The sequence below is a fragment of the Rhinatrema bivittatum genome, chromosome 7, assembly GCF_901001135.1.
Source record: "Rhinatrema bivittatum chromosome 7, aRhiBiv1.1, whole genome shotgun sequence".
Taxonomy (NCBI): domain Eukaryota; kingdom Metazoa; phylum Chordata; class Amphibia; order Gymnophiona; family Rhinatrematidae; genus Rhinatrema; species Rhinatrema bivittatum.
Genome location: NC_042621.1, coordinates 277,760,420 through 278,891,791, shown reverse-complemented (window position 1 = coordinate 278,891,791; position 1,131,372 = coordinate 277,760,420). Strand labels below are relative to the sequence as shown.

Genomic DNA, 1,131,372 nt, shown 5'->3' with positions numbered 1-1,131,372 from the left:
AAGGTGCACGGATGAAAACTGTGATACATCAAAAGATTATTACAGTTCATTTTCTTCCAATAAATTGATGTCTCCAAACCTTTTACACTTTTGGTAATCAAAATGCCCAAAAAAAGAAATTTGATGTAAATTTGAATGCATAATGAATTTTAAATGGGAATCAATAGTGTTGATTCAATAAAAAAAAAATGTTTAATTCTTATTCTGTGGATCCCATAGAAAGAAGCGATCACAGATGTATCTCACCCAAAAAGGGATATTTGAAAAAAAAACTTGGATCTGTAGATGTACCTTTGTTCAATAACATCCATAACTAAATTAGCTATTGATGGTGCTACAGATGAACCCATAGCGATTCCAAGTATTTGAATAAAAAACACACATACAGATGCATGCCCAGGTTCTCATTCTTATACACAGAGACGCATGTCCAGGCTTCCATTCCCACCCACAGACAGATGCACACTCACGCTCTCATTCTCACTCACATAAACTCACGCCCAGGCTCCCATTCTAATCCACACACATAGAAACAGAAATAGAAACATAGAAATGATGGCAGAAGAAGACCAAACGGCCCATCCAGTCTGCCCAGCAAGCTACGCACTTTATCCTTTTTTTTTCTTCCCTTTTCTCTCTCACACCTGTTACTCTTGGCTTCCAGCACCCTCAAGCCCTATTTCCCCTCCACCCCACCACCAATGAAGAGAGCATCGCCGGATCTGCATCCAAGTGAACATCCAGCTCAATTAGGGGTAGCAACTTCCGCAACAAGCAGGCCACACCCCTGCCCCTGTCCACCGAGACTATACGATCCAGACCCCATTGGTTGCCGTCCACACCCAGATCCTCCCTTCCACACTCCCCCTGCCGCTGAAGCAGAGAGCCATGCGTTGAAAGAGAAGTATCAGACTCTCTCCCTCGCCGAAGCAGAGAGCTACACTGGACATGCATTGAAAGTAAAGTATCGGCCCAGCTACACCTTGCTTCCCTGTGAATACAAATTTTTTTTTTCTTCCACATTACCTCTTGCCGTTGAAGCCCAGAGCCATGATGGAGTCTCATCAACCCCGTGCATGTACACTGAACAAGGGCACTATCTCCAGGTAGCAGCCCCATTTCCGCGAGAGCCACACTAACTATCAACAAATATTGAACAAGTCTAATAATTGGCAATACCTATAGCCTATGACCTCACCGTTAATTTTACATACTCTTTCCCACCCCTGGTTTTTTTTTGGTTTTTTTTGGAGATGGCAGCCCTCCATCCTTCCGCTCCGTGAAGGTGGAACACCAACCACTGGCATCCCACTCGTGAATGCCTCTGTGGCTACTGCCGCTCCGTGCAGTGTTTTGCTGCCTCCTCTTTATACACGTCCTCTAGACTTGATGGATCCACAGTGTTTATCCCACGCCCCTTTGAAGTCCTTCACAGTTTTAGACTTTACCATTTCCTCCGGAAGGGCATTCCAGGCATCCACCACTCTCTCCGTGAAGAAATACTTCCTGACATTGGTTCTTAGTCTTCCTCCCTGGAGCCTCAGCTCGTAACCTCTGGTTCTGCTGATTTTTTTCTGACGGAAAAGGTTTGTCGTTGTCTTTGGATCGTTAAAGTTTTTCAAGTATCTGAAAGTCTGAATCATATCACCCCTACTCCTTCCTTTCCTCCAGGGTGTACATATTTAGATTCTTCAATCTCTCCTCGTATGACATCCGATGAAGACCCTTCACCTTTCTGGTCGCCCTTCTCTGTACCACTTCAATCCTGTCTCTGTCTCTTTGTAGATACGGTCTCCAGAACTGAACACAGTACTCCAGGTGAGGCCTCACCAAGGACCTGTACAAGGGGATAATCACTTCCCTTTTCTTACTCGATATTCATAGAAACATAGAAATGACGGCAGAAGAAGACCAAACGGCCCATCCAGTCTGCCCAGCAAGCTTCACACATTTTTTCTCTCATACTTATCTGTTTCTCTTAGCTCTTGGTTCTATTTCCCTTCCACCCCCACCATTAATGTAGAGAGCAGTGATGGAGCTGTGTCCAAGTGAAATATCTAGCTTGATTAGTTAGGGGTAGTAGGGGTAGTAACCGCCGCAATAAGCAAGCTACACCCATGCTTATTTGTTTTACCCAGACTATGTTATACAGCCCTTATTGGTTGTTTTTTCTTCTCCCCTGCCGTTGAAGCAGGGAGCTATGCTGGATATGCGTGAAGTATCAGGTTTTTTTTTTCTCCCCTGCCGTAGAAGCAGAGAGCTATGCTAGATATGCGTGAAGTATCAGTTTTTCTTCTCTCCTGCCGTTGAAGCAGAGAGTTATGCTGGATATGCGTGAAGTATCAGTCTTTCTCCCATGCCGTTGAAGCAGAGAGCCATGCTGGATATGCATTGAAAGTGAAGTATCAGGCACATTTGGTTTGGGGTAGTAACCGCCGTAACAAGCCAGCTACTCCCCATTTTGTGATTGCGAATCCTTTTTTCTTCTCCGCTGCCGTTGAAGCTATGCTGGATATGCGTGAAGCATCAGTTTTTCTTTTCCCCTGCTGTTGAAGCAGAGAGCTATGCTGGAAATGCGTGATGTATCAGTTATTCTTCTCCCCTGCCGTTGAAGCAGAGAGCTATGCTGTATATGCATTGAAAGTGAAGTATCAGGCTTATTTGGTTTGGGGTAGTAACCGCCGTAACAAGCCAGCTACTCCCCTCTTTGTGAGTGCAAATCCTTTTTTCCACATTTCCTCTTGCTGTTGAAGCTTAGAGCGATGTTGGAGTCACAGTAAGCATGTGTATGTTTATTGAATAAGGGTATTGTGTCCAGGCAGTAGCCATCATTCTGGCGAGTCACCCCCTCTTCATTGGCGGCCTCTTGACTTTATGGATCCACAGTGTTTATCCCACGCCCCTTTGAAGTCCTTCACAGTTCTGGTCTTCACCACTTCCTCCGGAAGGGCATTCCAGGCATCCACCACCCTCTCCGTGAAGAAATACTTCCTGACATTGGTTCTGAATCTTCCTCCCTGGAGCCTCAAATCGTGACCCCTGGTTCTGCTGTTTTTTTTCCTACGGAAATGGTTTGTTGTTGTCTTTGGATCATTAAAACCTTTCAAGTATCTGAAAGTCTGTATCATATCACCCCTGTTCCTCCTTTCCTCCAGGGTGTACATATTTAGATTCTTCAATCTCTCCTCGTACATCAACCGATGAAGATCCTCCACCTTCCAGGTCGCCCTTCTCTGTACCGCTTCCATCTTGTCTTTGTCTTTTTGTAGATACGGTCTCCAGAACTGAACACAGTACTCCAGGTGAGGCCTCACCAAGGACCTGTACAAGGGAATAATCACTTCCCTTTTCTTACTCGATATTCCTCTCTCTATGCAGCCCAGCATTCTTCTGGCTTTTGCTATCGCCTTGTCGCATTGTTTCGCAGACTTCATATCATTAGACACTATCACTATCACCCCAAGGTCCCTCTCCTGCTCCGTGCACATCAGCCTTCCCCCCCCCCCCCCCCCCCCCACATCGAATACAGTTCATTCGATGGGGGGGGAAAGGCTGATGTGCACGGAGCACATCAGCCTTTCCCCCCCTCTCTCTATGCAGCCCAGCATTCTTCTGGCTTTTGCTATCGCCTTGTCGCATTGTTTCGCAGACTTCATATCATTAAGACACTATGGGGGTCATTTTCAAAGGGTGGGCCATGTCCCACCTAGTTTGGGCTCAGGCCCGAACAACCAGAGCTGTCTGACCCGGAAGAGGGCCAGAGCAGTAATGCCATCGCAGAATCCCATCCGCACAACGGTGAAGAGGAAGGCCGTCGCAGGATCCCATCTCCGTGGCAGCAGAAGTAGAAGTTTGGCTGTGCTTAATGAAAAGGTCCTGTGTGTGTGATTGAGAACAGGAGTTTGAATATGTGTCTTTCTTTACATTTCTAACATATAGAGTAGTTGCCTTGGTAATTGCTCCTTTTAGATTGGTCCACTGCTGATACACGTCTCTCTCGTTCTCCCAGCCTTTTAGTTCTTCCTCTAGGTACTTCCCCATTTCTTCAAAGTCCGTGTTTTTGAACTGTAAAACTCGGGTCTTTGTGCTTCTTTTAGTGGAAAAGAAGCACAAAGACCTGAGTTTTACAGTTCAAAAACACGGACTTTGAAGAAATGGGGAAGTACCTAGAGGAAGCCCCGTTTTCGCATGCGATAGGCCTTCAATGCATGCGAAAACGTGTTTACCGCATGCGATCGCACCATATCGTAGAGAGAGAGAGAGAGAGAGAGAGACTGGCCATAATAGCATGTCCCGTAGATAGGTATTTGTATCCCTAGGATAGGCCCACCTAGTAACTCGAGGTGGGGATTAGGTAAGAGTGTAGGGGGTTAGGGGCCGCTTTCACATTCTACATGCTCTCAGACCAAGCCATGGGAGTATACATGTTTAGAAAATTTAGCATGTCGCCCTGGAGCCGAGCCCTAAGGTTCAGCAATCAGCCTGGCACAACAGGTCGAGTGCTCAGCACTTTGGTTTGCAGGGTTTTCATGAGCAGGATGGCCATCCTACCAAGGTCAGGGGCAGAGGCCACCCCACCACTGCACTCCAAAAGCCAGGTCACTTCAGCCTCCAGAGTGGCATGGGTTTCTTATAGAAAGCCTACTGAATACCCCTGCTCCTTCAGGAAAGAGAGTACCCAATACCTAAAGAGACCCACCTTGCAGCCATTGCTACTGAGGATGCCGATTGCCAGAGCCATCCTCTGTCAAGGGGCATTCAGTTACACATTTTGGTGGCCCTATTACAGGGTCAACAAACACGCGCATAACTCCTCCTGCCTAATTGCTTTAGGGCAGAGCTTTCCAAACTTTTCATGTTGGTGACACACTTTTTAGACAAACATAATTTCGTGACACAGTAATTCAGTCTACCAGCAAACCAGAAGTTAAAGGTTAAACTAACAAAATGTATTTCAACAATTTATGTATGTTTCCTTAAATATATACATAAATAAAATGTTTCACAACACAACCTATCTCATAATAAATATTTGCAGGCTTCCACTTCCTCCATGCTGATCTCGTACATTGTGAGATCGGCATAGAGAAAGTGCTACTCTTGCACATTCCCAAAGATTACATGTGCCAATCACTAAAAAGTAATTTTTTTTTTTACCTTTGCTGTCTGATCTTAGTTTTCTAATCGGTTGGTTACAGGCTTTTTTTTCCACCTTTCCTTTCTTGTTTTTTTGCCAATTCCTTTTACAGGGTCTTTTTTTCTATTTCTTTTCTCTCCATCTGTCTTCCCCCAAACACACAATCAGGTTCTCATTCTCACACGCTATCTCACACATTCTCACACACACAGGCTCTCACTCACATGCAATCTCACACATCCACAGCTCTCACTCTCACATGCCTCTCTCTCATACATACATACTGTCTCTCTCGTGCACATGCTGTCTCACTCTCACAGGCTCTCTCACTCCTACATGCTCTCTTGCTCAAGCACAGGCTCTCACTGGCACATGCTGTCCCTCTGCACGGGTTGCCGAAGGATGGGCTCTTCAGAGGCCCTGATCTTCCCTGGCCGTGACATGGGATCTGCAGCGGCCCTGCTATCGGGTTTCCTCCTCTTCTCGGGCTGCCGCGACGTGGGATCCGCAACGGCCCATTAATGCTGCTCTTCTTCTGTACGCAGCAGATGCTCCTCCTCCTTCCTGCCCACGCGGCTCCGGCAACGTTTTTCTTCCAGGGCTGCACAGGCAGGAAGGAGGAGGAGTGAACGTGACCCTTTTCTTCGGGCCGTGGTGATGTAAGCTCCACCACTGCCCGCCAATCTTCCTGCTATAGTTCCCTGCTTCCGCCGGCCCTGTGGACCGGGCGACACACCTCCACACTACAGGCGACACACTAATGTGTCCCGACACACACTTTGGAAAGCTCTGCTTTAGGGGGTCTCCAGAGCAGGTCTACAGAGATCTGTCCCAAGGGCTGTCTGCTTTGTCTTTGTGTAGCCTTCATTGTAGAAGTGCCACGGGTAATGCCTCATGGATGACAAAGGTGGACAGACAGATAAGCTCCACGCTCCCCATCGGCACTCTCTCTTTGGCCTTTCTTACTCACTCTCCCAGGCTCATTTCTCCTGCTTCTCACTAGTTGCATTTCCATTTTTCCATAAAGGGTATCCTACCCCATCCTCGACATAAGAAAAGGGACGAGGGCATTCTTCTAGCAGCCAAGAAAGAACTGAGATTCTCCCAACGTCCAACAAAATCGGATTCAAAACTAGAAATAGGCCTCTTCAAAACACACCACCTCCAAATCCTCCTCGTCTACGCCCCACCAGGACTTCTCGAATCAGATGCCTCCCCCATCATTGAAATCATCGCAAACCACATGTCGACAACACCACACTCACAACCAATTGTGAGGCCTTTCTCAACACCCTCTCTGCTATGGGCTTCAATCAGATCATCAATAAGCCTACCCACAAAGCTGGCCACACTCTGGACCTTATCTTTCATAAACTCTGGCATCAAGCACTCATCCACACCTATATGCACGCAAGTCCCCTGGTCGGATCATGCATTAACCTACGCCTCCTTCACTATGACAGAAACCCGTAACACTCACCCCATTCAATCCTCGTTTCTTTATAGAAAATCTTGCTCTTCCGATGACCTCAGTAACCACCTGACTAATGAAATCCATCACATTGACCTTTCTGATCCCAACTCAGCTCTTCGATCCTGGAGCATCACCACAGAGATAGTAGCAAATAAATTATGTCCACTATCAACAAAAAAACTCAACCCTAATTCCCCAAAAAGACAACCATGGTTCACCAACGAACTCCGAAAACTCAAACAAAGCCTTAGACAGAAAGAGAGCAAATGGCGCAAAGCCCCTTGCCCCAGCACACTATCCACCTACAAACTCGCTCTCCACAACTACAGGAGCTCTACCTTAAGATCAAAAAGGAATTTCTATGCGCACAAGATTCATGACCTTATCTTTGACACTAAAGCACTATTCTCTTACGTATCCGAATTAACACAAACCAACGCACCAGATATCCCTAACGACCAAGCACAATCCAAAGCCAACAAACTGGCTCTTTTCTTCCAAAGTAAAATCTCCAACCTCCTAACACACTTGCCCCCTAGCCCCACTTCTACTACTAGATCATATCATCCCCTAAACAATAGAATCGTTCTTGAAACATTTGAACCCACCACTGCTTCAGAGATCCAATCGCTACTAAAGAAAATGAAGCCGTCCTCCCATCCCTTCGACCAAATCCCAACTAAACTTCTCCTGCTAGTACCAGACACCATTTCCAAACCCCTAGCTGATATCATAAACTGCTCACTATCTCAGGGAATCTTTCCAGACGCCCTAAAACTGGCCTCACTTAAACCTCTCCTAAAGAAACCGAATTTGGATCCAAAAGACCCCAACAATTTCCACCCTATTTCCAATCTTCCTTTTATGGCTAAGATTATGGAGAAATTAGTCAACTCCCAACTCTCCAATTACATTGAAGATCACAAAATACTGTACCCCACCCAATACGGGTTCCGCAAGGCACAGAGCACCAAAACCCTACTCATAAATCTGACAGACCACCTCATCATGGGCCTGGACAAAGGACAATCCTTCTTACTGGTCCTCCTTGACCTCTCGGCAGCTTTCGATACTGTAAACCATTCCATCCTCCTCAACCAGTTATCAGACATTGGAATAACAGGAACTGCATTTACATGGTTCAAAACGTTCCTCAGTAACAGAGGTTACAAGGTCAGAATCAATAATAAAGAATCCCCCTGCTGCAACTCCTCACTGGGAGTCCCTCAAGGTTCCTCCCTATCCCCTACTCTCTTCAACATATACCTTCTTCCACTTTGCCAGATGTTAACCAAACTTAATCTAAAACACTTCCTATATGCCGACGACGTGCAAATCTTGATCCCCATTAAAGAATCCATCACAAAAACACTCGAGTACTGGGAAAAATGCCTCCATGAGATTAACCACCTCCTCACTAGCTTAAACTTGATACTAAATTCAGCTAAAACTGAACTCCTCCTTATCGTTCCGGAAAACAGTAATATCACCCAAAGTGCACCCTCTAATATATTCGTTACCCAAGCAAGAGACCTAGGAGCCGTAATTGACAACCACCTTATTTTAAAAACATTCATCAACCGTACAACCAAGGATGGCTTTTATAAACTGCAGGTTCTAAAAAGAATTAAACATCTCCTTCACTTTCAGGACTTCAGAACAGTCCTCCAAGCTATAATCTTCTCTAAGATAGACTATTGTAACTCTATCTTGCCAGGTCTCCCTTCATCCACCATCAAACCTCTCCAGATGCTCCAAAATGTGGCAGCCAGAATCTTGACAAACACCAGAAGAAGAGACCATATCTCTCCCATTCTCAAAAATCTACACTGGCTGCCAATACATTTCAGAATACTTCACAAGTCCATCACCATCATCCATAAATCCATCCACAACCAAGTCCCTCTTAACCTTCAAATCCCGCTCAGACTACACACCTCATCCAGACCCATCAGAGAAGCCTACAGAGGATCACTGCATGTTCCCCAAACCAAAGCTACACATCATCTAGCTCTCAGAGACCGGGCCTTCTCCACAGCGGGACCGTCTATATGGAATGCCATTCCACCAGATCTCAGACAGGAACCCTGCTTATCAACATTTAGAAAAAGGCTTAAAACTTGGCTGTTTAAACAAGCCTTTCCTGAACCTAACTGAATTAACACAACTGAACCACCACAACAACTACTGAGAGACATGTCAACACAATGTATATAATTGCTTCTCTTATCGTTAATTGACTCTAACTCTGTCATCTTCCTCCCCCAGTTCTAACACCCTTGTTTTTTGTAACTTCATTGCTTCTCCACTTGTTAATTGTTCAAGGTTATTACAACCCCTGTTACCTGAAAACCAGTATGATGTGATTGTATCATGAATGCCGGTATAGAAAAGCTATAAATAAATAAATAAATCCCTCCACTATGAAACGAATCCCAGGCAGGAGCTACACTCTGGGTGTTATGCTAAGCTGTGATGGTTTGGAGTCTGGGTCTCCCTCTAGGATTTCACCATTCTCCATCTTCTCTAGATAGGATCTTCACCCCAGCCAGCGTTCCCTCCACAGCTGGCTGGGGTGGATCTAATTCCCAGTCTGCAGTGCCCCTCTGTTTGTCTGTGCAGCAATCCTAGGAACATCAGTCTCTTGAATATTATCTCCAAATGGTATCGATGCCTCCGCTGGCAGCTCAGGCATCGCATCTCATAGACCCTCAGCTGCAGCAGCTTTGTGAGTGCTCAAGATGAGCACATAAGAACCCAAGCTGGTTTGTGCTGCTGATTCGAGGATCACGTGCTCCCTTCCTTCCCCATCTAATGATAAACCCTACACCTCCAGGGAATGCCCTAGGGGTATGCCCAGCTCCCTGTAGTGTCGGCCAAGGTGGGGGTACCAGGGCCACACAACCCACATCCCCCCCTCCCCGGCTTCCATGACCAGTGTCACTTCTTCAATATGTGGTGGACCTGAGAGGAGGTTGTGTTCCCTGGGCACCTCAACATGGGAGGAAGACAGATTGCAACCCATCAGGGAAACAGGTCCAGCTCCAAATCTAGGATCCCTATCCCCTCCAGGAAGGGTGGTGGCAACTTAGACTGGTGTGTGGAGAGTGAGGTTTGGAGGCCACATGAAGCACTGCCCTATAGGTAGGGTACTAGGTATGTGTTCATCCTCCGCTCCCTCACTCTTCCATATTGTATTATGGTTCCTGCCTCTCTCTCTATGCCTCCTTTTCTCTAATGGGAGAACCTTGTACTCAGTCTTGCATCCTGACATTAAGGTATGAGGACCAGCAGTGGGTTTTTTGGTAAAGAAAGGAGGGATAAGGTTCCTCTCCTCTAAAGTTGCAGGTATATCACTGAGAAGGGTCTTCCCCTTCCTCTGCTCTGAGGTTGCTACTTCAATGCTTACTTCCCTAGGCTCAAACAATCGGAGGGTACTAAAGGAACTCAAAAATGAAATTTCTGATCTATTAGTTAAAATTTGTAACCTATCATTAAAATCATCCATTGTACCTGAAGACTGGAGGGTGGCCAACGTAACCCCAATATTTAAAAAAAGGCTCCAGAGACGATCCAGGTAACTATAGACCAGTGAGCCTAACTTCAGTGCCGGGAAAAATAGTGGAAACTATTCTCAAGATCAAAATTGTAGAGCATATAGAAAAACATGATTTAATGGAACACAGTCAACACGGATTTACCCAAGGGAAGTCTTGCCTAACAAATCTGCTTCATTTTTTTGAAGGGGTTAATAAACATGTGGATAAAGGTGAACCGGTAGATGTAGTGTATTTGGATTTTCAGAAGGCGTTTGACAAAGTCCCTCATGAGAGGCTTCTACGAAAACTAAAACGTCATGGGGTAGGAGGCGATGTCCTTTCGTGGATTACTAACTGGTTAAAAGACAGGAAACAGAGAGTAGGACTAAATGGTCAATTTTCTCAGTGGAAAAGGGTAAACAGTGGAGTGTCTCAGGGATCTGTACTTGGACCGGTGCTTTTCAATATCTACCATATAAATGGGCTTGGACCGACGTGCCGCAAATGCGCAGTAGAGAGCAGCTCTACTGCGCATGCGTGAGCACGTCGGTCCGAGGGGAGCCCAGCGGACGGCTGTCTTTGAAGCGGCGAGGAGGAGCAGCGGCGGCGGCGGCAGCACGGAAGGTCTCCGGTGGGGTCTCTCTCTCGCGCAGGGAGAAGCGGCGGCACATATACAGAAATGGGAGGTCGCCGGAAGTCTCTCTCGCGCTCGCGCGCGCCTCATCACCAAGCCCGGTGGAGCGGCACGCGAGAGAGAGATCCCCGGAGACCTCCCATTTCTGTGTCTGTGCCACCGCCGCTGCTTCTCCCCGCGCGAGAGAGAGAGACCCCCCTGGAGACCTCCAATGGAGGAGCAGCGGTGGCGTTTAAGTGTCAGGCGGGCCAGAGAGAAGAAGAGGGAGTGGAGGAGGGCTGAGGAGGAGGGACGGGGTTGTGGAGGAAGTGGGAGGGGAAGGAAGAGGATGTAAGTGGGGAGGGTAAAGTTGTGGAATACAGAAAAAGGGAGTGGAGGAGGGTTGAGGGAGAGGGAAGGGGTTGAGGAGGTGGGAGGGATAGGGAAGATGAGAAGGGATGGAAGGAAGAGGATGTAAGTGGGAAGGGTAAAGTGGAGTAGAGAAAAAGAGGGAGTGGAGGAGGGAGAGGGAAGGGGTTGTGGAGGAGGTGGGAGGGAAAGGAAGAGGATGTGAGTAAATGAGGAGGGTAAAGTGGAGTACAGAAAAAGGGAGTGGAGGAGGGCTGAGGGAGAGGGAAGGGGTTGAGGTGGGAGGGGAAGGAAAGGGAAGATGAGAAGAGATGGAAGGAAGAGGATGTGAGTAAGTGGGAAGGGTAAAGTGGAGTAGAGAAAGAAGGAGTGGAGGAGGGCTGAGGGAGAGGGGAGAAGGAAAGGGAAGGTGAGTGGGGAAGGAAAAGGGAAGAGGATATGACTGAACAAGTGGGAAGGGTAAAAAGTTCTGAAGAGAAAAGAGTGGAGGAGGGCTGGGAGAGGGAAGGGGTTGTGGAGGAGGTGAGAGGGGATGGAAGGAAAAGGGAAGTTGTGGAGAACAGAGCGGCTCTAACCGTGCCGGTCTGAATGATGGAATCTCGCCCGTTTTAACGGGCTTAACGGCTAGTATATATATAAATGATCTGGAAAGGAATACGACCAGTGATGTTATCAAATTTGCGGATGATACAAAATTATTCAGAGTAGTTAAATCACAAGCAGACTGTGATACATTACAGGAGGACCTTGCAAGACTGGAAGATTGGGCATCCAGATGGCAGATGAAATTTAATGTGGACAAGTGCAAGGTGTTGCATATAGGGAAAAATAACCCTTGCTGTAGTTACACGATGTTAGGTTCCATATTAGGAGCTACCACCCAGGAAAAAGATCTAGGCATAATAGTGGATAATACTTTAAAATCATCGGCTCAGTGTGCTGCAGCAGTCAAAAAAGCAAACAGAATGTTAGGAATTATTAGGAAGGGTTAATAGAATGGAAAATGTCATAATGCCTCTATATCGCTCCATGGTGAGACCTCACCTTGAATACTGTGTACAATTCCGGTTGCCGCATCTCAAAAAAGATATAGTTGAGATGGAGAAGGTATAGAGAAGGGCAACCAAAATGATAAAGGGGATGGAACAGCTCCCCTATGAGGAAAGGCTGAAGAGGTTAGGGCTGTTCAGCTTGGAGAAGAGACGGCTGAGGGGGGATATGATAGAGGTCTTTAAGATCATGAGAGGTCTTGAACGAGTAGATGTGACTCGGTTATTTACACTTTCAAATAATAGAAGGACTAGGGGGCATTCCATGAAGTTAGCAAGTAGCACATTTAAGACTAATCGGAGAAAATTCTTTTTCACTCAACGCACACAAGTTTTAGTCTGTCTCCATCTACTGGTGCGGAGTCACAACCCAGGTGTCCTGGACTGATCCTGGTACGTACAGGGAAAGCTCTGGAATTTGTTGCCAGAGGATGTGGTTAGTGCAGTTAGTGTAGCTGGGTTCAAAAAAGGTTTGGATAAGTTCTTGGAGGAGAAGTCCATTAACAGCTATTGATCAAGTTTATTTAGGGAATAGCCACTGCTATTAATTGCATCAGTAGCATGGGATCTTCTTAGTATTTGGATAATTGCCAGGTTCTTGTGGCCTGGTTTGGCCTCTGTTGGAAACAGGATGCTGGGCTTGATGGACCCTTGGCCTGACTCAGCATGGCAATTTCTTATGTTCTTAGGGAACCGTGTGATTTATTTGTGGTGGGGGAATCTCTCCCCAAGGTGTTGGTGACCTCCTAATTCCTTTCAGGGGCTTCTGGAGGTGGCTCCTACTAAGATGTTCTGGGTCTATTGGGGGTGTCCTTGCAGAGATGCTGGGGGTTGCCTGTTTTCCCTCTCCAAGGGACTAATTCTGTGGGGTCAGAGCCCACTCTTTCACCCTTCCTTGAGGGTTTCAGTGCTGCTGGGGTGTCACCCAAATATTCCTCTTCTGATGGGTCGCTTACCTCTGTGCAATGAGGTAGTCCTTTCAGGCCAGTCACGTGTTGAGGTAAGAATTCTTTGGATCACTGTTGGATTGTAGCTGCCTGATCTGCAACAGACCTGGTGCCAAGTGGCAACTGACGGATGTCCTAGGTGACCAGAACCACGGAAGCAATGTAGTTAGGTAGGCAAGGGTTGGGGCAGGCAGAGTCCATTCTCAGAAAGGAGTACCAAGCCAAGGTTGGGGTAGGTAGCTAGCAGAGAAGGTGAGAGCAGTCTGGGGTCATGGCAAAACCAGAACAAGCAGGAAGTAAATTCTCCAGTTCAGGGTAATTGGAGCTGTTGCTCAGGCAAGTATGAAGGAAGAACAGAAGAACATAAGAAATTTCCATGCTGGGTCAGACCAAGGGTCCATCAAGCCCAGCATCCTGTTTCCAACAGAGGCCAAACCAGGCCACAAGAACCTAGCAAGTACCCAAACACCAAGAAGTTCCCATGCTACTGATGCAATTAAAAGCAGTGGCTATTCCCTAAGTAAACTTGATTAATAGCAGTTAATGGACTTCTCCTCCAAGAACTTTCTTGAATACTTAAGACAGTGCTTATGTCGTCAAGCTGCGCCACCAGACTTTCCATCTTCAGACCCTATAAAGCTTGATACTTCCTGGTCATGTCCCCTAGTCAGTAGCAGGATACAGGTCAGAGCCGGGATACTAGAGGCTTTGCTGGAAGACTGCAGGGGAGCACAAGATACCACACTGGAGCTGGTCGGTGATGTTACACTTTGAGTCTGGGTCTTTACAATCCTGTTTTTCTCTTGGGGAGACAGCTACTCCTCCTATTTCTGCATGATTTTTTTCTTCTTCTTTCCTATGGGGGTTTTGTTGGAGATGGTGTCCTTGGCTCCACTCTCAGGGGTCAGGACTACCTGTTCTATCTATATTTTTAGCCCTTGCTCCTTCGGTAGCATGTTTGGCCTTCTGGGTCATTTGCACCAGGATGTTACATGCCAGAGCCTGCGCCAAAGCCGCCATCCAAGGATTCGGCAGCCACTTTCGTGTAGGGTGAAAAGGTCGATGCCTGCTTCCGGGCACGGACTAGCTGGCCCTCAGTCTTGGAGGTTACAGCAGTCAAGTCGCCAACCCAGACTGGATTTTTAGGTCTGGTCCTGCCATGAATCCCTTCTGCAGGCTTCTCAGTGGCAAGGGTCTCAGCTGGGACTGTCATTGGGGAAGGAGGCCGCTTCTCCTCAGGGCCCTAAATAGGTCTTCCCATCTCGACGGGTTTGCAGGACACCACCAAGGGGCATTCCTACCCTGTGTGACCCGGGCCCCAGAACATGTAACACCTGGCCTCCTCAGTCTTGATAGAATACCCTACGATATACACCAGTGGTTCCCAAACCTGTCCTGGGGCTCCCCAGCCAGTCAAGTTTTTAGGATATCCAAAATGAATATGCATGAGATAAATCTGCATGCACTATGCCATTGCATGCAAATTTATCTCATGAATATTCATTGCAGATATCCTGAAAACCTGACTGGCTGGGGGTTCCCCAGGACAGGTTTGGGAACCACTGATTATATACCCTTATATGATGACAGCCCAGCCCTAGACTTCTTCCTGCTCTTGTGGCAGGGTCACCCAACCCTCTCTGCTGAACATCATGATGTGCCTCGGGCGTTGATTACAATACCCAAGGGACATGATGGTCACCGGTGACCAGAAGTCCCCCAGGGTAGAGAGGTGCCCCCTCAACATAGCCTTTGGCATATAGGGTGGTACATTTGACAATTCCACCTTAACGCTCAGCCCATCCAGAGGCTCTACTAGAAGGTAAAGCCCCCCCCCCCTGGAATGTCCTGCTCTAGTGCCTGGTGCAGCATCACTGTAGTTTTAACAAACATTATGGCTTTTCAGAACATATGGCTGGCACAGACCACATTACGTTTTTCCATCTCTTGGGCCAGGGTTGAAATGTAAATGTGATTACTGCTGCTACAAGGGGGCTGCAAAGACCATGCTTCCAAGAAATTCCACTCGGAAGGCTCCCAGCCATGCCAGCTTGCATAGTCCTCTATGGGGCAGAGGGTGGCAGGTGCAGGACTCATTGCTGCCACTGCCACCACATGTGTCAGTTTGGGGCTGGCATTATCCCACCCATGCCTAACCCTTGTATCCCCATTTCCACCTTCTTCTTCAGGGAATGGGGCAATATGTTATTTTCTTACTACAACATCTCTTCTGGGGTTCCTCCTCCGAAGCCACAATATCACCTTGAGATCCCACCCTCAGAGGCGATGCTTGTGGCCCCTCGAGGAATGGTAGTGGATCTGGCACCTTGCTTAGTGTGAGAGGGACTGGATTTCCAGACAGGGGTGATACTAGTTAGAGAGTCCTCTCATGTACAAATAGGGTAAGTAGTTCCAGCTGGATGGGCGTTACCTCCCTCCCCATCCTACTAAGGGATCCAGTCAGGTCAGGAGGTCCCACATCACCCACCCCAGGGCCAAGCCCTGGCTGGGTTTCCTTCCCGCTCCCTCCCATCTTGCTGGGTTTCAGTGTCTCCTAGCTGAATACCTATGCCAGTCGCTATATGTTGGTCCCCGACTGGCATCCCACCCACTTTCCCTTTTACCATTGTGACAAGTCCCACACACCTTGGGGGCCTCACCTGGAGGAGTGTCCCACTTTCTCTCTTCTCAAGGGGGCATTGCTTGAGTTAGGAGTTGCAGTGCTAGCTGTGAGGGGGAGCTGTGTCTATGCCTGCAGGAATCTCTTTCTAAAGAGTGTGGTAGTGCACTCTCTCAATAACGCCTGTATTTCTATGCCCCTATGAAGGCCAGGTTATAAAGAAGTGGTGCGGAAGTGTTTGAAAATAGGCTGTTTATTAACACCACCTTCACAAAAGGAGGAGTTGTAAACGAGCCTAAAGAGGAATAGGACTGGCTTGAGATATAGGAATAAAAGGTATATTTAAGTTTCAGTCACTATTGTGGGGGGAGGAGGAGAGAAAGAAAAGTCAAATGGCGCTTTCTTTCAGCTTCTAATCTGACTCCTGCAGGGGAAAGGAGTCCGCAAACGAACTGAAAGTAGCGAGGAGCTCGACTCGCAGCCTTAAACAGCAGATGGAAGGGGGCCTTGACCTTCAGCCCTTAGTAAAGAGAAGGTAAAGCTTAAGGGAGGCAAAAGCTAAACTTAAAAGAAGAGACTAACTACAGAGGTAAACTTGAGGGGGAAGGCAGGAAAACCAGGACATCCACACACAAGAGGCAAAGGGGGGGGGGGGACTTAACAATGAGATACAAGAACTCCCTTTCCTGCCCTTCGTGCTCCCCAGCCTAAGAGAACCCACCTCGGTCCTTTCCCGGGCTGGCCAGCCGCCATGGTGCCGTTCCTAATCCCCTGCCCTTCAGGAAGAGTTGCTACCGTAGTCGAAGGCAACCAAACTTCTGGGACTAAGAAGAGCGGCAGAGCTCTCCTCCTGCTCTCCCAGCATGCACCGGGGATGGGGGGTGGGGAGAGAGAGCTTGGGCTTCTTTTCCTAATCATTCGCGTTGTTTTTTTGTCCGATTCGCGGGTTGCTTTTAATTGGGCTATTTTCCCTGCCAGTCGCGTTTGTTTGGGCTTGTTGGGCGGGACTTGTGCTCTGATGTTGTACTGATTGGCTGCTGCTGCGGCGAAGCCTGTTCACAGCAGGCGCACTCTAACCTGTTGCAGCAGTAAGCTAGCCGGAGTGCAAAAAAACATTCACAGGTGCAAGTGCGAGGGCTCTGCGGGAGGTTTGTTTGTTTTCCTGACAAGCTCTGCGGGAGTTCGCTTCCCTCCCTGACCAGCCAGGGCTCCAACCTCCCTTCCTGCTCCTCCTCGGTGGTGCTTTGCGCTCCTTGATCCAGCCGGGGACACCACTTTTTCTTTTCCCTTTCTGTCCCGGTTCCCACGTGCGGAGAAAACGTTTTTTGTTGAACTTCTCTCCTGTGCGGCAGTCTAGCCTCCCCTCCCTGCTTCTGCTGCGGCTCTCTCCGGGTGCCTTTTTTTTTTTTTATCTGCCTGAAAGCTTCCTGCCGTCCCAAACCCAAAGAAAGGTAAGGTTATCTAGTTACACTTTTTCCTTGCCTTCTGAGGAACGCTGCGGGCAGGACTCAGCCAGGAGAGAATCGCGGCACAAGTCAGGCGGGTTTGTTGGTTTGCCTCGTCTGTCTTGCCTTTATGTCTGTTTTGTGTTTCCCTCCCCCAGTGGGTTTCCAGCTCAGCTGCCAGCCCTATTTTCTTTCCTGCGTCCTCCTTTTCCCCTAATTGCTACGCAGTCCTGTGTATGGGGTGGCCTCCCCTATCCTAATTAGGCTGCAGTAAGCCGTTTTCAGGTTTTCTTTTCTATCCCCCCCCCCAGGACAGCTTGCACGGTTTTTGCGAGCACGCTAGGGAAGCCGGCTCTTCTTGTGTGCTTTTCACAGTCCTCGCTTCTCCGACCCTCCCCTACATTCCAGCAGGCTGACTTTTAAGCCCTTCGGGCTGATACAGTTGGACGGCGCGTTTTCCCTTACCCCTTATTCAGTAAGGGGCCGAAAATGTGCGTACAACCGGCCGAACCTAATAGCGCCCTCATCATGCAAATGCATGTTGATGGCCGTATTAGGTATTCCCGCGCGCTTCAGTAAGTAAAATGTGCAGCCAAACCGCACACTTTACTTTCAGAAATTAGCGCCTACCCAAAGGTTGGCGCAAATTTCTTCGGGCACCAGGAAAGTGCTCAGAAAAACAGTAAAAACTACTTTTCTGTACACCCTCCGACAATATCATGGTGATATTAAGTCGGAGGTCCTGAAGGGTAAAAAAAGTAAAGGAAAAAAATTTAAAATGGGCTGGTGGCTGTGGGGTCAAAAACCGGATGCTCAATTTTGCAGGCGTCTGGTTTCCAAGCCCGTGGCTGTCAGCGGGCTCGGAAACCAGCAGGTGTCCTTTCAAGATCGACCTGTAAGTCGGCATCTAGCCGACTTACAGGTCGACACAGTTATGCCGCTTTAGAAAGAGTGCGGCAGTGCCAGGCGCACCCTCGTTCCCCGCACGCACAGTTCTCTTCACCTACCGCTCGATACTCTCTTCAAATTGCATGCAAATGCATGCCGCGTCTGCGAAGCGTTAGGTGAAGGTTAGGCCCGCGCAACCCATTTTACTGTATAGAGGGCCTATACAGTATCCTGGGTGCGCGGGCCTAACGCTTCACGGCCACACTGGTATCTGTAATTTCAAATGTCTTTTGAAATGACAGGTACCAGGAAGTGGACAGTTATGTTCTCCGATGCTCGGCAAACTTTCCCCCAGCCCCCGTTCACCTGCCCTGGTCGCGTCCGGTATCCGGTGCAGCCCCAGTCTTGTCCCCTCCTCCCGAAGCAAAAAAAACAAAACCGAAAAAGTAGCGAGGGGAGAGAAGGGCAATGCTAGTCCCTTCTCCTCTCCTCCCGAAGCAGGACGCGAAAAGCAGCCTTGCTCCGGGAGGAGGGGGGGGGGGGGGGGCCAGTTTAAAGCGAGGAAGCGACTTACTTTTGCAGCTCCCCCCCTCCCCCTCCGGACATCGGTGACGACCGCGGCTCCAGCCTCCAGCTGTCAGACAGACGCATCGCACGTGGGAAAGCGGCCCCTATGCGTGCAATTGGCTGCTCAAGACGTGACGTCACGACGTTTGGCGTCACGGCATGTGACGTCACGCCTTGAGGTCAAATTGCACGAGGGGCCTACCCGTTCGGGCGTTTATCTTCGCTGGCAGCTGGGAGGCAGAGGAGCCGCTGTCCGGAGGAGGGCTGGCTGGAGTAAGTTGCGTCTTCTCTCTCCTCCTCTCCTTGCGCCGTGGTCCGTCTCGCTTTATAGTGCCGTCTCCGCCGTGGTCCGTCTCGCTTTACAGTGCCGCCTCCGCCGAAGGGGGGTTGCCAAAGGGGAGCTGCCGAAGTGGGGCCGCATTGGATTTTTTTTTTTTCGCTTTTTTTTTTTTTGCTTCGGGAGGAGGGAGAGGACTGGGGCTACCCCGGAGACCGGCACCCATGGACACGGCCAGGGCAGGTGAGTGGGGGCTGGGGGAAAGTTTGCCGCTTACCCTTACTCCTGCCTCAATCGCAGGGGTAGGGGTAGGCAGTAAACTAACATGTTAAACGCGCGGCAAATCGGCAGGGAAAAAAAGCGATAGTCAGAGCGCGCGTCACAGTATCGGAGGGAATAGCTAATTCGTTCATTTACATATCATTTACATGCGTGCGGGAAAGGTTACGGGTCTGTTTCAAGAAGCGCTAAGGACGCGTGAAACTGGAGACTGTATCGCAGGATCGCCTTATGCGTCCCAATTGTGCGCCCACAGCAAGTTAATCTCCAACCGCACCTTACAGTATCGATCTGTTAGGCTGTGGGGTGGGGGACAGGGAGGTCGAGGGGTCCTTGTTGTGGTGGGCCAATTAACAGGTCCGGGAGAACAGGGGGAGGGATGGGCAGGGGTGGGGACTCCCGGCCTGAAGGACCCCCTCGGACGGGCTGGAGGGGCCGGGGGGTAAAAAGGCCCCATATCTCTTTGAGCAAAGGACCGGCTATGTACGGGTGCCCCATGCACTGGGCCAGCACTTCTGGGGACACCCAACATCGCCGGTCTGTGCTCAGGCGATCACCGACCCGTGTGGTCCTGGACTCTGAGCCATCGGCGTACCTGGGGGGATTCCAGGGCATTCACAACCAGAGCGGGGTTGTGACTAAGGGGCTCTTCTGGGATATCCAAGCTCAGGGGCGTCGAGGGGTCTCGTGTTCTGGAGACCACGCTCCAGGCTTTGAAAATGTCCTGGTAGAAGACTGGCAGCGCAGGGAAGTCACTTGCGTACACTTCCCTGTCTATCACTAAGAGCTGCCAGTCGTACCGCAACCCGCCCACTTGCTGGAGGAAAAAAAGCCCCCAGCGGGCGCCACTGCGGAGGCGGGTCTGCGTACAGGAATCTCCGCAAGGCTTGGAGCTGCAGGGTGTGGACTTTTATGTCCACCACCCCCTGCCCTCCTTGAGGGGGAGCCCCAGGGCACATGCGGAGACCCGGTGCCTCCTCCCGGCCCAGAAGAAGCCCAGCAATTTCATCTAAGTCTGGGAGACGAACTCCGAGGGTGGCCAGCCGGTGCCGGGGCCGCAGACTTCGCAGCGGAGAGGTGGACACCCAAATATTTCAGGGTCCCCCTGCCCCAAGAAAAATTATCAATCCGGCTGGGGGGGGGGGGCCACCTGTTGCGGCCCTACCCAAAGTCCGGAGCTTTTGGCCCAGTTGATTCGGGCTGAGGATGCGGATGAAAAAAACCCGCTGGCAGGCTCGCACCCTCTCCAAATCAAGTGGGTCTTGGACCATGAGGAGTACGTCGTCAGCGTAGGCCGACAGAGTGATCCGCATCTCCGGCGCCTGCAGCACCAAGCCAACGAGCTGCTTGCGGAGAAGACACAGGAACGACTCGATGGCCAGGGCATAGAGCTGCCCGGAGAGCAGGCACCCCTGATGTACTCCTCGACCAAATGCCAGAGGCGCCGTCAAGGACCAGTTGACCTTAACAAGGCACTCTGCAGAGGAATACAGGACACGGAGAAGACCCACGAAACGGGGGCCAAACCCAAATGTCTGGAGGGTTCCCATGAGGTATGTGTGATCCACCCTGTCGAAGGCCTTCTCCTGATCAAGGGACAAAAAGCCATTTCTAAGAAACTGTCTGCATCCCAACTCTGGACAGGCGCTCCGGAAAAAATCTATAACAGGAAGGCCGGGAATAGGCGGTGGGGCCTTCCTCTTTGGGCTGGGCGGGTGAACCTCAGAGGTTAGGGACCACACTGACTCATCCGTAGCAGCTCTGTGGTCTGACCCACGGCCCAGGAGTCCGCTCTTCCTGGAGGCGATGGTGGGGGGGGGAGGGTCCTGCGTGGGCACGACACTTACAAAGTCAGCTAGTGCCTGCCATCCATTATCGTGCTCCTCACCCACCACGTGGTCTGATGAGGTTTTCCTTTCCCTCCCTGCTGAAGAATCCCTCGGTGGGGTGGGGGGGGGGAGTTAAGGGGACAGGATGGAACCAGGTCCAAGCTGTCACCAGCCGGAGTTCCCTGTTGTAGAACAGGAACTCCACTCCCTTTCTTGGGCAGAGACCCGGCCGCCTCCATCTCGCTGTAAGAGGGGGAGAAGTGTCCACTCTGCGAGCAGGGAGTGGCCTAGTCTTCCTTTCCGATGGTATTACTTCTGGCCATCATTTCTAGGCCGGATGGTGTAGACTGAACGCCCAAGACCTCTGTCGGGAGGTTGGGACCCCTCGAGGCTTGCTGAGGCACAGCAGCTTTTGTAGTCTTCGTCTTCTGAGGCTCAGCATGTGGAATAGGTGGAATGGATGGCTCTCCCAGGGGTGAGGGGGAGAGAAGCGGAGGCAGCCATCTTCCTGAAATGAATTGAGTCAGGCAAAAAAAAGGTAAGCAATAGAGGACGCAGCCGTCTGCGACTAACGGGTGCAACATGCAGCAAGGATCCATTCTATCTGATGATCCAGGTTGATTTTGTCTTACGTCTTGTCCCTTGAGAGGGCTCATTTGCTGAAGCATGGTTATTCTACTACAGTGATTTTCACCTTGCTTCGGACCAGGACATTTTTCTACTTCTCTGCCTATATTAGCGTTTTTTGCCTGGTGTGAGAGGCAAGGTTCTCTGCTTCTTGAAGTGGAAATTCCATTAATTTTGGAATTTTTAAAGAACAGATTTGACCCTGAATACCTTAATGGTTCCCATGGAAGTTCTGCCTTGTTAAAGGAGGCAAGTCCTTTGAGGGCCCTTATATGTCCATCCAGATGTGGCCCGCAGCTTGAAGGGAGCTAAGCATCTTCATCCTCCCTTGCGTCTGCCGATCCCTCTGGGGACCTTAATCTGGGTCTGTATTTTCATGGCGGGGGAGAACTTTTGATGCTGAATGGCTCTCCTTGCGGTTGCTTATCTGGCAGACAGTTTTATTCCTGGTGGCAATCTGTTCTGCATGTCGGGTTTCCCAGCTGCAGGCTTCTTCTTGCCATGCGCCTTTTCTGTGGAAGACTCCAGGGGTAGTATATCTTCGCATTTTGCCTTTTTTTTGCCGAAAGTGGTTTTGGAGTATCGTCTTTTGTGTTTCTTGGATGTCAAGTGACATTTGCTGTGGTACTTTGAGGCTACTAAATCTTTCCAGAAGTGTGTGAATCTGTTTGTGCTCCATGGTGGCGGTAAACACTGAGCCAGTGGCATGGGCAATTATAGCCTGTTGAGTTGAGGAAGTCAGCACGGTCAAGATTCCTTTGCTAACTCAGACTAGACTGCATTCCACGAGGGCTCAGGTGGTAACATAGGCAGAGTTTCAATTATTGTCTCCTGTCAAGAATTGCTGAACGGTGATGTGGTCATCTTACACACCTTTTCCGAACATTGCTGCTTGGATGTTCAGGCTCAGGAGCATCCTGTGTTCATACAGGTGGTATTGTCTGGACTGCAAGCAGCCTCCTGCCCTGTTCGGGAGTAGCTTTGGGACATCTCACTTGTGGGGATTGGCCTGTCTGAGTACAGAGAAAAGGAGAAATTACTACTTACCTGATAATTTCCTTTCCTCTAATGAAGAAGACCAATCCCTGACCTGCCCTTGGCTGCTGATGTTGCCTTGATTCGCCCTTTAGATGCGAATGTTGCAGAGGGTTTTTCCTGCCTTCGTTAGAGAACTGTTAAGTGGCTTAACCAGCCCCTCGGTTTAATAATTGTTTATTGTTTTGCTGAGCTCAATGTTAGAACATAACATGCCATACTGGGTCAGACCAATGGTCCATCAAGCCCAGCATCCTGTTTCCAACAGTGGCCAATCCAAGACACAAATACCTGGCATGCACACAAACATTGAATAGATCTCAAGCTACTATTCCTTACTGATTAATAGCAGTTTATGGATTTTTTCTCTAGGAACTTATCCAAACCTTTTTTAAACCCAGTTACACTAAATGCTGTAACCACATCATCTGGCAATGAATTCCAGAACTTAACTATACGCTGAGTGAAAAAGAATTTTCTTTGATTTGTTTTAAATGAGCTACTTGCTAAGTTCATGGAGTGCCCCTAGTCCTCTTAATATCTGAGAGAGTAATTAACCGATTTACATTCACCGTTCAAGTCCTTTCATGATTTTGTAGACCTCTATCAGATCCCCCTCAGTCATCTCTTCTCCAAACTGAACAGCCCTAACCTCTTTAGCCTTTCCTCATAGGGGAGATGTTCCATGCCCCATATCATTTTGGTCACCCTTCTCTGCAATTGTTCCAGTACAACTATATCTTTTTTGCGATGTGTTCCCTATTGGTTGGTAGCATGAGTGCTAACTGTTAATAATCGTGTTCAAATATAATCAGTTTATCCACAGTTTGGATTTTTCAGAGAATATTGGCGGGCTAATGTCGGGTCAGGGCTATATATCCATGATGTCAGCTTTTACTCCATCTCCATCTGCTAGTAGAAGTGTATAACCCACTCGTGGGGATTGTCCTGCCTTCATTAGAGGAAAGGAAATTATCACATAAGTAGTAATTTTTCCTTATTTAGTGTCATTCACAAGCTGCGATTGACCTATTTACTGAATGTATGGTACCTAAACTTGTTCAATATCAGTGATGTTTTATTCTGCTGTTTTATAGTTTTATCATGTTTTATTTGTACTTGTAACTGTCATTTATTTATTTAGGACTTTTTTATACCGACACTCATGATACTAATCATATCGTATCAGTTTACAATAAACAGCGGTTGCAATAACATTAACATCAACGTGAACAGTAAGCGAAGAGAGAAAAGTGAATGAAAGTTACAATAAAACAGGGGCACTTGAACTGGGAGGAGGAAAAGCCTCCTCAGTCTGATTTGATGTTGTTTGGAATCTACTTAGAATAGGTTCTGGAAATAGAATACAAGTTAATGTAAATAAGAACATAAGAAATTGCCATGCTGGGTCAGACCAAGGGTCCATCAAGCCCAGCATCCTGTTTCCAACAGTGGCCAATCCAGGCCATAAGAACCTGGCAATTACCCAAACACTAAGAAATCCCATGCTACTGATGCAATTAATAGCAGTGGCTATTTCCTAAGTAAACTTGATTAAGAACATAAGAAAATGCCATACTGGGTCAGACCAAGGGTCCATCAAGCCCAGCATTCTGTTTCCAACAGTGGCCAATCCAGGCCATAAGAACCTGGCAATTACCCAAAAACTAAGTCTATTCCATGTTACCATTGCTAATGGCAGTGGCTATTCTCTAAGGGGCGGATTTTCAGAGCCCTGCTCGTGTAAATCCGCCCAAAACCGGGCGGATTTACGCGAGCAGGGCCCTGCGCGCCGGTAAGCCTATTTTACATAGGCCTACCGGCGCGCGCAGAGCCCTGGGACTCGCGTAAGTCCCGGGGTTCTCCGAGGGGGGCGTGTCGGGGGCGGTCCCGGTCGTCGCGGCGTTTTCGGGGCGTGTCGGCAGCGTTTTGGGGGCGGGTACGGGGGCGTGGCTACGGCCCGGGGTGGTCCGGGGGCGTGGCCGCGCCCTCCGTACCCGCCCCCAGGTCACGGCCCGGTGCGCAGGAGGCCCGCTGGCGCGCGGGGATTTACGCCTCCCTCTGGGAGGCGTAAATCCCCCGACAAAGGTAAGGGGGGGTTTAGACAGGGCCGGGTGGGTGGGTTAGGTAGGGGAAGGGAGGGGAAGGAGAGGGGAGGGGAGGGCAAAGGAAAGTTCCCTCCGAGGCCGCTCCGATTTCGGAGCGGCCTTGGAGGGAACGGGGGGTAGGCTGCGCGGCTCGGCGCGCGCCGGCTATACAAAATCCATAGCCTTGCGCGCGCCGATCCAGGTTTTTAGCAGATACGCGCGGCTCCGCGCGTATCTACTAAAATCCAGCGTACTTTTGTTTGCGCCTGGAGCGCAAACAAAAGTAGGCTATTCGCGCTCCTTTTAAAATCCGCCCCTAAGTGAACTTAATAGCAGGTAATGGACTTCTCCAAGAACTTATCCAATCCTTTTTTAAACACAGCTATACTAACTGCACTAACCACATCCTATGGCAACAAATTCCAGAGTTTAATTGTGCGTTGAGTAAAAAAGAACTTTCTCCGATTAGTTTTAAATGTGCCCCATGCTAACTTCATGGAGTGCCCCCTAGTCTTTCTACTATCCGAAAGAGTAAATAACCGATTCACATCTACCCGTTCTAGACCTCTCATGATTTTAAACACCTCTATCATATCCTCCCTCAGTCGTCTCTTCTCCAAGCTGAAAAGTCCTAACCTCTTTAGTCTTCCTCATAGGGGAGTTGTTCCATTCCCCTTATCATTTTGGTAGCCCTTCTCTGTACCTTCTCCATCTCATCCATAGCTGTTAATGGACTTCTCCTCCAAGAACTTATCCAAACCTTTTTTGAACCCAGCTACACTAACTGCTCTAACCACATCCTCTGGCAAATAGATTAAGACAAGAAATGTATTTATTTTTTTCACCATCTTTCACAATCTAGTTTTGCAATCACATCTGTACGTGTATCTCAGCACTATTGCAGCCTACCATCCTCCAGAAAATGGAGCTCCCATATCCATGCATCCTTTGGTCTCAAGACCTTCCAGTTCAGAAACCACCAGTGCCATGGGACATTAATGTTGTTCTCACCTATTTAATGCAAGCCCCGTTTGCGCCTTTAGAGAAAGCAACTCTGAAATACTTAACCTGAAGAGTCAGCTGGTTCATTGCCCATCTTACATGCAATTTTTTCATGACACGGTAATACTTCAAATTCCTACCAAAAATGATTTCATTGTTTTACGTGAATCAGTCAATAGTTCTCCTGACTTTCTTTCCAAAGTTTCATGTGCATGAGGGTGAAAAGACATTATAGCCGCAACCTAGTCATTGGTGCATATGTTTACTTCCTACTACTGCCTAGATTGTCTAGCTTCCACAGACAATGCAATAGGACAGTCAGTCTTTCACCACTTAATTCATAAATAGTCTGCTCTCCATGGTGGAGTCCGGGTTGCTTATCAATAACCACTATGCTGCGATCCTTAGCTTAGGACTCCCCTCATATCATGGCTAATTCAGCCCTGCTTATCCATGGATAAAAGAAAGTTTGCTTACCATAAACAGTGTTTTCTGTAGATATCAGATTGAATTAGCCATGAGATGCCCTCCCACTTCCCTGGATAGCACACTATCTTATTCTACTAGCTTTGAAACAGACTGAGGAGACTCTGAGGCAACGCCTTCATGGGAACTCCCATAGAACTCAACTTGCTTGGAGAGAGAGTTCCAGATGACGTCACCTCACAGATCATGGCTAATTCATTCTGCTATCTATAGAAAATATAGTTTGCGAAACGCAAACTTGCTTTTATATCTTCTGTAGCAAACCCAAAAGCATGAGGGCTAGCCTGGTGGTTTTTGGAGGTGAGATACCCATCAAAAGGACACCAGGAGAATAAAGTAATGAACCCCCCCCCCCTCCCCTGGGAATTTAAAAAAATAATAGAATACTCAGAAGCCAGGGAGGTGCAGGGATGAGGTATGTGACAATATTTTAAAGTGGTGCCAGCAGAGTAAAGTTCTGCTCTCGGGGAACAGGATTTTCACATGGAAACTTGGGCTGGAAGGCAAGAGGTGTTAGAAGGCAGAAGCATTGTTCACCAGCTCTGCCAGACTCTAGAGAAATCTTGGTGGAGCCATCCTGCACCAAAGAAGGAACAGCCATGGGAATTAATAACACCCGTGCTACTGTATGACTGAGAGAATTGAAAGAAGAAAAAGAGGAAAAAAAATGTAAGTTTAATTTCAAATGACTCTTCTGCCCTGTGTCAAGGTAAGGAGACAGATAGTTAATTGCAAGAATTGAACAGGAACGCAGTTCTGTTTCCCCTGTTCTTAATAGAGGGAAGAGGGAGTTTGTGAGATGGAGTGAGTGCTGTTCCCCTAAAATAACATTTAAACAGGGTATTTTTTTAACATAGAAAACCAGTTTCAACACATGTCTGACTAGCAAGACATCTAATTGGCAGAAGATTCTTGGTGCCAGGAAGGTAGGTTTTAGTATTGATTTTGTACAGTCAGGCAGTAGGTACTTCTAGAAGCAAGGATGTTCTTGAAGGAAGGATGTCTGCTGCATCCAGAATCCTCATCGAACAGATGTTGGCTGCCACAGAGACATCGTATCAGAGCTTTGGGAACCAAAGGGCTGGAGATAAAGTGTGGCACACTCACAACTGAGAAATCGCATAAGGCTGGTTAATACATTATTGAGCTCAATAATAATGCAAAGACTGAAAGAAAACCAACTAACACACCCAGAGGGAAAGAAAAGACCAGAATACTTACCTCAAAGGTACTCTCTGTTTCAGGAGAGCATAAAAGATAAAACAACACAAAGGCTTAATTTCTGACTCCATTTTAGAGTACAGCCACAGTCAGTACAGAAAAAGGATAAATACAGAACAAATACTTATCTGATTCATAGTTGGTTTCCATTTAAGGTTCTGTAAAAGAAAAAAAAGAATAATTGTTAATACTGTTTTCAAAGTATTTTTATTCTAAGATTAAAAAAAAAGGTTCGAATCCAGTAAAATTTCAAATTGTCTAAATATATCTAAAAAAAAAAAAAAAAACCCAGAAAGAAAAAGTTGTTTTGAAATATTGTTTCAAAGATACTTGTTGAAAGATCTTAAATACTTGGTATATTGTCTATTGCCAGCCAGTTCCTAATTCTTTTCAGCAAAATAAAATTGTTAAACCTTTTACTCCAGGAATTATTTATTTCAGAGTTCTCAGGACCAATAACCTCACTCAGGACTTTTATCTTACATTTATCCCTGCTTTCCCTCCCTACCTCTGGGAGACTTAGCTGGGTGGGTTTTGGACCCTTTTCTGCACAAGATACCCAACAGGGAAGAGAGTATCAAACAATACACCCTGTACAGGACTTTGGTGAGGCTTCAGTTGGAGTACGGTGTTGAGTTCTGTAGCCTGTATCTCAAAAGGGATAGAGACAGGATGGAGGTGGTCCAGAGAAGGGCTACCAAAATGCTGTGTGGTCTGTATCGGAAGACCTATGAGGAGAGGCTAAAAGGATCTAAATATGTATACCCTGGAAGAGAGGAGGTGCAGGGGAGATACGAGACAGACCTTCAGATAGCTTAATGATGCATGGACTTCAAACCTTTTCCATTGGAAAGAAAACAATAGAACTAGGGGTCATGAATTGAAACTCCAGTGGAGAAAGACTCAGAACCAATGTCAGGAAATATTTCTTCATGAAGAGGGTGTGGATGCCTGGAATGACCTACTGGAGGAGGTGATGAAGACAAAAACAGTCAAAGTATTCAAAAGGGCATGGGATAAACACTGTGGATCTCTAAAGGCTAGAAGACAGAAATGAGAAAAGTGTGTAGAGGGTTAACGTGCTGGTGTGGTGGTTAGTATTCTTAATAGAAGGCATGGAGATCATTACCCTTAATTCATATGCTTTGATGATTCTAATGCAACTGCAACATTGCTCCCCACTTCAATGGCAGGGGAAAAAGGGAATAGGATACAGACAAACAACCAAGAGGGCCCGACTTCTACGGTCTGGGTACTGATACGCAGACATAAGGGAAAAAGAACAGGACTGCTTCTACGGCCAAGTCCATAAGCAAAGCATGTCAATCAACAGCACTGCAAACTTTCAAGAAAGCTCATCACTTAGTAAAAAAAATGTTGCTAGCTGCAATTTTTAAAGGTATCATAAGGCTTGGGAATAACTGCACAGAGTGAAGTAACTACCCTTGAGAGAAATATGGGAGTAACCTGCACAGAGTGGCAGTTATTACCTTAAGCTTGCTGGGCAAATTGGATGGACCATTTGGTCCTTTTCTACCGTCGTTTCTATGTGAGATCCCAACTAGAGACCTTGTAATACAGAATCACCAAACATCTCACCAACCTTGGCCATGACAGCAGGAAAGTCTCTGCCACAGGACGGTTCTGTTTAGAAAATGCATAGGTATTAGTAATATCCTGATAAACAAATTGAACTGAGGGAGGGCAGTAGATGGCAGTTAAGAACTAGAATTGTAGTAAAAAGAAAACAAAATAGAAAAACTGAAATAAAACAAAAATAAGGCAAACATTAAAAAGAGTGAAATGTTGAATGGCAAAAATTTGGGGTTGACCAAAATATAAAAGTTTCTAAGAATTAAAGTTATAGTGGAGTTCCAATGTTTCAAATTATAATGTTAAAGTGTGCAGAGGTGTATAATCTGGTCATGATATGAGATTAGAAGAGGACAAATTCAGTTGGACCATAAGGAAATGTTTCATAGTGGCTCTCAAATCAATTATTGTGACTCCCTTAGCCAGTTTGGTTTTCCTTATAGCCCTACTGAATATGTGCAAGATATATTTGCATACATTAGCATGGTTCTTAGACATAGTGTATGTTACAGATTTCCTAATATCTGTTGTCAGCTCCAGAAGGAATCATCTTGAACTTTGTGCTTCACTGCAGCTTATGTTTTTCACGGAAGAACCACTTTAAAGGTAGCTAACATGTCCAAAGAGGGCAGCCCTAACATCCAACCAACTACCAGGTCAGAGGAGCAGTAATTTGAGGTGAGAGAGCTTCCCTAACTGGATGCTAAAGAAATAGTTTGGTTGTAAACTATCTTGAAATTCCAGGACCTCAGCTGCTAGTTTTTCTCATGTCATGCTCAAAAGCAAGAGCAGTGATGTCACCTCATCCAATCCTTCTGTAGAATGAGGTACACATTTGTATACCAGGGTAATTTTTAGGATCGAGGAACCGAATAGCAGTCTCTGCCTCAATGGCAGACCACTTTATCTGGGAGAGGCTCCTGTTGAGGAGTAAGGAGTGTAGCCCTCAAAGCTCCAGTGTGAGCAATAAGGGAGGCTTATATCTTCAACCTAACCCAACCTGCAGTGTTGACATCCCTCCTACACATCCAGAAATTCCCAACTTCCAGGCTTTTCAGTCAAGCTCTGAGCTTCTGAGGCAACTCTCACAACTGCCTCACAAAGCATTCTGGGACTCAAGAAGCCATCTGCCAGTATTAGTGGGGGAGTTCTCACGCTCATGGAGAATGAGGTGCTCATAACAAATGAAGCATCCCTACTCTGATCCCCTGGAACGACACTGTACATGATCCTCCCATCAGTCTCTTGACCATACAGAATCCACAGGAAATCCTCCTGGTTTCTCCTTCTTCTTCCTACCCATTATGGCACACAAAGGGAAAGAAAAATTAGAGAAAAAAAAAAGTAAGGAAATCTGAGAGCTTCTGGTACAGCATCTGACTTGGTGGCCATCTTGAATTTGCCAGATCAAGTATTTTAAAGTGTCTCAAATCATCTGGGTCTCGTTATTCTTACAGCTTTGGATTGGGCCAAGCATCTGAGGTTCATGGACCTCATCAGCCTCAAAGTGGTTGAGTTGCTCAGTTTTGTCCTGGCCAGGAGCTTATTTCTTCAGCTTACTTCTGCATCTGTACTGGTCTATCAGGACTCAAGGAAAGGAAATTAACAGGAAATTTCACCTTTTCCACCCTATGCAAATCCTTGTTGCTTGGAACTGTAGGATTCACAACAGGGGTCCTATCACACAGCCTCATTTCCATCCTCATTGTGTAATATGAGCCATCAGACTGTAGGATTTACAACAGGAATCTGTGAGCATTTCTTCCTGTTTTTTTCCCATGGCAGTTGCAACCCGAAGAGGAGTATCATGCTGCAGACATTAGTTCTTTTATTTCAGGCTATAAAAAGGGGCTGGTTCCAAACTCATAGAATCTCAGATTTATAAGTTATATTCACTTCAGCAAACAGAATGCCTGACCTACAGTGCACTCTTAATCCCCTTTACTCACTTTTCTATGGCATTAGTTGATTTCACTGTAAGCTATGTGATTTATCCTGACACACAAAGTACAGTGCACACGCTGCATATTTTCTGCCGCCTGAAGCGCCAAGCTGGAGTGTTACTTGCCCAACCAGCTGCTTACCTTCCATTCCAACGACGTTTGTATTGCACAAGGTGCCTCTGGCTGTATATTTGTTGGCTGTCTGTATCCAGTTTGCTTTTAAAGTGTCCTAACTTGTTCATTACCCTGTATGTTGATAAATTAAAAGAAAACTTTTCATGTTTAGAGGTTACAAGCATTTTTTCTCAACAAAGAACATTAGAACTTCATAGAATTGCGATCTTTAGAAAGCAAACACAGTTAAGTATGCTGTTGTTGCAGTAGCAGGTAATGGGGAAGGGGGGAGCTTTCTCTTCACAAAACCAGGGCAACCATCGCAGATTCCTGAAGTGTGTATGTGTCTCTGCGTGAGGGTTTGTTTTGTTTTTTTTAACAGTAAGGAGTGGTAGAATACTGAGCGTCTTTAATCTCTGTATCTTTTGAATGTTGGGTTCTTTCCAGACATTTAAAAGAACTGAAAGTCTTCAACAGCATTTTTTTTTCAATAACAATATTTAAACAAAAGCAAATGTGATATCAGATCTTTAAAATCTGTCTACGGGCGGAACCTGTTGGAGAACTATGTTAGGAAGTTCCAGTAGTTCGTGTCTTCTTGCAAAACATAAGCTGTTGCATTAAATGCCCAATTAAATAGAATATTTTCACATGGTCCTGACTTTTAAATACGCATTCCAGATCATTCTTAGTTGTATAGTTATATACTGAATAAAAAATTGAGAACTACAAATGCCAGAATTCCGTGGGACTTTCTTCTTTCATACAGCTTGAGGCTGGGGCAGACTAGGGCAGAAATGGTACAGATTTCTTAAAGTTGTGTGTCGAAGTTTGATAGCCAGTGGATGACATCCAGGCCAGCTTAGTGAATTGCCTCCATCCCTTCATAATATTCAAGGTTCGGGCAGTAGTGTTCGATGTGGCTGATTGATCACACATGTCTCTCTGGATGCACAGTTTTGCAAGACCTCGATGCCTCATTGGTTCCATAAATAGGCACACCTTCCATATCCTGTATGTATTCAGTTCAGTGCAGTTCAATATTTATGTTGCAGGGGGAACCCCAGAAGCTCAGTGGTTGGATTCATAAATACATTCCTACTGGACACGATTTCTGTAGACTGGTTTTCATGCCAGCGGCTGACAGAATCCAGATTGTTTGATGAAACTGGAGTGCATGTGATTAGGAAGCTGCGCCCACATCTTGGTGGGTAGGTCATATCTTCATATTCAGAGTCCGTCATGATTTTTTCATACTTTAGAAATATGGTGAAATGCCATTTCTCTGTGAAGGGAGCTATATTAGATAATACCAGCAACCAAGAAAGCAGTATGAATTTTAGAGCACTACTTACAGAAGGCAGCATATTAGTCATCTATAAAGGGTAGCAGAGCTTACAAGAGGGTAGGAGCATCGCTTCCCTAAGGATGTCCCAGCAATCTTCTGAAAATGTTTACCTTTGTCACTGACAGTAATATTAAGGTGCTAGTAGTTAGGGATGTGCTGTTGTTTTTAAAACGATAGGAAAATAACAATATTTCTTGTTTTATTTTGTCATTGCAGCCTGACAAGCTGCACAAATTGTCTGCTTTGGTGTGGGAGACCTGCGTAGCAAAAAAGGATACTTTATAACAATTGCGCTCACTCATTGGATCTTTGGCATTTGCATGTATGATCATTCCCATGGGTCAAACATTCTTGCGTAGACTGATACTGGTCACAGTGTGAATGAAACACGATAGTCACAGAACTTGGGTGTTCACTGCTTTAAAAGAGGATTTGGAGGTCTGGGAGTCATTTCTCTCAGACTTTAATGTTGTCCTAGTCTGGCAGCTGCTTTCTTTGTTCAGTATTGATCTAGAGTTGTATTCAAATACTTCTGGGGGAATTGAATTTAGACTCTAATGTCAGAGAATGGATATGCTTGAGCATCACATGCAATATCCACTTCCACAAGCTCTTCCCAGCTGTGGTGACTTTGCAGGTTTGGAGTGACTGATTGTGGAACAGGTGATATTTTTGTGCAAAAACATGGCGGTGATAGAGATGACAAATCACCAATTCTTAGAAGTGCCCCTTTTATAAAGTGCTTGACTTTAAAAAAAAAAACAAAAAAACTTAAGACATGGTTGTTTAGACAAGCCTTCCCCTAATCAAGATTAGCATTGCTATAGCATAGCCATGCCATAGATCAGATGTAGGCCTCTCTAGTACCTACCATCTCTATAGTTTTTAATTATTTTTACTGAGCTCCTTCCCCCACTGCTTTTCCATCCCACCAGTTTCATTCCCTTGTTTTATTGTAACTTTTTTTGCTCCTTCTGGTTCTGGTTATCGTTTTTAATGCCTCTGTTCCCTGTAAACCGATTTGATTTGTATTGCGAAAGTCGGTATAGAAAAGCTATAAATAAATAAATTGTGTCCGAGTTGTTGAGGGAATTTGTCTTTACTGCTTGCGTCATAATGTTGCTGCACGTGTGAAACATGTCCCTGGGGAAAAGAACAAGATTGCTGACTCTCTCGTTGCAAGTAGTCTTTGTTCAGCAAAATGGCACCAGGAACAGAGGCAAATGAACCCTTGTCCTGGATCACCTATGGGCTTTTAGAGCTTAGCAATATTGGGCTTCTTGTGTAGGTTTGTAGCCCTGTCCATGTGGAGGTCTTATAGCCAGGGTTCCAAACGATTGATACCCTTAAACAGGAATAGGAATTGGCAGCAGGGTCTGGTCCCCAAGCATTTGGTTGTGGACTACATTGTAGATGCCAGGTAGCTTGGAATTTCAAGGAGGGGTGTTCACTCCCATCTTGATGACCTAGCATCCTTCTCTAAGGTGCAAGGGTGGCTCAACCCGATTACCAGCTTTACAATAAAAAAATTCCCAGGAGGTGAGCCTCGGCCTTGACACTAGGCAGCCTGTCACACATGCTCAACTGTTACAGCTGGTGACATCATCTGGCTGGGCAGCTCCATGCTACTGGCCTGTCTGAACTCATACATGGGTGCCAGGCTACACGGGGATCATGCAGCTGCTTAATTGTGTATTAGGAAGTTTGGGTCACTGAACCCAGCAGCCCTTGGGCTAGGCTGTGTGGCCATATTCAACGTCAGCCCCCACCACCAGAGGGGGACATGTTCCCATTGGCCCGGAGCCTATCAAGAGCAGGGAGGCAGGAGGGGAAAATTAAGAGGTAAGCCACTCAGCTCCTGCCTCGCTCTCCTGCTTCCCTCATCTGAACTTGTTGGGCTGTTTCCCTGCCCACCTACCATAATTCTAGCTTGTATCTGGGGACATGTCAGATAGTAATTATTACGTTAGCAAGGCCAGTTTCATGTATTTGTCTTGCATTTATGGTCCATAATGCACACCAGTGTATTTTTGTACCAATTTGTTGCAGTAAGGCTGGGGAGGAAGAAGGGGGCCTGCATCTGAGCAGGGCCATCTGATGGAAGGTTCCCTTTGAAATGGCTGGGCATGCGTGTTACCAGGCTGTATGCTCCACTGTGGGGTCAGGCAAGTAGCTTCTGCTCTAGCTGTGTCACAGGCCCAGAAGACTGACATTCTAACTTGCCTGGACACAGTAAGCCCAGACCTAGGTTCACTCATGACTTGATCATGGTCTAGCTTGCTTAGGGATTAGAGAGCTCTCAGATCCCTGGGTGCAGTACATTATAGAGGTAATTTTCAAACTCATTTATGCTCGTAAATGGGGTTTTTTTTAAATGAAATTGCATGGGGTTTATGTGCATCAAAATGTGTGTGTAGCCTGATTTCACAAATAATTTTATATACACAAAAGAGTGGTGTTCTAGGGGGAGGGCAGAGTTGGTGAGGAGTTTGGATTTACATGCATGCTTTAGATTTTGAAAAGTACCCGTGTAAGTTCACACACACAAGTTACGCCCTGCAAAGAGCAAGTGGAGATGAGTTTGTGTGCACTATTTCAGATACTTTTCAACGTGAGCATATGTGCATAAGGTTTACTTTGAAGATTGGTTTAACTTATACATTTTTTAATAGCGTAACTTATGCAGGTTCTTCTAAAATTACTCGCCCTATGTTCAACATATGGCTCCAGTATGTAGGTTAGAATTCCTTTATTTAGAATCTTCTGCAACCACCAGACATCAGTTCAGTGCGGATTAGATGAAAGCATTCATAAAAATTATAAACAATACAACATACAAATACATCAGGTTACATCTTAATAATAACAATAAAACTACAGCCTTTTTTTTCCACTCAATATTTGTGTCCGTGAGCCTTGTGAGTAGTGGAAAAGTGGCCCGGGCAGGCCACGGTTGCCCTGATTACAGGCATTAATAATTATAAATGAGCAAGACTTTTCAGTTCATTCATATTAAATCTAATGGCCTAAAATTCCTTGAATGGTCTGTTTTATAAATCAAATCATCACACATCTTCCCATGTAAGTACGGATTAAAACTTAGGTTACATTTCTTACGCAGTTATACTACCAGTTAACACCCAGGCTGGCAGGTCCCCCAGTCTTTTCCATCAAGGATTATTATTGCTCAAGTTAAATGACTCGTCATGATAGCAAATTAAAGTAGATAAGGGTAAATTACTCAATGATGTCTGAACATGCCTTACACTTTCTTGCAGTATTTATGAATGTGATTATTTTTGTGTGACATCTTATTGTTAACGCCATCAGAATTTTTCTATTTGAGCTTATAATGTCCAAATTTCATTAAAATAGGACCTATCAATTTTGGACAAACAAGTACAGTATTGCTATGGTCAACAGAGAGAAATTGTTGGGGAAGTCTGCCGGAGGAAGAGAGAGGAGTATGCTGCGATCAGGTGGTGGAGACTGCCCCTCCCCCTCCTGCCGCCATCGGTGAGTGGAACTGACGTCATCATCTGGGAACTTTTTCCCTTGTTAAAAGCAGTGCATCAGCGGCGCGCTGCTGTCGGTGCCCTGCCAAAGCCGCGCTCTCTTTTGCCAAATTTGGAGCTGATTTGTTTGGCACCTATGGGCAAGAAAAGGAAGGGGAGCAAACAGGGGAGGAGTCAAGATGGCGGCCTAACGCCAGCATTGCTCTGCTCGGCGCTCTCCTAACTTTGTTTCAGCAAATTTATTACCTTTAAAATGCCAGCGAAAAGAAAGGGGAAAGCGAAAATCTTCCCCTTGGAACCCCTTCCTTTCTCCCAGGCAGCAAACGATTGTGCAATGCCTGGCAACGGCTTCGCTTTCGGGGCCAGGAGTTCCGACTGCTGAGGTGAGTGGAGGAGAACTCACCACAGCTTCGGAAGAGGTGTCCCTGAACCCGCTTGACGTCAGACCTCCACCGTTGGAGCGGGAGGGGCCACAGAGCTTGTCGGGCAGAGTCCCGGTGTGGTTTCTTCTGTAGCCAACACAGAGGGAGCGTCTGCGGAGAACTATACCACTCCAGAAGGGCTGGAAACTGCAACAAGAGGGCTCTCCCCTGATGAAATATCTTATGCAGCAAGCAGTGGAGTAGAAGGTGAGAGGCTGTCTGTGCCAAAAAAAACTTCACATTGATCCAGAAATCAGCCATAGTCACTCTTGATTCAATTTGGGACCTTGTTATAAATATGGGCAATGCTATTTCTGATTGCTCTCTCAAGATTTCTACACTATCACAGCAACTAGAAACAGTTTGTAAAAACAGCCAGCTTCAAAACCAGGAAAAATTTAATCATAGAAGAAGAGATGAAAGTAATTAAAAGAGTACAAAGTTCTCTAATTCAGGATGGTGACATCCTGAATAGAAGAACTGAGTAGTTGAGAACAGACTGAGACACCTAAACCTGCATCTTCTAAATTTTCCAAGGGTGGTGGGGGAATTGCCACGTTTATCTCTAAGGAGATATTACCTTGAAATTCTTGAATTTTCTTCGGAAGTGATTTCCCCCCCCCCCCCCCCCCTTGGATAAAGTATATTTTTTACCATCTGGTTTAGGATTTCAAGCACAGACACTGGCTGTCGATTTGAATAACCTTACAGATTATTTGGAGTCTTCCAATTATGAAGTAACAGAGCTACATTACTGGTTACTTTCTTAACTGATAGTGACTTGAGTGCAGTTATGGAAAAGTACTTTAAGAAATCCAATGTCTTATTTATGGGTCAACCTGTGAGAATTTTCCCGGACTTCTCCAAGACTACTCAAGAAAGAAGGAAGGGCTTCTTAGCCTTGAGGCAGGAAACCCTGGCCTTAGGGGGGTGTGTCTTTTCTTAAGATACCCGTGCAAATATCTGGTCCAGTTCAGGGGAGATAATTTTGTATTTCTTGCACCAGAACAAATTAAAAAGTTCATTGAAGCAAGGAAAATGATACCACCTACTAGAACCATTGTTCCAACGTAAAATTAATTTAGCTGTGTTATGTTATGTCATTTCAAGTTTTTGTTTCTTATATTCTCCTCGATTTAAGTCTGCCTCCCCCTTAGATTGGGGCCTAATGGATACAATGAGTAGTAAGGGAAAATGTATTCTTTTTTTTTCCCTTGGTTTTTTTCTTTTAAAAATTATTGCTTTTTTGATGTATCATGTTTCTGGAGCAAAGAGGATTCTTTGTGAATTATTTATGAAATTTCAATAAATAAATTTAAAAAGAAAAGGATGGGGAGAGTCTTCTCCGTGGCATCTATGGTCCCCACCAAAGGCCTAATGGACCAACACGTTGTTCGGCATGTTTTGGAGACCAGAATGGAAGCATTTAGAGACTACATTGTCATCAGGAGCCTCACTGAGTCCAAGTACTAACCTACCTCCACCAAATTGATGTTGCCGTTGGAATTATTTAAGAAGTATATTGTGATCTTGCTTGTTGCTTTAGATAGATGTCCTGCTCTTTCAAAAAGGTTTTACTTGCCAAAACATTGAAGGGTTGAAGCTCCGTTGTTAGGGGAGGTGGACTCCCTTCAAAGTCCCTCCCTATCTACTTTCCTTGAGTCATCTTTTGATGACATTACCTCTAGAGCAACCCTTTTGGTTACCTTTGTAACAGAGCAGGACAGAGATGTAATTTTTCAGAAGTTTTGCAGGTACAAAACTAAATTGTTTTGTGGATAACAATTGTATGTATTTTCAGATGTATCACGGGTTACACAACTTCATAGAAAGCAGTTTCTACAGTCAAAACAGAAGGTTGTGAAGATAGGTGGAATTGTTTTCTCATGTATCCTTGTAAGTGTTTGTGTACAGTAAAAATAATTTCATTCTTGTTGACCCATTACATCTTGAGACTTTCCTTACAAGCAGAAAGTCAGGGATATTTGGGTAGCATGAATGTTGATTTAGTTCCTCTCAGGTCCATGATGGTGTTTGCCTCATAATGTGGGCTACAGTGGTGATATAGAATGCATAAATAGTATCTATATATTTCATAGTTTTTTTCCTTGTTATACCACTATTCTTGTACATTTTCCTTTGGTTGTCGATATAAAAATCATTAAAATATAAATAAAAAAAACAAACCAATAAGAAAGTGCTTAGAATTTGAAGTTATGTATGAGCAAATACAGAGATACTTGTATGTAAAATAAGATATGTCGTGATCTTCCTACTGCAGTACTTTAATCACATCCAACATCCACCCTTGAAATCGAGAACATCCTCAAGAAAATAAAACAATCGTCCCATCCTTTAGATCACATTCCATCCAATCTGCTGAGCTCCATCCCTAATATCATAGCTAAACCTGTCGCAGACATCATTAACTGCTCGCTCGCGCGCGCAAGGCCATGTCCCCAACCAACTCAAGCTGGCAATGCTCAAGCCTCTCAAAAAACCCAACATTTCCACTGCAGACCCAGCCAATTTCAGACCCATAGCAAATCTTCCGATCGCCAAAATTATGGAGAAAATTGTAAACAGACAACTTTCAGAATACTTAGATGAAAACAACATCCTTACCACAAACCAATTCGGTTTCCGCAAGACACGGAATACCGAATCACTATTAGCCTCACTGTCTGACACCATTCTCTTGAACCTGGAAAAAGGTCAACCTTGCCTCCTCGCACTTCTGGATCTCTCCTCAGCGTTTGACACCGTAAACCACTCGTGCCTCCTACAGTGTCTGGTCGACATTGGCATCACAGGATCAGCGCTAAACTGGTTCAAATCGTTTCTGGAAAACAGATTTACAAGATAAAAATTAATAACAAAGAATCTCATCCCATTGAATCCAAGATGGGGGTACCACAAGGATCATCCCTTTCACCCACTCTTTTTAATATCTATCTGCTGCCTCTTTGTCATCTTCTAACCAAACTCAAGCTAATACACTTCTTATACGCGGATGACATACAAATACTCATCCCTATAGCGGAATCTCTACACAAAACTATGTCACACTGGAACAACTGCCTCACAGCAATAAACAACCTACTTGACAGCCTCAACCTGGTTCTAAACACAAACAAAACTGAAATCCTCCTTATAGCGCCTGAAAATTATGTCCCACCTTCAACGGCCAGCCAATCTCCTGTCACCGACAAAGATCTCACCTCGCCACAAGTAAGAGACCTTGGTGTACTCCTAGATAACAGGCTCAACTTCAACAAGTTCGTAAAGAACACCACAAAAGAATGCTTTTTTAAATTGCAAGTATTAAAAAAATTAAAACCCCTCCTACTCTACAGAGACTTCCGCCTAGTTCTCCAAGCCATTATACTCCCGAAACTGGACTACTGCAACTCACTCCTTCTGGGCCTTCCAGCTAGCACCACCAGACCACTTCAGATGGTCCTGAACGCTACGGCCAGAATTCTCACAAACACCAAAAAAAGGGACCATATCACCCCCATCCTCCAGCACCTACATTGGCTACCTATCAAAATCAGAATTCAATTTAAAACAATAATGATGATACACAAGGCCCTACATAACATTTCTCCTCTCAACTTAACGTTTCAACTTCAGCTACACATCTCCAAGAGACCAACTAGAAGGGCCTACAAGAACATGCTACTCAATCAGCCGGCAAAAACCTCTCTGAGGAAACGCGCACTATCCACAGCCGGCCCAACACTCTGGAAGGCGCTCCCTCCTGACCTTCGCAGTGAACCGTGCTTAAGACACGATTTTTTGCACAAGCTTTCCGGGAGATCTAAGAGCCGGAAGAATACCACACCAGAATAGTCTTTGATCTACCATCACCTCCTGTACATAGGTTGCTGATTAGTTCGTGATCGCAATTTACTAAACATGTTTATTCTCTGTTACCTCCTCTAAGTTCCTCTATTCCCCATTATGTTATTCGTTTACTGTTATTTGTATTTGATTTTTGTTATTGTTTTATGTTTCAATGTAAACCTCTTATCGAGGAGTTAGTTATTTACTTGTAAACTGGTCTGATATGTATATTATACAGGAACATTGGTATATAAAAACTATAAATAAATAAATCTCGTTCATTTTTGTTGTAAAGAGTGTTTAGCCTTTGCCCTGAACTTCTGTTTATTAATTGGATAGAGAAATTCTCAGTTCCCTCTTTTACTTGGGTTATTTTCAGAAGGCTACTACTTTGTGGCTAAACCTTTCAGGGCAATGCTTCACCCCAGCTCTATACAGGTCTCTCTTTCCCAATTAGACAAGAAGACTTATTATAATTTTGTAGTAGTAATTTTATTAGAAATTGGATAACAGAAAAATTAGTGATTATTTATATAGCTCTCATACATATCAGCTTTATAAGTTGCAATAATAAGGCAAAATACTAGATTATATATAATGAATAAATGTATTATAAGTTTTGTCGAGGGGAAGAGGGTACAACGCAATGTACACACCATTAAAGCATCTACCTTCTCCAAATTTCTCTTTCGCATGTTACCTTTTTTGCCTTTTTCCCTATAGCTTGTGTGCGAACAGCAGACACATATTTTCCCTGCTCCACAACTAACCTTTACATCCCCTTCCTCAACATCTGCTTCCCCTTATAGCATTCTCACTTCAACCTTGCACGAGAAGTCATGATTTATCACCATTACCTGCGCATGTCCTCGGCCCGACCATTACATCTGCTAAAATGGAACAAAAGTGAGAAAACCATGTTCTGTCCTCATTCTTACTTCCCATATCTTGGAAATAATACTTGAAAAACAAATACCATTGAAGAAATGGGGCAAGGGTCATTCTCCCTATGGCATGTCTCGTCATTAGGCAGGTCATATTAAAGTGCCTCCTTCTAAATATGCACAATAATAACTTCTAAAGTCATCTGAAAATGAATGACTTTAAAAGGCTAGGTGATGACAGCTAAAATTTTCTAGAAGCTGTGTCAGCCCTGTTTTCAAGCTCCACTTATCAGGTGTTCATATTTCTTAGTGTTTTTTCCTTTCATTCTGGGAGGAACTCAGAAAACAATTGCACAATGCTGCTAGCTGAAGAGAGTAGGGCTGTGGTTGACAGCCACCTGACCCCCTATGGGTGTTTAGCTGTTGTGAACCAGTTTTTATAATAATCTGTTTTCACATGACTATAAACATTGGAAACATTTTGACTGGGCTTTGAAATTATTTTTCCTTGCCAATCAAAGAAATAACAGGCCCATCTTTTTTTATTTTTCATTATAAATAAAGGGGGGGAGTGTGTGTGTGGACAAATGACTGGAATGGAGTATTTTAAGATGTTGCTGCTAATGTAATTGGGTTTTTGATGTTGTGGTGGGATGTATATCAGGTTGCACAGGTCTTTGTATCAATGCTAATGTATGTATTAAGGGATACATAAAAAGTTTGTATATGTACTGTATTATATTGTGTTGTAACTGGCTGAGATATTAAGAATAAATTAAGAATAAATTGTTATATGAGGACATGATGTATTAAAATTCTCAGATTGATGTTATTGGACTCCCTATATATGTGTGTTGCAGTATAAAATAGAACACTAATGGAATACTATATTGTGACACTAGTCAGTAAACTGAAATGTATTGACTGCTGCTGATAATACACTGAGAAGGCTTTGGTGTTGCAGTGAGGCTTGGTGCAATTACTTTTGAGATCAATTTTAAAAGCATTGCTAACGCAAAAATGCCCACATACATGCAATTGTGGGCTGCACACGAACAACGCGGATTATAAAAAGTTGCAAGGTACGCATATATATCCATGCACACGTCAAAAATAAGAGGGCGGAAAAGGGGCGGGGCATGAGCAGGGCATCGGCATTTCAGGGCGGGGCTAACAGTTACGCGCGTTAACTCCGTATTTTAAAACCAGGGACCGCGCCGCACATTGGCTTGTTATCTGTGTAACCGCTGCTGCTCTGGATGAGAAGCAAGTCTGAATAGGTCGCGTTTTAGGGCTTACAGGACAGGATGAGGGGTCTAGATCAACTGGGGATTTGCAGGATGAAGAACCAGAGGGGTCTTGAAGACCTTGATGTTAACTGGGCAAACTGGTGGGCTAACTAGAAAAACTGGGCTGTCCCTTATGCGAGCATGTTTCACAATCCACCAACATGTCTGCATAAACTGGGAAAATCTCCCCCCCTCCCCCACCACGTGTGCGCTGGCCCGGCTTTTATAACAGGCACGCGCGCTACACGCATTTTAAAACACACCCAGCCCCGCGCGTAACCCCCGTTACGCGCACAAGAGCCAGGCCTCTATCAAGGGGCAGTCCCGGGGGCGGGGAGGGGCGGAGCTGGAGGCCGCCGATACAGTGGGCATTTGCCACTGTGATGGGGGATCGTGTGCCGGCACTCAACTTTCACCTGCTCAGGAGCGCGCGCATGTTATAAAATCGTGTGCGCATGTGTATTTTTTTAAAATCTACCCTAAAGTTTGCTTTCTCGAGCAATCTCTTAAGATTAGGCGCATGCTTACATGTGGGAGATGTATTTTAAAACATACGTGTGCAAGTACGCACATGATTTTAAATTGCAGCTTATCTCGGCTCGTACCCCAATACACGCATGTATAGGTGCACATATGTTCATAGAAACATACAGAAACATAGAAATTATGGCAGAAGAAGACCAAATGGTCCATCCAGTCTGCCCAGCAAGCTTTCACTTTTTTCCCCCATACTTATCTGTTACTCTTGTCCTTGTAAGTGACTTTTTTTTATTCTATTTCCCTTCCACCCCCGCCATCAATGTAGTTAGCAGTGCTGGAGCTGCATCTATTTTATTTATTTATTTATTTAGAGTTTTTATATACCGACCTTCTCGATATACATAATCGAATCAGGTCGGTTTACATAGAACAAAACTTTCGCAAGTAAGGCGATACATTAAACAATAAAACAGAGTATTGAACTAAAGAGTACAGCATAACATTAAACAATAAACGGCGAATAGAACAATAAAACGTAAATCAATAAATATTAAATCTTATGTATAGATATATATATATAAATGTATATATATAAATAAATATATAAAATAAAAATGACTATACATTTGTCAAATATCATGAGTAAGAGGTATTATTAATTGCAAATTATTGGTGGAAGAATTGTGCTGGTAAAGGTAAACAGGGGACAGTGGGCATTTTAAAATGGCATAACTATGAGACGAGCACGAGCTGAAGCTGAAGTAACAAGAAAGGGTCTTTCATAATAAGATAACTGATAATAAGATATCTAAGTGAAGTATCTAACTAGTTGTTTAGGGGTAGTAACTGCCGTCATAGCAAGCTACTCCTACGCATGTTTATCCAGCCTGTGCAACTAAGAACATAAGAAAATGCCATACTGGGTCAGACCAAGGGTCCATCAAGCCCAGCATCCTGTTTCCAACAGTGGCCAATCCAGGCCATAAGAACCTGGCAAGTACCCAAAAACTAAGTCTATTCCATGTAACCATTGCTAATGGCAGTGGCTATTCTCTAAGGGGCGGATTTTCAGAGCCCTGCTTGCCTAAATCCGGGCGGATTTAGGCGAGCAGGGCCCTGCGCGCCGGTGCGCCTATGTTCAATAGGCCTACCGGCGCGCGCAGACCCCGGGACTCGCGTAAGTCCCGGGGTTTTCCGAGGGGGGCGTGTTGGGGGTGTGTCGAGGGGGCGGGCATGATCCGGGTGGTGTTTTCGGGGCGGGCTGTAGCGTTCCGGGGGCGTGGTTACGGTCCGGGGGCGTGGCCGTGCCCTCCGGACCCGCCCCCAGGTTGCGTCCCGGCGCGCTAGCGGCCCGCTGGCGCGCGGGGATTTACGCCTCCCTCTGGGAGGCGTAAATCCCCCAACAAAGGTAAGGGGGGGGTTTAGACAGGGCCGGGTGGGTTAGGTAGGGGAAGGTGAGGGGAGGGCAAAAGAAAGTTCCCTCCGAGGCCGCTCTGATTTCGGAGCGCCCTCGGAGGGAACGTACTTTTGTTGGCGCCTGATGCGCCAACAAAAGTACGCCAAATCGCACAATTTGAAAATCGACCCCTAAGTGAACTTAATAGCAGGTAATGGACTTCTCCTCCAAGAACTTATCCAATCCTTTTTTAAACACAGCTACACTAACTGCACTAACCACATTCTCTGGCAACAAATTCCAGAGTTTAATTGTGCGTTGAGTAAAAAAGAACTTTCTCCGATTAGTTTTAAATGTGCCCCATGCTAACTTCATGGAGTGCCCCCTAGTCTTTCTACTATCCGAAAGAGTAAATAACCGATTCACATCTACCCGTTCTAGACCTCTCATGATTTTAAACACCTCTATCATATCCCCCCTCAGTCGTCTCTTCTCCAAGCTGAAAAGTCCTAACCTCTTTAGTCTTTCCTCATAGGGGAGTTGTTCCATTCCCCTTATCATTATGGTAGCCCTTCTCTGTACCTTCTCCATCGCAATTATATCTTTTTTGAGATGCAGCGACCAGAATTGTACACAGTATTCAAGGTGCAGTCTCACCATGGAGCGATACAGAGGCATTATGACATTTTCCGTTTTATTCACCATTCCTTTTCTAATAATTCCCAACATTCTGTTTGCTTTTTTGACTGCCGCAGCACACTGTACTGACAATTTCAATGTGTTATCCACTATAACACCTAGATCTCTTTCTTGGGTTGTAGCACCTAATATGGAACCCAACATTGTTGCTGTTATAGCTGTTATAGTTGGGTTGTAGCACCTAATATGAAACCCAACATTGTTGCTGTTATATGTTTTTCTGTTTCAACTGTGTTATGTAAAGCCTTTGCTAATTTATTGTTTCACTGTAAACCGTGGTGATGTATATCTTTACGTACCACGGCATAAAAGAATCTATAAATAAATAAATAATTTGTGTAAATATAGCATGGGTTATTTTTCCTTATATGCATCACCTTGCACTTATCCACATTAAATTTCATCTGCCATTTGGATGCCCAATTTTCCAGTCTCACAAGGTCTTCCTGCAATTTATCACAATCTGCTTGTGATTTAACTACTCTGAACAATTTTGTGCCATCTGCAAATTTGATTATCTTACTTGTCGTATTTCTTTCCAGATCATTTATAAATATATTGAATAGTAAGGGTCCCAATACAGATCCCTGAGGCACTCCACTGTCCACTCCCTTCCACTGAGAAAATTGCCCATTTAATCCTACTCTCTGTTTCCTGTCTTTTAGCCAGTTTGCAAGCCACGAAAGGACATCGCCACCTATCCCATGACTTTTTACTTTTCCTAGAAGCCTCTCATGAGGAACTTTGTCAAACGCCTTCTGAAAATCCAAGTATACTACATCTACCGGTCCACCTTTATCCACATGTTTATTAACTCCTTCAAAAAAGTGAAGCAGATTTGTGAGGCAAGACTTGCCCTGGGTAAAGCCACGCTGACTTTGTTCCATTAAACCATGTCTTTCTATATGTTCTGTGATTTTGATGTTGGTTGTTGTCTGAATATAAATCATCTTTTCAACATTCCCCTGCCGTTGATGCAGAGAACTATGCTGGATATCATTGAAAGTGAAGTATCAGGCTTATTTGGTTTGGGGTAGTAACCGCCGTATCAAGCAAGCTATTCCCCTGCTTTTTTGTGGATGCAAGTCCTTTTTTTTCACATTTCCTCTTGCTGTTGAAGCTTAGAGCAATGTTGGATTCGCATTAACCGTGTGTATGTTTATTGAATTAGGATATTAATTTCCAGGTAGTAGCCGTCATTCAGCAAGCCACCCCCCATGCCTCTTCATTTCATTCACATCCTCTAGACTTTAAGGATCCACAGTGTTTATCCCACGCCTCTTTGAAATCCTTCACAGTTTTGGTCTTCACCACTTCCTCCGGAAGGGCGTTCCAGGCATCCACCACCCTCTCCGTGAAGAAATACTTTCTGACATTGGTTCATTTTAAAATTAGCCTATCTCTGTTTAAACATGAAATAAATGCAAGGAGGTGAGCCTCTTTCAGTGGAAAGAATGATCTGGAACAAGGGATCATGGGCTGTGTGTAGATTTGGGATTAATCTATGGACCTATTCCTTTACAAAAAGGGTAGTTGGCACATGGAACAGCTGCCCTGTGGTGGAGACGAGGACGTATCTGAATTCAAGAAAACATGACATCAGTACATGGGGATCTCTGAGAACAGGAAGGGACTATAATGCTGAGCAGGAGCTGTGGACCTTGGACGGGCTGTATGTTCTTTATCTGCCATCATTTTCTACATTTCTCTGTTGCTGTGTATACTCTTCTGTATAGATAATGAGTCTTACATGCACAGTCAGTGATTCAGTTTAAATCTGGATGTCTCCCTAGAGGGATAACAATATGACACAGGCCAAACCAAGAAAAGATTATTCCTTGTGGCTATAGCTTTAGTTAGAAATTTATTGTCAGAATTTACTGTAGCACAGCTTTAAACCTGATCCAACCCTGGTTTCAGTGAAAAAGAGGCCAAGTGTCAGTTCATTTTTGATCGAGAATATGCCTCTGGCAATGCTATAGTGGTTGCAAATGAATTCTCAGCCTGACCACACCCATAGTCTTTTGTGCTACTGCAGGCAAATACATTCATGTGAAAAAGCAAAATAAAATCTTTTGTCTAGAAGGCCCAGGTTCTCCATGAGACAGAAGAGCATCAAGCCAGTTGAGGAGGCCTTAGCTGCCAACATTGTGTATTTTCTTAGTTATAAATGCCTGGTACATTAAGAAAATTATTATTATATATTTTTTCTTTTTTGCCCAGCAGTTTCCTCCTGCTCCTTTGGAATTCCAGCTCAGCCTGAACTGAGGGGCTGGGGTTTGGCATCACGAGCCTTCATCTTCAGCTTCCCAAAGAGTCTTCCACTATTTTTTTTATATCCCCTCCCATCTGACGTTAATCCAGCCATCACAGTGACAGGTCAGGGGTACGGGGGCTGCTCCCGGAGCCCTGCTATCATGAGCGCTAAATCCAGCCCCTAGGTGTCGCTGTTGTGTGATGACTGACACACACCCTCCCCCAAACACACAACAGAGGGGTCTGTGAGCGCTATCTCTGCAGCACCCTCGGATCCTACAGGCACAAAAAGCAGAGATCTGGTCCAGGAATTGAACCCAAGACCTTTGCAGCACTGGTACTGGCCAGCCCTAAGCTTATAATTTCTATTAATTGGTTTGTCAAAATCCTATCTATTACCAAAAGCATTCTGTCTTGTTTTTATTTTCTTTTTTATAAACCACAAAAAGTGGATTTCAGAATAACATGCCAAGAAAACATAAAAAGGCATTACAAACAAATTCATTTCAGATATATTTTTAAAAACTGCATTCCCGTACACTTTCCCATTCACAGCGTAGTGCAGGAGGAAAGGGAAAAAAAGAATATATCCATGTCAATAAAGGTATATTACTTCTATTACAGTATATGAAAATATAATCTGTTCTATCACAAGCCATTTTCTAGACATTTAAGGCATGCCATAAGTGACAGCCATTATTTCTAACCTCTTAAGGTACTTAAAAAATAACAGCATCAAATATCTCTCACGAAGAAAAAAAAAATAGGCCTTTACAATGAAGAAAAAACAAATCTAAATGGAAGTTCAAAGCAAACACATTATTTCATCAGAGGGTGATCTGAGACTCCAGAGTTATCCCTGGAAGAAAGCCCATTCTGCTGTGCCAGTTGTATCTCAAGAAAGCTTGATGCTTGATCACAATCAAAGTGATGAAAGTCCCATTATCCAGCTTCAGCCTCAATTTACCAAGATAGAAGTTTGATGTCTGAGCTTTCAATTTATTGAAATCTTGTTTAACAAAAGCAAATGTCTTTCTCTGTGTTTGGCTGACACAAGATGAATCATGAAATATATGTAATCACTGATCATTAGAAAGAAATCATTTCTTTTTTGTGGCAAGTTCCAGTATCATGCCTTTATCCAATTCAGCTGTAAATGCAACCATCTGGGTACTCCATACTTACTCCAGACTCTAGGCTAACTGAGGAGTTCTGTTTGCCTGCCTGTCAGTAAATATAAATCAACTGCAGGTTGTATACAGGGAGGGTAATTTTCAAAGTGGAGCTGTGCACATAAGTCCGCTTTGAAAATTTGTGGGTTGTCCTACTACACTTGTGGGCATACATGCACAAAGTTACACCTTCTTCAGAGCAGGTGTAACTTTGTAAGGATAACTTTCAGCAACTATTCGCGGTAGAGCATTTTTGCCTGTAAGTGGTCGCACGGAGATTTAACCTAAATAAATAAATAAAATAGTATTTCATAAACTGTGCGTCGGGAGCTGCAGTTTTATAAAATACCGCACAGATCTGCTCTGAAAGTACGGTGAAAATTTCCAATGTGAGGAAAGCACAAAGTTTCTCTACCTCTTTTATAAACGTATGTGCGTATATTTTACTTGCAAAAAAAAAAAAAATTAAAAAATTACATGTATGCGTAAAACCCTGATTTACACATAGAGGCAAGCATATTTTAAAATATGCGTGCACTTGAAATCACCAGTTTGCCAATACCTCTGCCAGTTCACCCAGTCTGTTGCCAGTTCACCGAGAGCCTCCTAGGACTTCACCCTGAATTCCCACTCCAGTTCACCCAGATCTCCCACCCAAAAAAAAAGAGACAGCAGATGAATCTGATATCAATTGCACTAGCGAATTAGCAGGTGTAAAACTGCGCAAATAGGGCCAGATTTTAGTAGGTACGAGCGGGCGTAGATTTGTGCACGCAACCCGGCAGGCACAAATCTATGCCCGATTTTATAACATGTGCGTGCAGCCGCGCACATGTTATAAAATCCAGGGTCGGCGCGGGCAAGGGGGTGCACACTTGTGCACCTTGCGCGGGCCGAGCCCTAGGGGAGCACCGATGGCTTTCCCCGTTCCTTCCGAGGCCGCTTCGAAATCGGAGTGGCCTCAGAGGGAACTTTCCTTCCGCCCCCTTGCACCTTGCCCTATCTAACCTGCCCCCCAGCCCTAGCTAAATCCCCCCCTACCTTTGTTTTATTATTTATGCCTGCCTCCGGACAGGCGTAGGTTGCGCGCGCTGGCCAAGTTCCAGCGCGCGATACACTGGCATGGTCAGTGTGCCAGAGGCCTTGGTCCCGCCCACTCCCTGCCCCTTTTTTCGAGCCCTGGGGCATATGCGCGTCCCAGGGCTTGCACGCTTCGCTGGGCCTATGCAAAATAGGCTTGGCGCGCACAGGAGCGGGTTTAAAAGGGTTACGTGCATATATTACGCACGTAACCCTTTTAAAATCCGTCCCATAAGTTGCAAAATTTTACACCTTATAAAATTGCAACTCTTGGTGCTGCCCCTAGTCTGCCCCCCTTTTTTGTGCTGGTAAACATGAGCGTGAAACTGAAAACACACACGTACTTTCAATGTGTATAAAATAGCATGTACATGAGCACAGCTTCTTACACATGTATATGCTCATTTTCCGCATGTCGCCCCTTTGAAAATGTACCCATGTAGAGTTACGCACATACTTTTGAAAATTGAAAGTATACACATAAATCTTTTCCCTGCCCCAATTCCATGCCCTGGAATGCCTCTTGCGGCCATGCACAAAATCTGCTTTCATGTCTACTTTTTCACGATTAGGCCACCGGTTAATTTTCAACAGGTCATTGATGCACGTAAAACCAGGTTTTGTGTGCCTAAATGCTTTTGACAAGCAACCCTAGTTTGATCAAATTATTGCAGAAAGCAAAGAGCTTAATTTACTAAGCATTTTTCCCATAGACCCAGAACGACAGAAAAGTCTTGGTAAATCATGCCCTAAGTTTGTTCTTAATCTTGTAAAATGTATCTGTTTGAAGCATTTGACAAAACTCATTCTCCAAATTTTGTCTAACAAAGTGGTCACCTTTGCTTCTTTAAAGTTTTTGGAAAGTCATTTTTCAGCTTCCTTAGGCATTTTGTTGCCTTGAGTCTGTTAGAAAGAATTTAATTTTGCTTTTGTAAAAGATCTTTCTTTTTTTTTTTTTGCTCGTAAGTTTCTTCCTCCTCCCTTGGGCATCCAGCTCGGTTGTAGGCAGTCTCAAGAGAGAGGCCAAAGATTGCATAGGTATGAAAACTAAATTTCCCTCTTGTACTTGTAGGTGGGTCTCTCAATACCAGAGTTGAGTTGCATTAGCTGGACAATGCGCAGAAGCTTCCATTATGGCTGCATGTGCTCTTATATATTCTGTGGATAAACTGAGGATTGTGGTTAAAAAAATTCCGTCAGTCTGGTAGCTTCCATGAAGTCTAGATTCACTATGAAAGCAAAGCAAAAATTCAGGAATAGGGTAAGGCTTGTTATATGCCAAACTATATACCATTGCCAAATCTTTACAACTCCCATCCAAGTATGCTCCCAGTAAGCAAATGCACAGGTGTGGGGATTATTAACTACTGGAACACTATAGATATCATCAATAACACCAAGAGGAAGAAGAGGTAGAATAACCAACTCAGAGCTCTCGCTTCCTCAAGAGACAGGTTCCCTTCATAGATGCCCAGGACATTGCAAAAACTCTGACAGCCAAATCAAAACGGAACTGAAACTACTAAATTAAATGTTAAATAAAGTATCTTTTCTCATCTTATAGGGCATGAACAAAATATATAATGGCTGTCTGTTAGTTGTAGAGTTGATAGTCATTCATTACTCTTGAGGGAAAGGATTTCTGTAAGCAACTCATGACTTCACTGTGCATGAGTTCTAGAAACCCTCCACCTCACCCATAAGCAACAAAAATAATAACATTTCTCTAACCATCAAAACACTCTAGGTAAAATACAAAATTAAAATAAAAACAGTAATCTATAAATAAACATATCAACATAAAACCAACACCAGGCCAAGAATCTGACTCCTCTAGCCCCACTCTGCCTCTGACAACATCAGAGGCAGCCCAGCCCATAGGACCACACCACAGGCTGCACCACTTGCAAAAGCAGCTAGGAGAGAGCAGGGAGACCCCTCCCAGTGCCCTCCAAGGGTTCCCCTCCCTCTTCCCCCACAGCCACTGACAATCCTCAAGAGCTCCTTTTGCCCTGCCCCAGCCCTCCAAGGCTATCGGAGACAGCCAGCCCATAGGCCATGCCCTCCTGCCATCAGGCCTAATGCTGAAGGGCTGCACCAAAGGTCATGCCCCTTCATGTGCTGCTTCGCAGACAAACCAAATGGAAGTGATTTTCTTAGCCATTTTCCATTTAATGATGCACCATCAGTTTTTCTGTTTGATGTCTGCACCATCCCAATTATGAGGCAGCTAAAGAATTTAGGCGTGTGGCTGGAATCTAATCTATATTTACGCATGCAGGTAAAATCTATAGTAAAGGGGATCTTCTTTAAATTACGAACACTGCATCGGCTGAGTCCAAGTGCTTGTGCTGACCACCTTGGGCTCCTGTAACTGTTTAGGTCGGACCTCTGGCGAACACTCCACATTGTGCAGAATTCTGCTGCCCATATTTTGACAAATACTAGCATCAGGGAACATATTGCACCCAAGTCGCAGTCATCCCACTGGCTCCCAGCCCTATGGAGAGTCAAATACAAGACTGCAATGATGATCGTTCATGTTATTAAGCGACAACATTTCACCCTGGTCTTGTACCATTCCGCTCATCTATGACCCTGCCTACCAGAAAACCTAATGCTTGTTAACTTGCACCCAGGTTTGTAATAAACAACTGAAGGCTTTTATAATATGGGGTCCTTGTGAGGATGGAAGAGGGTGGATAAGATTTGTAAAAATGAGCATATCTTTAAGGTGGGCTGCATCCTCTCTCCTTAAATACTTGAACTTAAATTTAACTAATGGGCAGTCAGTTATTTGTAGGGGGGGAAGGGGCAGATACTCTCTTCAATACTTTCTGAAAGCCATGATGAGTAGGAAGCACCAGCGTTTTAAAAAACTGTGAATCAATTTTGCATAAACTGAGTTTTATTTCATAAAATAATGAATCCAAAGTTACATACTAGGAGTTATGGAAAAATGAATGGCCCGTACTAATGATAACTTGGTGAAAAAAAAAGCAGAATCAAAGACTGTGCAGCGTGCTAGAGAAAGTGTTGAGGAATAAAGAGCCGTGCAGCCTGAGAACATGCCCAGGCATGGCTTTCAGCAACCATTATGTTTTTTTGACCGTCTGCTACTGCATGGCCCATGAATTCTATAGTTGAAAGAAAAATGGGGAAATAGGATAACATTCTCCCAGATAATGTGATCCTTGTAGTGGCGAGATTAGTTAAACGAGCAGAAGAAAGAAAACAAAGCTGTTGTTGGTTTAACAGGCAACACCCAGGGGGTGGTTCTGTTATTAGGAAGGGTGAGACGGTCGCCTCGGGCAGCAAAACTTTCTGCCGTACACCAAAATGGTGCCAGCTGTACCAGAGGAAGGCACCCAAGTGGCATCACTTCGGCATCCGGGCAGACAATGCCATTCTTCAAGGACCCAGGTGGGAGCGAATAGACATCACTTCTGCCCCTTTTCACTCATTGGTCTAGGAAGGGGATAAGTAGGGGCTAGGATGGGAGCTCCCTGGCCCCAGGATATTGAAATGGGGAAGGGTCCGACCATGCCCTGATCAGACCCTGGGCATGCTCTAGGCTGGTCAAATGCCATGGATATGAAAAGACCTGAACATTTTAAGGTATTTTCGTAGGAGGCCATTTTCAGTTTGTTCCATTTGGAATAAACTGAAAGCGACCTCATTTGTTGCATTTCTCACGTTTGTTTCAACCCCATTAGTGGTATGCCTCAGTGGTAAGCTTCAGCTCTCTTCAACATTTTCATAAGCAATATTGTAGAAGGGCTATTGGGTAAGGTTTGCCTTTTACCCATAACACCAAAATCTAAAATAGGGTAAACCCTACTGGAAGGTTTTGGAAAATATGAGGATGTATCTCGTGAAGCTTGCAGAACGATCTAGAGTTTGACAGCTATGATTTAATGATAAAAAGTGCAAGTTTGTGCATTAGGATGGTAACTTTTAAATAGGGCATGGGCACACCTGCGTGTGCTCGTCAACCAATGCCCGGGGCATGGCCCTTTTTATAACATATGCACATATATGCACGTATGTTCTAAAATAGCCTGATTGCACGCACATGTGCACACAATTCTAAGTGGACGCGCACCTATGTGCGCAAATGACGCTTCTACCATGTAAGGGGGGATTTTAAAACACACACGCACCAATGCCATTACCACTTTTCCTGGTTCATTCCCAGTTCGCCCAGGTAAGGGATAGGACTTCCAAACACCCCCCCCTCCCTAGATTAATAGCCTCCCTTCTCCCGTTAGTCCCGACCCTTAAAACCCCGCCGATCTCTCTATTTATCGCAGAAGTAAAAATACGCGGTAAGGGACCCCAGCACTCGCCTGTGCGCGAAAGTATTTATGCGCTAATTTGAAGTTGAAATCCAGGAACGCCCATGCTCCGCCCAGCCCACGTCCATTCCCCGCCCCTTTTTTGGAACTTTTTGTCTGTGCACGCAGCGGGAGATACGCGCATATTTGGGTGACTTTTAAATTCTGCTCAGCGTGCGACAGCCCAATTTATGGGCATATCTCCTGGTTTTGGTGTGCGCCGGGCTTTTAAAATTCACCCTTAGGGTTGTAAAAACTAAAGACAGCAATAGGAGGTGAAGTTTCTCTGTGCACAGAACAAGAGCAGGATCTGGGAGTGATCACATTTCTTGAACTTAAGATGGCCAAACAGATAGATAAGGTAAAGGCAGAAGCCAGAAGGATGCTTGGATGCCTAGGGAGAGAAATAACCATCAGCAAAAAAAAGGAGACGATGTTGCCCATCTATAAGTCTCTGATGAGACCTCATTTGTGGTTCTGCGTACAATTCTGGAGACTGCACCTTCACAAGGATATAAAACTGAGTGGTGTCAGTCCATGATTAATGGTCTTCAATATAAACCATATAAAGACAGAAGAACTAAACGTGTTTACCCTGAAGGAAAAGAGGGAAAGGGAAGATATGATAGAGACATTCAAATACCTCCAAGGATTAAATACACAATAGGAAAGACTATTTCAACAGAAAGGAGGCTCTGGGATGAGGGCGAAAGAGTATAGACGCAGGAATAATTAAAGGAAATATTTGTTTATGGAGAGAGTGGCGGACGCATGGAATGGCTTTCCAGTGGGGGTGGGACAGAGAGGAACAGCGTCAGAGTTCAAGAAAGCACCTGACAAGCACAGGAGATCTCTGAGGGAGTAGAAGAGCTTGCAAAGCTTAAGTGACGTGAGTGGCTGGAGAGAGTGGATGGGTCGCATGGTCTTATCTGTCATCGTGTCCTATGTTTTTAGGTTTCCAAGCTGAGCGTGCAGCTTAGGCACAACATTGGCAGACGGGTTAACCCTCCCACCCCCATCCATGGTGCTATGTGCAGCCTTTTCTGCTAGCACACCCCAAAAGCCAACGCTGCAGATTACTCTACAATACTTGTGTCATTGATGCTGCAGGTTAATGTATTAATTAATGTTACTTTTTGACGCACTTATTAATTACTTATGAAGCAATATGTTTAATGTGTTGTACTAGTAACATAAGTGAATAAATGCATGGTGTAACTTCTTGGCACAGTTTCCAGTGCTGGCACATCTTGCATTTAACCACCTCTATGGAATATTTTGTACCTGCAGTTACAAGTTTCAAATATTTAAATGCCAGCTAATGCTATATTGTCAAAGCAATGATTAACATGAATCACCATGCACTTAGTCATCCCAGAATGCTGTTGGCAACCATGGGTGCTGCTTGGAGAATATTCAGTCTTAAGCATAATTTTCCATTATTCAGAATTTACAACATTTTTATTTTCATGACTGTCCTGGAGATACTTTTAAAAGAATCAACAAAGAAAATGTAGTACATGAGCTTTTGAGAGAACCCAGGTCCTTTCTCTAGATGTCAGTTTTCTCCAGGACCAAAGGTGTTATCACCAAATGTGAGGCAGGTGGACCCCAGCGGGCTTCTTCCAGAGCTGTGAGGACAACGTAAGGACACCATGCAACTCTTACCGTATTCATCAACTGGGCATGCATGGCGGACTGTGATTAGGGAAGACCTTGGGGAATAGGGGAAGTGCCATTGAATTGGTGGGGACTTGAAGGAAGTGGGGGAGGAGGTGTGTGGGGGGAGGGAGTTTGGAGTGACCTTGACTTGACAATTAACTCTCCTCTTATCTGCCCCTCCCACCCCCTCCTCATGAACTCCCTTCCGTGGGCAAAATGCTCACATCTGATGCTTTCTCTTCCACCTTGCTGCACCCGTGTGCCTGGAACAGCCTTCTGGAGGTGCCACATCATGCCACTCTCTGACCATATTCATCCCACATAAAGCACACCTCTTCACAGCTGCCTTTACATCTCAAACCCTGGCTCTTCCTGAGTGCACATGTGTCGATTTTAACCATATTCATTGTAATGAACATGTCTCCTGTGACCTTCTTTTTGTCTGGTCTGTGTGTCTCATCTTGGCTAGACTGAGCAGGGACTGTCTCCTATTTATATGTACAAATCTGGGTATGCCTAATAGCACTGTTATGATCGTGTGCTAAATCATTATCTACCACCGTTCCAGGCAGAACTATCGTCCTAGGACTCTGATAGTAACCGACTGCCTTTGGTAAAGGTAAAGAATGATATTGTTTCAGGAGACACATAAGCAGTCACACCTCTTACCAACAGCAGCACAAAGGAGTTCCAAGCAATATTAGAGTATGTGCCAATTCTACATACTTTCGATTTTATAAGGGGCAGCCACAGTCATTATTCCTAAGGTTTTATCATGTCTTATATTAATTCCTACACCAAGATAATTTCTCCAGTGCATTTTCATTCTGTATCGTTGACATTCCAATTTGCCTTCTCTTATTCTGTGGTGTGTGACCTCATTATTTGCATTACCTGATCAGTTTTAGGCTCTTGGAAACTGAGATAATCAAAATATTTAAGAAACCTAAAATGGAGGGTAACCTATTTTAATTTAATTTTTACTTTTTCATTTATTTATATTTAAAGGTTCTAAAACACTTTCTCAAACTCAAAAGATCACCCAAGGTTGGGGCTGGTGGAAGCACGAGGCGGATTAGGCATCCACCTAGGGCTTCCACTGGCCCTGCTCAGATGTACTTTTTTTGCAGCAGATCAAAACCATGGACTCTTCCTGTTGGCAGGATTGTGGTGATTGCGCCTTCTTCTTCTCGCTCACCTGAGTCCACATGACATGACTTCTTCTTCCCATCCACATGGGCAGGAAGAAGGAGGCACAATCACCACAGTCGGAAGAAGCAAAAACAGCATCGGCATTGGCCCTGCGGGACCAGAAGAAAGGAGCAGTAAGCGGAGTATTGTCAGCCAGGCATGCATGACCCCATGAGGCTGGAGAGAGGAGCAGGAGCAGCATTGGCCCACATAGGTGGAAAAGAGTGGAGGACTCCCATTGGCCACATGAGCCCAAGGAGGGGGCTGCTGCTGCTTGTGCATTCTGGAGAGGGAGAAGAGTGAGTGAGTATGTGTTTGAGCCTGAGAGAAAGTATGTATATGTGTGTGCGTATGTATGTGAGAGTAAAAGAGTGTGTGTATGTAAGAGAGTGAAAGAAAATAAGTGTGTGTGTGTGTGTGTGAAAGAGAGTGAGATAAAGTGTGTGTGTATATGTGTGAGAGAAGGTGAGTGAATGAATGAGTGAGTATGTGTGAGAGAAAGTATATGTGTGAGCACATGAGAGTGCGTGTGAGAGAGAATGTGTGAGTGCTTGTATGTGTGAGTGAGCAAGCGTGTGTGTTACTGTGTATGTGTATATCAAAGAAAGGAAAACATTTGTGTGAACACCCACCCACCACCACTAATCCATGACAACTTCAGGGTGACGAAATCAAAAGCTACCAAGTATGGAGAATTTCTTCACAACAACCCAGCATTAAGATATCATCCCTGTTGCATAGGAGGTGGATCCTTGGGCTGAGGTGGGGTTGACGCAACCCATAGGCGAGGGCCTATGGGTCCCCATCGTCAGCAGGTGGAGTAAGCTGAAGCTGGAGGCCATTGGAGCTTCACATATACTAGCCCATGTTCCCCTTGGGTTGAGCCTTCGGGTGCTGGGGCCGGCAGGACTTAGGCAGGCCTCAAGGTTAAGTACAGGTAGTAGATGGTTCAGCCCAGAGACAGCAGCCGTGGTCCTATCCCTGACGAGATGTGGAACAGGAACTCAAGCACCAAGAAACAAGAAGGAACTGAAGGTGCCTGAGCAAAGGAAGGCCGAAGCCTTAATAGTCCGTGTCCAGAGGATAAGGACAGAGGCATCACTGTCAAGCTTGAATGGAAGTTGGCGGCACTTGGAAGGTGTAGCAAGCAACGTGGAACTCTGGACTCAAGAAAGTCTGAGGTGAAGTCATTTGTAGCAATGGTCAGGGCACGGAGAAGGCAGGTGTGGTCAGACGTAGCAATGGTCAAGGCATAGAGAAGGCAGGCATGGTCAGACGTAGCATTGATCAAGGCACGGAGAAGGCAGGTGTGGTCAGACGTATCAGTGGTCAGGCTTGGAGAAGGCAGGCAAGGTCAGGCGTAGCAGTGGTCAGGCTTAGAGAAGGCAGGCAAGGTCAGGCGTAGCAGTGGTCAGGCTTGGAGAAGGCAGGCAAGGTTGGGCGTAGCGATGGTCAGAACCAGGAAGTCAATCAGCACACAGACGAGATGAACACTGAACAGGAACCAGGAACTTGGAGAAACAGGAACATGAAGCAAAGCTTACAGAGAAGCAACGAGTATGAGGAAACCAGGAACAGGAGACCTGTTGCAAAGGCAATGCTTCAGTGAGAGCCTTGAACATTTAAGCACTGAGAGAACTGATGTCAGCATCTGGGTCCGCAGCCAGGTTCCCGCCACGGACCCTTTAAAGGTTTCACTGGTGCACGCACGCGTGCACCTAGGGAGGGATGCGGCACGGTGTCTCTCCGCAAACCCCGCAGAGAGGCCCGACAGATGGAGGCATCCTGGCTGGAGGTCCCGGGAAGTGGAGCAGAGCCAGAGATGCTGGCGGAAGTCCGAGGTCAGGAATGGCGGCCCACCGCCGCCAGCAATGAGGAGCTGGATCCTGAAGCTTGTGTAGAGAGGTGAGAGGACCGCACCGTGGGGCTGCCGTGGGCGGCGAGCGTAACAATTGTTAACTGAATCCAACGCCATTTCAGTACTGTGACCCAACCAAAAGCTTGCTTGAAAGCTATACAGCCTCCCATTCTCCTCTAAAAAAAAGATGTTAATTGGATAATAGCAATTTTTTTCCTTAATCTTAGCCAGAAGCAGAATATTGGCCACTGATCTATGATTAGCACAAATGGAGGCATCCAGCACAGACTTTTTCAATATTGGGCCTACTACTGTACTACGCAGCCATCAAGAGGTACAACACTCAACCACAGAGTCATGTACTATCTGCAAAATATAATCAACTGCAAAGTCTGATAATGCTTTAATAACTCTGGACGGACAAGGGTCCAGCAGAGAGTAGATTGTTCCAGCTGCGAGCCCCACAGATTTGTCCCCGCAGATCTTAACCCAAATTTTTAAGTGGATTTCTGCACAGAAGTTCACTTTGAAAATTCACAGGTGTCCCTAGCACGCTCGCCGACACAGGCGCACGAAGTTGCACCTGCACCTGAAAACAGAGCAAATGCCCATAAACCCTTTCCCCACCCCAAGTCTGTGCCCATTGGCCCCAGAACACCTGTTCTGAGTGCACATAACAGTAGTCAGGTGATCGAGTTACATGCAGGCTTTTAAGTGCACTGACCACCAGCTGATTTTCCAAAGGCAATTTATGTGCACATTGCCTGCTCTTTGCTTGTAAATCCTTTTGCAGATCCATCCCATCAAGCCCAGTTTGTACTATGTGTGTGCAGCTGAACTGTGACACCAATTGGCATTACTAAAGCTATTATGCCATTTGGAGGATATGATAACTCATTAGCCAGTTGGGTCACACTACAACCACTACACTGCTGCTCAGTGGCATAGCTGGAATTGATTTTTTTGGATGGGCACAAGGTTATTGTCTGCTGTCACATAGCCCACCTGTTCAATTGGCCATAATAATCAGGTTTTTTTTAAACATCTGTTTTATAATAAATATATGTAAGCCATGTACAAATGCTTTTAAATTAGGACAGTACACAAGTACAATAAGCATAATTTAACTTATTTTTTCTGTATTTGATGAATTATAGTGTTCATGATAGGGTATTAGAAAGGCACAGTGGCCAATGTACTAAAATGGGCTTAAAAATTTAAAAGCAAGTACACGCAAAAAAAAATGTTTTTATGAGAAAACCTAGAGAGTATACATGCTGTTTGTGCTTTAATCGCACATACTTCGCACGCACACTATAGCTTTTATGAGTTTAAGCACCAAAAATCATTCTAATGAGCTAATATCGTGCAAAATGATGCAATATTTATCAATTTATTTATTTAACGCTTTTTTTATACCGACGTTCGTTTGCACATCATAGCTCATTACCTATGAACTCAGAGATAAAGTGCACATGATAGCTGTGCAGACAAAGTATTGCAAAAACTTGGGAAGAACACCGCAAAGAGGCATTCTTAAGCCTTTGTATTGAAGTACGAAGATTAAGTTCTTACGTCCTTTACCATTTGCTTGCCATTGCCTGCCTGGCTTTTCGTGCATACTTGGGTGATGCTAGGTGTACATTAGTGCGGCAGCCTCTACCAATTCATCTAACACCCTGTTACTCTAGTCTTAGGCCTTGAAAATGAATTAATTTCCAGCTGGGAGCTTGTTTTGTGATTACATAGAATGCTGAATGGAAACTAGGCGTATTCTGATGACAAACCCATTGTGCTGGAGGTCCTAAGTCACATGGAAAGTCATACATTCAGAGGTGTCTCATGCAGTATATGTAAGGCTTCTAATTTTAGGTTCTAACTGATAAACTCAGATAAACCACACCCCATGCAAAAAATAAATAAATAAAATAGGTGTTTATTAGAAAAACACCACTTCCCCTGGTACTCTCTCATCTCTCCTTTGTTTACCCTGGATCCTCCTCTTTGTTTTTGTGATTTTTCCACCCTAACAACTCAGTTGCACTAATGTATATATTTGATTCAACCAGAGAAGGTATCCAACAATAGTACCTGTGCTGTAATAACACTGATTTTTGGTACCCCACGAAGGACCCCTAATCAGCTGGAAAATAAACATCTAAATTTATCGTTTATAAACACCTAAAATCAGAAACTCTGAGTAAGTTCACTTCTAGCCTTCTCAACCTCTATTGTCTTGCATGGATTACTAATATCACAGCCCTTCGCGTACACGTCCCTCATAGAAACCTGAGATCAGCTAACAAAGCACGCCTAACCATTCCCTCCGTCAAAACAGCAAGACTAACCCAAGTAAGGGAACGGGCGCTATCCTTAGCAGGTCCCTTACTATGGAACACCATGCCTTTAGAAATCAGATTACAAAGAGACATTAAAACCTTCAGAAAAAGTTTAAAAACATGGCTCTTTAAACAAGTGTATCACAAAGAAACTGGAGAATAGAACCCAGGGGAGTGTAGGATGCAGACAGTAGAACAACCCACACACAACACCCCTAATCAGCATAAGAAGAGAACATTTTATTTTATCTTAATTTTTTGTTCACCACCAAAGGATAAGATACAATTATTAATCTATTTTTGTACTTAAAACTGATACAGATAGAAATGGACATGATTTATCACACTCACTAAATAACATTGATCATACAACTATGTTACTGTAACTTGATGGCACCTGTGTAGTTGATATAATTTAATACTTTTAGCAACATTAATTTATGTGCCTTATTGTAAACCGTTGTGATGGTATATATCTTAACGATGGTATAGAAAAGATTTTAAATTAAATTAAATTACTAACACAAATGAGGCATTATTATCCAATAAGCTGAAGATTTTGTTTCTCCATTAATTATCTTGGTTTATACTTCTTTAAGTCTCCTGTTGGCTTACATGCCTGAAATATGTAAATCAAGAAAGTTGCTGTTGCAAAATCTACATTCACTGCAGAAAAGAATTATTCTTTAAGTATTTATTTATTTATTTGTAGATTCTTATATACCGCGGTACATATAGTTATACATCACCTCGGTTTACAGTGAAACAATAACTTAGCAACAAGTAATAAGAAGCGGCTGGCTATGCAGTGAATTCATATCCTGGCTATCTTCAGTTTCCTTGCATATCACGCCGAGTGGGAAATGTACTAAGATTTATCTTGCCACATTCACTTGGAAGTGGCATATTGTAGTTATAAGGTTATCGGTTTTAGAAAAATATACTTTAACTAACTGTTTCACAAGCAGTGAGGCAGAGCAAGAAATGAAGGACCGCGCAGCTAGGAAAATATAGCACTTTGCATGGGCATGTACGGTAATCTCTTCTGTCCAATTAGAGCCCTCAGATCAAATTACATTTATTTACAGGCCACAGCTTCCAAGAGGTTCAAAGCAGTGAGCAGCATAAGAAGAGAAAAGCATAAAATATCACATAAGCAATCCTAAAAGAGAACAGGCTAACAAAGCATAAAATAAAACTACAGTGAAGAATACAACAAATGGCAATGCAACCAATTTAAATAGCACATCAGCTTCTAATACAATATGATAGCAGCAATATCAAATACAATGAATAAATGTAGCTCTAAAATAAAACATCAGCAATAAATGTCATTATAAAAATGAATGGGCTATTAGCAGTACAGAAGGAAAGCTTTCCATTGATAGGTGCTATCTGCTAAAATATCTTTGTGAATGTTCGTTTCAGTTCCTATCCCCCATGGTCATCTATATTTGGTAGATAATATTGGTCCCCACACTGATGGCCATGAATCATGCTTTGAAGTCTTCCTGGTGCTATCTGACTATACCGCTCATGAGCAGCAGATCATAAGATATCAAATGCAGATTGTTTTTTTCTGCAAGAGTCAACCAAGTTGGGTTAGTTTTGCCTTTTAATTTATTTAATTACAGCACGGTTTCTTTGATTTTGGATTTGTTAAGTGGTGATCCACTTACTGCAGGTCATCAGGTTGAAACGTGGCGTGTCATTGTGGCTTGCGTCCACGCATTTTCAGTGTTCATTTGCACATTTATATTTTTGCAGTAAAATTATTTTCTGCAGATCTGCCAGTCAAGTGCCCTTTTCATTCCATAAAGTACTAAGCCCAGAACAGTGTGTCTTAGACAGGGGCACTCCTGTTGCAGCTGTCATTAGTAGAAAAAAAAACAACAAAATATTGAAATACTTATATTGCAAAGATGACAAAACAACACCTCCTCATGCGTGCCATAGTATGAACAGCTTCCAAGTGTTTGCTAAGGATGAGAACCTGCGTAAATACGAATCAAAACAATGCAAAACAAGAGATTTTATTTTGAGCAGGATACTGGGTCTGACCTAAATGAATATAGAAAGAGCATAGGTTTGCATATTCTAAGTAATCACTGCAAATGTAGGGGGCTTCCCTAGGTAAATGAACGGGTCTGCGTACTGAGTACTCTCTATTGCGGTGGACTTGCCGGGCTCTGAATTGGCAAGAATACAAAAATGCAAACAGGGCCGGCGGGAGCATTAGGCGGACTAGGCGGCCATCTAGTCTGTGGGCAGAGCGCCTTAGTCTTGGACTTGAGGGAGGCATTTTTTGAAAGCAGTGAACGAGGGTGAAGAGGCATGGAGCTGGGAAAGGCGGCGGTGTGTGAACGAAGCTTTGGAGGTTCGTGGTGTGCGATCTGTGGGGTTCGGGTTGGTGCAGGAGGAGATAGAGAGAGAGCGAGAGATCGCGTGATGCCGGTGCATCATCACCGCCTACAGCGACTGCAGGCCCTTGCACCGGCACTGGATGCAAAGAGCGCTTGAGTGAATGCTGCCTTCGAAGTCTGTAAGCTGTCCGGTTTCTTAAACTGGAACGGTGGGTCCCTGCACTAGAATAGGGGACCTGTTCCTTAGTTCTGGTAGTAAAGTACATTTAGAATGAGGGGATCTACAAACAGAGACGCAGTGGATGGATTGTAGTCTGCATGGAAGCAGACTCTGTAATGTGGCAGTACGAGACATAGGAGCTTGGAACTCAAATGATTAATTCTCCAAACCCACAGACCTTGATTCAGCTCTGCTCTTTATCACAGACCTTTGTTTTCTCACTGCTATTTAAGCAAGCTGATTTAAGGTGAACTGATTTCACATGAGGGTGTGCCTGGTTAAGCCTAGACTTGCAAAAATCAAGATTTATTTTTTTTTACTTAGGGGAAATGAAGGCAAAGAGAAAAAAAAAAAGAAAGTGACCGCATTAGTCACTTATCACATGGAAGCGAAAAGAAAGGGAGGGGAATAAATCCCTGAAAAGATCTGCAATAAGGAACAGTTATCAATTAAGATTATAATAATGGGGATGTGGCTGCCTGCTCTGCTCCACTGGGAGAGACATCCTTTAGGGAGGATTCACTAGGGCTTTTCTCCTATTCTGAGTCTACAAGAAAAAAAGTTTAGCATATCCGCATTTTGTATTTATAAAATAATGGTACAAGGGGCTCCCAGGAGCCTAAGGCAAGATGTTCCTGCTCAGAGCAAAGCTAAATAAGAGACCGTACAGATGATCTTCCACATCTTTTGCATTATAGTTATATCTAATATTTAGAGGATTTATTCAGCACACGGAATTGGTGTGCAGGGAAAATAATGTTTCTTTTTTCAATGGGTTGTTGGGTTGGGGGGGGGGGGTGTAATGCGGTTGTGGTTTGTTTAATGTGTTTGGTTCATTCGCTGAACTGAAATAGACATAATTTCTTTTCAACCAGAAGAAAAAAAAAAACATTATCCTTTCCGTGGGAATCTCTGATGTGGAAAGGTGCAGGAGTAATCCCCATTCACTCTTGCCCCGCTGGCTCCCAGGTCGAAAATGGCACCGGCAGGCCCTGAAGCTGGCGCCATTTTGTTTTATAGCCAAATGCAGCACTGCCCTAAAACAAAATGGTGCAGGCCTCAGGGCCAGCTGGTGCCATTTTTGGCCTGGTTGCTGGCGGGACAGGAGCAACCGGGAATCATTCCTGCATCAAACACACCCATAGAAGGGGCAAGCATTTTGTTGCATTTTTTATTTTGTTTAAAAATTAATGCAGAAACCCTACAGATCACTAAAGTCAACTCTTCTAGGTTTTCTGAGAGAGAAGGGTGTAGAGTTATTTTCCACAATTTTCTCCTCTCCCACCTTTAGCCAATAAAAATCTTACGGAATACCTGGCAGAGAAACTAAATAACTGTGGGCTTTCAGAGTTGTCTCTTCTGAAGTCAAATCCTATAGTCATTCATAAGCCAACTGGAGCTACCCATCTTGGTTAAAAAGTCAGACCTTCATTCTGGGGCCTAAAAATCTATACAGTGAATTTTCAAAGGAGTTACGCATGTAAAAGTGCATATATCATAGCAATTTTCAAAAGCCATTTATGCGCTCAAAATCTTTTGAAAATTGCCTCCTATTTCTACCCACTGTCATCCCAAACTCCCTGAGAAGTAACTTATAGATAGGGTTCTTCGTTTTCACTTTAAACCGATTTTCACCCATAAATGCCACAATGTTTCCAAAAGTGACAATCCGTTGAAACCGATTTTTTACCCTAATTCTAGAGTAATTAAAGAGCAGCTCCAGAGCTGCAGGTGCGCCATCTCAAAGCCCCCAGCAGCTGTTGAAAGTCAGCGCGGGCCGAAGCACCTGCAGCGTTTCAAGTCCTGCCCGCCAGCCGAAACGTTTGCCTTCCAGTGCCACTGATGTGATGTTTTCAATTCCGGCCTCCCCCTCCCTCTAAGCAGCCTCTGAAGCGGGCCACGCCCACCAGCAGGCTCCCTGGCCCTGCACAAACAGAAATGCAGGGCTGCAGAGCGTGGGAGGGGGGAGGCCCTCAGTCTGCAGGCTGCCAGAGGAGAGAGGACATATCTGCAGCTGATGCAATGGGGACGAGGAAAAGAGGGAGATTCTCGCTGGGGGGCGTAGGGGGAGAATGGGACAAGCTAGGCGGGGAATGGGGGGTAGAGGTAGGGCTGCTGCTGAATGGACGGTTGGGAGAACCTGCTTAAGATTCTTTTATTTTCCTGGCTTCTGCCCACCAAAATAAACTCCACCAGGGTTTACCCAGAATAATAAATGGGTCCCATTTTTCCACTGGTTTTCTCCGGTTTTTGTTCTTGTCATAATAATAAACCCCCAGGGAAAACTTAAAAAAAACCCCCGAAAAACCGAAAATGAAGGTCCCTCAGCTCAAGGCGTCCTCCGGCTCAGCTTTCAACATTTTCTTTCGTTTTGGTCCTCGCCTCTCTCAAACGTGGATCAAGGACCGAGCTCCTCTCTTCTGTACCTGAGAGGAATTAAATGCAGCTCCCTAAGAGCTACTTCTTACAGTGCTCTTGGAATGATTTTCTGAGGTCTCCTTGAGAACAGCTCTGTGCCCACTTTCCGTTAGGCGCTGCCAGTGCTATTTCGTGCCCTAGCCCTGACATCTGTGACGAGCAAGTGCCCCAGATAAGAACCCCCTCATCGGTACTTACAATCGGGCCGATACAGTAAAAAAGCAGGAGAGCGGGCGAGCGCACAGGACACTCTCCTGTGTGCGCGATACAATAAAGTAATTTATTTAAATTAGGGCCGGCGGTAAAAAGAAGCGCGTCCCTAGCGCCTCTTTTCGGACAGGAGCGGTGGCTGTCAGCGGGTTTGACAGCCAATGCTCAATTTTGCCGGCGTCGGTTCTCAAGCCCGCTGACAGCCACGGGTTCGGAAATCTGACGCCGGCAAAATTGAGCGTCCGGTTTTTCAACCCGCGAACCGCGGGCCTATTTCAAAATTTATTTTTTTTTTTACTTTTTTTAACTTTCGGGACCTCCGACTTAATATCGCCATGATATTAAGTCGGAGGGTGCACAGAAAAGCAGTTTTTACTGCTTTTCTGTGCACTTTCCCGGTGCCCGGAGAAATTAGCGCCTACCTTTTGGGTAGGCGCTAATTTCTTAAAGTAAAATGTGCGGCTTGGCTGCACATTTTGCTTTCTGAATCGCGCGGGAATACCTAATAGGGCCATCAACATGCATTTGCATGTTGCGGGCGCTATTAGGTTCGGGGGGGTTGGATGCGCGTTTTCGACGCGCTATTACCCCTTACTGAATAAGGGGTAAAGCTAGCGCGTCGAAAACGCGCGTCCAAATGCCGGCTAACAGTGCACTCCACTGTACTGTATCGGCCTGAATGTGCCACAGACGACGCCATCAGCAGGGCCTGACATGTTTCTTTATCCTCATATCTGCACTTTCGCATCCCTTTGGCGCAAGTGTGATCTTTCAGTCAGGAATGAGAATCCCAATCAACGTGAAACATGCAGGGAGAACGAGAGAGGCTTGCTCTGCAGACATTATCTCATGCCCTGTCTTGCGGGCTCATATAGTGAAAAACATTTAAAGATTTCTGCTCTGATACATGTGATGATGTTTTATAGCTGTGGAATTTCGTTTTTCAAATAAAGGGGTGTCACAAAGTCTGGCTTGCAAGCCTGTACAAGGCATGCACTGCCGGACGCCTCAGGAAAACAGGTGCAACAATAGCTAAATTAAGAGTAAGAATGCAAAATCCTCAGAACCAGATAGAACGATGTAGCTGCTAATTATGCCTTCCTTGTTCAAAGCGCTTTATTTTAAAATATTGAAGTGTCAGGTTACCAAATGGAACAGTTGAAATGACTTTAGGTAATTGCGATCCTGCTTTTGGAACCTAGGGTTCGCTTTAATTTTAGGACAAATATTTGCCTGAACTTCTCTTTTGAGTATTAAATATCAGCTCGGAAGAAAGATTTATCGGGGGGGTCATTCTCGTCATAACCTACGCAAAAAAAATCAGACACGCAGTGCACCAAGAGCACTATCCATCCAACTCGTTGCAGTGTTTAGAAAAACACAGAATTCTGCTTTTGGAGGACTGAGCAAACCATAAGGCCCAGGGGATCGCACTCAGTCTCACACCCAGTGTTCTGTTCCAAATCAAAAAAAGGAAGTTTACTGAGGAAAATATAAATAAATTAAGCAGTACATGAAGCAAAACAGATCAGAGGTAAGAATGGTAAGAAAAACAGTCTTTCTCCCAAAGGTGATTTCCAGCACAATTTCACCAAAGTTACCCTCTCAAACTCCCTGCAAACTGGGACAAGACTCAGGAGACCTCGTCTAGCTCTCCCAAAGCTACCTTTTCGCTTTCAAACCCTTAGAAGTCAGGAAAATCCTCCTCTCCCACGCCAAAGGATGGTAGCGCTCCAGCTGCCTGGTGACTCAGTGCCTATCCCTTTTGGCCTGGGGATGAAGAAATCCACCCTGTGACTGAAAACAGCTGGATCCCTGCTGAATCCCATTCCAGTTTTAGGATGGAAAAGAAAAAAAGCTTCCCTCTTCCTGCCCTGGGGGGGGGGGGGGGGGGGGCCACAGCCCATGGCTGCCTCTTGACTCTCTTCTTGAGTCACGTTTTAGACTCTCGGACAACAGGGGAGGGGGACAGGACCCTCCTAACACTCACACAAATCCACTAAAGCCCCTGAAATTCCCATTGCCGGAAAATTCCTCTCTTTATCCTATGGGGTAGCCTAGTGGGCTTTATAGTTAGTTACTCGATGCATGTGTGAGAAGGATCGGAGGGGGTCTGGAAACTTTCAAAAGTTCCAGGACAAGGAGCTGTGATACTAGACCCAAGGGGGTTGCATTATTCACCAACATGAGAATTAGTTGGTAAAAACAACAACAACGATCGAAATGGTACCTTCGGAAGGTTAATAAAAGAAGGTGCAAATTGCAGGATTGTACACCGCAAGCAGCTCCAGGCTGGATGAGTCCTTTGCCAATAACAGTGACACAATTAGAACGTCGTGCATGGGAAAAGGTGAAAGCGATTTGATTTGTATATTTATTCATTCTGCATTTTCCATTGATTTTGTCTAGTTCGGATTCAATAAAATGGATACATGTGTGTGTATATATATATATATATATATATATATATATGTATACAAAGAAATCCTGCCAGACTGCGTGACATTGTACCCTGCAGAAATGATCCACCGTGCATACGAGCATAGCTATTCCTCTTAACATGGTTTATGAAAGTGGAGCTAAGCAAACACGACACGGGAGCCTTATGAGGGTAATGTTCAATAGTGCACATAACTCAGCACTTACACGCCTAAGTTATGCCCGTAGTTTATACATTGTCCAGTGGGAGCCACACAGTTTATAAAATACCAAGTAAAGTATGCAAATATGTTTCAGTACATGCACATTTTTTAAATAAAAGGGATCTGCATCATTTACTTGCCTATTTTCTAAAAGTAGGTGCATATATTTTATGCGTTAAATAATTGTGACCTGGGGGCATAATAGCCCTCAGTTTATGCGCAGGTATTTTATAAAGCATGCATCTCGTTTATGAAAATATTTGTGTGCATCCTTCCGAGCACCAGCTCACCGAGACCTTCACCAGCTGACCCAGGCCTTCTTCAGTTGATCCACATCCTCCACTGCTTGCTCCAGATCCACCCACACCCACACCGAAAAAAGTTCAGGGAAATGAGAAATCAGATTTACGTTCCATGAGTTAATTAGCAGATGTAAAGGTATGTGTGTGGGTTTGGTCACATATGCATGTACTCATTTTTAAAATACATAAATGTGCGCATTCTCCTAAAACCCACCCTAGAACACCCTCCAAATGCCCTCTTCGTATGCCTATTCTTTTGCACACGCCAGCATTGGTATGTGTGAACTCCTGCCCTTCTGACAATGTGCTTAGCGTGCAGAGAGGTTACCTATGGTTACCAACATCGCTCTAAGCTTCAACAGCAAGAGGAAATGTGGAAAAAAGGATTCACACTCACAAAGAGGGGAGTAGCTGGCTTGTTACGGCGGTTACTACCCCAAATCAAATAAGTCTGATACTTCACTTTCAATGCATATACAGCATAGTTCTCTGATTCAACGGCAGGGGAGAAGAAAAACCGATACTTCACACATCCAGCAGAGCTCTCTGCTTCAACGGCAGGGGAGAAAATGAGGGTTCGCACTCACAAAACGGGGAGGAGCTGGCTTGTTACGGCGGTTACTACCCCAAACCAAATGTGCCTGATACTTCACTTTCGATGCACATCCAGCATGGCTCTCTGCTTCAACAGCATGGGAGAAGACTGATACTTCACGCGTATCCAGCATAGCTCCCTGCTTCAACGGCAGGGGAGAAGAAAAACAACCAATAAGGGCTGTATAACATAGGCTGGGTAAAACAAATAAGCATGGGTGTAGCTTGCTTATTGCGGCGGCTACTACCCCTAACTAATCAAGCTAGATATTTCACTTGGATGCAGCTCCATCACTGCTCTCTACATTAAAACTGGGGGTGGAAGGGAAATAGAACCAAGAGCTAAAAGAAACAGATAAGTATGAGAGAAAAAATGTGTGAAGCTTGCTGGGCAGACTGGATGGGCCATTTGGTCTTCTTCTGCCGTCATTTCTATGTTTCTATGTTTCTATGTTTCTATGTGTGTGTAAGCCAATTTTACATGCGCATCCCCCTTCCCAACATGTCTTCCACAATTACCCCCTACAAGTCTTGTTATAAGTTATAGAAAAAAAAATAGAAGGCTGCATATTATTTGGTAACTTCTTTTTCTTGAATGCAGATAAACCTGTGAAAGAGCAGGAGAACAAAGTGGTTAGCGATGGCTGCATGCATTTCCAGACCCTTTGTTTGCTGAGTCTGAAGTGGTTTCCCTTTCAACTCTCTCTTTTCTTTACTCATACTTTGTACAGTGCATGGCAAGGACAACAGCTCAGGTCTCCAGTCAACAATGATACAGCTACAGCTACAGCGGTGCTCTGCCTTAGGCTATGGGAGCAGCTAAGGCAGATGGATCTGTCTGGATTGTCGCACTTACAGGTTCCTTAAGGAATTATTTGGAAACCTTAACCAAAGGCCTGTGGTTGAGGCTATGGGTTGTTCCAATAGCCCAATTCATTATTTACAAAATCAAAATTAAAAAAAAAAACCGATTCCAGTGAAGTTGTTAGAGGAGATATGCTTCTTTGTCCGTGACTGAATTATTTACCTTCAACATTCAGGTGGGGCTGGAATCAGTCAGTATATTTCTCTCGAGCTTCGCTTCCGAGACCTCGGGCTAAATAGTTTTCAGCTGAATGGTTCGCGGTATCAGAACGTGATTCATCAGATGTGATAAAGAAGATGATAGCTCTTTCTGCTCACCTCTGAAACTCAAAAAAGATCCATTGTAACTCGGACTTGATGCTGTGGCGCCTCTCGTCACAGATGCTAATGAAGAAGATGACCAAACACAATAGGAATGGCCAACAAGGCCTTGTTGTAATAAACAATTTACATGTTCATTTACATGTAATGTCACCTTCCTCCAAAAATGGACTAAGTGTGGCTTTCAGCATAGCCATGTGTTAGTGCTGGATAAGGGTTTGCCAAATTTAGATGCGTCTTGGATGACTTGCCGCTGTTGAATGTGTCTTGTGGATTTATCTATGTTAGTTTTATAATATTGTGCCACTTTGAGAGTGGCCTGCCTATGGTAGACCTGCCCTATACAATGGGCTGACTCTTATGGTCAACCCTTTCACATCATCATCAGGGGGTGTGGCCAGAAGCCCAGCAGGAACAGCAGCTAAAGAGTCCAAAAACACAGCAGGGGGGGGGGGAGAACTAGCTGTCAAAAAAATGCACTGTATTGCATCGGCCCCTTTGTTTGAATTGCACTGGCTTCCGATATCTGAGCATATTAAGTACAAGATTGCGCTAATCACTTTCAAGTTAATTTCCCTGAATTCTTCCCCTTGGGCTAATGCCCTCCTTCGCCTTTACTGCCCTAGTAGACAGCTGAGATCATCATCAGGATTGTTAGATGTTCCTTCACCTCAACAAGCCAGACTCTGCACCACTAGAGATTGCGCCTTCTTGGTGATTAGTGGCTGCACCTATCCTCTGGAACTCACTCCCTTTCAAATTAAGACAGGCAGATGACTTAAAGTCATTTAAAAGTCTCTTAAAAACATGTCTTTTTAGACAGATCTGGTATGATTATTTTTTACCTCTGTTTCACCCTGATTTTAAGTTTGTTGTTTGTACATGGTATTTTATTATTTTAATCTGTTTATGTACATGTGATTTTATTGTTGCTATATTAAATGCTTTCTGTTTTATTTGCTTGTTTTGTTTCTATTACTGTTTTCTATTTCATGTTTTATTATACTTGTTTTGGCGTTTTATAGACCTTCTGTACATTGCCTAGGATATAGGCAACTCATAAATTTTATTTATTTTATTTATTTATTTAGAAACTTTTATATACCGGTATTAGTGGGGACATCATACCGGTTCACATACTAACAAAAAGGCTTGAAAATACATATCAACAGGGAAGGAGAACTGGGCGGGGGGTTAACCAAGGGCAGTATGGAAAAATAGATTAAAAAAAAACCAAACGAGAACAAGTAACAATTTACAATATAATTAGCTCCTTAATATAAGGAAAGGGAGGACACCAGGGGGTGGTGTGAGGGAGGAACTATTTTGAATAAACTTGGTTGAACAGTAGTGTTTTTAGTTTCTTTTTAAATTTGATCATACATGGGTTCAAGGCGCATGTGGACGGGCAGGCTGACATTAAATTCTAAACAAAGATAAAAGATAAAGATAAGGAAATGACTCCAAAGACTTGAACCAGCTGCAAAGACCGGAACAGGACTCTGAAGACTTGGACTGAAGACTTGGATACAGGATCGGAGACTTGGATGCAGGAACTAGGAGACCAGGAACAGAAGACTATGTGAAACAGGAGACCTTGAAGGATCAGTAACCTTGCAAAGGCTGGAGCAGAAGCTGAAAAGCCCTTTTATAGGTCTGGCTGGACATGACATCATCAGGAAGCGCCACAGCATTTCCTGCCATGAGCCCTTTAAATTCTGGGCCATGACGTGTGCATGCCGGCAGGAATAGGAATGGAAGTTGGCAGACCTCAGGCCGCGAAGGCCAGAATAGCGTCAGTGGCGCTCCTCTGCTTGAAGGAGGTGACGGCATCACTCAGTGATGGCAACAGGCTGACATTAGGTGGAGCAGAGCAGACGTGGCATCCCAAGGCCACGCTGAAGGCCAAGGCAGTGTCTCCTCGCTGCAAGGTTCATAGGGGATGTCGCCAGCACTGGGAACAGCAGCGCTCCGGCCGCACAAGAAGGCAGAGGTGACATCCACTGGGATTGGGAGCTGGTGGTGTTGAGGCCGCACAGGCATCAGAGGCGGCACTGGAGGGTGAGTGAGACTGCTCACAGGGTCCCACTCGCGAGCAGAATCGCAACAGTAGTACAGAAGCATTCACAGAGAGGCAGAATGCTTGGCAGTTAAGATTCAATACAACATTCACTATATTATTGAATTGATATTTGTTCACAAGCAGCTAAACATGATTAAATCATTAAATGAATTTTGGATCTTCATAAAAACTGCACTTATCTATTTATACTAACAGGTTGTATACATTAAAGGTGCAGAAGCTATAATCATGGGTCCATCAGTTCAATCTTTTTAAATATTTCTTTGCGCCATAAAACACTAAACAAATTAGTTCAAACTTCAGTCATTTTATCGACTTATAAGACAACTCAAGAATTACTTCCGATCAGTGGTTGCAGCAGTTCTGTAAGACCGACACAGCACTGCATTTTGAGACTAAATTAGCTTTGCAGCAGGAAACTTTCTTGAAAGAAGCTGCCAGCACAGTGCATTTCCACATCAAAGGATTTAATTAAAATGAGCTGCCATTATGGTCAGAAAACTCACTGCCATCATTTCTTTATGAGACCTCACCCGGAGTTTTGGAGACAGAGATAGGAGAGAAGGGCAACCAAAATAGTGCAGGGTCCACAGCAAAAAACAATGTGAGAGGAGAACTGAGGACCTAAATATGTAAACCCCAGAGAAGAGGAGCGTTCAGGGGGGAGGGGAAGGGATATGATTTCTGAAAGATATTCGTAATGCACAAGAATCAAACCTTTTCCAATGGAAAGGAAGCTGTAGAATTATGATCCATGATAGGACGTTCCAGGAATAACATCAGCAAATATTTCTTCACAGAAAGGGTGGTGGATGCCTGGAATGCCCGCCCAGAAGAGGTGGTGAAAGCAAAATGGTGACTGAATTCAAAAGGGAGGGATAAACACAAAGGATCCCTTCTGGCAAGAGGATGAAAATAAAGCATGGGATAGCTCGTGGTAAAGGGATAAGGGGGGTAACCTGCCTGAAGAGGTGGACAGATTGGATGGGCCATTTTGGTCTTTATCGGCCAATATTTACTACATAAATCCCTTCATCAGACGGATACTGTTATAATCTGGTATGGTTGTGGACCCTGGATCGTAGTGAGAGCTGACTCCACCCACAGGGAGGAGCCCTGTGGGGACTCACTACGATAGGCATGGCCTCAGCTGAGACGGACTTTATTAGACTGGAACGTGGGTAATATCCACAGAGTGGAATGAAGACACAGTCCAGAGTAGTAAGGTTGCTCAATGATGATATCCCTGGTTGGCCCGCAGACTGGGGTACGCCAGGAACCCTCTCCCGATGACTCACCTCTCAGGGTAGATCCGGTAATGGCCCGCAGCGCGGGGTACGCCGAGAATCAGTGAGTAGTAGTTCAGAGAGGTGCAGGAGGTCAGTAGAGCAAGGTAGATGACGGTACTCACTCCGAAGTATAGAAGAAGGCACCTGAGATGGCACAAGGTACACCGGCAGTTCCGTCAGCAAGCTGGTAGAAACGAGAAGCGAACTCACAAGGCTGAACTAGGCAGGACCCCAAACAAGGATAGAATGATTCTCCAGGCAGGAAGGCCTTCCGAGGAGCGGATAGCCAGAACATGACAAGGCTCCCGAGGAGCGAGTACCTAAGACGTTCTAAGTCCAGGAGATCAGGAACGAGTTCAGGGTAGCGAAGCGAAGCGTCTCCAAGAGGAGTGGAATAAGCAGGAAGGAAGTCCTTGCTAACTCTTAGGAAGCATAGGCTGGATGGATTTAAATACACTGGTGGGTAACGTCATGCGGAGGGGACGCCCCCGAGGTTCCCGCCATGACGTGAATAAGAGAGGGCCTGGCGCGTGCGCGCGGGCCCTAGGTAATCCCCGATTCAAGATGGCGGATGGGATCGCCCACGCCATCCCGGGGACGCCGGGGGAAGGCGGCGTCTGCAGGCTGAGGCCGCCATGGCTCCGAGAATCGCTGGTGCAGGGAAAAGAGACGTGAGCAGCAGAGGTCGCAGCCGTCTGCGACCGACGGGCGCAACAGATGCGTACAGCAACTAGAACCCAATGCTCGTTAAGAATCTCCAGCAAATCCCCCTCTCTTAATCAGTTACGCACACCCATTGCCCCACTATGTAGGAGGGTCCTTTGCATTTTTCCGAGTATTTTACATTCAGAAGGGCACTTTTTGCTTTTAGTTCACAATGCAGTACAAATCTGGATCTGAAAAATAAGAACATAAGAACATAAGAAATTGCCATGCTGGGTCAGACCAAGGGTCCATCAAGCCCAGCATCCTGTTTCCAACAGTGGCCAATCCAGGCCATAAGAACCTGGCAAGTACCCAAAAACTAAGTCTATTCCATGTAACCATTGCTAATGGCAGTGGCTATTCTCTAAGTGAACTTAATAGCAAGTAATGGACTTCTCTTCCAAGAACTTATCCAATCCTTTTTTAAACACAGCTATACTAACTGCACTAACCACATCCTCTGGCAACAAATTCCAGAGTTTAATTGTGCGTTGAGTAAAAAAGAACTTTCTCCGATTAGTTTTAAATGTGCCACATGCTAACTTCATGGAGTGCCCCCTAGTCTTTCTACTATCTGAAAGAGTAAATAACCGATTCACATCTACCCGTTCTAGACCTCTCATGATTTTAAACACCTCTATCATATCTATCATTTCTCTGGGAAATCGATTTATACTCAATATTATATTAACTATTTTCTTTTACTCTGTGTAACCGTTATTTTGGAAAATGTATTTAAAAACTGGGGCGGGCAGTGTGTCATAACAGTATTTTTCTCCTTGGCCGGCAAGTTAAAAATTCACTTCTGATGATGTAGTGGGACATCATTTGAGTGCATGCAGTGAGGACTTAACAGTTTGGAGAAATCTACGAATGGCAAGCAATAAATGCCTTATTTGTACAGCATGTGATAGTTTCTCTAGAAGCAGACATGGGGCTGAATTCATTAAACAATTGTGTGTCTAAGAAGGATTTGAGATGACTAACTCAAGAAATGGGACAGATTTTCAGTCCAAGGGAGGAAAATCTTCAAAGTGATTTGCACAGCTACATAGTGCAACCCTATAGTAATGCATGCAACAAAGCGCATTCTGCTTCTCATATGTTTAGTTTTGGTAAGTATTGTCAAGCAATTTTTATTTTATGATCTGAACTCCCATTTCTGAAAATGTAAATCTTAATTTTTAAAAGTATACTGACATAATCTTCCTTGTCTTTTAAGCATGGCTGTTTATTTACATATCTGGTATTCTATCATTCCTTCATGTCAAGGGATCAAAAAGAGTTAGCGACAGTAGAAGACAGTCCCCCCAGTAAGAAGCTTTAAATAGTAAATTTTACAACAAGCGTAGATGATAGCTTCAAATAACCCACATTGTATGGTAATAAAATTAAAAGCATGGCGTGGATCTTAAACTGGATGGGAAGGCAGGTCTCAGGAAAACATCCAGTGGTCACTCGTAGAGGCTTTGCAGAACATTTGTTACCATCTAAAAGGGCAGTGTATGGGAGTCAGCCCTCCATTCCCAGGATCCAAACAGAGCGGCCTCACACTTTCCAGAGAGGAAAAATAAGAAATCATAAACACTCTTCTTGTGACATCAGATACACCAAAAATGGCTGTTGTCTTTAGAATAACTCCTCTGACCTTCAACAAAAAAGCTTACAAGTAAATTTTAAAAGCCCCGAACGCGTGAATTATGGGGATTTTGTGTGTGGTCGGGTCCTGTGCGCGTCACGCACATTTTTGGAAGGGCTCGGCCACGCGTGTAAACCGTGTTACATGCCGAACTGCCGGGCCTTTCAAAAGGGGCAGGGTGGGGGGAGGGGCGAGGTTTGGGCAGGGAGGGGTGGGGTGGGGGAGCAGGGCCGGGACAGCGTCATGTCCCGGGGAAGTGCACGCCGGCAGCCAGCTGGCACGCGGGGTTTACTTCTGCTCCTGAGGAGCAGTAAGTATAAAAATAAAACAATTGGGGCTAGGTAGGGTTAATTTAGGGGTCGGGGAGGAGAGGGGAAGAGGGAGGAAGGATAGGGTTAGGGTTAGGGAACTGGGAAAAAGGGAGATCGCGTCACTGCACGTAGTTTGAAAATCCCCCATCTTGCGTGCGAGTTGCAGGCTGCCCGAACATGCGCGCATGGATGTTAAAATCTGGCGCGCATGTGTGCGTGGACATCGTATTTTATAACATGTGCGCGGCGACACGTGCATGTTCTAAAATTGGCGTGTCCATGTTCGCATGTGTCGGGAACCACGTGCACATGGATGCGCGCTCTTGGGTCTTAAAATCAACCTCTAATTGGGGAAAATTTTCAAAGGCTTAGGTGCCTTCTATACTGGTAAAAAGAGAGTTTACATTCCTAAATCAGCTATAGCTGGCTAAGTGGTTTTTTAGTCTCCAGAAAGTGCAGACATACTTTTGACTGCCTAGAAAAGAAGTGATTTGTAGGGTGTTACGGAAATGTGGTTGGAAATTATTGAGTAAATGTTCAAAGGGGTTGTCTGTGGAAAAATAGCATAGACGTGCGTAACATAGCATGTGATGCGTACATGTGTTATGATCCAGCTAGCGGAGCCCATCCTGCAAGTAGGCCTCTCCACTCACTCACCACCATTACCACCAGCACTGCCACTACCGCTGACTCCGCCGATGAGTTCTCTCTCTTTGCAGCCTAGTGCCGCCCCAGGACGCCCTCACCTTTGTGCCCTGGGCCACTGCCACTGACTGCACTATCTTTGCGGCAGGAGCCGCCGCCAGGATCCCCTCTTCACGGCCTGATTGCTGTCGGGGTTCCTCTTTGCAGCAGGAATCCGCCTCCAGGTCCACCATCAGGGCCTGCTTCTTTGTCCTCGCGGCAGGGATGCCGCTGTCCTTGGTTCTGCCCCCCAGGCCCTCTAGGCGCCGACATGTGCCTCTTCACTGTATTTAAAGGGCCAGCGGCGGGAAAAGCACGCGGCCCCACCAGAAGCCAGCCCTTGTTCACTTCTTGCTTCAACCCTACAAAAGGGCTCAGTTCCTGTTCCTCAGGGCCTTCATTCCAGAATCCACAATTGTCTGTGTTTCTCTTGAGGTCAAGGTCCTCCATGGTCTTCACTTGTCTAGATGGTTCTTTGTTCCATGTTCTTGGTGTTCCTGGTCTCCTCATCATGATGTTCCTGGTCTTGTCCTTCGCTGGAGCTCCTTCATCGCCTGTTCCATGTCCTGATGTTCCAGATGTCCAGAAGTTCTGTGTTCCTGATGTCTTGGTCCTGATGCCTTCGTCTTCGCCTCTGCAACCATTTCCCAGTTTCCTTGTGTCCACCTTTCCTGGCGTGCCACCGTCGTGGTCCGTGACCAGACCATGGGGGGGGGGCTGTGTAGGGCGCCTCATGGTACAAGGCCTTCTTCTCGTCTGCAGCGCAAGCCTCCGGAAGACTCCTGTTCTTAATGCCTTGCTTCTGCGAATCCTAAGTCTTGAATCCTGAGTCTTGAATCCTGAGTCTTGAATCCTGTCCTGGTCTTCGGAGTTCCTTGTGCTTGCTTCCGTCCATGCCCAAGACTCTGCCAGAACCTTCTCCACTTCAGGGTGGTCCGCGACCAGCCACAGGCGGCTGTGAAGGGTGTGCCCCAGTGCAGGCCTCTACTGAATCTTCGACATGTTCTAGTCTCAAGTTCCACTTCTTCACCTGGAGTCTGTTTCACGCTCAGTGTGGTCCGTGACCAGCCATGGGTGGCTGTGTAGGGCATGCTGTGATGCAGTTCTCACCCAGTACTTTCGCCTGAGTCCTGAATCCTTGCCTGAGACCTACAAGTAACCTGAATCCTTGTCCGAGTCTTCTGAATAACCTGAATCCTTGTCTCAGTCTTCCAAGTTCCATGAGCCTTTGTCTGAGTCTTCCAAGTTCCTCAGTACCTGTCCTGTCTTGTTCCTGCCCTCAGCCTCCGTCTGGCCTCATGCACTCGTCGTTCCCAAGTGGTGGGTCCGGAATGGCTACTGAGTGGCCGGAAGGCTACTCTTGTGACCAGCATTGCGTTGCTGGGTCACACTGGTACGTGTAGGTCCAGCAGAGGGCTGACCCTGCCTTGTTCCTGCTTTAAAGTTCCTTGCCTTAGTTTCGATCCTGCTTTGTTCCTGCTCCGCCCGTGCTTGCATGCTCTCACCTCCCACGGTGTGCCTTGAGGCTCCTCCCTGAGTCGTGCCGAGGTCCAGGGGCTCACGCTCTCCCATGAGCTAGCGACTGCGCTTCCACGCTCACACCAGCCGTAGGCCGCGCGCCCGCAACAGGATCAAAGGCCTCGCAGTTGCAACAACATGTTATTTTATGAACATCAAAATACCAGCATATTTTCGGTTTTGCACACGATTTTGCCGGCGCAAAAAAGTGGCAGTCTCGAGGTGTTCCATGGCAGGGTCAAGAGTTATACACAGAACCTGCTATTTTATAAGAGATTTATATGTGTACATTAACAAATTAGTGCAGCGAGTTGCTGCACAGTTTATAAAATACAGCACGGTTCTGCTCCAAAAGTACCCACGTTTCAGTGTGCATTGATATTTGCAATGCAATAAAAGGCAGTAACTTTCAAACCGGTGTGCGGGCACACCTTTGCACACATACGTCGGCCCGCGCCCAGGGCCGCGGCCATTTTATAACATACGTGCGCATATGCACGCATGTTATAAAATAGTCTGGCCACGCGGGCGTGTGCACCAAACTTTAAAAGGATGCGCGCATGTGCACACAAATCCCGCTTCCACTGCATAAACAGGGATATTTTAAAAGTGAGGCGTGCCTCATGCCATTCCCAGTTTACTAGTTCATCCACCAGTTCATCCAGTTAACAGATAGGTCCTCCAACACCCCCACCCCCTAGTTTGATAGCCTACACTCCCCCCAGTTACCCCAGATCCTTTAAACCCCTCAGAAATGGCTCGATCCTTTTATTTTAGCTTACACTCCATCCATAGCAGAGGTAAAGTTACATAGCAAAGGACCTCGGCACACACCGGGGTGCATACGTATTAAAGTGCATATATGCATGTATTTTAGGCACAAAAACACATCTATGCATAAAACCCCCAATTTATATGTGAGGGCAGATATTTTATAAAATATGTTTGTGTACCGTTTTGAAAATACTTACTTGTGCATGTACTTGGAATTACCAGTTCGCTGATACCTCCACCAGGTCACCCAGACCTGCTCCAGCTCACATAGACCCTCTAGCACTTCACCCTGTACTCCCACCAGTTCACCCAGACCTCCCACCCATAAACTGCAGACCACTGGCAAATCCGATTTCACTTCTGCGAGTCAATGAGCAGGCGTAAAAGTTTACGAATAAGTTCAATAATGCATATGTGTATATCTTTTACAAAACAACAACTGCCCTGTGTTTTTCTGAACCCCACTCCTCAAACACTCCAGCCCACCCCCTTTTTTCTATCAGCAAAATGTACATGCAAAATAGCATATCCTTATTCTTAGGTAGAAGTTTACTCCAGGGTCTGCAAACTTTTACATAAAGCTAAGGAGAGAGAGCAGTACTTCAAAAGATTAAATCAGTGAAAAATCTCCCGGAAAGTTTGCCTTCTACAAGTTCACCAATGGAAGGGCTGCCCTGTGAGGAAAGGCTAAGGAAGTTAGGGTTGCTCAGTTTGCAGAAGAGACGACTGAGGGGGGATGTGATAGAAGTCTACAAAAGCATGAAAGGACTTGAAAAAGTTAATTTAAATCGGTTATTTACTCTCTCAGATAATAGAAGGATCAGGGGGCACTCCATGAAGTTAGCAAGTAGCTCATTTAAAACAAATTGAAGAAAATTATTTTTCACTCAGCGCATAGTTAAGCTCTGGAATTCATTGCCAGAGGATGTGGTTACAGTAGTTAATGTAGCTGGTTTTAAAAAAGGTTTGGATAAGTTCCTAGAGGAAAAATCCATAAACTGCTATTAATTAATAAGCAATAGTAGCTTGAGACTTATTTAATGTTTGGGTACTTGCCAGGTTCTTATGGCCTGGATTGGCCACTGTTGGAAACAGGATGCTGGGCTTGATGGACCCTTGGTCTGACCCAGTATGGCATGTTCTTATGTTCTTATGTTATGTTCTTAAATGTTTACAAGATGGCAGCAGAGCCGCAGTGCAGACAGAGATTTGGCACCAGAGCTGTGCACAGGGAAGACACGGTCCAAGCATTTATGCCAGCCTTGAAAGAGAAAAATGTGATTCAACCCTCATTTACTTAGATTTAGAGTCCACCTTTCAGCCACTTCAAAGCGGGTATGGGCAATGCTGTGGTTTCAGAAGAAGTGAAGAAAGAATAGTAATAAATCGAGACTTCAGAGCAAATGCATCTCCTCCTTAACAGCTGCTTGTCCAGTAGCAAGGAAGGAAATCCTTCAGAGTGATGGGAAAGGGAAGCCTTTCTCTATTTCACTTTGAGATATCAGCAAAGCCTATATGAGAGGTTAATCACAGACCCATAGTCTTTAGAATGAAGAAATTAAAGAAACCAAGAATCAGATGGCTCTTAGACAACTGAAATCTATACACAATTGATATCGGTAAGAGAGAAAATTAATTGCCTCAAAAGGACGAGAGAGAAGATCTCCTGAGTTAGAGACTGCTTGAAACCTAGGGATATAGGTGATAGATTGTTAGCTCCACAATTAGAGAACAAAGATCAAATCCCAGAGACCCAAGGTACCACCCATCCTAAATTAGAAAAGAAAGCAGGTGTCAAATTGTAGTTGAGATTACACTCTTAAATCTAAGTAAATAAAAAGAACCCATACAGGACCTTTAAAGAATTGTATTTGATTTTATACCCTACAAATTAGAGATGACATAAGATTTAAAAAAAAAAAAAAAAAAAAGTGAGTGCCTTAAAATATACACATGTCCGATCTCCCAGAGTATAACAATAAATAGGAATAAACTCTCCATTCGTGGTAAAGTTGGCTTGACTTTTAAGGGGTGAATTCTCAAAGAAATGTACATGCTTGAAACACAGGTTTATGTGTTTATAAATGGCTCAGAGGCATTCCTGGAGGGTGGAGTTGGGAGCGGAGTCAGGATCCACGTGCATCCTTTTGATTTTAAAAAGTATTAGGGCCTGATTTTCAGAAGCATGTACATGCTTAAAATGAGGTTTTACATGTGTAAATGCACTGTGAAAATTGGAGTTTGAAAATTGCTATGATAATATGTTACATATTTCACATGCATGTAAAATAACACGCACAAGGTACGCCCTTTGTACAGGTGAGTTCATGGACATTATTATGCATAAATTTAAAAGCAGATTGATGCGTTTAAGTTTGTTTTGAAAATTGATGTAACGTATGCGCATAGTTGTTGTACAAGTTACCCGCGAGGTTATAGAATTGTCCTCCCTGGGGTTATTTATGTAACAGCCAGCATAAATGAGGGAGCAGGTATGTGCATAAATTACATGTGTTAAGTTCACTTTGACAATTATCCCACCAAATCTCCCCCCACAATATTACACCTGCTATTATGTGCAGGGAAATTTTCTGTGCATCTTTTTGAAAATTGCAAAAGTAAGCAAAACAGTTAAGTGCATGGCCCTCCCCCAACCCCTCCAATAAATGTCTCCGCTCAGACCGAATTTAGCTGCATATCAGGGGGGCAATGTTATATCGGTAAAGCATTGTTTTACCCATGGCCATGCCTTTGAAAATTACCCTCTGAAGATTTTAGAGAAGATGGATTTTCCACGGGGTCCTATTGAGTGATAAGTGGATTTATTTCCTCACTTCGGCTTAGTGTCTTCCATAACACCCTACAGACAGGTAAAGGCTTGACTATGTCAGTTAATTACAAAGAGGGCAAACCCAGAGACCAATGCACTAGCTACATGTCAATCTCGCTGCTGAACTGTGATGTCAAAATATTTGCAAAAATGCTAAAAAGAGCGTCTGATGCCGGATTTGGTGTATCCTGATCAGACTGGTTTTGTAGCAGGGAGGTACTCTTCGCATAATGTTAGCAGGGTGATAAATATTATTTGCCCTGTAGAGACAAGTATCTCCAAGCCCCTGTCTCTGGATGTTAAAAAGCATTGACAGGATAAAATAAAAACATTTATAACTTCTTCAGAAACCATGGAACTGACTTTCTGCTCGGTAATGTCAGCCAATGGATTTTGATGTGAAGATTGCAGTTTCTAAGAAAAGAATTTCTAGAATTAAGCTCCCCCTGTTTTCAGGATCTCCAGCTCGGAGAATCTGCAGCAAGGCCTGAGAATAATGCTTCTAAACTTTAAGCTGCTGGCAAGGGATGAAAATATTTCTTCAGAAGAAGAAGGAACATGGTTTTAGAAGATACTCCTTGAAACAATCAACATAGAACCCAGTGCATTATCACAGGTCTGGTTTCATTATACTCAAGTGAAATTTTCTGCAAAATATGGACGATAAGAGTACATTTCTGATTTCATGATAATGTGCTGCATAGTCTTTGTACTTATGCATCAAGGCGCTGAGCTGTGCTATGCTGTGCTGTGCTGAAGATGATAATGCATGGACATGCAGTACTTTCATCATTTCGGACTGGCATCGATGCTTACGTGCTGTTCTCTTCCTGAGCTACACAGGCTGTGCTCTTGCAGGGCGGATGATAAGCTCGTTCGCCCTTTTGCTGTCCTGATGCTTAGATGGCGATCCTGGACTTATGTTATATTGCTGATTGACCACTGCTGACTGGATGTGCTGTTGCCAGGGTGGGGCTTCCCAAACCTATCCTGGGGAGCCCAAAACTAGTCGCATTTTTGGATACCCTCAATGACTATGCATGCGATAAATTTGCATAGAAACTGGGTTTCCAACGTCTGCCGATTTATCGCATGCATAGGCACTTTGGACATATAGAAAAACCAAACCCAGTTGTGGGGATCCCCAGGATAGGTTCGGGAAGCCTTGAGCTAGGATGGTGTGCTTCCCTAATAACTGTGATTTGCTGTTGTAATCATTCTGTTCTTTCTGTTGATTATTCTTTGCTTTCAATTTTCATGAATGAGCATTGTGCAGTTTGGTTTTTTTTTTTTAAGAAGATGCAGGGCACACAGCACGGCTCAGACAATCAGTGAATGAATAAGAGAGACATTTACTTTACGACTGTTTGGTCATGGAAACTGGGCCAAGCCATTGAACATGCCAGGAAGTGCAACCAAAGCTGCCAGGGGAGACGGGAGGGGTTGTCTTTGCCTTGGTGTGGGTTTTACTCTTGTGTGGGCTTGCACTATTAAAATCACCACCCAACAAGACTACCAGCAAGAAACACACTCCGGAGTCTGTATCAACAGCATCCAATTTTCTTGAGTTATGACACCACTGAAATTAAAAAGCACAGCCGGTGTAGTTCCCAGGGTCATTCATGGCTTATCATTGTGTTGCCTTTTTAATTTTTTTTTTTGCAGGGACCAGTTTGTTCAGTTCACGTAATCCAAACCTTTTTCAGCACACACAACGGATCACTGGGAGTTCTCCCTCGTGCTCTCTCTCTCTGTGCATGATTTACCGAGAACTTGGAAACACGAACCTGCGGAAGCAATGTGTAGAATCAGGGGGTGCACCTCTTCCTTTTCCTGCTCAGTTTTTAGAAAAAAGGATCAGTTGCCTGCTACTGGTGTATCAGGCTGCATAGTCACGTGCAGGGTTAGAAGAACATCTCGCCACCGTTTGTGTTCTTCGGATTCTTTCTTTCTTTTTTTTTTTTTTGTTAAAGTTGACCCCCAAGGTTAACTGTGGTACAAGAAAAAAAAGCTAGCAGCACAGATTCTGTAAGCCCAAGTGCACTGCATGATGGGAGCGTGGGGACGCACATTCCGTTGTTGCACTATGACATGTGATGTCACTGTGGGTAGAAGCAGGAAGGATCATTATCAAAGGCATTTCCTCAGGTAAAACAGAGCTTGACCCATGGACATGGCCTTTTATCCAATCGCCCATTAAAACTTGCCGGTAGATTTACACACGTATGTCTTGTATGTGCATACGTTTCCCTGGACTGAGCAGGGGTGAACCTGGGAGTAGGGGGGTTCTATTTGTATTCATTCATTCTTGTGTATTTTCAAAAGTATGTGAGTAAATGTTCCTGAATAAGAATCCGCACGCAAATTAGTACATGTAATTGTGTGCAGGTAGATTGGGTGGGATATTTTTCAAAACTAACTTGCATGCACACGTTCATTTTGAAAACGTATGCACGTATTTGATTTGAAATTTAGGGAGCCTCTTATACCCCAAATGGGAGGGGTATGCGGATAAAGCAGTTGTGTGCTGGCGGACAAGAACTTTTGTTCTAGGATAAATTTTTGTTTTGATGGTGTCGATTTCTAAGTCATCTGTAACCCAGGTCTAATCAAAATCAACACTGAATTTGCCAAACCCAGGTTATTTTAAACTTATTAAATGGTTCAGTTTGTTTTGGGAGGGGGGGGGGTTTGTGTTTTTTTACAAGAAGTAGCAGAATCCTTAAAGATTTGGAACATGAAAGGGATTTCTGATCGGTTTTAATTGGTTTGACATGGCAGTAAAACAATTGAAATCCCACCTTCCAATCTCACTTCCCCCCATCTCCATTTCTAGTTCCCTTTTGCCCACATTTTATTTATTTATTTGAAGCTTTTTTATACCGACATTTGTTTGCACATCACATCGGTTTACAAGGAACATATAGCAATAATGTTGTGAAAGAATAAGGAAAAGAAGTTACATCTCAAACATTAAAAGAATGACCCTCTCATCAATATTTCTCTTCTCAATTGTGCCCATCTCCTGTCCTGTCTTCTGACAACCACTGTTTGCCCAGTGGTGCCAGGAGCAGCTCGGTGTAGGTATCTCTGCACTATCCCACTACCAGATCCCTCGCCAAGTGACCCTTTCCTCAAAGCCTAGTTCTAGTGATTGGCCTGGTATTTGGAAATGGTGATGCACTGAGTCCCTCCTGCCATTAGGCTGCATCTCTTCCTGTCTGGTCCATGCCTTGGTCTTATATGTTTTAATCTGCACTTTTCCAGGTTGGAGGCATGGAATAGGATCTAGAGCGGCTTAGCTTAAAGGTAGAACTGGCTGCCCAGCCCTAATTTTAATATGAGCCATCTCAGATTCGACTAAGTTTGTTAGGCAGGAATATTTCTTAAGCTACAAGCAGCTCTCACCTCACAACATTGTGACGTCCAGTGAGGTTCCATTTTTGGAGCTGCCCATGTCCTGCTCACCAAGCCAGGCTAAAAATCATACGTCAATTTGAGATTAGCTCAGATTTTTGGTAAATTGAATCACGAAAGTTCAGATCTACTTTAAACCCCATCACGTCAGAGCTGGTTACGGCTCCCACAGTCTGAGCCCAATCAAAGGCCTTCCATGCTGCACCCTCTCACCATCAGGTTCTTTCATCCTAACGTGTCTATTATTACTGACACAAAGGAAGAGGTAGATTCACAGGACTCTGTTTTCCTCTCTTTGCACACACTGAATAAACCTGCGGCTCGTCTACATTCAACATGAAACAGTAAACGGCTATGAAGGCCTGCAAAAAGTCCTTAGGAATAATTTCTAAACAAGATAATCCGGTTAGAGAAAGAATGCAAATTGATAGGGGGAGAGGGGGTTGGGAGTAGAGTCTAATCCCAACCAGTTCATCCATCCCTAGCAGAAGGTGCATGAGTTTTCTTTGTCACTTTGACGAGGTATTGCACCGTTTACAATGCTGGGATCACTGTGTTGTAGCTCTGCAGACTATAAGCTTCTCCCTATGAGAAGAGAGCTTGGAAGATGTTGATAATTCACTGTAGTTTATCTGCCTTCTGACTCTGACCGCTCTTCCTCTTTCAGAGTTCAAAGTAGCCTGCAACAAGAAATTCTAAATAAAATGTATTGCTTTGACTCAACAAGGTATTTGGAGCAACAGGAAAGCTTCTGAAACACAGGGAGAGAAAGATGTTCCCATCTTAATGCTATCATTTTAGTCCTCGGCACGTGATGACCATGAGAAGGTTCAGGATCAGGAAGTAAATGGAACGCTACACTAGGTCCTCAGCTTCTGCAACATATTTTAAAACTACCTTCACGAATAAAGATGGCATGGAATCTAAGAAAATGACTGTAATAGGAAAACTTTCTGCCTGTCTTCTCTGCTTTTAGATGGCACGCTTCCTGTTTCCTTTTAAGGAATCCATTCGGTTATTCACCTTACCGCCTCCCTTCCGCAGGGAATGTAAAACAAAATTGATGTGACTCACAAGAATGTTCTGATGGGCTACAGTAAAGAAACATCCGGTATCTTAGTCACTGTAATCCCCACCAGAATCAGCAACCATGGCACCCCTCTTACTTTCCCTTTATCTTGCTTTATCTATCTCTGTCTACTACTACCTCTACTACTACTACTAGTTAACATTTCTATAGCGCTACATGACATACGCAGCTCTGTACAAACACACAAAAAAGACAGTCCCTGCTCAATAGAACTCACAATCTAATAAGACAAACATATAGGACAAGAGACTTGGGGCATTTCATAAAGCAAGACAATGGTTAAAAAAGAAAAGAAAGTTACTTAATGAAGCTAAAAGCAGACAATCAGGCCTAAGATTTAAGAGCAGCTTCAAAAAGGAGGGTCTTTAGATGGAATTTAAATGTGGCGAGAGAGGGAGCATGACGCACCAGTTCAGAAAGACTATTCCAAGCACACGGCGGGTGGAAAGCACGGAGTCGGGAATTGGCGGTAGAGGAGAAGGGCACGGATAGGAGTGACTTGCCCGATGAGTGAAGTGCACGAGGAAGGGTGTAGAGAGATAAGAGAGGAGAGGTAGTAAAGTGCTGCAGAGTGAAGGCATTTGTAGGTGAGAAAGAGGAGCTTGAATTGTATGCGGGAGTGGAAAGGGAGCAAATGCAGTGACTTCAGAAGAGGGGTTATGTGAGTGTAGCAACTTTGGTGAAAGATAAGTCATGCAGCTGAATTTAGGACAGATTGCAATGGAGAAAGATGGCTTGCCAAGAGATCTGTGAGGAGCAGGTTGCAATAGTCTAAGCGGGAGGAGATGAGAGAATGGATAGGGGTTCTGGTAGTGTGTTCAGAAAGGAATGGATGGATTTTGGTGATGTTATAGAGAACAAAACAGCACATTTTAGCAGAGTTTTAGATATGCTTAGAGGAGAGAGAGGATTCAAAGATGACGCCTAGATTACGGGCTGAGGGGACTGGGAGGATGATAGTGTTATCCACAGAAATAGATAAAGGAGGAAGAGGGGAGGTGGGCTTGAGGGGGAAAGATAAGGAGCTCCATCTTGGCCATGTTGAGTTTAAGGTGGTGGCAGGATGTCCAGGCAGCAATGTCAGACAGGCAGGCCGAGATCCAGGACTGTATTTTTGGTGAAATTTCTGGTGTAGAAAGGTAGATCTGGGAGTCATCAGCATAAAAATGGTATTGAAAACCATGAGAGGAAATCAGTGTACCAAGAGAATTAGTATATAGTGAGAAGAGAAGAGGGCATTAGGACAAAACCCTGAGGCAAACTAATTGATAGTGGAATGGCAACAGAAGAGGAATCACCAGAGGAAACATTAAAAGTGCGATGGGAGAGGTAAGAAGAGAATCAAGACAGGTTGGAGTCCCAAAATCCAAGTGAGGATAGAGCATCAATGAGTAGGTAGTGATCAACAGTTTCAAAAGCAGCAGACAGGTCAAGGAGGATAAGGATAGACCTTTGGCTTTAGACATAATCAGGTCATTGGAAACTTTGGCAGGGACTGTTTCAGTTGAATATAGAGGGCAAAAACCAGACTAGAATGGATCAAGAATGTCTTGATATGTAAGAAAGCCAAGACAGTGGCAGTAAACAGCATGCTCAAGTAGTTTGAAGGCAAAAGGGAGAAGCAATATGGGATGATAGTTGGCAGGACCAATAGGATCCAGTGAGATTTTTTTAAGGAGTGGTATGATTACAGCATGTTTGGAGGAAGAGAGAAGATGAGAGGTTTCCTCCACTGTGACTTCAGGAAAGGAGAAGAGAGTGGTGAAGGCTAGGGGAAGGGTAAAGGAAAGAATTGGAGGAGAGGCAGGTAAAGTTGACCTGGCTGAGAACTAAGACTAATTTTGTGAATCTTGTCATGGAAGTAGTCAGGCCATAGTCTGGGCAGAGAGAGAAGCTGAGGAGGGAGGCCAGGGACGTTTGAGGAGGCAAAGAGACAGCAAGGGTTGGATATAAGAGAGTTTGTCAGATGGACATAGTAGTCTTGTCTGGCAAGTGCAATAGCCTACTGGCAGGTGGTCAGCATGAATCTGATGTGTATGAAGTCTGCATGGGCACGAGATTTTAGCCAGAGATCTTCTCTAGAGTGGGCACAGGAACATGGGAAGCAAATTCTAGGGGTAAGCCAAGGTTGGGGTTTAGGGCACTTTACAGGATGAGTAAGAGGAGAGCAAGAATGTATAAGGCTGAACCGAATATAGTGTTATAAGAAGAAACTTTTTCACCAACAGTTTCAGACAATGTTGTGGAAGAAAGTAGAGGCGAAACAGCAGTGGAGAAGATAAGGGTCAACAGCTTGGAGATTCCTAGAGATGTAGGTAGTGACAGGACAAGTCTGTGGGGGAGGCTGATTTAGTCACTTTAGTGTGAAAGTTATCAGGTGATGGTTTGATATCTCTTTTCATCTTTATCTTTCATTTCTCATTTTCCAAGTTTGTTTGTCTTTTTTTTTAATTGTTGATGTAGGGCTGCTTGGGCTCATGCATTAATTGCAGTTCCTAAATCTGGCCCTTGCCTCTGCCAGAGATGCATTAATAGAATAATCCACAAATAGGAGAGAAGCATCTAGAGACTGAGAGATCAAGAAGCTCTTTGGGCTGGGAAGGAGTTAGGATCCTGGTCCAAGGGAGCAGACTGAAGAGAGGTTCCTGAGAATTGACTACAAAAGTGGACTAGAGATTAATACAACAGTTTGTCATGAGTTGGAAGAGAAAGAACGTATTCTAACTAGCCAAGTTAGAAATGTAATTGCCAGCATGGTACAGTGAAGTGAGGGTGTCTCACCTGCAGGTTAAGAAGGGAGAGAATGGGGATCTTTGGAGGAGCTTTTCAGGGAGGAGACAGCAATGTGAAGGAACCTCTCAGGAAGAAAATCCAGGGGGATATAGGAAGTGAAGGTGAAACCCCAGAGAGAGGCTTCCAGAGTCAAAGAGAGTGCTTAGGGTTTTTCCACATGAGCAAAGTAGATATGCCCAGCTATGATGGGTCGGCAATAGAGACAGAGACATGGAGAGCCTTAGTAGCACCAACTGACTTTGGATGTAGAATCACATTGTGTATTAGGAGAAACTGTTTCTGAAGATAAAGGGGATTGTGAGAAGCATGGCCGCCACCTGCATGAAGTGCACCTGTCAGATTATCCCTACTGAGGTTGTCTTTATATTCAAGTAAAAGGAAATCCTTGAAACAAAAACAATAAATCTGTATTGCTTGTTGATTTCAAAGCTGTCCCCCGGTGAACTCATGCCTGCAGCAATATGGCCTTGGAGCAGTAGCTTCCCCCAATGAAGATAAACCCTGGTACCCTTGAGAACCAGGAGTTACACTGATATTTAAGAATAATCAAGATACTTTTATGTAAGTGCTTTCCAACTCATGCAAAAATACCTAGGAGCTGATTCAATATGGTTGGCTGCCTCTCTATCCAGAGGCAAAATAACATCAACAAACATTCACCAGTTGGATCCAAATTTGGGGAGAAGAGGAAATATTGATCTGGTATCTACCTAATTGGAAATGATCTTGATCCAATAAAGAGTGAGGTCATTTTCAATTGGGTCAAAGTTGAAAAGCATTATAAAATCCGTGCATATGTAGCCCCTGTCCCTATGAGCTCTTGAGCACAGGGACGCACTGAGAGGCTTATGGACCAAGCCTGGCCCCATGGCCTCCCAGGGTTCCTACACAGGAGGGAAAGAAACAATCTTTCAAGGCATTTCTGCCCGGTCACTCCAAAAATCACTACACTGACTCCCAAGTTGCTGTTCAAAAATAAAAGTCTTTACTGGTGCTGAGGAGCAGGTAAAAGCAAAGTCCCCAAACTCTGGCCAGCAGATAATAATGCAACACAAGTCCAAACCTTCAGAAAATCCATCTCTCTCCTTCAGGTCTGCTCCCTGGGGCAGGGACCCTTCGCAATCCTCTTTGCTTTCTACAATGTCGGGCACGTAGTTGAGCTTCTGGCTGAGCTCCTTTGTCAGACAGGAACTGCACAGATTTCTCCTCTTCTGGGAGGCTTCCTTTTCCAAGAACTCCCACAGAAGACCAATCCCTCTTGAAACAAAGCTCATTCAGGCAGGGATGAGATATCTTCTTTCACCTCTCCTCCCATGAGTTCTCTTTATCTGCCACATTGGACCCCCTTGACTCTTTCCTTCTCTGGGTCCCAGCCACCTTCCCTGGAGCAGAAACACGTCTTCTCTGGCAGCTCCTCTGGGTCCTTTCCCTATGCAGGGACAGACCCTTTCAAGTGCCCTCCATGAGGAGGGGCACTGATAGCCTCAGCCCTGAGCTAAGAACGATTCCAAACCCCTACTGACCCTCTCAAAAAGGGCATGCTAGCTTTATTAAACCTTGGACACCTCCCACTAGGGAATGCCAAGATTCACCAAGCACACCGCCCTACGCCAACATCACTACTGGTAGCCAGGCCTCCGGAGGCCACTGTAGCCATACTGGTAAGGGGCAAGACTAATGAGGGACAGAATTTGGCACCCTCTTACATATACGCATGCCTTTATTCCTTCCCTTGTTTTATTATTTATTACTGATCATTTCCCCTACTGTTTGCTTTCTTGATACATTCTTCAGCTTCAAGTGATACTCCTTTTTTTTTTTTGTTCTTGTATGCTTGATTTAACTGTATTACTTTTGTCTGTTTTATTTACAGATTTTTGTGATTTAATATTTAAGCTATTTTCTGCTGCTGTCCTTTACTGGATTTTGCCGAGCAACACTGCACTACATTCATATATTTTAATTTTGGCTATACAGTTTTATTTTGGCCATAACACCACCATCTCTGCCCATAACAATGCTTTGCTGTGACGCACCATATTTGTTTATGTTATTTACAATTTTGGCACCCTTTTTTCGTATATTTAAACTTCTATCCCCTTGAATGGCACGCTTTGATGTGCCATTCAAGTTCAGTTGCGACACTTGTCTTCTCCGGGTGAGTGCTGTTTGTAAGACCCTGCTTCTTCTAATGTTTGTGCGTTCGGCGGGTTTTGTTTTGATGTTTTTTGTCCACCAGCTTTAGTAACATTTGTTTATTTCTTTATATATTTAGTTCGAGGTCCACCCGGACGCAGCCACTCGAAACATGGTTCCGTGTAGGCGGACAGTATGTAATGGATTACAGTTACTTTGTTCAAATTGTTACTCACTTCTTCTAACTCACCACTAAATCATGTGAAGGTTTAGAAACATTTTTGTGGACTGGAATCATTTTGACCATCCTATTAAGCTCTGTTTGGTTTCCCTGTTTTTGGCTTGGCCTCCCACCATTTTGGTTTGCCACCATCATTATTCAACCAAGACTCATTGTATAGAAAGGAAAAATATACAAGTGTTATCCAAAACCACCAAATTCCACCAATTCATATTACCAAATAGATCTTAATACTTATTTCATAGATATAATTGCAAAAGTTAAAAAAAAAAAACCCCAGCATTTCTGGTCTATGATATTTTGCATACATGTAAAGGTAAATTAAACAGGTATTATCATTACATAGATAATTATCAACAACATACCCATATGATATCCCTCAAAATTTTATTTGTAATAAACTTTAAAAACATTAATATAGCTTATACATTAATATAGCTTATACATACATTACACCATATTACAAATCTCAAACATTCATACTCCACATTCACACTCCCTTGTACAAGAGCACGTTGAATTAATAGCATTGGAAGTGAGAGAGTATAGGAGTACATTGAATAAATAGTATTCTAAATTAGTCATTTTTGGAATGAATACAAGGGGAAGTTCTATCAACAACTAATAACAGCTAGAAATAGATAAAAAGTTTTCCTATAAAGAGTAACATATAAAGTGATTTCTTCAATATATAGTTAGTAGTTTAAGTGCAATATTGATAAATATAATAAAGAAATTTTTTTGTATTTTTAAGTGATGCAAATTATTTGTTATTACATGTATTAACATTGTCGGTGTGAATGTGGAGTATGAATGTTTGAGATTTGTAATATGGTGTAATGTATGTATAAGCTGTATTAATGATTTTATAGTTTGTTACAAATACAATTTTGAGGATATCATACGGGTATGTTGTTGATAATTATCTATGATATTTTGGCCAGTTTTTACTGAAGCGAACTGTTCTTCCAAGGAAGATGTGGGAGAGATTATGGGTTTCTCTCTAGTAAAGATGGGCACAGACTTTTAACTACTCCAACCCCCTTCAACCCAAGGGGGATCAGATTAATATTGCCCAGATCTACAGAATCACTGAAATTGCAAACCGTGATTCTTTCACACGTCCATTTATCTTTCCTGCAGTTCAGGAAAATGTTTCATTCCTTGCCTGTAAACTAACTACACTAGTTGGAATGGGCGATGCTGGCTGGAATGGGCGATGCTGGTTGGAATGGGCGATGCTGGCTGTCCATTTAAGTGGCTGGAAGGGAAACTTTAGCAACTAGTAAGGCAATGCTCAGTGTTCTGGGCTGAATCATTCTCATGCCAGTTTTCCAAAAGTAAAGCACATTGAAGGCTACAGTCATGAAGGCAATACTGAGCAGCTACTCTTACTGAAGTGTACTGCCCTCTTTCCTTGCGTTTTCTACAGTCACCCCATGCCTTCATGTCTGTCAGAAAAGTGCAGCCAGCACATTGTTGACTTGTTACTTCTGAGACATCTACAGCCCTTCTCAACATGGCTGCCCCAGCCTGCCATTTCCTCATGGGACTGCATAATGCCCCTAATCACATGACTCTAAGAGTCAATAGGAATGCAGATGAGGGTTTGGCCAATCAGAAAGCTGAAGAGGACAAAGATTTCAAATTTGCCTGGATTTTTCAGAGCAGGAAAACAGAGGTGCTGCCTTTGATTCTGCCTATTTAGGCCTGCTGTGCCTTGCTGGGAACCCACAGGGAGTATCACAGCTAGGCTGGGCAGCAGGAAATAAGTGGACTACTTGGGAGAAGAATAGCTGTAACTCAGTAGGAGTTACAGCAACGCTCCTCTTCAGACCTTTCTATTTGCTGACAGTTGCTGTGATCTGTGACCAGAGCGCTGTTTGCTGCAGCCTATGTGTGGAGGATAATGAGCTTAGAAAAGTGCAGAACACTACTTGAGTGGACCTTGAGATGCACCCTCAAGGGAAGAGGTTTGCCCTGGTCCCTTGTACAAATCAGTGAGCCCTCAGATTTTACTCCAGTGACATCCATCACCACCTTAAAAGTACAGGTATTCCTTTGCATCAGATGTAAGCCTTTGGATTACATCATCAGTCCTTGAATCCCTGGACCCATCAACATATGCCAGGGCTGGAAAGGGCATTCTTTAGCATATCCCAGCTGAATTCTTTGTGCCCTTCATTATTGTCTTTTACTGCTAACCAATGAGTGTTAAGGGCCTATCTACATTACAGCTGCTGCCTTTAGAAGGCATGGGGACTATCATATAAGCTGATCCATGTATATTACTGGGCTCAGTGATTAGCATAGGCATATACCCTCAAGGGTTATAGTGAGCTCACCGATAATTTAAAGCTATACAGTAAATTCAAGGTTACATATTATTCATAGTTTATTGCTCTAAGGGCAGAGTAACAGTGGAAACTGGTTTGCAGAGTGTATGGATGCTTGTACCTATTTATGGTTAACCCTTTATGTGCAGCTCTCGATTCACAGCCCTGGTTCTTGAAATAACAAACGCTGTAGTGTTTTACTTTGATGTGCTCATTGGCTCACAGATAAAGGGGTTGGTGCACTGCTACTCATTTCAGAGACAAGTCTATTCACAGAAGGGGAACCCTTCATTATTCAGCCCCCATTCCTAGGTGTGGCTACAAAAGGCAGGCCCAATTAATGCATAAGCATTTGTAAACTCAGTTTTCATCTTTATTAAAAAGTCTTTGGATGGAGTTTTATGGAGCAAGATGGTGGACATTTCAAACAAAGTTGTCCTCAGAGAGATCACATGATTTTAGTGTGCAGCCTAGCCCATAAAAGAGTAGCATCTCCGTTCTAATAACCTCTGTGTACTAAATAGCAAGTGTCTGCTACAGAAATAACATGTATAAGATAAACTAAGCATGCACAGTCCTCTTTTCCTCATGGCTCACCCTTTGCTGCAGACCCATATCAAAGGAATCCTGACTGGTTGTCAGTGTTGAGAGCTGAAGCAGGACATCACCTAGGCTCCAAGAGAGGAGGCGAAAGAAGAGAAAAGAGAAAATACTTTCAGGGGAGTTAAAAAAAAAAAAAAAAGAAAGAACAAAAGAATGCACCTTTGACATCTGCCAAGGAGGAGATGGACTGACATCAGAAGGAACCTCAGCCTGGAATGGCACATCTGTCACACTGATGTCAAGGAGGAAAGTATGATAAATCAAGAAACCCAAGCTCAAAAAACAATGTAATCTGGGGACTAAACAATCACCAACCATCACAAGCCTCCCAGCAGTAATTTAATAAATTAATCATACCAAAATTGTTTCACCACTTTAAATATTCTTTTTCTTTGTTTTTTCTCTTTGTAGGACCTTCAAGCACCCAGAATGTCAAAATCACATTCTGCTTTTACTCATAAGTCCGATTTTATTTTATTATTTACTCATTTCAAGATAAAAGACTGTGCCCAAACCTTGGGAACTCACACTTCTTTCAAATACTGTGTGTGCACTTTTATATATTCATTTCAATTTGTATCGAAGGTCCCTACTAGAGCAGTCTTTCCAACCAACTATATTAACATAGAAAGTCTAAGATTCAGAACCACACTTATCTTCGTATGAACATCAAAGCCCCGACATGGATCCACGTTTTGATATCTGCATCAGGGGGTCTTTCTTTTCTTTTGGAGATTATTCTCAACTATAATCCATAAGACTGCTCACAAAAACGCATTGAAAAAACTTTAAATGTGGTATATCTCATAGCGTTATCTCAGGCGTAAAATCGAAAACAAAGGTGGGGGGGATTTAGGTAGGGCTGGGGGGCGGGTTAGATAGGGGAAGGGAGGGGAAGGTGGGCGGGGAGTGGAAGGAATGTTCCCTCCGAGGCCGCTCCAATTTCGGAGCGGCCTCGGAGGGAATGGGGAAAGCCATTGAGGCTCCCCTAGGGCTCGGCGCAAGCCGACCCCGGATCTTATAACATGCGCGTGGCTGCGCGCACATGTTATAAAATCGGGCGTAGATTTGTGCACGCCGGGTTGTGCGCACAAATCTACGCCTGCGCGTAGGTTTGAATATCTGGCCCTAAATGTTTATGCCAGGGCTCTTGAGTTCTGGGATTGTAAATATGAAGTTGTAATCCTGGTTAAATCTGTTATTGGGTTATTGTTTCATGTTTTGGTTTTGCTTCGCTATGACCACTCTAAATTAATTGAGTTCAACAGCTGTGAAGTGCACATGCAGGTGGTCTTGGTGGTTGGGGGGGGGGGGGGGAGAGTGTCTGCCTCCTATGTTGCTACCAGTCAGAAGGCTAATGATGCAGGCTGCTGGCCATCTGATCCCCTCACAATGACCATGACTCTTGGATGCACCGGCGCTCACCTCTCCCTCAGCACACAGGGAAGCAGAGCTGCTGGATCTTCCCTGCAACACGGTGGGTTGTGAGGGATATGGCACGGCATCCAGGTGCCCCTTCTTGTCCACCCCTTCCGATGGTCCTGGGACCGTGCATTAGTTTAACCTTCAAAACTTGCATTTGATAAGATCAAAACACATCTTCAAGTCCTTTTTTAAGTCGAGGGAAAGCCAAGGATTCCACTGAGGTCTATGGTACCTTAACAGGAAGTATATTGTTTAGACTAGATGGGATTTATTCTTATCTGATGTCATATTGTGAAGGGTGGTGGGGGTGTGAGCCCTTTGTGCTGCAGCGTGGTTGATGCGAACCCATGAGGCCTACGCTAGCAGCTGGCAAATGCGCCCTGTAGCAAGACAGTCTGTAGCTTCACCTATACCAGCCGCCTCCCCCACAGATTGAGCCTTTGGGTTCTGGAGGCTGGCAGGGCTTAGGCAGGTCCCTAGAGTGGTGAAGATAACTAGAGTCCAAAAGCACACCGGCATCAGGGCAGGAGGAAGACTAACAGAGTCAGAGATAGGCCAAGGTCAAGGTAGGTGGCTAGCAAGAGTTGTCAGGTCCAGACAAGGGATCAAGATCCAGATAGTCAAGCCAAGGGTAGACGAAAACACACTGAAGACACTGGACAAAGTGGATAGGACAAGGGAGGCTGGAGAAGATAAGGCTGGACAAGGCAATGCTAGATGAGGCAAGGTTGGAGGACATGGCTGGATAAGGCAAGGCTGGATGAGACAAGGCAGGAAGGCAAGGCTGGATTCAGGAACGCAGGAGAACAGGAACCGGGAACACACAAGTAACATGTACTGCAAAGTAGGAGACCCATTGCTGCAGGGCCATTGTTTAAATAGCCCAGTCGGGCCGACGTCTTCGGGAAGTGCGCTCAATGTTTCCTGCCAGGTGGGAGGTGGGTTGAGTCTCAGCTGCTGCTATGCCCCAGCTTCAACCAATCACATTTAGTGTGCATTTTAGCAAATAGTATGTGCTATTCGCACTTAGTACAGACTGTTTGTAAGCAGTATAGGCCGCAGCACGTGTGCAGAGTGAGCACTGAGAGAAAAATAAAAATATGCCAGTCTCAAACTAGCAAAGCACAAATAGATGGAAAACTGCCTTATCTATCTATAGGTAGATAGATAAGGCAGATAAATAGAGAGCTAGATAAGGCAGATATTGATATAGATATATATATATATATATGGATTCCTTTCCAAATAATTCCTAACATTCTATTTGCTTTTCTGGCTGTTGTTGCACACCCAGCTGATGATTTCAATGTATTATCCACAAGGACTTCAATATCCTTTTCCTGGGTGGTAACTCCCAATACAGAACCCAGAATTGTGTGCCTGTAGTTGGGATTATTTTTCCCCAGGTGCATTCTTTTGCACTTTTACACATTAAATTGCACTTGCCATTCAGATGCCCAGTCTTGCAAGGTCCTTCTACAAATTCTTATAGTCTGCTCGTGTTTTAACAGCTGGGAAAGTAATCAAGAATGCAAATAGAAGAAAAAAATATCAAATAGGGTAAACTGGGAGTACAAGACCTTTTTTTAAGATATGTTAATGATAAAAGGAAGTGCAAAAGTGGCACTGTGAGACTCAAAGGTGAAGGGAAGGCATGTGTACACACTAAATAAGGAAAAAGCAAAATTGCTTAACAAACATTTCTGTTTGATCTTCGCTGTGGAAGGGCCTTGAGCAGGACCATATAAAACAAACAATCCCTACCACCCACACCAGGAACCTCGGAGTCATCATTGATAAAGATCTCTCATTTAAGAACCACATATCAAATAAAACCAAAGAAGGATACCACAGACTCTTAACCCTAAGACGTCTGAAACCATTTCTCAACCCTGACGATTTCAGAACAGTCCTGCAACTACTCATTTTCTCCACATTCGACTATTGCCACTCCTTACTAATAGGAATACCCTTTTCAACCCTCAAACCTCTACAAATATTGCAGAACTCAGCTGCCAGAGTCCTAACAAGAACAAAAAGAAATGACCACATAGCGCCCATATTAACATTGCTTCACTGGCTTCCTATTACTGCATGTATTGCCTACAAAACAATGACCATCATTCACAAAATTTTAAACAACGATAATCAAGGTCTAAACACGCTCAACATAACTCATCAAAACCCCTCAAGAAACCTATGCTCCAATAACTCAAGTTACTTAAACATCCCTACCATAAAAGATGCACATCTGGCAACAACAAGAGAAAGAGCCTTCTCCATCGCCTCCCCCAAACTCTGGAACACACTACCTGAAGACCTGAGAACCCAGCACAACATAAAAACATTCAAAAAAGACCTAAAAACTTTTTTCTTCCGCAAATTCTTCACCAACCCACTGTCAACTCACCATACCAACCATCAAATGAATTCTCAACTCTAATCTCCAACCAAACTTGCTTCCCTCCTCATCCAACCTAAGAATAATTATTTGACCTGACTTGTTTATCTCTATATATGCTTATTCTGCTATTATGTTTCAATACTGTTAAGAAAAATGTTCACTTTGTAAACCGTTATGATGGCTCTACCGAATAACGGTATATAAAACTTATCAAATAAATAAATAAATAAACACAAATAAGACTGGTAGTGAGTTAAACTTCAATCAATTTTCAGAACAGTGTGTTCATGAGGAGGAAACTAAACTTAAAGCAGATAAGGTGATGGGGCCGGATCTGAAGGCACTAAGGGAATTTAGAGATGTCCTGGCAGCTCCGCTGGCTGAGCCTTTCAATGTTCTTTAGAGTCTGGAGTAGTGCCGGAGGACTGGAAAAGGGCAGATGTGGTTCCTATTCACAAAAGTGGAAGCAAGGAGGAGGCTGGGAACTACAGGCCAGTTACGCTGACCTCTGTGGTGAGCAAACTAATAGAATGTTGCTAAAACAGAGGGCAGTGCAATTTTTGGAATCCAATGAATTGCAAGATCTGAGGCAGCAAGGTCTTACCAGAGATAAATCTTGTCAGATGAATCTGATCAATTTAATTGGGTGACTAGGGAGTTGGATCAAGGGATAGCGCTAAATGTAGTGAGCTTGGATATCAGTAAGGCCTTTGACATGGTTCTGTATAGAAGACATAAATAAATTGTGCGCCCTTGGTATGGATAGTATGGTATGAATAGACTTAGTTTTTGGGTACTTGCCAGGTTCTTATGGCCTGGATTGGCCACTGTTGGAAACAGGATGCTGGGCTTGATGGACCCTTGGTCTGACCCAGTATGGCATGTTCTTATGTTCTTATGTTCTTATGGATCCTAGAGTGACTGACGAAGGGTAGTGGTAAAGGGAGTTTTCTCTGAGCAGGGGGTTGTTGCTACACTCAACACTTTTATGAGCGACATAACAGAAGGATTTTCGGGAAAGGTTTGTCTTTTTGCTGATAAAACCAAAATCTGGATCAAGGTGGACAGCCAGGAAGGTGTGGGAAAACATGAGGAGAGATCTAGTGAAGCTTGGGGAATGGTCTAAGGTCTGGCAGCTAAGATTTAAAGCTAAAGAATGTAGAGTAATGAATTTAGGATGCAAAAGCCCCAAGGGAAAGGTGGCCAAACAGGTGGATAAACAACAGTAAAAGCCAAAGAGATGCTTGGCTGCATAGGGAGAGGAATGGTCAGCAGAAAAAGGGAGGTGATATTGCCCCTGTATAGGTCCCTGGTGAGACCTCACTTGGAATACTGTGTACAGTTCTGGAGACCGCACCTTCAAAAGAATATAAACAGGATAGAGGCGGTCCAGAGGAAGCTACTAAAATGGTCAGTGGTCTTTGTTCTAAAGCCTATGGGGATAGTTACTAGCCTTGAGAGAAACATGGGGGTATCCTGCATGGAGCAGCAGATACTACCATAAGAAGCTTGCAGGGCAGATTGGATGAGCTATCTGGATCTTTTCTGCCATCATTACTATGTAACTATGTAGACTCACAGATCTAAACATGCACACCCTGGAGGAAAGGTGAGATAGGGGAGATTTGATAGAGACATTCAAATATCTCAAAGGTTTCCATGCACAGGAGTTGAGCTTTTTTCAACGGAAAAGAGGCTCTAGAACAAGGGGTCATGAGATGAGGGTGAAAGGGGGTAGACTCAGGAGTAATCTTAGGGAATATTTCTTTACAGAGGAGGGTGGTGGATGTGTGTAACAGCTTCCCAGTTGAGGTGATGAAGACAAAAACAGCATCTGAATTCAAGAAAGCATGGGATAAACACAGGGGATCTCTAAGGAAGTGATGAGAATTATAATGCTAAATAAATTGGACAGATGGGCAGACTGGATGGGCCATGCGGTCTTTTCTGTAGTCATGTTTCTGTGTTTCTATGAATAATTTTATATCATCTGCAATCTTGATAACCTTACTCATTGTTCCCTTTTCTAGATTGTTAATGAATAAGTTAATCACTGGCTCGATATCCTGGGACACCCCATTGTTTATCTCTTTTCTGATCATTTAGTTCTACTCTTTCTTTCCTGTTCTTTCTTTCTTTCTGTTTTTTTCCCATCGGATCACCAAAATAGTGTTCCTGGTGGCTAACAACAGCTAATGGCATCACAGAGCAATGTGCAAAATATAACAATATAAATCAATACAACAATAATCTAGGGGTGTCAAATTGCAATCCTCGAAGACAGCAAACACGAATATGCACGAAATATATTTTCATGCAATTCATGCAAATATTTTGCATGCATATTCATTAGGAATATTCTGAAAACCAGAATCATCAGCAGCCCTCCAGGATTGTACTATGATACCTCTGCTTCAAGCAGTCACCAGTTCCTAAGAAGGCATTGCCTCCTATCTCAGGACTTTTTAATTTCCCGAGGAGTCTCTGGAAATCCAGATAAATATATCCACAGGCTCCCCCTTAGCCTCATGATTCTTTACCTACTGTAGATCCCTTAATCAACCTTAAGGTTGATTAAGGGATCTACAGTAGGTAGACTAAAGGACTACCTACTAAATAGGGCTAAATATTTTCCAGAAACAGCTTGTTTGAACTCATTTCCTTTGTAATAAAAGATAATGGATGTGCCTTTAGGTATCGTTTATTTTTGACGTGGCAATATAACAGTAGCTTTACCTGGGTTAGCATGATGCCACAGGCACACAGCTCCCATTACTTCCTTTGGGGGCAATTTTGACATTTTAAAAGCTGTTTTACACTTGAGGACAAAGCAGAAAGGTCACTGCAACAAACTCTCTTCTTTTGCTACATCGGTTAGCCACCCACCTCAAAAGTCTCACAACTTTTCTTTATTTTTCAGCCCTGGGTGCAAATTTACATGCAAAAACCACATTTATAGGTTCAGTGGTAGTTTTCCCATCAGATATTGTGGCAGCCACCCACCTATTACAAACTATTTTGGCAATCCCCTAACACCTACATTAGCCCATAAAACATGCATTTCAGCTTTCTTATCCTATTCTGAACTTAGTTTTACTAGCAGTTACAGCTTTTACTCCTTCTCTTTCTCAATACTCGCTCAGGGGCCAATGTACTAAACTGCATTAATGCTATGGCATACGTCAATGTGCATTCAAATGTGAATCGTGCTGTTAACACCCTTAAGCTAGTTTACATCCATTAACAAGCCTGTGATAGTGCTATCACAAAATCTATGTTAATAAAGTAATGAGATGCAAAACTAAGCAAAATAACTCATTGCCCATTAACACAGTGAAACAATGTGAGTGCAAAATTCTTCACATATGCACTAGTGCGAAAAACTTAACTACACCTTATGGAGGTATAGTTACTTTTTGCAACACCCTCTGCATGTATGCACCCTTCTTTAGTGTCTCATTAACTCTGGCCATGCATGTCGACAATTTTATGCTTAAAACAGCTTTCATCTAATCAAACACAGAATACAGATCCATGAGACTAGAAGGACTCTCCAGGACTGGTAAGCATGTTAAAAGGCATACTGCACTGCTACACTGGCAAGCAGAAATAATGTATATCGCTTACTTACAGCACTAGATAGCACTGCTATGTACAATCAATTCCTCAATCTCACACACTAAGATACAGACAAATAAAGCATATGGATATGGGAGGGAACGAGGAGACATTAGGAGGAAGGGGAGATAGAATGGGTAAGAGACAGAGCAGGAGGCTGGAGGAGGGTGAAAAAGAGATGGAAACGGGAGCTGGAAAGGATGACAGAGAAGCTGGATGATGAGCTGGCATTAGATGCTGGAGAGGTGAAATAGAGGTTGGAGAGGAGGGAGAAAGGGAACTGGAGGCTGGATGTAGGATGAGAGAGAGAGTCCTTTTTGTAGAAGGTGCAAGTAGAGGGAGATGGAGACAGGACGGTAGGCGAGGGAGAGAGCAGTCAGAGGTCGATTAGGGTCTGAGAAGTGAATGAAAGACGAGACAATGAAGGTCTGAATGGGGGTTATAGAGAGCCTGGAAAAGGGGTAGGAAAGACGGCACTGGAAGGAGAATGGGAGCGAAATGAAGAGCCAAGGAGCAAGAGAGGTGAGGAGATTTGATGGAGAGGTGGTGAAACAGAGAAGATGGTGAGAAGGGGAGGAGAGCACAGACGGAAGGGGATGGAGAGATAGAGAAAGGAGGAGGGACATATGGGAAGGAGAACCAAGAAAAGAAACTAGAGAAGACAGACAAGATGATTTATTTAGTTAGTTGTGTATTTGTTCTAAGTTATAAATCACTACTTTTCCAAGAGGAACTCCAGGTAGCATAGAACATAAAATACACTATACAACTAACATATAAGAAAATAATTTGTAAGTAATAAACAGCCAGTATAAAATATCGTTTTTATACAGTTAAAAGCAGAGGAGAGATTTAGAAAATGAGATCAGGAAAAAAACCCCACAAAGGTAAATACAAATCTCTATTTTCACTTTTACAAATACTGGATTGTGTGCATTTTTATTGCTCCTACCCCATTTCGACTTCAGAGACCCCCCATAGATGGGGAAGGCCCAGGGAAGGAAAGGTTCAATTTTTAAATTTATTTATTTATTTATTTAGAACTTTTCTATACCGACTTTCCAATAACAGAATTACTGATCAATTCGGTTTACATTTTGAACAATAACAGTGACAAGCAAATGTCTTACAGAGAACAGGAAGAATAACTTGGAAATGAATATATGGGGTTAAACAAAGAAATACAATATACATAGCCTAATATAGGCAGAGGCAGATAACTTCTGTGTGGGGTTGTGTATAGCTTTTAAGACTGTCAGGAGGTTGGGAATTGCATTTTGTACTTTTGGGCTGCCAAGGAGTTAAAGATGAAGAATTCTTTGGGGAATTCTTTGTGATGTTCTATGGAATTCTTTGTGTTGTTCTATGGGTATTGAATAGGGTGATGCTGGATTTTTGGTTCCCAAACAAAAGGAAATGAAAAAAAAATTGCTTGTTTTGTTTCGTTTTCAAATGAAACAAAAATGAGGGTTTTTCGTTGTGTTTGTTATTAGAGGTTATGACTGTTTTTACTGTAACCCTCCCCGAACATTGGAGGGTGCGGGCAATAAATGATTCTAAATAAATAAATAAATAAATAAATAACATGCCACAAAAAGTGCTGAAAGGTTGCCAAATGCCTTCATGAAAGCTGCAGCTGCTGGTTTAAAACCATTTTTGGTGGTCAATCGCAGTCCAAACTGAACAACTTCCAGAATCACAGCAGTTTAGTCTTCACCTGGGCTGGAGGAGCACCAAAATGAGACGGCTCGCTTGGCAAATATGGGGAAGCCCATTCTTTTGGTTCTGACTTGTTTTGAATTTAGGGGGGGGGGGGGGGGGAATTTAATTTAACACTGAAAAGGGCTCTGAAGGATCCTTTCTCTGCAGTGAGGGATAAGGGGAGGGCAGGGCCAGAATGGGTCCTATGGACCGGATGCACGGAGCTTGGGGTTTTTGGGAGGTTTTTTTTTATGCGTGGTCACAGGATACGAATAACCGGGTTCATGTGCAGGCTTTACTTGCCCGGAACACCAGGCCTCTTGTCTGGCGGGGAAGGACTCCCTGAGGTTTGGGTCTGCAAGTTTGCTGGGACAGAAAGTCTGGGAGTTGTCACTTACCCGAGGGGGGACCCAGGCACCTGCAGTCCCTTTCCAACGAACGCCCGGTGCTCCTTTGTCGGTCCCATGTCAACATATATTAGGGGCAAATAAAGAAAAAGACATCCGACCCGAGCATAGGGTCAGGAGAAGCAGGAAAATGATATTTTGGAAGAAAAAAAAATGGAGCTCGTTGTGTGACCGACAAAGGAGCACTGGGGCGTTGTAAAAGGGACTGCAGGACCCCGGGTCCCCCTCAGGTAGGTGACAATTCCCATTCTGTCCCAGTAAAGGATCACTCAGAGCAGGGGGCAGCAGAAGGACGTCCTCACTTCTATTTAACTTCCTGTGAACGACCCTGAGAGGCAGAGGAAGGCCTGGGGGGGGGGGGGTGAATTTTCTGGCTGGATGGGGGGGGGGGGGGGGGGGGGGTGCCCTGCCATCAGATCCCAGGACCGGGCCCATCACAAGGCAGACTGCATCAGCCCAGAGCAGGAGGAGAAGGAAAGCTTGGCCCTTCCTGTTCAGCCCAGGCAGGTGAAAAGCCTTTCCCTCCTGTGAAGTTTGAGTCCTGGAGACAGATATTTTTTTTTCTTTTTTTGTGTTGCATACACCGAGTGGCAGCTTAATTGAAGTGAGCGGCTGGGTGGGGCAGGGCTGCAGACTCTGCCCCACCTTTGTCAGGACTTGCAGGGAAGGTGGGGGAGACGTCCTGGAGGAGCAGCAGGGATTTAGAGGGAACATTCTTGAGGGATCAGTCAGCCCCGCGCACCTTGGGGAGAGAGAGAAAGTGGTGCGGGGGGCCCCACGTTTTATAAGGAGGGACACGGGAGCGGGGCTGAGCCAGAGGGATCGGAGGAGAGCTGTGCTCGCAGGATATTTCTGGGCACCGAAGACCTCCAGGTAAGAACAGGGTCCGGGGATCCGAGCCCTTCATTTGTACTTTTCAGGCAGAAAACATCTTGCAGTCTCTTGCCCGGGCTTAAAGGCGGATACAACTTTCCTAACCGCATCCAGTGGGCTCTTCTGGGGGTGCCGTGTGCGTAGCTGAGGGAAAGCGTTTGCCTGACAAATATAATCCTAGAGAGAGGGGGAATCGATGATCCTTTTCCTTATGTTGGCTCGGGGGGAAAGCTGCTGGAGGCTCCAGGTGCAAACTTGCGCTGCAGCGCTGGCCCGGGGGCTGCAGGGGAGCGGAGGATGGTCCCTGCAGCACCGGTACCGGTACCGGTACCGGTGCTGCAGGGACGCCTGCCCTGCCGTGCAAAGCTCCTTCTCTAAGTTGTGTTGGGGAAGCTGCTTCGCCTTTTCTTCTTTCCCAGTCATTGGCACGAGTCATCCAACATGGAGATCGGAGCTCTCCTTGGTGGCCTTGAGTGTAACATTTGCCTTAAAAAAAAAAAAATTACACAGTTTCAGGAGTTGATTGGAACTGGGGGGGGGGGGGAGGCTGTTTACAAAATATGAATTTCTACTCAGGAAAAAACTTCTTAAGAATGACAGAAACAATCGCTTTCTTTGTTTTTGAATGCCCTCCCTCTGTTTTGGCTGCTGATCTGCCTTTTTTTCTTTTTTTTCACTGCCATGCCAGCATCACAGGTTCAGTGCCACTGGGGTGAAATCCTCTCTGCTGCCATTAAGCCCCCCCATGGCAGCGTTTCCCAGCCAGTGTGCCATGGCACCCTGGGGTGCCTTCAGATCTGATCAGGTCCCTCCCCCCCGGAAAAAGCACCACTGCCTGCTGCTGGCCTGGGCTCTGCTCTGGGCACCTGGCAGCAGAGGTGGCACTAAACCCCCCTAGGAGCTCCTTTCTGAGAGCCTGTGCCAGTCACGCATGAGCACCTGGAGTGTAATCATGAATGGGCAACCTGCAGGGCGTTAATAGCTGGGCCTCACTCTCTGCTGCACGCAGGTTGCACACAGCACCCCCTTCCCTCTGCTGAGCATCCTCCTTTGCGTCCTTCTAGCCTTTTTTTTCTCCCTATGTCCAGGCTGAGTGAAGTGGAGAGAGCATGCACTGAGCACTGCATGCGATTTACTCTGAGACTTTAAGATGTGTGTTCAGCACAGGCCAAACACACATTGTAACTGGGGGGGAGGGGGGGAGCAGGCTTTCAGAAGACTCTGGGGTAAGGTCGCAGATCCCATAGCCGGGGTTTTGAGCTCGCTTGGGAAGAAGGAGCAGTAGTAGTAGTAGTAGTAGGGTTCCTTCCATGCTGCTGCTGTCCAGATAGTATATTATAAATATACCAGAGGACAATAAGCTAAATCTCAAACCCACCAATTACTTAATTTATTGTGGATACTTCATCCATACTATGAATGGTATGGATGAAGTATGACTGAGGATCAATAATTTGTATTGATCATATTTTAGAATTTATTCTAAATGTATAGATGCCTCACACATGATTGTTTTGTATAAAAAATATTTTTAAAAATTTTTGTATACACAATAAATTAAGTAATTGGTGGGTTTGAGATTTAGCTTATTGTCCTCTGGTATATTTATAATATATTATATAACAGATAGAGGTGTTGCACGTGTATTTGTAGCTGTCCAGATAGTGTCACCAGTTCATGATTTTTAAAATAAAGAATATAAATGTAAGCTGGGAGTGTGCAAGGTTAGGGCTGTTCAGCTTGGAGAAGAGACGGCTGAAGGGAGATTTGACAGAGGTCTTTAAAATCATGAGAGGTCTTGAAAGGGTAAATGTGAATCGGTGTTTATTCTTTCAGATAATAGAAGGACTGGGGGCACTCCATGAAGTTAGCAAGTAGCACATTTAAAACAAATTGGAGAAAATTCTTTTTCACTCAATGCACAATTAAGCTCTGGAATTCGTGCCAGAGGATATGGTTAGTGTGATCAATGTAGCTGGGTTTAAAAATGGCTTGGATAAGTTCATGGACGAGAAATCCATAAACTATTAATGTTTATTTAATGTTTCTTGTATTTAATATTTGGGTACTTGACGGGTACTTGTAACCTGGATTGGCCATTGTTGGAAACAGGATGCTGGGCTTGCTGGCCCCTCGGTCTGACCCAGTATGGCATGTTCTTATCTTTGTATGTTCTTAAGGGGTGGGATCTGCATTCATTGACAGGCAGCATCGAGCCTCCCCGTTTTCTTTGCGTTTTGTGGCTTTTGCCAGATTCTGGTGCCAGGGAACTTCCTGCTCCGGGGGCCAATGCAACTTCCCTGGGCTTCAAAAGGTTGGGCGACTCTGCCCTAGGGATAGCTCAGCTGCCTAAGGCATCATCCTGTATCATTAGTGTGAAACTGTGTTTAAAAGATTATAACCCAGCACTGTTTAAGTCAGCCACTCACCCTTCCAAAGCAGAAAACAATGAGAACCATTCATAGCTGGGTAATAAGAATGATTTTTTTCCTTTTATAGGACATTTGATGAACATTGAAACTAGAGATGGGTGGGGCTGGGGGTCATTCCTTTTTTTGGTTTACTTGCTTTCAATTCTGCTGCGTTACTGAACTGAACAGACTCCCCCCCCCCCCCCCCCCCAGCTGCGTCAATGCTGAGATTTAATTTTCTCACCTTTTGCAAATCCCCACTCAAGGCCGATTACAAATTCACATGCAATTGGTTGGTGCCTGCCCCGGAAGGATTACAATTTAAGGGGTCGATGTACTGGTACCTGAACATAATCTGCTTTCTGCCTTTCAGCTCTTCAAAGCAAATCAAATGAATAAATGACAATGTAAATAAAAAGCATTTCCCCCCATAGACAGAGAATGGGAGAAAGCCTTTAGTAAATGATCCCGTCCCCCCGAGCCAATGAAGGAGCAACAGTGGGAGAAGCAGCACTGGAACCCTGGCTTGCAGTCGGCTGCTCTAACCCCTAGGCAGAGATTCTGCTGTGACATTACTCGCAGAGCCATCCCAGAGGCTGACCTGGAAACAGCCCAGGAGAGGGTCACACCGGAGAGTAGGTTGCGATGAGGCAAGTACTTTAGGAGGAAAAGTCCGAGCACAGCTGAAGCCAGGCTGCCGGAAGGAGGACGAAAGCAAAGGGCATTTAAAGAGGAGAGAACACGGCGGACTGCATCAGCTTGAATCCTCTTATCGAACTGGGAGAGGCTGCAACAAACCTGGACCATTGGGAACCTGGCCTGAGTTTCCCTCTTCACCAGCTTCAGATTTGAATAAGCGCACATGAAAAGTACTTGTCAAATACCTTGAATATGCAACTATTCTCATAGGTCCAAACTAATCTGAGAAAATCTTGATTAAAAAAAACAAAACAGGGCAAAAAAAGCATCTGACATTCCAAATGGGTGAAAGATGACCTAATTAGCCAAGCAAATCTGAGTCACATGTTTGTAGATCTAAATCTGGATTCCTGTTGGGATGGAAGAGGTCTCTTCATCCATCGCCATTTTTCCCCAAAGACACAGAACAGATACAAAAATAATCCTTGTAACATCTGGTCTTATCATCCTTATATGAACTATTGAAAAAGCCAGCAGATTTGAAATGTTGCAGGAGGGTGAAATATAGTTCTGCAACACACTCAGACGGAGAAAATAATTTCTGACTGAAAGCTGAGAACATAAGAACATAAGATATACCATACTGGGTCAGACCAAGGGTCCATCAAGCCCAGCATCCTGTTTCCAACAGTGGCCATTCCAAGTCACAAGTACCTGGCAAGTACCCAAACATTAAATAGATCTCAAGCTACTATTCCTTATTAATTAATAGCAGTTTATAGATTTTTCCTCTAGGAACATATCCAAACCTTTTTAAACCCAGTTACACTAACTGCCATAACCACATCCTCTGGCAATGAATTCTAGAGCTTAACTATGCACTGAGTGACTAAGAATTTTCTTCAATTTGTTTTAAATGTGCTACTTGCTAACTTCATGGAGTGCCCCCTAGTTCTTCTATTATCCAAGAGAGTAAATAACCAATTTAAGCTAACCTGTTCAAGTCCTTTCATGATTTTGTAGACCTCTATCATATCCCCCCTCAACCGTCTCTTCTTCGAACTGAACAGCCCTAACTTCTTTAGCCTTTTCTCATAGGGGAACCATTCCATGCCCTTTATCATTTTTTGGTAGCCCTTCTCTGCACTTTTTTGAGATGTGGTGACCAGAATTGCACACAGTATTCAAGGTGCAGTCTCACCATGGAGCGATACAGAGGCATTATGTCATCCATCGTTTTATTCACCATTCCCTTCCTAATAATTCCTAACATTCTGTTTGCTTTTTTGACTGCTGCAGCACACTGAACCGACGATTTCAATGTATTATCCACTATGACTCCTAGATCTCTTTCCTGGGTAGTAACTCCTAAGGTAGAACCTAACATTGTGTAACTACAGCAAGGGTTATTTTTCCCTATATACATCACTTTTCACTTGTCCACATTAAATTTCATCTGCCATTTGGAAGCCCAATCTTCCAGTTTCACAAGGTCCTCCTGCAATTTATCACAATCTGCTTGAGATTTAACTACTCTGCATAATGTTTTGTCATCCACAAATGTGATCACCTTACTTTTATCCCTTTCCAGGGATAAAAGTATATATATTTTATCCCTTTCCAGGGATAAAATATATATTCTCTGCTGTTATATGTAAGGGCTCCGCCCAAAAGCTTTTGTTATTTGTGAACCGATGCGATGTGCAAACGAACATCGGTATAAAAGAGACTTTAAATACATAAATAAATAAATATTAAAAAGCACCGGTCCAAGGACAGATCCCTGAGACACTCCACTGTTTATCTTTTTCCTACTCTCTGTTTCCTGTCTTTTAACTAGCTTGCTATCCAGTGGCGTAGCCAGAATTGATTTTTTGGGTGGGCACAAGGTTAACATGGGTGGGCTGTAGGCATGCAGGTCTACTAGTTGTTTTTTTACTGATAAATAATGCCAAATTATGCAGCATAGCATTCACATCTACGCCTAAGTATGAGGTTTACTTAATGATACAAACATAATTCACAGTGATTTGTGGTACTTTAGCCTTCTTATTATTACGATTTTATACACGGCTCCTACCTGTCCATAAATTTTGAGAGAGCGGTTGTGTTGCTTATATTTAAATTGCTAACATCTCAAAATATAGATATATATTTTTACCTTTGTTGTCTGATCTTTGTATTTTTCTAATCAGTTGGTCCTGGTTTCTTTTTCCCATTTTTTCCCTTATAGCTCATTTCCTAATTCCTTTTCAGTGTCTTTCTTCTATTACTGTCTTCTTCCCTTCCACACACACACACACACACACAAACACACATACACGCTTTCTCTCACAGACTCCCTCTCACACACTCAAGCTCTCACTCTCATATGCTCTCCCCCCCCCCCACAAGCTCACATACAAGTTCTCACTTTCTCACCCCTCCCCAGGCTTATATTCTTATGCACACACAGACGCACATCCAGGCACCCATTCTCACCCACACACATAAACCCAGACTCCCATTCTCACCCACAAACCCATGCTCCCAGTCTCACCCACACATATTCAAGCTCCCATTCTCATCCATACATATACACATTTAAGGTCCTATTCTCACCCACACATACACACATTCAAGCACCCATTCTTATCCACATATTCAAGCTTCCATTCTCACCCACCCACACAAACCCAGGCTCTCATTCTCACCCATATATACACACATTCAAGCTCCCATTCTCACCCACCCACAAACCCAGGCTCCCATTCTCAACCACACATACACACATTTGAGCTCCCATTCACCCACATATTCAAGCTTCCATTCTCACCCACATACACACCCAGGCTCCAGTTTTCAACCACACACACTCCCATTCTCATCCACACATACACATTCAAGCACGTGCACAGCTTCGGCTTTCTCCCCCAGAGCAGGAAGATCAGCTGCCTCTCCTGCTGCCACCGGACTCCTGCTATCTTCGGGCGTCGGGCCGAACTGCCCGCCGAACTTCCTGTCGGGGGGGGGGGGGAGAGGGGAAGCGCAGCGCACAACGTCCGCTTCCTCCCTCCCCTCCCCCAGGCAGGAAGATCGGCGGGCCGTTTGACCCGAAGATAGCAGGAGAACGGTTGGCAGCAGGAGAGGCAGCTGATCTTCCTGCTCTGGGGGAGAAAGCGGAAGCTGTGCGCGGCGCTTCCGCTCCCCCAAACAGGAAGTTCGGCAGGCCGTTTGGTCCGAAGATAGCAGGAGAACGGGTGGCAGCAGGAGAGGCAGCTGATCTTCCTGCATTGGGGGGAGGAAGCGGAAGCTGCGCGTGGCGCTTCCGCTCCCCCCCCCCCCCCCCCGAACAGGAAGACCGGTTGGCCATACGGCCGCAGCAGCACTTCCCCACGTGTGCCGTGATGGCGCGCGAGGCGTGGGTTCTCTTGTTCGCTGTCGCGGGGATGGGATCCCGCGACAGCCTTGCAGTTCCGGTGCCAGTTGGGTGGGCCTGGGTCTAAGGTGGGTGGGCACCTGCCCACCCAGGCCCACCCGTGGCTACGCCACTGTTGCTATCTACAAAAGGGCATCAACTCCTTTCCTATGATTTTTAGTTTTCTTAGAAGCCTCTCATGTGGGACTTTGTTGAATGCCTTCTGAAAATCCAAATATAACATTTCTACTGGTTCACCTTTGTCCACATGTTTATTCACGCCTTCAAAAAAATGTAGGAGATTTGTGAGGCAAGACTTCCCTTGGGTAAATCCATGCTGGCTGTATCCCATTAAATCATGTCTATCTAAATGTTTTGTAATATTATTCTTTATAAGTTTCCATGATTTTTCCCAGCATTGAAGTCAGGCTCACCAGTCTATAGTTTCCCAGATCACCCCTGGAGCCCTTTTTAAATGTCAGGGTTACATTGGCCACCTTCCAGTCTTCAGGAACAATGGATGATTTTAATGATAGGTTACAAATTAATTGAAATAAGTCTGAAATTTCATTTTTAGTTCTTTTCATCTGGTCCAAGTGATTTACTGCTCCTCAATTTGTCAATATGGCCTACGACATCTTCCACGTTCATCGTGATCTGGTTCAGTTCATCTGAAACATTATCCTTGAAAACCGTCTCCGGAATGGGTATCTCTCCAACGTCCTCTTCAGTAAATACCGAAGCAAAGAATTAGTTTAGTCTATCTGCGTTGGTCTTATCTTCCCTAATTCCCCTTTAACCCCTTGATCATCTAACAGTCCAACTGACTCCCTCACAGGCTTTCTACTTTGGATATATTTTAAAACATTTTTATTATTAGTTTTTGCCTCTATGGCCAACTTCTTTTCAAATTCTCTTCTAGCCTGTCTTATCAATATCTTACATTTAACTTGCCAATGCTTATCCTTTTTCCTGCTTTCTTCAGTTGGGTCCTTCTTCCAATTTTTGAAGGATGTTTATTTGTGTAAAATAGCCTCTTTCACCTCACTTTTCAGCCATGCCAGTAATTGTTTGACCTTCCGTCCACCTTTCTTAATGTGTGGAATACATTTGTACTGTGCTTCTAAGATGGTATTTTTTAACAATGTCCACACCTGTTGCACACTCTTAACCTTTGTAGCTGCACCTTTCAGGTTTTTTTTTAACTTTTCTCATTTTATCAAAGTTTCCCTTTTGAACGTTTAGTGCTACAGCTGTGGATTTACATACTGTCCTTCCAGTCATTAATTCAAATTTGATCATATTACGATCACAATACCAAGTGGCCCCCACCACCATTATCTCTCTCACCAAATCCCGTGCTCCACTGAGAATTAGATCTAAAATTGCTCCCTCTGCATCCTCTGTGACTTGGCACTTGGCATGTATCAGGAGAAAACTCTTTCCCGCTCCTCTAAGGCTGCTCCGGGCACTGGCAGTGCCCATCAGGGGCATGCATGGGCCCCCAGCTGTCCCCAGCCCCTTCTCTCCCTAATCAGCAGTATGCAAGGCACCCAGAAACAACTCCCAAAACTACAGATAATTTTTTACAGTAAAATTCTATGTTTCAGCACTATACACCCCTTGTGAGAACCTCCAACATGGTTGTCTTTCTGAGGCAGCAAAATTGAACAGTCTTGTTAACAAAAGTAAATTGCTAATTTATTCTAAACATTGAGGGTCAGAGTCCAGCAAAGAAAGAGAAAAAAGCAAACATTTTTTCACATTTTATTGGTTGGATTCCAGCACATAAAGCAAAAAGTAGTCCTATGTAAAGCAGCCCAGTTGATCTCCAGGATGCCAGTGGATTTTATTTTATTTTTCCATAGTAATAAAGTTAACATTTCTTTTCTTGATACATTTGACTGGAGCCTATAGTATACAGCTGAATGAAGGCTGGTAAAAAATGTGCAGCTATTTAAATCCTGTAATTGCACTTTCTTATGGAAAATACTATTGAATTAAGACTCTCCTTGCAATCACTTGCAGTGCAGCTTTCTGTATTGATGCTAAGAGTTGGTGGCAGCAGGCATTATTATCATCCTTGTTTACACATTCTCATCTTGCCCCTAAGGTAAGGCAATACTTACCATGTCACCATTTAGCAAAAGCTGGCCACGCCTATAGCCTGTGGGACGTGTCACTGGGAAAGGCATTTGAGCCACACGTCTATGGAATGCAATAGACTCTGCTGTTCTTTCTTGTTTAAATCTGGGATTCCCTGTGAAAGCCCAGTGATCCCTAGTGCAACGCTGTGAACCACCGCATGGGAGACCTCGTTCACTTTCCAGACCTGGTTCTTGATCCTTGTGCCAGCCAGGACAGGTGCATTGCAGAAGCAGTGTGTCCAAGCACCCTCTACCAGCCACCCCCCATTGGAGGAACCCTGGTTGTTACTCTAATGCAGTGCTTCTCAACCCAGTCCTGGGGGCATATTTAGCCATAAGGTTTTGGGGATATCCACAATGAATATGCATGAAATAGATTTGCATGCATCACTTGAAAACCTGACTGGCTAGGTGTGCCTCCAGGACTGAGTTGAGAAGCACTGCTCTGGTGGCATCTACCAGCCAGTATGGACCACACTTGTACCAGGTATTGAAGGGGCCTGCAGTCTGTGCCATTTGGGCAAGAACTATCTCAGAGATTATCAAATTTGGGGGAGGGGAGGGGATAAACCCTTGGTGGGCCTGGAAATGAAGATGCCTAAAAGGGCCTCCTGAACCAACCAAGCAGCCGGAAGCTGTCATTCCAAATAAAGATATTTTGTTTTAAATCCATGATTCACTAGAGCCCAATCACCACTAGAGAGGTGGAAACAATTGAAAGTCAAATTCAAGGCTTGAGTTCAACGAAAATTTCAGTTTTCCCCCCAAATCGACTGGTGAAAGCCATCAGAGTATTCCTGGTGGGTCTGGGCAAAATCTGAAATAACCAAAGCAGACCTGAAACAATTCCATTTCCAGAATTTCAAAAAAATTCAGAGCAGATCTGCAAATGCCCTTCATGAGGACATTTTAAGTGTGAAGTGGATTTTTGTATGCACTTTACATTTTTCTTCAAGGAGGCTCATCAAGACAATTCAAACACCTTCAAATTGTTTGCCAAAATCTGTTTTAAAGTTTGCACATCCCTAGTCATTCTCATTGATTTACTTAAAAAAAAAAAAACAACCCAAAAACTTTCTTGATGTTAACTCAGAGTTTATGTCTTTATGGTTTGTTTGTTTGTTTTGTTTTTTTAAATGGATAACTGGACTTCAACACTGGCCATGAACATGATTTGATGTTCATTAGTGCTGATAATCATTGAAATCAAGGGGAGAGAGGCTCAGAAGCTTTGCACAAGATGCAGGGTCTGCAGAACAGAGGACATGGGATCTGATCAGCCACCCTGAGAATCCTGCTTTTGATGAATCTTCCACATTTTAATGCCATGAAATCAATGTAAAAAATGATTGAAGGTCTATAAACTCGACACTTAAATTGATTCAGAATGTGTCCTAGTTTTGCTACTGACTTTGTGGGGTCAGTTCCCCATGAGGGATCCACCGAGAACACCTTCTCTGGATCAGCTTTTGGCAGCCTACCAGAGACTAAAAGGCTCCCTATTTAACCAAAGTTATTGCCAGTAAGATCTTTCGTGCAGATTTGGTTTTCTGTTAGCTGTAACAGAACAGAATGGTAGGGATATCTCCTTGTGCAAAGGGGGTACAGGAGTTAGTGAGCCGTCTCCAGAGGAGCGGGAGAAGTCAGGGAAACATAAAACATGAAGCCAGGTAAAGAGTTCGGGTCCCGCCCAGTCTGCTGCCGTACTGCAGGCTCTAATTTCGATCTCCGACTTTTACCTGCAGCTGAGGATCCTCTGAGATTACCCCACGTGGTTCTTGGCTTCTGCTGTTCTTTTTCCTTCCACCGCATCCAGTGGGAGGCTGTGCCACATAGCCACTATCAATTCTGTGAAGAACGTTTTCTTAGTGTTACTCTGAGTCTGTTTCCTTTCAGCCTCGGACCATGACCCCCTTCTTCTAAAGCTTCTCTTCTACTAACATCAAAGGTGATTCATTCTCTGATGCAGTGGTTCATGGCCTCAAAGGCAGAACACCTTCTGGGGAACCTAGGTAGCTCTGCGTAGCAGCAGAATATGACGAGGTTTTCATACAGATGTTAATGTTTAGCGCGGACTGCATGCTAAGTTCATGCTATACAGCCGGAATGAACAGAACGGTCATTTAAAGAAACAGATTGAGCAGTCTCTAAGAATAAGCTTTTTATACTTGCCTGAATGAAAACGGTGGATTAAATCCAATTTATTTCTGACTTCTGTTATGTGAAGGCAGCTCAGGCAGAATAGTCCTTACAGCAGCGCTGCTGAGAAAGCAGAAAGCAGCTCCCGGAATCCCCTACCCACAGGACAAGGACAGAATTCCAGCATTGCCTGAGACAAGGGAGAGAGAGAGGACTGGAGCTGGGTCTGCGGGTGACACCGTAGGCACTGGCAGTGAGCAACTGGGCACTGCTACATGGGCCAAGAGAAGCTTTCCTGCCAAGTACTTCTATGGCACTACGGCCAGACTTTTCCCATAGGCATAAGATGGCAAAACCCCTTCAGTATACCTGGGTGTAGGTTACTGTGAACTGGTGCAACCCTGCATCACTCGGGATCGAGCTGAGCCTAGGGATTAGTTCCGCAATGGAGATGCCTGCAGGCAGTGCATAGTTTGTTGTTGTTTTTTTCAACAGAGATAGTCAAGACTGGTCTATAAGGAGACATAAATATGAAAAAAAGGGAATGAGGTAAAAAAAAAACAGATTGCAATGGAGAGGAGGGGTGCGGGGTATTTTATATTTATAAGCATTCGATAATATCCCATGTTTTTCTAAAGGAGGATTACATAAAGTAATAAGGCATTAAGTACATAAGTAATGGCCACATAAAGATTAGGTAGGAGGAAGGAAGTAGATGCACTGGGTATAAATTACATATATTACTTAAGAAGTAAGTTGAACATCAGAGATGCAGCTCAGAAGTGGGTGAGCCTAGAGGGATTCACGATCAGGGAGACTCTCGGTGGGCCAGAACTAGAGGGTGGTCTGGCTAAACAGCCAAGCTCTGACTTATTTTTCGGAAGGTGAGGTAACAAATTTCCAGGCGAAGCTCTAGCGGTATCTTGTTCCATATGTTAGTGGCAGAGCAGCTGAAGCCAGTGGTGAGGAGAAAAGAAGGTTCCCTTATAGGGGTGCAGGAGAGTAAGGTCCAATTGATTCACACATTTGAAGACAAAGCAAAAGTGCTTAAAATTTTATCCTGCTCTCAACCGGGAGCCAGTGTAGTTGACGCAACGTTGGCATAACATGGTCAATGGATACGGTCCCTTCCAAAAGTCTAGCTGCCGTGCTCCGGAAAAGCTGGAGGTGTTTAAAGTTACATTGCGCCATGCCTTGGGATAGAGAGTTGGAGCAATTGATGCGGTTGGTGATCAGTGAGTGCAAGAGCTAGGTCACATATCTCAAAGTAGTTATGCAGCTGATGAATCTGGCATAGGTGCCTTTCAAAACATTTAGTGACCGCAATTTGGCCCTACGTATTAGACATTCATTGGCAGATAATGCCCTAGTGGGGTGAATTAAAGGCTGGGCTAAATCCCTTGATCTTCTCATTCACTTTCAAAGCATGAAGGCCAGCATCTAATCCAGGCAGGCTGTGCCTGTGAAGTGGCATCTGCAAGAATCTGACAGCTCTGCATGTCATAAAGCTAAATAGCACACAGTGGAAAATTCACCCCATTCTTGAAATTTTGTCTTGCTCTCATATATTTCTTGAAGACAATTTCAAAGATATTGGCACTGGTAAAAAGATGTTCATCCAGATAGATTTTCCTAGGTGAACATAGTCCCTTTCAATGGGGCTGCAGGTACACACAGCAATTAACAATGCACATACTTTTAGCTGCCGTAAAAAGATGTTTCAGAGGTGGGGGAGGGGTTTAGCACAGGGAGGAAAATAGAGGAGTGAATTTTCAAAGGAGTCCCACACATTAAATTAGCATAGAACTTAGCAATTTTCAAAAGCCCATTTACGCGTGTAAAACCTTTAGAAAATTCAGCCTTAAGGAATTAATTTTCCCAAGGAGTTAAAGTGTAAAAGTAGCATTTTTCAAAAGTTCACTTACTCATGTACAACCCAGTTCTGAATGAGGAAATCCTTTTGATAATTACATCCAGAGAGCGTATTTTTGATTTTGAAATGCACAGGTGCTCTTTTATCCGAGATAGGCTGCCCGAAGATGATTGCAGATGCCACTAGTGCATGCATGGTTACTGCTAATTTTCAAAGGCGACACTACCCAAGTAGTTTCCTATTGAAAATTAAGCACAAAGTATGCAGACAAACATGCATGTGTACATTGCAACCAGGTGGACCATTCAAATTTGCCCCCTCCTCAGCTCTTCCACCACCACCAGTGTTCATCTCAGTGTGTGTGTGTGTGCGTGTGCATGCAGGTGGGGAGAAGAGTGGGCCTGTTGGAAAGCAGAGAGAAAAATGGGTGCAATCATTTCAGTGAGAATAAACTTAAAAAATAAATGTGAGCAAGTTTTGTAATAATCATAGAGTTATGGTGTCTTTATGTGGTGGTGGTGGTGGTTGGGAGGTTTAAGGAAAATCTGTTAGAATTTTGACTTGAATTAGCTCGCTATGTAGAGAAAAATGGTGAGGTCCACAGGGGTTGGGAGCGGAAATTTGCGTAGTCATTTTTTTTTTTACTTATTTAGCACACACTCTAGTAAAACTTGCAACCCAAATCACTAAAAAGGGACTGTGCCTTTAGTTTGGGGGGGTTGGATAAGCCAGAAAATAAATGTCAAGACAGAGTCAGGCATCAACCAAAAAAGGTCATTGAATGACTTCGCTGCACCATGGACGCAACTTTCATAAAACAGCATTCGGTGTGGATGGATTCCCATCACTGTCAAAAAGCGCCACCTAGTGGAGGCATTTTTACTGTTCATCATGCCTGCCACAGTGACCATCCCCACTAAAAAGTCCTTTTTATTAACAGTTGTAACTCATCCATAGATGAAAGGCAGGGGTGGAAAGCTTTGCTGCGTTAATTGGAAAATGAGTTTGTAGTTCATGTCGGTGGACTCTTATTGGGTTGGAAGAGATTTTACCTTTCCTCCCATCCTAGCCAAAACTTATCTAGAATTCACAGATACATAAAAGACAGTCCGGGGCGCCACTTCACTGTTTGTACGTTTCACCAAAGCTGGGCCGTGCACTTCGAGGATAGAAAACCGGCAGAGCAGGAGCCATTAGGTATCACTCCTGTCCCCAAGGAGGATGGTAACTTTCAAACAGGCGCGCGAGCATCCATGTTGCGCGCATGTGCCGGCTCGCGCTAGTGGGCGCAGTCATTGTATGACATACGTGCGCGTATACGCCCATGATATAAAATTGGCTGTACGCGGGTACATGTACGCACAATTTTATATGGACGCAGGCATGTGTGGGCAAATGCCAGATCTAGTGCATAAGTGGGGGGATTTTATTAGATATGTACACCAACGCAATTCCCAGTTTGCTCAGGACTTCCTAACCCCCTAATTAATATGCCCCCTTTTACCCTTTTAGCCCCAACCCTTAAAACCCTGCTAACTAGCCTCTCTTGTTTTGTTTCATTACTTACCCGCCATCCATAGCAGAAGTAAAGTTGCGTGGTAGGTATAACCCGGCGCGTGCTAGTGCACGTAATACTTATGCGTACATTTCATGTTACAGACCCGGTCCTCCCATTCCTCGTCCCCTTTTTTGCCTTCCCATTTGTTTGTGTACCGGGAGATACCCGCGTACTCGGGCGCTTCTTAAAATCCACACGGTGCGTGCGGGCTTTTAAAATTCACTTGTAAGAGGATACATTTCAAAGAACTCTGTGTGGTCCCATGTACGCACGAATATGGCTGTGTGGAGATCTACTACGGAATTGTACAACCTGTTCGTACCGGATACATGCAGATTAGAAAATACACGTATGTTTACTCCCCAACGTATGTGCTTGTGTTTGGTTATGCACAACTATCAGCAATGCATTGAGAGTGAGTACGTTCCCTATCTATTTTACAAACCTGCACGGGTGTATTTAATGCGCAAAAAGTATAGATCTTGCTCATGTAAAGCCCTGATTTATACGCAGAAGCCAGTATATTTTAAAACCTGTGCACGTAAGTTTGCCAATACCTCTGCCAATTTACCCAGTCCTTCTACAGGTCACTGAGACCCCCTCCCCCCAATTCTTCACCCTGAACACCCTCTGTTCACCCAGACCTTCCACCCAACCAATAGCAGACAGCAGACAAGTCTGACATCAGTTGTACCAGAGAGTTAGCAGGTGTAAAATTGTGCAAATGCGTTGCCAAATGTGCTCGCATAAGTCTCTTCCAAAATAACAATTTACGGTCGTAACTCTTGGACCCCATCTTCAAATGCCTCTAGACCGCCCCTTATTTGTGCGTGGAAATGTGCAAGCGAAACCTAAAGTTCGAGGATCTAAAATAGCATATACACAAATAGGGGTTACTTTACGCTCGCCAATGCTAGTTTTACGCATGTAATCACTTTGAAATGTATCTCATTAGTGGTACGAGGGGGTGCAGCGGCTCAGAGAGATGTGGAAATCTGCTACGATGCTGAGGACTGGTGGGGGTGGGGGAGGGGGAGGGTTATGAAAACCTGGTCCCGGGAGGAGGTGGGGAAGAGGAGCAAGGTTCTCTTCCATAATTTATCACGGGCTCTTCGACTATTCTGCTAAAATAAAGATTAACATTTTTCTCTTCCATGCCGCTAAATAATTACATAGAAACATACATAGAAATGATGGCAGAAGAAGACCAAACGGCCCATCCAGTCTACCCAGCAAGCTTTCACACCTATTTTTTTCTCATACTTATCATACTTATAATTGTACTTAAATATGCATTATTTGGTCCCTCCAAGGGCCCTTGTCCTGTTTTAGTTCTGAAAGGTAAATAATTATTTGTATCAATCTGTTTAAATGCAAGCTCTGCTTTCATGCATAGTTTTAATCTTTGATTGTTGATATTGCAACTGTTTGCCTTGTTGTACATCACCTAAAGCACACTATGTATAGAGATCTATGAATGTTTATAGATTATTTACACACATATATATTATACACACATAGGCTTTACAAATATTTAATGTAATGTGGATACTTGATAAACACACTGAAGTAAACCCTATAATCAGGAAAGTAACACCACTATTTATGTTAATCAGTGTACATTTTTGTTGTACAAACTTTATTACACAATGTCAAAAAATATTTCTCATGTCATTTCAAGTGCAAAAAAGACTACCAAAGAACAAAGCCCACACTCACACCATGCCCTAATCAAACATAAAAACAATTCTAAAATATCATGTGTGTGTAGTACACTTTGGGTCTGATTTTAAAAAGCATTTACATGCGTAAAATTGGGTTTTACGCATGTAAATGCACTTTACTCGAGTAAGTGGGCTTTTGAAAATTGCTACAATATATGCCATTGAATCGTCCATAGGATTTATTCGCATAAGTGCACTTTACGTGAGTAAATGGCTTTTGAAAATTGCTACAATAGTAGTTACATTTATGCATGTGACTCCTTTGAAAATTACCCCCTTTATATATATTGAAACCAGCAGTGAAGCAGGTGTAAACACTTCCAAGGAAAAATCTACAAAGAGACTAAAGTTCAAATCGAGGCTACTTTGTAAATAACAATAAGGCATGTGAAAAGCAGCCTTACTGAAAAGGACACATTTTGAGCACAGTTCAGAAAAGGATATATCATATCATATTTTTTGACATTGTATAATAAAGCTTGTATGACACAAATTGACATTGTTTTACATAATAGTGGTGTTAATTTCATGACTATAGGGTTTACTTTAAATATATATATATATATATATATATTTTTTTTTTTTATTTTTTTTTTCATTGTCAGCAGCTGCCCTTAGTATTAACACAGACATTTTGACCTGAAAATTTTGAATGAGCTGCAAATAGGCAACATTGTGCAAAGCAGCTTATTTGAATGTAATACAGATTTCATTAGTGCATGCATCTAAAGGTGTAAGTTAACGCTAAGAACAAAAAAACATAAGACTTGCCATACAGGGTCAGAGCAAGGGTCCATCATGCCCAGTACCCTGTTTCCAATAGTGGCCAATCCAGGTCACAAGTACCTGGGAGCAGGGCCAGTGCACGGGAATAGGCGTCCTAGGCGTCTTCTGCCCCTCCCCCGGTCACGGTTCTGACTCATACCGAGTGTGCGGTTTTCTGGGCAGCAAGGAGGTTGGGCATTCATTGCTTGCGGCTCGCCAAGTATCCACTCCTCTTGGCTCACTCCCCCTAATGGTTGGCGCCCTAGACCCAGGCCTAATTCGCCTAATGCTTCTGCCGGCCCTGCCTGGCAGGATCCCAAAAGCCAATAGATTCCAAGCTGCTTATCCCAAGAATAAGCAGTGGATTTCTGCAACTCAATCTTAATAATGGTTAATGGACTTTTCCTCCAGGAACTTGTCCAAAAATTTTTTTAAACACAGATATACTAATAGCTTTCACCACATCCTCTGGCAACGAATTCCAGAGCTTAATTATGCGTTGAGTAAAAAAGTATTTTCTCTTAGTTTTAAATGTATTACCCAGTAACTTCATTGTGTGTCCCCTGGTCTTTGTACTTTTTGAAAGAGTAAACAACTGATTAACATTTAATCGTTCCATTCAACTCATTTTATAGACTTCTATCATATCTCCCCTCAGCCGTCTCTTCTCTCCAAGCTGAAGAGTCCTAACCTCTTAAGCCTTTCTTCAAAGTGAGATTGTTCCATCCCCTTTTTCATTTTGGTCACCCTGCTCTGTACCTCTTTCTAATTCTGCTATATCTTTCCTGAGATGAGGTGACCAGAACTGAACACAATACTCAAGATGAGTTCACACCATGGAGCAATACAGATGCATTATGATATGCTCTGTGTTGTTCTCCATTCCTTTCATAATAATCCCTAGCATTCTAGTTGTTTTCTTGGTTGCTGTGCATTTAATGCACACGGTAAGGTGGATTTTAGCAATAGCTGCTGCTTGCTGTTCTCTTAAGCTTTTACATCATCTAGTGAATGTTCTGCAGTAATGTGCGCCGCTACTCATGATTTAGCACAGTTAAGTATGTATTAGAGCTTCATGTTTTTACTTTGTGTACTGCAGTCATAATATGTACACGGACATTCTTTGTGAAAAAACACCCACAAATGTTTGTTAGGCCAAGGAATGTTTATAGATGCGAGCCTCTAAGCTACCAACGTCTCGTCCTCAAGTAACGGAAGTTTAGCAGGTTATTTCCTTTCTCCTATTTGTGATAGACGCTCTAAAATAAATTGCATGGTGACCTTTGGCACGTCCTCTAAGGCTGTGTGATATTTTAAGGATATCTTGAAATCCACAGTGGAACTGAGCTGTAGAGAAAATACTCAGCATTATCTATTGTTTCACAGAGTAGGTAAAGCAAATTGATTTACTGTGAATGGGGTCATCTATGAAAGCAGCTAATCCTAAACTGTACTGAAAACAGGTCTGAAAGATCCGATTTGTCAGAACAGGAAGTGAAGTGCTATAAAGTTTTGCTGCCATTCCTTGATATTCTACAATCTCTAGTAAAACTGTATTTTGTGATATAAACTCATAGCCATCCATGTTCTCAGACCTGCAAAGGATGTCACAGTTGTACCTGAAGACAGATATAAAGTCTCAGATAGTTGGCAGTTATTCATTGCTGCTGGGATTTCAGCTTTTCAGAGTCTTGGACACAGGGTCGGGGCTTCCATTAGGCAAACTGGCCAGCTGCCTAGAGAGCCAGACTGTGTGTGTGGGGCGGGTCACAGAGAGGGACGGAAAAAGCTCACCAGTGCCAGGCCACGGGCAGTGCCCATCCCACTGGCAGCTGAAGCGTGCAGGAGGAGACCTGGCAAGGAGGGGAGAGAGAGAGAGAGAGAGAGAAATGAATGGTGGGTAAATGTGGAGGGGTGGAGAGTGAGGGAGAGTGAAGAGAGTATGTGTATTTTTAGTGGAAAGAGAGGGAAGGAGCCGAGCAGTTGTCAAGGTGGGGAGAAGGTGCTGGGTGGATGAGGGTGGGATGGAGAGAGAGAGGAGGCTGGCATGCAGAACGAGAGAAACTTTGGGGCAATGCTCATATACCAGGCATGGAGTGGAGGAGAGACGTTGGGCAGAGTGGGAAGGAAGAGATCGAGGAGGTAGCGCTGCGCTGGAGCTGCCACCATTAGATAACTATGGGCAAGGGGGAGGTTCGGCAAGGGTGCCTAATACCCTGCCTGGATACAAAAGCTAAGCTGAAAACAATTTTTAAAAAATATGTAAACATGAACTGAATTTCTTGACAGAGACCTTGAGGATTGCAATGTTATCGGTTAGAAGCTGTTTTGGTGGCTGCACTGATCTCTTTAAAAAATAGAAAAGAAAAGGGTCCGCCTGTCGAGTTTGTGGCAACGCTAAATGCTGCCATGTGAAGGGATTTGGGGCCGGTCCCTGGGTTGGCTGGATCTGGGGATGCTGGTGTGGGGGGAGGGGAGGGACAGCGCCAGGGCGACTCGTAGCTGGACGTGGGGGCCCCTAACTGTAGGGTTACCGAAGAGAGCCTGGCGCTAGAACCGTCACTGGAATGAAACGGCTAAAATAAGTTGAAGAGGGGGTAGGAAATCTCCAAATGGTTGCAACCCACAGCGTTCCATCGATTTCTGGGAAGAGGTCACATTGAAGCCAGTGGTGCCCTAGGAGCCACAGCATCTACTCTCTTACCTCACCAGCCTCACCAACCTCCATCACTACTCCCACGCATGGTCCTTCTCTAGGCTTGAAATCTGTTGCCATGCGAAGCACTTTTCTTACCACTTTGCTTTCTCTTTCAGGTGACTATGGAATGGATAGTGTAAAAGGAAAAGGCAAGAGAGACGGTTTGGTCAGCACTGGAAGAGGTAAGAGAATAAAACTGTCTCATCTCTATTGTGTTGTTCCAGAGATTTGTCTTCCTCTGGTCCCAACATGTGTGTTACTCGACTTTGTCTCTACCTCCCGCTCCTAAAAAACTAAAAGAAAACTGAAGAGTCAAATCTGGTAAGGTCGGTTCAAGGTCACTTTCTCCTCGGTCCACTCCAGCAGGAAGGAACATGGCTCAAAAAAAAAAAAAAGACTTAGGTTATCTATTCCATTAGAAATATTCCCGTCCTTTTTTCGATCAAGAAGTGGCTGAATACTTACTACACGCAACCCGGAAGAGTAGCTCTTTGTCTTTAAAGGATGCTCGTTAAAGCCAGTGCGTGAAAAGCGTGAATATGATGGGAAGACAAATCTGTGTGATAAGGCTGCACTGCAGGAGTGCCCAAATTCTGCAGAGTCAACTGGCGTATGGGATCATTTACTACAAAAATGCATTTCACCCCCCAACTGCGAACAGTAAAATTGTCAAAAATCTGTTAAACCCACCTAAAGTATCTGAATGTAATCCACTTTGAAGTGCTGAAAAAGTGCAAAAAGCGGAATATAAATCTAAATAAATAAAATAAATAAAAGCAGAGACACTGCAATTAAGAGAAATTCAAAATTATGCTGCAGTACAAGACATCCTCCTTGATGGCAAGAGATTCCCATTTCAGAATGGGGGATATTAATTAATAAGAAGGCCAATTACAGGTGCAGTGCTGGATGGACTGGGAGCAGTCTGTACTTATGTGGTGTTTACAAGGTAATCCAAGTATTGTTCTTTATTGAGAAAATTGATGTTTTAGGGTTTTTTGTTTTTTTTTTACAATGATCTTAAATCTATGGTACCCAGTTGTCTATAAGACAAATGCAGAAAAGAAACCCGCAAAGAAATCTTTGTAAGACTTGCACTAGAAGATATTGTGGAGACATTAACACAAATCTCTACTCTGACTATTTTGTTTACTGAAGAATAAGTAACATTTTGATTTTTATCCATTGTTACAGAGACTGTAATCACCACAACAAGACTGACATCTTTACCACCAAGTAAGTGGAGCTGGCTCTTCTGTACCTAACATATTCGTAGAAGTTCGAGCTTTTTGCACCGTATCTTATTAAAATTCTCAGTTTCCTTGTGGATGAGCAGAGCAGTTTCAGAAGACTTCGGAGTTCATGTTGCCAGTGTTTTCTCTTTATTAAGAATAGACTATTTATTTTAAAAAGGGCAATATTTCCATTTTATTCCTTCAGATGTACTCCAGTGAGAGCTTAGTACACTGCCCTATCCACCCTCCCCCCCTCCGAATTCCTTGAAAGTCCAATGAAGCTAACAAAAGCTGGCCAGTTCAGCTCTTGTGTCTCGTCTGGTTTTGTGATGCAATGCAATTCAGTGCTGCAGCTCTGGCCTCAAACGTTTTCATCTTCTGTCTTTTATACAAAAAAAGAAAAAGATTCTTCTGACAGTGTGGGCTCATTTTACCGACCAGATCAGACTTGCTTTCTCTGTAGAAACAAATCACGGTGAAAAGCAAGTTCCAACTCAGAGGACAGAGCAGATCATGTTCAAAACACTTTTTTTTTAAAAATAGTATAAACAAAATATAGATCCCAGCGACATCTAGAAGGCAGTTCTCATGCTGGTCTAGCAACACGCGCTAGAACTTGCAAAGGTTTCTGTCCTCTCGAGGATTAATACGACTCTGAGGTTCTGTAGGAAGTAGGACGTCATTCTTCCAAGCTCGCGCTGCTGTGTGCTGTAGCGATCCTGACGGGTATTAGATGTCTGTAATGATGGCTTCCCTGAAACTGGATATCAAACAAGAAACTACTTGTGCCAATCCTTTGGGCAGAAGTAGCACCCTCAGGCAGTGACGTATTAAATGAAACCGTGCCGACGATAAAATCTGCTCTCCTCCCACCACCGCAGTTCTTCTCTATGCTTTCAGGACGCCACGCCTGCTTCCTTTGCTCTCCGGTCTGTTATAGTTTTATTTCTGGGAGCACTGATGCCTTACTTTGTGGGGTGGGGGTTTGTCTTCCAACAGAAGGAGGAAACAGCAGCGGGACCAAGGTATCATCCCAGAGTGGAGGGAGTGGAATGGAAAAAAAGAGCCTGACCCATGGTAGCAGCTATGTCACCACAAGTAAGTATTAAGAACATGCAACCCGAAAGCATGAGGTTAATGGAGACAAGCAGAACGATGATGGCTTCTTAAAGGTAAAGAGCCACAGCCTCCCTGATATCACAGGGAGTAAACTGAGAGTGTTGGAAAGGTTGTCCTTAAAACAACAGGAGCACTGCAGCTAGAGAATGTAGTGCCCTGGGGCCGAAACAGCAGGAAGGGCTCCCTCCCCACGTCGCCAAGTGTACAGATGTAACCGTTTAACCACCATCTCTAATCGCTCATCTGCGCCACAGCACCATCTCTCTGTCCATCATACTTATATTTTATATATTGCCTTCCTCAGGGAAGGACCCAAGGTGGGTCACAACAGATAACAAAATTACACTTCTCATTGTATTTTATTTGTATTATTGTAAATGCTATGTCATAAAATATTGAACATCCAATCATACCCCCATCCATCCCCACGCTCATTAAGGAGGGGCCAGATTGCTTCCCATAGCTAAAACTCCCTCCCAACTACCCCATAACATAAACACTCCTTCCAAATATCCCCTAGCATCACCACTTTCACTCATAGCTCAGTTGCTGGCTCTGGTCCTTCCTTCCGAAGGAACTACAATTTTTTTAAATTGAATTCATTACCAGCAGCCAACAACAAAATCAGATGTTTGCACGCTGCTTTGGTGCAAGTTACATAGATAGTTTTTTTGATTAAAAGAGATATCGGTCAATCAAGTTCATCCACCTTCACATTATCCATTTCTACTTTTGTCAATGATGCTGGCTGTTTCACGACACCAAGGATTTCAGCAGTAGAAAGTAGCAGTAGACCTGGATGGGGTCTGGCCTTCCAGTCTGCGGTGGAAAGGAGGATCTTAGCACAGCAAAGAACGAAAAGGACAGTTGTCCCAACCCCTCCACCCCCACTGGGAGCAGGGGGCGAAGCAGTTCTCCACTCTGAAGAGACAACGAAGGCCACAAAAGCCAGAGGAACATGCACGAGCCCCAGCTTTCTCCTTGACCTGGCTGTCAGATAAAGGGCTTTTCCGGCGTCCATGTTCAGCCCATTGGGCAAGGTACTGGATGACAGACCCGGCAGGGGCTCTGTGTGCCAGGAAGTCCTTTGGGGGGGGGGGGGGACCGGAAGAGGAAGGAGGGAACTGTTTTTCCTGAACACTGGATGAGCTGGCCCCCAAGTGTTGACAAATGCATCCCCTTGCCTTTTTTCATAAGATGGCCACTGCTATCCAAAATCATTCTCGGCTTTATAATGCTCTTTTCTCAATTGGAACAGCAGAAAAATAAATTCTAAAATGCCTTATTCCTACTTGTGGAAGATGGTTGGCACGAGTCAATTTTTGTTTTTGTCCAGCTCCAGCAGAAGGAAAATAATATCCCAGTCATCCCAATGCAAAATAAAATCATTCCAAAGTCATGATTTTATTTTTGACAGTGTCCTATTATGAACGTTCAACGAGATTGCAGTTATAGAGCTGCCAAATCCTGTATGTGAAGAATGCCATACAGGACTGGATGTCATGTAGCTTTCTTTTGATTTGCCTGATGGGACTTCATTGTGTGACCCACTTGCAAGTTTTCAGCAAGCTTCTTCTATCAAAACCCAAAGGCTGATGACTGTTGCCTGATAGATAGTCTGATCAGGCTGCACATACTTCTTTACAACATAAATTATTTTCCCTCATCTCTTCTTCCCTCAACCAGGTAGTGTCTCCTTTTTATTGAAAAATATCGTAAGCCTTGGAAAAATATAGTTCTAAACCTTCAGAAATGATTAATAATAATGGGAGACAGTCCTTGAGTTTACAAGTTCAGTAATGGATCATCCTATTTTGCACGCCTACCTTGGGAATGCAGCCTACAAAGGGTCATTGTTCAACGTGAAATCCATCCAAATGAAAAGAGAGAGAGAAAAAAATATCAGACAGAATAAGCACAAGAAGAAAATGAGAGAAGACAGTGAAAAACCAGCCTTCAGTTCACAAAGGCACAAACTTTGCAGTACAGCTGATTTATTTATGTTTTACACTTCAGCAAAGTTCGTCTTTCCCAAGAATAAGAACAAACTCATTTTGATACCAGTGGTCTAGAAATGCTGCTTGCTATTTGATTCTGCAGTGTGTCGATTCCAAGGGATATATGGCTAAGAGAACCATGGAGTCTCGCAGTAGAATTAAAGGAGTTGATTAATGATTACAAAGTGTAATCTTGGGTCCAGCTGGTGGCTCAAGTCTTCCAGTCCCCTGCCAACCCAGGCATTCACAGCCCCAGGGGGAGGTAGGGAGCTGTTGGGCAATGGAGACGCCTAGTGGCCGGATTCAAGGCCGATGACTGTCGGAGCCCTGCTGCATTGTCCCTCAATCAAGGACCACAGCGCAATGACTGAACTAAACAGAGTTGGGAGGGGATTATAAAAGAAGGAGCGAAAAGTCCCCAGATAGTTACGAATGAAGGCTCCTGGGGCTGGCTCCCAGCGCAAAAGAGCAGGAAGAAACTGCTGGCCAAAAGAAAGGAAGGAAAGAAAGTTCAAGCTCCGTAGTTATTTAAGGTTGAATTCTTTTTATTGCCACATTTTTCCTTTTTGCAAGGTTACCTTCTGCACAAGATGCCTTACTCAAAGGAGCCTGTGCCATCCAGACCCATAGCAGAACAGTCTTTCGGAAGCATTATGCTAACTCTGTGCGCCAGCTCTTGAGATCTGCCCCCCACGCTCTTTTTTTTTTTTTTTTTTTTTTTCCCCTGCCCTTGGAGATTTCGGCCAGCGATGTTGCCTTCGCTTTGCCTGTAAACCCAGCAGGAAAGAAGCATGCTTTCATACCTCTTCATAGTCTGATCATTTTAAATGATTTTCAAATTTTATTCTATAGCTCCCTTCACTGGTACAGAACTGTGCATGTCGATTGCACCGCATAACTAATAATGATAATAATTCATCCTAAACTATTGCCCTGAAAAATGAAAGCCAGAATTCTCAGACAACAAAGCTGAAGTTGCTGATGTTACGCAGTGCACATTTCCCACTTCCACGTGTGTGTACGTTTACCCAGTGCTTGCCTGTTCTGCTTCTGATGATATCATTAATCAGAGGATAAGAACAGTAAATCAGACAGCTACCATGTGGAACCAAAACACAAGACCTAGCAAGCAGGAATAACTCGAGCAGTACTTGAGGACACATTTATAGCTCTGCTTTCTGATTATTTTCCCACTTATAGGTACTGGTGGTAGTTCAAGATTGCAAGTAGGCTCCTCTGGCTCAAGGCGGCCTCAGTCTCCCAGTTCTACGCTCTCCGTTTCACCTGGCTCAACCTTTGAAAGGAAAACTTCTTATACCACTATTACCCGCCAAGCAGGCTATGAAGGTAGGAGGAGCTATTCCAGTTAATCCTTGTATTTGCATATTCTGTATCTTGTTATATCTAGTACCTATGTATGGTGTGTTCTACACATGTTGTACAGAATAAGGGTTTTTGACTGGGATCCTCTAATTGTGTCACAGTCAGGGCAGCTGGATAAGGAGATTTCCCCAACAGAAGCAGTACAGGTTAGGGTCTTCATCCTAACCAGCCGCCTACTCCTTGGGTTCAGCCTGCAAGTTCTGGAGGCCAGCAGGACTTTCTTGGAATAGAAAACGGGTCTTCTGGAGGTGGTGCACTGGATCAAGAACAGGGTACTCCACAGGAATAGAGAGTGTATCAGCAAGACAGGAAAGACACATTGACAAAAGACAGGGCAAGATCAGAGTAGGGTGCAGAGCAAGGAACACACAGGACAGCTAGGCCACTGGGAGGCCTGGACAAGACAAGGAATACATGCACTCAAGACAGGCCTCTGGAAGACCTGGATAAGGCACAGGGGCCCACAGGAAACAGGAGGGCCTCTGAGGTCTATAGAGAATATGAGTTACAGTAAGGCCTGCAGGGACCAGACGGGTCACTGGGAGGCCTGCAGGGAACAGCAGAGGAGCACAGCAAGGGAACACTGACAAGGGTGGTCACTGGAGGGCCTAGATTGGGCAGGACAAGAGACAGAAGACACACAGACTAGAAAGGCCCACCCAAGACAGGGACAAGACAAGGAGCCCAGGCAGGCAGGTAGGAAGCCTCAACAGGGCATGAGGTATACACAGAGCAAGGCAAAGCTGATACAGGCAAGGGTCCAGGAACAATGGCAAGGACTACAAAACCTTAGGCAGATGGGAACCAAAGGCAAGACAAGGGATGGACAGAAACAGAAGAACCAGGCCAGACAAACTAGGCCACCTGGAGACTGAAACAAGACCAGGACAAGGCAAAGGACAGCCACAGAGCTAGATCCACAGGAACAGAAGCACAAAGGAGACAAACAAACAGGGACAAGACTGAATAATACAAGAAGGCCATAATGGCCACACAGAAACAAGGCAAGGTAGAAAGGCCACTAGACCACACAAGAGTAAGGCAAGAAGGCACCACCATAACAAGAATAAGTGCAAGGTTGGTCAAAGTAAGGAGCTGACGTGACTTGATGATGAGGCCCCTAGTGCAGGGAAAGGCAGGGTTATATAGGGCAGGGCTTGCTGAGTCATGCAGCCTTCAAGACTCTGGTTGGAGTGAGTGTAAGCGTGGCTCTGGGAGGACCTCTGCTGGCAGGGGGACTACCTAGCAGCCAGATTTTTTTTTTTTACAAATTGCTTAATTCAGTCTTTTTATTATTGAATTAACAGTTTTACACACTCAAGAACACTGTACAAAAAAATAACAAAAGCAACAAGAAGTGCAGGAGAATACAGGCAGTTATCCACTTAGGCTTCAAAACAAAATGAAATGTGTGGTTTCCTTCAGGAATCGAGGAAATCTGTTAAGGCTTGCCAAATAGCACGAACTTGCTTCTTCTGGCACAGTTTAGTTGTTTTCAGCAACTTCATCTCTATAAACCATGCTTGATTCAGTCTCTTCCTGCACATGAAAGTCTCTCTCTGTGCAGGCACTGTGAAGGTCATTTTCCAACAGTCCACATAGGCTGAAGTCTGGGGGCACTTTTTTATCCACAGACTTTAGCCAGAATTTTCAGAGTGGATTTATTGCTTGTGAAATTCACGGGTGTGTGCATGTGACGTCGCCAACACACGCACACAGTTAAACCTGCTCGGGAGAAGGATTCACTTTGTGAGCTATTCCTTTAGCACATGTGACCACCCTTCTCGAGTCTTCTCGACAGCGGCGCCAACCATCTGGAACACCATGCCCCCACCTAGACAAGAACCTTGCATGCTGACATTCAGAAAGAAACTCAAGACTTGGCTATTTCTACAAGCCTTCCCTGATCTATGACCTCCCCAACTACAATAACTCGCCATGGTCCTCTAGTCGATGTACCCCAACCCTGACATGGCTTCTGACTCTATATTAGTTAGTTCCGAGTTTTATGAACTGATACTATTTAGTCAGGAATATACGATATTATTATAGCCCTGAGTATATGATATTATTTATATATTCGATAGTATTCAGTCCTGAGTACATGTTGTTATTATAGTCCTGAGTATATGACTAGATATTATTTATTTCTGAGTTAGCCATGCCTCTGGCTCTTCCTCCTCCCAGTTCGAGTGCCCCTGTTTTATTGTAACTTTTGTTCACTTTTTTCACTTTTCGTCTATTGTTCATGTTGATGTTAATGTTATTGCACCATTGTTTCTTGTAAACCGATATGATATGATTGGTATAAAAAAGCCCTAAATAAATAAATAAGACGCTAAGGTTACAGGCTGAGGGGACTGTGAGAATGATAGTGTTATCCATAAGACAGAAAATAACTCGCCGGCTTTTCATAGACTTGACAATTTCAAATCATTCTGATATTTTGCATCATTACGCAAAGTGGAGTAACTATCACTGAAGTCTAGCACATCATGCGAGCATTCATTTCCTTGAATGAAGCATGTCCTGGCTCTTGCTAGTGCTGCAGTATTTTTGATGTGCATGTCGGCCAGTCGCAGAGCTCATGTCAACCTTCTGAAGACTCTGTATTCAATTTGAAATTTGTCCATTCCTGTGAACTCTGCTGGTGGATGGGTGGGTGAGGGAGAGAAGAAGGGGAGGTTCATGAATGATGTCATTTACAAAGTTTGAAAGAATATGTATTTCATTTTGTTGTAAGGATGCTTTAATTTATGGTGTATTACCAGGGCCGGTGTAAGGGGATTAGGCACCCTAGGCACTTTCTGCCTTGTGCCGCCCCTCCAGTCACAGCCCCTACTCCTGCTTTAATAAGGCAGCTGCAGAATACCTTTCATGATTTTCAGGGAGGTGCCATCTATCAGGCCTATCCAGTACCGAGCTTCAGCGGCCAATTGCACGCTTTCCCCGTGCAGGCGGCCATCTTGTCGGGAGGAGCTAAGGCAGGCCAGATCGTGTTCCTGCTCATGGCTGGCTGCAAAAAAGTAAGTTTTTTGCCGGCGTCCGGGCTGGGGGAAAGCTTCGCCGCTGTCATCTCTCTCCCCCCATCCCAGAGCAAGGCTGCTTTTCGCGCCCTGCTCCGGGAGGGGGGGAGAAGAGATGACAGTGGCGAAGCAACTTACTTTTAGCTTTTAAGTTTTTTTCGCTTATTTTTTGGATTCGCCGCTGTCATCTCTCCCCCCCCCCTCCCGGAGCAAGGCTGCTTTTCGCGCCCTGCTCCGGGAGGGGGGGAGAAGAGATGACAGTGGCGAAGCAACTTACTTTTAGCTTTTAAGTTTTTTTCGCTTATTTTTTGGATTCGCCGCTGTCATCTCTCCCCCCCCCCTCCCCCTCCCGGAGCAAGGCAGCTTTTCGCGCCCTGCTCCGGGAGGGGGGAGAAGAGACAAGCGGCGAAACAACTTACTTGCACGGGGGAAAGTGGTCTCCGTGGCAGCCCCAGTCCTCTCCCCTCCTCCCGAAGCCAAAAAAAAAAAAGCTTTTTTTTTTTTGGCTTCGGGAGGAGGGGAGAGGACTGGGGCTGCCACGGAGACCGGCACCCATGATCGCGGCCGGGGCAGGTGAGTGGGGGCTGGGGGAAAGCTTGCCACCTACCCTTACCCATGCCTCTACCGCCTGGGTCAGGGTAGGCGGTAAGTTTGCAGGTTAAACGCGCGACAAAACGGCAGGGAAAGGTAGCGTTAGTCGGGGCGCGGGTTACGGGATGCTAGGGGAATAGCTAATTGGCTCGTTTGCATGCAATATCGCGCTAATTCGCTCGTTTGCATGCAATATACATGCCGCGGGCGGAAGGGGTTACCTGGGGAATTTAGGACGCGGTAGGAGTAGGTTAAAGGGGATTCGGGATCGCAGGAAGGGCTAACGCGGCTGGAACGTGAGTTAAAAGCGGCTTAGGAGCAGGGTAAACGCGGCCGCACTTTACAGGATAGGCCTGTATGTGAGACAGGCCCGTGAAATGAAAAGTGAAACAATCAGAGTAATACACAGGGTCGGCGGAAGCACTAGGCGAGCTAGGCCTGGGCCTAGAGTGCCGACTATTAGGGGCAGGGAGCACATGCCGACGCTCCCCCACACCTTGTGCCGCCCACCCACTCCTCCACCCTCCCAATCCCCCCCCCAAGACTCATGAAAACCCCTGGTTGTCCAGTGGGGAGGAGGAGGGCCTGGGAGCGATCTGATGTTCCCAGGCCATCGGCTGCCACTAACCAAAATGGCACCGATGGCCTTTAGACTTTTCCATGTGACTAGGGCTACCAGTGTCATTGATCAACCTGTGTCACATGGTAGGGGTGCTGGTCATCCATTTCCCCTACCATGTGACATGGGTTGGCCAATGGCATGGGTAGCTCCTGTCATATGGTAGGGGGCTAAAGCCACCGATGCCATTTTGGTTAGTGGCAGCCGATGGTCCGGGAGTGGCAGATCGCTCCCGGGCCTCCCACTAGACCACCAAGGGTTTTTGTCAGTCTTGGGGGAGGCATGAGGGTGGTGCAATTGTGGGGGGGGAGGGAAGGCAGGGTGAGGTGGGGGCTGGGCAGAATTTTGAAAGTGCACATTTTGACCCTTCAAAATTCTGCCACCTGAAGCGGGTGCCTCACCCTGCCTCATTGGCTCGCGAGCGGCAGCGGTGACGACCCCCTAATAGTCAGCACTCTAGGCCCAGGCCTAGCTCGCCTAGTGCTTCCGTCGACCCTGTGTATTACTCTGATTGTTTCACGTTTCATTTCACGGGCCTGTCTCACATATTTATTTATTTATTTATTTAAAAACCTTTCTATACCGTCGTTTAGTGATGCACCATCACAACGGTTTACATTTAGGCACAAAATAGGTTTGCTTTGCTTTCTAAGTTATCCATGGGGTGCCAGTATTTTACGGTTACATAATTCATAATATACTCTAAATGAGAAGTGTGTTGGAGATACAGTTTATATGATACTGTGGTAATCATATGTGATAACTGTTTTAATTTAAAATTTAATTATGATTAAAACAAAAAAGTAACATTCTGCTTTTTATAGGTGGCTTTCAGCTGTAGGAATTTGTTGTTATTCAGCGACCTCACTGTGAAATGCTTTTTTGAATAGCCAAGTTTTTAAGCTCTTTTTGAAGAGTTTTAGTTCTTTCATAAGTCTAAGCTCAAGCGGTAATGTGTTCCATAATAACGGTCCTGCCAAAGATAGCGCTCTCTCTCTAACTTGGGTCAATTTTGCTGTTTTGACTGAGGGTATGGTTAGTAGTGCTTTATTCGCTGATCTGAGATTTCTTTGAGGGACATGTAATCGTAGGGCAGTGTTTAGCCAGTCGGCCTTTTCGTCGTTTATTAGTTTATGAACTGTGCATAGTGTTTTGAATTGGACTCTTTGTTCTATTGGGAGCCAGTGTAGATCTGCAAGTGTTTGGGTGATGAGATCTCTTCTTCCTTTTCCAGTTAGTATTCTTGCAGCTGAGTTCTGTAGTATATGTGGCACCTCCCTGAAAATCATGAAAGGTACCCTGCAGCTGCCTTGTTAAAGCAGGTTGAGCAATGATTGTGCTAAATCTGAGGATAAGCAGGACGTGGTACATCTTGCCTGTCTGGTCTCAACTTAACTGTATTGATCCGATCTTGGGATATCCTACCAGGTCATAACAATAATGAGAATCAGTAGTCATTCTGGGCCAGCCTGGTGGGTCCTGGCTTTGATTCCAGGCTCAGGCCTTCTGCTCCCTGGGTTGCCCGAGGTGGGGGATGCTGCAGAGACAGAGTTCGTAGAACCTGAGGAAGGAAGGGAACACGGTAAATTGTGCAATGGTGGCACCTAGTGGCCAAATTTAGGTCCCATGGTTGCAGGACCCTGGAAGGAACTCTGGTGCATGTCCCCCAGCCTATGACTTTCGTTGTGATCGCTGGGCTTAAAGTTAACTAAGAGGGGATAAGTCCCTGGGTACTTGCGAACGAAGGCTCATGGCACCAGTTCCCAGCTCCAGTTCCAATTGACCTTGGAGCCCAAAGCCGCAGGAGGAAACTACTGGATCAAAAGAACAGGAGACGTTCTGAGATATTCCCTAAGTCAGCATGGAAAAAGGATTGCTAACATTTCAGATTCATTAAGCATCTGCTATGGGGACAAGTACAGCATGGTATGCAAGAGAGCAGCACTATAAGACAAAGCCATAATTCTTTGTTTTTTCTTCTTCTTCTTCTTTAGGAAGTTCCAGTGGAAATTCTTCTCCAGAATACACTAGAAAAGAATTTGGTATGTTTATGTAACAATTCTGATCTCTAACTTGAGTAACCAGATTCTTCTGATTATCTCATTCATCCCATAAGTCAAATTACTGTAATAACCATTGGGCCACAACCAAAGAAAAAAAATGGTTCCTGAAATGAATGTGCATCCCAGATTAAGACTTGCCAGAGGATAAAATTACACACTGAAACCACTTCTGCATGTTTTGCATGTTATAGATATATAATATAATAATAATATATAATAATATAGAGGATTCACGTATGTTGCTGGACTGCTAGATTCATTGATAGCTGATTAAAAATCCAAGCGTTCCCATATTATAAACAGTTGCAATGCCACATCCTGCTTCCTTATATGTAGGCTGTTAACCTCATAAAAGCTGGGCCTAGGGCGGAAAGATCGTGCTTGAGGAAGATCAGAGAGAGATGAGGAGAACCAGAAAGAGAACAGAGACAGACCCTAGGAATAAAAAGATCTCAGCAGTGAGAGAGAGAGTAGGGAGAAAGATAAAGAGAATGAGACTGATAGCGGGGAGAGAGGCTTGGACACTGGAACTGGACAGAAGACGGGGAATTAAGGAAATGACTCTGGGAGGGGGCCTGGCATCAGATGAGAGAGGAGGAATGGAAGCGAGAGAGTAGAGTAGGGGAATTAAAGGGAAGAAAGGCAGAGAGGTTAGATCAGTAAGAGAGGCTGACTATGCAAGGAAGGGATTCTGGAAGATCATAACAGGAAGAGCAAGAAGGCACCTTAGAGAGACAAGACGTTGTTGATGCATGTGATGGAGAAATAACATGAGTCCTTTTCCGTACCTAAACTCGTGCTGCATTGCATTCATTTCCTAGTGGGGAGTAAAGAAATAAAGTGCTTTTTAAATTTCTGAATGGGCTAAGCATTTAAGTGAACTGAAAGGTGCTTCACATTCACGAGGCTTGTTGTTTTTGGCAGACTCTAACGCGCCTCTTCTCTCATTTCCTTTCTCAGCATCTTCCTTCACCAGGGGGCGGACTCAGAGCAGAGGTGAGCCACGGGCCAGGGTGACGTTGGGGGCGCGATTGGCCTCCCGCTTCCCAAGCACACGGCGTAGATGTTAGGCTGCGGGGTGCAGATGGTACATTTTATGGAGATGGGTGCACCGTGGCCCAGCTTTCAGTACTTTCAAAGGGAGCAGCCTGGCAGGCTTCCGGAGAATGGGACGCTGGGCCTGGCCGTGCATTCTTTCTTCTGGGAGAGCCCATGTTCTCAGGAAACCTCACTGTGCTCCTTCCCATCCAGGCTTCCTTCTAAATTGCCTCTGCTGAGACGATAGAGAACCAAAAGGGAAAAAAAAACCATTAAATAAAGCAGAGCACACAGTACATGGCCCTCAATACTTACACCATGGATGTCTCCCTTCTTCCTGTCAATGGTTTTCTGTTGAGACCCAACATGAACCGTGCGTCTCAGCTGGAAGGCAGGGCTTCTCTCCATCGGATCTTTCAGCCGTGCGAGATTGACTACCAAACCTTAAAATAAGCCCGCTTTAATCAAGGCAAAATGCTCCCCTTTTCCCCCCTCTGCTTTTGTATTAGGTGAACCTCTGAGGGAGATGCGCCGGTGCGAATTACTCAAAAGCCCGGCGGGCATTAAAAGCAAAGGGTAGAGTTTGTTCTGCGCCGCAGCCAAGAAGCCTTCCCTCCCGGCGGGCACCGCTCCCTCGTGTGCGAATGCAATAAGGCACAGGGACGTGATGCTACAGGCCCCTTGGTCCTCTGCAAGAGAATTCTCCTAGTGAGGGGGGGGGGGGGAAGAGGTAATTCTGGATTGCAAAAAAGAACAATAGGGTTACACAAGACGGGATATTAGTGCCGCCGGCAGCCCCAGCCAGGGGGGCCAGGGTCTGGAATGTGAGCTGGCTCGGCCAAGTTTCCTTTCCTTACCCTGGGATTTCATCCCAGCTGCAATACATACACCCCCCCCCCCCCCACCAGCCTCATGCTGAAAAGGACGTCCCCCGGCAGCACCAGCACATATACAGTACCTATAGGTATAGATCTATAAATACATATATCCTGTGACTTAATTCAATTGGCCCTTAAAACAAACAAAATCATTAAGAGCCTTCCCTCTCCAGCACCAACCCTCCTCCCCCAGTTTCTCATTCAGATTTTTATTTCATTGCTGAAGTAATATTTATTTTAAAAAGTTTTAAAAGCTTTTTTTTTTCCCCCCCCTTAGCCTCGCCCACCACTTTGCTGCCAAGTAAATGCTGATCCTTATGAGAGGCAGGTGGTGGTGGTGCCACCCTGCCCACGTGCCAGGCAGAAAGGCAGGCACAGGCAGCTGACGAGTGGCCTGGAGAGAGGGAGCCTTCTGCACACAAAGGCAATAGGCAGCTTTTCATCCCCCTCAAAAAAAGAAAAAATATGAGAAGAGAAAAAAATGTATTAAGCAGGAAAAAAAAAACCCTTTGGGAATAAGATGAAAAGAAACAGTAAACAGAGCCAAAAAAAACCCCCAAAACCAGGCCATTCCATATTCCAAAAGTCTCTTGCTGGTATTGCTGTTTTATGCCTCCCAGCACAGGCCAGAGGCACAGACCCTCTGCAGGACTTTTCCTTAACCTTGCTAATCTGTCCACCAGAAGCAGCTGTGGACTGGTGCCCTCCTCTCCCTAGCCTGCCATGGCTCAGCCGGGCATCTGGCACCTTTGCAGCAAATCCCGGCCTTGTCAGATTTACAGGTGATAACCCTGGGGGTGCAATTAAAAGACTTGGATCTCACTTCCTCGGCGGGCGACCTGAAGACTAAACTTTCACTCTCTCTCTCTCTCTCTCTCTCTCTCTCTCTCTCTCTCTCTCCCTCATCATGCTGATTATCTTCTCCAAGCCTGCAGCATATTCACGGCGGAGCAGATGCCTGATAGCAAACGGATAGGGGACGTAATAGGAAATAAAACAGAAGTCGCTGGCCCCGAGCTCCATCCATTATTCAGAACAGGATGTCAGTATCGGTGTCACCAAAGAATTAATCATCTGCATTTTTTTTTTGTCCCCCTGGTGCAGAGAGTGAAATCAGAGCCCGGCTGCAGAGTGCTTCTCCCTCCGGAAGATGTAAGCATCCCCTCTCTTTCCATCTCTAAAGTCAACCGAATAGCCGGGGGGAGTCCTTCCTCCTAATGTCTTTGGTTAATTGTCACTCCCTAATTGATGACTCTGGAGTTAGCATCTGCCCTGGGGGTTTGTGAAGAGGGGGGAGTGGGGGCGGGGTGTGTGACCTCCCTGCATTGATGCTCATTCATCAACCTACTAAATGCCCATAAAACAGATTAACACCTTTACTAGAAATGAAAGGATGAGCTTTACCTGCAGGTGTTAATAAAAAAAAAAAATGATTCAAGAGGATTGATGATGATGATGATGATGATGATGTACTGCAGATTATTTCTCAAAAACTCATGACCTTCACTGTGTAGGTGCAGCTTCAGCCCCCGAGTGGTTTGGCTGCAAGGGCAACCCTGGTTTAGAGCCCTTCTGACAGATTCCCCAAGCAGCAGCTGAAAACATCTGTAGGTGGCTTCCTAATTAGAGATGCCATGGGGCTTATGCTGTCTTTGCCTTGTAGAGAAGTGCGTGAATTTTCACTGGAAATGTACAATGGTTGTGCCACAAAGTGCTTTTTTTTTTTTTTACTGTACATACAAGCCAACATAATACTTGGCACAGGATGGAGCAGATATGGAATGGACTTCCATGTTTCATGATATCAGTATGTCACTTAATAAAGTAAGATGTCTCATTTCCTCTGTACACAAAATGGTCACCCACCAATACCGCCAACCACCCATGGCCTACAAATTTCCATGACAATTTCATATTCCGGTAATTAAGAGGGGGGGGAAAAAAAGAGATGTCAATTGTTTGCCAGTTGGAAGCTTATTCTCTAGAAAGGCCAGAGAACAGAATTGCATGAATAAAGCTGTACCAGACGCTTTGCTGCTAATAAGGCGTTCTTGGCATTCTGCTTGGCCCTATCGGACCTGAAACCAGCAGTCGTGGCGAGAGACAGACCATGCAACATCTTTTGAGCTACCCATTGCTTGCGGACGGCTCCTGCACTGGGCAGGATCTTGTCAAGGCCGACTTACGAGTGCAGAAATGTGCTTATCGGTGGAAAGAGAGATGCTTTTAAGGGATGGACACGAGGAGAAGAAGTAGCCTGGCTGGTCCTAGTCAGTGCACTCACTTTCTTGCTTCTAAGAGCATTAAAAATCCACCAAATAAAAAAATATATGACTAGTGACAATGAATGTTTGTTTGTTTGACAGGAAGGTTTCACGTTCTTCCCAAGGCTCTTACAGTTTCCTTTGTTGGGATGTCTTGAGGCTTGTTGGACCCTCTGCTAGAACCACAGAAGCTATTCTGTTCGCCAATTAACTAAAAGAGCACAGGATTGTCAATAGTGGACTTTCAGTTTTTTTTGAATGTTCTGAATTAATGAAAACTCTTAGGATTGTTAGCATTGATAAGTTCCCGCCTTTGGGGGCCTGCAAGATCAAAACTCTTTCTGATAATTCTAATACATTTTTTAAGTTAGAAAAACTAATTCAAAGGGTTAAACGAAAAGGATTTTACTCCTAGGCCAAAAAATAAAGGCTGGGGACCATTTTAGAGAGATTAAAAAACAAAAACAAAAAAACCATTCTAATCTAATATATGTGCTATTTTAAATTCAATAGTTCACATGCCAGCAGGGTGTGAGGCACTATTTATAAGCATGAACATCTGAGCTACGGAGCTTCAGCCATTCATTTGTTAGATCTGAAAAGAACCACACAATGAAAGAGTAGATTACATAAAGACAGTATTTAGCCTCGCTGTATTCCCAAGACATAAAGACGGTATTTAGTATCACTGAATCTGAATAAAGCTGGAGGAGTCCTGCCCTGACACGAATGCTTTTGCTTTTCTCCCCCAGGGACAGAACTCGACGATGTGAAGCGTTTACTGAAGGGAGGCCGGTCTTCCAGCCTCAGCCCCACTCGATCCCCCTCGAACACACTCCCCATCCCCAAGAAAGCCATCGTGGAAACCAAGACGATAACGGAGAGCTCCCAGTCAGGTACTACTGGGAACCGGGGGCCGTGCGGCCAGCATCCAAAGTCTTACTCTACGTTGCCTCGTCTCTTCTTGAGCGCCTGCCGGTAGATAAGGGGCAATGCCTGCCACTCACTGAATTACAGCAAGAACAAGCCTGTAGACGTCCAGCGATCCTAAGCACGTGTTCCGCCAACCGAAACACCTTCCTGTGCTAATGATTGATTAGAGATTTACTGTTGTTATACAAACAATGGACCCATCTATTACAGTCTGTTCTTCATTCTGCTGAATCACAATGCAAAATTCTAGAAGGGTTCCTGGTCACCTTTTGAACAAGCTTGTTATGAAGACGGCACTTACGCACCCGCTGATGGTGCATGGATTAACAGACCTTTAGTTTTCCATTTTGTTTAGTGCAAACTGGAATGGTAGCGCACACCGAATGTTGTTTTTTTTTTTAGCATGCACAAAAGCCATTTTAGCACAAGCTAAATGGAATTAAACAAAATGAAAAACAAAACATTTTTTTCCCTGCACATCCCATCACAGACATCATAATTCTATTTTCCCTGTCCCTGAAAGCTTCATTTTTTTATCACCCTGTTTGAATCATCATACTCCTTATGTATGTATCTTTGCCCTATTTATTGAAAGGCGTAACTTTACCTGTATACAGTTTATGCTAAAAGGATAACTTTTCAAAATTGCTCGTGGGTGCCCGTATATACATGAATATGGGCATGTGCAAAGTTGCTCCAGTAGTTTATAGCCTGTGTGCAAACGACATGCGCAAGTTATAAAAAAAAAACAAGTACCTATGTGCACAAACAACATGCTCGCATAAGTAAAAACCACGAGCCAGGCAAGTTTGGACTTATCCGATCACTAGGGGCGGCACTTAGCTACATAAGACTGAGAAGTGCTACTTAGATGGACTTAGCACCGGCTAAGTAGCGCTCGCTACTACTTAGCCGGATAAATCAGAACATAGCCAGAGAAGTGCAGCTACTTTGCTGGAGAAGTAGGAATTTAGCCAGATAATGATATACCCGCCTATTTGCACTTCACACTTTAAAGAGATACGTGAGTAGCTTTTACTCACATTATTTAGACACATTTACCCCGCCCCCCGCCCCATAAATCAGGTTTACATACGTAAGTCAAAGGATTTTCTAACGTGCAATGAAATAACCAGTTTTACCAGTTAGTCTACCAGTTCACCCAGTCCGTCTGCTGCTCGTGAAGACCCTCCTGGCTCTTCAGCCTGACGTCTCCTCCCCTCCCCATTTCACTCAGACCCCTTACCCCCAATCATTTTTTTCACTTTTAAGATGTTTATGATCGCTTATTCCCGCTGTTGAGCATGAGCACGGCGCCACATTACGTGGTATAAAGCTGCAACGTTCTGGCATAAATGTTGGCCTCTCCCTGAAATGCCCTGGCCCTCTCCTGTTTACATGGGCGCCGATTTACGTGCGCATGTGAAGATTGTTAAAATAGCATATAATTGCGTAGATGCTATTTTGCATGCAGAAGTGCCACTTACTTTTTACGCTTGCGACTTTTGAAAATTCACCTGTAAAATGCATATCGACCCAGGTTACACAGTCGGCTTGTGCACGCGCCTTGTGTTTGAAAATCCGGGGGGGGGGGAAGGGTTTGTATGTGCTTGAAAGCATTCGTGTAAATCTGCGCGCACACACACGCACTGCCGAAACGTTAGGCCCTGACGCGGGAGTCGGGAGCTCCAGATCGCCATAATCTTTCTGCCGTTTAATTCAGCAGCTGGGACCTATGATACAACCATCCTGGATGCTGCACTTCCATCCTACATGTGGACCTCCACCCTGCCTGCAGGATCGTCCCTCGGGGGCCAGCACAACAACATGATCCACACCTCCTCTCTGAACGCGAATGCCCAGTCAACGGGTTCAGGTAGGGTGTCTGCACCCGCGCCTCGGCGACTGCAGTCCAGCTCGGGTCTCCTTTTTGGGGAAGGGGGGGATTGGGTCACCTCGGCGATGCAACAGAGAACAGACAAAACGATGGCACGTCAAAGCAGCTTCAGCTTTTTTCCAGTGTCCACGCTGGATGGAATATTTTTGTTTACTGAGGGCTGTCCTATTTATGAACTTCTTGCAACTGTACTTCCTTGGCTGGTTGACAACATCTCTGGCCTGAATCTCTTTCCCAAGATTACAGACGTCATTGATACAAGCTAAGTGTGGCTGCCATGTTGGTCCACTTGAATACACGGAAATAAGGATTAACAAAGAGAAAACCTAGAAATATTTCAGGTAATACCTTTTATCGGACTATTTAGTCCAATAAAAAGGTATCACCCTATATTTTTCTGTTTGTTTTTTATTTGCTAACCTTTTATTTCAGTCAATGTCACTGAGACGCCGTGTACTATACAGGAGTATTCACTGTCAGGCTACTTTTTCAGACTCCTATTGCATCCCAGTTTCATCCTTTCTCATTATGAGCTTAATTATAGACAGAGCTACTTAAGAGAGAGTTGTTTAGCACATGGAGCTAGGGAAAGTATGATTGCATGTTTCTAGCAAGTACGTGAATTTCCAAGGAACCCGTGGCACCAGTACTCTTCAGTCTAATGATGAGCTTTAAGCTAAATGCCTAAATGTAATAGCATTTCTTATGCAACGCATAGATCTGGTATTCTTCCCTATTTCTCCCCCTGCAGTGTTTGGCATCCCGAATAATCTGGCTCCCAGCTCCCCCGCGCTGACCTCAGGGCTCACCACATCCTCCTCAGGTTGGGTTCTGCACTCCTTCGCCATGTCTATTCGTAGTGCTGTGAAATCTTTGGCTCGTAGATTCTGAGTATTTAGTTAGCCGGAAATGGCTGAGGTTTGCAACTTACGCAATTTCAAAGGGGGGAAAAAAAAAGCCCAGTGGGCGAGTTTGTTTTGATGTGAGAGAGTTACATTTCTGCAGGTTGACCGGATGGTCCAGCGACAATGCCGCTCGCTGCTATGTAGGGAAGCTTGGATTTGATTGGCAGACCAGGCTGCCACCCACCCAGGGCTGGAGATGCTGCATAGCAGGCATTGACAGTCCCTCAGGGGAGATTCAGGGTGTATGTGTACTGGGTTTGGATGCTCCGCAGCACCCAGCAAAGAACTGTTGCTGCACTGCGATGTTGCTGTCAATACGTTGAGAAAGATGGATGCTAACAGGGTGCAAATAAAACATCCTGGTAGCCACAAATGATGCCCCATGGCACCTTTGCTTCAACCTATCGCTGCCATAAATGGCAGAGAGTGAGACTGGGGTAACTAATGACTGGGCTGAAGGAAAGTGAGCTAGACCAGAAAACGTAATGTTTAGCATGCTCGCAGCTAAGATTAATCAGGCTGGGTAGCAGTAACTAAGTACAATCCCATTGTAAGCATTGTGAGTGTACAATTCATGTTTAAGTAGCCATGCAGGGCAGGCCTTCTTCTCTAGGTCCATTTTTACGCTCTGAAAATCTTATATTGCAGTATTCGGCGTTCAGAACAACCTAGCTCCAAGCTCTGGTCTCATCAGCAGCAGCGCGGTCACAGCTTCAACGGCAGGTCAGTAACACGATCGCTACTAACCCCGGAACCGTGCAGGCTCAGTCGTCTGGAGTTAGGGTTGCGAACCCTCACAACCAGGTGGCACCAGGCCCGCTATGAAAAATGTAAACGACCAGCCCTTCTGAAACTTCTAAATGTGAAACATTTGTCCCAAAAGGTTTTGGCTATGTGGGAATACAAAGCAGATGAAATCTTAGCTTTAAAAAATGGGAAAAATGTAATTAAAAATGTTAGCAAGAGGTACCAGATGGGAGCAGTGAGAATAAACAAAGTGATAATGGGAGCTGATGATGTGAAGTCATAAATCATACAAAAATATAAGGCAAACTGTTAACATCTTCAGACTATGGTGAAATCACAGAACCACTGGCCGTTCCGATTCATGGACCGCGATCACCCTCAAACCATGTATAACATTGATCATAACTGCTGCCTGGAAATATACGTTAGACTGGGAGGAAGTGTTAGAAGGAAGTCCTTTGCTGGTTGGAAGACGGAGGGGAGGTAGTGGATGCCTGAAGTGGTCCCCCCAGCGTAGGTGGCATAGGTCGGGCCAGTGGTTGAGTTGGGAAAGATATGATGGAGGGCAGTGAATGAAATAAGGTTGAAAGGTTTGGTACAAGACGTGAGGAGCGGAGCTGGCCTTGGTTTACGCTTGACAATTTCTCTGCTCATCTACCCAAAGTGGCAGAGGGGAAGACAAGTGGATCCGGTAACGCTGCGCTGCTGCGTTACCGGATCCTTTGTGCACCATAAGGTGCCCACTTTTGGTGTTTTCCAGCCATTTTGAAAGGATTATTGCTGCTTTTAGATTCCGTCACGAGTCGGCTTCCATTGTTGGCTTTAATAGTAGCCTCGGCGGTAAGTCGCTGCATTATTTCACGGCCATGTCCCAGCAGAGATAAGCGAAGTGCATTTCAGCACAAATCCTGATTTATGTTTTATGATTGCATTTTACTGTGCAGCTGGCTCTTTTTGCTGCTCTGTTCCGTGTCATAAACAAACCCCATGTTGTGCTTCATTGAAGAGCTGTGACTCCTGTCAGGGGGGGCTTCCTGATACCTGGCAAATCTATTTTTGCGGTATTTGCTAGTGATTTTTTTTCAATCTGCATCACTCAGAGCAGCATGTTGTAGTCCATAAACACACCGCTGTCTAGAGACGAGTGCAGAGTTCATTATTCATTCAATAAGAAACAAATAAATTAACATCAAATTATAGTCCCCATCATGGTCCCCAGCACCACAATCCTACCAAGTATGCCTATAAAATACTATCCTTTTTAATTGAACAATTAAGTGTAAAATGTGACTATACAGTCTAATAAAGTTCCTGTTTGTATCTTTTTATCAAAATAAAATGGTGAAAGCTCAATAAGCAGCTATGCTAAATTGTTCTGGTTATTGCTTTTATCAACAGTTCAAGCATTAGCGACTCGAGTTACGCCAAACAATGAAATATCACCCCACTCTCAATTTTCTATTGCAGCCTACGGCATTAAGAAAAATGTCCCTCAGAGCGCCCAGGGCACAGGGGTCCTTAGCACAGTGTCCACGTCAGCAGGTGAGTTCTCCAGACACGCTCAGAAGGGGCCGTGTCACCTCATGCTTTTTATAAGGATGGATCAGCGGCAGGCGCACGCTTTGCAGCTCCTTTAAAGTTTGCTAAATGATAGCTTCCCGTTTCCTCAGGCTGTAGGCAGTGCAGTGTGCAGAACAGCTGTGCAATTACCCTCCAGTCATCTGCTGGGTTTAGATATTTCCGTTCTGTTATCCAGTCCGGCTAGCATCCTTTCTGGCTACCCTCCAGCTGGAATAATTGTACTTAACTCGCTTTCCCGCTGAGTGTCTGGAATTCAGAGGATGCCACATGACCGGAGTGTAAAACGCACACACACGAGGGGGTCCCAAAAATCCGAGGAAGGTGGTGGGAGGGGGAGATACTTTTAATGCAAGAAATGTGTAGATAACAACAAAAAGCACGGGAGAGTCCTGGTTTAAAACCAATGATTATCGCAGCAGGGGCTATGAAAAAAGATCTTAACCAATTTCAAACTGCAAACCACTACACCCAGCTCACAATGTCCGGTTAGAACATGAAGGTCCAGCTGCCTTAATAACTGGCTTCTGACAGCTATTGTGCTAAGTAATCATAGAATCAAACACTCAAAAAGCGATAATAATATCGCCATAAACTGGACTTGGTACAGACTTTTTCCGTGGTCCTGTGCAGCGTGGCTACTGGTCTGGTGCATGGGCTTTTGAGCCTGTACTGTACCTGTGTTTTGCCATGCGTAGGTGGCTTGCGTTGTTCTCCTACTGACCACACGCCTTCCTAGGCTGTTAGCGCTGGTGCTCGGGCGACACGCATGCATGTGTGGCTGAGATGCTCTTCGGTGAGTATTGAACTCACTGTCCGAGCTTTTCCTCGCCAGAGCTGCTCACTTTGGTCTTTTTTTTTTTTTCCAGTTAACACCGGGAACGCTCGCAGCGATGATATCCTGAGCAAAGACTACAAGTTCCTGCTGCTGGAGAAGGAGAACGCCCCCCCGAAGAAGGAGTCGGAGCTGCTGATCATGTCCAAGGACAGTGGGAAGGTCTTCACCGCCTCCACCACAGGAATCAGCAGTAGGTTCCACGGGCACCATGCCAGCCAGCAGGAAAGGGACTTAGGGCAGCTGTGCCACTATTAACGAACGAGAATGACAACGAACGACAATTACAGTGCATGAACAGGCGACGGAAAATATGCACCAAAAAAAAAAAACCAGAGTCAAAAAAAGTGAGCGCAAAACTGTAAACAGGGCCAAAATCCACAGGTTTCCAGCATACAAACTAATGTATAGTGTGAAAGACATGGGGCCAGATTTTCGAATCTAGGCACGGGCGTAGATTTGTGCGCGCAACCTGGCGCGCACAAATCTACGCCCAATTTTATAACATGCGTGCGCAGCCGCGCGCATTCTATAAAATCCGGGGTCGGCGCGAGCAAGGGAGTGCACACTTGTGCACCTTGCGTGCGCCGAGCCCTAGGGGAGCCCCGATGGCTTTCCCTGTTCCCTCTGAGGCAGCTCCGAAATTGGAGCGGCCTCGGAAGGAAATTTCCTTCCGCCTCCCCCCCCCCTCCCCCGCCCTACCTAAATCCCCCCTACCTTTAATTCTTTATTTACGCCTGCCTCTGGGCAGGCATAGGTTGCGTGTGCCAGCACGACCGCTGTGCTGGAGGCCTCTGTCCCGCCCCGCCCCTGGCCTGCCCACTCCCCGCCCATTTTTTCAAGCCCCGGGAAATACGCGCATCGCCGAGCCTGTGCAAAATAGGCTCGGCGCGCGCAGGAGGGTTTTAAAAGGGTTCTGCGTGTATATTACGTGCGTAACCCTTTTAAAATCCGCCCCATGGCTGGTAGGGTGACAATGGGCCTTCATAACACCCACGCAAGCTTTCACTGTAGCGTTGTCAATGGGTCAGGTGTAATCATTGGAACACACCAGAAATTCACTTTTTAAAAATGTTTCCAATACGCACATAGAAAATGAGAAAGTTACTCCCCTTTCCTCGAATGGCACCCAGTTGAAGAACAGCGGGCGGAAGGCCACCCTGAGAACACCCAACACAACGTCGTGTTTCGGCTCCTGCTTCAGGGGTGAAGAAATTGCAGCAGTGTCGCCTTCGTTTCAGTCCTTCTCTCCCCCCTCCAACCTTGCTCTCCCTCTCCCCCCCCGGAACAGGAGACGCCTACGGGCACCACGCGACTTTCAAATGATCGTGCTGCTCGAACCTTTGGAAAGCCACGCGTTGTGTCGGGCGTATTGCATTTCGATTTGAAGCTGCTACTACAAATAAAAGGATCCCTGCACCTAAGGTGAAAGGTCTATTGTCCTGCTCTTCGGCCCAAGACACTTCCCACGAGCTGGGACCCCACCCCCTCAGATTGCTGCGGTGCGGTGAGAATTCACGGCCACTTACAAGACAAAGAGCTGGGTTGCTTTCCAGATATCAATGGGCCAGGTTTAACCACTGCGCAAGCAGCAAAAAAAAAATTACCAAAAGCATCTCGCAGGCCTTCATTATGAAAGCAATTAGTTAAATAATGCAAAACAACAACAACAAAACAAAAAAAAGAACCATTTTGTCTGGCCAGAGCTTACATTTCATGGCATTGTTGGCTCTTTTAATTTATTTCCCGTTAGAAAGCCTGCTCCTTAAAATGATTTTTCATTAGGAAATTAGAAATGCTAAAATAGTCTCCTTTGAGCAATTTGAAATAGCGCAAGTTTAGATTCATGTAATAAACTTGCTGCAAGGCAGAAACGTAAGAAATTCCCGTGAGCTTTTTGCACGTTTTTGGCTGAATTTTTGGGGGGTGAGGGGTGGGGCTGGGGGTTTCTTAGCCCAGCAGCTTCTTCCTTCTTCTTCTTTGGGTTTTTAGCTCAGTCAGAGGCAGCTTCTATTGAGCTAAGGCACTGTGATCCTTCATTTAAAACCTCCTGGGGTATCCTCCCCACCCCTCCCTATTTTTATATCCTCCATTCCTCAGCCAGGCACCACCGATGTCAGCGCCCTCTGGAATCCAACTAACGTTGGCCACTAGGTGTCACCACTGAGCAATGGGTGAGACGTCCCCTCTGCCACCCTCAGTGGCTGCGAACGCTGTTTCTGCCCAGGGAGCAGAAACCTGGACTGGAACTCGGACCCCAGGTCCTTCGCATGGCAGCGCATAGCCCTTGCCGCTGTGCTACAGGGCTGGTCTTCTTGCCTTAAATCTAAGACCACAGGAAGATTAAAAGGCTTCCTGTAAGCCACACCAGAAGTAATTCTGAAAGTAAACTGAGCCACAAATTATGGGGTTGCACTCTCTGACCACTAATCTTCATTGAGAAATTCTGAAAGACAACTTTCATTATTGTGCTCCCAGATTCATGAAAGGGCTTCACGAGATGGGGAGGAGTCTGCTTGCTCTCTATCAAGTATTCCTTCTGGAGGTTTTGTGCAAAATGTCCTCCTGGTTTCCTTCTCTCTCTCCTTTTTTTTTTTCATTTTTTCTTCCATTTTCTCATTTTAGCTTTGGCCTATCTCTTGGCTAAGGTAAACAATGATAAAGGTTCAAAGCAGTGTGCTACCCTAGTGTTGTGTTCCGCAGCCGTACCTCCCCTACAGCGGCGACCCGCCGCGGCAACTCCTAGAATAGCCTCCGAGCCGGTGCCTGTCGCTTCGGCGCTGGTCCCTGGTTTGGCCGCCGGGTGGGGAGCCATCCCTGCTCCTCCCTCACGGCGTCTTGCAGTGTTTCCTCCGCGGAGGAAATCCAAGATGGCCGCCGCCATCTTTAGGCGCGAGGCCGCACCTCATCCTTAGATTTAAAGGGGCCAGGCCCCTTAACTACTCACAGCTGTTTCTAATGGGCCTGAGTAGAGGAAGTATATAGGGAAGCTTCCTCTGCCCATTCCTCGACTTGGCAACGTCCCACATAGTCAGGTCTGCTTGCTTTGGTGAGTTCTTGTACTTCAGATCCTTGTTCCTGTCTCGTCTTGGTGTTCCTGGTTCCTGACTTTGGATTGGCAAGCGGTGATTCCTGGTGTGTGACTTCGGACTGGCAAGCGGCGACCCCTTGGTGTAAGACCTTGGACTGGTAAGCGACGACCCTCTGACACTTGACCTCGGACATCTTCTGGACCATCGTCTCCAAGGGCCCACCTAAGTCCCAGCAGCCTGGGTCCCTATGGGCTCCTCCCGGGGGGACCGCGGGCTTCCAGGGATGAAGCTCCAGTTGGCCCTTGCACCGAACTCTCGACTCCTTGACCTCTCAAAGGTCCACCTAAGTCCCAGCGGCCCTGGTCCCTACGGGCTCCTCCTGGGGGGACCGCGGACTTCCAGTGGCAAAGACTCCGTTCCTCTTCTTGAGATCACGACTCTTCGTCTGCCTCCACAGTCGCCTCAGTCTCCAGTGCCGAGGGTCAGCTGGTCGCATCTTCTGTCCTGCCTCGCCACCCAACGGGAGAACCTACGGTTCCACTTCCTAAGGTATTCCATCCTCCCGTCGGCCCAAGGGTTCACAACCATAGAAACATAGAAACATAGAAATGACGGCAGAAGAAGACCAAACGGCCCATCCAGTCTGCCCAGCAAGCTTCACACATTTTTTTCTCTCATACTTATCTGTTTCACTTAGCTCTTGGTTCTATTTCCCTTCCACCCCCACCATTGAAATATCTAGCTTGATTAGTTAGGGGTAGTAGGGGTAGTAACCGCCGCAATAAGCAAGCTACACCCATGCTTATTTGTTTTACCCAGACTATGTTATACAGTCCTTATTGGTTGTTTTTCTTCTCCCCTGCTGTTGAAGCAGGGAGCTATGCTGGAAATGCGTGATGTATCAGTCTTCTCCCATGCCGTTGAAGCAGAGAGCCGTGCTGGATATGCATCGAAAGTGAAGTATTAGACACATTTGGTTTGGGGTAGTAACCGCCGTAACAAGCCAGCTACTCCCCACTTTGTGAGTGCGAACCCTTTTTTCTTCTCCCCTGCCGTTGAAGCAGAGAACTATGCTGTATATGCATTGAAGGTGAAGCATCAGGCTTATTTGGTTTGGGGTAGTAACCGCCGTAACAAGCCAGCTACTCCCCTCTTTGTGAGTGTAAATCCATTTTTCCACATTTCCTCTTGCTGTTGAAGCTTAGAGCGATGTTGGAGTCACAGTAAGCATGTGTATGTTTATTGAATAAGGGTATTGTCTCCAGGCAGTAGCCGTCATTCTGGCGAGTCACCCACTCTTCATTGGCGGCCTCTTAACTTTATGGATCCACAGTGTTTGTCCCACGCCCCTTTGAAGTCCTTCACAGTTCTGGTCTTCACCACATCCTCCGGAAGGGCATTCCAGGCGTCCACCACCCTCTCCGTGAAGAAATACTTCCTGACATTGGTTCTGAATCTTCCTCCCTGGAGCTTCAAATCGTGACCCCTGGTTCTGCTGATTTTTTTCCTACGGAACAGGTTTGTCGTTGTCTTTGGATCATTAAAACCTTTCAAGTATCTGAAAGTCTGAGCATAACACCTAGTAGGGGAAATTTAATCTGCTTTACGCAAGACAGTTCCAATCTTAGCAAACGAAACTGGTGCCACGAACCCACAAGAAATATAAAATAAAAGTAATAATAATAATAATTATTATTATTACTAACTACGATCCAACCCAGGGTCTCAATGGCACTGCATACCTGGCTCTGATTCTCAGGCCTGGCACCTGTTCCCTGGGCTAGCTGGGGCTGGGGCACAGTGGTGGCAGCGTTCACAGCTCCCCAAGCGAGAGGGCACATCAGCGATACCCGCCGGCTGGCTGAGGAGGGCCCCTGTGCCAGACCCCAGAAAGGAACCTACAGCCGTGCTCCTCAGGCAGAGGAGTGTCCCTGCGGCAACCGGGATAGATGGGAGGGGGGGGGGGGGGGGTGAAACTGGGGCAAAGAGCAGGTATCAGGGCACCGTGAGTCCAATAAGGGCTAATTCTAACTGAACAGGAAGTAGGGGGACGCTGCTAGGTGGGGGAAAAGAAAAAGAAATGATTAATAAAATAAAGGATTCCATTTCTTATTCTTTTGACACTTACCACAGTAACCAACAAAACACAAATAAAAACTGTCAGATTTACTTTCTTTTTTTTTTTTTTAAATGTCTTTTTCATTTTTTTAACCCGACCGTTTCATCCTGTTCCTGCGGGCTTCCAGGTCACTTGGAACCAGCCTCTACTGAGCTCTGGCACCTTCAACCTTTATTTCCAGCTACCTGTAGATTTTTTTCCCCTATTTTTTTTATTTCCCTTTCCTCCTAACCCCTTGTCATTGCAGCAACCGCCCACAGCCAGGGGCCAGGCACCAGGTTTCCCTCCGCAGCCCTGCAATCATGGGCCCTAAATCCAGCCACTAGATGTCGCCTTCAAGCAAGGACTGGATTCCCTTCTCCTGGGGCTTGTAGACACTGCCTCCATGGCATCCCCAACCACAGCCGGCCTGGGAAGCAAAGGCCTATCCAGGCAACAAGCACAGCATTGTCACTGAGCCATTGGACTGACCCCAAGAGTTAATTTCATGTAGCACTGATTCACAAGATCTTATTGGTTTCTTCACTTTCTTATGGGGGAATCTCAACAAATATAGTGCCATTAAAAACATTTGATGTGCCCAAGCTAAGCATCAATGCATGTGATCAAATGCAAGATGATTAAGAAATTAAGAACATGCCATACTGGGTCAGACCAAGGGTCCATCAAGCCCAGCATCCTGTTTCCAACAGTGGCCAATCCAGGCTACAAGTACCTGGCAAGTACCCAAAAACTAAGTCTATCCCATGCAACTGATGCTAGTAATAGCAGTGGCTATTTTCTAAGTCAACTTGATTAATAGCAGGTAATCGACTTCTCCTGCAAGAATTTATCCAAATCCTTTTTAAACCCAGCTACACTAACTGCACTAACCAGATCCCCTGGCAACAAATTCCAGAGTTTAATTGTGCGCTGAGTGAAAAAAAAACTTTCTCCGATTAGTTTTAAATGTTCATGGAGTGCCCCCTAGTCCTATTATCCGAAAGATTAAATAACCAATTCACATTTACCTGTTCTAGACTGCTCATGAATTTAGATCCCAAAAAACAAACTGGAGGCCGATCCAATGTGTGAATAAAGTTCTCCTTTTTTACCGATCTCTCATGAATTTAAACACCTCTATCATATCCCCCCTCAGCCGTCTCTTCTCCAAGGTGAACAATCCCAACCTCTTTAGTCTTTCCTCATAGGGGAGCTGTTCCATTCCCTTTATCATTTTGGTCGCCCTTCTCTGTACCTTCTCCATTGCAACTATATCTTTTTTTAGATGTGGCGACCAGAATTGTACACAGTATTCATGATGCGGTCTCACCATGGAGCAATACAGAGGCATTATGATATTTTCCATTTTATTCACCATTCCCTTTCTAATAATTCCCAACATTCTGTTTGCTTTCTTCACTGCCGCAGCACACTGAGCCGACGATTTCAGAGTGTTATCCACTATGACACCTAGATCTCTTTCTTGGGTGGAAGCTCCTAATATGGAACCTAACATCATGTAATTATAGCATGGGTTATTTTTCCCTATATGCACATTAAATTTCATCTGCCATTTTGATGCCCAATTTTCCAGTCTCACAAGGTCTTCCTGCAATTTATCACAATCTGCTTGTGATTTAACTACTCTGAATAATTTTGTATCATCTGCAAATTTGATTACTTCACTTGTCGTATTCCTTTCCAGATCATTTATAAATATATTGAAAAGCACGGGTCCCAGTACAGATCCCTCAGGCACTCCACTGCCCACTCCCCTCCACTGAGAAAATTGTCCATTTAAGCCTACACTCTGTTTCCTATCCCCTAACCAGTTTCTAATCCACGAAAGGACATCGCCACCTATCCCATGACTTTTTACTTTTTCCTAGAAGCCTCTCATGAGGAATTTTGTCAAATGCCTTCTGAAAATCCAAGTACACTACATCTACTGGTTCACCTTTATCCACATGTTTATTAACTCCTTCAAAAAAGTGAAGCAGATTTGTGAGGCAAGACTTGCCTTGGGTAAAGCCATGCTGACTTTGTTCCATTAATGAACTTGTATCAGCAGAGGAAGGCCTCTCTGGATATAGCCTATAAAGCTTGAAAAAAAATCATAAAAGTACCAGTTTTGCATCTTTTTGTGTATACTGTATCCTCTCCCAGGTTCGCTGAGTGAAGAGGCACTCAAGAAAGACAAGCAGATAGTCGTCAGCAACGCAGACAGTTATGTGAAAGCGGAGTCAAACGGTGAGGACACATTATATTGTATGCCAGAAGGAATAAAATAATTAAAGTTCAGCATCTCATTTCCTTATTGTAGCCTGGAGAATATAATTTTGAAAAACCTAATTACAATCTGCCATTTTTTTTTCATTACCAGGAGGTTTAAAATTCACAAAGGACAAAGCCACCTATGCAGGTGAGTGAGTTCTTCCACTCGTTTCTAGAAGGGCAGTCAACTAACTTTCTTGTGAAAATCCTAAGGAAATATGTTGCAAAATAAGACTTGGTTGAGAAGTGTAGTGTACCGTTGCTCTGGGATCAGTAACAGAGTCTATCAGGAAGAGCGTGCACATCCCAGACATTGCCATCTGCTGTCAGAAAACAGAGCACATCTTGCATTTTCCTAAAGAGGGGTAGGTTTGTTACATGCATTGCAAGATCAATTAGCAAGGGGCACGCAACACATCTGCATTTCTGTATTATATTAAGACATGAGATACGGATTGGTAGGATGGTGGAAATCCCTTGAGAACTGAGATTAAAATCCTCATTGTGCCATATCGCATTCCTGCCCAATTAAAACGTTTTGGTGTCGTTCTGTGTAGTAAGAGGAATTCTCCCTCAAAGATAGGACTAAAAACAAATGAACCTCGCCGTTTTCCTTTTCTGTTCTGCTTCAGAAATCCATAAAGACGATGGAGGCGGTGGAATAGGGGCCGCTCCAGCGTGGTGTCCTTGTGGCTCCTGTTGTAGTTGGTGGAAATGGCTCTTGGGTTTGCTCCTGGCCTGGTTGCTGCTTCTTGGACTGCTCTTTGGACTCATTGCTTTAGGTAAGAACATTCTGGGCAACCTATGCTACCCCTGATGAAGAAATGGTTATTTCGAAACACTGGACCACTGCCGGGGGATGGTCAACTTTGACAAAAGCTAAGTAATTGTACATATTTTTTAGGTCCAATAATCATGTGTCTCCGAGGATTCTATTAAGATTTTATGTGCAATAGTGGAAAATTCTTAACAAATATATAAGACCAAGTGATTGAAATCTGCCATAAACCAGACATAACAGCATAGGTAGTTCACTTTGAAACTTGTCATGAGTAAAGTTCTGGCGGATGTTTGCAGCTGCTTTCTGCGGGAGTACTTTTGCTATGGAAAATAACACACACAGCTGAAAATGAAATCTATGCAAGTTCTTTTCTTCCCCTGATGTAAACAGGAACCCAAAAACGCCTCTGTAGAATTCAGGCCTTTTTGGAGGGAGGGCAGTCTTCAGACTGCCCTCCCTCTAAAATTATGTAGAAATTGCTATTTAGCACGTAAATTCCTTTGAAAATTCTTATCAAGTTCTGTCAAACATTCCATGAAATATGGTAACCCCATGGTTTATCTTTAAGCTTCTCAATGTGCTTATGACGTAAGTATGCTGAAGTTACGGACTCTGCTCATGGTGGCTCAGGGAGCATACCTTAAACCTGTCAAAGCATTAACGTGTGACATTTATTTGGCTTTGAATAATAATAGCACTATTTGGAAGGGTGATTCTGTTGGTGTCTGTGGAGGTGAACAGCATGTTTGGAAGGGTCATTGTCATCCTGTATGGGTGACCATCTCACATTTACAATGAATTCTGAGATAGACAGAAAGTGCTGTTTGGATACTCCATACTCCATAATCCCTAAACCACATGACTGTTATAACAATAATAACAACTTTTGTTTGGAATAATCTTGCTGTATGAAATAAACACATGACAATTTGCTACGATGATATCTATTTATACTTGTCTCACGAATCTGCAAACCGTTCTGATGGCGAAACCGAATGACGGTATACAAAACACATTAAATAAATAAATAATAAATAAATAAAATACTCGAGAAATGTGGAAATAGCACAAAGCCGTTCTCAAAGGTATTCAGAGAATACCAATTTGTGAATGAGCAGCTGTTCCCGTTCTTTGCAATAAGTGCATGTATAAAGTAAACGCAGCCTATCCCTCAACCTTGACTTTCTCTTATTTATGATAGCGGAGGAGGTGAAGGCGCTGAAATCTCGGGTGGAGAAGCTGGAAAGCACAAGTCGCACCAGTCGTTTAACCTCGCTGGACATTGACAATGCAGAGATTGCAAGATACCGAAATGCTAATGAGCTCGGAGTTGGAATTGGAGCTGGAGCGGGAGCTGGAGCCAACACTGGATCCGTAGGCACCAGCTCAGATGCACTTTGGGACCAACAAGCCCGAGACAGTCTGTGGCTGTATATAAGGAACAGAATGCAGTCAGAGAGAGATCAAGGTGAAGAGGATTATTGGACTGAGTAACAAGAGCTCACATGTCTTATGCAGGACATAGATTGAGGAAGGGCTCAGGGCTAAAGGGAAAGAAATGGATACTATAAAATTAGCAACCAAATGATTCTGAATCTAATGACTTTACAGCTATGATAGACAGACAGATATTTATTTAAGAACAGAAGAGGTGCCATGCTGAGCCAGGCTAAAGGTCCATCAAGCATGGTCTCCGACAGTGGCCAGTCCAGGTCATAAGTAGAAAGTCAATCCCAAAGTGTGTATCCATTTACTGCTGCTCTTAATGCACAGAAGAAATTCAGATATGTGTCATTTGTAGGCAGGGCAGCATCTGTGCTGGTTTAGAAGTCAGCAGTTGCTGTTGGATAAATGGAGTAAGCTTGATGAGCGCTGTCATAATAAGTGGGACAAAAGAAAAATTTGGGAATTAGTTTGGTAACTTGCAAGAGGTCCACAGGTTTCTCGAATAAGCCTAGCAAACTTAAAAAAAAAATACTGTGAGACTGGTGAACATTATCCAGATGTTCAACCCAAATAAGAGTTGTCAGGTTAACATTTGGCCTGCTATTTGATCAATCAGTGTTACCTGGGTAATTGTGGCTCACCAGTGATGAATATCGGCACTGACCAGCCCTGGGAATTTTGTTGTCTGGCTAAATTTTGGGCAGGCTGTGATATTCCCCAACAAAATGTAGCCAGTGAGTAGTAGGAGGATGAATTGGGATACCAGTGGGGAGTGAATTTTAAATTGCAAGGTTTATCTGGCTAACTCCCAAAGGGCCCGATGTAATATTTGAGTTAAAACAAAAAAATGTGAGGTAAATTTTTTTTTCACACAGTAAAAATGGAGTTAAGTCCCAATGCAGTAAGTTAATGGTATGCTAATGCACGGAGAGTTAAAACAAAACATGCTAACCTGAAACTGTGCATAGAAGACTTGCCTAGCACACTCGCAGGCTGATGCCATATCGGCTCGCGTAAAACGGGCGCTCGTGATTGAGCGCCCGCTCTGCTAATGCGCGCACAGCCACCTCTCCTGAGTGCGAGATGCACTATTTAAATGACGGGTCATGCTAAAAAGGATACACTAGGGCATCGGGTGCCCAGGGGAAGTGGCTGTGCGCTCAGTTAATGGGCATCTTTTTCCCTAACCTGACTGGCGACAAAATGTTTTCTTTTTCATGCTGCTTCCTATGGTTCCTGGGATGATACTAAGTAGAACGAACTACAGAAAAGCAGTATTTGGGGCTTTATTGTGGCTTTGTGGGGGGGTTAGATGGCTCGGAGCGCACAAAGGGTTAATGCCAGCCCTGGGACTGGCATCACGTTTTCCGTGTTAAAACATGCGTATTGGGTGCACGGTGATTTTTTTTTAGCATCAAGGGGGTAATAGCTAATAGCTTCATCTATATGCATTTACATGTGATGAGCGATATTAGCTATGCACTAGTTTGGACTGTACGTTTTGGACATCGGGTGTCAGCCTAGCGCGTCCAAAACACAAATCCAGGAGCTCACTCGCCTGTGAGCTAGGCTCAGTACACAATAGAACGTCGGCCTGATGAAATATGACTTCTGCACAGAAAACATATTTTGTGTGCACAAATAGTGACTTATGTGTATAGAACAAGATTTATACACGTAAAACACAAAACAGAGGCATACGAAGCATATTGTCTGTGCAGAAAATCATGTTCTATGTGAATAAATTCTGAGTACAGGACCCCCGCACTGAGAACATCAGGTTGAGCCCCCAAGGAGTAAGACCAGTCCCGGTAACTTTACTCCAGCTCTGGCCAGGAGTTACAGTTCCAGAGTTCAGGAACAAGGAGTTAAGCCTACACATCTCTCTGCATCGGGGCCTTCATTAGCATAGTATTTGAGTGAGGGAGCACTAATTTTTCTGCACAGTTTTAAGGTGGTTTGTGCGTGCATTGCTGCTTGGAGAGTAATGTGCACCCATTCGCGGGTAAAACCGCATGCACCGACCATCAAGCAGAGTGCAAGCCGATTCGCCTCTATTTCTGGGCTCCACAGAAGGTGGATTCAATGCAGATTCCGGCACATTGGCAAATCCATGGTGAATCCACATCGGATTTGGTTGGTTTTCTCCAGCAAAGCAGGAAAATTTGCCATGTTCTAAACAGTGACTTTAGGAGACAACAATGTGTTTGCATTGCTCTGCTGTCATGAAAGAGATCGCATAGCTGATATGTAAAGATATTGCTTTGCTTGCAGTTAAGACATGAGGCACTATTTCTCCCTTGCAGAAAACAGAGGAAGTGTTGGGAGGGCAGGGAAGTTGACTTAAATGTAAAAGTCTGCTAAATATTTTTACTTTTTGATTTCAGGCTATTTCAGGGGAGAAAGAGGAGAACCCGGGCAGAAAGGTGAGCAGATGATTCATTTGCATGTTCTCCCTTGGAATCGCCATCTTTGAAATATAGATATTTCCTTTGCAAGTTTTCTGCAGACCCCCAACAAATCAGTGCAATAGGTAATTAAACAAGCATGATCAGGACAAGCTAACTCTTCTCTCTTCTTTCTCAGGGGATATGGGAATCCAAGGTTCTAAAGGTGAGCATGAGTCAGAAGGTTGAGATGCAGATTCAAAACTTTCAACTTTATTAACACGACAATTTGTGCAATTTCAGGAATTTCTAGCCATATTCTAGTTTGGCAATTCTGAAGCACTTCCTATTGTTTCCACTATTTCCTTAAAATGTTACTAATTTTAAAATGCAAACAATGTGATGCATAAGCCAAGCATTGCATGTGACCAGGTACCATTCTACCATACCTTAGACAGCTCCAAGAATTTTATTTCAGTCACATTGTTTGGATGAGGAGAAAAAAAAAAAAAAAAAAAAAAAAAAAGGTCAATCAAGGTCAATATTCTTCAAAGTACCCACCTGCTAGCTCATTTCCACTGAAGGATTTTAAAAAACAAATTTGGCATGGCACAGCTCAGTGAATTTAAGAGTCCTGAATTCTGCTGGGCCCTTGCCAATCTGACAGAACAGTCCAAATGCTCTTGCCGTTGCTATGCGTTTCCTTCCTTTAGAATAACACATGCTACCATGACCAGGTATTAGAACCAAAACACTATGACCTGCTGCTGAGATTTAAAATCTGTCAAAATAAAGCAAGGGCAACCAGAGGAAGTCTTATCACTACTCTGGAGGTATCAGTGTAGCTTCCTTTTTATATGTTTGCCCAATTCCAGGGTATGTTAAATTCCACTATCTCCTGAGAGGAACATGAATGCTCTTAGGGGTGAATATTCATTAAACCATTCAGCAACAAGAAAACTGGCTTCGTTAAAGCTGTCTATCTTTAGGCAATGTTTCAGCGAAATGCCCTTAACCCAACCATAATTTTGGGAACACCCACATTTTAAATGGCTTAATATAGCTGCCTAGTAAACTTAGGTGGATATACTTAGCCGCTCTATGGGGTTAATGTTTCAAAAGCTCAGATCTGGCCAGTTAACTCCGAAAATTAGCCGCCTAGAGTTTTGGAAAGTCTTTTTTCCTTAGGGGATAATAATCAAACTGCTCGCATAGATGCAAATACCATGGGTAATTTTTTTTTTTTACCCATGGAATTCACACCAATAATAAAAACAAATGGCGTGTGTGGTTTTCTTTCATTATCGCCATGGGTACAAAGTTGCCACAGGATTTGCGTCAGCTTTTTGTGCGTGGAAAACTCGAAAGGAAAATAACCTGGGTAGATTTGAAAAACAAAATGCGATCTAAGTTGCATTATTTTCCTCCTTCCTGACCTAAACACGCCCTCAGGAATGTCCCCAATAATGCATGGTCCTTTTACCTATCCACATCGAGGATGGTCAATTTGAAAAAGCCAATTTATGCAGGTAAAAAGCGTTTTATCCATGGAAAAAATCGGGTTCCAAATTGCTTTCCCCGTATCTTGCAGAGCACCATGTCCTTAGTCTTCAAGAGCAGCTCTATGCCTGAGAAGTGTAACAAGATTAAAAACCCACAGTGCCCTCTACAGGTTATAGAAATAAATTCACCACCTACTTCCAAGGCATCCCAGCAAAGTTTCTTGAGCATAATCTGCTTAATTGTATAGTGTGGGCACCAGCAGATTTAATTACTCACTAACATCACAAAGTGCTAATTGAAGCATAATAAATGAGAAAGGGATAAAGTTGTGGGGGATAATGCAAGGCACTGGTTTTCTGGAAAAGAAATGATGAATGTGTTTTTAATCCTTTCTTAAAACAGGAGATCGAGGGCTCCCGGGATCGCCAGGTAAGCAAGTCTCAGTAGGGTACTTCACCAGCTTTTTGCAGGAATTTGATGGATTGGATAAGGTTGCCATGCTGCTAAGGGATAAGATGAAAGATGAGGATGAAATTCTTAAAGTGCAGCACCTTTCCGGAGGGATTCCCCAGGGCGGCCATAGCTGGAGTTGGTTAATACTATGAATGGCTTCTGTTGCTTACTGTGCTATCTTGAAAAATTCATCGACATGGGCTTACAAGATGTGCTAAGCATTCTTGCCATAGGCACAAAATTGGAAAAACCCTTTGGAACATCAAAGGCTAGCAAGAGGTAGCTAAGGTTGCCAGGCTCTGCTAGAGCAATATGTGGCTGTGGCTAGAGAGACGCAATCATATATTCACAGTAAAAGCAAGAACCAGTGACCTTCTCAGCATCGCAGAAAACTATGCACAAAGTGCCTATTCCATCTGCATTTTTTCTATGCATTTAATGGGAAAAACTTGATTTAAAACTGAAAAAAAACAGAAAAATTGAGAATTCTCCTGCTTCATTGCATTTGCAAACTCCCCCTCTCCCCCCCCCCCCCCAGGAGAAAGTGGGATTTGCTGCTGCCACAGCATCCCTAGCCTCGGCCTGACCTAGGGAGTGAAATCCCCTGAGCTGGTAATCATCCCTAGTCCCCTCCCTCCCCCTGTTTTTTGTTTTTTTAATACTGTACAATTACAGAATTGTTGCTTTTTTTTTTTTTTTTTGCCTTTCGCTCAGAAATTCTCCCATTAAAGTCTCTGCACATCAGTTTTGTATCCATTCTGCAAAATTTGCGCAACGAACGCTTTGCTTTTCACATATCCTTATATTCATGTAAGCTGATGTATGCATGTGTGTGTGTGTGAGATATCCGGGAGAGACAGAGCGCACCCGCATTCAGACACATTACACATTAACGATGTCAGAGCAACTGAGAAGTCAAAGCCTTTCCATTTATTTGTGTAAAACAATTTTTATTGAACAGATATAAAGTAGGCAACTAACATCGCCAGGGGTTCTTACACGGTTTCACCCCCGACGACATATACATACAGTAGTATGAATGTTCAAGTAGTTATACATTTTCTCCCCCCCTGCCTCCCTCTTTCTTCCTAGTGATTGTAGGGTAGACCAGAGGTGACCATAATCATATCCTATGAGTCTGAAAGGTACCTGGTCCCCCATATCCATTTATTCTCAGTGCTGACCCACAAATCCGCCTCCCTTTTTCCTTTGCTTTTTTATTACCTCTCTGCTCCAGTCTCTCACTGTCAGTAGCTAAACGCTGCTTGCCAGGAAAGATGGGGCAAACATTCCTCTGTGAGGCCTGCGCCCAGTTAAGGGGCTCTCTCTGTTTATCCGTAATGAAAGATCCTCATCGCAGAAGCAGGCTGCTGAGGTCTCGGGGAGCGCGCCAAAACACAAAAAAACCGGAATTTTGGATGGCTTTTGGTGCCACTTCGGATGGGGAAGCAAACGCAAAATGATGCAGCTAATTTCGTTGTTTTTTTCGTGTCATATTTAAAATGATAGCACATCCCTAACGGCCGTGCAGCAGCTCATTGTGGGATATGATTTTGGCCCTCGTTATCTCCTCCTTCATTATTTTACCTGAAGCGTCTGCCACAGGGTTTCTCTCATGATCAAGGAGAGCAACACCGTATCTCATGACACATGTGCGTGCCGTGCACACTCTCACCAAGATATATATATATATATATATATATATATATATATATATATATATATATATATATAATAATTATTTTTTTACCTCCTTTAATTGAAAACACCAGCACCTTCCAATCCCCTTTCCTGCCTATTTACCTTAAGCCCCACCCTGTGCTGTACCAACAGGTGTCGGGTGCAGTAAAATAATTTAGTTTCTTGGGCATTGTCTTGGTTTGCTACAGGTCCTCCAGGCCTCATCGGTCACACAGGCCCAGAAGGACCTAAAGGACAGAAAGGCAGCACAGGTAAGGGGACCAAGCCAGTTTCACTGCATTTACCTCATTCAGTGCTCATTAAAAGGTGCCTGGGGGATGGGCAGGGGTGGCCAGAGCTAGCCTCATCACTCAAGAACTGGATTAAACAAGACAATTCACACTGGAGCAATCATCAGGCAAGGAGGGGATTCCTCTCCAGACACGGGATGAGCTGTAGATGGGGCTGGAGGCAGTTACCCACGGAGCAAGGCCTGGATTAAAGCCGAGCTCATCAATAAGTCCCGTGTTGCACTGCCTTCCATGCTTGCCTTGTAATGCCGCTGTCTTCACATGGCTCCTAGGCCCAGGGTCAGCCGCCCTGGGCCTAGGATGAACCCAAAGCGGGCACCCCAGAAGTGCCCACTTTGGGTCCATCGGGGTAGACTTTCGGCGCAGGGCAGAGCGCGTAGGGTAGCCGGTTATGTTTTTAGCCAGCTCTCCGAAGCTGATTTGAGGACCCGCAACGTAGCCAGTGGACCCCAGGCTTCCATCTGGCGCCTGCTGAACTTAGCTATAGCTGCGCCCGGGTTTTGAAAATAAGAGAGAGACTGCTCCCTTCCTCTCCCCTGGGGCCGCCCACTTTTCAATTTAGCTACTCAGCAGGTGGAAATGTCCCCCTTTGGCTGGATCCCCCTGAAAATTGATCCCATTGGATACAGTCACAGAGAATGTGGTAAAAGTAATTTTTTGTTAAGGTAACTAATTACAGTTACACGTTACTCAAAGAGCAAACTAATTTAATGTAGTTTAGCAAGCTAATTTAATTTAAGAGTTTTACTAATTAATTACAACTGCATAACCCCTACTGCTTCTTTCCTGAAACACTATAAAGAAGTACAAGAATGCTCTGTTTTGAGACTTAATTAAACCAGTTTACTCACAGATTATTTTTATATCTAACAGCTGCCTGAAATCACAGTAAATTAGGGGGTCCTTCCAGAAAAAGTAATTAAAAGTAGACGATGTTTCTAAACAGAAAATAGATTCATTATATGTTTGATTTGTCAGACAGAACAGTAATCAGTTACACTAGCCACACAAGAAACAAAGGTCAACAAATGTTAGCCACACAGGCAACTAATTGCGTGCAACTAGTCTCTTGTCAGTGGATCTCTTAAAGCACTGGCCACAGGCCTGAAGCAGTGAGACAACTGTAGCGGTGTAAGCAGACAGCTGAAGGTCCTCTGCTGCTGATCCACGGGGTCTCTGGAAACGAGAAATTTGTTTGCCTGAATCCTAGGGTTGCACCAAAGGCTGGCGGATGGATATCGCATGGTACCATGCTGCCCTGGTACCTTAATGTTGAAGAAGATGGAATTAATTGTAATAGATGTCGGATGGGCAAGCACCGCAGGAAGGAAATAGCCCTGCGTGTTTTTTTTAGTTTTGTTTGGTTTTTTTTCTTAGGTGACACTGGTATGGAAGGACCCATGGGACAAAGAGGACGAGAGGGTCCACCCGGGCCTCGGGGAGAGCCTGGACCTTCCGGATTTGGGGAGAAGGGAGACAGAGGTAAGAGGGTCTCCCTTCATCCATTTCCCCCCCCGTTAGAAAACGTTTTGATAAAGCTACCAGAACCGGGCGACCACAAATTCCGATCTGCTCGGGAAAACGAAGACCAGTCATTTCTGCAGCTGGCGCATGGCTAATTAATTGCCGATGTTTCTCGCACATCACCAGCATCACTTTGCCTCCAGCAGAGAAATGATTGATTTTTTTTTTTTTTTACAATGAAGTCATTTAATAACAAGAAGATGGGTGATTTAATGTTTTATAATTTGATAACCTTGGGAGTTATGAGAGGCCCTCAGATGTTTCAGGCTCCTCATTGCTTGCTTCTGGTGCAGGGGATTTTTCATGATATTCAAGAGTCTGTTGTGCCTTAATTACTGACTAAATTATGTCTCTTGACGAGAGAGACTCGGTATCATCAACAAGTCATTTCCCCGCCATCCTCGGTCATTAAAGTGATTCATAAAGCTAAGCAGAATGGGGAGGCTTTGCTTTATTTTATTTACAGTTGCCTCGTTCACATTTTTTTTTTTTCCTTGTTGTTCTGAAGTGGAAACAATGAGCGAACCATCTGCAGAGCACTGATTGAGTGCCTCCGTAACTTGGTGCTTTGGGAGTAATCAAAATGCGGCAGCCATGCAGTAAATAAAACAGTAAAAGGGTGGTTAGGGCTGTGAATCCCTGTTAAAACTAAATCCAGGGAACTCGTCGTCCTGAGGTCGTCAGCCCAAGTGGCTCCGTGAGGAGCAGCCTCCCCCGGGCCTTAGCTGACCCCTTGACGTTTCTGTTGGGAAAGAGCGTCGTGAAGAAAGAGACGCGTTGCCGCGCGGAGTAATGGCTTCCTGTCTTGGTGCACTTTGCAGGCTCTTCAGGAGACCCAGGCCTTCCAGGACCACCGGGTGTACCAGGTTCCATTGGCCCTAAAGGTAAATAATGCAAAGTCGATTACGATAATCACAAGCAAACCCTGAATGACTCAAAGCACTGGTTCAACAAACTCTTTCTTACATAGAAACAGCCAATGCAATTGTTGTTGTTGTTGTTTGAAATTGTGTTGTAAACCGCTCTGGGCTTTTTGATATGAGTGGTTAAAAAAAAAAAAAAGACTAGGAAGAGAATAAAATAAAATAAAATAAAATAAAGTATTACGACATGAAAAGATGGCAAAGGCCATCTGGTCTGTCCGTTCTCCAAGTTGCAGCACTGTGAAGCCTATTTGATCTCAGGCTTTACCCCTCACATCCTCACAAGTAAGGAACCTCTGTGCTTATCCTATGTCTTCTTGTTCACAGCTTAAGGTAGTGAGTACTAGTTTAGAGGGAAATGTGTGTTCCAAAACTTTATATCATGTGGTCAAGGCCATAGACATATAAGGATAAACATTCAGTAGGACGCCTAACCACAAAAGCAGGTGTGCATTTTTAAGCTCATTTAAAATAAGTTGATTTCCCAGCATAAGGTAACTTCGTACATTGTGTTTGAAAATCTGATTGTTATGAGGATTAAAGTACGTGTGCACACTTATACATTTCAAATGATGGTGTACGTTAGACGCTTTTAGCAGCTTGCCTACAATGTGCATACTTTGGGAGGAAATGTAATGCATGCATGAAGTTTCTGAAAATGCCTCCAGAATAAATTCCAGAAAACTGCTTTCTATGTGGCCAAATGTACAAACACTTTCTAGTAGCAAAAAATCCACTTACCCTATTACTGTTGACATTGGCAGAATAACTCTATTTTCACCTATGTAAAAGGTGTCTACGTCTCTGAAAAGTTACCCTGCAATATAAAAAAAATGATGGATTTTGCATCAAGAATGCCTTATGTCACAATAGCTTTTCTTCATATTCACGTATCTTCCCATGTTCTCATCCTTGCATTAAATCTGCCCATATGTATCTACCTTTTATCTCCTTCTGAATGTAATACCTTTTCTTAAATGCCACTCATGAAGACATAAGAAATGCCATGTTGGCTCAGACCAAAAGTCCATTGAACTCGGCATCCTTAGAAACATAGATAGACATAGAAACATAGAAATGATGGCAGAAGAAGACCAAACGGCCCATCCTGTCTTCCATAGTGGCCAGTCCAGGTCATTAGGAGGTATTAAGCAAAGGTTAGAACTGTTTCTTGTGGCGGCTTTCCCAAATCAGCCTAGCAAATAATTGTTTATGGATTTTTGTTTTCCTAGGGACTTATCCAAGCCTCTCTTAAACCTAACTATGCTAGATAGGTTCACCACATCCTCCAGTAATAAACTCCACAGTTTGACTGTGCACTGAGTGGAAAAATCCTTTCTCCGGTTTGCTTTAAATGCGCTGCTTATTAGTTTCATGGACGGTTCCCTAGCCTTAGTACTATTTGAAAGGGCAAATAACCGCTCCCTACTTACCTGTTCCACTCCACTCATTGCTTTTATAAACCTCTGTTATATCCCTCTCGGTTGTCTCGTCTCCACGCTGAAAAGCCATAACCTGCTTAGCCTTTCTATCATTTTGGTTGCCCTTCTCTGCACCTTTTCCGGTTCCGCTGTTCCTTTTTTTAAAAGGGGGCGACCAGAACTGCACACAGCGCTCGAGGTGCAGGCGCACCATTCTCTGATTTCAATCTCTCGTCCTTTTCGGATCATTCCAGATCATTCTATTTGCTGTTTTGATTGCCACCGCACGTTTCTTTCTTTCTTTTATTTCCTTCTTTGATTTATATTCCACCCTTTCAGGCAAAGAGGATTACTTTCAGGCCCTGCAGGTATCTCCCTGTCCCCAGAGGGCTCACAGTCTAAGGAGTTAAAAATGACTGCAGGGTCTTTTCCTGGGTGGTGACGACTCCTAGTGCGGAGCCCAGCGTCGTGTGCCTGTGGTTAGGATTACTTTTCACTATCTGCATCACTTTGCGTTTGTCCACATTAAATGTTATCTGCCCCTAAGATGCCCGGTTCCCTGATCTGACAAGGTCCTTCTGCAGTTCCTCACATCTGATTGTGTCATATTTTCCTGTGCAGGTAGCATTGGCTCTTCCGGATCACCAGGCCCTTCAGGTAAGCTTCATTTTCTTCTGGACTCGTATGAGTGGGGGTTAGGGCCCGTCTCATTTCGTTGAAGGCAGGGCTGTGGAATGCTGGTCCTTAAGGGCCGCAGCGCAGGCCTGGCTTTCAAGATGGCCGAGATACAATAATTAACCATTGCCCTGGAGCCGCTGGATGAAGGCACCTCACCTGAGTATTGCTTGCAAATATCCAAAAAAACAGCTCTGCTTGTGGCCCTTGAAGACCAAGAGTCTGACACCTGTCTGCACTGGCATAAGAAGCCAGGAAGCCAGAAACTATTTTATTATTAACTAATCTAAATGGCCATCATTTGACGGTTAACAATTTATTCATTAAAACTTCAGCTGGGCTTCTTTTTGTGGTTGACATGGAGGGGTCAGGTGACTGCGTATGAGGCCGTTATAGCTGCAGGCAGCCTCCTGTGGGGGAGAGGGAAAATGGCGGCCCTCAGTCATCAGTCACAAGCAGCAGCCCAGCACTTGCCTGGCATTAGGCGTCCTTGTGTTCATAATGCTCAGAGGCAAAGGTATACTGTGAATGTACTTTTACATCATAAGATGGTCTGGAAAAAAAACAATCGGAGCGATAATAAAAGCTGACTTGCTTTTCCCCGAGAGACTGTTCTAACTGGCCTTCAGCCTCCCCCTGAGGGATGGGTTGGGGGGCCTGGGCAGTCTCTTTCTACTGCTCAGCTTGACTTCCCAATGCTCACCATGATATAACAGTTGACGCTCAGCATTACCCAATCAGACATTTATTGCAAACTCTTTTATAATAGTTCAGATTTCTACTTCCATAAGTAGAAATCTTCCGGTTTCTGATTGTTTACAGTCCACCTGCCAGAGCTGATACCGGGCAGCATAAAGTAAGCACGTTCAGCACTCGAGAGCCCGATAAGTAGGACTTATCTGGCTGAATATCCGGGTATATTCAGCAGCCTCTAGATAGCTGGATAAGTCACTTATCTGGCTATCTTTTATCCACATAAAAAATGGGTGAGCAGGGGGTGGATCAGGGCAGCGCTACTTATCCGGTTAACTTATTCACTCTAATCCAGTTAAGTTAATCGGATAAGTTAGACCAGCCATAGAGCTGGTCTAACTTATCCGGATATAACTTATCCAGCTAAGTAGCGATTTGTGCGCAGGTATTCAGCGGCATAGCCATGCCACTGAATGTCCCTTGTAACATAGCTGGATATGTAAATCCTGCTAAATTACTTAGATGGATATGGCTGAGTATTGAATCAACCCTACAACACTGTCAAACACTTTGTGTTAGAAATTTTGTGTTAGAGGTTCTCTTGCGTGAAGACTTAATGCTTCTGAAGTTAACCTTAGCTGGCCGGTTTCTGCAGCGGTGAAATATTTAACCTTAGTCTCCTTTGCTCCGCAGGTACTCCTGGCATTCAAGGTTTCAGAGGGGAGCCAGGTCTTTCAGGCCCTAAAGGTAAGACGTTGGGATCACCCCAGGCTCAGTCAGTAGTTCTGGGGGGGCTGTATCGTAGGTACGAGGGACCTGATATTACCAAAAGAAGCCTGTGAAGGAAAGCAGATGGATGCCATGGCACCAAGAAAAGGGAGATTAGGGGTTGGGCTTTTTCCTTTGTAATTATTATTAAAATCTATCATTTTGAATTGCATTTCGAGTTTGAGTTCAGCCCTGATATGTTTCTACCTCCCTCCTTGGTTTTTAATTTTGGGCTTTTCTCTCTCTCTCTCTTTGTCATGTAACTTTGATGGAGCCCAGTTGGCTTCTTCCATTCATGAAGGGAATCGGGCTAATCTTGCTTTGCAGTGCTTTGTATGCAGGTGACCTTGTGTTTGTCTTTCAGGCGATAAGGGAGCCTTGGGAGCACCTGGACCGAAAGGTAAGCATTAGCCTCATGATGACGCCCATTGCAAATACTGAAAGGAAAGGAAGTCCATCGCCCTCGCCACCTTTACGGCCCTTTCTGCTTCGTGCGCAATCATTCACTTTCTGCAGTAGATGGGATTTCATGACGTAATTGCAGAAAGAGACCGTTCTTTCCACGTAATCCAAAGCGGCAATCTGCACATAAACAGTAACACATCACCACAACATCTCAGAATAAAGCCAGTGGGGCAAAATTAATATTAATTAAAGAATCGGTTTTACAAAAGTCGCCATGCCGGTATTAGTGGAGAGATTAATTTCTGTGTTTTGTTAAAGGTGACCAGGGAGACAAAGGTTCTCGAGGTCTGACAGGTGAGTATATGTAATATCTCACTTTTTGTTGGGAGACTGTGATAAAATCAGCACATGCAGCACATGCAGCATGCCCGCCAGCCCGGACCTTAAGCTCATGCTCCCCAAACTCGTCCGATTGCCCCCCCCCCCCCCAACCAGTCGGATTTCCAGGATCTCCACAATGAACATACACAATATATAGAAATCTCCCTCATGCACCTTCACTGTGGAGATCCTGAAAACCTGACTGGCTGCAGGGTGAATCGGGCAGGTTAGAGAGCCACTGGCATAAACGATCAACCAAAGCACGAGGGAAGTAATTGTTAAAGAGTGATGTGGGGGCTGCCTGTTTAAAATTAGCGCTTGGGCCTGTCAGCAGCAGCACGTGCGCCTGCCTGTCCTGTTTTAGAAGCCTCTAGAGTACAGGCTTGCAAATGTTAAAAGGAGAAAAGGGGCCGATTGGAAGCACTTTGGGGCAGGACTGGAAAGTGCATGCCCAAGTTGCTATTTTGTAGGTAGTACACGCGCATGTATTACTGAACCTGTCCGTGCACCTTTACGTCTGCCGGCTAACTCACTCCAATTAAATTGTCTTTTGTTTGCAGTTTCTGGGTGGGTGGTCTGGGTGAACTGGTGGGGGCTCAGAGGGATGTGCAGGAGGGTGGAGGTGAACTGGTGGAGGTAATGGTGAACTGATGAGTTGCAGCACACATGGAAGTGGAGTAGGTGCACAAAATCCCTGCCCCAAATGTCTAATTCTAGGTTATTGCACACAAATTGTTGCAGTTGTTACATGCGCACAGTATACACCCGCATTTATGTACAATGGGTAGAGAACGCACGCGCGTTCCTGCTTTACAAATATGTGCGCGTGCTGAAAGTGTGTACTTTCGGGCAGAAATACGTAGTATTTATAAACTCTGCAGCTCCCGACACACAGTTCATAAAATACCAGCAAACTATGCACACACTTATGCACGCAAATGGTGTATTATGGACAATTTTGAAACTTGGGCTCTTGAGGACGGGACCTCCAGAAATGATTTAGGTGTTAGATATTCTCTGTTGCTATTTTAATGATCTGTAAAAGTATTTGGGGCTGGAAGGTCTAGGACAAGTCCAGTTAGGTCTGTGTGGGGTGCCAGCTCAATCTTTACATAGTTTCAAGGGGAGAAGTTGGGAGGGACAGAGAAGGAATTTCTCCAATGTGAAAAAATAGAGACAAATTTGAATTTCATCGAAAGCAGGGTTAAAAAAAAACATGCAAAAAGCCTGCATGTTAGTTTACTGTGCACAATTTTGAAATTAATGCATCTTCATGCAACCTCCGGAGAAGAAAAAAACACCACAGTGAAGATAACAGTGCAAACAAAAGCTTGTTCAAAATGCAGTACGAAGCTTTTCCAAGATCCTCCAGTTTGGCAGCTCAGAGCAAAGTCCCACAGTGCTTTTCTGTGCAAGTCTTTGTTTGCACAATTTATTTTTCTCGATTTTTCTCTTCCAAAAGGCAGGAAATGAAACCCTTGGGCAAAAGATGCACAATTTCAAGATTGTGCCAGTGGATTGACTGGCAGCAAGAGGGGAGGGAGGGAAGGGTACAGGGGAACAGGGGGTTGTACGTTTTTTTTAACTCCTGTTTTTGACAAAAACTTAAATCTCATCCAAAGTGTTAAAATGTTCTTCCTCGGAGCTGTCATTTTTGGGAAGTCAGAAAACTCAATAGCTGTGCATGACGGAAAGACATTTTTCTTAACTACACTCTTTTGCTTTACAGGGGAACCAGGTGCCAGGGGTTTACCTGGCCCTGCAGGAGAGGCTGGAGCCAAAGGATCAGCAGGTACGTTTCCCAGAAGAACTTCAATAGCATGTTGAAAGAGTGTCTACTAGGGTTGGCCATCTCTGGTCCTCAAGAGCCTTGAATGTAGGGTATGAGCGGAATTCAACATTGTTGAAATAAATCAGTATAGGATATTACTTCAGCGCGAGTGCTGGTGTGGAGGTAAAAATCTAGGAGACCGATGCACTAAGGGGAGCTAAATGTTGCACACTGTTTTTCTACTGGGACTTGTAGGCAAATAAACCTGGTAGAAAAAGAGCACGTGTAGTTTTTCTACAGGAAATTTTACAAAAGCTTGAACCAGACCTCATTGAGATCTAGTTAAAAGTTTTTGCAAAGCAAACTTTGCGCAAATATTTACTATGTGCTAATGCATTGCAGCAGCTCATTAACTATTAATTTAAATAGATTTTCTCAAGCACAAAACTATGCATAAAAATGGACTCTGCAAAGTTGAAACATTTCACATTCATGTACTAAAAGAGAAAATGGTGTGTGCACTACAGCAAATAATGCACATTGTGTGCTATTTTTGCATGCATGACCTAGATTCATCATTTTGCTATAATTATTGCGAAATGATCGCCCCGCGGTAGAAAAAGGGGCGTGGGGCGGCAAATGCGCAGCCGGCCCCATCGCAGCATATGGTAATGCACGCGGCGGCGTGTCAACGTACTAAGTGATATCAGCCGCGCTAGTCATTGTCACCCCCGTAGCGCCCCAGGAAAAGGTGTTATTTCCCGCATAATTGCCTGCGCTAGTGTTTATTGCACACAGTGCTGGCAGCCCCTAATCTCCCTAAACCTCACCCAAACACCTCTCGGTTTAAGAATACATTTTTAATTTGCATACGCGATTTGCGATAGGCCGGAATGTTCGCGATAACAGCCTATCGCAAGATGACAAACGACCCTGTCAATTCCCCTTCATAGGTCAGCCTCTAGACATGAGAAGTTGCTCGGTGAGATGAGGGGGTGGATGGCAAAAGGAGAATCCAGAGCCATGTGGAAAGCAAACAGTAGATCAGAGGCAAGACAGAGAGGCAGGATGGAAGGCTTAGCAAATGATGCCACGTTGACTTAAAGAAGGACCAATTCAAAATGGTTTTTTTTAAAGATTATTACTACAAATGAACCTAGTTATCGCTTACCGTAGGAGGTTGTGATTTTGAAAACTGCATCTGTTTCAAAAATTGGTCCTGTTTTTTGTATTTTTTTTTTAATGCTGTACTGCAGTATTGAGAATGGGGTCGCTAACGCTGTCCAGACTCAAAATTCCTGTTATGGTAATGTTACGGCAAGAGTTGTGTTCTTCGGAGGCGTGAGACGTCAGGTACTGCTATCACATTACCATATTAGTGGATATAACACAGAAGGCCTGACCTAAAAAGAAAAAAAACCCCACAAAAAAAACAGATGCTACTTTTGAAAATCACAGCCTTCTGTGGAAAGCGGTAACAATGGTTGCTTACAGGTTAATTCTTAACATCTCTGCAATAATTCTCCTTGAAAATAGTAGTAAAAGACAAGCAGCAACCGGTGTATCTCAAGACAGAGAGCGTGATATGCCAGGCGAAAAAAGAGGAAATTGAAAAACTAAGCCCAAGGCAGATTTCTTGATGAATTGAAGCAATTTTGGTGCTAACTGATGTGTTTTGAATAGGTCCACCTGGGCCAGATGGACACCAAGGACCAAGAGGTATGTCACTCCGTTTACATTGCTCTACTGAAAGATCTCACAAAAGACAATGAAAAAAGTCAATTGGCCAACAGTTTTAGGAATTTATAAATCAACTGGAATTATGAAAACTACTGGAATCATGTGACTGATTAACGGGGATCACATGACAAAGTCCGCTCTATCCTGCTAGTGCGTACACAGATTATAACTAAAACATCTTAATATCACATGCTTATAAGGAATACTTTGCATCGTATCTAATGTTATTGAAGAATTTTATATCTTAACCCAGGATTAATACCTTCTTGTAAAAAAATGACCTAAAAACTCATTACCCTTCTGTATATCACATAATTGTGGGATAATGTCATAGAAAATGGTTTGTGACACAATCATTATACGAAAGGATATGAAATAATGCCACCATTCATGACTTTCATGTACCCTAACATTGTTTTTTCCTATGAATTTTCAATTTCTTTTTGTACCAAGCCCATTTCCATATAAAAGTATGTCTGTGTCTATGGAGAAAACTTATGGATCAATGAAGTCACTATTACCTGTTAATGCTTCAGGAATTAATAGATTTCTTCTGGTATTGATATTGCTCCATGGTGAAGTAGTATGGTTGCCGTATTAGTCCACTTAGAAACATAGACATTTATTTGCTTTCATATTTCTAAATCGTCCCACCCAAGGAGGCTACAGAGCGGAATACCATAAACTTTAAAATACATTTAGCAAAATAAAACAAAAACAACAGAAAAAAGTAATTACAATGCGAACCCTCCCCCAAAATTAGAATCAAATAAAATCAAATTGGGTACATTAAAATTTAAAACATGTAAACATCAATAAACTCAAAACAAAAATATAAAACAGCAGAATCAAGCAATACAGTTTGCTAGAAAATTATCCAAATGCAGCCACAGATAACTAAGCTTTGCATAATTTTCTAAAAGATCTTTGACTAATTTAAGCTCCTGAGGGATGGCATTCCAACAGACTAGCCCTACGCAGGAAGCATTTCCTAGAGGTATCCACCAGCTTAATTTCGTCCAGGATTTTAAGAGATGACAATTGTGAGGAACGCAGAATTTGCCTCTAGTGTATAACAGTGTAACGGAGACACAATATATTGAGGAACAACATTATTCAATGCTTCCAACACCAAAAGGATTATTTTAAATTGTATCCTTTGGTTAATTGGCAACCCTTGTAATGCCTTAAGAGTAGAAGAGAAGATCATAAGGCCAGAATGCATGTCTTCTGTACCGCAATGAATGTGGGTGCCCTGAACACAGAATGGAAGAGCATTGGGCAGCCTTTGTTAGCCTTAGCTGCAGGGGTTAATGATGCTGAATTTTATGTCAGCCTTTAACTCTTCCAGCCAGGGTTTCACGAGTTAGTTAAGGCTCCACATTGCAGTTAGCATTCATTTAAGATATCTCTGTACATTGACAAATTGAGGTTCTGATGCATTTGTTCCTACTGCATTGGTGAAAGTTGCTAATTTTTAAACTCACATTTCTTGAAAATGTCAATACCTGGCACTTTGAAAGACAAAAACTGTTTTCTAACTTGGAACCATCCAAAATAATAAGACGGTAACTTTCAAAATGGGCGCATGGTGCCCATATACACATGTATACGGGTGCGGCCAGATGCGCTGCTATTTTATATTGTGTCAGGTACACGCACATTTACAAAACAGGCCGGGCATGTGTATGTGAGCGCCTACTTAAAGCGTGCACGCCCACAGCGGGGAAATGTCATCCATGAGACACATAAGTGAGAGAATTTTATGACATGCGTGTGACCAGCCCATGACCAGTTACACCAGTTCATCCACCAGTTTCCCCAGTCTACAGCTAAGCCTTCAAGACTCCCCCTGGTTCTTTAGCCTGCACTCCCCCCAGTTAACCCAGACCCCTCAGTCAATTCATATGTGCCTAGAAATCGTTTTGTACTGACTTACAGCTCATCTATAGCAGAAGTAAAGTTGCACTGAAATGGGCCTGGACACGCGCTCCTGTGTGTGCACACATACACGCATATCTCTTGGCCCCACCCCGGAATGCCCATGCCCCTCCCACATTCCGCCCCTTTTTATCCTGATGCAAGATATTTGCACATGGGTACATGGGCGGGTATGTGGCTGGTTTATAAAAATCAGGTGGACATGTGCTTAGATGCACATGTATCTCCCAGTTTTGGCATGCGGCTTGCTTTTAAAATTCACCTTAATGTGTGTGTGATCTAGACAAATGCAAAAAAAAAAAAAGTTTGAAAAATCCCCTTCCTCCCACCACCACTAATATCATTCTGTATATTCTAAAAGAAATCAAACAGAACTGAGGACAACATATGACAAAGAAAATGGAGACTTAAGATGAAAATGTCATTGAAAATGCGATGAGGTTTCTCTGTGTCTGTGCTACCATCATGTAAACACACACACACACACACACACACACACACTTGGGACCAGATTTTTTCCAAGAGGCACAGAATAGGTGAAAATCAGCTCCATATAGTACAGATTGTTAAAATGCTACAGATTTATATGTGCACCCATGGGAAATGCCATTGCTTTATGTAGCGCTGATCACTAGTTTCAACTGATATTTACAATTCTTCAGCGGTATGCAGTCATACAATATAGATTTGATGTGTAGCTTCACTTTCCATGGAAACTTGAAAATATTGAGAAATTTCCTGCACAAAATGCTACTAATCATCTAATATGTAAAGCAGCAACTATTTAATAACGTAGGGAAATATTATCAGCTTGATATTATCCTCATATTATTAGCCATGGAGCATGTCACCAGGACCCCCAATGATGATATGTACCCCATACTACCTAGGTTCCTATTAATATATATATGTACCCCATACTACCTAGGTTCCTATTAATATATATATGTACCCCATACTACCTAGGTTCCTATTAATATATATGTGTACCCCATACTACCTAGGTTCTTATTCATATATATATGTACCCCATACTACCTAGGTTCCTATTAATATATATATGTACCCCATACTACCTAGGTTCCTATTAATATATATTAGGGATGTGAATCGTGTCCTCGATCGTCTTAACGATCGATTTCGGCTGGGAGGGGGAGGGAATCGTATTGTTGCCGTTTGGGGGGGTAAAATATCGTGAAAAATCGTGAAAAATCTAAAAATCGCAAAACCGGCACATTAAAACCCCCTAAAACCCACCCCCGACCCTTTAAATTAAATCCCCCACCCTCCCGAACCCCCCCCCAAATGAGTTAAATAACCTGCGGGTCCAGCGGCGGTCCGGAACGGCAGCGGTCCGGAACGGGCTCCTGCTCCTGAATCTTGTTGTCTTCAGCCGGCGCCATTTTCCAAAATGGCGCCGAAAAATGGCGGCGGCCATAGACGAACACGATTGGACGGCAGGAGGTCCTTCCGGACCCCCGCTGGACTTTTGGCAAGTCTCGTGGGGGTCAGGAGGCCCCCCACAAGCTGGCCAAAAGTTCCTGGAGGTCCAGCGGGGGTCAGGGAGCGATTTCCCGCCGCGAATCGTTTTCGTACGGAAAATGGCGCCGGCAGGAGATCGACTGCAGGAGGTCGTTCAGCGAGGGTTCCGGCGCCTCGCTGAACGACCTCCTGCAGTCGATCTCCTGCCGGCGCCATTTTCCGTACGAAAACGATTCGCGGCGGGAAATCGCTCCCTGACCCCCGCTGGACCTCCAGGAACTTTTGGCCAGCTTGTGGGGGGCCTCCTGACCCCCACGAGACTTGCCAAAAGTCCAGCGGGGGTCCGGAAGGACCTCCTGCCGTCCAATCGTGTTCGTCTATGGCCGCCGCCATTTTTCGGCGCCATTTTGGAAAATGGCGCCGGCTGAAGACAACAAGATTCAGGAGCAGGAGCCCGTTCCGGACCGCTGCCGTTCCGGACCGCCGCTGGACCCGCAGGTTATTTAACTCATTTGGGGGGGGGTTCGGGAGGGTGGGGGATTTAATTTAAAGGGTCGGGGGTGGGTTTTAGGGGGTTTTAGTGTGCCGGCTCACGATTCTAACGATTTATAACGATAAATCGTTAGAATCTCTATTGTATTGTGTTCCATAACGGTTTAAGACGATATTAAAATTATCGGACGATAATTTTAATCGTCCTAAAACGATTCACATCCCTAATATATATATGTACCCCATACTACCTAGGTTCTTATTCATATATATATGTACCCCATACTACCTAGGTTCCAATTAATATATATATGTACCCCATACTACCTAGGTTCCTATTAATATATATCTGTACCCCATACTACCTTGGTTCCTATTAATATATATATGTACCCCATACTACCTAGGTTCTTATTCATATATATATGTACCCCATACTACCTAGGTTCCTATTCATATATATATGTACCCCATACTACCTAGGTTCCTATTCATATATATATGTACCCCATACTACCTAGGTTCCTATTAATATATATATATGTACCCCATACTACCTAGGTTCCTATTAATATATATATGTACCCCATACTACCTAGGTTCCTATTAATATATATATGTACCCCATACTACCTAGGTTCCTATTCATATATATATGTACCCCATACTACCTAGGTTCCTATTCATATATATATGTACCCCATACTACCTAGGTTCCTATTAATATATATATGTACCCCATACTACCTAGGTTCTTATTAATATATATATGTACCCCATACTACCTAGGTTCCTATTAATATATATATGTACCCCATACTACCTAGGTTCTTATTCATATTAATAGGAATATATAATATATATAGTGCATTTGTGCTGTTTTCAGTAGAACTTTTAAACAGAAATAAATACCTACTTGTATCATTTCTAGGAGAAACAGGACTTCTGGGATTACCTGGCCCCCGGGGTCCACCTGGCCCTGCAGGAGATGCAGGATTACCTGGTAAGACACTAGAAAAATCAAAGTTGTTAAACAAAAAGCACTAAGCTGTTCACACAATAATTTGGGAAGGACTGATACAACAACCTGAATTCAGAAAAAGGGAAGCGGGTTTTTTTTTAGGGATCTAGGAGTGTGTACTCGAGGTCAGTAAGGAGCAGAAATGTGAATCTTTGTGCTAACTAAATCCTGTCCTTCACCATTCATTCATTTATTTATTTTAGTGGTTTTATATACCAATAATCGTTTGGAACATCTAATTGGTTTACAGTGAAACAGCAATTCAGCAACAGGCTTTACATATAAGTTAGTGAACAACAATTCGGAAACAGGCTATAGCTTGGTAGTCAATGTAACTAATATGAGAGTCATTACTATGTATAACTATGTTTAGAAAAAGTCGTCGATATATGACAAAATATATACATACATATACATGTGGCTTGGTAATCGAGGAATTAAAATCTATGAAAGGCATATTTACTCAGTGGTGTAGAATATCATTATATATAAAAACTAAATACATACATACCGTAGCTGAGAGAGCGATAGATAAATAAATAAATAAAATAAATAATGAGGCAGGGTGAGGTGGCCGCTTCAGGCGGCAAGATTTTGAGGCGGCAGAATTGCCCCCTGAAACCTTCCTGCCACAGCCTCCTCGCCCTGACTTTGTTGTGCCTGCACTAGGAATTTGAAAATGGGGGCCAGCTAGGTAGAGAGAACATGGTACAAATCTACTCTTCTTTCACCTTCCATCCCTCCAAGTCACATTAAATCTTCACTGAGGGTAACTCTGCCGTTCCTTCGTAGTCTCTTATTGCTATACGACTACTCTTGCTTATCTACAATTAGCAACTTAATTCTACTTCAGCACGTAATGTGCTGCCCTGAAAATCTATTACACGTTGCTACTATTTATCATTTCTAAAGTGGTACTAGACAATACACAGCACTGTACAGACAGGGGAGGCTCCAGAGGGAGGCTGGAGAATGGTGCGAGGGCCCCTCCCCCAGATTCATTCATTCATTCACTTATTAGATTTACATTCCACACTTCCCAAAGCTCAGAGTGGAATACAATAGATACGGGGAGTGCGGGTACAAACAGGAAAAACACAACATGAAAATCAATAAACTAAATTCAAATCAAGCTGTAAAAGGCCAGGAGGCAGAAGAAAGCCAGTGTAGGCAATGTACATAACATAGAGCCAACCCAAACCCAGTTAAAACCACGGTAAGGTGATCCGCAAAAAGTTCTGGACACAAAAGAATGCCAGAATAGGCCATTTGATAACACAGGAAGTGCCAAGTCTTCCCTGAAATTAATAAGATCATGCGTGAATTTTAAAACACTAGGGAGCAGATTCTAGTGATAGGGATCAGCACAGGAAAAGTTTATTTTTCCTAGTGCTCACAAGATTTCCCTCCTGGAATACGCAGGAAATGTTCCTGAGATGATTGCAAAGCTCTGAGAGGTATATAGCAAAACAATTGAGATGCAAGATATTGTGATCAGTCAGCACCTTAAAAGCAATAAGAAGCAGTTTAAATCTGCCTCTGCGGTAAACTGAAAGCCAGTAATGGTCAGTCAGGATGAGTGTGGTATAGCCTCTGGGATAGCAGTTAGTGTTACATGCATTTATGTGGCAAGCCGATGGACAGGGAGTTACAGGAGTTTAACAGAGAGAAAAGTTAAGTATGGACCAATGCAACTAGATCAGTGGGAGATAAAAAGGCTGTAGCTAACGAATGCAGTGCAACTGCCAGAAGGCCACTTTGGCTACAGCTGAAATGTGATCTTATAAAAGAGGGATGCGCAGCTCTGACCCTGGTCTGGTTTTCAGGATACCCACAATGAATACCATGAGATACATTTGCATGCATTGCCTCTATTGTATGTAACTTTATCTCATGCATATTCATTGTGGATATCCTGAAAACCAGATCTGTCTGTGGCACTCCAGGACCGGAGTGCCTGCCCCTGTTCTAGAGAACATAAGAACCTGCCATGCTGGGTCAGACCAAGGGTCCATCAAGCCCAGCATCCTGTTTCCAACAGTGGCCAATCCAGGTCACAAGTACCTTCCCCAGAGTTAAGAGAGAATCTAGAATAACCCCAAGACATAACTTTGGAGCCTATCTGCAGGTATTACTGTGTAATAAAAAAAAAAAGTAATGTACCTGGCTTCAGTCTTTGAAGTATTCCAATGGATGGATAATGATGGAAAATTCTACTGAAAATTGAAAAGGTTTTGGCTTTTTTTAAAATTCAATTGTAATGTTGCATACAGAAGCTATCTTACTAAAATAAGAGGGTCTCATATGCAAGCTGATAATGCATCTGATTGTCTGAATATAACCTCATCATCCCAGGCTGAGCAGACAGATGTGGAAAAACATGATGCGTATCAGTTATTAATGCTTTTTTGATCAGGAAAGAATGTACTTTGTTGTGTGCTGCTATTATTAATTTGTAAATTAAAATGTATTTGCTGCCCTGCGAAATCTGATATTATTTATTGTCTTTGACTTCAGGCCTTCCAGGACTTCAAGGACCTCCAGGCAAGTGATTCCATTTTCTTGCAGAATTCTTTTGTAAAGTCTGTGTTCTGGTCACTTCTCTGGGGCAAGGGAATTTTTCTTTACAGTCTGAAATGAAAATATATAATCTTTAGAATGAACGTTGTAAATAAAAGGAAACAGAGAAACTGGTGGGTAGAGATTGTCCCATCCATCTAGTCTGCCCGTCTTACCAGCCTATGGCACCCTCACAGACTCGACTTAATCTTGACAGTACTATTGCTTCTTCACTGCTAACGACCCTCTGTGTTTATCCTGCATTTTCTTGAATTTTAATACTGTTTTTGTCACCTCCATCTCCCCTTCCAGCCTCCTATCATAACCCCCTTGTTCAAAATTATTTCCACTGGAAAATGCTACCCCTTGTGCATTATTTAAACCCTTCAAGTGTTTGAATGCTTCTATCATATCCCTCCTCCTCTTCTCTCCTTCGGGATGTACACACATTTAGGTCCTTAAATCTCATATCTTAGGGCTTTATGGCACAGATCTGGATTGTCTGTACTCCTTTTTTTTTTTTTTTGTAACTCATTCTCTGTCCCTCTGGAGATGAAGCCTCCAGGAAGAGACATAATATTCCAGATGCAATATCAGCAATAATATATATTTAAAAAACCCATTTCCCTATACTACCTAGCATTCTATTGGCTCTTCCAAATACCTTTTCACACTGTTTGGGAACCATGAGGTCATCATATATGATCATCCACCAGATGAGGTGCCAGTTTGGGGCTCATCGATCTGTAACTCCACGTCCTGTCCTGTTTCTCTAGGGTTCTGCATCCCACACATGCGACTCTCCTCCTTTTTATATTGAACCTCAAGCTCTTTAACATGCCTCCTCTTTTCTTACGTCTCTTCTCGTTTGCACTGTGAAGCGTCAGCCTTGTTGCAGATGTTACTGTCGTGTGTGCAAAAACGCAAGCCTTCCTTCCTTCTAAAAATACGGACCTGAACAGGCCCCAGAACTAAACTCTCTGGAATGCTACTGGCCACCCCCACCTCTGCTCCATGTGAACTCTCTTTACCACCTTGCCCTGCTGATGCCCACTCAGCCAGTTTCTAACCCTGTTTACCATTTGAGGACGCTCTTCCAAACTGCCCGGCCTGTCTATGAATCTCCTATGTGGAACAGAGTTTAGAGGTATTAAGCAGGGATGTGCAGTCAGAAAAATTTTGTTTTCTTTTTTTGGTTTTCTTTTTTTCTATTCACTTCACTTTTTTTATTCATTTTGATTTAATTTTTGTTTTTCATTAGTGTACACAAAAAAAACAAAAAAAAACAAATAAAAACAAACGACAGTCCTAGTGTCAAGTCATTCTAAGCAGACCACATCCAGAGCTCTCCCCCCGTCTAATTCCCTTGCCACCCAGTTATAGAAATCCATCTGATTTGTTTGGCATGCACTTCCACCTAATGATTTCATGCTGCCTTGAAGCTTAAAATCTGCAGGCTTTCCTGTGTCTCCTGACAGCAAGAGAATAGATTGCTGCCTTCCCCTCTTAGTCCCTAATGATGGCTAATTATTAATCATACGTGTGCACATGAGGCCCGGAATTAAGAAGAAAGGATTCCTAAATACCCAAGGACAGTAGAGTGATGCACCTTCCCGTGATCCGTCCCATAGTATAGCACAACACTTGATGACAGCTTACATTTAACAGGGGAACCACCACGCCTGGCTACATTCTATGGCTTTCATTCACGCTGACCACATCAAGGTTGAAATTCAAGGAGCCGCACTAATAATATTTTTAATAGAATTCACCTGGCAGGTCAACAAGACATTTTTTTGTGAAAGCTGCTGTTACTTAGCAGATTCAGTACATCCAGCCCTCCACCTTCCCATACCTAACAACCTCTACTTTCATTGTAAATCTAACTGGGACACTGCTGCACTGACCCCATGCAGCTATACTTGGAAGACTCTGTACTTCTGACAGTCTAAGGCCAGCCCATGAGGGCTGCAACCCCGCCCCAGCTAGATTTTCGGGATTGCCACAGTGAACACACAAGGTCTATCTGTCGGCACTGCCTCCATTGTTTGCAGAGAGATCTCGTGCATATTCACTGTGGAAATGCTGACAACCCGACTGGGGTTGTGGCCTTCCAGGATCAAGTTTGGGGAGCCATGTTCTAAGGCATCCTGACACTTTAATTGAAGTCAGTAGCGCCACAGCAGGGCTGCCGTAGGACGTATGAGGCTTGAGGAAGCGCATGGAGACTGGCCCCATGTGTGCGCAAAGTATGTTCACATCATGAAAAGCAAAGTTTTGTAAACTAAAGGCCTGGGCCATGAGAAAAATGTACCCACCTATTACTGTAACGAATGTGAGAACAGTAACAGATGAAGCGAGAGAGAAGGGTGGTCAAGGAAGCCCTTCATGTTAAATCAGATTCTGAAACTTCAGTCTTCAGTGACTGAGAGTCTGCAATCAGGCTCACGCATGCGCACTGCAGTCTTAGCCAAAAGAGCGAGGATGGCAGCAGCTCTCAGCCACGTCGAGGACGTGGGGCCTGCTAAGAGTCTCGTGAGCACAATGTAGGTAAAAAGACTCAATGCACAGAAGGCACCTGAGATTAAACTGCACCCTTGCATTGCCTTAACGAGCTGCCACGAATATCCCCAGAAAACTCTTATGGTTTCTGCATGCTCATCCCAGGGCAGCACAGTAACCGGTCCGGCAGTCTTCGCCATCGAGGAGCATGCTTTGCACTTCAAAACCCCATCACTAGGATTTTATGTTCTTGCAAAGAATGATCTTGCTAAAAAAAAAAATAATAATAATAATTCTATTTTGAAAAAATATCCAGAAATAAGAGTTAACCATATGTTTATTTATTGCAGGGCTTCAGGGTGACCCTGGGCGACAAGGGGCAAAAGGTGAGTCTGAGCTGGCTGTTCTATATCCTGCAGTTTACTGATTTTTAGCTGCAGTTTCAGTGGGTGCCTGGCTCAACAGTGGCATCTAGTGGCTAAAGAGAGAAAAACTGCAATAACTGCTTCCCAGAGAAGCCCCACCTGACCCAGCCAGCACAACCCTGAAAAGCTGGCACAGCGTTGGCTTGGGTCCCGATGGCATCTTACTGGCTTGGTAGTTCCTCTTTCTCTGGGAATGGACAGGATTACAAGTCCATAGAGATGCAGATCCAGGCAGGGTTGACCTGGGACATGTGGGCCACCCTTCCTGCGTGCACGGCAGCTCCTCCTGGTCTTGTTCTCTTCCTGAAGAGGCAGCGCTGGCAGCCTCCAAGGGAGGCTCCAGGCTTCGCTCTTCTGCTTTTACTAGACCAAGTACAGAAGGCTCTGCTCGCTGCCTCCATGTCCGCAAGAGGTTGATTCAGTGCCAGCACTAGTACAGAAGGGCGGAAGGTTCTCGGAAGAGAAACTGACCTTACTTTTGGTTGAAAACTGACCTTTTTATTTTTCTGCTGCTCTCTTCACAAAATTTCACCTTGGCCATTCCATTTTCACTGGAGTTTTATTTGTTCCTTTATTCCCACCTGCTTCAAAATGTCCCAGAAAAGTTTTGAAATGTGGCTACTCCAGTACCCCCAGGCTGTGCTCGAAAGCCCCAGTTAGGGACTCACTCTGGGCTCTCACCATGTGAACAAGCCAAGGGTAGCTTGGCTGGTTCTTCATGCCAAGCCTCAGTGTAGCAGCTGATTGCATTAGCAAAGTTTGGGTAGGGTGCCCAGCTCGGAGTGCCACGGAGTCTGGTAGTAAGGGGAAGGCAGGAGGGACTGGGGAAAAAACTTTTTTGGGGTTTTTTTTTCCTGTGAACTGGTAAAATTTCTTGCCCCCCCCTTGCCTGGTGGCCAGTAAAAACAATCGACTTAAATGGTGGTTTCCTGAGAGAACGTAGAGTAAAAGGTCTATTAAATGTTTACCTAATAAAATCATTCGTTCCTTGCAGGTGACACTGGATCTCAAGGCAGGGTTATCAATGCAGGTAGGCAGCTATCTGTTTCTCCACTAATTCACGTTGATCCTGTTTGTACACTGCCCAGATCCGTTCACGAATTCACACTCAAGCCTTCGGTGAGTTGTTGTGGGGCAGGCGGCTCCTGCCAGGGGAATGGAGAAAGGCAGCCCAGTTGTCGGTGCTGGAGATTTTACCCGGCTCCCCTCCGGGACTGCATCGCCCAGGAATGGAGGCGTCGCGCCGCTTTGCTTGTGGGCAGACGGTAGCACCAGTCACTGCAGCCAGTAAGATGAGCCCTGCTAGAATAGCGGGCAATGGCATCTCTAGACTGTCTATTGCCCGAGATTTTCAAAAAGTCACAGCAGTTGTGCAAAGATGACCTGTGCTCCAAGGAAGGAGCAGTTTCTTCTGTAAGCCAGGAGACCCTGATCACAAGTTGTGAGCTATTGAGCGAGAACTAGAGTAGAAACTGCCTTCTTATTTTATTAAAACCCAGTTAACATTTTCCCATAGAAACAAAAAACAAAGCACACACACCCCCCTCCCCACACAGCTTGCTTTTCCTCTGATTTCTGCCTAACGGCAGCTGCTAAAGATGTTAACCTGCTCAGTTGCTTTGAGTACTGTATTGACTGCTGGCCCCAAAAATTATTCAGTGTATTATGTATATGGGACCAGTGCGGTGCATCAAAACTGTGCAGGTTACAGGAATAAATATAGGTAACTCTTCATAACGTATATATTTCTCAAAGCGTACTTCAGGCATCAAATGAAAACCACTGACTCTAAAGACCGGGACCCACTGGCTTAAAATTAGAGAGAGATACCACTGTAACCCCCCCCCCTTTCTCGTGGCACATCCATGTCACTAACAATGGTGCCCAGCGCAGCGAGGGCGAGAGACAGCAGTCCAGAAGTTAGAAGCATTAGGATCCTAAACCAGTGGGACACGCATCATAGACCGCAGCGCCCTCTCCATCTCATTTCCGCCCTGGAAACTGGATTCTTCCCGAAGGATCAGGCTTAACCTGTAAGGCCCAGGGGAATCACACTGGGTCTTTCCCAAAAGAAAATCCAGGCACAAAGCATTGTCTTCCAAAAGAAAGGAAAAGTTTACTGAAGCCAAAAACCATTTTTTTTTTATGGGGCAGGAGTAGGGGGTTGGAGGAGCCTGGGGAGGCCCCGGCTGGGCCTGATTCCAGCCCATCCTGGGAGTTCAGGGCCCCTGGGCTGTCTTTGCAGAGTGGGAAAGGGGTTGGAGGGTCTCTGGGAGGCTCGTTTTATTTTGGGGGAGTTAGTTTTTAAATGTATGGGTTTTCTTCAGTTCGGGAAACAAACTGGGAAAAAAAAAAAAAAGTTAAAATGAAATAAACATTTGTGACCTGCACGCCCCTACAGTCAAACTTGGTGCAGCATAATAAAATGATGCCTACATATCTCGCTATTACCAGCTACAGAGCCACCACTAGCAGCCCCCAACATATGGGAATACAGCACCTACCACGCCACATGCTCTCTCCTCCTCCTCTGCCAGCTGCCACCTTTAATTCAGAACCCACCAGGCAACAAATAAAGACTTCTCCACTCTCTTTCCAGCTGCTGGTTTGTGCCCTGGCTTGAATCAAGTTGTCCCAGTGGTTTTAGGAACTCAAAACTTCTAACTTCTGAACCACTGTCTCTCTCTCTCTGCCTCGCTGGGCTGGGCAGAATGGCTCCTGACACCACTGTCAGTCACATGATCGTGTCTGCAGTCCGGATAAAAAGCCGGATGAGTGGATTGGCAGTAGTATTGCTGACTCCAGATTTTCAGAGCAAGCTGATCCAATCCTGGTTTTGCCCCAAAGCATGCAGGGACATGTAGTCTTGCTGTTCATATGGAATGCAATTGGGAATTCAGCACTATTAATCCCTGTAAGCAGTGGGGTCAGGGGCGGTGCTTGCTATTTTTGCTGCCCTGTGTGAACAAGTACTGTGTGCCCCCCCCCCCCCCCCCCCCCGCATCACTCAGTCTCTGTCCCGGGCCCATCAAAAAAAAAAAAGCTGAGCACCCTCCAGCAATTTATATTGTTAAAAACTGGCACCCCCCAAATGGAACCCAAGGTCAAGGGAAGGGTATTAGGGTCCTTAAGCAAACCTTACAGCCTTGCACACACACCCACACCCTCTACAGACGCCCACACACAATTCAATTATGCATTTATAACAGATTTAATTCCTATTACCACAAGAGATATTGTCTCTTGTCTTTAATATATTGTGGTAATAGGAATTAATTCTAGTTCCCTCTCTTTGGTGCTTTTTTGATTGTTAACATTGAGAGGAGTTTGCTTCTGTTTTTGGTGATTTTCTAACAGATTTTACATGAAAAAGCACATTCTAAAGTACAGTCTTCTGAGGCAAAATATCACTTACAACATGCATATTATATTTACATGCACTGCTGTGGTGCCAACCAGAAAACTCTGCAAAAAAGACCCTTGGAACTCCTATGGAACTAGACTTTTTGTAATGCGTATTGAGTATGAGCTTGGCCCTCAGAAAGCCCTGAATAAACGAAATTACCATTACAATACAGTAAACCTTCCATACCAAAACAACCCTAACTGCCAACACTCAAACAGTAATAAACTTTAGGGATGTGAATTGGGCTTCTGACGATTGAAAATATCGTATGATATTTTCAAAATCGTCAGAAATCGGGGGCTCCCTGAAACCGATAGGAAAACCCCACGATATTGTTCGTGGGGGTTCTCTTATCGTTTTGGGGGAGGGCGGGAAAAATGGCACACAACAATAACCCCTAAACTCACCCTGACCCTTTAAAACTAATCCCTTAGCTTCCCCCACCCTCCCGACCCCCCCAAAAAAAACTTTTTACAGGTGGTCCAGTGGGGGTCCCGGGAGCGATCTCCCGCTCCCGGGCCGTAGGCTGCCATTAATCAAAATGGTGCCAATGGCTCTTTGCCCTTACCATGTGACAGGTATCCGTGCCATTGGCCGACCCCTGTCACATGGAGGGAGCACTGGATGGCTGGTGCCATTGGGCCATCCAGGGCTCCTACCATGTGACAGGGGCCGGGCAATGGCACGGATACCCTGTCACATGGTAAGGGCAAAGGCCATCGGTGCCATTTTTTATTAGTGGCAGCCGATGGCCCGAGAGTGGGAGATCGCTCCCGGGACCCCCACTGGACCACCTGTAAAAAGTTTTTTGGGGGGTCGGGAGGGTGGGGGAAGCTAAGGGATTCGTTTTAAAGGGTCGGGGTGGGTTTTTTGTTTATCGGCTCAGGCGCAGCCAATTAAAAAAAAAAACCCGATCGGGCCGGACAAAAAAAAACAAAACACCATGTGAATCGGAACCGGAATCAGAACCAATTCATGTTCCGATTCACATCTCTAATAAACTTACCTATGAAAAGGTAACACTGCACATACTACACTAGGCCCTAGAACATTAATACACTTCCTATTAGGAAAACAACAAATCAGACTGCTATAGATCACTACAGATAAATTATATGGTAACAGAATACTTCACCTCGGTCACATATGGAGAACACAGATAGACCTTGACCAAATACAGAATAAAGAGACCATGAAATATAAAAAGAAACATGATGAGAAGAACTGAACTGAAACCCACAACAAGCTAACTTCTATAAGCAGAGAAACAATGGAAAAACAGAAACATTACCATTCTTCATAAAACATTAAAGAATAAAATAATATAAAATATCAATAATAATAGTAAAATCATAATCATAAAAGAATAAATATTTCAAACCAGTTAACAAATAGAATATCCAAAATTGACCAAACAGCAAAAAAAAATTTCAAAACATCTGATGAATAAAAAAATCCAATAATTAAAATATGTTCCAATATTTCCCCAAAAAACAATAAAATATTTCAAAACAGTAGAAACATCAAATTAAACCCAATAATTAAAATGAATAAGGATTTAAAAAGTCTCCTGTTCTCCATACCTGAGATCTTTAGATTTCCAGTCACCTTAAGATTGTCATGGATTGGGGAGGTAGAGTCACACAAACTTTATCTTTACACACACACACACACAGAAACATACACACTCATTCTCTCACAAATTCCATCTTTTATATACATACCTATGCTCTTATACACACTTGCTTTCTCTTAGACACATTATGTGTGTGTGTGAGCATACCAGGGAGAACCTAATAGGATGTGCAATCATTTTTCCCGAATTAGGCCATGTCATCGAAATTGCCTAATTTGGAATGGTTCGGGAGAACCGAAAAACGATTGAATTTTTTCTTGAAATTTTGGAAAAAAATAATTTTTGAGTTAGTGGGCGCTAACTCCAGATAATGCGCACTAACCCGAAAATCGGGATCCCCCCAAAAAAAAACCCGAACCGTGGGAAAAACAAAATTGCCACAGGGGGGTCCCCGAAACGAAGCCCAACACAAAAGTTTTACCCGAAGCACATCTTAACCTATATGTGATATATTGGCTCTCACACAGACACACATGCATATAGGCACTTGCACACATGCTCTCATACAGACACAATGACTAATCAAGGGAGCCTTATTGTATAGATATCAACTCACACAATCTATCAGCAGGTATTATTTTATTATTAATGAGACCACACCATAAAACCTATCTAGACAAAAAAATCCTGTCTAGCACACACATACATCATTCATATCAACACATCATACAATAAAAACATTAACACATTTAGGGGTAGATTTTCAGACAAGCGCGAACAGCCTACTTTTGTTTGCGCTCCAGGCGCAAACAAAAGTACGCTGGATTTTAGTAGATACGCGCGTAGTCGCGCGTATCGGCTAAAATCCTGGATCGGCGCGCGCAAGGCTATCGATTTTGTATAGCCTGCGCGCGCCGAGCCGCGCTGCCTCCCCCCGTTCCCTCCAAGGCCGCTCCGAAATCGGAGCGGCCTCGGAGGGAACTTTCCTTTGCCCTCCCCTCACCTTACCCTCCCTTCCCCTACCTAACCCACCCACCCGGCCCTGTCTACACCCCCCCCTTACCTTTGTCGGGGGATTTACGCCTCCCGGAGGGAGGCGTAAATCCCCGCGCGCCAGCGGGCCTGCTGCGCGCCGGGCCGTGACCTGGGGGCGGGTACGGAGGGCGCGGCCACGCCCCCGGGCCGTAGCCACGCCCCGTACCCGCCCCCAAAACGCTGCCGACACGCCCCCGGAACGCCGCGACGACCGGGCCCGCCCCCCCGACACGCCCCCCTCCGAGAACCCCGGGACTTACGCGAGTCCCGGGGCTCCGCGCGCGCCGGGAGGCCTATGTAAAATAGGCTTCCCGGCGTGCAGGGCCCTGCTCGCGTAAATCCGCCCGGTTTTGGGCGGATTTACGCGAGCAGGGCTCTGAAAATCCGCCCCTAAATGTAAACACTACTCAATGACAAGTGCAAAAACAGCTTTCAAATATCTATATATAATGTTTTTCAACAATAGACATTTTTCCACACAATAATTTAATTAAACATATACATCCAACTGCTTCATGGAACACTGGAAAATAAATATATTAACTCAAAAACATTTTCCTTTTTAATCATCATCAATATCCAGTGACCAAGATGATTCAGCACAGTCATTGGACTGTGCTGAATCATCTTGGTCACTAGGAAATAGTGACCAAGTCGTTTTAGGACTAGGAAATAGTCCTAAAAGGAGTCCAATGGACTGTGCTGAATCATCTTGGTCACTGGATATTGATGATGATTAAAAAGGAAAATGTTTTTGAGTTAATATATTTATTTTCCAGTGTTCCATGAAGCAGTTGGATGTATATGTTTAATTAAATTATTGTGTGGAAAAATATGTCTATTGTTGAAAAACATTATATATAGATATTTGAAAGCTGTTTTTGCACTTGTCATTGAGTAGTGTTTACATTAAATGTGTTAATGTTTTTATTGTATGATGTGTTGATATGAATGATGTATGTGTGTGCTAGACAGGATTTTTTTGTCTAGATAGGTTTTATGGTGTGGTCTCATTAATAATAAAATAATACCTGCTGATAGATTGTGTGAGTTGATATCTATACAATAAGGCTCCCTTGATTAGTCATTTAGTACAGATATAGGGAACCTATAGTACTTTAACTTGTCCCCTAGTGCATTATACTCATACAGACACAGACACATACACATGAATACACAAGGTTCTCACACAGACACAATGCATACATGCGCACTCAAGCTCTCGCATAGACACAAAAATATACACATGCACACAAGCTCTCACATAGACACAGACATATATACATGAACACAAGCTCTGCCACGTATATACTCAAGCTCTGACACAGACACACACACATGCACACAAGCTCTGACACACACAGACATATATACATGAACACAAGCTCTGCCACGTATATACTCAAGCTCTGCCACAGACACACACACATGCACAGAAGCTCTCACATAGACACAGACATATATACATGAACACAAGCTCTGCCACGTATATACTCAAGCTCTGCCACAGACACACACACATGCACACAAGCTCTCACATAGACACAGACATATATACATGAACACAAGCTCTGCCACGTATATACTCAAGCTCTGCCACAGAAACACACACGCACACAAGCTCTCACATAGACACAGACACACACACATGCACACAAGCTCTGCCACAGAAACACACACACATACAGATGTTCTCACATACACACACACACACACACACACACACGGCTTCCTTTCTCCAGGCCATGGTGGCATGGGCTTCACCGTGGCCCCCTCTGTCCTCTTCCTTTTCACTTTGGGCTGTGATGGGATGAGCTCCACCACGGCCCTGCAGGCTACCCTTTCTTTGGCCCCTCTGGCCTTTCTACGGGGGGGAGCTGCAAAGCTGTGAGTGCCCACACGCAGCTAAAAGAGGAAACTGCCACGGTCTTTCTTCATTTTTGGCCGCTGGCGGGTTGAGGTCTGCCAGCGGCCCGCCTCTCCACAAACGTTTCTTGGTTTTGGCCATCGGCGAGTTGAGCTCCAGTGGCGGCCCCTGCTGCTGCCACCCTCCCCAGGTGCGCCGCCCCATGCAAATGCCCGGTGTGCACACCCAGTTGCGCCAGACCTGAGTGGGGTAAAAACAAGACTGGATTATCCTGTCCTGAAAAAACTGAAGCCAGTTGACAACGCTAGTTGGCAGCTGTTAGCAGATCACAGACTCTTAGTGAAGCAAGTGTGGCCTGCCTAGGTCAGAGCAGCAGTGAAGAGCAACCGCAATATATCTCTGGATGGGAAAAGAATTAAGTAATGTGCTGTGCAAACTATTTACCCATTCTGTCCCCAGTGGCGATGCTGCTGCTCGTACTCACTGACTGGTTAGTGCTAACAAGGAACACAGAAACTTTCAGTTAGGAATGTGTAGGCAGGCTTCTGAGACACCCATGACTGCACAGGGAGTTTGGGATTAGAGCAAGACCTGAAAAATAGGACAGTTACTGGGCATTTGAGAATTACCACAGAATTCAGAACATTTGAGAAGTTTATTGCAAATCCGTAGCAAAAATGATTTTGTAATTCATTTGATAATTAGAACCAATTCAATAAATAAAAAAAAATACCTTGTCTGCCAGAGAGACAGAAGTGTTTGACAGTTCCTCTTGCTTAGTTATTTGAAATTCCGCATGGGTGAAGGGTGCTGTGTGGTTTAAAATGTATCATATGAACGTGACCAAGGGAACTTTGTTCGTGTGTTTGCTTTTCAGAGGGCTTATCATCTTATGCTCTTCCTGGTCCTCCTGGTCCACCTGGACCACTGGGCCCTCAGGGACCACCAGGTGTTCCAGGTAAGTAAACCCTATCAGGTGATTCAGACATAGTTTTGGACCCAATATACACGATGAGGCCAATATCCAAAAAAGCACTTATCTGGATAAGTACTACTTATCCAGATAAGTGATGCCGATGAATATCTGGCTAGGATCAGCGGGCGACACTTTGCTGGATAAGTCAGGGGCAGGGAATGAGCATAACACATTGGCTGAGCTCTTTACACATGATTAGCCTTAGCACATATTGCACTGTCTAAAGAACCTTTACGCTGGAGTTGGTTGGACAAGGTATGCGGCTAACAACTGGGGTTTCACCAAGGGCCCCTAATCTGTGATTGTGGAAAGGAACCATAGACAACAGCTTCTAAGAAGTCAACTGCTTGAAGATGAATAGTCTGACAGTGATCTGGCAGAGCAGGATAACTGAGCCTTTCTGGGTGCACAAAGTGGCAGAGTGGTGGGAGAACATGAAGGAGACTAAGGGGGGGGGGGGCAAAGATCAAGTCTTGTTCTTTTGTTTGGAATGATCTGCATTGCTCAGCAAACTAAAAGAAACTCATAGTTAGCAAGATGGCTGATCTGAAGACTGCTACTCTTCAGCAGCTTGCAAGAAGTGTATATATAGATAAGTCTGCAATATAGTTTTATAGCTATGTGTTCTGGTATATAGCTCCATTATTCTTAAAGAGGCACCTCATACTTAATTGAATTGCCCTTTTGTTTACATCATTGGAATTCTCCCACTGCTTGAGGGCGTTCTGCTTAATATTTTGTTCCCCCTATTCTAGTGGAGGTCAATTTTCAGAGCAATTCAACCGAGTGAACAAGCATTTACCTGGGCTGATTGCTCTGGTTGAAAATTGTTGTTATTATTCAATGAATTTGATATACTGCATGTAGAAAAAACATCCAAGTGATTTACAGTTTAAAAAAATATATATAAGGCAACAAAATCAAACAATATCATAATATAATTACAAAGCCCAAGAAAAAAGAGCAAGACATCCAGTATAACATTTGTAAGACAACTATTGGCAATGTCCTATTACTACCAAACTAAGAACTAACTAAAATTAAAACAAAATAACAAAATCATGTTATAAAACAAAAAAAAACAATTGTCCCCCTCAGAACAGCTAAAAATGTGTGGGCTTTAACATCTGCATACTTTTAGCCAGATTAAAAAGAGATGTTCGGAGGATGTTTAGTTTGGAAGACAAGAATACAGCAGGAGCATGATATTTATTTATTTATTTAGCATTTTTGTATACCAACATTCTTGATAAAAATATCAAATCATATCGGTTTCCATTGAAACAGAACAGTCGCAGTTATGGCGTTACATTGAAACAAGTCGACAAATCATTAAATAACAGGTGAATATAGAAAATAATAATTATAGATAAGCAATTATAAATAAAACCATTATAGTTAAAATTTGATTATAAATAAACAGGTCGTCAAAAACGAATGACAAATATAATAGGGCAGCAAAACAGTGGAAAACAAGCGATACATAAAGAAAGGCGACTGAAATATATTGCTGTGCGTAAGCGGAATAGAATGGGCGTGGTGGGGCCCAGGGGAATCGGGTGGCCATGAGGAAGGAGAGGGTTGAGAAGCTCCGGCTGAAAGGTGGATAGCAATGTTTGACAGATATTCAAACACTGCTAGCTGGATAAATGGTACTATCTGGTTAGCTGGCTAACTTGAGAGCAGCAGTGGGCAGATCAGGGCAGAACTTCTTAGCCGGAAAATCAAGCCAGATAACTAAGTGATTTTGAGACTTAGCCAGCTAAGTAGAGTTTGTACATCAATATTCAGGGCCTAGCCATGCCGCTGAATATCCTTGTCACTTAACTGACTTGCCTTTAAATATCTGCTCCCATGTGTACATTGCATTTCAAATGTATGCATGCTTTTTTATCCCTGATCAGCTACCTTCAGAAATAGCAGATACAAAATGCATGCATATATTTGTATGTGCATAACACCCTTATTTCAAAGGGCTTGAGCATGGGTTTGGAAAATTGAGTAATTAAATCCTAAATCCTTTGAAAATTAGTAATAAGGTACATGCCTAGACATGTACCTTGTAATACCATGAGCTATTGAAAATTGCCACCAAAAAGCAGAATATTCTGGTTTTAATAAGGCTGTCACATGAGCTAAAAAGAACCACAGGATAAAAAGTTATGTTAATGAGAGCAACATGGCCTCAGATGAATTGCAACACGACTCATTCTGATTCTCATTTTTCATGATTAGAGGAAGCTGGAGAAGATGTGCCACAAAATGAATTGGGCAAATCTATATTGCTAAGTGGCAACAGCTCTGGTCCTGATGGTTTTTATTTAGCTGGTATGCCACTATGTTTTAAAACATTACATTATAGTTCTTTATTCTGCAAGTTTAGGGGAAGCAAAAACAAAAAGGATGCACTTAATTATCAAGATTATTTCAGCTGTGCAAAGAAAAGAGGAAAATAAAAACAAATTGCTAAATATGAGGTGCATCTCTAAGAAAAAGCAGGAGTGCAATGGTGTAAGATGAACTGAATTACTCAAAAAGATGCGATGGGCAACAGATGGAAGATAAATAATTCTTTATGCTGAGACCAATTGTGTTAATTCTTTCCAACTGATTTTCTCAGTTATTGCTTTATATAATCATAGAAAATTAATATCCTTTTCAACCTTTTTAAACCAGGTCCTGTTGGGCCAGCTGGACTGCCAGGACAGCCAGGTACTGAGATCCTCATTAGATACATAAAACCATTTCCATTGGTAGAGAGCATTGTAGCCTCTTAAATTAGCTGTCTAAAAATTGCGTCCCATGTATGTGAAAAAAAGTACACATGTATTTCCCAACCCATTTACTTTTACTCACATTGTAGAGGAGACATTCTCAGGGAGGGGTTAAGTTGGAGGAGAAAACATGTGTCGTTTTGGTTGGGAAAAATGTTGTGCAGAAAAATCAGGTGCAAATTTCCTTGGCCAATTTTCAAAATAGATGGGTAGTTTTACTTTGAAAATTGGTGCAAAGACTGCAGGTAAAAAGTATCTTTGCGAACTTTGCAGCAATGCCTGGTGAAATTTGCAGAAAATTGCCCTCAAAATGCCTACCAACTGATGCTGCCGAACTAGGGCACTATAGTTTATCCTTGTTATGTTAAACATAGTCAAAGTATATAGAACCTTTTAGTGAAATTATCAGTAATCATTAATAGAAAGATTCCACCCTACTGCTTAGCAAAGCAAATATTATAGTATTTGCATTATTTATATATCATAGGACCATCCTAAGTCTAGATGCAGGACTGCATTCACAATTGTCATCATACAATTCTAGCATCATAAGGTTTAATCTTGAACTGTGTGTGATTCTTTTTTTATCTTGTTCTTATTTTATTTAGAACATTTTTCAGTTACATATAAAAAGTCTTCGGTATTGATATATCATAAAGTTGAATGCTTATCTTAGACACTTATCAGTGAGGGATCTCAGGCACTGTTGAGTGAGAATAAAGGCAAGATATAAAGTTTGAGATCCCTCACAGATAAGTATCTAAGATAAGCGTTCAACTTTACGATATGATGTGCCATTACAGAAGGTTTTTTACGTTCAACTTCAAAATGTTCCAAAAAAAAAAATTAAGAAAAAGATAGAGAATCACACAGTTAAAGGGACTGACCTATGATTACATCTTATGATGCTAGAATTGGAATTAAGTCATAAGTGCAGTCATAATATTATTAAATAAGGAGTGTAAGTGTAATAACTACCCCCCCCCCCCAAAAAAAAAAAGGACTACTATCCCAAAAACCATAATGGTCATTAAATTTCACCCCTCAGACATCTTCCTTCTCATATTATGGTCATTGTAATAACTCATAATACTGAAAAATTGAGGAAAGAGATTGTTCTTATAAAATATATAATGTGGGAGGAAAAAAAAGTTCATATCTTACTGAAACAACAGCAAGCAAAGTTGTAGGTCTGTCACGTCCTGTGCCCGCAGGCCTCAAGCAGCTGTAATCAATACTGGCAACAAAATTAAAAAAACATTAAATTAAAAATCCCTCAAAAAAGCATTGTCTGTAAAAATATTTAAAACATTTTTCCTTAAGTGCTCAATAGCATGAAATATGGCAAGCACTTAATAGCGTAAGACATCTTCATTCATTCATTCATTATTCCGAATAAATTGTGAATAAATAGCCAAATGTTCCCAGCTGAAGGCCTCTGTTTCACCATCCGTACATGGCTTCCTCAGGGGGGGGGGGTCAGAAAATTAACACTGGCTGTTCTAAAATGCAATCCAAATTGATTTAAACAAACAAACCTTAGAAAGTCTGAACAAGCAAAACAATTAGAGGACATTCAAGCACCACGTTGGATGACGCCGTTTCCCATCTCTCTGATGCTGTCATGCATATACCTTGATATTTGCTTTGCGAAGCAGTAGGTGGAATCTTTTGGTTAATGATAAACATAGTGAAATAATAGAGGATTGTGGAGAAAAACCAATTAGCCCATCCAGATCAGCCACCCAGGGCCTGTAGTGTCACTAGGTCATGCTTCATTTATCTTCCCCATGGCCTGCTGTGTCACTAGCTTGTGTTTTCCTTATCCACCCCTTGTTTACTTTTCCTCACCTTGCTGGACGGTAACCCAGCCACCACTAACCTGCCAGCATCGATCTGATTGATTTCTGGGGAGTTGTAGCCTGTCGGTTCCAACCTGGCTGCTCAACGGCCTGCAATATTGCAAGATCATGCTTCTTTTATCCACCTTTTTGTTTTCTGCTTATTACCTCTCCCCCTTGCTTCTGCTCTTGAGAGAGTGAAGGGGGGATTATTTGCAATATTGCAACCTCTCAACCCTGTTCCTACCACTTTCCTCGATATCTGTCCCAGTGGTGCTTGAATTGTGTCACAGTCAGGGGCGGATTGGCCTATCGGGAGATCGGGCATCCCACGGTGGGCTGGTCGCTTCAGTCACGTGGTCTGCCATGCACGGCCATGACAAAGCCGCGCTCGGCAGACCACGTGATGTGTCCTGGGCCAGCCAGGGCAGCGAATACCTGGGCCGGTCTTCCTCTGGAATCCACCTCTCCTGGTAGGTTATTCCAAGTATCTACCACACTTTCAGTAAAGTAGCATTTTCTCATATGTTTTTACAAATTTTTCAAGTAGCCTGTCAGAAATAGTCTAATTTGCATTCTTCCATTTGCAGGCCAAAAAGGAGCACGCGGTGAAGCAGGAGAAGCATCGGTTGTATATGAGAGGAGGGTAGAAAGTTCCTCTAGAACTGGTAAGTAGGGATGTGAATCGGGCTTCGGACGATTTAAAATATCGTCGATATTTTCAAAATCATCAGAAATCAGGGGCTCCCCCAAAACGATAGGAAAACCCCATGATATTGATCATGGGGTTCTCTTATCGTTTTGGGGGAGGGCGGGAAAAACGGCACACAAAAATAACCCCTAAACCCACCCCGACCCTTGAAAACTAATCCCTTAGCTTCCCCCACCCTTCCGACCCCCCCCAAAAAAACATTTTACAGGTACCTGGTGGTCCAGTGGGGGTCCCGGGAGCGATCTCCCACTCCCGGGCCGTCTGCTGCCACTAATCAAAATGGCGCCGATGGCCCTTTGCCCTTACCATGTGACAGGGTATCCGTGCCAGTGGCTGGCCCCTGTCATATGGATGGCACTTGCCATTTTTAAAGATGGCGCTGGCCATCCATTACGCCGGGAGCAGGAGGACGGCCCAGGAGCGGGAGATCGCTCCCAGGACCCCCACTGGACCACCAGGTACCTGTACAATGTTTTTGGGGGGGTCGGGAGGGTGGGGGAAACTAAGTGGTTAGTTTTAAAGGGTCTGGGTAGGTTTTTTGTTTATCGGCTCGGGCGCAGCCGATAAACAAAACCGCGATCAGGCCGGACGAAAAAAAAAACACGATGTGAATCGGAACCGGAATCCGAGCCGATTCCGGTTCCGATTCACATCTCTACTAGTAAGTGGATTTTAAGAACTTTTCATTTACCACCTTGAAGTGGTATCTTTTCATATAGATTTCAGAAGGCCCTTTCTGACTGAAGGTGAAAACATTTAACTGCACAATGGGTGCCTTCATGTATGCAATTCGACAGAGAGAGAGAGAGTGTGTATATATGGCCAGGACCAGACTGGGGCCTGCTGTAGGCCATGAGCCTCCCTGTGAGCCCCTGTGGCCAGGACTGGATAGAGCAGGCCTCATGATCTCCTGGGGTTCCCACACAGAAGGGAAACGATTCAGCCTTGTCAGAAAGCATCACACGGACACCACAGCTGATGCGCAAAGCAAAAGTTCTTTACTGGCACTGATGGAAGGTAAAAGAAAAGTCTAAAACAGTGATACACAAATAGCTAGCGCACCAGACAGCAAATTAAAGTCCAAAAGCAGAAAAACAAATCTCAGTCTCGTTCAGTAGCAAAAGGCAAGCAAGCTCTCTGGTATGGGGATCCTTCTTTCTCCAGATTCCTGTGTCAGGATGCAATGCTTCCTCGCTCTGGCACTCCTCTCCTATTTTACACTCAGACGAACCTCTGGCTGTGTAGGGACCTCCCTCTTAACAGGCAGTTTCTCTTTGAACTCCCTAAAGGACAATCCCCTCACATCTCTCTGTTCTGAAGCAATCTCTTTCCTTGGACTTTCAACTTAGCAGCACTTCTCTGGAACCCTCTCAGGGATCCCTCCAGGACCCCAGGACACCTCCTCGTTCCTTGAAGACCTGTAAAGCCCTTATCTTTGGGTCCCAGCCCCATTTCCCAGGACAGGAACAATTCTTCTTCTATCCTGGTTTCTCTTGAAAGCCTGAGTATCCTGGCCTCGGGCCCCAGCCACTTTCTTGTTGGGAGGGTTAGATTTCCGCTGGGTACCATCAGACTCCTGCAGAGCTCTGGGCCTTTCTCCTTCAGGAGGATACGTCCCTTCGGAGCACCCTCCACAAGGAGAGACAGTTTTGATTCCTTTCGCCCTTGCGTGACCAAGGCTGAGTCCCATTCAGGGCTCCATTTTCCCCTCTGAATCTGTGTCTCATGGGCACAGTAGTCCTTATGAAGCCTAGGGCACCACCCACCGGAGAGTGCAAAATCTCCTAACGCACTCCCACACTCACTGACCTCACTAACTGGAGCAGAGTCTGAGACCACCGAACCCACGCTATTAGCACAACGCGTCTATTGAGACCACTATGGCCATTACAATTAAGGGCAATTCCACTAGTAAGGGGCAAATATGAGGGGGTCCCCTTACCTAAAGGCATGCAACATTGTAGTATAACCCCCTTTCAGAATGAGAGAATATCTGATGCCTGTTTGTGAACTAAATACCAGTCTCTCGTGGAGTCACAAAAAAACATAAAGGTCACACAGATGGTGTAGTGGACCTGGCCCTCATTCAAAGGTTGTATTTATCACGCTAGATAGGGAAAACACTACAACCACCCCCACCCCCCCAAAAACACGTTTCCCCGTATGTGATCTGTCTGACTGCACCCCATTATATGTAAACTCTTGCTTTCTCCCTCTTCTGTCTGCGAAAGACGCCTTTCTCAAACACTCACCTTGGGATAATGGAGGGTCTCACGCCAAAGGTGTCCAGATAGGAGCTGGGTGCTCTACATGGCACACTGTATGTCGGGGAGCGCCACCACGTTCGGTCTTGTCTGCACTCATCAACATGTTTGGGAGTCCCTCTTCAAACTTTAAAAGTTGCAGACTTCCTGTATGATGATGATGATCATTTTTTTCTGCTGTGTAATGCTAATGGAGAATTACTTGAAACAGGGCTCCAGGACATCATTTCATTGATAAAAGCCTGGCTAATTGATAACCTTCTGTTCCTAAATGTTAAGAAAACAAAAGATTCTATGGGTGGGTAAATGTTCGTCCAATCAGTATCAGCCCTTTCAAATACAATTTATTTATTTATTAAAAAAATGTGTATGTCACATCATCCAAGGTTCTGAGCAGCTTCCAAATAAAACATTCGTAATTCCAATTCAATAAAATACAGATAACATATTTAAGACTGACACACAGAAATATGACCACTTACATCAAATAAAATTAGATGGATCTTTAATTTGTATTCAGTCAGAGATAAAGAGACTAGGGGTGGTCTTGTACTCACAGTTAACAATGAAACAGCAAATCCGCCATGTAGCAAGAGTAGCTTTTTATAAGCTTAAACTGGGGAGACCCCCTAAACCTTTTTTTTACCCCTGGATCTCTTTCATACACTAGGCCAGTCATTGGTATTAAGCCACCTGGATTACTGTAGGATCGCCAGATAGGCTAACACATGCCCTTCAGCTTGTCCAAAATGGAAGCATATTGTGCCAGCTTTGAGAGACCTCCATTGCCTCCCTGTGAAATGGAGGTCAAAATGTAGGCCATTGGTGATCGGTTTTAAACGTTTAACGCTTACTCAGGCGTGTGCCTTGAGGAATACTATCAAGTGATTCACTCCAACTAGAGCATTGCGCTCAAAAGGAGATTCCTTCAGTCGGTAATTCCAGGCTTCTGCAAACGCGGTCAAGAGCATTTTCATCCACAGCAGTGGTGATATGGAATCATTTGCCTGCGATGTTAAGGGAGCAGCAGGAATTAAAGCCCTTTAGAAAACATATAAAAGCTTAATTATTTTTTAAAGAGGCATTTGGGTGAGGTAGTGTATGGTACTGCTCAGGAGTAAGTTTTAAATTTTAAAGAACTGTTTTAGTTCTTTTTATTAAAATGTTGAATTTTATGTGATGTCAGCATAATTTTATGATTGTTACTTTGTAATCAGCGCTGGACAATCATTTGGAAGAAGCAGACTTATAAAAGATTTTAAATAAATATATCAAAAGAAAGGCGTCGTTAACAAAACAACCTTCTGTTTCTGTGGTTTCCAGCAGACAGAGTTAACCAATAACAAAAAGCACTGAATTCATCAAGCTTCACGGGCTCCTACAGCACTGATTAACTGCAACAGGAGCAACAAAACCTTTTTCTTTTTAAAAAGCCGAAAACCAGATGAGTTTTTAGCACACACATCTCCATGCCTATATAGACAGTATGTATATAGCCAAACCTAACAAGAGCTGGTAGCTCCATTTTGAAATACCAGGGCTATTTTTGTGAGTAAATGGGGGGGATGCGTGGGGTAGGGTCCTGGCTTCCGGAGCCTGATTTTTTTGAAGGGGAGGAGTAGGAGGGCTGGGTCTGCAGGTGATGGAAAAAAATATATTCTTTTTATATTTTGAAAAATGGCCACCTCCAGGAGCGGTGGTACTGGTGGGAGGGGGGGGGGTGTCTGAGACACCTAGGTTGTTTGTTTTATTTACTGCTTTCGGGAGGGGGGGCTTACATAAGCCCCTTTAAGATAGGGCCCCGGGAGCATCATATGGTTCAAAATGACCTGGCAGTTGACTACTTTTAAAAAACGTATTTCACGGCTGGCTGCTGCACAGTAATAATTCTTGACTTTGATGAAATCATTTGCTTTATGAAAGCTGCCCTGTGTCAGCTAATGGGCCCCCTCGGGGTGCAAGTGGCAATCAGTCCAATGCGATGATGAGACCCAAAGGTTGATATAAAATACATGACCACCGCATCGATTTATTCTGTAAAGTAATTAATGTACTTATGTAGAGGTGAGATGATGGTATCATTATGACGACTGTTTCCATTTTCTCTTATTTCCATAGGTGTTAGCGAAGCACAACTTCAAGGAGTAATTCCGGGTCCCCCAGGTCCTCCAGGCCCACCGGGTCCACCAGGAATAGCAGGTAGACTAAAGCTGCTGACAGTAGATATTAAGTATTTTCGTGCTATGCACAGCATTATCAATGTGGGCCAGACAGCTCTCCAGCTCTGAATTCTGTTGGCCTTCAAATTTGTTTAAGGGAATTTTGTAATCAAATAGTCTTCATTTTATATTTTAGGAGCTTCCATTCAGGGTCCACCAGGTCCTCCAGGCATTCCTGGACAACCAGGTAAGAGTTTCTTTCACTCAGTACTTGGGTAGAAAATAAATACAATTTTCAGAAGACTACCTGCTACTTAACACGCAACAAGCATGACAGGTCATTTGTTTTTCTAATGCTACAGACATGGCAGCATTTTTTTTTTAATTATGAAAATGAAATTAATGCCCACCTAGCAATCAGGATGGGAATGATCAGATGTTTTCTTTTTTTTTATGGGTAACAAATTTCTACTATTCAGAGTGGCATGGAATATAGGAAGAAAAAAACCCAGAAAGCTGCGTAGGGCCTAATGTTAGTCCACAGACATTGCAGTAAAATTGTTTAGCTAGCAGCTCACATGTTTAGGTAGGATAGGCCCTTAACCTGGGTAAACAAGTTTCTCAGAGGATAAGCTGGATGGCAGTCATCATCAAATGATGAAGCCTGGACCGGAACGTTTTATGTCAAATCTTCTAGAACTTTTCCTGTGCCTCACTGGGCATGTACAGCATGCCATTGTGCCATGTGTCCTCATGGGGGCCCCTCTAGTTTTGGTGTCCAGTAGTGCATGATGCCTGGAGCAGGCCCGAACCATTCTAACAGGAAGGAGATCTCATCCTTGATGCAGTTCCAGGAGCTGCATCATTCTCCAGGGGTCACTGTACAGTCTTTGGTTGTCTGATCCATGTGCGGCCTAAGTTATTTGAAGCCTCCCATCTGGCCTCCTGCTGTCTCTTGGGACCTCAAAGTGGTACTAACCTAGGTGATAAGAGCTCCCTTTTGAGCCTCTCTGCTTTTGCAACCTGAAGAATCTGACCTAGAAGGTCCAGGTCCAGGCTCTATCCACTTCATACTTAATTTTATCATGATAGGATGGGCGTGCATGCCCATCCTAAGTTTCTGCCTAAGGAGGTGTTGGAATTCCATCTTTCCAAGCTGCAGGTCCACCAAGGTGACCAAGCACTGCACAATTTGGATTGCAAAAGAGCATGGGCATATACCTAGAACTGACTGAAGCTCATAGAAAGTCTGCCCAGCTTTTCATTTTGTTTGATATCAACAAACTGGGGATTGCTGTTGCCAAACTGACTTTATCCAATTGGCTAGCAGATTGCATCTCCTTCTGTTATGCACAAGCAAGCCTGAATCTAATAGGTCATGTCAAAACTCACAGTGTCAGAGCCATGGCAGAGTCAGTGGCCCACCTAAGACTGGTCTCAGGGGAGGAGCTCTCTCCACACATTCGCTTCACACTGTTGTTTGGAGAGAGATTCCTGATGTGGTAGTAGGTTTGGCCAGTCTGTCTTGCAGAATCTTTTTCAGATGTACAACCCAGTTCCATTCCCTCCTAGATTCCATTGTTTTTGTTCCAGGCTGCCCTTCATAAGAAAAAAGTCTTCTTGCCAACAAATACAGTTATTGTGTACACTGGCACTGTTTTGTTTTTCCCTTTTTTTTCGCCCGGGTCAATCTGTAGTTAAAGGTTCCTCACTTGTAAGGACTGCCATCTCCACTTTTCCTTGGAGAAAGCAGCATTGCTTACCTGTAACAGGTGTTACCTGAGGACAGCAGAATGTGAAACCCGCCCGCTTCCCCATGGAGTTGACCCCTCCTTATTTAATCTAAGAAAGAAGACCGATGGGGCCTCGGCATGGTCGTCTAGCATAAAGGCATGCTTGCACATGCCCCGTGAGACCCAGTCAAAGTTCTAAAAACTTTAAAATGCAAATTCCTGGCTGGGCTCTGTTGGATGATGTCATCCCACTTGTGAGGACTGATATTCTGCTGTCCTCAGAGAAAACCTATAACAGATTATCAACTCTACTGACTCTTTTTCCCGATTTTCTTTTGTTCCAAACAGTAGTTTTGTTGCCTTTAACATCAGTGCAAGATGTTAAAGGCAAGTCCTTATATCCCCTTGTAAAATACTCTTTATTAAGTGCTGGTATCCATGGGGGTAATTAGCAGTCTTTAGAAAGCCATCCATAAATGGCATTTCCATCTACTCTCCTTATCACTAAGATGTACTTTCTTCTGCTTCTGTTGTCTAGGGGAAAGCAGACAGGGACTTCCTGGTCCACCAGGTCAACCAGGGTCTTTTGTGCCCAGTTCAGGTAAATATTCTATTTTGCACGTGACAAAATGTCAGATAATATTCTACTGTTCTTTCCAAGTTTTGCTCAGTGACTGTACCCCTATCTTATTAAAATCAGTCTCTTTCGGATTAACGTTACATGGAATATCAACTGCATTTCCATAGCTTCCTTTAAAATAAGAGCGAGTATGATGAATGATGGAACTCAATGAGATGTTCCATCGCAGGATACTTGCAAAACTGACTATAAGGAAAAAACAAACTAAGTTTCACGGCACTAGATATTTTGATTTGATTTTTTGTTTTATTGCAGAAACTTTCTTCGCAGGACCACCGGGTCCTCCTGGCCCAACTGGTCCTAAAGGAGATCAAGGTAAACATGCGAGACCCTATCAACTGTAATCCTTGATCAAAGTGTGCTTTTTTTTTTTTTTAGAACTCAGTTGAAAACAAGAAAAACGTAAATTCTAATGCAACCTGTGAAAACCAAGTCACGATCTTCATTGAACATTTGATCCTTTGAACTTGATGACCAAATACTTGTTACCATATAACGTCGATGTGGCCCACGTTCTTCAGTAACCATGAGCTGGTGTAACTGTAGAAATGATATGGGTTGAGGGGTAAACCCCTTACTCCCCCACTAGAAATACAATGTTCGTGCTTTGATACAGCGTTGTTTATACTTTGATACTTTAACGTGCAGCTGGGTGTAGTCACTTGTACCTGAGTGAGATAAATTATAGAGATGTGAAGGGATATTTGAGGGTGGCCAAAACCCTGTGTATAATATTCTCTTTTCTTCTTCATAGGGGAACCAGGACGATCAGGATACCAAGGTAAATGTCATTTACAGCTCAGAATTCACAATGAAAATGCTTGAAACTTGCTTGCTTGCTAAAGCATTGGGTCTCATCTCCATTTGTTTTAAACAGGTGAACCTGGACAGCCAGGACTTCCAGGAGTCCCAGGAAGAGAAGGTCAGTTCGCAGTTCATCTTTTCATACAGTTAATAAACCTAATGTAGATAGAAGGCACATACTGCTTTGGCAATAAGAAATAGAATGTTAATGGGTATATGTTGATTGTTTTATAGGTAGAGGGCATTTCATAATTCTCTTGCTCGCTCGCTTTCACAGCTGCTTGATTATAGATTGCTGTTATCAGCTGTAGGATGGTCAACATAAATCTTCAGAGGAATAGTCTGGTGTAGCAAAAAAGACAGGCATTGAGTTTCACTTTATAGACTAATTTATTGACGCATGAGCTTTCGAGGACAGACTCCACTTCATCAGATGCAAGAAGTGATGTACTGGAGATGTGTAAAATATATACAGAACAGAGAGAAGGCATTGGTTTAGGCAGGACATGTGTGGAGAGAGAATGTTAATAGCATTATTTTGCCTTCTGACAACTGAGATAAGTGTGAACAGACAGAATGATCTGATAACAGTTAAGTTCATAGAGAACTAGAGTGAATCATGAATCTGTTCAGACCTTAGGTGATGGTGCTAATTTTTTTTAATGAGTTCCAATTCAGCAGTTTCACATTGGAGTGCTCATTTGAAGTTTCTCTGTAGGAGTATGGCAACCTTAATGTCAGATAAAGAATGTCCTAGAAGATTGAAATGTCCTTCTACTGGTTTCCAAATGTTGTCATTTCTAATGATCAACATAATCATGTCACGAGAAGAAGCGGATTAACTTCCATTTACACTGCTTACAACACATTTTTAACATTAAGTCTCAGGATAGAGTCACTAGGAAGCCCCTACCACAGCCACCCTGCCAACCCCCCCATCACTGCATGACTTCAACAACACGTTGAAAGTGGCTCAGTCATCTCTGCAGGATACAAGATGACATATTCTAAAGGATATTTTGTATGGGCAAATTGTGGATGGAAAAAGAGTAGGGTACCCAATGTTGTGTTTAAAGACATTTGCAAGAACATTTGAAGGACATATGAAGGCTTTTGACATTGATCCAAACTCTTGGGAGATCTTAATAGGGAATAGGATAAAGAGGCACTACCTTCTCACCCATGGAGTACATCATCATAATGAGAAATGGTTGCTTGGAATACAACAGAAATGTGACTGTTAGTACAGTTGTGCCCAGACATACAGACCGATTCAGTAAAAGTCACGGGAGAGTGGGCGAGCGTCCACTCTCCCCGCGTGCGCACAGGCCACTCTCCTGTGCGCGCGATTTAGGGGGGAAAGAATATGCTAATGAGGGCCCCCGGTAAAAAGAGGCGCTAGGGACACTAGCGCGTCCCTAGCGCCTCCTTTTTGACAGGAGCAGCAGCTGTCAGCGGGTTTGACAGCCGACGCTCAATTTTGCCAGCGTCGGTTCTCGGACCCACTGACAGCTACGGGTTCAGAAAACGAACGTCGGCATAATTGAGCATCCGTCTTCCGACACACGGGCCGCCAGCCAATTTAAATTTATTTTTTTTTTAAATTTTAAATTTTTTTTAAATTTTGGGGCCTCCGACTTAATATCGCCATGATATTAAGTCGGAGGGTATACAGAAAAGCAGTTTTTTTCTGCTTTTCTGTACACCTTCCCGGTGCTGGCAGAAATTAATGCCTACCTTTGGGCAGGCGTTAATTTCTGAAAGTAAAATGTGCGGCTTGGCTGCACATTTTACTTTCTATATCATGAGGGAATAACTAATAGGCCCATCAACATGCATTTGCATGTTGTGGGCGCTATTAGTTTTGGGAGGGTTGGCCGTGCATTTTCGACGCGCTATTACCCCTTACTGTACTCCACTGGAGCGCACTGTACTGTATTGGCCCGATAATAAGCAGTTTCAAAAGCCATTTATACCTGTGAGCATTGTAGAAGGATCTGCAAGTCTAACAAGGGTCTTTATAGCCACAGAAGGAAGAGGACTATTAATTAGCAGAAGATCTGCAATAAAATCAGATGTTGTGTGTGGGCAGGCTTAGAAAGTCTCTTATCTATCCCAGCTGTGAGGTGCAGAAGAGTACAGTGATTGAATATGCCTAAGAGGAAATTCCCCTCAAAGCAGTCACCCAGTGAGGGATTGCAACACGTACCCCAAAGAAATCTGAGATCAGCCAATAAAGCTCTACTAACCGTCCCCTCGGTAAAGACAGCGAAACTAACACAAGTTAGAGAGAGAGCACTATCTTTGGCTGGTCCAACATTGTGGAACACATTGCCACTAGAGACAAGATTACAGAGTGATCCAAAAATCTTCAAAAAAAATTTTAAAAACCTGGCTATTCAGAAAAGCATTTCACAATGAGAACGGAGAATGAAAAACACAGAACAAGGTTACCTAGATGGTGGTCCCACATTTTTTCATTTTATACTCAATAATTATGTTAGAGAACTCCAGTTTAAACACAACTCTTGTATGATTACCCTATTAATCATATACGTGGACTAGATCCATGCCACCTATCTCATACCTTATTTTATATAAACATGTACCGACACTGTAATGGCACTTTTGTAGATACCTTTGTAACCAAACTAAATATATGTGCCTATTCGATACTTGTATTGAGAATGTCGGTATATAAAAATCCGAAATAAATAAATAAATAAATATATGTAAACCGTTGTGATGGTGCATTACTAAACGACGGTATAGAAAAGATTGTAAATAAATAAATAAACATGACTGTGAGAGGAAGAGGGCAGAGCTAAATGTTGACATTCTGTCAAATGATCTTAGCATTTCCCCTTTTTCATAAGTGTGCATATTGCTAGCAGTGAGATTTATGGGTCTTAGGCCAAGAGTGGCCAAGCCTAGCTCTTAAGAGCCACAAACAGGCCTGATTTTGAGGGTATCTACAATGAATATGCATGTCGTAGATTTGCGTGCACTGCCTCCTTTGTATGCAAATATATTAGCTCATGCATATTCATTGTGGATAGCTTGAAAACCTAAGCCTTTTTATGGCTCTTGAGGACTGGAATTGGCCCTGTCGCATGATAAAATATGATTGGTTGTACTGCCCAGATTTTAAAAGCTAATTTGAAATGCTTTTAGCTAAAGCTTGCATTTTGTATTCATGTAATCTGTTACTGGCTTTCAGGTCAAGGAATGCCTGGACCTGTCGGACCTCCTGGGAATCCAGGCCCTCAAGGACCACAAGGAGAAAAAGGTTAGTCAGAAGGTGAAAGTAAAGTATTTCTTCTGCCATTAAAGGCAGTCAGGCCTTTTTCAGCTGTTGATGCTAAGCCTCCTTAATTACAGTACGCTGCAGGAATAAAGCCACATAAAATCTCCTGACCTTGTGTGATATATATATAATTGTGTTCTTACATTATCAGAGAAACTAACACAATTGGTTGCTAGTGGTCTTTGTTTAGTATATCCCAGTGTAACACAGCACACTATTACTATTTCACTATTTATATATCACCCCAACGCAGGGCACTGTACCACAAATTACATAGAAAGATACAATGAATCCCTGCCCAAGAGCGCTTAAAGTCTTAATTGCATACCTGAGGCAATGGTGATGGTGGCAGTAGTGGGATTTCAACTCCTGCCTCCTAGTTCCCAGGGCACTATCATATGCTACCAAGTTAACAGGGTTTAGAAACTGAGTTGATCTTCTAACAGGGCCTGAATAGGATTGGTCTGTGGGTGCAAAATAATACAACAGTGATAGAGGAAGAGAGAGCAAATAGAACATACAGTGTGGAGGGGGGGTGGGGGGGTCTGATTATGTTTCTATCTCCAGAATATTAAGAAGTGGATCTCATGTATATGTGCCCGATGAGATATATTACACTGCTGGATAACATTAGGGGTGTGCAATGGACATTTTTTTCTTTGTTTTTGGTATCATTTTCTTTTCTAATTCTTTTTGTTGTGTGTGTTTCATTTTTTGTTTTTTTAAACAAAGCAAACAACAAATGAAGAAAAAAAAAAAAGCAAAAGGAAAAAATGTTGGGTCAGCCCTGCTCCCTTCTTTGCTGTCACCACCACCAAAGCTCCCCACCCCTGGACTCTCTCAGACACCCTCTACCCCATTTGTGGGTTTAAGGGGCAGAAGCAATGCCCGGATGCTTCTGCCCCACCTGTCTCCATTTCAAATTGGTGCCAGCCGGCCCTGAGGTCTGTGCCATTTTGTTGTAAAGAGGCTCCTTTGTAGGGCAGTAATGATATACTTCCATATAACAAAATGATGCCTGCCTCTGGGCCTGATGATGACATTTTGAAATGGGGTGGAAGCAACTGGGGATTACTCCTGCCCCTTAGAGGGGTTAAGTGGTTGGGTGGGGGGAGGTGGTCCCATTTTAGCTGCAAATTAACCAAAATGAAAGCAAACGAAATTTCATTGAAAACTTCCCATTTCGTTTCAAAACAAAAGCACATCCCTTGACAACATTCAAATATCTAGAAGCCTTCTACAAGGTAAACAGATGATAGCACTCTCCATAGAAAAAGAAACTCAAGAAGATAGGTCACAATACGAAGTTGGAAGGAGGCAGTTTAGAGGAAATGTGAAACAATTCTCCTGAGTGGATGCATGGACGAGCCTGCCAGCAGAGGCAGTGGGAACCAAAGCAGTGGCAGCATTCAAGCGTGCTGGCAACAGATACAGAAGGGCAAGGTAGGGAGATGAGCGGAGACTGAGTAAGGTGTCTACAGCAATTCTGGAGGCAAAGACAATTGGGAAGACTGGATGGGCCAAGTAGCCCTTATCTGCCAGCAGATACCTTATGATCATCTCAACACTCACCCTCGTGCTATGTTCTAGACAGATGAAAAAGTGACATCCATGCATGAGAGGGGTTATTGCATTCCTGGAAGACTTGCCAATAGATAGGTTGGACTTCTTTCTGGGTTCTCAATGTCCTGGTAGTTCCACTAAGTTAATTGAACTTTGAGCTTGTGAGAACAGTTTTATTGTATTTTTATCTGTGATGAACAGCACTTGGGTTTCATATTTATGAAGTAGGGTGGTATAGAAGTATAAAATATAACAATGTATTACAGTATGGACCACCAATAAATCAGCTTGACATGTGCCATGCATATAGACATACTTAAAAGCCATCATACTAGTAAGAAAATATTTTTAAGCAATTCAATTGCCTGTTGCAATTAACAGAATCATGAATATTCCGCATGTTTGCTCTGATTTTTTACTGCATTCTTGTAGGATATTAGAATACAGCTGTTTGAAAGCTCCTCTTATTTAGCTATTCCACCACAATGAACCTAAGAAGGTGAGGCGCTGTTGGACCGACCTTCATCAGAGCCCCATGCAGGCACCACAGCAAAATGTACAAAGCATGAGTACAGCACAAAATCTGTAGAATGGCATTAGGACAATAAAGAAAGTTGATATAGTAAAACCAAAAAAGAGGAAGCTGGGTAGCTGAACACCAGGTGATTTGATGTGGCTAGACATGCTGCTTTAAACCTCCAACTCTCTTCCCATTAACAGAAAACCTGTTCTTTGTGTAGGTGAAGCAGGAGTTCCAGGAGCTCCCGGCATCCCAGGAGCCCCACGAAGTAAGCAACGTTTTATACACTTTCAGATTTGCTACCCGGGGTTCCAGTGCCGTGCACTGCCATGCAAAGGACCTGGGTTTGATTTCCAGGCTGGGTCCTCCACGCCAGCCAGGGCTGGGAGATGCCCCAGAGATAGCATTCGCAGCCCTTGGAGGGGAGGGTATTCTAGTCATTGCACAACGGCGACACCTAGCGGCCGCATTAAGGGCCTGTGATTGCAGGGGGGAGGAGTCCTGGTGCAGGGGGGAGGAGTCCTGGTGCATGGCTTCCCCGGCTGAGGATTGCCACTGCAGTGACAAGGCAAAGTGAGTTGGGAAGGGGATATAAAATAGGGGAAGAATCCCCGACTACTTGCAAATGAAGGTTCATGGCGCCAGATTACAGCCCCCGGTTCTGACTGAGCTGGAACCTGAAAAGGAGCAGGAGGAGCCTGGCAAGCCAAACAAAATAAAATAATTAAATCTGCTAATCAGAGGATGTTCAAATCGAAAGTCCATTTTCATACTTATTACTTGTAACCTAACACCCTTAAGTACTTTAACGCTGTACCCCCTAACTTCACATTTACTGCCTTCTCTGCTCCTGCAGTGCACAAGTCGAATGAATGGCTCTTGTTTCCCCAGATTCAGTTCCAGGTTCAAGGACCCCGGGGGGTCCAGGTCCCCCTGGACCCCCCGGGCCCCCTGGTCCACCTGGAGCAGCCGGACAAGGATCTCAGCAAGTCCAAGCATATATCGCAGAGTACCTTCAGAGTAAGTAGCCGGTTACTTCATTTTAACCACTGCTGAGGTGAATATTCAGCCACTGTAGTGGCTCCTGATGGTTTTGTCACCCAGGGAACATAATTTAATATTGGCCCTGCATAGCCCCGAAGGCCATGCGCAGAAAGCAGAAGCAGACTTCAGCCCTAATTTCTGAAGCGAACCTGACACGCGCGAGCCCGCTCTGAAAATGAGCGGATGCTCAGGTACATTTACGCCTGCTTGGCAGCGGATCCGAGCGCGGACGCGTGCATTTGCTCGCCTGGTTTTGATCATCAGAAGTGCACACGTAAATGTCTTCCCAGGAACACCTCTGGGGAGGTGCACGCGAAAGCAAGTGCGAAATCACTTCCGTGCGTAGCTGGTAACTTTCAAACAGGCGTGCGGGCGCGCACACACACACACATGACGGCGCGAGCCCGGGGGCACGGCGATTTTATAGCATAGGCGCACGTACGGGCGCGGATGCGTGTGCTTAATTTTGCAGGTAGGCGTGCCCAGCCTCGCAAATCGGGTTTCTGTCACATAAGTGAGGGAATTTTATAAGCTGCTCGTGCCCACTCCATGATAAGTTTCGCCGGTGTAGAGAGAGGTCCTCCAAATCCCCCCTGGTTTAATAGCCCGCACTCTCCCCAGTTACCCCAGACCCTTTAAACCCCTCAGGGATGGATTTTTCTTAATCTTACACCTCCTCCAGTGCAGAAGTAAAGTTAGGTGGCAGCGGACCTGGGGGCGCGTTGCCCCGCACATCTCTTGGCTCCTCCCCAGAACGCCTTAACCCCCTCGCCCCTTTTTAAATCGAAGTGAGATGCGGGCGCATGTAGGCGGCTTTTAAAATCAGGTGGAAACGTGCGTGTGTGTCCTACGTGCCTGCGCGTCTCCCGTTTTTGGCGCGCCCCCAGCTTTTAAAATTCATCTTCTAATTTTTACGCAGGGGTGGATTTAGGGATTTTTACCGCCCTTTGGGCACTTTATCTGCCTCGCTCCATTTCCCTTGTTCCCCCCCAGCTCCTGTGAGGGGCTGTTCTCTGCTGAATGAGACTCAGCAGAGCTGGACGGCAGAAAATCTCAGCCCTCTCGCTGCTCCTACATTTTTTGCTGCCCTAGGCACACGCATAATGGGTGCCTATTGGCAAATGCAGGGCCGTTTATACACCTACAGCCTTCCCGGGCTAATTTTCAAACTGCCCATTTACACATGGGAATGTTTTTGATAACTACCCCAGAATGAACATGAAGGGCCATATCTTACATGCCCTCGCTGTCGTCGTAATCAAGTGCTGTCTTCAGTGTGAAGGCGATCAACTACGGTGCACCAGTTCTGAGCTTTCCTCTCCCTTTTGCCCATGTTTCCATATCCTTATGCATATTTTTACACTACCACATAGGGCCGGATTTTAAAAGGGTTAGGCGTGTAAATGGCCTTACGCGCTGGGCCTATTTTAAAAAGGCCCGGCGACGCGCGTAAAGCCCGGGGACGCATGTAAGTCCCGGGGCTTTACAAAAGGGGCGTTCCAGGGGCGGTCCATGGGCGGGGTGCCGGCACGCGCAACTTGCGCCTGCCCAGAGGCAGGCACAAAAGGTAAGATAATAATTTGGGGGGGGGGGGGGGGGGTTTAGAGTAGGGCTGGGGGGAAAAGTTAGGGGAAGGGGTGGGAAGGTTAGGTTAGGGGGAAGGGATGTTCCCTTCCCGGCCGCTTCCTTCCAGGCCGCTCCGATCTTGGAGTGGCCTGGGAGGGAATGGGGACAGGCAGCGCAGCTCGGCGTGCCGAGGTGCACAATTGTGCACCCCCTTGCACGCGCCGACCCCTGATTTTCTAACTTGCGGACGCCTGCGTGCACAAGTTATAAAATCGGGTGTACATGTGCACGCGCCAGGTAGCGCTCGCTCATGTAGGCCGCGCACGCTTCTTTTAAAATCTACCCCATATTGTTTATAATAAATGAGTGGGAAATAAATTATTCCTATTCATATTATGTTCCTATGATTATTAGATTCATATGTATATAAGTAAATATTGTTTGGGGTTTTTTCCCCCCCCCCAGCTATTGGATATGGATCTACTTTGCAAGGCCCACCTGGCCCTCCAGGACCCCCAGGCTCTTATGATGAACTCATAGTACTGCTGCAAAGTAAGTTTGCTTATTCGTTTAATGATAATAGATTTTCATCGGCATTCAGTCGTGGTCACGAGCTACAGCAACATCAACAAGGAAGCTCACACTAATGTAGGTTATATTTCATGAAGGAAATGACCATGTTTAAACATCCTTCTAGTTCTTTCAACTTGGCAGTCCCTAATTGCAGGTGTACGGGTTTTAAAAAAAAAAAAAAGGGCAGAACCAACACACCAGTACATTTGGAGGAGGAAAAGATATATGTTATGAGGGTATTTGTGTTTTCTTTGTCCTCCTTAGTTTCATGAATCAAGGATGTTACGCTAGAATGGGCTATATAGTATATTTTGTAAATAAATAAATAAAAATAAATATGGGTAGGATGGTGATACCCTAGATCCGCAATGATCAATTCATTTAATATATGCATATACCGGTACCGCATAAAAAGTAAAAATACAATGAAAGCAGTTCATAACATAATATTCATAATTTAAAATAACAAAATATAAATAAAATATAAAAAAATTAAATTAAAATAAAATTAAAACTAAAATAACTATATAACTCCCAAACAAAACTACCTGTCCTTCAATCCAGCTCTAAATGCCAAGTAACACATTGTAAAAGAGGATAAAAAAACAGAAAAAGGTAGCGTCATAATTAATGACACGTATAATGGAATGACAGACTTTGGAACATGGACTTTAGTGAGTTACCAGTCTTCCTGACTTTAATGCATAAAAGTCCCCGTTTTGCAGGAGAACCTCAGCATGTTCTGCAGAGTCTTGTTATAGTACACTATGGTGCAGTCTGAAAGCGGCAGCCTGGATATGGAGCACCGGAGCTGATAATGTCGCAGAAGCAAAAACAGAACAGAAAACGCTTTTAGTTCCCATGAACTATCAAAGCGGTGTACAGTAATCAAATTAATACATAAAACACTGATAGAAATTTCTTTCTTCTGCCTACAAACGAAAGAAAGCATGCAAACATTATCCGTGCGGGCTGCGTTTGTCTTAATATTGTGCTCACAGGCATTCATCTTGAGGTGTTGGTGCTGTGGCACTTTAAATGCCTGTAGCATGCACTTAAAGAACCTCAGCATGATAGCAGAAGTTCAGAAAGTGTGGGTTTTTTTTAATATTTTAGGAGATGATGTTCGTCAGTATCTAATTGGTCCTCCCGGTCCACCAGGGGTCCCTGGATCCACGTCTGTGTCTTTGGATTACTCGGAGCTGGCAAGTCGCCTTATGACCTACATGAGCAGTAAGCAATTCTCTCACTTTCTCTTATCTGAACTTCTAGGCCAAAGGATCATCAGAAATATCAAAGAATCAGAGGGCACGTGTTAAATGGCTATGATAAAAAAATAACATTGGTTGCTAATTTAACATTCTACTTAAGGATCTTGAATAAAAGCTGTATAATACGGGGGCCTAGCAACAAAAGTTACTTAAGAACTATCCAGCCCACGCGAACCAACCAGATATTCAAACCCAAAGTAACCGTATAGTCTGTGTTTTGAAGACTGGGAGAACAAAAAAAAATCCATGGCCAGTTTACGTCATCCCAAATGAAAGGGTAAAGTATGTGTGCTAGCTATGCACATACGTTTTTTAAACATCCCCAAAATACCACCCCACCCCCCCCAGCCAGGCTACCTTTTTATAAAGCAACTAAAAGTATGTGTGTGGTAAAATTGCACTCATACGTTTGGGCAGCTGAAAATCCACTTATGCAGATTCAGTCTGTCCCACTATAATTTCTGTTTTTACCCGCAGAGAGATCCCGACTAAACCTTTGGAAACATATCCTTCTCTATTTTTCTTATTTATATTGGGATATCCTACTGTTTCTAGAAAAACCTATCATGCGTGATAAATCTCATAGGTGGATGAGAGCTGTCGTGTGACAGAATGGCAAATAAGTTATGCATCTCCTTTATGCTTGAGAATGCTATCAGCAGATGGTAGTTATTTAACTGGTAGAGAAAATTATTTTTATTTTTAATACTGATGCAATTCATTTCTAGATTCTGGAATTGCCTTTGGTCTGCCTGGCCCACCTGGCCCGCCCGGGATCCCTGGACTCCCTGGATCAGCTTACGGCGATATAACAGCTTTGCTCCAAAGTAAGAAGCAATTATATCGAGTAACCACCAGTGTGTGTGTCCGCTGGTCAAAATCTGAGATAATATACGAAAGCACGATATCTTCAAACCAGAGCTGCTGCTTGTGCATCCATTCTCAGTAATGGGCTGTGCTGTAACCAGACATCCCCCCTGGCTCCCCATCACGGTCTTCGTGTGGATTGAGGATGAAAAATCAGCAACTGCTGAAATCAAGTCTTATGTGCCATGCCATGCTCCGGGGACATTCTGGGGCTGAGTTAAGTTAACCAGATAAGTTATCGGCTAACTCCAACATTCAGAATTAGCCGGATAACTTATCTGGTTGGCTCTGGTTGTGCTAAAGAGTAATCCTAAAGTTAGCTGGATAAAGTTATCCAGCTAACTTTAAGATAGCCAGCTATATTCAATAGTGCAGGTACACCACTGATTATCTCTCCAAAGTTAGCTGGATAAGTTTACCTGGCTTTCAGTGCCTGAACATTACCCCTATATATAGTCTTCATGAAATGTTTGGAGAAGGCAAATGAAATATTCCTGTTGCCGTATGCTAATGCATTCTTATTAGTTCATAAAATGACATGAAATCGTGAAGGTCCATGGTTAGATTTTATTTACAGTGCATTCAGAAAGTATTCAGACCCCTTCACTTTTTCCACATTTTGCTACGTTACAGCCTTATTCTAAAATGGATAATATGCATTTTTCTCTCCTCAGTCTACACACAATACCCCATAATGACAAAGCAAAATCGGGTTTGTAGAAATTTGTGCAAATTAATTTTAAAAAATATCACATTTACCTAAGTATTCAGACCCTTGACTCGATACTTGCACCTTTTGCAGCGATTACAGCCTCAAGTCTTCTTGGGTATGACGTTACAATCTTGGCATATGGTTCTGCCACCATATATTTTTTTTTTAATCTGGGACCTGAGGAGGTGGAGCAGGGCCAATGCTGTAAATCAGTTGTGGTGGGCAAAAGGGCAGCTGGAGACCGAACACTGGTGGGAGCTGGGGAATGGAGGATCGGTGGGGTAAGGACGAGAAAGTGGGAATTCCCTGGCCCCGCCCCCCTCACACAGGTCACACCTGGCCACGGCTCCGCTCTTGACCCCCTCCAGTTCCTCACGGCTCCACTTCCTGTTTGTCTACGAATTAAGCCCTCCGTGTAATGTCGTAGGATGATCTATTGTCCATTTAGTTGCCATTCAAGATCCCGGTATGAACCTTCAATGCGTTTGTATGATGTGTCACTGTAACATCGTAACTTTTTTTCTTTTTTTTAAGCGTAGGAAACTAGTGTCGCTAAACCTCTCTTCAAAGAGCAGCCCCCTCCATCGCTTTCATTAATTTACTCACCCATTCCCTGCGCTTTTTCTCTCTTCTTGAATCTCTTCCTTAAGTTTAGGGCTCCCAGCTACACCCATATTCCAAGTGTAACCTAACAGTGGTTTCAAATAAGGACAACTCATCACAACACTGTGAGATGTCAGAAGCCTGGGGTCAGTTTTCCAAGAATGCTCCGTTCCTGAATTAGGTCCCTAAATTTTAAGCTCCCCAATTCACGTGAATTTTCATCCAATATTAGATGCTTACGTTTTCAGCAGAAAATGTTTCTAAATGTAGGGGGCCTAAAAATTAGACACCTAAATTTAGACCTGCAATTCATATTCCTAAATTTAGGTAACTAAGGAGGTCATTTGTCAAGCCACAATATTTTACTGCAGGAATGGCAAAATATTCTGGGGGAGTGTTCATGTGATATTTTGCCCATCCCTGAGAAAATATGATGGCGGTCTCCCCATAATATATTTTATCATGGGAAAAAAAATGCAAATAAAATATACTGCAGGGAAAGGCTCACTAATGCACAATAATGGCCCAATTTGCCTAAGGCCTCATCTTAAATGGCCACATGACCCGGAAAGCTCACTCCCAATGAGTCAAAACCCCCTGGGGTTCTGAGTAGATCCCTGCCCACCCATCTGCGTGCGATAGCTGGAAAGCTTAGCGCAGGCCTGCGCTAGCAACATCGGGGCGGAGTCGGCCCCGGAAGAGGAGGAGTCGGGGCGTCACTTTTTATGGTGTAGTTATTCGGCGCGATGCTGGCAGCGATCGCACCACGGTAGTGCGATCGCTGCCGGCTACCACAGGACCGCCCCTCGCTTCGCCCCCCGTTAGCACCAGGATTCACTAAGCCTTGCGGCATTAGTGAATCCAGGTCTTAATCTTCTTAATCTAGGCACTCTGCTCCAATCAGTTTTCAAAGAGGCCAATTTAGGTGACTAATTCCCAAAGTTAGACACCTAAACCCTTTGAAAATTAATCCTTAGGGCCCTGTTTTACTAAGCATGTTCCCATAAACACAAAATGGGAGAACAGCTTTGGTAAATAACCCCCTTAGTTGGCAAATTCCTGAACAACTGGAAAAGACAAGCACAGATGAGCCAGTTCTAAACTTGAATGGAAAAGGGGATGTCCTGTTGTTGACCGTGATCTGCATTTAAAATAACTCTGCAGACAATATATCTTATCCATCAGCGGCTGCTCTGAACAGCGGCACTTCAAGTTCATCAGAAGCCGGTTTGGCAGGAAGGTTTAGCTCAGGAATTTGCGCTGTTCTATATAACTTTTATTCACTTTTGAAATATTCCCTTGATGAAGCCTAGGCATTAAGCATAATGAAGGCCCTTGTAGGGACCTGATTAATATAAACAAGGACAGGAAGATCCATGTACTCGAGCCTTTATTGAGTCTAACGCAGGATTTGCCTGATACAACATAATTCAGGAAAAATTCACACCGTGTATACTATACAATACATTTATATCATGTAACACCATGTCAAAGAGTTTTAAGTTTGTATAGATGAGAATTGAATTTAATACATGCATTTTTAGATGATATAAGAAAGCAAAGTGTTGAAAAAATGTTAATTTGTATGTTAGAGTGAGGTAAGTAGTGTATGGAGTGCTTTGTGTGGATGTGTGATTGCCAATGGGTATAGTTATCACTGAGTAGTAATTTTAAATGAGAACTATATTTTTGTGAAGTATAATATGGAATGGTGAAAAAATATAATAAGGATTTTTTGTACATTTAATAATATATTTGAAATATTTAATATTGATACTCTTGTATATATTTTATCATCACAAATTGTATAGAATCCATATATTAGGATTTAGCTAAAGCCAAGATCTATTCCTCTCTCTCTCTCTCTCTCTCTCTCTCTCTCTCTCTCTCTCTCTCTCTCTCTCTCTCTCTCTATATATATATAGATATATATATAGATATATATATATAGATATATATATAGATATATATATATATATATATAGATATATATATATATAGATATATATATATATATAGATATATATATAGATATATATATATATATATATATATATATATATATGTTCCATCCCTCTCCCCCCCCCCCCCAAAGAATGAATTATTTTAATGTGGTTCTATATTTATTTTACCAACTATTTCAGCTTCTGAATTCAGAGGGATTGTTGGGCCACCGGGACCGCCAGGGCAGCCTGGGCGTCCAGGACCCCCAGGACCTGTTGGGCCACCAGGACCTCTGAGCGCAAACCAAGTTGGTTTCAGCGTGGAGGATATCTCTGCCTACCTGCAGCGTAAGGAGTTTGCATCCTTTCCTCCCTCATCTCCCCCTCTCTAGTCTTCTGCTCCGCATCTCCTTTCACCTTCAGAGCCTGCCGGGTTTTGAGAACTTTTATTTTAATTCTGCTCTGGATAGAATATGAATGTGGGGGGGAAATGCACATTGTAATAATATAAAAAAGAGATCAAACGCCGCCTCTTAACTGTAAAAGGAAAATTAACCAAGGCCAGTTAATAGTTTGTAAGCCAAGATCAGTATAATAAACATTGCAAAGTAAAATCTTCACAAGGAACACTGAATGAAGAAGAAGATAAAACTAGAGTTTAAAAAAAAGAAAGAAAAGTTAACGTATTTCAAAATCTGCCATTTTGCATTTCCTCCTCCTCTACAAAACATTCTTAACACCTTTTCTGCTTCTAATCTGCATCCATGGTAACTTATTTCAAATTTCGCCGCCTGATCTGTCCAGACATTTCTTTTTCATCGTTGCTTTAATCATCTCACCAGCCTCTTCATCCCTCGTGGCCTATGTCCTCTTTACTTCTAGCCTTCAGCTACCGTCACCCACATCTCTGTCCTGCAATACTGCTATTACGACTATTTATAATTTCTAAAGCCCTGCTAGTCCTACGCAGCCCTGCACGTCCCTGCTCCGTGGAGCTTACAAGACAAAACCAGAGTCTAAGGGAAGCGGATTTATTGTAGAGAAGTCTTTAGGACTCAAAAGCAGAGAGCATGAGCCACCGACCCAGCAGGGCTATTCCAGGCTTACTGCGCAGCAAGGTGGAAAGCACAGAGTCGGGAGTGGATGGTGGAGGAGAAGGGCACAGATTAGAGTGGCTTTCTTGATAAATGGAGTTCACGAAGGAAGGGTGTAGGGAGAGAGAAGAGAAGACAGGTCACGAGGAGCTGCAGAGTGAATGCATTTGTAGACGAGTAAGAGAAGCTTGAACTGTATGCAGAAGCAGACGGAGGAGCCAATGTAGGGACTTTTGGGGGGGGGGGTGGCTATGTCCTTATGTCCCTATGGTCTATGTCCTTGAATCCAGGTCACCATCTGCTACTTTTTTCCTTCTCCGCTCTTCCTTTCATGCATTCACAAAGATTTTTCCCCACCCCGTGTTAAATGAACCACTAACCTCTGTCTAGCAGCATTAAGGGAAGGCCAACCTTACAGAGTGGATATCATCCCACCGAGGAAGTGGATACCCCATGAAACGCTGGGCGCGTGCGCTATCCTATGGATCTCACGATGCCAGTGAAAGTTATATTGTACTGAATGATACGCACTCTCTGAGTTTGCCCTGCGCCATTAGCAGTACTAGGACTCTGACTGCTGAGAGTTTCAGCTGAAAAAAAACCTCCTTTTTACCTACATTAAGGGAGCAAATCAATAATGCTTCTCGCCCACTCTCTTTCTGGGAAAACACCTTGATAAGTCAGGCTCTTTGTTTTTTTTCTGTTCTTCCTTTTCCTCTACTCTGATTTGCATGCGGCTTTCCATGTGTTTTATTCTAGAAACCTTCTTGTGCTATTTATATAACATTTCTTCAAGCACTCTTGCAGCAAAAATGTACGTTTTCAAATTAAAGTGGTTTAAAGGATATAATTCAGAGTAAGAGGAGCCACATATTTGTTTTCCAATTTATCTCACAAATCTTTTTCCTCCCAAAAGGTACGGGCTACGTAGGAGGAATCCCAGGGCCACCTGGACCCCCAGGACCCCAGGGGCCACCTGGTAACTCGGAAGGACTGGTCTCCTACGCAGAAAATATCCAAAGTGATCGATTCAGGACTGAGCTGATTCAATATCTAACAAGTAATTACACTTTTCTTTTCACCGCCCATTGCAATGTTTGTCTGGTTTTTTTTTTTTTTGGTCCATGTGAATGGATGTCCCCGCGGTTACAGGTGTCAGCATGAGATTTATCTGAACTTCTTCTACGTCCCTGCACTGCATGAAGCTATAAGCGAGCAGGAACTCAAATTTTAATGCTGCACGCCAAAAGCCAGCGTATCTGTCCTTAAACAAGGCCGTCATCTGGGATACCCATAATGCAGAGCCAGATTACTGTTATGTACTCAGCCCAGGATTATACTTTTCTGCTTAGGAGTTTCTGGACTACTTTCTCTTCAGTTTTCTTCACTGTTTTGAACCTGCAGTGTTTTCTTTCCAGTAGCATCCATTTCTTCTGTTCGGATTGCCAACCTTTTGGGAATGCCGTTATATTCTGCCTTGTTTGAAGTACCAAAACCTGAACACGTGATTCCAGCTGAGCACGAGAGTAACTCTTTGCTCTGTATTCAGTAAGCGGGCGAGCGGTAAAGTTATCTGGCTATTTGGTGGGACTTAGCCGGAGAAGTCTTGTCACTGCATATTCCTGGATGAAGGTTTATGGCTAACTTTATCCAGATAACTTTAGAGCAAGCCTTCACCCCCCACCAGACATGTCCGGATGAGGTTTATGCCATGCCCTCGGGAACTTCCTGTTTTTGTGCAGGCCAATGATTTGCCCAGATAAAATGTACCCACTGAGCAGAGATGAAATATTAACCCTGACAACTTATCCAGCTAACTCCAGAATATCGACCACTCTGGCCTTTCTGGACGAGGATACTTGCATTATTGCCCCTGGTGGTATTAGCAGACACTCTCTAGTGCTCTGGGTTGGACACCATATCACAGTGAATCATACAGATGGGAATAGGCACAAGATATCTCGGTAAACTGCATGCCAAGATATAAATCTTTCATCTGTATCGTATTGTTTCAAAGGCAGATGAGTTCAGTGGAGCCAATAGCCATTAACATTGGGCTGTTGAGGACTTCTGTTTCATGCCATTGGACAGGAGTTCAGTTAAAGATCTCAACCATCTTGTTTATTTGCTGTGAGATGGATGGCAATCTAAGTGGCAGACACACAAGTGACCTAACTATTCGGCTGCTCTTAGAGACGGTCTTTCCAGGACAAGATTGAGGGTTATTGTAGGGGCTGAATTACATTTAGCTATTAAGCCAGTGAAAAACACACGCACATACACAAAATAGTCTTCCAAAGAAAAAAAAAAGTAATTTTTAAAGCAGTAGACAGTATTTTTAGATTTTTATCTATTTTTGTTGGTTTGGGTACCTACACAGTGCATTCTACTTATTTCTGCAATTTGATTTCTTGCAAGCCGTTGCTTTGCATGAGTATAAGCAACTGTGATGATGCTTGACAATCTCCATCAGCTTTAAGCAGGCATTACTTTATATTGCCACTCACCTCAAGCATCTTTGGGTAGATGGAACGTCTCCTTGGTGGCACTGGAGCTGGGAACCTGCGTAGGGTGAGCACATACGCCCGGGGTCAAAAGGCAGAAGCAGATGCAGCTCTGGATTTACTCCACTGTGTGCATGGAGATGCAGTTCTGACCTTCCTAAGAAAAGTAGAAGTACATCTCCATTCGTGCAGCGGGGCAAAACCAGGACTGGGCCAGCCTGTCCTTTTTAACGTTGTGGCACCGTATGGCCACTCTGAACCTGGGACATCAGCAGCAACAGCAGTGGAGCTCCTTGTGATTTGCCTCTGGAAAGGCTGCGCTAGGTCTGTTAATATACTACACTGTCCATGCTTTCCTTCTTAAATTGCGCAGAGCTTGGAGATTTGGCAGGGCGAGTTTTACCCGTTCACCAGACAGAAAAGTATTTCCAGCAAAGCCTCTGCAAGCAGCCGGGTTTAGAAAATGGCAGCTCTGGGCCTTCCCTAGCATGGGCCAGACAGGGTGAAAAGCTTGCTGAGCTGTCTCTGTTCAATAGATTAAGGGCATAGGCTTTCAGCGCTCACCGTGCCTGTTTCCGTTACCTCAGAATTCCACTTTAGAAAAAAAACTGAAAAGAACACTTAAACTAAATTTATTGCACTTTCTTTACTTGTTCTTGCAAACTCCGCATTTACAGTTTGGTAAAATAATTACCTTGTCTGTTAAATTGCAATCCTTGGGCAGGTATTGTGTATTTTCCTGTTCCCAGCCCTTTTCTTCAGGTTATCATCCAAATATGCCACCTATGGTAAGACTGAACACATGCATGCCAGGTTTTGGATGGAACCATGGCCTGTGGCCCCTGACCAAGGACCGCTATTGCCATGCATATCGGAGGCAGTGGTGGTTTAAAAAAATGTAGAAATCCTTGGCGTAGTTGTGAATGAAGGCTCATAGTGCTGTAGACCAGTAGATCCCCCTTCTGATTGAACTGGAAATCGGAAAGAGCAGGAGGAATCTTGTAGGCCATAAGACAAACCCACAAGAGCTGTGAGCTGTGGAACATTTTCTGGCAGCTGTTTCCCCCAACCCAAGCCTGACCCCCATCGCGCTTTCCACTCCTGGCTGGACCCAGCACACTCATCCCTCTTTCCCCCATCCCTGTCCCGTGGACTGACAGGCTCTCCCCACCCCCGCCAGCTTGCAAGATTCCCCATCCACCCTGGCTCCCTCCCTTTGCTGCCTTTCCCTGCGTGCATGCTGAGAGCGAGAGGCGGCCTGCTCGTTTCTCCAGCTGCTGGCTGTGCGTTCTACAACTCTGGGGCTTTGCAAAGAGCTCGCATTGCAATCATAGCACATGTAGCATTGAAACAATGCAGAAACCCAACAGACTGAGAACACTACTGGGACCTAAGCATATTAAATAGATGTAGATAGATGATAAGGGATCGTAATATTGACAGCGAACTCTAGTAATGGATGTTTATGTTTTCTAGGTGACAGTGTCCGAAGGTACATTTCCGGACCCCCGGGACCTCCAGGCCCTCAAGGACCACCAGGACAGAAAGGCGATAGCGGACTTCTATCCTCCTCCTCCTCCTTATCTTCATCCTCCTCCTTATCGTCGTCTTCATCTTCATCCTCATCGCTATCAACAATGCTGGATTACAGCGAGATATCAAGCCGGGTAGTGGAAAACATACAGAGTGAGTGTGAGACGAGCTCGCTTCTTTTCATCTTGTGAAACGCTCGCACACGTATGCTGTATGCGATGCTGGAGGAAATTCTTTGCGCAGTGTAAACTCATTTCTGTGTTTCAGACTTACACTATCGGAGCCAAAAGCTCAAAAGGTTTGACCTGACGTTTATGCTTCCAGGATAAGGAATTTTCCATAGCGCATTTACACTTAACGGGAAAATATGAGACGATGTGGATTTTACTCTTTGCTCTAGCACAGCCATACGTGACATGCACTGTTCCATGAATTGTTAGGTTATCTGTTTTTAGAGGCCTGCAAGGCTTTCTCACCTCACATCAGCGGTGTTTCAGAACTGGGTAAATGACCTATTATCTGGAGATCTTTTTTTTTTATCATGCTGCCACAAAGAAATCCGGGCTGTTTTGTAACCTATTCAGCTACGATTTACTCCTGCTTGTGCATGTTTTGCACTGCTTTTGACTTCTAGAGAAGAGACGTCTCTCTCAGTGCAGTACATGTGGGCTGTGTTGCATTGCACAGTATTAAATGGGAGCTTCCTGGCAGATCCAGGCTCTTGCCATAAGTAACACTTTTCCCCATAGGGCTGGTTCGGTAACTCATGGCATTATTTTGCTTTTGAGGAACAGACTTTAGGAGTTTAGCTGTTCTCTCTCCATTTTACTGAAATGTTGCATTTTCTGTAAATAAGAGAGGATTTTCTTCCCTATGTGCATGCGCTGAGTAACAGGCGTGTAAGCCCTTACAGCCCCCATTATAGTCATTTTACAACACTGAGGCAACCTTGCTAAGTGGATTAACATTGGCCATTAACGCAAATAAATTAGCACACGTTAAGCTTTAAAGTTAGAATATTAATGTAGATATTACGCCAAAACCGTAATGACACCTCCCTCTGGTGTGAATGTTTTTTGTGTTGACAGGTCTGGGTTCACTTTTGCAAGCTTTACTGTGTGATATTCTTCTATGAACTAATCGGTAGTGAGCTGTTTTGCATCTCATTAGCTTAAGTTATTTTTTTTCATTAAAACGCACAGGCTAATTAACTCATATAGAGTCGATTGCACATGCTAACTGCATTTTAATGTACGTTAACATTTGCGAAAGTGTTAGCACATTTTAGAACCTTGACCTCCTTTAAAAGACACCTAAGATCATCCCTCATATTAAAAGATGATGTTACCTTCCTTGTGCAGCTTGGGGGAAAAACCGTTGAGCCAAATTTTAATCCAGTGTACGTTCCAGAGGGGCTTGTTGAATACAGTGTTAATGTATCTGAGGAACTGTATTAACTAAGAGGATAACTTTAAAATGAGCATATGCACGCAAATGCAGGCCTGAGTGCACAAGCACTAGAATTTTGTATCGTCTGTGCATATATTATACAAAATCCACCTCTTCACAGGTGTGTGTGCTCCTTATTTTAAGCACTCGCACAAGGAAATATTTGTGTATTTTCTTAGCATTTGTTGGCTTTTACACACAAGTCAGCACATTTTGTAACATGCGCGCAAGCAGGAAATGACCAGATTAAGCAATTAGTCCACCAGTTTGCCCAGTCTATCTGTAGGTCATCTAGACTCAGTGTTTATTCAGCCGGCACTCCCCCTCCTTTTTACCCTGACACTTCACCCAGTCAGTAATTAGCTATAAAGAGTTTATTCTGATTTACACCTAATAAGTAGCAGATATGTGCGCAGGTAACAGCCATCACGTACTGCTTGCGCTGGTTATAAAATAGCAGCTTATGCACCTAACTGTTGGACCTGCTTTTAAGCACGCCAATCTATTTATGCTTCAGTACCTGAGCGAGTATGTGGAAGTTTGTAAAACAGGACAGAAACACGTCCTGTGCGCGTGCAACTCTTATAAAATGCTATTATTTTTTTGCTAAGAATTTACATCCCTCAAGACTTAATGAAGCTTATTGCTTATGTAAAAGGTTAATCATGAAGTATGATACCTATTTGTGACAGAACTGTTGACATGTCCCATGTAGCAAGCCCCATTCACTTCCAAGAATCTACTGCATGGACAAACACAGCGTTCGCATTACTTTAGTCAAGAATCTAACAGACACAAGATAGGACTTAATATAAATGCAGTTTTAAAAAATTCCACATCAGTTCTATAAGGTGCTGATGCAATACAGTGCGCTCAGCCAAGCACATTATATAACCCGCAGTTGGACGCGGCTTGTATAGATGCTAACTAATCCCCTTATGCATTAAGGGGATTAGCGCCTCTACAATGCACATCCAACGCAAAGTGAATCTAATAGCGCTCATCACATGCAAATGCATGTAAATGAGGCTATTAGCTATTCACTCCCAATGCAAAAAAATAATGTGCGTCTAGGACGCACATTTTAGCAATCAGAAATTAATGCCAAGCGTTAATTGCTGAGTGCTCCTAAAACGGATACAGAAAAGCAGAAAAAACTGCTTTTCTGACTGCCTCCTACTTAATATCATTAGAGTTGTTCCTCCTACTTAATATCATTGGGATATTAAGTAGGAGGAACAACTCTAAAAAAAAAATAAAATAAAAAAAGGTCAAAAAAAAGCACGGTAGTCAGGTTTAGGAAGCGGATGCTCAGTTGACAAGCGTCTGTTTCCTGATCCCCTGGCACATGCACAAGTTAGGAAAATGGACGCTGTTAAATTCAGCGTCCAGCCTACGAACTTGACAACCGGCACAAGAAGAAGTATATAAATCAGTAATAAAGTGTCGGGCACTTAATATTAATTTATTCGCTTGTTCACTTATTGCCCATTGGTCCTTTTCACTGACAATTACCTTTCAGGACATCCTTCTGAAAGGTAATTGGTCCTTCCACTGACATGTGACAGTAAAGGGACCAATCGTCAATAAATGAAGGCGTGAATAAATTAAGTGCCCGACACTTTAATATTGATTTATACACTTCTTCTTGTGCTGGTAGTCAGGTTGGGAGAATGGACGCTGAATTTATCAGCGTCCATTTTCCTAACCCTTGCTTGTGTGCTGGTTAGGAAAACGGGACACTGATAAATTCAGCATCCGTTTTCTTAACCGGCGGACAGCCACAGACCTCTCGCGGGCGCACGCTGTCAAGGAGGCGCTAGGGGCGTGCAATCGCCCCTAACGCCTCCTCTACAGCACGAGTCCTAATTTAAATATTGCATCGCATCCCCAGGAGAGGTGCCTGGGGGCGCGTTAGGAAAGCGGGCACTGAACACACAGCGCCCGCTTTCAGTGCAGCTTTTTTGCATCGGCCCCAATGTGTTTCCATGCTTGCCTTCTGTTTGCTTCTTGCTTCTAAAATAACATTTTTCGATTTCAGATCGCGGGCTGCTTCACGATGTGACCTACACTGTGCAGGGAATCCCAGGTATACCCGGCCCTCCAGGGCCACCGGGTCGACCTGGAATCAGCAGGGTATTTGCAGCATACGGAAATGTTACCGAGGATCTCATGGACTTCTTCAGAAGTAAGGAAAACCTTTTCCCCTTCTCCTCAGTTCATCACTAAATTGATGCTGGTTTAATGCAGACATGTTTTTTTTTTTTTGAAGTGTAACGTTCTTCTCTATAACTTTTTTTTCTACCCCTTCTGACATGTCTAATGCGTGACAGATTTTTCCCCCTTCAGTTCCCTCAGCAATGTCACTAATAAAGATACTGAAAAGAGCCGGTTCTAGTAGTGAGCCCCGGGAGTACTGCACTGGTAACTTGGCCTTCGCCAAGCTGGACTCCATTTACAAATGTTCTCTGTGCCTGCCCTCTGAGCTGGTTCCTCGCCCAGTTTACAGTTTTCTGATCAACTCCGATTTTGTCCAGCTCTTCTTATGTAGAGCTGAGTCAGAAGGCTTACCAAAGTCCAGATAGGCAACGTCTACTCCATGGCTCTGATTCACCCCTTTGTCACCTCTTTAAAAAGTCAAATCCTGCCTTTGTGAAGCCTCATGTCGAGTGGGGCCCTGTGCTCTACTTATTTCCAGGTGCTGCGCTATCTCTTTCTTTAACGTGGCTTACACATTTTTTGTCCACTACTTATGTTAGACAAATGGGCCTGTAGTGTCCCCTCTTTAGTATGGCAGGAATACATCTGTAGTAAATACGGAGCAAAACAATGTTTAAGATTTCTGCCTTTTGCGGGTGCGTCTCCTTGCAAATTCCATTTTCAGCCAAATTTTTGCCAATCCCCCCCCTTGAATGTTTCGCCTCTCCCTTATATATCTAAAAAGGTTTTTACCTCCTCTGTGTTCAGAACTGATTTCAGTCTCCAGCAGCCTGTTTCCATAGTCCATTTGGTTTGCTCGCTACCTCTTAGAGAGCCTAGACGGAGCCCTGCGCGCTCTCCGAATAGCTTTTGAAAGTCTCTTGCTGTTTAGCCACTCTAAATAGATGCTTGCTTTTTTTGTTTTTTGTATTTTTTGCCAGTTTACTCTGTTTTGGCTATAAAGAATCTGCTCCTCTGAAACTGAATGCTAGTTTACATTCCCACCCACCCAGCTTCCTTCCCCGCTTACATATGCTCCCCTAAAGTTTTTAGGACAGGCTTTCTTTTCAGTCGGGTTTCTTTTTTTGCGTAAAGTCTTAACCTGTGCACGGTGTTCCTTTTGCACTCTGAAAGGTACTTGGAACTCCTGAGGTCCATTTTAAGAGTCTATCTGGGTAACCTTTTAAGTTAATCAATGAATTGAATATTTTCCCCCACTCACTGGCCACATTTTGTCCTGGTAACTCATTACCCACCCAACATTTAGCTGCATAAAAAGATTCGGTGATGGAAGTGTTCTGAGGGTGGGGCTATGTTTTAATCAAATTTAAAAAATAAATGGGAGCAAGGAGCCCACTTCCAGTTAAATAGTGGTGGTCTCAGAATATTAAAAGTGCCCAGAATGGGCTATAGCCATGCTCAGAAGTCAGGCTGCGTTGGCATCGCACAATCATTACTCCTCAACCGCTGTTTTGAAGGGGGGGGGGATAGCACACACGCTGTCGGGAATTGGTACAAGCTGTTTCCGAAATGAAACCAAATCTGAATTTCAGCAGGAACGGTTTTCATTTCGTTTGCAAACTAAAGCAAACGAGGATGTTTTGTTGAGTTCTTCTTCTTGTATGCAAACAAATAAACATCCCTGCCAATGTAATAAGTATCTATTATAAACAAATAAACATCCCTGCCAATGTAATAAGTATCTATTATAAAGAAATCCAAGGGTGGACCAAGTAACTGCAGACCAAAGAGCCCGATTTCAGAGCTGCGTAAAATGGTGGAAATTATAGCTAAGAACAAAATTACTGCTTTTAGGAATAAACCAGGCATAATGGAGAAGAGCCAGCATGCATTTAGCAAAGAGAAATTGTGCCCTTCTAATCTCTGAGAATCCTTTAAGGAGTTAATAAGAACATAAGAAATTGCCATGCTGGGTCAGACCAAGGGTCCATCAAGCCCAGCATCCTGTTTCCTACAGTGGCCAATCCAGGTCACAAGAACCTGGCAATTACCCAAATACTAAGAAGATCCCATGCTACTGATGCAGTTAATAGCAGTGGCTATTCCCTAAGTAAACTTGATTAATAGCTGTTAATGGACTTCTCCTCCAAGAACTTATCCAATCCTTTTTTAAGCACAGCTACACTAACTGCACTAACCACATCCTCTGGCAACAAACTCCAGAGTTTTATTGTACGTTGAGTGAAAAAGAATTTTCTCCGATTAGTTTTAAATGTGCTACTTGCTAACTTCATGGAATGCCCCCTAGTCCTTCTATTATTCGAAAGTTTAAATAACCGAGTCACATCTACTCGTTCAAGACCTCTCATGATCTTAAAGACCTCTATCATATCCCCCCTCAGCCGTCTCTTCTCCAAGCTGAACAGCCCTAACCTCTTCAGCCTTTCCTCATAGGGGAGCTGATCCATCCCCTTTATCATTTTGGTTGCCCTTCTCTGTACCTTCTCCATCGCAACTATATCTTTTTTGAGATGTGGCGACCAGAATTGTACACAGTATTCAAGGTGCGGTCTCACCATGGAGCTATACAGTGGCATTATGACATTTTCCATTCTATTAACCAGTCCCTTCCTAATAATTCCTAACATTCTGTTTGCTTTTTTGACTGCTGCAGCACACTGAGCTGACGATTTCAATGTGTTATCCACTATGACGCCTAGATCTTTTTCCTGGGTGGTAGCTCCTAATATGGAACCTAAGCATTTGCATAAGGCGCTGCCAGTCCATATAATTAATATATCTCGATTTTCAGAAGGCATTTGATGAAGTCCCTCATGGGAAAGTCCTCATGGAATTCAAAAGACAGAGGACAGGAGGCAATGTCTACAGTGACTAGGTAACTGTTTAAAAGACAGGAAACCAAAAATAAGACCAAATGGTCAGTTTTCCTAACGGAAATAGGCAATAAAGTACCCCAGGGATCTTGTATTGGGACTGTGTTGTTTAACTTAATCTATTAATTATTTGTAAAAAGTAACATTCAGTGAGGTGATCAAATTTGTAGATGATAACAAAATTATTCAAAAACAGTTAAAGTACAAACAAACTGGGAAAAACTGCAGGAAGACCTTGCCAGTCTGGGTTGGTCAATCTGTGTGCCTCATAGGGAAAAATAATCCTAAATCTATCTGTACACAATGCTAGGTTGCACATGAGGAGTCACCGCCCAGGAAATGGATCTTGGAGTCACCCTGGAGAAAACATTGAGATCCTCAGCTCAGCATGCAGCAGCAGCAGCAGCCAAAAAAAAAAGGCAGACAGAATGTTGGGAATTATTTATTTGTAAAGGAATGGAGAAGAAAACAGAGAATATCAGAATGCTTCCGTATAAATCCATGAGGCAATCACACGTTGAGTACCGCATGACGTTCTGGTCACCCCCATCTCAAAAAAAGATAGAATGGTGCCAGCAAAAGTCTGTGAAGGGCAACATTAAATGATAAAAAGGCATGGCACAGCTCCCTTATGATTAAAAGCCGGACAGGTTAGGACTCTTCAGCTTGGAGAAGGGAGAACTGAGAAGGGAATATGATAAAGCAAGGACAAGGGAACACGTCAGGGAAGTAATTGCAGGAGATTTTAAACCCATAGTTCCAGCTTCTCCTGCTCATCCAGACGTGCTTTTACACTTCAGCTGCTCTTCACATTTCCTTCTCTTATCGTCCCTGCACCAACTCATTACCTCCATTCATTGGACAAGCTGATTGTTTATGCCCTTCTCCTCTTTTGCCAACTCCTGGCTCTGCACTTCCCATCCGTCCTCTCAAAAAAATAACAGCAATCAATAAGAATCGGACTCCGTTTCACGTATTATACGGCTGAGTATTTCAGGGACCAAAACAGCAGCGATTGCTTCGTCGGTGCATTTGCTGATCTTCCGCGACATTACCTTGCTCATTCGTGTTTTCTTTTTTCAACAGCTTACGGCACAATTCCAGGCCCTCCTGGTATCCAAGGTCCGAAAGGAGAGAGAGGATTCCCTGGTCAAAAAGGTGAGAAGTTCAAGCTCGAGTGCAGGCTGAGTCGGATCCTGCAGGCACGCGCCTAAGGGTGCCGACCCCATGGGAGGGGGAGGGGCGGCTGATTTCTACCAATCGCTGCAGTCCACTGCCTAGGGAACCCTGAATTTTGTTGGGGGGGGTCCCTCCTCCTGTTCCGCCAAAAGTTCCGTCTCTGCTGGACGCTCGGAGGGCTGCCGCCTCTGAAAACCCGGACCCTACGTCGCATTCCTTCATTCCGAGCTTCCTCAGCAACTACAGCATAACATTGTAGGAGCATAATCCAGATGGGCTCAGAAGAAAGCTGCTCTGAAAACGGATTTGTGCTGTTAGGACGTCAGGTTACTTTTCTAAGGTGATGCACTTATTTTAATTTAGGGGTTGTTCCCAAACGTGTCCTACTGATTCCACAGCCAATCGGGTTTTCGGGATACTTCTAGGGATGGTAATTCATGAAATTCTGTGAATTCCAGGAATCTGAAGGTTTTATTCCATGAAGTGATTTCTATTCAGAGTGAGATTTTACAGCATACAATATATCCTTCTGGATTTGAGTGCTGTTTAAGACAACGAAAATGTTAACTCTACTTTGCCCTCAAGCATGCGATGTTTGGTATAAATGCTAAATGTGAATACACAATTCGCTATGAATCTAAGGGTAAATGGGCTATACTTCTTAACAGAGGACACCTGTTATTAATTGGAAGATGCAGTTAATTAAGAGTTCACCACCCCTTCTGGGAAGACAAGAACAGTTAATGAATCCAAAAGGGCATGGGACAAACACTGTGGAGCTGTAAAGGCTTAAAGAAAGGGATGGTGTAACATTTCTGCATGGGGGTAACCTGCACAGAGCGGCAGTTACTATCCTTAACAGAAACATGGGGGTAAACTGCATGGAGAGGCAGTTACTACCCTTAACAGATCACATGGGGGTAACCTGCATGGAGTGGCAGTTACTACCCTTAACAGAAAGCATGGGGTAAACTGCATGGAGAGGCAGTTACTACCCTTAACAGATCACATGGGGGTAACCTGCATGGAACGGCAGTTACTACCCTTAACAGAAACATGGGGGTAAACTGCATGGAGAGGCAGTTACTACCCTTAACAGATCACATGGGGGTAACCTGCATGGAACGGCAGTTACTATGCTTAACAGAAACATGGGGGTAACCTGCATGGAGCGGCAGTTACTACCCTTATCAGAAAGTATGGGGTAACCTGCATGGAGCGGCAGTTACTACCCTTAACAGAATGCATGGGGGTAACCTGCATGGAGTGGCAGTTACTACCCTTAACAGAAAGCATGGGGTAAACTGCATGGAGAGGCAGTTACTACCCTTAACAGATCACATGGGGGTAACCTGCATGGAACGGCAGTTACTACCCTTAACAGAAACATGGGGGTAACCTGCATGGAAGAAGTTACTTTCCTTAACAAAACACATGTAACCTGCACAGAATGGCAGTTACTACCCTTAACAGTATGCATGGGGGTAACCTTCCCAGAACAGCAGTTACTACCTTTATTGGAATGCATGATGGTAGCCTGCACAGAATGGCAGTTACTACCCTTAATGGAGTGCATGGGGTAAATCTACATGGAACAGCAGTTACTAAACCTTAAAAGAATGCAAGTAACCTGCACGGAAGGGCAGTTACTACTCCTAATGTAATGCATGGTGGTAGCCTGCACAGAACAGCAAGTTAATACCCTTAAAGGAACTCATGGTGGGGACCTGCACAGAACAGCAGTTACTATCATAAGCAAATTGTTGAGCAGACTAGATGGACCATTTGGTCTTTATCTGTCATCATTACTATGTTACTATGTAAGAGTTATGGTACAATAAGAGGCATGTGTCATATGAGCTAAGGACGCCCTGCTCTTGGTCAAAATATCATGAAACAAAGTTAAATGATGATTTTAAAGGCCATGTTAAAATAACTTGCACTATCAAGTCCTTCTGAATGCAAGCCTGCAATAAAGTGACCTTCCTCATGGGAGCACCAGGAGAACATCTGGAGCAACAGCAGGAGCGGGCATGTCAGTGCAGCCAGCTTGGGGTTGTATGCTAACATTTTGGATGCTATGAATGGAACAGGGGATCCTTGTAACCCTACTGAATTCAAAATAGCAACCTGTTACCTCATAGGAGGCAAACAAAGCATTGACTATTGGCTGTACATTGCAGTTTTTCTGGACGGAAGAATTCCGCTTATGCGTTCGTTCTTCAGCACCACGTCACATGATCCTTCATGCTGTTTGTCTCTGGAGTGCTGTCACATCTGCATGTCTTGTCCCTTCCAGACGTCTTTTGTTTTATTATTGTAATTACCCATTGTGCTAAGCAGTGATTTGCATATTTTAACTTTTGTTACAGGTGATATTGGACCACAAGGTCCTCCAGGACTACAAGGGCCCAGGGGACAGAAAGGACAGAAAGGTACGGCCCTGAATGATGAGACTTCACGTTAACTTGTAGACATGGTGTGGCAGGCTGAGTTTCTGAATAATTCTTAGGCTGGCAGGAAGCCATAAGAGTATAAATAAAATAGATTTTCTTTCTTAATAGGCCTCTGAATCCTTGATCTTACAAATGGCAACATCTTCCAAAATTAGAGCAGTAATGTTCATGTCATAGCCTCTGCCTGTTCATAACGTGTGCTTATGCCCAAGAATCTCTTACAAATATCAGAAGGTCTAGAGCAGAGGTGGCCAACTCCAGTCCTCGAGAGCCACAAACAGGGGAGGTTTTCAGGACAATCACAATGAATATGCATGAGATAAATGGGCATGCATTGCCTCCATTGTATGCAAATCTGTCATACATATTTGCTGTGGATATCCTGAAAACCAGGTCCATTTGTGGCTTTTGAGGACCAGAGTTGGCTTCCCCTGTCTAGAGCAGGGCTTACAATTCCAATTGAAACCACACTAAAACCTGTTTCACATTTATACAACTTAATGAATCAACAACAGGTCATAACATTAATGCTCATCACATCACTTTATATTGAAACTTCTATATTCAAGATGAACTCTTTATCATTTGTTTATTCAAAAAAAAATTTTATATATATTTTTTTATATTAATACTTCCTTAAATACATTTCAAAAGTATTTCATCAATCATTCAACCCCCACACATACCTTTGACAACTATGTCACATGCACACTAAATTCCCCAATGCCCCACTTTAAAATATTAACTCATACAAAATCAGTATCAATGAACATTACAATATCTTTCAAATAAGTGTATTCTTTAAACGCAAGCATTAATGTTATGATCTGTCGTTAAGTCACTAGAGCAGGGCTTCCCAAACCTGTCCTGGGGACCCCACAGCTGGGCAGGTTTTCAGGATATCCACACTCAATATGCACGAGATAAATTTGCATATACGTAGTCTCCATGGTATGCAAATATTTCTCATGCATAATCATTGTAGATATCCTGAAAATTCAACTAGCGGTGGGATCACCAGGACAGGTTTGGGAATCTCTGGTCTAGAGGCTTTTTCCTGTTTTAAAATGAGAAGTTATTTCCAAATAATTGGATGAGAAGTGGGGAGAAGTTGCTGCCAAACTAAAATGCCCCATGTGGCTGAGCCCTCCCAAGAGCTGTATGGCGCTAAACTATTGCACCATTGAGTAGACTTTACAAGAATTTTAGAAGGGTAGGGGCAATTTTTAAATAGCATGTGGGGCCTGAAAGCCTTAGATTTCAAAGTTTCCCTTTGAAAATTTGGTTGGCGTACTTTCCCGCCCCAGTCTAACCCCATGGGGTAAACGTACATGCACTGTGAATGATTTTCAACCTGTGTTTTTATGTGGATAGGTATATGTTTACCTCCATAAAAACTTCTGAAAGTTACCCTCAAATTAATTTACTAACCATTGGTAAATATTTCAATGAGGTCTATGTGCATGTAACACATCTGGAATGCTCTTCCTCTCGTACCCCTAAGGGCTCAATTCAAAAGAAGTACAATATGCAGCCATATAGCATGGCTGAACCTACCAATAGGATTGACTGGTGGTTCTTTCCTGGCTAAAAAAGATAAAATCTACGGTTGCACAAATTATCTATATTGGCTTCAGTGTATTTTTCTGCAGAGATATAAATGTGCTTTGAATTTTATTCCTATGTTTACTATTTTTTTTCCTAAGGTGAACAAATAGTTCTTGGCAGACGAAAAAGAAGAAGCACTGGCATATGATCCGAGAACATGAATCCGTAGGACTCAGGAGATCAAAAACCAAACCTAGCCAGTTACTATCCTGTAGTGTTACCTTACAACCAGTAGAAAGTTGAGCGGACCTCGTAAGGACTTCCCATTAGGCTCTATCAGCTTGATGCACTGGGTCAAAGCTACAAGAGAAATATTTTCCCAATTATACCACCATTTTGTGGTTTGTTTTGTATATGACAGATGTGAGTGTCCACTCATGTCCAGTGGAGTCCAAGCTTGTTTAAAGCACATGATGCGCTCTATTTAGGTTTTAATTTATAGAGTATTATTCCTCCATGTTGACGCCAGAGTGGTTTACACTCGGTGCAGAAATTAATTTGAATAATTTAATAAATATCAAGAGAAAAAAATTATGCCCCTCATTTTCATTGCTAAAACTGCCAGAGGGGTAGCAGTGTTAGCCTTTAGAGGCATGAAAGCAACATAGAGGCTGATGGCACCTTATGGAATAACAAATTTAGGATGGGAAGGAAAAGGGTTCTCAAAAGATGGAGCTGCACCTGACCAAATGGACTCTTGCCTTCATAACCTTCTGCCTCCATTAACCTCTTAGTCTAGAAGGTGCACCCAGACTCTGGATCACTTTTTCATTGCTAAATACGGCTTTTTGGCCATATCATTTCCAATTTTTTCTGGGTTTTACTAATACGTTGTGATATCAAAGTTTAATGCCTACATATCACAGCTATACACATCTAAACATTCACCTTCATCGAACAAATTCACAAGACAGAGCAGTTGATAATCTTTTTTAAGTGTCTTAAAAATATACAGGAACACGGCACTGCTTAACACAGTGTATAAGGACAGAGTAGATTCTGATATGCTACAGCTGACTTAACAAAATACACTTATACTCTCTTTTATGGCCCTTCTGTCTAGATGTTGAAAGGTGTTGGGTTGGCAAGTGGCTCCAGCTTTTCAGAGCAGGAGGATCTGGTCCTGCCTCTACCCCACTGGGTGCATGTTGTCTTGCTTTTCTTAGGGAAGGCAGTAGGAAATCAGTACTATAAATCCCAGCATGCAGCTGCATAAACCAAAGACTGGATCGAGCTGTCCTGAAACTCTTGAGCCAGTTGGGAACCCTAGAATGAATCTAAGCACTTAAAACAAAACAAAAAACATAGGCTCTTGAACAATGGCCCTTAAGGGGGCCACATGGTGGTCTGGTTGTCAGCGTAACCAAGCTTGTCAAATAAGCCTGGTTCTTAGACCCATAATCTCTCTCAAACACTGCAAACCAAACCTGTTTGTAGCCCTCAAGGACCGGAACTGAAATGTTCTGACCAACTGTTAGTATTTTCTTTGTATATGAATATTTTTAAGATGAACAAAGTTCTTTTTTTTTTTAATGTATGACTATCAATTAAAGTTGTTTTGTTTTTAATCTCATGCTCTCCTGTTTCATCTAATACCTTAAAACTTCTGTGGGGTCCCAGTGATCCTAACATGCTCACACTTAAAGTACTTATTAGGCCTAACCATGCAGCTGACATTGTGCAAATGGACCATTTCTTTATTCACTGTTTTAAGATTCAGCAAGAGCTTTAGCCATGAACAGTACTCATATCCTCCTCTGAATTCTACACTGAAAAAAAATGTATATTGTAACAATGTGTGATATAAGTTCCTTTAATTCAGTGCTTGATATTAGATAAGTACATTAGTGCTGTGCCAGACATCGAAAGAAGGCACTTGTGTGGTCTCAAAAGCTCGCATGCATCATCTTTGGAGAATTCTGTTGTGAATCCTATAAAATGGTTTGACAACCTGCAACAAATCCGACTTTCTCCAGGAGCCATGCAGCTGCTGGAAAACTGCACTGCTGTGCCAAACCAAAGACCGAAATCACCCAGAGTGAGAGAGTTGCTCCTTTCTTGAGTCCATACCAACCAAGTTCCAGATTGGCAATGGTGTCATGTAAATCATCAGGAAGCAGGTCCTCGCATATCATCAGGCCACGCAGAATGCTTTACTCAAGCATAAGCTTCAGCCTGGCCAGTTTGAACAGTTGCCTGTTCAATGTTTCTTTATAAGTATTGTAGCCTGTCCAGTCTTTATTCCATGTGCAACGAAATTGTAGAAAGTAAACTAACAGTGGCAATTAAATACTAAAGCATATTTAGACTATCTAGCAACAACAAACAAAAATGCCAACTCATTTTAGGCTGTGCAGGAGTTCATTGACACAGGTATTGTCAATTGCTTATCTTGTCAATTTATATACAATGGCAAATATACAACCTCTTTGCACAGTGAACATTTCTAGCCAGAGTAAATATTATTCTCAAAGGCAGCATGTGCAGCACAGTACGAAGGCACTAGTGCGCTCTGGGACCAGAATTCCAAATTCTTCATCATTTAAATGCATTAGCTATGCCCCGTAGTCATTATGCAGTACAGACCCCCACCCATTTCATACAGATAGTGTACAATAGTGCCATAATTAGCTATGCTGCATCAGCTGGAGGTATTTTACACAAATCCACAACTCTCTTTATAGTCTAATCTTGTATTTATAATAACCCCACGCTTTTTAGTCACATAAGACCGCGCAGAGCAGCTCACAACACATGAAAATACAATTCCATAAACAGTGCTCATGCGCCACACTGGTAACTTTCCATTTTCTTCATCCCTGTCAAACGATAACTGAATATTCCTGCTGATGATCCTCTATGGTGCCCCTGTTCCTATTTCTAGGCACTGCACAGATTAGGTGGCCACGTGGCTGCTCGCATATTTCCACAGAAGATCTCGCTCATCTGCATGCGACAGCTGGCGATTTTTGCACTAACAACCAAAGAGGTATCTGATGAATGCCAATGTGGTGTGGCTCTTTTAATGTTGCAATTGTGTTAATTTAAGGCGTGTAAGGGGAGGGACATGGAAGATTAAACTTTGCGACAGGGCAGAGTTATTCTCCAAATGGACATGCAAAAAAAAAAATAAATTGTTAAAGAGTATAAGAAACATCCCATTTGTTGAACTGAAAAACAGGAATACTATTGGCTGTGAAAAAAAAATGGTTGTATTTGTTTTGATGAAACAAGACAGTTTTAATAAAGTTTCTCTTAAAACACATGGTCATCATGAGCAAAGTACTTCATTGATCATTTTTGTTCTGTAAAAAGATCACTAGTCATCCATAAATAAATAAATAAATGCATCACTCTTCCAGCAGGGGTTCTGTATTCCAAAGTGAGCAAATGACTGAGTAGGGCACATAATTTCATCCACCGTATAGCTTCCAAATTTAGTTTGGATCATAGAGCAATAAAAAGGCAGGTTTAGCAAAAGTTAAGTGTGCAAATAACCATACCAGCTTCCCGAGGGCTTCCCGAGCAGTTTCCCCCCCTTTTACAAATAAAGCTCCTGTTCTCAACAAGCCCAGCCCGAGGAGATCTCTTTGTTTATCAAGCATTAGCATTCCCGCCTCCCTTCTACTTGAAATGAAACACAGAAGTCAAGGAAAACTCCTTCAATGCCAAAAACGTCTTTGGTGGAAAGATTGGGCCCCAGCTCAGCTTACATTATCAATTAATCCACAAGCAATAACAGAAACAACTCTCAAAACAAACAATAATAGCATCAGTGAGAAAATGTGACCCCCACCCAGGGGTGACCAGTGCTTTCCGCCTTAGACTGCTGGTGAACCCCCTCTCCCCAGCCGTAAAAGGTAATAGGTTACCTGCCCTCGTGATCGAGCATCCGTGGTCCTTAAAAGACAGGAAACTCTAGGGTTGTTGTGGCTGCTGTCCCTTTCCATACTCCGAAGCAGCAGTTGCCTGTTGATCTTATCGTGTGTGCTCCGCTGCTAGCGAGCTAAGTGGTTGTGGCATTCGCCAATGCCCAGCATGACTGCTGTCATCATTTAAAAAGGATGTTTGCCCATGTAGGCTGGTCACCTCTGCCATAGCCCCCCGGAATCAACTTCTCATTTGCCAGGGGTCCTCCCCATCTACCAGGAACTGTGGGCCTCTCCATCTACAAGGAACTGCAGGCTGTCCTGCAGATTGCTATTAAAGATATCAAGGCCAATGTTGGATTAATGCAGACCGTCCAGTCCAAACAACCCTGGGCAATTCTATCTATCAAATCATGCAGCGCAGTAATGCCCTGGATAACGGGCATGAACCTCTGCACCCTTGTCCTCTCCACTACCTTGAGAGACTGCGCTCCCTGCCAAACTCACCTAGGGGTGATGCAGGACCAAATGATGTGTGCTTTGGGGAATAAATCCATAAATCTCAATGCAGTGCCCTCTGGATTTTTTGGACTAGCTCCACGCTGTGCATTGCTGCCAGGTCATTGCCCCCCCAAGATGGACATTTATCGCCCAAAGTGCAAATGTGGACCTGCTCAAGTTAAGCACGAAAGGCATTAAATGGTCCTATCTCATCCATGGGCGGCCATGCCAAGACAGCACCATCCAATGTGAGTCCATGCCCGGATGTATTCCCAGGGGCCTAGCTCTAGCCCTCTTGTACACCCATTGGATAAAAGAGTGGCCCTTGATCCAGATGTAGCACATTTGCCTGACCTGAAACACCGGAAATAAGTTGTGAGTAAACTAATCACTGAAATAGGCCTCTGACCTGAGGTAAGGATAATATCCATCACAGTAGTGGGAGCTCCTGTTTTGAAGGAATATGAGTTGAAGTTTGTCCCAGCAATGCCTGCCGCCCCTAAAGACAATTGCAAAATGCTGGTAAATTGGAAACAGCCTAGTGGGTGACCATGTTCATATGACAACAGGGGCCCATGAACTGACGGCCTGATAGCAATGTAGCGCCTCAGGTTGTAGACCGGGCAAGTCTCGTTACTCACTAGCTTGTGCAACTCCATCTTGACTCTCTTGATTCCCTGGTCTGTTTTGGATCTGCATATGGTCAACACCAGCTTACTGCCGCATAACTGGACATCCTTTTTCTGTAAATAAGAGGAGTCAGGTCTGCATGGCGCCCATGAATTGCCACCAAAAATGCCAATGAAAAAGAACAAAATAGGCAAGTTTCAAAATAGTTAAAACATACGTTCTCTAGGGCTAACAGTAAGAGTTTTAGCAGCTGGTGTGTGATAGGGCAGTGCTCATCCTTTGCCTTTCCTGTGGCCCATACCCACCCGCACATTATGCATTTTATGGCAAAATCAGCAGCGAGGTTCTGGAAACCAAGAGCCTTGGAAAAGAAGGCAATGCCAGCCAAGTGCGTCACCCTGGTGGATCTCGCAATCCCTCCTGTATTGTATTATTGATCATGCTGAGATACACCAGATTATAGGGCTACCAACTTGTGACAGAAACCACTGGAAGCCAGAAGTGCTTTCAAGTAATTCTTCCTTGTGCTCTCTGCCAGGGAGGCAAGGATCATGCCCCAAACATCAGAGGGCCAAGATACCTCCTTCGGGATTGGAGTCTTTTTCCACTCTGCTTCCAGGGCAAGCCACCTGAAAGAGGCCCATTTGAAGTGGGAGAGAGAATCCGCTATACTATCATCAATACCAGGATCATGTGCAGCAAAGAATGTAACGTTGAAACGAATCAGCTCAGGATCAGGTCTCTCAGGAGTGCAGTTGCGCCTGTGGTTCTAGCTGAGAGCCTGTTTCTGGCTTCTACCGTTGCTGTGTTATTGGATCAAAAAACCACCCTTGCATTACTGAGATCCCGTCCCCAAATTCTCAGAGCCACGGCACGGCTGTGAGGAACAATTTCAAAAAGGTTGTATCTCTGATGGTCCCAATCTTATGCCATCCAGGGGGGCCAGGGCTCCACACACCAAACCCTACTATAATAGATGCCAAAACCATGCCCTGTGCCATCTCTAAAGACTTCTAACTCACAGTTGGATCACAGCGGGTCCTGCCACATTGTGAACCTATTAAAATTGTGCAGGAGTGTCTGCCAGACTTTTATATCCTGCCTATTGCCCTTAGTAATGTGCATATAATAAGGCCTTCTCGTTACACTCACAGTGGCCATAGCGAGATAGCGAATGAATGCCCTCCCCACTTGGCATGACCCAGCAAGCAAAGTTCAGGAGTCCTATGAGAGACTGAAATTGCCTCAAGGTAGCCTTACTCCCCCTCCCAACAATTTCCAGTGCCTGTCAATCTGGTAACTTTTTCTTGGGGTAATCCGGTAAGTCTAGCTAGGACATTATCTCTATACCCAGGAATGCAATGACCGCAGATGGGCTCTCTATTTTGTCCTGAGCTAATCCACAAATCCAAAAGAAGGGCAAAGGACACCAAGAATGGCATGAATAGTCCAAGCCAGTAAAAGACAACATGGTATAAATAGTGGCACGAGTTCATCAACTGTCATATCAACAGTAGGCAAGGCATTCAAAAGGGTTTTGTTTTTCCCACATGAAGAGTTATTAAAAGGCAACAGGAGAAATAAAAACAGAACAGCTGTTTGTGTTGTGCAATATATGACTGGTTCATCAGACCTATGCACCCTCAACAGACAAAATTGGGACATACTCAAGTTGAATCTTATTTTAGAAATAAGGAAATACATTTTGCCTTTGCCTGTGGGTAAAATTTCAAAGAGATATTGAGTCTTGCGTTTTTGAACAATAGTCCTCATATTTCTAAAGAGAAGATCTAAGAACATTTCAAATGTAGATCCTGCAGTGCTTGTAACGTGATCATTAAGGAGTTTATTTAACCATGTTACAGGGAAGAGATATTTTAAAGAACAAATTGTGCTCACAATTTTGTCATTATATATATATATATATATATATATATATATGAGTGATACATTCCTGCAATAAAATCTACATAGGTAAAAGGTAGGAGCTTGCAAAAATGCATATCAAAACACCAGAGCTGTCATAAACAAGGGCACAAGAAGGCACCATTAGTGACACATTGTATGGACCAAAACCCATAAATTTGTGGAGCTCCAATTTGCAATTGACATGATACTTAAACATCCATGAGATGGTGGGTTGCGGGAAACTTCAGGTCAAACAAAAGCAGATGTGGATCTACAACTTGAAGTGCTTAGAACCTCCTAGAAAACGTCTGCATCGAATGAGAACAATTTTTATAAAACAAGCATCAATTAATGTTTTTCACTGATAAATTTTTTCTTTTAAATGAATTTTTTCCTTCTGGACAACACATTTAGATGAGCTTTTTCAAATGAAGTTGGTTTTTGTTAAACTATTCATTTGACAGCGTTTGTCAGGATTGTAACCAAATCATTTGATTCATTATGAGCTACCATGTCTACCAATCAACTCAATGTGTGTCGATTTTTGATTGGATACTTTTTTTTTTTTTAAAGTCAGTTTCTCAACAGAATTGCTCATTCAGTTTCTGGGAAGGTATATACAACTGCTGTAGATGCTTTTCGACATCTTTTGAGCCATTATTTAATGGGGTAAGTCTGTTATGGACTTTTTCTTACAAGCAGCTGCTCTTTTCATTAGTCACACATTCCAATAGATGGCAAATGTGAATTCTTTGTAAAGATGGCATTGGCAAAGTGCTGACAGCTTTAAGTGTTCCTTCTGTTGGTCATGTTTTTATTGTGAATTCTTTAATAGGTGTTTCTGTCATACAGAATACCTTTTGCTCTTTCAAAATACAGCAGCACCTTCTGAAGTTTCTATAATATTGTTTTGATATTTCAGAAGCAATGGATTAGATGTAAAATGCATGTTTCTCAACTTAACAATAGCTGATAGTGTCAGAAAAAGGAACAAAGCAGAATAGGAATAAATGATTTACATCTTCAATTACATTGCCTAACTAAGTTGTTTTTCACCTTCATATATTTTCCTGGGACATTTAGCTCCTTTATAAATAAATGGGTGACTACAAAAAGAAAGTGATATAAGAATAAAAATTTGTTTAAAAATTGCCAGAGAAGGTTTTTTGACTCAAGATGGTGCATTTTGAATTCATCTCGAAAGCCTTTTTGGCTTGAAATTTGGCATTTTTTCCCCTTCTTTAGACTGATATGTAATTAAAAATCATGTAGGTGTGTTTTTTGGTTATTTACTGGGTACATATATAGCTATTAATTTTGTGCTTGAGGGGACTCTCATTTGTGCTAGAATAAAATTGATACAGAACAAAAACTAAAATAAAAAATATAAATTAAAACTATATATACAATAAAGATAGAAGTAGGAAATATGTCTGCTGAAATATCCTAAAAAAGCAATTGATTGAGCGTCAGCTGTCAAACCCGTTGATAGCCACCGCTCCGGGTCAAAAGAAGGCGCTAGTGTCCCTAGCGCCTCCTTTTGCCCGTTTCTACCGCACCACCTAATTTACATACTGAATCGCGCGCACCGGCAAGTGGCCGGTGTGCGCGCTGGGAGAGCAGGCGTTCGTCCGCTCTCCCGCGTTTTTACTGAATCGGCCCGTTAGATACTCTAAGGCATAGAGTGAGGGGTAAGGCAGTAATATGCGTGATAAAACTCACCCAGGAGCTGAATTAAAGAGCAGCAAAATCCAAAGAGAAAAAGGGAAGAGAGGGATTTTCTTTTTTAAAATTTGTTTGCTTTTTTTTTTTTTCAGACCAAAACACTCCAGTTGAACCAAGAGAGCGGAAGTATAGGAGAAGCAGGCTGGGCAGCAAGAACAGTAGCAGAAATGGCAATACAGGTGGTCAGTGAACCAGAAAACAGGCAGGGCAGCAGGAGCAGGCTGAGCAGTGATGGCAAGAGGCAACAATACAGCAAGATGTTGAGAACAAAAAGTGTGACCACTGATTTGCTACAACTCACATGGAAATTCAGGGAAACCTAGTAGAGAGCTTTGCCGCCAACTCTGATGCCAGCTGTGGATGCTGTGGACTAAAAATGTCCCCTACCATTAAGAATACCTGTTCACTAGACACCCTGGTTCCTGGCAGGAAATACTGGGCAATCATGTCGGGAGGGCAACCAGTGCTGGTGCTTCCGGAATAGTTTCCGATGCTCCGCCCAGTTTTCCCCAATGCTGAGGAAGACGATGACCCCAAGGTCTGGGGGAGGGGAGAAACCACCAAGAATCGATCTCCCTCACCCCGATCCTTAGAGTGGAAATCAAAGGGACTGCGAGAGACGGGGATGGCTCCCCGTGAGCCTTGGATGTTGAAGCGACCGGCGCAGGAGACTTTCTCCATTTTGTCAAAGTGCACACGACGCCTCTTGGGTGTAATCTGATCGCACAGATGAGACCCATGGACATCATGCGATGCCCCCAGGCAGAAGATGCAAACCTCATGCGGGTCCGTAATGGACATAGCCCACGGGTACCGGGGCACTGACGAAAACCAGTCGACGGGCACCGGAAGGTGGAAAGTCGGGAATCGATCGCAAGATCGAGCACAAGTTGAAAAGAATCTACTGTACTGGGAGGGCACTGACTGAAAAGGGGGACCAGACGAGGATTAAAGAGAACGCGATGAAAATAGAGACAAAATTTGAAAAAAAATGGAGCTCCAAAGACTGCGAGGCAACTGCACCACGGAAAAGAAGAGACTGAAGGGGAATCTCGCGTGGTCGCGTGATAGTAGCAGGTTGGGCATGCCCAGTCTGCTAGCCAAAGTTTCTAGAAACTTTGACAAAAGTTTTCCGTGCTGGGCTCCATTGGATGATGTCACCCACATGTGAGGACTATCACCCTGCTTGTCCTAGGAGAACTTATAAAACAAAATAATCTACACAGATCAGCAGGGGTTTAAGGATCGGGTCTAACAGGAGAGAAGTGAAGGTTTGGAAGACCTATCCCTTACACCTGGATTTACTGGAAAACTGGTAATGGCATCGATGTATGTCTTAAAATCTCCCCACTTACACACTATGCATGCATAGTCGCGTGTCCACTTAAAATTCATGCACATGTGCACGCGCTCAGGCTATTTTATAACATGCGCGCATATATGCATGTATGTTATAAAATGCCAGCGTCCCTGGGCACGGGTCGACGAACACGTGCACATATATATGCATGGATTTACCAGTTTAAAAGTTACAGTCCCTAGTTGTACCTAAGGCAATGGAGGATGAAATGACTTGTCCAGGTCACAAGGAATATCAGCTGGATTTGAACTATGGATTTCCTGTTTTGCAGCCTGCTGCTCTAATCTCTAGGCCAACGCTTCTCAACCGGTGTGTTGCCAAACACTGGAAGGTGTGTTGTGTCTCCCGGTGTCCCACTGCCCGTTGCACTTCCCTTCTCCCTTTTTCCAGCCCCCGTGGGCCAATTGGAAGCCTCCTTTCTTCCTACCCCCATTGCTCAATGGGAAGCCTCCTTCATTCTGCCTGCCCCCGCGCAGGCCAATCGGAAACCTTCTCCCTTCTACCTACCAGTGGGAGTAGGAAGAAGGGAGGAAACCTTTGATTGGCCGGTGAGGCAGGCTTCAGAATGCCCAGGGATGGGGTGGGAGGAATAGAAGTGTTGAACTCCGGCGAAGCAAGGCTGCCACGGAACCATGGCGGCAAAGAGGAAACCCGACCCCGACCGAGGCCACCATGGGAACCCATTCCCTTGGTGGCGCAAAAGGAAAGCCCGCCGGAGTAAAGCCGCGATGGAACTGGACCCATCCTTGCAGTGAAGAAAGAATACGTTTTTGGTGAGAGCTGATGTGTCTGAGGGTGTGAATGAGTGCCTGGGTGAGAGCTGGTGTGTCTGAAGGTGTGAATGGGTGCCTGGGTGAGAGCTGGGGTGTCTGAGGGTGTGAATGGGTGCCTGGGAGAGAGCTGGTGTGTCTGTGGGTGTGAATGGATGCATGGGTGAGAGCTTGTGTTTGTGGGTGTGAATGGATGCATGGGTGAGAGCTTGTGTCTGTGGGTGTGAATGGATGCATGGGTGAGAGCTTGTGTCTGTGGGTGTGAATGGATGCATGGGTGAGAGCTTGTGTTTGTGGGTGTGAATGGATGCATGGGTGAGAGCTTGTGTGAATGGGTGCGAGAGCATTTGTGTGTGATTGAGAGCTTGTATATAAGAGACCATGAGTGTGATTGAGAGACTGGTCAGGGTGGTGATGTGTTTCTGTGTGAGAGAGAGAGACTGGTCAGGAAGATGACTAGTGTAAGAGACTGAGACTGGTCGTAGGGTCTAATTGGGGGGGTGTGTGTGTGAGTGACTGGTTGTGGGCGCTAAGGAAGAGGACTGTGAGGACAGAGCTTCAGCAGCCCTTACTGCTTCTGGTGAGTACTATTGGCCTGGAAGGGAAAGGAGTAGGAGAGTTGCTGGAGAGGGTAAGTAAAGGTGGCTTTTTAAATTTAATTTTCTTGATTGACTGCCATTTTAATTATTGGGTATTATGCGATGTCTGCTGTTTGAAATATTTATTGATATTTGGACATGTTTTAATAATTTGTATGAGCTTTTAATTGTTGGATATTATTCTGTTCAGCAGCTGTTTTGTAACATTTTTAGTATAGCTTTACAATTATTTCTGTGTGGGGCTCTATAGCAGCTTGGCTTATTCTGTTTTCCCAATAGGAAATGTATTAGTGTTTAGGCCTGGTTTAATAGTTGTATTTCTTAGATACGGTTGTTACTGTTTGAGTGTGTTCCATAAAACAGGTGTAACTTTGTGCAGGTTAGTTTGTGTGCATTATTGCAAATCCTGAGAGTCTGTTAGGTGCTATATTTCTCTTTCCATTTCTCCAGGTTCGCACTGCATGCAGAGTGGCTTTTTTGGTTTTCCATTCCAGTTTCTGTCTCCATATTTATAATTTGTGGTTTTTCTGTACTTTGTTAAGGTTGTATGACTGAGGTGAGGTATTTAACTAGCATGTAGGCATTTGTATCAATCTTATTTGTTGTGTTTTCTCAATAGGATATGCTTGAGTGGTAAATTACTGTTTTTTCATAAGGAAGGCTATTTTGCCTGGTAGTAAAAGGAGTTTGTTTTGCTTTTACTGGGATGTCATCAGAACCAGAAGATCTTTTTTGTATGGCGAGTTGTACAGGGTAATGCTCTAGATCTGCTCTGCATTCATTGCTGGGGGTTGAAGGGATTCCTGTGGATGCAGAGTGCATGTTTACATTTAACCCCATGATGGTCACATGTTCAGTGTGTCACACATGTGAGAACTATCTGTCAGGTGTGTCCAGGCCAAAAAAAGGTTGAGAACCACTGCTCTAGGCTATTCATCCACTAGTGGAGCATGGTCCTATGTTGCATAAAAACAATTTGCAAAATTCCAGGAATAAAGTCATTAATTGCATCTGTTGATGATAACATCTCTCTTTGCTCTTCTGACTCATTTTTTCATTGTTTAAACCCTCTTCTCAGTCAACCTGCCTGGGAGACTTTGGTTTCACTTGCAAAGAGCTAAAAGAGCTATTGCCCTTAGCACTGCTCTTATATTGGCAAGGGCTGTCATTCTTCCAAGTCATCCTTGCAGGTCCCAGATAAAAAGACTCATATGGTATATTCTCTCTCATAATGCTGTGGTCTGAAGCTCTGAATTAATAAAGTCTTTATATATACTTTAACATACTTTCAAAGCCAGTTATTTGTTAATCTGGCATAAATTTCAAGGAAACATTTTTTTTTAAAGTTTTCTTTGTAACAAAGTTACCTATTTATACTGGTCCTTTACAATGTGCTGTCAGGAAAATGCAAGCATAAGAACAAATCATCAAGCAGCATATTTTATATTATGTAAAAATTATTCCAATATTCTACAGGAAGCCTTCTTTGTATAAATAATTTTATTTATAAAACAGGGATGTGCTTTGCAAACTTTTTACTGTGATCAGGACCAACCATTGTCCATTACCACAAATTGTGTTGCATTGTTTATATACATATCTTAATAAAGATTTTAAAAGGCCATATTGTCTGTGACATACAATATTTAAAAGGACACCACCTGCATTTTTTTTAACTAATTGAATGAATTTCAAAAATGACAATAAAATGAAAGGTAACATGATAGCTCCATGTTATCAGGGACAGATTGAACGAGTTTTGGTTTTACTGCACTGTATCCATGGATTTGTAATCCTAATTTTCTTAGAGATGACAGTCCTTAGATTCAATGGGGTAAAACCAGGAGTAGCTTAGCTTGTCCCTTACAATATGGAGCCATCTGGTCTCTTAAATAAAATGTTTGATAGAGCATTTACTACCTGTTGCGTCTCCTTTTGAAATACTGCCTAGTACACATAAAGAACAGCTTTATATTAAACCTAATACATTTGATTTTTTTTCACATGGCTTTGTACAATTACAAAATCCTTCATGCAATGCACAACATTTTGACCTTGCAATTCAACAAAACATTTGATGAAACTACTGCAATTCTGAATAACAAACACAGTATCTCTTACTTACCACCAAAGATTTCTAATGATCCCAAACCACTTTCTTGCCAAACTGATATTTGCATGGTAATTTACAGATTAGTTTTCTAAACCTTGACATTTGATTAGTTATAGAATTTAAAAAATGCACTAAAAATGTTGTAGGCAACTGGTGACAACTGGAACAATAAAAGAAGGGAAAAGGCTAAAGTAGCTAGGCTTCTACTACTGGCTCAGCTCCAAAAAAAGACTAAGATCAATAGGAGCGTCCTTACTTCAGAGACAGAGTTTTACGGGATGAAAGCCCAAGATCCCTAAGCTTGCAGTGTACTGCAATAATAGCAGGACCTTCACAATAAACAAGCACAAATATCATTTGTTCATTAAAATACGTTTTACCTCTGTAAAAGGAGCTTTGATTCATCTCAGTGTGACATAACTGCTAAATACTTTTGAAGTGAACACACTAATCAAGGCTATTAACATAGAAACCTAGACTATCAGAGCAGATAAAGACCACAAGACCCATCGAGTCTGCCCGTTAGCCTTTCTTGATGAAATACCGCAGAGCCTGTGTCACCTCTGGCTTTATCTTCATTCCCTCTCTGCTTATTAGGGTTACATTCTGTTTTTCATGTTCTCAAATGCTATGTTCATCTGAGGATTTTCTTGATCACAGAATTATAATCTATTTTCAGTAATTTCACTAACAGTAGTAATTTTTTATAAAGGTTCAGATTTAAAAAAGATAAAAAGACCAAAGACAATTTATACTCCAGCATTTCAAAATAATCAACAGCAAAGAATATAACATTCTAATAATATATGTAAGTTTATACAGAGTACAAGATACAGGTTTATAAAATTAATGGAAATTAAGACTATCTATAAAAAAGCAAGTTAAAATCATACATTACAAAATTAAGATCAAAGCATGCATTTTTCAAGAATGTTTATAATTGAAAAATAAGAGATTCTGTCTCAAAAGTTCCAAATAAACATGTAGTAAAGTTCTATATTAATTTACATTGGCTCCTTCATGTGTCTATTAGCTGTACCCATGAAATAAATCAATGACTTGTGGTCTGAAATAAATGCAAATCAGAAAACTCAAGGAAAATAAGTACATCAAAGTATTCAGGTAATTAAAAAAAAACAAAAAACAGGCCACAAAATGAACAGGAAACAAACATTTGACAAACTCATTTTCAGCATATCAAAATACAGCTAATACTGTCTTGATATAATCTGAACATACTGGTTTACCCTCAAAGAATGTGTTAAAATAAACAAGTTTAATACCGGTAACATTTTTTCAAACTACATAATAAAAGTTTACAACAGCTATACTGCAAACCAGCAAAGCATATTTTAACTTGGAGCTACACCGCATGAAGGGGAAAATAAACACACTAAAATTGTTAGCTCTTGCACCCTAAAATTGCCCTAAATATTTAACTTAACCCCTTCTAAAAATATTAAGTCAACAGTTTGAAACATTTCTTTTGTCAGAATGTGATACCAAGAACAAATTGCTTATAAGTTAGGTTTAGGCCACGATTCCTCAAGAAACAGATTGTTCTTTGGTAAGAACAGAATATAATATCTAACTGAAATTGTATTAAAGACACATGCATGAATACAGTGAATCTGATGAATAAAATATTCTAATATACAATGTTTCTACAGCACTAAACATATCTAATTTGTAGGGAAAACATATCTGCACTCTGTGTTGCAAGTTTTCCATTCTTACGTGTTTTAGTGCAAATAAATTTTTGGATGAGGGTTGTTTTTTTATAAATAGCAGCAAGAAATTTTATATATCTATCTATATATATATAAGTATAAGTAAATTCATAGAGACTTCTCAACAGTAAACAAAACTCCTAAGTTCTAGTATCTTTTAGTAGATCAGGCACTCAGATTACACAACTAGCACCCCTTTGGTCATGGAGGCAATCAACCAAGCATTTAGTGGAATGTTTGGCTGTCTAGCTGTGTATAACTTCCAAATATCATCCTTTTAAGAAGAATGCTTAAAATTATGAAATTAGTCACAAGAAGTAACGCAACCATTTCAATATATGGTTTAATTGAGGAGAAATCTTTCACCCTAGATTGTCCCCACATCTGCCCTGAGGCTCCAGCATGGAAGGGAGACAAATTCCTCTGTAGCCAAAACTGAGAAATGTGAACAGAATGTGAAATATTAAAATAAAATATTACAATATGTTTCAGATTTTACGAAAAACAAATATGGTTTATGACCTTTCCGATTAATTGAAATATATTTCCCAAATCAATTTCTCCTTGACACCCGAATACCACAATAGTGAACATATTTGCATCAAAGAGAACAAAAACGTAATGACAAATCCCCAAGGTACACTGGGAATCACCCCATAAATATAGCAAACAGCCAAGCCTTCATTCCACTATGTATGTCTCTCTCCTCCAATTAAATGCAAGAAAACACCAGGACAGAGATGCCCTCAAATGCCTTTACAAAGCATCAAGGATGTCTGCTGTCAGTTGCATAAGCTAACATGGCAGAATCTGGGAGTGTTAGAATGCCAACCACCACACCCAACCAAAAACAGGAACAAAGAAAAAGAAATCCAACTTTTAGCTCCACTAAATAAAATGAAATGCAGGATCAAGTGGAGTGCAGGCTGGGGATTGGGTAAAATTTTGAAATTCGACTCTGAGTTGAAGGGTTAAGGCATTCTGAGTCCCCACTCATTTTAAAGAACACTTCTTGTTCTTGTAGTTTCCTAGCAAATTCTTCTTCAAGGGCCTGAAAAACAAACAAACCCCCCCCCCCATTTGGTTACAATGTTTCCATTTTAATAAAACTAATACACAAGGTGCTAAATTTATTACAGAAAGTTATTTTAAAGTGAGAACAAACAGGTAAGAAAGAACACACTGCCATCATGCATGGCAGTCTGACACGTTGCTATCTGCCTGACAATGAGACGGGAAATACAACCACCATCATCATACACTGCCTGCACAATTTCATAAATGGCTTAAAGGAAAGTGTAATCGCTTGCTTATAATTAGGTATAATTCTCTAACAGCATGCTCAAATCCCCAGTTATCTTTTTTGCAGCTGTTATTGGAGAACAAAGATTATACTTTGTCCAACAAGCAGTCTCAATGGATTAAACACACATGGGCAGCAGCAAGCTCGTGTAACTCACCCTCTTAGCTGGCTCTCCAGTCTCCATGGCCTTTTTGATCAGATGGATAAGTGAAACAAGTATGTTGGGAGGTCAAGGCAATTAACTAAAGGCCAAATTTTAAAAACCTGGTGCGTGCAAAAACCAGGGGATACGCGCATGGCTGGGCCATGCGTGCGCCAAGCGCATTTTAAAAACAGCCCGGCCATATGCATATCTTCCAATAAACGCGGAAGTGCCGGAACAGCGACCATTAGGCACGGTCCTGGGGAAGAACTGGTACATAGACCTTACTTCATCTTACAAGATGAAGTAAGTTCCAAAATTTAAAAAAAAAAGAGAAAGGTAGGAAGAGGAGTTTTAGGGGTTGGGGAGGAGAGGGGAAAAGGGAAGGAGAGTAGGTACGGGGTTAGGGGGAAAGGCCATTTGCATCGCCGTGTTTTTTCTAAAATCGCCCCTCGCATGCGCGAGTTGCGACCCAGTCGCACATGCACGCAACCAATATAAAATCAGGCACGCATGTGCACACGGGTATTGTATTTTAGAACATGCTCATGGCAATGCGTGCATGTTAGAAAATTGGCGCATCCATGTGCGCGTGCCGGGAACTGTGCGCACATGGGCGTGTGCATGGCTTTTAAAATCTACTTCTAAGGTTTCCAGGAGACAATTTCAATAATAGTAGTTTCATAGGCTTACTAAACTAAATAAGAATCCAACTACCATAAACTTACGCACATCATTACCTGCGGAGTTTTATCATATTATCATCATTCACTACTGTGTCATATTTATTCTCTTGGTTACTTATTTTACCGTTTCATATTTATGTACCGTCTCATTTATTCACATAGGCTTATTTATTCACTCCGCTATACTACTACACTAATTGGCTGAAATGTAAATATTGCATTGTTCAATCTCTCCCCTCTTCCAGCTCCAAGTTAATTTTCCCTGTTTTATTGTTTTATTGTAACTTTCTCACCCTTCAATTGATTCTCTGTATTTAAAGTTCACAGTTCTTTTGGGAATATTGTTATCACGTTACCTTATGCTTTTCACACATTGTTAATTGTAAACCGGGTTGATGTGATGCCAGTCATGAAACTCGGTATAACAAAAACAATCAATAAATAAATAAATAAATAAATAAATAAACAAACTACCTTTCTCACAGTAATCAAGGCAGTTTACTGGATCTCATATGGTATTAGACTTATGGTAAAGTGCACAGGGTGTGGATTTGGCCTACAGAAAGCCATGAATGAATCTACTTACATTTCCAATATAGCAAACCTTCCATATCATAACTGTTAGCACTCACTACAACCATACATATGAAAAAGCAATGCTGCAAATATTACATCAGGCCCAAAATACCAATACACCTCCTATTAGGAATACAGATTAAAGCCAAGCTGTTGTACATTCCTCCACAAAAACTACATAGAATCATAGAAATGACAGTAGAAAAGGACCATCCAATCTGCCCAGCAAGTTTATGGTAGTAACTGCTGCCATGCAAGCTACTTTTATAATTATCAGTTTCCCAGACTGTCAAAATCAAGGCGCTTGCTGGTTGCTATTTGAGTCCAATTCTCTGTTACCTCTTGCCATTGAAGCAGAGAGCAATGTTAGAGTTGCATCAACAGCATTAAGGCTTATTGGTTAAGGGTAGTATCTGCAGTATCAGCAAGTTACTCCTGTGCTTAGTTTTCCCAGACTGTGCAATTCAATGTCCTAGTTGGTTGCTGTCAATCTAATTCGCCTTTTCCTCTTTTCCCCCTGCTGCTAAAGCAGAGAGCAATGATGCAGCTGCATCAAAAGCATCAAGGCTTATTGGTTAAGGGTAGTAACCGCCGCACCAGCAAGTTACTCCCATGCACGCTTTTCTTCATTCCCATCCTCTAACCTTAAGGGATCCTCAGTGTTAATCCCTTGCCACATTAAAATCTTTCACGGTTTTAGTCTTCATTACTACCTCCAGAAGGGCATTCCAGACATCCACCACCCTCTCCGTGAAGAAATATTTTCTGGCATTGGTTCTCAGTCGTCCTTCCTGTAGCTTCATTTCGTGACCCCTAGTTCTACTGATTTCTTTCCAATGGAAAAGGTTTGTCGAAGATTGTGTATGATTCAAACCTTTCAGGTATCTGAATGTTTGTATCATATCTCCCCTGCACCTCCTCTCCTCCAGGGTATACATATTTAGGACCTTCAATCTCTCCTCTTAAGTCATTTGATGGAGACCCACCATCATTTTGGTTGCCCTTCTCTGGACTGCCTCCATCCTGTCTCTGTCCCTTTTGAGTTACGGTCTCCAGAACGGAACACAGTACTCCAGGTGAGGGCCTCACCAAGGACTTGTACAAAGGGATTATCATCTCCTTTTTCTTACTGGTTATTACTCTCTCAATGCAGCCTAGAATTCTTCTGGCTTTTGCTATCACCTTGTCACATTGCTTTGCCATCTTCAGATTGCTAGACACTATCACTCCAAGGTCTCTCTATTGTTCCGTGCACAACAGCCCTTCACCCCCATCACATACAACTCTTTTGGATTACCACACCCCAGAGGCATGACTCTGCACTTCTTGGCATCGAATCCCAGCTGCCATAACTTCGTCCACCGTTCAAGCTTCCTTAAATCAAGTCTCATTCTCTCTACTCCTACCGGCGTGTTCACTCTGTTGCAGATCTTTGTATCATCCGCAAATAGACAAACTTTACCCTACTATCCCTTTCGCAATGTCGCTCACAAAGATATTGAACAGAACCAGTCCCAACACCGATCCTGGGGCAGTCCATTGAATACTGTTTTCTCTTCAAAGCAGATTCTATTTACCATCACACGCTGTCTTCTATCCGTCAACCAATTAGTAATCCATGCCACCACCTTGGTGCTCAGTCCCAAGCTTCTCATTTTATTCATGGGACCATATCAAAAGCTTTACTAAAATCCAAGAGCTCTTTCCCAATCCAATTCTTTAGTCACCCAGCTAGCAGAATATCCAACTTCAGTCACACATGCGGAACAGAAACTGTCACCAATACAGAATAAAGAGACCATAAAATATAAATTGGAACGTAACTTGGTTTTATGTAGACAGAGGTTTGGGAATGTCCATGATAATGTTAGGCAACCAATCAAAGAGAAATGGATGTTTGACTGTGCTGCTGGTAACTGACTGGCTGCTTGTATACAGTTTAAAAATGTCGAACTACTGACTGTTAAGCTTGTGAAGCACCTTTTGCCTGCTATGTGGTTAGGTCACATTGTCCATATATGTGAATCCATTCGGGCTGCTTGTTATCAGAGAAGTGGCTAATGCCAGTAACACTTCAGCATGCAAGAAAACGTCTTTTGGCCCGACCCACTTTCCCCTTAAATAAGCTTCCAGCCCAGTCTGTACCTTTCTCAACCATGCTAGTTGCCATTGATAACAGGAGTCGTCTGAAGTAGGGGCAACACAGATTTCACTCACTGTCCCTGATTAGACACCATCCTCCTTCAGCTATAACTCAGTCCTTGCTGCAGCAGCTTTACTCAGAACCCGAGCTGTGTGGACCCTGTATCCCACTTGTAGATGTGGCTGTTGTATGACAGCTTGCAATTTTTGGCCCCAATGACTGTGACCAGTGCAACTAGCCCCTGCCAGCTTGATGATGGGTCCTGGATGGGTCCTGGATTCGATGTGCACTGCCACTAAGCCTGCTTTATGAGGCATCTTTTTGCCCTCTATTTGCAAAGGATGACTAAATAGCTAACCACAAAGTCCTCTCTCACCTTTTTTCTTGGTCTAAGTTTTTCTCGCCACTCCTTCAGTTCTTGGCTATGTTCCTCATCTAATTCTTTTAGCTTCTGCGTTTCATGCTCAATTAACAGATGGCATTTTTCATTCTGTAAAAAATGATATGAAGATATTGCTTATATGTAGAATAAGTTTCAATTATACAGTTGATGGTGGTAAATGTTAGCTTAATTATTTTGAATTAAAGATTATTCCTATTTGTGTCTGTCTTTAAACTACTTAATCTTATACAAAGCATCTGTTTTCACATTAAGGCTACATTAGGAACTCAGTCTAGGAGTCACATGTATTTTATTTTCACTATAAAAGGCAAAAAACATAAGAAATCATCAATAAACATGACAATTTCAGAATATATTTTTAAAAACTACATCAAATAAACAACTTGAGAATTACAATTATGCATCAAAATATTAAGGGAGGTAGTAAGCAGTGAGAGCTTTGAAAATGGACAAAGTGTAAAAAGCGCTTAAAGTGGTAATGGATATGAAATATAATTAAACGAGAAGCTTGCCAGATTCCCATACATATGTATACGTGGATATTTATGTGTGTGTGTGTGTATATATATATATATATATATATATATATATAATTCCGATATAAGAAATCTTCTATAAAACTTTGATGGCTTTTCTCTCCTTAGTGAGAATTTCAAAATGCATCCTATATATTTAACCTGTAGCTGCTGCAACTCCTTGATGTTGGCATCACACTGTAGCTGAAGGTCTCGCATTTGATTTTCATGTTTCTGATGCTGTGCCAGCCTTTCGTTTTTCTGTCTTTTGTCTTCCTGAGCAGCAAACTACAAGTAAAATATAAAAACAGTGAAAGGAATTACAAATGACAAAGATTCAATTCTGCTCAATAGCTACTTAGTAAATAATTCCATAAATACTTATTAGAGGGGAGCCAATTATGATATGCCATCACAGCTGCAGTAGTCCTATCAACTTTCTTATTTCTGTAAACTTGCCAATCATATAATAGCCTATATTACAGGGCTGGATCAGTGGCAGAGAAGTAAACTGCCATCTGAAGGCATTAGCTTCAATTCCCAGATTGGTTCTGCAACTCATTGGGCCAGCTGAAGCTAGAAGATAAGATATGCCATACTGGTTCAGACCAAGGGTCCATAAAGCCCAGCATCCTGTTTTCAATAGTGGCAAATCCAAGTCACAAGTACCAGGCAAGTACCCAAACATTAAATAGATCTCAAGCTACTATTGCTTATTAATTAATACCAGTTTATGGATTTTTCCTCTAGGAACATATCCAAACCTTTTTTTAAACCCAGTTACACTAACTGGGTAACAACATCCTCTGGCAATGAATTCCAGAGCTTAACTATACACTGAGTGAAAAAGAATTTTCTCTGATTTGTTTTAAATGAGCTACTTGCTAACTTCATGGAGTGTCCCCTAGTCCTATTTTCTGAGAGTAAATAGCCATAAGAACATGCCATACTGGGTCAGACCAAGGGTCCATCAAGCCCAGCATCCTGTTTCCAACAGTGGCCAATCCATGCTATAATAAATCCATGCTATACAACTTTTCTTTTTTTTTTATATTTACTTTCATATATAAGTAAATCCATGCTATATAACATTCAAACACCCAACAGAATTACAGAGTCCACGAAATAACTTGTCATCAACCAGCACCAAGCAAGTCCTTCTCATTCAAAAATGATTTTATTCTGGACTATAAAAAGATTAACTTTACGTTTATAATATATATCCTGTTATACCCTTAATTCATAATTGTTAAGAAAATACCTTTTAAATCTTGTAAACCGTTGTGATGGCTTCACTGAATAACGGTATATAAAACTCAACAAATAAATAAATAAATACCTGGCAAGTCCCCAAAAACTAAGTCTATCCCATGCTACTGATGCTAGTAATAGCAGTGGATATTTTCTAAGTCAGCTTAATTAATAGCAGGTAATGGACTTCTCCTCCAAGAACTTATCCAATTCTTTTTTAAACCCAGCTACACTAACTGCACTAACCACATTCTCTGGCAACAAATTCCAGAGTTTACTTGTGAGTTGAGTTAAAAAGAACTTTCTATGATTAGTTTTAATGTGCCACATGCTAACTTTTCTTATCCAAAAGAGTAAATAATCGATTCACATTTACCCATTCTAGACCTCTAATGATTTTAAACACCTCTATCATATCCCCCCTCAGACATCTCTTCTCCAAGATGAAAAGTCCTAACCTCTTTAGTCTTTCCTCATAAGGGAGCTGTTCCATTCCCCTTATCATTTTGGTTGCCCTTCTCTCTACCTTCTCCATCGCAATTATATCTTTTTTGAGATGCGGCGACCAGACTTATGCACAGTATTCAAAGTGCGGTCTCACCATGGAGCAATACAGAGGCATTATGACATTTTCTATTTTATTCACCATTCCCTTTCTAATAATTCCCAACATTCTGTTTGCTTTTTTGATTGGTCAAATATACACATACATGTGAGGGTAAATTAAACAGGTACTATCGTTACATCACATATATCAAACAGTATACCCGTGTTACGTTTTTACAATATTTTATTATTACATTTTTTAAAAATTAGACAAACATAGTTTATATAACCTACACAATACATCTCAACCATTCATTCACACACACATCCCAAACAATATCAACATTGACTAACGTAACATGTTATACAAGTTAAAAACCAAATACATTTACCAAATATTCCAATATTGCACTAGAAGTTAAAGCTGCTCTGCTTATGTTGCCCCTATTTATTATCCCGTTATTTATCACATATTGGAAAACTCTAATAGGATAATGCTCCCTTTACTTTATCCTTAACATCCCCCCATTGTCTACTCCACAATAACCTAAACATACCCTTAGCAACCTCTCACCCTCCCCCCCAAAGCTCCCCCTAATTCTCCCTCTCCGCCACACAACACTCCCCCCAAGCTTATCTGCCCCTCACCAGGAGACCTTTCAGTCCAACACCATGGAACAATTTACTATCTACTACCCCTTTCCCTCAAACTACCCACACTTGTCCACCACCAGCCTCATCAAACTGAATCAATCCTCATTTACTATTCGTTTTGTAACATCTCAGATGTATCATAGTTACCTGTATACACACAACTAGCATCATCAAATCTGATCAACCTCCTTTACCACTTTTATTGTAACATATTAACTGTATTATATTTAATTGTATATTCACATCCATTTTCACGTCATTTTAATATTTTAACTTATACCTATGATGTTCCTTGAACTCTAACAAATTTGTACCCTTATTTTTCCCCACACGTTCCATGTATCATCAACAAGTTCCATGTAAACAGATATGATGTACCAACGAATACCAGCATATAAAAGCTTCTAAATAAATAAATAAATAAAAATAGCTTCAAGAAACAAACTCCCAAAAGGGGAGGAAAGAGGGTTTGTGTGACTATTTATCCTGCTGTTCTCAGAGAAAGTAAAGTTTCTTACCTTTAACAGGTGTCATCCATGGACAACAAAACAAATAGTCACACAAGATGGGTGATGTCATTCAACAGTACGGAGTCAGCTCATTTTTTTCCCATAGCTCAGAAAGTTCAACTATGGTTTCTAAGCATGAACAGAACTTCCTATGCTAGTGTCCCCTCTGTGCGATTCTGCTTCAGTCTTTTTCCAAACCAGGTAAACTTCCTGGGGAGTAGAGAGGGATTGCTGTCCACAGTGAACACAGATAAACAACTTTGCTTTCGCCATGGACAAGCACAACTCACAGCCAGCCACACAAGATGGGACTCCCCAGCTCAGGGCTGCTTGAAATAATTTTTTACTTTGTTTTTCTGCAACCCCTCTGATGCACTGTGGGAAGTTTGGTTTGATTATTTAAAAATGTTCTTATCCATTGCTTGTCTAAATACACAGTACTTTTGTGAGTCTTTATCCAGACAGTAATGCTTTATAAAAGTGTATATTGTTAACATGTGACAGCTTGACAGATATCCTGGATTGTTGTCAAGTTGATACATCGCATCAGTGCAACCACTGCTCATATCTGATATGCCTTTGTTGGTTGTGGTATGTCCTAATCAATGGTTGCATAGCAATGAGAAATGCATTGAGTCAGTCAACTTGATGATGTTTGTTTTTTGACAGCTATGTCTATTTTATTTTTAGCTGTTAGAGGATATAAAAATTTGAGTTGATTTTCTGAGTGTGTGTATTCTGTCTAAATAGAACAAGAGGAATCTTCTTTAATCCAGGTTATGTAATACTTGTTCAGCCGGTGGTCTATGCAATTCTGGAAGGAAAGTTGGAAGTACTATTTCGCAATTAGGGGTAGCAACCTCTGTAACAAGCAGGCCATACCCTTACCCCATACTCTTACCCACCCCTGTTTTTATTTTTTTGTTTGTTTTTTTGTTTTTTGTTTTTGTTTTTTTTGAGATAGCAGCCCTCCATCCTTCCGCTCCGTGAAGGTGGAACATCAACTACTGGCCACTGGTATCCCGCTCCGTGAATGCATCTGTGGCTACTGCCGCTCCGTGCAGTGTTTTGCTGCCTCCTCTTTATTCATGCCCTCTAGACTTGATGGATCCACAGTGTTTATCCCACGCCCCTTTGAAGTCGTTCACAGTTTTAGACTTTACCACTTCCTCCGGAAGAGCATTCCAGGCATCCACCACCCTTTCCGTGAAGAAATACTTCCTGACATTGGTTCTTAGTCTTCCTCCCTGTAGCCTCAGCTAGTGACCTCTGGTTCTGCAGATTTTTTTCTGACGGAAAAGGTTTGTCGTTGTCTTTGGATCATTAAAGTTTTTCAAGTATCTGAAAGTCTGAATCATATCACCCCTGCTCCTCCTTTCCTCCAGGGAGTACATATTTAGATTGTTCAATCTCTCCTCGTATGTCATCCGATGAAAACCCTCCACCTTCCTGGTCGCCCTTCTCTGTACCGCTTCTATCTTGTCCTTGTCTCTTTGTAGATACGGTCTCCAGAACTGAACACAGTACTCCAGGTGAGGCCTCACCAAGGACCTGTACAAGGGGATAATTGCGCTGGACGTTCACTTGGATGCAGATTCGGCGCTGCTCTCTAAATTGGTGGTGGGGTGGAGGGGAATTAGGGCTGGAGGGTACTGGAAGCCAATAGTAACAGGTGGGAGAGAAAAAAAGGGGGAAAAATGGATAAAGTGCGTAGATTGCTGGGCAGACTAGATGGGCCGTTTGGTCTTCTTCTGCCGTCATTTCTATGTTTCTTAGTTCAGGAGGAATTGTAATGCCACTTTTGACAAGAACTTTGGGTGAGTTCTGAGAAGCATTTTAGTTTTGAATACCTGTGTGTAGGGTGTATAGCTTACTAGTGCTTGTAACTCACTCACTTTTCTGGCTGATGTTACTGCTATTAAAAAATGTTTTCCATGCCAGAAATTTCATTTCCTCAGCAGTCACTAGCTCAAAGGGCAACATAATTAGCTATGTTAACATATTTAAGTCCAATTGTGGTGCTGGTTTCTTTAGTGGAGGCTTTAGATTATGCAGACCTTTTATGAATCTAGCCACTACTGGCTGCTGAGAAATTGGCTTACCTTCAGTCATATTATGATAAGCTGCTATTGCACTTAAATGCACTCTGAAGGAATTAATTTTAGCTTACAGTCCATGAGGTGAACCAAGTACTGCAGTATTTTGTAACTGGATATGTTAAATGGTTGTTCTACCTGGTGGTTGCACCAGTTAGTAAATCTCCTCCATGTGAAGTTGTATTCTTGTGGAAGCTTTTCTGGATGCTAACAGAATTTCATTTACCCTTTTTGGCAACTTTTTTTTTTTTTTTTTTTTTAATTATGCTACTCTTAATGCCAGAGACTAAAGCATTATAACAAGACTCTTCCTTTGTATAACAAGTTATTAGGTTTGGGATTACTGGTACCCTTATTGGTAGATCTACTATTAGCCTGTGCAAGGGAACCAACTCTGCCAAGGCCAGTTAAGGGCCGTCAGGACCACTGTTCCCTGGTCTTTTCTTAACTTTAGAATATTTTTTATTAGTGATATTGGTGGAAATTAATAGACTATGCCGCCTTTCCATGAAATCAGAAAAGCATCTTTTGCTATCGCATCTTGTGATGGTCTGTCGGAACAATACCGTGGTAGTTTGTGATTGAATGGAGATGTGAAGAGGTCTGTCTATTACTGGTGTTCCCCTAGTCATGAAAAGGTTCTGAAGCATGACATTGAGAGACCATTTGTGTGGTTGTAGTTGACAGCTTAATCTGTCAGCTATTATATTGTTTTTCCCTGGTACGTAAATTGCTGAACTCTGCATTTTACTTTTGGCTTCCCAGTTCCATATAGTTATGGATTCCTTGCAAAGCTGGTAGGATCCTGTTCCTCCTTGCTTATTTATATAGAACATGGCTACTTGAATGTCTGTATCAGTAGTATACTGTATTTTAACCAAGGTTTGAATGTTCTTAGAGCACTGAATATCACTCCAAGCTCTAGCAGATTGATATGAAGAATGGTTTCCTCTTGTGACCATTCTCCCTGTGGACTGATTTTGTAGAGAGGTGCTTCCTAGCCATGATGGGATGCATCTGTTACTACATGCTGTATATTGGATGGGTGAAGCTATGATCATAGAGAAGGTTTCTCTTCTTTGTCCACCAGGTCAGTGAATCATTCACTTTTTTTTATTTAGCATGATTTTGTAGCTTAGTGTTTGAATAAGTGGATTCCATCTCTTTTTTAGATGCCATTGCACTTGTCTTATTTTTTGTCATACTATTGGTGTCACGTGCACTATCTGTGCTATGTGTCCCAGTAGTCTCATGTATTTTCTGGCTGTTATCCATTTCCTTGTTTGCATTTCTCAAAGTATACTGATTAACCTGTTTGTTCTCTTCATTGGAAGGCATACTTTCATCTTGGTCATATCTAGCTGTGTTCTCCAGATGCTGCTTTGGGGTCGATGTTGAATTTTCGTAATTTATTAGGAACCCTAGAAAGTGCATTGTTCTTATTAGTAAACTGGTATCTTCGAGTGAATTCTTATAAGATAGATTTGATATTAGCCAGTTGCCTAAGGGTGGAAATACTAGCATCTTCTGTTTTCTGAAGGGAGCTGTTACAACTGCTAGGCATTTGGTGAATACCCTGGATGCTGCTGCATGACCAAAAAGTAATACCTTTTATTGGTAATGCTGGGCTTGTAGGTTAAATTGTAGATCTTTCCGGTGAGCCTTGTTGATTGGAATATGTGCACAGGTGTCTTTTAGATCCAAGAATATAAGCCAGTCCCCTTTCTTTACAAGTGGTAATATTGTACCTATTAAATTCATTAATTTTGCTCTTTTTAGAAAGATTTTCTCTCTCTGAAATCTAGTATCAGAAGACAAAGGCTTTTTTTTTTTTTTTTTAAATCAAGAAATAACTGGATCCTGTTTCCCTTTGTGTTTGAGGAACAGGTTGTATTGCCTTCATTTGAAGAAGTGCTTACAGTTCTTTCTACAGCAAGCGAATTGGTCTTGAGCACTGAAGGTAAATTGGGGGGAGGGGGGGTTATGGTGGCAAATTTTTGAAACTTATTTGTTATCTTACTCCAGTGATTCTTGAAAAACTACTGTCTTCCCCCTGCTTCCAGTTCTGAGAATGTGTTTTGATGTTTATTTTGATTGGAGTGAAAAAATGGAGTCAATCTCTGTGGAGATTGTTGGTTCTGCCTCTGTTGAGCTCTGTTATGTTTTTGCCACCTGGTTCCTGGCTGCTTGCCCTTGTGCTGCAGCTGGTGTTGCTGCTGTATTTATTTATTTATTTATTTTTAGATTTTTATATACCGGTGTTCCTATATGAAATAAAGATCACATCGGTTTACATTGAAACAGAACATGAAAATTGCCAAAAGGCATTACATAGAACAAGGTTATGAAACTTGGAACAGTGTACATAAGTTCAAAATTTAACAATAACGTTGTAACATTGATGACCAAAAGATAAAGGAGAAAAAAAAAAAAAAAGACAAACAATTAAGTTGACATGATGACTGGGCGTTGTCTATAAAAATAGTAGAGTTCTTATTTGTACTTTCTTTGTGTTGATAAGTCCTGGGGTGATGAAGCAAAAGATTGCAGAGCCTATATATTGATTCATATTGTCTCTACTATCTCTTTCACTTTTTCTCCAAGTAAATTCTCCCTGTACATTGTGTATCTGCTATTTTTTCATTGATATCATCTGAAGCCTGAAGCTCTTAGCCAAGCTAGCTTTCTTGCTGCTAAACTATGGCAGATACTCTTGTATTAGCATCATAAATTGACTGTGTCATATGTTTTCCACAGTCCTTTGTATCTGCCATGATTTCACTGAAGGATTCTTCTTGTTCTGGTTATTTTTCTGAATGTTTTGTAAAGCTTTTCAGGACAGCCTTTGACAGTTCTGCACTGCAACTTATAAACAAAGTTCCCTAGATATGGTTCCTAAAGTGACTGATGGGATTAGAAAATGGTTGAGTGAGAGGCAACAAAAGGTAGCGGTAAATGGAATTCAGGTTGTCAAAAGTAGCTGTATTTTGCTGAATCCAAGAGCCCTTTGGATATAAAACTTAGTGGCTTTCTTGTTTACAGGAAGCAATGGAATGGTGTTTTCTACATGCTTTTCTGCACATTCTGGAGAAATTCTGGATGGCATTGCCATCAGTTCCTTGGGGTCACCAATGAATTTAAGGAAAACAGGTGTCATGGGTGCATCTTCTACCTCTACCTTAAATGGAGTAGCCTTAGCCATTTCCTGCACAAAAGCTGAAAAGCATAGAATTTCTGATACTGATCTAGTCCTGTAGAGAGAGGTATCTGATGGGTGCTCTGGGAGACTGCTCCTGTTTAGCATCAGAACTGCTAGGCTCATAAGGCAGATCTCAGAACTTGTCTGATTCCAACACTACAAGTGGTTCAAAAATCTAATGTGGATAGTCTTACCTTCAAAAGGATAAGCATGGGAATAACCTGCACAGTACAGCAGATACTGGCATAAGCTTGCTGGGCAGACTAGGTGGACCATTTGGTCCTTTTCTGCCATCATTTCTGTCTATGTTTCTATGTATAGACTCATTTAGTTTTGGGACTGAAAGCTACCAAGATACTGGAGATATCTCCCCTTTAGAAGACATGCAGCTATGAATTGGCATAGTGCCCGAAGTCAAGTCATAGTGTTGTGGCTTCAAAGTCTATGCCAAACTGTATGGTGCACTGACAAAGGTCTCAAGGACTGGTTCTGCTGGTGCCAAATTGAAGCTGATGTACTTGATGTCATGCATCCATGCACTGGAGATGCCGACAGAGAACCACAAAATCCTCCTCCTCAAACGTTGCTGACAGGGGACACAGATGGGGAGGATGTTCACCTGAATAGCCAAGGGGAATGTACTGAGGATTGTGCCATGGACCCTTGGAAACTGTTGAGGTTTAGTCACTTGACAAGGACTCACTTCTGGGTGCAGCTGCTTGGGAATGGACAAGCCTTAATATCTTTTCTCTATCCTTGAAGCATCAAAGAAGAATGATACTTACACTACAATGCCTTTATATGATGTTCAATTCAGTGTCTCCTTGAGAACAAACTCGCTGTTGAAGAATTCTTCTAGTGTACTGATAGGGAGGAGCAGGATGACTCCCTGTTCCTGAATCTCTTCTTGGATCTCAGCACTATGATTGCTGATTGATCCCTTACTTCCAAAAGACAGCAAATGAATCATGCAGCTTCTGGGTTCTTTAATATCAATACCTTCAGAGATAATGAAACCGCATCGGACTTTGGTATCTATCTGAAGATATTTTGTAACTTCAATCTTTTGAGCTTCATGGTCCTAGATGACATCTTAGTGAAAATGGATGACATATGATGTTCAATTCAGTGTCTCCTTGAGAACAAACTCGCTGTTGAAGAATTCTTCTAGTGTACTGATAGGGAGGAGCAGGATAACTCCCTGCTCCTGAATCTCTTCTTGGATCTCAGCTCTATGAATGCTGATTGATCCCTTACTTCCAAAAGACAGCAAATGGATCATGCAGCTTCTGGGTTCTTTAATATCAATACCTTCAGAGATAATGAAGCCGCATCGGACTTTGGTATCTATCTGAAGATATTTTGTAACTTCAATCTTTTGAGCTTCATGGTCCTAGATGACATCTTAGTGAAAATGGAAAAACTTGCAGTATGATAATCTAGCCACACACATCTAATACAATCCTTGTGATGATCTATTTTAGACATCTTTTGACCATGAGAGGCATCACTTAAGCTGCTAGCTTGCTGCTCTGACATGAAGTGAATCAACGCAGCAAAATCAAATGAAATCTTGACAGAAAAATGCACAACATGGTGCTACCAAGCAGCCTCATGGCACTGCAGCTGTCAAGAAAAGCAAGCTTGCCCAGGGAAGTAGAGGAATGACCAAGGGGGCCCAATGCCAGCAAAAAGTATGGTCTTCCGAAAATTAGTGACAATAGGGAGAAAGCAGAATTGCTTACCTGTAACAGGTGTCCTCAGAGGACAACAGGATGTCAGTCCTCACATATGGGTGATATCATCCAATGGAGTCTGGCCTGGAAGTTTTATGTCAAAGCTTCTAGAACTTTGACTGTGACTTACCAGGTTCACCCAACATGCTACTATGCATTCAAGCAGGGGTCCCTTAAATCCTGTTCTTTATTTTCAGGAGAAGACAAATCCAAGGGGTGGTGGGAGGACTTTGTGACACCTGTTACAGGTAAGCAGCTCAGTTTTTTCTGAAGACAAACAGGATAGCAGTCCTCACATATGGGACTCCCTAGCTTTGGATTGTCCTGGACGAAAACAATGGAAACAATAATCAAGTGCCATTTTATATGTTATCTATGAGGGGCAGCCTGGAACAAAAACAATGGACTCTAGGAGGGAATGGAGTTGGGTTCTACACCTCAGATTCCTCAGACCTGTCATGCCAAACCTACTATCACATCGGGAGTCCCTGTCCAAATAGTGGTGAGATGTGAATGTGTGGAGAGAACTCCACATCGCAATTTGCAGATCTCCTCCATAGAGATCAATTTTAGTTGTGCCACTGATGCTGCCATGGCTCAGACAGAATGAGCCTTGAATTGGCCCACTAGGTATAACAGAAGGAGATGTAATCTGCTAGCCAAATGGATAAAGTCAGTTTGGCATTAGCAATTCTCAGTTTATTGGTGTCAAAAGAAACAAAAAGCTGGATGGATGTTTTATGGACTCCAGTCTGCTCCATGTAGAAGGCCAAGGATCCCTTGCAGTCCAAACTGCAGTGTTTGTTCACCTTGACAAGACATGTGGCCTAGGAAAAAATGCTGGATGGATGATTGACTGGCTAAGATGGAATTCAAACACCATCACTTTACTATTTTTAATTTGATTTACAGTATATTCCACCTTTCAGCCAATTCAAAGTGAATTACATTCAGTACTGTAGACATTTTCCTGTCCCCAAAGGGCTCTTAATCTAAGTTTGTACCTGAGGCAATGAAGAGTGAAGTAACTTGCCCAGGTCATAAGGAGTGGCAGTGGGATTTTAACACAGGTTTCCCTGGTTTGTTGTCCCCTACTCTAACCACTAGGCAACTCCTTCTCCATAATTAGGAACTTAGGATGGGCACACAGAACCACCCTATCAGAATGAAACTTGGTATATGGTGGATAAATTATTAGAGCCTGGAGCTCCCGGACCCTGCATGCTGAAGTAACTGCTATCAAAAATATGACCTTCCATGTCAGGTACTTCGTGTCACAGAAGTGCAGTGGCTCAAAGGGAGCATTCATCAGCATACCTGGGAACGTCTGATTTACATCATCCTGAGATTTTTATCAATTAGCTGGGGGGGGGGGGGGGAGGACGACTCACACAAGAGGGGTCAGGTCGGATAGTATGCATACAAATTTCCTTTTTCACACACATACACACTTGTTTTCATATTCATGCTCACTCACATTCCTCTCATTGTCCCATACACACACATACCCCCACTCACATACACTCCCCATGCCACATTCAAATGTACACCCCACATACACTCCCCTCCCACCCACACACACGCGAGCACCTCCCTAACCCACTCTCTCTCCCCATACTAACTTATCTCTTCCCACTCCAAACCTACCAATGGCAACAACCTCATTTATTTAATCATTTATAACCCGCCAATCTGCAAATCTTGGTGGAGTACAATATACACCCACAACAGAATAATCCATATACAGTGAGGCACAACATAGGACAAAACATCCAAAATAGCGCAGAAGCCTTAATAAACACGGAAAGCCTGTGTAAAGAGATACGTTTTAAGCGACTTCCTGAATTCAGCTATGCTGAATATCCTATTATCTAAAGTGGCCAAACGAACTTGCTTAAAAGAGAGAATTTCTAATAAGTGTTGAAAGGAAGAGCGTAAAGGCTGGGAAGGGAGATATGTACAGATGGAGGCTTCAATACTAGATGGCCTTAAAAACTATGGTGAGTACCTTCAACTTTACTCTCCAAACCACGGGGAGCCAATGCAGGTCAAGACAGGGGAGCTATGATTCCACAAAGAGGAACTAGAAATCAATCTGGCAGCAGAATTTTGTATAAGCTGCAATGCATGAAGATGTGATGACGGAAGTCCTAGGAACAGAATGTTATAGTAGCCCAGGCCAGACAGAATACAGATTGAACCACAATGTGAAAATCCTTCTGGCATAAAATGGGCTGAAGAGGCCGCTGGGTCCAGAGTTTGTGATAAGCTGAATGCACTAGTGAATTAATATGGGGACACAAAGATAAGGGACAATCAACTACCACCCTCAGATTGCAAGCAGCCAATGAAATGGGGATGGAATGCCATTTGAACAAAAAGCTCACAGGGATGTTCGGGTGAGGGACCCTAGACAGAAATACAATGTCAGTTTTCTTTACATTGAGTGATAACTTATTAAATAGCCATTCTTTGATCTCTATCAAGCAAGCTGAGAGTTTCTGAAACACATAGGCAAAAGAAGTGATTAGAAGGAGGAACTGGATGTCTGCGTATATTTTAAACAGAACCCCCATTCTGGAGAGAATAGTGCAAAGAGGAACAAGATAAATATTAAACAGGATAGTGGGAGAGAGTAAACTTGGAGTACACCAGTAGACAAACAGTGCAAATTAGATAAATTCCTGATAGTTACACAATAAAAGCAGTTAGACAGAAAAGAAGAGAACAGAGAGAAGATTGTAGACGAGATACCTAGGTAGCGACAGGATTCCCTCTTCAAGCCATGCAATGTCCTACTTCTGCTATGGGCCAACCGGACTTCTCCTTCCTGCCTCCACATGCCAATCGGAGGCCTCCACACTTCTCCCTGCCTGCATGGGCAGGAAAAAGAAAGGAGGCATTCAGTTGACCCATGCAGGCCAGATCAGATACCGTCCAGTCCATGCAGGCTGCGCAGACTGCTTCACAAGCAATTTTCAGGTGTTAGCTCTGAGATCCAGCAATTTCTTTAGAAATACAGTCTTCAGATCAAATCCAGAGAGTTCCCAGGTATGTTCATCAGTTGGGACAGAACCATACTGAGGGCCTAAGACATGGTTGAAGGCCTGATGGTAGGTTTGAAATGAAGCAGTCCCTGCATATACCGGACAACCAAAGGATGTACAAAGATTAGTCTACCTTCTACATACTGATTATAGGCACCAGTTGCAGTGAAGTGAACTTTTACTGAGTTGGTCTTGAGACCAGACTTGGGTAAATATATTAAGTTCATCAAGCAGCTTTTTTGTGGAGCAGAAGAAAGGATTTAGGATCTTTTGCTCACACAAGGCAAACCTCCTTAATTTAAGTCTAAAGACTTTCTAGTGAAAGAATATAACTCAAAACACATCTTCTGACAGGTCAAATGGTATGAAGTCCAGGCAGTGAGAACCAGGGTCCTAATGTTGGGATGGTACAACTTGAGTGATGAGATCTGGGAAAATCCCCAGCCTGATCTGTTTCCTAATGAACATCTCCCTAAGGAGCAGGAACAAAATCTGTCTTGGCCAAAAAGTGGTTTTTTGTATCATGATCTCCCATCTTCTTTCAGCTTCAGAGTCTTCACGACTAGAGGTATCGGAGAATAGGCGAACAGTAGATCCCGGCCCTAACTGAAGGCAAAGGCATCTGAAGCTAGTTTGCCCCATGTCCATTTCCTGGAACAGAAGAAATGGATCCTTCCTGCTCTGAGGGGTCACAACAGTGTGTCCCACTCATGGAATATCCGATTTGCTACTCTCTGGTCCAGGAACCATTCGTGAGGTTCTAGGGATCAACTCAATCTGTTCGCCAGAACATTCTCCATACCTGCCAGATATATGGCACTGAGAACCAACCCCTGAGAGATGACCCAGTCCCACAACTGAGCAGACTCCTGACATAGAAAGTACAATCCTGTGCCTCCTGCTTATTGATGTAAATAATCACAGTTTCGTTGTTCGTTTAGACTAGGACTACTTTGTTGGCTGATTTCTGAAAGCCTATACGGTATACCAGATTGCCCTTAGCTCTAGGAAGTTTATATGATGAAGCTTTTCCTAAACAGACCGGAGACACTGGGTATAGACTCCTCCTCACGAGCTCCCCAACCCAGGTTGGATGCATTCGTGGCGAGGACAATTTTGATCAGAGAAATTTGAAAGGATATACCCCAAATCAGATAGGAATTGTCCCATTACCAGGACAGAGAATCCCTGAGCTGTTGTGCAGCATGGATGTGCAGATCATGAGTGGCCTGTAGCCACTGTGATCTGAGAGACCATTGGGCTCTCCTCATGTGAAGACATACCAAGGGAGTGACATGAACAGTTGGGGCCATAAAGCTCAACATCTTCAACATTTCCCCATGTGATGTCTGCTGATGCATCTGGATCCTTTTCACTGCAGATATTGCAGAAGGAAGGACTCTTGCTGAGTCATGTCTAGCAGAGCTCCCATAAACTCCAACTGAGACTTGGGGTTCATCACATCAACTAGCTCAACACCTGGATGGTCTTGTGCATCGATTCTGCGGCACCTGCCTCAGATATTCTTGACTGGCCAATTGTACAGATAGGAATACACATGCACCCCAATTTTCACAGGTCTGCTGCCACCACCACAGCAAGTCATTTTCTGAAGACACATGGGGCCAATGCCAGGCCTAAAGACTGCACATGATATTGGAGATGATGGTCTACCACAACAAATTTGAGATACTTTCTGTGAGGGGAAATATCTAGCTGGGTGTAAATATTCTTGAGATTTGAGAGAGCTTCGCCAGACTCTTTTTGAAGAGAGGGAATTAAAGTGCCCAGGGAAATCATCTTGAACTTTTCTTAAAAAAAAAAAAAAAATGTTCAAGACCATTAGGTCTAAGATGGTAAGAAGTCCCTCTGTTTTCTTTGGACTCAGAAAATACTTTTAAGTAGAATCCCCACCCACTTTCCCCTTGTGGAACAATTTCAACTGCATTGGTCTCCAAGAGGGAAGAGAGCTCCTTTTGAAGTACTTGCTAATGTGGCAAGTAACCCCAACTTGGGTCTGGGGGCTGATGTGGCAGGAAAACTAATAGATATAATTTGTACCTTCTCTTTTTTTTTTTTTTTTAAATTCTTTATTTATTGTTTTCAAACATTAATACAATAAATAAAATTATACTTGGAAATACAACAAAAGACAAGATCTTGGAAACATACATCTAAATTAAATCCTAAGGTTAATTTAGATAAAGAAAATGCCTTTGTTTAACATCTATTAGGGTAAATCATAGTGACAAATCAGCATTTATTATAGCAGAGCATATACTTAGATAAAGTAAAGAAAACATTTTCTAAGGAATGTTTGCATTATTTGATGACCTTCCTTATACAATAAACCCGCGAACTAATTACCAAGAAGGCTTCTGAGATCCTCTGGCTCTGTAAACATATAATTCTTCCCTTCCAGCTTTACTAAACAACGACAAGGATATCTCAATATAAAGGATCCACCCCTTCCCAATAGGTCTTTTCTTAACAATAAGAATTTCTTTCTTCGCAGTTGTGTAGTTCTTGCACAGTCCGGAAATATCCAGATCTTCTGTCCATAGAACATTTTTTGGCGATTGCGAAAGAAAAACTTCATTATCGTATCTTTATCTGTTATGAAGGCACATTGAACTAATAAAGTACCTCTTGATGTTACCTCAAGTTCTTCTTGTGACTTTTGTATCAAATCTGAAATATCCAAGGAACTTTCCTTGTCAATTTTTGGGTCCAAGGATGCATCAATTTTCTCTTTGTCATCTATTGATTGTTCCTGTTCTACTTTCTTTTTCTTTTTACCCAAGTAAAAAGCTCTAACGATTATCGGGAGACATTTTTCAGGGATCTCAAGGATTTGCATCAAATAGTTTCTAAACAACTCTGTTGGATTCAATTTCCTAATAATAGGAAAATTATTAACTCTAAGATTTAATGATTTAATAGAATTTTCTAATCCTTCCATCCTCTTATATACTTCTGTTTCAACTACTATCTGATGGTTCTGAATTTTTTCTACTTGGGATATTCTTTTATCTAACTCCTTCATATCTTTTTCTTGTTCTACCAATTTTTCAGAATTTTGGACTGAGATATTTGTGTTCTTCATAACCATTTCAGTTAATTTATTTATTGATGCATCCATCTTAACCAAAAAACTCCAAACATTATCCAATGTAACATTAGCTGGCTTAGAAATCATTATATCAGAGTTAATAACAGCTTCAACATTTTTATGAGGGTTGTTCTTTTCATGTTTCTCTACTTTAGGGGTACTACAACTCCTTGGGAGGGGAAATAATTTACTTGAGATACTTTTCTGAGTTATCCCTTGATCTAAATTTACTATCACTTCTACATTTTCTTCCTGATATAATATATTGTCCAGAGCAGTGGTTTTCAGAATTATTCCTTCCTGATTGCCTCCTGGCATTTCTGGGGATATTATTCCCACTGTCCCAGGTGGAGGTGGTGTTTCGGGTGCCCCAGGGCTTAAAGATGTTTCTTCGACCGGAAGGAGCGTATCCCGCTCTGATAATACTCCTTCAATGGTCTGCACATCTGGGGAATTTTGGGTCATCCATTCAGAGACTGATCTCTGGCCTGAGTCTGCCGTCATCGCACCAATTGGAGGCTTTATTTTTGCCTTCCTCTTAGTGTGTGGCATTTCATCAGTAAACGAATTTATTTCAATAGGAAATATAATGTCCCGGGCAGGATAGTATCTGATATGAAATGCAAACTATCGCTGTTGTCACTTGATGGAGGGTGAGATTTGAAGTTTGAGGAAACCTGAAGGAGGTTAATATGATATTATAGATACACTTACGTTGCAGTCCTCGTATATATTCTGCTACATCCGGCTACTCCCGACGAAGCCCGAAGACACGCACCCCTTTAGCGCGCGGGGCTTCAGCGCGCCGCTATAATGCAAATTTATAGTTGAAGAAATCAAACTAACTTCCGGGTTTGGCCACGCCCCTCCGGTGGCGTCAGTCGCTGGCTGCAGGTCTCACAAACCGTCGGGGCAAGTTAAACAGCTTACCCACGGGATAACAGCAAGCGATTTCAGGAAACAACAGGTATGTCCTCCTCCTCTCACCCTCAAGGAGCGAGAGGGAGTGATTCAATTTATACAAGCTCACTTCTGGGTCCGAGTTCGACCACGCCCCTCCTGCAGCATCAGTCGCTGGCTGCAGGTCTCACAAACCGTCGGGGCAAGTTAAACAGCTTACCCCCGGGATAACAGCAAGCGATTTCAGGAAACAACAGGTATGTCCTTCTCCTCTCACCCTCAAGGAGTGAGAGGAAGCGATTCAATTTATATAGGCTCACTTCCGGGTCCGAGTTCGGCCACGCCCCTCCGGCAGCATCAGTCGCTGGCTGCAGGTCTCACAAACCGTCGGGGCAAGTTAAACAGCTTACCCCCGGGATAACAGCAAACGATTTCAGGAAACAACAGGTATGTCCTCCTTCTCCTCTCACCCTCAAGGAGCGAGAGGGAGCGATTCAATTTATACAGGCTCACTTCCGGGTCCGAGTTCGGCCACGCCCCTCCGGCAGCGTCAGTCGCTGGCTGCAGGTCTCACAAACCGTCGGGGCAAGTTAAACAGCTTACCCCCGGGATAACAGCAAGCAATTTCAGGAAACAACAGGTATATCCTCCTTCTCCTCTCACCCTCCTTGTACCTTCTCTTTATGATGCTGAAGACTCACATGTCCAAAGTTACAATGGGCCAATGGTTTACACAAAACCTCAGCCTGCTTCTGACAGGAACGTCCTCCAGCATGAACACTGGGATGCAGGCTATGCTCTCTGTGATCCAGTTAAAAACCTGTCCCAGGTGTTGACTAGGGTGCTGGCTGTGGCAAAGGGGTCTGCTGCCTTACAAAGGCACATGGGAGCAATCAGTAATGCCTCTTCGGTTGGAAAATGGACTTCTTCTGTCCCATCCTGATACCTCTAGAAGAAAAGGGTGGGTCTGGAATAATTGTGGAGAGCTTTGAAATGTTGCACATTATTCACATGTCTGTGCCACTGTGTCCTTAATCCTAACTCTGAAGAGATTCTCTGCAACGAATGGCATGTTTGCAAATCTTTCCTGCACCTCAGGTCAGAGATCTAAGGCCTCCAGTCAAGCGAGTCTGTGGCAACAAATCTCATGGCAATTACACTTGATGCCATCTCAAAAATATCAAAGGTTGAGTGGAGCACCTGGTTTCTGCATGCCACTCTCTTTTCCAACAGAGACTGGAGGGTGTCCTACTGCTTTTGAGAAAGCTGCTCAGCCACCCCCTGTTTCTGCTTCATTAAGTCCCATAAGTACTGTCCCATGAAGAGCTGGTAGGAGGCTATGCAGGCATTTAGCATAGCTCTCTGGAACATCTTCCTCCCAAGAGTGTCTAAAGTCCTAGACTCCTTCTCTGGAAGCACCGAGGAATGGGTCCCTAGTCCTCTTGGACCTCTTGAGAGTGAGTTTGACCTCCTCAGGATTGGTGTGGTAGCTGCCTCTTTTTGAATCTGAGAGTCTTATGAACAAGATAAATTGCATCTGCCTTCTTGTTCATGGGAGCCAAAGACAGGTGGTTTTCCTACATCCCCATCTGTGCCCTCCTGAAGGATTTCATAAACTTGGATTGCCACTACCCTTCTTAATCCTTAGGGGATTTCACAATCTGGAGGATGTCCATGATCTTGATTCTGGTTTTATCCGATGTCAGCAAAGCAAAGGGAATGGCTTCTTCCATTCTAACAAAATCAGTGAAGGAGATGTCTTCAGCAGGGGACTTCCTTCTCTCTAGATGAGGAGAGGGATCAGAGACACATCTTCTTCAGACATCACCGGATCTATAGTTACACCACCAGAAGATTCAGACACTGACTGATAGGATGGTGGCGAAGATCCTGACTGTGCCCTCAGACAAGACCTCAGAGAGGGGTGCACTAGTTTGCTTGGACCTGGAACCCAAACAGCCCTGGTATTTTGGGGAGACTTCTCCTCAGATGAGCTGAACACCACCAGGGCAGCCATCATCATATCTCTGATTCCCTCTAGGAACCAGCATTGGTGAAAGGCTGCTGGAGGGACTTGAGTAGCAGCTCAACATCAGCCTGCTCCAATGCCCTTACTGCCGGAGCATCAAGGCCTCCCAGTGTTTTGTCCAAACCCTGCTGTATTTTCACCATCTCCTCAAAGATAGCCAATGCCAATACCAATAGGAAGGCAAGAGGGATGGCCACATTTTTTTGGGAATAGACAAGCTGATCAGTGGCTGATACCTAGACCCTTGAGACTTGTGCAGATCCTGGGCCTTCAGCGAGGATGAACTCTCCACAGTACACGTTAGGGTTTTTTTTCCCGGCTATCATTGGACTGTCCCTGCTCCTGGCATCATGCACCAATGAAGGCTGATTCCTTTGTTTCTTTACCTTTGCTTGGTGTCCAACATTGATGCTCTCTGACACCGGCTGCTGTCCAGTGTCACGAGGCCCTGTAGGTGTGGGGCTACGACGATAGTGGTCTTCTCCACTCTCCGTTGCGCCTTGTTCCACTGAGGACAAGAACTGAGCTAGGATCTGAGATATCTATGTCATTGCATGGGAGGCTAGCGTCCCCTGTGCCCTGGGTGGTGACCCCTTCCTCTTGGGGGGGGTGGGGGAATACTGCTGCTAGCAAAATATTAGTCTGGGCCTCTGGGTCTGACCATTGTCCGCTCCACCTCAGGGCCTGGCCTGTCTCGCTTCTCCAGGGGCTCTTGGTGGTGCGACCCCCTCCCGCTTGTGCCTCGAGGCCGCTAACAAATCCGAGGTGACCCCAATGATCCATGCACGGATACTGGTTCCACATCTGAAGAGACGAGCTCTAGGTCCGGCACCGAGTCGCCCTGTGCCACTGGTGTCCATATTGCCATCAATGAGTCCCCTTCTGTTGGTGAAACGTGTGGAACTCTATGGTCTTTAGGCTTTATGACTTTCGATGCACAGTTCCTGGATGCATAGTGCTTCGGCGTAGACTCCTTGTGTCAGTGCATCAGCTAAGGCTCTCTGACTCGCGCTTCTTCCTCCCCGACGCATGTGAGTCAGCATGGCACCGTGCATCAAGTCGATCATCGTGTCGAACGTCATGTCGGACGCATGCATCAGGCAGTTGCATCGATGTACTTGTGTCATCCGAGCCATGTCTGGGTCTTACTTCCAGTGGATCTTCCAACGCTCCATGCGTCGATGCAGCCTGGGCGAGCTTTAGCGGGACCCCTGGGTAGCCTGAGGGGCTTACCGAGGCAGCTCTCTTCCCCCTCAACTTCGGGGGTTCCTGACTGGGCCCCAGGGAGGACTGGGTAGATCCATGAGCTGGTTCCAGAGCATACGAGCCAGAAGCTGCCTCCCTCAGCTTTGCTATCTTTGCCAGCCACTGCTTCCTTGCTCTCGGGGACATGCGGCCGCAGTCCCTGCAGTTGGATCGCTCATTGCCTGGTCCCAAACAGAGGTAATAGAGCACATGGCCGACTATTGCTGACATAATCCTGCCGCACTGGCAGAAATTAAAGCCAGGCGGTCTAGGCACTGCGGCCCTGCTGTATCCAGAGCAAACGAGAGAAAAATACTTGTAGCCTAACAAAGGCAATACTAGTGAGGAGCTCCACATGCAACCTGCACCGCGGAGAAAACTAGACTGAGGCAAGCTGGAACCGCAGGGGAGGACACGCAGGCAGGCACACAGAGCAGAGCTCTGTGTGCTTTGAGGAGCTCTGCCACCTAGAGGACGTTCCCCAGACAACATGGCTAATTCAGCCTGCTTATCCATGGGAAAATGGCTAATATGTGGCTGGTTAGGTTCAAGGATGAAAAAAATGTGAGTGGTCCATACAGCAATGGCTGTGCAGGAAGTCTCATATATACCTACACTTTTCTAAGCCTTGAGAGAAATGCTTCATGTTGCTGCTATCAGATGATGGCACCCATTTGTGTTGCCGATACATCCTGCTTGTCAATGAAGATTGTGAGATATGTGTTCAGACAGTCTTTTTCTAGGAAAAAGATATTTGTACCAACAGATTTTGAAAAGAATTTAGGAGTCAACTATTCACACACAAATGGACTAAGTGAGTTGCTCCATTAGAAAAGAATCTGTCAGCATAATAGGATAACAAAGTTATTTACATTTTAAAGAAAGGAAGAATAATCTTGACAAAGGAACTTGGCAACAAAATATTGATTTCTAGGATTAATATGAAGGACTTAACATACTCAAATGATTTTTTTTTTGTATTTAGCTTTTTCCCCGAAATATTTCAAGAAAAGTAAATGCCCTCTCTTTACCATCAAAACTTAATCACTGTTTTATTCTGCTACATAACTTTGTAAGGCTCACAGAATTTCTCTGTTAAAGCTCAATAGATTGTCTTCTATTGCAAAATAGGTTACCTGCTTAATCTTTTCCCGATCCTGCTCTGGAGAGCCAGCAGAATTAATTCTTAAGCTCTTTTTAAACATGGCCATGCGTGTCTTTGCTTCACTGCGCTGGATTTTTGGTAGCCTTGCTCTTTCTTGAGTTTGTTTGTTCTTTAATTCCTCAACAAGCCGCTGATTATACCTCTGCATTTGTTCCATTTCCTTAAAACAGGAAAAAAAAGTACACTAAGAGAATTCATGCAATAAATTCACTTAAAAAAAAAAAAACAACTGGCTTTTTTCAACCATTTATTTGCTTCAAGTCATCCGGAACAACTTTATTTTGTATTTTCTACAACTAATATATAATCACAGACATATAAAAATAAAATACTACGCATGTTATTTCCTATCAGTTAAAAAGCATAGGGAAGAAAAGCCTAAAACTAGTGTCACTGGGATTAAATTTTGCATTATTTGATACTACAAAAACATGATACATTAATAAATTACAGCTTGAAATAGATTCTCATAAAACAGTACAATGAAAACATGACTGCCATAAAAACACAATGATGGTCATAACAATAACCTTTTCATGCCGTTTAAGTAGCTGATGCCTCTGCATGAAGTACTGATCTTTGAGTTGTTGTTTAACTAGTTGGTGTTTTTCCTGCAAATGATGCTCTTCCAACTCCCAGATTGCAGCTTCTCTAGCTGCAACAGAAAAGAATGAACCAAGTTTAGTTAACTTTTAGAATATTAATTTAAAAAACCGCTAACAAAATCCTTTGGATTTAAAAACTATGACAATCAACAAAGGGATACATTTATAAAGTAGTAGTATCCCAATGGTTCCCAAATGGGGGTACACAATCAGCAAGTGCTGCTGCATGGGAAAGGAAAGCTCAAACTGCAGGGAAGAACCACCTGCTAATATCGAAGGAAAAATCAAACCAATCTTGTTGCTCTAGGTAATCCATTGCCAGCTCCAATCTGCACTCCCCTATTCCTCATGATCACCTGCAGCATTTTCTGTCTTGAAGCAGCTAGGGAGCAGCAAAAATTGCTACCACTACACTTCTTGTCCATAAGGTTACCACTTCCTCTTCCTGTTGCATGGACTTCCTGATTGGAAATTACACCTGCATAGAGGAAAGTGTACGAGGAGGTTCCATTGGAAAGAGATCAATAGAACTAGGGGTCATGAAATGAAACTCAAGGGGGGATGACTCAGAACCAGTGTCAGGAAATATTTCTTCATGGAGAGGATGGTAAATGCCTGGAATGCCCTTCTGGAGGAGGTGGTGAAGATGAACACAGTGAAGGAATTCAAAGGGGCATGGGGAAAACACTGTGGATCCCTAAATGCTAGAGGATGGAAATAAAGAAAAGAGTGCAAGGGGATAAATTTGCTAGTGTGGCAGTTGCTACCCTTAACAATTAAACCTCGATACTATTAATACAACTGAATCACTGTTCTCTGCTTCAATGGCAGTGGGAAAAGGGGAATTGGATTCAGATAGCAATCAACGAGGGCCCTGACTTTTATGGTTTGGGGAACAAATAAACATGGGGGTAACTTGCTGATGTGGCTTTTACTACCCTTAATCACTAAGCCTGATACTTTTCATGCAACTTCGACATTGCTCTCTGCTTTCACGGTAAGGGTTAAGGGAAATTGGATTCAAACAGCATTCAAGGGCCCTGACATTTATGGTCTGCAAAACTAAGCATGAGGGTAACCTGCACAGTGCAGCAGATGCTGGCATAAGCATAAGCTTGCTGGACAGACTTAGTGGATCATTTGGTCCTTTTCTGCCGTCATTACTATGTCACTATGTAACCATGAAGTATTGCAGTGCTTGCACTGTTCCTTGTGATTCATGCTTTTCTCTTGAGTCCTGCTATGCTTGTAGTGGTGGTGGTTTTCCTACTGCTTCCCAGTTGCCAAGGAAGCGACTGTAAGATTAAGATGGACGGGTGAGAACTGGGGACAGCTAAGGGAGAGGAGGGGCTGGCAGATGGTAAGAAGAAACAGGAATTATAAGAGGACAGAGAGGTGGACAAGAAAGAGACAGGAAATAGAATGCTGGCATGTTGAGGGAACCAATGGAATGCTGATGGATGTGTTGGGGGAAGAAAGAGAGAAAGATCGAGCTGGAGGGCAGGGTCTTGTGGAAAATAATTGGGAAGATTAAAATGGAAAGCATAAGATAGTGAGAGGAAGGTTTGCGAACAGTGAAGAAGAGATGGAAGACTGAAGTATCAAAGGGAGAAAAGACAGGAAAGTGAAAAGGTGGGAATTAGAAAGATTAAGTGTGAGAAATGAGGGGATGAGGAAGAAGGAGAAAATGAAAGGAAACAGTTGGAAAATAAAGATGGAGATAAATAAGATTAAAGAAATATCTGAAAGATAGGTGAGGGAGATAAAAGAAAGAAAACAAGTAAAGAAGAGAGAAAATTTAAAGAGCACCAAGAATCTAAGTTAGAAGACAAAAATATTAAAACACAGAAAAGAACAAAGCTGGGAAAAGCTTCAACAACAAAAGTAAAGAAAAATCACATTTTATATCCCAGTTTAGGTATTGAAATATGACTTTATAAAGTACTAAATATTTTTATATTCTATGTGCATTTTAAAACCTGTGGAACATATTTACACACTTCACTGCTGTATGCTTGCTAGTTATATTTTCTTCATGTAATATGTATAAATATAAAAAAAAGTGTGGCAAATAATATACTGATGTGTGCGTATGGAAAATAAAAGGTCTTAATGTTAACTGTTATCTATTTATCTATTTATTTTGGTTTTTTTAATATACCGGTCTTCTTGCATTAGATGCAAATCAAATCGGTTTACATTGAACAATTAAACTTGCTTGAAAGCATTACATGTAACAGAACATATAACATAAAACCCTGTAGGAACAATAATAAAACATGGAGTTTGAAGTATACATCTTAAACAGATGCCTTGCAGAAAACCAATGAGGAATTAAAAGTTAAAAATTAAATAACAGATGGATGTATCGAGAGAAATAGGGCTTGGGAGCAATGAGAGGATAATTAGAAGGGAGGATGTGGGGGTGAAAGGGAAGGGGGAAAAAGAAAAATAGAGGGACCAGAAAGGTGGATAAAAAAGGAGGGATTAGAGGGAGGAATAATACAAAAAGAACAAACAAATCATATTTGCCATGGTAAGTCTACTGTAAGTAATCAGGGAAATGCTAGACTGAATAGCCAAGTTTTCAGTTTTTTCTTGAAGGATTGCTGGCAGGGATCCTGTCTAAGGTCTGGTGGAAGTGAGTTCCAATGAGAAGGACCTGCTGTGGAAAGAGCCCTATTTCTTAGTGGAGTTTTGGCTTGAGAGACAAAAAGGGAGCCTTGATAAGCTTTTCTAATTGGTCTCTTTGATTTGTTGGTGCGAAACCGAAAGGTAAGATCAATTGGAGCTAAGTTGTTTAAGGATTTGTGTATGATGGTCATGGCTTTGTAGAGGACTCTGTATTTAATCGGAAGCCAGTGAAGCTTGTAGAGAATGGGTGTGATGTGGTCTCTCTTATTCGAGTTGGTCAGGATCCTGGCTGCTGAGTTCAGTAACATTTGTAGAGGCTTGATGGAGTTGGCTGGAATGTTATTGATCAGTATATTATTTGCACACATTTTTGTTGCTATTTATCTTTGTGTGTGTGCTGTTTACTCCGCCCCTCTTCTGTGCATATGTATAAATATACCATATACTACTTTTGAGAACCAATGAGGAAGAAATCGCTGACTTGGCTAAGAGGTGATTCTACAAGTGGTCAAGGGTCATAAGCTGGCAACTGGGACATATCCTTGTAGTGTGGGTACAACTGGGTGGACTCTATGGGACAAATTAGTCTTTTTCTGCTGTCATCTCTAATGTTACAAGGTAATGGGATCCTACTGGATCCTACCTGTCCTGCCAACTATCATCCCATATCCCTTCTGCCTCCAAACTACTTGAACGTGCTGTTCACCGTCGCTGTCTTGACTTTCTTGCATCTCAAGCCATTCTTGATCAATTCCAGTCTGGTTTTCGCCTTCTACATTCAACTGAAACAGCCCCTGCCAAAAGTTTCCAATGCCCTGTTTATGGCTAAAGCCAAAGGTCTTTATTCTATCCTTATCCTCCTTGACCTGTCTGCTGCTTTTGACACTGTTGAACATCATCTACTCCTTGATACTCTGTCCTTGCTTGAATTTCGGGACTCTGTCCTGTCTTGGTTCTCTTCTTACCTCTCCCATTACACTTTTCAGTGTTTCCTCTGGTGGTTCTTCCTCTACTGCCATTCTACTATCAATTGGTGTGCCTCAGGGCTCCATCCTGGGCCCTCTTCTCTTCTCACTATATACTAATTCCCTTGGTGTTCTCATTTCCTCTCATGGCTTTCAATACTATTTTTATGCTGATGACTTCCTGATCTACCTATGTATACCAGAAATGTCACCAAAAATCCAATCCCGGATCTTGGCCTGCCTGTCTGACATTGCTGCCTGGATGTCCCACCACTACCTTAAACTCAACATAGCCAAGACGGAGTTCCTTATCTTTCTCCCCAAGCCCACCTCCCCTCTTCCTTCTCTCTCTGTTTCTATAGATAACACTGTCATCGTCCCTGTCCCATCAGCTTGTAATCTTGGAGTCCTCTTCAACTCCTCTCTTCCTCTCTACGCATATCTAAAACACTGCTAAAATATGTCGTTTCTATTCTTTATCTTGGGACTTAGATTCCAATTAAAGAATCAACTTAGAGAAATTCAAAAGTCAACATTATGTCAAATATATAATATGTTTCTTTCTTTATAACATTGCCAAAATCCATCTTCTCCTTTCTGAACACACCACCAGAACCCTTATCCACTCTCATCTTAGACTATTGCAACCTGCTCCTCACAGATCTCCTGGCAAGCCATCTCTCTCGTCTGCAATCTGTCCCAAATTCAGCTGCGCGACTTATCTTTTGCCAAAGTCGCTATGCTCATATAACCTCTCTTCTGAAGTCACTGCATTGGCTCCCAATCTACTCCTGCATACAGTTCAAGCTCCTCTCTCTCACCTACAAATGCCTTCACTCTGCAGCACCTCACTACCTCGCCTCTCTTATCTCTCTCTCCACCCCTCCTCGTGCACTCTGCTTATCTGATAAGTCACTCCTATCCATGCCCTTCTCCACTACTGCCAATTCCAGGCTCCGTATCTTCCACCTGACTGCACCATGTGCTTGGAATAGTCTTCCTGAACTGGTGCATCATGCTCCCTCTCTTGCCATGTTTAAATCCCATCTAAAGACTCTTGCCATGTTTAAATCCCATCTAAAGACTCACCTTTTTGAAACCGCTTTTAAATTTTATGCCAATTGTCTGCTTTTAGTCTTGACTAACTTTTTCTTTTCTTTTAAAGAAGTCTCTTGTCCTGTATGTTTGTCTTATTAGATTGTAAGCTCCATTGAGCAGGGACTGTCTTTTTGTATGTTTGTACAGCTCTGCATATGCCATATAGTGCTATTGAAATGTTTAGTAGAAGTAGTATTTGTAATTGCTCATCTATTGCTTTGCAGTATTCATAAAGACTGCACATTGTACTGGAGTACTTCAAATCTATTTTATACATACATAGATATATACATAGAAATGACAGCAGAAAAAGACTAAATGGCCCATCCAGTCTGCCCAGCAAGCTCCCAAACTTATTTCCCTGTACTTATCTGTTTCACCGATCACCAAATTCATGGGCCTTGTTGGTAACTTTGATTCAAATTTCCTGCCACCCCCTGCCATTGATGCAGAGAGTAATGTTGGAGTTACATCAAAGGTGAAGCATAAGGTTTAATAGTTAAGGGTAGTAACCGCTGCATCAAGCAAGTTACCCCGATGTTAGTTTACCCAGATTGTACAGATCAATGCCTTGTTGGATGTTGTCTGAATGTAAATCCTCTTTTTCACATTTCCCCCTGCTGCTAAAGCAGAGAGCAACGCTGTATATGCATTCAAAGTGAAGTATCAGGCTTAAGTGGTTTAGGGTAGCAACTGCTGCAATAAGCTTCCCCCACGCTTATTTGTTTATCCAGACTGTGTAGTTCAGTCCTTGTTGGTTGTTGTCTGAATGCAAATCCTCTTTTCCACATTTCCCCTTGTCGTTGAAGCAGAGAGCAATGTTGGAGTTGCATTAACCATGTGAAGGCTTATTGAATAAGGGTAGTAATCATCAGGTAGTAGCCACCCCCATGGCTCTTCTCTTCATTCCCATCCTCTAGCCTTTATGGATCCACAGTGTTTATCCCATGCCCCTTTGAAATCCTAGTAACTATGTTTGTGCAAACTATGGGCCTGAATCACTAAGCATTTTTCCCATAGACACAGAATGAGAGAAAAGCCTGAGTGAATGAGGCCCTATGCTTTTCAGATGGCTCCAAATCAGATTTGAGCTAGACTAGTCTTGGTTGTGCTCTACTGCATGCAAAACATATAGCTCAGCTTCACGTAACAGAAACAAGACAAGAATGCATCCACAGTGTAAGGTGAATTTAATATCAGGGCTTTCTTAAACTGTGTAATGACCTGAAGCCATCTGGTAATCCAAGAGTAAACTAAAACAGAAGACATTAAATAATGGACCTAATATGGGAAATAAATGATAATACACCACAACCCGCCAACTCCAAAGCCTGAGAAAGTAAGGGAAAATAAGTAACTTGAGTCTTAAATTATTCTATAGAATATTGTTATACATGTCAGTTTATAATTCGGTATATTTTCTATGGAAAAGCAGTTAAAGCAAGCTTGTAAATGCTGTTGTACAGAACTGGAGAATACATGAGGAGTGATCACATATACCTCTCATGAGCTGTTGCTTGTTATTCAGACAGTCTCTTTCAATATTAGCCAACTCAGTCTTCTGCTGATAGATGATTTTCTTGAGTGACCCATCAAGTTCTTGCTGCTGCTTTTGCAGGAATTCCTGTTCCTATTAACGATTGATGGATAAATAAATCCCCACATACAACTGCATATTAAAGCAGAGCTTGCAGAGCACATTTTCTTCCAACAGAGTTTATGGACAAATATAGGTGTCTGCTAGACAACTTGCAATTGGATCATGCCTTCTCTTAGGTCATCCAAAGAAAAAAGAGCTCATAAAATTGTAAGTTCCAATATTTAATTACACAAGAAATCCACACAAAGAAAAGCACTACATCCAAAAATCTGCAATCTTGAGTCACACAGATTTGGAAATAAAGTAATTCCAAAAAGAATAAACCAAGAAAAATGCTAGAAATAAAGGGAAGCTAAGAGCATAATGCCTATGTTTACAGTAAAAGGCAAAATGGCAGATTGAACCCCCCCCCCACCCCCCAAAAAAAAAAAAAAATGGAAGCCAACAAAACAGAATCATACTGTATTAAATATCTTCAAAAAATAAAAATAGTAACTTACTAAAAAGCAGTAATGAGCCCATCACACTTATGAAATAATCTATAAGATCCAACAAACACTGAATGAAAATATGTATTTCAAATTTTTGCATCTCTGCTGGCTGATTTCTTCTCAAACATGGCATCATTTCAGTGCACAAATCTGACCTCTTACATACTACAAAGCCATACAAATGTGGGACTGGGTTCAGTACAGAGCTGGGGTGGCCGATTCTGGTCCTCAAGAGCCAAGAACAGGATCGGTTTTCAGGATATCCATAATGAATATGCATGAAGTCGATTTGCATTCAATGGAGGCAAGGTATGCAAACCTCTCTCATGCATATTCATTATGGATGTCCTGAAAATCAGATTTGATTGTGCCTCATGAGAACCAAAATTGGCTACCCCTGGGTATTTATAGAGGTTCAAATTTCATTACAATTCACTTTCAGTTTGATGAAAATGAAACATATCCGTGCATGGTTGATTACATTTGACAGTAGCGTATTATATGGCAGCTTGCATTCCTTTAAAAGGAATATAGAAAACAAATGAGTTAAGGTAACCTGATTGGAAGTCTCAATCAAAGTAAATGAAAAATATCCCCAAAGCAAAACTAAACCCTAGGCACACCAATAACAGGTTCAAAATAGCTCATCTGTAACATATATTCCCTGAAAACAACAATTCAACAGTCATAAAAGTTAAGTCAGTGGACTACATAGAGCACCAAGTGGAATGAAATTCCAAAGCCACACAAACCTGAGGTTTGAATTTCCTGCCCCACTGGATGGTTATGTTTTAGCCAGGTAAGCCATTATCTAGTTAAAAACTTAGCAGGATAAAAAAAGACAGGCAGGGCAGGGAGGTGTTCCAGCATCATGGCTTAAATTTACTTTGTGAGTGCCGAAATTCAGCACTAGCCAGTAAAAAGGTTATCCAGCTAACTTGCAGACCTGGATAAAATATTTAAAATAGCAGCCAATTCCCTCCCACCCCCCAAATCTCTAATTAAAATCAGCAGTCAGGAGAAGCTGTTCTTATTCCTCCTTCTTTACTTTCAAAATACTATTATCTGAAATTATCACCCCTAAACCCAAAATGCTCCTCAATGTATTAGTTGCCTCATTTCCTACAGTTCGATTAATACATGCTGCTCCTGCTCTGCATTGGGAGTAGTGATTTTGTCAAAAATTATATTGAAGATAAGTGAAGGGGTGAAATCATTCCTGCTTGACCACTATTTTAAACAGAGACGTAGGAATGGGCTGGGCGTTAGCTGTACTAAATCTTTAAACTGTTCTTTTTTATTTTTTCAATGTTCAATAAGCTGGTGAGCATCAAAGTTACCCAGATAACATTATCCGGTTAACTTTATCCAACCATACTCAGCAGAAAATCTAACTGGCATAGTCTACGTTGAATATACCAACTAAAGTTACCTAGTTAACTTTAACTAGATAATTTGCCACTCCTGGCCTACAGAATATGGATGTCCAAGTCTTCTCTGTGCATGTGTAAGGACTTCCCATGCTACAATGGACTCGCAGCTTCTCTCAGTTCTCATTTAGACAAATATATAAGGAAGAGAAATCCCAAAGGGAGGAAGGAGAGTTTGTGTAATTTGTGAACTGACAGGTCAGCAACTTCACTTTCTCTGAAGACGAGCAGGTTCTGTATGTCACACAAGTGGGCCTCCTTAGCTAAGAACTACCTTCAACAAAAGGGGGAAAACAAGAATCTGCAATGGGCAGGAATATTTTTGTTGGGAACTCTGCCCTCACAAAGCCTCTGCTCAGTCTGATAAAGTTAGGAGAGAACAGGAAATAAGTGTGTTACCCACATATTGGGGGGGGGGGGGGGGTTTAAAAAAAGAAAAAGAAAACTAAGGATAAAACACTTACTTGCGGAAATGCTTTTGAAAATTACCTTCTAAAAGCTGAACAGAAATCAAAGTTGTTTACCTGTCACAGGCATTCCCAAAGAAAAGCAGGATACACAGTCCTTACATATGCATGACATTGACTGACAGAGCTCAGAGTGGAGCTTTATCCAAGCACTACACTTTTAATAATTGTTCTACTGAGCATAAGTGAGAGCTCTCACCTCAGAGTTGAGCATGGCGGGCCCCTCAGTTCAGTAAAAAAGTTATAGAACTATACAAAACCTCCTCGGAAAGGTGGGTGGGACCGTGAGGACCGTTTCCTGCTGTCCTCAAAGAACACCTGTTCCATGTAAAGAACTTTGCTTTCTCCAAGGAAGAAGCAGGATATGACAGTCCTCATGCATGGGAATCCCTAGATCAGAAGTGGCCAACTTTGGTCCTCGAGAACCACAAACAGGCCTGGTTTTCAGGATATCTACTGTTGATTATACCCGGGTTCAATCCCCGGCTTCTCCACCATTGCTGAATATACTGATGGTATTTCTGCTAAAGAAAAAACACCAGAAAACACCAGAAACCTTGAATGCCAGACCCTGCAGGAGGAGTGATAAACAACTCTTGCAGGACTTCAGAGATAACAGATGAATCAACAACGTGAGACACAGGAGGAGATAGCGCCAAGGGTACGAAAGATAATCTGTGGGAAGGAATGTGAAGGGAGAGGAGATAAGGTGGAGACGAAGCAGAGAAGCATAATAAATTTGTGGTTTGAATTGTGCAAGCAGAGGCCAGATGGCTTGCTGACTTAGTTTTTTAACCTATATAAGTAGAGCTGATATGAAGCCAGTTAGTTAGAAAAAAACTGTTCCTGCGCGAGAGATGTGCTAGCTATAACCATTATGTAAGTATGTAGTAATTTCTGTCACTTACTATATATCCATTTTCCATTTGCTCATGTACATGCTTTGAATGATATATAATAAAGAATAGTAACGTAAAATAGTATCAGAGTTGTTCTTGTAAACAATAAAAGTCGAGCCTATTTTTTAACACTACACTGAATATGCATGAGATAGGTTTGCTGAAATAAGAATGTGCTCTATGGGAAATGGAGTCGGATTCTAAACCCCAAATAAGCCATGCAACACAGACTGATCAAACTTGCTGCATCGGGTAATGAGATGTGAATATATGGACAGAATTCCACATCTTAGCTTTGGCAATTATCCTCAAATGGGCCAAAGATACTGTCATAAGCCTTGAAATGCCTACCAACATTCAAACCTGTCTGGACATAAGAGAAAGAGATGTAATCTTTCAATTAGACAGTATTCATTTGGTTACGGTAATTTCCGGTCTATTGGGATCAAAAGAAACAAAAAGCCCTTTCAAAGGGCTTCAGTCCACCCCAAATAGAAGGCTACGGCTCTTTTGCAATACAGACTGTGCAAGGCTTGTTCACATTTATGGTTATGTGGCTTAGGGAAAAATACTGGAAGGACTATTAAGGTGGAAATCAGGCACTATTCTTAGGAGCTTAAGATGTGTGCACAGAACCACCCTCCTGTGGAAAAACTTTGTATAAAGTAGATAAATCACTAGGGCCTGGTGTTCACAGACTCTGAATGCCAAAGTGATTGCTACCAAAAATAAGCCCTATCCAGATCAGGTAGTTCAACTCATTCGAGTAATGGATCAAAGGGAGCTTTCATCAGCTGAGTCAGTAACACATTAAAGTCCTATGACACATCAGACGGCTTGATGGGAGGCTCAATACAAGTCCTGCATAAATCAAACAATTAAAGGCTGTACCAGAGGTAGGTTTACCAATTGCACCACGTTGAACCTTAACAGAATTCATTTTTAGATCAGCCTCTGAAAGATAGAGAAGGAATTCAGGCAGTTTTTTTGTGGAACAGGAGAGAGGATCTAAAGTTGAAAAATCCACTGCTGATTCTTGGGACAAGCAGCTTGGAATCTATCTACCCCTTGGGGTCCTGCCAGGTACTTGTGATCTGGCTTGGCCACTGTTGGAAACATGATACTGGGCTTGATGGACCTTTGGTCTGACCCAGCAAACTACCTCTTCTTGAAACCATAAGACTTTCAGGTAGAAGCCTTTCCAGAAACAGAAAAAATTAAAAAAAAAAGACATCCTCTGACAGGTTTAGGGAACCCAATATTATCCTTTCAACATCCAGTCTGTGAAGGCGGAGACCTGATGTTTGGAGACCAATGTCTTTCTGATGGCTGAAGAATTCCTCAGTCTGATTTGGTTCCTTGATTGATATCTCCCAAAGAAATGGGAACCAAATCTGTCTCTGCTATTAACAAGCCTTGACAATCAGTCTCTCAATCTCTTCTGAGTATCAGCAAAGTCTTTGCCACAGAGGAATCAGAAGATATACATACATAAGACCCTTTCCCCAATTTATGGAGAAGGCTTCTGAGGCTGGTTTGCCTTTCAAATCTTTCCTGAAACAGAAATGAGGAAACTTTCTATTCAAGAAAGAGATTCAGCAAGAGTGTTTCCCACTCACAGAACATCTGAATTGCTAAGCCCTTACCTGGGCCCAAATGTGTGGTCCCAGGACTTGACTCAGTATTTTTGCTAGGATATTGTCGTTGCCCGTCAGATAGGTAGCTCTCAGAGTCATTCTCTGTGACATGGTTCAAGATCACATTCTGAGACTACTAACAAGAAGGTAGGATCCTGTTCCCAACCTGCTTTATTACATAAACATGGCCATGGGGTTATCTGCCTGAATTAGAATAATTCTGTTGGCCAACTGATATCCGAAAGCCTTTAAAGCATTCCAGATTGCCTAACAGCTCTAAGAGATTTATGTCCTAATGTTTCTTCTGAGTGGACTATAGCTCCTGGGTGCAGAGCGCCTCTACATGCGCTCCTCAGCCCAGGTTGGATTTGTCTGTTCTTAAAGTAATTTGAAAAATTTGGTATTTGGAAAAACAGGATTAGTTCCTGAGCTGCTGAATAATTTGGATGCCATTTTGAAGATCTTTCATGGCCTGAGATCATAGTGTCCACAGGCATGTCTCATGTGGTGATGGGCAAAGGGTGTGATGTATTGTTGATACCATAAGGCTAAACAGTCTCAACATGTTCCATGTGGATATCTACTGATTCTTTTTATTCCTTCCACTATAGACAGCAAGTTGGTTTACCTTTTCTTGTGGGAGGAAGTCTTTTGCCAGATTTGGGTTTAGCAGAGCTTCTATGAACGTCAAATGAAATGATGGGTTTAACTAGGATTTGGGGTAGTTGATAATGAATCCTTGAAACTCCAACAGCCACATGACTTGTTCATTGATTCTGCGGCACCTCTGAGATGTGCTCAATTCTCTTTCTGAATAATCAGTTAAAATACTGTTAAGCATTTCATAAATACACTTGCTACTGACGCAGTCTGCACAGGAGAGAAAACTAATCCAGATACAGTCCACCCAGGAGAGGGCACCTGTGCAGACACAGTCTGCCCAGAACAGGGTGACTTTCCAGATGCAGTATGCCTAGAAGAGGGTGCTTTCTCAGACATAGTGCACTCAGAAGAGGGCGTCTTTCCAGATGCAGTGTGCCCAGAAGAGAATGCCTCTCCAGACGCATTATGCCCTGAAGAGGGCGCCTTTCCAGACATCCAGCTTTTCAGCCAAGCCTCGATTTGTCTACCCAATTATAACCCCCCATGGAAAATTGGACCAAAGAGGAGGGGGTCCTGTTACATTTTCATCTGCTGTGCAGCCTCATTGTACCCTTGTTCTGACTACTATGCCGCCTCCCTACCTGTAGAGGCCTCCAGTGAGCTCTGTTCAGTTATCCAAGCCAATTCCTTAATGGCCTTCTGACTCAGCCTGTTTTGCAACCTCTGCTCCACCAGGAGTCCTCAGTGAGCTTAGCCTCCAGCCTTGCCAATCTCCTCCTCATTGCTTTTACCACACCTAAACTCAGCCCTATGTAAATTAGCTCTGCCATTCTACTCTTGGCTTTTCATGGAGTCACCTTTGGCTCTTTGACCTGGCCACTGTTCCGTGCCCTGCCTTGTGGCCTCCAGGCCTTCTTACTCCATGACTTGCGGCCAATCCAGGCCTTGCTTTGCCTTGAGACCCCCAGGGCCTTCTTGCTCCCTTCTCCTTGACTTGTGGTCCTCAGAGTTTTTGCTACCTTGCACCCTGCCCTGTGGCCTGCTCTCACTTTTTACCTTATTCTGTGGCCTACCCTAGGCCTTGCTTTACCCTGTGGCCTTTGGGGGCTGATCTTACTTTACTTCTCGCACTGTGGCCTCCTAGGCCTCTTCTTGCTTACTGGTCTATGAGCCTTGTACCTAGCGGCCTTCTGTGTTACTGCCTCTTGGCCTGTCTTGTATCGTCCTTGTCTGGGCCTGTCTTTGTCTACCTTGTTTGGTCTTGTTCTGCCCAGTCCTAGTCTTAGTATCCTTCCTGTCTTGCCCATGTATTGTCTTGCCTCAGCCTGTATTTCGTTCTAGTCCTTGCCAGTTCCAGCTTGTCTGGATCTGTATTCAGTCCCAGTCCCAGCTCAGTGACTTGTTCTTGTATCAATTACTCAGGGTCCAGACTATCTGGCCTTTCCAAGCCTTGCTCCAGACTATCCAGCCTGTCCAACCGTTGTTCTACTAACTGGGTTCCTTATTTTAGGCTGTATACATATATGATGCAAATAATTTGGTAAAGAAAAGTTTGGAAGGGTAAGCACTGTCAAATTACAATGGAAGACATCAAGAAATGGAATATCTGAACTCTTCAGTAACACAAAAATGATCCTGCTTAATTGCACTAAAACTTCAAAGTCAATTTGGCCTGCCTCATATGGAGGAGTGCCATGGGATTCATATGTACTGGACATATTAAAACAGAATAGCCCGTGGATTGCAAGACCAAGCTAATCGCCAATCTTATGGAACCTCCAATGAGTCCAAACTCTTATAGCCATGCATCATGGAGCTATACTAATTTCTGTTCAGGCCTTAGTGCTTGCTGCCGTTGGCTCTCAGTTCAAGACTTTGGACTCCTTGCTCAGACTTGGGTAGGGAGATCGACTGCTTTATTCTGGTGTCTATCCTTGTCTTTGGCAAGACCTGACCACTAGTGTGATCATGATCAGCATTCAGGGCAGTGTGTTAAGCCTCTGAGGCAAGCTTCTTGAAGTTGGATGTAAATTTACTGATAAGGAAGGTATACAGTCTGTCCTTCTAGATCCAAACTGCTCAGAGTGACATGCCAGAGCAGATTTCGCAACCATCAGCATTATGGTCCTTCCCAATCAAATACAGCATACTTCGTGATGTTCAGTGATGTAATATTTCATGCGCATTTGGACCATAATTTGAAGCCACTTGCTTGATTCTCTGATATGGTGAGAAAGAATGTGAAACCAAAAGAAGAAAACATTTTCTTCAGGGAACACATGCTTACAAAAGAATAATTTGATAATAAATGATTGGAAGCCTGATGCCTCATTTCCAGCTGAAAAATAGGAAGGGGGAGGTCATTTGTTTTGATTCAGAACAACATAAAAAAGGAAATACAATTTTAGATGTATTGAAAGCCTGACTAAGGAACTAAGAATAAAATAAAATATTTCACTGAGAAACAAAGTACACATTGAACTGAATACTACAGAGCCTGCTGGAACGTGTCAGACTGGGCCAGTGGAAAAAAAAGGAACAGACAAGCTGCAAGGCCACTTCTGTGTAGAAGTCCAGTGCATATGCAGAAAAGCTTTTAATCTTCTTTGAAAACTCTGGAATTTTGTTCCACACTGTGCTGCTACATAGTCATATGACATGGTGAACCTATTTTTCTTCAGAGAATGCAGATCTAATTACTATTCAGGACACTCTGATGCTCTTGTGGTAAAACGAAAACATCAGACTGGCTTTTAGTTCAATATTCATTGTAAGCCTATTAGCAAGCCTAAGGATTTATTTGTTAATTTTGGATCCTTAAACATTTATATTATTTAACCAACACATTTTTAGTCTGGAACATTTAAAACATTCTCTCTCCTCCTGCATTTATCTCCATTTAAAACATTTTTTTCTAGTTATTTTAATTTTTCTAAACATACTAGCAAAATATGCTCTGCTTCTTTTTTTTTTTTTTTTAAATAAAAACTACTAATCTTTTGGAGTTTGAATTTCTTTTTAAAAAAGGTATTTTTTGGGGGGGTCTTCCTAATACCATAAGAATACTTTTACTCTTTTTTGGCAAAATTTTCACTGGAAAGGTGTTAATGAGAAAATTCATACCAGAAAGTAGACAATTACACTGCACACAAAGAATTAAACAAGTAATAGAGGAGGCATTGTACAGGCTGCACTAAAAGCTGCAAATTCTCACAAGCAATCTACAGATAAGAAACATCACTGCTTTACACCCAGAATCACCCACAGATTGCTCATGGATTTCCAGAGAAATTTGTAGTTTTTAGGCAATCTATACTATAAGCATTATTGAATTCCTCACATGTGTTTTATACATTGTATCTTATTCATTTGTTGTATAAGCATTTTGATCTGAATATACTCTCGGGGTATTTTGAAATCTTGAAAATTAAGAAGAGACTTTAAAGAATTTTTATTGCATTAAAAAACAAAAGTAATAAGTTGGCATGATGAATAAAAATTAATTAAAGCAGATACTGAACAAAAAGGACCTGTGCTGATATATGCTGCATTCACATATGAAGGCCTTATTCTATTTGTCTCATTGACATTGCTTGCATAAAAAAATGATGAGTAGGTAGTAGTTTTTTTTCTTACAGACTGATGATTTTTCAAAGAGCCACTTAACTTATGGCTCTGGAACCCAAATGAATACATGGGATTTATAATAACCTGGTAAACTTTTTTTATATTTTTTAAGTGCACTAACTAATGACTTAGTGTTACCATAATTTTGTCTAAGCATGAGATTAATGAGAGACTTAGATTTGATTCCCAGTCCTTGGGCTGAAAGAGCCTAGAAGTGCTGTACAAACAGCAATATGAGCAATGTAGCATCAGCCATTGCACAACAGCAATGACTAGGCGAAGCTCAAGATGTGCAACCTCCATATTCTGAAGGAATCCATGGTCTGTCACCTCTGGCCAGAGAGCCATCAGTGCAATGGAAGGCCACCAGGAGTGGTAGTGTTAGAAAATAAGGGGAAACCCCAGGCAGGAAAGTTGCTGTTCTCTGTCAAGGAAGTTATCTTTTCTCCCATACACCTAGCACAGTAGGCTGTGGTAGTAGTGTTGGATGGCTGATTTCTCCTTCCTGTAGGTTTCAACCCCTTCGTCCACATCAATCTCACTCTTTCTTCCTTTGGAGACCCACTCATTCTGCCTATTCACCTCACTACCTCTCAGGTAGCTGTCATTTACTGGCTCCCAGATAAATCTCCCTCCTCCTGCACATCTACTAATTCCTGGCTTTCCTTCTTTCTTGAACCATCTTCCCCTTCCCTTATTCCTGGGGTCTTTAACCTCCAAGCTGATGACCCCTCTCTACTGTTATGCTAACCTCCTTATTTCATCTTTAACTCTGCTCTACTGTCCCACGCACAAGCATGGCCACTGTCTTGACCCAGTTCTTTCTTCCAACTGCTCTCTCTCAGGCATCTCCACATCAGTTCTCCTCTCAGACCATAGTCCGATAACTTTCACATTAAATCACCCTCCTCCACAGCCTCGTCCAGTTACCACTAAATACCTTCAGGAATCTCCAGGCTTTCTGAGTCAGTTTCTTCTAATACCATAAATTTCCTCTGCTTTAGACACTCTTGCCCCTTTGCTTCACCCATCCTGTAAGGTGCATCAAACCCCAGCTTTGGCTCACCTCTAACATTTGTTCCTTACATTCCTTGTTCCTTACATTCCTGTACCAGCTCTGCAGAATGCCTCTGGATAAAATCCCATGCCCATGCTGACTTCATACACTTCAAATTCATGCTGACTTCCTTCCAGTTGGCTATTGCACTTGCCAAGCAAGACTACTATGTCCATCTGACACTCTCTTGCATCCAACCCTCACCACACAATTCCCTTCTCAAACTTTCTTCACCTCCCACCCCTCCTTTACTCTCTGTCCAGACTATGGCTGACTATTTCCATGACAAGGTTCATAAAATTAGTCAAGTTCTCAACAAGATCACCTCTATATCTCCGTCTCCCACCCTTGCCCTTGCCATTATCTCCTTTTCTGAAATCAAGGTATAGGAAACTACCCAGCTTTTCTCCTCCTCTAAACTCACTACTTGTTCCTCTGATTCCATTCCCACTCAGCTACTCAGATCTATTTCCCCTGCAGTCATCTTCCATATGTCATATCTTCAATCTATTATTTTCCACTGCTACAGCTGCCTTCAAACATCACACCACTCCTCAAAAAACCCTCACAGAATCTACCTGCCCTGCTATCATACCATCGCCCTCCTCCCTTTTGCTTCAAAACTACTTGAATATGCTGTGCATCACTGCTGTCTTGACATTCTTTCATCTCAAGCCATTCTTGATCCATTCCAATCTGGTTTTCTCCCTCTATATACTGTAGAAAAAGCCCTTGGCAAAGTCTCCAATGACCTGTTTGGTTTTAGCCATAAAGGCCTTTACTTAATCCTTATCCTCCTTAAACCTATCCACTACTTTTTACACTCTGTTGATCACCACCTACTACTTAATAGTCTGTCTTCACTTGCATTTCAGGATTCTGTCCTATCTTGGATTCCCTTCCTACCTCTCCTATCACACTTTTAAGTGTGTCCTCTGGTGGATCCTCCTCTATTGTCATCCCCTTTCAACTGGTGTGCCTTAGGGCTCTGTCCCGGGCCCTCTTCTCTTTTCTCACTATACTAATTCTCATGCAGTTCAATACCATTTTTATGCTGCTGAGTCCCAGATTTACCTTTCTATACCAGACATTTCATCACAAATCTTGTCCCAAATCTCAGCCTGCTTGTCTGACATTGCTGTCTGGATGTCCCACTACCACCTTAAACTCAGTATGGCTAAAATGGAGCTCCTTATACCCCACCCCCACCAAGTCCACTTTCCCTCTTCCATTCTTTATTTCTGTGGTTAAGACTGTAATCCTCCAAGTCCTCCTCAGCCCATAACCTTAGGGGCTATCTGACTGCTCTCTCCTCTACACGCATCCAAAACATTGCTAAGTGTGTCATATCTTTCTCTATATCACTACTGAAATCCATCCCATCCCTCCCTTTTTGAACATTCTACCAGATCTCTTATTCACTCATTACCTGCTTAGACTACTGCAATCTGCTCCTCACTGATCTCCCAGTGAACCATCTCTTCCAAAATTCAGCTACACAAATTATCTCTAGCCAAAGTTGCCATACACATATAATCCCTCTTCTCAAATCACTACATTGGTTCCCTATCCATTTCCACATACAGCTCAAACTCCTCTTACCCACAAAAGCCTTCATTCTGCCGCTCCTCACTACCTCTCATCGCTCCATTCACCCCTCCATATGATCTTCACTCATTAGGCAAGTCACTCCTGTCTACACCCTTCTCCTCAATGAGCAATTTCCTTCTCTGTGCTTTCCACCTGGATATACAACATGCTTGAACAGTCTTCCTAATTTGGTGCGTCATACTCCCTTCTCTTGCCTTATTCAAATCCAATTTAAAACCCCATCTTTTTAAGGATGCTTTTAAATCTTAATCCTGAGCTATCCCCTTTACAACCTTACAGACTATTTTCTTAATAAATTCCCAAAGTCTCTTTTACCCTCTGTGTTTCTCTTAATTAAACTGTAAGCTCCAGCAAGTAGGGATGGATTCTTCTATGTTTTTGTACAGCGCTGCATACATCAAACAGCACAATAGAAGTTATAAATAGTAGGAGTACTTAATGTAAAGACACATGTGGGCCATTAAAAGAAGGGAAAAACCCACCAAACGCAAGCAAAAAAAGTTCCTCTGTGAATTGACTTACATCCTGCATCTGTGCGTTGAACAGTGTATACGAAGACAAATGAAATGACTGAATCATAACCTGAGCAATACCCTGCAGATTAGAATGAAAGGGACTTCCTAGGTCAGAAATGATATAAAGTCCATCTTTCAAAACTAAAATTTATAAATCTTAACACTGCTCCTTCTCCTGTCTTTGTTATGTCCATGATATTCTGAGAGAGAAGCTACCTCTTTGGTTTGATTCAGTTAAAAACAAGCAACAGTGATTTTAGAGCAGGGATTCTCAATTTTTCAGGGGTTGCAAACAAATTTGACTTTCAGGGTAACCAAACACTGCAAATTAGCTTTGTTCTTAGACCAAATTTATGCAAATATATCTGATGATTATTCATTGTGGAAAGCCTAACAATCATACCTGCTTGTGGCCCTTGAGAACCAGAGTAAAGAACCCCTGGCCTAGAAAAAAAATACTCTCACTCCCTATTTGGATTTCCTTTTGCTTTTAGAAGTAAAGTTAAATAGAGATCTATGAAATACCCAGAAAAAGCCTTTGGAAAAAAGAATGAATTGTCACACAGCTCCTCCTACACCAGCCTGACGGAGCCTGTGACATGGAGGGATGAATTTCTTCATAGATGCCTATCATGAAATATCCCCCCAAGAATGCAAGGTAAACTCGAATCCCCATTTCACTCTCCTTCCGCAGAAAGCGTTAAGAGTGCTATATAACCCTGAAAATTTTTATTATTCTCAAATGCATTTCTGGGTGGAACATTTGTCCCATTTGCCTTACTTTCCAAAACCAAAGGGGAACTCAATCTGTAGGAAAATGACAACGACAAAGCCCACAGGAACAGGTGGAAGTAAGTAGACTTGTTTCAACGGTTTTGTAATCTAAAAGGCCTCATCAGATAAATAATGGCTTGTTAGACTGGGCTACATGCCACCTTATAACAGTTTGGAAGTATTTGTTCTCCAATTTCTGTTACACTTACCATTCACTAAACTGATGCATTTTACTTATACAATCAGAATTAACATTTCTTTTAAAAAGTTATATTTACCAACTAAAACATTTTAATTTTTACATCAAAACATTTTTTGTAAAATATACATTACCTGAACATGGATATGACAACTTCACGTTACATTTTCAACAAGATACCATTTAATCACCAGACTAAGCAATCTTGAGATCAATTTGTAGGTTAAAAGCAATATCAAGAATTAGCTGACATACCTAAATATTTTCATCACGCAAGCAAATGCAAAATGATTAAGCTGTGTGTATGTTTCATTTTTAGTGGCACAAAGCTGCTACTGTTACCTGAGCATGCTGGGTTTGTGCAAGCTCCTCTTTCCTGCGTTTCATGAGCTCTTTTCTCAGCTCTTTTGGTGCTTTCTCCACGTCATTTATAACCTACAGTATATAAGCATGCAGAAGGTGGGGGAAATAACACTTTCTCCACAGCAAGAATTTGTCGTGAACATGTCAGCTGTAGATCAAGCAGTAACTACTAGACAGCCACCTCCAACATGCATTCATGTGAAAGCATGGACATTAACTGGGAGAAAAGCATGGAAAGCCAGTGCATGCTATGCGCATCTGTTATTTGAAAGCAGTTAGGAAGATTTATAAGAATTTTCCTTTCCATGCAAATGTGATGTGATTCTAGGGCCAGTGATCTTAATTTCTTTTTCTACGTTTACATGCAAGAGCCAGAACCAGCACAATACTAAAGCTGAAGCTCCTATTTACTTGCTAACACCTAGATCTACAACAGTAAGATAGTGAGATGTGTGCCAAATGCCCCAACTTTTATTTAAGCAACACCTACTAAATGTCATACAATTAAAAAACGTAGAGGTCAAGTGATGATAAGTAAGAGAAAGATATTTTTCTTCTGCTCTAGAGTTGCCTTAATCCCCACCTACCGTATTTGTTTAAAATCCGATTTACCTTTACCTCTACGTGAACTTGCAGTGTTAGAGAATCTTCTGTTTATTATGTTGGCAACACATGTAAAACTGTCATGCCAATAAAGTTATCTGCATCTTCAAGGGAAACATTGGGGACTGTTTCTTCTAAATATGGACTACAAAAACTTTAAAGAAGATAAGGACAAGCTGGGATTGGTCAACTCAAAGATGGTGGAGAGTCAAGTTATTATGGTTCAGGGACCCCCAGCTGGTGATCTAGTGGCTACAGAGTTTATTATGGTGGTTGAGAGCGCCCTAAACAAGAAATTCAAGGTGATCTATGAAAAACTGCAAGAAATACTTTTTCCCCCTAAGGTCATCAGCAAAGTAACAGATTTGGAGAAAAGTGTTTCCAAAGTTGTAGATGAATCACGAACTACAGCAACAGAGGCATCTAAACAAAGAAAGAGGATAAAATCAAAGATCCTAAAAATGAGTCTCGCAGGAATAACCTGCACTTTATAGATATATCTGAGTCAGTGGCCTACAATGAACTTGGGGGCGGGGGTCATTTGGAAATGTGGTTAGGTGATGCATTGAAACTTGATGCAAGTTTGGGCCTTCTTCGAGGTCAGGGTCTAGAAGACAGCAAGTGGACGCCCAGAATCAAAACAAAAATTTTAAATTTTGCCCATAAATCAGCAATTTTACAAACCATTTGCAGAGGTAGTTAACTCGGCTAAGAAGCCACAAAGATACTCCATTTTCAAGACTATTTGATGAAAGTGGGTAAGCAAAAGAGAGAATTTTCATTTTATTGCTCTAAGATATTTGAACTGAAAATATATTTCAAATTGCAATACTCAGCAGAACGCAGGGGTATTCATCAAAGAGAAGTTATTTTTAAATATGCCACTAGAAGCCAAGCTATTTTTGGATAAAATCAATAATGACCCTGCAGTTCAAGATGATGACTGAGAATATAATGCTGGTTGAAAAGTCTCCAGGTGGGGACTTTCCCTTTATTACATTTTAAGAGACTTCTTTTTTGTATCTCTCTTATACTGGCAATTTTACAATGAAGATGTCTTGGGAAAAGCATGGTGGTACTTCAAGAGCTGCATCTGTTTGTGTTACCACCCCTAGAAGCATTTTTGGCCAACTGGCTGGATAAAGTTGTGAAAGCAAGTTTGCTTATTGTAAACTGTGTTTCCATAGATAGTAGGATGAATTAGCCAAGACATGTGGGTGACGTCATCCAGTGGCACTGAACGGACTCGTCCCTCCTAGCTATTAGAGTGCACGTTGCATCGTGCGCCTCCTCAGTCAGTTTTAGAAATAAATATAGCTAGATAGGTGACTCTCCAGGGAAGGGTGGGTATTTAGCATGGCTAATTCATCCTATCTATGGACAGCACTATTTACGGTAAGCAAACTTGCTTTTTCCGTCGATAAACAGGGCGGAATTAGCCATGACATGTTGGAGTCCCAAGCTGTGGGTTGCAGTGGAGCATTTACTGAAATCAGCAATCCAGATCCCACCAAGGAGAGTAGACTATTGGGTAGAACAGGCTTTGAAAACTGCTTGTCTGAATTTACTGTCATTCCTTGAAAGGTAGTTCAAACATTAATGGGATGCAAAGATATGTACCGATGACTAAGTTTCAGCTTTGCAAATATCTTTGAGAGGTACTGCTTGCAGATGAGCTATGAATGAGCTATAGCTCTAACTTAATGAGCTTTGATGGAGTCTGTAAGTTGTAGGCCTGGTAATGTGTAACAGGGTAGGATGCAGTCTGCTATCCAGTTAGACAATGCACGTTTGGTGACTGCTATGCCCAGCTGCAAAGTGAAACGATACAGAAGAGTTATCCTTTTGTAGTAGGCTAAAGCTGTTTGAAGTCTAGGATATTTTATTTTTATTTATTTAGAGTTTTTATATACCGGCAATCATGAAAACATATCTTGCTGGTTTACATAGAACGGGAGTGCAATAAATACATAAAAAACTAGAACTGTGGTGACCGAAGGTACAGTTACATTTAACAGGGGTAGCCGAACTTGGAGAAGGAAGAAGAGAGGAAAGAATAGAAATGGTTAAACAATATACAAATTAAATGTTGTATACAAATTAAATGTTATATACAAAAGGCATGGTGTTTTAGGAGTCATTGGGTTGTGTCATTGGGTTGTGTCCGGAAAAGCTTGCTTGAATAACCAAGTCTTAAGTTTTTTCCTAAAAGTTATATGAAAAGGATATGAAGAGCTTTCTCACCTTCATGTGTATGTAGCCTCGAAAAGAAGGTAGGTAATATGATGACATCATTAATATGGAAAGCTGATGCAACTTTTGACAGGTACTTCAGGTGAGTACAGAGAACTACCCCCTACTGTGGAAAAACTGTGAATAATGAACTAATGCCTGAAGTTCACTGACTCTTCTGGCTGATGTTATTACTACAAGAAATGCTAATTTCCATGTTAAAAACTTAAGAGAAGCCAAATAACGACTCAAAGGATGGCTTTATTAATTGAGATAGAACAACATTCAGATCCCATGGCACAGGTGGCTTGTGCACCGGAGGTTTAATTTGCCATGAGCTTTTCATAAAGGGGATGGAACAGCTCCCCTATGAGGAAAGGCTGAAGAGGTTACGGCTGAGGGGGGATATGATAGAGGTCTTTATGATCATGAGAGGTCTTGAACGAGTAGATATGAATCGGTTATTTACACTTTCAGATAATATGAGGATTAGGGAGCATTCCATGAAGTTAGCAAGTAGCACATTTAAGACTAATCAGAGAAAATTCTCTCTCACTCAATGCACAATTAAGCTCTGGAATTTGATGCCAGAGGATGTGGTTAGTGCAGTTAGTGTAGCTGGGTTCAAAAAAGGTTTGGATAGGTTCTTGGAGGAGAAGTCCATTAATGGCTATTAATCAATTATACTTAATTAAGGAAATAACTACTGCTATTAATTGCATCAGTAACATGGGATCTTCTTGGTGTTTGGGTACTTGCCAAGTTTCATGTGGACTGGTTTGGAAAATTGGGCTGTCTGGAAAAAAAACACAGTTCACATGGGAATATTTAACTGTGGCTAACCTCTGAAACAGTTCAGCTGGTGTTTTAGGTGCTTCCTGCCCTGTACAGAACTCTGAAGTGGTTGAAAAGAACATCAAAGATGTCTAGAAAAAAGGCTAAAATAAAATCTGTCTTGGATAAACGTCTAATGAAAGTTAAATAGAACTGGAAATATTTGCCAAAAACATTTTGATAGGGGAAAAATTCCCTAACCCTAATATGCAAAAAACAATAACAAAACAGTATTTTGATTCTGTACTAAGTTGGTCTCTATTAACATTGGAAAATCCTATCAGTATTCATTAGTGGCACACATTATCTTATCTATTTACAGCCAATACTACCTTGGATTGATAAGCATCAATTTTTCCGTTGTCTTTTTGGCACACCAAAATATGCTTAGTATTGTGTGATAAGGAACTTATACCCTTTTCCAAACTATTATCCTATAACTGCTCTAGACTGTCAACATTCCCCCATCATATATCCCTCAGAAAGGCTGCTTTTAAATTATATGTAAACGTCCTAATGTGTATCAAAAGAACATACCTATCTTTAATAAAAGTCATGGGCAGGTATGCACCAGTGAAATGAAAAAATGAGGAACTAGAGGTTCAAATTAACTCAAATCAATTCATGCAGAACTTCCACATTGTATCCATTTCTTATATCCTAGGCTTGAATGTATACACCATCATGGTACTTCCGCATCTTGCATGTAAACACAGAAAATAGTCTGATCTTTTTCAAGAAATGTTTGCAGTAGTTTTAAGGGAAAGCACATGCTCCTTTAGAAAGCATCTTTATTCATCTAGAAAGTGTTTAAGATATTTGAACAAAGACTGTTCTGAAAAAAAAAATGTGAATATGTAGTTTGCCAATGTTTTTTTTTTTTGTTTTTTTTTTTTTTAAATCAAACATTTTGGATGAACTGTTGCTTAGTGCACAAGTTTTCATATCTCTCGTTGAAATCATCACTATGAACTCTGCATATTTCTAGGCACACAGTGGTGTTATCCAAGGAAAGACATTAGTAGTCACTCTGATTGCTTGAATTGACCTCTTCCAGCACACAAGTCCCTTCTATCCTGGATCTAAGTGCCTATAACTATATACTAAGTTGGACTCTGTAGAAGTGTTTGTCAATAATAGTCTAAAATTTACTGTGATGTACCAGATTCCTCTTTTAAAAGGGCAGTTAGGGTTGGTGAAATGGAAAAAAAGGAACATTTCTAAAATGATAAAGCAAATCTGTTTTACCTGTAACAAGTGTTCTCTGAGAAAAACAATCCATCAGTCATACAAATGGAACACATGACTGATGGCTGTTTGGTGCATAGCAATCTTTCAGAAATTTCCAGAAAAGGTAAAAGCCTTTCACTGTATGTTAATTTAAATTACTATTTGTTTATGTATGTATGTGATGTATGTTTTTAACACTGCAATCCACTCTGAACAAAATTTTGGAGATGTGGAAAATAAGTCTTAAATAAATAAATAAATAAATATGTGCAGTATCTCCCATCAGTTTTATGTATTAGCTTTGATTAGGGGAAGAACAATGTCAAGGGAGAAGTGGAAGGGTCCATATGACTGGTGAATTATTGTCTTCAGAGAACACCCGTTACAAGTAAGCAACTTCACTTTCTATGAAGACATGCAGTTCATAGAGTCAAACAATGGGCCTCCTTAAGGGCTGCTTCAACAGCCGGGGGGGGGGGGGGGAATGAAAAAACTTGTATCACCCCACAAGAATAGAAATATTTCTGGGAAATTACCAAAATCTTTACTCCTCAAAAACACTGTGGGGAACAAATAGTCTAACCTGTTGTCCTGCCAAGAGGCCATGTCCAGACACTAATAGAATATTAAAGAGTAGATAGAACTCCACAAGGCAGCCTTGCAAATCTCCTCGACTGACTGACAGCACCATCATCCAAACATTATAGGCATTCACATGCCTTTCTAAAGTCAGGTTTGATTAAGCGTAAGAGAAGGAGATATAATCTGCAACCTGATCCAAAATGGTGTGCTTTCTCACTACACTCCCAGATTTACTAGGTCAAAAAATGCTGGGTGGACTTTCTATGAGCTTGAGTTTGCACCAGGTAGAATTAGACAGCTCTCCTACAATCCAAGAAATGAAGGGCAGGACAAGTGACTTATTAAGGTAGACATCTGACATCACCTTCGGCAGGAACTTAGGATACATGCAAAGCACTACAACATTACCATGAAATCTAGTATAAGGTGGATAAGTCACTAGGGCCTATAACTCACAGACTCTGTGAGCTGAAGTGACTGCCACCAAAAAAAACAGCCTTCCAGGCCAGTTACTTTAACTTACAGAACTTGAGATGTTCAAAAGGAGCTTTTATCAGCTGGGAAAGAAACATATTGACCCAAATTGGTCTCATAATACCATGAAAGGCTTGAAATGAAGCACACCTTGCATGAACATGACAACTACAGGCTAAACAGAAACAGGATTTCCTTCTACATAATTGTGATAATGAGCAAATTCCTTTACTATATCTAGAGAAGGGTATTTTTAATTGGGTTTAGCATCCCTATCATTTTGAAAATTTGGCTTCTATGTGCTGAGATGAACCCAGACAGGTTTTTTAGGCCAGACTCTGAAAGATATAGGAAGTAATTAGCCATTTATGTGGGGAAAGACAAGGGATCTAGATCTCTGCTCTTGCACCAGATGGAAAACCACCTCCTTTTAAAATCATTACTTTCTAGAAGCTTGAAAGATTTGAGAAACCTTACTGGAGAAAAGTGTGAGGACTAAAGACTGGATGTTGGGATAAATGCTCCTTGGTTCTTTGTGATCAAAACCCAGGAAGATGCCAATAACTGGTTTCCTGAGGACAAATTCTAGCATGGAAACCTAATTTGTCTAAGCCAAGAGGAAGCTATAAGGATCATGGTTTCTTGATCTCTCTTGAACTTTATTAAGGTTTTGGCCACTACAGGTCTGGGGAAAGACAAAGGAAATGAGGGGAGCCGCAAGGCTGCTGCAATGTAGCAATTACTGAGCATATTCAGTAAAAGGCTTTTGTCTTTAAAGAAAGCTCTGGAAAATGGATGCCAATTTGGCAGTAAGCATGGGCATGACATTTGTGTGACTGAACTTGTGTCTTACTTGTCCCTACCTATTTAGTTCTGCCTTGCATTTCCTTTAAGCTTGAACCTTTTTCAAATTTCAAAGGTTTCAGGGCTCTGACACATCATATACCAGAATGGCTAACATCTAGTTATAGCAGTGGTGCAGCAGCAAAAGTATGCAAATTAATGTGACGGCCTCAGCAGCATGCCTAATTTGCTGTTGCACAACAGCTGTAAACGAATGTCAATGACTTTCAAATTTTCATTTTACCTACCCTGAAAGAGCCCCAAGGCGACTTTTAAAACAATGCTTTTATCTGTTATATTTTCAAACAATGTATGCTTTTGCTAAACGTCATTCTACCATAACTGTCGATGACCTCTCCACAAAGTCATGATTTTTAAGTCCTGCCTGTAGTCTCCTAATGTAAACTATTTCTCATCATATGGAAATATAAAGTTGCTATTTTTCTGTTTGTTTCCTAATCTGTAATGAACACACTTTCTGTTAAAACTTGTGCATCCAAGAACAAATGGCTAAAAAGTAGAAGCACCCACAGAAGAGAGAGATGCCAAATCACCAAGTGATATTCCAATTTCCATGAAAGATTTGTTTGATCAATGCAGTGCATCAAGTTCCAAACCAACAGCCATAAAAGACCCGGCCACCAGGGACTCAAAAATAAAGACATCAAGCAACAGGAAAAAAAACACACATTAGAATAAAGCATTAAACCGTTTACATCTCTAGAAAATAACACAGAGCATAAATTATACAAATTGGCTCTTTCAATAGTATGAGATATAGAAATTGATAAAATTAACAAAAAAACATTTTATCTATCAAACTCATTTATTGAGAATGTTTTTCATAGATGAATCTCTCCTCAAAAGCAGTGTTTCCCAACCTTTTCAAGCTCAACATAAACCTATATTAACAAAAATGTAATGTGGCACACCAGCTTCTGAATAGGGCGGAGACACAATGAAGCAGCATTCCCGTGACTTTGAACTGAACTGATGTGGAGCTGTGGCTTATTGGTTAGAGCAGCAGGCTGAGAAACAGGAAAACTCATCTCACTTCTCCCACTGATGCTCCTCATGACCTTGGGCTAGTCACTTCACCCGCCACTGCCCCAGGAACAAACAAGGATTTGAAGTCCTACTGTATCTGAATATAAACTTGCTTTGAGTTTGTGTTTGTAAAGAATTACATCTAAAATCAAAATCCAGGCATGCATGTGTATGGCAAGAGATTCTGGCAGCTCTAGATTTAAGTGGGTGTGGTTAATATACATGCCGATGCAATACCGAGCGCGAAATAATTTGCATTCGTGCCATGCAATAATCGTTATCGTGTGCGTTAACGTCATAACACGTTTTGATAAATGACCCTGTTGGTTAGTTACCTTGATTGCTGCATGTGGCTGCCAGAGCTCTGCCTGTGCTGCTCCTAACACTCTCAGTGAGCCACATCAGTGCAAACTCTCTTATCTCTCTCAGCCTAGTGACAAAACTGAGGCTGGAAGAATTCATAAGAGGCAGTGGTGGTGTGTGCAGTGTGGGTGTTGCACAAAGCAGGACATAGAAACATAGAAACATAGAAATGACGGCAGAAGACGACCAATCGGTCCATCCAGTCTGCCCAGCAAGCTTCACACTTCTTTTTTCTCATACTTATCTGTTTCTCTTGGCTCTTAGTAACCTTAGGTTCTATTTCCCTTTCACCCCCACTATTAATGTAGAGAGCAGTGATGGAGCTGCTTCCAAGTGAAATGTTAAGTTTGATTAGTTGGGTAAGCGGCAGCATAGCTCTCTGCCGTTGAAGCAGAGATATGCGTGAAGTATTAGTTTTTCTTCTCCCCTGCCGTTGAAGCAGGGAGCTATGCTGGATATGCATTGAAAGTGAAGTATACCTTGAAAGTCACATTAACTATCAGATATTGAAAAGCCTAATAATTGGTAATTGAATAAGCCTAATAAATGGTAATACCTATAGCCCATGAACCCATCCCTGTTTTTTTTTTTGTGTTTGTTTTTTTTCTTTTTTTAATTGGGAGATGGCAGCCCTCCATCCTTCCGCTCCGTGAAGGTGGAACACCAACCACTGGCATCCCGCTCCGTGAATGCCTCTGTGGCTACTGCCGCTCCGTGCAGTGTTTTGCTGCCTGCTCTTTATACGCGTCCTGTAGACCTGATGGATCCACAGTGTTTATCCCACGCCCCTTTAAAGTGCTTCACAGTTTTGGACTTCACCACTTCCTCCGGAAGGGCATTCCAGGCATCCACCACTCTCTCCGTGAAGAAATACTTCCTGACATTGGCTCTTAGTCTTCCTCCTTGGAGTCTCAGCTCGTGACCTCTGGTTCTGCTGATTTTTTTCTGACGGAAAAGGTTTGTTCATTCATCTCAGCACCAGAAGGAATAGTCCCCACCAGGACCTGCCAAACTTCAGGGAGGAAATCCTCTCTCCTTTTCTTTTTCCCTCTCTCTTATTTATTTATTTTTTGAAACTAATTTCCAAGACTGCTGGTTTTGTACCTCGACCACCTGCTGGAGAAATACTGAGGGACTGCAGGTGGCACACCAGGTTATATGGTACTTTCAGCAAAACTGTCTCCATCTGCTGGAAGGGAGGCAAAAACCAGGAGTCTGGACTGATCTGGGTATGTACAGGGAATGATCCTTTTCAGACATGGCTATCAACACCTTGCATGCTGCCCCTTAACTGATACACTCCAGGGCTCTTATGGTAGATAGGAAGGAGAAGCATGCATGAATACATATGTGCTCAGAAAAGAGCTCCTGCACTTTTAAAAGCCAGTGCTGGTGTCTCTTGTTGCTGCGAGCTACTGAGAGCAGAGTCCAGGTGCTGGCCTGGACCTGAACATTAGGTAGTGGTGACTTTTCCATAGCACATCTTTTCAGGTCTAAAGGCACACTGGTTGGGAAACACTGCTCTAAGTGGAGGACATGAACAAGCCCCTTAAAGAATACATGTGCCATTTATAATAAATATTTACTCATCATATCCTCCAGCACACAATACATACTAATGGATACTACCACCAGATACATGATCCAGATACACAAAGTAAAGTTAGAAACCTCACTCTTCATCAGCAGGTAGCTATGTCTTTTTAGAAAGAAATTTTAATGTGATAAAAATCTTTCAGTAAAAGTGATGATTACTTTTATATATAAGACAAGGAATACATTTATTTAACAGGTCTATAAAATACTTTGAACATGTCAGTGTTGCCATATGGTAGATCTAAAACTACTATGTGAGTGTGCAAAAGCAAGCATTCTATAAATATGTTAATTATACAGCTTGACAGGTCAATGAAACTGGAGTACAATTAATTCTGCAGACTGTGGCTAGTACAATCATGCAATTGGACAAGTAATATTTAGCAAGCTCTTCCACAGGTACAGTTTCAGTATCACTTTTATTAAAATCAATCCATGTTACACAGAGAAACATCAGAGAAGAGAGAAGGAAAACAGAAACAAGGTATGTGCAACAGCTTTGATAGCGAAGGTATGTCCTGCACTGGGAAACTTGGAGCTCAAGAGGGATGAAACAGAGTTGCTTACCTGTAATAGGTATTCTCCTAGGACAGCAAGATGGTAGTCCTCACAGATGGGTGACATCATCAGATGGAGCCCAGCATGGAAACACTGAGCATGCCCAGTATGCCACTATCCGCGCGGCCATGCGGGGCCCCTCTTCAGTCTCGTATCGTAGCAAAAAATAAAACAACAAATTGACGGAGAACCCAACTCTGCGGGGTGTCGAGCGGGTTTCCTGAGGACTAACATCCCTGCTGTCCTAGGAGAACACCTGTTACAGGTAAGCAACTCTGCTATCTCCTAGGACAAGCAGGATGGTAGTCCTCACAGATGAGTGAATACCAAGCTACAGGCTGCCCCTGGCAATAACAGGACCAACAGCACTTAACCACATGCCAACGGGCACAACAGAAGTGCTGGAGGTGACAACGGGAGGCAGCATGAACCAGATACTGGGCACTAGGGTAGGGAGAGTTGGGTTCTTATGCTTGGAACAGATTACGAAGGGCAGACTGGCCAAAGCTACTGTCATGTTGACCATCTTTGTCCAAACAGTAATGGGTGGCGAACATATGCAGGGAGCTCCACATCGCCGCCTTGCAGATTTCAGCGATGGGAATGCACGAAAGTGCATCACCAATGCTGCCATGGCCCTTACTGAGTGGGCCTTCACGTGGCCTCCAAATGGAAGGCCCGCCTGCTCATAGCAGAAAGATATACAGTCCGCTAACCAGCCAGACAGGATGTGCTTGCCCACCAGAACGCTAAGTCTGTTTTTATCAAAGGAGACAAAGAGTTGTGTGGACTGCCTGTGGGCCGCTATGCGCTCAAGATAAAAGGCACGAGCACACTTGCAGTCCAGGCTGTGTAGAGCCCATTCAGCCTGGTGGGAATGGAGCCTCGGAAAGAAGGTGGGTAAAACAATGGACTGATTGAGATGGAATCAGTCACCACCTTAAGAAGGAACTTAAGGTGAATGCGTAGAACCACCCAACATGAAAGAATTTCAGATAGGGCAAATACGTCACTAACGCCTGAAGCTCACTGACCCTGCGAGCAGCAGTGACTGCAACCAGGAAAATGACTTTCCAGGTGAGATGTTTAAGCTCGCAGGAGTGTATAAGTTTGATAGGAGGCTGCATGAACCGTGCTAGTACTACGTTGAGGTCCCAGGACAACAGGAGGATACAGAGGGTGCTTAAGATGCAATAAGCCTCTCATGAAGCGGCCCACAAAAGGCTGCACTGAAATAGGTGCACCACTAATCCCCTGGTGATACGCGCTGATAGCAGTCAGGTGGACTTGGATTGAGGTGGTCTGTAGCTCAGACTCCGAGAGAAATCACATAATCCAGCAGTTGCGGAGCGTGACACGAGAAAGGGTCTAGGCCCTTCAAATCACACCAGACTGAGAACCTTCTCCATGTCAACCGGTAAGATTGCCTGGTGGAAGGCTTTCAGGAAGCCACCAGTACCTGCAAAACATTATCAGAGAGGTCGAGGAACTGTAAGACTACCCCTTTCTACATCCAAGATGTGAGGGCAAGCACCTGGAGTTCGGGTAGCCCAATCTGCCCTGGTCCTGCATGATTCAGTCGGGGGAGGCACCCAGGTGTATGGGCTCCTGGATTGATAGGTCACGCAGGATCGGGAACCAGACGTATTGCGGCAAATAATGGAGCAACCAGGATCATGGTGCCACTGTTCTGCTGAAGCTTCACGAGAGTCTTCCTCACCAGTGGGAGTGGAGGATACGCGTACAGTAGGCCCTTGCCCCAAAACTGGGCAAAGGCATCCGAGGTTGGTTCCCTATCTTCCCTGTACAGGGAGCAGAAGTGGATCACCTTGAAATTCTGAGGGGAAGCAAAGAGATCCACATCCGGAACCCCCGCAACTGTCGAATTATGTGACCACTCGTGTGGGTGGAATGCTTGACTCAGGCGGTCCGCCACCAAGTCCTCTGTCCCTGCAAGGTAAACAGCTCGCAAGAGCATGTTTTTGGATAGGGCCGAAGCCCAAATCTGTACCGCCTTCTGGCAAAGCAGAAAGGAGCCTGTGCCTCCCTATTTGTTTATGTACCACATCGCGACTTGGTTGACAGTCTGGATCAAAACCACTTTGTGGGCCATGTGATCCTGGAACGCCGAGAGGGCATATCGGATCGCTTGCAGCTCCAGGAAGTTTGTGTGACAACTCGCTTCCTGCTCCAACCACATGCCTTGAGTGCAGAGACTGCCTACATGTGCTCCGCAGCACAAGGTGGAGGGATCAGTGGTCAGTACCACTTAAGGATATGGCGCATGGAAGGGAAGGCCCCTCTCCAAGTCTGTCAGACTCTCCCACCACAAGAGAGAGGGAGTCTCGGAGCGGCGATGTAACTTGCACTGGTGCCGAGAAGTCCTGGCTGGCTTGGAGCCACTGAGAGTGGAGTGTGTACTGTGCTACCCACATGGCTAGCTGGGCAAGTGGAGTGACATGAACTGATGCTGCCATGTTGCCGAGCAAGTGGAGCAGTACCTGGGCAGAGACTGTCCGATGATGCTGGATGGAGTGTGCTAGTGACGCCAGCGTCTGGGCGCAGTCCTGGGGGAGGAGCGCTCTGGCTAGAGTCATGTCCAGCAGAGCTTCAATAAATGCTAGCTGCTTGGATGGGCTCAGAGATTGATCACAAACCCCAGTGACTGTAGTACCTTGGCTGTCAAGTGAAAGGAGCGGAGCGCCCTCCTGCATGGTGCTCCTGATGAGCCAGTTGTCCAGGCAGGGGAACACGTGCACCCCACTGCGATGTAAGTGTGCCCCTACCACTGCAAGCATTTTGTAAAGATCTGTGGGGCTGAGGCAAGGCCGAATGGCAGCACCCAGTATTGGAAATGTCTTTGGCCCACCATGAAGCGGAAATACTTCCTGTGAGGAAAGAATATCGCTATATGGGCATAAGTTTCCTTAAGATCGAGAGATCAGAGCCAATCTCCTTTGTGAAGGAGAGGGATCAGGGTGCCCAAGGACCCGCAGCTGGAACTGGGCTGTGGTGTGGGTTGGGGGCCTGGGGGCATGCTGTTGATGAGGCCAGCCCCTGGTTGCAGTGCGTGGTGCCCTAGTGTGGGAAGCCAGAGGATAGTATCTCCTCTGGTGGTAGAAGGACTTGCAAGGTCCTTGACGCAAGGACCTGCACATGGAGGATGGTAGGTTTGATGTGCTGGCCAAGAGCTGATGCAAGGTCTCGTGATGGTCCTTGAGCTGAGCCAACGCATTTCTGACCTTGTCCCCCGAAGAGATTTTCTCCGGTGCAGGGCAGGTCTGCCAGGTTATCCTGGACATTCATGGTGGGCCAGAGGTCGAAGGCCTGAAGCCAGGCCATGCATCGGGCGCTAATGCTCGCAGCCGATACCCTGGCCACCATCTCGAAGACATCGTAAGTGGACCTTACCTCATGTTTCCTGGTCTCGAGGCCTTTCTGTACTACTGCCTCCAGCGCATCCTGCTGTTGAGGCAGGTGCTCCACCAGCTCCTGAACTTGTTTCCACAAGTTCCTGTTGTACTGAGCCATGTACAACTGGCGATACGGGCAATAAGCATTGCCCCTTGAAAAACCCTCCTGCTAAGAGCGTCCAGGGCCCTATGTTCATAGCCTGGAGGGGCGGAGGAACAAGTATGAGATCTCTTGGCTTTTTTGAGGGCAGACTCCACAACCTCAGACTAGTGGAGGAGCTGGCATTTTTGAAAGCCAAGGGCCTGTTGGACCAGATAAAGGTTATGTGTCTTCCGGTTAACCAATAGGACAGACCCCGAATGCTCCCACATCCTATATAGAAGTTCCAAGAGAATTTTGTGGCTTGGGATGGCTACTACCTCCTTTGGGACATTCACAAACTGGAGAACCTGCAGCATTTTGTGGCGGACGTTCTCCTCTATAAGGAACTGGAAAGGAATGGCTTCTGCCAGCCCTGACAAAGCCTGCAAAGGAGAGGTCTTCTGGGGGAGAGCGACGCCTCTCATCCGGCAGAGAAGGCAAGTCGCCAGAGCCCTCGGAAGAGGACTCCAATGAATCATTGCCCCAGGAATCATATGGCACATCCTCCTCACTAACGTCCCCAGGAAGATGGCAAGGGTAAGTTGCTCGACAGAGGGAAATCAGCTAAAGAAGGGCTGTTGCCCAAGAAGCAGTCCAGCTTCTGCTCAACCTGGTTGAGGAATGGGCCAGGGAACCTGGATTCTTGTTGCATCAATCCACGTGTTATCAAGCAGAGATGTGGTAGGCCTGATTGACAAACTGAAGAGTAGTAAATCACCTGGACCGGATGGTATACACCCCAGAGTTCTGAAGGAACTAAAAAATGAAATTTCAGACCTATTAGTAAAAATTTGTAACTTATCATTAAAATCATCCATTGTACCTGAAGACTGGAGGATAGCAAATGTAACCCCAATATTTAAAAAGGGCTCCAGGGGCGATCCGGGAAACTACAGACCGGTTAGCCTGACTTCAGTGCCAGGAAAAATAGTGGAAAGTGTTCTAAACATCAAAATCACAGAACATATAGAAAGACATGGTTTAATGGAACAAAGTCAGCATGGCTTTACCCAGGGCAAGTCTTGCCTCACAAATCTGCTTCACTTTTTTTGAAGGAGTTAATAAACATGTGGATAAAGGTGAACCGGTAGATATAGTATACTTGGATTTTCAGAAGGCGTTTGACAAAGTTCCTCATGAGAGGCTTCTAGGAAAAGTAAAAAGTCATGGGATAGGTGGCGATGTCCTTTCGTGGATTGCAAACTGGCTAAAAGACAGGAAACAGAGAGTAGGATTAAATGGGCAATTTTCTCAGTGGAAGGGAGTGGACAGTGGAGTGCCTCAGGGATCTGTATTGGGACCCTTACTGTTCAATATATTTATAAATGATCTGGAAAGAAATACGACGAGTGAGATAATCAAATTTGCAGATGACACAAAATTGTTCAGAGTAGTTAAATCACAAGCAGATTGTGATAAATTGCAGGAAGACCTTGTGAGACTGGAAAATTGGGCATCCAAATGGCAGATGAAATTTAATGTGGATAAGTGCAAGGTGATGCATATAGGGAAAAATAACCCATGCTATAATTACACGATGTTGGGTTCCATATTAGGTGCTACAACCCAAGAAAGAGATCTAGGTGTCATAGTGGATAACACATTGAAATCGTCGGTTCAGTGTGCTGCGGCAGTCAAAAAAGCAAACAGAATGTTGGGAATTATTAGAAAAGGAATGATGAATAAAACGGAAAATGTCATAATGCCTCTGTATCGCTCCATGGTGAGACCACACCTTGAATACTGTGTACAATTCTGGTCGCCGCATCTCAAAAAAGATATAATTGCGATGGAGAAGGTACAGAGAAGGGCTACCAAAATGATAAGGGGAATGGAACAACTCCCCTATGAGGAAAGACTAAAGAGGTTAGGACTTTTCAGCTTGGAGAAGAGATGACTGAGGGGGGATATGATAGAGGTGTTTAAAATCATGAGAGGTCTAGAACGGGTAGATGTGAATCGGTTATTTACTCTTTCGGATAGTAGAAAGACTAGGGGACACTCCATGAAGTTAGCATGGGGCACATTTAAAACTAATCGGAGAAAGTTCTTTTTTACTCAACGCACAATTAAACTCTGGAATTTGTTGCCAGAGAATGTGGTTCGTGCAGTTAGTATAGCTGTGTTTAAAAAAGGATTGGATAAGTTCTTGGAGGAGAAGTCCATTACCTGCTATTAAGTTCACTTAGAGAATAGCCACTGCCATTAGCAATGGTTACATGGAATAGACTTAGTTTTTGGGTACTTGCCAGGTTCTTATGGCCTGGATTGGCCACTGTTGGAAACAGGATGCTGGGCTTGATGGACCCTTGGTCTGACCCAGTATGGCATTTTCTTATGTTCTTAGATTACTAGCAAAGGCTCAGGCTGCACATCCCTTTATCCAGTGATGGGTGATGTGGTGTTCTCATTATGTTTTATTATCTGTTTTATTTGGTGTTGTGAGTGAAGTTTTATTGAGTGTTTATATTTTATTGGTTGTTTTATGTTGTATGTATCACAATTTTATGATTGTTCAATTTTGTAATCCACACTGGACAATTGGTTGGAAGATGTAGAACATAAGATTTTAAAGAAATAAATATGATGATGTATTGGAGAAAAAGGCATGTCCTGTATCCATCATCTGGAGGACAGTGGTATAAAACACACTTGTCTGGTCTGGTCTAGCAGGATAAGAAAGTAGCAACAATTAAAATAAACACTGGATCCCATGGAGTAAGGATTTTTGTTCATTTAATATCTAGAGATTATCTTTAGTGTACAAAACAGCACTACTTAGATTTCACAGAAATCATTGTGTTCTTCTTTTATATTCCTCTAGGTGTTGGTCCTGTGCACAGTTCTTCTATTTGCTCAAATATTTTGAATATCTCCTATTTTTGTAGTTCATTAGAATAAGAAAAGTAAGCTTTGATCATACCACCATCAGCATTGCATAGGCCAAATGAAATTTCAGCACTTTTAAAATTCTGATCTACCTGAAGAAACTATTCTTTGAATGAAGCAGCATCCAATTTTCATTGGAAAATCTACAGCCCTAGTGGATATGTAACTGAATATTTCTGTTACCTTAGACTCATTACATCCTAGTATGCTGCAAAAATACTGAATGCTATGGCAATGGGTTAAGTGAACATGAATATGAAAAATTTGAGTTCCTAGAAATCTGGATCTTAGATATACTATGCAAGGTAATCCAAATGATGATGAGGAATGTAACAGCCCTACAGCACAAAAGGAGTAAGTTATGGCTTGGGTCTACATATATGAGAGAGTGGTGTTCATGGACCCAATAATAGTACATTGGTTATAGAGTGTCTCTCTCATCTACTGCAGGTTAATTCATTTTCACTGTACACTCCTATGCATTAAATCACATATCAGCTGTTTACTATGCATCAAAGCATGCTATCTATGACTGGAATGTCTCGATGGTGAAAAAAGGAAAATTGGTTCTTACCTGCTAATACCAGCAGCTGGAGACGGAGAACAAGAACTTTGAGGCACTGCTACATAACCGAGAGTTCCACCTGCAGTCCCTCAGTATTGACCTGTACCTAAGCCAAACTAGAGCGAAAAACAACTACATCCCGCCCTCCCAGGACAACTACCAAACCCTTGAATTAGATCCAGAATGATCCCATGGAACCAATTAAATCCTGTTTATGTTGTGGATATACACATAATGAACATCCTCAGATTGTATTCATGCAAGTCTAACGGTTTGCGGTCTTTCGTAACTATGGGACTGGGTCTCTGAACTGATCTGTGGTACTTCAGGAATGAAAATTAGCAGGTAAGAACCAATTTTCTTTTCCTGTTTGTACCCTAGATCAGTCCAGGCAAGTAGGATGTACCAAAGCACCCCTACCTTGGGTGAGCATGCGAAAGACCTGCTCGCAACACACTGATGCCAAACCTCGATTCAGCCAGCGCCTGAACATCCAACCAGTAATACCAAGAGCAGGTACTCTTGGCCCTCTTGTTACCGCCCCACAGAAGACCTGTGGCAACATTAATCAACACTCAGCCCAAGAGACCGCCTGTGCCCTAGTAGAGCGTGCTCGCAACCCTTCTTACAGCTATAGGCTCAAACAATAGCTTCCTATTACCAATATGAAATAGAGTCATTAGAAGCCTTATGATACTTCTTTGGATCACCTAACAAAACAAATAGATGTTCTGACCATCTGAAACTGACGACGGCTTTGCAATACTGCAACAGAACTCCAACCCCCAACAAAAGAAGCTTCCTTGCCTTTGACGACTCAGATAACCAAGTCGAAAACATGGGAAGTTCCACCACCTTCAGGGTAAGATCCTTCAACAACTTCCGCAATGGCACGAACGGAAGTTTGCATAATCTTCGGACAAAGTTCAAAAGGACACAATCGACGCACCCACGGCCACAAAGGCTTGACCCCCTTCCTGAACCGTATCACATCTGGATGTAACGACAAAGGCCCGCATATTGCTGCCACTCGCATGAAAGGGAAATGCAAGCTAAGCCTTTTGGACAAGCCCTGTTGCAAAAGAGGCCAAAATATGAGGGATCCCCACATGCCAGAGGTCTAGGCTTCTTTCTACACATCAAGTCTCAGAGAACCTCCACACCTGGCAAAGCCAAAGACATGGATGGTTTCTTGGCCTGAGCAAAGTGACAATGGCCGCCCCTGGGTAACCTTTTAACCTTCAATGCCGTCGCTCAAAGACCAAGCCATGAGAAAAAGGCAATCCGCCTGATCCGAAAAAATAGGCCCTGGAGCCCATCTACTGCGAGATGAACCATATCTGTGAACCATGGACAAGGTGGCCATTCTGGAGCCCAGAGCACTACTCAGCCAGAGGTTTCTCAAAGCATTGCAAACCACGATTTATAAACTGCGACTGAGGAAACTAGAACTGCAGGATCTCCATTGGCTATGAGGAAACCAGAGTGTCTAGCCTTCAGCCCAGATCTCTCTTCTGCGACTGGTGCATTGATATTGCTCTGACACGCCATCAGCTCCTGTTAGGACTTCCCCAGCCAACCTAAATGAGGCTGAAGGCCTCCATCGACAAATCTCATTCCGCCGGAATCAGCTGATGCCTGCTGAGAAAGTCTGTTTGCACATTATCCACTCCGGCCACAGCAAAAGCTATTATCCTTTGCAAATGCCTACCCATCCAGAAAAGAAACTCTTGGCCCTCCTGAGCTAAAGTGAAATTCATAGTGTCACCATTGTTGCACTGCCTGACAAAAACTGTCATCACAAGTCCTCGAGATTGAGGGGGGGACAAAATATCAATGCCCTGCAATTGCCCTCATTTTCAAAATGATTGATAGGCCAGGATCTTCCACAGGTGACCACCAACCTTGAGCTGTCCATCCAAAGCTGACCCCCCACCACCACTGAGTCTGGCATCCATGGTCACCACTACCCAGTCGGAAGTCTCCAGATCCACTCCGCCATCATGAGAGACTGAATCTGGATTCCCACGCAGCGGTAAAACCCGTTGATATTTCTCTCACAACGGATATCAAACAGGCCACCAGCACTCGCTGGAGAGCTGAGGGTGGGCAAATGCCTATGTCATCAAATCTAGCATGGACGCCACAGAACCCAGTACCCATAAATCATCCCAGACCTTGGTAACTGGCAGCCTCAAGACATGCCCCATCTGACTTTGAATCCTTGCGATTCTCTCCAATCTGAGAGAAAAAGTACACCCAAATGGATACAGGCCTGCACCCCCAGATAGACCAACGTCCAGGACAGCACCAGATAACTCCAATGAGCCAGGTGTCCAGATAAGGGTCGAAAAGCTGACCCAGCACCAAAAACATCAAAAAACTTCTGGGCATTTGGTCGAATAAGACAATGCAGATAGGCCTCCAACAGATCCAGGGCCTCTAGAAATTCTCCTTTTCGAACCGCTACAATGAGCATCCACAGCGTTTTCACTTGGATCAGGACCTGCATTGGGAAACCAAGAAAGCATCCCATCCCACTGGTCCTGGTTCACTCCTCACAGAAGCAAGCCAACCTCCCTCCTACAGTTTCAACCAAAGAGAGGACGTGCCTGACTTCATTACAAAATCTAAGCTCCTCCGGTCTTCGGACTGGCACCATTCCTGGAAATCCAGTGGGAACCCAGACAGACTATTGCCAACCTGAGGCCTGCTTTTGCCTCGTGCCAGAGGTCAACTTGCCAGACCTAAAAAGAACTCACGTCCCTCATTTGGGCACACGACGGAAATTCTTCTTGATAGCCTACTTGTCCTCACCATATTTCAGGTTGACATCCACACCAAATCATACAGGGCTTCTGCCCCCTAGGGCACACCTGCTTTAAACCTAGTTGCCTGCGTCCGGCTAACAGAAAGAGCAGGTCGAAGAATCAAGGCCGAGACCTCAAATGTCTCTTCCACATTTGGAAACTTCCAGAGATCCAAGATCTCTTCTGACAAGGGGACCACTTCAGCATGGCCCTAGTCACCTTTAGACTAGCCTCAAGAAAAGCCCACTCGAGGACAATGAACTCCTTATAGTTCCGCAAGTTATCCAGAACAGGGTAGCCCCCCCTTCCTTGTCTGAATGCTCATGCATGATTCAGGTCCCCAGTTCCCTTACCACAAGGGGAATAAGAAGTAGTTCCTTCCTAGGGACCTGATCCCAGCTAGTACTCCCTCAGGAACAACTCCCAGATTGTCTTGATGACCATCTCGTAGGCCCTCCTGGTGATTGACCCCCCTTGGGGACTGTCACCATCAGAAACGACCAAAGTCTCCAAATCCGTACACCATATGAGTGTCCCAGACTGAGGAATCAAAGGAATTCCCTTCCCCCCCCCCCGACCGGGATTGTGTGTCCGCTCTAGACATCTAAGCCGAGATATGAGTCTCCTGCAAGCCCGCTCCTTTATTTGTCGCTTCCTTCTGTGCCCTACAAACCCAATGGAGCAAAGGACAAAGCTTGAGGAAAACTCCTTAGACTCACAGGACCCCTTGCTCACCGAATCCCTTTGGTTCCCCCATGCTGCCCCATATGCAGTCAAAATGTCTTCCATCCCTACCGATCCTCCTGGGGCCTCCTGAGTGGAACCAGATGACCAGAATGCAGCGCATGATAACTGTGCCTTCCGCGGAGGTCTCTTCGCCTCCAGAAGCACAGGCAGCACACTATGATAACTTAGTGAGGCACGATCACCTCAAACTACTGGGCACACTTTCCCGTGCTGAGCAGAAAGTGCTAAGATGCTGCCATGGCCAGCGCCAAAAAATAGGATGGGGAAAAATGGGAGAGCAGCTTCCTAGCTACTGTCCCATGTGCAGTCAAAATAGCAGCTGTTCCCTCCAACCCCCCCCGAGACCTCCGGAACAGATCCAGGCGACCGGGCGCAGTGCTTGCTATCTGTGCCGCCCACAGAGGACCCTTCTCCTCCAGCAACACAGACAGCAGACAAGGCCTTATTGGGGCACAATTTCCTCAAATTGCAGGCCCTGCGCACTTCCCCGCACTGAGTAGAAGGCACTATGCTGCTGCCGTGACTCATGCCAAAATTGTACAGAGGGGGAAGGGAGAAGAACTCCCTAGCTGTTGCACCACGTGTTGGCACAATGGCCGCCATCCTCTCTGCCCCCAGGGCCTCCTGAATGGGATCAGTAGGCCGGGTGCTGCGCTTGTTAAGTGCGCCTCCCGCGGAGGACCTTTCACCTCCAGCGACACAGACAGAACCCATAGAGACCTTATTGAGGCGCGATTGCCTCAAACTACAAGCCCTGAACACTTTCCTGCTGCAGCCTGCACCAAAAATAGCCTCACAGCCATGTGTTCCGTCAACGCTCCTTCCAGTGCTGTCCCGGACCACTGGTGCTGCCACCAAGTTGGTCAAATCTCTTCTCACCAAACCATCATGATCACCGGTGGGAGCAAAGCTGCCCGAGCTATCCCAGCTTTGAGGCTGTGAGGCTTTTTTTTTTTTCAGAACTACTTAAAGGAGCAACAACCAACAAAGGGAAAAAGCAACAAAAAGAATACTTCCCTGCTTCTGGCTGAGGGTGAGAGGACCTCAGAGGGAATGAAGGAACCAGGAACTAGGACCCCTGGCTTTCCTGCCCTCTGGAAGACAAGGGCCAAGGCAGATCAGAGATAACCAATTCCCTGCTTGCCCTGCTCTACCTGAGGGATGGCCCACAGAGGAACCTAACACCTCAGGGAGCTCTTCTTACTTCTTCCAAGAATTTATATCTATTTCCTTTCTTTTTTTTTTTTTTAAACTCCAGCCTGCAGGTTTGCACCTCTACCATCTACTGGAGACAGAAATACTGAGGGACTGCAGGTGGCACTCTTGGTTATGTAGCAGTGCCTCAAAGCTTTTGTTCTCTGCCTTTATCTGCTGATAGGGATGCAAAACCCACTTGTCTGGACTGATCTGGGGTATGAATAGGAAACACCAATGCCAAAAACCAAGAATGCAGCTGTACTACAACTTGTAACCTATGACATTTGAGTAACAAATGTTCAAGCTTTTCCTGTCAATTTCTTTTCACTCGTCTGCTTGCTGGATTCAGAGTTGAAAGAGGGAACACACATGCAGGACAGATACAATGCCCTCATTAGGCGTTCCCTTTTACTTTGTCAACGAATGCTCAAAGCCTGAAGCCATCTCCTAAATTTGATATACAGATTAAATTATAAACTGGGCAGACTGGATGGTCCCTAACTGCCATCATATTCTAGGTGACTGTGTTTAGATATAAGACCAAAAAAGCAATACATTTCTAGGCATTACCAATTATTATAGTTCATTTTGATAGTGGTTCTTATTCTTACTAAAGGGGCAAGTATATATTTTATCTTTTTTGTTTAATTGACATCTATCACTGCTAACTGATCAATGAATATATATATATATATATATATATATATATATATATATATAGTGCATAGGCACTTATATATATATATATATATATATATATATAAGTGCCTATGCATATGAAATAGATTAGAAAAACAGGAGATCCAAAATATTTAAAACTTCATTTAGGAGGTTAAAACACATGCAGTAAGACAGGCTAATACCAGCTTTAGCAATAGAATACCACAATATATGGCAACACTGACATCTGAAATTAACCATAGCACAGCAATAGCATTATTCAGTTAAAAACGAAAGACGACAACTTTTACAGCCATTTTCAAAACGTAAATACGTTTTCCTTAACCAAGATTAATTATATCACAGATTAAAAAACACATAACACTATCTGCATAAACTGGTATATTCTGATTCCTGAGAATTCTTTTAGTGGCCATATTTTTACTTGACCTTGTACTTTTCAAAACAATTTGTTAATTTCAAAATGAAATCAATACACTTACTTCTTTCTTTCGGTTTTTTAGCACATTCTGAAACTTAGAAAGTTCCTTCTCCTGTTCTGCTTTTATCCTCTTTGCTTCATCTCGCAAGCGTGTTGTGTGCTCCTGTTCCAGGCGTTCTATGGTCTGTTTTTGCTGCTTTTCTAAATTTTCAATTTCTTGATCATAATGACGCTTTTTACCCTGTCAAATGATGCATTTGTTAAGAAACTAATTTCCAAACCATGCAGAAACAGTCATTTTATTAAAATAAACAAAAGCTTTTGCTTTCTTAAGCCAACATAATTTTCTTCCTCTTTGGAACAGTATATATATGTCACTACACCAGGGGTGGCCAAGTCCAGTCCTCAAGAGACACAAATCGGACAAGTTTTCAGGATATCCACAATGAATAGGCATGAGACAGATTTGCATACGATGGAGGTAGGGCATGCTAATATATCTCATGCCTATTCATTGTGAATAACCTGAAAAAGGAAAATTATGTTTCTTACCTGATAATTTTCGTTCCTGTAGTACCAAGGATCAGTCCAGACTGCTGGGTTATGTCTCCCCTCCAGCAGATGGAGTCAGAGAGAAAACTGAACGCACCCCCCAGATATACTGGTGTGCCACCTGCTGTCCTTCAGTATAATGGATAACAAAGCAGAAGAAGAAAAGAACTCCTCCGCACACGTAGCCAAAGAACCATTGCAACTGTCTAGCTCAAGTAGTAAGTAAGGCAAAAACAGTAAAAGGCAAACTAAGGGAACGCAATGCGCCAACGAAGCGAACAACAAATCTGCAGTCCGAAGACATTCTGTCCCCAAAAAAGACATGAGGAAAATTTCACTTACCATGTTCAAACCAGAAGTGTGATAGAAAACGGGATTCGAGCGGAGTCTCCTGCACAATATAGGGCGGGCGTCTGGACTGATCCTTGGTACTACAGGAACGAAAATTATCAGGTAAGAAACATAATTTTCCTTTCCCTGTACGTACCAGGATCAGTCCAGACTGCTGGGATGTACCCAAGCCGCCTCAAATGGGATGGGACCCCGAGAGTCCTGCTCGAATCACACTGCTGCCAAAAGAATCCGCTGACGGCCCCCGAACATCTACCCGATAATGTCGGGCAAAAGTATGCAACGACTTCCAAGTGGCCGCCCTGCAAATCTCCTGGCTAGAGACCAGAGTACTCTCAGCCCAGGAAGACGCCTGCGAACGGAGAGAGTGAGCTTTAAGCCCGTCTGGAACGGACTTACCACACCCAATGTACGTGGCCGCTATTGCGCTCTTCAGCCATCGGGCAATAGTTGCTTTAGAGGCCTGTAAACCCTTTTTGGCCCCCTGCCACAACACGAACAGATGATCCGACCGCCGAAAAGCATTGGTGACCTCCAAATAATGCAAAAGCACTCGACGAACATCCAAACGCTTCAAGTCGGAACCATGAGAAGCCCGCAGCTCCTTCTCCGAGAACGACGGCAAGTCCACGGACTGATTGACGTGAAAAGCCGATACGACCTTAGGCAAGAACGAAGGGACCGTACGTAACGAGACCCCGGAATCAGAGATACGCAAGAACGGATCCCTGCACGAGAGTGCCTGTAGCTCCGACACCCGACGCGCGGACGCTATGGCCACTAAAAACACTGTCTTGAGGGTGAGATCCTTTAAGGTGGCTCGCTTCAGCGGCTCAAATGGCGCGACGGTGAGGCCCTTGAGTACCAAATTCAGGTTCCAGGAAGGACAAGGGGCTCTGAGAGGAGGACGCAAATTTCGAACACCGCGTAAGAATCGGGACACATCCGGATGACACGCGAGAGAGGAGCCGTCAATCTTTCCCCTCAAACAACCCAGAGCCGCCACCTGGACTCTCAGCGAACTGTAAGCTAACCCCTTCTTCAGACCATCCTGAAGAAAAGTAAGGATGTCCGCAATGACCGCACGACGAGGCTGAACTTGGGCGGCCGCGCACCAGGAATCAAAAACTTTCCACACCCTGGCATAAGCAAGCGTGGTAGAGGGTCTCCGCGCGCGAAGCAAGGTAGAAATTACCGGTTCAGAATAACCCTTCTTTCTCAAGCGCCTCCGTTCATAAGCCAAGCCGCCAGACAAAAGCGATCCGCCTGATCGAAAAATACTGGTCCTTGACGAAGAAGGTTCGGAAGGTGGCCCAACCGTAAAGGCCCGTCTCTGGCTATATTGACGAGGTCGGCAAACCATGGTCTTCTTGGCCACTCGGGAGCCACGAGAATCACTGGACCCCGATGGGATTCTAGACGCCTTAACACCTTGCCGACCAAGGGCCAGGGGGGAAACACATATAGGAGGATGTGATAAGGCCATGGAATCGCGAGAGCATCCACCCCCTCCGATCCGTGTTCTCGCCTCCGGCTGAAAAAACGCGCTGCCTTGGCGTTGAGCCGAGTTGCCATCAGGTCCATTCGCGGCACCCCCCATCGCCGGGTGATGAGACTCATCGCCTGATCCGAGAGCTCCCATTCCCCGGGATCCAAGTGCTGACGACTGAGATAATCCGCTTGCACGTTGTCTACGCCTGCGATGTGAGTGGCTGCGATGCGGGCGAGGTGACGCTCCGCCCAGGTCATTAACAAAGACGCCTCGACCGCCACCTGCTGACTTCTCGTGCCGCCCTGGCGATTTATGTATGCTACCGTGGTGGCGTTGTCTGTGAGGACCCGAACTGCCCGTCCCTGTACCAAGGGCAGAAGCTGACACAAGGCGAGACGGACTGCCCTGGTCTCCAGACGGTTGATGGACCACGATGCTTGGCGAGGGGTCCACGAACCTTGTACCGCCCGTGATTGACAGACCGCTCCCCAACCGGTCAGACTGGCATCCGTCGTCACTATGACCCAATTGGGGGGCTCGAGGTCCACTCCTTGTAGCAGATTGTCCGGGACCAACCACCACGCTAAGCTGGATCGCGCCGGCTCCAACAGAGGTAACTGTACTCCGTAATCCTCGGATTTCTGATCCCAGCGCGAAAGGAGAGCCCTTTGCAACGGCCGCATATGAGCAAAAGCCCACGGTACCATCTCCAGAGTAGACACCATATGTCCAATGACCTGCATATAATCCCAGGCTGTGGGCAAGTGGAGACCCAGAAGCCTCCGCACCTGACACATCAGATGCTCCATCCTCTGCCGAGTCAGGAATACCTTGCCCACCAGGGTATCGAAACGCGCTCCCAAAAATTCCAACCGCTGACTTGGAATTAGCTGGCTCTTTGCAAAGTTGACCACCCAGCCTAGCGACTGAAGTTGCTGTACCACCAACTGGACCGCCCGGTTGCAGTCGCACTCCGATTTCGCCCGTATAAGCCAATCGTCCAGGTAGGGATGTACCAATACCCCTTGACGTCGCAGGGAGGCTGCAACTACCACAAGAACCTTGGTGAACACTCTCGGAGCCGTAGCCAGGCCGAATGGAAGGGCGCAAAACTGGTAATGTTCTCCCAACACCATGAATCTCAGATATCTCTGATGCCTTTCCCGGATTCCGATGTGGAGATACGCCTCGGCTAGATCCAAAGAAGCCAAAAATTCTCCCTTGTGGACGGCCGCAATAACAGACCGTAGAGTTTACATGCGAAACCGGGGAACGCGTAACGCCTTGTTTACTCGCTTCAAATCCAGAATAGGACGGAAGGTACCTTCCTTCTTTGGGACTAGGAAATAAATGGAATAGCGGCCCGTTCTTGTCTCGTCCGAGGGAACGGGGAGCACCGCTCCGAGGGCCCGTAAGTGGTTTACCGTCTGAGCTATAACCAGTTGCTTTTCTCGAGGTCCGCAAGGAGATATCATAAAAAAGTCCCGGAGGGGCCGAGCAAAGTCCAACTCGTAACCGTAGCGCACCACGTCGAGAACCCACTGATCGGACGTGATTTTGACCCACTCCTCCCAAAACAGGGATAAACGACCTCCGATGCGGGGGAAGGAGGAGTGGGCCAGCGCGCCTTCATTGGGGCGGTTTTCCGGCGGCCGGTTGCTGGGAGGCTCCCAATCGCTGCGGTCGCCTGCCACGAAAGGAAGAAGACCAAGGAGACCACGTCTGCGACCTCGGGCCTTGCTGTTTCTGCGAAAAGGAACCACCCCTTCCGGAGCGAAATCTGCGCTGCCCACGGAACCGGGATCGCGTATTCCCGAAAGGACGAAACTGACGGGGCTTGTCCTCCGGCAATTTATATACCTTATTATCCCCTAAGTCTTTGATGAGTTGGTCCAATTCCTCACCAAACAATAACTTCCCCTTGAAGGGGAAAGCGGCTAGCCGTGACTTAGACGAGGCGTCCGCCGACCAACAGCGAAGCCAAAGCAATCGTCGCGCAGCGACCGCTGAGGACATAGTACGGGCAGAGGTTCGCAACAAATCATACAAGGCGTCCGCAGTGTAAGCCACCGCCGCCTCCACACAGTTAGCCTGCTCCGCCTCGGCAGGTGGGAGCTCCTGTGTGGTGAGCAATTGCTGAACCCAGCGGAGAGTGGCTCTCTGCACCATACTGCTGCAAGCTGCCGCACGTACCCCCAGGGCCGCTATTTCAAACATGCGCTTCAGGAGAACCTCTAACTTTCTATCCTGAAGATCCTTCAACGCTACGCCTCCCGTGACCGGAATGGTAGTATGTTTCACCACAGCGGTGACAGCCGAATCCACGGCGGGAACCTTAAAAATTTCCAAAGACTGTGAGGGCAGAGGGTACAGCTTATTCATCGCCCTGCTAACACGCAGGGATGCCTCTGGAACCTCCCATTCTTTAGATACCAGCTGTACCACCTTGGGATGTAAGGGAAAAGTTTGCGGGGGGGACCTCAAACCCGCCATTGCTACATCCCCCGTAGAAGTATCTGTCTCTTGCTGCGGGGCGGGAATCTCTAATTCCTTTAACACATGCTGGATGAGAAAATTAAGCTCATCCTTGCCAAACAGGCGCAAAATTTCGGAGTCATCCCCCTCAAGCGCCTCCTGTGGTTCCGAGACCCCTGCCGCAGCAGCATCTGGGGAGACCTGGTCGACATCCAGTCCTCCTGGATCACACGTGTCCCCTAAAGATATATCGCCCGCTCCCCCTGAAGTCCCCGCTTTTCTAGTCACCCCCGTCATGCCTGTGACCCTAGGAACCTTCGCGGGGGGGGGGGTCATCCGGCTCCCAGCCTGCCTCAGCTTCTAAGAATGCCTGATGCATTAAAAGTACAAATTTTGAGGAGAAAGGAACCCTCCGTTTAGTGGAGCCCGAAGGGGGAGGGGCCGGAGGACCATTTGGGTCATTTCCACTGCGCGGGCTCAACTCGGGCGGCGAGAGAGGAGAGGAACCCTCATCCTCCGATTCAATCTCAGCAGGCTGCCGCGCGCCTAAAATGGCCGCCGCCCTCTCACAAGGAGGCGGGGCCGCCGGCCGCGTGGCAGCCAGCCTCCCCTGCCGTGCCGAAGAAGACAGGATCGTGCCGCTGCGGGCAGCGCTCGGCCCCCGGGAGGGTCCCTCGCCCCCGGGAATACAACGGGAGCAGAGACCCTCCCTGGAGAGTCGCGCCCCCGCCCTGCCACAGGCCGTGCAGGCCGAAGACCGCGGCATCCGGAGATCAGGACCGAAGACGCGCCGAGGGTAAGTTTACAAACTGAATAAAAAAAGCGCACCAAACCGAAGCTCAGAAAATCGCCGGGTGAATCAAAATCCACCCCCTCCGGAGTCCCTGGTAAGCGCGGCAGGCTAGGGCATAAAACCGAGTACTGCCTGCAACCAGCAGGACTTAAGTGCTCGCGACAGATTAACCTTTTTTTTTTTTTTTTTTTTTAAATTTGAGAAAAGCCCTCTTCAGTTTCCACTGGCAAACGGGGGGTGGGGGGGAGGGTGACCGGCCCACCGGTGAACTCTCCCCCGATACCAAAGGGACAGTTAATCCGGGAAATAGGGAGAGCGAAGCTCTCCACGCCTGCCTGAATACTGAGCCAAACAGAGCACCGCTGAGAAATTAATAACACCCAAGAAATACACAATCTTTTTTTTTTTTTTGTTTAAACTAGGGAAAAACCCCAGTTGAGCTAGACAGTGTAGATAGTGTAGGCAGAAAAAGAGAAGAAAACACCTGAAAGAATTTAGTCAGGACAAACCGCAGGTTATGTCTCTCATCTGCTGGAGTCAGAGGAAATACTGAAGGATAGCAGGTGGCACACCAGTATATCTGGGGGGTGCGTTCAGTTTTCTCTCTGACTCCATCTGCTGGAGGGGAGACATAACCCAGCAGTCTGGACTGATCCTGGTACGTACAGGGAACCTGGCCTGTTTGTGGCTCTCGAGGACCGGAGTTGACCACCCAAACTTAGGCCATGAAACCTATGAAGGGTACTAGGGGTTGAATCTCACCTAAAATATTAGGCCAGTAAATGAAATTAATTTAATAGCTAATAGAAAAGGTTGCTGACCAAACAAAATATGCCCCAAACTTCTTCTGTTTCCAATAGCTGAATTCTTTTAAAATTACTTTCAGGACCAAGCACTACCTGACTATAAAGGCAAATTCCATCTGTTACTGCCACTCTCTTCTACTTGAGCACTGAAGCTCACCTGTGTAACAAGCTGGTGTAAAAATGTAAACCTCACCGTCATTTCCTGTTCAAAACGCCGGAAGATCTGTTCTCGCTGTTGTAGCAGTTTGTTACTAAGTTGCTGTTGTGCTCGCTGTTCTTCTTTTTGGAGAAGTCGTAGTTCTCGCAGTTCCTGACGTCTAAACAATAGATAAATCAGTGTGAAGCCGGAAGATGATGGCAGAAATAATTAACCATCAGTTACATATTCTAACTGTAAATTTGTACTGATAATTTTAGCCTCACTTTACCTTCACTTGTTTTCTGGATCATACTGTGCAGCAAAATCGCTTACTTTTTAATAGATGTTCTCCATAGACAGAAGGGCAAATCCTCTATGAGGAGATAGGTAAGCTTCTATCGCTGACTTGTCCAGTTGTCTATGAAAAACACCTGTTATAGATAAGCAATTTTACTTTCTTCATGAGTAAGTAGGACAAAAGCAGTCATATATGTGGCTACTCCCAAGCTGTTTTTAAGGATGTGCAACCCGAGAAGGAAAAGAAGGTGGGCGAGCTGAAGCTAGGATTTTATTTTTAGATTTTGAAGAGATTTTTTTTTTTTAAAACCACTTGACCAAAAGCATTATCAATGCGAGAATCCTGTTCTAGACAATACTGCCTTATAAATGTGTATAATGATGACCAAGCACCTGCTTTACAAATGTCCTCAATGGAAGCTGCACATAGAAAAGCTGCAGATGTTGCTTTTACTCTGACCTGATGAACTTTAACTTTGCCAGGGAGATGTACCCTCAATTCCTTATAGCAAAAAGTGATGCTCTCATAACCAAGTTGAGATGGTTTAATTTTTAACTGCTTGACCTTTCTTATTTGGGTTACAGGAAATGAACAACTGAGATTTTCTGTATGACTTCAATCTTTCTATGTAAAATAATAATGCCCTTCTGCAATCCAAAGTATGGCATGCTTGTTCGGCTTTACTTATTATGTGGATTTGGAAAAGACCATGGAAGACTTTGGACTGATTTAAATGGAACTGAGTCACTATTTTGGCAAAAATTCTGGATGAGTTCTGAGCACTACTTTGTCCTAAAATATCTGAGTAAAAGGACAATTTATTACTAGAGCCTGGAGCTCACTTATTTTGCATGCAGATATAATTACTATGAAATTGTTTTGTATTGTTTTGAATTGATTTGTTTTGTATTGTTTTGAATTGATTTGTAACCTTTTACAAGAAATTCGGTATATAAAACTGTTAAATAAATAAATAGGACAAAAACCCAAACTTTCCAAATTAAGAACTTCAGATTATTGCTTGTCATTGGTCCAAATGGTAGATTTATTCAGCTGGTTAAAACTAGTTTTAATTCCCATCTAATCTGAGATTCTTTTACAGTATGGTGAAGATGACAGAGACCTTTTATAAATCTCATTAACAACGGAATTTGGGAGACCAGTAAATCTTCTAAAGGATGATGATATGCTACAATAGCACTTAAATGTACTTTGACAATTAGATTTTAATTCCAATTTAGAAAGAAGGTATTGTAATGGAATGGATGTACTGGGTTGAAATCAGTTTTACCTTTGGGATTTAGACCAAATAGAGAAACTTTTCCATTTGAAACAATATGGTCTTCTTATTGATGGCTTCCTTGTAACTATCATCATCTTTATTTCTGAAGACATTTTTTAAAATTCTTGCACTTCTTTTCCATGCTTTCAGCTCTAGGGAGTGAAGATTAGGGTGAAGGAGAGATCCTTTGTACTGTGTTATGAGGCCTGGAAACATTTTTAAGGTGAACTGATTGATCTATCGATAGCCTCTGTAGCCATGAAAATTCTGCCTGACATGGCCAATATGGCACTATAAGAATTGACCCTTTGTCTTTTCACAATTTCAAAATCGTTCATGCAATTAAAGGAATTGGTGAGAATGCATACATCAGTCCTTTGTTTTATGGTATCGCGAAGGCATCCAGCACTATAGCACTGTGGTCTGTTCTTTTTGAACAGAAACATGGAAGTTTGTGATGGAAAGGAGCTGCAAATAGATCAAATAACAGTTCTCCACTGCTGGAAAATATTTCACAGAGTCTCATGGTGGAGAGACCAATTGTGTGGCTGAAGATGGAGATTCGGTTAATCTACTAGAAAGGAAAACTAGTTCTTACCTGCTAATTTTTGTTACTGTAGTACCACAGAACAATCCAGACTCCTGGGTTTTGCCTCCCTTCTAGCAGATGGGAGACAGAGAAAGATTTGCTGACACTGCCACATAACCTGGTGTGCCACCTGCAGTCCCTCACTATTGACCTGTACCCAAGCCAAGATACCACTAAACATACCTACAAGTAACATAATCCCATCCACCTAAACAAGCAGTAGGAAGAGGAACCTTATAATGGAAAAATCTTTCCAACCTTAACATGAGAAAGCAAATGAAACCTGTGCCATTCTTCACCCTATTTACAATAATAGATCGAGCAGACTCTCCTATTCTCCCCACATCAACTGGGCGGGACTCTGGACTGATTTGGATGTCCTATCCCTGAGAGGTTAAGAGCTCACTCTACTTGATCACAGGCAGCCTCCTGGGCCGAATGTCAACAAGTATTGCCACAAGAGATTTGTAGGGCAGCTACTTGGAAGTCGTTGCACACTTTCGACAGACATCGTTTGGATGTCTGTCAAAAGTGTGCTTCGAGCGGAACTCTCGCAGGAATGAAAATTGGCAAGTAAGAACCACTTTCCTTTCCCTGTATGTACCCAGATCAGTCCAGACTCCTGGGATGTACCCAAGCTTCCCTAAACAGGGTGGGACTGCGAGAGTCCCACTCGAAGCACACTTTCACTAAAGCCCATGTCCTCTGTAGCTTCGACATCCAAACAATGTCTGTTGAAAGTGTGCAGCAACTTCCAAGTAGCTGCCCTACAAATCTCTTGTGGCGATACTTGCTGACATTCGGCCCAGAAGGCTGCCTATGAACAAGTAGAGTGAGCCCTTAACTTCTCAGGGATAGGACGACCATGACAGATGTAAGCCAAACCTATCGCTTCTTTCAACCACCGGGCTATGGTGGACTTTGAAGCCTTATGGCTCTTTTTTGCACCTCTCCATAGCACAAAAAGATGATCTGACAGCCGGAAGTTATTAGTGACCTTGAGATATTGCACAAAGCCTGCTTTACATCCAAGAGTCATAACTCCCTTGCGTGAGGCGCTGCTGCATCCAGGTTTGGAAAGGCCTGCAGTTCTACTGATTGACTCAAGTGAATCGACACCACCTTCGGAAAAAAGGAAGGAACTGTTTGCAATTAGACTCCAGAATCCATAATTTTCAAAAAGGGATCCCTACATGACAGAGAGCCTGAAGTTACAAAATCCTTCTAGCTAAACAAATTGCCAACAGGAAAACAACCTTTAAGGTGAGATCCTTCAGAGTTGCCCTCCTACGAGGCTCGAATGGAGCTGCACACTGCCCTTGAGGACCAACTTAAGGCTCCAGGAGGGTCACAACTTTCACACCGGACAACACAAATGCTTTGCTTCCTGGAGAAATAGCATCACATCAGGATGAGCAGCCAAGGTTACTCCCTGCACCTTGTCTCAAAGAAAGCCCAATGCCGCCATATGAACTTTGAGGGAGTTAAAGGCCAAACCCTTCACCAACCTTCATAGAAAGGTCAAACTGTGTGCCACAGACGCTCGAGTAGGATCAACACCCTGCTCTGTGCACCAATTCTCAAAAACTCTCCAGACCCTCACATAGGCTAAGGATGTTGAAGTCTGCCTAGCTTGCAGCAGAGTGGAAATTACATCTTCCAAATACCCTTTCCACCTTAAACGCTTCCTCTCAAAAGCCAAGCCGCAAGATAGAAGCAAGCCGCCTAATCTGAAAATATGGACCTTGGTGTAGAAACTTTGGTACATGGGTGAGATGCAATGACCCATCCACCACTAGATTGACCAGATCTGCAAACCACAGCCACTGATGCCACTCCGGAGCCATTAGAATCACCTCTCCAGAGTGAATTTCTATTCGTCGCAACTCTTTGCCCTCCAATGTCCATGGCGGAAACACTACAGGAGAACACTCTGGGACCATGGCAGCATCAAGGCATCGACCCCTTCTGCTCCACATTCCCTTCTGCGACTGAAGAAGTGCGGTGTCTTGGCATTTCACTGAGTTGCCATCAAGTCCATGTGGGGCCAGCCCCATCTGCAACAGATAAGACGCATCGCTTCCTCCGACAACTCCCATTCCCCGGGATCCAGCTGTTGACGACTTAGAAAATCTGCTTGCACATTGACTATCCTGGCTATGTGAGATGCTGGCTGTAATGTCAGATGCTGCTCCACCCAGCGAACTAACTCCTGGGCTTCCTGAGCCACCGCTCAATTTTTGGTACCACCCTGTCTGTTGATGTAAGCCACTACTGCTGCACGGTCTGACAAAATCCTTACTGGTTTACCGTGCAAGAGAGATAGAAAGGCATGCAATGCGAACCTCACCGCTCTCGCCTCTATCCGACTGATAGACCACGCCTTCTGTGCTGACCACTGGCCCTGTGCAGTCTGAGTCTAACATACAGCTCCCCAACCGGAGAGACTGGCATTGGTTGTAACTACTATCCAATTCGGAACTTCTAAGTTTACTCCGCGACCCAAGTGGTCCCATCCAAGCCACCATGAAAGTCTGGACCTGGCTATCTCCATAAGAGTTAATGGCAGATGAAACTGCTCTGTCAATGGATTCCACCGCGACAGCAATACCGACTGCAGATGCCTCATGTGAGCAAACATCCAAGGTACCAGCTCCAAAGTTGAAGCCATGGAACAGAGAACCTGCAAGTAATCACAGACCCTGGGCACTGCTCTCTCTAACAAACTGTGAATTTGCCTCTGCAACTTGGAAAAGTGTTCCCTGGCGAGAAACACCTTCCCAATCTTGGTGTCGAAACGTGCACCCAGGAACTCCAACTCATGAGTCGGGGAAAGATGACTTCTGGACAAATTCACTACTCAACCCAGGGATCTCAACCGCTGTAGCACCAACGCCACTGCCTGTCTGCAAAGGACCTTTGACTTCGCTCGAATAAGCCAATCATCCAGATATGGGTGAACTAGGATGCCCTCCTTTCTGAGAGTCACTGCCGCCACCACAACCATAACCTTGGTGAATGTCCTTGGAGTAGTCGCCAACCCCAACAGAATGATGCAAAATTGAAAATGGATCCTGAGGATCACGAATCTCAGGAACCTTTGATGATCCAGATGGATCGTTATGTGCAAGTACGACTCGGTCAAATCCAGAGAAGCTAAGAATTCCCCTTTGCACACCGCTGCAATAACTGACCACAGAGTCTCCGTTTGAAAACGAGGAACTTTGAGAGCCACGTTCACCTTTTTTAGGTCCAAGATCAGATGGAAGGTCCTCTTTTTTTGGGACCACAAAATAAATGGAATACCTTCCCGTCCACCCACTCCTGTGCAGGAACGGGAACAATAGCTTCCAGCATCTGTGAGTGAGTGATGGTTTCCTGTACCATCTACCTTTTCGCAACAGAAGCACAAGAGGAGACCATGAACAAATCCTTTAACAGACAAGCAAATTCTAAAGTGTAACCTTCTCTTATTACACTTAACCACCGATCAGACATGATCTTGGCACACTCCTCATAAAAGAGTCAATTGACCCCCCTATCGCTGACACTGAGGAGCGGACCGGTCTTGCTTCATTGGGTGGACTTGGCTCCACTGGCACCCTGGCCAGAATCATCTCTGTTCGGCTTCCGATCTCAAAAGGACTGGTTCCAGGACTGCCATCTCCCAGTGCTTTGCCTCTGGGTTCCTCCCAAAGCCCTATTCTGCAAAAAACGTCTAGTCACCCTAAAGTGAAAACGTGTAGGAAAGGATCCTTTTCCCCTTTTCGGCTTAACCTCTGGCAAACTATGCCCTTTATTTTCACCTAGATGTTTCATGAGCTCTTCCAAGTCCTCCCCAAAAAGCAGTTTTCCTTTAAAAGGCAACACTCTTAACTGAGACTTGGACCATACGTCTGCTGACCAGTTTCATAACCAAGAGAGTCTCCTGGCCGAGACCGGTGTCATCATAGTTCTGGAGAAAGTCCTGAGGTGGTCATATAATGCATCCACTCCACAGGCTACCAACACCTCTAACTGCTCAGCCTGCTTTGCCTCTGAAGCAGACATTGCTTTTTCCGCCTGCAACTGCTGTAGCCAATGCAAATCAGCCCAAAGCATAAAACTGCTGCAAACCGCAGCATGTATGCCTAGGGCAAACACCTCAAAAACCTTTCAGATGGACCTCCAGCTTCCTGTCCTACATATCTTTCAACACTGCAGAACCATCCACCGGAATCGTTGTCTTCTTGGTGACCGCAGAAACTGAGGAATCTACCTTTGGAAGTTTTAACAGCTCAAGCGTGTCCTCTGGTAATGGATATCCATCATTCTGCCGACCTTTAAGCCGGTCTCCAAAGTATCCCACTCCCTGACTGACTTATGGAAGGGTAAAGCTTTCACTGGAACTCTTAAGCCATCTATGACTGGATCCACCTCTCTTGATCAGATTCTTCTCATGGAATCTTAATCCCCAGTTCCTTAAGGACATAGGGAATTGGGGCCACAGCTCTTCCTTGTAGAAGAGATAAACCACCTTAGGATTATCCCCTTCAACAGCTAGGGCTTGTCCCAGCCTTTCCTCCATATCCTGTCCATCCGGAGAAGGCTCTGCCTCAAAAGCATTGTTTGCTGGAAGATCCCCATCCTCAGAATCCTCTGAGACCTCATCCGCCGCTCCTGAGTAGACCTACCAAGGACTCACTGAATCCTTGTTGCGGCACTAGTCCGCAAAATTCTGGATCTCTTCCTAGGCCAACATCCCATTGACCCCTCATGCCCGGAAACATGCCGCCCTGCGGCTTTCCTGGCCAAATACACTTTGTGCAGCAATAAAACAAAATCTGATGAAAAAGTTGCGGGATCAAAAGGTCCTCATCCTCCCTCGACAGACCCCTGGGCCTCCACGGAGTTGTGATCAGCCGGGGACAGCTAATGAGGGAGATCCTCCCCCCCTTGCGGCTTCCAAAGCAGCCACAAGAGAAGATAAAATGGCTGCCGCTCCTGTGCTAATTGAGAAGGGGTCCGCTGCTGCACCAATATCATTTGTGAGCCTTCCAGGCTCTTGCTGCTTCCTCGATGCTGCTGCCAATGTTCCTGAGCTGCCCTCTCCTCCAGAGAGGCAGTGGGAACAGAAACCAGTCTGGGACAGCCGCATGCGTGCCTCACCGCACGCAGAGCTTTTACTGCTGCGTGGCATGTCAGTAGCCTGCCCAATTGCGTGGGCAGGCAACCGCCCAGAGGACTTCAATACAAAAAAGATCACAGTGAGAGCTGCTGCCGAGCCCTTCCCTAGCAAAGCTGCCACCCCAATCCACCCTGGGACAACACTGACATGAAAAGGAAAAAAGGAAAATTTTTTCTTTTCTAAAAACTTTAAAGTTACCACCGTCGCAGAAGAAGAGCAGCAGGCTCCGCAAATTCCTCTTGGGGGGAGAGGAAACTAACTCCACCAGCAGTCTACCCCCAGCGGTGAAAGGAACGAGCCCTAAAAGGGTCCCCAACCTTCTGTTTGTCCACCTCAGTATCAGGAGGGATGGACCCATCAGGACCTGCCAACCACTCGGGAGGAAATCTTCCAACAAACTTCTTTAAATATTTCTATTATTTTTATTTTTTTTTTTTTAACTATTTTCCAGACTGCAGGTTTTGCACATCTACCATCTGCTGGAGACAGAGAAATACGGAGGGACTGCAGGTGGCACACCAGGTTATGTGGTAGTGTCAGCAAAAATCTTTCTCTATCTCCTTCTGCTGGAAGGGAAGCAAAACCCCTGAGTCTGGACTGATGTACAGGGAACAAGGGTTCCCAACCTTTCAGGGAAAGTGGACCCCTTTTCAGCCTCAAAAAGTTTTGTGGACCCCACACAGACTTCTTTATCTTTTGCATGCCATAACAGAAGAAATATGTACTCCAGAATCATCCATAATGTATAAAACTTCATATTAAATAATGCTTACTAATCTAAACTGAATAAATCGGTAGGGTAATTTCCTAAGTTATTTAAAAATTGCCCTCATAATTGAAAGCTGAGGCCAACAGTTTCCTCCACCACCCACTCCAAATGCAAGTTGAAAAAAGTTTGAGGCTGGCAGCTTAGTGTGACATGGCAGAAAATCAGCACCATTACCTGCAGACCTGCAATCAAATTTTCAAAGGGAAATTGACTGCAGAATGTTTGTTTGGAAACTCGGGCCTGAGGGGAAAAGCAGGTACTTTTGTTCCTGTTTACTTTTAATTTGCTTTAAAAGCAAAGTACCTATAGTACCTGAATGTAATCCGCATACATAAAAGTAAGCATGAAGATTTCAAAATTAAATCGCTGCATGTATTTTCCCTCTCCCTGCTTAACTTCTCTTCCTGCTCCTTTTTTCCTTGCAGGTAAAAGTCTGCATGCTGTTCACAGCACAGGAATTTTTACCTTCAGTGATGGGGAATAGAAATTTTCAAATTACCTTTTTATGTGGTGTTTACCCCCATAAAAAGTTTTGAAAATTACCCTCTAAAAAATTGACCCCCCTTTTAGCCTGCTTTTCTTTCATACTTTATTTTCATGTATGATTCTTACAAACACATACAGAAAATGATAATCAAAAAATAATTTTGATTTTAGAAAAAGCAAAATAACTTTCTTTTCAAAGGGAAGAAAGCTAATAAGATCCTTATGTCTGGCTGTGTCTCCCCCTAAATAACTTTTTGTTTAATGTCATAACCACACCTGGCTGTTGTCTCTTCCTCCTCGATCTCTGGCGGTCATCTTTCCCTTCTTCCCTCCAGGACCATGGTGGTCCTCTATCCTGCCCTCGATTCCTCTGAATACTTTTAGTTCAGCCTTATTCCTGGGGGGGTTCTCTCTCCCATGATAGACTATGCTCTTAACCAAGTCAGTCACAGATTCCTGTTCTCCCTCTTTATCCTCCTTTTCTTCCTTCTCTCCTGTCTCTTTCCTCTCACCTTTAACCTCAGTTCCATTTCCTTTTCTTCCTTCATTCCTGTCTCATTTCTTCTCCCCTCTGTTTTTCCTCTCATAGTGTTAACTCCAGTCCTATTTTCTCCTATCTTCCTCTCAGTAATTCTACTCACTTTTTTAGTGCAGCTCTCCTCTCCTCTCTCTCAGTTTGGGCCAGGGGCAGAGCAAGTGGCAGTAGCAGAAAATGTTTTTTCTTGCTTTCCTCAGTGTGCAGCAGTGGCTGCTGAATGTTCAGATAGCTGCACTTGGCCCCTTTATTCCCCACATCCTTTATGACTTTCGAGAGCTGCAATTGATCCTGCTTTTCTCTACCTCCACCGGATAGGTGGCAGAGTGATTCAAGACTCCTAATGGATGAAAACGATTCCTCTCTTTTGCTGCTCCTCCTGGTTTGCAACAATGTGGGGTAAGTTTCTGGAGCAGCTCCACTCTCACTCTCCTGGCCTGAGGCAGCAGCTCAATTAAGCACAGATAGCAGCAGCTTGCTCTTTTTTCTCCCCAGCTAAACTTTCTTTCATTCCTTCTGGAGGACCCCTTGGGCAGGCCCACAAACCCAGATTGGGAGCCACTGTGCTATTATGTTACATTTCCAGGAGTGTGGGAATGATAAGCTCTCTCCTTCCCATGGGAACAATTATTCATCTGGAACCTGCCCGCACCAGGGGGGTGAGACAATCCTGGATCCTTTGACAGAGGCCTCTGTCAATGTCCAGCAGTCAGAATAAATCTCCTGAAACTCCTGCCTAGGGTGAACCCAGGCAAATCTTCAGGATTAGAGGCCTGAAAAACTGCAGATCCCATGAGGCATCAGACTACGGCAGAATACACCATATGAAGGTTAACAAAATACAAACCTTGACCAGGCTGTGCTGCGCACCAGCATTTGACAGAACAAAGTATAAAACAAGAAAATACAGGAAAAAAACAGAAACACACCTTGCCTAAAGGAGATAAATCTGTGGGGCCCTGCAAGGAAAAACAACATCTGCAGCTCTAGAAAAACTCACTGCAGTAGTTGTGAGAAAGAGAAAAAGTACTGTGACTTGCAGGCTCTATGAAAAAAATAGAACTGAGGGGTCCTGCCTGGGAGGCAAGAGGTGGCTAGGGCTGCACATGCACAGAGAGCATTCTTAAAGTTTCTCAAAGCTTTGAAATTAAAGTTACATGCTGATCTCCATCTGATAATGTAATCCACTTGTGAAGATACCATACTGCTTCTCCTCAGAGAAATGGACTATATCAACTAACCAGATGTTATGGCTTCTAATGTAATTTATGATATGCAGCATAATGGATATCATGGCAAGAATGCACTTTCATTTATGCAGCAGAAAAGAAACACATTTTCACAAGTTTTGCATTATTACAAAGGACTGATGCTTAATAGATGCAGTTTCCAAAATCTCTTGTGGTCAATTATTATTATAATCATAAAAATTCTGTGGTAGTGTACCTTAAAATCTAAAAGTAAATATAAAGAAAATGCGAAGTATGAATTTATAAAGGACATCCAGCAAACTGGGAATTTATAAAGGACATGAGCAAGAAGGGCACCACTGGGAATTTCATTAGCACTATGACTGCTGAATTAACAAGCTTGAAAAGAAAAATAAAGAAAAAGAAATTTGTCCCAATCCTTTCTACTAAGGTAAACAGTAACCAAAACTGTGAGTAGTTTAGCGTACTTTATTTTCCTTCATCTTACTATACATATATGGTTCCAACTCACCTAAGAAATCTCATTTCTTCACTCTTGGAATCATTGTCTGTAACTATTTTGGACGTTGTTACGCTCACTTCTACTCCATCAACTACAAATTTGCGAGTTTTTTTAAGAGTTTTCTTCTGTCTCCGCGTTTCCTGAAAGAAAATATATCATAAGAACATAAGAAAATGCCATACTGGGTCAGACCAAGGGTCCATCAAGCCCAGCATCCTGTTTCCAACAGTGGCCAATCCAGGCCATAAGAACCTGGCAAGTACCCAAAAACTAAGTCTATTCCATGTAACCATTGCTAATGGCAGTGGCTATTCTCTAAGTGAACTTAATAGCTGGTAATGGACTTCTCCTCCAAGAACTTATCCAATCCTTTTTTAAACACAGCTATACTAACTGCACGAACCACATTCTCTGGCAACAAATTCCAGAGTTTAATTGTGCGTTGAGTAAAAAAGAACTTTCTCCGATTAGTTTTAAATGTGCCCCATGCTAACTTCATGGAGTGTCCCCTAGTCCTTCTACTATCCGAAAGAGTAATATCATATTATTCTGCCTTACTGAAAGTCTTCCCACTTTTTGCCATTTGTGTTATTAACTAAAGAAAACAGAGTTACTTACCTGTAACAGGTGCTCTCTGAGGACAGCAGGATGTTAGTTCTCACACATGGGTGACATCAGCAAAACGAGCCCGGCATGGAAAACCTTATGTCAAAGTTACTAGAACTTTGACTTGGCCTCATTGTATGCCCAGAATACATCATAGAATGCGTCCAGGTGGGGTCCCCTTCAGTCTCTTCTTTTCCACGGAGCCTACAACTTCGCAGTCGAGGGAGACTTGCTCTTTTGGGGCCTATTTGGCCTGTGTTGGAAAGCTTTTTTCTTTGTGTTTTTCTGCACTTTTTTTCTCTCTGCCTCGTGTGGTCAGAGCTGGGTCTCCCTCTCTTCCCTCTCTAGCTCCCTAGATATGTTTTTCGTCAATTCTGTTAAGTTTTCTTTCATCTCGCTTTCCCCGGAGCGGCAGTGTGCAGGCCATTGAAGCCCACTGCCATCGATTTCGACCTTGAATTCCTTTTATTTCGACAGTCATGTCCACCTCCGGTTTTAAATGATGCCCCTAGTGCAGTCTATCACGGACCCTCATGATAAATGTGTCCTCTGCCTGGGGGCATCGCATGACATCCAGGGTTGCAACATATGCTTCCAGGTGACCCCGATGGGACACCGGATCAGACTCAATAAAATGGAGCATCTTTTTGGGTCAGAGATCAGGCCATCGGCACCGGCATCGAGGGACCATGGAGCCACACCGGTGGATACTGAGCCATTGATATTGGCAGGGCTGTTGGTTCCATTGATGCTGCTGGCTGATAGGGGAGCTGAAGACCAGCCATTGTCGAGCTCCTCCTGGCCAAGGACGTCTGGTTCCTCGTCATCAGCCTCAGCACTGGAGGAAGCCGAATGAGCATGGATACTGGTCGCCATTGATACATGGTGCCGGGCACAGGGATGTGCCAGGTCACGCTGTGATGCCCCCGAAGCAAGCCCGTGGTGAGGAAAGCCAGTCCTCCATCAATGCAAGGAGTATGCCACGGACTCCATCCACTAATGGCTTCCTTATGCCACAGCATCTTATTAACCAAACTATGCGATTTCACCCATATTTTTTCCATTTTCCTAACCACTCTTCTCTGATCACACAACTCTGGCAATAACCATGGTGCCATAGATTTAACCCTTCTACTCTCAACCTTTTCTGGAGCCACTTTATCTAAAGTTTGAGGATACTATTATTCCATCAATCCACCAGCCCAGAAGGGTCATTCAAAGTAGAATCAACCTTCAGTTCACGCCATTCCAAATAAAACAGGTCTGAATCAATCCTACCCCTACATCTATGCACTTTTTTTTTTTCACCATTACCTAACATTTGTCCTTCTAAAAACAAAACAAAAAAATACAAAAAAAAATCACTCTGATCAGACATCCCACTTCTTCGCTCCTATCAATTCTCAACTGTCCATCCCTTATAATTCTTGCGATACCAAAAACAAGATCTAACACAATCTTTATTATGAGCTGGGGTCCTAACTGATTACGTCAGGTCAAAAGTTAACACAGAAGCTATAAATCTTTGAGCCAATGGATCTGAGATAGCCTTCACATAGAGATTAAAATCACCAGCTAAAATAAAATTTAAAAATCATATTGCTACTTTTCCTATGAAGTCAGTAAGATCATCTACACTATTCAACCAAATCCTGGAGAATACTGTACTAGTAATCCCAAAACCACTTTCTCACCCACCTTCACTAACAAATATTCACACTTTTATAAAACATAAAAGAATATGTTCCACACTCTATGTGTCCTTATAAATTAACACCATCTTCCCACCCCTCCCCCTCCCTATTCTGAACAAATATTCTATAACCTCTTGGACATAACTGTGGCAAAAGAACTGCGTAGTCAGTTAAACATGATTCCATTATGAACACAAAAACCCACCCTCTCCTCTGCCCATCTGAACAAATAAACAGATCCTTGCAACAATCCTCAAACTCCAGATCTGAACACAGAGGCCAGGAAAGTGGAATTCTTATAGGCCTTCAGTAAGAACATAAGAACATAAGAACATAAGAAAATGCCATACTGGGTCAGACCAAGGGTCCATCAAGCCCAGCATCCTGTTTCCAACAGTGGCCAATCCAGGCCATAAGAACCTGGCAAGTACCCAAAAACTAAGTCTATTCCATGTAACCATTGCTAATGGCAGTGGCTATTCTCTAAGTGAACCTAATAGCAGGTAATGGACTTCTCCTCCAAGAACTTATCCAATCCTTTTTTAAACACAGCTATACTACCTGCACGAACCACATTCTCTGGCAACAAATTCCAGAGTTTAATTGTGCGTTGAGTAAAAAAGAACTTTCTCCGATTAGTTTTAAATGTGCCCCATGCTAACTTCATGGAGTGTCCCCTAGTCCTTCTACTATCTGAAAGAGTAAATAACCGATTCACATCTACCCGTTCTAGACCTCTCATGATTTTAAACACCTCTATCATATCCCCCCTCAGTCGTCTCTTCTCCAAGCTGAAAAGTCCTAATCTCTTTAGTCTTTCCTCATAGGGGAGTTGTTCCATTCCCCTTATCATTTTGGTAGCCCTTCTCTGTACCTTCTCCATCGCAATTATATCTTTTTTGAGATGCGGCGACCAGAATTGTACACAGTATTCAAGGTGCGGTCTCACCATGGAGCGATACAGAGGCATTATGACATTTTCCGTTTTATTCATCATTCCTTTTCTAATAATTCCCAACATTCTGTTTGCTTTTTTGACTGCTGCAGCACACTGAACCGACGATTTCAATGTGTTATCCACTATGACACCTAGATCTCTTTCTTGGGTTGTAGCACCTAATATGGAACCCAACATCGTGTAATTATAGCATGGGTTATTTTTCCCTATATGCATCACCTTGCACTTTTCCACATTAAATTTCATCTGCCATTTGGATGCCCAATTTTCCAGTCTCACAAGGTCTTCCTGCAATTTATCACAATCTGCTTGTGATTTAACTACTCTGCACAATTTTGTGTCATCTGCAAATTTGATTATCTCACTCGTCGTATTTCTTTCCAGATCATTTATAAATATATTGAACAGTAAGGGTCCCAATACAGATCCCTGAGGCACTCCACTGTCCACTCCCTTCCACTGAGAAAATTGCCCATTTAATCCTACTCTCTGTTTCCTGTCTTTTAGCCAGTTTGCAATCCACGAAAGGACATCGCCACCTATCCCATGACTTTTTTACTTTCCTAGAAGCCTCTCATGAGGAACTTTGTCAAACGCCTTCTGAAAATCCAAGTATACTATATCTACCGGTTCACCTTTATCCACATGTTTATTAACTCCTTCAAAAAAGTGAAGCAGATTTGTGAGGCAAGACTTGCCCTGGGTAAAGCCATGCTGACTTTGTTCCATTAAACCATGTTTTTCTATATGTTCTGTGATTTTGATGTTTAGAACACTTTCCACTATTTTTCCTGGCACTGAAGTCAGGGTAGATATCACTGTGGAAGATAGCAAATGTTGCTTACCTGATGTAACAGGTGTTCTCACAGGACAGCAGGATGTTAGTCCTCACAAATGGGTGACATCGAGGATGGAGCCCACCACGGAAAACTTCTGTCAAAGTTTAAACAGAACTTTGACTGGCCCCTACTGGGCATGCCCAGCAAGGCACTGACCCTGCAGCCAGCAGGGGTCTCCCTTCAGTCTGATTTTCAAAGCTACAGGCAGTGCCTAGAAAGTAAAAACAAAACAAACCCAACACCGCGGGGTGGTGGGCGGGTTTCGTGAGGACTAACATCCTGCTGTCCTGTGAGAACACCTGTTACATCAGGTAAGCAACATTTGCTTTCTCACAGGACAAGCAGGATGGTTGTCCTCACAAATGGGTGAGTACCGAGCTGAGGATGTCCTGACTTGCACCAAATGCACCCAACGACGTGCAACAGGCACTACAACTGGGGTGGAATTTGGTAAAGGGCATCCGCACCCTACCGGGAAGGTGGAAGGGTGTTGGTACATCACGTTGGAAAAAGGTTACGCAAGACAGATTGGCCGAAGATGGAGTCCTGTCTTCCAGCTTTGTCCAAACAATAGTGGGCTGCAAAGGTATGGAGAGAACTCCAGGTTGCAGCCCTGCAGATGTCAGGAAGCGGCACCGATCGAAGGTGTGCCACTGACGTCGCCATGGCCCTCACAGAGTGTGCTTTCACACGGTCTTGAAAGGGAATGCCAGCTTGCTGATAGCAAAAAGAAATGCAGTCCGCCAACCAGGAGGAAAGAGCCTGCTTACCCACAGGATGTCCTAACTTGTTAGGATGAAAAGAGACAAATAATTGAGTGCTCTTCCTGTGAGCAACTGTACGGTCTAGATAAAAAGCTAGAGCTCGTTTGCAGTCTAGGGTATGCAGAGTCTGTTCCCCGGAGTTGGAGTGGGGCCTGGGAAAAAAGATAGGTAGTATGATGGATTGATTAATATGAAACTCAGAAACTACCTTAGGTAAAAATTTAGGGTGAGTGCGGAGTACCGCCCGGTCCTGCAGGAGCTTAGTGTAAGGCGGATAGGTAACTAGGGCCTGCAATTCACTAACCCTGCGAGCTGAAGTGATAGCCAAAAGGAATAACACTTTCCATGTGAGATACTTTAACTCACAGGAGTGCAGAGGTTCGAAAGGAGGTTTCATTAGACGACCAAGAACCAGGTTAAGGTCCCAAGATGGGGCCGGAGGACGTAAGGGTGGCTTCAGATGGAGCAAGCCTTTAAGAAAACGTGTTACTAGGGGTTGTACTGAAATAGGGACACCCTGTACACCTTTATGGAAGGCGGCTACCGCACTGACATGCATTCTGATAGAAGAGGTTTTAAGACCTGATTCAGAGAGTTGCCATAAATAGTCCAAGAATTTGGAGATTGGACAGGAAAGGGGATCAAGGGACTGAGAAGTGCACCATGATGTGTACCTTTTCCATTTGTATGAGTAAGACTTTCTTGTGGAAGGCTTTCGTGAAGCTATCAGGACCCGAGAAACGGAATCTGAAAGGTTGAAAGGCTGAAGGACTAACCTTTCAACATCCATGCCGTCAGGGACAAGGCTTGGAGGTTGGGATGGAGGAGGCATCCGTCGTTTTGAGTGAGCAGATGCGGGTCCGTTCCCAGAGGAATGTGCCTGCGGATGGAGAGATCCTGGAGTATTGGAAACCATACTTGGCGTGGCCAGTAAGGTGCTATCAGGATCATGGTTCCTCCGTCCTGGCGTAGCTTCACGAGAGTCTTTGACACAAGAGGAAGTGGAGGGAATGCATAGAGCAGACCGGTTGTCCACTTGAGGGAGAATGCATCCCTCGGCCGAGAGTGCTGGCTCCGAATGAGAGAGCAGTAATCGTCCACTTTGTGGTTCTGAGGGGACGCAAAGAGGTCTATGCGGGGAGAACCCCACTTGTGAAACAGAGAGGTCGCTACCAGAGGATCGAGTGACCACTCGTGCGGTTGGAAGACACGGCTCAGCTGGTCTGCCAATACATTGTCTACTCCCGGCAGGTAAGTGGCCCTGAGGTACATGGAGTGGGAGAGGGCTTCCGCCCAGATCTGCGCAGCTTCCTGACACAGAAGGAAGGAGCCTGTGCCTCCCTGCTTGTTTATGTACCACATGGCCACTTGGTTGTCCGTCTGGATTAAGATTATCTGATGAAAGAGATGATCTTTGAAAGTGCGGAGCGCATAGCGGATTGCTCGAAGTTCCAGGAAATTGATCTGGTGTTCGGCTTCCTCGTTGGACCATAACCCTTGGGTTTGAAAGTCGTCCACATGGGCTCCCCAACCGATGTGAGAAGCGTCGGTGGTTAGGATTACTTGCGGATCCGGTGGAAGAAAGGGTAAGCCCTGAAGGAGGTTGACCTGAGTCGTCCACCAGGTTAAGGATAGGCGCAGCGCTTGTGTGACTGTGACTATGGAGGACAGAGGCTGAAAAGCTTGAATCCATTGGTGTCGTAGAGTCCATTGTGTTACTCTCATGGCTAGTCGGGTCATGGGAGTGACTTGAACAGAGGATGCCATGTGTCCTAGGAGAATGAGGAACTGGCGAGCCGTGGCAGTGTTCTGAGACTGGAGCTGGCGAGCCAGGGATATTAGGGTGTGGACCCTCTGAAGAGGAAGGTAAGCCTTTGCCTGCAAGGTGTCCAAGTCTGCTCCAATGAAGGATAAGGTTTGAGACGGGACTAAGCAAGATTTCTCGTAATTGACGAGAAACCCTAAGGAAAGGAGTGTTTGAATTGTCAATTTTAGGGAGGATTGAGCTATCTGTTGGGTGGAGGCCCTGATTAGCCAATCGTCCAGGTATGGGTAGACGTGGACACCTTCCTTCCTGAGGAATGCTGCTACCACTACGAGACATTTGGTAAAGACTCGTGGGGCAGAAGCTAGACCGAAAGGGAGGACACGGTATTGATAATGGTCGTGGCCAACTAGAAACCGCAGATATTTGCGATGGGATTGTGTGATCGCAATGTGGGTATAAGCGTCCTTGAGGTCGAGAGAGCACAGCCAATCCCCTCTTTGTAGCAGAGGGAGCAGCGCGCCTAGGGTTACCATTTGAACTTCTCTTTTTGAAGGTATTTGTTGAGGGCTCGAAGGTCCAAAATGGGACGTAGTCCCCCCGATTTCTTTGGTATTAGGAAGTATCTGGAATAGAATCCCTTGCCTCGTTGAGAGGGAGGAACGGGTTCTATAGCATTTGATTGCAGAAGAAGAGATACTTCCTGTTGTAATTGAGCCAAATGGGTGGATAGACTCCACGCTTGAAGAGGCGGGGAGTCTGCCGGAAGAGTTATGAAGTTGAGGTGGTAACCCTGTGCGATAATTGTTAGCACCCACTGATCTGAGGTGATCTGCAACCAAGGTTGTAGAAAATGGTACAGTCGACCTCCTACAGGGATGTCCGGAAGAGGGGTTTGGCATGTGTTCCCTACAGGGGAGTCAAAGGCCAGCCGCAGGCCCAGGAGGAGGGGCTACAGTAGGCCTTTGTTTCCTAGGCTGACGCGGCTGAGGCCTAGTAGAGGATCGAGCTGGACGAGGCCTGGCCGATGGAGGGTAATAACGGCGTGGTCGAAAGAATGACTTCTTAGAGTCTTTCTTTTGCGGTTGTTTGGAGGTCAGCTCAGGTGGGACAGATGAGAGTTGTTTCAACGTCTCATGGTGGTCTTTCAACTCCGCCACAATCTGCTGAATTTGCTCTCCAAACAAATTATCGCCTAAGCAGGGTAAATCAGCAAGACGATCCTGAACCTCTGGGCGAAGGTTGGATGATTTTAACCAAGCCCAACGTCTGGCTGAGATGGCTGTGGCTGAAACTTTTGTGGAAGCATCGAATATGTCGTAGGCAGTCCTAATCTCGTGCTTCCCTGCCTCAAATCCCTTGTGAAGAAGGGCTTGAAGCTGCGGTTGGTATTGGTCTGGTAACGTGTCAGCATAGTCTTGCATCTGCTTAAGGATGGCTCTGTTGTACTGAGTCATATAAAGTTGATATGAAGCTATGCGTGAAATCAACATAGCTCCATGATAGACTTTCCGTCCAACACTATCTAGGAACTTGTTGTCCCTGGTAGGTGGGGTAGAAGAGTGTGGCTTAAGACGCTTGGCCTTCTTCTGCGCGGACTCAACCACAACAGAGCGATGATCCAGTTGAGGTTTTTGGAAACCTGATGCTGACTGGACAAGGTAGGTGGAGTCAGCTTTTTTGTTAACTGGGGACACTGATGAAGGAGATTCCCAGTTTTTCTTGAGCAGATCCAAAAACACCTGGTGTATAGGGATGGAAGCGATGATTTTTGGAGCATCCAGAAATTGAAGGAGTTCCATCATCTGGTGTCTGTCATCAGCTTCAGATTGTAGTTGAAAAGGTACAACTTCTGACATCTCTTTCACAAAATTAATGAAAGATAGATCCTCAGGAGGAGATCTTTTTCTACTCTCTGTAGGAGATGGAGGCGAAGGCAAATCCGTGTCAGAAGATGTATCATCATCATCACCCCAGGTATCGTAGGGATCAAGTGGGGTTTGTAACCCTGATGGACCTGGCTGAGGCTCTAAAGGCATCGATGGAAACCGAGGCGGAATCGGTGCCGTAGGTGGAACCAGAAATGGCATCGATGGCTTCGGTGCTGTCGATGGAATCGGTGCCTGGCGTGGAATGGATGGAACCGAAGGATATATCGGTGGAGATATACCAGAAGGCACCGATGGAAACACCCCGGAAGGGGGAATCCGGAACGGTGTTTCTCCTGCCGATGAAAATCCAGTCGGAGACGGTGGTGTTGTCGATGGCACTGGAATCACCGATGGAAGGGCCGTCATGAGCGCCTCCATGCGGCTCAGTAGCGGTGCTAGCGCTTGTATCAACGGCTCGGTGGTCGGTTCCCTCCTCGGTGGCGAAGCCGGTGCCGGTGTCGGTGCCGGGGGCGGCACTGGAACCGGTGCCGGAGACTGTGCCGATGGAGGTTGCAATTTCTTCATCGCTTTCTCGATGGCCTCCTGGACCAGCCGGTCCAGTTCTGCCCGGAGACCAGGGGTAACCATACCCGGCTCGACGGGAGAGGGAGGCTGAGGCAGGGCCGGAGGGACCACCGTAACCGGTGGGATCACGGCCCCCGCACCCCGGGAGGGTGAGGGTTTCCTCGATGCCTGCGAACGAGACGTGGAGGGTGTCCGGTCTGTTCGCGGCTTCTTTGTCGGTGGCTCGGCTTGAGCAGAGGTCGATGGCTGTGGATCCTCGACAGGCCGAGATTTGTGCCGTCGATAGCGGTGCTTTTCCTTCCGATCCCCTCGCCCATCCGGGGAAGGGACGGGAGTCGACGGCCGAGAAGCGATCGATGGCGGACGGTCACCGGAGGGTTGACGATGATGGTACAACTTCGACGGTGCCGGTTCAGATGACGTCGATGCTATCGATGGCGTTGGGGTGGGTGCATGGAAGAGGAGCCCCATCTTCTCCATCCTGGCTTTGCGACCCTTGGGTGTCATTAAGGCACATTTGGTGCAAGTCAGGACATCATGCTCACTACCCAAACACATCACACAAACCCTGTGGGGGTCTGTGATGGACATAGTCCGGGTACAATCCGGACAACGGTGGAACCCCGTTGCCATGGCCTGAAGCCAAAATTTAGGCTGGGGATCGGTAAGTGCCAACAGGCCTCAAGGGCCAAATTCGACGGTAGTCGATGGAAAAAGGCAAAAAACTTACCGGGTTCCGTAAGATGACTAAAAATTTGTCGAAGGGAGACCCCTGAGGGGCAAATTTTCTTAGGAAATTAACTTCCAAATTCCTGTCAGGAACGTGGTTAGAGAGCTCCTTTCACCGCGTGGCAACTGCTGCGCGGAAAAAAGAAGACTGAAGGGAGACCCCTGCTGGCTGCAGGGTCAGTGCCTTGCTGGGCATGCCCAGTAGGGGCCAGTCAAAGTTCTGTTTAAACTTTGACAGAAGTTTTCCGTGGTGGGCTCCATCCTCGATGTCACCCATTTGTGAGGACAACCATCCTGCTTGTCCTGTGAGAATACTCCTTTTTGTGCAAGCATAAACTTTCAAGGGCCAGGCCGTAAGATTAGGGCCTTGATGTAACAAATCTCAAATTTCAAAAAGAGTACTGAACAGCAACCTCACTAGAGCCACATACTATGGCCTTCATGGCCAATCTGTAGCCCCCAGCATTACCAATGATAGATCTATCTGCCTCAGGGTTCTGCCTACGAGGGGCCAGGGAGGAAAAACGAAGCTCATTCTTTGGCCACAGCTGAATCAAGGCATAAATTCCATTGGAGATGAAGAACTTGCCAGTCTTGGAATTGTTTTGAGTGCCATCAGATTACCACCAGTCTAACATCTTCTGAAAGTCTTTACAGCTGAGTTTCCACTCTCTGTGGACCAATGTATTCATGCTAGGAAAACTGGCCTAGATGTTCTCCACTCCTGCAATGTGAGTCGCTGAGATTTCCAGGAGATTCTGCTCCGCCCACTAGAACAGACCCACCTCTTGGTCAATCATTAGGCTCCAAGTGCCTTTTTGGTTGTTCACATAAGCTACCGCTGTAGCGTTGTCCAAGAACATCTGGCTTGCAGCTCCTTTCACTAAGGATAGAAAGTGTAACAGAACTAGCCTGATTACCCTGGTTTCCAGCCTGTTGATAGATCCTATGGCCTCCAACTTAGTCCACAGAGCTTAAGCTACTTGATCACAACATTAGGCTCCCCTGCCCACTAAACATGCATCTGAAATGACCACAGTCCAAAAGGGTGGTTTGAGGCTCATTCCTTTTACAAGGTTTATGGAATCTGTCCACCAAGAAAGCTTCTCCCTTACAGTCATTGACAGAGGATCTTCATAATCCTGCAATTTGGGGGGGGGGGGGGGGGGGGGGCGGGGAGCAGTGAGACAAGAGAGAAGTCTGAAGAGGCCGCATATGTGCTCTGGCCCTCAGGACTAAATCTGCACATGAACATCTACCCAAGGTCCACTACTTGCAATACCCTTCTTGAAACCTTATCTGCCCTAGGCTTTGAACTCATTACATTAGATCCCACTCACAAGGCAGGGCATGCCCTAGATTTGATTTTCATAAATTTTAAAACTGATAGCCCCCTGAACACAACACATACTCAAGGTCTGATCATTTCTTAATTCAATCATCAGTCACTATTACTCCACTTTCTTGAACTGAAAGTTCCCAAAATTAATCTCTCTCATATCGTCCATTAATAAAGACAGAAGACCTGTTAAGTGAAATTGAACAAATCACAGAAAATGTAGATTTCTGAGATTGCTGTCTGCTCATGGCTAGAATTACTTAATGGCATAGCTGATAAATTAAGCCCAGTAAAAATTAAAACAGTAAAAAACTCGAAAAGTAATCATAAGCCTTGAAACAATATAGAAATTGGAGCAATAAGAAAAACGGAGGAAAAAAGAAACATATTGGAGGAAATATCCTACCATTTCGAATCTGTCAGCATATAGAAGTTGCCTAGCGTATTACAAGAAACTTATCAACAACACTAAAAAGGAGTATTATAGCAAAAAAATACAGAATTTTCTACATAACTCAAGAACTCTAGTTGCGACTATCCAAAAACTAACTAGCAATCCTGACCACAACACCACTTTACCGGAATCAAAATGTAATAAAATAGCTCAATTTTTTAAGCATAAGATAGAAAGCTTACTAAATGGAATTGACAATTCCATAAACTGCTCAATTAATATGAGCACCAGAGAATGTATCAACTGGGTGAATTTTAATATTATTTCTCCCGCTGAAATTAATAAGCTCATCACAAAAATGAATCCGGCGTAACACCCTATTGATAATATCCCCATTCCCACATTAAAGACTGGCTGATGCTATCTCGACCCCAGTTGCAAAAATTATCAATTTTTCACTTCAGGAGGGCAATTATCCGCAAATACTCAAAAGAGCAATAGTCAAACCAATCTTGAAAAAACCCACTCTGGATCCCCTAGTGTTGAATAATTACAGACAGATATCCAATCTCTCTTTTTTAGCAAAATTAACAGAAAAAGTACCATATTTTCCGGCGTATAAGATGAGTTTTTAACCCCTGAAAATCTTCTCAAAAGTCAAGGGTCGTCTTATAGGGTGAATAATTACCGTATTTTTCGCTCCATAAGACGCACTTTTTTCCTCCAAAGTTGGGGGGGGGGGGGGGGGGGGGGGGGGAATGTCTGCGTCTTATGGAGAGAATATAAAAAAAAATAAAAATCTAACAAAACCCCCCACCCTCCTGACCCCCCCCCAGACCTGCCAAATTAATTTACTATAACCCCCCACCCTCCTGAACCCCCCAAGACCTGCCAAAAGTCCCTGGTGGTCCAGCAGGGGTCCGGGAGCGATCTCCTGGACTTGGGCCGTCGGCTGCCAGCAATCAAAATGGCGCCGACGGCCCTTTGCCCTTACTATGTCACTGGGGTCGACCAATGGCAGCGGTAGCTCCTGTGACATAGTAAGGGCAAAGGGCTGCCGGCTGCCAGTAATCAAAATGGCGCGGACGGCCCTTTGCCCTTACTATGTCACAGGGGCTACCGCTGCCATTGGTCAACCCCAGTGACATAGTAAGGGCAAAGGGCCGTCGGCGCCATTTTGATTACTGGCAGCCGACGGCCCAAGTCCAGGAGATCGCTCCCGGACCCCCGCTGGACCACCAGGGACTTTTGGCAGGTCTTTGAGAGGTCAGGAGGGTGGGGGTTGTATTTAATTAATTTGGCAGATCTTGTGGAGGGGTCAGGAGGGTGGGGGGTTGTATTTAAATAATTTGGCAGGTTTGGAGGGGTCAGGAGGGTGGTGGGTTGTATTTAATTAATTTGGCAGGTTTTGGAGGGGTCAGGAGGGTGGGGGAAGCTGAGGGATTAGTTTTAAAGGGTTGGGTGGGTTTTTTGTTTATCGGCTCGGGCGCAGCCGATAAAAAAAAACCCGATCGGGCCGGATGAAAAAAAAAACACGATGTGAATCGAAACCGGAATCAGAACCGATTCCGGTTCCGATTCACATCTCTATTACCTGTACCTCCTTCTCTGCCTCTCGCACATGCACGTCTGCGCCGCTTCATTGCAGTCCTCAGGAGCGAGATCTGAGAGGCAGAGAAGGAGGTACCGGTAATAGGATACAAGGGTGGGCCAGAGGGATGCGTTACCGCTCTGATAGTCTTGGAGACAGGGAGGGCTGGGCAGGCAGGGAGAGCTGACCAATCCAAGTAGGAATTGAATACAACAACCAGCCAATCGCCGGTAAGGTACATTGCTTGTCGTGACTGGCTGGTTGTTGTATACTGGGTACCACATACAGTATGGTTATGTAGTGACACAGAAGGGTAGTCTTACACGGCGAGTATATCCCAAACTCTATATTTTAACTGGAAAAGTTGGGGGTCGTCTTATACGCCCAGTCGTCTTATACGCCTGAAAATACGGTAGTGCAAAAACAACTCTCGGAACATCTTGAAAACAATAACATCTTATATCCCATCCAGTTTGGCTTTAGAAAGCATTATAGTACGGAGACACTTCTGCTTGCATTGAATGACACCATCCTGAGACGATTTGACAGTGGACAAAACTATTTGTTAATATTATTAGACCTGTCAGCAGCTTTTGATACAGTGAACCATTCCATCCTTTTAGATAGACTCAGAGAAATTGGGCTGAGAGAGAATACTCTCAAGTGGTTCGAATCATACATTACTAATCGGTTCTTTCAAATAAAAATCAATACAATTTCGGAAAAAAATGAACATGATACTGGAGTCCCACAGGGATCTTCATTATCAGCAACTTTAACATCTATATGATTCCCATCTGTCCTTTTCTTAGTGGATTTGGTCTCACTCACTATGTTTATGCTGACGATGTGCAAATTTTAATTCCGATTAAAAATTCAATATATGAATCACTTAAGCTGACAGCAATGTATTTATCTTTGATCAAACAGCTTTTAACAAACATGAAGCTGATTCTAAATGTCGATAAAACTAAAATCATATTTCTAGATCGCAGAGCTGACTGTATCAAACCGTCAGTACTGACACTAGAAGATAACAAAATGAGTCTTTTAATTGGAAATAATGCGTGAAATCTTGGCATGATAATAGATTCTGAACTTAATTTAAATAAACATAATAATAAACTCAAAAAAGGTTATAATAAACTACAAACACTCAAAAGTCTAAAATCCCTATTAGATCATAATAACTTCAGAACAGTCCTTCAAGTTTTACTGTTCTCAAGCTTGGATTATTGCAACGCACTGTTCTTAGGACTTCCACAATCAACAATCCGACCATTACAAGTACTTCAAAACACCGCAGCACGGATATTGACCAACACAAAAAACAACTATCATTTCACACCGGTTTTGATTTCATTACATTGGCTCCTGATAAAATATTGCATAGAATATAAAGCTCTCTGTATCCTACACAGAACAATCTTTGGGGAAGGAACAGAATGATTAAATGCATCTATAAGATTACATACTACACAAAGAAACCTTAGATCCAATAACAAGGGTCTTCTCTCTATACCAACACTAAAATCAGCACATCTAACAGATCAGAAACAGGGCGATCTCTCTTGCAGGACCAAAAATCTGGAATGCATTACCTGAGAACCTAAGAATGCAGGAGAATCAGAAAACATTTAAAAAAGATTTGAAAACCTGGTTATTTTGCAAGGCCTATGATGAGAGAAATCGGATGACATAGTAAGCGTAATTTTACTTATATTTTCTTTTGATGCTTTGTAGACTACTGAATAATGTATTAGCCTATTGTTTTATTATTGATTTTATTTGTATTATCTTGAATCTATGTAAACTGTTGTGATAGAACCTTCTAAATGACAGTAATTAAAATTTTATAAATAAATAAATACAATAAAAACTTGCAACTGAATCTGAAGCTTGACTATTCTTTCCATATCAGTAAAACATGGCTGACTGGTATGAAAATGAGCTCCTAGATGCTTCAGCGACTGCAAAAGAACCAGATTTTTCTTCATAAAGTTCACTACCTAATCTTCAAAGACCTTTAAACTTTGTTCACGACGAACTGGCCATTATTAGTCAATTGTCCAGGGATGGATGCACCATGATAAAGTCTTTGGTGCTGTGGTGAGGCCATGTTTTTTCTCATGTTGCTAAACAACTGGAATGCTTTCTTCAATACAGTTTTTTTTTGTGTGTTAAATTCAAGTTTACTACCCATGTTCCACTCTATTTTCTCACTAAGGTACTAATGTCCTGGTTTAGATACATGCTCATCTGGAAGATGCTTATAGACATTTAAGCCATATACAATGAACAGTAACCTACAATGGCAAAGCAGATTCAAGAAATCTGCATTGCAGTCCATTTCTACTTTTCAAACATTCTTAACACAATGTTAGTGTCTCATACTCAATCTATATCCTATTGAATAGTTTCAATCTAAACACTTACTTGTAAAGACATGGATCCAGATTCTTTGTTTTTAGTTAGGAAGCTGGATATGGACAAGTTCAAGTCGATGCTGCTGTTGTCAGCTGTGGATCCGGTACCTGAATCAGTGTCATTTTCTTTTTGATTTTCAGGTTCTGGCTGTTGCAAAGTTTCAGAATTGGTGGAAGGACATGTTTTCTCTTTTTCTTGAGTAGTTTCCTCAGAGACAATACTGATCATTGGAATTAAAGACGGCAGAGATTCCACTGGTTCAGACTTGGGTTTGTTCAATACTTCAGAAGAAGATGGAGTATTTTCTTTGCCCATCTTATTTGTCTCAGCATCTGTAGTTGCATTTTCTATTGGGTTTTGATTTACTTCAGACATTTCTACATTCTCTTCATTCTCACCGCTGTCACTCTTAACTTCAGCAGCACCTTCAATTTCACCATTTATTGTTTCGTCTATTTTATCACTACCATCCTTTGGACTTTCCTCTGTGCTGACAGTTTCTTGTGCCCATTCTGCTGCAGTAATTACTGGCTTTTGGTCTATCTCTGCCTCTTTCACAGCACTATTGCTCTCAGTCACCAGAATGCTATCAGCCTCTTGGATACTGTCAGCACCATTGTCTACAGGTATCTGGTCTACCTCAGCCATTTTTTCACCATCTCCAAACTGAATGTCCTCCATGCTCTCTGATTCATCTTTCTGGGCTGTTTTAGGTGGCGTCTTTTGATGGTCATCCTTTTTTTCCTCATTCTCTGCTTTGTTTAGCGTGCTTTCATTTTTATTTTCTGCACTGTCTATTCTTCCTTCATTTTCTTCTGTCTCTCCAGTTCCTTGAGGCATTACTTCTTCAGGTTTCACATTGTCTGTAGCTTCACTACATTTGATCAGCTTACTTTCTTCAGTTACCTCACTTTTCATAACATTTTTTGCCACGGAGTTTATCTCTTTTATCTCACTGCCTTCAGAGTCTGTTTCTTGAGGTGGTATGATAGTCTCTTCCTTTTGTGTTTCCTTGCTTTCTTTCTCAGACTCAAGGTCTTCAATGACTTCCTCCTGTTTTCTGGTTATTTGTTCCTCACTAGGTCTTTCATCTTTTTCATTCTTTTCTATTAATATTGCACCATTGTGTACCTCCTTAATATCTTCAGCACTTATTGCAGAGATACTTTCATTCATTTTCTCAACCTTAATCGGTTCAAGCCCAGTAGCAGATGGCTCTTCCTCTGATAGTTTGTGACCGGTTTTATCCTCTACAGCCTTCAGCTCAGTTTTTTCAGAAACAGACTCCAACGGTGAAGCATTTTGGGAGAGTTTGTCCTCCTCTGAGCTAGCAATGCTTAGGTCTGAGGAGGCACGCTTGTTTGTAGGAATTGCCTAAAGAAAAGATAATACAATCAAAGCAAAATAAAATGTAAATACATTTCAGAATACTATATAAACGTCTCTAATGCTTACAATGTTAAAACTCAGTGATAACTAGTTTCAATTTAAATAAGTTTTGAATTTTTTTAAATAGTAAAAAAAAGATAGAACATAGGCACTCAAAATGAAAGAAAAACATTCCTGATTAGAAGTGTAAGAACATTTATTGAAGTTATGATTTACGAAAATAACTCAATTATTTTCTTACCATTTGTACAGTACTGCATACATCTAGCAGCATTACAGAAATGATCAATAGGCGTATATGCACAATGAATTTCACTGCATGCAAGTATATAAACTTAATTGTAATTACATTAGGATAATAAATATTAAAAATTCATATCAATCTCGTATCAAGATGATTGATATGCCTGCCACTTTTAATTTCAAGAGCCAGTCCATCCCAATTTCCATGCAAGTTCGTAATTTGGGTGTTCTGATTGATTCATTGTTTTCAATACGCCCACAGATTAATACAATCATTCAGTCCCCATATTATAAAATGCAGATGCTTGGTTCTGTAAAGCTGTGTGTGCCTTTATAATTTTCATACTATTACTCAAGCATTAATCAACCATGTCAATTCTTGATTACTGTAATTCTGTATATCTAGGTCTACCATTATCAATATTCAATTCTTTATAATTAGTTCAAAATTCCACAGCGCGGCTAGTAAACAGTGCCACACTAAGTGAGCATGTAACTCCTTCACTTGTTAAACTTCATTGGCTTCCAGTTGTCTGGCGAAAATGATTCAAGGTGCTTTGCCTGGTGTTCAAAACTTTGCATAATCTTGCTCCCCAGTGCTTTGCTTCCTTCATCTAAAATCATCATCCAGGCCACTCACTGCGTTCAGCCACCAGAAACTTGCTTGAGATACCAGCCCCTAAATTTTCAAAACTTGCTCTATCTAGGAACAGAATGTTCAGTACAGCTGCTATCTTACTATGGAATGAGCTACCATATGAGGTTAGGGTGGAGAATGATCTGCTTCGTTTTAGGAAGTTGTTAAAAATGCGAGTGAGTTCTTCTCACTCGCATTCAATCCGTCAGGCAGCTAAACAGGATGAAGTATCCCGGATAGGGAGATTTAAATTTGTTTTTACCTGTATGTTTTGTAGAGTGTATCATTTGCTTAGTCTTTTGTGACTCCTGTTTTTCATTATTTGTATAAGTGTTGTACTTTATAACTTGAATGTGAATGCAGTGTTATAATCCACTGAGATTTGTGATCAGCAAAATACAATTTTTTTTAAATAAATAAATAAATAAATAAATACAGACACCAAAAATGTTGATCTACATAACAACCCACCAAGGAATTTTCATTTTCCTCCTCTTCTTCATCATCTTTAGAATCTTCAACTTCCTCCAATACTTCAGCTTTGGCTTCTGCAATAAGTTCCCTGACTGGTTTATTGGAAGTGGTAGAGGTAACAAATGGATGCTATTTGTGACAAAAAATAAAAATAAATGAAATATTTGCAGTACACATTTACACAATCTCTCACAGTGAGATTCAGTAGTTAAAACATTTTGCCTCATCCATCCCTTCCCAACAAAAGTCTTGCTTTGTTTTTAATTTAAAAAGCAGAAAGAGTCCATAGTGCACCCCAAAAAATGTTTCCCCTTCCAATGTATTAATTTGCCAGCTTCTATACCCTGCAGAAAGAGACCTATGGGATCCTGAAAGCTCAAGTATGACATATTTAGATAACATGTTTGGACAAATAAAGTTATCCCAAAAGCTGAAAAGAATTCAGCTTTCTCATAGACAAAAGCAGCTTATTAGCGAGTCCTGTGTACTAATAGTTTACAGTATTGCTTATCAGACATATAAATTCTGTGTCACTTGTATCTCTGTGGCCATATCCTACCTGCAGCAATTGATGTGTATTCCATCTTGCATCTAAATGCTTCTCTAAACATTTCCTCAGAAAATCACTAAATTCCGGAGACCTGTAAAATGAAAAGCATAAAAGATGAATTTAATTTAGCTCTTTATTGCCATACCAAAGGAAAACTTTAGAGCAGTGGTTCTTAACCTTTTCTGGGTCACTGAAACCTTAGAGAATCTGTTGAAAGCTATAGAGCCCCTCCCCACAAAAATGCACAAATGCATACACTCGAAAAAATGTGTGTGTCCCGTTCACAGATCCCATGAAGCCCATCTATGGACCCCAGGTTACAAACCCTTGCTTAAAAAGGTATATTCAGGGATATTTCTCTTTCTGGTTATTTTTTCACAAGACGGTTTATATTTAATGACCAAATAGCCTCAACACCAGCATAGAACACAACAGTTACTGTATATGTGTTCTAAACTAGAAATTAATGTATCATTCCTGAGAAAACGGCTTTCAGAAAACAACCATATTACCTGGTTTCATAAGAAAGGCAACACGTTTCTCCTCTCTTCTACCTAACCTCATATTTGCAAAATTGTGTTACTGCTGTAAAACTCCTCTCACTAACATCGGTGTAGCACAGATGGAGTAAAACATTCAGATTTCACTTAACAGAAAGTCAAATTGTCCAGAGTTGAGGGATGCTTAGGTGTGGGAGCTACTTGGTAGCACTTCAACACGCTGCTGAACTTAGGCATTGAATTACAGCTGGCACAAGCGCTGAAGTGCTGGAACATTACTACAAACTACAATGGAAAGGGGCCATCGGGGCCCCACCACAGACATGTGCTTGCTTCTATTCCTGATAAACACCGTTTCTGTTCTTTTGCACAAGAGATGTTTAACCACCATTCTTCTTCATATTGACTCACAGCAATGCCTGATCCTGACAGAAATGTTCGCCTAAATCTTACCAGCCGCTGAACTTCTCTGCTGTTCCAGAATACCTCATCTCCAGAATAGATTTTGACTTACTACTGAACTGCCTCTTACCCTCAATCCAGCTGAATATTTCCAGTAATCCAGGTGGAACACCAAGACTTCATTACCTGCAACTGAAATATTTTTACCTTATTGAGGTTTAATCTTGCAAAAGCTTCAATCTTCTTCCTGATTGAAAGAACTGCAACCTACGCCAAGAGCCTCTCCAGACTACGAGTGGCACTGTGAACTGCAATTTCTACCGGATAACCACTTTGTTTCCTTTAATTTGAATTTATACAGAAACATTCTCAGCAATCAACTACAAGTTTGGTCCTACTTCAGTTCATCTACTCAACTTCGCCACTGCATCTGGAAAATGTCATCCCCAGACTCTGCTTGCTTCCTGCTAACCATCAGCACACTGGAGGTGAAGATAGCAGCATTCTCCACCTGACCTTTAGTAGCTCATGAACCTGAACGTAATGACTTCCAGCTGTTAGTACTGATGTTCAACTTGATGCCAAACTGAAGGAGATGCTGAAGAGGCACTTGTTTTTCTCTCTCTCATTCTCAAGTGCAAAGATGACAGCCCTGAACCTTCCTCTATGGACGTTTGTCCTATGGAATTTGACTGTGCTCCTGCTTCCCCGAAAAAAAAATATACATTGCAAATAGAACTCAAACGCAAGACCCAGTGAATGATTTCTTGCTGCAACTCTATAACTGTTACTCCTGGGGAAATTCTGCACACACAAACAGAAAATTCTGCAAACTTTATATTGGTCAAAATAACACAATTTACATGACAGTCTAAGTAATTACATTTTAAATTAATACAGAAAAAATTGAATACTTAGAGATGCAGAATTTTAAATATTTTGAGCAGAATTTCCCTATAAATTCACTGTAAGAGTCTCCCTTCCACTCGCTCTCCCTACTCCCCTGGCCACTTTGCCCTCTCAGGCCCCAACTTCTCCACCTGCCAGTATCTCTCCCTTCCACCTCTAGGCTCAACCCCTTCCACTCTATCGCCAGTCCCAGAGTTTGACCCCATTCGCACAGTCAAATTCCCTCACATAGGCTCCCTCTGTCTCTCCCTCTCTCACACACATGCTCCCTCTCTCTAGTACACATACACACACCCTCATACAGGCTCCCTTCACACTAACACACACATCCCCTCATACAGGGTCCCTCTCTCTTGCATACACATCCACACAAGCTCCCTTTCTCTCTCACACATACATCCTCACACAGGCTGCCTATGTCTCTCTCTCATGCACCCCTTCACACAGGCTCTGTCACACATACACAATCCCTTCACACAGGCTAGCACCCTCACATACATACAATACCTTTTTCATACACACGCACTCCCAATCTCTCACACACATACACACTCCTTCACAATCTCCTCATATAGGCTCCCTCTCTCTGGCACTCACACTCAAGCATCCTCCCCCCCGCTCTCTCACCTCCCATGTTTTCTCTCCACCATCCTGCTCACCCTCCCCCTCCCCCTCTCACCCTCCCCTCTCCCTGCTCTGTCACCCTCCCCTCTCTCACACACCTCTCCCTCTCCTCTCACACACATACATTCACTCTCACCGAGGTCTTCATCGTCGCCACAAGCGGAGCGTGTCCGCAGCACACAGGGGCCTTCATCTTCGCACGCTCCGTTCGCGGCATGCTGGGGTCTCCTCTGCTGTTTTCTGCTCAGAATTTGGCAATTCTGCACAGGGGGGAATTCTGCGCAAATTCCCCCAGGACTAAACTGTATTACCAGCCAAAGTGTACAAAAAAAAACAAAACAAAAACAACCCACTGATAGAGATGTCCTCCTAAACTTAGATGCAATAAACTGTTAACATACTTCAACAGTAATCAGCTATACACAAGATTTGAAACTGCTCAGACTATTTAATACTGCTATTATGCTAAAGTTCCTGCTTCCATTATTATCAGCCTAGATTCACCTTTTCCAAGATACTAAGCTGTTCACGCCTGGGCAACTCACTGACAACAAACATCACAATGGTCTATCAATACCAATCCTAGAACTTTAACAAGGTAAACTTTTCAACTTTTATTCCTATGGACTTCTCCTAAAATGTATCATCCCTTAGCTTCAAGAATCAACATCCACCTTCAAATTTCCTGACTCTGCTGAACATCGCTTCATCCAATAAACATTACATTACAAAAAAAAAGCTACGGGTATCTTATATCTTTCAAAGAGCTTTTAAAAGACTGATTTTCCACCAGCTCCGAAGTGCAACATTTTTAACTTTCCCATCTACCATTATGTTAATGCTTCTATGATTATTTCTGCTTCCAGATATCCAACCTCATCATCAAGTGAAAAGAAAATAACCAACCCCATCAGATCAATCCAGTTGGTACAAACATTTAATTAATGAAAATATTCTCCCCTCCATAGCAGAGCAAAAAAGTCAATGAAACTAGCAAAAGGCTGATAAAGCCTCAACAAGAAGTTTCCTTACTTGCTGGGGTGGTTATGGTTAAAAAAAATAAAGACTGAAAGAGTTTGTTTGTCTGATTGCATATGGATGCTTCCTACTGCAGCCAAGGCATTACTCTGCCGGGTGAAGACAACACCCCATCCACTCCCCCAACCCACCTAGTAAGGGCTCGATATGGCTGGGCCACTCGGGAGCCAGGTGAGGGGAGAAAGGGAAATGGGAGGAGCTTCCCCACCAACAGCAGGTGGGCTTCCTGGTCGCCTGCCATCTACCACGTGCTGCATCGGAGGGGGGGCAGCAGCCGCCCGTTTATTAAGGTGGAGATGCAGAAATCCACTTCTTATCCCTGGGATAAACAGCATGGAATTTATCCATCCCTTGGGATCCTGCCAGGTACTTGTGATTTGGATTGGCCACTATTGCAAACAGGTTACTGGGCTTGACTGACCTTTGGTTTGACCCAGTATAGCAAATCTTATGTACTTATGAAAAGTGCTATTTGGGGGGACTGCCGAGGCAGCGAGGCAACTAAGTAAGTGAAAAAATTCTTAAAGATATTAATGAAGTAACAGTTTTTTTTTTTTTGTTTTTTTTACAGTGATAGGGTATACGTCTGACCTGAAGCCTGGATGAAAAAAAAATGACGGAGGGCGCGCGAGGCAATGCTAGTGCTGGAATTCCCAAACATGCTCAGTACACCAAAAAGCTCTATTAGCTTGGAGAGAGGAGTCTGTTCGGTACATCAGATGATGTCACCCATGCATCATGGCTAATCCAGCCCTGCTTGTCGACAGAGAAACAGAAAGATGGCCAAAGCTTGCTTATTTCAACAGTACTACATCAAATGTTAGGCATTCAAACATAACAAGGGATCTAGGGGTAGTCCCTGAAGCTTCTGCCTTCCTTCTGGGTCTCCTGGCTCCTTCCAGAGCCTGGGCTTTTATTCCTTACAAATGTCATGTGGCCTGGATTCTCACTCTGCGTATTTAAGATGGATTGGGCTAGATAGTTGGCCCCATCCTTTAAAGTGTTCTGGGGTTCTAGCCTATACATACCCCTTCATAGTCCCCTAGTTTTAGTACTATTTGAAAGGGTAAATAACTCTTCCCCTTATTAATTTGGTCCATACTACACAAATTTATAGATCTATATCATATCTCCTTTCAGTTATCTCTTCTCCAATCTGAAGAGCCCTAACTTATTTAGCTTTTCTTCTTGAGAGCTATTTCACCCCATTTTTCATATCTGTTGTTCTTTTCTGTATCTTTACTAGTTCTACTAAATAGGATCACCAGAACTGTATGCAATACTCAAGGTGCAGGCGGCATCATAGGTTGATAAAAACATTATGATATTTTCAGTTTTGTTTTATTTTTTTTTTCTGAATAATTCCTAACATTCTGGATGCTTTTTTTGGCTGCTGCACACTCAACTGAGGATTTCAATGTACTGTCCATAGTGAATCCAAGGTCTGTTTCCAGAGTATGGGCTCCAACAATGCGTATATATATTCTTTTTTCCTATGTGTATGACTTTGCACTTGTCTATATTAAATTTAATCTGACATTTAGATGCATAGTTTCCCAATTTTGCAAGATCCTTCTACAATTCCTTACAATGTAGGTACTGTAGGGAAACACCTACAACAGCTGAATGTAATTTGCTTTGAAGTGCAGAAAAGTGGAATATAAATTTAAAAAAATTATTAAATCCACTCATTTTAATAACTGTGAATAATTTTGGTCATGTGCAAATCTGATTACCTCACTCACTGCTCCCTTTTTACGATCATTTATAAACGTTAAATGACACTGGTTCCAGTACAGATCCCTGAGACACTCTAGTTCTCAACCATAGCAAAAGGCATTTTTTTCCAGTTGCAACATTTATGCCAATTTTGCCTCCTATTATCCCAGGACAATTCAGCCATCTTGACTCGTACAACTGTGATGACATTTCTGTAGCTCAATATTTCAGGTTGCCAAAACTGCAGATGATACAACATTCTGCAGGTATTACACTGGGAGTTCATATCTCCCTATATTGAAATAAACTTAAATCACACTGTGTACAGAAGTTAAATCATTTGCCTGTAAGGTCATGAACAATTTGGGGCCATCTTTTCTAGTCTCTCATTTGGTTCAGTAAATACCAAAGAAAGCACTTTGCTCTTCTTGAGAGGGTCTTTTCAAACACCCTCCTACTACTGAAAACAAGTTAGAATCTATTGTACCCTATGTGTGAAATAAGTTATCCCAAAAACTGCATCTGTTACTAACTTACAGGAATTTAAGGAAAAGTCAAGGTGACAAACTTACCTGCTAATTTCCTTTCCCTTTTTCCCTGTTAAACCAGTCCAGACAAATGTGTTATATCCCCCTGCTAGCAGATAAAGGCACAGAAAAAAAAGCTCAAAGCTGACTGCACTCCTCTTATAAAGGCCTGGTGCTGTCTTCAGCTCTTCAGTATCTTATGTCAAAGCTAAGATAACCAAAGGCAATTGTTTGGTTTGGTTACTAAAATACCACCACAACCAAAACCTAAAACAATCAAAAAAGTTTATCTAATTCCTCTGTTAATGACCATGTAGAAATCTCTACATCAAGATCATGACTAAGCCCACTACCTTCAGAATAGGCTATAATGTACTTACTGTTTGTTTTCTGAACTTGTCAGACTTAGAGCCCTTGAATGTCATGGATTTCCTGGGTAGATCCTACACTGGTCTGGCATCCATGCCAAACCTCTCAGAAATGCTGCATCCAAGGCATAGCCTCTCCCGGCTTGCACACTCATGCTGAGGTGCTTTGAGGAGAGATGCAATGGAGTCAAGGGCAATGCCCTGCCATTATCCTCTGGAAATGTTTCTGATTCTGCCTACAAGCAGTCCTGTACTTTGTTGAGTGGATTTGTTGGCCCTTAGAGACCTAAAAACTCTTGATGGAGCAAGCCGAAACACCTCCTGAAGTTAATGTTTTATAAATCATTGTGTTTTACTAGAACACATCAAAGACCTATCCAAGAAGAAACAGGTCACCTACAGACATCTCAAAGGAAACCTACACAAAGGACCTGAGAATAGCCATCCTTGCCTGACCTACATCATCTGCTGCACCAGTAGAAATACCTGCTACAATCTGCTGAGACAGAGATAATACTGAAGAGCTGAAGGCAGCACCAGAGACTTATAGGGGGAGTGAAGTCAGCGTTCAGCTTTTTTCCTGACTTCATCTGCTGGCAGGATGACATAACCTTCTTGTCTGGACTGGTCTGGCATGTACAATAGGGAAGAGTTATTTTTTCCATTAGCTTTCTTCCTGTAGATCCAGCAGTTTTGCATTGGTACTAATAATGTATTATGTACTTATTGTATTTACTGTATTCATTTTAGCATAAACCGCTTTGGGTTGAGCTTCATTCAAAGAAAGTGATCTATAAATATAATATCTTTCCATTGGGAAAATGGACCATTTAATGGAGAAATTACTTACCTGATTATTTCGTTTTCCATAGTGTAGACAGATGGACTCAGGGCAAGTAGGTTTATGCTCCCCTGCCAGCAGGAGACAGAGCAAGCTGACATCACAGCATATATAGTCCTGCAGTGACCCCAGCCTGCTAGTATTCCCTTCAAAAGCATCTGGGACAGACTACAAAAAACAGGTAACCAGAACTGTACTCAACCAACCATAAACACTGAACTCACCTAAGATTCTAGGTACCTCAAGCTAGGGACTCGATGAACAATTACCAGTAATCCCTGGGGACCTAGAGCCCCACAGGAGGACTACTGACACACTCATACGGCACACCCGAGGGTGGGAAGCAGAGTCCATCTGTCTACACTAAGGAAAACAAAATTATCAGGTAAGTAATTTCTCCATTTCCTAGCGTGTAGACAGATAGACTAAGGACCAGTGGGATGTATCAAAGCTACTCCCCAACAAGGTGGGAGGCTGCCCACGGGCCAGTCAACATCGCACGTGCAACGGCTGCATCCTCCCGGGCCTGCACATCCAAACGATAAAACCTGGAAAAAGTGTGTAAGGAGGACCACGTCACATCTTGGCAGATATAGACAGGAAACAACAGACTAACATCTGCACATGATACTGCCTGAGTCCTAGTGGAACAAGCCCTAACCTGAGTAGGCAACGGCTTTCCAGCATCCACATAAGCAGCCATGACTACCTCCTTAATCCAACGACCTATGGTAGCCCGTGAAGCTGGAGCACCCTGCTTACTTCTGCAATGGAGAACACAATCTGTCTTTCAAAAAGACTCAGAGACCTCCAGATACCGTAGGACAAGTCGCTTGACATCCAAGGAGTGCAAGAAGTGAAATTCCTCTGCATCCCTGACCTTATCCAGGGATGGCAAGCAGATGGACTGATTCAAATGAAAGTCCGAGACTACCTTGGGCAAGAAGGATGGAACCGTATGGAGCTGTAATGCCCCTGGAGTCACCCGAAGGAACAGCTCCCTGAAAGACAAGGCCTGCAGCTCAGAAATTTAACAAGTAGAACATACAGCCACCAGGAACATAGTCTTCAAAGTCAACAACCGTAAGGAAAGCCTATGCAGTGGGCCTGCCAAAAAATTCAGCACCAAATTAAGACTCCACAATGGAATCGGTAACCTCAAGGGAGACCTAAGATACTTCACTCCCTTTAAAAAACATAGAAACATAGAAATGACGGCAGAAAAAGACCAAACAGCCCATCCAGTCTGCCCAGCAAGCTTCGCACTTTTTTTTTTCTCATACTTATCTGTTACTCTTGGCTCTTAGTAACCTTTTGGTTCTATTTCCCTTCCACCCCCACCATTAATGTAGAGAGCAGTGTTGGAGCTGCATTTAAGTGAAATATCTAGCTTAATTAGTTAGGGCTAGTAACTGCCGCAATAAGCAAGCTACACCCATGCTTATTTGTTTACCCAGACTATGTAATTCAGTCCTTGTTGGTTGTCTGTACATAGATCCACTTTTCTTCATTCCCCCTGCCACTGAAGCAGAGAGTTATGCTGGATATGCATTGAAAGTGAAGAATCAGATTTTCTCCCCTGCCGTTGAAGCAGAGAGCTATGCTGGATATGCGTGAAGTATCAGTCTTTCTCCCCTGCCGTTGAAGCAGAGAGCTATGCTGGATATGTGTGAAGTATCAGTCTTTCTCCCCTGCCGTTGAAGCAGAGAGCTATGCTGGATATGCGTGAAGTATCAGTCTTTCTCCCCTGCCGTTGAAGCAGAGAGTTATGCTGGATATGCATTGAAGATGAAGTATCAGGCTTATTTGGTTTGGGGTATTAACTACCGTAACAAGCAAGCTACTCCCCGCTTTTTTGTGAATGCAAATCCTTTTTTCCACATTCATTCACACCCTCTAGACCAGGGGTGGGCAATTAATTTTCCCATGGGGCCGCATGAGAAATTGGGATGGTTTTAGAGGGCCGGACTAATATAATTAACTCAGTTCTACCCAATACTGTATATAGTATATATACTATCCCTTCATAAACAAACAGTAAGTTAAATACAAAGATTCAATGAAAATATGGAGGACCTAATTACATCATTATTTAATGATGAGATGATGAACTTTAATGAACTTGTGATTGTTCACTTTAGAAAATTGTCAACTTTAACAGTGTTTAAAAAACTAACATCACATCTTGACCTAAAATAGCAAGTTTTTCAAAGACCAGCATCCCTGTAACTTAATAAAGAACAGTAAATGAAACATTACAATAAAATGAAAATGTTCAATGAGAGAAATCTAGCCTGTTTTGGCCCTGAACAAGTGCACTGAAGTTAGGTTGAATATCTGAGGTGGATATGCGAAGAACAGCACACAAGTGATCATCACTGAGAGAGGATCTGTATCTGTATTTGTTGAACTTCATCACTGAGAATGTTTGTTCACATATGTAGGTAGATCCAAAGAGAACTAACATCCTCTGAGCATACCTCCTTATGTGTGGAAAGTTTTCCTCTTTGAGAGAAGAATAAAACTCCAGCAGTGATACTGATTTAAAACACTCTGCCAGTAGATTGTCAGACTGCAGATCAATGAGTTCAAGCTGGACATCACTGGGTGCATTATCCACACAGCATGTAAAGGGAGAAGAAATCATGTGCATTTCACTCTCAACTGCTTTGAAGTCTTCAAATCTTCTGGAAAATACATCATGTAGTGCCGCAAACATGGATGAATACTTGTTGAGGTGATCAGCTGATGGTGTGACTTCTTTCAGTGTTGACATGTGAGTGAGAATTTTGCCCTTCAATTGGCTAGAAAGAAACTTCAACTTTCTCATGAAAGCTGTCACCAAGCTGAACATTTCATGTGCAAAGAGGCCTTTGCCTTGCAGCTTGGTATTTAGTTCATTCATTAGTGCAGTCACATCATCAGCAAAGGCCAGATCTGCCATCCAGTGCGTATCTGAGAACTCTGGGATGTCTTTGCCTTTCGTCTCACAAAACTCCTGAATCTGAGCTCTCAGGTCCCATACTCTTTTAAGCACCTTTCCAAGGCTGAGCCATCTCACAGCTGTCTGGTAGCCTATGTCACTATGTTCACTTTCATGCTCCTCCAACAGTGCAACAAATTGTCTGTAATTCAGTGCTCTTACCCTGATGAAATTAACTATCTTAGTTACAACATCAACAACATGGCTGATTTTTAGCACCGACTTGCACAGCACTTCCTGATGAATAATGCAATGCAAAAATATCAATTTCTGTTCTGGGTTTATTTCATTCACTTTATCTTGCATCCGCTTCAAAAGTCCGACATTTTTCCCTGTCAGATTTGGACAGCCATCAGTTGTAACACTTACTAATTTGTTCCATTTTAGTCCCAGTTTGTCCATGGATGCATTTACTTCGGTGAACAAATCACTCCCTGTCGTGGTACCTTTCATTGATCGCATAGCTGCCAGCTCTTCAATCATCTCAAGGTTTTTTGTTATTCCACGTACAAAGATAAGTAACTGGGCTGTATCACAGACATCACAGCTCTCGTCCAGAGCCAGGGAAAAAAAAAAAAATTATCCACTTTGTTTTGCAGCTGAAGCTCCAAATTCCCCACGATGTCTTCGACCCGTCTTGTTACGGTTCGCCTGGAGAGGGGCACATTTGCAAATGCTTCTTTTTTCTCAGGACAAATTAGCGCTGCAGAGTCCACCAAACATTCTTTGACAAACTCCCCATCAGAGAATGGCTTACTGTTTCTTGCAACTTTGTGGGATTTTACAAAGCTTGTCCTGATGGCTGCATCCTGGGATGAGTGGAGCTTTGTAAAAAATCCTTGCTGCCTTTGCAGTTTTGCTAGGAAATTTTCAGATGCCCGTGCCCGCTCTACCTCAGTCAAGTTCTTGTATTTCTCTGCGTGTTTAGTCTCATAATGGCGATTCAAATTGTAATCTTTAAACACAGATATCTGCTCTCCACAAACTAAGCACACAGCTTTACCTTTGGCTTCAGTAAATAAATATTTAGAAGTCCATTCCTTGTTAAAAACTCTGCATTCTCCATCAATCTTTCTTTTTTTAACGTTAGCCGACATATTTAAGGGCTAACAGCTAACCTTGGCTAATAGAGTAATACACAGCCAGCTGTTTGCATATAATACTATACCCCAGCAGAAGTATGATGCCCCAAGAAGAGAGCACAGAGACAGCAACAATAAAAAAAAGCGAGTATGATCAGATCTGGGTATGACTTGTATATAACCACCCTGTATCCACACTTACGTGCTTGCTCTGCCTGTCTCCGGCTGCCTGTCACAGAGCGCTAAATATTCCCTGGATTCGGGCAATAACTACATAGCAGGCAGGAAGGACTGATTACTGCAGCTCTCAGTCTCTGAGGTCACAGATCCCGGCAGATACTGCTACACGGCAGGTATGTGGGGTCCAGCTGCAGCATTTCCCTCGCGCCGATGGGCGCGCGCTCAGGCCCTGTAATGGCGCACGCTCTGTGCTGCGAGGACGGAGCAAGCAGCTTCAGATCATCTCACCACCACCCCTCCTTGTTTCGTTCTGCTCTGCAAGGGAAGGCAGCGTGCCTTAGCTCGAGTCACTCCCTCCCCCCCACTGGATGCTGTAAAAAAAGTTCATTCTCCGCTCCCTGCCCCTTTTGCCCAGCACCGGCCAATCGGGGAGCGAGGGAGTGGAGAATGAACTTTTTTTTTTACAGCGTCCGGTGGTGGGGGGGAGGGAGTGATTCGAGCGAAGGCACGCTGCCCGATTGGCAAGCTTCGGCAAGCCCCTTTTGCCCAGCACCGGCCAATCGGGCAGCGTGCCTTCGCTCGATTCACTCCCTCCCCCCCCCCCCTCCCACCGGACGCTGTAAAAAAAAAAAAAAGTTCATTCTCCGCTCCCTCGCTCCCCGATTGGCCGGTGCTGGGCAATCCGAATTTGGCAGCATGGAATTTTCAGAACTTCAGAAACCTCCAACTCGGGCGGGCCGATCACAGACAGTAGGCGGGCCGGATGCAGCCCGCGGGCCGCCCCTTGCCCAGGTCTGCTCTAGACTTTATGCATCCACAGTGTTTATCCCACGCCCCTTTGAAGTCTTTCACACTTCTGGTCTTCACCACTTCCTCCGGAAGGGCATTCCAGGCATCCACCACCCTCTCCTTGAAGAAATACTTCCTGACATTGGTTCTAAGTCTTCCTCCCTGGAGCTTCAAATTGTGACCCCTGGTTCTGCTGATTTTTTTCCGACAGAAAACGGGCCACATAAGGATGAGGCAACAAAAACACAAAAAAAACCATTCACCAGGCCCTCTGAAACAGGCAAGAGCCGCAACACGTATCTTCAAGGAAATAAGCGCCTCTGGGCCACTGTTGTTCCAGCAGGACTCTTCAATATTCCAATGCCCCATGGCTGTTAACTCCAGACAATGAGCCCTCCAACCATGGAGACTCACATCTGTCGTGAGTACTAACTAGGTCAGAGAGAACAAGGGAGCTCCCTTTCTCATATGATCCTCCTGCAACCACCACTGGAGATGGGAACAGATTTCCATCGGCAAGTGGAGCTGAACCGCACAGTCCTGAGACTGCGGGCTCCAACGAGATAGCAGAAAGCGCTGAAGAGGACGCATACACGCCCTTGCCCATGGCAACACTCCAGGCTAGCCACCATCAAGCCAAGCACCTGTAGGTAGGACCACACCATCAGGCGTATGGTGTTCTTCAACTGACACACTTGAGACATCCATTTCTGGATCTGAGCTTCCTGTAGGAAAACTCTGTCCTGTCTCGTGTCGAAGCAGACCCCCAGATATTCCAATGACTGGGTTGGCTGAAGACTGCTCTTGGTCAGGTTTACCACCCAACTGAGCTCCTGCAATAAGGAGATCACCTTGTGTGTCCCCAGGTGGCTCTTCCTGAGAGTTGGTTTGAATCAGCCAGTCGTCCAAATACAGGTGCACCAAGATTCCTTCTTTTTGCAAGGTCACCACTACTACCACCATAACCCTGGAAAATGTTCTGGGAGCAATGGCTAGACCAAAAGGTAGTGCCTGAAACTGATAATGGCTCCCCAACTCTGCAAAGCATAGAAAGCATTGGTGTTCCAATTGGATGGGAATATGAAGGTAAGCCTCTGACAGATCCAAAGTGGTCATAAATTCCCCCGACTGTACTGCCATTATCACAGACCGTAAGGTTTCCATGCAAAAATGAGACCTTCACGTGATGATTGACTCTCTTGAAATCCTGGATGGGAAGAAAGGAGCCCTCCTTTTTGGGCACAATAAAATAAATGGAATAACGCCCCATGTTTTCTTGATACATGGGCACCAGGAACCACAGCCCTCAGTCTGAGGAGCCTTTGAAGCGTGAATTCCACTGCCTGCTTCTTCTGCGGGGAGTGACAAGGGGACACCATGAACACATCCCCAAGGAATACTGTGAAATTCCAGTGCATACCCTTCTCGTATCACCTCCAGGATCCACTGTTCCTATGTGATCTTGAGCCACCTCTGATAAGAGGGAGAGACGTCCCACTATTTCCTATTCTGGAAGGTGGGTCGGCAAACCTTTATTGGGAAGCTTAGGAAGGTCCATCACCTGAAGCCACTCCTCTCTTGGACTGTCGAGTACGAAAGGACTGAGACCTACCGAAAGGCTGAGTCCGCTGAAAGGTTGTCACCTCTGTAGGGACGTAAATGCTTGGAACCCCGGAGATGACCCCTACTTGTCCTAGGAGAATCTGTGTAAGCAAATCTATCATGTATATTCATTACAGATATCCTGAAAAACAGATTGGTTATGTGTTCCTCTAGGAGCAGGTTGCGAAACTATAATCTAAGGGAACAGCTTGGAGCCAAGTTCAGTTAGGAGGCAATCTGGCCCTGTAGTGACCTGAAAACTAACGACGACATTGGGCAAATCATTTTGTCTTACACTGCTTCAAATATAAATATAAAGGTGAATTTTGAAAGCCTGGCACACGAATTAGTCAGGCTCATGCACGCTGACCGTATTTCAAAAAGCGCCCAGATGTGCGCATTAATGCCGCAACATGGACATCTTAAAATTTTACAAAAAAGGATGTAGCATGGGCGTTGGAGCCTGGTCAAAAGATGCACACCTAAATACTTAAGCACCCCAGCACACACCGAGGTCCCCTACCACTTAACTTTACTTAAGCTTATAAAAGAAAAAGATAGAGCCATTTCAGAGGGGTTTAAAGGGTCTGGGATAAGTGGGGGAGGAGTACAGGCTATCAAACCAGGGGGGGGGGGGGGGATCTGGAGGACCTAGCTGCTAACTGAGCGAAATGGTGGATGAACTGGTAAAGGCTTCGGCGCGTGCCCCTTTTAAAATCCCCCAACTTAAGTGGTAGAAGTATGGTTTGCGCGCCCCCACTTAAGATTTGGCACACAAATATGCGTGGCCAGGCTATTTTATAACATGCGCGCATATATGCATGCAAGTTATAAAATGGTTGTGTCCCTGGGTGTGGGCTGAAGTATTCATGCCAATGTGTGCCTGCATGCCGGTTTGAAAGTTACCATCCTGGATTGTAAGCCCTCTGGGGTCAGGGAAATACCTACAATACCTGAATGTAATCCATTTTAATATTCTCGAAGGCGGAATATAAATCAAATAAATAAACAGTACCACTTTAAATTTTATCCTCCTAGCAAAAAGAAGCCAGTGGAGTTCCTTAGTACCAAACATCTGGTTCCAGTATCCAGTCCCAATAACAAATGTTCCAACATACTGGATAATATACAGCATATGAAAAAGAGAATTAGGCAACCCCCAAATAGATGACAATAACAGTAATCAATCCGGACAATACTAATACGGGAGTGGTGCCGCGAAATTGGAGGACAGCGATGGTGATCCTGCTTCGCAAGAGTGGGAGCAGAGAGGAGGCTGGAAATTACAGGGCAGTTAGTCTCACCTCAGTGATGGGAAAATTAATGGAGACTCTGCTGAAGGAAAGGACAGTGAGCTATCTACAATCCCATGGGTTGCTGGACCCGAGGCAGTGTGGATTCACCAGAGAAAGGTCCTGTCAGATAAATCTGATTGATTTTCGGTTTTTTTTTTTGATTGGTGACTAGAGAATTGGATCAAGGAAGCGTGCTAGATGTGATTTACTTGGATTTCAGCAAAGCCTTTGATATGGTCCCACATGGAAGACTAGTGAACAAAATGAGAAGCTTGGGAGTGAGCACTAAGGTAGTGGCGTGGATTGCAAACTGACTAACAGAAGACAGTGTGTAATGGTGAATGGAACCTACTCTGAAGAAAGAACAGTGTTAAGTGGAATGCCAAAGGGATTGGTTTTAGGACTGATTCTGTTCAATATCTTTGTGAGTGACACTGCAGAAAGGATAGAAGGTACAGCTTGTCTATTTGCAGAGAATACTAAGGTCTGCAACAGAGAAGACACGCCTGAAGGAGTAAAGCGCATGAAAAGTGATTTAAGAAAGCTTGAAGTCTGGTCGAGGATTTGGCAACTAGAATTCTTTGCCAAGAAGTGCAGAGTCATGCATCTGGGGTGAGGTAATCCAAAAGAGTTGTATACGATGGGGTGAAAGACTAATGTGCACGGACTGGGAGAGGAACCTTGGCATGATAGTGTCTGACAATCTGAAGGCAGCACAGAAATGTGATAAGGCGATAGCTAAAGCCAGAAGAATGTTGGGCTGCATAATGAGAGAAATAACCAGTAAGAAAAAAAAAAAAAAAGAGGTGGTGATGCCCTTGTACAGGTCCTTGGTGAGGCCTCACCTGGAGTACTGTGTTCAGTACTGGAGTCCATATCTCAAAAAGGATAGAGACAGGATGGAGGTGGTTCAAGGAAGGGTGACCAAAATGATGTGGGGTCTGTATCGGAAGACTTATGAGGAGAGGCTGAAGGATCTGAATATGTACACCATGGAAGAAAGGAGGTGCAGGGGAAATATGACACAGACTCTTCAGATACCTAAACGGTTTTACTGATGCACAAACTTCAAACCATTTCCGTTGGAAAGAAAACAGAAGAACTACATGTCATGAAATGAAACTCCAAGGGGGAAGACCCAGAACCAACATAAGAGACAAAATTTTCAAAGAGAAGGTGGTGGATACCTGGAATGCCCTTCCAGAAGAGATGAGGACAAAAACAGTAAATGAATTCAAAAGGTCCTGGGATAAAAACAGTAAATCCATAAAGGCTTGTGGATGATAAAGAAAAGGATGCATGGGGGTAACTTATACGGAGCAGCAGTTAGTACCTGTAACAGAAGGCATGGGGAATTACTACCTTTATCCAATTAGCCTTGAAACTGACGCAACCGCAACATTGCTCTCCGGTTTGACGAGGGGGCGGAGGGTGGGGAGGGAAAGAGGTATTGGATTCTGAAGATAGCCAACGCTGGACCCCCAACTTTTACTGTTTGGGGTACTGATACACTAACATTAGGGATAAAGCACAGAACTGCTTTTATGGCCAAGATCAAAAGCAAAGTACATTCATGCTGAATTGTCTGAAATATCAGGATGGCTGCTCACCACATAAAAATATTGCTAGCAGTAATTTTGTTATGGGTTTGACAGTTGCTTGGCTGTGATTGTATTACTATCCTTAACATAAAGCATGGGGATAACCTACACAGAGTGGCGATTACTACCCTTAACAGACACATGGGGGTAATCTGCACATAGTGGCAGTAACTACCATAAGACATTTGCTGAACAGACTGGATGGAACATTTGGTCTTTTTCTGCCAACAATACTATGTTACTATATATTAAAGCCCCTAAAATCAATGAGATCCAAGAATGGTTTTAACCTCCATACCAATCTAAGTTTATAATAAGCTGCCTTGGCCACTGTTTGAATTTGAAGCTTCAAAGAATTAAGGGTCAACAAACAAGTTGTAGGTTATACCTTTTTATTGGATCAACTCAATACATCTATGACTAGCTTTCAAGAGTTATCTTCTTCTTTTCATAGACAGTAACAACGGCAGATAAAGACCAAATGGTCCATCCGTTCTGCCCAACAATTTGCCTATGGTAGTAACTGCTGTTCTGTGCAGATTTCCCTCACGCGTTTTGTTAAGGGTCATGCAGTTACACAGAGTTTAAATAGTACCGTCATCAAGGTCTTAGGCTGCCTGCATATTTTTATTTAAAAAATGTCTAACCTGTGCTCTCCCACAATTTGAGGCATATGCCATTATAGCTCAATAAAAAGGGTGGGCAGCAGGAAGAATGACAGACCTCATGAGATAGTAAAACTTTACAGTTGAAGGCCTTATATCTGAAAATGGGTGAGACAGTCAACATCCTTTTTTTTTATCATCAAAGACTACTTGCTGTCCAGAATTACATCTAGATTCACTACAGTCATGAGAAAAGGAAAAACTACATTATCCATTTTTAGGAAATCAATGACAACTTTAGCTAAAGAGCAACTCACTAAAAGCATCTTTCCTATTCCAGTTCAACACCAGATTATTTTCATGTAGCCAACCCTACATGCAGACATTTTATCAATGTGGACAGGACCTCAGCGGCATTTGATCTTTTTATTAAAAGGGGGAACATCCTCCTCTGTCATATGAACTTCCATTAAATATGTGTGACCCAAGAGTTCACAAACAATCCTAGGAAAATTAAAAAAAAAGTGCAGATTAACATGTCTCTTGCGACTTTCAAGAAACTAAACTCTTACAGAAAGAGCTCCACTTTCTTGCATTATGGCAGCATCGCGAACCTGAAGTCTTTAACATCTTTATCCAATACCTGCAATTTTAATGTTCTTAGCTTTGGATCATGCTGGCCAGTTGAAAGAAAACAACTCCAACTTCTCAGACAGGGTTTGGATTATAGCCAGTCAGAAATTGATTTCCCAGATCTGGATATTAGTCCCAAAGGGCACCTAATGTAACCACTGCTGGTTTAACGGGCTGAAAGGGAGATTCACTAGGAGTCTGGACAAAACTGATTGGAAAGGGTCCATCCCAGATGAAACTGCTGAAGCAGAGTTGATGGTACCATCATTCAAAGGAACACTGGACTACTGCTGCTGCTTCAAACACTCATCCCTGGGCTCAAATTATGAGCTATGATGAATCCAGAGCAGATGCTGACATTTCCACAGCTCCCTCCCATGCGGTTGCTCAAGTGAAGTAATCTCCCAATGCCATGATGAGCCCGCTGAATGTACTGTGTCTCTCACTAGGCAATGGACAGAAGTCTAGGGGGCTGAGCTGATGCCTCCTCCCCTAATGATTAGTACTCCCATGGAAATCACAATGGGGCTATCCAAGTCCCAATACTAAATATTTAATTTGTCCCACGATCAACGAATAAATCAGAGTGAAAGGCACGTGTCGAGCTCTTGTCTTTTTTGTGGGTCAAGAGGTTCTTGACTTGTAATTTCACTAATATTTTTGTATTACATGTTTTTGTAATATTAATTACTAATATTTTTGTATATTAGGAATAGCCTAGTGGTTAGAGGGAGGAGGAATATCCTAGTGGTTAGAGCAGGGTTCAAGTCCCGCTGTCGCTCCTTATGACCTTGGGCAAGTCACTTTACCCTCCATTGCCTCAGGTACAAAACTTAGATTGTAAGCCCTCTGGGGATAGAGAACTACCTAAAGTAACTGAATGTAAACCGATGTGATATCTCAGATCGAATGTCGGTATATAAAAATAATAATAAAATAATAGAGCCAGAAAAGGTTTAATATTGTCAGCATATATTTTGTATCTCATCCCAAATTTCTTAATCACTTGCCTTATGGGGTGCAGATATTAAACAAGACCAAGGATAATTAAGATCCTTGAAGAACCCCTGCTTTTAAACAGCTCTATAATGACTTCCTTTCCACTTGCACCCACTGTACCCAATGAAGTTGAAACAATTTAAAATTGTGAACCAAGGGTCGTGGGTGCTCTATCTGTTGCATAAGTTTGAATGAAAATTACATGAATGGTTCAAAAGTTATTAGTGAGGTGAGGGGAGGTAAGGGAAAAAAAAAAAAAGACATGATACTCTTATAAGATCAGTTTCTCTGGAAGAACAAGGCTAAAAATAACCAAGTTACTGGTTGACAAGGTTATTAACTGGCAACTTCAGCAAGTCAATAAACTCAGTTGTGATTTTCAATAGATATATATAAAACTAGCGGAATACCCATGCTTCGATACGGTGGAGAAGTTGATAGAAACGAGTGAGTTAATTTCACGTAGGTTGAAAAGTAATTGTTTTGAGTGAGTGAGGGCTTTGGAGTTTATATATTTAGGCAGTATGATGAGGCTATCAGCTGGAGCTGACTCTAGAGCAGGCCACGTACAGTTGGCCGTGCGAGAAGCAGTGGTCCCTCAAGTCAACACCAACAACCTTGAGAGTCTGGCCCTGAGATTTGTTAATAGTCATCGCGAAGCACACTGTGACCGGGAACTGCAGGCGTTTAAATTGAAAGGGTAAGTCTGATGGTATAAAGGGGATACTAAGGATGAAAACTGTTTTCCCTCGTCTACAACCTGTGAAAATGATTGCTTCAATGACATTTCTGTGGAGGTACTATTGCATGATTGGCACGTAACATCCTGCATTACGGACTGCTATTCATATCCCATTCCGACTGGGTATGTGAGTACTCAACATTTTTTTTTGTGACCCCGGTGGGGTGTTGCATTCAATGACCCATTAAATGTAGGAAAGTGAAAAGTGGTTCGTTTTTCCAAGGACATGATAGGGAATGACTTTTGGTGACCCCAATGTGACCCTGGTGGAGTGTTGTGTTCGATGGCCCATCGAATGTAGGAAACTGAAAAGCAGTTAGTTTTTCCAAGGACATGATAGGGAATGACGGAGCCAAGTTTCAGCCTTGTAGGTAGTCGGCAAGTGGGAGAATTAGTGATGAGTGAGTGAGTGAGGGCTTTGGCATTTATCTATATCTCTCTCTCTCTATAGATATGGAGAGATAGATATATAGATTCCCCTCCCCCTAACAAAAGATGGCTTGGGCACTGCCTTTTAGGGAAGTGATCTTCAGTATTTAAAATTAAGCCATTGCTAACATTCACATACAGGTATGTAGTTCAAGTACATACTGTATACACCTTTAGCACATAAACAAGTACAGTATTTGTCTATAGATTAGCAAGGCTTCTTCTAGGCACTATGATTTTGTTTACCCTAACAGTCTCTGTAGCAGCATATTAAAAAGTGTGGGCTTGTTACTGGGACACTGCAAAGAAGGGATCTAAAACTCTTGTACATACTAGATAAATACATTTTTTTTTCCAAAACAAAAATTACATTTTCCTTGAAAGGGTATATAGTGCTACAACAAGCTTTAATGGACTTCTGTGGAAAATAAAGCTGTAAGTAAAAGTGACCTACCATTTTGATGGCTGTGCCAATGTAGGAGGGTCAGCTTTTGCTATTTTTAGCAGCACCCGCATTGGATTTAACTCATGGTGTGGAGGTTCTATTTGAGCCATCTCAATTAAAGTGACACCCAAAGACCAAACATCAGCCTTGTAGTCATACGGTCTGTCTTTAGAAGTCTCACACATCACCACCTCAGGAGCCATCCTGGATACAAAAATAAGTGATATATTACTGGAGAATAAAGTGCTGCTGAAAAATTGTGAAAATATTCAAGACGTTGCATTACGAAAAGGCTAATTTTACAACTCATTTAAAGTGTTATTTTGATTTACAGATACCTACAAAATATTTATTACAAAAATGCAAAGCAATAAAATGTACAGATAAAAAAGAAAAAAAAATTGAGATTAAATTGCTTTACATTATTGCAAATCCTTTAAAAGAGGGGGAAGGCAAGAACAGAACAAAAAATGTACAGGCAGAACAAGACATCTGTAAAAACAAACAAGGGTAGCTGTGAAAATCAGTTTTGTCTTCCATTCCCCTAGTCATTTCACTCAGAGTTAAGAACCAGTCAAGTTTAGAGCTAAAAGGATGCAGCTTTATTTTCAACATATAAACAAATTGCTCCTTAATTACCCAGGTTATATATTTATTCCTGATCTCAGACTGCCTGCTGTATCAGCTGGGAAATCTAACCTTGTATACAATGCTGGTAGCTAGGCCAGCTTGTGTAACCATCATATTCAAGCTACAATGCTCTATTCTAGCATGACTGCCCCCAGTGCATAACTCTCAGGCTCTTGCCATTTCTCTGACCTGAGATGTCCTTTAGTGATCATAGCTGCAATATGCTCACTGAAATCCTCATTAGGTTAGGATGAACTCTACTGGCCTGGCTGCACAACATTCCCCAGTATCTCCAAGCTGGGATGCCCTCTAGTGATTGTGGCTGTGCCATGTGCATATCCATTGTGTTTGTGCTGAAATTCAAGGCTAGTATGCCAACTATTGGTGTGGTTCTACTCAATGCACACGATGCAGAGGCCAGCAAAGTGCCCAACCAGTAAAACACCTGCTGCTTGCCATGGCATCATCACTTGATATCATACTTCAGTAGGCTAGGAACTATACTTTCAGTAATAGAAGCAGTACCTTACTACACCGATCTTCCACCTCTAATCTGGCTTGGGTACCCTGCCACCCTAAACTGCAACAAATCTGATATGTTTAACAAAAAAGAACAAAATGAATGAAATTCTGTGTGAGGGAGTATACAAAGAGACTCCCTCCAAATACCTTAAAACACAGGCTAGAGCCATCTACCCTAGTACGCTTTAAGACACAGACCTGCAAAGGATTCTGTGTCCCAGGAGGATCCCTTCCTCACATTATAAAGGATCAGGGCCCAGAAGGAGGCTGCTTCGAGCCCATGGTATGCATGTACAGTGTATGTATAACTGCTCTGGATGTTTAAAGCGAGGTGAGCTACTGTTTTGTTCTGCTGTTTCTTTGAACTCCTGTAAATATACCTTTGTTCCTGATTAGAACAGCCAAGCTTGGCTGTCTTCCTGGCTGTTCCAGACACTGTGGCTGGCCAACATTACACGTGGTGGCAATGTGGGATAGGTGGCCTAAAGAAGGAACCACAGACACCAACCCATAGCAACAGCAGAAGGGAAAAAGCCCCATAGAGTTTTTTTTGTTTGTTTGTTTCCTGGGGCCTCCCTAGTTTCTCACCCATTGGCGTTACAAACAGGCTAAGGGGGTAGCCCACCTGGAATAGATAGGGATCAAGAAGTGAGGCAGAGCCAGACAGGCCAGCAGGATTTTACTTTTTTTTTTTTCCTCTTCCCTCTCTTTCTCTGGAAAGTCACCTACCTAACACTCCCCTTCCCATAGATTGCAGGCAAATATTGAACAAATCATGTTCAATGTCACTCTTCCAAAAGGACAGCAAATGTGGTTTCAAACATTCAGGCCCATGCAATATTGGACGTGTTAAAGAGGCGCCTCCTTAACGCACGCTGATCCATTTCTCCAGGGCTCCCAAAGCAAAATGCAAATGGGCTGCCAGGGTAAAAAGGAGGCGCTAGGGGAAATTAGGCATCCCTGGTGCCTCCTTGGCAGTGGGTGCATGGAAGAGGTGGCTGTCAGCCACTAGGAAAACGGATGCTCAATTATAGAGCATCCCTTTTCCGAACCTGTGCACAGCCATAGGTTAGGAAAATGGACGCTTGTTAATTGAGCGTCCCTTTTCCTAATCTGACAGCTGGCACCCTTTTTTATTTTAAAATTTTCTTTGGGACATTATAATTTTGTAGTTCCTCTGACTTAATATCGCCACAAAATTAAGACGGAAGTACAGAAAAACAGTATTTTCTGCTTTTCTGTACCCTTTATGGGCTCCTCAAAAATTAACGCCTGCTCCAGAGTAGGCATGAATTTTTGCAGGTTAAAATGCGCACGCCGGGCGCCCTTTTTATTTTTTTGCATTGGGGGGGAAATAAGTAATAGCCTCATCAACATGAATTTACATGTGATAAGCGTTATTACCTACTCGCGTGATTGGAAGCGCATTTTCGATGCATCAGGGGCTATGGACGTGCATCCAAAACACGCGTCCAATCGCATGTTGAGCCATGCGCTGTGGTCAGTGCACGGTATTGCATCAGCCTGAATATGTTGATACCTCACATCACAGGCTGAGAACAGTTCATTCATGAAAACTTCCACAATCACAAATGAATGCTTTCGCACAAATATAGAGAATCGTTGATTTTATATTGAAGCTTATCTAAACTGGTCCGCACATAATCCAAAAGACGTCAATCAAGAGGACGCCATTCTTCAAATATACTACCTTATATACTCGTGTATAAGTCGATCTCATTAAGGGTATTTTTTGGGCTCCAAAATCTAGATTTGTCTGTCACCTGTGGATAAATTGAGGGTAAAGCCTCCCCCAGGGCTGCCCTCCATGTTTGAATCCTTTCCGCCCTTCTCCATGGCTGTCCCTCCTGACCCTGGTGTTCCAGCCGGGGGGGGGGGGGGGGGGGGGGAGGGGGAGGGAGGAGCTATCAGAAATGTTTTTTTACAGCAAAATTTTGTTAAAAAAACAAAAAACCCAACCCCCCCCAAAACCCACCCCAGCCATTCAAACTTCAGTAACTATAACGCCCCCCACCCTCCCGACCCCCCTCCCCCAAGACTCACCCAAAGTCCATGGTGGTCCAGGGGGTAGCCCAGGAGCGATCCCCAGCTACCAAGCCATCGGCTGCCAGTAATTGCTCCTGGGCCCCCCGCTGAACCACTAGAGACTTTGGGTGAATATTCGGGGGGGGGGGGGGGGGCTTTATATTTAATGAAGTTTGAAGGGTTGGGGCTGGGGGTTTTTTTTAAAACAAAATTTTGATTTAAACAAAATGTGCACAACTATACTACCAGTGTGTAAGTTGAGCCAGCTTTTTTGGGCTTATTTTCTGGCATAAATTTCTTGACTTATACATGAGTTTATATTAGGGATGTGAATCGTGTGATCGATCGCCTTAACGATCGATTTTGGCTGGGGGGGGGGGGGGGAGGGAAATCTGATAGTCATGTTTTGTTTTTTTTTAAAAATCGTAAAAAATCGTAAATCGGGGGAGAGCGGGAAAACCGGCACACCAAAACAACCCTAAAACCCACCCCGACCCTTTAAAACAAATCCCCCACCCTCCCAAACCCCCCCAAAATGTTTTAAATTACCTGGGGTCCAGTGGGGGGGGGGGGTCCCGGTGCGATTTCCCGCTCTCGGGCCACGGCTGCGTTAATAGAAATGGCGCCGGTGGCCCTTTGCCCTTACCATATGCCCTTTCCATATGACAGGGCAAAGGTAGCGCCGGCGCCATTTTGGTTCCTGTCACCCGACTTTTGGCCAGCTTGGGGGGGCCTCCTGACCCCCACAAGACTTGCCAAAAGTCCAGCGGGGGTCCGGGAGCGACCTCCTGCACTCGCGCCGTATTGCCAATATTCAAAATGGCGCCGGCGCTACTTTTGCCCTCACTGGACTTTTGGCAAGTATTGTGGGGGTCAGGAGGCCCCCCCAAGCTGGCCAAAAGTCCCTGGGGGTCCAGCGGAGGTCCGGGAGCGATCTCCTGCTGGACCCCCGATTTACGATTTTTTGACGATAAATCGGGGGAATTGTTATTGTATCGCGGCTCTAACGATTTTTGACGATTTAAAATATATCTGACGATTGTTTTAAATAGTCAAAAAACGATTCACATCCCTAGTTTATATGGCAAGTATGTTTTTGTATTTTTGCTGCAGCTTAAGATAAGGTAAGACCCCTTATTGCCGCCAGTAGCACGCCCAATAGCACCTCCTTTCACGGTGCTGTTATTGGGTGTGAAAGCCGGCAGCGATAGCACCACAGTGGTGCAATCGCTGCCAGCTTTCACAGGCCCGCTTCACCCCCCCACACCCGTTACTGTGGAATTCACAAACCGGTGCGATATTAGAAAATCCAGGCCTATGCTACTCCGGGGCTCCAAAATAAACAGAATCTTTAAATTTATCTCTACATGTCACAGGATATTAAGGAAATTTTGGTACCATTATCTAAAATTTTGTCATAACAAACCTTTTCCTCTTCTCCTGCAACTGTCTAGACAGAACAAAATAAAACCTAAGTAAGTCCAAAACGCAACTTAACTAATTTGTTTAAAGAGTCTCAGCATCCAGCCTCTAAATCAGAGCTTTCCAAACTTTTCATGTTGGTGACACACTTTTTAGACAAACATAATTTCACGACACGGTAATTCAGTCTACTAGTAAACCAGAGGTTAAAGGTTAAACGAACAAAACATATTTCGACAATTTATGTATGTTTCCTTAAATATATACATAAATAAAATGTTTCACGACACAACCTATCTCATGAAAACCTTAAATTTATATTAAAAATATATATTCCAAGATTCATGTTATTGTTATAATTTATGAGAAACAATAATAAAACAAATTGTCTGTCCCCCACACACGCATCTCTCTCCTCCCCCCAGCACATGTCTGGCCCCCACACTCATGTACCTCATCTTTTTGATTGTTGCCAGTTAAGTGCTTCACTCCCATCATCACCAGACACTGCTGCTTGCAGTCAGTACTCCTCATGGCCAGGCCTCATCGGCAGCAGCAGCCAATGCAAGGATGGCTGGGCTCGTTCCACCCACCAAGCCCCCCAAAAAACGCGATTGACAGCAAAAATCACCCAATAATAAGCAACCCATAAACTGAAAAAAAAAAAGTGAATCTCTAGGAAAAAAAAAGCCCAAACTCGCATCAGAGTTGACCGGGCTTGCGCGACACACCTGCACACTGCAGGCGACACACTAACGTGTCCCGACACACAGTTTGGAAAGCTCTGCTCTAAATGAAAGCAATTAACAGACTAGATTTTTTAGCTAGAATATCCCAACAGATTTTCAATTCTTGGGTCAGAGTCAGATTTGAAGTTGTAACTTCTACTAAACATTTCTACAACGCTAAACGACATAAGCAGCGCTGTAAAACACACACACACAAAAACCAGTCCCTGCTCAATAGACTGAGCAGGAAGTCTAATTGGCAAACATGTCTTTGAAATTTCTGGTAATCCTTAGCATTTGGAGAGATTTAATCTAATATTTTTTGAAAGGCTCAAAATACTGAATACTTGAAATGCTGAGAAGCTGAAATTCTGTTAACTGGAGGAAAATTAACTACTTTCAGATTTCTCATTTTCCATGCGTATTCTGTAATCTCCATTTTTCTTCTAGAAAACAATTCTATATTAACTCTTCTTTTACAGAAACTGCTTCTTTTACGAGTAGCTCCACTAGTTCTAATAAACAAAACAATTAGTTACCCAGTTAAAGCTGCAATTGCTGTGTGTGGAATCGTGATGACTTTAACAATGCTTAAGTCGTATATAAATGTAATTATAGTCTACGTACCAGTACGGCGTACCAATAAATGAATCTCTTCTTTGTAACGTCTTTGTATTTTTGGCAGACACTCCAAAGTCCGCTAGAAAATAAAGAACAGAAGAACTGAGTTACTTACATGTAGCGTGTAAACTCTGTGGCAGGATAATCACCCACAAAATTGGGTTACTTCAGATCAATGATGCTGCACGGAATGTTACAGAAAATCCTAAAAGGCTTTACTTGACTTGCACGGGAGTCAGGCCCTGCTCTGCTGCATTTCTCCTCAGTCTTATGTAAAAGCTTAAGAAGACAACTCCAAAAAGGGGAGACAAGAGGGCATGTGTGGCTTATTACCATATTATCCATACAGAACACCTGTTAGAGGAAAGCAACTTAGTTTTCTTCATAGACAAACAGGATGACTCAACCGCCCAAATGCAAATCCCTAGCTAAAGATGTCTTTCAACAAATAAGAAGAAAAAAATGGACCATCAATGGGTGCAACAATAATATTTTGTGGAGCAAGACCCTTCTTTATTTTTGTACCTTTTTCTTTTTAAACATAAAGCAACCCAAAATGATAAAAATGCACTCTAAGGTTATGACCCTGGAGGACAGACTGATCAAACCTACTGTTCAGCTGAGAGTGAGTGTCCAAATATTAATGGGAAGTAAATGTGTGGACAGAAGTCCACGTTGTAGCTTTGTAAATCTCAGGGGAGGTCAATTTTAGATGAGCAACTGATGCAGCCATGGCTCTGATATTGTGAGTCTTGGCATGCCCTTCTGGAGTCAGATCTGCTAGCCATAATAAAAGGAGATGCTATCTGCTACCCAGTGTTTGGTTGCATCAAGTCCTGGCATATCTGAATTAGATGAAACTGAGCTGGGTGGGCAATCTAAGGGTTTTGGACCATTCCATGTAGAAGACAATGGATCTTCTGTAAACTAAAATGCAGGGCCTGTTCACCTTTCTCAGAATGGGTCCTGAGGAAAAAAAGCGTTGTAAAGATGATGACTATGGTGAAAGTCTGATACCACCACAGATGGGAACCTGGGATGAATGTGCAGCACCACCCTATTATGATGAAACTTTGTAATAGGTAAATAAGTCACTAAGGCCTGGCATTCACAGTGTCTACGAACTCAAGTGACCACCAAGAAGATTGGTTTTCTGAACTCACAAGAGTTGAGAGGCTTAAAAGTACATAACCACATTGAGGTTCCATGATACTGCAGGTGGCTTAATAAGAAGCTTTAACTGAAGTGCACCCCACTCAAATCCAACAATTAAAGGTTGCACAAAAATGGGGTTGCCTTCTATTGGAGAAATTACTTACCTGATAATTTTGTTTTCCTAGTGTAGACAGATGGACTCAGGACCAGTGGGTTTATGCTCCCCTGCCAGCAGATGGAGACAGAGCAAGCTGACGTCACAGTATATACAGCCCTCCAGTAACCCCAGCCTGCCAGTATTCTCTTCAAAAGCATTGTGGACAGACTAGCAAAAAACATGATTAAAAACAGAACTGTACTCAACCAACCAGAAACACTGAACTCACAAAAGATTCTAGGTACCCCAAGCTAGGGACTGGATGAACCCTTACCAGTAATCCCTTGGGACCCAGAGCCACATATAGGACTATTGACACACTCATGCGGCACCTGAGGGTGCCGCGCTGAGTCCATCTGTCTACACTAAGGAAAATGAAATTATCAGGTAAGTAATTTCTCAATTTCCTAGCATGTAGACAGATGGACTCAGGACCAGTGGGATGCTCCAAAGCTACTCCCCAACAAGGTGGGATGCTGCCCGCGGTCCAGTCAACACTGCACGTGCAAAGGCTACATTCTCCCAAGCCTGCATATCTAGTCAATAAAACCTGGAAAAAGTGTGCAAGGAGGACCCCGTTGCAGCTCGGCAGATATCGACGGGAGACAACAGACTAACTTCCACCCATGACACTGCCTGAGCCCTAGTGGAATGAGCCTTAACCCGAGTAGGCAATGGCTTTCCAGTATCCACATACTCGTCCGTAATCATCTCCTTAATCCAACGAGCTATGGTAGCCCACAAAGCCAGAGCGCCCTGCTTATTCCTGCCATTGAGAACAAACAGATGATCAGTCTTTCAAAAAGTCTCAGAGACCTCCAGATACCGCATAACAAGACGCTTAACATTCAAGGAGCACAAAATGCAAAATTCCTCTGCATCCCTGACCTTATCCAGGGATGGCAAAGAGATGGACTGATTCAAATGAAAGTCCGAGACTACCTTGGTCAAGAAGGATGTAACAGTACGCAGCTGTAATGCCCCAGAGTCACTGAAAGGAATGGCTCCCGGCAAGAAAAGGCCTGCAGCTTAGAAAACAGACGTGCAGAACATTTAGACACCAGGAACACAGTCTTCAAAGTCAACTACTGTGAGCAATGGCTACGTAGTGGTTGGAACGTAGGGCCCGCCAAAAAGTCCAGCATTAAATTAGGATTCCACAAAGAAACCGGTAACCTCAAGGGAGGCCTAAGATGCTTCACTCCCTTCTAAAAATGGGCCACATCAGGATGAGACAACAAAGAAACACCATTCACCAGGCTTCTAAAACTGGTAAGATCTGCAACTTGCACCTTCAAGGAATTAAGGGCCAAGCCTTTATTTAATTCATCCTGCAAAGAAATCCAGAATGAGAGGGATCTTAACTGAAGAAGAACGGTCTCTGCTGAAGCAGATCCATGTGCGGCAGAAAACGAAGGGGGGCCTCTACCAGGAGTCATCGCAAATCCGCACACCACGGAGACCTGGGCCAGTCCGGCACCACCAAGAATTCTAGCCCCCTGTGGCCTTCGATCTTGCAAAGTATCCTGTGCCCAGCAAGAGCCACGGAGAAAAGGCATAAAGCAATCTGTCTTCCGGCCAGACCTGTACAATAGAGTCTATTCCCAGGGACCAGGGATCTCTCCTGTGACTGTAGAAGCGAGGTGCCTTCACATTTCAAGAAGTCACCAGCAAGTCTAGGAATGGAAGGTCCCAGCGCTCATTAATCAGCTGAAACACCTCGGCTGACAACGCCCACTCTCCTAGGTCCAGACTCTCCCCGCTGAGAAAGTCTGCTCTTACGTTGTTTTTTCCTGCAATATGAGAGGCTGAGATCATCTGCAGATGACCTTCCGCCCATTCCATCAGCAGGTCTATTTCCTGCAACATTTGCTGGCCCTTGGTTCCTCCCTAGTGATTGATATAGGCCACCATCGTCGTGTTGTCGGACATCATGAGAAGTGCTTGATTCCGCAGCCGGTGGCTGAACTGCAACCATGCCCAGCCATACTGCTCGGGCCTACAGGCGATTGATGTTCCAGTGAGATTCTTCGGCATTCCAATGTCCCTGGGCTGTTAACTCCAGACGGTGAGCTCCCCCCAACCATGGAGACTTGCATCCATCGCGAGTACCAACCAGGTCGGCGAGAACAAGGGAACTCCCTTTTTTAGATGATCCTTCTGCAACCACCACTGGAGGAGGGAGCAGATTTCCATCGGCAAGAGGAACCGAACCGCATATTCCCGAGACTTCAGGTTCCAATGAGATAGCAGAGAGCACTGAAGAGGACACATGCATCCTTGCCCACGATACCACTTCGAAGGTAGCTGCCATCAAGCCAAGCACCTGTAGATAGGACCACACCGTCGGGCATATGGAGTTGGATCAACTGACACACTTGAGACATCAATTTCTGGATCCAAACTTCCAGTAGAAAAATTCTGTACTGTTCCGTGTCGAACCGGACCCCCAAATACTCCGATGACTGGGTGGCTGAAGATTGCTCTTGGACAGGTTTACCACCCAACCGAGCTCCTGCAATAAGGAGATCACCTTGTGTGTCACCAGGTGGCTCTCTTCCTAAGACCTGGCTCAAATTATCCAGCTGCCCAAATACGGGTGCACTAGGATTCCTTCTTTTCGCAAGGCCAATGCTACTACCACCATAACCTTGGAAAATATTTCCGGAGCAGTAGCTAGACCAAAAGGTAGAGCCCAAAACAGAGAATGGCACCCCAACACCACAAAGTGGAGAAAGTGTTGGTAATCCAATCAGATAGGAATATAAAGGTAAGCCTCTGACAGATTTATTTTATTTTATTTAAAATCTTTTAATATACTGATGCTCAAGACAAAGTCTTATCGTACCGGTTTACAGCAAAACCAGGGGAAACCATAATTAGAAGAAAGAAAGTTACAATGAACAGGGAGTACAATTCAGGACAATTGAAAGAAAAAGAATTAGTTTAACATAACGCTTCTAAAAATAATGCGAAATAGCAAAAAAAGATCCACGGAAGATTTTTTTTGCTATTTCGCTATTTTATTATTATTATTATTATTATTATATTATTATCATTATTATTTATTACTTATTTATTATTATTTTGCTATTATTTGCTATATCAAAAAAAAAATCCAAGGAAGTCAAAAAGTCCACCGACTGCACTGCCATTCTCACAAAGTGTAAGGTTTCCATGAGAAAACATGGCACCAAGTGACAACTGACCCTATTGAGATCCAAGATGGATGAAAGGAATATCGCCACATACTTTCTTGAGATGTGGGCAGTGGAACCACAGCCCTCAGTCTGAGGAGCCATTGAAGCGTGAACTCCACTGCCTGCTTCTTCTACGGGGAGTGGCAAGGGGGCACTATGATCACATCCCAAGGAATACTGCAAATTTCCAGCATATATCTTTCTCGGTCGACATGATCTCAACCCACCTCCAATAAGAGAGAGAAAGAAGTCCCCCTAATTCCTGTTCCGGAAGGTGGGCTGGCAAACCTTCATTGAGCAACTCAGGAGGATCCGCTACCCAAGGACAGTCCTCTCTTGGGCTGTCATGGACGAAAGGACTGAGACCTACCAAAAGACTGAGTCTGCTGAAAGGTCGTCCCCTCTGTAGAAACAAAAACACCTGGAACCTTAGAGACGACCCCTCATACCAAAGGGGCGTTGTATCTGCTTCTTAACCTCTGGCAACCGAGGAACTGGAGACGCACCTCACTTACTGGCTAGTTTCTCCAACTTGCTCCCAAACAAGAGTGAGCCTTTAAAAGGCATCTTGGTAAGACTGGCTTTGGAGGCTATAACAGCTGACCAATTTCGTAACCAGAGTTGACGCCTGGCCGATATCACCGAAGCCACTCCTCTGGTCGAGGTCCAGACCAAATCACAGCCTGCTCTGGCAGCAGGTACCATAACCACTCTGGAATTTTCTCCAGACTCATTGACCTCCTGAGAGAGAAGCAGACAAGATCTCAGCACTAGGGCACAACAGGAAACAATCTATAAATTCATTGCCACCGCCTCAAAGGCTTGCTTAAGAATAGCCTCAATGCATCTATCATGAACGTCCTCCAAGGCCGCTCCTCCCTCTATAGGGAGAATCATCTGCTTACAAACAGCACATATCAGAGCATCCACTTTGGGAAAACACAAATGCTCTCTCACAGTCAGATCCAGGGGTACAGGCTTTCCAATGTCTGACCCCCTTTAAAATGTGCCTCTGGGGCGTCCCTTTCCAGATCAATCAATTCCTGAATGGAAACTATCACAGAGAAAAAACCAATAGTTATCCTTTAATAGCTTGTTAAATTATTCTCCCCCCATTGTGTTCTCCAAGTTCCATACCCTGTTACAGTGTAACCCACTTATCTCGTTCCATGTAAACTGATGTGATAACACATTGAATGTCAGTGTATAAAAGCAAATAAGTAAATAAATAAGAGGATTTACATAAGGAAACCAAAATGGGAGTCATCTTCGGCTCCAACATAGCATCCGAACCAGGGACACCCAGCTGTTTCAATGTCTGGGAAATCAGGGCCGGCAGTTCAACTCTATGAAAGAACCGTAACATGGCTCAATATGGTTCCAGCCCTGGAGGAATTTCCTCATCTTCAAGGGAATCAGGATTAACCTCATCATCAGTGCATCCGGATTCCTGTTGGGAACACCTGCAGGGAAAGGAGGTGAGCCCTGGCACTTAAGGATAAGACTGAAAGAGGCAGGAGCCACCAGCTGAGAGTCCAACTGGACAGAAATGGGAGAAGCAGAGGACTGTGCCTGAAGGAAAGCTTGTAAGCCTTGAAAGAATTCCTCCCAAAAAAAAAGCAGCTGGGTCCAGACCAAGCCCAGAAGGAACTGGAGCTGGTCCTACAGAACTGCCCTCACCAGCGAAGAAGCCCATCATCAAGGGAGAACCAAGATCTGGTGTCCCTCTATTCAAAGCTGTGAGCAACCCATCATCCGAATGGGAAGAGCCAGGCTTAGCAAAATCAGAGAAAAAGACAACTCTCCCTGAGAATCTGAGCAGCGTTGGAAGGGAGTGGACAGTGGAGTGCCTCAGGGATCTGTATTGGGACCCTTACTTTTCAATATATTTATAAATGATCTGGAAAGATATACGACGAGTGAGATAATCAAATTTGCAGATGACAAAATATTGTTCAGAGCAGTTAAATCACAAGCGGATTGTGATAAATTGCAGGAAGAACTTATGAGACTGGAAAATTGGGCATCCAAATGGCAGATGAAATTTAATGTGGATAAGTGCAAGGTGATGCATATAGGGAAAAATAACCCATGCTATAATTACACAATGTTGGGTTCCGTATTAGGTGCTACAACCCAAGAAAGAGATCTAGGTGTCATAGTGGATAACACATTGAAATCGTCGGTTCAGTGTGCTGCGGCAGTCAAAAAAGCAAACAGAATGTTGGGAATTATTAGAAAGGGAATGGTGAATAAAACGGAAAATGTCATAATGCCTCTGTATCGCTCCATGGTGAGACCGCACCTTGAATACTGTGTACAATTCTGGTCGCCGCATCTCAAAAAAGATATAAATGCGATAGACAAGGTACAGAGAAGGGCTACCAAAATGATAAGGGGAATGGAACAGCTCCCCTATGAGGAAAGACTAAAGAGGTTAGTACTTTTCAGCTTGGAGAAGAGACGACTGAGGGGGGATATGATAGAGGTGTTTAAAATCATGAGAGGTCTAGAACGGGTAGATGTGAATCGGTTATTTACTCTTTCGAATAGTAGAAAGACTAGAGGGCACTCCATGAAGTTAGCATGGGGCACATTTAAAACTAATCGGAGAAAGTTCTTTTTTACTCAACGCACAATTAAACTCTGGAATTTGTTGCCAGGGGATGTGGTTAGTGCAGTTAGAATAGCTGTGTTTAAAAAAGGATTGGATAAGTTCTTGGAGGAGAAGTCCATTACCTGCTATTAAGTTCACTTAAAGAATAGCCACTGCCATTAGCAATGGTAACATGGAATAGACTTAGTTTTTGGGTACTTGCCAGGTTCTTATGGCCTGGATTGGCCACTGTTGGAAACAGGATGCTGGGCTTGATGGACCCTTGGTCTGACCCAGTATGGCATTTTCTTATGTTGATACAAGTTAGAAGCCAGGTCAGACTGAGAAGCCCTAATATGACTAGCAACACAAATAGGAGGGCGCTTAGGCTTCTTGCTTACCGGTGCTATCACAGTGGTAACTGTGTGTCTGAATGGTTCGTGCTCAAAAAAGAAATGCATTCAAAAAATAAGCGCTTAGAAGACGACGTGGCAAGGCACACGCACAAACCTGCGCGCCAAGTTATGCGTGTAAAAAAGCGTGTGTGCGTAAAAAGTGTGCACAACACATGCGCAGACCCGACACACTGCACACACCGGCCTATAGAGGGCAGTAGCACATGCACAAGAGCACACGAAAACAGCTGCCCTGGCCTACCACGCAGCATGCAAGAACAAAGCCTAAGTCGGCCTCTCAACCCGCTCAGCTGACCAATTCCCTAACCCCAATGGGAGTGGGAATGACCATCAGTACGGCGTGCCAAGAACGGAGACCGGAGGAAGTCCTGAAACCTCTCTAACTGTCTCTGATTCAAGTTAAAACTTTTTTTTTTTAAACTTACCTGAGCTCAGCACACTTACTGGCTGAGTACAGAGATGGTCTCCGGCTGCAGGGGGAGAGGGCCTCTGCTGTCACCGCCGCATTTGGCCTCCTGCACCCGCTACCTTTCAGCTGAGTTAGCAGCTAAATCCATGCTGGGAAATTCAGCTACCGGACCAAGGTACACCTCTGAGGGACCACGGTAAATCACCTCAGGAATTGTTAACTGGGGAATGGACCTTTAGGAATCACTGCAGGAGAGCAGGGCTTTCTTTTCCCAAATTTAAAATTTCTCCTTCCAAAAAGCTTGAAGCAATCCCCATAGGAAAATGCACATCCACCATCTGCTGGAGACTGAGAATATTGGCAGACTGGGATCACTGCAGGGCTGTATAAACTGTGACGTCAGCTTGCTCTGTCTATCTGCTGGCAGGGGAGCATAAACCCACTGGTCCTGAGTCCATCTGTCTACACGCTAGGAAATCTGTATTTTCAGAATTTGTCAAAGAAATTAAGTTGCTGAGATCTGATGTTATCAGTGCAATCAGTGACCTCAAGGAAGAGATTGAAGAATTGAAAATGTTTCTATGAATGAGGTATACACTGGAGAATAAAGTGATTTCACTGCATGTTTTTCTAGAAGAATGAAGAGCACTGAAAAGTTTACTAAAGAGCTCAGAAAACATCAGGACAACCTACAGAATTTTATATGGAGAAACAGCATAGGAGTCCTGGGGGTCCCAGAAACTGATAAGGCTGAAGACACAGCTAAACTACTTAATGATATGCAAAACTAAGAATATGGGACAGTAGAAAACAGAACTGTGAAATCTGATAGAACACGCAGAATTGGAAGACCACAAGCTGTAGGATGAAGATATCAGAGAACTATTGTTGTTTACCTGCATTAATATTTGAGGATAAACAAGATATTCTCAACAGCATGTATGGAAAAGATAAGACTACTTCAAGGGCAGAAAAAATTATATTTTTCAAGACTTATCTCAATATACCCTGGAGACATGGAAGATTTTTAGCCCCCTGACTACTTTGTTGTAAGATAAATGCTTAAGATACTATTAGAGTTTTCCCTTTGACTTACAATAGTCCTTTCCATCATAAGAGAATTGTATCACAGATTTGGAGGACTGCAGGGATATAGTCAATATTGCTGGAAGAGTTAAAGCTACAGAGGTCCTTCTTCATCTATCTCATCGGAGTGGTCAGAAGTTTCCCTTAGAAAGCAATGCAGACATAGCCATAGGAAGAAAATGAGATAGTTTGCTCCTGAACCCTCCAATGGAGAGTGTGTCTCCCTATTTTGGGATACGAGTTATGTTACTATAGATATTCTCAGTGTATTTTAGTGTTTCTGTTTAACTGCTTGTTTTGATATAGATGACTAAGCTTTCATTCATTCATTCTCTTCCCTCTTTTTTTTTTTATACCACGATGCCATGTTGCACACATGCTTGAGGAGGTATATAATAAATGGCAAGATTTGTTGTACATACTTGTAGAAAAGTTGAACAAAAAATATTGTTAACACTGTGTGATGGGTGGCACTCACTCCTCCTGTTTTTTTTCTTTCATATACTCTCCTTTTCTAATTGATTTTTGGGGATTTTTCATAGGGGTAGAGTAGGGGTGGGCAATTCCGGTCCTCGAGGGCTGCAAACCAGTCGGGTTTTCAGGATACCCCTAATGAATATGCATGAAATAGATTTGCATACAACTGAGGCAGTGTGTATGCAGGTCTCTCTCATGCATATTCATTAAGGATATCCTGAAAACCCGATGGTTTGCAGCCCTCGAAGACCGGAATTGCCCACCCCTGGGGTAGAGGGTCTAGTTGGCAGTTTCATCTTCTATTTTTTATTGGTAGCCGAGATTATATTATCCGCTTTTACCCACGCTCTTTCTTGTAGTGACTGTGGATATTTGGGTTTTCCTTTGGGGGGAGAGCATGTATATTTATTTATTTTATTTATTAAATTTTTTATACCGATATTAGTGGGGACATCATATCGGTTTACATCAAACAAAAACATAAGAATGGAAATGGAAGTTACATAAAACAGGGAATGGGGATGGCAGAATAGGAACTGAAAGAAAGTAGATTGAAAGTACATAGGAATCAGGCTACTCTGAAACAAATGAGAGCCAATAATTTAACGTTTAGCATAATATTTGTGAACTTTGTACAGGGTTCAGGGGGGGTTTGCATGGAGGGTTCAGGAGTGTTTGCTATGGGCTGGAGAGGGAGTTCCCTTTTTCCCAGCTTTGGGTTCTAGTCCGGTGTTTGGCTGATTTCCTAGCAGACTGAATTATCTAGGAATTCAGGTTGGATGGGGGATGAATGTTTGGGATTGTTTATTTTGTTTGCTGTTACTCTCTCTGCCCTGGAATTGTTATTGAGATCCTATCAGTTATTGGACTTACTACTCTGTTATAATTATGCCATTAATGTTTAAATTTTCATACTGCTTGTTGAATGTGAAGTGGCTGAATGCTTGGCAAAATGAAGTATGCTCCTCAGAGAAACCTCTCAAAAAAGGTTTTGGTATATTTCATACAAGACATACATTTCAGATTAGGTATAGTTACCCCTCAAGAGTAAATGTATTGCTTATTTTGCTTCTGTTAAGGTTAAAAAGAGGATGTAGGTAATCGATAAACCCAGAAAGGACTAGTTGAGGAGGGGAGCAGTTATGTAAGCTTACCTTGGTCTCTATGTACTCCCTGAATGTTAATCAAATTGAGTTTATACAGTATCTGCATGTTTTTCTGATCTTATGTATATTCTGAGGGTTGATTATTTGTTGGGGAGATTTTAGTATGGTTCTTTCTCCCCTGTAGGATAAAACTGGCTTGATTTCTAAGTACTTAAGATGCAATACTTGTTTGAATAATTACTACATTATAGTGGATTTGTGGATTCTTGGCAATTCTTGTATCCGAATGCAAGGCTTTTACCTTTTATTTTCCTTTGCATAACTCTTATTCAAGAATAGATTTAATTTTCATTGATAAGGTAGAGTTGGAAACGATGTGTGTTCTGCTGAGGTGGGCCTTTCTGAATGAACTGATCATGCACCTGTTTTATAAAACATTCCTTAAATATTTGAGATCAAGGTTTCAGGGGATGGAAGCTGGATGATTGCTAAAGGATGACAAGATATATATGGCGATGTTTGAGGCTATCAAGGAATTTTTTGCGAGCAATGATAACTGGGAAGTGTCAGTTTTATGGGATGCAGCTCAAGCTACCTTCTAAAGTAAACTGATTGCCTTAAAAGCTGCTAGAAACAATGCTTGTCGAGATGTGGAGAAGAGGGTGAGAGGGGAATTGCTTCAGATTGAGCAGTTAAATCAGACATCATTCTATGCATCTGAAGGAAGTAGTATTGCACAGGTGGTCTATTTTACAATCTATCATTACCCAAAAACTGGGTAAGACCCTTAGGCAGGTGAAGCAAGTATTCTTATGAAATGAGAAAAAAAGTGGATAAATTATTGGCCAACAAGTTGAAAGGTTCTCAATTTAAATTTGGTAAAAAGACAGGTCTCCATCTGAAAAGACTGTGTGCAACGCTAAGGAAATATGTACCACTTTTGGAGAATATATGTCCCTGTATACCTAAGAACTTGCAACCAATGAAGGTGAGATTTCTATGCTCTTTTTCTGGAGTCCCTCATATTACCTATGTTACCAGATACTGCTCTTTATAAGCCTAAGAGGTATAGATATCTGTATTGGAAGTGTAGAAGTTGATCCAGGGTTTACATATTGGCAAAGGTCCTGGTGAAGATTTTTTTTTTTATGTTTAACATGCTCTATTTCCTAGATTGGCAGCATTGTATAATGATATTCTAAGCAGGGGCTCTCTTGCTTGTTCTTTTCTGATGGCCTCTACTTCTGGTATACATAATAAAGGTAAAGACCCTGTCAATTGTGGTTCTTACAGACCAATTTCTCTGCCAAATTATGAAAATAACATTTAGTTAAAATTCTAGCATCCAGAATGGAGCGGCTGTTACCCTTAATAATTAATAAAGATCAAACAAGTTTCATAAAAGGTAGGCAAGGCCTACCTACCTGTCAGATGCACTGTGACAAGGCGATAGCTAAAGCTACAGGAATGCTGGGCTGCACAGAGAGAGGAATAACTAGCAAGAAAAAGGAGGTGATAATGCCTTTGTACAGGTCTTTGGTTAGGCCTCATCTGGAGAATCTCAAAAAGGTTAGAGACAAGATGGATAAAGTCCAGAGAAGGGCAACCAAAATGGTGTGGGGTTTCTATCGGAAGACTTATGAGGAGAGGCAGAAGGATCTAAATAAGTATACCCTGGAAGAGAGATGGTGCAGGGATATATGATATAGACCTTCAGATAACTTAAAAGGTTTTAATAATGTGAAACCTTAAAACCTTTTCCGTTGGAAAGGAAACAGTAGTTTCATGACCCCTAGTTTCTAATCTCCGGGGGTGGGCGGGGAGAGGGGGACGACGACTCAAATCCAACATTAGGAAATACTTATTCACGGAGAGGGTTGGTGGATGCTTGGAATGCCCTTCTAGAGGAGATGGTGAGGATGAAAACAGTAACAAATTCAAGAGGGGATGGGGTAAACTGTCTGGATCTCTAAAGGTTATAGGTTGGAAATGAAGAAAAGGGTGCATGAGAGTAACCTGCATGGAGCGGCAGTTACTATCCTTAACTAGATGGGATTATTACTATTAACTGATTAGTCTTGATGCTTTTGGTGAAACTGCAACATCGCTATCCACTTCAACAGGGGATGTAGTGGGGGAGGGGTGGAGAGCTAGATTCAGATGACAGTCAACGCTGAGCCCTGACTTTTACGGTCTAGGTACTGATACGCAGACATCAGGGAAAAAGCACAGGACTGCTTCTACAGCCAAGATCAAAAGCAAAGCATGTTCAAGCAGCATGATGGATTGTAAATATTATTACCTTTAACAAAAGGCTTGGGGGTAACCTGCACGGAGCAGCAGTTACTATCTTATGAACTTTGCTGGGCAGACTAGATGGACATTTGGTTTGTTTGTACTGACATTACTATGTTACTATGTATTAGAAATGCGTATTCGTTTTTCACAAATTAGACAATTTCAATGGAATTGTCTAATTCATCATGGTTTGAGGATGCCGAAAAACGAACTGAATTTTTCCAAAATTTCGGAAAAATTTGTAGTTTGTGTTAGCACATGTTAACTCCCGTTAGTGCACACTAACACAAAAATTGGGACCCATGGAAAATAAAAAATGAACTGCGGGAAAAACAAAATTTCCTGCGGGGCCCGAAAATGAAGCCCGAACAGATAAAACAAAACAATGCACATCACATCTCTACTATGTATGTTACATTTTGGATTTGATACATCATGCGAGACGTAAGGGGGACAATGCTTTGCTAATTTCTTAGGATGCTGAGAAAGCATTTGACAAGGCCGAGTAGTCATCTTTTTAATTACTTCGTAAATTTGGTTTTCGGGAGAATATAGTCTTCACTCCAAGTCTCAGATTAGAGCGAAGAAAGGCTAAACAACTATCAGCATGGTTAAAAGGTGAGGCGAGAGAGGCTATAATAGCTAAAAGAACAACTTTCAAGAAAATGAAAAGGGGTCTAAATGAAGAAAACAGGAAACAGCATAAGCACTGGCAAGTTATATGCAAAGCATTGATAAGGAAGGCAAAGAAAGAAGCTTGCTATGTAAGCAAAAACTCATAAAACATTTTCAGGTACATTCGAACTAAAAAGCCTGTGAAGGAGTCAGTTGGACCATTAAATGATCAAGGAGTAAGAGAGGCACTTAAGGATGACAAGTCCCTAGCAGAGAGAATAAATTAATTCTTTGCTTCGGTCTTCACAAGGAAGATAAGGCAGATACCTATGCCAGAAGTGATATTTAAAGGTGATGAGTCAGAGAACTGAAACAAATCTCAGTGAACCTGGATGATATATTAGGGCAAACTGACAAACTAAAGGCTAGCAATTCACCTGGACCAGATGGTATACACCCCAAAGTGCAGAAAGAACTGAAAAATGAAACTGCGGAACTGCTTTTGGTAATTTGTAAACTATCATTAAAATAGTACCTGGCAACTGAAGGGTTGCCAATGTAATACCAAATTTTAAAAAGGGATCCAGTGGTGATCCAGGAAAGTACAGACCAGTGAATCTGATGTCTGTGCCAGGCAAAATGGAAGAAACTATCATAAAGAACAAAATTTCTGAATGTATAGCTAAATAGGACAAAGCCAATATGGATTTAACCAAGGAAAGTTTTGCTTTGCCAATCTGGTACAATTTTTTGAGGTTGTAAATGAATATAAGAACATAAAAAGTTGTCATACTGGGTCAGACCAAGGATCTATCAAGCCCAGCACCCTGTTTCCAACAATGGCCAATCCAGGCTACAATCACCTAGCAAGAACCCAAATGTTAAATAGATCCCACGCTACTAATGTCAATAATAGCAATGGCTATTCCCTAAGTCAGCTTAATAGCAGTTTATGGACTTCTCCTCCAGGAACTTATCCAAACCTTTATTAAACCCAGCTACACTAATTGCCCTAACCACATCTTCTGGCAATGAATTCCAGAGTTTAACTGTGTTTTAAGTGAAAAGGAATTTTTTCTGATTTGTTTTAAATGTACTACTTGCTAACTTCATGGAGTACCCCCTAGCCCTTCTAATTAACTGAAAGAGTAAACAACAGATTCACATTTTCCAATTATAGTCCTCTCATGACTTTATAGACTTCTATCATATCTCTCCCTCAGCCGTCTTTTCTCCAAGCTGAACAGCCCTAACCTTTTGAGCCTTTCCAAACCCATTATCATTTTGGTTGCCCTTCTCTCTACCTTCTTTGGTGCAACTATATCTTTTTTGAGATGTGGCGACCAGAATTGCACACAGTACTCAAGATGCAGTCTCACCATGGAAAGGATACAGAGGCATTATAACATTCCCCGTTTTATTCACCATTCCGTTCCTAATAATTCCTAACATTGTTGCTTTTTTGACTGCTGCAGTACACTGAGCCGATGATTTCAATGTATTATCCACTGTGACGCCTAGATCTTTTTCCTGGGTAGTAACTTCTAATATGGGTGTAACTACAGCATGTGCTATTTTTCCCTATATGTACCACCTTGCACTTGTCCACATTAAATTTCGTCTGTCATTTGGACACCCAATTTTCCAGTCTCATAATTCCTTCTGCAATTTAACACAATCCACATGCAATTTAACTACGCTGAATAATTTTGTCATTTGCAAATTTGATCATCTCACTTGTATCTCTTTCCTGATTTATTGAAAAGTACAGGTCCAAGAACAGATTTCTGAGGCACTCCGATTAGTCTTAAATGTGCTACTTGCTAACTTCATGGAGTGACCCCTAGTCATGATTTTAAAGTCCTCTATCAAACCCCCCCCCCCTCAGCCGTCTCTTCTCCAAGCTGAACAGCCCTAACCTCTTCATCCTTTCCTCATAGGGGAGCTGTTCCATCCCCTTTATCATTTCGGTTGCCCTTCTCTGTACCTTCTCCATCGCAACAATATCTTTTCTGAGATACGGTAACCAGAATTGTACACAGGTATTCAAGGTGCGGTCTCACCATGGAGCTATACAGAGGCATTATGACATTTTCCATTTTATTCACCATTCCCTTCCTAATAATTCCTAACATTCTGTTTGCTTTTTTGACTGCTGCAGCACAGTGAGCAGACGATTTTAAAGTATTATCCACTATGATGCCTAGAACCTTTTCCTGGGTGGTAGCTCCTAATGTGGAACCTAACATCGTGTAACTACAGCAAGGGTTATTAACACTAGCAGTCGTCACTCTATGTTTGCTTTGTCCGTCGAGATGTCCCCCTATACCTCATAATCTTCTTTGTTAACCTTTTTACCTGTCTCATATTGATCACTCTGACACTGATGTTGGTTGAATAAGGCCGCAGCTTTTGTTTTATACATTATATCTTCCAAAAACCCTTCCTGGGTACCCGGGCCAGTAATCCGTGTCCCACGCTGCCCGCCGTGGTAACCGAGCAAGGCAGCATTAATCCTTTTGGCCCCCCGCCTTGTCCACCAGCAAGGGGGCCCAGCCCATCAGCACTTTCGACTCCGTCATCTTTTGCGCTTCCTCAGCGCTAATCGGCTACCCAGCCGTCTTTCGCTACCTCCGGCACCACTTGCCATAGGCCCCAACCGACCCGGGTTACCGCCTCCCACCAAGCTGCGACGATGTATCACCACACACTGTAACATGGTTAAATCAAACTAACATACATTTTCTACCTGTTTCGTATATATGCTTATGATTTTAACTCCACATCTTGTTATATTAACATTATGATGCTCCCTTTCTCCTCTTCGTCCTGTAGGGTGGGTGGGTGGGTTCTCGTCGGGGGTGATCCGAAAAGGATCACCCCCTCGGGCGTCGATGCTCTTTAAAGGGCCGTCGACGTCATCTTCCCGCTCCCTGTCGTTTCCTTAGGGCGTCATAGCCCCGGGCGGGGCTACAATGCTGTGCTCCCGTTTTCCCAGGAGAGGGGCGAGGGAAGCACTCGCACCCGTGGAGAGAGTGCTCTCCTGTGCCCCCCCCCCTTCCCTCCGTCCACGCCCGGGGACGTCGCTGCGGTTAAGGGTGGGCTCCTTTTAGGTGAGGCCCACCTATTTTTCCCTATATGCAACACCTTGCACTTGTCTGCATTAAATTTCATCTGCCATTTGGATGCTCAATCTTCCAGTCTTGCAAGGTCCTCCTGTAATGTATCACAATCCGCTTGTGATTTAACTACTCTGAGTAATTTTGTATCATCCGCAAATTTGATTACCTGGCTCGTCTTATTGCTTTCCAGATCATTTATAAATATATTGAAAAGCACCAGTCCAAGTACAGCGAGTCACACAGGAACACCTTGCTCCAAGCACCAATCCTCAAATACCTTCCAGACTCTCACATATGCCAAGGAGGTGGAAGACTTCCTAGCTTGCAAAAGAGTAGCAATAACCTCCTCAGAGTAGCCCTTGTCCCTTAAGCTCCTCCTCTCAAAAGCCAAGCCATGAGACAGAAGTAATCCACCTGATCTGAAAATATGGGGCCTTGCCACAACAGCTTTGGCAGATAACAGAGCCGCAATGGGCCGTCTACTGCCAGATTTACCAGGTCTGCGAGCCAGGGCCTCAGAGGCCCCTCTGGTGCCACTAGAATCATGTCTTCTTGATGGATCTCCACGCACTGCAATATCTTGCTCACCAACAGCCATGGCGGAAACACTTATAGCAGGACGTCCCTCAGCCAGGGAAGAACCAAGGCATTTACTCCTTCTGCCCTGTGCTGTCTTCTGCAATTGAAGAAACGGGCCGCCTTGGTATTTCACTGCATTGCCATCAAGTCCACGCATGGCAAGCCACATGGGCATGTCCCCCAATAGCTGCCCACGGGAAAAGAACGCTGACAAAGGAGAGGAGCACGGGAGAAACCTTCGAACACCGAGCCGTGCTCACTGAAAACTGCCCACACCCGACAGAGCCTTTCATCGGCAAGCCCTCACAACTGGTTTTTTTTTTTTTTTAAAACTTTAAGAAGCGGAGAAAGGAACAGAAGAGGCACTTTCCTGTGCTGAAGATGGGCAGCAGGCTCCTATAATCCTCATGGGGCAGAGGGAGCTGATTCACCGACTTTCTGGGACAGAGCAAATAAGGGTCCCCAACCCCCCTGCTTGTCCACCTCAAGACCAGGAGGGATAGCCCCACCAGGTCCTGCCAACCCCTCCTGGGAGGAATTACAATTTTTTTTTTTTTAAAGTTTAGTCTAGACTGCAGATATGCACATCTATTATCTGCTGGAGATAGAGAAATACTGAGGGACTGCAGGATGCACACTAAGTTATATGGCAGTGTCAGTTAAACTTTCTCTGTCTCCATCTGCTGGAAGGGAGACATAAACCCAGGAGTCTGGACTGATCTGGGTACAAACAGGGAAAGAGCTCTTATGGATCATTAAAAAATGATTGTTATTATTTGCTTGCCTATTATGCGTTTTATCTTTATTTGAAATACAATAAACCTGAACATAAAGAATATGCATTTACAAATTTTGGTGATACTAAGACAAAAAATCTCTCACAATTTAAGGGGCCAGTTCATTTAAAGCCTGTACTAAAATTGTTAGACAGCTTTCTGTGTCATTTTCTCTGGTGCTGCCATTAGGTGACTTTGTCAGAAGGATACAGTATACACAGACCATTTATTAAATTCAATTAAAATAATTTTGCATATCAAGTATACCTTGGTTGAGAAAATCCCAGTGCTATGACTTGTTGACAGAGTCATGTGAATTGAAATTAAATAATCCACATAAAATAATGCCTAGTTGTAAACAGAAATCTTTCATCGCAAGTCTGCTAGTGCTGGTTTATATCACATATAAATTGCCATATTTTTAGCTAATTTCACAAAGCATTCATTTTTTGGGGGGTGGGGGAAGACAGGAAAGAGTTATAAGTATTATGTGGAGAGGCATATACAAACAAAACAATTTTTCTTTATGAAAATCAATTTCAATAGAGTATATGTGTTAGTTTGGGTCAACCAGAAAATGCACTCATGCATTCATTTAAGAAAATCTATTTCTGCTCTAAAGCAATTCAAAGCCAACATAAAAAGGAAAGAAATTATCAAGAAAATAAATTGATGACAGCAATCTGACTACTGTTCAAAGGCAATGACTAGTTTAGTTTATTGTATTTTATATACCGTCACATCAGACGTGCCTTCACAACGGTTTACAGAGATCATAACATATAGTAAATACAATACATTTATAAAATAGTAACAACTAACTATTAAAATAAGGAATAAGTTAGTTATTAAAATCAGTAAAAGCAAAATAAAATCAGTTAAAATCTATACTAATAAACGAAGCTTGACCGACGTGCCGCAAATGCGCAGTAGAGACCAGCTCTACCGCGCATGTGCGGGCGAGCACGTCGGTCTGAGCGTCAGAAAAAAAGAAAAAACAATGGCGGCGTCCAGTGGCAGCGGCGGCGGCGTTGGGTGGCGGCGTCCGGTGGTAGCGGCGGCGGGTGGCAGCGGCGTTGGGTGGTGGCGGCGTCCGGTGGTAGCGGCGGCGGCGGGAGGCAGCGGCGGCGGCGTCCGGTGGGTAGCGGCGGCGGCGTTGGGTGGCGGTGGCGGCGGGTGGCAGCGGCGGCGGCGGCAGCGAGGGAGGAGAGAGAGAAGGAGAGACTGACAGAGAGAGGGAGGGACTGAGTGAGAGGGGAGGAGAGAGAGGGAGTGGGACTGAGTGAGAGGGAGAGAGGGAGTGGGACTGAGTGAGTGGGAGGGAGGGAGTGGGACGGAGGGAGAGGGGGGGACTGAGTGAGGGGGGAGGGAGATAGAGAGGGAGTGGGACTGAGGGAGGGAGTGGGACATAGAGGGAGAGGGACTGAGGGAGAGAGAGGGAGGGAGTGGGACAGAGGGAAGGAGTGGGACAGAGTGAGTGGGACAGAGTGAGAGGGAGGGAGGGAATGGGACTGAGGGAGAGTGAGAGGGAGGGAGGGAGTGGGACTGAGGGAGAGTGAGAGGGAGGGAGAGAGGGGGGAGGGAGGGACTGAGTGAGAGGAGAGGGAGGAGTGGGTGGGAGGTAGGGGGTGGAGGGGAGAGAGAATGAGGGGGAGGTGAGAGACAGAGGGATGTAGCCCTTTTTAACGGCTTAACGGCGGTGGCAGCGAGGGAGGAGAGAGAGAGGGAGGGACTGACAGAGAGTGAGGGACTGAGTGAGAGGGGAGGAGAGAGAGGGAGTGGGACTGAGTGAGAGGGAGGGAGTGGGACGGAAGGAGAGGGGGGGACTGAGTGAGGGGGGAGGGAGATAGAGGGAGAGGAGGGAAGGAGTGGGACTGAGGGAGAGGGGGAGGGAGGGAGAGAGAGGGAGGGAGTGGGACAGAGGGAAGGAGTGGGACTGAGGGAGAGGGGGAGGGAGTGGGACTGAGGGAGAGTGAGTGGGACTGAGAGAAGGAGGGAGGGAGGGAGGGAGTGGGACTGAGGGAGAGTGAGAGGGAGGGAGAGAGGGGGGAGGGAGGGAGTGAGACTGAGTGGGAGGGAGGGACTGAGTGGGAGGAGAGGGAGGAGTGGGAGGAGTGGGTGAGAGGGAGGGAGGTAGGGGGTGGAGGGGAGAGAGAATGAGGGGGAGGTGAGAGACAGAGGGATGTAGCCCGTTTTAACGGGCTTAACGGCTTGTATAAGAATAAAATAACAAAAAACCACAGAACGGGAGACAAACAATAAAAGGAAGCGGCCAGATCAGTTCAAGATGCTGGTATTGCTGGTGAAACTAGTTCGTGTCTTGTTACCAGCTTCATTATTTGGTGGTCGGGGTTGACAGTTCATATTCAGTAAAAGCGCATTTAAATGCTAGGTGGAAAGAGAAATTACTGTCAAAATGTGCAAGGAACTTACCCAGTTTAATATCCCCATCTAGTGTAAACAGGATATTGCCAGCTTTCAGATCCCGATGAATAATCTTATTTTCATGTAAGTAATTCAATGCCTCCAAAGTCTGCTTACAAACTACTCGAATCTGAGGTTCTGTTAAGGGTCTCTCAAGCTCTGGAATACATTACAATTAATTCATTTTTACACTTTTCTTTTCTTCATTGTTCATTCTGTCTTTAATATTTAGATTTCCAGGCCACTCACTATAAATCAGGAAACAAACCATCACTTCAAAAGCCAACATGCCACCAAGGAAGTATTTCCCTAAAATGTACACATCTAAAGATTGTAGGTTTTCTGCATTCTATTTTAGGTTGATATTTCCCATTTGTTTTTTAATATTCTTTTTGTACATTTTACTGAAACTTTGTAAATACTGTACAAACTCCATACCAAAAACCAGCTACCGGTACTTAGTATACAACTTTACATTAAGTTCTTCTGCATAACATTAAACATTCATATAACAAAAAAAATATTTTCTGTCTTGTGACTGAATTTGGCATCATTTCAATGTTTTACTTACACTTTATGGGTTTATTTATGCTGGGCACACATAGGGATGCCACCACACATATCTATACAGAGCCTTTCTGAATGCACTGGATCATCTTCTGAAGGATCTATTAAAGGCACTTATGATGTTACCACTCCCATTAGGAGTCCAGAAACAAATATAAAAAAAAAACTACTAGTAAAAATCTGAAGTTATATACAATCAAGGCCAGAACCAAAGATGTCAGCATCTGAGGTGAACTTTAAATTTACCACCGCGCTCACCAAGGAGTGGAGTTGTCGTCTAGTGGTTAGAGCAGGGATCTCTCTCTCGCTCAGCTTCAATTCACCTACAATAGGCCTTGCGGGAGACATCGCGAAAGGCGATAACACCTTGCTGCCCGGTCATGGCAGCTATCGCACAGCTTAACGCCATCCAAAAAGGTGTAGTTAAAATCGGCGTTAAGTCTGTGCGATAGCTCTTCGCAGACAGGCTAACCCAGCCCACTCCCCGCCCCTAACTCCTCCTATTTTCCGAATTTGCATCGCACCATACGATATGGTGCTATCACATGCGTTAAACACGTTTTCGCATGCGGTAAGGGCCAGTGCCTAGAAAGACACCCAGTTAGCAGCACAGACTGCAGTCAAATGGAAGGGGGGAGAGGGGCATGAATGGGTGGAAGGTGAGAGGGGAGAGCACTGGTGCCTTGTAACAGTTGTTCCTGAGGCACTTGTCTCATTTCATTCAGTATTACCGTGAACCTGTATACATTATATTGATAACTGTTTCACAACCAGGCCAGAGAAGAGAAAAAATGAGGTTAATGTAAGGAAAACAGATGTCATGCCTAAGTGCTGGGTGACAAGGATTTCATGTAAGCAAACCATGATAATACCACTATTAGTTTATTTCTTTTCTAAGGAATTGGGATTTGGGGGTGATGTATTCTTTTTAGGAGGGTGTAAGCAGTGAGACATCTGGATTATAAAAATGCATATGTTTTAATTCAAATATAGGAAAAAAAATAAATGTTAGCCACATCTCAGAATATATAGTTTAGCTCTATTCAAAGCTATTTTTTTTAGCATAATGTGCATAGCCACAGGTTAAGAAAATAGATGTTCATTAAATTAACTGCTGGCACACTTTTTTTAAAACATTCTTTTTGATCCTCCATCTTAACATTGCCATGATATTAAGTCAGAGGAAGTATAGAAAAGCAGTATTTTCTGCTTTTCTTTCAACTTTTTGGGCTCCTGAAAACTTAACACTTGCTCGGGGCAGGCAGTAAATTTTGAGGGTAAAAATGTACGCGTTGGGTGCACATTTTTTTTTTTTTGGCATCGGGGGGGGGGGGGGGGGGGCGGGGGAATAGCTAATAGCATAATTAACATGAATTTACAAGTGATGAGCTCTATTAGTTTCGCGGGGTGGGGGTGGGGGGGGGGGGGTTGTTGGACGCTAATCCAAAACACACATCCAACCATGGGTTAACCAGTGCATCGGCCTGTTTGAATATAAAAATCTATGAATATTGTGTTAATGCTCTGATTTTAATACACTTGATAAATAGACCCCCAAGACAATTAAAGTAATTAGAAATACTAGTTGTACTTAGAAATGTATGAACATTTCAGCACATCTTAATTGAAAATAATATCGTTTTATAACCTAGGAGTCAATACCATAGGCATAGTGGGGTACATTTTCAAAAACAGTACGCGAGCGAACAAAAGTACGCCGGGGGTCGGCGCGAGCAAGGGGGTGCACATTTGTGCAACCTGCGCGCGCCAAGCCTGGTGCGCACTGCCTGTTCCCTCCACCTCCACCTCCCCTCACCTTCCCCTACCTAACCCAACCCCCCAGCCCTATCTAACCCCCCCCTACTATTGTTGGCAGATTTACACCTGCCAGAGGCAGGCGTAAATCGCGCCATCACCCGACCCGGGGGCTGGTTCGGAGGCCTCGACCACGCCCCGGGCCGGCGTCATGCCCCTGACACCTCCCGCCCCGAAATTCGCGCCGCCCACCCGACACGCCCCCTTTGCAAAGCCCCGGGACTTACGCGCGTCCTGGGGCTTGCGTGTGCCCCCGAGCCTATGCAAACTGGGCTCGGTGCGCGCAGGGGCCTTTTAAGAGGGTTACGCTCATAACTTATGCGGGTAACCCTTTTAAAATCCGGCCCAGTGAGTTTTAGGAAAGAACAGTGTACGCATTAAACAGTAAATTGTAAATTTTAAGAACTGGCGTGCGCAAAAACCGGGAGATATGCGCGTGGCTGGGCCGAGAGCATTTTGAAAATGGCCCAGCCATCTCCCATTATGTGCGGAAGTGTCGGGCTCTATGAAAAAGGCGAGCCTTGGTCTGGGTGGTATGGGGGTTGACCCCAGGAAACACGCATCAGCTGCCGGCCAGCGTGTGGAACTCACTTCTTTTCTTCAGATGAAGTAAATTCCAAAACAAAGGGAAAAAAAGGTAGGAAGAGGGGTTTAGGGATCAGAAGAAGAGGGGAAAAGGGAGGCAGAGTAAGTAGGCCCAATCGTGTCGCTGAGTGAGTCTTTTAAAATCCCCCCCTTTGCACGCGCAAGTCACCACTTACACGCACGCCGATACAAAATCGGCCTGCGCATGTAAGGTGGGTAGTGGAATTTATAATATGTGCTTCAGCGCATGCTTGTTATAAAATTGGCGCGTCCATGTGCGCGCGCTGGGAACCGCGCATCTTATAATCTACCTGTAAGTGCACTACATATATTTCAACATATACAGTTTTTTAAATTCAAAAAGTATTTTAGGATTATTTATCGTTAGCTCCATATTTATTTTAATAGCTATTGCACAAAATACTACTCACCCAGCATCACTGCATCTACTGCTCCACCTGCACAGAATTCAATCAGGATCTTTAAATTAGGAAAGAAAAGATAAAACAACTGAATTACTGAACTGTGTCAAAATTATCAGAGGTCATTTATAAACATTTGAAATTCCATTTTATTTCACCAAGTTAGTCTCAAGGTGGATTACAATTACATTTATAATAGAATTACTATACATTGTATTTAGATATTCAAGCCCAAAACAGTTAACCTTACAGCTCTTTAGGTTTTGTAAAAGAAAATGTTCAACTGAATCCTATGAACACCTGACAGCAGTTAGATTCAGTTTTTCAGCAGAAAACTGTCTTTATTCTGCAAAATTCAGAGGTATACAATAAGTTGTGCACTGAAATAAATGTATGATGCAGAGCTAAATATGTCTGCAGCTGGTCCAAAAATATTTTTTGCAGCATAAGAAAAAAGCAAGTTTGCTTACCATAAATGGTGTTTTCCGTAGATAGCAGGATGAATTAGCCACGCTGTCTGGAAGCGCCCCCTGGCAGCCCTGTGCGGGAACTTCATAGAACTTTCAAAACTTTGCTCCTGCACGCCTGCGTGGTGCTTTCCTGCGCAACTAGCTGTTTCTCCTCAGTTGATTAGATAGCAAAGGAACAGAAGCATATAGGAAGGAAACAGAGAACAGGTAGAAGGATAGAGACTGACCAGGAAGGTGGGTGGGGATGCATGGCTAATTCATCCTATCTACAGAAAACACGGTTTACGGTAAGCAAACTTTCTTTTTTCCCCGTAGATAGGCAGGCTGAATTAACCATGCTGTCTGGGAGTCTCCAGCTAAGGAACTACGAAGCACAGGCAGATGTTGTATTTGAAGTGTTCTGTACATTCGGGCATGAGTAGGCTCATCTGTGCTTCGTGTCCCTGTGAGATGTGGGCAGTCTTGTGAGCACTCTTAGGAATTCGTAGCATAATGTAGAATCTCCTGCCACATGGAAGCATCAGAAGTGGCGTGCACTGAATCAGCCAGTTTGCAAGTGTCCGTTTTGTGACTGACAATCCTGGGGCATTTGGATTGAAGGAAAGAAAAAATTGCGAATGCTTATTTGGTGCACTAGTTCTTTGTTTATAATAAGCCAATGCTCTCTTGCAATCCAGCGTATGTAGTAGGGCCTCTCAGCTGGATGTGTGCAGTTTAGGAAAGAAAGTCAGCATTATCATTTGATTAAGGTGAAAAGCAGACTGTACCTTCAGAAGAGATGGATGGATGTGTCCGTAGAGTGACTTTGTTATGGAAGAATTGTAGATAAGTTGAGTAATGAACCAGCGCTTGCCAACGTTCTTGCTACTAGAAATAGAACTTTCCAGGTGTGAAATTTCAAGGATGAAGTTTGCATCAGCTCAAAAGGCGAAAGCATCAATTTCTCTAGTACGACGTTCAAGTCCCAAGGTACAGATGGCCATGAGATCGGAGGTCGTAGTCTCAGAGCACCTTTCATGAAATGGGATATGGGTGTACAGATATGGAAGTACCCTGAATCGTTAGGTGGTAGGCTGATATGGCATTGAGGTGTACCTGGATGGATGACACTGCCAGCCCAGACACATATAAGTGTAAGAATTCCAATGGTTGCTCTGGCGAGGAGTGAAAAGGGTCTAATGATACAGAGTTGCATCAATGATGGTATCTGTGCCACTTAGCTGCATAGTTTTTTCTCATAGACAGTCTTCTTGAAGAGGTATGTATATGCTGAATCCCCATTGTGATAGGGAGGTGGCTTAGTAATTCCCTTTCAATCTCCATGCCATTAGATGGAGGGAATCATGCATGAGGGGTAGTAGCGACCCCGTTTCCTGCATCAGGTTGTCTACTCTGTTTGAAAGAAGAATCGGTCGTTGAACTGAGACGTGTATGATGTACATGTACCATGATTGCCGGGGCCATGCCAGTGCTATGAGTATGACATCAGGACTTCTCTGCCATGCATTTTTGGATCACCCGAGCTATCAGTGGAAGGGGGGGGGGAACGCGTATAATAAACTCCTCGTCTAGGTCACCAGAAAGGTGTCCTCAGCTAGCCTGCGATTGCTGGAGTACAGAGAGCAAAACCATGGAAGCTTAGTGTTGCATTTGGTGGCAAAGAGATCTATGCGGGGCATTCCCACATTCGGAACAGGGTGGACGCTATGTCCTGATGGAGGTCCCATTCGTGGGGATGAAATATTCTGCTGAGCCAGTCGGCTTCTGTGTTCCTTATTCCTGGCAGGTAGGTGGCCTGGAGTTGCATGGAGTGGCTAATGCCCATTCCAGCATGAGTACCGCCTTCTTGCACAGTATCTTTGAATCAGACTCACCTTCCTTCTTTATGTAGAACATGGCTACTTGATTGTCCAAGTATACCATGACGGTTTTGTGAAGGTGGTGTGAAAAAACGTGAATGGCTTAACGTATAGCTTGTAGTTCCAATAAGCTGATTTGAAATGGTCTCTCGCTGGGGGACCAAAGACCTTGAGTCTTGAAATGCGAGATGTGTGCGCCGCACCCCTTTGTGGAGGCATCCGTCATTAGCACTATCTGGTGCATCAGGAGACAGAAAGGGGCACCCAAGTGCAGCACACCAGGTTGTAGCCACCAGTGCACGTCCCATAACATTGGTGAGTCAGCTTCAGTGTTGACAACATGGGATGAGAGTGTTGAGCCCTTTGGGATTTCAGACCCCACTGCATGCAGCACATGTGAAGATGTGCATGAGAGACAACATACATCGCCACCGCCATGTGATCCAGGTTAGTATCTGTTGAGCCATGGGGTGCTGGTTGCGCTCTAACTGTAAGCAGAGATCTTGAAAGGTTCGAATCCTGCCTTCCGGGAGAAAAGCCATGCAAAGACATGTGTTTATGATTTCCCCTATGAACTGCAGGAGTTTGAGATGGGTCGAGGTGGGATTTTTCATAATTTATGATGAAGCCTAGGTTTTCCAGGCAAGCAATCATTCGAATCTAGTGGGCACGGAGTAATACTGGACTCCACGCCACAAGAAGCCAGTCGTCCAGGTAGTGGAATAGTTTTATTCCCCGTCTTCAAAGATGGACCACAGCTATTGCTAGACAGTTTGTGAATAAACATGGCACTGACGATAGGCTAAATGGCAGGACTTGGTATTGGTAGCGCCAGTTGCTGACCTGAAAACAAAGGTAGCACCAGGAAGAGGGATACGTCGGCATGTGAGCATAGGCATCTTTGAGGTCCAGTGAGCACATCCAATCGTTGGGTTGCAAAAACGGCAAAATGGTCTTCAGGGAAGTCATCTTGAACTTTTCTCGTTGAAGAAAAAGATTCAGGCCTCTGAGGTCCAAAAATTGGACTCCATCTTCCGCTTTTTTGTGGGATGAGGAAGTACTGGGAATAAAAGCCGCGAAGTTGCAGATGTCAAGGCAACTCTTGAATCGCTTACTGATGAAGTAGCAATTGGATTTCTTGATGGAGAAGAAGAAGATTCCTCTCCCCTTTTATAAGTGGAGAAATGTGTGGCAATGTTGGAAATGCATGGAAATTCAGGCAGTAGCCTTCCTGGATGATACTGAGAACCCAGCAATCTGATGTAATGTGACTCCACTCCTGGACAAAGGAAACAAGGCGGCCTCCTACCGTCTTTTGTAGCTGTGGCTGGTCTATCTTCAAAAAGGCTGCTGGGACTTCTAAGCCGGAGCTGGCGCCAGTTTCAGTGTGTGCTGGGTCCATCCACAACCACGAGTTTGAGTTTGCTGTAATTGTGGCCTTTGTGATTGGTATGAAGACTATCTGTAGCTAGTGAACGGCCTAGAACATCATCGTGGATAAAAGGGCTTCCGGTAGGTAGTATAATAATGCTTCCCGGGCGTATGTTCCAATAGCGACATAAGGGAGGACAACGCTACACTCTGTTCTTTGAGTTAGGACCCCATTTCCCTGAGTTTGTTGCCAAACAAGTTATCTCCTCGGCATGGAAGGTCCGCAAGCTTTTCATAGACATCCTCTCGAATTGTGTTTGCCCTAAGCCAGGCCATTCTTCTGTCAGCGATAGCTGCCGCCAAAGTCCAAGCAGACGTGTCAAAGTCCTCATAGATCGTCTGAAGCAAATGCCTTAGGCTTTCTTCCTTATCAGTGATAGTTTGGCACTGTGGTCTTTCCGCTTGGACACAGTCAGGCTTTAAGGACTGCAGGCACTCGAACAGATATTGGGTTATGAAAAATTGGTGGTGTTGGATCTTGGCGTTAAACATAGATCCCTGAAACACCTTTTTCCCCCAAAGTCGTCTAAATATCGGCCATCCTTACCCGAAGGGTAAGACAGATCCTCGGGGGGCGATGAGGGTTCCAGGGGATCTTCTGGTGGATCTGAAGGTATGCCCATGGAAGACTCTGGCGAAGATGATGGAGAGTAAACAGGTTCCCGATATGGTCTAGAGGCCGGCGAACATAGCTCTACTCTGGGCTCCTCCTCCTCTAATGTTATCCACACTGGAAAAGGTGCTGAGGAGTCTGAATCCGCTGTTGAAGGGCTTGAGGGCAGTTCAGGCTGGTGAATGGACACTAACATATCAAAAAAAGATTGAAGGATCCCGGTTATTTGGGTCATCGTTTTTAAAGCTGCACCTTGCAAGGAATAAGAGGCAGAGGACGATACTCTCTTCCATTTTTGCCTGCGGAGGTGCTTCTTGCCCCATGCTGGGGGTATCAGCTATTGTGGTCCGCTCCAGAGAATATTGTTCTTGCTCTTTTGCTTGCTCAGAAGTCTTTCCGAGGCAGAGGAGAGAGAGCATGCAGAGATTCTTGGAGCATCTGCGTCAGAAGCTTCAGACTCCTCCATATCCGAGAGGGTAAGGGTTGCCAACCTACTCCGGGGATGGTGGAAATGTCCCATCGTTGAATCCTGCGATGCACGACGCTTATGCAGTGGATGTGTCGATGGCACGTTATGAGTCTTTGCCTTTGACTGCATTGATGCACGAGTATGCTTCGGCTGCATCGGAGTGCGGACTAGTGCAGGATGCGTCTGAGTTCTGTCCTCTTATGCAGAGTGCGTGGATCGACACTCTGCATCAGTACAGTCACCATGATCATGTCCCTGCGTCATGTTTGACACTCCAACACTGAGTCAGCTGTCTTTTGATGATGGTGCAGACGACGCACATGGTACCGGGCCATCCCATTTCACATTTGCCAATGCAGTCAAGGACGCTAGGACCTGCCTGGGCTCACCAGGATCTGCCTGCTCTACCAACTGCTTCAGGGGCCTCAACCCTTTAGGCTTGTTGAAGGCTCTAGGGAAGATGACCTCTTTCCATCCGGCCGCCCGGGCTCCCGGCCCGGGGAAAAATGGTTTGAGCGCTGAGTGGGGGCATAAGAGCCCGTCAGGACCCCTTCCAATTCCCAGAGTCTTGCAATCTTTGCGGCATGCTGCTGCTAAGCCCTAGGTGACACCCTGCTGCAGTCCTGGCAGAATGCCTGGTCGTGGTCGGGCCCTAAGCATAAATAACAAGAATTATGTCAGTCAGTAACGGACAAAATTTTTCCGCATTGGCAGAATTTGAATCCAGGCGTCTTCGGAGCCATGGGAGCACTGAAATGTGCTGTTTTGGGGCTCACGAAGTGAGTTGCAGGAGAGAAAAAGGAAAGAAAAAACAGGAGAGAGAAGAACCCACAACCATTGCTGCATGTGAAAACGAAAAACAGAGGAGAGAACGTCAGTTGTGCAGGAAGGCACTGTGCAGGCATGCAAGAGCAAAGTTTTGAACTTTCTATGAGAAGTTTTCGCACTGGGCCACCAGGGGGCATTCCCAGACAGTATGGCTAATTCAGCCTGTTTATCTGTGCGAAAATAAAATGCTATAAGCAGAGAAGAAAAAAAGTATCCAGAAAAAAACAGCACTCTACATAGAACCCTATTAAATATAAAAGGTGGAAAAATGCAGCTAAAGAGCATCCTAAATCTAATAGAAACAAGTAGAACTAATGGAGCCTATTTTCCAGATCAAGCATGTTCAAGTGTCTGCACATATAGGGGCCAATGCAATATTGTGCGCTCAGACTAGTGCACAGCTTAACTAGCTATTGGACGTGCTAGGATAACATTTGACGCAATAAGAGGATTAGCGCATTCAAAATTTGTGTCCAAACTCACATGTAGCTAATAGCACTCATTACATGTAAATGCCATATAGATGAGGCTATTAGCTGTTACCCCAATGCAAAAAATTGCCATGTGCCCAATGTGCACTTTTTAACAGGTCAAATTTAATGCCAGCCCCTGAGCTGGCGTTAAGTCTTGTCACATGTCAAGGGCGTACTAAAAAACAAAAAAATCCTGCTTTCTGTGGTTCCTCCCACTTTTAGTATCATCGCAATACTAAATAGAAAAAACCACAGAAAGTAACATGAAAAAAAAAGTCTCCACGGCAGCCAGCTTAGGCACCCAAGATGGCCACAAGCTGAGATTCACGTGAAGGACTCTGTCTTCTCTTTATTTTGTTTGCAGTTGTTCATCTTAATTTCCTGATGGGCAAAAGGAAAGGCAAGGCAAGAGCTTAACAGGCTGTAATCAGAATGGATCCCATCGGAGTTGACACGGATAGTCATCTCCATGTGAGTCTCCCTTCGGAAAACTCTGTTGAGAGGTCATTGGGCAGTGAGGGGGCCGAAGATTCGTCCATCCCTATAGTCTCTGGAACATCCTGCAGCAACTGGGCCAATGTGTAATGCTACAGTAAGGTATATCCTTGAACTTACAACACACCCAAAAGCAAACTGCGGCTTTATCTCAGAAAACAGATTCTTTAGAAATAAACATTTAATCTATATAGGACTCTGTTAGGACCACAGATAAGGGCCATCTTTTTTTGCTTAAGGTGGAAAATTTAGAAAATGTTATCAGAAGACGTAATACCCATATTATTAACTTTCCTAAACAGAGTTCGATATCTCCTGTCGACATGCTTAGGAAATACTTTACGAAGGTATTGAAAATACCGGAGAATTCAATTCCACCAATATCTAAAGCTTAATATTTGCCTCCTCCTAAAAGTAATTTGGAATCTGGGTTTGTACCCTAGTATCCTATTGATTCATTCAACTTGATTTATTTTCTTGAAAAACCTATGGAAAAAAGGATTTCCCCAGCTACTCTTATGGTGACTCTGGACTCTGACAGACTATATACTGAGATTGTATTTCCATAATCAGGATGCTCTTTTCTTGGGCCTTAAAATTCGTATATTCCCAGATGTTGCCAAGGCTACTCAAATTAAGAGATGAAGATTTTTAGTACTACAGCCAGGCATTCTTCAGTTGGGAGTTTTGTTTTGGCTTAATTTTCCTTGTAAATGTATTATCAAATTTCAAGGGATAAAATATATTTTCTTCAATCCCTTTCAATTGGTTTCTTTTCTTTCTGAGAGACAGGTATAGGTAAGGCCCCTTTACCACTTGACCCAGGATCCACTCCATCCACTGACAACGCTATTGTAAATTGAAGGGGCAGCCTCAGTTTGTTGTTTGGTTTGTTTGATAATATTGCTTCTGACATTGGGTTCCTCTCCCTTTTTGTGGTCTAAATAGACATGAAAAAAATTGTTAAATCTCCTATGCTATATATATATATATATATATATATATATATATATATATATATATATATATATATATATATATATATATATATATATACACACACACATATATATATATATATATATACACATATATATATATATATATTATTTTTTTTATTACAGTGGCTTGCAAAAGTATTCAACCCCTAAAGAGTGGTCAGATTTGTGTGGATTACAAATGTCACTTTCACAGATTGTTCCAGACAGAATTGTGACTTTGAAATTTTACTTTATTTCTCTGCATGTTTTATAAAACAAAATTAAAAATTGAAAAATGCTGCTTGCATAAGTATTCAACCCCCTTCAGACTAGTACTTGCACCTTTTGCTGCAATAACAGCTTTAAGCAAAACACCGCACTGAGCGGCAGTAGCCACAGAGGCATTCACGGAGGGGATGCCAGTGGCCAGTGTTCCACCTTCACGGAGCAGAAGGATGGAGGGCTGCCATCTCCAAAAAAAACCAAAAAAACAGGGGGTGGGTAAGAGTATGGGGCAGGGGTGTGGCCTGCTTGTTGCGGCGGTTGCTACCCCTAATTGAGCTGGATGTCACTTGGATGCAGATACGGAGCTGCTCTCTAAATTGGTGGTGGGGAATTAGGGCTGGAGGGTACTGGAAGCCAATAGTAACAGGTGGGAGAGAGAAAAAGGGGGAAAAAAATGGATAAAGTGCGTAGCTTGCTGGGCAGACTGGATGGGCCGTTTGGTCTTCTTCTGCCGTCATTTCTATGTTTAAGACTATTGGGGTAAGTTTCTACCAACTTTGCATTGCTCCAGGTTGTTTGGATGATACTTATGGATTGCAATTTTCAAACAGTGCCACAGATTCTCGATTGACTTGAGATCTGAACTTTGACTTGGCCACTGTAGAACATTCACCTTTTTATTGTTCAATCACTACTGTGTTACTTTGGCCTTGTGCTTGCAATCACTGAACTGCTGAAAGGTGAACTTTATCCCAAGTTTCAGTTCTTTAGTAGAATGAAGCAGGTTGTCTTGCAGTACTTTCCTGTATGTTGCACCATCCATCCAGCCTTCAATTTAACCAGATGCCCAGTGCCCGCTGAGAAAAAGCACCCCCACAACATGATGCTGCCACTCCCCCCCTCCCCCATACTTTACTGTTGGGATGGTGTTGCGGAGGAATGGGCAGTGTTAGGTTTGTACCACATATAGAGTCTTGAATTTTGGCCAAAAAGCTCCATTTTAGTCTCATCTGACCAGAAACCTTATCCCACATTTTAGCTGGGTCACTGAAGCTTTCCGGCAAACTCCAGACGTGCTTTGGTGTGGATTTTCTTCTGTAATTAGTTCTTTCTAGCCACCCTCCCATGCAGGCCAGTTGTATGCAAAACTCTTGATATGGTTGACTGGTGCACCTCCACTCCAGCCTCAGCCACTGAATTCTGTAGCTCCCTCCAAGTGATTGCTGGCCTCTCTGTGGCTTCCCTCAAATCTTCTTCTTCCTCTGATGCCAAGTTTTGAGGGATGGCCTTGTCTAGACAATATCTGGGTGGTATGATGCAGCTTCCATTTCTTCACAATTGTTCTCACTGGGATATCCAAGCACTTGGATATTATTTTGTAGCTTTTTCCTATCTTGTGCATGTCTATAACTATCTTTAATTTCCTTAGAATGCTCTTTGGTCTTCATTTTCACAGTCTAACCAATGGTACTGGAATTACAGGGTCTTTTATCCAGAAAAACAGACCTTTAATGAGTCACATGCGGAGGCCAGTTGTAAGGGTAATATCTTTCATCTGTGTAAACTTGGAGCTTCCACAGTAAAGGGGTTGAATATTTATGCAAGGAGCATTTTTAAATTTTATTTTACAAAAAATGCAGAGAAATAATAAACTGTCACTTTGAAAATTTACTTTAAGAGTATACTGGTTTGCAATAAATATACTGTTTGCCACAATCTGTAATCCACACAAACCTGCTGACTTTTTAGAGGGTCAAATACTTTTAAAAGCCATTATATGTGGGTAGACAGATATATATAGATATGTTGTTTGTTTTTTTTCATGTTGTTACTCATGTTTACTTGGTATGTATTTTAAAATGATATGAATAAAAATTAAAAAAGGATTTATAAAACATTACTTTTACTCAAACAAATCAAGCACGTCAAAAGATAGCACCTACCCAGAGATTGTTTTCATAGTAGAAGGCATCTAGAAGTTTGACGATGTTTGGATGATCACATGATGCTAAAATGTCAATCTCTACCATGTAATCTTCAAGTTCATCTTCTGATTTTGTATCTATCACCTTCGCTGCAGCCAAGATACCTGTTTCTTTATTCTGGGCCTGCAAATTAAAATGGTATATGGCATTACAATGTAAACAAATGTTCTCTTAAATTAATGTTAGTGATTGTAGAACAAGCTAAGTTAGTGGCTAATCAGGGAAAGAGTGAGCTTGGTGAGATGCTGAATAATTTCTAGACTCATATCAGAAGATGCATATAAACAGCAACTCAAAGAACTTCAACAATCTATAGACACTTTTGATGAGGACATTAAGTTCAAATATGGCAGGTTTCTTCCAGATGAGCATGACTATAAAACGAGGTTATATATATCCATGGATAAACCCATATTTTAAGTGCCTCAAATTGAACAAAAACTTTTTACTGTTTGTCAGATGATTCCTCCAAGAAGAGTTTGATAAAACTGGTATTCACAATACTTTTTTAGACCTGTGGCAGGGCTGCAGAAGGTGATGTGTATATAAAGATAAACTGCAAATCAGTATGTATAATTTGAGAGTTTTATGCACATAAAAATAAAATATAAAATTAGAAAAGCAGTAAAGTAGTAAGTATAAATTAGAGGGAAGGTATATGTATCTGGATATGTTTCAATGTGCAGAGGAGAGAAGAAAAGATATGAAAAAATTTTGTGTGTTTAGTTGGTGCAAGGATAAGTGGTACGGTAAATCATTTGATCTAAGTGTATTTTGATGAATGTGTTGTCTAGTGTGTGGGTCTAGTGAAGGTACCTCAAATAAGGCTTAAATGTGTAATTTTCCTTTCCTGATGTTAAGTCCCTCTGAAAGTCTAAGATTCCCTCTCCGAGGAGGGGGGAGAGAGAGTCTCTTCCAAGTCAGTGTTTCCCAGTCCTCTCCTGGAGGCACACCTAATCACTTGGGTTTTCAGGATATCCATAATGAATATGCATGATAAAGATCTGCATACATTGGAGACCCAGACTATGCAAATCTCTCATGCATATTCACTGACAATCCTGAAAACCCAACTGGATAGGTGTGGCTCCAGGAGAGGGTTGGAAAAATACTGTTCTAAGTCATGAGCATTGCTCATTGTCAATTCAACATTAAAGTCTCTTTTATATAGCACTAAGAATCTCGCTGGAAGCAAAGCGATAGATTCCAACTTAACTTTTACTGATTAAAAGATGGAAAGTTGTTGAAATCATTCAGTTACGGAGTTCTAGTTCTTTACAAATTCTCTTTAGAGCTTTAGTTCTTCCAGTAAATGTGAGACTTTAGTGTCCAATTTATGCTCATGAAGTCAATTTATTTTTTAATCCTAATCCTTTTCAACTAAAGGGGTAGAGTTTTGGAGCTTCCTCCCAAAATTTGCTGGATAGGATGTACAAATCTGAAGTCCCATTTCTCATACATTTAGACTACTTGTTCACTCATTCTCCTCACTTCCTTTGATGGTACCTGGAGTGTACCTCCATACTCCTCTGCTCAGCATCCTGATATAGATGTGAGTCACACCAGATGGGGGCCACAGATCTTCACCTCTTCCATCTCTCCCAGGAATGAACCCAGATTCATTCCTCTATCAGGACTTATGATAGCTCACCCATGCTCTCTGGTTGAGACATACACTGAGCCCCCTGGACCCTAGAGTAGAGCGTAAAAATAATATCTTAAGAAAAGGAAAACCAAAGAGAAAGAAAGCGTGGGAAAACTTCCCTCTTTGGAAAAGAAAAGATTCCCAAAAAGACATATTAAAATTAGACAAAGGTACCCTTTATACTTTTCCATGCCCAGACCTTATCCTGCGAGGCCCAAGGGTCCTTCCCTAAAAAAATTAAACAAAGCAGGAGACAGCATAGTGACATGATACCCTTACAAGGAATAACAAAGTCCACATCATAAGATGATGGCATGTGTTTTATATATTCTGGCGACTCGCCATTCCAGTCGCCCACAACTAAAATCCACAATACTAGTACTCCTGTTCCCCCTATAATAATGGGACATTCCACTTAGTGGGGATCCTTTAAGCTCTCTACGTGTTTGTAAGCCCATTGCAGGCAAAAAAAAGACAGCACATTATTACATCAAGCACAAAGATTGATCTGATACCACTTTTTATAGTTCATTTACAAAGTATTCATTGAACCTTTTTCTGGTGAGCTACATTATGATTGAGGTGCTGTGCTTATATTGTATGCAAGTTGTATTGTGAGACCGAGTTAGGAGGTTTCTCTACTGTGTTTTTCCAGACAGACCCAGACATAATGACAGTCATCCTGCTGGTCTAGGGGATAGAGTGGGACATTCTCCCTCAAGGATACCAGAAGAGGCAAAACTACCAGGGGCCCCAATAGTTCTTGAAAGATTCAGAGGGGTAAGAGAAACTAGGAGACCAGATGTAGTGAATTGAATTGAGTACAGATACTCGAGTATTTAGTTTTGCAAGTCTCATTCTCCAGCATTGCTTTTATTTTGTGGATGAATGTACACTTTCATGTGGTGTCTCTATGTCCTGCATAGTGGTGTGGTAGGTGAACTTTTGTGATTTGCATGCTACTGGTCCAGCTTCTATACTCATTCTACCTGCTGTTTCTGTCTGTCCTCTATGCTTGAAATGTAGCGTCATAGAGTTCTGTGCTTTTGGTAGTTCCATGTAATATTCTATGATGAAACGGGGGTTTCACACAGGCAGAAGCAGCCTGAAAAGACAGGTCAGTTAGAATGTCCAGAAGACAGAAGGAGCTCTAAAAGGAGTCCCAAGAGGAACACTGCCTTAAGGTGGACAGTAAAAACAAACAATTTGGCTATGAGACTGTAGTGCCACAAGGAAAAGAAAGCAGTTTGGAGATCCTTGGCAGAGAATTAAGCAGGATGAAGGTAGCAACCATAGAAAGATGTGGTAATAATTGGGAGATGAAGCTGAAGGTAATTACAGAGCTACTGAAGAGAATCAGTATCTCTTAAGGAAGAGAACACTACCTTCCAGACAGGCCGATTCAGTAAAGTCCGCGGGAGAGCGGGCAAATGCCCGCTCGCCTGTGGCGCGATACAGTATTTAAATGAGGCCCGGCGATAGAAACGGGCAAAAGGAGGCGCTAGGGACACTAGCGCGTCCCTAGCGCCTTTTTGACAGGAGCGGCAGCTGTCAGCGGGTTTGAGAGCTGACGCTCAATTTTGCCAGTGTCGGTTCTCGAGCCCACTGACAGCCACGGGCTCGGAAACCGGACGCCGGCAAAATCGAGCGTCCGATTTTCGACCCGACAGCCGCCGGTCGACTTCCAATTTTTTTTTTCTTTTTTAACTTTTTTTTTTACTCTTCGGGACCTCCGACTTAATATCGCCATGATATTAAGTCGGAGGGTGCACAGAAAAGCAGCTTTTACTGCTTTTCTGTGCACTTTCCCGGTGCTGGAAGAAATTAGCACTTACCTTTGGGGTAGGCGCTAATTTCTGAAAGTAAAATGTGCGGCTTGGCTGCATATTTTACTTTCTGAATCATGCACAAATACCTAATAGGGCGTCAACATGCAAATGCATGTTGAGGGCGCTATTAGGTTCGGCAGGTTGGACGCGCATTTTCCGCCCCTTACTGAATAAGGGGTAAGGGAAAACGCGCGTCAAATGGCGTACTGTATCGGCCTGAGAGACAGCCATGTGGGGAACCTAGAGGCTCACCCAGAACCAGATATGCCCATATCCTTCAGTTAGGGATTCTGAATCTGCACAGTTAGGAAGTAGGTTCTATATGGTCCTAGGGAATTAGGCTGGCCTACCAATTTATCTTACTGGGATGGTCCTGGTGTCTAAGGACAGGAAATGAAAGCTATAACTGGAGGGTGAACACTGATGCATGGAATAAAGCTATTTTTTACTGCAAGTGACTGACTCTAAGCTGTGTCTTCTGGAAAACTGTTGGCAGGTCATGAAGGGCCCAGGCGGCAACCTATGATAATTCAAAGGAAAGGCACATGCTCTTTATATGTAGAGTGGATGGCACTGCTTAATGTGGCTACCATATATTCCTTCTATTCTAACACTGGCATTCCTGTGTTTTTTGTGTGTTTTCTACCTTTTCAGTTTCGGCTTATAATCATGCATATAACAATTTGTCTTTTCTGTTTATTTGTAGGCAGTCTTCCGGCCCAGTAGGTCACCTAGACATAATACACTGGAAGGGGTTGCAAAATCCCACTGAAAAATTAATCTTTTGTATATTTTTCAGTAGTTTTGTTTAAACTTCATCTCCTGTGACTTTTATATAGGTTTAATGGTGTGCGACCAGGACTAATGGGTAGTATAATTTCATGTGTATTGTGTAGGTGTAGTAATGTATGCATTTGGGGTGGGGTGAATAAAAAGCATGCAACTGTGAGTAAATAGCTGGTATGGAAGGGCAGGAATGAAGCATCTATGGTGGCTCTGCCTCCAATGAGCTCCAAATATTTCAAATATATTTCAAAATATAGCAAAATGTTTTAGTCAACACTGAATGGGGTCCTTTTACAACATTGCTATTTGGCAAAATCCAACTATCTGCCACTATTCACTCAAGGGAGGTGGAAAGTTTTAGGAGTGAATCAACTCCCTTGTTTTAAAAATGTTTGGTTCACTTAAATGTCCCATTTCCAGCAAGATTCTGAGATTACAAGAAATGATTCTCAGAAATGAATCTGTAAATGATGGCTTAAATATCAGAAGAAAGCACTGCCAAGTAAGCAACATATGTTTGTGCGGCAAACTTTCTAACAAATCTTGAACTAAGATTATTGGAAAGGCAACAATATCTTTAGGAGCTTAAACTGAGTTGTAAATACTGAACAGGTCTTAAACTTTCTACTAATGTTATTTACTTGCTGTTACAGAAATGCTGTTGTACTGAAGTGTCCCCTGAAACAGGAAGTTCAATTTACTGAAATACGGATGTCTTAGAAGCTCTCACCAAATCTTTTATTAAGATAAGTTATAGATTTTTGATGTTCCATATTAAGACTATTTTAAGCACAAACAAAAAGTAACAAAAAATAGATACACAATATAGGATAGCAGCCTTCAAGAAGGACCAATGATTATACAGAGGAGGGATACACGAAGAGTGCATCTAGCACAAGTATGCAGCACACAGCCTAGATATCCTATAAATTCAGCACTTTGTTTTATGAGATAAAGTTCAAGAGTGACGTATAATTCTTTAGTATTGATATCTATACCAGAAGTTTAAGGTAACAATTCTATAGTATTTAAAATTTCAGGACATTACAACCTTCTTCCTTGCCAGCCAGTCTCTTCTAATTCCCAGGCTACTACTCAAAAAGAAACTGCCTCTCAGTTGGTATGTTGACTTTATGATACCAAAATTAGAATGCCCTGATATTTTGTTCACAGTTTGCCATTCTCCTTCCTTTATTTTAAAATTTTGCCTTATTTCTTTGGCAGCCCGTGCCTCAAAATTTGAGTCCTCCTGCTAAAGGACACAGACTACAGTTCCCTTTAAGGCAGGGATGGGCAAACTTATCTGCTGGGGCCACAGAGGCTGAATGCAACGAGGGCGAGAGGCTGGGGCATGGCAGGGCGGGGCGGGTTCTCGACACAAATCAAATTTCCACAACTTGCTGCAGGCATTTCAGTATCCAGCAGGCTTAAGCACCATCATTTTTAGCACCCAAGGAGCCCCTTCAATCATGAATCCCCAGCCTCTACAAAAAACAGAAAAAGCTTCACCCCCCTAACAGGCCACCTAATCTCAGTCACAAATATAGGCCATAAGTATAAATAGTAAGGTACAACAAAAAAACTGGACTGAAATCCACTAAAAGCCCAACTCAAATGCAGTGCAATAAATCAAAAACAGAAATAAAAAGTCAAAAAAATGTAAGGATAAAAAAAATAAAAAATCCCCCAGCCCTCCATACCTGGAAACTTGTCATTGCCAGTCAGGCTGAGATTGTAGACATTTTTTCGCAGGCATGCAAACATACAAGCAAGCTCCCAATCTCTTCTCCCTCTCTCACAGACACACACACACTCTCTACCAATCTCAGTCTCACAGGGAAACTCACAAGCACGCTCCCAAACACACAATTGTACCACTGCTCATTCTTCAGCCACGTTGGCCTGTGTTGAAGTGACGGCCCACCACCCAGTCTCTTTTCTTCTCCTCCTTCAGCCCCACCGTCCTCGGCTTGCTGCGTCTTTATTTCTTCGTTTTCAGCCCAGCTGGCCTCGGCTCCAGCAGGTGCCACAGCAGCGACACCTTTTCTTTTTTTCAGCTCTGTTGGCTGGCATCCGGCAGGCACTGCTGCCACAATGTTGTCTTCTCGCTGACAGGAATCCCGACAGCGCCAACAGACTGGATCTCTCCTCACTGGTGGGGGTGGGATCCCCGCCAGCACCAAACAGGGTCACTTCTCGCAGGCGGGGGGTGGTTATTCCTCTATCTATGCAGCCCAGCACTCTTCTATATTTAGCTATCGCCTTGTCACATTTCTTCGCTGTCTTCAGATCGCTAGACACTATCACCCCAAGGTCCCTCTCTTGCTCCATGCACAACAGCTCTTCACCCACCAAGACAAACAGATATTTTGGATTATCACACCCCAGATGCATGACTTTGCACTTCTTGGCACTGAATCCCAGCTGCCAAATCTTCAAGCTTCCTTAAATCAAGTCTCATTCTCTCTGCTCTGTCCAGCATGTCCACTCTGTTGCAGATCTTAGTATCATCCACAAAAAGACAAACTTTACCTTCTATCCCTTCTGCAATGTTGCTCACAAAAATATTGAACAGGATCGGTCCCAACACCAATTCATGCAGCACTCCGCTTAACACCGCTCTCTCTCTCTTCAGAGTAAGTTCCATTTACCATCATACGGTGACTTCTATCTGTCAACCAGTTTGTAATCCAGGCCAACAGCTTGGCACTCACTCCCAACATTCTCATTTTATTCATAAGCCTCCTATGTGGGACCGTATCAAAAGCTTTGCTGAAATCCAAGTAGATGTCATCGAGCCTCGATCCAATTCCTTACTTATCCAATCAAAAAAGTCAATCAGATATGACTGACAGGACCTTCCTCTGGTGAATCCAGGCTGCCTCTGGTCCAGCAATTCTTCTGACTGTAAACAGTTCACTATTCTTTTCTTCAGCGTCTCCATTACTTTTCCCACCACCGAGATGAGGCTAACCGGCCTATAGTTTCTGGCCTCCTCTGTGCTCCCACTCTTGTGAAACGGGACCACCACCGCTGTTCTCCAAATCACTTGGCACCAATCCCGTTTCTAGAGATCTATTGAACAGGTCGTGCAGCGGATACGCCAGCACATCTCCGAGCTCCCTCAGTATCCTGCGATGAACCTCATTAGGCCCCAAGGCTTCGCACACTTTCAGTTTTCCTAGCTCTTCCCATACATTCTCTTCTATAAATGGAGTTTTGTCTACTCCACCCCCTCCGTTTTCTTATTAACTAGCGACAGTCCTTCTGCAGGGTCTTCTTTAGTGAACACCAAATATTTGCTTAAAATTGCTGCCATTTCTTCATCTCTCCACACATTGATCCTTTTCACCTTTCAGTTTTCACTACACTACTTTGGACCTATCTCCTTTCCCTGATGTATCTGAAAAATGTTTTGTCACCTTGCTTTACCTCTTGATGTTTGCAATTTACTGGATACTTGTGACCCAAGCTGGCCACTGTTGGAGACAGGATTCTGGGCTTGATGGATCTTGGCGTGACCCAACATGGCATATTTCATATCCTAAGGCATAAAATCCCGCCTTAACAGCTTAGCAAGAAAGGAGTCTGCTGTTGCAGCCCAAGGCAGCCTTCTGCAGCTTTGTCACAGTGAAACGAAATAGCCACTGCTGTGAGGCCAAAGTGGAGAGGAAGGAGGAGGACTAGGAAAAGGAGGATAAGAAGGAAGGAGGTTGGCAAGATCATGGAAAGGGGAAGAGGCTAGTAGAAGTTAAAGAGGAAAAGAAGTTGGAGAGAGAGGTGGAAAGGCAGCAAAGAATAAAATAAAACTGGAAAAGTGTACCCCAAAGAATAAACAAAATTTCCAAAGTAATCTTTACATGCTCTCTCCCCCTCCAACTCGGTCCATCCCTTCTTACATACCCCCCTCCCATTACTCTCTCTCACATACATGCCCCCATGATCACCTCCTAAACAAACCCCAGTCGATCCCCCTCATATTCCTTCAGCTCCTCTTCACCACCTTCCCACCAGCTAAACCACCTCTGATCTCCATAGCACTCACTCTTCTCCCTACCCTTGTTACTACTGATTAGGCTGGCAGGATAGTAGCAATGCATCCTCCTCTTCTGCCATTTGGAACCTAATTCTTACTTTCAAGCACACGAGTCAAAGCATTAGTCAAGCCTGAAGCAGTAGATGAGGAGAAGGCTTAATGCACTACTGCTTTCCAGCAACATCTACTAGCTCAGTCAGCTGCAGGGAGAACAAGGTAGGAGTTTCTGGCTTCAGTATGAAACATGACAGAATGGGCTTCACTGGGTCTTTGCCCTCCTCTCAGGCTCCAATTGGAGTAAAAGATACAGCCTGCTCAAAAGGGTATCTGAAGACTTTCACCTCCTGCTGGGAACCACAGCAGGAGACAACAGAGTATGTATAGTCTGGAACATTACCTTCCTGAAGCATGCACTTGAAAAACAGACATGCTGAGAATAACACCCTGATCTCCCACATTCCAGTGGGAGCACTGAGAGGAGAGGATCACCTTGCTGGTGGCTGAAAGGAATCAGTAAGTTTTTGCTTGGGACATTGTCTTTTTTTAAAATATTGGGGCAAAGTTAACTATTTGGGAATATTATTTAGTGTGTTTGTGCTTTTAATAGTAAAGTAGTGAATAAACAAGTTAGACTGTTTGTATTTTTAAACAGTCAGTCAGTAAGGCAGCTAATAAACAGTAGTTAGTGTGTTTATTTTTAAAAGTCTGTAAGGCAACTAAATAAGCAGAACTGAGTGTTTGTATTAAAAAATAAAAAAGTAGCCAAAAGCTAGAAATAAGCTAGGAGCAGTATATACCTAAGTAAAAAGGTTGAAAAGTTCAGTTACTCACCTTGGAAAGGTGTTGAGGTAGTTTGATTTGGTACCAACATTTGTTAATCAAGAGAGCAATGAGTCACTCTGACTGACTAACTGAAGTTAGACTGTTTGGATTTCCCAACCCTCCCACCCCCCTTAGCTCATCCTTTAATTTATAGGCAGATGCCACTTTCACAAAAAAACAAAAAACTTTGAGAGTTTGATCAGTCCCCTGTAGGCCACTACCAGACATATAGTGAATTCACCAATACATTTAAAGGACATTAATTAGACACATTCCTACTCCCATAGCAACCAAAAACTTAACTAGGAACTGAACAAAACTGAGATGAAGGCAGCAGTCCAGCAGCAAGAGTGGGGCTTCCCAGTCTTTTGCATCGATGACATGTATGATTTTTTACCCGCCGGTGAGAAGTTGTACATGTGCATGCGATGCAAAGAGCTCCTGGCTCTCAGAGAACGAGTCCGATCTCTGGAGGCTAGAGTGGCAGACAGAGAGGTATATAGATGAGACCTTCAGGGATATAGTAGCCAAGTCCCAATTTCAGACTGGCAGCCCTGGTACTGCCTTGGAGGAAGAAGGTCTCATGATTGGAGAGCATCAACCTGGTGCAGCAGGAAAGGATCCTGTAGCAAGGACCTGCTCTCCAGGTGATGCATTGTCCTTTCGCACAGAGGATATCTCCCCAAGGCATACAGCCCAGGAAGGAAGGGTTAGGTCGGCCATCATAGTTGGTGATTCGATTATTAGGAATGTAGACAGCTGGGTGGCTGGTGGGCGTGAGAATTGCCTGGTAACACGCCTACCTGGTGTGAAGGTGGTTGACCTCAAATGTCACCTAGATAGGATTTTAGACAGTGGTGGGGAGGAGCCGGCTGTCATGGTACATGTGGGCACCAACGACATAGGAAAATGTGATAGGGAGGATCTGGAAGCCAAATTTAGGCTCTTAGGTAGAAAGCTTAAATCCAGAACCACCAGGATAGCATTCTCTGAAATACTCCCTGTTCCACGCGCAGGTCACCAGAGGCAGGCAGAGCTCCAGAGTCTCAATGCATGGATGAGACGATAGTGCAAGGAAGAGGGATTCAGTTTTGTTAGGAACTGGGGAACATTTTGGGGAAGGGAGGAGTCTCTTCCGAAGGGATGGGCTCCACCTTAACCAGGGTGGAACCAGACTGCTGGCGCTAACCTTCAAAAAGGAGATAAAGCAGCTTTTAAACTAGAACAAAGGGGAAAGCAGACTGTCACTCAGCAGCGCATGGTTCAGAGAGAGGTATCTTCAAAGGATACTAATGATGCATTAGAATTAGGGCATCCCGACAGTGAGGTTCCAATAATTAGAAAAGTAGTCCAAGTGCCTGTAACTAAAAACTCACCTGAGCTAAAAAAATTCTAACTTATCCCTATCAATTAAAAAGCAGAATGAAAATACAAACAAAAAACAAACTTTGAAATGTTTGTATGCTAATGCCAGAAGTCTAAGAAGTAAGATGGGAGAATTAGAATGTATAACAGTGAATGATGACAGACTTAATTGGCATCTCAGAGACATGGTGGAAGGAAGACAACCAATGGGACAGTGTTATACCGGGGTACAAATTATCACAATGACAGAGAGGAGCACCCGGGAAGCGGTGTGGCGCTTTATGTCCGGGATGGCATAGAGTCCAACAGGATAAACATCCTGCATGAGACTAAATGCACAATTGAATCTTTATGGATAGAAATCCCTTGTGTGTTAGGGAAGACTATAGTGATAGGAGTATACTACAGTCCACCTGGTCAAGATGGTGAGAAGGACAGTGAAATGCTAAGAGAAATTAGGGAAGCTAACCAAATTGGTAGTGCAGTAATAATGGGAGACTTCAATTACCCCAATATTGACTGGGTAAATTTATCATCGGGACACGCTAGAGAGATAAAGTTCCTGGATGGAATAAATTATAGCTTTATGGAGCAATTGATTCAGGAACAGACGAGAGAGGGAGCAATTTTAGATCTAATTCTCAGTGGAGCACAGGATTTGGTGAGAGAGGTAACGGTGGTGGGGCCACTTGGCAATAGTGATCATAATATGATCGAATTTGAATTAATGGCTGGAACGGGGACAGTAAGCAAATCCACGGCTCTCGTGCTAAACTTTCAAAAGTGCAACTTTGATAAAATGAGAAAAATAGTTAGAAAAAAACTGAAAGGAGCAGCTACAAAAGTAAAAAGTGTGCAAGAGACGTGGTCATTGTTAAAAACTATTTTATATACTACTCTTGTTTTTAATGATTGACGAATGTTATAAATATTGTAAAGATGACGTCAATTAGCTGTTACCTTCATATTTCAACAGAATCAAAAATTTTGAAACTAAATCCCATTATTATTTTATAGACCTTCATAACATCCCGCGGTCTCTTTGGGCATTTCTGCTCTTTTTCAAGCCACTTAAGGGATCATCTTTAATCATAGGTTTTTAAAGTCCACTCCTATTTTTTCTTTTCGTGTTTTTCTATAAGATATACCCTCCGGTATTAATATGAATTTTGTAATACTTCCCTTTCAGGGGTAGTTCAGTCCAGTTCGCGGGGGGTACAACGTGTCCACGTTTCACGTCGAAAGTTGCCTCAGGAACTCCTCTGACTGGATGTAATTACTTCTTTATCTGAATGGGATATTCGCATTTACTCTTCAAATACAAAACATTCCCCGCACCGCGACGATGCAATGTACCCGATCGCGGTTTAAAGATGATCCCTTAAGCGGCTTGAAATAGAGCAGAAATGCCCAAAGAGACCGCGGGATGTTATGAAGGTCTATAAAATAATAATGGGATTTAGTTTCAAAATTTTGATTCTGTTGAAATATGAAGGTAACAGCTAATTGACGTCATCTTTACATTGTTAAAATACCATCCTAGAAGCACAGTCCAGGTGTATTCCACACATGGAAAGAAGGTAAAACGATTACCAGCATGGTTAAAAGGGGAGGTGAAAGAAGCTATTTTGGCCAATAGATCTTCATTCAAAAATTGGAAGAAGGATCCAACAGAAGAAAATAGAATAATGCATAAACACTGGCAAGTTAAATGTAAGACATTGATAAGACATGCTAAGAGAGAATTTGAAAAGAAGTTGGCCGTAGAGGCAAAAACTCACAGTAAAAACTTTTTAAAAATATATCTGAAGCAGAAAGCCTGTGAGATAGTCAGATGGACCGTTAGATGATCGAGGGGTTAAAGGGGCACTTAGAGAAGATAAGGCCATCGCGGAAAGATTAAATGATTTCTTTGCTTCGGTGTTTACTGAAGAGGATGTTGGGGACGTACCCGTACTGGAGAAGGTTTTCAAGGGTAATGATTCAGATGGACTGAACCTAGAAGATGTGGTAGACCTGACTGACAAACTGAAGAGTTGTAAATTACCTGGACCGGATGGTATACACCCCAGGGTTCTGAAGGAACTTAAAAATGAAATTTCAGACCTATTAGTAAAAATTTGTAACCTATCATTAAAATCATCAATTGTACCTGAAGACTGAAGGATAGCTAATGTAACCCCAGTATTTAAAAAGGGCTCCAGGGGCAATCCGAGAAACTACAGACCAGTTAGCTTAACTTCAGTGCCTGGAAAAATAGTGGAAAGTATTGTAAGCATCAAAATCACAGAACATATAGAAAGACATGGTTTAATGGAACAAAGTCAGCATGGCTTTACCCAAGGAAAGTCTTGCCTCACAAATCTGCTTCACTTTTTGAAGGAGATAATAAACGTGGATAAAGGTGAACCGGTAGATATAGTGTATTTGGATTTTCAGAAGGCGTTTGACAAAGTTCCTCATGAGAGGCTTCTAGGAAAAGTTAAAAGTCATGGGATAGGTGGCAATGTCCTTTCGTGGATTACAAAGTGGCTAAAAGACAGGAAACAGAGAGTAGGATTAAATGGACAATTTTCTCAGTGGAAGGGAGTGGGCAGTGGAGTGCCTCAGGGATCTGTATTGGGACCCTTACTTTTCAATATATTTATAAATGATCTAGAAAGAAATACGACAAGTGAGATAATCAAATTTGCACATGATACAAAATTGTTCAGAGTTGTTAAATCACAAACAGATTGTGATAAATTGCAGAAGACCTTGTGAGGCTGGAAAACTGGGCATCAAAATGGCAGATGAAATTTAATGTGGGTAAGTGCAAGGTGTTGCATATAGGGAAAAATAACCCATACCATAGTTACACAATGTTAGGTTCCATATTGGGTGCTACTACCCAAGAAAGAGATCTAGGCGTCATTGAAATTGTCAGTTAAGTGTGCTGCGGCAGTTAAAAAAGCAAACAGAATGTTGGGAATTAATAGAAAGGGAACGGTGAATAAAACAGAAAATGTCATAATGCCTCTGTATTGCTCCATGGTGAGACCACACCTTGAATACTGTGTACAATTCTGGTCACCGCATCTCAAAAAAAGATATAATTGCGATGGAGAAGGTACAGAGAAGGGCTACCAAAATAAGGGGAATGGAACACTCCCCTATGAGGAAAGACTAAAGAGGTTAGGACTTTTCAGCTTGGAGAAGAGACGGCTGAGGGGGGATATGATAGAGGTGTTTAAAATCATGAGAGGTCTAGAACGGGTAGATGTGAATCGGTTATTTACTCTTTCGGATAATAGAAAGACTAGGGGGCACTCCATGAAGTTAGCATGTGGCACATTTAAAGCTAATCAGAGAAAGTTCTTTTTCACTCAACGCACAATTAAACTTTGGAATTTGTTGCCAGAAGATGTGGTTAGTGCAGTTAGTATAGCTGTATTTAAAAAAGGATTGGATAAGTTCTTGGAGAAGTCCATTACCTGCTATTAATTAAGTTGACTTAGAAATCAGCCACTGCTATTACTAGCAACGGTAACATGGAATATACTTAGTTTTTGGGTACTTGCCAGGTTCTTATAGCCTGGATTGGCCACTGTTGGAAACAGGATGCTGGGCTTGATGGACCCTTGGTCTGCCCCAGTATGGCATGTTCTTATGTTATCTCCCTCATGGCAGCAAACAGCACTACCACTGAGCTAGGCTAGACAATTTTTTTTTTTTTAAGATTGCAAACAACTGACAATACATATTAATATAAGTTTCATTCATTAAAAAAGTTTTAATTTCACTTTCTCACTTCTAGCAAACAAAATTATTACAACTTAAAATTTTTATTTTTCCAACTGTGATATCTTCAGATTTGTAAAAATGTGGAAAATGTTGCTAAAAATTATTATTGCTAATAAATACAGATATAGCTAGCCCATACTGGTATTATTTAGGAAAAGCTTAAAAATAAACAAAATATCCCCAAATACATTCTTTAACACTTATAACTTCTCAAATATTAGAGAGAGAGGACCATCAAACGCTGCCGCTGAAATTATTCCAACTTCACTGGCAAAAGGTTATAATCGTAGATCCTTCACCAGTCAGAACATAAAATGCTGGTCAGACACATGGTAGGCATATGCTCTGATGTAGTGGATTTTAAATTACAGTCATAAGATTCACCCCATAGATTTCTTTGCTGGGAATACTCTTTGTCCTTAGTTAAGGCTGCCTATAAAACAGAACAAGGGAGTTCATATATCACATAATGCAGGTCAAGAGCCAACACCTCATATCGCATTGCAAAAATTGTTTGCAAACATTGGCATGTCCTGATGTTACACAAGCTGTTTGGGCGCTTACCATGCATAGCATTTCTAGGGATCATAGTATTCAGGACATAGTAATATGATCAATTCTGCCTTTATTCATACAAGAATCACATAATAAATAAAGAGATCATCGACCCTGCAGCCTTATTGTTCTATGTGCCCAACCACAATTTCATGTTCCATCTGGCAACATCCTGTTACAGGTCAGACTATAATTTTGCAAAGTGACAGGGACTGGGGCATTATACCTCATTCAATGCTCATGCAGGTTGTTCTAACCAACCTGCATGAGCCCTTCTTATTGTAATGCCCTTCTTCTAGGCCTACCCAAAACTACCATCCTTCCACTACAAATGCTTCAAAATGCTGCAGCATGCATACTCACCAACACCAGAAAATCGGAACATATTACTCCCATACTCAGAGATCTGCACTGGCTCCCCATTGCGCAGAGAATCATGTTCAAAACCTTCTCTCTAATACATAAGACCCTACACAATGTAAACATGACATGGTTCAATAATGATCTTTACTTCCACAAACACTCCAGAACCCCTAGAACACAACATGCAGCCACCCTACACACCCCCACACTTAAAACCACCACTCTTGAGTCGACTAGGAAGCGTGCGATAACCATAGCCGGGCCGAGCTGCTGGAACAAAATGACACCAGAGCTACGGCAAGAAACATGCCCAATACAATTTAAGCAAAAACTGAAAACATGGCTTTTCCTACAGGCTTATACTTAACTTTACGCTCTCCTTTCTCTCTTACTCCTACAGCCTTGCCCACTAACTTACTTAAGTGTACATCCCCGTTCTCTCTCACCACACCTATCGTCTTATTGGCAACTACTCATATCTATTGTATTTCAATTGGACATAAGACTTCTATCCTATTTCTTTCTCTCAGGCCCAGCTTCTCTCTTTTCCAATTGTGTTTTATAAAACTCATTCTATTTATTTACAGACATAAGTTCAGCGAGAATTTGCTATGTACCACTATTTGATTTTTCCCTTCCATTGTTTCCACTGTTACCCCTCCTCCCCCCCCACCCGGTTAAATAAGTTTATTGTAAAACACTTGCATATTTTCGTTAACAAGTTTATTGTAATGTTTATTGATTATTGTAAATGTTTTTTGTAAAGCACTGTTGCATATGTTTGTTCTAGTTCGCACAGCTGCAATGTTTCTGTTATCTGTGAACCGATGTGAGGTTACTAAACAAATGTCGGTATATAAAAACTGCAAATAAATAAACAAACAAACAAACAAACAGGATGCACTGAAAGAGCTGAGCATATAAGGCTGCATCAAAACTCAGAAAGGTCACCACTCTTAATTTCACACTGCCATCAGTTACAACATTCATTTCAAGAATTGTCATGAATTGTTTTAGACCACTTGACTGTCCCAACAAGAGGTAGTGATTTGCAAGCTTTTCTCAATAAAGTACAAGCAGTTTTGGAGTTTTTCATTGCAGACTTCATCCCCTTTAGGCTTAAATGAGCAGACTGAATGGCATTCTGTAATTTGAAGTAGACCCATTGGTGTTATGCTTTTGAAATTTTCCCTTCTTATTGAGTGACCTGGGAACCGTTTTGAATGAAGACGCCTTGTTTGGTTAAGAACCAATCAGCTATCAGCGTGTTGACGTACCACTTCTGTTTCAATATTTAAGTCTGATTACTCCATCTGTTTCAGAGACCATCAAGCTATGAGGGAGTTCTACTGGCTCATCCATTGAGATTAAGCAAGAGGACATTTTCAAGTAGCCTCTGATACAGAATATTTTAAAACAACTCCATGGTGGGAATACTATTAAAATTTGGAGTTCCAGTTACACTGCTATTTAAACTAAATATTAGCAACACCGAGTTTCATTAGAGACTGTTTAAGTGCATCTAGAAAGTTTATATTTTCTGGTAAAGGACCTATAATTATGAAATTGGAATAATTCCAGCAGCGGTGTTTATGATAGTCCTCTACATGTATTTGAGAAGCTAAAAAATATCTACCAATACTACAGATTTACTTTCATGTGATTCATCCATTTACAGATTTAGAAATCTGAAAGATACATTACTACACAATATGGATGTAAAATATTTAAAGGTTAACCAGTCTTATGTTATCTGTGATGACAGGAGGTAGTGATTCCCACCATAGCTCACTTGCAGTGCTTCCTCCTGGCTCACTGCACAGCTCTTGTGCCCATCCCCATGTGGGGCTGCTACTGGCCAGCTCAGGAGTTGAGGGTTATGCGAGTACATTGATGCATCTGGGTGGGGGCTTAATGTTGCTGCCTTCATCCTAAACATTTAAAAAGTTAACCATTTAAATTTCAGTAGCTTAAACGGTTAATGTTTTAAATATTTACATTTTTAGTACAGAAAGTAAATCGAGGTAATTAGAAGAGACTATTAAAGAATGGAATTGTGTATGTAACCCCTGGGATGGTTGAACCTGGATAATGGTTCTACAGGCTATTTCTCAAATACAGTCACTGCTGGTAAACTTACCTTGATAATAACTTAAATATCCAGGATTACTTTCAAGGCCCCTATTTATTTATTTAAAATTATTAATCACTCTTTTCAGACTTAAAAAAAATTGCTCAGAGTGATGTACAACACTCAAGTCCCAGTTCCAAGGTATTGTATACAGCAGTGATAACAGCACTAATAAGCGTTAGTGTCACTATGCAGTAGAAAGTGCACTGGAAGCTGATGGTTTCCAACATTACTTTTACTGATATTCATTGAAATGATAAAAATATTTACAGTTGTTTGGTTCACTTATCGATGTTACAAGGATCTTTCAATAAATGTGTGTCTTACGGTAAGTCTTGTTAAAGTTTACGATGGTAAAGCCAATTTTTTCTTCCATCCACAGTTTAGGCAAGTTGTTGAGCTTCCCTCTCATGCGGTTAGCAAAGAAAATGTTTAATCCAATTTAGATCTAAGTCCAAATACAAGTCTTATATTTCCTCCTTCTCCATATTGTATTCTCCTCTGAACTCACGATCTCCTCAAAGTATCAAATTGATACTATTGTTATTCTTCTCCCAAAATATCCAGTAGATATTCCTGGGCCCTCTAAGAGGTTCATCCCAACTCCTTTCTCTTTCTTCTCCTCTGGATGCATGCAAGCCCTCCTCTGGATACAGATGATCCTCAGTTCCTTTCTCAAATCCTCTCCAGTTTATGTTAGAGCAGCAAAGAAAATAACTTAACCAAGTCCCTAGTTAATGGGTACTCAGAACTCAAATAAATAGTCAGCTTAAAAATATAAAAGGGATAGGGAGGGTGGAAAGAACCGCCCATCCAAAATAAGAAGCTCCATGAAGGCATTAAACTTAAAATAATACAAAATCAGGGGACAGTAAAGGCATGCTGCCCCAGAGAAGGAAACAGAAAATGCACAACATAAGATGGTGGTCTGAGAAGTTATATCAGAAGAACACTCTCCCATGGGGAACTACCTACCCACATGCTTACTATGTTTCCTTCCCACACAAATGGAATATTCTCAATGATTCTTGGTAGGGATGTGACAGGATCTCTATGTATAAATTTACAATTAACACTTCCATTTTGACTAAACAAAATATTTTTTCCATTCATATAGAAAATCATTTAACCACATGTTAGTACATGTGTATATTTTTTTGTAACTAAGGTAACTGGTTGATTAAGGTCTATGTCAGGCTGGAAATATACCAGTTGCCAGATCATCCAGACATCTAGCACTGTCTCAGGCTCGAGTGGCAGCTCTTGCTGATGAGCTGCACAGAGGAGCAGAAGCCACAGCTCACAGCAGCTTCCTGCCCCTAATAAGTCAGAAAAATAACCCAGGGAAACCCCTTGCTGCCAGGCTGCACTGAGGAAGAGACATTACCAAAGGAGGAGGCAGAGAGAGAAGACATGAAAATGCTAGGAGGGAAAGAAAAGCAAAACATAACAAAAAGAAAAAGCACAAACATGAAAAAAAAATATTTTAAAAATGGAAAGAGATACCAGAAAAGATAAAAGTAAATTATAGGAGAAAAATATTTCTAGGTTTGTATGATTTTTGGCTGGTGCCCAAGTTTTCCAGCCCTCTTTTGCCATGCTTGTTGAGGCCAGAGGCAGACTGGCCTATTGGGCATGTCCGAGTGGGCCAGAGATGAACCGTAGTCTTGGCTCACTTCGGGTCTCACCTATGCTGAGGCCAAACCCCCTTCCCCTCTGCCTGCTCTTCACATCTGCAAATGCACTTCCTTCACTCTCTTCCAGAGCCCATATCGTCTTATAATCCACCTCTAGTTGTGGCATATGTCCCAAGGGGAAGAGAAATGCTTGAGGTCACATTCACTTCTGCCTGCAAGCCTGTTTAAATGTCATCAACATTTTATTAAAATGTTTAAAACATAAAACATTGTTTACTACTTCAATTGAACAAAGTCAAGAATGAAACAGTCATTAAAGGTTGCAGGATTATAATGAATAATGCTAATAAGGGGTTTCAACAAGCTGGTAAGACCATCAAACTATAACTCGCAGCTGATGCCCATCCTCTCTATCATTAACCCTGTAATTGTATTTTTTTTTTAAACTTTTATATATTGCTGGTGCAAATCAATATACCATGCTCAAGTGTCATAAAAGGATAGTATTATCTTAAAGTCCCCACACAAAAATATTCTGATTGTTTTACATCTGATTAATGGGAGACTTTGTCCCAACACCAGCCAGTGTTTTGTGGCCAAACTGTATTAAGTTTTGCATTTATTTTATTTATTTATTTATAGATTCTTTTATACCGCGGTACGTATAGACATACATCACCTCGGTTTACAGTGAAACAATAAATTAGCAACAGGCTTTACAACAGGCATTAACCTTTTCCCTTATCTTAAAGAAGCAATCATCTTCGGATGTACAACTCATTGCCTCAAAGCATGGCATCCTAGGACAGCTTTTCTGAAGAGGAATTACGAAGACAAAGAAACGTGATGAAGTGAAGGTATAAGTGGACATGACGAGGGAATGAAACAGCTGACTGAAGACATGAAGCCTGCGGTGGCAAGAAGCCATTTTGAATTTTGAGCATGAAATAGGCAAGCTACAAAGGGCATGGTTTACACTAAGGCTTTTTCCCCATTCTGTGTCTATGAGAAAAAGCCTAGAAAATCAAGCCCATAGGTTGAAAGACAATATCATTTCATGATACTTCAAAAGGAAGATCAGGCTCGATTGTTATTTCTTGAAAGAAATCTTGCATGACTTTGAATTTTTAGATGACTGCATTTCTTTTTACACATTCACTTTTGCCTATATGTAAACCAAACTCAAAAATATGCAACACATAACATCCTTCCCTTCTTTATTTAAGGCTTTAATATACCTGTTAAAGTTAAGGTCCTAAGCAAAGATTTTTATTTTAGAAGATATTTATACATACGTTGACTGGTGATAAAATGTGAGCTCTCATTTTGGAAAAGATGACTTAAGTAAAATAAGGATCAGAAATGTTCTATATTAATCCTCTGTGCATTTGAGAATATTTGAGCTATAATGACTAGCTAAAATTCTGCACACAGAGTATCTTATTCACACTTAATGACTAATAACAAATAAGACCAAAGAGAGGCAAGTAATAACTTGTACATTATTTTTGGCCTTTAAGACACCCATTCTGTACAGCAATTAATTTCTTGTTAAATATTTTGGCTTTACATAAAAGTGAATTATGAAACCTCCATAATTATCTATATTGTAAATGGGACCTGGTATGTGCAGATGCTATATTATGGCACATCCCACTGTTCAGGTATGTTCTAAAAAGTAAAAGCCTTAGTTTTTCAGAAAAATCATGTTTGTGGAAAACAAATTAATTTACAGACTAAAAAAGAAGGAAATAAAGGTTTCATGGCAGCTATTAATAGTGAATGCTATTAAAAAAAAAAAAGGTCCAACACATATTCCTGTACAGCAGTCAGCACTGGCCTGAAGCAGAGCACAGAGCCCCTATTCACAGGACAAGAAGATGCATCAGTGGGGGTGCAGGATCCCTTCCCTGGGCAGTGAGAATAGCATAGGCCATAAAGAAGAGAGAAGACAGAATCAGAATGGGTTAATAGTTAATTAAAAACAAAATTAAATTACTTTCAATTTACTGAGGTTTCCACTTCTAAAATTCTATTTAGGCTTACAGCTCATGGGAGAGGGAAGTCCCAGCCACTGCTCAATAGTAACACCTAATGGGCACACTCATTTGGCCGGATTTTAAAAGGGTTACGCGCTTAAGCGCGTAACCCTTAAAAAAAAAAACAAACCCTGCGCAGGCTCGGCAGCACGCGCAAGCCCTGGGACGCGCATAAGTCCCAGGGCTTTGCTAGGGGGGCGTGTCGGGGGCGTGACTGAGGCCTCCGGACCAGCCCCTGGGTCGGGTGATGGCGCGGCCCATCGGCGCGCACGAGTTACGCTTGCTTCGAGCAGGTGTAACTTGTGCAATAAAGGTAGTGGGGGTGGTGGAGGGAACGGGCAGCGCGCGCAGGGCTCGGCGAGCGCAAGTTGCACAAATGTGCACCCCCTTGCGTGCGCCGACCCCGGATTTTATAAGATAAGCGCGTATCTTATAAAATCCAGCATACTTTTGTTTGCGCCTGGTGCGTGAACAAAAGTACGCGCTCGCGCGCTGTTTTTTAAAATGTGCCCCAGTGTCTATGTTACTGCGTTCCAGAGGTTGCAGGCTGTGGCCCCTGGCTGAAGGCCATAGTTACAATAATAGTCTAAGTGAATCATGCTAATGTATCAGTAAATTACTGTCATTATTACTATTGTTCCCAAGATCTTTTGCTAATTCATGTTTATGTAGCTCCCCTGAATCTTCTGTATATATTCGTTATAATTGTAATTCTGTTAAAGTTGTTCCGCTGAATTCAATGTATAGCGTTGTTAAAAGTGTGAACCGGAGTGAAGGCCTCCGCCAATACTTCGGTATATAAAAGCTTATAAATAAATAAAATAAAAAAATTGGAAGAAACACAAAACCCAACTTCAGATGTACATGAAGGCTCAAAGTGCTACAGCATAAAGAAGGCAAGATCTGACTGAGCATGAGGTCCAGAAGAGCAGGAGGAAACTGCTGGGCCAAAAATAAATAAATAAACCAACCGTGGGCTTAGATTCTCATTTCCTACAAAACAAGTACAACATAATTGTACTAGAATTAAAACTGCACAAACTTCATGGAAGAGTGTTTCTTGTTTAAAAATGTACACCATTCTTGCCTAACTTCCAAGATCTTTTATATAGAGCTATATGAATTCCTCTAATCAGAACTTTCACTAGCTTAATAGTTTTCATCACACTGTCTTATAGATATATTTATTGTCAAACACCAGCGGCATTTTATATCCTTAGGGCCCTTTTCAGGTAACTAAGAATCATCAAGGCATTATTTTAAAAGTTTAACCGATCAATTTATGGTATCCACAGACAATGAATTCTACAATGGAATATTTCTGATTACCTCTGTCCATATAGTACCCAGAACTTTCACCATAAATATAAAAACAGAAGAAAATTCAATCAAGGGCACTACAAAACAAAAACGGATGTGTCTTGAGAGAGCAGAAAAGTTTGCAAAGCGCTCAATCATTCTATATCTGACTAGTGCCTGTACAGGAAATCCATTCAACAAAGAAAAACACTGCATAAAGTGAGATCCATTACTGATATGTTTAAGAGAAAAACTGAGAAAGAAAGCATTCAAAATCTAACTTCTGATTACTGGAAACTTGAGATAATAGTGACCAATGCACAAACACACAAATCTTTCTTTAAATTTTCAGAAATGACACTTTGTTTTAGTTTCATCTGGAATGTCACAGGATCATATTTCAAAAGTATGTGTAGGGATAACAGGTAAATATCTCTCTATATTTACCTATTATATAAATAAAACTACTGGCCACAAATCAAAATATTCGGGCCATTTAAATGTTTCCTCCATGACAAGTTACATTGCTAAATAAGTCCTTGACATCTACACTGCAATTCCCAGCTTAACGAAAAACACTAAATTCAATAACTTGTTTTAAACTCAATTGCAGGGCTATGTCCTTCTGACAACACAAATTTACTGGTATTTTTGTTGTAATCTTAAAATAATTTTTGGTGAACATATGGCTGGTGTTTTTATACTCCATGAGATACCATTTTAGAATTATATGGTTGCTTATTGTAATGATTATAAACATGCAGGCAAAGACAGCAAGACACCCTTCTGCAAAACGTGAGCACAATTTTTAATTTCCTGTATAAAAGGCCATCCACTACAAGTCACAATATAGTTTTCTGCTTGACTGACTGATCACTCAAACTTTCCAGGATTTGACTAGAGGGTATGTTAAAATCCACAAAATAACCAATTGGTTTCTCTCTACTCCCAAATGGCTTCAGTCATTGTGATTGGGTGAGACAGGCTCAGTAAAGAAGTAGGTTAAGGCAGATATTCTGGAAGCCACTTAAAAAAACAAAAACAAAAACACAGTCAATCTTGCATTCACTTTTTTTTTTTTAATTAAAAAAACAAAGGAAGGAAGTCAGCGCTAAATCAATTATGCTTTTTCCATTTTTTTTTTTTTTTATTAGGAAGCAGGTAACACCCATCACTACAGAATGGAGGCTGGAGAAAGCCCAGTCTTGGATTCCATTTAGTCAAGTCATGGGAGAGAAACCTACCTAGATGTTTCACTTGTGTAATAATTAGCCCACCTGTTTGGATAGTTCAGTATCCTCCAGAATAATCCAGCTTTAAAGACATTAAAGCACTGGAATAGTAAAGCAAAGAATCCATGTAGTTAAAGATCTTAAACACTGTATATCATTATATGCAATGATCTGTGGTAGAATTCAGACACTTCTAGTCAAAAATGCTTGTTCTCTTGCAAAGTTCTTATAAAAAGACATCTACATGTCACATAGCAAACAAGCAGACTGTGAAACTTGAAATTTCAGGCCAGGACAAAATAAATTGAAAGATATTTTCTTCTTCCTAATTTCACTCCTACCATTCAGGTACTACCATGATTATCCTCACCATTCCCAACAAAAAGTCAATTTATGGACTCAGTTTATTTATTTATTTAAGTTTTTTATATACCAACATTCAAGACAAAAGTCCCATCATGCTGGTTCACATGAAACAGGAGTGCAAAATAAACTTAAACTTGAACAATAGTGCGGAAAAGCAGTTACATGTAACAAGGAAAAATAGAACTTGGAGTGAGAAGGAAAAAGGAAAGGAAAACCAGCTAACCAGTTCTGATTTCATTACCTATACAATTAATCAAAAGTAAATGTGGTTCACTGACAGATTTATAATCAAAACTCTTAACTGCTGATACCAGGGTACCCTAATTTTTCTGGAGTCAAAGCTAACATTTGTATTCACTGCCCTAAAATATAAATCGTTCGGGATTAAAACTCCCAGGGCCAGTGTGTGACACAGTCTCTTACCTTGTACACTTTCCCAAAAGCTCCATCTCCCAGTTCTCCTACAATTTCCCAATACTCTTCAGGATTCAAATCCCTCTTGACATGTTCATATTGTTTCTTTTTCTTTTCTCCTCCCAACTTAAAGATCTTCCTAAAATTAAAGAAAGCCATTGTCCTCTTTTATTAGAAAAGCCCAGCTGTACTATTACTGGGTAACTTATGAAGAACTAGCGGCCGGGGTAACAAAACATAAATGGATGATAAATATTTCAAAATGTATTGCTCCACATTTTCCAAAGTGTTCCTTCAGTGTTTCTTGTCAACCACATAGAAATAACTTAAATGAAATCCTTTCCGTGGGAAAAGCCGGCTGGTATGGCAAACTTTGTAACAACGCATTTAGCAACAGGTCTCGTAAGCTCTTAGCATCGATGCTTGCCAACAGCACACGTTTCTCAGGACACCTTGGGGCGAAATAATGGGTCCAAACTCCGAGACCGATTCGGTCGCAAGTAAAAGCAGAGCAAATCCGGAGGCCGCCAGCCGCCTGTCAGAGCCACAGGAAAGGAGGGAGGGAGGGAGATGTGGCTGCAGGCCGCTCGCTCTTCGCCGTCCACGCTCTACCTTCTCACTCTGGTTTCCGGGCCGAGTTCGGTTACGTTCAGGAACTCCAGTCCGGCCCAGGAAGCGCCGTCGCCTCAAGACCGGAGGAGAGGTCTGTCAGAGGAACACGCGGATTAAAAAAAAAAAAAGGGGGGGGGGAGGGCTGCCCTCCGGAAAGACCGGGAGAGTCCCCTCGCCGCTAATAACTTCCCTCCCGGATCAGAGTCGCCCGTCCGTTATCGCCTCGCGCTCACCCAATTCTCAATCAGAGATAGAGGACCGCCGCTAACGGTAACCCTGGAGGGGCGGGCGCGCGCACGCGTGCCCCCCTCTCTCTTTCCCTTCAGCGGAGCCGGGAGAAGGGTGGGAGACGCAGCACACGTACACGACGCGGGACCTAGTGACGTAATGAAAACGTCCTGACGACACCAGCGGAATTCAAGCGCGCGGCCTTCAGTTTGTTAAACGAATCGGTAGGCCTGGGGCGGAAGTGCTGCCGTCTGTAATATAGTGCGGGGGTTGAGGGACTCCTTGAGACGCGCGGCTTTTCGGGAGATTTAACATCATCTACCAACACGTTTTTGTTTTAAACAAGGCTCCGAAACCTGGCACTAGTAGGAAAAATCGCAGGGGTTGAGCCTTACAAGAAAATAATAACAACTGGCACCTTGTGTGACCAATCCAAACCACCTCTCTGATTTTCGGATTGGTATTCGCGGTTGTCAGTTTAGTTGCAGGGTTTGGAATCAATTTCAGAGTACGATCTAGACTGTACGAATCGTTTGTTGAGTAGCCAGATTGGAATCTGGAAACCACGCTACCAACACGTCTGGTTACTGGGGAAAGCAAGTTCTTCCTCCTAAGGCATCTTTACAGGTAACTTGCTCAGAGCTATTTCCTCATGTAATAAAGGCCCTAACTTTCTACAAGCAATGAGGTTTCTTGGTTATCCTTGCATGATTTGAGGTTAGGAAATATATGGTTTGCCTCCATTCATGCCTGAAATGAGGTTCAGCAGCTAATGCATGACGGTACTACCCATACTTGCAGATAATAAGGTATAAGTTTGATGACTTGAAACTTAACATAGAGTACGAATGCAAAGTTCCTGTAGTTATCCAATCGTATACTTTTTCCAGACTGGATTTAAGATTTTGGCACTCATTGACGGAGTGCCATAGCGTTCCCCTTTGAAGCAGTGCTGGCACATTACTCTACCACGAATATGCATGAGATAGTTCTGCATACAATGGAGGCAGTGCATGCAGATCTTTCTTATGCACGTTCGTTGTCGATATTCTGAAAAACCTGGCCTGTTTGAAGCATTCGAGTTCGCCATTCCTGGGCTAGCAGGAGGTCCAGCATGATCAGGGAAATTTTCACCTGGTGATAGCTAGTTTTCTTATGTTACTTCGAAGTCTTCTATTTTTTATAATGTGATAGCATGATCTCATTTTCTAGACTTTTGTTAGAATGAAAACCAATTACCTAATATGTATTATTTATCACCCACCCCTCCCATCTTTTAGAGCAGGGGTGGATAACTCCAGTTCTCTAGAGCCATAAACAGGCCAGATTTTCAGGATATCCACAATGAATATACTTGAAATAGATCTGAATGTATTGCCTCCATTGTACGCAGATTTATCACATTCATATTCATTGTGGATATCCAGAAAACTGGCCTATGTTTCTTTGTGGCTATGGTTCTTTTATACTGATCCTGTGCTTTCTAGAATTCTCTTACTAGTTAGGTGAAAATCAGTTCCATGCATCCACCACCCTTCATGAAGTAATATTTTATCATGTTACTCTTATCTAACCCCTTGGAACCTCACATCATAACCTCTGCTGTAGAACACACTATCCTCTTGAAAAAGTCTATATCCAAATATAGACGAGAGACAGCTCTGAGAAGGGCTACCAAAATGGTAGCCTTATCAAGATTGCTGAACAATGTGACAAGGTGGTGGCCAGAGCCAGAGGAATGCTAGGGTGCACAGAGAGAGGCATAACTAGTAGAAAGAAGGTAGCAATGCCTCTGTAAAATCACTGATTTCCATACCCTCAAAATGATACAGAGTGCAGGTACCTTGATCATAGTCCTCCTCTTTTCTCTTCTTGGGTATAAATAGTAAGATGTTTAAATCTTATTTCAGAGCTTTTAGTGCAGACTCTGCGGTGTTTTGGAGACAACCTTGGGATGCCTATGTGGCTGCCCTGCAGATTTGACCTGGGGATACAGATGTTGCTTCTGCCCAGGACACCACTTGCACCCTTGTAGAATGAGCTTCCACTGCTTGTCTTTCCCTTAGTAAGTAGGCTGAGGTGTTTGCTTCTTCAATTCACCTCGACAATGTGGCTTTGGCTGCCACTTCTCCTTGCCGCAGACCCCAAACAAGATGAACAGTCGATTTGTTTTCCTGAAGGTCTCCATCACCTTCAAGTACCTATAGGGGTCGAATCACAGAGTCCCAGATAGCGGCACATCTGGATGTGGTGCACTTCCTTAAAGGAGTAAAGGTGATATGGCCACCTTTCAGACCTATTGTCCTTCAGTGGAATCTGAACATGGTCTTAAGGATGCCTGCAGGGGCTTTCTTTGGGGCTATAAGGCAAGCATCAGTGAAGAACCTAACCTTAAAGACTACCTTCTTGGTAGTAATCTGCTCTGCCAGACTCGTCTCTTTCAAGCCCTCTTGCAAAGAGTCATACTTGCTGCTGTCTCCACATTCAGTCACCCTTAGACTGGTACCCTCATTCCTACTGAAGATAGTGTCCTCATTCCATAATAAACAGGCAACTCCCATCATAGGGTTCAAAAGAGGATTGATTGGACAAGTTCCTGAAGAAAAAGCCCATAAACAATTACTAACCATGCATATTTGGGCAAACCAGCGCTTATTCCTGGGAGTGAGGTACAGGAAATGGATCAGCTATTAGGGATCAGTCAAGTACTTGTAACCCATACTTGGCCACTGTCAGAGACTCTATGCTGGGCATGATGGACATTAGCTTGACCCAGCATAGCACTTCTTATGTCCTTGTAAGCAATCTATTCATCAGCACCTTTTTATCTTTGTTGTTTTTAAACATCGTATAAACACATTTAGTAGCTATGGCACCCACCTAGCAATGGATTTATTGCCGTTTCCGATAGGTTATGGTATTCCTTTAGGCTGAGAGCTGGAGGTTTTAGAGCGCCATACGTGTTCTCTGCAATGCTACTCTCAAGAAGCTCTTTTACATATAAATAAAGCCTATTTTTTCTCCTTTCTCTTTCATTCTTCATGCCTGCTCTCGCCCCATGCAGCCTCAAAAGTTTAAGACTTGGCTTTGTAAACCACTTGCATGGATGGTGGTCAGGAGAAGTGCAGATGTTGGAGTGTGATACTGATTCCATAGTACTTCAGCTATGAGAAACATAAAAGGTGAGAGGCCACGATTGCAAACACTGTTTCTCAAGTCCTGCACATGAATCTGATTTCAGGCTAACGAAGACATGTCATGTAACCATGACATGATAATAAAAACTTCTTTTATTCTGTTCTATGTAAACCGCTATTTGTAGCGATAGTTACTGTTCTTTGTGAACCGGGGTGATATGTATATTATACAGGAACCTCCGGTATATAAATTATTTTAAATAAATAAATAAATAACCAAATACATTTTGCATTCGTTGTCTGTCCTGAGGTCTAGACCTTCATGTCGCTGCTCTCGGCCGACGGAAGTACCAAACAAACCACAAAGGTTTCCTGAAAGGCCTTTTTAAGTATTTTTCTCTGGGAGTTCCAAAAAGGAACAGATTACTTTTAAGCATTTCATTTTTACAAAACGGTGACTGGAATAGCTCCTTAGGCAAATGCTAGGGATTAAGTTTTGTGATCTGAACCCATGCTGTTAATGAATGTGCTCGGTTCTGACCCTGGCTGCGATGCGAGAGCAACCAAAAGGAATCCAGGAAGCAACCTTATTGTTTATCGTCTGTATCCTGCGTTGAAATGTGGTGACCCTGACCTTGTTTAGCAGGAAACTGCTTACATTATGAAAGGAACTTCTTACCTATGAGTATCAAACTCAAATGCAAAGAGTTATGAAATACTCGGGAAAGAGAAGCCATAAAACTTGTCCTTGCAGTATTCTCCTTAAAACAAATCAGCATTTTTTCACCCCTTTTTTAAGGTGCATTCTCTTGAGTTTGGTTGGCTTGCCCTCTGTCCATAGTCACCTTTCTGCCTTGCTGCACTTAAATAGATTTGCCCCAGTTTTGATAAGATAAACCATTAGGGAAATTGGGCACCCACAATCAAACCCAATCATATTTGAAAAATCAATGTAAAGAGGGCATTTATCAAAGCTTTTTCGATGAGGTAAACGGCTATCTGTAAAAAGTCCTATTGAATATTACCCTCCCTTCCCATGGGTAAAAGTATCCGTGCCAGTCATTGCTTAGGTATTTATATCCCCTGGCAAAAAGAGATGGAGTCAAATCAGAGTTAGGGGCACCACAGGTACAAATGGTATGCAGCGAAATGGGAGTCCCATTTCCGAGGCCCACTTTCATGAATTAGGTGGTACTGGATTGTTGTATGTGCTAAAGAATGGGTGGATGATTTGTTGGTAACCATAGCATTTTTATATTGATTTGAATTGTAACCCGCCTTGATGCTCAAGGAAAGATGGAAATTCCAGCACAAATCAATAAAATCTCCCTATTGCAATGCTTTAAACTGGTCTTGGGTTTTAAAGATGCAGAGCAAAATGGTTTATTTTTAAAGTGACATAAAGCTGCCCCGTAGAAATCATTAAATAAAATAGTAACTGATTTTTATGCCCTGAGTAGATGGGCATAAAAATTCTCATAAAGCAGCACCAGCTGCTCTCCCTGTCAAGCCTTCTAACTGACCTCTCAACCCCCCTCCCTTCCCACCACTGCCCTCTACATCTGTCCCAAGCATGTTGAAAATCTGCCCCAACGCTGGCTCCTCTCACCCTCCACTGCTAGGACCATTTCAGGCCTTGCCATCTTCCTCTTTGATTTTCACAAGACCAAAACATAATCCACTTCCATATCTTCTTAACAACCATGAGATACACCCAACCCATTTAACTTCAACAAGAAAAAGACCTGCATCACAGTGAGGTATAGTCATCGAATGTAAGAAGTTTCAGCTAAGCACCAATAAAGCAGCCTGCGTCGAGGACAAAATGTGTGTAAAGCAAAAAAAAAAAACCCCCAAAAAATGGTCTTGCTGCATTTGATTTTACAAGTATCTGTGTGGCTAAAGAAATAATATTAAAAGGCGAAGAAAATCTATTCTGTATATGAATATATATACTGTTATCAATGTCGCATGAAATAAAGCAAAATGTGTACATGGGCTGAGTATTCTAGAAAAACAGGAAAGTGACCTCCAGAGGAACCACACAGAAGAAACATAGAACATGAAGGCAGATAATGTAGTTTATGATTCAATTTAAAATAATTTATAGACAACCCCCCCCCCCCCCCCCACTAAAATAAAGCAGTGGACAATATTTAAATACCAATGGCTAAACAGTTTTAATCAAAGGTTCTCAGCTTCATAGACCTTTGCTTTAACTGTAGAAAAATATTTTTTCCCAAAAAGCAAAGCGGAAGCCGAACCTGTTGGCTGTGTAGCAGTAGAAACAAAGAGAATCGGTAGTTGGAAACGCCCTTTATTTATTGATGCCCGACTCTGGCCGAGTTTTGCTCTCTTACATAGAGCTGCCTCAGGGGCAACTGTCACATTTCAGAATACTGCTTTCTCAGAGTAGCTTTTATTACAAATACCTCCAACTGAGAAACGCTGATTCAGTGCATCAAGCGTAGCTGTAGAGAGTACCAATTGTATTTTGTCTGCGGTCATCAATAGCAATCCAAACGAGGTCTGCAGTCAGCGCCGTCAACCAACAGACATTCGCATAAAATGTGACAGTTGCCCCTGAGGCAGCTCTATGTAAGAGAGCGAAACTCGGCCAGAGTCGGGCATCAATAAATAAAGGGCGTTTCCAACTACCGATTCTCTTTGAAAAAGATTTTTTGTTATTGCACCCAAAAAAGATTTTCACTAATTAGCTTAACTCTTAGTCCAAAACGTACAAAATATTTGCTCTGATTAACTTATAGTCCAGAAGCTTGCAAACACTACCCTGACACAGACCCATGTTTCGAGATCTTCTGCCTCAGGGCGGGTCTTATGTTCTTCAGAGCGCTTAATCCTTCTACCGGATCTTGTTCACCTCTGTAGATTGTGAATTTCTAAAAATGGAGGAAGCACTCTTTTTAATACTAAAACATAAGTGATGATGACCCAATTTTAAATACTCATTGTAGGTTACATCTCCTCTTACACAAAAAGACACTAGCCATAGGCTAAGCAAGATGCCCATCCTAGTGGTGAGAACAGCTTTGTATCAAATCAGAAAGGCTCCTGTGAAAATAAAATCCCTCAGTACCTCGCTAGCTGTTCATGGAGGCCGCAGCTGACACTGTGAAAATCCAAAAGTTCACATAAGCTAAGCACAGATTGAAAATGTTGTTTATTTTTCTCTTCCCTTTGTGGATGTCAGAGCATGTTCTAATACTGTCCAAAACAACTCTTGGAAAGAATCTTGCTATTGAATGCAGTGTGAAACTAAAAAAGAGCTCATTTTGTGGGTATTAATGCAACTGATTCACAAAAGCCCCACCAGCAAACGTATTCCAGAGACCCCCATGGTCACACAAACTCACAAAAACAAAATTGGTCAACTGCTCATATAACTTGATCTTCCATAAACTCATGTTTTATGTGAAAAAAACCTCTCTTTAAGCAGACAGAAGTCCAAAACATGATATTGTGTCGGGGTTGGATCAGACTTTTGATGACCAGATAAGTATGGGAATGCTTCCCTGCTCATTTGAAAAGGAATTTTGTTCTCTGAATGTGCGGGACTGTTTTTGGTGATTTCTAAATATTTTAGAAAAAAATAGCAAATTATATAAAAAAATATAGAGAGAGAATTAAATAAAGTAAAGTGGCTTTTCCTCCCTAATTGGCTCTCTTATAAAATTGAAGAGCTTAGGGTTGTTGGTCCCACATAAATGTCTGCATAAAACGTTTTTTTCACATAAGAAATTGCCATGCTGGGTCAGACCAAGGGTCCATCAAGCCCAGCATCCTGTTTCCAACAGAGGCCAAACCAGGCCACAAGAACCTGGCAATTATCCAAACACTAAGAAGATCCCATGTTACTGATGCAATTAATAGCAGTGGCTATTCCCTAAGTAAACTTGATTAATAGCCGTTAATGGACTTCTCCTCCAAGAACTTATCCAAACCTTTTGTGAACCCAGCTACACTAACTGCACTAACCACATCCTCTGGCAACAAATTCCAGAGCTTTATTGTGCGTTGAGTGTGAAAGAATTTTCTCCGATTAGTCTTAAATGTGCTACTTGCTAACTTCATGGAGTGCCCCCTAGTCCTTCTATTATTCGAAAGTGTAAATAACCGAGTTACATCTACTTGTTCAAGACCTCTCATGATCTTAAAGACCTCTATCATATCCCCCCTCAGCCGTCTCTTCTCCAAGCTGAACAGCCCTAATCTCTTCAGCCTTTCCTCATAGGGGAGCTGTTCCATCCCCTTTATCATTTTGGTTGCCCTTCTCTGTACCTTCTCCATCACAATATCATCTTTTTTGAGATGCGGCGACCAGAATTGTACACAGTATTCAAGGTGTGGTCTCACCATGGAGCAATACAGAGGCATTATGACATTTTCTGTTCTATTAACCATTCCCTTCCTAATAATTCCTAACATTCTATTTGCTTTTTTGAATGCTGCAGCACACTGAGCCGACGATTTTAAAGTATTATTATCAAGACTCAACTACGTCAGATCTGAACTTCTCACCTTAAAGACTTCTTAAAGACTTCTTCTCTGATTCATCTGTCTTCCTTAACTCATGGATTTCTCGTATACTTTGCACATCAACATGGTCTGTGCACCCTCAAATCTCAATTTAGTCTACCCTTTAATTTTTTTTTCTAGATATTTATTCTCGCTATAAACATGCCGAATATTTACCTACGTCCTGTTGACGAGTTACTATTATTATTACTATTATTATTATCTATGTAATATTTAATTTAATTTATTATTAATATCTATATGTTATAGGTTATATGCTAAATGCTACATGTTATACGTTATATGTTAAGAAACGCTGTTCCATGTAACGCCATTTGTGCGAAAGTTTTGTTATATGTAAACCGACCTGATTCGATACTTGTATTGAGAATGTCGGTATATAAAAATCCGAAATAAATAAATAAATAATATTATCCACTATGATGCCTGGATCCTTTTCCTGGATGCTAGCTCCTAATATGGAATAAAATATAAGTTTATAGAAGATCAAGTTATATGACCAGTTGACCAATTTTGTTTTTGTGAGTTTATATTAATACAACTGATACATGTAATGCACAATTCTCTTCATGCAGCCCACGTTAATCAGTTTGCACGAGTATTGAATAAGCTGCACTACCTGAGATGTATTGCAGTGCGTAGAAGTATTTAAAGGTACAGTATATCCGGAAACTGGATAATTCATATTAAGTCCTTGTAATGTGAAATCATAGAACAATGACCATGTGTTTCATGGCCCAAGGATTCATTTTGCATGTTTGCTCTCTGAATCAGATAGCAAAGACTTTACTACGATGTCATAATATTGCATCCCCTGGAGAATGCTGTACGCGGAGGACTTGCAAAAATTTGATGTAAAGTCAAGAACATACTGGTGTTAGTAATGCGTAATATGCATGTTAATTGCTGGTCTTTAGACTGCTGATAGAACAGTAAAAGTGATCGGTTAGCATAAAATGCATTAACAGCAAGCCATGGATGCCTGCAGCTCAAAAATCTATAAGCTAAATCCTGCGCTTGCCATTTTACATTTGCTCAGTTCTGAGTAGATACGTCTTAGCCTATTAACCAATTCCTATGTTTGTCTTAATTTGCAAGGATGACTACTACTAAACAGCAAAATATTCTTCCAATCAGTAGGCTTCCGAAATTAAGTAGTATGTAAACAGATGTTCTGCTTGTAATCAAGATATCTATAAAAGGCAAACTGTGCAAATCTGATTGCAAAGAAAGCAGTAAATGACTGTAAAATGAATTTAACCGTTTAACAAATATAACGACCCCACATTTTAATATATTTTAACTATGAAGATTTCTACAAAAATGTTCTTCAAACTGAGTAACGTACAAATGGGTGACGACAGAGGCCACTGCGTCCCCGTAGCCACCTCGTCTGCAATCTTTGGTCATTATTAATTACGTTCATGTATTTCTTGTTGAAAGTCCATTGGTGTCCTTCCTGCTGTTCATCAGTGTATGGCATGTTGTAAAATGACTTCTCCTGAGAAACTTTTATCCACATCTCCTTTCTTATCTGTGTCTTTGTCATACTGGTTTGTAGAGTACCATTCTAGATTCCTTTAGTGTTGTTGTTTTTTTAAACCAGAAATAGGAGCATAAGTCTTCAATTTATTATGGTGGTTAACTCTCCCGGCAGCTGCCTTTTCAGTCAATTCAATCCTCTTCCTGAGCTGATCTAGCATGCTCCGTCTGTACGGGGGTGGATGTACTGTGCAGCCAGATTCTTGAAAGTATTTTGCACTGCCATGTAAGTGAGTGTCCAAGCAGCTCTTGGATTCTTATTTACCTATCTAAATACATGTAACTTTTGGAAAGCATTTGTTTCCACGACTGAGACAGTGGTACATAAGATCATTTGAAAGGCTTTCCTCTCCTGGTTGCTACATACAGAATTTCATTTTAAAGAGCCTTAATTACCTCTGAGTCATACAAATCTATGGAAGGATGTTATTTACTCAGTTGTCCCAAGTATCTTAACAGCTGCATTAAACTCTTTTGAGTATGGTTTATAATTATTCAGGTAATTACAGAAATGAATACATTTTTAATTTTAATATTCAAACCAACCACTGAAATACCTTTCGTAGCATCTATCATAAAGTTTTTAAAGCTCTCCCTTTGTTCTTTATCTTTATTAAAATCTATTAATCGCCTAAGCTGCAGGACTGGCGATGTACAAACAAATATTCATAATTTAAAATGATACAAACTGATATCTAAAAAAAAAATCTCACAGCAGTACATGACAAATATAGTTCTTATAATCAAATGACTTCTGTATTCTGTGGAATGAGCTTCCAATCATCAGGCAAAAAAGCCAGCTCGAAGAGGAAAGTTTTGAGCATTGATTTAAATGTCTTCAGACACTCTTTGCAGCGCAATATTTTGGGTAAGGAATTCCATAGCATGGGAGTGGCTGCTAAGAACACAGTCTCTGGTATCAGCCAGGCATGCCTATCTAACAGATGGCATATCATGTAAATGTCTCTGGGATTGCAAAGATTGATTGGAAAGATTGAAGGGGATTGCAAAGATTGATTGGAAGAAGAATCAAGATTAATTAGTTTATGGACCACAGTGTAAACTTTGTATTGGATTCTGTAATGCATTGTCAGCCAGTTTTAATCCATTAATACTGGGGTGATATGTTCTCTGCGGCTTCTGCCAGAAATTGGTGTTCACAGCTGCTTTTGAAGTAGCTGCAGAGATCTCAAAGAACCAGGAAGACCAAGGTAAATAGTATTGCAAGAGTCAAGTAATGGTAATGATGCTTGAACAAGGCAGCAGAAGTAGGCGAGGTATCCAACCATCAAGAAGTAATTGGCAAATAAAGTGGAAGGATATAAGTATTATATGTATCCTTACAATTCACAGGTTCATTGTAATTTTTATTCAGTGAATGAGAGGGGTGTCGGCATACAGCCCAAAATTTCTAGAAAGATAGGTAGATGGTCCCCCAACACGTGCCGTGTTTCATGAGATCCGTGTCGGGAGGGAACCTAGCAACACAAGAGAATACAGAAACATAAAGTCATAAGAAGGACAGCATCTGAAATAGTGAACAAAAATATATATGCATATGGACAGCCAGCTTACTCGGAAGTTTGCAAAACACTGTATTAAATCTAATGAAAAAAATAAAAAGTTTCAATCAAAAACGCATTCAAACAAAGTATTTCAAAGAAAACATTTTGGATCACCATTGTCTGACTCCCCTTGAAGCTTCGTATCTTGACCCTAGTTCTACAACATCTTTCCAATGAAACATTTTCCTTTACAGGCCAATCCTATACAGTGTGCTTAGCTTATTCCAGGGCTTCCCAAACCTGTCCTGGGGACCCCACAGCCAGTCGAGTTTTCAGGATATCCACAATGAATATGCATGAGATACATTTGCACATACCGAGTCTCCGTGGTATACAAATGTATCTCATGCATATTCATTGTGGATATCCTGGAAACCCGACTGGCTGTGGGGGTCCCCAGGACAGGTTTGGGAAGCCCTGGCTTATTCTATAAGGGGATTAGCTCGTCCAAAATGCTTGTCCAATCCCTCGCGAAACTAATGGTGCTCATCACATGTAAATGCATCATGAGGCTATCAACTATTCTCCTCCCAATTAAAAAAAAAAAAAAAAAGTGCACCGACCTGCACATTTTTACACTCAGAAATTAACGCCTGCCCAGAGCAGGCATAAATTTCTGAGCAGCCCAAAAAAGTGTACTTCCTCTGACTTAATATTGTGGCGATAGTAAATCAGAGGACAAAAAGGATAGAATGTGTAAAAAAAAAAAAAAAAAAAAAAATGTTAAGCGTGCTGGCAGTCAGGTTAGGAAAAAGGGACATTCATAAAATTGAGCGTCCATTTTCCTAACCCGCTGACAGCCACCTCTCCCTAGCACCTCCTTGGCAGTGTGAATCCTCGTTTAAATATTCGATCGCACGCCCAGGAGAGGTGGCTGGGCACACGTTAGGAAGCGGACACCCTGCACTGAGTGCCTGTTTTCCGCACTGATTTAATGGCACAGCCTGACAGTTATGTTTCTTCAAACACCACCCCAAGTAAATTTGCATATTCTATCTGTTGTTAGCAGGGAAGGTTTCGTTAAAGCCGTCCACTTTCTCTTTAGCTGATTGCACCAGCCTGTCGGAGAAGGAGCAGTGAGGCACAGAGTTCCCATGAGAAGAGAGACTGAAGACGTCTGGTGAGGAAATAGTCACTTAGGCTTAGAATGAAATTGATGATAATAATAATCATTTACATACTGCTCCCAAGTGTACATAGTGTCATAATTCTCTGTAAAAGGCCACAGAATGCAGTTCCCTACAGAACCAGGCATGTGTATTCTGAGTCTGACAGGTAGGTGTCACTGTTGACCAATGGCTGGGACTCCCCTCCCCTGACAAGGTTTTGTGATATGAGTGTGTTAAGGAATAGTTCTGCAGCCACATTTCTTTCTCTCTCTGGTGCTTTGATTACCTTTTTCCCTTCCGTGGTGCCATGTATGTGCTAATTGCTGCCTGCTCTGTGCAAGATGTTGGATTGGAAATGCTAGCTCTGTTCTTGCCAATTCTCTTGGGCAGGGTTATTGTGCAAGTGTTTCTTTGACTCTTGTCTTGTAATTGTTGCAAGAGTCACAGACCTGGTTTTCCTAGTCCAGTGGGTGTACTTTTCAAGTCATGGCATAATTATAGGTGCATGCCGCAGGCAGTTAGCAGCTGGGGTAGCATCTTCTAAATTAAAATTAATGATTTCTTTGTGGGTCAGAAAAATGGCAGGATTAGTGGTAGTGGGTTGTCTGCACGCCCAAGAGAGTAGGCAATTAAATGAAAACATTAGGAATCTTCACAGGTTCGTAAATCTTGTTCGGGTCTCGGCAGATAATACTATCTTTGTGATTATGTGGTTCTCTGTTGCATTTACTCGTGGCCTGAAACCTATTACTAGCTCTGTGAAGGACATAGTGAGATGACAGCAGATAAAGTCCAAAACAGTCCATCTAGTCTTTGGTTTAGTTACCGATTAGACATTGCAGTTCTGAATATTATATAAACCTCTCTTAATAATGGATAATTCTAATATTCAGCTATAGATAACCTCAATTTCTGTAAAATATTTTTCATTATGGAGCAACTTTTTCAGGAATCAGGAGAAAAGTTGTCATTCATTCACAAAAAAACTCAGTATTTTTGGATGTGTTAATATCGAATATGTTTTCTCAGACGCTGTAGCATCTTAATGGCTTAAGATTTGTTTTTTTACATCTTTCAGGAGGAATTTACTGGAAAATCTCTTTATTTACCCAAATCTCTAGTGTGCAGATGATGCTGTGCTGGTAATGGATTTCTTATATCACTCCCACTGGGGCTAATTAGGAAGCGAAACCTTGCAGCAGCTCCCCTTCAGGGGTCAGTTTTCCTGTCTGATTGAGAAGCTCTTCTTCAGGAATGCCTTGCCCTCTTGCCCTAATGTACCACGGTGGACACCGATGCGCACTTTTATGCTTTGTGAGAATCGATGGGTTTCTATAACATATGACAGTGTAACCTTTCCAGAGTTTAGCTGAGCTAGTGCATATAGTATTGTTCGGGGGGGAGGCGGAGGTCTCTCTTATCACTGCAGAGTCCACAGAAGAGTAATCATCACTTCAAGTCTTCCAGGCTAGGGTAAGGTTGCTGACTTTGTCAAGCTTATAGAGTAAATCATGAATGAGACGATTGCATTAGGATGGCCCTAAGCTCTGAAATGAATGATTGAGGAATCTCTTTGCTCATGCATTTTGTACAAATGGTCTATTTTATTTATTTATTAGCTTTTGTATACCGACATTCGTGGGTATATGAGATTTTTTATTTTTTTTTTGGTAAATGGTTACCATGCAAAATATTTTTCAGGATGTGATTACAATGGCATATTGAGTGTAATTACATTGTGGTTAGGTGGGTATTTTACTAATGGGATTTGACAACGTAAGACATGCCATGTTGGGCCGCTGAGCCCATTATCCGATCTCTGACAGCGGCCAGTTGGGGGTTACTTGGAAGTACCCAGCAGATCCCGAGAAGGAGATCCATTTCCTGTTGCTTACTCCCAGAAGTAAGAGGTGAGGATCCCCCAAGGCGACATGGCTAATAATTGGCAATTAGTGCAGACTTTGACGTCCAGCTCTATTACTAGCCGCTGGCCACAAATTCCACAGCTCAATTGTGCATTGACTGAAAAAAATTAGTTTAAAATCTATCAATTAGTTTTATGGAGCGTCTGCTAATTCTAGTACTGTTTGAAAGGCCAAGTAACCATTTCCTACTAACTTATTTCACACCATTCAAGGTTTCATAAACCGCTATCGTATTCCCTATGACGTCTCTTCTCCAAGATGAAGAGCCCTAACCCGTTTAGCCTTTCTTTATAAGAGAGCCATTCCATCTCCTTTATCACTTTCTAGCTCTGCTTTTCTCTTTTTTGAGATGGGATGGCTAGAACTGTACACAATACTCCAGGGGTGGTTGCAGCATGGATCTGACACCTTCTTTGTGCTTTTTGTGAACTCTGCTGCTGCACACCGAGCTGAGAATTTCCATGTATTCTTCATAATGACGGAAGTGATAACTCCCAACATGGATCCCAGCATTTTGTGCCTGTAGTTGGGATTCTTTTTCCCTGTGTGCATCACTTTGTACTTCTCCATATTAAAATTGAATCTCCCCTTTAGATGCCTAGTTCCCCAGTTTTGCAAGGTCATCCTGCAATTCCTCGGTCTGCTCATGCTTTGACTGGGGATATAAAATATTAAGCAGTAAATAAAAGTCTTACAGGACAGGGAGGGAGTCGGGCTCCAGCTGGCTTTAATGCTTCTTCCTAACTGGCTGCGTGATTCGTGGCTGCGCTGCTACTGGCCAGCCCAGGGTGCGCCTACACGTTTGGGTATCTCAGCCCAGCGGCTGCCTTCCTCTTAACATTTAAATGGTTAACCATTTCAGTTTCTTAGTTTAAATGATTAACTTTGTAAATGGTATATATTTCTAATTTTAATTAGGTGAATTATTCTCTCATCTGTAAGCTTTGTTGCCCCCTTTTTCCAGATCATTAATGACTGTTAAATTGCGTCACTTGTCCCAGTACAGGTTCCTGGGCCACGCTGCTATTTACCTCTTCTGCTGGGAAAACTGACCAGTTAATCCTGTTGTTTATTTCCAATTCTTTAACCAATTACCAACCCATAATAGGAAATTGTTGCTTATCCCATTACTTTTTAATTTCCGGAGGAGTCTGCTATGTAGGACTTCGGTTAAATGCCTTCGGAAAATCCAGATGCACTCTATCAGCAGGGGTAAATGTTTTTGTTCCTTTAAGCCTTGCGTCCTCAGGAGCTCCTTGACAGTAAAGTAGATGCTCTGGTGAAGGGTGAAATTCCAAGGCCTAAGACTCGGGTGAGCCCTTTGTGGGCCTTGCTGGCTTCTGTCACTGGTTTGTCCCTCGCTTCCTGATGCCCTTGACAGACCTCACAAACAGAAGAAGGCATCCAAAAGGGTAGTCCGGCCTCCAGAATGACAAAGAGCCTTCCCTGGAGCTGAGGATATTTTGTGTAGCGCACCAGTCCCGATAAATCCTGACATCTCTAAGAAATGTATCCTTCAGAGGCAGGTTTGGGAGCAGAGTAATCACAGAAGATGGGGGAGGGGGAGGAGAACACACACAGTCCTCCAACAAAATAGAAGGCTGTACCCCCGAGAGACTAATTATGCATGCTTAGGGTTACCACTGGCTCCAGTCTTACAGAACAGGCTACTCCAGTCCTGGTTTTACCTTACTACCTGCTGGCAAGTAGGGTAATTCAGGGACTGAATTAACCTGTTCCTTATAGCAGGGGTGTTCAAACTGGTCCTCCGAGCGCACCCCCCACCCCGTCGGGTTTTCAGGATATCCCTAATGAATATGCATGAGAAATATTTAGCATTCTAAGGAGGTAGTGCATGCAAATCGCATGCATATTCATTAAGGATGTCCTGAAAACCCGACTGGGGGGGCTCCGCGGGACTGGTTTGAGCCCCCCTACCTTATAGCATGGAGCCAGGTGGCATACCTAGCCATTCCAGAGAAGGAGTGGCCATCAAAAGGGGGATAGAATATCTCTAGTAACGCCTGGGTGGGGTCATATTTAGGCTAGTGACTGACCATGCACATTTTAAAATGGTTACAGACAAAGAAAGAAATTCTGGGATATTTGACTGTCCAGCCTCAGGCACTTAAAATACATTACTACCCAGGTAAAGAGAACCCCAATGCTGTTTTCTTTAACAGGGAGCACATTGAGTGCTGGGTCTCTGCCACTGCCCTCATCTTCTCTGAAAACACTTATTTGGTCTTCCAGCTCAGTCAGATCCACTATGAGCCTTCATTCAAAACTACCTAGGGACTTTTTCCACTAGTTTTATTTTATTATCTCTCTTCCAATTCACTTGCCCAGTCATTGCAACAGTGATCATCAGCCAGGATCACGGACCACCGTGTCAGCTGAGCTAGGCTGCTAGATGTTGAAGGATGACCGGGGAGGGAGGGATGTGTCCTACTCCCAAAGCTTGTGAATGCTGGGTCTGTGGTGTTATCTCCAGCCCTGGTCTGTCTTGAGACTCAAACGCAGGTCCTCATGCACGGTAGCACCCAGAGCTGCCAGTGCACTGCTAGTCTGCCCTGTATAGTCACGTTTCTGATTGCAGTTGAGGTTGTGAATTGGGGGGAGAGATTTTTAAGATGGAATAATGCAATCCATTCTTCACCTTGGTATCCTTCAGGTTGTATTTATGTGGTGGAGCTCTAGTTAGCTGCGTGTTCCGTCCAGAAAACCGGAGCCTTAGTAGGTTGTATTACATTTTAAAGGCCCGACAAAAAGGTTGTTGTAGTATCTGAGCTTTCAAGACCACACAGGTGAAATAGAAGGTCCTTTAAAAGGTATCATGACCTGCTAAGACTCCACTTTATATCTGGACAAACCGGAGCAGGAAAGTGTGAGAAAACGTAACTATCCGATTTAAGTCTTTGAAGAAACTGAAGGGAACATAGCCTCGGCAGTGCTCTGGCAGGAGATCAGTCACCACGGCAAAAAAAAGTATTTGATGTCCCCACATGGTCTGATGTATGGAGTCATTTCACTGAATTAATTAGCAAAGAGCAAATACCTTCAAGAGGTATTCTGTTTGTTAGGTCTTTCCATAATAATGGAAACAGATAATCTTCTCCTGGGTAGAGGGCGGTCTATAAATACAGCAAGTTTCCCAGCTGCTGGAAAACAGCAGATGTGATCCTCTAGCCTTGTTGCTCTTTGAGATCAGTATAAATGAGGGCTCGTATAATAATTTCTCACGTGGGAAGGCAAGGTTGTGTTTGCTCATTCAGGAGAACTGCTAGGTGCTTTCTTATCAAACAGCTAAGCATTAAATCTGTAAGCAAATTCTGTGTGCATAGGCAGTGATCTTGCTACACCCTCACCTCCTGGTCTTTGGCACGGTGCTGGAAAATGTTGCTCTGCCAGTCCTTTACATAACTTTCAGCTTGGGCTTGATGTCTTGAGCTTGGCTCTGCAGAACTGGTTTAGTTTTTAATCTCTGTTGTGAAATACAAGATAAGGTGTGGATAGTATTCACTGCAGCAGTGGCGATCCCTGATGGATGGTGGAGAAATGTCCTGCGTGAGGCTCTAGAAAGAGTCTTTCCCCCCCCCACTGGAGAATGTCCCAGAGGAGAGAGAGAGAGAGAAGAGAACTGCGCACACTTAAATTGTTCTTGGAACTCGAAGCATCGGCAGTACTAGAGTTGGCTTCTTGTGGTGTTTCATATCCCAGAAGATAGATGCCGGATGCCCTTAAAAGTGTTTATTACAGTGGAGACGTGTAAAATTGCCCGACTCAGGCTGAGTTTCGCCACTCCACAAGTGGCTGCCTCAGGGGCTATGATAAAATAACATAAATATTAATACATATATATATATTTATGCACACAGTATCTTTTATCTCTACCCTGGTTCCACCCTCAAATCTGCTATGTCTCACGCAGCATTATACTGTTCCTGCTTCTTATACATATTGCTATAAATTTTAATGTAATTTTACTCTGGTTCGATGTAAACCGATATGATAGGACTTGTGTCATGAATGTCGGTATAGAAAAGAATTAAATAAATACATAAATATATAAATAAATCAATATCATACGTAACTTAAAAAGAGAAAAAGAGCTCCATTTAATATTCTCTAGTGTTTGTTTTTTGGTTCAATATGGGTCTTATCAAGTTTTTTATTTTTATATGATTTTTAAGGGTGTGCATTTAAGATACATTTTTTTGTTCGACATCATCACGTATATAGCTATTTTACACTACCCCCCCCACTGTATGTTTTTTAAAGGTTTTTTTAAACTTTGCTTTCAGGCTTCTCATAATCTTTATATGCTCTTGATCAATTATTTGGGACCATTTGCTCTTGATCAGTATTTATTGATTTTTATATTATTTTTTTAGTTATAATTTTTGTCTGTTTTTATTTAGGTTATGTATGATATTGATTTATGTATGTTTTGGTGTGTGTGTATATATATATATATATATATATATTTGTTATTTTATCATAGCCCCTGAAGCAGCCACTTGTGGAGTGGCGAAACTCAGCCTGAGTCGGGCAATTTTACAGGTCTCCACTATAATAAACACTTTTAAGGACATCCGGCATCTATCTTCTTTGTTGAAACCATTACGGCCTTTATAGATCGCCTCCCTTCTTGCTTTGTGGTTTCATATCCCAGAGCATAGAGAGAAGCGTGTTTCAAGGGTGAGGGCCATGCTATCTCTTCTTTCCTTTTTTTCTTTTGTTAAAACTGTTTTGTAAAGAGCAGTGTAATAACTATGGGGGGGAGGAAATGGGGGCTGTGATTTTGAAATGTGCCTGCTTTAAGAATCAGACTATTTTTTTTAAATGATTTTTAGCAAAGTACCAATAGTACTGCAACATTAGGAACTTGGCTTCCGATGGCGCTGCAGGAAGGCATCTCTGTGCATGGAGGTGCAGCGATGTCGCTGTGGGACTTTTATGCCTGCAGTGACATCAGAAGCCAAGTCCCCCCACTGTTTCAGTGACCCATTTAAAAATAGGGAAAAGGGGCCAGTCCAGTAGCTCAGGCGGTAATTGCTGTGCACTGCCATGCAAAAGGTTCCGGTTTGATCCGCGAGTTGGGTCTTCTGTTCCCCAGATTGGCCGTGCCTGGAGGTGCTGCGGAGGAGGCCACAGCCCCCAGAGAAACAGAGGGAGTCATGGTCATTGCTTAAGGGTGACACTTCGTGGCTGGAGTTAGGGCCCGTGATTGTGGGGGTTCGAAAGGAGCTGCAATGCACGGACCCAGACAAGGAGTGGCACTGCAATGACCAAACTAGGTATGTGGAGGTCTGGGGGAGGGGAAGGGAGTTGCCAATGAAAGATCATAGCACAAGATCCTGGCCTTGGTTTTGACTGGGCTGAAAGTAGAAAAGTGCAGGAGAAAATTGCTGGATCAAAAAAAATGTAGAAACTGGACACCAGTGTTTAAAGCAGATGCAGTTTCCAAAATTGCAGCCTCTATTGATTAGTGTTCACATACATTAATATTCCTAAAACAATCTGTAATAGCTCTCCTATGATGGACTTGGTGTCCTTGTTGAACCATCGCTTTGAATATAGTTTGTTGTGGTGTGTGTTAATGTGCCATCCGATTTTCCATATTTTCTTCGATGAGCTACCGTCAAGCATACAAGTTACACAAAATAGACTCAACGATTGTAGGAGCGTTATATCTGGTCTAATGCCTGGGAGCTACACATGACTTTTCTGGATCTTCATTATGACTCTCTCTTACTTTGTTGTGATGTCAGATTTATTCTTTCGTATTTTAAAAACATTGATTCAGTCTTCTCATGTCTGTGCTGGCATCTCTGCTCTTGTTTTGGCTTTTTCAAACAAAAAAGTTAGCAAGAAGGTCCCTTTCTGTTGGTTTATTATATGCAAAGAATTGTTTCTTTATTGTCCTGTATTATCTCATATGTGTTCTGTTCTGGTTAGTCAATAAAATGTATGTCTAAAAGGAAAACTAGGAAAATCTGTACAAATTTAAGAGTAATCAAGATGCCCTTGTTTGTTGTAGAGATGGCTCAGAAGTTGAAGAATTGATTGTCAGTGTTTGACAGTGAATTAAATCTGGTATGCTCCTTCCATCTGGTCTGATGCTGGAGTGAGGTTTGGTTTCACGTTACCAATGCAAATAAAAAAAACTTTCTGTATTTGTTTTTGTTCTACAAGTACAGATAACCAAACGAGCTGAGCGTCTGCATGCAATCTGATCCATCAGACCTTGAGGAGGAAACGCCTTCGCTGTTATGGGGCTGGGATCCGGGCTTCTTGGCGTTTGCGAAAATGTACATTAAAGACATCCTAGAAATGAAGGAATCCAGGCAGGTTCCAAGTGTGTATTTTGGTGATTATAAACGGCTTGTAAAAAATGTGCTTTCTTTAATGTGTAATTGAATTTTTAAAACCCAGTACTATGTTTGTAGAGAACAAATTGCCAGTTAGAAAGGAGCAGCTGTCTTCTGCATCTAAATCAGGCATTGTGCTCAAGGTTTTTGTTTTTTTTAAAGTATGAACAGTTTAAGAATGGTAATGATAGAACTAGTATTCAATTGAAAATCCTTTTTTCTTCAAAATTGTATCTAACATAATAATAATAATTCCTTCTCTTTCTGCTAGACCAGTCCTTACTCATGGGATTTCCCCCTCCACAGCTGCTGGAGACGGAAGGCACACGTTTACTGTAGCGTCCATCTCTAAGGAGGGTGTAGCCTTAGGCAGTTGCCAGTAGTCTCTGTATCCAGCAGCTGTGGACCAGTGAGGACAAGCGTCTAAATCTGCTCCCAGGGTTCTGGTTAGTCCTCGGCCTGGTTGAGCCTGCTGGATCCTGGGGCAACAGTCCCTGCAGACTGTTTACCTCAGCTGGAAGCCTGCTCCCAGAAGGGAAAAAGAGCTCTCTTCTTTTTTTGTTATCTTCTTCTGGTTGAGTTTCCCTCTGTTCCCTGTATCCTTAGGGTTCTTTTGTACCGCCCATTCTTTGAGGGGAGCAACAACAAAAAGGGAAACACAGAGCAGGGTAGGAGCTGAATCCCTCACCCACCCCCCCCCCACCCCCTCCATTTTCTACTTTACCTCTCTTCCTCTTTGCTCCCTTTGCCTGGAGGCATAAAGCTGCAAAAAAAAAAAAAAAAAGAGGCAGAGGAGTGTAAGGGTTAAGTCCTGCGTTTCCTGGCTTCAGTACAACTTCTCAGCCTTCCCAGAGTTAGTGAGTACAATTTGGTTTTTTCCCCACCTGGGATAGCTAATAAGCAGCGAGTGCTGAAATTTTGTTTGAATGCATGGGACAGCATCGGAAAGAGCTGCATTAACTCTTTTATGTGGGAGTTTGAATCTCCTGTGGCCGGCAGGCCTCCCGCTCGGTGGTGGGTTTGGTTTTTTTTGAAAAAGAAAAAAAAGAAGAGGATTTAAGAGAAAAGGGTAGCCACTTCAGCCATGAGCGGAGGCTGTAGGTGCACAGTCTGCAGCACAAAAAGACTCCCCACAAGAACTGGCGCCCTCTGTCCTATTTGTGATTGTGACAAGGAGCCAGGTGTGCAGGAAGAGGTGGCTGCTGCTTCCCCCTTTGCTCCGCCTGGGAGGAACATGGAAATTTAGTAGGGCCAACTCTAGGAACAACTTTAGAAGCAGCCCCAGGGTCAGGCAATTCTGAGTCAGAAAGCCTTCTTATGCCTCAGGTTCGTATTCTTTCAGGCCCTCCTTCTGATTCATCCTTGATAGGAAAGCAGGGCAGTAAGGCCCACTCCCTGATAGATTCAGTCCAAGTCCCATAGTGAGGGTTTCCTCTGGAACTAGTGGGGGGCATTTTCTCCAGAATTTGTGCTACTCGTGCACCAGGCCTTTTGCGCTATGCAAAAGACAAGGAGGGAGCTAGCACCACCCCAACCTGGGCCTTCTTATGTCACTGATTGCCGAGAACCCCCTAAAGTGGCTTAGAGCCACCATCAAAATCTTTGGATTCTCTGCACAGGATTCCCTGGAGGCTTCCATTTCAGTGGAAGACATGGATCACTCTCTCCGTGTGGGCTCTGCAGAGGAGGGGGAGTGTTTCTTGGTGGAGGGAGAATCAACAGTAGTACGATTGTTTCACAGAGAAGAGCCATCAGTACTAATTACTAATGTGATGGTCACCCTTAAAATTTAAGATACAAAGGGGGACCCAATCCTACGAGGAATCCAGAAGCCCCCAAAAGCCTTCCTTTTACACTCAGCTCTGAAGAGCATGGTATTAACTGAATGATCCCTCCATCAAAGAGAATTGAAGGGAGACAGACCTTTGAATATGATCTATCCCCTACCTCTAGAAGAAAGAAACAGTCTACTCAGGATTCCTAGGGTGGATGCCCTAGTTTCAGCAGTTACCTACATATTCCAGTCGAAGGCAGGACAACTTTAAGGGACCTCCAGGGTAGACAGATTGAGGTTAGGTTGAAGAAAGCCTTTTCCATAAAGTGAGATCCCTACAAACCGCTATTGCAGAGGCTACGTAGCTTTGGCAGTAGTGTCCTTGATTCAACGCCCAGAGTTCGAAGATACAAGGATAGAGTCTGGCATGGCCTTTCTTGTATGACTTTATTAGGATGGCATCCTGAGTGGTGGTATCAGGTGCAGCAGCCAGAAGGCTGCTTTGGCTCTGCAGATGCCATATCCAAGGCCTGCCCTTCAAAGGAGGCCTGCTGTTTTGAGAGGAATTGGAGAAACTGGTCAAAGACTTGGGAGATCCGGATTTTAAAGGCTCCCTGAAGACAAGCCTTAATCAGCCACTTGAGGTCCATGTCACCAATGTTTCAGAGATTTCCAAAAATTCAAAACAAGCAATATATGCCTCAACAAGGCAGTAAGGTTAAATCACATTCTTTTCAAGGGGCAAGAAAAGCCAAGAGAGACTCTTCCACAGCTGCAGGCTCCGGTCATCCATCTCAATGATATTCAGAGGGTCCCTTCCATGGTAGTTCCGATAGATGGATGCCTGCAGCAATCGTACACAGAATGGACCTGGATCACGACAGACCAGTGGGTCTTAGTCATTATTCAAAGAGGGTACACCTAGAATCGATAATCCTGGTCCCCCAGCACTGTTTGGCCTCCTCTTGTTCATCTCCGGCTAAGAAGGAGGCAGTAATAGCCACATTGGCAAGACTACAGGATCTCCAAGGTATAACCCTAGTTCTCACAGTGGAACAGGGGTGGGATACATAATCTACTTTGTGGTCCAAGAAGGGATGGTTCCTTCTTTCTTGTTCTAGGCCTCAAAAGGGTCAATGGGTGTCTCAAGGTACCACACTTTCATATGTCGTAAGGAAGGGAGAATTCCTAGCATCCCTTGATCTAATGGAGGTTTATTTTCACATCCTAATATAGGATTCCTATCAAAGGCTGCTTTGTATCTGTATCCTGGACAAACATTTTCAATTCCAAGCCCTGCCATTCTGGCTGACAACTGCCCCAAGAACCTTCACCAAGGTGATGGCAATGATGGTGGTGTCATAGGTGCACCGACAGGGCATATTGGTGCACCTCTGACTAGATAACTAGCTTATCAGAATCAGATCTTTTCAGGAAAGCCAACTAGCCTTAAGTACAATGCTATAGGTCATGGAAACTTTTAGATGAGTGATAAACTATGTGAAGAGCAATTACTGTATCCTACCCGGTCCCTGGAATTTTTAGGGACTCTTCAATACAGTAGAGGGGCTGGTTACTGTCAGTCCCAAGAAGATGGCTAAACTAATATCTCACATATAAGGTTTCCGGTCTCAAAAAGCACCCAAAATTTGTGACCATGCTGAAAGTGCAGAAAACATTTACTTCCCTAGGTTATATCCACATCTAGTACCTGAGAATTTTTGCCACGTTCATATGATGTCTCCCTGGAAAACAGACATTTCCTACATTTTGGATTTTATCCAGAAAGGGCTAGACAAAGGGTTAACGCTTAGCTCTTTGAAGGTGTAAGTAGCATCCTGCTACAGAGGGTTAATTCAAGAGCTTACAGCTAGGCACACACCTGGACATGATCCATTTTCTTAAAGGGGTTAAGTGTATTAGGCCCCTCTTCAGACCAGTGGTCCCACAATGGGACTTTCATTTGGTTCATAGGGCACTAATGTGCCCCCCCCCCCCCCACCCCCCCAAACCAATAAAACAAGCACCTCTAAAAGATCTCTCCTCAAAGATGGCCTTTTTGGTGGCCATCTGTTTGACTAGACATATCTGAGATACAAGCCTTGTCTTGCAGGGACCCCTACATGGTCTTTAAACTGGACTTGGTCTCCTTCTGACTGGTCCATTCCTTCTTGCCCAAAGTGATGTCCTCATTTCATTTGAATCAGGTGGTATCCCTCCCTTAATGCTTCTAAGGACAAGTTACAAAATAAAAACTCAAAGTCTTACTTATTGGACCTCTGGAGGGTGCTCTCAAGGTAACTAGAAGTCATAAGCATCTTCTGGAATACTGATAGGATATTCATACTGCACAGAGGCCCGTGGAAGAGAGAAGCAGCATCTGAGCTGACAATAGTCAGATGGATCAAAGAAGCGATTACCTCAGCTTATCTACTCAGAGGTTAATGAATGCCACCTATGCTCCAGGCACAGTCCACCAGAGCACAGGCAGGATCATGGGCAGAGTTTTCATCATTGGCCACAGAGGACATCTATCGGGTGGCCATCTGGTCCTTCCTGCATTTCTTTCCTAAACATTACAGACTGGACGTACTGAGCAAACATCCTTAGAGCAGCACTTTCTTCCTCCTGCCTGAAGGAATAGCAGCTTGGTTACTTCCCATGATTAAGGACTGGTCTAACAGGAAGATAAGGAAAGGAAATTTTCAGGTGAGATTACATTTCACCTTCCTTAAGTCCTGCTAGACCAGTCCAAAACCCATCTAGGAATACGATGCTGCCAGATCCTAGCATAACGCAGAAGCTATACACTATCTCCTCTACCTCTCTGTTCTTTTCCTATCCCCTTGAGTGGGACAGAAGTTTCAAAACTCCAGCCCTCCTTTTCGTAAAAAAAAATTAAAAAAAAAGAGGAAAGCGAATGATAAGGGGGAAAAAAGATATATCTGATAAAATATCTCTCACACACTAGTACATTGTTGGTTTCTGTTTTTCCCTGATTACCTCAGATCTGTGTAGGCTAGTCCTCCCTTTCTTGCTCTGACAGAAAGTTTCTGGCAGCTGCCTAAGGCCACACACCCCATGAAACTGGATGTAGTGTCACAAAGGAAAAGGTTTGTATTTTCTGTCTCCAGCAGCTGTAGAGGGGGGAATCCCATGAGTAAAGACTGGTCTACTAGGATTCAAGGAAAAGAAAGTATCACTAAGATTACATTTAACCGTATAACACTTCTGTTTGAATAAGTTTAATCTCAAGCAGGACATAGTATCTGTCATTGTTAGTGCCACACTGGAGCAGCATTCCCGAAGCAATATTGGTTGTGGAGAAAACTGGTACAGATACCGTTTTACTAGCTCTGCCTAAGAATTTTCCAAAGATGATGATGATATAAATTCATTTTTTATGTCCTTTAGATGTCCTGTGAAAAAAGATGCTTAATCCAAAGAAACATTTTTTTTGCGTTATCTGTTCTTGAAAGCTCATGTGCTCTGTCTTTGGATAATGCTAATGTTGGTGTAATAAATGTTAATCGTGGTAACCTAGCTGTTGGCAAATGAGGGGCCTTTTTGGCTCACTAAAGTCTACCCAGCTGTTCCTGCCTATTCTGACCCTGTAGGCTCTGCTTGACCTCTCTTCTCCCCCCTCTGGCCTATGTCCCTTCTCTCTGCATCTGTTCCAAGAGTGTTTGACTCCTGCCATTGTTTTGGTTGCTACTCCCTCTGCAGATAGGCAAATCCAGGCATCCGCAACTCTCTCAGAAAAGAAATAGTTCCTGACGTTTCTCTCCCTCCTTTCAATGTCATATCCTGGCCCTGTGTCTGTGAACTACTTCTTTCGTGCAAAGCCTGCCACGTATTCACAGATTTCTATTATATCATTATATCCCCCTCTTTTTTTTTCTTTCTTCTAAAGAGTCTATTTTGTGTTTAACACCCTTGGGGGTAGTGTTTCCAAATGGGTTAGTTTTGCGCATACCTTGACGGGAATGAATATCACTTGAAAACCAGGGCATGTTGGATATGATTAAAATCTCCCAGATTTACTGGTAATGCTCTTCTTGGTACTTGCATTGTGCCAAAGAGAGCCTCCTGGAGTTCATAGGCTGGCATTATACCTCCTTGTTATATGTAACTTTTGCCTCTTGTTAAATGGTTGATTTAGTTCTAACCCTTGTTACATGTAAACCGATTTGAATTTATTCATGAAGGTCGGTATAGAAAAGTGTTAAATAAAAAAAAGCAAGGTGAGCTTAAAATGTCTTCTTCATCAGGCCAGTGGCACCAAGTTCAATTAGAACTACTTCTGAATCTTTCTGCCACATTTCCTTGGTTTCTGATTGCATGCCTAAGTATCTGAGGATCTTCTCTCTTGTCATACTGATGCGTCTTTCAACAATGGCGTTCTTGTGTGTTTTCTCCTATGCTGCAGTGTCTGGTTTTCTAGAATCTAGTTTTTATCGGTCCCAGGTGATCATAACTTCTTCGTTCTCTGCAATTCTGTTAAGGGTGTGATCCCAGTACCTTCTGGTACAGTGTTTACACAGTTTCCATTGGATGAGTCATGCTACTTTGCTGGGCCTCTGTGTTCAGGCCTTCTGATATCAGCGCGTCACACCCAGCAATGAGATGTGTAACTGTTTCCAGTCTTGTTTTGCACAATCTGCATGTGTCTGTTTTACCATTTTTTTATGCTGACTGTGAAGCATCTTATCCATAGTCCACTGTCCTGTGCTACAATTATCAAAATCTCATATTTAGGTTTAAATTAATCTCTCCTTAGCCATTCCTGTGTCCACATGTTGATCTACATAGGGTTTCTGAATTAACTTTGTATTTCCCATTACATTTTTATTTTTGCTAATTGTTTTTTGTTGTTTGCTGGCCTAATTTCTTTAAAAAGGTTTTTTTTTCTCTTGTTTTGCAAATTGCTTCTTTCTCCTCGTGTGCTGGTGGATTCTCAATCATTCCTTCTATTTGTCATAAAACCTGTCAAAGTTTAAGAATTGAAAACAATTTTTCTTGTTTGTCTATTTATTTAACAGCTTTTTTTATATCGACATTAGAGGGCACATCATATCTGTTTACATCTGAACAAAAGGTTTATGTTTTGTACGTCAGCACCTTTTGAGTATATGGGTCTGTTGATGCTGTTAAACATGCCTGGAATCCTATGGCAGCAGCTCTGTATGCTTAAACTATCTCTATAAGACCCATGTTGCCTTCAGTCTGGAGATGTACAATTTCAGCATACACTGGTTCTTATAGATTACTTTATGGGCATGGAGGAGTTTTCTTGTTCTTACATCCAGTTTTTCAAGATCTTTATTGGGCTAGTCTGCCGTTCCAAAACTACATGAGAGTGTATAGATTGTAAACTGATCCGTTCTTTGTATCTTATTCCATGCTGTTAAAGCACTTTTTAATATTAGTTTTGATCTCCTGCAATACTCTTTATTTATCTTGTCTCTCAGTGATTTGTACTGGATTGTTACACCTTCTTCTACTCCCAGATATTTATAAACACCTTCCTGCTTAAGTTCCATTATATTACATTCTTTAGTCAGAGAGTTGTTTTCAGTTTTGCTTAGTATCCTTTCAGGAAAGTCACCTTAGTACTTTTGTCAAGGCCAAATGTCATCACGATATCATCTGAGAAGTCCTTCATTACTCAGTTATTCTTCTAAATGACCATCACAGGAACTGTAAGGTTTCAAGTCATCTATAAATCGATGAGATTTTATCTGTGGGCCATTAGTATCTCTAGGATTAAAATCAAATCCATAACTAAAGGAATTAACCAGAGTGCTCAGTGGATTTAGTGTCAGGCAATCTTCCTGAAATATTCCTTACTGGATTTTGATGTTAGGAATGACAAATTGTGCATCTTCATGTCAGGTGGTGTGTAATCTGCCACACTTTCATAGTGAGCGTGAGGTTACCCGATCAATCCAGAGTTCACTCTGTACATTTCAAGGCAAGTTATTATCCAAGAGAGTGGGATGCTATCAAAAGGTGGTTTTGTTTTTTTTATAGTCAGTCAATGCTATACTGCAGTTTCAATTTTTTTTCTTACAGCTGGCCATGATGGCTTAATTCAGCATCAGCTGTTCTTTGCTTCAATATGCTCCTCCTTTATTGCCCTTCTGTTCTTCCATCATGATGTTAGTATCGGTGGGATTGTGCAGGATTTTCTTTCTCCATCTATTGCACTGAACAGCTTGTGGAATTTATTGGTCAGTAGTTTTTGGGGAGTTAGGTCTTCCTTTGAAAGGAGATGTGTTCTTCTTGTTATTAACCATTGTGGCGTTAGTTCTGGCTGTCTGATCAATTGATTTTTGAGGTTTGCCAGGTCTCGAAGAGAAGTTGAATGTTTAAGCCAAAAGTTGGACACTCCATCAGAGCCAGGGACCTTCCATTTTAGCCTAGTTTCAAGCTTTTTTTTGTTACTTCAGACCATTTCATAGTTTGATGTTTACCCTTTCCATGTCCTGTATGTCGGGTATTCTGTCTGCTTCTCTGTTGGGCTCTATAGAATCCTCATAAATTTCTCAAAATCTTTTCCGTTTCATCTTTGGTTGGTTGTTTTTTTAACAGCCCTAATCTTCTTTCCATAGTTCCCTGTTAAACTGCTTTGGGTTTTTTCTAAATATTTGATTTTTATTATCTCTCAATTCTGTTTCTTCATGGTTTTGTGCTTCTGCAGCTATTTTCAATTTATTATTGGAGTATATGAGTTTAAGATCGTTGTTTGGATTGCTCTCATCATTTTTGGTGTCCTTGATCCTATGAGGTTCTCCTTTATCAGTGACTCCTCTGCACACAGTGAATTAATTTTTTCTTCTATACATTTTTTCCAATGAGGAGGAGGAGTAATCATTCTCCTTTTTTTCTGGTCTTGTGTTCTTGTTGGTAGAACTCTTGAGTAATAATTTTTGCTGCACAATATTGTATCCCGTTTATTTCATGATATCGAAAGATGGACCCTTTATCCAAGTTATGGTCTTGTTGATCTTACTTATTTTGCTTTATCCTTGGGATGTCCAACTTTAACTTAGGTAGTCTTTCCCTCTCTTGGACCCCAGCATATATATTCAACTCTACATAAGCCAGAAGCTCAACCACCAATTCATCAATCTACTGATCTCTTTCCTGCCTTTCCTCATCATTCTCCTTCCTGGCCTTTCTTACACTGCTTGTCCTCCTGTGTTGCATCCCTGGCTTTCACCCCTTACTACTTCCAGTTACTCTGGCTATTCTGGGGCTCCTGTCCAGATAGCCTCATCCTCGTTCTGCATCATCTCTCAGCTGTTTAAGATGCCATCACTTAGATACTTGTGTTTTTATGAATTATCCAATTAATGATCTTTAATTTCCATCATTGCCTTCTGCAGCTTTTCTTTTGATATTTTTGCTCGCTAGTCGATATTTTTATTTTCTGGCAGGCTTTCACTGCCTGCCTTTTATAGATTTAAATACAGGGTTTTTGGCATGAAGTTAGCCAGTATCGTCAGTAACACTCTCTGTGTAGCATTTGTGTTGCCCTCTTTTATGCAGTCTTCCTCTTGTGGATGTCCTTGCAAAGATGTGACCTTCAGAACTGCACACATTACGCCGGGTGGGGGGGTCTTGCTTGTGAACCCTCCTCTTTATACAGTATATTAGCGCACACTGTGAGTTTTTCCCCATCGCTTTATCGACTGGCAATCTGAAGGTAACTGGGCGATTCCTTCTAGCTCCCAGGGCTCTCTCCTGTCTGGTAAGTTCCAGTTCTTGACTAATGGGTTTTTTTGCACCCCAGATATACAATTTTACTCTCGCATTGAATCCCAGATTCCAAGCCCTGAGACCGTTTTATAGTTTCTTTTAAGTACCTTTTTATTTATTTTTCACTCCTCCCTGTGGAGACTTTTCTGCCACCTATAACTGGCTGTATTTATCCTTCCATGAGGTCACTAATCAAGGTTTAGAACCAGATGCTGTGGTAGCCCTCTGCTCACGTTACCTTCAGTAGAATGGGTTTAGTTGGCCAGTGTGCTCTGATTTTGTTGCAGCTCCTCATCCGGTTAACAACCTTTGGTGCCACTCCTGTGTTGTTTCATTTGCATGCTGGCATTAAAGTGTTATATTGAAAGTGGATGGTTTATTGCACTGTGTGTCGGAGCTTTACCCTGCTGGGGATTAGGTCAGCCTTTCCAGCTGGATGGGTGAGGCAAGGCTGACTGTTCTCCTTGGTACCGCATTTAACTTTAATTTTATTGCCCAGCGCCTTCCTTGGCCAAAACATCTGTTTGGTGTTCACCCATGCATGGCAAACACCAGGGAGGGAAGAAGAGAGAGGGGTAAAGGAGCTTAGCTGCTTTCCTCCAGAAGAAATCTGCCCAGGTGACTTGAATAAAGAAGCTGACCTTGCAGTCTGCCTGATTAACTCAAGAATTGGGTAGCGGGATGGGTCAGCCAGTGCTGCTGCTGAAGTCTGTGGTGGTGCCATCCTTATTGAGAGGGCCATTAAAGGTCTCAACCTCCTGGCAGTTTTTCCATCTCTGTCATCAAAACTGAAACGGGCCAGGGCGGCACACAAAGGCATCTGGAACTCCAGGACTTGTTGTAAAATGCTGAAAATCTCTCTTAAAAAAAAAAAAAAAAAATCCAAGTTGAGAGGAGTCCAGAGGAGTAAGAGAGTTGCCGAAACCTTTTCTAAAATGCCTCTCTGTGCTATTATATATTTTACGTTTGACATTCTCAGACCAATGATGATTAATCTTTAAGATGAAATCAATTGCAGAGCAGCTGCTTGTGCTTAGGAGCTGTAATTCTAGCCGACCTTGAGACGGGCTCTGGGAAGAATCCTATTTTGTAGGAGACTGTCAGTAGCAATGGAAAGCAGGATGTGTATTGTCTCAGAGACCCGTAGGCTCAGCCGAGCTGCTCATACGTATTGTAATGATTTGTACTCTCGCCCCAAACAGAGGTGTGGCTGAGCACTGCAGTGAAACGCTGTGATTTTACCGCGGCGCCCTCTCTAGCCGCCCAACGTTGCCTCTTCGTACCCAGCATCATTAAAGCAATTCTGACTCCTTGGTGTAGCAAAAGTAGGGTTTCTGTGTACTGAACTGAAACTATTTTGTTTCACAGGTGTGTTTTTCTACAAAGGACATCCAATAAAGCAGGTGGATGTTTTAGGTACGGTGGTTCATAAAAAAGAGAGAGAGAATTTTTATAATTATGGAGGTAAGAAACTTTTTTTTTTTTTTTTTTGTGCTTCTTTTTCTTTTCCTTGCACCTTCTAACAAGCAGTGCCTTGGCGGTTGTTGCATGAACTTGTGTCTAGCCTAGGGCAGGGGGATGAACAGAGCCCTCCCTACAGATTATAATGGCGAGTGAGGTGGTGGCCGCCGCCTTACTGTGAAAAGGGTTCGTCTGAGCCTGCGGCCTCCTCCCATCCCGCCAACTTCGGTTCCACACACGCGGGCACCTCTCGCACCAGCGTCCTGGAACGAGCCGGCAGGTGTCCGAGGAGCACGTGGTTTGCGTCCTCGGCCCCTGCTTTTCTTCCATGTCGTCCCCGGGGCTGTTAGCACGTGGCTGCTGGTTCTGCTTCTGAAGGCTGAGGTTTCCCGTTGCAGTTTTTCTTATTTTCAGAGCGGTGCAGCGAATACGTAGCAGGCTCGGATGTGTATTTAGGGAAAATATATTTAGTGCGGGCGCTTTCTGTAACCTCGCCCCCTTCCATTTCCTGTCTAATTTCAGGCCTCGGTTTCTCTGCATCCTTCCCATGTTATTTTTAGTTTTAAAACTTTTGCTTCTTCCCACTACTACATGCATGAGGTAATGTCTTCTAACTTTACAGTTTTGCATACCAAGGTACTTTAGCGCTTGGTAGTTTAATCTTTCCCCTGTGCTCCTTCAGCACAGATGCATGTGTTTGTTTTTTTTTTTATTGGGATTTAAAAGTCCTCTGTGCTTTGGGATTCAGTTTTGGAAATAGTTCTTAAACCAAATTTGTTTTTTGTCCCTTCAGCACCAGGGCGGGGGATGGTAGGAGGTCTGAGAATTAGATACCAGGCTTCTGAGCGCAGCCACCCATGGTAGGCAGGAAGCAGATGGAGAGCTTGTCAGCTCCGCCTTCCACGGTGAAAGCAGTAGCAGTCCAGTCCGATTCTGGCCTGCTCAGCTCTCCTGCCTTTTTACCTTCAGACACTTCCAGGTTTTCCTCTTCCTGCTCCTGAGCTTGCCAGACTGCCCCGCCCTTCAGTCCGTCTGACGCCTGCTGCCCTTGGCTCACTTCCTCCTGGGGGGTTCTGCTTCTTAGCTGCTCAGATGAGGGAGAGGCTGAGCCTGGCCTCTTGCTTTAAGGACTTATAGTCTTGCTGTTTTAGAGAAAGCAGGAGCGCGGGATCCCTGCATGCGGCAGGACAAAATCCAGAGTAACTGTGTTTATCCCTAATGGTCTAGAGCAGAGCTTTCCAAACTTTTCATGTTGGTGACACACTTTTTAGACAAACATAATTTCACGACACGGTAATTCAGTCTACTAGTAAACCAGAGGTTAAAGGTTAAACGAACGAAACATATTTCGACAATTTATGTATGTTTCCTTAAATATATACATAAATAAAATGTTTCACGACACAACCTATCTCATGAAAACCTTAAATTTATATTAAAAATATATATTCCAAGATTCATGTTATTGTTATAATTTATGAGAAACAATAATAAAACAAATTGTCTGTCCCCCACACACTCATCTCTCTCCTCCTCCCAGCACATGTCTGGCCCCCACACACTCATATCTCTCCCCCTCAAGCACATGTCTGTCCCCCCAGCACGTTTGCCCCCCACTCACTCATCTCTCTCCCCCCAGCACATGTCTGGCCCCCACACTCATGTACCTCGTCTTTTTGATTGTTGCCAGTTAAGTGCTTCACTCCCTTCCATGATCACCAGACACTGCTGCTTGCAGTCAGTACTCCTCATGGCCAGGCCTCATCGGCAGCAGCAGCCAATGCAAGGATGGCTGGGCTCGTTCCACCCACCAAGCCCCCCAAAAAAACGCAATTGACAGCAAAAATCACCCAATAATAAGCAACCCATAATCTGAAAAAAAAAAAGTGAATCTCTAGAAAAAAAAAAGCCCAAACTCGCATTGGAGTTGACCGGGCTTGCGCAACACACCTGCACACTGCAGGCGACACACTAACGTGTCCCGACACACAGTTTGGAAAGCTCTGGTCTAGAGGTTCCTTGGGTGTCTGTTGAATAAATACTCTAATCACCTGGGCAGTTATTGTATTTCTACTGTGCACCCGCCCCCCCATACCACACCCCTAAAGAAGAATGACGGATGCACTTTTTTTCAGCTGCTTATGCTTTTGCATTCCCAGCTATTCAGAAATGAAATGATTCCTCGGGTTCTTGACAAGATAAAACAGCTGAGGTTGCTTTGGTTTCATTCCCTATTCTCTGCTGCTTGTCTTTCAGTGGACGACAGCACAGCTGTTATTAACTGCATTTGCTGGAAGGACCTGGAAGAAATGGAAACAGCTCCCTTAGGTAGGGTAATACAGGTTTTTTTTTTCCCCCCATCCTACTGTGCTTTTGCTAATTAGAATGTGGAATTTAGAAAGGAGGCTGTTCTAATTGATGGTATTGTTGCAGTTACAAAGCTGAGGTATGTGGGCTTGCTTTGGACTGGGTTCTCTGTTTGCCCCATCTGGATCTTTTTACATCTGAATGCAAGCACCTTTCCTGTAGGAATGACAACATAAGCTTCCCTTCCTTTTTAAATAGTGAGGCTCAGCTTTTAAAAAGTCTCATTATTCAAACCCAGACTGTAAATTAGAAGAAGCAAAGCATTCTAATACTTCTGGTTCTGTTTATAAGCATCTCTGCGAAGCACAGGGGAGCAGGCAGTCTTATTCCTGGCCATCAGCCCTGTGCCTGACTTGACACCTCAGACCTTGAATTGGAAGTAGCCGTACATTATTCAAATTACATTAAGGGGTAGATGCGTGCGCCGGCGAGCGCATGTTATAAAATCCGTGGGCCGCCAATGCATGTGCAGGCGGTGGGTGCAGGGGGGCCGAGTTTTGTAAGAGCGCACGCGGCGATGCAATCAGGCCTCCCCGAGTTCCATACCCCCCCACCTAACCTTCCTTCCCTTTCCCCTCTCCACCCTGACCCCTAACCCCTACCTTATCTTCCCCTAATGTTTTTATTTTTTTGCTTACTGCTCCTTGGCAGCAGAAGAAATTTATGTGCGTCTGCCAGCGCCCACTTCATCGGGACAGCGATCCAGTGGCTATGTCCCGGCCCAGTATTTGTGCGCGTACCGGGGTTTTTTGCGTGTGGCCGGGCCTGTCTGAAAACGTGCACGTAAACCCCAGGTTTTACACGTGCAGGCCTTTGAAAATCCGGCCTTAAATCTCCCCCCCCCCCCCCCCCTCCCAACAAGACTGTGTGCTCAGGTGATTCTGGTGGACTCTCATTGTCCCAAGAGCTGACAGGGTGCCTCCTGCAAGAATTGCCTTCTGTGCCACTCTGGTGCACGCAGAGACCATATTGCCAAGCCCAGCCAACCCTGAAGGACTGGGCATCTCCCAGTCTGTGGAGAACTACAGTCTGAGTGAAAAGGGTGGTCAAAGTACTGGGCAATTTTCTTCAGGCCTGGTTAGCTTCATTCACTCCTGATCTTATAGCCCAGTAGATCCTGTTCCCGACTGTTATTTATGACATACCCCATCCGCTGGGCTATCATTCTGGTCCTTGCGGTTATTTCTAAGCGTATAAGGGATAAACTGGGAGTAAAACACACACGCACACACACGTTTTAGCTATTTCAGTATCTTTCTATGGGGAGTACAGTAATTGGCCCAGCAGATTTCTTCTGTTCCTTCTGGTTTCCAGCTGATTCGGAGCTGGCTCCTGAGCTATAAGCTTCTATTTGCAACTACCAGGGTTTTTCCGCCTGCCCACTCCTGTCTGATTCCGGTCAGAGCAGCAACCATCGTCATCCGGGGCTGTGTGCATATTATCATTTCAGGAAGCTCGGCAGGCGTGCTGAGTGTCACTTTAAAACTTCATCCCCGGGGCACAGCCTGTCCAAACGTTCTTATGTTTGTCACTGCATTCTCTTGCCGATCACATTGCTGCCTGTTGAACGCAGCAGTCATGTGGCTTTCTCTGCTGACTCCAGCTAAGTGTGCCTGTTCCCACAGTGTGTAATGCAAGAGAAAACATTTTCTCTTAGGGCCTGATTCACTAAGCTTTCCTTTATTTCCTTTATAGACAAAATGGGAGAGAATCAGGCCCTTGGGCTTTTTCCAGATTCATGCAGGACTCTCTCTAATAAATGAATGACTGTAGCTTTGGAAACTCGTCATTAAGTGAAGCTTCATTTCCAAGGCTCAGCTAACTGCCCGGTTCTCTTGAGAGCAGCTGGCTCCAGCACCAGCTCTCAGTTCTTCTTTTGTATATGCTTGTCATCCTATTGAATTATTTTGTATTTTGGTTTTAAATGACCCTTTGGGCAATTTGCATGATTTTCAGGAAACCATATTCTTCGTTGCTTAACATCAGTGTTTTGCAAGCCCTCTCCTCCAGACTCCTCTTGTGGTTCTGCTTTCCTGAATGTTTCTTTAAAGCCGCCTTTAATGGTTTTTTTTTTTTTGTAAGAGCAGCGTCTCACCAGAATCCAGTAGGTGGACTGAATCTTGTTGAAGAGTTGAAGAAACTCAAGGACCTGGAATGCCGGAGTGTCAAAGCGGAAATTGGTGATGTTATCCGAGTCCGGGGGCACGTCAGAGTCTTCAGAGAGCAGCGAGAAGTGGTGGCATCCACATACTGTAAGGAAACATAGAATTTATGCTGTGTGTTTGGGTGGTGGGGGGTTTGCAGTGAGGGGGAGACGCTTAAGAGTTCTGGAACAATCCACGTGTCCTCATCAGTGATGCGTTGCATGTCATGTGAAATGATATTCTTTCTGAGTGAGATGGCTTGATTTTTCTTTTTCACCTCCATACAAACAAAAAAAATGGTCAGCAAACCAGTTACAAGTGATACCTTGGATTAACCTGGTGCGTTTCTAATAAGTTTTCTAAAGTTTAAACTCTCTTCATCTGATTTGTGCAAAGTAAGCCAAGAATGTCCATCACCTGAATGGAAAATAAATGATTGGCTAGATTATATAGCATCAGTGTTTGCCGGATATTATCACAGAACTGCAACTTTAATTCTTAATAAATTGACATTGCAAGGCAGTTATCCCAAAAGTTGATTCTTTCCGATTCGGGACCTAGAAAAATTTCTGGCAAAAATGTATTCATCCTTTTCGGTGGAGTGCGGAAATCGAAAAGAGCTGTGTGTGATGGGGGCCAAATGACTATTGTGCACAGAGCAGGAGAGGGACCTTGAGGTGATTGTGCTGGTGATCTGAAGGTGGCAAAGCAGTGTGACAAGACGCCCTGGTACAGATCCTTAGCAATGCTTCACGTGGAGTACTGTGTTCAGTTCTGGAGACCGCATCTCAAAAAGGATAGAGGCAGGACTGAAACGGTCCAGAAGAAGGCGACCAAAATGCTGTGTTGTCTGATTCAGAAGACCTAGGAGGAGAGGCTGAAGGATCTGAATATGTACACCCTGGATGAGAGGAGGGGCAGGGGAGATATCTGTCAGGTATCCGAAGGTCTGTATCTTAATGATGCACAAACTTCAAACCTTTTCTGCTGGAAAGGAATCAGTAGAACTAAGGTTTATGATATGAAACTCCAGGTGGAAGACTCAGAAGCCATATTAGGAAATATTTCTTTACGGAGAGGGTGGTGGATACCTGGAATGCTCTCCCAGGAGAAGTGGTGAAGATAAGATGTTAACGAATTCAAAAGGGCATGGGACAAACACTGCGGATCCCTAAAGACTTAAAGAAAGGGATGGTGTAACATTTCTGCATGGGGTAACATTACAAAGCAGCAGTTACAGCCCTTAACAGAGAGCTTGGAGGTCAACCGCACAGAACGGCAGATACTACCCTTAACAGAACACATGGGGCAACCTGCATGGAGTGGGAATTACTACCATAAGCAAATTGCTGGGCAGACTGGAGGGACCATCTGCCGTCATTACTGTTACTATGTTTCGTTAGATGTTGACTGTTTTTATTTTTTTAGTGTCGCCCACCCCAAGTGTTCTTGGAAGGATGGGATAAATATTGAAATAAATAAAAAAGATGTTGAATGCTGAGATGAGATTCTAGCAGTTGGGGGTGTGCTGGCAGGGGTTAGACCTGCTGCAGAGGGAGTGAGGGAGGAAAGACAGCTGCGACTGTTACGGCAGCCTCTGCCTGCTGAAGGAGCCCATGTGATGTAGGTAGAAAGGGAAGAATTCAAGGTGATCGAAAGAAGCTAAAAACAAGAACTTCCAAGCCCAGCCAAATATACTTCCTCTGCATGATATCCTTTGAGGTCTTGAAACTGTCTTTGGCACAGTGCAAGTGTTCAGGAGAACGCTAGCAAGGGATTAGAGAAACTGGGGTCTTGGACCAGAGCTGCTCCGGCTTGAGAATGAAGTCCGTTTGATCCGGCTCAGTGGCAATGGCTGTGCACCGCCAGGCGAAGGACTGGGGTTTGATGCTTGGGCCAGGACTGCTGCTCTTGTCAGCCAGAGATGTGGGGATGCTACAGAGAAGAGGCCGGGCTCACAGCCCATGATGGGGGTTAGTCTCAAATATTGCCCGGTGGTCACACCTAGTGGGCAGACGTTGGTCCATGTCAGTTGGGTTCTGAAGTGGGTTGTGTTTTGGGACTCCTCGCAGAAGACCTGTCCCTGCATTGGCTGGGATGACTTGGGAGAGGAGATATAAACAATAGAGGAACCCATCCCCACCCCCACCCCCCCAGATAGTTGCAGATGAAGGCTGGTGGGTGGTGTGACCCAGTGGAGCCCAGTTCTGATTGAATTGGAAACCCAGAAAACAGGAGTAAATTGAAGACAAGGTTATGCTTCATTCCTGCACACACAGGAGCCCGAGGAAAAGAGAGAACCTTCTCTACCGTGGACAAGTTTGCCGGGAATCTCTGCAGGATCAGTGAATACTTGTTTTGTTAATCCTTCATTTTAATTTGCAGACTTGTAGATTGCCGGGAGCGTTGGGGAAACTTTTCACGTTGACTACTAGAAAGCCTGTTTGGGCTGCAGCGGGTGGAGAATGGCGACCATAGAGGAAAATGAGCAGTGGCACTGTGGGGATAAACAGTTTGAGGAACATGACAAACTTTGGACAATGTCAAAACAGAAAATGTCATAATGCCTCTATATCGCTCCATGGTGAGACCACACCTTGAATACTGTGTACAATTCTGGTTGCCGCATCTCAAAAAGATATAGTTGTACTGGAGAAGGTACAGAGAAGGGCAACCAAAATAATAAAGGGGATGGAACAGCTCCCCTATGAGGAAAGGCTGAAGAGGTTAGGACTTTTCAGCTTGGAGAAGAGACGGCTGAGGGAGGATATGATAGAGGTCTTTAAGATCATGAGAGGTCTTGAACGCGTAGATGTGACTCGGTTATTTACACTTTCAAGGAATAGGGGGCATTCCATGAAGTTAGCAAGTAACACATTTAAGACAAATCATAGAAAATTCTTTTTCACTCAACGCACAATAAAGCTCTGGAATTTGTTGCCAGAGGATGTGGTTAGTGCAGTTAGTGTACCTGGGCTCAAAAAAGGTTTGGATAAGTTCTTGGAGGAGAAGTCCATTAACGGCTATTAATCAATTTTACTTAGGGAATAGCCACTGCTATTAATTGCATCAGTAGCATGGGATCTTCTTAGTGTTTGGGTAATTGCCAGGTTCTTGTGGCCTGGTTTGGCCTCTGTTGGAAACAGGATGCTGGGCTTGATGGACCATTGGTCTTGACCCAGCATGGCAATTTCTTATGTTCTTAAGAACAGTCTTTTCCTTAGAGGGTCTGCCTTGTGGCCCCTCACCATGTCTCTTTCTTCTGCGACCTGTAATCTCTCAGCTCTTCTGTCCTTTTTTCCTGTTTTGCCTTTCACTTTTCTCTTTTGAAGCCTGGTACTTCTCTCTTCTTTTCTTTTACTTTTTTTTTTTAAGCCTCCACTCGCGCTCTCTCTCTCCTTCTCTTTCTCTCGCTCTCTCTCTCTGTCTCTCAACATGTCCTTATTTTGCTTTGCTTTTATGATTGGGAAAGCTCTCCTTCTGTGTTCTCACTCCTTCACTTGTCTTTGATCAGACTTTCTCCCCCTGTGTCATTACTTTTTGCTGTTCACGCTGCTGCTTCTTCTTTGCTACTTAGTCTAATTTGACCTTCTTCACCCTCCTTTTCATTTGTACGTGGAAACAAAACTTTGTAATGCCTGCGGAGAAGAGCATCACATGGCCAGTGAAACGGATTCTCCTCTAGTCACTCAGGTCTGAGAGGTGAATTAATGGCTAGTGGAGGAGTAGCCAAGGCTGTTTAACCAGGGAAGGCAGGGTTCGAATCCTGCCTGCTGCTTTTTGGGACCTTGAGCAAGTCACGTCACCCTCCATTGCTTCCGGTACAGACGTAGGGCCTGATTTATCATGGATTCTCTCCCATAGGTAGAATGGGAGAAACCCTTATGTAAAGGACCACCTTAAATTGTAAGTCCTGAGGAGCTAGAGAAATACCTGCAGTAGCTGAATCTAATCCACTCTGAAATGTCACAGAAGGTGGAATATACATTGCTTTTTTAAATTGTTAATTAAGTTAAGGCACTTGCCAGTATGTCATCCAGTAGCGCTCAACTTTTTTGCCCAGCAATCCAAAAAGTGCCCCATGTCAAATATCTGACTGTCTTTTAGATTTAAATCCCTGCTTGTTTTTCAGATTTGCAAGCAACTGGTTTTTGAATCATTCCTGTAGCCTCAGCAGTCTGTACAAAGGGCTGTCTGCTGTCTGTGCAGAAGTCAGATGCTTATATATATGAGAGATTTGGAAAGCGTTTATTGCAGATGTAAAAAAAAAAAAAGATACTGGTTATCAGATAAAGAAAAATAACACATCTGCAGTCTTTGTATCGAAAGAGAGTGTCAGCAGTTTTCTTTTTATTGGGGGTACTTGGTACTGTATTCCTGTAAATGCTCACATGCAGACTGAGTCCCGGCTCTCGTCAGGGAACCTTCTAACCTCTTTTCTCATATCCTTGCAGATAAAGTGGATGATCCTGTGTGTGAAGTCCAGATTTCCAGGATGCTGGAGCTGCCCTACATTTATAGCAGCATCTATGATCAACCTTTCCAAGTATCCCAGCGCTTAAAGGAGGAATCCCAAGAAATAAAGGAAGGAAGTACTTGTGAAGCTGACATTCTGGGGGCGAGGTAAAGATGCCTTTCATGAGAAGTAACAGTCGAGACTTTCTTTCCGGGTGGAATCTATAATTTGCATACCAAGGAGCGAGAGAAGCCTCTGTGTCACTGAGCAGCGGCCAGAGTTGGCACTTAGGGGTTTGCCTCTGGCTGCCGCGGTTCATTTTACAACAGTTCAGCATAACCATGCAGATTTCTTGACTCTCCAGCTGCTTTTTCTATACATGAACAGCACTATACAATCTTTAGTGAGACAAAATGACTTATAATAAAAACTATGCCAGTATTGTTTCTTACAGATTACCAAATACAGGTCCTTAGATGGTGTATCAACCATTGTATGGCAACAAAAAATTCCCTTTTAATAAATATTTGGGATGAATGTCAGAACAAGTTGTTGCCTATGGGACAATCTGACTAAAACAGTAAGAAGTACACAATTTAGTTGTTAGATGCGGTCAAGCAAACGCCCACACAAACACACTCCTTCCTTCTTAAAGTGTGTCTCCTCTCCTATATTCTAATCTCCACCTCTATCTTAAACTTCAAAGAACTAAAGTTAAGTAACACCAAACTTTTAGCAGAGTTAGAAAAACTGGACATAACTTATAACACTCACCAAATAGTACTTATTATGATATCATGTTACAGTATTTTTGATGGCACCTGTTTTAAGAGTTAGAATTCCAGACACTTTATGCAGCATAGTTTTTGTGCCTTATTGTGAACCGTTGTGATGGCACCCGCTTAACGACGGCATAGAAAAGATTTTAAATAAATAAATAAATAAAATTTCTCCCCCTCTATCTTATATTGCAGTTATCTTTTTTATAGTCTTTTTGTTGGCATATACATTTCAATAAAGGCGCTTCCTTTTAAATCACGCAACATGATCTCTTATTTTGTTAATTCAAATGTTATTCAAATTAAATGAAATGTGACAAACATTATGAGACTGAATACCACCACGTAACAATTTGCTCCGACTTTTCAAGAATGTTAAATATTTCTCTTTAAATCTCCCGCCCTCCGCATACCAGATAGAAAAATCTAGACAAGGTACAATCAAATTTTGAAATAGAGATCCCCATATTTAAGCCTCCAGTCAGATCTTGATGGGGTTTCCAAACTTTATGAAACTTCACACTGTTATCATTTCTAATGGCGATACATTATCTTGAGTCTTTGGCATACAAGAGGCCCTCTTCCACCACGCAGCTACCTCGCACCGAGTGGCTAGAATGATTTGAGGTATAAATAACTTCAAATTTACAGGGGGCCTTAAATATCGGAAGCCCTAACAAAAATATTTTAGGATCTTTCAACAGGGCAAACGTTTTTGGAATATAGTGATCGGTGTGGTGAAGGAAATTTTCTTTTGCCTTTTTGAAAGATCCTAAAATATGTTTAAGGACAAATGTTCCTACTTCCCCACATTTACACCGACACCTATCTGGCTCTGTTGGATAAAGTTTATGGTAACCGTTCAGGAGTCAAGTACCAGCAGTCTGGTATCTTATATCGCATAACACGATCTTTTGTTTGCATATTCATTCTTAATAGAGATCCTTCCCTTTAAGTCAGGCAGTACGCTCGCGCAATGTGCCTGACAGGTCGCCACGATGCGAGGCGGCCTCTGAAGCAGAGGTTGCCATCTGTTTACAAAATGCTCCATCTCATTTCATCGACAGCAATCGGATAGCGCTGTAGTTAGTCAGCGATTCTGAGGTCTGTAAGCTGTTCGCTTATTGCATGGAACAAGCTGTTCACTTATTGCATGGAACAAGAATGGAGGAATGTAGAAGGGGGAAAGGAAGAAACGAGGGCCAGCTGTTTGTGATATTTGTTCGGAGGGGGGGGGAGGTTTGGAGCTTGAGCGCTATGGACCTGTAGTGGCGCAGTTCCATGCCCTCTGAAATTTGTTCAGCAAACTTGAACTGCTGCTCTGACCAACTTGACCCATTCATTTTAAAATGAGAAGGCTTGACAGCCCTGCCAGGGCTTCCCTGGTCTTAAACACTTCTGAACCGCAAAAGATTAAACAAATTAAAAAAAAAAAAAAGAGGGAGGGTACATTTCTGTCCTCCTCCTTGTAAGGGTAACCTTTTTTTTTTTTTTTTTTTTCCAATTTTACTACAGCGATCGGAATAGTCTAACGTTTCCAAGCTTGGTTCGTCAGCTGAGCGAAAAAGTTCAAAGCTTCCTCGTGGAGGACAGAGTGGAAAACTTCTACTGGCGAGAACTGGAAAGCATGGAGCCATTCATGTCCATGGCCAGCCAGCCACTGTGCTCGGACCAGGTGGGTTTAGCTGCTTTGCTTCTGTTGAGTGTTCTTGAAACTAATTAACTTGTTCTGGGTACCATTCAGCAGCCAAGCCCTTATCCCGCTTCCTACTGGAGAAGTGTGATAGGTTTCATAAGAGACCCAAGCTTAAAATGGGCAGACAGAGTGAACTGTCATGCCTTAAAATACTTCTGCCCCAGTGGAACAGGGTGTGTGGGGGGGGGGGAACACTTGCAGTTGCATTCAGCTCTGCTTGGTCTCTGACTGCATTGTGCTCTTCCATTTTCAGCACCTTCAAAAGAACTCATGCCAGTTAGAAAAACAATTCAGAGTAATAGGAGGTGTCAGGTTAGGTTACGTGAAAGTAATCAGACTTTTTTTTTTTTTTTTTTGGACCAGTTCTGAGTAATCCTATAAAGATAATTCTTTTTCACTCAGCGCATAGTTAAGCTCTGGAATTCATTGCCAGGGGATGAGATTATGGCAGTTAGTGCAACTGGGTTTAAAAAAAGGTTTGGATAAGTTCCTAGAGGAAAAATCCTTAAACTGCTATGACGGTAATTAATAAGCAATAGTAGCTTGTGATTTATCTAGTGTTTGGGTACTTGCCAGGTTCTTATGGCCTGGATTGGCCACTGTTGGAGACAGGATGCTGGGCTTGATGGACCCTTGCTCTGACCCAGTATAGCATGTTCTTATGATACACAGGCATGCATACCCCTTCATCAGCTGGAACTTTACAGCCCTGCCCTTTGCAGTCACCAAAGAGGTTCACAGAGTTTTTATGTTCATTTGATTTTATTGTTTTAATTTTTAGTTGATAACGTTGAAAGATTTTATTGTAAAACCTGGAAAGCGATTTAACCCATTTTATAAATAAAATAAATAGTGTGGCGGTGGGCGCGTGCACAGCGAGAAAAGAAATGTTGGGAGATGAGAATCTCCTCCAGGCTCAGCAGCACACGGACTCCCCATCTGGGATTTGCGGGCACTCTCCTTCCTGATCAGCCCAGCCCTGGACGGCTGGAGGGCAGCCATGTGCGCAGCACCTGGGAGAAAAGAACTTTTCAGCTTACGTGTCCTCGTCTCCTCCTTCAAGCTGTACAATTGCTTATGCATTTGAAGTGGTGTTGCCGCCTTTTGATGTGATGGAGCAGAGCTGTCTAACAGACCAGCATGTCCTCTTAACCCTGCTGGGCTCTGACAAGACTACAAGAAAGAGAACAGATGGAAGTAATAATCTCACACATGCGGCACTTTCATCAGGACCTCCGGCAAACGATGGATAAAATACAGTCCTATTCATCCTTTTCATCTGTAACATTGTCAGAAGAGCAGGAGAGGCTTCCTGAAATCTTCCAGAGCGCAGTTGACCTGTTTGCTTTTCTCCACTGTGTACGTCCTCTGGGGGAGGGAGGACGGAAGAATATCCAGAATTTGAATTGGGGATCCTTCTTCTTAAGGGCGACCACTGACTTACCATAGAAATGTTTTCTTCTTGTACCTTAACTGGAAAACCGGTACCTCTGGTAGATATCCAGATTTATTTTCCTTGAAATGTTTTATACTGAACATGGCTTTCTGTGTAAAACTACATGTAAATGTAGGTAAGATTGCTGTGGACTCTGAAATGAAAGGGTGGGTCAGCGTTTTCAGATCCTTTTTGCAGAATCTAGGCCTGAGCAGCCATAGGGAAGAAAGGGGTGGGGGATGGACCTTGCTTTGAAAGACCTAACAAAACTCAAAAACAGAGCCAGGCTACAGTAATGTTGTGCATATTGTGCACGGGCTTCCCAGCCAGCCACAAGACGGTGACTGTGACAGATTCGTAGTCTCCTTTTGGACAGATTGCCTTGGCATGCCTGTGGGACTCGGGCAACTACAGAACAGCAGCAAAAACTCCACTCCCAGTCAGGAAACTGTTTCCCAGAGCAAAGCAAAACCTTTCTACTAGGATAGGAGAAACAAAGGAAACTATTTGGATCTCTTGTAATTTGTTTTTTTCCTCAACTTGGCAGTTTCCTTCAGCTCAGTTGGAAATGGCGTTTACTAGGCTATGACCATGAGCTATTTTTACTGTAATAACCACCCAGAGTTTTTCCCTTCCCCCTCCCCACACTCACCTAGTCTGGCCATTGTAGTGACAGTCCTTGGCTGGGGGGGGGGGGGGGTGTCACAGTCCGCGGCTTCCCTTCGGAAAGTAGAATTCATGTGTTCTCTCTGCACAGTTTGCTTAAATAAAACCCTTAACTACCACTAGAGTAATTACTCAAAATGTAATGCAGAACAAACCATGTGATACCTACATTACCAGCAATGGGATCCCGCAAGTGTGTACATTGACCTGATTCTTAGCATCTAGTAGATGAAGTCAGAACCAAGTGGGTTATGCACTCCTACCAGCAGATGGCGATGAAACAGTACATATACTCCTGCAATGACCTCAATCCGCCAGCATTCTCAGTCTCCAGCAGATGGTGATGTGCATTTCCCCACAGGGGATTGCTTCATTTTTAAAAAGGAGAATTAAGGAAGTTGAGATTTCCTGAGGTGGTTTCTGTGGTCCTTCATAGGGTGTCCTTTGGCCCAGTAGCTGGTTTTCCGATATGGGTTTAGTTGCTTGAGCAGCTGAAAGGCAGTGGGTGCTGGAAGCCGAGCACTGCGGTGACGGCAAATGCCCTCTCCCCCCTGCAGCCGGAGATCATCTCTGTGCTCAGCCAGGTAAGGCTGAGCTCTGGTAAGTTTAAAAAAAAAAAAAGGAAATTACAGAGACTTAGCGGGAGGTTTTACTTGCAGGGCTTCCTCCTCCTTCCCGTGGTTCGACATTTGCCCCGCTCTGTGGGAGGTTGAGGGACATGGGCAGCCTGGCAGGTTGAGCAGCCTATCTAGGCTAGGCCCCACTGCGAGGCTTTTGATGCGCTCTGTGTGGGAGGCCGCAACAGCTTTTCGTGCACTTTATTAGGTTGCCCTCTACAGGCTTGTTGGTTCGGTGTGTGCATCTCACTGTGCATCCAGTTTTTGGGCGCACAGTAAAGCCTTATCCTCTGAGCGCCCATGTTAAGCGCCACCTAGTGGCTGCGTGCTTATGTTAAGCGCATAATGTTAGATGTGCACTATTTTTTTTGTGCGCCTTCCTGTTGGCCACCTGAGTGAGCGCCTAGGTGTACATGCATAATTATTGAATGCATATCTTTTTGGGTTCCTAGATGAGAGCATTATGGCCGACAACACGCTGAGCGGTGGCCGGAGATGTGTGTCTAGCTGTGTTTTATGGCTCAGCGTGTTGTCTGCCATAATGCGCCTTTGCCTAAGAAGTCTAAGCGCCTTTCACTTTGTACTGCTTGTCATATTTGGGCATTTCAGCCAGGAGTGCCCGTTGCATTGTGCCAGTGCTGTTTGGAGGCTCAGGGTGAATTATCTTCCTCCGATTTCACTATGCCTGGTTGTTCCCAGCTGTATGTGGGTCTGTATAAAAATGCCTCAGGTGAGACACCAAATTTTGGATCTCCCCTAACTGGTTCCTCAGCAGGGGAAGTTAGCACAGTGAGTACTCCCCAGGTAGAGTTTCATGGGTAGAGTTTTTCATGGGGTTACAGTCCTTTCTTCAGGCGCAGTCCTTGGCTCCGTCCCAGGCTCCTAGGGCAGAGGCTCAGTTGGGAACCTTGCCTTCTGTTACACACCGGACTAATCCTCTAACGACAGTGGCTATTTTGGCTGGAGATCTGGACGACACGGATGATGACGCCAATCCTGCCTCTTTTGAGGATGGGGAAATTCCCCCTCAGATTGGAACCATATAGATCCATGTTATGGTTCTTTCATAAAGATGAACTGCCAGCCTTGATTTCCCAGACCTTGACTATGCTTGGCGTTCCTGGGGTGGATTCCACTTCTGAGCCAAAGAGAGATCCTATTTTGGTTTCTTTGTGCAAAGCCTCTTGTTTTCTTCCCATGATGGAAGCCATTCAAGAATTGATTGATCTTGGGTGGGGTGCCCTCGAGACTAATTTCAAAGGGGGTTGGATTTTGGAAGGCCTTTACCATCTGGATCCAGTGATAAGAGAGCACTTTTGTTTTCTAAAGGTAAATGCACTTGTGTGTGCAGTCTCTAAGTGGACCACTTTTCCTGTCAAAGGAGGATGCTCATAAAAGAAAGATTGAGACTATCCTTGAGCAGGCATTTGAAGCTGTGGCAACTACCTTGCAGATAGCTTCTTGTTGTTCCTTGGTGGCTCACTCTTGTTTGCTTCTCTCCCAGGAGGTTGATGGCTCTAGGGTACATTCCATATCAGTTATGGAACTTGCTGCTGCCTTTGTGGCTGATGTGAGCTGTGACTTGGTTCACACTTTGGCCAGAGGGGTGGCTTCAACTGTAGTGGCCAGGCATCAGTTATGGTTGAGAAATTGTTTGGCCATGCGACCTCCAAGGCTAATCTCACCCAAGTTGCCATTTAACGGCTCACTCACGTTTGGAAGCAAGTTGGAGAAGTGGTCAGTAATTGGGGTGACTCTCCAGTTCCTTGTTTGCCGGAAGATAAGAGACTGGTACAGCACTCCATTGTCATGAGAGGTCGTGCTAGAGGTTCCAGGTGCTTTTGTCGCTATAGCAGAGCTTCCTTTCAGAGGACTCTGCCCTTCGGTAGGTCTCAGTCCTTTTGTTACCAGCAGCCCAGAAGAGGCACAGGCTCAGGTAGTGGACCCTCCCTATGAAGGTTTGCCAACCTCCCCCAGGAAAGGAGATAGAGGGTTGTGTCTGTCTGTCTGTCTCTCTCTCTCTCATATTCTCATTAGAGGTGGGTCGAGATCACATCGGATCAGTGGGTCCTGGAGGTTATAGAAACAGTACATGCGCTGGAATTTCACAGTATTCTATGGGATGTGTTCATGACGTTTCCCTGCAGAAGAAGTAGGCGGTGGAGGATACACTGGCAAGGCTCCTCAGGCTGAGGGCTGTGGTCCCAGTGCCCACATCTCAATAAAATATGGGGCGATATTCCATTTATTTTGTTATGCCAAAGAAAGAGGGCTTCTTTCATCCCATCCTGGACCTCGAGGGCTTCAATCGTCTGTAAGTGAAGCAATTTTCCATGAAAGCATTGCCCCTGTGATCATAGCAGTGCAGTTAGGGGAATTTCTGACCCCTCTGGATCTGTCCAAGGCGTATCTTCACAATCCCATCCAACTGGAACATCAGTGCTTCCTGCAATTCACAGTTTTGGGATGTCACTTTCAGTTTCAGGTGCTGCCCTTTGGTCTGGCCACCACTTCCAGAACCTTTTCCAAGATAATGGTGGTGGTAGTTGTGGTGCAGTTGAGAGGATGGAATACTAGTACACTCATATTTGGACAACTGGCTAATTCGTGCCAAGTCACCGGAAGAGATCAGCCTGGTGACTCGCAAGGTAAATTCCCTGTTGCGAAAACTCGGCTGGGTGGTGAACCTAGCCAAGAGTAGCCTTCGGCCTACTCAGTCGCTGGAATACCTGGGAGTTTGATTCGAAATGCAGCAAGGTGTTTCTGCCAGAGGCTTTGATTCAGAAGTTGCTAGCCCAAATCCGCCTATTGTCAACTCTGTGCCCGATTGTACAGGCTTGCGTGCAGGTCCTTGGCTTTTGGCAGTGGCCCTGGAAGTGGTACCGTGTGAGAGGGCACATATGCGTCCTCTTCAGCACTCCCTGATGTCTCTATGGAATCTGCAGTCTCAGGACCAATCAATTTGGCTCCACCTGCCGATGGAGGTCTCCTCCCAACTGCAGTGGTGGCTGCAGGCAGCTTATCTATGGACGGGTGTCTCTCTATTCCCACCGGACTAGCTAGTACATGCTCACTGTCAGGAGCTGATGGTGCAAGGGCGCTGGAGTACAGAAGAGGGCCGTCTGGTTGGCATATTTAAAGTTTGGAGGCAGACTGCAAGATCGATCGAACCACATAAAGTCAGACAATGCCACAACCATGGCTTTCGGCAAGGAGGTACCAAGGGCCAACAGGTGTCGCTGGAAATAGATCAACTTATGGAATGGGCCGAAGTGCATCTCCAGATGATCTCAGCCTCGCACATTGCAGCCAATGACAATGTAAGAGTAGACTTTCTCAGCAGGGATCCAGGAGAGATGGTGTTGTCAAACGAAGCATTTCAACTGATTTGGGATCGCTGGGGTCTCCCGTTCCCGGACCTTTTGGCAAGTCTGTGCAACACAAAGGTTCCACGATTCTTCAGCCGCAGATGAGATCCGAAGTCATTGGGGATTGATGCCTTAGTGCAGGAGTGGCCAGTTGACAAGTTGCTGTATGCCTTTCCTCAAAGGGCCCATGTTGGGCAGATTGATTGAAGAATTGAATGCTTCAGGGGGCTGGTACTTCTGGTCACTCCAGATTGGCCCAGGCGACCGTGGTATTTAGATCTGCTGAGGCTTCTGGTGGATTTGCCTCTTCCACTTTCAATGCACAGGAACTTGTTGTAGCAGGGGACCTGTCCTTCACTAAGATTTGACTTAATTTTTTTCTTACGATATGGCCCTTGAAAGAGCTCGCTTGCTGAAGCGTGGATATTCTGCGGCACTGATTTCCACCTTTCTAAGAGATTGCAAGTTCTCCACTTCCTTGGCCTATGTGCGTGTTTGGCGAGTGTTTGAGTCCTGGTGTGAGGATCGAGGTGCTCTTCCTTCCTTGGTCAAAATTCCACTCATTTTGGAATTTTTGCAGGATTGCTTGAATAAAGGCTTGGCTCTTAATTCCTTAAAGGTACAAGTAGCGGCCCTCGCCTGTTTCAGGTGTTAGGTAAATGGTGGATACTTGTCGGCTTATCCTGATGTGGCCCGTTTTCGGAAAGGAGTAAAACATCTTTGTCCTCCTTTGCTGTTTCCAGTACCCCTATGGAGCCTTAATTTGGTCTTGGATTTTTTGGCAGGGCCTACATTTAGTCCACTGTGTACTATCTCATTATGGTTGCTGACCTTGAAAACTGTGTTCCTGGTGGCAATTTTGTTTCGCTTGCAGGGTTTCTGATCTGCAGGGCTTGTCTTGCCAGGAGCCATTGCTTCAGGTGACTACAGGGGCTGTACAGCTGTATACTATTCTTTCCTTTCTACTGAAGCTGGTCACTTACTTTCACTTGAATCAGACCATCTCCCTGCTATCTCTGGATGAAGAGAGAGACGTGGAGCAATATCGACTGTTGGACCCCTTGGATGTCAAGAGACACATTGTCAGGTATTTGGAGGTTGCTGATCCTTTGCGGAATCGGATCGCCTGTTTATCCTTCACAGCGGTACTAGACAGGGAGAACCAGCTCACGGGTTACAATAGCTTGCTGGATTAAGGAGGTAGTCACGGATGTTTACGTGGATGCTCGGTTCAAGCTCACTCCACTCGGGCTCAGGCAGTGTCATGGGCAGAAGTTAGTTTTTTGTCTACTGTCAACATATTATTATCGCCTGGATGTTCAGGCCTAGGGGGACGTGGCCTTTGCATGGACGGTTTTGACTGGACCGCGGGCAGCCTCCCGCTCTTTTTGGAAGTAGTTTGGGTACATCCCACTTGTTCTGGATTCTTCTGACTGGGCGCTAAGAAATGAGAAATTACTACTTACATGATAATTTCCTTTTCTTTAGGACAATCAGATGAATCCAGCTTCCCTCCCTTGGCTGCCATATGGGTGCATGTTGCTTCTCCTATGTGCCTACATGTTACAGGGATCACTGGTAAGGGTTACTCCAGTCCCTAGACTAGTGTTCTTATGTTCTTATCTGAGCTCGGTATTGCCTGTTGGCTGAATATTTATATGGTTTTCTGTTTTTAATCAAGTTTTTTGCGAGTCTGTCCACAGTTGCTTTTGAAGAGAAAATACTGGCAGGCTGAGGTCACTGCAGGGGTATATTTATACTGTGACATCAGTTTGCTCTGTCTCCATCTGCTGGAAGGAGTGCATAACCCACTTGTTCTGGATTCATCTGGCTCTCCGAAAGAAAAGGAAATGATCAGGTAAGTAGTAATTTCTCATTACCGTACATTAAATAACTCTGGTAATATCTCAACATATGACGAAGAAGGTCAGCACATGGTAAAATGACTGGTAGACCATTTACGCTTGTTTAGAACAGCTGTGGTAATGCATTTCTACAGATGGTACATGACTGTGGTCAAGTGTCAGCACACCAGCTACTCGAGTCCCAGCTTCATGCTTTCACTGAAAAGGAAAGGCTGTGTTAGTTTGACTCTGAGCTTAATTTGCAGACAAAAAGGAAAGTACAACTGTGGAGGGAGTGAGACGGGGAGGAGCAGGACCAGGTTTGAACGCGCTCTCTCACATGCACAACACACGTACACATCCCCGAATCAAAGCCATGTGACTGCTCTTGTCTTGGAGGAAGCAGCGCTGCTTACCCTAAGGACTGGGGGTCCATAAGTGATCCATGCAACTACTGGGTCTGTTCTGTTCCCTCGGGTGAGCCAGAACTGATATACACTGCCAGCTCTGCTCCACTTTCTCAGGCCCCTGAAAAAAGCCGGTAGAAACCCGGCCTGGGTTGTTCTGCCGGAAATGAAGCCCTTGGTAACAGACACACAAAGAGGATTAATTAACACAAGTTTGAAAGTTGTGAGCAGTAATGCCAATCGTTAAGGCTTCAACTCTGGTTTGGATGAATGGCACTGCTGCTCACAACTTCCAAACCTGTGCTAATTCAAACCATTTTTGGTGTCTGTTCTTTGCTCTGCAGCATCTGCTTCAATACCGCCCCCTTCTCCTTTTATTCCCTGCAATACAGGAGGAGATGGGGGGGAGGGGGAGGAGGAGCAAGAGAGGAGGGGCTGGATTAGAGGGCAGAGTGACTGTTTTCTTCTTTGTGTGCTTCAGGCTCAACCCCTCTCCCGTGTAGGCTGCCTGGAGAGGAGGGGCTAAAGCAGAGCACTCCTGCGGCTCTGCCTCTTCAGCCTGAAAAGTGCTAGAACTGCGTTCTTCCCTGTTTCCCCCCCTCAAATTAAGCCTTGGTTTGAGTCCTTTGGACATGTTAGCAGAGTAATCCCTTTAGATATCTAGATATATATATATATCTATAGCCCAGTAGGGTTGGAGAGGTGTGTGTCCTTTTTATCATGCTGGCTGATGCATGAGATTTTGCAGGAGTTTTGTTTAAAGACCCTGTGGGCCCCTTTCCATACTCCTTGGCCTTAGGGACATGGAATGAGCTGTAGTCTTCATGAGAAGCGGGTGAGGGATACATTGCAACTTACAGGTGGTATTACTCTAGCTCTCCCACAGGGACCAAGTCCTCCTGGTCTGTTCTGCATTCTTAATGTGGATTACAAAATCTAAAAGAGATCAGAAATTCTGATAGGAAAAGCATCACCCCGATGTCTAGATTGCAGCCCCATGGTAAGTCAATGATCACAGCTTGAATGTAGCAAGCAGCCTCTTGAAACGAGGCCAATATCCTGTGCCACTGGACCAGAAGCTTGGTCAGTTCATTGCAGGTGTGATATTTTAGTCTTGGCAATGGTCTGATTTTATTACCCGCACGGGGGGAGGGGTGCAAATTTCAGTTGGAATAATATTGCATGCGCATAACTTCTGTCTCCCCTCTTTTCCCTTTTTTTTTTTTTCTTGGGAGGGGTCTTTGCAGGAAGATTCTGGCACCTGTTCTACTTCTAGGCAGGTTCACCGAGTGTTTAAGGATGTCCTGAGGTTGCTGCAGGAGAAGGGAGTGGTCTTCCAGAAATCGCCTGATCCTGAAAAAGTGTATCACGTAAGGAAATTTGACATTGAATGCAATTGCAGTAAACGCCTCAGAATATGATGGCAGATAAGCACTGTAAAGCCCATCTGATTTGCCCAGTTTTAGTCCTGCTGCAATGCTATGGACCCCAGTTGACTGCTGGCTTTCCTCCTCCTTACTTTCATCTGGGGATCCTCTGTGACTCTTGTATTTTATTGAATTCCATTACTGATTTTGTCTCTGCCATCAACCCTGGGAGGCTGTTCCATGCATCCTCCTCTCTTACTGTGAAAAATCATTTTCTGATGTCAGGTAAAACAGCACTGAGTGACCGTGGAATATTGATGGATTCTTTCTATTTATTGCCATTTGATTTTTATGACATCATATTAACGATCTTGTAAAAAAAAAAAAAAGTGCACTAAAGGATGTGCATAGGCTATGTCAATACAGAAGCAGGGTTACCAAAAGTCAGCACCGTCATTGAAAGTCAGAAATAAAAACCCATGTCTCTCACAATTTCACGTCAGTAAAAATGTCACGCGCGCTGAAGCCCATCTCTGGTACCGTGGGCTCTGGTTCTACAAGGCTGCAGTACTTATTTATTTATTATTTATTTAACATTTTTCTATACCGACCTTCAAGATTGAATACCATATCAGGTCGGTTTACATCGAACAGGGGTAGATCAGTATAACATAACGTAACATAAGGAACAACTTTTTATAATTAGCTGAGACAAAAGCAGAGAAGCAAAAAGTTACATAATAACAAGGACCTTGAACTTGGAAGCTGATTCAGCTGGAAAAAGAGAAGCCTTAGGAGGGTATTAAATTAAATACATTGTGAAATGTCCGAGCCTGGTCTAGAGCTAGTTAACTTATTAGGGTAGCAAACTAGTAAATGAGGTGAATATTGGAGGGGCGAAGTTCCATATTCATAAGCTGAGTAGTTATCGAGTGAAAGTTTGATGGATCAGGGAAGGCTTGTAAGAAGAGCCAAGTTTTGAGTTTTTTTTTTAATGTTGGTAGGCACGGTTCCATTCTGAGTTCTGCGGGGAGGTTGTTCCAGATGGCTGGACCTGCTGTAGAAAAAGCTCGGTCCCTGGTAGAGATGAGTCGTGTGGCTTTAGATGGCGGGGCTTGTAGTGCTCCCTTGTAGGTTTCTCTCATTGGTCTGTTGGAAGTGTGGAGTTTGAGTGGGAAAAATAGGGAAAGTTAATGGCTTCTCTCCCAATGCAGGTGCTGTATCCTTAGATGGAAGTTCGGGACTATGTCTTGGCACGTAAAGGGAGGAATCGCAGCTTAGTAAATCCAGTTGTGCACAAAATGGCAACAGTAATCCATAGAAAGAGTTAAGTTGTCAGTAAAATTCTGGCAGACTGTCCGTAGAAACACATTTACATGAGTTGGCAACCCTTATACAGTGCTGCGGTTAATAGGTAACACAGTAAGGAAGGGCATTCCCTTTCTCAAAGCTTACTTTCTAAATAAGTTGAGACAGAGAAGCAACCTCACCTTAGCTATGTGTTTCTTTCAGGTATTATTACACAAAAGGTAGAAAATTCGAGGAATCAATAATCTGGATTAAATCTGTCGGAGTGGTTTTCTCTACAGGTTTAATGATTCACGGCAGATTAAGATTCTTGATTAATTAACCTAGCCATGCTTTTTAGTTCTCGGGCTGTGACTATCACTCTTAAATAGCATTAGTTATGTTCGTATGTTCTTATGTTCCTATCCTGTTCGTGGTGCCCTGCTTCTGTTAGCTGTAAGCCCATGGCTACCAAACCACAGAGGGCTTCAGGTGGTACAGATTTGCAGCAGCTGCGATGGCCCTGGAGGTTGTTGCTCTCCGGGCGGATTGTGCTGCCTTTTACTGAAGTAGCAGCAGAACTATCCAGAGGTCATGGCGGCAATCTTTGTCTGCGGGGTACTTTGTACCAGTTTGTAAAGTGAAAGCACATCATCTTCTTCCACTCTGAAACGAGCCTGCAGACATTTCTGCCGCTTTTTCTATGGGGACTTTTATTCATGGAAAATAGCATGCATTGAGTTGAAAAAGCCATTTGTGTGTGTTATTTCCATTCCCGGGAAGGCCCCCTCTCAATATGGATAAGATCGTGCATGTTGCAGAAGAACACACAAACGTTTCGCCACATTGAGGGAAATTTGCAGACAGCCGATGTACATCGGTAAAACACTTTTTGTAAAATTGTCCTCTGTATGAGCATGAAAACACTGAGACCACATAGGGCCCCTTTTTCAGATGTTCTAGAAGCAGGAAAGGCAGAGCTAGTTTTATCATCTTGTGCTGATTTAAGGTTAGTTAGCACTGCTATGAAGGTGTCCGATATCTTGGAGCTGCAAGCCCACTGTTTCTCTGGTGCCTTTTCCACCCCTCCAGGTGACAGACTATGAGAGGGAGCTGCATGGGATCACCATTGGCATCATTCAGGTGGACTGCAAGAGAGCGAGACGTGAGTTATTCTGCTGCCTTTTCTTAGGTCGCATTGTTCGTTTTCTGCGTTCTCGCCTGAGAAGCGGTCATGCACACTGCATCTAAGAAGGAGGTTGTGAATAGGCACCCATTATGCCTGTGCCTAGGGTGGCAAATATTTAAGGACAGCAGGCTGGCTAAGGTTTGCTGACTTCCAGCTCTGCTGAATCTCATTCAGCAGAGAAATAGCCCTCTGCTACCCTGTAAAAAGACCCTTACACGAGGTTGGGGGATAGAGGCAGCAAAATCCTAAATCCACCTCTGTGTATCATGGACTGCTCGCTCTGTCTTTAGGTTGCTGCCTTCTAGCTGATAATAGCACTGTATTAGTAGCAGTGCGTTCTTAGGTTAGCTCTTCTGCCCAACATGCTGTATAGTGTTCACCAAGGACTAGTTCCCTGTACGTACCCGGATCAGTCCAAATCATGGGTTAGGCCTCCCTTCCAGCAGGTGGAGACAGAGAAAAACTTGAAAGGCACCCTCACTTAACCTGGTGTGCCTCCTGCATCCCTTCAGTATTTCTCTGTCTCCAGCAGATGGAGGTGGTGCAAACCCTGCAGGTTTGCCCTGTTTCTGGGGTTAGGCTATCCCTTAAATTTAACTAAAATTAAACTAGCTATAAGTTCTGAATCAAGCAAGATTAAAAAAAAAAGACAGTTCTGCTGAGAGACGTTTTCTCTATCCTCCCAAGGGGTTTTTAGATCCTGCGGGGTCATCCTCTCTGGAGGCAGGTTAAAGGAGCTGGGGCTGGTAACCTCATGGGGTTCCAGGCAGATAAGAAGCAGGGTAGGTGATCTCTGGTGGTCCAGTCCCTCTCTTATGCCGGGCTGCTTTGGCTTTTAAAAAAAAATTATTTTTTGATCAGTTACGATCCAGGACCCCTGCCCATCAGAATTGCCGTGTTTTTGACTAATTTCGCCACTTTTTTTCATGTTTTTTGGGCCGTTTTTCTCTCCCCACGATGCCGCGGCCATCTTTGTGTGTAGCATGTGGTGAAGCCACCGCGCGGCTTTCTAGAGCTGGGATTTGCTCCCAATGCTTACCCGGTGGGGAAGGCAGCTCCTTTTCAGGGTCTGCAGCATTGCCCAAGCCTCGAGGGGCTTCCATACGCCCTGCTCAGCGTGATTTCAGTGCTGATCCCATTTCCCTCAGTGCAGGGACAGCAGCCATCTTAGGCACGTGCAGCAGCTCAGGCTGATGCTTTGAGGGTGGGGCTGTTTCCTTCAGCCCTGTCACCGGGCCCTGGCTGTGCTCTTTTGCCACTGTGATTTTTACTTTTGTTTTAGGTTTTTGTTTTTGCTCGAGTTTAGTAGGATTTTATTGTATATTTAAACATTTGCACTTATATTTATATGTGTGTGTTTGATATGATATGCTGAATATTGTTGTCATGCTGTCTCTGGGCTGCTTTGGGGTTGCCTTTGTAGTTTAAGTATTTGCACTTTATGTGAACAATAGTTTTGTGAATGATTTTTGTAGAATGCAACCCCCTGTATGTACAGCACCTGTGTGAGCCTTTTTTTATTTTTAACTAGATCAGTGTTTGTGTTGTGCAGCTTTATTGCATCTTCCACCTGTTTGCATAAAGTATAACATGGATAGAGGACGTCCTGAGCTGGGGTGAAATAACCACTAGGTGTCAGCATCGGATAAGCTATCTGCGAAGCCCTTTCCAACGCCTGCTGCTCTGCAACGTGAACGAACGGAACTCAGAAATATACCCCACAGCTAAGATGACGATTGAAGAATATACAAATAACTTTATATATATTTCAGAGTTTCTACTCCATGTACAGCTGTTTCTCCTGCATGGATGTGTTTGTTGCCTTTCTGTTTTTAAAAGATGATGTAAGAAATGAAAGATTTGGAGGCGCTAAAGCTTCCAGTCAGATACTGCACTTTCTGGCATGGCTGTCTTTTAATATTACAGAAGGTGAAAATTAATTCCCTTGATAGACAAATATATAAGGGGATTTACAATCTTACAACATATAGTAATTCTATAGCAAAAACTTTTATACAATGCTTTTTATACAAACTTTAATACATATTACAAAAAATAACATATGGCATATAACATATAAAAACAATGCAGGTACAATGTGTGTATTACGTGACTTTTTCTATGAAACATGTTACTGAATCCCAAGAAAACCACATACATCCATACTTGCAAACATACTTGTTAATCATGCATACTCATAAAATCAGTATAACAAACTGTCTTAACCTTAGTGCACAAAATACTAACATAGGGGGTAATCTGAAATGGATTGGAAAATCAATGTCCCTGATGCCATTAAACTGCCCCACAAATTATCCTCAGTATATTATAAATCGATCTTCCATTCCTCAATCCAATGTACCATCAGGCTCCAAGAACAAACCCAAACAAGGATCCCTTGTTTCACCCAACCCTGGGTTTCTTCAGGGGCAGTAGTCAATCAAATACCATTGATTCTGCAGTATAGTTGAACAATCATTAAACACTATAATCTCCAAAACATTCTTAATGCAGAACTCCTCACTGCGTCTTATTTAACGTTCTCAGAGTGCTATGCTGCTCAGAAATGGAGATGCCAAGACAACATGCCGTTCTTAACACAAATTACCTGCCACCCTGCATCAACTGGCGTCAGCATAACCCCCAAGCACTACATAAAAAGTTTTGCTATGGAAGTACTATATGTGCTGAGATTGCAAGTTCCTTTATTTTGGTATTTTATGTCTTGTAATATTCACAGTATTTTCAGACCCTGCTGACTACATTTTGCCAGTACCGTCAATCTATTCCCTAGCTGATTGTGTAATGTACCTTGGGAGCTGGCAAAGTCCTTAGCAATGTCCAGTGGCATTTGGCAAGTCTTCAGCCAGCGGACTTGCCATTCTGTTTCTCCTCCTCTCACTCCCTTCCTGCTTCCATTCCTTTTCTTCTCTCTCCTTTCCAAATTGCTTCCTTTATAAGTTATTACTTTTTTTTTTTTTCTCCTTCCAAAAGCTTGTTACCATTTTTTGGTGGCAAATGGCTGAAGGAGCTGTTGTCCAGTTTAGCAGGGCACGTTAGTCCTGGGGAATTTCTGCGCTAATTTGCGCAGAATTCCCCTCCTGCGCAGCTGTGCAGATTCTGTGCAGAATTTGGCAGGCCCTGGCATTCTGCGAGTGGAGACCGCCCCGGTGACAGAGAAAGAGAGAGAGAGTGTGTGTGCCAGAGAGAAGGAGCCTATATGAGGAGATTGTGAAGGAGTGTGTGAAAAAAGATTGTATGAGCGATTGGGAGCTGATGCTTGTGAAAAAAGGATTGTGGGTATGTGAGGGAGCTTGTTTGTGAGAGAGGGAGCCTGTGTGAGGATGTGTATGTGGGTGTGAGAGAGAGGGAGTCTATGTGTAGGAGGGGGTGAGCGAAAGAGCGAGCCAGCGTACAGGGATGTGTGAGAGAGACATAGAGGTAGCCTGTGTGTGTATGTGCACGCAAGAGAGAGGGAAAGTCTCTGAGGGTGTGTGTGCATGAGAGAGAGGGAGCCTGTATGAGGGGAGGTGTGTGTGCGAGAAAGGGAGCCTGTGTGTGAGGGGCAGTACAGAGAGAGAGGTCAAACTCTGGGAGTGGAGGTAGAGTGGAAGGGATTTAGCCTAGGTGGGGAGGAGAGAGAGAGTGGCAGATAGAGGAGTTGGGGCCTGAGAGGGCAAAGTGAATGGAGACTGGCCAGGGGAGAAAGGAGAGGGGGTGAAAGAGACACTCTTACAGTGCTCAAAATATTTAAAACTCTGCATCGTTAAGTAATCACTTAAGAACATAAGAACATAAGAACATGCCATACTGGGTCAGACCAAGGGTCCATCAAGCCCAGCATCCTGTTTCCAACAGTGGCCAATCCAGGCCATAAGAACCTGGCAAGTACCCAAAAACTAAGTCTATTCCATGTAACCATTGCTAATGGCAGTGGCTATTCTCTAAGCGAACTTAATAGCAGGTAATGGACTTCTCCTCCAAGAACTTATCCAATCCTTTTTTAAACACAGCTATACCAACTGCACGAACCACATTCTCTGGCAACAAATTCCAGAGTTTAATTGTGCGTTGAGTAAAAAAGAACTTTCTCCGATTAGTTTTAAATGTGCCCCATGCTAACTTCATGGAGTGTCCCCTAGTCTTTCTACTATCCGAAAGAGTAAATAACCGATTCACATCTACCCGTTCTAGACCTCTCATGATTTTAAACACCTCTATCATATCCCCCCTCAGTCGTCTCTTCTCCAAGCTGAAAAGTCCTAACCTCTTTAGTCTTTCTCTCTTAGGGGAGTTGTTCCATTCCCCTTATCAGTTTGGTAGCCCTTCTCTGTACCTTCTCCATCGCAATTATATCTTTTTTGAGATGCGGCGACCAGAATTGTACACAGTTTTCAAGGTGCGGTCTCACCATGGAGCGATACAGAGGCATTATGACATTTTCCGTTTTATTCATCATTCCTTTTCTAATAATTCCCAACATTCTGTTTGCTTTTTTGACTGCCGCAGCACACTGAACCGACGATTTCAATGTGTTATCCACTATGACACCTAGATCTCTTTCTTGGGTTGTAGCACCTAATATGGAACCCAACATCGTGTAATTATAGCATGGGTTATTTTTCCCTATATGCATCACCTTGCACTTATCCACATTAAATTTCATCTGCCATTTGGATGCCCAATTTTCCAGTCTCACAAGGTCTTCCTGCAATTTATCACAATCTGCTTGTGATTTAACTACTCTGAACAATTTTGTGTCATCTGCAAATTTGATTATCTCACTCGTCGTATTTCTTTCCAGATCATTTATAAATATATTGAACAGTAAGGGTCCCAATACAGATCCCTGAGGCACTCCACTGTCCACTCCCTTCCACTGAGAAAATTGCCCATTTAATCCTACTCTCTGTTTCCTGTCTTTTAGCCAGTTTGCAATCCACGAAAGGACATCGCCACCTATCCCATGACTTTTTACTTTTCCTAGAAGCCTCTCATGAGGAACTTTGTCAAACGCCTTCTGAAAATCCAAGTATACTATATCTACCGTATCTACTGTATTTCATTTTAAATTAATTACTTAAAGACTGTCATGTGTATTGTGTTGTTTTGACCCAATATAAAGCATGCAGAATTTTAAAATGTTTTGTGCAGAATTCCCCCAGGAGTAGCATGTTTTGGCACACTAGTTACAAAATAAAATGTAAAAAACAAAATGGTCCCAAGGACCTCTGAAAACCAATTTTTAGATGATACGGCCCCTTACTTTAACGAATCAGGACTGGCCTCGATTCGACATTCTTGTGTTCTTGCCTTGTGCAGAATAAATCTCCCCCAGTAGTGATGGCGATTCTCTTGGGGTTTAGTGTCACGTTCATAACTAAAAGAGCTGTTGCTGAAAGGTTTGGGGGCATCGGAGAAACCCGTATTCGGCCTCCTTAAATCAATCTTCCATGTCAGCCAAATATGCTGCGTCCTCTAGCTCTCTTAACTTTAAATATAAATTGAAAAAAAACCTCAAACCTAATTATAACTGTAATGCCATATTTTCCTACATGCTTCCCCTCTGACCTCAGCGGGCAAAAAGGTGTACTGTATTTCTAGATGTTTAATTTTCATATGTGCAGTGGTCTGTGGTTTAAAAACAATGGGCTGAAAGGTTTCCGCTAGGCCAGCCTGCAGCTTTGATATCCATTGAGGATGTCATTAAGCGATTGAGTTCAGTACATTTGTTTAGGATTTGATTAGCTCATGGTTTTTAATCTACGAAACAATTACTGAATTTTCCTTTCATCTCATTTTCCCCACTCTATTTCCTGCTTAACCCAGTGATAGTCATTTCCAGTGTGACACTGGCCCCCTCGGTAGCTGCGGATCACTTTACTATAATAACTTATCCCATTAATCCTTCCTTTTCCCTGAGGGCTAGTCACCCTCCACCCCCTTCTTGCTTTGTGCATTGTCAGGCTGATTTTGAGCGTGCTTGCGGTTTCCAGCAATACAGCAACTGGGTCTTCGCGAGCCCTTTCTGGGGCATTTCAACGTTATTAGACTTTGATTTGTATTTATTTGTTTCTGATACGTGTATTCTGCGATCTCTCGGCAATGCTGTCCAATACGGAGTACATAGCAATTATGAACACAATTTATTATAAAAACATTAAAAAATTAAACACAAGTTCATAAAAACAAAACTTAAAATCTAAGGGAAAAAAAACCAGGTATTATATAATGATTCTCTGCAGTACACCTTTTGTTTTTAAAGAAAGGAAGCTGACATCTAAAACCAATCAGATTTGAAAAGCCTCTTGAAATAGTAGGATTTTCAGACCCTTCTGTCTCCTTTTTTTAAATATCCAGGAAGGCTTTTCCAAAGAGCTGGACCAAGAGCAGAAAGATGTCCTTTTTCGGTTATGTAACATCCATGTTTTTAAACATGGCACTATTAGAGATTCTATTCGGAATGCTCTCCCTGGGATATAGTGAAACGATAAGTCGCGTAGATATTTTGGACTGGCCTCTTGCTGGGCTTTATAAGCCATCATTATTAATTTGAATTTAGCCCTCTGTGAGATGGGCAACCAATGGAGATTTGCTAACACTGGTGAAATATAAGCCCTCTATGGGACTCTCTATCAAGCAGGCTGCTGAATTTTGTTTGATTTGTACAAAAGCATAAGAACATGCCGTACTGGGTCAGACTAAGGGTCCATTAAGCCCAGCATCCTGTTTCCAACAGTGGCCAATCCAGGCCATAAGAACCTGGCAAGTACCCAAAAAGTAAGTCTATCCCATGCTACTGATGCTAGTAATAGCAGTGGCTATTTTCTAAGTCATCTTCATAAATAGCAGGTAATGGTCTTCTCCTCCAAGAACTTATCCAATCCTTTTTTAAGTCCAACTACACTAACTGCACTAACCACATCCCCTGGCAGCAAATTCCAGAGTTTAATTGTGTGCCGAGTGAAAAAGAATTTTCTCCGATTAGTTTTAAATGTGCTACATGCTAACTTCATGGACGCCCCCTAGTCCTTTTATTATCTGAAAGAGTAATAACCAATTCACATTTACCCGTTCTAGACCTCTCATGATTTTAAACACCTCTATCATATCCCCCCTCAGCCATCTCTTCTCCAAGCTGAACAGTCCTAACCTCTTTAGTCTTTCCTCATAGGGGAGCTGTTCCATCCCCTTTATCATTTTGGTCGCCCTTCTCTGTACCTTCTCCATCGTAACTATATATTTTTGGAGATGCGGCGACCAGAATTGTACACAGTGTTCAAGGTGTGGTCTCACCATGGAGCGATACAGAGGCATTATGACATTTTCCGTTTTATTCACCATTCCCTTCCTAATAATTCTAACATTCTGTTTACTTTTTTGACTGCCGCAGCAAACTGAGCTGACAATTTCAATGTATTATCCATTATGACGACTAGATCTCTTTCCTGGGTGGTAGCTCCTAATATGGAACCTAACATCATGTAGCTATAGCATAGGTTATTTTTCCCATATGCATCACCTTGCACTTATCTACACTAAATTTCATCTGTCATTTGGATGCCCAGTTTTCCAGTCTCACAAGGTCCTCCTGCAATTTATCACAATCCGCAAGTGACTGCTCTGAATAATTTTGTATCATCTGAAAATTTGATTACCTCACTCGTCTTATTTCTTTCCAGATCATTCATAAATATATTGAAAAGCACGGATCACAGTACAGATCCCTAAGGCACTCCACTGCCCAGCTCCCTCCACTGAGAGAATTGTCCATTTAATCCTACTCTCTGTTTCCTGTCTTCTAACCAGTTTGTAATCCACGAAAGGACATCGTCACGTATCCCATGACTTTTTACTTTTCCTAGAAGCCTCTCATGAGGAACTTTGTCAGATGCCTTCTGAAAATCCAAATATACTACATCTACCAATTCACCTTTATCTACATGTTTATAAACCCCTTTAAAAAAAGTGAAGCATATTTGTGAGGCAAGACTTGCCTTGGGTAAAGCCATGCTGACTTTGTTCCATTAAACTATGTCTTTCTATATGTTCTGTGATTTTGATCTTTAGAACATTTTCCACTAGTTTTTCCTGGCACTGGTCTGTAGTTTCCCAGATCACTCTGGAGTGCTTTTTAAATATTGGGGTTAAATTAGCCCACTCTCCAGTTTTCAGGTACAATGGATGATTTTATTGAAATGTTACAAATTTTTACTAATAGATCTGAAATTTCATTTTTTAGTTTCTTCAGAACCCTGGGGTGTATACCATCCAGTCCAGGTGATTTACTACTCTTCAGTTTGTCAGTCAGGCCTACCACATCTTCTAGGTTTACGATGATTTGGTTCAGTCCATCTAAATCATTACCCATGAAAGCCTTCTCCGGAATAGGTATCTCCCCAACATCATCTCCAGGAAACACTGAAACAAAGAAATCGTTTAATCTTTCCGCGATGGCCTTATCTTCTCTAAGTGCCCATTTAACCCCTCGATCATCTAACAGTCCAACTGACTCCCTCGCAGGCATTCTGCTTCAGCTATATTTTTTTAAAGTTTTTACTGTGAGTTTTTGCCTCTATGGTCAACTTCTTTTCAAATTCTTCCTTAGCCTGTCTTATCAATGTCTTACATTTAACTTGCCAACACTTTTGCTTTATCCTATTTTCATCTGTTGGATCCTTCTTTCACCTCACCTTTTAACCATGCTGCTAATCGTTTTAACCATGCTTAATCGTCTTGCCTTAATGTGTGTAATATATATGGACTATGCTTCTAGGATGGTATTTTTAAACAATGTCCAAGCCTCTTGCACACTTTTTACCTTTGTAGCTTCTCCTTTCAGTTTTTTCTAACTATTTTTCTCATTTTATCAAAGTTTCCCTTTTGAAAGTTTAGCACTAGAGCCATGGATTTGCACACTGTTCCTCTTCCAGTCATTAAATCAAATTTGATCATATTATGATCACTGTTGCCAAGCAGCCCTCCACCGTTACCTCATTCACCAAATCCTGTGCTCCACTGAGAATTAGATCTAAAATTGCTCCCTCTCTCGTTTATACCTGAACCAATTGCTTCATAAAACTGTCATTTATTCCATCCAGGAACTTTATCTCTCTAGCATGTCCCTATGTTACATGTACCCAGTCAATAAGTTTAAACTGTTTAACTCCCTCCTACCCTACCCCTCTGCCCACCCACCCCTAGGTTTGTTTTTCTAATGTAGTCTGCCTAACTTCAAATTGGCAACAAGATAAATTAGTAAATTGGTATTTCCTTAGGTGTTAACAGTCAAAACATTTACCAAAATGAGGACTATCCAATGTAACTATTGTGGAGCCTTTATTCTGAGGGAAAGCATCTGGAAACTTAGAGCTTGCCCCATTTGTGCAGAACTCTCTTCCTTGAAAAAGGAGCTGGCTGAAGTTAAAGCTGAATTACCTTCAAGAAAGAGAATTTCACCCACATTACATTACTCAAGAATAAATTCCCCATTACCACAGAAAAACCAGGAGTCAAGAAAAGAGAGAGATACAGTGGGCTCAGGTAGGATAAGACATGACCCACAGACACCTGTTCTTGACAGCTGGGCAGCCCACAAGTATACCCCCCCCACTCACACGGGACATTAAGGAACTCAATAAAAACCAGGATTACAGTGGGCTCTGGTAGAATTAGTGTGATGAGGAGACACACACTGTATCAAGTGCAACAAGTACAAAAAGCCTTCTCTATATTAAACACTGAAGAAGTTCTTGAGAAAAAGATTGAAGTGTTACCTGAAAAGAGAGAAAAAACACAATGCATGCAGAAATTCCAGATCGGTAACCAAAGGAAAAAGCTCATTGAGATGGATGACTCTGTTATCAGTGGCACAACTGCAAAGGGAAAGAGTGAAGTGAATAACAAAACTCAACAAAAGGCTCAAAAGGAGTCCAGGAAAAGCAGTAACCTTAACCTGTTTGGCCAATAAAATCCCAGATCTGCAGGCCCTAATGGTGGAGGGCGGACTTGGACATTGTTGCTATCACAGAGACATGGTTCACAGAATCTCATGATTGGGATACAACAATACCAGGCTATAACTTGTTAAGGAAGGACAGAGTGGCTAGGAAAGGGGGAGGTGTGGCTCTTTATGTCAGAAACAATATCCAAACATCTGAGCTGCAAGGAAGATGGGGCAATGAAGAAGCACTATGGGCCGACCTAAAAAAAGATGATGGGGCATCCATTTATACTGGAGTGGTTTACAGGCCTCCAAACCAAAAGGAAGAGCTGGACAGAGATCTGGTTGAAGACATCCAAAAGATAGGAAAGAAGGGAGAAGTGGTGGTCGTTGGAGACTTTAATATGCCAGATGTAGACTGGAGAATCCCATCTGCAGAATCTAATAATAGTAGAGAAATAGTGGATGCCCTGCAAGTAGCTTTGTTCAAACAAATGGTTATGGAACCCACGAGAGAAGGAGCTATACTCGACTTAGTGCTCACTAATGGAGATAATGTCTCTGATGTCCAGGTGGGCGCCCACCTCAGCACCAGTGATCACCAAACGGTATGGTTTAATATCACAAAAAAGATATGGAAAAGAAGCACAAAAACCCGAGTTCTTCAGTTCAAAAACACGGACTTTGATGAAATGGGGAAGTACCTGGAGGAAGAACTAAAAGGCTGGGAGAACGAGAGAGATGTGGATCAACAGTGGACCAATCTAAAAGGAGCAATTACCAAGGCAACTAAATCTATATGTTAGAAAAGTTAAGAAAAGCAAAAGAAAAGTGAAACCTATCTGGTTCTCAAAGGAGGTGGCTGACAAAATAAAGGCTAAAAGAACAGCGTTCAAGAAATATAAAAGATCCCAAAGGGAGGAGCACAAAGAAGAATATCTGGTACAACTGAGGGAGACGAAGAAATTAATCAAGATGGCAAAATGTCAAGCGGAAGAGAGGATTGCCAAGGAGATAAAGAAAGGTGACAAAACATTTTTCAGATACATTAGTGAAAAGAGAAAAGTTCAAAGTAGTATAATGAAATTGAAAGACAGAAAGGATCAATGTGTGGAGAGAGACGAAGAAATGGCAGAAATATTAAACGAATACTTCAGTTCTGTGTTCACTAAAGAGGACCCTGGTGAAGGACCGTTGCTACTTAACAAGAAACTGGAGGGGAGTAGAGTAGATGTAACTCCATTTACAGTAGAAAATGTATGGGAATTGCTGGAGAAACTGAAAGTGGACAAAGCCATGGGGCTTGATGAGGTTCATCCCAGGATACTGAGGGAGCTCAGAGATGTGCTGGCGGGTCCGCTGTGTGACCTGTTCAATAAATCCCTGGAAACGGGAGTGGTGCCGAGTGATTGGAGAAGAGCGGTGGTGGTCCCGCTTCACAAGAGTGGGAACAGAGAAGAGGCTGGTAACTACAGACCGGTTAGCCTCACTTCGGTGGTGGGAAAAGTAATGGAGTCGCTGTTGAAAGAGAAAATAGTGAAATATCTACAGTCGGGAGAATTGCTGGACTACAGGCAGCATGGATTTACCAGGAGAAGGTCCTGTCAGACAAATCTGATTGACTTTTTTGACTGGGTAACCAAGGAATTGGATCAAGGAAGAGCACTCGATGTTATCTACTTGGATTTCAGCAAAGCTTTTGATACGGTCCCGCACAGGAGACTGGTGAATAAAATGTGAAGCTGAGGTGGTGGCCTGGATTGCAAACTGGTTGACAGACAGAAGACAATGTGTGATGGTAAATGGAACTCTCTCTGAAGAGAGAGCAGTTTTAAGCGGTGTACCACAAGGATCGGTGTTGGGACCGGTCCTGTTCAATATCTTTGTGAGCGATATTGCGAACGGGATAGAAGGTAAGATTTGACTTTTTGCGGCCGACACTAAGATCTGCAACAGAGTGGACATGCCGGAAGGAGTGGAGAGAATGAGACAGGATTTAAGGAAGCTGGAGGAGTGGTCGAAGATATGGTAGCTGAGATTCAATGCCAAGAAGTGCAGAGTCATGCATATGGAGAGTGGAAATCCAAATGAACTGTATTCAATGGGGGGGGGGGGGGGGGGGGAAGGGATTATTACAATTTTGCCGGGACATTTACCTCAATTCATTATTGTTAGAGTGATTTTATTCACCATTATTAACAAGATATTTTTATACACAAAAAAATACATTGAAAAATTTGTCACTTGGTGTCATCACATGTTTATGCACAACACTGGATGGAGGAGGTTCGTTTATGATTATAATCACAATCATAATACCCCTGTGGGGATTTATGATAATTATATATGAAACGTTCCTCTCTTTCCTAAAAATTTTTTTGACAAATACATTAGTTAACAATTGTTTGATTTATTTTACTCATTTTGAGATCTGGAATTTATACATTTATTTGATAAATTGATCACGAAGGATTTAATTGGTGGTTTTTCAATAGTGTTTAGAAATCCTTCCTAAATCAATTTGGTGCTCATTGGTAGTTTTTTGGTATTTTATCATTCACTGCTATACATTCTAATTCTCCCATCTTACTTCTTAAGACTTCTGGCATTAGCATACAAACATTTCAAAGTTTGTTTTTTGTTTGTATTTTCATTCTGCTTTTTAATTGATAGGGATAAATTGGAATTATTTAGCTCAGGTGAGTTTTTAGTTACAGGCATTTGGACTTCTTTTCTTATTATTGGAACCTCACTGTCGGGATGCCCTAATTCTAATGCATCATTAGTATCCTTTGAAGATACCTCGCTCCCTCCCAACCATGCGCTGCTGAGCGACTGTTAGCTTTCCCCTTTGTTCTAGTTTAAAAGCTGCTCTATCTCCTTTTTGAAGGTTAGCGCCAGCAGTCTGGTTCCACCCTGGTGAAGATGGAGCCCATCTCTTCGGATGGGTTCCCCAGTTCCTTATAAAACTGAATCCCTCTTCCCTGCACCATCGTCTCATCCATGCATTGAGACTCCGGAGCTCTGCCTGCCTCTGGGGACCTGCGTGTGGAACAGGGAGCATTTCAGAGAATACTGCCCTGGAGGTTATAGATTTCATCTTTCTACCTAAGAGCCTAAATTTGGCTTCCAGAACCTCCCTCCCACATTTTTCTGTGTCGTTGGTGCCCACTTGTACCACGACAGCCGGCTCCTCCCCAGCACTGTCTAAAATCCTATCTAGGTGACGAGTGAGGTCCGCCACATTTATAAGTGTGGAAATGTTTTAATGGTAGTAAGTCTAATATCCCATTTCCTAATTTTTTTGGTATATTCTTTGTTTATTTTGGTTAATGCATTGCTGGTTTTATTGTCTAGCAGATTCATTTTTAAAACCTTTTTGTTCCGCCTTTCATGCATCATTATCTATCAATGCTTGTGTTCTGTAGTGTGTATGTTGCACACACGCAATGGCTACAAAAGCAGTGGGGACCGTTTTGCATTATTTAGAATTGGAATCTGACTTGGTAGAACTCATTCTTGTATCTGGCTAAAGTTGACCAATCGGTGACAGATCTACCTGTGAAGTAATCAGGCTGATAAGTTGCAGTAAGAACGTGTCATTCTTAGAACCCTTAGGACTGCTCTGCACTTGATTTTTTACACCTGGAACAATAATAATCCCTCTTGCATGGCATTTCATGTTTTCAAAATACTGCAGTTTGGCAGTTCTTTTTAAGATATTACTGTGGCATTGGACAAAGTCAGGTAACAACTTTATAATTTTTCTCTAAATGTGGGTTTTTAAGAAAGCTGCTACGGGTCAGCCTGGTGGCTCGGTGCGGAGAGTCCTGATTTCAATTCCCTACGCCGTCTTTATAATAATTCGACATTCCACCTTTTACTAATTTAGTCTCAAGGCGAATTGTAATCAAAAACTGAATTGCAATTACAGTGGCATCACAATCTATAATCTTCACAGGAGTATTGATCAATACTAGATGCTTATTTAATATTATCCACCTAGCACATGCGAGTTGTACGCCTGGACCGGTGATATCCCTTGATGCAGATAAAGCCTTTGAGAGGTTATCCTGGCCCTTCCTCTCTGCTGTCCTACCCAAATAGGGACTACAGGAAGGATTTATAGTTTGGGTAAAAGCAATGCACAGAAATGCTAGGGCCCAGATCGTAGTAGTAAATTTGTCTAGTTAATTTTATGTATCTATTTTGTAAACTGCCCAGAATATTGTATGGAGTGGTAGATAAATCTTTTAAATAAATAAATGTAATAAATCACAAGTAGAAGGAGGAAATAAGAGGTAGATTGCCATGCATCTGGTGTGGAATAGTTGCTTGATACTTTAGGGAGTTGGGGTAAAGACCAGCATGGGCGCTGGTGGCGCGTTAGGGGATGAAGGCTTGTATGTTGATAAGGTAGTCTTATGTTCAAGAGAGCCAAGTCATTCAAGGATGTGGGGAGTCTATGAGAAGGCCTGGGTGAATAGCCGAGCCTTTACTTGCTTCAAGGCAAAGGTATAGCGGTAACTTGTTACATAGTTTAGAGGTATAGCAGCGGAATGCCCAAAATGTAGTAGATTCCAAAAGAGGGGAAGATAGGATGGCCATTTGGGAGGATTGGAGAATAGAAGCTGAGAGAGGTACTCTGAGAGGGGGGTGAGGCAGTTTGTTCACACATTTGAATACCAGGCAGAGAATTTTGAGTTGTAACCTGTATTCAACCAGGAGTCAGTGTAAATGTTTAGTATTGGCCTTATGTGGTCTGTTGCTTTGTCCCTGACCAAAAGTTTGGCGGCTGTGTTGTGTAAGAGTTGGAGGTATTTGAGATGATATTGTGAGACTTTCTTTAACTTTCTTCAGCAAAGCGCTCTAAAAACAGGTTGAACGCAGTGCGGAGCAGTCTAGAGAAGGACTGTGCGGTAGCCTATCGCAGCCGTGAAAGAGCAGAGCATTCTGGGTAATGGCATGCAAATGAGGCACTTGAAAGCATGGCTGCCACTGTCCTGCCTTCCGTACTGCTCAAGCCAGAAGTACTGGGTTAGAGTTGGATAAATCTGTTACCGTAGAGGGAATGATGACTGGAGTCCGCGAGGGTCCTGGAATTGTTAAGAATTAGGGCTGAGGTCAGTAGCGCAGCTTCTGTAACATTGCCGCTCACTTCTGGTCCAATCTGAGTGAGAGCCTCAACGGCCAGCTGCTCCTCGGGTTTAAGTAATCCAAGCCACATGTTGTGCAGATGAAATTAGCAGAAAAGTGTGCAGATCCAATTTAAATGTGGGCCCTGCGGGACTTTTCTGTTTTACATCCAAATCTCTCTGACCAGAAATGGGAAGAAGCGTTGCAGCCCCCAAACCAAGTCTAAAATTGTTCAAAAATTAAAACTACAAACATAAATATGAGGGTAAATAGCTGGGAGTGAGGAAAGACTGCTTAAGTTTTTTGTTTTTGTTTAAGATATCTCTCCCAAGGAGTATTCTGGGCAAAAAGGAGCACGTACAACCCAGCCGCTGCTGATCTTGTTTTTTGCCAACATGGTGAAGACTGTCTCCACTTTTAGCTAGTATGCACATAAATTATCATAGAATAAAACTGACCCTGCCTATCAAAGCGGGTAAAGGAAAATCAGGAAGAAGGGGCTCGATGTAACAGATGCTGTAAAGGAAGCTAAAAGCTGGAAATGGATCAGGCTCACCACGAGTTTCGGGTGGGCCCCTGGCTCAGACATGGGAGGATCCGGGTTTGGCTCCCCTGTCCCGGGCACAGTACGAGAGTGGAACTCACAGCCCCAGGGAGGGAGGGAGGGAAGGAAAGCAGAGGCTGCTACTGTGACGGCCTCTGCCGGCTAAAGAGCAGCGCTGAGAGCGTGTGCGGCGTGAAGGAGGCGCCCCCTCCAGCCCTGGCACCTGGCTGGGCATGCTCCGGGGGGAAAGAGGGAGGTTTAAAAAAAGGAAACTGAAAAAGGTAAAGGCGTCCAAAAAGGGACGGTCCGCTGTCAGAGGTGTCCTTGCCTGTCCCAGCTGTGTGAGCTGTAGTCGTGTGAGCATGGCTGAGGTGTTCCATGTTTTGAAAGCTGAAATCTTTAGTTAAAAAGCGTAAGTTTGGATGTTATGGTTCACCCATTCACAGCTATTTCTGGGTTGTTGTTTTTTTTTCTTTTTATTAGATGCTGAAAAAGGTTGTCATTTTCTTCATATCTTGTCTGGCGTTCGACAGAGTTACAGCCCCCATGTGAGTGAAGCAGTAATGCAACGCGTGCTGGACGTCCTGGAGAGAAACAGCGATGTCATCAGCACGATGGAGAAGTTTTACGTGGCCCTCTAGGACGACAGGAGGAGCACAAGGCGGGGGGCGGGACGGGACGGCATTTTTAACTTCACAGCCTTGGCAAGACGGACAATATCCATCCTTTTTTTTATTTTTATATCTCTGGCAGCTTCTGACCACTCCTCGTGGGAGCGCCCTTCTTAAGTGCCTTGAGCCGTCGTCCACAGTTTAAAACGAGCGTGGAGTTGACATTTCTTTTCATCCTCGTGCCTTACTCTTGTGTCTCCGAGGTGATGGTGGCCGTCTTCCTCTCTCCTTCCTGGGGGATCGAGCACATCACCTCCGCGCCGCGTCCTGCTTGGCCCTGTGGGACAAGAGAGGAGCTTGAATCTTCTCTTTGGCCTGAGCCACGTGGCTGTCTCGTTTTTATAACCCTCCGTCCCCAGGATACTGGAGCTGCTGGAGGGAGGGAAGGCCTTTCAGCGTGACACTTCTACCAGCAGGGGCTGCCATCGAAGCAGCGTCTGCCTGGAGCCTTCAGCGCTTCAGCTCCATGTGGTGCCGATGGCCTGCTGGACAGGAGGCTCTGTGCTGCATATCCTCGCATATATACAGCTGTAACGGACATGCTGTCATCCCTATACAGTAACACCCTACATCTGGAAGGGGTGTATGCATGCCTCTAGGTCACGGCTCTTGTTTATTTTAAATTGAAATGTGGTTTTAACTAAGCCGGGGTGTGCATGTCCTCTTCTAGATATTTTGTACTTCTTTGTCTTGGAGGGGGATGCAGCTTTGCAATTGCAGAGAAAATATTTTCATAATTATGTACCACTGGTGCTATGCGTTTATTTCTGCTTATTCCAAATAATGTCATAATATTATTTTGCATTAAGAAAAATAGTAGTCTCAGCGGTGTGCGACGCTGAAAGCTAAAACACACAGGTTTGTTAGTGTGCTGCTTTTCAGAGGGGAGCCTTTGTTGAATTTTGTGATTTAGGGGAGGGAGAGATGGGTAGCAGTGACTAAACCCAGGAACAGTCCAGGCTTTCCCGCGCAGCTCTGCAAATGCACTCCAGTGCCAAACGTTGCTGCCCCGGCCGCAGTCTCTCTGGAGCAGAACTGGCAGGTGGGGGGTTTGGGGGATATGAACAAATGTCTTCATGGGCAGAGATGGGCTCTTCCAATTCAGTTTGGTATTTACTGAACAGAATTCCAGATTTAGCTTTTCAAATGTTCCTGAATTTCAAGAGTAGGGATCAAATTACGTCTGAGGGTACACTCCAGATTTCCAAAAGTTTCACCTTTCCAGAGCCGGGGGCAGGGTTGTGTTTTTCTTTTCTTCTCATTAAACACTGTTAACTTCATAGGTACTGTCCGTCACAGTTTCATGCTTTCGTTGAGCAGAGGTGCCAGTCTCCTCACCGTATGGTGCTAATTCTGCTGCTTTTGCTTCCTCTGAGCTGCTTAACCTTTCTTCTCTCCTCCCCCAAACACCTCGCACTGGTGCAAAAACTGCCAGTGCTTTGTTTCTGCCTCAGAAGTGGCTGCACGTTCCTGAGATGCAGGTCCTTTTAGTTTTCGTGTAAGCTCCAGGTTGCTGTGAGCTTGCCAGAAGTTACATCAGCAAAATCCTACTTTTTTTTTTTATATGCACGAAATAAACTGGGGTGCTCCTGTGTTGATGCTTTTCAGAATACCATGCAGGCATCACCCTCCGATACGTAAAATATAAAGAGAACACAGATAACTGAAGAATGAACTCCATGAAGGAGAATATTTCTTTCCTTCCGTTAAAACTGGGGGTGTAGTCATAGAAACAGGTGCTCACCCTTTTATTAAAAAAAATAATGTGGAAAGAAAATATTAGGGCAAGAAAGAAAGGACACCTAGGAATAAGACCGACAGAGGAAGCAACAGAGCTGATATTTTGAGAAAGATAATTTCGTGCAGCCATGCTAAGCAGTTTTGCAGATCCAGAGGCCTTTGGGGGAAAGAGACGTTTTCACCCCTGAAAAGGCAGCGTCTGTAGGAATTTGTTAGATGGATATTGCAATGCTGCAAGGCTGTGCTTCGCCCAGGCCACTCGGTACAGAAATGAAAGACTGCCTCGGGTGTTACTGGGAGGAGTTTCTTTTACGAAGAAAAGAAATAAGCTCTCATATACCTAGCGAGAAAAGTTCATGGTCCAAGCCAGCTTTTTTTGAATCTTGTCCTCTCAGGATCTAAAAGGTGATTTGTAGTAAACTTCAGTCCAAAATAGTTAATGTAATTTGGAAGATGGTGTGAGTGAGTGGGATGTGTCTACTGTGGCTAATTCATTGTGATGGTACATGATACTTCACATTTGGGGAAGTCAGTTACATTCATGTTTTTCCTTTTGCCTGGATGGCATTTGTATTCTGGTGTCCTTATAAAATCAGGAAGAAATACGATGCCTCTCTCCAAAATATGGATAATTCATTATTTGTGCAGTTACTTCTATGCCTTCAATAAGGCGGGATGGCGGTATTTCATGCAGTTCTTTTTTCCACTTGAATTCACTTGTTAATATTATAACACATAGATGAAAAAAATCTCCAACGCACCTGACAGATTCTGGAACAATACATCTGGCTTAGAGGGACGGGGATGAGAAACAATTGTAAGTATGATGGGTGTAAAAAGCTAAAGTACCTACTATCCGAGGCTCTAGAAACAATAGGCCAGAGTTACTACCAAAATAGTTTACCAGTGATTCATCCCCTTACCAAATCGAGCCCAGGATGTGTTCATAAAATCACAGATCTTTGTCCAGCTGCCTTGCTGGTTGACTTTTAATTGAAGAGAGGTAGCATTGCTGATTGCAGTTTAGTAGGTTTGGTAATCAAAATGAAATGGGAAGGTTGATTCACAGCGTATACTGGCAGGGTTGCCGTGTGGACACACACAGCCAAGATGTACGGCCGTGTCACAGCCAGGCCCGGCGCGAATGGGTACGCATACTGTGCATTTGCTTTGGGTGGCACACCTAGGGGAAGCAGTGAGCCGGCAGCAGCAGGAGAGGCCGTGGGCTTGCTGGCAGCCAAAGGAGAGAGGCTGCAAGCTGCTGCCGGCCGTCAGAGAGGCCCATCTTCTGTTTGCATATGCCCGTGAACAGCTCCTGCTCTCCCTCCCCCCTCCCCCCCAGTCAGGAAGGCCTGCAGGGCCTTGAAGGAGCTCATCCCACCATGGTCCCGAAGACAACAGGAGGCCATGTGTGTGAGTGACTGAGAGCATGTATGTTTGTGCATGTGGGTGTGTCTGTGTGAGAGCCTGTGTGTATATTGCCTGTGAGAGCCCATGTGTCACACAGTCTCTCACAGGCACACACACGCACACAATGTTATCTGTGAGGGAGAGGGAGCCTGTGTATGAAAGAGAGGGCATGTGTGAGAGAATGAATGTGTTATTGTGCATGTGAGTGAGAGAAGATAAAATGTGGGCATCCATACCTCCCCCAATCCACGACAGTCTCAGGGTGACTGGAAATCAGTAGATCAAAGATGTTGAGAGCGGGAGATTCTTTTAATCCTTATTGGTTTTAATTATTGGGTGTAATTTGATGATTCTGCTCTTTTGAAATATCTAATTTTTTTTGAGGGGGGAATAGAACATTTTTTAATTCTTGGATTTTTTTATTCATCAGATATTTTGAAATATTTTCTTGGGTGTTTGGAAATTTTGTATATTCTATTCATTAACTGAAATATTTATTCCTTTTATTAATATGATTTTACTATTGTTTTCTATTTCTTGATTTTATTATTTAATGTTTTATAAAGCCTAGTAATGTATTTCTGTTTTTCCATTGTTGCTCTACACGTAGAGGTTGGCCTCTTGTGGGTTCCAGTTCAGTTCTTCTCAGCACGTTTCTGTTTATACATTCTGATCTCTGTATTCTGTATTTGGTGAGGGTCTTTCTATGTTCTGCATATGTGACCGAGGTGAGGTATTTTGCTGGCATCTAATTACTGTGTAGGGATCTATAGCAGCCTGGTTTCCTAATAAGAGTTTTATTGGTGTTCTAGGGCCGGTGTAATATGCGCAGTGTTGCCTTTTCATAGATAAGGTTGTTAGGGTTGTTTTGGTATGGGAGGTGTATTATATTGTAATGGTAATTCTGTTTGTTCATGGCTTTCTGAGGTCCAAGCTCACACCCAATATGCATTACAAAAAGTCTAATTCCATTGGAGCTCCAAGGGTCTTTTTTGCAGAGTTTTCTGGTTCGCACCACAGCAGTGCATGTAATATATAATATGCATGTTGTAAGTGTTATTTTTGCCTCAGCAGACTGCACTTTTGAATGTTCCTTTTCATGTAAAATGTATTATAAGTGCATACTTTAATTTTGTGTGTCTGTAAAGGATGAGGGGGTGTGTGAGGTGGCATGTGTGCAAGGCTGTAAGGTTTGCCTAGGGTACCTCATACCCTTCCCTATCCATAGGATCTGGAATTGGGGGGGGGGGGGGGGGGTTGTCAGTTAAAAAAAAATATATAGATTGCAGGATGGAGCTGGGCTTTATTTGATGGGCCCAGGCAGGCACTGAATGAATTGAGGGGGGGGGGGGGGGGGGTGTTTCAGCACAGTAATGTTTTGCACAAGGCAGCAAAAAAGCTATCTCTGGCCCTGGTCACAGCCGCCCAAGTATTGTAACTAGGACCCCGCTTCCAGAGACATGGTACTTTCCATAGCTTTTCTGATAGCTGCAGGAACACACCATTGTCTTCTTGGAAGGGTATTCTTAGCAGAGACGGACAGAATCTCCAGGAAGGCACCATAATTTCTGGGGTAAAAGCAAGCATGCCTTACAGTAATCTAAAAGCCATTTTGCTGGGAAACAAATGTATTAAACATACAAATTTATTTAGTTGTGACATTATGCTGTATGTTGAAAATTGATGAATTAACAGCAGCCCTGTTGCCTGTCAACTGCAGTCCATGGCACCAGCATTATTGTACAAGCAATATCTTATTTGTGCTTTTTTTTTTTTTTTTGCTTGTTTATTTTTTTATATTTCACCTTTCAGCCACTTCAAAGCGGATTACATTTGGGTACTGTAGATACTTCCCTGTCCCCAGAGGACTCACAGTCTAAGGGGGCCAATGCAATATAGTGCGCTCAGCCTAGCGCACAGCTTGACGTGCATTTAGGATGTGCTAGAATAACTCCCGATGTGATAATGGGATTAATGCGCCCAAAACATGCGTCCAACCTTGCACGTAGCTAATAGCGCTCATTACGTGTAAATGCCATGTTGATGAGGCTATTAACTAGTACCCCCGATGTTAAAAAAAAAAAAAAAAAAAAAAAAAATCACCATGCACCTAACGTGCATATTTTAACCCTCAAAAATTTACGCGTGCCCCAAGCCATCAACAGAAATGCAGAAAATACTACTTGCCTGTGCTTCCTCCAACTTAATATCGTCGCTATACTACTTCGTAGGAACCACAGAAAGCAGCAACATGAAAAAAAAAAAGTCTTGACAGCGTTCAGGTTAGGAAAACAGATGCTCAGTTTACCAGCGTCCATTTTCCTGACCCATAGCTGTGTGCGGGTTCGAAAAACAGACAGTTAATTGAGCGTCCGTTTTCCTAACCCGTGACTGCGCCAAGCCACGTCTCCTGGGCGCCTGATGCCAAGGACGCGCTAGGGACGCACTGTTTGCCCTAGCGGTCTTTAAGGTGGCTGTTCATTTGCATATTGCATCACGCGCCCAGGAGAGGTGGATGGGCGCGCATTAGGGAAACGGGCGCCCAGTTTGGATGCCCGTTTTTAGCGCATCCATATTGCTTCGGCCTGGAAGTTTGTACCTGAGGCAATGGAGGGTGAAGTTACTTGTCCAAGGAAACAAGGAGGAACAGTAGGATTTGAGCCCTGGCTTCCCTGGTTCGCTGCTCTAACCACTAGGAGGCTACTCTGCTATTAATTGTCTTGTGAGTTTATCATTGACGTGATATCTACTAGTAGTCTGTTTCTACAGTTTGCTTATCTCACCTATTTTTCATCTTCAATATAATGCTAAATGTTTGTAGGAAAGAATCCTGAAAAGGAGATTAGAAAGTGAGAAAGGTTAACCGTGCCTGGATGAAACAGGCCTTTTCTGCTTTACTAGGCAAGCCCAAATGACCATCTGTGAGTTAAAATACAGTGTTTAAAATCTCTTTATAGGAGTGTTTACAGTAAAGCTATTACAGTGCTCTTCCCCTGAAGTTTCAACCATCATTTTAGGTATGGAAATGCATAATCACTGGAGGTATAATAACACGTATGCGCCATGGAAACACATCATCCTTGACTTTGCTCTTCTGAGTGCATTTTGTAGATAACAGAGGGAAAAAAAAGTTGCCAATAGCTACCTTATGTATATGTAGGGACTTTCATTTTTCATTTTATTTTTCCTGGGAATTTGAATATTATAACAAAAATAAAATCAATGGGGAAAAAAATTCTTTATAAAAGGAGAAAATCAGTGTGAATAATTTTTCCACTAATTTTTTTTTTTGTTACAACATTGAACTTTCCAGGAAAAATAAAATCTGAAAATGAAGGCCCCTGTGTATATGTAAGAAATCCTTCCTGACATTTAGAAAGCAGTTGCCTGCGTTGTATGGGATGATATTCCAAATTGGCATGTCTCTGCATTTTATTTTAGAAAGATGATTCTTTTCTCACTTGTACTAACATTCTGTGTTTCATTTCCTGTGCTCATATACTCTTTTGCAACCAAATGTATACCCTTTTTTTTTTTTTTTTGACCACACACCCCTAGAAGATTCCCCATCTCAGTTCACTTTTTTGCTCTTCCTGGTAGGTTTGTGTGTTTTGTTTTTTTTGGAATTGTGGTACCTCAAGATTTTCTGATAAAGATCAGGACAGCACATCCCCAAGTAACTTACAATCAATACGGGCAAGCATGACTAAAAGGGAGGAGCTTTCAGCATCCCCTCCAAAATGAATTGTGCATATTAACAAAGACAGTATTGCGGCCATCGGTCGCAGACAGCTGCGACCTTTGCTTACCTCCCTTTCTCCCACAGCATCAAGACTAGGGAGGATGGTCGCCTCCACTTCCACATACCGACTTCCATGGCGTGCCCAGGACGGCGTGGGCGCTCCCAGCAGCCATCTTGCATCCGGGGTAACCTAGGGCACGCGCGCGCCTGCCCCCTTCTTGTACACGTCATGGCAGGAACCTTGGGGGAGTCCCCACCGCAAGACATCCACTCTCAGTACTTAAGCTCAACTAACTATCCAAGCTGCAAGTTAGCAAGGATTCCCTTCCTGCTTATTCCGCCATTCTGGGACCTTGTCTCGCTGTTCCTGACTGGTGACCTCGGTACCCGCTCTTCAGGGCCTTGCCGCACCTAGGGCTATCTGCTCCTCGGAGAGCCATCTCTCCTTTCTCACCTTTTCTTCCAGTGAATTCTTCAGCGTTCCTCGGATGATCCTCCTACGCTCCTGTTCCGGGTCTCCTTGGTGTCTACATTTGGCATCCTCTGACTCTGAGTGAGTACTGGATCTACTCTACCTTCTTCATGTGGATTCTCGGGTTACCCTGCTCTGCGGACCACTACCAGATCCATACAGTCTTGTGCTACCATCACCACCGCGTCCAGCCTACCCTGCGCTGTGGACCACTACCGGAGATAACAGTACATCACTTCATCAAGAGAAGGTACTTCCCGGGTTACCCCGAGTTGCGGGCCACTATCGGATCTATATCATCTTGTGCAACTTCCAGCTTTAGTCTCCACTACCGGAGACCATCAGCACAAGTCTTATTCAGAGGAAGTATCTCCCTGATTACCCAGCTCTGTGGACCACGACCGGAGAAGCCTGCTTCCAGGCTATACACATGGACTGAGTATATTAACCCGCTCCTCAGGTTATTCTTGCTGCATAATAAACTATTGCCTCTGTTGTCTACCACTGCTGAGATCCCGCCGGTCGTGGTGTGTCCTCACAGGGCTCCACCCTGTGGGTGGAGTCATCCCCTCCACAACCCAAGGGCCCACTGCCTAGTTTACACACAAAACGTAATAGACAGGAGTCTCAGAGAGGTTGTTTCTCTGCTGTGGTCAGACTCCAGCATTTGGGGAGGGGTTTAACCAAAATTTATGTCAGGTGCAACTTTGCTATATTCTGTGTTGAGTGATAATCCTTCCTGCCCCCTCCCTCAGTCTACATTTTCATAGTTGCAACTTTGAATCAAATATAGACATACAAGCCGTTAAGCCCATTAAAACGGGCTATATCCCTCTGTCTCTCACCTCCCCCTCATTCTCTCTCCCCTCACTCTTCACCACCCCCTACCTCCCTCCCTCACACTCACTCACTCCTCCCCACCCTCCCTCTCACTCACTCCCCCTCCCTCTCACTCACACTCAGTCCCACTCACTCTCACTCAGTCCCACTCCCTCCCTCCCCCCTCTCACTCGGTCCCACTCACTCCCTCCCCCCCTCACTCAGTCCCACTCACTCCCTCCCCCCCTCACTCAGTCCCACTCACTCCCTCTCACTCAGTCCCACTCCCTCCCTCTCACTCAGTCCCACTCCCTCCCTCTCCTCCCCTCTCACTCAGTCCCTCCCTCTCTCTCAGTCAGTCCCTCCCTCTCTCTCTCCCTCGCTGCCGCCGCCGCCTCTGCCACCCGACGCCGCTATTTATTTTTCTGACGCTGGCTCAGACCGACGTGCTCGCCCGCACATGCCCGGTAGAGCTGGTCTCTACTGCGCATTTGCGGCACGTCTGTCAACCTTCAATTATTAGGTTGATGCTAACATAAACAGATCTTTTATAAGTTTTTCTTTTCTAGTGAAATACATTCGCAAGATGTCAGAAAAGAAGCAAAGGTGGGTCTTTGACCAATCTCTGACTCTTGTCCTGATCTGTTTTAAAGAGGAAGGAAAAATTAGGGAACTCGCAGGAATTAAAACAAAAAGCCTGTTTTCAGCTGGTGTGGTTCTGCTGGTGGTGGTCTTGCTTTTATGGATTTGGTGGGCTACACTCTTCCTGTGCTTTTTAGAGCCTTAATTCTATAATGCTGTTATAGTGCTAGTACATATTATTTCTATAATGCAGCTAGACATACAATGCTAACCATAGAAATATGCTCTGAGAAGTTTGAACATTTTTCTGTCACTTGAAAAAAAATTGTTTGTTCTCCTCTAGGATTGCTGTTGTCATTAATGCTATCTGGGAACCCTAGGGTCTACCATCTAGAACTGACTCATTTCTCCCTCCCACAGGGTGCTTGTGACTTCTTGAGGCCACAAGTGCTTGCATTTTTCTTTGAATCTTCTTTCTAAGCTGCACTTTGCATCAACTACGTGTCTCATCTCCTCACTGAGGAGGAGGTGCTACCTGAGCATTCACTGGCTCAGACAACCTGAAAAGGAGCCTGAACGGAGTATCAAATGCAGGTCTCCCCATGTGCTAGTGCAATGCAAGACGTGAACTGATAGGTTATGAAACTGAAACAGGTGCTGATAATTTAATGAGGAACCTGATGCTTGTTTTATAGGTAGAGAGCGACAGATCTATTGTATAGGTGTATATTTCTTTTTTGTGCTGCAGTTTTCTCCTGCTCGCTTAGGCTTCCAGCTGGACCAGTACCAGCCTCTGCTCGAATAATGGCACGTCTTCATTCGTATTTTCCACTTATTATAATTTTTTGACCTCTCAGCCATCACAGTGACACGTTCCAGGCCTGCCTCAGATCCTGATGCACATACGTCTTGTGTCTGGCCATTAGACATCAGTGTTGAGCAATAGCTGGGATTTTCATCTGAAGAGTCAAAGTTAAAGTATTTGCCACTTTGACAGTAAGAGGAAGAATGAGAGATCAAAGTCTACAGTGAAAGCAATAGATGACTATAAAAATGAGACATGCCCAATGTATGCAAATACCAGAAGTCTGAGTAGAGTTAGATTGTATGGCAGTATCCAAGGCTCTCAGAAATGTGGAAGGAGGGTAACCACTTGGACACTGTAATACCAGGGTATAAATTATATTGAGGTGAGAGAACAGACCACAGTAGTGGAGGAGTAGAACCATAAGTAAAGGATGGCTTCAAGTCAAGCAGAAAAAAGGTCCTGTAGGAAACAAAATGCATTGTGGGATCCTTTTGAATAGAAATTCCATGTATGATGGGTAAGAGTAGAGCAGTTGGTTTATACTGGCCAAGATGAAGGAACAGACTGAAATGCTAGCAGAAAGTGGGAAGGCAAATAAATTTAGCACCACAATAATAATGGGAGATTTCAATTAGCCCAGTGTCTCAGCAGCAGATGATGCCATCAATGACTGTGTCATGGAGCACTTAGTCTTGGAACCAACAAGAGCAGATGCTACTTTAGATCTAGTCCTTAGTGGAATGTACAACCCTGGTACAAGGGATAGCTGAGGTGGGGGCTGCTTAAAAATAGCAATCATGAATGAGGTCCAAGATGACCACACACTAAGGGACATTGTTCTGTTGATTCCCTTCTTGCCTTTAAAATTTTATTTCCTATACGCTTTTTTGCTATGGGTAAGAGGAAGGGCAAGGCAAGAGCATACTCGGAAGTCTCTGAAAGTTCGACTCCAACTGGCCTGATGGATAAACATGTCTTCCAGAAACAGGATCTTCCCTTAAACTCCACTAGGGCATTTTTGGCAGGTTTGCCAAGCAGAGGTCTGTCGATGGCTGCCCCAGACCTTGAGTCATCCTTAACCATGGAGTTCCGCTGAATTCATCCACAACCCGGGTCCCCCGCAACCAGCACTGAAGGGAACGTCTTTCCCTCATTGCACCTAGATGACATCACAACACCGGTCGATTTGGCATTGGGTGGTGCTTGAATGGTGGAGTTGAGCCGCGAAGTAGAAGGCCGTTGTGCGCTGGGAGCCGAATCTTTGCCTGCTTCTTTTTCTTTATTACCTCCATGGAAGGGACTGCTCTCAAAGAGGTACTGTTTTCTCCTATGGTTAAATCCTCCATTATCACCTTGGACATTATCTGGGAAACCATAGCAAACCTTTCTAATCAGGTTTCTCAGTTTGTTTTACAGCAACGAGTTATCTAACTCATTTCAAGTTTCACATTCCCAATTAGCTGACATCTCATCGAGCGTGGACTCTTGGGAGACCAAAGAGGCAGCTCTGCAGAAATCTGTTGAAACTGTTTCGGTTGGTCATTTGCATTTACAGAATAGGCTTGAAAATCTTGTAGTTCGCTGCCAGAACATTAGGATTATTAACTTTCCTAAGAAAAATTGTTACTCCTGTGGAGGTGTTATGTAGATATTTCATGGAAAATGTATCTATCAAGGAAAGTTTGCTTCCTCCTATTTCAAAACTCTTATGTTCCTGTTGTGGTTTTGAGGTGTTTAGTGGATTCTTAGGTGCTGCAGTGATGGTCACTCCTATGGGGAGGAGCCCCACAGGGAACTGCAGTACCAGGCTAGTCTCAGATGCACAAACACAAAGAGAGTTTTTATTGTACAGCTTGTAGAGTTCACCAGAGGTGGCAGTAGTGAGTAGATTCCTGCAGCAGCAGTCTTGGGTCCTCAGGTAAGGAGACCCGTCCCACAATGGAGGTATAGGGGCTCCGATGCAGATTTTCAATGAGGAGCTGTAGGTGAGACAGACTGGTAGATGTTAGATTACTCACACTCTTGTAGCTGTAATGGTGGAGTTCCCAGCAGGTAGAAGTAATGGTAGCAGGCACCAAGGTAGACAACTCAGGCCCTCGAGGAGCGAGTACCTGGATACTGGATAGGCACCTGGAAAGAATCATAGGGCCCCCCAAGGAGCGGGTACCCAAGTTAGTAAAAACCCCGGAGGGTGTAGAGAGCTTCCAGCAGCAGCAAGAAGCGGCAGAGCAGCTTAGACCGGACGAATCAAATCCTTGCTAACTCAGTCAGTCAGCAAATGGGCAGGCTAAATACCCGGAAGTTGTGACGTCACTCGAGGGCGACGCCCCCGAGGTTCACGCCAATGTTGGAATAAAGACGTGGGTAGCGCGCGCGCACCTTAGGAGGCCCTCAGGAGAATTATGGCGGAATGCCTTGCCATAGCCATTCCGGGGATGCTGGGAGATGCGGCAAGCAGACGTGGCAGTCGCCATTTTCCCGAGGCTGGTGGAGAAAGCAAATATTGAGGTGAGGCATGTGGGACGAAGCTGTCTGAGCCCAGACGCAACAGTTCCTGTGAATCCGAAAGCTGTTCAAGTGAGAGATGTTCTTGCTGATACTGGTTTATCAGATTCCTCACATCTTTCTTCCTTTCTTGAAAGATCGGCAGATGAAGATGTATCTTCTGCTTTACCTGTTACTTTTACTCTGGATTCTGATTGGGATTTTATCCTGAAGTTTTTTCACAACAGAGAAAATCCGTTTTTAGGGTTCAAGATCTCCAGATGTATCCAAAGTAATGCAAACCAAGAGGAAACATTTCTTGCTAATGCGTCCTGCAGTTTTGAATTTGGGGGCTTTATTTTGGTTGTACAGGGAGATTCACTCGAAAGAGGTCCCAAATATTCTTTTGTAACTTCAGTTAGCATGAAGCAATCTGAACCAAAAAATATGCTACAAACCTTGACGTATGTCTAATCTTTTGCATTACATACAATGGTGGAAGTGATTGCCATTTTCCGCCAGATACATTTCGACACGGCGCGCCATGTTCCTGAACGTGTCTGCGAGCACATCGGGGGGGGGGGGAATAGCAGGAATTTCACGTTGGATGTTTTCCTTCAAATCTTCCACAGTGTGAGGCTTGTTCCGATAGACTTCCTTTGAATATGATTTCCCAGTCTCCTGCACTAGGCATCTCAGAGGTTTCGGAGGCTACTGCTCCAGACCATGTTACACATCATCGAATGTGTACTGCGACATTGTTGGACGGCCTCCACCATCTTCTGAATAACACTCTTTGAGGGTTCGTCATGAACACTATATTTCTTCCTAAATTCACTCTGACATTGCTTAAACAAATTAGTGACCCAATAGGTTTGCACCATGAAGACGCGCTGCTCAATACTGTTTGCCACCATCCTGAGAAGTCGAATGACTGAGTGAAGGGGAACGGGAGTATGCACCTGGAAGTCACAAAAGAAGGTTAAACCTCGAGATGGCTGTCCAGCACCTACCTCATCGCACTGACGTGGGGGCATCCCGGCTTGTTCGAAGCTCCATATACTGAGGAGCACATTACATGTTTCGTTAAGATTACTTTGTCCTAATGAGTTATTACAGAATATTCGGGGCCTCTTTCAAGTGAATCTCCCTGTATTTTCCCTGTAAAAGCATTGTTAAATTTCAGGGAGTTAAATATGTCTTATTTATTTTATTTATTTAAGGTTTTTATATACCGGCATTCATGATAAAATCACATCATGCTGGTTTACATTAAAACAGTGGTGCATAGAAAGAAAAAACTAACTGTAGTGCGAAAGAAAGCAGTTACAAAAAGCAGGGAAGCTTAAACTGGGAGAGGAAGGAAAAAGAAAAGGGTAATAGCATTTCTTTGATCCATCCCAATTAAATGTTTTCCTTATTGATAGACGGAGACAGGACACTGCAGCCTTAACACTCAGCCAATAAGCTCTGTGTTATATGATGTTCTGATAATTTGAAGATTCTCTTCATTAGCATTTGATGGATTTGTTCCCTTTTGATTATATTTCCTCTTATTTTCTTTTGGATCTCTCTCTTTTTTTTGTGGTCTGACAGAGTACTTTAAGATCTTAAATTTCCTTAATGTTTTTCCCCCTTTTTTAATATAATTTTATCTCAAATGTACTATTTCTTGTCAAGTTGACCTAACTTGTCAACATTTAAAAATGATAAACAGTTTAAAAATAGCAGTCATAATGCAGTCAGATTTGACATCGCTAGTGAAAGGACATTGTGTAAAACTGCTACAGTAACATATAACTTTTGACCACTGCCACCCCACCCACTACTCCCCCCCCCTCCTTACAGATAACCTTACACCGTTCTAAGTTCCATGTTAAGATGTTAACTCTCTAGTTCTACTTTTCCCGGCTTGCGTACAGAGCCGCCTCCTAGCTGCAACACCTTTGCTGCAACTTGTTACTCTTGTTGTTCCCCCTCCCCTCTCCCTGTTCATTGTATTTTCCACCTTTTGTTCAGAGGTAAACCGATATGATGTGCATTCTAATATCGGTATAGAAAAACTGTTAAATAAATAACTTTAAAAAAAAAAGGGAGACTGGAATAGAATGAGGAAATTAGTTTAAAAAAACTAAAAGGAGTGGTTGCGGAGGTAAAAGTTTGCATGAGGCATGGACCTTGTTTAAAAATACTATTTTGGAAGCCTAGATAAAATGTATTCCAGGTGGAAGACCTAATGACTGCCCGCATGGTTTTAATGGTGAGGTGACAAGGCAGTTAAAGCCAAAAGGGCATCATTCAAAAAATGGAAAGCAGACCCGCTTGAAGAAAATAGGCAAGAGCATAAGTACTGGCAAGTTAGATTTAAAACAATAGTACGATAGACAAAGAGAAAAGATGAAAAGATGCTTCCCATAGGAGGCACAAAGTAATAATGAAACCTTTTTTCAAATTCATTCAAAGTAAAAGGCCTACGAGGGAGTCAGTTGGGTCCTAGATGACCGAGGGGTAAAAAGGTGCTTGGGGAGGACAAGGAAATGGCAGAAAAACTAAGTGAATTCTTTGCCGCCTACTTTACTGAGGAGGATGTTGATAACGTTACCCACCCTGGAAACATTCTTTGATCATGATCAGTCTGAGCAAATAAATCTTTGTGATAACTGAGGATGTAATAGATCAAATTGAAAAAGGTAAAGAGTAACAACTCGCCAGCATCAGATATTATCCACCCCAGACGCCTGAAAGAACTCCAACATGAAATTACAAACCTATTACTAGTAATCGGCACCATCAGTTAAAACAATACCCGATGAGATGACCAGAGAGTGGCCAATGAACGCTCATTTTTAAAAAGGGCTCCAGGGATGATCTGGGAAACTATAAACCCGTGAGCCTCATGTTGGTTCTGGACAAAATAGTAAAGGCTATTACTAAATAGAAAATTTCTGGCCCTATAGAAAAATCATGACTTTTCTTCATTAAGCCAACATGTTTTTAGCAACAGGAACTCTTACCTTAGATTTCTTTTGAAGATGTCAAAATATGAATAAAGGTGATACTGTTGATACACTGTATTAGAATTTCAGAAGCCATATGACAAAATCCCCCATGAAAAACTTCTCTGGAAATGAAAAAGTCATGGGATATGAGGTAGTGTGCTATTATGGATTGGTATCTGGTTCAAAGACACCAAACAGAGAGTAGAACTAGGATCGTTAGTGGAGTACCACAGGGTAGGGGTGTATAGAAATACAAATTGTATTTGTTTTTTGTTTCATTTTTTGAGGGTGGTCCCTATGAATTTTTTTCTAGTTAATGTTTATTTACTTTGAAAAAAAACAAAAAACAGGAAAAAAAAAACGGGGCCCCCTCTCCCCACCACCCATCCCTCCCACCCCAAAAAAGGCTGGGGCCAGGATCCTCCCCAGCCCCCACTTGTCCAGGGTGGGGGAGATTCAATGAAGAGGCCCAGGCCAAGCCTTGACCTTACATAGGCCTAAGCTGAGGTAGGTAACTGCCACTTCGGCCTAGGCCCTATGCAAGACCCAGACTTGGAGGCCTGGTCCCAACACCGGGGCCAAGGCCTGGGGCCACATCTGATGCTGGGGTCAGCTGCCAACAGCTGGGCCTTGGCCTAGGGAGCCCAGGCCATGTAGGTCCGCCATCTTCTTTCTTGACGACGTCCACTGGGGACACGCCAGGGTTAATTTACTCCAGCGTATTCCAGCAGACAGATTCATTTTAAGAGAGAAGGACGGACCTTTGCGATCTGGGCTCCAGTGGCCAGGGCTGACCCTGGGCCAGGGATCAGGTCTAGGTCGAGGCACTGGCATTGGGCCTGGGCTTAGGCTGAGGCCCAGGTGTCGGGACCAGGCCTCTGAGCTGGATCACAGCATCGGGCCGCGCTAGGCTGAGTCCCAGGCATCAGGACTGGGCCTGGCCATGTTGTCGGATTCCCAATGGATAAGGTATGTGGGGGGGGGGGGGGGGGTTTCAGAAAATTTTCCAGGCCTGGGCCTTTGCTTGAGTCTCTGCCTAGGCCCTGGCATTTGGCCAGGGCCTAGGCAGAGATCCTGCCATTCCCCTCGGGAATAGGTAGCGTTGCACTCGGGCTTTGGCCTGGACCCTTTGTTGTGGGTCTCGTCTTTTTCCCTACGTGAAGCCTAGGCCTGACTGGTGACATTTTTTTCTATGATTTTCAAAACAATGAAATGCTGAAGAAATGTCAGAATTTAAATCGTTCTGTTATGAAAATTGCCCAAAATAAAATAGGAAATTTCCTCATTTCCTTTTTCGTTTCTCCTGCATGCACATCCCTAGCACAGGGATCTGTACTGGGATCTATGCTGTTTAATGTATTCATAAATGATCTGGAAAAGGGAGCACCAAGTAAGGTGGTCTAATTTGCAGATGATACATAATTAATCAAAGTTGTTAAAACAGTGCGATATGAGGAACTGTACAAGAATCTTGCACAACTAGGAGATGGGGCAGCTGAATGCCAGCTGAAGTTTAATGTGAAAAAGGGCAAAGTCTCCATGATATGCAGATTTATCTCATGCATACTCATTGTGGATATCCTGAAACCCCAACTGGCTGTGGGGTCCCCAGGACAGTTTTGGGAAGCCCTGCTATAGAGAGCTATTGCTATTCCTGAAAGTAACAAGAAGTAGATCTACTTTTGGGATGTGCTGAGCACTTGGGACCCAGACTGGCAACTGTCAGAGAGTCTGACCCCACATGGCACTTTATATTTCTCGATAGGATTTTCTTGTTTTGACAGTAGGTATGATGAAAGTTTTTTTTTTTTTGTTTTTTTTAATTTAAAAAATGAAATTTGTCTTGAACAGGAACAGTTTTGGTTTCTCACAAAAATATCAGCAGAACTTTTCCCTGTTTGAGAGGCCATCAATACGTTTATATAGTAGTGCTACGAAACGTACAACTCTGGCCATCTGATACATTGTTTATACAAGCAACCACACTTATCTGCTGTTTGTGGAAAGGATACCACGTTCTTGTTACGGTCCCCGACTTCGTTACCTTGCTACCTGTTTAAAATTCCTATGGCTTTGAGAAATGAAAAGTTCTCATTTCTCTTAATATGAAACGAAATGCTATGCTTGTAAAGTTAGAGGTTGACACTGTGGGCCTTATTTTAATTAAGATATTTCCTGAATGGGGAAAAGGCCTTTTTGAAAAAAGCTTGATGCCTTTTTCAATTAAGAAGGCAATTTCACAAACGCACCCACAAATACTCTTCTACTCTTGTAAACCAATGGTGGTGGTTTGTTTACTTAGGGTTTTTTTTTTTCAGCTTGACTAATTTGTGGTATGCAAATATTTACTTTATTATGGCTTCAGAGTTTGAAATCCGATCACGCTGCAAGTATATTGCTACATGCTGTTGCAAATGCACAATGAAATTTTCCTAGATGACTTCTACCGGATCAATTAATCAGATAGCTAGTACCATCCCAAAAAAAAAAAAATTACAAGAAAAGACAATGCACCATGTTTGCAGCTACAAGCGGTTGTGAATCCCTTCGTGTTGCTTCACATCAGACAATTACCAGAATAAGGAAATTACAGCAGCATAAGCTTTGTTTTATTGCATTGCTAAAGGTGAAGATACTCAACCACGATTCGTGGTCCCCAAACCTGTCCTGGAGGGCCATCAGCCAATCGGGTTGTTGGGATATCCTCAATGAATATGCATGAGAGAAAATTTGCATGCACTGCCTCCATAACATGCAAATTTTCTCTCATGCATATTCATTGTGGATATCCCAAAAACCCAACTGGCTGGTGGCCCTCCAGGACAGGTTTGGGGACCACTGTGAGTAAGCATATGCATTGTTAGATGAATAGTCTGTTTATGGACTGACTCTATTATATTACAGACTATATATATATATATATATATAAAATGTCTGTTTTGCTGCTACAGTTTATATTGTATTGCACATATGCATTTTATGCAATAGTTGTCACATGGGCCTAGGCTTACACTGCATGGACAGAGCGGTAGTTTTACTTTTCTTTTTTTGTAAATATGTTTTTCTAGTTAATTTAGTACTTGTAGAAAGTGCTAGGTTGACGGCACTGGAAACTTGAGTTCTCTGTGAATTTGCAGAGCACGGCCTGTAGTCATGCAAGAGACCCTGCCCATGCATGGACCCTGTTCTTCTGGGACCATCTCAAAGAGAGAGAATAATTCAGTCAGTGGCGTAGCTAAAATATGTGGCACACAGTGCAGCTCCTTCCTTTGACATTCCCCTCCTTGGTTCACTCTCCCTCAGCCCCAGTGATTCCTCATCCATTTCCTCTCTGCCCCCTCTGGATCCCCTCACTCACCGGCTCCTCTCACTTCGCAACTGGAAATGTTATTTGTATGGTTTTACTAATGTGCTAATGAATAGAATAACATCCAATAATTAATAGCTCATGCTAAATAATTTCTAAACAGCAATAAAATATTTCAAAATGGCAGACACATCTGACACCCAATAATTTAATCCTACCTATGATATTACCCTGGCCCTGAAAATACCAATAATCCTATTAGGAAAACAGGCTCCTATAGATTCCTACCCAGAAACAACATGCTAGCAGAATACCTCACTTCAGTCACACACGCAGAACAGACACAGACCCTCACCAAATACACAATAAGGAGACAACAAAGTATAAACAGAAGCATACAGACAAAAATTGAACTGGAAACCTCTACAAGCCAGACGGCATACAATGGAAAAACAATCACATTCTTCATAAAACATCAAACAAAATCACTTACTCACATATGCTTGCTCTCTCACATAGACACACGCTCATATAAGCTCTCTCTCACACACACCCACATATATATATATATATATATACACACACACACACTCTCGCTTTCTCATGCATACTCATACCCATATACTCACGCTCATACGTGTTCTTGCTGTCTTACATTCTCACTCTTACATTCTCTCTTACTCTCACACACTCATGCACGCTCTCTCTCATGCCAGGTCTCTCCCTCTCTTTGACCGTTGACAGAGGCCCTGGGGACCTGTTCCAGTCTTGCCTGCTGGTTGCATTGGTTTCACCAGAAATGACCTTAGAGGGGTGCGGGATCCAGGGCAAATCAGCCATAGAAGGGGTCCCCTTACCCATGATTGAAGGTCGAGGGGTTCCCTTCAAGACTGAGATTGCATGCTGCACTCTCCAAAAAGACCCCATGAAGCCCTTTCCCCTTCCCCCTCAAGATACCTCAAGCAACCTCCCCCATGATTCCCTCAATCTCTCCACAATCTACACTCCCTCCCCCCCCCCCCAAATATCCTATGAAACCCTTTTTATTCTACCAAGAGCCTATCAACAAGCACGCTCCCCTCCTTCCAGACTCCAGCAAACACTTCCTCCTCTCTCCCTAACCCTCCCAGCCACCTTGTTCATAGTGACAGATCTCTTCCCCTTCATGACTGATTCCTCTGTGCTGCACGGGAAAATACAAGCAAATGACATTGCACCTTCCTCTGTGCCAGCAGATGCACGCTGACGACACCTCCTGCTGCTGTTGGAGTCCCTCCTGAAGTGCAAGGAGGTGCATGTGGGGGAACCGTGAAAGCATGGATCCTGGTGCAATCGCCTCAGTTTAGCACCCTTCCACCCCACCCCCACAAGGATGATCCTGGTCGCTGCTGAAAGTTTATTCTTCCTGGCCCCGCAGGCATTCACTTTTTGACCACTGGCATGCTAGGCTCTGGCAGTGGCACCCCCTCCTGCCTGTCAGCTGGGGCAGGACCCCCCCCCCCCCCCTTACTATGCTTTCAATATTTATTTTCTTTAAAATTATATAGTCTACCAAAATATTGATCAAAATGGTGTACAACGTACAATACATTTAAAATTGATCTGGAAAGGAATACAACGAATGAAATTATTACTTTTGCAGATGATACAAAATTATTCACAGTAGTTAAATCACAAGCAGATTGTGATAAATTGAAGGAAGACCTTGTGAGAATGGAAAATTGGGCATCAAAATGGCAGATGAAATTTAATGTGGATAAGTGCAAGGTGATGCATATAGGGAAAAATAACCCTTGCTGTAATTACACAATGTTGGGTTCCATATTAGGTGCTACAACCCAAGAAAGAGATCTAGGCGTCATAGTGGATAACACATTGAAATCGTCGGTTCAGTGTGCTGCGGCAGTCAAAAAAGCAAACAGAATGTTGGGAATTATTAGAAAAGGAATGGTGAATAAAACGGAAAATGTCATAATGCCTCTGTATCGCTCCATGGTGAGATCGCACCTTGAATACTGTGTACAATTCTGGTCGCTGCATCTCAAAAAAGATATAGTTGGGATGGAAAAAGTACAGAGAAGGGCGACCAAAATGATAAAGGGGATGAGGAAAGACTAAAGAGGTTAGGACTTCCTTGGAGAAGAGACGGCTGAGGGAGGATATGATAGAGGTGCTTAAAATCATGAGAGATCTAGAGCGGGTAAATGTAATAGATAATAGAAGGACTAGGGGGCACTCCATGATGTTAGCCTGTAGCACATTTAAAACTAATCGCAGAAAATTATTTTTCACTCAACTCACAAATAAACTCTGGAATTTGTTGCCAGGGATGTGGTTGGTGCAGTTAGTGTAGCTGGGTTTAAGAAACGTTTGGAAAAGTTCTTGGAGGAGAAGTCCATTACCTGCTATTACTCAAGTTAGAAAATAGCCACTGCTATTACTAGTATCAGTAGTATAGGGTAGACTTAGTTTTTGGGTACTTGCCAGGTACTTATAGCCTGGATTGGCCCAGGATGCTGGGCTTGATGGACCCTTGGTCTGACTCAGTATGGCATGTTCTTCTGTTGTGGGTAGCCTTTCTGTTGAGATTCCTAGCTGCAGTGCCTGTTAAAGTCTGGCTGTCATTGTGGTTCTTATGCCATGAAAAACCTGGCTGAGACCACTCTCTCGCTGCATATGGGGCAGTTGAATGACTTTCAGATGGTGATGGCTTTTAGTTCCGACTGAGCTGAGCCAGACTGAATTACACTCCTCCACTAACCGAAAGGTTGTGTGGCAAACCAGCCTCCATGGAGCTGGCAGTGTGAATATAGCCATTAGCCAAAACAGGAGCTAGGGAAGTACAGAAAACCTCCACCAATCTTTCTTCCAAATGTTTAAACAAGGGGAGAGAGGGGATGGAGACACATATGAATCCCTCACAATGGACCTGTGCCCTCTCTATACAAATGCAGAATAAGGGAGAAGTCTGTGAGGTGGGGAGCTGGTTGAGTTAGATATCATAGTTGCAGCATGTGGCTGCTGGATCTCCTTCTCTACTGCTACTCCCAGCACTTGGGGTAAGTTGTACCCACTGTTTGGTGCATGCTCTCCATATTACATTCAGCAAGCAGATAAGACACAGGAAGGGAAGACAAGGATGCAGGCTGCCCATTACTTATTGGGCTCTGGAGCTCATGCTGAGGCTAGGAAGAAGGGGCCTGCATATTAATTACACATGGTCTCATGAAGAAACTCCTCGTTTTAGCACCATCACTGGTGTTTCTTGTTGCTGTGAGGTGCTGGCTTGGATCTGAGCATCAGGCAGTGGTGATTTTTCCGTGGCACATCTGATCAGGTCTGGAGGCACCCCTAGGCTGCCAGGGCACACTGACCTAGAGGCGAAAGTCATTTTTCTTCCCTGGAGCTACTGTATGTCCTGTCTGGCTAAAAAGAATACTGGTGCAAACAAGGATTTTTGCATGTTCTAAATATTTTATTTATTTATTTATTTTTAATTTTTATAGACCGAAGTTCTTGTAGGAACTACAAATCAATCTGGTTTACATACAACTTTTAAATGCCCAAAAAGAGTAGTGGGCTTTACATAGAACAGTTGAACAATAAAACAGGTAACAATAGAACTAACAAATGCTGGAACAAATAGAATAGATAACCAATTAAACATAGTAATATAGTAATAAATATTATATAGAAAATAAATATAAAAGAGAGTAAATGGAGTGTGAGTACAGTATAAATACAAAAGATGAAAGAGCTCAAAAATTAAGGTACAGTTGAAAAAATGCCTCCATTAGATTTAGGAAGATGTACAACTTTTCTTTGATTCAGTTTTAAGAAGCCACTGCTCTTCCATCAGTGCAGGTCATTTACCTTGCTTGCAAATATAAGCAAGAAAAAATGTTCTACCGAACTGAATTAGGAAAGATGTAATTAAATGATCCCCAGTGTGCTTTGCTCTCTCTTTCTTTTCATCCCTTTTCTAATGAGCCAGTGCTTGCAGAAGATACGCTCAAACGCCTAGCCCCATTAATTTTAAGATGATTTATGGCTCACACCCCTCTCCAGCATGCTCACGCACCCACATGCAAGCGCCTCACCGCCGCCGTCACTTTGTTTCAAATTGGCCGGGGGCATATTTACGGCAGAAAGCTGAAGTTGGTACATGCAAGTTACGGCAATTTTGTATTCCAATAAAAACTTGCAAAAACAAGCACGGCTTACAAGGCGTGGAGGAGTTAGACATTAACTTCCAGTATGCCAGGAGGAAACGGTATCAAATAGCGATGCACAACCTTTGTCACTCGGCAGGCAAACATGAGGAGCAAGTGGCGCATGGCCGTGACTTTCAAAGGTTTTCTTATTTTCGCCTGCAAGCCTCAGGCAGCACTTTGACCTCTCCCACACAGATGCAGCCCCGGGTTGAAATGCATCCCCCCCCCCACACACACACACACACGCGTGCAGAGCGTTAAAATGTAAACAGCAACGGGGTTTACTTTCTCTGTGACGTTAGAGGGGACGTGAAACCCTTTCAAAAGGAAGCAGGCAAAGAAAGGGGCGATTCAGCTGGGCGAGCGCTCTATTCGTCGGCCCTGGTTTCTAGCCCAAGGCCCAGCCTCCTTCCGTGAGATCTCTGCGCGGCCCGCTTTCTCGTCCAAATGCTACTGTCAAATGGTCTCTAAATCCAGCCATCGTGCTGTGGCCTCATCAGTAGGAAACTTCACTTCCGGAGTCCTTCCCCCCTCAAGAAAAAAAAAATCAGGGGGCTCGAAATACCTGAAGTACCAGGACAAGAGAACCTGTTTCTGTCTGAACCCGAGGAAAGCTAGTCAGGAAATATAGTATTAATCTAATCAAATGGTTTTGCTTTTTGTGTCCACGCATTCACGTGGACTAACACAGGGAAAGCACGCTTTTTGCACGAAAACATGCAAACTCCCGCAAAAGTCAGAGAGGATAGAGTGGTATATGATTTTCACAATTTTTTTTTTTGTTTTTTTAGCTTTTAAATTTGGGATCTTAATGTTATTTGAGCTTCCAAAACCAGGGGAACGCTCCTTCTTTGAAACAGATGGAAAATTGTCCATATCATAGGTGAAAAATGAAGCGAATCCCTGCGCACATCCAACGCTGAAAGAAGCTTTGTGGTTCTTAGAAATGTTCCAGCAATAACTCTACGTTAATGTTTGTAGCAGTGCGGATCTTGAAAGCCGATTTGCACCCCTTTACTGTTAAGAGTCGTCTGGAAGTAAAACACTTCTTGAAAAAAAAAAACAAAAAACCCCCCCATGGTTTGCTGGAATCCTCAATGCTGTCCAGATGGACTCACTGGTCTCCCACCCCCCCCCTGACCAGCCTTCCCCATCCCCCAACGTAACACAGCGGCCTTCAAATTATGGGTACGCACATGGCCACCGCTTTATTACTCAAAACCATTCTCTTATTGTACATTAATTGAGATTCGTCCAGGCTTGTCCTCAGGTTCAAATTTGTCAATTGATTAAATTGTCACTGCTTTACCACGGGAGGGGCCCATGGCAGAGCCGTAGGGTGCCCATGGCCACGGCCATAGGCGCCGCTACCAAAAGGCGGCATAGCGCCGCCGTCCTGTGGGGCCTCGATAAGTGGAAAAGCAGTGCGGCCACGCTGATGATTCTGGCAGAGCCGCGCTGCTTTTCCACTCGTAGGCATCGGAACGGGGAGCCGCCAACAACGGGAGAAGCCTCATCGGTGGCAGTGGGTTGGCGCATGATTTCATGAATGCTACGGCGATCCCCTCACTCACCCTCCCTGCTCCTGAAGAATGGAAGGATCCCGGACCTTGCAGCACGGGCTGCTTCTTCCTCCTCGGCTGTCGGCACCTGATGACGTCATTCAGGCACCGGCAGCTGGGAGGGAGGAAGCAGCCCGCGCCGCAAGGTCCGGGATCCTTCCATTCTTCAGGAGCAGGGAGGGTGAGTGAGGGGATTGCGGTGGCACCATGGGGGTGAGCAGCGTTACGGAAATCAAGCACTGGTCATCTATGGTGAGTGAGGGGATTGTGGGTGAGAAGGTGTGAGAGGGGTAACAAGACTTCTGGGCAGTAGGGGAAAAAGGTGTGTGTGTATGCATGTGTGGGTGTTATGACTACCGGCCACTTACCCCAGCACCCGGACTGACCGCCGACGCTGAGGCCAGCGTCGGGGGTTCCTTCAGCGGCAGCAGCCGCTGCTGCTCCAAGATGGCCGTGGCGTCTTTCCCCGCGCGGCTAAGCTCCGCCCCCTGATGTCTGCTAGGGCCGCGCGGGTGGCTATGGCCTGGGTTTTAAAGAAACACCCACAGGAAGTAGGTTGGTCCCTTCCTGCTGTCTCCAACCTGCTGGGGACTATTTAAGGCAAGGTCTGAACCCTCGGACCTTGCCTTGGCTTCATGGCTCCTGAGTTTGTCTCTGCTCTTGGTTCCTGCTTGTTCCCTCCGTGCTTGATTCCTGGACCGGCTGCCGTATCTTCTGGATCTCGACCCCTGGATTGACTGCGGTACTCTCTGGCTCTCGACCCCTGGATTGACTGCGGTACTCTCTGGCTCTCGACCTCGGACTAGCTGCGGAACTTCCTGGTTCTTGATCACTGGACTGTCAGCAGTACTCTCTAGCCCCTGGTTCCTGGCTGGGCTACTGAGGAATCCTCGGTTTTGGTTCTTCGACCTGCTGTGAAGGCGTCAGCAACTGCTTTCTCGACCCGCTGGAGGCGCCAGCTATCTGGAAAACACGACCTGCAGGAGGCGCCTGCATCCAGATCTTCTTCAACCCTACCTGCAATCCCGAGGACCGGCTTCGCCTACCGACGGTGGCCTAAACAGACATCGCCGGACCAAGGGTCCACACCTCTGAGCGTAACAGTGGGAGGGAGAGAGAGAGCATGTGTGTGTGGGAGACTGACCTCACTTCCTCTTTGCCTGCTAATCCATGAAAATTTTAGGGCTTCTAGAAATTAAAAGTTCTAGGTATGGATATTAGAGATGTGTATCGTACCAGCAATCGTTTCTGTAGAACCGCGGGAAATTTCGTTTCCCGCGGTTCTGACCGGTTTTTTTCGGCTGTCCCGATCCGAAAAAACCCCCCCACCCCGATCCTTCAGATTTAATTATTTACAATCACCCACCCTCCCAAAACTTGCCTAAAGTCCCTGGTGGTCCAGCTGGGGTCCCGGGAGTGATCTCCCGCTCTTGGGCCGTCGGCTGCCAGTAAACAAAATGGCGCCAGCCGTCCATTGCTCCTACCATGTGACAGGGGCCGGCCAATGGCACCGGTAGCCCCTGTCACAAAGGGCCACCGGCGCCATTTGGATTAGTGGCAGCCGATGGCCTGAGAGGGGGACATCGCTCCTGGGACCCCCGTTGGACCACCAGGGACTTTAGGCAAGTTTTTGGGGGGGGTCGGGAGGGTGGGGGATTGTAAATAATTAGATCTGAAGGGTTGGGGTGGGTTAGGGCACACAGAAAACAAAAACCATTCTCCCCCCCCCCCCCAAAAAAAAAAACAATAAGAAAGCCACACTAAATTTTGTGGGGGTTTCCTATCATTTTCAGGGTCCCCCGATACATGAAGAATTAGGAAATATCGAAAGATATTTTAATTCGTCAAAAAAAACTCATATCCCTAATGGATAACTTTTTTTTAATCTTTATTATTTTTAATGGATGTTATTTGATAATATTATTTGAAATGTATTGATATTTGGAAAATTTGTATGTGAGTTTTAAATGTTTGAATTGTATTCTATTCATTAGTTTTAAATTGTTCTTTTTATTGGTATGGTTTTACTAATTTTATTGTTTTATGAGGAATGGTAATGCTTCTGTTTTTCCATTGTTGCAGTTCATATAGAATTAGTTTGTTGCGGTTTCCAGTTGTACATTTCTATTTATATTTTATGGTCTCTTTATTCTGTATTTGAGGGTCTACCTGTGTTTTGCATGTGTGATTGAAGTGAGGTATTCCAATAGTGTGTAGTTTGTATGAAGAGATCTATAGCAGCTTGGCATGTTCTGTGTTCCTAATAGGGGCTGGGTTAGTGTTTCAGGCCTGGTGTAATATTTGCAGGGTTAACTTTCATAACGTAGAATTGTTGCTGTTTGAGTGCTGGCAGTTAGTGCTGTTTTGATTATAGAAAGTTTATTGCATTGTAATTCTGTTTTCTTGTGGCTCTCTGAGGGTCATGCCCATGCCCAAGTTGCATTAACAGTGGGCCTAATACCATATATGTTCCAGTATCTCTTGCTTTTTTGCAGGGTTTTCTAGTTGGTACCACAGCAGTGCTTGTAAATATAATGTACATATTGTAAGTAATATTTTTACCTCAGAAAACTGTGCTTTGAACATCCTTTTTCATGTAAAATCTGTCGTTATAAATGCATACATTTTAATTGTGGGTGGTGGGCACCTAATATCCTAGCACTGGCCATGGGCATTGCTGTACAAACATTTAACAAATTCTCCCAAGTCATGATGTCATGTGTTATGTGATGGGTGAGGGCGCAGTTTTTCACTTGGCCATAGGCGCCACATTGCCTGGCCACGGCTCAGGGGTGAGGAGTGTGCCTGACCTCTCTACACTTTCATGTGGGTGGTGTTAATTTGTGGCACGGGAAGCCCCATTCAGCTGTGTGAGCTGTGATTGGCCTGACCTCCCCCTTTTCACTTCAGCGTAGGTATGAAGACCACACCCCTGCCACAAGAGCAAGTGGTGGCCAGACCTTCAGCCCAACATTTAAAATGGTGGTGTTTTATTCACTTCAGCGGTGCTCGGAGGGCGCCTTCCTACCATAAAAGCGTGTGAGCGGGCCGCCTCGGCCGTATGTCATCACAAGTGAGTTGCAGCAACTTAACAGATAAGCAAAGAGCAGGTTCTATTTCATATATATCTCGATAAGCCCCCATTTCCGCCATGGCCTCTGACAGCGAATCCTTGCATGTCAGAGACACCCCCTTCCCCCCCCCCCCCCCCCCCCTTTCTAATGGCTACAGCCATGCCCCTGTATCACCCTAATAATTACCTTCTAGGAATATATCTGCACCTGTTAGGTGGACGCCATCAGGTCTATACAGGGCAGGTGTCAGTACTGAGAGTGAAGTGTGGTGTATGATAAAAACCACCGTTGAGCTCTAATTGTTTTGGTAGCCACATGGTCAGCATCCTTCTAGTCCGCTTGATGGCTCCTGGGTTTCTCGTTCCGTGCCATAGGAGCTGTAGGATGATGTTCGAACAAACGATTCTAGTCTGTGGGAATATCTCAGCTGCATGCGATCCCTCTGGGTTGACTTCTGGAACTCGATGCCATGTGTTGCCCACCAGATTGTTAGCCCCGAGACGGATTATCAGCACGTCCAGTGGGGCAAAGCATCTGCTTCTGTGGAATGGGTATGGCAGGAGCCGATCCCATAATGTCCCCCAGGCTCCGATCCACTGAAGGCGTATTCCTTGAGTCGCCAGGCCCAGGTTTTGTACAGTTGACCCTGAAGAGGCTCTCCTGATTGCCCAAAAGACATGAGTGTCCACACGTCCAAGCTGTCTGGACTCCCGCTGGTCTGTGAGCACCTGCTCATTGTGAGAGAAATGACAAGAAGGACGAGAAGAGCCATTAGCAGGACAAAGATAAGCTTTAAAATGATAAGACTGCCATCGGCTTAGTACTGTGATGACCTTCTGTGCCATTCCCGAAATCAACGCCAAGATGGCTGCACCTGTCCAGAAGGCGTGCATTTGGAATTAGCTGGAGTCCTGATCCAGCCTGGATAAGTTCATTTTCAAAACCCTGCGGAATGGGAAGTTGGATAGTGGAACTTCCTCCGCAGGGACCTGGTGAGGTTTCTGCGTGGGCAACAGCTCAGACCTCCGTCTCCTTTCAGTGTTATGTGTTCCTTGCAGTTCTGAATCTGAGCAGTGCAACACAAAACACCTCAGGTCTCCTCCACTGTGTGTGCTAATAGGCTGGATGTGATGTGGGCACGTTTACCTGTGGGGACCAGCTCCCTAATGCTAAAGGCTCCAAAAAAAGGCGAGGGTAAAGGGGCATACGCACAACATTACCTTATAATGATGGAGACAGATAGCAGGTAAGATGGAAAACATTCACTCCAGATTATTATGTGTTATAGGTTTTCTGCTATCTTGGGGTCTGTAGGAACCCTTTTCCCATCATTTGGAGTCTCGTAATAGCAAAGCCTTGGCCAGGGTCTTGACACTCAAGGACATTAGCAAAAAATGACGGTCCTGACAATCATGATTTTATGATGGGAAGGGGCTTCCCTGCTGCCTTTTGCTCCAGTATAAGGTTCTGCTGGGATGAACCTTGTTGTTCCAGGAACGACCTCCATGTTGGTCAACGCTCGCTAGTTCATCCTGTGGGTGCTCATGGAGAGGGATTGCATGATCAGAGCCCATGCCGTCTGGTGGTAGGTTTCCAGCTGTTCTCGGGTACTAGGGTGTTTCCTTCATCTACCTTCAGAGCGAGGGACCTGAAAATAGACCTCTTAAAGCAAGAAAGAGTCAGCAATTTTTTTCTGTATCTCAGGGATGTGGGATGATGCAGACAAAACAAAACCAGCTCCCTCAACAGGTCCACCACCCTATGAGTTCTGGTGTATAAGTTGTTTATAGTATCTACATCGGCCCTATTGTCTGATCTGAAAATCACGTTTGTTTACCAAATCTGTTCCCATAACTACAATGCTACAACAATGGGGGAACAGCTCCAGAAGTGCGGTGTCCTTCAGGATCCCGGCTGCGTGCCACTCAGGAGACCATGCGCCCGCACACCAAATCCATGACTCCCAGAGGCATCAGTTCAAGGGTGAACAGGGGATCATCCTGCCAGATGGCCCTGCCATTGATCCATGTGAGGAAGGTGTTCCAAAGGGAAAGGTCCCCCTTTAGAGACCTGGAATGTTCCTCTGGCACAGGAACTGCTTTAATGTTTTCCTAAGCTTGTGCACCTTGTCCGTGGGAAGGCCGGACACCCTATGATGTGCATCAATCTCTGTTCCCAGGAATACACACATGTGGGGCAGGACTGAGAGTCTTTTCTCATGCCAGGAGGATCCCGAACTCTTCAGCCAAGACCTGGAAATAATTTAGGAGGGCAACACATTCCCTGGCATTTGGACCCATGAGCTAAGTAGTGCATAATATTAGGGATGCCCACCCAGTGTATGAACAAACTACATTTCTCAAAGTACGCACATAATACAGAGCAATCCACGGGCATGTATTTGTCGAAGGAGTGTTTCCCCCTCATAGGCAAAAGCAAGCAGCCAAAAGAAGGAAAGGATACACCAGCAGTAGACTGAATGCAGAGCCAAATGTCTGCTTTGGCTCTGCATTGCGCCCGGGACAAGGCGCTTACCCAGATTGATTGCCTGGTCAAAGGATGCATAACAGGTTAGGGGTTTATGAAATTATTTACTCAGCATTTCTCGGGGTAAGACAAATTGTGGATGAGCAGGAATTCCCTTACTTCCTTTCTGGGGACGGGGGGGGGGGGAAAGGGACATGATCATGATTATGATTTTGAATGGCTTTTCCCTGAAAGGCCCAGTGCCACGGCCCATGCACGCTTCCTTGTTTAACTTTTTGGTGGCAACCTCCCTGCGCTCCAGAATGGACCTTGCATTACTAGCTGATGTGGGAAACGCTTGAGGCCACTGTACGAGACGAGGAAACCCCTTGGTGAAACCGGCATGAATAACCTCAGCATCTGACCTGCCATCGTAGAGCCACAACCATGGAAGCATGGCTGCAGCCTTAATTGGTGTGGGTGCCAGGGCTGGGGTAAGGCAGGTGCCTGATCCTGCCTGTCATGTGCCAGCAGCTGCTGGCCATTACAGCCTGAACGGGAATGCCCCCCCCTCCCCCCTCCCAGGTATGGTGGCCAGGGCAACGGAGCCTGCACACACTCCTCTCTGATGCGGGTGGGGGAAGGGCTGTGATTTCATGAACTTGGGGTGTAGGTGGAGGAGGCCAGATTGGAGTTGTTTGCTTGAGCCAGGAAAACAATATCCAAGTGTCCCCCAGGAAATCTTCGCCTCTGCCATATGTTTTCTGAATTTAATATCCTAATCCAACCAGGCCCAGCCTTTTTATTAGCAGTGAGCTTTCACCATGGTCTCCAGATACTTGATGAGGGCTGGAGAATGCTAAACAGCAACAATACTGTGGAGGGTGTGAAAGGCTGCCGTGCAGTTGTGGGTATTTCTAAACCTTTTTTTGGCTCTTCATCATGGCCCTGATCCTTTTCTTTTGATGTGCCAGATTATTGATCATTTAGCTCTGGGGGCAGCAAGGAGAATAATCCATATATTCCCTTTGCTAGATTTTCTGGTCACCACCTTACATTTGGAATCAGAGATTCTAGGCTGGTGCCCTTTTCCACTTTGTCAGCTCTGCCCCTACCTGCCTGCCCACCAGGTTTTTTTTTTTTTCTTTTTTAGGGCCTTAAATGCCTCCTTCGGGAGTTTCAGGAAAGCACCCTCGCCATCCCTATCAGAAGAGGAGAGGCCAGAGAAAGTATCGGCCCGAACGGCAGGTGGACCCTTAGCGTGGGCGGCTGTAGTAATCACCAGAATCTGGAGACGACAGGATGGAAGAGGATCTGGCCGACGACGCGTGGTTGCTGGCATCACCTTCCCGTGCAGCCAGACATTATCAAGGGACCCATGGCTGCCTGCGGATATCAGCCAGCAGCTCCCAGAGGTGGTTGTTTTTTAAGGATCCGCCTGGGGCCTTTTCTGGGATCTTTGTCAGATACCCTATTTTTGATTGCCTTCTTTGCCCTCTTCTGTTGGTTGGCTGGGGAGGTATTCCGCTTTCAGGGTTTGTTTTTTTTTGTGAGACACACCCCTGCCCCTCCCCCAGCCCATAGGGGCTTTTTTTTTTTTTTTTTTTTATTACGATCTAATTTATATTCTGCCTTTCAGGCACTTCAAAGTAGACTTCTGCAGTATTTCCGTCCCCAGAGGGCTCACAAGCTAAGGACCTCCTTTACTTCCCATTTTTCCCCCCTATAGACACAGAATGGGAATATAAAGCCTTTAGTAAATCAGACCCTTAGTTTGTACCTAAGGCAATTTTTGTGGGGGTGTGAAGGTTTTTATTACCCCTGCCCGTGCGCCCCCCTCGTGCAGCCTTTTCTTCCTTTGGAGGGGGTTCCCCTCAAGCCGGAGTGGTCCGTGCTCCGCCGTTGTCCTGGGGCATTATCTTGGGTCAAACGTTGTCTTTTTTTTTGTCTATGGATCTGATGCATATGTGTACATATATTATTAACACATGCATGCATCTACAAACACAGGAAGGGGGTGAGTTTTCTTTCCAACCAGCTGGCCGCTGCTGCAGCTGTAAAGCTGTTAATATTTTCAAGGTTTGTCTGGTTGCCGCAGCCTGCTGCTGGAGTTGGGCAAAAGCTAAAGGGATCCCCTCCCCCCCGGTTTTTTTGTTTTTGTTGTAACTTTATTTGGCCCGATCAACCCACACTGCCGTAGCACGCGGGCTTATCTTGTTTATGCCCGAGACCACCTGGGGACAGGAAAGCTCAAGCTGCAAAAGCAGAAAAGGGAAAGGAGCCGGATCCGTGCTCAGAAGAAACCCGGGCCGGATCTTGCCGCTCGCGGGAAGATTTCCAAGCCATCCTGCAGCCGGTTCAGCTATTGAAGCTGAAGCAGGGATCGCAAGAAGGGGAGGCGGCCTGAAGCAAGCAACAGCACGGACCGGGCTGGCAGAAGCGGCGCAGCGTGAGTACCTGCTAGGGGCCGAAGGGATTTACTGCTTTGCTCGATTTTCCCCTTTCGGTTTTTAGGCACCCTGCAGTCGGAGAAGCAAGCAGGCACAAGCTGGCGGGCGGTGGGATGGTGTTATAATAATATTTTGAATTTCAAAACCAGGAGCATGCATGCTCCTTCCTTGAAACAGATGGAACATTTTCCATCTCTTAGGTGAAAACGGAGGCGAATCCCTGCACGCAGCCAAAGCTGAGAGCAGTTTCACGGTTTCTGGAAGTGTCCCAGCAATAACTTCACATTCGTGTTTGGGGCAGTGCAGATCTTAAAAGCTGAACTGCAGCCCCTTACGTTTGGAGACATCTGGACGTAAAACCTTCTTGCAAAAAAAAAAAAAAAAAAGTTTTTAGCTGCTGCCCTGTGCCGGAGCGCCCTGCCGCGGGCAGGATTTCCTCCGGGGGGGGGGGCCGGGCACCGTGGTAGAAGGCGGAGACTCCTCCCCCGCCGGGCGGCTCGCACGGGGTCGGGAGCCGTCCCGATAGCAGAGTCCTTGTGCGGCCCCTCCCCCCCCGAGGGGGGCGTGGCGCACACAGGGGGGGCGTGGCGCACACGGGGGGGGGGCGGAGCCGAGGCGGGCTGCAGCGCACGCTGCTTCTGCTCCGGCCGAGTTCCCCTTGCACATTTCTCACGTGTGTGTGTTTGCTGGGCTCGAGGGGGTGGAGGCTCTTTCGGCTTTTCCCTTTTCTGTTTCCCGAGCGCCTGCTTCCCTTCCGCAGATCAGGAAAGGCGGCTGAAGGGCATCGGTGGAGGGAGGGAGTGAGAGAGCGGGCCTGACTCTGCCGGAAGATGAGATAGACAGACAGACAGACAGACAGACAGACTCGGCCTGGGAAGATGCGCTCCTACAGCGTGCTGGACGTGAAGGTGGTGGATGTGCAGAAGAGGAGGAACCCCTCCAAACACTACGTGAGTATGAGTGCAGTCAGCCTGTAGGGCATGGGCTCTCTGGATGACTTTTTTTTTTACGGATGCAAAGAGTATGGGAGAAGAGGGGTTCGGCTCTGTCGGCGGTAATGACAGGAGCCGGTTGCTGAGGGTTTCTGTAACATTGCAGGGACGGCTCCCGAGAGGAGGCGGTGGGTATCAAGGCGCCCGGCACCCCCGAATCCGATTGGACCACTTTCATTGGTTAGAGGTGAAGGGCTCGTGGAGCTTGCCTACCCTGAAATTCACTGTGATGCCGCCCCCCCCCCCCCCCCTGATAACAGAGCCCTAAAAAGGACCAAGGCGATGCAGGAGAATTGGCAAACTCTCTTGCTCTTGCTCCGTTCTGGGAGTGAAGTGCAGGAGCAGCATCTCTTCGGAGGAAAGACTTCCTTCCCTGCCGCAACTCTCTGGGTCCTAATGCCAGGGTGCAGAGCTAGGGAAAAAAAAAGGTGGTGGTGTATTCCACTCACCCCCCCCCCCCCCCAAAAAAAAAATCTACCAAATTAAAACCCAGGGCAGTTGAAAGTTGCTGCATAGTCTTTGCTCTCTCTCTTTGCTGCACTGCAGTGTTATTCTGGAATCCCAAAGCCTTCTGTCAAAGCTGTCCTAGAGGGTAGCAAAGAGGGGTGACTTCCTTGGATACCCCTCCCACTTTGGGGGTGTGGGGGGGGTTGACACCTCACCACCATGGTAACCCCAACACAATAATTTCAGTGTCCTAGGGCCCTGCTTTCACCCTGGACCCCACACCCTCCTCAGGTAGAGCTGCCTTCCATTCGGTATTGTGTTATTTTAATAATCTTTATTATTGATAATTTGTTTTTCTTTTTAGCCACTTTATGTATTGCTTTGGCAACACCTGTAGAAATTGTCATGCCAGTAAAAGTTTCTTGCATCTGAATCTGTAACAGGCAGGCGGATGTGGAAGAGTTAACGCGCTGTAGTGTGGTATCTGCCGTGTTATCCTAATAAGCGGCTGACCTTTCAAGGGTAAGGTTAATGTGAGAGAGGTCCGCTGTTTATCCTGATGCGGTAGTCTATGGCCGCTAGAAGCATGGTAACTGCGGCCGTGCCCAGCGGATACTCTTGTTAATCCAAGACGGGCTAGAGTTACTGACAGCTTGCGGCTGCATCAGGTCTGCTTGTGCACTCCGGCAGGCTAGGGGACAGATGTGAAATGCCTTACCTATGATCAGATTGCTTTTGTCTCTCCCTATCCTTAGATCTCCATGCAAGTAGGAGTTTTTGCCTCTCTTGCATCCCTGCCAAAATTCCTTTCTGCATGGTGCTCCACGCTTTCTTCTAATTGCCGGGGGAGGGGAGAAACGGGCGGCAAGTGGTGTGAAACTCATTTGCATGCTGCAACGAGCGAAGGGTGTATTACAGGCTCCGCGCAGTGTAAGCAGGTAACGGTACTAAATGAAAATCACATCACGTGACCCGTGCACGATCGGAGGATAGTGTTGTTATTTTTGTGATACAGCTTGGTCAGTGAATCCAGGCTTTGTAGCAGACAAGAGATCGTATTGTTGTAAGGTTCCTCCTCCCAAGAGCTTGCAGTCTACGTCCCGGCATGGGAAATTGCAGGGAATTTTGCTTAAAGGCCACACAGTCGACGGAAGCATTTGAATGGAGACCTGCCGTTCTAGATGTCGCACTTTTCTTTTCTACCCACTCGGTCACAGCGCACAAACTTCTCATTTTCTAGCAGAAACCCAAAAAAGGTTTGCAGTCAAATTAGTATCTTTATGACAACAAAACTTCTTTTAACGTATATAGGATTTCTAGTTACTCTTTTAGCTGGGAATGCCGAGATGTGTTATAACGCCTCTTGTAGCAGGGAGGTGTATATAAAACATCTCAGCGCTCTTTGCTATAAGGGATTTTATATATATGGGTATTCAGCACTTTATATATGCTGACGACGTGCAGATACTCATCCCCATCAATGATTCCATTACAAACGCAATGAAAATCTGGAACTCTGCGCTATCTGATATAAATAAACTGCTCTCCGATAACTTCCTAGCACTCAATACTAACAAAACAGAGCTACTCATTCTTTCCCCTCCTAACAACCCTTCACGCAGTCTCTCCCCCACACCCTCACTACCCAAATGCCATCCTACCCTACAAGTCCGCAACCTTGGCATCATGATAGATAACCAATTTAACCTCAAAAAATTCATTTCAGCCACCATAAAAAGCGGATTCTTCAAACTCCACACCTTGAAGAGAATCAAACCTCTCCTTCATAACTCCGACTTCCGCACAGTTCTGCAAGCTATGATCCTGTCCAAACTTGATTATTGCAATGCTATCCTCCTAGGCTTACCAAAAAGTACTCTACAACCCCTACAGTTATTACAGAATGCTGCGGCACGTATCCTTACCAACACTCACCGTCATGACCACATCACTCCCGTCCTTCAATCATTACATTGGCTCCCCATAACCTCCAGGATAATATATAAAGTACTCACGCTCATACACAAAACCATTCATAACCACGACATGCAATGGTTCCCAGAACAGCTCCGGCTTCACACTCTGACAAGACCCACAAGAACACATCACCTGGCCAAACTCCAATTACCCTCTCCTAAGCTCATGAAGCATACCACCTTTAGAGAGCGATCTTTCATCACTGCAGGAACTGCCCACTGGAACAAAATGCCTTCCCAACTACGTCAGGAACCCTGCCACAAAAAATTCAAGCACAATCTTAAAACATGGCTGTTCAAACTAGCGTACCCTGACTGACGAACTGACTCTCCCCAAAGATGCGACATAACTGCCCTTCTGACACTCACCCTCTCTATTCTCCCTCCCTACCTCCCACCCACTGTGGGTATACTCCCCACTTCCTTCCCCCCCGTCCCCTTCCCTTCATTACTTCACCCTCCTAATTATCCTGACTGCTTTGTTTAACTATCTTGTTAAATCTAACTTGTACATATGTATATAATTCTCGTTTTATCATCTCCTGCCCTTGTTAACCCTCTCCCTGTTAATGTTTTTATTGTAAAGCTAGTTGCTAAGTTATGTTACATTGTGAACCGAGGTGATGTTTTGCAAACGTGCCTCGGTATATAAAAAACCCTTAAATAATAATAATAATATAACACCGTAGCACTGCTCCTAATACCCACTGAGGGTAACCCCCTTGATCGTTTGGAGGGTCCTGTCAGGTACTGCTCGTGTACCTGCGCACATCCCACTAAACTGGCAACCCCTGACCTGCCATCTTGCTTTCTGCTTACCTTTGGGCAAATAGCCTGGCCCACAGATTCTCTCCTGGTGGTTTCTAGAGACACTACAACCCCACAGAGCCAGGAGTCTACCAAACACCCCAAATCCTGGGATCACTCAGTGACACGCTGTCACAGATAGAGGGCTAACGACTGCTGCTACTTATTTCTGTAGCACTATTTGATGTACACAGCACTGTACAAATACACAGAGGAGACAGTCCATGGGCCATAGAGCTTGTAATGCATTCATTAAGGACAAACGGGATGAATGAAAGAACAGGGGAGTTGTATTTATTATGGAACATGGCTAAAACCAACAGGGGTATGATAAAGTGAGCCAGGGCTTAAAAGCGGCCTCTAAAAGGTGGGTTTTTAGCATTTGGGTTTGAATAAGGCAAGAGAGGGATCACGACACACCAATGCAGGAAGTGTGTTCCAGGTGTACGGCGCAGCAAGGTGAAAACTGTAAAGTCTAGAATTGGCGATTTGTGTGTTCACAAACTAAATCGTTTATTAGGAAAAAAAAAAAAAAAGGAAGTACAATGAACTGTAAAAGCTATCATCTGCGAACAACAGAGAAGTGATAGCGATTCTAAAAAATAGCTTTAGATGGTGGCTGGGAAAGCGACAGGGTAATGTTCGGAATTTCTAAAAATCTCCTCCCAAGTCTTCTGTTCAGCCGTTCATGACCCATTGATACTAGAAATGCACAGATGAGATACCTGCATGGGGGTTCATTAAGAATAAACACAGCACATGCAAATGCACATAGATTTTACAGTGATGGGAGGGGCTTTCAAAATCTGTCAGGAGCATCATCAGTAATGTCCCCATAGATTTCACTGCACCGTCACCTTCCATTCTCTCTGGAATTCCCCCAAAATCTCTGGATGTTTCCCTGACTTGTTGTTTTGTATCTTTGAAATCCCTGTTTTGGGATCACTGATGATCCCAAACATTATCTTCCAACAAGGAAGTCCTTTCCTCCTGTTCATCATCCACTCTCTTTTGAAATAAAAGAGAATTGCACTGTAAGGGAAGCCACCTGCAGGTTAATTTCTTCGGTGGCGCTGTGGTTCCCTTGTCATTTGTGCCATTAGGGATTGCAGCTCCTTCGTGATCCTAGGAAGGGAACTGTGATTTTTTTTTTCCCTTGCCAACAGCACCGCGGTGATGAAGGGGGGTGGCCCGTCTGAACCCCCCCTGCGCAGTGCGGTATAGGCTGCTCCTGTGATCTCCGGTTTACCGCTGTCCATCCCAAGGCGTGTGCGAGAAGGACGCCTGTCCTGGGTGCCAGGCTGAGGGGGTTAGGGGCTGGGAGGCGTGCCAAGCTTGCGAGCACGTGAGCCTGAAAGGGAATGCAGGCATTGAGAGCGACTCTTGCTCGGGCTGCCTGCCATTTTCCTATGTTTGGAAGAGACAGCTGTTTTACTTGCTGGGGTTTACTGACTCTTGCCCTGTTGCTCAGAGAGCAGATCTCTCTCGTACATCCCGTGCAGCAGCAAGTTCTCTAGTGCTCCCTGTGACCTCTAATAGCGCTGTTGTAAAAAGTGCTTTTGTGAGGACAAGCTTATTTCTACAGCATCTTAAGTAAAGAGCTTTTTTTTTTTTTCCTGTTATTTGCCAGTAAAGACAGCGCGCTTTTTGACTATCGTGGCTGATCGTTTCAGGTTGTTGGTAGAAGGAGCGATTCATAAGTGTTAATGAATAAATAAATAAACGCTCGAGGGTCTGAATGCTTCCCTGCAAAATAAGAGAGAGATTTATGTCAGGCTTACATAAGATCTTCAGCTTGAGTGTGCTACAAGGGTTCCATACATTGATCCTTACAAAAAAAAAATTGTTAGGTTTGTTAAATCAAATAGGGGGGAGGGGGAGGGAGGCTGACGGGCAGCGTCAGAGAAGGAATTATCCCTAGCTGTAAAAAAAAAAAAAAAAAGACTCGTACGTGACTCCTAGTCCAGATGTAAATACCTATAAATGAAATACATAACCACATCCTTGTAAGTTGTTTGAACAGAGCAGCTACAGTGCAGTTGAAACACCACCTCACCTCCCCCCCCGCCACCACCTTGTTCAAACACAGTGTTCAACCAGCGTCTGTGATTAATAAATCAAAGGCACGAGTACGCTCGCTGGTGTAGGAGAAAAATCCGTTTCATGTAAGGGTAGGAGCCCGATAGGGGCCGTTGGTCTCCCTGCATGACACACAGGAGCCCATTCACTCTACAGCTACGTTTAATCTTGTAGGACTGAGAGGTGAAGACAGGTCCCGCGCCTCACGTCATGTGTTGCGCTACCTGCCGGCATTGAAATGGGGTCAGGATACGCTGGCGGGAGTCTTGTTACAGTAAAGTTTTATCTGCACGGCGTTTTTAACCCAGATAATGGAGCCCTGTTCTAGACGACAAAGTTGGCCGCAGGAATCGAGCAGGGCAGCACAAGCTGAAGGAGCCAGTGAGGGGCCGATAAACCATCTGAAGATGGCGCGAGAGCACGCAAGTGAGGAATGGGTGCACAGAGCAGGTTTTGCTAATTGTATGGTTCCTGTTGCATCGGTTGGTTAATTGTATCTCCGGTTATTTTATAAATTTCAGTATTGATAGCTTCTTTGCCCCCTGAGGCGGTTACGTAATGTAAAATACGGCGCGCGGGTTAGAATTTGATGCGGGCTGCTCCCGCCGCGCGTTTTTCCCTAGAGTAGAGCTGCCTATCTGATTCACGCACACGGATCTGTTTTACGCAGGGTCTCAGCTGCAGTAGGCAGATGAGCCGTGGAATTTATTTGTCTGGCATCTGTGTAATGTCTCCGTTCAGTGGTCTGTGAAATCTTTAAGGAAGTGGATGATGTTCTGCTCTTCGGCTCCTCAGGGAGAGCAGTGTGCGGCTTGGCGGCTGCATGGGTTAACTTCCTCGCCCAGGTGAGAGCGGGTTGCTCCGATGTCCCAGGGAGTTAATCGCGGTGCACGCGGTCCGAAAGAGATCCAGGAAGCCTTGCTTTGCTGTAGTTCGTAGGTGAGTTAAAAATTGGTGTCCATGGGGGCTCGCTGTTGTAACCCATTACCATATCCTAAAGGGCCTTGGTTTTTTATTTTTTATTTTTTTTATTTTTGCCTGGGAATCTCAGTGTTAGAACTATAAGAAGTCCGTGGAAAAATGACCTTCCACCAACTTTGCTCATCTGTGTTATTGCAGTCACTGTTCCACGGATGTGTTTTTTGGTTTTTTTTGTTCTAACATTGAAATCCCCAGGCAAAATAAAAGCTGAAAGTGGAGGCTTCTACATATTCATTCAAAATAGCAGTACTTGCCAGATTTCTCTAAAAGGGTAACTTGCCTTGCTTCTTGGCACTATGGAGTCTGTCTTGCACTTATTTCAAGGACCCTAGGGTATTTCTAGTATGTTTGTGGTTCCACAGGGAAAGAAGGCTTATGAGATCACTGTGTGTGTCCTTAATAACTTTTGGCTTTTGTGTCCTGTCCGCAACAATAATTCAGGACATGTGAGGGGGACAGGAGGACTCCGATGGAGGTGATATTTAATTAATTTTATTTAATAGTCCATGCATGTGTGTGTGGACTGTGGATGCAAGTGCTCAGGGCTGTCCGAAGGGCAACTTCCGAGGAGGCTATACATCGAATTGTTTGAGCTGAGTCTGTGAACATGCGAGACCTAAAGGGGAAGGGAGGGTGCCAGAAGGAACCCTCCCCCGGCATGTGATTCGCTTCGGCCAGTCGTCCTGGGTGTGCATGGTTCCCGGAAGGATGAGTTCCTTTTAGTTCAGGATGGACTTCCTTGTTTGGGTGGGGAGGGCTTTTCAGCGTCTTGCTCCCTCGGGGTGTTTTTCCGCAGTTTCTGGGTTTGTACCTCCTGTACCGGTGTCAGCGTGAGGTTCTACTGAAGGTTAGCACAGCGGTGCCCTGGCGAGGCATGGTGAGGACTGTGGCCAAGTAAGACAAGGTTTTCAGACACATTGACATATGAACGAGATCAAGAAAGGGATTTTCTTTTTTTATTGCCAGTTTAGTAATTAAAAACATGTTTCCTAGTGCCTCTGCTCTAATACCCCTTACAGCGAGTTCTGTGATCAGCAGCCAGACTTTACCTATGGGTTTACATATACTGTATACCTGCCAAAGAACTACTAGTGGTGAATCAGAAGCCACAGAAATTAAATATTGATATGCATGGGTTTATTAGCCAATATAAATAACATTTATTCAAACAAATAAAAAGAAGACTCTGCATATTATGGTTAATAAATATAGACCTCTCAGTCATCCACTCCGGCCCCATGGGTGCCGTAGATAACAACTTTGATAGTAAAGAATTCTTTTTAAACACAGTTTTTTTTTTTATTGCAAATAAAATAGTTTATAGGCGAATCTAAGAAAATCACAATGATGTAAGAGAACCAAACCCCGACGTCAGCTGGTGTTTTGGATCTCCTGCATCAGGGGGATTTATCTTACAAGAGGTGTAATCTTGTGAATTGCTCCAACTGGATCTGTCGATCTCCCAAAAAGTAAAGGCTAGGTGTCCCGACACGACAATAGGCAGCTTTTTAAAGAAGATCCAATTCAGGAAATGTTGTCATCAACCACTGGTATGGCTGTCTCAAAAAGAAAAACTTTATTAGCGTAGCCCATCTTATGCACAAACAGAGAAAATAGAAAAACAGTTAAAATACCAAAATCTCATATGTGGCAAAATCAAAGAAACACAGCAAAATCTAAATCTGAGTTGAAACCAGCTGGTGTCAAAGTTTTTGTAAATGCTAAATCAAGCGGCGTTTGACCTGTAAAAGGCGATCTGAGAAATCCCCTCTCCCCCGCACCAATTTTGATGCAGCATGTCTATCACACAGAAATGTAAATCTTCAAAGACACGGCCATGCTCCAAACAATGCAACACTAATGGAGCTGTATATGGGAACACTAATGGAGCTGTATAAGGGAACATATAGCTCGAGTGGTCTTCCCGATATAAAATTTTGCACATGAGCATCTGATCGCATAGATCACCCCCTTTAGTTTGACAGGTTACTTGCCAGGTTCTTGTGACTTGGTTTGACCTCTGTTGGAAACAGGATGCTGGGCTTGGTGGAACCTTTGTCTCACCCAATTTCGTATGTTCTTATGATGTAAATGTATCTGAAAGTGTGATCTCTATCAGATCTGGGTGTATAGACACTGAGCACATAGAGCAATGGCTGCAGAGTGCATGTACTAATTTTATCACCTAAATTGGTCCCACGTGTAAACGCAAACTGCAGGAAATCAGTGAAAGCAGAATGTAGTTGCAGAAGGTCCCTGACAAACCGCCCCAATATCTGGAAAAAGAAAAAAGGAAGAACACAAGTTAAATCATCCAAGTCAGATAGACGACACTGTGACAGCGTCCATTCTGTATGCGAGAATCTTGCCCATAAATCACTGGTTTGGTTCTGTCCTGGTTCTCATCATACCTTAACAATAGGCCACAACTAGTCCAAATTGACTCTCTTACCTCCTCACTGACGCCCCTAAGCCTTGGAGTCCTCCAAGGGTCTGCTCTCTCTGCTGCACTATTTAAACTTTAACTCCGTTATGCCACATCCTCAATTACCTTGGAGTGCATTATAAAATCTATGTCAGTGATATCCAATTCTGAAGCTTTCCTCAACAACTGTCTTACAGCGATCCAAAAGTGACTGCACAGAAGTAAATTAGCTCTCAACACATCCAAAACAGAAATTTATTTATTTATTTATTTATTTTCTTTTATATACCGACATTCGATAGAGATATCACTCATTGTGTTGTTATGCCATCCAATTGTCAACACTCCCAGCCATATCACTTTTGATTCCCACTCCATCTCCATCTCCCAAAGGGTACGAAACTTGGGAGTCACTATTGACTCCTCTCTCTCCATGCGCAGCCATATAAGAAATATCACCAACTCCTCCTCCTATAAACTACGGCTGCTACGTCACCTCACCCCCCTTCTCAGATATGCAGACTTCAGGTCTGTCCCTCAATCCCTTCTGTTCTCAGGGATCGATTACTGTAACTCCCTCCTGACGGGCCTGCCTCTCTATGCCACTCGCCCTCTTCAGATCATACAAAATTCGGCAGCAAGACTCCTTTCTGGCACTCCCATGCACGAACACATTTCTCCTGTACTCAAATCTCTTCACTGCTCCCCATCTCCTACCGAATACAATACAAGCTTGCTATGATCATCTGTTTCTCAGTCCATAACTTAAACTCCTGATGGCTCTCCTCAGCAATAAAAATCTATGCCCCTTCCCGACAGCTCAGATCATCTAGCCAGATGCTACTAGTCTCTCTGCCTACAGAGCTCACCCATCTCAAGGAAACCAGACAATGTGCATTCTTCTCTGCTGGACCACTCCTGTGGAATTAAGACAATAAGAAAAAAAAGCCTTAAAAACTTTCGTTTTCAAGAGAGCATTCCCCAACCTAGATGACAATGGACTGCCCTCATCTCACCCCCCTTCAGTTGATGCCCCCTGCTCTTCTAGTCCCCTCTCCTCTAACCCCTAGCACTACCGAATTCACTCCCTCGATACATGTTTGTTCTCCCCCTTTCTTAAATTTTGTATCGCCTTCTTCCCTTTCTATTTTCTGTATAGGTTCATATTGTACCCCGCTCTGAACAAGGATATGTTCTATATTTGTTCCCTGCTCTAATGTAGGAAGGGTGGGTAATAAGTGCTTTTGAATAAATAAATAAATAGGCTTTTCTGATACATGATCTAGGATATTCACGAGCTTGGAAACCTGTAGACGAGAGCAGCTTGTTTCTTAATCCTCCAAGTTTGTGCAAATACGTCAAAGCTGGAAGATCTGACTGACAGGTAAATTCTTCTTGAGACTCGGTGGATGGGCACTATCAAAGTGCAAGTATGAGTTTTGTATCTTTTGGCTTCCAAAGAAGAGCAGTTTGGACACCCAATGAAGTCTTGGTAATGATCAAATCTAGAAAGGAAATGTTTCATGTACAGTAGCAGTAAACTTAAGATGTGGATCCCAATCATTAATTCAAAGTAAAAATTGATCTAGATGTTCCTGGGTGCTCCCCCTCACAAAACAAATACATTATCTATGCAACGTTTCCATAGCAATAGTGATGGCAGAAAAGGATAAGTTGTGGATGAGGTTTTGATTAACTAAAATTTTCGCCGTGATTTTTGGGTTTTCACCATGCCTACCTTTTGGGTGATTTATTTGGTATCTAGGACTGTATTCATGGTTTTTTTTGTGGTTTTAGATAGCTATATAATATACCTAATTCATGGGATCCCTGTCTGTTGGAACTGTTTCGGTGGTGGCTGAGAAGGGGGGCTGTCCAGTATGCGATGCTAAGACAGGCGAAGAGAGAATTTGAAATGAAGTTGGCCATAGAGGCAAAAACTCATAATAAAAACTTTTAAAATATATCTGAAGCAAGAAATCTGTGAGGGAGTTGGTTGGACCGTTAGATGACCGCGGGGTTAAAGGGGCTCTTAGGGAAGATACGGCCATTGCAGAAAGACTAAATTAATTCTTTGCTTCCGTGTTTACTAATGAGGATGTTGGGGAGATAGCGGTTCTGGAGATGGTTTTCAAGGGTGATAAGTCAGATGAACTTAACCAAATCACTGTGAACCTGGAACATGTAGTAGGCCAGAATGACAAACTAAAGAGCAGCAAATCACCTGGGCTGGATGGTATGCATCCTAGGGTACTGAAGGAACTAAAAAATGAAATTTCTGATCTATTCGTTAAAATTTGTAACCTATCATCATTAAAATCATCCATTGTACCTGAAGACTGGAGAGTGGCCAATGTAACACCAATATTTAAAAAGGGCTCCAGGGGCAATCTGGGAAACTATAGACCAGTGAGCCTGACTTCAGTGCCGGGAAATATAGTGGAAACTATTCTCAAGATCAAAATCGTAGAGCATATACAAAGACATGGTTTAATGGAACACAGTTAACATGGATTTACCCAAGGGAAGTCTTGCCTAACAAATCTGCTTTATTTTTTTTTTTGAAGGAGTTAATAAACGTGGATAAAGGTGAACTGGTAGATGTAGTGGATTTGGATTTTCAGAAGGCGTTTGACAAAGTCCCTCTTGATGCGAAGAAGGCGTTTGCCTCCTATCCAATGACTTTGTCAATGTCCTTTTGTGGATTACAAACTTAAATGGTCAATTTTCTCAGTGGAAAAGGGTAAACAGTGGAGTGCCTCACGGATCTGTACTTGGACCGGTGCTTTTCAATATATTTATAAATGATCTGGAAAGGAATACGACGAGTAAGGTTATCAAATTTGTGGATGATACAAAATTATTCAGAGTAGTTAAATCACAAGCGGATTGTGATATATTACAGGAGGACCTTGTGAGACTGGAAGATTGGGCATCCAAATGGCAGATGAAATTTAATGTGGACAAGTGCAAGGTGTTGCACATAGAGAAAAATAACTCTTGCTGTAGTTACACGATGTTAGGTTCCATATTAGGAACTACCACCCAGGAAAAAGATCTAGGCATCATAGTGGATAATACTTTAAAATCGTCAGCTCAGTGTGCTACAGCAGTCAAAAAAGCAAACAATGTTAAGAATTATTAGGAAGGGAATGGTTAATAAAACAGAAAATGTCATAATGCCTCTGTATCACTCCATGGTGAGACCACACCTTGAATACTGTGTACAATTCTGGTCACCGCATCTCAAAAAAGATATAGTTGCACTGGAGAAGGTACAGAGAAGGGCGACCAAAATGATAAAGGGAATGGAACAGCTCTCCTATGAGGAAAGGCTGAAAGGTTAGGGCTGTTCAGCTTGGAGAAGAGACGGCTGAGGGGGGATATGATAGAGGTCTTTAAGATCATGAGAGGTCTTGAACGAGTAGATGTGAATCGGTTATTTACACTTTTGGATAACAAGAAGGACTAGGGGCACTCCATAAAGTTAGCAAGTAGCTCATTTAATCGAAGAAAGTTCTTTTTCATTCAATTCACAATTAAGCTCTGGAATTTGTTGCCAGAGGATGCGGTTAGTGCAGTTAGTGTAGATGGGTTTAAAAAAGGTTTGGATAAGTTCTTGGAGGAGAAATCCATTAATTGCTATTAATCAAGTTGACTTAGGGAATGGCCTCTGCTATTCCTGGCATCAGTAGCATAGGATCTCCTTGAGGTTTGGGTACTTGCCAGGTTCTTGTGGCCTGGTTTGGCCTGTGTTGGAAACAGAATGCTGGACTTTATGGACCCTTGGTCTGAAACCACAACTGTGTGGTCCCGAGGAGGCTGCAAGGAAGAGGATGCCCACAACTCTGGTGGGAGGGGGAAAGATTGAGAGACCTGGACGGGGAGAGTGGGAAGAGCGTGCTAGGGCTTGCCTGTGGAAGGAGGGTCTCAGCTGGTTTCACATATTCCTTTGCTGCACAAAGAGTTTGCATTCAGCCTCCAGAAGATGTTTCCCACAGCTGTGTAAGCCTAAATCCTTCCAGGTACCTGAATGGAATGGATCCTGTGAGTCCTCCTTGCCCCGAAGAACAGGACACGGTTGTAGGTTTGTCAAATCTGAATGGCCACCATTGGATTTGGGTCTCTCTCTGTTGGTACAGAGGTGAGGTCAGGCATCCCGGAATACAAAAGAGGGCGATTTTTTTTGACGGAGGTACATGAATGGAAGTTGTGTGTACACCCTCATTTCATAAATCTGCAGGATGACTGTATCTGGGGAAGGTTGGTGTAATCTCCTTGCGAGCAAGCCTTTGTTGTTAGTTCTTTTTGGGGGGAAGGATGATTGAGAATGTGAATTATTCTGTACAGTGATGTGCTGTATAAATAACACATGTTATTGTTATTAGTGATTATTAGAGCCGCGCAGTTCAAAGGACAGGATGTCAGCGAACCTTTGTATGGCTCTCTACAGAGCGTTGTAATGCCGCACGCTAGAGTAGTAAAGCCACTTGAGCTATCGCATCAAGAAGTATTGGCTGGCAGCCACCTGCTTTATTACATCACCGTTCTCCCCATAATGGCTTAAATATGATCATGGAAATTAGAGAAATGGAAACTTGGCACTCGTTTAGGTCCTCCTGATTTTTTTTTCTCATTTCACTTTCAGCTTTCCGTCTGGTTTTTGGCTAAGAGAGCGGGGAGCTTTCTGAGACTACATTAGCGGTACAGTGACAGATCAAAGGTTCGTTAGCATCTCCCTCGCCTAAGATCTAGCCCCTGCCTTGGGAATTACGAAGGAGCAGCAGATTTTTAAAGACCCCAGGCAGGCAGGGCACAGCAAGCTCCTCTCTCTCTCCCTCTGGGCTGACAAATTTAGAAATTGGTTTGTCAGCAGCGGTTTGATTTTTCTGTCAGCTGTGATCGCTGCCTTCTTACCTCAGCACATGTGGTTCTTGGAGTCAGGAGATGCTGGAAGAGTGCCAGGAGACAGGCACACAGACACACTAACTTTCTGGGGGCAGGACCTGGGGCTATCCCAGTGCATTGTGGTGATGTAGTCCTACGGGTGCCTAATTGTACCAATATTAGGGGGGGCGGGGGGGTCAGCAGAATAGGACTGGCCTACATTCTTCCTTCTGAGACTGGGTCACTTGCTAGTTCTGGAGAATGGTTGTGGGATTTCTGCTTCTTAGTTTCTTCCATAGATTCCAGATAGCTCATTCAGCCCTGTGGAACAAATTGAAACGTAGCTTTAAGGAGGTACTTCGGGCTAGGTGGGTCTATGGTTGGTTAGAATTGGAGGAGAATTGTGTGCCTACAAGAGGAGAAGAATGACCATTTTGAGTTAATTCCTGGGAACTGCATGGGCTTTCTTATAACACACAAGCCCCTTCTACTCTTGGCTCAGTTAATGCAATATTTAGTTCTGGATTCCTTCATTTGGCATCGCTCCTTGATCCTTTTCACATTGTGGAACTACTGCAGGATTATATATGGAGTAATTTGCGCTCAGACTTAATCCTGCAAGTGACTCCAGAACTCTGTGTCTGCACCTGTAATCTCGCGTTGTCTCCTTGAAATAATGAATGCAGACGTGAAACTGCCTCCCTGGGTGGTTTTCGGTATTCTCGGATGAATGTGTAGCTCTCATTCTGATCTTTCTCTAATGGTGAACACAGCAGTGTGCCTGGAGTGAATGCACATTCATGACTGGATGAGAGGCATCTGCAAAACGGTTCTGCACCCAGCTGCCTCCTAGCCCCGTCCTGGGTGCAGAGACATGCAGGAGCACGCAGTGCTTTGAGAGACTGAGCTGGAGTGGATGTTGAGCGTGCACCCGGCCTCACATTTTGGAGGAAATGTAATTTTCATTGACGTCTTCCTTTCTCTTTCTGTGGATGGCGCATAGCACTGCATTAGGGTCCTGCATATCTGGATGGGGGCTTGGGGGTGCGTGTCGAGCTAGACCACTTTTTTTGAATTGGGCAGAAGGCCCTTTTGAAAACTCAGCCACAAAGCAAATGATACAGGAGAGTTAACAACACCAAGGGCAATAAAAGTTGAGCAAACTGGGTGTCTGTTTCTTGTGGGGGGTGGGGTGGGGGAGAGCTTTGATTGATTGCAAGTTCGGAGATAGCTGGGAGTGGAAGTGACATCTGAATCTTCTAATTTGGTCATCCGGGAGGAAACAGCTGTACTCCTTTTATTGTAAACTGCCTCTGGTCACTTCCTGCTCTCCAGGGTCTGTAATGGTGAGGAAGCAGCCTTGTGTGCTGGTAACCAGACTGGAGAATTTAGCATGGGACGCTGGGCTGCACGGTGCGGTTCTCGGTCGCATTCGTTCGTACCCTGCAGGAGTAGTGCCGGGTAAACGAATGCGATGCTCTATGCCAGAGTCAATGACTGATGGGACAAATTGTTTTGATTTGCTTGGCATGGTGAGATGGACTTTAAAACCCTTTTGAACTCTGGTTTGAATAAGTGTCCGGTTGAAGCTCTGTTGTAAGGCAAGAAATCACAGGGTACGTGTTGCTTGCAGAAAAAAAAAAAAGCAAGCACAGCACAAAACTCCCATATGTCCTTTTTCTATAAAAAGGAAGCTTTCTTTGAACACTAGAGCTAACCTAAATTACATTTCCGTGTGTACTCTGTACATGCCAGACAGTTATTTAAGAAATATAAAAAAATAAATTATTTTAATGCTTTGTAATAATGTGGGGTCTTTTTATTTTCATCAGGCAGTTTCCTCTTGCTCCTTTGTACTTCCAGCTCACTGGGAACTAGGGCCAGGGTTTGGGACTCATCAGCCTTCATTCACGACGACTCCGGGATGTTTTCCCCAATTGTTTATCTCTGCAGCACCCCCTCACCTCCTCCTGTTGATGGGGTCATTTTCTTATCCAAGACAGTTTTTTTGTCGCCGTCTTCTTTCTTCTTGAGTGGATGAGCCTATAAGGTCCCCCATTTAGTTGTAACCCAGCAAATCTCCTTTCTCATTGTCCAGCCCTGAGGCTGTGTAATAATCTAAATAATGACCAGTGCTGAGCATCCGGCCTCCTAGATCCCCCCCCCCCCCCCCCCTGTCTAGCCTGCCAGGCAGAGCCGGCTACTAGTCATGGTTGTCATTGCGACTTGCCAGACAGGCTACCAGTGCAGACGCGGCTGTTGCCCATACATCTGGCCTCTTAGGTCCCCTTGTATTCTGCCGGACAAGACCCTACGATGTGAGCGCCTACCTTTCCGCCAGGGCTTCTAGTGCATTACCTGCCAGATAGACCCGGCTGTTAGCTGTCTCTGTCTTCGCATGGCGTTGCAGCCCGCCCAGCCATCCCCGGGTTCAGCTGGAATTTCTTTTGCGGCAGTGGCAAGGGTGTAAGCAGGGGCAGCCGACCGCAAGCCCGGGTTTGCAAAATTCTAGCTCCGTTCCATTGCCTGCAAGAAAAGGGTAAGCAGGGACACACGGTACATGGGTACTTTGTGCAGGCCAACCTTCCGCTGAACTTCCAACGGAAACTGCCTGGTTAATTTCCGTCTGAAAGTTTGCTAAAGGTATGCACATTCTGTACAAAATACCCGCATGACCTGCCGATTCTGTGGGCAGTGGGATAGGAGAAGCACAGCGCATGTAGATCTTTAAATTCAGTTCTACCCATGTAGTGATTCTCCCTTGGGCACGCTTTTCTTTAATCGTCAAAGTCCGCATGCGCTTTTATCCGCTGTAAGGGGTTGCGCCCCTGTCCCTGTATTTTTTTTTTATTTTCTAATCTCCATTCTGGTTGGGGGATGGCGGGGGAAGTGCTGTTTGTTGTGCCCTTGCTTCCAGGTCAGAGGAAACGTGCCCTGCATGCACGCTTTATCCTTAACAATGCAGGCCTGGGGGGAAGTGCAGAATCACAACCGTTTCCTGAGCTCCCAGTCTCTCCCCCCCCCCCCCCCCCCCCACCCCTTTCCTTCAAACACAGGCAGCTTTCCTAACTCCCGCTGCTCCCGAAGCCCGGTATGTTGGTAGCTGTCCGCTCACGCTGGCCCTGTGATATCGCACACTTTGGGAGCTCATAATGCCAGATTGGGGTGGGATCAAGCCACAATGGAAGAATCTCAACTGGGCAGACTGGATGGGCCAGGGTGGCCTTTTTCTGCCCTCATTGATTGTCTTACTGTGGTAAAGGAAAGCTGGGTTTTTTTTCCCCCTATACAAAGCAAATCCTTAAGCAGCAGTTTGACTGCTTTGCTTGATGTTTTTGGGTTGATCTTATTGGAAGATTTAAACAATGGGGGTACCTGACCTATGCTTCAGTGGAGTAACCCCCTGTAAATCTTAATTGACCGCACTCGATAGGTTCCCTGTGATTCAGGGTGAGAGATGCCTGTGAGGTTGGTCCGGCTTTGTTTGTTTTCCTCTTAGCTGGAAGCTCTCTTTCTGTCACCCGGTTTGCAGCCTGCCAGCGGGAGTGGCGCTTTTAAAGGGCCTCACTCAACCAAGGATGAAGGCTTCCAGCTTGCAGAAAGCCACTGGAACCTGATGAATGGCGCCCTTTGACTAGAGCTGTTCGTGCGCATGTATTGCTGGGGCTGTCTGCACGTGGTGCATAAACCAGTCTCTCTTTCACGGTCCAGACTTGGCCGTCGGTGCTGTTCCAGTGGGATTTTCTGACCCTTTCTTGCAGGGCGACCGTCCTGGGCCCTGCACTTTGATGGGGGCCCCAGACCCAACCCTATCTTGTTCAACATGCCCGGGCTCCGCGCTGGTTGATGTGCCCCGCGTTCCGTGCCCTCCTAAGGCTGGCCCTGCATTCATGGCAGCTGGCCCTCTTTAAGGGGGCTGCTGGGTGCCTGGAAACAGCCGTGCAGGAGCGCTGCAATGTGCTGCAGACCTCTTGGCAACCCGCTTAGGTTTGGTAAAGCCATTTCAGCCCTGGAGAGAGCTGGATTCTTTGTGCAACCTCTGTCATGGAACCGCCAGAAGGATTATCCAAAGATGATTTTCTGCCCGAGCTTCCAAGTCCCACAAGGGCTCCCCCCTTTAGGTCTGGAAAACCCACGTGTAACTGCTGGCAAGGAAGCCGGTCGCCCGCCCTGGAAACGTTTGCTAGAACCCATGGGTACCCCTTTCTGTGCCAACATCGCTGTGTAGATTTGATGAATCTGAAGACAAGGTGGCACTCAGGAGTGCTTTAGGAGGATTTCCAGGAATCTTGGTGTTTCAGTGGATGCTGAGCTGCAGGAGGAGGTAGAGCTAGAAATTACATGATTTGACCACTTCGGTTGGCTTACTCAAAATGCATTTCTTTCCTTAGGTGTTCCTTCTTTAAATGACCATTTATTATAAAGAGGATTTTCTTAGCCTTGCAGTACTGTAACTACGATGGCGTAAGAATTATTTTTGCTTACAGAGTCCTCTACTTGCATGATTGAAATGCTCAGTTGAGGGCCGGCCTGATGATTCTGCCATTCGGAAGCAGCTGCGTTTGATTCCTGTGCCAGGACTCTGGTCCCTGGGCTGCGGAGGCAGCTTTCACAGCCGTTGAGGAGGTAGGGGAAGGCTTGACTATCACTCATCAGCGACACTAAGCATCAACACTTGGGGACTGTGATTACACACAGTGGAGGACATAGTGGTTGCCTGACCCTTGGCTGCGGATGGCTTAGTGGGAGAGACATGGATATAAAACAGGGGTAAAATACCCCAGGTACTTGTGAAGGAAGGCACTGGTTCCCAGTCCTAGATCCAACTGAGCTGGAAGAAAAAGGAAGAAACCACCACCCCAAAGGAAATGCTGAGTTGATATCATTTTTTTTCTTTTTTTATACAAAAAAGAATCTAAACAACAAGCATGGAGTGAATTCAACAAATTGAATATCAAACTAAACAGTGTTATTTTGCAAAGTCAAGAAATGCATGAATTTCAGGAGTGTGAACATTTTTTGTGGAAGCTTTGCAGCATCTCTGGATAGGCGTCAATGACGTCCTCTGCTGTGAAGAAGCACCATAAAAGTAGAAAGAAAAAGGGAGGGTTTTGCAGACAGACTGAGGTTGCTGACTTCCTGGCTAGAAGAACAGATGGTGTAGAATCCCATCGAGTATCCGGGAGGCCCCTGAAAAGCTGTCACTGGGGACATGAGGCCGCCCTCGCTGCTGGGTCTGCTGTGCAACCGGGGGCCGCCAAGAAGCATGAGGTAATGGAAACCTCGTCCGTCAGCAGCAAGGCCGCAGCCTGACTCCTAGTGGATTTGGGGTAGGACCATGCACTCAAGAATTGAAATCTCTCTCTTAATGCTGTAGAGAACAGAATATCACGAAGGGAAGCCTAGCAATCAAACAACACAGCAGCTCTCGTCTCCTGAGGCATGGCTACTTCACGGGTGTTCTGAACCGCTGTAGGTCCTTTTCCGGAAAGAAAAGCAGTCTGTGAATCCCAGAATGGAAAAGAATGGTTACTTCATTAGGAGACGGGGAAGGTTAAGGCTGTTTCTGGCCAGAACCATGTTTGACCTCAGGAAATTAAACTAAAATTTGGCACTCTGTACTGAGTTAAGTGCAGATCGCTCGGAAATAGTGGATATTTGAGTCTTACCACTGCTGCTAATAGACCTACTGTTGTATCGAAGAGCCTTACTACAAATTTGTATGTAATTCTATCATATTAGATAATGGATTTAGATACAGATTATTATGCAGTAAATAGGCTGCTCCAGTAAAATATGTATATGAGCTAAGTGAATACATCTGAGGAACAGTTTCACATTTCTGTGTCACGTTTTCAGTCGGTGATTCTGTGGGTTCTCATAGGGGAGACGTGGCCCCCCCAGTCCTACGGTGCCGTGTGCCAGAGATCAGCGGACCACTAAACCTGGCACTGAAAGGACTGCGCTGGTGATTGACAGCATTCGCTGGGACAGTCAGATGAAAAAGCAATAATATAATATGATAGCCTTTTACTGGACCGGCTTGATACTTTACTTAGCTGGCTTTGGGGAGTTGGCCTTCCCTTCCTGGGGCCTGAAAACGGAATGAGCTAAAGATGACATTTGCCAGAAAATGCAAGGAAATCATAAAGTGCATTCCAGCGGGGGTAGGTTAGAGCGATCAGGAAGGGGACAGGCAGTGGAGGTTTATAGCCAGTGGCGAGTTAGAAACCCCCCCGAGCCCCCGAGACTCCTCTTGTCAGTCAGAACTGGCCTGGCAGTCTTGCTCTCGGCAGCAGCAGGGCCCCTCTGTCTTTCCTGCCGTCAGCTGTTTATCCGGTGGTTTTTTTTTTTTTATTTTATACTCCTGGTACAGCAGGGCTGGTCCCAGTTTTAAACGATGGTCCGCGAGGCAGTGTAATCCAGTTTGGATCAAAGCGGACTTCTGCCTGGGGGTTGGAAATCACCAAAGCGAAGCAGGGCTTAGTTTGCCCAAATTCCCCTGGGCCTCTAGGCCTTTGTGATATCCGCCAGCCAAGAGAACAAAATAGAGATTTGGAGCCTGCAGGAAGCGGAGAGCCCCGGCCAAGATTTATTTAACAGCTTTTAATATACCGGTGTTCGTGTGGCACATCACGCCGGTTTACAATAAAACTTGAGAAAGAAGGAAAATTACAAAAAACAGGGAGTGGGTAAGGGAGCAGGTGCGAAAAGAGGTGCAGGTGCGAAAAGATGCTTTCGTATTATTACGTCCGTCGCTCCGTGAGCCCGTTTTCACCCCGGTGCGTGCGTGCCTTCCAGTGCCCCTAGACTCAACGAGCGTCGTTTTTTTAAGACTGGCTGCAAAGTGTGGGGTCTGCGGGGTACTCTTTCCCCACACCAGTTTGCGAAAGTGAGATTATGGGTGCACATTCTCTCCGAAAGTGATTCCCAGGAAACCCGTCCCCGCGCCTTTACGCCTGATAACGTGCAGTTAGTTTCCCCGAGGAAAACCCTGCGTGTGCTTTTGGAAATGAAAAAGTGTGCCCACGAAATGCCAAGCGCCTCCCCTGGCTCTATCCCCAGAAGCGCCTGGCATCCCTACCGGCAGCCCCACGGCGCGGGAGTTTACCCGCCTATAGGGCAGCTGGCGTTCCCAAAGCCCGTCGCAGTGGTTTCAGCCAGGGAAACGGCTTGGAAAAATGATCCTCGACTACGTTTCCTTCCTCCCAAGGCTGGCACGAGTCCGGGGCTCCAAGCACTGCTGCAGCCCCTACGGCTTCCCATTGTTGCTGTCTCCCCAGTTTTAATGACGACATGCTGAGGGGGAAGGTAGAAAAGGCTGCTGATAACATTTTAACATTATGCTGAGGGGGAAGGTAGAAAAGGCTGCTGATAACATTTTAACATTATGCTGAGGGGGAAGGTAGAAAAGGCTGCTGATAACATTTTAACGCTCTTCCCCCAAATATTTACAGTGAACCAAGGTTTCACATGCAAAAGCTGCTTTTAAATGATCAGTTCCTCTTTTCTAAGTGGGGATCACGGTGCTCCCGTTTTTTACAAGTCGCTTTGGCTGTAATCTAATGGTTATCTTCTTATCTACTACATGCATGTCCAGCTTCTTCATTTCCTTAAATTTGCATCTTTGCTTCCTTCCCCCCTCATTCAGTCACCTCTACCCTAGTCACATGTGCATGATGCACGCATTTATAAGTATCGGGATGCACATGCAAAAGCTTTTACTTGTTTACACTTCCCAGCTATTTAAACACACACTGCTTGTCTATTGGTCTGTGTATTTGCACAGCTGGAGGGAGGTCAGAATACGCATCCGAAATCCACATTAGCAAGCGTGCATCATCCGCACTGACTACTCATAACACTGCGTAGCATTGCTGCATGTACTCATGGCTCTAGTACGCAGCCTACCGCACACACAATTCATATATAGACTTCCCTCCCACCAAATGTATTCCACTTGCAGTCACAAATACACACTCAGATGTTCTAGGATGCACACACACACATACACAAGAATGCAGCTTTGATTTACAGAACAGGAAATCTCAAGTTTACCCTCTAGTATTTTGTGACAGGCTGAAGGGATGGCGTGGAGGTTGAGATGAGATATGTACGTTTGCTCTATGTAGAACATCTTTTTTTTATTTTGTGGTCATGTGTGTGGTTCTATGAAAGAGCCTTCTGTTTTATCATCAATGCAAAAAGCTCTGTGGGACTTTTTGTCTGTTACATCTAAATTTAAAGTTTGGCAAAATTCCCTTCTGAGTTTTTTGTTTTTTTTTTTGCAAAAGACTTTGCTTGCATTTTTTTTTCCCCCGTGTGATTTTTTTTTTTTTCCCTTTCCAGAATTTGCAGGAAACAAAATCTCTGAACTTAGGGAGGGCAAACTTCATAGTAATTTCCTTGGGTAAAAAGCACTTTCCCTGCTGAATTGACTGCAAATAGCTTGCCCTGTGTATGGGTAAGATCAGCACGCATTGGAGTGGAGGTGTTTTTGAGTCAGGGTTAGGTTGGCAGAGAGAACCAGGCAAGTTTGCATCAGAAAAACGGTATCCGCGGGGTCACTTTTTAGCCCACTGGGCAACTTTCAGAGGGAAGGCAGGTGGGTGATTTCAGTTTTGAAAAAACGGGTAAAAAAAGTACCTGTGGACTTTGCAGCAATTCGTGCAGCCAGAAAATTGCCCCCAAAATGTGCCGTTTCAGAATTCTGCCAGCGAGCCGCCTTGCCCGTCGGTGTAGAAATCCAGCTCGCCCCGGCCTTTGAGACCTGCCTCCCATCTCCCTTCTGCTCGGCTGCGTCTCTCTCCCCTGTAGGCAGCCCTCCAAGGGCCCGGGGTCGTTTTTGATGTCGGAGTGACGCTGTCTTACTAACGTAACCTTCAGGTGCTTGCCAGCAGTCCTTGCCTCTTTCTTCCTGCCCCCTGCCATATACTCTCTTGACTTAGATTTTTTTTTTTCTTCAAAGGCCCCAGCTGGAAATATTTAACATTTATTGTATTTGAAAGAAAACCTCTTATTCCACCCTCCTTTCACATAGCCCAAGTTCATGTTCTGATATTTTGGGTAGGTTTGCTTGAACTGATATTCTTTCTTATGGGATTGAGTATTTCACTCGGGAGAGAAAGGGAGGACACGGGGTACTGCTCGTACATTCCACCCCCATCGAGTAGTTGCCGTGAGCGTTTAAATCGCAGATAACATCTGCTTCAGCCGATGAACAAGATGGCCCTCATTAAAGTTTGGTTTTCCCCCCTTCGCCTTACCCCCGACCTCTCTCTAGATTTCAGACTTTCATTCTGCCGCCTGACACAGAACATATTAGCAAGACTAGTCACTGGCAGCTAAGGACATCTTGGTCCATTTAGTCTGCCCGGTTATCGCCGCGGCACTGCAGCCCCCCTTTTTAAAGTAGTATTTTCGCGTTTTTAGAGAGTGCCCGAAACCCAGGGCTCTTTTTACAACACACGATCTGCAGCCGTCTCCCTCCCCTGTCCATGTCGCCGCCTTCTCGCTCTGTCCCAGGCTTGTTTGCGTTTGGCTTCCTAGCACGTCCCCTCTGGGAGTTATTCCCTGTTCTCACAATGAAAAAAAACAAACAAACCCCTGTTCCCTCACAACTCCTCTGAACCACTTTCCTTCCAATTTCATATCCTTATGATCCCTTGTCCTCGAGTTTCTTGTACCTTTTTGTGCTTTCTTGAAGAGTTCCAGATATTCAAAACGTTTTTGTGATTGTCCTCGAGCATGGACGTCGTGAGTGCTTTAAGCAGGTCCTGGACCATTTCGAACTTTCTTCCATCCTCCCCATAGCCTTACTAAAGGAAGTGCGGCCTGCAGAACTAAATGCACATGGGGGGTGGTTTTCAAAAGGGTTTACGCGTCCAAAAGTAGCACGTACGATAGCCGTCTGCAAAAGCCCATTTGTGTGCTTAAAATGCACTTCTGCGTGTAAAACCTGTTGACTATTCAGTTAGCATGTATCGTAATTTTGAAAAGCCCCACTGACGCACGTAAAGCCCAGTTTTTTTAAGGGTGTAACTCCTTTGGAAAAGGACCACCTGCGAATCCTCTTATCGCACGCTGTTGCTCTCTAGACGCATTGCAACATTCAAGTCCTCTTAAGATGACTGCACTTCAGTCCCGTGCTCTCTCTTGTTAAGTTGCTGCTAGTCCTTGCTCCCATGACAGATAACTCGCACATGTGCTTTTTGTGACCCAGTTGCAAAGTTTTACACTTTTTTTATGCACGGATGCACCTCCTCCAGCCCTTGGCCAAAGCAGCAATTTGTTTAGGAACTAGCACAGCTTGGCACCCAAACCTCAAAGAGAGTGCTAGTGTGCTGGGGAAGCCGAAAGCCGCTTTTACTCACCGGAGCTCCTAACGTACTGAGCACCGCCCCTCAGAACAGGAATGTGTTAGGGGTACCTTGCCGACCTGCATTTGGTGTCTCTTAGATCATGTGCATTTTCATGCAGACGATTCGGTGTTTGGCATGTGCCTTCTGCAGTATCGGCAGCGGTACGAGGCGGTGGTCCTCGGGCCCGGGAGTGAGTCATGGCAGGCTGAAGCCGTTACGGCAATCCTAGAGCGGGAGGCATGACGTTCGGAGATGGTCACAGCGTGGCTGGCTTCCAGTCAGTTTTCCTGATACTTGCCAGATGCAGTGCAGCTTTGTATTTTTACAGGATTTACAGTGTCAGGACTGTAGGAGGAAAGTGGTGACCTGGAATGGCCTATACTTTTTTTTTTTTTTTTTTTCCCCCAGTGGATCCTGTGAATTTGTCGTAACTCTGGACACAGGCGAGTCCCCAGCTGACAATAACTGGGAACCACCAGTACAAGTCTCTTCGTCCTTGAATTCTTGCATGTTTTCTTTGGCAATCAAATTTGAAAAAGAGCGATGAATGAATCACTATCCAGCTAGTTAAAATGAATTACAAAGCACATCTTTGGAAGGGGACTAGCAAATAGCAATGTTTTTGTTTTGAGTAATAAGAAAATAATAGGAAAGCAAATTCTATTTGCAGGTAGAAAAGTGTTTGCTGTCAAATGTGCAATATATTAAGAAAACTAGGAATCATATTTCAGTACAATAAAAAATTAATTATAAATTTAGTTCACTGCTCAATAGTTGAGTGAAAATTCTGGTAATGCATAGCGCGTCTCGTTGACTGTGATCTTGTTACCATTTTCTATTTTTCATATCATTAGTTAACATGAAAGCTCGTGAAACCTACCATACGTCCTCCATTTTCCTCACTGGATGAGCTTGGAGCCAGCTTTAGATCTGTGGTTTGCACCCAGTCCGGGTTTTCGGGATATCTGCGGGCACTGCCTCCATTGCATGCCGGTCTCCCGAAAACCCGACGGACTGGGTGTGCTCCAAGAGCTGGGTTTAGAAGCACTTTTTTAAACCAAAGAGGAGTTGTCTTGGGCTATCCTAGGATACATCTAAAACCGCTTTGAAATCGGTGGGGACCGTTAAGTGAGGGCTGTACCATAATTATTGTTCTAAGAACCCGTGGAAAGGAACGAGACTGTTCTTCTGCATGGATGCATTTTTCTGGGCCTGGTGCCTTGGGGCTTCCCTTCTATCTGCAGCAAATGAAAAGTTTGAGATCAAGAAATCTAGACAGTCCGTAAATCGTGTGGTGTATTGATGGAATGACTCTGGCGCATCAGTGACTCCGTCCCTTGCACATTGGTTCACACCAGGAACGGACATCATCTTTGCCAAGTTTTTGACAGAATACATTTATTTATTTAGATTTTTATATTCCGCTTTTCGGCACTTCAAAGTGTACTACATTCAGGTACTGGAGGTATTTCCCTATCCCCAGAGAGGGTAAAGTGACTTGCCCAAGGTTACAAGGAGCAACACTGGGATTTGAACCCTGATTTCCCTGGGTCGTAGCCCGCTGCTCTAACCACTAGGCTACTGGTCCACTGCATCCAACAACCCCCACCACACCATTCTGCTGACGGAAGTGAGATTTAGGGGAAGCACTGAACTAAACTGAGCAAGGTCAACCAGCTTCAAGCCTGAACACCAGGTGGGGGTGCTTTACACATGTGGAAGCCCTGAAGCAGTCAGTCAGATGAGGTTTATGGATACGCAGAAGCACCCCGTTCGGTCTATACAAGGACTGATACTTAGGGATCTATTTACTAAGTTATGGTATCGAATGATGGGGCAGAAGTGTGCATGTGGCTAACCAGTGTCATTTTTAAAATGGTGAGGGAGAAGGTCGGGAGGGGATTGAGTGGGCCTTAGGGATGGGGAACTATTTTTTAATTAAAGGGAGTGGGATTTGTAAAGGGAGGACTGGATCGGGTACTTTAAACCTTGTTTTTGGGGGGTTTTTTTGGGGTTTTTTTTTTAAACTTTATCAACTTGGCCACCTCATGGTGTGGCAGGACAGGGGTACTCAGTAGACCCCCCCCCCCCCCCCCCCAGGGGATTTGACTTCTGGGGGAGGATGCAGAATGCAGGCTGCTCAGCTCCTTAAAGGATGCGTCCTGGTAGCTTCAGGGCATGCATTAATGTTCCAGTGCTTCTGGGGAAAACCAGCTAAACCTCCTGACTGTAACTCGCCCAGGGTTTTAGATATTGTGAGTTGTAAATATTTTAAATAAATGAATAAATTATGCGGTTTGCAGGTTTATATAGAGGCATGCTGTGTTATTTGATTACCACAAATTAGTATTAATGAGCTGATTTGCATGCATTTTAATACTCATGTTGGGCCATTTTGTTTTAGGGGGCAGTGAAGATACCGCATGGTGTTTGAAATACTGCGCATTATTTCTGCATCAAGGCATTCACTGCGTGGTAAACCCTCCATGCAGCTTAGTAAATGGCCCCTTAGTTTTTGGTTTGGCGCTTCGAGCTTTTTGATTGATTCTTTGCTTCTCCCCCCCTCCCTCCCCCCCCCCCCAAGAAAGCTCAGTGCCTCACCTATGTGTCTAAGAGAATTTTCAGCCAAAATTAGGCTCTTAAGGTTGGAGGTGAAAAATTATCCTAAGTTGCAGGGGCCAAAGTCAGGCCCCCTGGATTTAAGCCTGCAGTTGAACCGAGGGTGAGCAAACTGTTTGAGCCACAGCCCCCTCTCTGTCTGTGGTGGAAGTTGTGGGGGGCCCTTCCCCAGATTGGGTTACATCTCATCTATCTGTTTCGCACACCCAGAAAGGCCTGGTGTCAAACTCTCTCTCTCACAAAGCAAGCAAGGCAGGAAACCACGCCTGGACAGACAGACAGAAGACAGTCCATATCCAGAGAGAGGCACCATGCACACATCGTGCATGAAAGATGTTTAAAAAAAAAAACCCCGCAGCCTAGCTCTCTGGTTTTCACTTGGTTTTCACAAATGTTCCTTATTTCCTCTTTAGTTTTGTATTTTTTTTTTTTAGTTTGCTCATCTTTTTTTTTTTTTTTTAATTTGTCCTGTTTTATTTTGCTTATTTAACTGTTTTTTTTAAATACACTTTTTTTTAGCCTTTATTCCCCCTCAGTCCCTGCCTCTCCGCCCTTCCCCTCTCCCTCCTCCTACCTCTCAGTTCTTGCCCTCCCCTCCCTCCCAGGCCACAGCAGGGAGCTCCTCCCAGACCGATCCCACCGCAACTGCTACTCCCATGTTTGGGTCCGCTGCGACGGGTGGGGGGTGGCCCCACGGCTGTGGATGGGACAGGTTTAGATTGAGCTGAACGAGGAAGCTGCTGACCCAAAACGAGTTCGGCAGAAGAATCGCCTCTTGCGTTCAAACAGTTTCTGTTGCTGCTCCCCGTGCAGCTGAAGACTTAATGGACTAAACTCTCATAATTGCACACAGAGGACCTTGTCATTGCGTGCGTAGGGACAGGGAGATGGGAAGAGAGGTTCAGAGGCTTGTTTACGGCAGAGCTCTGACATGCTATTTTGCTAATAGCAGAAGACTCCAGGGTGTGTCTCTTTTTTTTTTTTTTAACAGTGGGCTGTGAAATAAAACCAGATAGCATAGCTTATCTGTTTATTTAATTATTTTTGTGACTGGCCACAGGTTAATGGCTATTGTCTCTGATAGAGGGCCAAGCTTACAGGAGTTGGATGTAACCAGGGGCCATCCGGCCTAGTCCCCTGCCACCAGGGCTGCCTTTAGCATGAGAACCAACCTAGAGTCTTTTGTGTCACTCTAGTCAGGCTAGAAACGCCTGAGGTCAGGGGTCCCAGAATCTGGTCCTCGAGGGCCACAAACTAGCCAGGTTTCCAGGATACCCCTAATGTAGTGATTCTGGACTATTTTGCATAATCTGATGACAGCTAGGGACCCCCTCCTCAGTAAAATGCAGATAAAAAAAACATACACACAAAAGATTGCACTTTATTTGCATCTGGTTCATGGATCCTATGTAGCCCATTTGTGGTCCCCAGCTTCAGAACCCCTGCTCTAATGAATGTGCATGAAATTGATTTGCATGCATGCCTCCATTGTATGCAAATATGTCTTTCATATTCTTTACAGAAAATCTGGAAAAGTGGCCCTTCAGGACAGGATTTGGGGACTCTTGCCCTATAGCGGCATTGCTTCTAACGTTGGGCTGCAGTTTGGATGAAAGGCACTAAATCAATCCACCGTTTCACTATTGTACTCATTTTTGTTCTAAAAATAATATTTGCTCTTTTCTGTTGATTCTGTCTTACAGTGATAATTTACCATAGGCAATTAAAGCCGGAGATTAGTTAAAGGACAGTTGGGCTAAAAGTGCAAAGATTAATTTGCTCTCCTGGAGTCTGTGAAATTTGTATGAGTCAGGAGACTTTTGGTTTTACAGTACTAATATAGTATGGAAAAGAGCTGCAAAAGTCATAAATCTACTGTGCAGATGAGCTGTGCTGCCAACAGAGTGATAGGGCCAGATTTAGGTTTGGGGGGGGGAAACACAGGACAACCTTTAAAAATATCAAAAGCCTGCAAGGCTGCTTCCTTGTAGTTTGGCTATTTCAAATCTTTAATGTAAAGAATTTCCTGTAACCAAGAAGGAAAAGCCCACAGAGGAAACCATGCAAGCAAGAACTTCTGCAGAAAATGTTACTGCACCATGCCGAATGCAAGCCCTGGACAGACTTCCCTCTCTTCCCCTGGACTTAGGAAAGATTTGCATTACAGCTTTGTTCCCCAAGTTAGAACTGCCTGCCCGTTTGGATATCATCCAGAAGAGGATATGGACATGAAAGAGAGGAGTAAAGAGAAAATGTGTAAACTGGAAGGTATCTAAACTGGTTTAGAGACAAGCAGGGGGTATAGACCTAGGCTCAAATCTGTCTGGCAGCCTGTGAATGTAACAATAATTTGTTCACACAGGGGTGTGAAGAGCCACTCTCTGGAGATTTAATTTTTCACATCAGGAGGATACTGTCAAGATAACTTGCTTTCCACCTGGAGGAAGCTCAAGCAGTGTTTCCCCGGCCTACAGGTCAATGGTACTTTAGATCCGCTCGTCTCCATTTTTAAAACTGCAAATTCTAGCTCCGTTTACTTTCAGCGTCTTGTGGACTGTGAATTCCGTTGTATTCAGCACTTTTAAAGGACTGAGAGCACAAGAAGTGATGTTCTTTGCAGCATATTTCAGATATGCAACTCATCCTAGGACCAGAAGTTCACTTCTGGCTGATTGCCTTTCTCTCTCTTTCTCCTCTCAGGAGCGGAGTGTGTTTTTAACCAGTGCACGCTCCACTAGAAGCAGGCAAAACCGAAAACATCTCCGCCTTCAACAGTTCACTGACCTTTCCCCAGCCAGTTTATTTATTTTATTTTATTTACCACTTTTTTATACCGGTATTCGTAGTTACATCATACCGGTTTACATTGGAACTGAAGGTGGAAATTACATCAAACAGGTACAGGGGAATTTGACTACAGAAACAAAAGGAAAAGTAGGCGAAACTGGCAAGCAAGGGCAACATCATGTGTAAAGCTAACAAGTAAAAAATGGAGCCTAACTTTATATATGGGTTCAGCAGAGGTGCTGAAGCAATAAAGGGTTGGAGGCATGGGATCTAGTCTGGGTAGGCCTGTTTGAAGAGCCAAGTTTTTAATTTATTTTTGAATTTGAGGTTAGCGGGTAGTGAGTTCCATTGGGTGGGACCGGCAATGGAGAGGGCTCGATCCCTCGTGGAGGTGAGGGATGGCACATGAAGTGTTCCTTTAGTGGTTGCTCTGGTGGGGGCGGTTGGAGAGTGTGAGGCGGAACGGCTCATCGAGCCAGTTGGAGTTGTGTCTGTAGATGGATTTGTGAGTAATAGTAAGGGTTTTATAGAGGATGTGTGAAGGGATCGGGAGCCAATGTAGGTCTTTAAGGATGGGGGTGATGTGATCATATTTACGAGCATTTGTGATGGTCCTCGCTATCGCATTCTGGAGCATTTGAAGCAGTTTTATGGTGGAATAGGGGAGACCTAGGAGAAGGGAGTTGCAGTAGGCCATTTTCGATGAGAGGGTGGCCTGAATGACGTTACAGAAATCATGGCTATGGAGTAGGGGTTTTAGTTTCTTCATAACATTGAGCTTAAAGAAACCTTCCTTGATTGTGTTGATGTATTTTTTTTTTTAGGTTTTTTAATACGGCAGTATTATTTTCTTTCTTCAAGTTAATGCCAAACGTCTGCCCTGTTCACGGCCGAGTGGATGTGTGTGCTCCATCGCTCTCCCAGGAGCCTACATCCCAGACTCTCTTCTTGTTTTACATCTCGTCTCTTCTGTCTCTCTCTGGAAAAACGAGTGCTCACGTAGCTGGGTGGATTTGGCAGGCTCTGCTGGGGAACTCGGGAGGCTGGATATTTGGGTAACTGCTTTTTTTGGGCTTGGCGTGGGAAGAGCGGGGCACCGGCTGTGCTCCCCAAGATGATGGATGCTGTGCCGGAGAGGAGGAGAGGCCTTCAAGCAGTAGTTGAGAGATTCTTCAGAAGAATGGGCGGAGATAACTGGGGAGGCTGGGCGAGTCGTCGTTATTCTGTGGTATTTTGACTATTGGGTTCTTTCATGAAGGAAGGGGGTACACGCGTGTATGTTCTATGGCAACGTATCGGGAGCGTGCCCGGTGGACTGGTGAATCTCCTGTTGCAGTCTCTGCGACGCTGGGACACTGAGGGATCCTTTCTTCCAGAATCACCGGGCCAGGGTGGGGGGCTTCCTCTTCCTTTGGCCTCCTGGAGATTCTTGCACAGGGAAAGGCTGACTGGGATCCATTTTTTTTTTTTAATCCTCTCAGGAAAACGCCGAACTGTGCTCCAGCTCATTCTAGTTACGTCTTAAAGCCCCTTCCTGTATATAGCAAGGTCACTGCTTTCAGGGGAGAGGAAGAAGAGGCCCTGTTTGTGTTCAATGGGCCAGATACCCGGTCCTGTGGGACGGCTTCCCGTCTGTGGCTGTGGGAAAAAAGCTTAGCACATCTGGCCCCATCTGCTCCTTCCAGTGAAAACAATTAGGACATCCTTTCTCCCTCCCAATAAAGCCACCCCTGATACGTGTGAGTTAAAATTATCTAACGATTTCATTTGGGGATGAGAGCTGAGGGCATTTTACAAGACAGAGTTGAAGAGTTCCTCCTTTTGAATTCATAAAAGAAAGTCCAACTTAGTAGTGAATCACATTGGGAGAAAGCACTGCACTGAAAGAAAAGACAATATAAACTAAGGGTGACTTACACGGTGTTAAAATGGGGCTGTGCTGAGGGGATGGTAAAAATCCAACTGACACAAAGGTAAGGCAGGGCACAGGGAGTCTAGGACGGCAGTGCATGAGGCTGGAAGGCTTCATTATTGGGGGCAGGGCACAGGGAGTCTAGGACGGCAGTGCATGAGGCTGGAAGGCTTCATTATTGGGGGCAGGGCACAGGGAGTCTAGGACGGCAGTGCGTGAGGCTGGAAGGCTCCATTATGGGGGCAGGGCACAGGGAGTCTAGGACGGCAGTGCGTGAGGCTGGAAGGCTCCATTATGGGGGCAGGGCACAGGGAGTCTAGGACGGCAGTGCGTGAGGCTGGAAGGCTCCATTATGGGGGCGGGGCACAGGGAGTCTAGGACGGCAGTGCGTGAGGCTGGAAGGCTTCGTTGTGGGAGTGGGGCACAGGGAGTCTAGGACGGCAGTGCATGAGGCTGGAAGGCTTCGTTGTGGGAGTGGGGCACAGGGAGTCTAGGACAGCAGTGCATGAGGCTGGAAGGCTTCGTTGTGGGAGTGGGGCACAGGGAGTCTAGGACGGCAGTGCGTGAGGCTGGAAGGCTTCGTTGTGGGAGTGGGGCACAGGGAGTCTAGGACGGCAGTGCATGAGGCTGGAAGGCTCCGTTGTGGGAGTGGGGCACAGGGAGTCTAGGACGGCAGTGCGTGAGGCTGGAAGGCTCCGTTGTGGGGGTGGGGCACAGGGAGTCTAGGACGGCAGTGCGTGAGGCTGGAAGGCCTTCGTTGTGGGAGTGGGGCACAGGGAGTCTAGGACGGCAGTGCGTGAGGCTGGAAGGCTTCGTTGTGGGAGTGGGGCACAGGGAGTCTAGGACGGCAGTGCGTGAGGCTGGAAGGCTCCGTTGTGGGAGTGGGGCACAGGGAGTCTAGGACGGCAGTGCGTGAGGCTGGAAGGCCTTCGTTGTGGGAGTGGGGCACAGGGAGTCTAGGACGGCAGTGCGTGAGGCTGGAAGGCTTCGTTGTGGGAGTGGGGCACAGGGAGTCTAGGACGGCAGTGCGTGAGGCTGGAAGGCTTCGTTGTGGGAGTGGGGCACAGGGAGTCTAGGACCGGCAGTGCGTGAGGCTGGAAGGCTCCGTTGTGGGAGTGGGGCACAGGGAGTCTAGGACGGCAGTGCGTGAGGCTGGAAGGCCTTCGTTGTGGGAGTGGAGCACAGGGAGTCTAGGACGGCAGTGCGTGAGGCTGGAAGGCCTTCGTTGTGGGAGTGGAGCACAGGGCATGCTGGCCTCTAGTATCTGGGTTAAGGAGATCTCAAGGAAGCGCTGGAAGGCCCATGCAGCCAGGTCTCCATCAATTATCCCAGAGTGCTTAGGAAAAAATACCGTCCAAAGATAAATGTAACCTTCATACAAGAATAAGCCGTTATTTTCCTGCTTTTTAGGGAAGGTCTGTACCACATTTGCTGACTGAGACCAGTTGTATTAATCTCCCATTCTTTCCCCCAGTATGAAATGGGAGATGCTCCTTTAAACAGAAACTCTTCCCTCGATTTATTCAACCTTTATTCTGCGGTTGTTGAGTGCATTTTATAAATGTTTATTCCAAGAGAGCATCTATAAAACGCTTGGTGTTATCTAGGCCTCCGATAGAGAGCCGGAAAGTTCCTGTCTGGGCAGTGTAAATGTGCATTTCCTTCAGTCCCTTCTAAACACTGCTGGATAAGGCCGAGCTTCCTAGCAGATAAGTGTTAGGGCTCATGAGATAAACTTCACGCTGCCCTGTCAGGCGCAAAGTGTGGCTGGTTACTTATTTAAAGCTGCAGCACCACTGTTTTACGTATGTCGGTTATTTAGGCGGCAGTTAAGAGCTTCCTTTCCTGTTCTGCTACGTGCTTAGCCCCTCTCCCCTCCAACTGGTAAGCTATGGTGGGCGTTCTGACTCTTTAAGTGAATAAAATCTTAAGTGGAGGTGTAACTCGTCTTGACCCGAGCAGACACTGACGTGCGTGACGCGTGAATACCAGCACGAACGGCCGAAGAATGGACGCAGGAAAGGCGATTTTTTCGTTTTGAGCACCCTTCCGTGGCCTGCGACTTGCAATTAATGCAGCTTTTGCAATGAGGAGGAGGAGGAGGCACGTCTGCTTTAAAATCAGGAGTAAGGCACGGATAACGAGCACAGGCCTCTCCTCTCCAAGGAATAAAACCCAAGGAGAAGGCTGTAAGGCTAGAACCAAGACATGGGCAAGTTGATATAGGGGTGCACAACGTTTGGTCTTCGAGAGTCACAAAGTGCAGCTTCACTCAATAAGTGAAACTTGTGGGTGAACGGAGCTCTAGGACCAAGGGTCCTCAAAATATTCTGAAAACCAGAGCTCAAACGTAGAAATGATGGCAGAAAAGGACCAAACAGTCTTTCCAGGCTGCCCAGCAAGCTTATGATAGTGTCTGCTGCTCTGTGCAGGTTACCCCCATGCTTATCAGTTTCCCAGAATGTAAATTTCAGGGCCCTTGTGGGTTGTTGTCTGAATTAAATTCTCCATTACCCCTTACCGTTGAAGCAGAGAGCAATGTTGGACTGGCATCAAAAGTATCAGGCTTATTGGTTAAGGGCAGTAACCGCCACACCAGCAAGTTACCCCCATGCATCTCTTCTTCCTTTCCATCCTCAAGTCTTTAGGGATTTGCAGTGTTTATCCCATGCCCCTTTGAATTCTTTTACTGTTTTCAACTTCATCACCTCCTCCAGAAGGGCATTCCAGGCATTCATCACCCTCGCCATGAAGAAATATTTCCTGACGTTGGTTCTGATTCATCCTCCCTAGAGTTTTATTTCAGACCCCTAGTTCTACTGATTTTCTTTCCAGCTGAAAGATTTCTTGATTGTGCATGATCCAAACCTTTCAGCTATCGGAGGGTCTGTATCCTATCTCCCCTGCCCCTCTTTTTCTCCAAGGTATACATATTTAGATCCTTCAACCTCTCCCCGTAAGTCTTCTGATGCTCACCCTACACTATTTTGGTCATCCTTCCTTGGCCTGTCTCCATCCTGTCTCTATCCTTCTTATCGGGCTCCAGAACTGAACACAGTACTCCAAGTGAGGCCTCACCAAGGACCTGTACAAGGGGATAATCACTTCCCTTTCCTTACTCAATATTGCTCTCTCTGTGCAGCTCAGCATTCTTCTGGCTTTATCGCCTTGTCACATTGCTTCGCCACCTTCAGATCACCGGATACTATCACCCCAAGGTTCCTCTCACTGCCATTACTTCTAGCTCTTTTAGATTGCTGCATCTGCACGTCTTGGTGTTGAATCTCAGCTGCCAAAATCCTTGACCAGTCTTCAAGCTTTCTTAAATCACTTCTCATTTTCTCTACTCCTTCAGGCGTGTCCATTCTGTTGCAGTGGACCGCAGTACGGCAGCTTGAAGCATCAGAACAGCGCAGAGCTCCAGGGATGATTCCCCCCGGAAACAGGGCAGCCGGAGAGTAATTACCCATGTCCCCCACGCGGTATCGGGGGTTATTCTCCGTCCCAAAGCGGAGAACCTCTTGAGCGGTTGTTACTCCACTAAATTAGGTGTCCTGGGAGTTAAATGTTCATCTACTGCAAAAGCAGGTTGGTGTATTTGAAGAGTAGCTGCAGTGCTGCTTCCTGAATTGCCACTTTGCATGGATCAGAGGCATTTTGTTTGACAGTGATCCATCTGATGTGCATCAGGGCCCGGAGCGGGCAAACTTACTAGCACAATGCCAGTGGATATGGGAGCCACACTGTGAAAGTGTTCCCAGGCAGCCTTTAGCTCTGCAGGTTTAACAGCAGCTTTGCCTCTCTGGCAGTCTCATCGATAATGAGGGGCGTGCTTTTGCTTTGAAACGACCTAGACAGTATCAGTGATGCAGTCTGCACTGGCTCGTATGTCTTTTCAACAAAACAAGTAAAAAAAAAAAAAAATCACAATTTCATTCTTTTCTTTTGTTAGTGCACACTCTTTGCAAACAGTGCGCAGCATTTCTGAATAGGGTGAAGCAGAATTCGGATGAGAACCTCCTCCCAACAAAATAAAATGAAAGAACATTTGTTGTCCCGCACCCCGTTAAGAGGTAGGGGTGCTGCCTCATCTAGGTCGGCCCAGAGAGGCCGCTCTCGTTCGGGGTTTCTCCCCAGTACGTGCACGGAGCTGCAGTTCTGATTTCTCAAGGAGCAGTGCATCTCCATTCTTGCAATGGGGCAAAAGCAGGCGGCTTCTTCAGGTTGACCTGCTGTGGGTGTGGCAGGAACCCCTACCGGTCGGCTCTTCCGCAGCGTCTCTTATGAGCCTCCGCTTCCAAATCGTGGCCTGGTGGTGTTCGGAACTTGAGAGAAGGTTAAGGATTCCTCGCTCCTGGAAGCGGGGCGGCCTCTCTGCATCCCTGTAGTAAAATAAAAAGCATTGCCTTCCCATTTCTCTGGCGTCCGATTGTATAAATCCCATTTAAATTCGGAGTGACTTCATCTTAACCTTCCGCTGCCCTCCCGTTAATGGATCCCGAACCGCAGTCATTGTCTGTGAGGCAGCCTGGGTGTCGAAATGCCTCGGTAAGGGGGTCTAATGAGGATTGAGGACAACTTTTGACAATGTAGACCACAACGGAGAGGAGCTAGCCCTTGGAAAACAGAAGCTAATGAATACTAAGAACAATGCTTGCTTATTTTTTTTTTTTTTTTGGTTATAAGTGTTATTTTATCAGGAAGTTAAATACCACAGTTCATTATACTGATAGCTTCAATCCAGCACCAATCCCTTTGCAGATAAGCTGCAGAAAGTTGCCCTTGTGCAAAAGACAGAAGGATGAGTAACTGAAATAACGGTATCGGTTGGTCACGTAATGAATGTTTCCGTGGCTGCTGGAAATGCCGTGCCAGATGTTTCCAGAGCTATAAGAGAGCCCATTAAACTGAAGAGGGACAGTCTCCTTAACCCACAGCCTCCTTAATAGTGTTAAGGGTTTCACAAACTCGAGGCACCGCTCCTACATTAACAAATGGGTTATTGTGGCAGTGCAGACATGGGCGCCGATGCAATAAATTTTGCGGAAAGCGGGCGCTGACTTTTCAGCGCCCGCTTTCCGCAAGTTATGAAGACTGGCGTCTGTCTTCATAACTCTGTGGTCTGCTGAGGTTTTTTTTTTTTTTTTTTTTTTATTGAAGTACCGAAAAGCAGTTTCATTCACTCCGCATTTTTTGGAATGCGGAGTGAATGTGTAATTGCCTCATTCACATGCATTTGCACGTGATGAGCGCTATCTCATTCACTCCGCGTCGGACGCGCGTTAAATAGGCGCTAATCCCCCTTTTGCATTAGGGGAGTGGATTAGCGCCTATTTAACCCGCGTCCGACAGCGGGTTTGACAGTGCTGTGGTGTGAGCGCACTGTATTGCATCGGCCCCATGGAGAGGACTCACGTGGTCAGAAGAAGAGCTAGGGAAGCATTGAGACCGAGCACCAGTCTCTCTGCCAGATTTTAAAATGAAAGAAAGAGGAGCAGGGACACACAAGGACTTATCACATGAACTGGATCCCTCTGTGTAGAATGGAGGCGTCGGTGTGGGTAAGGGAAGTCGGCTTGGTTAGTTACTTTGGTTACCACATGTGGCTGCCCTGCAGCTCCTCCACTCCTGCAGCTCCTGTTACTCAGAGTGAGTCACATCCACTGCTCAGGGCATCTCACGCAGCCTGGGGATAAGACACCGGATGGAAGGACTCAAAGGAGGAAGCTCAGGAGGGGAAGGATGAGGAGGAGGTGCTGCTGCATTCATCGTGTGCGCCATGCAAAGCGGCTTCCGGCTAACCGTGTCGTGCAAGCTGCCCATTAATTATTAGGGATGTGCCTTTCGTTTCAGTTAGTGTGTACTCAAACATAACAAAATGAAACAAAAAAAAAAAAAAAGGTAGGAAAATTCCAAAAAATGAAGTGAGGAAATGAAACAAAAATATTTTTGGCTGCACACCCCTGTTAATTTTTAGATTCCAGGGCTCATGCCATAACTAGGCTTACAGCGGTTCTCAGAAAGGAGCTCCCACGTGTTTAAGAACCACCACTGGTATCTCTTGTTACTGCAAGTGGATCCCAGATACTGGCCTGGATCTCTGCATCAGGCCATGGTGACTTTGCCAGGGCACACCTGATCAGGTTGGGGAAACGCTGTTCTGTGCCAGATCGGTTCCATTGATCGCGCCCGATCAGGTTGGGGAAACGCTGTTCTGTGCCAGATCGGTTCCATTGATCGCGTCCGATCAGGTTGGGGAAACGCTGTCCTGTGCCAGATCGGTTCCATTGATCGCGCCCGATCAGGTTGGGGAAACGCTGTCCTGTGCCAGATCGGTTCCATTGATCGCGCCCGATCAGGTTGGGGAAACGCTGTCCTGTGCCAGATCGGTTCCATTGATCGCGCCCGATCAGGTTGGGGAAACGCTGTCCTGTGCCAGATCGGTTCCATTGATCGCGCCCGATCAGGTTGGGGAAACGCTGTCCTGTGCCAGATCGGTTCCATTGATCGCGCCCGATCAGGTTGGGGAAACGCTGTCCTGTGCCAGATCGGTTCCATTGATCGCGCCCGATCAGGTTGGGGAAACGCTGTCCTGTGCCAGATCGGTTCCATTGATCGCGCCCGATCAGGTTGGGAAAACGCTGCTCTGTGCCAGATCGGCTCCATTTTTATCATTTCCTTGCCTGAATCCCAGCAGGCACCTTATGTGCAAGGGAGTCAGGAAATTTAGCTTCTCCCGGCACAAATAATTTTGCAAGCATTTGTTTTCCTTTACCTTCGTTATTAATTTTTACTATGGAACGGAAGAAGAATTCTTGTGATAAACTTTTTTCCTGAGAAGTTGGAAAGGTGAAAATTGATTATTAGGGGAAGTTAAAATGATGGCAGCTTTTTGTATCTGTTTTGCTTGTTGGGGGATGGGAGTGGTTTGTGTCTGGGGAGGAAAAGGGAAAACGTGCTTGCTACTGTTTTGGGGATTGTTTGCATCTCTCTAATTGGCTAATAAAAGTTTATTATTTAAAAAAAAAAAAAAAAGATGGTAGCTTTTTGCCCAGCTGGCCCTGTGGGGCAGGAAATCGTGAACCCAGATCCCCCCCCCGGTTTTCTGCTTTGAAATAGAAGACATGGTGAGAGGGCGGTGGATGGGTTTGCCCCTAACCCTTTTGTGAAAAGGGGATAGGGGATAAGGAAGAGAGAAACCAGGCCTGGATGTTTTTTCTGGATGTTTAGTAATAGGATTTTTGTAAGCTGCTCCGAGTCTCTTTGATAAGAGCAGGGTATAAATAAAACCTAATAATAATCATAATAGCAATCCCCGTGGATCCATAAGCTTGATCTGTAAAGCATGCTGGGGTCTCTGTGAGGAAGCTGATCTCGCTGTATTTTTCAGTCCTGGGCCGTAAGGTCGTTTTCTGCCGTCATGATCTGTGTCTCTATTTGATGATGAACGGTTACTGGATCCGCCAGATCCAGATTTTTTTTTTTTTTTTTAAGATGAAAATTTTGATGATGATAAAAAATTGATGGAAGAGCAGCGCAGCGTCCTAGATGGACAGATAATTTGTCCCAATCCTCCTATGTTGCATTTCCTCTTGTGCTCGGAGTCTGAATTGCTACGGCACTTTCTTTTTATTTGATGGACATGCACTTTGCCACATTTGTAACGATCCTAAATAAATGGTCCTGTGTGTGTGCTTGGTGTTTGAATTCCTGGCTGATGAGGATGAGAAGCGTTCCCCGGACATCGCAAGACGACGGGTGGCGAGACGTCTAGCACTGTTTCAGCGCCTCCCGAGTGGACTCCATTTCTTTGGTTTGATTACCTGCGGAACGGAATGTGCATTTTTTTTTTCCTCCTGGAAATTAAGAATTTTACGATGCAGAGCTTTTGGGTATCAGCAGAAGAGCCAGCAGCCAAAGCTTCTGGGGCACTGGCACTCCTGAGGGAGGCGAGGACATGGGGAGGTGCGGAAGAGAGCGAGCAGAGGCAGGCACCTCACTTTCCTGCTCGCTGCCTCCTGCTGTTGACTCTTTGAGGTTGCAAACGCTCACCCACAAGCTGTTGTGCATCCTTGCATGTAAATTCGGTTAAAGCTGGAAAATACAGCTCTTATTCGCACTGCCCTTTTTTGTGTAAGAAGGGTTTAAACCTGATGCATTTATTACTTTGTTTGGATTTGTAGCTCAGATACAGGAGGTGTTGGTAAACCATCTCCGACCTCACGGTCCCCCTGGTCCTGTACTAAATAGCTGGTTTCTCTTTGTTATAAATTCAGGATGTAACCTGGAAATCAAAAGCATGAGTTTACAGGCCTGGCTATCCATGCAGGCCTTTTCCAGGTAAATAATTTCCGTTCTGTTCCGTTTATTGGATCCGTTTGCGGCTTATTACATTTTCATTGCACTGTATCTGTAGGAGTGCAGAATTGTTTGTTTTTTGCTTTATTATTTTTATGTGCATCGTTGTCTGATATTTTACTGTTTACTGTCATCCGCTTTGGGATGCTTATGTGACGTGAAATATCACGTATGATGATAACGTTTAGATTACAAAAACATTTTTGGAGAATAGCGAAATACTCAAGACTCCTCGTGTTTCTTGGCGTTGCCAGTCTGAAGTGGTCCCACCTGACTGTCCGATTCTAGCATTTCTGGCAAATAAATCCCCCGTCTGCGGCCTCAGGGGTTTAGCTATATACGTTTGGATGCCACAAACTGAAACTTTCCGAAACTGAAAGGCGTAAAAATAAAAGGACTGCAGCCTTTAAAGGGAAGCTGATCATGTTTGGCTCTCGGTTACATCCCCTGCTCTTGTTTATCCTTCTTCCCATTAGTTTGCACAGATCCTGGGTGGGCAGCGTAGCCCGCCCCCCCTGCTGTACTGCTCAGGGAACTTTGAATGCCTCCTGGTGCTTTATAATAGAATTAACTGTTCAGTCCCATCCAGGGCGATTCAGCTTTCATTGCAAGTCATGAAAAGGTAGCGTCTTAGCCATACGTCAACCCGGGAGACCACAATAATGGAGATGGTCTTGGGCCTACCTTCATTTCCCATCTGTCCTCCTGTATAAGGTTTCTTTCTTTGCTCCATCAGTCTGGCAGATAGCAGTCATGCATGGCCTCCAGCGTTTTGCCTGTTTTTTTTTTTTGTTCACATGCCTACTATGCGCAGGCCGGAAAGCGTAGACTGCAGCTGTCTTTGGAGGCTACCTGTCCTGACCTCCAAGCGTTGTGGTAATAGAAGCATTCGTGTTTATCTCCACTGGCGTGCTGTGAAAGGTTACGCTCTGCTTCCAGCAGCGCATGGCGCTTCCACCGGCTCTGTAGGCCTGAAGCTGCTAACTGAATTCCTGTCACCCCCTTGAAGGGACAGGGTGCTCACTGTTGGGCTGTAGACCTAGTCCGAGCTCTCTGTGCTTAACCCTCCCGATTAGCTTTGTGCACAGTTGTTTGTTAAATACAGGTGCCCCAGAGCTGCATGAGAAGAATTAACCAGTGTAAACAGCATGGGAAGTGAGAAGCAGTTTCCTGGACACAAAATAATAATTTATTATCCCGGAGCAAGCAATTGTAAATAAGGCATGTCATTTATATAAACTCAGTTAGTGGGACTGAAGTTTGTATTCTTGCCACAAACAACAAAATAGTCTCTGGAAGATTAATCCTAACAAAAATATGTTCAAGTGGGAATATCCCCTGAAGTAGTTTTGTTTGTGTTTTTAAAGAGGACTCCTTAATAAAACATCAGCTGCTGAAAAATGACCTGAGTACATTTCTTCTGCCTACGCTTTTGCTGACAGCTCCAGGTTACCTCTTGTTTTTCTAATACATGAATGGGCAGCCCATGGCATGTGAGACCATTTTTCAGTGGCATGGCCTGCCAGCAGCAGCACAGCACTGAATTGCAGCTGAGTGGGGATTTGTGCTGCCATTGCTACCAATGCAAGCAGGCAGCCCTGAGCCAGCAGGCCTTCTTCACAGACATCACTGTCTCTGATTCCTGACCCTGGCTTCAGGCTTAACATGCCACAATGATGGCTCTGTGGGGAGGCTGTGAGCCAAGCTGCTTGAGGAGTCCTGTAGCACATGGAGGAAGGTCTGCTGCAGCCAGCTTTGGTGTTCGCAGGTCTCAAGGAGGATTGACTAGGAGAGGGAAGAAGTAGAATTTACAAGACTGCATAATTGTGTGTGGATGTTACTGCATGTGAGAGAGAGAGAGCACCTGTGTGTGTGTGATTGCATGTGAGAGAGAGAGCACCTGTGTGTGTGTGTGTGATTGCATGTGGGAACAAGAGAGAGAGAATGCCTGTGGGTGTGATTGTAAGTAGGGAGGAGAGAGCACCTGTGTGGGTGTGTGTGATTGCATGTGGGAGAGACTGTACGTGTGTGTGATTGCATGTGGGGAGAGAGAGGATGTGTGCGTGTGACTGAATATGGGAGAGCATGCATGTGTGATTACTTGTGAGAGAGAGAGTGAAAACACTGTGTGTGATTGTATGTGGGAGCAGGGTGTATGTGTGTGATTGTATGAAGGGGAGAGAGAGATTGCATGTGGGGGAGAGAGCGTATGTATTATATGATTATATGTAGGAGAGAGAGTGAGCGTGCACATGTGTGGGATTGTAAATGGGAGAGAACATGTGTATGTGATTGCATGTTGGGGGGAGAGAGAGAGTATGTGTGTGTGTATGTGAGAGAGGAGAAAATTAGCGTGCACCTCTCTCACCTCAACTAATTTTATGACAATCTCAGTGTTACTGGAAATCTTCCCAGGTATGGAGAACAGTTTTAAAATCCTTATAAGTTTTAAGTATTGGATGTGTTTTGATGTATTTGCTGTTTTTTAAATATTTTATTTGTGTTCGGAAGATTTTTAAAAACTTGTGTATGAGGTTTTAAATATTGGATGATATTCTATTCATCAGCTGTTTTGAAATATATTCTTTTTATTAGTAAAGTTTTACTAGTATGATTGTTTCATATTTGTTAATTTTGGTGGTGGTGATTCTGTTTTTCCATTGTTGCACTGCATAAGGAGTCTGGCTTGTTGCGGTTTTCAGTTCAGTTCTTGTCTGCATGTTTCTATTTATGCTCTTTTATGGTCACTTTATTGCATATTTGGTGAGCTTAGCCTGTGTGATCGAGGTGAGGTATTCTGCTATTAGCATGTAGTTTCTGTGTGGGGCTCTATAGCAGCCTGGCCTGTTCTGTTTTCCTAATAGGGGGTGTATTGCAAGGACAGGGCAAGGAGTGAGAGACATTTTTCTCTGCTCCTTTTTTATAATAAGATTTTCCTCACAAAAAACGCAATCAGTTTCAATCGTATTTTTACATAACTTGAATGTTTTAATTGAAAGTGAATGTACATTAACACATACATTCAGGAATTGGGTGTCAGGAATCTGGCGGATCAGGGTGCCCACCGGCTGGTGGCACTCGAGGACTGGCGTTACCTGCCCCCCCCGATTTAAGTCTTGGCACACCACGTCAAAAAGGCTGCCTGCCCACTTCTAATATTCCTAAAAGCAGCTCTGCCTGATCCCTCCACAGTCCTCATCTGAAAGAATCTGGACCAGGTTTCCTGCACTCAGGGCTTTCCACACCTGTCCTGGTGACCGCATAGGCAGATTTTGGCACAGGTTTTCTTCCGATGGATTTTATTCTCCATATTCACAGAAAAGAAAATCTTTCAGCCGTCCTTGGGCAGAAGTGCTTTCTCGTCTTTTGCTACTGCTGATTGTATTGCTTTGATAGAGAGGTGGATTTACTTTCTCTGTATTTTTGGTTAATTGCTGTTTCAGCATTTGCAGGGTGATGCCCAACAAATTAAGTAGAGATTTAATAAAGCCCCCATTTTTTAGTGCCTATATTTTAAGCTGGTAACCGAGACAAGGGGGATAGGTAATGACTTGGCCTAAATCCCAACTCAGTACATCTGTGACTCGCTTCTGAGAGCTGTGCTTCTTTCGTCAGCTTTATTAGCTAACCCTTGAACGCTAGTCTCAGATGTCTTGAGTTAGCCCAGTAAAAAGGTCTCGCCTACAACTTGCTTGTTGAGCCCTAATTCTCCATACGCTCGTGCACTAATACGACAACTGTAATACTTCTGCTTACTGTCAAAATGAAAAGGTCCAGCCTTCAAAAAGAAATACAGTAACTCCAAAAGGAATGCTTTTAATCGGGGGGAAGGTTTAAAACATTGCATGCAATCTGCTCTCAGTATCTAGATAGGAAATGACCTCTGTGTCCTTTTTCCATTTCCTCAAAGAATTGAACATATCGGTGCCAATGTTAGATTTTCTGATTGGTGGTGCTTCAGGATATTCACGATGAATATGCACGAGAGAGATTTGCATGCTGCCTCCAATGGCTGCGGACATATCTCGTTTATATTCAGTGTGGATATCCTGACAGCCCAGCTGGTTGGGGGGAGGGGAGGTCCCTGCGTACATTGACCTGGTCCATGTGACATGATGGGAAGTTGCACCCAGGAGCTTGAGCGGTCATAAGAAAATCACATACGTTTTATCTGCACTGAGGGTTTTTTTTTAAACTAGGGAAGGAGCCCTACATAATAACAGGAACCCGCCCTCCTGCATAAAGTTAGCCTGGAGGAATAGTAAAGTGCTCACTTGGCCAGTAAGTCCACAGCAGCCGGGTCTCTGAAGCATTCAGAGTTTCACTGGTAGGCGACTCTTGGCTTCTCATGATCAAGCTGAAGAGCTCAAGAACTTCGTGGGGAACAGAAACTGAGGCTTTTATGTTGCCTTGTTTTGTTGCACGGCCCTGCCCAGTGTAACCTGCTTTTTTTTTTACAGACTCTGAGGGAGAAGCAGAGGAGAGAATAAACACATCGTAATACAGTGACTGAGGGCAGATAAAGACCACTCTGGCCCGTCTAGTCTGCCCGTTATTCCTATCCATCCCAGCTGCCAGCCATCGAACAGAAGGCCTTGCCAGATATCGTTCATTAGCCAGGACAGCTGTTTTCCTCCTTGGCACTCCAACATCTTTCCATGTTCAGTCACAAAGCTGTAGCCTAAGCAACCCCCTTTCGGGTCCTCCGTACAGTTTGCTAACAAAATCTTTTGCTCTGCCAACAACCACCAAGAGAGGCAGGGAGTAGAACTCAACCAACATCCCTTACCAATTGGGCTTGCAAACTCTCTGGATTTGTGGGGGCCACCACAAGATCTGTTGGGTTTTGTTTTTTTTCAGGCAGTCCACAGTGAATATTCAGGAAATCTATTTGCATTTGGAAACCGGGCCCATTGGCGGCCTTCGGGGACTGGAATCGGAGGTGCTGCTTCACGCCACTCCTTCCCAGGGCTGGGTGCTGGTGTGTTGGATCCGTATCCTTCCATGACGCTTGCATCTGTGTGCCTTTGGGGATGGACGTTTAGATAAAGCCACACGTCAGCCCTTTGGCTTGTTGTAGGCATAGAACAGAAGCACTTCAGGATGCTGGATGTTAACCCATGCTGCGCTGTTCCATAGTTTCTCTGTAGCACCATTTCCCTCAGGACGAGACACTTGAAATTGCTCTGTCATGTTATCAGGGTAAAGCTATAGTGCTCTTAATGCTTGGCAGTGATCATTAAATGGGAAATACCCATCAACATTTTGGTTGAAGATTTAAGCACCATCTTATTGGCTTACTAGAAATCTGACTTTTTGTTTTGCTCAGTTTTTTTGTTTGTTTTATCTTTTGTGCTTTTAATTGGCCAGGAGTTGGTTCAACGGCAAATACTGTGCACTTCCATGTGGAAGACCTGGGTCTGATTCCTGGGCTAGATCTGTACTCCCCAAGTTGACCGGGGTGTGGAATGCCACACGTGCAATGTTCACAGCACTCGGGCAGGAAGGGAGTCTCGGCCGTTAATTGGTGATGACACCTAGTGGCCAAATTTAGGGTCTACAAGTAATGGGTAGAGGCATAACACACATTAACTAAGTTCCAGGGGGAACTGTGGTTTGTGGCCCCTGTCCAAGAACTATTATTGCTGTGGTTGGACTGAGCTAGTAGAGGGTTTAAAAAATAGGGGAACAACCCCTGGGTAGTTTGAAAAGCTTCCAATTAATCTGGAAGCTCAAAGCAACGAAAGGAAACTGCCAGACCAAAAAAAGAAAGGAGAAGTGAATCAGTTTATTTTCCTTTTTGAGGTTTTTTTTTTTGCTGTAATAATTTGAATCTGATAACTAAGAAAGATGTTTGCCAGAACCATTTGATTCTTGGCTCTGTAACTTTTTTTTTTTTTTTTAAACTTACAGTTCGCTTAACAATGCCATTGGTAAAACCTCCCTCTCCATGAACCCCGGCATGCTGATCAGTTTTGTCACCGCCCTGCGGTTGGGCACAATTGGGGTACGTTCTTCATGCCTTTTCCTCTGTGGAATAGCGGAGTGGGGAACGCAGAAAGCTGATATGAAAGGTGCCACAGCCCTGCCAGCCGCACCTGCTTTACCACTCAGCTGATGCTTGCAGGAGCCTATTCTTAGCCCTCTTAATCCTCTGAGAGGCTGCGGGGAATAGCATGCATGCCCCTCGCTGGCCAGGAACGAGAGCCTCTGCGTTGGGCTGCTAGCCCAACATGCCGTGCAGGTCAACAAGCTTTTTATATCGCCGAGCGTGCAGCTACCAGCAGCAAGTCCCTGCGTGTTCATGCTGCCTAGAAGTCGGCCCAGCTTTGCTAGTCTGTGATAAATAAATCCCATCCAACCACTGTGCAAGAGCGTCGGCCCTTTTCTTTGTTATATTCTTGACTGATTTTGATTGTAATATTACTTCTTTCTTTTTGCCATAGATATTGTTTTTGGTACATTTTTTCCATTTCTTTGGCATAAGCAGTGTAAACATGGTAATGTTCCATGTTTATATTTTGCTGATGCTTTAAATTTGTACGCTTGACCTATATAATTTCATATTGACACACTAATATCTGTATATCTGTCTGTTTGTATACTTTCTAGTTAGGAATAATCAAGCTGAAAGTTCATTTCTTTCTCTTCATTGCCATATTACATTCAGTCTTTTTTTTTTCCCCTCATGAAATATTTTTCTTAAAAGAAGAAATCTCTGTTTGGAACCCTATTGTGGTTTCTTGGATTTCAGCAAACCCTTTCTTCTGTCTGACATAGGAGCCTCATGAATAAACTGAGCAGCCTGTGGGATAGGCCCCTTGGTAGTGGCCTGAATTAGAAATTCGTTGAGTGATAGATGACAGAGGATGGTGGTAAATGGAGTTCCCTCTGCATCTCCTTTTGTGTGAGTGAAATTTCCGTGGAAAATTTAATGCACGCAGATTTGAAAATCCAATCTGTGTGTGTTTCCCTTTCACGACCTAAACCCACCTCTACGATCTGGTTGTCAAGGGAACTGGCTAATAAAATAAAAGCAAAAAGCACAGCTTTCAAGAAATATAAAGGATCCCAAAAGGAGGAACAAAGGGAAGAATATCTGATGAAACTGAGGGAGACAATGAAGGAAATCAAGAAAGCTAAAAGTCAGGTGGAAGAAAGGATTGCCAAAGAAGTAAACAGAGGTGTCAAAACATTTTTCAGATACATCAGAGAAAGGAGAAAGGTCCAAAGTGGTATAGTGAAACTAAAAGGTGACAATGATCAATGTGTGAAGAGAGATGAAGAAAAGACAGAAATATTAAAAAAAATACTTAATTTCATTGTTCACTAAAGAAGACCCTTAAGGACCTTTGCTGGTTGACAAGACCATTGGTGGAAATGGGGTAGGTGAAACTCCATTTACAGAAGAGAATGTAGGGAAAAGATAGGAAAACTGATAGTAGACAAAGCCATGGGGCCTGATGAGGTTCATCCCAGGATACTGAGGGAGCTCATATATGTGCTGGTGGCTCCGCTGCATGACCTGGAAACGGGAGTGGTGCTGAGTGATTGGAGAAGAGCGGTGATGGTCCCGCTCCACAAGAGTGGGAGCAGAGAGGAGGCCGGAAACTATAGCCCAGTTAACCTCACCTCAGTGGTGGGTAAATTTAATGGAGACTCTGCTGAAGGAAAGGATAGTGAACTATCTACAGTCAGGAGGAATGCTGGACCCGAGACAACATGGATTCACTAGGTGAAGGTCCTGTCAGACAAATCTGATTTTTTTTTTTTGATTAGGTAACTAATCAAAAAATGTATCGAGGAAGAGCGCTCGATGTGATCTACTTGGATTTCAGCAAAGCTTTTGATATGGTTCCCCATAGGAGGCTTGTGAATAAAATGAGGAGCTTGGGAGTGAGCGCCAAGGTGGGGGCCTGGATTGCAAACTGGTTGATGGACAGAAGACAGCTTGTGAAGGTAAATGGAACCTACTCTGAGAGAGCAGTGTTAAGCAGAGTGCCACAAGGATTAGTGTTGGGACCGGTCCTGTTCAATATCTTTGTGAACGACATTGCGGAAGGGATAGAAGGTAAAATTTTGTCTATTTGCGGATGATACTAAGATCTGCAACAGAGTGGATGCTCTGGAGGGAGTAGAGAATGAGATATGATTTAATTAAGGAAGCTTGAACAGTGGTTGAAGATATGGCAGCTTCGATTGAATGTCAAGAAGTGCAGAGTCATGCATCTGGGGTGCGGCAATCCAAAAGAGCTGTATGTGATGGGGGGGGGGGGGGGGGGGGGGTGAAGGGCTGTTGTACACAGAGCAAGAGAGGGACCTTGGGGTGATAGTGTCTAGCGATCTGAAGCAATGTGACAAGGCGATAGCTAAAGCCAGAAGAGAATGATGGGCTGCATAGAGAGAGGAATAACAAGTTAAAAAAAAAAAGAAAAAAGGAGGTGATAATCCCCTTATACAGGTCCTTGTTTAGGACTCACCTGGAGTATTGTGTTCAGTTCTGGAGACCGTAACTCAAAAGGGACAGAGACAGGATGGAGGTATTTGTAATGGGATGAGGGTTTTTGCTTGATTTGTCTGGAGTTGATTGTGTGAGATGGGTGGTTGGTGCTTATTGTGTATATTTTGGTTCTGTTCTCTTTGGAGTGAATTTTAACAGGAGTTACATGTGTAAAATTAGCATATATTGTAGCAATTTTCAGAAGCCCATTTACGCACAATAAAGCCTTTTGAAAATTACCTCTTTATTGTTTAGTATAGGATTATATGTAAATTTTTATGGTTTTTTTTTTGTTTTGTGTTTGTGGTTTCTGGGTTGTTTTTTTTATAGTTGTAATTCAGGTTTTTTTAAAATTTGACTGTATGTTGCCTTGGGCAGTCTGGGCTGAAAAGCTGATTAATTACATTTTTAAGTTAAATGAAAGAGGTGCCATAGAGAAGAAAAGAGATAAATTGAGAGGTATCCAAACTTGTTTTGGAAGATGAGACATGGCTATAAGTTGTTATAGAATTAAACTAGCAGCTGGGTCTCTGACAGGTTGCAAATACATTAATAACTTGAATATAATAAATTACCGAATAAATGACTAACTAGAAGTCCTAGTGGAAAAACTGCACTCATGCAGCCAAGTCTGTCTGGTGGGCTGTTCAGGAGACCTAGGAGGCCAGGTGTTTGGGCAACAGCTCATGGTTGAAATGGGAAAAGAAGGATGCTGGGTGTGAATTAAATAGGGGATCTTGTGTGCTCATTTGCCCAAGATGATAGATGATGGAATACTGAAGAGGAAGATGGCAAATTGCTCTGGATAAGGAATGATATCCTGTAAGTAGTCATGTGCTGTGGCTGGTAACTGGGATATATTTTTAGCACTATCGACAAAATAACTAATAAAACTGAAAGGGCCGGCTGATCGTTTTCTGTAGTCACCTACTATGTTTTGCCAGAGGGAAGGGTATGAGAAATATAAAATAGTTTTTCATCATTGCCTAACTCTTCATTGTAGGGTCTATTACTGAATAGAAATAGACACTTCATGCTAGATACAATACCCAAGGTCCACGAGTTGACAGTTCTGAATCAATGGTTCTCAATCTGGTCTTTGGCCCATGTGGTCACTCAGATGTCCAGAATATCCATAATGAATATGTATGAGAGATGCATACCGTGGATGCAGTACATGTAGGCTTATTCCATTATATATTCATTGTGGATACCCTGAAAATCAGTCTGGCTCAATGGATCCTAGGATTGGGTTGAGAAGCATTTATCTAGAACAGTGATTCCCAACCTCAGGGTTCCCCAGGCTGGTCAGGTTTTCAGAATATCCACAATGAATATGGATGAAACACATTGTTTGAGCTACTTATTTCATGCATATTCCTTGTGGATATCAACTGGGGCATCCTGGAAGACAAGTTTAGGAGGCACTGTTTTAAATGACATATCTAGAATCGACATTTTCAGAGGGGAAGCAGCAAAAACAAGATAGAGGTTGGCGGCACCTTATAGACTTAATGAATTTCTTAATGAATAAGTTTTTGAGGAGAATGGATTCTTGCCCTCAAACTTATGCCTATAAATCTGTCTATAAGGTGCCCCCAGCTTTGTTGTTTTTGCTAATATTGAAGAATTGTCACATGCTTGAACTATCAATACCTTCTAGTCACTGTACAATATATATTTGTAAAGAGAAGGAGACAGGGAGCTACAAAATAAATATATATTTCTCAGTCCATTTTTTTTAAATGGACAGGGGAAGATAATCCCAGAATAGCAATTCCAAGAGAATGCTGGGAGATACTTAAGAACATAAGAACATAAGAAAATGCCATACTGGGTCAGACCAAAGGTCCATCAAGCCCAGCATCCTGTTTCCAACAGTGGCCAATCCAGGCCATAAGAACCTGGCAAGTACCCAAAAACTAAGTCTATTCCATGTAACCATTGCTAATGGCAGTGGCTATTCTCTAAGTGAACCTAATAGCAGGTAATGGACTTCTCCTCCAAGAACTTATCCAATCCTTTTTTAAACACAGCTATACTACCTGCACGAACCACATTCTCTGGCAACAAATTCCAGAGTTTAATTGTGCGTTGAGTAAAAAAGAACTTTCTCCGATTAGTTTTAAATGTGCCCCATGCTAACTTCATGGAGTGTCCCCTAGTCCTTCTACTATCCGAAAGAGTAAATAACCGATTCACATCTACCCGTTCTAGACCTCTCATGATTTTAAACACCTCTATCATATCCCCCCTCAGTCGTCTCTTCTCCAAGCTGAAAAGTCCTAATCTCTTTAGTCTTTCCTCATAGGGGAGTTGTTCCATTCCCCTTATCATTTTGGTAGCCCTTCTCTGTACCTTCTCCATCGCAATTATATCTTTTTTGAGATGCGGCGACCAGAATTGTACACAGTATTCAAGGTGCGGTCTCACCATGGAGCGATACAGAGGCATTATGACATTTTCCGTTTTATTCATCATTCCTTTTCTAATAATTCCCAACATTCTGTTTGCTTTTTTGACTGCCGCAGCACACTGAACCGACGATTTCAATGTGTTATCCACTATGACACCTAGATCTCTTTCTTGGGTTGTAGCACCTAATATGGAACCCAACATCGTGTAATTATAGCATGGGTTATTTTTCCCTATATGCATCACCTTGCACTTATCCACATTAAATTTCATCTGCCATTTGGATGCCCAATTTTCCAGTCTCACAAGGTCTTCCTGCAATTTATCACAATCTGCTTGTGATTTAACTACTCTGCACAATTTTGTGTCATCTGCAAATTTGATTATCTCACTCGTCGTATTTCTTTCCAGATCATTTATAAATATATTGAACAGTAAGGGTCCCAATACAGATCCCTGAGGCACTCCACTGTCCACTCCCTTCCACTGAGAAAATTGCCCATTTAATCCTACTCTCTGTTTCCTGTCTTTTAGCCAGTTTGCAATCCACGAAAGGACATCGCCACCTATCCCATGACTTTTTACTTTTCCTAGAAGCCTCTCATGAGGAACTTTGTCAAACGCCTTCTGAAAATCCAAGTATACTAGATACTGAACTCCCTTTTCACTTCCTTTTGTTTGAATCATCATAAACTAAGCATCTTAGTGGGGCTTTGATGGTTTTGGCCATGGTGGTTCATGGAGGAAGAGCTCAGAGAGAGGAGGTGGGAGATGCTGCGACACCAGTCATCTGTTTTTTTGGGGTTTTTGTCTTTTGTGGGGGGGGGGTGGAGGGGGGGTTTTCATTTCGTGTTCCCTCTCTTGCCTTCAGTTTGTTGCAAGTTTAAGTTTTCCAGTGGGGGAAGCTGTCGGAGTGAGTTTTACCTGCTTGCTCTTGGCCACGAAGGCAATTGTGATTTTCCTGTAAAGAGAGAGACTGCGCCGGGAAGGAGACCGAGCCTGACGTCAGGGGGGAGGCACTGGAAGATCGTATAAAGAATGCACCCCCTGTGTCGCTGGGGCGTGCGCAACTTTGTTCGAATTGGTACTAGAATTGATTATTTTGGTCTTATCTCTTTCCTTTTTATCTTCTATTTCTTATATGAATCTCACTTAGAATTGGGTTCTATACGGCACAGTGCTCAGGGATAATATAGAGAATAAATTATGCCACCCAATACCCACTGCTTCTTCCCTGACCCAATTGGAAATAAATAGATTCCTGACACAGCTGGAAAGTCAAACACTAAGGAATCTGTTGGAGCTACACAAGTTGGAGAACTGTGTGGCTGCCAAGACGAAGCATCTGAGCCCAGAGAGCCGACCTCCACCAGGCCAACGAAGTGGGGAGAATGGGGAAGCTCAGATGCCATCCAGGGATAAGGGAGTGGCGTCAGAGATAGGGGGGTCAGGATCCCAATTAGAGAATCTATCCTAAGAATTACCGCAGCCTGGTAAGGTACCACTAGAAACACTATGGCAAGCAGTAACTGGTTTAAGCTTGGCCATGACTAGGTTAGAAAAAAAGATTGACGTGGTATCTGTAGATTTTCAAACGAAATTAGTAGGTGTTCAAACTCAAAGTAATTTGATGTCCCAAAAAGTTAAAGAAAATGAAAGGCATATTCATTCTTTGCAAAAAGTGAATGTTTGTGTTATAAAGGATCAAATGGCTAGTTCACGTAGGTTGGAGGTTCTAGAAAACCATATAAGACACGTAAACCATCAGATTGGTTAATTTTCCACAAGTTCTGGGAGAGCTTCCATATATTTACTTAAAAAGATATTTTAGAGAAATATTAATGATTGAAGAAGATGAAATACCATCAGTAAATAACTGTCATTTTTTATCTAAAAAAACTCCAACCAAGAAGTAATTAATAGAGCTACTTTAGTAGTATCCTTTATTATAGCTCAAGATATTAATAAAATAATGAAACGTTATTTCCAGAAGTTTCCTATGACTTTTCACGGACAACTGGTTAAAATTTACCTGGATTTGGCTCTGGTTACAAGATTGAAGCGCAGAGAATTTTTGGCATTGAGAACACAAGTAACCTCGTTAGGGTTTACTTTTTTCCTGCGCTACCCTTGTAAGTGCAAGCTAAAAAAACTGTGAACTTTCTGGTAAAAAGTATAGGACAGAACAATTACAGCAATTTCTGGCTGCGCAGCAACCTACTGCTTCTTCTCCATTACTGAGTAGTGAAATTCCAGGTATAATAGAAGAACCATCTACTAGTGTAATTCCTACTAGTGAGTAGGATAAGGCGGACAAGATATGTAGATAAACCAGCGTTATATCTGTGTTAAGTGTTATTGAAAGCGATTTCATAATAAGTAATCTCCAGTTATTTACAAAATTACCCAAATCAGCTTCATATTTTGTCTTACGTTGAAGATTAAAATCACTGTAATTATTACTTAAATTGTTCTTGAGGATAGAACTTTTTTTTTTAATAATAATATTGCATAAATAGTATGTCTCTTGTTCTCTAAAGGAAGATTTCATGATGTGATAATACTACTTTTTTGTTCACTTAATGTATATGTGAATGAAAATGAATAAATAAAGAATTAAAAAAAAAAAAGTTTTCCAGTGAGTAGGAGACACTGATGCTTAAACCCAAAAGACAACTTTTGGGACCGGCTGTTGATTACATACCTTATCTGCTTAGCTTACTGAGAAAAAATGTTGTCTTAAGCAAAGAAATAAATGAAGATGTGTTTGTAAATACCGTGTCATTAGATGACCATGCTCTATTAAAAGCCACATCTTCAGCCTCTCAAGATTGAAGTCATTTTCTGGGATGTAGGATTTGCAAAACTTTGAAACCAACAGTTTATAGGTAAGAAGTCACTTAAGATTAAAGATTTTTCAGCATGGAGGGTCTGTAGATAGCAACTGTAAAGGAATGTTGACACGTTGAATGCTTTTGCTGATTCATGTTTTATCATCAGTTTATTCTGGACACATCATTAGAGAAATATTTATACAGCCTTGTTCAGAGTAACCGGTGCTAAATCTGGAAGCTGGACTTAGCCTCTTCCGATTGAGTAATAACATTTGCCACATGTTGCTGATCTTGTTTAAAATACTGCTATGTAAACGTAACCTTTTCATCTAAGAAGGCATCAGCATGACTACAGACCATGCTCAGATGATGGTGTTTCACTAGAAATGGTTCACAATTGAGGGGGTAATTTTAAAGCTGCCCCCATTGGAGCAGGCATTTCTGACCTGTGGATCTTACACTAATTTTCCAAGTGAAAGCACCTGCATACTTTCACCGTGAAAATTATCCCAGGAAAAATTGCCAGCAGACATTTTACATCTGCTAATTTGTATGGGTAGTTTTTTCTGAGAAAAATTACATGCATACATCTGAATTTTTCAAAAGTCAGTGCCTCTCCTTGACCTCGCTCTGGGGACCGCCTCTTCTCCCAGTGTGTAAAAAGATGAGCAGAGGTCCGACGCACGTGTCTTTGCCCCCAATTTTTAAAAAACTCATTTCTACAGCTGAAGCTCAAATGATTTTCAAAATTACACTCTTTTAAGGGGCAGATTTTCAAAGGCTACGCGTGTAACCCGAGAAAATCTGCCCCTGCACGCGCCAAGCTATTTTGCATAGGCTCAGCGGCACGCGCAAGCCCCGAGACGCGCATATGTCCCGGGGCTTCGAAAAAGAGGTGGTGTGGTGGCGGTCTGGGGGCGAGGCTGCGGTCCGGGGCGGGGTCGAGTGCTCCGCCACAGCGGCCTGTGCCGGGGCATGGCCGGCGCGCGCAAGTTACGCCTGCCTTGGGCAGGCGTAACTTTTGGAGCCAAGGTAGGGGGGATTTAGTTAAGGATGGGGGGGGTGGGTTAGATAGGAGAAGGGAGGGGAAGGTGGGCGGAAAAAAAATTCCCTCCAAGGCCGCTCCGATTTTGGAGCGACCTTGGAGGGAACTGGGAAAGTCATCGGGGCTCCCCTCGGGCTTGGCACGCGCAAGGTGCACATGTGTGCACCCCCTTGTGCGCGCTGAGCCCGGATTTTATAACATGTGCGCGGCAGTGCGTGCATGTTATAAAATCGGTTGTAGATTTGTTCGCATCGGGTTGCGCGAACTAATCTACGCCCGCGCGTCGATTTTAAGATCTGGCCCTAAGTGCATTTTAAATGTCTGAATTGGTGCCTGTAGACTGTTTGAGTGGTTCTCAGAATGGGGGGCATGGGATATTTGGTTTGATTTAACTTTAATTAGGTGAGCCGTGCATATTTTTTTAACCCCATTTGAGGATGATGGTTTTCAGTCAGATCATTTTATCAGGGTAAATACCTTTTTAAAAATTGCCTTCTCCATGTAATGTTACTTTATGTAGGAATCAAAAGATGATGAAATATAGCAGCAAACAGGGACTGTATATACATTGCAGGATAACATTACTTCGGCCTTAGGAGATGCTTGCAATGAAGTTCTTGTCCACTCATTAAATTTCCTGGGTTTTTTTTTTTTATTCCACCTTTAAGAATATAAGAAGTGCCATTCTGGATCAAATCAAAGTTCACGAAGCCCAGCATCTTGTCTCCAGCAATGACCAATCCTGATTTCTAGGAAATACCCAGCAGATCTCAAAAAGTTAGATCCTTTCTTGTTGTCCACTCCCAGGAATAAGCAGTGGCTTTCTCCAAGTGTGCCTGGCTAATAATTGTAGTTCCCTGTCTTGGTCAGTTCTTGCAACATACCGTATTTTTCGCTCCATAAGACGCACTTTTTTTCCCCCAAAAGTGGGGGGAAAATGTATGTGCGTCTTATGGAGCGAATATAAAAAAAAAAACACAAAAATCTAACAACCCCCCACCCTCCTGACCCCCCCCAAGACCTGCCGACTTAGTTTACCGCAACCCCCCCGACCTGCCGACTTAATTTACCGCAACCCTCCTGACCCCCTCAAGACCTGCCGACTTAAGTTACCGCACCCCCCCCCCCAAGACCTGCCAAACGTCCCTGGTGGTCCAGCGGGGGTCCGAGAACGATCTCCTGGGTGTGGGGCCGTCGGCTGCCAGTAATCAAAATGGCGCCGACGGCCCTTTGCCCTCACTATGTCACTGGGACCGACCGCTGCTATTGGTTGGTCTCAGTGACATAGTGAGGGCAATGGGCCGTCGGCGCCATTTTGATTACTGGCAGCCGACGGCCCACGCCCAGGAGATCGTTCCCGGACTGCTCCTGGACCCCCGCAGGACCACCAGGGACGTTTGGCAGGTCTTGGGGGGGTCAGGAGGGTGGGGGGTTGCGGTAAATTAAGTCGGCAGGTCTTGGGGGGGTCAGGAGGGTGGGGGTTGTTAATTTAAAGGGTTGGGATGGGGTTCCCAGAGAAAGAAAAGTTTTCTGATCTGGGGAGTGGACCGAAATGGCCCTCCCCAGACCCAAAGACAAAATGGGGAGAAAAAAAAAAAGCTATGCACTCCCCTAATTTGCTCTATAAGACGCCCAGACGCAGAGCCGGTTTAGCACAAATTTATTTATTTTATTTTTTTTATTTTCCCCCTCTGAATCCTAGGTGCGTCTTATGGTCAGGTGCGTCTTATGGAGTGAAAAATACGGTATATACACCAATGGAGAAAGTAATAATTTAAATAAGTATTTATTCAACTAATTTTATGTGTACAAAACCTTTATTATCCAACCTCCTATCTATACATATAAAAACTGTCTATTTAATCACTCATTCATACTAGTCAAAAAATAATATAGCTATAACATCTTAATAAAGTGATTATAGTCAAACCTTTTACAATATATATTTCTCTAAATCACTTTATATAAATACAATAATCTCCCATAAGGATTACAAAAACAATATATCCTTTTTTATAAAAGTTTTTCTTTCCAATCCACGGAGAATTATAACAATCTTCTAAGATGTCCTCCTCACAATTTCCTAATGTGTCATTCTTCTATTTATTTATATAAGCAATCTTCTAAAAATGTCAATCCCATGATCTTCTTAAGCTTCATTCCCAACAAAGAATTCTTTGTTTCGCCCCCCCTTCCTCTCCACGGTGGGCTTCATCCAGGGGATTATAGTATTCTCAGCTCCTATAATATAAATTGAGTACTATAAATATTCAATACAAACTAATAAAAAGAAAACTACAGCAAATCACAACTATACATCTTACCGATTGTTCAACACCATAAACCGTAACCATACACAAACCAATGAGTTCCAAATCAACCAAAGCTTTTAATCACGGACATGCTGTGTCTCAAGCCCCGTTTATGCATCGATTTCTTTGTCACTCCTTTTTTTAAACTGATCTCAATAAAGGCTACAAAATAATAATTCAAAATACTAATCTAAATGTTGTTTGAAAAAACAATATCTACCGTTTACAACTATCAATCCAACCCAACCTTATGATGAACCCAGTGCTTACCCTATAACTGGAAATGGCTGGCCCACACATATGAGATTACGTCACTTAAGAGAGTTTACACACCTATATATACTACCACTAATTGAAATATCCTATAAATGAATCCACTTAAAATCAATGACCTTTCCAATCAAATAATCTGAGCCCTTAATCAAACTCATTCATGTATAATTAGAACTGTTACAAGAGAAATCAGTATGTCACCAAACTATACAAACAAATCAATTAGCTCAACAAAGCACGATTCCCTTATTTATTACTAAGTCAATCCCTAATTGTCAGACACTTTCCAAACAAGTCCAATCACTATTCCCTCCACAAACTTGTTATAAGAATGTTGACCATTCAACAGCATTATTGAGACCCAGGGGGGAAATAGTGCGCCACTGAAAAGTAAATCGTTGCCCCGAACGTAGTAATGCAGCAGACACATCACCATCATTCTTCAATTGTATTCTTTTTATCATGAAAAATTTAAAATCATCTAAGGAATGATGCTGTTCCATCCAGTGGTTTACTAAAGGAGCATTCTCATTCATAGACTGGATAAGACTTTCATGCTCAATCCATGTTTTAATTTTTTACATGTTACTCATTCTACTATACCTTATTTTTTCATTGTACCGAAGATCCACAAATTCCTGATTCACCTAGCAGGTAGACCGATCGTATCAGGCATTGGCTCCATACTGGAACCACCTGTCAAGTTTATTCATCACATTTTACAACCTATGGCATTACGTATTCCATCCTATGGAAGGGACTCCACAGATCTGATCAATCATTTAACAACTTTATCACCAGTTGATCTATCTTGGATTTTAACAGCTGCAGATATTGCCTCTTTGTACATGAATGTCTCCCAAAATGAGGCTTTGAAGATTATAGGGGAGACCATTGACCATACTGACATGTCTGAGAAGAGATGTGAGTTTGTGTTAAAAATTACTAAAATTACTCTTACGTATCATTTTTTCATTTATAAATCCACATTTTTTCTACAAATTAAGGGGATTCCCATGGGGTCCGTCATGGCTCCTATTGTGGCGTGCCTGTATGTAGCACAATTTGAGGAACAATTCATGTATAAGACAATATAATTTGAAAAGGTGGTTATTTGGAGAAGATACATAGATGATATTTTTTTGGATTTGGAGAGGAAATAGCATAGAACTAGATGAATTCTTTAAGTGGATGAATACTATGGATACCAATTTATCATTCTCAGCTGTATATGGTAGAACTTCCATTTCATTTTTGGATATTCATATTTATATAAGTCACAGTGAGCTACCACATGAAATCATAAACCTATTGACAAGAACATGCTATTAAATATCTCTAGTTTTCATCTTCGTACGTTAAAGAATAATATACTTATTGTCTACATCTTAAAAATTGCCCATTTATGTTTGTCTGTTATAGAATATAAGATCCAAGCTCAAGCTCTCATGGAAAGATTTAGTGCACGAGGATATTCACGGTCAGTGATAAGGAAAGCCTATAAAAGGGCTCTATATGCCAATAGAGAGAACCTTTTAATGAAATCTAAGAAAGAGGCACCCTCTAGGATGATTTGTTCCATCCCTTAATCCTCTAAAACATCAGGTATTAAAGATATTATTTTACGACATTGGCATATTGTATCCTCTTTAAAAGGCTTTATGGAGAAATCAATTTTTGCCATTAAAAAAGGCGGAATTTACATTCTTGTTTGAGCCGTAGTATGACAGCTAATTTTTTTGATAGTCATAGAGGACAAATTGCTTGTGGCAACTGTTTGGTTTGCTCTTAGGTCATTATGTTAGAATCATTTCGTCATCCTAGTTTCAGATATCCTTACAAGTTACCGGAATGTTACACATGTCATTCAGATTGCGTTGTTTATGCAATTATCTGCCTGTGTAATTTGATCTATATAGGGCAGACTACATAACAAATTAAAACACGGATTATTGAGCATAAAAGTCGTATCTGGTCTATGAATGAGAATGTTCCTTTAGGTTGGTGACATACTGATTTCTCTTGTAACAGTTCTAATTATACATGAATGAGTTTGATTAAGGGCTCAGATTATTTGATTGGAAAGGTCATTGATTTTAAGTGGATTCATTTATAGGATATTTCAGTTGTTAGTAGTGTCTTATCAATGTCTTACATTTAACTTGCCAACGTTTATGCATTATCCTATTTTCTTCTGTTGGATCCTTCTTCAAATTTTTGAATGAAGATCTTTTGGCTAAAATAGCTTCTTTCACCTCCCCTTTTAACCATGCCGGTAATCGTTTTGCCTTCTTTCCACCTTTTTTAATGTGTGGAATACATCTGGACTGTGCTTCTAGGATGGTATTTTTTAACAATGTCCATGCCTCTTGCACACATTTTACTTTTGTAGCTGCTCCTTTCAGTTTTTTTCTAACCATTTTTCTCATTTTATCAAAGTTTCCCTTTTGAAAGTTTAGCACGAGAGCCGTGGATTTGCTTACTGTGTCCCCCTTCCAGTCATTAATTCAAATTTGATCATATTATGATCACTATTGCCAAGCGGCCCAGCCACTGTTACCTCTCACCAAATCCTGTGCTTCACTGAGAATTAGATCTAAAATTGTTCCCTCTCTCGTAGGTTCCTGAACCAATTTCTCCATAAAGTTATCATTTATTCCATCCAGGAACTTTATCTCTCTAGCGTGTCCCGATAATACATTTACCCAGTCAATATTGGGGTAATTGAAGTCTCCCATTATTACCACACTACCAATTTGGTTAGCTTCCCTAATTTCTCTTAGCATTTCACTGTCAGTCTCACCATCTTGACCAGGTGGACGGTAGTATACTCCTATCACTATACTCTTCCCCATACTAGGTCAGACCAAGGGTATATCAAGCGCAGTTTCCTGTCTCCAACAGTGACCAATCCAAGTCACAAGTACCTGGCAAGTACCCATACATTAAATCCCTTGCTACTAATGCTGGCAAGAAACAGTGGCTAATCCCTATTGATTGATAGCAGTTTATGCACTTCTCCTCAAGGAATTTATCCAAACCTTTTTTAAACCCAACTACACTAACTGCCTTAACCACATCCTCCGGTATCAAATTCCGGAGCTTAATTTTGCGTTGAGTGAAAAAGAATTTTCTCAGATTGGTTTTAAATGTGCTACTTGCTAGCTTCATGGAGTTCCCTCTAGTCCCTGTATTATCTGATAGAGTAAATAAGTTTCACATTTACCCGTTCAAGTAGTGAGGGTTATAGTGAGGGAGAGGAGATGGGCTGGGGAGGTTTACTTGAAGTTTTATGATAGGATTGTAGTGAGGTAGGCGAGAGAGGGTGTTTGGTGTTTCATCAGTCCATGGCTAGATAATGCTTTCTTTGAGTGGTGGTAGGACTAGTTTAGAGGGTGGTGTGAGAGTATGTCCTCTGTGTTCTGTGTATGCATACTGTATTTTTATTGATTATTCTGTACCCCTTTCTGGCTACTTTTTGTAAAAGAATGGGTAAAATAACTAGGAAATGAAATGAGCTTAAGGTGCAGTTTTCAGGAACCGATTGTGTCTTAAGTCTGAGGACTTCCTGCATCAGGAAGCGAGGAATGCAAGCAGTAAAACACATGAAAATCTAACACATTCAGCAGGATATCACATCAAAGAGGCTGGCACTTCTCATCTAACTTCCGTTTTTCCTAAATGAAATCTTACTTGCGATGAGGCATAAGGGGACATTTTTTGATTTAATAGACTTGTATTTGTAGTGAGATCCAACCTTTGTCCCTCTCTTCGCCACTTCAGTAACGAATTAAGTCTGAAAGCACCGCATTAAAAAAAAAAAAAAAAAAAGAAACCGAGAATATGACTGCAGATGAGGACCATAGAGCCCTTCCGTTCTGTCTGATTTATGGCCACAGAGCCCATTTGATCTCTTGTGTTCCCCTTGCGTCCTTGAAACTCTGACTCCTCTGTGTTTATCCTGTACTCTTGCATTCTGTTAACCTTTCTGCCTCCATGAGAAGGCTGTTCCATGCAGCCACCTCCCTCCCGGTGCAGAAATATTTCCCAGTGCCACTCCTGGATCTGCACGCACGGGGGGGCCTCATATCATGACCTCTTGTTTTAGTGTTGATCAGCGAGAGATCACACTTCCACTAAAAAAAAACAAAACAAAGTTGACCTCTTGTGCGATATTTATATCTTTTTGAAGTATCTGAACGTCTCTGTCATAGTCCATTTGTGTCTCCTGTACTCTGGATGAACATATTTAGGCCCTTAAGTCTCATCTCTTAGGGCTTTTGGTGCAGATCCTGCAATATTTTGGGAGCCCCTTTTTAGACCACTATTGATTTGTCGTAATACTTTTGGAGGTATGATCACCAGAACTGGATGTAATACTCCAAGCGAGGTCTCTCCAATGACCTGCACAGAGTGAGAATTGTCTTTTTTTTTTTTTGTGTATTTAAGGAAAATAAAATATGCTTATGTCTTCGGTTTCTCCAGTCATCTTGACATTGCTGGTGGGACCAGCGGTGCAGGTGTATAAAGTAAAAATGTTAAGTAGTGAGGGCAAAGACACCACCAGAGTGATTCAATAGAGCCCATACCACCCAGCTGAAGACTGCCACAGAAGCAGCTTCCCGACACCTTTCTCATCTCCTTTTATTGGGCCAGCAGGAGGGCCCTGGTTCATCAGGCTGCATTCTTCTCTGCCTTCAGGGGCCAGACTCGCGTTTTGAATCATGGGGTGTTGGTATTGGTGTCCTGCACATTTCAAAGCACCAGTTAGGCTCTGGGTGGCAAAGCAAAGGAGGAGCATGCAGCCCAATACATTTCCGCTTTCCCCTCGCTTTCTGTTGACTTGATCAGCAGTAGGGTGGAGGGGAGGGTTGAGGAGGGACCAGGGGCACTCCGTAGAGTAAATTCAATCTACCCTTACCCTCCTTCTATTACTCAACCAGTTACTGAGCCAGTCAGCCATCTTGGACCCTGCCTCTAGGCTGACCGCTTTTATTTATTAGCCACCTGTACGGACAGTGGTAAAATCGTTGCTGAAATCCAAGCATATTCCATCCGGTGCACTTACTTGATCTGGAGAAAGTTGATTAGATTTGTTTCTGGAGGAACCTTGGGTTCTTTGGATCAAGCAACCTGCTAAATTCAAGACAATTAACTAATTTTTTAAAGAGTCTCCATCACTGAGAAGAGACTGACGAGTCTGTAGTTACCAGCCTCTTACCTACTACCACTTTTATACAAAAAAAAAAAGACAGCATCTGCCCTTCTCCAGCCCTCCAGAGCCGCTCCTATCTTCAAAGACTCATTGAACAGATCTTTCAGTTGAATCATCAAAGCCTCACTGAACTCCCATAATATCCCATTGAGGCCCATTACTTTGTCCACTTTCAGGGTTTGCATGCAACTTGCAAAACTTCTTCTTTTTTTTTTTTTTTTTTCCAGAGGTAGGGTATCAACCTCCTTATATGTACGGTGATCATTCTCCAATATTTGTTTAGAGGCTGATAATACAAAAAGAAAAGCTGAAGCCCTAAATTTAGGCATCTATGTTAGGTGCCTATTTTCACCTGAACTTAGGCTCCTAAATTTTCAGCTGCTATTCATTTGCTTTGATTTAGGCCCCTAAGTGCTGATTCTGCCTCAATAGCCATCCACATTTTAAGATCCTAAACTGAGGAGCTTAGTGTTGCGTCCATCGTTGCTCGACGCCCTCACTCCGCCCTCCTTACCGCTGAGGCGACTCCCGCCGGGCCTGATGGACTGCTAGCTGCCGCGGTGTCTTCTTGCCGTCTCCCTCCGGCGTCCCCGGACCGGCACGACGCTGTGGATCCGCCATATTCCTGATGACGTAGGGGGCGCGCACACGCGCGCTCCCATTCATGTACCAGCAAGGGCGCGAACCTCGGGGGCATCCCCCGAGATGACGTCATCCGCTTCTCAGAAATTGCTAACATATCGAGTTAGCAAGGAATTGATGGATCCAAAGGACTCTTAGGACTTGATGGATTCGAAGGACTCGCAAGGATTCTTCTATGGATTCGTCCAAGCTACTCTGCCTCCTCGGACTTACCAGGGGTACCCGCTCCTCGGAGGCCTCGCTCTCTTTTCTTTATTTCAGATTGCAGATAGGAACCGGTACTCGCTCCTCGAGGGCGCATGTTCCTGAACACTCTGAAGATTCTCTACTGCCTGGAAGCTATCGCAGATACAGACAATTGTGAGTTACCACCGCTCTTTCAGAGCTTTCCCTGGAACTAGGTACTCTCTCCTCAAGGGCCTAACTCTTTCCAGCTACTGAGCCTCCTTAAGAATCTATGTGAGTGTGTCATCTACTACTGGCTACGTATACAGCATACCCTGTCTACTCACTATCTATAGTCTCTCTACAGCTCAGCAACCCTGGGATTGCAGTTCCAGTATCTGAGGGACTTCAGCCCTGCCGGGCATATCAGCTCACTACTGCCACCTCTGGTGGTTCTACTAACCTGTCTAATAAAAGAATTATCTGTGTCTGTCTCCATACCCAAGCCTAGCCGGTGGTCCCTCTCAGGATATCCTCCTGGGGGCGCTGTCATCTGCCATCGGCCCAAGGATCCACCTATCTACATTCCTCTACAGCTGAGTGTCCTCTCCAAGCACTCCGCTGATAACTGGTTGCTACTCCTCCCTCCACAGGAGTCATAGCATTCGAGATTGCTAGCTCCCTAGCGGTTCACAATAGATTGCTAACTCTCTTTCTCAGGAGTCGTTCTACAACAGATTGCTAACTCCTCCCCACTGCAGGAGTAAACCTATCAGATTGCTAGCTCCTCCCTTCTTGGGAGCAATTTCATAACAGATTGATAACTCCTATCAGATTGCTAGCTCCTCCCTTCTTGGGAGCAGTTTCATAACAGATTGATAACTCCTATCTGATTGCTTCGCCCACCAGGCATCAGATTTACAACACTTAGTGAAACTGGGAGCCTCAATTTAGGGACTTGGTCCTAATAAACCTTTTAAAGGGCCAATTTAGGAGCTTAACTCTAAAAGTTTGGAGCCTAAACCCTTTGAAAATTGGCCTCTTAGTATATTAGGTTGTTCCTAGTCACCTTTTTTATTGTTTTCTCAGCTTCCAATGTAAGTATAGACTGAGCTATATTTTTTATGGGTCATTTTGTAGCAGCCCGCATAAATGTGGATTTGACACCAATTTTCTAAGAGGACATACGCGTGTATTTTCCCTTTGAAAATGATCCCACCAAAACTACCTGACACATTTACATCTGCTAATGCGTGCATAGAATTTTTATTTTTATTTTTTTTAGAAAATAGATGCATCCTTGTGTAAATGCATTAGTATAAGGATAAGTACAAATAACCCCCACCTCCCGCCACCGGGAACTCCTGCTCACTGCAGGTAAAAGTACATGCATCCAAAAGAGCTGTTTGTGATGGGGAGTGAGAGACTTATGCACACCAGGAGAGGGACCTTGGGGTGACAGTGTCTGGCAATCTGAAGGTGGCCAAGCAATGTGACAAGGTGGTAGCTAAAGCCAGAAAGATACTGGGCTGCATAGAAAGGGGGTACAACTAGCAGGAAAAGGGAAGTGGTGATGCCCTTGTACAGATCCTTGATGAGGCCTCACCTGGAGTACTGTGTTCAGTTCTGGTACCCGCATCTCAGAAAGGACAGACAGGATGGAAACTGTCCAGAGAAAGGCGAGCAAAATGGTGTGGGGTCTGTTTCAGAAGACCTAGGAGGAGAGGCTGAAAGATCTGAATTATGTACACCATAAAAGAAAGAAGGTACAGACCTTCAGATACCGGAGAGGTATCAACTATGTACAAACTTCAAACCTTTTCCGCTGGAAAGGAAAGCGTAGAACTAGGGGTCATAATTTGAAACTTCATGGGGGATGAATAACAATCAACATTAGGAAATATTTCATCGTGGAGAGCGTGGTGGATGCCTAGAATGCTCTCGCTGAAGAGGTAGTGAAGATGAGAACAGTTCCCATGCTCTTTTGAATTAAAACACTCCGCATTCCTAAAGGCTTAAAGAAAGGGATGGTGTAACATTTCTGCATGGGGGTTACCTGCACGGAGCGGCAGTTACAGCTCTTAACAGAATGCATGGGGGGTAACCTGCACGGAGCGGCAGTTACTACCATAAGCAAATTGCTGGGCAGTCTAGATGGACCATTAGTCTTTTTCTGCCGTCATTACTATGCTACTATGTTTCATGTTTTAAAAAAAAAAGAAGCAATAGGAAAAATGCATGATGTTTTAGTTTATTTTATATCATTTTTAATGTGAGCTATTTGCAAATAGTGTGTGCTGTATACAAATAGGGGTAGATTTTAAAACTTGCGTGAGCGCGTCCATGTGCGCGTGCCACCCAGCGCGCGCACATGGACACGTGATTTTATAATATGCGCGTGCAGTGGCGCATGTTATAAAACCGGGAGTTGCGCGAGCAAGGGGGTGCACAATTGGGCAACTTGCGCGCGTCGAGCCGCACTGCTGCCCCCCATTTCCCCCCACCCCATCTTTCCCCCACCCCATCTTTCCTTCCCTTCCTCTACCTCCCCCGCCCTTTCCCCCCTACCTTTTTCTTCATTTTTGTTATATTACAAAACTTGCTTCAGCCCTGGGGCTGAAGTAAGTTGCGCGGGCCGGCCGAATGCCGGCGCTCCCCAGCACAGCAGCAAATCGCTGCTTTGCCGGGAGCATCTGGTCCCTCCCCGCCCCTTTTTGCAAGCCCTGGGATTTACTCGCATCCCGGGGCTTTACGTGCCTCGCCGGGCCTTTATAAAATAGGCCCGGCGTGTGTAAGCCACTCTACGCTCGTAAAGCTTTTAAAATCTGGCCCTTAATGTGCAGTATTGCCAAAAGAAAAAGAATAAGGCAGAAACCCCCAATAAAATTAAATTTGGTTAAGAACCTCCCCCCCCAACGATTCGAGATGAAACAAAATGCTATTATTTGGCCTGCAGACCCCTACCCAGCTGGTCCTTATCTATGATCTTCTATGTTACTGTGGACTGAGGCACAGTGGTTAAGATAGCAGACTGTGCTTTAGCTGGCTACCCTAATCTGTTTTATCTATAGCCTATATAACTGGTTGCTGGTGAAATTAGGCTTAACTCTAGCTGGCCTAACTTTTGACAGATCATGCTGAAAATCAGCTCTAGCCAGCTTTGTTTTTCCCTATTTATCACCCACGATTTTAGTGGCTAGGTTTAGCTTCTCAGCGGATGGAAATTTTCAATCCTGAGCATCTACTCTCCCAAGTCTATAGTTGGGCAGCTAGATCCCTTAGAATGTTGACTTCTATGTTACTATGCTTTTGCCTGTTTATAACTATAAGATAGTGTTGAAATATTAATTTCTGATTAAATGGCTCCTTAATAAAAGAACTTTATTATTACAAATTGAAAAGTCGTAGTAAACTGTTTCCATATTGCTTCAAAACCTCAAGTGTTTACAAATTCTAGGTCATGTCAGGCTTGCCTTGGGTGATTCAAAAGCTAGGCATCAGCTGAATAGTCAATTTATAAAGTGTGGGAGGAAATTAAAATGACTTTAGCTTACTTACTGGGCTGATGCCAGGAATAGCTGGCTATCTACCAGTGAAAACAGATATTTGATAGTAAAATTAGAACCGCTAACATTTAATGTTTGTGGGACTGTTTGTTCGGGGAGACCTTTCCTGATGGTCCAAGGGCTCTCTAAGTGGTGGACGATCAGGTGGTAAACTGGACTGTGGGTGAAAGCACTGAGAAGGAAGGGGTGACCGCATCCTCTCTCTGGCAGCGTTAAGTACTGTCAGTCAGGGTCCTCCTAGGCACCTTTTTTTTTTATTTGCATGAAAAATATTCACAGCTAGCTCTGCAGGAACAAATGAGTGGGCACAGGATTACAGAAGGTGCTCTTGAGCTTTTGGGTTGAGGTGTACGGTTCCAACACGTCCAGTTCAGATTTTGCTTTGCTCCACATTCCAGATCATTGTGTCATAGCATAATTTAGGGATTTCAAAGTCTTCTGCATCTTTCTGCCTTTGTGAGGTTGCAGATCCATCAGTCCCTGTTTTTCTGCTGCTTATCTTGTTTTTTTGGCTTCCTTTGGAGATTTGGGATTATGGTCCTCGCTTTATTAGAAAAATCATTTACAATCTTATTCCAGTTTCAGATAAACTACTCAGAGAAAACGTCAGGATTTTAAACCATGTCGCTTCTCATCGCTTTTCCCCAAGGAATTGGTCTTCATAACTCAGTTTCTAACAAGTGACTCACCTCTCTTCACAGAGTTCGACCCAGTGAACCTGTTCTGTTCCAGAAGCACCAGAAACTAAAACCTCCAGCATTTCTTGTAGTTCAAGGCTTGGATCTTGTTTCACAGGGATGGGATCGCTCTGCTGTTGGGCTTTATTGTTATACTGAGAGCCACAGCTTTACCAGGAGCCAGGCACTTTTATTTTATTTTATTTTATTTTAATTTATTTATTTATTTATTTATTTATTTATTTATTTTTACTAGACCTCCTGTATCACTGTCTCCTCATCTCCTTCAGACTCTCCTTTCTCAGACTTGCTGATTAACTAAGTGAACACACGCCCCCTAGAGGATGCTCACAAAAATTCTGTGTGGGACCCAACCACTAGGGTTCTAAACAGGGGGGGTTCCTATTTCTTGCTCTCCGGGATGTACCATGTTTCCAAAAGGCTGCCTAGGTTTTCTGCTGCAGTGAACAGCCTTTTTGCAAAAGCATCTTCTCCTTTGCCACTGAAAAACAGAGTCAGCAAGCATATGGTACTTGCCAAGATTTTTTGGAGCTGGGAATTTATTTTACTGCTAGTTATTGGTAGTCTAATGTGGTATGTTTTGCGTTGATTTTATGTATGTATTCTGTCAATTTATGAATTGCATTTCCTCAATAATGACCCAAAATGAATTACAACATAAATCAATACAATGCAGCATAAAATCAATAAAGGCATTCTCAATTATTATAATGCAATCAATTTCAATTCACAGTTCACTAGAGCCATAAATAAAAACCTCCATCCATAAGATTAGTTAATAATGTTGGTTGACTCATTACCTATCTTCAAAAGCTGCACAAAACGGCCATGATTTAATTTTTATTTTCATAATAAATAATTTTTAATTAATCTAAAACCAAAGGGGAAATTATTCCAAATTTTCAATGCAACCCCTGAAAACATTCTTTGTCTTGATCAGTCTCTGCATACATCCCGCACATCTGGAGCACTTAGCAAATCCATTTGTGAGGAATGCAGCAGCCTTGCAGGAACCTAATTCAGCAAGCTCTCAGAATGGGCTGGAGCCATATTGTACAAGCATTTGTACACCGATGTAAGAATCCTAAATGCAATCCAGTATTCAACTGGTGGTACCCAGTGTAACTCCTGTAACAAAGGGTCCACTGTCTTCTTTGCTTTTAATCCTCCCCCCCGATGGATCTGACACATGCTGAACAAGCTGGAATCGTTTCAGCAGCTTCGTTGGAAATCCTGTAGATACAGGCCTACACGTGCGTTATGTTCCTTGCCACAAGAATTGCTTAAGCCACCTTCTAAAGAGATAAGACTGGAGGGGACCCATTGTACTTTTTCATATCAGACGCACCCTTGCTATGGAACTCACTCCCTCTCTTTATTTGGGTAGAATAAAACTTGGCTTTTTAATCCAAATATTTTATTAGAGAGATTTGATAAGATTTAAATTTGAAGTGACTGTTTTGACTAGGGAGGGGGGTAGGGATTTTAGGAGTTTTGAAAAAGGAAAGGAGAGACTTTTTTTTTTTAAATTGGGGGTTTGCTTTTGGTTTTACTGGGGAAGGTAATGGGGTTGTGAGGAGTTGTGTGTTGAGTGTTGTCAATTTTATGTTTTTTTATGTGACTGAACTTTTTTGATTTTATTGTGATTTATGTTAATTGATTGTATAATTTTATTGTTAACCAGTTAGATGCTACGGTGATATGGTGTTATATCAAATATTTATTAAACATTAAACAACACTGCACTAAACCAACCTGCTGACAATCAATGCCTGGAAAACCATTGCCAGATCTTTAGTTGTAAGATAAGGCTTAATTTCAGATGGTAAAAACCTGTATTCATCGCTGGGGACTCCTATGACTGCATAGTAACCTCTGGTTCCATTAGGATTCCCAAATTCCATACCAGTTGTGTAACTGACAACATTTTGCTGATCAAAATCAGAGACTTCTGATCTCCGACTCCACAGGATCTCCATTTTCGAGATGTCTAACTTCAGCTTTTTAGCTTTACTCCCGCGCCTGTAAATATCATCTTGTGCCTTTAGTTCCTTTATTGCATACCAGAAAGATGATTCAGACACTACCTGCAAACAAACAATACTCTGCTCCCATTTTAATCAAAAGATTACAGAATGATACCAGAAAAATGTTAGAAAAATCTGTGGGACCACAGCAAAATGTAGTGCGCACATAAAATAACGTAATAGCATATCACTCTTTACTATATAAAAATCATATGAAATTAAATGTATTTTGTTTGTTTTCTATTTAAAACAAAAATGCTGAAGTAATGTTGAATTATTTTTATTAAAAGAAAGCACTTACTTAAATAACATTTTCAAAATTCTGATGATATTTGCATTAAAGTTGGTCAGGTATCCTTGCCTCATGGTGCACAAATTTGAAGTCTGTTTATAAAAAGTTGCACAAAAGACTATTTTTGCATGCATAGCCTGTAAAACAATTAGAAAGAGCATTGGTTGGGACACACCACGGGGGTCTAGGATTCCCCTAAGAATCCACCTACAGTCTCTTTTTTTGTAAGACCAGAAGCAAACCGCAGCAGTGTTGCACCCCCTTTCCTATATCCGCTATCCTCAGTCAATCAATCAATGTTCATGATTGACCGTGTCCAAGGCAGTGAGTGGATCTGAAAAGATCAGAGTGACACCACCTCTCTCTCGAGATCCCGAAGCAATTCATCCAACAATGAGACCCAGCCCTGTTTGTGTCCTGAAATATTCAGAAAAGGCCTGATTGAGCCATGCGCACGGCAGAGTAGAAATCAGAATGTGCGTTAGTGCTCTGTGGATTTGGGCATCGTGTGTAAGGGCAGGACTGAAACCAAATAAAATAAATAAAGATAGTCGACAGCTGATGACAGACGGGCTTTGGTGTGCAGCGATGGCAAACATTTTAGGCATTTTCCTGGTGGCCGGTGAGCGTGCTTTTCAGCAGGACTCTTAGAAGTAATGGGCCATTAATTATTTTTTTTGACCAAAGAAGTCACCCGTAGGACAGACTCTTGCCTCTCTCTGTGCTGGGAAAGTGGCATTGTGTAGCTTAAAGGCCGGAGCAAATACCCATTCTGATTTAAACGTATTCTGCTAGAACTGAGAGAATTTATTGAATTTATTTTAAATAAATAGGTTGGTTGTCCATTTCAGAAACTCTTGTAGTTGCTGTAGTTGGTTATATTTTGTAATCATGTCGGCCACTTTACCAGTACATTTAAAACCTTTCCTTAAAAGCACATTTAAATGTTCTTCTCCCCACCCCACCCCACCCCCTCTAATTCTACCTAACCTGCACATTTCTAATTAATGCCCTTGTGGTGACCTGTGCTGGGGGAAGTGGCTGTCTTGTTTCCACTTATGACTGCACATTCGCTCCATTGCTTGGATAACCTTCAGGCATCAATCGGGGTGATTAATTATACACGATTTCAGCGCTCGGGGAGAGCTGCTACTTGCCAGCAAATTCCTTTCTTGATAAACATGAATTAGGTTTTGTAAAAATTTGGGGTTTTTTTTTTTTTTTGGTTTGAAATGCAATGTGGAAAATCCCCAATACCTGCTGTACAATCCTGACCAGTAAACTGTGATGTTGGGTAAATGATATGAATTGAGTATTTGCTCACTTACATCGTATACGTGACTGAGAGTGAAAAGTCCATTACCTGCTATTAATTGAGTTGACTTAGAAAATAGCCACTGCTATTACTAGCATCACTTGCATGGAATAGACTTAGTTTTTGGGTACTTGCCAGGTTCTTATGGCCTGGATTGGCCACTGTTGGAAACAGGATGCTGGGCTTGATGGACCCTTGGTCTGACCCAGTATGGCATTTTCTTATGTTCTTATGAGAGGGGATGAAGATGAGCAGCTGCATCACCCTGGTGGCCTAACTTCAGTCTTTGAATTCCAGACCCCCCCGGTTACTGTGGGGAAGCGAGGGAGAGGAGATCAGGGATGGGGGCCCTGCTTATTATGTGGGCGGTTTTCAGTGTTGCAAGGTACACCCATACTTGAGCCTAATGAAGCATCTCTAACACATGGTATGTCCCCCCCACCACGTTGAACCCCTGTGCTTTGAGCCCTATTGGTAGGGTCCCACAGAGATGATGTGAGCCTGCTCCAGACTAGGAGTGTAGCAGTCTCTTAAGTCTTTGAATAGAGGGAAAGCAGTTTTGGTCTGGAAGGATCAACGAGACACAGAATCTCCTATTAGCTACATAAATGGAAGAGTAGAAAATGCCAGGCTCCTGGTGAGGTGGTCAGTCCTGGGTGGATCATGAATCTGCACAGCAGAATAATCCCCACCTTAATGAAAAAGATAAATTAGGCTTTATATATATTGTATCTCTGGAACTGAAAGAATTCAGTGGGTGTAGTTCCTTCTAAGGGGGTAAAGTTTAAAGCCATTTGCATGCACGAATACATGGGTTTATGCCTGTAAATGGCTCCTTATAAGATTGCACGTGGTTTGTGTGCATAAAAATGTAGACACCACTCAATTTTGCGCATACTTTTATGAGCACAAACAAAATAGGCATTCTGAGGGGGTGGAGATGAGATGGGGTTGGGATTTACATGCATACATTTTGATTTGAAAAAGATTGCAAATAAGGTAATAAATCTGTAGAAGTTACATGCTGCAATGAGCAAGTGTAACTTTGTGCAGGTTACTTCATGCATGCCATTTGCGATCCTTTTCAGAGGGAACTTAGCAGGAGGGTAAGTTTGCTTTGAACATTGGCATGGCACTTGCGTTTTGGCAAGGCACAAATTGCGCGGGCTGTTATAAAATTCCTCTCCCTTAGGTGAAGCATTCAGTAGATAGAGAATGAAAAGGAAGATAGGTTTCTCTGGAAAGCTGGGGAGAAGCCGCCTGCTTTAAAATCCCACAGTTTTACCCTGAATGGTGCGTCTGGAGTAAGATCTACCAATGATTTTTCTGTTCGAATGAGAAATGGGATCCTGACGCTCCAGGTTACAGCCATTGATAGTAGAAAGTAATCTGGGAGAGCAGAAGGAGGAAATACTTGTGACCTGAATCAGCCACCGTTGGAAACAGGATGCTGGGCTTGATGGACCCTTGGTCTGACCCAGCATGGCATATCTTATGCTGTATTGCTGTTTTGAAATTGAACCCCCTTGCTCAGCACAGAGAAGCAAGAATGGCGCACACAAATTGTGCCCATGGAGCAGTTTTGAAACACTTCTCTTTGTAAACAGAAGTCAGACCAGCTTTGGGACCACAGATTGGAGTCATCTGCAGTCATTTCAGGTCTTACCTAACACAAGGCAGCGCTACCGCAAAGAGGACTTTGTCACCCTTTGCTTTGTGGGTTTTCAGCCGCTGCACCGACTGTTCAGGACTGTTTCCCCCTTTGTTTTAATCTGGCTGCATTCAGTTCCAGTGCTGTGTAGAGCGTGGATGCCTGATGGCAGGGTATAGGGGAGAAGCAGGGGTGAGCTGCCGCCTTTGGTCACGTCTCTGACGGGCGATCAGATTCTGAGAGGGTTGTCACACCGCTATGAGACACTGTTTTCCAGTTTTTGTGGATTTTTATTTTTTTTAATTTGAAACGGGACTTCAGGGAGAGTGCAAAGAGCCGATGAGATCAGGGCACTTAGGAGGTTGAATGGTGAGTAGCAACTGACTCATTTAGGAGCAGAAGAAAGTGGCATGAGAAAATGTTAAGTAGTGCAAGAAAAGCGAGAATAAGAGGTTTTGTGACTGATTAGAGCGTGGGGCACAAATGGAAGAGTTGAAAGGTAAGATTAGATCTTGAAAGGCATTCCTTCCCCCAGATATGGAAAATGGTACCGGAGACGCAGTTAATCTTATCTTATTGTGAGGGTGCAAGATAAGCAACGTGAAATCAAATAGAATTCTTAATTGCATATTATGAATGCCACTGAGGTATTGTCCTGCTTGATGATTCCGTAGGGAAGCGCTAAAATGTGTCCCTTGGACCTTCCAGAGTTAGATTTCTGACCCCTTAACAATATTTAAGCAACTGAGAAGTCAAACTCTTTAAGGCAGAAGGGGGGAAGTGTTTGCAAGTGCTTCCACCTGGATAGAGCTCCTGTTCGCTGTGTTCCCGCTCCTTAAGTTAGAGCCGGTTGGGTTGAAAACAGACCAAAGGTTCATCAAATCCCACCGCCTTCTCATTTCCTAACATCTCTTCTGGGGGAAGGCAAAACAATCTGTGTTTTTGCCCAATTGTGTTGGTGGAACAGGAGACAGATGTCCATGTTCATGCTTCAGAGTTATCTGACATCAAGGCATGAATGAGGACCGTCTACGCTCACTTTCCAAGTCAGCAGGTTTCATAGAAAAGAAAACGAGGGTTCAGCCGCTTTCTTACAGCCTTGGTAGGAGCACGTAGCCTGCCAAACAGCAAATCGTGTGTAATAGATCCCCAATCGTATGTTAGTAATGTAATAGGTAACAGCAGCAAAAGACCAACTAGTTATTCCCATCCACACTACCAAAGATATATCCCAGCTGCCAAACCTACAGCCTGACTTTTGTAAGATATCGCCCTTTAACAGGGCAAGGCTTTTTTTTTTTTTTTAACCTGGCAGTTTCTCCCTGCTCCTTGGTCCTCTAGCTCAGTGGGAATCGGGAACTTCATTCACAGCTACCCAGGGATTCTTCGCCTATTGTATATCCGCCCCCTTCCTCCCCCCCGCCCCCACCATGTACCTGTTCATTGCAGTGACCAGGGGCCATTCACCAGGGCTCATTCCGGAACCCTGCAATCATGGATACCAAACCCGACCACTGGATACCCTGCTTGTGCGATTCCTCCTCCCCCCAGCGGGAGCTGTGAACATGGTCTCTGCCGCATCGCCAGCTGACCCTAGGGAGGGGAGGGGGTAGACGATCCAACGTGGGGCAAACCACGGCAGTGCACATTATTGCCACTGATCTGCTGGGCCTGCCCTCCAGGACGACGTTTCTCCTCTTCTTCCATTGTATTCCTTCTTTCTGAGAGCATGCAAGATCTCCTTTTCAGTTTACGCCCAGTATCCTCCCACTCTCCTTTCCTACCAAAAGATCCCAGCATAGTCCCATCAGCCACCAGTACCAGCACTTCTGGTTCTCTAGGTCTCTGTGGCCTTTTTGGACAGCTCTCCCGCCACCTCAGACTTGCTGCACGGATCTGGTCGAGGCGAGGAACGCAAAGCCTGCTAGACAGACCTGGCTGCTGACTGATTTTTTTCCACCTAAGGATCCTGTGTGCTCATCTGGTACCATTTCAGCCTCCCACCACTCACTTTGGGAAGATATTCCATGCATCCATCACCCTTTTCCAAGAAACAAGCTTGCCTGCTCCCGGCTTTTTGCCTCCCTTCACATTTCAGCAGGGGGATGTTTGAACCAGCAGCCCTGAGATCCAGGAAGCAGCAGTGCTGCCTCTGAGCTCCCGGTGCATGCTGTGTTGGGTATTTATTTTATTTATTTTAATGATTTTATATACCGACATCCGTTTGCACATCACATCGGTTTACATATAACTTATAACCAAAGTATAAAATAGGCATGGCCTTTACAATTCTTTATTCTTTATTTGTATTTTTTAAATAGCTGTACCCTTCATTTGTTTGCAAGGTACCATGTGCTCATGAAAGCTCATCTATTACAAATATGATCTATTGGCTCACTAAAAGCCAAGCATAACAAGTATGAGAAAAAAAAAAAAGGAAAGAGTCAATAACTTGCTGGGCAGACTGGATGGGCCGTTTGGTCGTCTTCTGCCGTCATTTCTATGTTCTATATTTTAACTTGCTAGGAATTAAATAAAAAATACAGGTGCTTTTGTTTGGGGGGGGGGGGGGGGGGAAAGGGATGCATGCTGCTGCTCCCCATTTAAAAGAAAAAAAATCTGCTTCTCAGTGGGAACGCCTTCAAAGCATGCACAAAGCTGCATCCATTTGTAACTTCTGTGCCTAGACTGTCTTTCAATTTCAGGGCTTCTGCTCACCTCGTTTTCTAGGTAATGTTGAATATCGGGTTCCAAAAGCCACATGACTAGCTGTTATAGTAGTGCTAATCTGCTGGCCTCTGACCCGCATCTGTTCCAGCAAGGCAACAGAAGGTGCTCTATAGAAGATTCACAGATGGTACCTTGTAGCAACTCAAAGGAAAGCCCCCACCCCTACCCCAGAACCGGTGACCCTGTACCCTATAGTGTAGCGAGGGCCGTCCTCGTCACATCTGATTTCAGTGTTACCATCTGTAGGTTGCAGAACTGTTTTTATAACCACATGCTCCATGTTCGCTCGCTTACTTGAATTTTGTTTCGGTATGAAGGTGGAGATGGTGCCACTCTTCTCTCGTAGACTGCTTGCATCTTTGTTTTCAGAGCAGTGACAGGCCAGTAGGTGATGCGGTGATTCCTTGTTCTGTATCAGTCATTTGATGCGGATGAACATTGCTGCCAACTAGAGATTTTACTTTTAGGAAGTCTGATAAAACATTGTTCCCTTCTCTCCTATTTTTTTGACATGGGAGGGGAAGATGGTTAAGTTGTCAACCTTTTCGTTGATGTCTTGAGCCCGTTTCTTTAGATAGGCACAGATCTTCAAGCTTTCTGTGCTGCCCTGATGTTGCTCCTCCAGAGATATTTTATAATTCTGATGCATTTTCTATTTTTTTCCCCTTTCTTCTGCCTTTCAGGTCTACATCATAAACGTAACATGGTCCGACTCAACGTCGCAGGTTATTTACCGAAGATACAGCAAGTTCTTTGACCTCCAGGTAATTAATCTGCCTCTTGCTTATACCATCTCTGTGGTTTAAGGATTGACAAGGTCTCCGTTCCAGTGCAGGATTTTCTTTCACAGCATGCAAGCAAAAGAGACGATGGTTCATTTACTCAAAGTATTCCTGCCCAGAATGGGAGAGACCATTTTGAAGCCAGATCCATGTTGTTGATCAGCTTTCTTCTTGAATGCTGCTGTACTTACGTCTCCATGACATGCCGGTCAAAATTTCTCTCTGATTGGTGGAAAGATTCCTTTCCTTCTCTTCCCTTCCCCATCCTGCCTTGTTAATGCCCCTCTGCCCAAAACCCGACTTACCTTCCACATACAAACCTGTCCAAAAACCCGTGTCTTGGGTTTTAAAGTCCAGCCTTCTTTATCACGTCTGCAGATATTTGACAGAAAGGGACTGTGATGCCCAGAAAGTTAATGCGTGATGACATTTATGCATAAAAACCTTTGTGGTGATCCGGTAAGGTAAATGCACATAGTGTCTGTCTGCTAGATGACACAGAAGGAGTAATGTTTACATAAAAGTCTCTTAGGACTTGTCACCCAAATTTTGTAAGAAAAATGTTTTTATTTTCCTGAATGTCTCACAAATATCTTCTTTTATGACAGTTGCTATTTGAGGTTTGGTTTTGTTTTTGGTTTTGTTTTTTTGGTCTGGTCCATGCTCCAGAAGCTAAAAAGAATTTGGTTGAACTGATCTCATAAATAATCCAGAACAAAGTCTACAGATGCGGAAAACTTTGTTTCTCTTTGTCTGTGTTGTTCTTATCTTTTACACCGTGAAGTTTTCTTTTCTTCTTTTCCCTTGATATATAATGTGACGGTGATTAGTGCTGCAAGCTTGTCCAAAGATTTTGAAGTACAGGTTGGCAAGCTTCCGACTGAACCTTCACAAGCTGAAAATGGTGTCAAAGAAGGTTCTGATGTGTGCATCGTAGAGAGCAAGGCTGCCCAGACCTTGGTGAGCCCACAGCAGTCAGGTTTTCAGCACTTTGACAATGATGAGGCATAGGATAAATCTGCATAACCCGGTACATGCAGATTTGCCACGACTGGTCATTGTGGATGTCTTGGAGACAGGACGAGCTGTGGAGTCATTGGGGTCAGATTTTGGGAAGCCCTGCTGTAGGCTCGGAGGAGAACGAGTGCTGAGCCCACTAGGTGAGTGACAAGACAGTTCCTGTTCTCGCGAGGCATCTGGAAAAGAAGAAAGCAAAGGGACTGAGTCATAAAAAAAAAAAAAAAAGTATTACATGTAGCTGATCCCCCTAGTTTGTGTGTTATGAGTGGATGAGAGAGGAATAAGGGGAAATTATTAATCAGCCATTCTTCACTTCCTTTGACGCCCAGTATCTGTAAAGATGGCTTTGCTGAATATTCAAGCTGGTAAACATCCCTGGAACTGGACAATGCACATCAGCAAATGCCTAGCCCCTAATATTGCATCTGCTGGAAGAACCCTAGAAGTTGCTGAGTGCATGCTTTTAAATATGGTTTTCATATCTCTGTAAGTAATACTGCAGGGGCACTGTTTCTTTCTCCGGTTTGACTCTAAGCACCATGTCCTTGCGTGTGTTCTTTGGGTCTCCTGGCCTTTCCTGGTTGGTTTGAGCCATTCCCATCAGACTGAAGTTATCAATAGGGTTAGTGTGTTGGACAGGAAATGATGTCGCAATCAGGGAGAGCTGAGTCCTGAAAGGTCTCATTGATAAGCGAGGGAGAGGGGGTGCCAGTCACCCAGTGGAAAGCTCTCGCTGCACGAAAGCTTCTCCCTCCCCAGCCACCCCACCAAGTATTAAAAGAAAGAAATCAAATGCTTTCATTTAACCGGGTTTTTTTTTTGTCCTCCCGGGGATTTCAGGAATCCCTTGTTGTTTCCTTGGCTAATTTATGGGTCATCTAAGCACAAAAGGAGTTTCTGGTACTTCTGGAGGCTTCAGGCCTGATGGGCTGTTTTAATGAAGAGGGGAAGACAGTAAGAGGGAAGAGAGCTGCCTCGGCCTCGGTGGTGGGAATACACCAGAAATAGGCTCCGAGCACGTGGCAAAGCAGTCTCGGCCGAGGTTTTCTTCACGCCTTACGTTAATATTGCTGGAGCTTTGTTTTTTTTAAATGAAGGCTTTTTTTTTTTTTTTTTTTATTTTCTTGAATAAAAGTGGAAAACGTGTCTGTTAACCAGTTTCTACTTTTGCAGAGCTTTTAAAAAAAAAAAAAAATGACCATGCGGTTTTTCGATTGCTCCTTTGAAACCAGCCTGTACTGAGCCTATGGCGAGATGAGCCTTCATGCCCAAATATCTGGAGATCCCTCTCCCTCTGCCACCCCGCCCATCCCCCCAACATTTTAATTTCCTCCCCTTCTGATCCAGCCATGGCAGTGACCATCTGTGACCTGGGGGGGTGTGCTATTAAGCACAGCTTGCTTTGGAATGCAGTATGCGTGCACCCCCAAGTGTGGCCAGTAGGGGTCGCTGTGGAACAATATCTGGGACTCCCGCTCCCTTCCCCTCCTCCATGTGCTTTGAGTGCTTCCTCCACTGCATCCCCATCCTCATGAGTGATTTTTCTTTTTTTTAAACCTGATGATCGAATGAAGGGAATAAGACCTCAATTTTGTGAAATTTGGAGGTCTGTAAAACTTTAGAGGCGGCACTAAATTTCCACGAGGAAGAGCTAAATGTCCCCTCCACCAGCGCCATATATTCTTTGTTGTTTAATTAATTAATTTTTTTGCAGTATCTTCAGATATTTGGCCATCTTAATCTCATAGGAATTTTACAAAATGGAGGCCTAAGTTTCACGACAGTGATTTGCATGGCACAAATATACATCGTGACTCCATTCCCTCCTTTCATGTGCCTTTTATTGCTGAGGTGTACATAAAATTCCTGTGCATGCAGCTGAAGCCATCACATGATCTTTCTTTTTTGAAATAGGACTCCCCTCCCTCCTTCCCCTATTACTGCAGTAGTCAGGTAACATGAACAAGCAGTGTTCACGGTCACACTGGGCCAACACATCAGCTTCAGCACTGCAATGTGTTTATAAGGAGAAACAGTACGGTGTTAGCTTTTAGTGAAAAGGAGCAGCTTCCAGCCCTCTGTCAGCCCAGAGCTTGACAAAGCATGTAGTGAGTGATGTGCAAAGCTTACCAGAGGCACATTTCACGTAAATCGTTTCAACTCCTAGAGTAACAGAATATCTTTAACGTCTACCTGTGTTGACTGGAATCACACCAAGAGTAATGGGGCTAAACTGTAAAATAAGTTGTTTTATGTTATGCGATATGTCTATTTTGCTACAGAAACATGACCAAATGCTTAGACCTTTAGCATATACATACGTGCAAAGCTGACTTGCAGCTAACACGAGTCAATAGCACACACATGGTGCTGTCTTTTCAGTTTGTGTGCCACTAGTCAGTGACTGCTCAGATTTCTTGGTTGAGATTAGAGTTACTGAAATCAGTGTGCAATGGATTAACAAATAATGTTTTATGAAACACAATTTCATTCATCTTCTTCAGCAAATCCATGGCCGCCTGTTTTGAATTGCTAGTTTAACTTCATTGAGTGTTTATACTCCACTTTATTGGGTATCAGGTTGCCATCCAGTGTTTGCTGTTCTCCTGAACTATCGGTAGCAAGAAAGAGAGCCCCAATGTTTTTCTTACCAAAATGGTAGATATGTTCTTTCCTAGTGACCTGCGCGTGACCACCTCCTTTTTTTTTTCGGCCTGGTAGGCTCTCCTTTTTCTTCCAGTTCAGTCAGAGCCAGGGCTGGGATTCTGGCACCATGAGCTTTACTTTCCGATTACCCGGGATTTTTTTCCCCCCTGTTTTAATGGACCCACCCTTCCATTCTTCCTAGTCCGATCCTTGCAGCACCATTGCTGAGGCTGGGAGTCGTGCACTGGAGCTCCTTCCAGAACCCTGTATCATGTGCTGTAAACCTGTCTTACCAGGTGTTGCCCTCAACAATAACCAGGACTCCCTTCTCTAAGGGTTGGGAATACTGCCTCTTCTGTTCATGGCATCTGTTGAATAGTGCTAAGATTGGAGGAAAGATGGTGCTTCAGTTAAGCATTGAATGGAGATTTTGTGAATTTTTAACCTAAGAAATTCTGGAAGAATAGGGGAAGGCATAAACTGGATGAACAATTCAGTATGCTGAGGAATAGTATGAGGTATATGAGGACTAGTAGTAGTAGGAGGAATAGCGCCCGCAACATGCATTTGCATGTTGCGGGCGCTATTAGTTTCGGGGGGGGGGGGGGTTGGCTGTGCGTTTGACCCGCTATTACCCCTTACTGAATAAGGGGTAAAGCTAGCACGTCGAAAACGCGCTAGCTTTACCCCTTATTCAGTAAGGGGATAGAGAACTACCTACAGTACCTGAATGTAAACCAATATGATATCTCAGATCGAATGTCGATATATAAAAAAAAATAAAAAACGATACAGTGCTGCTAGTATCTAAGAAAGAAGCCCTAAAAGATATAACAAGAACCTGTAAGATCTATGGAATGAGCTTGTACACCAAAAATATGAACATTATGTTAATAAGCAAAAGACTACTAATGCTAAAGAAATATTTGTTAATGGAACAAATTTGAAATAAGTTAAAGAACTGAAATATTTTGATAGCTGGATTTAGAAGTAAGAAGACTTGGCAAGGCAGAAAAAAAGACTTTTGGGAGTGTAAGGAGAAGCTTACGTTTAAAGCTAACTGCCTGTATACATTTTCTCAGTGGTAAGATATGAAAGTGAAACCATGGATTTACAATAAGGAGATCAAGAAGAAAATACAGGCATTTGAAATGTGGTCTTATAGAGAAATTCTGAAGATTAGCTGGAAAGACATGATCTCAAATGAAAGCGTGCTTGGGTGGAAGAATCCTGGTAGAAGAACTGGCGAAAAAGAAAACGAGATTCAGTGGTCATGTACTCAGAACCTTTTGTGGCAAATTAGTCAATCTAGAGGCAGTGTGCAAGATAGAGGACAAAAATATGGAGGTTGACGTCCATAGGTTCATCCTCAACACAGGAATAGTCATGGGCGAAGTGAGCCTTCTTTCCACAGTCGAAGCAAACCCCAGGGGTGTTGCTACCATGCGCTTATTTATTCTGTCCTCATGACTTCCTAAGGAGAGATTGGGAGTTCAGAGGGTAAGGGATTCACACATCTCTGTTGTTGGGGGTGTATCAAGGTCTTGTCCCTCAGGTCTCTCCTTCCCCTCTACCTCTTTCAATTGGGAATTATTCTGTGCTGGAGTTAGCCTGGGGCCTGAATCTGTGGCATCCAAGTAATTCTCCACTCGGGAGACTACCTCCTTCAGGATGGTATCTGTCTCCGCACCCATTCTTGCTCTCTGGAGGGGATGGTGGTTACAAACTTCCATCACTACTGCTTCTGCCACTTCTGGTCCTGTTTTGCTATCAGGTTCTAGCCAGTATCTGTCCTTTTAACTTCTGGGCCAGGACTTCTGGCCTTTCTCTTGGGGTAAAGGTAGACCCCTAAAATTTATCTGAAACCATTCCTTGGGTAATCCCAATCTATCAAGTATGGCAGCCTTGACCCTCCGATAATCTTGAGCCTGTTGGTTGCTATGGGCCCAGCATGCTGCCTGGGCTTTATCAGTTAAATAAGGAGCCAACCTCATGGGTCCACTGGGATCCAGGCCAGGCCACTGCCTCTGTTATCCTCTCAAAGGTAACCAAGAAGGCCTCTGAGTCATTGTCGGGTCCCATCCAGTCTCTGTGGGGGTGGACTCCACTCTGTTCCAGTTTCTGCTTCCGTGGGTTATACTGCTTGTGATTGTTGTAGTGATTGGCAGGTGCTCTGTGCTTGGGCTTTCAGCCAGTGTTGTAATTGCTGCTGCAGGTATTGTTATTGGGACCGCTGCTGCAGGTATTGCTGGTGGAGTTGGTGCTATTGCTGCTTGGAAATCCATGCAGAATTTTTTTCTGGATCCATTTTAATTTATACTGCTTGGTATTATAGAGGCATTCTTTAAGGGCCCTGCCCTGCTCCAGAGTTCAAAACAAAAATCTTTTTTCTTTTCTGTGGGAGGGAAAAGAAAAAAAACCCTAGCCTGTCTGGTTGTTACTGACTTTAAGTCCCACTCTGTCCAGGCAGTGCTAGCCTCATTTGCCTGCTGCATTTTAACTCTTGGGCTGTTGTTATAGCCAGGCCTCAGGCAAAAAACGTTTTCTCTGTTTTGTTTTCTTTTGCATGAATCTCTGGCCTGTGCTGCTACTTAGACCTGAAAATCCTTTAGCACACTCTGTGCAGATGCTTAGAGCAGAAACAAGTTCCAAAAGCCGAGTGGAGGAGTAGCCTAGTGGTTAGAACAGCGGGCTACGAACCAGGAGACCTTGGGCAAGTCTCTTTATCCTCCATTGGATTCTCTACCTGGGTAACATCAAGCTAGGTGGAGAGAACATTGCCCATATCTCATCTTTGGGTGAGTGTCCTCACTCCAAGGGTCATCAAATCTTCACGAGAGACCACTGTTCTGTTCGTACGTCTCACATTGGATGTCAAGGTGGCCCCTAACCCCTACACTAATACATAAACCTCACCTCGAGTCACTAGGTGGGCCTACCATAGGGATACAAATACCTATCTAGGGAGAGGACACCATGGCTAGTCTGTCAGTCTCTCTCTCTCTCTCTCTCTCTCTCCTGAGCTCATTAACAATGGTCTCCCAGTGGTTGAATGCAAGAAATACAACAGGTCTGGCACTTATCGCAATTTGTGCTAACTTAGCTCTTCGCATAGGTAGTTAGCGCAAATTGCGATAAACCGTATGTTAGCATAAAACACGCCCCTTTTGCTATCGCATGCGATACTTATTGCATTTTGATAAATCCAGGCCTAAGTTTGTACCTGAGGCAACGGAGGAAAAAGTGACTTGAACCCTGGTCTCCTGGTTCGTAGCCTGCTGTTCTAAGCACTAGGCTACTCCTCCACTCCATAATAGGCATAATCCAAACTGATCTGTTCTCCAGCATGCGGTAAGGGCCTATCGCATGCGTTAATGGGGCTTTTCGCATGCGATAAGCCCTTAACGCATGCGAAAATGCCTTAACGCATTTTGATAAATGACCCCCTTAGATTGTAAGCCCTCTGGGGATAGGGAAATACCTACAGTACCCGAATGTAATCCACTTTGAAGCGCTGAAAAAAAAAAAGGTGCAACAAGTGGAATATAAATCTAAATAAATACAATAAATATCCTTGCACAAACATTATTTATAGGCAAAATTAACAAAAAAGAACATGCTTACCTCAGCAGTGCTTGAAACAAAAATACAGCAATAGGTCAGTCTTTTGGGTAAGAGCTGCCTTCTCCTCATCTCCAGGGACTCTGTTCCTTCCTGGGCCTTGGCTTTAGTTCCCTGCCCTGTAATCGGGATTCCTTTCTATAAGGTGGACTGGGTCCAGATACCTAGAGCCCAGTCCCTTAAAGGTGTCCTGTGAGCTTCTCTTGTACATTGCTCTACAAGTGGTTTGTTTGTGATCTGCTGAGGGATTTCTCATCTCAGACTGTGCAAGCCCATGAAATCTCTTTACCCCTCTTTGGCAGGAGGGAGCAGTGCACACATCCCAGGGAATCCTTGACTCTTCAATGACCTTATCAGGATAATTAAAAGAACATTTAAAATGATCCAGGAATAGGATATTTTTAAAGTTAAAATGATCAGACACCAGAACTGACAAGAAAGAACTCAACAAAGACCTAAGTTTTTTATCACATTATTAGTCATACAATTGTACTGCCTATCATCTTCTGATCACCCATCAGACCCCCCTTACTTCCATCTTCCCTCTCACACTATCATTAGAATGCCTTTTATGATTCACTTATATTTCCTGGTAATGTAATCTTTTGCCCATCTAATTCTGACCTGAGGAAGAAAGTATTAGCTCTCAAAAGCTAGTCAAGAAATGAATTATTAGTCCACTAGAAAGTTGTCATCTTATATTTTTTTTGTATTTCATTTCTTAACCTTTATTTCCATCCACCCACACGGATAGTTGAGTGGCTTTTCCTCTTGGGCAGAAGAAGCAATCCACGCAGATTGCAGAAAATGCAAAAGGTACTATACTAGTAATTTGTAGTTTTCTGCTGTCCTCTGTATCTTGATCTTATTAATTTAGTTTCCAATTGTACAAAGGGGATTGGATGCAAACTGGTGTAGAAAACAAACATAGTAACGTAAAAGATGACATCTGTTAGGATTCGTGGTTTGCGGGTAGGCTCCGTGAGCTGTGCTACTCACCCCGACGCCAACAGAAGAGTCCCCGGGACACTGGCGAGATGGCAGGGATACCGCCATCTCCCAACTCCGCCAAGCGGAGGCCCACATGTTGCCATGATGCCTTTTCTCCAGGTCTGCCTAAGATGTGTGTGTGCACGAAACTTCCACCTCTTAAAGGTGCTGTGACAGGGAAATCCCACAGCGCCCTTTGATGAGGTCATTTAACCTTTCTACTTAAGGGCTCTTCAGACGCATCTCTGCCTTACAGTGCATGTTGCCAGCATTCCTGATTTCCTGTGCCTTTTCCAGCCATCCTCATCCAGTCTTGTCTTCGCCATCCTTCCTTGTCCAGCTTTGTCCTGTCCTGCCTGTCTCGTTTAGTATCTCCCTTGGCCTGACTCTCCTGATCTTGACCTCTTGCATGGGCCTGAGCACACTTGCCTGCTTCCTGAACCTGACCACTCTTATTAGCTACCTGTCCTGACCTCGGCCCATTCCTGTTGCCTGCCTTGACCTCATTGTGTAGTGGGAACTCGAGTTGGCTTTACTGCCCTAGGGATCCGCCAAAGTCCTGCCAGCCACCAGAACCCAAGTGCTCAACTGTGGGGGATGCGACTGGCAAAGATGAAACTCCAGAATGTCCCACTATAGGACGCGTATGCCAGCTGCCGGTATAGGTCTCCTGGGTTCACCCCTGAGGCTGCGATAACTATGCAGCAGCACAAAAGGCTCTCACATCCGCTATTCTTTACAACATCAACGATCACTGTCTGCTCCTTGACCCGCTGTGCTCAGTTGGATTTTGGGACTCTTGCCTGGTTTCCTTCTTACCTTTCCCATAGTACTTTTACTGTATCTTCTGGTGGTTTTTCCTCCACTGCTGATCTGCGATTGGTCGGTTTGGCCTTCTTCTCTTTTCAGTGTACACTTCCCTCAATACTCTGGTCTTCTCCCATGATTTTCAATACCAATTCTATGCTGATGACTTCCAGATCTACTCCTCTACACCAGAAATTTCACCACAAATCCAGTCCTAAATTTCGGCCAGTTTGTCTGACATTGCTGCCTGGATGTCATGCGATCACCTAAAACTTAACATGGCCAAGATGGAATTTCTTGTTTCCCCCACTAAAACTCATTTCCCCTGTTCCTTCTTTTTCTATTGCTGTGGATGGCACTCTTATCCTCCCGACTCTCTTGGCTCGTAACCTTGGGGTCATCTTTGATGCTTTTATCTCCTTCTGTATATAAATCCAAAACACTGCTAAAGTGTGTTGATTCTTCCTCTGTAACGTCTCTAAAAATCCATACCTTCCTTTCTGAACATTCTATCAAAATGTTCATCCACTTTCTTATCCCATCCCGCTTAGACTGCTGCTACTTTGTGGGCCCCCTGCTGAACTGTCTTTCTCTACGGCAATCTCTTAAGAATTCAGCTGCATGACATTTATATATCTTCAACGTTGCTATGATCATATAACCCCTCTTCTCAAGTCACTACATTGGCTCCCTGTGTTTTTCTGCATGCAATTCAAGCTTCTTGTACTTACCTATAAATGCATTCACTCGGCAGCTATTCATTACCTTTCTTCTCTCATCCTATACCCTTCCTCGTGTACTCCACTGATCAAGCAGGTCACTTTTCTTTGTGTCTTTCTCCACTGCCATTCTGGCTCTCTGCTTTCCACCTTGCTATGTCGTATGCCAGGAATAGATATCCTGAGTTGGCACATCATGCTCCCTTTCTGCTGTATTCAATTTAAAAAAGTTCACCTTTTTCAAACTGCTTTTAAATCCTAAACACTTTCGTACAATAAATGCACTTCCCATAGATTTTTGTTTGTCATGCATACTTGTTTTGACTAGATTGTAAGCTCCATGGAGCAGGGACTGTCTCTTATCTATGTCTTGTAGCGCTTTAGAAATGATAAATAGTAATAGTAGTATGATAACAAATAAGGGCCACTTGGCCCATTCTGTCTGCCCAGTTGTCTTCCTCTCCAGTGCTCTATTGCTCTGGGTAGAAGCCTCTCAGCCATGCTCCTACCTCTGCCTTGCATCTCTTCTTTAAGCACATTCACATTCTGGACTAATGCTGGCCTCTAACACCTCTACTGCTAGTCTTTTTCAATCCTTATCTTCCTCCTCTTATACTGCAAGTCTCATTCTTAAACCAGTAAGCCTCCGCTCATGTTTAAACACCAGGCTTTGCAATAATTCATGCATGAAAAGCAAAAGTGTGAAACAATTAGGCATGCAACAATTATTTCAGTCTAATAAACTTAGGAGTTCACTGCCACCTAGGATTGCAGTTTTTGCATTCTTATGAAAGCAGACTGAGTGGTAAGTATGCTGGAAGAAACAACTAATGGGAAAGGTTGAAACATAGAAGTGACGGTAGAAAAGGACCAAATGGTCCATCCAGTCTGCCCAGCAAGCTTCCTAGGGTAGCATCTGGCATGCCTTGCATGTTCTCCTAACAGTAGCAACTGCTGCTCTGTGCACTTAGCCCCAAGCCTTATGTTTGACTTGCTTTGTTTATGGATTTGGCCGTAGAAGCAGTCCTGTGTTTTTTATGTCTGCGTATCAGTACCTCAGACTGTAAAAAAAACAAACCAAAGTCGGGGCTCGTGTTGGTTGTCTCTGAATCCAGTTCCCTCCTCCCCCCCCCCCTTGCATCAAAAGCATCAAGGCTTATTGGTTAAGGGTAGTAATCCCATACCTTCTAATAATAAATTACCAGCAACATGAGACAAGAAGGGAGATGAGATGAACATCGGGAGGTGAGAGGGAAGAGAGAGATGAATGAATGTGAGAGGGACCCGATCGGGAGACCACGCCTCCCCCCCTCCCCGACGTCACACAGAGCTCCGTCGACCGTTGAAATGCGCCTCACCACCAGGCGCCGCGCCCCTTCGTGCAACCTATAGTGCATGTGCCAATTATCATCTTTGCAATTGGTTGTCTCTGTTTAATATGCTCCCTGTTATATATTTTACTCAATTGTTAAAAACATTGTAATCTGAACTTTGTAAACCGTTATGATGGCTCTACTGAATGACGGTATATAAAACTCAGCAAATAAATAAATAAATAAGGGTAGTAACTGCTGCTCTGTACAGATTACCCCCATGCTTATCAGTTCCCCTGACTGTAAAGGTTGGGTCCCTCATGGGTTGCTGTCTGAATCCAATTCCCCTTTTCCCTCCTGCTGTTGAAGCAGAGAGCAAAATTAATTAAGCCAGGCTTTAGTTTATTGCTATTTCCAGGTCATCAAAACATTTTTATCAAGTTCCATTCTATACTTTAAGCACATCTTCTTTGAAGGACAAGCCTCTTCTTCGTTTCCAAAATTCATGCTTTCTTGGATCTAAACATCTGCTTAGAATATCGGAACAATATCGAACTCTGGGGAAAATACTTCCAGTAAGTGGGTCATTTTTTATTTTATTTTTTTTTAGCATTGCGTACACTGTAAATTAGCCAGCAACCATGCATGTAAGTTACACCTGTTTTGAAAGCGGACATGTGCGCATAAGTCTGCTTGCAGAATTTATCATGGCAAGACTACCTGCACGCAGTTACACCTGCTGTAATGCAGGTAGAAGGTTTTCAGGAAAAGTATGCGCAGAAACGCGAATCCCTTCCCGACTGCCCCTGGGGACGCCTCTGCTCATTGCAGGCAAACTTTTACATGTGAGGAGGACGCTTCTCATATCGGGTTTTATCAAAGCCCCTTTCTCTGGGTAAAATACTGTTCTACCCATGGGAGTGCTTTTGAAAAATTACCCTTTAGGAAACTGCATGCTAAGCCCTCGGTGTGTTATGATATATCTAGGGATTTGTGGAGGCCATTAGTATTTGTCCAAGGTGGCTGACTCAGAACAGAGAATGTAGAGTAGATAAAAGAGGTGGAGGAACTCTGTAACTACCACTAAGATTGACATAGTGATGACTGTATGCGAGACTGTGCACTTGGGGCTTGATTTAAGGCAGGTTCATGGATTATCTGATCTCTGCAATACTGTGTGTTTATTTAAAGATTTCTCTTTGTGTGGCCTTTAGACCTTTTAAAGGCCTCACAGAAGAGAGAAATCCTTTGTGCCTAGTGTTCATCCGTCACCCTTGCCTTCCACTCAGTCTTGGCAGCCCATCTATGGCTGGGAGTGCATGGTCTCATCATCCAGAATCCAACTGTGAAGTGCCACTGTTGTAAAGCTGGTCATACAGCTACCTCTCTCCTGACTCAGTCCTCGGGAAGTCTGTTTCATGCCTGTGGCAGGAAGTGAAGGGCCCCCAAAATAAAGATGCAGTCATTTGTGGCTAAGATTTAAGAAACAACGTCCAGACTGGAGTCCAGGGGCAGGCATCAATCAAATGCCTGGGCCCTTAACAGAAATCATTGGGAAGTCCCTTTGAAGCACCCTGATTTCCTGTCCAGTTACAAAGTACAACTTTGCACATTTGGGTGTTGTGTTACTCCTTTTCAATGATGCGCAGCTCCAAATGATTTAGAGTTTCAGCACATGCAAATATATGGAGATTCTTTTCCCCTCTTGCTCTGGTTGCTAAAGACAGGATTATAACCTGAAGGTGAAGGGATGATAAGTACCTAGGGTAGGGGTCTGCAACCTGCAGCTCCCGAGCCACACGCGGCTCTTCTGTGTGGCTCCCATGGCGCTCAGTGTTACCGATGGCTTCATGCAACACACCAGCAGCAGCAGTGGTCTCCCGTGCACAAACACCAGTCCAGTTGGTTGCAGTCAGCAGGATTTTTTTTAGCTGGGATCTGCTCAAAAGTCAGAACAAACTTCTTAATAATCGATATTATCTTAGTTTTGCAGGAAAACACAGCAAGTGACTGTAGAGTGGATTAAAAAAAAAACCCAATACAAAACTTATACAGCAAAGCACACAAAGGGAAGCAAATTGTAATGCACTTCTCCTGCTAGTCAAACCAGAGAAATGCAGCCACACAGCCTCCTAAAACGCTGTTGCTTCCTGAGCTCTCAAACAGGCCGATACAGTAAAAGTCGTGGGAGAGCGGGCGAGCGCCCGCTCAGGCCACTCTCCTGTGCGCACGATTCAGTAAAAAAAAAAAAAAAAATTCAAATTAGGGCCAGTGGTAAAAAGAGGCGCTAGGGACACTAGCGCGACCCTAGTGCCTCTTTTTTGACAGGCGCGGCGGCTGTCAGCGAGTTTGACTGCTGACGCTCAGTTTTGCCGGCATCGGTTCTCAAACACGCTGACAGCCACGGGTTTGGAAACTGGATGCTGGCAAAATTGAGTGTCTGGTTTTCAACCCGCGAGTCGCGGGCGATTTCAAATTTTTTTTAAAATTTTTAATTATTTTTAACTTCTGGGACTTCCGACTTAATATCGCCATGATATTAAGTCAGAGTGTGTACAGAAAAGCAGTTTTTACTCCTCCGGCAGAGCGCACTGTTAACCCGTGTTTGGACGCGTGTTTTTGACGCGCTAGCTTTACCCCTTATTCAGTAAGGTGTATTAGCTCATCGAAAACGCGTGTCCAACTCCTCCGAAACGAATAGTGCCCGCAACATGCAAATGCACGTTGATGGCCCTATTAGTTATACTCGCGCGATTCAGTAAGTAAAATGTGCAGCCAAGCCGCACATTTTACTTTCAGAAATTAGCGCCTTCCCAAGGGTAGGCATTAATTTCTGCCGGCACTGGGAAAGTGCACAGAAAAGCAGTAAAAACTGCTTTTCTGTGCACCCTCTGATTTAATATCATGGAGATATTAAGTCGGAGGTCCCAAAAGTTAAAAATAATTAAAAAAAAAAAAAAAAAGTTAAATCTGCTCGCGGGTTGAAAATCGGACGCTCAATTCTGCCGGCGTCCGGTTTCCGAACCCATGGCTGTCAGTGGGTTTGAGAACCGAAGCCGGCAAAATTGAGCATCGGCTGACAAACCCGCTGACAGCCGCCTCTCCTGTCAAAAAGGAGGCGCTAGGGACACACTAGTGTCCCTAGCGCCTCTTATTACCGCGGGCCCTAATTTGAATTTTTTTTTTTTTTTTTTTTTTTACTGAATCGCGAGCACAGGAGAGTGGCCTGTGCGCGCACCGGGAGAGCAGGCGCTCGCCCGCTCTCCCGTGACTTTTACTGTATTGGCCTGTTGGACAGATGGGAGAAAAACTCCATTTCTAGCACTCTTTATGCTAAGAACACAAAAGTTAATCGGCACATCTAACCCACTCAAAAGACAGAACAAACCTAATTAATGACCTCTGACCCAGGCAACTTGAAGAGGGAAGCACGGGGGGGAGAAATAAATTACTCACGCGCAAACCATTGACATAACCGGGTGCTTCCATTACTAGAGCTTGGATATTCTCACACACAACTGTGGGAGTAACCAGGCAGTCACCACAGGCTGCAGTTCACCCAGGGGAAACCCCCTAGAGTTAGAAATGAAGAAAATTTCCCGCAGAATACAGCCAATAGGAGACACGTTCCCCATATTATTATTATTATTATCGACTGCTACATCAGGGTTCAGGCCTCCGTGAGTCGTGCGGGCCACGGGGGAAATGGCGTCATCGTGGCAGCAGGAGAAGGAAGTGGCCGCTTCCTCAGCCCGCAAGCGAGCCGGGAGCAGTAGGTGCCCCCCCTTTAACCCGAGCTGAGTGAGGTTTGCGGCCGGAGGAAGGGAGGGGGACTCTCTAGCCCCCCTCCCCCCCCCCCCAGTTCCAGCAGAGGTTTTCCCCTAAGCAGAGAGTCAGAAGCTTGGGGCCCCCGAGCTGCTGGAGAAAGAAGGCCGCCTCCTCCTCCTGAGCTTGCAGGGCCTCAGCAGAGGGAGGTAAAAGTTTTGGCCTACGAGGGAGGCCCTCACCAGCCCCAGCCCCAGCTGAAGGAGAGGAAGGGTGCTCCTCCGAAGCCTGGTCTTTAACCTTCACTGGTGTGTCCGTGGTTCAGAGGAGGCCTGAGATGGCATTGGCTGGGGTAGGGGGGGGGACCAAAAGGTGAAGAAAGAGGCGTGTCTGTCACCTTTTGCTGCTGTGAGTCTATGCCAGGGGGAGGCCCGAGGTGGGTGCACCAGCTCTAGGGAGCAGGAGGAGGAGAAAATACGTATCTTCAGCCCACAAGGGTCAAAAGAGGAAGGTGGCGGTGCTTTTCTCCCCCACTGGTGTGAGTTTGTAGGAGGACAAGATCTCAGGTGGTTTGCTTGCTGGTGAAGTGCCCGCTGCTGGTTAGGTGACCCTGGAAGTCCGCCTGGTGAAATTGCCCTTTTTATGACAGGGTTGCATTCCTGGAAGATGCAAAAAAAAAAAAAGAGAGAGAGAGAGAGTGACGATGAGCACAGAGCATTTGAAAACGAATGGACTGAGTCTTTATAATGCACAACACGTTAAACGGGATTCCTGGTACATCTCCTTTGCAACAAAAAAACTCTCCAACAATAAAATATCAAATCTAGAAAGACATTTTGTTTAAAAAAAAAAAAAAAAAGCTTTCACGTTTGCTTCAAAGTATCCAGCTGGTGATCAAATAATAATAATAAAAAAAAAGCCATAAAGGATCTACAGTGCAAATCAGAAGGGAAGTGCAAATTTTCCACATCTTCAAATACCACTGCTGCTAGTGCTGTGGCGGTTTATGAAAGTTTGAAACGTGGAAGGTCATTCACGGATGGAGAATACATGAAGGAATGGTTCCTTAAAATATTAGGGCACCCTTTTAGTGATTTTAAAATGAAAAATGGAATAGTTCACAAAATGAGGGTTACGCATGGTCTGTGAAGACAGTAACAGATCGAATTATAAAGATGGCTGCAGCCAGCAATTTTGTGACATTAATTCGGCCCCTGCGGTTTCCATTGCCTGCAATGAGTCTTGCAGCGTGAATGACGTCGGACAGGTTGCCCGACCCCAAAAAAAGCTGATGGAACTATTACCACTCAAAGGGCAAACTCTGGGCAGGGAAGGTTGCATCTGCTGTCACCAAGTGCTTGCAACCAAAAGACATCAACAAAATATTTTTTGCTACAGATGGGGCATCTAGCATGATAGGAGCACCCAGGAGTTTTTATTTCATTATTTAAAAAGTGTTTGGTGCATGATGTCATTTCCTCTCACTGCATAATCCACCAAGAGGCCCTCTGTACACAAATCTTTCTGGGGGAAATATCAAAATTAATGGGTTTAGTTGTGCAGATTGTCAACAAAATAATGGCAAACGGTCTTAATCGTTGGCATTTTGCGAGCGGCTTCAAGAAGTTGACAGCCAATATTCCGACCTCCGTATGCATAGGAAGGCGAGATGGCTTTCCAGGGGTGATTCGCCAAAGTGGTCTGCATTCTGTATCGAGGAAGAGGAGACTCTTCTGTAAGAGAAGGGTCTTGAATATGCGATGCTAACGGATCCTTACTGCTTACAGACAGTGGGGCCGATGTAATAAGACCCGCGCCGAAATCGGCGTAACTTTTCTGCTCATATTTGTTGAGCGTGCACAGCAAAAGCAGGCACTTCTGCAGGATGTAGTAAGGGGACAGCATGCAAATGACAAACGCGCAAACCCCCCCCCCCCCCCCGCAGGATACTTAATATACGCGCCAATACTCGCTTAAGCCCCGATGCAGAAAGATGCAGGAAAAACAGACACTAAAATAGGCACTAATGGAAAAACGTTGCAGACTTATTTCTAGCTATTTCAAATTACTACTGTTTGAAAATAAACTGTTTTCACTCCTACCACTTTGGCCCTGTTACTACATTGCTGGCATTGCTGTGATTGGGCGTCTATGCATCCTTTTCCTTTGCTGTGTGCTCGGAGCCACTTGGCATGGATCAGCTCTGCCGGGAGAGAGCAGGAGCTGGGACGGATGGACTGGTGATCTTCGGGGGGAGCTACAGACAAGCTCAGACACCGTCCTGAGCCACTGCATCACCAGGAGTGGGGACCCAAAGCCGCCACAGCGGTAGGAGTGATTGCGATCAGCCCAAGCGCTGGGCACCTCCAGACAGGCGTTTCCATTTACCGGTAACTCCTGCACTGACCCAGGCGCTAAAAAAAAATCCCACTTAAGAAAACCCGCACTAACCGTTCTCCCTGCATAGCCCGAGAATGGATAATCGCCTCCCTTATTTATTGTAAATCTGTTTATTCAAATCACAGAGAAACAACAATGTAGTCTTACCTCAACCAAGACAATAGCATCAGCCGAGAATATTAATACAAATACTCAGACTACCTGACTGCATAGAAACGAGAAAAGAGAGAAGAAAAAATCAGAACAAATTCTTCTCTGAGATTTGTTTACTTGCTTCCTGGAAAGGAGGGTTCAGTGAAAACCCCACCCCCAGACGGATCCCACCCCCACACACATCCATACACACACACACACACACACACACACACACACGCACACCCTGACTCACACACACAGACACACACCCCTGGGTGATTCCTTACAAGCTCTTTAAATTGGTTTAGTGATTTTTCTCCCATAAGATGAAATACCCTCTTAGCATAAGACGTTGCTTTATAAACTGTCCCCTCAATAATTCCAATTGTGCTATCTGTTACATCAAATCCTTCCATGCCCCTACAGTGGGCAGGATCTCTGTTTTCCAAAGTAGTAACATTTGCTTCTTTGTAACACAATAGCCACACCCAAACATTTTCTCCCCCCTTAAGGCAATCGTGAAACCTTGTCCACTAAATGTAAATAGAAGAGTGATCCCAACTATGTGATTTCACATACCATAATTCGATCCAGCAACCCATAGATCTGCCTCCAGTAACTGCACAATTTAACACATCATCCCATAAACATGCGCAGGTGGGAACTTTATGGCCTATTAGATTTGGTGCAAAGATCTGACTCCCAAAGATGCAAACTTTTTCCCAAGGCTCTGGTTATATAGGTCCTATGTAACAATTTAAATTGAATGACTCACAGGGAAGCCGAAATTAGGCATCTATATATCCAAGAAAATGCAAGTTTCAAATCAACCGGGTCCATTGAGACCCCCTCCCAAGTTCTCTCTCCATTTTCCAGCTAAGAAAGTATCCTCAGGATCGGACAGAGAAAGTAAGCTCAGATTCTCCTTGCATAATTGGAGGCAATAGTGCCACCCCTGCAAATAAGCAAAAAATTGTTTATTGTGGATCTTCCAGTCCATCTGCAATTTTTGAAACGAATGAATAGACATTGGGTCATCATCTATCCACTGAGATAAGTTAAAAAAAAAAAAAAATCCCAAACAAACCTTTATTAGCCCATTCCCTGAAAAATCCACAGTCTCAGCCCGGTAGAAAATCGCAGTTATCCATCAAAGTCAGAAAAGGGGAAATAGAGCTGCTTCTCTTGATAGAGAACTTCCACCACATCCAGGCCTTGCATAGTGCCTGAAACCAGAAAGGTAACTGTAAAATTGAGGACAATTTAGTTCTGGGCATATGTAACAGATTAAGAGGATGATATGGAATGACCAAGCCTGCATTAAACCCTCTACATCATATTTATTATGATTAGATACCCAATCTTGACTATAACTCAATAGGCATGCAACATTATATATCCTCAAATATGATAAGGCAACACCCCCCCTCTCCCCCGCATACTATCCAATATCAAGGTGTCAAATTTGATGCGTGCTCATTGGTCTCCCCAAATAAGTCCCTACAGCTGATTGAGAAGCCTGTATGTCTTTATCCTTAACCCAGATAGGCAGCATTTGTAAGCATTAAAGAAATTTAGGGAGGATCACCATCTTAATGAGCATCGCACCCCAGAAATGACAAAGGAAGATCTTTCCACCTTCAAAGCCGAAGTTTCACCTTCTCAAGAATGGAAGTCAGATTAATATCATATAGTACAGAGTCCTGAGCAGCTAGATTAATACCCAAGTAACGGAGACTATTCTTGGCCCAGGTCAGTGGAAATTCACCTTTCCATTTATCAGGAAAGGAATTATCCAGGGGAAGGGCTTCAGATTTATCAAAGTTAATTCATAAACCAGCAAAATTCCCAAATAATTCTATAACCCTTAAAATATCCCTCAGAGATGACCTTGGGTTGCCAACGAATAACATTGTGTCATCCGTAAACAATCCCATTTTCATATGTTTGCTCTTGAGCTGGATACCCTAAAAAGAATTCATATTATGCAGTTTAATGGCCAGAGGAGAGGACAAAGAGCAGGGGTGACAGAGGGCATCCCTGTCTCACCCCTTCCCAGAGGGAAAGCCTCCAATAGCAACCCATTTACCAAAATATGAACCTGAGTCTGATACTGTACGTTAACCTGACTGTACCTGTTCCCACCTCCTCCCTATACATCCACCTTACCTTTACCCTGATGATATTATCTATCTATATATCTCCTTTTTTTTTTTGAAATATGTAAACTGTTGTGATGGCATTACCGAATGACGATATATAAAACTCAACAAATAAATAAATAAATGATATATTAGCTTTACCCAGCCAACAAAAGATTCCCAGAGACCAAATTGTTCCAGCGCCCACAATAGTTATGGCCACTCCACACAATCAAAGGCTTTAGCAGCATCAAGTCTGACAAGTATCCCATCAGGAATGTTGACTACAGAAGACTGGAGAGCTAGTGTCGCTTTTAACAGGTTATAATTAGATAGTCTATCTAATAAAGTCTGCTTGATCCCTACTGACCACCTCTTGTATAACCGTGTTCAGAAGTGTGGCCAGTACTGCAGCAAAGATTTTAATATTGTGTTTAAAAGCGAAATAGGCCTGTAGGCCTCTGGATACCCCACGTCCTTGCCTGGTTTGGGCAACAATACTACTGTTGCTAAATTGTGACCACTGTCAAAATACCCCCCCCCCCCCCCCCAATCACTAATGGCTTGAAACATATGATTTAGCGAATCAACCAATGAGCCCCCAAAAGCCAGTAAAAATCTGGGCCAAGCCCATCAGGACCTGGAGATTTAGTTAATTTCAACTGTTAATGACCGCGAGTATTTCAGCATCTTGGATAGGGGCATCTAGCCTAGTCCTATCATCATCAGATAATTTAGGTATTAACAAATCCTGTTTCTGAGAGATTACCAGCCATATAGATATTCTGCTAATATTGACCAAAAACAGATATCAGAAGTCAGTATATAATGTGGAGAAGCATGGATAATCTGGGTTATCAACTCCTTAGGCCCTTTATCATTTCTAACCAACTTGCGGGCTGATACAGTACAGTGCGCTCCAATGGAGCGCTCTGTTAACTCGCCATTGGACGCGTGTTTTCCCTTACCCCTTATTCAGTAAGGGGCCGAAAACACGCATCGAACCCGCCGAACCTAATAGCGCCTGCAACATTCAAATGCATGTTGATGGCCCTATTAGGTATTCCCGCGCGATTCAGAAAACAAAATGTGAAGCCAAGCCGCACATTTTGCTTTCAGAAATTAGTACCTACCCAAAGGGCACCGGGAAAGTGCACAGAAAAGCGATATTAAGTCGGAGGTCCCGAAAGTTTCGAAAAGTAAAAAAATAAATAAATCTGAAGTCTGCCCGCGGCTGTTGGGTCGAAAACCGGACACTCAATTTTGCCGGCATCCGGTTTCCGAGCCCTTGGCTGTCAGCGGGCTCGAGAACAGACGCTGGCAAAATTGAGCGTCGGCTGTCAAACCCGCTGACAGCCGCCGATCCGGTCCAAAAGGAAGCACTAGGGACGCGCTAGTGTCCCTAGCGCCTCCTTTTGCCTGTTTTTACCGCCGGGCCTCATTTGAATAGAGAATCGCGCGCACAGGAGAGTGGCCTGTGCGCATGCCGGGAGAGCGGTCATTCGCCCGCTCTCCCGCGGACTTTACTGTATCGGCCCGATGGTTAGCAGTTTGCCCCACTTGTTGTCCCACTGATGTAATTTATATTTATAATATAATATTCTGCTGCGCCTTGACCGTGAGTATATCATTTAACTCTATCCTAGTATTTAGTAACTCCTGCTTAGTGGCCGGTGCTAGATCTCTCATATATGACCTTTTTTTTAGCGTAATCAATTGCTTCATAAGGGTGAGGATTTTTAGGTAGTTATCCCTTTTTTTTTCTTGTATAGGCCAAAGCATACCCCCCCCTCAACTCAGCCTTGACTGCATTCCAAAAAACAATGTCATCGATATCTGGTGTCTTGTTAACTTCTACGTACTCCTCCCATTTCTTACTGAAGAAAACTGCAAACAGTGTAGCCTAATATTTATTTATTTATTTTATTTATTTCAAATTTTTATATACCGGCATTCGAGACAGCAGTCACATCATGCTGGTTCACATAAAACAGGGGTGCATAGTAAACATAACTATAACAATGGTGCTGAAAAGGCAGTTACATATAACAGGGTGATAAGAACTTGGCTGAGAAGGAAGAGAAAGGACAGGATTAATTCACACAGGTAAACGATAGAAGATATGGTTAATCAAGATATGGTTAATCAAGGTGTAGTTGGAGATTAGTTGACCATGTTGGTGTCTGGGAAAGCTTGTATGAATATCCAGGTCTTTAGTCTTTTTTTGAAGGTTGAGATGCATGGTTCTGTTCTGAGATTTGAGGGGATGGCCTTCTCCAACGTCTGGATGGCCTTACATCAGCAAGCAGCGCCAAGGAAGAGATAACCATACCATGGTAGTAGAATGGGATTGATTCGATAGTACTATATTCCAATCGAGCAAATAAAGTTTCTGTAATCGGAATATAATCCAACCTGGCATAAAGATGATGCACATGGGAGAAATGGGTAAAACCTGCCTTCTCTAAATGGGTGGCGCTCCAGGAGTCAGTTATTTGCAGGTCCTTACATATAAACCCTTACCAATATCAGCTTGATTTTTCTTTGGAGTTTTAGAAGGTTTACCGTCTATCCTAGGGTTATCAGTAATGCTAATGTCACCGCCCATAATCATAACATAATCCTCCCAGGCAATAACTCTAGAATCCAATTGGAAAAAGAAAAGAGAATATTTATTGGGTGCACATATACAAGTATCACTTTTTTAGGCCCTGCAATATTCCCCAAACAATAACATATCACCTATCAAGGTCAGAAACTACCCCCTCTTTAGTAAAGGAGAGTTGCTTGTCTAACAATACTGCAGCACCCCTTTGGCTGGTTGTGAAAGAGGAGTAAAAAGCATAACCTAACCCTTCTCTTTTCAATTTTTGGTGTTCCGGGTCATTTAAATGTGTTAAGAAGACCACATTTACTTTTTTTTTCTTTTGAATTCCAATAGCATTTTTTATCCTTTTTATCGGAGAATTCAACCTCCCAAAATTTAGGTATCCCACAATAATACTAGGCAATCATAACTATATAATGAGCCATTGTTGCAGTATACAACCATGACTGCAGCGGAGAGATCTCCCAGCCTATATCCCACCCCCCCCCCTGCTATCTACAGCATCGTAAAAGATATCAACACTATCTCAGAATTAAAAGTAGAAGCCTTGGAATCAGCCACACACACAACTTCACAAACACAACCTTCCCCTGTTGGTTAACCAACATTTCCCCTTAACAGCTCATGGACCCAAGGTTCAGGCCCGAACCAGTCCCCAGCATGTTTCTTTAACAAATTCTGCTTGTGCCATGTACCCTGATGTCAGACCAAGAATCTTGGGGCTCTGGAGATCCGTGAGAGATGACTGGAACAGTAACCACCTGCGGTGCATAATAATCTAGTCTAAAGTGTGACTCTGCAATTGCAGGGAATAGAAGACAAGCTGATGAAACAAATTATGAAAAATAATTATAGATGAAAGAAGTCCATCAGCAAGCCAGCATATGAAATGATATCAGTTTCTGAAAGGTCATCAATCATAGAAGTGACATCTAGGCACCAGCAGTCATAACCCCTTGACGAACCGTTTCACTTCCTCTTTGGTATGAAAAATGCATGTCTCCCCTTGGTGAAAATCCCGCAGTCGTGTCGGATACTGAAGGGCAGATTTGACCCCCTTATTAAAAGGTTTGGTGCAATAAGGTGTAATTTCCTTACGAGTGGCAAGTACTCGGGCAGAAAAATCAGGAAACAGTAGGATTTTGCTCCCTTCGTAGACTAACTCTTTCTTTTTTCTATAAGCCATAAGGATCTTAACTTTGTCCACATAGTTAAGAAATTTTGCAATTGCTTGTTTAGGTCTGTGATTCAATGCAGCGTTCAACCCCAGACGTTCTACCAGGATTGGCCTCTGGCAGCCACGTTTTGAACCAATGGAGCAGTGCCTCATTCTGCAGAGATTCCCCAATGCTGCGATTCTCGCGAGCTTATCTTCCAGCTCCTGTATTTTTTTTGTTGCAGCACAGACATTGCGGCCTCGGTATCCTCCAGCCTTTCTTCCTGACAGCTCACCCACGCATCAGTTGCCGTCAGCGACGATTGATCGCTCGCCCACTTTTCGTATAACTCATCCAGAGAGGACTGTAATTTTTGGAGCTGATCATTAAGGGCCTCAGAGAAGGCTTTTGTAATCTCAAAACTGCATTGTATTTTCGAACTGTTTATCCTTTACTGTATGCTGATATTGTAGTAGAACTTGTAGAATTGTCGTCATGCTGTTTCTCTCTGTCCTTCCCCTCCCCCCATCTACTGGGGATTGGAAGAAATCGTGACTGCTAGGGGGATAGGGGGGACGACAGAGAGTGACCTCTGTTTCCCATTCTCAGCAGTCTCTTTGTTTGGACAACCACCCCCATCCATGAAATGGCTTTTTATTTTGGAAAGGTTGCAGACTCCTGACCTAGGCTATAAGGTAGTCTGTGAAAGCCTTTCTCATGGATTGCCATTGTAAATGTATCAAATGCCTTAGCTGGAGCTTATGCAAGTCTTCAAAAGTTAAGAACCAGTTATCTAGCATCCGCTTAAATTTTCGATTCTACAAAGTCTCTTGTATTTCTCCTCCGTCCCTTTTTATTTTAATAATAATAATACATTTTTAGCTGATCTTTCCAAATAATGCTCAGGGCCACTTACAGCATTATTAATAATTTGAGTTCAATAAGTCCCTGTCTCAAAGCACTTGCAATCTAAAGCCTAGATTTACTGTGCTGCAATAAGGCCATAATATGCTTTAAACAGCATTTAATGTGTGATATTGGGGCCCCTATTACAATGAGCTGCTTTGCATGCGATTTGTATGCATGGATTTTGCAAATCCATGTAAAGCAGCTAATGCATACCTAATTCAGTGCTCATAAAACAATACTACTGACTTTGGGAAAAAAAATCAGTCCTGTTATTTTATCGTGTTTAAAGGAGGCATAGCTATTTTCAGGTGGGAGGAGTGGGAAAATTTAAAGGGCCCTGTGGTCCGAAGCAGTGATAACTTCTCCCCTGGGGGTCTTCTGAGACAGTGCCATGCCCTCTTTCACAAACCCCCTCCTCTCTTGTTAAAATAACCTCTCCTTCTGCATTAACGCTCCTCGTTCAAATCTTCCCCCTCCAACAGGCAATCCCTGGTTCCCCTTCCCAAAAGATTACCCAATACCTGGTGCCTAGTGGGCTCCCTTCCTTTCCCCCTTAAATCGAAAACGACCGGGTGGTCTAGGAGGGCCCGCCAGCCTCTTCCCCACTCCCAATACTTCATAGAAGTAGCATTATTAGTTCAGCAGTGGCCTGGAAAAATGGCATTGACCTGACTTTGCCCCCATCATGTGATAGAGGGCAAAGTCAGGTTGGTATTTTCCAAAATGGCATTGACCGGTCAAGAGCTAGGAGGAGTTCTGGGTCATTGCTAAATTACCAATGCTGCTTCTGAGGTACTGGGGGGCCCCTAGACCACCAGGTCTTTAAGGGGGAGAAGGGTTGGGTCTACTAGGCCCCAGGGATTGTGTTGTCTTTTGGGAACAGGGTTGGGGGGGGGGGGTTTGAAAGGGCAGTTAATGTAGGTGGAGGGGTTATTTTAAAAAAACAAAGGGAGGGGTTTGGGGAAAGAGGGCAGGGCACCACGCAATTCTAAGATCATTTTTTAATATTTCGAGTCTGCCTGAGGGCGGGAGGGTCTCGGTAGATGCCCGGAGAAATTTAACATTTTTAGTGGGGGCACTAGTTTGCACCTCGGGGCCCTTTAAACCGATGTCTTCCCCTTGTAGAGTGGGCCACCATCGTGCATTATTTGGGTCCCTGTCACAATATTTTATCTCTCAGAGTTTTCCCCCAAGCTAAAATGTCACCGGGAGCCCGCTGCGATATTTTATCAGGGAGGGGCTAAATATCTCAGGGATGTGCCCTGCTACCCATGATATTTCGCCCCTCCTGGGATAAAATATCATAGCTTCAAAAATCTCCTCCTAAATGGGTACTGAGGCATTGGGACATTTATTTATTTATAACTTTTTATATACCGAGGTTCAATTAACAAGATTAATTATCACTTCGGTTTACATTACAACCAGCAAAAATAACAGAGACAAAGTCTTGTTTTACAATGAACAGGGTAGAAGTAACCTGGATAAACATAAAATGGGTGAAGCAGGTATAGAGAATTGGGTCTGTATAACTTGGCCTAAAGCAGGGACATTAAATAGGGGAGGACTATGAAGGCCTCAAGTTGGATAGTGTACTCATGATGCGGATAAGAACCAAGGCTGAAGTGAGTAGTTATGGGAAGGCTTGTTCGAATAACAAAGTCTTAAGTTAAATAAATAAAGTGACTTGCCCACGGTTATAAGGCGCGTCTGTGGGGTTTGAACTCTGGTTTTCCTGGTTCTCAACTCTAATTCCCGAGTAGGCAACTCCAATCCTTGAGTGCCACAAACAGGCCTGGTTTTCGGGATGTCCGCAATGAATATGCATGTGATAGATTTGCATGCCCTGCCTCCATTGTGTGCTATTCTGAAAATCTGGCCTGTTTGGGGCCCTCGAGGAGCGGAGTTGCCTAACCATGGCCGCCACTCTTGTGTATATACCAGGGTAATTAAATGCTGTCTAATTAAAGAAATGGAACTCTTCCAGTAGAGACAGTTTAGCAAGCAAAGGCGTGTCTGGTGTGAAAATGAAAACAGTATACGGGACAAGGTAGTGCTTGCTTGACTTCACAAGATCTTGAGGAATAAACCAGGCTAAATCTGCTTATGCTGGGCTGTGTCCAATTTCAGAGGAATAATTGTCTCATTGTGTTTTCAGCGAACTATTTCATTTTTATTTTCAACATCTGATTGCTTGCTTGTTACTGATTGATTTTCGCCAGCTGAAGGCCACGCTTACCTGAAATTCTTCAGGAGATTTGCAAGGCTGGAAATTTGCTGAGGTCTGTGCACGTGTTGCATGCTTTTGACATGCCAGTAGGTTATTGATGTCTTCCCTCCCTGTCCTGTGTGAAATTTGACCTACTTTCTGTAATTCCACACCCCAGTGTAGCTTCCCTGATTCTCCAGGGCTTTGGGGCAAGGAGCAGAATTTGTATCAAACACCTTGGGGGTGGGACTTAATCTCGTTTGCTCTTTATTTTTTGTTTAAACTGGAAGACAAGATTTCTGGTCTCCTCCATTCAAGAAGTCATAAATCTTGCAAGCCAAGTTTTATGCAGTCACGTATAAGCAAACTCAGACCTCTGCTGACAGCAGTATAACCAGCGTAGCACGACCTCGTAGAAACATTTCATGCATTTTTTTTCTCATTACCTTTGCAACATCAAAAGCAAAAGAGTTAAAACAATTTTAGTCAAATATTCCCATTGGCTCAGAATGTGTGTGGTGGAACGCACTGTAAAGGAGGTGAATTTGATTTGAAACAGCCTATAGCCTATGCTCAGAAGATCCATACTGCAGACTTTGTTCAGTATAATTCTTGGATTGCACTTGTGTGAATTTGACAGAAAGGGGGCCTGGGATTAAAATGTAGTGTTGCTTACCCTTTTAAGGGGAAAAATTAATTTGTAATCATCCTTTTTTTTTTCTTAGAAGCGTTGTGCGTCATAAACTCCTTGCCTGATTTCTTTGAGTAGTCTAACCCATGTTTTGTCAAAGCTGAGATTCTAGAACATTGACTACGTATGAGTTTACGCTGTTTGAAGATATTTCTTATGTTGTAATACCTTTTTATTTTATGCCAAGTTTTTTGTACATTGCCTAGAGTTCTAGATGGGCAATTTAATACATTTAGGGGTAGATTTTCAAACCGTGCGATTTGGCGTACTTTTGCTGGCGCATCAGGCGCCAGCAAAAGTACGCGGGATTCTAGTAGATACGTGCGTAGCCGCTAAAATCCTGGATCGGCGCGCGCAAGGCTATCGATTCCGTATAGCCGGCACGCGCCGAGCCGCGCAGCCTACCCCCGTTCCCTCCGAGGCCGCTCCGAAATCGGAGCGGCCTCGGAGGGAATTTTCTTTTGCCCTCCCCTCACCTTCCCCTCCCTTCCCCTACCTAACCCACCCGCCCGGCCCTGTCTAAACCCCCCCCCCTTACCTTTGTCGGGGAATTTACGCCTCCCGGAGGGAGACGTAAATCCCCGCGCGCCAGCGGGCCGCTAACGCGCCGGGACGCGACCTGGGGGTGGGTCCGGAGGGCACGGCCACGCCCCCGGGCCCGCCCCCGAAACGCCCCGAAAACGCCGCGCGGATCGGGCCCGCTCCCGACACGCCCCCCTCAGAAAACCCCGGGACTTACGCGAGTCCCGGGGCTCTGCGCGCGCCGGTAGGCCTATGTAAAATAGGCGCACCGGCGCGCAGGGCCCTGCTCGCCTAAATCCGCCCGGATTTAGGTGGATTTAGGTGAGCAGGGCTCTTAAAATCCGCCCCTTAGTTAGTTATTTACAAACGTTTGATGTTCTGCTTTTCCCTAAAGTTTGAAGGTGGATTACGATAAATTTAAATGAACAGAGGCATTAGACCAGCTTACAGTCCAATCAGAATGTGCAATTAATGCAGCATTGGGATCCTGCCTAGGAAATCCCAGTTGGGAATAGTTTCAGGCCCCAGTTGTGCGTCTGCTGTGTCTAACACAGTTGAGGAAGTTGGGTCGAAGACGTGGCTCTGCCTTAGGTGAAAAACTGAACAACAACCAAACCTCTGTTCCCTTCCAAGAAATTCATTAACTACCAGCCATCAAGGGAACTCTCTGATGTGTGGTGATGTGCGGTTGCTATATGTGAGGAAACCACTCTGTGATGCTCTCATTTAATAGCTACCGACTTTATTCTTCAAATACTTTATTTTGCATATTCTTTTTTTATATTAGTTTTTTGTATTTTGCAATTCAACCATGAATTACAAAATGAAGACGCCGTTCACGAAAAAGATTTCTAAAGATTAACGGTACTTCAGAACTATTGGTACTGTGAAGTAGTAAGACAAATTCCTCCAAGGTCCCTGAAGAAGACAAGCAGTTGTCGAAACACGGCCGATGTCGGGCAGGTGGCTTCGACCTCAGTGAAACGGCAGGAGTTCATCTAGAACCGAAAAGTACTCGTATAAAGGAGCGAGAACGCTGAATAAGGTCAGGCTGACTGCCAGGGGGAGGACATTCACTTGAAATGAAGCACACAGTTGTTTTATCAACGAGAAGCACATAGTTGGAATACAAAATACAAAAACTAATATAAAAAAGAATATGCAGAATAAAGTATTTGAAGAATAAAGTCGGTAGCTATTAAATGAGAGAATCACAGAGTGGTTTCCTCACATATAGCAACCGCACATCACCACACATCAGAGAGTTCCCTTGATGGTTGGTAGTTAATGAATTAGGTGAAAAACTGCCTGAGATGTCTCAGCAGGGCGGCCTGAGGACTGGATGCCATTTGGCACCTGGAATTGTTCATAAAACATTTCAGTGTAGCCAGCATTTGAAACAGCTGCATGGATGTGCCGCTTCCCGTGTTGTTGTTAGAAATGTCAGCCAATGTTTCCTTTTCTTAAAACTTTTTTTGTTTTACCATACTTTGGAGTGGTGGAAATTGTTATAATCCTGAAACAGGCTTGGCCTCCAGGCATACCCAGAGACCCATATTTGTACAGTAAGCATTCACGGCACTCAATTTAAAAACACAGTAGCGCTATCAGTACTTTTATTTTCTACGCTCGTTTTAACTTGTGCGCTCAGAACAGATTAATATAGAGAGGGTACCTTTTTAAGTACTGTTATTTCATGAGTACTTAGAGTGAGTATTAATATTCTCTCTGCCAATTAAAAATCTTGTTGTTAATTTACCGAGATTCTAAATTCTGATCTCCTGTGAGGAGCCATGCCAGCAAGAGCTGCATATCATCTCACACTGGGCTGGAATGGATTGGTCCATGTTGGCTGTGAGATCATAGATTGCATCATGCTGCATGAACCAATGGTATTCCTTTCCCAGTGATGTCATGTGTGACGCCATTCTAGGCTGAGCAGAAGATTGGCTGAGGACCTGCTGAAAGAATTTCATGGGAAGCAGCTTCATGGTGAAATTTGTAATGGTGGCAGGGTTCTGCAGCTTGGATAAGCTTTCAGAAATATTGCTAGGTAATCGGAGAATGTGGCCGGCCCTGCAGGCATGTTCCGGCGTTCAGGTTTTATCTTGAGCCTAGATTTGTATCTTGCCTTCCACTCAAGATGCCATTCCATTTCTGTCCTCTTGTTGAAATTGTGTCTTATTGGCAGAGGAAGAGCGTCGAGGTATAGAAGTGTATCGTAAAGATACAGCAAAATCAGCTCCTCCCTCGTAAGAGTAGGGTTATTCAGCTGTAATTTTGCAGTACGCTCACAAGATTTTCCTCTGCGGACCTAGCGTAAACAGTTGCTTGGATCTCCTTCCTCAAACCTTTCCCAAGGTGATTTCTAGCCCAGGATATTAGAGTTTTTAATGAAAGGTCATAGATTGTAAATGCTTCTCTTTTTCAGTTCTCTTTCTGTGCACCTCCACAGGATAATTGCAGGAGTGACAGCTGTCCTCACCCTCCCTTCAGCACCAGTTTATTCCACGTATGAGGGGTCTTGTGTGTCCCCCTCACCCCGGGAGTACGCCTTTCTAACTGCTACAACCAAAAGGTGCAATCTGAGTCTCAGTCTCCACTATGGTGCCTTGTGTGTGTGTTTTTTTTTGGTTTACATGCGCCTTGGTTGCGTTTCCATTGCTGCAGCTAAGGAAGAAAGAACCCTTCACTTTTTTTTTATTCTTCTTCTATTTTTACATTAACTGGGCCACAGGCGTCTGAGCTTGAACTCTCATTATCCTTGCTCACCGTGTATAATCTGCCAAGTTCAATGCCACCGCCCTGTGACACAGAATTGGGGAATTATGAGATGATGGCCTCCACTGCTTTTTCTTTTCTCGCAATTCCCCCCTTATAACAGCTGCTCTCTTATACCAGTATTGTTTTGAAAACCACATGTAACCCTTCAGTGGCTTCCTTAGGGTTATTGTGTCCAACCGAACGGATGAAAACAGCACAATATAAAGGAGCTAATATTAAAATATTAAGCTTAATAAATGATGTCATTTGACTGTGTTTCTTAGAGGCCTGACTTGCTACGTACACTGATTGAATGATTTTTCTCTGTCATTTGGGAAGGTCTGTACCACCTCCAAGGCTGTACTGCTACCATTTCAGCAAATCAAAAATCAGGGAGCAACTAGTTTCAATTAATATAAAAAAAAAGCTAGTTGACTAATTTTGATGTATTTGAAGAGAGTCTCGTCTTGAATAATTCAATCAATTTGTAATCATTAAAATTCTTAACTTTTTATTTAAATTCAATAAATTTCTTTTTATCTATTTGTTTAAAAGGACTATTAAATTGTTTTGAAGGAAAGGGAAGACCTCAATATTGGCACAAGATCTGATGAATTCAGAAATTTTGTAGCAATTGTTTCAATCACCGGTCTTGACTTTTTAAATTTTATTCTAAAATATTCTTCTGAATAATCATATCATATTTTACTTGTGTTTCGAAGTGCAATTGTAGAGGAGCAGTTTCTGATAAATATAATTTTTCTCTTAAATCCAGAGACTTGTATTTTTTGGGGATTATCTTCTCAGAAAAAAACTCCTATTTGCAACGCTATGCAATTCAATGTATTAAAGTCTTATTCCGGACTCCTTACAATCTGGTAACAACCAGTTTTCTGACCAATAAGCCCAATATATCTTGTTGCTTGAAACGGAAAAACCTCATGTACACTGTGACAATAAATGTCTCAGCGTGAATAAAAGCAAAAGGCACTTATCTCACAACTTGTAGTCAATTTTCTAGTTTTTGTTCTCAAGTGTGCGCTTTCAGTAACCACTGAATTTTATGGAACCGCCACCAACATTGTCAATGTTTCGCTTAAACGCTGCTTCAGGGTGGACTCTGCGGTACAAAAATAGGTTACCAACATTCTGTTCAAATGAATTTATAATTTTAATTACTTGCTGTTATCGGCAGTACTCACAAGTGCTGTTTTTGCCTTCCTTCTCTGTAATCGGGCTAGGTTTTAACTCCACAAACATGATGGCTGAATTTAAACTACAAACTTACTTAGAATGTGACCAATCGGAACTCGCTTTCTTACGTGTAATGTTGTGATGATGTGACGATTTAAATGTCTCTGAGATTCTTCTCAAATTCAAGGGCATTTTAGCCAACTCAATTTATTAAACTGTTCCACTCAATTTTACTATTGAGGCTGCATGGTTCTTCCGAGGATAATTTAAAAATCCATTCTTGTTCTTTCCGATACAGCCACTTCTCTCTATTGCCCCCTCTTAGATCTTGCTTGACATGGTCAATTGCGAACCAAAGTAATTCTTCCATGTTATGATTTTTAGAAATGCAGTGGGCAACTATTGACACTGTTTCTCTCTTATTTTTGATGCAACTTTTGTGCTCTCCAATATGAAGTTTAAGTGATCTAGTGGTTTGACCTACATAAATCTTTTTACACTGACATATTATGATGTAAATTACAAAGTCAGTTTGGCAGGTAGTAAAAAAAAATGTAATTTGTAAGTGTGTTTGTATGCACAAGTGTTTTGATAATAAAGTGATTAATTTTTTCCTTCTTTTTTTTGGTACCTGTGTGGTTAATTTAAAAATGATCATGCTGGATTTATATTGGATTCTAGAGGATACTGGAAGCCAATGAAGATCCATTAGTACCAGTGCAACATGGTCCCTGGGCCTTCTGCCAGATATTAGTTGGGCGGCGGTGTTTTGGATTAGTTGCAGTGGCTTGATAGTCAAAGCTGGGAGTTTGATATAAATTGCATTGCAGTAATCCAGAGGTGGAAGGGATGGATGCTTGGACAACTGTACGAATGTCTTTTGTATATAATAAGTTTTTTAGCTCATATAGAAGTCTCAGCTCATAAAAACCAGTTTTGCATAACAGATTTTATATGGGTGCAGAACGATAAGCCCAAGTCAAGCCACATTCCCAGGCTTTTTATAGATGAACTAACAGAAAATGTGAAATCAGTGGTAATTTGTAGAACTATTATTTCTTGAAGCAAGATAAAATCTGTTTTGGTCATGTTCAAGGCCAGCTTATAATAAAATAGCCATTACTTTAGTGTTGACATACAAATGTGAATTAGCTTAACCGTATCTACCCATGATGGTTGAACTTGGATAAAAAAACTGTATATTGTCAGCATATAATTTATATCCTTCACAGAGGCCGGCCAAGATTTTATATTTACTAAACAGCTTTACTGTTCTCTCTCCCTCCACCACTAAGACTGCTTTTAGGGATGTGCATCTTTTTTTGTTTTTTTGTTTTTGTGTCGTTGGTGGGAGGGGGTTTCATTCCCATGTGGGTTTTTTGGTTTTGGTTTTATTGTGTGCTAATTTGCATTTGCGTGTACTAAAATGTTTTAGTGCATGCCGTGGACAGCGAACACTAAAACCTCTGCTGCCTGATTACAACAAACACCACTTCCAGGTCTCCTCAGAGCGTCCTGAACTCCCTCCAGCTTACCTGCAATTTTCAAAGAGTGGCAGGAATGATCCATGGTCGCTCCTGCCCTGCTGCCTCGGTGCTGTCTCGGGTCAGCCAGTGCCATTTTTATTTACTGCCCCAGTAGGGCAGGTGCAGCCATGGATCGCTCCTGCTCCTCTTTGGAGAGGATCGTTCCAGGTAAGCTGGAGGGGGAGGGGTGGAGGTGGGGCAGAGGACGGATTTTTTGTATAATCGGGAAGTGCAGGCTCTAAAATAAAATGGCAGCTGCAGTGGGGACCCACGGTGAAACGAAACCAGATTTAGGTTGCTTTACTCTCATTTTGTTGTCAAAACAGTATGAAGTGGCACAGGAAATGTTCACATTTCCAATGTCATTTCAAAGGACAGCTCATCCCTAGTCCCTTTCTGCCTGTCCCGTGAATGCACTTTAGCATTTATTAGGATTTATTCTTCGCACACGCGTTTGAGGCGAAACACACAATAAACACATCCATTGTAAATGAAGCAGACAGAACAGCGAAAAAATCACAAAACTAAAAACAAAGAACTCCAAATGCTGCCTTTCATGACAGACTCAAACCAGAAAGCGATCAAAATTAAAAAAAAAAAGACAAAGACGTTAATTAAGATGCTGGGTCTCCTCGCTGAGAGGTATCAGGATGAATGCATGGATTCTGCCACCTTTCAGGCTCCTGTAATCTCTGCTGGCCGTCTGTTCCAGGGGTCTACCACCCTCTCAGTGAAAAAGTATTTTTTTTCAAATTCCTTCTGAGCCTCCCTCCCTTGTGCTTGAGTTTGTAAATGTATGAAAATGCTTCCTTCTGGCACATTATTGAAGCCTGCTGGACACTTTAATGTCTGTTTATGCTGCAGGTTTTACAGCTGTTATGGGGGTGGGGGTAAATTTACTTGGTTTAAGCAGAATAATGCAAGTTTTTCACATACTTTTCCAGTGCGTTAGTATTTGTCAAAAGAACCAACCTTTGTTGTCATCTGCCAAAGGATGTGGGCATTTCTAGAAATCACCCACTATCCACTTATAGTGCAAGACTGTGGTCACACTACAAAAGGCAAATTGTGTTTCGAGGCTGTGAGGTCAAGGGTTAAAATCTGACCTTTCCCATCAATGCAAATAATTAGAAACTGAATAAAGCCCTCTGTAGTAGGGTGTGCTTTGAAGCTCGCTGCTGGCTCTAAGTAACCGAAATGTGTCTGTGGAGAACAGTAAAAACCTAAAATGCACAATAATCATGTTGAGGACTAAAGGTCTCATTTAAATTGTTTCACCCAAAATAATTAATTAAAAAGAAAAAAAAACTTAAAACCATCACTTCACTCTTGAGTAGTAGCCATAAAACATCCTTTCTAAGACTGCAAATGTAATGTAAAACATCAAGAACAGCAACAAAAAAAATTAATAATTCATGGGCCAAATAACATTTTGGAGGCAAAAAAAACCTATTGGTCACCAGACAAGAAAGGGACTTGAAGGAGGGGGTAGGGCGTCATCTTTGATGACCTCAAGGTAGCCGGACAGTGTGATAATGCAGTTGAGAATGCTATTAGTATACTTGGGCATCTTAAAGAGCGAGGCCACTTTTAACCTAGGGACGCTGAGTAGGGTGGAGTCAATTCAAAGGAGACCCATCAAAGGGCTTTGCAATGTAAGCCATGCACAGACAAACCCAAGAAGGTAAAGTTACGCTGTCTAGAAGAAAGAAGGCAAAGAGGAAATGATGATCCACAGTGAAGAAGCTGGTCTTAGCCCTGGGCTTTGTCAGCCCTCTGCTGTGGCGGCATGAGAGAGTCGGTCAACTGCAGTGTTTCCATGGTGTCATGCCAGTCCCTTATACCCATCCGGTTTTGACCGATTCCCCATTTCAGTACCTTGTAGTTTCTCTTGCCCAGCTTTAGCAGGTACACAGGACTGAGCTGAAGTGCCAGGAGGCTGGCATCGTCCTAAGCTCCAGGCGTCGCAGTGCGAGGACACCGGGAATCCAGTTTGACCTGTCTTGCCGTGGCCTCAACAATAAGATTAACCACACAGTTGCACCGTATCCCTTTGAAGAGGGGAGGAGGCTAGTGGGTTATTAGGACAGTGTTGAACTCTGTAGATTTCAGAGCAGCCAGTTAAAGTACCCGTGCCTTAAAGGGCCGGCGTATATCTTTAGCTGTTTTCACAGTTCTGCTGGCAGGTGCCGAGATACTGCACTTACTGGTTTTATTAGAGAGAGCATGGCAGGGTGCCATCCATGCCTTGCAAAAAACAGCGGTGACCAGTGGAAAACCACGAGGCATATTGCCAGTCTTGAGGGCCACAAACTAGTGTGGTCATGTGTTTATTGGAATGAATTTTCAAAGGCGTTGTGCGCTTAAAAGTAGCATGTATCATAGGAATGTTCAAAAACCCACTTATGCTTGTAAAATCCTTTTGAAAATTGCCTCCATTATATATATATATTTGCATACATTTAGTTTAAAAGACTGGATGGGCTGTATGGTCTTTATCTGCTGGCATGTTTTATGTTTTTAAAACTTGGGTTAATTTGCGTACTTTATTTTATCCTATCGATCTGTTTTATTTTGTTTTTCCTTTTCATTTTTTCCTCGTGTGTCAGTCAGAGATGATGATAAATGGGAAAGTATCGTCTAGTACTCGACCTATAGTCTTGTAAGCTATTCTTTCTTCAAAGTGTTAGTACCACACTTCCCTCTCTCTCTCCTTTCCTCTTTCTCTCTTGTAATTAGGGACCAGCATTAAGCAGACGCCCAATTAAATGAAGGCACTGTGGCATACAATTTTTTTTTTTACAGTGCATTAATTTACCAGGGTGTTCCTGAATCCAGTTCTCCTTGTTAGCTTTGAGGCTTACAGGAACATTGCCTTCAGTCTCTCGTCAGCACAAGCCACAGGGGGACTTAAAAGTAGAAAAAAAGAAACCTACATAAAATATTAGTCCAGAGCATCCTGATGGAGGGAGTTTAGCTCTCGAAAACTAGTCAGAAAAGTATGAAGTTAGTCCAGTAAAAAGGTGTCGCTTGCAGTTTTTTTTTTTTGGTGACCTTTTTTCTTCGTATTCAATTGGACCAAGACGACAACCGCATTTGCTTTACCTGTGTACAGACGCACACACAGCAAAAGTAAGAGAACTGAACTAAGATGAAATCCTGGAAAGGAAAGAAGTTCCAATGGCAGACAAATTTCTTAAGAAGAGGTGAGGTGAGTCAGCTGGCGTATAATCCTATGCATTAGGCAGCACGGTGCCTTTATCATATGATTCTGCATTTGTTTTTATATTTCTTTCCTTGACTCTAATATCTTGCTTTCTCCAGGCACATTTTGTTGTTTCCACAGCACCATCTCTCCCTTGGTGTTAAGGAAGGCAATTCACAGTGTTTTAATATCCCTGCCCATGAAGTTCAGTGGCTTGTTTAGGGTGACCGGTGGCGAGAGCCGAACTCGTATCCATAGGTCGGAGGCTTTATTCGCTAATCACAAACCTATAAGTGCCCATAGAGCCAATGATTGCCTTCGACACATCAGCAGGGAGTGTTGCTTCGATGGGATTCGGCGTGTTAGGGGCGCAAGCTTTAGATTGGCCAACCCTGAGCGTATCTATAATTTAGGGCTTCTGTCGTCGTTGCTGAAAACTTATGACTGACAGCTTCCCTTCCTAGTTTGCATGCTTTGAAAACACGCAGACATTTTCCTTCTGATTTTATAATATAACGCTGGTAGTTTTCACTAGGTAGTGCCTTTTAAATCCCACAGCACTGTGCTTCATGGCTTTAGTACTTCAGAAACATGTGTTCAGCTATCCCTAGGGAGGGAAATCCGGCAGCACAGTTCTAATGCCTGGACCCGTTGATGTCCTCGCTTAATGGAGAGGGGAAGACGGCATAGTACTCTTACTGAGGCTAATTTTTATAACGGCGCACATGTAGAAAGTGCACTCCGACGTAAGCCTGAATTTTCAAAGAGTACTAGGGCACGTAAATCCACTATGAAAACTAGTGGGCGTACGCGGAACCCAGCATGGCAATCCTTGCACACGTTTACGCTTGCTCAGGAGCAAGTGTGAATGAGTGCATTTATATTTTTTGTGCACGCCGTCAAAAATCAAAGTATGCATGTAAACGTTTTTCCCTGTCCCAGGAACGTCTTTCTAGCAAGTGTAAAAGTGCACAGAAAATTGCTTTTCTGTGTACTTTTCTGTGTACAGCTGTGGGCAGTTTCCAAAGGTTATTTATGTGCATAAAACAGAGTTTTATGTGTGTAAGACCTTTTGAAAATCCAAGGTGAATAAATAGCTTTCATTTTTTGTCGTGGTTGAGGAAGCAGTGATGCATCACCATGAGACACTGACGAGTGGATTAATATATTCCCTCTGCTAGGGGCTTTGTTGATGTGATTATAACTAATAGTTTTATGGTCTGTGACCTTGCAGGTACAGGTTATATATTTTCTTTCTGATCAGGTGCCTTCTGACTTTGCAGATTTCATTCGATTGCTGTTTAAGGCTGCAGCAATGTGTGAACGCTCTCCCTAGGTACAAGGCTATTGTTGTTGTTCTATGGTGGATATCACTGAGCTTTCTCTCAGGAGTCACCTGAAAATTAACACTACACGCACACCACCTTGGAAGCTGTTATAAAATTGTGCAACATCTGGATCTCACTCACCTATGCCTATCACTTTGAAAAAGCTTCACAGTCCATTAGCATTTTGGTTCGAAACTTTAGTTGACTCTGCAGAGATTGACTTTTATAGACACACCACCCTCCTTTGCACTGTTCAACACACTTGTGACGCACTGCATGGATTCCTAACTGCAACTTGTAAATAAACAAAGGACCATAGAATGAGAAATAGAGCAGTAATTGTCAATTGCCAGTTTCCAAATCTGCAAAAGTGGTGGGTAAAGAATTAGGAGAAGCATAATGAGTCAAGAGAAATGTTAAGAACCCTCTTTTCACACGAGAAAGGGTTAGGAATGAGTTCATCTGGTTTTTGTGGTCTGTTGAAATCGAGCTGGGTTATAGTGCTGCCCTAAGGACCTGCCTCACCAAGGTTTTTCCCTTAGACACAGAATGAAGAAAAGCCTCAGTAAATCAGGCCCTCAGAGTTTACACCGTATTGTTCTTACAAAGGCCGCTGTTGATCTTGAAGTAGCAACGTTCCAGGGTTTCCTTTTAACTCCATAAATAGATTCTGTTCAGCAACTTGCATTTAAGGAATGAACATTGCCACCTCCTCTTCAGGGCCGCTGGTAATGACTTTGGGTCGAAGGGCTGATCTGTGAATCATAGACTCAACAGAGGTCAAGAAGAAAATGTGTTAGGGATGAGGATTTAGCTGTTTGTAGTCCAACAGGGAAAAAATATGGAAGGTATGTGATTATTGACATTCTGAGTTATTGACAATTGGGGGAAAAAATTAGGCTAATTACTAAATAGCAACAGATAAACCTAATGACAAAAGGGAAGGAAACTATTTGGAGGGAGGTTCAATAATGAAAACTACTGAGATTATTGCCTTACTTGTTTGTTACAATGTTAATTCCACAAATAAAGGTCAAAGGACAAGATGTAGATGATTCTTCTTTACTGGACTATTTTAAAACATTTGTGACCAGCCTTCGAGAGCTTTTGTGAATATTTTATCAGTAGACATTGTTAGACTCTCTGAACCTATATAAGACCATCAGGCATGGAACTTTTGGATTTGTCTGACTGAATTTCTGTCTATCTCCACTTGCTTAAAAGCCTTTGCATTCCTATCAGATTTTGGATATTCTGAGACTGAAAAGAACTGTTCATATTGCAAACCCAAGCAAGGAACATAAACTATACTTAAACATTCCATTATATCTCAGGCTTCAGTGATGCCATCAGGAGAGTGTTGGCTGTCAGAATGATGAAAATTGATAGGTATGCCACAAGGAGCGCATGGTGGAGGCTAAAACAGCAGATGTTAAGAAGACATGGGATAAGCTCAGAGAATCTTTAGTTGACAGGAGTGAAGAATCAGCAGGAGCATAATGTAGTGACATTTGTTGAAAGTGCCTCAATAAAGCAATTCAGTGATGAATGTTGGTTGGAGCTGCCAGAACGCCATGTCTGAGGCTCCTATAACTCATGTGCTGTTTTGTTACAGTTAGCATTATTCTTCCTTGGTGATTCTTGGTTTTCTTTTTAATGCTTTTTAATATTTTTTTAATGTTCTTATGATGTCTTTTTAATGTTACTGTTTTTAATGCTTATTTTGTATTCATTTTGTTGTATTTATGCTCATTTTGTATTTTATGTTTTAATTTGTGAATGTTTACAGTGTAACCCACTGAGAGCATGGGATCTAGTGGGCTAGAAATGTAGCAAATAATATATATAAATGAATGGCAAAGTGGGTAATATAGCATATTAGAACTCTTAGTGCAAAACACAGGCAACCCTGTTGCAGCAATTTGCTGGATCAGTCTAGCAGGCTGTGATGACAGAATTAACCAGCAGCTGAGCTGGGTTGGCCTGGCATACCACAAGTACAGTAATAACTGGAAGTCCTAGTAGAAACATGGGTTCTCGTGTAGCTGGGTCTGTCTGACAGGCTGTGCACTCCTCAACTCGACCAGTTGCTACAGCAAGTTGATGGTGATAGGGTACTATCTGAAATGGCCATGAGGACCTAGGATGTTTAGCAACAGCCATGTTAAAATAGTGGAAAATGTTCTAAATGTCAAAATCACAGAACATATAGAAAGACATGGTTTAATGGAACAAAGTCAGCATGGCTTTACCCAAGGCAAGTCTTGCCTCACAAATCTGCTTCACTTTTTTGAAGGAGTTAATAAACATGTGGATAAAGGTGAACCGGTAGATGTAGTATATTTGGATTTTCAGAAGGCATTTGACAAAGTTCCTCATGAGAGGCTACTAGGAAAAGTAAAGTCATGGGATAGGTGGCGATGTCCTTTCGTGGATTGCAAACTGGCTAAAAGACAGGAAACAGAGAGTAGGATTAAATGGACAATTTTCTCAGTGGAAGGGAGTGGACAGTGGAGTGCCTCAGGGATCTGTATTGGGACTCTTACTTTTCAATATATTTATAAATGATCTGGAAAGAAATACGACAAGTGAGGTAGTCAAATTTGCAGATGACACAAAATTGTTCAGAGTAGTTAAATCACAAGCAGATTGTGATAAATTGCAGGAAGACCTTGTGAGACTGGAAAATTGGGCATCCAAATGGCAGATGAAATTTAATGTAGATAAGTGCAAGGTGATGCATATAGGGAAAAATAACCCATGCTATAATTACACAATGTTGGGTTCCATATTAGGTGCTACCACCCAAGAAAGAGATCTAGGTGTCATAGTGGATAACACATTGAAATCATTGATTCAGTGTGCTGCGGCAGTCAAAAAAGCAAACAGAATGTTGGGAATTATTAGAAAGGGAATGGTGAATAAAACGGAAAATAACATAATGCCTCTGTATCGCTCCATGGTGAGACCGCATCTTGAATACTGTGTACAATTCTGGTCGCCGCATCTCAAAAAAGATATAATCGCGATGGAGAAGGTACAGAGAAGGGCTACCAAAATGATAAGGGGAATGGAACAGCTCCCCTATGAGGAAAGACTAAAGAGGTTAGGGCTTTTCAGCTTGGAGAAGAGACTGATGAGGGGGGATATGATAGAGATGTTTAAAATCATGAGAAGTCTAGAACGGGTAGATGTGAATCAGTTATTTACTCTTTCGGATAATAGAAAGACTAGGGGGCACTCCATGAAGTTAGCATGTGGCACATTTAAACTAATCGGAGAAAGTTCTTTTTTACTCAACGCACAATTAAACTCTGGAATTTGTTGCCAGAGGATGTGGTTAGTGCAGTTAGTATAGCTGTGTTTAAAAAAGGATTGGATACGTTCTTGGAGGAGAAGTCCATTACCTGCTATTTAGTTCACTTAGAGAATAGCCACTGCCATTAGCAATGGTAACATGGAATAGACTTAGTTTTTGGGTACTTGCCAGGTTCTTATGGCCTGGATTGGCCACTGTTGGAAACAGGATGCTGGGCTTGATGGACCCTTGGTCTGACCCAGTATGGCATTTTCTTATGTTCTTATGTTCTAACACTGATAGCTATCTAGATTAGTACAAGCTTTGTGATTAGACATAGGAAGAGAGGGGTACTGAGGGTGAATAAATAGGGAGTCTTGCATGGTCATCTACCCAAGAGGATGAGTTCAAAGGAGAAAGACAAATTCTGTCTTGGATAAGGAGGATTATCCTACAAGCAGTCATATTGAATGTCTAGTAGCTGGGATTATATCAAGATCCGTTACTGTTGAAAAAGTTGTTAAAGTTGAACTACAAGTAAAACTATTAAAAACATATGGCTTCTCTTTCTTGGGGTGGAGTCAAGATGGTGGCTTGCTAGGCTCTCCGTGTGCGACTGCGTTTTCTTCGCTTTGAACTTTTCCTTGTCATGCCGCTGCAACAGAAAGGCAAGCCCAGGCAATACCCCTCCGAGAATGTGGTCGCACCTCGTCAGGCCATGCTGGATACTGACTTCAGCTGGTCGATGGTCAAGAGCCGGGGGTGTGCAGTCCAGTGTGGCTTCTGTTTAGGGAGCACTGAAGCAACTGAATGTATCTTTGAGCCCTCACCCGAATGCCTTTCTCCACCCCATCCGGGTAGCTCCGATATTGAGGCAGTCGCAGGAGAATGACGCAACTGGTACCAAGGCAGGCGGGGCTGCTGCCGGAGACGACCCATTCTGGTTAGATGCCAGTAATTTTGGAGGTAAATTGAGAGGTGTTGCCTTCGGGCACCCTTTTGCATAGCACTGAAGTTGGAAAATATTCTCCTTCCCTCCTGAGTTGTCCGCTAGAGCCATTGGTAAGACCTGTTGAAGCCTCTCTTGACACGTTATGGTCAGTTTTGGTGCGTGTTGATACAGCTATATAATTGTGCCTTTGATATTGGTTTGTTGGTGAAATCAGTTTCTGAACTTCATGAATGAAGTTCATTCACAAAGGTTCTAAGGGATTGAATCAAAGGTGGTGGTTACCATTGGAAAAACAAGTGCAAGATATTAAAGTTAATGCTGCTTTAATATAAGACAAAAATGCTGTTCATAAAACAATTGAACAACTTGAAAATTTCTTAAGGTGTTTGAACTTGTGTTTTTTAAGTTTCCCCAGGTTATCGGGGACCCCTGTTAAAAATACCTTAAAGAACTATTTCATTGAAATTTTAGGAATACTTATTGAAACTTGTCCACCTATCAGCAAAACTTATTTCTTTTTACTATCTTGGAGGAGAGAGGGGAATAACCAACCCTTGGCATCTGAATTACCATTGGATGTGCTGCTATTTTAAAGAGTTCCAGCAAAGATGTCGAAGATGGACACTTTTGGTCTGGGAAACGTATCTGGATTTATCCAGATGTTGTCAAATCTACATAGCAGAGAAATAAACAATTTCTTTCTATGCATCAAGAAGTTTTGTCTTTGGGTGCTACTTATTTGCTTAGATACCCTGTGTAAGTAGGGTCAGTGCAAGCATCTGTAGCGTTCTAGGCAGAACAATGTAACACCGCCCCCCCAAACCCACCCTGAGTGGAAAGTGCCCTCTGACAGCAGCTCCTCACATCCTGACACCGCCCTAGGCGACTGTCTAGTCCTGCCTGATGGTCATGCCGGCCCTGCATGCAAGTGTGTTGTCACTTACAATTTCTTTATTCCTGACCAACTACATTTCTTTCTTGATCAGAAGAAATCTCCAATAGAAGTGCCTGATATAAGCATTTAATTTTATTAAGAAACCCTGACTATATAGCAAGTTAATGCTTGTTTCTTTTTGGTGACTTTAATATTCTTGTTTTCATATTCTCTTGATGTCTATATCTCCACCCTTCATTATTGTGGATTACGGCTATGTTGTTTCTGTTTTTTTTGTATTGCCTTTATTGAGAGTGTTTATTTTCTTGATGTTTTGCCTTTGCTTGTCATTAGAATATGGCTATGTAAGTTGAAATTCATAAATAAATAAAATAATTAAAAAAACAAAACAAAACATACAGCTTGCGATAGTCACCACACAAAGCTAATGTATCACAGCTACACAGCATTCATTCTTGAATAATAACTTGATTCAGCATTGGATCATGGTTACCCCTGTACTGTCTTTTTAAAAGAAAGCCTTCCATAAATTCAAAAGAACTCTGAATGATAAATCTGATTGAGAAAAAAGGTTTTTAGGTTCTAATCCTGGGTTTGGTGGTGGTAGTAGTAGTATGCACTGTGGAAACCAGTATCTGGGAATCAGGCTCAGCAGCAGATTCTAGAACAGCAACTCTTGGATCTGTTGGTGGAGAGCTTTCTTGCGGAGCTATGACTTTATGCGTCCAGGGGTTCTTCTAGCAGGCTCATTTTACTTTTGTTCTGGCTCTGCCTAACTGCAAATCTAAAAAATATGGCAGAATTCATCATATGCTGTAGAGAAGCATTGGAATCCAGTTCTTTTATGGCACTGAAGGCTCCGGAAACTTTAAAATTTTGAGGACCAGTCTTCTGACCTGCCGTGATAATTACTGTTACTCCAAGAAATGTTAAAAAGTAAGTGCTGTCTGGTAAAGTCTGTGCTTATTCTAAGGGTCCATGGGCCAAGCCCCAGAGATTGTGGATGCCGTTACCAGCCCCATCTTGACTTTGGAATTCAGTCTCAATGGATTTAGTAGAATTACTCGGAACTCAACATTTTTACTCATTGCAGATCTTCTTGTGGATATGCCACATTTTATTCTGGCCATAGGACTTCCCTGGGCTAATGCTACAGCTTGGCTCTTCGTGAATGAAACTGAAAGACTCTAAGGACTTCCACTGGGTATTGCTGAAGATCAGAGATCTCACTTTGCATTCAGTTTTTGGTAAGAGCTGATAACGCTTTTGGGAATACAATTATATGTTCTACCACCCACCCACACATGGCCAGACGAATGTTTTGGATGCTTACATCAGGATGCCAACATGATTCTGGTACCTTCATCTGTGTTTGCCTGTGGTGACGTCATCCACTGATCAATGTAGAAAGCTCCGTTCTTCACAGATTATAGTTTTTCATCCAGTGACACCACAACAGTCTAAGGTTCCTGTGGCACTAGACGTTGTAACTCTCCTTCAGAGTCAGAACATGTAGTAAGGACAGGCTTGGGCAGTTGTGAACATCCTGGGGTAAAGCCTGTTAGCAGAAGATTAGTGTTAAGTCTTTCTGCCGGAAGTGTTAGCTGGTCTAGACAGTTGTCTGAGTGAGATGCAGGGAGCCAAGTTAAAACAAATAAATAAATAAATAAAAAAGGTTTAGATGGTAAGGAAAGCACAAGACAGGAACTGTAATTTACATTCCGGAAGTGTGCTTTTAGTTTCATGCAGTAAGGCTCGTTCCCTTCGTTCTTTGGAGGATGCCTTTTTCTCCCATTGTATCAGTGTAGCAGAAAGTGCATGAGCATTGATCTGTGGGATAAAGATGATGAAGGACCGACGTGAACGGATGCTCTTAAAAGCCGTCTTTGTGGTCACTTATCACTTAAAGTTACTTTGGAGACTGGGGGAAAGATAATTGCATTACTTGCTTCAGTAGAAATGGGCCTTCGGGGAGGGAAATGGTCCTGACCTCCACATTTGTAAATGTTACTGGAGTCACCGGAGCCTGTGACAAAGGGAGAGGAAGAGGGAGGGAAGAAGGAAAGTGGTAATTCTGTCAGTGAATGAAAAAACACAAATTAAGCTGCTAACTCTGAAAGTTCATGGGATCCTGTTGGCCTGAAAAGCAGCCCAACAAACCAAATTATTCATTTGTTATTCCCAGCTACATAACACGCAATAAAAAGTACAATAAAAAATATTCGGTAGCCTGATAAAAAATAATTAAAACAATCACAGTAACATTTCTCATTGAAGAGAGGAGTGACCTATAGTGGTTAAAGCAGTGGGCTAGGAACCAAGGTCCAAATCCCATTTCCCCCCCACTCACATTCCTTGAGACCCAGAGCAAATCACTTTATCTCCTATTGCCTCTGGTACCCCACCTAAACTTTAAGCTCTTCAGGGCAGGGACATATCATACCTGAATTCTTATCACCATTATATAGCACCAGTGTCTAATGACCTGAAGTTGACGAAGCAGTGTGACACGGTGATAGCCAAAGCCAGAAGAATCCTAGGCTGCATAGAGAGAGGAATAACCAGTAAGAAAAAAGAGGTGATAATCACCTTGTACAGGTCCTTGGTGAGGCCTCACCTGGAGTACTGTGTTCAGTTCTGGAGACCGTATCTCAAAGGTAACAGAGACAGGATGGAGGCGGTCCAGAGAAGGACAATCAAAATTGGTGGGTGGTCTCCATCGAATGACTTATGAGGAGAGGTTGAAGAACCTGAATATGAATACCCTGGAGGGCAGGAGGAGCAGGGAAGATATGATACAGACCTTCAGGTTTTAATGATCCAATGACAACGACAAACCTTTTCCATAGGAAAAAAATCAGCAGAACCAGGGGTCACGATTTGAAGCTCCAGGGAGGAAGATTCAGAACCAATGTCAGGAAGTATTTCTTCACGGAGAGGGTGGTGGATGCCTGGAATGCCCTTCCAAAGGAAGTGGTGAAGACCAGAACTGTGAAGGACTTCAAAGGGGCGTGGGATAAACACTGTGGATCCATAAAATCAAGAGGCCGTCAATAAAGAGTGGGTGGCTCGCCAGAATGACGGCTACTGCCTGGAGATAATACCCTTATTCAATAAACATACACATGGTTACTGTGACTCCAACATCACTCTAAGCTACAACAGCAAGAGGAAATGTGGAAAAAAGGATTCGCACTCACAAAGTGGGGAGTAGCTGGCTTGTTACGGCGGTTACTACCCCAAACCAAATAAGCCTGATACTTCACTTTCAATGCATATCCAGCATAGCTCTCTGCTTCAACGGCAGGGGAGAAGAAAAACTGATACTTCACGCATATCCAGCATAACTCTCTGCTTCAACGGCAGGGGAGAAGAAAAAAGGATTCGCACTCACAAAGCGGGGAGTAGCTGGCTTGTTACGGCGGTTACTACCCCAAACCAAATAAGCCTGATACTTCACTTTCAATGCATATCCTGCTTCAACCGCAGGGGAGAAGAAAAACTGATACTTCACGCATATCCAGCATAGCTCTCTGCTTCAACGGCAGGGGAGAAGAAAAACTGATACTACACGCATATCCAGCATAGCTCCCTGCTTCAACGGCAGGGGAGAAGAAAAACAACCAATAAGGGCTGAATAACACAGTCTGGGTAAAACAGCTTGCTTATTGCGGCGGTTACTACCCCTACTACCCCTAACTAATCAAGCTTGATATTTCACTTGGTTGCAGCTCCATCACTGCTCTCTACATTAATGGTGGGGGTGGAAGAGAAATAGAACCAAAGAGCTAAGAGAAACAGATAAGTATGAGAAAAAAATGTGAAGCTTGCTGGGCAGACTGGATGGGCCGTTTGGTCTTCTTCTGCCGTCATTTCTATGTTTCTATGTTTCAGATACTTGAAAAGTTTTAATGATCCATGGTCATCAACAAACCTTTTCCATTGGAAACAATTTAGTAGAACTAGGGGTCATGATTTGAAACTCCAGGGAGGAAGACTTAGAACCAATGTCAGGAAATATTTCTTCACGGAAAGGGTGGTGGATGCCTGGAATGCCCTTCCGGAGGAAGTGGTGAAGACTAAAGCTGTGAAGGATTTCAGAGGGACATGGGATAAACACTGTGGATCCCTGAAGGCTAGAGGATGGGAATAAATAAAAAAAAAACTTGGGGCAACCTGCACGGAGCGGCAGTTACTACCCTTAACAGAAACGTGGGGGGAAACCTGCATGAAGCGGCAGTTACTACCTTGGGAAGCTTGCTGGGCAGACTAGATGGACCATTTTGGTCAATTTCTGCCATCATTACTATGTCACTATGTTACCACATCCATCCAGTAGCACTATATAAATATGTAGCACTATTTATGGTGAGAGGAGCAGTGTAGCAGAAAAGGGTTCCCAGTTTCCACAGTAGCCTTTATTCAGTATTGATCTATGATTTGTTTTTGTTAAATTCTGCGTTGCTTTGGTACACAGGCCGAATCCTGTGATCTGAAGTTTCACATTAGCAGTCTCCTTGCGAGTGCATCTGCAAATCGGAGGTGAGCGTTCAGCCTGCCTGAACTTCCCGGCAGCCGTAGCAGCGTCATCGTCCAGCAGGTCTGCCGTATCTCGACGTGTGCGCTGAAAAGGACTTTTAATCCCTGTGCTTCCAAAAGAAGGAAAGTGAGGAGGAGGAGAAGGAAAAGACAGGCTTGCGGCCTGGAAACTCCTAAGCCAAATCATTCGTAGACAGAATGCTGATGCCGCCGTCTGAAATGTGAGCAGTCTCGTGGCCCGCTGCAGCTCGACCAAACAAATGAATGTTCAACCGTTTTATAAGGTTTGCCCTCTTATCTACAAGGATTATAGAACGCCTTTAGTTTTTTTTCTTCCAGCACTGATAAACGTTATCTGCAAACAAATGCTGGATGACCTCAGAAAGACATTCCAGGGTTTTTAGTAATTCCAAACTCTTGGTGGCACTGCCCTTGTGGTCTGAACACCTGCTGTTGGTTTAATGAGCAACAAATGGAAAGCCCCCCCCCCCCCCCTTCTTCAATCCAGAATATTTTAGATATGGTTAAAAGGGAGCGGTCAGATAGGACGGTGATGTTACAGCCCAGGGCTTGCGAGCTGTGGCTTGCATTCTTTGCTTATAGGGTCCCATTATTCCTTCCTCTCCCTTAGGCAGTGCATCAGTTCTTATAATAAAAACGGAGAAGATGGGTTTTTTTTTGTGTGCCGGGTTCCCCTAGCTCTCTGTACGAAGGGCCCCTCAGGCAGGGGGTTAGGAGTTCCTCGAGTGCAGCATCCTCTCTCTCTCTGTCTTCATGGGGAGAGAGGGAGCCCCCGCTGCTGACGGGCTGAGGAGGGCAAAGGGAAAACCGCAACCGGCACAGAAGGGCAGGGGCATCCCATTTCTAAAGTTTTTACCTGCGGGTTGGCGGTGAAATGCCCCGGGCAAGGGACAAGCCAAAATAGACGCAAAAATCAAAAACATAAGTAAAGAAGAGAGCCGGAGCCTCCCAGTTCTCTGCAGTGGCTCGAGGGTGGATTCTGCAGCAAGAGTTTGAAAATTCTGTGGCAAAATTCCTCCAATTCTGCAGCAGCTATATGATGTATTTGTAAATACATTTGAATGTATTTACATAATGTTTATATTTTACTGGATGAAAATAAAATTTTCTGATATTTATTGTGTTTGGGTAATTTGTCTTTTATAAGGGGGGGAGGGAACTTAGTGGCTGGTGTTGGGTAGAGAATTGGGGGGGGGGGGGTAGGGGATCCCAAAGGGAGATGGAGAAGGCATCTCGGGGAAGAGGGGGAGGGGATCAAGGCACAGAGGGAAGGGAGCATAGGGAGAAAAGATTGCAAAGAGGGGAAAAGGGAAACAGGAAGAGGAAAGATAGAGGCTATCCTAGATCAGAAAGGGGGGAGATCAGGAGTCACTCACTCAATTCCCGCTCTCATTTTCTCAATGGCACTCTCTCCCATCCCTCCGCCTCCCCCCCCCCCCCCAATCCTTCAGTCTTTTTCTCCTCTCAATCACTCTTCCCCCCCCTTGCATCCTCCAGATCCCCACACTCTCCCGTCCCCCACTTCCCCCCCTCATTCATTCCATTGTTCAGAGCTTGACGCTCCGGCCCTGGCAGCAGAGGAGGAGGTGGACATGGCCCGAGGTGCCACAACGCCACTGTCCTTCATCCTTTTCCTTCCGGAGGAGGGGGGGGAAGAGGCGACACGTCTCACCACTGCCATCGGTGCTGCTTCTCCCCCCTTATCGGATCTGCCCCTGGTCTCCTGCGGTGATTTGGCTGGGACTGACCAATTGTATCGTAAGAGCCAAATTTTGCAGCCCTCACCCTGGCCATAGAATTGCAGGACACCAGGACCCTGCCAATAACACAATTATTTATTTTTTTTATTTAGAATTCTTTATTACCTGCTCCCTCCAAAGTTCAGGGTGGGGGGTACAAAAAAACAGACATAAAATAATGCATCGCACGAATAAAAGAAAAAATAAAACAAACAATACATTAACACACACACACACACACTAACAGACTGCACAGAGATTGACAAGGTAGAAGGGACAGCTCAACCAGCCGATTATAAACAAAAAAGTTTGAAATGCTTTGTTCTCCTTTATGCTGTGCACACACAGGGGCAGAGAATTCCACAGGATGGAGCCAGCTGTTGAGAAAGCCTTTTGTGTGTTTTGCATAAGGGCTTGTCCCGCAGGGATGGAACATTCAAGTAAAGAGAATGCACGAGGCAATAACATCTTAGGGTACCATGAGGAGGTGAATATATTACAAGCCACTTTGAATTGTTTTATTATGTTTATAATAAAATATAAACACAAACAAGGCAAATAATAAATACAAATACATAATCCAAACAAATACAACCTAAATATAAAGCTTAAAATAATAATAATCTTGAAAACCCATAATGTTCCCCCTCCCTGTTTATACATCCCCCTTTTCAGGTCTCAGTGAATTTTCCTGAACATGTTTTACCTTCCTGTACATATCCCCTCCAGGCCATTGCAACCCAGTTATGTTTTTTTATAACACTGTTCGCCATCCCCCGTGCCTGTAATATAGACCCTTTCTACATAGTTAATTACTACTGTTGTATTTTATCCTGTTGCTACATTATGTTACCTGTTCATTGTAAAGCCGCTTGCTGCATTAAGTTACCTGTAAACTGGGGTGATGTTCCCAACGTAACCCGGTATATAAAAATGCTTAATTAAATAAATAAATAATAGTATGTACTGCAGATTCATAATATATGCTATCAGATATGTCATGAGCTAATTTTACCACACCTCCATAAACTTTATCTAACAAATCTTCAAAAATCTCAGTGCAAAATATAAACACCATTCAGGAAAAACAAGAACCTTACACACATTACAAAAAGCCATGCTTTGAATTTCTTTTACAGTAATTCAAATGTTGAATTAACTAAAGCTGTAAAGGAAATTTATTCCAAAGAGAGCGTCTGCTGCAGCTGAAAGCACTATCACGGGTACATGCAGGATACATTATTTTCAGTGAAGGGAAGCATTAACAGTTTGGCTTGAGAGAATGTCAGAGTCCATGAAGTTAGTAACCTGCAGATTTAAAACAAATCGGAGGAAGTATTTTTTTCACTCTGCGCACAATCAAGCTAAGGAATCTCTTGCCAGATATTGCGGTCAAGGCAGCTCCCATAGTGGGGTCCAAAAGAGGGTTGGCCAAGTTCCTGAAGGAAAAGTCCATGAGCAGTTATTAGCCAGGGAGACTTGGGAAAGCCTGGGAGGGAGATACAAGAAATACATCAACTATTGGGGATCTGCCGGGTCCCTGTGACCCCCGACTGGTCACTGTCAGAGACAGGATGCTGGGCTCCATGGACCCTGGTCTGACCCAGCAGGGCACTTCTAATGTGTGAGACAGTAAGGAGCGATGCAGGTACATAGTCTGCTCCTTTGCCTGCCTTAAATACTGAACATAAAGTCTTAATTCAATTTTGAATACAGTCTGTGGCCTGTAGAGGTTGTACACGGCCGGAGTCACTCGCTCTCCATACGCTCTGCTTGAAAAGACTGGAGCTGAAGCACTTGGAGTGAGTTGTAGGCAATGGAGGTAATTTTCAGAAGGATTTTACGAGTGTAAAATCCGGGTTTTACCCGTGTAAATGGGCTTTAGGTCTGCTAATGGGCTCCTGAAGATTGCTATGACACATATGCTACTTTTACGCGCATAAATCCTTTTTATAAATACTCCCAATGAGAGTACCTTTCAGGGAGGCCAATAAAGGAAGGCTGTTGCAGACATCTGTAAAGCTGGGAGCCGACGTTTGAATTATGTGCGTTAACCGATCCCGAGTAAAGAAGCGATAGGCTTGCGTAATCAGCTGAAGATAAGCAAATCAGGTAGGGCGTATTGCACGAGCCTGGGGTATCACTGATTAACCTCCCTTCAAGAGTTATCCCTGGTCGTGTGACCTGAGCCTTAACCAGAAAGTCCTGATTTTCCTAACATCGCCTTATCTGCTGTATCCTTCCGTTTCCATCCTTTCTTACCCGTCGGATTTCAGGGAGGGGATGTTTCACATCCAAATGTAATAAATTACTTTCCCAACCGCTCCCTAATCATTTGGGAAGAGCCTGACAACTTTTGTTAATGCCCATTAGTCTCTCGGACCCCCACCGAAAAATATAATTGAAGGTCACCCGCCTATGGAAAGTGCCATTATTAATGGAAACCGCCCGATAGTGGCCCTTCACGGAGGCCAGGGAAGATTGAACGGAAAGGAAGCAGTAACAGATCCGTGCGGAACGTCGCAACTTACAGGAACCGAGCCGGAGCGGCAGCTTCCTGTCGTTACAAACTGCCTTCTCTCCGCATGACATGAACGAAACCAGCTTAAAGCCTCACCGATGAAATAAAACCACAGTGATGGAGGACTGTATCTCACGGGCCTTTTATCCGAGTCCACCTATGAGGGGCCAGGAGGCTGGGTTTTGGTACTGCTGCCGGGGTCGGGCGCCTCCTGAGCCTCGGAGGAAGAAGGGGCAGCAGAGGCTGGGCGGACCCCGTGTGCCCGCTCCCCAGTGAGGCCCCTCTGGACCCGCTGCCGCGGCGTTTCGTTTCTGGAGTGTGCTGCGGTTGACATGCCTCTTCAAGTCACTGTCATCAGGATCCCCTGAAATAAAAAAAAAAGAAAAAGTGACGCCTCGTCGTCGTTATCCCTGTTTTTATAAGTTCTTGGAAGAGTTTATTGCAGTCACTTGCTTCTTTGTTGTTTTAGGATCAAGTTGGGTTAGACTCAATCGACTCAGAAACGCAGCTAAGCAAAAAGGTGTCTGCCTGCCGATCTTTCCATTTCAAGCTGTCCTCGCGCTCTCTCTCTCTCTCTCTTTATGTAGGCGGAAGGATGGATCATTGGAAATCCCGTGCACGGATTTGTTAATCTCTCCCTTCCAGTCTGCATTTCCCAGGGGTGCTCCCGTTCCATCATCACTGCCCCGCGGTGCGGGAAGGGACTGGAAGGAGAGGCCGCGTCAGCTGCCCTCCCTCTTTCCATCTGTCAGTTGCTCGCCCCCCCTCCCCGGGCATGTTGTAGCTGATCTGCAAGCTCAAGGCGAAAGTGACATTTCCAAGGTTTTTTCCCCTCTCCCACGCAGCGAGGGGCAGACATGACCACATCACCCCCCGACCTGTTTGAGCAGAGAGCTTTTTATGTTATTTCATGACCGTGAAGGTTTCCCCCCTCTCCGTTGCCCTTGATGTAATGGTGAGAAACCCTTCAGCCTCGGCTAGGGAAAGTATGCGCTTATTGAGTTACAATTATTTGCAGCTGGAGTGAGAAATGCCCAGAATAGACCTCGCTGAACAAGACAGTCCAGCAGCTGGGTCCTTGGCACAATCGGATCTTCTTCGTTATCTATCCCACACCATTTTATGTCCCTTAATGCTTGTAAATCGCAGCTTGTGAAGACTTAGCAGAGGACAGCTGGCATATTTAAAGCAGCACTGCAGCTGGGCCAGCCCCGAGAGTTTGCTTGGATAAAATGCTTCCTCGTTGGTAAACAGCACATAAATATAATGCTGCAAACCCTTCTTTATTAATACAAAGTGTATTTTCTCTGTAGGGTTTGGGGTTAGTACATCCTGGCACCTCTTTGCCCCTCCCCTCAAGTCCGTTGGGAAGTTCTCCTCCCCCCCAACGTCCAGTGCTCCCCTTTAACAAAACATTTTCTCCCTTAAGCGAGTGGGTAATGCCGTTCTCTTACAGTGGGGCACGGCGATGGGGGAGAACGTGTTGGCGTGGATGAACCTGGATCATTTAGGATGAAACGAAGCCTTTAATAACTGTTGGTCCTCCTACTCCCATCCCTTCCTTCCACATGCCGGTGCTGATGTCAGAGGGGGAGCGTCTTGTGTCCAAGGAGTGGAAGAGGCCGTCAGCCGTCAGGTCACACTTGTACCGTGGGCAGCAGTAAATACGATTTCTCCGAACTACGTGGCCCGTGCTTCCTGCAGATAGCACGGCCTGCACGTGGTGGCGTCAGACTGGCTGAGCACTAAGGTCCCGTTTGAATTGTGAACCTCAAGGGCCAGGGACCTGATTTTTACCCGGAGCCTGCTAATTCGGGAAGAAAATACGAGATTATCGGCCTCTGCTGGCGCCACGCAAAATAATTGGCCGGCCCGGCCCAGCAGGGAGAGAGGGAGGAGAAGGAGACACCGACAGAAACGGTGCATTCAGCCTGCTCTTCCACGCAAGGAGTTCTGCGCAGAGAAAATGGCGCTTCCCTAAACGGGAGTTCCAGCTTAGCGCCTTGCGTGGAAATCCCATGCAAATGAGGGCATTAAGCAATCCCCCCCCCCCCGGATGCAGAGACACTGTGTTTGGCCAGCGCACCTTTCTTAATGCTGGAAACCTAACCCCTGGGTCAGAGCTGGAGTTAATTTTCCAGCACCGCTGTGCTGGAACTTAAAACCAGGAAAAAAAATGTGAAAAATAATCTGTGAGTAAATACTGAAATTTTTTTTTTTCTGGCTAGGTCGCGTTGAAGTGTGCCAGATAGCTGGATAAGCACGGACTTTATCTGGCTAAGCAGGGTGGCGGCCTCTGCTGTCGCAATCTGCCAGTCAGGGATGCATTCCCTCCCCTCCCCTTTCCACGCTAAAATGTGCCTTTGGCCTGCGCCGAACACACGTTTTGCAGTTAATGCGTGTTTTTTCGACTCCCGGTGCGTTTGCATAGCATTATTTTACTGCACCGGGAGTAAAATAAATAAATAAGAGTTGTGAGAGTTAAAACCGTGCGCTGAAAATCTGTGCGCGGTTTCTTAATGCCCAGATTATATTACATTGGCCTGTGACTGCAGTAGCCGGTTGGGCCTGCGAAGGAGAAGCGGGGGGAGGGGGTGGCTGCAGCAGATCGGGATCTAGGAGAGAGGAAGGAAGGGGGAGGTGGCGGCTGGAGCAGATTGGGCCCGGGGAGGAAGTAGGGAGGAGGAGTTGGCGATTGGGCCTGGGGGCGGCTGGGAAGGGCTGGTGACAGCACTAGATTGAGCCCCAGGAGAGAGGGGGGGAAGAGGAGGAGGAGGGAGCAGCAAACCAGGGCCCAGGAAGGATGGAGGAAGGAGGAGGAAGCGGCAGCAGCAGAAGATTGGGACTGGGGAGGGGGGGTTTCCATGTGTTCGGTGAACCACAGAAACCAACAAATTAAAGGCCTAGTCTGATATGAAATGCAATTATGTCGAAACCTTTCAGGGTTCATGAATCTTGGCGCTGACCCGGTTTCATTAAACTGATACTGCCTGCTGTAATGTAAACCTATTGCATGTTCTTCAAAATCCTTTGCAAAATTGTTTGTTTTGTCTCGCGTGCATTGAACAGGTGACGTCGGGTATTTAATTCCACGCCTCGGAGGCTGCAATGAGGTGAAGATTATGGGAGGACAGGCACACAGGCAAATGAATTCTATACAAAGAGGAACCGCTCTGGCCCTATGGTTGTAATTACTCGCTACAGGCAAAGTTGCCTCATACATATGCAAGAGAGAGGTCCTGCTATCTGGCCAGCTTGCGCGTTATGTAAGGGACAGGGTCGCTCTGGATTGTATACAGTACCAGAACTGGCCCATACAGTAACAAGTGTAGCCATAAAGTGGCACTGTTACCTGTTGTGACCCATGGCTTAGGGCATGCTCTGTAAAGAATGGCCAATAGAAAGTTTTTTGTTTTTTTAAATCTCATGAGAGAGCTAATAGTGATTAAAAGCTTATTTCCACTTCAATTTCTGTATCTTCAGCTATGTGCAGATTAAATTCCTTTGGGAGACTCCGAGTTAAGAGATCTTACAACAGCTCCTTCCCGGGCAGTGCTGGATGACTTGAACTGGCCATCTGGCAATGCAGTGAAAGTTTGGGAGAGGCTTAGAGCCGTCTGCTAGGGGTAAGGATGCCTGAGCTGTGAGATGAAGGCCTGTACACAGCTGGAACTTATTGGACCTTAACTCATCATCCAGCTGCCTGTGCTGAAAAATTCATATAAGGACACGCCAGGATATCCCTTACTTGTATACCTATATCTCTCCATATCAAATGAGGAAGGCCATTCCATAATTGCTTTTTAATCGAACCTATGGAAAGGATAATACTGTATTTATTTTTGCAGTGGACATATTTCAGTATTTTAAATTTGTAGCAAGGTCTTCCTTGGCAGAACTGGTTTCTTCACTCTTTACACGCTCCAGCGAGTAGTAAATCCATGCAGCTACATGCTGGGTTTGAGAGGACAAAGCAAAGCCTTGGGGTTGCTGGGTTAATCCACTTGGATCTGGGGGGAGGTCTTACAAGTTGTAGGTGACACCTTGTTGTTGGACTAACTTAAGACATTTGTGACTATCCTTCAAGAAGGTCCATGCAGAATAAGCTAGGGCCCTTGACCTCTGAAAATACCAGCAAATCATAGGCTACATTACGCCACCAGTACAGCTTTCCAAAGCTGAAGAGAGTCACAAACTGAATAGATATCACTGCAGCTGCAATAAAACTCAAAATATCAACATTGCAGATCTGGATGTTTGTTGTATGGATGGTCCAAATGCACGCACGCGTGTGTGGGTGCCAGAGTCAGGGGACATGATTGGGAAACGTGCGTGTGACTGAGCCTGGCTGTGTGTGAGTAAATATGGGAAGTTGGGTGATTTGTATGACATTTATATATAGCAGTGCCAGAGACGACAATAGTCAGAACCGTGCGTACGGCTCACATAAGATGAAGAAGCAAGTCATCTTGATGTTAGCTTTCTCTGTCCTTAATACCGCACAATGGAAAAAGGGCAAATAATATTTCTTTCCTTTGCATTTTTTTTTTAGATTGCCTCTGTATTGTGAGAAGAGTTTTCAAAGGGATCTAGCTGAGTAGTTAAGGGATTGCCTGACTAGATCCCCCGGGGAAGTGGGTATTGTACCTCTCAGAGCAACTCAATGTGGTTGTGCTAGGCAGCTAAATTTCGTCATGGTGAAAGGAGATTGTGTTGGGAGTGGAGCTGGGTCGGAGGAGGGGAGAATGTGCGCATAGATTTGGCTTTTTAAATCTATGTGCATATTTTCCTGCGCATACTTAGCTTGCAGATATTGTATGGGGCAAGGCCTAGGAGTACTTTTCACCCACACACAATACTCCCTCTAATTTTTGAAAGGCTACGTGCGCAAAAATTTTCTTTGGTGCAATTTGTTTTTTATAAAGCAGAGTTCAAATTTGTGTGCTACGAGCCAGTATAATGCAAATAATATCGGGATTTCTTGTGTGTACTGTTTTGTTGTGGGTGCGTGGACAGCTTAGAGGGAACGCTGTCCAACAACTCTTGCGGCTGATTGGCTCCGTGGGTGCAGAAGTATCCGTGGCCCATGCCCTGAAGCCGGCAAGTGAACATTGCCCCTTTTGTTGTAACCAGATAATTGATTACGCACTTCGCAATCCAGGATCTGTATTTACTTATCTCTGGTTTGACACCAGCCTTGAATTCCATAACTGCTTTCCAGCTGCGGCAGAAGGAAAGGCCGCAGGGGCTGCTTGCTCCATTGTTCTCTCCCCTACGTGCCCAGAAATATGAGGGGAGGCTACGGACACAGACGTCACCTTTCAGGGCTGTGGTCAGGCTCCTGTTGAAAGAGGGTAATGAATCCTACCATGGTGATAAGGGCTCTTGACTCTCGAAGCAACAGGTCTTAGGTGGCTTTACTAGTGCAACGTTCAGTCCATCATTGCTTAACCTTCCTGAGGATCAGAACCGTTGCCGCAGCGGGTAAAGTGTGTTTAGCATATTTATGCTGTGCATTTTTTGCTCCTGCAACATCTGTTGCCCAGACACCTGCAGTTTTCCAGTAGACTCAGGAAATTGTCAAACTACTTTCTACACCCTTATAGCTTGCACCATTAAACCTCTGTAAGTCTCTTCTCTTGGTCTTTGCAATAGACTTCAATATAATATACAGCTGTAACATAATAAGGCTCCTGGATACTCCCAGGGCCAAGAGGAGCTGCTAATTCTCTAATCCTCATGTCCCCTCAGATTTCCGTCCTGGTATAGACCCACCTCCATGGAACAAAATGTTTTTCCAGCTGTACATTTTTGATGCCTTAAATACACAGCAAAGTGTTGACTGTGAAATGAAATGAAGCACCAGTGACCACTGCATTAAAAGAAATTGGGGGAAGGAGTCAGATTAGTTTTGTCAGGACACTCCGCTGGACACAGCAGCAAGTGACTCCTTAGAATTCAGCATAAATCCGCTTGCTCAGGGGAAGGGAGATACCAGTGGAGTGGCTCAAGGGTCAGTCTTGGGGGCTGGTTCTGTTCCATATTTTCACAAGCGATATTGCAGAGGAGCTAGTAGAAAAAGTTTTCGTCCTGCAGATGATACTAAGATCTGTAGCAGGTTGGACACATCAGGTGAAGCAGAGGAAAGGAGGGATGACCTAAATGTAATCCCCGAGGGTACATAAAACAGAATCAGGTGCTAGAGAATCTTAACCTTGCACTGGTCACGTGAGTTCTTTGAAGATGGTTGGGTGGATGGTATAGTGGGCTGGGCTCGGAGGGGTTTCTTTAATGAACAGGGAATCTCCCAAATATTCGGCTTCTGCCGGCTAACACCACTTCACAAGCTCTTTAGAACCCAAAACCTGGAAGAAAGAGCTCGGGCCATACTTTGCCTTGCTGGCAAATTTATTGAACACAAAACTAAGGTGACCCATAAGAAATTCCTCTTCCACAGGCTTCCACAGTAAAATGTCAGTTAGTAGCAAAAAAGCAAAATAGCTTTAGCAGTACAATAGATCCCTTAGCACAGAGAACTTATTTCAGACACAGTTCCACCTAAAGAAACATCAGTCACTTACTCAATACGGAGGTTGAGATAAATGATGAGGCTTCCGTAGGAGGCTGTTCTCTCTGGTGCTGTCCCCATGAAGAAGTTGGGCCTTAATCCAAGCAGCAGAGTTTTAGATTTGCTCTCCCCTTGGAAAAAATGTTGTTTCCACTGATTTCTGCAGCAGCGAGCGAAAAAACAAAAAAACAACCCACTGCAAGTTATCAGAAGAACGGGTAGAAGGAAAGGAAGAGGAAAACTATGCACTCTCTCCAGATCTCGCCCTTTATGCCACGAGACATCGTTGCTGACATCATCAAGGCTTAAAGGTACAAACCCCATACATATCATCTTCTACTGAAACCACTAGAACCCACTGTTTTCTATAGGTAGAAATGAAGTGGTTAAAATGCAAGTGGAAGATAGGCGTTTGGGATCAGCATCACACAAGGAAACTTGAAGACTGGTCACATGTTTAGCAATTCAGGTTTTATGTTCGTCCCACTTCTAGTCCTCCGTTCTCTCTCATGCCCTCCCCTTCGCTCACCATCTCTTCAGGCCCCGTAACTTTCTATCTCAGCTCTATATCCCCACAAGCTGCATCGTAAACAAGGACTGCATCGTAAACAAGGACTGCATCGTAAACAAGGACTGCATCCCTTTCCACTTATGGGTATGGCCAGGAGTCAGAGGAATGCTAAGGTGCATAAAGAGAGGTATAATCAGTAAAAAAAAAAAAAAAAAAAAAAAGCGATAATGCCTGTGTGCCAGTCATTGGTGAGATCTCACCTACAATATTGTTTTTAGTTCTGGAGGCTGAAAGGATGTTGACAGGGTGAATGTGGTCTAGAGAAAAGCTATCGTTATAGGATTGATATACTGAATGCCATACGAGGTGAGAGTTAAACCTAAATATGTAGCCCTAAGAGGAGAAACAAGGGAGATATTCCTCAAATATATATCTAGTGCACAAGAAGCAAACCTGTTTTAGAGGAAAGAATGCTCTAGAATAAGAATGTAAATAAAGGAAGAATTAAGAGAGACCATTATGGTTTTCTAAAGAAGTAGCTGAAAAGGTTGCATTCATAAACTACAAGAGATCACAGAAAGAGGAAGCCAGGCAACAATATCTGGAAAAAATTAAGAAAAACTGAGAAAAGTAGTCAGGAATGCAAAAATTCAAATAGAAGAAAAAATAGCAAATATGGTAAAACGGGAGAGATGACTTTTTTTTAGATATGTTAGTGATAGAAGGAAATGTAAAATTGGCATTGAGAAGAGACCCAGATGAAGGGGAGGAATATTCAGAGGCCGATGAGGAAAAATACTTTTTTAACAAATATTTCTGTTCGATGTTCACTGTGGAAAGGCCTGGAGCAAGACTACATACAACAACACAAATAATATTGGAAGTGAGGTAAACCTTTCAGAACAGTATGTTTGTGAGGAGCTAACTAAACTTAAAGTAGATAAGGCAATGGGGCCGGATGGGATACATTCAAGGGTGTTAAGGGTACTTAGAGATATCTTGGCAGCTTCGCTGGCTGACCTTTTCAATGCTTGTTTAGAGTCTGGAGTAGTTCCTGAGAACTGGAAAAGGGCAGATGTGGTTTGTATTCATAAAAGTAGAAGTAAGGATGCTGGGAACTACAGATCAGTTAGTCTGACTTCTGTGGTGAGCAAACTAATGGAATCGCTGATAAAACAGAGGATAGTGAAATTTTTGGAGTCCCATGGATTGCAAGATCTGAGGCAGCATGGTTTTATCAGAGGTAAATCTTATCAGACAAATCTAATCAATTTCTTTGATTGGATGACCAGAGAGTTGGATCAAGAAAGAGCACTAGACATAGTGTACTTGGATTTCAACAAGGCCTTTGATACATTCTGCTCAGAAGATGTATAAATAAATTGTGCGCCCTTGGTCGGGTTCCTAGAAACTGGCTGAGTAGGAGGTGACAAAGAGTAGTGTTAAATGGAGTTTTCTCTAAGGAGGGAGTTGTTACTAGTGGTGTGCCTCAGGGATTAGTTCTTGGACTAGTTCTTTTCAACATTTTTGTGAGCAACATACTAGAGGGGTTATTGGGAAAGGTTGGTCTTTTTGCCGATGATACTAAAATTTGTAACAGGCTGACAGCTAAGAAGGAATGGAAAACAAGAGGATCTAGCGAAGCTTGAGGAGTGCTCTAAGGTCTGGCAGCTGAGCTTTAATGCTAAAAAAAAATTTGCATATAACTGCATTTAGGATGCAAAAACGCAAGGGAAAGGTACAACATAGAAGGTGAAATTCTTCTAAGCACAATGGAAGAGCGGGATGTGGGGGTGATTGTATCTGATGATCTTAAGGTGGACAAACAGGTGGATAAAACGACGGTAAAAGCCAGAAAGATGCTTGGCTGCATAGGAAGAGGAATGTTCAGCAGAAAAAGGGAGGCAATACTGCCCCTGTGTAGGGCCCTGGTGAGACCTCACTGGGAATACTGTGTACAGTTCTGGGGACCGCACCTTCAAAAGGATATAAACAGGATGGAGTCTGTCCAGAGGGTGGCTACTGAAATGGTCAGTGGTCTTCGCTCTGAAGCATATGGGGCTAGACTTAAAGATCTAAACATGTATATCCTAGAGGAAATGCTAAATAGTGGAGATATGATAGAGACATTCAAATATCTCAAAGGTTTTCATGCACAGGAGGTGAGCCTTTTTCAACATAAAGGGAGCTCTAGAATGAGGGGTTATGTGATGAGGTTGAAAGGGGGTAGACTTGGGAGCAATCATAGAAAATATTTCTTTTCAGAGGAGGGTGGTGGATGTGTGGAACAGCCTCCCAGTGGAAGTGGTGGAGAGAAAAACAGCATCTGAATTCAAGAAAGCATGGGATAAATACAGGGGATCTCTAAGGAAGTGATTGGAATTTATAATGCTAAATTAGTGGATGGATGGGCTGACTGGATGGGCCATACGGTTTGTTTTTTCTGCTGTCATGTTTCTTTGCTTCTAAGAAGTCACAGTATCGTGATCCAAGAGAGTAAACTCAGGAACAACATCAGAACATATTTTTTCATATAAAGAGTGGTGGATGCATGTAAAGGTTTCCCAGTGTTGATGGTAGAGACAGAAACAGTAACAGAGTTCAAGAAAACATGGGATAAGCATACTTTTTGAGAAATGATGGGAAAGTCAGATCAACCGGGGTCTAATGAAATTAGACAGACTAAATGGGTCTAATTGTCCTTATCTGCTGTCAAATTCTCTGTTTATCTATGTGCAGTATCTATGCCTCACCTCTGTGGGCCTGGACAAGAACTACTGAGCAGGAAATCCCAGTCACCATTGTGACCTGACCCTTGGGATTTCAGTAGCCTTGGGTGTGACCTCATTTAGAGTACTGTATCCAGTTTTGGAGGCCACATCTCCTAAAAGATGCAGATAGATACCAAAATGGTCATAGAAGGTATCCCCTAGAAGGGGGGAATATGGTAAAAACATTGATACCTCAAAAGATGTAAATAATGCGCCTGAGGCACTTTCCAGTGGAAAGAAAGTTCTAGAACAAGGTTTCATGTTATGAGATTGAAAGGGGACAGATTAAAGGGAACTATTTTTTCACAGATAGGGTGGATGCATGAAAATTCTTCTGAATGGACATGGTGAAGACAGAAAACGGTCAAGGAAGCAAGAGATGAGCACAGAGGATCCTTGGCTGCAAGGAAATGGGGCAAAAGCCATAGGTCGAGTAGGATCTGTGGTAACAGGAAGGGTAAATGGGAAGACTGGATGAACCTTTCAGTCTTTATCTCTCCATCATATTCTGTTTCTTGATATATACTGGATGGTTTAGGTCACAAATGTACTTGCCTGACTCATTTCTTCGTTTCAGAAGCTAGGTTGCTAGGTCTGTTTCTTGCATCCGCAGTTGTCACAGTGAAAGATGTCACCAGCTTCTGCTACTCCAGAAATTTTTTTCAGGTTATGATTTGTGCAATTGAACCACTGTAAAGTTTATATAAAGTCCTGTCCTACATGGGCCACTGAGACCACATAGGTTCTTGTAGGTGACACAGCCTACGAAGACTCCAGTTTATTTTTTCCATGACCACGACAGCTACTAAGAAACCGCAGTGTTCTTCCCAAAGAAGCACGTTACACTTCTTGCTGGATTCCTGTCAGTCAGGGGCATGCTTTGATTTTTCATTTCTCCATTCTTTTCTGGTTTTGTAACTGGAAGCGGGGATTCAGGAAAATAGGTCAAGATCTTTGTAGCTATTTGTTGAGGCTTGGATGACTCAAGGGAATTGTTGTGGCGTTTGCAGAAGCCTTTCACCTACTAGCTTTTGCTGTTTTGGATCCAGCCCACGTGAAATGAGTCTGTGGTCTCTGCCCAATTCCAAGGGTGGGTGGGGTGGGGGGCCACAGAAGTGTGGCCCAAGATTCCCATGAACTTGTGAATTCTGCTGAGTTGTGAGGAGAAGTTGCCAGAGTGTGCTCGGCTCACGCAGCCTTGAATGTACGGGGCCTGCAGTTTTATTAATATTCACTTTTCATTGAAACGGTGCCGTATTACATGAACGAGCCCTTACGCTGACCTCCCTTATGATGTGGTTAAAAGGCCCATGTTATCCCAACTGACTTGGCTCCCAGACAAGCCCTGGGAATTTGCCTCCGTCAGCTCTGGTTTGGGTCAGCGGCACTGGAGCAGAATGAGGATTGCCCCTGTGAAAGATGTAATAACGGCAGAGCTTGCAGAGTAACTCTTTAAAATAAGCAACATTTCCTAGCCTCCTTTGATCCCTCTAGGTGGTTAATTTTACCTACCAGAAGGCAAAAAAAAGCTTTAATAGTTTCTGTGAACAGTTTGCATTGAGTCAAAAATGAGTCGTCTGAGGTTGCCAGAATCTGTTTGTTCACCTGGATCACTTCTTCGTGGAATGATTACTATTAGTAGTAGTAATGGTTGTCTTCAATTTATTTTTTGGTGCACAGATGTTCATTGGAGCGCTCGCTAACGCTCTGATTTGCCAGTGACATATGTGAGAAGGTGCGGACCAGGGAGATGGGGGACTGTGTGATCTGATGACTTCCTGGCCCCACTCTTTGCTCAGGCATGCGGGATTTTCATTTTCAGCGTTTGTTTTCAAAAGCTAAAACTGACCAACGAGACCAGTCCCTGCTCCTGGCAGAGGGTTACGTTCTTATTTTTTTAATGTCATCTTAAACAGGAGGTAGAGGGGTTTTCCTCATGATAAATCCCATTTTGTCTTACGATAACTCACGTACGTGAAACACAGCGTGAATCTAAAAAGGAAGGGAGGAGGAGATTTCTTCTGTATTTTAACTGCTTGAGTAAAAGAAACATATTTTTCATTTTCTGACCTCTTCATCGGGTGTGTGTGTGTATGTTTGTATATGTATGTGGGTATATGTGTGTGTGTGTGCGTGTAGGGGTGTATATGTATGTGTGTGCGTGTATGGGTGTATGTGTGTGTATATAGTGTCAATATTGAAAGCAGTTTGGCGAAATCACGGACATAGTCGGACAAACAGGATTTAAAATAAAGATGTGCATCGTTTTTTGTGTTTGTGTCATTCTTCGTTTTTCGGACGCCATGGAAAATGTCTTTTTTTTTTCGGTTCGGGTCTTTTTTTCCACGAAAAATCGATTTTTAGTTAGTGTGCGCTAACAAAAACAGTCAGATTTTGTTACTTTTTGTTAGTTTTTGTTAGTGCGCGCTAACGGGGAGTTAGTGCACACTGACTCCTGTTAGTGTGCACTAATCAGTAAAACGAATTTTTGCGAAAAACGGGGAAAATCCTGATCTTTTTCGGGCTCCCTGAAACATGCTGAATTGGACAATTTCGTTGAAATTTTCCAATTCGGCAAAAACGAATGCACATCTCTAATTTAAAATTCTGCCAGTCTGACGGCCCTGGACTTTGGCAAAATTTGTATCCAGCTAGAAAGTTAGCTGAATAATTCAGGAGCATGCCCTGGCACAGCCCACAGCACTGATTTTTGGTGTTATCCAGCTAGCATTAGAACTGCCAAAGATCTGCTCTTTGTGGCAGTCCTAAAGTGAGCCAGGTAAGCTAAGCCAGCTAACGTTTGCATAGCTGGGAATATTCAGTGATGTGCACGCACCACTGAATATCCCATCTAAGTTAGCCGGATACGTTTATTGGGCTAACTTTGCCGGCTGGCTAGGCACTGAATATCGACGCCATGTATCTCTGTGTTTTATTTGCCTGTAAAATACGCTAGTGTTACCCAGGTACAGCAAACATGAGACAGGAAGATAAAGTAATCTGCAGAATCTCTGAGGTGCATAAATGGCTGAATGTTTGTAGCTCTGCATCTCTGGCATTTTTTTGTCTCTGGCAGTAAAAAGATATCTGAACTGGTTCCAGGTTGTGAGTAACTCTGTCCTGTGGAGGCACGTGCCTATGCATAATTTTGTTGCACACATCCAAGTTTCACAAAACAGGCAAGTTTTAAAACAAGAGTGAACATACGCTGGAATTTCAAATCATGTGCGCATTTATGAGGGTAATATTTAAAATACACCTAGCGCGCGTGTGCGCTCCTAATTTGAATGCATTACTTGGGCAAACTTCCTTTGCATTGAGAATTTTTCCACTTTAATGTGCATATGTAAGCAGATTTTAAAACATGCCTGCTCGAGGAGCAGCTCCAGTTTGCCCAGTCAGTCTTGAATTCATCCAGACCCTTCTGGTTCTTCATACTGCACACGCTTCAGTTGACCCGGACCCCTCACCCTGTCGTATAAACTCTAAAATGTGATTTCTGCAGACTTGCTCCTCATCTGGAAGAGAAGAAAATGTACATGGCTAACAAGCCGTCTTACGCTATGGCCTCCGGTTTTAAAATTCAGAGTTAGGCCCATTACTGTTGGCCTCGCCCAGAACGCCCATGCCCTGCCCCGACTCTTCCCCATTCCTCCCCCCCCCCCCATTTTTTTTACCTCACATGAATATATTTGCATATAATTTCCAGCTTTTAAAATATGCATTGTTCATGTGTGGCCCAGATTCTTGCGTATATGGATTTTATAGAGGGAGCTACACTTTTTTAAAATTCAGTCCAAAGGCAATAGAGAGAAATTGTAGAGAGAAAACCTCTCTAGAGCTCCAACTAGTCATGGTTTCCGGATATCTTGTAGTGAATATACATGAGATAAATTAGCATGCAATGCAGTAGGTATATGCACACGTATCTCATGCATATTCCTTGTGGATACTTTGTTTCCTGCAGCAAAGTTTAGCACAAAAGTATGTGCATACTTTTGTTTTGAAAATTGGTGCAATGCCCATATATTAAAAGTGTCCACGGACTGATTCCCAGGCAGGAAAGTTTGCATATTGGCCCCTTGAAAAGCAACAAGGGCATGCACCCACATGACAATAAATAAATAAATAAACATCGTCATGTCTGTATCTGAACAGCAAATCAATGCAATGGGATGGTCCAGTTTAAGCATCAGGTAGAACCTTCCACACAGCCTGTGAGGGGCAGAAGAATGACCACAGTTGACAGGTTTGGAAAGGTGCTTGGTACATGAAATCCGACAATGCAGATGCAGCGTTCTTATAAGCGACAACTTGCTAATTTGAGAAACCCGAAAGGATATATCTGTTTGTGATGGGGGCCCAGCCGCTTTCCTTAGTTTATTGCAGTCTGGCAAACAAACTCAAGCGTGCGTACTCCGGTCTGACACGTACGTTTATGGTACGTACGTTTATCTCATACTAAACCTCTCCAAATGATACAGAACACTGCAGCCAGAATATTAACAAAAAGAGGAGAAGAGATCACATTACTCCCGTCCTCAAAGACCTTCATTGGTTGCCAATCCATTACAGAATAATCCATGAGTCCCTCACCACAATCTACAAATCTATCCATGGACTTGCTCCACTCTATCTACAAATAACTCTCAAAAAACACTCCTCCTCCAGACCCATTAGAGAAGCTTACAGAGAATATCTACAGGTACCACACGCCAATACCACCCAACATATAACATTGAGAGATCGGGCCTTCTCCACAGCAGGACCCCCACTATGTAACTCCATCCCCCTAGAATTACGACAGGAACCTTGCCTTCCTACCTTCAGAAAAAGACTCAAAACATGGTTGTTCAAGAAAGCCTTTCCGGACCCTTACTGATTATCCTCCATCAAACTGATCCAGACATCACTAGTTACTGCAACGTTCTACCACTTATGTTAAATATCATCTTCTTCTTCTACTCCCAGTTCGAATCATCCCTGTTTTATTGTAACTACTTTTTTCTTTCCACTTGTTATAGTTTGTACTGTATATACTCATGTTATAGTTCTGTACGTTATACTATTATTGCTCACCCCTTGTTCAATGTAAACCGACATGATACGACCAACCGTGAATGCCGGTATAGAAAAGCACAAATAAATAAAAAAATAAAAAATGGTCATGATATGCAATCTGTTGTATGCCTGACATTGTTAAATAAAGTTGTTTTTTTTTCAAGTGGTCTCTTGCTGCATGGGACTTGCTTGGGCACTAGCAGACTGTGAATTTGTTAGATTGGGTCCGTTGGCCGTGAAGGGTGGCAGACTGACTGCCGAGAAGAGTAATTCATTATAATCTGCCCCCTAAACCTCTTTCCTCCTTTCGTCCATAGATGCAGATGCTGGATCAGTTTCCTGTGGAAGGGGGTCAGAAAGATCCAAAACAGAGAATCATTCCTTTCCTGCCAGGTAAAGCTTTGATGGATTTACATTCCTTTCCTCCTTTGTAAAGGTTTATGCAGCCAATAGGGTCAGGGAAGGGCAACAGTCGTTTTATTGTTCATGGTCATTACCTTTAATTGTTGGAACTCTGCCTTTTTTTTTTTGTCAAAGAGAAACCTGTAACTACAAGTCCATTCATGCAGGGGAGTGTAACTGGCATAGGCTCAGCCCTGATCCTGGTGACCTTATTATAAATATAGAAAATGATCCTCCCCCCCCCCCCCTCCAAAAAAAAAAAAGATAAAAATTCAGAGTGGATCCAAGAATCTTTGTTATATTCACATAGAGGCTTGAAGGTTAGTGATACTGTGCATTTCTATAATTATGTAAAGTCACCGGGCATTATTCATTTCATGGTATCATTAAAGCCGCCGATAGCCAGTGAACTATGTTGTTCGTGGATCATAGAGCTACAGTTATGACTCCATAAGCATGAATGTAATCATCTACCAATTTTGTGTGGCACTTCATTAGTTCTGCATTCGTTAGATGTGGTTTTGACACCCCCCCCCCCCCCCCCCCCACAGAAACCACAACCTATAACCATGGCCACTCATTGTGCATTTGCAGATGAGTGAAAGGGAAGGAAATTGAGGTAGGAACTTGGCACGGGGTCCTGATACATTTAAAGACATTTCTGTGCCTTTATCCTGGCTTATGTATACTGTTTGTTATTTTTACCCATCCAGTAATACTGCTTTTCCCCCCACTCTGCTGAACCGTAGTGGGGCGTATTATTTATTGTCCTGTGATATTTCAGTTCTTGTATTTCCATGTACAGAATTTTAAAATAAAAAGTATGAGCCGTTCATCGTGGCCAGCATCCTTCCTAGCCTCCTTCCCTTGTTTGTGCTGTACATGTGTATCAGCGTTATCCCTGTTTTAGGGCTCTGCAGTGTATGGTGGCCCCCAGGTTATGACTTATCTTTGCATGCCTTTTCCGTTCTTCAAAACAAAAAGGATACTACTGTTCAGAATGAAACGAATGGGAGGGTGAATGGCTCTTTCAAATTGCTTTTTGAATTCTGGAAGACTTTCTTGCACTTTGCTTGCACTGCTCCTTTAGCTTGCTTGGACATGCGCACTGCGGTAGAATGTCTGGGAGCCCGAATTAAAGAAATGTGCTGTTCAGATAGCGTGGCAAGAATATGGGTGAAGTCGGGCCGAAGATATGCGCCCCCCCCCCCGTCTGCGTATCTGTGAATGAAGCGATTTGTTCATTTATTTATTTATTTATTTATATATCTTTATATACCGACTTTCAAGTTCATTTCAAGGCGGTTTACATACAATTGAGTTGCAGTAGCAACACTCAAAAAATACACAAATATAGAACATATCCTAATACATCTTACCTTACCATGATGTAGTTAAACTAAAGCTTTTTACAGAATTCATCCACAAACACGCACGCACTCTGAATGTAGCTCTCACAGTGGCAGTGGCACGGTTTCCTCGCCAGAGGCAAATGTTGTGGTCCCGGATCTCTAGAAACAATTTTTTGTTTTGGTATCTTATTTGCCCCATATTCATAACTTCCAGGCCGTCTTTGTTTTTATGTACAGCCAACGAAAATCTGTTTAAAGCCATCTAATGTGCACAGTGAAAAAGAACACGCCTGTGCTTCCTGTCCTAATTCCGGGGCTATAATTCTACAGTCCCTGGCAAGACGAGTCGCAGGCGAGCCTGTCCTAGGAGATGCGTCAGTATATTCACAAGCTGATTTGGCTTAACTCTTTTGTTTATGCTATCAGAGGTTTGTCCCTTGGTTATTTCAACTCCACGCTGAGAAGCTTTGGGCCTTGCTGAACTTTGCAGTCACCCTTTTGAGTTTATTAGATGTGCCACCTGTCAAATTGATCGGAGTGCCGTGATCGTATGCTCGGGGTAGCTGGTCCCCCCTTCTCTGTAACGCTCCGCCTGAAAAGCTCAAGAATGAACCTTCATTGGTTCATGTTAGGAAACACTTAAAAAGCTCATTTGTGTGGACAGGTCTTATCATTTAACCGGTGACATGGACGTGATTGCTCAGTTCTCTGGATGCCGTAGCAGCTTCTCTCATGCTGTGCCTGTGATTACAACAGTCGTTTAGCTAATGCTGCCATGCACATCTTTGCCAGCCCTACGAGCTTACGTCATGTGGTCTGATTTAAATATCTTGTTGTTAATATGCATGTTGTTAAGAGGCAGTTGGAGTGTTTGCTGGACAGGGGGAGCACTGTGTGGTCTTCCTTGGCAGAAAATGGGCGGGGGGTGCCAGTTAACTTCTGTGGGGTAAAGGGAGGAGGTTCATTGTAGCTGAAAGAGAGAATGCAACAAACAGGAGAAGACAGGCTTTCCCGTTTGTTGCAACCATGCTTGCGATATAATGAAGTTTGCTCTAAAGAGGAGCAGATGCAGCAGCTTCTGGTTCAGAAAGAAAAGTATTAAGAAGCTTATTTCTCCTCGGCATAGTACTTAGTGTCCACATGAAGCATTTCAGCAGGTCGCCTCAGCTGAAACTCTGCTTCCTACCTCTGTATCTGCCATCAGCTTAGCACCAGCTAGGGACAAAAGTAGCTTTAATGTGATGTTTTCTCTTCACCTTCTTTTATCTACGTGTATAATTTACTTTAAATACCTCAGAACAGTGACTCTGTTTTAATGTGAACCACTGATAAACGCCAGCGCAGAATGCTCCTTGTCTTCTAATTAAACTAACCATGGCATCTTCCAGTTCAAATTGTTAGCTGAAGCAAATGAATGGCTACAATCTTAGTGCAGAACACACAAAAAAATAAAGGAAGAGGTCTCTTTGTGTCTTGTGCCTATGACTTGATGTTGAACCTTAGATGACATAGTGGCTTCGCCAGTCTCAGGGAATCAGCTGGAGGGAGTACATCCGTCGCGAACCCCACCTTGCGGTATAAATAGTCTGTACCTGAAAAATAAGACTTGGGATTCAAAGAAGGGGACTCATCAACTGGAGCAGTGCCCTGGTATTGCCAGGCAGCCGAACAGGATGCCGTTATTGACTCGTTAGTCTGTTATACGGGTGATTGTCTGTGTCGAGTCCAGAGTTAGGTCACTGAAGGTCAGGTTATCCCAGTGCCATTTATAGATTGCCCCACAGATTCCAGCACAAAGCAAAGTGTCCATGACTGGAAGAAAGTTACACTTGGGCAGTGTGATGCTAAAGATGGTAGAAGAGATCCAAAAATGCTGTGCTCTGCCAGAGCTGGGTGGCTGGCTGGCATTTCGTGTGGAAGGGCAGGCTGGGAGTCACCAGCCTCTCATAGCAAAAAATAATAAAAATCTGCATTTTGTCAGCTTTCGGTTGCTGCATCCCAAGCAGCGGCAGGCTGATTGGCCGAGGCAGGTCAGGCTGCTCACCTGCCTGACGTGTTCGCAGTTAGCGTCACACAGCCGTCTCCTGAGCTTCGGAAGGGCCCAGCGAGATGTGCAAGCTCGTTCTTTAACTGCCTGTCTGAAAATAAAACATTAGGTAGCGTGAAAACCGATGACAGATTTTACTGGTCGCGTGTACCAAGGTGCTGCTTCTATATTTTTTTTTTTGTAAAGGGGGAAAAATGAGCTTCTGGCCCTTCTGAGATTCCTTTTCTGTTCACACCCTACTCTCACTTAGGACCCGGAAGTAAACCTCTCCTCCACCAGGCGCACGGCTGCCGCCTTCTTCGGGTCGTCGTCATGGAGTTATGTTTGGAGCCAAATGACTTGACGTTTTTGGAAACCGAGCAAAAAAATTAAAGTTTGGGTTTCCCTCAGGTTTTTCAGTAATTAGTGGGGTTTGTGGTTTCTTCTGTAATAAGATGGATAGTGTTAGGGAGAATGTTTTATGTGGGTCCATCAGGTTGACCGATGTTGATCATTTTTTTTTTGAAAGGAAGGGTGGGGAGGGGACCATTAATGTTGATTTATATTTAGCCCCCCCACATATGCGTTCTATCAGTTGGGTGCATACCCCCTCTTGGAAGTATTTTTCTGATGGAGCGGGTAGTAAAGTACAGATAAATACTTCAGCCTTCTGGTCAGTCTTTGAGAGGGAGTAAGTGGGAGCGAAATGAGAAAAATGTGTTTAAGAAAAAAGAGAAACCACTTATTTTCTGTTGCTGCTTTTTCTGCAGAGAGCGAGTTGTGTGGTGGAGTTGGCGCTCGGAAGTGCAGCTTCTGTTAGCCAAAGAGTCGCAGTTAAATTCTTATTTTCATATGGACAGGGATAAAAGAAACTCTTGTGCAGAGGCCTCGATTCGGCAAAATTCAGAGCTAGGCAAAAAAAAAAAAAAAATTCATGAACAAAGCAAATCTCCGAGGGACAGAGGCGAATATCTTCTGCCTTGCTCGCGCTTACCCTTCTTTTTTTTGGCAGCGTGTGAAAAATTCTGAAGGCAGAACACCTGCAAATATTCAGCCATTTACAGATTAGGAGGGGGTTTTTTTTAGCGTTCAGACCACAGACAGAGCAGCATTATCTCCCCTCCCCCAAGGGCAGCTGCGTGGAGTTTGCTTTTGAAAATTGGCTTAAGGATCCTTGGGTACAGGGTACCTGTGGGCCTGTAAACTACCTGCAGCGAGTCACTGCGGAGTGCTGTACATGTTTTATCAGGGATTTGTGGCAGAAATAGTGCTTGTAAATAATTTGTTTACTTACAGGGCCGAGATACTGTACAGCCCTGCCTTGTTTCCTTGAAAATCTCAGACCAAGTTCTCCTAAAGGTCTTAAGCCCTGACTGACGTGGGTGGTCTCAAAAAAAAACAAAACCTTGAGATGCAAAACGGAGAGCTGCTTTCCAAGGGGGAAGGTAACGGAGCACATAGGCTGTTAGCCAGCAAGTATGTGCATAAGCACATGCTAAAGCGTGCCCAGCAGATTTCCTTGAAAATGTATGCGCGTGCTTTTGGAAATCCACAAGTAGGTGCGTTAAGTCCTTACCCCTCTGCTGAGAGTACCTCTGCTCAGGCCAGGTAAATATACGCCACCTGCAGGGCCTACACACGCAAGTTGACCTGCATAGCGGGTGGGCAGTTTTGTAAAACTGTTTCACTCGCAGAATTCCCTTTGGACACTACCCTCCTCCTCCTCGGGCCTTATTTTCAAAGCTGTAAATATGTGTGATAAAATGGCCCAGGGCCTGGTGCACGTAGAGCTGCTCATGTTCCCACTGTTTCCCGCACGCTTTAATGCGCTAGCAGTAGGTGTTCTGGGGGGTGGGGGCGGAGTTGAGGCTTACCCACGCACGCGTTTGAAAATAAAAAAGAAGGCGTGCACGTGAGTTAACTTGTCTGGGTTCTTTTTGTGCAGTCCTTCAGCTTTACTCAGGCAGGAGCAGGAGAATCCCATTTGGGTCTCGGAAGAGGATGTTTCTTCTCCAGCTCCGGCCCCAGAGAGCACTCAACAGCCAGTGGACCCAGCTCACTGAATTGGTGAAGAATTTCTTTGCCTCCCAGGCGCCTGAGAACAGGAGAGAGGCTTTTGGAGCCGCCTTTTATCCAAAATGGGTGAGGCGTTCCCTCAAACAGGGCTCCCACCAGCTCCGCTCCAAGGCATAGCCCTGTGCGAGCGTTGGTGGCCACAAGTGTTAGCCCTCGACTGACGGGTGAATCTTCACCTGCGGTTGAGGAGTCCCATCCTGAGTCAGAGGATGATGAGGGAGCTTTGGCTAGGTCAGCATCTCTCCAGGACATGTCCCCTCCCAGGTGACAGAGGTCTCTATCCTGGTTTCCTTTATTGTTGGGGGTTGTGGGTCAGTGTCTCCCCACTGGCCTGGACAGGAAGAAGATTCAACAGGAATTCCATAGGACCCCTTATCAGAATCGCTGTAGCACTCTTTTCCGCCTGAGGACCTTTTGCTATTCTAGATTTCTAGACAAATTGGCAAAGACATTAAATGTTTAATGTCATGATGACAGGATGAGAATAAATAAAAAAAGCTAAACCAGCACAGAGCGGCAGTTGCTACCCTTAAGAGAAACGTGGGTGTAACCTGCATGGAGCGGCAGTTACTGCCCTTAAGAGAAACGTGGATGTAACCTGCACGGAGCGGCAGTTACTGCCCTTCAGAGAAACGTGGGTGTAACCTGCACGGAGCGGCAGTTACTACCCTTAAGAGAGAAACTTGGGTGTAATCTGCATGGAGCGGCAGTTACTACCCTTAAGAGAAACGTGGGTGTAACCTGCACGGAGCGGCAGTTACTGCCCTTAAGAGAAATGTGGGTGTAACCTGCATGGAGCGGCAGTTACTACCCTTAAGAGAAACATGGGGGTAACCTGCACGGAGCGGCAGTTACTGCCCTTAAGAGAAATGTGGGTGTAACCTGCACGGAGCGGCAGTTACTACCCTTAAGAGAGAAACGTGGGTGTAACCTGCACAGAGCGGCAGTTACTACCCTTAAGAGAGAAACATGGGGGTAACCTGCACGGAGCGGCAGTTACTACCCTTAAGAGAGAAACATGGGGGTAACCTGCACGGAGCGGCAGTTACTACCTGGCGAAGCTTGCTGGGCAGACTGGATGGACCATTTTGGTCTTTTTCTGCCGTCATTACTATGTATGTTACTATGTATGAAAAAAGCAGATCCAAGAACAGAGGTGTTCGACCCTGCAGTTTCAACAGCCCCCCTGTGGACTCAGCAGTGATTCCTGACCTGTACACAGATTGCTCCAGGATCTCCAGTCCAGAACCTCACCATGTACCCACTGGTAGCCAGGAAACTGGATCTAAAGTATAGGATACAACCAACCTCTGGGTTTAGTGTGGTCCAGCTCCCGCACCATTCAGTAGTGTTGTCTTCACCCTCCCGTGCCATGGCAGATTCATCCTGCTTGCTACGGAGAAACCCAGTTTATAGGTAAGGGAACTTGCTTTTTATACAAATTAATGGCATGTGGTTTATGCGTATAATTTTTTTAAATAGTTAACGCATGTAAATGCCACCCCTTCCCCCTGAGATACCCCTTTATGCATGTAACAAAATCACGTGCAGATTTTTAGGTTATTTCAAATCTACGTTAAAGGCATAGGGCTGAGATACCCAAGGAATTTTTACACGCTTAGATCTTGACTAAGCTTTTGCAGATTTATCCCTTTCTGTCCTCTCGTTCCCCCTCCTACCCAATAAAGTTGTGCCATGTTCTCTGCCCGGGATAAGTGCCTGGGCAAATCGAGATCCTCCTGTTGACTCAAGGCTAAAGGGAATGGCTTAATGGGACTCTCACAGTCGTGATCTGTAGCCAGCAGAGGTGGCCTCTGCAGGGGCGTTCATCCTCCCCTCTCATCCTAGCACCAAGCATGTCATCGCCACACGCATCCGAACCCCGCCTTCCTCAAAGGATGGGAGGGGCTAGACTCAATTTTTACATAAGAGGCTTTAGGGTGGCTATGCTGAATAGCTGCTTTAAATGAAAACAAAATATGAGCCAAGGAAACCACAGTTCTTAATTAAAACAAACAAATTCAGTGTTGCAGAAGGGAGTGGCTCAGTGGCTAAGAGCATTGGGCAAAGAACCAGTGTTTAAATCCCCACGTCCTCCACTGACACTCTGTCATCGTGATCAAGTCACTCTCTCTCCCATTCACTCCGGTACCCACTTAGATTATAAACTCTTTGGGGTAGGGACTTATTGTACCTGAATTCTAAAAATGCCGTAAGCCGCCTCAAGAATCCATTGGCAAAGACAAGCGAAAATTGATTGCAGTACATAAAATAATAATTCAATCAAGATAGTCCGAAAAATTGGGAATCCTGGGTTGTGATCCAAAACCTCACCTAGGCAGGGTTATCTGTTTGTGAAGCAATATCTGATTAAAACGACCCATAAAGAAAAAGAAAGCAAAATCCTAAGTATGAAATAACTTTGAACTCTGTTAAATTTTACAAACTATTTTGGTTGAATCACGAATCCGTATACCCTGGCCAGCAGAAAATACTCAGATGATGGGTGGGGTGTTTGATATCCAAAAGTGCAATTTTCCGCTCCATCTCTGCTATTTATCATGGTTTGATCTTAATTACCCACTGTTATTATGCTGCAATTTATATTTCATAGAGGTTGTCAACTGCTTAACGCCAAAGCCCACTTTAAGAGATTATGTAGTTACAAATTACAGTTTTAGCTCCCCTTAGGATAGTGATAGTACACCGTGCTGATACCTTAATTGCCTGGTATTAGATAAAAAGCATGAAGCGGTATGAGAGAACCTGGAAATTGCCGTCTTAAGACAGGAGTATACTGTGTGCGCTGCCCGTCAGTGTTTTGTGAGCAGTGTCGTAGGATGGGCGTTTCCGCAAGCTGTTCCTGTAACTGTGGAAAGAGGGAGAGAGATTGTGAGGTAGAAACGTTTAACCCGAAACTCTTTCTAGCTAAGATCCTGTTAGTAGAGGAGCTAAGGACTACTCTTAAGGTTTATCCTTTGCTCATCCTCTGCTTATTGTGTAAGCAGCAGATTGTCAATCCTTCCAAAAAGCCAGCATGGGTGATGTTTCTCCCAGGCGCGTCTCACTGTTGTCTGAATTAGAAGCTCTGCGCGCTCTTGGAAAGTAGCGTTTTGGGTAGGCGCTCTGACTCTAACCGTGCAGGACTCTGCATCAGAATCCTACAGAGGTAGGGGAGAAAATCAAACGTTCCCAATCTATATTAGCCTAAAATGATGGGAGAAAATCACTGTTTAATTAAATTAGCTTTAACCTCTCCGGGGTATTCTTTTCTAGTTTTTTCATATTTGGTTTGAAAATCTGCAGATGGACAGTGCTGGAATTCAAAGTCCTCCATCTCTCCACAGAGCAGACAGATCACGAGCTCTGGCGGGACGGTCTCTGAGGATGGCAGAGGAATCCATTTGTGGGCTTCGCGCTGTCGCAAGGCTGCCCATTACCGCCAAACCGGGATGGTGGGCTTTCTTCTTGATGTGGATGCCCGGTTACCGGAAACTGGGTGGAGCTCACCCGCTCGTTTTACGTTTGGTTACCCCTGACTTCAGCTGCCTTTGAAGCAGCGACCTGGAGGCGAAGGGTTCAGTAACCCTGTGCCAGTCCTCCGTGCCAGTCCTCCGTGCCATAGACTCCTTCTGCAGACCCAGTGCCTGGCATGGGACTTGGATCATACCGCGGTCTGTTAAATGTGCTCCAATTGCATTCCAGTCCCAGGTAGCTATAGCCGAGTGCTTCCCCTCCCAGGGCACGTCTTCAGTGCCACAGGCACGGGGTGAAAGGCATTCAAACACAAAACCTGGACAAGAATACACTTTTTTTTTTTAAAGCAATAAATGTATGATTACTTGTGGTAAATTTAAAGTACTTAAGTTTATAAATATTTTATTTTGGCATCCTAAATTGGGGAGCTGTACAGAGAATTACGCACAGGCCTAATGAGTTCTTTCCAAGAAGAGCTTACGGTGACTGCTGGAGACCCAGGCGGGGTTGGAGGGCGATTTTCATGGCCGTTATGTGGGCAGACAGTGATTTGCTTGTGCAGACTGCCCCCCCCCCCCCCAGTGCGGCTAGGAGTGAGGGCGGTGGCTCCGGAACACGCATGCTTTGAGCCACGATTAGGGAAGGAGCTTCTGGATCAGAAAACCAGACGCACGCGAATCTGAAAGTCAAGTCTCTGCGCAGTTGCTATTTTTTTTTTCCCCGCTGCACAAGGAGAGGGGGTGCAGAAGTCCCGCGGGTCCTTTGTACCTGCGCTTCCTTTCTCTTTTAAACCCGCAGGCTTTCTCGCGAAGTGGTCCAGCCTGGACATGGATTCCCAGAACTGGTTTGGCCCATGGATCACAATGACCGGTGGTGGGAGAAACAGAACTTAAATTCAGGTGGGTGGATATTTAGTCTGGTGTGCTGGCCGCGGAGAGGATGACTTTCAGGGCCATTCCTGTGGCTGAAATGGTGCTTTGCCCATGGAAAGCGGCATTTTGAAGACTGCCCAGCCTATACACAAGTAAAAGGCACGCCTGTGATGGCACTATTCGGGCATTTCTTTTCCCCTGCAGGGAGGGGGAAGTATTCTTGGGGATGTGGTTTGGAATTACAGGCAATTGCTTTTTGAAATTCAAAAGTGTGCGCAAATTTCCCACACAAAATGGCAGGTCCTTTTCCTTGGGGCAGTTAAAGTGAAAATGCTTTCACTTTGGCAATTAGTACAAAGTCTACAGGTGTAAAAAAACCCCAAAAAACTACCCGTGGACCCTGCAGATACGGGGGCCAGCTCGAAAGTCACCCTGGAAATCCACTCCCTCTTTTCCACTGCCCCCTAAACTACGCCTTCTCCTCTCCTTACGTATAGTGAAAAACGTATCCTGCAGCTGTGTAACGGAGCAACTGCCTAGTCAAACTGCAATTATTTACCACTTCCCAATAACGATCAAGATGTCATCGGTCCCTTCCACAGCACATGTGAAGGCAGGCGCTCAGCAGAAGGTGGTTCGCTTTTAATAAAATGCGAAGCCCAGAAAGTGAAGTCCTTTCTGAATGCACCAGTTTTGCTGGTGCGCTTGGGTTCAGAGGAGGACAGAAAATGACAAGCGAGCTTGAAGGTGTGTCTGGAAAGAGGCGCGGTTCCAATCCTTGGGCTGAGAAGATGTTCTTGAACCGCGCAGACATGTTTGTATAGTGGGCAAGGGAGGCGGTGGCAGCAGGCCTGGATCCCAGTTAGGCATAGTAGGCACGTGCCTAGGGATGGCTGGTCCACGGAGGGAACCAGGCATGAATTCTTTGCTTTGGTGTATACTAATGATGATGATGGGGAGATACCCGTTCCGGAAATGGTTTTCAAGGATTATGATTCAGATGAACTGAAAGAAATCACAGTGAATTTGAAGAGTAGTAAATCGCCCGGACCAGACTCCAAGGCTCTGAAAGAATTTAAAAATGAAATTTCAGATCTATTACTAGTAATTTGTAACCTATCATTAAAATTGTCCATTGTACCCGAAGACTGGAGAGTGGCCAATATAACCCCAATACTTTAAACTGGCTCCAGGGGTGATCTGGGAATCTATAGACCGGTGAGCCTCGCTTCAGTGCCGGGAAAAATTGTGAAAACTAATCTAAAGAATAATTCATAGAACATATAGATAGACATAGTTTAATGAGACACAACCAGCATGGATTTACCCAAGGGAAGTCTTGCTTCATACATTTTTTTTGAAGGGGTTAATAAACGTGTAGATAAAGGTGAGCCAGTAGATTTAATTTATTCGGATTTTCAGAAGCTGTTTGACAAAATTCCTCATATAAGACTCCTAAGAAAATTAATGTTCTTTTGTGGACTGAAAATTGGTTAAAACATAGGAAACAGTAGGATTAAATAGGTTTCTCAATGGAGAAAGGTAAACAGTGGATGCCTCAGGGATCTGTACTTGGGCCAGTGCTTTTTAATATATTTATAAATGATCTGGAAAGAGGAATGATGAATGATGTGATCAGATATGCAGATGACACAAAATTATTCAGAGTAGTTAAGTCATAAGTAGATAGTGATAAATTGTAGGAGGACCTTGTGAGACTGGAAGATTGGGCAACCAAATGGCAGATGAAATTTAATGTGGACAAGTGCAAGGTGATGCATATAGGGGAAATGACAGGAGTTGGGTGGCACCTTATAGGCTAACCAGTTTATTAAAGCAGGAGCTTTCAAGGACTCTTGTCATTTTTGCTACACCAAACTAACATGGCTATCCTTCCGAACACATAGGGAAAAGTAACCCATGCTATAGTTTCACAATGTTAGGTTCCATATTAGGAGTTACCAACCAGAAAAAAGATCTAGGCGTCATAGTGGATAATACATTGAAATCACTGGCACACTGTGCTGCGGTCAAAAATGCAAACAGAATGTTAGGAATTATTAGGAAGGGAATGGTGAATAAAACGGAAAATGTCATAATGCCTCTGTATCGCTCCATGGTGAGACTGCACCTTAAGTACTGTGTGCAGTTCTGGTCGCCACATCTCCAAAAAGATATAGTTGCACTGGAGAAGGTACAGAGAAGGGCAACCAAAATGATAAAGGGAATGGAACAGCTCCGCTATGAGGAAAGGCTGAAGAGGTTAGGGCTGTTCAGCTTGGAGAAGAGATGGCTGAGGGGGGGGGGATATTATAGAGATCTACAAAATCATGAGAGGTCTACAATGAGTAAATGTGAATCGGTTATTTGCTCTTTTGGATAATAGAAGGACTAAGAGGCACTCCATGAAGTTAGCATTTGGCACATTTAAAATTGGAGAAAATTCGTTTTCATTGAATGCACACTTAAGCGCTGATGTCAATTGCCAGAGGAATCGGTTAAGGCAGTTAGCGTAGTTGGGTTTAAAAAAGATTTGGACAAGTTCCTGGAGGAGAAGTCCATAAACTGCTATTAACCAAGTTCACTTAGGGATTAGCCACTACTTTATTATTGACATTATTAGCATGGGATTTATTTACTATTCTTGCCCAGGGACTTGTAACCTGGATTGGCCCGGTTGGAAACAGGACGCTGGACTTGATGGTGTGAATCAGTCTGGCGATTTCTTATGTTCCTGGGGAGAGCATCAACTGCTGCAGCCTCTCCTGTCCGCCGCACATGGCGTTTCCATCGCCTCGCTTCTGGCAGATGCAGGAAGTGCCCCTTGGGATGTTTGGAGGGGATTTCACCTGCTTTAGGGGCAGGAGAGCTATAAATCCAGCCCTGAGTGGCCGAGATCGCTAAGTGTGTAAACTGGGGGAAGGGGCAAAAAAGGTTAGCCCCCACCTTTTGGATCTCATAGCCTACAAAGCTGTTTTAAAGCAGGTTTCCATGTGGCCAGCATGCAGTTGAGTTTTAGCAAAACATTGGAACTTTTCTGTTTTCTTTCGGGAAAGAATAATACCGAGTTTCTGCACCTGGGACTATTGGAAGCCGAGGGAGTTCTGTGAAATTTTGGTTGAAGAATGAAGTTGAACTTGTATTTTAATGTAACCCCCTCCAGCCTGGAGGAAGCATTACTCATTCCTTTCTCACACGATCCTCGCCCCTCCCCACCCCAGAATCCCAGCACACAAGGCCATCTTATAGGGAATATCTGGAGCTTGCATGTAACAGGGGCTATCGCGCTGGAAAAGAAGCAAACACATGGCCTCAATTTACAGGGGCTTCCCTCGGGGCTGGCGTTCTGCTAGTGGGAAATTGTTACAAAGACCGATTTTCCTGTGCTTGTATTTTTTGGGAGAGGGTTAGGGGAGGGTTATATCATTTTCATGATCTTGCTTTTTATTTTTAAAAGCTTTTCTTTTCTTCCCATTTTTCTGATGTACGTTGGAAAGGGCTAAATGAGCAGGCGGTGGGCAACTCTGGTCTTAGGGGGCCACAGATCCCGTAAGGTTTTCAGGCTATGCACAGTGAATACTCATCAGATGTAACCTGCAAACCAGGGTCATTCGCATGGTTTGGTTGTCTTGAAACCCAGACTGGTTTGTGGCTCTGGAAGGGACAGGTTTGCCTTCCCCAGGCTGTGTCCACAGCGCGCTGTAGGGCCATAGTGCATTTGTTTAGAGCAGTGGTTCTCAACCTTTTTTCGGCGGGGACACACCTGACAGATGGTTCTCACATGCGTGACACATTGAACATGTGACCATCACGGGGCTAAATGTAAACATACCCTCTGCATCCACAGGAATCCCTTCAACCCCCAGCAATGAGTACAGAGCAGATCTAGAGCATTACCCTGTACAACTCGCCATACAAAAAAGATATTCTAGTTCTGATGGCATCTCAGTAAAAGCAAAACAAACTCCTTTTACTACCAGGCACAATAACATTCCTTATGAAAAGACAGTAATTTACCACTGATGCATATCCTATTGAGAAAACACAACAAATAAGATTGATACAAATGCCTACATGCTAGTTAAATACCTCACCTCGGTCTCACACCCTTCACCAATTACAGAAATACCACAAATTATAAATATGGAGACAGAAACTGGAATGGAAAACCAAAAAAGCCACTCTGCATGCAGTGCGAACCTGGAGAAATATAGCACCTAACAGACTCTCAGGATTTGCAATAATGCACACAGATTAACCCGCACAAAGTTACACCTGTTTTATGGAACACACTCAAACAGTAACAAGGCCGCCACGGGGATGAGCTCCCGTGGCGGCCTTGCTTCGTTGTAGTTCAACACTACCATTCCTCCCACCCCACCCCCGGGCTGTGCTATGCCTGTCTCACTGGCCAATCAAAGGCTTCCTCCCTTTTTCCTACTCCCACTGGCAGGTAGAAGGGAGGAGGGTTCCCATTGGGCAGTGGGGATAGGAAGAAAGGAGGCTTCCAATTGGCCTGCGGGGGCTGGAAAAAGGCAAAAGGAAAGTACAACAGGGCAGTGGGACACTGGGAGACGAGACACACCTGCCGGTGCTTGGTGACACACTGGTTGAGAATCGCTGGTTTAGAGGGTTAGGGCCAGATTTAAGGGCTGGAAAATGTTCTGTGAGTTTCTTTGGATTTTTATGTACGTGCATTTGCAAGCTTTTGCCTAGGACCAAATGTTTCTGTCTTTGGCAGAAATGTTTCAGATTGAGGAGAAACTGGACTTGAGGGAGATTTGCCAGTTTCTGGCCACAATGCATAGGCCTTAAATGTAGTATTTGTTTAGCATGCAGACAGTGTTGCAGGGTTTCTTCCATTTTTGGATCTGCAAGCCAATTTTTACAGGAAACTCCCTGCGGCTTTTCCCGTTAATAATCCTTTGGATGGCCAGTGCTGGGGAGATTTCCTACTCCGCATACTTGGCAGATACAGAGTCTGCGGGCTAAAGAATGCGCCAAGGTTTCAAAATGGAAACCCAGAATGTACTGGGAATGGGAGGCAGTGTTTTAAGAGGGTGGTTTGAAAATTGCTCCCAGTATTTTATACAGCACATAATAAAAGACCATCCTTTCCAACAACCTATATAGGGACCCAGAAGCTTCGATATACAGATCTGGGCAGACTGAATAGACCAGGTGACCCTTGTGAGAGGAGGGTTGGGGCAGGGGCTGCTATCGCCTGTTGTAGTTATTATTGTAATTAATATTTATTCTATTGTTTTTCATGCCTCGCTATTTGATGTATGCTTTTATATTTGATGCATATTAATATATTATTAATATATTATAAGGGGCAAAGTGCATACATCAATTTCAAAAATCAATATTTATTTAACCATGTCACAAAAAATGTCAGTAATTAAGGTAGAGAGTATACATAGTGTATTGGCATCATCCAAATGACATACTTTTCAAGCCTATTTGTGCATACTAACACCTTCCATATAGTAAACATTATTAAATGAGTTCATAGTATAAAACCACCATAAAAAATATTCAAACACACTTACAAAGTGCTTCCTCACTCACCAATCACATACATCAAACCTATAAAACTTAAGCCCACCCAACCCGAATATATTATCTCCACAGTACATTTAGCTCCCTTTCAGATATATGTAGCGTCCTTTTCAATATTTCTGCAGACAGATGTAAGGCACCTCTAGGGTTAACAGCTCTCAATACTAGGATTTTCCAAAAAACTACAACTCCTAGTAAAGTGAAGTCACAAGCGTTGTGATAGCGCAAAACCCTTTTAATTCACTTGATGGCATCACCAATGCTGTAGCGGTTATTGAAAGGTTTTTGTGTCATTGTTAAATAAATATTGACTTTTGAAACTGATGTATGTTCTTTGCTCTTATATTATATTACTGTAGCATATTGGGGAGGTGAGTTTAATTATGCCGGGTTGTGGGTTTTCCATATTTGATGTACAGGCCATTGTTTTGGTATACGTTGTTAGATCTGATGATTATGCTGTTTGTTTTGTTGTAAGTCTTTTTTTTTTGGAGGAGAGTGATATGTAAATGGGAATCGATTATGCAATGAAAAATATCTACACCGAGGAAGTGAGGCCCGTTTTAATGGCATTCCCTAATGTTTGAAACGTATGCAGTAAGAGCCACATCAAGGGGACAAGGTCGTCTTTATTTTCTTAGTGTGTTCAGGGTTTTCATGCTTTGAATTGTGTATTTGGATGACCCTTGACTTTTCAAGGGGAGCTGCTGTGTTTGCATGGATATTTCTGCCTTCTGCTTGCCTGGTTCACTAACAAGTTGCCTAATGGTGTTGACATTAAATCAGTTCATACTACAGGATGTGTACGGATGTCTTTCTTTCCTATGTGTATTATTTAAGGTAGGGAAATTCATTTGTGTTTTAGTGTTTCTGCCAAGAGATGATGTTCATTTGTAAACTGGTTACTTGTTTAAGGTAGTTTCCTCTCAGGAAAAGTTGCAGGCAGCATATTAGTTTTCTTGTGAATGTAGTAGTGCAGAGCTCTAGTAGTCTTGTAGGTCTTGGAGAAAACTGGGATCGTTGTACGTTATATCTTCAAAAGAACCAAGAAAAAAGTGCTTTCATGATCATAGGTGCAGTCTTCAAACGTGAAGAGATTCTATGTAATCTTGAAAGCTCCTGCATCACAACATTTTTTTTATTGCTCCTGTAGAAGTTATTCTCATATCCTACAAGGAAGCCGCTCGCGCATCTTCAAGCATAAAGTCCACAAGCTCATGCAATCGATGGTTGTCAGTGAGAGAAATGCACTTGTATCCTGATGGTTCTATGGATTCCTCAGACTATGCTGATCAGGAATCACAGAAGAGAATCTTTTATTCACATTCATGTACAAAATAGTTTGGAAAGCAAGGTTGGAACCGGAGATCACGTAAGGGGGTCCATTGTTTCTCAGTAGGGAGGGAATTCATTGCCAGAGGATGCGGTGAAAGCTATTAGTGTAGCTGCATTTAAAAAAAAGGTTTGGACGAGTTCCTGGAGGAAAAGTCCATTAACAGTTCTTAAGGGAGAGTTGCAGAAATCCACTGCTTATTCTTGGGATAAGCAACTTGGAATTTATCTACCCCTTGGGATCCTACCAGGTACTTGTGATCTGGCTTGGCCACTGTTGGAGACAGGATACTGGGCTTAATGGACCTGTGGTCAGATCCAGTATGGCATGTTCTTATGTTCTTAAAGGCAGGCTGGATAGGCCTCGTGGTCTTTATCTGCTATCTGGTTTTGTTTTTCTCTTTGGCTCTATTTTCATCAGCTGTCAAAGAGTGATTTCTTGTCTTAGCAAAACAGATTGTTATGGATTTTCTAGTGCCTATGAGTTTGAAGCCTGTAAGCAATTAAGTTGACCCCAAGGTGAAGGTACATTACTTGTTTCATACTATAAGTTGCCAGAGCTGAATCAGAAGTTTCATCATTATGACACTAGCGACATCAGGCCTGAACAATTACTGATTAAGGAACAAGATGGGGTAGGAATGATACTGCACCGAAAGACTCCGCCCCTGTACTGTACCCATGTGAGACAATTCACGGCAGCGGGCAGAACATGCTTTATGGCAAGCTTAGTGTCTGCCCTTTTTATGGACAAACACAGAAATGACTTGCGATAATTAAAAAAACAAAAACTGCGCCAGAATGAATTCCTGTTAGCGATTGGCTGAGGTTGGAAACTCCTGCATTTGTGCCGATCGGATTGTATCACAGTGGGATTTACTCATACTTTCGTCACATGGAAAAGAAGCCAACGTTTTCTAGAGCTACATGAGCTTACAGCAGCAGGGTTTCTCTGTAGTCTGAATCTGAATATTAAGGACTGGGTTTATTTGTAAAACAAATAATAAATCGTATTTTGTATAGAGAAAAAATTGCTCAGAATGGCTTTTGAGAATAGAGCCCCATTTGTACAAGGTCAGATGCAAAGTAGCGTGGGTGTGACACTATTACATATTGCTTTATGTAGACTACCAAAGGCACGTTTTAGCACTGTTACATTTAAATTAGAATTCCTGGTCATTTTATTCTTTGTGATCTTTTGAGTTTTTGGTTCACAGTTTTGCTGACGTTAGTAGTATTTAAAAAGCAGGAGGTTTAAATTCGCACAGTAATGGTATAGGTAAGGAAAACGGTATAGTGCTTTATACATTTTCTAGCAGTATTACCGTTTTCCTTACCTATACCATTACTGTGTATAAGTGTGTACGTTTTGGGGTTTTTGTAAGGGTATGTGTGTGGATATGGATAACAGGGAGACAGGTGGGTGGAGGTATGTAGGGAGTGTATGTATTTGGGAATGGGGGGGGGAATATAGGCCATATATTGTAAAATATGCATTTTCTTGATGTGATTTGGCGGTGCTAAGCATCTGCACTTCTTGCATGTTTGTACATTTCATTTTGTTGGAAAATGTTAATAAAAAAACGTTTATATATAAAATATATTACGAAAGTGGGTGACTGTATTTGTCTGAGGGTGTAAAAGTGTGTGCGGGATGCATGAGTTTAGGAATATGTGGGTTTGCTTGGGGGATTGAATATGTTGGTGTATGGGAGATGTGCATGTGGTTAGTAGGTAAGTGAGGTTATATGGAGAGATGAGGTGGATGTGCGAGTGCGTTTGTATGTGAGGTGTGTGTGGATGTAGGAATGTATGGATTGTGTGTTTAGCTAGGGGTGTGATGTAAGGAGTGTGTGTAATGTATATGGTGTGGGTGGGTGGCAAGTGAGTAGGAGAATGTGGGTGGGTATGTGACTCGGGGGAGGGGGGGAATGAGCCTAGGAGCCTGTGTGTTGTGGATTTGTATGAGGATATGCGGTGATAGGTGTTTGAATGAGTGCGTGTGTGTACATGTGAGAGAGTTTGGAAATGTGGAGGAAGTGCCTTTTAAATATCCTTTTCTGTGCCATCCTTTTCCTGCTGCTTCAGTTATTTTCCCTCTGTTTCTCTCCGCCGGTGTTACTAAGGGCCAAATTGCTGCAAGAACGAGAGGAGGCTTTTGGAATGGAGAGTACCCAGCATTCTAACAATTCTAACTTCTGTTTCCCATAGAAAGCAATGGGAATTTTATTTTGGAAGCTGAAAATACTGACCCAATATTTTTGATTGGTCAACTCTTCCAATATAGTTGTATTTTCTTCTTCCATGCCAAATTTGATGAATTTTCATCCTTTTTTTTTGGAGTGTTATGTGCTTATGGACAGACAGACTAGCTTTGATTCCTTTTATATAATTCTTCCCAACAGTCCATATGTTGAAAAGCATAAAAAACCGAGGCTTTGAACCACTGGATGGCAATGAAGTTGCCCGGTTGCTTGATAACTGGTTCAATTGGCCAGTGAGAGACTTTATAACACAGAGCTGCCAATCCAGCCAGGATGCCCCCATTGCATTTAGACAGAGGTTTTATTAATTGTATTTGGTTTCCTGATCCTATATTGGTACTTGCATAGCATCTAGTGTTTAGTAGTTTGGAATTCTCCCACGTTCTTCTTGCACGTTAGGAGCTACAAAGGGATGCTCCTATTGTTTGTGATTGGATGAAATTCTTTTACGTGTGGAAAACCTCCCTCTGACCATTGCACAGGGACCCAAATAGATTTCTTGTCCATTCTGAGCCGGATGGGAGGAAATGACCTTCGTTAAGTAAATGACTGTGAACTTGGAGATGCAAAAGCTTTTATTCATCTTGGAGAAGAAATGTACCAGCCGATTAAATGAAGGACATCATCAAATTTGGCATGGAAGAAGAAAATACGACTATATCGGAAGAGTTGACCAATCAAAAATATTGGGTCAGTATTTTCAGCTTCCAAAATAAAATTCCCATTGCTTTCTATGGGAAACAGAAATTAGAATTGTTAGAATGCTGGGTACGCTCCATTCCAAAAGCCTCCTCTCGTTCTTGCAGCAATTTGGCCCTTAGTAACACCGGCGGAGAGAAACAGAGGGAAAATAACTGAAGCAGCAGGCAAAGGATGGCACAGAAAAGGATATTCAAAAGGCACTTCCTCCATGTTTCCAAACTCTCACATATACACACACACTCATTCGAACACTTATCACCACATATCCTCGTACAAATCCACAACACACAGGCTCCATTCAGTTATTGGAGACAGGTCAAAGAATCTTGATCTATGGTTATGATCCTAAACTTCCTTTAATCATAAGGATTTCCGGAATTTATCAGATCATAATTTCTGATTAGGATAGTATTACTAGTTCCCAGAACCATTCAGGATTGTACAGGCTTGATTAGAGACACAGGAAGCCTGGGAGAATTTATTTTAATCATAAAAATATCGAGGTTGATATTCAGTGGGCTGGTGAGCGGGAAAGTTCCCTGCATGACATTCCTGGATATTCAGTGGCATTTAATTAGGTAAGTCTGCCATTGAATATACCCAGCTATGGCTACCCGGGTAAATTTAGGAAAATGATTTTTCCGACCAGATATACCTAGATAAGTTGATCTGGTTGGCGTTGAATATCACTGCTAGCCGGATAAATTTTAGCCATGACCCTGAAACACCTCCCTCTCTGCCTCTTTTTATTCAGCTAAATTTTAGCAGGGTAATGACTCGTTAGGGTAAAAAGTTTGCTGGTGAGAGGGGCAGGAAATTCAAACCTCCGGGTGTGTCTGGATATTCTAAACATTACCTGAAAAACTCTTTGAATGTCGACATGACTACTGCCCAATATATTCAGGCCCAATGTATTTTTATGCCCTCCAAGAGTTTCAAGAGTCCTAAGCTTGACAAGAATCCTACTCATGATTTTGTTGGTGAATCAATACATCATATGGCTTCTCGTGAGCTACAAATGTTGGAGATGCCAAGAAAATGCAGAACCTATGGGAAAAAATGCTATAGAATGCCAAGAAATGCTAGTGCCTTGGATGACATCAGGTTTTTTTTTCCCTTAGCAGTCATGTAAAGATTCAAGTGGAAAACTAACAGACCCTTTCATTTGACTGAAAAGCTCTCCGCTGAATGAGTTTTTAAAAAAAAAAAAAGGCATGAAAAATGACCCATGTATCATCTTTGTGCATGTCAGGAGACCCACAAATATAACAACTAATCAACATAATTAACTAATCAAATACTAAAACTATTAGTAACCCTGTCAACTAATGAAATACATGATAATCAGCTGATATTTTTTAGTCTCTATGGAAATGCAAAATGTAATGGAAAAATCCATTCAAGTTGTTGCCTTAAGAGCGAGTTCTTCCATTCCCCTCCTCCAGAGAGTTCCTCAGCCTAATAAAGAGTTTGTCATTTTTACTGGGGCTGTGTCTGGTTCTGAACGGGGACTCTTTATTCTCTGTAATTCTGAAGAACATGATTTATAAACATGCTTCCACCCAGTTTCCGTGTCTAATTATTCATTTTTTCAAGCAGAGCCCAAGCTAGTGACAGGGACGTCCTTAAAGAACACTTTGTAGGGCTGTGCTTTACATGGCCCTGTCATTTTCGCCCCCTTATGATGGGTTTCATGTCTTGATTATTCTTGAAAATGCTTTTGAGTGTCACCCAAAATCAACACTATTACAATGAAAAGTGGAAAATAAATCTTCATACTTATACCGTAGGCTAAAACAAATATTTCCTAGGGTATAAATTGAATTAGAGTTGATGACCAGAGAATTTAATCCTCTTTTGCATTAGTTTACCAGATTGTCATATTGATTTGTTTTAGTAAAAATGAAGTCTCTATGCGAATTTAATTTTGTTCCTATACAGGAATTGCTTGAGGAACGGTTCAACTGTCGGGTTCTTCCTTACCCTGAATAATACCATCTGACATCTGTGCCCTTCAAGTACTGTAATTACATTTAAAAATAGCTTTCAAGTCTGTAATCTCAAACCAGCGCTGAGTAGCGAGGCCAGAGAGGCCTGTGAACATAGATGCATCTGTGGCTTGGTTTATAAACTGCCTTGCTTCTCTATATCCAGGGATAAGAAACTCAAAGCTCCGGTTACATCAGATTCCATTAGAAATCCATGCTCCTCAAAGCCTTCCCAGAGAGAGAAAAAGGGAAGATCACAATCTGTGTTGCTTACTTAATATATTGAACAGGCCCACAATAAGTGCTACTTTCTTTGGTTATAAATAGGGACTTTCGTTTTCAATACTTATTTTGTTTCTCCTGAGAATGTGTCTGTGTTTATTCTAATGAACAAAAACAAGAGAAAAATCGATGAGAAATGTCATTTTTTCCCACTGATTTCCCCCCCCCCTCCCCGTTTTTGTTCATTATCATAAATACTGATACGTTCTTGGGAAAAATAAAATTAAAAACTGAAAATGAAGGTCCCTGATTATAAAAGATATGTTGAGATGGTAGCGTGGTTATATGTGTTAATTTATTTGACTACATGGAAAGCAGATCAACAAAATAAATAAGGTGAATCCATTTTACTGGACCAGTTTAATATGTTTCTTGACTGGCTTCATTGGGTCAGATCAAAATGGGCAGCTCAAGACGAGCAATGATGATCCCTGAATGTGTAAGGGAATCACAAATTAAATTTTGCTCTGACCCGAGGAAGGGAGTGCTAGCTCCCGAAAGTTAGACAAGAAGCGCATCAAGTTAGTCCAATAAAATGGAATTACCTTTTTAGAATTCTATTCTTGACCTTTATTTCCCTGCAAAAGATCTTTTGAAATTGAATTGTAAAATATTAAATTATAAAATGTCTTAAAAATTATTTTGCTTTCAAAATTATCCACTGAAATAAAGTAAATTTTACTGGGCAGATTAACTCCCTTTTTTTTTTTTTTCCGCTAGTGTACAAAAAGGCCCAGTCAATAAGATTTCCATTTGTATTTAATTCATATGCCACCTCCCTCCCTTCCTTCCAAAAGGGATCCAAAGCAGCTTACAATAAAATGTAGGATAAAATACCACACATTTCATAAAACATAAGTACAATAAATCAACAGTAAATACAATAAGACTAAAAAACAAATATAGTAAATAAGTACAATTTCAAATATCCTAAATTCATACAAAAATATATGGAACAAACCTCCCCATTTATGTTTCCCAACCCCCTTTTCTCCCAGAGGGGCTAGGAACCCAACCAACCAAACCAAAACCCCAGGTAATTTAAGGGTTGATGACTTACTAATAATTTATCCCAATCCCACTGCCCACTTCTACACAAAAATACAAAAATCATTTCCTACTACTGCTATTCAATAAACTTAGCATGCCAAGTTTCACAAAATTAACCAACTCCTATTTAAGAGTTCATGATGGCCTAACAGAGGAGAATGCCCCCTTGGAATTGACCCTTTTGGAGGCGACTTCCTTTAGTGTCTGCTCCTTTTCAGGCCCAGAAACGGGGTCAACTCATAGTGGGTGGAACTAGGCATGCAGATGCTCAGACAATTCTATTGGTTATTCCACTGTATCCCTGGATGTGGTTCTCTTTTGCATTCCTCGATTTATTTTTCACTGATCCTGATTTTCTCACACTTCTGCTCTTTTCTGAGGTCTTGCCCATCCACATCAGAATTCAAGTTTCTGCTGTTTTCTCCATTGTTCTGCATCTCCTTATCTCTTATTATTTATTTTTTCAATGTACGCCTTGGGTCCTCTGTTCTTCTCTTTCTCTTGCTCTGGACTTTCCCATTTCCTCCTCATGTTTACTCTAGGTTTCTTGTCTTACTGCGCCTTCTCACCTTGCAGACTTCCTTCTCTTTTGTATTTCTCATCCATCCTTCACATCTTGTCTTCCTGGTCGCCTTATTCCAGCTTGGCTGTCCTTACCAAATGGTTTTACTGTTTCACGTCTCTCTGATGCTGTCCTCTTCGCTGCCAAACCATTTCATTACCCTTGCATTCTCCGTTCAGTTCAAAAAGTGCTGTAGTTAAAAGTACCCTTTAAATATAAGCCAGGACAATTAATTTTGCTTCTTTGACATTTAAAGTCACCCATCACAGTGGTATCCTCTGGGCATAAGAATTGCCCATTATCTGTTTAATTTAAAACAAAGGATGATTACAAGTTAATGCATGTGATATAGGTTGACAGTATATTCACTTTAGCCAATACGAGACATTCCAGAAGAAGAAAAAAGGTGGTGATAATACCTGTGTAGAAGTCAATGGTAGCCAGCCCAACCAGCAAAGGCTAGCTTCGAAAGTGAACCTTAAGTCTCTAGCTGTGTCTTCCAGTCCTCTGGGACAGCCAGCACAAAACAAAACTAATCTCAATAAGTTCTCCAAAGTCAGTCTGGCCCAATGGGCCTAACTGCCACCTCCCGCCGTACCTCTGGAATATCAAACTTTTCCCCAGAGATACAACCACCCACTTGGCAGTTTTCTTGGTAAGGTGTCCTTAAAGCAGGTAATTCCAAACAAATAGGAGTTTTTGTATCCACAAGCTCACCTTCCTTGGGATCACAGTTGCTGTCCTTCTTCACACGGTAGAGGTAACTTCCAGGGTCAAGGTCTCCAGAGTAAAAGGTCTTGCTCCGTCCTCCTTGGTCCCCGGCAGGAGACTGAGACTGCTCTGATAGGGACTCTCTGTTTTGCTGTCCCCTTGTAGCCAGCGATTGGCTTCTGGATCTCCACTCTCTGTTTCCCACACCTGCATCTTTTCTTTCTCTCTGGTTACAGGGGGAAGGAACCAGTGTGCGTCCGTGACTTTGTGTCGCCAGGTTTTTCTTTCCCCCATTCTGGGATTTTTGGTTGCAGGGAGATTTTGTTCCTGGGGCTTTGGCCTACCTTCCCGGGCTGGAATATAGACCCCCATCACAATGGGACCGGCTGTAATGCTGCTTACCCCATCCACAGCTGTTCAGGATCTTGTCCTTGCACATGGCTACCTACTCCTATACCACAGCGCTGCCATCAGACAGGTGTACAGCACTTGTCTGCATACTTTGTCATTTGTATTCAGTGTTAATTTTCCTTCCAGCAGGCAGATGATTTCAGCATCTGTTTCTCTCCAACAGCCACATAATTAATACTTGGTGACTCTTCTTTCTGGAGTTTAGAACAATATACCCATGTGGAAACTCAGGAAATGGAGAATAACAGTTAAAAGGCAGGCCCCTTGTAAGATTCAAAGCCTGCATCTGTATCTTTAGACTCCAGAGGCCATGTTCCCTCATACTTTTGGTTTCTCCGAATGCATGGGTTGTATTTTGAAACCTGATGAAGTTACTGATTTGCAGAATACATCTGGTTGTAGTCCAGAGTGCGGCTTAACCAGGAGCTGGCTGGCATTAGACATAGTACAACTTGCACGGGTGAGGCAAGGAGAAGCAGGAACCGAAAGCCAATGGCCAAACCTGGTCCTGCTGCAAATATGATACATCACTGAAAAATTGATGGAAGAAGTGATAGAGAACATTTTCATACTTTGGCACGGCTGTTCCGATTATCCGTGGTGACATAGTTGCTGAATAACATGATGTATCAAACGTTTTCTTAGTACAAACAAAGTTGAATAACATGGTCTTTACTGCCTGCTTGATTTGGATTCACTTGTTCACTTCCACCATCATGAGTTCCTCTAAGAAAGAATGCAGACTGCACGGTAGGAAATCATTGTAAATCTAAATTAAATTAAACAATACTATGACGTGTGTATCATGCTCTCAGCCTGCCCTAGCTTCTCTTTCTGCTTGCAGAAAGAGATCCTAATGCTATAGCACAGAACTAAAAATCTGGCTGTAACCACCACTGACTGTGACTTTTAGCAAGGTCTCAAAAAATACATGCGCTCAAACTTAAATTGTAGCTGTTAGGGGCAAGAATGTTGTAGCCATTGTGTAATAGTGCAGCACCCTGTACACTGATGGTTCTGTTTGCCTGATCAATATTCGCACTGTAACTTGTATGCATGCATATTAATGTACAAACTGGATTAGCCTCTCTTGAGGGTTTATGCCTCTTCCTCCTCTTGTCTTTGTCCCAAATCGGTGACGTATAACAGAATTCAGATTTTGTTGGAATCTTAGCAGGGACTGCAGTGTGAATACTGCTTTGATGAGCCCTGGACCTGAACTGAGACCACCAGCTTGGAGAAGAGACAGCTGAGGGGGGGATATAATAGAGGTGTTTAAAATCATGAGAGGTCTAGAATGGGTAGATGTGAATCGGTTATTTACTCTTTCGGATAGTAGAAAGACTCGGGGGCACTCCATGAAGTTAGCATGTGGCACATTTAAAACTAATCGGAGAAAGTTCTTTTTTACTCAACGCACAATTAAACTCTGGAATTTGTTGCCAGAGGATGTGGTTAGTGCAGTTAGTATAGCTGTGTTTAAAAAAGGATTGGATAAGTTCTTGGAGGAGAAGTCCATTACCTGCTATTAAGTTCACTTAGAGAATAGCCACTGCCATTAGCAATGGTAACATGGAATAGACTTAGTTTTTGGGTACTTGCCAGGTTCTTATGGCCTGGATTGGCCACTTGTTGGAAACAGGATGCTGGGCTTGATGGACCCTTGGTCTGACCCAGTATGGCATGTTCTTATGTGCTTATGTTCTTAACTCATTTCCCAGAGACCAACCTACTGACCTGAGCTGCATTTGAACTGGTGGCGAAAAGCTCTGTAAATGCTATGATGATTCTCTTGAGCCATTCACACCTGGCCAGCAAATAGCTCATCATGGTGTTACAAGTTACTTTCTTAGTTGCAATGTTAATGGAGGAGCGAATATATTGCCGAGAAGGAAGTTGTTGGTGTTACTTGACGGTATGTTTCAATAGTAATTGTTAAATCCACCTGTGTCACCACTGTTTAAAGGGTACAGCATATATCACAGTCCATCCTGAACACCGGAGAAGTCTGTGGACAGGATATCCACAAACCCCTGTTGAGATTTTAGTCGGGGGTTGGTCCACATTTTTTCAGCTGTGTTGGAATGGATGAACTCGCTTATCCTTAGCACCAAATCTTTCTGAATTGCTTTTTCATCTGAGCTGGCGTTCTGAAAATAACCTCACGTGCGCTGCCATGCGGGAACGAACGCCGATGCCGAATGACCCGTATAAAAATACGTTTAAGCTCCTGTCCGAGATAACGTTGAGGATTAGGAGGAAGATCTCGGGTTACGGCAGATGCATTGAGTGAAAGCTGGTAAAGGCGCTCGGAAGACCCCGGTTTTAGTGAGTAGAAAAACAGCCTAAAAACGAACATTCAAAGGAAAGAAAGCAAGCCCCTCTGGCACAGGGGCAAGGCAGTTTTACAAAATTTTTTTTTTTTGGAGCACGTCTTTAGAAAATACAACTATGGGTGAAAACCAGAACCACCATTGAACAGATGGGAGCTTCAAAGCACTGCATCTTTAAGAGGAAGACTGAGGAACCCGCAGTGTATTCTTAGCCATCCAGCTGTTATACAAGAGTTAATACACGTATGTTTTAGGAAAGCCTTTTACTACAGAATTATTCAGATGAAAGACTCGCATACAAAGAAACCACTGTCAACCACATTGTACGGGGCAGGGATGGGAGGGGGAGAATAAGCGATTAAAAGGAACTGTGTGTGGATCAGTTTTGGAAAATCTGTACTGATGAGAGACAAAAATTCAGCGGACAGAAATAGCAAATGTATGAATAGCATGTTCCAGAATATCCTAGCAGTATAAGTACGAGTGATGGTTGCAAATCAAGGAACTTGTCAGTGGCTCAGCATTACTCAGTTTCTCTGGGATGCGTTCTCGTTCACGGGACTTTCCAGCTGCGTTGTTATAAGATGCATTCGCCTTGCTGGCTGAAGAACTGGCCTTTTAACCTTCAACTTAGCAAACCTTCTGGCGCAAACTCAAAGCAAAATATCCCAAAAGGCAGAGATTTCCATGCTGAGCACAATATCTTTTTTTTTTTTTTTTTTGTAAATGGCCGGTGCAATGTTGGTGCATCCTTTTCTGCCACTGCCCCTTGCCAAGAAGGGCCTCTGCTAGTCCAGACAGAGAGAGCCGTTGAGTGGGATGGGTAAAAGTAAATGAAGCCCTCCCAAAGGTATTGAGTCCTTCCGTTTCTTTAGCATCAGTACTTATTAGTTGGCATTTTCCAGTTTTGCAATGGTTGGAGATGAACAGCATGATGGCGTGATATTTCCATCAAGTGTGTATTAACGTTTTTACCTTAACATAACACTTGCTATACTGAGTCAGACTAAGGGTCCATCAAGCCTAGTATCCCGTTTCCAACAGTGGCCAATCCAGGTCACAAGTACCTGGCAGGATCCCAAGAGGTAGACAGATTCCTTGCTGCTTATCACATAGATAAGCAGTGGATTTCTGCAACTCCTCCTTAATAAGGGTTTATCGACTTTTCCTCCAGGACCTTGTCCAAACCTTTTTTAAACACAGCTACACTAATCGCTATTACCACATCGTCTGGCAACAAATTCCAGAGCTCAGTTATGTGTTGAGTAAAACATTACTTTCTCTTATTACTTTTAAATGTACTAGAAAGTAACTTCATTGTGTGTCCCCTGGTCTTTGTACTTTTTGAAAGAGTAAACCACTGATTGTTTATACGTTCCATTCCACCCATTTTATAAAGATCTTTCATCTCTCCCCTCAGCTGTCTCATCTCCAAGCTGAAGAGCCCTAACCTTCTTAGCCTTTCTTCATAGGGGATGCCTTTCTCTGTACCTTTTCTACTTCTGCCAGATCTTGTGAGAGATGTCGTAACCAGAACTGCACACAATACTCAAGATGAGGTTGCACCAGGAACAATACAGAGGCATTCTGATATTCTCTGTTTTATTCTCCATTCCTTTCCTAATGATCTCTAGCATTCCATTCGCTTTCTTGGCTGCTGCTGCTGCTGCACACTGAGCAGAAGATGTCAACGTATTTTCAATGATGACGCCTAGATCCTTTTCCTGAGTGGCGACTCCTAATTTGGAAGCTTGCATTGTGTAGCAATAATTTGGGTTACTCTTCCCTAAGTGCATCACTTTGCATTTGTCCCCATTAAATTTCATTTGCCGTTTGCATGCCATGTCTCCCAGTTTTACAGTGTCCTCTTGCAGTTTCTCACAATCCTCTTGCGATTTACCAACTTTGAATAATTTTGTTTGTCTTTGGCAAATTTGATCATCTCACTTGTTCCCATTTCCAGGTGGTTTAGAAATATATTAAAAAGCAGTGGTCCCTGCACAGATCCCTGGGGCACTCTACTATTCACCTTTCTCCATTGAGAAAACTTACAATTTAGCCCTGCTCTCTGTTTTCTATCTTTTAATCAGTTGGCAACCCACAATAGGACACTGCCCCCATCCCATAACTTTAATTTCCTAAGAAGTCACTCATGAAGAACTTTTGTTAGATGCTTTCTGGAAATCCAGATACACTATATCAACTGGCTCACCTTTATCCATATGTTTATGCCCTCAAAAAAAAAAGTAGCATATTTGTGAGGCAAGACTTCCCGTGGCTAAATCCATGTTGGCTTTGTCCCATTAAACTATGCCTAGCTATATGTTAAGCAATTTTGTTCTTTATAGTAGCTTCTACCATTTTGCCTGGCACAGATATCAGACTCACTGGTCTGTAGTTTGATCTAAGCAGTTAATAACTTAGAAGCGGGATGCCAGACTTACTGGAGAGACACATCAATTGTGTACATCTCGTTCAGAAATGGCTGCCTTTGATGTGAGTGCGGTTTGAACTCTCAGCCTGCTCAGCTTGACTTTCCTTCTTGAGGTTATATTTTTTTGTTTCTGATTGTTGGTGGCATATTTGGAGAATCACCTTTTAAGTTATCAGAATTAACATGCTCATGTGAGACAAAAGAAAGCTGGTTGTAGGTAAGAACAGCAAAAGGAAACCATAAGTTATCGTAGGGGATTTTTCTTAATCTCAAGCTCAGCCTTATATGCAGGCATGTAGTATTCGTTCAAGTAGATTATTGAGAGCTGCTGAACCAATTTAGTACTTTATTTGTAGAAGCTTCCAATTCAATTGTTCAGGACTTATGGGGTTTGCTAATCACAATGGCCTGTTCTGGAAAACATGGGGGTTTGTAAAAACAAAGCAAAAAAAAAAAGAGAGAGAGAGCATTGGAGTAAATCTCCATGGTCTGCTATTTTCTTTGAGAAAAATTCAGAAGAAGCCTGGCAGAGTCCAAGCTGAGAGTATTTGCCCCATTGCAAGACATTTTACTGTCAAAAACAACTCATGGGTGTTGCTCTTAACGCCCTTGATCCGCACTGATACTATTTGGCATGGTTTTGCGTGTGGGACTAAATATTTGCTGGAGCTTTTAGAGTTATCAACCAGTTTTGACACCGTTAATCACCATATTATGATATCTTGTCCAGCCGAATTTGGGATAGGGGCTTACTGTTTTAGTTTAACTTATATCTTCTTTGACCGAGCAGTCTCAGCAGCTCAGGATGGCCAATGATACCTCCATGCGGAAGCAAATTGTCACAGGGCTACCTCAGGGCTCCGCATTATCTGCACCTCTGTTTAATATTGAGCCCCCATGGGGTAAATTGCTTGCGAGTTTGGGAGTAATTTACAAGCTTTATGGAGTTGACATACAATTTTTTTTTTTATTCCTGTTACTTCATCTTGGCCCACGACCTTTTAAATTTCTATCGATTTTCCTTTCCACTGTTATGCAATGGCTCTACCATAACACATTAGTTCTGAATATAGATAAGACTGAACTAATTTTATTGTGTAGATTTCCTTCCACCGATGCTCCTTGCACTTTTCATGTGAGAGTCGTCCTTTTCCCATAAAATCATAAATCAGACATTAGGGAGTTACTTTAGATTCTAATCTCTCTCGGCGCCAACACGTAAAACTGTTACGAATGTAAGAATGCTGTGCAGACTCCAACCTCTGAGTTCCGATGATTTTTGTACTGTACTACAGGCACTGATTTTTCCCAAAATCGATTACCATAATAATCTCTTCCTTGGTCTTCTGGCCAGCGTATTGAGAGCATTGTAGTCGGTGCAGAACTGAGGAGTGCGCATTTTGACCGGGGAGCCATTCGCGAGCGCATTTCTTCTGTGCTTTGTGCTCTGCATTCACTGCCTCCGAGGTGGTGAGTTAAATTAAAATCCTTATATTAATCCATAAATTGATTAATACTCCTTATAATCCATGGATTGATTCTGGTTTTGAGGATATATAAGCCATCTCATTTGCTCAGGTCAGCAAATAAGCGTCTGTTAGAAGTTTCATCACCTAAACTTGCTTATTTAACAAATTCCTGTTTATTAAGAATCCATCAAAAGACATAAACCACTGGTCACATAAACAGTGAGCAAGAACCCAGCATTAAACAGTCACATCAGCAAAAATATTTCCTAATTTTTAAAATTTGTATAGCCTCCCATCCTCAATCCAAAGCCTACCTTACCCCTCTGTTGCTCCTGCATCAATGTCAGTAACAGTAAGAAGACTGCTCGGTGGTCACTGGGAATTCGCAAGGAATTTATGACATTATTCCGCTCTTGGGATGCTGTAGTAGAAAGGAGACACTAGGGGAAATTGCATGCCCCTAGCGCCTCCTCGGCAGCAGGCGCCCAGGAGAGGTGGCTGTCAGCCACTTAGGAAAAGGGGCGCTCCTTAATTGAGCATCCCTTTTCCTAACCTGACTGCCAGCACCCTTTATTTAAATTTTTTTTTTTTTCGGGACATAATTTTGTTGCTCCCTCCGACTTAATAGCGCCACGATATTAAGTTGGAGGAAGTACAGAAAAGCAGTATTTTCTGCTTTTCTGTAGACTTTTTGGGCTCTTTTGGCGAGTAAAAATGTGCACCTTGGGCAGGAATAGATAATAGCCCCATGAACATGCATTTGCCTGTGATCGGTGCTATCACCTATGCGTGCGATTGGATGTGCTAACCCCCTGTTTGCAGCAGGGGTTATGAACGTGCGTCCGAAACGCGCATCCAGTTGCGGGTTGAGCCGTGTGCTGCAGCCGGCAGGTGGTATAGCATGGGCCTGTATGTTACTATTTAAAAGAGGGAAGTCTGCCACTAAGGGGACCGTCATATTAGCACATTTATTTATTTATTTATTTATTTATTTAACAGTTTTTTATACCGACCTTCATAGTAGATAACCATATCAGATCAGTTTACATTTTAACAAGGGTAAACTGAGGTAACAATTCTGGTAAACAATAGATAATAAAGGAAAAGGAATAAGTCAAAGTTACAATCAACAAGGAATGGAAAAACTTGGAAGCTTGAAACAAGCTGGAAGGAAGATAAAGGCAGGTAGAATAAATATAACGTGATACGAATAATTTAACGGGTTAGAGCTTATGCTTTAACCTGGAAATGCTAGTGTCCATTGTTCAGGAGGAAGTGTGTCAGATCTTGTAAGAAGTGAGGCTCAAACTATTGATTATCAGGTGGATCTGGGAAGGCTTGGTGAAAGAGCCATGTCTTTAGTCTTTTTCTGAAGGTTAAGAGGCAGGGTTCCAATCTGAGATTTGCAGGGATGCTATTCCATATAGATGGGCCTGCTATTGAAAAAGCTCTGTCTTTGGTCATAGAGAGGCGTGTGGCTTTAGTAGGGGGAAATTTCAGAGTGCCTTTGGGGTAGATTTTCAGAGCCCTGCTCGCCTAAATCCGCCCAAAACCGGGCGGATTTAGGCGAGCAGGGCCCTGCGCGCCGGGAAGCCTATTTTACATAGGCCTCCCGGCGCGCGCAGAGCCCCGGGACTCGCGTAAGTCCCGGGGTTCTCGGAGTGGGGCGTGTCGGGGGGCGGGCCCGGTCGTCGCGGCGTTCCGGGGGCGTGTCGGCAGCGTTTTGGGGGCGGGTACGGGGCGTGGCTACGGCCCGGGGGCGTGGCCGCGCCCTCCGTACCCGCCCCCAGGTCGCGGCCCGGCGCGCAGCAGGCCCGCTGGCGCGCGGGGATTTACGTCTCCCTCCGGGAGGCGTAAATCCCCCGACAAAGGTAAGGGGGGGTGTAGACAGGGCCGGGTGGGTGGGTTAGGTAGGGGAAGGGAGGGTAAGGTGAGGGGAGGGCAAAGGAAAGTTCCCTCCGAGGCCGCTCCGATTTCGGAGCGGCCTTGGAGGGAACGGGGGGAGGCAGCGCGGCTCGGCGCGCGCAGGCTATACAAAATCGATAGCCTTGCGCGCGCCGATCCAGGATTTTAGCCGATACGCGCGACTACGCGCGTATCTACTAAAATCCAGCGTACTTTTGTTTGCGCCTGGAGCGCAAACAAAAGTAGGCTGTTCGCGCTTGTCTGAAAATCTACCCCTTTGTGAATATCTCTCGTTGGTCTGTTAGAGGAGTGGAGTTTGAAAGGGATTTCCAGGTCGAGTTGGAGTTGCTGATGGATGGTTTTGTGTATTAGGGTAATAGATTTGTACAGGATTCTGAAATTTACTGGTAACCAATGTAGGTTTCTGAGGATGGGGGAGATGTGTTCACCGCGGCTGGTGTTGGTCAGCAGTCTCACTGCCGCATTTTGTAACATCTGCAGTGGTTTGGTGGTAGATTTGGGGAGGCCTAGGAAGAGGGCACTGCAGTAATCTATTTTGGCGAACAGTAGTGCCTGGAGGACTGTCCTGAAGTCTTGGAAAAATAATAGTGGTCTAAGTCGTTTCAATACCTGTAGTCTGTAGAAGCTGTCTTTGGTAGTTGTGTTGACCATTTTTTAAAGGTTTAGTCGATTGTCTATTATTGCCCCAAGGTCTCTCACGTGCGTGCAGGTGATGTGAGCATTGTGTGGTGAAGGTGGAGGAAGATTGTTTTCATCTGAAGAGATGAGGAGAAGCTCCGTCTTTGAGGCATTGAGGACCAAGTTTAAGCTGCTGAGTAGATTAGTAATGTATAGAAAGCAGTTATTCCAATAGGTGAGAGCTTTTGAGATGGATTCTGTTATAGGGATTAAAATCTGTACGTCGTCTGCGTACAGATAGTGAATTAGGTTGAGGTCTGTGAGTAGTTGGCAGAGGGGGAGGAGGTATATATTAAAGAGGGTTGGAGATAAGGAGGATCCTTGTGGTACGCCAAGAGAAGATTTTGTTAGAGGTGACTCCTTGTTATTGATTTTGACTTTGAAAGACCTATTGCTGAAATATGTTGAAATATGAGAAAACACTGCAGCCCAAAATTGCTGAATACACCTACACTGCCATATGCAGTGTATAAACGATGTCTCCTCTCCACATTTAGGGAAATTTACTGTCCACAATAATTTTAGCACGGCACGCCCTCCTTGGCGAGACATGCACTACGAATACATTTAAATCGCAATTCCCTTAGGGCAGCACATTCCACCAATTTATGGACTTCTTCCAAAGAATTCTGTACATCATCCTTTTGAACCTCAGCTACCAAATCCAAAGCCCAATTATGCCCAACAGAAGTGTACAAGTTCCCATAAACTCCATCGTCATATTCTTCTATAGCTTGGACAGCCATCCTTTATCTAATTTAGGAAATAGTACATCTCTCTCAAGATGCCCAGCTTTAAATACACTTGTATCTTTTCGCAATAGAGAGGTAATGTAGTGCCAAAGCTGCAAATATGCAGAAAAGTCCTTGGGTCCAATATTGAGATGCTAAGTGGCAGCAGCTGAATATCTGGCTATGTTCAGCAGCCACCACTTAGCCAAATAAATATTTATTTGGCTAAGTGGATAGCCAGATATCTTGGGGGTGGGCAGTGGGGAGGATCGAAGAGTGGGAACTTATCCGGTTATCTTAACTAGTTAAATGCCTCTATTCAGCCTTATCCAGTTAAATTAACCGATTAATATCCCTTCTATGTTATCCAGATAAGTTATATCCAGATAACTTACATAACTGTATATCTACCTTATAAATGGCCTGTGACCGACGGCCCGCAAATGCGCAGTAGAGCGCAGCTCTACTGCGCATGTGCGGGCAAGGATGTCGATCAGAAAAAAAAAATGGCGGTGGGGCCGCAGGAGCGGGAGGAGAAGCAGCGGCGCCGCGCGCGGTGCCGCTGCTTCTCCTCCCCAGATCTGCCGGCAGATCTCGGGGGGGGGGGGTGTCACTCCCGCGCCCCCCCACCGAGATCTGCCGGCAGATCTCGGGGGGGGGGGTGTCACTCCCGCGCCCCCCCCCCCGAGATTTGCCGGCAGGAGCGGGAGGAGTTAATGGAGCCGGGTGAGGGTTGCGGGAAGTCGCGCTTACGGCGCCGGGAGGAAATGGAGGTGGGTGAAGGGAGGGAGAGGGGGACTGAGTGAGTGGGAGGGAGGGAGAGTGGGGACTGAGTGAGAGGAGAGGGAGGGTGGAGAGGAGTGGGTGGGGGAGGGGGGTGGTGAAGAGTGAGGGGAGAGAGAATGAGGGGGAGGTGAGAGACAGAGGGATGTAGCCCGTTTTAACGGGCTTAACGGCTTGTCTTTGAATATTGGGCCCCTTATGACTCAAATCAAATTTATCCAAAGAAAGTACCCTCCTCCCTGTTCTCCATCAAAACTTGCCCTAAAGTCTCCAATGCTTTAGATGCCCATCTTTCAAAAATCTGGTGCTCCAGTCCTGGTAAAAACATTCTGTTCTCTCAAATGGGCAAATATCTGTAAATCCAAGACCTGTGATCCGGCTTCTTCAGTGGCAGGGCCAGGATTGTGGAATCTGCTTCCTGAATGCCTTTGGCTAATGTCAGATCTAGTACAGTTTAGAAAGGAATTAAAAACGTATTTATTCTGTGAGGCTTTTAGCTTACCCAAATAACCTTTCTGCTAACTAAACAGTCGCTATGGCTTCTTTTTCCTTTGTTACACAGTATGTGAGGCAGCAATAGACTTTAATATGAGTTATTTAGTTTGTATTGTATGTCATCGTTTTTAAGCTTTTATTTATGTGATGCTTATTTTATGAACATTTTTATTGTACCCCACATCGATCTGCTGTAGAACGTGGATAATAAATCCATTAAATAAAATAAATAAATCTTAAGTGCTCTACAAATATTTACGGTGACAGCTAGGGGTGTTTTGGGGGTTTTTTTTCCCCTACAGGAAATTTTGGGCAGGTCAGATTGTAAAATTTAAAGTCTCCAGCTGTTTAGGAAATTAATTGCATCATGGTTCTTGTGAAGAGGGATAAAGGAGAAACCTCCGAAGGAGGACTGGTTCCAGAGATCTGGCCCAGTCCACCTTAAATCCTGTAGCAGCAGGGATTCCTAGACCTGGGGCAGTTCCCTAGGGAAAGGCAAATAACTAGCCTGGTCCAGGGAAGAGAAGGATCCTAGGGAAGGCCAGTAATACTGTCTTTTGTTTTGAGAACTGCTAAGGTAAGCAGAGCTGGGGTTTTTTTTCCCATTTTTCTGTGATTAATAAAAAGCTTATGAGAAATCAGCCAGAATCCAGCCTGAGTCTGTTCTCTTTCTGGCCACTGACCACTCACAGTGCCCTCATATGGTGTCAGTTTGGGGATTTCTGCACTAAGCTTGGCACACAGGCAGAGAACTACGCCAAAAAAAAGAAAAAACCCAGGGAGAATTTTTTTCCCCCCTTTCCTGGGGGCCTTGCTGCAATGGCAGCCGAGAGCAGGCTAAGGAGGGTAGGTTCGCCTGGAATGAAGAACTTACATATAGTCAGTCAGTGCCAAATGCGGCTGGCGTAAAGGAATGCCATGCTCAAGGGCACATTGAGAAAAAAAGAATCCTGCTTTCTATGATTCCTCCTGGTAGTACCATCGCAGTACTAAGTAGGAGGAACCAAATAAAGCAGTATTTACTTAATTAAAAAAAAAAAAAAGGTGTTCTGGTTGCCCAATATACACACACGAGATACACGGTCCAGGCCGTGTATCTTGTGTGTGTATATACCGGTAGCGGGAGAAAACGGACGCTCGTAGATTGTGTCCGTTTTCCCCAACCTGCTGGACAGCCACCTCTCCTGTGCCCCTGATGCGGAGGAGGCACTAGGGCTGCACATTTTCCCCTACCACCTCCTTTTTAGTGCAACCCCCTCATTTAACTATTGGATCGCGCACCCAGGAGAGGTGGCTGGGCATGTGTTAAGAAAACGGGTGCTCAACACTGAGGGCCCATTTTCTGCATGCAATTATTGCATCGGCCCCAAACGAAGAGTGGGATCTGGGAGTAATTGTCTCTGATGATCTTAAGGTGGCCAAACAGATGGATAAAATGACGGTAAAAGCCAGAAAGATGCTTGGCTGGATAGGGAAAGGAATGGTCAGCAGAAAAAGGGAGGCGATATTGCCCCTGTAGAGGGCCCTGGTGAGACCTTATTTGGAATACTGTGTACAGTTCTGGAGACCGCACCTTCAAAAGGATATAAACAGGATGGAGTTGGTCCAGAGGGTGGCTACTGAAATGAGCAATAGTCTTCATTCAAAGATCTAAACATGTATACCCTAGAGGAAGTGAGAGCTTTGATAGAGACATTCAAATATTGCAAAGGTTTCAGTGCACAGGAACAGGAGGTGAACCTTTTTCAATGGAAAGGAAGTTCTAGAATGAGGGGTCATGAGATGAGGGTGAAAGTGGGTAGACTCAGGAGTAATCTTAAGGAATATTTCGTTACAGAGAGGGTGGTGGATGTGCGGAACAGCCTCCCAGTGGAAGTGGTGGAGACAAAACCAGTATCTGAATTCAAGAAAGCAAGGGATCAACACAGGGGATCTCTAAGGAAGCGATGAGAATTATAATGCTAAATTAATTGGACAGATGGGCAGACTGGATGGGTCAGACGATCATTTTCTGCCATCATGTTTCTATGTTTCTAAGTGGTATTCTAAAACAAAAAGAAGGAACAATAACAGTTCAGAAAAAGGCAGAAAATGTCAGCATGTAATCTAGAAATCACAAAAAAAACCCCACAGAAAAAGAACTTCTTAGTCAGTGTCACCAATTTCCATGTTACTCACGTCTCATGTCACTTAAGTCCAGTCCCATAGAAGACTCTTCCTTCTCGGGTTTCTTCCTTCCTGTAAGCCCCAATGAAGAGCAGGAAGCTTCTTCTTTACCAAGCCGTGGGAAGAATGGTGACCCTTTCATCTGAGGATCCTTATCTTCCTAGATGGCTCTTCCAGCAAATCCAAACATCTACCACACTCCAGGCCTTAACTTTCTCCATGCTGAGTTCAGAACTCTGACTCAAAGAGCTCACAAAACTCCTCAGAACTCCACAGGCAGACTCCTGTTACTCTTGCAAAAACTCTTTACACTCCTCCCACTTCCAAACCCATCCTCTTTGGGGAGAAGGGACTCTCCTCTCGCTCACCACATAAGCTCAGTCCTCCTTCGGAAGATTCTCACTATTAAACAGCAGGCCTGGGTGCCTTATACTCTTAGGGGCGGATTTTCAGAGCCCTGCTCGCCTAAATCCGCCCAAAACCGGGCGGATTTACGTGAGCAGGGCCCTGCGCGCCGGTAAGCCTATTTTACATAGGTCTACCAGCGCGCGCAGAGCCCCGGGACTCGCGTAAGTCCCGGGGTTTTCGGAGGGGGCGTGTTGGGGGATGTGTCGGGGGCGGGCCCGAACCGCGCAGCGTTTTCGGGGCGTGTCGGGAGCGTTCCGGGGGCGGGCCCGGGGGCGTGGCCATGCCCTCCGGACCCGCCCCCAGGTCGCGTCCCGGCGCGCAGGAGGCCCGCTGACGTGCGGGGATTTACGCCTCCCAGAGGGAGGCGTAAATCCCCCAACAAAGGTAAGGGGGGGGGCTTAGACAGGGCCGGGTGGGTGGGTTAGGTAGGGGAAGGGAGGGGAAGGTGAGGGGAGGGCAAAAGGAAGTTCCCTCCGAGGCCGCTCCGATTTCGGAGCGGCCTTGGAGGGAACGGGGGTAGGCTGCGCAGCTCGGCGCGCGCCGGCTATACAAAATCCATAGCCTTGCGCGCGCCGATCCAGGTTTTTAGCAGATACGTGCGGCTCCGCGCGTATCCGCCCCTTATTCTGTATCTCTAGGACTATGTAGATGTAAAGATCAACAAACAAGTTGTAGCAGATACGTTTTATATTTGACTAATTCAAAATATCTGTGACTAGCTCTCTGTGTCTCTGGGGGAAGGAGAAAGTTGGTAAATCAGGTGCTGAAGGGGGTCCTATACTAGGTAGGGATGAAATGTTTGTTTTCTTCAGCTTGGAGACGAGACGGCTGAGGGGGGATATGATAGAGATTTATTTATTTATTAAGTTTTCTATACCGTCACTAGGAAATACCATCGTAACGGTTTACAATACATAAAATTTGAGTAACAACAGATATAATCTAGACACAATTTTTAAATAAATAACATTTTAAAATAGCTAAAATTGAAAACAAACACTAGTTCTTAATATATCTCAGTATATTCAGGTAAAATTGGAAAAAACCAGTAACTTAAATACTAAAATAGAGACTAATGCTGCATGTTAAAAGACCTTAAAAAGCGTAAAATGATCTTTAAAATCATGAGAGGTCTAGAATGGGTAAATGTGAATAGGTTATTTACTCTTTCGGATAATAGAAGGACTAGGGGGCTCTCCATGAAATTAGCATGTAGCACATTTAAAACTAATTGGAGAAAATTCTTTTTCATCAACACATTGTTAAGCTCTGGAATTTGTTGCCAGAGGATGTGGTTAGTGCAGTTGGGTTTTAAAAAGGTTTGGATAAATTCTTGGAGGAGAAGTCCCTTAACTGCTATTAACCAAGCTGACCTAGGGAATAGCCACTGCTATTAGTGGCATCAGTAGTATGTGGTCTACTTAGTGTTTGAGTTCTTGCCAGGTACTTGTAGCCTGAATTGGCCACTGTTGGAAACAGGATGCTGGGCTTGAAGGATCCCTGGTCTGACCCAGTATGGCAATTTCTTATGGTCTTAGGGTATTTTGGGTCAGATTGACACACAGGAAGACGTTTTCAATCTCATGCTATCTGCATAGTGCTGAATGCATACGGCAGGCAGATAGTCAGTCTTAGGCTGGGGCTTGCGACCATAAGCCTCCTATCTTTTATTTTTATGTATGTATTTGATTTATATTCTGCTTTTTGGCATCTCAAAAGCGGATTACATTCAGTAGTGTAGGTATTTCCTTATTCACAGAGGGCTCACAATCTACATTTTTGCTGAAGGCAACTGAGGGTGAAGTGGCTGGCCCAATGTCACCACGAGTGGCAGTGGGAATTTGAACCCTGGTTCAGATCATCAGAGCACTTCCCCATCTCAACACCTTTGGGATTATTTTTCTGTGGCTCACTCTGTGTTTGAATTTTTAAATGCTACTTAACACAGCAAACCAGAAGACCAAGAAGCACAATACAGTGGAACTGCAGTTCCTGTGTGGCACTGTTGCGGAAGGATACGCTTTCCAGTTTTGATGGTTCACAGAACTGTAATTACAGATTTTGGCTAAACATTTTAGATTCAAAAGCCTTTCTTAGTTTTCTTATCATTTTTCTCTTGTCTTTGCAGATATATATATATATATTTTTTTTTTGCACAGTCTAAAATGTATTTATGTAACTCCTCAGTTTAGAAATGGCAGAAAATCCTATCAGAAACACAATAGTTCCCATTCTCTCATTTCCCCTCTGGCGTGAACAGAGCTCATCAAGCAGGAAGGGAAAAAAAGGAGGAACACAGGGTGCCCTGCTGTCGTATTGGCTTAGGACATTTATCCTCTTTAGAGGGGAATAAGTGGTCAGTGCATGTTTTCTCTGGTTTGAAAGGGCTTTGGAGTTGTGCTGGGCAGATGGAAACAGCTTTGCCTTGGTGGCAGGACTCTTCTGTAGGAAGCAGGCTTTTCAAAAGGGCCATAAAACTCGCCGGAATCCAAAAGGAAGGGCAGCAAAGCCTTTCAGAGTATTTAGACCAGCACTTCCTAACCTTGACAGGATTAGTTGGGGGAGGACAGAGTTGACTGGTTGGTAGATCACATTTGAGACACATGGTAGGATCAAAAGCATGCAGTGAGATTGCCAATGTGAAAGGAATGTTTTTGAGATTCGGAGAAAGCCGATGCTCAGGGTTGCAGCTCCGAGTGGCAGTGACTGGCTAAAGAGAGAGAGAGAGAGCTCCTTTGACTGAAAAATTGTACTCGTTGGGACTTAGCATTAGGCAGAACAGCCTAAAGTGAAATGTTGACCTAGAATGGCAGCTAGAGCTGACTTCTTGTCTTTGGTCAGTAGAAAACAAGTTATCTGTGTTATGGTTTCCTCAGTACTGAAGAAATTTCAGATAATGCCCTGTATATTTTACTGAATTCTTATTTTCCTAAAACCCGGAGCCATTATCTTTTTTTACATGTATTGCCTGTATAAGTATAATGGAGTCACCGAGATGATCTTTCTGTTGACTTCCTTGTCGCCACAGGCACTGGTAGATGAGGTCATGGGAAGTAGGCATGTAGTAGAGTGTCTGACACTTCACAAGGTATTTAATTTTGAATCTGTTTGGTAAGTTTACTGTAGGAAGGGGTAAGTCCCTTTCTGGAAAACGTCAACAGTTATCAGTGCAATGCCCTGGCTGGCTGTAAAATCCACAAGGTTGAAATTTGCTGGTATTAAAAGTAGTACTGGCGGGATGGATGAGAAGGTGCGGAAACTTTTAACGAAGTGAATCGTTTCCGAATAAAGATAATTTGTTTCTGCATAACAAGCCTGAGAGCCCAGAGAACTTGGTTAGATGTTGCAGTGTGCGTCTTAACTTCCTAAAGACGCTGTCAGTTTCCGCAATTGACATTTCTAAAAGAAATCTAAATTCTTCAAATTCTATTCTTCCAGTCTTAAGAGCGTACTGTAGGCCTTCAATTTTGAAGAAGGGTTCTCTAATGCAAGAAGTCTTTTTGTCCTCTGCTGTACCCCATTACCCCTGTGCTGCCGCATGGAAGCCAGTGTAAGTCCGTGCAGAGTTGTCACTGTTGGAGGTGCTGGGACGCTGCATTCATTTTTTTTCCCTACAGCGAGTGCATCGTATGTATCGACCTTACCGTCTGCAGGCGTCAGCTTAAAGTCCCCCAGAAGAATTATTTTATCTTATCATCTCAGTTTTATAAACTGCCGGTTCCATACATTGCTCCATTCACTCTCGATCATTTTTGGCCGCAGGCGGGCACAAGGCGGGAAATATTTGTGTTCTGCTGTGTAACAGCTGGAAAAATTCACCAGATATTTGGCCAAAATAAAAGGAAAAAAAATACAGTTCCGACTGGGTTTGGAGCCCGTGGTTGCAGGGTTCCAGGAGGATTCCTGGTGCACAGTCCCGACTCCTCCCCCAGCAGTGATTGGAGTAAAGTCAGTAGGGAGGGAGATACGAAATGGGGGAAGGTGCTTGGTGCCAGATTCCAGTCCCAGTGTCCCATAAAGCTGAAAGGAGCAGGAGACGAGTACCAGGTCCAAAAAAAAAAAAGAGAGAGAAAATTTCCCATGCCACCCAGAGACAAGAACTGGGTCAGACCAAGGATCCATCAAGCCCGGTATCCTGTCTCCAACAGTGGCCAAGCCAGGCCATAAGTACCCGGCAGGATCTCAAGGGATAGACAGATTTCAAGCTGCTTATCCCAAGAATAAGCAATGGATTTCTGCAGCTCCACCTAATGGTTTATGGATATTTTCTCCAGGAACTTGTCCAAACCTTTTTTAAATGCAGCTACATTAATAGTTTTAGCCACATCCTCTGGCAACAAATTCCAGAGCTTAATTATGTGTTGAGTAAAAAAATATTTTTTCTTAGTTTTAAATGTTAATTGTATCACCTTTGTCCTTTTTGAAACAGTAAACAACTGATTAACATTTACTCCTTCCAATTTGATAGGCCTCTATCATCATATCTCCCCTCAGCAGTCACTTCTCCAAGCTGAAGAGTCCTAACCTCTTTAGCCTTTCTTCACAGGAGAATTGTTCCATCCCCTTTATCATTTTGGTCACCCTTCTCTGTACCTTTTATTGAAACATACACAGGCCTTTTATCTTATCTGTCTCTGGTAATCCTCAGAGGCAGGAGGAGGTGCACCCAGAGTACTACCACAGCCCTGCAGCTCCTGTAATTTACTGTGGGAATGAATTTTCCACTTTTAAAGTTTTTTTGGGTTTTGTTTTTTTTTGTAAAATAGAAACTGCAACTCTACTAAACCCTTTTTTTTTTTTTTTACTTTTCCAATGACATCCCTAGAATAAAGTTAAGTTCCTTCTGTTTTTTAAACACTGGCTAAACTTTCTCATGTAAAAACTGCTTTTAAAGGGCTCCTTTTGCTTTTTCTGGTAGGATTGGCAGTAGTTACTTTAAAAAAAAAAAAGCTTTGGTATAACATAAGTCTACAGCTTGCACGCCATCTCTTTTACCCCAACCTAATCCTACTTTTCCTTTCTTTCACAACTTTCTTTCAGTCATTCCTTATATCTCGCACATTCACAGTGAAATCTATTAAAAAATAATAATAATGGTCTGGTGCACTTTTAGCAGGATTCAGTAGCAGACTATCATCAGTGTAGCCAACATAGTGAAGACAGGTTTCCAGGAGGTCACTTGTTCTCAACCACTGCCCCAGTAGACTGATGGGTACTAGCAGCATAGCGCTGTTCTGCATCGACAGACGGAACAGCTAATAGCAGGAGGAGAAATCTGTCATCACCGGCAAATACTTACAGAGAAGGACACAGCATTACAATCAAGCATTACTTCAGGCTTTTTTTGTTTTTTTTTTTAATAAAGACACAATCTGCTATGCTTTTACTTGAAGCCTTTAAGTACCTTTCTGCTTAAAATGTTTCTAAGTCTCAAATTTGCGTGTATTGAACCCATGAAGAATGAAACACATTGAATTTTGCATGCCCCTTGCACTTGGGATTTTCTCAGCTGAGTATTCTGGAAACTGTCATTGCACGCGAGGTAACTCACGTTAGCAGCCAGGCGGCAGCAAAAAAACAAAAACAAAACTGAGTATCATTTTGTCTCCATCTAGTGGCCAGGCCTTATGGTGCTTTCCAGTTAGCCAGGCCGCTGTTTTCCTGCTGTAATCTGTACAAAGTGTGACCTGCCCCTCGTGTGCGGCCTAGTACCACATGGAACCAGATAAGTGCAATTTAGCATTTCTGCTGGACGGCATTAGAAAGGCTGGTCCGACACCAGCTCTGCGGAACTGCCCTGGATCGTTTCATGGAGCCTGTAAAGTGATGCCGTCATGGGGGGGGGAGGTATGGGATGTTTAACTGTATGTTCTTACCTCCCAGGAGGTACAAACAGTGAGAACAATCAGCTACCCCTGGGACAGAAACAAGAAGACAGATCAGGATTCCAGGAAGGGAAGCATTCTGCAAACCCAGGCCTAGAGGTTTCGCTTCACTTAATATTTGTGGTCAACTTTCAAGTACAAATTTATTTTTTAGAATAAGTGGCATTTTACTTTCTTTTGGCACTTTCGGTTGAAGCCTTTGACGATCAATGCTCCTGTGAGAATTTCAAGGGTAGTTCTGGATTAGAAGGTCAGAGTTTAACTACCAGTAAATAACAGGATCAGGCCAGAGATTTTCATTTAACTCTGACAGGTCATGTCTGTGAGATCTGCCTACCCACAGGCAACATAAAAGCATTGTTGTAAGGAGGATCAAATTCACAGACTTGTGTAGTCTAGCAGTGTATATGCAGTCATACAAGGTATTGTTGCATCAACAGGAAGTAGAGTGGTGCTGTTAAGGATTAATCACTGTCTTCATTGATCTTACTATTCAACCGTGACAACTGTTAAATCAACATAGTTCCTTACTGTATCAATACACTGATCAATACACAGATTTCAGTATCAAACATTCATTTCTTAATTGTTTTGCACCAAATAACTGTTACTAGTTTTTTGTTTGTTTTTTTTCCATAAAATATGTAACCCCTTTGCCCATAACGCACACACTTTTGGGGTCTCTCCTCAGTGATTCTTGGGGTACACTCGATACCAGAGCTAAGTTTCCGTTATCGCAATGTCTTTCTTTCAGATCCCTGGCTAGAGGGTTCTCCATGGGGTGGGGAGGAGGGGTAAACTTCCTAGGCCTTGAGTGAATGACAAGGCCTCAAGGATAGTTGCACAGATTGTAGAGCCTGATACAGCTGTGATAAGTCTCCCTGGGAGCTCAGTTAATGTGAAGAAAGCAGACTGTAGCTGTGACAGCAGTTGTAGGATGAGTGGGAAGGTGAAAGGAAAAATAAGAGGTGACAATGCGATGCCTTCTCAGAAGTTTGTAGGAGGACTCAACCTGAGCTGTTAGCTTGCAGGAGTCCGTCCCCAACTAAAAAACCCTCCAGGAAGTCCCAGGAAGTCAAAGGACCAATAGGAAAGGAGGAAGCACACAGAGAGAGAAGGCAAGATGGGAATAGGTCAAATTAGGAATTTTAAAGTATTTAAATAGCAATTAACGATAACCATTTGGGGAAAAGAGCTTTATACCCTGCAGAAATCTTAAGCCAAGTGATACCAAGTGTTGGAGACAGCATGTCTGTGTATGTATGTGTGTGTTTCAGCATGTGTGTGTATATGTAAGAGGTGAAAGATAAGACTGTAACAATCCCCCTCCTCTCTCCTGCTAATCCACAACAATGTCAGGGCATCTGGAATTCGAAAGATCCCAGATTCATACAGCAGGGGTTTTAAGTACTGGGTGGTGTGTGTGTCTACTGTTTTGAAACATATTATTGGTCTTATATGAGTTTTATATTTTTGGGCGTTATTCTTTTTGTCAGCTGTTTTGAAATATTTTTATTAGTATGGTTTTCTTCTATTGATGATTTATATTTCATGATTTTATTGTTTGATGTTTTATGAGGAATTGTAATGTTTCTATTTTTCCATTGTTGCACTGCATACATAGTCTGGGCTGTATGGATTACAGTTCAGTTTTTATCTGCACTTTTGTATTACTATTTTATGATCACTATTCTGTATTTGGTGAGGGTCTGTCTGAGTTTTGCATGTGTGATTGAAGTTAAGTAATCTGCTAATTTGTCATTTCTATATAGGGATCTGTAGAAGCTTGGTTTGTTCTGTTTTCATAATAGGAGGTTTATTGGTATTTTAGGGCCTGGTATAATGTTTGCAGGGCCACCTTTTGATAGGATTGTAACTATTTGAGTGCTGGAGGTTAGTGCTGTTTTGGAATGGGAGGTTAATTATATTGTAATTGTAATTTAGTTTGCTCATGGCTTTCTGAGGACCAAGCCCACACCCAACATGTGATACAATAGTCCTAATACCAAATGGGTTCCAAGTGTCTTTTTGGCCTTTATACATGGTTTTCTGGTTGATACCACAGCTGTGCGTGTAAATATAATACACATGCTATTGTGATATTTTTTTTACCTCAAAAGACGGTACCTTGAGTGTGTTTTTTCATGTAAAACCTTTTATTGTAAATGTATAATTTGAAATTGTGTTGGAGAAGGCCATGGTAGGGGAAGGCCAGGCACAAATCTGTAAGATTCACTTATGGCAGTGATTCTCAACCGGTGTGTTAAGACGCACCAGTCTGTCACCAAGCGTCGGCAGGTGTGTCACAGCTTCCAGTGTCCCACTGACCAGGTTGTGCCCCGGGCCGGCGGCAGCAGGAGAGGCCACCGGCGGAGCTTAACCTGCCGGCGACTGAAGAAGGAGAGGCCCATGTTTTTATTTGCGGGCAAGCGCACCTGGCATAATTTCTTCCTGTTTGGGGGGGGGGGGGGGCCATGGTGGAGCTCATCCCTTCACGGCCTAATGACAAGAGGGCCCTGTATGTGTGTGTCTGAGAGCACGTGTGTATGTGTCCATGTGAGAGCCTGGTGTGTCTGCATGATAACCTATCTGCATGATGACCTGTGTGTCTGTGTGAGAGCCTAAGTATGTATGTGTCTGTGTTGAAAGCCTGTGTCACATATAGGCTCTCACAGGCACACACACGTATAAACATAATGTATCTGTGAGAGAGAAGGAGCCTGCGTATGTGAGAGAGAGTGAGTGTGTGAGAGAATGAATGTGTTATTGTGTGTGTGATTGAAGAAATATTGTACTGCCCTACCTCCCCCAATCCATGATGATCTCAGGGTGACTGGAAATCAGAAGATCCCAGGTATGGAGAGCAGGAGATTTTAAAATCCTTATTGGTTTTAATTATTGGGTGTAATTTGATGTTTCTGCTCTTTTGAAATATTTAATTTTGGGGGAAGAAATAGAACATTTTTTGATATTTTGAAATATTTTATTGGTGTTTGAGAAATTGTGGATATTCTTATACAGTAACTGGTTTGAAATATTAATATTTTTTATGAATATGATTTTACCATTATGATTGATGTTTTATATTTCTTGATTTTATTATTTAATGTTTTATGAAGAATGGTAATGTTCCTGTTTTTCCGTTGTTGCTCTGCATGTAGAGACTGGCTTTTTCTGAGTTCCAGTTCAGTTCTCCTCATCACGTTTCTGTTTATTCTTTCTGATCTCTTTAGTCTGTATTTGGAGAGGGTCTGTCTGTGTTCTGCATATGTGACTGAGGTGAGGGCGTGTCAGTTTTTTAAAATATAGATTGCAGGAGGGAGCTGGGCTTTATTTGATGGGCCGAGACAGAGACTGAATGAATCATTGGGTGGGTGGGTGGGGGAGGTGCAGCACAGTTATTATTCATACAGGGCAGTAAAAAAAAACTTAGCACCGGCCCTGGTGATGTTTCCCTCCCTCTCCTTCATCATAGCGAGATGCAGATATTCTTCCACTAACACTGCTGCTTTTCTGTCCAGGAAGGAACAGCAGCAACGTTAGGGGAAGCTGGCAACATCAGCGACATGGCCCTTTCTTCTGCCCCCCCCCTTCCCCACGGCCCGGAACAGGAAGTGATGTACAGTGGGGGCGGGCATGGGAAGAAGAGAAGAACCCTGCTGCATAAAGTACCGGCAGCAGCGCGGGTCCAGACCCACATGAAACGCATCTGGCAATTAGCGATGGGAAAAAGAACAGAGTTAGCCCCACAGCTGATAGGATTCTTCATTCTCGGGCCGCAGGGGCTGGGGGAGGAGGCTACTGCAGCTGCCATTTGTACTGGGGAGGAGGGGAGTTCATGAGTTGAGAGCAAGCCTGAGGGGGAGAGAGCATGTGTGTAAGAGAGAACGTGAGTGATTGAGAGACAGACTGCTCAGGGAGGTGGCTGGTGTGTGTGTAGGAGACAGATTGGTCAGGGAGGTGAAAGGTATGTGTGAAGGACAGAGGCTGGTATTGAGTACTAGGGAAAGAGAGAAATGGAGGGAGGAGGATAGAGGGAGGGCAGATTGAGAGGGCAAAATCAGGAGAGAAGATGACTCTTGGGATAGTGACCTAAGGTGAAACAGGATTAAGAGTGGACGGGAGATGGATGGCTCTGGGAGAGATGGTAAGAGGTGGGAAAGGGGACACAGCCAGCTGAGTATGTCTGACTAGGGGAGAGGCCCAGGGATCATTAGGCAGGTGGGGGGTAGAGGGAAGCTGACTGTGTGGTGCTGACACAAATGGTTCCTGTTGGCACCACAGGGCTCAGGCAGCAGTACACGTGCAAACCCCGCAGTGGTTGGGGGAAGCAGCACCTTGTGGGGCAGAGGGAGAGAGGACAATGCGGCGTGGGATGCAGGAAACATCTGAAGGGGGGAAGCCTGCTGTGGGATGCTGGTGGTGGAGGAATCGTCTGCAGTGCAGAAGGCAGATTCTGCTGGGGGGAGAGGGAAGGTACAGCATTGGTTAATTGTTGGTGTGGGAGGTACCTGGAAGGGCATTTGCTGACCAACACCCCCCCCCCCCCCGGCCCGGCTGTGACTGTCTCCGTACACCACTGTATCCCGCCCCTCCCCCAATGATCACACTGACCCGACGGTTTGGCCTGTGTAAAACTGACAAAAGTCCTTTCAGATAAATGAACCCAGCTTCCGCTGCAGGGTGCTTGGCTTGGTTATAGAGAGTCCCCAGACCAGGATCTGCCAGAACCGCTTTGCCATAAATCCAGGCTCTGGTTTTTGCTGTGCGGTGGCGCAGTCTGCACCGAGAGAACATGAGGGAGGAAGGGAATGACCTCCTGAGCTTTATTTATAGGCTTCTTCTCCATTTAAGGAATACATTTAAGCCTCATCGCATCCTGCGGCTATTTCCTACCCTCTGTTGATCGTAATTTTTATTTTTCCTTATATAAGTTTTCCTGGGTGTTTATCTTGTCTCTTCTGTTTCAGTCTCTCGCTGTTGTGTTATGTTCCAGACGCTGCCAGGGCGCGAGCTTCCCTGTAAAAAAAAAAAACCCCACCTTTTACAAAACCCGGAACACTTCCGAAGAGCTGCTTTTATTTAATACTGTTTTGGGCCACCGGCGTTCTTGTCTCCAGCCTAAAGCAGCCGAGCCGTTTCAGTCGGCGGAGGGCCCCGCTGTCGAGTGTGTGATGTTGCTCACGGGCATAAAAATGAATTGCAAACCTCAGAGATGAGCGAGAGGGGGAGGGAAAAAAAGAGAAAAGATTTTTATTTTCTGGGTGCCCTTTCTGCAGCCACTCTTTGATTGGCTGGTCTATAATTTAAACCAAAGCCTGCAGCCCCCCTCAAAAAAAAAAAAAAAAAATGGTTGTTTTAATTGAAAGCAGCCTCGTAACTGTAAGGATAAGTCATATTTTTATTTTTTTTTCAAAGTAAGTTTCCTCAGTGCTACTACTATGTAGCATTCTGCACCCTGTTTGGCAGGCTCCACGCTGGTTGGGAACCTCTCCAGCTACATAAGCCGCTGGTTTATGTTTCCGTGGCTGGGCCGGAGGGGAGATGTGGGAATCAAAACAAGTCGATTGGGGAAGAAGAGTTCTGGGATCGTTTTCATACTGTGTCCTTCCTTTCCAGTTTTACAGTATAAAATGCAGCTGAACTTTTTCCCGTATGTTCGGATGGGCTGCTGCAGCTCATGGGCCAGAGGGTGAACGCCTGTTTGCCTGCTGGGAAAGCTGAAGGTGCCCGTGCCGACGCGCCGCCCTGGGGATGTGTGCACGGCGGTTTAGCAGGAAAGCCAGGTTAATGCGGGGGCAAGGGACGGGGGGGTGGGTTTCGTGTAGGCACCTCTCTGCCCTCTAACCCACTGCTGGGGGAGCAGCTGCGCTAGTACAGGCTTGGCTGATAGGCTCCCGGTGAGCGGTTACTGCGCCGCCGACGCGGGAACTCGGAGCTCCTGGCGCCAGATGTGCACCGGCCTGCAGAATTGCCTCTGCTGCTATCACAAGTGCCAGGCCAGGCTTTCTTAGGCCATCCTGTTCCATGAGCGTCAGTCCGAAGGCCCAGAGAATGGAGGATGGGTCAGCGTCCAGGCCCCAGATTTCCCACTAGCTGAACTAGGTAGCTGCCTCCCACGTCTCGGCAGCATTTCCTCACCAGCACTGTTCAGCCGGAGTGGCAGTGCCCCAACAGACTCCTCCCCCCCCCCCCCCCCAGAAGTGCAGGGGGCTCATGGTCCGTGCCATTCGGAGTGCTGTAAGCTATGGTGGCCGCTGGCCTGTGCCCCTGTGTCTTTAAGTGGGTGGGTCTGATGGGGGCACTGCCACTCAGGCTCACTGGCGCTTGTGAGAAAGCGTCACCGGGACAGAGGAAGAGGTACCCGTTTCAGCCCGGCACTTCTTGGGAGGAGCACCCCTCCCCTGCTCCTGTGCCTGTGGCCCTGTAAAGCAAAATTGCTTACCTTGTAATAGGTGTTATCCCAGGACAGCAGGATGTAGTCCTCACATATGGGTGACGTCACCGATGGAGCCCTAGCGCAGGAAATCTTTCTGTCAAAGTTTCTAGAAACTTTTGACTGGCCCTGTGAGGCCACTGAGCGTGCCCAGCATGCCATGATATTCTCTGCCACAGGTGTCTCTTTTCAGTCTCGTATGTAGCAATAAGCTTTGGCAAAAAATAAAATAATAAAATGTATGAGACCCAACTCTGCGGGGTGGCGGGTGGGTTCTGTGAGGACTACATCCTGCTGTCCTGGGATAACACCTATTACAAGGTAAGCAATTTTGCTTTATCCCAGGACAAGCAGGATGCTAGTCCTCACATATGGGTGAATAGCGAGCTAGAGGTTGAGTCATTTTGTAGTGAAGTAACACTGAAGTATTGTTGTTGAAAATGAGTCAGCCGAAAATCACAGCAGATTGGATGTAGAAGGAGTTGGGATTAAACTGGAAACAAGTTCTTTAAGACAGATTGTCCATAGGCTGAATCTTGTCATCCCTGTTTGTCCAAACAGTAATGAGCTGCAAAGGTGTGAAGAGAACTCCATGTTGCTGCTTTACATATGTCAAGAATTGGCACTGAACGATAGTGCGCTACTGAGGTTGACATTGCCCTTACTGAATGTGCCTTTACTCGCCCTTGGAGAGGAAGGCCTGCTTTTTCATAGCAAAACTATATGCAATCTGCTAGCCAACTGGATATAGTATGTTTACCCACTGCTTTTCCTGGTTTGTTTGGATCATAAGATACAAAACGTTGAGTGGATTTTCTGTGGAATGCAGTGCGGTTTATGTAAAATGCTAGTGAACGCTTACAGTCCAAGGTATGTAAGGCTGTCTCTCCTGGATGGGAATGAGGCCTTGAAAAGAATGTGGGTAAAACTATGGATTGGTTCAAGTGGAATTCCGTAACTATTTTGGGAAGGAATTTTGGATGAGTACGGAGAACCACTCTGTCATGTAGGAACTTGGTATAAGGTGAGTACGTGACAAGTGCTTGCAACTTGTCACGTACTCACAGGAACCCTGCCTCCCAACCTTCAGGAAGAGACTTAAGACTTGGCTCTTCAAACAAGCTTTCCCGGACTCCAACTAATGTCCTTCAACTTCAAGCTCTATAATACAACCAGCTCATTTAACTGTTCGTTGTAAATATTTAAAATGCTATTAACCTTTTCTTTTTCCTTCCTCTCCCAGTTTAAGCATCCCTGTTTTTTGTAACTGCTTTCTTCCGCACTACAGTTCCAGTTTGTTTTTTCTTTCTATGCACCACTGTTTTAATGTAAACCAGCATGATGTGATTTTATCATGAATGCCGGTATATAAAAACCTTAAATAAATAAATAAATAAATAAATAACTCACTAACCCTTCTAGCTGATATAATGGCTATGAGGAAGATAGTCTTTCATGTGAGAAATTTAAAATCACATGAATCTATGGGTTCAAAAGGGGAACGCATGAGTCTTGCTAAGACCAGATTCAGGTCCCATTCTATGACTGGTGGCCGAATTGGTGGTTTTAGATGCATTAAACATCTCATAAACCTACTGACAAGAGGTTGAGTGGAAATAGGTGTATCTCTTACCTTGTCATGGTAGGCTGAGATTGCACTTAAATGTACCCGTACGGACGAAGTCTGGAGACTAGAGTCTGAAAGGTGGTATAAGTACTCTAGTAGAGAAGTAGTGGGGCAAGCAAAAGGGTCAACTTTTTTCTGCCTACACCACAAAGTAAACAGTTTCCATTTCAAAGAATAGTTCTTACGTGTGGAAGGTTTACGTGAAGCTAGAAGCACTTGAGATACATTGGTTGGAAGATTGAGTGGCTGTAAGATCAAGCTTTCAACATCCATGCTGTCAGGGATAGGGATTGAAGGTTGGGATGGCGCAACCGACCCTGATCCTGAGTTATGAGAGTGGGAGCTAGTCCCAGATGAATTGGATCCTTGTCTGAGAGGTCTAGAAGTGTGGGAAACCATACTTGTCGAGGCCAATACGGGGCTATGAGTATCATGGACCCCTTGTCCTGTTGTAGCTTCACTAGAGCTTTGGTTATGAGCGGTATTGGAGGATACACGTATAGAAGGCCTGAGTTCCAAGGACGAGCCAAGGCGTCCTTGGCTGGCTGGTTCTTCTGTTTGTGAAGAGAACAGAATATGTCCACTTTGTGATTCAGATGTGACGCAAAGAGGTCTATTGTCGGTTGACCCCAACGTTGAAAGATCCTGGTCACTACTGAGGGATCCAGGGACCATTCGTGTGGTTGGATTTGATGACTGAGGCGATCCGCTAGTACATTTTGAATGCCAGCCAGATAAGTGGCCCGGAGAAACATTGAGTGTGTTAGGGCCCAGGCCCAAATCTGTGCAGCTTCTTGACAAAGGAGATACGAGCCCGTACCTCCCTGTTTGTTGATGTACCACATGGCTACTGTGTTGTTCGATTGGATTAGAACAGTCTTGTATGAAAGGCAGTCCTTAAATGCATGTAGCGCATAACGTATAGCTCGAAGCTCTAGGAAATTTATTTGAAATGTTGCTTCAAGTGTTGTCCAAGTCCCTTGTGTTTGGAGATTGTCTATGTGAGCTCCCCAACCCAAGGTGGATGCATCTGTAGTTAACGTTATCTGTGGGACTGGTTGCTGAAAAGATAGGCCTTTGTGCAAGTTCTCCATGTTGGTCCACCAAAGTAGAGATGATCTTAGTTGGTGGGTCACTTGAATTGGATAATGTAGTGGTTGAATGGCTTGGATCCATTGTGATCTTAATGTCCATTGGGTAACTCTCATGGCGAGCTGTGCCATAGGAGTGACATGAACTGTGGAGGCCATATGGCCTAGTAAAGTTAGAAGGTTATGAGCTGTCATTTGTTTCTGTAAGTAAATGGATCTTGCTAGTAGAGTAAGTGTCTTTGCTCGGTCTACAGGTAGAATGGCCTTTGCTAGATTGGTGTTCAATTCTGCTCCTATGAATTGAAGCAGGTGAGTTGGAGCGAGATGGGATTTTTGATAATTGATGAGAAATCCCATGGAGTGAAGATGGGCAATTGTTCAAATCAGAGAAGCGAGAGCTCCTTGCTGAGATTGACTCCTGATGAGCCAGTCGTCCAGATATGGGAAAACATGGACACTTTACTTGTGCAAGTGTCCCGATATTGCTGCCAGACATTTGGTGAAGACTCTGGGAGCAGATGCCAGTCCGAATGGCAGAACTCTGTATTGGAAATGTTGATGGCCCACCATGAAGCGCAGATATTTGCGATGAGGAGGGAATATGGGAATGTGAGCGTAAGCGTCTTGAAGATCCAGAGAACAAAGCCAATCTCCTGTTTGAAGTAGTGGAAGCATGGTGCCTAGAGAAACCATGCTGAAGTTTTCTTTTTTCAGAAATTTGTTGAGATTTCTGAGGTCTAGGATGGGACGTATGCCTCCGGTTTTCTTTGCAATGAGGAAATACTGGGAGTAGAATCCTCTGCCCTGCTGAGTCCGGGGCACTGGCTGTACAGCCCTGGCTCTCAGAAGGATGGATAATTCTACTTGTAGTTGAATTAGTTGAGAATTTTGTTGTGGGAAGAAACTTGGTGGAGATTCCATAGGAATTGAGAGGAAATTTAGTTTGTAACCCCGAGAGACTATGGAGAGTACCCATTGGTCTGATGTTATGTTTAGCCAATGTGTATGAAAATGGGATACTCTTCCTCCCACTGGCAGGTCTGGTCGAGGATTTAGGGGATGGACTTGTTCTCTGGTCTGTATTTCAAAAGCCCGCCGCTGGGCCTGTCTGTGCAGGAGGTTGCGGGTAGGTAGGCCTAGGCTGTCTGGCCTGGGACTGTTGTTGTGGTCTAGTTGACCTACCCCTAGAAGTTTGGGGGTAGTATCTTCTTGGCCTATAATAAGAACGTCTAGTTTCTCTACGAGGTAGGCGACGAGAAGATTGTGTAGAGGGATCTTGTGGTATTTGAGACAATTGACCTAAAGTCTCTGTGTGGTCTTTAAGCTGTTGTACTGCTTCTTGGACCTTTTCCCCAAACAAATTGTCGCTGACACATGGTAGGTCCACAAGTTTTTCTTGGACCTCAGGCCTGAGGTCCGAGGCCTTTAGCCATGCCCATCTACGGGCGCTGATTCCAGCTGCTGCTGCTCTGGAAGCTGTCTCAAAGTTGTCAAAGACCGCCCTGACCTCATGCTTTCCGGCTTCTAGGCCTTTGCTGACTATGGCCTGTGCTGGTTCCTGGAATTGTGTAGGCAAAGAAGTAATAAATTCCTCCATTTGCTTCCATAGGTTCCTCTGATATTGTGTGATATACAATTGGTAAGCAGAGATCTTTGTGTTCAAGATGGCACTTTGATACACTTTTCTGCCTAATGAATCGAGAAACCTATGGTCCTTACCAGGTGGAGTTGATGAGTGTGGGTGCACATGTTTTGACTTTTTCTGTGCAGACTCTACTACCACAGACTGGTGTGGTAACTGTTGCTTCTGATAACCTGGAGCTGTCTGCACTAAATAGGTCGTGTCCAAATGCTTATTTACTGCTGGGACAGAAGATGGATGCTCCCAGATGCGACGTTGAAGATCCAAGAGGACCTCATGGATTGGAATAGCCAACTATTGTTTAGGTGGGTCTACAAACTGTAGAACTTCTAGAGTTTGCTGCCTGGTATCTTCTTCTGCTGTTAGTTTGAAGGGAATGGAGTCAGCAATATCCTGTATGAATGTGGAGGAAGATAAATCTCCTGGAGGTGATTTTTTTCTCTGGTCTGGAGGTGAAGGTTCAGACATGAATCCCTCAGAAGACGTTACAGACTGCTGGTCATCCCACGTGTCATCTCGGTCATCTCTATAAGGAGACCTTGGCGGAGATCTGAGAGGGTAGTGAAGGCCTGAAGGGCCTGGCTGTGGATCATCGGAGGAAAACAAATTTGAAGAGTCCTGAGGCTTTGTTGTTGGCAGGTTATCGATGACATTTTGATATCTTTGTAAAAGACGTCGATAGAATGCGAGATCCTGTACTTCAGGAGGCTCAGATGATGGTTGCCTCGATGATGCAGTGGTTGTCATTGATGTAGTCGTTGGTGGAAATGTTCTGGAAGACTTCGACGTCGTTGGAATCGAGATCGGCATCAAAGAGCCCGATGGTATCTGGGTGAAGATGGACGTCGATGACGTGATGAGTCTCGGTGTCGTAGTGATCGAGTCCATCGTTGTCCTCGGTGCCAAAAAAGGCACCGGCATCGGTGGGCCCACCGGCATCGGTAATACAACCGGCATCGATGCTGGTGGCATCGGCATCGGCGGAATCGCCGGAGGTGCTAGATCCTTTAAAGCCTGAATGACCACTTGTCTGATGAGATCAGACAATTCCGGCTGTACAACTGATGGAACCAGAGCAGTTGTAAGCGCTGGCGGAGGCTGCGATGATGGATCCTGTGCAGAAGTCTGCGGAGGATCTGGCATCGATGGAGGCAAAGGCCCAGGCGCTGAGGGGACCGGTATTTCCTAGGTCCGTGGCCGCTTTGCCGTTGATTCCTCCTGGGACGTCGATGCGGATGACGATGCTTTGACTTAAGTTGGTCGGTCGACTTCGTCGATGCTGTGGCCAATGGCGAGGACGGACGATCACCGGATCCATCCGGGCGAGGTTTTTTAAAGTAAGGCTCGTTTAGTCACTCCAGCTGGAGACGACTTTGATGATTTTGAAGGGGAAGGAATCAGTTGTAGTTGGAACAAATGTTCCATTTTTTCCTGCCTAGCCTTTCGCCGTCATTTCAGCGCATTTAGGACAAGTATTCGCGTCGTGCTTTTCACTGAGACAGAGAACACATTCAAGATGTGGGTCGGTGATCGACATGGTTCTGTTACATATAGGGCATTTTTTGAAGCCCGTAGCCATGTTGCTATCGACGGCCGTCGAAAAAGAATGGGAATTTGTGAGAAAAAATTTCCAAAGATGGGAAATAGAGACCGAGGTACTCACCAGCCGGTGAAAGGGAACCCTGAGAGACCGCTATGAGAGAGAATATTCGAAAAAATATGACTTTTTAGTCAGAGAAGGTTGTGAATAACTCGCAACGGCTCCTGTCCTGTGATGCCTGTAGCAGTGCGGAAAAGCGAAGACTGAAGAGAGACACCTGTGGTAGAGAATATCATGGCATGCTGGGCATGCTCAGTGGCCTCACAGGGCCAGTCAAAAGTTTCTAGAAACTTTGACAGAAAGATTTCCCGCGCTAGGGCTCCGTCGGTGACGTCACCCATATGTGAGGACTAGCATCCTGCTTGTCCTGGGATAAAAGTAAAATCTGGGCCCGTCAGTGTCCTTCTGATCTAGATGTACTGGCAGCTGTACTGTAAAATTACTCTGTATAACCAGTGAAGAACATTTGAATGTACCCAGCTTTCCAGTTGTTTTATATTGCATTAGCATGTACTAAATGACGTAAACATTGGAAGTATACCACGGTATAAACTCATTCACGCGTTCTGTTCCTGGCTCTCTTCGGTTTCTGTGTGTGCCCTGAGCTCGTTTTCATTTAGAACGTTTCATCAGAGGAAATCACAAAATACGTTTTCACGGCAGGAAAGAAAGAATGGCGCTCTACAGAGGAATCAACAGAACCCAGGTAGAAAGCGGAAGATTACGCAACGGTCCCCCCCACTACCACCACCACCCAGAGATCGCTGGGGGATCCACAGCTGCTTGGCTTTTATAGAAGACAGCACAGGCGCAGGCACTGCTGAATCAACAAAGGCCGAAGCTCTGCTTACTCCCCACCTGGCTCTCCACAAGTCGCTGTGCTCTCCCGATTACAGAAGAGTGATACGGGTGGTGTTTATCTTGGAGGGTGCAGAACAACAAAAGCCCGTTGCTGTTAAATACCCCTTTCATCCAGTGACAGCTCGAGAATGGAGCAGGCTGGCGGTGCTCTGAGCCGTTCCTTTATGTGGCATTTTATCGAACACAGAGGCACCAGACCTTTCTATTTATTTCTTTTTTTTCTTTTTTTTAAAGAAACAAAGCCATCCCGTCTTTCGTGCCCCTGTTTGCTAGGACTGATGCGCACACCCCGTCAGGAGACAGGCTGCCTCTTTCTCTCTCTCTCTGACCATTCACCTCCTGCCACAGATTAGCAAAGCACTGATAATGTCCTATCACCAGCCCAGCTTGTAAAGGATCAAATGCCCAGGAACACAAGAGGAAACATATCCAAGTCTCTGGCTGTAGATGCGTGCATATTTATGCCTAGGCTCACTCGTATGTACTCATCAAATCTCCCATGGAAAGGCAGACAAATTGAATTTAATTTCTGATTTCTTTTCCGCCTTTCATGACTGGTCACCCACTTCAAAGCAAATTGCACTCGGATAACCATAGGTATTTCCCTGTCCCCCGGAGCGCTTGTAATTTCCTTCCTCCCATTCTATGTCTGTGGGGAAAATGCTTAGTAAATCAGATCCTAAATTTTGTTCTCGAAAGGCCCCAGAGTGTGAAGTGACTTGTCCAAGGTCCCAAGGAGCGTCGGCAGCGTTAGAGCCCTGCCTACCCTGGTTTGTAGCTCGTTGCTCTAACCACCCGGCTACATCGCCACAGCACGGCCAAGAGCAGGAATAAAACATAAACAGTAGTACGCCCGGCAAGGCATGAGATTACTTGGCTCTGTAGGATATAAACTGGGGATCCATGAGGTTTGGTTTTTTTGGGGGTTTTGGCAATGGTCCTAATGCTTTTGTCTCCCCGGTGGGGGGTCAGGTGGCAGAGCATTAACGCCCCCTCCATCCCTCAATATTGTGCAAGTTCTCAATCTGAGCAAAAATTGCAGAAGGGGCCATTTTTGGCTCCTGGCTCAGACCTTACCCTCGATTTTAGGCATAAAGAAGCTGGTTATCCGTGCTTTCTGCTGCTTTTATTCCAAGCAAGAAGTGTCGTCCCCCCCTGCTTTGGCAGTGGTTGTTACATCTTCCTATCCTCAGTGGGGGTCAGCTGGCATGTTGTACAGGTTCTCAGGGGGAGCCAAAAGGCCAAGAAAATACCATCGTCGGCTCCTGGCTCAGACCCTGTGCATGGATTTTAACCCAAAGGCCAAGAGTCGTGGTTCATCTCAGCTTCAGAGAAGCAGTCCTTGGTTCTTTAAAAAGCCTGTGGCCCAGGAGGGTTTCCATGCTTTAAATCCCGAGTTGCTTGTTGGCGCAAGCCCAGATCCTTTAGGAAGAGAACATATACTGTACCTTTGTCCTCTGACAAATATATTGCCGTATTTAATGCGCAGTGTTCTAGTAGCTGCATGGTTCCCGGAAAATACTGTTTGTTTTGCTTACAATTCATTTTATTGGTCCAACTTAAGAAGCTAAAGATGATGTGCTGCCCAACGATTGTGATCACGTAGCTCCCTTCATGAGATGGAACTCCACTCGGCGCCTTCTGAAGATTTTCCTCCGATGGGATCTCTGCCCAGCTACAGTCTCAAGATGCAAACATTTCCTTCCTTCGGCCTTGCAGTGGCTAAGGCTGACTGAAATGCCACAAAGATGTCTGCGGTAACGCGGGAGTCTCGGGGAGAGCCGAGGCAAAGCGATGCCGCTGGGGCAGAGTGAAAGCAAAAGGTGCTTTTTAAGTGCGATGTAATCCGACTCTGGGATCTGTGGGGGGGCATTCATGTAACTGGCGAATTAATTCTCTCCCCCATGCTTGCCCTGCCAGGTCTGACATCCACTTCCATGAGTTTGATGTTCTTGTAACCCGTGTCCGCCTCCCTAAATCTCATACTTTTTTTTTTTCCACTCTCTTTCAGGTAAAATCCTGTTCCGGAGGAGCCATATCCGTGACGTAGCCGTGAGGAGACTGAAACCCATCGATGAATACTGCAGGGTAGGAGCTTTTCAAACTGCGATTAAGCTGGGCTGCATTCTGGGCGCCGTTGTACAGAACCAGTTCATCAGACACTAGAAATGGGCAGCAATGTGCGCCCCTGACTGTGGAGTTTGGGGGCGGTGCCGGCAGAGTCTTAAGAGTCCACAATGAGCGGATCTGAGGTTGGGCGCTAAGAGGTTCCCTTTTCAGGCTTCTTGGTTCAACGACCAGCTCTCTTCTCTGTAAGGACACTTTGGTGCCAGTGCACTAAAGCACGCCAGTGTTTTTGCAAGCGTTAATGCTCAGTCAAAGCACTGCCATTGCATGGGACACAATGCGAGCGACGCGCGTCAATTAGTTTGAAATGATTTTTAGGTGAAATGTATGCTAAGGAGATAATCGGTCGCAAAACCAGGCAACTTAGCTCATCACCCATTCGCGCAGTGAACAAGGAGGCGCGTCAACTGCTTGGCAGAGACATAGACACGAAAAACGTAACTACCCTACAGAGAAGTGTAGTTAAAGTTTTGCAATACCATCCATAGGTTAATCATACATGTACTTTATCAGCTGGCTCATTTGCATGTCGCTAACATCGGCCGTCAGTACACATGATAAACACCACGCTTACACGGTAGTCATGGTTGATTTTAACCCCCTTTGGTATATTATATGACAGCTACCTGGCCCGTTCCAAATTACTAGCGAATAGTCAGAGGTAGAACAGGGTGTTTTGGCGGCTCGTTATATTCCCAAGTAGCTAGTGCACTGCACACGGTAATTTTGATACCTCTTCTGCTTGCATGTTAACGTTCACTAGTTACACAATGCTGCCCGTGTACACAGTGCTATATAGAAAACAGATGGTTTGTTATAAAATTCCAGACCCAAAGTTTTAGCTAATTCAGGTTAAATGATTTGCTAAAGGTCACAGTACGCTGGGTGGAGGCGCATTTTGAGCTTCAGTCACAGTAACATACTAGTGATGGCAGAAAAGGACCAAATGATCCCACCAGACTGCCCGGCAAGCTTCTTATGGCAGTGTCTGCCGCTCCGTGCAGGTTACCCCCATGTTTCTCCTAAGGGTAGCAAGGGTCGCTCCGTGCACTCCAGTTGCTAAGCCTTCAGACTTCCCGCTGTAACCTCCAGCCTCGGTTGACTTCACTTCTCCTAGCTGCACTTGACAAAGCCTCCAGGACAGACCACGTTCCTGTGAGCTGTGCACGTCTTGTTGTCACCCAGCCCCTCGGTCTTCTCTTAGATCGGACCTGGGGGTCACAGAAATGACAGAGCGAGCAGTCTGCAGTGTGTGCTGCTGCTGCTGCTGCCTGCTTCCGAGGGATCCTCAGCGTGCTCTTCTCACCTCCCTGTCGGGCGCCGCACCAGCGCAGCGGGAGTCCAGTCCTCATCACTCGCTTTGGTCTGAGATGGAGGGCTGGATTTGAATCAGGTGGCCCGCATGGTTTTGAAGGTACCGTTTTGCTTCCAAGGGCTTTCATTTCCCACAGTTTGTTGCTCCTGGGGGAATTCTGTGCACAAGAATTTAAAATTCTGCATACTTTATATTAGTTAAAAATAACACAATACAAGTAATTATTTAAAATGTAATGCAGAAAAGTTTTTACTCAAAGATGCAGAGTTTTTTTTTAAATATTTTGAGTAGAATTCCCCTAGAAGTCACTGTAAGTGTTCCACCTCTCTCCCTACTGTCCTGGCCAGGCCTCTTCTGCTCTGCCCTCTTAGGCTCCACTATTTCTTCCCTCCCCTTCCATGCTCAACTCCTTCCACTCTATTTCCACCCCCCCCCCAGCCCTCCACTCCCATAGTTTGACCCCTCTCTCATACAGGCCCTCACACAGGCTGCTTCTGTCCCTCTCATAAACACACACACCCTCATATAGGCTCCCTCTTTCTGTTGTGCCAACACACACACATGCTCCCTCTGTACCTCTCTGACACCCTCACACTGACTCCCTCTCTCTCTCGCACACACATCCTCACACAGGTTCTCTCTGTCCCACTCTCTCACACAGACTCCCTCTGTTCTTCTCTAACACACACACCCTCACACAAGCTCTCTCTCTCTCTTTCATACACATACACACCGTTAGGCTATCTCTCTCTCACACACACATAATCCTTCATTCACACATATAGGATTCCAATCTCTCACAGGCTCCCCCTCTCTCTCATGCTCACATACACAGGCACCCTCACAAGCACACTTTCTTTCTCACACACTCATGAGTTTTCTTGAGTCTGCTGTTGGGCCTACTGATCTTTGCAGCTCTGCTCGCAGCCAGCTGATCCTAAGGCCTGATCTTCACCGCAAGTGAGTTGGGCTCTGCTTGCAGCCCACAGGGCCTTTCTCAAAAGTTTGCACAAAAACTGCACAGGATGGGAATTCTGTGCAAATTCTGTGCTTTGCAGTAGCACAGAATTCCCCCATAAGTAATTTGTGTAAGGGGACAAACCCCGTGCAGAGAGCGACGTGAGATTTAGTTCAAGATGGCTCTATGGCCAGATTAGGAAAAGTGATGAGAGAGATTTTGTGGAACTTTTTTCTTTTTTGCTGCAGTTTTCTCTGATCTATTTTTTTCCCCCCACAAATTTCAGGAAATTAAAACCCCGGGGTTCCTGCTGGAAAATGAGCACAGCATGTGATTTCCAAATTGTGCATGCACACTAGGGCACAGATAGTTTTGCTCTCTTTTGCCCTACTTTTGCATCGTGGAACAATTGCAGGAGCAGTTAGCAGTGATTGCTGTGGGTGTAAGCTGCCTTTCAAATTGCAGACCTTGATTGTAGTGCTAGGATCCTTATCTGGTGCAGCAAGGAAGTGTCTCGGGTTCACTGAGCAGGCAATGCTTTATCTAAGGCTTCAGCAGTTTACTCCAGTGGGCGCAGGCATGACCTCTGACCTCTTGTGAACTGGAAGCCCTCCGCCTCTAATGCAAGTGTCTGACTTGCAGACAGCCCGGTTCAGTGAGGATCGCATCGTGAATTATGTCTGGGAATTCTAGCACGGCGCAGACATCTTTAGGGTTACGGATAGCATTAGAAGGATTTGATTGTTCTCCCCACATCCATCTGCCTGTGGGGAGACCTGTTCCCCTTACCTCAGAAGATTTAATGCAAAAGGACATTTGTGCTAAAAACTGAACATTACATGCTGTGCTTGTTTTTCACAAAATCCTTTTTATTTATTTTTTATTTATTAGCCCTAATGCTTGGCTTGACACTGATTTACACTGCTTGTGAAAAAAAGAAAAATAAAATTCCTTGCCAAGTACAAAGTACTTCATTGGACACCCACATACCAATAATTGTTCAGCAAAACCTATGCATTGGCTTTGCATTAGTGCAAAAAAATTAAAAAAAAAAAATTCCTTCCTTCATCATGCAGTAGGACTTCTAAAGAAAGTTCATCCAGTGGCTGTTTTTCCATTTTCCATTCACTGTTTACTCTCCTAAATGACTTTGAAAATTATCCTCCTATTGTAAAAGGAGGAGGGGGTGGGGAATGCTGATTTTGGTACTTAAGAAGAAGATGACTCCCATTTTTACTGCTGAACAGATCCAGGCAAATCTTCCTCTTCCCTGCTCCCTGTCCGCTTCTTTTCCAAAAGAAGGTATGGACAACACAGTTGACAAGTGATGCAGACAACTTGACGTCTTTCTTATCAGCTGGGTGCACTCTGCCTTCATGCTCCGTCTTTCTGAACTGGAAAGATCCTGCTTGTCAGCTCCGAGGAGATTTGTAATGCCTGCTGGAAGAAGAATGTCATGGAGAAAGAAAGGTCAACGAACAAGGTGTAGACGATACCTTTGCATTGGACTAACTCAATACATTTGGGACTAGCATTCAGGAGCTATGCGCACCACAGATCAGTGCAGAACAAAAATGTTACAAGAACTTATATTAGCATGACAGGCTTCTGCAGAATCCACTAGGGGCTGATAAATGCAGATTAATTAAAGTTTGGAAGGCTACCATGGGCAAATGTTCAAACTTCATGCACCTCTTAAAACGGGCTTTTCTCGATTCACAAATCCCTACCTGGTAAGCAGGCCACACACAATTTTTCTACAGGTTTTGCGGATTAGTGAATAGTTGTTAGGACAAAAATACTCTGACCAGACTTGAACCAAAGGTTGACTGGAATGGGAAATGACAAATTGAAGCTAAAGCAATTCAGAAGGGTTTGTATAGGATCCGAGGTAAACCTTGCAACCCTGCCCTACAGATTTGGTTTGGTCCTGAGGGACTCTTGAGAGTTCAGAGCAAAGAATTTTTGCATCATCCTCTCACAGCTCAACTTCTTGCTTAACCCAAGGGTGTGTAAAAAGTATGTTCCTCTTACATTTGTAGCATTGTTTGTCTTTTCCCAAAAACTTTCATCTTAGAATCTCTCTTCTTTGTATCTGGGGGCTTTTTTTGTGTGTGTGTGAATCCCTTATACGCAGAAATGATCACAGCTTCCTTCTCCCAGATTGGTGGAGGCTGGGCTGGGACAAGTGGGAGAGATCACAACCCTACAACTGGACTCTCCTTGTGTCCTGTGGAGGAGTAACACTTCATGCTGATCTCAGAGATAGCAAGAACCCATCTGCAAGTTGATCTGCACAAAGGACACTCTGGAACCTTTTGAGTTTCCCGCGCATGGAGTGGAGACTGACAAACGAGCACAGGATGGCCTACTCTATAGGGCCCTCATGTAAGTGAGGGGCCTCAGCAGGTATGGCCACAGCTGAAGAGACAACCCTAAACCTGTTCTGGGAGTACTCTTTCACACACAGCTTATGACAGTCTATAGGCAATTCAGAGACTGCATCCCAAGGAAATAGGCAACCTACAAGTCAGTGTTGCACGGACTGTTTCCAAAGACATACCAGATGAGGGGCCATCGAAAATAACAGGGGGGCTCTTCTGTTACATCAAAGACATCTTTCTCTCTGCCAGGAGACTGTATCTATCCAGACCTGCCTCAAGCTTGTTGACTATACTGAGGAGGGAGATGAAGAATGAAGTCAACAAAAGGACTTTAATCCAGTGATTCTGCAGGCTGTAGGATGATAGGTTTAGTATCAACAGGTTATAACTCCCCGGAAACCAATCAGGTGACCGAGCACCATATTTATTTCTATGCTATTGTAACCTTTGCATAAGGTGGCTGCTATTTACCACAGGGGCTGTAAAAGTATTTGTAGTTCTTTCAGGCCTGGATCAATCAGGCTAGCTCTTACACATCAATTTCTTCCCCCTCCCTCCTCAGGACCAGAATCCTTTGTTGGGTGGGGGAAGGGTTCATCCTTCGGGCCTGCAATAATCGGGGTGTCAGGCAATCTCTCTCCAGGGGAGGTAAGCTATCTTTTCCCTATGCTGTGGTTGCTGTAGGTGACAGTGAACACACAGGAGACTCTGGTGGAGTGTCCAAATAAAATACTTTACTGATGGTAACTCAGGTGAAGCTGTAGCACAGATCAAACCAATTTCAGTTCCACAGCAGGTCTTTACAGTTGTTTGTGCAAGAGTCTCTATTACCAAGACTAAGGGAATCGCTAACCCTTCAGAACTTGGATAAGTGAAACTCCCAGGTGGACAAGTGATCCTTTTGTGGGCAGGACAGCCTCTCTTGTCTTGACAAAATGCCCCATCATCTATGCAGAGAGAGTCCAAATTTCTCTCTCCCAAAGAGGTGAAGACTCCAATTTGGTGTCCTTAATAGGTGTCAAGTTGGTCTTACTCATGGTTCTCTTCTCCATCACTCTCTCTCAAATTCCCTGATGGAAGGGATCCTTTCAGGAACATGTAGCTCTTGATGTTCCTTTGCAGATAGGAATGGGCAACAAAAGTCTTCCCCCTGGCTCTTTTAATCAAAACTCCTTGTCCAAACTTTAGACCAAAAATACCAGAAGATCCTTGAATCCGGTCATCACCGTTCCTCTGGTCCCTGAAGAGGGTTGCAGAGGGACAGGTCTTCCTTATCCTGGGCACCCCAGGGACAGGGTTCTCTGTGCCCTGTACCAAGACAGCACCCAAGAGTCTTTCAAGGCCTCCCACTATGAAAATGTTCAAAACCCGAAAACAAGCCAGCGGTAAGCACAACCAGCCATTTAGTGGACTGCTAGTGCAGCCTCCAGACCTTGCTCAGGATCCCCAGGCAGGGGCTTGCTTGGATCCTCCGAACAGGCCAAAAATCAAAACCAAGAAACGCTCCTGCACTGCCACCTAATGCACAACCAACAGGAACTACCTCCAGACTCACTAAGTAGAGAGCTGCTTTACTAACCTTCCAGGGATGGCCATCCCAGCACCCTCAAAAGGAAGGGCTGAACCAATTGAAACCTTCCCTAATTACTAACTTGACTATCCAGAGCTTAAGGGAATCACTGCAAGCCTTAATGGTAATGAGCCCAGAGAGACACTACACTACCATTTTATATCTCCACAAAAATCACGTAAACCCCCCCCCCCCCCCTTCAAAAAGAAGCTGGTAATTTATCAAAACAAAAACAAAGATAATGAGCAATCTCTAAAGGTTTTATATATCAGATCCTCACTATTTAAATGTATGTGTTAAAACTGTGAGGATTCATTTTACGGAGAAAACCACTCAGCTTATAATCAGAGTCCCAAATTTCCAGTCATAACTCACTGCCCAAAAGCATTCAAACAATTTTCCATATTTAAGTAAACGCCAACATTTTCAGAAAACGCACTTATTGAGCAAAAACATTTCTGTATTTCCCTTATTTTAATTTACAGATGGCTCTCAGCACAGTAACTTGTTTCCGTTGCTACAGGAGTGCAAATTTAGTACCAAAAATGCTCCTTCAAACTGAAACTGGAGATTGACTCAGCGTCCCTTCATATGGTGCCTTCCTGAAAAACAGAAATAAATGCAGAGGTTCATATTCAAAAGCATTTAGCCGACTAACTCAGAAGTTAGCTGGCTAAATGAATATTTGGGTAGTTTTCTGGATAAATTCTAGCTGGCTAATAAGTTAACCAGCTAGAATGTAGCCAGCTAACCCCTAGATTCATAAAAAATTCTTAACGCAGTGATAATGCCCGCGCTAAGGAAAAGGGGTGTGTTTAGGGAAAATTGGGAGTTACTGAGAGAGAGACACCATCGTTAAGGCCCTTGTAGTAGTTAGCTATTTATATCTCTATAAGAGGCCCTCCTAGGAACTCGAGGTGAGGTTTAGGTAGTAGTGTAGGGGTTAGGGGCCACTCTTACATGCAGAGTGAGGCGTACGAACAGAACAATGCTCTCTTGTGAAGATTTGATGTCCGTCGGACTGAGGAAACTCACACAAAGATGAGATTTGTACAGTGTTCTCTCAACCTAGCTTAATGTTACCCAGGTAGAGTCCATCAAGCTAGGTTGAGAGAACATTGCACAAATCTCATTGTTGTGTGAGTTTCCTCACTCCGAAGGACATCAAATCTTCACAAGAGTGTACTGTTCACTTCGTACGCCGCACTCTGCATGTAAGAGTGGCCCCTAACCCCTACACCACTACCTAAACCTCACCTCGAGTTACTAGGTGAGCCTCCTATAGTAGCATAAATAGCTTCTTACTCTGGTACCATTCTCGGAATCTGTCTGTCTGTCTTTCTCTCTTTCTCTCTCTCTCTCTCTCTCTCTCTCTCTCTCGATGCGGTTAGTTAGGAGGGTTTCAGGGGCATAATTGGCAGGAGCTGAGTTAGCCAGCGTACTCTGTTATTCGCTGTTAGCTGGATAACTTAGCCTGCTAAGACTGGTTGGGTCGAAGAGCTCTCCTAAAGTTAGCCAGCTATATTAAATAGTGTGGCTGCTTCACTGAATATACCTCCAAAGTTAGCCGGATTTACCTGGCTAAAAAACCAATCAGAATTCGTTTATCTAGTCACGTGGTGTTCCAATTTAAAATAAAGAATTCTATGGCAGCACTTTGTTCATTCAAAAAGGTTCCATAGATTTCAACTTAAAAATCCAAATTTGCTTTCTGTAATTGAAGTTTCTCAACATCTCCTCCTCACCAATATTCTCGAACCTGTTCAGTAACCACCCACTACATTTATTCAAAAGAATGTGCATATTGTTTACAGCGTGTGACTAAAGAATCTTCCTCCTCTGATTGCGTTAAACTACAAAGCTCTGTAAGCTTTGTTTAAAAAAAAAAAAAAAAAAAACAAAACAAAACTTTTAGTACATCCTACAGATAACTGTGAACATGGGCAGCTTATAATATACACAATCAGGTTGATTTTAAAAGCTTTGCTAGTGCCAGAATGCCCACACGTGTATGTATGTGGGCCGTGCGTGAGCAACGTGGATTAAAAAAAGCTGCAAACTACGTGCATATATACCTGTGCGCGCATGAGTAATTAAGGGGACAGAATAGGGGCAGGGCATGGGGCGTTCCACGACTGGGCCAAGACTCGCGTGAGTAACTCCAAATCTTTACTGCTGCTCCTGATGAGGTGCAAGCCTATAGATCTCGAGTTTCAGGGCTTATAGAACAGGGTGAGGGCTCCAGGTCAACCGGGTGGCGTGCAGCATGATGAGTTAGAGAGGTCTGAAAGACCTCGCTAGTAACTGGTTAAACTGGTGGATTAATTGGAAAAACTGGGAAATGTGCCTCATGCAAGCATGTATTAAAATTTGCTGTCATATGTGCATAAAAGCCAACAAGGTCCTCTGGAAGAGACATGCACACTAGCTGTGCTCAAGTAACCTCTTCAAATTAGGAGAATACTTACACATGGTCGGTGCATTTTAAAATGTGCGCACATAATAAAAAATTACAGCGTATCCTCTCTTGCATGCCGGTACACGTGTGTATGACCGCACACATGCTCATTTAAAATTGACCTCGTTCTTTTTAGATAGACACATAGTAAGAATGACTTAACTGAAATCATTTTCCCGTTAATGGATGTGTCCGTTAGAGTCCTGTATATTCTGAGCACAAAACATGCAGTTGCCACAGGTATACTGCCCCACTCGTTGTGCACTCGCACACTCCTGTTGCTTAGGTAAAGTTGCATCGACCAATATATCTCGGAGATTCTTCGGCAGTTTATATGCTAGGGATGTGCATTTGATACCTTTTGGATGTCCATTCGTTCTGTGCAAATGCGCTTATCTAACGAATGAACAAATGGACGCACAAAATGAATGGTGTGTGCGTCCATCTAAGTGCACACATTCGGCGTGCATCTATTCGTTCGTTCGCTAGATATGTGATGTGCATCCAAACGAATGGTGCATGAATGCACATCCCTATTATATGCGATGTAGGGTGGATCTTTAAAAATTGTATGAAATGTCAAAACTTCCCAATATTTATGTATAATTCTCTGGATCTTATGAGTTCTTTCAAAGAACTGTATTACACTTACCGATCATTTCTCCTCTTCTTTTGGCTGAGATTGTAACAATAAATCTCTATTTGCGAAAATGGGCCTGCTTTATAAGCTACATAGGATAACCTCGCTCAATCAGTTTCCATGTTAAAATTTTGGACTGGCGTTTAAATTCGTTCGAGTCAAAGCATACATGTCTAATCCTTAAAAACTGACTTATATGCAAGCTTCTACATAAGGCACGAGAATGACAGCTTTGATATTGCAAAAGGTTATTTCTGTCCACGTCGTCTTAATACTGTTTTCACTCTTAAAAATAAGCACATCTAAAAAAGATATTTTACCAACATTCCAAGTAATGGTAAATTTCAAATTGTCATTTTGTAAATTCAGGCAAATAGGAAAATCCTATAACTCCTGCTCTGTATTTAGCCAAAACAATGAAACATCATCTATAAATCTTCACCATAAGGCTGTTTGCTTCCACCAATGTGGTGGCTAGAGAAACTGCATTTCAAACCCATCCACATACAAATTGAGCACCCTAGGTGCTAAACTAGCCTCCATAGCGACCCCTTTAGTTTGTAAGTAAAATTTATCTTCAAAACAGAAATAATTATTGTTCAGTGCTATTTCTGTCATTCCAGTCAAAAATTGAGCTGGGACTTGCTGAGATTGTGTGAGTTGTAATAATGTATCCTGCGTCATTTGTAATGCTTGTTCTCCGTTGAGGCCAGTTTTCAGAGTGGTCTAGCTGGGTAAATAGGTAGTTACCTGGGTAGATTGGCTTCCGTGAACGCTATGTTCTGTCAGGGCTGGTAAATGTACTCTCCAGCATTCATGGTGTGCATAACTTCAGCCAGCTTATAAAGAAGCAACGCCAGGGGTGTGTGTATAGGTTGGGAGGTTAAACCTAGGAACACAAATGTGTGACTGCCTGTAGAAATAGCAGTGGCAGGATATGCAGGCCCTTTGTATGTGCATAATTGTAGCAGTGACTACACCTGCAGCTTTATTTTGATTGCAAACTTTTATAAGAGCCAGTGGGGTTTCGCTTCGGCCATTTGCTTGTAATTGGATGGATGCGTGTTGCATCCCTTGACACTGCGGTGCTACCGGCTTGAATCTGGTCCTTTATGTGGCCCTCTCCCCTTAAATACGTTCTCTTCTTGGTTTGCCAGCCACTGTTGTGGTGTTCGTTTCAGTTTGGTAGAGCAGGAACCTCGTTTTGCCGCAGTTCTGATAAACTGATGCGGGGACAGAATATCGTGGATTGCTTGCAAGAATTGCTCAGTATTGTCTGCAAATAGTCCATCCAGCAGGAGACAAAGTTTGTCAAATTTTATTGATTTAGTTAAATTTCTTAAACTAGGAAAGACGTATTAAGACTGCTGCCTCATTTTTCATTGAGTCCTGGGGCGGTGAAAGGAGGGGAGTGCAGGTTACATGAACACGTTAAGAGTACATCAGTAGAATACTTAACAGCGCTTTCTCTATGAGCTTCTCGGACCACGTGTGCTGATCCAGAAGGAAGCCCTGGTTAAACAGAATGGCTCTGCGCTTGAATGTGCTGAACTCTTCACATGCAAATACACATGGAGGTGCAAGGTTCTTAAACTTTTGCTTTGGTGCAAAAATCACTCCAGATTTATCAATGAAAATATCTCGAATTTTATATGGGGGGGGGGGAAACCGGGGCAAAAGCAGAGCAATTTTAACTCCAGAGCAAAAGTGCAGCAATCTGTCCTGTTCTATTTATCAAATATCATACCCAGGAGCCTCAGGAGTGATAAAAGCAAAGCAAGAGCACAGGCTGGTGTGAAGGGCCGTCAGACGCAAGTACAGAGACCTTCCGAATGCATCGCATTTCACAGTTGCAAGATGCAATCAGATATAAACATCTCATGTTTCTGATCATTTTCATCAGCATTCAACACTTCTAAGGTTAGCCCAACATTCCTTTCAGATGTGAGACGGCGTTTGTTTTAGACGATGGCTAACATAGTTCAAGCTTTTTTTCCGTTCTGTAGCGTAGCAGGTTGTAGACTTGGCACTCAAGCCCTCTTATCGCCTCCCCATCTGTTTTCCTCTCTTCCTTGCTCTGTCTTGAGCACGTTCCCTCTCTTCCTCGACCCTGGTCCTGCTGCCCTTCCTTTTCTCAGCCTGCATTCTTGTCCTGGGGCGCCCCATGGTTGGCTTTTCAGACCCGTCGGTTCGGTGGTCCTTCCGTATAACACTCGTAGAAAAGTTCACAACCAATTAGAAGGTTCAGTGCTGTTGTCTTATTAGATATGAATTCATTTTTTTCATGAAAGTATTTTCCAAGCAGATAAGTCTTGTGCGCTAAAATAATATTGCCTGCAATGTGTTGACCAATTAATATTCTATGGACATGGCCCCGAGATTTGAGGATGTATAAAATGACATGAAACCAGTTGACTGTGCCATAAAAATCCCACTTGCCATCCAATCAACGGGGAGCCCTCTTGAAATCTCTTATTAGCTAGTTTATAACTTTATATAACTTTCGCCCAAGTTATACAAACCCTATTCTCTATACTTGCTTCATCCACTTTATGTTTTTGAGGTTATTTCTACCCTGTTCATTGTTTTATCCAGGTTATTCTTCCCTGTTCATTGTAAAACAAGACTTTGTCTATGTTATTTTGCTGGTTGTAATGTAAACCGAAGTGATAATTAATCTTGTTAATTGAACCTTAGTATATAAAAGTTATAAATAAATAAATAGTTTGTTTCCCCTCCCTTACACCCAAATTGACCTTTAATAAGGCATTGCCTCGTGCCTTACATCCTGCCAGAGCGTGCTGCAAAATCTGGTTTACTGCCCAGCCAGTACTGACTTATTGCCTGCATGTTTGCCGATAGCTTAAACACGGTTTCTACTGTAAACTGACTTTGTCCTCGCATTTCCTCTCCAGGCACTGGTCCGGCTGCCGCCTCACATTGCACAGTGTGATGAAGTACTGAGGTTCTTTGAGGCTCGACCAGAGGACCTCAACCCTCCCAAAGAGTAAGTGCTCCTGTCAGCCTCAACTTCTGCACTTGTTGTTTTTGTTCTTGCTCCAAAAAAACAAAGATGAAGGTAGATTAGGGGGGGGGGGAGGGGCAGGGTTCTCTTCAGACCTCACCTGATGGAAAAAAACAAATCGTCCTAGCATAACAAAGCAGTTGATGAAATGAAGGTCCTGGTGCCTAGATCCTGTCCAGTATTCACTGCACCTTCTTGATAATCCTAATTGGAGTCCCTTCCCCAGTGTGTTGTTTTAACTTGATTGTTATCAGGAGTCATTAAGCTCCAAAACTATTTAAGCAGCAGGAGGGGAAATCCTGCAGCCTGGATGTGACTTTAAAATACACTCCTGTCCAAAGATATCTCCTCCGTTTTATGGGCCTGATTGCAGTTGCCAACTTTTGAAGTGCAAATGGCTTGGACTGTTGAGTTTTCTTAACTGAAAACCTCAGCGGAGGGCAGCCTGCCTGCAACAGCAGTGTGAATTGGTAGTGATTTATGCGCCAGTGGAGGAGAGGAAAGGAGCAAGAATGCCCAGTCAGACCGAGAGCAGCCATCATATTTGTTTGCTGCTTATGGGCCCATAGAAAACCTTGAGCTTGTGAGAGGCAAGAGCTGACACCCCGAAGTTTCAGCCAAAAGTAGGACAGTAAACGTGCAAAAAAGCCTGCAAGCATGTTTTGTTTGCCCAGTTGTGGACTAGCACATCTGTCGCCCAATAGTTCCCTGCCAATCCCAGGAGGGAAACCTCTCACCTGATTGGCTGGGCTTGACTCACATGTGTGTTATATCGAATATAATTAACCATTCTTAAATTTAGTGCTTTCCGGCAAAAATCCCACAGCGTATTTTATCCACATTTTTTTTTTTTAATGTGCATTTTTTCCCCCTTGGAATTGCAGGAAATTAAATAGTTGCAGAGGGGAGAGAGGGAGAAGGATGCACGGTTTCAAAACCATGCAAGCAAGCAAGCCTGCAGCTTTGGCCTTGCTTTTCCCTCCGACTTAAATCTGGCTGAGTGTGCAGATGGAAGTAAAAACCTGACCGGGTCAGAAAGATTAAGTTCCCTTTTGAGACAAATATTTAATTTTCGACACGACAAGCGTAAAGATTAGTTTGGCCAGAGATGGTCTTCAGTAATATTTACTGTATGGCACATGCAGCTGCCGGCAGTGCTGTGACGTCCCTTCTGGAAGAATGCATGAAGAATGACTTTTTAGCAGCGTGTAGAAGAAAGCCTCTCTAATGTCCTTCCTTGTTCAAAACCAATTATTTTAGGCTTCTTGCACAGTGAGCAGTAGGCTGTGGTGCCATCATGTAGGCAGCCAGGACTATCTCCTCCCTCCGCCATCGCCCTTTACAAAGTAATCACCCAAGCAATACAGGACAACAACTGGAATCAACAAGGCCGCAGCTTTATTTAACAAACAGCGGTGCCCGAGCCCAAATTTCTGCGCCCCCCCCCCCCCCCCAATGAATTAATGATGACCATCCGCCGCCTCCCAGCAAGATGGTGTCAGTTAGGTCACCCGCCTAGCACTTCAGCCATGGTAACTCGCTCGACCAGCACCCAGCAAGGGGCCGAACCTTCGGCCCCTGCCACCACCCAGCAAAGAGTTCTGCAGGGACAACTGCACCCAGCTGTGCCCTTCTGGCAAATGGAACTTGGCACCTGCCAAGCCATACAATCAATCAGTAGGACGCTGCCCCCACCCCCTAAGTAGGCTCGGGCCACCCCCAGCTGCGACAGAACTTCACCCGTACAAACACAATAAGAAATAGGGCGGGCGGGAGGGAACGGTGACCAAACGGCAGGGGGGGGGGTGAGAGCAGGACCTCCCGCTCAGAGGTAGCTCCTCCCCTCCCTGCTGACTCACTCCCCGCTGGCCAATGGGGCTTCAGAGACCCGCAATTCAAAAAAAAAGACGCGCGCACGGTTCCCGAGGGAACCCAGGCTACGGGCGTATGCGTCATAGCGCTTCGCCCCGGCAGCACCCTCCGCCCCTCCCCCGACGCGGCGCCGGTGCCGGGAGGAGAGCCTGACGCCGCATTAGGCTCACGCACGCGGGCGCAGGGCCCGCCTGCCCTGTCATGCTTTTGTCGAACACGTCTGCCTGATTTTGCATTGGTGCCTTTTTGCTTAACGTGAGGTAGCTGGTTACTCAAAGCAGGAGTGAGGCTGGCTGCCGGGCACGTGCTGCCACTTTCCGGGCGTCGGGCTCATGCCAGCTCTGCTGTTCTCGGGGAGGCAGTCTTGATTCTCCTGAAACCCTCCGGTGCCTTCTCTGGCCCATCCCTTCTTGTAACGCCTGTTTCCTGCAGAGACAGAGCGATACTTTTGGTACCCTCACACACAAATGGCGACGTGAACCACCGCTGTATATTTTTATTGTATGCCCTTTTTTTTTTCCCCAATTAGGAACCACCTAGAATTGTAATTTGTGCATTCGTTTGCCACAGAGGGATCAGTTAAAGTGCTCCTCGGTTGTCCTCTCGCTATCTGTGGACAAATCAAAGTTATGCATGGTGCCTAAGGTTTCTGGCAGGGGATCATCATCATAGATCTATTGTTTCACCTGCGGTTCACTTAGAGATTTCCAGTGTGCAAATTGCCATTGGAAATGACTTTTTTTTTTTTTTTTTTGTAAACACAAAATGCAAACGAGCACTCCGAGGGGTTAGAAGTGAAGCACACTGTCAGAATCTGCGTTTGTTAGCTTATGAAGTTCTAAATATTTCGGTGCCATCTGGTACTGTTCATGCCTTTAGCCCAAGTAGATTAGATCCAGATTCGGGCTGGGGTTTTCCATGGTCCTTGCCGACGGTGCTCTAGTATTACGGCAGGGTTGTTCTGCTGGAGATCTCATGTTTCAAGGAGCACATCAAACCTGCATTCCAGCTACAAAGTTTTGTTAAAAGGAGCAATACGCTACCTCACGCAAAATTTCGACTCTGGGGTTCCTCGGCTCTGTTGCTTTGTGTCTTTGTCTGATTTTGTCCTGCCATGTTTTTGTTTCTTGTATTTTGGCTAATTTGGGAGTAAAAATTGTGCATGTCTGATTGTGGCTGCAACCCCTGGTTTGTTTTTTTTAAGCTCCTTGTTCGAATCCACTCCTTGGCTGCTAATGGTAGCAGAGTCTTTGTGTCCGTCCCCCTCCCCACACAAAAAAAAATGTAGGGCCTGATTTACTGAGTCCTTTCTCTCATTCTGTATCTATGGGATAAATGCTGAGTAAATGAGATCCTTGGTGTGGAGAGGGCACCAAATACAGAAGTCATTAGGAAAATCACGCACGGACAAAGCCGTCCCATAAGAGCTCTTTCCCCTCAGAAAGCAGGCTAAAAATCAGAAAAAAAAAAGAATCTTAATTAATTTTGTTGTTTTTAAATGAATTGTCTTCAGCGCGTACCCTTGTTCACGTGTCTAATAAAGAAACCAATTATGCAGTGTTATCTTCCCTCTCTGTAACCCATTATTCACCGGTGAAGAAAATCGATGTCACAGCCATGATTGATCCACTGAGGTTTACATGGACGTTTCATGTAATGTCATTCATCATCTTTGTAAGGCTTTGAGCTCACTTGAAAAGCTTAATTGGAGCAAGTTGTGTCTCAGAAACCCAAGATCCTTCGCGGATCAAATGACCGTGAGAACAGGACTGTAATGCAGCCAGAGCAGCCACTTTCTTCATCCTAATTTCCCACCCCTCGAGCTCGTTTGTTTTTGGCCCGTCTAAGCTGGGCCAGCACCGTTGGCCAATTAGCAGCACGTTTCATTTTGAACCATATTTACGTTCTTGGGAGCAAATATTTTATCAACTGAATAGCAGGAAATAAAAAAAAAAAAAATTCACTGGGCAACCTTTGGATGTCGTGGCAGTGTAGCTGGGGAATTGGCAGCGCAGGGCAGTCCAGGGTCCCTGGACATCGAAGGGCGCTTAACTGTCTCCATGTGCAGCTTTTTTCAGACACAAGGAACCTGAACCTGTCGTCTGTGAGTATCGACTTGTTAGGCGGCTAAAAGCTCGGTGTTCAGCGGCGGCATAAGATACGCACGCTAACGGCCTGCTGGCTGCACGCCTGCATTTTGGAAACCCAGGGCAATTTTTCCCCCACGGCCTTCAACATTGCACCCTAGGCGAGCAGTTCTCGCTGTGCTTAGCAAGCGCGCGGTGAGTGCGTTAAAAGCATCCGCGTGCTTTGACACTTGGCTTTTGGGTGGGTGATCAAAGTGGGGATGGTGGGGGAGAGGGGGCAAAACCGCAGGCCTGCATTTGAAAAAGAAATGTGGTCAGCGTGCTGTTTCCCCCCCCCCCCCCTTTGTCCTCTGGTTAATAGGATGCGCGCTAGGGCAGCTGTGCGCTCTCTTGCCCACAGTCAAAGACTGCAGTTTGTTAGGCCATGGTACCCAGGTCAGTGCGTATTTACGCCTCTTTTGAGTTTTCCTTGTTAAGTGCATTGTTAAGTTCCTTTCAGCCACCCCAGCTCTCGGCGATGCTGGTTAATAAGGTAGAAGTTCCTGTTTCAGTAGTTCCGCCGCTGGAAAGGAGTTGGAGGAGAGCTATCAGCAACGCGCAGACCGGAAGGATTCCTCGGTGTGACTCGCTGGTTGCCCTCTCTTTTTCTGTTTCTACGTTTTCTTTATTTCCTGTTTTCTCTCTAGATGAAACCCCACCTCCCTCTCAGATGGTAGGCGGGGTTTTATGCATCTTAGAAGCATTTTCTTTTTGTGGTATTTTTTGTTATGATGCTGAGGATGCACAATGAGTAAGATCTGCTTGTATTATAGTTTGAAATATCTAAATAAAGAATAAAAAATAAATATATATCTTATATTTAGCCGGGTAAATGCCTTTTGAAAATTGCCCTCTTAATTGTGTGCATGCGTTTTTTAAAATTGCCAGCTGTCTGCCCTGAAGTGCCCCAAGGCAGCTAACAAGTCCAAGCATTGCTCATGTTTTCGGGCAACTGAAAATCCACTAACATGGATTCAGCAATCCTATCCATATTATTCCTTATTGCACAGGCATAGATCCCGGCTACGCCTTTGAAACTTTACCCCACAGACTGCACAGAGTAGATTAAAATGCACTGCACCCCCTTGCGTGCGCCGACCCCTGATTTTATAACTTGTGTGCACCGGGTAGCGTGCGCACATGTACGCCACGTGCACTTTTAAAAAAATCTACCCCAAAGGTTGTAGTCTATGTAAATTCTCAACTTGGACTATCCTGTTTTGATTAATTTGCTTATATGCTTTTTCATAGTGGCGTTCTCATCAATTTGAATTCCCAGGTATTGGAGTAATATTGGCAATTCCTAGATTTAGGGTTGGCGGTTTGAGTAATGAGTTGTCTCTCCTTAGCCATAAAAATTCTGTGTTGTTTGTAAGAGTTAGTTTCAGTTGGGAAAGCTTTTGTTGTATGGCTTTCATGTATGTTTACAGAGTAGCCTCATTTTTATTGAATGTATTGTCAAAACGGATGTAAAATTGTATATCATCTACATATAGGAAGAAGTTGATTTGTAGGTGTTTTAGTAGAGCACAAATAGGCAAGAGGTAGATGTTGAATATGGTGGCTGAGAATGCTGAACCTCGGGGATGCTTGTATCGATCAGAAAAGTGTCTGAGATTTGATTACCTAGTTTGACTTGGAAAGTCCTATCTTTTAAGAAGGAAGAGAGCAATTTAATGACATTTCCACCTATTCCAATTTCATTCAGTTGGTGGCATAGCAGGGTGTGGTCAACAGTGTTGAATGCTGCTTTTAAGTCTATTAGTACCAGGATAAATGATTTATTGTTGTCAAAGCCTTGAGGCACATGATGAGTTAAAGAGATGAGTAGGGTCTTTGCGGAGCGATTATTTTCTAAATCCGAACTGGTTTGGGTATAGTATTTTGTTTTCCAGGTGATCTTCTTTGTGGTAAAGCTGCTTTTTCTAGAACTTTCGCAGTGAAAGTTAGGTTTGATATTGGTCGGTAATTGTTCCAGTCATCGATTCTGGTTTAATCACAGCTTTTTTTTTGCTTTGTTAGGGATCAGTCCTTCCGCTAGTGAATGGCTTATTATGGTTGTGACTATGGGGGTTCTTCCGCTGTTTACTTTTTTCAGGGTATTTGCTGGGATAGGGTCCAGTGGGTGAGTTGCTGGTTCCATTTTAGTGATTATTTGGTTTTCTTCAAGTTTTGATACTGCGTCTAAAGAGTTCCATTTTGTTTGGATACGCTGTTTTTCTGGTTCTTTTGATGGTTTCTTCGGTGGAGAATTGTGATTTTAGTGTATTGATTTTGTTTACCAATGAAATAACATATTCCTTGCATGTCGTCTTTGTGAAATCAAAGTTGTTTGAGCTGGAGGGGGAAGGATCCTTGATTAGATTTTTGACTGTTTCAATGAATAATTTTGAATTAAACAATACACCATGAATCTGTTTTGCATAGTATTGTTTTTTAGCTTGATTGATTTGTTCACGGGATTTAAATAAGTGATCTGTATTTGTTTAGATCTTCTGTTGATTGTTCTTTTTTCTCCATTTCATTTCAGATTTTCTCAGGGTTTGTTTAGTATGTCTTAGGTGTTCGCTATACCAAAGTTTTTTTTTGTTTAGTTGTGTAGCCATCATTTTGGAATGTTTTTTCCTGGATTGGGTATAGGGTATTGGCTATGACATTGATGATTTTGCCCCAGGAGTCAAAAGATGAGGAAGCGTTATCATGTTTGAACTCAGATATTTCATTTTTGATGGTTTCTTCGAGTGTTTCAGGTTCTAGCTTTTTTCGGTACTTGAAAGATTTATTATTGTGCGTTTTTTGTTTGTTGAGGGGTGAGGCGAGATATTTTTTAAAATCATCGATGAACAAACTCAGTGCAGCCGAAAGAATTGGTTGACTGTATCCCCTCTTTCATACCTCAGGGATGACAACTGTCAAAACACTGCAACGATTTGCAATCAGTTGTCTTTCTGTGTAGAGTCATTTCAAACCCACACAAAGTATGTGTGACCCCCACAACTAAAAAAGCAAGCCGAGAAGCATCCGCTGAGTATGAAAACTGTGTTAGAATCACGAGAATTAACAAAAAATGAAAAAGATCTTGAAAACAGTCCTAATTTCCACATCAAATGAGATTGTTTTTCACAACAGAGAATATGCCAATACTCATTAGATGCAACCTGAAAGCGCAGAGATGGTAGCATCTGCGTCCTTAGTTAAGTTATGGGCTAGGCATGGTGTGATTTTGAAACTGCATGTTGTATATGTGAAGATCCCAGACATTTTGGTCCTGGACTATGTTAGAAACAAGCAGCTGGGTTTAGCAGTTCATCCTAATAAACAGTTCCCTCAATAAAAGAAAACCATGCATCGTCCGATCTAATGTATAAAGGTTTTCTTTTTCAAACATTCTTCCCACCCCAAAGCAGAACCACCAAATCCAGAAAAGAGGAGCAAATAGGTGCAGATAAAGAGAATATTGGAAAGGTTTTGTGCCTGGTACAGAGTTGTTATGATCTTTCAGGGTGGAATTGTTCTCACAGCCTTCATAAGAGAGTCGGCAAATATGAGAATCAATTTAACCAGTTTTCAAAGCAAACTTGTGCTTATATGTTCACTGTGAATATTATTCCACCCAAACTAGCCGTACACAGTTACACCTTTTATTACCCTCCCTATGCAGTGAATTAAAATAATAGAGCGGTTTTTTTTTTTTTTTTTAATTAATTGCAGTGGCTGTTTTTTGGGGATTTTTTTGCAAAGCGGAAGTGTAAGATTTGACCTCCTTTGCAACCCGTGCTAGGTTTTCCAGGCTATACAGTGTTAAAAAAGCAATGTGCACAAGAAAGAGAGAAAGGAAAAGGAGAAGTTAGATGCATTTTGTGTCTTGGTTCTGGGAGCCTGGGCCTTGATAATGTGATGCACATTAATAAGATCCCTCCTGTGGATTGACCATGAGCTGTCTTTTTGTTTAATAAAAGAATGCCCCTCTTTCAGTTAGCGGGCAGAACACAAAGAAGATGAGCCATAGCGCTGGGACCTAAAGCACACAAGGGCGGTATTTATTCCACACTGGAAGTTAGGAGACAAAACTCATTGTATTGCATGTATGGACAAGAAAACTATTTGACTCCGAAATTATAGGAGTTAGGAGTGGGGATGCCGAAGAAACCAGAATTCTACTGTATATTTAAAATCCAATGTAATTCTTATCCATATTTATGGGGGTCATAACAGAATTCAGTCTCCTATCGAGATTTAAAGGGAACATAGAAAAGACAAAAGTTCCTGGAGCTGAAATTCTCTTTGGAAACTAGGGAAGGGGTAAGGGATAAATGATACTAGAATATTTAAAATATTTGGGGGGGGGGGGAGTTATACCCAGAGGTCTGAAAGATGTCATAAGATCATTCATATTTTCTTACTAAAATAAATAAAAGAAGACCTAATACCTGTTTTTACAGTTAAGCTGAATGTTCTGTCGAGAGTTAGATTCATATTTGAAATGGTTTCTGTTAGACTGCCCACAACTTTCTCTGATGCCCTTTAAATCCGTTTCGAAATTTATGTTGGAAGGGAAAAGACTGAGAGTTTTCTGAGGTATCCTCACGAGGGGATCAAGGATAGAGGAGGCTTGGGATTACGGATTTACTGACCTACCGAAGAAAGCCACACAGCTTAAAAGAATCACAATGTGATGTAAGGTACCGCCAGATAAACATTGCATAAACATTGAAAGAAGCTTCTTACCTACCAACATCTTTCTTGATTTGTTCTGGTTACCCAAAAAATTGCAGAAGGAAAAGGTGTAGTGTCCCAATTTCATTACGGATCGTTTCGACTTGGCAGTTTCCCAATGCCCAATCCCCTTTTACTCAATTGTGGGGGTAACCTACGGTTCCCTGAGCATTTTTACAGGGCAAACTTTAAAGTACGATTGTAGCGTTGCATTTATGGCTCATAGGTTTAGGAAGAGTGAGTATCTCTTTCTACGACCACTTCAAGGAACAGTTTGGGGTAGAAAATGTCTTAATTTTTAATTTATACAACTACAAGAACTGTTGCATAAGAGGCTATAAAACAGACTTTGAAAAGCTGGTCAGCACCCTCCTTTACATCAAAAGTCTAATTTCCATGATCTGGCGGTTAATCTTGGATGTTATTGACGAGCTTCTTAGAAAAGGTAAAACGGATCAGGAAACAGACTGTGGGCACCCCATGACAGAGGATGAGCGGACAAACACAATTTCAAGGCTAAAGCTCTGGCACTCCAGTTTGCAAAACTAGGAAAGAAAATGGTGATGAATATTATGATGCCACTGGAATTTTACACTGGTTAGGCTCCGTGGAATGGGACGTGGACATCCAGCGTGTGCTGGCAATGCGTCAGAGACATGGGATTCTTCTGCCACACGTGGGTGGGAGAGCCTGCCCGATGACTGGAATTTGTTGATTTCATGGATTCACAGGGGTGCAGCTACCAAGTGACTCCCTCGTAATACTCCTTAGCTTGCCAGTTCCATGGGTAATCTCCCTCCCTCCCCTGACTGGTGACCACCAGGAAGATCGCTGCCCTTCGTTGGGAACTGTAAAATAAACCATTGGTGGATTGTTGGCACCAGCTGGTTTGGAAAACCTTTATCATGGAGATGATCACGTTTTATGCTAAAGACGTTTACCAAAATATAGTGATGGAGCAGGAGCCTTTTTTTGAAATTCACAGAGGGAATATTACAGTTTTACTCTTTAAAATACCCAGATCATTTCGACCACTGGTGGTGGGTAAGCACTGAGAACAAGGTTTCATCTTTTTCTTTTCTTGAGCTTTTGGTTTTTGTAGCTCTGAAACTTGCAAGCTACCATTCATTGGATCCCATTCTTATGTGGATTTGATATTGTATTTGATTTTTGTTAGACAGCAAAAGGCACACATTTTATGTATGATGTAAAGATTTAGTGGGCAGTTTTCAAAGGGATTTCCATAGGTAAATGAGTGTTTACCTGCAGAAAAAAAGTCTTTGAAAATTGCACCCCCCTCCCCCTTTCTTAGGGGACAAGGGTGGAGGTAGGGCAGGCCCGGTAAAGTGTACACTGGGGTTCTCATTCCTCTGCCCTCCAAAGCAGTGGGGTGGGGAAAGAGTTAAGGAATCCCCACAACACCAGCGCACTGCGGGATTTTCCAAGGGGAATATAAGAGCATAAGAAATGCCATGCTGGGTGTGAAGCCAAGGCCCATCGAACCCAGCATTGGCCAGTCCAGCTCACAAGTACCAAGCAAACCTCAACCAGGTGGAACTGTTTCTTGTTGCTTCCTCCCACAGAAACCAGTGGCTTTCCCCAAGCCTTTCTGGATAACAGCGTGTTATGGACTTTTCTTCTGGGAACTTGTCCTAACCTCTCTTATATGCTCGTCGCCTTGACCACCTCCTCTAGCAACAGATCCCAGAGACTGATAGTGTGCTGAGTGAAAAAGTACCTTCCTAATTTGTTTTCTTTTTTAATTATATCTTTATTGTATTTTCTTTTTTTTTACATTTTTTATTTAAGTAATTTTCAAATTATAGTAAGAAAACATGAGGTTGGGATACAGAATAGAAAGAAAACCCATTATATAATATAGGTATAAATTGACATTCTCAATTCCAAAATCAAGTCCTCAAAATTGGGGGGACCCAATCCACAACCCTAGGAATAGATATACAAAGAAACAATGATCAGCTAGCAACAGCCTTATACCAAATAGGGAACTTCTTAAGATTTATTGCAACTGGAGATCAGGAGAAGAACTAACAGAAGGTGTTTTGCCAATCAAAAATTGAGTCAGCTGAGGAGGGTCATAGAAAATACCTGAATTATTTTGATGCTTAAGCATGCACTTACATGGAAACGTAAGAGAGAAATTCCCCCCCCCCCCCCTCACTTGCTGGACCCTTGGATGCAAAATAAGACATTGTTTATGCTTTCTGTGAGTCTATCTAGAGACATCCGGAAAGACTCTTACTTTAAGCTGCAGAAAAGACTCCAATCTGTGGAGAAAAAAGAGTCTCAACAACCAGTCTTTATCAGGCTCCAAGACTAGCGAGCCAATGAGAGTTGTTGGGACTGCCATAGGAGTATCCAAAGTCTCAAGCATAGCAGAAACATATCTACTGGGTCCTTCGGCTGGAACCAGAGCCTCCATTCGTTCTCCCTGTACATCATCGGTAGAACTTTTAAGTAGTGGTAAATAGTATATTTTAGCAACTGGGGGAATTGCATTCTCAGGAACCTGCAAAACTTCCATTAAATATGTCTTAAACATCTCTCTAGGAGATATTAAGGGTACTTTTGGGAAATTAATGAACCTGAGGTTTTTATTTTTCACAGAATTTTTAAGATTTTCAACTTTCAAAGCCATATTGGCATTTTCCTTAACCAATACAACTTGAATTTGCTGAACTGAATTCACTTGGACACATAGAGATGAAACTTGTTGTTCCAAATCAGCAGATGTAGTAGATAAACCTGAAACTTTCTGTGTTAAGGGAGACAATTGTTGATGAATGGAACTGTGGAGATCTACTATAGCATCCCAAATAGCCTCCAAAGAAAAAACAGAAGGCCTCTGAATCAAAGGTAATGATGCCGAGGGTAACATAAGTTCACTCACAACACCTTTGCCGGCTCTTTCAGCGTCTCCCTGTCTTCCAGATTCATCAGGGGGGAGTCATCCTTGGCATGCAATATTTTTGCTGCTGTATACCACAGCCTGCCTTGATATATAGGCCCAGCACTTCAGTGACTGAGAGAGCGGTTCTTCATTGGATGGTCGCTATGTGTTATAGCAAAATATTTGGATCTCTTTCCCTGCCAGGGTTGATGCCCCAGAAGTTTGTATAAGGAATTGAGACCATCGGAGTGGTCCAACATAAGCTTGATCTTCGTGTTTTCACCCGCTGTTTGATTTCTTACTAAGAATATATGATTTGGCTCAAACAAGTTAGTTATGCAATTGGTGTTTTGCATTGTCCTTAAGTGAATCCATATGGACAGTAGAACAGACCTTCCAACTCCGCCTCCTCTCAAGGCTTGACGCTCTCAGTTTAAGGCTAGTCACCCTATTCCTACATCCTTCTCAGATGTAGACTTCAGCGGCACCCCTCTTGGTATTTTACAGATAGTGCTTCAAAGCTATGTAATTCCAACTTTCCTATTAAAAAAAATATGCCGTCACCATTATTACTAATTCAGCAGGTTGGAAAGCTTTTAGTAAAAGGCCATAAATCTACTGTGTCTGAAACCTTAGAATGTTTGATGTTTTATTTCAGCTTTCAGTAATCCATAAAGTAAAATTCTTATTTAAAAAGTTTGGCCCATGGTCAGGTAAAAGTGAGCCATCACGGATGTTAAATGTAGAGATAAATACGTTTTTGGACGTTAGTTTTACCTCCAGTAGGCGCATAGTATTTTAAAATAGAAGTAGACAGCAATGTGGAAGCATTTGACATGGCCAACCTTTGACTCAGCTTTGCGAAGTGTTGCAGTTTATATCCAATGCACCAACTTCCTTTCTCCTTCCTAATGTACCCCATGTCTTATCTACCTCATATTTATAGTTATTCATTACTTATGTACTCAGCGCTTTATTTTATGTAATCTGGGCCTTCCTTTAGCAGAAGGCAGAATATCACGTTTATAAATAAATAAAATAATGCATGAACTAAACAATTTCCATTAGTAACAACAAATGTCCACCCTGCCCCCCCCCCCCCCCCCCAACAATAATCTATGCAAGGAGTGGTCGATTTTGAAACACCTTGGTAGTAATTACTTATTCTGCGGGCAGGGAAAGTCCGTGCTCCTGGAAACTCCTGATTGGACCAGCTTTGGGTTTGCCCTCTCTTTGGAAGCTGTATATAAGGAGACCTTGCTTGTCGCCCCTTCGCTGGTCCAGTCTGTCTCCCGAGGCCTTGCCTGTAGAAATGCTGACTGCGAGGCCCCTTTATTCCTGACCCACAGCAGACTCAGATCCCCACCGGATTCCTGATCCTTGCTTAGACCCAAGCCTTGGCCTTCTTGCGCCCTCGAATACTCTGCATCTTCAGGCTTTACCCATGGGGAATGGCCTCAGTGTTGGGTGAAGACGCTGCCCAGATGCCAGGCCTTGTTTGTTTACTTCTGAGCCACTGCTTACCTGGTCTCTTCCGGATGCCATCCTTATTTTGCTTGGAGGGAAGCCCCTGTAACACCTGACAATTTGTTTAAATATCTGTTTACATAGTTACGTTTCTATGTTGCTTTCATAGACATTAGTTTGTGTTCTGTTAGCATTTGTATTGGCCTAAGAATGATTTGGCAAAATGTATTGAGCAAACCCTGAGGAAGTAATGAAAGATAATGACTGAGAACAAGACAAAAGACAAACGGACAGTTTCAAAGTTTCTCCAACAAGATATGCAGAAAACATCCTGTGTGTAATTTGCTTGGCTAAAACTGATCAAATGCTTGCTGCAATATTTTTAACGCTGTCCTCTCAGTTGATTTTGACCCTTTAAAATAAAGCAATGCAACTAGGGAAGGATGGATGAATAGGTGATATTGGTGCACAAATATCTGTAGATATTTTGCAAGGCTTAACTGAAAGCAGTTGAATAAAGTTAAATTACAATCAGTGGATTGAAATTTAGGGTAGCATTGTCTCTGATACAGTTCATCGTAGGTTGTGATAAAATCTTAATCCAGGCCATGTACGCTGTGATAGCAGTATGGTTTATTTTTACCTAGAAATGTTTTTTTAGAAACACATAAGAAAGAAAACTAAAATTATTTTGGAAAAATATGATACAAATGTCTGACTCGGGTATATGTGTTTTTCTTTGTGTGTGTGTATGTGTATGGGGGGGGAGGGCCATGAGTAGTGGCACGTGGAGTTTCCCCATTGCCAAGGTCCAAACTACTGCTGTCCTGCAGGCGCCTCACTGCATTCCTACTGATCAGCACAGTCCACTTTATCCTGCTTTGGCTATGATCATTTCATCTTCTTACCCTTGGTGGAGTTAAGGGACATCACCATTATTGTACAGGCTCTCCATGTCAGCCAAAAGCCCAAGATGGGACCGTCCTCGGCTGGTAGCTCACCACTAGAACAGTAAGAGAGCCGCAGTGCTTCCAGCTAGTTAATTATTTAACTTAATCCCCAATCAGTCATGCCCTAATACTCATCTTTAAGAAGTTTGCAAGTTAAAAAAATAAAAAAATAGCATTATCCAGCTGTGCTCGGTAGAACTAATTTGCATGTATTAATCAGTTGTACTGAGCTAGTTACCAATAATGGGTGAACAAGGAGGCTGCCTAAAACAGACCTAGGCAGGGAAGGTGTTTGTTTATTTTTTATTTTTATAAACTGGTGTTCCTGTATAAAATACGAATCACATCAGTTTACATTGAAACAATAAAACAGAGAATTGAATTCACCCATAGGTGGTACATAGAACAAGGGGTACATGAAACTTGGAAGGGGGAAACTATTCTGGCTAAGTTATGGATTGGTCCGTAATAACAATCATAAAACAAACTTGGAAGGGGGAAACTATTTTAACTAAGTTATGGATCGGTCCATAAACTATTGGTCCATAAAACTGTTCTAGCTAAGTTATGGATTGGTCCATAAACTATTGGTCCATAAAACTGTTCTAGCTAAGTTATGGATTGGTTCATAAAACCAATCGAACAGTTACCTGTATCAATTAAACTGTGTAATGGTAATGGAGAGTAGAGAAAACAAAATAGCTTGTGAGGGTGAGAACTATCCAAAACTATTGCTGTGCATAAGCTTTTGAGACTACAGGGTAGCACAAGGCGCTACAGAGAGTCCAGTTTTCTCCAGGATCAGCGAAGCTGCTAGAGCTCTGCAATACAGGGGCCTTTGTCTCTGGAAAAGGTAAACATTCACCAGGAGCAAATAGCTGTACTTCTGTTTATCATATTTTTCATTTCATTCACGGTTTTGTGCGTGTGAATTTCCCAGGTTTCCGAGGCTGTCTTTAATCCCTTCTTAACAGTTGAACATTTCGGATTCAGTGTCTGGGGGTCTGAGGAGGGATTACATCAACTGCTCTCCCCCCCCCCCCCCCCACCCCTCAGGCAGACCTTCTGAGCTGTTCTCCCAGTAGGGTGTTAATTGCACCAAATTGAATATCCTGCCGGTGACAGAGCATCTCCTGCATTAAGGGATGAGTGATGAGCGGAGCTGTCTGTATCCTGTGGGGCCAGCTCTCCTCCCTCCCCAAAGAGCCTCTACTCCTTCCAGGGGCCCACCTGCTGCCTCCCCTCTGGTGTGTGCCAGCCCCTCGTGTGGATCAGGTTTCAGAGTCTTTTGTCTGATGGAAACGGGAAAAAAAAAAATCCAAGTTGCCTTTTCCAAGGACTGCTTATAATGTACATGTCTGTTCTATTTTATTACTGATGATGTGTAGTAACAGTGTGGCAGCAAGAGTTCCTCTTCTCAGTAAGACGCCGGGCATTCGTAGTCTGCTAACAGATTTGAGGCAGATGTGCCTGCTGATTTTCAGGCTGGTGTTCTTAATGGCAATTCTTTGCTTAGCAGTTTTGTGGGTCTTGAGGGTTGATGCCCATTGCTAAAGGCTCAGCACTAGTTTGAGTCCTCCACATATCAACGTGTTCTTTTCTTAGCACTTTTGCAGGCCGATGCAGTAAAGTGCGTGCACGGCCTAGTGCACCACTTAACGAGCGATTGGATGTGCTAGGCTAACACCCAATACAATAAGGGGATTAGTGCGTCCAAAACATGCGTCGCTAATAGCGCTCATCACATATAAATGCCATGTAGATGAGACAAATAGCTATTGTTATGATATTGAGATGTTTGGTGGATTCTCAGGGGCAGCAGTGATGTTATCTCCTACGGGGAGGAGCCCCGTAGGGAACTGAAGCACCGGGCTAGACTCAGATGCACAAACACAGAGAATGTATCTTTTATTATACAGCTGATGTGGTCCACCAGAGGTGGCAGTAGAGAGTAGATAGATAGCAACAGTCTGTGATCCTTGGCGTAGGAGACCCGTCCTACAATTGTGGTGTAAGGCCCCGATGCAGATGTCCAGTAAGGCACTATAGGAGAGACAGACTGGCAGATGTTATACACACTCCTTGTAGCTGAGTAGATAGAGTTCCCTGTGAGCAGTAGAGAGAGGATAGGTATCAGCAGTCTGAGGTCCACGGCAGAGGAGACCCGTTCCACAATGGTGGTGTAGGGCCCGATGCAGATGAACAGCGAGGAGCTGAAGATGGACAGATTGGAGAAGTAGTTCTCTCTATAGCTGTAGGTAGTGTTCCAGCAGGTTGAAGAATATGGAGCAGACACCAGGATAGACACACAGACCCTCGAGGAGCGAGTACCTGTATCAGGATAGGCACCTGGAAATAAGCAAAGGGCCTCCGAGGAGCGGGTACCCAGGTTAGTAGACCCCAAAGGGTGAAGGTGGCTTCCAGCAGAGTAGAAGCGGCAGAGCAGCTTCAGACCAGAACGAGTCCAATCTGTTGCTAACTCGGCGAGAGTCAGCAAATGGACAACCTTTTGAAGAAGGAAGCAGTGACGTCACTCGAGGGGGATGCCCCCGAGGTTCGCGCCTACACTGCCACAAGACGAGAGGAGTGCACGCGCTCTAGGAGGCCTCAGGTCAACATGGCGGAACGCCGCGCCAGAGCCGCTTCGGGGAAGCTGGAGGGTGTGGCAAGGAGACGCTATGGACTCCATTCTCCCGAGGCTGGTGGAGAAGGCTGAAATAGAGGTGAGGCATGTCGGGCAAAGCCGTCTGAGACTGACGGAGGTAACAGCTATTACCTCCCCCCATGCAGAAAATTACTGCTCAAGTAACACATCTTTGTTAATGCTGCAAATTTAACACCATCTCGTGAGTCAAGGACCCATTAGCCACGCGGTGATTTTCAGTTTCCTCCTACTTAACCTGGACCTTAAAAAAAAACTTCAGATCTCAGACTCCGGGTGGTTTCCGGAGCAAGCAAAAAATACTTGAGGCAGATCTGGAAAATGGAAGACTGTGAATGAAATGATAAACAGGGAAGAAATCTGCGGATCTTTAGCTCCCTGCTTGATCAATGGCAATGCGCCAGTGTTTCTTTTGCAGGGCGAGAAAACAGACGCTCATACGCTCACTGGGCAGACTGGATGGACCACTTGGTCCTTTTCTGCCGTTTGTTTCGGTGTTTCTAACGCATGCACAGCCACAGCTCCCCGGGGCGCTCGATGCTTTTGAGCGCTACGGACACACAATTTTCCCTGGTGCATGGCAGCGTGTTAAAATATAGCATCGTACGCCCAGGGGAGGTGGATGTGTGTGCATTAGGAAAGCAAGTGCTCGTTTTATCATCGGCCCCTTGGTGTCTTATTCCTAGCCATCCTTGTTTTTTGTTTTGTTTTTTTTTTTGCTCTAATATATTTTTATGGTTTTACGTCTTTTTTGGAATAAAAAAGTATGCACTTTCACTTTTTTTTTTTTTTTTTAAATTATGGCCATACCCCTCTTTTTGTAAAAGCTCTCCTTCCTAAGTCCATTCTTCTGTCTTCATGCCTTCCATGTATTATTGTGACACTTCCCTGGGCAGCCTGCTTATTTCCTTGAGCCAGGGCTTTTCACCACTGGTTCTTGAGAATCCGAACCGGACTTGGGTTTCACCAGTAACCCTGTTCTGCAAAGTAACCTGATTCTTGGACCAGATATGTATATTATGAATGCGCATGGAGGAAATGCTGAAACCAGAGTCATTGCTGACCCTCTAGGACCGGCGTTAAAGGGCAGTTTTATGCAGGCTTGCAAACCGATTTTTCAAAAGGAAACTCCCTGTGGAGTTTCCCTTTAGCAATCTACTGGGTGGCCGGCACTGCGGAGAGTCATTACCCCGAGTACGACGGGTAAATCAGGGGAAGCCTGTACTGTCTCGACACCCGGGGTCCTATTTACAAAGGGGATTCCCCCACCTAAAAACACCATTTAAAAATTACCTCCCACGAGTATGAACAAAACCATGCTCAGTGTAGGGAGAAAATTCCCAAAATAGATGACAAATGTTTATTTTCCTGGAAGAAAGAATTTTTCCTTTGACTTACATTTTAAAAATAATAAATGGAATAAGTGGAGTTTTAACCCAACTTTCCCAATAATGCTGAAATGCTAAGTTACCTTCAAAAAACAATGGGAGGAGGGGGGCTGGAGAAGGGGAAAATCAGGAAGTCCTGCAACCTGAAGCCTTGCCGCTCTGGCTTACTGATTTTATGTGTGAGGAATTGCATTTTCAACAACTTCAGGCAATTCCAAGGTATAAAGCAGCATATCTGCAGAATAACGATGGATGGCTGTGAACTGCTGTGGCAGATTTTATTATTTCCATTTGCAAAGCTGCCCCTTCAACCAGGGCTCTGATTGCAAATATAACATACAACTGGGTTACAATCCGGAAACATTTAAAGCAGATATAAACAAATGCTAACAGCTAAATGCCAACTATAAAAACAACCACAATAACAAAAGTCAACAAAGACGTCCCACAATATAAAAACCATATCAATATTACATTAGAGTTGGCTGAAAAGAACAATGACCATCAATCTTCAGTCAGATTTGTACAGACTCCAGCACACTTAGACGTGAGAAGATCTTTGAGAGCCAGCTCTCCCTGCCTAATAAAAATTTCATTTTATTATATACATGTAAATCTTAGACACCTATCCCTAAATATTGAGACCCCTGCTCCAAGACTGAATATCAATCTGTGCGCGTTTGGACAGGTCAGGAGAGCAACATGCATTCAGCTGGGCCCCGCAGGGCAGTGGTGTATGACAGGTTAGAATAAATATGAGATTGAGACACCACAAATCTGCCTTGACAAGTTAGCAAATATAGCACTGCGTTGTTGTTATTATGTTTCTAAAGGAAAGCCTACACAGAGAGAAACCAAAAGCCTTTCAGAATTGCACTAACCCATTTGAAGAATCGGAAATGAGAGCACTGAAACGGTTTATTGGCTGAGATTGTTTTAAATATAATGCCCAGGTAAACTGGATAAGAGGGAAAAGGACACCCTGTCTGTGTTCGGAAATGTGCTGTGGGTGAAAGCCAAACAGTGACAGTGTTGCTGGATATCTCTCCTGGCTGGGGTGGCAGAAATATTAGTATTGTAGTGTCTGGGTGTTTGTTTTTCCAAGACTCTCCCACGCATTATAACACCCATGTTACGCCTAGAAAACCTGGCTTCATCTCTGCTGATTCACATCCGATAACTCAGTGGGGCGATTAATTCAGCAGCTATTTCAGAATGAAGAAATAAATTTGTTCACCATTTTGTATACTGTCTGGCCGAGGAAAAGAGAGAAAATAAGGAAGTTGCTTGATCTAGCTGTGTTCGGTCATTTCATAAGTGATGTAGATTGCAGATGGTGTTAAACTATGCAACAGGGCAGATCTGCCCAATGGAATGAAGACATTGAAGCACAATCTTAGAAAGCTTAAGGCGGGGTCAAGAGTTTGGCAACTAAAATTTAATGCAAAAATACAGCAGTCACGCATTTTTTAATAGGGTATGCAATTCACATTTGGTGCAGAAACCCAGAGGAGTAGTACATGTTGGGGGTGTGATACCAATCTAGGGATGATCTCAAGGGCCCAAATATTCAGAGTTATCCAGCTATTTAAGTTAGCAGGATGAGACTTAGTCTGTTAACTTACATGGGATATTCTGCAGCACAGCCATTCTGCTGAATATCCCTGAAGGAATCTCCACTTAGATAAATAACTCATATCTGGCTAAGTTTAAACCTGCTATTGAGCAGGTCTAACTCACCTGACTACTATAGGCAGATAAGTCCGAATATTGGCACTTACCCGGCTATGATAGATGGATAAGTAGCCCCTCCCCTGTTTGTCCATTGGATATCCAGCTATCTAAGTGGCAACCGCTGAACATAGCTGGATATTCAGCAGCCGCTGCTTAGCTGGATAAGTTATCCTGGATATTTAGTGAGATAAACGTCCTGCTGTGTATCTCCCAATAAAATTATCCGGCTAACTTCATGACTAAGAGGAAAACTTAAATCTTTGTAATGGAAGTAAAGACAACACCACAAGTTTTTATTTGTATTTTTTATTTATTTGATTTATATTCTGCTTTTTCAGGCACTTCAAAGCAGATTATATTCAGGTACTGTAGGCGTTTCCCTGAACCCAGTGGGCTCACAATCTAACTTTTATACTTGAGGCACTGGAGGGTAAGTGACTTGCCCAAGGTCACAAGGAGCGGCAGCGGGATTTGAACCTGGGTTTTTTGGGGGTGTCTGGATGGTGCGTATTGAGAATGAAGTAAGCATTAACATGTTTGTCACAAAATAATAGTGACATAGTAGATGACTTTAGAAAAAGATCAGCTGTCCCATCCAGTTTATTATATCCTCGCTGCTAAGGATACATCCCAACTGTCTGCAGCAGAGCGGGATTGGTCTGCAAGATCTCTCCTTATCCAGGACAGTCTTTCTCGTCTTCCTCCTTGATACTCCACCATCTTTAATAGACGAGCATACAAGAGCCCCACTTATTTCTCTTCAGCACCCCACCTTTCCCATGTTAATGGTGACTGTAAAAGAGAAACTCATTCCAAAGTATGTAGATAGATAATATCTGAAAGGGTTCACATTTAACAGCTTCTGGTCTCTCTCGCGCCTGGTAGGAATTACAGTAGGTACAAACAACGAGGAACCTCCTGGGAGATATACGTAATTTGCCAGAGATAAGAGCCCCCAGGCAGCTGGTAGATAGCTCTTGTCTATTACTAAAGTGGCGTAATGAAGATATATTGTTAAAATTACTACACTTTCATTACACTGTCATTCAAACTTGCTGTTCCCCAGGAGTTCAGGCAGTGGATCAAGTAACAGCATGTTTTGACTCAAAATCCACCACTAGTTGACTTATCAAATCATCAAAGCTTTGGTTTCATTTGAAATTTCACAGATAACTCTGAACGTGCTTTCAAGTATTTGCTTATACACCATGAGAATTCAATTAAAGCATGTATCATTTTTCCTAGGAGGACTAGGGAAGTACAAAATGAGTTTCGTTTGCCCGCTATGTACTTTTATGAAGAGCACACATGCATGAGTGGGTGCATGTGTATTAGAGACAAAGGTTATAGGAGAGAAAGCTTAATATTTTGCTGTGTAGGCCTATGTTCCTCGTTGCATTCTCAGCTCCAATAATAATCGACCTTGCATATCCATGAAAGATCTCCATGAATAAGCATGCACTGGTTAGAGTCAGAAGGGCTTTGCACATCATGCATTTCATAGCATTCTCAATCAGCATTCCATGGCAAGGCCTTGCTTGATCCAGTGGGCCAGCGTAGTGATGTGCACAACAGTGGTCTCCAAACTAATGTCGTTAATTAGCTGCAACCAGATTTTAACCCAGGAGAGCCAGTCTGAAAGGCTAATCTTTAACCGCCTCCGCTGATGTCCTTATGAGCTTGCAGCGCATTCCATGTGAGTCACACACCCATTTAGATGTTTGAAGCTGGAATGGAATACCTTTCAAATGTATTGGTGGGAGGCTTCAATTAGGTCTGTACTTTGTCCACTTCAGTGAGTGGCAGCGTGGCAATGAGATCATAAGACTCTGCCCCCGAAGACTTGAGATGTGTGACAAATAGGTTCACTGAGCTAGTCCATGAACCTGGAAAGCGTTTGAAGGGTTGTCAGTCTAGCTTGACCAACCTCTTCGTAGTAAATAATATTAACCCCCACATTGGAGATCTTTGAAAACGCCACTGAATTTCATTGGCTCTACAGATTCCTGTTGGGTTGTATTTTGGTTGTTTTTATCACAGATCTGAAGTGAAGCTCTTAAAACTAGTCCATGTTTTTCAAATTTGCTCCAGCTTTTTCCCAGCTCCCCAGGGAAAAATCAGAGGATCTTCCCAGTGGAGCTGGGGAAGATGCAGAATTTCAAACTTGAGCCCCACATCTCTACTGGCGAATCTTGTTGCTTTCCCCCTAACCACCATTTGCTGTGCGACCTTAGGGGAGGGGTCAGTAAGGGCTCCGGGTCCAGATTGCCCACTTCAGGGCAGAGTCTACATCGGGCATTTTTTACTCTCAGACTTTGTGTCAGGTTTCGAAGAGAAAGCATGCGTGTACTTTCCCTTTCTGACTCGCTGTGGGTAAAAAGCCCCCATGGACTTTTGCACCTGATATTTTTTTTTTTTGGGGGGGGGGGGGGGTGTGTGTGTGCATGCGTGGATTTTACAAGGAAAATAGCATGCATTGAGTGGAAATGCACTCCGCATTTTCCCCAAACACTCTCCCGGCAATGCCAATGCTAAATGCAACGAAAAATGTGCAAGCAGTGGAACAGACAGACTAATTTATCTGCATGAATTGCTATTTACCCACTTAATTGGCTTTGAAAATTGTCCTTTTTGTACAAGACCATGACACTCAGTCTTCCTAACTAAGCAAATCTGCTGTATTGAATCAGGTTCAGCCCCATAAACTAAACCTAGCTCCAGAAACTGCAGCTCCCTTTCTTCCACCCTAGCAATCCCCCCATTTTCCTGTTCAGCTCCAGCAGCCCTCTCCCCCCCCCCCAGCACCAGCAACTCTTCTAGCAATACCTCAAGCCACAGCAGCTCCCTCTCTCTCTTCTCCTCCCCCTTACCCAGCAACTTGTATTTCCCCCAAGCCCCGTCTTTCTTTCCCTGTGTCCCTTCCCCAACCTGGCCCAGTCCACTGGCAGTAGAACAGCACTTGGACCCGGTACTTCTGAACACCTCCTGCAGCTGGTGCTTCTGTGTTCTGCAGGGTTCAGATCGCTGATCTTTAAACTGAACTTCGCTGGGCGAAATAGTGACTCTCGTCAGATTTGCTGACCCTCAGATTAGCGGATGGGGAGGGAGGTTGAGATTCGGTTAATGTTTTCTGGCGTATATGGTGCCACCCATCGCCGTTTTTAAGCCCCAATGTGCCTTTCATAGGCAGGTGCCATCAATAAGGAAATCTGCAGGAAGGTAACCACTCCGGTGTTGACTCCCACCTTTATGTAAGGTGATTCTTGGCATTCTCTTGCATCCCAGAAAACACAGTGTACACGCTTCCCTTTCTCACTAGATTTTTCTTTCCTTCTTCCCACTTTTTCTTCCCCTCCACTGTTCCCCCTCTTTATCTTCTCTGTGGCTTCTCTACTACCCATTTCATGTCTGCTTGTGCTGCTCTCTATCCCTCCTCGACGGCGAACCCCAGCCTTTCCTGCCTGCAGCAGTCGTCGCGTCCTGGATTGTCCATTCCCTGCCTCCATCCCTTTACTCTCTCCCCACTTCCACTTTGCTATCTCCTCCCTCATTGTTCCCATTTTTCTCTCTCTCTCTCCTCTTTGCCAGTGTTGCCAGGCATCAGCTAAATTTATAGCCCAAAGTCTCATCAAAGCAAGCCCAAAATTAGCCAAAGGTCACGTCAAAGGTAGGCCAGAGCTAACCAAAAGTCACATCAAATTCAGAAACCAGCCCAAAACTAGTCATGGATACTAGCCCATGCTGCAACAGACAGAGAAGCAAGAACTGCTGGAAAAAAATGGTGGGAAGCTGCATTGTGGATGGGCCTTAGGTTCTGTGTCGCTAGGAGAGTCTGAAAGTCCATATCTGTTTGACCCTGATGACTGTCGTTTATCCAGAAGTCCTGGACCCTTGTCCTGGTATTTTCACTTTAGGTCGGATCTAATCCTGAACCACAGTATGCCACTTTTATAGAACAGCGAGAAATGCGTTTTTATAAATTTATTTATTTATTTATTTTATTTATTTCTTTTGTATACCGACATTCGATCGAGATATCACATCGGTTTCCAGAAAACAGGTTGAATAGAGCCGGAACTGCCCTATTTTACATTGTAACAAGAGAACAGTTGATTAAACAATAAATATAAGGAACATTGTAACATGAATAAAATTAAAATTAAATATTAGATGTGGGTATATAGAAATGGCATATAGCCTATATACAATATGTACAATATGACTTGGTTATGAGTAGGGTGGGGGACAGGGAAAAGGGATGAATGACGGTGATCATTAGAATCTAAATTTCTCCGTATTAGGAGGTCAGTCATCAAAATAACAGCTTGTAGTGTCCCACACCCCTTGAGAATGCGTGAAAGTTTTCAATAACTCTATGGTGCAAGACCGAGGCAACCCGAAGTATTTTTGTTTTTCCTAACCTCCAGCGGGTGTGAGAAAGTCAGGCGGGGGATCACAGTAGTCCCTGGAAAGAGAGGGGATGATGGGACAGTTGGCAGCCACGGCCTCAGAAAGTACCTGGTGGGCCCCGGCGCCACCGAGAAGCTTTTAGCTGCAGGAGGAAAGCCAGCTGAGGAGATACAGTGGTGGGGAACACTTTGGATAGACCCCTGCCGTCCTGGTGGAGCCTGCGGGAGCCGACAAAATCAGCAGCGGGCCCAGAGAAGTTGGGCCGACGTGAAGCAGGCTGGTGCCTCCCTCAAGGGTCTGTTTACTGAAGGTTTTCTCCCATTTTGTGTCTGTGGGAAAAAAGCTTATTAAAGAGAGCCCGGAAAGAAAAGGAGCATGTTCTCTGAAGTCTTAAAAATCGATGCTCCTCGCTGGGATGGGTTTGGGTTTCAGCTAGAAAATGGGGGATTTTGCTCCACGGGTGGAATGCTTGAGACCAAGCTGAAGTTCCGTTGCGCCTCGTAAAAGCTTATAACCATGAAAAAGCGTTCATTGCCAGGGGGAAGAGGGATGCAAACAGTGCCACGGTGGAAAGTTCCTTTTTTTCCCCCCTTTAACCATTGCTTGGCACATAAATCTTTTCCAAGGTATTCACTGCAGAGTTTATGACCCAGTAAAACTCCTCCAGTCTGTAAGATGAGCTCCCCCGATAAAACTTACCACCCAGCAGATTACACTAAGTTATGTGTATCTGTACAAAATAGCAGCAGCAGCAGCAGTAGTAGTATTGTTAACCGTCGTTAAATGGCTTTTAAACCTTTTGCTGATCCATAACGGAAAAATTGTACAGACAGTATTCATAATGGATGGGTGCTGGATAGCCAGAAACATAGCTCTTTTTACATGCTTATTTATTTTGTTTTATTCCGCCTATAGCGGTAAACCGTGCAAAGCGCATGCCAACATAAAATAAAACAAACAACATAAATTTACAATAAGTCAGATGCAAGACAAACTAACAATAAAACAGTAAGGACAAACAAGTCCTAGTACAATCAAAATAGAGACACAGAATAAAAATTACAATTCAGGAAAAGCTGCCTGGAACATGAGTGCTTTCATCGGCTTTCGAAAAACCTTCGTCATCAGTGGTCCGAAGAGAATCCGGCAATGCATTCCACAACGAGGAAAACAGCTTGATGACCGGTCTGACAAAGTTGTACTGTTTTAATCATAGGCCTATCGAGTTTAAAAAAAAAATGTCCCCGAGATGGCAGGGAGCAGCTGGACTGGTAAATTTTACCTAAAAATTTGGGCCATCCTATTTTAAAAATTTAAAAATCATTATCAATAACTTAAATTTAATTTGCTGTTTTCCTGGGAGCCATTGAAGTCCTTTTCATATTGGGGTTATGTGATCCCAGGGGTGCCTGTCAACAATTAAACGGGCTGCAGAATTTTCTAGGGCACGTATAGAAGACTGGGGATGCCCAACATAAAGGGAATAACAATAATCTATCACCATGAGTATAAGGGCTTGCACCACTGTACGAAGGTCCCTTTGGTCTAGAATAGATTTCAGATGGCACAATTTGTGACTTAAAGGAGAGACGAGTATCGAACAGGCAGCCCAAATGACGAAGCGCCCCCTTAAAATGAATGGTGGTATCCAAAATAGAGTGGGAGCTTTAAATTATTTTGAGATAGGAAATGGGGATCTCTTGTAAAACAAATTACCTCTGTCTTCTCAGGATTTAACATAAGGTGATTGTGACTCATCCAGGAAGGAACGATTGACAGCCTGTTATTACCTTTAACAAAAGCTTTTTCATTACTGGGAAAAACCACTGGATGTCAGCAGCATAGATTTCAAACATTATGGAATTCTTATCATGTATAGATTTGCATAGTGGCTGCAAATAAATATTAAAAAGTACTGCAGAAAGAGCCACCTAAAAAAAAGGTGGCCTAAAAAAAGGCCACCCTGGATCCAGACAAACATGAAAACTACCACTGAGTTTTTAATATCCCAGTTCTGAGGAAACTGGTAGAATAAATGATGTGAACTCAACTGATTGATTGGTTGGCAGAGAGAAACTGGCTATACCCTCACCAGTCTGGATTCAGCCAAGGCCTAGGAACAGAAGCAGTCCTTGTTGCCCTCGGATACCACGATAGAAGCCAGGCAGTAATTCTAGTGCTCTTGGATTTCTCTGCAGCATTCTTCACTGTAGATCACAATATCATAGGTTAATCAAATTGACTCAGGGGATAACCATACCTTGGTATTTGGCATTAGTAGCATGGGATCTATTTAATGTTTGGGTATTTGCCAGGTACTTGTATCCTGGATTGGCCACTGTCGGAAACAGGATACTGGGCTTGATAGACTTTTGTTCTGAGCCAGTATGGCAACTTCTTCTGTTATCATGCTATCACCACTAGTAGAGGCTGACTTCCTGTCAGCACCCTGGATCTTAAGTGGTAGAGTCTCTCAGGAATCTATGCTATCACCAGTACTGTTCAACATATATCTCAGACCACTAGCACAGCTGATGTGAGCCTTTGATATAAAAGTCTACATTTATGCAGATGATGTCCAGCTTGTATATTACCAATGGACCCAGCATCAAAGGCTATAAAAGAGTTAAGTATGTCTGACTCACAGCCGTCAAAAAGTAGACTTAAAAACAAACTCCATTTGAATCCCAACAAAATGAATATTCTCTGCATATAAAATGTAGAGACCCCTAAGTCTCAACTATCCAGTTGGTCCCTAGTTAGAACCCCATGCTAGGAATTCTGTAGTTTGCAGACCATCCCTGCAGGCACCTCCACAGAGGCTTGTTTGAATTGGTCAACAGTGCAGTATAAATAGAAGATGTGCACAAGGAGCAGTGAGGTTTACTATAGGTTTTGTTTGGTTTTGAGTTGCCGTTTTGGAGTTATCCCTATTGCTGGGTCCCTAGCCTTTGTTGGAGTATTTTGGATTTGGAGTTTTGTGCTCTCAGGAGGGGTATGGTGGCTGATTCCCTATTTTAGGCTCCCTGGCCTGATCCAAGGGAAGAGAATCTGCCCTGGCCAGTCCCCCTCCCCCCCCCCCCCCCACTCCAGGAGAGAGGGGGAGCCAGCATGGCCATTTGGCTAGGGCCTACAGTGTTCAAGGGGGCCTACTTTTGTTGGACAGGATCTAGAATATATGCAAATTTATGCAAATGAGGGGAAAGGATATAGACATCCTCCCCCCCCCCCCACCCCTCAAGTGTCCAGTCCTGGTCTGTGGAAAAGCTGGAAGCCCTCTGGACAAAAGAAGAGATTCCCACCCATGGTCCTTCTCATGAGCAGCACGTGCCCTACTCAGAAGAGCTCCGCCAAAAACGTGGCTACTCCCACTTCAGAAATCTTCTGCCAGGCCTTTAATGCCAAGCCCATAGCTTCCTCCGCCCTGGAAAACTGCTGAACTGACTAGAGTAAAGCTGCGTGGCACTGCCAAGGGGGCCTTCAACATGCGGCCTCAGCCTCTTGCACTTCCGCCATAGCAGTTTATTTGGTTTAGTCGTTCCTGTTTGATTTATTTCAAGTTTAGCCCGCAGCTGGCACCTCACTCAGATTAGATCTGTCAAGCTGCTGCTGCTCTCGGAGGGCGAGTTCCCTCTGTGGCTGCATTTCTTATCCAGAAGGGTGGGCAATAAACCCAAAGAAATAAGGAAATAAATTAGTGACTCTTTTGGGGGATAGCCTCGATGGGTGTGCGCGTGTAACCTGGTTCCAGGCACAGTCGTGCACCCCGCTCACAGTCGGCGTTCTGGAGGGCGACGCCAGGGTCACAGGAGTTACTTAACACAGCAGATGTTTGGGATTTTCCAAACAGTTTGCAAGGAAGCAGGTGTGACGTCCTGCGGGCGACCTGTGCCACGGGCTCAGGGATTTCATCCTCAGCACTTTTAAAGTGAAGTTATGCGCATCAAATCAGTTTGAAAATTGGTGTTAGTGTACCTGGTGCACGCAGACTCGAACTTTACCGCTGTGTGTGGTATAAAATTACTTTCCCCCCCCCCTTAATGCTTTCATATTTATGTTCAGATCACAGTAAAGGACATTTGGATACCCAAAAGTTAAAAATGTGTGTTAATACGGAAGGGGGGTGGTGGATTGTGAAGGGTTTCGCTGTAGTCAGGACCCTCGGTGGAAATGTTTTTTGTTTCATGGCCCTTCACTCAGGGCACGTTTAGCCAGTCAGGTTTTCAGGATATCCGCAATGAATATGCATGAGATAGATTGCATACAGTGGAGACAGTGCGTGCAAATCTATCTCGTGCATTTTCATTCTGGATATCCTGAAATCCTGCCTGGGTAGCCGTGCCCCCGAGGACTGGGTTGGGAACCTCTGCAGAAGACGGCCCAGAGCACGGTATGATGGGCAGGGTGCCTCCTGCCTTAACATCCTCTCCAGGAGAATTGTGGAGCACATCGGCTTCAGTCCAGGCTAAGACCCCCTTCGCAACCTTATAAGGGACTTCATAACCTTTCGTTATTTGCCAGGGGCCATCCGTCCTGCTCGGAAGCCCGTGCCAAGTTGCGACAGAGCCTGTCGATCCCGAGTCAACTTCGTCGGCCGTCTTCGGACCCACAGATAGAGCGGCCGTTAGAAGGCCATCATCCTTGACCGTGAGGGGATTGCTGGGCTGAGCCAAATTATTTTCTGCAGCTGTTTTGAAACCGGGAGCATTAACGGTGACCATGCTTGTTTATTTAAAGGTCCATTTCCATGTTTCCCCTCTTTCCTCCCTACACACACATGTTTCCATGTTTCCCCTGACTTTCCTCCCTACACACACATGGGCCCTGACCAGGCAGAAGGGCGAAGGGAAGCCTTCTTCGAGATTTACTCTCACAGGTGCTCTCTGGTAGTGGCAGCGCGTCCTCCCGGCCTCTCCGATCTCGACAGGCCTGCCGCCATGATGTGCCCAACCCCTGCTGACCCCATCAGACACGAGTCCCATTGTTTTTGCTTTATTTGTATGGGAGAAAATGGATCCGCGATGAACATTATTTGGTAAGAAGATGCATTACAGCTCTGAGAGGAACCTATTAAGTAGGTTACCAAGACCCTTGAATCCTTTCAGTTCAGTACATTAGAGCAAACGGTCAGAAGAAGTGGGAGTTCCTCAGAGGGTCAAGAGATAAAGGGAGGCTTTCAGGCAGAAGAGAAAAAGGCTTCTTGCATTTTCCAGATGTAACATTTGCATTCATCATCCAAGAGCTGCCAAAAAAAAAAAAAAAAAAAGGCCCAGGCCATGAAGGATGTTTTGTGATTTCTTCCAAAATGTAAAAATGTGATGCTTGTAAAATAGGTGCCTCTGGGCTAATGGAGGGGAAAATGTAAACCGCTCAGAAACATTTTTGTGTGAGTTATTTTTAGAAGCAGTATTGTGGAAGGATCCCCAAGGTTTAAAACAACAACAAAAAAAAAAGGACATCTGTGGTACTATTCCCTCACATAGCATATAACCCGAAGGACTATAAACTAAATTTCTAGTATGGATAACACCATGCGAGCTAACCTAATTCTGATTTTACTTAAGTACCTTCCTGCCGGTATGATTGGAAAATGTATTTATTGTGGGTTTCTGGAAAACTGGACTTCTCAAGGATCAGAATTGGCCACCCAGACCACATAAAATGCTGAGCTATGTTCAGCCAATCAGAATTGAGAATGCGCAGGTCACACCGCGGAGCTCCAATTTCGGAGTAGCCTGGGAGGAAACGGGGGAAGGCAGCGCGTCTCAGCGCGCGCAAGATGCACAATTGTGCACCTCCTTGCGCGCGCCGACCCCTGATTTTATAACTTGCGCGTGCAACCTTTTAAAATCTTCCCCAGTACCTTTGAAAATGGTAAAACAGAATTGTTTTCTATACGCCCGCAGTCTTCCCTTAACCAGTCATCAGAACGCTTTAGGATTGTTCATGGTTTGCTGCAGCCCAAAACAAGTTCCTTCACTACTGCCATCAGTTGTGAAGAATTTGCCTTGTATTGTACTGGCAGGTCTTTACGTACCACCACTGTTAATTTGGACGCACAGCCTTACCCACTTCGGGGTCTGCTGAGAATAATTCCATTGGTTGGGTTTGGTTTGATGATGTTGCTAGCACTGACATTCTGGAAGTTTCGAATACGTGGAAATCCTCACATTGTGCCCTTGACCCTTGTCCATCATGGGTCAGATATATAATTTACGAGCACAAGTTTTAGATATTTACCAGGCTTGTGAATTTATTCTTAACCGAAGGTGTCTGCCAACGTGGTTTCTAACTACAGGCCCATTTCTAACTTGTCCGCGTTGGGCAGAGTTTTAGAGAAAATTATTTTAACTCAGCTTTTGGATTTTATGTGGGATTTTAATATTCTGCATTCAGATCAATGTGGTCTTCGTGCCTCCCATAGCATTGAAACCTAATTATTTTCTGTGTCTGATTACCTGCTTCTTCAGTTGGATAAGAGAAACTCTCGGATTATGATTCCTTAGTCCATCTCCTTAGCCTTTGATTGTGTCAGTCATTCTCTGCTCTTAGCTAGATCAGGACCAAGCATACTTAAATGGTTTGAATCCCGTCTTTCACAGTAACTATGTCAATGGGAACAATAGATCTGCCTACATGGGTGCACCACAGAGTCCTGCACTATCCTCTATGCTTTTCAATTTACACTTACTACCACTGTGCTCAATTTTGTCCTCTTTTTAAATTGATTTTAAGCTGTGCGCAGATGACATTCGGCTGGTTTTGTTTTTTCCCCCAGTGTCGTCCGGCTTGTCGTCCACGATAGAGCCTTTGTTGCAATGCTATTAATTGTTAGGTTAAGGAAAACAACGTTATTTTTAAATGTTGCGGAAACGTAGGCTATGTGGCTAAGTAACTCCCCTCCCCTTTTCAGCTGCTTGGTCTTACAGTGGAAGGAGTTCCATAAACTTTCACGACTTCAGTATGTGACCTAGGTTTTAGAATTGATTGCACTTTGTCTTTCAAGTCTCAGTTGTCGGCTGTGATTGAATCTGGCGTTTTCAAACTTAGATTAATTCGCCCATTAAAAATATTTACTGCCAGTGGGAGGACTTTAGGTCAGTAGTTCAGGCATTCATTTTAACTACTATTGATTACTGTAATTCTTTATATATGGGCTTACCCTAAATGCATGCTACATGCTTTACAATTATTGTAAAATGCAGGAGCACTGTTAATTAGGGCTTGTCCAGTTAGAGAGCACGTTACGCCTGTGTTACAGAGCCTACGCTGGTTACCTGTGATTCAGCCAATTCAGTTAAAATGATTGCTTTAGCTTAAAAGCCCTTCAGGACGAAGGTCCGTCCTATCTTAAGGTTCAGCTAGTAAAGCGTAACCGCCTTGGTCTTTGCATGCTGCAAATAAATGCCTTCTTGAGGTTCTGTTGCATACACATGTACACTTGCAGTCTTCCTGCTATTGAGCTTTCTCAGCACCGGAATGATTTGCTGCTTAAGCTTCACACAACGACTGACCATAAGCTCTTTGATAAAAAGTTAAAGGGTTACTATTTTCAAAGGGGGTTTTCTTAATTTTTCCACTATGATGTTTATGATTGTTGTTTTGTTGGAATGATTTTTACTGTTTTATTGGGCATGTATTGTGCACACACCACCTAGAGTGGATGTTCCACATGGGCAGTACAAAAGAATCTGCAAAGAAATAAATAGTGTGCCGTGTGACTTCTTTAGAAAAACAAATCCCCACCCCAAAATAATTACCCAGTAAAATGTATGGCAATGCAGCCTGCTATACGCATAGGATATGATAATTAAGGACTTGAATGCAAAGCTTGATTCAAGTGGTGGAAACAAAGCTGCCTTAGAATCCAAGAGAGCATCGGATAAGCCACAGAGGATCCTTCCTTTCGGGCGAATTAAGTTAGAGAGCTCATAGGAAACTGCCTACCCCACCCTACTTGCAGGGAAAAGTCCATGGGTAGGGCCTGCGTGCACCTGCAGCGAGCAGAGTTGTTTGAAGGGGAGAGGTCTGCATACACATACTTATGCACTTTTGGTTTTTTTCAAAAGTTTGCAAGCATTTTTTCTCAAAAAAGTGAAAAAAACAAAACTACCCACGCACCTTATCAGGTGTAAATATGTGCGGGTAGTTTTTCAAAGGGAACATGTACGCGTAGTGTACAGCCCGCAGACGATTGACTTTGAATTCATGCAGGTGCTTACGGCGTTTCCCCCGTTCCTGGGTTTTGTTTTTTTTTTTCATTTTATCTGTTGCCCTATGCAGACCTCTATAAATGTATTGTGACGCATCTTATCGGTCAGGATGGTGTAATGCGGAAATAAAACCTGTATTCTGCTAGTATGTAGGATTTCCAAACCTTTCTTGTTTTAGGTTATGAGCTGTTTAAATAGAAAACAAGATTAGAATAAATATATTGGCCTGATGGGGGGTTTCTCTCCTTGATCAGTGGGGTGGGGGGGGGGGGGAGATAACGATGTACTTCTTTCTTTAATGTGTGGAAAATAAATACGTTACAACAGCGTGAACCCTTTACAGTTCTTCCATATAAAAGTGTATCCCTAGTGAGCGGCACTAGGAAACATCGGAACATAAGCTTAAGTAAGTAATATCCAGCGGCCGCCTTTCACTCGCAAGGCGTCAGAATACATCAAATGAACGGGAACTCCCAGGCTCGCGCACAAGGACTATTAAAACAGGATAAGGCCACAGTGTTGTGGTTGGCAAAAGCTTTCAGCAGTTTGACGTTAACTTCAAGAAATCAGGCCCCGTTGCTTCTGGGTCAGCCAGGAAAAGAAAAACACAACACGGGGAGTGACATCAAGGAAAATCCCATTTAGCACTGCAGCGATCCGGAGTCCTGTCCTGTGGGAGCCAAAAGAGACGACAGAGCCCCTCTGCTAATTCATGTGCCGGGCTGAGTGCCCTTTGTCTGCGTTCTGTGTTCAGGATGAGCTCATTTTCGGGTTTGATAGGTTCGGCTTGGGGTTGCTGTGAGTGGATTTCTTTTCTCGTTCTGAAAGGAGGAATTAAAATCCTGTTTTCAGGGACGTAAATAAAATAAAATTGGAAATTCCGCTCGGGACCGGCTCGTGTGGGGGGGACCTGGATGGGCCGGGGTTGGGGGAGGGAGCCGTAGTCATTGTGTGAATGGCAATACGCGGTGGCCCGGATTTTAGGGTCCATGATTGCAGGGGCCTGGAAGGAGCCCTGGGGCGGGACCTTTTGCTGCAGTGACCGGACAAAAGTAAGTGGGGAGGGGATGTAAAATAGCGGGGGAGCTCCCTTGGGTGCTTGCAGTTATGAAGGCTCGCGACCCCAGAACCCGACCCTGGTTCCAGCTGAGTTGGAAGTCCGAAGGAGCAGGAGGAAACTGCCGGGCCAAAAAAAAAAAAATGCTGGTAATCCAACCTATTGAAAGGGGAATGTGGTTTACATTTTCTGATTACCCATCATTTCATCACAGAAAACAAACTTGGACTTTAAACATGATAATAGAAAGGCACAATGAAACTGCAGTACATACAAAAGGGTACAAACTGTCACCTGCTGATGATGTCACTGTCCGAACGCATTAGAACCAATGATTACAGAACAAGCTATGATGTCATCAACAAAGACCACATGTCATGGGTGAGTCAGCCTTCACTAGATAAAAGCCAAAGGGCGCACCTTCGAGGACTGCTGATTCCAGACACAACTCTGAGGTTCTTCAGACTAGGGGAAGGTAATTGCTGCTAGGCTCTTGCTGGTCAGGTTTCGGTTCAGTAGATAACTCTTCACACCCAGGATTTGTTCCGGTCAAAGAATTTACCGAATTAAATGATAAAAGTTGCAGAGATTAACCAAAATCCAGAATTACAGTCAGAGCGCAGATGCAGGCCAGCAAAGCAAGCAAACACAAAATAATCAGGAAGAGTTTCCTAGGGGCCACTTTCGCCTCCCTTTGCCTCCAAGAATTGCCTAAGAGCAGATGCAGGGATCCTCTCTCTCTCCTGTGGGGAATGGTTCTCCCCTCCTCTCATAGAAATGGAGACCCTCCAATAAGGTAACTTTGGTAGCTTTTCTGGAAAACATGGGCATCGGATGTGTTTCTCCTGGATCACTGGACAAGTGAACTTTTTCTTCAACGGAAACGTAGAAATAAAGGTTAACAAATAAAAACAAAGCAAAAAAAAAAAAAAAAAGCGGACTTAACACTGCAGCCAAAATAACTTATCCAGCTGAACCAGGAAGTCAAAACCTCCTTCCCCCCCACTCTTCTCTAGAGAGCATTCTGGAATTCCCTTACACCATCTCCCAGAATCACCTCAGGAAGCCCCAGACCGCTGCGTCCCCTAGAGCTGCCATCTTAGGTTCTATTGAAAGGCTCTCCCACATGGACTGGGGCTTGTAAATGATTAAAGTGAGGGACTGTGGAAGTCTCTACATCAGTCATCAAGTATTTATAACACGGGGGTCTACCTAGCTCAATAAATATATTGTGCATAGGTGTATATGAGAGAAAGTGCTTTTTGAATAAAGCCCATAGACTGAGGAGCCCAGCCCTCATGGAGCGGAAGAGTAGCCTAGTGGTTGGAGCAGCGGGCTGAGAACCATGGAAGCCACGGTTCAAATCCCACTGCCACTCCTTGTGACTCTGGGCAAGTCACTTTGCCCTCCATTGCCTCAGGTGGCAACTTAGATTGAGGGAAATACTTACTGTACATGAACATAACTCATCTTGAGCAACAATTCAGTGGTGAGCTAAATACAGGGGTGTAGGGCGCATGAGACAACCTGGGACCTCGACTCGGATATTTATTTTCTTAAATGTTTTCCCAGCAGCTGTGGTTAGGATTTGTTCGAATATGTCCTCCTCATCCTCATCCTTATATCACACGCAAGAGACATATGGAGCTATATAGAGGGCAATTTTGAAAACCCCCGGGTGTGCTTGGAGGCCCACTACTGCCCACACAGCTGGAATCACTTTCTACCCACACAGCTACAATCATATTTTCAAAGGGAAACGCCACAGGGAGTTTCCCTTTGAAAATGTGTGCGTTAGTGCTTACGGACTTTACATCTGCTGTGCAGAAAGGAAGATGTTTGCAGCTTAAGACCTACATGTGAGCATTTCAAAATGAAATCCCCTAGCATTATCAGCAGCTTCCAGTTTCCCTCGCACCCCCAAGCCCAAGGAAGGACACGGGGGAGGGAAATTTTAAGCAGGTATTTTTCATAAGCAAACAGCCATTTATTTACTTGTACAGTCAAAGCTTAGAAAGTTACCATCATTGGGGGGGATTTTATATCTGCCTGCAGTGATAACTTTTTGCCCATGGTCGTTGCTCATTATTTTCAAAGAGAAAGTATGCAGGTATTGTCCCTTTGAAAATTATTCCAGGAAAACTACCCGCACGCATCTACCACCGTTAAATTTGTGCTGCTATGTTTTCTAAGAAAAACCGTGCGCATAGGTTTGCATTTTGGAAATTATGCTTCTAACTGCAAAGCCTGCAGCCACCTGCCTCCCCAGGAATTCGTCCTCTCGCTGCTGGTAAAGTTCTGGGTATGGCGGCACGCCGGGAAAACAAAGGTTAAGAAGCTCTTTTTCCGTGGATAAAGCACTGCTTTGCCAGTGGAAAGGTCTTTGAAAATCCGCTACATTTAGAGGAGGCATCCCTGGAGCTGTGTTTAGATGAAGGGAAGAATATAACGTGCATAGGGAATCGTTTACTTTTTTTCCCCCATTCTGTCTGGCGAAACAAGCTAAGTAAATCAGGCCCATAGTTTACCTTTTCAACAAGACCTGGAGGGACTTGCCAGTGGAGATGGGGTGAGCCAGCAGCCTGAGACGGGCGGAGATCAATGGTAGGAAAAGGATTGCGTGGTTGGGTGAAAGGCACGGGGGGAGGGGGAGCTGGTGACCATGATAACTCCTCTTCTCAAGCCACTGGATTGACTCCCGTGCACTTTCGTATTCACTTCAAGTTTCTCTTACTTGCCTACAAGTGCATTGCATTCATTCTGCAGGTCCTCATTGCCTGTCTTCTCTTCTCTCGCCTTATGCCCTTCCTCGTGATCCCCATGCATTGGGCAGTTTGCTTTTGTCTGTGCCTTTCTCCTCCACTGCCAGCTGCCAGCTCCGTGCTTTCCACCTAGCTGCACTGTATGCCTGCAATAGATGTCCCGGGTTGGTGCTTCATGCTTCCTCTCCGGCCATATTCAGACCCAGTCTAAAAATACTCACCTTCTTGAGGCTGCTTCTAAATCCTAACCTGCTTCTAAATCCTTGTATTTTCTACAATAAATGCCCTATCCACAGACTCTCGTTTGTTGTGTATATATGTTTTGGCAAGATTGTAGGCTTCATGGAGCAAAGATTGACTTTATATGCATCTGTAAAGCCATGCGAATGTCTAGTACTGCTTTAAAAATTATAAGTAGTAGTAGTAAGTTTATGAAACTGTGTACTCGTCTATTTAAAGTGTTAAAGAACCCGAGAGAAAGGCAGTTAGGGGGACTGTAGGCCCAATTAGTCCTTCTGTGCCGTTCGCTATGTTCCCGTGATATTTTCAATCAAGCTATCCTATGAACAGTCACCATAATATTTATGATGTTGCCTGGCATTCAGAGAAGCGTTCTAAATTACTTCAGTTCTTTTGGTAACCTAAATCCAAAAGGGCAATTAGCTTTGGCTAGCTGAAAACATCGTGTTAAGGAAAAAAAAACAGAATGTCAAAGATGTCACTAGAAAGATTTCACAGAAGTGCGTTTCCACCTTTTTCTAGTTAGGCAACATCTGCTGGAATTTTGTTGTCTGGACAGTTACCCTGATCCTGAAGAGCCCTCCTGTCGTGTAGAAAAACCTGAGGGCTGTTGAGTTTGCTTGGTTTCAACAGCACCTGAGTGTGACTCTCCCTATGCTTTTCCCGAAGAGAATCTCACTGCTGCAACATCTCGTAGCGCTTGTTAAAATATCTTCTTACTTGATGCGAAGTAGCATACAATTTTAAAAATAGTTAACCTAACAAAGCTTAAAAAAAAACCCAGATTTAAACACGAATTTTCACAGATGCAAGCATGTCCTCCATTTATTCTTTTACTTAATAACTTTTAAAGATTTGAAAACAAACACTGATGCTGTAACCCATCCTCCTTTTATCATCCTTAGTTCTATATTTCGGCCTCAGCAATTTCCTCCCACTCCTTTGGGCTTGCAGCGGGCCGCTGCTGGGGTATGTTGTCATGATCCTTCCTTCATAGCGTCCCGGTGTTTTTCAAGCATTTCATGTCCCCCTGCTGGCTAAGGTAAGCCCAGCTGTCGCAGCCGCAGATGGACTCTCTGTCTGGCCACTCGGTGTGGCCATTGAGCAATGGCTGGGAGCCTCCGTTTGCAATCGGAAGCGTTGGCGAGTATGGTCATGTTATGCCCAGTATAACTTAGTGATGGACGGCAGCCGCATTAGTTCAGTTGCTCCTTTGAAGCATCCCCCAGCCAGGGCTGGGGGATGCTTCAAAGGAGAAGGAGCGAGTCATTCGTTGCACAGTGGCGACCCCTAATGGCTGAATTTCAGACCCATGATTGCAGGGTTCTAGAAGAAGCCCCAGTCCATGGCCCCCGGCCATGGATTGTCTTTGCAATGACTGAGCTAAAAATAAGTTGGATGGGGATATAAAATAGGGGGAACCCCCCCACCCCCACCCCAATTAGTTGTGAATGAAGGCTCATGGTACCAGATTGTAGCCCCGGTTCTGACTGAGCTGGGTCAAAAATATATACATGTGCCTTGTTTTTAATAATGGAAAACATGGTTCACCACCTTTGCAGAACTAAACCCACAGGGCAGCTTTGTGTGATCATGCAGCCATTTCAGCCTAGAGTTTGTTTAGATAGAAATCAAATGTAAGCAGCTCATACTGTGCTACACTTGTGTTAATTCCAGTGAGCATTTTGGCTAATTCTTTCTTCAGTGTATAATTTGAGATGTGATGGTGGGGATGGGTTTAAAGGCCCTGGAAAACGTTGACGTGGCCACATGTATGGTGAAACGGAATCCACGTGGGTAGGGAGGCGTTCCCTGCCATCTTCCTGGGCGAGGCACCCTTTATGTCGTGGTGCGTGAAGGAGCAGGTTTAAGTTGCACGTTTACTCTTGTTCACCTCCAGGAGAAGATCAGCTCATCTCTCTTTTTTTTTTTTTTTTTTAAATTCTGCTTTTGTACCAGTGAATTCATATAGAAAAGAAGCAAAGTAACAATGTTAGACTATTAGGTCTGAAAAATGGAATAGAGGATGTTTATATTTTGCAATTTATATATGAATGATATATATTCCATTTGGCTTATGTTATGTGTTCTGTAACTTCTGGATATACTTGTTATGTTCCTCATTCCAATAAAAAACTTTAAAAAAAAAGAAAAGAAGCAAAGTAATAAAATAGCGTGGCTGGTTCTAGAATGAAACAAAAAGCTTAGTAATTTATTGTAGCAGGTATTAATCATTCTACTCTTGATTGCTTCCTCTGATATCAGATTTCTAACTCAGATCTTGAAATGATGCTATTGAAAGGAACATTTGCCATTAAAAAGTGCCCACTGATCATGAAACTTGTGTGGGATTTAATTTAGCACATGCTTCCCGGTTGCGCTCTTTGGGGTGGATTTTCAAAGGGTTACGCGCGTAACCCCTGAAAACCTACCCCTATGCGCGCCGAGCCTATTTTGCATAGGCTCGGCAGCGCGCGCAAGCCCCGGGACGTGCGTATGTCCCGGGGCGGGGCCGGGGGCGTAGCGCCAGGCCGGGGGCGTGGAGGCGGTCCGGGTGCGATCCCGAGTGCTCAGGCACAGCGGCCTGTGCCGGGCATGGCGCGCCAGCAGCTGGATGGCGCGCCTCCTGAAAAAAAGGTGGTGGGGGGGATTTAGTTAGGGCTGGGGGGTGGGTTAGATAGGGGAAGGGAGAGAAAGGTGGGGGGATCGAAAAAAAAGTTCCCTCCAAGGCCGCTCTGATTTTGGAGCAGCCTTGGATGGAACGGGGAAAGCCATCGGGGCTCCCCTTGGGCTCGGCGCGTGCAAGATGCACAAGTGTGTACCCTCTTGTGTGCGCCAACCCCAGATTTTATAGCATGCACATGTTATAAAATCGGGCATACATTTCAAATCTGCCCCTAAGGGTTAGTCGTTCTGTGAGTAATACAGTAATTTTGTTGGTGGATCTATGATGCACATTTGCAGCCCTAGGTTATAGAAGAGTTCCTATAATGCTTTGAGACCTGTTTTGCATATGCAAATAAATTAACAGCCCGGGAAAGGAGAGAGACTAGTCATCCATTATTTTCCATTCTAGGGATTTTGTTTTTCTGCTTATCGTTAAACAAGTTAAACATCTAATGCTTGGTGCTTGTGTTGGCAGGTGTCATAAATGTTTGGCACTGCTCTTTTCCAAATATGTATTCTGCCGTTGAAGGTTGTATGGGCTCTTGCTTCACTTCCACTGCACAGATGGTCTGAATAAATATGAGTGGAATCATCATTACATGTCTATTCTAAAATTCCCCTTATGGTTTGGGGGATGATCAGAGACTGGGATTATGAGCAGTGATAAATGGCTTGGTCTGTTTGGTGGGTGGGTAAGAGTTGTATCAGTCTTGTTCCCTATAATGTACATTATTAAACGTCTTCATGAATGTAAGAGAGGAAATTGGGTCAGGGAAATGGAAGAAAGAAGCTAGGGTTTCTACTATATAAACATATTTTATGGCTTTTGAAAATCCCCAAACTCTTTCTTTATATCTGATTAAGATAGAGATAGGAGAACCAGTTCAAATTTGATATGGATTCCTTTTTTTTCTCCCAGTTGGGGGTAGCTCATTTGAACCATTGAAAACCACAAGCCTCCTGGCTCTAGTCCAGGGCTAATTTGATCTCCCATTGTATGATTTGCGATAACTTGCAGGAAACATTTTATGGACTATGGTGTTGAGAGAGAGTGCCAAAAATTGATCATGCACTCCAGTAAACCTCTGTAAGGTTACATCATATCTGACTTTGTCAGATCTGGAACTATGTAATGGAGTTTTTTTTTTTAATTTTTTAAGGGTTTAGTCATTGATAGGACCTCCACTCCTCATCTATGAATCCACTACTGCAAACCAGATTTTCCCTCACCTGTGATAAGGCATTGTAAGACTTAGCTTGGCTACTACTCGGAGTAAAATGCTGCACATATAGCTGGCTCAGCATCTCAAGAAAGCTCAGTGGCTGTTAGAAGATGTTTGTGTGCCCAGCATAGAAGTTGCTGACATGGGTAATGCCCACATTTGCTGTGACTTTACTGTCCTAAAGTCAGGTGCGGCCCTTTGGTTTCCAGTCCAGAAGAGCACCTGTGAAGTTTGCTATTTTTACTGCTGAGATGCATCTAACCCTAGGTATCAGCTGTCTCTTCTTTGCTGGATCCGGCACAGAATCCATTTTTATGATCTGATGGACTTCTTTATGAAGACATTTGCCTTGCTGTTGGTAATGGTGCTGTGTTTTAACCTCCAGCATGTTTTCTGCTTCTTCAGTTTTCCTGTTTTTCTTTCCCTGTTTGAGATTGAATTCCTTCAAACGGCAGTAAGGCCCTAGTCGGTCAAGTCTGGAGGCAGCTAAGGTTCTGAGTGGCAGCATGACGGCCACTGGTACCGAACACACAGACAGACGTTTTATAGAGGAAGATCGCCATGGATACTATTTTTACATTTAGTGACTGATTCATCAGGGTCTTTTCCCATAGACATGGAAAGGGAGAGGAGCCTCGGTGAATTAGTTTTAGTGATGGTGCATTCCTCCTTACAGTTCTTTGTTCCACCATAAATGAAAAGCAAGATGAACCATGACTGGTATCTAGACCGTATCCAAGCAATCTCTCCTGCACTCTGGATGGAGGGGCCGCGGGTGGCAAAATGGGAACATTCCATTCGTCTTTTTTGCATGCATGCATTCCTGGAAATAAAGGTAAATCATCCCATTTAACCCTCTGTCCACTAGTCCAACCATTGCAGTTAACAGTCTTCTAGTTGAGGGGCATGGATAGATGGCACAGGTGCGCTCTTAGCCAGCCATTTGATGTCACTGTTGTGCAATGACTGGGACTCCCTTTCCTTCCAGTGGCTTTTTCAGCCTCCTCCTCCGCCCCCAGCTGGCCTGACAAATAGAAGCTGGGTGTGGGGAGCCACCCTGGAGTCTGCAGCATATAGGACTGCTACTGCCCCATCTCAGAAAACGTTCAAGGGTATGAAAGCACTGCCCTCCATACATCGTTGAACAGACTTGCCTGCTTGTGGTTTGAAGGCATTCCATAGTTTGCACGCCTTTGAGATATGCACCTCATTTCTGGGATGCTCTCTGTAGGCAAGATGGCCAAAGGTCAGAAGTTCAGAACTAGAGGGGAGATGCCAGGGCAAGAGTAGATCTGCAGAAATGAGTGTGGAAGAGCAGCCTGGATAAAGGCAGAGGGCTCCAGAACTGCAAAATGATTACTGCTTTTCATGCTATTTCTTTTCATGGTTTTTGATTCTTTTGATCGACACAAACCCTTGCTTGTGGCTGCAGTTAATAATGACTGCATTTTTGTTTCATGCCTTTGTAGAGGGGATTAATAAGGGGATTAGCGCCTCTACAACGCGCCGCGTCCAACGCGGAGTGAATCTAATAGCGCTCATCACATGTAAATGCATGTGAATGAGGCTATTAGGCATTCACTCCCGATGCAAAAAAAAAAAATGTGCGTCTAGGATGCACGTTTAGCAATCAGAAATTAATGTCTGCCTGGAGCAGGCGTTAATAGCTGAGCGCTCTTAAAACTAGTACAGAAAAGCAGAAAACTGCTTTTCTGTACTGCCCCCTACTTACGGTAATATCGTTACGATATTAAGTAGGAGGAAAACCCAAAACTAAATAAACTTAAAAAAAAAAAAAAAAACCAACCCAAAAAACGCTGGCAGTCAGGTGCAGGAAACGGACACTCAACTGACAAGCATCCGTTTCCTGAACCCCCTGGCTGTGCGGCGTTTAGGGAAACCGGCGATCGGGTTCTCGTTAGCAAGGAGGCGCTAGGGGCACGCAAGCAACCCTAGCGCGCGCTTGCTAATGCGACCCCCTAATTTAAATATTGCAAGGCGCCTGTGGGGTGGGGGGGCGCCTGGGGGTGCGTTAAGAAAGCGGGCGCTGCCTGTTCAGCGCCCGCTTTCTGCGCCTATTTATTGCATCGACCCCAGTGTGTGTTAATCAGTTCAACATGTACAATAAATTCTATTTAAAACATTTCATATATATTAAATTATATGCAAACATTTCATATATATTATATATACAAACATGATACATTATCTATTAAAGTTTCTTAAAAACACCAGAATAATTGTTCTGGTAAGTCATTTCATGCCCACATTGCCCTATTTCATTCACAGGCTGGTAAACACTGAACACCCTCAGCTCCACCCTGCGGGTTGGCAACAAACTGCGCAAATATGCAGTCACGTACATTAATAAAATAATTCATATAGCTAATTAAAAATAACCATCACCAGACAAAACCAGCTTACTCAACCCTCAGTCATATTTTATAAAGCACCAGAGAGACCTGAAGCAAAGTATCCACAATAAAATGATCACACTAGAACTCTTTTAATGATTTATTCACCTTGTTAAGGAAAGTGATTCTTATCTTGTTCCCCTTAGACCTTTTCCCCCACTCTGGGTTTTTTTTTTTTTTTTTTTGAGAGCTGGGGTGTGGGGAGGGGAATTAAAGTTCCCTTCCCTAGGGTATTTCAGAAATCAATAACAGCGTTCCCCCCCCCCCCCCCCCCTCAAGAGCAGCCATCTGCACCTGCGATTTCCCTATCTGTGCTGCCTTCTGGGTCCACTTTAATGTGTGGAAGTAAAAGTCAACAAAAAATATGGGATGGTAAACTTTTTATTGGCCTCACTCAACAACAATTTCCTGACTAGCTTCATGGGCCAAACAGAATAAGCAGGTAAAGGCAAAGGATGATGTTGCCAGAATATATAAATGGTTCCTAGATGACATTGCAAGGCTGGTGTAAAGCGGGGGGAGGGAGGGAAGAGGTGGTGGAGCTGGGGGGGGGGTGATATGTTAGAGGTGTGAGGGGGGAGACGGCAGGGTTATGTCTGGTAATGGGCAAGGAAACGCATGCGCCTGTTAAGTCCTTTTATGGCTGATCATTTCAGTTTTGAGAGTCTGACTTTCTTGGATATTTCTGAATTTCCCCTTCAGTATTTATCCTTCTCTTTCATTTCAGGCCCTCTCTGCTGTTTTTTCTGCTTTGAATAACAGAGGAGGAGCAGTGGGTAGGATCCCCGGGTGCCGAATGCCTTTCCCGCCTGGCTAATCCGTGGTGGTGTTTGCAGCGGGGTCTTGCCAGGGGCTTGGGCCGGTTTCCGAGTTTCTGTTTGAAAGGCTTTGCTTCTGGCTCGTTTTTGCTTCAGATCGGGTGGCTGCTGCTGCTGGAAAGCTCGTCCTGGAGGAGCAGGAAATAGACGAGCAGTTCACCAAGTTCCTGTCGGGAGCGCCCCGGGCACTAAACCGACAGGTCTACGGACCGCAGCAGTCCCGAAATATTCAGCATAACACGTACTGTGTGCAAACAAAACCCCCCAGCAAACAAAAAAAAAAGAGTACAATTCACCTTCCCCCCTCCCATTTTATTTTGTTTATCTGAAATGGTTCCAGAGCCCTGCCCTTGAACTGTGCAAGTAGTCATCAAATAGCACATGTACATCTGTTCTTTGTTTAGGCAAGTGTAAATACAGTTTCATTCTTGGACTTGTCTGATGGAAAGCCTGGTGCTTCATAATTATCTCGCAGGCAGCAGCTCCTCCACACCTCATTATGTTCTGGACATGAAACTTATTATTTTTTTTCTTTCTAATGTGGATCCTACAAATCCATGTCCAAAGGGACAGGCTGAACTAGTCCTGGTTTTATGTTCACTGCATCTACAGGACTTCTTGAGACGTCCTGGGAGTAGGACCAGGACCAGGACCCTGCTTTACCATGTCCCTTTAGAGCTAATGGGTCACCCAAAACATGTTAGGATTGATTCAGCTACAGTGTTTGGGTTTTTTGGGTTTTTTTTTTAAAGCCGTGAAGTAAACTTCGCACACATGAAAAACCTGAATTACTAAGTGCCGGTGTCTTTTGGGGAGAGGTACTACCCAGTTCGTGGTCAAGAATACATTACACAGGGCCGTCTTAAGGAGTGGGCGAAAAGGGCCAGCTGCCCTTTGGAGTCAGTCTGTGAGCACATGAGCCCGAAAGAGAAGGGGGCGCTTAAACCATCCCGTGCCCAGGATGCCCGGAGACAGGCTGAAGGGGAGCGAGACTGAGGGCTTACCCACCTTTCCCCGTCCTCGCATCTTAGTCCTAAACTAAGATTGCATTAGAATAAAGTGACTGAACTGATTTTCCAGCTTGTGGAAACCTCGCCCTGTGCAGTAAGTCGGACGCCCATGCACCCTATTTGATGTAGTCAGGGGGGAGGAGGTGGGTTGCACCATCAGTGCCTGGTTTGATTGCTGAAAGCTTCTCTGCTTTAGCCAAGTTCTTGCTCAGTAGTTAATACTCTGAGGTCTCTCCAAGAGTTTACTGTGGGTGATAACACTGCAAATATCAGAAGTTACTGTAAGGATAAGCAGGAAAACCCGAGTCCCCCCCTTTCCTTCCTGAATAAATGCACTGTGCAACCCCCACGAAGAGAAGTGCATCAAGGCATCCATAGGTTGCATCTGGTCCCAAGGGAAAAGCGGTAACCAAGCAGGAACTGAAATAATCCTTTGCCTGTTTATTTAAAAATCCTGTATGCCACAATTCCAGTATTGTCCAACACAGATTACAGTAGTCAAAGATGCTAAAAGTCAAATGTTATGTTGATATTTTGTTTTTTCCTTTCCAAAAAGCTCTGCAAAGGCAGATCGAAACTTTCCCTGCAGGTCAAAACAAAACGAAAAAGTCTTGTCAGGATGCTTTAAGAATGACAAGGACTGCCAGCCCCGCCTTCTCCAGAGGTGGATAACTCTGTAAACCCACAGGAGCACTGCCAGTGAGCTACCCCTGAAGCTCTCGTTACACCTGGCAGGGATCTTCGTGATAGGCGTAGCAGGGAGGAGTCCAAAAACCTTGTCTGCTCTCGTCCAAAATGGGGGTGGATTGTTTTCCTTGAAAAGGAAAGCAAGCCCTGCTCTGTCTTCCTTCTCGTGGCGTGGATCGGTTACCGTAGGGCGCTGTACCTGCGTCATACGACCAGGAGCGCTCCCGTCATGCAGTTGACTCGAGAGGCAACAAAGCAAGTTCTTCTGCCACTGGTTCAGCTCTGCATTTTAGTTCTGGTGAGAAAGACGTTTCTAAATTTGAGCTGGTTTGTGCAATGATTAAAAAGAAAATAAAAATGTGCACTTACACATATATTTATGTATGTAAACAAGGTGTGGGGGAAAATAGCTGAGATAAAACACAGAGGTTGGCCTGTTGCTCAAGTATTTCTTTGGAAAATTCTTCTTGGGTTTGCAAAGGCGAGTCATTACATCTAAATTTCAAATCCAGTACAGCCCTAGTTGTCGCCGTGTCAAAAAAAAAAAAAAAGTCAAATTCCAACTACTGACTTTGAAAGTTGTACCCGGCGTTTATCCACTGTTCTTCTCCGCTTCCGATTTCTCCAAGTGCCACAAGGCTGTGAGCTCTTTGCTGGGGGCGACCTCATGAAAAAAAATGAAGCGCCACCCATGAAAGCTCCGGATGAGCCTGCGTCTGTGGGGCAGGAGAGAGGAATGGCTTAAGAGAAATCCGGTTTATTTGTCATCTGCTTTTTTCTGTTGGCGCTCAAGGCGAGGTACAGTGAAAAGTAATAATATATTCAAAGAAAGCAAATCACATCAAAACATAATAAATAGAAGCATGTCATGCCTCATTAAAATACATAAAAGAAATACTAAGGAGTCATAAAAAGCTATAAAACCTAATTATCACCCTGATAAATTAAACTGACGGAGAGTGAAATTATGCTGTCCCTCGGTTCATTGAGAAACGCAATTATTGTATTTTTAATTTAACCCCAGAAATTCTTGGAGCACAGCACAGTGAGAAAAGAGGGGAACACGGGATATCAAATACTTACTGATCTGATCTCTGCCACATTACAGAAACGTGTTTCTGCATAGCCAGGTGGATATGTTACTAGACAGTGGCGTATGCCAAGTCATAATCCCATTCCACTAGTTTTCCCGCCTGAATGATCCTTTTTTTTAATTCTGTTCTGCCAAATTGCCCTTGGTCCCTTAGTCCATGCCCTGTAGTTGCTCATCAGGCCCTACTGAAAACAGTTCCCTGTGCAAGAGCCAAAAATGTGTGCCCCCCCTCCCCCCGTCAGTACTTGACTCGCACAAGTCACACGAGCTAAAAGCCGGCCCTGCACCCTGTGGCCTGCCGGTCAAGCCACAGAAGGGACAAAAAACCGTCCCCACCCCCACCTCCCTCTTCACCATTCAAATGTTTAGGAAATAGCAAAACATTATTTACCAGCTGCAGGCAGTAGGATCCTACCAGGATGGACCTGCCTAGCCCTGGGTTCACTGGCTCCTGAAGAGGCTGGCCATAGAGACAAAATCGAACTGTTTACATCACATTTATAGTCTCTCCTCTCCCCTAAAGCACTGTGATGGATCATGTAATAATAATAAAATTAAAATGCACAAGCTCTTGTAGGGCTAGCAATGCTCTGGGTTTGCCAACTCCGGCTCTGGAGTGCCTCTAGTAGTCTAGCTCATGCTCCAGGTTGGCTCCGGAATCAAAAGAAGCTCCAGCTGCAGACTTCTCCAGGGACCCTGTTCCAGTTATGGAGCAGCTCCAAACTGCTGCACCAGTTCTGGCTGCTTTTCTGGGCTTCAGCTCCACATCATGGGGGGGAAAAAAAAGTGTTAAAAAAATGATGGTAATGAAATAAGCTTAATATTTTCTTACCTGAATGCAGGCGATGTTAGCAGATCAAGGACTATCTAATCCAGTATTTATTTATTGAAAAACACTCATATACCTCAGAATTTGTCCATAAACAGTAAAAGCGGTTCACACAATGTCGCACACACAATTTAAAATCAAATGAAAAACATCATAATAAATAAACAAAAATAAACAAACTTTTAACATAGCAAATGTATTTAATACAACACAGTATAGTCATAGCCACATCTCCTTGTTTTCAGATCCAGACACAATTCCAAAAAATCTTTCAGCTGAGGCTGTAAATTTTCCTCTTTTTTCGAAGACAAGCAGGATGGTAGTCCTCACAAATGGGTGACATCAATAGATGGAGCCCCCGATGCAGAAAACTTATGTCAGAGTTTCCAGAACTTTGACTAGGCACACTGAGCATGCCACGCATCCACGTAGGGTCGCCCCCCCCCGTCTCTCTCTTTGTGTGGAGCTGTAAGTCTCGCAGTGTGAGTGAGCTCACTTTTGGCTGTTTTTGGCCTTGTGGAAAATTTCCTTTTTTTCTCTCATTTTTCATGATTTTTCTCGTCGTTCCATCCCCCAGGTCCCTCTTTGTGCCGCCCCGTCCATTCGCAGTCAATTCCTTGCGGTGGCGGAGCCTTGCTGCCCGCCAGCCATCAATGTCCGCCACCATCGTTTTTGGTTTGCACATCTTTTTGTTTCGTCCCAACATGGCCACATCCCGTTTTAGGCGATGCCCCCCGGGCCCGAGGACCATGTCCATCACTGATCCGCATGAGATAGGTGTCCTCTGCCTGGGGGCATTGCATGATGTCTGAGGTTGCCGCATATGCAGGAGGTGGTCGAGCAGCTGCCTCAACAGCAGCAGGACACCCTCATGTCGTGGGTCATAAGGGCCTGGAGTGTGGAAAACACGAGGTCCAAGCAACTTATAATGCTTTGAGGCTGTAGAATGCTCGCTTTCTGAGCAGGAGCGGAGCGCCAGCTGCGTGACTGCACGGGGGGGGGGGGGGGGGGGGCATTGTGCACAGGGCGTGTCCTGAGCTCCCTTCCTTCCCTCGCTGCAGGCCCGTGGCAGTCTCTTCCACCTCCGGCACTTTTAAAAATCATTTCCTCCACTTGCCAGTTTCCGTGTGGACTTTCCCTTAGAAATTGGTGCAGAAGTTTACACTCGCTTTTATTTGCGAGTAGGAGTTTTACGGAAAATAACATGCGCATTATTTTCTGATCCCACGCAAAACATGCCCCTAGGAACACTTCCCCCCCCCCCCAAAAAATGGCTAAAAGTAACCCGACACATACTCTTAGATTGGGGAAGGGAATCTTTCCGCCTGCTGGTCTACTCAGGCAGTTGCAGTTTACCTACATATCTGGCACTGAAAATACGCCCTATTCCCCATTTCTTAACACATTCTCACTATGTTAATTCCTGAGGGTGTTCCTCAGTGGGCCACGGCTACTGCGATTGACTTCTGATGAGAAAATCTGTGTTTCCAAAACAGTATTTATATAATGTTATGGACCCATGTGCCCTTTGAAGTTGGTTATACTATAATGGAGTTACTTTTAATTGTAATTTTTTTTTCCCAAAAATGAGTATCTATCACCCTCCCCCACCCTTCTCCATATTTAAATTAACATGTTTGCAAGTGAGGTAGCACAGTTTAGGTTGTATAGTTCTGATGATATATACGTTTCTCTGTTAACTACGTGCTTCCTTCAGTAAGACTTTTTTCCCCGTACTGTGTCTATGGGAAAAGACCTTGTTGAATCAGGCCCTACATATCCCTAGACTTTGGCTTCAAACAGACCCAAGGCATGTGTATATATCTTTATGACCACATGTCTTATCCTCTGTGTAGGAGAAAATTCTGTGCATCTCCCACCTACTCAGAAACAATGTACAAGAGTTGTGTAATATTACAGTGTCGTCTTGCAAATGGAAAGAGCTCATGATATTCCTTGCTTTGGAATAGTAATTACTGCTACACGATAATGCTAATGTTGTCTTCAGACAATGAATTGTATTTAAAGGATAGTGGATTTCCGTTAAAATGATGCATGGGAAAAACAAAAGAAGGTGTTAGCCTTATTTTTGGATTGACAGGACAGTTCTTGACTAACTTTCAGGAACTAACACTCTGGTCCAAATATGGAGGTCTGTATTTTCGTTTCATGTTGTTTTTCACGCCAGTGGTTGGCTAGATCTACAACGCTTTGGGCGGTTCTCCAGGAAAATGGTCTATAAAAATGTTTAAACAAATAGAACAAGCAACTCAGTGCAAGAGATGATGTTTGCAAGAAAATACAAGTGAGTCATAACCTGATTTACCATGTTAGTGTGACAGAGAATGGTGGGATTGGTTAGAGTGATGAAAAGGTGACAGAACTCCTGGAAGCTAGTCGAGAATTGTCTTATTAGTTCAATTTAAAAAAAAAAAAAATCCCGCACCTTATAATTTTTTGCTTATTGAAACCTTTATTTCCATGTATTCACGTGACCTAAAAATGCAAACTCTCTATCCTGGAAAAAGATGACAGGTGGTTATAGAAGGATACAAATGCTGCTTTTGTTACTGTGCAAAACTGGAGCCTTGCCCCCGCCTTAAAACGACTGTGCTGCTCATCGTTACACATTTTGGTTCCCCTTGCTTGCAGCCATTAATTGGCAGAGTCGCAGGAATCGGAGCGGTAGGATTAGAGAAGGTGGGGATTGTGGTGAGGCGTTGGCACTGGAATGTTTGCAAATGACCCCATTGAACGCTCTCCCCAGATTCCATGCCAGAGTCGTAATCCACCTGCTTTTTTTGTAATCGCTGCTCCAGTTTATGTGGGATGGTGTTAAACATCTGGTAAACCGCTGCGGGAGTGTTTATTTCTGGGAGGTGCTGCTTAAAGGAGACAGGCTGTTTTGCAGACTGCTTGTAATTTAAGTTGCATAGGGCCTTCCACCCATTGACACTTCAACAGCCAGGAAAGGACATTTTTTGCCTTTTCAGCTACAGGAAGTTTGACACATTGGAGCTATAGCTTATTGTGACTTAAAAAGCAATTTTCAGTATTCTTTTTTGTGGTTAATGTATGAAGAACCTCAGAAATGTGGTAGTGTCTGAGCTTTCTAGATCGGAAAGGTCCCTTTTTCGGATGATAGCACTGGATAATTCTTACTGTGTGGTTTCAACAGAAAGTTAACAACCTACAAAGCATCCAGTTGTCTCAATGATCAATATAGCTACTACTGTTCTATTACGATTTCTAATCAAAGATTTGTAAAACATTTTGACATTAAAAAACAAACAAAAAACCAAAACCAACCAATTTATTCAAGGCACCCTATCTGAATATAGGATGCCATAAAAGAAGCACCTTAGCCCAGATGTGAGAAAACTACAGCCCATGGAAGACTTCCATCTGGCTCGCTTTGATCTTATATTTGGAAAGGCGGGCTATAAAACTTTATCAATAAATAAACAGAGCGGGTCACTTCTGCACGAAAGTGATGTCGCTAGTGCAGGCACTTCTGAACGTCCCCTGCTCCTTGGTTGAGCTCCGAGGGGGATTTGGCTTGTTCAGCATCACTCCCTAAGAGCTCCTTTCTTTTAGGCTGTACTGAGCTAGAGGGGACACACGCCATGCTCTTGGCAATGTGCACAGAGATTGGTTTGGCCATTGCTTGGCACACAGCCTGGAAATATGTGGCTGTTAGGTATTCACATCGGTGCTATGGATTGATCCTTAGATTCACTCTCTTATTCTCATCTTCAGTTGTTTCCCACAGAGAGGAAGGCGGGTTGAGTGAGGTCTGCCACCCTAATCTGTCTTTACTCCGATTTCCTGCCTCCTTTCTCTGGCTTCCCTGCTCTCTCTCACCCTTCTCCACACTGTTTTCCTTCCCATCTGCCTCACTTCTGTTTCTCTCCTCTCCTCTCCATCTTCCTCTCCCACCCCTTCCTTATTTATTGATTCACTCGCATGTTCGCAAAATTAGATTTTTATTTAATAGCACGAACATAATCACACTTTTTTTTTTTAACACAAGCATTATAAAATAAAGCAGACATTATTCTGTCTCCGCTATACCTTTCCTGTGCTCAAATTAAACAGACAGCTTAACTCAGTCTTTACTTGCAGAGAGAAGAGGCAGCTTCTTCAACTGCAAACTTTATTAACAGGCAAAACAAATAAACAGACTCTTACTATGCATAAACTGGAGAGAAAAGAGCCACCAGTGTAGTCTGGACCACAGAAATAAAGGCAGGTAAAATTAGGATAATTCTACAGGGCTGGCCAGATTAGCTGCTGAATCATACAGGTCAGAGAGCTAGATCTGGAGGAGCTGACTGAAAACCGGGGGCTGGAACCCCCAGGAACCCCTGCTTCCAAGACAGAGATTAACCCTTCAGAGCCAGCTGCACTGAAGCTATGAACGTGCAGACTGACCACCAGTGGGCAGTATAACAGCAAAAATGAAAATGTGCACTATAAAGGCATGAACACAGCATTAGCAACAGAAAAGCTGCTGTGAAAGTGGGACACTGTGAAAGCAGGACAATAGAGAACAAATAGAAAAATGCCTGTGGAGACAGGACAGATACCTGTTTTCATGAACACCACCCAACAAATGATCCCGGATCAATTCGGGGAAATCTAATAAGCAGGAGCCTGTGGTTCCCACTGCATTATGGGACAGATGGACTAAGTGCTCTTTGCCGTAGGCATGGAACGGGAGAAGCCTCTTAGAACATCTGTCCCATCACATTCTGCTTGGAGCACTGCACATATTTACAGAGAGTTTAAAGTTCAAAACAACCAATTTCTATGCAGGCCGTGGTGAGCCCACGCATGAAAACACCACCCAAAAGTAGCAGCATAAACCGAAAAATGTCTGCTGACTGTTCCATGGCAAAAGAATCACCAGGATGTAGGAAATTAGAGCAAGCCCCATGTACCCCGAACTTAAATTGCAGTTTAAATCATTAGAAAATTAATGGCTCATTTCTATAGTCTGTAGTTGTCTTGTGCAATTAATGTTTGATCCACGGTGATGTTTGTTTGAAGCATCACATCCAGCAGGAGTGCTAAAGTGACGACTTCTATCGCAGCTTCAAACACTGCCTTTAGCTTTCTTGCTGTCCATGATTTGATTGTATTTATATTCTTTTCTATACGGTTAAAATAATCTGTTTACATGTGGCTGTATACCAAGACATGCTTAAGTAGGTTAATATCTAGCACCATCTTGTGGCCACATGGAGTTTCTTACCAACCAAAACGTAGTTTAGCTGCTGTGTTAGTCTACTTGAGTTAACAAATAACAATAAAAGATATATATATAGTGATACCTTTTTTATGGACTAACTTAATGCATTTCTTGACTGGTTTTCAAGAATTAGTACGCTCTTCTTTGGGTCAGCATTCAAATTAGTGAAAAAGTATATATGGAACACCACCAGAATTGTGAAGGAAACAGAATACATTAACCTTCAGACATATTTAAGTATCTAACGTTTTCTGATTATAGTGATGAGTACTGCAGGGTGAGTAGCTTCTTTCTCCACATTTTTATTTGTCCACTTTGTTATTCTGTTATTTCCCTGACTTCCAGTTGTTCTAAACTCTGCTCTGCTATAACCAGATAAGGACATAAAATGATATGAAATATAAGGGGGATGTTCTTCCTGCTTGCCTTTTTCAGTGGGTACTGCCCTAAACACCATTCCACAATTAGAAACTTTGTCTCTTCTGCCAGGAGACAGATCTCCCTGCCTTTCTATTTGGAAACAAGTGTCCGCTCAGTTCTTTCCTTGGTAAATATATTTCACGGGCCTAGTCCTATGTTAAAGAAGAAGAAACAGATCTTAAAATTAGGGACTCTTATGTCAGTCGCTGTCACTGACAGGGGTATGCAGGCCAAAAAAATGTTCTTTCATGTCTTTTCGTTTAGGAGGCAATTTTCGTTATCATTCGTCTTCCCATTTTTCTAATGTTTCAGAAAGAGTGTGCACTCTTAAGAAATAGTGCGCACTGAAAACGATAGAAATGAAACAAATCTGTGGTGTTTTTTCTATTGTTTTGTAAACAACAAGAAGCATAGACCAGTGGTTCCCAAACCTGTCCTGGAGGACCACCAGCCAGTCGGGTTTTCAGGATAGCTACAATGAATATGCATGAGATAAAAGCTACAATGAATATGCAAGAGATAAAAGCAAATATGCATGAATAAAAGCTTTTATCTCATGCATATTCATTGTAGCTATCCTGAAAACCCGACTGGCTAGGGGTCCTCCAGGACAGGTTTGGGAGCCTCTGACATAGACAATGTCCCTTGACATTGTCTGTCATTTCTAATGAATGTCCATGCCTACTGAAGGCTAGCAAGGTTATTTTGGGAATGTATGAGCAGTTAGATTTTTGATATAGTGTGTGTATATCTTCATGGATTGTTCGACAGTATTGAGCAGAGTGAAAATATGATTTCAGCAGAGTATCAAAATGTTCTTTCCTACCTGGTTATTTGCACAGCAAAGTTGCCCTGGATGTGTTGATATTGAGCACTATCTGGAAAAGACTTTTTGGATAGAGGTGGGCAGAGTCTGCCCCCTTTATGGCGAGAGTGCCCGAGCTGTACGTGCAAAAATGTTTTCTGTCAAAACCAAGCTCACTTCACCTGGCTGACTGCTAGAATTTGGCTGAAAGTTTGCTTCAGGGTTTTGCTCTGCTGTTATGGCCTCGAGAGATGACCCAGAACATAGAAACCTGAACGGACATTATTATAACTTAGCCGTAGCTTTTTTATGTAGTTAGTTTCCAGTAAACCAGCCTGCCTCAAACCCAAGTTAGAAACATTTTTTATGTTAGCTGGACGGTGAAGTGGCAGACCAAGAGGTCCTAACATACTAAGGTTTTCTCCCATTTTTTGTCGTAGTATTTAGTAGGGATGTTTGAAACAGCATAGGAAATGTCAACAATGTTTCCTGTTTCATTTCCTGTTGATTTTTTGAAATCAAATGACGAAAATGAACAAAATTTAATTTTTTGTCATTTCTGCTGTTTGCAAATAGTGTGCACTAAATAAAAGAGAGAGGAAATAAAAAAACCCAAAATGGGACAAACTATTTTTTGCATTTCTGGAACTGTAAGAGTTGGCAGACAGGGATGATGCAGGCTGGGGCGGCAGGGAGCTGGGAAACAAAGGGAAACTTGCTGTAAACTGGGGGAAATAACTTTTTCTGTCTTGCAGAAATAGCAAATTCGTTTTTTAATAATTTTGCATTTTCTAGCACCTTTCAGCCAGAAAAGACCAATGTACATAGTCCCTCTACTTTAGCTGGATAAGTGCAACCACCTCAGGAGTAAAGGCCATTCTTATTGACTTGCATTTTCTGTACATTCAGTGGAGATAAAGGGAGACAAGGTAATGTTAATGCTGTTATTAGCATTATTACCATCTGTTTACTTTTGAGTAAACTGAGGCACAGTGTAGTTTAACTGAAGGTCAGTGCAGAGTTCCAAGGTCAAGCAAAAGGTCCATGGCCAAGTCAAGTTCTGGTGATTCCATCACTTGGATGATTCCACCTCCCAAGGTCTGTATATTTTCTCTCGATGTGAAAACTGTGAGCACTTCCATGGGTTGGAATAGCAGCTTGCGGTATGCTTGGATCTTAATTTGGGTTTTCTGTCATTTCAAACTATTGCACTCACTCAAACTCTCTTTTCAAAGTATAAGAGATTTTTTTTTTAAATTACTTACGGCCTATCGTATGTTTTAAAAGGAACCATTGCAATTGATTTTGCAACACACCTGTTGTATTGTGTTTGTGTTTGCTCGTTGTGGGTTTAAAAGGCCCCATGCAATACACAAGCACTTGTATTCCTGGTGTGAGCAATTTCCATTCCCGGCTGTGGATGAGAAATTACTTAAAGAAGCCTCAGGACTTCTGCTCTAATAATGATCATTTGACCAATTTTTACATCTCATAGTCTTGTTTTGATGTTTTGTGACTTGATCACCTTCCTGATCTGAAGTAACGTTGCATTATATTGCTGGTACCCAAACTGGAAGATGCCTGGACTCCACATTCATTTCATTAGTGGTTCAGTGCAGCTCTTCTCCCAGTAGGATCCTGAACCAGGACATTCACTTGCCATGTTCCCGTATTGACAGATACCAAGGGCGGAGCTGAGCAGAGATAGAGGAGGGTACACAGTGCCACAATAGGGAAGGGCGACTTGAAACACTGGGTTGGCCTTATCTGCTGATGGTTACTCCGTTACAATGGGACTGGCAGCCTAATACTCTGTGCTTCTTGCTTTGATCCTGGATTATAATATTTAATTAACAGTTCGCAGTGGCATATTTGAACATAACTGGTTGGCATAGCTTAAGTAATGAGTGCATTTCACCTAGGGCAGTTAATACTGACATTCAGGTATTTATTTGTCTTGGCAGAGATATAGAATTGTTACATTTTTGTGGCCTAACAAATCATACATTAGCAGACTTTAAAGAGGCAATTGAATTCAAACATTTTTTTTTATTTTGCATTGAGCGTCCTCATTATATACAATTGTGTTCCACCTGGTGGTTTCCCAGAAGTTTAAAAGCTATACGCCAGATCAGGGGCCCATGGGGGCCACTGCTGCTTAGCTACCTGTCGTGTTGTGTTCTGTACTTAAGCAAAACAACCTTTATACTGAGAAAAACAATATCAAAATCCCAAAATATTTCTCACTTAAAACGTATGTAGTGGACAGTTCAAAATCATGGATGTTGCCAAGTGACCACCATAAAGCACTGGGTTGAGTTAGTAGGCCTTATTCTTCAACCCACAACACTCTTTTTGTGCTTAAAAAAAGTTTTAATCATCAGTCACATGGAACAACCTTCATTTAACTAAATTTCTTGTTGTGTTCATTCTTTTTTTTTTAATTTTATTTATTTTTTTATCTTTTGAAAAAGTATGTCTTTCTTATTTTTGTATTCATTCTTATTTGCTTTTTAAGTAATATGTCTACTGGCTATTATTCAGCATTGCACATGTATACATATCGTGCTCTCTGCCTGTTTCAGCGAATTGTGCTCTTAAGCTCTAAGGAACTTGCTTCTTTAAGATGTTTAAACACCCGACACTGCAGCGTTTCGGAGGGTTGCTCCTTCCTCAGGGGTTGCAACTGCTCGTCAATTTGCGAGATGGTGTGTTGTCTGCGCCCTTAATTTAGTCCAGCATTTTCTACCAAAAGACATCAAAGCAAGTTTTTGTTAATTACACATTTTTTAACGTCCCAACTGTGTAAATAGGCGCCAGATCGTAAATGAAAGAATTCTCGGGGTAAAGGTAGCATATTTGATATTATTGAGTTATAAGTTACTGCTCTAGAATTGCTATTTTCCTAGTTCTTTATTTCCTTATTGTAATCTAATAGAATCTTACACGGATTGCAAATGTGTTAAGATGTTAAAACGTTTTGCTTTTGGATGTATTAGAGTTGCAAAGGTGTAATGTCTTTATGAAAATTTGAAATTTCAATAAAAATAAAATTAAAAAAAAAAAAAAAAAAAGAATTCTCACCTCAGTCTTCATCCATGATGCTCATAACATATTTGCAGTGTGCCCCTTTCGGTATTCACCTCAGCGTCTGTCGTCAGCTTCTGATGATGCCGCCATTTTATATGCCAGAAAGCCCGCAAAACTCTGGTTGTCAATCACAGGGACCAAACCATTTATAGTATCAAGTGCCTTGTATTGCTATCACAACTGCAAATATGTTATGAGCATCATGGATGAAGACTGAGGTGAGAATTCTTTCATTTACGGTCTGGCGCCTATTTACACAGTTGGGACGTTAAAAAATGTGTAATTAACAAAAACTTGCTTTGATGTCTTTTGGTAGAAAATGCTGGACTAAATTAAGGGCGCAGACAACACACCATCTCGCGAATTGAGGAGCAGTTGCAACCCCTGAGGAAGGAGCAACCTTCCGAAACGCTGCAGTGTCGGGTGTTTAAACATCTTAAAGAAGCAAGTTCCTTAGAGCTTAAGAGCACAATTCGCTGAAACAGGCAGAGAGCACGATATGTATACATGTGCAATGCTGAATAATAGCCAGTAGACATATTACTTAAAAAGCAAATAAGAATGAATACAAAAATAAGAAAGACATACTTTTTCAAAAGATAAAAAAATAAAATTAAAAAAAAAGAATGAACACAACAAGAAATTTAGTCAAATGAAGGTTGTTCCATGTGACTGATGATTAAAACTTTTTAAGCACACAAAGAGTGTTGTGGGTTGAAGAATAAGGCCTACTAACTCAACCCAGTGCTTTATGGTGGTCACTTGGCAACATCCATGATTTTGAACTGTCCACTACATAAGTTTTAAGTAAGAAATGTGTTGTGTTCTGTGACATCTTCCTGAGAGGAATTTTTAAAACAATTTTAGTTTGTAGGGTTATCAAATATCCTGATTTCCCCAAGGCAGATTTGGTCTCTCCCTTTCCTGTCCCTGCTGGAAGGTCCTGGTTAGAGCTGTGCAATTGGTTTCCAGTCTGCCAGTCCAAGCCCTCCGACCTTGGTTCTTCAGACAGGTGCTACCCTAGACAGGCCATAGAAGGAGGTGGGTTATCTGTATGTAACTTTTTTTTTTTCTGTAAATTAAAGTAAATTGCAAATGTGAAATTGATAGTAAGTAAACAAAAGGTTGTTTAGAGGAAAAAAAACTGGTATATGGGTTGTGAACTGGGGCCTGCTTGGATGAGAGACCGGTATCCTGCCATTGGGCGGCTATAGTAAATTGGATGTGCTGAGCATGGTATTAGGACCTGTAATCCTGCCCCCGAGGAACAGAACTGCTCCTCTGGATTAGAAAAAGGGTCCCTGGGTATAAGGCTGTTTCTTGGCCGCTCGAGGGCTGTTGAGCCATGTGGCAGGACTGCTGGACACTGGACGGCATTTGAAGAGGGTAATTTTGTGTCAGACCCCGCATAGTGGCAAAGTCTGTGTCCACTTTGTAACTTGGTTGAACAAAGGAATAGATGCCAATAATCTTAAAAGAATCCTTTATTGAAGTGGAGACACAAAGGTAGCCCGACTCAGGCCGAGTTTTGCCGTATCAAGACGGCTGCCTCAGGGGCTTGCGTGTATTCTATTCGGTACACAAATTAAACAATTTGTGTATGGAGGATCATATATACCATTATATGACCAGCAAAAGTAATATATCTTGTAGTAGCATTCACGGATCGATCTCCACTTGTGCGGACAAACATTGTAACTTGTACACGCAGACTTTACCGAGTGTTTTCAAACCGAACGTATACACATAGGTTGCTTTGAAAATCCCCAGGTAATCGGGCAGAGTCCATGTGCGCATTCACTCAGTAAAGTTACACCTCCTCTTCGTAGGCGTGGCTTAACATGGACACTTAGATGCATACTTTTTAAAATTAAAAAAAAGTACCGGCCCTGGAATTTCCTCTGCAAAGTTTGCGTAGTTCAATGCTTTGAACTCCCCACCCGGTAAGAGAGACTGTGAGCTGTCCCTCCTTACTGGAGTCCAAGGCGATTGCTCTGTCCTTCTTTCCACCGTGCGGTCTTTCTAATCTCAGTGTGGTGTTTTATTGATCAGGTCTCCTTTGTGCATGTGTTCAATAAAGCCATCAAGTGCCTGGCGAAGGGCTCCACCCCCAGCCTCATCAGAAGAGAGGAATGTGGCAAAGAGCTGTTAGATCAAGAAGAAAATACAAGGGAGCTTTGTCCTCATGGTCGTTATTGCGTGTTTATGACTCGATTTTCCCAGCAGGGAGTTCAGAGCAAGTTGCAGAGGAGAGGACTCTGCGATCTGGTGCCACTCAGTAGGATATTCAAGGTGTAAGCTAGGAGCGCTGAATGGATATGGGTCGCAGATAAAACCCCTGCGTGCACTGGTTAAGCAGCTGGGCGCTTAATACAGTGCACTTGGTTAAAGTACACAGGCAAATAAAGTATGCAGTACAGCTACCATCTGGAGTCAGCACAAGACAGTGTGGTGAGTTTAACAACAAACAGAATAGGTTTGCAGGCCATTAGCTAAAAATTAACTACGGCGTTGCTGGCTGCTGAGGCTGATTTGATGGGTTTGTATTGGCGGACATTTGAGGAGTTTCCGAATAAAGTTTGCAAGGTTCGTGTCACTGGCTTGTGCCGAAAGCTGCTTGAAAAAGTCGGGTTTTTCCCTGGCGGCTGTAAAATTCGTTGCACGAACACTAAGCCCTAACAAGGAGCCCAATGCAGTATGACGTGGGAAACCAATCGGGCCGATGCAATAAAGTGCGCTCAGGCGGGCGCAGGGCTTTACACTTGCTGGGGCGTGGTCCAGAACTCCTCATGCATTAAGGGGGATCAGCGCGTCCAAACCAGCGCGTAGCTAATAGCGCTCATCACATATAGATTCATGTTGATGAGGTTATTAGCTATTATACCCCCCGATGCAAAAAAAAAAAAAGCACCTGACGCACACGTTTTTACCCTCAAAAATGAACATTTGCCCTGGAGCTGGTGTTAATTCGTGAGGAGCCCCTAAAGTTTGCAGAAAATACTGTTCTTCTGTAGTTCCTCCGACAGTATCGTGGCAGTAAAGGAGAATGGGAATTTTTTTTTTTTTTTTTTTTTTTTTTAAAGTCACTGGCGGTCGGGTTAGGAAAGCGGATTCTTAATTAACGAGCATCCATTTTCCTAACCCGTGGCTGTGCACAGGTTGGGAAAACAGCCCAGCGTACGACCTGTAGTGCTCTAGAAATGTTAAGCAGTAGTAGTAGTAAGAGCATAGTTTATGTGCAGAAAACTTGATTTTAGCACTGATCGTGTTTTATGAGGATAAATCCGAGTGCAAGACCCTCCCCCTTTCCAGGGACTCCAGGTTCAAACCCGTAGACTAACACTGACCCCAGAAACGTTACTCCACCTCTGTCCAGGAGTTACATTGCCAGCATTAAGCAAACATGAGTTAAGCCCCCGCACCTCTCTGCATTTGGGAGGGAAGGGTATTAGCTGAGGCCTTGATTAACATGGGAGCTGCATGGAGGAAAGCGGATTTGTGCACACAGTTTTAATCACGTTTATGCCCATGGTTTTTGTGCACCAAACTCCATGTTAAATCAGGCCGAAAGCTGTGCACACAAAGATGTATACACAGCTAAGTGCATCTTATTACGTAGGTGGAGGCGAGGAGGGGAGTACATTGTAGAATATTCATCCTGTGCAGTGGTGTGGAGGACTAGCCTAATGCCTGAGAACCAGGGAAGCTGACGCTCCTTGTGACCATGGGCTCCATTACCTCAGGTACAAACGTAGGGGGTCATTTACTAAGCAGTGTTTACCATACAGTAAATGCCTTAATACAGGCATTTACTATAGCTCCAATAACGCTAAAATGGTGATGAGCCGTTTTGCCTATAAACGTCTTACAAATGCATGCAGAGCGGCTCATTCATGGGCAATTAATAAAAATAACGCGGCTTCCCTGAAAAATTGCAGGCTGCTTTATGTTCATGAAAGTTAGCTACGACAACCCAAAGTGTAAAAAAACCCCAACTCTTGGGGGGTCTAGTCAGACCGCTGATTCCAGAAGTGGCCCCAATGCAAGAAAATTTGACAAAGGAAGTTGTAGATTGCGTGGCGCAGGTCCCTCCCCTCCCAACCCTTGTCCCTTTGTCATAATTGCCACCTCAAGCCTTCGGACCCCCCCCCAGACCTTATCCCGGTTCAGTCTCTGGTAGGTTAAGAGGTCCCTTTGACTCCGGGGCCTGCACCACCTCGGCAGAAATGGCATTGGCTGGCTTCCTTTCACCTTACAACGCTATCACGCGACGGCACGGACACCAGTTTTAGTGAGACGGCGCAGGGCCCGGAGCCTTGGGGGCGCTCTGGGTCCTACTAACCCTCCAGGGATTGAAAGGTGTGTGTTGGGGGATTGGGCGGGTGGGAGGGGGCGCTAGGCTGTAAACCTGGGGACAGGGAAATAGCGTCAGTCACTCGCCTTGAGCCACCAGGCTAACAGTGCGCTCCGTCGGAGCGCACTGTTAGCCTGCTATTGGACGCGCGTTTTCCCTTACCCCTTATTCAGTAAGGGGAGGAAAACGCGTGTCCAACCCGCGGCACCTAATAGGGCCCTCAACATGCAAATGCATGTTGAGGGCCCTATTAGGTATGCGCGCGGGATACAGAAAGTAAAATGTGCAGCCAAGCCGCACATTTTACTTTCAGAAATTAGCGCCGACCCAAAGGTCGGCGCTAATTTCTTCCAGCACCGGGAAAGTGCACAGAAAAGCAGTAAAAACTGCTTTTTCTGTGCACCCTTCGACTTAATATCATGGCGATATTAAGTCGGAGGTCCCGAAGAGTAAAAAAAAAAAAAATAATAATTTTGAATTCGGCCCACGGCTGTCGGGCTGAAAACCGGACGCTCAATTTTGCTGGCGTCCGGTTTCATAGCCCATAGCTGTCAGCGGGCTCGAGAACCGACACCGGCAAAATTGAGCGTCTGCTGTCAAACCCACTGACAGCCGCCGCTACTTTTCCCCATTTCTACCGCGCCGCCTAATTTGCTTAGTGAATTGCGCGCACCGGCAAGGGGCCGGTGCGCACGCCGGGAGAGCAGGCGTTCGTCCGCTCTCCCGCAGACTTTACTGTATCGGCCCGACAGTAAGAGAGAGAGAGAGTCTTGAAGAATATCGCCAACGACTGGCATTCGCGGTTTGGCTTTGGCGTACGGCACTGCCACATACGTCTACCAAGCTCCTGCAGAACAGTGGCCATGTTGGACGGTTTGATGTTTTGTAGAATCTAAAATGTATTAAAAAAACAAAAAATTGCTCACAAATGTAAATGGATAAAAGAACACAGTGAGTGAGTGATTATCCATGGTACACTGATGAGCCGATTAATTTAAAGCAAGGCAGAGCAAAACAAAAGACGCTAATCCCTCTCTCCCACCCACCCCTCCAAAAAAAAACAAAACAAGAACAGAACTCATTAATACAGAGCAGATGGAAAGAATGGATTTTGGTCGGTTCATACCCAGTAAGCCAGAGTCCTTGTCTTGACTTTACTGCGTGGGCCAGACTGCCTTTGACTAAGACTGTCAAGACGACTCTGGCGGGGCTGTGTGTACAAGGTCAAACCTGGAGGAGGAGGAGGAGAGAGAGAGAATGGAAACATCTGTCAGGCTTGAAGATGTCCAGCAGCCTGCTTGTTATCCACCTACGGGTGCCCCACAAACTGCTTTCTAACAAAAGGGGTGGGAGATATCTCTTCCATCGGACCTCTGGTTCCCACGCAGCCTGCCCTGACTGACTCGGGACACCACAGCACTGGATTTGAGTGACTCGTCTGCCAGGGTCAGTGGCATCGGCTGCGAATGTCAGCATTTGTGTCGTCAGCCCGGCCGCTGGGAAAAAAAAACTATGGGGGGGGGGGGGGGAACAGGAGAGCCACAGATCCTGTGGTTTTGAAGTTTTGCGGCAAATTTCTGACGCATTGCCTTGCGTGTTTCCTGCCACCCGTTTCTTGCCACTTGTCTAGTTGTTTCACTGGGTGCACAGGGCTCGGTTTCTGGCCACTCCCCTCCCCTGCGGCCCAGCAGACAGTCCGGGGAGGCTGAGCACCCAGGGCCGGTGCCACCGGTTTTGATGCCCTCCCCAGACCTCCGTGGATTTTCAGTGGAGCTCCTCGTGGGCTTCTCTTTTTTTTTTCCCCCCTCCTAACAATAACGTATAGTGTCTGAACATCATTTACAGGGGAGGTGAGGATAGGGTAAGGTGACCAGATTTCTGGTGGGCAAGTCTGGGACGCTTCTTCCCCGCAGTGGGCAAGTACTTCGTTTGCAGGGGGGATTGGTTATCTGACGGACCGTTCCCATAGAATATTACAGTAATCTACCTCAAAATATACCGAAGTCATGTTCTTTGAATTTTAAAGTCATTAGATATTTCAACCCCAAAGTCAAAGCCTCAGGCGGGTATCTCCTTTTATTTGTATTTATTTTATTTATTTAGATTTTTTATATTCTGCCTTTCAGCTACTTCAAAGTGGATTACATTCAGGTATTTCCCTGTTCCCAGCTGGCTTACAATCTAAGGCCTAGAGCCCACTAAGCCGCCATGTTTTCTCGTGGGAGGGGGTCCCACTGACGCGCGGGGGTGTTGTCACCATGACAGTGGGACCCCCTCCCCAGGAAAACATCGAGGCTCCATGGCGCGGCGTTTTGTCTCACGGCCAAACAACCTAGCTAGCGGCCCTTTTGGTGCAATGGTGGTCCCCCAACCTCAAGGACTGCCAACTGCTGAAAAATAGCCCAGCAAAAAACGAAAAGTTGAATGGGGGTCACAACTGAACCCGGGGCCACCACTCAAGGCTGCCCCAACACCCCAAAGTGTAAAAAAAAAAAAAAAAAAAAAATTTTAACTGCATGCGCAGTGATCACCCTCAACCCTGTCTTCACTAAAGTACAGTCGCTACCCCACTCCAATAGTGAAAACAAAATTACAGGGGTATAGTGCTCCCCTTCCCATCATCCCCAAAAGTATAAAATAAAATCATAGGGGTTCAGTGGGATCCCCACACCCCAAGCACCTTCCCCACTCCCCGACTTCCCTCCCACACCCTATAAAACCTTTAGAATCTGAAGAAGTTCCAGTGATGGAGCCCGGGGTCCCCCCCCCCCCTTGCCCGAAGCCTGGTCGGCCAATCCCCAGACTTTTGCCCCCCCTATCCTGTGAAATGTTTTCAAGATGCAGTCTGCCATTGAATCGCTTATTACTTAGATTTTTTTTTTAACCGTTAGGCGATCAATAAATAATTTTTAAATAAATAAAATACCCATGTTTTACCCACATTAAGTGCACTTAGCGCAAGTAATGGCTTTTGAAAATTGCTATAGTAGGTCACATTTACATGTGCAACTCCTTTGAAAATTCACTTGTCTATGTAGTGCAGCAATAGAAAAACAGAAACATCACCACCTCATAAAATATCAAGCAAAATCAAGAAATATAAAACATCAATTAATATAGTAAAATCATGCTAATAAAAAGAATAAATATTTCAACATAGTTGACCAACAGAACATCCTATAAGTAAAAACTCATAAAACATTTTAAAAAATTTCCCAGGCCCTAATGCAATATCTCAAAACAGCAGACAAATCAAACAACACCCAATAATCAAAACTAATAAGGATGACAAGTATCCATACTTGGGAAATTTTGATTTCCTCTCACCTGAGATTATTGTGGATTAGTGGAGAGATGGGGTGCACGTGAACATTTTGTTTTTTCTCTCTCTCTCCTTCTCTCTGACGGTGCACACATTCACTAACTCACTGTTATGCTGGTGGACCCTTGGACCGAGGGGGAGTTGGTGCTGCCTGTGAGGAGGAGCCCCACAGGTCCTCACCATCAGTAGGCGAGACTGGTGGAAAGTAGAGGCCCAGCTGGAACTTCACCACTACTAGCCCACATTCCCCTTAGGTTGAGCCCTTGGGTGCCAGGGCCAGCTCGACATAGGTGGGGGCCTCTGCAGTGATGGAAGTCTGGGTAAAGAGATGAAGCCAGTGCCCGGGTCGGAGGTAGGAGCAGGCAGTAGCTCAAGGTCGTAGGTCAGGCAATGTCGTGGCAGGTGGCGTAGCTCATGGTCAAGGTCCAGTCTGAAGCGAAAGCCAAAATCAGTCCAAGGGATGAAGGAGGAGAACAAGGAACATAGGAGGCAAGAACACAGGAATGGCAATCCACTACTCTGAGTGAGGAGACCTATTGCCAAGGCACTGGAGGGGTGTCCAAGAAGTCCTTATATACTGTAGAGCCGATGATGTCAGCAAGGAGGGCTGTGGAGCATTTCCTGCCATGAGCCCTTTAAATCTGGAGGAGGGGCACGCGCGCGCCTAGGGAGTCCCATTGCAGGAGCGGATTTGGCGGTGTTCTGCTGCCACAGAGATGGTGGCGTTGGCGGCACTCTGAGCACAGCAACACTCAGGGCCGCGAAAGAGGAGCGGTACGTCGGCAGTGACTCCCCACCGCTATGAGGGAGCCTGGGGTAGGCTTCACCGCGGCATCGCAGTGTCGGGTGAGTGAGGCCGGCCACGGAGCATAACAGTCACATGCTCACTCATTGACTTTCACTCACAGACTCACACATGCTCTCTTACACACCCACACACAGGCACACATGTGTTCTCTCTCTCACACACACGTGCTCTCTCTCACACACGTGCATTTTCTTCTTTGGCCACCTATAGAATGAGCTCCACCAGTGGCCCCGAGGTTCTCCCTTTCTTCTTCTTTGGCTGCTGGTGAGATGATCTTCACCAGCAGCCCTGGGGCTGCCTCTTCTCTTTGTCCACCGGTGGGTTGGGTTCTGCTGCTGGCTCTGTGACCTCTTCCTACTCTTCAGCTGCTAGCAGGGTGGACTCTGTTGGTAGTCCCTGGGCTTCTGCCTCTCTTCCCCTGCTGGTGGATTGGGCCCACCGGTGGCCCTGGGAGCTCTTCTCCTCTTTGACCATCAGTAGATTGGGCTTTGCTGCTGGCCCTGGAACCTCTTTCTACTGTTTGACTGCTGGTTGGTTGGGCTCCACTTATAGTCCTGGGACCTGGGCTCCTCTGGTGGCCCCGATGCCTCTTCTACTCATCAGCTGCCATATGTCAGGTTGCTATCCCCCTGGGCCTCGCCCTGTGCAAGAGCATGGCTTGCATAGAGGGTTATGCTGGGCCTGGCCAGTGAAAGGGTATTAGGCGCCCTAGGTGAATCTTTAATTTTTTACCCTCTGGCACAGCATCACCCAGTCTCGTCCTGCTTAGCATCCACCTCTCACTCTCCTCTCATCCTCTGCAAAGTCCTGCATCCCCCTCCCTTTGCTTCCATTCACACTGCCCAGCATTTCTTCTCTCTATTCTCCTGTCTAGCATCTTCCCTCTCTTCTTCTTCCCCCTCTCCCCCTCCATCACCCCCGGCTTTTTCCTTTTTCTCCATTTTGTTCCCTGGCCAGTGCACTAGCATCGCCCCCAATCTCTTAAATCCTCTTTTTGCAATACCCAGCACCACGTCTCTCTCCCTCACCTGCCCAGAATCCTCTTTCTCTCACTCTGCACTCCATCTTCATCTGCCCTGTACCCCCCCTCTCTTTCTCCCCACCTACCCAGAATCCTGTCTCCACAATTCCTTCTCCCATCCGGCTTCCTCTCTGCCTTCACCCCCCCCCCCCCCCAAAAAAAATCTACTCCCTTTTCTGCTTGCAACCCCTCTCTTGTGTTTCTAGGTCTTAAAAGTGGATAGGTGGCACCTTGGAAGTTCCTGTTTTGTTTTTTTTCCACCCCCTTGTCCAACTCCCCTCAAATTTTGGTGCCCACCTACTTCGCCTAATGGAAGAACTGACCCTGTTAGCACCCCAGCTCTAGCAGGGGTCTGTTCAGCCCAAACACGGACATTTCCGAGCGATTCTACAAGAAATGGGCCCAAGTGGATCCTTGCAGATTTAGTGTAAAAGTCTCCCTGGTCATTCTGGTGGCTGGACCCAGCAGGAGTTTTGTTGGAGAAAGATGTCCTCTTATGATGGAAGTGCTAGAAGATGATAGCATGGATGTGTCAGATCTGCTGCTTTATTGGATCTCGTAACATTATTTCCTGATATTTAGAAAAACCTTTACGTCTTTAAGCTGAGATGCAGTTGGGTAGGCTCATTCTAAGGCTAACATGGCTTAAACTGTTGAGAGATTTTTTTGGAAACAGTGGTTTTCAAACTTCTGAGATGGGAGAATCCTTTTGGCATTATTTTTTATACTAAGGAACCTCGTGCTTTAAAGCCTGTCATATTTTTATGATTAAGCATGCAGTCAGTATGTTAATTATAAACTATATGGGTCTGTGCACTTTGATCCTACATGTATATACAATGCAACATTAAATACATGCAGGCCCTCCACTGGGATTAAGATGGGTGGGCTGTCGCTCTACTGTATTATGCAGTAGAGGCCAGCTTTTCTCTTTGCCGCATCTCGTGATGTCAGGCTGTCCTTTCTGTCAGGTTCAGCGGAAGCAAGCCAGTCTCCCCCTCAGGATCTGGAAGCCCGTCCATAATAGGAAAAGCTTTTCTCTAAAAAGGTGCCCAGCACAGGGTCTAGGCTGTCCCTGCCAGGACTTGGCTGTTAGTCCCAGTCTGCAGACCATGCACCTTCAGGGTACACCTCACTTTTATGAAGCTATGTAGACATTATGTAAAGCTTGTGGCTCTAAAATCTTCTAACATCAGATTTGTAGAGAGGCAAAAATACCAAAACAAGAAAGCATTTTGCCTCCACGGAAAACATATTTGTCATTACTGATTATTTTATTTTAATTTTTATGGGTTGCCCATCTACTATGGTGTGAAATTGAGCTTAAAAAGTACTGGCACAAGCGATCATGCAAGTCAAAGGAATCCTCACGTTTCTCAGAGAGCAATTTTCATCTCAATGCCGTACTCAATCATTGCCCCTTAGAACCATCTTGTTGCGCTGGAGGTGGCCTCTTGACCTGGTGCAGGATTGGTACGTCCCTCTGGTTGGACCCAGAGAGTGCCTGCCACCAGGAGGCGGAGCACACAAGGAGACAGAGGCTAACTGGAGCTTCACTAATAACAGTCCGGGGTTTCCGCAGGTTGAGCCCTTGGGTACCCTGACTGCCTGGATTTAGGTGGACCTTTGGTGGTCTCCCGGAGAGATAGCAGAGGGGTGTGCCCACCACGAGCAAGGGTGCACAGCTGATGCAGAATGGATGGACCAGACCCGAACTGGAAGCTCCGGAGACCTCAGGGAGGTAGCAGTTCAGGGATGCTCTCTGGGCGAGACAGGCAGCACCTGTGGGTCTAGTCAAGTAGAGGCCACCGTTAGTTTCCAAGCAGGTTGGTCTGGTAGTCACAGTAGGCCAGAAGAGAGTGTCCGAGTGAAGCGCAAGGGTCAGATCCAGAGTATCAGTCCAGGAATAGTCAGCCAAAGCAGGGGTCAGTTCCAGGCGCCAGAAAGGAGAATGGTCAGGCAGGCAGTGGTCAGTTCCAGGCGGCAGGCAGGCAGAGGTACTACCTGAGAAGGATACAGGAACACACGGAGACACAGGGAATGAAGAGACGCTGGAACAGGAGACGCTGGAACGAAGAACACTGGAACACACAAGGCAAACTAGAGCACCAACTGTGTTGACCCAATTGCCAAGGCGGGGATCAAGGGACTGAGCCCTGCCTTATATACAGGGCTCAGGTGATGTCATCATGGCGCGCTGTTGAGGAGTTTCCCGCACTTGGCCCTTTAAATGGCCAGGAGTTCCGCCCGCGCGCATGCTTAGGGGCAGAGCCAACGCCAGCGTGGACGCTGAGCCTCGGCGTGAGGAGCCAGGAGAGGCAGAGGGCCTTGAAAGCCAGAGTGAAGCCACAGGATGCCGCGGACACTGGGAGCTAGCGGCGGCAAGGCCAGCGCTCGTGGAGCAGGTCCAGCCATGGTGCCAGCGCGGCCAGAGCGCGCAACACATCTGGGCACTGTGTTTTTATATCTTTGTAGCACTGCGGCCTAAATTAATCCCAACTCACTGAATTTTCCATGTAAAATCATTTGAAAAATGAGGAGGGCTTTATGCCCCTTTGCACCCCTAGAGATATATAAGATAAAGATCAGGCATCTGCATCATATTCATAGCAAATTTTATTTTAATGTTCTTACCTTTAGAAGGGTTCAGTTTTTTGCTGATTATGTGGTGATGTTTATGTTGCCATTAAAACCCGCAGTTGCAAAAACACGTTTGGGATTGGACATTGCTCCCTATGTAATGTTTGAGTGCAGACCCTTCATCTGCTGGTGGTAAGCTGGACTTGCTGGGAAAGAACTCTTTCTTAAAAGAAAAGCAAGGTGAAATGACTTGCCCATGGTCCTAAGGAGCAGCAGCAGCAGGATGTGAATCCTGATTTCCCCGGGTTTGCAGCTTGTTACTCTAATCACTAGGCTACTATGAATTGTTAGGAAAAGAATGGAAAATAAAACAGAATATCATAAATGCCTCTGTGTCGCTCTAAGGTGAGACCGCACCTTGAGTATTGTGTGTAACTCTGGTCGCCGCATCTCAAAAAGGTTATAGTGGAATTGCAAAAGGTACAGAGAAGGGTGACCAAAATGATAAAGGGGATGAAACTACTCCTCTATGAGGAAAGACTAAAGAGGTTAGGGCTGTTCAGCTTGGAGAAGAGACGGCTGAGGGGGGGATATGATACAGGCCTATAAAACAATGAGTAGAGTGGAACGGATAAGTGCAAATCGGTTGTTTACTCTTTCAAAAAGTACAAAGACTAGGGGACACGCAATAAAGTTCCTGGGTAATTTATTTAAGATAAAGAGGAGAAAATATTTTTTTACTCAACGCATAATTAAACTCTGGAATTCATTGCCAGAGGATGTGGTAACGCTGTTAGTGTAGCTAAGTTCAAAAAAGGTTTGGACAAGTTCCTGAAAAAGAAAAGTCCATAAACCATTATTACGGTGGATTTGAGGAAATCCTCTGTTTATCCCTGGGATAAGCATGGAAACTATCGACCCTTTTGGGATCTTGCCAGGCAGTTGTGACCTGGATTGGCCACTGTTGGAAACAGGATACTGAGCTTGTTGGACCGATGGTCTGACCCAGTATGGCCAATCTTATATTCTTTGGTTGTCATCATTCAAGTTTAATTTTTCTTTTCACATTGAATAACAGAGTCAGTATTTTAAAGCAAACATGTCAAATTTGTCTCAAATGAAAATTTATTATTGTTCCTAAAGGGCATATTCTCCCCGATAAATACAATTTAAATATAATTAACAAACTTTAAAATTCTAGTTTGCTTGCTATATGTGTTAAACAGTGTCATAGCTAAATACTTTCAGGCTGATGCAATACCATGTTTTCAGATTAGTGCACGGGTAAACCCGCGGTTGGACGTGCGTTTTGGATGCGCGTCCATAACCCCTACTGCAATAAGGGGATCAGCACGTCCAAACCAGGGCGTAGCCAATAGCGCTCATCGCATGTAAATGTGATGTTGATGAGGTTATTAGCTGGTACCCCCGATTTAAAAAAAAAAAAAAAAAAGACATGTGCTCGATGTGCAGATTTTAACCCTCAAAAATTAACGCCAGCCCCATTGAACAGAACAGTTGAACAGAAAAGCAGAAAATACTGCTTTTCTGTGGTTCCTCTGACTTAATATTGTGGCGATATTAAGTCTGATATTAACATCTCCTGTGTGCCCAATGCCGAGAAGGCGCTAGGGACTGCTTGACTGTAAACATAGTACTACTTTTGTTTTGATCGTTTCATAATTTGTACTTGTGGACCGTCCTAGAAATAGTAGTTAGAATGTACAAGGAGATAATTTTCTCTTTGGTTTGTTTCATTTGGTTTTAACACATTTGTGTCAGAATTTAGTAATGTTTTTTTCTTTGATTTTTCCAGTTATTCATTCTTGAAATTTGCATACACAAACTACAGTTTGTGCATCCAAGTTACCAAAAAACCCCCAAAATGTTCCAAATTTTCCAAACGAATCAAGTTTCGGTTTGCTTCGTTCATAACAAATCGAGAATCAACCCATTCGTCATGTTTTACGCTTTCATTTACCATTTCATCTGTAGACAGTAGAAAAGTAAAGAAATACAGTTGTATATTTTTAAAGCAATAGTTTTATTGTAAAAACAATGACATTTCTATTGAAAAAAATTAGCACATGCAGCCTCCAGAGCGGTGACAATTTTTGGTAAGGAAAAAGGAAGGTTATGATTATGTTTTATGATAAGTATTATTGTTACCCAGTTGAACACTGTATTCACGCATACCAAAAAAGTAGATAATGTTTCAGCGGAGCTGAACAGCAGTGTATTGGAATCTGTGACTTCATCGGATAGCTGTGTTAAAAGAGATTAATGGTGGTGAAGGAAGATCATACACACTTAGCACAGGGAGGAGAGGGAACATCAACAAAGCATCAGAGGTGGGACCCCACACAGAGAAACTGGGACCATGGAGTGGCAGAGCACGTCCTTCCCTGTCCAGGCATAAAATTCTCAGCATGTCGCCTGCCTCTTGGAAGGATCTTTTTAACCGTTCAAGATCAGAACCGGATATGAAATGGATCCCCTGAGATGGAGCTATGGTGCTTCCTGGCAAGAATCTTTTGGACACACCGCACGGCTGACGTTCTGTTTGTTCTCATTCTCTGGCAGTGCCTGCCAGCCCATCACACCCTCTGTAAATGCGGCTCACTTATTTTAATGCTCACCGTGTCAGACTACAGCTGTCACATATAGCACATATCACAGACCAGTACTTTCACAGCCAAGGAAATGTGGATCTAATGCAACTTTTTCAGACAGTTCTGAATCTGGCTTTGAGTTATCATCGGATCAGAGAATGGCTAAGGAGGGGAGTTGAGCCCTCTAGAGACCTGGAGGAGGCATTCATTATTTAATGCCATTCCTAGACTCAGATTATTTACTGTAGGATATCCAGAGACAGAAGCCAGTTACTCTGTGACTTTCAGAGACCGAACTCAGTAATTGTCTGTCTGATGTCTGCTTTCTGACATAGAGCATGCACCATATGACTCGCTTCCAGAAACGTAGCGTGTGGTATCCAGATAGAAAATATAAATCAGTTATTTTGTACCATCCAGAAACACAGAATGACTATCTATGGCATTTGCAGACATATATATCAGTTACCGCATACTATACGGAGACTTAGATCAGGTACTATATGACATTACAGTGTTTAGATCAGTCGTTATGGTTCATCTAGATGTACGGTACAGATCAGTAACAGTACGACGTGCAGAGAAACCATCTGGAGAGACAGATCAATAACTATATGATCTCCAGACACAGAACTCAGTCGCTACGTAGCATTCGTAGGTATATAAGAGTGAATTTTCAAAGAAGTAAAATAGCATATATCGTAGCAATTTGCAAAAGCCCATTTACACGGGTAAGACCTTTTGAAAATTACCTCCAGAAAGTTTCAATTACTTCTCACTGTTCGAAAATGATCTACCTGGTGACTCCAGTATATTTTAATATAAAGGAGGAAAAGTTATTGGTAACTTACCAATTTCCAAACAGCCCCACCCTGGAGTACAAGTCCCTTCACTCACTGAATCATCAAATTATGCCCGTCGAGCATTTTCTTTCTTGAGGGACTGCAGACAAGGGTCAAAGAGAGACTGAGGCAGTATGAGGGATTATGAAATGCAAAGCTGACATGCCTGCAGCCAGGTTTCAATATGTATATATGTTTATTTATTTATTTATTTTTATTTTATTTTATTTTTTTATTTTTATTGATTTACATTCCGCCTTTCAGGCACTTATTTCAGAGCGAATTATCTTCAGGGTACTGTGGGTATTCCCCCTTTCCCAGAGGACTCGCAGCCCTAACAGCTGAATCTTTGAAGGAGCTACGCGTGTAAACGTAGCACGCTCTCATAGCGGTTTTCCAAAGCCATTTACTCGCAGTAAGCGCACGTAACACGGGCAAAACCTGTTGGCAGTTCGATGGCACGTATTGTAGCAATTTTCAAAAAGCCCATTTGCAGGGGGTAAAGTGCATTTGCACGTGTAAAACCTCGTTTTAAGCGTGGAAGTGCTTTTGAAAGTCAGGCCCTACGTTTGCACCTCAGGCAATGGAGGATGAAGTGCAGGGACGCACAAATAAATTTCAAGCTGCCTAAAGGTACCCATTTAGAATGTTTTCTCTTTCTTTTGAGTGCCTTAATCCAGGAGTTTGAATGTCATCGCACTGTTAATCCTCGATTAGATGCGCGTTTTCGATGCGCTAGCTTTACCCCTTATTCAGTAAGGGGTAATAGCGCGTTGAAAATGCGCGTCCAACCCCCCCGAACCTAATAGCACCCGCAACATGCAAATGCATGTTGATGGCCCTATTAGGTATTCCCGCGCGATTCAGAAAGCAAAATGTGCACATTTTACTTTCAGAAATTAGCGCCTACCCAAAGGTAGGCATTAATTTCTCCGGGCACCGGGAAAGTGCACAGAAAAGCAGTAAAAACTGCTTTTCTGTGCACCCTCCGACTTAATATCATGGTGATATTAAGTTGGAGGTCCCGAAAGTTAAAAAAAAGTTAAAAAAAAAAATTGAAATTGGCCCGTGTCTCGCGGGTTGAAAACCGGACGCTCAATTTTGCCGGCGTCCGGTTTCTGAACCCATGGCTGTCAGCGGGCTCGAGAACCGACGGCTGCAAAATTGAGCGTCGGCTGTCAAACCCGCTGACAGCCGCCGCTCCTGTCCAAAAAGAGGCGCTAGGGACGCGCTAGTGTCCCTAGCGCCTTTTTTTTTTTTGCCGCGGGCCCTCATTTGAATACAGAATCGTCACACAGGAGAGTGGCCTGTGCGCGGGCTTGCCCGCTCTCCCGCGCCTTTTACTGTATCGGCCTGTGGGTGAGCACGTGCAGGACCCTCCTTCGTCTACAGTTGCTCCGTTTGCCCCGCGTGGTTAGCGTGCCGCGATGTTTCGGCACGGCCTCAGTAAACATGTGGTGGTGTTGCTCGCGAGTCAAGCCGTGGGCTGCGTAGTCGGTGCCATGGGGGCGTTTCTTATTGGGTTGGTTTGTGTGCGGTTTGCATGGAGGTCACAGTAGCATCCTGTTGGAAAAAAAAAACAAAACCCGACCAGGAAAACGTCTTGGGTCCCTCGGGGCCTTAATCCGAAGCCGAAAGGAGTTTATAAGGATAAGCGCCGGGGGTCCTAGTCCAAATTGTAGCTTTTGTTGCTGATAAGAAATGAGAGACGTCTATCAGGAGAACGGGAATTTCTCCCCCTTTTTCGTCACAAGGCTGCCGTCTGTTCAGTCCGGGTTCCAGCCCCTCTCTCTCTTTCCCAGACAGTGATTTAGGTACAAAAAGCTTTTATCTAATTGAGAAGCAGGGCTTCTCCTCTAAGGGAAATGACACAGCAAGGATTTTGCAGGGAGAGGGTTTGTTTTTTTTGGGGGCTACAGCGAGATTGACTTTCAGTGGGAGCCCAGCACTCTGAGTGCTTTGAATTTAACTCTTTGTCTCTCTCTTGCTCACTCTCTTTTCTTAGCTCTGTTCATAAAGAGGTTTCTTTCACTCTGTGACGGCAGTCGGTAAATGTCCTTAGCCACCCGATCTGACCCTCTTACGTGTCGTCATCAGTGCTTCGCAGTTCCTGCAGCAGCTTAAGGGTAAACTCTGTGGGGAAAAGATACAAAATTCTGCATCAGCGATATGACACATTTGCAGAGAGCTGCATATTAAATAACGTAAATGTGTATTCTTCTTTATAAAAATAAAGCTTTCTGGCAATCTTTTTGCTCTCTTTTTGAGTGGGGAAAGAGATTTGAGGGAACGTGATCAGTGCTGGGAAGGGAGGAACAGAACAGAGATTAGGGTTAGGTGATGGGATCTTGGAGGAAGGTGAGGGAAGGATCTCAGGGGGGGAGGGGCAGAGGGAAAGGAGATAATGGAGGGACTGAGGCAAAGTGGAAATGGAAGCTGAGGGAGGGGGAGATCTGTCCCTAGCAGCCTCCCTCTCTCTCAACCCCCCCTACCTTCCCATACACCGCATTGCAGCTTCTGACCCGCTTCCCCTCCTCACCGTTGGAGCAACCTCTCACTCCCCACTCCCCTTCCCCCCATAACACCAGAAGCTCCCAAACTCCCACCCTTCCCCACGTAACAGCAGCCCCCAAATCTGAAATTCTGCTAAACCTCATAGCAGAAGTCTCCACACAGCAGCACCTGTCATACCCCCATCTCACACAGCGGCAGCAGCAGCCTCTGAACCCCCCCAACTGCCCTCCACACACACACACACACACACACCAGCAGCTGCCTCTCGACCACCACCCCCTCCCCCACCATAGCAGCCTCTCCATCCCAGAGCCGCCCTTCACTGTGGGCTGGATCCTCAGGCAGCAGCTCTTTGGGGGGTACTGCCTCTTTAAGAGGCAGCCCAGTGCAGACATAGTCCACTGTAGGGAGAGTGTAGGAGACGTGGCAAACAATCACCAGCAGGGGAGACCGATGGTCCTTCCCTTGGCTACTGCCTTCCTCCCTCCCTCTAGCCATTACTACCTCCTCCTGCCATTGGCCACTGCGTCTTCGGTTCCTCTCTTCCTGCAGGCCTTCAGTTAGCAAAGGTAACACTGAAACTTCTCCTGTGCATCATTGGCCAGCACCAGAAAACTCCTTTTTGTACTGTGATGAAAGGAGGGGAAAAAATGAGAACTGGGAGCCACGGTGTCAATGGGGGCAGAACCAGGAGTCCATGGGAGCCACCACTAGCCTTAACTTGAAGAACTGTGCCCTATGACATCACCCATTCTTAAAGGTGCAAACATCATATTATACCATCTTCCACTAAAACAGCCCATTATCTTCAATGGGTAGAGGTTAAGGGGTGAAAATATTAATGGCATATGGACCAGAATTGAGCCCTGGGCCACATATGTTACTATATTCCTTTTCTCAGGTCAAAACCAAATGTTTACTCCTGAAAACTATATTTAGTTCAATAAAAAGGTATCGCCTTACAGATGTATAGGCCAAAGATTTTCACTTTGGGTGAGGATTTTTGTCCTTTATTTTGTTCTCTTTCTAAATTTTGTTACTATTTTTCATTTTCTGAAGTTTGCGCATGTAGAAAACTGCATTATGCCCATACCAAATGTTGTGCACGCAGATTGCCAGTTTATGCGCGCAACTTCCAGTCTGCACATACAAAGTGCTTTTTGTGCGCACAACTATGCAGTACATGCACAAAGTTCCGAAATAAAACAGAAATTGTTGTTGTTGGATGTGCAGGTTGATTTGGTTCATTTCATTCAGAGCAAACCGAAAATAGCCTGTTTTCTTCCCAAAAATGCATTCGTTTCAAATGTAGGCCCTGCTTCATGGATTTTGGCTGAAATGTACAGGAGTTGCATTCAGTCCTGGAGCTAAGTCTCTGTACGCAGTCACAAGTCGCTTCAGCCCTAGGGCTTGGATTAGATGAATGGAGAGGAGGGAGGCTGAAGCTCCAGAGGTCAAGGTTGAAGGGGGGGATATCTTTTTCTTTCTAGGAGAACTCAGTCTCTTTGGTGCCGCGTTGTCTCTGAGCCAATAACCACACCAGACAATCAGGTGGGGTGTTCCTCAAATAACATTTTACTGTATCTCATACGTCTGACAGCAGTACATGTTCTTCATGTTATGCTGCCATCCACAGTCTCAGTCCTGTTTCTCTGAGTGAGTGTTCCTCAGGGTGGTTGGCACTAAGATAGTCTCTCCGCCAGGTTTTTAGGAGATAAGCTTTTCGCAAGGCGAGGGGATCCTCTATCTACAGTGGGGCTCCCTTCCCAAAATGCACGAAAAATACCTGAGGTCACAGATGTTCTCCCTGAGTCCCATCCACTCAGTCCTCTATGCTCCTGGATGGAGGCTTTGACGGGGGTCTCCAAATGAATTCCTTTTCTCCTCACCACTCTCCTCTCAGATGCTGAAGATACATTTCTTGATTTGAAAGTCCTAACATTCAGTAAACAGATGACAATCCTGAATCCCCTCTCTCAGGCAGGAAGGGTGGCCAAAAGCAAAAGGACACGACAGAATCTTCCCATAAAAACCAGGAATACTTCTCCTGTGGCGATTCACTACCATCCTTCCATGTGTTGTAGGATGGGAAAAGCAGATCTTCTCTTTCTCTGACCTCCTCCAGGCAGGGGACAAATCCTCCCAGATCCAGGAACAGAGATTCTCCACAATCTAAAAATAACTCTCCAAAACAATTGCTCACACAACTGTGACAAACCCCTTCCAGATCGGTGGGGCACTGAACAGGGATGTCTCTCCCTTCTCTCTTTATCTTACCATGAAGCTAGATTTGGAGACTGGAGATCTCAAAAAACGTACTGCACTTCCTTCAAAACCCAACTAAGTGCACCATACTACTACTACTACTACTACTACTAAGCAGACTATTGCAGAAATGCAGTTTATTTATTTAAAAACGTTTCTATACCATCATTAAGATAGATACCATCACAATGGTTTACAGTAAGGCACATAAACTAATGTTAATAGTTGTATTGAATTATATCAATTAAACAGGTGCCATAAAGGTTTGGTTACATAGTTTTATAATTATTATTTTGTGAATGTGATAAATCATGTCCTTTTCTACCTGTATCATTTTTGATTACACGTATAGTTTTAGAATTGTATCTTATCCTTTTGCGTTGAGATAAAATAAAAATACGCACATATTGATTAAGGTGCTGTGTGTGGATGTTCTACTGTCCGCTTCTTACACTAGCCTAGATTCTCTTCTTCATTCTCTTTGTGATAAGCTTGTTTAAAGAGACATGTTTTTAAAGTTTTTCTAAAAGTTTTGATGTCTCTTTGGAGCCTGATTTCTAAAGGCATGGTGTTCCATAGAATAGGTCCTGCTAAAGATAGCGCCCTTTCTCTCACTGGGGTTAGTCTTGCTGTTTTGACTGAAGGAATAGTTAGAAGTGCTTTGTGCTTTGTTGGCTGAAGTCAGGTTTCTATGAGGGCTGTGTTCAGCCATTCTGCTTTTGTGTTATGTATTAATTTATGTATAGTGCATAGAGTTTTGTACCGTATTCTTTGCTCAATGGGTAACCAGTGTAATTCAGCTAGGGTTTTGGTGATGTGGTCTCTTTTACTTTTACCAGTCAGAATTCTTGCAGCAGTGTTTTGTAGTATTTGGAGTGGTCTTAGTGTTGTGTATGGTAAACACAAGAGCAGGGCATTACAGTAATCAGTGCTAGCAAATATTAAAGCTTGTAACACTGATCGAAAGTTGGTAGTTGTTAGTAGTGGTTTTAGTCTTCTGAGAATCATTAGTTTGGCATATCCTTCCTTTACTTTTAAAGATATATGTTGTTTCATGCTTAGTTCCGTGTCAATTATTACTCCGAGGTTCCGTACTTTCTCTGCTAATTCTATTTTCTGGTTGTTTTTGAGTGTGACTGGGTTTTGAATGATCTCTATATTTTTACGTTCTAAATGTAAGAATTCTGTTTTCTCTATATTAATAACTAATTCCATTTGGTTTAGTAGCTGTTTAATGATATCTAGATACATGTTAGCTAGGTTTAATGTTTTTTCAATTGTGTCGTCGATAGGTAGTATTAATTGAATATCAGCATATATGTAATGTATGATGCCCAGACCTGCCAGAAGGTGATATAAAGGTAACAGGTATATGTTAAAGAGTGTTGCGGATAAGGCTGATCCTTGTGTTACTCCTGTTTGAAGGTTTATTTTTTCTGATATTACATCTTTGATCTGTACTTGAATGTATCTGTTATTTAGATATGATCTGAACCAGTTGATTGTTTTGTTGTTTAATCCTATTTCTTCTAATATTTTTAATAGTATGTCATGATTTACAGTATCAAAAGCCACTGACAGGTCTCGCATCACTAGAATGTAATGTTTTCCACTAGAAACCTCTCATGATGTTGTCTGTTAGTGAAAGCAGCAGTGTCTCTGTGCTGTAGTGTTTACGAAAGCCATGTTGTGATGGATACAGGATATTATTGTTATCTAAGTATTCTGCTAATTGATGTTGTATAGTTTTTTCTATTAATTTTGCAGTTAGGGGTAGATTTGATACTGGTCTGTAATTGCTCAGGATAAGCGGGGTCGCTGTTTTTTTTTCTTTAAAATTGGTTTTACGATAGCCCCTTTTAGTATATCTGGCATGGTTCCTTCCTCTAAGGATAGATTAATGATCTTTGCTAATATCGGGGAAACTGTGTTGGCTACTTTTTTTATGTCTATGGTTGGTATTGTGTCTTATGCATGTGGGGCAGGATTTAGCTTTTTTAGCATGGATTCAACTTCCGGTTCTGATATCTCATTAAATGCAGTCCATTGTTTAACGTCTCTTTTTTGCATTTTAATTTCTTGTTTGGGATTTTTGTTTTTAGGTTTGTAATTTTCTCACTGAAGAAATTTGCTATTTCATTACATCTATTTACTGGTAGGTTTTGGGGAGAATCTAATTTGTCATTGGTGATATTTTTTACTATGGTGAATAAGGTTCTTGGGTTATTTGCAAACTTCTCTATTTCTGTGCTGAAGTATTGTTTCTTTGCGTCAAGAATTCTTTGTTTATAGTAGGTTAAGTGTTTTCTATATTTAGTTAGGACACAGTACTCCCAGCATCCTTGGAAGAGGTGCAGGTTAGGAATAGTATGCTTCCTCCTTACACCCTGCCCAAAGCCTGAACTAGGGGCATCTAGTAGAAACCTAGACATGGTCTCTAGAGGAAGAGGAGTAGCTTAGTGGTTAGATCTGCAGGCTGTGAACCAGGGAAGCCCAGGCTCAAATCCCACTGCTGCTCCTTGAGATGGAGGGCAAGTCACTTTACCCTCCATTGCCTCTGGAACAAACCTAAAGACAAATTTTAAAAGTCCAACAGGTGCCAAAACTGGGAGATAGGTGAATGTGTTGGGCTGGCGCAGACTGAGTGAATTTTAAAAGGTGCCTGCATGTATCTCCCGTTGCATGCACAAGTGAAAAGTTCCATAATGGGGCGGGGCATGGGTGTTCCTGTATTTCACGTTGAAACTAGCGCGTAAATATACGCACAAGCGCGCGCTGGGGTCCCCTACCACGTAACTTTACTTCTACTGTGGATGGTGCGTAAGTCATAAAGCAAAAAGATATAGGCATGTCAGGGTCGGGGTTAACGGGGACAAGGGAGGCTATTAAACTAGGGGGATTTGGAAGTCCTATCCCTTGCCTGGGCGAACTGGGAACGAGCTGATGAAACTGGCAGGGGCGTGGACACATGGCCCTTTTAAAATCCCCCTACTTATGTGGTGGAAGTGGGATTTGCGTGCGCCCACTTAAAATTGCGTGCACATATGCATGCCTCAACCTATTTTACAGCATACATGCATTGACACGTATGTTATAAAATGGCCACGTCCCTGGGCGCGGACTGGCAAACGTGTGCACCTGCACACCTGTTTCAACGTAACCGTTATTGGGGGTGTTTTTTAAAAGGGTTTACACATGTAAATGTAACTACTATTGTAGCAATTTCAAAAGTCATATAGCCGCGTAAAGTGCACTTAACACAGGTAAATTCTAGGGGTAATTCAATGGCATATATTGTAGCAATTTTCAAAAGCCCACTTACATGGGTAAAGTGCATTTACATGTGTAAAACACAATTTTAAGCGTGTAAATGCTTTTGAAAATTACTCTTTTAGATTGTAAACCTCTGGGGATAGGGAAAAACCTAGAGTACCTGAAAGTAATCTGCTATGAAGCATCTGAAAGGCAGAAAATAAAATCTTAAGAAAACAAAGAAATGCCATCCTTAACTGCCTTCTATTTTTTTGTTTGACCTTTACTTCTGTACATTCAGGTGGACTAACACAGCAAGCTCGTTACTTTGTCTTGCTGTCTGTGACAGCTTAGAGCAGAAAGCTTCTCAGATAGACAGACAGAAATGGGAGTACTGAAATGTCATTTTTGTAATGACCAGCTGGATTTATTTGGGGAGCAGACATGGTTTCCAAGGGCGGCAAACAGGTCAGGTTTTCCGGATACCCCTAATGAATGTGCATGACATAGATTTGCATGCAAACTACCTCAATTGTATGGCGATCTATCTCAAGCACATTAATTAGTGTTATCTTGAAAACCCAGCCTGTTTGCAGCCCTCCCACTTCATAGCAGATGCATTCGCCTCTTGTCCTGGAGAGCCGCAAGCTGGTCAGGCTCTCAGTATACCCACACGAAATATTCATAAAGGTGCATTTGCGTGCACAGCCTCCGTTACATACAGATATATCTCGTGCATATTCATTGAGGGTTTTATGGAAACCTGCAATCGAGGAATGAAGTTGCCCAACCCTGGGTTACAGCATTTGCTTGCAATTCACGAGATGTTCCAGGGCATAAGCTCCAAGCCCGATTATCCCTCTCTGCTTCCAGGACCCGGTTGAAAGCACGGGGTTTGTCTTAATTTGGATTTCTCAGGCCATAAATTAACAACAACAACAAAAAAATCCCAGATGGTAGGAGCATGCAAACACACGCTGCTCCTGCCTTTGTAGCGACCATAGCTACAAAGTCTGGAGCTGATTCATTGGCGCTTCAATACAAGCCTCTATTAATTTTGTTGCGTCTAGACTTGCACACAGTGTTATGGATAATAAACTGACAGTGTAGGGAACTGAGCGATGATCTGCAAGAGAAAGCTCACAATAGCCCTCTAATATACTTAGAAGAGTTATTGCCAACTTTAGAAAAAGACTAGTGCTGACAACCGAGCACATTCTTCATCCTTCCCACATACAGAAGATATATGATAATATCATGAACGACTGTGTTGATTATTAATAGTATTTTTCCATACAGCCTAGGCAAATTGAAAAAACTCTGGGTGTCCCCATAGCTTCAGTATACACTGAATAAATATGTTTGTTAAGGAAAAGAAGCTCCTACTTTTCATTGTTTTTCTTTTTTGGGATTTAGGAGGGGGCTAGCTGTTTCTTCCTGTTCCTTTGGGCTCACTCGGAACCAGGGCTGGGATCTGGCCCCATGAGCCTAGATTAGCAGACCCCAGCCATCATGGACTCTAAATCCAGCCAATATGTTCACCATTGCACTAGTTATCCGGCTAGAATTTAACTGGGGTGCTCCAGGGATGGGCGTGAGGCGTTTTAGGGAGGAGTAGAGTTAACTTATGCAGCTAACTGGCCAAGTCCAATATTCGGAGTTAATTAGCCGGTTAACTTATACAGCCAACTCTGGTCATGCCACTGAAGTTTATCCGGCTAACTAGCTGAGCCGCTCAGTGGCTGAATATTGCCCCCATGAAGACAAAAAATGTTGTCTTGTGTTGTTGTCTGGGAGTTGATTTTCATCTTCATTAATGTTTTTCTTTTTCGTTTTTTACGTTTCGGAAGCAGTACGCACTATTTTGCAAATAATGCACACTATTCAGAAATGCTGGGCACTAAAAACTAGGGATGTGCAGAGCAAAATTTTATGTTCATATTTTTTATGTCCGAAAGGGGGTCCCACTTGCGGCCAATATGGACATAAAAAAAATCCAATGAGTTGGGTATATGTACATATGTGCAAAAAAAAAATTTAAACCCCCTCACCCTCCTTAATCCCCCCCCCCCAGACTTACCACAACTCCCTGGTGATCGAGCGAGGAGTGAGGACGTCATTTCTGCAATCCTTGGCGAGAAGCATGTGACGTCGGTGGCACGTCGAGTGACGCGGCGTCACGTGATTCCCGGCTCATTCGCGCCGGACGGCTCGTTCGGCCCAAAAAGAACTTTTGGCCAGCTTGGGGGGGCCTCCTGACCCCCTCAAGCTGGCCAAAAGTTCTTTTTGGGCCGAACGAGCCGTCCGGCGCGAACTTGCCGGGAATCACGTGGCGCCGCGTCACTCAGATGCGGCGTCACGTGATTCCGGGAATCACGTGCCGCCGACGTCACATGCTTCTTGCCAAGGATTGCAGAAATGGCGTCCTCACTCCTCGCTCGATCAACAGGGAGTTGTGGTAAGTCTGGGGGGGGGATTAAGGAGGGTGAGGGGGTTTAAATTTTTATTTTGGCTCAACAATCGCGATTTCCCACATATCGAACATATCTATGTTCGATATGTGGGAAATCCGATCGTTTATGTCGAATCAATTTTTTAAGTAAAAAAAAAATATGAGTTGCGTTTTACTAATGCGGTCAATCCGAATGCACACCCCTACTAAAAACTATAGAAAAAAAAACACGAAATTGTGTTTTTCTTCCTATCATTTCATTTTGAAAATGGCAAGAAACGCCATGCACAACGCCATTGAGACTGTGTCTGTTTACAATGAATGCACATCGCTGTCAAATACTTATCACAATACTTTATGCCATAGTTACGTGCAACCAGCTGTTGATGTTCCTTGCAATATTTCATATCGAAATGAGATATTGAAGAAACTGTCCGGAGAGGTCCCCCAAGTATTTGGTAATGAGGATGTACATCTAGCAAAATTGATTACTTTTAGGAAACATCATCCTGCAGGTGACCCAGGGGACAGTAATTTTATGTCTGGAAATGGACGCTTGACTAATAAACCCCTTGTCACTAAATATTAGACATTATTTTCATAGGCAGGGTACGTGCATTAACTTTGTGACTGGAATGCTAAATTGCCTTCTTTTCTGGCTCAACTTTGTGAGACGGTGTCTCCCACTGAAAAAAAAAAATCAGTGTTTGTATTCTTACTCTTTCACTCCCTCATCCCACTCACAGTGTGAGTCTCGCATAGCTTAAATGAGAGCTTTAAAATTGCCAGAACTCGATAAGGAACTTCCTCTGTTTTGTGTACTGAATGGTACCGAACACATTGCGTTGCTCGAGGTAGTTATAAATGTCAGCATTTACCCTGCTGTCACTTTCTTAATGCCACTGCATATGTGAAAGGCGATATGCCGGAAAAGATCCTGCATAGGTCATGACTTGTTTTTAGAGACTAATTCTCCTTCTTCTTTAGTGGTTTTAGATAGCCATCCTTTTAAATTCCCATGAGCCAATTAAGTACTTTACATAGTAGTTAATCCTGTTAATTGGTAACAATCAACCTACATCAGCCGTGCAAGCAAATTAAAAATATTCTTGTAGGTCTGGTGCAGTGGCTCATGGAAGACTTGGACTTGATTTCCGGGTCTGGCTTCTGTTCCCTGGATTGGCCAGGGTTTGGGGGGGGGGGGGGCAACATTAGTAACCCCTTGAGAGGGAGAGGAGACACGGCTCTCAAACAGCAGTGACACCTAGTTCATGCATATCAGAATCTGTAGGAAGTTGTGGCCTATAGTCCCTTGCTAAGGACTGTCGCTGCCATGAATGGGATGAGCAGATAGGAATAGGTAGCTGTAGAGCAAGGGTCATGTCATTGTAATCCAATAGAGCAGGGATTCTCAACCCAGTCCTCGGGACACACCTAGCCAGTCAGTTCTTCAGAATATCCACAATGAATATACACGAGAGAGATTTGCCTGTATTGCCCCCATTGTATGCAGATCTATCTCATGCACATTCATTATGGATATCCTGAAAACCTGACTGACTTGGTGTTTCCCAAGACTGGGTTGAGAAACCCCTGCAGTAGAGAGCAGTTCCAGCTGAGCCAGATGCTCAAAGAAATGGAAGGATCTGGGAGACAAACAAAATAGTCATGTACGGGGCCCCAGTTACTATGTACAGGGCCCCAGTTACTATATATCGTGAGGCCCTGCCTGTCACCAATGCATTGTGTTCTATGTACAATTCTTGAATAGGGGTAGAGAGTGGAATGAACAGCCATTCTTTATTGTTTAAAAAAAAAAAATATCTGTTTTTAAGTTTTGCTCCACTCTGATATTTTATGGTATTGTTGACCTGGTTCTTTTCACATCGGTCTACTGTACCCAGTTTCTTTTAATCCATGAAAAGAAAAGCGGTCACTACCCTAAAACACCAGGGAATATTTAAATATGAGACGGTGGTCATTTTGTGTAGGGGACGGAGCACTCATATTGCTGTAGATTTTAATATGTTGCATGTGCTATGTAGCCAATGCAAACATTATTCATACGTTCATCACATGAGAGCAACAGAAGGGGAGAGCAGTCTAAAGCTAGTTTGAATCTCTTTCAATAAGAGATGCTCGTTTCTCCGAGAGCAGCTCATGGGGGCAGTGCTGATGCAGCGCTGGCTCTCCTGGCCCTTGCAGCTGCCAAATCTTTTGCCAGTTTGGAATCCAGGAACCCACACCCGGGGCCCATACAGCAGGACAGCCTGCCGAAAAAAGAGGATTCACATTCTCAGCTGTGTGCTCCTTTGCGGGATCCCAGGACAGGCTGACTCAGTCTCCCAGGGTTTGGAGTTTGGAAAGCATCCCAGCATTCAGGGATTACATTCACTAGAGTTCCTTCAGCTCACAAATCAAACTCTTCATGGAGATATCCACTGTGGGCTGGTTTGAGTTTATTAAAATAAAACCCAAAACTTATAATAGTTTATATATGTTGCTGTAGAATGACCCAAGATAAAAACATTTAGCAGCAAGAAGAATGATGCACTTCTGAATCTCTTCTGCCTGTGCTGGTCGGAGGTTCACTTTTACATTACCTCTTGCTCTGTTAAGATTTCATTGGCAAAGAATTATGGTGATGCTGGCGGCCGCCAGACACACTCCCGTCCTTCATTTTCTTAAGGAATTTGGATCTTCTCTTTTTTTTTTTTTTAAATAACGAAGGACGAAAATTAACTATAAGTCACAGAAAACTATGTACTTACGTCAGTTCAACTGGAAACTTGTCCCTGTTTCAAAACAAGATCTTTCTCTACTTTTTGATTAATAATAATGGAGGATTTTGATCCAAGAAGCCACGAAGAAAAGAAGGGATGAACTGCTGAGGTTTGAAACTGAGTTTCAGGAGCAAACGTGCAATTCCTCCTCCCCAAGGAGGTGGAATAGGGAATATTCTTCAAAATCCTAATGAGCTGTAGCTAATGCCCTGGTTGCATAATTTCTACTGTGCCCAGCTACCAGGCGTGTTCTAATTTATGTGTCGACCTCTCATGAAGACCTGCAGTGTAGGGATTCCCGTACCACACTATCTCTAGTTATAAATGTTTCATTTCTTTAGCCTTGCAACCACAGCAGAAGGGACCTAAGTGATCTTGAAAGCTCTTGTATTACATCATCTTTGGATCATTCTTATGACGCTCCAGTCAATGGGTATTGCAGCTTATAAAGAATTCCGTTTGCTCCAGGATCAATACAGACTTCTAGAAAATCTTTCTGCTCCATTAGCAAAAAAGCTGGGTTATGTAATCTAAATTCTGTTAGGGAAAAAAAATACCAAGCTGTCAAATATGTGGTATATCCTATCAGCCCAACCAATGAAATATTTATGAAAATTGCATGTTTCCAGAGCACGGAGGAAGTCTAAGGCACCAAACGCATTATTGCATTAGTGGGTAAGATCTTAGTCATCTGAGATGTAAGAAGATCAACTTCAACCCATATAAGTGAAAACATAATATAATTCAGGTCTGAAGGGCTGCCAAGAGTTGACTGAACCTGTACATAGAAAGAGAGTTTTCCATTGCAGCACACACGCACACACATCTGTCTGTCTATCTAATATATCTCCTGAATGAGCACTTCACCTTTACCCCATCAGCTCCTTCAAGATGTAACTGGGTCTTCGTAATATCTGCGTTTTTAGCAAAATGTAGATTATAAATTCCGAGTGTGCATAACAAGTAAATATTGCTTTGATTGTACAGGTCATTAACAAGTAATGGACAGAAAGGCAGCTGCTTCAGAAACTGGAGACACTCACACTTATTATTTTCAGGAGACTTTAAATGAATGTTTATTTTCATTCTATGCAAGGCCAAATCCATTGTCCTAGGAATTTCCTTAGGATAAAATGGAATGGGAAGTAATAGCAATTTTAAATTTAGACTTTTGACTTAACTCATTTTTTTTTCTGATTTACAACTGGATAGTCGAAAAAATAGGAAAGAATGCAAATATGAAAATAATTCTCTAAACCATGACCAAAGTGCATTGGGTCAGGGCCTGTGCAGTGGAGAGAGAGAGAATTCATTTTACCTGTGGAGCTGACTTTAATTGACAGGGAGTCGGTCGTTAAGGGAGCCGAGGGCCTTGGTTCGCGTTCAGACATTCCGGTCTTCTTGATGCCGTGCCCTGTTCGGGTTTTCCAGTTCATAAGGTAGAAATGTGCGAAAACATTTGCATGGAAACTGGAGGGGTTTTGCCTTTTGCAAATTATTTGAAAAATCCCCCCCCCCCCCCAAACCCAGTTTTAACTTATTTGGCTTGAAGGCCTGCTTGCCTTGTATAAACGGTTAGTTAATGTTACATAATATGTCGCAATCCCCATAATTCTTAGTGCCCTACCTCTTCAGTGCACTGGATTTTGCATTAAATCCTCTAGAGAGAGTTTTTGCAAAAATACAAGCAGTGCCAGGTTTTCACAAAATTATTTGCAAAGCAAAAGATTTTCTTTCTGCACCCCCTTATTCGTATGAAATATGGAAATGTCGGCAGAAAAGACCAAATGGTCCATCCGGTCTGCCCAGCAAGCTTCCCACGGCAGCAACTGCCGCTCCGTGGAGGTTACTCCCTACTACTGGAATAGTCAGCTTAAAGTGAGGCAAATATGACTTTACCTTTGTGAAGAAATGCAGAAGCTGAATGGGATAAACAGCAGTAACTGAAACCAGATGGCACCATAATTCTTAGGAAATGATTGTACTATCTTTCCAGGAAAAAAAGAAAGATAGCTGTAAACATCAAGGTTGTTTCCTAGTGAAGGACCTTTCTGGAAGAAGTGGGGATTTCAGTTGGTTTTAATGTATCCTTAGAGCATTCTGAAATGCCTACTCGCTGCAGAGTAAATTCCTGTTGGTCATTTTGCATGGGGCTGCACTGGCTTTATAGCAAAAGAAGCCTAACGATGAAGAAAATTAAATGATTATAGCCTTGGCTTGGCCGAAGCGCAACATAGGTGTCTGATGAAATTGTTTACATTCTGGCTGCTTAAAGGAACCCAAGATATATGATGTGGTAAAATTCACAGGCTACATGAAACGACCTCTTAAGATGAGGTCGCGCATGCACGAACAGTAGCGGAATTCATGCGAACACGAGACCAGCACAGAGGATCCTCAGTAGTGGCAAGGCTGGATAAAAGGGTATTATTTTAAAAGGACTTTTCCCTGTTCTTGCATGCAGCGACCCCTTAGATTCCTCACTAATATATATGTCCCAGCTATAAGGACATGTTTTGAAAGCACCTCTTTCTACGAGTGTCCTCATGGAAAGTACCTGTGAGGGGATAAATAAACCCCAAGGGTTCTAGAGAGTTCAGTGTCTCTGTAGCTGAAGGGGGCCAGCCACAGAGTCTGTTGGCTCCCTTCAAGTGAGAAGGGAAGGGAAAAGCGAGGTAGAAGGTTTCTGTTCCCAAATATCTATTAGTGTCCTAAGGTTGAGGACAAGGAGGAGGGAGAGTTTCCCCATGAATTAGAAGAAAGTTGCTCAGGTAATGATCAGAGAAGGGTCCTATCTTTGGCTCCAGGAGAGTTCCAGTAATGTTGTCCAGAAGAGATCTTTGATCCACACAGCACAAGACGTGTGCTCCCCTATGAAACAATGTACCAGAACGGTGCTTCACATCTGAGAGAAGCGGAGCTGTACCAATACTGTATCAAAAGAAGGGAGAGGAGTCTGTGCTGCAAAGGTGCAGTTAAACAGGATTTCGGGCCCTAAAAGGTGCAGGACTGTGCTTTGCGGAGTCGGTGGGAGAACCTGCCATAGAGAGAGTAAGGAGATATCCTGGCCGATGGAGCAATTGGATGCGTGAAAGTTGACTGTAGATTCTTCACCCAGTAAATGCACGGTCTGTTAAATCATTTCTATTGAAGTTTTGTTACAGTAAAGGCTTTTGTTTGGAACGCCACTTGTTTTTCTGGGCCCTAGTCGCTGCACTCTCGGGGTCCTGAATTGAAGCTTGTCTCTTGCTCTGAAGTGAACCACTTCCTTTCAGAGTACTTCCTTTCAGAGTGAGGACACGAGGAAGGGGAAGGGAGGTCTACGCCTGCCTATGGAATCATCATTATCGAATAAGGCCCAGATTTGAAGACTCAAGTAGGGTTTGTGGTATTCCACTAGATAAGGAAAGTGAGCAAACCATATGGGACCCTCTTTATCTGCTTTCATATTCTGTGTTTCTGTGACTGATTCTCTGTGCTAAGAAGAGATAAAAGTCAGCAATAGAAGCAGTGTTCGTGATGCACCCTGGAATTACCCTTGTATGAGGAAACCCACAAAGCAGCTGTATGGAACGGCCTCCCTCGCTGTCAAAAACAGTAAAACGGATCAACTTCACCCGCTTTTAGGAGGACAGAAACTCATCTCTCGCTCTGGCATATTCCGGTAATGTTCATACTGCAGAGGAGTGTTTAACATCGAGTGGTATGGTGCCTTGCTTCAGTTAACACAACTGAACAAATACAGTAAGCTTTCTGCGTGTTTGTGCTTCAGAAGGCGTGCACGGGATGGAGTGGTGGCAGTTAAGCGCAGTGCTGCAGACTTACAGCGCAGACTCTGGGCGCCAGTGCTTACGGAGCCCAAGCAAGATTACCTCTCCCGTATCGTCCTTATCTTTCTTGCTTCGCACCCAATTGCAAAAACAACATATGCCACGCTTTTGCTAAATAACGTGGAAAAAGTCTGGACTGAACTGGAAAACGCTACGCACGGCTGGGTCAGCAGGCTCTTTACAGCCTTTCTGCTCTGGGCCAGGAATTTTCAGCGTCTTCGACTTCTCGATTCCGTGACAATGGGCACCATTCTAAGGCCACCGAAGACAGCCACGTCTGCAGAGAAAGGGCATATTCATGTTTGAGAGGCCTCACAATACAACAATTTATAAGGAAACATGAATAATGCACTGAAGAAATGGCATCTACCAATTTTTCATGGCAGGGGGGGAGGCAGGGCAGCAGCTTCAGTACATTGGTTTAATACTTTAAGCAGTGAAAAAATACTGCAAAGTGTCAAACAAAAGTTAAGCTTTGTAATGCAAACAATAAAGAATCAAGTTATTTTTGAAAACAACTTCTGGAATTAACACTTGCATTCTTTTGCATTAACTTAGTGTATTAAAAATGAGATTAAATAATAAGTTCTGTTGCTAAGTATGATAATGTCAGTGAGCTATATGCAATGATTATTATTCCTGTTTATATTTACAGTATAACTAATTTGATACTCTTTTTAAACACTTTTGACGATAATGTTAATGTATTTAAAGAGACGTCAAAATAATCATTTTTCAAAATGTTTTCAACAACCGGTAACATCCTTATATATTTTTATAATTCATAAAGTGATCTTCATAACGCCCTGCAGTATCATTTGGGCATCACTGCTCCATTCTGTGTATTGCTATAGGGCCATTTTTAATCATTGGTCATGAAAAATCTTTTTTTTATCTTTTTTGTCGTTTTCTTAAAACTCAATATTATACCGTGAGCCGGTGCTTCCCAAAGCATTGAAAACAGTTATTAATACTTTCCTTTAGATGGCGGGGTTCCCTTCCGCTCCATTCTGGTTTAAATGTCTGTGTTTCCTTTTGGAGATAGCAGAGCTTGGTCCAACGTGATCACGTTTCGCGTCCCAGCTGCCTCAGGGACCTCTCTGATATCGGCATTCGTTTAACCGGTGCTCCGGGTTCCAACAGGTATCTCCGATGCCGCAGGACTACAATGATAACACCCGAGGAGGAAAACAAACATGACATGAAACCGTGAACAAAGAAAGAACCTGTTGGAACCCGGAGCACCGGTTAAACGAATGCCGATGACACCAAGGAGGAGTCTCCACGACAAGCGGAAGAAACCCCGTTTAGACTGGAGTCTCCAGGAGTAGCCGGGGTAGAAGGAGGAAAAACCTACAGAGGTGAAACTCAATCTCTAGAGGAGATTCTGGCTTGGCAAACCGAGGAAGAGGATACGGAACCTATCTTGACGCCACTGGTAAGACCAGAACTTTTCACATTAGAAACAATATGGATGGCTATTGAGACTGTAAATAAAAATGTAACAGCACAGATAACTGCTGTTACTATTAATATGGGCCAAATGAAGAAGCAGCTCAAGAAAGTTAAAGAAAAGCAGATGGAAGCAGAAAAAGAAGTGAATATACTGAAAATAGATATGGGGCAATTGAAAAATTATCAAGAAATGATAAAAGATAATACATATCTGATGAGGAAAATAGAAAATCTAGAAAACCAACAAAGAAGCAAAAATCTCAGATTAATTAATTTTCCAAGGAAATTGACGACTACACCGTCTGAAATGTGGCCAAAATATGCTATAGAGCATTTGAAGATTCCACAGGCGACATTACCACCGCTTTCAAAGATATATTATCTGCCTACGAGAAAAAAAACTTCCAACAGGTATCTCCAATGCCACGGGACTATAATAACACCCGCGGAGGAAATCAAACATGACATGAAACCGTGAACAAAGAAAGCACCGGTTAAACGAATGCCGATATCAGAGAATGCAGATATCAGAGAGGTCCCTGAAGCAGCTGGGACGCAAAACGTGATCACGTTGGACCAAGCTCTGCTATCTCCAAAAGGAAACAAAGACATTTAAACCAGAATGGAGCGGAAGGGAACCCCGCCATCTAAAGGAAAGTATTAATAACTGTTTTCAATGCTTTGGGAAGCACCGGCTCACGGTATAATATTGAGTTTTAAGAAAACGACAAAAAAGATGAAAAACGATAGAAAAAGATTTTTCATGGCCAATGATTAAAAATGGCCCTATAGCAATACACAGAATGGAGCAGTGATGCCCAAATGATACTGCGGGGCGTTATGAAGGTCACTTTATGAATTATAAAAATATATAAGGATGGTACCGGTTGTTGAAAAAATTTTGAAAAATGATTATTTTGACGTCTCTTTAAATACAATATATTTACAGTGTATCAGAAAGTATTCCGACCCCTTCATTTTTTCCACATTTTGTTACATTACAGCCTTATTCTAAAATGGATAATATGCATTTTTTCCCTCCTCAATCTATATACAGTTTCTCACAAAGCAAAATCAGGATTGTAGAAATTTGTACAAATTAAATAAAAAAAACAAAACCCAAATATCTAACTTACATAAGTATTCAGACCCTTTGCTATGACACTCAAAGTTGAGCTCAGGTGCATCCTGTTTCCATTGGTCATCCTTAAGATGTTTCTCCAACTTGATTGGTGTCCACCTGTGGTAAATTCAATTTATTGGACAGGATGTGGAAAGGCACACGCCTGTTTATGTAAGGTCTCACAGTTGACAGTGCACGTCAGAGCAAAATCAAAAGCCATGAAGTCGAAGGACAGGATTGCGTCGAGGTACAGATCTGAGGAAGGGTACAAAAAAATTGCTGCAGCATTGATGGTCCCGAAGAACAAAATGGCCTCCATCATTCTTTCTGGAGCTGGCTGCCTGCCCAAACTGAGCAATCGAGGGAGAAGGGCCTTGATCAGAGAGGTGACCAAGAAACCTGATGGTCACTCTGACAGAGCTCCAGAGTTCTGCTGTGCAGATAGGAGAACCTTCCAGAAGGACCACCATTTCTGCAGCACTCCACCAATCAGGCCTTTATGGTACAGTGGCCGAACAGAAGCCACTCTTCAGTAAAAGGCATATGACAGCCCACTTGGATTTTGTCAAAAGGCATTGAAAAGACTCTTAGAACATGAGAAACAAGATTCTCTGGTCTGATGAAACCATGATTGAACTCTTTTGCCTGAATGCCAACTATCATGACTGGAGGAAACCAGGCATTGCTCCTCATCTAGCAAATACTATCCCTATGGTGAAGCATGGTGGTGGCAGCATCATGCTGTGGGGATGTTTTTCAGCTGCAGGAACTGGGAGACTAGTCAGGATTGAGAGAAAGATGAACGGAGCAAAGTACAGAGAGATCCTTCATGAAAACCTGTTCCAGAGAGTTCTGGATCTCAGACTGGGACAACGGTTCACCTTCCAACAGACAAAGTACCTAAGCACACAGCCAAGACAATTTCTGAGGTGGCTTCAGCACAAGTCTGTGAATGTCCTTGAATGGCCCAGCCAGAGCCCGGGCTTGAACCCGAACGAACATCTCTGGAGAGACCTGAAATAGCTGTGTATCAACACTCCCCATCCTTAAGAGGATCTGCAGAGAACAATGGGAGAAAATCCCCAAATCCAAGTATGCCAAGATTGTGAGTTGAGGCTGTAATCGCTGTAAAAGTTGCCTCAACAAAGTACTGAGTAAAGGTCTGAATACAATTGTAAATGTGATATTTCAGGTTTTTGTTGTTAATTAATTTGCACAAATTTCTACAATCTTGATTTCGCTTTGTCATTATGGGGTATTGTGTATAGATTGAGGAGGGGAAAATGCCTATTATCCATTTTAGAATAAGGCTGTAACATAACAAAATGTGGAAAAGGCAAAGAGGTCTGAATACTTTCTGAATACACTGTATAATTTGGTTATATTTATGTGTTGATCACTCTTGCAGTCAAGCTGAAAATCACCAACATCTTGGGAGTTTAGGGGGCATTTGTTGATGGATTTGGCATCCTTTTGCCCACCTCACAATTTTCCATCCAACATGGGACCGTGGGAATGGATATTGGCAGAGATATTCCAGATTGACTAATTTACCATGTTTTTCCATGGCCTAGGGTGGCAGACTTGTCATTACAGAAAAGAATATAAATAAATAAATAGATAAACAGTGGGCACTGAATGTCAGTACTATGCAATGAAAGCAGCTCCAACACTCCTCTCACATTAATGGTGGGGGTGGAAGGGAAATAGAACCAAAAGGTTACTAAGAGCCAAGAGTAACAGATAAGCATGAGAAAAAGAAAAAAAAAAGGTGCGAAGCTTGCTGGGCAGACTGGATGGACCGCTTGGTCGTCTTCTGCCGTCATTTCTATGTTTCTATGAAAGCACTTGGCACACGCTATGTGCATTTAGTGTACGCTTCTAACTGCAATTAGTCTGCAGTGAATGGAAATAGGATGCAATCAAAGCACCTAGAATGCACTGGAATTGTAACTTTCAGCCACGCGGGTGTGTTTGTACGTGCGTATGCTGGCTTGCACGAATGGGCACGGCCATTTCATAACATACCCATGTATATGCGCACATGGTATAAAATCAGCAGTCCGGGAGTACATGTACGCACAATTTTATATGGGCACGCGTATGTGCGTGCAAATGCCAGCTCTTATCATGTTTTATTATATACGCATGCTGACGCAGTTACCAGTTTCCCCGGTCCATTTCCAGTTCACCCAGATAAATGCTAGGACTTCCTAACACCCCCCCCCCCCCAATTAACCTGCCTCCCTTTTACCCCCACTCCTTCAGTCCTCGCTAACTAGCCTTGGTTTTTTTTATATGCTAGTTATACGCCATCCATAGTAGAAGTAAAGATAAGTGGATAGGGGACCCTGGCGTGTGCTTGTGTGCGTAAACAGTTACACGCTGTTTTAATGCTAAAATATGGGAACGCCCATGCCCCCTGCCCCTTTTACCCCCCAAAAAACGTTTACACGTGTACTTGCACATTTTGAAAAATCCACGCGGCGCACACCAGCCCAAGAGACGTGCGTCTCTCCCAGCTTTGGCGTGCGGCAAGCTCTGAAATTTTACCCCTAAGCACACACAGGGTGCACTAAATGCGATTCTTTCTCTGCACCATGCAAAATGCATGTTGTCATTCACAAAGGATGAGATCCTCGTGCCACTTACTCTCTCCGGCTCACATCACCCGCTTTGCTCATCATTTTTTGACGAGACCTTTCAGCTACTGCTTTCTAAAATCATTGTGCTCAAACCATTATGCAAGATCGATAATAATGGGCCTGATTTTCTAAGGCTTTTTTCCCAGTCTGTCTAGGGGTGAATTGCTTAGTAAGTGAGGTCCAATATTAGAAGGCCCTAGGCAAAAGACAAGGAGGAAAAAGTGTGAATGTTTCACGATGTGCAGTTTTCTTGTTCGACCACCAACCCTAACCAATAGCAGGGCAGCTTTCAGAGTTCTTTATGACATCACAATCTGCTCTGACCCCTCCCCCTCCACACCACCTTTGAGATTGCACCTCCCTATAGGAAGGAAAAAGAAACAGGAATTCTACATGTAGGGGAGCATCAAGGGAACATGAGCAGTGCGAACTGGAGTTACTGGGCAATCCACGATCTATGGCAGAAATCTGAATGAAATTGCAAGATCGAGTCAAAGGTTAATGGATAGGGGGACATGGGGGTCAGAGGGGAGGATATATGGATACACAGACATGTATGGAACTTGATAACACACTTTTACACGTTAAGGTCAAAGTGGGTTACAAGTGGCGAAAGATTACAGTAGAAAAACAGAGTACTTTATAATGGTCAAAACTACTACGATAATGTAAAAACAATAAACAAATCGTTGTAAAACCAATGCAAGAAAATTATAAGGAAACAATTCCCTTTTACCCCAAAAGCACTACTTCCACCCAACTATTAACAACCTATTTATCACTTCTATAGCATTACTTAATGTACACCACCATACAAAAACACACAAGAGACGGACCCTACTCAGTGGAACTTATAGTCTAAGCAAGGCAAGCATATAGGGCAAAAGAGGCTTTGTGAATTTCATTTATTAATCAAATTGCTAAAATCAATAAGGCTGGGAGTGGGATAATAAAAGCAGCCTCAGAAGGGTGGGTTTTTAGATTGGATTTGCATAAGGCCAGAGAGAGAGCAGGACGCACCAGCTCAGGAAGCCTATCCCAAGTGTAGGATGCAGCAAGGTGGAAAGCTCAGAGTCGAGAGTTGGTGACAGTGGCATAGCAACGGGTGGGCAATTGCCTACCCTATTTGGACCCAGGCCCGCCCGCCCGCCCACCCAACCGGAACTGGAAGAAGCCTGTTTGAGCAATGCTATCATGGGATCCCATCCCGGTGATGGCAAAGAGGAGCGCTGGACCTGCAAAGCCGTCATGGGATCCCATTGTCAGAACTGTAAGGCTGGAGCTGTAATACTGCCACAGGATCCCATCCCCGTGATGGCAAAGAGGAGCACCAGAGCTGCAAGGCAGTCGTGGGATCCCATCCCCGTGGCAGCAAAATTAGGACTTTAGCTGTGTGACTGTGCCTTATGAAAAGGCCCTGCATGTGTGTGGGTGAGAATGGGAGCTTGAATGTGTATGTGTGGGTGAGAATGGGAGCTTGAATGTGTGTGTGTGTGAGGGTGAGAAGGAGAGCTTGAATGTGTGTGTATGGGTGAGAAGGGGAGCTTGAATGTGTGTGTGGGTGTGAATGGGAGCTAGAATGTATGTGTGTGTGGGTGTGAATGGGAGCTAGAATGTATGTATGTGTGGGTGTGAATGGGAGCTAGAATGTATGTATGTGTGGGTGTGAATGGGAGCTAGAATGTATGTATGTGTGGGTGTGAATGGGAGCTAGAATGTGTGTGTATGGGTGAGAAGGGAAGCTTGAATGTATGTGTGGGAGAGAAGGGGAGCTTGAATGTGTGTATGAGTGAGTGAGAAGGGGAGCTTGAATGTGTGTGTATGTGTGTGGGTGAGAAGGGGAGCCTGGGTGTGGGACTGGGAGAGCTTGTGTGTGTAGAGAGAATGTGCGGTTGTGTGTGGGGGGAGACAGAGCATATGAGAGTGAGAGGTTGTGTGTATGATGGAATCGGTGAGAGAAAGTGTGTGTGTGTGTGTGTGTATGTATGTGTGTGAGGGGAGGAAGGGAAGAAGACTGTAGTAGAAGAGAGACACTGAAAAGGAATTAGGAAATGAGGAAGAAGGGGAAAAAGACCAGGACCAACTAATTAGAAAATTCAAAGATCAGACAACAATGGTAAAAATAAAATTATTTTGAGATTTTAGCAATTGGAATATGCCATCTTTGGGAATGTGCATTTCTTATATTTTTGCATTTTGCTCTTCAGTATTCCTCTGTCCACAGTCTAGTTTCTCAGGTTTTCTATTTTGGCTTTATCTGCATGTTTCTGTTTCTAATTTGTAGTCTCTTATTTCTATATTAGATAAGGGTTGGTCTCTGTTTTGCCTGTGTGTGACTGAAGTGCAGTATTTCTGCTAGCGTATACTTTCTCTGTAGTAGTACAGCTTGTTCTCTTACTCCATTAGGTGATGTATTAATGTTCTAGGGCCTGGTGTAGTATTTGCATTGCTGCTTTTTCATAAGGTTGCTGTTATTTGAGTCCTGAGAGTCAGTGCTGTGACTGTATGGTTTGGTAAGGTTCTAGATGTCTCTTTCTTTGCAGGAGTTTGTGTTACTTCACAAAATAGTAGTGGAGGGATATTTTTTGCTGAGGTGACATCAGAATTTGAATATTTTTTTTCATGTTGGTTGTAATGTGAATTGTCCTAGCTCTGCTCTGCACCGGTTCTGATGATTAATGCTATTTTATTGTAGTTATGATGATTTCTGGCTTTCTGCAAAAAGAATTCATCAAAGAATACATGAATTTTTGTTTTTAATACATGATTGATTGGATCTGATTGTTTTCTTTGCCTTTTACATGATATACTTGTGCATTTATAAACTGCAATAAATATAAAATAAGTGAATACAGATTAATAAGGAATTTTAATGCTGGTAAGTGCTTGAAATAATTGAGGTAAAATAGTTGAAAGTTTCATGCATGATGCATAACAGCTGTTGCAAACTACTTAGAAAGCCATTGCAGGGTGCAGAAAAAGGCATCATTTATCATTAAGAATACAACTATTAGGTCTCAGACCTGCAGGCCTACTGCCCACCCATGTTAACCTTGTGCCCAACCAAAAAATCAATTCTAACTCTGCCACTGGTTGATGGTGGAAGAAGGGAGGGCTAAACAACTTAGATTGTAAGCCCTCTGGGGATAGGGAAATACCTACAGTACCTGAATGTAAACCGATGTGATATCTCAGATCGAATGTCGGTATATAAAAATAATAAAATAAAAATAAATAAATAGAATGACTAATGCCAACTCAGTGCCCCAGATAATGGTATAAATATATATGACGCATCAAACCAAATAATTAAAGATGAAAACCATCCTAAATGACCATCATAATAGGCTTCATCGTTTAGTGTACACTTTAGGACTTGGCCTTATATTTAATCATCGGTCAGTGAGCATCAATGAATGGATCTCAGTGAAAACACTTATCTTTTTTTACGACTTAAAACTCGAACTTCAAATGTCCACCTTGCTCTGCTGAAACCCACAATGACGATAAGATTCTATAAGTTCTTATATATATCCTTCTCTACAGCGGGACCCAAAATCTGGAACACTCTCCCACCAGAACTCAGATCAGTGCAATGCTCATCTACATTTAAAAAAAGACTCAAGACTTGGTTATTCAACCAAGCTTTCCCATAACAGCATCCAGCGGAAAATCCCTGCCAATGATCCTTTCGGTGGTTACCCACCGGAGAGCTCTTTAGATCATCTATAGAACTCACGTAAACTATGGCAGTCGAAGATCATAACCTAGTCTTATAATTAGTAACTGTTTATTTAACCTACATTAGGCACTGTATCTTTACTTATGCCTACATTAGGCATTGTATCTTACTGGTTAACCCTATATATACTTATCCAAGTTATATCGACCTGTTCTTTGTAAGACATTTACTTGTCAATGTTATTGTTCTGTTAAAATGTAAACCAAATTGATCAGTAATTCTGTTATTGGAAAGTCGGTATATAAAAATGCTAAATAAATAAAATAAAAATAAACAACCAAGTCTTGATCATTTTTCAGAAGAAAGAATAATTCAGCTGCAGACTTGCTACTCATGGAATCAAGTTCCACAAGGTTGGAGCAAAATAAACCCCAAATGCCCTTCCACGTGCAGAGGAGAGAGAGGGGGTGGGGCGGCAAGCAGGGCCTGTTGAGACACCCTAAGGCACTTAGAGCAGCAGGTTCCCTGTATGGAGTGAGGCTGCAGAGTGAAACATGGCCTGCAAGCGAGTAGTGCAAGGAGTTACCTTCCTGAAGGGAAAGTGCTGGCAAGCAGACTTGTGTGAAAAGGGGATTCATGCCTGCTCCTAGCATTTAGCTCTTTCAAGTCAAGGTCCCGCAGGGCTTTTTGTCCGTGAATCGTCATGCACAGTAGTGTTTTTAATCCATTTCCAAAAGCTGCAGACATTGAAACGCTTGACGCACTTTCGGAAAACGGATTTGCACTTTTTTTTTTGCCTGAATCTTTAGGGCTAGGTCGGGTTTGTGAAATCGATGGCCAGTTTTCTTACAGCTGTGCAGATGTTAATTCCGCCCTCTCCTTGAAGCAGCATGGCGAAGAATGGAAGAGAATCGGTAATGCAGAGGTCAAAACGGAATTAAAATAAATGAAGTCATAAACTCGCTGGGTGCAGGCAGTTTGCCAGGGCCAATAGGATTGAAAGTCTTTGACACTTATTGGACCAGAGCTAGCCCTGACCCTTAGGTGGCCGCCCTCTGTTGCAGATGAAGGGTTTGCCCGAAATAGGGGGTCAGGGATGCCGTGGCGTCGTGGTGCTCAGTCTTTGCTCTTCGGGGTCAGTCTGCGGCCACGCCCACCAGGGTGATGCCGCAGTCCTTGTGGATGGCTTCTCTTGCAGAACTGCACAATGGGCTTTCCGCTGCATGAGGCCAGAAACCTGTATGCAACCTTTCTGATTTTTTAATTCTCAAATCTCTTCCAACAATGCATTTTTGTTGTTGTTGTTTTTGGTCTCATTCTTTATTATATCCAGATCTAAATTTCATTTTCGTCTTTGGTTTTTATTGGGGTGGATGACTGCTTTATTTCCCTTCTCTCTCTCTCTAGCCCCCTTGTGTGCTTTTCAGTTTGTGTTCTGGGCTCTAAGCTTTGAGGACATGCGGAAAGCACAATTTGCACCTCCCCCGCCCCTGGTGCCAGGGCACAGGTTGCCCCTCTGAGTCTCCTTTTGGAGTCTGTTGACAGTCACCCGTTGTTGGAACTGGCAGGCGAGGACATGGGCTCTGTCATCTACATTTATGCTTCTGCTTGGTTTCCCAATTCAGAAGTTTTTCTTCTCATGCCCAGTTTATATTTTCCTGCCTCTTATTTTGCCACCTCAGTAGTATTTTTCGTTCTTTGAACGGGGGAGGGGACGATATCCAAAATGGCCGGAGACGTATTAGGTTTTATTTTATGTCACGTGTTGTTAACTCTCTAACTCCAGTCCATCAGAAGCGTTTCGAGCCAGTCCTATCTTTAAACCTTCTAGAATTTGGCACCAGCCCCGACCTCCCCCGAAGAGCCGGCAGATGAAAGAAATGAAGCAAAACGGGTAAGTAGTGTCCTTGATAACCTGCAATGAGTTGACAGCTCAGCCAGGATATCGTTGATGCATAGACTCTGACTGCTGAGGTGTGGCGGGCATCAGCTGATGATTTCGTTTCGTTAGATGTATGGGAATATAAATACGGTGATATCCAGAGGACAGGCTGGAGAAAACTTGCAGCGTTTCTTTACTTCCACAAGTTATTGTTGACCCATCATCGCCTCAAGTGACAGAGCAAAGCAAACTCGGATCCTGAATTATGAGAACTCCAGGAGGGAGTTCCAGTCGCCACGTTAGACCCTGGCAAAACCAAATATGGTGCCCATTGTGATACTTCTGCTTAACTAATAGAGAAATTATCCAAAGATGATGATGCTGTGCGTGAGGTTTTGTGACCACATTTGGCCGATGATGACTGTAAATCGATAATGAATCCTGAGCCAGCCTATTAGATACTTTTGATACAACAGTAGGGCACTAAGCACTTTTCCCATTTTCCTGCCAGGGGTTGGTTTTCATTTACTTTTACTTTGATTTTGCTTTTGAGCAACGGGTTTTTAGCATAGTTTCCTCCTGGGAGACTGGCCTTATACAATCTCTCTCTGTTTTTTTCCTCTCTTGTGTGCCCTTCTCAACCAGTAACCTTTGAACTGTTGCTCAGATTTCATTCAGATTTCTGCCATAGAGAGCAGAGCACCCAATGTCCTCCTCCTCCTGACAGTTCTCCTACACTAAGAGTCCCTGAGAGGGCGGAGGTTCCTGTAGGTTACCAGGCTAGATCAGTTCAGATAACCTCTTATCTCACGAGGACAGAGCAGATTAAGATGTCATCAAGCGGTTTTTAAGTTGGTTTCCTGTAGAGAGCCTGCTCTTTGTAAAACCATCACATCTGGGTGTCTGCTGTGTGTAACCCCCCCCCCCCCCCCCCGCCCGCCACAGTAACTTCTGAATCATTCATGCAGTTTCACTCAAATGTTTGCTACAGATGGTAGAACCCCCAGGGGCCCCTGGCCCAGAATTTTCATGTTCCCTTGACATTCAGGACCCTCAAAATTCCTGGGGTTTTTTTTTGTTTGGGTTTTGTTTTTTAATTACCTTATTTCCAGTTTGCCTGTAATCCCAGGGAGGTTGGAGCAAATTGTGAGGGTATCAGTGATTTTGAAAGCTGCCCTGCCATAGTCATAACTGTATACAAATTTTTGTACCAAAGAGGGAAAGCAGGCATCATGAATTGTTCACAGATCTCCGGATTTAATGGTCTCACTTTGTTTCAAGATAGATCAGTGATTGGGTGAAGGAAGCTTGCAGAACTGTGCATTGTCTGTTAGTTAAAATACGAGCATTAATTATTATAATCATTTGTATAGGGCTACCAGGCATACGCAGTGCTTTACAGAGACACACAACAGATAGTCCCTGCCCCCTGGGAGCATACAAAATAGTCAAATCAGGCAGATAAGACAAACAGGAGTATGAGAGTTTAAACAGCCAGGAAAGAACTATCGCAGGAGATTGAGCAAAGCTGCAAAAGATCAGTGCTCCCCTTTCTACACAAGCTATAGAAGAAAAGCAATAACTGGGGTGGGTGAGTGAGGGGTAAAGAGGATGAGACCTCAAGCAGGCCAGCTAGTGCCTGTCCCCTGCTCACAACCAGCAGCTTTCTAGTGTTTTAATGACCATGGGAGACACCCAGGCATCATTCAGCAAAAGCGCAGACCAACAACGCTGCACCAGCTTTTACACAAAAACCACACATTTAAACAGAGCTTGGCAGTCTGGTAAATGGCAGCTTATCTGCAAAGACACCGTCTAGAGCAGGAAAGACTGTTTTTAAATATTATGCTTCATAGGAAGGCTTTTACCTGGATGAAAAGTGTTTCAATCTTACTTGGCTACAGTCTTTACTCAGTTCAGTGGCAGTTTCTTGGTGGGTTATGACAAATGTTTCTTGCTAAAGTATATAATATATTTGTATTGGCAATTAAGTGTTGTGTCTGTTTACTAAAGGAACATATGTTGGTGGCTGAGTGCACATAGTATCTGTGCTAACAAGATTTGCAACAAATTAACGCGAGAAGACCATAATCTTCAGTAGCAGTTTTGGTTGTGCTGTGGTAAAAATCACCAGTTTACCACTTTCCAAGGACTAATTGTTGTATGCTCTAAGTTAATTGGTCTGCCTTGGCTATCCGGCCGTCTTCCTGACTTTGGTTGTAATGCATTGTTTGATTTGGCAATAAAGTGCTGATAGTTTAAGTGAAAAGAAGTTTAAACTCCCTTTCCACTCCCCAAAATGTATTTACACTGTAATCCTATTTATTACCCTTAATGACTTGTTCCCTCGCCCTTCCCACCTGCCTGATCTAGGATTGCTGCCACTCAGTATAGCAAAGCAGCTGTTAAAAGAGTCACCCAGCAGAAACAAGAGTGGAAGATTAGCCAGAAATCCTGCACCAAGCACCAAAAAAAAAAAAAAATACATTTCCCGTTACTTTCAGAAAACCGCACTGGGCTGTTGGCAGGGGTGAAAATCCTCCCCCAAAAAAATAACTTAACATGTTGCAGGGAGAGGCAGATATTAAATTAGCACGTGATGAGAAGCAAAAAGCACATCCAGTTATCCCTGGGAAAACAAGTGAGCAATGCATGGCTGTGACTCCCCTGGTGGTGGATGGTTCCTTCTGTCAGGCGGGTCACGTGGGTGCAGCCCTGGCTCCCGGTGCCGCAGCTGCTCCCAGCCACGGGCTGCGGCTCGGATTCTCCCCCGCTCCGTATCTGTCAATGCCTTGCGGTCCCAGGCTCCAGGGTGTGAAGCGGGAGCAGCGTCGCTGAATGAACCTGTGCCTGCATGGGTGGGGCTTGCCCTTCTGCCTCCCCCCACCGCTCCAGCACCTAACGATGTCTGTCTGTTGTTGCTTCTTTTTCAGGGAATATGGACCCTCAAAAAGAAAATCAGGTAAGAATCCACCTTCCTTTTTTTTTTTTATCAGTTCTTGTTTTTTCGATATATAAGATAGATACATCTTCTCTTCCTTCTGATTTCTTTCGCATGAATTTTGCAAAGTCTCATAGAGTAAGTTTTTCATCCTCTTAGCTCTGCCGAATAAGGAAATACCAGATATATTTTATAGGAATGCAAACAAAAAAACAGTTCTTGGCTGAATTAAGATGTGTATGTTATATTAAAAGCCCATTTTGCACACGTAGTGTTCCATTTAAGTCCCTACCCTATAGTATAATAACAATAATCTTCTTCTAAAGGTAGAAAGGCAGCTGCCTTGGTTTTCAGCCAGTTTGAGGCTCTGACTGACTGTTTCAACCTGCACATATAATCCAAGGACTCTCTGAGTCCATTGATGAGATGATTTTCTGACAGATTGGCTCTCACATCAGCTCTTTTCCTAATTCTTTTGCCAAAGTGCTGCTGCCTTGACCTTACTGCGCTACTTTTTATGACAGTGTGTTATGGAAGATTGATGACTATCACAGGCTTTGCTCTTCTGAGGTAACTCCCTATGACTTTTTCTCCATTTGTAACCCAGGTCTGGACCAGTTTAGCTCTGGTGCTCTTTCGGGAAACTGTAAACATTCCTGGGGTTCTCGGTCGATGACAAAGGGTTAATCTGCTACACTCTGCTGGTCAGGGTGAAAGGATATGCTTGGATTGATTGGGCTATTATTTAGGAATTTCTCAGGTTACTGCATTGCAATAAGTAATATTCTAGCGAGCTACCATCATCCGAACGCTGCAGATGAGAAGGCAGCACGTCTCATTGACAATGGCAAAAGAATTCCTCAAACCATGCAATATTTACAAGAATGTCCCATCCAGCCCGTCTGCTCCTATGGGATAAGATGAATTAAAAACCAAACACAAGAGCTCCTTTTGTGTGCTAACTGGAAAATACCAAGTTTGAAATACAGAATGTGCCACCATTAAAAATAATCCTGGCTGAGAGCATGTATTCAGTTGTTGGCCATAAAGAAGCCCATTCTTTGACTGGAACGTGTTGCATTTGATTGATCTGTTTCTCAATATCCATATTCACCCCCTCGCTTGATCTTAAGGAGTAGATATGCACTGCTGGAGGGTCTTCCTCATACTGCTCTCTGCCAGTGTGCTTCAGTACCAGGTTCAGTTTCTGTACACAGTCGATGTGCACCAGTTCTGAGAAGGGTTTGTTGAGCATAAGGCGGACTGAGAGCACCACTTCCATTCATTTAACAATGCTTGCTCTTCATTTTCAAATGTATTTCTTATTCAGCAATAGATATCCTGCTAGTTTCTTCCATAGGGAGGGTAATTGTCAAATATGTTTTCCATGGGTGCCCACAGAAATGGTGTGCGTGTTCTGTTTGTGCATAAGTTTACCTGGACTGAGTGGAGGCGTTCCCAAAGGCAGACTTGGGGAGGGTTTGCGCTTACACTCAAAACGTTTGGATTTTCAAAAGTGTGTGCACAGATTTTCCTGAAACATTTCTTCTGCACACACAATAGCAGTTACAATGGTGCACAGGTACATTTGGTGGGATAATTCTCCAAACAGACTTGGTGAATAACATGTGCACATTTTTGCTGCCTGATTTTGGTGACCGCTTTGAAAATTACCCTCATAGTCAACCACTGCATTTAACATATTTGACATCTGAGGTAATTTTTCTATTTAAGGGCCCTTAAATAGAAACGCATACTCATATTTTTCAGTCTGCACAAATCCAGACAATTTTCAAACACACGACACCAGTTATGTGACTAAGAGTGTGCGCACTCGTGCACGATGTTAAATGATGACATAACGCATGTTAGTGGCGTGCTGATTACGTGCATACATTTTTTTTTCAATCAAAATTTGTATGTGTATATTTTCTGACCATGCCCCCAAAATGCCTCTTAATGTATCTAAAAGTACATTTGTTTTGAAAGCATTGCCCTATCTCATATTCCGAACCTATATGGAGACTGGTGAATCACGTTCCCCAGTTAGCTCTGAAGCCTTCATGCCCTTGACTACATTAAGTCTTATTTAGAGGGACTTCCTGTTGCTCACTTGATTGCATTATAGAATAATGAGATGAGTAAAGCGCTGGACTCTTATCAGCCCTTTTACATAATCATTTTGATTTTCTCAGCGGTTGCAGATGCTCAGGAGAAAAAAAAAATCACAATTTAGAAAGAGCCCAGCAGAAGATGCCAATGACTCCAAGTCCCTCATGACCCTTAAAATCTTATCTGTATAACCTTGCCAAGAGTGCAAAAAAGTAATTATTTTCAAATCTTCTCACTGCCTCATTGAGTAAGCCTAAGCAGTTATTTGAATGGATTTACGGTCTTACAAAGCCTAAAAATCTAGTTGTACACCATTGAGTCACAGCAGAAATGTGTTGATCTTGTCTAGTTTTTCTTTGATAAAATTTCTTCCATTAGGCAATCACTGGACATGGAGGAAGTTTCTATGAATAGTGTTACCCATCTCTGTGGTGGAGACTGACTGCATATTGGGAACAAATTCTTTTTCTGTTTTCCTTCCCAGGTCTTCCCTCAGTTTCAGCTCTTGGATGACTCAGGGTTTAGCAAACTCTTCAAGAGTTTAAAACCTACATCTTGCCCCTTTGATCCTTGCCCTGCAGAGTTGTTGAAAACTGTTGGGGAAGGATTGGAATGTGGTTTAGAAAAGATGAAGTTCTTCTTTTTATGGAGGGCCGTTCACCTAGTGTTTTCAAGACAGCAGCGATGCGAATGAAGAGTTCCCTGGAGCTTCGTGTTCTCAGTGTTTTAGGCCCTACTTCTAGTACTCTGTTCCTCAGCAAACTCGTTGGGAGGATTGAATTTCTTTAACAGGGAAGTTTGTGAACTCTTTCCAGTTGGGATTTCAATCAGGCCATGGAACCAAAACGACTTTGCTTGCTGGTTGCACTTTTTGTTGATCTAAGACTAGAGATAGACAAAGCCAATGCTGTCTTGTTGGTCTTTCTCGCCCTTAGTTCAGCATTTGATACCCTGGATCATAAAATCATGATCGTTTATCTAGTTTGGGCATCCGCAGGGCTGTTGTAACTTGGTTTATCTCATTTGTAGAAAACAGAAGTCAACGTGTTACGGGAGACCTTGCCTGCCTATTTTCTTCTCCCATAAGGTTCTGTCATTTTCCCCTAGCTGGTTTAACATCTATGTGTCGGTCTTTTTGGACTTTTGGTGTCTAGCATTTTTAAATCTGCAGATGATATCCAATTGTATGACCCTCTGGATAAACTTTAGGATCAGGCTTCACAAAGTCTGTCATCCTATTTTTCAGCGATTAGTAATTGGCTGGGCTTCAGGTTTTTTTTTAAGATGAACTCATCTAAAATGTAAATTATGCAGGTGTCAAAACAAGGCTCCCCAGTACTTGAGAATTTTCTGCTTCCTGATGGGGGTGAGAGTTCCCGTTCTGAAACAAGCCCGCAATTTAACTGTCATTTTTGATGGTTCTCTTTCATTGATCCTGCAAATTAGGCAAATTTATAAATCCTGTTTTCTTCACTTGTGCATGCTGAGACAGTTCTGTTCTTTTTTTGAGTAAAGATGATCTTATTAAGGTGGTACTTGCAGTTATCGCTTCTAGACTTGATTACTGCAACATCTTGTTCGTTGGGGTACCAATGAAATACTTTATCTATAGCTTGTCCAAAACATGGCTGCTTACATCCGTATTGAATGTGGTTGTAGGGCACCTATAACCTCAGTTCTTACTGGGCTGCGATGACTACCTGTATATTATCGCTTATAGTTTAAAATTGTTTGCCCAACTTTAAGGCTCTTTCTGGTACTTGTGCAGCCTATTTTAGAAATTGGCTCATTGAGTATGTGCCAAAGTATGAGCCTTGGTGGTCTGTTAAGTTGGCCCAATTGTCCAGTACTAGAAAAATGTGCTTTTCCATGTGTGGCTCCTGTTTTTGGAATAGATTGCCATTGGAGACCCATTTATTGTCTAATGATGGCTCTTATGAAGACAGTAAAGACTTTTCTCTTTCCTGAGGCCTTTAGATGACTTTATTTCAGTCTCTTAAGGTCTTGTGGTGATTTTGCTTTTATTGTTATATTATTTTCATTGTGATTGACTGAAATAGGTTTTTTTTCTTCTTATATTATAAGTATGATATTGTTCATATTTGTCGCTTGATTTGATTTATGCTATTTTGGTAATTCATCTAATATATCTGTTTTGATAAATAACAGTGAGCAAAATTGTATTAAATTAAATACTTTCAGGAGACTGAAAATCCACTTGCGCAGATTCAGCTGATCTATTCACATACATACACATCCCCCTCCCCATCCACTGAACATGTATAAATCCAAACGAATCCTTTGAAAATGTATCCCCTAATTTCTCATTAGGTCTAATGAAATTTAAATCATATCATCAAAAAAAAAAATCCCAACATTTTTAGGAAAAGATTAAAAGCATTTCTTTTTAGAAAGGCAAATTAGCAGAACTCATTTTAAAATGGTTTAACAAGTTGCTATACTGCTTTATGTTTAAACTTTTTTATTGAATAAAAGTGTAATAATTTATCATTTCATTTTATTTCTGTTGTGGTCTTTTAAGTTCTATTTATGTAAATTGTGAATAATGTTATTGTAATCCACTCCAATCAAGCTTTGTTGGAGGTAGTGTAATATTAAAGAGACATATAAAAAATAGAATGATTACCAATAAAACTTTAGTACGATGCAGCATCTTGGTTAACAGCACCAGTTTTTATGTGTATATTATATTTTTATGATCATTCTTTTTTCTATTGAGTTTTAGTGGATAATATTATGGAATAATACTGTACACTTTGAGGATAATATTCAGCCCCTATAGAGAGATAAAGTCTATGAATACAATGTACATGCAGGCTTCAGTCTGAATTTTCAAAGCAACCTTAATCAGATATGATCCTTTTGAAAATTCCCAGGTGCTGATTGTACACACACAGGGAAATGCATGCAGCAAGTTACACCTACCCCCTAGCAGGTGTAACTTATCATGTATACATTTACACGCATGCGTCAAAGATCACAAGTTTGCAGCTCAATGTTTTCTCTCCCCTGACTCTGCCCCCTCTGCCCCTTCGCCCCCCTCTCACTACTCTTTGCAAAAATACATGCACAATCGAGTTCCACACATATTGTTCCCTGGTCTACACCCATATAATTTTCCAAAACAGATTTATGTTCACAAACCAGGGTTTATGCGCTCAAATGGAGTGCTATTTTAGGAGGTAATTTTCAAAAGGATTTACACGTGTAAAAATAGCTTTTGGAAATTGCTACTTTTATGCACATAACTCCTTTGAAATTCACCCCATAGGGCTGAACTTATGTTCTGTAGTTTTATTTGGATTTTCAAAAGGCGTCTGGCAAAGTCCCTCATGAGAGGCTTCTCAGAAAACTAAAAAGTCATGGGATAAGAGGCGATGTCTTTTCGTGATTTACAAACTGGTTAAAAGACAGGAAACAAAGAGTAGGATTAAATGGACAATTTTCTCAGTGAAAAAGAGTAAACAGTGGCGTGCCTCAGGGATCTGTACTTGGACCGGTGCTTTTCAATATATATATAAATGATCTGGAAAGGAATACGATGAGTGAGGTTATCAAATTTGCAGATGATACAAAATTATTCAGAGTAGTTAAATCACAAGCGGATTGTGATATTTTACAGGAGGACCTTGCAAGACTGAAGATTGGGCATCCAAAATGGCAGATGAAATATAATGTGGACAAGCTGCATATAGAGAAAAATAACCCTTGCTGTAGTTACATGATGTTAGGTTCCATATTGGGAGCTACCACCCAGGAAAAACCTCTAGGTGTCATAGTGGATAATACATTGAAATCAGCTCAGTGTGCTGCAACAGTCCAAAAAGCAAACAGAATGTTAGCAATTATTAAGAAGGGAATGGTGAATAAAACGGAAAATGTCATAATGCCTCTGTATCGCTCCATGGTGAGACCGCACCTTGAGTACTGTGTACAATTCTGGTCGCCGCATCTCAAAAAAGATATAGTTGAGATGGAGAAGGTATAGAAAAGGGTGACCATAATGATAAAGGGGATGGAACAGCTCCTCTATAAGGAAAGGCTAAAAAGGTTAGGACTATTCAGCTTGGAGAATAGATATTTGAGGGGGGGATATGATAGAGGTCTTTAAAATCATGAGAGGTCTAGAATGGATAAATATGTATCTGTTATTTACTCTTTCGGATAATAGAAGGACTAGGAGCCACTGCATGAAGTTAGCAAGTAGCACATTTAAAACTAATCAGAGAATATTCTTTTTCACTCAATGCACAATAAAGCTCTGGAATTTGTTGCCAGAGGATGTAGTTAGTGTAGCTGGGTTCAAAAAAGGTTTGGATAAGTTCTTGGAGGAGAAGTCCATTAACGGCTATTAATCAAGTTTACTTACGGAATAGCCACTGCTATTAATTGCATCAGTAGCATGGGATCTTCTTAGTGTTTGGGTAATTGCCAGGTTCTTGTGGCCTGGTTTGGCCTCTGTTGGAAACAGGATGCTGGGCTTGATGGACCCTTGGTCTGACCCAGCATGGAAATTTCTTATGTTCTTATCTGTTTTGCCTGCGTAAATGGGCTTTTAAAAATTACTACAATATATTCCAGTTTTTCCCACACATAACTGCTTTGAAAATTACCTCCTCAGTGTTCTACTCCTGCACCGTGTTTCACATTGGAGATGTAAGAAAACGCTGGTGTTTACTTTTGAATTAGTAAGAAGACCAGATACCAGTTTCCTGGTCCAGTTCCAAAATGTTCATATTTAATATGGCTTCCGATTAGCTGGCTCAGTGTGTTAAAGTAAAAGAAAGAAATGTAGACCTTTAGTAAAAATCATTTTTAAAAAGCTTACTAATAAGTTATTTACTCACAGATGTTCTAACCTAGTGTTGCTTGCTGCTGAGCAGGTTTTCAGAGGGCAGATGGGAACTTGACACCCAGATAAACCTCTAATTTCAAGAGAGAATTTTTTTTGGTAGAACATTGTTTTTATTCCTAGGTTTATACAGTAAAAGTTTTTTTTTTTTAACTCAGTACACTAGTGGTTGTCAAATAGCAAGTCCTGGCCTAGTGCCAACATGAATGTCTTTATGCTCTGTTGAAGTCACGCTTCTCTGTGCTGCAAGATACCGGTGGCTGGAATTGGGCAGAGACCTCCTCTCTCTGAGTCCTACACCGCACCTCCCATTCTGGTCCTCTGCTCCAGTGACACGATCAAGGGTCAGACTGCAGTGGGCAGAAGGACTGAGCCTGCACTTGCAGATCCTGTACCCCTTTGAGCTTATAAGAACATAAGAGCATGCCATACTGGGTCAGACCAAGGGTCCATCAAGCCCAGCATCCTGTTCCCAACAGTGGCCAATCCAGGCCATAAGAACCTGGCAAGTACCCAAACACTAAGTCTATTCCATGTTACTGTTCCTAGTAATAGCAGTGGCTGTTTTCTAAATTAATGTAATTAATAGCAGGTAATGGACATCTCCTCCAAGAACTTATCCAATCCTTTTTTAAACACAGCTATACTAACTGCACTAACCACATCCTCTGGCAACAAATTCCAGAGTTTAATTGTGTTTTGAGTGAAGAAGAACTTTCTCCGATTAGTTTTAAATGTGCTACATGCTAACTTCATGGAGTGCCCCCTAGTCTTTCTATTATCTGAAAGAGTAAATAACCGATTCACATCTACCCGTTCTAGACGTCTCATGATTTTAAACACCTCTATCATATCCCCCCTCAGCCGTCTCTTCTCCAAGCTGAAAAGTCCTAACCTCTTTAGTCTTTCCTTATAGGGGAGCTGTTCCATTCTCCTTATCATTTTGGTCACCCTTTTCTGTACCTTCTCCATCACAATTATATCTTTTTTGAGATGCGGCGACCAGAATTGTACACAGTATTCAAGGTGGGGTCTCACTATGGAGCGATACAGAGGCATTATGACATTTTCCGTTCTATTCACCATTCCCTTCCTTATAATTCCCAACATTCTGTTTGCTTTTTTGACTGCCACAGCACACTGTGAACCAGTGATTTCAATGTGTTATCCACTATGACGCCTAGATCTTTCTTGGGTGGTAGCACCGAATATGGAACCTAACATTGTGTAACTATAGCATGGGTTATTTTTCCCTATATGCATCACCTTGCACTTATCCACATTAAATTTCATCTGCCATTTCGATGCCCAATTTTCCAGTCTCACAAGGTCTTCCTCCAATTTATCACAATCTGCTTGTGATTTAACTACTCTGAACAATTTTGTATCATCTGCAAATTTGATTACCTCACTTATCGTATTTCTTTCCAGATCATTTATAAATATATTGAAAAGTAAGGGTCCCAATACAGATCCCTGAGGCACTCCACTGCCCACTCCCTTCCACTGAGAAAATTGTCCATTTAATCCTACTCTCTGTTTCCTGTCTTTTAGCCAGTTTGCAATCCACGAAAGGACATTGCCACCTATACCATGACTTTTTACTTTTCCTAGAAGCTTCTCGTGAGGAACTTTATCAAACGCCTTCTGAAAATCCAAGTACACTACATCTTCCAGTTCACCTTTATCCACATGTTTGTTAACTCCTTCAAAAAAGTGAAGCAGATTTGTGAGGCAAGACTTGCCTTGGGTAAAGCCATGCTGACTTTGTTCCATTAAACCATGTCTTTCTATATGTTCTGTGATTTTGATGTTTAGAACTCTTTCCACTATTTTCCCTGGCACTGAAGTCAGGCTAACTGGGCTGTAGTTTCCCAGATCGCCCCTGGAGCCCTTTTAAAATATTGGGGTTACGTTTACTATCCTCCAGTCTTCAGGTACAATGGATGATTTTAATGATAGGTTACAAATTTTTACTAATAGGTCTGAAATTTCATTTTTGCATTCCTTTAGAAACCTGGGGTGTATATCATCCGGTCCAGGTGATTTACTACTCTTCAGCTTCTCTACGGAATGGGTTTGGTCCCCACACTGCCTGCAACCTGAGCTTGGATCGCGCCACTGGAGCAGAGGACTGGGGTGGGAAGTGCAGTGCAGGGCTTGGTGGTTCACACGTGAGGTAGCTTCTGCCCACATTCGAATCTGCCATTGTTAACTTGAAGTGTATTGGTGGTGGAGAGAGAAGTGTTTCCGTGAGTAGTGATGGTGAGGGACCCAAAACTCCCACACTGTTCTTGCATGCTCTATGTGCAGCACCTTTCTGTAAATTGGACAGGCAGGAGAGGAGAGCAAGGGGACCATTGGAAAACTAAACAAAGGGTGGACCAGGAATGTGGAGAGATGGATACTAAACTCTTCAAGTGCTTTGGGAGAGAATGTGATTGTGTAGGGTGAGGGGAAGATGGATTGGGAAAATGTAAAGTAAGGGGGGAGTTAGGGAGTGAGGTGAGGCGTGAAGGAGCGCTGGCATGAACTGTTTTAGTAATACTGTGTGCGGAGGTGCAAGGGTCTTCTTGACAAGCATCTTGGAAAAATGGATCGTTTCTGGTTAACATAAAAAGTTCAGACATAGTCATTAGTTCTACCTGAAAATTAAAATACAAATGTAAGTACATTGTCTACTTTTCCTACTACAGATATTTCTAGTAATGATGTGCAGGTTTCTGCCAGGCCAACCTCATGTGAACCACCTATAAAGAAAACCAAATTACGAACAAGACATTACAGTGAAACTCTTTTAAAAATATGGTTTCATCACTGGCGTAAACCAGGATTCTAAGCCCTGGGCTGTTCGTTGGAGCAAGGTGCTTGCAAATGAGAGCTTTAAATCTTCAAAACGGAAAAGGCGCTGAGGAACGAAATGTACCGAACTTGTTTGTAAGCCTCTTAACGTTCTCAGTGGAAGGCACCAGAATTAAAGTTAGCGCAAGATCTTAGTTGGTTAACTGCTTTCACTGATGGCACTCTTTGGCAAAAGAGAAAATGGGCCCAGACTGATGCCGAAAAATGTATTCTTCCTGCCTGTCTGCGTATGCAGTAGTGCGTAGAGTCGTCAGTGAGAATCCTGCATAAGATTGGAGAAGTATTCCCGTCATTGATAAGTGTCTCACCGAATATGTGATATTGCAGAGAACCTGGAAGCCTGGCCTGTTACTTGGTGCCATGATTTTTGCTGTCCAGTTTCACCAGAAAACAGATATTTCAAACTCTGCAACACTCTTGGTGTATGGGAGCGCTGATGACTTTGTGGAAGATCTGTCGTGTTGTCCGATTCTACCAACAGGTACTACAGACACCTGAAGCACTGCTTGACCTCATGGCTGTAAAATACGAGCTGGAGCGAGTTTAACTGCAAAGGGATTTACACGTGATAGTGCAGCAAATGTGACAGGAAAAAAAGACAGAGTCATCAAATAAATAACTGAGGCGGCTGGTAAGGTTGCTGCTGCTTGGGCTCACTGCTTTATTCACCACAAAGCCTTAGTGCCCAAGAGTATGGACTCTTGATCTTATGACAGTAGTGAAGGAAGTAGTGGCAATTGTGGATTGCACTAAAGGAAGCTCGCTGCTCAGAAGTGTTTCACACAGAGGTTCGTCCCGGGGCCAGGGTGCTCCCCAGGGAGTACAGGCACGGGAAGGAGATCCACAATGTATTGGTACACAAAGAGCCTTGTAACTTGGCAAATTTGTTTGAAGGGGCAATTGGTTAAATAAATTGGCGTTAAGTAGCTGGCATTTTCTCAGTTTTAAACAGACCGAGGGCCCTAGGTGCTGAGCGTTTCCTCCCATAGACACAGCGTAGGTGAAAACCTTCAGTACATAGGCCCCTGAATTCAGAGTTTCAGGGAAGAGGCGGTGAATTGTTTGGATGCTGTGAACCAATACAAGCGTCCCAAAGGTTCGTAGCACGGTGGGAAGGGCAGCTAAAAAGAGGCCGACTGAGCTATTGCATGTTCCCCCAACACTGCTACAGCTTCAGCGAGAAAAAAAATAAACGAAATTAGAAATCTCCTACTGCTGCACCCTGCTGCTCGTTCTGATAGTGTTGTCACTACTTCCCTGCAGAAGAGTTTGGAAATTTGAAGGAAAAGCGCCGAGCGAACGATCCTTTTGCTTTTGAAAATCCTGAATAAGTAATGGAGCTGAGCAAGAAACTGGGCCACCGCCGCACCTGAAAACATGTCACAAGTCGAGTCTGCCATCGTTTTGGATCTGCGCTTTCAAGGAATATTTACCACCGAGTTAGATTGGCGTTCTGCTGCTGCTGCTGCCACCATTCACGACGACCTACACGTGTGACCTGGGAATTTTCAGCTTTGACGAGATTAAAAACGGTGGAAAGAAACTCCGCCGTGCGTCTGATAGGTGGCTAGCGCCTTCATCTTATGATCAGATTGGAAGGGAGATCTTTCTTCTCTTTTTAAACATTGTCTTGCTTTATTCCCCCAAGTCTCCTGTCTTGCGTGTTTGTCTTATTAGATTGTAAGCTCTATTGAGTAGGGACTGTCTCTTTGTGTGTTTGTACAGCGCTATGTATGTCGTGTAGCACTATAGAAATGTTAAGCAGTAGTAGATCATGAGCGATAGACGAGCCCACCCATCGCATTACAAGCTAGTGAAATTCACCCTAAGAGACTGAGTGTGGTGGTGGTGATGGGAGAGAGTGAAAGAAAGAGGCTGGGAGTTGGATGGGAGAGAATGTGAGCAGTGGGGGCTGGGAGTGGTGAGAGAGTGAGCAGTGGGGAATGGGGAAGGGAGTGAGACAGCATTGTGAATAAGGCAAAGAGAGGGCGAGGGGGGGAGTGACAGAAGCACAGATCCGATACTGGGAGCAGACTCCCGTCTTTCAAGCTGGCCTGGCACGAGATCAAGGACAGGCAGGTCCACCCCTCACGTTAACTGTAAATTAAAGAACCCGATCTTTCTTTTTTTTTTTCCCCTACTGAGTTTAAAATGGTTTACGAGTGACATCAATATCTAATTTTAGTTGCTACTTGACGAGAAGTGGTTATAGTGAGCAAAACATATTGCCTTTCATTCCTATAGGGAGAAGTGTTTTTCCTTCACTGAATCCTGACAGAAAAGCTTGAAAAGGGGACGTGCTAAAACCTAGCCAAAAAAAAAAAGGCTTTAAAACGGACCTACTGGAAAGCATACATTTTATGCTATTGTTCTTGGGCTCTGCGTATCCCCAGGGTTGAGAACTGCTCACGCCATTAACTATCGGACTCCGCCAGCAATCCAGGCTTGGCACAAGTTCAGACACTGTCCTAAAGATGTGAGCGAATATTCAGTGCATCCTTTTTGCCTTATGATAAGAAGGATATACAGGAAGGGATCTACACGCGCATTAAACAGAACCAAATCGAAATAAAGGAAAAAAAAAAACTTGAAACCAAGCCATTTTATTTTTCATGCACATCCCTAATGGTCACTAGCCCATGCAATGGCAAATGGAGACCAAAACGGCCAGCGAGATGTTCAGGGTTGCAAATCCCGCTCCATATAGGTTCCCCCCCCCCCCCCCCCCCAGTGCCATCTGACTGTAGAAATAAAGGTCACAAAAAAATTAGGATCATGTCTAATATACCATAGGGCCTAGGTGTCGCATCGCAACCTGTGTTTCAATAGAATGTGAGGAGGGGGAAAAAAAAAAGAGTTTGGGGGGTTTTTTTGGTTTGGTTTTTTTTTTTTTTTTGCATGTGCACTGCCGCTTTAGGATTAAAAACAAAAGAAAAGTGAATTCATTGACCTGTGAGCGAAGGTAATGCAGCGACTCGGCAGTCGGGAGAGGTGGGTGATCTCAGTAACGGGCGCCTGGCCAGCGTCTTACGTTTTCAAGAGGAATCGATAGGCCGCCGAGCGCAGGCAGGCGGAGACCGTGTTCGGAAGAGCCAGAAATGAATGCGGTGCTGGCAGGGCACCTAACGGACTGCCGAAAGGTGAGGAAGAAGGAAGGAAATGTCTTGAGAATGACTGCGGGGCGGAGCGCTGGCCTTTCTGCGGCCTTATCTAATTATAAAACTAGCTGCCTCTTGCCGGATCCTCGCAAACAACTTGCAGGAGCAGGTAGGAAGCTGGGATTTGCATACTGATAGCCCAGGCAGGCAGGGGAAGAAGAAAAATCTGAAAACCCCACCTCTTAAACTTCTACTGGGGTCGGGGAAGAGACCCAAAAATTTCAGTTTGTTTTTTTTTTTCTTTTTTTCAGTTTTAACAGGTTAACATTGTCTGTCCGTGATTTTCGAGGCTTGTGATTCAGAATCTGAAATAAGGAGGTTTTAGGGAGGGGAGGGGGCAGCACTGATTTCTTTCTGCTTCCAGCTCAGTCGGGCAGCTGCACCTTGAGCTTTCGTTTGCTGTTACGTGGTGGGGCCGGTTCCCCTGTATAACTTTCTCCCAGCTTATCCCAGCCAGCGCAGTGACGGTCCCTCTGGAACATGGCTGACGTGGATCCTACGTTCCCCCCCCCCCCCCCAAGGGACTGAGAGTGCTGCCTCTGCAGTATACCCTGGCATGCCTGACACGGATCTCTGCATGCCACCGGGCCAGCCCCTCTACCACCATTTGTCAGGGATATTAGCATCACTCCACACCATAAGAGAATTTTGACAGCTGCACTGGTTCTGGAGGAAGCCTAGGGGGGGCTTTATGGGCTGTAGTGCCTTTTGTCGGACCCACAGAAGAATCGGCCAAACTGGATGCTTCAGGTGAACTTTCAAGACCGTGCGATTCCCTTCATCGGGTGCTGGCCGTCTGAAGAAGCGACCCGTATGACCTTCAGGACTCATACGCAGCAGCTACTTTGGAAGGTTCTTGCACCTGGCCAACAAGTATCACTTCGTGAAAGACCGGCCCTTAACGTACCGTAGCACGCGAATGGAAAAAATGTTCGTGCGCAGAGGCCATTGTCTGCTTTCACTACAAATGATACAAATGCATGAATTTCTTCAGCTAGTAATAGAAAATTACCCCGAACATAGTGCTCACTTTTTAAACCCCTGTATTTACTAGGCTGGTTTTCTCAAATAGTCATAGTCACCCCCCAAAGTGATTCTATTAATTTGAATATGTTGGCGTCCTTATATTACTTCTGTTATTTTTAGTTTACAACATTTTTCTGAGTAGTTTGATGGTTTTGCCATATTTTTCAAGAAAGTTCCTTATTATTATTATTATTATTGTATACTTCTTTGGTTTGATGACGTTCCTCTACAAATCATCGTTAAAATAAAAGCAGTCAGTTAACTTTTTAAGCGTAGACATTTCAAAACTGTGAAGCCTTCAAACCACAAACCGCTGGAAAAATAATAATTTTCCAGTCGCAACTTGAGCTGCATATATTCCTAAAAACAACAAAATCCTAAGTGTTGGGAAAAACATTTGAGTTTATTTCAACAGTTGGCACAAACTGTCTTTCTTAAACCCCTCAGTTTGCTCACAAATCAAGCTTTTATGTTTTCACTGTGGTTTATAAGCAATATTACATGCACGAGGAAAGGGAGTGGCCTAGTGGTCAGAAAACGAGCTTTTTATTGAGAAATCCTTTGACATGAGTTCAAGACTCCCTTCTATCACTGATGCTCTGTGTGACCTTGGGCAGGTCACTCTATCGTCCTGTGCCTTCAGGGTGCAATTGTAAACAAGCTGTTTGTCTTAATCTGGTTTTCCTCGTTGACAAGTTAACTATCACGGAGGGACTAGAAAGGACGGCAAATCTTTTTGCAGATAACGTGGAAATTGTGTAGCAGTTGAAGTGGAAAAATTAGGAGATACTGAAGAAAGCTTGAGTAGTGGCCAAAAATATGGCAGTTAAGGCTAAATACAAAGAAAAGTATGGCCACATATTTGAGGAACTGCGGCCCAGGATTTCAGTAACCAATGGGTATAGGAGATTAGATGCCGATGATCATCAAATGGGACAGGATTCCTCAAGGGATCACAGTTGATGCCCTTAAGGTGGCTGATATGAGAAGGCAACAGACAGAGTAGTCTTGAAAGCTAGTAACTTTAAAAATTGAGTAGACCTTATAAACATATAATTTCTCACCAAATACTTTGTTTTGCTTTACCAGATTGTATTTTTGCTGGGCTGTTAGTACTCTCTAGTACAGAGATAGGCAACTCTGGTGCTGAAGTAATACAAATGGTCTCGTTTTCAGGATCTCCATATATATCTCTCATGCATATTCATTGTGAATGTCCCAAAAACCAGACGTGTTTGCGACACTCCAGGATTGGCTGTAATATTTAAGGAAGGAATGAGATGGCTGCATAGAACACTCTTCCAGTGGAGGTGGCGAGACTAAAGAGAATTAAAGAAGGTCTGTGGAAAGAACTTAGTGGTGTGAAAACTTCAGATCATCTAGGATCTACTACTACTTCTAATTATCATAGCAACATGACAGCAGAAAAAGACCGTATGGCCTATGTAATCTGCCCATCCTCCAAGGAATTTAAATTTACAGTTCCCATCATCTCTCAGATATCTCCTGTGTTTATTCCATGCTTTCTTGACTTCAGATACTGTTTTTATCTCCACCACCTCCACTGAAATTACTGCTCCATGCATCCACGACCCCCTCTGAAAAGAATTGTTTCCTAAGATTACTCCTCGGTCTACCCCCTTTCACCCTCATTCTTGAGCCTCCTTTCCAGTGAAAGAGGCTCACTTCCTGTGCATGGATATGAGATATTTAAATGTCTCTGTCACATATCTCCTAGTTCACCTTTCCTCTAAAGTATATATGTTTAGATCTGTAGGTCTGGCCCTTTATGGTTTAGAACTATTTTAGTAGCGCCCCCCCCCCCCCCCCCACTCTGGACTGACTCGAACCAATTTATATCTTGAAGGCGCGGTCTCCATAATTGTACCCAGTATTCTTACCAGGGACCTATACAGGGTCATTGTCACCTCCCTTTTTCTGCTGACCCTTCCTCTTCCTATGCAGCTAAGCATCTTTCTAGCTTTTGCTGGCACTTTATCCACCTGTTTTGCTACCTTAAGATCATCAGATACAGTCACCCCAGATCTCGTCATTTTTTCATTCTTACAGAAATTTCACCCAAATACTGTACCTCTTCCTTGTGCTTTTGCAGCCAAAAAGCATGACTCTACAATTTTTAGCATTAAATCTTAGCTGCCAGACCCTAGACATGTCTCGAGCTTCACTAGATCCTTCCTCATGTCTTCAACACCTTCCTGGCTGTCTATCCTGCAGATTTTGGTATCATCAGAATGAAGACAAGCCTTTCCTGACAATCCTTCTGCTTTGTCGCTCATAAAAATGTTGAAAAGAATCAGTCCAAGGACCAAACCCTGCGTTACACTGCTAGTAACGTCGCCTTCCTCAGAGTGAACTCTATTTACCACTACCCTTTGTCACTTCCACTCAGCTAGTTTCTGATACAGGCAGTCACTCTAGGCCCTGTGCCAAAAATACTCAACTTATTTATTCGTTGCTGTGTGTAAAGTTGAGTCAACCGCGGTTCCCACGCCATGGGCGGCCTGCACTTACCCCGATGGCGCACACTAATCTTGCCAGGATCCCAATGCCACCATCATGCCACTGCCGCTCATGCCATGCCCCTCCTTAGGAGTGCGTGGGTGGCTCAGCCCTTCTTTAATAGGTTCTGCGGCAGGAAACCTGAGACGGAACCTCCTGATGACGTCAGACCCTCCCGGCCATTTAAACACCAGTGGGACTGCCGGATCTTTGCCTCAGCAACAGGTTCCCTGCCTTGCCTGCAGAGCTGGTTGCTATTCTTTGTCTTGCCTTACTCTCTTCTCTGTACCTTTACTTTGTCCATGCCTTGCCTGTCTCCCTTTCTTGTCTGATCTGCCCTGTCCTGCCTCCCTAGGTGTCTCCAGAAACTTGACTATCCTCTGTTTTAGCAGCAATTCCATTAACGTGGCCACCACAGAGGTCAAACGAATCGACCTATGGTTCCCAGTCTCCTCCTTATTTCCACTTTTATGAATAGGAACCACATCCAACTGCAAAGAAGCAGAGCTGCCAGAACTTCTCTAAGTTCCCCAGTACCATCCGACATATCTCATCCGGCCCCATTGCCTTACCTACTTTTAAGTTTAGTTAGCTCCTCACAAACACATTTTTCTGAAAATTGATTGAGGTTTATTTCACTTCCAGTTTTATCTGTGGTTATTGTATGTGGTCCTGCAGTCATGGACTCTACAGAAGCAGAGCAGGGAATGGTCTTTCCCCTGTCCAGCCACCTTCCCCTTGGGTTGGGCCTGCAGGTCCTGGTGGCCAGTATGGTGCAAGGTGGCCGGGTTCAGGGCTTGCAGCAGGCAGAGAAGGTCGGAGTCCAGGCCAAGGTCAGGGCAGGCAGAGACCGGGTCAGAGGCAGTCCGGATCAGGCAATAAGATCAGCCGAGGAAGGTTAACCAAGAAGGCAAGATAGTGGCAAGGCTAGGGCGAGGCAGGGCCTGGAAATGGAGGAATGGCAGGAATACAGCCAGGCAGGGCAAACCGGAACAGGGGAGCTGGGCTAGGCAGGGCACAGACAGACAAGAACAGGGAACAGGAACACACGGAGGGGGGTAGGCCACAGAGAGGCCTAAACAGGGCAAGGCAGGGAAAGCACTAGAAGGTAGGCCATCAGCAGACCTGAACACATTGGCAAAAGGGTCCTCGGGGGGGGGGGGGGCCCCCACAGGAAACAGAGAAAAATAGACAGACAAGGAACAAGCAAAGCAGCATGTAGACAAGGTGACTCGATGAGGTCCCAAATTGTGGGAGAAGCAGGGTGAAATAGGGCTGGTCTTGCTGCGTTGTGGAGCCATTGAGAAGGTGGCTGGAGCGGGAGAGAGCATGGCTCAGTGAGGACTTCTGCTGGCGGCAGGCGGGGCTGCCCAGCATCCAGGATCATTACATCTGCGCCAGGCCCTTCCACAGTGAGCACCAAACTGAAACATTTGTGAAGCAATTTAGCTTTTTCCTCCTCATCTTCTACATATCCCTCCCCTTCACCTCTGAGTCTCACAATGCCACTTTTGCACTTCCTTGTATTACTAAAAAAAAAGTCCTGCCCCCCCCCCCATATAGCCATATTTTCTATTTCTTCTTCCTTTTGAACTTTTTTATTCCTGACTACTTTCCCAGTTTCTCTTAGCTTTCCCAGATATTGTTGCCTGTCTTCCTCTTTCTGCGATCTCTTGTAGTGTATAAATCCTAACCTTTTCTCCCTCACCTTTTCAGCTACTTCTTTTGAAAATCATAACGGCCTTTTTTTCCTCTTCCCGATATTTACTTTCCTAACAAAAATTATAATTGTCCTTATAATATAACCTTTTAGTTTTACCCACTGTGCTTCTGCTTCCCCTGGAGTTTTCCATCCCGCTAATGACTCCTTGCGGCACTCCCCCATTTTAACAAAGTTAGTTTTCCTGAAGTCTGGGACCCTCACCTTTGAATGAACCTTCATCTCCTGCATTCTAATATTGAACTTCACTGTCCGGTGATCACAGGATCCCAGCTGATCACTCACTACAGCATCAGAGATACTGTCCCCATTGGTAAGTTCCAGGTCCAGTATCGCACCCCTCCTGTGTGGGTTCTGTTTCCATTTGATAGAACAGTTCTTCCTGCCGAGAATCCAGGATCTCCTTGTTTCTAGAAGATGCCACAGCTGGATGTCGGTCAACATCCTGCAGACTGAAATCCCCTAGCAGTAGCACCTCCCCTTTCACAGCAATTATATGAATGTCCTCCATTAAATCTCTGACCATTTCTTCGGTGACGCAGGTCTGTATATTACACCAATATAAATAGAGATTCTGTTTCCTCTTTCCAGGTTAACCCACAGTGCTTCCTCCTTACCTCATAAGCCCAGCAATTTTGTTGCTTTGATATTATTTTTTATATATAATGCCACGCCTCCTCCCTTCCTTCCTACCTGGTCCTTCCTGCACAGATTGCAGCCCGGTATAACTCTATCCCAGTCATGGTTGCCTGTGACAGCCACTACATCTAAATCAGCTTCCTCCATGACTGCCTCTAGATCTGGGACTTTATTTCCCAAACTATGAGCATTAATGTGCATAGCTTTCCAGATGTCGCCCTTTTTTTTTGGTTTTTATAGAACACCACAGATAAATGCTTCTCAGATTTTTGAAAAAGATTTGCTTGAGTTTAGCAAAACAATGCTAGAGTGCATGGTTAATCGTTTTGCATGGTTCTTGCAGTGCAATCAGCACTGTCCCAGTTCAGGTGTCCTGCTGTGTAGCAGATTTGCATGCTGGCTGGAAGGATAAGACATTGCTTCTACTTAAGCTGAAGATCTGCTGAGATCCGCACTGCAACAGCCTTCAGCAAAGGAACCCTTTGCCTCCAAGAGATCAGGCAACTCTTAAGTCCTCACAGGGCACAGATCCTTAATTGCAAACATTGCAGCAGAACAAAAACTCCGTCTGTCCAGTAGTTTCTCTGCACATGCTCTTAAAGAGACAACACGCAGTTTGCAGCCCTGCAGTATTGTGTGACATATTCCACATGCTATCATTCTCTCTTCCTAAAGTGGGTTACAATTTAAAAAAAAAAAATAAATCTTGATGCAAAAATATAGGGCCTGATTTTCAAAAGCATTTACATGCATAAAACTGGGTTCTACACGTGTAAAAGCATTTTACGCGTGTAAATAGCTTTTGAAAATTGCTATGATAATGTTACATTTACACCTGTAATGCCTGTTATGGAGTCTCTGTTTAGTGGACCCTTGGGCCGACCTGCAGGAGACTGGGAAAGGTGTTCAAAGTCTCTAATACCGCGCAGGCCGGGAGGCAGATGTTCAGGCTGGACGTAGAGGAGCTCTTCACCCTGGAAGCTGGCACTCCCCTGGGAGGAGCCCGTAGGAGCCCAGCCGCTGGGACTTAGGAGGCTTCACCCTTGGAAGCCGAGCCCCCCCCCCCCCCCCCCGGGAGGAGCCCGTAGGAGCCCGGCCGCTGGGACTTAGGCGGCTTCACCCTTGGAAGCTGAAGCCCCCCCCCCCCCGGGAGGAGCCTGTAGGAGCCCGGCCGCTGGGACTTAGGCGGTAAGGTGATCTTCAGACTGGCGTGGGCTGGTAGATGAACAGGACTGGCAACTGGAATCAGACTAGAACAGTAACAGAACTGTAGTAGGGCTCGGGTACTGGAACCAGGCAGGAACTGTAGCAAGACTCGGATACTGGAACCAAGCAGGTACTGTAGCAAGACTCGGGTACTGGAACCAGACAGGAACTGTAGCAAGACTCGGGTACTGGAACCAGGCAGGAACTGTAGCAAGACTCGGGTACTGGAACCAGGCAGGAACTGTAGCAAGGCTCGGGTACTGGAACCAAGCAGGTACTGTAGCAAGGCTCGGGTACTGGAACCAGGCAGGAACTGTAGCAAGACTCGGGTACTGGAACCAAGCAGGTACTGTAGCAAGGCTCGGGTACTGGAACCAAGCAGGTACTGTAGCAAGGCTCGGGTACTGGAACCAGGCAGGAACTGTAGCAAGACTCGGGTACTGGAACCAGACAGGAACTGTAGCAAGACTCGGGTACTGGAACCAAGCAGGTACTGTAGCAAGACTCGGGTACTGGAACCAAGCAGGTACTGTAGCAAGGCTCGGGTACTGGAACCAGGCAGGAACTGTAGCAAGACTCGGGTACTGGAACCAGGCAGGTACTGTAGCAGGTAACTAGAACCAAGTAGGTAAGCAGGAACGAAGCGAGTTAGAGACAACTCCCTCCGGGGCACATAGCAACAGGGATCCGGTAGGTAAGCCCGTTGCAAGGCAAAGACTGAGTGTCCGCGGCCCGGTTATCAAGGCTAGGCATCTGACGTCAGGAATCGGGCGGAGTCACCACTGGCGGGAAATGGCCTAGAAAAGCGCCCAAGTAGCGCGCGTGCCTAGAGGCAGGGCGTCCATGGGAGGCTTCCCGGCGGTGCGGCCCCCGCGGGAACGCCGCCGAACAGGCCGCGAACTAGGCCACGAGAAGCGGGAAACAGGTCCAGGAGCTCGGAGGTAAGGGTCTGGTTGCGGCGCTCACGGCCAGAACCGTAATAATTCCTTTGAAAATTACTTCCACAGAAAGGGAATTAGGGGGGTATGGAAAGGAAGTGACGCAGAGAAAAGAACCGGGGAAGATTTCCATCTCCTAGCATCACCTTCTGAGTGCCACCACAGGCCGACGCGCTCAGGTGCGTCCAGCCTAGCGCACGGGTTTACTCGGGCTTGAGCGCGCGTCTCGTGCGCCCAGTAATAGCGTCCGATGCGGCAAGCTCTAACAAACGCGTACCGGATTGCGCCCAGCGCATTTTAATTCTATGCAAACGAAGACATTGGCTCTTACCGGCCGATGCAGGAAAGCGTCCTCAGGCTGGGCGAGCAATGCACATATTTTTATGCAGGACAATTAACTCCAGCCCTGGAGGTGGAGGAAAGTTTATTGACGGTCAAGGGCTCGAGACAAATGTGGTCCTCTGTGTTGCGATAAATGTGCCCCTTGTAGAGCAGGGTGGTTTAGAGAGATCAGTGTGAGATTCAGTTATCTGAGGTTAGAGTAAAGGACGCCTTCAGTCGTGGGTGATTCCTTTCCTTTTGCTAAACAGGCATTGCAGATCTCTGGAACTTCACACGAGCAATGCACTTTTTGTTAGGAGTGCACACTTTCGACGTCCGTGCGCCCAATGCAATAAACGTTTGAGTGCCAGAAATGCACATTTTGTCCCTAGCACGCCCTTTTCGTACACCGCTCTGATTTTGTTCTCATTTGAATATTGCATCCAGCGCACAGGGGATGTGGATGTGCGTGCGTTAGGAAAATGGGCCCTCAATACGAGCATCTTAATGAGGTACTTAATGATATTGACTGGTCTGATGAGTCCCCTTCTTTTCACTACAGTTGTGCGTGTCTGCATTGCTTTTCTTGAATCATTGGTTAATACATAAAGGGGGGTAGATTTTCAAATTGCGCGATTTGGCGTACTTTTGTTGGCGCATCAGGCGCAAACAAAAGTACGCTGGATTTTAGTAGATACGCGCGTAGCCGCTAAAATCCAGGATCGGCGCGCGCAAGGCTATCGATTCCGTATAGCCAGCGCGCGCCGAGCCGCACAGCCTACCTCCGTTCCCTCCGAGGCCGCTCCGAAATCGGAGCGGCCTCGGAGGGAATTCTCTAACGCCCTCCCCTCACCTTCCCCTCCCTTCCTCTACCTAACCCACCCGCCCGGCCCTGTCTAAACCCCCCCTTACCTTTGTCGGGGGATTTACGCCTCCCAGAGAGCCGCTAGCGTGCCGGGACACAACCTGGGGGCGGGTCCGGAGGGCGTGGCCACGCCCCCGGACCGCCCCAGGCCGTAACCACGCCCCCGGAATGCTATGGCCTGCCCCGAAAACGCTGCGCGGATCGGGCCCGCCCCTCGACATGCCCCCGACACGCCCCCTCGGAAAACCCCGGGACTTACGCGAGTCCCGGGGTCTGCGCGCGCCGGTAGGCCTATTGAACATAGGCCTACCGGCGCGCAGGGCCCTGCTCGCCTAAATCCGCCCGGATTTAGGCGGATTTAGGCGAGCAGGGCTCTGAAAATCCGCCCCAAAGCTTATGCTGCACCAGGAATGCACAGCTCCAGGCCTGAAGAGTCACTAACAGTTCTGGTTTACAGGAAATGTATACCACATGCTCATGGGATATATTTGCCTAGATTAGGTCTAAGAACAGATTAATACATTTTGGTTACCCTGAAAGAAGCCCTCTTTTGCAGCCTTCGAGGTCCAGAGCTAGATCCCCGTGCATGACTCCCCTTTTCATCCCCTTCTGTTTGCTTGGTAACAGAATTTAGCCTTCTCAGTACTTACAGAGCTGAAACACTCATGGTAAGTCCTTAATCTTTTTATATTGCTCTATCCACAAGGCCATCAGGTCACTCCATATCTGTTCAGTGTTCATTCTCTTTCTTTAGAATTAGACAGGCTAGACCCATAATAAGTGCAAAGGAGCATTCTCATCTTTTCTGTTTAATGCACTCAGACGACACTTGATTTTATTGTTTTACTGTTGGTTTTATGTATTGTTAGTAGTTTCTTTGCTTATTGTTTGAGATTATATGTATGTTCATTATGTAACCCCTGATGTAGCCTTGTGGGAGATGCAGTCTACAAAAGTGAGTGAATCTTATCTTTGCATATATTAAAATGTGTGCAGTATGAATCCAAGACTCAGTATCTACACTTTTTGCTTGTCTGTTTCTCTTCTACCTTATGAAATCTCCTTCTGTCCTCTCCCATCCTTGACATTTTGAATGTGTCACTCTGCATTCTGACACAATGCCATTGAGTTAGCGAATGCATTTAGGAAATAGAAGGTTTATTGATCGGGCTCGTGTTTGGCTCTTTGTCTTGAAAGGGTGCCTCATGGAGACAGTGGTAGAAAATTCAAAAGTCCATGTATAAAGTATTCATGGAGGGCAAACTGTGATGTAAGACCTATGTATATGGAATGGGTGGGTGAAGGTCCCCCTCCTCCTCCCAGTATTTAGTATTCTAGTTTAATTGCATTGCTGATTTTCAGCATGCTTCATAGCGGTGGCATTGTTTTGTCGGTACAGGGATTGCTTTCTCGTTTGCCTTTCGATCCCCACATATTTCTCTTGTGCATGCTCTTTTAAAGCAGCATTAGTTACATTCCTCAAACTTTCAAATTGTTTTTATCTTTATTCTATTCCTCTTTTAGTCTTATCCTAATTTTTTTTATCTCCAAAGAGTGTGTATGTGTGTGTGTGTGTAAAAATATTTTTAAGAATAAAAAGGTATTCGTCCTTTATTATGGCCGCACCCCTGTTTTTGAACCTTTCCTCCCTGAGCTTACACTCCAGTTGTTGGTCCTATATTCAGGCTTTACGCCTGCCGGTGCAGTGTCTGAATGGAGATTTGATAACCGTAGCAGCAGCCAGGTTTTTCATGGATTCAGAATAATGAAGGTAGCTGCTTACCATCATGTGGGAGACCTGAGCTCAGTTCCGAACCTGGCTCCTCCTTGGACCAGCAGAAGCAGTGTTCATAGTCCTCGGGGGAGAGAGTCAAAGGTGGATGCAGTCATTGCACAACAGTGACATCTGTGGATGGGATTCAGGGTCCAAAGTATTGGGTTCCTGCTTACCTTCTGCAGTTCCCACCGTGTACTTGATAGCATCATCCCATTGAGTCAGGCACCCTTTTTTGCAAAAGGGGACTCAGTAGCTCAAGCAGGTTGCCTAAACCATCCTGAAAATGGGTTGTAATGTTCATCTGAAGATAAAGCATGACCTGGCTGCTTAGGAGAAGGCTAAATGTTACAATCAGTGGTGATATCCAAGTTTATACTACAATTACTCAGTGTCTGCTGTCATAAGAACATAAGAAACTGCCATGCTGGGTCAGACCAAGGGTCCATCAAGCCCAGCATCCTGTTTCCAACAGTGGCCAATCCAGGCCACAAGAACCTGGCAAGTACCCAAACGATAGATCTGTTTCCTATACTTCGGACACCTGGTCCCGGTCGCGGCCCACCGCAGCCGGCAGCCATAACAGTCCTTGAACTTAATTAGATTTTACAAATAGTATCTTCCCCCTGCCCCTTTTCCATCTTTTTAACTCCCTGTCACCCAAGAAAGCATACATCAAGAGCTGCAGGGAAGTATCCTACAAGGCTTCCCTCGGCACTGCTCTGTGACCAGTAGAGATCATCCTATGGCAGCCATCTTCCCGGTCTCTTCAGGCCCAGGTGTAGTATAAACTCGGATATCAGCACTCTTGTGACATTTAGCCTTACTCCAAGCTTCACATCACTCCATTATTACTCACCCAATGTAATAAGGACCAGTAACTTTATCGGGGAACCATGGGGAGGTCCCTACTCTTCCTTCCTATTGACGAAGCCCGTCCGGAGGAGACTGGAAGGAGGAGGAGCAAAGAAGGAAAAAGGGAAGTCAAAAAATATCTGGTAAAAGAAAGAACGTTTACTTAAGGACCCTATTGAAATATTTTTTTGCCCTAAATATTGGCTCGCTATTTCAAAGCTCTGTTTAGCCTTCCCCAGCACTAAGTCCTTTTTCCAAGTGCACCAAGGGGAAAAGTGAGACTCTGAGCTCTTAAGGAATAAAAGCCAAGAGCTTTTCAAGAATCAATACGTAAGGAGTGAGTGGCAGCAATGCAAAAAAGCGTGAACTGCACGCGGCAGAACGCAGGAATCGCCAACAGAACATTCTGGAAGGTTTCATCTAGCAAAACCATCGGCAAGCGTACTTCAGTTTAAGGGGGGGAAAAAAACCCAACATTTTTTTGCCCTTGTTTACTGGGCTTTGAACTGACTTTTAACTCCTTGAGAAATCCTACGCTTCGAGGCTGAGCATTTTCTTTTTATAGTACAAGTGAAGCTGCGGCTCCGGACGCACGGGTGAGCTTGGCTGGACCAGGATTCCCAGGCTTTCCTCCAGGAACACCACACCCTGACCTAGCTTTCCCGAAATCCTTTTTAAAGAGCTTCCACCCAGAAGACCCTCCTGCATTGCCCCCGCTTTAAATAACTCGCGTGGAGAGTCTTTTTTTAACTTATTTAAAATTGTAAATTACACACTGTGGTTTTTTTTTTTTGACTGAGGAGCCAGCCTGGAACTGTGCACTCTCCCGTTCTGTTTTCGATTCTTCAGCAAGCCATGTAATTAGTTTAGCGCTGCATGGTAAAAATAGGTCTGCAGGGGAATGACCGGATCCTTACATTTTTCATTAAAGTCATTTGTAAAGGGGGAGGGGAAGCAGTGTTTGATCAAAGTAGCCAACAGACTTTCAACCATCAAACCAATCAACATCAAGTCAACCTTGTTTAGTTTTAATTCCCTCCTGTGAGCATTCTGGGATGTGTAGTCCTGCATCTCATATTGGAAAAAGAATGCTTAGGAGTGCAAGTTAAATAATTGTGAATGGCTCAGTGTGGTCCTGGTGGATTGAAATTTGCTGTCTGCTTTTTGTGTATTTGGGGAAGTGATGTGCTTGAGGGGGGTGGCTCTTGGGAAGCCTTTGCTAAATTATTTTAAGAAAGCAAGGAGCATGTTGACAGGCAGAGCAGAGCTGATGGAAGCTTGCCCCCTTGATAAGAAATTAGATAGTACAGTCTAGCGCCACCATTCTCAGCGTTGGCCCCGATGGCTCTGGAGCAGGTCTGGTTTTAATGGTAACCAAAATATTCAGAGCAGCCTGGTTCTTAGGCCAAATGTATGCTGCTGTGGGCCAAATATTACTGAGGTTTTTCCCTATTTTGTGTCTATGGGAAAAGTGCCTAGGCCCCTACGTGTGTCATGCATATTCATTGTGGCTAGTCTGAAAACCTGATCTGATTTCTCCTGTCAGAGGCTCTAAACGTAATAACGGAGCATGGCATCTTCTCGACACAGTGTATTTCCCATGTGCCACTGCAGCGCACTGCGCATCCCATGCTGCAGTAACAACCAGGCTGCCTCTGCTTTGTCCTGAGGACACCGTCCTCTCCACATCAGGTGCCCAGGCCAGAGTTGGAGTCTGGGTGTGAATCCAGGTGGGAGACAGAAGAGAGGACTCCCTGCTAAAAAATTTGTAGTGGGGCCCAGGACAATTCGGGTCTTTTCCCTGCATTCCCCTGTAGGGGGGGGGGCAGGGTGTTTCACCTTTGGCCTTCTGATTTTTGTTTTGCAAAATCTCCGGTTTCTCGTGAATCCCATTCAGGACTGAAGGATGTGTTTACTTCTGTTTGTGACCCAGTAAGGGATCGTTTGCAGGCCGCTTTCTGCAGGGAAGAAAATAAAGTGTTTCGAAAGAGCAAGCCAGGCAGTGAATGAAGGATTATGGAAAGCAATTTGCTGCCTGGCATCTGGCCTGTTTCAGCAAGGGACTAGAGCGTCTAACGCTGCCAAACTGTGTTTCATAATCCAACTATTCCAAAATATGGATCTGATTTTACAAAAACTCAGTTTCCTCACTTATATTTTATTAATAAAATATATAAAGAAAAAAAAGAGGCCAACTGTTACCTTAATAGCCTTCTAGTTCTTCAGAAGATAATTTCTGGGATGCATGTTTACAAATATTTCTGGCATATTATTCAAAACAGGATACAGAGAGCATTAGAGGACAGAAATGTGCCGATAACATGGATTGGGCTCATTGAAAAGTCAGTTGAATTCACCACATTCACGAATTCAGTACACTTGTGGCATTTCTCCCCTTTCTTTCCTAGCTTCAGTTATTTCCATTCTGGGTATTGTTCTGTGTCCCCAATCCATGCCCTCCTCATCCTCACTCATTGACTGCCCCAAATGCTAATATTACTACTGTTACTACTCTCCATTTCTAAAGTGCTACCAGGCACGTGCAGCATTCTGTAGATGCACAGAAGAGATCTTACAGCCTAGTCAAGACAAACCTACAAGACAAGCGAATCTATGGGAAGTGTAATGATTGTAGAGCCGTGTTTAGGGTTTAAAAGCAGCCTCAGAAAAAAGACTAGATTTGAATATGGCCAGAGAGGGAAGTCTATTCCAGGCGTACAGCGCAGCAAAGTGGAAAGCACGAAGTTAGGAGTGGTGCGATGGAGGAGAAGGGCACAGATAAGAGTGACTTGCCTGATGAACAGCGTTCACGAGGAAGAGTGAAGGGAAAGAGAATACAAGATAGGTAATGAGCTGCAGGGAACATGCATTTGTAGGCGAGTAAGAGAAGCTTGCACTGTATGTGGAAGCAAATAGTAAACCAATGCAGTGACTTGAAAACAGGGATTACGTGGACATAGCGATGCTGAAGACAGATAAGTCAGGCTGACAAATTTTGAATAGATAGCAGTGGAGAAAGGAGTTGCAGTAGTCCGGACGAGAGGCTATAAAAAAGTGGATGAGAAATTTAAGGGACAGATTTTAATGTTCTAGACTAGAGGAGGAAACGACACGCTTTATAGAAGGAGAGAGAGAGAGGCTCCAATAATGACTCCCGTGTTACAGGCTGAGGGAATCAGAAGGCTGAGAATGCTACCCACAGAGACAGAAAAAGAAGGGAGAGGGAAAGTGGTTTGGGGAGAGAGAGCAGAAGCTCCCCAGCCTTTACTTCAATACCCACCATTTATGCAAAGACCCCCAGGTAGCGGACTGAGCAGTTTCAAGCTGACAGGGCAGACGTTCTCCTTATATTCCCATTGATCAGATACCAACAAGGGTTAAGTTTTCATTTTTGGAAGTCAAAAAGTTTCATGTATGCAGATTTATAAATAATCTTGTGCTTCTGAAGTTGAGATAGGGCAAACTCAGCTTTTAATGGGGAAATAATGCTTAGCAGGCAGTAATTGGATGTAGTAGGGAAGTCATGAAACCTTTCATATTGAGGTGAATGGAAGATTTGGGCATTGTAGTGATCTCTTGAGGTCAGCATACAGCTCCTGTTCGCAGTGATCCTCAACTCTAGTTATCAGGTCTCCCACCAACAGGTCTGGTTTCAGGGCGATATGGAGTTATACCTCTGGGGACTACAGTAATTGGCAGCAGTCTGTACTACCGTAGTGACAGGGTTGTGTCTGTTTTAATTTTGGATGAAATGTCTGACCTAATGAAATGTTTTAGGTCTCTGAAGGCCAAGGCCATCATTATTATCATTGTTCTACTTTTACACAGTCCTGTAGGTTTATACAACACGGCTCTGAAGATCTGTGTTTATACTGGCGCAGCAGCTGACATTATAGCAGTAAGGGCCTGAAACAAAGCAAAACATTTCCCAACTAATTAGCAAAACATCCCGTCACTGAGCAAAACATCTCGTCAACATCTTGTAACTAATACTATCACAACCTCTCCCTTTAATCCAGACAGAATCCTAAGGAATGCCCTCCCATTGTGAGGAAGAGACCTCGGAGATCCCGTAAGCTTGCCTCTTTAAACATTTTATTATTTTATTTATTTATTTATTTATTTACTTTTATATACCGGTGTTCGATTTTACATATCACATCGGTTTACATTTATACAAAATTTGCAGGAACTTATGCGTTACCTTTGTCAAATACATTAAACATTTAAATATGGGGATTGTTAACAAGGGATATAAAAGAACATGGGGAATGGCTAACACTACGGGATGCACGAAGGGGAGTGCCCCTTTGTCGTGCCCCTTCAGCGCGCAACGCCTGGTGTTCTGGCGCCGTTTAATGTCCGTCACAGTCCTCAGTGACATCAGAGGGGGCGGGTCTCCCAATCAAGGATCATACACCGCCCCTCCCCTCTCAGTTCCAGATGGATTCTTTCACCTTTTTTTCTTTCTTTCTGTCTTTATCATCACTGTTAGTTATTTCTAAAGAAAACATGCGCTGCCCTAAACTGTTACCACCACTCTTTTACTTTGCTGGTTTTCTTTTATCAAATTTTGTGTTTGATAGGGTAACACAGTCCTCCCGCCTAATCCCCTCCAATTCATGAGCCAGAGAGGCTGATCACTGAAGTATATCCAAATAAGCAATTCATTGGTTCAGATAGTAAAGAGTTTCCACTTTCAGCTCCATAATTTATGAAGATTATGTCCATTCATTGAGAAGGCAAACATGTTCCCAGTGTTTAATGCCACGGAAACCACATGACTGGATTATTGCAACTCACTGTTCAAGGGTTTAACAGAAAATGCCCTACACAAACATCAAATGATACAAAACTCTGCTGCACTACTGACAGAAGGATACAAAAAAGCATGAACACACATCGCATCTACCAAAACCGCACTGGTTACCAATATCGTAAAGAGCAAAATTCTGAAGTCTTATCAGTGATATTCAAGGTTCTAAGTGGAGATGGGCCTGTACGCCTGAGGGAAAGGCTAGCTGTCTACATGCCTTCTAGACCACTAAGATCCTCACTTGGACCCTCAATATCAATTCCATCCTCAAAGAAAATTAAAAGAACAAATACCTGGAACAGGTCAGTCTCAGGAGCAGCACCCGCCCTCAAGAACGCCCTCACAAAAAAACTCCGAGAAATGATGGTTACACTCATTTTAGGAAACAAATAAAAGCCTGCCTCTTCTGTCAAGCCTTTAAGGCAAACCCAGAAACGCAAAGAAACTAATATTTTTTTGCGGGATACTACCTGGCATCATTCTCGAATGCCCTTAGCTTGCTGCTGAAACATGTGGCACCAAGCAAACATTCCCGCTGCATGTTACTTATTTTCTGAATTTGAATGCCCTAGTATTTCCACTAGGTTGTTTGTTGAACTTAGTATTTTGGTTAAGCACCTTTTTCTGCAGGAATGAAATATTTATTGCTGCTATTTTAACTGCTGTTACTTTAAAGTTTTATACATTATCTAATTTTGGAAAACTGCAAATGGCCTTTTGCAGCTGCTTCTCTAATGTACTGTAGACTGCTTTGGGTGGATTTTAATTTCAAAAACTTGGGTTATAAATCCAACTATATGTAAAAAAAATAATGTAAACATGAAAGCAGATTGAAAGTAATAGCAAATAACTAGTTGAATGTAATTGAGCATTTATATTCCACTTTTACAAAGAACATCCTAGTTCAAGGTGGATTATGATAACAAAGTGGACACAAACTGCCATATCTGATGGAGTGACTCCCAACATGTGCATCCAAGATAGATAAGACTCCCAAAACAAATAATTAACAGGGTAAACATATTCCAGCTATGCATATGCTATGGATGATGTTGTGGCTGCATTCCTGCCAGCCTCTTTAACAATCAGGTTTTCTCTTCAATGCTGCCATCACAAAAGAAGATGGTGTGAGGAGATGGGGAAGGAGAGAAGAATGTTGACTTGACTCTCCCCGCCTTCTCATTATCTGACCTTCCCTCATGGATTTCAGTGGAAGAAAGTTTGGCCAAAGTGGTAACGTGAGGAGGCAAAACATTTTTCAAATATATCAGCGAAAGGAAGAAGGTCAGAAGTGATATAGTGAAATTGAAAGGTGACAAGGAGCAATGCGTAGAGAGTAACCAAGAAATGGCAGAAATATTAAACAAATACTTCAGTTCGGTGTTCACTAAAGAAGTCCCTAGAGAAAGGACTGTTGCTGGTTAACAGGAACATAGACGGGGATGGAATAGACTAAATCCACCTTGACGAAACTCCATTTGCAGAAGAGAATTTATGGGAGGAGCTAGGCAAACTGAAAGTATACAAGGCTATGGGACCAGATGAGAAACACCCCAGGAGACTGAGAGAACTTGGAGATGTGCTGGTGGGTCCACTGAAGGACCTATTCAATAGATCCCTGGAAATGGGAGTGGTACCATGGGATTGGAGAAGAACAGTGGTGGTCCCGCTTCACAAGAGTGGTAGCAGAGAGGAGGCTGGAAACTACAGGCCGATTAGCCTCACCTCGGTGGTAGGAAAATAATGGAGACTCTGCTGAAGGAAAGGATGGTGAACTATCTACAATCCAGTGGGTTGCTGGCCCCGAGACAGCATGGATTCACCAGGGGGAAGGTCCTGTCAGACAAATCTGATTGATTTGTTTTGATTGAGTGACTAGAAAATTGGATCAAGGAAGAGCACTCGATGTAATCTACTTGGATTTCAGCAAAGTTTTTGAAAAGGTCCCATATAGGAGGTTCATGAATAAAATGAGAAGCTTAGGAGTGAGCATCAAAGTGGTGGTGTGGATTACAAACTGGTTGACTGATAGGAAGCAAAGTGGAATGGTAAATGGAACCTACTCTAAAGAGAAAACTGTGTTAAGTGGAGTTGCACAGGGTTTGGTTTTGGGACCGGTTCTGTTCAATATATTTGTGAGCAACATTGTGGAAGGGATAGAAGATAAAATTTGGCTATTTGTGGATGATACTAAGATATTAAATCCATTAAATCCCCCCTCCTCTGCAGCCCAGGCACACAAACCATAATATCTTGAAATGGGTCTCAAGATTCTCTACATTGATTAATTCAGAAAACAGAACAGTTTTGCAACCTTTGATATCTCTGGCTTCAGTTTTTTACTTTGGTTCTGTTTCTTTTTTTCTCATCTTGTGTTAAGCTTCTTTCTTCAGAATTCAGATGACCCTTTCAGTTTATTATGCTGTTCTCCAATAAACCATCGTTCAAGCGAGCCTCGCTTTCACAGACAATTAAAACTAGTTATCCACCCTGTACCTGGACCCAGTGTCTTCTTTTTTAGGCACTGGGCTCTATACCTAAGTTAGTTTCCGGCCACCGGAAAAGATCATTTATTTATCAGCTCTGTTAAACGCAGTTCCATTGATCCAAGTTTGTTCATCCTTTTGTTTAATGTAACGCATTCTGACATGCTTGTTTATCGTTCTAATGTAAACCGAAGTGATATGTAACTTGTTACATGAATATCGGTATATAAAAGCGCTAAATAAATAAATAAATGTTATTTTTTTCCCTCTCTTTGAGGTCTCTTTGTTCTTGCGTGGGAGACAGGCAGGGAGGCAGCATTGGGCAGGAGAGTGGAAGGGAGGTAGCAGCATGGGTTGTTTGGGCAAGGAGGAGAGCAGTGTGGGTCAAGAATGAGATACCTTTGGCAGCAGCGCCATCTCAAGGCTGGAGTGGTGCCTTGTGTGGTAATGAAATGAGGAGCCCCCCCCCCCCCACACACACATTTCACAGCACCAGGAGCCCCCCCCATACCCTCTGATTTACACTGGTCATCCCCTCTCTCCACCCTCTATCCTTGCTTGCATCTCCCTCTCCCCCCTTACTCACACCTCTCTCCCTCTGCTCTTTCACCCCTTGCTCTCACATTCTCCCTTCTCAGCTATGGTCCCGCCATGCTTTCACCTTCCTGCTGTCACCTCTTACAGCTGTGGGAGCCAAGAGGCAACCATTTGTCAGCTGCTGCTGCTACTACTGCGGCTTTCTTCCCTTCCACGATTAGCTCCAGTAAGCTGAATGTATTTATTCATTTACTTACTGCCTCCCCATTGTCCAAAAGCTATGTACAATAAAAACATAAACAAGCGCAATGCAAAATAAAACAAAAACTAAAACAGCCATAAAATGGATTAAAACAAATCTTGGCACCAGACTCAACTCAGTTACATCAACAGAGAAACCTCAAACAAAAACAGCCAGATCTGCTGCTAGAGTCGGGAAAGCTAATTAAAGATGCTTCCTTGTCTGAAGGTTTAATTCCAACTGTGCTAAAATTGGCCACTGCTTGGCTGTGGCTTAAAAAACCCAAACTGGATCCTTATTTTGTGCCAAACTTCAGGCCAGTTTCAAATGCTCTCTTCCTAGCTAAGCTGATTGAGTGGGCCCGAGTTTTTACCTGATACGGGTGCACTGGATTCCTGTCAGTCAGGTTTCAAGGCAGGCCTTGGGACAGAGACTCTCTTGATCAGTCTCATGGGCGATCTCCTGAGACACGGGATAATGCACGGTGTTGATTCTTTTGGATTTCTCTATGGCGTTCAATTTAATTGTCCACAGAGAATTCAAAAAGGACCAACAATTGGATAGACTGTTGGATTTGGGTTTTCAGGTGGTCGTCCACAATGTTGTTTTCTGTTGTCTATGGAGTTGGCAGACTGCTAGGGAGCTAGCAATCTGTTGGTATTTAGGAAAGTTGTGGGTGGATCCTTGGACGAATGGCAGATGAACACGCCTCCCGGGGGGGGGGGGAGAAATCCCGAGAGGGACCACCGGTCAGGCTCAGAGTTAGGAGACAGACACACACTAGTTCTTTTATTAGACAGTATATGAAACCACCAGAGGTGGCAGTAGTGAGCTGGAATGCCCGGCTGGGCTGTAGTCCCTCAGATACTGGAACAGCGATCCCTGGAGGCAGAGCTGTAGAGAAACTGAAACATAGTGAGTAGGCAGGGTATGCAGAGTTCATGTACCGAACCAGATGGTAACACTCACACAATGTCTCATGGAAGCCCAGGAGCTGGAATGTATAGGCCCTCAAGGAGCGAGTACAGGTTCCAGACTGCAATCTACAAAATAAGAGAGAGAGCGAGACCCCTGAGGAGCGGGTACCCCTGATTAGTCCGAGGAAGCAGAGTAGCTTAGGTAGAACGAATTCTTATCCGAATCCTATCCTTGCTAACTCCATCTGTTAGCAATTTCTAAGACCTTAAATATCCGTTGCGGGTGACGTCATCTTAGGGGGACGCCCCCGAGGTTTGCGCCATCGCCGGTACTTCTGTCGGGGCCATGCCGCGTGCGCGGCCCTAGGCCTCCAGGAAACATGGCGGTTAGCAGCGTTCAGCCAGTTCGGGGACGCCGGAGGACTTCGGCAGAAGAACGCAGCGGCAGCCAGTCTTCCCGTGGACGAAGAGGGAGGCGCCAAAGAAGTAAGGAGGGCGGAGAGAGGGCTTCGGGAACCGACAGACACAACACGCAGTTGTACTCCTGTTTTGTCTTTTTTTTATTTGTCTTGTTGTTCTCAGCAACTTGCTTTGTGAAACTTCTACTCCACTAATTTCCTGTTCCCCAGGGGTCGCTGCTTTCACCTGTACTTTTTCACTGGTTTTGGCCATGCTCTTCAGGCGTAAGAACATAAGAAATTGCTATACTGGGTCAGACCAAGGGTCCATCAAGCCCAGCCTGTTTCCAACAGCGGCCAAACCAGGCCACAAGAACCTGGCAATTACCCAAAGACTAAGAAGATCCCATGCTACTGATGCAATTAATAGCAGTGGCTATTCCCTAAGTAAACTTGATTAATAGCCGTTAATGGACTTCTCCTCCAAGAACTTATCCAAACCTTTTTTAAACCCAGCTACACTAACTGCACTAACCACATCCTCTGGCAACACATTCCAGAGTTTAATTGTGCATTGAGTGAAAAACAATTTTCTTTGATTAGTTTTAAATGTGCCTCATGCTAACTTCATGGAATGCCCCCTAGTCCTTCTATTATCTGAAAGAATAAATGACCGATTCACATTTACCCGTTCTACACCTCTCATGATTTTAAACACCTCTATCATATCCCCCCTCAGCCGTCTCTTCTCCAAGTTGAACAGCCCTAATCTCTTTAGTCTTTCCTCATAGGGGAGCTGTTCCATCCCCTTTATCATTTTGGTTGCCCTTCTCTGTACCTTCTCCATCACAACTATTTCTTTCTTTCTTGAGATGCAGTAACCAGAATTGTACACAGTATTCAAGGTGCGATCTCACCATGGAGTGATATAGAGGCATTATGACATTTTCCATTCTATTAACCATTCCCTTCCTAATAATTCCCAACATTCTGTTTGCTATTTTGACTGCCGCAGCACACTGAGCCGACGATTTCAAAGTATTATCCACTATGACGCCTAGATTTCTTTCCTGGGCGGGAACCTAACATCGTGTAACTACAGCAAGGGTTATTTTTCCCTATATGCATCACCTTGCACGTATCCACATTAAATTTCATCTGCCATTTGGATGCCCAATCTTCCAGTCTTGCAATGTCCTTCTGCAATTTATCACAATCTGCTTGTGATTTAACTACTCTGAATAATTTTTGTAATCTGCATATTTGATCACCTCACTCGTCGTATTCCTTTCCAGATCATTTATAAATATATTGAAAAGCACCGATCCAAGTACAGATCCCTGAGGCACTCCACTGTTTACCCTTTTCCACTGAGAAAATTGACCATTTAATCCTACTCTCTGTTTCCTGTCTTTTAACCTGTTTGTAATCCACGAAAGGACATCTCCTCCTATCCCATGACTTTTTACTTTTCATGGAAGCCTCTCATGAGGAACTTTGTCAAATGCCTTATGAAAATCCAAATACACTACATCTACTGGATCACCTTTATCCACATATTTATTAACTCCTTTAAAAAAGTGAAGCAGATTTGTGAAGCAAGACTTGCCTTGTTTAAAGCCATGCTGACTTTAAGAACATAAGAACATAAGAAAATGCCATACTGGGTCAGACCAAGGGTCCATCAAGCCCAGCATCCTGTTTCCAACAGTGGCCAATCCAGGCCATAAGAACCTGGCAAGTACCCAAAAACTAAGTCTATTCCATGTAACCATTGCTAATGGCAGTGGCTATTCTCTAAGTGAACTTACTAGCAGGTAATGAACTTCTCCTCCAAGAACTTATCCAATCCTTTTTTAAACACAGCTATACTAACTGCACTAACCACATCCTCCGGCAACAAATTCCAGAGTCTAATTGTGCGTTGAGTAAAAAAGAACTTTCTCCAATTAGTTTTAAATGTGCCCCATGCTAACTTCATGGAGTGCCCCCTAGTCTTTCTACTATCCGAAAGAGTAAATAACCGATTCACATCTACCCGTTCTAGACCTTTCATGATTTTAAGCATCTCTATCATATTCCCCCTCAGTCGTCTCTTCTCCAAGCTGAAAAGTCCTAACCTCTTTAGTCTTTCCTCATAGGAGAGTTGTTCCATTCCCCTTATCATTTTGGTAGCCCTTCTCTGTACCTTCTCCATCGCAATTATATCTTTTTTGAGATGCGGCGACCAGAATTGTACACAGTATTCAAGGTGCGGTCTCACCATGGAGCGATACAGAGGCATTATGACATTTTCCGTTTTATTCACCATTCCCTTTCTAATAATTCCCAACATTCTGTTTGCTTTTTTGACTGCCGCAGCACACTGTACCGACGATTTCAATGTGTTATCCACTATGACACCTAGATCTCTTTCTTGGGTTGTAGCACCTAATATGGAACCCAACATTGTGTAATTATAGCAAGGGTTATTTTTCCCTATATGCATCACCTTGCACTTATCCACATTAAATTTCATCTGCCATTTGGATGCCCAATTTTCCAGTCTCACAAGGTCTTCCTGCAATTTATCACAATCTGCTTGTGATTTAACTACTCTGAACAATTTTGTGTCATCTGCAAATTTGATTATCTCACTCGCCGTATTTCTTTCCAGATCATTTATAAATATATTGAAAAGTAAGGGTCCCAATACAGATCCCTGAGGCACTCCACTGTCCACTCCTTTCCACTGAGAAAATTGCCCATTTAATCCTACTCTCTGTTTCCTGTCTTTTAGCCATTAGACTTTGTTCCATTAAACCATGTCTTTCCATGTGTTCTGTGATTTTGATCTTTAGAACACTTTCCACAATTTTTCCTGGCACTGAAGTCAGGCTAACCGGTCTGTAGTTTCCTGGATCGCCTCTGGAGCCCTTTTTAAATATTGGGGTTACATTAGCCACCCTCCAGTCTTCAGGTTCAATGGATTATTTTAATGATAGGTTACAAATTTTTACTAATAGGTCTGAAATTTCATTTTTTAGTTCCTTCAAAACTCTGGGGTGTATACCATCCGGTCCAGGTGATTTACTACTCTTCAGTTTGTCAATCAGGTCTACCACATCTTCTAGGTTCACCGTGATTTGGTTCAGTTAATCTGAATCATTACCCATGAAAACCTCCGGAATGGGTATCTCCCCAACATCCTCTTCAGTAAACACCTAAGCAAAGACATCGTTAAATCTTTCCGCGATGGCCATTTCTCTAAGTGCCCCTTTAACCCCTCGATCATCTAACTGTCCGATTGACTCCTTTGCAGGCTTTCTGCTTCGTATATATTTTTAAAAGTTTTTACTGTGAGTTTTTGCCTTTACGGCCAACTTCTTTTCAAATTCTCTCTTAGCCTGTCTTATCAGTGTCTTACATTTAACTTGACAGTGCTTATGCTTTATCCTATTTTCTTCTGTTGGATCCTTCTTCCAATTTTTGATGAAGATGTTTTGGCTAAAATAACCTCTTTCTTCTCACCTTTTAAATATGCTGGTAATCATTTTGCCTTCCTTCCACCTTTTTTAATGTGTGGAATACATCTGGACTGTGCTTCTAAAATGGTATTTTTTAACAATGTCCATGCCTCTTGCACACGTTTTACCTTTGTAGCTGCTCCTTTCAGTTTTTTTCTAACTATTTTTCTCATTTTATCAAAGTTTCCCTTTTGAAAGTTTAGCGCTAGAGCCGTAGATTTACTATTGCCAAGCAGTCCCACCACCGTTACCACTCTCATCAAATCCTGTGCTCCACTAAGAATAAGATCTAAAATTGCTCTCTCTCTTGTCTGTTCCAGACCCAATTGCTCCAAAAAACTGCTATTTATTCCATCCAGGAACTTTATCTCTCTAGCGTGTCCCGATGATACATTTACCCAGTCAATATTGGGGTAATTGAAGTCTCCCATTATTACCGCACTACCAATTTGATTAGCTTCCCTAATTTCTCTTAGCATTTCACTGTCAGTCTCACCATCTTGACCAAGTGGACGGTAGTATACTCCTATCACTATACTTTTCCCTAATACACAAGGGATTTCTACCCATAAAGATTCCATTGTGTATTTAGTCTCATGCAGGATCTTTATCCTGTTGGACTCTATGCCATCCCGGACATAAACTGCCACCCTGCCTCCCAGATGCTCCTACCTGTCATCGCAATATAATTTGTAGCCTGGTATAGCACTGTCCCATTGGTTGTCCTCCTTCCACCATGTTTCTGAGATGCCAATTAAGTCTATGTCATCATTCACAGTTATACATTCTAATTCTCCCATCTTACTTCTTAGACTTCTGGCATTAGCATACAAACATTTCAAAGTGTGTTTTTTGTTTGTATTTTCATTCTGCTTTTTAATTGATAGGGATAAATTAGAATTTTTTAGCACTGGTGAGTTTTTAATTACAGGCACTTGGAATACATTTCTTATCACTGGGACCTCACTGTTGGGATACCCTAATTCTAATGCATCATTAGTATCCTTTGAAGATACCACCTCCTGAACCATGCGTTGCAGAGCGACTGTCTGCTTTCCCCTTTGTTTTAGTTTAAAAGCTGCTCTATCTCCTTTTTAAAGGTTAGTGCCAGCAGCCTGGTTCCACCCTGGTTAAGGTGGAGCCCATACCTTCAGAAAAGACTCCCCCTTCCCCAAAAGGTTCCCCGGTTCCTTACAAAACTGAATCCCTCTTCCTTGCACCATCGTCTCATCCACGCATTGAGACTCCGGAGCTCTGCCTGCCTCTGGTGACCTGCGCGTGGAACAGGGAGCATTTCAGAGAATGCTACCCTGGAGGTTCTGGATGTAAGCTTTCTACCTAAGAGCCTAAATTTGGCTTCCAGAACCTCCCTTTCACATTCTCGTATGTTGTTGGTGCTCACATGTACCACGACAGCCGGCTCTTCCCCAGCCCTGTCTAAAATGCTTTCTAGGTGATGCTTGAGGTCTGCCATCTTCGCACCAGGTAGGCATGTTACCAGGTGATCCTCACGCCCACCAGCCACCCAAGTGACTAAATTCCTAATAATCAAATCACCGACCTAACCCTTCCCTCCTGGGCAGTAGCCCTGGGGGAGACATCCTCGGTGCGAGAGGACAATGCTCCACCTGGAGAGCAGGTCCTTGCTAGAGGATCCTTTCCTGCTGCACCAGATTGATGCTTTCCAATCATGAGACTTCCTTCCTCCAAGGTAGCACCAGGGCTGCCAGTCTGAAGGTGGGACTTGGCTACAATGTCCCTGAAGGTCTCATCTATATACCTCTCTGTCTGCCTCAGCTCCTCCAAGTCTGCAACTCTAGCCTCCAGAGATCGGACTCGTTCTCTGAGAGACAGGAGCTCTTTGCATCGGATGCACACGTACAACTTGATGGACCCTTAGGGCCTCATTTTCCAATATCGCATTGGTAATGCATTAAGGGGCGTTTCCCATGCAAATGAGGCTTTTTTCGTGCAGCGGGGAAACTTCACGTGCCACGATGTTTTCGCGATTTGCGCAAATGTAATCGCGAAAAGCCTTGCTATAATGTCTACTCCCTAGACAGGTATTTGTATCCCTATGGGAGGCCCACCTAGTAACTTGAGGTGGGGATTAGGTATGAGTGTAGGGGGTTGGGGCCACTTTCACATTCAACATGAGACGTACGAACAGAACAGTGGTCTCTTGTGAAGATTTGATGGCCTTCGGAGTAAGGAAACTCACGCCAAGATGAGATTTGGACAATGTTCTCTCAACCTAGCTTGATGGACACTCTACCTGGGCAACAACAAGCTAGTTTGAGAGAACATTGCCCAAATCTCATCTTGGCGTGAGTTTCCTTACTCCGAAGGCCATCAAATCTTCACAAGAGACCACTGTTCTGTTCGTACGTCTCATGTTGAATGTGAAAGTGGCCCCAACCCCCTACACTCATACCTAATCCCCACCTCGAGTTACTAGGTGGGCCTCCCATAGGGATACAAATACCTGTCTAGGGAGTAGACATTATAGCAAGTCTCTCTCTCTCTCTCTCTCTCTCTCTCTCTCTCTCTCTCCCCCCCCCCAGAAATGTCGTGAACCGTGATAAACCTTTACTGGCCTCTAGCGCACAACGTATCGCGAATGAAAGGGTTGTAGCTATTGGCCGCGCTAACACTGCGGCTGTTTCGCCACACACGATAACTTTACATATGCTCCGCCCCTGAATACAAAATTTGCATTCGCAAATCGCGTTAACGGCTGTTAGCGCGATTTGCGAACTTATCTCCTGCGGTAACTCCTTGGAAAATGACCCCCTTAGTCTGACCCAGCATGGCAATTTCTTAACTTCTCACCAGCGGGTAAAAAATCATACGTGACACTCGATGCAAAAGACTGGGAGGCCCCCATCTTACTGCTGCCTTCATCTCCAAATTGTTCAGTTCCTAGTTAAATTTTAGGTTGCTGTGGGAGTAGGGATGTGTCTAATTAGGATCCTTTTAATGTATTAGTGTATTCACTATGTATCTGGTAGTGGCCAACAAGGGACTGATCAGACTCTCAATAAGGTTTGGGGAATTTGTGAAGTGACAATATAGGGCAGATTTATTTATTTATTTATTTTTTCAGAAAAATGGCACCTGCCTATAAATTAAAGGATGAGCTAGGGGTGGGTGGGAAGGTTGGGAACCAAACACACTAACTAGTTTATTAACTGCTTTACTGACCATTGGAAAAAAAAACACTATTTAAAAAACAAACACTAACTTCTGTTTATAAACTGTCGTACTGACTATTTAAAAAACACACACACAGACACACTAATTAATATACCCCAATGAGCCGCTGTAATCTCCATTGCATGCTGACTTGAAAGCAACTGTAGCAAATATTAATTCTTGTCTTGCAGCAGCTTAGGATTGGCGACTAATTAATGACCTGTGGCTCAACCCAGAAAAGTCGGAGGTCAGTGTTCTAGGTTCTTCTGCTTCTCTGTCTACCGAGGTTTCAACTGCTTTTGAATGGTTCTGTGCTTCCATTGCAACTGGAGTTGTGGAACGTGGGAGTTTTCCTGGATGTAAGGTCGAGTCTGGTGTTGAATATTGCTAAAAAGATCAGAAGCACTTTTCATCAAATTCGGAATATTGAGCAGTTGAAATTGTGGTTCTATAAATCTAACTTGGCTTCTTTGATCCAGGCGTTAGTGGTATCTCTTCTGGATTATTGTAACGCCCGTTATGTGGGGCTACCTTGGGTAATAAATTAATAAATAAAGGTTGGGTCCTATCAGATCAGTTCAGAATGTGACTGCTCATTTTCTTTCTGGCTGCAAGACGAGGGAGCACGCAATACCTCGTTCAGTGGAGCTTCATTGGCTTCCTGTAAGCTGGCGAACCAAATTCGTACTGCTTTGTTTAATATTTAAAAACACACATGAACTGGGCCTGGTTTCGTCCAAGCCAAACTGCCAGCATGTGTCCCTACTTCCCAGGATGTAGGTCTTTCAAGGATTCCTTCTTCTAAGGAAATGAAATTGATGGCCACCCGTAACGGAAGGTTTTCATGTCATGGTCCTCTGCGCTGAAACAAGCTTCCTAGAGACTTGTGGTCAGTTAGGAAACTTCTCTTCTTTAGCAAACAACTTAAATCTTGGCTTTTCCTTCAGTTCCTGGTCAATAAGGAATTTTTTTTCTCTCAAGGGCAGTGTCTCCAAATGGGTTTATCTTGCACGGGAATGAACCCCGTTCATAATGTTGGGGGATGGTCTCAGTCTCTCAGATTCACTGTTAATGGCCCTGGCTTGTGCCAAGGAGAAACCGCTTCCTGGAGGCCGAAGGGTGTAATATGGATGCAGCTCATGCCGTGGCCTTTTCCAGACCTTTACAGCTCAGCTTAAGTTGTGGTCCTTTTCATCCTTGTTTTTCCGTGCCCAGATTTGGAAGCAAGAGATTTCTCTGTTTCAGGTCGATTTCAGAGAAGCTGATTGGTGAATTGTTATCATGCCTAATGCACCATTTACTGTTATAGTACATGTAAGAAATATATTTCTCTTACTGTATTTGGTTTATAAACCTTGTCAGATGAGAAGTTTTACTTGAAGTGTATGGATTTGATTTGAATGCAGAGGGTTGTACCTCACTTTGAGGATGTATAGGTAGAGATGAGGGAAAAAATATATTTTAAATAAATAAAGCAACAAGCTTCCACAGTTGATGTCCTCAGTCGTCAGCTGGAGGAGAGTGCAGCTTCCTGGATCTTCCACTTGGGGAGCTGCTTCTCCTGCGGTGCACGGTGCCAGCCCTTTTCTGAGTATCTGAACGTAATCTGCTTTGAAGTGCCTGAAAAAGCGGAAGATAAATCCAGTAACTAAATGAAGACGGCCCTGATCAGCAGCACGGAGCTCGGAGGGAGGGTGCATGGGTCATTCTGGCGAGTGGGAGGCAGCATCAACAGCTTGAGGCTGGAGAATGGGATTGTTCATTTGGGGAGGCCACAGGGGAACAGCATGGAGGAGGGAGGTGATGTCGGGAAGAGAGCAGCTCTTCAAGAGTAAAAGAGGGGACCGCATTCTTCCAGAGGATGGGAGAGAGGAGAATGATCCCCACGCGTTCCAGTCCAGTGATAGGAGATCAAACAGGAGAACACAGTCAAGGAGAAAAAGCTTCCAGGAACAGGCTTTTAAATTCGCAGGTAAACGTCTGGTAACCTTAATCCCATGGAATGGGAGCTACCAAGCTTGTGAATCACCTGCACTGGCCAAGTTTGGAGAAGCCCGTGCACATGAAGCCCTCGACCCCGTTTTAACTCACTGGACCCTCGATTTCAACAACCCCCAAAGACAACTTTTGAATGGTTAACTTGACTGAGTGCAGAATCCGTAATCTGCAATGCCGTTCCGTTTTCTGCACGCAGATTTTTGTTTTGGTTTTTTTTTTTTTGCAATGAAATGAGCTCGTGTTTTTTCAGCTGTGCACATAACAGTACTCTATTCTGCACGGCTAAAATGGTAATTCTTTACAGTATAAACTGTACAGTAGACGGACAGTTTCTCCTTATTCTTCCTTACTGCCTTTCCATTTGAAATTGGAGAGCTTTGATGCTTAATTTGGACAAGATTGGATAAATTTTGAATAGTGTACCTAACAGCGGACCCTTACACATCTTAAAAAAAAAAGATAACGGGCATAGTGTATGTGCGTTAGCGGCAAGCTTGCAAAGTGTGCACTGTTTTGATAATTAAATGTATGTGCGTATTTTGCAAAGGTGCCTTGGAAATCACCCCTCACCCCCACCCCGAACACCTGCTTTCTGTCCAGCCAAAAGTACACAGGCAATTAAAGAGCCTACCTGCTTTCAGGCAGCTAAAAATCCACTTCCATGGGTATTGGGGTGTGCATGCAAAAAATGTTGTAGGGTTTTTGTTTTAGCACATGCCAAAAGAAACAAAAAAAGTCATCTTTTTTTGTGCCATTCCAGATTGGAAACAAGGCATAATGAAAGAACTGTTTCTGTGTTTTAAAATTATAGCACAACCCTACTGGATATGGCAGACAGGCACCAAAGCTTCTGAAAATTCACTACAAGTGTTCCTCTGGTTATACAGCACATAAAATCAACCTGACTATCCATTATTTGAATTAACACTTTGTCTGTTTACACTGTGAGATACTCTGTTTCCTAGAAAATATTAATTATTAAGGAACTTCGACATTCACTTTTCCTTTGCTGTGTCACACTAGCGGGGAATCAAAGCACTACGTTTTTTTGCTTCGGTTCCAGTTTAGATTCAGCCGTTACTGAAGTTGTTCCAGTCTGGTTCTGGTTCAGGCCAGAAAAGGCTCAATAACCAGTTCGACGCACGAGAAAAAAAATTTAAATGCAAAGCACAACATAATGATCATTTCTAGAGGTGGGGCAGAGCAAGCTAAGAGGAACCCAATCGTTTATGGCCAGAATCAGCCATAAGTACTCTGAAGCATGCACAAACCAAAAACCGAATACTGCGTACTCAACAATACGTTTTGGGGGGGGGGGGGGGGGTGTGACTGTCTACCAGCTCTCCTAAATTACATGGCAGCTACTCACGCAAGTCGCACCAATTTTCAGACCGGGCTTAATGCACCCACGTCTGCTTTGAAAATGATCCCACCAGATTTACCTGCGCACAATTACACCTGCATTATGTACATGGGGAAAGTTGGGGGGGGGGGGGGAACGTACACACATGCTTTTGAAAATCCCAAAATATTGGGCATTGGGCCCCGCCCTCTCCCCAGCTCCGCCCCCAAAGAGCGCCTCTGCTCGATCCGTATAAACGTACATGCGGACGAGCAGTACGTGCGTGTGGTTTGCCTGCACATTGGTTGGTCAATTGTATGAAAGGCCGTTTCTGCAGGTTAAAAAAAAAAACCAAAACACTCGAAATAGTCAAATCCAAAATGTGAAACCTTCCACAATATTGGTTTCAGATGCTCATTCTTATTCATCCTGCGGTGAATTCTCAAAGATTTTGTGCCTGTAAAAAGGAGCACATATGTGCGTAAGTAGCATCTGGTCGCGCACGTGCTATTTTAGAAACGTAGGTACGTGTTTTTGTGTGCAAAAAGGGGGAGGTCTGGAAGTATTAGAGGCCTCGTGGGGCAGGGCCAACATTTAAGCCCGCAAGTTACTGTTTTAAATGGCGCATGCATAGATTTACCAAACCTCGCAGAATCTTACGCCTGCTAATTAATTTGCAGACGTGATATTAAACGTACTGGGTACTATTGCCCAGTTGTGAGGTCTGGGTGATCTGTGGGGAGTTCAGGCTGAAGAACCTGGAGAAGGATTGGGCAGACTGGTAGAGTTATTGGTAAAACTGTTAACTGCAATTAGGCACACGTTTTAAAATATACCGACTTGCGTGCATAAACCCCGATTTACGCAAGACCTACTTTATTTTCACTCGTAAAATATGCGCACGGATATTTTTGAAATAGGTAGGAAAAGGATGCGAGTTCAATACATTGAAATCCTTTCAATGCGTTGAATGCATTTGCATCTAAACATACATGCGAGATTATGTTAAGAACATAAGAACATGTCATACTGGGTCAGACCAAGGGTCCATCAAGCCCAGCATCCTGTTTCCAACAGTGGCCAATCCAGGCCATAAGAACCTGGCAAGTACCCAAAAACTAAGTCTATTCCATGTAACCATTGCTAATGGCAGTGGCTATTCTCTAAGTGAACTTAATAGCAGGTAATGGACTTCTCCTCCAAGAACTTATCCAATCCTTTTTTAAACCCAGCTACACTAACTGCACTAACCACATGTTGCAGGGTAAAGATAAGCGTATTTATAATACGCGTGGATTCTAAAATACTATCGTAGATCTGCGCGCTGCCATATACCCACGTGTATGCCACCGTGCACAATTGTTAGAAAGTTATCCCCCCCCTGGTTCTGGGGTCAGTGAGCAGGCCATAGCCACTTCACGCTATTAGTTGAACTGGCTACCTGACCTTCCTTTTTTTTTTGTTTTGGTGGGTGTTTTCTAGCTCTGGTTCAGCACAGACTTTCAAATAACGCTGTAGGTTCTGTTCCGATTCAGGAAAAATAAAGGTTCTGTCTGTTTTTCGGTTCAAGCTCAGGTTTGGTTTGGCTTGGCGCTCTGCACAAAAGACAGTAGGCTTCCATGTAGCTGAACGGCTTCTGCAAGGCGGGCATGCCTACTGGTTGCTAACCTTTAATTTTTTTTTTTGGAGGGGGTGACAGATCGGCAGTACATGACTCTGAAATGTATTTTATGGGCTGGCTTGATCGCTCTAGTGGCAGTACTGTGTGCGGCTTCAGCTGTTTGGGCCAGCCAGGGCTGGGGATACTACATAAACAATGTCCATATCTCATGTGGGGTGTGAAGGAGTCCTGGCCATCGTTTAACAGCGACACCTACTGTCCAGACTCTGTATGTACATGCGTCAGCCTCCCGAGGGGAGCCATGGTCTATGGCCAGTGGCTGGAGACTCACTGTAAGAGCTGGGTTTAGAGATAGCGATATGCCCCACCACTCTCCTATCACCACAACCACATTGCACACGTAATTATCCCACAGAATTTACCCCGGGGGAGCGCTGATAGCAGAATCTGTCTGCTGGTGGGTGAGCAGGTCTTGTAAGTATTGGTTTGCTCAGGGAAAGTGTGTGTTTAAAGTCTGCAAAAGAAATAGAGGGTTAAAGTTTATTCTTTATGTCTATAAAATATGTTCAGGAAAATGGGTGGAGAGTTGGTTATTTTGTCATCAGTAAGGGGCAATTTTCAAAGCCCATTTCCACACATAAAACTGAGTTTTATACATGTAAGTGGCACTTTAAAAATAGCTCCAGCAGGTATGTGTCTAAAAGTACGCACGTAACCCGATTACACATGAACTTTGCGTGCATGGGTGGTAGGCATTCCTGGGGATGGAGTTGGGGCTGGGGTAGGACTTGGGCATAGACTTTTGGATTTTCAAAACGCTGAACATAAGTTTGTACACAGATGATACGCACTTCTAGGAGCAGGTAAGAGACCACTAGATTTACATTAGCAAGTGAGTAAATAACTCTGACCTTAGTAATTCATTACCTTAGTCCTATTATAGGTCATTGACAAACAGATTAAAATAAAGTCCCTTAAATTTATTGGCGTATTTAAATCAGATTAAGCATCCCCACTCCTTTATCAACTTTAAATAACTTTTAACAACAACATTAAGCCATGGACAGCACTCCAGCAGCAGGATGCAGGCTATTCAATCTTGTGCACTGAATGTATGATTATGTACTTGTTGGTGAAAGGTTATATGTGTGAATTCAGTACAAAGAGCTCCTGGCTCTCAGGAAACAAGTCCTATCTCTGGAGGCTAGAGTGGCAGACCTGGAAGAGCTAGGGCAAACAGAGAGGTATATAGAGGAGACCTTCAGGGACATAGTAGAGCAGTCTGGCAGCCCCTCTGCAGCCTTGGAGGCACAAGGTCACCTGGAAGGGAAGCATTACCTTGGTGTGACAGGAAGTGATCCTGTAACTAGAATCCAGATAATGCATTATCCTCTCGCACTGAGAATGTGTCTCCAAGGGTGTTTGCTCAAGATGGAAGGGTTAGGATTGTCGTAGTTGGCGATTCGATCATTAGAAGTGTAGACAGCTGAGCAACTGGTGGTTCTGAGGATCACTTGGTAAGTTGCCTGCCTGGTGTGAAATTAGAGGACCTCCTGCGTCTCCTATACAGGATTTTAAGAGGAGCCAGCTGCACATAGGAAGGTGCAGAAGGGAGATTCTGGAAGACAAACAGTTCAAAATGACCCTGCAAAGGCCTTTGTTTCTCCCAGCACAGGCTTCTTCAGGGGATTTTACCCACAAGGAATGTCACAGTTGGCAATGAAACTCTTCAATAAATGTATTTCAGGTACTCATCTTGTATAAACGTCCAAAGGATGAAAAGATTGCTCCTTTAAAAATTCCCATATGAAGTTTGCTTCTTTAAGTATTCCAGGCCCCTTCGGAGTCTTATCCATTCCTTGTGGTAAAATCCCTGAAGAAGCCCGTGCTGTGGCTGAAAGAGAGACCCTTGAAGGGCCATTTTAAATGGTTTGTCACAGCAGGCTATTCTTCATTACTAGACATTTACATTTATACTTAATAGGTTTAGGTATGAGTTTGATGTATATGAGTTTGATGTATATGAGTTTTTTGCAGCTCCAGGTGCTCTGAAAATACTGCAGGGATTTTCTGGGTAATAACAGTCCCAAGGGGGATGCTTTCTGATCAGTTTTGACAAGAGTCCTGTGTGATTTGTGGCTGTGTATGTATGTGGCTTCTGAATGAGTGAGTGATTGGTTTGCTTTTTAAAGTAGATGCAATGAGATTCTGTGGTTTGAAAAATACTGTGTGCAATGAGTAATGTGTGGTCTGAAGAACATTATGATCTAGATAACACTTATAATAAGAAATCAAAACAGTTTCATGTTCCAATTGATGTAACTGATGTAATAATCAAATGGTTCGAGTCATATCTCACAAACAGAACCTTCAACATAAAGATAAATACGTCAGAATCATCCCAGATACCACTTACTCATGGCGTCCCACAGGGATCATCCCTATCCTCCACCCTATTTAACATAGACTGTTTGCAAATTCCTCTCAGAATCAGACCTCACTTACTTTGTATACGCCGATGACATACAAATTTTACCCCCTATAAACAAAACTATCGAAAATACCCTAAATATCTGGAACCAACTCAGCATGAAAATTACTCAGCTGCTATCACAACTATCACTCTGCCTCAACCAAAACAAGACCGAAATTCTACATATTTCCAACAACTACACCCCTCCCCAACAACTACACCCCCTTACACATACCACAAAAAACCTTGGAGTGACTATTGACAACGAACTCAACTTCAAACACCACATCTCCAACATGATCAAGGACGGATTCTTTAAGCTGCAAACACTGAAAAAACTCAACCCCCTTCTTCATACTCAGGATTATCGAACAGTCCTCCAAGCAATAATCTTTTCCAAACTCGACTACTGCAATACGATACTCCTTGGCCTCCCCGAAACCACCCTCAAACCTCTTCAGGTACTACAAAACGCCGCTGCCAGATCCATCACAAACATAAAAAAATGCAATCGCATCACTCCCACCCTCAAAGAACTACATTAGCTACCCATCAGCCGAAGAATCCAATATAAAACCCTCACCCTCATCCACAAAAAAATAAACAATAAGATGAACTGGTTAAACTCTGCCATACTCCCATACACCCCACATAGAAACCTCAGGTCTTCAGATACTGGGCTCCTCACCGTCCCCAACTCCAAAACAGCGCACCTCACCTCTACCCGAAAACGAGCCATATCCGTAGCTGGCCCCACACTATGGAACTCCCTCCCGCCCCAGAAATGAACCTTCCACTCAAGACTTCAGAAAACACCTCAAAACCTGGCTCTTCATAAAAGCCTTCCCGCCAGAAACATAGACCTCCTGCCCGGGCTCCTCCTCGCCTCTGAACCGAAACTCCCACTGTCCGCCGTCACCTACTCTGTGGTTCCCTCCATAAATTAATTGTACATATCTAATCCTCTATGCTCCCCCCTACCCCCCTCTATTCCTCTCCCTCCATCTTATCCAAGCCGCATGTTAAATGTCACTTCTCAAAGTCACTATTTCCAGTTAACCATTCTGAATTACTCTGTAAATCGTTATCTATAATTTATCTTTTTAAGTTACAATGTAAATCTCCCTCTCTAAATTATTATCTAAGCTACCAAGCAGCCCCTGCCTTATTTGTTCAGTTATATGTAAACCGATGTGCTATTTCGATCGAATGTCGGTATGTAAAAACAAACTAATAATTTGGAATTATCATTGTAATCTAATAACAAAAAAGTTACAGAACAAATGGGAATTTAAGGGGTTCAATTATTATCATGTGGTAGATTGTATCTTTAGTGTTGGCCCCTAGGGTTGACAGCCGACTCCCATTTTTTTCAGGGCAGGTGATCCAGTCCTGGTTTTACACCACTGCATGCTTAGAGAAGCCAGGACGCCATCTCTGGTGCATGCGACTGTAATAAAAACAGGGCCAAATAGCAACTCTGAAAAGGATCATTATGACCCCCCTGCCCCTTTCCTGGTCCAATTTTTATTTAATTCCTGAGTGGATCTTTCTCTTGAATTGTTCTGGAAGCTCTTCTTAACTACCGCCACTAAGAGGATTCTGGGTAGGGCGGGGCGTTGCTGTGCTGATCCCCATCAGAACCCTTTGCAGCTGCTCCTCTGACGCCTGTGAAGCATCCGTGCATTGCCTACCACTGAAGGGTAGACCCAAGGAAGGAGATTTGTTAAATGCAAGGGCGCACACAGCTGTAATAAAAGTTGCACGACATCTAGAAAGATAATAAGATAAAACAGAGTAGGACGGGGCTCGACAAATTCCAGGCAATGAGCATTTGCGCCGAGGCACCTGGGATTTTCCTGCCCCACGATGTCCTGCCACAGCGCGGCTCTCAGTCAGCCGGAGCCACACGGTTCCCGAATTCTCGTGCTACAAGACCAGCACAGGAGCTCGGGCGCCCACCTGGCTCCCCGGCTTACTGAGAGCGCTGCGGTGCCGGGCAGAAGATAAGAGCAGCAGCCAGTGAGGTGATGGGAGAGGGGGGTGTTCGATTCAAGGCGGCTGGGAAAGGAGGTGACTGGGGCTTATTAGCTGGAGTAGGGGTGTGGACTGGTTGACTTTGTAGGTGACTGACCAGCTGGTGGGGTGAAAGGAGGGGGTGGCTAGCTTTTGATGGGGGATCAGGAGGAGAATAGCTAGAAAGAGGATGGTTGGTGGGATTGGTGGGTACGAAGTTTGGAGGTGGATTGAGAAAGGGGGGAGAGATATTGTTGGGAACAAGGGTTGAGGAGGAGAGGAAAGCTGCTGGGGGCACATTAAGGGCCTGATTTACTAAGCTTTTTTTTCTCCCGTAGATGCAGAATGGGAAAACAGATTTAGTAAATCAGCAGATACCCCACTTCTCCCTCACTCTCAACTTTTGAGGTGGGGGGGGGGGGGGGCAGTATCCTGATCACTCCTAAGGTTTTGGACTGGCTCCTAGATCTAGGAAACATTAGTCTAAGCATGCATTAAGACCAAACCAGAAAGGAGGCTTCAGGTAGCGCAGGTGGCACGCTATAGAATAAAACGGATTAGACGGGTTGCGGCCATTCCTGGATTTGGGGGCTTGCACACTCGTGCTGTCACTTTTGCACTACTGCAATACCCAGAGTTGCCGGGCAGGGTAACCAGAAAATTGTAGGTGGTCCAAAATGCAGCGGCGCAGGTAGTATTGGGCTGTGCGCGAAGTGTAGGAGTAGCCTACTGGTTAGAGCAGCGGGCTACAAACCAGGGAGACCAGGGTTCAAATCCCACCGCTGCTCCTTGTGATCTTGGGACAAGTCACTTTACCCTCTGTTGCCTCAGGTACAAACTTACAGGGCCATTTATCATTTCACGTTAGGGCCTTAACGCTAGCATTAAGGCCCCAACACATGCGATAATGTGCGTGTTAAATAGCGCAGCGCGCGCTAGTATGCAAATGGGCGGAGTTAATGGTAATCAGCAGCTCCTGACTTTTGAATGCGATAGAGCAATGCACAGCAACGCGGGTTGTAACACCAGAAATAACGACACCTTTTTTTCTGTGCGCTGTGCCCGCGTTAGCCGTGCGTTACTGGGGAAAAGGTTTTTATCAACATGGCGTTGGGGGGGGGGGGGAGAGAGTACATTGTACAAATCAACTCCTCTTGTACCTATCATCGATTCAAACAGTACAAAATCTGTAGTGATGTCAACTTTGCTGTTCGTTCCTCCTACTCTGTATTTAAAACTACCCCTTCCAAACCCCACACTGAGTTAAGTGCCCCCCTCTTACAGTTTCTCTCTCTCTCTCTGTCTCTCAAAATGTAGAAATTGCTGATTTAGGAAAAGGCTAATTACCCTAACCACGCCCCTTTTTATCACTGGTGCTATTTCTACTATAAATATAGCATTTTGATAAATCTAGGAGTTAGATTGTAAACCCTTTGGCAGCGGCGGATTCCCGAGGAAGACCGGCCCGGGGATTCGCTGCCCAGGACACATCACGTGGTCTGCCGAGTGCGGCTCCGTCACGGCCGTGCACGGCAGAGCACGTGACTGAAGCGACCGCCCCACCAGGGGGGGATGCCCGATCCCCCAATAGGCCAATCCACCCCTGCCAATAGGGAAACACCTACAGTACCTGAATGTAATCCACTTTGAAGTGCCAAAAAGTGGAATATAAAAAAATCAGATAAATAACATTCCCTCAGTGCCACTAATGTTTGACACTACATGGGTTGCCGGCTATACGACGTTGTCAACTTAAAAATTTACTACTGGCATTTAAAACTCTCCATGACTTGAGCCCCACCACAGCTGAAAGGCCGGATTCAATGGTATACAAGTGGACGGGAACTGAGGTCCAATTTAAAATCGCAGCGACGGTTTACCTTCGGCAAAAACCTTTAAGAAAGTTTGGTTGCAGAGCAGAACTTTCACCCCCGCAATTCCCAAGTGGTGGAATGGTCTCCCGGGTAGGTTATGAGAGGAACGAGATCTCCCGAAATTTCATAAAGGGTTGAAAACGTGGTTGATGAGCAGCAGGACTTAAGGAGCAAAGAAGGGGGTTTTTAAAGCAGGTTGGTCAGGAAAGAACGAAGCAGGTGCATACAGACAGTGTTAGAAATGTGTTTAGAACTGTTCTTATGATTACTGTACTGTTGTAATTTATTTGAATGATGATGTTGTGTATGGCATGTTGCTGATTGTACATTGCTGTGAGCGATTTTTAATCTGGAAGGGCGATCCAGAAGTGTTTTTAAATTAAATAAAGGCTGCCTAGGAATAAGACGAAGAGGATCCAGGAGAATCCCGGGAAAAGCAGGTTGACATCCTGAAAATTCCAGCTTGCATTTGTACCCCAGGGGGCGCGCCCTGCACGGGTGGGGCCATGAAAGAGTTTATAGTCTCTTTGGGGCAGGGACCCTGGCTAGCTCTTCTAATTTCCCTTTACTCCCAAGGTGTGGATCCTTTTGAAGGGGAGGAGAGGGTCCCAGTGCGGGGTGACTGACTTCCCTTCTTGAGTTCTCTGGGCAAGGTGAATTTTTATCCACTGTGTGCTGTGCGCCCAAAGAAGACGCAGGGCCCACTGGATTAGTGTTTGGAATAATAACTTTACTGCAGACAGTGATGGATTGGTGGCACAATAAATATGAATTTCCAGCACCACGGTTCTTTCTCTCTTTAGTTACACCTCTTATCCTCTGTCTGTGCAAAGGTCTTCTACGTAGGTAAGGGACTTTCCACCCTCCTAGATTAGGTGCGATGTCGGTCCCAGTGGGCAGGACAGCCCTTCAGTGGACTGGAAAACCCCTTCCAGGATGGCCAAAACCTGTCTCTACAGGTCTCTCTCCCCTCAGGGCTTTGAAGACTTCAGATGGCTTTCCTCCTATGGTAGTCGAGTTCCTACTCACAGTTAGATGTCCTTGGTCTTGATGGTGATCCCCGATGGGAGGGATCCTAACTGGAACTGCAGGTCTCACAGGTCCACGGATGGGTAGGAAGAAGAGGCAGAAAAACGCTTCCTTCTAGGTGTTCAAAATTTAACTTCTTCTGTTCCCCAAAAGTAAATAACACTGGAGATCTCTTGCAGCGGGTCACCATCACTTCAGGGGCGTCCTGAGCATAGGGGTTCCCGAATCCCGGAAGAGCCCAGGTATTCAGCCAGGTCTCCTAGCAAACAAAGGCCAAAAAAGCCTAATTAGTCCCTGAACAACCTACTCTGCACCTCTGCAGGAGAGCCCTGACCCACACAGGAGGATCTGGGATGGATTCCAAGGCCCCAGGTAGGCCAGAAATGTGACTCGGGAAAATCTCCAACCTTCCTCCCAAACTGCCAACCGAGACTGCCCCCCCCCCCCCCCCCCCCCCCGAAACGCTTTGACAAGCTCTGCTGTAAAACCTCCTGCAGGGGATATCCATTCCAGCTGCCAACGAATGGATCCTCCGCCTAATAATCCCTCTCTAACTGCACTCTCATGTATGGTCCCAGGGCTTACTGGTGACCCAGAAAGGTGCCCGGGATTACACATTGCTGCTTTAAGTCTGTAAAATAAGGCACATGTTTGTCTCTCAAAGAAGGATGCCAATCGGAAATGGCATTTCTGTACATTCAGGGCTTCATAAATAACTAGAAAGAGAGAACACAGAGTGCGTGAACGAAAGAGTTAGAGGCTGGAAGCTGAGGTTTCTGCAAGCAGCTCCATTTCCCGTAACATACTGTGTAGGTCGACTGGTATTGAAGGGCAGGGAACCCGGCACGGCCACTGACGTACAGTCCCACTGGAGAGCAATGCTTTATTCTTTTTAGGGGTTAGGTTTGGTTGCTCAGTCTGCAGACCTCAGAACAGCCAAGCTTTCCTTTTAAGACTCCTGTTATATTGCTGGCCACTCTCCAAGCCTCCCTCTTTTTGCTTCGTGAAAGCCAGATGTGCTTTTTCTGAGCGCAGTATACAGTCATCCTGCTCTGTTTACGTGGCAGATGTAAGTGATCTGAGACTGGCGTGCACCACGGCCAGACACCAAGCCGCTGCTTCCCAAGCTAGCAAGCTACTGGTTTTGAAACAAAGATGCACCAGGTCAGAAGCCGCCAGGACAGTAAGAGCTGTTGGAGCTCCAGTATTACTGGAGTTTTCTGTTCTACAAGCTGTCTTGCATTTTTAAGGCAAAAATTTTAAGTTATTAAGCATGCACTGAAGAATGAGTTTTTATTCTGATAAACTATGTAGCTGTATTTGAGTGTTAGGAGCTGCTTAAAAAGCTGACATTTACCTCTCACTATTCCTTCTCATCTGCAAGGCAATCACAAGGCAATAGGCATGCGTAATATCCAGAGGCAGACATGCAAGCTAAGCAGGGGGGGAGGGGCAATGGTTCGGGAGGATATAGGATGGATTGGGGGTGAGGGGAGGCACAGGAAGGTGTTCAGTTTGATGTTACTTTAATTGCAGTTTAGAAAAGAAAAAAAACCCCCAAATTTTACCACTCTTTTTTTTTTTTTTTTGGCCTAGACCAGCAACAGGCTAAAAGTATTATTGAGAAAGGGGAAAAAAAAGGCAGGCATGAAGGGAACACAACCTAAAAAATTTGATAAACACTGCTGTAGGGTCTTCAGCTGCAGGACAGTCGTGCACACCTACGGTTCATGGGGGGGAGGAAGGGGGTCATGCAGCGCAGGTGAGAAAGCTCTGCAAACGGTGATAAAATTGGTTCCTCAGCCGATATTGTGGCCGGCTCGGTCGTGCCCGATTCACTCTGTGCCCTCCGTAGCATGATGGCCCCTCTTCAGGCGTCTCGGCTCCAGGCCTGGTGAGTTCACGTACGTCGTCCGGATTTCTTCTTTCGCTACGGCTGGCTTGCATTGTGTTCAAGCCAGGCAGAAAAATATTGGATTTTGGTGCCGGTTGTATCCTTGGTTGTTTTGATGCCTTTTGTGGTTTAGACCAGTAAAATCTAAAGCAGAATATTTGACTCCCTGAATAAGTTGGTGCAGGCTCCCAGGCCAAGCTTGTCTTGTGCGGTGCTTGAAAGAAGAAGATGTTTTTACTGTAAGGGCGTCTATGGTCTATATATATATATATATATATTTATTTTTTTTTACACTTTAGCCAAAAAGTCTAGCCCTGTCTCTTGGAGGTCTGCTGTGCTGTGCTTAAAGCTGGCTTCATAAACACTTGCCAAATCATTTTTTATTTAGTGGCCATCAGGTAATCTCTGCTGTGATTAATAGGGAAATGGAACTGAAAAATAATATCCCATAATTATGGCATTACAGAAAAGATAGGCACACACCAATTGTATACAGGTTTAACCAATCAGGTGCTGGTGAGATAAAAGGAAAATGTATAAAGGCACTTAAATCTGGCCTGTGTTTAACCTCCCGCCCCCCAAGTTTGTATAGAGCTAACCTGCACCATTATATTCCCTTAGGAGATAAAGCAGGGTTTCGTGTGGGCGGAGGACTCTGGCTGCCTCTCCGTAGCCCTGCTTCCCACAGCCTCTCCCCAATACACACAGGAAAAGGTGGATCAGTGGATTTTAGGATGTCCAAAAAGATTATGCACACGAGATTTGCACACACTGGAGACCCTAGTGCATACAAACCTCATGCAAACCTGACCAGTTTTCAGGAAAGGATATGCACGGGAAAGTTAGATGACAGCCACATAAAAAATGGCTTTTCATGAAAAAGTAACGTTTTCCTCCCAGGGCTGCGTAGCGCGATATTTTCAGCAATGCACTTTTTTTTTTTTTTGTGGAAGCATTTCAGCCTGACTGAATTTTGAGTTAAAGCTCTGTCGCTGAACTATTAAATAAACTTTTCAAAAAATAATGTGTGTTTTACAAATGATTTTAAATGAAGTAAATACCTACACTGTCAGATGGAAAAATTTTTATTTGTTAATGTAATTTATAAAAAATATTAATGGAGTCAGAGAAAGATTTCATACTTGTGTAGGTGCCCTGCACCTCTGTAAGGTGAACATATAATCATCAACCTTCCTCCTCCTCCTCAATTGATTTTTAATAATAATTTAAAAAAAAAATTTTTTTTTTTATATATATGCTTGTGTTATCCCTGAAAACACCTGCAGGATTCTTCCGTGGCAATGTAATTTTTAAATGCAATACTGCAAACTATTTACTAAATGCTACTCAACGAGAATGTTAATAAAGGGTATAAAAACAGACTTCCCCGTTTTTGGTTGGTGTGTCCATCTTCTTCTGTGTTATCCCAACATGTTTCAGACAAAAATGCCTTTCCTCAGGGGGTTCAATGTTTCCCGGAACCAACTTCACGGAGTCTGCAACCCTCTTCTCAACGGTGTTGGTGTTCACAGACCATTACGGGTGTTCTATGGGAAGTTCCACCTTCAGGTTACAAGATTTGGAGGAAGAGTAATACAGATTGTCAGTCTAATAATGTGGTGTACGCGATTATCTGTACATGTCCAAAATTATACATAGGACGGACCACCAGACCCATTCGAGTGAGACTTGGGGAACACAAATCACGGTTTACCACGTTGAAACTTACGGCACCCAAGGTTCAACACCTGGTGGATTTTGGCCACACAATCGCAGATTTGAAATGGACGATTATTGAGCAAATACAGCTCTCACCCCGTGGTGGGGATATACGATCATTGCTCAACACACGAGAAGCCTTCTGGATTTTTACTTTGCAAACTTCTGTACCTCGTGGTATGAATGATGAGCTCAATTTCAATATCCTCTTATGAACGATTAAATGGAGTCACAGTGACAATTCACCGGATATGCCAGTTGTCTTGTTACCCGATCGCTCAAAAGACTGAAATATCCGGACCTTTAAAGCCCGTGGGAAGGTTTTCTTTGTTTACAATTTTGACAGCTTGAAAAGCCTCATTTAAGATTCTTGGACCGCAGCATCAGCCCATAGAATGAGTTCTTTTGCAGGTGTGATACCGACGTCATTGATTATGTCTTGACAGTCCAGAGTGCCTCTTTCAGGTCCGAGACTCTTACCATCAGTCTATAGAGCGAGTTCTCTTGCAGGTCCGATAGAGACGTCATCAATCACGTCGCAATGTTGAGATTTCTCATTGGTTGTTTTGAGCCCCAGTAGTAATATATATAAGGAGTCTGTTCCCCTGACAGGTCATTCTTCCGGGCGATCCAGAGAGGAAGATCGCTTTTGGGCACAACACATTGAACTCAGGAGAAACCGTTGAGAAGAGGGTTGCAGACTCCGTGAAGTTGGTTCCGGGAAACATTGAACCCCCTGAGGAAAGGCATTTTTGTCTGAAACATGTTGGGATAACACAGAAGAAGATGGACACACCAACCAAAAACGGGGAAGTCTGTTTTTATACCCTTTATTAACATTCTCGTTGAGTAGCATTTAGTAAATAGTTTGCAGTATTGCATTTAAAAATTACATTGCCACGGAAGAATCCTGCAGGTGTTTTCAGGGATAACACAAGCATATATATAAAAAAATTTTTTAAAAAAAAATTATTATTAAAAATCAATTGAGGAGGAGGAGGAAGGTTGATGATTATATGTTCACCTTACAGAGGTGCAGGGCACCTACACTAGTATGAAACCTTTCTCTGACTCCATTAATATTTTTTATAAATTACATTAACAAATAAAAATTTTTCCATCTGACAGTGTAGGTATTTACTTCATTTAAAATCATTTGTAAAACACACATTATTTTTTGAAAAGTTTATTTAATAGTTCAGCGACAGAGCTTTCGCTCTTGATTGTTTTTTGATTAACAGCAGTTCGCTGTTTTGGTGTATTTTTGGATATTCATAGGTTTGTCACGGTTTGATTTACACCCATCATGGAAGCTTGGAAAAATATTTTCAGTTTTTCAGATTCCCAGTTGGCCGATGTGCTAAAAGAAGAGTCCCTGTTAGCAGACTCCAATACAATTAGTCAAGAAGCAGCTTGGGATGAATATTTACGGTTATCCAAAAAACTTATCAGATCGGAATTGCATGGAACCACGTTAGTGGAATATGTGAAATTGCAAATTATTCCCAGAGGTCTTCGAGTACTCAAGGATCCCATGTTATTTAATGAAGATCCTGAATTTGTCAAAACATGGTATGCCATTCTGAACAAATGTTCGTTGGATCTAATGTTGTTAATTATCACTCGAGCCAAATCCAGTACCAAAGAACTCACGGTTCAAACCACTCTCATCAAGGAACAACTCACTACTGATCCTTTGGTAACTTCACTAGAGGACAAGTTGTCAGAATTTCAGACAACTTTAGAGGAATTCCGTACACAAATAAAAACTGGCAAAATATCCAAATTAAAACGTGATCAAACTGATTACAAGTTGGATAGGGTGTACAATTGGATGGGTCCTAAAATAGCATCGAAGAAGGTTCGTTTTACTTTTTCGTCCGATGAAAATTCTAGCACGGACGAAGGAGAAGATCAATCAGGTACTGGAGCTTCTGGAGACTCCACAGAACAGACTGGTATTACAGTTAAGGGCAATCGATGGTCGAATCGTGGGCGAGGAAAGAAGGACAATCGTGGCGGAATGGTAACCACACGATCCACAAAACAAAAGAAATGACAACCAATCAACCGAGTGAATTCAGAGGTGTCAATTTCGGAGGTGTCCTCGGTTATAAACATATCTTCCTTACCCTTGACTGACAATCAGATAACACTTTTGGACCAGGGACTGTCATATGTTCCCACTTCGAAACATTCAGCTTTCAACAGTCGCATCTCCATTCAACGTTTCATACGCAAACTAAATTTGCGATTGTATTTTTCAGATAGGCCATCAGGAGATGTTGATCCATCTGTTGTAAAACCCAAATCCAATTGGATACCACCGGGACCTCAGGATCCTCACATTCAAACGTTTCACGCTTTGGTACTTAAGGATTTAGCCACATTTGAATCCAAGGTACATAGAAGGCCACAAAACCTGTCTCCAGCATTGAGGGAAGCCCTTACGAGTCTAAAAAAAGAATCTCAGATCATCATCAAACCCGCTGATAAAGGGGGAGCAGTGGTGATACAAGACCGGTCTAAGTATATTGAAGATCTCATGGCACATTTGACTGACACGAAATACTATAGATTAGTTTCTATAGATCCTACTGAGTTTTTGAAGTCTTTGGTTCGTGAAGTGGTTGATAGTGACTTAAGACTCACTTTAAAAGAAAAAGCATACCTACTGGTTTCATTTCCCAGGCGTCCAGTGATCTACTCTATACCTAAAATACACAAGAGTTTGACGGCTCCGCCGATCAGACCCATAGTATCTCAAAATGGGTCAGTCCTGGAACCTGTGGCTAATTTTTTAGACACTTTTCTGCAACAGTATGTGGCACAGTCACAATCATACATTAAAGATACATCTCACTTCTTACGAAACTTAGAATCTTTGACAGTTGAGTGGCAATCAGTCATTTTGGTGACCATGGACATAAATTCTTTGTATACCAACATACCGCAAGACTCAGCATTAGAAATTGTGGAACATACACTGGGTCATCGCAGCGACACAGAAAGGATTAAAACCCATACATTGCTAGAGTTGGCTGAATTAGTGCTACACAACAACTTTTTTTGGTTCGGTCAAAATTGTTATCATCAGATACATGGGATCCCGATGGGGTCCCCCCTCGCCCCATCGGTAGCAAATTTGTATGTTGCCCAGTTCGAAAGGACCAGGGTATACACGTCTCATTGGTGGCAATACATCTCATGCTGGTATCGTTTTATAGACGATATTTTCTATATTTGGAAAGGTTCAGAAACACAACTACAATCCTTTTTGGACTGGATCAACACTCAGGATGAAAATTTGCAATTCACTTCTCATGTTTCTAAACGGCAGATCACTTTTTTAGATGTTCTGAGCAACATAGTTAATGGAGAATTACACACTACCATCCATCGTAAATCGACTGATCGTAACAATTTGCTAAGATTTTCAAGTCACCATCCTTGGAGCTTCAAAATGGGGCTCCCAGTGAGTCAGTTCTTTAGAGCTAAAAGAATTTGTTCTACAGCGAAGGACTTTGAGATACAGGCAGCGATTCTGACTGGCAGATTCCAACAAAGGGGATATCCACAAAAGGCTGTCAATAGTGCTTATAAAAGAGCAAAATTCAGTGCACGTTCGTCACTTTTACAATATAAACCCCAGAAGGAAGAATCCAGGTTGACGTGTGTTTTGCAACAATCAACAGCAGCAAGCGCAATAAAAGCAGCAATACACAGACACTGGCATATATTATCGATGTATGACATTTTTTCAGAACCACCTACATTTGCCATGTCACGGGGGAAAAACATTAGAGATCAGACAGTACATGCTCAGATAGATAGTTGTGACAGAGAGGACCCTTTAGTGGGTCATCGAAAGTGTGGCCATTGCTCTTGGTGTTCACAGACCATTACGGGTGTTCTATGGGAAGTTCCACCTTCAGGTTACAAGATTTGGAGGAAGAGTAATACAGATTGTCAGTCTAATAATGTGGTGTACGCGATTATCTGTACATGTCCAAAATTATACATAGGACGGACCACCAGACCCATTCGAGTGAGACTTGGGGAACACAAATCACGGTTTACCACGTTGAAACTTACGGCACCCATGGTTCAACACCTGGTGGATTTTGGCCACACAATCGCAGATTTGAAATGGACGATTATTGAGCAAATACAGCTCTCACCCCGTGGTGGGGATATACGATCATTGCTCAACACACGAGAAGCCTTCTGGATTTTTACTTTGCAAACTTCTGTACCTCGTGGTATGAATGATGAGCTCAATTTCAATATCCTCTTATGAACGATTAAATGGAGTCACAGTGACAATTCACCGGATATGCCAGTTGTCTTGTTACCCGATCGCTCAAAAGACTGAAATATCCGGACCTTTAAAGCCCGTGGGAAGGTTTTCTTTGTTTACAATTTTGACAGCTTGAAAAGCCTCATTTAAGATTCTTGGACCGCAGCATCAGCCCATAGAATGAGTTCTTTTGCAGGTGTGATACCGACGTCATTGAATATGTCTTGACAGTCCAGAGTGCCTCTTTCAGGTCCGAGACTCTTACCATCAGTCTATAGAGCGAGTTCTCTTGCAGGTCCGATAGAGACGTCATCAATCACGTCGCAATGTTGAGATTTCTCATTGGTTGTTTTGAGCCCCAGTAGTAATATATATAAGGAGTCTGTTCCCCTGACAGGTCATTCTTCCGGGCGATCCAGAGAGGAAGATCGCTTTTGGGCACAACACATTGAACTCAGGAGAAACCGTTGAGAAGAGGGTTGCAGACTCCGTGAAGTTGGTTCCGGGAAACATTGAACCCCCTGAGGAAAGGCATTTTTGTCTGAAACATGTTGGGATAACACAGAAGAAGATGGACACACCAACCAAAAACGGGGAAGTCTGTTTTTATACCCTTTATTAACATTCTCGTTGAGTAGCATTTAGTAAATAGTTTGCAGTATTGCATTTAAAAATTACATTGCCACGGAAGAATCCTGCAGGTGTTTTCAGGGATAACACAAGCATATATATAAAAAAAATTTTTTTTTAAAAATTATTATTAAAAATCAATTGAGGAGGAGGAGGAAGGTTGATGATTATATGTTCACCTTACAGAGGTGCAGGGCACCTACACTAGTATGAAACCTTTCTCTGACTCCATTAATATTTTTTATAAATTACATTAACAAATAAAAAATTTTCCATCTGACAGTGTAGGTATTTACTTCATTTAAAATCATTTGTAAAACACACATTATTTTTTGAAAAGTTTATTTAATAGTTCAGCGACAGAGCTTTCGCTCTTGATTGTTTTTTGATTAACAGCAGTTCGCTGTTTTGGTGTATTTTTGGATATTCATGAATTTTGAGTTAGCCAGCCAGGAGCAGCACGTCACACTTTTAAAAGCCTCAAAAGCGAAGCACAAAGAAGTTGGGAAAAACCATGCACTGGCTGCAAGGCAAAATTAGGCACATTCACGCCGTGCGCATCCGAAACGTTTGGAAAGACAGACAGATGCATAAGCTATCCATTTGTCTATAAAAGAGCAGACAGGAAGAAGGCGGGGAAGTCTTTCTGAGTAAATTTAAAAGATGGACTCGGAACATACAAAAAAAAAAAAAAAAAGAACCATGAAAATCAGTAACCCTCTGGACATGGTATAGGGCTAGAAATGAGTCACCAGCCCGTCATCGCTGATTATGGTTCTGCACCTTGGGTCACAGTTTCTTGCTTCCCACAAACCGCATTAGCTGAAAAAGTGCATTTTCATGAATATTTCTGTGACTTGGATAGCATAAGTAACTCACTTGCTGACTCCAGCAAGTTACAATATTTTATTAACCTCAGCAGATTCCCCTTTTTCTTCTTAAATAAATAAATTAATTAATAGAAAGCCGAAACCAAACAAAGCAGAGCCACCTTGTGTATGTAACTGTCTGGCATCTGGTCCCATTTAAAACCAGAGGGTGTTCCTTGCAGTTCAGAAGTAAAGTTGGTAGACATTACGCTCTGCAAGCCCTGAGCTCCAGCTCTCCTCTCTGCATTCCTGAGATGTACTCCTTCACGCATGGTCATCGTTTCCTTCCAAGTGAAAGTTAACAGCTAAATATAAAATGCATTCTAGGGCTGGAAGAGAACCGGGTTCGCTTTATTGGTCGGCTGGGAGACGGACTTGCCACCTGTTTGTGAGACGTGAGGTCTGCATCACGCATAGTTATTTTCTGCAGAAATTAGGGATGCGCACTGAACTTTTTTTTTTTGTTTGTTTCTTTCCATTTTGCTTGGGGTTTTTTTTTTTTGTTTGTTTCATTTCACCTATTTTAAAGAAAGCAACAAATGAAAAAAAGAATCAAAAAACAAAATAAAAAAAAAATATTGGGCCCAACTACCCCTTTACCCTCTGCTACTGCCAAAGCCCCCGACAGATTCCTTCCTACCACTTGCCCATCTGCAGGTCTAAGGGTAGGAGGCGATCCCCACTCGATCCTGCTCTGCCGGGTCTCCGCTTCAAAATGGTGCAGGTAGGACCTGACACCGCTTCTGTTTTGTTGAATGGAGGTTCCTCTGTCTTCAGGGCCCGCCTGTGCCATTTTGAAATGGAGACCCAGTGGGGTTCCTGCCCCATAGATCTGCGGATGGGCAGGTGGTTGAGAAAACAATTTCACTTGTTTGAATCATTTCATTTCCAAAATGAAATGAAATAAAATAAGAAATGTTGCTGAAAATTCCTATTTTGCTTTAAACAAAAGTAGATCCCTGGAAATGACCACACCATTATATCCTATGGGAAAAACATCAATTTTTGCTGATAACGGTGAAATGTACTTGGATTAGGTATGAAAAAAAAAAAAGACCGTTGTAAGGTCTAGCTCATTGGTCTGGGTATGATTCTCACTTAGGATGCGAGAAGTCCTGGGTTCAGTTCCCAGGTGAACCCTTACTTTTGTAAGACTGGACCTAGGGGTGAAGGTGAATGCAAAGATGTTAATATCAAGCTTTCAATGGTCAGCGGTCGTCATTCTAAAAAGCATATGGAGACAGACTTAAAGAACTAAGTGTGTGTGTACCCTACAGGAAAGGGGGATTGGTCAGAGACATTTAAATATCTCCAAGGTCTCCACGCACAGGACGCAGGCCTCTTTCAAGGGCAAGGAGGCTCTAGAATGAGGGTGAAAGAGGGTAGACTCAGGAGTAATCTAAGGGAATATTTGTTTACTGATAGGGTGCTGATGTATAAAACGGCCTCCTCGCGGAAGTGGTGGAGAAATAGAGGGCATCTGAATTCAAGAATCACGGGATAAACACAGCGGATCTCTGAGGGAGTGGTAGGGTTCGTAAAGCTGAATATTTGGTGTGGATGGGCAAACCATATAAGCCGTAATGAGCTTTTTCTTCCATCATTTTCTTTGTTTCTATACATTTGCAGGCTTATTTGCGTATTGTTTGTTTGTTTGGGTTTTTTTAGCCTGATTTATAAAGCGGCAGAGGGTTCCGTTGTATTAATTGGCCTTCTCCCCTTCCCCCGCTATGGTTTGCCAGACAGCAGGTGAATGTCCTAGCCCAGTGCTCCTACACCACTTATATAAATGTATAAGACAGCACAGCAGAACTGACCAAATCAGGCATATTTATTATAACACCCACTATAGTGTATGTTTCTTAGGTATCGCCACCTAAGACCTTGATCTAGAAACCAAGGTACAGCGAAAGAGTGTAGAGTTTGTACAATTACCAGGAGCAGTTAGCCAGACTGGTCCCTCCACTCGCTTTCTTCCAAGCATGCTAGGTAATGCAGACGTCTGATAAAGTTTATACGACTTCTCCCCCATGCTTACCCTTAATTTTCCCATACTCCCATGTCTGCTAGGCACACGTTCTACAGGCATGCAAATGCTTTCTTGAAGATCTAGCCTCACTGCAATGTACCGTACGACAGGAATAATGAAAGGTAGAAGACCCAGACACGACTGTCATGCGGCAGTGTTACTCACACACTGTCTGTATTTACATATCCACACGTGTTAACGTACACATGTATCGCTCACATATGCAGGCCAGTGCAATACAGTGCGTCATATATCTATATGTATATGTACATACACACTTATACTTATGTAAATCTACTTATAGAGAATGTATATATACAATTTAAGTAATTGCAAAATAGGGATATACATCAGAGAATGGATTATATGTGTGTGTTTTACATATATATATAAATATAAATACATTCACACATGCATGAATACACAAATAATTTTGAAAATTTGGATAGGACCCAGAATGTTAGGAGCCAAGGAAAACAGCTCCCATTTTTTTTTTTTTTTGCTTCATCATTTATTTATTTTTATTATTTATTTATATTCCGCTTTTTGCATTTTTTTCAGCACTTCAAAGTGGATTACATTCAGGTACTGTAGGTATCTTCCTATCCCCAGAGGGCTTACAATCTAAGTGTGTATCTGAGGCAATGGAGGGTAAAGTGACTTGCCCAAGGTCACAAGGAACGACAGTGGAACTTGAACCCTGGTCTCTGGTTCATAGCCCCACTGCTCTAACCACAAGGCTACTCCTCCACTCCTCTTTATTTGTGGGGATAATTTATTTTTTGCTTTTTTTGCTATTATTTTTGCTCTTTGCTTATTTTGATGTTCCTTTCTCAATCCAGTTTTTTGTACTCTCTTCCCCTCCAGGCACTTTTTCTCTCCCCAGCCCTCCAGCTTCTTCCATTCGCTCCGTCCTCTTTCCCACCACTTCCTGATCCCTGCCTTTAGTCTTTCCTCTTCTGTACAGCTCAGTGGCCCTAGGTCAGGAGGGAACAATTGCAGTCCTTGAGGACTGCAAACCAGTTGGGTTTTCAGGATATCCCAAATGAATAGATTTGCATACAGCTGAGGCAGAGTGCATGCAAATCTCTCTCATGCATATTCATAAGGTATCTCCTGAAAACCCAACTTGTTGGTGGCCCTCGATGGGAATTGCCCACTCCTACCCTAGGTGGTAGCTTCTGTTGGTCCAGACCAGGAACAGGCTTTGGCAGCAGCTCTTGACTTGGGCTGCTTGCAGGTAGGTGCCAGATTTTAGACATTCTGGCACTCAGGATTTTTTGGCACCTGTGTGTGTGTGTGTGTGTGTATATAGATGTATATATGTGTATATGTATATATGTGTATGTGTATGTGTATATGTATATATGTGTATGTGTATATGTATATATATATATATGTGTGTGTGTATATATATATGTGTGTGTGTGTATATATATATATGTGTGTATATATGTATATATGTATATGCATATATGTGTATATGCATATATGTGTATATGCATATATGTATATATATAAATTCTATATAGCGATTAACTTCCAAAGGGAGAAATTTATAAAATGAGGAAACTAGTTGGAAAATTAAAAGGTGCAGCTGCAAAAGTTATAATGGTAACTTTAAAACTGGCACATGGGTGCACGTACATTGGCTTGCACACAAGGACATGGTGCACATGTTATAAAACAGCTTGGTTGCATGTACATGTGCACCACATTTTAAGTGGGCGTGCACATGGACATGCAAATCCTGCTTCTGTTGCATATGTCAGGGGATTTTAAAAGGGGTACACCAGTTTACCAGTTCATCCACCAGTTCGCCCACTTAACAGCTAGGTCCTCCAGACCCCTTGGTTTGATGGTCTGTACTCCCCCAGTTACCCCAGACCCTTTAAACCCTTCCAAAATGACTGGATCTTTTTCTTTTATAACTTACATGCCATCCAAAGCAGAAGTAAAGATATGCATCAGGGGACATCGGGACGCATAAATGCACGCATCTCTTGGCTAGGCCTTGACATACCCATGCCTCGCCCACACCTCTTTTTGAAAAAGTTTGAGATGTGCATGCTGCGGCATTTACGTGCGTATCTGGGTGCTTTTTAAAGTCAATTGGGCCTTTAGGTGATCAAGGGGTAAAAGGGGCACTTAGGGAAGACAAGGCCATAGCAAAAAAAACTAAATGGTTTCTCTTTTTTTTTTGTGTATACTGGAGAGGATATTGGGCAGATACCTATGCCAAAAGCAATATTTAATGGTGATGATTCAGACTAAGTGAAGTAAATCATAGTGAATCTGGAAGATGTACTAGAGCTGATTGACAAACTAAAGGATAACAAATCACTTGGACCAGATGGTACACAGCAAAGAGCTCTGAGAGAGCTTAAAAAATAAATTCAAGGTCTGTTACTAGTAATTTGTAATCTTTCATTAAAATGATTTATTGTACATGAAAATTGGAGGGTGGCTAATCTATCACCAATTATTAATAAGAGCTCCAGGTATGATCCAGGAAACTATAGACTAGTGAGCCTAACTTCAGTGCCGGGAAATATTGTAGAAATTATTCTAAAGAACAAAATCATCAAACTTATAGAAAGTCATGGTTTAATGGGACACAGCCAACATGGATTTATCCAGGAGAAATCTTGCCCCCCAAATCTGCTATGTATTCTTTAAGGGATCAATCTATCATTTATCATTTCTTAATAAACATGAAGATAATGTGAGCCAGTGGATGCAGTGTATTTGGATTTTTAGAAGTCATTTGACAAAATTCCTCATGAGAGACTCCTAAGAAAATGTACAATTCACAGGATAGGAGGCAGTGTCCTCTTGTGGATTGTGATTGGTTAAAAGGAAACAAAGTTTAGGACTTAATGGTCAGTTTTCTCAATGTAGGAAGGTAATCAGTGGTATACCCTAGGGATCTGTACTTGGCCCAGTGCTTTTTAATATATTTATAAATGATCTGGAAGAGGGAATAACCATGAGATGATCACATTTGCAGATGACATAAAATTATTCTGAATTGTTAAATCACAAGCAGATTGTGAGATACTGCGGGGGGGGGGGGGGGGTGCCTTGCGAGACTGGGAGACTGGGCATTCAAATGGCCGATGAAATTAAATGTGGACAAGTGAAAAGTGATGCCTTTAGGGAAAAGTAATCCAAGCTGCAGCTATAAAATGTTAGGTTCCATATTAGAAGTTACCACCCAGGAAAAGGATCGAGGCATCATTATGAACAGTACTTTGAAATTTTCAACTCAGTATGCAGCAGCAGTCAAAGAAGCAAACAGATTGTTAGAAATTTTAGAAAAGGAATTGTGTGAAGGGTTCCTAGGCGAAACCCTTCATGAGGGGGATGTAGGTATGCACTGTTTTTCTGACACTTCTTAGTGCTGTATTCCTGTATACCAGTGTTAGACATAGAATGCAAAGGACTCTGCTACGTGCTGGAATGCAGCCAGCCAACACCCCAGACCCATTAGCTGATTGGTCTAATACATTCTCAAATGAAATGTACTGCACTTATCTAGAATCAACACTCTGAGTAGGTTCTGATTGGTCAGTATGAAGATATAAAAGCTTATACACAGTACTGGAACTTTGGGGTGGATGGGTGATTGTACAGTTGTATGGATCTGTTGCCCCCCAGAACAAACTATGTCTTTGTGCTTTGTTCTGTTTCCTCTCCCTATTCCCTTTGTCTCTGTCTTTCCCTAATAAAGTCTCAAAGTTAACTATTGCAGCTGTGTTTCCTTTAGAATAAACAGAATGAAGAATAAAATGAAGAATGTCCTAATGCCTCTGTATTGCTCCATGGTGAGACCACATCTGGAGTATTGTGTACGGTTCTGGTCACCACATCTCAAAAAAGATGTAGTTGTGATTGAGAAGGTACAGAGAAGGGCAACCAAAATGATAAAGGGGATGGAACGGCTCCTCTTTAAAGAAAGATTAAAGCTGTTCAGCTGAGGGGAGATAAAATCATAAGTGGACTAGAAAGGGTAAATATTAATTGGTTGTGTACTTTTTCAAAAATACAAAGACTCAGGGACACTCCATGAAGTTAATATGTAGCATATTTAAATAGATCAGAGAATATATTTTTTCACTTAACGCATTACCAGAGGATGTGGTAAAGGCAATAAGCATAATTGGGTTTAAAAAAGGTTTCCTAGCATGTAGACAGATGGACTCAAGACCAGTGGGTATATGCTCCCCTGCCAGCAGATGGAGACAGGGCAAGCTGACGTCATGGTATATATAACCCTGCAGTGACCTCAGCCTGTCAGTGTTTTCCGTCTCCAGTAGATGGTAGACATACATCTCCCTATGGGGATTCCTTTGAGCTTTTTGAAAGGAGAAATTTTGAAATTCTGAATTCAGAAAAAGAAAGCCTTGCGCTCCTGTGGTGATACCTAAAGGTCCCTCCCCCAGTTGAGAATTCCTGAGGCTATTTCCGTGGTCACTCAGAGGTAGCTGGTTTTCCTGGCGTGGACTTAGCTGGTAGTTCAGGCGAAAGGCAGTGGGTGCAGGAGGCCAAATGTGGCAGTGACGATTAGAGATGTGCTTCGTGTTTTGCTACCGGGTCGTTTTTTGACTCGGATACTTCATGGTAAAGTTCGGTTTTCCCCGTTTAGTTTTTTTGAAAAAAAAAAAAAAACTAAACGGGGAAAACCGAAACCGGGCCAAAAAACAACGCGGGAAAACAAAGCTAAAAAAAAAACCCCACCCCACGCATTTAAATTAATTTTAGTACATTACATACACCCCCCCCCATCCCGATCCCTCCCCCTCCCCAAGACTTACCAACATCCCTGGTGGTCCAGCGTAGTCCCCCCCGGGTGCCATTTGACCCTCCGTGGTGTGCCCAGTGTGCTAGTGCTAGCCATGCTCAAAATGGTGCCGAATAGCCTGTGAACTACTATGTCACAGGGGCTACCGGCGCCATTGGTCAGCCCCTGTCACATGGTAGGAGAACCGACCAATGGCGCCGAAAGCCCCTGTGACATAGTATGGGCAAAGGCTATCGGCGCCATTTTGATTATTGGCAGCCGACGACGACATCGCTCCCGGACCCCCACTGGACCCCCAGGGATTATTGGCAAGCTTTTTGGCCAGCTTGGGGGGGCCTCCTGACCCCCCCAAGGCTTGCCAATAATCCCTGGGGGTCCGGCGGGGGTCTGGGAGCGATGTCGTCGTCGGCTGCCAATAATCAAAATGGCGCCGATAGCCTTTGCCCATACTATGTCACAGGGGCTTTCGGCGCCATTGGTCGGTTCTCCTACCATGTGACAGGGGCTGACCAATGGCGCCGGTAGCCCCTGTGACATAGTAGTTCAGAGGCTATTCGGCACCATTTTGAGCATGGCTAGCAGGCACTAGCACACTGGGCACACCACGGAGGGTCAAATGGCACCCGGGGGGACCCCGCTGGACCACCAGAGATGTTGGTAAGTCTTGGGGAGGGGGAGGGATCGGGATGGGGGAGGGGGTGTTATTATATTTAATGTTTGGGGTGGTTTTTAATTTAAAAAAAAAAAAAAAAAGTGCCCCTCTCCCCACACAAACCGGAAAAACGAAGTTTCCCCGAAGTTCGGGGAAAATCCTTTTCGGGTTTCGGGGTCCCCGAACCAGGACGAATTAGGCAATTTCTTTGTAATTGCCTAATTCGTGATAAACGATTGCACATCTCTAGTGACGATAGATGCACTCTCCCCCTGCAGCCGAAGATCATCTCTGTACTCAGCCGGTAAGCGCTGAGCTCAGGAAAGATTTAAAAAAAAAAAAAAGAAAGCTTTACCTGAATCAGAGACAGTTAAAGAGGTTTCAAGACTTCCTCTGGTCTCTGTTCTCGGCGTGCTGTGCCGACATTCGTTCCTGCTTCCATTAGTGTTGGGGAACTGGGTAGCCTGGCGGGTGTAGCGGCCCTAAGTGGGCTAGGCCCTGCATTTTGGCTTTTTTCTTGCGTGCCAAGTGGTAGGACACAGCAGTCATTTTCGCGCGCTTTTGTGCATGTTCTGGTGTCCTCTGTAAGCTGTTAGTGTACACAGTGTGTCGGCTCTGCGCATGCATTGTGCGATCAGTTTTTGGGCACACTTTTTACACACAAACCTTTTTATGCGCTTAACTTGTCACACAGGTTGTGTGTGCATCTTGCCGTGCCTTCTTCTAGGTGCTTATTTTTTGGGCGCATTTCATTTCTGAGCACGAGCCGTTCCGACGCATATTTACTGTAGCGATGGCGACAGTAAGCAAGAAGCCTAAGCGTCTTACTATTTGTGTTGCCTATCATTTTAGGGCTTCTCAGCCTGACCTAGCTTCTAACCTGTGTCAGCGCTGCTCAGACACTCAGGGAAAGTTGTCTTCCTCGGATTTTGCTAAGCCGGGATCTTACATTCTATTCTGATGATGTGTTGGTCATGGCCTTGAATGGGGTGAAACCAGATCTTGGTTCTCCCTTGACTGGCTCCTCCGCTGGTGAGGGCAGCTCTGTGGGACCAGTTCCATTTCCTTCTGGGCTTGGTCTGGACCCAGCTGCCTTTTCTTGGGTGGAATTTTTTCAGGACTTACAAGCTTTTCTTCAGGCACAGTCCTCCGCTTCCCCCCATTTCTGTCCGATCGGACCCTCAGCCAGTGGCTCCTCCCTCTTCCAGTCCTATGCCTAATTGCCAGGGCTCCCTGCGGGTGTTGCCAATAAGAATCCGGATGGCACCGATGATGAAGTCTATTTCCATCTATTTCCATATTTACCAGATTCATCTCATTCCTTTTCCCTTTACCATTCCCATACTCTCCTCCTACTAGCTACATTCCATTTTTTCATAGCCCCCCCTCCCCCCTCCCTTCCTTCCTTCCCCTGACATGAAATCCATGGCAACATATTTTTATTACTTTGTTTTTAAGTAATTAATTTGATTTATTTTTTTAAGCTAATTTCTTAGCTATTGACTAATTTTTGTATATTTTAACTTATTTTTAATTTGACTTTTTTTGATTAATTTTATTTCCATTATGTAAACCGTTTTGACAAAAAATCTCTTTTATAAAACGGTATATAAAATTTTTAAAATAAATAAAATAAATAAATAAGTTGTTCCTGATTCCCTTGAAGATGAGGAAATTCCTCCAGGGCTGGAACCGTATCGAACCATGGTTGCAGTTCTTTCATAGAGATGAACTGCCGGCCCTGATTTCCCAGACCTTGAAACAGCTGGGTGTTCCTGGTTAGGATGCTATGTCAGAGATGAGGAAGAATCCCATTTTGGTTTCCTTAAATAAAGCCTCTTGTTTTTTCCCGGTGATGGATGCCATCCAGGAATTGATTGATCTGGAATGGGGTGCCCCAGAGGCAAATTTTAAAGGGGAAGGGGCAGACATTGGAAGGCCTGTACCCCTTGGATATGGCTGTGAGAGAGTGTTTGCATTTTCTCAAAGTGTATGCTCTGGTATGTGCCGTGGCTAAGCGGACAACTATCCCCATAGAGGGAGGAGCAGCCTTGAAGGATGTACATGATAGAAGGATTGAAGCAAGTCTTCGAGGCAGTGGCGATGAATTTACAGATTGCCTCCTGTTGCACCCTAGTGGCGAGATCTTGTCTGCTTCTCTCTCAGGAGGTTGATGAGTTAGCCATTATGTAGCCTGCTCCTGCCTTTTTAGCAGACTCAGGCTGTGATTTGGTCCGACCTCAGCCAGAGTGGCGGCTTCAGTGATGGCCAGGCATTAACTCTGGTTGAGAAATTGGTCAGCTGACACAGCTTCCAAAGTCAATCTTATCAAGATGCCCTTTAAAGGCTCACTCTTGTTTGGGAGCAAGTTGGAGAAACTGGCCAATAAGTGGTATGACTCTCCCATGCCTCGGTTGCTGGAGGATAAGAAACATTTATAGCGCCCCTTTGGTATGGGGGTCATTTCTGGGGTTCCAGGCATTTTCATCCCTTCAGAGGGACGACCTTTTGGTGGATACGGCCTTTCGGTAGGTCTCAGTTCTTTCGTCCCCAGCAGCCCAAGAGAGGAGCGGGCTCAGGTGGTGGACCTTTCCAAGCTTCCCAATGAAGGTTTGCCAACCCACCTTCTAGAACAGGAAATAGGGGGATGTCTCTCTCTTTCTTTTATCGGAGATGGGTCGCAATCACATCGGACCAATGGGTCCTGGAGGTAATAAGCAAAGAGTATGCACTGGAATTTCGCAGTATTCCTTGGGACATGTTCATGGTGTCCCCTTGCCACTCCCTGCAGAAGAAGCAGGCAGTGGAGTTCATACTTCAAGGTTCCTCAGACTGTGGTTCCTGTGCCCACGTCTCAAGAAAGTATGGGGCAATATTCCATTAATTTTGTTGTGCCCAAGTAGGAGGGCTCCTTTCGTCCCATCTTGGATCTCAAGAGGGTCACTTGAAGGTGACTCATTTTCAAATGGAAACCTTGCACTCTGCAATAATGGCGGTGCAGTTAGAGGAATTTCTGACCTCCTTGGATCTATCAGAGGCTTACCTTCATATTCCCATACAATTGGAACACCAATGTTTTCTACATTTTGCGGTGTTCGGGCGCCATTATCAGTTTTGGGTGCTGCCTTTTGGTCTCGCCATTGCTCCCAGAACATTTTCCAAGATTATGGTGGTGGTAGTGATGACCTTGCGAAAAGAAGGAATCCTGGTGCACCTGTATTTAGACGACTGGCTGATTCGAGCCAAGTCTCAAGAAGAGAGTCGCCTGTGACACACAAGGTGATTTCCTTATTGCAGGAGCTCAGTTGGGTGGTGAACCTGATCAAAAGCAATCTTTAATCATCCCAGTCATTCGAGTATCTGGGGGTCTGGTTTGACATGGGACAGGACAGAGTTTTCCTACCGGAAGTTCAGATCCAGAGATTGATGTCTCAAGTGCATCAGTTGATGAATACCATACACCTGACGATGTGGTCCTACCTACAGGTTCTCGGTTTGATGGCAGCTACCCTGGAAATGGTGCCGTGGGCAAGGGTACGTGATGTCGGACAACGTGACAGCGGTGGCCTATATCAGTCAACAAGGAGGATCCAAGAGCTAGCAAGTGTCTCAGGAAATAGACCAGCTGATAGAATGGGTGGAAGTCATCTACAGATGATCTCTGCCTCTCACATTGCAGAAAAAGACAATGTAACAGCGGACTTTCTCAGCAGGGAGAGTCTGGAACCAGGAGAAATGGGTGTTGTCAGTCGAGGTGTTTCAGCTGATTGTGGACTGCTGGGGTCTTCCATTCCTAGACCTGCTGGCAACTTCTCAAAATGTTCTACGGTCGCTTCTACGGTCACAGGAGAGATCTGTGGTCCCTGGGAATAGACACTCTCGTACAGGTCTGGCCTGAAGACAGACTGCTTTATGCCTTTCCTCCATGGCCCTTGCTGGGCAGGATAATACGCAAGATCAAAGACCACAAGGGGCTAGTACTCCTGGAGGCTCCGAACTGGTCCAGGCATCCAGGGTATGCAGATTTGTGATGACTCCTGGTAGAGGCCCCCCTTCATCTTCTGCCGCACATGGATCTGCTTCAGCAGGGACCAGTACTTCAAGAGCGTCTGACTCTATTCTGCCTTATTGTTTGGTGCTTGAGAGGGCTCGCCTGTTAAAGCATGGTTATTCCTCTGCGGTGATTGCCACTTTATTCCGCACTTGCAAGTTCTCTACGTCTTTGGCTTATGTGAGGGTTTGGAGAGTTTTTGAGGCCTGGTATGAGGAACGGGGTGTTCTTCCTTGTTCAGTTAAGATCCCTCTCATTCTGGATTTTTTGCAGGATGGATTGAATAAAGGCTTGGCCCTTAATTCCTTGAAAGTGCAGGTTGTGGCTATTACCTGTTTCAGAGGCCTGGTGATTGGCATTTCCTTGTCGTCTCATCCTGATGAGGCTTGTTTTTTGAAAGGAGTGAAGCACCTTAGGCCTCCCTTGAGGTTACCAGTTCCATTGTGGAGTCTTAATTTGGTGCTAGACATTTTAGCGGGCCCTACGTTCTGACCACTTCGTAGCCTTTCTTTACGGTTGTTGACTTTGAATACTGTGTTCCTGGTGCCTATATGTTCCGCATGTCAGATTTCTGAGCTGCAGGCATTGTCTTGCCCTGAGCCATTCCTTTTGGTGACTCTGGGGGCGTTACAGCTGCGTACTGTTCAATCTTTCTTGCCTAAGGTAGTATCAGACTTTCATTGGAATCAGTCGATCTCCTTGTCATCCTTGGATAAGGTCAGGGAAGCAAAGGAGTTTCGTCTTTTGTGCTCCTTGGCTGTTAAGTGTCTTGTATGGTATCTGAAGGTCTCTGAGTCTTTTCGAAAGATAGATCACCTGTTTGTTCTCCATGGTGGGAGTAAGCAGGGCGCTCCGGCTTCACGGGTTACCATAGCTCGTTGGATTAAGGAGGTGGTCATGGCCATGTATGTGGATCCTGGAAAGCTGTTGCCTACTCAGGTTAGGGCTCATTCCACTAGGGCTCAGGCAGTGTCATGGGTGGAGGTTAGTCTGTTGTCTCCCGTCAAAATCTGCCGAGCTGCAAAGTGGGTCCTCCTTACATATTTTTTCCAGGTTTTATCATCTGGATGTGCAGGCCCGAGAGGATGCAGCCTTTGCACATGCGGTGTTGACTGGACCACTGGCATCCTCCTGCCCTATTGGTGAGTAGCTTTGGTACATCCCACTGGTCCTGAGTCCATCTGTCTACACACTAGGAAATGGAGAAATTACTTACCTGATAATTTCAATTTCCTTAGTGTAGACAGATGGACTCAGCTTCTCGCCCTCAACTACCACATGAGTGTATCAGTAGTCATCCTGCGGTGCTCTGGGTCCCAAGGGATTACTGGTAAGTGTTCATCCAGTCCCTAACTTGGGGTACCTAGGATCTTACGTGAGTGCAGTATTTATGGTTGGTTGAATACAGTTCTGGTTACCTGCTTTTAATCATATTTTTAATTGTTTTTTGCTAGTCTGGCCACAGTTGCTTTTGAAGAGAATACTGGCAGGCAGGGGTCACTGCAGGGTTATGTATACTGTGACATCTGCTTGCTCGGTAACCATCTGCTGGCAGGGGAGCATAAACCCACTGGTCCTAAGCCCATCTGTCTACACTAAGGAAAACTAAATTATCAGGTAAGTAATTTCTCCATTCTAAGAGAAAAATCCATAAACCGTTATTAACTAGGTAGACTTAGGGAAAGCCACTACTTATCCCTGGGCTTTAGCAGTATGGGATTTATCAACTATTTGAGATCCTGCCAGGTACTTGTGACCTGGATTGGCCACCCTTGAAAACAGGATACTGGGTTGACACAGACAGGCAGACACACACTCACACACAGACACTCACTCTATATATTATAGTTCGGGCTGTCAATTGGCTCCAGATTTGTCTGATAAAATTGATCCAGGCCTGGGCTAACCCCCATTGTATGCAGGTATTTGTCTTGTTGTTTTTCTTAAGGACCACAATGGGAAGATCAGAACTACAGGTCCCAGCATGCAGTGTGGTAAACATGTGGTTGGATCAATCTTGCTGGGTGAATCTAGAACCAGTTGGCAGCCCTAATAATAGTGCGCGTAGACCGCTGTTCCTGAAAAGAGATTTAGTTCTCCTTACCCTCTTTCTTAATGACAGCACCTGTCTTTGTTTCTGCCGTGTGGAATCTGTCTTGGCTAGAGATGCCTGACTGCTGCCAGCTGCTCTAAGTAGTAGCCTCCTCACAGATGCGTCAGATTTCAAATCTTTCCTTGCAGATACCTAGTGCCTTCATTTTATAATCAGTTATTCTTTCTGTTTTCCTTTGCTCTCTTCTCCCGTTCTGCAGGGCCCATGTAATTAGCTGTGCGCTGAATTTCAGTGCACAGTTTCTTAATGCGCAAGCCAATTGATTTTTTTAAAACTCCCGATGCAGTAATCTAATAGTGTGCTAATGCATCTGGAGTTAAAAAAAAAATGCATACAAATTGGAAAATGTGCGCAAAGAAAAAGCTTAGTACATAGAAGACCATGATTATCGTGCAGAAATATTTTCTGCGCAGAAAATATGATTTATATGGGCAACAAATGTTTTTAATATGTAAATCCCACTGAATTTGAGTTAGGAGCCTAGCTTTTGCTCCTAAATCATGTTATGCACGTAGTTTGAGTTAGGAACATGTTCTATAAGCAGAAAACATGATTTGTGCACATAAAATACCAGCATCACACCCTTTTATAGATGCAACACTGGTGCTACCCAAGGCTAACGATAAATAGTATTTTTCATGTCTGACAACCTGTGAAAATTTGTCTTCATTTCAGGAATAGTTTTGCAAACATTCTGCACAATTTTCAGGTTTGTGAAACTATCCAGCTTAAAAGTACAGGGAACATTTCTGAACAGAAAGGATAGTAGAGTGTTTTGAATGCAGTATATTACAGGATTCAGAGGACCATGTGTTTTACCCGTATGAAATCATATCAAACCAATCTGATCAATGTCCTTGATTGGGTGAGACATGGTATACTTAGATTTCAGTAAGGGCTTTTAACACGTCTCCAAACAGGAGGCTCTTAAATAAGCTAATCAACCTAGGGGGTAGGTCCAGAGATGATAAACCGGGCCTGAAAATGGTTGAATGATAGACGACAAAGTGTAGTGATAAATGAAATTTGCAACCAAGTTTAGGGGGTTTATCAGTGGAGTGCTTTAGAGATCAATCCTGTGTCCAGTTCTGTTTAATATTTTTCTTAAGTGATATTGCAGAAGGTTTGGGAAAATTTAGGCATGATCTAAGAAAGCTTGAAAAGTGGTCAAGAGATTTGTAATTGAGATTTCATGCAAAGAAAGTAATGAGTTATACAGAAATGCAAAAGAAATGTTCATGATAGAGGGCGCGATACTGATGTGTGCACCAAATAGTAGAGGCATGCACAGGAAAAAATGTTCTTTTTTAATGTTATGTTTCATTTTATGCGTAAAATACATCTTTACGCTTGCATATATTCACATAGCCTCATAAAATCAATTTTATGCTTGCAATATACAGTTTTACCCACACAAAAAATGTATGCGTGTAAAGTAACAAAAAGAAACAAAACTAATGCGCATCTCTATCAAACAGGGAAGGAATCTCAGGTTGATCATATCTGATGAACTCAAGGTTGCAAAACGGTACAGACAAGCCGGTGGTGAGAGCCAGAAGAATGCAAAGGCATATAGGGAAAAGTGTAAATAAGCCAAAAAAAGATGATGATCCGTGTGTGCCAGTCTTTGATAAACCCTCATCTTGAATATTATGCCCAGTTCTGGAGGCCGCACCTCCGAAAGGGCATAGACAGATCAGAGGCAGTCCAGAGAAGGGCTACCAAAACGGAACAGTGACTGCAATATAAGTTCTCTGACGTGAGACTCAAAGACCTAAATTTGTATACATTAGAGATGATGAAAAAGAGGGCCCATGATAGAGACATGCAAGTATCTCAAAGATATAAATAAAGCCTGAGTCAGGGGAAGGGGAGATTAAGGCAGTTACCCACAGATCACTAGGGAATTTTTGACAGTGGTATGGGGGAGCAGGGGCTTCAACACAACCTTGCAGCCACTTCAAAACATATCACCCTGGTAGCATGGGGAGGCACATCAGCCAGTCAGTGCTGTTGGGGAAAGTTAGCTACACCCCTTGGATTGTAACAAAATTTCCTTGAGTAATGCAATGTGAGAACTTTTTTTCACATGCTTCACTACTTCTTGACATACTAATGAGCTTGTTTGCATGCATTTGCATGTGATGCAGCTCATTAGCCTGCCCTTGTTGCATCAGGTTTAGGGGCCAAGACATAATGCATGGAACTTGTAAATTCCACATGTTTCCATTTTTGCTATGCTAACGTGTTTTACCGCGCATCAGACATGATTTACTGCATAAAGGTGGTAATGCAGCTTAGAAAACAGGCTTCTAAGTTTGTGCCTGAGTCAGTGGAGAGGGGGCAGAAGTGACTGGCCCAAGGTCACAAGAAACATAGAAATGACGGCAGAAGAAGACCAAACGGCCCATCCAGTCTGCCCAGCAAGCTTTCACACTTATTTTTTTCTCATACTTATCTGATACTCTTGGCCCTTATTAGTAACTTTTTGGTTCTATTTACCTTCCACCCCTGCCATTGATGTAGAGAGCAGTGCTGGAGCTGCATCTAAGTGAAGTATCTAGCTTAATTAGTTAGGGGTACTAACTGCCGCAATAAGCAAGCTACACCCATGCTTATTTGTTTACCCAGACTATGTAATTCAGTCCTTGTTGGTTGTTGTCTGACTATAAATCCTCTTTTCTTCATCCCCCTGCCATTGAAGTAGAGAGCTATGCTGGATATGTATTGAAAGTAAAGTATCAGGCTTATTTGGTTTGGGGTAGTAACTGCCGCAACAAGCATGCTACTCCCCCGCTTTTTTGTGAATGCAAATCTTTTTTCCACATTTCCTCTTGCCGTTGAAGCATAGAGCAATGTTGGAGTCGCATTAACCATGTGTATGTTTATTGAATAAGGGTATTAATCTCCAGGTTGTAGCTGTCATTCCCGCAAGCCACCCCCATGCCTCTTCATTCACATCCTCTAGACTTTATGGATCCACAGTGTTTATCCCACGCCTTTGAAATCCTTCACAATTTTGGTCTTCACCACTTCCTCTGGAAGGGCATTCCAGGCATCCACCACCCTCTCCGTGAAGAAATACTTCTGACATTGGTTCTGAGTCTTCCTCCCTGGAGCTTCAAATTGTGACCCCTGGTTCTGCTGATTTTTTTCTAATGGAAAAGGTTTGTTGTTGTCTTTGGATCATTAAAACCTTTCAAGTATCTGAAAGTCTGTATCATATCACCTCTGCTCCTCCTTTCCTCCAGGGTGTACATATTTAGATTCTTCAATCGCTCCTCATAAGGCATTCGATGAAGACCATCCACCTTTTTGGTCGCCCTTCTCTGGACCGCCTCCATCCTGTCTCCTGTCCCTTCGGAGATAAGGTCTCCAGAACTGAGCACAGTACTCCAAGTGAGGCCTCACCAAGGACCTGTACAAGGGGATAATCACTTCCCTTTCCTTACTCAATATTCCTCTCTCTATGCAGCCCAGCATTCATCTGGCTTTAGCTATCTCCTTGTCACATTGTTTCACCGACCTCAGATTGTTAGACACTATCACCCTGAGGTCTCTCTCCTGCTCCATGCACATCAGCCATTCACCCCCCTCCCCCCATCGAATACAGTTCTTTCGGATTTCCACACCCCATATGCATGACTCTGCACTTCTTGGCATTGAATCTCAGCTGCCATATCTTCGACCACTCTTCCAGCTTCCTTAAATCCCGTCTCATTCTCTCCACTTCTTCCAGCGTGTCCACTCTGTTGCAGATCTTAGTGTCATCCGCAAAAAGACAAACCTTACCTTCTATTCCGTCCGCAATGTCGCTCACAAACATATTGAACAAGGACCGGTCCCAACACCGACTCTTGTGGCACTCCACTTAACACCGCTCTCTCTTCAGAGTAAGTTCCATTTACCATCACACATTGTCTTCTGTCCGTCAACCAGTTTGCAATCCAGGCCACCACCTTGGCGCTCACTCCCAAGCTTCTCATTTTATTCACAAGCCTCCTATGTGGGACCGTATCAAAAGCTTTGCTGAAATCCAAGTAGATGACATCGAGCGCTCTTCCTCGATCCAATTCCATAGTCACCCAATCAAAAAAGTCGATCAGATTTGTCTGACAGGATCTTCCCCGGTGAATCCATGCTGCCTCTGGTCCATCAATTCTTCCGACTGTAGATAGTTCACTATCCTTTCTTTTAGCAGAGTCTCCATTTATTTTCCCACCACTTGAGGTGAGGCTAACCGGTCTGTAGATTCCAGCCTCCTCTCTGCTCCCACTCTTGTGAAACGGGACCACCACCATTCTTCTCCAATCACTCGGCACCACTCCTGTTTCTAGGGATCTATTGAACAGGTGTTTGAGCCCTAGTTTCCCTGGATATCAGTTGGCTGCTCTGTTAGGCTACTCCTCCATGTGGCCTTTACCAACTATCATATTCTATGTTTCGGGGAGAGGGAGAATGGGAAAATGTTAACCTTTTCCATTAAATTCTTTAGCTTCGTTTGTCCATATATATATATTTTTTTTTATTTTTTTTTTTTGCTGCCTTTGCTTTCACTGTGATTGGTTTTCGCTCACGTTTAGTCGTGGCCCACTGAACTAGCCACGGCAGCACGGAGTGCTGATAATGCATTTCATTCACGCTGAACTGGCAGACTTGATGGCTTGGGATGCACAGGTCCTGTAACCTCTAGGACAGAGCTTTCCAAACCTTTCATGTTGGTGACACACTAATTTCACGACACAGTAATTCAGTCTACTAGCAAACCAGAGGTTAAAGATTAAACGAACAAAACGTATTTTGACAATTGATGTATGTTTCCTTAAATATATACATAACTTTTTGTGGATTACGTAATGTTACACCCACACTGACCCCCAGGCAGCTCCCATTCATTCGCACACCGCTCCCTCCCCACCCACCAGGCATGCACACATTCATTCTCACACACACACACAGAGACCTCCAGGTAGGCACCAATTTATTCTCACACACACACACACACACACACATACACCACACACAGGCAGGCACCTATACTCACACATACAAACCCCAGGAAGACACCCATTCATTCTCATACACAGACACACCCTCAGGCAGGCACCCATGCATTCACACACATACACCGCCAGGCAAACTCCCATTCATACACATGCACACACTAAAGGCAGACCCCCTCTCTTTCTTTTGCCAGCAACCTCGGATCCTCTCTCATTCCTCTGCTACTGTTGTCACTGCTGCCATGTGGATATTTGGGGAGGTGCTGATTGCTGCTACTGGCACTGAAGCCCATTCTGCTGCCTCCTCTGTGCAGGCCCCGCGGTATTAAATATTTGCGGGCTTCCACTTCCTCCATGCCGATCTCATACATTGCGAGATCGGCATGGAGAAAGTGCTATTCTTGCACATTCCCAAAGATGACATATGCCAATCACTAAAAAGTAATTTTTTTTTTACCTTTGCTGTCTGATCTTAGTTTTCTAATCGGTTGGTCACAGGCTTTTTTGTTCCACCTCCCCTTTCTTGATTTTTTGCCAATTCTTTTTACAGGGTCTTTTTTTTTTTTCTATTTCTTTTCTCTCCATCTCTTATCTTCCCTCAAACACACATTCAGGTTCTCATTCTCACAGCGGCCCTACTACCGGGTTTCCTCCTCTTCTCGGGCCACCGCGACGTGGGAGATGCGGCGGCCCATTAACGCTGCTCTTCTTCTGTACACGGCAGATGCTCCTCCTCCTTCCTGCCCATGCGGATCCGGCAACGTTTTTCTTCCGGGGCTGCGCAGGCAGGAAGGAGGAGGAGTGAACGTGACCCTTTACTTCGGGCCGTGGTGAGGTAAGGTCCACCATGGCCCCTCCAATCTTCCTGCTGTAGTTCCCTGCTTCCGCCGGCCCTGCTGCTATGTGGACCAGGGGGGGGGACGGGACACTAACGTGTCGCAACACACAGTTTGGAAAGCTCTGTTCCAGGAGGTTGGTTTGGTAATGAACAGTAGGCGTTGCCATCTGCTGATCGCAATGTGGCCTGCATGAAATGTTTGTTTGTAGGGATTGGCACAGCGGTAACCATTGCTCACAATTAAACTGGCTTAACTTCTCTGCTTTTCTTCCTTTCCTTAAAGGGGTGCACTGAATCTGGTGCAGGACTCTCTCTGCACTCTTGTGCAACTCTTAAAGAGAGCCCACGCATAATTTCAGTATTGATAGCAGAAGCAATACCTTTCATGATTTTTTTTTTTCAATAAAAACAACTTTCTTTTTCTGTTTGCAAAGGGCAAAAGCAAGCGACTGTCTTCCTTAAATAGGCAGTCGCGGGAGACTTCCAGCTGTTTCCTGCAGAGTCCAGATTCCTGCACCCTGTTCTTGCTGAGAATGCAAACTTTAAAAGAACTTCCTAATGCACTGCAGGAGGGGAGGGCTCTGTGCTTGTTTTCACTCTGTAGACTCCTCTCTTTTTTTTTTTTTTTTTATTTGTGAATGGGATTACAACCTTGATTGATATGTTTTTTGCTTTGTCCTCGGGTTCAGTGTTGCCTTCTGCTTTCAGCCGTTGGACTCTGACAGGCTGCAGCATCCATCAGGAAATATCAGGAAGTCCAGGGCTCCTCCCGTTCATTGCAGTGATCCCAGAGGGAAAAGCATTTGGATCGCTCTCTTCAGAATTCCGGTGCCGTTTAAGCCGCCATCTCCTCCTGTCTGTCCCAAACAGATCCCTACAGAGGTCGCTTTGCTGGCTCTGCACATGGCCAATATCCCTGTTTTCAGTTGCCAGGGGCCTGCTGTGCATTTGTGGAGCGCATACATCACAGCTGTCCATGGTAAAATTTAGGAAAAGAATAAGTTTGGAGCAGTAAGTGTACACAGTTTTGAAAAAGAAAAGAAGGAATTTAATGCTAAGCAGATGTGGCAAAGCAGCTGATGTTATACCCCTGGCACCCCTCTCTGCGCTTAACTGCTGTCAGGGCCTGTGGAAATGAAAGTGATCTCCCGAGAGCATGTTGTGTGCAGAATGTGGGCGTCGGAGGGGGGAGGGGGGTTCCCATGTCAGACCCCTCTCTAACCCTTTTGAATTGGTCCTTGGATCAGTAAGTAGGAGCGAGAGGGGAGGGTGGGGCAGTGTCGTCTGTGGAGCTCCAGATTTGTTAGGCGCGGGGCTCCGGGTTTGCTCCTTTAAATGTACATCAGGTGCACACAGGATGTGGCGGCAGTGCGTTCTCAGCTTGCTCGGCCTCCGGCTGCTTATTTCTGGGGCACCGTTTGCAAGAACGGACCCTCCCCCCTCTTCCCCCCAGCTGTGTGCAGAAGTCCTTTCTGAAGCCAGTGCCTCTCTCCCGCCAGTCGAAGTCCATCAGAGCTCGGCTTTGCTGATCCCCTGTCGCACAGATACATGTCAAGCAGGAACACCTCCTAAACGGGTCAAGCTTCTTGCAGTTTTATTAACCAGAGACATGGACACCATGCGTACCAAATGTCAGCAGAAAAAAGACCAACCGTCCATCGAGTGTGCCCGGTTATTCCTGTTCAAGAACTAATATATCGGTACAAATGAAAGGAAAATCAAGAGTATGACCATAAAGCCATAGAGACGAGAAATAAGGCAATTGATATTTCGAAGGCTGTAGCTGATGCTTCTTGTTTAAGAGGCTGTGCCGTTCTCAGATCCAGGATCAGGTCTCATGGACGGCAGACAGATTTTGTTTCTGCAGACATTAATTATTGTGACGTGAGCCAAAATGAATCATTTGGTTAGCTGGTGAGGGTTTTCAGTGCTGCTGTGGGGGCAGCGGAACCCAGGAAGCCGTTCCTGCTTTGGAGAAGTTGCTGCCGAAGGAAGAGAAGGCTTAGGCTTGGGCAGGGTTGGGCCAGCAAACCCTGTCCCATTGGGCAAGCCCTAGTGGGGTGGGGGGAACCCATGGATCCAAGATGTGAGCAGGCCCCCCTTACATTAGGAGTTTTGGTGGACCATGGAGCAACCGTGGTGCCACACATAACATCTGGTGCAGGATCACGTTTATCCCAGCTGTATCAGTCACGCTGAGAATGTTTTTATAAGGACATAAGATACGCCATACTGGGTCCATCAAGCCCAGCATCCTGTTTCCAACAGTGGTCAATCCAAGTCACAAATATCTGGCAAGTACCCAAACATTAAATGAATAGATCCCAGCTTACTAATCCTTATGGATTAATAGCAGTCTATGGACCTCTGCTCTAGAAACTTATCCAAACCTTTTTTAAACCCAGCTACACTAACTGCCGTAACCACATTCCTTGGCAATGAATTCCAGAGCTTAATTATGTGTTGGGTGAAAAAGAATGTTCTCCGATTTGTTTTAAATGAGCTACTTGCCAACTTCATGGAGGGCCCCCTAGTCCTTCTATTATCCGAAAGAGTAAATAACTGATTCATTTTCCCATTCCAGTCCTTTCATAATTTTGTAAACCTCTGTCATATCCCTCCTCAGCTGTCTTTTCTCTAAGCTGAACAGCCTAACCTCTTTAGTCTTTCCTCATAGGGGAGCCATTCCATCCCCTTTATCATTTTGGTAGCCCTTCTCTATACCTTCTCCATCGCAACTATATCTTTTTTGAGATGCGGCGAACAGAATTGCACCGCAGTATTCAAGGTGCTTGAAGACAGAGTTCTCGGAAGGGGTGGAGGCTACGCTTATGGAGCTGTCCCCACAAGATGTTGCCATTGTCCTGTCTGATGGTCTCCACCTTGATGATGGATTTCTACCAGCCCTACTTATTTTCACAGTAGAAGGCAAAGTCGCCCGTGGTAGATGCTCTTCAGGATGATCTTGGGAGCATTCTGGATGGCCATGGTGATGAGGGCAATATAACAATAGGGTGGCTTAACCAGTGCTGGAAACTTTATTCCTCCTCAGACCAGGAGTAAAATTTCCAATGCTAAGAAAGTGTAAGTGAAGTCAGCACACCTCTCTGCACTGGGGAGTAATTGTTAATGCCTTCATTTGCATGGGATTTCCACATACGGGCGCCAAGCAGGTCGCACGTAAAACTCCTTCCTGCATTGGTAGTAAAGTCTATGCTAAAAGGAATATGCGCACAATTACGGGTAAAATTGTGTATTCTGCCAATTATACCTTATTGCCTCAGCCCCAGGAGTAGGGAAGTAAGTACTTGAAGCTGGAAGGAAAAGGACAAAAATTGGTGCTGAGCATCTCAGCTTGAACATAAGGCCATTTGGGCAAGGTATGCCAAGTGAAATCCAAGGATAAGCCATCTGCGGTATACACCTTCAGCTGAACAATGCGCACTTTGGCACTGTGCATCCTGACTAAGGCACAAAAGAGAGTGAACAGCTGTAGGTGCCCATTCCAGAGAGCTTACTTTTTTATTTCACGTAGCATGCAGTGGCCTTGCATGCAAGAAAATGCCCAAATTAAGATGCAGTCTTGCTTGCAAGGCCATTGTGCCAGGGCACACTGTTCAACTGTAGGTGCATGCCTTAGAGAGCTTAACTTCAGTTTTACTTGTCGCAATAGGCCAGGCACCTACAGCTGAACAATGTGCGTTGGCACTGTGGCACATGGCCTTTTATGCGAGAGTGGCACTGCGTATCGGGGGGAGTGGGCTGTGTGTGTGTGTGTGCACACTCTCTCTTTCTCCTTACACTGTTCATTTTGTAGCCCACTCCCTCCCACATATGTATGTGTGTGTGTGTGTGGGGACGTCAGTGTTGTGTATTGGGGGTGGGGATGCAAGTGGTGTGTGCAGGGGAGCAAGTGTCAAGGGTGTATGTGTGTGCTGTGTGGCAGGGGCAATTGAAATTGTTTTGGTTAGCACAATGCTGGAAATCTAACCCCTGGATTTGAGGTGAAGTAAAAGTGAACTCGAACTTTTATGGTGGCCATTATGGTACCCATGTGATAGTATGTTTATACCTCACTAAGCACAAAAGTAGAAAAACAGTGGCCACAAGAAATGTGAATTTATACCACCTCAGATCAAGGAAGGAGTTAAATTTCCAGCATAAACTCTCTGGAGCGTGTATCTACAGCTGAACAAAATGTAAACTCTCTGGGGCAGGCACCTTCAGCTGAACAGTATGCACTTTGATGCTGTGCATCCTGACTTTGGTGGGCTGTTCAGCTGTAGATGCTATGAAGAGAAATTGCAGGAGGACCTTGCAAGACTTGGAGACTGCTTGTCCAAATAGCAGATGAAATTTAACCTGGACCAAGTGCAAAAGGCTGCACATGAGGGAAGAGCAACCCACGCTGCAGTTACACAATGTTAGATTCCATTTTAGGAATTACCACCCAGAGAAAGGATCTAGGCGTCATCGTCGATAATACATTGAAATCTTTGGCTCATGTGCTGCAGTGGTCAAATAGGCACAAAACGTTAGGAATTATTAGGAAAGGAATGAAGAATAAAAAGGAGAATATCATAATGCCTCTATAACGCTCCATGGTGAGACCGCACCTTGAGTACTGTGCGCAGTTCTGGTCACCATATCTTAAAAAAGATACAGTTGATCTGGAAAAGGTACAGAGAAGGGTGTCCAAAATAATAAAGGGGATGGAATGGTTCCCCTGTGAGTAAAGGCTAAAAAGGAAAGGCTGTTCAGCTTGGAGAAGAGACAGCTAAGGGTGAATATGATGAAGATAAACATGAATCAGTTATTTGCTCTTTCAAAAAAATGAAAAAACTAGGGGGCACTCCATGAAGTCAGTAAGTAGCACAGTTAAAACCAATCAGAGAAAATTCTTTTTCACTCAATGCACAATTAAGCTCTAGAATTTATTGCCGGAAGATGTGGTAAAGGCAGTTAGCCTAGCTTGGTTTGAACAAAATTTGGAGAAGTCCATAAAACTGTTATCAACCAGATAGTCTTGGTGAAAGCTACTACTTATTCCTGGGCATTAGCAACGTGGGATCTATCTACTGTTTGTGATCCTACCACTGTTGTCTTGATGGACCCTCGGTCTGAACCATTATGGCAATTGATATGTTTTTATGTTCTACCTAAGAGTTTCCCACGTCTTCCTATATTGTCGGTGCCTACCTGAATCATGACAGCAGGCTCCTCCCCAGCACTGTCTAAACTCCTATCTTGGTGATGCGTCAGGTTAGCCACTTTTGCACCAGGCAGGCAAGTTATCAAGCAATCCTGATGTCCTCCAGCCACCTAGTTATCTGCATTCCTAACAATTGAGTCACCAGCTATGACGCCTGACCTAACCCTTCTCTCCTGGGCACTCTTGGAAGCCCATCTTCAGTGCAAGAAGATAATGCATCACCTGGAGAGCAGTCCTAGCTATAGCACCATTTCCTGCTATACCTAGTTGATGCTCTCCATCCTGGTGATCTTGCACATCTAAGGCAGCACAGGGGCTGCCAAACTGGAGTCGTGACTTGACTGCTATGTCCCTCCCTATCTGCCTCAGCTCCTCCAGGTCTGCCACTCTAGCCTCCAGAGATCAGATTCATACTCTGCAAGCCAGGAGCTCTTTGCACTAGGTGCACACATACAAACTCTCACCAACCGGTAGATAATCATACATGTGGCACTCGATGCAAAAGACCGGAAGGCCCCCATCTCGCTACTGGACTACTGTCTGCATCTTAATTTTGTTGAGTTCTTAGTTAATTTAGCTACTAAGGGTGTAGGGATGCGTAAATTAAAATCCTTTAAATCTGTGTGATGTATTTTACGTTAATTTGGCAAAGGCCTGCAAGGGGACTAATAATTAATCTATTGATAAGGGCTGGGGTCACTCCCTTGTTTTAGATAAATCCATGATTGACTTTTGGTTGAAAAAGTCTCTTGTCCTCTTATATGGGATAAAAGACTATAAATCAAAGAATGTGCAAAGGGGTAGGTGGGATTTGGGGGAGTGGGAGAAAAAGGAGGGGACACTAAAAAAATATATAACTACCTTTCCTTTCTTTTAATCAGGCTCTCACACTTAGTTATCTAGCTTTCCTTTTAAATTAAGCACACAAACTAAAGATCAATTTACCCCACGATTTCACCTCTCGCTACGAGGGAGTCAACTGGGCCATTAGCTGACCAAAGGGGAAAAGGGGTGGTCAGGGAGGTCAAGGAAATAGCACAAAACTAAACAAATTATTTGCCTCTGTCTTTTCTGAGGAGAATACTGGGGTTATACCCACACCGGGAACATTTTTTGATGGTGTTGATTCTGAGTGACTAGATGGAATCACTGTGAAACCAGAAGACATAATAACTTAGATTGACAGAATAACCAATCACTGGGGCCAGATGGTATCCATCCCAGGGTTCTGAAGGAATTTAAAAATGAAATAGCATCCCTGTTTCTGGTGATTTGCAACCTATCATTCAAAATAGCCACGGAAGCAGAAGACTAGAGGGTGGCCAATGAGATGCCAGCTTTTATAAAGGACTCCAGGGGTGATCTCGGAAACTATAGACTGGTGAGCCTGACTTTGGTGCCGGGCAAAATGGTAGAAGCTGCTATTAAAACCAAAATTACTGACCACATAAATAGACATGGTTTAATAGGGGAGAGTCCACATGGTTTTTGCAAAAGGAAGTCTTGCCTTACCTATTTATGAGATTTTTTTGAAGGTATAAATACGTGGATAAAGGTGATTATAGTATATTTGGATTTTTGGAAGGCATTTGACAAAGTCTCTCATGAGAGTCTCAAGAAATTGGGAGGTCATTGTGGATTGGTAACTAGATAAAAGACAGGAAACAGAAGATAGAACTAAACGGTCAGTTTTCCAAATGGAGAAAGGTTATTGGTGAAATGCCCCAGGATCTGTATTGGGACCTGTGTGCTTTTACATATTCATAAACGATCTGGAGAAAGGAATGGAAAGTGAGGTGACCAGATTTGCAGATGACAAAATCGAATCATTTGAAACAGCGGCGGATTGTGATGAACTGCAGAAGGACCTTGTGAGACTCGGAGGCTGGGCTTCTAAAGGGCAGCTGTAATTTGATGTGGACAAGGGCAAAACAATGCATGTAGTTAAAAATAGTCCAAACTGCTGACCTGTGACGCTGAGTTCTGTGTTAGGAGTCACTACCCAGGAAAAGGACCTGAGAGTCCTTGTGGACAGTACCTTGAAATTGTCGGCTCAATGTGCAGCAAAGGTCAAAAAGGCAAACAGAATGTTAGGAATTATTAGGAAAGGAATCGAGAACAAAACTGAGAATATCATAATGTCCTTGTATAGATCCATGGTGTGACTGCACCTTGAGTAGTGTGTGCAGTTCTGGTCGTCCCATCTCTTTAAAGACATAGCGGACATAGAAAAGGGACAGAGAAGGGTGACAAAAATGATAAAGGGGATGGAAAAACTCCCTTATGGAAAAAGGCTAAACAGATTAAGGAGCTCCTTAGCTTGGAAGAGAGACGACTGAGAAGGGGGGATACGATTGAGATTTATAAAATCATGAGTGGAGTGGGACGGATAAATAGGAAATACTTATTTACCCTTTCAATAGGGTCCTTCATTTTCATTTTAAACCGATTTTCACCCAGAAATTCCCAGATTTTTCTAAAAGTGGCAATTGATTTAAACAGTTCCCCCCCCCCCCCCCCTAATATTAGGCTGGTTAAAGAGCAGCTCCAGAGCCGCAGATGCAGCGTCTCAAGGCCTCCAGCAACTGCTGGAAGCCAGTGTGGGCCAAAGCACCTGCAGTGTTTCAGGTCCTGACTGCCCCACCAATGCCGCTGATAACAGCATTCCAGCTCTCCCCACTCCCTATCTCCCCCCCCCCCCCACTCCCTCACCCCCCAGGCTGCCAGGGTGCCTGCTGCTTCATATTGTTTTATTGTCCCGGCTTCTGTCCACCGGAATAAATGCTGACATCTACCCAGGAAGTGATGTCACATTTTTCCACCGATTTTCTCCTGTTTCTGTTCTTGTCATAATTAAACCCTTATAAATTCCCATGGGGAAAAAAAATGAACATGAAGGTGTCTCTCCCCCCGCCCCTTTCAAACAACACTAGGACTAGGGGACCCTCTATGAAGCTTGGAACCAGGAGATTTAAAACAAATCATAGGAAGTATTTTTTTTTTCACTCAGCGCACAATCAAGCTATGGAATTCCTTCCTGGAGGATGTGGTCAAGGCAGCTCCCATAGTGGGGTTCAAAAGAGAATTGGACAAGTTCCTGAAGGGGAAAAGTCCATGATCAGTTATTAGGTAGACTTGGGAAAGCCAGCGCTCATCCCTGGGAAGGAGATACAAGAAATGCATCGACTATCGGGGATCTGACGGGTACTTGTGACCCAGACTGGCTTCTGTCAGAGATGGGATGCTGGGCTTGATGGACCTTGGTCTGACCCGGCAAGGCAGTTCTTATGCTTTTAATGTTCCACTCACCACCATTTAGATTAGTAATTTGGGTTACGCAAGAGCAAATCTATAAAAATGAAACATTTTCTCAAATCTTCCTGCAGGCATCGTTTTATGGGCATGGATAATAGTAAGTGCAATCGGTAACCCTTCACTAGTGAACACAGTCATCGAAAGGCAGTGCAACTGGATTATATTTATTTATAGTGGAAACATTATTAATGTGAATGGGATTATTTGCTGTACTGGGATCCTTTGTGTACTGGGGATCTAGATTTTTTTTTTTTTTTTAATTAGCCAGAGGATTTATTTCAAATTGAGGGAGGCTGGGGGGTGTTGAAGAATTCTAATCCTTCTCAGACTTAATTTTCAAATAATGCCTTATGGACATAAACATTTGAAAACCTTTTATTCTTACACATTCTTACCTCAGATTTTTGTCTGATCTCATTTCAGCATTTCTGGAGGAGTAATTTATTTCTGATTGCGGTAAACATCCATTAAATGCATTCAGAAAAGACCAAGAAAAAAAAATAGGACGCTGGGTTTGAGACTGCCAATTATAATAGAGGTAGTCAGACTCCCCTCCTATGTGAAGACCCCCCTTCTACCAGTGTCTGTATCCTTGGCTTCCCCAAGGGAAGAATGCCGGAGCCTGTTACTTTTAGAAATGGACATATTTGGACTGGGATCTGAAATTGACAGTCAAGCATGAAAGAGGTTTGCTGTGTTTCTAGAGGGCAATGTTGAAAATGATTTAGCTGCCCAGCCGAGGAATTTGGTGGCTCGATCAGAGGGTTTGAAGCTTTGTCATCTGTGATAGGCTAAAGTTAGCATTTCTGGAGATGTCCTTAGGTTGGAGAGGGAGGGATAAGCCAGCTACGTAAGGAGGCTGTGTCCCTATGCAGAGGGATAGCAAAGGCAATGTTATAGCAGCTAGATTTATGTGACTTTTTCAGCCACCAACTACCTGTTTATTATGTTTTGTTATTCGCCTTTTTAAACAATTATTCACCCAAGGCATTGTGCAAAAGTTTAAACTAGAAGATACAACAGGTTAAAATATCACATTTGTAAATTGTGCAAAACCATCTCTTATATAGAGGCATACACATTAATAAAGTAACACACCTACAGACAACATAAACCTAAACAATAAAAAAATAAGCATTAAAAATATCTGCAAGTAGACTGCTGAGTGAGCTAATATGACTGTCCCGCTAGAATTGGTCCCTATGCAAGCAGCAGGTCTCAGTTTGAGCTGTATGCAGCTTGCTGTGTCAAAATCCAGTGAAGCCAGGCTATAACCTGTTTCTAGGGATGTGCAGCAGGGACGGATTCGTCCCATTCAGTATTCGTATTCGTGGGGAGCCAAATCCATTGCATCCATTCTCAGGGGACCCCGATCCGTTCATTAGTTATGTATGTATTTGTTTCCAAACAAAAAACCCCATCCCAACCCTTTAAATTTAATTAACTGCAACCCCTCACTCTCCTGACCCCCCCCCCCCCCCCCAAGACTTACCAAAAGTCCCCGGTGGTTCAGCGGGGGTCCTGGAGCGATCTCCTGCACTCGGGCCGTCGGCTGCCGGTATTCAAAATGGCGCCGATAGTCTTTGCCCTCACTATATCACAGGGGCTACCGGTGCCATTGGTCGTCCCCTGTCATATGGTAAGAGCAGAAGATGGCGCCGGCTGTCCACTGCTCCTACCATGTGACAAGGTTCGACCAATAGCACCGGTAGCCCCTGTGACATAGTAAGGTCTAAGGCTATCAGCGCCATTTTGAATACTGGCAGCCGACGGCCCGAGTGCAGGAGATCGCTCCAGGACCACCGCTGGACCACCAGGGACTTTTGGCAAGTCTGGGGGGGGGGGTCAGAAGGGTGGGGGGTTTATTTGTTAGATACGTTGTATTCGTGGGGGTTTGCCATACGTTTCGTGACCCCACGAATACAACGAATAGGGGGTATATAAGTTGCGGATTGCCAATACATCAAAAACGAATGCACACTCCTACCTGTTTCCTCTTTCCCAGGTAGTCCTGGGTTTTGAGGTGCTTCTTCTGGGAGAGTGTTCCAGAGGGAGAGAGGAGACAAGGCCTGGTGTCTGATGTCTGAGCGTTTTATTTCCTTTGGCAAAGGTGCAACTAGAGAGGCTCCTTGGGATGACCTTAAGGGTCTCTGAAGTGCGTAAAGAGAGAGCTTGTTGATCTGTTTCCTTTGAGGGCTTTGAAGAGTTTTAAATTTGGCCCTGTAAAGCACTGGTAGCTGGTGGAGTTTATGCCAAAAGGGTGTGATGTGGTTGAGCCCCTTACAACCTTCTAACAGGTGTGCTGCTGCATTTGGAATTAGTTGAAGCGAATGTAATGCTTTTGTGGTCAAACCATTGTATAGTGCATTGCGGTAGTCCAGTCAAGGTATTAATGGCACAGACTACTGTGACCAGACTCGCCTTTTCAGTGTATGGACCGGGTTTGTGGGGTTGTCATAGATGATAGAGGCAGCTTTTGTAGATTGCCTGAATTTGCGGTAACTTGGTAAGAGCAGGGTCCCTCAAGATTCTCAGGTTCCTAACCTGTACTTTTGGGGAGGAAGGATTTTAATGTCAGGAACCTGGTCGCTTGCATTTTGTATCCATAGAAACTCCATTTTTCTTGGGTTCAAGCATAGGGCCTGGTGTACTAAGCTGCTTTCCCATAGACACAAAATGGGAGGAGAACCTAAATAAATCAGGCTTGTTTGTTGCTTTTAGCCCACTCTTGAATATCTGTGAGACAAGAAGACTATTTTCTCACAGCAGTTAGTAGGTCCTGGTCTATGGGTATGAGAAGCTGTGTAAATGTAGAATTTTTGGCCCTAGCCCAGATCAGCTTTGCTGCTGGCTTCAGGTAGATATTGAACAGGATGGGCGACAGAATAGATCTTTGTGGTACCCCCAAAGGCCCAAGGGTGAGAAGTGGTCAGCAAACTGTATGGACTCTCGCCTGTCCGATAGGATCTGAACCAGGCTGATACTACGCCCCTGATCCCCCTGCCTCTGTCAACCATGATAGTAAAATGGTGTGGTCAACAGTATTAAAGGTTGCTGAGAAATGCACCAGTATCGGAGCAAAGCCCGTGTAACAGTGTCTTTTGAAGATCATCTAGCAGGGGATACAAGAACTGTCTCTGTACTGTAGCCAGTTCTGAAACTGGATTCACAGGACTCCGTCCAGTTTCTCACCTCAGGCCTGTTGATGAGTTGCGAGCATACTGCCTGGTTGGCCACTTTCTCCAAGAAAGGGCTGTTTCATCCTGGCCTAGTCCTAAGAAGGGAGATTTGGATGAGAAACAGTGAAATATCTTAATCATCCAATGAAATACCTCAGAGCAGGAAACTTTGATGGAAAAATATTAAATATTTTGGCCCAAAAATAAGTATCCCCCCCTAAATTGAGAAAGAGACATATCTAACAGTCTGGTGCTCTACAGTGTGATCAGTCTTATTCCTTAAAGACCTGGCCATGCACCAGTAGAAGAGAGCAATGAGATTTTGTGGCTGGCTGTGCTATGGCTCCATTTTGAACAGGTGCTGTACAAGGCTCGCAGGCAAGATAAGCAGACCAAGCTAGGGAAGGGGGTATGGAAGAATGCACGGTGTCAAAGCAGTACTTGGGAGAAATCTATAAGGGGTATAAGGAGTATATTTTCTAGCATTCTTAGGAGGGAAAGAAAACCCCATTTACAATTGCTTCCTCTTATGTGCTTTCGACCTTATTTTCTGCTGCTTCTCATTCTTCCAGATGCAGCTTCTCCTCATTTCCCATACTGTCTCTTCTGCCAAGCGGTTGGTTCCCAGCTAGCCCACTTGCTGCTGCTTCTCGTTCATCTTCCATCGTCTGTCATTCATCCCCTTTCAACAAGTTCATATCGCAGCCTGCTTACGTTGCATCCCCTCTCTCGGAATTCAGTCACGGATCTCCTTTGTCCCAGGCTGTGGCGCTACAGCCGTAACTGAGCATTGAATCCTTAATCACACAATGTAAAATTCTCTTTCTGATCCTCCCTCTTCCTTCAGGCCTCGGCTTCTTTGTCCTGGACATCTCTTCTTCCATTGCTCATCACTGTGTCCACGCCCAACAAGATCACCTCCTAGTCATGCTTTAACTCTTCCTCCTTCCCCCCTCCCTTCCCCTGCTGGCTCCCACCTTGCATGTGCCTCCTCACTTCCTCTGGGCTCTTAAAAACTCCTCTCATCTCTGTTTGACTCTTTCTAACCCCCTCCATCGACTCCCTGTCATTACGCCCCATCCTCTGTCCCATCACAGACTTTTGGAATCACTGTCTTTAATATTGCACTGCCACTTTACGCTCCTCGTCTCTCAGAGTTGGGGCCTGAGCTTCTGTAATGTTATCAGCTTAAATGGGAACTTAATGAGCTGTACTTTCACATTTGTCTACCACATTACTTGTGTTTTAACTCTCTCACCTTCACAGTAGAATTATATGAAAAAATATTTTTTTAACGAGGCTCTTCAGGTGAAAAAAAAAAAAAGAGCGAGACCTTTTTCTCTCGCTACAATCATATGTTAGCCATTATTTACATTTATATTTATCAGCTTTATAGACCGCCTAACACAGAATGTAATGTAGAGGTGTGTGTGCTGCTTTTGGCGAGGGGACTTCGAGAAGGAGGTGTTGTGATGAGCGTAGAGAACGAGTGGGTTGGTAAAATCTGAGTAAGGAGTTGGCTCATGGACAAGAGGCGTCATTCGGAAGTTTATGATATTATCGTTCCCAGTTTATATTTGATCCGTTCGGAGATGGACAGCCAATGGCGATGAATTAAGGTTGGTGTAATGTGTCCTGAGCATTTTGTGTTGGACAGGAGTTGTGCAGCCGAGTTGATTAAGAGTTGGATAGGTCGTAGGGTCGCAGCAGAAAGACCAATGTATAAAGCATTACAGTGGTCAATAATTGGGAATAAAGAAGCTTGAAGAACAATACGAAATTCAGCAGTGAAGAGAAGTTTCTTTTAAGCCAGCAAGTAACCGAAGTCTGAAAAAACCCCTGTAATCTATTTATTTGGACATTTTATATACTGTCATTCCATGTAAAGATCACAACTGTTTATAATACTGACATTTAGAGGTATAAATCAGCAGAGAACGATGGATTACATTCAGACCTTATCTATCAGCTTAATTCTCAAAAACATATTAATTAATTAAAGATCAGGACATGAGACGTTAAGTACAAAAATAAAATAACATGTTTCACGTATCGTTCTGTACATAGTACAATCTCTCGTTAATTTGTTTATCATGTATCAAATGATTTTAGAAAGAACTGGCATAGTCATGGACAGCCCGAGGTCTGCCCAGCCTGCCCACCTTGGCACTCATTGTGTACGAAAAGGATCAATGTCTTTGTTTACTGTAATTGCCTTTCTGACCTTCTTTCCTGTGACTAATGATCTCTGATTTGTTTCTCTGTGATTTTGTTTCACTGCTGCCTTTTCTTGGGACTTTGCAGTTTGGATGTCCAGTTTGTCTGAGACTCCAAAGAAGGACCCTGCAGGTACGGTTCTGTGTGCTTTTCTGTGGGGTGATGCAGTGAGATCGTATTTGACCAGCATGCCATTGGAAAAGAGAAACATGTTAACATCCGTCTTTCACACACCGCACCTGCACGTTGTTTGTGGTTTTATATTGTTAAAAATGGGGGGGGAGGGGGGCGAGAGGTTGGTGAGGAAGAATTGATAACCTTGGTATTTCACAAAGATCTCCTAAGCCTCCTTGGCTTATTAATATGTAAATTAAGTTTGAAAACTTCACAAAGCTTCTAATGTACGTTTTTAATAATATGAAGAACCTTTCTTGCTCCATATTCCCCAAAGTCACCTAGAAAATATATTTGGGAGCCAGGAAGGGTCGTCTGTTTCCTCCCTCTCCCCACCACCACCACTTTCTCTTTCACAGCATGCCAGGGTACCCCCATGGAGTAACTCGGAAAGCAGCAATATTCATTCATTTATTAATTGATTTGACAAACACTGGTATTCCGCTTTTTTTTCCCCAGGAATGGTCTCAAAGCGGATTCCAGTCAATTTCGGTGCCGCCGTGGTAGCATCCTCTCCAGGGATAGTGGCATGAACAGATCAGTGGGGTGGGGGGGGGGGGGAGGAGTCTGGTTGAACAGCCCTGCTTTGGGGTTTTTTCCCCCCCAGAAGGTGAGGTAGCATGGTCCCAAGGCGACTGGGGAGTGGAACCTCATTCCAGATCTTAGGAGCAGAGCAGGTGGAGGCCCTCAGTCTTGTGCGGGCCAGTTTGACGGAGATCAAGTGGGGGGAGGAGTAAAGAAGAGCCTTTTGGGATGATCAGAGCTCTCCAGTAGGAGGGGAGGTATAGGAGACAAGGAGACGGGAGAGATATACTGGGGCCTCTTTGTCCACACATTAGAAAAGAAAGCAGAGGCTTCTGAATTTTATCCTGGTTTCTGCCTGAAGCCATTGCAGTTGGTATAAGATGGACCTTCTGCGGTCTGATGCTTTGGCCCCTGCACAATTTGCACAAGTTGGAGGTGTTTTCAAACTGGTCCGGGTGATACCATTCAGTAATGAGTGACAGTAATCTAGTAGTCAGTACAAGAACAGGAAAATAATGCTACTTTGTCGCGCAATGAAATAGCCTCATATTCTGCTGTATATTTTATTATACCTAGAAGTACATGAGGTCAGGATTCAAAACTAAATATTTATAACTTGGATAACCTGGAGTTAGATGGATAATATGTGAGTTACATGGATAGCTTGTGAGTTATCCATCTAAATGGTTTTGAATATTGACCTCCTGATGTTCCCTATCAATTTGCTAAAAGAAACTGCTTAAGAAAAAAAGCTAAAGAAAAATATGGTCCTAATGCAATTCACAATCCTATGTCCACCGTCCCCTGATTGATAAATGCTGAAAAAATAAGAATGAAAAAACAGCACTCATACTGGATGCTTTACAACAAAGTACAAACAGGTGCAGTGAGTCCATGCCCCAGAGAGCTTACAGTCTAGGTGAGCACCTGAGGCAATAGGAGATAGTGACTTGCTTAAGATCACAAATGTGAGGGCCAGAAGCAGGATTTGAATGCAAGTCTTCTTGTCCCTAATCTATTCGTTTGTTTATTTATTTACTTGTCTATCAATTTTATAGGCCGCTGTTTCAAGAAATATCAACGTGGCTTACAGGGATACAGACTTAATGAAATACATACAACAGACAATTAAAAAAAACATAAAATCAAGAAAGAATAAAACCTGACTACACATAAACATGCGCATTATGCTGACCTCTAGGCCACCCGCTGTCTCCCTTTTGTAATGAAGTTCCCACAATACCACCATTCCCCGGTGTAGCATTCTTGCTCGTGTGACTGCTAATGTGGAATTATCTAAAATGGTGGGACAGATTTGAGACACCAGGAGAACACAACTGGCGTGTCTACTTCTAAAAAAAAATAAAATAACATCTGTGCTTGTGGACAGAGTGTAAGAAATCTCCAGTATTCACAGACCCCCCTCGTGTCCTGTGGAATTTCTTTCAAAGAAATTTGACATCTGATTCGATAGACCTGTAAACTACCTTTAATGGGGAAAAAAAAAATCAAATTTACAACCAATCTCCTCCACCCACCTTTGAAAAGCTATAGCTCTTCCTGTCTCGTTCCACAGCAAGGGCTCCACTAACCCCATCCGTAGCACTCCCACAGGCTGACACTCCTCTGTGACACCCCCCCCCCCCCCCCCACACACACACACACGAACAAGGGAAAAATCCAGTGAATTGTCAATTTGGATCTTCTATAAAATTTGTACCCAGCTGAAATCCACGTGGTTCCAGATTGATGTCCAATTTCTCACACATTATGAGAGAAAAATCAGTGTGGTTAAGAGCCATTTCAGTCTGAAAAAATTCTTTATAAATTAAAAAAAAAATTTTGCAATCAAGACAGACCTGCCCCACAGCACAGTAGACAACACAAATGGGCAGACCAGGTGGACCAAGTTGATTGTATTTTAGGAAGGTTTTTATCGTGATCCGCACTCGGCAAACATTGTTATGTAAGTTGCAAGATATCAGATTCTTAAATAAGTAAATAATCATCTATGATTCTAATTATTAAGAGAGACAGCCTCAACTCATTGCATCAGGAGCAGTCTCGGGTTCTATCCACAAGTAGCTGAGCAGTTCTTCAACATATAAACAACTCACAGTTCCTCCATGCTTACAGAAAAAGCCAATCTCTTGGCTTTAATTTCCACAGCTTCTGACTCGGTGTACATCCAGGATATCCCTAGTGAATATGGATGAGATCAATTTGCATATGCTAGAGATCCAACATATGCAAATCTATCTCAGGCTTATTCATTGTGGCAGTCCTGAAAATCCAGCTGGCTAGGTGTGTCCTGCAGGAGAGGGTTGGGCATCTGAGAAAATAAATCCAATCTTTGCCTCTTGGTCAGCGCTGTCTACTTACACTCACAGCAGCTCTGTTCCAGGGCCTTCGTCTTCTCGCCTTCTCTGAGAGAGCAGGCCACCAAGCTGGTTCTCTACGTTCAGCCATAATTTTCTGATTCCTTTCACCGACCAGGTTGGATCTCCTGACCCCGCCCTCTTCCCAGAGCTCCGCCCCCCAGAGACCCATCACCCTGCACAGTCTGGCCTCCTGCCCGGGGCTGCTCTGCTCAGGCTGCCTCATTGGTAATCGTATGCAGGGACCTTTACCTCCCCTCTTGCACACAAAACATTTTCAGGTTACATATTTTTCTGTGCGTCTGATACAGAACTCTGTGCTTTCCATGGTCATCCATTCCCTGTCCAGCATGCTTTCGAAACACAAACAAGTGACATCGGAACCTTTTTTTCATTTTTTACCCTTTCCATGTGAAAAACTTGAAATGAATGAAGTGCCTTTGTCTGAGGCTTTTCTTGCTCAACATCAGCTGGCATCGGTAGAGCCTGCTGCTGCTTCGTGGAGTGAGTGGAGACAGACGTTTGCCAGAGCTGTCCTCAAGTAACACAGGCATATTTATGTAATAAACCCATTGTGGATTGCACAGCACCGTATTGCAAGCCAGATGGGGGAAAAGTCATGGAAACATGCAGTTATCATTCATCTGAGGAGAGAGGTGGGCCAAGCCCACGGTGACTGGGGGGGGGGGGGGGTTTAAAAAAGCAATCTCTCTCCCCTATCCCTGCAACAGTCTCCTATCCTTGTCCCCTTTCCCTCCCTCAGAGCAGGAAAAAACCCAAAACGTTTTTCTCTCTCTCCTGCCACCTGGGAACAAGAAATCCTGTTTGATCCTCTTCCCTCCCCCTCCTCCCATTGCACCCACTGAATAAGGAAGCAGCTTGTCTTTCTCCTTCCTACCCTCCATCCTCTCATCCCCAAATCAGAAAAGACTTTCCCATCACACTCGCTTACCTTCCACTCTCTTCCCTTCCCCGAAACAGGAAAATATTCTCTCCTTTCCAGTAGAACAGGAAGCACTTCCCCCCCCATCCCTCCCATCCTTTCTAAGACCAAGATTGGTGGAGTGACTTGAACTCCTGAACATCAGAGGCCTCTGTGAAGTGAAACGTAGGGCTGACTGCAAGATGTCGTGTTGATAAAACCACTAACAACTTATACAACACTAAAGTAAGAGACAGATTTATGTAGAGGCTGCTGAGCAGTGTCGTGCAAACAAATTAAGTTTGCTTTGAGATCCCACAAATATGCCAGAGATATCTGCAGCTTTTGTTTTGTTTTTTTGCAGTCCGAAGTCTCAAGGCAGTAGTTAGAGCAGTGGATAACCCTTTTCTGAATATAAAATGAAACAAAGCACTGCACCATGTTAGTCCACCAAAAATAAGTCAAATACAGCGAGACTTTTGTTCCGTCCTTAAATCTAGCCTTTCCAGGGAAGAGTCTCGCAGTTTCCATGCAAGCTTTTTCTGTGGATTTTCTTAAATCTAGCCTTTCCAGGGAAGAGTCTCGCAGTTTCCATGCAAGCTTTTTCTGTGGATTTTCTTAAATCTAGCCTTTCCAGGGAAGAGTCTCGCAGTTTGCATGCAAGCTTTTTCTGTGGATTTTCTTAAATCTAGCCTTTCCAGGGAAGAGTCTCGCAGTTTTCATGCAAGCTTTTTCTGTGGATTTTCTTAAATCTAGCCTTTCCAGGGAAGAGTCTCGCAGTTTCCATGCAAGCTTTTTCTGTGGATTTTCTTCCCTTATAATAATTGTGAGAAATAGAATCCTCAGGCAACAGGTGACACAAGACGTGCCCTGCTGGGTCAGACCAAGACCCATGGAGCCCAGCATCCTGTCTCTGACAGTGACCAGTCGGGGTCACAAGGACCCGGCAGATCCCCAGTAGTTGATGTATTTCTTGTATCTCCCTCCCAGGGATGAGCGCTGGCTTTCCCAAGTCTCCCTGGCTAATAACTGATCATGGATTTTTCCATCAGGAACTTGGCCAACCCTCTTTTGAACCCCACTATGGGAGTTACCTTGACCACGTCCTCTGGCAAAAGATTCCTTAGCTTGATTGTGCGCTGAGTGAAAAAAATACTTTCTAAGATTTGTTTTAATTCTGTCAGTTGCTAGTTTCATGGAGTGTCCCTTACTCCTAGTGTTGTTTGGAAGGGTAAATAATAATTCCCTATTTACCCATTCTATCCCACTCACGATTTTATAAATCTCAATCATGCGTCCTCTCAGTCTCTCTTCCAAGCTAAGGAGCCCTAATCTGTTTAGCCTTTCTCCATAAGGGAGCTTTTTTTTAAATTACTTTATCACCTTTCTCTGTACCTTTTCTATGTCCACTATGTCTTTTTTGAGATGGGGCGAGCAGAAGTGCACACAGTACTCAAGGTGTGGGCACACCATGGGTCTATAGAAGGGCATTATGGTATTTTCAGTTTTGTTCTCTGTTCCTTTCCTAATAATTCCTAAAATTGCCTTTTTGACTGCCACCGCACACTGAGACAAAGATTTCAAGGTATTCTCCACAAGGATTCTGAGGTCCTTTTCTTGGCTGGTGACTCCCAACACAGATCCCAGCATTGTGTACCCGCAGTCAGGATTGTTTATCCCTGCATGCAATACATTGCACTGGTCCACATAAAATTGCATCTGTCATTTAACTTACAACCTATATGTCGAAATCAAGACTCCGTTATTACCTGCTGTAACTGCTGTAAATAAGCTAATACTTTATATATATGTGTTTAATTGTTTAATAAGTTATCTATATAATCCACCATAACTGCTGTAATTAAGCTTTAATATATATCATTATATAATCTATTTATTCCTCATTAACCGCTGTAAAAAAATCAACCTTGTTCTAACCTCATTAAGCAACCTATCCTGTAAATACTGATATGTTCCTTGTACCTTTCTCAGCTGCTGTCTTTCCTCCTTTACCTCTCTCCCCCCTCTTCCCCCCCCCTCTTTTCGCTCCTGCTCCACTCCCCCACTCCCTGTTTTTTGTAATTTCCTCCTTTCTCAAGTTTATTGTAAACCGGCGTGATGTGCTTGCACGAACACCGGTATATTAAAAGCTGTTAAATAAAATAAATATATTAAAAGCTGTTAAATAAATTTAGAAGCCCAGCCTCACAAAATCCTTTTGCAAAAGCTCACAAACCACTGCAGTTTTAAAAACTCAAAACAATTTTGTGTCATCTGCAAATACGGCCACCTCACTCTTTGTTCCTTTCTCCAAATCATGGATAGCATATCCATGTTATGGATATGCTAAATAGCACAAGTGGCAACACAGACCCCTGTGGCACTCCACTAATGACCTTTCTCCATTTGGAAAACTGACCATTTAGTTTTACCCTCTGTTTCCTGCCTTGTCTCCACTTACCAAACCACGATAGGACATTGCCACGACCTCTCAATTTCCTGAGGAATCTCTCATGAGGGACTTTAAAACATTCCTTCTGATAAACCAAATATACCATATCACCTGGCTCAGCTTTATCTACAGGTTTATTTACACCTTCAAAAAAAAAATCTAGTAAGTTGGTAAGGCAAGGCTTCCCTTTGCAAAAACCAGCGTTGATGCTCCCCCAATAAATGATGTCTTGTCCATGTGTTCAGTAATCTTGTTTTTAAGAATAGCTTCTACCAGTTTGCCCAGCACCGATGTCAGGCTCACCAGTCTGTAGTTTCCCTTTTTAAAAACTGGCGTCACTTTGGCCGCCCTCCAAGTCTTCTGGTCCCGTGGCTGCCGTAAATGATAGGTTGCACATCACTAGAAAGAGGCCTGCAATTTCATGTTTGAATTCCTTCAGCTGCACGATTTCCATCCCACAGCGCACAGCCGTCCAATCTGCAGGTTTCTTGCACTATCTCTGCTCTGAGTTTTAGGCCCTTATGAGTTAAGGTGGCAGAGTAACTTCCAAAGGGAAGGTAAATTAGGTGAGCAGTGCGCTTGTAATAAAACCTGCCTGATGCCTTAAAGGCCATCCTCGGCTGGGAAATTACAACTTCTGTTTTTGGGCTGAGCATGTGATGATCCATCGTTAGCCAATTATTGCCAGGGTGTGCTTGAATTCTTCCAAGCCCTGTCATTTGCTTACTGTCATGTCTGATAATATGAAGAGCCTCAAAACCATTTGAGATGCTCAGATGATGGTTTGAAAGCTTCTCCCGTTCCAAAAAAGGATGAGCAGTAAAAATCGTGACATTTAGGGCCAGATTTCGGGGTCTGACAGCAGTTGTACAAAACAAAAAATTGCCAGTAATCTGTAGCTCACTTTGCTTTCAGAAGTTTGGAAAAAAAACCAAACCCTCATCTTTTGCCTACAGATTTTCCTTCCCACAGGGGGGTCTCCAGGTTCAGACCTTCAGGGTCACAGCCCAGTCGGCTTTTCAGGATTGCCACAATAAATATGCATGAGATCTACAGCATTTGCATGTCCAGCCCTCGTTGTATGCGGATAGGCCCGTGGCAGTCCTGAAAACCCGGCTGAGGTGGGGCCTTCCAGAGCCGAGTTTGGAGACCCCTGCCACAACTTCCGGAAAGGAAAAAAAAAAAATTATACAGAAAAATAATTGTCCAAGAAAAATCGTGTGCACGAGTGCAAGGTCCGTGGGTCTCTTCTTCAACCCCTAACATTGCCCCTTGAGCGCCAGAGTTCCCTCAGTTCTTTGTGCACGAGCTTTGTGGATGCACAGTTTTTATTCTGGGGGGATTTTTTTCCCCCTTCCAGAAGTTACAAGAAAGAGAAACCTCGGGCAAAAGATGCACTCTTTCCAAAGTGTGCAAACAAACCAATCCCCACGTCAGAATTTTCCGCAACCCTTGGCTCTGCTGAGAGACTAAATTTGGAAAAATTCCGCATGCAGTTTATTCTTATTTCTTCCTTGGAAAAATTACAAAGTATTTAGTAACTTGAGCACTATATGTACCTAAGAATACAAACTCTTGGAAGCAAAGCATAAAAAGGGATTATGTACCCCATGGATGGAACCGAATAAATGGTGGCAGATTACAAATGTGAGTGCGATCCAAGAGCTGCATTCCACATCAGCCTGGTAATATTACTGAATAATAGTTTGGAAAGGACTGGGGTGCCGAAGTAGCCAGGAAAATAAAATGTGATTTTTCTTGTTTGCTTCTATAAAACTTACTGTATATATCTTATATAGGATAATGAGGTTTGTATATGCGATACCAGAATACAATAAAATCAAGCATACAGATGATTTAATCCATGTGTACTGTGGCTCCATGTAAGAGTTTTGAGGTCTTTCTCCTCCCCACTGGTTTAGTTACAAATTGTTTTTGAATGTACATATATCTATGACTTTTACAGAACAGTCAGCCTGCAGCAAAATTCCTGGGTGGTGAGCTCTCAGGCTTAGGGAGGCAGGGGAAAGCAGCTGCCTCTTCAGTGGCAGCCCCTGCTGGCCAACAAGTGTTACTGCGGGGTGCTCCTCTGCCCCCGTTGGCCGAGAAGCAAAGCTGGAGGGCAGAGCTACGCATGCTTTGGAAAGCACGCTTCCTCACGATCAAAGTGAAGCCCAGAGAACGGCGATATTACTCCTGCTGCCATGAGAGGGGTAGGAAGATACATTCCAATTCTTGGTTCTCATTAAATCCTACTGGCCTGATAAAAGCTCATAGTGATCTACACTTGCGCATAGTCGTATCTTAGAATACAATCCATTTATGTGCCACTACAACCACAAATAGTCTGTGATATTGTAATAAAGATCAGTAGAGTTCCACCACTACCTTAAACTTGACGAGGCTAAGACAGAGCTTCTTGTCTTCCCCCGCTCAGGCCGCTCCCCCCCACTTCCTTCCAGTCTCTGTGGATGGCATTCTCAGTCTCCCAGTTCCCTTGGCCTGTAAGCTCGGGCTTTATCTTTGATGCCTTTCTCTGTCTCTCTACGCACATCCAGTACACTGCTAAAGCATCTCGCGTCTTCCTGCCTAACGTTGTTAAAATCTGTTTGCTCCTTTCTCAGCTCGCTACCGAGTCGCTCATCCATCCTCCTGTCACCTCTCGCTCAGTCTGCTGCAGTTTGTTCCTCACAGATCTCCCACTCTCTGGCTCCATTGCAGTCTTTTCAGAATTTGACTGTACGACTTATCTTCCATTTAAGTGCTCTTCTCATCGCTGACTTGGAGTCCCTGTCCACTTCTGCATACAGTTCAAGCTTATCTTCCTCGCCTCCAAACGCATTGATCATCATCATCATCATCGTTTATTTGTATCGCTCTTTCCCAGCAAAAGAGTTGAAAGCATGTAGCTTTACAGTATGCAGATGTACAGTGATACTGGGCACTTGGATATAGGTGCATTAGGTACAAGCATAAAATACATTTGAAGGATATGTTGTGCTGACTCGGATGGGCTATGATTGCCTAACTGAGCTGTAGATCATCTGAAACTTGGTGACCTAGATTGTGGGTTAAATCATCCAAGGCAAAGATTTGCAGTTCCTATTGTGAGCCAAATGCTTCTACAAATAGCTAGGTTTTCAGTTGCTTCCTGAAGGTGAGGTCTGGTGCAGGTCTAGTGGGTCAAGCCAGTAGTGCATTCCAGAGGTTAGGGCTGATCCTGCAGACGTTCTCTTGCTAGTATTGGGGAGCCATATTTCCTTGGGGGTTGGTTTGAGATAGTGAGTGCAGGGGGGGCAGGAGGAAGTTATGGGTGAGTCAGTTTCAGAGGTAGAGAGGTGCCCAGCTCTTGAGAGATTTGAAGGTCAGGACTAGGATTTTGAACATGGTGTGGTAGAGAGTTGAGGGCCAATGTAGGATTCTTAAGATGAAGGTGGTTCTTTCAAACTCTGCAGCTCCTCATTACCTATCTTCTCTTCTCTTCTCTCTTTCTACCAATGGCGTAGCCAGAAATGAAATTTTTTGGGGGGGGCCCAAGATTAACATAGGTGGGCAATTAACATGCAGGGCTAGGCCCTACTAGTTGCGTTCTTATTCATAAATAATGCCTTAGAGTGCACCTGACAATAGATTTCTAAGTAGTCTCATCATGAGTGATGCTTTCAAATTTTTTAATTCTATTATTTCAAGCACTTACCAACATTAACAGTACCTTATTTAATCAGTATTTGTTTAGTTTATATTTACTGCAGTTTATAAATATGCAACATGTAAAAAGTAAGCAAAGAACAGTTAACAGATATTAAATCATGTAAAAAAATAAATATCAATGTATTCTTTTTATGAATACTCTTTCCAAAAAACGAATAAAACTACAATAAACAGCAATAATCATCATAATCATCACAAGATTTGCAACAGGTACAGAACACAAATAGGACATGCAAAAAATATATTCAAATTCTGGTGTCACCTTAGTGACAGCAAAACACTTATTTTTACTCAACGCACAATCAAGCTATGGGATTTTTTTGCCAGATAATGTGGTCAGATAATGTAGCAGAATTTAAAAGACGTTTGGACCAAATCATTTGGAAGAAAAATCTAGAAACAATTATTAGCCAGGTAGACTTGAGGGAAATCCATTGCATGTCTCTGGGAATAGGCAAAAAAACAAAACAAAACCCAAATGTCTTTACCCTTTGGGATCTGCCAGCTACTTTCTACTTTCAACAGGCCACTGCCAGAGATAGGATGCTGGGTTAGATGGAGACTTGGTCTTACACAGCATGATCGCTTAGGAAGATTGCATCAGTTAAGTGATTTCCAACTGATTTAAATAAATAAAATGGCACTTCTTATGTTCCTAACTTATTTAAACAACAAATACATTAATGACTGTGACACCTGCAGTTGTGGGAGGAGGACTCCTGCCCACCAAATATGCTCCCTATCCATCCCAACATGCTAATGCATCTTCCTCAATGTGCCTAGGTCCTCCCCTTCTGCACACACCCCTCCTTCCCTCTCCCCCCCCCCCCCCCCCCCCCCCCCCCCCCCCGGTTCTTTCCAGATCTTCAGCTCACTTCTCCTCCAGCCCGTGTCAGCAATGGAAAGAAAATCAGTGTGGGGCCTGTGAGCCAATGCGCACTCACAGTTGCTATGGTGTCTCCGCCCCCTTCCCCCATATAGGTTTCCTGTTACTAAGGAACCCATTCAAAGGGTGGGGCTGCTGCAAGTGCCTGTATTCCTTCCTCCCTCCACGTCGTCTTCCTCCTTCATCAGTAAAGCAAGCTGTATCTCTTGGAATCCCAGGATCCTCTGATTGCGAACGCCAGACTTTCCATTGGACGATCCTATGCATCGTTGAGCATGTAAAGACCTCCATTGAATTTACAAGCATGATTTAGTGTAGTTTGAGTGTTACTGCAACACTTGCTCCAAACAGTTGCATCCTCTGAACTCCAATTGTTATGGTGGGTCTACCCACTAGGAAGAATCTGGCATCAGGGGCTAAGATGGCATGGACTGCGGAAGCGCTTCTGTAATTCTCCCGCCCTCTCTCTCTTTCCGTCACCTCCAATCTCCCTCTCTAGCTCTCCCTTTCCTCACCCAATCACCCACTTTGACTCTTCTTCTTCTTCTTCCAATTCTCCTCCAATCATCCTCTCACTGATTTTCCGCCTCAGTCTTTCCCCTCTTTGGATCACTTGCCCAGTCTCCCCAACAATTATTCTCTCAGGCTCCCCCCATTTCCCTATCTCTCTCTCCCCCCCCCCCAAAAAAAAATCATCTCCTCTTTTTATCAATTTCCCTACCTCCCTAAATTTCCCCTTTCCCTCTCAATCAACCCTTCTCACTTCCCACTATTAGCTCCCTCCTCCCTAACATTTTTGGCTGTGGCCCTATCAGTCTACTGCCTCCCATTTCCGCCTCTTGCTGTTTCCCCACAAAATCATTCTGTCTTACTAACCCCTTCCCCCTCCACATCACTCACACTCACACACCTCCCTCTCTCACTCACTTTGTTCCTCTGTCATCCTCTTTGCTGCTTTCTCTCTCCACCCCACCAAACCTCTCCCCTTCAATCATCCACACTCTGGCTCCTCACCTTTTGTTTTTTTTCCCTATCAATCTCTATTCCTCCCTGCCAATCTCCCCTCCCTCCTCCTTGTCCATTTCCTCCTATTTTCTTCCCCTTCCCTGAGTTGCCCCCCTTCCAGATCTCCCACTCGTTTGGCTCTCTCCCAGCTCCACCTCTGCCAGGACCCAAACACTGGGGGTCTGTAGGTGGGACAGGAACCCGTCCCAAGCAGAAATGCATGTGCTCGGCTGGCTTTTCTGTCGCGCGTTCCTCCTTTCTGAATGGGCAGAATGCAGGAAGCAGCGGGTGCGGACTGACCATGTGCCTCTCTGCTTGTCCCTGCACTGCTGTGCCAAAGGAAGGCACGGGTAAGTCTGGGAGACCTGGAGCCTGCAACTGAAGAGGCAGCAAGGAGTGCAGAAGACCCCGGGAGGCTTGGGCTGTCTGCAGCAGCAGTATCTATCCATTGCTATTTGGTTAGTGCTTCCCACTAGTTTTGAAGGCAGTAAACCTGGCAAAATAAGTTTCTTGTCTTGTGCTAATCACCCCCTGACCTGTGGCAGGGGCCAATAGAAGAGCAGCTAACGGCAGAGATGGAGCCGTGCCCGTTGATCTCTGTTTTAGGTCAGGAGGCTATGCTTGCTCATGTTAGAGGGGGTTATCAAACAACATTTAGCACCACACCCAATGGCAAATAAATTTTGCTTGGCCGGGAAAGGAATCAGAATTCCCGATTGAAATATTGTGCAGCAGAAAGCAGTGGGAAAGTGAAAGAGGGAACATGCTTATTAATGAACCATCAAGCTTAGAGCGCCAATATGCATTCATGTTTTCTTTTAAAATAATAAAAAAAAAAAAGCAAGTGTGTTCATGTTGAAAACGTTCAGTCAGGTGCATAGCAGATGTGCTTGTGGCTCTGATGGGATTTCTGTCTCAAAGAAGAAAAAAAAATGTAATAAGGACCTAGAGCTGGCCTGTCATTTGTAGTAGTAGCATATCTCACTGTAACTTGGGTTTACCACTCTGTCCATGGCCAGCAAGGAGGCGGGCAGTTTGGAAAAGAGTGCCTTTTGAGTTTAAATCTAATTCTGTTTGCAGGCTATCACGTGTGACTGAAGTAGGGACTGGGCAGCACTTGGCGATGCTAGCCCTGCGGGTCATGGCTTTTGTCCCCCTGCCTGCTGCAAAGAAATGTCCTCTCTCAGGCGACAGCACTGGGAGTTTGCTAGAGCCCGAGCGCAGGGGCCAAGAGCAGCATGAAACTTGGCAGACCCATGCGAGCATAAATAGCACCTGGACTCAGTTTCTCTAATAATAATTTTTATCTTTTTTTAATTTGAAAATAAATACGTGAAATTCCTTGGTAACCAGGGAGCAAAGTTTGACCGAAGAAACTCAGCTGAGCCTTTCCCTGCCTCTCTTTCTGTTCTAGAGGGTGTATTTGCTCCCATTATACTTGTTTTTAAGGCCACATAAATATCGGTAAAGTCTTCGGACGTTACAGGAGTTGGGTAAATTCTATGGATGAAGTTTGCTTTAGGTGCAGATAGGGCGCGTGTGACCCTTTTCACCTTTTGCCTCTAGTTGCTTTCGGTATGTGAATGTGCTGAACTGCTCGGAGAAACAGAGTTGCAGGCCCTGAGAAGAGGGGCTGCGCAGAGTCAGGACTGTCGCCGTGTGCAACGGCACCGCAGGCAGGTCCCCCCCTACAACGGTGCAACCAGCCTGGGGGTGGGCATGGTCCCTGGAGGAAAGGCGAGCTGGGGGGGGGGGGGGGGGGGAGATATGATAGGGACACTTAAATATCTCAAAGGTTTCCATGCACAGCGGGGTGAGCCTCTTTCAACGGAAAGGAGGCTCTAGAACGAGGGGTCATGGGATGAGGGTGAAAGGGGGGTAGGACTCAGGAGTAATCGTAGGAAATTTTCCTTTACAGAGAGGGTGGTGGATGCATGGAATGGTCTCCCACTGGGGATGGTAGAGACAAAAACAGCATCTGAATTCAAGAAAGCATGGGATAAATACAGGGGATCTCTAAGGAAGTGATGGGAATTTTAATGCTGGATTGATGGGGCAGACTGGATGGGCATATACAGTCTTTTTCCACCGTCCTGTTTCTGTACCTTCCAGCGATGCGGATGGTCCCACCGATAAGAACAGCTAGCAGCATACCCCTAACCATAGCAGCACCATGGTGCCCATCATGCCACTCACTACAAGACCTCTGTGTAGGGTTGGCAAACGGGTTTGTGGACTTAAAAAAAAAAAAAAAAAAAAAAAAGGGAGAGCAGGTATACTTTAGTCAGGTTCAAACCTCTGCCACCTAGTGGCAGACCCTATCATGAATAAAAAGTAAGTTCCTTTTAAAAGAAAACTAAGAAGAAAATCAGTCTAACTGAAAATGAAGTATAAACCAGTTAACACTGTGCTAATGAAAAAACAAGATATTAAAACACAAAACATAACCAGGGGATGGGGAGCAGAGCAGTTCATTTTAGTCAGAGAAAGCATCCACCAAGCCAGTACCTGCCACAGCAGTAGTACTGTGCTCCTCGATTCGCCGGAATTGCACCCCACGGTGGGATTACAAACCCCTGCCCCGACAGGTCTGTGCATGGCATAGGAAACAGCTGGATTAACCTCTTCGTTATACCACGTGGCACCCCCTACAGCACGCAGCTGGAAAGGCCTCCAAGAGATACCACATTCTATGCCTTGATTTTATTTTTTTTTTTTTTAACGACATCATTAAGGTACTTTGTCCACACAATATTTGAGTACCAGTGGCAGGATAATTTCAATATTGAATTAAAAGTGCCTTTTTTTAATTCATATGTAGTCCCCACCGCAGTCAGCTCTTGGGCGTGAGACCTCACGGAGAGAAGGCCATGACCTCCCGGAGTTTTCGCATGGGGGAGGGGGGGGGGGAAAGGTCAAACTTTTCCAGGGCCCTTAGGGTTTCGTTCTCCGAGGTTCTTCTACAAACCAGTTCAGTCGCACCGAAGAATCACTCTTCAAAACTGTTGTTCAAAACAAGTCTTTACCGCAGACTGGTGGCAGTGAAACAACATTTGAAAACAGTACACTAAAGAATAGTGCATTCCAGCAAGGGAGTACAAGAAAGACCACAAAAACTCAAAATACATTCCATTTCTTCTGCTTACGCTCTTATGGAGAGGAATCCGTCCTGCCTGGACCCTCCCAGTACCTTTTGGGTGGAGGAATCTTCTTCTCTGTTCCTTCTCTCTTCCTCTTTCTCTGGAGCCTCTGGTTCATTTGCTGGATCAGTCTTAGACTGTGGATTTCCTGAGACAAGATTCCTCTCCTCTGACACCTTCCTGGTACGCTCATCCAGTCCTCTGCAGGATTCCCCTCTCTCTCTCTCTTCCACTCGCTCTGAACTTCTCCTTGGCTCCATCTTTTCAGCAAGGCCTGACCAATGTCTCCCTGGGTCCCAGCCACCTTCACTGAGCAGGAACACAACACCCCCTCTCTTCCTGTGGAGGATCAGGCCCGTTGGCCCCACTCTGTTAAAGAGAGCACCCCAGCAGAGCTCCAGATCTTAGAATTCTCTCTCTTCTCCCCACACCCCTTTGAATCACATGGGTGCAGGGATTTTATATGCTCTTACAACCCCCCCACCCAATGGACACTATCACACATAGGGGCGGAGTCTGGAGGAGACTCCGGACACACACTCAGACCAGCTGAAACCACTATTGCCATGCAAGTGAAGGGCAATACTGTTTATGGGGAACAGAATCTGACCTCCTGCTACACACACAGTAGTATATCTCATCTGGAGGTTCATTACTAATCTTACACTGGCCTGGATTCTTCCTTGACTGTGAAAAACTAGCAGCGGTGCCTTTTATTAACTATATGAGGTTATTCTTCGCTAAATGAACCGTGAAAATGGATCTGTTCTTCTGGTTCCAAATGCCCTACTTCCTCAGTAAGGACACCATTAATCCATTGTCCTCCTCAGTAAGGACACATTGTCCATTGTCAATCAAATCATTGAGATTGTAATTGTTGAATCATATTTTCACTTAAATAATAATTGGATAATGAGAAGCACTTCAGCTTAGCCAACTCAAAAGAGTTAGCTAGGATGTGATGCCTAGTATAAAAAAAAATCTGAAAGAAAAAATGGCTTTGAAATGAAAGTGATTTTCGCTGTTTATTACAAGCATTCCTTTCTCGGTGTGGCTTGTCCAGCTGCCCTGTAAACCCATTCTAATAGGGTCTGCAGTTTCTGGACTGCCACTGGACAGGGCGCTTAGAAAGCCTGGTGTGATTGGAGCCCTGAATTAGGAAGAAACTAATTAGTTTTGTTTTTCTTTAATTAAAACGTTATTTTCTCTTTCTGAGGCTGAGTAATACCGTACTTCAGTAGAATATATCCGACAGCCGACATTTCAACATAGCTGACTTTTTGCATTTTCTTGCTTCTCAAACTGTTGATCTATTAAAGTTATGGGGTACAATTTCAAAACTTTACACATATAATAGTTGGCATATATGTGTGTGTGTAAGTAGCCTCTACTTGCGTATTCCATATTTTCAAAAAGTCTAAAATATGTGTGTATTTTCATTTTTGCATGTAAAACAGGGGCAGTCTGGGGCATTCTGGGGTGAGGCAGACATCCGTGTATTTTGCTATTTTAAAAGACACATAACTGCGTTTGCCAAATTACTTGCGTAATTATCTGGAGTAAGTGATATTAAACATATTTATTGTGTATTCTTGGCTGGGTGGGAGGTCAGGAGTTCAGGCTGAAGAACCAGGAAGGAGACGATGAGGTGGAGAAGGACTGGGCGAACTGGTGAACTAATTAGTAAACTGGTTCATTTAATTTACACATGCACGTTTTAAAGTTGGCTTACTTATGCACGTAAATCAGGACTTACATGAGTAAGTTCTGCTTTATTTTTGCATGTAAAATGTACAGTAATAATTGCATGCAGTCAGTGCATTGATATATGTGGTTTGAATGCATTGCATGTATTCACGTAAGCCTACATAAGCATGTATTTTGTGGGGTAGAGATACACGTATTTGAAACGTGTGGATTGTAAAACTCACAGTCATATATGCGCGTATATGCCGTCATGTGCTTATGTTTGAAAGTTCTCCTCCCTGTGAGAAGTTTGCAGTGCTGACTAGTTACAGTGCTGTATAAGAGGGTGATGCCACTGAACGATGAGAAGAGATATTTAGACTGGTGATGCCTTTGAAGTTGGTGGACATTACTGACCTGGGTAGCAAGATGGCTGCCTCTCTATAAGGGTGTCACAGCTGCAGCGAGAGATAGTCTAGAAAACAATGGAAGCACTTTTGTAAAAAAAATAAAAATAAAAATTTTAAAACCTGTTTTTTGGTTTGTTTGGGTTTTTTTTTTTTTTTAGAACATACAAAGCACATAATATCTTTCATTGCACAATCTCAGTGCATGTAAGAGCATGCAGCTTATGTTTATAGAAGAAAATACGTCTTGGAGTACAAGAAAATGTGAGTTTGTAGTTCGGCAGTGGTTAAAGTGAGTACTGTAGTTTACCTGGCTCCTGGCGAAACAGTAAAATAAATCTCTTCTATTGCTGCGGTTGAGGGAATTTGTCTTGACCCAAGACTCTGCAGTAAAGTGCATGAGATCTGTAGTCTTTGTGGCACCTTGTGCTTGATGATCTCCATGGAGAAAAGAAGGATGCTGGGTGAGCATTGGAAGAGTCAGCCGTGCCAACAGCTCGGCGCTCAGTTCTCTACTGAGCCGTCAAGTGCAATAGTTCATGGGATATATGCAGTCTTGGGGGAAAAAAACCACACTTTCCAAAAAAAGAATTACGTAAATAAGAAACCTAAGATAAGAGATCAAACAAGTGACATTTTTGCGCTGCAAAATTGTAGAAAGAAATACATGTGATATCTTTAGGTATAATTAACCTTTAGCTCTTTAGAGTTATTTTTTTTTTCTCCTTACCAGCAGTCTCTGCTGCTTTCTTTCCAGCCCAACAAAAAACTGCAAACCCAGGCGACTCAGTTGACCCTCCTCCAACATGATGTCTGGAGGGGCACTACCTCTGTCGCACATTCTCAGTGATGCTTGTTGGCCAGCAGGCATTAACCCAGTAACACCAGGGATATCCCCTCTCTCCTTAGACCAGAGCCCACCACCATCTTGGCCCCCCACCCCCCCCGGCTCAGCCAGCCCTGGTGGATCTGAATCTGGATCTCTAATGCTGTGGCGCACAGTTCCTCGTCCGGAGGGAGTCGCATGGCTGCTTGACTCCCAGCTTCCTGGTACTGCTGTCTGGTTGCAAGATGCGTGATTGGCCCGTGCTAGGGGAGGGGCGGCGCAAAGTGTGTATTCATGGACTAGTGCCACTTGATATATTTGTAGTAAGCTCAGAAAATTTTAAACAAATGTGCATACCTGGGAACTCTTCCGGATAAAAGAATTACCGGGTCTCCAGGCCAATACCGGAAATCTCCGGGTGCTGCAGCAAAACCAATTTGCTTGGACCCGGAAAGAAGAAAGGAAAGTCCATTGGTCTTGTGCGGCTGAAAAAGGAGGAACTCGACAGTGATTTCTACCATCTCCGGACCTTTTTAACTCTTAACTTCGCTTCCTCCTGACACCACCTGCTCCTGCACAACCTGTTTCCTGTATCCAGCCACTTGCCCGCCCCATCCTGTTTGCCTCGGCCAATCGACATTGTGATTTCCTACCCGTGCATCAAACGAGGAGTAAGAAACAGGCAGCATCCACTTCCGCAGCACAGGAGGAGAAGGAAGAGGCTGCTGCTGCTCCGGGAGCCCAAGTTAGAGTCTGCTGCTGCTAGTGTGTTTTGAAAGGGGGGAGAGAGAATGAATGAGCAGGTCTGTGAGAGTGAGTGAGTGTGTATTTGTGTAGGAAGAAGAGATCTGAGAGTGTATGTAGGTGAGTGGGAGAGAGCTGAGTGCAAGTGAGCATAGGTATAAAAGTGAGTGGGCATATGAGTATGGAAGAGGGAGAGACGTGATTGTGTGTGTGTGTGTTGGTGGGAGATGGCAGAAGTAAAGGTGTAAATGGACATGTGAGAGAATGAGCAGTGAAAGTAAGTGTGCACATGTAAGAGTGTTTATGAGAGCAAATCTGTGAGCATCCGATCCCACTGTGCAGTTGCCCCCCCCTCCCCCCCTGCTAATCCATGTTAATCTCAGGGTTCCTGGAAGTAAAAATGTTTCCAGGTATGCAAATGTGATTGGTAACGAGCACTGTGCACTGCCATGTGTGAGGCCCAGGTTTGATTCCTGGGCTCAGTATCTGCAGCAGCTTTCCTAGCCCCGGTGGAGGTTAGGGGAAGGGAATGTCAGCCTTCGCTAAGTGGCGATGGCCAGCGGCCAGACATGGAGTCCACCAAGTTAGCCAGCTTCTGGAGGGAGCCATGGTTTCTGGCCCCCAGTGGAGGAGTGTTGCATAGGTGGAAGGGGGATAGAGAAATAGGGGGAGGAGGAACCTAGGTATTTACAAATGTAGGCTCATAGCCTCCCATAGCCCAGCAGTTGAGCTGGAAATGCATCAAAAGGAGGAGAAAATTGATTGGCAAAAAAAAAGATTGCATTGGAGAAAAATGGTGCAAATTATCAGCAAACGTAAGTGTTAAGCCATCCGTTAAGGAGGTGTTGGAGAAAGGCAGTCAAATGCTTATGAGCAATAGCTGTTCTTGTTAAAAAGGGCAGTGCGCAGTTTCTGTTAACCCCATCCGAAGTGCTGCTCTGTTTAACCAGCTTTGAAATAAGGGACAGCCATAGCTGGCAGGCTCTGAACTTGTGAACTCAAGGTGTTTATACAAATGTTAAACGTGTTGGAAAGCAGGGCGGTCTCCATCTGGTCCACCAATATTTGAGCTGCTGACGTTTTTGGCACTTTTTCTTTTGGCTGTCTTTTTTTTTTTTTTCCTAATCTGCCTCCCTCTGAAAAAAAATAGACCTACCTTTTGTGGGCTTGCTGGTATCACAAATGCGCCGTACGTTTCAAAGGCATATTGCTTGTATCTTCTTATGTTACGTTCTTTTGTTCCTATTAACTGCTGGCCACAGACACTGGCACTTTTGGGGGAATTGGTTCGCAAACAGCACAAGGAAGCTCGCTAGTGTCCACCGTGTGCTGCAGCTCTCTGTTCCACGGCATCATCCAGTACAATCTCAAATGCTTCCAACTTTTGCAGAGTACAGAGGGGGCTAGGCTTGTGTTGGGGGCGAAATCCACCAACCATATTATGGAGAATTTTGCATCGCTTACACTGGCTCCTGGTTAAGAGGAAGACAAAATTTAAAGCGCTTTGCTTTGAACCAGCTTGGCCCCTGAATATCTCTTCCGATTTCTACTCTCCTACACCCCCACGATGGGATGCTGATCCTCCCAACAGGCAGCTTCTCTCCTCCCCTCCACTGGCTTCAGCCAGACTAAGACGCGCGAGGCTTTGCATTGTTCCGCTGCTCTGCCCCCTAAAATATAAAGCAAGTTACCTCTAATGCCGCAACAGAAAACTTGCTCCCTCACCTTCTCGAAAGACGTCGAAGCTCTGCTGCTTAACCAAGCCTTCCCCTACGTTCCAGAACAGAGACGCATTCTAGTTCACCAGAGGTCTTCCTGTTCGTGAATCCCGCAAGGTACGCCCACTTCAGGGCTACCTCTGTCGAAATGATTCTTAATATCTGTCACGCCACAGATGTTTAACCTACTGCTAAAATTATATATTTCAGTTTATACCCAGTTCACCCATTTCCTTATTCTTATCCAGTGTATCCACTTGTATGTATTTACATGGACTCTATCTTATCTTTGTTATTATATGTGTATGTATCCATTAATTATGTACTCAGTGCCTTGTTACTTTATGTAATCTGCCTTGGGCCTGCCTTTTGTAAAAGGCGGATTATCTTATGCTTATAAATAAATGAATCCACTTTTTATCCAGCTTGGGGTAATCCTTGTATAAACCATTTCTCTGTTTGCCTGCTGAATATACCACAGTAAAAAACTTTAGGGAGGGGATGTAGGATGTTGATATTCAGGGAGACTGATTTTCCTTTCTAACAAGTGTTGCGAGGATAAGTGTGGTATGTACCAAGCCAACCAAATTTAGGGCCTGATTCGTCAAGGTTGTTTCCCATAGACACAGAATGAGACAGGCCCTAGTGAAACAGGCTGCGGGCCTGGAATGTGTTTAGTTAATTTATTATTAACAATCTGGGGGAAAAAAAATCCATGGTAAATTAGTCCTCTGGAACAGCTGTGCACCCTCCTTTTTGCGGTAGAATAAAAATTGCAACTAATAGAAGGAACAATTCTACTGGCAGTAAACGAGAAGAATCTCCAGGTGGGAAATAGACATTTTGGACCATGAAAGGCAGCGAACAAGGCTGCAGCTTAGGATAGCCAAAATATGTATTTATTTATCTAAGAACATTTATGAATCACCTTACAGATTACAATTGTTATGATTTGTGGGTTGGTGGACCCTTGGCCCGAGGCACGAGTTGTTACAGCCTGTGGGGAGGAGCTCCACAAGTCCATTCCGTCAGGAGGTGGGATACCGGCACAGTGGGAAGCTCTAGGCACAGCGATGGAGAGGCCCCCAGGGACCAGTAGCTAACCCCCACAAGGTAGTAGGCTGTAGGAGGTTCTCCGGAAGGTCAGCCCCAAGGGGGCGCAGCTGCAGCGTGATGGATGTAGGTAGAAACGTAGACCACCCACGGGTGGGGTAGTCCGGTCCTGACCTCAGCAGCTGATGTAGGTAGGAACCCGGAGAGCGGAGGTGTTGCCAGAGACGATGCAGAAGCTGACCCGAGGAACGGGACAGATGACAGACAGGAATAAGCTGGGGTCCAGCCCCAAGGAGCAGGACGGAACTAGGTAGATCTCTAGTAGAAGCGTGGCCCGAGGAGCGGGCAAGCGCTGTCAGACTTAGCCGAAGATACAGGCACATCCCTGAGGAGCGAGGAGGCCAGACTAGGAACTTACAGGTATTTCGAAGATCCAGGAGAGACTCAAGTAACTAGAGCCAAGCAAGGTTGAACCCAAGGGGTGCAGAGCCAGCCCGAGGAGCAGGGTAGGCCAGGGGAACAAGTCCCCAAGAAAGCGCACACTGACCCCCGAGGAGCGGGTGCCAGACAAGGTCCAAGGGAGGCAGCAGTCGACATCTCAGGGATCCAACCAAGTCGGTTTGCTGGGGGTGACGGTAGAGCTTAAATATGAGCGGCTGATGATGCCATCACAGCAGGACGCCCCCGAGGTTCCCGCCAAAGAGGCTTCAAAGGCGGGGCCTGTGACACGCGCGTGCCTAGGAAGGCCCAGTGTCGGAGCAGGGAGCGGCGGTGTCCATGCCGCCAAGGAGACTCCTGCCGGATACGGCAAAACAGACAGGTCCTTGCAGCGAGCAGCCCCGGGGAGGGCAGGAGAGTAGTGCAGGACGTGAGTACTCGCGGTCGCAGCAGTCTGAGACCGACAGGCATAACAACAATGAACCTATCAGCCAGTCAGGTTTTCAGGATTTCCGCAGTGAATATGCACGAGATAAATTTGCATGCATTGCCTCCATAGCATACAAAGTTTATTGCATACATTTTCATTGTGGATATCCTGAAAACCTAACTGGCTTGGGGGTTCCCCAAGACAGGTTTTGGAACCTGGGACCAATACCATCTATCCACTCCGGGCCTTGTAACATCTTCAGTTAGAATTCAGTTGAGTGCCATAGCGGCTTACCACGATTGCATTAACAACCATTCTATAACTATGCATCTTCTGGTAGCCTGATTTAGGAAAGGGCTATTGCATGTTCACCCACCGATTAATCGACCAGCTGCTCCCTGGGACTTGAATACAGTACTCCAACTACTCATGCGTCTTCCATTTGAGCTGATGGAATCAGCTTCCATGAAATTCTTCACGTGGAAAGCTCTGTTTTAGTAGCCATCACTTCAGCATGTGAAGTTAGTGAATTTCAAGTACTGGTGCACTACCCGCCAAACCTGCTTTTTCCCCATGATAAGGTAGTCCTGTACAGCAACCCAACATTCTTACCCAAAGTGCTATCAGCTTTTCATCAAAATCAATCTTTTACTCTCCCTACCTTCCACCCTAAGCCTCACTCTCATCAGGGAGAGAAGCTATTACACACGCTAATGCACTACAAAAAGAAAACAGAATCCTTCAGACATACGTCACAGCTCTTCGTATCCTGTGACCCTAATCATCTGGGCTCAGTGAAGACTAAGTGTGAAATGTCTAATTGGCTAGTTGCATCCAGCACTGCTATGACATTGCACAGTTGCGACTCCATGGTCACGTGAAGGCTCACCAGATCAGAACAATGGCAGCCTCAATAGCAAATTTGCACAATTTACCCCTTGAAGACATCTGCAGGGTAGCAAAATGGTCCTCTATTCATACCTTCACAACTCACTACAGATAGCGATGTGGGTCAAACCTTACTGTCTCAGGTTCTTCCACACTAATCTTCCATTTTTTTTTGCAAAAAAAAAACCAAACCAACAGAAGAAACAATTAAGAGGAAAGAGATGATATGACTTGTTCCTCCTCCGTATAATCTGTTTTCCAACAATCCTCAACTTGGGACTCCCCAGGGACCATGCCTAATTTAGACTGCTTATCCACAGAAAAAAGCAAGTTTACTTATTGTAAATGGTGTTTTCCAGAGATAGCAGGATGAAGTCGCCTCGAGATCAGATCAGTTCCTTTCTTCAGCTATAACACAGGCTGATGATACTGCAAGGCAGGGGCTGCACGAGATGCTCCACACATGCCCAGTAGAGTTAAAAGCTCTACTAGCTATGAGAGAGAAGTCTGTTCAAGCCACCAGATGGCGTTAACCAAGAGATCATGGCTAATTCATCCTGCTATGTATAGAAAACACTATTTACAGTAAGCAAACTTGCTTATTTCTTCTAAAGGTATGAGGCAGGTGGGTACCACTAGACTATTAGGGACTACTTCTAATGTTGAGGGAGCGGTGGAATCAGATGCCTTTGAGTGGATGTTGGAATATGAGAAGGGATTTTTTTTTTTTTTTCAGAAAGGGGGAGAGCTTTGGATGGGGAGGCAGGGCATCCAATTTTTAAACTTGCAATTTGTTAATTTTTTGCCTTTTAAGCCTCCTTCTAGAGGCAGTGAGGGGATGGGCAGGGTCTTCGCACTTGAGAGGGGAGTTGATTTAGGACGCTACAGGCTTTTTAAGATGCATCCTGGTGACAGTAGAATGCGCGTTAATGACCTGATACCCCTGGGATCAGTTATCTTCAATCCCTGAGTTTTCATTAAAATAACACAGCTTGCTTTTTTTGCGGAATGCTGTATTATTTTATTTACACAGAATTACCTATGCATTAGCTGCTTTGCATGCATTAGTAAATTTTATTCAAGCAAATGCGAAGGCCTTCAGCTTCTAGGGGAGTTGTTACACTTAACATGCCCAACCTTCTTCCTGTTGCAGCTGCTAACTACTGTTCTGTTTGGTTAAGTTATTCTGAAATCTGGATTGTTCCTACTGTGTAGGCATTACTATTGATTTGTTTATTGTACCCCTCACACTATTTCTTCCACTGCTCATTGAGTTAGCCTTTGTTGTCGCTTTGATCGGTTATTCTCAAACACGCTTAGATCTCACTTGCTGGAAAAGCACCTCCCCACCATTTCATCCAGACCTCCCGTCCAGACAAAAGATATGTTTGATTTCAATTGCAGGTATAAAAGTGCTCAGACAAGATCAGTAATGTTCATATGTATACTCGTGCACACGCTTATGAACCCTGCCCCTTTTTCCCCATTAAAAATGTACGTGTGATGCTGTCATTGCGCACATAATCACCAGGTATTTAAAATATTGTGTATACCTGCACGTGCCACTTGCATGCGTATATGCTATTTTTTTTACGTGCAGAAACCCCTATGTCTCTCTTTGAAAATTCATTTGATATTGAGCTGCAAAACAACCTGATAGTAAAACTCAATTCATGCGGTGCCTGGTGTTTGACAATCAGGTTGGTTGGTAGGTACACGCTGCTAACAATTTACCCCACAATATCTATCTGTAATATTATCATCAGTAGTTAGGCTTTCTCAAACAAAGGATGCGCTTGTGCACGCTCGCTAATTGAAGGCAAGCTTGCAAGACTGGATTGGTACCTTAGCAGTTTTCTTCAATTTCCTCCCCCCCCCTCCCCCTTATCATGGGTATCACATATCGAATTGTGCTTAAAGCCAAGAAATTAGTAAGAGTAAGAAGATAAGGCGTAATTTTGAACACCAGCAAGAGCACTGAAAACCTGTGATATCAAGATGAAAGTCAGCAGGAGCATTCAAAGAATTTGGATTAAGAAATGCCAGAATCCGCTGAGTAATTTTTATTCCTTCGAGTAATAGCTTTGTTTTTCTGCATCACTTCCTGTTGAATAGAGTGAGGAAAATATTCGTGATTTGATGCAAGAGGTAAATGAATTTAGTTTTGCGTAAGTGAGCAATATCCTTCAGTTGAATTCATTTAGAAGCCTGTGCACTCATGGGAGTTAATGCAGGTGTTAACTAACACCCATCTACAAAACCGCGTCATCACGTGTAATGTGCATGCTAAGTAGAAACCCAAATTAAATTCACTTATTTGGTATTAATGTTGGATGTGTTATCCAGCTTTAATACCTCATGAGTGTTAACGTGGCCTATTAAGGTGGGATAGTTAACTTTGGTGGATGTGGAGCGTATTAAGGTGCAGTCTGACTCCCTTTCCCCTCTGATATCAGAGCAGGAAAAGACTTCTGGGCCTTCCAGCTCCCCCACCTCTGACAGATTACAGGTTGAGACTGGCCCACACCATTTGGAATTTGGCATCGGTCAGGCAAGAGGGAAACACTCCCCCCACCTGACGCCAAACATCTGCCATAGGGGAACTGTCACGGTTTCGCCTGCTATGCAGCCTCTCTCTGCCATGATTCAGCCTGTTGTGCAGTCCCCCCTCCACCAGAGGTCCTCAGCAAGCCCCACTCACATCTGTGTAAGTTACCTCCTCACTGATCACTTGATGCCTCAGCCCCAGCCCTACTTAACGCAGATTGTCCAGTCCCTTGGAGCCTCTTAACTGAGTTATCTCGGCTCCTTGACCTTTGCCTTGTTGTTCTGCCTTGTGGCCTACCTTGACCTCCTACCTTGTCTTGTTATCTTGCCTTGCCTTGTGGCCTCTTCAGGTCTCCTGGCCTTAGTCTGTGACACTCCAGGCTACCCGCCTTGCTCTGTGCCTTCAGGTCTTCAGGCCTTGCTCTGCGACCTTCCGAGTCTACCTGCCATGCTCAGTGCCCCATTGGGCTTTCCTGTCCAGTCTTATGGCTTTCGGGCCACCTAGGTTCTCCTAGCCAGCTTTGTGCCCTGTTTGGGCTTTCTTGTTTCCTGTTGCTTGTCTAGTCCTGCCCAGTCCAGTCCCTCGTATGCTTTCCCAGGCCTTGCCCTTTCCTCTGGTCCAAGCCTTGCCCTCAACTCCAGCCTTGTCTCCAGCTCCCAGGCCGTGCCTGACTCCAGCCCCCAGCCCGTATCCAACTCCCAGCCAGTGCCTGACTCCAGCCCTTGGTTACATGCCTGCTCCAGCCATGATCTTCAGCAGAAAAGTCCCACCGGCCCCCAGAATCCAAGGGTTCAACCTGCAGGGCAGGGGGCTGGTTAGGCAGAAGTCCAGCTCCAGTCCTGTCCTGCGGTCCTGTACCGCTTCTGCAGGGGTGCTCCCTGACTGCAGCCCGCTGAGCCAGAACAGGGAGTAGTTTATGGATTTTGAGGTAGGGAGGGAACAAGTCCTGAAAGGCTTTCACTTTGCTTGGGATGGTGGGGCAAGTTCCCGAGACCTTCTTTGTGCATGGTTGGGAGGTGGAGGGCGTGAATCTAGGATTTCACCACACTGACTGGCCCTTTTATGTTGGGCTGGTTAGCACGGGGAATCTCTTTCTGCAGAACAGAGAAGCATTACTATGGCCATGCTGTGTTTAACACGGTTATGATAACGCCGTCATGTTCTCCATCTCATCCGTTCAGTCCTGGCGTTTGGGCCAGTTTAGCATCGTTACGTTTTCAATGCAACTTAGTACTTTGAACCTTTAGTTTATCAGCTTGGTCACCAAATTTCCTTTGCTCTTTGTTTGATAAGCAGACAAGACCATAAGATGTTCTGTATTGATGGTGGAAGGGAATGGAGGACACTATGCTTTGAAGTATGTTTAAATATTTGAAGATTTTGTTGTTGTTGTTTTCCCAGCAGGTATGTAAAACACGTTGTGGGCAGAGCTGGCGGGAATTAAAAGTAGTGAAGGAATTCAGGTGTGTTTGGAGGAGGGGGAAGGGAAGGGCTAGGAGAAAAACTGACCGGTGATCAGGTTGGGTTTGCCGTGACCCGCTAATCCGGGGATACGCGAGTGGCACTGCCTGCAGCGACTGTATTATTGTTTTACTGTGGTGTTGTAGGCATGGCATATGTGTCTGTGTTTTACAGAGTCGGGGAGGTGTTCACGTCCGTGCTGTTTGCATTCCAGGCCAGGGATGCGTGAAGTAGATGTGCGTGGTGGGCTGCAACAGTGAGGGAACATCCGTCTATCCCCTTTATTTCTCTCCTCGCCTCCAGGGTACACAGACGGATCTAAATATTGTATACCCTGGAGGAGAGAAGAGAGAAGGGAGGGCGAATATGATAGAAACCTTTAAATACTTCAATGGTATAAGTAATGCACAAGAAGCGAATCTTTTGTCCGAGGAAAGGAAGCTCTGATATGAGGCTCAAAGAGGGTAATTGCAGAAGTCACATTAAAAAGTATTTGTTCATGGAAAGCGAGATGAATGTACGGAGGGAAAATCAGTAAGAGAATTGCAGAAGGATCCTTGCGTGAGAAAAACTTTGCATGTGGTCGTCATGTTAGTCCATTCGAATACACAGAATAAAGGTTAACAAATAAAAACAAAAATGTTTGTATGGGGCGACTCCTTTTTATTGGACCAACTCAAGGTAATCAAGGAATGCATTAAGTAGGAGATCAGCTGAGTGCTGTCACTGCAGAAGGAATGGGCCTCACAGTGCTCACCTAGCATCATCCTTTATGCTTACAGGTAACATTTAGTTCTCGGGACGGAGGGGGGCCATGGAAGGAAGCCTTTAGGACAGAGAAGCATCAATAAACCGCTCGGTGGTAATTAGACCGTCGCATGTGTGTGTGTGTGTGTGTAGTACAGGACAAGCTGGGACAAGGGAGTGTGAACGCTGTAAAAAGCTTTCCCGTTTGTCAGATGTCAAAGATCGTGAAAAAGCAAAGGGAAAACTTTTGCAGGGGACCCAGAGGTTTTAGTTTGCTTAGTGTAATTTTTAAATTAACGCGCTGTAAAAAAAAAAAAAAAAAAAAAGCTTGTTAGAATCTTGGAAGAGGCAAAGTCTGCATTGCTAAGAATCTGGCTGGGTGACTCTTCTGCTTTCAAGTAAACAGTCTCCCAGCTCTGCCTCCTTCCCTTTCTCCACCCTCCTCCTCCTCCTCCCTGCCTGCCTCCTCATGTGTTTCTATTTAAGGGCTGCAGTGGAGCTGAATAGGATTGGCCTCCACAGCCCCCTCTTGACTTCCAGCTCCAGTCCTAAAGAGAGGAGAAGGAGCTCTGCCTCCCAGAGCAAAACAGTTTTGACTTTTTCTTGTAGTTTGCCGAGGAGGGGGGGGGCGGCTTTTGCCACAGACCCGGCAGGCTTTTATTTATTACATTTATATATATTTTTTTAATTTAAATGAAATTTTTTTTCTCTCACTGTGTGGGACAAGGATTGCAGAGACCATGTGAGAATCATCAGAATCCATCATGAAACCATGTGATTAATCCGTTGTGTGTTCTTTCTTTTTTTTTTTTTTTCCCCCCCCCCTTTCATAAATGTTCCTCTGTGCTGCTGTGTTGTGGGTCAGAGGTGGATATTTCTATATGGCCAGCCACTTGGAGATATGCTGGGCGCCGAGATCCTACTCTGATTGGCTTGACTCCGGTGACAAATTGCCCTATCATGAACCGAATGGACGGAGGTCGTTCAAGAGGAGCTATGGCTGGGAGCTGGCTCACGGCTTGCTTTTTCCCTTCCCCAGGTGCTGACACCAACTCTGAACCCATGATCCTGGAACAGTACACCGTGGTCTCCAACTACGAGAAACAGGAGAACTCCGAAATCAACCTACGGGCCGGGGAAGTGGTGGATGTTATTGAGAAAAATGAAAGTGGTGAGACATTTCTTGGTTCTTTCTTTCTTTCTTTTTTTTTTCTTTCTTTCTTTTAATGGGGCTTGTTCTCTCCCTCATCCCCCCTCCCCTCCCTAATGCTGTACATTAGTTCCATCTGGTCCTGCGCCTGGCTGAGGAGGTTGAAGTTTCTCTCTGTTGATTTGGGCTGCAGGCCAAGCTGTTGCCTTTTGTTGTAAGAATGTCTCCTGCAAAAGTGTGTGTGTGTGTGTGTGTGTGTGTGTATATCGATTAGCCCCAATGCATTAACGGAAAAAGGAGACGCACTCTGGAGTTTGTGATAACTTCGTACGTACGGAGATAGACAGCTAGAAAATAGCGTAAGAGCAGTTAGCGTGGAGCTGTTTGCATACTTGCTCAGCCACCAGCAGCAAGGATTTCTTTCCCTCCCCCCCCCCCCCCCCACCTTTGTGTATCTTTCTGGTTTCTTGTGCAGATCAGTTCAGCGTTGTCTCGTCAAGGAACTGAGTATATTCCTGGGTTTAAAACTGTTTGGCTTTCTGCAAAGGGAGGCTGGCATAATAATTGCTTGGGTACAGTCTGCTGTAGGTCTCTGTTTTTGTACTCTTCTGATGGCCGAATGATTCTGTGCTCCCGTCTTCTTAACGATGGACGAGGTTGGGCAAAGCACTCCCTTTCTTGTCTTATTTCTGAAAGCTGCACCTATGCTAGATATGATGATACAGATTTGTGGCTCCTTCTGTCTGAAATAGAATGCAGCGAGCTGTTCTTCTAGTGCCTAGGTCTCAAGACTTTTTGTTGGCTTTAGGAAAGGTCCTGTATGCAGTTCAAACTATGGTTTCTTGCTCTGAACAGCCTTCTCGTCGTGCATGTAAAAAGCTTTTCATCTGCACATGTTCAAGATTTGCTCTTCAAAGTGTAAAATGTCAAAATGTGCTCATTTTTTTTGGCAAATAGCAATGCATTAACTGCTGACCTGAATAAAACTGCTGTGGTTTGAAACCAGTTTTGCCGACGCAGCCAGTAAGGATACGACAGGCATTTTCCAACGTCCTGTTTAGCAGCTGAGGGGAGATGAAGTGGGTTCCAGTAAAAGTATTTAAGTGAAGGCGCTTTGGAGCAGATTTCACTTTCCATGGCTACTGTAGGCCTAGTGATGCAGGGCTCTAAAAGCGTGATGTCGGCAGAAATCTAAGCTGCCCTGTTTCCAGTATCGGTAATTACATTTTAAAAAAATAAAAAGGCATGCAGTTATGTTCCTCAGGGAAGTGGCTTTGCATTTGCTACAGACGTCCCTGCATGCAAGATGTTGCTTGATTTCTGAGCAGAAGCAGAAAGCTAAGGTTCAGAGGTACGGTACAGCCCCTGTGCAAGGACCGACCATGCCAACATGTCCTCAAGGAAACTTGTCATTTGAGAAAGCCATTGGCCGAGACATGTATTGTTCCTTATCACAGGTGTTGTGGAGCTACTGATGTCACATATGTGCTACATTGTATAGGCGATCTTAAGCAGGGGGTCATTTATAGATTTCTGCTAGAGGTGTATATGGATGATAAAACTATAAATATGTCCTGCACAAAAAAACAGCCTGAACAAAAGCAGAGAAGCGCATACCTGACAGATGAGTCAAAATTGTCAAAAACGTGCCACTTTTTGTGCCACTATTAATAGAGTAAGCCAGTACGACATTTGCTGGAAGTGTGTAGGCTCCCTTATGTTTTAATAGTATGCCAGGTGTTCTTATTCTTCTTGTCCTGTTTGAGGACCAGGAAAAGAGAAGTGTAAGGAGTCAGGATGCCAAGAAGCAAAATCATATCAGCTTATCCAAGTACTGTTGGCATGTACTTTGGAAGCAAATACACGTCGTTCTTGAATATTAGATCACTTTTCCTTGCCTGTTTGTCCTTTGTGTTTGTGGAGACTGCCAAATAGAGATCTACCCATACCAAAGAATTGCATAAGCAGCTCAGTTAACTGAATAGCCATCTAATAATTTGAAAATTTAAGCTAATTAGCTTATACAGTCATAGACTCTGTACTGCATTGAGCAAAACAAAGAGCATTGCTCGGAGATAATTTTATAGAACAGGGATGGCCAACTCCAGTCCTCAAGAGCCACAAACAAGTCTGGTTTTGAGGCTATCCATAATGAATATGCATGAGCTAGATTTGCATGCTCTGCCTCCTTTGTATGCAGATTATCTCATGCCTGTTCATTGTTAATATTCTGAAAACCAGATCTGTCTGTGGCACTTGAAGACCAGACTTGGCCTCCCCTGCTTTAGAATTACACTGCCATGCTGGATATCTGGGTGAATGAAGGCGTATGGCGCTGTACCCTCAGAAGCCCAGATCAGATGTATTCCATGCATTAGAAGCCATGGAAGGAAGGCTAAATGACCACCAGCATAGATAAAAGGTAAGATGAGAGAGGCTATGATATCTAAAAGAACATCTTTCAAGCAATGGAAAAGGGATCCGAATGAAGAAACCTGGAAACAGTATAAGCGCAGGCAAGTCAGATGCAAAGCATTGATAATGAAGGCAAAGAGAGAATTTAAAAAGAAGCTTGCTGTGGAAGCAAAAACTCATAATGAAAACTTTTTTTGAGTAGATTTGAGGTAAAAAGCCTGTGAGGGAGTCAATTGGACCATTAGATGAGCAAGAGGTAAGAGGAGCACTTAGGGATGACCAAGCCATAGCAGAGAGACTAAATGAATTCCATGCTTCAGTGAGTGTGACATCTGTGCCAGGCAAAATTTTAGAAACTATCATAAAGAACAAAATTGCTGAACATATAGCTAGGCATAGTTTAATGGGACAAAGCCTACATGGGTTTAGCCAAGGGAAGCCTTGCCTCACAAATTTACTACATTTTTTTGAGGAAGAAAATAAACATATGGATAAAGGTGATCCAGTTGATACAGTGTATCTGGATTTCCAAAAAGCATTTAACAAGGTCCCTCATGAGAGACTTCTTAAAAAATTAAAAAATCATGGGATGGGGACAGTGTCTTATTGTGGGTTGCCAACTGGTTAAAAGATAGAAAACAGAGAGAAGGGCTAAATGGTACATTTTCCCAACGGAGATAGGTGAATGGTGGAGTGTCCCAGGGATCTGTTTTTGGGACCAGTGCTTTTTAATATATTATAAACAACCTGGAAAGAGGAACAAGTGATGTGTGCTGAGGAAACAAAATTATTCAAAGTTGTTAAATCACAAGAGGATTGTGAGAAATTGCAAGAGGTCATTGCAAAAATGGGAGACACGGCATGCAAATGGCAAATTCAATTTAACGGAGACAAGTGCATAGTGATGCACTTAAGGACTAGTAACCCAAATTATGGCTACACAATGCAAGGTTCCACAGTGGGAGTCACCACTCACAAAAGGTATCCAGGTGTCATTGTTGAAAATACATTGAAATCTTTTGCTCAGTGTGCAGCAGCAGCCAAAAAAAGCAAATAATATGCTAGGGATTATTAGGAAAGGAATGGAGATTAAAACAGAGAATATCACCATGCCTCTGTATCGCTCTATGGTGCGACCTCATCTTGAGTATTGTGTGCAGTTCTGGTCACCACATCTCAAAAAAGATATAGCAGAATTAGAGTACAGAGAAAGAAGAACAAAATGATAAAGGGGATGGAACAATTCCTTTATGAAGAAAGGCTAAAGAGGTTAGGACTCTTCAGCTTGGAGAAGAGACGGCTTAGGGGAGATATGATAGAGATGTATACTGGAATGGAACGAGTAACGTTAATCAGTTGTTTACTCTTTTGAAAAGTACAAAGACCAGGGGACACACAATGAAGTTACTAGGTAATACTTTTAAAACAATGTACAAAAGGGAAACTTTGATAAAATGAGGAAAATAGAAAAAACTGAAAGGTGCAGCTGCAAAGGTTAAAAGTGTTCAACAGGCATGGACATTGTTTAAAAATACAATCCTAGAGGCGCAGTCCATATGTATTCCACACATTAAGAAAGGTGGAAGGAAGGCAAAACGATTACCATCATGGTTAAAAGGTGAGGTGAAAAAGGCTATTTTAGCCAAAAAAAAAATCCTTCAAAAATTGGAAGAAGGATCCATCTGAAGAAAATAGGATAAAACATACGCATTGTCAAGTTAAGTGTAAAACATTGATAAGACAGGCGAAGAGAGAATTTGAAATGAAGTTGGCCATAGAGGCAAAAACCCATAATAAAAACTTTTGTAAATATATCCGAAGCAAGAAACCTGTGAGGGAGTCGGTTGGACCATCAGATGACCGAGGGGTTAAAAGGGCTCTTAGGGAAGATAAGGCCATTGCAGAAAGACTAAATGAATTCTTTGCTTTCGTGTTTACTAATGAGGATGTTGGGGAGATACCAGTTCTGGAGATGGTTTTCAGGGGTGATGAGTCAGACGAACTGAACGAAATCACTGTGAACCTGGAAGATGTAGTAGGCCAGATTGACAAACTAAAGAGTAGCAAATCACCTGAACCGGATGGTATGCATCCTAGGGTACTGAAGGAACTAAAAAATGAAATTTCTGATCTATTAGTTAAAATTTGTAACCTATCATTAAAATTATCCAAGACTGGAGGGTGGCCAATGTAACCCCAATATTTGAAAAAGGCTCCAGGGGCGATCCAGGTAACTATAGACCAGTCAGTGAGCCTGGTGGAAACTATTCTCAAGATCAAAATCGTAGAGCATATAAAAAGACATGGTTTAATAGAACACAGTCAACATGGATTTACCCAAGGGAAGTCTTGCCTAACAAATCTGCTTCATTTATTTTTGAAGGGGTTAATAAACATGTGGATAAAGGAGAACCGGTAGATGTAGTGTATTTGGATTTTCAGAAGGCTTTTGACAAAGTCCCTCATGAGAGGCTTCTAAGAAAACTAAAAAGTCATGGGATAGGAGGCGATGTCCTTTCGTGGATTACAAACTGGTTAAAAGACAGGAAACAGAGTAGGATTAAATGGTCAATTTTCTCAGTGGAAAAGGGTAAACAGTGGAGTGCCTCAGGGATCTGTACTTGGACCGGTTCTTTTCAATATATATATAAATGATCTGGAAAGGAATACGACGAGTAAGGTTATTAAATTTGCGGATGATACAAAATTATTCAGAGTAGTTAAATCACAAGCGGATTGTGATACATTACAGGAGGACCTTGCAAGACTGGAAGATTGGGCATCCAAATGGCAGATGAAATTAAATGTGGACAAGTGCAATGTGTTGCATATAGGGAAAAATAACCCTTGCTTTAGTTACAAGATGTTAGGTTCCATATTAGGAGCTACCACCCAGGAAAAAGATCTAGGCATCAGAGTGGATAATACTTTAAAATTGTCTGCTCACTGTGCTGCAGCAGTCAAAAAAAGCAAATAGAATGTTAGGAATTATTAGGAAGGGAATGTTTAATAAAACGGAAATTGTCATAATGCCTCTATATCGCTCCATGGTGAGACCACACCTTGAATACTGTATACAGTTCTGGTTGCCGCATCTAAAAAAAGATATAGTTGCGATGGAGAAGGTACAGAGAAGGGCAACCAAAATGATAAAGGGGATGGAACAGCTCCCCTATGAGGAAAGGCTGAAGAGGTTAGGGCTGTTCAGCTTGGAGAAGAGACGGCTGAGGGGGGATATGATAGAGGTGTTTAAGATCATGAGAGGTCTTGAACGAGTAGATGTGAATCGGTTATGTACACTTTCAAATAATAGCAGGACTAGGGGGCATTCCATGAAGTTAGCAAGTAGCACATTTAAGACTAATCGGAGAAAATTCTTTTTCACTCAACGCACAATAAAGCTCTGGAATTTGTTACCAGAGGATATGGTTAGTGCAGTTAGTGTAGCTGGGTTCAAAAAAGGTTTGGATAAGTTCTTGGAGAAGTCCATTAACGGCTATTAATCAAGTTTACTTAGGGAATAGCCACTGCTATTAATTGTATCAGTAGCATGGGATCTTCTTAGTGTTGGGTAATTGCCAGGTTCTTGTGGCCTGGTTTGGCTTCTGTTGGAAACAGGATGCTGGGCTTGATGGACCCTTGGTCTGAACCAGCATGGCAATTTCTTATGTTCTTGTGTTCTTAACCTGGGAAAAACCAAAAACCAGCTGAGCAAGCAGCCCAAAGGAGCAGAAGGATACTATCGGGCCAAAACAAAATGTTACTAGCCATCGTTCAATTAAAAGGAAATGGAGCACACAGTGCAAATTAGTGATAGAGTTAGCAGAATAATAATGCGAACTGAGGGTGATTTTGGAAAAGATCAGATAAGGAGCAGTTTCTCTCCCAAAATGGTTTTTGAGATCTGATCAGTTTACAGGCATGATAATGTACATTGTTTATAATATTCTAACTGAAAGCTATTTGTGTCTGTGTTTACAGTTAAGTCATTGCACAGGAAATAACTTTGTCTATACCAAGTTGTATTACCATTGCATGGGCTCCTACCACAGTAGCAGCCTCCCAAAAACTGCAGTGAAAGAATCTGTAATTCTGCTCCTCTTAGGCCACTCTGTACTATGAAAGCATGAAGGAAGATTACAGCGTATCCAATGCAAACTCGAAGGGCAGTTGTCGAGGCCTTTTCTTCAAAGCCTTGACATGGGACAACGATGTAGTATATCATTTCCCAATGGGCAGTAATTAAAGTTCAGCTTTTCAACTGTTGCTCCAGAAAGAAGAAAATAGTGAATTGTCTCTAAATACTAACAGTACTAATATCTCTTTGAAAGCCACACAGAGCAAGATTGTATGTTTCCAAGTCTGTTGGTTTCTTTGCAGCGCAAAGTTCACTGCACAGTCGCAAAGTGTGCTTCATCTTATACTGGCGGCTAGAGCAGAAGCAGGGGGTTCCCAGCTCCCGTCCTCCTGGGCGCCGCTCGGTTTTCAGGATACCCATGATGAGCAGATGTTTGGTTTAAGGACCTGGTTAATGTGCATGCTTTGGTTGCCTTGAAAATCCCGACCAGTTTGCTGCCCTTCGAGAACCAGCATTGAAGGCCACCAGTTTTAAAGTTTTGTTACTGTGCAGAATGTGCACGTTTCGTCTTCTGCCATCCCTCTACCAGTTGGCCTCGTAGATAATGCTGGCCTTTCTCTTTTTTTATTTCAAAAGGGGACAAGCCATTTTAAAAGCACCACGCGTGTCCTTGCTTTTATAGCACTTTCTTTTCTACCGCACTGCTTTCCCAGAGTGGCGTTTCTTAGATGCATGATGTGCTCACCCAACCGTGCAACCCAACTTGCAGTTGGACTCATGCACCCTTCGTTATAAGGAATTGCACCCTGCCTCATGCATTTGTTGCCATCTTTCTGTTTTCCGTAACAGTTGTCCTTTCAGCTGGTAAAGACCGTAGAAGCATTAGGACAGTGGTGAAGGGTGAATTGGTGGGGATTGGGGAGAGCAGGCGTTTTGTCCTTGTGCATTATCATTCTGCCGCTTGATAATTTAATGTTTTGTGATACAGACCACATCGTATCTGTTGGGTGGATAGGATTTTAGAGGAGAATAAAAGCCCTAGGTCTGGTCATTCGGAATATTGCAGCATCTGCATCTCACAGTTTGCCAGACCTCCTTCCATTTGACTTTTTATAAGCATAATCACATAATTCAAAGAACCGCTGAAGCTTCAACCCTTGAGCTGAAAAAATATTTGTTTTTTTTCCTCATGCCTGCCAGCTCACTTGGGCAAGAAAGAAGTAATGTTGCGGTTATCCCACTCCCTGCTGGCTCACTGCGTCTTGCTTTTAATGCAGTTAGTATATATAAATCAGGCCAGCACAGAAGCCGCTCTTCCTGTGCATTCTGTGCCCCTCTGTAAAATACTGGAAGGCCACAGACAGGATCACCAAAAACAGAGCAAAAGTGCAAAATAAATTGCGTCGCTGATCTCAGCAGGCTGAGTGTGGCAAACAGAACATTTGCTTTCAGTGATTTAAATTTGTTATCAAGTTGGCAAGTCCTCCAGGCTCCTTCATTTTCTTACGTCCAGGCCTTTTTTTTTTTTTTTTTTAATTCTTGTGAAAGGCTTTTCACCAGACCATGCCCACTGATCTTCCTCCCATCTTAAATCTTCCTGGAACTGTTGAACTGATTGTTGTACTCTTCCTTTGAGACTCCCAAGTGAAAATGATCAGCGACCAGTTTTAGGCTAAACTCTGCCTGTAGCCGTGCCATATGGAACATGTCACCTCTTCTGAGTTGACTAGAGCAATTTGGAAACAAACATCATATTATACCATCGATATTAGCCGTAGCCTGTTCGTTTGACAGACAGTGAGACCTCATATATACTATGGCAGGGTACTAATGCATTCGTCCCTAAATGCCAATAGTTCAATTGTGCGGTGATAAGCTCTGTATACACCGTCTAAAGATTGTAATCATAGGTCTCTCTGAGTGATAAGAGTACTGACAACGTATTGTCAGTTACAAAATGTTATAGGCAGTAAATAGGATAAACACTTATCGTAGCATGGTTTGCAGCAGGGACTTGGTACTGGCGTGTTGGCCCGACACGGCTCGTGTTTCTGGCGAACCTTCTTCAGGGGCCGCAGTATGCCAGTGTATTCTCCAAACTGCCAGCTTTTTCTGCTACTCGGCTGCAGCGATATTTTGGCAGAAACACGAGCCGTGTCTGGCCAACATTCCAGTACCAAGTCCCTGCTGCAAACCATGCTACGATAAGTGTTTATCCTATTTACTGCCTATAACATTTTGTAACTGACAATACGTTGTCAGTACTCTTATCACTCAGAGAGACCTATGATTATAATCTTTAGACGGTGTATACAGAGCTTATCACCGCACAATTGAACTATTGGCATTTAGGGACGAATGCATTAGTACCCTGCCATAGTATATATGAGGTCTCACTGTCTGTCAAACGAACAGGCTACGGCTAATATCGATGGTATAATATGATGTTTGTTTTTGAATAATTGATAAAAGATTGCGTCATAAATTCAACAGTCTTATACTCACTTGAGCAATTTGGAGGCAATAATGTGCATGGCCTCTTGTTGCCAGAGATGGCAGTGTAGGCATCCGACACACCTATGAACAAGTGGACTGTCCTAGCACCTGCCAGACCTGTTCTGGGGTCCACCCTCCCCCACTGCCTTTTCGGTTGTATGGATATCCACAATGGATCTGCCAGAGATAAATCTGAATCCATTCCAGTCCCGGTATTTGCACATTTAGGCCACGCATATTTATTCTGGATATCCTTAAAGCTCTGGCTGTGGGGTCTCCAGCACAGATTTGGGAAGCCCAGGTCCTTGCAAAGCACTATCATGTATTGCTATATGGTTTGCTCAATGAACAAAGTATTCAGGGTCCAGGTTCATAATCGTCTCTCTGATTTTGTGTGCTATACTATGCTAATATAGAAAATGAAAATCCAAAGGAAAGCATTTGCTTGCAACTGCTTTGTCAGTTTTTTGCCAAGCTTTTCGTGCAAGAGATTTTGGTTCTGTCTCGGTTCAGGCCAAATTCTTTTAGTTTAATGCCTGATGGGAAGTTGATAGCATATAGCACTTTCACTGGCCCTTACCAATGTGATAAGGCTGATTCTTACTGCAGCCATAAACTACTCATTGAGATTAGGGAAGAAAGCACCAACCTTATTCCAATTTGAAAAAAATTATTTGGCGAGGTTGGGTTTTAGTATTTCGTATCCCACCGCGGGAGGCTCCACAGTTCTGTTTATACTGGAGGCCTTGACTGGTGGGATATCTTACTTTTGTGAGCTCGCCTGCTCATCTGCATGGCAGCGAAGGAAATTTGCTGGACGGGGGGCTTTCGAAATAGAGCAAACTACTTCGGGATATGCAAGCCTGAACACACCCGAAGTCGTGTGGCTAAGAGGTATTCCGCAGCTCACCGTGCCCAGCACAAGAGAGGACCGTCTGCGTGGAGAAGGCATGGCCTTGCCCTCAGCGGCGAGGACCATCTGCCCCAGCTGCTGCTGCTGCTTGCTGTGCTAAGGTACCCGAGAGTGGAAGGCTGACATCACGAGCAGCTTTCCTGCAGCTGGAATCCGAGACTGGACCTGCAAGGAAGCTGTAAGTATAGAATTTTAATCTTTTGTCCATTTTTCAGCTCTTCTGCTTGCAGAAGGAGATATTTTAGTCTTCTTAAAGACTGATCAGTTTTTCCAGTGCCCACCGCCACCCCTAGGTTGATTGACATAACTCCAAGTTTGTTTTGTAATTCTCTTTGGAAATACATGTTGAAATAGTCAAAATTCGAGTCTGTGATGTTGCTACAGAGTTTTGCAATCACCATGTGATGTTGTACATTTTTAGTCTCATACAAACATGAAAGAACAAAATTAAGAACATTTTTTCTGTTTTCCAAGAAACTGGCTGCCTCTTCTACTAGAACACCAAATATCACGGCTTTCCTCCTCTCTCCCTCCACCCCCCGCCCCTAAAAATAGAGCTGAAACCATAACCTCAATAAACCTTATAAGCTTAATCTAGCAAGTGCTTTCAGTTTGTTTTAGTCTTACTGCTATGTGCAAGACAAGGTAAGAGCAAGAATATCTGTGCAGTGGGGTTTTTTTTGTCTGTAAAGGTAATGATTCAGTGACTATAGCTGACTTTTTAATACGAGGGAAAAAAAGAGGATTTTACTACTCTTTCCTGCTTAAAATGATGAAGCCTGTCCCCTTTTCTTGTATGGATAATGGCCATTTTAACTGCTCCCCTTCTAACTCCAAGCAGTATATTCTGAATAAATCTCAAGTTGTGCCAACTTGCATTATCATGTTTCCTCAAAGACTTACAGGAGACACTCCCTGGCCGTATCATATCTGAAAATAGTTGCCTGTATTTCTTTTTCATCATTTTTCTCAGTTAGATATTTTTATATTTAAGTATTGTCTTTCGTAGAACCCATATTCTATTTTAAATACATTTTTTTTCGGGGGTGGGGGTTGGGTAGCACTTTCCTCCTTTGGGTTTCCAGTTCAATGGCCTGGGTTCGGCTACGGCACCATAAGCCTTCGTTTGCACTTACCCAGGGCGTTTCCCCTATTTTTGTAATCCCTCACCTAGCCCAGCCATTGCAGTGAGAGTCCTTGGCCTTGGGCCATACGCTGCGGCTCTCTCTGGTATCCGGCTTGCGTGCACCCTGAGCCTAGTCAGTAGGTGTCGCCAGTGAGCTATGGGCAGGATTCTCCCTGCCCTCCCCTGCATCCCCAGCCTCGGATGGTCCGGGGAGCAGAAGAACTGACCTCAGGCCACGCACAGCACTGCCGCTGAGCCAAAAACAAAACTACAGTTTGTTGCAAATTTTATTTGTGAAATAATATAGTTTTCGGCTCAGCCAATTGTGATGGAAGCCTCAGATTGTCAGAAATTATACAAAGACAGCTAGGCTCATTTTAGAGCAGACTCTTATTCTAGAATAATTAAAATACAGACTTGTGTTGTCAGCTTTCCTGCCCTGAAGACAAACAAGAATGCATTTTCAGATTAATTTACATGGCGTCACTCCTGGTCACTCACATAAGAGGTAGCCCATTAGTGCATTGCCGTTCTTAGTACTATCTGTACTTTTGTTTGCTCTGTTAGCGGCAATACAAGAAATGCCATTTGAATAAAATGCTTAAATAACTTCTGGTTTTCAAGTTTAGCTCCCTGTTGAAGGTTCTCTGATCTATTCAGAGCTCTTCTGAATGGAGCAAAGCCGTGTGGCATGGGAGCTTTTCTGCGCGGTGGTGATGATTAATAATAAATACGGTTCTTTTACGGCAGCACGCTTGGACTTGAAGAGTATTTATGGGATGCACTCTGAAATTAAGAGCCATAAAAATGATTCACATAAAACCAGAAGCCCAGGAAATAAGTTTGATCAAATACTAAGCCCTGGAAATAAACATTATACAACTGGAAACCTGTTTATAAATTAGCACAAGTGTTTCCAATGTGCCAGATATCTGCAAATATTCCAAGCAATCTCCAAATTCCTCGAACAGTTTATGTAGAGAAAATGTTTTATTCTGCAGGAGTTTTGGGTAAATTATTTATACGTTTGTTTTCTCTCACAGATACTTCATATGGGAGCTGTCCTATTACACAACCTCTCATTCAACCTCCAAACCCAAATGGCATTTGAACTATTCTTCTGAATGTTGAATAGAGGGATTTACTTAGTAACACAGAAAAAGACCCGCCACCCCCATCCAGTCTGCTCAGTGATCCTGTCCACACTGCTAAGGATACATTCCAGCCCCCCCAGGCCACAGAGCGTGATCACCCGCAAGATTCCTCCTGATCCAGGACAGTCTTTAATAAAGCTTCCCATTGCATCATTACTGCTTAGTGCCTCTTATTAGAGAATGAGAATACTGTTCCAGTCGCCATTATCTCATATTAGATGGTTTGGAAGAATCTTTGAGGAAACCTCTCTGTGCTATAGCCCCATTTTTATTTTTTTTGTTTGTTTGTTTGTTTGTTTATTTATTTAAAAACATCTTATATCTCGCCATATCCAAAGTCCATGGCGGCTAACAAGTTCACATTACACAATAGTACATTCAAATATATTTGACACACTACAAGTAAAAAAAAAACAAAATCACTTGTCAAAAAGATAGCTGCAAGCTAAGAAGCTAGGATAAAACACCTACAATAGAGGAGAACGTGGCAAATTACTATATGCAGAGACCATGTAACTAGTAAGACTATTTATCTGCTGTCAAGGAACTGCCTCACAATTAATCTGCAATTTAAAATCTGGTAACAAGTAATCATCATTGAACCATTTTAGAGGCTTCAGCAAATAGATAAGCTTTGAGCACAGCTTTCTTTCCTTAAAATTTCTGGAAGCTTGTTCCATAATGTAACTCCACCAACCGCAGCAGTCACACTACAGCTGATGTCGTCCCACCCTCCCACGGGCCCAGACCCAGCCACACTGTTTCATTGCTGCTGCTCCGAGCGCTCGCGCAGTCCTGCCTGTTGTAGGGCCTCTGGCAGGAAATCCTCTTGGACGTGCACTGATGATGTCACCGGCCCGGGATATTTAAAGGGGCAGCCCTGCAGCATGCCGACGCCCCGGGAACAGGTTTTCCTGCCATTCTTCGTGGTGCTAGTTGCCGTGTCCTGTGGTTCCAGCCTCGCCTTGCCTTGCTTTGTCTCTGTGTCTTGGTCCATTCTTGCTGTTCTCTTGTGTTTTTTTTTTTCCCCTTTTCTTCCCTGTGCTGCTCCCCTTCCTGGTTCCCTTCTCCTTGTTCAGTCTCCTTCAGACTATCTCTTCCATTGCTGACCTTGGCATGGACTTCGCCTCTGATACTAGTTGCCTGCCCTGACCATCGATTGGACCTTGTCTCTGCTTGTACTCCCTGCCTCGACGTCATTCTGCTCTCTAAGCTCTGCTGGCCCCCGGAACCCAAGAGCTCAACCTGGGGGTGGGGAAGGTGGGCTGGTATAGGTGAAGATCCCAGCTCACCTGGTGCTTACCTGTGGGTGACTCTGCTGTCGCCTGCTGAGGCCTAACCCATGGCACCACATCACAGGAAGTAACAATTTGGCAGCGGCCTAAAGCTCACACTTCCCTGTTCATGACACACAAAACCAGGGCCATGGTTGAAAATAACCCGTCACAAGATTGGCAAAAGTTTGTAAATTATCAGTTGAGCATAAGGTGGCTGATTGATTTTCACAAAGCAAACCTTTGAAAACCATCATGGGGACGGTACGCACTTACGTTATAGCTGGGGCCTGGGTAGATGTGTGCCTAATTTTAAGCTTGTGCATGCCCAGCACTGTATTATCAGGTTTGAGCCACGTAAGCGAGGGAATTTTGTAACAGGCACACGTCAACGCCGTGACCAGTTTCACCAGTTTGTCCACCAGCTTGCCTCCTGCCTCTGTAGCCTTCACTCCCTCCTGTTACCTCACACTTGGGCCGATACATACAATGCGCTTCGACGGAGCGCACTGTGAGCCGGCATTTGGACGCGCGTTTTGGATGCGCTAGGTTTACCCCTTATTCAGTAAGCGGTAATAGCTCGTCCAAAACGCGCGTCCAACCCCCCCCCCCCCCCACCCCGGGGGGGCTGAAGTAAGTTGCGTGCGCCGTCTGACTGCCGGCGTGCGATCCCCAACACAGCGGCAAATGGCTGCTGTGCCAGGAGCCTCTGACCCCGCCCCCGGACTCCCCCACCCCGCCCCCGGACTGCCCCTTTTGTAAAGCCCTGGGACTTACACGCTTCCCAGGGCTTTATGCACATCGCCGGGCCTTTTGAAAATAGGCCCGGCGCGCGTAAGGTCAGTTACCCGCATAAATCCTCCGGATTTACTCACGTAACCTTTTGAAAATCCGGCCCTTTGTATAATGGAGGAGTTAGGGCATCCCAATAAATAAGTTCCAATAAAAGCAATAGTAGCTCACATGTCTATAAGTGATGCAAAACTTTCCCCATCTTCAAAAATAGATTGAATCTGCAGAGTGCTTCTCGAATCTCAAAAAAACCCCAGTCTGTCTTCCACCTTGCTGTTAATTGAGCGCAGGGTGTGAAAACAGGGATCCAGCCCTTCCTTCCAGGGGGTCCTCCCTCTTGGTCAGGCACTGATCCAAAATGTCAAAACTCCTCTTAATCCTCTCAATAAACTATTAATCCCCCCAAACTCCTCATATGATTAGGCCTGAAGGGTCTGTTCAGATCCCTTCTCCTAACCACACTTCTCCCCAACCCTTCTCCATCAACCCTCTGGCTTCTGCGATCTCAGCAAAGAGGAGGCCCTGAATCGGGTATTAGGTGGATAGGAGGGCTTCGGGGGGGGGGGGGAGGTGTTTGAGGGGAAGAAGGTGCAATAATTTTTCATCCTTAGCAGGGAGGGAAGGGGAAGGGGCTGTAGGCCTAGCCCAGCAGCTCTATTATTTCTGAATAAAAAAATAATTTCTAAGGGTCGGGGAGGCAGTTCCTGGCCAGGGGGAGCTGAGAGGCCCGCAACTGGTTTGTTTGTTTATTTCAGGAGCACTACTTATCTGGATATTTTTGAAGATATCTGGGTAAGCAGCTAGCTATCTGACCACAGGTGTGATGACTTTAGGCCTAACTGGCGATATTCAAACGATGGTTAGGGTCGAAGTTTTCCGGTTATGTGTAGCGGGATAACTTTAAACAAGTATATTAAATGGGATGTTTTTCCTGCTGAATATACGGGACAAGTTATCCAGCTAATTGTAGCCGGATAACTTGCACACTAACCGCCCTACTGAATATGAACCCCAAGAATTCTAGAGTTTAAGATTCTGCTGATCGTCTCTACTCAGCACTAACCCAATTTGCTGGGGACTCCTCCCGATGATTTCTATAATCATGGGAACTCCCACTCAGCGTATTCTAGATATAAAGGCTTCCTTCTCCAGATCTAAAGAAGAGGCCTGTGAGGTCTTGAAAGCTCTCAGGTATTACCACAGAGGTAGGCAAACTTTTTTTTTTTTAATCTTACTGCCAATAAAAGGCAACATCGCTTTGTAGGTATCACAGCCTGCAAAGATTCCAGTTTTTTCCTGACCGATACAGAAAAACCTGTTGGCAGATAGGGGGCGCTTGCTCCGTCCGGTCTGCCGATTTGTGGTCTCCTGCTGTGTCGTTACAGGTCTTACTCAATCTGCTGTGTTCCCTCTCTGCCACCGAGGTCCCCACTCATCCTTGAATTCTGCCACGTTCTTGGTTCCGGGTGTTCCCCACCCTCTCAGTGAAAAGGTTATTTTCTCCCGTGTGCCTTATGAGCTTGCCTCCCTCTGTCTTCCTAAGATGATCCCTTGCCCTTGAGCGATTCATTCTAAGGAAAATGTTACCTTCTGGCACTTTCTAGGTCTGTTAGAGATTTGAATTCTTGTATCATGTGTCTCCCCTTCCCTTTTTTCCTCCTTTCCCTGTTTTAATAAGGCGACCGGTAGTCAATGCTGCTTGGATTATGTACACAGTTTACAGAGGATAACGTTTTCGACTGTCTTTTATCTTATTGGTTGCCTGTAGGGCACTAAAGGGGGAATTAAGGTCAATTTCCCCTTTCGTGCCCTAGATACTCCAAGCAATGTTGAGAACCAAGCCGTGCCAGAAGAGGGAAAGATGACCCGGTGTGGATTGGAAGCAGAGAAAAGCGCCTTTGGAGCTCAACTGTTTTGTCCCCTTTAAAACCTTTCAGAAAAGCATCCGTGGCCTTCACATTTTACCAAATAAAGGTCCGTGTTCTCCACAGCATGTTAATTGTTTAGGGTGCAGGAGCTGGCCAAAGCCAATCTTAAAACTGCAAAGATGAGAGCAGTTCTCGGATGTCTCAAGCTTCTACTTGTTGCAGTTTTCTGCTCCTCGGATGTGTCCTTAGTAGAAAGTGTGGCCCATCTTTTAGTGAGGCCATTTGCTAAAGGCCCGGCATAAGCCGCCTGGGAATGGACCAGCACAGAACGTCCTCTCTACTGAGGGGCAATCCCATTTTCTGCTGCAGCTCCTGTGCTGTGCAATTCACCAGCAGACGATATTCGGAAAGAAAATAATCGCTTGAAATTCAGGAAGAGGTTTAAGGCACTTTTGTTTGCACAGGCATCTCAGATTTAGGATTTGCAAGTTGTTGTTAGTCGTAGACTGAGAAGTACACTTGATCTTGATATTTTATTTTAAGTATGTCAAAATGTATATGTTTATGTTTTTGTGTCTTATTTTTGTTTTATTTATAATATTGTGTTTGCTTGTATTGTAATTTGCATTGAAGAATTTGAAGTAGAATATAAAATGCAAGAAATAATCAGTCAGTAAATTAAATACTCCTTAAGCAGGCATTTCTACCACGATAATCCTATATGTGTGGTACAGTACTGTAGGGAAAGAAAAGCGATTAAGGCATTTGGAGAGCGTTGTACAAATGCCTTCCGCTGAAAATCTGGCTTAACAAAAGATGTACAGTACGAAGACTGATGTGCGTTTTCTTGTGTCAAACGAGGACAGGATTATTAATACAACAGGGGTGAAGCCTTTCCAGCAGGGCTTTGGCAGCACGCTGGAAGTCTGTAATCACCAGCAGACAATGTTCAGTTGTAACCAGAAGGATGACTTTATTCTCTTGGCTTTCGTGTTAAGAGAATGTTTGATACTAATTTTGGTCCTTCTCTCCCTTTTAAATTAAAAAAGATTTATAAAACCAAACATCGTCCGTTCTTCAGTACTTAATGGACGCAGAACTCGGGCTGCAGTGTGGCTCCACGTGCAGTTCTTTATTTGCAGACAATTATGAGATTCCTGTTGGATCCCCCTGTCAGTAACTGTTTGTGGACCTGGTTTGGAGCAGCAGAATAACGCCCAGGCCCAGATTTCTGATGGTAAAATCTTCTTCAGCTATGGTGCAAGCTGCAAGCTGCATTTGAGGCTTCTTGGTATCTCTGTCTTGACATGAAAATGTTTGGGATTTCAGTTATCTTGCCCACATTTCTTTTAGCACTTTTCAGCATGTCTGAAAAGCATTTAGGGGGTGGTGCAGTCTGGCAGTCTCTCAGGCCATCAGGCAGCCCACAGTAACTTTCCTTGCACGTGGACGGATCAGGCTCCACTTGACGTGAAGGCCAATCCTGGCCCTGGAATTAGTTCTAGTGGCCTTCACAGGGTTATACAAGCCGCCTCTGTTGTAGAGCTCAGTGAAACCCATGCAAATGCATGATTTTGACTTACCTTGTTGATACTAACAGTAATGTCAGTTTTTTTCATAGATGTCTGTGTTTCAGTTATCTCACATTTTACTGCTAATAATTTTATAGACAATGGGCCTGGTTTACTCCGGTTTGTTGTAAGGGAAAAAGGGGAGTAAATCAAGCCCAGACTGAGTGTGCGTTTTCAGTGTGTGTATGTTTCTGGGTCTTATTTATCATGACCAAGAAGATTTCCTCATCCTCGGCCTCGCTGACTTGTGTGCACTCTGCTGATCTGTGCTTCATCGTGCTGCCTTTGCTTTATTAGGTTCATATTTACATTAGCTTTTACTGTATTCTTTTGAACAACAGGGTATTGTTAGTTTCTGTGAATTTTTTTTTATTTTTCATCTTTCCCTCTCAATTCATTTTTGGCTTTTTTTTAAGTTCTATTTTTTACTTAAATATCCAGTGTCTGTGTCAGCCATTTTGTATTTACCCTTGTTTCTTACCCATCTCTTATCTAGCCACGCCCCCCCCTGTCCCGGTTACAGGCGAAGTGGGTCCTAGTTTTAAGGGATTAAGAAGCTTTTGAATTGGACTCATGATGTCAGGGAACACAACGTCACTGCAGACAGACAATCGACACACCAGGTTGATGTTCCTCATAACTTGTATTTCTTTCTGGTACACTTGTAGATTATTTCCAGTAGATAGGAAAAACAGTCTATTTACAATTACTGGTTCTCTTAGTGCTAAACAGGTACATTCTCAAGAAAGGGAAGAACCAAGATGGCGCTGACTAGTCAAGACGCAGGTTTGTGAGCGTCGGTCTGCAAAATGTTTTTTTTTCCTTCCATAATACCTCACACTTAAAGAAAAACGGCAGGTTGAGGCGAATTTCGGCAGCCATTCCCTCGACTGGCCTGGCTCAGCAGATGATTGTTGGGTTCCTTACCCATTACTCCAGTGATTTCTTTGGGTGCGGAGTCCTTAGCGATGAGCACTGGGGAGCAAAGCAGTTCCACTGCTGGACCCGGAGACATCATTGAGCCCCGGAGCTCCAACAATTCCTCCTCCCTCCCCCCCCCCCCCCAACCCCCTCAGCAAGTAAATTTCAGCTGAGTGAGCCGTTCCCGTTAGCTGTTTCATCGGAGCAGGCTGCAGCAATGGCGGTAGCTGACGCGTGTCTCTCACTAAAGGCAAGAGTGGAGCCAGGATGTTCGGAGGTTATTGCTTCGCTGACGGAATACCAGGCTGTATTGGAGATAGGAGGAAAAGGAAGCTCACAAATCCCGACTTCTGCTCCCTTAGTTGGCGAGGACCATGCTGGGAATAAGAGCATATTAGAGGATTCCAGTGTCTGAGAGATTGCACTTCTGGGACACTGCTCTGATCTGGTAAGATCTGAAACTATTACATTGGACTCGGTCTGGGTGGCATTGGTTTCCATGGAGAAATCTTATTTCTCAGCTAACATCAGTAGCTTCTGATATTCATCGGCAAATGCAGGGGTCTGAGACTATAAATTTAATTCCGAAAGAAAAAATAGAAGCTTTGGATGAACGGGTTACTGGAATCCATGACATCCAGTCGAATCTGGCTCAAGGAGGTTTGATCCATGCTAAGAAGCTGGAGAATTTGGGAAATTCTCTTAGACACCTAAATCTTAGAGTTCTGAGATTCACAATAGTTGAGCTAGTGTTCCCGATGGAACAACTTCAAAAATATTTGCTTGGAATTTTAAAAATTCCCACTGAGGCAACGCCATCTATTGCTAAATCTTTCTACTTGCCTATGGAGAAGAAGAGAGGTCTGACGGAAATGGCCCCAGAGATTCAGACGTGACTGAGAATTTTGGAAAGTTCAGATCCTGTACAGATAATGAATAAAGTACTCTTGGTAACCTTTATATTTCTTCAGGATCGAGATACAGTTTTGAGATTATTTCTTCTAAATAGGCCTGCTTTATATTATGGTCAAAAGATCTGGATTTAACCCTTGGTGTTAACCCTTGGAGCACAGTTTTTCATTTGTAATCTGTGTAAACATATCTTGAGACTGCATGATGTTAGCTATGTGTACTTTGAGCCTTCACAATTAAGATATTTTCTGGATTCTTACAGGCCAGTGGCATCCTAGCGTTAATTAGAGGACTCGCATATATTTGTTAAGCTGGAATTGTCTTGACATTTGTATTTCATTTTGTCTTATTTTTTTCTGGGTAAAGTTTGCTTCCTTAATCTTGGTTCTCCCCTTATTTCATTTGATGATGGGTTTATTGCACGAGGGCTAGCTTATTCTTTTGCTCTTTTCCATATCAAATGTTTTCAAATTGGAATGTATGTAAACCCAGAATTTCTGTTGCTATCAAAATAAAATAAAAACAATCAGGTATATTCTCCCGCCCTTACATGTCTATGTTGGAGATGCAAACTCGCCAGTGAGTTTAGATGGAGTTTTGGATGTAGGGGACAACGTTTTGATTCCATCAGTGCCTGGCCCATGTAGTTAGGTCCAGCAGGGCGCTATGGGGCTTGCTTCCCTTTGGTCAAAGGCAGATCAAGTAGGGATTACAGCCAAAATAATTTAATTTTAGTTAATTTTGAGGAGGGATTTTCGGGGGGGGGGGGGTAGTTTTCTTCAGTTCATTTAATGTTTATTTCAGTTTGCTTGTCAAACAGATATAAACAAAAAAAGAAAACTTAAATAGGGCCTCTCTGGGCCCCCACCTCTGCTTTCTAGGGCATTCTCATGGCTCCTTCAAGATGCTAGGCCCTACCCGGCTAGGCAGAGCCAAGCCCTCTTGCTCCTGCCTCTGCCACAACCCTCTAAACATGTTCCAAGGCTCGAGGATAAATTCAGGCCTCTCTCGACGCAGTCCCCGAGGCCTCTTCGGGGTGACTTTCTCCTCAACCACAGCCGACCAATCTTACCCAAAAACTTTTTGCTCCTTTACGCTCGACCCATCCTTTCCCTCCCCCCTCCTTCTTTTCCCTCTCTTCCCCCCTTTCCTCATCCAAATTCTAAGCATCAAGTACTTTAAACGAATTTGTTGCAGTGATGCTCTGTAGTTATCCCATATTCAGTCTATAAGGTCCACATTTGTTCATTGGAGTTGCTCCTCCAATTTGTTCCTAATGTTCTTATACTCTACAATTTTAATGTCTCAATGTAATTGTTTTAATTGTTTTGTTTTTTAATCGTTTTAATTGTTTTTCATCTGTTTTAATGTTTGATGTTCAATGTAATCGCGCCCCGCGACAGTTCTGTTATACTGTAAACCGGTATGATCTGAATACTTTTCAGGAATGTCGGTATATAAGAATACTAAATAAATAAATAATAAAAATGGCATCCTGTCCCGAGAGTAAACAGCCATACAGGAAAATGCCACTGGCTGGCCCTGAGACCAGCACCATTTTGACATCACTTTAATGTCACTCTCAGGGCCGGGTGCCAGTTTTAAGGACTTGGGGCAGGAGTGAGTGGACATCATTCCTACCCCTTTCTTCCACCAGGAGTACCACAGCAGAAGTGAGAGCAGGCAGGTTTCTGGCTCTCACTGGTGTCTCTGGGGCAGGAGAGGGCTTTTGAAAGGTCTCAGGGAGGCCCTATGGCCTTGGCTCAGCCCAGCAGGGTAGGGCCGGGGTTTGGCATCTTGGTAGGAGATGGGGAGGGGAGGGTTGAAGATGCCCGGGGAAACCCTAATAAAGCTTGGCTCAGTCCAGTTAAGTAGGCCTTAGCCCCAGCTTTTCTTTTCTCAGGAAATAGTGCACACTGTTTCCCGAAACACCCAAACATTTTCAGGGTTATTTTTTTAAGGATGGTGCTATTGGTTTGGATAATCTGAATCAAAACAAAAGTGGGTAATTTCTGTTCGAATTACCCATTCATTTGAAAGAAATGTACATCCCATGGATGCATGGTCTGAGGTACTAGTGGTATTTGTCCACTGGATTATAGGCAAGCTCTCCTGGTGAAAATTATATTGTTTAGGGCTGCATTTGGTAGAGGGTCTTCCTCAGAAGGTAGGGTAATGGGTAGGGGTGTGCATTCATTTCTAACGTATTGGTAATCCACAACAGCCAAATTATTCAGCTGTCTAAAGGAGCGAATTTAAACAAATCCCCCACCCTCCTGACCCCCCCCCAAGACTTACCAAAACTCCCTGGTGGTCCAGCAGGGGGTCCGGGAGCCATCTCCTGCATTCACGCCCTCGGCTGCCGGTATTCAAAATGGCGCCGATAGCCTTTGCCCTTACTATGTCACAGGGGCTACCGGTGCCATTGGTCGGTCCCTGTCACATGGTAGGAACAATGGATGGCCGGCACCATCTTGTGCTCCTACCATGTGACAGGGGCTGACCAATGGCACCGGTAGCCCCTGTGACATAGTAAGGGCAAAGGCTATGGGCGCCATTTTGATTATTGGCAGCCAACGGCCCGAGTGCAGGAGATCGCTCCCAGACCCCCGCTGGACCACCAGGGACTTTTGGCAAGTCTTGGGGGAGGTGCTCCTACCATGTGACAGGGGCCGACCAATGGCATCGGTAGCCCCTGTGACATAGTAAGGTCAAAGGCTATCAGCGCCATTTTGAATACCGGCAGCCGAGGGCGTGAGTGCAGGAGATGGCTCCCGGACACCCCCCCCCCCTGCTGGACCACCAGGGAGTTTTGGTAAGTCTTCCGGGGGGGTCAGGAGGGTGGGGGTTGTAGTTAATTCAATTTTAGCCTGGAAACAAAAAAGAATGCACGCATTAACGTATCGGGGGCCCCCCCTTGCACAATGCAATGTATCTGCCCCCTGACGAATACAAATTCCGAATGCAACGTATGGCGTCCCTCTGCACATCCCTAGTAATGGGGTAGTTTTGAATTCTCCCAGTACCTCCAGATTCTTTTAGCATCCTTACCCTCAAAAATTGCACTGTCACTCTTAGCAGAAAACACTCAGCAATTCTCTACCACTCTCCAGGGATCCCAGTACTCCCCCAACTGGACAAGGTCATATCTCATCCCATTCTAGGAGTGATGAGATCACATCTAATCCCGGAGAAAGGATAATGAATTTGTCTAGTTCTAACACAAAAGGACCTACGAACTTTGTTTATTTTCCACCATTTAGATTTTTAGCTTCTCTGTGGAAGTAGCTAGGGAAAGGGATGTATTTGTGAATTCAAGCTTCTGATCTCCCCCTCACAGTTCCACAAAATAGTAGATTTTTATGCAGAAGTAGGCAACATCAGTGCTTATGGACCCCAATCACTTGAGTATTCAGGATAGACCTAATGAATATGCATGAGAGGGATTTTGATCTACATTGATTTAATTGTATGCAAATCTATCTGGTGCATTGTTGCCTAGCCCTGCTTTTAGAGCAGCATCAGTTCTAATCAGTCATTAGTGTTCCTTGGAGTAATCATTAGTTAAGCTCTATCCAGTTACCATTTCTTAGCCCACAGGGACTTCTGTGTTATAGGCAAATATCACATCTTTCTGGCTTCTGTTTCTCCCGCTAATAACTGGTACAGGGTTTTCAGACAATGTCCTCTTCACTCCGCAGGCAAGAACTGGGCATGAGATAAATGTACTTGCACATTTTATCTCTGCATATTTGCTGTCGATGGTCTGAAATCCTGAGTAGCTATGGGAGTCGTTAGGGCAGGTTTGGGAAGCCCTGGACTGGTAATTCAAATATCCTTCACAATATGGCCTGAAAACCTGCCACTTCCAACGTTTTTCTGCTAAATATGTCGTGCACTCATGGGGTTATTCAGTACAGCTCAGGATTAGAAAGAGAACTGCCGTCCAAAACAAGTAAATGAAAACCTAATGATTTTTTCAGTTAGCTGCCAAGGTACAGTGTATTGGCCAATATAAGTGAGACTAAAGTTTTTCTGACCAAGAGATGATATCATAATGAACCGTTTGCTGTATTTATGACTGAAACTCTGTTTAAAATATATGCAGGAAATAGTATGTGCTATAGTCAGACTTCAGACTGCCTTATAAATGATTTGTTGAATGGCAAGTGGCAGAAGAAATTAGTTGCTTGCTTGCTGCTTCAGTAGGAAAAACTGGATTGTAAGCTGCCTTTGTATACTAAACTTGTAGATTTTGTTTTGGAAGAGGGGTGGAGGAAGCAACTAGATGTAATGCACAATTGTAGTGTTGCTCTTTGGATGACTGGGTATCCTTGCTGTTCATGACCTCGAAAAGGGATATGACCTTCAATTTCACTTCATGCATTTTCACCACTCCCCATAATCTAGTGGGTCCCAAACCTCTGATCCATTGACCTGGCAACCAGTTGGGTTTCAGGTTAACCAGAATGAATGAATATGCATGAGACAAATTTGCATACAGTGGAACCCTAGTACATGCAAATTCATTTCATGCATATTCATTATGGATATCTTGAAAGTCCGACTCACTGTGTGGTCATGAGGGCAGATTGGAACTGGAATTGGGACTACCCGGAGCTTTATCCAGGAAAGACACACAGTGCATGTCTTTTATTTAGTGGTCCAACATACCAGGTGTAAGATGTGTCTTCTGAAAAATAGTGACTAGATTAGTGATTTTCAGACAGTGCTACAAGCACTTATTTTACCGGGCCTGGACTACTGTAATCAAGTCTACACTGGGCTGGCAGGAAACATTCTCAGAACCCTACAAATAGTCCAGCACTCAGTGGCTCAGATACGAACAGGGACCCACTGATCACATGACACCAACTTTGCAATCTCTTCATTGGCTACTGGTTCAGTGAGGAATCAAATTTTAAGGTTCTCGCACTTGTCCATAAAACTTTAAGCCATGACGTTCCATTATTTTATTTATTTACTAGCGGTACCCGGCCACGTGTTGCAGTGGCAGAGTCAGGTTCTTTACCCTCCCTCCCCCTTCCCCTTGCTCATTTACCTCAGTCACTCATCCTCCTCCCCCTTGGTCACTCACCCCCCCCCTTCCCTCCCCTGTCCCCACTCCAGCTCTCTTCCCTCACACTCACCTCTCCCCTCATTCTCCCTCCCCTGAAATGTATGTTTTCTTAGGTAAGAGGACCCAGACTGTAAGAAGCAGCTAGGATGCCGATTGAGAAAAAAACACCGAAATAGAAATTGGTGGTGGTAAACGTGGTCCGTCAGTGGGAGGTTGTGCGTGTTCTGTATCAAAATAGGGGAGTGCCTAACCAACTCTCTGTTTAGTTAATTGTTTTGTAGAGGGCTATTTTGGTGCCTTTCCGAGATCAGGGACATTTTGTGTTTGTGTGTGCCCTCCATATTTCCACCCCAAAAGAACCCCTCCATAAACGCAGTTTTTAAATACGCACCCCCCCCCCCCCACCCCGGCGAAATACAGTAACCCACCCTCCCGCCCCCCGCGAGAGTTGCAGAATGACCGAAACACCCCCTCCCCCCCCCCGAACACGCGTGCAAGAAAATAACTACGGCCCCCCACCGTGCAGCCCCCCCGGATACCTGTGCAAACAGTCAGTCGGTGGAGCGGGTGTTCGGTTCAGGATCGAAGTCTTGGGTTCGGGCCGTCGGCTTCTAGCAATGAAAATGGCTCCGACGGCCCTTTGACCTGACTATGTCACTGTGGAGGAGTAATGGGAGCACTAGGATCCCTGACATAGTAAGGGCAAAGGTCTGCTGGCTGCCAGTCCTGAAAATGGCGTCGACGGGCCCTCGCCCTTACTATGTCACATGGGCTACTGCCGCCATTGTTGTCTCCGAGTGGCACAGTAAGGGAAAGGGCCGTCGGCGCCATTTTGATTGCTGGCAGCCGACGGCCGTACTGTATGCGATGTGTCCCGGACCGTTCTTGGCCCCCCGCTGGAGCAGCGCGGACCTGTTTCCACTTTTATGTGTGTTCGGAGGGTGTGGGCAGTAAGTAGAACAGGCATGTGCGTGGGGGGTGTGAGGAGGGTGTTTTTGTGTGAGTTCGGAGGGTGTGGGAATTGCCAACATGTGACATGTGCGTGGCCCCCTGCTGGAGCAGCGCGGACCTGTTTCCGCTTTTGTGTGAGGTCGGAGGGTGTGGGGATTGCCAACATGTGACGTGCGTGGCCCCCCCGGTGTAGCAGCCTGGAATTTGGTGCGTTTTGGTGTGTTTTGGGAGGGTGTGTGAAGTAAGTCCAATTAGCATGTGTGTGTGTGGGGGGGGGGGTGTGAGGAGTGTGGATTTCTGTGTGTTCGGAGGGTGTGTGAATTAAATACATTTGTCATGTGTGTGGGGTGTGTGAGTGTTTGTGAAAGGTGTAAGAGGTTGCGCGGACGTCCGATGTCCACCAGATGTCGCTGTTTTGTGGAACCAATTTTTAAACCTTTTTTACCTGTCACAGGTGTGACATATATGTAATGTAAGTACAGAAGAACCTTCCCGTATGCGAAAGGAAGGTTGTGTCCAAATTTGAAAGCAATCGGTGCAGTGGTTTCTGAGATTAGCGATTTTGTACAAACTATTTCACATTTTTATTTATATAGATTTCTAAGATTTGTAACGCGCCTGTTAGTCTTCCAAGGAAATATACAAAAAAAACCCCACACACAATAATCATATAAAACACTTCTCTATATAATAGTAGAATAGTCAGAATAAAACATTTGTAATCCACCTTCTAAAAAGCATCATCACGACAGGACACTAAAAAAAGATTGTAAAATAAACATCTCCCTGAAAATACTGGCCTGGGCCTGACTAGGCCTCACCAAATGCTTTTTGGATTAAAAGCCCTTGACCTTCTCCCTGAAATATTTAATATAGACCCCTGGCCTGACATCATCGGAAGGCTATTCCACAGTTCTGGCCCCGCCACGGCAAATGTTTGCCCCCGAGTCTCACACAAACAAAACCATTTGACAGATGGAGCCTCTAATAATTTTTCTTTCCCTGAGATCTCAGTACTGTGTTAAAATTGTATAGACCGCAACAAACACCGAGGTCTGCAGGTCATAATCTTCTGGACATCCCCTCACCACAGTTAATGTATGTCTGTGAAACCTGGGAGCAAACCTTCGCAGCAGCCGACCCCGATGCTTTGAAACTCTCATCCCTGATGAGTTACGCACTGACCCCCATTTCCGCGCGTTCAGGAAAAAAAACCAACTATTTTCAGCACAGGCCTTCGGAGCAGTAGCTTGACTTTGGAAGCATTCTCTGAGATGAGTGCTGGTTGTGAAGCAGGAGAGAGATGACTTGACGAGTCCTTAGATCAGCGCAGTATTGATAGGCTGTTGGGAGGCATAGGGCATGTTTTGATCAATCCAGTTTCTGTAAATAATCAGATTGAGGATCGTCGCCTCTGTCTTTCTGTATTGTTTCATTTTAAATATTAATGTTCCTGTGTACCTCACCAGGAATCTTGGATCGTGCAAGTTAGAAATCCAAATAAATAAATAAATGCTGTGTTACATTCCAGTAAAAATTGTCATACAGCCATTTATTCTTAGAAAATCGATGGTGTAAAGATCTTGTATCTCCCCTTTGTTCTAGAATCTCCTTTGAAGTTTTCATTTAATTGGGTTTTTTTTGGGGGGGGGGAAGGAACAAGCTAGGAACGCTCAAGTACAATGTAACACTGATGCATTTTATGCTGTCTCTTTCATATTAACGTATCTCAAGATATTTTACAAATGCAGAGAAAAACGTCATTAAGATACAAGACAAAAAGAGTAAGCATAAGTAATTTAGAAGAATGTGTTACGAGGCTGGATTTGAAGGGGGGGGGGGGGAGCGAGTAGGTCATTTCAGAGGGAATGTGCGGGAATAGGCAAAATCTTGCATCAGCTGGGGATAGGTTATGATTTGATACAGGGAGAAGATAAGTTACAAAGGCAGCATAAATAGGGAGAGTGGTAAACAGGAAGACAGTAAGGTAGTCACACTTGGTATACATTTTTGAAACGAGATTCAGTTAACAAGCACTGTTCATATTCTGGGATCTATACACAAGCTTAGGATGTAATTTTCAAAGGAGTTACACACCTAAATGTAAAATACTATCGTAGCAATTTTCAAAAGCCCACTTGCGTGTTTAAAGTGCACCTACCTGTGTTAAACCTATTGACAATTCAAGGACATATATTGTAGCAATTTTCAAAAGCCCACTTACACATGTAAAACTCAGTTGTAAGCATGTAAATCCCAGTTTAAAGCAGGCAAACCTTACCCCTTCAGTGTGTATGCTAAGGCCGATTAGCATGCTGGGCTGTAAGGTCCCAGCATGCATTTAAAATTTGCTTCCTAAGACTTTAGCAAGTATACAAGAAAAATAGCATTTAAATGATGAAATATTATTTATTTATTTATTTATTTAACGTTTCTTTTATACCGATGACCGTTCGCACATCGCATCGGTTTACAGTGAACAAAAAACCATTGGGCAGAGCCCTTACATATAACAGATAACATAGTAAATTAGACTTTAAATTAGACTAGACATATAACAGATAACATATGTAAATTAGACTTTAGCGGTTGCATGCACAATAGTGCTGTATGCTCTTCTCCACCTACTAGTTAGCACTCATGAAAGCTTAATTTTGAACTCCTGCCTTGGCCTAGGTGTTAACGTTCTAGCTTGCAGGCTAGTGAAAGGGCTGAGCTAACAGAATGCATTAGGATTTAGAGGTGATGGAAATGTGGCTGCTGTAACAGGAGGAGTTATGAAAAATGAGGAGAGGGAGAGAACGACAAAGGAGAGACACCAGGACACACTTCAGCACTTGAAAAATAATTCTGCATTTATTTATGCAATGCTAAATATTTTCTGAACAAAAGGTTCACAGAGAAGTTTCAAACATTGTTGCACACTTCTAAGGGGGCTGTCACCCCAAAACCCATCTTTATTTATTTATACAATTTTCACATGGGTTTACATCTTATACAACACACATACAGGAATACAGTACAAAATAGTCTATTCTAAAAACAATCAAGAAAAATGTTAACTAGCTTCAATTAAATAAATTTAACTAAAATTGATTGAAAAATTCGGTGAACACTTGCACAAATAACCATATTAATTGTCATAATAACAATTATTAATAAAATGCTAAAAATTTGTTGGATGATCATTTGACATCTGTAAAAACATCACAGTTGCTGGTCTAAACTCACTTTAAAAGCTTGGTTAAAAAGCCATGTTTTCAGTGATTTTCTAAAATTTTTTAGATTAGATTCCAATCTTATTTCTTGCGGCAATGTATTCCATAACTTAGGGTCGGCCAAGGATATGGCTCTCTCTCTCTCACAGAAGTTAATTTTGCTGATGACATAGAGGGTATGGATAACAATCCCTTGTTCGCCGATCTTAAATTGCATTGTGGAGTGTGAAGTCTTATTGTGGCGTTCAACCATTCTGTCTGTTCTCCATGGATTATTTTATGTATTAAACAGAGCGTTTTATATTGTACTCTCTTCTGCACCGGCAACCAATGTAAGTCTATTAATATTGGAGTTATGTGATCTTGTTTGCGCGAACCAGTTAATATTATTGCATCCTCACTCAAAATGCATAGGGAAGATGTACAACAGTATAGAGAAGGAAAACCATGGGGCAGGTACCACTTATAACAACATACAATCCAGCACTGGGAAACCTGTGGGAAATTCTAAAAGATCTGCAACCAATCGGTTTTATTTTCTTGATCGCAATATTTTTCAGATGTAAATCAAAGTGATATACAAAGTGCTGCATGTAAGTTACACCGCGCAAGATGCAGCCTGTTTGTATGTAACTTTGTCGAGGTCATTTGCGTACATGCTCTGCCAATTACCTGAGGATTTTCATAGCAAACTGTATGCAAGTACGTTTGCTTTGAAAATTCTCGGTAAAGTCTGCATGGGCGACATATACACAGACTTTATCTTCATGTGAGCTGGAATAAAATTTTCCAAATTCTTTTTTTTTTTTTTTTTTTTTTACAGTGTTAAATTCAGTTTTGTCTGAATTTATATGGCTAGGGAAAAGGCCAAGAATAGCACCATGGGTTCTATCTCGCCCTAGAGTGATGAGGGTGCTTGGGATGCCCCAACTTTCAGCAGTACGCCTGAAGAGTATAATCACAAGGTTAAAACAGAGAGGACAAGTGTTGGATTAGCACTGAGAAAAATTGGGCACAGAACAACAGTTTTCACTTATCGCCCTGGACCTCCTTAAGAGTATCTGTCCAGAACCTTGATACCACACACTTGGAAAAATGTGTTATGTAGAACAACTATATCCTCTATTCCTTCCCCACTGTCCCCCTTGAGGGGTAACTCTGACCTACTGGCACACTTTACTAGGCATAGCTTCTCCTTTTTGAATGATTATGGAATTTTTGCTATGGGGCAATTATTTGAGAAGAGCACGTTTGTTTAATATAACATGCAAGACAGCAAAAACTCCAGTATTTCAGTACTTGCAACTGAAAGGATTGTTTATGAAAGCCCAATAGGATTTGGGGGGTGGGGGGTAGAGGTTTAACAGCCTTTGAAAGCCTGACTGCAGATTCCTTTTTCTAGCAAAGGTCTAATTTCTGAAATATTACCCTTGCTAATAGAAGGATTGATGGACCCTTCCATTCCTTAAGGGCAAAAGACATTGGTTATGAGGTTCCTGATAACAATGGGTCAAAAGATCTTCTGAGAATAAGTAATGGCAATTCCCTATGTGTAATCACCCAAGAAAATGGTTATTAATTGTTAATCCACTGGTACAAACACCTGATTAGATTATCTAAAATGATTTGCCTTCCTCATGTTAGATGTTGGTAGAATTGTAGAGAGAAAGTTTCATTTTTTTTAACACTTGGTGGACATGCCTGGTTATCTAGATATACTGGTCTGAAATTATCTCTTGGATCTACCAAATTTCTTTAGATCCTACGGTTATACTTCTTGGCCCACTGTCTGAGGGAATGTTACCCACCACAAGAGGCGAGATTATTCTAGTATCCTTATGTTGGTAGCTGCAAGGCGTAACGCCTGCCACTGGAGATCATCCACAGCTCCCTCAATGGCTTCCTGGTTGCGTTTTTGTTGTGGGGAGTATGTACTATTGAGATCATAACATTTTATGAAAGGGATTTCTATTATGATATTCCAAAAGAATGGGAACCATTTAGGTCGAAAGTGGCTTTGTTATTTACTCGCATGATGGTACTGGTAGTTGAAATTGCAGAGTGGAGTAAATGTCTGAATATGCCTATGGATTATATATATATAATACTGTATGGGTGTATGTGCGTGTATGCTGAGAAATGGCCTATTTGGGTCTTGAAATATATTCATGCTCACCCTTATTATTCCTAATTTAAACCAGGTTACATCTCCTTAAGCTCCACGATAAATCTGTTATTCCACTACCACACATCTTTTACTAGTCTAATTATTGTGCTTTTTCCTTTTATATAGAATCATTCTATTTTTTTATTTACTGACTTCTTGTACTTACATAGCGTATCAATAAAGTATTGTTAACTTTTAAAAAAATGACCCTGTAAATGTGTTGAGGCGCAGTGCTATCACAAATAGAAATAAAAGACCATCCCGCAAGTTCTTGGCCATTGCCATGATTGTAGACAAACATTTCACGTTGCATATGTTCTGTGTCCTGCACGAATAGTTGCGATAAAGGGAATGGAACAGCTCCACTATGAGGAAAGGCTGAAGAGGTTAGGGCTGTTCAGCTTGAAGAAGAGACGGCTGAGGAGGGATATGATAGAAGTCTTTAAAATCATGAGAGATCTTAAATGAGTAGATATGAATCGTTTATTTACACTTTCGGATAATAGAAGGACTAGGGGGCACTCCATGAAGTTAGCAAGTAGCACATTTAAGACTAATTGGAGAAAATTCTTTTTCACTCAACGCACAATTAAACTCTGGAATTTGTTGCCAGAGGATGTGGTTAGTGCAGATGGGTTAAAAAAAAAGGTTTGGATAAGTTCTTGGAGGAGAAGTCCATTAACGTCTATTAATCAAGTTTACTTAGGGAATAGCCACTGCTATTACTGGCATCAGTAGCATGGGATCTTCTTGGTGTTTGGGTAATTGCCTGGTTTGGCCACTGTTGGAGACAGGATACTGGGCTTGATGGACCCTTGGTCTGACCCGGCATGGCAGTTTCTTATGTTCTAAGATGATTCCCATTGTCTTCCAGACCGGTGACACAGCAGAGATTGCAGTAGGTGAGGGGGGGCAAGTCCCTCAGAGAAGCCATTGAGGGGAAACTATGAGAGATGGTCAGGACTCCGCCTCTTCCCACTAAAGATTGCATGTCCTTCGGCAGCCTTTCCACTTCTGATCCGGGACCCTCTAAGATGGCATGGCCGCTCTTCTGTGGCTTGGATGGCGTGAATGTGGTGAAAGGAGTCTGACTAGCTTCAGGGAATGGGGCATGCTGTGCTGCTGTTGATCGTTTGGAGTGCTTCGGCTGGCATTGCCGTGGTTAGTCTGTCCATTGACCATAGCAGGCATTCAGAAACGTCAGCACGAACAGTTGCCAGAGCATCTGTGGTTTCTTGCACCTCATGAGTTCCTGACGTTCTTTGGGTTTGAATGCGCAGCTGTTTCCGTAGAGCTTGGAAGCCTCGCAGATTGTCTCATCCTACCACTGCTGCCCCAACACCACAGATGGTAATAGAGGATGCTCAGATGATCCCAGTGGCTCAGAGAGCAAAGCGGCGGTCTGCTAGCCAGTCAGATCCTCTGGTTTGAGACCTGCCAGCAGCTACTCCTAATAATATGGCACATGACAAGAAATAATACCCCTCTATAAAGTCAAAATTTTAGCAAGCTGTTGGGCCAGAATGAATGGCAAGTGGTTAAAATGAAATGTTAACCTGTCTAGTAGAAAAACCAGCAAATAAATGGCCAGGTTTGTCTGGCAGACAGCAATGCTAAAATCATCTTTTAGTAGCTGGCTTGCATGGCAGGCTTCAAGTAATATAATAACCAGAAGTCTAAGTGGAAATGCAGGTGCTCATATAGCCAGGCCCGTCTGGCAGACTGTGTGGGGGACCGCGGAGGCTCACTAGTAATGACAGGCTATTTATAGCAGGCTGTGACGATAGAATCAAGCTAGCAGCTCGGTCTGTCTGGCAGGCTACAAATATAGAAATAACTAGAAGACAGAGGGACTCATGTAGCGAGGTCTTTCTGGCAGGCTATGCAGGGGATCTAGATGGCTGGATGTTCGAGCCTTCTAGGTAGAGCAACCACACTAATATTACTGGCCATTTAGGTTATTTCAGAGCTTTGGGGTTAGACAGGAAAAAGGTGGTGTGCTGAAGGGGCTCTAAGAAGGAATCTTGCATGCCCGTCTGCCCCGTGGGGTGGAATACCAAGGATAAGGATACCTTGCAGGTGATTACAGTCTGTGACTGGCAGATGGGATGTATCTTTAGCAACGTGGACAGAATAATTGGGTAGGCTAGATGGGCAAGCTGGCTTTTTTCTACTATGTTACAATGACAGTGCCCTCCTGAGTCAGGTGTGTCAGATTCCTCTCAGGCATCAGCGGGATAGATCTGACGGGGCTGGCCAAGCCAGATTCAGAGCCCAGTCCTTCACTTTCTAACTCTCCAGAGGGACAGAAACACAAACACATTACTCATTCCTTACGTTACTCTTTCACTCACAGATCTGTGAAAATGGAAAGACATTACCAAAAAGTTGTAGAAATCAGTAAACAAGCTACTTGGATTTTTTTCTCCTCACCCTATCTATTCTGGAGATGTGCATTTGTTTGAAATAAAATAGGTAATGTCATTTCATGTTAATTTTAAAACTAAACAATAGAAAAAAACATGAAATTTTGTATTTTAGTGCCCAACAAAATTTGCCCATTCTAGCCCACCCACCCCTCCCCCCCAGACTTACCAAATCTGTGCCCCAGAACTCAGCGGCTGCCATTATCCAAAATGGAGCCGGAACAGACCCGAGCCTGGTTCCTTTTGCCAGGTCCCGACTTCGAGACTGGGTCCTAAAACGGAGGCCCAGGCCTGATGATGGGGCCCGGTCCCGATGCCAAGGCTTCAGCCCAAACCCAACACAGGGGGTCCAGTATGAAAGTGGAGTCCCATCACCAGGGCCTTCGCCCAGGCACAGGCCTGAAAGCCATGGACCGGGTTTCCATCTGTCTTCTTTGGTTGATGTCCTGTTCAAAATGGCAAGTTCCACTTCAGGATGCACTGGAGGGGGATGTCTTTCCAGTGCCCTCCTCCTGAGCAAAAAGGGTACCATTTTGAAGAGGACTTCAACCAAAGAAAATGGAGGCCTGCTTTCCAGCCTCTAGGCCTGGGCTAAGGCCCTGATGATGGGACACCGACCTGGGCCTAGGCCTCAGCGTCTGAACGCCTGCTTCCAGGCCAAACTCCAGCATCAGGCCTGGGCCTAGTTCTATACCCCAGCGTTGGGACCCAGCATCGGGTTACCCCTAGACCTGGGCCTGAGTCTAGGCCTAGAACGAAGCCTTAGCATTGGGGCCACAGCAGCTAGGCCGGGCCTGGCATTGAACCTAGGCTGAGGCCCCGGTGACCAGACCTATTTTCCAGCTGGCACAGCTGAGGCCTTATTGTCTGGACCCAGCCTTCGGGTCTGGCCCCGGCGTCAGGCCTAGGTCCTAGGGCTCATGCTGTCCAGGTTGAAGTGGCCCTCTACAGATGAGGTATGTGGGGCCTGAGGAGGTTCCTGGCCCCAGCAGTTTTTAGAGATGGGACCCAGGGGGCCCTGGGAAGGCTCTGTTTCATGTGGTGTTGTTTTTTTTCTTCAGTTTTTCAGTTTTGCAAACTATAGGAACAAAATTAACATTAAATGAAACAATACTGTGGGGCAAAACACTAAAAATCAAAAAAGAGAAACAAAATAATAAATATTTCTCTGCACGTTCCTAGTCTGTTCTTCTACCTTCACTGCTGGGGTACAGTTGCTTACCTGCTCCTGCAATCCGCACTGAGAACCGGACTTCCTTTTATATCATTTTTAAGTAAGGAAAAGCAGACTGAGCACGCTCAGTTTAGCATGATTTTTGTAGCTTCCAAAAGCTATTTACCGTTGAGGCATGGACAAGCTCTCTGTTTTCATGTTAAGCTGCCCCTATTACCGTATTCACGCTATGGAAGTAAAACTGTGTGCATAGCCCTCTAAGTGGTATTTCTATCGTGCGCACCGGCACGCACATTAGGGTTTATGTGATTGTAAGCCCCTCTGGGGATAGGGAAATAATACAGTACCTGAATGTAAACCGATGTGATATCTCATCTCAGATCGAATGTCGGTATATAAAAAAATAAATAAATAAAATGAAAAATAAATGTGCCTTGCCTCAATGTGGCTAAAAGCCTGCACACTGTGCATAATTTCAGCTGCATTAGGGACGCTTTGGTTATGGGAGGAAAATAATGTGCTTAGATTGCATTTTCACATTTACGCACGTTATTTTCTGTGAAAAAAAAAAAAGTACCAGCGGAGAAAAAGCAAGTGCAGATATCCGCAGGTACCTGTGCCCACGGTAAGCCTGAGAGTGAAAGAGCGGGCATGCTTTTGCTTTGAAAAGTAGCAGCAGACTTTGTCCCACAATTTATAGTTTGCAATTTTCCTCCCTAGAGTTTTAACGCAGGTTGTATGTTATGATTATGATGGAAGTTGTGAACCCCGGGCCGAGGTGAGCGCTGTCTCTTGTCCACAGGGAGGATCCCCGTGGGCCTCACCGTCGGTGGGCATGGTCTCAGCGACGTAGAACACAGCTGTGAGAGAGACTTTATTAGGGAGAAAAGATAATGCATAACCTGAGGAGTGGGAAATGCAATAACACAGTCTTTGAACAAATAATTAGTCAAGATGGTATTTGTAGATGAGAAGATCCGGTAGTGGCCCACAGCGCGGGGTACACCAGGAGACTCCAGCAGGCTGATGGAAATACCTCTTAGTGCAGATCCGGTAGTGGCCTGCAGCGCTGGGTATGCCGAGGAAACTGTACTGTAGATGCCAGGGAGGCAGAGGTCTTTCATACCGGAATCAGGCAGAGAATCTTGCGTAGACATCGCGATACCCTGTAGCATAGGATGAGTAGAGGCGATAGTGGCCCGAGGCACGGGGTACACCGAGGAGACTTCAGCAAAGTTGAAGGAAATAGATGAATGTACTCACACAAGAAAGTTCCATCAGAGATACCCGAGGATCGAGTAAGGATAAGTCCAAGGCAGAAGGCCCTCCGAGGAGCGGATAGCCAAGACGCGGAAGGGCCCCCATGGAGCAGGTACCCAGAGCGTCCGAATGCCACGAAGAGAATCTGGAACAGAAGATCCAAGGTAGAGTGGATTTAACGATGAGAGAACTCCTTGCTAATTCATCTTAGCAATGGGCCAGTTGGTATAAGTACACTATAGCGGACTGATGTCATCGGGAGGGGATGCCCCCGAGGTTCCCTCCATGACATATACATAAGGAGGCCCTGCGCGCGCGCGCCTAGGTGATGCCAGAAGTAAGATGGCGGTTGGCAGTGCCCACGCTGTCCAGGGGACGCTGGGGAGGTCGGCGTTGGTTGGTGGAGGCCGCCATTCTCCCAATGATTGACGGTGCAGGGAAAATAAGAAGTGAGCATGGGAGGTTGCTAAAAATTGGCTGACTGTGTTCTGTAAGAATTGGCCCCAACTTTTGGAATGGATGTGGACCCAGCTAAAGAAGGGAACTGAGCCCTGAGAAACGGTGAAAGTTAACAGTAAATGAAACTGAAAAAAATAGAGGTATGTGTGATAGACCCCCAGCTCCTTCCCATGGGTAGGAGGAAAGACAGAGGCCTTTTTTACAATTAGCGCCCGGATTTTAATAGGCCCGCGCGCGTAAATCCCGGGCCTTGCGTGCACCAGGCGAATTTTCAAATGGGCCCGGCCACGCGCGTAAACCCTGGTACGCACACAAGTGCCGGGCCTCTTCGAAGGGACAAGCTAGGGGGTATGTTCTGGGCAGGGAGGGGTGGGGCAGGATGGAGGCCGGCCGGCACAGGGCCATTAGCTGTGCAGATTGTAAAATCCAGTGCACATGTGAGCAGTCACATGATTTTATAATATGCGCATGCATGTTATAAAATCGGCGCGTCCGGGTGTGCGCACCGAGAAGCGCGCACACATGGATGTGCACGTTTTGAAATCTGCCCCTATTTGTGCAAGCTAGTAGTTTTATTCAAACCAATACAATATAAAGGGCTACTCTTAGTAACTGGTTGGTATCCTTACTTCAGGCGTAGTGATGAAACCCCTCTGGATTTACTAAACAGTTCCTTAGTACAAAAGCAGTTCATAGCGAGAGCAAGCCAGGTCCTCAGCTTTAAGTGCAACAGTGTCCGAGTCTATAGGAATGACAGCAAACTTTCCCACTCAGAGTTGGGCTGTCAGCTAGCTACATTTATTCAGCTTTAATTGCTGATTCCTCTTTCTCTGATCTCTGCCCCCAAAGAACATTTTCATGCATAGATTGGCCTCTGCCAGCATGTTAAGAGCCTTTTCCCTCTGTTGGACACATTTCCTGATGCATGTTCACTAACCCTGTGCAGGATCTGCTTGCCCTGCCACTGCACGATTGAAGATTTGGTCAAGGAAGTAAAGGATAGGGCAATGTTATGTAAATGTTCAAAGACCGACTTACACATATTTGGGGACTGAAATGTGAAACATCATTTTGGATTAAGCAGTGGAATATGGCTAGAGGAGGCGAGTAGGACTGGTTGAAAGGGGAGATGTAGGATACACAGCACTTCTTCCTGGGGAGGGGGGCCTTTAATCTTAGAGGCAACCAGGCAGTTGACATGAAAGCTTAAATTGACTGCTTCTAAGTGGAAGGACTGTGGAATTCAGAATTATAAAGAGGCTCGAGAGACGTGTACTGCTGAGTGTTGGGAGCATGAGCATGCTTGAGAGTAAGCCGGGAGAAAGCAGGCAGACTGAGAAGAAAGCTCAGCACAGGAGACAAGAAGTAGATTTAATAGGGCAATGGAAAACTTAGAAAATAAGGAACCAGAGGCGCCGGCATTTTACGGCATTCCAGAGCGTTTCATGGACAGTGGGGTCAAAGGTTGCACTAGATTTTATATGAGAACTATGAAAGGATAAGCTTCATTAACCGTTCAAGTTGGGTAGGAAGGTAACTAAAGTGCAGGACTTTTGAAGAATAAAATTGGGGTAGGAAGCTGGTGGCAGTTGCCTCCTCAGTGCATACTTAAGGTTTTCTAATGATAATTCAAGCGGTTTGACCAGAGTTGATCCGAAAAGTACCTGTAGCATAGGATGACAGATTAATCAGTGCTGAAGGTATAGGAAGTTTGATGGGTTATTTTCTCATGTATAAATAAGGGTGAGCAAACAAACCATAGCTTTGTATTGGACAAGCTCATAGTTTTGACTTGCTTTTGAGAGCTACAGATGTATAGATTTAGTCTTAAAAAAAGGTCTGTCCTAGAGTTTATTTGTTGGCCCTTTTTTCTGCGTGCTGAAGTGAATTAACATGAGAGCCACGTTACTTTTTTTTTTTATTTGGAAATGAAAGTTCGGTGGGGAAGTGAGCACAGACCCTGATTTTGTTTGCGTTTAATGTATATATGTAAGTAAAAGTTCAAGAAACGGTGAACATACTTTTCAAAGGAGACATTCATTGAGAATGTTTATAGATGGCCAGCGTACCCAGCGAGTCGGGGTAGACCAGAAGGAACCAGCAATTGCGACAATTGGCTTCCCTGGCTTAGATGCTCACAAACACACAGCCACAACAGACAGTTCTGGTGAATTTGGAGACAGTGGTGAGTGTCTGGATTTAGTCTCCGACAGAAGAAAACGTGTGAACAACCAGCGCGTAATCTGTCTGTACACGCACCCCTTTGCTAAATTAGCCCCTTGGCTCTTTTGTTTTGTTCTGCGACGCCAAGTTTAATTGAGTAAGTTTAAAGAAGCCCACTTTTTTGTTCTTTGACTATTTCTGGTATATTTATTTCTCATATACAATTTTTAGTGTATTTCTTCCTAGTATACTATTTCTACTATGGTAGATCAAGTACACAGAGCCTGCTGGAGAGGGAGAAATGCTAGATCCAGTTTGATTTCATCAGATTTGCTATGCAGGGAAGTTTGTTTAGGATTTCTTAGCTTGGCTTAAATTCAGGTATGAGAGCAGTTAAAATGAGTCTCCATCCCCTGGCACACACATGCACACACATCTTCCATACTGATCTGCTTTACTGCAACTAATCATGCAGGCTTGGTAAAGTCAAATTTATGAAGCACTGTTCTCTTCTGAAGTCATTTATTTATTCAAAAGCCTGCCGCAGCCTTTCATGCAGAACCTCCGTGTCAAAATCATTTTTCAAAGTGACTACAGGCCTTATTAGGGCTGCTTGGCTCATGTGGGCTTAGTTCTCAGGTGAAATGTATATTTCAGCTTATATTCGTCAGATTAACCTAGATGAACAAGGGGCTCAATCACCCAGATGCATTTTATCCTCTGGAAGTCAAATAGTGGGAAATGCTCTGCTTTGCTAAATACCTGCAAATGTTCTCTGGATATCGCAGCATTCTCCTTTTAAAAACGCTTTGACAAGCAGTAATAGCTAGAATCTAATCTACGCTGTGTATACCGGTATTCTTATCCTAATTTAAACCTAGTTAGCCTTACATTCAGATCTGTACTCCTGCTCTTTCAAACTCAGTTATGCCTCATACACACTTGAACTATGCACACTTTTTATGTGCATGAAAGCCCTGTAAAACGTGTGTGCCTCTCAGCTACTCCAGCACCCAGCACACATCTGTGTAGCTGTTAATTCCCAGCACTATAGGGATATTAAAACACACATACTGTGCTGGCATAGTACTTAAACCATATTAGCAAGCATGACTCACGCACACTGACTACTCATAACACGATATAGCACTGCTATAGATAGTTATTTCACCACACACACAAACAATGACTGATTTAGGATTTTGCTACCCCAGGCCCTGATGGTGCTATCGTGCCCTCCCCCCTCCCCCAACCCTTGAGAAAGGTCATAGAACAGAAAATGGGTCAAAGGCACAGACCCAGAGTTTCCTGCAGGAGCTTAGCAAAAACAGCTTAGCTGTGGCAAAAATATGAAAATTCTGAAGTACACTGACAAATATTTCTATCCTTTATTTCAAATCTTTTTATTGTAAGCAAGAACATTAAAAAAAAAAATAAACACACTGATATAGGCATCATAGTAGATAATACTTTAAAATCGTCGGCTCAGTGTGCTGCAGCAGTCAAAAAAGCAAACAATGTTAGGAATTATTAGAAAGGGAATGGTTAATAAAACGGAAATTGTCATAATGCCTCTATATCGCTCCATGGTGAGACCACACCTTGAATACTGTCTACAATTCTGGTCGCTGCATCTCAAAAAAGATATAATTAGGATGGAGAAGGTACAGAGAAGGGCATCCAAAATGATAAAGGGGATGAAACAGCTCCCCTATGAGGAAAGGCTGAAGTAGTTAGGGCTGTTCAGCTTGGAGAAGAGACGGCTGAGGGGGGATATGATAGAGGTGTTTAAAATCATGAGAGGTCTTGAACAGGTAAATGTGAAACGGTTAATTACTCTTTCAGATAATAGAAGGCCTAGGGGCACTCCATGAAGTTAGCAAGTAGCACATTTAAAACTAATTGGAGAAAATTATTTTTCACTCGATGCACAATTAAGCTCTGGAATTTGTTGCCAGAGGATGTGGTTAGTGCAGTTAGTGTAGCTGGGTTTAAAAAAGTTTTGGATAAGTTCATGGAGGAGAAATCCATTAACTGCTATTAATCAAGTTGATTTAGGGAATAGCCTCTGCTATTACTGGCATTAGTAGCATGGGATCTACTTAGTTTGTGGGTACTTGCCTGGTACTTGTAGCCTGGACTGGCCACTGTTGGAAACAGGATGCTGGGCTTGATGGACCCATGGACTGACTCAGTATGGCATGTTCTTAAGATTGGAAGTTTGTTCATTTTATACCTTCAAATGGACAGTTTAAATCCAGCGCAGTCCTATTATTTTGACACATCTGAAGGGTATTCCACAAGCTTTATTCTTACATTCTTTATTTATTTTATTTATTTCAAGTCTTTTATATACCGAAGTATAGCAATCTGCCTTCACTCCGTTTACATGAGAACAACTTAATACATTGCATGAACATTAGAACAACTTATTACAGCAAATGTACATTTGAACGAGAGACTTATTAATTGAATGACTATTACAAATCTAGAAACGAACATTTATAACAACACACGAATTGAACATGTATATGAGTGGACCATAAGATAATTTTATGTAGGTTACGTAGTAACTGTAGTACATCGTCGCACATAAGGTGCGTTCATCATCGGACATAGGGTGCATCTAGCTTTTTCGTGTATGGGTACGATGGGACTGAGGGGAGAGTCCGAGTTCGGTAGGCGGAGGGGACAATTCAGAATTTGCTGTTATTGTGTGATTGAATAACCCCTGCTATGGGAAGAAGAAAATCGCTAAAAGAATGTGAACTAGCCATATACTTTATTCATACAGGTGGTATTATCTAAGGATGTGCTGGAAGCCTGTGAGAATTTCATTTTAGAAATATGTTTATAAATATCATGTCCATTATCTCCCAGCATGCCCAGCACAGCATCATGCACCATGCAGCATCTTACTTCCTGGCTAGAACGTCCTGCCACTAGGACTACCTCTTATAGGCCCTGCTACCAGGACTTCCTGGGGCGCTGACTGATGACGTCGCATCTTGACTTAGTATTTAAGGAATTCACCTGTTACCAGCCAGTGCCTCAGCAACAGGTCTCCTGCTGTGCTCTTGCTGCAGTGTGTGTGTTGCTGTGTTCCAGCCCTTGCCTCCAGCTCCAAGCCTTGCCTCCAGCTTCTGCCTTCACCTCCAGTTCTTGCCTTGTCCCAGTCTTGCTTGTGCCTCGCCTACCTGTCCTGCTCGTTCCCACTTCCTGTCAGCCTCTTCAGACTATCTTCTCGGTGCTGACTTGGAATGGATCTTGACCTCACTTGATTGCTGCCTGACCTGACCCTCGCTTGTTTCATGGCCCCCTGCTTGTTCACCGCCTGCCTCGACCTTGGCCTGGACTTTGACTTCTTTGCTAGCCATCTGCACTGGCGGACTGTCCCCGAACTTTGCTCTCACTTTGTCTTGTCTCAGCTGCCACCTGCCAGAACCTGAGCTGTGCTTGCACTGCTCAGGTAGCGTCAACCCCACAGTGGTCCAAGGGTTCACCCCTGCAGCTCATGACAAGTTATTTCAAAGCCAAGCAGAAACACCCAGTTAGCAACAGTTTTTCCGATGTGTATAAATAATGTAAATCGGAGGTGGCAAGATATTGAAATGATCCATAGGCACTCACTTCCTCAAACTGGTTTCAACCACTCTAAAATGTAATGGAGAAGGAGATCTTGATAGCACTAATGAAGTGATAAAGTTATGACTATTCAGACACATAGGATTTTTAGTGCTCAGTATACAGAAGCAAATAAAATATATTTACAAGACTGAAAACTTTACTATAACACCATATCTTGTGAGCATACTACAGCTGGTTGAAGGGATAATATGTCTGATGCTCTTTTTCTTTTATAGTAATGCATTTCATTGTTCAACTCTTGCAATTCCATTTTGTCTTTTGTTCTATTTTCTTACTCTTTCTCTTTGTCTGCTTCTCTCGTTTTCCTTTATCCATTGAGTTGGGTTTGCCAAATGATAATACTGGCTTCCTTTGTATTGATAAACATATTACTCAGTTTAATCTGTGTTGTGAAATCGACAGAGCACGTTTAAAGTTTACTGTACACAGAGTTTTTTGGAAGATATCTTGGAACTTTACACACATACTAGCTTTTGCTTTGGTATTATCCTGACATGTTCATAGAACGTTTTGTACTTTTTTGTACTTTTTGTTCTGTAACAAAGACATTCTCTGTAATAGAAAAGCATGGATTTATCTGGCGTTGTGGATTAACAAGGCCTCAGAGGCTATTCCAAAATAGGCAAAAATTAAACCCGACTAAGTCGGAGGCTTTATGGATGAGTCAGTATAATGGTCCATTGCCTTCACTCCCTTCTTTTATGAAAGTTTGTATTCCTTTAAAAGAGATGATCACCAGCCTGGGGGTCAAACTGGACAGCTAATTGTCTGTCAGGCCAAATATCTGCTGTAGTATGTGAGATGTTTTTGTTGCTTAGACCTAGTCTTCAACTTAAGGCAATTCTTGGGGGAAAGAAACAAACTGTCATCGGTTGGATTTAATTATTGTAACGCTTTCTATCTTAGATATCTCAAGATTTATTTTGGAAGACTTCTGCCTAATTATTGGCTGGTAAAAACCAAAAACAATAGTGTCTCACTCATGTCAGTTTTATGGGAACTTCATTGACTCCACGTTACTAGAGGAGTCAAGTGTTAAGATTTTAAACCTCGTCTATCAATGTGTACATTTTTTTGAGACCGAGATATTTGACTGGTTGTCTGGGGCAATAGGAATGAACTGGAACATTAAGATCTTTATAGCAGGAGCTATTGTCACATATGCACAATGTATGTCTGTTATTTGTGTAACCCCTGGGTGGGACAGTTCCCTCACATTGCACCCAGGGGCACATAGGAAAAGAGATGGACCTATATGCTCAGATGTGAAATCCTCAGAAAGCATTTCCCATCTGAGCTCCAGGACCTCCCTATGGGGGCTTAACCTCAAGGCCCTTTTGCATTAGTCCCAGTACAAGTCCTTTTTCCTTCTCTGCAAACAGCACTAATAATAATCACAGTCTCATCCAAAAAGCACACTGAGAAGCAATGTGGTTCCCAACTTCTTTACTGATAGTTGATTATGGGAACTGCTCACAGAAGACTGGGGCATCCCTGTGTATGGATGAATCAAGGGAAGGGAAGATTCTGGAAGAGTTCTATCACTCCCCCAGAGGATGGACCTATTAGTGACCTGATGCAAAGGCGTTTCATTTTTTAGGAAAGGAAGATTTTCCTACGTACAGCATTCAAATCAGATTTTAAAATAAAGTCAATGAACATATATCTGAAGAAAGATTAATACGTTTGTGACATCACTCTTTTAGTAAAGTCTCTATTTCTCAATGGAAGCACATTTTCCTTAATACATGACAACCTCCTATTTCCATTTATTCGGATTGAAGATAGTTCAGCCCTCCTTCCAGCGCTAAATTTATCACATCTTCTCCCCACTGTAGAATAATTAACTACCCAATAATTTATCAGAACGCAAGTCTCAATGCTCACCCCTTTCCTGAAGTCTTCTAGAATATTTTAGATCTCCTTATGACAGTACCGGTGGGCACTGTCCTCAAGTGCTGCACACCTGAGTCAGCAACCAACACAGTTCTCGAATACTTTCAGCTCCTTTCCTCTGGCAATTGATAGGAATCCATTTCTCCTCTGATGAAATCCTTCTCTTCTCAGGCTCTTCCTAAGTGAAAGACGCCTCTTCCAAAAAAAAAAAAAAAAAAATGGAAAACTGATCCCTAGTACTAAGGGCACTCAGCTCCAGTTGTAACAAAATTAGTCTTTTACAGAAAGGGGAAAAACAAACTAGAGAGGAAGGCTGGAAAATCTTCCTTGCCTCAAAAATGAAATGCCTTTGCATCTGGTCACCAACAGGTCCATCCTCTGGGGGAGTGATAGAACTCTGCCAGAATCTTCCCTTTCCTTGATTCATCCATACACAGGGATGCCCCAGTCTTCTGTGAGCAGTTCCCATAAGAGTCTCACAAGGGAAATCTCCAAAAAGGGATTGAAAATAGTAGAGCGATAGTGGATGCCATGCAAGTATCTTTGTTCAAACAAATGGTGTTGGAACCCACGAGAGAAGGAGCTATACTCGACTTAGTGCTCACTAATGCAGATAATGTCTCAGATGTCCAGGTGGGCGCCCACCTCAGCAGTAGTGATCATCAAACGGTATGGTTTAATATCACTAAAAGAATAGGGAAAAGAACCACAAAGACCCGAGTTTGACAGTTCAAAAACACAGACTTTGAGGAAATGGGGAGGTACCTGGAGGAAGAACTTAAAGGATGGGAGAACGAGAGAGATGTGGATCAACAGTGGACCAATCTAAAAGGAGCAATCACCAAGGCAACTGCTCTATATGTTAGAAATGTAAAGAAAAGCAAAAGAAAATTGAAACCTATCTGGTTCTCAAAGGAGGTGGCTGACAAAATTAAAGCTAAAAGAATAGCATTCAAGAAATATAAAAGATCCCAAAGGAAGGAGCACAAAGAAGAATATTTGTATCAACTGAGGGAGACAAAGAAATTAATCAAGTTGGCAAAAAGTCAAGCAGAAGAGAGGATTGCCAAGGAGATAAAAAATGGTGACAAAACATTTTTCAGATACATCAGCGAAAAGAGAAAGGTCCAAAGTGGTATAGTGAAATTGAAAGGTGGTAATGATCAATGTGTGGAGAGAGACGAAGAAATGGCAGACATATTAAACGAATACTTCAGCTCTGTGTTCACTAAAGAAGACCCTGGAGAAGGACCATCTCTACACAACAAGAAACTGGAGGGAAGTGGAATGGATGAAAATCCTTTTACAGTAGAAAATGTGTGGGAAGAGCTAAAGAACCTGAAAGTGGACAAAGCCATGGGGCCTGATGGGATTCATCCAAGGATATTGAGGGAGCTCAGAGATGTTCTGGCAGCTCCGCTGTGTGACCTGTTCAATAGATCCCTAGAAACGGGAGTGGTGCCGAGTGATTGGAGAAGAGCGGTGGTGGTCCCGCTTCACAAGAGTGGGAACAGGGAGGAGGCTGGCAACTACAGACCGGTTAGCCTCACTTCGGTGGTGGGAAAAGTAATGGAGTCACTGCTGAAAGAGAGAATAGTGAACTATCTACAGTCCGGAGAATTGATGGACCAGAGGCAACATGGATTCACCAGGGGAAGATCCTGTCAGACAAATCTGATTAACTTTTTTGACTGGGTAACCAAGGAATTGGATCGAGGAAGAGCGCTTGATATCATATACTTGGATTTCAGCAAAGCTTTTGATACGGTTCCGCACAGGAGACTGGTGAATAAAACGAGAAGCTTAGGAGTGAGGGCCGAGGTGGTGACCTGGATTGCAAATTGGCTGACGGACAGAAGACAATGTGTGATGGTAAATGGAACCTTCTCTGAAGAGAGAGCGGTTTTAAGTGGTGTACCGCAAGGATCGGTGTTGGGACTGGTCCTGTTCAATATCTTTGTGAGCGACATTGTGGACGGGATAGAAGGTAAGGTTTGTCTTTTTGCGGATGACACGAAGATCAGCAACAGAGTGGACACGCCGGAAGGAGTGGAGAGAATGAGACGGGATCTAAGGAAACTGGAAGAGTGGTCGAAGATATGGCAGCTCAGATTCAATGCCAAGAAGTGCAAAGTCATGCATATGGGGAGTGGAAATCCGAATGAACTGTATTCGATGGGGGGGGAAAAGCTGATGTGCACGGAGCAGGAGAGGGACCTTGGGGTGATAGTGTCTAATGATATGAAGTCTGCGAAACAATGCGACAAGGCGATAGCAAAAGCTAGAAGAATGCTGGGCTGCATAGAGAGAGGAATATCGAGTAAGAAAAGGGAAGTGATTATTCCCTTGTACAGGTCCTTGGTGAGGCCTCACCTGGAGTACTGTGTTCAGTTCTGGAGACCGTATCTACAAAAAGACAAAGACAAGATGGAAGCGGTACAGAGAAGGGCGACCAAGAAGGTGGAGGATCTTCATCGCATGACGTACGAAGAGAGATTGAAGAATCTAAATATGTACACCCTGGAGGAAAGAAGGAGCAGAGGTGATATGATACAGACTTTCAGATACTTGAAAGGTTTTAATGATCCAAAGACAACGACAAACCTGTTCCGTAGGAAAAAAATCAGCAGAACCAGGGGTCACGATTTGAAGCTCCAGGGAGGAAGATTCAGAACCAATGTCAGGAAGTATTTCTTCACGGAGAGGGTGGTGGACGCCTGGAATGCCCTTCCGGAGGATGTGGTGAAGACCAGAACTGTGAAGGACTTCAAAGGGGCGTGGGATAAACACTGTGGATCCATAAAGTCAAGAGGCCGCCAATGAAGAGTGGGTGACTCGCCAGAATGACAGCTACTGCCTGGAGACAATACCCTTATTCAATAAACATACACATGCTTACTGTGACTCCAACATTGCTCTAAGCTTCAACAGCAAGAGGAAATGTGGAAAAATGGATTTACACTCACAAAGAGGGGAGTAGCTGGCTTGTTACGGCGGTTACTACCCCAAACCAAATAAGCCTGATGCTTCACCTTCAATGCATATACAGCATAGTTCTCTGCTTCAACGGCAGGGGAGAAGAAAAAAGGGTTCGCACTCACAAAGCGGGGAGTAGCTGGCTTGTTACGGCGGTTACTACCCCAAACCAATTGTGTCCGATACTTCACTTTCGATGCATATCCAGCATGGCTCTCTGCTTCAACGGCATGGGAGAAGACTGATACCTCACGCATTTCCAGCATAGCTCCCTGCTTCAACAGCAGGGGAGAAGAAAAACAACCAATAAGGACTGTATAACATAGTCTGGGTAAAACAAATAAGCATGGGTGTAGCTTGCTTATTGCGGCGGTTACTACCCCTACTACCCCTAACTAATCAAGCTAGATATTTCAATGGTGGGGGTGGAAGGGAAATAGAACCAAGAGCTAAGTGAAACAGATAAGTATGAGAGAAAAAAATGTGTGAAGCTTGCTGGGCAGACTGGATGGGCCGTTTGGTCTTCTTCTGCCGTCATTTCTATGTTTCTATGTTTCTATGAAAAGGCCAAAAATCAGTTTGAATTAGGTTAGATTTACAGATTGGCCTGCAAGGGGGAAAAACAGAAAACCCCCTCTATAACAGAAAACAAAGGACAGGAGACAGAGAGCTCCTGCCTTCAGAAAATCAAAACTAAGATGGTACCTGGTGGTAATAAACAGCTAGAACACAGCATCTGAACACTCCCACATGGAGGTACTAAACCCAAACATCTCTTCACTAAATCTCTCTGATCCTCCCCAGCTTGTTGCTAAGGAAACCAGAGGTTCCTTAACACTTTCTATGCCCCAGAATTATGGAGTCTGGTGCCACAGGGCCTTTGGGATAGGCAGTAATTATTTGGCATTTAGTAAAAAATTAAAATCCTGGCTCTTTCAGCAAAAGTTTGAGCCTAGGAGTTGTCAGTTATGTTGAGGAAATCCATGCATTAATCAGGAGGACTAATAGTGTGGTGGGGGGTTGTCAGGACTATGAATTAGGCTTGCAGTATAGGGTAGTGTGGAATGGAGGATAGGGATGGTTAGTAGGATTGATGTATTAATTTATATTAAAAATACTCTCATTTTAAGGGATAATTTTCAAAAGGTTTTATGCATATTAAACTAGGTTTTGCATATGTAAATGCATTTTTGAAAAATGCTACACTATGTACTATTGAATTGTCAATAAGTTATACACATGTATGTATACTTTAAGCCTGTAAATGGGCTTTTGAAAATTACTGATATATGCTACTTTTATGCACTAAATCCTTTTGAAAATTTTCCCCTTGTGTGTGTAATCTAAAAATCACATACACACTAAAATGTATAGACTATTTTTTTTTTTTAATACAAATGAGTGCATCAGTCCTACTAACCATAAACAGGTTCCTACCATCCATTCCATCTCTCACGACTGCAGTCCTAATTCATAGTCCTATCAACCCTGCCAAAACACTATTGTAATGTTTTTATCATTGACTATTTTAAGGCCCTGGGTTATCAAATATTAAAAAATAAAAATAAATAAAATAAGGTCTGACGAAATATTTCATCTCAGAAATGGTTGCAGCTTTCTGGGGTTATAAAGGGGACTTCATTTATTGTAAAAAAAAGAAAAAATTAGCCACATTATATAATGGAAGCTTTTAATTTTATATTATAGTAAGTTGTGTCATGTATGTTTAATAAGAGTATAGTTATGTTTAATAAAGTGGCCAGTATATTGACTCCCTGGGAGAAGGCTTCGAACACTGTCCGTTAGAACGTGTAAACTCGACAAACGTGTTGTTGAAGATCCAGTATACTTTACTGATGTGTAAAGAAAATAAATAAGATGGTGGAAAAGATCAGATTCCCTTGGACATAAGTTTCTTATCTACATACCAGAACATTTCAGTTACAGATTAGAGTCTTCCTTTGGTATTCAATGTTACCAACATGTGCAACGTTACAAACCATTCAGGCTTTCCAGAACTCTCTATCGCGTCACATGGTACAGTCGCCACTCACCTCCGAAAAACAATAACCTATAAAACAGACCACAAAAGCTGTTAAAAAGCCAAATCTCTTCCAAGTAATTAATGCATATTCTTAGAAGCGATGCATTTCCGAGATCATTCAACTTTAGCTGACACCCAGTGGGCAGCAGGAAGAAGGGGGAGCAGCAGTGCCTCTCGTTTCCCCATAGCTATTCTGGCTGTAGTAGTGTACTGATATGGGCGACTTCCCTTCCCAGTCCTCACTTTCCAATCACTGGAAGTGTTGCAACCTGATTATGACTTAATGCAGCATTGCATGCAGCAGAATTCTAGGCAGCACACTTATCTGCATTGTCAGTTTCCCGAAGTCATCGCTGTATTATATGGATTTCTAGAAGTGCAGAAGAAGAACCAGTGCAGATCCATTTAAAAAAAAGTTTGGATAAGTTCATGGAGGGAGTCCATTAACTGCTATCAATCAAGTTGTCTTGGAGAATAGCCACTGCTATTACTGGCATCAGTAGCATGGGATCTTCTTAGTGTTTGGGTAATTGCCAGGTGCTTGTAGCCTGGATTGGCCACTCTTGGAAAAAGGATGCTGGGCTTGATGGACCCTTGGTTTGACCCACTATGGCAATTTCTTATGTTCTTATGCTCATTGTATTTGTCACTGGACCTTCCTAAGCGTAGTTTATATCCATTGCAAAATGTTTGATCCACAAAGTGGTAACAGCAAGAAAAGGGAAACGGTAATGAGTACTCTCCAGATGCGTTCACAGGTCATGAGATGGAGGACGCATTAACGTAAAGAAGCTATTTCTGCCAGTGACAGTAATGACTGGTTTGCATGGGCCAGTCTTCCCTTCCAGGGTTGGAAAATCCTGAACGTTGGCTTCAGGAGAGCCATTACTGGATGCTCGTAGAAATGAAACATGCTTCTCCCACTGCCAAGCCTTGGGCTTCACATTTAACTGAAGTCATATGCTTTGAAATCGTAAATTGTATTTGAAGGATTCAGAAAAGAAAAAAAGAATATAATTTAAGGTTCCCAAAAGGCAGTGAAGCAACATATTGGAAATTTAGTGCTCTGGCTAGTGGAAAAAGTTCTTAGAGAGTTGGGTCATCAGTGTCAGCCCTGCAGCCTGTCGTTTTGCGCTTGAGTTTGGCGTGGCCAGTCCAGCACGGTTTTATCTGACAGATTAAAGGTGATTATTTTCTTTTTCTTTCTTTTTGCTATGTGACACAGACCAATTCTTGAAGAGGGGACACTGGGAAACGCCCAGAATGAAATCCCTTCAGGTTCAATGGCAAAGAAGCTGCATGTAAAAAAATCACTGCGAGGAGGAGCCAAGATTGGTCATATTTAAGTTCCAACCCAAAAAAACTACTATGTGAAATTACACAAGTGTAACAACTCTGCTTTTCAACCGGGGCTACTCGAGTATAAAGCTGGCCACCTTTTAAAAATTTTTTGATTACATGTTAGTTTTGCATTTCTTCTCATGACGGACTATTTTGGGAAAATTGTATTCATTGATGATTATCCTCCAACTTGGCTATCTGTCTCAGATTTGCTTGAATTCTCTCACAGCTCTGCTTGCTATCACCTCTGCTGCTACTAAGTTATTCCAGGCAAACACCGTCTCAGTAAAGACAGACTTCCTCACATTTCTTCTGAGCCTCACTTCCTCCAACAGCACCTTGCGACCCCTTGTCATGAATTATTTATTTTTATGGAAAATGCTACCATCTTATGCTTTATCAAAGCTTGCTGAGTGTTGGAATGTCCCTGTCTTATCCCTCTCTTTCCCTTGGTCTTCTAGAGTACATTTTGAGTGGTTTGAAACTCTCCAAGTAAAGCTTGAGTTAAGTAGTTTTGGAGTACATTTTCCACAGCTTAGTCAAGATCTACACACACAGAGTAAGGAGTTCGCACTTCAGTGGAGGTTCAGCCAACTGAAGCGATGCATAAACTTGGCCGCATTAAGAAAAAAAAAAAGAGGCATTCGATGTACAGGCACACCTTTAACTTTACAAAAGGTATATGCTTACCTCCTTCTTGCATCACCTACTATAAATGTGCGCATCCATACCTAACCGCATAACAACCCAGTTATCCAATTGGCTTATTCTGTGCAGGCTTAAAAATAGACGCTTAATTTTACGATTAGGCCCCCTCTTGAAAATGTATCCCTTTTATGCATGAACCTGCAATGTGAATAAAAGTGCCTGATTATAAAAAGTCATCATTAGAGTAAACAGGATAAGTTAAACATTTGCATCAAATTCCATTTACAAAATAATAATTAAAGGTAAAAATGTTCCCAGTTTACAGAACAGAATATTACACTGTATGTGACAACATCTTTCAGACAAGAAAGACCACGCAACTAAGTTGGCGAAAACCTTATGAACTCTGGCCCATGGAGTTATAAAGTTAATTTAGTCAAGGGAGATCACTGGTTGAGAGCCTTTCTCTACTGTGTAAAAAAAAAAAAAAAAAAATGCAGTGGGTTGCAGAAGCCAGGAAACTTCAAAGAGTAAAAACTTTATGTAGCAGCAAAATTTGTGGTTCTTAATGCATTGATTGTTTTAAAAGAATAATAAGAAGTCCTAGCCAAGCCTGCTGTCAGTACATTTTTTGGGCTGGACTCAGATTGGCACTCTTGTTCAACTTGGTGATTACTTAAGTGAATGATATTTTAACAGCAAGAGCTCTAAAAATTGCAAGGAGTTTTCATAAAACACAAATGATAGTAACAGCAAGTTTCAACGTTTTTATTATCTTCTCAAGGACTAAGCAGTTGGCAGGGGCTATTTCGGATCCGTTTCTGGATAGGGCGTCTTAAAACAGTTAAAAGCAAAGCATTCTTTCTGTAGGAAACTATATATTTGTCTCCCTGTTGCATTGTAAGTTTTAAAATTGTAACAGAATGGCACTTCATAACTCTGTTCTCCCAAAAAGGAAGGAACTGTTATCTAGTGGGGGGGAAAAAACCCACGAGGCAGATAGAAGCTTTCCTTCCTTTCATTGATGTCAGTGTGGACCTGAGGCTGCACCTAAAACAGGAAGTTAAACTCAGGCCACCCTGCTGACTTGGGAAAGAATGAACTCTCTTTCACCACCAATGCAGGTAAAAAGCTGATCACACACAGATCCTGCTGCTTTCTCTTTTGGCGGCCATGTTGGAAGCTTCTTGAGGTGATGTAATGGAGACAGACCACTTAGCTTACTAAGATAAAGCTCACTAAGGGCCTGATTTTAAAAAGCATTTACTCGAGTAAAAACCAGGTTTACTGGAGTAAATTCACTTTACTTGAGTAAGTGGGTTTTTGAAAATTGCTACAATTTATGCCATTGACTTGTCTATAGGATTTATTCACATAAGTGCAATTTACTTGAGTAAATGGCTTTTGAAAATTGCTACAATAGTAGCTACATATACGCATGTAACTCCTTTTGAAAATTACCCCCTAAGCTTTTTCTTCCCCAAAGACACAGAATTGAAGAAAAGCCTTGGTAAATGTGGAAGAACAAACTAGGGCCTAGACTCATTATTTTGCTATAAATTTTGCAGGCCTAACGCCAACGATAAGGAAAAGGGGCATGGTTAGGCAAATTTTCCTGTTACCGCATTGCTATATTATTGCAATGCATGTTAGATTTATCAACAGGTTTTATTATGAGAGAGAGAGAGAGAGTGCCTCAACATAGGCAAGTGGGTCAGCTTACTATTTATATCAGTGTAACGGGGGAACTTAAAATTCAGGGTGAGGGGGGTTGGAGCGTTGCAGGCTTAGGGGGCAGTTAAAGACACACCGTTACAGATACGTACAGCATAGTACGCAGCTGTGAAGACGTGGTGTCATTAGGAGTGCTGAAAGTTGAAAGAAAAGTAAATTTGTTGCCTGTACTCCCTACCTAGCCTGTCATGGGCACAACGCAGGGAAAATAGGTGTAGTTATTTCCAGCAATAAAACACATTATCGCACATGTTAACCGTGATTACCATAAACTCCTCCCTAACTCCTCCCACATGAATAACTAATGCCTACTTTGCATATTAACGAGCATTGTGGTAATTAATGGGTGCCTTAGGACCCTAAAGCAGGCGTTAAACCCTTATGGCAAAATGATGAATGACCCTGTAGATTGGTAAAATGACATCAGCTGTGTGATCGTTTATTCAGTTATGGTAGCCACTGGTACAGCATAATCCCTTAATTATTCCTCATAATTATTTAAGATGGACAAATTAACTGCAATCCTTGAGGGCCCACAAACCAGCCTGATTTTCAGGGTATCCATAATGAATATGTATGAGAAACATTTCCATACACTTGAGGCTGTGCATGCAGATGCATAAGAACATAAGAACATGCCACACTGGGTCAGACCAAGGGTCCATCAAGCCCAGCATCCCGTTTCCAACAGTGGCCAATCCAGGCCATAAGAACCTGGCAAGTACCCAAAAGCTAAGTCTATTCCATGTTACCATTGCTAATGGCAGTGGCTATTCTCTAAGTGAACTTAATAGCAGGTAATGGACTTCTCCTCCAAATAGCAGGTAATGGACTTCTCCTCCTCATGCACATACTTCAGGGATATCCTGAACACCATAGTAACATCGTAATGACAGAAGAAAAAGACCAAAATGGTCCATCCAGTCTGCCCAGCAAGCTTCCCGAGGTAGTAACTGCCGCTCCGTGCAGGTCACCCCCATGTTTCTGTTAAGAATAGTAACTGCAGCTCCATGCAGGTTACTCCCAAGCTTTTTTATTTATTCCCATCCTCTAGCCTTTAGGGATCCACAGTGTTTATCCCATGCCCCTTTGAAATCCTTCACAGTTTTAGTCTCAGGGATTATTGTTTGGCACTGCTACTCTGAGGTTTATTCATTTTCTTTTTCCCAAATGAGCCTCATTTGGAATTAGTGTAATCATCCCTTAATTAGAGTGATCATGAGCTATTAGCAGACAACTCAAATTGCATTGATTTCAGAGAGACTGGTGAGGAGGGGTATTCCAGCCCAGTCCTTCACTTGCTGCTGTCTGTCTCTGCACCCTTTTATCATCGCCATTCATTTCATCTCCCTATATCTAGACTTACACCTGTTTCTTCTCCTTATTCCTTCGTCTCCACCTTTCCCACCTCTCTCTCACCCTCATTGTCCCTATTAATCTGAACTTCCTCTTTTCTACATCTCACCTTCTCAGCACCCTTCCTTCTCCATTCACAACCTCACCCTCACTATCTCCACCACTATCTCTTTTCTGCATTCCCTCCCTCACTAACTTGCAGCATCTCCTCCACTTGTTCACCCCCTTCTCAGCCACTTCCTCCCAACATTCTCTCTGTTCTCTTACCTCCTTCCTGTTCTCTCACCCTCATGCACAGACTCATTCCCTCTTGTCTTTCACCTTCTCCCAGACCCCCAATATCTCCTTTCCGTGAATTCAAGCATGCTTGGTTACAGACAAAACGGTACCCTCCTAGTGGCAGGGCAAGAGTAGGAGGAGATCCGCTATCAAGTAGGATCTGTGTCAGCACAGTGAACAGCTACAAATGAATAGAATGGGTGGTCCAAGTGATCTTTTCTGCCTTGGTCTGGCATGTCTCTGGGTATTTACTATAGATTTCCTAAGCCTTTTGCTACATTATCAGCATCCTAAACATTTTAACATCTATCCCCATGGTGATGCTAAATTTACCAGGTCTCATTGGCCTCAGAAAATTAGTGAGTAGGGTGATAAAAAGCCATTAGCTCGTTATTACCCTATTTGCATAATTAGCATACATATAACCAATTTAGCACAGACTTACCTCCACTAATACTGAATCTTTAGTGATTGAGTTACAATTTAGCATGTAAGCTAAATGTTAGTGGCTTTTAGTGACTTGATCCTTTTGTATTTATATAAGTTTTTCTTATACAAAATAAAGCAAAATAACTGAAAATACTCTGTATCTTTGAACACTGTACCAAGCACTGAGATCCTACTACTGGTGCTTATTTACAGGTCAATACAGTAAAGTGCAGCCGTGGTTACCCTGCTTCTAACCCGCTTTCTACTCACTTTTTGGCCGCGTTAGTCCAACCCGCGATACACTATCCCCTTTAACCCATTCTTACCGCCTCTTTAAATCACCGGGTAACCCCTTCCGCCTGCGGCATGTATATTAGATGTAAACGATCGAATTAGCTATTCCCTCCCTTACAGTAACGTGCGCCCTGACTATCGCTTTTTTTAACCTGCATTTTTCCCACGTGTTTAACCTGCTAATTTACTGCCTACCCCTACCCCTGCGTTAGAGGCAGGGGTAAGGGTAGACGGCAAACTTTCCCCCAAAAGGAAACCTAAAAACCTAAAATCCCCTCCTCCTGAAGCGACTCGACATGTTACCAACTTACTTTTTGTTGCTTTCAGCCCCTTCCCTTCTCTGCCGTCCTCCAGAGGGGGCAGCCGGCGGCGAAAGCGGCTCGCAGCGGTCCCCCCCGCGCAGGTCCCGGTTCTCCTGGCTCAGCCCTCATCTGCTTAAGGAAGATTGTGAAGTCAGGTAAGAGCCCACTGTTCTGTGCCCTCTCCAGTCACGGCGCGAGCGGAGTGAAGCGAAGCGTACTTTCATTGGCTTGAGCGCCCGTCAATTTGGGCGTTCAAGCCAATGAAAGCACATGGACGGGCGTGCGTGACGCACGCCGTGACGTCACGCCCGCCTGTCCATGTGCTTACATTGGCTTGAGCGCCCGTCAATTTGGGCGCTCAAGCCAATGAAAGTACGCTTCGCTTCACTCCGCTCGCGCCGTGACTGGAGAGGGCACAGAACAGTGGGCTCTTACCTGACTTCACAATCTTCCTTAAGCAGATGAGGGCTGAGCCAGGAGAACCGGGACCTGCGCGGGGGGGACTGCTGCGAGCCGCTTTCGCCGCCGGCTGCCCCCTCCGGAGGACGGCAGAGAAGGTTGAAAGGGCTGAAAAGCAACAAAAGGTAAGTTGGCACATGTCGAGCCGCTTCGGGAGGAGGGGATTTTAGATTTTTAGGTTTTCATGGGTTAAAGTTGGGATCCACTTCCTGGTGCCTGTCATTTGAAATGACATTTGAAATGACAGGTACCAGCGCACCCAGGATACTGTATAGGCGCTGTATTAAGCGCCTATACAGTAAAATGGGTTGCGCGGGCCTAACGCTTCACAGACGCTTCTTGGACGCAGCTTGCATTTGCAAGCTATTTAAATACAGTATCGAGCGGTAGGTGAGCAGGACTGTGCGTGCGGCAAACACGGGTGCGCCCGGCACTAACACAGCTCTTCCTACCGCTCCTCACTGTATCGGCCCGTTAGAGAGAGAGAAAACAATGTACCATTCAGGCAACATCCTCTAAGATTAAAATCTCAACTTGTGTTAATGTACTCTCCATAAATAATATATTTACTCTACAATACCCAGAGCTGTAGCCAGGCCTTTTCACACCTGTGACCAAGTGAAAAAGTGCACCCTCGCCATGAACACAACATATACCACCACAAGGCGGTAGGAGCTTTCATTTCAATTTTTAATTTTGACCCAGTGGTTTCCTTCTGCTCCTTTGTGTTTCTACCTCAGTTGGACCCAGTATGGGGATCCTGCTTCCATGAGTTTTATTTATAAAAATGTATAGCCCCAATCTGCCTACAATTCTAGGTGGAATACAAAAATTGCATACAGATTACAACTCATAAATATCAAAAGATTCACAAACAAGACAAACACAAATATTTATACATCCATTGCATCAAATATTATTCACCATATTTAAATTAGTTAGTTGGAATAATTAGTTAATGCTGGAATAATGAGCATGGTAATAATTTTATCTGTATCTTATGGATAGATAAGAGGATTCAGTATCTTCAGATATGTCCAATGTACTTTAATGTAAGAGGCTGGGAAAATGCCCACAAAGTTTCTCTTTGAAAATCTGGGGGCCAGCTGGATCCATAGGTCCTTGAACACCTACAGAGTTTGCATTATATCATAAAGCACATGCAGGAACACTATGAGTAAACTGAATTACAATTATAATACAGTAAACCAAAACAGCATGAACTGCCAGCACTCAAAAAGTAACAACCCTACTTGTGAAAACACAGCACTGCAAAATATTACACCAGGACTTGAAACACCAGTGCACCTTCTATTAGGAAAACAGAATAAGCCAAGCTACTACAGATACCTACACATAAACCAGCTAGAAGAATCCCTCACCTTGATCATACATGCAGAACACAGAGGCTCTCAAATACAGAATAAAGAGACCATAAAATATAAATAGAAACATGCAGACAAAAACTGAACTGAAAACCACAACAAACCAGACTCTGCACTCAGTGCAACAATGGAAAAACAGAAAAATCATCATTCATCATAAAACAATAAAATCAAGAAACATAAAACAATAATAATAGTAAAACCACACTAATAAAAAGAATATTTCAAAACAGCTGAGGAATAGAACATCCAATAATTAAAAACTCATAAAACATTTTTGAAACGTCAATAAAATATTTCAAAGCAGCAGACACATCAAATAACACCCAATAATTTAAAAATGTAAGGATTAAAAAAAATCATCTGCTTTCCATACCTGGGAACTTGATTTCTAGATGCCCTGATATTGTCATGAATTAACAGGGGGAAAGTAATAGGTTGAGGCATCAAAATTTTCTCCTTTCTGTCTCCCATGCTCAATCTCATGCACACACACATATACTCTGTCGCACTTAATCTCACATACAAGGACACATGAGCACTCGCTCTCTGCCACACTCAATCTCATGCATGAACACACACACACACACATGCACTCAATCTCTGCCTTGTTCAGTCTTAGGCACGCACACGTTCTCGCTCTCCGCTGTGTTTAATGACATGCGTGCATGCGCACACACACACACTCTCTTGCTCTCTGCCATGCTCAATCACACACAGACACACGTATTTGCTCTTTGCTTTGCTTCATCACGTGCACGCACACACATGCACTTGGCTATGTTCAATAACACACACATACTCTGTGCCATATCCATTCGCACATACAAATGCTCTCTCTGTGCCTTGCTCAATCACGCATGCACAAAGACCTCTCTCTCTCACTTCCCCTCTCTGGAAGCACAAGGAATAGCAGCTGCAGCAGACTCCAGTCCCAGGGCTCACCAGTCCCTCCTCCTAGCCTTAAGTCGGTGCTGCTCCTGATTGAAGCTGCATCTTTTGACCAGTGGGCCATGCTGCTCCTCCTGTTTCTCACTCGGGGGAAGAGTGGAAAACAATTCTGGTGGGCCACGCTGTTCCTTCTGCTGCTGAGTGCCGGACAGAAGAGAGACATGACTGATTGCAGAGGGAAGCGTGACCTGGGCAGGCCACCGGGCTAAGCAGCAGCATTTATATGTTTGTTCCAGTGGAGATATCCCACCTCTTTAAAGAGAACACTAAGGGGAAGAGGGACTCCATGAGCAGACAGAGCAGTTAATCTTCTCCTTGCTGTGGCAGAGCTCTTGAAGACCAAGTTTTTATCTGGAGAAGGGAAGGCAACTTGTAAGCCACATTGTGAGTGGAGCTCCACGGTGGTTGGTGCCTATGGCCGTGGCCAATTCAGCCATAGGCTAGCAATGGCTCTTAAAATACCTTTTACATAGAGTCTTCTTAAAATCAATATGCATTAAAAATCTGCAGGTCAATTCACTTGCATAACTTTGAAATATCCCATCTTTTTCCTAAAAGTTAAACTTGCCACCAGGTATTTACTATCAGCTTCTTATCTAAGGACTCTTACCAGCTCTGCTCCACTCAACGAGACAGACGTTCTTGGGTTTCATAAAACCCCATCCCAGCATATTGTTGTTTTCCACGAAGGCCAAAATAGCTCAGGAAAAAAATGCTGCGAGTTTTATCCAAGGCTTGAACCTGGCCCTCGGACAGAAGCGGAGTGGAAAGCTATTCCCTCTCGCCTTTGATTGGAGTGGCACATTCAGTAACTGCATACGCAGTCCCCCTCTCCACCCACACGCACACATCAGTGAGTCCCTTCTGGTTCTAAGTGGGATCCCATCTGCCCCAGCGTGGACATCTTTTATTTAGCCGTGCTTAATAATGCGAGCTTGCAGTCCTAGATAATTAGAAGACAAAAAAAAAGGAGGAAAGCTAAAGGTATAAAAAAGTAGCGCTACACATGTATCAAGTAAGAAAAATGGACAGAGCAAAGTAAAAGCTACATACCAGCTTGGGAGAGGAAGGGCGGGGGCAAGTTTTACATTTCCTGCAAACTACAAAGATACTTTGTACCCCTGAATCTTGCGCACGGGCTTTCCTTTTGGAATTTACCATGGGCCCGAGGATCGCCCGTGGACGTGTGCTCCTGCCTCGTGTGTGGATGAAGTATCTCTGGAACAGAACGTGCAATGCTGCCCAGAACACGTCCCCCGAGGAACCTCCCCCCCCCCCTCAGGCGCGCACACGTTGTGAAACAGCACGGGCACGTTCAGCCCTGTTTGGGCGGGGGAGAGGGAATTTTCCAACATGGCAGTCTCCCCAGGTAAATAAGGGTTGTGTCCCCCATGGAAAATGCCTTTGAATATTGCCCTCTCCACTTGTTGGGTGCAAGACTGATTGCTTAAATATTTTGTAAATCTTTGCCGTAGAAAGGCTTCCATTAGTAGCGTCCAAGAATTGTATTTCTGATATCTTTTCGGCAGCATTTCTAAAGGAGGTTGTGATATTCACATAACTTTTCATGCTTTGAATCAATCACCAGTTGTCTTATAAATGAGACAGGTTTTTGAAAACTTTGGCGAGCTGCTGCACTATTGGTCTTTTTCAGCAGAAAATCTTAGCTTTAATATTTATGCCAAACATCTGGGCACTTTCTATACTCATATTTTTCCTACATATCCCAAAAAATGGTTCCATTTATTTAAAGATAGCGTTTTTTGAAAGAAGTGATGTTGCTCCCCAAGTCCTGAAACCTGACCCGTGAAATACAGATGATATTTATTTATTTATTTTATTTAGCCATTTTATATACACCTTCGTTCCAAATAAAGATGACGGTTTACAACATGTCATACATATTATAGATCGACATGTACATTGGCTTAATGAGATCATATAACATACATTTTAATGATTTAACGCATGCGTAGACTCATGTAATAAGAGGTGAAATAGAACTGCGGGGTTGTACTAGCACTTTTAACTCAAGGAACCGGAGGGATATATAAAATAGGTTTCAGTTTTATTTATTTGCACCTGGTTAGGATGGGATATTAGAAAAGATTGAGGTATTAATCCATTTATGGTGTTAAAATTCCAAATTCATTAGTACTTTTTATAACGTGAAAATGCATGCATTGCACATTAAAAAGCTTATTTTCAAAACGTAGAAGACCAGACCAACATTATTTCTCGTGGGTTCTGACTCTGTATCTCTTCCAGCTTAATGTAAGCACAACCGCCAAGTGGAATGTGTGGGTGAGCAAGGGGGACTTCTATTTTAAAGCTCTTCCAGGATCCTCCTTTTTCTCTGTCCTTGACAGGAAATGGAGGCCCCTCTTGTGCCAGTATCAACTGTAAAATGTATTTTGTTTATTTAAAATGTATTATTCACTTGCCTGAGTCAGTGGAGCCGCCCAAGGAGATGAACAATATAGCACATGCACATTTATCCAAACTTAAAAATACAGCAAAATAGAACAAAAAATAATAGATGATAAATGAACAAAGAAATAAGACGAGCTGCTTTCAGTGTTCAGTCTTTTTCCTCTTCACAGACCAGCTTCAAAATTAACCAACTACCCATACTCATGGGAAAAGAGCCAAGTTTTCACTTCCTTTCCGAAAGTAGAGAAGATTCCATTCTAGGTACAAATTAGTGAGCAACAGATTCCATAACTCAGGTGCCACTACTGAAAAAGCTCTAGACCGTAATCGTACTTGCCTCACCTCTTTAAACGAGACACTGTTGACAATGCTGCTTGAGTAGATCAGAATCGCCATCTTGTTACTTACCGGTTTAGCTTTCTTCTCAAATAATCAGGGCCATAGGCCTCTAAAACCCAGAATGTCAAAACAAGTATTTTAAACCGTATTTAGGCTTTAATTGGGAGCCAGTGGAGAGTATATAAGATGGGAGAAATTGGACTTCTGGGAGAAATCCCTGCAATTAACCTTGTCACTATATTCTACACCACTTGTAGCCTATACGTACGCAAGTCTATCAGAGAGGCCCACACATAGGCTATTACAAGTAGTCCAACTACGAAGTGACTAATGCCTGAATCACCGTCTTAAAAGCTGAGGCTTGTCAATATGGTCAATTTCAGTGGACACGGTCTTTCAGAATCTTTGCATCAGTTCTACCGTCATGGGACTGGAAATTTGGTGAATAGACAGAGATTTGTCCAAAGACTACCTGCGAATTAATGCAAGTGCAGCCCGAGTTTGGGCTTTCTCTGACAATTGCTTGTCTGCGTTGGATTTGAGGACCCCAAATGATCATGCTGGGCAGTCAGGATTCCAAGCTGGAACAGAAGGAAACTGGAAGAGTAGAAGAGGAAACGCCTCCAAGCATGAGCGCTTTCTATTTTGTCAGCACAAATTTCCCAAACTCGACAGCAATGCCACTGTTTCCATCTGGGGTCTCCACATGAGTACCAGACTCCATCGTTTGTAGCAGACAGGAGACACACTTTCGTATCTCCTGCCGCCAGCCCCAGTAGACATGAGATTTTATTGGTAAGACGATAATGCAGTAAAGTGATGCAAACAAGCAATGATGTTCCTGTGAAGACTTGCAGTACGTTCCAGTTTAAGAACATTCAGGGATTTGGGCAAGAGATGAAATGCACAGTAAGCACATTTGTTTCCAGACTGCATGTACAGTATATTTGTGTGTGAGGCAGCGGTTGGATCATGCACAAAAAAATAAATAGTCCTCAAGATGTACTGAAACTTATCCAAAGATATTCAAGCTAGCTTTTAGTAGATTTCTTGCAAAAGCAGATCCAAGTAGGTTCCTTATTTGTGTTAAACTGGGTCTTGCATTGCTTTGCTTTGTAAAGAATATTTGTGTCGTGTTCCAGTTTACTTAAACCGAGCCATGAGTGGTACAGTATGTTTCCCGATTCAAACCAATGATGTAATCACTGTGTTAATCGTGCTGGAATTTGTATTCTGTGAGAATGGATTTCAGCCACGCACAAATACTTCATGTGCCAGAATGGATGTTTAGCTGAAGAGCCCTTAAGAAAGAAAAATTTCATTTGACTACCTCAGGTCACATGCACTAGCTCATGTTGTACTTAGCAGAGTACCTTTCAACGCTGAGATGCACTAATATGACACATTAGATGTGGATGCTGTATGCCTACAAAAGAACTTAGGATTTGATGCAGCCAAATTTGCGAGGTCCTGGAAGTATGTGGCGAGTAGGTCTGTGTTTTTCTGATGTGCTTTGGTCTGTGTGTGTGATGGTCTGTCTCTCCATGTTATGTAGTCTCTCTGCCTGTGTCTCTCTTGTCTATGTGCCTGTCTTCTGTCTGTGCCTATGTTTTTCTGTTTAGGTTTGTTACTTCTGTGTGCCTGTCTGGGTGTTGGCTTCCTCTCTCTCTCAGGCCAATACAGTATATTGAACGCGCGTTTTCCCTTACCCCTTATTCAGTACGGGGCCAAAAACGCGCGTCCAATCCGTCGAACCTAATAGCGCCCTCAACATGCAAATGCATGTTGATGGCCCTATTAGGTATTTCTGCGCGATACAGAAAGTAAAATGTGCAGCCAAGCCGCACATTTTACTTTCAGAAATTAGCGCCTACCCAAAGGTAGGCGCTAATTTCTTCGGGCACCGGGAAAGTGCACAGAAAAGCAGTAAAAACTGCTTTTCTGTGCACCCTCCGACTTAATATCCTGGCGATATTAAGTTGGACGTCCCGAAATTTTCCAAAAGTAAAAAAAATAAAAAATTTGAAGTCGGCCGGCGGCTGTCGGGTCGAAAACCGGATGCTCAATTTTGCCAGCGTCCGGTTTCCGAGCCCTTGGCTGTCAGCGGGCTCGAGAACCGATGCCGGCAAAATTGAGCGTCGGCTGTCAAACCCGCTGACAGCCGCCGCTCCGGTCCAAAAGGAGACGCTAGGGACGCGCTAGTGTCCCTAGCACCTCCTTTTGCCCGTTTTTACTGCCGGGGCTCATCTAAATACAGAATCGCACGCACGGGAGTGGCCTGTTCACCTGCTCTCCAGCGGACTTTACTGAATCGGCCCGTGAGTAAGGTATCCGTGTCTGCGTGAGGGTATCTTCGTCGCTGTGTCTAGATGTAGGGTAACGTGTCTCTGTGTGGAGTCTCTGGGGCTGTCTGGGTATCTGTTTAACTCTGTTATTCTGGATGTGGGGTGTCTAACTATGAGGTATCTGTTTGTGTCCATCTGGGTATGGGGGGTTTGTGTGTGAGAGAGCTTACTCCTTTCAGCAGCAGCTTGAAGTGAAATATGGGGGCTTTAAGCCATTAGTTGGCATTGTGGCTACCTGGTAAATAACCTTCACATATGTGTGTGGGTGGATATATTTGTTTAGATAGATAGACAGAATGTAAACCTATCGTAGAGGCCCTCAACCAGTTGCATGAACAGAAGGGGTGCTGTGGCATAAAAGGTTTGCTCAACCCTGATATAATGCACAAAACATGAATAACAAGACACTGCGCATGTTAACAAGAAATACTAGGAGGCGTCTGATTTTGTCACATTGAATTTCTGCTTAAAAAACAAACCCACACAAAAACAAATCCATGCATATTCATTTTTATTTTAATTAAGTTTGTAAAGTGGTTTGGAAAAACTGATGTAGAGACCCCTTGTGGATCTCCACTAGAGAATTTGGCCTAGTGGTTAGGAACAAGCAGCGTAAGTTAGAGAGGACTTGTACCATCTTGCCACAGCACCCCCACCGGAGGCTGCAGTAATGGTAGCTTCCTGCCTGCATAAGAGCAGGGGGCTCCCAGTGTGGTATTTTTTGGTTTGGAGTTGAACGAGAAGGTCTGATTTTTTTTTTCTAGTTCCCCCTATCCTTACCCAGTATTAGCTATAAACCTATTCTGAGAAGGTTAGGAAGTGGGAAAAGTACATCTGAGTGAATCTCAGTGGTTTGAGTACTTTTTTATTTGCTAATTTTATTTCAGAGATTTTTGCACAACTTTCCTTCCCATGAAACTGGCGAGGGGGCGAAGACTTTTTTCCCTGTCTTGCATTAATTTCCGATCATTCAGTCTGAAGGGTCTTGGATACTTTTAGGAGGAGGTTGAGAGAGTAGGACACCATCTTGGGGGGGGGGGGGGGGAGAGAAGGAACCTGAGGCTCCTCACAGAGGTTTCTGCTTAAATAGAACCAGGGAGGGAAAGGCTGGAGATTTTCCGAGTCAAGCAACGGATCCGAGGTATTGTCCAAGGGAGATCCTTAAGGGATAGGAGAGCCCACGCCACTGCTCCCTCAGCAGCCTTATTTTATACTAACAGGAGGACCAGAGACCCTGGGATGATATCAAGGGAGCACAGGCCCAGATCATTTTTGAACTTGATTTATTGTTGTGATTATGGATGGACAAGGAGCAAATGTGTTTGGCGCCAATTAATTTACCATTGCCACCAGTTCAACAGTAAACATTTTATTTTTGGAGCAACCCTACTTCAGCATCTAGACTGTCTGTTGGTATTCTTTGAAAGACATTTACACTATACTTTGGGCTCTGGAGGTCTATCCTACCTCTTCCGCCCACCCCATTCAGAGAATCCTCACCAGGGCTTAGTGGGACATTGCAAGATCGAAGACCTGCCACTGGATGTGGGGCCCCTGCCTTCATAGCAATCACTAGAAGAGGGGCTACACTGAGTATCGTATGGATCAAAACAGACCACATGGCCAGAGAGTAAAATGTACCCTCCCACTAAGTTTGGATTTTCTTTTAACGTATCTCTGGGTCTCCTGTCTAGCAGGAAGTCATTGAAAAATTGCTCAAAGCAGCTGTCTGTCAGTATAATCAGGGTTCCTTTGCAGAACCTTCCAGTGCTATCTTGGAAAAGCAGTTGCCTAATCTTCTGTGATTTTATTTTTCATATTTTCATCAGGTATTTGCATAGTTTTCACCATTGGGGCAAGTTTGGCCCATGGGAGAAGCTGCTGGAAGGAATCATAGTCCCCTTTAATTGAAACAGCCTTCCATTTCAGGCTGCTGTTGACCTTCACTAAGCAAACTTGCAGTGTGACGGGGAACAGGTTTTCACAGAAATGCATTTATATCTCTAGCATGCTGAGATTCAGGGAGGGTAGTTTTCAGCAGCTTGTGTATGGCTCAGCTTCCCTGGTTGTGCCGACGCACTCTCACGGACGTACGCACAGGAAGTAACGCCTGCTCCCTAGCAGGGTGCAACTCTCTCCACAGGTAGATTTATTCGCATGCTTTCAAAAACTGCTTTTCCTGATCTAACTCTGCTCCCTGGAATTCCTGCTGCGGGTGCAGGGAATAGTGCGTGCGTAATCGCGTTGCCCGTGCTCATTTTCCCTACACACCCAACCCCAGGTGATTTCCAAAAGCTAAAGTTGGTGCATAACTCCGCGTTTATGTACGCAAGTTCTTTTGAAAATTACTTCGTATAAAGAAAATACACTGTGTACCAAAATAGCCCAGAGAATGATTCCCATAATAATCACGGGGCCGATGCAATAAGATGCGTGTTGAAAACGGGCGCTCGTACTGGGCGCCCGTTTTCCTAACGCACACGCAGCCGCATCCCTTGGGCGCACGAAGCAGTATTTAAATGAAGGGCTGCGTGGTAGCCGTAAATTCCTCCATCCTGGGTTTATGAACGCAGCCTTTCCAGGAACAAAAGGGTCAGGGGTTAAATTAAGTCTATGCAATGCTACTGAGCCATTGGGCCAGCCTAGACTTGACAACAAGAAAAACTACAGCATAACCCCACAAAATTTTTCGTGGGGTTCTCTTATCGTTTTGGGGGGGGCGGGAAGAAAGGGCACTTAAAAATAAACCCCAAACGCACCCCGACCCTTTAAATTTAATCCTTTCGCATCCCCCACCCTCCCGACCCCCCCCCCCACAAAGAAATTTCTAAAGTACCTGGTGGACCAGCGGGGGTCCCGGGAGTGATCTCCCGTGCTCCGGCCAAGGGCTGCCATTAATCAATATGGCGCCGATAGCCCTTTGCCCTTAGCATGTGACAGGGTATCTGTGCCATTGGCCGGCCCCTGTCACATGGTAGGAGCACTGGATGGCGCGGCCCCTGTCACATGATAGGAGCAATGGATGGCGTGGGCCATCCAGTGCTCCTACCATGTGACAGGGGCTGGCGAATGGCACAGATACTGTGTCACATGCTAAGGGCAAAGGGCCATCGGCGCCATTTTGATTAGTGGCAGCCGACGGCCCGAGCATGGGAGATCACTCCCGGGACCTCCGCTGGACCACCAGGTACTTTAAAACATTTGGGGGGGGGGGTCGGGAGGGTGTGGGATGCAAAAGGATTACATTTAAAGGGTTGGGTGGGGTTTTTTTTCGGCATGACACAGCCGATTAAAACGGGTAAGAATTGCAAGAACGAAGATTTCCTGCAGTTTTTACCCGAAATCGGTACCGGAAACGAGTCCGGTACCGATTCACATCTCTAATAATAAGCACTACACTTGTAGATGAGGCCTTACAGTGCGTTGTTTTTTGTTTGTTTGTTTTTTAAAGGAAGATTAAAGCACATATTATCAGGGATTTTGCCATTTCATCCCCAGTTTCCAGGGATTATATTCATCATGATTTGTGATCATGGTCTGAGAAATCCCAGCTGCTGGAAAAGTTCTCCTATTCTGGGTGCATTTTACAGTCATGCGGATCTCAAGTTTTTGACCCTTCTCTAGTAGTCCGGTATAAGAACGGCTTAGTTTTCAATTTAGGTTGATTTTATACACTCATTTATTGCAGAATGAAAACAGGATAGAAAGCCCAACACACTTTTTTTTGTACTTTCGTTGTGAGAGAATAGGATAGCACTTTGATGGCACCACTTCATTCCCTGATTTGAAGAGAACGAGATGGATGAGATTTTAAAATAAATAAACACGGTCAAAGTTCTTAAGCCCAGACCGTCCTAGAGCAATCTCGCATCCAACAGTCGTAGGTACCACTGTTCTGCTACAGTTAAAGGCAGCAGCGGGAAGTTGGCAGCTCAAGAGTCTCCATCAGGCTCCAAGACCAGTGCAGTTACCATCACCGAAAACTGCACGGCCTACAATTCGGAGGCGTAGGCAGCCATGGGTGGACTTCGGACGGCCCGTGCCCACCTCACATATGGCTTAGGCCCCCTCTCCTGGCAGCAGGGTCATGGGCCGTGTGAATCGGCTCCTTAAAGGTGCAGTCACTACCAGTCCTTGTTCCCCGGCGCCTTTAAGAAGACCAATGCAAGGGAAACAACACTGCCCTGGGACTGCACCTGCAAAAGTTTGAGGCCATCAAAGTCTGTTTGCTTTTGTCAGGTAATTATTTATCCCGCCCCCTCCTCTCAGCCCCTTCAAAATTCAGGAATGGAAAAGTATTTATATAATTGCTCTTCAGCAGCTTGAGAATAAAGTGATTGCCTTAAGGGCAGCGGGTGAATGAGCGAAAGTGGAGAGACAGATACAGAGTGTTTCTGGAAATTGAAAGGGTTTTGTAGCTTTTGCTGTGAAGACCCACATAGAATGCAGTGCAGCGAGGGGGGAAGGGGCCGGCCACAGGGCCCCCACCCATGTTAACCTTGTGCTCCTCCCCCCTGCAAAAAAAAAACAAATAATAAATAAATAAATAAATTCGGTTCTGGCTATGCCCCTGCGACATACAGATCATCTGAAGGTAACTGTTTATTTTTTTGCAGATTGACTTTTATTACTTTAGGGGTTACATGAAATTACCCTCCGTTGTATGACATTTTATTATGCCAATTTTTTCTGTTTCACTCACACAAGCTGCATTAGCCAATGTGCCCGGCTGAGCTTTGCTTGTATTTTTTCATTGTACGGTATATGAGCATAACGGGATCTTTTCCCTCAGCCTGATTTTCAATGTATTGCTGCACTAATGAAGTGATGATGTGACCGGTAGCCAGGCTAGTAACTCATTGCCACAAATCTATGCCCTGACACCCCTTCCTTTTTATCCCTTGCTGCCTGACATGAAAAGAAAGTTACATACTGCTTACAAAATAGCAATTCATGCACCTACCTCTGAACCACCCCTAAACTGCCCTCTTTTATTTCTCTGTTAACATTTACATGCAACGTGCTTCCAGTGTTAAGTAGCATAAGGGCATATACAACCTAATAATGTCTACAAGGACAGGGATCCCTGAAAGATGACCAGCTGCTTGTCCACAGTCAGGTGTATCCCTGGCAAATTCCATTGGCAAAAGTTCATCCAAAGTGTCCACTTATCCTAGAGGATGGAATATTTGTCCATAGCTCTTCCTTCCTCCCATGTAACTTAATTAATAAAACATTTGTGCACTGCAATTTGTTTGGAATCTTTCCAAACTCCCCATGGCACAAAAACAAGGGACCAGGCCCTGTGCATGGAGACCGCAACTATTTCAGGGGTTTTTGGCTTCCAGGTAAGGAGCCGTCCAAAATGAGGAGGCCCAAATCTGTTTTGTGGGGACCCTAACTTGTTTCTTTTGTTTCAAAATGAAAAAAACATTTTTATTTTTTTTTGGTTTGATTCATTTTCATTTGCCATTAAAGGAAATGGGGGAAGTGCTTCAGGTAATTTACAGCTTATATTGGGTTCCAGAATAGAGGTTTTCTAATCAGTTGTCTTAAAACTTGTGGGAAGAAATCAACAGAAGGGAGAAAGGACTCCAAGGTACCTAGAAAGACTGAGGGGACTGGAAAGTGGCACCAAAAGTGGCATGAATAGCCTAGTTCTGGGTAAAAGGGCAAAGGGCTACCAGCATTGGCAGGATTTCACCAAGTCACTATGAGAGGAGCAAAGAAGCAGAAAAAGTGGAAAGAACACCCCAAGGTTCTAAAAGAGGGCACCAACAGTGCTGCCATGAACCCTTGATGGCACGTCAAGTGGCAAACTGGCACTGAAAATGGCATTAGCATCCTAAGACAGCATGAAGTGGGAATGAAGCAGAAAAGGTGGCAAGAAAAGCAATCAGGCACTAATAAAGGGGCGAAGCAGCACAAAGAGTGACTTCAGTATTTCAAAGCAACATGAGAGATGCAAAACCGCAACACCCCCCCAAGAATAGCAAGGTGTAAGGTCTGCGGTACTACAGCAAACCCCAGTGGCAAAGGGAACTGCAAGGTTCCAGGTCTGGGCATGGAAGCAAGTGTGAGTGGCACAAAGACTCCCAAGGTGCAGGGTGGAATTTGGATTTTCTCGTGAAATGGGCTTTTCAAATAAAAATGGTATTACATGCAGTACATGGAAATAGTTTCACAATGACAGGAGGTTTATAGTTGTGAGGGTTTTCTTTTGTAAATAGAAAATGTTTATATATTCTGTAGTTTGTGGTGTTTGCATGAGTTCTCTCTTAGTACTCTAAACTCTTATGACCTTTAGTACAATAAATGGTTTCTCTCGAGAGTCTTTTGTCTTATGCCATTATTTCTGCCTCTGAATGAGGGCTTTTTTGAATAAACCACCCCTGTGTACTCAACCATCATACAGGGCGGGAGAACTAGATTGAGATTAAATAGGGGCTAGAGAAAAGGAAGTAGTAGAGATTAAGTGTTGTGCTGTGGTAGTGAAATCTGTATATTTTACTGTTTTCAAAGTTTTGTTTTGTGGACAAAACACTCCAGGCCAGAAAAACACAAACCAAGAAGAAAGCAAAGCAAGTGCTGAAAGAACACTCCAAGGCTCCAAAAGAGAGCACCAGCAACAGTGACACGAGCCCTCAGTGGTATCTTACTTGACAACCTGGCACTGAAATTGGTATCGGCACCCTCAGACAGCAGGAAGGGAGAACAAAACAAAAAACTTCCAATCGGGCACTGATAAAGGGGGACAAGCAGGCAAGGTGTATGAAGCAAGGCACAGTGGCAAAGAGAACTGCAGGGTTCAAGGTCTGGGCATGGAAGCAAGGTTGAATGGCACAAAGATCCCCAAGGTGCAGGGTGGAATTTGGATTTTCTTGTGAAATGGGCTTGCCAAATGAAAATTGTATTACATGCAGTACATGGAAATAGTTTCACAATGACAGGAGGTTTATAGTTGTGAGGATTTTTTTTATTTAATATAGAAAATGTTTCCTATGTTCTATAATTGAATTGTGGCTGTTGTATTTCCTGATTTTGTGCTTCTGCGTGAATTCTGTATTAGTACTTTAACCTCATGATCTTCAGGATAGTAAAAGGTTTCTTTCGAGCATCTTTTGTCTTGTGCTAGTATTTCTTCCTCTGAATGAGGGTTTTTTTAGACAAACCACCCCAATGTAATCACCCATCAAACAGGGTAGGAGAACAAAGCTGAGATTGTGGAGGGGTGTCAACTCAGGTGCAGGACTGCTTCTTTGGTTGTTGCTGGCATTGCTAACTTGGCCAATTTTGGAAACCATTTCCTTTACCTGCTCTTATTTTGCCCATTGCTAACATGATTGATTCTGTCACTGAGGATGTGAAGATTAAATGATTTAATATTTCGCAGTGGTACCGTAATGCCCACTGACTGTGCCAGTGCTACGCAAAGGGGTATATGCGGAGAACTTGTATACTACTGCACTGAGAGTGTGCACTAGTTCTCTGACTCTGACAGGCTTCACAGCACAGCCTGGTATGCTTCAGTCTCTGCTCTGCCTCCGTGCTCACCTTGTGCCCAGCCCACTGCTCAGGCAGAGACAAAAATAGTACCAGCTCTGCAAGCAACTCTCCCAGTCTGCTTCCAGTCACTCACCGCAAAGGTAAAAAAAACCAAACAAACCAACAAGCAACTGAAGTCTGTTCTCTGTGACCCAGTGCCCTTCAAATGCAGTGCTGTTGCCTCGCTGCTTTCCTTTGTGTGATTGCCTGGCACAGTGACAGCCACACAAGGAGAAGCAGCAAAAGAGTTGTTTGGGAAAACTTAACCTAGAGCTCAAATAGTGCCTTCCTTCCCTGACAAAGCTTTCAGAAGAAATGCAGAGCAAATCTCTGACATGCTCAGTCTTGAAGTTTAGCGTCACTGTACCCGGTGTGCAGCGATAGGTTAGATTGGAAAATCACTGTGATACATCATGCCTGTTGTCTCCTTGACAACATATCTGTTCTTCCCATGTCTGCTGACTGCCTGCTCTATACTTTGTATTCATTCCTAACTATACACCTGTTCCTGTCCTATTGATTTCTGTGGCTTATAGAAATTATTTTCAAAACTAATGAAATGAATAGGATTTGTTTAATTCGGGGGGACCCTCTCTGTTTGTTTTGTTTGAAACTAATGCACGTGCCTAGGGAGGCACATGCATGTCTTTAGTTTAGTATTATCCAGCTGCTTCCATGCTTTTATGTCATTAGAATGACTTTCGATCCACCTCCCTGAACTTACACTCTGCCTCCCTGTTTGTTTCTCTCTCAGTTAATGACAAAATATTGTCAGACATACATAGGGCAAAAGTTCCTAAAATATCCCTCCAGCTTGCTCATGATGGCCCATTTCATTCATGGTGCAATACAACTGGAGGTGATACTTCTGCCAAATACTATGAAATAACAATTTAGCAAAACAAAGACCACATTTAATGTTTATACGAAAAAAATGTATAACAAAATTTTTTTTCAAGTGAGCAAATCAGTTCAATCACGTTTGCATATATAATCTTTGTAGTCATAACACACCCTTAAAAACACTCAAAAAGGGTTTTCTAAAATATTTATCATGTGCATTACAAAAAAATCCTGATATCTTCCCACAATCCATGTGATATGTTTTCAAATTTAAAAAAAAATCTCATCTTTGTGCAATTTAATTTTGTAATTTTTAAAGTCCATGTGAAACTAAATTGTAAAAACATCTCACATTTCATGAGACCCCCTTAAGACCCCAACAAGGGATCCTCGTTTCCCCCATTCCCAGCCATCTTGAAGGAGATATATATTGAGAACGAAGAATCATGGAGTATAGTTCCTCAATGCATGGTGTTAAAGTCCAGAGGAGCATTGTGTAAATTCAGACTCTCAAAGCCCCAACACCGTTGTTCTCATAGATGGTGGCATGTAAATATACAACTCTCAAACTTTCATTGTTGTTATCCACAATTCATGGTTACTCATGGTGTCTCCACTAGTATGTCGACATAAGATTCTCAACTGATACAGGGTGGTTGAACGCTGAAATTCAAACTTTGTGTGTAAACGTATTCCATGTTGCATAAAGGTCTTGTCAAAAGAAAGACTATCTCCTATGTGTCGCATCTAAAAAAATTCCAGTATCTTGAATGGCTACTCCCATAAAAAAATGTGGCTTCCTATAATCAAGAAGGTCCTTATGGGGGCTATTGTTGATATCTTCCACCAAGATGTTCAAATACACAAGGAAAGGTGACACTGAAAATTTCAGAGACCGGAGGTAATGCATAATCAGATAAAATTAGTAGCCGCTTAGAGGCTGAAAAGCAAAAAAGGCATTTTTGCTTCTGAGCACAGCATAACAAAACTGGGATTTTGGTGAAGTTTGAACATATATTGACTCATAGGTCACCCACAAAAAACAACTGAATTGTCCCTGGAACCAGAAGCATAGGTCTGATTGGAATACCGAGGGTTACTCATCCCAAAGCCTGCCTACCTGCCCCCCACCTGTTGCAAATTAGCAGGCAGGTCATCCTCTTGCCAACCCATTTTATGCTCTCTATATCAGCCCCTTGCCTCCCCCTAGCTCTTGGTCCCTTCCCCCCCATTGGTTCTCTTGCAATTTGATCTTCTATTTAACTTGTTTGTATTGTATTCCCGTATTGCACAGTTTATTGTAAAGCCTTGTTGCTGCATTCTGTTTTCTGTTAACCAATGAGATGTTCCCAATGACTGTTGGTATATAAAAGACTTAAATAAATACAATAAATAGTTAACCTCTTATGGGAAAACTCATTCAGGTGAGGGCACAGCTGGACTCCTGCAGGGGTCCATTTTGACCCCACCAGTTTTTCAAGTACAGAGGCCAAAACATTATAGAAATTAAATTTATTTATTTATTTTATTTATTTAAAAACTTTTCTATACCGTCGCTAAGTTATGTACCATTGCAACGGTTTACAAACAGGCACAAAATAAGGTCTGTATAGGTAGGTTATCGTACAATCTAACAAGTGCCAATTGAGTACGGTACAAATTCATTAATAAGATCGAGTAGTGATGGTTTAGTCCAGGTGTGTTATTGAGTTATCTTTTATTTTGGTCTACTTCATAACTGTATTATCATGCATTTTTAATATTGTAATGTTGTTCATTCTCACCTGCACTTTTCTGTATTTGCGTTCTCTCCCTCCCTCTCTATCCTCCTGTTCCTTTAGGAAAGGCTTGCTTAAAGAGTCATGTCTTTAAGGTTTTCTTAAAAGATTTGATATCACTCTGTAATCTAATTTCAGTGGGCATTGTATCCCGGGAGTCGGTGACAAATACCTTAAAGAACAACATTTTAGAAGCAAAACCAAAGAATTCAACTATTAGGGCCACATATCCCCCATCACCTGAGGTTAGAGTTAATAAGCCTGTTAAGTTGTAACTGCAGGCACAGTAGGCAGGAAAGCCTTTTGTTAGCAATTTAGTTTCTGAAATACATGAATTAATGAGAAGGACAGGACAGGACAGGAGCAGAATGCTGCAGCTTACAGTATCTTCCCATGGCATCTGCCAGCGTGAGCCTGCTGCTGCATCCTACAGTCATAGACGTCTCTGGGGAGTTTCTTATGGTGCTCTTCATTCCAGACAGCGGGATTAATCAAACAGGATATCAACATGAAGCGACTAGTCTGCTCAAATAGATCCACAGGGCAGAGGCTGGAACAGTGCAAAGAAAAGAAAGTGAATTGCTCCTGTGACCCAGTTATACAAGCCGCATTAAAAGTCTGAGGATAAGAAATCCGTGACAGCAGAAAAAAAAGACTGTACAGCCTATCTTAGACTGCCGGCCCACATCAACTATTCAGCTTTACAGCTCCTACCAGTCCCTCAGAAGTCCTCTGGGTTTCTCCCAGTGTCTTTGTGTCCACCACCTCCTGAGGGGGTCCACCAGAAGGGGATGGGAGAAGGTTTAGGTGGGGAGAGAGAGGGAGAGCAGGCTGCTGCTGCTGTGTGTGAGCCTCAGGCCAGGAGAGCGAGAATGGGGCCCTGTTGCTGCCCTGGAGGCTTCACCCCTCCACGAAACACAGCCAATGTCGGGCAGGCGGCTTTGACCCTATAGAAGCAGCAGAAGCTCCACACTTAACAGAAATTGATAAGTATTCACAAAAAGAAGCGAGAATGCTGTAAGAGGGTCGAGCTGACCGCCAGGGGGAGAGAATATGTCATAGACTAGATAAGCAACACGTGATAAAGAAAAATAGAAAAAGAAATATCAATAAAAGTTTTGGAGAATAAAGACGGTGGCTAGATAATGAGAGAACCACAGAGTGGTTACCTCGGACGTAGTCACCGCACATCAGGGAGTTCCCTCGATGGTTTGTAGTTAACGATCTCTTGCAAAAGGGAACTGAGGTTTTTGTTGTTGTTAAGTGAACTCACTTGGGAGAGACATTTATAGCTCATAATCTAAAAATCGTGAGATCTATATTGTGCAAGCCGGGGGGGGGGTGGAAAATTTAGGTTGGTAAAGACACCTGGATAACGTAATCGTACATTTAGCAGAACATGCCCAAGTACCGTACGTGTCCTGAGCAGACTTACCCAGCTAACCGTGTCGCAGTGGCCCTGAATAATCAGCGCTGCCCGGATAGAGCAGAAGTGCACCCCGGCACAGCCTCTTCGGAGCCGGGTCAGTTTGGCGCATGGTAACGTAGCAAATGACGGTCCATCCAGTCTGCCCAGCAAGCTTTATTTAGCAATTCTTTTAATTTATTTATTTTTATTCTGTTAAACGTTAGATGCCCAGACAAAGTGTGGCCAGGAAGCAAGGGATGGAAATGTTACCAATGTTGGGTTTTGGGCGGGGAAACTCCAGAAGCTATGTGGACAAACCCTTTTGAGTATTGACCTCCATATATATTTCACTCTGTGAAATGTGTCGTCTGAAAAAAAAGAAAAAAGAAAGAGAGAGAGAGACTTGCTTCTGGTCCTATTGTGTTTAGTTTTCCTAAAAGCTCAATGTACTAAGAGCCTTTGAGGGAGTGGAACAGCTTCTTCCATACAAGGCTCCTGCAGAAACCAAATGTTTGGCTGAAGGCAGAAGGTCAAGGAAACGGCGTTGCGTAAATGCTTAAGCACCTTAAGGATTCCTGTTGATGGCTGGATTTGCAAGTCTTCCTCTCCGGAGGGACGAGATGGCTTAATTGATTCTGTGCACTTTTAAAACAGCCTCCGCTGCACTTCATCCTTCCTCGTATTCATTTGTAATCCTTATTTACAAATCACTCTTCCTCAGATCCACGCGGCGCGCTACCAGCGAAGATCTGCTTCCAATAAATGTAAACCTGTGTGTGTGTGTGTGTGTACACAGCCATGACATGTTTCCAGATGTCTTTTGGATCAGGAAAAAAAAAAAATGAATCCGAATTTTTCGGCAGCAAAGGGGGGGGCTGCTCCTTGTGGGCTGGAGGCATTTCAAAGCGAGCAGCTGTGTTTATGATACCTCTGAAGTTCCTGCGGTAAATCGTCCCCACCGTTGGAAATAAAATGTACTTGCGCATGCTGTACATTTCTTGGCAGCAGAAGGAAGAAAGGTTAATACTGTACAAATGAGGGGGGAGGGGAGGAGGAGGTGGAAAAAATGTTTTAGTAAAGGTGCGTAAAATCCTTTATAAGCCTACACCCTTGAAGGGTTGGATGAGGGATTGGAGGGAGAGAGGCCGCTGCATCTAGCTCCTCCACGTACAAAGATATAAAGAAGCACTGAATCACGAATACAGAACTAAATACCAAGGTAATGCTGCTGGCTTCAGTTAGAGCTTGATTAGATTATACTGTAGATTTTATTTTTAGGTGCGTGCGGGAGGCGTTGGGAGCTGTTTCGGGGGGGGGAGGGAGGGGTTAATTTCATTTCAGTTTATTTTGCTTTGCTTTGCCAGTTTAATACACAATGAATGGAGCTAAAATGCACCAAATAGGTTTATTGTGTGTTGAAACCTTTCAACACACACGAAAAGAGAAAAGCAAAATTTCATTTGTTTTCGTTTCATCTTTGTTTCTGTGCAGTTTTCAAGTGAAAACGCGGCCCTAGTTTTTCTTTAAAAAAAAAATAATAATAACGTAAGCGGCAGCTACTGCATAATGTGAAAAGCTACAGTAGGTGAGGGGGACTGTGAATATAAGGACATAAGTCAGACCATGGTCCATCGAGCCCAGCATCCTGCTCCGACAGTGTCCACCCTTGATCACAAGTACCATGTAGATTCTATAAATGGGATCTCTTTCCTGTTACTCGCTCCCAGGCATAGCAATAGCTTTCTTTAGTCCACCTGGCGAATAATGTTTTATGGATTTTTCCTCCAGGAACTAGTCCAAGCCTCTCTTGCATGCTGCTATGCTAGACACCTTGACCAGATCCTCTGGCAACAGATTCCTTAGCTAGATTGTGCGCTGAGTAAAAAAAATACTTTCTATAATTTGTTTTAAATCTAATGGTTGTTACTTTTTTGGAGTGTCCCTTCTTTAAATATTATTTGAAAGGGTAAATAACCATCCTTTCTTTACCTCTTCCAACCTACTCATGATTTTATAAGCTTCTTATCATGTCCCCAGATGTCTTCGTTCTCCAGCTTTGTCTGAAGTGTCTTTCTACTGAATTGTGCGTTGCCTTCAAAGGCTCTGGACCTGCATGATCCTGGGGTTTTACTTCTCCAGACACAGCTTGGGATAAAGCAGTCCATCAGTCCCTTGGTTTACTTGGCTTAGAAGCCTCCTCATCCTATTGTTTGACCTTCTGAGTGACATAAGAATTTGTGTGACGTGTATGAGTTTCCCTTGCAATGGCCATGGTGATGCTGGTGGTACTTGGCAGACTTGATTTAATGATCTGATTAATGGAATCTTGTTTTGGGAGATCCCTAGCAAACATCTGGCCCCCTTAATGTTTGAACCTTTTTTTTTTTTTACATTTTATAACAATATGGTCGTCCATCAAAAACAGATGAAGTCTGAAACAGATGGCATTCAATTTACGATGCAGTAGGAAGCGCTCTGGAATCTATACTTAGTCTGTGATATGCTGCCATGCGCTGATCATTTGGTTATTTTGGGATATATCATGAGCAAACTGCAGATACACCTTACTGTTTCAGTTGTGGACAGTATTAAATGACCTCGTTCATGGGCTTGCTGTGATACATGGATCCATGTGATTTCGGACATTACGAGATCTATTGGATACATTTTCAAGGAATACATACTAGAAAAAAACCCCTTCAGTTTATTTTCACTCATCTAGAAAATCAGAGGTCGATATTTCTACAAGTTTTCTGGCTAAGTTTGGGAGTTAGCCAGATAAATCTTCAGGACCGATGCAATTATGTGCGCTGAAATCGGGCGCTGACTTTTCAGCGCCCGCTTTAATGCACGCATGGCGCCCGCAAGGGGGGGAGGGCGCCATGCAATATGGAAATTAGAGGGTCGCGCTAGGAAGGAGGCGCTAGGGATGCTTGCGCAACCTTGGCGCCTCCTTCCTAACGCGACCCGCCATGGCTGCCGGTTATGAAGACCGACGCCAGTAAACTCGGCCTCGGTTTTCATAACCTGCCTGTCTGCCAGTAATAAAAACGGCCGCCGAGTTTATCGGGTTTCAAAATCCCATCCCATCCCATCCCCCACCCCACCTACTGAATGGGTACATTTTATCTGGACAAATCGTTGCCCGTATAAAAAGAAGGGGGCCTAGAGGCATGCCGGATTCAGCATTGATATTCAGTTGTGGCCAGACAGAATTAAGTGGGAAAGTTTGGTTGCCGAAAAGGCTGCCTTAAAGTTATCCAGAGAAGTTTGCAGCTGGATATACCCAGATAACGTTCTCTGCACATCTGGATAAAGTTATCCAGATAACCTTATCCTCTTGCCAGCTCACTGACTATGAACATCTTTGGGCAGGAAATACAAGTGTGAGATGCATGTGACGAAGGCAGATTATGTACCCGTTCCCGGAGAGGTCAGTAATGTCTCTTCTCCTCTCTCTCTCTCCTTTTCAGGCTGGTGGTTTGTGAGCACCGCGGAGGAGCAGGGCTGGGTCCCTGCCACTTACCTGGAGAGCCAAGGTGGAACTCGAGATGATTCCGAAATTAACACCTCAAAGACTGGGGAAGGTGAGCAATTTAACACCACAAACGTACCTGTAATAATTCTGGGAGCCCTACTGAGGGAATCTTTTGCTCCATTTCACCTGAAGATGGTCTTATAGAGCTCTTATCATTTCGATAGAATAAAACGTTACTCAATACATAACATGTAAATTACCCATTTTCTTAGATAAGTTTCTCAAATATACAGAAACCAAATCTTGATTGACTGCTAGTTAAAACATGAGCAGTTATCTCCTTTCTGCTGTCCGTTGGCTAATGCAGGATTTATTTTATCTATTTGCCCTTTGCCTTAGCCTCTGTTCAGATTATGCCTCCATCACCCTTTAGGTATAAGTGCATGGAGGGGGGGGGGCGTTCTTAGTCCATTTTTACCACCCCCGCTCCATCAGTCAGGGGACACAAACCATGGTGCCCTGGAACGTGTGCAGTCCCTAAATCTGACCACTACGGAGACCCTGGTGAAAATAACCGGGACTCCCTCATCCCCTGCTTGGGGGCAGTAAATGCTGCCTCCGCACGGTGCACGGCCAGGGCTGGCCTCCAGGGCAGAAGCCAGGCCATGGGAGTCAGATCTGGATTTCTCAAACAGCAAGAAGCCGTGCAGCTGAGCCAAGTCGGCCCTGGTGTGTGCATGATTTAGAATAAGAGAACTTCCTAACCAGGGCACCCCCCCCCCTGCAAAATGTATGTATAATATATAATTCACATGTTTACAGAAATAATATCTTGCGAACCATTTGGCATTTATCTAATTACAAAAATGTTATATGAAGAACATTTACAGTGTAAGAATGTGTATTGTGGAGACAGTAAAGACAACAGCTCATCCGCTGCTCTCTAACATCCCTTTTTACATTATAAGGAAATGTATTTCATTTGTCAAAATCTGTTGCATTATAGTTTCAAGTTTTTGTTTTCTTTTGTTTTGCTTTTTCCCCCCAGTGTGCTGCCCTGGGCCGAAAGGTAAAATTATTATGTTTAAAAACTAGAAAAGTAGGTGGGGGTGACAGCCGCTGGCATAAGACAAGGTGACCAGATGGCTCAGTCTCGTAGGAGGCAGGCGGAGCCCATCCTGAGTTTGCCCCTCCTGCCTCGGTAGAATTGTGGATTCCGTTTGGGAAGGTCAAGCGGAGCTGCAAGTTGGCCAGCGGATACAAAGGGAGCAAACTCAGGATCTGCACAGCCCGTTCCCCATGCCAGTGGTGGTGTCCGAACCTGTTCTATGTCCCACCCAGCCACTCTGGTTTTCAGGGTTTCCCTAACGAATCTACATGGCACAGCATTTCCACTGTATCAAAATGCATCTCCTGTGCCGAAAGCCAGACTGACTGGCGGGGGCCCCAGGACAGATTTCAGAACCACAGTCTTACCCGTGGTACTGTCTGGTCAGCTTAGCTTAAGTATATCTAAGAGGCGTCAGTTTCCATATGGAACGCAAAACAAGCTTTGCAAACAGACCACCACCTTCAACCTTGCTGCCTCCACCTTCAGTTAGCTCATTATAAGGTCTAATGAGAAGCAACTGTTCACAAAGGACTTTACAATTTCATTCATCATGGTTTCTTTAAAACATATAAAGTCTTTCCTTTCTGATTGATTTTCTCAGAATCAAACATGTTCATGACCTGGGTGAAGTAGATATTTTATATGTGCATCAGTGGCGTAGCCAGAAATGAATGTATTTTTTGGGGGGGAGGGGGCCAAGGTTAACATGGGTGGGCAATTGACATGCAGGGCTAGGCCCTAATAGTTGAGTTCTTATTCATAAATAATGCCTTAGAATGCACCTGACAATGGATTTCTAAATAGTCTCATCATGAGTGGTGCTTTCAAATATTTTAATTCTATTATTTCAAGCACTTACCAACATTAACAGTACCTTATTAATCTGTATTAATTTAGTTTATATTTACTGCAGTTTATAAATATGCAACATCTAAAAAGTAAACAAAGAACAGTTAACAGATATCCAATCACATAATAAAACAAATGTCAATGTATTCTTTAATCAGTCCTCTTCCCGAAAATGCAAAGACCCTCAAAACTACAATAAAACAGCAGACCACATGACAGGCCCACCGGGGGATGCCCAATAGGCCAATCCGCTCCTGCTCCCACTCTTGCATGCTTTCTCTCACATACACACAAGCTCCCACTCACATATGCTCTCTCTCACATGCAGGTTACCACTCCCACACACACATAGACACATGCTCTCACTCACATGCGCTTCACCCAGGCTCCCATTCCCACACATACAAACTCTCGATCTCATTTGCTGCTTCTCACACACAAATATACCGGCTCTCACTCTCACATGCTCTCACAAGCAAGCTGCCACTCCCTCACACACACACACACACACACACACACACACACAGGCTCCCACTCTCATGCTGTCTCACATAAAGGCTCCCACATGCTCTCTTTCTCACACTAACATGTTCTCTCTTTCTCTCACACACACTCAGGCAGACTCCCATTTACACACAAACACCCCAGGCAGGCCCATTCACATATGCACACACAACTCAGGCAGGATCCCATTCATTCACAAGCACACGAACACAAAACCTAGGCAGTCTCCCCGTCGGGAACAGAAATGGGAGCCCCTCCTGCTGCTGCTGCTTGATTGACTGCCCTGCGGTGATCAAAACTCATATGGGTAGCACTTCCTCTATGCTGATCTTGTGTATCACGAGATCAGCATAGAGCACCTGCTAGCTGCAAGAGTTTTGAATTCTGTAGGGCCAGCATGGAGGTAAAGCAGCAAAATCGGCTCTCTTCTAGCGGGGTCGCCTTTCTTCTACCACTGGTGGGGTGGAGTTCACCAGCAGCCTCCCTGGCCTCCACCTCCTCCTCTTCCACACCTGGCAGTGCCGGGCCTGTCACCTGCGGCCCTGTAATAGGACCTAAATTATCGGGCCTCTGGGCAACGTTGATTGGGTGGGCCATGGCTTTAAAAAATAAATCAGAAAGCAGCACCAGTTGTATAAATTGCTAGTTTAGCACATCGTTTCACAAATTCCCCCACCTTTTCTCCAGCTTGCAGTTGGTGCCCATCTCACTCTCAGGGGTTACTGCTTACTGGAATGAGGCATTATAATAAATTCAGCTTCTTACAGTACAAAGCTTCTAAATGTTCTCAAGACTTTTAAAATTCTTAGTCCAGGCATCACACACCAAACGTTTAAGTCTTCTAGAAAGATCGAAGGCCAGACTACACTGTCTTGCTTCAGATTTGCCTGTGCTTCTGGTTTTCAGGCACTGTGAATCCCACTGCTCAAAATTTCACACTGTAAACTTTCTTGCCAGTGAATTCAGCCAGTTTTCAGTACTGAATCTGACTTGCAAGGGCCTGATGACCGGACAGTCCCTGTGAGAGAGTTCCACCCTTCCTTGGGCTTTGCTTTTTAAGCCTAGTCCCCAGAAGCAACTCTAAAAGTAGCTTCACTTGCTCTATTGTGTGATAGGAAGGGTAATTTTATAACTCCCTGCATAGGGAGTAAAGTCAGCGTGCCCAACAGACTTTTATTACATGGCCCGGTACGCATGGAAGTTTCCCATGCACAAAGTTACACCTGCTCCAAGTGGGGCATAACTTGTGTGTGGTAACTTGAAAATGCAAAAGTATACATGCGAGTTATAGCCCCGCCCCCAGCTCCACCCTCCAGAACAGCTCTTCCCAGTGCGCGTAAAAATACCTGGAAAACTGGCAGCCGGTTGATTTTCAGTGCACCATTTAGATGTATAAAATAGGGTTTTATGTGCCTACATTGCTTTAAAACACAAGCCTTTAAAGAATAGGCTCAATGTGGTATTATAGATAGTTAGCATAAAATAAGATTAGTAAACACCGTGCCCTCTGAAGTATTTCAGAAATACACCTGGTAAGTACCTGCACTTACCTTGTGCAGGTTTAAAGGTTACTTTTTTAAGCTATTGTGCAAAAAGCAATCTTTTTTTTGTTTCAGGAATAATTCTCAAAACATTTGCAGAATATGTGTGAACTTTTTCACCATCATTGCCCTTAAGAAGAGCATATTACAGTGTAAAAAAGCAAAATATGACAATTCCATGCTATTTAGCCCATTGAAATAGAATTATTCCCCTTCCTTCAATAAATTGTGTGTTTAAATTCTATGGTAAAACATCGAATTAACCTCTTCAGCGAAGGTAAAGCACCTGATTGTTTCACATCTTTAGCTTTATCTGAAAATGGTTTCATTCCCTCTCTTGTTTCTAAGGTTCTAGCAGCCAGGCTCAGGGCTCTCAGGTTACCACATTTTGGGGCAGTCCCCAGGAAGTGGTTGAGCCAAGTAAGTTAGGAGGGGGAATATAAGAAGAAGGGAGCAGACCCCAGGTAGCTGCGAACGAAGGCTCCTGGCCATACAGTCCTAAAGGGGGTGGGTTCCAATTGAGCTGAAAGCCCAACAAATCATGAGGAGAAACGTCCATGTCAACAATAAATAAATGATGGTTTCCCCCAGGGAGGCTGGAGAATTGCCTGAGAACAGCGTGCAAGCATTTGGTCACAATGACTTAAACTTGCATTTTACTGCTTGAAATATTGTTTGCTGTACAGTGGGTAGAATTTCTTTTTTATCAAAAGAAACCAGCAAGCTTTTCACAGCCCCAGGTACTGAAATCCCACCCTTTAATTGCCGCTAGACTAGATCTGAAATATCAACAACAAAAACTAAGAGGCAAATTCGAGTGATCACAGGAATGCCTTGGCTTCATTGAATTTTATCCAGCCCAACACTTCAAGTCCTCTGTGCACAGCTGCCTTAAGGAAAACTCATCCCCATCTCCTCCTGCACCGGCCTCATGCTGTACGTTTTAAAAGCAAAAGAGGTCTTAAGTGTAAATCTAATTGCTGACTTCAACATGTACTTTGTCAGGCCCCCTATAACCAATTATTTCCTTAATCATGCTCCCCAAATGTTGGAGGAAGCTGATTTGTCTAATTAATTAATTACTAGAGAATCAGGAAAATGTGTTTTCCCTAGTAGTAATATTTAAAAATGTAACCTAAGACTTCCCGTAACAAGTCAATTATTTGGTCCTATTTTTGCATGACGGAGATGAGGCAGGTTAATAGTAAATGTTTTCTTGCAAAAAGGATCATTTTTAAACTGTTTCTCTGATTGGACAAGTAAGAACATTTTAATATTTTTTTTGAGCAAAAACATCATGATCTATTCTGTACTGAAACTTAAAAGTATCTTTTATAAATGCCTAACAAAATTAAGAATTTGCTTGATTTGGAAAAGTAGAACGCAGATAAATGCCGGCTGTACTTTAAAAACGGGCCATGATTCTTAAGTTCAGTAAATCGCATAATTTTGCCTCCAGGGCCCAGGAGGCCAACCTGCTTCACTCCTTCCATTTACAAATTGAATCTCTCATTTTGCATTCCATGTAATTAGTTTGGCTAACACACCCAGTGGCTTCATGTAATTGTCATGCTTTATTTTATTTAAGTATTTATTTTTTTCATATATTTATTTTTTTAATTATTATTAATTTTATTCTCAGCCCCACCTTCATGTCATGTCTTTCTTTTATTTTATGTTTTCATCCCATGTTCCAAATCAGTTACTAAGAGACGCAAGGCTCACCTGCGGCGCCTGGACCGGCGATGGACGCTGGGCGGAATCGTCAACAGGCAGCAGAGTCGAGGTGAATAAGCTTTCAGTGGCCGGGCTGTTAGGCTTCACCAGAGCGCTGCTCTGCCAGCATCTTCAAATACTTTCTCCCTCTCGACTCAGGCACGATGGCAATCCTTTAGTATCGTCTGTCTCTGTTGTAAATTTCCGTGGCAATTGAATTCGCTGTCACAGATTGACGCACACATTTATATTTAAGAAATTCGTCTGGTCAGAGGTGGCAAAATTGACATTTTTTTTCCACGGCAAGGTTAATTTCCGCAGACAAAAGTATTTTTACGAACAGAAATGGGCTTCTTCAGAAATCGCCTGCTCTCTCTAGGCATCAGAGTACAGGTAGTGCCAGTAAAATGGACTTTTACACAGAGAAAGAGGAGAGGGGTTTTTTTTTGGGGGGGGGGGCGTGGAGTTAGGGGAGGGGTTAGCATATGCCTGCGTAATTGTGCCAGAAAATGTACCCATGCGAATAGCAGGCGCAGGCTTGTGCGCTGCTTTGTCCGACCCAATTTTCAAAGAGAAAGTTTTCCCTTTGAAAATTGACGTACAATCTATGGGTAATAAGTACGGTACTTGCAGACGCATCTGTGCACAGTTTGAATTTTGCTCTCTTCTTGTCTTTTTTTTTTCTTTTTTCACTACTTGCTATTTTGGATCCCCTGGGAATTTGAATATTGGTAAGCACACTGCAAATGGTTGATGTCATGTGTATGGAGGTGAAACTCAGTGTATTGGTATTGTTATTAGCAAGCTCAAAAGAAGTGCATTTGTAGTTTTCAGATATGAAAAATGAAAAGTAGTGTTGTAATTTTATAAAAGGTAAATGCTCCTCTCTAGGTGAACCTTTGAAGCTTTGGATGTATAATTGCAGTTGGCCATCTGGAAGGGGGAAAGGGCCAGTCTCAGTTAATTCAGATAACGGTACTGCAGTGTCGAGAAGGCTTCATTCTGAACAGAGATGAGATTAACACCCCCCCCCCCCCCCCAAAAAAAAAAGGGAGAAAGTAACAGTGCACTAGTGGCTATAGCCAAATGTCAGAATTAATGTGGCATCCATCAACTTCTATACAGCCTTAGGGCCTGATTTTTAAAAGGATTTACATGTTTACAACTGGGTTTATATATGTAAATGCATTTTACCAGTGTAAGTGGGCTTTTGAAAATTGCTACCATATATGCCATTGAATTGTCAATAGGTTTTATCCGCCTTAAATGCACTTAACTTGGGTAAATGGATTTTGAAAGTAGCTATGATAGTATGTTACATTTACATGCATAACTCCTTTGGAAATACTTCTGTTGTTGTATCTTACAAGACCCTTTCTCAGAACCCACTCTCCAGCTAATGCAGAAACCTGAGCATTAAAACTGTGCGTTCAAATTCACCACACGGTTTCCTAACACAAGCAAATTTTTTTTTATAACTCCTAATGCAGTAAGCTAAAGGTATCCTAATTCATCGCAAGTTAAACAGTGCAAACAGGCCAGAAACTGTGAACACGAAAGACGGTTTAGTGCACAGAAAAAACAAGTGTATGTGCCGAAAGCATGGTTTATGTGCACAAATCACATTTTCCACGCACAAAATGAGATTTATGTGCACAAAAATTGCTTTCTGCGCAGAAAGCGTTTTTTATGCACAAATATTTTATGCATGGAAAATATGATGTGTGCAGATAAACCATGTTTTCTGCAGATAAAATATGAGTTATGCAGACAAAAATGTTTCAGTGCAGAAAGCATTTTTTGTGCACAAAATGTAAAAACATGCTTTTTGTGTGCAAAGCATGTTTTCTGTGCATAAAACCTCAAGTAGAGGTCCTGGTAGCGGAACTCCATCTTCCGCTGTAGACTGACATCAGCCCTGTAGTCTAGCTTGGACTAGGAGTTAAACTTCCAGCGCTAAGAAAACAGGAAGGAAATCCAGTGCATTGGGGAGTGTTAGCTAATGCCATTATTAGCATGGGATTTCCATGCAAGGTCGCTAACTTAAATCCACAATGTTGTGCACAAAAATCCCTGCTGCATTGGCGGCAGAATTGTCGCACCAAAAATGTGTGCACAGCTGAGGGTTAAAGTGTGTGCTGTGCTGAGCACCGTAATTAGTGTATCTGATATCGGAGTTCTTTTTTTGTTGCTGTAGCTGAGCAGTTAGTGGCTTCCACCTGACCGTGTTTTACATTTCCCCAATTGGAGATCATTGCTAGGACTACGGGGTTATCATTTCACAAGCTCCATGCTGAACTGGGTCAGTGCCTTTGGGAAGAGGGAGAGATTTTTTCCAGGAGAAAGACAGTAGAAGCAGGGGGGGGTGGAGGGATGGCAGAAAGAGAGTGTGAGAGAGAGACTGAGTGAAGGGAAACTGTTAGGAAAGGAAATTCTTTTCTGGTCTTGAAAATTTAGGAGCATCCGACCGGTGTCTTTTGTTATCTAGTTTGCTTTAAAAAAAAAAAAATTCCAACATTGTTGAAAGAAAAGTAGATCAAGCCCTATGTAAAAGCGGAAAATGTATTGTTTTAAATAAATAAATACCCTGCATTGTAACAGGATAGTTTTTTTTCTACTTAGTGTAACATACTTCAGATGTCCTTGTAAAAACTACAATTTAGCATGCAAGAAGCCAGAAAAGACAAAAAAGCTGCTGGGTGTATAGTAAGCTTTAAGTCTGTGCTTGTTAAAACTTAAGACTGAAATCCCAATCTCGTTTAAAATAGTATCTTTTCTTCAGCTGGACGAGCAGATCGCTGCCCTTCCATGATTCTTACATTAGTTGGGGAGCCAGTTTCTTTTAAATCATAATTTGTGCCCTGGTTTGGTTGAGCTTTTTTTGGCCTCTTTCCTATTGGACGATTTGGGAGGAGACATCTTGCAGGCTTTGTGAGGAGAAGGCCAACAACTCTACTGGGGCCTTTGGCACTAGAGCAGGAAGGAATTCGAGGGGAATCCCTGGGCTAGAATTCCCCAATATGGCCCTAGGAACCACACATCAAACATAGTCTTAGATGTGAAAGTCCTCTCCTGAGTTTGCATCACCCTGACGGCCAGAATTCCCTGACGGAAGGAAGATTACTCTTCAAAGCCCCCTGCGTGGTTTAGTTCTCAATTACAGTCCATTTTAAACAGCAATAATAATCGGGCTGGAAGCTGATATGGCTTCCAACTTAAACTGATTAAAGATGAAACTGATAGAAAGGTTCTTTACAGCTCTTAATATTTACAAAGTCCTGCTTACATTTTGGATCGTCAGTAAATTTGTAACTTTAAGCTTAAAGCACCTTCAAGCTTTAACCCGTTCTCACTATCGTATCTTTTATAATTATTACCTGCCTTTATCTTCCTTCCAGCTTGTTATAAGCTTCCAAGTTCTCGATTCCCGTTGATTGTAACTTTGACTTATTCCTATCTATTGTTATCTATTGTTTACCTGAATTGTTTCCTTCAGTTATACCCTCTGTTAAATGTAAACCGATCCGATATGGTTATTTACTATGAAGGTCGGTATAAAAAACTGTTAAATAAATAAATAAATAAATAAATAAAATAAATGTATTCAGGTATTAAGGCCAATTTCAATCAATCATTTTTCAGCCCTCCTCCAATTCCATCCTTGAGGTAGTTGCTAAAGCTTCCTCCCGATAGCTGGATCTATTCCTCCTAGAGGACACTAATGGTCATACAGTTCTCTCTCTCTGAGAAACTCCATGTCTTCAAGATGTTACAAAAAGCCGAGCCCCTGGGTCCTAGGGAACGCCATCAAAATAAAACAACTTCTCAAGAAAAAGGGGAAATCAAAAGAAGAGGCAGGAAGGACGGAAAAAACTTCCTCCTTCACAGAATAAAGGGATCCAACCGACATGTCAAAAATAGGAAAAGGCCCCCTGTCTTCTTCACTTAACCCAAGTCTCAACCCTAGAGAGCCCAGGGGTCCTTCCCAGAACCAACAAGGAACGGAAAATGATGGATACGGAAAGAGGATCAACTCAAAACTCCACTCCCTAATATGGTGGCAGGGGTTTATGTAAACCAGCAGTTCACTAACATTTGGGCCGATGCAGTAAAGTGCGCTCAGGCCGAGCGCACCGTTAGCCCCCAGTTGGATGCGCATTTTCGAGGCGCTATTTTTACCCCTTATACGATGGAAAACGCGCAGCCAACCCCCCGAAACTAATAGCGCCCGCAACATGCAAATGCATGTTGATGGGCCTATTAGTTATTCCCGCGCGATACAGAAAGTAAATTGTGCAGCCAAGCCGCACATTTTGCTTTCAGAAATTTACGCCTGCCAAAGGCAGGAGTTCATTTCAGCTGGCACTGGGAAAGTGTACAGAAAAGCAGAAAAAACTGTTTTTCTGTACACCCTCCGACTTAATATCATAGCGATATTAAGTCAGAGGCACCAAAAATAAAAAAAAAATTTAAATCTGCCGGCGGGTTGGAAGACAGACGCTCAATTTTGCCGGCGTCCATTTTCCGAACCCGTGGCAGTCAGCGGGTTCGAGAACAGACACCGGTAAAATTGAGCATTGGCTGTCAAATCCGCTGACAGCTGCCGCTTCTGTCAAAAAGGAGGCGCTAGGGACGCGCTTGTGTCCCTAGCGCCTCCTTTTACCACGGGCCCTCATTTGCATATTTTTTTCTTTCTGAATCGCGCGCCAAGGAGAGTGGCCTTGGCGCTCGCCGGCTCTCCCTGTATCAGCCCGTTAGGCTCCCACATGGGGGAAGTCAACCTACAATGTTTTTCTGCTATTCCCCCTGTGACGATGGGCCATTCCTCGTCAATAGAGATCCTTTAGGTTGTTTACAGAAGCAGACTAGATGGACCTTATGGTCCTTATTGGCCGACATGCTTTATGTTTGTATGTTTGCTTTTCCTCCCTATCTGCTATCCTGCATTCATGATTCCATCTGTAAGCTACTAATGAAAGTCACAGAGAAATGGTTGATTTAGTGCAAGAACAAAACCTGTAAGCAGTAGCACCATTGCCAAGGCTTCAAACTGTGCATTGTGTAATGTATCTTTTAAGCCCTCCCAATTGGTACTCCTGCTCACAAATTTCAAACTTGTCCAAATTCTGCCATTTTGTTTCTGTTATCAAATTCCCAGTGTATGCCAGGTATTTTTCTATGTAAAGGAAATCAATCCAGCTGTGCATTGTATCTGAAAGTCCTCCATCAATTAAAATATTCCTGCTAATCTGTTTTTCAAGAGCACAATAAGTAGTTTTAGAGAGATCCTGCATGTCTTTTCTCACCATGAATTTCTTAATTCACAATCGGGCCGATGCAGTAAAGTGCGCGCAGAAGAGCGCACTGTTAACCCTCGTTTGGCCGGCTCTCCCGTGGGTTTTTCTGTATCGGCCCGAATGTAAGATACACTCTTCCCTTTATCATCCCTCACAGATCTGTCGCTGGGTATTACGTCCTAAGATAGACAATTCCACAAATTCTAAACACCTCGTTGTCATCATTGTCCTTCCTTGAATTCCTGATGGCCCCATGCTGAGTAAGTGAGAACCCCCCAGCCATTCCCATTTGACCTGTGCCTTCAGTCTGGCTTCCAGGCCTTAAAGTGACCTGTGGTCTGTCTGGCTTTAACCTTTGCCTTCTCCTGCAAGCAAGAGAGTCTAGGTCTTTAAACTGACCACCGAAGCCAGAGAGAAATCAAGGAACCAAAGTGCATAGGATTATACAGCTCTTGGAGTCTGATTCCAATTAAGGACCTTCTTTAAAGGTCTTGTCCTTACAGAAATACAAACGTGCTGCGTGTTTCCTGCATGCAAGCACCTCGTAGAAGTTATGGGGGCCGAGCATACTATAAGAATGTGGCAATATTTTCTTTCCATAGGAGCCGTTGTGTCTGATTAGTGGGGTTGCAGGACATCGTCCTGCAAGTTGAGTAATTTTTTAAAAATTATTATGATTTTTTGCTGTGAAAGTACATTCCGGGTAAATTTTGAAGCTTGCCTCCTGTTGTGAACCACAGGCTTAAAAATAGAAGTGGTAAACAAATAAATCCCACATTTCTCTACTCCTTCTTCCTAAAGACTTTTCGTGAGCTTCACATGTTGCTCACCGGGATGTGTGCATCCCCTAGTGGTGGTTCTTAGGTTTCTCATTGTTTTCTGCCCATGATGGAACTAGTCAGAAATTACTACTTCCAAAAAGAGGTTTCTTTCGCTGGCGTGCATCCATGAACAGTACGGATGATGATAGTTTAGAATATGAACACCCCCCGCCCCCCGAAATTCTGGTGGTTTCCAACATTGAAACTTGATCATAGGCCCAGGCCTGTCTCAGGATCTTCAAAGCAGGTCTCTCTTTTCTAAAGCTTTTCTGCCCCACCATCCTTTCCTTTCCATCTGCTACACCACTTTCACTTCTCTGCCTCCCACTGTCAGTCACATTAAGGCTTTCTGTCTCTGCTCTGGAGGAAATATTTAACTTCTGAAGCCCTTGCTAGCAACTGAGAGAAAGAGAGAGATGTAAGAAATGAGAATAGGAGTGAGACTGGAGATACAAACTGGAGCAAAGAGAGAGGAGTTCCCAGGAAGGATGTTAGTCACAAACTTGCTGACTCCCCTTTTCTCTCCTCCCCATATGGAACACACAATCCCTGTTTTCAAGAACCGTGGCCTCCTTCCCCCTGCAGGGAATCGTGGCTGCTCTGCGTGTTCCCTGCGCTGCTTCACTCCTCTCCCTTCATGAGCTGAGAATATCCTATCCCCACACTGCCCCTCTCACTCGCTGGCGACAGGGTTTTACTACAGTTCTCATGGGCCCCCCCCCTCCCCACACACACACACAAAACAGACTTGAATTTCAAGGTAACGAAATTGTTCAGATTAATCGGGTTATTTGACCAGATGTTTACAGATGTATCCGATACATATTCTTTGTGGATGGCCTGAAAATTTGACGTGTTAAGGTGTGTTGGGGACTGAGTTGAAGACTATGGTGTCATTGCCACTCTTTTTTTTTTTTAATATAGCGCTCTAGATTTGAACAGTGCTTGTAGGGAACCAGATGTAATAGCTGTTGTGTTCATACAGCGTGGAACATTTGAACATTAAACGTGTGCGGTGTACAGAAGCACTGGCGTGTTAAAGGTCTGTGTGAGATGCAGGAGTTTTCTGATAGAACAGGATGAAGCCAGTCCCTTAGTGGCTACCTTTGTACCTCATCTCTTCAGAAAGATCATCCTACATCCAAGACTCTTTCTGAATTCACTGAAAAATATAAGTGCGCCTGTATTGGACACATGGTAACAGACATAAAAAAAAGGGGTTTGAATTAACACATATTTGAAACTTGTGAGCAGCAGCACCCGCTGTCAAGGCTTCAGTACTGGCTACTGCCCATTTGTGCATCTTTCGTATACATTCATAATTCGGTCAGTTTAAGAAACATCTCAATTGTGGAGAGTATGTCCCACGTTTACTTACTCATGCTTGGATCTGAAATGACTGACAGCATTCCGGTTGAAAAACTCTTAAGGAGTTTATTTGGAAAATGGAAATATGGGGGCAGTAACTTTTAAAAGCTGCAAGAGCACACGTTTGCGTATACGCTGGCTCACGTCAATGGACACAGCCATTTTATACCATACATGATTATATGCACGTGTTATAAAATCTACAGTACGCGCGTATATGTGCGCGATTTTATATGGACGTGCGCATGTGCACACAAATGCCACCTCTACCGCGAAAGTGGGGAGGGATTTTGCTAGGCACACGCGCCGATGCAAATACCCATTCCTCCAATTCGTTCCTAGTTCCCCAATAAAGGATAGGTCTTCCAAACCGCCCAGCTGGATAGCCTCCTTTTTATCCTATTAACCTTGACCCTTCAGACCCCACTGACTAGCCCAGATTTTTTTATTTTAAAACTTACAGGAGACTCTGGTGCACACTTGCGTGTGTAAATACTTATGTGCATATATATCAAGTGACCTTCCTGGAATGGCCATGTCCCGCCCATGCTCCACCTAGACCACGCCCTGTCCCTTTTTAACTTGTTGATTTGTGTGCGTACTGGGAGATACGTGCATACTCGGGTGCTCCTTTAAATCTGCAGGGTGCGTCCCGGCCCGAGACACGTGTGCATCTCCCATCTTTGACACGCATAGGGCTTTTAAAATTCACCTTTAAAAGGGGAGCAGGCTTCTAAATGGATGCGATTTTAAATTTCCCAAGGAAACTCCTTAAGAGCTTTTCAGCTTGAATGCTCAACCATTTTTACCCGCGGACTTTTCTCCAATTTTCAAAGAACAAACTTTTCCTTTGAAAATTGCCTGCGAAAAGCATCTCCACGACTTTTCGCCTGCTTTTTGTGCGGCTGCTTTTTCCACGTAAAGTTTACGTGTGTACTTTTGAAAACATAAAAGTGTGCTTATACCTGCAGGGCCCTCCCTCAGCTCCATCCCTGGGAACATCTCCTTTCATTGTGGATACAATTCCATGCGTAGGGCCACTGTTCACAAAATTTTACCTGCACACCAGGCAGGGGGGCAGCTCTCAAAGATCTCATTTCTTCAAGTAAAGGGCCATTTACCCATGGAGACGGGTTTTGAAAATTGCCCTCGGTGGGTGTATTTTTCAAAGGGCGCAAAGCATATGGTGGTTTTTTACCCGCAGATTTTAACCCATTTTCAAAGAAAGATTTGTGCTTACTTTCACTTTGAAAATGACCCCAGAAAAACTACCTGCACACATTTGCTCCTGGTAATAGATTTCCCAGCAAAATTTACACGCATGCTTTTCAAAATTAAAAGGAAATGCACATGGGATAGATTTTTTAAAAAGACGTGCGCGCATCCCTGTGCGCGCACACAAGGATCGCAAGATTATATAACATATGGGCCGGTGCAAACATGTTATAAAATCATGGGCGTCGCGCGCAAGGGGGGCAGAGTTATGCAAAAATTGCACGGCGACGCAGCGTCAGGCTTCCCCAGTTCCCTCTCCTAACCTCCCTTCCCCTCTCCTATCTGCCCCCTATCTCTACCCTAGGCACCCCTATTTTTTTTTTTTTAATTACCTTATGCTCCTCCAAAGGAGCAGTAGCAAGTTGCGCGCGCCAGCATGGCGGCAAATGGCCGCTGTACCAGGCGCCTCTAGCCCCTCCTCGCCCCCCCAGACCGCCCCTTTGCCGAGGCCCACTCTGCACGGTCGGGTTCCTTTCAAAATGCGCGCAGCACGCACAAGGCCCAGCAACACGTGCAACTCCTGTTTTTTTGCGCGCGCGGGCCATTAAAACTCGGGCCTATAACTTGGAAGGCCAGCTGAACCCTGCTCCAGGGAAGACCTCTCTGTTACACTGGTAGAAGTATGCACGTGCAGCCTGTGCACACACATCTTTACCAGCACATCGGGCAAGCAATGTTATAAAAGCCCTTTGAAAATTGCGCTCCCTGTGTATAAGACCCAGTGCCTCAGTTGATGGTATGGTTGGTTTCAGTAGGGTGTATTCTGCTACCAGAGACGGAGTGCATTACAGTTATCCGTATGATCTTAATTTGACTGCTTGGAGATCTGTCAGCAATATGGTGCTTTTGTTGCAGGCAGACTGAGATTGATTCAAGTGAAACCCACGTTTCCCATTTTATTTTTTTTCATCTTGGTGCAGTTTAAGAACCAAGTGGAGCATCGGCGTCATTACTGACATCATAGCACATTTTGCTTGCTTGTAATCGGGCCCAAGTGCTTATTACTTGTTACATAGGGCTTGATTAGGGTTTAATGCACGTAAATCACGCTTTGAAAATCAGCATGGGAAGGGGTTCTGCATGTAAATGTATGTGCAAAACCCGATTTCACGCACTTCAAGTAGGCTTTCTGGGGGGGAGTGGTGCAGAGTTAGGGGTGGGGAAAGGATTTATGCACATAGGGCCGAATTTTTAAAGCGTTGGGTGCACTAAAAAGCCCACATATGCGGGTATCTGGGCCGCACGCGAGCAACGCATATTTTAAAAGCTGGAAATAACGCACGTGTATATCCGTGCGTGTGCAAAAAAAAAAAAAGGGGGGGGGGGCGTGGCAAACAGGCGGAATTGGGGGAGGGGCATGGGTGTTCCGGAGCAGGGCCAACAGTTACGCGAGGAACTCCGTCTTTTAAAACCACGAGGGGCTGTTAAGCCGCATAGATTTACTGTCGCTCCTGATGAGGTGTGGGTCTGCGGAAATCGCTGTTCAGGCCCTAACATGACAGGGTGAGGGGTCCGGGTCAAGGGGGAGGGGGAGGGATGCTACATGAAGAGCCAGAGGGATCTGGATGCCCTCGAGGTAGACTGGGCAAACTGGTTATGTCTTTCACGTGAGCATGTTTTACAATCCGCTTACCTGCGCGCACCTACGCCGACAATTTCTTAAGGAAAATACATGAAGTAGGTTTGCTGAAATAATAGCTTAAAGTTAGTTAAATCTAACGGGCGTAAATGCACGCATGATTTAAAATGCCAGCATATGTTTGCTCGCGCGGCCATAGGTGCATAAATGGGGGTCCACATGCTTGTTATAAAGTTACATCATCATTTTTTTTTTTTGAACATGCAAGCAAAAGTACACGCACAAAGTTACACCTGCTCAGGAGCAATTCTAGGCTTGCACCCAGCAGAGCCACCAACTGTCAAAGTGGACTTAAGCACATAAATTCACTTTGAAAATTTGGGCTAAGGTCACTTTACCTCAATGTAGAGAGTCATAAATTTACTCTTATAATGTGATTCATCTAAGAATGTGAAACTCAGGAAAACAGGATTCTGGGTAAATCTGCAGATGCTTAGTTGAAAGAAAATGATCAAATAGGTTCTGCCATATTGCAACAGGAAAGGATAACAGGCAGACTAAATGGGACTGGTGGTATTTATCCGCCCCCATAGTCCATGTTCCTTTGTATCTATTTGACGTAAAATCCACAGATTTATCCATAAGCACATCTTCCCAAGTTTTACATCTTTTTGATGATCACATTTGGTTAACACCAGGGAATGATAGGCAAGCAGTCCCAGTTACGAACGAACAAGATGCAACTGCAACGAATCCGAGAACTTGGATTGTATCTGTAAATCGATTGTTAATTTATTTAAAATTATTTTATGCCCGCACCCTCCAATGTCGGAGCGGGTAACAGGATAAAACAAAGATTAATAGTAAAGCAATATATATATATAACAGAAACAAAAATGCATGATAAAAAGAAACAAAGACTGATTGCCACAGAAATGCAATATACAATTATTAGTCTGAAGGAGTCAGGGGGACTGCTCAAAGAGGTGTATTAGCAAGTAGTGAGGGGAAAAGAATCTCAAAAGTCCTAATTGATACTGCTAAGAAATGGACTGACTGTTTGGTGCTGAGTATTTTGTAAACCGTTATGATGGCGTTATTTTGACGTTTCCGAATGACGGCATATAAAACTCGTTAAATAAATAAATAAAATAAATCTCAAAGTTTTGGTCCTGAAAGGATTACCTATATAAGAAGGTTTTAAGTACTTTTGTGAAATCTTTGGTATTAGAAAGGGCTCTAATGGTGATTGGGAGTGGGTTCCAAGCAATGGGACCAGCAATTGAGAAGGCCCGTTCACAGGTCATAGATGGCCTAGCCTGTTTGGTGGAGGGGACTGCTAGAAAGCAGTTGATTTCCCGATTTGAGGTTGCGAGATGGAACGTAAAAATGTAAAGCGGAATTGATCCAGGGACTAGTCATGTTTTAAGAAGATTGTGAACAGTTATTTCAAGATTATATATTATGTGCCATTGGACCGGTAGCCAATGGAGAGCGAACAAAACAGGGAAGATACAAGCATGACATTTAGTGCTAGTGAGGAGCCAAGCAGCGGAGTTTTGGACAAGTTGGAGGGATATAAGAGTAGTTTCAGGGAGACCTGCATAAAGAGAGTTGCAATAGTCGAAACCAGTTAGGATTAAAGCCTGCAAACCAGTACAGAAATCAGAATGCTCAAGATACGGTTTGATGTGACACAATTTCAGTTTTGCATAAGAAGACCTAATTACGGCTTTGATCGAGGTTTTATATCTAATATTGGATCCAAGATTACATTGACTGTAGGTAAAATCTGTGGTGGATCAGTGGAGAAAAAATCTGTACCATGTATTTATTTGGATTTATTACCCGCCTTTAATGAATTTACCCAAGGTGGGGTACATACAACATCTTAGAAAGCAACAAAATATTAAAAAGCATTATAGCAGCCACAGGAGTGGTAGGTGCAGCTCCTATATATTGGAAACACATTGAAAAACAAAGCAATGACATTTTTTCCCCCATAGATTTTTGTGGAATCGCACCAGGTTGACTTTTCTTCTGGTTTGCTTCCAAATTGGACAAATCTGCATATCCTGACACACCTAAGCATGAAGAAAGCTAAACACTGTTTTCAAGATAATCAATCCTGCTGTAGATGCCGCATAACAGTTCACAGAAAACTAATTGTGCCTTCCTTTCCGTAGAAGAGAAATATGTCACTGTTCAGCAATACACCAGCCAAGGGAAGGATGAGATTGGGTTTGAGAAAGGGGTCACAGTGGAGGTCATCCAGAAGAACCTTGAAGGATGGTGGTACATAAGGTAAGAAGCTGGAACAAAATCATAGCCCTTTGCCTAAATTAGGAGAAATAAAGATTTATTTTGGCAGTTTCCATTTGGATAAAATGACAATTCACTTTCAGCAAGAATGCAACCTACGGAAAATGTTCTGCATGTTCTTACAGAAGCACATTTCCTGCAGATGATATACAAGCAGCACTTCAGCTTAGCTGACGTGAAAGTTTCAGCGGGGGGTGGGAGTTGACCCAACAGGCTCTTTTGGGCTTCCAGTTTAATCAGTACAGGCTGTTAGTGACCCTACAGTGCCATGAGCCTTTATCAGAGCATCCTCCATGGCAACTCCAGAAATCCCCGCTGGACCCGTAACCAGGGTGGGTTCCCCTGTTAAACAGCACCAAGATTGTGTTTGTGTGTGTATGTGTTGTAATGCTCACATTGCCAGGGCAGGAATTCAGTAAGCTGCCCATCACTGTGCCTTAAAATGCGACAACTAGTAGGCTTTCAGTTAATTGGAAGTGCTTCTTTAAACTCTGCTTCATGTCAGAAGAATTTTACAGAAGCGATTTGGGCTGAAAATCATTGCCTGCCAATCTGCCGTGGGTTACAGTTTTTGTCTGTTAGTGGCCGTTGTACATGACGTGGCTTGTCTAGATTTCAGGTTTATGCAGAATGTGCTCTTATCTAGTGGACTCACTCCCCCACCCTCCCCCTTCTCACAGAACAGACTCCCTGGCAGTCGAGTGGACCCCTCCGCCCTCTGGACCCCTTCTCTTAAAAAGTTACCCTGGTGATCCATTGGGAGCTCAGAGCACTCCCTAGACTCCAGGCCTGGATTGCGGCCATTTTTCAAAATAGAGCCTTCCAACCATAATGATAGGGGCAAGAGCTGGGTGGCGCCATTTTGAAAAATAGCCACAGAGCCTAGGGAGCACCCTGGACCCTCACTGGACCACCAGGGTAACTTTTTATGGTAAGGGGGGGGGGGGGTCCTGAGGCAGGGGATCTGTTTGGTGAATGGGGACGTTGGGGGTCCACTACACTACCAAGGGAATATGGTTTATGTTTGGGGGGGGGAATTGCAGAGGCTCGGCGACATGCGCATGTCCCGGGGCTTTGAAAAGGGGGCGGGGTGGGAAGGGGCGGGGCGCCGGTCTGGGGGCGGAACCAAGGTCTCCGGCACAGCAGCTGTGCTGGGGGTTCATGTGCGCAAGTTACGCCTGCCCAAAGGCAGGCGTAAATCACAAAATAAAGGTAGGGGGGATTTAGGTAGGGCTGGGGAAAGGGAGGGGAAGGTGGGGGGGTGGAGGGAACAGGGAAAGCCATCGGGGCTCCCCTAGGGCTCGGCGTGCACAAGTGTGCACCCCCTTGTGCGCTGACCCCGAATTTTATAACATGCGCGCGCAGCTGCGCGCGCATGTTATAAAATCAGGCGTAGATTTGTGCGTGCCGGGTTGCGCACACAAATCTACGCCCGCGCGCATGTTATAAAATCTGGCCCTGTATGCGCTTGCTCCTTTCTCCGCGATATCTTTTCTCGTGGAATTTTTCCCGCAAGAAAAACAGATCGCGGGGAAGCTGCTGCGATAGACCAAACATCACGGGAGTGACACCCCCCACCCCCACGATGTTTTTCTCCTCCCACGATGAAATATGGCAGCATAGTAAATGAACACCCTGAGTTCTTTCTTCCTCAGCATGTTTATAGCTACAGTTAGGAGAGAATCCGTCCGCATGGAGGTAACGGCTGATTTCCCAGACAATTCAGTAGCTTCGAACGGTTTTGTGCTAGAGTAGAACCCATTGCTGGGACAGGCTCTGACTCTATCAGACTCTAAATACTTCGCTTCGTAGTGATGCCACACCCTCCACGCTGGTTAAAATTGGATTGCAGAACCACACGCCGATCTGGGGGCAGATGATCGGCACTGTGTATGTGGGGCAGTCAACTTATAGTGGGGGGGGGGGCAATTTTCGAAACTCTGCAGATTGGTGCAAAGTCCCCCACTACCTTTCCCCGCGGACTTTGCCCTAGGAGGAGAGTATTAAGCGCATTTTCCCTTCAAAAACTGCCCAAGGAAGGAGCACCCGTGAAAACTGGCACCTGTTTTTTCCGTGGATACGTTTTCCAGCCAAAACGATGCACGCAGTTTTGAAAATGCACAACTACCCTCCCCCTCCAGCCTTAACGTCGCCCCGGGAACGCCTCCCTGAAAGTGCGGGTCCCAACACACTTGCTTTTTTGCCTGCACAGAGAGGGGGCAATTTTGAAATAGCCCCTTTGCCTGGGTAAATAGCCTTTCCATGGGTAAGTGGCTTTTAAAAATTGCCTTCCCCATAGGCATTTGTTGCAAATAAGAGAAATGAAGTATTGATTGCTCCATTGGACGTGTAGGTTGCCTTTATTTTTCTCCAAGCTGAGCAGTTTCTGGAGGGGGTGTGAGCTGCCTGCATCATCCATTCGTATATGGTGGGAATCCCCATGGATACAGGATTTCTGGTCCCCAACTGGTTGTGAGATTCTGTCTGTCCCCCAAAGCTGATATCCTTTCCCTGCACGTGTTGTAACAACGTACGTTTCCTCCAGTCTCAAGAGTTTAATATCCCAGTTCATCCTGCTTTGAGGCTTCCGTTGTGGTTTTGGGGGGAGTGGTGGGTTTCGGGAAATCGATAACTCAGATTGAACTTTGGCGTCACCAATCTTTCGGACGTGGCAGATACAGAAGACAGCTCAGGAGAATAATAACTATATATGGGACCCCCGTCTGGTGCAGGCTGGCTGGTCTGTCATGTGGGGGAATAGCTGGTTTTGTGTTCGTATTATACCACCTTATGCGGTTCTTCCTCTGCTTTTCTTTTATCTGTGTTTCACTGGGGCAGTCTTTAAAGAAAACAGGACCCTGCATGCGGTCGAACCCGCGGATGTGCGCCCTCGATTCCACCCCCACCCCCCCGAGTAGCTTCTTAGTTGCCCCAGGAAAATACTTTGAGAATTGTCCCGCCTGTACTCGGATATCTTGAGAGATTTGTGAAATTTGTACTCAGTAATGTCAGGTCTGCATAAACAATGAGGTTTAAAAAATAATAGATAGTATTTTGCGGGGGGGGGGGGGGGGGGTGGTGTTAGATTTTCTTTATTGCATAATGTAAACCTCATTGAAATTTCTTAACAGAACTGGGGCAGGGACCCTGTGTTCTGATGGAGTGAAACCCGGAATTCTCTTTATTTTCCGGGTCCGCGCCTTCAATAGGAAGCACTTCGGACTATTCGTTGTGGTAGCTGTGCCAAAAAGCAAAAGCAAAACTGAATTCTAATGATTATTCTGTTTAGGATTTTTTTTTTGTATTTTAAGCTAAAATATTTCCCAGGGAAGGTTTATATTAGTAATAATACTTTCCAGGATTGGACAGGGCAAGCTATTCCTTGCATCGAGACGTTAGCAGTCAGAAAGTTTCATTGTCGCTGAATCGCATTTTCCCTTATTGATCACTTACTTGCCATGAGGAGCGACTGTCTAGGAGGGGACTTAGTGCAGACAGTTTGGGCAATCCAGCAATTAGATGCTCTGAAGCCAGGCAGATCCTGCCACAGGCGCACACAGCTAAAGGGCTGGCAGTGATTTGACTGAACCCCCAGGCCCTAATTTCCTCCATAACCATTCACAAATCAGACCCCTGATTTTCTAAACTCACTGAGCAAATGGTTTTCATTTGATCCAAATATGTTCTGGCTGGAAATGTGTTACTGATCTATATTAAGAAGAAGGGAAAAAAAGATATAGATACTTTTTTTTTTTTTGACTCGCCAGGCTCCTTTGTGCTCAATTGGATGCAGGGCCCAGATCTGGCACCATCAGCCTTCATTCCCAACTAACCATTCCCCACCCCACCCCCATTTTAAAATCCCTTCCCCCACAACATGCCTAGTGCGATCCTTGCAGCAAGTATCCTAGGATGGGTTCTGTGCACCAGGCCCTGAATCTGGTGACCAGGTGTCGCCCTTAAGCATGGGCTACGATTACCACCCCCAGGAGCTATGAATAACATTGTAATGACAGCAGGAAAGGAGCAAATGCTCCATCCAGTCTGCCTAGCAAGCTTCTTATGGTAGTATCTGCCGCGCCGGGCAGATTGCCCCATCTTTCTCTTAAGGGTAACAGCTGCCGCTCTGTGCAGTTATCCCCCAAGCCTTATGATAACTCATAAAAGAAATTACTGCTAATGAGTCTTTTTAAAAGACCTGCTGCTTGACGTGCTTTGCTTATGGACTTGGCCGTAGAAGCAGTCCTGTGCTTTTTCCCTTATTTCTGTGCATCAGTACCCCAGACTGTAAAAGTCGGGACCCGGGTTTCTTATTGTCTGAATCCGTTTCCTCCTCCGCCCCAGCCCTGGCCGACCTGGGGAGCGGAAAACCCTGACCCTGACCAAGCCCAGAACCTGCCCCACAGCAGTGCACAGCACTTGCCACCTGAGTCTCCGGGCAGGCCCGTAATCCCGTTTCTCAATGAAACAATAGTTTTCCCGCAGAAACCTTTTCTTGGCTGCTTGAAATGGCGTGCTTCCGCTCGTTTTACAGCGCAGGCCTCTTACTGTCATTCTTCGCTCTCTCCAAAATTCTTTGCATTCGAGTTTCTTTTGCCTGCCGTAAATTTTCACAGCAGAAGGAATCATTGCTTCTGGATCCACACTCGCATCCGCTCATTATATATATATATTTTTAATTGATTTTAAGAATTACAGCGTCTCTGCTTCCCTAGAGCTGTTTATCTTCTCTTGAATTACTCGAGTGGCTAGGATTGTTAGACGTCTGACGATAGTAAATAGCACAAAGTATTCTTAAATCACCCTCCAGAATAGAAGTCCACAGTCCTTATTCACCGCTCTGCATTACAGCGAAACCCCGGAGCATGGGGCCGTTCCATAACATCGGTGCCTGTGCTTTTAAGGACGAGGTCGTATTTTATAGGTCTTACTTGTATACTGAGCAAAGCAGGGAAGCTCTGGGTATTGCAAGAAGCAGACTGGGAGTTACTGAACCAGAAAGAGCCAAACCACTGCAAAGTTAAGAGGATCTCTCTTGCATTGTTTGTTAATCTTTGTTGAATTTTGTCCCTGCTTTTGTGGTGAAGAGTTTTACCCCCCACAAATTTGTTTTCAAGCTGCAAAAATGCTACTTTTGTTTATTTTATAAGAACCCAAATGGGAAAAAAAAAAAAAAAGAAGTGCTTAAAACGATCAAGCCTTAAAAAGTCCACCTTAAACATTTTGCTCGTTCCACCTTAAATATGGGAATCCCCCCCCCCCCCCAGATCCTAGCCTCTGTGCTTCCCTCCGGAGTAATTCCAGTGTTGCAGAGCTGGAAAGCAGATGTTATGAAACACCACACAGATTCACCAGAGGCGCTTTTGAATCTTAGACATTCCTATGGCCTTGAGCCTAACTTTTTTTCTGATTCTCGGTTAAAACAAAAGTGTATCCGTCATACTGCAGTTCTGCAGTGGTGTTCCGTGGTCTCTGCAGCCCCGGCAGAGCTTCTTCCGTGGAACATCAGAGAGGAAAGGGAAACAGTACTGTGGGAAAACTGCTTCTTGCCTCTGGCCCGTAGTCCTTTATTTTGTGTCCAGAAAGGACTGACCTGAAATTTCAATGGACTTTAATACTTTATTTATTTATTTATTTTTTTAAATCTGGGATCAACAAGAGTTGCTGTCTATGGCCTGGTGTCTGCCCTTAAGCTGTTTTCAGCTGTGGCCATCAGCTGCTGGCTTGGAGACTTGTCTAACACTGCCAGCCCACGAATGCTAAACTTTTGACTGCCCTTATTCTGGTTGCTCTCAGTGAGCACTCTTCTATGGGAGGTCCCAAAAGAAATAGAGGTATTCCCCCGCCTGCTCACTCTAGGGTGCCCAGAGGGCTCGGTGTACACACCGGCGCATTTCTGGCCACCACAAAGCATTCTGGGTAGAAGACGAAGCTGATCTGTCTTTTGGGCTGAAAGGGTGAAGGTTAAGGCTAGCAGGGAGCATCATGAGGATTAGCCAGAGGTGATGTGTGCGCTACGCCCACATTGCTGTGCATGTTTTTTTGTCGTCTTGACCCTGTTGGGAATATTTGGTGAACCATCTCGTTTCTTTAATGCAGTTTGCTTTTCTGGTGCTGCCCTTTTGTGCACATTTGGATGCAAGGCCATAAAGTTGTATGAAAACAGTGTCCAAAAATGTGTAACATGTACTCAGAGCTCAATTTGAGGTCTGAAGTGATTTCATTTTTCCCTGTTGTCCTTACTTAGTCCTGTCTCAGGAAAAGCCAGAGAGATGGGAGAGACATTTAAATAGTGTAGATGGGCAGAGTAGATAAGCCCTATGGTCTTTTTCTGCTGTCCTGTTTGTCTATAACTTTATTTGTATAACTCACACTTGAAAAACCGTTTCCTTATCAGTGTTGAAAGTACCCTTGAATCAAGTGTCCATTAAATCAATGCAATTATCTTGTTCCTAGCAGGAAAGAAGAACAGAATTTCACAATCACCCAGGCCCTTTCCTCAGAGTTCAGACTTCTCATAACTTTCTTCCAGGATAAGGGACCCAGTTCCTGAGGCAGCCTTCCCCTTTAGGAGCATTTTCTGGCTCCGCTGCTTTTAGAAGTCCCTTACTTTGTCTGAAAGGAAAGTTTCCACAACTTGAGTCCTGCTGCAGACTCAGATGTTCGCTGGCCTCTGGCCTAGAGCCATCCTGTTCTGGCACAGGTCTGCTGTCTCCTCCGGGGCTCATTCAGGACTGACAGAACCCTGCCCTCCTGCTAGCTACGTTCAGCTGTTCTGTGTGCAGTCTCTTCAGATACCGGCCTGCTGTGGAACCAGTCGCATCCAACTCCCCTCTTAACTCATCCTAAAGGGAATCTCGCTGTGAGAATACAGTCCATCAGGTTTATAAATGCTTCTGATGCAAAAGTGTGTGCTTATTCGGTCTCCGCTCTGTGGGGTAGATTTTAAAACCCCTGCGTGCGTAAATCCTCCCGGATTTACATGCGCAGGGCACTCGCCCCCCTATTTTGCATAGGCCGCCGGCGCGCGCAAAGCCCCGGGACACGCGTAAGTCCCGGGGCTTCGTAAAAGGGGCGGGAGGGGCGTGTCTGGGGGCGTGGCAACGGTTCGGGGGCGGGCCGGGAGGGCGGTCCCGAGTTCCCCGGCACTGCGGCCTGTGCCCGGGGGATGCCGGAGCGGCACATGCAAGTTACGCCTGCTTCAAGCAGGCGTAACTTGCCCAACAAAGGTGGGGGGGGGGGGATTTATGTAGGGCTGGGGAGTGGGGTAGATAGGGGAAGGGAGGAGAAGGTGGGGGGACGTGGAAGGAAAGTTCCCTCCGAGGCCGCTCCGATTTCGGAGCGGCCTCGGAGGGAACGGAGGCAGGCTGTGCGGCTCGGCGCGTGCAGGCTACCGATTTTGCGCAGCCTTGTGCGCCGACCCCGGATTTTATAAGATACGCGCAGCTACGCGCGTATCTTATAAAATCTGGTGTACTTTTGTTCACGCGCATGTATGTTTTGAAGATCTACCTCAGCGTTTCTTATGCACAGCTTCAACAGGTAAGCTTAACTCGATCCTGGCAGACAGAGGAGGCTGCTTCTTCCTTGCAAACCTTATTAACATGTAAAACAAATACCCAGTCTGCAAGCTGAATTTTCAGAATGTTCCACGCATAAAGATGAGCCTACACATCAGTAGCCTCTACGCATGTATTCTGCATTTTATAAACTTCGAGCGCATGCGTGAACATCCGTTTTTGTGTGCACGTATATGCATGTAAAAAAAAGGGGGTGGGGCCAACACTTACACGTGAAAGTTGCTATTTGAAAAGACGCGTGTATACATTTGCACACTCACTCGCGTGAGTTTACATCTACTAATTATCTAGCATAAGTAATAAACGTGTTTATTGCGTCCTAGCGACAGGTGGGAGGTCTTGGTAAGGTTGGGGGAGTTCAGGCTGAAAAACTAGGAGGGTCTCAGTGATCTGGAGAAGGACTAGGTGAAGTGGTGGACTGATTGGTAAAGCCGGTCATTTCACTCGCACACGTTTTATTCGCACCAACGTACGAGCATAGAAGTCGACTCGCGTAAGTTGTATTTTGTTTGCATACATAAAATATGTGCACTTGCGGGTGAATTTTAAAAGCGTTGCTCTTGTTAAAAGGCCCAAATATACAAGCATATGGGCCGAGCACGAGCAGCACGTATTTTAAAAGCCGCAAATTACTTGTGCGCAAATAAGAAAAAAAAAAAAAAGGGGGGGGTTAAGATTGAGGCTTTGCAGAGGAGGTCCAACATTTCCATGTGTAAATCCGTATTTTAGATCCGGTCGCAGTGCGCGGCAGCTTCTTGGCCATGTGTATTTAGCTCTGCTCTTGATGAGGTGTACGTCTGCATACAATTCTTATAGGCCTGAATTACAGGGTGAGGGGTCTGGGTCAGCTGGGTGGGGGATACGGGGGGAGTGCGGGCTGAAGAACCAGAGGGGTCTGGATGACCTCAAGATAGGCTGGGCAAACCTGGTGGACAAATGGCTAAACCTGAGAATGTCCAAAAAACACAAAGCGGAAGACGATCTCCTGTGGCCAAGAAGTGACAGTAAGGGAAATCCTTTCTTTGTACGGCACAATACAGCGTTTGACTTTTACGGAGGCGTTCTTGAGATTACTGCTTTCAAGATACAATAAGGATACAATCGGCGTTTTACTACCACTGGAGTACATAGGTTCGTTCCTATCCTATGTTAGCCTGTAAAGCCCTGACGCAGCCTTGTTAGGGCGAAACTCAGCCAGAGTCGGGCGTTTAATGGGCACCGCTGTAATACAAACAAAGGATCTCCCTTACTTTTGGCGACCTGTCTAACTTTTCTACTGTCATTTCTAAACCTCAGAACGGCCTTCACGCGAGCATGTTTTAAAAATCTGGCTTACCTGCGAGCGATAAATCCCGACAAAGTCCGAAGGAAGATGCGCGAAGTAGGTTTGCTCAACCAACCACTTAAAACTAAGAGCACGCACACGCACAGAAGGCGTATCTTAAATCATATGTGCGTACTCGTGCACATGATTTAAAAATTTAGTGTACGGGGACCCGCATGCTCGTTTTAAAGTTACCGTCCTATATTTTAAAAAATAGGTGGGTAAATTATGCACGCTCAATGCATTGATATACGTGGTTTCAATGCATTTGCACGTTAGCCTGCGTATATGCGTATGTTGCAAGGTAGACATTTGTATATTTTGTAAAATGCGCACACATCATTTTTTTGAAAGTTGTCCTCCCTCTTTCCATAAATTAAAGATTATAGCGACCAGCGTCCTCAGAAATGCCTGTCCTCAGAAATAAGGGCAGGTAAAACGAAAATAATTATGGAAGGTTGGCCGGGTTAGCTGCTGATTCACATAGGCCTGACTATACTGACCAAAGAGAGACCCAGAAGGCAAGAAACGCCCAGGCTCCTCTGTTTCAGACAGCGTTAACCCTTTAGAATCAGTTGCACTGAAATCAGCAGAAGCTGTAAATATGCAAGCTAACCACCAGTGGGCAGTATAACAGCAAACGTAGAAACTAGCAAAGTAAAGCATGAACAACGAACAGCATTAGTAACAGAATCAGAAAGGTTGCTCTGGAAGCTGGACACTGTGAAAGCAGGACAACAGTAAGTAGGAAAGCCCCTTATCTGTCTAATTTGAACATCTAGTCACCCAGAGTTTTTACATACATGTGAATGTTGCAGGGAAGAATGATGTGAATTTTGTAACCCACGCATGTATAATACTGGAATAGATCTGCACGTTGCTATGTACACTGCTGACAGGATCAAAATTGATGCTGGATGATCTCTTGTACTTCCTTGCCTCGATGTGTAGTTACGTTTTAGCATTACTGGCAGGTCATGCACTAAAGTTCTTTAACTATCTCAAGCATTAATGCAGCTTAACATGCATTTAATACACACAAACCCATGTATTAGTGCTAATGCACATTAGGGTATAAACGCCTTTATGTACAAGATGCACCTCTGATTCACCTGAGGCAGGGCAGCCTTTCAGCTTAAAGCTTGTTACTTCAGTAGACAAAACAACATATAAATGTAAAACACATACCGCTTAGACCTCATACCCATTGTATTAGGGTATACAAATAATTTTAAATAAATAAATAAAAGCGTAACAATTTGAGAATCCTTCCCTTGGTGTGTTAATTCTTGGCGTTTCAGTGAATGCACACAGGTTCATCAGTATGGCCTAAGTTTACCCTCTTCTCCTGCTTTAATGCCCAACACACACATCAAATACAGCTGGAGCTTTAGTTTCTGAAAATGCAAGCTCATTAGCCTGTCCTGACTGTTAGGGTTAGTCGTCCCATAGTCCTGATAGATACGTGTATATACGCGTGTAAGTAGCCAGCCGCTATTTTATAAAAATCAAAAGTATGTGCTTACTTTTGTTTTTGTGTGCACATGTACACATGGAAAAAGAGGGTGAACTAGGTGCGTTCCTGGGAGGGGCCATCAGTTATGCACACAGGTTGCTATTTTATAAGATAGACTTGCGTGCGCACTCTTGGGTGGGGCCATCAGTTACGCACACAGGTTGCTATTTTATAAGATAGACTTGCGTGCGCACTCTTGGGTGGGGCCATCAGTTACGCACACAGGTTGCTATTTTATAAGATAGACTTGCGTGCGCACTCTTGGGTGGGGCCATCAGTTACGCACACAGGTTGCTATTTTATAAGATAGACTTGCGTGCGCACTCTTGGCGACTGGCGAAATTTTACACCTGTTGATTATCTTGCATAATGGATTTCAGACTTATTGTGTGTTATTGGCTGGGTGGTGTATCCCCGAGATTTCTGCTCAGGATGACAACCCACTTATATCAGTCGCACTTAAAGTCCTTTAGATAAATGTCAGGCTTAAGCAGTTTATTACTGTTCTGGTCAATTAAAACAAAACAGCAGTTCAGAGGCTTACACAGTTCCAAGCCTGAGCGTTACCCCAGGCCAGAGATGTTGACTCCTCGCTGCAGCTTTCGAAGCCACTGCTGGCTTCCTCAGACTTCCCAGGCCCTCCCAGTCCTTAGCCAAACCTCTCAGCGCACTGCAGTCCTTATCTGAAAGCACTCACAGGAATCCCAGTCACAATGGACAAGGCGCAGCGCGCTCTCACCGAGATGCATCTGGGGCTCTTCCGGGCTCGCGCTCTCATTCTTCTGGCTGCTTTCCCAGGGCTCAGTTAATCGCCTCCTCCAGGCTCAGCTGTGGCTTCTGAATCATTTGCCTTAAGCCCGAGAATTCTGCCTGCGGCGTCTTTCCCAGGACCCTAAAGGTTGCCATCTTGGATGCAGGCACCATCGCGGTGCACTTGAGCACATTTACCTCAGATCTGTACATTGACCGGGTCTCTGATTTTTTTCATTGGGAAGATGGGGCTGGGGACCAGGAGATGAAGCTTGAGAGTCATTTTGTCTCCCGCTGCCTCAAAGTGCCCACGTATAGTATAAGCTCTTTGGGACAGGAGGTCATTGGAACTGAATGCAATTTGTTGTACAGTGCCCTGGTTTAGGGAGCTATCTGAATAAATAAAAATGATCATCAAAAGTACAATCCCTGCTCACTCCTTATGCTCCTGCCTTCAGTGTAGGACCATTAGCCCCTGAATTATGCACAGAATATATAATCAGGTGATACTTTATGATTATTTGGCATTTCGTTTCTCTGCGAGACCCCTATTGGAGTTCACGCATCTCATCAGAACAGAATATGGTGATCATTAGCCTGTGGGGCCAACCCTTTTTTTTTTTTTTTTTTAAATAATCTTATTGAATATTATATCATAGGACTTGGTCAGAGCATGAATTATAGAGAACGCAGCAGGCATGCACCACAGGAGCTGTAACGATGCTTTTCTTCTTTGTACAGGTACCAGGGTAAGGAAGGCTGGGCACCAGCATCGTACCTGAATAAAGCAAAGGACGACCTTCCATCCAGGAAGAAGAATCTAACGGGCCCCGTAGAAATCATAGGAAACATCATGGAAATCAGTAACTTACTGAACAGGAAGCCTTCCACAGACAAGGACACCCGAGCAGAAAATGAACCAGAGGAGTCTCATATCACCAAGAAAGAAATCAGCCTGCCTATCCTTTGCAATGACTCGAATGGCAATGCTATGGTAATCCCAGAGAAGCAGGGCTCCAAATTAACCCCAGGATCTCCAGCCGTGGCTAGGATTGCTCCTCAAAGATCGGAAATAAGTAAGGAGCTTGAAAACTATTGCCATAGGTTTTAGGGCTGTGCTGTGGTGCCAGATGTCTCTTGGTAATGCATTGCACTGCTTGAATGTTGCAGTTTCGTGTAGACAGGCATTTATATTTTTAAGCTGCAACCACACGTAGAAATGTAAAATAACAGCGCTGCAGGAGTGTTGGGTTGAGAGAGTTGCCCCTCCAGCTTACATTCTGAACCAACTCAAGAGGCACTGATAGGCTTGCTCAACAAAATAATACTATTTTTTATTATTATTATTATTTTTTTTACAAGGCTCAGTTGTCTTTTTGTCTGAACATTTATTTTGGCTCTTTAATAGGGCAATTTTCAAATGATTTTACCCAAATAACTAAATAGCTACCTGGGTAAAACCATTGGTTGAAAATTCACACACACACACACCCCACAGCCCCCTGGGAGTAAAAGAAACTGCACAACACCAGGGCATAGGGGGGGAAGAGTGAAGCTGTCAGGCAGTGTTCAGGGATTTCATTTGGAAAGGAAGGTGCAAAGTCCATGGGTGCAGAAGAACCTGTGGTGCCGACCCCAGATTTTCCAAAGGAAACTCCATTCCTACAGGGGTGACCAAGGAATCGGATCAAGGGTCAGCACTGGATCTGGTGTGCTTTGATTTCAACCAACCTTTAGCCACTGTCCCACAAAGAAGGCTCATGAACAAACTGAGAAGCCCAGGGGTTGGCCTCAGAATAGTTAATCTGGTTTGAAACTAGCTGACCGATAAACAACAGGGAGGTAGTCATAAATAGCATTCACCGTAAGGAAAGGAGAGTGCCTTAGGAATCAGTCCAGAGGCCGGTTCTGTTTAATATTTTCCTATGTAATATTTGCAGAAAGGGTTGTCTTTTTGCAAGTGAGATTAAAATCTGCAACAGAATGGACACTCCTGATAGAGTAGATAAAATGAATAAGAGAGCCTGAGGCATGGAAAGTGCTAGACAGCTGAGATTCCGTGTGAAAAAGCAGAGCCATGCATTTGGGGTGCAGAAGTCCAGGGGAGCAGTGCACGATGAGGGCTGAGGATACCAGTGTGCACCAAACAGGAGAGCGTGATCTCGGGGTGTCGGGTGATGGGATTATCTAGCAGCTGGGTCTGTCTGGCAGGCCGCAAGTTCAGTAACAACCAGAAGTCCTAGTGGAAACGCGGGTGCTCGTGTAGCCAGGCAGGTTGCACCAGGGGACCTAGGAGGCCGATCATTCAGGCAACAGCCGTACTATTATTCATTGACTATTTTAGATTATTACAAACTTGGTGGATACGTGGAAAAAGGGAGGTGCTGGGAATGAACTAAGCGGGGAACCTTGTTTGCTCCTCTACCCAAGGTGGTAGAGTACAGATGAGGAAGATGATGAAAACTCTACTGGAAAAGGAGAGGTATCTTACAAGGGGGTCACACTTTGTGGCTGGCAGCCGGCATATATCCTGGCTGTGCTGTCATTTACATTGCTGCTGATTAAAGTTTAAAAACAGTATGACAAGGCAGAGTCAGAAGAATGCTAGGGCGCATAGGAAGAAGTTAGGAAGTGATAACGCCTCTGTACAAGTCATCGATGAGACCTCCTCGGAGTCTTGTGTTCAGTTCTGGAGCTCATATCTCCAAAATGATCTAAACGTGGTCCTTGAAAATATAAGACGTACCATGCTTGTTTAGATCAGTGGTCCATGGAGACCAGCATCCTCTCTCTATCAGTAGCCACTCTGGATCGATGGAAGTACTTGGTATCTCCCAATGAGAAAATTCATTCCATGCTGCTCCCTCTGATAAGAGGTGACGAGCCCAGAGTTTATTTGGCTAATAATTTTTAATGGACTGTCCACCAGAAACTTCTCCAAACTTTATTTTAAATCCAGCTGCACTACTTGTCTTGACCACAACCTCTGGCTACAAATTCCACAGATTAATTCTGCAATGACTGGAAAAAAAATACTTTATTACATTTATTTTAAATCTGTTACCAGTTAGTTTCACTAAGTGAGGCCCTAGTCCTAGTACTGTTTCAATGGTAAATAGTGGTCCCCTATTAACTTGTTTCACACCATTCATGATTTTATAAATCTCTGTCATATCCCCTCTGTCATCTCTTCTCCAAGCTGAAGAGCCTTTACGTAGCCTTTCTTTATAAGGGAGCCGTTCCATACTCTCTATCATTTTGGTTACTCATCTCTGTTCCTTTTCTAATTCTGCTATATCCTTTTTTTTTTTTTTTTGGATGGGGCACCCAGAAATGACCACAAAAGATGTGGTTGCACCATGGATTGATACTGAGGCATTTTGATATCCTCAGATTTACTGTCTATTCATTTCTGAATAATTCCTAACATTCTGTTCACTTTGGGGCCGATGTAAATCCGTGCGCTAGCCACCGCGCATGGCTTAACACGCGATTGGACGCGCATCCATAACCCCCGATCCAATGGGGATTAGCGCGTCCCAAATCACCACGTAGCTAATAGCCTTCATCACATGGAAATCCATGTAGATGAGTCAATTAGCTAATCCCCGTGATCCAGTAAATTTTCCACACAGCCAATGCGCCCTTGCAACGCGGCAAATTTTATGCCAGCCCAGGGCTGCAGTAAAGGTGTGGCCTCGCTCAAGGGCACATTTTAAAAAAAGAAAACTCCTTTTTGTGATTCCTCCTGATCGTATCGTAGCGATACTAAGTAGGAGGAACCAAATAAAGCAGTGATTTATTTGGAAAAAAAAAATTCTGAACATCCAATACACACCCAATGTACACAGTATAGGCTGTGTACCTTTTGCGTGTATTTGCCGGTAGCAGGAGAAAATGGACGCTCGTAGATTGAGCGTCCGTTTTCCCAACCCACTTGACAGTCACCTCTCCTGTATGCCCGATGCCGAGAAGTCTCTAGGGAAGCATATTTGTCCCTAATGCCTCTTTTTTAGCGCGAACCCTCATTTAATATTGGATCATGTACCTAGGAGAGATGGCTGGGCGCGCATGAGGAAATCGGGCGCTCAACACTGAGTTCCCATTTTCTGCGCACATTTATTGCATCGACCCCTTTATTTGGCCGCTGTTGGGTATTGAGCTGAGGATTTCAATGTGCTGTCCATGATGACCCCAAGGTCTTTTTCCTGAAACCCAACATTCTATACCTGGAGTTGGGATTCTTTTTCTTATATGCATCGCTTTCAACTTGTCCATATTATATTACATCTGCCATTTTGATGCACCGCCCCCCAGTCTTTCTAGGTCCTTGTCCAATTCTTCACAGTCTGCTTGCGTTTTAATGATTTTGAATTATTTTGTGTCATTTGCAGATTTGATCACCTCATCTCATTGCTCCCTTTTCTAGATCATTAAGAAGTTAAACTCTGGTCCCAGGACAGATCTCTAGGGGACTCCACTATGCACCTCTCTCCATTAGGAAAGTGGACCATTTAGTCATGCTCTTTTTATCAATCCTTCCTATGACTTTTTAATTTCCCAAGGAGTCTCTCAGGAAGAACTTTATCAAATGCCTTCTGAAAATCCAGATACACTATCGACCAGCACACCCTTCTTCACATGCTTACTTATACCTTCAACAAATTCTAGAAGAGGCAGTCCAGTGAAGGGCTACCAAAATGGTGCAGAGTCTGCATGGTAAGCCCTATGAAATAAAACTTAAACATCTATACCCCAGAAGTGAAAAGAGAGAGAGGGGGGAAAGTAATAGAAACAGTCAAATACCTCAATGGTATCAATAACACCCAAGCAGCAAGCATTTGTCAGCAGAAAGGAAGTTCAAAAATGATATTATTTATTTATTTATTTATTTATTTATTTAAGGCTTTTATATACTGACTTTCTTGATACAAATCAAATCAACTCAGTTTACATCGAACTAAGCAGAACAATAACCAACCAATTAACAAGTGACACTTTAAAGGAGCATAAAAGTTACATTATAACAAGGTTGCCTTAACTGGGAGAAGGAAAAAAAGAGGGGGAGAACGAAGATAAATTACTATATACAATGGAATATGGGAAGGAGGCAAGGGGCCGATATCATGATGACTTGTGAGCATGATTAGCATTTGTTTATTTACATAGGCGGAATGATAATTCTAAATCAGACTGTTGGGGATCAAAGGGGGTAGATATTAGGAAATATTTCTTCATAGAAAGGATGCTAGGTGCATGGAAAAGTTTTACGGTAAAAGTTTTATAGACAAAAATATCAACAGAATTCAAGAAGGCTTGGGATAAGTATGGAAGATGCTTAGCTACGAAGAGGGCATGGGTAAACCAAAAGTCATCAGGAAGCTACAGTTTTGCATGGGAAGGAAGTTGGGCAGAATGAATGGGCCTTAACGGTCATTATCTTCTCTCATATTTATGTTTGTAAAGGAACCACTTTGAGGGCCTTAAAAAGCCACAGGTGTTTGCAGAGTAGCACTGCCTTGATGATGATATGCCTACCTCTCTTTAACAAGCCATTTCATGTGAGCTGTCAATGTCCCCTGTGGATGGTGATGCCACAAAATGTACAGTAATGACTGAGAAGGTTCCCATTGCCTATCACCCGTGTGATTTCTGATTCCCATTCAGTCCTAGTCATGTATAGCTAGTAGAGAAGTAACTTCACTACAGTCGTAAGGTAATGCGGCATAGAAATGTTTTAAACAAACATTGTGCTTATTGTAGAACCTTAGAAATTCTAGCATTTATTACATTATCTACATGCATGGATAAATATGCTATAATTTCCTCATGTAGGGAGTAATTTTCAAAAGGATTTACATGCTTAAAACTGGGTTTTGCATGCGTAAATGCACTTTTTGCATGTAAATGGGCTTTTGAAAGTTGCTACGATATTAAGTTACATTTAGGCGTAGAACTCCTTTGAAAATTACCTCCATTATCCCTATGTTTTTCTTTTATTAAACACATTTTTTTATGTTTTTAGGTTCCCCAAATCTAAGAATGAAGCCACCGCCAAGGAGAGAGTCTAGCCTGGTTTGTATTGATTTTTGCTTTATCAATGTTCATTGGATGACAAAATTCAATTGTTCGCAAGTGCCAGACTATTACAGCAGGACAAACAACCTGCCATATAGGGAAGGCAGTTTACCATCGTCACTTTGTCTCTGGAAGAAGGATTGGTTCCTGATTCTCCCAAAAGAGCCACAGTTTGACATCTCTTTAAAAAAAAAAAAAAAAGTAACCTTGACTGCGCCAGCCTAATAATGACAGATCCATTTCGTCTTTGCCATTTTTCGCTAAAGTGCTCGAGACCGTTGTTTTATCACAACTTTCTGATCATTTAGAGAACCATGATCTATATGATCCTCACCAGTCTGGCTTTAGGCATGCCATGAATACTGAGCTGTCATTATTATCTCTTACTGACACACTCAGGCGAGGAATCGATAATGGTCAGCTGTTCATTCTTGTCTCTTTAGATATCTCTTCTGCGTTTGACATGGTCGACCATGAAATCTTTTGCCATAGACTACAAGAGTTTGGTATGGCCAGTAGTGTTTTAAAATGGTCGTCTTCTTATCTCCAAAACCGCTAGCAGCAGATTAAATTAAGGAAGGAAGTTTCTGCCATCTCTTTAATTAAAACAGGGATTCCTCAAGGTTCTTCACTTTCTTCAATACTTTTCAACATCTATCTGGCTCCGATCTGTAAGATTCTTGTTAGCTTGAGCGATTGTTACCAAATTTACGCTGATGATATTCAGTTTGCTTTATGTTTACACTCCACTTGGCAGGACGCCTTCGAATATTTAAACATTTGCTTCTCTACCATTAAACAGTGGCCACTGTACAACAAATTGTCCTTGAACATGGCCAAAACAGAATTTCTTTCGATCCATAGCCCATATTCTGCCTTCCCAGAGACATCTATCTCTATTGAGAATTTAGTTGTTCCACCCCAAAACTGTATAAAAAGTTTAGGTCTCATGTTAGACAGTATCTTGCATTTGTCCAGATGTTAAAATGGTAGTTAGGCAGTGGTTTTTTAAATTGTCTGTTGTGTCTAGACTGAAGAAATTTCTTCTATTTTCCCCATTATTGATATTGCAACAGCCTTTATCTGGGCCTTCCGAGCTCTATTTTACGTCCATTACAGATGTTCATCAATTCAGCCACTCGTTTCATCGCAGGCATCAAACGTCACGATCATATTACTCCAGTTTTGATCGAACTTCATTGGCTTTCCATTCACGAGCGTATTAAATATAAAATAGGCATGGTAACCTTCAAATTGATTAATAATACTGCATGCCCATGGCTGACTGCTCTCTTAAAAATGTATCAACCCTCAAGAGGCTTGAGATCCTCACAGTGAGGGCTTCTAGACATTCCTTCTTTAAAAATAGCACATCCTCATGTAACTCGTGAGTGTGCTTTTTCCGTTGCAGCCCTTTTCTTTAAGAGTTCAGACTGTGTGATAGTTTGACATTTCAAGGCCTTTAGAAAACTGTTTTTATTTAAGTTGGCATACTTTGAACTGCATGCAGACATCCTTGATATGTGGCTCCTTGAAATTTCCTGAAGTTGCCGTGTCCATATATCCAGAAAAAGCTTTTATTTTATATACGATAGACTCTTGTGAATTTTGGTAGTGTTTCAGGTTTTTAGTTTAAATCCTTTTTATTGTCCTGGCACATTTTTATCCTGGATGTTTTATTGTACATCGCTTAGGCCTTTTTAGCGCTAAGCGATTAACACATTTTAATAAATGTAAATGTTTGCCCGTGTAGAAGGGGCTTTTTTGAAAATTGCCCACCCTGAATGCCGGTGACGCTGCGTGTGTTGTGCCACAATGCCCGGACATTTACCTGTTAGGTTAGGGCGAAAAATGCACCAGTGTATCGAGTTTTGCATTTTCAAAAACCAGTCCCGTTGTTTTGCAGGGGAAAAAAAAAAGTATCCAGAAAAAAAAGCAGGTCCAAATCAGGTCCAAATCAGGTCCAAATCAGGTCCAAATCAGGATACCTTTCCAAGGCGAAAGCATACCCTGTACTTTTCCTTTGAAGACTGGGGCAAAGTTCGGGGGTGAAAGTTCCCTGGGAGTTTGCAGCAAGGCACAGTTTTGAAAATTGTTCCCCTAATATCTACCAAGAAGGTTCCACGCAGGCCCAAATTTACAAATAGGCAGCACAGGAACCAAATTTCGAGGCCAAAGAGGTTCCTGCTTCTGCTTCTGTGTTGAGACACTGGTACTAGGCAGGCAACCATTTGAATGGGCGCCGTGACTGGGAACAGAAATATTTCTTTTCACACAAAGAAAACCGCAACTGCTGTTTGTTTATTACAGTAACTGGCCAACATGACCAAAAATATTTTCTGCTTTAGAGAAGGTTAGCTTTCCGTGCACTTTTCCTTAAATTCTAGGTAAGAAAAAAAGTGCTACAGAATTCCATCCTCTGAAGCAGGGCTTCTCAACCCCGCCCTCTGGGCACGCCTAGCCAGTGAGGTTTTCAGGATAACCACAATGAATATGCATGAGAGAGATTTGCATATTCATTGAGATCCATATTCAGTCTTTGTCCGGAGAGCAAAGCTAGCAGGATAAACTTATCCTGCTAACTTTGGAGGTGTATTCAATGGTGCAGCCACACTACTGAACGTAGCTGGCTTTCTTAAAGCTGGCCGGCTGACTTTATATGGCTATCTTTAGGGCACCTCTTTGGCCTGACCAGACTTAGCAAGCTAAATTAGCTGGCTAACTTTGAATACTGCAGTTAGTCGGGTACATAGCTGGCTAATGCAACTCCTTCCAATTACGCCCCCAGAATGCCCCTAGCTTAGGCCTGGATTCTCTAAGGTTGCGCCGAATAACCATACCATAAAAGGTGTAGTTATTCGGCGCGAAACTGGCGACGATAAGGAATCTTACCTTTCGCCGCCACCGATGTGTCCACAGCGTTGGCCCCGGTGCCTCCCCGACTCCTCCTCTTCCAGGGCCGACTCCGCCCCGAGCTAGCTATCGCTTGCGAAAAGTCTCTTTTCGCGTGCGATAGCGTTAGAGAATGACCCCCTTAATCGGCTAAACTCCCGCCGGCTGGAATTTAGCCGGCTAAGTGCCCAAATCTTCATTTAGCCAGATAGCTTCTGAGTTATGAATATGGACCTCATTGTGGATATCCTGAAGCCCTGACCCAGGGTCTGGGTTGAGACGCACTGCTCTGAAGGGCTGTGAAGTCCACGATTAGGTGGTACTGCTTGCTCGTGCTACCGGGTGTACACACTGCGGTGCAGCCTTGCTCGACAGATAAAACTGCGCCTGTGAGGAAATGAAACAGATGCTGCAGCACAATCATCTTGTAATGGAAATGCCATTTCTTCCTGTCGTTAATCCTGCTCGTAATTATATGAAAAGCTGCATGGCAACATTTATTTATTTATTTATATTGGGGGGAGAAGAGGGGAGCGGAAAGATTTTATTTGTTTTGAGTGCCCTTTAAATTTAGAAAAACCAGTTATTTGCCAGTAGACCTTATTTTGGCAGAGTCGCTGCAGTTAATTCCTTGCTAATGTGAAACATGAAGGAAACATCAGCCATGCTGGCTGTTTCCAATTAGTTCTTTTTAATCAGGAGCATTCCAAAACCCGAATGCACTGTGCCATGTTGCATCCCCGTATATTTTGAATATGACTGCTTCAAAGCCAGTAATTGGAGCGTTACTAGGCAGAGCTCTTAAAATCTAGATGTTCCCTATTGGTAGTCATTCACTGCCATAATAGGTAACAGCAGCTCATGTAGTCTTCATAAAGAGTGTAAAAATTCCATTCATTACTCACAGTGAAGTTTAATTTACTAAAAAAAAAAAAAAATAGGCAAGAAAAATGCTAAATAAGCCTGTGCATTAACTTGGCTTATTTTTTTTTATTTGCGCCATGCATGGGTCCAAATGGTACATGATTGTTCTGTCTAGAATAGTAAGCTGTCCCAATTAAGATAGCTGATATTTTTGTACGAAGGGCCTATATTGTCAAAACAAGGTCCCATCTAATACAGTTTCTGCCAGCCATTTATAGAAGGAGTGGCAGAGCTTTTCGTCTGCGGGGGGGATAGCTCCATCCATTCAATTAGCATGGACTTTGAGGCAGGTTTTGAAAGTGGGCCGCTGGCTCACCCCTGAGGTTAGCTGTCCAGACCCGACATTTGAAAAATCTAGCCCCCGCGAGGGGGATAACTCTGTCACATCATGCTTAGGTCAGCCAGCAAATAAGCGCACATTGAAAATCATCCCAGCCTAAACCACATGGACACCGTGGCACCCGCTGTTTGGTGCACGTAGTTTTGCCGGCAGAAATTATGCACAGGACTTTCTAAATCAAAAAAAAGCATGCACACGAGTTCCAGCCCTGCCCAGACATTTTCCCCTGTGCACGTAAACGTATGCGTGTACAGGAGAAAACGTTTCCAAGGAGGTGCGCATGTAAAAGTAGCATGTAGCGTAGCATTTTCAAAAGCCCATTGATGCGCGTGCAACCTTTCGAAAATCACTTCCACAGTGTGGGCGTGCATCATTTTGCACAATTTTCTGGAGGGTCATTTGTAGTGCTTTATCCATAGAAGTCCCTTTGAGAATTTCCCCTCCTCCCTGTGGCTATTTTTAGCTACTCAAACAGTGGGCGGTTCCATGGACAAGATTAGGTCAGGGAAAGGAAATAGGTGGTCAGCTCTGATTTTCAGCAATAGCCAACTTCAACAGGCTGTTCTTGAGTGCAGAGATAGCTGTCCTAAATCGAACTGACTAGATTTTAGGACTTTCTAGCCACCAGCTAAGTTGGGAGCTGATCGCCATTTTGAAAATTTTGAGCCCTGTATTAATCAGGTAGTATAAAATCTTGTTCAAAATGAAACATAAGCCTCTGTATGCAGTGTGAGAGAACCGCTGAGGGTAACTTTTAGACAATTCCGCGCATCCCCATATCCGTGCATATATGGCCATGCGGAGATCTACAGTATTTTACAATCTGTATCAGATTATAAATATACACATATGATGTCTACCCCAACATACGCGTGTATGTTTCCTTATGCGCATATGTCTGCAATGTATTGAAAGTGCATCGTTCTACTTATTTTAAAAACATACACGCATAGGGCCGGATTTTAAAAGCTCTACGCGCACCGGTCCTATTTTAAAAAGGCCCGGCGACGTGCATAAAACCCCGGGACGCTTGTATGTCCTGGGGCTTGCAAAAAGGGGGAGGGGTGGTCCAGGGGGCCGGAGCGGGGTCAGAGGCTCCCGGCACAGCGGCCATTTGCTGCTGTGCTGGGGATCGCGCGCCTGCATTCGGCCAGCGCACGCAACTTACTTCAGCCTCAGGGCTGAAGTAAGTTTTGAAACGAAAAGCAGGAAAGGGTGGGGGAGGTAGGGGAAGGGAAGGTGGGGTGGGGGGTAGGGAACGGGGAAGGCAGCGCAGCTCGGCGTGCGTCTGGGTAGCACGCGCACATGGACGCACTCGCGCAAGTTTAAAAGTCTACCCCATATCTTTTATGTAAAAAAAGAAAAAAAAATGGTGACTTGCTCGCATAAACCTCCGTTTTACGCATGGAAGTCTTTCTTTTAAAACATGCCCACGTAATTGAAATCACCAGTTTGCCAGTACCTCCACCAGTTCACCCAGTCCTTCTCCAGATCATCAAGATCCTCCTAGTTCTTCACTCTGAACTCCCCCCATCCCTCCTACCCAGCCCACAGATTACAATAGAAGAGTCTGATATCAGGTGCGTAGGATAATTAGAAAGGGTAAAATTATGGGAATACGTTTATTTATTTATTTAGCATATTTCTATACCGTTTTACCAGTAATAATACTGACCAAAGCGGTTTACAGTAATAAAGTTAACATTGGTACTTGCATAAGTCTCTTAGAAATATCAGCTTGCATATGTTCCTCATCGCCCTGGCCCAGAATGAATCACACCGCCCCCTTTTTGTATATGTAAATATGCAAAGGAGGCTGAAAATATGGGTGTACTTTTGACGTGTGAAAAATAACATGCACGTGAATACAAGCTATTTACATATGTATATGCTAATTTTATGTACATAAATATTTGGAAAATTCACCCCTGAACGAATATATATAGAAGTACATATTCAGCCACTGTGCAGTTTTGCTAGTTAGATAAGTGTATCCAGCTACCTTTAGGACAGGTTTGCAGTACAACTAGAGTTAGCCGGATAAGTTTTCCAGCTAACTCTACATATCTGAGTTAGCTGATTAACTGAGCCGGCTAACTCAGCTTCTCCCCGGAACGCCTCTGGACCACCCCTGGAACACCTCTTACTTCAAGACTTTCTTAGAGAATAGAGTTAGAGAATAGAATAGAATAGAGTTAGAGAAGAGAATAGAGAATAGAGGTTCAAGACTTTCTTAGAGAATAGAGGTTTCAAAGTTAAAATCCACAACAAAGAATCCCATAGATACCCATCTTCACAAGGAGTTCCTCAAGGTTCCTCTCTCTCACCAACACTCTTCAACTTATATCTTCTCCCGCTTTGCCAACTTCTAAACAAATTGAACCTAAAACACTTTATTTATGCCGACGACGTCCAGATTGTGATCCCCCTTAAAGAATCCATCAACAAAACTCTAGTATTGTGGGAAAACTGTTTTCAAGAAATTAATGACCTCCTATCCAGCTTAAACCTAATTCTAAACCAATCAAAAAGTGAATTCCTGCTAATCTCTCCAGATAACTGCAAAATCACCACGAACCCGCCAGCCAACTTACAAATCTCAAAAGTAAGAGATCTAGGAGTTTCGATAGACAACCGACTAAACCTAAAATCATTTATTAATCAAACAACTAAAGACTGCTTCCACAAACTACACACATTAAAAAGAACAAAACCCCTATTTCATTTCCATGATTACAGAACAGTGCTCCAAGCAATAATCTTTGCGAAAATAGATTACTGCAATGCTATTCTACTAGGCCTCCCATCATCCCATACTAAACCTCTCCAAATGATTCAGAACACGGCAGCAAGAATCCTAACGAACAAGAGAAGAAGAGATCACATTACGCCAGTACTTAAAGACCTTCACTGGCTGCCAATCCACTACAGAATAATCCATAAATCCCTTACCACAATCTTCAAAAATATTCATGGACTGGCTCCTCTCAATCTACAAATAGCACTCAAAAAACACTCCTCCAACAGACCCATCAGAGAAGCGTACAGAGAATATCTACAGGTACCACACGCCAATACCACCCAACATATAACACTGAGAGACAGGGCCTTCTCTACAGCAGGTCCCCCAGTATGGAACTCAATCCCCTTAGAATTACGACAGGAACCATGTCTTCCAACCTTCAGAAAAAGACTTAAGACATGGCTGTTCAAGAAAGCCTTTCCGGACCCTGACTGATGCTCTTCCACCAAATACAGCAAGACTGATTATCACCCATTAAACTGATACAGACTTACCAACCACTGCATGTTCTACTTCTTGTTAAACTTCTATCATCCTCTTCTTCTACTCCCAGTTAGAACCATCCTTGTTTTATTGTAACTGCTTTTTCTGCGCACTTGTTATAATTTGTAAATGTATACTCTCATGTTATAGTTATGTACGTTTATAATTTATTGATCACCCTTTGTTTTATGTAAACCGACATGATACGAACTTCAGTGAATGCCGGTATAGAAAAAAACTCAAATAAATAATAAAATAAATAAATACTTATCAGGCCAAAGTCTAGCCAGTTAAGTGGCCACATTTTCATTTAGCTGAATAACTTCTTAGTTTTCCAGCTAAATGCATTTGAATATGGACCTCATAGATAATAAATTGTTTCAGAGTTCAAGGTAATGAACTTGTTGGCTAGCTTTGTGTTTGCTAGCAAAGGAAAGGCTATGTTGACTTGATAATAAGCTTGACACAGCAGATGTTATTATTGAATGACACAGTAGATATATTTATTCCTAGTTTTGTACCTCATATCAGGGTCCTGTTACAGAATGTCATCCTATTAAGCCACAAATGTCTTAATTTTGTTTTTGTCTGTAAGGTGGTTATCATATAACAGTACCTACCATATTCTGTGTTCTGCAGGGTTTCCAATTGCCAAAACCTCCCGAGCCTCCTTCAGTAGAAGTGGAATACTACACTATTGCAGAGTTCCAGTCTTGTATTTCCGATGGAATAAGCTTTCGTGGAGGACAGAAGGCTGATGTAAGCAGAAACAATCAAGATATAAATACATGTGCTTGGCATTCATTGCAAGAGCCCCTGTGAGAATTTATTTGAACTAATACCATGTTAATACGTTTTCAGGTTATTGAGAAAAACTCTGGAGGCTGGTGGTATGTACAGATTGGAGACAAAGAGGGCTGGGCACCATCGTCTTACATTGATAAAAGGAAAAAACCCAATCTGAGCAGAAGAACCAGTACGCTGACGAGGCCCAAAGTTCCTCCTCCTGCACCTCCCAGTAAACCGAAAGACTGTGAGGATGTAGCAGCTCCTGCCTCTTCAGTAGAGATCCAGGATTCCCCACTAAAACATATGTACGAGGAACCAGAATATGATGTACCTGCCGTTGGCTTCGACTCTGAACCTGAAGTGGATGAAAACTTTAAGGCTGATCCCTTGTCTCTGAGTCATGGAGAAAATGACACCTTGGAAAAAATGTTTCAGCCATGCAAGCCATCTCCTGTGTCTTCACTCCAGAGAGCAAAGTTTAAAGTTGGTGAGTCCTCAGATGATGTCTCTCATGAAGAGGAGACAATTTATGAAAACGATGGATTCAGACCTTACTCTGATGACACTATATCAAGTAAAGGGTCAAGTGGGGATTCGGATTCTCTGAAAAGCTCTTCATTGTCTCTTATTAGAAATAACTCTCCAAATGTTTCTTCCAAAGCATCGCTTTTAAAATTCAAGTCTGAAAAATGTATCCAACCAGAATTTGGAAAATGTCAATCCTTAAACAGCGAAGAGACAAAGCCCAGGTCAGCTTCTGATGCCGGCTTGCTTAATAATCCAAAGATCTGTGCAAAGAAGGAAGTGGACCAGAAACTTGGACAGGGCTCTTCCACACGAGCAAAGCCATCAGTTAGGCCTAAACCTTTCCTAAATAAAACAGATTCCCAAAGCCAGGAAAAAATGGACATTAGCACTTTACGACGTCACCTGAGACCAACAGGTCAGCTCAGAAGTGGACTTAAATCTTCAAAGAGTGAAGAATCGGAAAGCCCCCCACGAATAGCTTCTGAAACTATTGATGACCCCCACAGAAGGAGCTCATTCGATCTTTCAGTAGGTTCAACCCATTCCCTTTTTTTAAAAAACAGTCCGTGCAAGCGTGAAAAACATAATGAACTGAAATGCTCTTATATTACCACCAGTTCTTATCAAAAGGTTCTTGATTCTGAAATCAGTTTCCCAGCAGGAGCTGAAGTAGAAGTGTTGGAGAAACAAGACAGTGGATGGTGGTATACAAAGTATGGAGATTTGGAAGGATGGGCTCCTTCTCATTACTTGGTACCCATGGACAACCAGCAACAAGAAATCTCAGCCACAGAGTCTGACGCATCATGTACCAGCAGTACAGAGAATGAAAAGAAGTCTAACAGCCTGGAAAAAATAGAGAAACGGGTTCAGGCATTAAATACCATCAACGAAAGCAAGAGAGCAACACCCCCAATTCCAACCAGACCACCTGGGGGCTTTTCCAAACCATCAGGATCAGGCAGTGGCACGGTGAAATTGAGAAATGGGGTGAGACAGCTAGCAGTGAGACCACAGTCTGTGTTTGTTTCTCCACCACCCAAAGACAACAGTTTTTCTTGCTCTCTTCGGAGAAATGAATCCCTGACATCCACAGATCATCTGAAAGCAGTCCGTCGGAATTCATCTTTCAATACTGTCCGGCCTCAAACCAGCGAGGCAAAGCTGAAACTGACTGACAAGCCTGAAATGGATATATTGGAGACCCCTTCTCGACCCCCACAAAGAAATGGAATTCCTGTGTCCACTGTTCGACCAAAGCCAATTGAGAAATCCCAGTTTATTCACAACAACCTCAAAGATATGTATATATCCATCGCAGACTATGAAGGGGATGATGAGACCATTGGGTTCCAAGAAGGTGTCCCAATGGAAGTCTTAGAAAAAAACCCAAATGGCTGGTGGTACTGCCAAATCCTGGATGGAGGAAAACCTTTTAAAGGCTGGGTACCCTCAAATTATTTAGAGAAAAAGAATTAAATATTGCAGATTCTGTAAGTCTGATTTATGTCGTGCCTTCTGGCTGCAGGCAGAATTCATGTTAAACTAAACTAATGGCATTGACTCGTGCCGGTTTGTACAGACATTTTATTTAAAGAGAATTGAGGAACACAGGCCTGCCATGTTTGAAGAGTTGGTACTCAAGCACGAAGTCAAGGAGAATTTTCTAAAGCGGGTGCAAAGGAGATAAAAATCGGCAGAACACCTTTTGTAAAGTTAAAATTGTATGGAACAGGGTATCGTATCAATCTTCCTGCTCAGCAGGAAAACCAAACTTGTGCCTTCACTAGATGCATGTAATATCTACTCAAGTTATGGATGGGATTGGGCTTGTGCCAAAAATAAGTATTGGCCTCACTTCTCCATGTTTTTAACAGATTGATAATGGAGCAATGGCCGTGCTAAACTCGTATTTCAAACCCATGTGTAAACAGAGCAGAAATGGGAAAAAAAACTGTTCAAAGAAGAATAGACAGTGAATACATATTTCAGACTTCTTTAGATATGTAGGCCTGATTTACTAAGGTTATTCTCCCACTTTGTATCTTAGTGACTCAGGCCCATCAGTGTCTCTTTATCCTGGAGTAACCGAGTTCCTGATTCGGGTTTTATACACGTTAACGTTCTTATAACGCCTGACGCCCTGCATTTGCATTTTATGTACTGTGTCTCTGGGCTCTTTTGGTGGGATTCCGCAAATATTAAGATCATCTTCTGCTAAAATAAGGTGCTTGCAAAGTCTTTATATAACATGGTTGGTTCTTGGGATCCTGGCAGACCCTTTCTACCAGGGTTCTCGGTGATCTCCTTTTTTTTTTTTTTTTATTCAAGCTGCTGCCATTCTGAAGCTTGGCACACACCAAAGAATAATGGAAAGATATCGCTGAATGATTTATTTCCATTTTGCCGTAAAATCAGTGCTGACCAAGTTCATACTTTGGCAAGCCCCCCAAAAAAGGTATATTTTTCACACAACTGTGATACCGTGCAGCATCAGGGTTTACAAAATAAGCCATTTTTTTTCACAGTATGTACAATTTTTAATTTGTATATTTTAGTGGTTTTGCTTGATATTTTTTGGGGGGGTTTGTTTCCTGGTTTTGTTTTGTTTTTTTTAATAGGGGGAAAGGTGTGTATTTTGTTTACCATCAGAATTTCTTAAGTGACATCAAATTTTGTTTTAGTTTACATGAGAAACCCAAATTTTATCTGTACTGGAAAGTGTACCCAAGGTAGCACCAGATTCAGACTTGCATTTTATTTTATTTTATTTTATTTTTTTTATAATAAGAGAGCAAATGAGTTCCAAAATATGGCGCCACAAAAAAAAGGCAACTGCACATCCCTTTCCTCTTATGTCATTTATAAGACATATTTTAAACGTTGCACATCTGAAATTAAAACCAATCCGAACAGACACCTTTGAAGCTGTGCTCAGATTACGAGGTTGCTCCCAGGTCAGTCTGTCTCTGGCTCTCAGTGGGTGCCACCCACTGCATGCTTACTGCCTCGATTGGCCATCTGAAAGGTAAAAGTAGGCAGGCCGTTCCACAACCTGCATATGCTGTCTGTCTCCTGCGGTGGGCAGGGAAGGCTACAGCGGGCCAAAGGTTTGCATTTATCAAACGACACATGCTCTTTGGGATGGGCACAGTATCTTTTGCCCTGGACAGTTCTCAAAGGAAAAATGTTTGTTTTGAAATTTGACCCAGCTGTATCCTAATGTGCTATACCCCTTTTCAATTTCAAAACCATTATCCTTTTTAATGTTTGCTTAAAAACGAAAAGTGAATGTTCTCTATTGGTTTGTGCTTTGGTTATCCTTTTTTTTTTACATCACAGTTCTTGCCCCCTGTTCCATTCATGATTTGCTACCCAGGCAATAGGGTGATTTAAAATAGCAGTTCCAAGTTAATCGAAACACTTCCCAGCCAGCCCAGATTCCCTCAATATTGTGGTACAGCTATGTACTTAACTTTCGAGAGGGAGCAGAAAATCAGCGTTGCCTTTATCCAACTGATGTGCGAATTGCAACCAACCGTAATGCAGCTGTATCAGCCAGTTAGAAAGATGATGGGCGAGGCAATTCATGGTCTTGCCTGGTCTCTGTTTGTATTCCTTTAAGCACCAGGACCATGGATAGAGATAAAACACACGCTTTTTAAAAAAAATTTCCCATTGCTTATTAACTAGGTTAGCATACAGTTTTCTTCAAGGATTGTACGTAATGATATTGGATAGCACTAGACACACGCCTTGGCTGAGACTCAACTAGTTGAAAGAAATTCTAAAGACAGTTAATCAAATGTGAATTCCTGGTAATACCTCAGAACTTCCCCATTCAGTTTCTAGTGGCAAGTATGTCGGGGTATCATTTATCCAGCAAGCAAAAATGAGTTGGTTCTCATATTTTATTTTTTTTTTTTTTTAGCATTACTGACTTGATTCTTGTACTTTAATTTCATGGGAATAATTTCAGCCATTAATGGACACTCGCTATGAAAGAGCTTTGAGTTTTGGAGAGGGAAACGGGGCATGGAGGTAGGGTTTGGGTTGGGGGTGTGGGGAGGAATATAAAAAGTCCATATTGAATTTGGGGTGGGCAGTGGGGGGGGGGGGGGGTGTTACTGTTGTAGATTCTCTGTGGTAGTCTGTTGGTATACAATACAACCAAACCCCTGGCCAACAGCCTATGCATAAAAATATCGACTTAACTCTTTAACCAATGTGACCCTGACCCACCTATTTCATGCCGAACTTGGTGCTCTTGCCTGGTGGCCAGCATTGGAGACTACTGGAGCTTTTTTTTTTTTCCAAGGGCTGTTGTGGCATTTTTAGTAGACATATTATATTCTTCTGCTGGACAGTATTAAATAGAGCAATACATAAAATTATGTGCTAGGTTGCAGTACTAATAGTAGAGGTCTAGTTACTGTTATTATTAATGCTAATGCAGTTATTGTGACAATAATGATGAAGAAGTGGTTCATTCTTTTATAATTAATGCACTTTACCAATAAAAAGAAAAAAAACCACAAACTCCACTAAGTGCATTAGTTAAAGGTGCAGTATATACAGTGCTTAAAATATTTATTTAAAAACTGAGTAATTTATAATTATTTAAAAAAATATTACACAGTAAATGTCAGTTTAAGGAAATTGCCACATGGCTTCTTTCTAATGAATACAATTCCTGAGAGTTTTGCATTGAGCCGTTGAAGTAAACTTTGTGAGGGCACTTGCCAACAATAACGTCTCTGTTTTCCAATCAGAGAACCAAATATGGTGAAATATCCAAAATGGCTCTATAGAGGTGAGGCTTCTACTCCAGTTATCCCCAATCACTGAGTTTACTTCATGCTATCATCATCAAACTATTAGTAACCTTTAATAGTGATTGTATTTGGCAATTTATATCAAGGCAAGAAGCAATATCACTGTTCAGGAGTGCTGTTCAGTACACGGAGATCATAGATTTGAGTTGATTGCAAGTGTGGTTACTTTGTCAACCAATAAACCTTCCAACATGTATTTCAAAGATATTTTAAGACCATCATAATAGGCACGACCGGCATAGAGCCTTCATTTGCCTTATTAATCTGTTGATCAAGTCCATCCCCACATCATTAATGAACTCAGTATTTTTGGGGGTTTTTGTATTGTTTTGCCAATAAAAATCATTATGAACTTGATATTTTTATGTATTGTATTTGTTCTGCAAATCAGACATCAATTTATCCACTCTTAATAATCTTCATACATGATACAGATAAATTGTCGACTTCCTGGCTTCCAATGAATTTTCAAAACTGAAAGCAAAAAAGCTTCATTATCTGCTTCCTTCCCATCACAGGACCCTGACACAGTCCATGTTTCGAAAAACGCTCTGCCTCGGGGGGGATGTGAAGGTACACATTTGAGATATCATTGCGTTTTCCCAGAGCCAGTGGATTCATTCCAAAATCCTGAAAAGGACCGCTAGACATGATTTGTATAAAATTTCCCAAAATGGTAATCAGATAATGAAATGATTGAGTGCCACTTGACTTCAAGATTAAGACCGCCAGGTTGAGCCGTGCTTGAAATACATGGTGGAAGGTTTATTGGTTGACATTGTAATCTTTCTTCCAATTGTGTGACACTGAGCTGTGTTGGGAGTACTAATTACTTAGAACAGTGTATAAGCATCCTTTTAGATCTTACGGGCTCACAGGTGAAAGCGGAGATACCAGATATCCAGTAGTTACAGAAAGCAGGCTTATGTTGAATGTATTACTTGAAACTGAGGATCTGCTAGCACATATCTTCAGGTTATATCTGACAAGGTTTAGCCAAAACTGACACTGTGGCTGTGGAATAATATTGTAGGTGTAAAATTCTTTTCACAGTGGTGAACATAAATCAGCAGTACTGTTTTTCTTAAGACTTCACTTCTGGAGCAAGGGTAGATTCTTTCCAAGAGCAAGCCAAGAATATCTCGCAGGGTTTAAGGGGGCCCCCTTGTTGTAGGAGGTGGGTGTTGCAGCCGCACTTAGTTAATTGAAATTGCATTGTCTTAGTCTAAAAAAAAGAAAAAAAAAAGAAAGAAAAATCCAAAACTGAATTAAAATTAAAAGATGTCAAAAAACATATAATTAGACAAAATAAAAAATGTGAATTTGTAAACACTTTGCTGTATACTGCAACTTTAATCATAATGAGCACTTCTGAGTTTATTATTGCAGTTTATATAATGCCTGAAAAAGTACTATTTTGCTATTTTTCTACTTAAATGTTTGAAATGTTTGTTTTGCAACCTGTGTTCTTTTCTTTTCTTCTGGAACACTCTTCTTACTCCACCCCCTCCCCCCTTCATTTAGTTTTTACTTATCGTTAACTTCCGGTTTATATCAAAGTTAAATTCAGTCTACCTTCGGTTGTCACAAGTTCAGTCGGTATCCTGAACCTGAAGCCGCACCCAAAATCTGTTTGAACCTGAACCTCATATTCATGACTGGTGCTGAGATCGGATGAAAAGAAGAAGGTTAAAAAAAAAAAAAAAAAAAAGTGCTTCCCGGGATTGTGACGCAGAGGCGCACATCTGCTCCAGCAAATGTGGGTCTGGCGCAAGTTTCCAGACACATCTGTTGGGGGGGGGGGGAGGTGCCCCCTCCATCCATGGATAGGAAAGAAATTTAGTTAGGAGATCTAGAGCCTCAGTAAAAGCCTCTCCTGCCGAATTTCAGCCAAATCCATCCACGGCGATGGTCCTGGATATGTGCCTATGGGCGGACAGGCTCGGCGATGACGAGGTACTTTTCACTAACATGTACCTAAAAAAAAAAAAAAAGCCGGACTCAGTAAGCACAAGTATATAAAAAGCAGAAAATATTTCAGTTTTAGTTCCATGAAGGTTTTATTATGGAAGCGAAACATTGGGACGTGGGAGAAATGTTTTCTATTTGTTGTATGCTTGTGACTTTGCTACTTAATAAGCTCGGTCGATCCGACAGAGCGCATAAAAAAAAAACCCAAAAAAAACTCAAGACACGTCTGCAAGTCTGCCGTGGCTCATACAGAGCAGGCGTGTTGAAGTCAGAGTTTATTGTAGCAAAACCGTTTGCCGCTAAACCCATGCCAGCTCTCGGATGGAATCATTCGTATCCGTTTCCAAATATTCCAAACACACTCTGGTTTTTCTGTCTCTAGGCCCTTCTCCCTACCCCTGTGTCTGCTGCCCCTGCCCAACATTGGAGAGCAGCTCAAGGAGGGACCTTCCCGGCTTTGGAGCCAGGTAGAAGCTGAAGGCAGCCGAGAGGGCCTGGGACAAAAACAAGATGGTTTACAAATCATCAGAGTCAGTCCTTTGAAGTAAAATTTAAATGTTTCTCTCGCTTTTGAGAAAAAAAAATGTTTAAAAAGCTGTGCCCGACACGTCAAGGGAGAATGTTAAAGGAGAACGAAACCGTGCAATTTGGCCGGGCGGCATAGACTTGGAGGATGCATGTTAGTGTTTGATACTTCTTAATGTGTATGCAAATGTTTAATAACAAATGAAGTCACTTGCCCACACTGAAAATGGTCACTAATGCAGACCGTGGATGCTAAGGTTGCTAGTTTGATAGACACTTGCCTCGGGATTTGGGAATAGAAAACTTAAATGCCGCACCAAAATCAAAACCTTTTTTTTTTTTTTTGGCCATTAGCTGTTCGCAGGGGCTGCTGCTCTTGATTTAAAAAAAAAAAAAAAATTGTGGTTACAGGCCTGGTTCTCAACCACCTAGTGTTGTTTTATAACCCCTGTGTTGACAGTCTTTGTTATGGGGACACCATCTGCCTGTGCTCTTCCACTCGCCTGGCGTTTTTGTTTGAAGAACAAAATATTTAAAAAAATAAATGTAGGGTATATAAGCCCCATTTACTTCTACAGTATTTCCTGTACTTCAGTGAGAAATTTGGTCAGACAAAATTAAGGCACCATGAAAGGACAGGGCACTTATTCATTCTACCCGCCCTGTCTCGTCTGGCGAGAATGGTTACCGAGCCACATCCGTACATCATCCAGGGTCCCACCAGGAGGGAAGAGGGGCAGTGTCCCCATAAAATTCACTGATGTGATAGTAGTTGTAGAGCAAAATGTGTCCCAGTAACCCTCCCTTCTGTGTTAACTGTACTGTAAATTGGACGATGGCATTATATAAATGTTGTATCTCTTTCAGACTTTAGTTCTGCTCATGTTTGTGTAATATATAGAGATATATTCTTTGCTTTCCAGAGTTAAAAACTGTTACTGCTTTTATCATTTTAGGAAAAGCAACAAGGGGATTTGGAAAAGCATAGATTCACTATTTACATATTACCAGCTTTAACTGAGTAGATATAGTATTTAATTTTAGACCTTCATGGCTAGCTTTTATGGATGGCATATTTTCCTGTGTTATATTGACTATATTTTTTGGGGGGGAGGGTTCTTTTGTTTTTGGGGGGGATTTGAGGATGGTGGGGAGGGGGCTTGGTCAATCCTGTTTTCAATGAATTTTGCATTTTCAGAAGGAAATCCAGTGACAGGATAAGTGCAATATTTAAGAGATTAATGAAAAACAAAACACAGGCTCCTCACCCAGGACACGAGAGTGGTGTGCACAGTGTGAAAAAAAAAAATCAGTCTTTTCCTATGAAAGCACTCTTAGGAAGGGAGGTAGCAGAGGAGAGGAAGAGGGATATTTGGAAAGCATTGAGTAGGAAGGTTTTTTACAGACTTAAGCAGAAGTACCAGCAAAAATAAAATATAGATATATTTTTTTCAAATGGCTGTTGATACAAAGAAACTTCTGAAAATCTTGCTCTGAATTTTATTTAATTTCTGTTGAGAAATTATTATTGAACCTTATTTTAAAAGGTCCCCCCAAGCCACTCCCTCTGGTATGAATGGGAAGTTCAGTAGGATGCTGCAGGGTTGCCTCCTGTTCAGGTGTCACAGCGATAGCTATAAAAGAAAAGCGCTGCACAGCCAGCGTTAAAGAGTGAGCATTTCTACTGACGAGGGATGTGGCCATAATAAAGCAGCACGCACACTTTACTGAAGGAAGGAAACGGAAAAGTGTAAGACGTAAAATGAAAATTGAACACACAGACAAGAGATCTAGATTTATTTCTAAAAAAAAAAAAGACCGACCCAAAGAGGAAGCAACAGATCCAAGAAACTTGAAGTTGATAATGTTGAGTAATCGGAAGAAAAGCCGTTGCCATAATGCTCCAGACAACTCAGTATGAAGTTGTCCTTTTAATTATGGTGAAGAGAGACTATTTGAAAACAGCCACCCCCCTCCCCCACCCCACCGCTAAGCATGTTTTCAAAATCGGAGAGTGCCCGTCAGAGATGATTCACTCTGGGAACTGCACCTTCATCTCGTTCAAAGCTCGTTTCCGGAATGGCTGAGGACCCACTGTCTCGGTAACTTTGGCAAGTGAGTTGTTTGCACTTGGACTTGAAAATTAGGCCCAGTTGGTAATTTTCCGACTATTCTGTTAGGGCAAATAACACTTTCAACAACCTGGATCTAACCGAGCAACCTCAGGTTCAAATAATGGTCACAGTAAAGAAGACCAGTTCCGTTACGCGTTGCAAGATGCCGTTACTACACAGCCAGTAAGATGTCAAAAGCAAAGAGAAACTTTAATTTCAGTCAGAATAACAAACGTATGGCGTTGTCACCTGTTTACTGCTAGTTATTCTTAGGCTCTAAAATTAACTGTAGCTCTGCTGCTAATAGTCGGAGCCCTTCCAGTGCACACTGGGTTTCTATAGAAATCCTTACTGGACGGTTTCCATAAGTATCCCATTTCAGGGAAATGGGATATTGAAAGTGATGGGGCACTGGTTCTTTTAAATTTATCAATTCAGAGGTACAAATCAGGGGATAGAATATCATGTAATTTTAGATTTTAGGTGTTAATGCAGGGCAAATGACTAGAATCATTTGCCTGCATTGGAAGATATGAGAGCCCAGCGCTCACATTATAATGGTTGTGTTGATCTTGAGAAATCTGGCATTCTAAGGATCATTTTAACATTTATGAAGTTAACTGTTACATTAACAGTTATTATGTAGCTATTGTAAAGTATAATAGCCAAGTAAAATATTGTGTGTATATATCGGAGCTCCACCTCCTCAGAACCATTGGTTTCTTAGTTCTTTAATTGAGTACTGTATGGCCATCTATGAATAGTTTTCCATAAAGTTCAGGAGTAGGTTCCTGACTTTGAGAGTTTAAGTTGACCGGATTTGAGGAGAAAATGTTATTGCTCAGTGATTTGTATTTATCCAGCCTAGAGGTAGAAAAGAGTTAGCTTTCCTGTTTTAAGACTGACAACGCTGGGCTGGCCCCAGGTGAATTAGTCCATTTCTTTTTCATGCATCCAGGCAGGTTCTCGCTCGAGAGTGCAGTTACTTGCATTTTACGTCAAAGCTTCACACTGGCGTTAGACCTGTCTCCAACAGCACAATCCACTACTGTCCTGTGTTGAGACTCCTGTTATTTAAATTTGAAAAAAAAAAAAGTGAATTGGGCAAAAATATAAACAAAGTAACTGGATGTAAAAGAAGAAGAAGTGATGAACTGAAAAAAAATGAAATACAGATATGCCCATATTACGTGGGAGGAAGGGAGAGGGGTTCATGTTATAAGGTACTTAATCTTTTTTTTTTTTTGTACGTCACTGCTCTGTGTTATATTATCCATTACTGCCAAATGTTAAGTTTTAAACAAAACGATAAAACACGACACTCTGTCTCCTTAAGGTCAAGATCCACTGAGCTAAGTGAAACATGTGCTAGCCATTCATTTTAATCAAGAAGTCTTTCATATCTGGGAGAGCAGTAGAGGTTCACCAAGAGGCCAGAGCTGGCAACATAGCCTCAGAAATATCTGTTCAGCCCAGCTCTTCAACTGTAGGTTTTCTTAGATCAGGCCTTCTCAAACCTGTCGTGGTGACCCCACAGCCTGTTGGGTTTCCGATATCCACAAGAACTTATGCATGAGATAAATTTGCATGTGCAGGGTCTTCGATGATCACCCTGGCCTAGGATTGTTGCTTCAGTGGTTGGACTTGAATGAGTTGAGAGAGAATATAAAATACGGGGAAATATCCCTAGGTTGTGAATGAAGGTTCATGGTGCTGGATTCCCATTCCTGGTTCCAGTTGAACTGAAAGTCCAAAGGAGCAAGAAGAAACTGCTGGGCAAAAGGGAAAAAAAATTAACTAAAATAGTTTAAGTGCTACTTGCTTTGTTGGGTTGGTTTTAAAAAGTTTGTTTTAGTACACAAAATCATCAAGAGTAAAAAAAAAACCAAAAACATGCAAAGTGCAAAAGCAGTCTGGAAGAGTTCTCATGAGTCAGAATGCAGAGATGTGAAAGGGTCAGTGGATGGTCGTATTGTTGGTGTTTTTCACATTCTTAGTTGTCACCATGACCTGAGTATACAGTCTGGGTGTTGTATGATTAGTAGAGCCTTGGGCAAATAACTAGAATGCCTGTATGTTTTCTCTGCAGAAGCTGTCATTTAATGGAAGTCCACCAGGACTTTGCAGTGTTCTGCTAAACTATAATGGGCTTGTCTGTCACCTTTCTGTAAATTATCCATTTACTGTTTGACTTTGAGTGCATGTCATGAATGTTAAAGACCAACTAGGCCTTGCCACTAGCTCCACTTTGTGGATTTTATATACAGAATGTGACTGCTAATGACATGGCACCCAAGTAAGAATACAAAACTATTGGTAGTCCCCAAATACTAATCTAGTTATTTGACCATGACTCATATGAGCAATTGTTATTGAATGAGAGAAGAAGGCTTGAGAGAGTTTGTTGATGGCAAGAGATGGATAAATGTGAATGGTTTCTAATGTGTGGGATTATGGGTACTGAGCACAAAAGCATTTCGCTTAGTTGTGGAGTACATGTATTTTTTTGTACTTAAGTGGGTTTCTTGTGTGGGTGTGAAAGAAGGATCGTGAATTGTTTTAAGAAAGATTGAAGACAATTTAGTTTGTTCTGAAAAGGGCAAACAAATCAATGGTGATATTTGAAAGTAGGGTAAATGAGGAACAGAAGGCTAATTGGCCAGAGATACTACTGGCAAACTGGATCTTCCTGTAAGGCTTTGAGTCACTTTTCATCTTATACAGTAATGGATCTGTGAAGACTTGCCCAGGTTGTGATAGTAACTGAAACCAATCTTAGTCAAATATTTTTATTGCCACCAAAGGCATTCTGAGATATGATTGTATTGCAGAAGAGTAGGAGAAAAAGTAACCAAAGGTTCCAATCTAAATTATAATTAAATGCTACACCAATTTGTGAAAGGCGTTAAATATTACGAAGTAGTGAGATGTATAAATTGACTGAAAATACTAACATGTCTAGCAAGTAGAGACTTCCATACTAGTCTAACAGTTGATTATGAAGATCTAGCTCATTAAGACAAATTGTTTTAATTTTAAGAAAAACTTAATAGAATTTTTCATGTCTTGCTTCAAAAAAATAATTTTCTTCCAACAGACATCTTTAATTGCCTGTGATCGGTTTCTGTTGGCGAATAAGAGTCTGGGATCATGTTTGGGATTTTCACCGTGTGTTCATTCTGTGCTGTTGGGGGCCTCTTTTGGAGTATCTCCCTGTGCTCGCTGTGAAGAGAACACTAGTGGTTATTTCTTAGAGTTGTGGGTTAGTAATGTCCACCAACAGGGTCACAGCCTGTTCAGATCACACACAGTGGCTTTTGCAGTCTGTAGCCTAGCGATGACTCACTTTTATTAAATGTCCTTGTAGCATGAAGCTCATGTAAGTACGTATCTCAGGCAGAAAAGACTTATAACTATACTTTCTGGTAGTAACACTCATCTCCCAGTTTATTGATTTCTTGGACCAAAGGTGGTGCTAATGATCTTAATTTTCGTGATATTTATGTTTATCCAAAACAAATGTCTTTTATCAATAAGATGCTGTGACCTTTTCAGAAAACCTACTCCTTTACCTAGGACTTGACAAAATGCAATGGCTTTTGGGGTACAGAAATGTTGACCATTAATTTGACCCAACTTCCAGCTATTGTGAAAAAAAAAAAAAAGAGGATACCGCATCTTAAATGTTTGGAAATTGTAAGATTTAGTTGGTGTGTTTTCTTCTTTTTTTTTTTTTAATTTGTATTTTGTTTACATTGCAACTTATATTGCCCTAAAATACAAAATAAAGGTTTTCAAACTTTTGAATTGATAATGTGTAAGTCTCCTCTGTTCTTGCTTTGCTGATAGATGGATGTTCTCATGCACCAAGCCAAGGGTCCTGCTTTCAGCCACCGGCTCCTTGGATTGAAGTAGAAACCAGTGTTCTAAAGTGTACGACTCTGCTCTCAGTGGATGTAATGGCCAAAGATTGCATCAAAACTCCTTCACTTGCAACTTCGTTGGTGATAAGGCAGCAAATTACCGTCTTTTTCCGCTCCATAAGACGCACCTAGGGTTTAGAGGAGGAAAATAAGAAAAAAAAATATTCTGAACCAAATGGTGTGCTATAATCCCCTTCTCCAATCCACCCACTCAGCAGCATCTCCCTCTTTACCCCCCATCCCCTGTATGCAAATCCCTCTCTCCCCTGCCAAGCAGCATTCACCCCCACCTTACCAGCAGTGGCTCCAGGCTCTCATGCTGCTCTTTGCCTTTTGTCCCTCCTTTGGCAGGATGCCTGCACGTGCTCGCTGTGGCTCCCATGCTCTGTAGCACTTCTGCCGGGAAGGAGGTAGGATCTGAAATGCCGCAGCTGCACGCACTTCAGCCCACTCTGCCTTCCAGTGGTGGCAAAACCTCCCTCGGCGGTTACTTTAAAATTTTAAAAAAAGCTCACTGTTTCACCGCAAACCGGCTCCGTTTTTGGACGGGGGACGGGCGCGCAGCGCGGCATACCGTGATTGACGAGTCAGTATGGCATGCAGATTTGCATGCACTCTGTTTTCCAATGCAGGCAAATCTATCTCACACACATTCATTAAGGATATCCTGAAAACTGGTTCTGGGAGCCCAGCCAATCTAATTCTGGTTTTATTTTGACTTACCCTACCCCCAGATTGCTATAGATACAATTTCCATAGCACCGATCCAAGCCTTTGAAAACTGCACCAGTATATGCTATTGAATTGTCATTAGGTTTTACCTGGGTTAAGTGCACTTAACATGACAGAATGGACTTTCGAGAATTGCTGCAGTAGTATGTCACATTGACATTTTCCTTTGAAAATTACCCTGTAAGTGGGTACCTGAGACAACAGAAGATAGTGATTTGCCTAAGGTCAAAATGAACATTAGTGGAAGAAGCAGGATTTGAAGCCTGTTTTCACTGGTTCACAGCCCATTGCTCTGATCGGCATCCCATGCCTTCCTCCCTGTTGTAAAATAATGTTAATACTCACAAATTTGGCAACTAAACTGAGAGAGAGACGCAAGTGGCTTTGTATACCAAACTTGCATTAACACTCATGAAAAGTAAGAGAGATAAGGCATAATATTTTTTTTTTTTTTTATAAAACACCTATGAATTTCAAATTGCTTTATTTCATAGTGTTGATATAATACAATGATATTTTTCTATAATTGTAATGATGGGAAAATGTTCCAGCTGTGTAACAGATATAGCGTAAAACAATACAGGAGATGTCAGCCAATCCAGAATTTTGACTGAAGGTAACCTGGGTCTTTATAGTCAGAATCAGAAGAACATCTTGGAAGGAAATGTATCCCTGTTAGTCTTGGAATCAGAAATCCTCTGTTACATAAGACACGCCATACTGGATCAGACCAAGGCTCCATCAAGCCCAGTATCCTGTCTCCTACAGTGGCCAATCCAAGTCACAAGTACCTGGCAAGTACCCAAACATTAAATAGATCCCATGCTACGAATGCCAACCACAAGCAGTGGCTATTCCCTATTGATTAATAGCAGTTTATGGATTTCTTATCCAGGAATGTATCCAAACTTTTTTTTAAAGCCCAGATACACTACCTGGCTTAACCACACCCTCTGACAATGAATTCCAGAGGTTAACTGAGCATTGCGTGAAAAATAATTTTCTCAATTTGTTTTAATTGTGCTAATTGCTAACTTGATGGAGTGCTTGTATTATTTGACATTTACCCATTCAAATTCTTTCATGATTTTGTAGACCTCTTATCATATCCCCCCTCAACCGTTTCCTCTCCAAGCTGAACAGCCCTAATCTCTTCAGCCTTTCCTCATAGGGGAGCTGTTCCATTCCCTTTATCATTTTGGTCGCCCTTCTCTGAACTTTTTCCAGTGCAACTATATCTTTTTTGAGATGTGGCAACCAGAATTGCACACAGTATTCAAGGTGTGGTCTCACCATGGAGCGATACAGAGGCATTATGACATCCATCATTTTATTCACCATTCCTTTCCTAATAATTCCTAACATTGTTTTCTTTTTTGACTGCTGCAGCACACTGAGCCGACGATTTCAATGTAATATCAACTATGATGCTCAGATCTTTTTCCTGGCTGGTAGCTCCTAATATGGAACCTAACATTGTGTAACTAAAGCAAGGGTTATTTTTCCCAATATGCATCACCTTGCACTTGTCCACGTTAAATTTCATCTGCCATTTGGATGCCCAATCTTCCAGTCTCTCAAGGTCCTCCTGCAATTTATCACAATCTGCTTGTGATTTAACTACTCTGAATAATTGTATTTATTTGTAATTTTTCTTAAGACAGCAGCTTTGTCAGAAATCCTTAAGTATAGGGAATGTAGGAGTACTGCTGCACCTCCTGAGGGTGCAAGCACAGAGTACAGGTTAAAATGTTTTATACACCCTTACAATAGAAATTGTTCCAACTCCCCTGTAAGTAT

At 43.8% G+C, this 1,131,372-nt stretch overlaps 4 protein-coding genes and 1 long non-coding RNA gene across 26 annotated transcripts; 3 read left to right on the top strand and 2 right to left on the bottom strand.

The window, feature by feature from the left end:
- Window positions 1–105,518: 105,518 nt before the first annotated feature.
- Window positions 105,519–240,775, top strand: COL17A1 (collagen type XVII alpha 1 chain). Of its 2 annotated transcripts, none has more exons than XM_029610329.1 (56): window positions 105,519–105,729; window positions 125,197–125,262; window positions 126,275–126,316; window positions 127,315–127,413; window positions 130,632–130,778; window positions 137,045–137,092; window positions 138,074–138,109; window positions 140,134–140,181; window positions 142,046–142,189; window positions 143,953–144,102; window positions 144,875–144,946; window positions 145,677–145,751; window positions 147,243–147,317; window positions 148,223–148,381; window positions 155,488–155,571; window positions 155,705–155,743; window positions 156,228–156,377; window positions 157,578–157,844; window positions 160,210–160,248; window positions 160,409–160,435; window positions 162,115–162,141; window positions 164,055–164,117; window positions 165,534–165,638; window positions 166,502–166,564; window positions 168,646–168,681; window positions 170,086–170,139; window positions 170,525–170,560; window positions 170,884–170,919; window positions 172,676–172,738; window positions 174,401–174,436; window positions 179,304–179,375; window positions 181,911–181,937; window positions 184,805–184,840; window positions 185,874–185,909; window positions 193,641–193,721; window positions 196,416–196,451; window positions 198,945–199,022; window positions 203,449–203,529; window positions 203,686–203,736; window positions 205,761–205,823; window positions 206,118–206,177; window positions 206,617–206,643; window positions 206,740–206,784; window positions 209,887–209,955; window positions 212,277–212,324; window positions 212,948–213,076; window positions 215,132–215,218; window positions 216,356–216,472; window positions 217,239–217,337; window positions 220,837–220,983; window positions 222,646–222,789; window positions 225,710–225,919; window positions 229,257–229,403; window positions 233,356–233,427; window positions 235,821–235,883; window positions 237,611–240,775. In XM_029610329.1, the coding sequence occupies exons 2-56, from the start codon at window positions 125,208–125,210 to the stop codon at window positions 237,658–237,660; spliced, it is 4,350 nt and encodes a 1,449-aa protein (XP_029466189.1). In that variant the 5' UTR covers window positions 105,519–105,729; window positions 125,197–125,207; the 3' UTR covers window positions 237,661–240,775. The 2 variants fall into 2 exon arrangements, with proteins under 2 accessions (XP_029466189.1, XP_029466188.1); XM_029610328.1 differs by having other exon boundaries at window positions 143,950–144,102.
- LOC115095951 lies at window positions 167,344–201,564 on the bottom strand. The gene is made up of 4 exons (XR_003857918.1): window positions 201,319–201,564; window positions 181,557–182,024; window positions 179,289–179,383; window positions 167,344–167,420 (listed from the first exon to the last, which is right to left on the bottom strand). It is a non-coding gene; the product is annotated as an uncharacterized LOC115095951 (long non-coding RNA).
- A 9,581-nt stretch (window positions 240,776–250,356) lies between the features above and the next one.
- SLK (STE20 like kinase) lies at window positions 250,357–444,995 on the bottom strand. 2 transcript variants are annotated; one of them, XM_029610310.1, is made up of 19 exons: window positions 444,305–444,995; window positions 419,952–420,116; window positions 410,175–410,223; window positions 406,786–406,935; window positions 386,367–386,439; window positions 380,401–380,595; window positions 360,088–360,169; window positions 359,526–359,657; window positions 356,795–358,159; window positions 341,233–341,363; window positions 330,439–330,562; window positions 323,838–324,017; window positions 300,529–300,621; window positions 286,777–286,906; window positions 280,505–280,629; window positions 279,946–280,134; window positions 258,648–258,773; window positions 257,944–258,057; window positions 250,357–253,768 (listed from the first exon to the last, which is right to left on the bottom strand). In XM_029610310.1, exons 1-19 carry the CDS (start codon window positions 444,452–444,454, stop codon window positions 253,628–253,630), a joined length of 3,714 nt encoding a protein of 1,237 aa, XP_029466170.1. In that variant the 5' UTR covers window positions 444,455–444,995; the 3' UTR covers window positions 250,357–253,627. The 2 variants fall into 2 exon arrangements, with proteins under 2 accessions (XP_029466170.1, XP_029466171.1); XM_029610311.1 differs by lacking the exon at window positions 300,529–300,621.
- Window positions 444,996–445,349: 354 nt separating this feature from the next.
- STN1 (STN1 subunit of CST complex) lies at window positions 445,350–517,539 on the top strand. Of its 16 annotated transcripts, XM_029610322.1 has the most exons (13): window positions 445,353–445,762; window positions 448,200–448,317; window positions 456,982–457,056; window positions 464,090–464,270; window positions 465,169–465,331; window positions 476,251–476,346; window positions 478,600–478,671; window positions 480,798–480,962; window positions 485,309–485,477; window positions 487,605–487,764; window positions 497,370–497,492; window positions 499,869–499,941; window positions 516,072–517,539. In XM_029610322.1, exons 5-13 carry the CDS (start codon window positions 465,199–465,201, stop codon window positions 516,227–516,229), a joined length of 1,149 nt encoding a protein of 382 aa, XP_029466182.1. In that variant the 5' UTR covers window positions 445,353–445,762; window positions 448,200–448,317; window positions 456,982–457,056; window positions 464,090–464,270; window positions 465,169–465,198; the 3' UTR covers window positions 516,230–517,539. The 16 variants fall into 16 exon arrangements, with proteins under 16 accessions (XP_029466186.1, XP_029466185.1, XP_029466183.1 ...); XM_029610320.1 differs by lacking the exon at window positions 448,200–448,317; XM_029610319.1 differs by lacking the exon at window positions 448,200–448,317 and having other exon boundaries at window positions 456,943–457,056.
- A 30,559-nt stretch (window positions 517,540–548,098) lies between these two features.
- SH3PXD2A (SH3 and PX domains 2A) lies at window positions 548,099–1,119,512 on the top strand. Of its 5 annotated transcripts, XM_029610305.1 has the most exons (16): window positions 548,099–548,387; window positions 549,149–549,338; window positions 625,383–625,463; window positions 692,344–692,419; window positions 751,675–751,751; window positions 764,031–764,122; window positions 867,314–867,342; window positions 963,552–963,596; window positions 992,643–992,774; window positions 1,071,078–1,071,191; window positions 1,076,790–1,076,873; window positions 1,089,330–1,089,447; window positions 1,101,377–1,101,711; window positions 1,106,661–1,106,710; window positions 1,114,795–1,114,914; window positions 1,115,017–1,119,512. In XM_029610305.1, the coding sequence occupies exons 2-16, from the start codon at window positions 549,267–549,269 to the stop codon at window positions 1,116,949–1,116,951; spliced, it is 3,360 nt and encodes a 1,119-aa protein (XP_029466165.1). In that variant the 5' UTR covers window positions 548,099–548,387; window positions 549,149–549,266; the 3' UTR covers window positions 1,116,952–1,119,512. The 5 variants fall into 5 exon arrangements, with proteins under 5 accessions (XP_029466165.1, XP_029466164.1, XP_029466166.1 ...); XM_029610304.1 differs by lacking the exon at window positions 548,099–548,387 and having other exon boundaries at window positions 549,060–549,338; XM_029610306.1 differs by lacking the exons at window positions 548,099–548,387; window positions 963,552–963,596 and having other exon boundaries at window positions 549,060–549,338.
- The last annotated feature ends 11,860 nt before the right edge of the window (window positions 1,119,513–1,131,372 follow it).

What these genes read in the sequence shown, in the direction of transcription:
- COL17A1 (XM_029610328.1), top strand. Translation starts at nt 125,208, where the DNA reads ATGGATAGTGTAAAAGGAAAAGGCAAGAGAGACGGTTTGGTCAGCACT. An exon ending in AGGACAGAAAGGCAGCACAG is followed by an intron (nt 164,118 to 165,533) that starts GTAAGGGGACCA and finishes TTTTTTTCTTAG; the next exon opens with GTGACACTGGTATGGAAGGA. An exon ending in GTCTTTTGTGCCCAGTTCAG is followed by an intron (nt 205,824 to 206,117) that starts GTAAATATTCTA and finishes GTTTTATTGCAG; the next exon opens with AAACTTTCTTCGCAGGACCA.
- SLK (XM_029610310.1), bottom strand. Translation starts at nt 444,454, where the DNA reads ATGGCTTTCTTTAATTTTAGGAAGATCTTTAAGTTGGGAGGAGAAAAG. An exon ending in CTGGATCCATGTCTTTACAA is followed by an intron (nt 341,364 to 356,794) that starts GTAAGTGTTTAG and finishes ATTTTCTTTCAG; the next exon opens with GAAACGCGGAGACAGAAGAA. An exon ending in CAAGCAACAGCTCATGAGAG is followed by an intron (nt 280,630 to 286,776) that starts GTATATGTGATC and finishes TTTCTGTTGCAG; the next exon opens with CTAGAGAAGCTGCAATCTGG.
- STN1 (XM_029610318.1), top strand. Translation starts at nt 465,199, where the DNA reads ATGCAATCTGATCCATCAGACCTTGAGGAGGAAACGCCTTCGCTGTTA. An exon ending in GAATTTTTATAATTATGGAG is followed by an intron (nt 476,347 to 478,599) that starts GTAAGAAACTTT and finishes CTTGTCTTTCAG; the next exon opens with TGGACGACAGCACAGCTGTT. An exon ending in AGCCACTGTGCTCGGACCAG is followed by an intron (nt 487,765 to 497,369) that starts GTGGGTTTAGCT and finishes GGGTCTTTGCAG; the next exon opens with GAAGATTCTGGCACCTGTTC.
- SH3PXD2A (XM_029610305.1), top strand. Translation starts at nt 549,267, where the DNA reads ATGCGCTCCTACAGCGTGCTGGACGTGAAGGTGGTGGATGTGCAGAAG. An exon ending in ACCCTCAAAAAGAAAATCAG is followed by an intron (nt 867,343 to 963,551) that starts GTAAGAATCCAC and finishes GGGACTTTGCAG; the next exon opens with TTTGGATGTCCAGTTTGTCT. An exon ending in TCCTCAAAGATCGGAAATAA is followed by an intron (nt 1,101,712 to 1,106,660) that starts GTAAGGAGCTTG and finishes TTATGTTTTTAG; the next exon opens with GTTCCCCAAATCTAAGAATG.